The sequence below is a fragment of the Cydia strobilella genome, chromosome Z, assembly GCF_947568885.1.
Source record: "Cydia strobilella chromosome Z, ilCydStro3.1, whole genome shotgun sequence".
NCBI lineage: Eukaryota > Metazoa > Arthropoda > Insecta > Lepidoptera > Tortricidae > Cydia > Cydia strobilella.
Window position 1 is genome coordinate 14,784,475 of NC_086068.1, and position 1,092,109 is coordinate 15,876,583.

Here is a 1,092,109-nt window from a genome sequence, read left to right on the forward strand (position 1 = left end):
GAGGTATTACACGCGCGTTGCCGACCCTTTAAAAAACCTGTACACTCCCTTTTTGAAGAACCCCATACTGTAGCCCCTCGGGAAAACCTCGGCAGGGAGCTCATTCCACAGCCGAAGCGCAACAACCAGCCACGACCTTCATTATTTACGTAAATTAATATATTTTTAATGAATATATTAACGGAGACTAATTACTTAGGGGGACTATTAAATAGGTAATTATTTTATATTAAATACAACATAAATACTGAGTGACTTTTTGTAAGTCGATATAGTCGTCTTATCTCGGCACAGGATCGGTCGGCGTGGCGAGCCGGAAGCCTATGTCCAGCAGTGGACGTCTATCGGCTGACATGATGATGATGATGATGATGATGATAGTCGTCTTTTAGCCGTTTTCTTCCCGCTGACAAAATTAAATATAATTTCCCTTGTGGTTTTATGAACGGATTTATCCTGTTTTGATAATATTTTCTACATACAACTTGCAGTTTTTGTAAATAAAATACACAATGACAGAAGTTTGTTTACTTTTTACAAGACAGGTGTCAAAGGTTTGATTGCCATATAAAATTGATAATGTTAGTTCCCGTTTCTGCCACGACGCTTCTCTTTACGAACAGACTCTAATAACTTTAATAAGTATTATAACACCTCCTTGATTTCGAGAATAAGGTTATCATGGCCAACTAGATATACTTCAAAACAACATTCGAATTATGACAAATACAGCTGGACATAGAGACAAAAGAAATTCGACTGTGTCTCTGGATTCGTCAATCGCTCTGACGGAAAACCGTGTTTAGTTTCCAAGGTTCTAATTACCTTTTCTGATGAGTGACCAGCTGAAGAACGTTTCGGCGATGAACAAATTGTACATAGGTAACTTACCTGTGGAGGCAGACGATGCGGCTGTCAGGCAGCTCTTTGCCGAACACAATTTGACTGTGGCTGAAATCTCTGTCAAGAGAGGTGGCTACGCATTCGTTGATTTTCCTGACCAGTCTGCCGCGGACCGCGCCATCGATAAACTTCATGGTAAATTATCTGTTAATAACTACTCTATAAATCTATAAACCTATAATAACTACTCTGCCAGACATCTATGTGATATATGCATATTGTTACTTAACCCAAGTAACACACAAACGTGATAAGAGTACTCATTTGACTCATTACACAGCTAAAAGATATATATAACGTTGATGTTAAAACTATAGGAATAGCTTAATTCTGTATTACTTTGTGTTTCGGCCTTTATAATACCTCACGCTTAATAAAATCTGTGTAGTATTGTTTTATTTTCTTAACGCTTAATAATAAGTAATATAAATATGTTTTCCTTTATTATACAGACGTTAATAGACAAAGCATTTCGGACAGCTTCAATATGATTAAAGGCAACTCCGGCAGCAATCTTCTGTATAACAGTAGATATAGCTGATTTAGAGTTATTTTTAATACTTTTTTACATACAATTACTAAGCTTTTAGCGTTTGTAACTTGTAACAGCTTCGTTCTGCATTAAAGTCCACCGGGGGCTACTTTCTGAATAATAGTAATGCTGATTTCTTTTAAATTGCTTGGTTCTGAGTAATAGCGCTTATTTGGTTTAAAAGCCACATAAGATTCCCGTTTTTAAATTAAAACAGATATCAGTGAATAGTAGTATACCGCAATAGGCTGTTTAAGAACACTGATTGCATTATATATATATATATATATATATATATATATATAGAATACTGCTTAGGTAGTAATGGCGAAGCAAATGAATGTTGCATATTATATTGACGTTGCGTTGGGTATTTGACGTTGCAATAAGTGCTGTGACAGACAGCGATCAAGGTACGAGTCAAGTGCGAACCTGCGTACAAATAAATTCTGACGCTGATTGTACCCAGTGTAGAAGAAAAAGATTTTCATCGGAGATCATTTTTTCCCCCACACCCAAAGCTCCGGGGTATGATGATTATAATATACGTGATATGCGGTCCATTGTAATTTTCTTTACAGAATTTTTAGCTTACAGTGATGGGGTTTCATTATTTGGGTTTGAACCCTAATTAGTAAAACTGAGTAATTAGATACACCCGAACCTTTAATCAGCAGTCTGCGATATGAAAGAAGAGTCAAAATTCTTTACTTTGTTTTGTTTCTTGCCCCCAAAAACTGTAACGGAGTGGAGCTTTTTGTACAAGATGAAATTTAGTTTTTAATTTTTCTCATGTAAAATATAATCTACAGCTAGAAAGACATGCGATAGCACTCGTTTTTTTTATTTTTAGTGTTCCGTACCTCAAAAGGAAGAAACCGGCCAAGTGCAAGTCGGACTCGCGCACGAAGGGTTCCGTACCATTACGCAAAAAACGGCAAAAAAATCACGTTTGTTTCATGGGAGCCCCACTTGAATATTTATTTTATTCTGTTTTTAGTATTTGTTGTTATGGCGGCAACAGAAATACATCATCTGTAAAATTTTCAACTGTCTAGCTATCACGGTTGATGAGATACAGCCTGGTGACAGACGGACAGACAGACAGACAGACAGACGGCGGAGGCTTAGTAATAGGGTCCCGTTTTTACCCTTTGAGTACGGAACCCTAAAAACGAAACCCTTATAGGATCACTCGTGCGTCTGTCGGTCTGTCCGTCTGTCACAGCCCATTTTCTCCAAAACTACTGGACCAATTAAGTTGAAATTTGGTACGCATATGTAAATTTGTGACCCAAGGACGGACATATAACGTAAACCAATGAATTTTAAACATGGGGCCACTTTTGGGGGAAAATGAGAAAATTAAAAAATCAAACTATATCGTGTTACATATCAAATGAAAGACCTTATTTTAATAATCTCAATTTTTTTTTTTGTAATTTTAAAATATAGTTTATAAGTTATTAAAGAAAATAGACAATAAATGACCATTCCCCCTTTATCTCCGAAACTACTGGGTTTAAAGTTTTGAAAAAAAAATACACAAAATAGTTATTTACCTATAGATGACAGGAAAACCTATTAGAAATGTTCAGTCAAGCGAGAGTCGGACTTAATTACTTAGTTTTTGATCCGACCCCTACGGGTTTTTTAAAGACATTTCACTCACGTTTCACATAAAAAAAATACATTGTTAAAAATTGTGCAATGTACGGAACCCTTGGTACGCGAGTCCGTCCGTCGTGGACGTATATCCGTCTTCTATCAAAAAACCGGCCAAGTGCGAGTCGGACTCGCGTTCCAAGGGTTCCGTACATTACACAATATTTAACAATGTATTTTTTTATGTGAAACGTGAGTGAAATGAGCGTGACAGAGTGGTCAGAAATAAGACAACGAAAATAATTTTGACCCAGAAACATGAGCAGCTAATACTCAGATTTTTAGGAAACGCCATAAAATATTTTTTTATAATTGTTTTCGCTATGAAATGGCATGCGTTACATATACTTATAATTATAATTACTTACACGTATAATTACAATTATAAACGTATAATAGCTTTTAAGAAACTATCGTTAGATATTACGTCAAAATAAAATGTATGTCACATTTTACAGTACAGTCACCATCAGATAGTGTTGGTAGGAACTCGAGTCCTTTGAGTCTGAATTTGCAGAACTCGGCTCGTTTTTACGAGGCTCGGCGCTTAAAACACTCCTGAGTCTGTTAAGTCCCGAGTCGAGTCTTTTTTAAGAGCAGCTCAAAAGGACTCGAGCCTCCGAATAAAGACTGTCAACAATTTTATAGGTTTATCCTAAATAACAGTAAATAAATTAGGCGTTATTGTATGATTTGTGTACATAATCAACAAATTTTACATAAAGACAATGCATTTCGAAATTGTTTGTAGAAAAATCAAGAGTTCTCTGAAAAGGACTCAAGTCTCTACAAAAGACTCGGGTCACTTACAAGTTGAAAAGAACTCGAGTTTAGATTTAATTATAAGAGTGAAAAACTGAGTCAAGTCTTGAATCAGAGGACTCAAAGGACTCGAGTCGCAACCAACACTACCATTAGATATATCGGAGCGCCCGAGGTGTTCACAATATCTGAACACGCACTCTAACGCCCAGACAATAGAGGCGTGTTAAGATATCTGTGAGAGCCTTGACCGCTCAGATATATCTGATGGCGACTGTACAATTTTTCTATTTTTTTAATAACTAGATTTAATCAAGAGCGCGTGAAAGCTAAACTATAAAATACATATATTCACGACAAAATTACTTGCGCACTAATATTTTGCGTGTATAATGGCTAAAACTTGTATATTTTACATACTTAAAATTTACTTACCGGATATATAGGTAATATTTGTTTCCACGGTGTCCACTCTTTTAATTTATTTTTGCATGCTGCGACTATGTCAAAAAATGCAAGATTCCTAAGGAAACACTGTTTTATTTTTATTTTACAGCTTAAATTTTAATAAATGTTGATTTGCAACGCACAAATACGCTTCTTGCTTAGTATTTTCGGACTAAAGGTACGGCATACATTTGTCTGAATAAACAATGTAAAACGTCTGTATATAATTAGTACCGTCAGCTTCTTTACAGACGTTATTCAGCTATGCGGGCAGTAAATTGCTCTTATACACATTAAAGAATTTATAGGCCAAGTAGGGTTGCCACCTTTTTTCTATACACATATAGTATTTTTGTCAAAATATGGAAATATTTACTGGGAAATTTAAAAAAAAGAATAGGGCCGATTTGAGGCGAATTAAAAATCCAAGTCGCATACGATGCGATATCGGTGACATTTGTATACCCATTCTTAAGTGATGAAAATATAGTATTTTTCGTATTATATTGTTTTTAATTTTTAACAAGCAGGAACGTCTGCGATCGATGCTATTAAGCTTAGAATTGAAATAAACACCCAAGCAACATTAATACATTTATTTATTTTATCCATTTAACAATAATACGAGGGAATCAACTGGTCGTATTAAGCATAATATGTGAACCATATTACATTTAATACGACCATAAATGGGACAGCAAATAGGTGTGATACATTTATACCCAAATCAACAATACACTGTATCAGAAGTACTCCGTCGCTGGTGGCTGCTAGATGGCAAGTCATCGCTCCCGCCTTGTGCTTGCCCTTTTATGACGTTGGGTTTGACAGCTCCGGATGTACATCACGCGCAATGTTGCCAGGGTCGTCGTCGTGGTATTGTCAAATTGCCGCGGCGACAACAGAATAAATTTAAAAGTGGAAAAATTACTGCCTTGGGTGAGACTTGAACTCACGGCCTCTGGATCGATACTCCAGCGCTCTGCCAACTGAGCCACCAAGACCTCATCCATAGTCAGCAAATCTTCCCACTATATGGGTCTAGGGGACCCTAGCGACATCTACCGTAAGAGCGTTACACTTCTTAAACGGCCACCGGAGTTCCAAGTCATATTGGAAATTCACCAGTTACGATGTGCTACCCATTCTAAATTAATTTTTAACAAGCAGAAACGTCTGCGATCGATGCTATTAAGCTTAGAATAAATTTAAAAGTGGAAAAATTACTGCCTTATCTATATCAGTGAAGCTGCTAGACCGGGTTTGGTTACGTTTTCGTATAAATCGGTGCGGTGCTGAATCCATTTATGGTATCAACATATTACAAAACAGAACTGCTATCAGAAAAAAAACCGGCGAAGAGTGCGAGTCGGACTCGCGTTCCAAGGGTTCCGTACATTACACAATTGAAACAATGTATTTTTTATGTGAAACGTGAGTGAAATGTCTAAAAAACCCGTAGAGGTCGATCAAAAACTAAGTAATTTAGTCCGACTCAGGCTTGACTGCAATTTGTAATAGGTTTTCCTGTAATCTATAGGTAAAGATCTATTTTGTGTATTTTTTTCAAATATTTAGACCCAGCAGTTTCGGAGATAAAGGGGGGGGGGGATGGTCATTTTTTGCCTATTTTCTCGAATAACTTATAAATTGTTTATCAAAAATAATAATAAAAAAAAATCAGATTATCACAATGAGCTCTTTCATTTACACATAGTTTAAAAAACTTAATTTTATAATTTTCTCATTTACCCCCCAAAAGTGGCCCCCATGTTTAAAATTCATTGTTCACGTTACATGTCCGTCTTTGGGTCGCAAACTTAAATATGTATACCAAATTTCAACTTAATTGGTCCAGTAGTTTCGGAGAAAATAGGCTGTGTCAGACGGACAGACAGACGCACGAGTGATCCTATAATGGTTCCGTTTTTTTCCTTTTGAGGTACGGAACCCTAACAGTAGGTTAGGTAAGAACTGTGACCCTTACAGAAGTGAAATGCTATCAGAAAAGTGGGTTGGGTTAGGTTAGAACTGCGACCCTTACTAGAAAAGTGGGTGGTTTTACCTCCTTTTCTACATAATTAAGCAAAAGATGCTGTCTTTTTCATTTCATTGTCTGGAATCTAAGAGTGCACCGTCAACAATAAGTAAATTTTCAGCGGCATCCCCCATTGAAGTCGGTTTCTTTTTTTGAAAATTATTTTTTAAGAGTTTGCTTCTTCATTTATTTTAATACCTAAGTTATTTTCCGGAAATACACTGTTAGATATCTTTGGACAAGAAGAGCCAATGACAAATTTCTGACAACAAAGTAACTTAAAGAAACAAATTTCACTCATTTTAGCGAACTATTGGGAACGTATTAAACTTAAAGAACATTTATTTCAGGTTATTCTTACTGCGGCCTGCCGTTGATCGTCGAACCTTCAGTAGCTAACAAAAAGAGGTAAGTATTATCTATTTTTCTGTTCTAAACAAAACACCTATAGGTAGTTCATGGCAAAAAGTAACGGGTCGATTTTAGGGTTTCGTAACAAAAACGGCAAAAACAGACAGTTTCGTCACGTCCGTATGTTCGTATGTGACAGCTATTTTACCCGAAAACTATATTCTAGTGAAACTTAAAAACAAAGGTTAGTTATGACCCGCTAATTTAACAAAGTAAAATTAAAAAAAAATAGTTTTTTACAATGGGGTAAAGTTGTTGCTTAACTCCTCTTGCCCCATTGATGCGCCAGCAAGCGAAAGATTCTAAAATTGATTTTAAAAGAGGAAGAGATAGTTTGAGTCCCGGAGGACATAGGATAGTTTTTATCCCGAAAATCATCCCTTAAGAAGGTGAAAAGCCGGGTGGAATTAAGATAATTAAATGAACTGCCTGATAATTTGTGTGTATATGCTCAAATTAAATGATTGCCATGAGACTTTATCCAGGCGCTATACTTTAGCTGCTGTTACTAAGTCCACGCAGACGAAGTCGCGAGCAAAAGCTAGTAGGGAATTCGACGCGAAAATCGAAAGTTCGGTTTCTGCCTCTCTATTACTTGCATATTCGATCGATAGAGAGGCAGATAACGAAATTTCGATTTTCGCGTTCCGCGGTAGGCCATCTGTAAACAAACCGCCTTGATGCATCAACGTCATAGTGAAGACTTGTCAAAAAACTGTTTAAGTCACAGTTTGTATAAGTTACTCTATGGTTTTCGATAAAAGTGCTGGTGCTGCACGCTGGCGGCAGAATTTTGCAGTAATGTTCCCTATTAAGTTGATTTTTGTATTGTGTGCTACATAGGGCTTCCAATACCGGGATCCCGGTATTTCGGTATCCCAGGATACCGCCTTTTTATGGTAGATTTCAATACCGGTATTTAATTTTGAAATACCGGGATCCCGGTATTTTTATTAACTAAAAAAATATGCAAAACAAACAAACTATCCATCGAAACGTTAAAATTCGGCATCACCACAAAGCTTTGCGTACATAGATCTTGCGTCTTCCTCTCGTTTTACAATTCGACAGCATTCTCTGTCTTTCGCACGCGACGTGGAGCGGTAACGGTGTAGCCACTTAGCCAGTCGTCGGTTCTTGGTGCTTATAACGTGAAGTGATGTGTACGTCAGCTATGAGCTCTGTAGTAACTACACAGCCGGCGCGAAACTATAACTGTTATAGTTTCGCGCCGGCTGTGGTTTATGTGAATCTCACAACAATGTTTGTATGCATATATTATTTGTTTATTACATATACTCGATAAGTATCATGTCACGAAATGGTTTATAACTCATGTCATGTTTCTTCCGAAGGGAGAAATATACCACTTGGGTTTATTTATTTAAATTTAAATACTTAAGTACAATAGATAATTTTATTTAAAAAATAAACAAAATTAATATTCAATGACATTGACGCACAAAAACTTTTGATTTTAAATTGTACTGTAAGATTTGTAAAACACATAACCGTTATGGGTCTTGGAACATGAATTTTGAATTTTTGTTTAAATGTGCGCGTGTTTCGAGTTGTAGACCGATTTTTATTACATTACAAGTGGGGAAATTGCTTATTATTTATTGATTTTTAAAATTATTTTATTTTGTATTTCAAGTGTACAATTACCTTAAAAATTCATTAAATTAAATTGTTATATTTTAAGTAAATTTTAGTACAATGATTTAGCGAGTGTATAGAAGATTTGTTTTGTATACAATGCACTGTAAGTGCTACTTTATTTATGTTAGAAAATCATTGAACCTTTTATACTAAACATGTTTCTGTATTCGATTGAGCTGCAAGTGCAGAAACTAGTCAATAGAGAGAAAAAGTGGCTTATTATTAAGTGATATCATTATTAAAAATACTATATATTGTAACACGCATGCAAAAAATAAAAAAGAATTTGGTATTTTTACTTCAAATTTACTTTGTTCCCATTTTTTTCAAAAAATCTTGGGATCCCGGTATTGAAGTTGCCAATACCGGTATTAATAGCGGTATTGCGAAAGGTCCGGTATTTGGAAGCCCTATGCTACATCAATTATTGCGACATTTATTCTTCATCCAACGTGTTTAGGGTTCCGTACCCAAAGGGTAAAAACGGGACCCTAATATTACTAAGACTCCGCTGTCCGTCTGTCTGTCACCAGGCTGTATCTCATGGACCGTGATAGCTAGAGAGTTGAAATTTTCACAGATGATGTATTTCTGTTGCCGCTATAACGACAAATACTAAAAACAGAAAAAAAATATTTAAGTGGGGCTCCCATACAACAAACGTGATTTTTTTGCCGTTTATTGCGTAATGGGAGAGCAAAAACCTATTCATAACTAAGCTCAAGACACATTTGATAAACAAAACCTATTACACTGTTAAAGAATTTATGGAAGACACAATTAATTAATTTTTTAATACAGTTGCTCAAAAAGTGCTACTTTTCGTGGCTGTTTAGCGTGCGGAAAGTTGGTTTTCGCGAACTAGTGCTTTTTACTTTTCCAATTTTTTTAAATTTTTACTTGTTATTCATGACTACTTATTGATGAGTATTAATATTAGTTTCATTTAAACGTCGTAATCAACATAAAAACCTACTGTTAATGTAAGAATACGAAAACTATGCATATTTCATATTTTATTACTTACCTCTTCATCATTATAAGTATTATAACACGTTTATTTTTTAATGTTGAAAAACCGTTCTTAATAAGTTGTCTGAATGGAACGGAACGCCTGTCAAAGAAGAGGCGTATTTTCTTACTGCAAGAATGTTTTATGTTTCCAAAGGCAACATTCGATATTGTTTTTATAAATATACGATACACAAATAATCATAAATAACGATATTTAGATAATAATAATACAATGTTTTAATATTTACAATTGTTTCTGTCTTATAGAACATGCATTTGAAAAAAAAAACTTTCATTGAAGTGGGTTCATTAATAATAACAAAATCTATTCTAGTCGAATAAAAGCTAGAAAAACACTTCTTCATAATGTCAATTTCAATGATGTCACACAATTAATAATATAAAAGTTTCAAATTCCGTTCCTTACTTGTTGCTTTTAATTTTTTCGCAACTGTATTAAAAAACGTCGTTCGATACACGTGCGGAAATGTCATTCTTAATGTAATGACATACTTTCCGCACTAGCATCGAAATGTACTATTTTATAATGTAGCCTATACTATATATCTTGATCCACAAATTATAAATGTATAATAGACCTAGCGCTTTCAATATGAAAGTAATTAAGTTTAGTTTTGTATAATTATGTTTAAGCTAGTTATAAGAAAAACTGATACACCCCACCGGGGTCCATGTGAAACTTTACATAATTTGTAACATCTATGTACATACCATGGTTTGCAATAAAGATTTACTTACTTTAAAAAAATGGTACGGAACCCTTCGTGCGCGAGTCCGACTCGCGCTTGGCCGGTTTTTTTTATCTTTCATGATACTATAGGTACCTATAAACCTGTGGCTAGGCGGCTAGGTACACTCAAATAATTGCCGATCCATTTTGTACTTTCACAGTGGCAATACTGGCAATAGTATGAGGTCTCTAGCGACTTTCATGTTGATTGTCTCTGTGACAAGGTACGAAATGGGTCGGAAATTAAATTCTTTGACTTTAGGTATTTATCGAAGAAAATTCAGGCTGAAATAGTTCCGACCTGCCTTGCCTATGTATTTTTACATACGCAAACATGTGTGTGTTTTACGCTATTCATGTGAATAATACTACTCGTGGTTCTGTGAGCTGTATACCTCGCGATAAGTTTAAAAAAAACCGGCCAAGTGCGAGTCGGACTCGCGCACGAAGGGTTCCGTACCATTACGCTAAAAACGGCAAAAAAAACGTTTGTTGTATGGGAGACTCACTTAAATATTTATTATATTCTGTTTTTAGTATTTGTTGTTATAGCGGCAACAGAAATACATCATCTGTGAAAATTTAAACTGTCTAGCTATCACGGTTCATAAGATACAGCCTGGTGATAGATGGACAGACAGACACACAGCGGAGTCTTAGTAATAGGGTCCCGTTTTTATCCTTTGGGTACGGAACCCCAAAAATAGAAAAATATAAAATACTTATTATAACTTCGTTGAGTTATTATCACAATAGTGCTAATTTCCACGATTTTGAACATTTTCCAAAAAAAGTAACAGCAAAAAAATTCAATTCTCGAACGTAGTTACAACCGGTGGAGAAATTCAACTCTCGAACGTAGTTACAACCGGTGGAGAAATTCAACTCTCGAACGTAGTTACAACCGGTGGAGAAATTCAACTCTCGAACGTAGTTACAACCGGTGGAGAAATTCAACTCTCGAACGTAGTTACAACCGGTGGAGAAATTCAACTCTCGAACGTAGTTACAACCGGTGGAGAAATTCAACTCTCGAACGTAGTTACAACCGGTGGAGAAATTTAATGCGGGAACAGCCGCAGCCGGACATACTAATAAGCATTTTTGCCCAAGCTGAAGCGGAGATCGTCGTCATCTTCACTTTTGCTCGTTTAGTCAAATTTTGAAAAAATACAGAATTTTGTTTATTCATAGATTTCAGGAAAAACCTATTAAAAAGACAAATGTGAGTCGACATAAATATGTTAAATCTACAACTACATGCACCACTCTTCTAGCAACGTCGCTTCGCGTTCGAGTAAGAGCGTTTTCACATGATCCGATCCTTGATGCCATATATGTATAGCACTCTCCTGCAGCTGTTTTTCTCATTGGCGCCCATCAGCTGTCGGACCAATAATATTTGTATGTAGGCATTGTGTTTGTTGTAGTGTGCGTGACCTCTAAAGACTGCGCCCCCGCGGCCTGACTACGCGGATGTAGGATCCTACATCCGATATCGGATCAGACAATGTGAAAACGCTCTAGATAACGATCACCCACGTAGGACGTAGGGAGGACGTAGGGGTTGTTTCTTCCCCGCGCACCGCGCCCCGCGCCGCTACGCGTTCGTGTCGTTTCGCCTACAGGGTTGTAGGGATGGGATGCCGATTATCGGCCAAAAGATGGCGTGAGTGTGCACAAATTGTGGATTTTCACCGTTTCTCCCAAAACAGAAACAGATTATGATGTGTTGATATTGGCGCAAACTAAAAAATATTACGTCCAAATCGAAACATGTTTACACTAAACAGTTACTCATTCCATTATTAATTTATTATGTATTCAGAACTGCAAAATATTGCAATTTCTTGCATTCACGCACACTTACATACCTAAAGTCAGTGTAAAATGTTAGTCGATTTGGAATGTTACAGTAAAGTAGGTAGCCTAGAGGGAGAGGGCGCAGTGCAGCGCATGAAATGTTATTTGTTGAATAAAAAAATTTGAAATTGAATTCTTATTTGAGACATTGACAAGTAACTTAGAACCAACTAATATTTTCAGACGTTGATTGTCATGTGCTTGTGGCACGGATCTAGGGTAGAGCGAGTGGAGCGGTCAGCGGCCGCTCTAGGCGCCGGATGGCAAGGGGGGCGCCAAAATGACAAATAAGAAAAAAAAATAAGTTTTAAAAGACGCGAGTGTGTCGCGGGCCCAAAATACGGTTCGTTTTGCTTTTGGGTTTTTACCTTCAACGAAGCTTTTTAGCTTCAACGAAGGGCGCCAAAACCCGATTTCGCTCTACCCTGATCAAGGACTCTGGCCGGCACTGCACGGACAACATCTGTTTTGAATAAATTTTAGCTAGTGACTAGGTATGATTCTGGGTTCAAATCACGACGGTGCATTAAATATAATTATATTTATGAAAAGTATTATAAATATTATAATATATATTTTGATTCTTATTATCAATGGGGTTGGCAACTGTCACAGGTTTGCAGAGATGGCGCCATCATAGCTTGCCCCTTTTTTCTATGAGATTTGGCTTAAAAGGCTGGCATCCAGGGCATTAATCAAACAAAAATTTTATACAATTCTAGGGATTGACAGGGCAAGCTATGCTGGCGCCATCTGCTAATTATTTCGACCGGCCAAACCCATTGAAAATGTCGCGAATTATTTTACCTATAATTACAATTTGCCGACATATTATCGCTCCGTCTGTGACGGGCTTAAGTTCTTGCACTTATATGAAAGATAATTAAATTTGCTACAACTTTATTTATTGCAATATATCTCATAGCATGAGCGGTTCCGCCGATATTTGTCTTAAAATATAGGCAAAACAAAAAATTTCGTTAAAAAGATAAAAATACCCTTTTTTTAAAGCCTCATATCTCAAGAACTATTTGACATACGGCGTGCACTCTTGAACTCACAATCCCAAGCTATAGAAATATGAAATAAGAATTTAACTAACCATAATTATGTGATATGATATACTTATATGAACTTACTGTAATAATTTAAACCTATAAATAATAAATTTTAAATAATAATTGTACCTAACCGACATAATTATCTTATACCTAATATTATATTCATACTGATGTGTTTTGCTATGTAACTTAGATGTAAATAGTTGTAAATATGAAATACTGTATTTGACATGTAAAACTATGTTTTATAAAGGAATAAATGAATGAATTTAGAGAACGCCGTAATCGACATTTTTATCGCTTGAGCACACTCGACTTATTGAGTTTAGGTTGCACCTGAATCTTATAGCACTACTTAGGAAGGAGGTGCAAACTTTTTCTTCAAATATGTGCTACGGCTATCGAGTACCCTGCAAAACTAACAGATGGCGCTGAAATTAATACGTTGTGACATGATAAGCAACCGAGGAAGGATTTTGCCAAATTAACTAAGTGTAGAAGAGGGGGTACGGATATCAACAAATTTAATTTTTTCATTGAACAATAAATTAATTGCCACACATTGCACAGTGCCATCTTTTTGGGAACAGAGTAAACATTAAGTGTTCAAGTATTCATAGTTACATAGTGCTAAAATCAACACGCATATCAACACGCGTTTAATTGCATAGGTAATTATTTAAAATTATTAATCTTCTCTATCATGAATTATACCTAATCGTAATTATATCGCATCTATATTCATACGTATCGCCTCCTTTAAGCACTTAAGACGAAAGTGGAGGACCCGCGCGAAATCAGCTTTTCGTACAACTGTAGTCCTTATTTTCCTCTCTTGATATTAACATTTTTCAAAATATTTTGACACAATTAGTTGTGTATCAACCACAGCTATGTACCGTCTGGTACCGTCAAAGAGGATATAATCTATCTTTGGTACCGTGTACGTTTGTGTTTTTGGAATACATCAAATTATGTACCTAAAAATATTTTCATAATGATAGAGGAAAATGGAGACTGCGTTTGTATGGAGAAGCGGCCGTACCCTTTCCTCTTAATAATGGCCACGAAGGTGGGTACATTAAAAAAAAAAATTTTTCTATGTCGTTTGCGGAGTAAATGTCAAAAGATTTGGGACTTATACGCGTTACCATGCCTTTCCGAAAAAAATCGAATCTTTCGCGAAAGTCTAACAACGCATTGAGGCTACAAGGGGCACGTTTTAGGAGTCTGAGAAAGACCACGGTGAGAGACTCAGTGGCGCTCTAGCCAGGCAGGTCGCTTCGCTTTCGGATGAAACGGCAACCCAGCGCGAGTCTCGATTGTGATCCCAAAGACATCGTACGCAATACATATCTAGGCGCAGATCCTGACGGAGTGTGGCGCCGGAGAAACCGTGTTCATCCCGCGCATCCCCCTCATCCCAAGCAACTTCCCGTTCCGCTTCAAGCTCCTACAGGTCCCCGTGAGCGTCTTCTTCGCCATGACCATCAACAAGTCGTAGGGGCAGACGCTGCGCGCCGCCGGCGCCGGCGTCATGCTTACTGATTTGACTGGAGGACCGATTTGGATAATATTTGCCATGGACATGATTTGGACGTCGAAAAAGGACGAAGAAGGACGTAAAAATACAGAAATGGTACTGTTAGTGCACTGCCTTATGGGAATATAGTTCAGATCCGGAAACCGCTACCAAATTTTAGTATGTTGTTGGGCATGGTACTGGGTCTCCAAAACTGCCGGGAGACAGCGGCCCCGGCCATCTACTTCAGCGGAATGACGTCATCAAAATGACTCCCGCCTCGTTGCGAATATTGCATTTTGCAGTCAAACTATGCATTGCACATACACGTGTGGGGTATTAACCGGAAGCCAATAAAATATTATATATTTCACTAATACACTATGTACCAAAATATGCAATAGTTTAAGAGAAATTTAAAAAAAAAAAAAAAAATTAAAAAAAAAATCGATTATTTGGGTTTTTCAACCAAACCAAAAGTCGGACGTTAAAGCAATGTACGACAAAATTAAAGCTGATGTCTCAAGCCATACACTGATATCAAAATAATCAAAATCATACCAAAAATGTGAAAATTTTGCATCAAAATGTAGGTATTTGCTAGAACAAATGCATTAAAGTTAAAAAAAAAACGAAATTGGTCATTTTCAGGATAATCTGTATAAGCTTCTAGTATGTTATTAGCAATATAAGAAGTATCATAAAACTGCTGGGAGACAACCTCTATAGTGCCTGAGTGACAAATAATTGCGTCATACATGTGACCACTACCGAAATTTGCAAAATCAAAATTATAACTATACCATGAGTCATACATTTCATTTTATAAATTATGATTCCACTCCAAAATGTCGTTTTCATGTATTTTATGTAATGTTCTTTCATTTAAGTAATACCCCATAATTAGGACTATTCTTTGCACAATATGAGCGCATTAAGGTAGAATTGTTGGCGTGCTTTAGTTTTTTTGGTACAACTTCCACAGTTTTTTTCGGAAATTAAAAATTTCAGCTGTGACGTATACTTGAATAACTGGTTTCTTTTATATTATACGCAACATTGTTATATTATTTTTAGTTGAGTTATAAAATATATATACATGAACTTTTTTCATAAAAAGTGTTTTTTCTTTGTTTGTAACTCTTAAAATATACATTGTTTTTATAAATAATGTATTAACGAATCATAATATATTTAATAACCTTTCGTCTGATATAGCACACGTGTATATATGACTCATGGTATAGTTATAATTTAGATTTTGCAAATTTCGGCAGCGGTCACATGTATGACGCTATTATTTGTCACTCAGGCACTATAGAGATTGTCTCCCAGCAGTTTTATGATCCTTTTTATATTGCTAATAACATACTAGAAGCTTATGCGGATTATCCTGAAAATAACCAATTTCGATTTTTTTAACTTTAATGCATTTGTTCTAGCAAATACCTACATTTTGATGCATAATTTTCACATTCTTGCTCTGATTTTGATTATTTTGATATCAGTGTATGGCTTGAGACATTAGCTTTAATTGTGTAGTACATTGCTTTAACGTCCGACTTTTGGTTTGGTTGAAAAACCGAAATAATAGAATTTACCGCTGAAGTAGATGGCCGGCGCCGCTGTCTCCCGGCAGTTTTGGAGACCCAGTACCATGCCGAGCAACATACTAAAATTTGGTAGTGGTTTCCGGATCTGAACTATCTCTTCGACCGTTTCCCATAAGGCATAGTACTATGTATCGTTCGATATACACGACGTCGTTTAAATCACGTCAAAAATTTGAATAAGGGCAAAAAAAAATATTGATTTTGGAGTGTATTTTTATTTAGTGGTACTGGTACCTAATTGTAAAATATTTTTTTTAATACAGTTGCTCAAAAAGTGCTTACTTTTCGCGGCTGTTTATCGTGCGGAAAGTTGGTTTTCGCGAACTAGTGCTTTTTACTTTTCCAATTTTTTTAAATTTTTACTTGTTCCAGTTCATGACTACTTATTGATGAGTGTTTATATTACTTTCCTTTAAACGTCGTAATCAACATAAAAACCTACTGTTAATGTAAGAATACGAAAAATATGCATATTTCATATTTTATTACTTACCTCTTCATCATTATAAGTATTATAACACGTTTATTTTTTAATGTTGAAAAACCGTTCTTAATAAGTTGTCTGAATGGAACGGAACGCCTGTCAAAGAAGAGGCGTATCTTCTTACTGCAAGAATGTTTTAAGTTTCCAAAGGCAACATTCGATATTGTTTTTATAAATATACGATACACAAATAACGGTAAATAACGATATTTAGGTAATAATAGTACAATGTTTTAATATTTACAATTGTTTCTGTCTTATAGAACATGCATTTGAATAAAAAAACATTCATTGAAGTGGGTTCAATAATAATAACAAAATCTATTCTAGTCGAATAAAAGCTAGAAAACACCTCTTCATAATGTCAATGTCAATGATGTCAGTGTCACAGAATTAATAATATAAAAGTTTCGAATTCCATTCCTTACTTGTTGCTTTTCTTATTTTTTCGCAACTGTATTAAAAAACGTCGTTCGATACACGTGCGGATATGTCATTCTTGATGACATACTTCCCGCACTAGCATCGAAATGTACTATTACAGTACAATGGTGCTACTTTTCCGCACTAGTGCGTAAATTAGCACATTTCGTAACTATGTCAAAAATTTAAACTGCCATATGTACTGTAAAACGTTGTACGATACACGTGCGAATAGGTAATTCGCAACTCGTGTCGATTTAAAACACTCCCTTTGGTCGTGTTCTAATTTATCGCCACTCGTTTCAAATTTCCTCTTTTACGCACTTGTATCGTAAATAACTATTCTGGACTACAGTCCTCTAGCGTATCAATCTGTCAACTTTACTTCAAGTTTCGCCTCCAGGGGAGAGGGAGATAAATTAGGGGTGAATTAGCCGCTTACTGACTGACACACCGAATTCAACGCAGGCGAAGCCGCGGGCACAGCTAGTAATAAATATAAGTGATATCAGTCTTAGTGTTCTTAGTCATAGTGTTCTTCAAAGGGGTAAGAGCTAATTTGTTACCAGAAAAATCTACAAAAATAATGTACTTGATTCTCATTGTATCATTTTAGGTGTGTTTGCTGCTGTCTTTGAAAAGATATTAAAATATTAAAAATACCGTTACTAATAATATTACCGTTAATAATGTTACCGTTATTATTATTATTATTCATGTAGAAGTTTTACTTCGCTCTAAAGTTAAGTTTCTTTTTTGTTGTTTTCTCTCAGTGCACCCATCTTGACGCTTTTCTGTTTAGCCCTATGGTTGACTGGTAGAGAATGCCTATAATGGCATGAAGTCCGCCTGTTGTACACTTTTTATGTGCAATAAAGTTTAAAATAAATTAATAAATATTAGGTACATAATTATGAGCTGTAGGTACTTTTAATTTGTCAGTACAGTCACGTCTGAAAATCTCGATACGGACAAAGTGCCAGAAGTATGTACCTATACTAAGGTCGTGTATACATATTTTTGGCACTTTGTCCGTATCGATCTTTGCTTAAAATAATAATGTTTTGAAACCTAATATATGTATGTAATTTCCTCATAGGTGATGTGAAAAGCAGTATGTGTCACATGGTAGCAAAATTATTTTCACCTTGGGCTCGCTTCGTTTAGGATTCAATTGTACGCCCTCGCCTTAAATATGTCATTTTGCTCCCTTGTGACACAATCTACTATTCCCCACTAGTGGATAAAATGCGTTTTTACCCGCTTGTTTTTAAGGATAGAAGACGGCTTTCCGAGCTAGTGAGGTGAAAAATAGACTCATTCACTTTTGGTAGGATGTAATTTATTTAATGCGTTTTTGTACCTGTATGTAGCTGTACATCTTTTTATCTAAGTACATACCTAATTCAGGGTAGGCACAGGCCTAAAATAAGTTATGTAAATTGTGTTATTGTTGTTTCAGCGTGAACGTCCTGAACCTGCAGAGCTCAAGCGCTACTCAGTTAAAAGATAACATCAATGAATGTCAACCAGGCGGTTGGAGGTAAGTCCTCAATGTTATTAAGTAAGACGTGAATGTAGCCAAATAATACCTATTCTGCCGGTACCCACCTAAGTATTGTACGGTTACCGGTTACCTACATTCCACAGTTCACTTTAACAGGCGCTTGCACAAATGTTTACATGTAAGAATTTGCCTAACCTTGGATAAATACAATATTGTCTTCGGTTACCGCGATAGTTACTCATGAAATAAAACTATGAAAACGTATTATATCGCGTATATTGAATTTACACTTACAACTTTGTAGCTTTTCCTCAGTCACCCGTTGACCACGAACGCTGTAAAGGGTTCGAAACGTCGGTATCTATTATAAATTCAATATACGCGATATAATCCGTTTGCATAGTTTTATTTCTTGGATAAATATTCTAGTCTGTCTATAGATCCATTAGCTTGCGCTTAGGCAGTCGATAGGGATTATACATATAAGTAAGAACCCTCAGCATTCTGCGCGTCAGTGTATGGGGATTTTTCATTAATCTACCGGTAGATGGAAGGCGTGGAAGCGGCGGCGGTTCGCTTGAGTCGCGCGGCGGTACGCAGTAAGGGTTGCATCGAATTGACGCCCTTATCTGACTCCTGATCGCCCGTCTGCACAAAACATTGCCTTTCAAGATGCAGTGTGGTTTTTGTATTGCTACCCATATGCTTTCAATTTTTAGTTTGCGTTTAGATTCCGAGGGGATTTGTACTTTATTGTACACGTCATCGATGAGAGCGTGGGTGTTTTTCTTGATCTGATTTAAAACTTTAAATTACTAGTAAAGTGAGGTATTTGAGAGCGTAAAGGAAACAGCAGTACAGTCGACGGTGCTCGGATGCGGATGCGGATGCGGATTTTTAAAGGCTCACATCCGCGGATGCGGATGCGGATGTCGAGATTAGGCACATAAAAAAACGTCAAATATTACACTTTAGTAATTTTTATTTAAAAAAAATGAAACTTTTAGTATTTGACAAAAATATAGGTGCCCCACAATCGCATTTCTATACTAAAGTCCAAATAAATCAGCCTTTTCACTTCGTGTCGCTGTCCGTCAGCTAAAGTGCTCGATCGACAAATCAGAAAAACGAAACGAGATTCCTATTGGCTAATGACGAAATTACCTAGCACTTACGCCGCCGCTAAGACGTTCCTGTACCTACTTGTTCCACATCCGCATCCGCATTAAGCTCCGCATCCATTTTATGCGGATGCGGATGTCGAAAATAATGCGGAAGTTCCGCGGTTGCGGATGCGGATGCGAATATTCGCAACATCCCTGACTCATACAATGCGTGGGGACGGGGAGCGACACCGCGCCAGCGCCGGTTTGCATGCATATACTACATTTCACCCACACTAATCTTGAAACCTAGTAACAAAGAAATAATTAATATTAAAATAACAAGTAAGCATTTCCTTATTCCTAAACTTTATAGTTAAGGGGCTACCTGAGGTTTTCATCGATTTTTGACAAGTTTTGAATCGTATCTCCTACTTTTGCACTACGTATAGAATTATAAGACAAGCGGCTATCGGTTCTTCAATCTTTTATCTCCATTTTTGTCTACCGGATTATGAAAAAAATGAATACTTATTTATTTATGATTGTTTTAAACATTGTCTAAAAAAACACTTTTTTCGTATCTCGATTGCTGTGAAAGATCTTACTTATACGAAATCTACATATTTGGGTTCGTCTTAGACGTCTCTAAAAATTTGTCTAAGGTTTTAATTTTAAACTAATTAACACAAAAGTTATGGCCAGAAAACCAGTTTTTTTGCCTAAAATTGTTCAACTTTGATGTCAAATATTTCGAAAACAATGAACTTTGAAGTAAATATGGGATAATATATTGCTAAAATCCGTTGCTGTTAATATGATAAGCTACAAAAAACATTAGAAAATTAAGGGATTCAAATCGAAGGTCATTGGGGCATGGGATCCCCTTAACATCTTTCCTTGAATTAAGAGTCAAAGTATAAAATGAGTTTTACTTTCAAAATACTTACTAACGTTTATTATTTAATGAAAAACTTTGTGTGCAACTCCGGGGGTAAAAATATTGCAAACTCGAGTCTTTAAATCATCTATAGACCTCGTTTGCAAAATTTTATTTACCCTCCCTCGTTGCACAATGTACTAATAAGCAAACAAATACCATATATATTAAAGTAAGGGACTTTAAATTTTTTTTTTTAAAATGGCAAATAACTCTTATAAGTAATTGGACGAAAACCAGCGCAATTTCAGTGAGAACTGGATATTCTATGGCATATATATATGCGTTCAAGGCTTGAAGAAGTGAGGGAGACACATCGACTTAATCTTATTTAAGTAGGTACCTAGACCAGTTGCTTAAGTTTACTGTTAGGAAACTTGGGAGTCCCCAGCAAGCCCGGCCGAATTTCACCTTCCCATACAAACGGAGTTTCGTTCTCATTTTAAAACTACGTATTGGATTGTAATGAAAGTTTGCACATACAATGACATGAGGTATATCTAGTCCTGTAATTAGTTTATATAAATTCTGTTTATAAAACAAATTAAATAGAGCAAAAACTATTTTATGCAAAAACTTAAATTTGCTGTATTTTTTAACTATAGTATCTGAAGCTACATAAATGTTATTAGTTTATGTAACATAAGACTAGATATATCTTATCCTATTGTAAGTACAAAGTTTCAGAGCAATCTAACTAGTCGTGTAAAAAAAAATTGAGCGTAACTAAACTAATTTGGAGAACCGAGCTTGCTGGGGACTCTTAAGCATTTGTTCTTGCTTCTTGTCTAAATCTAAATCATTTTTCTAATTATAATAAAATAAAATAATTGTTCGGTTTAGGTACATAATAGTTATTCAATAAACTAACAAGTCGTTATATGCGACTTGCGAGTATAAAACATAGGCGTGGAGTTGGGCCGGGGTTAGGTTAGGAACGCTTGGGGTGAGTCGGGATTTTTTAACTATAGTATCTGAAGCTACATAAATGTTATTAGTTTATGTAACATAAGACTAGATATATCTTATCCTATTGTAAGTACAAAGTTTCAGAGCAATCTAACTAGTCGTGTAAAAAAAAATTGAGCGTAACTAAACTAATTTGGAGAACCGAGCTTGCTGGGGACTCTTAAGCATTTGTTCTTGCTTCTTGTCTAAATCTAAATCATTTTTCTAATTATAATAAAATAAAATAATTGTTCGGTTTAGGTACATAATAGTTATTCAATAAACTAACAAGTCGTTATATGCGACTTGCGAGTATAAAACATAGGCGTGGAGTTGGGCCGGGGTTAGGTTAGGAACGCTTGGGGTGAGTCGGGAGATGTTGCCGGCGAGCCCGGGCCACGTGGGCACGCGGCGGCCGGCGCGCCCGGCGCCCGGCGCCCGGCGCTCGGGGCGCGCCCACGTGGCCGCGCGATCGATAGACCGGGCGCAAGCGCGGCGCCCCATTCAGCCGGCAGGCCCGGCCGGCCCGCCCTGATCGGGTATTCTCATTGGTTGCCGCTGGAGATGGGTAACTACCCGGGTAAATACGCGGGTATTTTCGTTTTGCTTTTTTTCATGCGTTAAATGGTATACCGTACGAGCAAGTATAAATAAGATTTATTCGGTGCGGCAGCGCAAAACCCGAACTTACTGCCAGTGGTTTACGATTCATATATTTCCCGTATTGAATAAGTCAGATTTGCGGCACGACCTACATTTTCCTGTACCATGGTGACTTTAAAGACCCCTACACTCCCTACAGACCTGGAATTTAGGAAAACAGTTTTTTTTTAAGGTAGCGGCCCAGAGTCCTATAAAAAAGACATCGAATTTTCTTTGGTTTCTTAACCTTCTACTAATACCCTATATGATGCCAAAAAAATCACACACCCATAATACAATGCTATGACATTGTAATCATACGTTAGTCTTGGGTCAGAACCATGTAAACCTAAAAAAACCGGCCAAGTGCGAGTCGGACTCGCGCACCGAGGGTTCCGTACTTTTTAGTATTTGTTGTTATAGCGGCAACCGAAATACATCATCTGTGAAAATTTCAACTGCCTAGCTATCACGGTTCATGAGATACAGCCTGGTGACAGACAGACGGACAGCGGAGTCTTAGTAATAGGGTTCCGTTTTTACCCTTTGGGTACGAAACCCTAAAAAAGCCCTCTGGGTTTGTATCCCATCTTTGACGAAAAAAATCTGGGCGGCAGGAGGCCAAGATCTCTGTCCGTACCGTATCTTACGGTATTTGCCGACATATTATCGCTCCGTCTGTGACGAGCTTAAGTTCTTGCACTTATATGAAAGATAATTAAATTTGCTACAACTTTATTTATTGCAATATATCTCATAGCATGAGCGGTACCGCCGATATTTGTCTTAAAATATAGGCAAAACAAAAAGTTTCGTTAAAAAGAAAAAAATACCCTTTTTTTAAAGCCTTCTCAAGAACTATTTGACATACGGCGCTGTAAATGGGCTTAAATTGTTCAAATTTTAATGTACTTTCAACAATACACAGCAAGTTATGACCAAAAACCCAGTTTTATGATAAAATTGCAAAAACTGAAAAAGGTCCGAAGTTTTTACAGTTTTTCGCAAATTACGCAGGGAACACAACTTTTTTTGCTTGCAAAACATAGTTACATATTCCTCCAAGAACTCCATAGAACATACAAAAAATACAGAAATATATCAGAATTTTTTGTAAGATTTGATTGGTGTACTCTCCATTCCATAAATAACGATACTATAAAGATTATACTTAGTCATGTTTGTAAAAAAACACACGCATTTTTTTCCCTCGTGTTCGAAATGAAAAGTACTGTTTAACTCGGGTGAAAGGCATCATTTCATCCCTTGGTTAACAATCTACTATTAACTACGTTAAAACAACATGGGGCAACTTTGTTTTATGCGTACAACGCCTCATCATTCATGCCTGTTGAGTCACACAAACCCGCCGCCAAAAAGCCGCTCCCATACAATCCAAGTTACGCTCATTTTAAAACCACTCATTTAGGTACTTAAATTACATGATGCTTGGAGTTGGCATAAATATTGAAAACTTCTACTCGATCTAATTTCTTTGTTTTTATTAAGTACAATTTCTACTATTTCTAGCTACAGAAGATAGAATGAAAAGATTGAAAAGCTTTGCCTATCCATGCAGAGCAAATCTCTTGAAATTTCCCTTTGAAGTAGGTGTCAAGCTAACTACCCCAATAAAGTGACAAACTATATTCGTGTTGTCATTTAGGGTAATTTTTCCGCATAGTTACTTATCAATTGTTGTTGACTAGTTGTTCATCAGTACGAGTAAGATATGTAAGTTACTTGCCCTAGCCACGTGGCTCACGATTGCTCGAAGCGAAGCCGGCGCGTGGGCGTCTCCGTCAGCGGCGCCGTTGCCGTAGTAACGCCGTCGTGTCAAGGCGCCCTGCCACCCCGGGCCCCTCGCACCGATTCGTCAACTTAGCTAGGGTCGCCAGTTAGATGTTTGCACGTAGGAACATTATTACAGTATAACTTATCTAAGACGGTTGGTTGTCACACTGCTCCGTACTTCGCGGCGAAGTCCGGTGCTGCGGTTTTTCACCTGACGCTCGACACCCCCCCCCCCCCAAACTTTAAAATGTGTCCCCTTTGGTGGTTTTTTGACATTCGCACAAAAAACTATAATAGATATCAAAAAAGTGTCAAGGACAGAATTAAACCTCGTTAAATTTGGAACCAAAAAGGGTTCTATGTGTTTTTTACAAGTTGGACGGTATTCAAGCTATAAGTACTTGTATAACCTTAAAATAACATAATAACCATACTCGTTTGACGAACTGCTAGACCGATTTTAATGAAATATACCTAAAAATCACCGCTGCGCAGTGAAGCCAGCTATCAAACAAAAAAAAAAAACATTAAAATCGGTTCATCAGTTTCTGCGCTACGATGTCACAGGTAGACACACAAATACCAAAGATATTATTCAGAGAAATTAGCTGAAATGACGGCATTACGGCACTTTTTTCAATTGGGAATATTGGGATATGTACGTTATGTACGTACGATATTCGCTGACTGAAAATACCTATTACAAGACGATGTATTTTCAAAATGGCATAGCATCGTTATTATCGTCAAACGAAGGAGTTTAATAATAAATACTTCCTTTTAAGGAACATATTAACTGTTTACTAAAATAAAATAAAATTTGGCGATCTTATTTTTGTTTGAAAAAATTATCTTTAAAAAAGAAAAAAACAAATGCTAAAAAAAAAACATCTTTGACAGATTGCACAAAAACAGTGATAGCACTATAGTGTGTAAGAGATTGATAACAAATTTATTAGGGATCACTTCGTTCCTACTTCCTACACACTTTTTCTGTATCTTGAACGGTTTCCTTAAAAATTTAGATTGAGAGAAGCCGCGATTCGGGCCCTGCGGTGTGTGTGTGTGGGGGGGGGGGGTGACCCAGAGGGGGGGGGGAAGAGTTGATGAAAAATAACTATGGTCCATAACGTACATATCCCAATATTTCCAATTGAAAAAAGTCTTCCATTAATTATGCCGTAATTTCCCTGAATTATGTCTTCGGTATGTGTGTGTCTACCTGTGACCTCGTAGAACCGAATTTAATGTGGTTTTTTTGTTTGATAGCTGGCTTCACTGCGGTGATTTTTAGTATATTTCATTAAAATCGGTCTAGCCGTTTTGAAAATATAATGCACGTCGCACGAGCATCAGGTGGAGGGGAGGGGGGAGAGTGGTGAATTTTAAACAGTACTTACACCTAGATGTATCATAATATATTATTATATGTCACACAGGTTTGAAAACTTTATTAATTTGTTTCATTTTCCCATACATTGAGTACATAAGTAGAATGACTCAAAAAATTATATCTTATAGAATAGAATAGAATACTTTTTATTCGTAAACACACAGACAATTAGACATCTTGACATCTTGACTCTGTAATTACTAGGCGTTATAATTGTATTAACCCCTCGTATGCTTAAGGGACCCACTAACTATCAGTCCGCCGGACGATATCGGCCTGTCAGTTGTTCGGAACTGTAAGATTTTTGTTCTAACTGACAGGCCGATATCGCCCCTTTAGACACGGAGCCGTGCGTGGGTATTTTAATCTATTGTTTTTAAAGTCAAGGTCACTTTTTCAATTGTCTAGTCCGGTTTTAGCTCCAAATCTCCTACAAAGCATTATATCGATTCATGAAATGAAAATAATTAAGCCGCATTCACATTTGTCTGTCGTGTTGTGTCGTGACGGGTATAGGTTTCATACATTTAAATGGTTGCGTTCACATTTCTCTGCCGCATCAGGCTTGCTGCAGCGCTAATAAAACATCGTTATAATTATACATAGGTATATTATGTATATGTATTTGCGTTGCGCAGCCCAAGTGCTTTTTATCTTTAGTCATGACTCGCTCACGACTCATGTTAAACATCATACTAACTCGAATCTTGTGAACTTGCTAATATTTTTTTATTTATTGATAATAACGATACAGCTATCATAACAGGTTCCCAATACGATAGTGTAGCAAAATGTAAACTAGACAATCAAATATTTATAAAACTATTTCTAAGTATAACATAACACAAAAAGTGACTTTGATGAAGTCATTGTCATAACAATGGAACACATCAATCCGGGTAGCAACTTGATTGAGTGTACAGTGTAAGTACGCAAGGCTCTCGTCCACGGCGCCTCGTGCAGTAGATCGGTGCGCGCGCGCGGCACGGCTAGCAGCTGCTGCGGTTGGTGTCGGCGCCACACATACTGCGAGGGCGCGCACAGGTTCACCGTGGCCAGTACCTCTGGGTTACTGATCTTGCCGCGCAATAATTTAAATATATAGGACGCTAGAGCAAGCTCCCGCCTAACCTCCAAGTAACCGCCTAACCCTACCTACTTTTATATAGCTTTGATTTGATATAAATGATATAATAGAAAATCGTATTGAATTATACAGATCTAAAGGTAGCCAAGTAATTTCATTTCTGTAACTTTGAGGCCTAGCCCTAAAGCTCGGCAATCGGCATGGCCATAGTGACTCCGTCATTCAGTCAGAATGGCAGCATGTGACAACCCTGGCGCCAGCACCTCGTCGCCCCCGCCCACCGCCCCCGCCGCCCCGCAGTTCGTTCACTCCGCGCTCGTTCGCTCGGCTCTGGTACAATTTTTGTAGTTTGCCGGAGTACCGCGGAAAGGGCACAGCACTTCGCTCGCTCCGCTCCTCACCACCGCACTCCATAGTTCCGCGTAGTGCACGCATCACGCGCACCGGTTTGTACCGCGCGCGCTCTGCTTTCTCGTATTGTTACAATACAACCAACCCTTTTGACCTGATTGACCAATATTAAAAAATGGACGGCGACTTGTCCCAAGGTGCTTCCGGGGAAGCTTCCCCAACGTACGATGATAGGTGAGTGTCATTCAATAAACATTTTTCGCGCCATTTGACTGTATTTTCCTGTTTGGAAAAAAGTTATCGGTCAAGATATACAATCGTTGGCTACTGTTATGAACTATCATTTAAACATTACATCGATGCAAAGCTACACGATACAAATTTAACACAACACATTATCTAATATTATGTCTGTTGTAAGTATATTTCATTTAAGTAACACTTTTCACCAAGCTATGTGTAAGTTATAACAAGTTAACTTATATAATTGTATATCTAATAAATTAGCATATTCTATAGAAATTCAGGCGGCTCGTCAGCTAGTTTGCTGACTATCACGGAGTTATATCTATCTTTGCTATCACATAAAACAAAACTGTCAAGATCCGTTTCGTTTACTGGTTTTCCGGTAGATACTTACTTAAAGGATACCTATAAACAACATAAGTTAAATAATACGCACCTACATATAAAAAATGGTAGATCATGTAAAGTACTTACCTTCAACAAGTAGGTAGGTGTACACTGTAAATGTATGATTTATACATAGGACCTAACAGCATTTCGCCGACACATGTAAACATTTGTGGTATTTTCTATAAAAAGGGACCTTATTGTCGATGGCGCATTATAAACGATGCTCAAATATAAATACAATGCCGCGCGACGCTGTGCGGCGTAAGCGCCATCGACAATAAGGTCCCTTTTTATAGAAAATACTACATTTTTGGTGTCAGTGCACGTTATAACAAGTAAGTAGGTATAAGTAATAAAAAAAATAACAACATGTCAATTAAACTAGTCTTTTTTTGCATTGCCGTCCTAGTTTATAAACCAAGGTTTAGATAGACTAACAAGAACTTGTATGCAATTTTCATTACATTGCGGTGCGGTAAGCGGTAGGTATCTGATCAAACTGTTGAATGCAAGTTACCTTAGTAGCCGGCAGTGTAACGTAAATTGCATGCAAGTTCTTGCTAGTCTACGCCTCGCATAATGCTAACTTTTGCAAGGTTGAGTGTTTACGTCTACCGTACACTCAGTACAGTCAGTACAGTACAGCCAGTCAAGGGTATATGAATGCGGTCCCTAATGGGGTTGGCCGGTTCAAGTTTTTTACAGATGGCGCCAGCGTAGGTTTTACCTGCCTGTCAATCCCTAGAATTGTGTTAAATACTTTTTTATTATTATTATTTTATGGCCTGGATGCTCTCTAGTATAGCCCTTTATAAGCCAAATCCAGACAAAACTGAAGACAGGTAAAACCTATGCTGACGCCATCTATGCAAACCTTTGGCAGTTGCCAACTCCATTTAACAAAAATATTTGTACGAGTTACACGACGACGTGTATGCCGATTATTAGGTGTACATAGTATTTATGGTTAATTGCTCGCATCGACATTTCTATCCTTGACTGTACCTACCTAACCTAACGTTAGCGAGGTACGTATTGTACCGTACAATACGTATAATGCAGAAAGAATAGGTACATGAAATCGATATCATCTGCGTCGCGTCTGACTGATTCAAGTTTAGGTAGATAGTTTGTATCTACGTTGCATTTTAATTCGCCTTTTATCGTGTTGTTCCCATATCCACAGCCGACCCATTCATTGAAAAGTGAAATTAAAACACGACGTACCTATCTCCTCTATCGCTATTACATTATAAATAACAAGTGTGCAAGAGCGATTCTGCAATGTATCTATCGACAGGTACGGTACTGTAACTGTAACATATGGCAGGACTTACCTTCTGGTTTCTAATTAGGTTTTTTTCTGATAATTATTACTTAATGCGCATTGTCGTCGGCGTCCATTTCCATTATTTACGTCTCGGATTTTGAGGATATTTCGACCCCCACCTCTCAATTAGTGAAATGATGAGATTTGCCTGACATGAGATTGTCAGTCAATCGGACATCGGGTTCGCGGTATGCCAGCTCTGGTTCGACTTGATGATAGTAACATTCAACTCATTTAAGTACTTAAACAAGTCAACAAGCTAACTAAAAAGCGGTAACTTATAAACTATTTTTTAAATCTTCATGGTACAGTCGGCAGCTGATGTACCAGCTAAGTAGGTAAATTGTTTGTACACACATGCTTTTGTGTTCTCTTATGAGATGAGTCACACGAGCCTAGCTGCCGCCATACATTCCAATTAAGTTATGCTCTCATTTTATTAAACAACTCTCTGAAATAACATAAAATACGACATGAACATTTAAATATCTATGTCTGGTACTAGTTCAATATTAAGTACATACAAAACTTCTACTGGCTTTATTTTCTTTCTATACTAATAACAATTTTCAACAAAGAAAACTAGTAACAGACCCGATTCGAACAGATTCGATCTTGTCCATTTTCTATTGGGAAACGGTATGACATTTTGGGGTAAAGCGATGCCATTTGGTACGAATGTTATACACGTCCACCTTACAACATGAGTGCGACAGATAATAGAATATGCGATAGTGCTAGGGCAGCTGCGCAGGCGCAGCACCCGGTCTGTGATTTCTGTGGTCTATCCTATCCAGTTTTTCCCACATTGCCTTAGAAGGTGTATCCCTACCAGTCTGCTCCGACTTTCGGTACCTTGGGTCATTGATCCAGAGTGACGGACGCATCGACCGTGACGTGAAAAATAGAATAAATGCGGGATGGATGAAATGGCGAAAGGTCTCTGGAACAACTTGCGATCCACGAATGCCTCTAAAACTTAAGGGGAAAATTTACAGGACGATCGTGAGACCTGTTGGAATGTATGGATCAGAATGCTGGGCGACGAAAGTGACGGATGAAAGAAGAGTGCACGCAGCGGAAATGAGAATGTTGAGATGGATGTGTGGAGTGACGAGAAAGGATCGGATTAAGAATGAGTATATTAGGGGAAGTTTGAAAGTAGCACCAGTAACCGAGTAGATGAGAAGTAGTAGGTTAGCGTGGTATGGGCATGTGATGAGGAGGGATGGAGGGATGAATGCCATATAGGCAAAAGAATGTTAAGGATGAATGTTGCGAATGGTAGACCCAAAAAACGATGGATGGATTGTGTGAAAGAGGATATAAGAAAGGAAGGAGTGAGCGCTGAGGTGACGAAAGATAGAGGAGAATGGAAGAGAAAAACATGTTGTGGCGACCCCACATAACGTGGGATAAGGGCAGGAAGAAGAGAAGAGAAGAGACAAAAAAAATCAAAGAGGTTTTATTTTAGTGCGGGCGAAAGTGTTTTTCGTGTAAAAGTTACTGGAAAATGTATTCCTTATATTGCAAAGCTTGGCAAGCAGAAAAGTTTGTCTATTCGAAGGGCTAAAATTTTCTTCGCGAGCTTGTCTACTGTCGAAAATTTCTTAAATAGCTGCTAAAACTACGTATCAAGTATACGTTACATAGACGCAATTACCTCAACATTATTGACTCATTTTGCCAAGTTAAAATATCGTCCAAGAATTTGACATGGTTTTTTTTCAATAACAGAAGTATTATTAATACAAATTGTGGTTCGTATGTTTCAGTCAATTATCTCATTTCTTATTAAAAAAGATTAAGACAAATTATAACATAATTTGTCTTAGTCATTTATTACTAAATATTCTCAAATTACTACATTGCGCTCAAAAACAGGCATAGCTGACGTGAGGGAGAAGACCGTTAGGCTGATGTGGAACTGGGCGGGTCACGTCTGCAGCATGCATCCGGATATGTGGGCTAGTATAGCCACCAAGTGGATGCTGCAAAAAAGCGCGGACGTGGCAGGCCCAGACGGAGACTTAGACACCTTCATTAATAACTGGCCGGAAAAAGCACAACTACGGGAGTTGTGGAGATCAAGAGGAGAGACCTTTGCCCAGCAGTGGAACACTATAACGGGCTAACAAAAAAAAATACCAAATCTAAATAAGAACAAGGATGTAAACGGATTTTGTTGACTTATACACCGTGTAGGTCTGGGGTGAAACTAATTCTCAAAATAGCCAACTATTTGAATATTATTCGGTAAAACGCATTCTATGTTACGTGTTGTCCTCCAAGTAGTTCTAACCTTTTTGTCTTTTTGGAGGGAGCTGTAGTAACTAATGTTGTTTAAAATATAACTCGAATAGACACAATAACCCCACAGTGGCAATTACCACGGTTCACCTTATACGCGGTCGAAGTCGCGGGCAGAAGCTATATAACCAACTAAAAATGATTTATATAACTATAACATAAGAACTAAACACGAAATATATAATCGATTTTCAATTCAATAAAATTAGCTCAGTAGCTCCATAGGTGGACGGAAACTAAAATAACACTACTTTCGCAAAATATATTTTTTATAAAAAAAACCGTGAATATGGTCAAGTAACCAACCTAAAATAGATGAGCAATACAAAACTACAATACATTTAAGTAAGTGTACCAAACAGGAAAAATGTAAGAGTACCATTCGATTCCTTACATTTTATCCGATTCAGCAGTTCTCTCAGTGATCTTGAAGTCACGTTCACTTATCATTTTGTTAGGAGCGTTTCGCGAGTGAAGTACGACTGTCGGACTTTGACTATCATTTCTGACTTTTGTATATATTGCTTTCCTAAAAACAAACCTGATCGATTGATACCATTCATAAAGAATTGTCATGTAGCCTATTGTGTAAATTTTCTTTGATTCTGCTTTTTACTCGTTTCAGGGAAAATGACGATGTGCTTGCAGATAATAATAATAATCGTTTGAAATAAAAAACCGGGCTATTTTTTTTTCTATTTTACCTTCTTCAGGGTAGAATATTTCTAGGATTTCTGCATATATTATCTTTACATGTCTTATTAAAATTATACTTTAAAAATCTAGCTATTATAAATTAATCTTTTGCGCAACCGTAACCGTAATGTGTGAAGATAAATAACCCCTAGCGAAAATTATTAAGATTGCAATATTTACGAAAACACACATATTTAAACAAACTCAAAATCAGCGGGATTGCCTCCTACTTTTTAATTTTTCACTTTTTCGTTCTAAAACTTTTAAACTAAAACTAAAATTTAGCCAACATAATAAAAGTATTTAAAGTAATTTAAATATTAAATAACAATTTAATGAATAAAATAAGCAATTTTTATCTTATATTTTATTTTATTTTCACGAATATAGTGCTAAAACTGATAAATAACTTTAAAAACTCATTTAATATCGTACAAACGTTTAACTGTGGCTGTTTAAGATACTGCCTTTGCTCATTTACGCAAGGTTATGGTTTAAAAAAATATTTTTGGTGTATTCCTTTTGGTTCCCGCCTTATGATATCGAGTAAATACAATTCAACAAAAGAAATCAAGAATAATTTATTTTAACAATTTACTTACTTCTTTTTTGATAAAAAACGATTCAATGCGGGATTAGTAAAATTAGAACAATTACCAATTGTTCCAGGCGGGGAAATAAAGACACTATTTTTCAATTTTGTTTCCACCAAGTTGCTCGTGGGACGGGGACGAAGAGGAGTACAACATTTTTCTGCACTAGAGCAGAAAGTATCACTTTCTGCGCACTTTTAAGAACAACAACAACCCACTTTCAGAGCATGAGATATGAAAAAAAAAAACAATTAATTATAAAAATTTCATGAGATGTGATCTGGTACAGTGTACGTCAAATATATCATTTTTCGCATTATTACACAGGAGTAAGCTGCAAAAGTGTAAACATATCTTTGGCCTCGACAGTACTTGGTACTTACCTACACCTACGTCATCATCAACACATCAAAAAAAAAACTTCATATTTATCGGTCAATTAAAAAAGTGGTGAATGTGTCTGATAGTCTGATATGATTTGGCAAACTGAAAAATCTTCATGATAGTCATGGTTTGGTCCTTGTCGAGACGATCAATCACGCCTTCGCGTCCTTCTGTGGGTTCCATTACATGACAAGCAGCAAGTTTCCGCGTGCACACTGCACAGCGATGGCACTAACAAAGCAAATTGAACATATCCTGTTCTCTGATATCCCCAATGACCTATGCCCGTTCTCTTGTTTCATAAGTTGACCGTTTTTTTAAATGATCGTTATGGTGAAATTCGTACTCCTTCTTAGACAATCATTACAATCAGGGTGCCGTTTGTTCTTTCGTGAATATACAATCATAGGTACATACCCCTTTTTAAAGAGAAACATATAGTATATTCCGAATATTACATACAGGATAGTAAAAAATATAGTGCACCGGAGGAAAAATACAACTATTTCGTAAATACCTACACTTGTGACTGTGTCATAAGTAAGTACCTATAATCATAGACTTTGATAAATACAAATAATATTGTTTATCCATCCTCTCACAGAACTTCATACACTCTTTTGCACAGATCCATCCAACTATTTGCAAATAAATCACATTCCTGCGGTGGTGGTTCGGTGCTGGATGCGAGGAGCGCGTTAATATATTGAAGAGCGCGGACAAAGGTAGAGTGGTGCTGGAGAGTGTTGGATCAGTAGAGTGCAGGTGCAGGAAGCACGTCCACGGCTCGCGCCGGGCACGCGGCACGCGCCTGCCAACCCTCCCGCTGACTTTTGAAAGTGCACTTTCTCCTCGGTGCATCTCCCGACTCGGCGCGCCCTTTATTCCACGTGAATTATAGACTTCCGCACAATGCCACTCGATCTTCTTTGCGGGCGCTTGACCACGAGCCGAGACTAATATGAATTGAATAGTCAATTTGTAAAGCATATTGTTAAAGCGGCCGAACCCCTTTTGATCGCGTCCAATTTGTTGCAAATTCAGTGGAAGGCGACTTAATGGAATCGTACCTAGTCACAACATGAACGTGTCGAGTTCGAGTGAGGCGACTCGTGGATCTAATGACAGCATGACTAATGCACTCGCAATTTTTGTAACTAAATACTAAATGCTCTTTTGTTGTCCTTAAGCAGACCATTGATCGACCACAGCATTGTCAATATGCGTCGGGAAGTGAGAAATGTCTCGGCAACGTCTAGTTATGTATGTTGTCGCTTTATAGGTACCGAGTGCAGTACGGCGTACTGCATTGGGCGCAATTCGCATATGTTGTGACCAATCTTCCGATTAATTGAGCCACTCTGGTCTAGACGTCCCATTTCCTTTGCGCGTTCGTTGACTCGTGGGAGTTGGTCGGCGGGGCGACGCCCGGCCCGGCCCTGCGCGCACGCAACGCCGCAACTATTTCATGCCCGTTAGAGTTTCCCGGTGCACGATCAGCACGATGTATCACATCAACGGGAAGTGTTCTTAGGTAGACTTGACAATGAGCGTATTTGTTATTCTTTCTGCATTGTATTAAAGAGCATCCATTGGGGTCGGCCGGTCGAAGTATTTAACAGATGGCGCCAGCATAGCTAGGAATTTTATGGCTGGATGCCCCAGCCCTTTAAGCCAAATCTCTTAGAACAAAACTAGAGAAAGGCGCAAGCCAAAATGGCGCCATCTATGCAAACCTTTGACAGTTGCCAACCCCATTTGAAATGATTTTGACTAATAATTAATTAATCTACATATATTATACATATGTGTGTGTAGTCCGACAGTCTCAACTCAATTGTTTTATTTAAACATGCTTGAAAGTTATTAAGGCTTAAAATCTATAAAAAGTTAGTAACTCGATATATTTATATTTTTCACATAGCTTTTGGGTATGGTGACAGCCTGTCATCTCAATACATATTATGCGTTTTAAGCATGTTTTAAGGTTATAAATTGTATTTAGATGATATCTGTCACCGTACCACGGTAGTACTATTAGTTATTCTGTGCCGTACCTAAGCGATATGAGAAATACCTAGTTAGTTACTAAGTTCTTTTACCAGTTTTCTCGGAATAAAAGGAAATAGGTTGCGATTTTTAATTATTCATGTATACAGTTGTAAAGCTTATTTATAAATACCATGCTTACAATACAACCTAATTCCTGCCCAATTGTCTAAACTCTAAACCCACAGTGGTCTGTGTCAGTGGTGTGTGTAGTGGTCCTGTGTTTTCGCGCGAAACTGAAAAATATGCAATGTTTGGAGGTTGTGCAATGTAATGTCTTAGGTATTAACGAGTAAAAAAAAAGGAGGTCACAAAATTTGTGGTAATGTAGGGGTCATTAAAACAAGCAATTGAACCTTCTGGCAAAGTTGCAAGAATGCATTGGTCACACTTTTGTAAAGTATAATTATCATGATTTGACCGCGTGTTTACGTCTTCATGCAATCTGGAGCTTTCTAATGAATCCAAGGATTCCCATAAATTCTCCATCCCAATTTTATATTATTATATCATGTTTTGATCATTACGAAATAAGCTATCAAACTGTGCCTAAACTTTTTTTATTTTAAGCTTTATTTTATTATTAATCAGTTGAAAACCTAGTAACAGCACATAATAACTAATAGTACAACAGCTAGAACTTAGTGACCGACTAGGTGGTAGGTGCTATATTAGTTTGGCAACACTTAAGAGCCCGGTAACGATTGAAATTGTACACCTTTTATTACGTAATATCTTAGTAACAAGTATTGGTTTTTATTAGCACGTCTTCTCGTCTTGCCTTTTAAAAATGAGGCCGCGAGCGTGCGTCACCGGTGATAGGTATATGAAGATAAGGGGCAGTTTTCAAAAAAGTATGATGGTATATAGATTATACAAAATGATGTATAAGAACAGTTTCAGCAAATGTTGTAGATTGTTTATGTTTCAAAATTACGTTGAAATTAAGTCGATGTTCACGGACATTGTCACTTGTTTTGAAGTTTCTGAAGAAAATTGATTTCGTCTAACATTCATTTACACTACTTCAAAGTCATAATAATAATAATGTACTCTGTAAAAGGTGGAGTATAGGATATGTGTAATACAAAATTACCATATTTAACAGTCCAAACTTTACGAAATATACAAATAAGACCGACAAAATCAGTGCTTTACGCGCGTTTACCTAAACGTCCATCAGAAAAAAAAACATTACTAATTTAGTGCGTCTGTTTTCGAAAAAAAATTCTGTTAAACGGCAAGATGAGAAGACGTGCTAATAGAAACCAGTACTTGTTATTTCTATTACGTAACAAAAGGTGTACAATTTCAGTGACTACATCTACCAATTTTACATTTTTGCGAATAAAATCGATAACGGTTTCTTAATCTGTGTCGGAAATCGATCAGGATCGGGAATTCATCACTGAGACTATGTAGTTGTAGGTATGTAACTGTGACAGAACTCTCTTCCCATTAGCTTGCCTGTCCTCTACAGTCCCACAAGTCTCGGTAAAGATGTAAGTCGAATAAGGTCTGCTGAGATTTTTTTTATCCCAGATAACATGACAGTTCGATGCTTTTGTACCAATTTTGTACTAAAATGAAAATGTCAGATCGGTTCGACAAAATCGACAAATTGGGGCATTCGAACATTCGACGTATCAATATAAAACTACGTTTCAGATGCACCGCTACTGCCGCTACCGCTATGTTTAATACGTCATAACACCGAAGTAATAACGATAATAACGATTGCATTAATTGCATTAGTATTTCGTATTGAGAGATGGTCGATATCGGGGGGGACACTAGGAATATAGTTAACGTCAGTAAAGATGGAGGATGACGGTCAATTTAAAAGAAAGAAAGAAAAATTGCGTAAAGGAGACTTCCGATTATGGAAACTACGTCACCAGCTGATGTCACTATAAAACTGATACAAGGTTGCATACAGGTTGCATATACCTAGCTTGTCAAGAACTTTATTTATTTATAATGTTGTTACCTGGCAACTGTTGTTTTGTCAGACAAAAAAAATGTCGTAAACAGAAACAAGATTATTTTTTCTCTAAATATTAATTTTAAAGTGTAACCGAGTAAAATGGACCACGCAAGCATTAAACACGAGAGTAGAGAAATTAGCCTCCCAATATTACAACACCTTAAAATTTTAATAGTGCTCAAGTGCCGGGAAGTTGATATTCTCGAAGTTAAAACAGAAATACCATAATTGGCGCTCACGATGCGCAGGCAACTAGCGATGAAAAGACCGATGACATTCTGCAAAAAATCATGCGAATTGATTGCGCTAAAGACACGTGGAAGGAACTAGAGCGCATCTATGGAGGTACCTGCTTAAACAAGAGATAATACCTATGCCTGAAATGTCAGTGACATGTCGAGTGACAATTGTCAAGTGACAGGTGACAGATGACAATTTCGTAGATTGCTTTGTATAGAATTGTATATAAACATGACATGCATTTTGGTACAATTGTCCATCTTAAATTTGATGACAATAGTTTTGTGAAAGAAGAGTACTTTTTAAGTCGACGTATTTGTCAAATCTTGACAATGGATCGTTGGTTTCGATTTCGATGTGCCGTGTCGTGTTGTCATCACTAACTTAGTTATGCAGCGTATAGATTCGAGTTAGACCAAGATAAGTCTGTAAGGATTTTAATAGCATAGGCAGTGAAAGTGTTATTTATAATACGAGTATAAATAATAAATAAAATAATAGAATTTCGGAAATAAATCCATAGTTGTTAATTTATACGTAATTTCAAAGAAGCTTGACGTTTAAAATAACACTTGCACTGCGTACTGCGTGTGTTATCAAAATTGTTGCACTTATCATGGTCTAACTCTACCTACTTACATTATTTGTTGACAAGGCGTCAGAGAACTATGATTTTGTTACTTACTTTAAGTTTTATTTTCTTCAAATGCAAAGTCAATGACAATAGTGTAGAAATCTATTCGTACTTTATATATTTCCTTATAAATACTACTACTATTGCTATCGCGGAGTTTCATTTTCTAACTAAAATCCACTGTTGATGCTCAACTTCGTCTTAAATTATTAAAAAACCAATACCTACCTAAACATATCTAACTTTGCTACCGGTCCCCTACTTCTCATCATTTTTTTTAAATTATGATGACTATACTTATTCCTAATCCTAAATGTTGAATTACTAAACGCCTATGATACAATTTATAGCGGAATTCTGATTTAATGCTACTTAAGAATTTAAAAGCGAATTAAAGCGATTTTTATTTGTACTCTAGTAAAGGCAAATTTAGGGTACGAAGTTTTGCCAACGTAAATTTTCAATGAGCACATTGATAACGGGATTTGCTTACAACGAAAACACTACAATTGTCACCCAAGCCTAACACAGCTCCAATCTCATGTCAAGAATTACCGACAAATTGACAAATATGTCGACATGAAAAAATTACTCTTGTTTCACCAAATCATTGTCATTAAATGAAAGATGGACAATTGTAACAAAATGCCTGTCATGTTTATAAGCACTTCTATACAAAAACAGTTTACGAAATTGTCACTTGTCACACCTGTCACTTGACAATTGTCACTCGACACATGTCACTGACAAATGTTGGTGTGGTGAAATAGGGGCCTGGTCTAACTGTTGATATGTATATTATTTTGTATTACTATGTTCTAGGGGTTTGATCTGAGGGTATTTTTAAGCCATATCTGTCGTTTTTTTTTCTTTTAGGGGCTTTATGATGCTTTCGATATCGTCTAGCAAATTCATTCATTTCATTCCTTGGTACAATTTTATGAAACAAAAGGTTAATAAGCTGCCTAAACATGTTAATCTAAGTGTCCTCTTCATGATTGCTCAATTGAGCAGCTGCGGCATAAATGTGGTAAATTTTTATTTTTACATAAATTCGATTTTTTTTCACGTACGTTTTGGATTCCCTCTAATTTCTGACGCAAGCGGAATGAGGGAGACAGCTAAAAGAATCTACCAAAATCCAAAGCCTAACGGACATTCATGGCGTTGAACCATGGCTAGAGCAGATCGATAGAAACACTCCATGATAGTTATATTGGATGCCAAAGTCGGAGTTGTCGTAAGTAACATACCATATTCTCTAAAAGGCCACCATGCACAGACCCAAACTTTTTTTTTACTAAAGAAATTATTACACTATGCCCAGATGTTTCGCTTTACGAATCATGTGTAATTGCGGCTTTCATAGTCCGGTTTTTTTGTGTAATATCGTTTTGTTCACACATCGTAAATTTTCTTGTAGTATTTGTCAGACGTCGTTATTGTTACTCGGGAGAATTGAGTAAATTTTGTCTAAACCATGCTTTACGTCGAGCTCTCAGGACGAAATGTGTACCTTATTAAGAACATTTATTAAAAAACACGTGTAATTTTTAAATAAAATGTTAATACCAAAACAAAACGGCTTAGTTGTCTCTATACTTAACGATACATTTAAACCTCACTATTTGTACGCAGACGATCTGCAACTGTACGCCCAAGCAGAGGTACATGAGGTGAATGAAGCTATTTCTGTCCTCAATGATGACCTGGCTCACATCGCCGTCTGGTCCCGTAGTTTTGGCATTTCTGTTAACCCTTCAAAGTGCCAGGCCATCATTGCGGGGAGCTCGCGTCAACTCTTCAAGTTGGAAGCTGTTCCGGTCGCACCGATCGTGTTTGATGGCTCGGTGATCGCGGTCTCTAACCAGGTGAAGGATCTCGGCCTTGTTATTGACAAGAATCTTTCGTGGGATGGACACCTCACGGAAGCAACGCGTAAGGTCACTGGAACATTGCGATTCTTATACAGGTTTAAGCACTTCTTGCCGGTGAGTACCAAGAAGTTGCTGGTGCAGGCCTTGATCTTGCCTCTAATAGACTATGCTGATGTGTGCACTACCAACATTTCCCAGGATGCTCTAAACAAGCTCGACCGTACTCTCAATAATGGCATACGTTTCATTTTCGGTTTGCGTAAATTTGACCATATCTCCCACTATCGTCATGAACTGAAATGGCTTCCTGTACGCCAGCGCAGGTCTCTTAGAATTCTATGTACTCTTTTCTTTATCTTATTCGATCCTTCCGCTCCTGATTACCTTTGGTCCAAATAAAATTCGTTCCTGGTGAGGGAGTACGGCAAGTTTAAGAGACCGGGGTCTCTTAAACTTGCCGTACTTCCTCACCATAGTGGTTATATTTCATCTTCCTTTACTTTACTGTTCAAGCTGGAATGCACTTCCCCTGACAATTAGACAAGCCCCAAACAAGTTTGTTTTCAAACGCATGCTTCACAAGCACCTGCTGAGTGCAGCACAAGTGAGTTAGTCCTCCGCGCATATGCATATGCAATATGTATGTACATATTTTGGTATTTATATAGCAATATGTCTATTATGTAGTAATATAATTTGTGTAATATTGTAAATAATGTTGTCATTGTCCAAAATAGACAAGTACAGTAAGTAGTTGTTACGAGTATGGTTGTTAAAAAATTGTTTTCCTATTTATTTTTCACACTGCACCCACATTCGAGAATTTCTGTTTTGCCCTATTTTTGACTGGTAGAGAATGCCTTGAGGCATTAAGTCCGCCATTTATACGTGTTTTAATTGTGCAATAAAGTTTAAAATAAATAAATGAATACAGTCTTTATAACACCCTGCTTGCTTCTACTTACAAGTATTGATGTGAACACCGCCTGCGTAACTTATCAGTTATGAAGGTGGCTTTAAATTTTTTCATGTTGGATTGTTTTTCTTTGTCTGCTGATGTGAAAATTCTACCTATGTGTAACAGTAACACGAGACCAAAATTGCCTCAAGCTCTTATCTTTCGCTTGCTTGGGACTCACAATCAACAACTTGCAGGAAAAGCCTGCTTTTCACTCTTTTTGCAGAAGTGTATAGTCATTTCTCGGAGCGTACATATAAACTTTACCATGTTGGTATCAGGCACAGGTACAGTACATTTGAAAAGGAATCACTTTACACGCAGCTACGTCATAGATTGTTTATCTCAGGCCAGTCCAGATCACGCTCATGAATTATTTATTTGCATGATGAGGATTGTTAAAACTGCAACTGCTCTAAACGGAAACAGAATGCATGTTTACGAAAGCAGGAAAACGATGAAATCATTGTTGCCATTCTGTAAAACGAAAGCTGATATAATTTTACATAGTTTATTACAAAGGTAGATATCGAACACAAAATCCTGGAGTTTGGGGTGTCATACTTTCTAGCGGTGCTATCACGACATGATATCGTACGGAATTCAAACTCACATCGAAAAAAATTCGAAAAAAAAACACGTACGAGAAAACAAATTGAAAATAGAAAATGCCTACTCTGTGGGGGTAGCTGACTTTTAGTAGCTTCAACTGCTCTTGGTAGGCCGCGGCTTAACTTGGCAAATTTTGTGCAAATGGCAAAAAAGTGGTACAAAAATTCATCCAAAAAAACATCAAAAAATAGAATGAAACTTGTATACCTATAGTAGAATAGCTGCCTTTGAGGACAGCAAAAAAAAGTGGTCGGCCAAATCCTGTATTGCCAGGTTCCTGTGTCCGACCGAATTTGTGGTACCACGTGGCTAGGGTTTGCAATATCCGTCCAATTTTCTTATTCGGATAATTCGAATAATACAATTTGTATTATCCGAATATTCGAATATTTCGGATAATTTCGGATAATTATAAATGAAACCAAAATATTTATTCCAAGTAATATAATTCGTAAATCTAGCGCTAAAATAAGCGCGGCGTTGATAACGGCGGAGATGCTAGAGTGCCATAATGCGAAGTTTCAATTTTTTTTTGCGTAAATCAGCAGAACTATGGAAAAAAATACCACCTAGGGCTATAGAACTATTAAGGGCGCTACTAGAACTCTCATAAAACGGTGAGATGCTAGTTTCAGAGACACCTTATCGCTTTCGCTTTGAGATCGCATTCTCATGCAGAGTAAAAATATCCCGAATGCAATTTTTTATTTTGTTGTTGGTGATTATTAGTTTTAGACAAAGTCCCTGTTTTTTTTTTCATAGTTATTATTGCTTTCATTGCTAGAACCGCAGCACTGTTGAAATGGGTGATGAAAAGGAAATGGAAGTAGGCACAAAACATCCATATTCTATTTGTTGATTTTGCCAAAGTATAATTATGTCAGAGAGACACTGTCTAATTTTGCAGTGCTTTAAAATGCCAGACAACTTGTTAGAAAGGATAATTGTTGCCATCAAAGTAAGCAGGATGAGTGTAAAAAGAGGATAAAATGCTACCTAGGACATCCTAAGACGCCCAAAACCTCATCTCTTAGAAGCCGCATAAGATATAGCTACAGAGCTCCATCCCGGCATCCCTCTGAGTGGCTCAACATGGCAGACGACAAAGGCGAATTCATCAAAGCAGCAAGAGAAATATATCAACTGGACGAAACCGACAGCGAATCAGAAGAAGAAGAACCAACACCTCGAATCGACGAGCAAACGTTATCTCAAGATGATATTGGCCTCGCTTGGCACAAGATGTTATGAAGACCGAAACGAAAACGACGAGAAGCATATTATCACCAACGCTCTCCCTCGACGACATAACCTACCCCACCTATCTTCCAATATTGGCTTAAGGCTGCATAGCCGGCTGATTATAACTATCCCTTTCCCATCCCAGGGCGTGTCACTCCCCATAAAATTACGTCCCCTGGTATGCCGGCTAGTCCGGAGCAGGCATGTTCCTGGCTGGGTGTGGTGTCTCTTGTCTTGTCTTGTCTTGCTTAACGTCTTTCTATGAAAACATAGTTAAAAACGTTATTTTAATGTTATCTAAAATATCCGTTTATTCGAATATTTTGAGTTGTATTATTCGAATATTTTCGGATATTATTATTGGCGGATATTAGAATATTATTCCTATCCGAATATTCGGATTGCAAACCCTACACGTGGCAGCTATATTTTACCTCATCAAAAATATAATGGAAAAAACGAATTATAATAGCTAACTTAAACCTGTTGACGTATGTCTTGGTCGGCCTCACCTTAGCCTGGCAGTTTTAGCACTCCGGCCAGTGTGGCTGTGGGTGTATTATTTTTTTGTATTGTCATGCTTAAAAAAATCGTTTAAGCAATGAAGAAACAATATTATCAATATGTAAATCTTCTTTTAATAAATGTGGCCGGTCACTGGCCGGACTGCTAAAACTGCCAGGCTAAGGTGAAGCCGACCAAGACATACGTCAACAGGTTTAAGTTAGCTATTATAATCCGTTTTTTCCATTCTATTTTTTGATGAGGTAAAATATAGCTGCCACGTGTAGGGTTTGCAATCCGAATATTCGGATAGGAATAATATTCGAATATCCGCCAATAATAATATCCGAAAATATTCGAATAATACAACTCAAAATATTCGAATAAACGGATATTTTAGATAACATTAAAATAACGTTTTTAACTATGTTTTCATAGAAAGACGTTTAAGCAAGACAAGACAAGACAAGACAAGACAAGAGACGCCACACCCAGCCAGGAACATGCCTGCTCCGGACTAGCCGGCATACCAGGGGACGTAATTTTATGGGGAGTGACACGCCCTGGGATGGGAAAGGGATAGTTATAATTCGGTCGGACACAGGAACCTGGCAATACAGGATTTGGCCGACCACTTTTTTTTGCTGTCCTCAAAGGCAGCTATTCTACCATACAAGATAGTACAAAACTTGTATCATACAAGTTTCATTCTATTTTTCGATGAGGTTTTTTTAATGAATTTTTGTACCACTTTTTTGCCATTTGCACAAAATGTGTGACCAGTTGATACTACTTAAATTCAGCTACCCCCACAGAGTAGGTATTTTCAATTTTTTATCAGGTAGGGTTTCATGCAGCCGGCCACCGGACTATAATGCCACTAACATGGGTTTAGTTCAGTCAATATTGGTTTTATCGAAAACAAAATTAATATTTTGGGTATTTTAAACTGCATGACCCGTATTTAGTAATAGTTTTAATTCAGGTAACTTTAACGTGTATCAATTATTATTCAAAATAGTTTACCACATCATTTTTATGGCTTCCATACCCCAAGGCTACCAACTCGGCTGCCTGTTTGTCTCAAAAATTGTATACCTTACTTAAAGTGTAATTACCAATGAATAAGTTTAAACAATAAATTAAACGTTTAAAAAACTTATACTCTCTCTCTCTCTCTCTCTCTCTCTGCTTTGCCTTAAGGTTGACCGGTAGTGAATGCTTTTGGCATTAAGTCCACTTTTGAACGATAAGTTTTTCTTTTGTGCAATAAAGATTAAATAAATAAATACTGTCTTGAATTTGAACTGACTCAAAAATTTAAAATAAATAGGGGAAGTCCTCAATTAGTTTCAATTTTCTAATGTTTGTCTCCTCAGATTTCCGTCATTGCATGCATCTAGATCTAGATTTGAAATGGTTTGGCGATTCGTTTTCTTTGTTGTTAAGAGAATAGGGGACGATCGATTCTCCATACAAACCTAGTCCTCATTTTCCTCCCTGGATATTGACATTATGGAAAATATTTTTACAGTACCCTTCTTGTTTGTGATGCTCGTATCTCAACTTTAAGGCGGAATGCGCAATGCGCGTCCCGATTTTATTCGTAGGGGTCAATTAGATATATTTTTTATTTAAATTATATTTCTGCTTGTGTTAAGTATGTTTGGCACAGGTGATTTTCGTAAGATCATGTAAGATGGCGTGCGTGCCGCCGGCGCGGTGTGTGGTGTCATGGTGTGCGTGTGCCTAGCTTTAGTCTTGTTACGTCATTGGTTCTTCAAAATATGGAAATAGTATGCGGCGCCTCAGGGCTATACGGGTCATAGGTATTTTCATATTCGTTGCGTAAAACAGTATTGTTAGGTTACCTTTATCTAAAGTTTTGCAATAAGGACCGTAGGTATCGAAAAGTAAGTAGACTACTTTGCTATTCTATAAATACGTATACGCCAGCTCCACTTTAATGAAGAAAACTTAAGTAGATTATAAATTATAAACCATATTTATGGGTATCATTTAATGTTATAGAAACAAAATGATATTCCAATAAAATTGTTAAAATGGGACGGATTACAAAGTGAGACACAAAAAATTGGTACGTAAAATAAAGCATAGTGAGCCACATATTTTAACTAAGGTGTAGAGTTTGTGAAGTAAGGCCTTGGAGAGTTAGAAGCTTGGCTCTACAAGAGATCTGATAACTTTTTGAGAGTGCGAGCTTTATGGTTTCGTCTTGGCAACATTTTACATGAAAATGTTTTTGGTGGGATTTCACTTATTATTGTAAGTTGCTTACTTATGACAATCTTCTATCTCCTAATTTAAAGGGTTGGGGGTAATTTACTATTAAAAATCGTGAAATACGTATCTGGGAGCATCTTTTATACAATCTGCTTTTTACTGATTCCCTATACAAACTTCAACTCCCTTTTCCCCCCTAACGCTCTTTTCCACCCTTACGGGTTAAAAACTATTCTTTATCCTTCCCCATAATAAAAACTATCTACATGTCGGCGGCAGATCGTAAAATCGGGCATATCGATATATTCCTAGGCGTATCATGAAACGCCGCCATTTCCTGATCTGACTAGCGATACCGTTCAAACCTCAACGTTTGACGATTTGCCTGGCGACGTTTAAGCATATCAAATAAGTAGGGTGTGATATTCCTAGACAGATCATGAAATGCCGGCGTTTCATGATCTGACTAGCGACCACTAGCCATATCGTGCAAACTTCAAGTGTTTCAAGTGGAAAGATAAATATTAATTATAAATTAAAATTATATTGTATTAGGCGCCTATATTTTACGGTTTTACAACAAAACGAATTCGAAATCAGCTAAATCACGTATGATGCCGTAGATAACTAACAGTTTATACCAAATTTCAACTAAATCGGTTCAAGTTATTGATTCCCCATACAAACTTCCAACCCCCTTTTCACCCCCTTAGGGGCTAAAAATTTCAAGTTTGAAATTTTTTGTTGTTTGTGTACTAATACTATCTTAAATACCAAATTACAGCTTCCTAGGAAGTACCCTAAAGGTTTTTATGATCATCAGTGAATGAGTGACAAAATCGGGGTTTTTTAGATATAAATAAAATCTAAAGTATAAGAGCTATGCAATTTTTATGCTTAATAAGTCCACTATTGACATCACATCCCGAAAATTTTGTTTATCTGGTATAATCCAATCTAAACCTAAGTTATGAGGGTTCAAAAAAACGAAGAAGCGCTTCGAGAAAAGGTAGGTAGTGCCCTTGCGCTTCGCTTTGCTTGTCTTGGCGGGGGCACTACCGAACAGGCTTTAGGTTACTTTTCGCTCATGTCGTCTCGGACATGGGTATATTTGGTATCAGTACATTCAGTATGATGTCCTGAATACAATTTATTTGGTACGCCCTACAGCCCAAACGTCTGGACGGTTTTTGACATATGAGGTGTGGTTGAATTCGTCAGAATTATGGTAGTAACGCTATATATATTTTGAAAACAGCGCCCGCTAATGGAAAAAGGGAGGGGGGGAGGTATTGTTTTTTTTACTATAGCAATATGGGTACCAAATGAAAAAATGAAAGCTAGTGAAAAGACCATTTCAAAAATATATGTAAACAGTCAGGTTTTTTATTTGTTTTAATAATACTCGTACTTGCAGTTTAATGTAACAGAAAATTATACTGTTATTCAACATGATGTACTTTTTTTGTTTTTGGATATATCTAGTTAATTATTTTCTAACATTATATAGAGGATATTCCATTCAGAGTCACTTGGTATGTATTTTGGAACAATCTATTCAGTCATTTTCAATTTAGAGCTGTTCAAAATCAACTGTGGATTGTGAAACTTTGAACGTTTTGTAATAATTTGTTAGACCAAGTAGTGAAAATGTTACAGTTTGTTATATATTTGTGATCTACTCACAAAGCCCTTTCATTTGATACTCCACATGGTATGCTTAAAATAAAAAAGTAAAAAATCTGCTCTTTCCAATATGTATGGCATTTTTGGCATCAAATCGTTATTTTTTATTTTTCTTATGTTTGATAAATATTAATAACTTATACATACTGTACCTTTAACAGGTTTTTGACAAGTTTTCAGAGGTAATAAAATATGACATTGATGCATCAAGGCGGTTTCTTTACAGAACGCGAATCCGAAATTTCGCTATCTGCCTCGCTATCGCTCCAATATGCAAGAGTGAGTGAGTTCGTTATCTCTAACGAAATTTCCATTTTCTTGTTTCGCAATGGACCCTCAGATTGTGGTAGTGGCGCCCTGGCGCCCCCTACGCAGAGTTTCGCGTAATATTCCCTGTTGTTATCACGGTTACATATCAGAATACCGAAAATTGATTTACCTAATGACGAATCACCTATGCTCGATTCACCTATTTTTAAATTACCTAACGATCATTTTACCTAAACATTGAATGACCTAAGTTTATAATACCTAATCTCAATTAACCTAATGGACGAAACACCTAGTGCACGACGTACCTAATGCACGTTTTACCTAACGCACGTTTCACCTAAAGCTTGATATACCTAATGGATGATGCACGTAAGCTGATGTACCTAATTAACGATATCATCATCATCATCATCATGTCAGCCGATAGACGTCCACTGCTGGACATAGGCCTCCCCAAAGGCTCGCCACTCCGACCGATCCTGTGCCGCTCGCATCCACGAAGATAACGAAATAACGATATACCTAAAGTTAATTTACTTAATGGATAAATTACCTAAAGCTGTTATACCTAACGAACGAAATACCTAAAGTCGATATACCTAAAGGATGAAGTACCGAAAGTCGATATACCTAATAGACGCTACCCCTAAACTTGATTTACCTATTAAACGAAATACCTAAAGCTAATATACTTATCGCACGTAACACCTAAAGTTGTTATACCTAATTACCTAATGCACGAAATACCTAAGGCTGCTTTATTTTATTCAGCTATAAATGAAAATGAAAAAAAAAAAATATTTGGTTTACAATGTGCATTTAAATGGCAATAGGGTTGGAACCTTCTTTTAAGTATAAAATATACTTGTGGCAGAAGGCCCCGCTCTTCCATAATTTGAAGGGGTTTACCTATTAATGAACGACATATGAACCGTTTTCTTAATTTTTGTTTTATTATTATTAAAAGGTGTATTAGTGTAAAGTGAAATATTGTAGAAATGTACTTTATTTAATAAAGTAGAATTTTACTAATACTGTAACGCTGTAACGCGACTTGCTAAAGACAGCCCAAAAAATTTGGGGCGATTGAATAAAAGCTTCACTAATAAATATTTCATATACACGGTATACTTGAGCCACTGAAAACCTGAGACACCCCAACAGATTTTTTTTATTTTGAACTCATCTTGAGTATTTATTCTTTAATCCGATACATATTTAAAAAAATATTCGTTGTTTACTTTTCTTAACAATTCTATTCGACTGGTAATTCTACACAAGATACCTCGACGTTTGAGTGACGTCTGACGTCAAACAATTGCTAGTTACCATCGTAAACAATGTTAACTGACCATTTGCATACCTTACTGCAACGAGATAAGGTTTACCAATGCCCAGTTAAGGGTGTTGCTCATTGACAAATAACTTGTCAAATGCTAGTTATTGATATTGTCGCATTACAAACTTGTAGACTTGGCATGTAAAAATAATAACACTTTTACCGTATACATTGTTACTTTTTGGAGTTGTATATGCAGGTAGATAATCTAAGGTACGCAAATTACTGGAGCGAGTATTTTTATCTAATGATGGTATAATTTCGCACTCCTCTGTAACTAAGGACAAGCAAAACCTATCAAAAACGTTAATAACTTTGCAATGTTTAAATATACCCTTTTTATCATTTTTATACTTTCCTTTAATTTTATTTGGTACAATTGTTATTAGAAGTGCTGATTGTAGGTTATAGATTTGTTTCAAGTAGGTTTTGAATGTCCGCCCGTAGCTTTTGATTACTCGAGCCATTTTTAGGCGTCATATCCAACCCAAGTAATTATGTTTTCCCCTCACTAGCTCGGAAAGCCGTCTTTTATCCTTTAAAACAAGCGGGGAAAAACGCATTTTATCCACTCGCTACGCTCAGGATTCTATTTTAGAACCACTCGCTTCGCTCGTGGTTCAACTATAGAATCCTTTCGCTTGCTCGTGTTTCAATTCCACACTCGCGGGTAAAATACAACTTTGCACCCTTGTATAACAAATAACTATTTCCCATGCATGCTATTGCAGGAATACGAGTATAATATCGCTCTAAACGAAAAGGAACATTGATTCAGCGTTATTTTATGTTGATAGTTTGTTTGGAGTTTGGATGTATGTAGGTCGAATATAATAAGTATTGATCTAATGATTTAGAATGTAATCGATGTCAATTTTTATTTTATTGAGATTGCATTTCTTGGTAAGGGTGCGCCGACATTACAGGGTGGGTGGGGGTGCATGTGCACTGCACGGACGAGGGGTGTGGCCGACGCAGCGCGCTATTGGCGGGCGCGCTCAATGTTGCCTTGCAGGGTACCAAGCATTACTACTATTACCAGTGAGGTCGTTCGCTTCAATATTTGCTAGCACAACTAAAAAAAACAATATCATTGCCATGAATATCACGCACAAATCACGCCAAGCTTTAAAACTAGGTATATTTTCCGTAGTCCACTTCTACCTCCGCAGTCCGCACCGCACGCCGCACGCCCAAACGCAACAAGTGGTGCAACACAGTGTGTCTGGTACTTACATTGTGAAATACAAATCCAGGCAAGATTTATTTTTCTAGCGACATGCATACATAGGTACCGGTACATCCGGTACCTCGCGATTATATATAGACCGCGGGCCAGGAACAGATTTCCATGACCAACGGCTATGTATGATGAACCCTCGTGAACGTCAGCTGCCGCTCCGTTGGTGGGTTGAGGAATGGCTAAATAAACTCTATAATTTTTTTTTGTCATTGCCTCCCGCTTGATACTTTGTCAGATGATAGTTTAGATGCTATTGTTAATAAAACAAATCGTCTGCCGGTTGTATCGCGGTGGAAAGACCGTGTTACGCGTTTCGGTGGCTGCCATTCCTCAACTCACCAACGGAGCGGGAGCTGACGTTCACGAGGGTTCATCATACATAGCCGTTCACCGCTATACGAGTTTTCGCCCGGGAGGCGATGACTGACGAAATTTGCGCCTGGCTCGCGGTCCAATACGAATACGAGTAGGTACACGAACACGATGGTGGAATAAACGATTGCATGACGTTCCCTTGAAATATGTAGATAATTTAGGTGCGATAACACCACTAATCGGTTTGTTAAGGGGCCGTAGTCGATTTTGGAGCAAAAATTTAAAATCGATAGATTTAGTCGTTGAAATTATACACGTTTTGTTACGTAATATCTAAAAAACAAGTATTGGTTTCTATTAGCACGTCTTCCCATCTTGCCTTTTAATAATGAGGTCGCGAGCGTGCGTCACCGGTAATATATGAAAAGAAGGAATTCATCAAAAATTTATGGTGGTAAATTATACAAATTGATGTATAAGAATAGTTTCAGCAAATGTTGTAGATTGTTTAAGTATCAAAACTATGTTGAAATTAAGTCGATTTTCAGAGAAATTGACACTTGTTTTGAAGTAATTTCTGGAGAAAATTGATTTTGTCTAACTTTCATTTACACTACTTCAAAGTCATAATAATAAAAATGTAGTCTGATAAACGTCAAGTACAGGATATTTGTAATACAAAATTACCATGTTTAGCCGTCCAAACTTTTCGAAATTTACAAATAAGAGCGACAAAATCAGTGCTTTACGCGCGTTTACCTAAACGTCCATCAGAAAAGCCAACATTACTAATTTAGTAAGTCTGTTTTCAAAAAATTGATCTGATAAAAGGTAAGATAAGAAGACGTGCTAACAGAAACCAGTACTTGTTATTTCAATTAGGTAACAAAAGGTGTACAATTTCACCGACTAAATCTATCAATTTTACATTTTTGCGACTAAAATCGACACCGGCCTCTTAATACCTCGCCTTAATTCATTTTTGACGAATTGGACACACGCCTCCAGACGCCGATATATGTAACGCGTAAAGACATGAAACTTTGCAAGTACCTACCTGGTTGTAGGACAGTCCCCATCAGATAATCGGAGCAGCCATGCAAGGTGCTCAAAAATACCTACCTGAACACGCACTCTTAACGCCTTGACAATAGAGCCAATAGAGGCGTGTTCAGATATTTGTAAGTACCTTGGCTTCTCCGATATATCTGATGGCAACTGTGATATAAAGTTTCGGGTATTTATTTATTTACTAGTTAACCCTTCCAGTTTGGGGCTCACGTCTTCCACGTGTTGAATTTTATAACTAAATCTAGATAAATTGATAGAAAATGAGCAATTTATCACAATAAATTATAAACTTAAGAAATATATGGGTTTAATAAATAAATACATCAGTAAAAAAAAAATAACTTGCAAATAGGAAAAAAATAATGGTACCATTCGATTCCTTACATTTTATTGAAAAAAAAAATGTATGGCAACTATATATATAAACGCAATATTTCACCGACAAAATCGCAATTTCCTTGTTTTCCACGGCTTCTAACTCTTCAAAGCGATAGCGACGTCACGATGTAATTTCATTCTGTATGAAGCGTTTCGTCAGTAAAGTGCGGGTGCCAGACTTTGATCATCATTTGTGATTTTTCAGATTTTTGTATTGCTTTAAAACAATGGGTCCCATACAGACATTCCTCAAAACTCAAAACAAACCTGATCGACTGATAACCATTCATAAAAAATTCTATCCTATTCTTTGCTAAAAGCTATTCTTTGGGGGCGTAAAGTAGGTACAAACAGCAACACTGCTGTACATCGGTGGACCTTATGACTTTTGTAATAATGTCCACCGATGTAATGTACAGTTAGCAAAGTTAGCAGTGTGGGCGATGGTACAATCGGGGGTAAGTAAGAATATGAGTATAAAAAAAACTATCTTTGACAGAAACTAATTTTATAAGTTCAATTTGATATGAGATGGCGAGTCTGGGTTCATCAAATTTAATTTGCTTAATCTACAATCGGCTGCAGAAAAACTTCACCCACATTGAGTTTATCCTCGCTAATCCGAACAGGCAAAAAGCACACCCGTGGCGGATTGTCGAGGGATCCGGATTATCGTCTGCAAACATGTTATGGTATAAAAATCGGTTAACTAAATAAATCATTGGTTAAATCCACGTTTATAGTTTTATACGGGTACTTATACTACCTATACCTACTGTAGTAAGTAACGTTTACTTCAAATAACATTAATAGCATTTTTTCTTGGTCCCATATTGTAGACATTTGACCACACAAAAAAATGGGATCGATTGAGAAAAATAGTTATTTGTTATACAAGGGTGCAAAGTTGTATTTTACCCGCGAGTGTCGAATTGAAACACGAGCATGTAAAAGGTTTCTATAGTTGAACCACGAGCGAAGCGAGTGGTTATAAAAAGTATCCTAAGCGTAGCGAGTGTTTCAACACACGAGAAGTAAAATACATTTGCACCCGTGTGTAACACAAAACTTTTCGCCTCACTATAGCGAGGAAAGTGCAACATCCACAGGCGTTAGGCCAGGATTACACTCGTAAGTTTTACTTACGTAAGTAGGGACAAAGCTATTTGCTAGAATGAGATAACGATATTCATATCTCATTCTGTAGTATAGCTGTGTCCCTACTTACGTAAGTAAAACTTACGAATGTAATCCTGGCCTTAGATCATCTTCATCACTGGAATCACTCATTTTTTTGCGATATTATAATAGAAAACTCTGGAAGTTATGTATTTTTACGAGAGTCGGAGTCGGTACGAACGGTTTTAAAGTAAAATTTTTGTTGACACTTGACAATGTTGACATATCTGACGATGCGTTTTGAAATTGCATCGACTCAACTCGTGCGGTCAGTTATATGCAACATCATTATAAAAAAACAAATATTCCCTATGGAATTTTAAGGTTTATGACTATTAAAATCATTAAATAAAGCTATAATTTGTATTTTTTATTATATTCTCAAACCATTTATTTTAGTAGTTTATGTGACTGCTACATAATGAAAGGCATTAAAACTTGAGTGTGGGTTTATGAAACGAACGTAGTGAGTTTCATAATGGAATCACACGAGTGTTTTAATGCCTAATTATGTACAGTTACATACACTGCTTTATCTACACACATATTATAAACTTTCTATGATATATTCACTAACCTCATATTACAGCCGACATTGGGGCATATAGTTGCTCTCTGGCGGAATTCGCGAATATGAGGTGGCGTCTCCGAAATATCTTTATCGCACATTTTACACGAAACTTTTGCTAGTTATTTTAAAAACAACAAAACAAATTATTTTTTACTTACAAACTAATTAAAAGATAAACTGCACGTCAAATGTCGGCAAAGAAAACTTTTTTCATAATTCAGAGACAAACTAGAGTGGGGGTCGATTGCCATATCGTTCGATACCAACTAACAAGCGAGATTTGTCAAATTTGTATGCAATTGACATTTCATTTCGAATAAAACCTCATCTCGACTTTTATTAGAATAGAGGTCAAATCAAATTTCTTTGTTTTTCAGAGATGTTCGAAATTTGAATAAAATAATATTATCGAAATCGATGTTATTATTTAGCAATAATAACATTTTCACAGATAAAAAATTTGCTGTAACAAAACAGTTTATCTTGATGTTGGCCATTATTTACGGATTTTGAAGGCATCATAGAGGGTTTATGATATGTGTGTAGATAAAATAATTATTGATATCGAACGAACTATTATTATGAGCGTTTTACGTTTTGTTATCTGTCAAAAGCTACTTAAACACGCTTCAAGGTCAAATTACTTTCCCCACTAGTGGATAAAATGCGTTTTCCCCGGCTTGTTTTAAAGGATAAAAGACGGCTTTCCGAGCTAGTGAGGGGAAAAATAATAATTACCTTGTATAACATGACCCGCGCTCTCGTTTTGTTCGGTAAAATAATTAATCCTTTATGAAATACTCGTAATGTAATATGGACGTGAATTGATTGATTTTGGCAACATATCATACCACACCTACCCAACTCATGAACAATAATATAGTCTGAATCGTATGAATATATGTACATGCGTTTGCGTACTTATTCCTATTATGTATAAATACATAATTATACCTAAGTACTAGGTACCTGTTTGTAACCCGTCTAAAGAACAGCTACCTAACAATTTACTAAACTCGTTAACCTTGCTGGGATTAGCCGCCTTTTGGAAGGGTTGCGTGTTATTATTATGCTTACCTTTTTTACAGAATAAGTAATAGTATTATCATACCGAATGGCCACGCACCGCCCCGGCCCGATTCGAATTACCTCGCCCCGCGATAGCAGATTGACGACCTTTTGCCGACCGCTCAGTACTGTTTTTAAACTTTTTAAGCAACTTACACAGTGACGCATGCCGCGTGTACAGACGTGCCGTTCACACATAGAAACGCAAATGATTTTTGATGTAGGTATAACGTCAATAGCGTGTCCGCCAGTCCGCCTTGTGCCTTTTTGAGACCGAGGAACAACAACTGTATTTAGGTTTCCTGTATTAAGTTAAGCCATGGTGTAAAAATATTTTCCATGATGTCAATATCCAGGGAGATGCTGTCAATATTCACCACACTATGTTTAATGGCTTCTCTACACGATGGCCCATCAGCGCTGAACCAGCGAGACGGCCATGCGATGGTTATGGCTCCTCTACACGATGGCCCAGCGCTGAGCCCTGTGATAGCCATGCGATGGTTGATAGCACGCACTATGGAATGGGCCACGTGTAGATGCGTACGCACCATCGCTGGCCCACTACCTTTGAGGGCTCCTCTACACGATGACCCAGCGTAGGCCAGTCCAAGGGACGCATTTATGCGTTAGAGGGAGCAAGTGATATTGCTATCTCATTCCACCGCATAGCTGCGTCCCTTAGACTGGCCTACGCTGGGCCATCGTGTAGAGGAGCCATGATGTGCGGAGGAGAAACCGACACAGTGGCCATCCCATCGCCATCCCGCCGCGCCATAAGCCATCCGACACCACTACCCTCTCTACACGCTGGCCCATCTTAGTGGGCCAGTATGATGGCCCATCGTGTAGAGGAGCCATAAAACCAATTTATTGATCTGATTTTCTTGACCGACAGTCGTTCCTGTATCGTACACTTAAAAAAAATAGGAACTATCCATCCCGTGATTATAACAAGACCGCCATTATAATACGAATATATCATGCTTTAATTAAACCTGATCGCCAATTAATTCGCATTTTGGAAGGGTCGCCATAATAGCAAATGTGAGCGGATGCCTTCTAACGTTCGCAACGACCTCGTATTTTTATTATTACTTTTTGGCCGTATTCAAGGTTCGTATAATTTAACCGTTACCCTGCTATCCTAATCAAGGGTAAGATAGAATAATTTTTCGTCTGGAACAAGTACGTAGATAATACAAAGTCAATTGAAAATATGTAGTAGGTACATTTTATGAAAGGCGGTTTAAACGACCAGTCTAAAGTAATTTAACTGACCAGTTATAGGGATGTGATGTGGTGTGGCACGCCAAGGAACATGACGTTATAACATCAGTGGCGTCGAGGCGGGGTGGGTCGTTCGGGTTCGGACCATAGTGCGAGCTCGAATCCCAAGGCCCTAGCAGCTGGTGTACCGGCACAATGGGACCTTCAAATAATGTTCTTGTGTGTATTTTGGGTACCTATTAGAGGGGCTGTCTGTTAACCGGCCGGCGCAGGCGCACGCACAGCTGCCGCCGTTAGAATTTATGTTAGAACTCGGTACATCCAAGTTTTTATCCATGTGGGTTGGCAAAAGTGCATAGGTAGGTAGGTCATATTTATAAAAAGTTATTATGTAGGTTAGGTACACATTTAAAAAATTAACTTTCCTAAAAAAATATTATTGAATCGTTTTCGAATGACATAGGATAGGAGTAGGATGAAACTATAAGACCTACGGTGTAACTTATAGTATAGTCAGTACCATATATACATATACCGGGGTGTTTCCTGAGGCTGAGGAGTACAGCCTCCAGTTTAATTTAATGCTCCTGTTACAGGAAACACCCGGTATAACAGCTAACAAGAGTCAATTCATAACTTGTTAATGTTGTTCTCTCTCTTTCCCTAGCCACATCCCATTTCTCATTACGTGTCCATACCACCTAAGACGGTTTTCAGCGAGTTTTTCTTCAATGGGTCTGACTTTAAAACTGCCACGGATGAACTCATTTCTGACCCTGTATAACAAGGTGACACCCGCCCATCTTCTGCAGCAACTTGTTAATGTTGTTGTAGATAAATTACTCGGCAGTTAAATTTACCTGTTTGGAAGGTTTGTACGTTCGGACGGCTCTACCTACCTGTTGATTTGTATAAGTTATAACTATCTTTGGTATAAGGATCCCTATTCGGTTTGCGTAACATTTTAGTAGGTTAGCTTTAATAGTAGTTTATGTGACTGCTACATAATGAACGGCATTAAAACTCAAGTGTGGGTAAAACTCACTACGTTCGTTTCATAATAGAATCACACGAGTGTTTTAATGCCTAATTATGTACAGTTACATACACTGCTTTATCTACACACATATTATAAACTTTCTATGATATATTCACTAACCTCATATTACAGCCGACATTGGGGCATAGTTGCTCTCTGGCGGAATTCGCGGATATGAGGTGGCGTCTCCGAAATATCTTTATCATACATTTTACACAAAACTTTTCCTAGAGTTACTTTAAAAACAACAAAACAAATTATTTTTTACTTACAAACTAATTAAAAGATAAACTGCACGTCAAACGGCGGCAAAGAAAACTTTTTTCACGCATGTCACGCATCCGTAGTTTTTTTTTTTAATTCAGAGAAACTAGAGTGGGGGTCGATTGCCATATCGTTCGATTCGTTCGATACCAACTAACAAGCGAGATTTGTCAAATTTGTATGCAATTGACATTTCATTTCGAATAAAACGTCATCTCGACTGATATTAGAATAGATCTTTTTTTTTCAGACATGTTCGAAATTTGAATATAATAATATTATCGAAATCGATGTTATTATTTAGCAATAATAACATTTTCACAGATAAAAAATTTGCTGTAACAAAACAGTTTATCTTAATGTTGGCCATTATTTACGGATTTTGAAGGCATCATAGAGGGTTTATGATATGTGTGTAGATAAATACGTTAATAATGCACCATCCAACTCTACTGAACCAATCACTATCATTATCACACACGTAATAGCTACACGTAGTGGCAGCGCAAATTTGTTTTTGTATTTTGACTATCTTCTTAGTTCTACCTATTAGTCCAACGATTTTCCAAATAAGTATAATATTTGCATACACGGCAGAGTTATATCAGTATCGGCAAATAATATATCACCTCTCATTGTTTTTACGGTATAACTTTTTTTATATATTTGTGAGTGACTTCCACCTCACTGCTTTAGGTAGTCTAGTAGTATTCCTTTGTACGGGCGATGAGAAAAATTGGTCTCATGTAATGGTTTTTTCATAGAGGTTTTTTTTAAATGTGTTTTTAACTTAATTTTTTTACTAGAGGGTTTTTAGTAATATGCTGAGTATCCTATTGTAATATTTTCATTGCAATATTCATCATAAATTTGTACTAAATGACTAGTAAAATATGCAATCTATAAACCAACCTATATTATTTACTGTATATAAGCTCATACAAAAACACTCAAAGGTGATATATTATTGGCCGGTACTGTATGTAATATAGTCACGGTATATGGCTGGTTAGGAACATTTGTGAGTCTTCCCCACAACTAGAGGCGCGGTTACGTAACGTGTCACTCGTGTCAGTGACCAAGAGTCAATCCGGCGCGGCCTCGGCAGCGGTAACGGTCACGGCCGCTATCATAGTGCGTCACTAGCACTAGTGTCACTACACTACACTACCTCACTGCTATACTAAGAATAACTCTGTAGGTCTGTACTGTACCAAACTGTCCGTCATATACATATATCTATATACCCCAGTATATATATATGGTGACCTTAGCCATTGGACTAACTCTGAAATCCCATGTAGGGTTACTTCTCAGGAATGCTCTTACTTTAATATTTTTACAATGCATGTGCTCGAAAAGTGCGTTTCCTACGGAGCCATATCATGCGGAAAGTACTACTTTTCCGCTCTAGTGCTTTTTGTTTTCAATTTTTTTTTACAGTACATATGGTGCTACTTTCTCGCACTAGTGCGGAAAAGAGCACTTTTCGTGCAAATGTCGAAAGTTTAAAGGGCCATATGTACTGTAAAACGTTGTACGATACACGTGCGAATAGGTAATTCGCAACTCGTGTCGATTTAAAACACTCCTTTTAATAATTATGTAAATTATTTGCCATTATATGTTTTTTTATTAACTCGCACAATGCATAGTAAAATATTGTATGATACACGTGCGTAAAGATGATTTCCGACTCGTATTCCTTTATACACTCGCTCGCTTTGCTCGGCCGTGAATAAAATTCCACTCGTCGGAAATCATACACTTTCCGCACTTGTTGCATAATAGTAGATTGTTAACCAAGGGATGAAAGGCACTCATTTCTGCCGAGGTGTCTTGGCGCTCGAACGCAGTGAGAGCGCCAATAGTCCGAGGCAGAAATGATGCCTTTCACCCGAGTTAAACACTCTACTTTTCATTTCGAATACGAGGAAAGTAAAATGCATGTGTTTTTTCAAAAACATGACGAATAATACATTTTTATAGTATTTATTGAGGGAACTTTCAATTAAAAATTCAGGCAAAAGTATCGTTATTTATGGAATGGAGAGTCAAGTATCACAATGGAAATTGTATAACAAATCCATTTAAACTCAAATTTCAATTGCTTATCGTAAAAAAATTAAAAATATCGTACTTCGAACGTAAAATGCTCTAGTGCAGACACGTATCATTTTCTGCGCACCTTTTAAAACAACAATGACCCTCTTTCAGAGCATGAGAAATGAAAATGGCTATTTTAATTAGAAACAAGATACAAAAACTAATTTTCAAACAAAAGTTATTTCCAATAATTGACATCAAAAATAAATACACTGTATTAATCATTGGCAGTGCTTTTGACTTGTTAGGAAATGTGCGGCAATGATGACATTTGTCAAAAGTCAGAATCTTATTAGTATCATTAATAATAAAAAAGGTCGAAATTTCATACTTATGGCCTCAGGAGCTACTAACACATACAGGCTGCTCCAAAGTAAAAAATCGTAATTTGTTAATTTCTTCGTAACCGCTACACGGGTTGTTATAATACTTTGTATACTGGTTCTAAATACCCTAAAGCATATGTACATTTTGGCTTTGTCCAATGGCTAGGGACAACCTGTATATATATACATGTATCATTATCACCATCATAACAAAGCTACTCAAATTAATGTTTTTCATAAAAATAAATCCCATCAAAAACAATACATATAAAAAGATGCCAGTCTCGCAACGCAATACTTCTACTACTAATCTCTGATACTACCAAGTCGGTTATTTTAGTCAGTGCCAGGCGGTGTTAAAACCGTTAATATTAGATATCTCTAATTTTTAATACATATAATGACTTGGCCATTGCACGGCTGCATAGTGACATAAGGATCATCGTCAACTATTAAAAATAATTCTAATTGAACATAGCGCTAGCGTTAATCACATGGAGCTTGAGCATTACACATATTTAGGAGTACGGTACGAGTAAAGCATTATGTGCGATTGCCAAGTCATTATGTGTATTAAAAATTAAAGATATCTAATATTGATGCGGTTTTAACACCCGTACGTTACTCGTACTCGTACATGTACAATACTCATGGCCATACCAAGATATACTTGTATTCATACAATACTCATACCCCATAGTCCCCATCCCACACCATACCCACACATGAGTGCCATATGTATGGTATGAACCTATACCATATTCATATCCTTACCATACTCATAGCCATACCATACTCATACTCTACACATCTTTATACCTACTCACATCGTACATAGACCTTTACTTTACCTACTATTTGTTGGAACTGCAAAAGTAACTTTGTAATAGCATATATTCATATAGGACTACAAACTTACTTATTGCATTTCCGAAATCTTTAAAACGTGACTGATATTTCTATATTTTTAGGTTTTTTAGGGCTTGTTAAGCTAAAAACTACTAATGTTTAAAATTTGAAGCTTGTTGGTTGGCTAGAAGTACCTTAGAATTATGATGATCGGTGAGTGAGTGAGTCAGTGACAAAAGTAAGGAACTTTGACGTGCAATAATTCTTAAACTACAAGTTCAAATTGAATGTTCTTGGGAATATATGTAAGCCTAATCCTGCCCTATACGTCACTGAAAATTCAGGGCTCTAGCTTTAGCCAGCACAAAATTACAGGACTTCGTCATGGTCAATGGAGGGCTTCGTCACTTTTTCTTTAATATATGACATCTATTACAGTTTTTAATATGCAAATCTTGTTTTTTTATACCAGGTTTTCTGGTGCTTACATCTCAAGGATATAAAATCAAGAAAAACAATAAATTAATATGTTAAAATCAACTGCTAAATAAAGTACATACCTGGGCCTCCACAATCCATAGATAGTGAAAACCAACACAATACCACACAATAAGCTGAAGACGCGGGTTCGATTCCCGCCTCGGCCACCGTTGGACTTGGTCACTTTTTTCTTTAGTGTATGATATCTATTTCAGTTTATTTATAATTTATATATTAGGTAGTAAGTAATGTGACTACTTAAAAAACAAAAACGGGCACTAATGGGAACGATTCCTTCCCATATCTGCCAGTCAGGACGAATGGGAATGCCACCTATTCCCATATGTCTCTCGGGCACAGGTGGGAAGGAATCATAGATTGCACCTTAATTTGCGGTGTGCATACCTATAACACAGACTTAGAGAGAAGTATACAGGGTGGCTAAAAAATAAGTGCATTCCCGTTGCCAGGAAGGTTTTGGGATTAGGTATACTGAGCAACTTTTACTATGGGACCAACCACGAAATTTCGAAAAAAAATATACCCTCCCATAGAAAATGGACCAGCCAAAATGTATGAAACAGTAAAATTTTGTTTTGCGATTTCGGGGTTGGTCCCATAGCAAAAGTTGCTCAGTAATCAGTATAATCCCAAAACCTTGGCAACGGGAATGCGCTTATTTTTTAGCCACCGTGTATGTAACTGGCGTCCTGTGAGCACTAATCGAAGGATGAAACGAGGGGACAAGACTAAAAAGTTAAAAACTCGATCACCTTGAACTAAATCTGGGTCGTGATATTTACATGGCATCAGCTTTAAGACGCCATTCATTTATGACGTAAGACGAATTTTGCCAGTTTTTGACCCCCTCCCTCCCCTATGTGAGAAAAAATAAGAAAAGGCTGATGACCCCCTCCCCGTATATTGGCTATTACGTAAGGATCGACAGGAAAAAGTGAATAAGTACACTTTTGGTTAGTGTATATTAAAAAAAATAAACATTTAACTGCAACGCGTTTCATAGCATAGAGTGTGGGCATAGTGTGGGTCAGTGTTCAGTGTTATTTTAAACGTCATAATTTCATATACATATGTTAATTTAAAATAAACGATATTTGTGATCTTACGTAAGAACTATATGAAAACCCTTTCAGTAAGAAAAAAATAAGATATGTTCAACCTCCCTCCCCCCCCCTAAATCGTCTTGCGTAATAAAAATGGATGGCGCCTAACCGAAAGATTGGCTTATCACGCGAATGCTGAATAGTTTGTTGCCGTTATTGTGATGCAAAGCGTTCCTATTGTCGAGCGCGTCCACAAAGCTTGTTGGGTTAGCATTGCACATGTAAAAGAGCTAGCCACTTGGACCAACGTCTCTGTTAGTGTAAGGCCTGAGAGGATGCTCGAGTTATTAGGCGTGCAGCGGGGCGGGGCGTGCGGCGTGCACCGCGTGCATGTTAAACAAATGCAAACGTATAGGCCTTAGTGCACTACACGCTGCTGATATTTCAAATCACTTGTGAGCCCGACGCCACGCTGCACGCCCCGCCGAACGCTCCGCTTCGAGCGTCCACTCAGGCCTTACACTTATACCTAATAGTGTAACCCGTTCGAATTAAAAAACCGCAAATCGATGTACATGTTAGCCGTTTGGCACACGCATACTAGAGGTCAAAACAAATTTTTTGACCCGCATTTCCTAAAAAAAATTCCCCGGGGGTATAAACCGCGATAAAAACTTTTTATCGCGTATATATATATATCTTTTCTTGAAAATAATTGTAGTGTATAACTAGCCTTATGAACCGATTTTGCATGTACAACCAGCCTTAAAGTTTATAGTCTATGATTGTTCATTATTTTTAGTATGTGGGTATTTTTGCACTTTGTAATTTTTCCTCAGTCACCCGTTGACCACGAACGCTGTAAAGGGTTCGAAACGTCGGGATGTATTATAAATTCAATATACGCGATATAATCCGTTTTCATAGTTTTATTTCATGAGTAACTATCGCGGTAACCGAAGACAATATTATATAGATATAATTGTTATTAGGCTTAGGTACTAACGCTTTTGAAACTGTTTTTTACTAACAAAATGTATGTCTCACAGTTACATGAGAATAAATGATTAAATTAAATTAATCATAAAATGATACGTAATATCCATATATCGAACGGGAAATACCTCTTTAACCCTTTAACTGCGCCTTTTCATCGGTCGGTATAGTATGTTTTGTTTTTGACACAAAATATCAAGATTGTATCCTTCAGATACGATATATGTACCTTACTGATTTTTTTGTACAATATACCATAAATAATACGTAATATCTTGATATCTAACCGCAAGACAGCAATTTCAAATAATTTAATTAAATATTTTTAATATTTTTTATTTTTTAAATCTTTTTCATGTGTATAATTTTTCAATATTACTATATTGAAAAAAAAAATCTAAATGAAATTATTTTCAAAATTGCTTTCTTGGGGTTAGATAATAAGATATTACGTATCATTTGTGGTATATTGTACAAAGAAAAATCGATACGATATATGTACCTTACTGATTTTTTTTTACAATATACCATAATTAATACGTAATATCTTGATATCTAACCGCAAGACAGCAATTTTGAAAATAATTTAATTAAATATTTTAAATATTTTTTTAATATTTTCATGTGTATAACTTTTCAATATTACAATATTGAAAAATTAAAATAAAATCTAAATGAAATTATTTTCAAAATTGCTTTCTTGGGGTTAGATAATAAGATATTACGTATCATTTGTGGTATATTGTACAAAGAAAAATCGATAGGGTATATCGTATCTGAAGGATACAATCTTAATATTTTGTGTCAAAATTTAAACAAACTATACCAACTGATGAAAAGGCGCAGTTAAAGGGTTAAAGAGGTATTTCCCGTTCGATATATGGATATTACGTATCATTTTATGATTAATATGTACCGTATCTGCAGTACAGTTCCATAAGTCTCTTAAAATAGGTATTGAAGTAGAACTGTGTCAGTTTGTAATATTGAAAAAAAAAAATGTTAATGATATTATTTTCATAATTGCTTTCTCGGGGTTGGATATGAGGATATCACGTATCATTTGTGGTATATTGTACAAAAAAAAATCAGCCATATCGTATCTGGAGGAGCCCAGACTTGGTATGTTTCGAAAATTCTCTTTGTTGTAATTAAAAAATAATGGCCGAAATGTAATGATGTGATATATTTTTAGAATCGCCTCAAATAGCCCTTTCATATGAAACCCCACACTATAGGTTTTAGAAAAAAATATTTTTTTTTTCATACAAAAAAAAAATGTTTTACTACTCCCCCTCCCCCGGGGAAATTTTTTTACGAAATGCGGGTCAAAAAATTTGTTTTGACCTCTAGTAGGAGTGTGCCAAACGGCTAACCTGTACATCGATTTGCGGTATTTCTTTGTAATTGGGGTCGAGCGGCTTCCGCTATAAATATAAATACCATACAACACATAACATAATACAATATTGAAATCGATGTTTTCTCTTAGCCTTTGCGCTCCGTATTTACATTATTTCTATACAGTTCATTTAAGAAGTGGTAGGTAAGGGTGTAATTTTTTAGGTGATACAAGATATACATACATACCTATACTTAATACCCGACAGTAGTTATACTGCACCACTAAATTGTCAACTTTTGCATACGGAGCCGTACAGCGCCATCTACATCACCTGTCAAAGTCGAGGCGTGAATTTGACTTAAGGGGCCCACTGACTATCAGTCCGCCGGACGATATCGGCCTGTCTGTTGTTCGGAACTGTCAAATTTTTGTTCTAACTGACAGGCCGATATCGTCCGGCAGACTGATAGTCAGTGGGCCCCTTTACATCTTCAGGTCAGCCGCATACATTTGAAATTTTTACCCGGAAAATGTGTTATGATTTTAATTCTTTGTAAAGAGGATAATATGCAACAAATCAATACCTTACTAATTAGAATATAATACAATCCAATCTTATTATAAACTGAAAAAGATAACATACACTAAAGAAAAAACCGGCCAAGTGCAAGACGGTCTCGCGCACCAAGGGTTCCGTACATTACATAATTTTAACAATGTATTTTTTATGCGAAACGTGAGTGAAAGGTAAATTGCGGTGTACGATTTATGACGTATTAAAAAAAAACTACTTACTAGATCTCGTTCAAACCAATTTTCGGTGAAAGTTTGCATGGTAATGTACATCATATATTTTTTCAGTTTTATCATTCTCTTATTTTAGAAGTTACAGGGGTGGGGGTGGGTACAAAAAAATATATTATAAACCTCAATATCATTTTTGAAGAGCTATCCATAGATACCCCACACGTATGGGTTTGATGAAAAAAAAATTGAGTGAGTTCCAAGTATGGGGAACCCCCCAAAATTTATTTATTTTTTTCTATTTTTGTGTGAAAATCTTAATGCGGTTCACAGAATACATCTACCTCCCAAGTTTCAACAGTATAGTTCTTATAGTTTCAGAGAAAAGTGGCTGTGACATACGGACGGACGGACAGACACAGACAGTCCACCGGTGGACGAGGCGGGAATCGAATCGAACCCGCATTCTCTGGTGTATGCTATCTTTGAAAGGCTAGGCGCCTTTGACCAACTCTAAGAGCGAGCACTGAATGCTTGCACCTCCTATACGAATCCTTTTACTGGATTACGGTATAGCGAAAGAGATGGCGCCGCCATCTATCCAACAATTTTCACATATAACAACAAATCAAATTATTTTATGAAATATTTTGATTTGTGTTTTTTAAGTAGTCACACTACTATTGTATAAATTATAAACTGAAATATATATCATACACTAAAGAAAAAAGGCGGGAATCGAACCCGCGTCTTCAGCCTAAGCCGCGTAAGCTGAAGACGCGGGGTTCGATTGCCGCCTTTTTTCTTTATTGTATGATATAGTAGCTTGACGGAACAGGCTTTGGCCTATGGAACTCTCCGCGCGAGCTCGGATTTATACCTACGACTCGCTTCCCGCCGGCGGGACTCAAGCTAGCCAGTTGGTTGCCATGCCACACGCGCTCACGCAGTACGCACGCACGTCACCGCGCGCTATGCCAAAGAAATGTCTTCGTCACGAACAAATAACACAGATTGTAGTGTGGATGGATGCAGAAACAACAAAACAAATAAAAAATGTAGTTTTTTCCTCTTTAGACGGATGAGGAAAAGTAAGTAGACATTCTCAATATACCTACTGTTATTATTTTTACGATAGTTACAAGCTACGTAGGTACTATTAAATTGTTTTAAAGATGTAGGTAATGTTTTTTAAGACACATTTATAGCCTAGATATCTACCTGATACCTAAGCGTCGGCAACCCTAGCGTTTGTGCCGGTGCGCGCGGTGCGGGGAGCGGCGCGTTGAAGGTCACTTCATTGTATTTTTGTGTAGGTATCAAAACGGTAGGTATTTGTGTTTTCTTTGAGAGATAAGTATCTGTTCGTAAGAACTATTATATAATCTGTGCTTTAGGTTACTTTTCGCTCATGTCCTCGCAGACATGGATATAATATTTGGTATCAGTGCATTCAGTGTGATGTCCCGAACACAAATATATGAGATGACAAGCGCGAAAGTGGTGGGGGTAGTTGCTGGGACGTCAAAAAGTCGGCAGTACAGAGTTTTTTTACTTTTTTTTTATCATACTATGTGGGGTAACAAATGAAAGGGCTTTGTGAGTAGATCACAAATATATAACATACTGTTACATTTTCACTACTTCGTCTAACAAATTATTAGAAAACGTTCAAAAATTTCGCAATCCACACTTGACTGAACTGCTCTAAATTGAAAATCACTGAATGGATCATTCCAAAATACATACCAAGTGACTGTGACTATACTGACTATCCTCTATAAATGTTAAAAAATAATTAACATTTAATTTGTCGCGGGACTCAAAATAAACACTTACAAGAAAAACCAACTTTCCTCTCTTGTTGCACAAATAACTATTTCTCTTGAATTTATTTTTTTCTCGCATCATCACAGCATTGCGTTTCACATTTTGGCCACTTCGCTCTAGATACCTATATCCGGTGTTGCTATTAGTATAAATGAGTGGCGGGTTACAGTTGTGTGCGATTAATTAGTGTGCGCTCGCAGCACGTGCATGTGCGCGGTAGTGGTTCATGCCCGCCCGCGTCTGTCTGTGCACACGTCTTGTTCTGTCCGTTGTCGTACGCCGCATGCTGCCCGGCCAACTACTACCGCTAAATTACCTGTTTACTTTATTTATTGCTGACAAACTTGCTTTGATTTGTTATTTGTTAGAAAATGACTAACATGTTCGAATAAAAAATATACCTATATAATTATATTGCTCAGCTGGGTATGTACCTAATACCTACTTTAACCTAGGTTTAGGGATACCGGATACTTAATGTGGAGCGAGGGTGGTCTGTCTGCCGAAGTAAGCAAGGGCGTTTTCTCTCCTTGGATCGACGTCTCGACTACTTAATTTTAAGGTGAAGCGGGACACGAGGCGGATGACGCCTGTACCAGACGAAGTAGGCGGTGTCGGGCGACCGCCCTCCGCGGGCCCCGGGCGAACGCTGTAGAAAACGCATGGGCGCGGGGCGCCGTGGCACGGACCCAGTAACAAATATACTTCACGAACTGCTATTGCTTTTAGTGATTAGAACACGGTTGACTAATGTCGATAAGATACGTGTAATAAAATCAAAAAATCATAACATTTTACTGGACTTAAATATTAACACGTACCTAGTTTTTAATGACAACAAAAATCAGTATATATCGGTCGACTGCGCTAGTCGTCCTACTCGATTATTTTAAACTATCTTTACCGATTTTGGTGTTTGTGGACTGTTACCGTAGAAAGTTACAACTTTGCCTTTTCAACATAGCTTTGCCCACCGCATCACATTTCAGTAGAAGCGAAATATCATAAAACTAGTAACAGATACACCTCCCTTTCAATCTGTGGTTTATAGCTAATCATATTGCTGACAACACTGGCCTATTAGTTGACGTGTGCCTAACTTCAGTCACGCGTGAGCCGGCTTCAAGTGAGGACGTGTTTTTTGGCGGGCAAAAAAAGTTAAAAAAACTTCGGTGGGATATCGGTCCAGGAGAGTCCTACAGGGATGTAGTTTTAACTGTAAATAATATGCAGCTTAGAAACGATGTAGACGAAGTTTCAACACGTTATATGCATTACTTTTGTAATTATGATCGTGGGCAATCTCATGATCGTATTTACGTATCACTTTTCACAACATTGCCCAGCACATTTTTACCGTTAGGGTTGTCACTAGTAGGTATGTTATTATTGACGTGCGAGGAGGCATTTACCATGCAACGTTGTTTAAAGTTATTTTGCTAATTTTAAGAGGAAATATAAGCAACAATCGCTTTATTTATATTACTTTATACTTCCTTTGCAGTTTAAAAAAGTTTCTTGTTATGTTATCTGTAGTAACCTACTTTTAATGCTTAGTAAAAATGGAAGTGCTTTTGAATAATTAATATTTTTGTTATTTATATATTTTTGTATACTTCCTTTGCAGTTAAAAAAAATTATGTTCATTATTGATTGTTTCTTTATAATTTGGGTAAAAGTGAAGATGGACAACCCTAGCATATTTAGGATTTTGTATAAAGAATCGCAATTTTTTTTTATGACTGCCCACATAAGTTTGGAGGTGAATTACTGAACTTAGTGACTTAATACCTATACGACAAAACTATGCCATGTTTATTCTGGATTATAGACTTTGATTCATGACCATAAAGTTGATAATCGTGGAGTTAAGAGACTGTAAGCAAAAGTGGGCAATCTTGAAATTTTTTCATTTTTTTGGCCTGCCTGTTTAAGACCCATTTTCTACAGTACAGAAACTTATTTCGACTATGGTTTGCTCACTCACGCAAAGAAGAGTATGTCAATATGTTATTGTCACAGATAAGTAATGCAATATGGACCAACAAACTTGAAAAAAAAGTTAAACCCTGCAAAAAGCGGGCAAAGTTGTACAGTTTTACGGTAATATAGCTGCTTTCATTTAGGCCATACATATTTTTATGTAGGCTCATTTCCGTCTCATGTCTCATTCTGCCAATTAATGTTTTTCGGCGGAAAAAAGTACTCACCCGGTAGTGTGAACAGCCAGCGATTATTGATTAACCTTTTCGCCGCCACGTCAATCAGGTGATAGTGTCATCATCGCCATGTCAAAAATTGCACGTATACAACCACAGAATAACTAATAGTACTACCGTACAGAATAATCACTCCTTTACAAAACTCAGATTTAGGTATAAAATTATACCTATACTCGCCGCCTGCAAGCAAAATTGAAACTTATAACGGCGCACGAACCGTGAAACACGCGCCACAGTTATATGACCGAGCTGTGAGTGTCGGCACGGGGTTGTCACTTGACATTTTTTTGTACCTATGCCTACTGATTTATAATTTTTAAGATAAATATGTAGGAATTACAAACGTTGATTCTGTAAACACAATGTTATTGTGCGCCCTTCAATATCGTCCGAAATTTAAAAAAAAAAGTTTTTTCTGCTTCCTTGTTCTTCCGTTTAATCAGACACAGTCAACAGAACAATATCTTTTATACGGATTAGATCGAGATTTAGGTTTCGAAGTCATTGTGTATTTTCAACGTTGCGCGAGCGCCACGTGACACGACTATCGTGCGAGCCGAGCGGCAGTCCATTGCCATGCGCCTGCCCGGGAGGCGCGGCGGCCAAATGTACCTAAACTGCGAAGTGACACCCCTCTGATACAACCACAGAAAAACTAACAGTACTACCGTACATACACCCCGATAATACAACACAACCCGTATAATATAACATATCAAGTCGTGGCGTGTGGGGCACGAAATGTACTGATTTTTCACTTTATGTCAGCGGCGGCCAAAAGGTTAATAATTATTAAGTACACACTTTAGTGTCTTGCTCGGTAAATAGACGCTGAGTAACAACTTCCTTTTTTGCTGCCTACGGTCGTACGAATTTAACCCTTTACCAGGCTGAGGGATATATGTATCCCACGTAGTATTTCGTTTACCATAGTCAGGTTTAACTCTAAATCTACTGCCAAACATATATCAATCCCTGAAAATATTATTTATGATCTTCATTCACAACATGCTTCCAAATCCAATAATGAGTCTGGCAGCCATTTGAATCAGTGGTTTATGGCGAAATCCGAAAACATTCCTTATTTTCAGCGAATTAAAAACAGAGTTGGAGCAATTTTTGCTATTTTGTAGATTTTGACTGCAATCTTGTACTTTACTGAACATTCATGCATTTTTGTATTATGACCAGAATTAGGATGTGGGATGACTCTATCCCATTGCCTTGTTAGAGTTTTACTATGTGGGAGCTATTCTGCACATAGCCCGGTCAACTGACTTGTCGTATCCTGGTATTTATGTGGGATACATATATCCCTTAGCCTGGTAAAGAATACACTTAACACACACACACACACACACACAATTGAATATGTCGGTACATTACCCAGACAGGCAATGGGATTACCGTATCCCACTTTTTTTTCTGGTTACAGTAACATATCCAACTATTGTTATTATTATTACCATTTCGTACAAGACGTTTCATACGGTTTCGAATCTATATAATACGCTTTTTAAGACACGCTTGTTCTTCGCGGCCTGGTCAAGGGTCAAAGCATTACACGTCCTAATCTTATTAGTCAATAATGTGAAAATATTTTGAGTCTCCACTTTCTCTCACTCGTCACTAACGACCCGCCCCGGATTCGCACGCGTAAACAAATTATACACTTAAACCTTGCTCAAGAATAATTGTATCGATAGGTGAAAACCGCATGCAAAATCTGTTCAGTAGTTTTTGAGTTTATTGCGAACATACATACACACAAACAGACAGACGCGGCGGGGGACTTAGTTTTATAAGGTGTAGTGATTTTCTATAAGCTAAGCACGAATGAACAGAGACAACAATTGACAACATCGGGTTATTCCCACTTGTTACCACCAAGTTTTTACCAGTGGTAACTGGGGTTTTTTTTTCCAACTTACCACCTCTTTGGTGGTAACTACTGAGATTTTTTTTTCCCAGTAGTTACCATTGGTAACCAAACCACCAAAATTTTGTTATTTTATGTTTTAGTATTTTTGATCATTTTAAGGCAGTTTACTGAAATTAAACACTAGTCAATTTATTATAACAAAAAATATTAAAAACTGGCCAAGTGCGAGTCGGACTCGCGCACGAAGGGTTCCGTACCATTACGCAAAAAACGGCAAAAAAAATCACGTTTGTTGTATGGGAAGCCCCCCTTAAATATTTATTTTATTCTGTTTTTAGTATTTGTTGTTATAGCGGCAACAGAAATACATCATCTGTGAAAATTTCAACGGTCTGTCAGACAGACAGACAACGGAGTGAACGGAGTCTTAGTAATAGGGTCCCGTTTTTACCCTTTGGGTACGGAACCCTAAAAAGACCCTGTATTTATACTGTTTTTATTAGTATTGAACTCTAACAAAATTTAGGTGGTAACTACTGGGAAAAAAAATCACACACCTTTTACCAGTGGTAACTACTGGGAAAAATAATTCCCAAGTGATAAAGGTGGGAAAAAAATTCCCAGTATTCCCTGGTAACAACTTGGTGGTAACTAGTGGGAATAACCCACAACATCTCGCACGAGATATAGACAGTCCGTCCCTTGTTTCTTGGGATAATAATGTCACCAAAGATCTATGAAGTATGAAGTGTACAAGATAAAATAAAACGTGCCTCGGAAAATCAAGAAAAATGTATGCTCGAAAAGATGACGTCATACCTTTGGCCTATACTCGTGTAGATGGCGATACCGCTTGATATTTAACAATTTTAATACATGCACATCAGTGAAAGACATGGGTCGAAGTCATATGGCGTTCTAAAAGTTTTAATCCTGTCGAAAAATAGCAGTAAATTTACTGTGACTACAAAATTTACTATGACAATTGAGCCAATCGTGCAGTCTAACGCCACCACACGATTGGTTTTATTTTATTTTATTTATTAAGTACAGCCACATCGTATGTATTACATATGTTGCATTAAAATTGTGTCAAAGTACTTCACCTGATTGGTTGATGAGTTCCCATCACGCGAGCGATTGGTCGCAACGCAACTAGTTGCGTTAGTAGGCCAAGCAATAAGAAGGTATAGAGGGAAATGCTAGGAACACAATTTTTAACTTAGTAGCTTTGTTTGGACTAGTTAGGAGATGAACATATTAAAAGTCCCCGGCCGTAACCCTGGTGCTGGAGGGGAGAGGGGGGTTTAAAGGTTCCATTTTTCGGTTTTTCGATTATATCCCGGAAACTATGTGTCTGAGCGACTTGGCCACTTATACAAAATGAAAAGAGATTTAATTTGTTACAAGTTTTATTCAGTCAAGTTTTTCGATATCTTGTATAGTTTTTGAAATATCCGCTCTTGAAAGTTTATTTAGGCCTCTCATTTTTATCTTGATTATCTACATCAGTAAAGCTGCTAGGCCGGGTTTGGTAACGTTTTCGTTGAATCGGGGGTGCTGAATTCATTTATGGTATCAACATTGACACCTTTCCGAATCAGCCGCAGCCGCTCAGACGCATAGTTTCCGAGATATAATAAAAAAACCGAAAAATGGAACCTTCAAACCCCCCTCTCCCCCCCAGCACCAGGGTTACGGCCGGGGACTTTTGATATGTTCATCTCCTAACTAGTCCAAACAAAGCTACGAAGTTAAAAATTGTGTTGCATTTCCCTCTATACCTTTTTTTGGGCATTTATTTCCTGGCCTATAGACTGCACGATTGATTCGAATTCGTGAGTGACACCGCTGAACTAGCACCATTCTTATTGCCCGTAAGGCCCGTCATAAGATTTATGTCAATGCTCTATACACTCAATTCTCTTTGATATCACCCAGGTGATCATGCCATCATCCAATCCAATCATCATCCAATTATTTTTGACCTTTAAAATCTCGGTAAGTAACTTCTTCAATAACAAATAAATTATTTCTCATGAGAAATCAATGATTTTTTATAGGATTTGGAGCTTTTTTAATGTTTACTATATTATAAAAGATAAAATCACCTGTCAGTCCTGTTACTAATCTCGATACAAGTTAATCGATACACGCGCTTCACTATACTCGTACCGCGCTCGCTCTCCCCTCGGGCCCCGAGCAGAACCACGCCCAGCGCGCGCATTCTCAAACAAAATCTGCACGAAATGGATGCACAGAGAATCGACTCGGCGGCGTTGTCGTCCGTTTAGTCACACACGCGAAGTACCACATCAGTTAGCCAGGCAGCTCAGTTGAGAAGTGATCTTGATAGCCAGCACATCGTACCTTACACACGGCGGCGCACACGTGCTACTTGCGTCCATCCCTTCTCCTCCGAATCGTTAACCGAGCGAGTCCGCCGCTCGCTCGGCAAAGCGACGCCGCTGTCCGCCGATCAGTCCGTCGCCGTCACCGGTCGCATTCCGCGCCGTACCTTGCTTACTTCGGACCATACGTATTATGTAATACAAAAATAAACAGATACCTACGTTGAATACCAAGGAACCACGTGTATGTACACACCGGCCGGCATACCACTGGAAGTATCCTCGCGACGCTCAACATTATCGCGCTCTGGATACGCGACGAAGGGCATCTTGACGGTGGCTGGGACTACCGGTATTCCCTCTTTGCTCCGGATTACACACATACCCAGGATTTTATGGCAACGTGATAATTTTGAGTGTTTTTTTCATAGATATTCTAACGTCATTCTACCTGTTCAGTATTTTATCGAAATAATTGTGTCTTGAATATAAGTGAAATGTCGAATTCCGTGGAGCAGCAATTCAGCGAGCTTAATTTATCACAAGAAGATCATGATCAAATATTTGAACAAGACGATTCCCAAGATCTGAGGTTAGTACAAAAATTGTCATTGTTACTTTATTGTGTCATCCTGTCATCATACACCGCGAGTAGGTAGTTTTAAATCATGATAATTGTTGATATTAATAAAAATCAAGCAGGAGAATCACGAGTCATTACCTTGGACCTTCTGTTCTGTGTTAGGTACATGAGGTACGAGTACCTACTTCAAATGCTGTTCTGTTCGAGACAGTCTTCGTAAGATTATTTATTTATTAGGTAGGTTCTTGTTTCAATATCTATGCCCGCGGCATAGACGATTAAAACAACAGGTTTTAACAAAATAATTATTTTAACAAAACAAACCGTGTCCTACATTTTAATAATTATCGACCACATATGAATGATTAGCGACCCGCCCCGGCTTCGCACGGGTTACACAAGACCTTAACAAATTAGGCCTAGGCTAGGCTATATACCTAAACCTTTCTCAATAATCACTCTACGTCTACGATAAGTGAAACCGCATGAAAATCCTTTCAGTTGAATTTTTGGAACACATTTGTTGTTTTTATTTATCTTACATACAAACTTTTACCCCCCATTTCACCCCCTTAAGGGTTAATTTTATAAAATATGATTTTATCATAAACTTAAACCGGTCGTATTTAATTGATGTTGAAAATTACAGCTTCATATCTTTAGTGGCTTAGGTTGTGTTATGTCCGGTATCGGTAAGCAGTAATAATAATTGGAATAATTCATTCAGTCATTTTCAATGTAGAGCAGTTCAAAGTCAACTGTGGATTGTGATATATTTGAATGTTTTCTAATAATTTGTTAGACCAAGTAGTGAAAATGTTACAGTATGTTATATATTTGTGATCTACTCACAAAGCCCTTTCATTTGGTACCCCACATGGTGTTTAAAAGAAAAAAACCGGTCAAGTGAGAGTTCGTTTAACTCGCGCACCGAGGGTTCCGTACAAACTTTAAATTACGAAAGACTTGACCAGAAGTATACTAAGCGTAATTGTGTACAGCGCCATCTATTAGCAAATTTGCGCGACCTGGTTTTTCTTAGGTTCTTTATCATGTGAACCGATTTCAACAATTTTTGTTTTATTTGAAAGAAGGTGTTTTTAGTGTAACATTTCAAGTATAACAAACACCCGCAAATGGGCTTAAATTGCAAATTAAATTAGAAAAAGTTTTTTGATAATAAAAAAAAGTTTTTAATCCCACCACTTCGCGCTTGTCTTCTCATATATTTGTGTTCAGGACATTATTCTGAATGTACTGATACCAAATATACCCATGTCTGAGACGAAATGAGCGAAAATTGATTTCTAGAAGACTTAAGTCCTAGACCAAAAACCGACCCCCTATATATTTTTGAAATGGTCTTTTCACTAGCTTTCATTTCGTACCCATATGTCCCATATTGCTATAGTAAGAAGAAAAACAAGTTGTGGTAGTGACATAGGCTATATAAATTTTGAAAATGGCGCCCGTTAATTAAAAAAGGGAGCGGGGGTTGTTTTCTTTACTTACTATAGCAATATGGGTACCGAATGAAAGCTAGTGAAAAGACCATTTCCAAAAAATATGTAAACTCAGGGTTTTTATTTGTTTTAATAATAGTTGCAGTTTAATGTAACAGAAAACTATACTGTTATTCAACTTGATGTACTTTTTTATTTTTGGATATATCTGGTTATTTATTTTTTAACATTATATAGAGGATATTCACAGTCACTTGGTATGTATTTTGGAATGATCCATTCAGTCATTTTCAATGTAGAGCAGTTCAAAGTCAACTGTGGATTGTGATATCTTTGAACGATTTCTAATAATTTGTTAGACCAAGTAGTGAAAATGTTACAGTATGTTATATATTTGTGATGTTTAAAAGAAAAAAGTAAAAAACTTTGTACTGCCGACTTTATGACGTCACAGACGTCACAGCAACTACCCCCCTATCACTTTCGCGCTTGTCATCTCCTATATTTGTATTCAGGACATCACACTGATGTACTGATACGGTGATACCAAATATCCGAGGTGATACCCATGTCCGAGACGACATGAGCGAAAAGTAACCTAAAGCCTCAACTTTGGGAACAAATCAAATTATTTTATTAAATATTTTTGATTTGTGTTTTATAAGTAGTGGAACACTACTATATATAAATTATAAACTGTAATAGATGTCATATATTAAAGAAAAAGTGACGAAGCCCTCCAGTGGTGAAGGCCGGATTCGAACCGGCGTCTTTAGCTATCGCGGCTAACGCCATGAACCCCTAGGCCACCCCGCCACGGCGGTGCCCGTCCGAATTTCTCGACTATATGCCATCTTAATCTTAGTAAGACTAGGCGTCTTTGACCAACTCTAACACACTCACTCACTCACTTTTTCTTTAATATATGACATCTATTACAGTTTATAACCTAAAGCCTGTTCGGCCACTCTACTAATAGTATGTTACATACTTGTGATCTACCTACACAGATAGCTCCGTCTGTTTTTAAAAACCAACTGCATAAAAATCGCGCCTATTCATTAAAATTAGCAGGAGATCATCCTCAAGGAGTTCACAGTTCAGAGCTAAAACAAATTTTGGGCATTTAATGGGCTAATCTAATCTAGTTACTTTATCTTATCCTGCCCGAATGACTTAGTTTTAGTTTGGTTTTGCCATTAACCCGGACATTTATTCAATTAGTTTACTTAAAATTTTTCAAATGATGGCTAAAATCGTGAAAAGCCTAAAGTAATGTAATCGAAAAATAAGTGTAGATTCGCGCTGGCTTTAGCTTAGCAAGCTGGCGGCAGCGATGCGATGATTGTGCAGCGTGCAGGCGCGGCTGGCGCTGCACCTGTCGGCAGGTGGCCCGCGTCGCACGTGCCGACCAAATATCTCTTTGTTCCTTGCTTTTTAATAGTACATCTACACTGAATTTTGCAAATTAAGGACTCTATCGTTTATTATGGGTACAACTTAGCCGCTTTTATTTGGTACCATATTTTTATTTAAAAATTACACATGTGTTTAATTAGTGCTTTAATAAGGTACACATTTCGGCCTGGGAGCTATACGTAAACGTATGGTTTGGACAAAATTTACCCAATCCTCCCGAGTAACAATAACGATTTTCGACAAATACTAACAAAAAAAATTACGGTTTACGAACAAGACGATATTAGACAAAAAAAAGTCGTACTATGTAAACACAGCAATTACACATGATTCGTAAAGCGAAACATCTGGGCATGGTGTAACAAATTCTTTACTACAACACCAACTTTGATGTCCTATATAACTATCATGGAGTGTTTCTATCCACCTGCTCTTGTCGTGGTTCAACGCCATGAATGTCCGTTAAGGCTTCGGTTTTTGGTAGATTATTTTAGCCGTCTCCCTCGTTCCGCTTGCGTCAGAAATTGACGGGAATCCAAAATATTGCGTAAAATGTCGTTTTTATGTAAAAATAAAAATTCACCACATTTATTCTGTGGATACTCAATTGAGCAATCATGAAGGGGACACTTAGATAACATGTTTTGGCAGCATATTAACCTTTCGTTTCTATAAATCGTACCAAGGAGTCGGTGAAATACTTAGTCTCAAATTAAGCTGGATAGGCTTGGCCAAATTATATTTGCTAGACGATATTGAAAGCATCATAAAGTCCCTAAAATAAACAAAATGTAAAACCTTCTTATATCAGATATGGCGTAAAAACACCCTGAGATACCCTCAAATACCCTAAGAACATAGTAATACAAAAAAAATACACATGTAAACAGTTAGACCAGGTTTTATCTGTACCCATAATAAACGATACAGTCCTTAGATACGTGTAGCATATGAATCATCTAGTCTTTCGAGGTTCGAAAATATTTCTTAGCGGCATATCTACAACATTTGAATTGGGTTGTGCTCGGCGTGGTTTTCTAACGAAAATTTGAATATACGTAAATAATAATAATAAAATCTTTATTTCAAACTATTACAGTCCATGGAATATTGTTAGCAATTTTCTTAACTAGAAATAAAGATAGGTTAGTAAACTATATAACTATACTATTACCAAAGATAGATATAACTCCGTAATAGATGGATACAGTCTAAGGAAAAAACGTGCCTCGAAAATCTCGGAAATTTGATTCTCGTTCAGATGGCGCCACTAGTTTTGGCCTACTCTCGTATAGAGGGCGTTGACCGTTTCGTTTGTTATTTATAATTTTAACGCATATCAGTGAAAGAACATGGGTCAAAATCATAAAAATAATTAATGCAAATAAAAAAATCATTTATCCATATTTAAATACATTTTAACGTATTTTTATAAATCTTCATTTTGTTTTAAAGTATGTCGATAGATGGCAGTGAATTTACAGTGGTTACAAAATTTACTATGACAGTACCGCTCTATCTTATTACGAGTATATCCTCTTTGCTATTACTAAAGGTACTTATTTTAAAATCAATTAACATCTTACTATGAAACACTTAGATCGAAATAGGTAACTGAATTTATCTCTTTCGACCTAAAACGAGCAATAGCCATACTCGTTATACCTCTAGAAAAAGTAAAAACTTGTTTTAAGTTGAAACGCTTGTTAAAATAGTTTTCCTAAATGCCTTGGTATTCAGAGAGAATAAACTGACAACCCTCATACGAAACCGCGATAATCGTCAATTTTGTAGATGACCCTAAATTTTATTTTTACATTTTGGTTATTTGCGTATGGAGACTGCCTTATTATTAGTTCATTACATACCATAAAAAAAGATAAAAAAACGCATTTAAGGGTTAAGAGTTGCGAGGCTTATTTAAAAACAAATAACAAAACAGAAAAAAACATTGGTAAGCTATATTTTCCTTATTAGAATGGTGGGGGTGGGGGTGGGGTGAGTAGGCGTGTATTGAGTAGTGAGTTGGGACGTTGACAGGGACAGGTGGGTCATGAATGGGGAAATTTGGTGTAGGATGATTAAATTTATCTTTAAATTGATGTTTTTTTTTTATTATATCAGGAGTAGAAATACATATTTCAATTTCAATGTTTTCTTGCAACCAAGTATATACAGTAGTCACGTGCAACGTAATGCTAAAGTTAAAAAAATCGAAATCGGTAATTTTTAGGATAATCTGTATAAGCTTCTAGTATGTTATTAGCAATATAAAAAGGATCATAAAACTGCTGGGATACATTCTCTATAGTGCCTGAGTGACAAATAATGGCGTCATACATGTGACCACTACCGAAATTTGCATGCATGCAAAATCTAAATTATAACTATACCATGAGTCACATACATACACGTGTGCTATATCAAACAAGGTTATTAAATATATTATGATTCGTTAATACATCATTTATAAAAACAATGTATATTTAAGTAGCTACAAATAAAGAAAAATCACTTTTTATGAGAAAAGTTCGTGTATATATATATATTTTATAGCTCAACTAATATAAAAGAAACCAATTATTCAACTATACGTCACAGCAATTTTTTTTTATTTCCGACAAAAACTGTGGAAGTTGTACAAAAAACCAACAATTCTAACTTAATGCGCTCATATTATGCAAAGAATAGTCCTAATTATTGGGTATTGTATTAAGGCGGTTCCCTGAGCCAGAAGGCGAAAAATCTCCTTATATGATCATGTTTTTCTAAGAGGCGTTGATATTCGTAGACGTGGAAAAAATATATGTAGTTCTTGACTATATTATCTTTAACAGCATAGCTTCCGATACACGAATTATGACACTTCGCTCGATACAATTAATTCCCAAAGTAACCTCTAACTCGGACTTTTAATCCTACTTTACTCGGTTATTTATTATGTGATACTATAAACAAAAAAAGAAGAAAAAACAATCTTAACGTAAATAGTAATTTCATAGCTTTAGAATTTCGATATTGTAAGGTAACGTTTTTAAAATAAATAAAAACCGACAAAATTCGATCAAAATTGACACTTGGCGCGTATGTTCTTTCCCGTTCTTTCTTGCTAAATGTGACAAAGACAGCGGCAAACCGATGGAACGGCCTTAAATGAAAGAACATTACATAAAACACATGAAAACGATATTTTGTAGTGGAATCATAATTAATATTTTTTTTTTCTAAACATTAGTTTAATAATTAAATTTCTTACAAATAATTATATAATTAGACGAGGTAATTTTGTCAAACCCGTTCGTTATCGCTTCCGGTGCAAAAGTGCCCATATTGAATTTGTTTGATAAATAAGCAAAACAACGGTTTATTTTCGTACCTAATCTCCTTTGAAAGATGGTTAAAATTTAAGTTTTGTGCACCTGGGCTACAAAGGCGAATGAATTGACGCCTCATTTATCAAAATCAGTTCAGTAGTTGCATGTAAACAATACATCACACGTAGACAGGAAATTCTGCCTATTTCTATTGTCTGGGAGAGGACACTGACTTCTGTAACACAGGTTTTTTACCTAGCTCGGAAGTCAGGGTCTTCAACACCTATTTTGTACTTGCTTCTGTCAATTTTTTTTAATTTTTTTTTCAAATTCATTTTATAAATTATGGTTCCACTCCAAAATGTCGTTTTCATGTATTTTATGTAATGTTCTTTCATTTAATACCCCTTAATTAGGACTATTCTTTGCATAATATGAGCGCATTAAGGTAGAATTGTTGGCGCGCTTTAGTTTTTTTTGTACAACTTCCACATTTTTTATCAGAAATTAAAAATTTAAGCTGTGACGTATAGTTGAATAACTGGTTTTTTATTAATATTATGCGCAACATTGTTATAACACTAATAACGTTTTTAGTTGAGTTATAAAATATGTATACATGAACTTTTTTCATAAAAAGTGTTTTTTCTTTGTTTGTAGCTCTTAAAATATACATTGTTTTTTATATACAATGTATTAACGAATCATAATATATTTAATAACCTTTCGTCTGTGGTAGCACACAGCACACGTGTATGTATGACTCATGGTATAGTTATAATTTACATTTTGCAAATTTCGGCAGTGGTCACATGTATGACGCCATTATTTGTCACTCGGGCACTATAGAGATTGTCTCCCAGCAGTTTTATGATCCTTTTTATATTTCTAATAACAAACTAGAAGCTTATGCGGGATTATCCTGGAAATGACCAATTTCGATTTTTTTTAACTTTAATGCATTTGTTCTAGCAAATACCTACATTTTGATGCATAACTTTCACATTTGTGGTCTGATTTTGATTTTGTTGGTATCAGTGTATGGCTTGAGACTGCATCTTTAATGTTGTCGACTATCCTCGCTTAGTGTTCGCACGTTCCAACAATCAATTCGTGTCCTGTTTTTTCATGCCAAAGGTCGTCGTAGTATGATCGGTCCGGTTTTGCACTATTTCAGTTTCAGTAATCAGTTTGGGTTTCAGGTAAGCGAGTGATTAGCCCACTATACCCTAGCCTACTGGCGGGGCTGCCACCTTAGAGCCTGTGGGCGTGCTCGGTTTTGTTTCGGGTTTCCTCCCTAGTGAGTTTGGTTCTGTTTTGAGGCGCAGAAGACTCGCCTTTCGCCCTTTCAGCTCAGCTGCACTTCGAGGTGGCGGCCGCGCGGCTGCGCGCTTGCAGCAGGTCCCAGGAGGGACGACGGGGACGTGGGTGACTCTGACTGGCCAGGGTTTTGCTCAAATTCGGTGTTCCGCCACTAACACAGCAAACGGTTTCTTGGCATTTTGTAGGCAATGCTGTTCTCACATACAGCGATTCCCACCAAGACCATACACTGACTTCGTTACTACATTGCTTTATCGTCCGACTTTTGGTTTGGTTATAAAACCCAAATAATCGAATATTTCTCTTAAACTATTGTATATTTTGGTACATAGTGTATTAGTGAAATATATAATATTTTATTGGCTTTCGTTTAATACCGCACACGTGTATGTGTAATGCATAGTTTGGGTGCAAAATGTAATATTCGCAACGAGGCGGGAGTCATTTTGATGACGCCATTCCGCTGAAGTAGATGGCCGGCGCCGCTGTCTCCCGGCAGTTTTATAGATCCAATACCATGCCCAACAACATACTAAATGTTGGTGGCGGTTTCCGGATCTGAACTATCTCTTCGGCCGGTTCCCATAAGGCATATAGTACTACTGTGCGTGCCCGGGATCGCGGATAATTTTATTTTTTGTAAATTACAAAAAAGTATAATCGATGAGTTCGATAAAAATAAAATTGTCTTTTAGAAGCAGTGAATTTTCAATATGACTTGGAAGTCCGGTGGCCGTTTAAGAAGTGTAACGCTCTTACGTAGATGTCGCTAGGGTCCCCTAGACCCATATAGTGGGAAGATTTGCTGACTATGGATGAGGTCTTGGTTGCTCAGTTCAAGTCTTAAATAAATAAATAAATAGTTATTTGATATACAAGGGTGCATAGTTATATTTTACCCGCGAGTGTTTCAATACACGAGAAGTAAAATACATTTGCACCCGTGTGTAACACAAAACTTTTCACCTCACTATAGCGAGGAAAGTGCAACATGCAAAAAAAGCTCATAAAAAATTTAGTCTTTATTTGTACACATTATAATCATCATCAATATAGTATAACATTATGTAAAAATTTTGTTGACAATGTTGACATTTCCGACATATGTACTGTAAATACTTTTACAGGACATATGGTGCTACTTTCTCGCACTAGTGCGTAAAAGAGCACTTTTTGTGCATATGGCGAAAGTTTGAATAGCCATATGTACTGTAAAACGTTGTACGATACACGTGCGAATAGGTAAACTCGTGTCGATTAAAAACACCCTGCGGTCGTGTTTTAATTTATCGCCACTCGTTTCGAATTTCCTCTGTTCCGCACTTTTATAGTAAATAACTATTTTAATACAGTTGCTCAAAAAGTGCTACTTTACGTAGCTGTATAGCGTGCGGAAAGTTGGTTTTCATGAACTAGTGCTTTTTACATTTCGAATTTTTTTAAATTTATACTTGTTCCAATTCATGACTACTTATTGATGAGTGTATATATTAGTTTCCTTTAAACGACTTAATCAACATAAAAACCTACTGTTAATGTAAGAATACGAAAAATATACATATTTCATATTTTATTACTTACCTCTTTATCATTATAACACGTTTATTTTTTTATATTGAATATTGAAAAATGGCATGTATTTAACAGATCACCAGATTTAGTAAAATTTAACACCAAAAAAAATCGTTTTTACCACCAGAAATAATGAATAATCACCAAAATAAGAACTCCTATTTAATGAGAAATGATTACCAAATTTGTACCATTTTTTTATCCTTTTAAAACAAATAACACCAAAATAATCATTATTAATCCAAAAATAGTAAATCATCACCAAACTTAGAACTCCATTTTAATGTGAAATTATAACCAAATTTTTTAATCTTGTTATCCTATTAAAGCAAATGACCAAGCGAATAATTGTAAACACAAAAATACTTAATGATTACCAAAATTAGAACTCCATTTTAATGTGTAATTGTAACCGATTTTTTTCATTTTGCTATCCTATTAAAGCAAATGACTCCTAATTAATCATTGTAAACCCAAAAATAATAAATACCACCAAAATTTTAACCACATTTTAATAAAAATGTGCAAATATTTATCATCTCGTTATTTCATTAAATTAATTAATCCACTTCGTCACCTTTTTCTAGTAGCATTTCGTTTCTGTAAGGGTCGCAGTTCTAACCTAACCTAACCCACTTTTCTTATAGCACGTCGTTTCTCTAAGGGTCGCAGTTCTAACCTAACCCACTTTTATAGTAGCATTTTGTTTCTGTAAGGGTCGCAGTTCTAACCTAACCTAACCCACTTTTATAGTAGCATTTCGTGTCTGTAAGGGTCGCAGTTCTCACGTACGGTGCGGGGTACGGGGGGTTGAGCGGGAGGGGCTAGTAATTTTGGCATCATTTTACTTTATTTGGTAAATGTATACATTTTTTGGTAATCATAGCTGTTTATTTAGGTAAAAATATCGCATTAATTTGCTCTTCAAGATTTGGTGGTCATTCATTATATTTGGTGATCATTCATGATTTTTGGTGTTTGAATACAATTTGAAGTGCAGTCGTGATTTAAGCAGATGGTAGTTTTGTAATTTTAGACCTTATTTTTTGGTGTTTAGTATTTTTTTTTGGTGAAAGATTTCTTTATTTAGGGTACCAAAGTATTTTTTGGTGGTCATTATATTTGGTGCCTTGAAAAACCGTTCTTAATTGTTGTCTGAATGGAACGGAATAGATATGGAAGGTAGAGGTAGGAATAGAATAGCTGCCGAAACGCCTGTCGAAGAAGAGGCGTTTTTCTTACTACAAGCTAAGTTTCCAAAGGCAACATTCGATATTGTTTTTATTCCTTACTTGTTGTTTTTCTTATTTTTTCGCAACTGTATTAAAAAACGTCGTTCAATGTGGGATTAAGTACGTGGGTTTCACAAATTTCATAATTTTAGGGTAGTAGTTACCAGAATATTGCACAAATATTCGTGTGAATATTACCATTAGCTAGATTGATGCATACTCGTACAATGTTTATTGAAAAGAAATCTGTGGGTACGCGCTTTACGTTTACTGGGTTATCGTTGTTTCGATTTTTAGTAAAGTTCTGGAAGTGTTGTATCGGTTGTGTCAAAACGTTGATAGTGCTCTGAGTAAGTAGGTAATGCGTAATGGAGTGAATGGTTTGTTATTTTTTATCAGTGAGTGGCGAGTGCGGGTGGGTGGCGGGGCGCCGTAGCAATGCAAGCTGGCTCGTTCTGAACAACGCGTTATGCCCGCTCCGCACCGCACCACTCAGTCACACGGCAACATTCGCACTCGCGCTACAGGTTTCCTGCGAATCTACTCATTTCATCACTGACACCGATCACTTTTAATGTACCTTCCAACTGCACTCGTCCGTGATTGTTGTTGTTGTTGGCTCTTAAGCAAACACGCTTTATTTCATATACCTAGTCTAATTACTTCGGACAGTTCAAATAGTGATACACTTGTCTAGAATTAGTTCTTGTGCATCCAATTGGAGCGCGTGCTGTTTCACAACCGGCTAATGGCTTACAGAATGGCGAGAAACCGCAGGTATGGGTACATAGTTGCATTTCTCTGGTAGATTGCTATTGTTGATTGTTAGGTTAGTGCTAGTGTATAACCTGTATAAATGGACTATAATTGTAAAGGAGTTAATTAAATGCACATGAACACGTGGTTCGTATTGGCAAAGTAAAATGGCGGCGGCTCGGCGCCGCCTGTCGGCATGCAGTGCAGGCGCGCGGTGCTCGCTTCCTTCGTGATTCATTCGTACAGAAACCGGCCGACCGGCTATTGATAAAACAGTTGCGCTACATTACATAGTTCGCATGCAAACAAAACTCACTAGTTTACTTATAGCACAATCGGATTAGGACTAACCTCGAAATCTCTAGAAGAATCCTTAAAATTTGGTATGTATGTTAATTAAAGATATCTTTTTCATGTCCAAAAGGCCAAAGGGCAAAAGTGTCGAAGACTTTTTTGTGTAGAATTTTACCGGTTTTAATCTTGCCTTACATCATATTGTCATAGAGAACTTAGATTCCGAGTAAAATGAAAATATCTCCAAGCTTGTACACATTTTCCAAGATGGTGGCGGTTCGTCGAGGTCCCTAAATGTCAAATAGTGTGGACATGAAAAAGAGACCTTTCATTAACAATTTAACATACATGTCGGCGGCAAATCGTAAAATCGGGCATATCGAGATATTCCTAGGCATATCATGAAACGCTGCCATTTCATGTTCTGACTAAGATTAGCCCAGGCATATCACGATCTGCCTAATAAAACAGGCGGCAAATCGATCAGACCAATGCATTCGTTGATATTCCTAGCTTCATACCGGGCGCATCGTGAAATAACTTAATCGAGATATTCCTAGGCATATCATAAAACGCCGCCATTTCATGATCTTACTAAGTTTAACCCATATGCCTTATAAAAGAGGCGGCAGATCGATAGGATCAATGTATTCGTCGTAATCGAATTTAATGTCGCGCCAGTGACTAGTGTAACTAGTGAACCGCTAAGTTATTTAAGTATTCGTCGTAAGTTTGGTTTGCGGCAAGATGGCGGAAAAGCATTAGCTGATCGAGTTTGTTAGTTATCTACGGCATCATACGTGATTTAGCTGATTTCGCATTTTGTTTTGTTGTAAAACCGTAAAATATAGCCGCCTAATACAATATAACTATAATTCGTAATTAATATTTATCTTTCCAATTGAAACCCTTGAAGTTTGCACGATATGCCTAGTGGTCGCTAACAGTCAGATCATGAAATGCCGGCGTTTCATGATCTGCCTAGGAATATCACCCCTTCACGGCGATTTCGCAGTTTCGTTTGCGGCGAGATGGCGGAAAAGCATCAGCTGATCGAGTTTAACTGTTATCTACGGCATCATACGTGATTTAGCTGTTTTTCCATTCTGTTTTGTTGTAAAACCGTAAAATATAGCCGCTTAATACAATATAATTCTAATTTTTAATTGATATCTAGCTTTCCACTTGAAACCCTTGAACTTTGCACGATATGGCTGCTATGAAATGCCGGCATTTCATGATCTGCCTAGGAATATCATACCTTGAAGTTTGCACGATATGGCTAGTGGTCGCTAGGCAAATCATGAAATGCCGGCGTTTCATGATCTGCCTAGGAATATCACACCTAGAAATTTGCACGATATGTATAGTGCTCGCTAGGCAGATCATGAAATGCCGGCGTTTCATGATCTGCCTAGGAATATCATCCCTTGAGGTGTGCACGATATGGCTGGTGGTCACTATGAAATGCCGGCGGTACATGGTCTGTCTAGGAATATCACACCCTACTTATTTGATATGCTTAAACGTCGCCAGGCAAATCGTCAAACGTTGAGGTTTCAACGATATGGCTGGTAGTCGCTAGTCAGATCATGAAATGGCGGCGTTTCATGATATGCCTAGGAATATCTCGATCTGCCCGATTTTACGATCTGCCGCCGACATACATACCAAATTTCAGGACTCTTCTAGAGATTTTGAGGTTAGTCCTAATCCAATTGTGCTTAACCTTGCTTCCTGTTGTATTTTCTGGTCAGTAAGGTCTGAATTTCTGAAATCCTGTTCCTGTTCCATTACTGTGTTTATAAATTGACTTTAATAATGTTTAAGAAAAAAAAAAACAACTTTAATGGGGGATGCCGGTGAAAGATTATTGTTGATAGTGCACAATCGGATTAGGTCTGACCTCGAAATCCTTCCAAAGATATGAAATTTGGTATGTATGTTAATTAAAGGTCTCTTTTTCATGTCCACACTATTTGACATTTGAGGACCTCGAGGAGTCGCAGCCATCTTGGAAAATGTGTACCATCCTGGAGAAATTTGAGTTTTACTCTAAATATACGTTCTCTATGAAAATATGGTGTAATGCAACATTAAAGCTTATTAAATTCTACACAAAAAAGTACTAGATATCTTTGCGGAAAAAATACATCTTGTTATAGAAAATAATAGCTGAATCCAGATTTAGCGCTTATACCCTTTCAGGGGATACTCTCCTTATAGGAAACTTGTAGGAATATGAATTCCACTTTTGTCTATACATTTGTACACGTTATACCCCAATATCAACATTTCACTCGACTGATACTTAAACAGAAAGTAGGGTTATGGGTTTAAATACTGATAATCAGTACACCCTGTAGCTCAGGATACTTTACGGATTTTTTTTAAATGACGTATCGGTAGATTCCTCTTGCCCTTCACAACCTGTTTACACTTGTTTTATTAAAGAAAAATCAGTACAGCCGCCTTGAGAGGGTGCCGAATATTAAATCATATTTTTACTTCTAGCGCCTAAACTATTGAGTGGATTTCAATGAAATAGACATCAGTAGATCCATAATTGGTACACGAGTGCTATGCAATACAAATATACTAAAATAAATGGAGGAAAAATATTTAGGACTTAAAAATGTAACTGCAAAAACAGATTTTAGGTCTTAAATGGGGTTTAAACAATAGTGACAGTAACGAAATTTGACACATACAATTTCAGGGATCCCTGTTTGCGTGTCATAAAATTGGAGCTTCGGGGACCACGGGGATCAAACGCCATCTTGAAAAGTTTGTCTTTTTTGGTTTTTCTTTTTTACTCTGAATATCTGGGTTTAATGTGAATACTGTGTATGGCGAAACGAAAGCTTATTAAATTCCACACTAAAAAGGTATACACCACAATGTCCCAAAACGAAGCCTTTTTCTAGAAATAGGGCTCAGAAGCTTACAAGTTTCCACACAATTTTTTTTTTCTTGGTTGAGTGTAATAATGTTTTTGTGTTCCAAAAATTGGTAAAAAAAATTATACAAGTATTTTATTCTGACCGTCTTAAAATTAAATTTTAGTAGGAGATAATAAGACCATTACCATTTGACTTCTGAACTAGACGTGTGCGCCGCCGCCGGGCTTTTTTGCCACGCCGCCGCCGCCGTCGAAAAATGATCGGCGTGAAATCGGCGTGACCTTGAGTGTTGTTAATTAGCTATTCCAAGTTGGTATTTGAATTACAATATGGATTTTTTTGTCAGATATACATCAATTATTAATTAAATAAAACAGAAGAGCCAGTTGTACAAACTGTTTGACACACCGATTAAAGTAACTATTAACTAACTATTAACTGTAATCCTCAGTATTCAGCGTCAAGAAAGATGAGATAGCGATAGGTATATGAAGTAGGATTTTTTCTTGTTAATTGTGAATACACATTGCATCACATACGAAGGCAGAATCCTCAGTCATGAACTCATGACAAGACTTACGAGTAACGAGCAACGAAAACACAGGGCTCATGTACCATGGGACCTCAAGGTCGAATAGAAAAGGAAAACTAACTGGCTAATATTGCGACCATCATCCTTGCTTATTTTGCGTCTTAAACTGTATTTAAGTCCAGCAAAAATCTGAGAATATTATAATACTGCGAATACTCTCGAGACTCAATGTCCTAAAAAAAGAAAGAGGGAGACAGAGTGACAACACTGTAGATTCGCTTGCCCTACGGAAATGTGCAAGCTGTAAATGGGTGAATCAACATTTTCTTGTCACTCGTTGCTATGGTTACAGTCACCTGGGTCACTGGGGCTTTCAATTAACCAAACATTATTGTAGTAGTTATAAACTTATAAGCCCTTTCCATAATAGGCCATCTAACAAGAATGAATGATAACATGACTTGGTACAAAAGTTCTTGTTAGACACCGTGCTACTATTGTCGCCTGCCTGACGGGAATAACAACAGCAAATATATCGAAATGGCGGCTCTTCTTAAGAAAATTGAAGATAAAAGTTTTAGAGAGGTCTTAAGATCAACCGTTCCAAGAAAAAAGTGATGGTAGTAGACAGGGCAAATATTCCCCCAGTTATCGAAGCACTCGGCGATTACCAAAAAGCGAGCTAGTTAGTATATCTTGGGTTGATAACCAGTGCCGGTGGTTGCACCGCCGAGATACGCCGCAGAGCTGTCATGTCTAAGAGTGCTTTGCGCGCTAGACAGTTGCTTTTTTTTAATAGCCCGTTTATGTGTCCCACTGCTGGGCAAAGGCCTCTCCCCTTGATCTCCACAACTCCCGCTGTTGTGCTTTTTCCGGCCAGTTACCGATGAAGGTGTCAGTCAAGACAGTTACTACTTATATGAAATTCACGGGCGATCTATATTCTTTCTTTGAGGTTTAAGTCTAATCGTTGTTATCTTTCATTAGCTTATTACCCCCGTAAAATAGCAGTTTTACCCCTACGGGGGTAATTACCCCCAGGTTAGGAACCACTGAGTTGGATAAACATATCAAAAGTCCGCGACCGTAACCCTGGTGCTGGGGGGAGTTGGGTTTGAAGGTAATTTTTTTCGATCTTTCGATTATATCTCGAAAACTATACGTCTGAGCGTTTTATTAGGTCAAGTTTTTTAATATCTTGTATAGTTTTTGAGATATCCGCTCTTGAAGGTTTATTTAGGGCTCTTATTTTTATCTTGATTATCTACATCAGTGAAGCTGCTAGGCCGGGTTTGGTAACGTTTTCGTTTAAATCGGGGGTGCTGAATTCATTTACGGTATCAACTTACACCTTTCCAAAGTAAAAACATATAGACTTTAAACAAATATCTTTTTTTAACTCCTCTTCACGCTTAAACCGCTGAACCGATTTGAAATTTGGTAAATATATGTTTTAAGTCCCGAGACAGGATATAATATAGTTTTTATCTCAAAAATCATACTTTGACGGTGTGAGGGGAATTCAGTTGAATTCCTGAGATTAATACTGATTCCATTTAGGTTTGAAGTCATGTTTGGTATCAGAAGGAGGAATAAAATTCTTAGTACCGGAACCGGTACTGCATGCCCTACCCATTGGTCCCTTCTAAAAAGGGACCGCTATTTGTCATCTTGCTTGAAACAAAAAAAACACAATAAACGAACAGTGACACTAAAACTTGTCAATTTAAATTTGAATGTCGATCTAGTTACTTGCAATTTTTTTGCTAAATTTGACATATCAGATCAACGCATCGTAAATAAAAGCATAATAAAAATGACAGGTCTGTGGTATAACCACAGAATAAATAATAGCACTACCGTACAGAAAGGAAACTTCCCGAAGTTTGACAGATTTTGTTTATTGAATATTGAAAACCCGTTCTTAATAAGTTGTCAAAGAAGAGGCGTTTTTTCTTTCTGCTTTAAGTTTCCAAAGACAACATTCGATATTGTTTTTATAAATGTACGATACACAAATAATCGTATTTAACGATATTTGGGTAATAATAGTACAATGTTTTATATTTACAATTGTTTCTGTTTTATAGAACATGCATTAAAAAAAACTTTCATTGAAGTGGGTTCAATAATAATAACAACACCTAGCTAAAAAACACCTCTTCATAATGTCAATGTCAATGATGTCACAGAATTAATAATATAAATTTTCGAATTCCTTACTTGTTTTTCTTATTTTTTCGCAACTGTATTAAAAAACGTCGTTCGATACACGTGCGGAAATGTCATTCTTCACTCGTCCCGAGTCTTGCCACTCGTCTGCGGCTCGTGGCAAGATATCTCGGTTATCGTGAAGTAATGACATACTTTCCGCACTAGCAATCGAAATGTACTATTATTTAACAATAAACACAATTTCACAGAGGCACATCGCAGTGAACCCCGCTCTAGGCATGGCCTGTATCGCGGGGGTCAAGGTCATCACGAGTTACCAATATTATATTTATGTATATTAAACATAAGGATAGGCAGGAAAGAAATAGGAGTGTGAAGACAAGTGTGAACTTGTATGTGTGTAAGCTTGTTGTGAGGAGGGAGTGAAATGTGTGTCTGTGAAATCGAAAAGTGTAATGTAATTCAAGTCATTATCTTATTTGTGGTCGTGCACGTAAAGGACGTCAAGTTGTGCCAACCCTAATAATTGCTCGGAGCGATGCTGAGCTGAACGGAGCCGAGTTTGCCCGAAGCGAGCTACTTTAAATTGGGCACTAGTACTACTGTCAATTCGAAATTTCGAATCGTGAAATCAGGCCAGATGAAATAAAGCAAAGTTAGATAAGGATGGTCTTATTTTACCAAATAGGATTTATTTAACCTACGTGCCTTTACCTTCTTTCCAGAATCTGTAAGCAATTACGTGTCACATATCTTTATTTCGGATCGGGTTAATGATCGGCTATTTTACTCTATTCGGATACATATAATTAATATAATTATACAATATGCATTAGCGTGAATAGTTTTTTATTAATATGACTATTCATACCAACTATGCGTAGTAATCGTACCTAATACCTACAGTACCTTAGGAAAGTAGTGCGTATACTGCGTATGGGGAAGGGGGCCCGTGCGTGTGCGTGCTGCGGCGGGCGGCGGGCGGCGGGCGCAACCCGCGGCTCCAGGACGCAGAAGCAGAACAATGAGAGTTGTGAATGGCGCTCGGCGCGGTAGTGGGGATGCGCGGGGTGCTTGCCCGGCGCCCGGCGCCCGGCGCGGCTTGCGTAGCGAGTGACGTGCGCGTTGAGGGCATGTATGCGGTGATGTCATCTCCGCTCCGCCATTTTGTGCAGAGTTGCTTGCATATCGATGCGTTCCGGTTCCATTTATTTTATATTAGCTTTTGTCCGCGACTTCGTCTGCGTAGAATATTTTGGGTAGCTTATTTTTTATCCAATCTTTTTATTGATTCTCTATACTTTATACCAACTTCCTTATATCCTTATTTGAGAGACAATTCTAACGCCTTGATGTATATGCAATGATTCAATTTGAGCATAATAGTTACATCATTGTCAGGCGATGCATCAATTATCTCACTTTCGGGGTGGAAGTGAGATAATTTTCACCCTCTTAAAATAACTATCCTATGTCCTTCCCCGGGACTCGAACCATCTCTATGTCAAATTTTAACTGAATCGGTTGAGCGATTTAAGCGCGAAGAGGTGACACACAGACAGATAGACAGACTTTCGCATTTATAATATTAGTATGGATTGAAGGACATACCCCAAATTCCAATACAAATATGGAGAAATTTTCAATACAAACTATTTAATTTAACACTATTCTACAAAGCTCCGGCATGGCTATGGATTTGCGTGACGTACGTCGTAGAGTAGCACGTAATAAAGCAGGAATTAATCAGGCTTTTGGTGATGCCAATGATTCGTTACATACCTATTTACCTAAGGGTCAAGCAAATTGTAACAGGGGCCAACTTTCAGAATGTTTTGTTGGAAATAGAATAGATAAAGCGCACCGTGGTATAGCCACGGGTACGGGAAGCGCGGAGTCACTGGCTAGGCTAATTCAATTAAGCATCTCTTTTATTTTAGTCACCGCTTTCCCAACACGGCAGTCGCCGCAACAGGACAGTTTACGTAGTAGTTAGTACGTTGCTTCTGGAACGAAATATATGGAAAACTTGGCATAAATAATGGAAGACTTTTTTCAATTGGGATATGTACGTTATGGACCGAACTTATTTTTCATTAACCCTCCCTACCCCTCCCCCCTCTGCGTCACCCTCCCACACCAGCGCAAAGGGCCCGAAACGCGGTTTTTCTCAATTTTTAAGAAAACCGTTCAAGATACAGAAAAAGTGTGTAGGAACGTAGTAATCCGTAATAAATTTGGTATTAATCTTCTATACACACTACAGTGCTATCACTTATAGTTTTTGTGCAATCTGTCACCAAAGATGCAATTTTTTTAGCATTTAACGTTTTTTTATTTTTAGAGAACTGTTCTCAAAAAATACTTACGATATCGCTCAATTTTGTTTTAATTAAGTAAAAAGTTAATATGTTCTTTAAAACGAAGTATTATTTATTATAAACTCCTTCATTTGACGACGCTATGCCATTTTGAAAATACATCCTTTTCAAACATTTTTAAGCTCACCGAACATCGCACACCAAACACCACTTGACTGTGTATTAAACGGATCCTGACCGAATTTTATACAGCACAACCCGAGGGTGATCCCACGATTTTTTACTACCACACCCATGAAAAGTTATAAGAGCGAAAGAGATAGAAATAGTAGATTTTTGTTTTTAGCGACAGTATCTCTCTACGAATGGGAAACGTGAACATTTCAAAAGTGGGTACTTAGGAACGTGTGTCTATGGACTGTGGTTACTCTTTTATGCATGGTGTCTGTGTGTCTATAGTTACTTTTGATATTTTTTCGGAAGTAATCGCACCAAAAGAAAAAAAATGTGTGCCTCTAACATTTGAACCCCCTTCTTCGTTATCCCGGAATTTTGCCGCGGCTCCTGGGAGCCTGGGGTCCGCTTGACAACTAATCCTAAGAGTTGACGTAGGCACTAGTTTTTACGAAAGCGACTGCCATCTGACCTTCCAACCCAGAGGGGGAACTAGGCATTGTTAGGATCAGTCCGGTTTCCTCACGATGTTTTCCTTCACCGGAAAGCGACTGATAAATATCAAATTATATTTCGTACGTAAGTCTAACATTTGAATTTTCACTAGCCTATATATAAGAGTGTTCCACTGCTCGGCAAATGCCTTCCCTCTCACCGCTATTTAGTCCTATCCAAATTGTCCAATGCACACTCCCACTTCTTTTCTAAATATGTGTCCTGCCATCTCTATTTTGGTCTTCCTCTGCTCCGAGGGATCCTGTGGGATCCAGTGTGTGGCTAGTTCGTTAATTCGGCCAACGTGCCCTGCCCAGCCCCATTTAGCCCACTTATAGCTTTGCGGCCTTCATGCCCACATCCACAATACCGGTTTTGCATCGCAGTTCGGTGTTTATATGTAATATGCTCGGTTCGTCGGTTTTACGAACATCCAGCATGCTGCGTTCCATTGCTCTCTGACAAACCTTGAGTCTGGACTTTTCAGTTTCAGTTTAAGACAAAGTTTACCTCTAACACATGCATCGACAACATTGCTACCAACTTTAAAAGTACAGTTAAATGTATTGTTCACAACTTGTGCCTCTCAGACCACAAAGCACAAACAATATCAGTCCCAGTTAAGAGCCTTAATTCTGTGAAATATTGGTACGAATGGAAAAGAGACTTCAATATAGAGCATCGTAAAAAGTTAGAATATAGAGCTGTAAATTATTCTATTACAGCTTGATGATGATGAATGTGAATCACTTATTATATGTATGAAATCAGAGACATTCTTAAATATTATGTTAAGCCCTCTGTTATTAATTGTACCTACGCCTCGCGAAAACATGTAATTTGTGTATGATAAATTATTGTTCGAATCCAGAATATAGGCATATTCGTATTGCGTATTGTCCAGGTACAATTGGTAATTAAAGTATTCTACCCTTTTGTTATATAAAGCTGCTTTATGACTAAGTTTAAAAGTAGGGAGACATATTATAACGTTGGTATGCTGTACTTTTTGAAGTTCGGCCTTCGGCCCGCCGTTTCGCTTGTCTAAGACATTTTCACTATTAGGTCGTGTTTAAGCTCCAACTTCCCCCTCTCGTGTGACGCTTCGGGCCTTCGGCCCTACGCGGAGCTCGGCCTTCGGCCTTCGCAAGCCTTGACGCTCCGCCGTCGGGCCTTATATTCGTATTGCGTATTGTCTAGGTACAATTGGTAATTAAAGTATTCTACCCTTTTGTTATATAAAGCTGCCTTATGACTAAGTTTAAAAGTAGGGAGACATATTATAACGTTGGTATGCTGTACTTTTTGAAGTTCTTATAAACACAATTAACTGAGCATAATTAGATGTCACAGTATAGTCTTTTTCGCCAATATAGATAATACAGAATTCATCTAAGGTAAAGTTTGTAGTTTTCCTTGTAACACTAAATAGTTGTTCAATTCCACCGCCAGATATGCGATAGTGTAGGCAGCCATTGAAATATCGGTTGGTGATTTTTTGTAAACTTGAATTGTTCGCACTTATAAAACATATTTTAGGCGGCGTTGAAGTGTCTTTTTGTGCCTCGCGAGTAGGTATTTCCGGCGCCGTCGGTGTATCTCTTTGTTTCACCTGGGTTGACTCGTTGGCAAAATCATGGCTAGTGCTAAATGTGAAACAAGAACTTGAAGCTTTGGGAGTATAAAGACACGGCTGGATACATTCTGGCTGCTGTTTGCTTGGCTCCGTGGAGTGTAATTGTGAGTGTGAGGTTTTATAGTGGTGTAATTCTTGCTCAAGTCCTTTAATTACTTAACTAATATTTTTAATTTCTTGTTGCTGCTCTAGTAGCTCAGTCTGCTCAACATAGACGGCTAAAATTGGTAAAGGTCTCCACGGGGTAGCAAAATCTCACTCGTATCTTAATCTGACGCGCTCGAGTAACTACAAAAATCCCCTCTTGGGCTTCCCGACCACAAGGTTCTATATAAATACATGACGGCGTGTACGAACACGGCGACACTTGACGCGGAGTGACTGCCGCTATTTATATAGAACCTTCTACTGTTGTTCTGTCGCGGCGAAACTAACGCGGCGTTAGAGTCGCTTGCTCGGAACTGCACCTTTAAAACTAACAACTTGGTATTAAAAATTCACGAGGACTAAAAAAGTGACCCCAGTTTTCCATACACCCGTTTTGTGACAATCCATACAAATGCGTGAAAATTTCTTTTTGGGGTTCCGTACCCATAGCGTAAAACGGGTACCCTATTACTAAGACTCCGCTGTCCGTCCGTCTATTACCAGGCTGTATCTTATGAACCGTGATAGATAGACAGTTAGAATTTTCACAGATGATGTATTTCTGTTGCCGCTATAACAACAAATACTAAAAACAGAATAAAATAAATATTTAAGTGGGGCTCCCATACAACGAACGTGATTTTTTTGCCGTTTTTTGCGTAATGGTCCGACTCGCACTTGGCCGGTTTTTTATTTTTTTATATTTATTCTTCGTGATTCTGAGTACAAAGATTTCTGAAAGTAACCACCGAATTATTCCGAATAAATTCCTGGTAACGACGAGTGTGGCTTGAGAAAAATAAAATAGTAAGTTGTTTCTCCATGGATAACAATCTCGTTATAAATATATAAAAGTAATGTCTTATGCTGTTACCAAAGATAGATATAACTCCGTAATAGATGGATACAGTCTAAGGAAAAAACGTGCCTCGAAAATCAAGAAAATTTGACTCTCGATCAGAGGGCGCTACTAGCTTTTTGGCCTACTGTCGTATAGATGGCGTTGACGGATTCGTTTGTTATTTAATAATTTTTACGCATATCAGTGAAAGAACATGGGTCAATATCATAAAAATAATTAATGCAAATAAAAAAAATTATCCATATTTAAATACATTTTATCGTATTTTTATAAATCTTCATTTTTAGTTTTAAAGTGTGTCGATAGATGGCAGTGAATTTACTGTGGTTACAAAATTTACTATGACAGTACCGCTCTAGTATAAGTTACTCTATGCTGTTATGTTACGTACGTTAAATGTTAAAACTTTTCGTTACTATTTTGGAACCTACCTAACTAACTATATCCCGAAATGTTATTGATTGTAAAGAGATAGAGAGAGAGAGACACACGCACCGAGGGTTCCGTACAAACATTCAATTACCTCATGATACTATAAACACGAAATACTTTTGATCGGTTACATATCAGAATACCGAAAATTGATTTACCTAACGTCGAATGACCTATGCTCGATACACCTATTTTTTTAAATACCTAATGGACAATTAACCCAAGCTCATAACACCTAATGAACGAAATACCTAATGCGCGTTTCACCTAATATTGTTTTACCTAAGCTCTGATTACCTATAGCCGATTTACCTAAAATTGACACACCTAATGCTTGAAATACCTAAAGCCGATTCACCTAATACACGAAATAACTAATGTTGATATACCTAATGCACGAATTACCTAAAGCTGATATACCTATTGCTCGAAACACCTAAAGCTGATACACCGAATGCATGAATTACCTACTGCTGTTATACCTAACGAACCAAACACCTAAAGTCGATATACCTAATGCACGGAATACCTAAAGTCGATATACCTAATCAACGGAATACCGAAAGTCGATGTACCTAATAGTCGATACCCCTAAACTTGATTTACCTATTGAAAGAAATACCTAAAGCTAATATATACCTAATGGACGTATATTGGTCGTTAACGTTGACCCTCGACATACCAGGTGGAAAATACTATTGTGAATATATTGCTGTCGAGCAATGTGTAATAATATTGCGTTTTTATATTTTTTTCCTTATTTATGAGGATATATTTGTAGGAATAAAAACAGTATTTTTAATACAGTTGCACAAAAAGTGCTACTTTACGTAGCTGTTTAGCGTGCGGAAAGTTGGTTTTCGCGAACTAGTGCTTTTTACTTTTCTAATTTTTTTTTTAATTTATACTTGTTCCAATTCATGACTACTTATTGATGAGTGTTAATATTAGTTTCCTTTACTATAAAAACCAACATAAAAACCTACTGTTAATGTAAAAATACGAAAAATATACATATTTCATATTTTATTACAACACGTTTATTTTTTAATACTGATGATTGAAAAACCGTAAGTTGTCTGAATGGAACGGAATAGCGATGGAAGGTAGAGGTAGGAATAGATGCCGAAACGCCTGTCAAAGAAGAGGCGTTTTTCCTCACTTCAAGCATGTTTTAAGTTTCCAAAGGCAACATTCGATATTGTTTTTACTGCTTACTTGTTGTTTTTATTATTTTTTTCGCAACTGTATTAAAAAACGACGTTCGACACACGTGCGGAAATGTTATTCTTCACTCGTCCCGAGTCTTGCCACTCGCCTACGGCTCGAGCTGTTTAGCGTTCGCAAAGTTGGCTTTTGCGAACTAGTGTTTTTTACTTTTCCAACTTTTTTTAAATTTAATTCCGGCCGTAATCCATACATCCACGTCAAAGAGTATGGATGTTAAAAACTTCATATATATTTTATTTCGGCATTAAACATATTAGTATTATTACACGATATACACGGTGTTTCATGACCCACTGAAAACCTAAAAACGGTTTGTTCAGAATCGATAGGAGAATCGATTGCGCTATATTTTAATGGGGGTAATTTTTTTTATCATTATAGGTATTTAATATTTTTACATGCCAAGTCTACAAGTTTGTAATGCGACAATATCAATAACTAGCATTTGACAAGTTATTTGTCAATGAGCAACACCCTTAACTGGGCATTGGTAAACCTTATCTCGTTGCAGTAAGGTATGCAAATGGTCAGTTAACATTGTTTACGATGGTAACTAGCAATTGATTGACGTCAGACGTCACTCAAACGTAGAGGTATCTTGTGTAGAATTACCAGTCGAATAGAATTGTTAAGAAAACGGTTCATATGTCGTTCATTAATAGGTAAAGCAGCCTTAGGTATTTCGTGCATTAGGTAACTTTAGGTATATCGTTAATTAGGTACATCAGCTTTAGGTGTATCATCCATTAGGTATATCAAGCTTTAGGTGCTTCGTGCATTAGGTATAATAGCTTTAGGTGAAACGTGCGTTAGGTATGTCGTGCACTAGGTGTTTCGTCCATTAGGTTAATTGAGATTAGGTATTATAAACTTAGGTCATTCAATGGTTAGGTAAAATGATCGTTAGGTAATTTAAAAATAGGTGAATCGAGCATAGGTGATTCGTCATTGGGTAAATCAAGTTTCGGTATTCTCATATGTAACCTTTTGATCAGAAGTAAACTAAGCATTATTATGTACACTGCCATCTATCGGCAAATGTTTTTTTTTTCTCACATTATCATTCATAAATCGATTCTTTTTCACAATCAAAATAAATGTGGCCGTGGAAGCTTTAGAAGTTGGTAAACCATCTATTTTTGCAGTGCGTCTTCTGCGCTGTGTTTTCTGGTCATTAGATTGTGAAAACTCAACTTTCGACTGCCAGAGTTACAGCATAATGTACGTAGCCGTACAGCGCATGTACGGCAGTTGTTATTAAATACATTTGTTTTAAATGCGATCCACGTAGGAAAAACCTGAAAACTTGAACAAGTTATGGTCTTTTATCCGTGGGTATTGTCATTCGTATTCGTATACTGTCACATTTCATTGTTTGTTTGTTTTTGTTTAGTCTTAAATTAGCTATTCTTAAAGGTTATGTTATGATTGATACTCGTAATAGGTTATCTATAAAATTCGTCATTTTGTTGCAAGTGCGGCGCGGTACAGGCGGAGTTTCGCCATCTACCTACCTATTGAAATAGTAAAATTAACGTGTATAGTTTCTTTTTGTTTACCTGTTTCAACTGTAGCCTAATGTCATGGTATGTCAAAATCGGCAACTTTATTATTAGTACAATCGGATTAGGTCTAACCTCGAAATCCTTACAAAGATATGAAATTTGGTATGCATGTTAATTAAAGGTCCACACTATTTGACATTTGGGGACCTCTAGGAATCGCAGTTATCTTGGAAAATGTGTACCATCCTGGAGAAATTTGCGTTTTACTTAAATATACGTTCTCTATGAAAATATGGTGTAAGACAACATTAAAGCTTATTAAAAAAAAAGTCCTAGGTATCTTTGCGGAAAAAATACATCTTGTTATAGAAAATAATAGCTGAATCCAGATTTAGCGCTTATACCCTTTCAGGAGATATTCTCTTAATAGGAAACTTGTAGGAATATGAATTCCACTTTTGTCTATAGATTTGTACACGTTATACCCCAATCTCAACATTTTACTCGACTGCGACTTAAACAGAAAGTAGGGTTATGGGTTTAAATACTGATAATCAGTACACCCTGTAGCTCAGGATACTGGACGGATTTTTTAAAATGACGTATCGATAGATTCCTCTTGCCCTTCACAACCTGTTTACACATACATACCAAAATTCATAACTTTGGAAGGAATTCGAGTTTAGACCTAATCCGATTATACTATATTATATTATGAATGTAGGCTTTCCGTATTCAGGTAAAACAGGACGACAGAAAAATAAAAATCTCAATTTCTTAACAATGTCGCTTATTATTACAACATATATACCTACATATATGTATTATCAAATTATCACTACTTATCCCATACACTTCACACCATATTGTAAAGAGTTGAGGTCAAAATGAATGAAAAAAAATAGTTTGATAATTGTTTTGCAATAAATGGTCTACATTGGTGGTTATATCGCTTCTCGCAGCCGATCATCCAAGGTCCTCATCAGTGGTCTACCGTTGCACATTCGTTTCGACAACATCGACGCCCTACTCTCGCAGTATGGCAACGTGCAACATTGCGACAAAGCTAACTCGCGCGATGCCAACACCCAAGCGGTGTTTATCACCTTCGAGACCTCGGAGCAAGCGCAACAGTGAGTATGACCGCTTCATGCAACTAACTGGGATGCACATTGTTTCTGGTTTTAAACCCATTGCAATGCTTGGCTTTTTATTTCTTTCTCTTCCTCTATCCGATCCGATCGAACGTTGCATGATTCTGTCGGCTGCTATTCTCATACTGCTCTTTGTGGTCTTTAGATTGACTTGTTGGTAATATGTCGTTATTGGGGAAAGTAACATTTGTAAAGCTATTATAACAATGTGTGCCTTCACAATAACCGCAGAGTTGGTTCATCGGGTTAAATAAAACTTTCTAATAAGATTAATTGAGGTGTGATCAACATTATATTTGTTATCGAAGTTCATGTTTTAGGTACTGAAAAATTGACTTCTGTTTGATTACTTACTCGAGTTTACTAGGCTTCAGCGGGCGGCAGTGCCGGCAGTATTTTTTTATAATTTAACCATTATAAAACTTTTATTATTCATTACAATATACTTATATGTATTGACTTTCAAGCTTCATGTATTTTAATTACTGACAATTACTATATAAGCAGTTGGTTCCGTGTAATTAGGTGCTTTAAAAACTAAGGAACATAGGGACTTAAGCCCGTCGCAGACAAGGCGATAATATACCGACAGATCTTAGAATATAGCTAAAGCACTACACACGACAACGATACCAAAATATACATAGCTCTCTGTCTAGCACCTACATTGTGAGAGAGACGAAATATCCCAAAATATATCGTAATATACCGAACTATAATCTTAAGTTATCTTAAGATGCCTTGCTATAAGATATTGTTAGATACCAAAACCTATTAACGTATGCGGAGTGAAATCTGTACAAAGTTTTGAACATGTAAAAAGTAAACAAAAAATTAAACTGAAATTATATCCAACTGCCAATTTAAAGTCTCAAATTAATCCGGTAAGTTTCATGGGCATTGGATTCTTTCTCTTGAAATTGTGGTCAATCTAGAAGAACACCATCGCGAAACTGTATGTAATTTCTCCAGTACTATTTCCCTATGGCAGAAAGCGAAGATAGTGAAACATTTTGTGGAAGCGGGTTAGAGGTGTAGGAATCTTTATAATGTTTTTACCTCCTTTTTCTTTAAAAAAACCACCCCTAGAAAGTCTGGTTCAGGTAAACATTCCAGCATTAGCCAGTTTCCTGGGAGAGATCGATAGAAAAAAATGACGGTCCTCCGAGTCACACAATCTTTCACAGAGGTCATGAGATTATTCAAATGTGGCAGCAAACTGTTTAAAAATATCTTAAAGATATGGGCATCGGTAAACATTCAAGAAAAGTTAAGGTCATCGTATCCGAAAAAAAAAATACTGAGAATGTAGGTTCGTCATACCGACCAAAATGTACAAAAAACAGCTCTTTTGGCATAATGGGATTTATCGGGGAATAATCATATGTCACTTAAAATGGTAATTTATGGCAAGGTAACTATTATTTTGAGAACACCGATGGTCCAACGGACGAGAATGTGAATATGTCAGCCATACGAAGTTTCCTAAAAAAGTTTTCCTAAGGAACAAAAATTTTTAACTAAAAAAATGCCAACTTGTGCTTTCGATACCGATAGCTGCACAACTTCCTTTAAAAATCTCGCGTTTCAGTAAACTTTATTTTGCATTTAACGTTGTTAAATACATTATTAAAATACATGAAAATTTATGAAAAAAAAAAATACCATGTTGTTTTTATTTAATACGACGTTAAATTTTGTCCAGATTTCACTCCGCATACATTATAGCTTCGTGTGTGAAATCTGTCAAATAGTACGTAAAAGATATCGTAAGATGCCGTATCTTACGGTATCCGACAGATGTCGGTATATTATCGCTCCGTCTGTGACGAGTTTTATTTGGCAGCTACACTGACGCGGCCCCTCTGTTCTGCAGTTCAGCTTAATAAACCATTTAACCTCTTGCAGTTCTTCTTAGAAATATACAATGCCACATGGCCGCCTCAGCGAGCTAACTATATTATTACATTGCATTCGGTATTGCACCGTAACGTAATTAGGATAATCTTGGATGGAGATGGGTTTTAGTGCTATTCCCGATATATGTAATTGTAGAAACGCACGTGCATATAATTATTATGAATATTATGAAGGTAGTACAGTAATGCATGCATGCACATTTTTAATGTTGAATGGAATCTAGTATTGTAGCATCGTCAAACAGAAATATTGAAGATCAAGAGCGAAGTTTCGACGAGAAGCTGCCCTATCTGCCAGTTACTTACGAAGAGTGATTCCTAATCCTAATCGATGTTTCCTAGTGATGAGTGACTCCATCATTTTTATGTTTACTTTACAAGCTATATAGTGTGAAGTTTTCTAATGGGCGTTCGTTTTCGTGCAGGTGGCGTGTTGCTTTTGAATCTGTATGTGCCATGTTGAAAAAGCTGGTGTCTGTTTACGTAGAAACGAAAGTTACGTTAACCATAACTAATTAATATTATATTTTCTTGGCTGGCACTATACGAAGCACAGCCGTGCGTCGAAATTATGTTATGTACTAAAAGCGGTCTAGCTACTCGTATTACTTTTAGCACCCGTGTACTATAACAGCGACGTGTTCTCAGGGGCGGCGGGTCATACACGAATCATGATCTAGGGAATTAGTGAGATGCAGAATAATTTGCAGATCGAATACCTATCTAATTCTTTAATGACTTGATTGTGTTTCTTAACACATATCTGAGCACAATCCAATAATCAAAGGCAATGTTTAAGGCATAGTCATAAAGCATATGTATTTACAAAATATTCCATGCTGCAAGACTTGATCACGTTAACATAATTGTTTCAGGGCCATCAACGGTTTGAACGGTTACGAGTTGGAAGGGAGTCGTATGAAAGTGGAAGCGGCAGAGCAAAATGCGCGAGGTGGACGACGCGGGCGTCCGGGCGGCGGCCGCGGCGGCGGCGGCGCTAGCGGCGGCGGCTCACGGCCCACGGACTTCCCACTGCGGCTGCTGGTGCAGAGCGACATGGTGGGCGCCATCATCGGCCGCCAGGGTAGCACTATCCGGCTCATCACGCAGCAGAGCCGCGCTCGCGTCGACGTGCACCGCAAGGACAACGTCGGCTCCCTCGAGAAGGCCATCACCATCTATGGCAATCCTGAAAACTGCACTAATGCATGCAAAAGAATACTTGAGGTCATGCAGCAGGAGGCCAACAACACAAATAAAGGGTAACCTGATAATACATTTGTGACTTTAAAATGTGCGTGTATGTTATGTTAATCGTAAAATAATATTCGTTCAATTTTTTCAGGGAAATTTCGCTGAAAATCCTAGCGCATAATAATTTAATTGGGCGCATCATAGGAAAAGGCGGCACTACAATCAAGAGAATCATGCAGGAAACCGACACAAAGATTACGGTGTCCTCCATCAATGACATCAACAGTTTTAACCTAGAACGTATCATAACTGTGAAGGGAACCATTGAAAATATGGCAAAGGCGGAGTCACAAATTTCAGCAAAGTTGCGCCAGAGCTATGAAAATGATTTGCAGGTAATACATAGTGCCTAGTAAAGGAGTCTCTCTAAATTTGTTAAAGCGAAACCGCATTAGTCCGATCAGAAATGGCCGTTAATAAATAAAGAGCAACCGCCCATCCCGAATTAATATTAAAATTTCCTCCACAACATCCAAACTTGCAATCCCGCTGCGTCGGCAAAAGTGGAGACTGCCTAAAGACAAATATATTTTAGTACTGTAATAGGTAGATTATTATTTTGGTTTATTAGGTGCTGGCGCCTCAAAGCATAATGTTCCCGGGTCTGCATCCCATGGCGATGATGTCGACCGGGCGCGGCGGCTTCTGCGGCGCCACGCCGCCGTTCCCGCCGCCCATCTACGCTCCCATGGCTGGACAAGGCGGCGCGCAGCAGGGGGCTGGTGACTCGCAGGTATCATCTCGACAACGATTCTCACTACATCATACATACGAGTGTACATACATAGTTCACCAATAGAATGTGGCGCATTTGCCAGATTTGAACGAACCCTGACAAGGTCTGTACTTTTGAACTCTTGTGTGGTTTTGCTCCTTCCTGTAGCAATCTAGTTGCGTACTCTGAATAATGATGTAAACCACAGTTTAGATATTAATTTTTAACAAGCCGAAACGTCTGCGATCGATGCTATTAAGTTCACACTTCACAGTTATTCACAGTTTAGATATTTTTATATGTACAAGAACATTTTGCAGAGAAAATTTGCACCAATAGCGTATATTGGTCGAAACAATTTTTAGGGTTCCGTAGCCAAATGGCAAAAAATGGAACCCTTATGGATTCGTCATGTCTGTCTGTCTGTACGTCCGTATGTCACAGCCACTTTTTTCCGAAACTATAAGAACTATACTTTTGAAACTTGGTAAGTAGATGTATTCTGTGAACCGCATTAAGATTTTCACACAAAAATAGAAAAAAAAAACAATAAATTTTGGGGGCTCCCCATACTTAGAACTGAAACTCAAAAAAAAATTTTTTCATCAAACCCATACGTGTGGGGTTTCTATGGATAGGTCTTCAAAAATGATATTGAGGTTTCTAATATTATTATTCTTTAACTGAATAGTTTGCGCGAGAGACACTTCCAAAGTGGTAAAATGTGTGTGTGTGCCCCCCCCCCATAAATTTCTAAAATAAGAAAATGATAAAACTAAAAAGAATATATGATGTACATTACCATGCAAACTTCCACCGAAAATTGGTTTGAACGAGATCTAGATTTTTTTTAATACGTCATAAATCGTAAATCTGAATTTACCTTCCACTCACGATTCACATAAAAAGTAAATTGTGTAATTTACGGAACCCTCGGTGCGCGAGTCCGACTCTCACTTGGCCGGATTTTTATTTTGTTTTAAAATCGAACGAAATAAAATAAATGCATTACGGTTACTGTTACCGACGCGCGGTAACACAATACTTATATTCAGCGTATTTTATTTATTTATAATATATTTTACCATTCTCAGAAATAAGACACTGTTTTTCCATACTGACATGTTTATTTACTCTCGCTACCATGACAACGTCAAATATATTCAAGACATATTAAGCAAGGCGTAAAAGGGTGTAAGTAGTACAAGGTCTTTAAAAAGAGTCCGCAACAGTTACAATTGAAAAAGATTAACACATTCACTGCCAAAGTTTTGGTAGCGCTACGTTCGTAGCCGATCCCAGCGTTTTCCAGCTTCGTAGAGGAAAGCGACTACGAACAGCCCGGCACTCAATGTGGTCACACAATCCTATTGATCCTGTGTTTGTTGTTCAGACATTTTTGATGACGGCTGTGTGCTTCAATTCTCACTGCTTTATCCTATGTATAAAAATTTAGTCAGGCCTTTCTTCCTTATCTTATTTTTAATATGTTGGCGGAACAGGAGACCACGTACCTGTACATCCCTAACAACGCGGTGGGTGCCATAATCGGCACGAAGGGCTCTCACATTCGCAACATCATCCGGTTCAGCAACGCGTCCGTGAAGATCGCGCCCCTGGAGCAGGCAGCAGACAAGCAGGCCGAGGGCCAGAACAACGCCCAGCCCGAGCGCAAGGTCACCATCGTCGGCAGCCCGGAGGCTCAGTGGAAGGTGAGCCTTGCTTTCACTGTTGCAGAGACCTCAGCAGACAAACCTGACCTTCTCTGAATATTACTAATATTAGTTAGTATGTGGGAGGCTCAGGCACCTATGCTGTGTTGCTGACTGTGACTGTGCATACACTCATTGTTGCATAACATTTAGAACCCTGTATCCTGTGACTGGTTGATTTTATTATTACACCAAAAAATCCATTCAGAAATCATTCTATTTATGGAAATTTATCAAACGTATGGTACTAAGACTTGAGATAATTATTGTATTGTATAATTAATTAGTCACGTAATTGATCAATGAAATGTAAAATAAAACCTCTTTACTCTTAGTCTAGCTTGTCTTGACTCTGATATGCTAATGTATACACAAGAAGTCTGTTCGATGTAGATGTATAAAATGGAGCTTTTCTTTTTGCAGGCTCAATACCTTATCTTCGAGAAAATGCGGGAGGAAGGGTTCATGTCGGGGTCAGACGACGTGCGGTTGACCGTGGAGATCGTGGTGGCGTCGTCGCAGGTGGGGCGCATCATCGGCAAGGGCGGGCAGAACGTGCGCGAGCTGCAGCGCGTCACCGGCTCGCTCATCAAGCTGCCCGAACAGCCGCAACAGCAGGGCCAGCCGCCGCAGGACCACGACACCACCGTGCACATCGTCGGCCCTTTCTACAGCGTCCAGGTACCATCCTATTTTACCATTTGATTATGATTACCTTTTCCACTTTACTCACTGTACTCTTCCCAAAAAATTTACGTTGTTTTCTGGATTCATTGTCAAATTAGGAATTTTGTTTATTACTCAGAAATTCTTATGGGTTATCCTTGCCCCGTGTTAAATTAATCTATTACGGAATTGAGGTTTAGTTACGCGCCTATCGTTAATTCATTTAACTCGCATCGCTCGTTGTCACTGATGATCCATATTTACTTTCGGGTTATTGTCAGTTTTCTAATATTGCACTGCGAAATATCTAAATTAGCATTGTGTGTCATTACACCATGTAGTCACAAAGTCCACATGTTATATACCTATGTTACGTTTATTATAAATATTATGAGGTCCGTGTTGAAGATTGTTTGTGAATCGTGTCTAAGATAAGTATACAGTTTAAATATGAAAGTGCAATGCGAACTCCTTTCTTTGTTAACATACATGGCACAGTGTGGCGTTACTAAGGTTTTGACATTTTGTAGCAACCGCCTGAAGCCGGGTGAGCCACGTAAAGGAGTATGCTCAATACCTACTTCAGAATGAGCTAATGAAACTGATCTACATTATGGCCATGGCCTTTAGTGATAAATGGCTTTTGGCAACTGGATAGGTGAGTGATACTTTCCTATTGGTTTGACTCATAGAACACTTGCGAATGTTATAAATGGATATAGTTGGTAGGTTTTTTAACGTTTTAGTGGACTTTTGTGACTACATGTGAGTTTTTTCTCCACAGCGTACGTAGTGTACAATCGCCATCCGAAATATCGAAGCGGCCAAGGTGCTCACAGATCAATGATGAGTATCTTAACACGCCTCTATTTTCAAGGCGTTAGAGTGCGTGTACAGATATTTTTTAGCACTTCGGCCGCCCCTATATATCTGATGGCGACTGTACAACCACCAGTTCTTCACCCTAAGTTAAATAGGTTAAGCATTTACATAGATTCCTTACGATTTTATTCATAAGTTTCATAACATTTTATTCATGAACAGCTTTGGCCAAACGTCTTTAGAATAGCCTCTTTTCTTCTTACTCGACTAGTCGATCGATACCAGTATGATTTCTTAATAATATTCTAATTAATTAATTTGGATGCCCTTAAACTTGGCGTCTCATAACAAGGTTTTGGGGAATGTGGTGGCGAATTAAATAAAGAAAAAAAATCGTATACTTGTCGACCATTGATCGTTTAGTCAGTATCCGTAGTAGCGACTAGAGCAACGCGCAACGCACCAAAAGTATCAGCCACCTTCTTATACTTTCTCAAATTAAGATATTTCAAAAGTACCTTCTAGTAGGTGTATCAAAAGTAGTTCAAAAGTATCTTCTACTAATATACTTCGAAGACGAAAAGAAATAGCTATAATATCGAATTTATATTCATACGGTAAAATATCAAAAATATAACGATTTTTACATTGCAATCGAGCTAAACACGATTGTTTTAAAATAAATTCTTGTTACCGTATAGCTCCTACAACAGCGTAGGTTTATGACGAACATTGTAGGACAAGGATTAAAGGGCCAAGTTTTATGTTGTTGTCATCGTGAACTAATTTATTTTTGGATGTAAACAAACGTTTGACGAATTAGGAAACTATGGACATTGACTACAAGCGGAAATAATTAAAATACTAGGTCTAATTGCAGCACATGCGAATGACATTGATTTATATGCGGTGAATACGTTTTATGTAGCTCATGATTGTTTAAAAGAAATTGTAATTACGGTGTATCGTTTAATAGAAGACCATAGATTCTATGGTCTTCTATGGCATAGACTAAAATAAGACGTAATGATTTCTCTGATAGTTTTTTGATTCGCTACATGAAACAATGTAATGATTGCTGATGTTGTGTTGTCCACAGTCGGCTCAGCGCCGCATCCGAGCGATGGTGGCGCAGGCGAGCGCGCCGGGCCGCCATCGCCGCGCCGCGCCGCCGCCGCCGCCCGCGCAGCAGTAAGCCGTTGCCACCCACCCGCGCGCCCACATACCATCTCACCCTCACCGCCTCGACCCTCGCTCCACCGCTAGCCGCGGCCGGCCTTCGTTGTCTGGCGAGTACCCTTCAGTCACCCGAGTGTATGACTTGGTGACCTTGACGGTACTTACCTCGTAGTTAGACATATTCATAAGAAACTATGATAAAGTTGCTGACTTGATAGGTTCTACAAGAGTTGTCCGACTGATGCGCAGGCAGGCTGTTGTGTTGGCAGCATATTGTGTCCAAATGTTGTTGTTGATATTATTGTAGTGAATTGTAATTAATAACTATTGATAAATCCATATTTTTACCCCGGGATTATATATGTTGATGATGATTAATATTTGAATATATACTATTCATATACACTATTTTCTTAACGATATAGTGCCACTTAAGTATATGAATCTGATGCCGCGCATATAGTTTATTGTTATAGTTTTCATACCATGTTATTCTGCTACATTATAAAAGAGTTGTCATATACCGCAATAGTTAATGATTATGTTCTCTATACATATACACATGTTGTTAACAATAGCTATATTATCACTCCATTATTATACAAACGAGAAGTAAATATTTTGTTTTGTTATAAAATAATAGATTAATCTGTTATAATCACTACACTGTTAATATTATTTAATGGGTGTGTGGGATACAAACCGACTACTTAGGAACGGATATAAACATGATATGGCTTTACCGAGGAGGCTCAATGAATGAACAGACAGATGCTTTTGCGAGTATATTGTAATGATCTAAAACGATACAGAATTTGCATTTCTGCTTGCATGCTGATAGTTGAAGAATGTTGTACAATGATTATACAAAATGAACGTGTGCGTTGGGTGCGAAGTAAGTAATCCAAAGAGAGGCCGCCGGTCGTGTGACGGGCCGGCAGCGAGACAGCCTTGACTAGACTAGACACAGGGCAGGGCGGGCCGGCGCGCTCGGACGCTGGACGCGGCCCGCTTGCGCCGTCGCTCCCGCGTCCGCGCCCGCGCCCGCGCCCGCGCCTGCCCTGACCTGCCACGGTGATGATAAATCCACCTATGATGGATATAAATATTTTTGATATAATAGTAATTGTTGGAAAGTAAGAAATAAACGTACGAGTTTTAATTTGTAAGTGATTTGTTGACCGTTTTCTTTGTAATTTTGTCTTTGTTAGCTTTATGATGTTTTCTTGTATGAAACTATGGTAAAAGATTTTGAGAATTTAGAAGACACCGTAGCGTTTAATGGTGCCAGTGGAAGCGTATTGTTTGAATCTATCGTGATATGTTTTATTATTGAAATGTACGATTTGTGTTACTATTGTGCCAAGTGAGATATTTTAACTATGAGATATTAAGATTAAGTGAATAATATCAAAATTAATGAAAGCTAAGATATTTATATTTATAATTGTGATAATAATATATGGAAGTTTTGGCAAAAAGAATGTTAACATTCTTATTTTATTTTGTAATATCCCAAATGCATTAAAATAATTTTCATATCATTTTGCCTAAAATCATATACTTAAAAAAGTTTCGCCTATAGTAATAAGCCCGCGGCGGCGATGAACTAAGTTTTATATCTTCCTATTGGACGTAATTCATTTTGACACAAAGGATTTGTAATGCTTCCACATATTATTGAAAATAATCTCACATTTGGCATGGATCCTTATAGCGTTCCAGTATTATTTAGGATTGACGGTATAATCCGCGAAGCGATGGTACTTTCATCGTGTACATTATGGTTCGAGTTATATTCGATAGCCTCGTCGAGCCGCCTGCAATCCGCCCGAGGCTACTGACGAGACGGCCGGCGAGGTGTTCCCGTACATAGATGGCCCGACTGTTAAGATATGCTGAAACGTTAAAAGGTCGTAACATTAGACTTACACATCAGACATGTAATAATAAAACACACCCTTGTACCACTAATATTGTCTGCAGGGAGCTGTGCCCGCCTCGCGGCCGAGTGCAGGCACGCGCGCCTCGAGGCGGGTGTGGCTCCCTCGAGTGCTTGGTATTTAATGTATTCGCTTCCGTTTGAAATACTTATGTACGGTCGTCGACTTTACTTAATTAGTTACTTATGGGTAACTTGCACAGTGATACAGAAACCTCGAGCTCCGCGATCTTACCGGAGAGTATTCGCAACTGACATGTAAACCTTGGACTACATAGCATATAGAGCTATAGCTACTTAATGTTATCAATTCATTTGATATAGAATTTACAGTCTAGGAAATAACGAAAGACTGACAAATCAATGCAAAATAGTGCTTGTTGGCACACCAGAAACATCAGGACTTAGCCCAGTCGACAATAGAAGAAACTGATTGACCGAGCCGGCTGTTCTTACAGAGTACGAAACTAATGGATTCCGTGAAGGGCAGTGCAGTAGCGAGCATCTGTAAATACGTTGTGTTAAAAAAAGTATTTGATTAGTAGCTTTATTGGACAATCAATTTGCGCGCTGGTGTACATTATAATCATCAATCGGTATGTTATCTGACGAGTTTTCGCCTAGCTTGAGACGAGTCGCGTTGATGGGACAGAGACAGTCGGTGCCAGACAAGCTGGGCAGTGCGTCTGTTAAGGTTAACAAGAACCGAATGTCGCTAACTCATCGACTGACTGCATATTTTCTGTGCTTGTAATAGGGTGCGGCCACACATATCGGGATTCGGCGAATATTCGTAATTGCGTCTCTTTATTTTCCCAGCGAGAGACTCCATCACGATTCACGAATATTCACCGAATGCCGATATGTCTGGCCACAGCATTACATTGCGGCACGCTTAACAATTTACGAAGTTCCTTTTCGGGTATTTATTCTGAGGAAAATGACAGCATTAATCATACATTCCAATACATGACATCACATTTGTTAAAGGTGCTGACACATTTTTTAGAATTAATATCTAGGTGTAATCTTTGCTAGTCTCATTATTTTTTCATCAAACTATATTTTGAGGGAAAACTATTGAAACGAGTCGAGAAGATGTCCACCTGCTATAGGGCCAAAGATAATCCGTAATAGTTTGGTCCTTTTCGTGTTTTTGTGTGATGTCGTGCAAACTTCTGCTCGGCAAAAGTTTGGATACGTTCATTCTGTCGAGATGTAAAATAATTACTGTTAATTGGTGACTCAGTCAGTTTACCTTATAAGGATTTGTAATCTAAATTGACTACAAAATTCAAAATGCAAATTTATTAGTCATGCTGTTAGCAGTTTATTTCTATACTTCAATGTAACACATCCCATTGTAGGGAAATAGTATGCATTCTTAATGTTGCTGTTAATTATAATGTGTTGAATCGATTAAACGTTCATCTTGGTGTAACATTTCACGTCATCATCATAATAATAAATACACAAGTATTGTTCATATTATTATAATTATACTGGACAAAAGATATCGGCCGCTCATGTGTCGTGCGGCGCGTGGCGCGTCAGGCAGTGCGAATGAACGCCGCCGCCGCAGGACGCATCAGGCGGCAACGACCCATCGGAGTAAATGTACTGTTACTATCACGACGGAAAAAGTGTACATATACAGGCATGTTGTTTATTCCTTCCAAATATAAAAAGAGGGTACATTATCATTTGTAATGTGTTAGGCTGCAGAAATAGTTTTAGTTGATTAATTGTATCGTTGTGAAGTAGTGTTAAGTTGAGTATGACGCGGACGGCGCGCGGCGCGCGGCGCGCGGCCCGAGACTGAACTACACCCCTGCCGCACGCGCCGGCGCCGGCGCATTCATTACTTTACATGTCATTCTCGCTATTGATATACTGCGTCATTCTTGTTTGATGGTTCTACTGTTATTTACATATTTCTTTCTCATGTGTGTGTAACCACTGTTTTGTGCATTCGCTGTGTGATCGACAGAATTACCAATTTCATTTATGTGCATGATTGTATTTTATAAATAAAGTCTGTGAATGGAATGGTACAATTTTATTAAGGACGTTATTTATCGGAGAAAGTCGAGCACACATAGCATTTTTGGTACCTAATTTAGTTTACTTATTATTTTATTATTACTGTATTTGTTGTAACTTGAACTTGGCGGGGATGTGGAGCACTCAATCTATTGTTCGTATGTTACACTCCCTTCAGTCTTAATATATATTGATGTTCCATCGAGTCTATAGCTAATAGTGTTTGTATGTATGTGAATGTACGTACATAGCCGGAAGGAGCGCGGCCGGCCGCGGCCCGGGCGGGCTCGGCGACGGCGACGGCGCTCCGTTTAGATAGAGCTGTTATTGTTGCTTGTAATGTAACATAAACGTATTAAGGTCCAATATACATACATTTTATCAGTTATAAACGTTCAAACTTCACTGTTTGAACACACATTTCACCAAAATTTTCTTTGATTATTGTTATTTTTACAACCATTTTAATTGGTATAAGTTCTGAAACTAATAACTACCTCAATATTACTAAATGAATATGATAATTATCTTTGTGCATGTTTTTGGGAACTGACTTTGAAACGAAAATTCAATATAGATAAGATTGCTATTTTAAACATAGTAACAGAAAATTGTCAAAATTAGGTTTCTTATCGTAATAAAAGTAATGAAAATTTTGTACAGTTTTATTATTTTTTGCCTTAATCTTTTTTGACACATCGTTTTTAAGGTGGGGTGGGCCAGTCGGTTTTAGTACCTATTTATTTTGTCTAGGGGATATTACAGCAATGTTCTGCCACCAGTGCAGCAGTAGCCTTCTTAGTAAACCAAAGAGTAACTTATACATCCTGTACCTTTAACAGGTTTTTGACATGTTTTTAGAGATAATAAAATATGAGTAATATGACATTCATGCATCAAGGCGGTTTGTTTACAGTATGTTTACAGAGGACCTACCGGGAAACGAGAATCCGAAATTTCGCTATCTGCCTCTTTATAGCTCAGCGATGTTAAATAACGGAATTTCGATTTTCTTGTTTCAGATTGTGGTAGTAGCGCCCCTTAATACGCAGAGTTTCGCGTAATATTCCCTATTCAATGTGCCACTTGGTTATCAGACGATATCACACCGTGGCGGTTTCCAGTCTCACACTTGACAGACCGTGCGCAAACCGTCAGTGTGATAATGATAACCACCTTAGTAGTAGGTCAGGTCAGTCAGGCAAGTAGTTTCTCTGTTTGCTTGTTATATGGGGTTAGCAACTGTCAAAGGTTTGCATAGATGGCGCCATCATAGCTAGCCCCTTTTTAGGGTTTCGTACCACAAAAGGAAAAAACGGAACCCTTATAGGATCACTCGTGAAACGGAGAAAATTTTCTCCGAAACTACTAGACCAATTAAGTTAAAATTAGGTACACATATATTATGTAAATGTGTGACCCATAGACGGACATGTAACGTAAAAAAATGAATTTTAAACATGAGGGCCACTTTTGGGGGCAAATGAGAAATTAAAAAAAAAAGTTATTTAAAACTATATCGTGTTACATATCAAACGAAAGAGCTCACTGTGAGAATCTCAAATATATATTTTTTGTAATTTTATAATGAACCGTTTTTAAGTTATTTAAGAAAATAGCAAAAAAAATACCATTCCCAATCTTTATCTCCGAAACACCTGGGCCTAAAATAAATAAAAAATACACAAAATAGTTTCGTATCGTACTCTGCTTACGTACAAGGCTAATCTGACACGCAATAAAGAATGGCCTATTATGAAAACATTAAATTTTGTTATTCTTATTTTAGGGAGAGCGACACAGAGCATTCCTGGGGTTCGTAAAGCAAAACGCATTGTTTTCCGGAAGGGGTATTGGCAGGGGTGTGCTGTTTTCTAAAAATACCCTTAACGTTGATTTGAAAAGGAACGCTGGCCATTTATCTGTAGTTGCCGGAATGGATGGCACTTTCGGTTTAATTGTATGATGTGATTTCGATTTGTTGCTCGTTGGAGTGTTACTTGTATCGGTCCTGGTTACACTTGTCCCTTCCGCGGGTGTACTTTTGTCGGTCATTATCGAGCTGTTTGCATTTGCACTGCTTGTGTCAGCTATTATTGTTTTAGTTTTATTGTTTTCAATATCTGCGATTTTATTCGATATCGACCCTCCCATAACTCCTGACCTGCGTGGATTTTCTGCAACAGTAGCATTACATTGTTGTAAAGTCTAGAAAATGACCAATAGATGGAAGAGTTAGTTCGAGGGCCGACCCGTACGTTAGGGGTCATCCATTAATTACGTCACACCTTTAAGAGAAGTGAATGATCAATAAAATGTGACATAATTGTAATAAGGGGGAGGGGAGAGTCACAAAATCTGATGGAAAGCCACATATAAAGTGTTGAACAGACAATATCATTCAAGTTCAAGGAAAAATTCGTATTAGCATTCGCATATGCAGTATTCGTATTCGTACCTAGGTGTAATACCATAGCTGAGCATCGCTAATCAAATAGTTAACTTACTTAATCGCTAATCCGTTAATAAAAAAGTTTACTTCGTTAAACGTTAAAGCGTTACATTTCGGAAGATTTAACGCAAGTTAACGTTAATCGTTATTCCGTTAACACGTAAAAAAAAATGCATTTTTTATATTGTTGCTATAATGATCTAGGTACTTATAAGAATTTGTTAGTTTGGGTTCTGGAAGTTAACCGGTTACAATTAAATAATGAATGAATGTGTATGGGCTGCTAGTGTCACATAACTCATATACACTAATTGTATTCTGTTGGTTGCTTGACATAATGATCTCACAATATTGCCGAAAATAAACACATTATTGCTACTAAAATACTTTAAATATAAATATTATGAATGATATTGCTAATGACACGCGTGATAAGTTCTAATGATGAACGTGTACTGACTCGTATTTTATTGCTTTACACAATTGTAAGTAGTTTCGCTAAGATGGCAATGTATGTAGACCGTACAGAATAGAATAATCTAAGATACGGCTAAGGTATTTCTTCCCCTTATCTGTTATTTTCTTGAGAACTAGACTACAATGATAATACTATTACTTATTCTGTGCTATAATGTTGGATTATACGGAAACATGTTTTGGAAGCTCATCTCCCTTGTGCTACTTACTACCAATACCATTTAGATACCACAAATAACGTAATTAATCCCGGTGTTGGACAGTTTCCCAACAGCTTAGTTGCCACCATCAATCTTAATTCATCTATTGGAATTAGAATGTCACACACCAGTACGTTTACCTAAGTAGAGTTAGACCAAGCTAAGTTGGCAGCGATTTTGATAGCCCAGACTGTGCAAGTGTTATTTTAAACGTCAAACTTATGAAATTATGACGTTCAAATAACACTTGCACAGTGGGCTATCAAAATCGCTGCCAACTTAGCTTGGTCTAACTATATCATTGTTTTAAACAGTAACGTTACAAAATGGTATAATCATACGAATAAACAAAGGTAAAAAATTAATATAAAAATACGAGTATATTGTGAAATATCGACTTACGGTAGTTACTTCTCCGCAATTGCGTATTAAAACGTCGGCGGCTACCGAATAGCTGGCCGGTTTTCCGTGTCGCTTTCCTCGTTAAAGCTGCGGCTTTCCTAGTAATTGTACTCGATTTAATTTCTGTTGACAAAATTTTCATAACTTGTCACACCTTAGGCTTAAAGGTGTACGACAACCTTAACTAATATATTTTAAGTCAGGTTTACCTATTAGTGGCTTGGCGAAACAGGCTTTAGGTTACTTTTCGCTCATGTCGTCAGAAATGAGGACATATTTGGTATCAGTGCATTCAGTGTGATGTCCTGAACACAAATATATGAGATGACAAGCGCGAAAGTGGTGGGGGTAGTTGCTGTGACGTCAAAAAGTCGGCAGTACAGATTTTTACTTTTTTTTTAATCATACCATGTGGGGTATCAAATGAAAGGGCTTTGTGAGTAGATCACAAATATATAACATACTGTAACATATTCACTACTTGGTCTAACAAATTATTAGAAAACGTTCAAAAATTTCTCAATCCACAGTTGACTTTGAAGTGCTCAAATTGAAAATGACTGAATGGATCATTCCAAAATACATACCAAGTGATTGTGAATATCCTCTATATAACATTAAAAAATAATGAACCAGATATAACCAAAAATTAGAAAAGTACATCAAGTTGAAAAAAAGTATAATTTTCTGTTACATTAAACTGCAACTATTATTAAAACAAACAAAAAACCAGACTATTTACATATATATTTGAAATGGTCTTTTCACTAGCTTTCATTTGGTACCCATATTGCTATAGTAACCCCCCCCCCTCCCTTTTTCATTAGCGGGCGCCATTTTCAAAATGTATATAGCGTATGTCACTAACACAATTCTGACGAATTCGACCACATCTCACATGGGCTATATAAATTTCGATAATGGCGCCCGGTAATAAAAAAAAGGGAGGGGGATTGTTTTTTTTTCTTACTATATATAGCAATGAGGGTATCATATGAAAGCTAATGAAAAGACCATTTCAAAAATATATGTAAATAGTCTGGTTTTTTGTTTGTTTTAATAATAGTTGCAGTTTAATGTAACAGAAAATTATACTTTTTTCAACTGTAATTGTACTTTTCTTATTTTTGGTTATATCTGGTTAATTATTTTTTAACGTTATAAAAAGGATATTCACTGTCACTTGGTATGTATTTTGGTATGATCCATTCGTCATTTTCAATTTAGAGCATAGGCCAAGCAATAAGAAGGTATAGAGGGAAATGCTAGGAACACAATTTTTGACTTCATAGCTTTGTTTTGACTAGTTAGGAGATGAATATATCAAAAGTCCCCGACCGTATCCCTGATGCTGGGGGGAGGGGAGTTTGAAGGTTCAATTTTTCGGTTTTTCGATTATATCTCGGAAACTATGCGTCTGAGCGACATGGCCACTTATACAAAATAAAAAGAGATTTAATTTGTTACAAGTTTTATTAAGTCGTTTTTCGATATCTTGTATAGTTTTTAAGATATCCGCTTTTGAAGGTTTATTTAGGGCTCTCATTTTTATCTTGATTATCTACATCAGTAAAGCTGCTAGGCCGGGTTTGGTAACGTTTTCGTATAAATCGGGGGTGCTGAATTCATTTATGGTATCAACATTGACACCTATGATTCTAAAACTGCGTAATGTTATTTATGATCGAACTCAAGTGATCACATGTCGGGATTCAGTCGCGCGTTAACGAAACGCGCTACTAAATCACTGCAAAAAGTCGCCGTGTGTTCTCCCTAAATGAAAACCGTAAACAAGCTTTAACAGACATATTAAATATATTAATGACGGGTCACTCACGTGTTTTAAGTCGAAAACGCTCGACATGTTTCACTCCGTACCGAGCAGCGTCATCAGGACGCAGTGACGTAGTGAGTGTTGTGTGCAACCCATCATTTGACAATAATGCCGTAAACGAGGGTAGTTTCTCGCCCCCCCTGCCGCCACCGGCGCCCGCGCCGAGTCATCGGGCGCGGAGGGCTGCGGCCCGCAGTCTGCGCCGGTCCGTCACCGTCGACGCAAGCTCCTGATGACGCTCCTCGGTACGGAGTGAAACATGTCGAGCGTTTTCGACTTAAAACACGTGAGTGACCCGTCATTAATATATTTAATATGTCTATGTCTCACGGAAGTTTTGTTATTAAAAAGCTTTAACAGGGTTACAAAGACCTTTAACCGACCGAACGGATACTATTGTGGAGGGGTATTCTGTGATCTTACCAAAGCATTTGATTGTGTTAATCACGAAATACTCCTAAACTGGAATCATACGGTACGTGGAACAGCGTGGAATCCAGAGGGGGGGGGGGGGGGGGGTACACTAGGAATATAGTTAACGTCATTAAAGACGGAGGATGATGGTAGATTTGAATAAATGAAAATGGAATGAAAAAACATTGCGTAATGCATGGAGACTATATAAAGGAGCCAAATCTCTGTATGAAAAGTGTCCATCAAAAAACAGTAATTAGGCGGCGCCACCATCACCGAAATACTACCAAAAACAACCTACGTAATTTGGTCGGGTTATTTGTTGCCTTATATGGTTCATGTTATACTCATGTCCCAGAACCTAACTGGCGCCACCGGAGAGATTAGGAACTATTATTTAAAGCTGAAAGCGGTCACTTTTGCAACAATTCTGCCATAAGAGATTGGCATCCCTTCTATACCTCTACCTTCCATACATCCATAGCGTAATGGAGACTTCCGATTATGCAAACTACGTCACCAGATGTCACTATAAAATTGATACAATTTAAAGGCATGAATACAACATTAAAAAGGTTGCATATACCTCGTACATCAATACCTTTCTTTATTCATAATGTTGAAATGTTGTTACCTAGCAACCGTTATTTATATATACTGTCAGAAAAAATAAATAACGTAAACAGAGATATGATTGATATGAACTTATATTATTTCACTAATATCTTTAAAGTGCATGGAAGAGTAGAGTAAAATCGGAGCAAGCAAGCAAGCAGCATAAAACACGAGTAAAATTCAAATAGGGTAATCAGATTCCCAATAGTTCTTATGTTACAAAACCTGGAGGTTTACATTTTAACAGTGCTCAAGGCAATGCCGGGAGGCCTAGATATCCTCGAAGGTAAGAAGAAAATACCATCCGGGGCGCTCATTGCAATCAGCGATGAAAAGGCTGGCTATGATAAAGACCTTTAAAATCACCTATTTTAATTTTGTTTACGACAAACTTGTCCGATGTAGTCTAACCAGTTCGTATAAAAATACCGCAAATCGATGTACAGGTTAGCCGTTTGGCACACACATACTAGAGGTCAAAACAATTTTTTTGACCCGCAGTTCCTAAAAAAATTTTGCTGGGGGGTGGTAAAACTTTTTTTTTTGTATGGAAAAAAAAATCCAAAACCTATTGTGTGTCATACGAAAGGGCTTTTTGAGGCGATTCTAAAAATATATCACATCATTACATTTCGGGCATTTTTTTTTAATTAAAACAAAAAGAATTTTCGAAACATACCAAGTTTGGGCTCCTCCAGACACGATATGGCTGATTTTTTTTGTACAATATACCACAAATGATAACGTGATATCCTCATGTCTAACTCCAAGAAAGCAATTTTGAAAATAATATCATTAACATTTTTTTTTAATTTTTCAATTTTACAAAGTGGCACAGTTCTACTTCAATACCTATTTCACGAGACTTATGGAACTATACTGCAGATACGGTTCATATTAATCATAAAATGATACGTAATATCCATATATCCAACGGGAATTACCTCTTTAACTGCGCCTTTTCATCAGTTGGTATAATTTGTTTAGTTATTGACACAAAATATCAAGGTTGTATCCTCCAGCTACGATATACCTACCTATCCAGTTTTTCGAGAGCATTATGAGGTATTGCATAGAAGTCTGGGGTAATGGCATAAATATACAAGATGTCCTCATTAAACAGAAAAAAGCTCTACGGTTTCTTCTAGGATGTTCGGGTCTACCTGACACGCATAGATATATAGTAGTAGTAGAGTATAAAAAAATTACAGCTATTTCTTTCTACCTACTCTACATGCCTATATGTTTTTAAAAATAAAGACCAATTAAAAACAGCCACACAGTGAGCCCCTTTTAATGGCACAAAACATGCCCAGCAGCTACTAAAAAAGAATAGGTACCTACCTAGGTACCATTACAAAAAATACTCCAGCCATCAACCAGTTTTAACCAAGGGTTTTCGTAGGTTTACATAATATATGTAAAATGTTGCATAAAAAAGACTATATACTTATAGTATCGAAACGGCTTAGAAAATTTCCTAAAATTATTTGAGAAATGCGACCTGTAGATGAGAACATCCTAACAGGCATACGAAAGCATTTTTGCCCAAGCTGAAAGCTACGCTACGCACAATAATATTATACATAACACCAACATTTACTAATAAGCCCCAGAACGAAACGACGGAACGGACGAAATTTGTTGGTCAATTGGTTGTTAAACTTGCTATCGGTTCGAAAAAGAATACTGCTTAATTTCAAAATCCTGCTGTAATAAAATTGTACTAAGTAGGTACTTACCCGTTGTTGTGTTTGTGACCTCAGCACTGGCGCCGATACTCATGTACAATCCATAATATACAGAACGCAATTATTAACCTTTTTTGGCTTTGGACTAATCACGTAAAACTAGAGGTAAATTTAGGACCAACCTCTAGCCGTTTCTTCACGGTTTTCATCATAATTATCACTTCTTCTATAGGGTCCTATAAAAAGTATTACAGCTGTGAATCAATTTGATAAGAAATACTTATTTACGATACAAGTGCGGAAAAGAGGAAATTCGAAACGAGTGGCGATAAATTAAAACACGACCGCAGGGAGTGTTTGAAATCGACACGAGTTGCGAATTACCTATTCGCACGTGTATCGTACAACGTTTTACAGTACATATGGCCCTTTAAACTTTCGAGATATGCACGAAAAGTGCTATTTGACGCACTAGTGCGAGAAAGTAGCACCATATGTACTGTAATAGTTATTTGTTATACAAGGGTGCAAAGTTGTATTTTAACACACGAGAAGTAAAATACATTTGCACCCGTGTGTAACACAAAACTTTTCCCCTCACTATAGCAAGGAAAGTGCAACATCCACAGGCGTTAGATCATCTTCATCAACTGGAATCACTAATTTCTTTACGATATTATAACAGAAAACTGGAAATTCTGTACTTTTACGTGAGAAGTTCTTCTTCTTCTTCTTTTAAAATTATGGCTTCAGCCCAGTGGGACTATTTCGCCAGTATCAAGGTATTGAGAGGTTTACAAACGACAAAAATTGTACGGTTGTACAAGACAGTGTACGGTGATTTGTTAGCTCTTGTAAATCGATAGCTAGACTTTACAAGAAGCACGTGGACTACCGGCCGTTGACTCCAAGATGGTGGTTAAACGCGCTTCAAAATTAATTCTCCATTCACTGCACACTACCACATTAGTTTACTGTATAATAAGCTATCGATATTACACTTTAAACAATATTAATAAGCAAAAAACAAAGTAATTAATCACGATGCTAACTATCAACATGGCGCTCGAACCGGAAGTCCACGTGAGAAGTTCTTCTTCTTCTTTTAAAATTATGGCTTCAGCCCAGTGGGACTATTTCGCCAGTATCAAGGTATTGAGAGGTTTACAAACGACAAAAATTGTACGGTTGTACAAGACAGTGTACGGTGATTTGTTAGCTCTTGTAAATCGATAGCTAGACTTTACAAGAAGCACGTGGACTACCGGCCGTTGACTCCAAGATGGTGGTTAAACGCGCTTCAAAATTAATTCTCCATTCACTGCACACTACCACATTAGTTTACTGTATAATAAGCTATCGATATTACACTTTAAACAATATTAATAAGCAAAAAACAAAGTAATTAATCACGATGCTAACTATCAAGATGGCGCTCGAACCGGAAGTCACGTGAGAAGTTATTAAGTAAAATTTTTGTTGACAATGTTGACATTTCTGACGTATGAAATGTCAATGATGCGTTTTGAAATTGCATCGACTAACTTGTTCGTTCAGAATTATATTTAACATAATTATTAAAAAACAAACGTTTATTATGGAATTTTAAGGTTTATGACTTAAAATCATTAAATAAAGCTAACTCTGGTATTTTCTATTAGATTCTCAAACCATTTATTTAATGATAATTAATATCGAACGAACCATTATTATGAGCGTTTTACGTTTTGTTATCTGTCAAGCTACTTAAACACGCTCCATCCAAGGTCAAATTACTTTCCCCACTAGTGGATAAAATGCGTTTTTCCCCGCTTATTTTAAAGGATAAAAGACGGCTTTCCGAGCTAGTGAGGGGAAAAATATTAAACCTAACTATTAAATTAAGCGACGACGGGTAATAATACTGTTGAAGATTTTTATTTATGACCCATTTAGTACCTTTTGTCACAGTGACAATCAATATGAAAGCCGATAGAGACCTCATACTCGTATAGTATTGTCACTGTGACAAGGACGAAATGGGTCCGTAATCTTTGACTGTACATTTAAGAATTAAATAATCACAAACAAACCATAATAGTATGAGTATTCCGGGAAATTACGTCGAAAATATCCTGTAAACAAAATGGTGATCAATTCTTTAAAATCCGATTAGGAATTTTTATACGCTCATCTGTCATTTCAGTTCGACAGTCCTTACGTTCTTAACAATGATTAAATTGCACATTAGTGGAGAGGAGGGGAGTGTAACGTAACGCAGCGTACTAGCGTACTACGTAGGCGAACAACACGCGAATGCGAAGCGGCGCGGCGCGGAGCGGAGCGGGGTGAATCAATCCTTTGATACCTATAGAAGTGTCCTACGTGGGCGATCTCGCTGCGAACGCGAACGCCTTGGGCCCACGCGGCGAGGAAGAAACAAACCGTTGATAGTTTGATACGTATGGAAGTTTCCGGGCGGCGCGGCGCGATGCGATGGCTTTGTCCGTAGTGGGCGCGTCTATAATACACGTGCACGGGTTTGATGCTAGAAAGATATCGACCTTATTCTTATTTAATAAAGTTGATCTTTGTATTCTGCTACTGTCGTGAATTCTAAGAAATAAAAATAAAATAACTAGTGGCTCTGTGAGTTATTGTAGACCTCGCGATAAGCTTCATAAGCTTAGAATGTAAAACTAATAAATCTTAATTAGTTAATTGTCATTATTACAGCGAACTCACAATAGTCTTAATTAAGTGCCATTGACGTTACAGGCACTAAGTCCTTTAACTCAATTTTCACCATTTTGAACATTGAAATAAATAGGAAACGACAAAAAAATATCTCACGAAAATCTCTTCTCTTCTCTTCTCTTCTAACAAAAATCAAATTGATTGATCGCGCCCGCTTCGCGCCGCGCCGCGCCGCTTCGCCATCGCGTCAAGATCGCTCACCTAGGACACTTACATAGGTAAGAACAGTTTGTTTTTCGTCCACGCCGCGTCGCGCCGCTCCGCGCCGCCTGTCGTTCGCGTGCAAATCGCGCCGCTTCGCCCCGCATCGCGTTCGCAACGAGATCACTCACGTAGGACACTTCTATGGGTATCATGGTATCAAAGGATTGACGCGTCGCGCCGCTTAGCTTCGCGTTCGCGTGTCGTTCGCCTACGGCAGACGCAGCGTAACTTCGTTAAAATGTCTCTTAAATTTTTAACTTTAGGGAAAAATATAAGTAGTTAATGCTACATTTAATTCTAACTAAGTTAGGTTGTGTATCAATGTCATGTTAGCACTTGGATGATATGAAAGTATACAATAGGTAACTAAGCTAACTCTGCACCGAATTTACAAACGACAGTGTGAGAATGCCAACATACACGTCAAAGCCCTATGAAATTGGACGGTAATAGTGGCACTGCCTAGTCAGCTTTGACACATTGTATCTACGCGTCCTAATAATGTAAAGGTGCATCCCACACACACCCCGGTTAACTTTTGTGAAATAACACTGTGCAAAACTACTGCTTGTGCCGTTAGTGTAGGGGAGACTGAGGTGAGTTGTGACAGAGGAGAGTTGTGACATCGTCGATTTTTTGGAATCTATTAACTAATAATAATAACGAACTCGCAATAGCGGGCGTTTGTTAGCTCAAGTTATTAGCTAACAAACGCGCACTGTTGCGAGCTCGCTAACTGTTAATAGGTTCCAAAAATCGACTATGTCACAAGTCCTCTGTCACTACCAAGTCACTACTCACCTCGGTCCCCCTATAAGGCAAAATTGTGTGATTTTTTGACACCAACAAGAATAAAAACACGATGATATCACTCAGGTAATCTCATGTCGGAGAATATTACTTATTTATAGAGATGCAACGGATAGTTGTTTTGCCGGATACCGGATACCGGACGTTCGGCCTGACCATCGGCCGAATATTTGGTATCCGGCTGCAGAATATTCGGCCGGCGGAACTATACCTTCATTTCGGTTTTTCAGCTGCGCATTGTGAAGGTTTGACCTGTTTCGTAGTGAACGTTAGCTTCTAGGTTCGAAAGGAGTGTGCGTGCAAGTGAGTGGAATGTACATTGTTTAAAAATAATAAACGAGTACGATTATAACCGTGACTGTTTGTTAAATCCAATTTAACAAGCAGAGTTACTATCCGGTATCCGGCCGGATAGTGTGTCATTATCCGCAATCCGGCCGGATAATAAAATAAGGGCCAGGTAGGCCGGATACCGGATAGTAACCGAATATTCGGTGCATCTCTACTTATTTACTTTATTAGCTGAGCAGTTAGACTTCTTAATGCTTACGGCGTGGATATGAGAGCATATTCGGATAAATGGGTGGTACTAGCTCAGGCATTATGTCATAAAACCGCCTGGAAGGGCTCGGTGTGCCTGGTACCGGCCATCCCCACGGGTCGGGGGGCGCAGCAGTGTACACCAGGGCAGGATAGTTCGGATGTCCCCTTGGTATCTCGACCAATGTGTTAGGACCTGTGTAAAAGTATCGCAATCTAAGTAGGTAAGTATAATTATATTGTCATGTATACGTAAGTAGATACGTAACACTTATCTTCCTGCCGCACAGATCAATGAAAACTCAAACATTTTAAATTGAAACAAAATAGTAGTTTATGTGACTCCTACATAATGCGTTATTGTTATTATGTAAAGTTACACAGTACACATATTATATTATAAGCTCTCCTCTATGATGAGATTGATGAGTTTAGTTTAGGAACCGTATGTTACGACCGCCATTTTCGGCGTTGATCGCAATGATCGCACTTGCAATTGACATTTCATTTCGAATAAAACGTCATCTCGACTGGTATTACAATTAAGGTCAAATCAAATTCCTATGTTTTTCATAGATGTTCGAAATTTGAATGTCATTATAAAATCTAATTTGATGTTATTATTACGCAATATAACATTTTCACAGATAAGAAATTCGTTTTTAACAAAACAGCTTAATTATAATGTTTTCCGTAATTTGCGGTTTTTGTACGAATCATAGGGGGTTTATTATATGTGTGTAGATAAAAGATTAATAAGCTTTTGTTGTTTCGTTCGATTTCTACAATTTCTAGCATTCCATTCATGCATTTTTCTTGAAGTTATTGTGTGTATTATACCTAATTTCTATACACATATGTAGGCAGGTATGTACATAAAGCCTGACCAGGAATATACGATCACTCGCCATGTTGCGGAATTTCACTGGAACTATTTTTTTCATACTATACTGAACTGTCACCCTAAACATGAGAATAACAGCGCCCTCTTGACAATTATCATATATTACTAGTCAGGCTTTACTATACTATTATAAATGCGTAAGTATTAATTAACTCCGTCTGACTGTCTGTTACTGCTTCACGCTTGCTTTAATCACTGAGCCACTTTAAATGAAATTTAGTAAGTATGTAGATAGATTTGAGTCCCGCCGGGAAGGACAGTTTTTATCATGGCAAATTATCATTCTACTAGGTGTAACATAAAATGTTTTATTGAATGTACTACCTATTGTTAAACTCACTTGAAATCAGCATTTCGGTTTTTTGTTTCTCTGTGGAGAGAAACGATTCTCCGGTGGAGCCTTCAACTGCGGTAGTCGCGCAGGTTGATTGCTCCACCACTGTGACGGCGTCCGTTGCAGCTCCTCCAGAGCGCTCTCGCAGCAGTTTAAGATACTCTGCAATGGTTGTCATCAGATGACACAATCTTAGTATCCGCAAGTAGAGTGGATGCTTTGGAGATAAGGTTTAAGCAGTTCTGCTACGTACCTGACTTCAGAATATCAACTAAAAGCAAAGCCTGATTTAATCTGTCATCGTCCGTCTCCACGGGAACTTCATTGATTGCGACGTCGAATAATCCAGGCTGAGGAGTCGCTACTAAACACAGTATAAGTCCAGATAAAAATGTGTGCATCATAACTAAAACATTACACTGTATGGTTATCACTGACAGAAGTGAAATTGACCTCCCAGTTGCTGCATGAATTTTATGTGCAGCCATGCTCGTAATCTGTAAAGGAAACTGTTAACAAATAAAATTGATAAGAAAGAGGTGATGCAAAACGTGATCGACTTTACATAGCCAAATAAAAAGGTATTTTTATATACTTTTCGCTTACCCAAAGCTTAGTCTCCTTTACCACGCTTGACAATCGCAATTAGGCCAGGAAATGTTATAGAGGGAAATGCTTGGAACACAATTTTTGATTTCGTAGCTTTGTTTGGACTAGTTAGGTGAACATATCAAAAGTCCCCGGCCGTAACCCTGATGCTGGGGGAGGTGGGGAAGGGGGGGGGAGGTTTGAAGGTTCTATTTTTCGGTTTTTCGATTATATCTCGGAAACTATGCAATTATGCATCTGAGTGACTTGACCACTTATACAAATTTGTTCATTATAGTATAAAAATTAGCGGGATTGCCTCTTACTTTTTAATTTTTTACTTTTTCGTTCTAAAACTCCCAATAGTCAAGAATGGTATTACTCATTCGGCCAACATACTTAATAAAATATATTTTGGTGTATTCCTTTTGGTTCCCGCCTTATGAAATAGAGTGAATTCCAACAAAATCAAGAATCGTTTATTTTAACAATTTACTTGCATCATTTTTGATAATAAAAGATTCAATGCGGGATTAGAACAATTACCAGTTGTTCCAGGCGGGGAACTAGAGCAGAAAAATGTTTCACTTTCTGCGGACTTTTTAGAACAACAACGACCCAGCACTTTCAGAGTATGAAATATGAAAAAATATTTTCAATTAACATTAAATTAATCAAATTGAATATTTTTAAACATAAACAAAACAATTTAATTATAAACGTTAGTATTTGTGCTAATAAATATTTATTATAACGTTAGTATTTTGAAAGTAAAACTCTTTTCCCCTCACTAGCTCGGAAAGTTGTCTTTTATCCTTCAAAACAAGCGGGGGAAAAACGCGTTTTATCCACTAGTGGGGAAAGTAATTTGACCTTGGATGGAGCGTGTTTAAGTAGCTTGACAGATAACAAAACGTAAAACGCTCATGATAATGGTTCGTTCGATATTAATTATCATTAAATAAATGGTTTGAGAATCTAATAAAAAATACCAAATTTAGCTTTATTTAATGATTTTAAGTCATACACCTTAAAATTCCATAAGAAACGTGTTTTTTTTAATAATGATGTTAAATATAATTCTGAACGCACAAGTTGAGTCGATGCAATTTTAAAACGCATCGTTGACATTTCATACGTCAGAAATGTCAACATTGTCAACAAATTTTTTACTTAAAAACTTTTCCACCGACTCGCGTAAAAATACACAACTTCAGAGTTTTCTGTTATAATATCGTAAAAAAATTAGTGATTCCAGTGATGAAGATTATCTAACGCCTGTGGATGTTGCACTTTCCTCGCTATAGTGAGGTGAAAAGTTTTGTGTTACACACGGGTGCAAATGTATTTTACTTCGCGTGTGATGAATTCTACACTCGCGGGTAAAATACAACTTTGCACCCTTGTATAACAAATAACTATTTTATACCTTGACTTCTAACAAGTATTTTACTTAGAACCTACTTGGTTCGTATGAGCTAGTGACATAATTTAAAAAAAGCTATAACTCCCGTGGGAGTAAAATTGACTTTAGCTTCCCCTGCACATGCGTGAAATAGCACGCTTACTGCGCAAGTGTGATGAAAAATATGTATTTATGCGTTTTTAGGATTTAAAAAGGTCTAAAGAAGTAATTATAAAATAAGTCGTGAACTAAAACATTTAAATAAATTAGTACAACTAGGAGACAAATCAAATCATTTTATTTAATACTTCTTTTATTAAGTACCTAGTCACACTACTATATAAAAATGTAAACTGAAATAGATCTCATATACAAGAGATAAAGAAAAACTCATACGTGTTCTGCTTTAGCCACTGGAGGGTTAAGTCATTTCTATAGATAATAAATAAATAATATTGATTTTTAATAGTTGCTCAAAAATAACTACTTTACGTAGCTGTTTAGCGTTATTACTTAATTACCTCTTCATCATTATAACACGTTTATTTTTTAATATTGAATATTGAAAACCGTTCTTAATAAGTTGTCTGAATGGAATAGAACGCCTGTCAAAGAAGGCTTTTTTTCTTACTGCAAGCATGTTTTAAGTTTCCAAAGGCAAACTTCGATATTGTTTTTATAAATATGCGATACACAAATAATCGTAAATAACGATACTTAGGTAATAATAGTACAATGTTTTATATTTACAATTGTTTCTGTTTTATAGAACATGCATTTGAAAAAAAAAATCTTTCATTGAAGTGGGTTCAATAACAATAACAAAATCTATTCTAGTCGAATAAAAGCTAGAAAAACACCTCTTCATAATGTCAATGTCAATGATGTCACAGAATTAATAATATAAAAATTTTCGAATGCTTTTCTTATTTTTCGCAACTGTATTAAAAAACGTTCGATACACGTGCGGAAATGTCATTCTTAACTCGGCCCGATTCTTGCCACTCGCCATGACATACTTTCCGCACTAGCATCGAAATGTAGGACTATAACAGTACATATGGTGTTACTTTACCGCTCTAGTACGGTAATTAGCACTATACGTGCCTATGTCGAAAATATGTACTGTAAAACGTTGTACGATACACGTGCGAATAGATAATTCGCAACTCGTGCCGATTTAAAACATCCCCTGGTCGTATTTTAATTTATCACTACTCGTTGCGAATTTCCTACTTTTCGCACTAGTATCATAATGTACCTACTATTAAGCATGTAGTTAAATAATAGTTATTTCCGATACAAGTGCGGAAAAGAGGAATTTCGAAACGAGTGGCGATAAATTAAAAATCGACCGCAGGGAGTGTTTTAAATCGACACGAGTTGCGAATTACCTATTCGCACGTGTATCGTACAACGTTTTACAGTACATATGCATATGGGCCTTTAAACTTTCGACATATCCACGAAAAGTGCTCTTTACGCACTAGTGAAAGTAGCACCATATGTACTGTAATAGCTATTTATGCAACAAGTGCGGAAAGTGTATTATTTCCGACGAGTGGAATACGAGTCGGAAATCATCTTTACGCACGTGTATCATACAATGTTTTACTATGCATTGTGCGAGTAAATAAAAAAAACATATCATGGCAAATAACTTTAATTAATAAAAAATTGAAAACAAAAAGCACTAGTGCGAGAAAGTAGCACCATATGTACTGTAAAAAAAAATTGAAAACAAAAAGCACTAGTGCGGAAAAGTAGTACTTTCCGCATGCTATGGCTCCGTAGGAAACGCACTTTTCGAGCACATGCATTGTAATAGTTATTTCCTATACAAGTGCGGAAAAGAGGAAATTCGAAACGAGTGGCGATAAATTAAAACACGACCGCAGGGAGTGTTTAAAATCGACACGAGTTGCGAATTACCTATTCGCACGAGTATCGTACAACATTTTACAGTACATATGGCCCTTTAAACTTTCAACATATGCACGAAAAGTCCTCTTTTACGCACTAGTGCGAGAAAGTAGCACCATATGTACTGTAAAAGAGTTTTTTTAAATCAATAACTTAGGTACCGAGTTGTGCCGAGTTGTAACATTTAATAACATTTCTCCCGCAACCGAACAATTATTCTGTGCTTGTGCCGCCTACAGTCACTGTTTTTCTTATTTTGGTTTTTGGGGTAATATTTATCAGTTTGAATTCTTTTAAAAGTTCTGAAGCTATCTCTGCTTCTACTGGATCGGTATTTTGTATGTACGTTGAGGTCATTTTATGAAATTTTGCTGAAAATAAAATGGTATATATTCAAGGATTTACAAACAATAAGCTATAATTAGTAAGCGACAATCCAAAGAAATTCACGCTTGTTTGCCATCGGTTTAAAAAATGCCTCTACGTTGCTTTTAACGTGTAATTGCAAAACCTTACCCTTCTTAGAAGTTCGTTGCCGCAATGTGCGGCCATTAGAGGTGCGTAGAGATTTCGAAGTGGCTAAGCTACTAGACGACGTTGAAGCCGTGCGTTTAATATTCTTAGTACTTTTTGTAGGCCTCTCTGTTGTTGCCGTCTTTTGAGCAATAGTAGCTCCAGCTGTTGCTAGTGTTGACAGACGGTCCGAACGTCTAATAGCTATCAAACAAATTTAACATTATAACATGGGATATGCAGGTATTTGACAGTTTTTTTTAATACCAAGGTTAAAGTAACTTACGTGGAGATTTAGGAAATCGACGAGGATGAACATCTGAAAAATATTTGGTAAAGAAAAAGTAAAATAGGTCCTACATCTAATTACTTATCCACCTACTTTTTAATACTTACCTACTGTAAATAAACACTACAACTAGGTACAAAATAAAGTGTGCGTTAAGTTGCTTGAAGAGACGGGTGGTTTTGGCCGACGTTTGTTCGACTTATCGACTAGGGATGTTGCGAATATTCGCATCCGTATCTGCATTCCTGCAACCGCGGAACTTTCGCATTATTTTCAACATCTGCATCCGCATCCGCATAAAATCGATGCGGAGCTTAATGCGGATGCGGATGTGGAGCAGGTAGGTACAGGAACGTCTTAGTCGTAAGTGCTAGGTAATTTCGTCATTACCCAATAGGAATCTCGTTACGTTTTTGTGATTCGTCGATCCAACACTAGCCTATGACAGACAGCGACAAGAAGTGAATAAATTTGTTTTATTTGGACTTTAGTATAGTAATGCGATTGTGGGGCACCTATATTCTAGTTCAAATAGTTTCGTTTTTTTTTTTAAATAAAAATTACTAAAGAGTAATATTTGACGTTTTATATGTGCCTAATCTCGACATCCGCATCCGCGGATATGAGCCTTTAAGAATCCTCGTCTGCATCCGCGTCCGCGGATGTCAAAAAATCGGCATCAGCAACATCCCTCTTATCGACACGGAATATAGTAATAATAATTATTATCAATATGTTCTCTGCTTATTGATTGTTTATCTATTTTATTTATATTTAATACTTTTGGATGTCTCTTAGCTATGATCTTATATTACTATACGAAGTGTTTTTTTTTTGTTAAATTCAAGGGTGCATTCCTGAGCTTATTAAATTAAGTAACATTCTCAAAAACTCCGGACCGGCTACGTATTCTAATCACCTCCATTTCGGAGATAATCAATCAATTATTTTTAGAGGCCTTAATAATAAGGAGGGAGTTATTATTAAGGCCTCTACGAGCGTGTAAGCTTGCCTTAGGCCCTGTTTACATATTAATTAGTGTTTAGTACGAGTTTGCAGAATTTCTACTAAACGTAAGTACTACCAAAGGTAGATATAACTCCGTAATGGAAAAAACGTGGTACTACCTCGGACTAGGAGGATATAACCAAACGGAGTAGCCATTAACAGGCGTTCCCCTCTGTCGAAAATAGTCGGCCAATGGTCATACCGTATGACTCATACGCAATGTATGGACTGACGTTTATCTAACATGGCTATTTTGACGTTACGTATACATTTGACGTTGGCAGACTTTTTTGTACAGCATGCAACTTACAGTCGTGGCGTCTCCGTTGGTTATATCCTCCTAGACCTCGGACGATCGATGATAATAATTAATAAATGAGTGACATTGATGTGTCACACTCACAGTTTTCACTTGTTTGGTTGAGTTAAATAATAAATAATGCCCGTGTTACAAAACAACAACGCTATATGCAACATTTAATTACTTTTTATACCCTTCGGGGTTAACGGGATTCAATAAAAACACGGTGGAGCATTCCACAAAATTGTCTACCTCCCGTACGAACGCGAATTTTCTCAGTATTTGCAGGTATACGAAGTACCTATCCTTTTCTGTGACAAATGGTCAAAAATATGCACAGAAAATTAATCATCTGCATTAAATGCCGAAAAAAAGTACATAAGTACAACACAGGCAATAAAATGCGTTTGTACGGGACAGCCCGTGGAATGCTCCCGGTGTATATTACCAAAAAGGATATATATTACCCAAGCTAACTATTCGTAGCAATTAAACTTACTACTTTAGGTAGGTAAATATTAATATATATAAATAATTAAAAATGAATTAAACATTGTAATAGGTGCTATAAACTGACCGTAAAAAAAAGAATCAGGAAAGAAACGTCTCCAAGGCCTTAGTGGTGGAACTGGTGGACGTACTGGACTTGGCTGTTGTCGTGGAGGATTATGAGCATTGAATAACGGCATCGTGTAGCTGTAAACCCTCGTGGTGACGAGGTCTGCCCACCGCAACGGAAACACGGGCGCGGCGTGAACCATCGGGGGGTGCCATGACTGCCATGCCGCGTTGCCTTTATTGGGTGTGGAATCTCTGTTCTCGTCATAAGATACTATGGCTGCGGAAAAAATGTGTATTGTGGACATGACAATTATGGAACAATTGAAATAATGCTATTAAACATTTAGATATGTCATATTTTTATTTTATTTGAAACGATGTATACCTATGTATTATAATATAAGTCTTAATAGACCCAGAAGCAAATTGTTTTGTATTTGAAATCGGAACCTTTAGTTCCGTACCTCGAAAGAAAAAAACGGACCCTTATAGGATCACTTTGTTGTCCGTCCGTCCGTCCGTCTGTCTGTCAAGCACTTTATCTCGGTATCGAGAAGAACTTTCTATTCTATTTTATTCTATTGAAATTAAAACCATAATTTTCTGTTAACTTTAAAAAAGATACGGCTGTTTATGCCGTTGCCGCAAAAAACGTAAACTTCGACACTCAAGGGAATCAAAATTAATAGGGTACTTCTCTTTGGCCTAGAACTGAAATTTGGCAAGTAATAACACTACAAATACAGAGAAAAATCTAAAAACTGTAAATTTGAAATATTTTTTTTTATAAATTAGTTAACAACTGAAATAGATGTATATTAAAGGTATATTAAAGAAAAACCGGCCAAGTGCGAGTCGGACTCGCGCGCCGAGGGTTCCGTACTTTTAGTATTTGTTGTTATAGCGGCAACAGAAATCATCTGTGAAAATTTCAACTGTCTAGCTATCACGGTTCATGAGATACAGCCTGGTGACAGACAGACAGACGGACAGCGGAGTCTTAGTAATAGGGTCCCGTTTTTACCCTTTGGGTACGGAACCCTAAAAAAGTGACGAAGCCTTCTAATAATATATGACAACTATTTTAGGTTATTATTTATATATGTCACGTTTTCAACCAAAAGGTACCACATTGTCGTTGTCGATAAGGTTGATTTCAAATTGAAGCTATATAGAAATAGCGCCTTATTGACAACCGACGATAAGTACCCTTTTGGTTGAAAATGGCACATATGGTTAGTAGGTACTTATAAAAACACAAATCAATTTTTTTAACATGCAGATACGTCTGCGAGCGATATTCCAAATTTTTATATTAAAGGAAAAAATGGAAAAAGTTACACTTCTGGCAGGATTTGAACCCGCAACCTCCGCAATCCGGGTTAGCTAGCAGTATGAGTTATATTGCCGAGCAGTTAGCACGGATTGCGGAGGTTGCGGGTTCAAATCCTGCCGGAAGTGTAACTTTTTCCATTTTTTCCTTTAATATAAAAATTTGGAATATCGCTCGCAGACGTATCTGCGTGTTAAAAATTTGATTTTAGTATGGGTTAGCACATTGTTACTGGTGAATTCTCAATGCAACTTGAGACTCCGGTGCCGAAAAGATGTAATCGTCTTACGGTAGATGTCGCTTTACGCCACCCCAAAGGCGTGTATACATAAGGGAAGTAATGGAAAGATTTGCAAGGTTCTGGTAAGCTTCCGTAGCTCAATTGGTTAAGAGCAACGCACGGATTGCTGAGGTTGCGGGTTCAAATCCTGCCGGAAGTGTAAAAACACAAATCAAAAATATTTAATAAAATAATTTGATTCGTTCCCAAAGTTGTGAATAACCCTCGGTGGGCGAGTCCGCCTCGCACCTGGCCGGTTTTTTATTAATTAATTAATATGACTTCAATTTCAGTTTCAATCGGTAATAGGTATATAAATTACCATTAATAAAGTACTGAGTACTGAATGTAATCTTAATCTGAAAAGTGTTTAAGTACTTAAATACGTTTTAATAACAAAACTTCCGTGAGACACAGACATATTAAATATATTAATAACGGGTCACTCACGTGTTTTAAGTCGAAAACGCTCGACATGTTTCACTCCGTACCGAGGAGCGTCATCAGGAGCTTGCGTCGACGGTGACGGACCGGCGCAGACTGCGGGCCGCAGCCCTCCGCGCCCGATGACTCGGCGCGGGCGCCGGTGGCGGCAGGGGGGGCGAGAAACTACCCTCGTTTACGGCATTATTGTCAAATGATGGGTTGCACACAACACTCACTACGTCATTCGCTAATAGTTCGTCCACACTGTCCACCGACGTAGTACCCAAAACAGTTTTCCAGCTCGGAGGCACTGACCAACCACAATCACGGTTAAAATTCGGATGACGACCAATTTCGATAGCCTCCCGTACTTTTCGCTGAATCACACTCCTCGGTACGGAGTGAAACATGTCGAGCGTTTTCGACCTAAAACACGTGAGTGACCCGTTATTAATATATTTAATACTTAAATACGTTATAAGTATAGCGATTATAAGTACTAACTTGTAGTTGTGGCAATGGTTGGATTTCGCGTCGGTCCAGACATCTCATTATCCAGGGAAGTAGTCGCTGCGCAAGTGGATTGTTCGACCATCGCGGTAACATTCTCGGCTACGTCATAATTTTGTTGTAATAGCTTGAGGTAATCTATGATAAAATTTAAGAGGCAACAGGAGTGGTCATTTCTCCATACAACGTACTCGACTATTTCCTCCGTATTTTTGAAACTAGAGCAATGTTTTTTTCAAAGCAGATTATTATTATTATTTCTCTTTATTAATCTTTTTTCTTAAGTTAGGATTTTTATAATATGTATATAAAAGTAAAATATAAAACACTAACAAAACAATACAAAATACATATAAACACATTATAAAAAACCTAACCTAGGGTGCCGCCAGCAGCGAGGCAGGGCCCAAGCTGCCGGTGGTCAGGGCCGCAGAGAGAGGAACCGGCGGACTATCCGCGCCGTGTCCAAGATCACCGCCTTGTGCATCTGACCCTTGATCCAACCACCCAGCGAGAGTCTCTCTAGGTGTTGGTCGAGACTCTTCGCAATGAGACCGTTCGCTGACACGACTATAGGAACAATGATCGTCGAGTCAACATTCCACATGGCGGTTATCTCGTGAGCCAAGTCTAGGTACTTGCTGGACTTGTCCTTCTCGGCCTTCACGAGATTCTCATCATGGGGGATGGTGACGTCGACGAGCACTGCCCGGCGCTGCGTTCGATCTATCAGCACGATGTCAGGCTTATTGGCTACAATAGTCCTGTCAGTGATGATAGACCGATCCCAATAGAGCGTGGCACGACCATTCTCGAGAACTGGCACAGGCAAATACTTGTAGTACGGTACTTCGCGGTCCACAAGGCCATATAGAAGAGCAAGCTGCTGGTGAATAATCCTGGCTACGAGATTATGTCTGTGCAAGTACTCGCCGTTAGCAAGATGAGAACAACCGGAAATGATATGCCTGAGTGACTCTCCGGGACGGCGGCATGCCCGACAAATGTCGACCGTACCGTCCTTATTATTATTATTAATATCTGCATCTTCATCATCAATTAGCCTAAAAAGTGAGATAATTTCATTACCATTTAGATCTCAAATTTCGTTACATTTGGTTAAGTTTTGTAGGAGGAAACAGTCGAGTACCAAACTTCGTTTTTTGAGATTTTTACGCAGGATTGTTCGCCTAACCTGGCGTTGTGCATATCGCACTTGTTTTAGGAGCCGCTTCCGTTAGCGAGACGAATATATTCACATAAAATATTTAAATCTCAGCTCCCGTATCCTCTTAATTAGCTACTTCCGTAATAACCAGGGTGCGCAGCCAACATGCCAATCGTTTACGATCCGTAGCGAACGAAACGCAACTGTCACTGCCCCACTATTATTTTATTTATTTATTAATACAAAGTACAGAGCTTAAATGCTAATATGGAAGAGTGATAGAGAGACACAAAGTGTTTCGTTGTCGTAGCGTAGCGTAAGCGATTGTCACCTTGGCGAGGCACCCAGGAAACTACTAAGGCCTACCTACTTATACATTGCAAGTATAAATACCGGTGCCTATCTCGTCGCTTATAATTGATACTCCTAATGTAATAACAATTATGCGAAATTAGTTTTATGCGTAACATTACATTTGATCAATTATTATGCGACCCAATATAATAAATACCCGTAGCTTATATACCTACGTACCTGTTTTCAGCATTTCTATTAGAAGTAAAGCTTGGCTCAACTCGTCTTCGTCAGAGTTTATGAAAACGACCTGATTAGCGGTAGTCACATCATATGGTAATCTTTCTTGAGATAACACTATTAAATAAAAGCAAATAATAATAAAGGCAAGAATCATAACTGAAACATTTCTTTCCGAGTATACTATAGGTATAAATGTGGCGCGCACTTCACCTACCGAATCTATGAAATTTTATTTTATGTGCGTAAACCATATAAAGTAGTTTGATAAAACAACCGTCGTTTCTACTGTTTATTATTATTATAATACCCACACACACCCACACACAATCATTTGTTTACTTAGAATGCAACTTGTAATTTAACGCACTACACAAGTGTCCACGTCGTTGCAAGATTGGTTGCAAGGCGGCTTCGTTCGCAGAGGCGTCTGTACACGACAAAAAAGTGCGATCATCACTCCGGTGGCTCCCCTTCCTAAAATGATCTAATTTATTTAATATGAAAACGTATTAATTCAATAGCAGAAATTTAGCATCCTTGATTTACCTTATTACTGCGTCGTTTGTTTGGAAGATGTTTAGCAATAAAATTAAAAGATTTTAGAGGATTATCCTATTCAGAAATGCTGCAAATAGGCCCTAATTGATAAGTTACGAGTATAAATATATCTTATACAAGTTTTATACGTATACCCTATAAGTCGCAAGTGGGTAGCTAGCGTTGATAAATCTATCCAATGATTAAAATGGAAATCATCATCAAGGGGTTGCACCCCCAATAGGCGTTTCTGGGCGGACCTGTTGGCTCCGCCCGCCGGCATTCACCCTAGGCATCCTAACTATATACCTAATACCTATCGTAGGAACGAACGTATCGTTGGGTACCTTACGCCCTTCTACCAGTGTATATGGGACTAGCTAGGCTGACCATGTTTTCTAGTTGGCTTTCGGAACACTTGTAACCGTGATCATTTAATACATGAGGAATTTAGTCATTCAATTGCAAACGGCGGCGGCGTAGGCGGGGTAGGTATAGGTACAAAAGTTAAAAACTCGTAAATCGCCACTAATTTGAAAAATTCTCGTATCTCGCACTGCTACTCAAAGTTAAAACGTAGTAACTCTGTATGCATCCCAAACATGGTTATTAAATTTTTAGGGTTCCGTACCTTCATAGTACCTTAAAAGGAAAAAAACTGCACCCTTATAGGGGCACTTTGTTGTCCGTCCGTCTGTCTGTCAAGACCCTTTATCTCAGGAACGCTTAGAGGTATCGAGTTAAAATTAAGAGCCCGGTAACGATTTTGAAATTAAAAGATTTAGTCGTTGAAATTAAACACGTTTTGTTACCGTACTATCTAAGTAACAAGTATTGGTTTCTATTAGCACGTCTTCTCATCTTGCCTTTTAATAATGAGGTCGCGAGCGTGCGTCACCGGTTATATATGAAGAGAAAGGGCAGTTTTTAAAAATACTTCAAAAAATTATGGTGGCAAATTATACAAATTTATGTTAAATACTCACCTAATACTTGCTCTTTATACTTAAGATGGACTAATTACCTACCTAACCCTTATAACTAAGAACAGCTGTATAAAGTAATGCAATACATTAATTTGTATTTTTTTTGTATGTATAAGAACAGTTTCAGCAAATGTTGTAGATTGTTTAAGTATCAAAATTACGTTGAAATTAAGTCAATTTTCAGAGAAATTGTCACTTGTTTTGAAGTTATTTCTGGAGAAAATTGATTTCGTCTAACTTTCATTTACACTACTTTAAAGTCATAATAAAAAAATGTAGTCTGTAAAAGGTGGAAGTACAAGATATGTGTAATTCAAAAACCGGCCAAGTGCGAGTCGGACTCGCGTTCCAAGGGTTCCGTACATTACACAATTTTCAACAATGCATTTTTTTATGTGAAACATGAGTGAATTGTCATTAAAAAACCCGTAGGGGTCGGATCAAAAACTAAGTAATTAAGTCCGACTCAAGCTTGACTGAATATTTCTAATAAGTTTTCCTGTCATCTATTAGGTAAAGAACTATTTTTTGTATTTTTCTCAAAATTTTAGAGGTTTCGGAGATAATGGAATAGTTATTTTTTTGCCTATTTTCTTGAATAACTTCTAAACTCTTTATCCTAAAATTATAAAAAAAAACATATTTGAGATACTCACAATAAGCTCTTTCATTTGATACCTATGTAACACGATATAGCAAAAAACTTTATTTTAAAATTTTCTCATTTACCGCCCAAAAGTGGCCTCCATGTTTAAAATTCATTTGTTTACGTTACATGTCCATCTTTGGGACACAAACTTACATATGTGTACCAAATTTCAACTTAATTGGTCCAGTAGTTTCGGAGAAAATAGGCTGTGACAGACGGACAGACAGACAGACGCACGAGTGATCCTATAAGGGTTTCGTTTTTTCCTTTTGAGGTACAGAACCCTAAAAATTACCATGTTTAGCCGTCCAAACTACGAAATTTACAAATAAGAGCGACAAAATCAGTGCTTACGCGCGTTTACCTAAACGTCCATCAGAAAAAAAATACTAATTTAAAGAGTCTGTTTTCAAAAAATTGATATGTAAAACTGCAAGATGATTTTTGAAGATATTAGCACGTCTTCAATAGAAACCAGTACTTGTTATTTCTGTTACGTATCAAAAGGTGTACAAATTTCAGCGACTAAATATATCAATTTTACATTTTTGCAACTAAAATCGATAACGGACTTTTAAAACCATATAATTACTTAGATCTATAGCCCCTTGAAGCTGTGAAAAAAATCAAACATCTACGTTAACGTAATATGTATGTAACGTAGTATACATACGGCCGTTTACGCCACAAAAAACGTATATTTCGACACTAAAGCAGTGGCGTAACTAGGGGGGGGGGGGGGCAGAGGGGGCAAGTGCCCCGGGCGCCATCTAAGGGGGGGGGGGGGGGCAAAATGGGCAAAAGGCAGCAGCGGGGAAACTTTTGTCAGTCGTCAGGGGGCGCAAATTTGGTGACTGCCCCGGGCGCCATATCCTCTAGCTACGCTCCTGCTCTCAAGGGAAACAAAATATATAGGGTAGTACTTCCTGTTGACCTAGAACTATGAAAGACATGTAATATCGTCTTATACTACAAGTACAGGGAAAAATCAGTAAACTATTAATTTGTAAAAAAATAAAATTAAATATAAAAAAGTTAAATTTGTAAAGGTATATTTGTACTGTGGGCGAGTCCGACTCGCAGTTGGCCGTTTTTTTTTGTGGTTGACAGACAATATACGAGTTTCTTTTTTCAGTTAGATGCAAAACTGGCCCAATAGTAGCATCTTAGTAGAATTTTATATAAAAAAAACTGTTATGTTACTGGTGATGTTAATTGAAGGAACATTAAGATAATAGTTCTTAAAAACAAATAAAAAAAAAGTAAATAAAAAAGTTGCAACACACACAACATACTAGTTTTTTTTAATAAAAACCGAGACATAACTTTTCGCCGGATTTTGAAATCCACCCCGGAACATTATTTTTAACCGTTTTCTTTTCCCAGAATTCTTATGTATGTTCGTCGATTACTCCGAGACCCGTTGTCCGATTAGAGTAACTCTTTTTTTATTAGAAACAATACAGTAATGAACTTCCCATACAATAAAAAACAATACAGTAATGAACTTCCCATCCGCTAAAATAGGACAATAATGATTTGTTTTTTTTTTTTAATTTGCGTTTGACCATAAATAAAGGAATTCCCGTACTATTTTTCCTACAATAAGATAAACATTTCCGAGCATATTGGAGAAAATATATATTATGTTATTACAAGCAAATATTTGGTGGTTGGTTCTCGGGCGTGGGGTTCGTGCGTGGTTGGCGGACAGGGCGTGCGGCGGCACGGGCGGCGCTGCTCCTCGCGCTCGCCGCGAGCGCAGCGGCCGGCCACGCACGCTCGCCGCCGCGCCATGAAGCCCGAGCCGCAGCTCACCGAACACGAGCTCCACTTACTCCAACGGCTCCACACTTTGCGGTTTTGCAACATTTCGTCGTCGTTATCGCTTTCTTCTGAAATTAGATATGTATCTACAATATACAGAGAGCTGGTTCTTTTAGGATGCAACTGGGATATCGCTGTTTAAAATGAAGAAGATCCTCTTGAACGATCTCATTTTACGCGTAAGAGCATGTACACATTGTCCGATCCGATATCGGATGTCGGATACGACTACAAAGAATCAAAAAGTACATCAGTGCCTTTTTAATAATCCTTTAATTTTATTGTTTGTTAAACACTGATTTAAACTTTCACGATTTTTACTCATTATTTATTCACAACGACGGGACTTAATCGCGTAAAATAAGTTTTAAATTTACCTCCGACGTTTCGAGGACGGCGTTGTCCCCGTGGTCTCGGAGAAGACTGGCTAAAGTTGACATCAACATCTTCTAGGCGCGCGAGTTTTTCGAACTACCCGCACTTGGTCTTGTTTATTAACTTGAACGTTTTGCGCACTAGGGATGTCACCGGGTCGACACACAACACTCACAATATTCGATTTTTCAACTTTCGATATTTGTTTTCGCTTACAGTTACTAATGACTGGGTTTCATGTGGATGAGATCTTAAAACCTTCGTCTCGATTGAAATTTCTATGTTTATTGATTTCAATGGCTTCACGGATTTTTCTACTATAAAACCCACGATTAGAAAGTATTCTAGGGTTGTGAAGCTCAATCCAGTGGTTTGGCCCTGACTCTAGTAAATGCTCAGCAACGGCAGACTTGTTCACCTGACGATTCTTGACAGCTGCGATATGCTCCTTAACCATAGACCTAGCATTACATAGACCAGCTATACGCGTGCGCCCGTAAGGGATAGACATAGATGACGTCATAAACGTGGGGATACCATATTGGTAAAAATTACCCCAATATTTGATATCACGTTGGGGCGATTACCCTGGAGGCAAAGTTAGCTTGCTTGACGGTATTAAAAAATTGTTAAATAAAATGTCAATGGGCCGTCCTTTTTAGGCGTATAAACAATGGAATACCTCCTATAATTCGCGCAGGTGGTACAAAACTAAACATGTTTAGTAAATAAAACGTAAAATAAAATGTATTATGGGTTTTAATTTAAAGAAATCACAAATCGCAATCACACCAATTAATGTACACCACATTTAATCTTCACAACATCTGTTTATTTATTTTTTGGAATTAGAAGTACGAAAAAACTTCGAGGTCAAAATTACCCATAAAATTATGATATTTTCATCTGGTATCCCTAACATGATTGTTATGCAGCTAAATTAAGAAGAAGTTTAAAAATGGCTGACCTCAGACTCCTACCTACCTACGTAATTTGGGCGGATAATTTTACAAATAATGTTTTGTTAATTTGCGTAAATAATTGTGATATTTTTATTGAAATCGTTTGATTCTACATTGCTTTAAGTGTAACGTAATTTTACGATGTTATTCTCACATATTGCGTTAAGAGGAAGGTGTAAAATACCGTACTTACGTGTGAAAGATTATGATCTCATATTTTTGCTCAGAGCGGCTATTACAGCCAATTACAGAACAATTCACCAGTATTTTATCAAAGTTCAGGCATTCAAAACGCTAACCATCACTATATTTCATAAGAGAAAGCACAATATCATACAAAACAACGATAATTAAACAAGCAACGAACAAACATGACATGTCACGTACTTATTTGTTTGCCACAACCTCGGTTGTGGCAGCGGTGGAAAAGTGAAACTATGACAAGGACAAACAATAACAGCGCTTTCTCTGCTACTCCTACTGAAAGATACATAAGACTATCCCGTTCGGTCATTTTCCCCCACTCCTCATGACCGATCCAGTTATACTAGATTCATGTCCTTAACTCGCTCCGCAATGGTACGTTTCGTTTCCACGATGTAGGAACTACAACTGCAATCGATCTTATAAACGCCAGGTGACTGGAACGGGATAACGTCCTTCGGTGACCTCAGGTTTCCTGCAATTTTGGATAAAAGAGTGTATACCGTCTTTATATAGTACCTATCAAGTACTGTGCCAACCATATCCGTTACTCCTTTCACATAAGGTAAAAATGCCGGTTGCCTGGAGACATCAGGACGCTTCACTCTTGCTTTTCGTCTGGGTTGCCACTTTCTCACCTTATACCCGTTCCACCTAAGTACCTCCTGAATATGCGACATCTCGCTCTTTAAATATTCAGGGTCACACAGATCTTGTGCTCTGTTCACCAGCGAGCTGACAACTGATTGTAAGTGTTTACGCGATTAAGTCCCGTCGTTGTGAATAATAATTATTGTTTGTTGTTCAAAAGAAAGCGTTAAGGTGCATTATATCATAATACGTTTGCCAAACAATATTAATTGCAATCGTGAGGCCGCTTCGAAACCTGATTAAACAACTTACGCTCAATAGAAAAAAAACACGAACATACGTCTAAAACGCACCACTAATATTTTTGTAACTATAGTTCAAACCAAATTGTCAGTAAATAAGAACAAAAAAAAAACTATAAGTACTCATCCTTTTCCTTTTGGGTGTTAGTGCTAGTGTGAGACAAAGATAGTATAATTCTCTCTAAGTTTGAAATAAAGACAGTCCTTTGACAAACTATATTTTTGCATAAACGCTATTGAAAATTGCTACTAATGCTATGCGTAATTTTACAAATTTTATTAATCGATTAGGTACTTTTCTTTGTTAAAACTAATTTAAATAACAATTCATAAACAATGATTATCCGCGATCCACGCACGGCCAGCTCAGTGCTCAGCAGAACTATTATATAATCTGTGGCTCAGCGAGCTGCGTTGGGAGAAGGACATGAGGGCCACCACGAAAAATGAAATTTATAGTTGGTCAAATCAATTTGTCAGTCAGTAACAACCCGGAAAATTATACTTATCCCTTTCTTTTGGGTGCTAGTACTAGTGTAAGACAAAGATAGTATGATTCTCTCTGTCTATGTTTGAAATGAGACAGTCCTTTGACAAACTATAGTTACCTATCTGCATCAGCGCTCTTCTAATTCACGTGTTAGAGAGGCAGAGGAGAGGCAGATGACGGTACTTATTTCTCTCGGTAGGCTTTCAAAACTCACGGACTTGATGTCATAGGGCATTTTCTAGCGGCTGTTTTTCTCGAAATGTCATCCGACTATCCGATATTGGATCGGACGTGTAAACGCTCTTAGTTGCGACTAATTCCTGAGGCCGACTGTACTTATAGGTAACAAATAGGTACCTCTACTACTTATAATTTTATCATGATAAAATTATAAATGACTAGAAATTGGGCGCTTTAATATGTAGGTACGGTCGAAAAAATGTATTCTTTAGTAATTTGCGGTTCAAGTAAATTGAATCGTAAACTGTATGTCCAATGTAAAATGAATGGTAAACTGCTAAATAATCAATTTCCTTACGTGCACGTCCACGTCCACGTCAACGTCAACGTCACGTTTTACCGATACAATACAAGGGCGGGGGGCATTGCCTATAAATAAATGTAAGAAATTGGATGCAGTCCCTTTTAATGTCTTACTTCAATACTTTATCGTGACGGTACGAGTAAAATGTTCCGTTGACGTGAGTGTCCACGGTACAGTAAAAATAAAAACCCTAATAAGCGATCATTGAGAGTAGGTAAGACCAGTGGCGGATTTGCAGTGTTGGCCGCCCTAGTCCCCAGCCCCTGTGGTAACGACTAGCCGCCCCTTTCTCAGCACCTAATGTCTTGCCGCCCCAGGCCCGGGCCTTCTCTGGCTTAGGGCTAATCCGACACTGGCTAAGACCCGCGAAACCCATACCACTTAGGCTACCTAATTTATTGCTTGTAATCTGCAACTCTTCAATGTCAGCGTCAGTACTCGTTCCTATGTGCATATACTGTTTGCTGCATGCTCTTGTTCTCTTAAGTTCTGCCTGTATTCGCTCTTTTAATACGAGACCAGCCAATTCTGCAGGCTTTAATACAATTATATTATCATCTTGCATATTAATTTGTGCTATCATAAGACTGAAGAGAAATATTACTGACAATGAAAACATGTCAGAGCAAGGTACATACAACTTGACAGCATTTTGATCCTTGCTACTTTTTTTTTACTAATTGGCATTAGTAAACTTCCAAAGAGATCATATACATGAATGTACTCGCAGAAGACTGGCTAAAGTTGACGTCAACATGGACAGAGGAGTGTAATAGGGTCCCGTTTTTACCCTTGGTTACGGAACCCTAAAAACGGAAATTTTAACGCCTTTGGCCCAGTTGGGCAAATTGAGCCTTTTTAAAATTATATATAAAAAACCGGCCAAGTGCGAGTCGGACTCGCGCACGAAGGGTTCCGTACCATTACGCACAAAAAACGGCAAAAAAATCACGTTTGTTGTATGGGAGCCCCCCTTAAATATTCATTTTATTCTGTTTTTAGTATTTGTTGTTATAGCGGCAACAGAAATACACCATCTGTGAAAATTTCAACTGTCTAGCTATCACGGTTCATGAGATACAGCCTGGTGACAGACGGACAGACAGAAGGACAGACGGACAGCGGAGTCTTAGTAATAGGGTCCCGTTTTTACCCTTTGGGTACGGAACTCTAAAAAGGACTCAAACCTCATGAAACATACATGTTCATGATAGAGTATTTTAGAAGATATAATCAAAGACCTATATAACTCCGTATCAAAGATAGATATAACTCCGTAATAGATGGATACAGTCTAAGGAAAAAACGTGCATCGAAAATCACAAAAATTTGATTCTCGACCAGATGGCGCCACTACCTTTGGCCTACTCTCGTATAGAAGGCGTTGACGGTTTCGTTTGTTATTTAACAATTTTAACGCATATCACAAATATACGTCCATATGGTGCCAAATACGAGCTCACTTTTGTTATTAACAGCAACCACTGAAACATGAGATGTACTACAAACGTATGCCTAGAGTGGGCAATGGAGGCTGATTCTGATTTTTCAATTTGTTATAGTTTTGATCTTGTCGTGATCTTGTATTGACACGACTCACAGCACAGTACACTCAAGAGCATCAAATAGCGACCTAGATATCTAATGACACGACTTCTAGTAATTCCAGTGCGGTTCGCCAGCACCTCGCCAATCAGCGTGAACTATCGTGAAGATCAACTTGTTCAATTAATATCGGCATCGTGGGCTACGACCAAAAAGTGGGGCCGAAAAACAAGCAATACTACAGATTGTATCTTAATTTCATTACTGAATGAATAAAGTGCTTAGAAGTGGTAAAAAATGGTTGATCTCTAACAGCGCCCTGTTGCTATCGGGGAAGGCCGGTAATAGCTAATCGTAGATTGCGCTCTCAACGATTGGTACTGCTTTTGTAGGGATATTGACAATGCCTTAAGGCGGTTCCCTGAGCCAGAAGGCGAAAAATCTCCTTATATGATCATGTTTTTCTAAGAGGCGTTGATATTCGTAGACGTGGAAAAAATATATGTCGTTCTTGACTATCTTAACTTAAATAGTAATTTCATAGCTTTCGAATTTTGATATTGTAAGGTAACGTTTTTAAAACAAATAAAAATCGACAAAATTCGATCAAAATTGACACTTGGCGCGCATGATCTTTTCCGTTCTTTCTTGCGCAATGTGACAGTGACAGCGGCATTCCCCTTTATAGCAATTTAGTTTTTTTATGATAACAAGAGAACTGTAGGACTTACTGACCCTTTCATGCACTTAAATGAAAGGTAATTAAATTTGCTACAACTTTATTTATTGTAATATATCTTAGCATGAGCGGTTGCGCCGATATTTGTCTTCAAATATAGGCAAAACGAAAAATTTAGTTAAAAAGAAAAAATATCCTTTTTTTAAAACCTCATATCTCAAAAACTATTCGACATACGGCGCTGTAAATGGGCTTATATTGTTCAAAATTTAATGTACTTTCAAAATTACGAAGCAAGTTTTGACCAAAAACCCATAATTTTATAATAAAACTGTAAAACCTAAAAAAAGTCCGAAATTTTTGCGGTTTTTCGCAAATTACGCAGGGAGCACAACTTTTTTTCGCTTGCAATATATAGTCCCACATTCCTCCAAGGTCTCCAAACAACATACAAAAAATACAGAACTTCATCACGCATTGTTTTTTTATTGTAAGATTTTACCGATGGGGTACCGCTCCATTCTATTATAACCTCTTTGGTACACATCAAAGTAGTGGAAAGGGATTTAATTATGCACCTAACTGTATGTACATAGGTACAGTTCATAAACATATGTACATAAACTTATTCAGTTGATAAAGCAGGTGGTAATTACAAATAAAAATTCACGACTTTCCAAACATTTTATTAAACAGCGTGATACTTATTTGTGATTTGTAAATGCTAATAATCAATTGTAACGTTGCTAGAGGAGCAAGTTTGAAAAATGTCAACGCCATAAAATTATAGGTAAGTACTGTACTTATTAAAATAGGTACATTACTAAATATCTATTATTTCATGAATAGGTTCTTGTTTATGCCACTACACACCATTATTATTAACCATAATCATTATACGGCGCTTTTTGCTTGTAACTTTATCAGTGGACTACAGAATAATTCTGTTCTGAGGGCCCACTGCGGCGCACGCACACGATATGCACACGATACACATTTTAAATGTATACAAGCGTCGCACAACTATGCTTCGCAGGGCTAATCTTCTAAACAATATTTTTCCTCGGGTCGTGCTCGTGCGCAGCACTGAGTTTTCATCCCGCCTATGAAAATAATAAGTTTGCCGTGTCAAAAAAGGACAAGTTTCTAACAATAATATGGAGCTTGGGGATATAATTATATAGTACCTAAGGGAAGTTCGGGAGTCAGGGAGATATGAACATAACCAATTCAATAAAAAAATGCCAAAAGCAATACATATACAGGGTGGGCCAGTGATAAATCCATTTAAAAATTTTTTAATTAATAATCATGTTTTATATTTTTAAATAAAAATTATAATTAGAATTTGGGATAAAGAAATAAATTTAACGTTTTAAAAATTAAATCATCAAGATGTCGTCCGTAGCGGTTGCGGCACTCTTCCAGTCTTGCTTGTAAATTTTGAAAGACTTTCGTTATAAGTTGCGGAGATATTGATTGGATTTCTTGACGAATATTCTCCTTTAATTCTGCTGTGGTTGTCGGGTTATTGGAGTACACTTTACTCTTCAAGTAACCCCACAAAAAGAAGTCTGCCGAAGTTAAGTCAGGGCTCCTGGGAGGCCAAGCAATGTCACCTCGCCTCGATATCAATTTTTGAGGAAACATTTCACGCAAAACTTCCAGGGTCACGTTACTTGTATGGCAGGTGGCCCCGTCTTGCTGAAACCATGTGTTGTTGTTGTAACCATACGATTCGTGAAGTTTCAGAGCCAGGAAACTGGAAGAGTGCCGCAACTGCTACGGATGACATCTTGATGATTTCATTTTTAAAACGTAAAATTTATTTCTTTATCCCAAATTCTAAATATAATTTTTATTTAAAAACATAAAAATTGATTATTTATTAATTTTTTTAAATGCATTTATCACTGGCCCACCCTGTATTTAATTTTTGGCATGCATGTGTCATTAAAAATCATTTTTTTGGTATAAGCTTTTATAGCCGACTGTACTTTTCTTACCACAGACAATTCTAAAAACCTTAAACACATTTAGGTTGCGTTGTTTCATCACATACTTCCTATGGCCACCTCCTGTCTCCATCATCAGATCAGCTCGATGGTAGGTACATATGCAAATTTTCAGCTCAATCGGAAATCGGGAAGTGGGTCAAATTTACCTTCCAAGATTAGACTCACACTAACTAACAAACATCTTTACAGGGCAAGTTTAATAAAAGCTTGTAAAAAGATAACCGCGTGTTAATTACAATAAGTGATACATTTTGCTTTATGGAATTCGTGGCCCATTATTTTAGTTTTCAAGCTTTGTTATTTTATTACAATTGAATGCTTATTTGAATTTTTAGGGTTCCGTACCTCAAAAGGAAAAACGGAACCCTTATAGGATCACTCGTGCGTCTGTTTGTCTGTCTGTCCGTCTGTCACAGCCTATTTTCTACGAAACTACTGGATCAATTAAGTTGAAATTTGGTACACATATGTAAGTTTGTGACCCAAAGACGGACATGTAACGTAAACAAATTAATTTTAAACATGGGGGCCACTTTTGGGGAATAAATGAGAAAATTAAAAAATAAAGTTTTTCAAACTATATCGAAATGAAAGAGCTTATTGTAAGAATCTTAATTATATTTATCGGATAAAAAGTTTAGAAGTTATTCAAGAAAATAGGCAAATAATGACCATTCCCCCTCCCCCCTCTTTATCTCCGAAACTACTGGGTCTAGAATTTAAAAGAAAAATACACAATCGTTCTTTACCTATAGATGACAGGCAAACCTATTAGAAATGTGCAGTCAAGCGTGAGCCGGACTTAATTACTTAGTTTTAGCACTCACGTTTCACTTTAAAAATTCATTGTTAAAAATTGTGTAATGTACGGAACCCTTGGAACGCGAGTCCGACTCGCACTTGGCCGGTTTTTACTCTTAATTAGGCCTCACTAATCGTTTTGTTGCAAGGAAGGCAATGTAGAATGTGCTGACACTGACACACATGGTTGTTTAAGCAGTCAAGGCTAGGAGGATTAACCAAACGGAGACGCCACGTCTGTAATTTTCTGTACAAAAAAGGCTGCCGATTTTTGCGGGGGAGGAGAACGTCAAACGTATACGTAACGTCAAATTAGCCATGTCAGATAAACGTCAGTCCATACATTGTGTATGACCATTGGCCGATTATTTTACAGAGGGGAACGCCTGTTAATGGTTACTCCGTTTGGTTATATCCTTCTAGAGTCAATTAGCAACACAACTTTTCATCACACTTGCTCATAAAGCATGGTATTTTACGCAAGAGTTTATTACGCCCATTTTATTCCCTAGGAAATTGTGGATTTTTAATTATGTCACATCCATACAAATCAATAAGGATATAAGCCGTTATGTAATACTAAGTTAATAAGTTTGTTTTGAAGTTAAATTTGAATGATTTTATGATGAAATAAATTATTTTTATTATTTTATTTATTATTTATTTTTAGTAGTGGCTCTGTCACATTCCATGCCTTTACGTTAAACAAACAAATTAGCGAACGATATCCGTAATTTTACCGTATTTATCAATTATTTCACATAAAACTTACTTAATTTTCTACGCAAGTGTGATGAAAAACATTGTGTGTAATGTATCACGGGAGGAATTCAAATAGTAAACTCGAGTATTAAAATCCGTCTGCCATCCGGGCATCAGGGTTCTATTAACTCTCGTTAACAATTTTGACCCCTCTTATTGTACAATGTATTATGTAACAATTTAAATGAGGAATGGCATTTTACTTTTATTATATGTTGGCTTTTAAATACATAATACAGACATTAATTCGAGTTCTGCTAGGAAATAATCTATGAGCATAAAGTTGTATGCTCTGTTCCTATTCAGATTATATGCTTTAGAAGCATGCAAAGATAAATATATTATTACAATAAATGTATATTTTGAATCTAATTCTATATTTAAATTTATTTACATAGGACACCTTAATCCCATTGTGTATATTCAGACTTTTAAACAATGTCTTCATTGGGTCTATTACTAATAAATATTTAATTTAACATAATTAATAATTTCATCTATTCACAGCGATGATTGATATCCTACTGTGTCAATTTAAATAAATGACCACATTGAAGAAGCGACAACTTAGATGTACATTAGCAGAACCGACTTACAGTACCTTTAGCCACAGACTACATTTAGCGTTTGCGTCAAATCCGGTAGTTCTGATTTATTGCAGACTTGTTTATGATGTTGGCCCAATGAAAAATCCAAGTTTGTGATTCGAGCGCCGAACGCAACTTTGTCAAAAATCTAAAAAAAAAACACGAAAAGTTTGGTTTTTGTAAAGATTTGGGCGATTATAACCCTAAAGAACTAGTTTTTGATAGTACCTTTTTAAGACGTTTTTAAAGTAGACTTGGGCGTGCCAGGATAAGGTAAGTGAATCTGCCCCCAGCGAGTTTTGGCTTGTAATTTTTTTTGATGATTTTATTTTATGATGTGGCTTTCTATTAGTAACAAGTGTGCAAAATTATATTATAATATTAAATGCCCTGGCTAAGTATTTATGTACCTATTTGTTATATAACTAACACAAATAATAGGTCTCTAGTGGTCTTATTAGATTAAAATATTCTCGCGGCCCAACTCATACAAAAGTGCCACATATTTAGTAACCTTAACATGGATTTCTCGTATATACTTTTTACACAAATAAGTTGTGTGAGTCGTACTCGAGCGCCACGCGTTGGTTCCACTTAACCAGGTACATATTACTGAAGTTCATTAACTATGAAAGTACCGAAAAAGATAGCTGATGTACTATGTATTGACGTTTATATCAGAACTACTGTTGGAATTTCAGATGGAAACGTCCGTATTTCACTTGAAGCATAAGGACCCTTCTGTGATGGAAAGCCACCTATCATGTTGTTCCTGTCACACAATGTTATATAATATTTTATACCAGCCAGTACCATTACCTAAGCAACACAAACAAAAGTCAAACAGATTTTTTTTGGTTTCTGTTACCTCGTACAAGAACCAATACAATATCTTAATTATCTGCATCCATACTGTTTCTGGTATAAATAAATATTGTATCAAATAAATATGAAGCGATTACAATGAGATACTGCCTGTTGGCTTATACCTCTGTATTGTCAATGATTGATGTTTCGACTTTGATCTATTAAATTTTGCATCTTTATATTACACATTAAATCTATAACAACTATTCAGGTCACAATGGTAACATGACAACTTCGGTATAGTAAAAACTAAAAGTAATATAATAAAATCTAAGACACTAACTTGAATAAAAGGGTTTATAAAAGGTAATTATTTTATACTACGTTATTATTATTGTTAAAAAATGCATTAATTATCCCTCACAGACTTTAAAATTCATACGGCTGGACAAGAGTCTTGTAAAATTATTTTACGTAACATGATCATTGATCAATAATAGGTGTTCTGTATCTAAGGTCCTATTCTGTGAGTTTATTCAAATTGTATTATAACAAGCGATGAACTGCCAACAAACTACTCTAGAAAATATGTAAGGATAGAAGATTGATCGATAAGATTTGTTCTGGCAATATCGTTTCTCTACATTTATTTACCTACACGCTACACGTCGCGCGACGCACACATAAACAAACAAATGAGCACTAATACAGACGATCGATACAAGGGACAAGGAAAAGCAAACTTCCATCAGTGTACTTGTGCACAGCTACATGAACACATACAGTACACAAATCCCTGTTCAGTTTAAATAATATACCATAAAAAATATTTAGGAGCTGAAAGATAAATTCGTAAAGGTATTGAAAAGTTTTGTTATTATACCTACTGAAATGGTATGATGCAAAAAGATTACAATGAAAGCTGATAAGTCTTGATTTACTTTTACATGTCACTATAAGATCCTTTTACCGACAGGCCGGGGAAAACATCTACCTAACGGCTGGATCGAATCCATTCTCGCTGATAGCTTTTTAGTCCCAGTTGTTCTATAAAATACACCGGCTTAACTCATAAAACTTATAATTCGAACCTTTTCATACTGGTTCTAATTTTTAGGGTTCCGTAGTCAACTAGGAACCCTTATAGTTTCGCCATGTCCGTCAGTCTGTCTGTCCATCTGTCCGTCCTAGGCTTTGCTCCGTGGCCGTTAAAGCGCTTATAAGCCTGCAATTTGGTATCACTATCACTACACCTTATAAAACTAAGTCCCCCGCCGCGTCTGACTGTGTGTATGTGTATGTTCGCGATAAACTCAAAAACTACTAAACGGATTTTCATGCGGTTTTCACCTATCAATAGAGTGATTCTTGAGGAAGGTTTGCGTGTATAATTTGTTAAGGTTTTGTGTAAATTGGTCGAAATATGACGATGTTTGCTAAGGATGTCGGAAAATCACGCTTCACTTTACTTTTACTACCCGTGCGAAGCCGGGGCGGTCACTAGTCGATATGCATGTTACGGGTCATGTTAGAAGGTTAATTAAACTCAAGTTTAACCTGATGTAACTAGTATTACCCGAGCCTTTTGGGTAAAGTCTGAAAATGTAAAGAACATTAATCTATATTCGGCATTTACCCGTACCGTACACATCTAGGTCTACCCAACACTGGCTGGGTAATGCTAGGTGTTGCATCATCACTTCTGACATTACCCTCCCAGTGTTGGGTAGACCTAATAGATGTATACGGGTAAACGCCGAATACAAATTAAAATTGATTTAATTTTCGGGCCCAAAAGGCTTGGGCAATACTAGGCATACTCAGGTAAACTTAAGTTTACTTAAATTCGGGCTTGAGTCATAAACAATTACCTACTCTAAAATGTTTTTTAATAATATCACTTTTCAGTGACGCCATTTTGCTGTCATGGACGGTCTGAGTGATATGATATGAGTGATTTGACACGACTCTTTCATTATTTTTGGTGAACCTTGTGGTGTCTCTTAGGCCAATTACCATATAAATATTTTTGCGCCTATTTGGCATAAGTACTATTAGGTAGAGATGTAGTGCATTATTATTTTCCATCGTTCACGGAAACGTACGAATGTGTCTTGCTATTTCAGTCAATCTCGGTACAAAAAGTACCTACTGAGGTTGATTGAAGTTGCTACTTCACAAAAACAAACGTTGACAAAAACGAACGTTTCCGAGAAAATACGATGGAAAACAATTATGCACTACATTCCTCTAGGTACCTATATGCCAAACGATTCTTTTTACGGTCAAGTAACTATTTTTCCACCATTGCGGAAACAGGATTAGTAAAATAAACCAGTGATTGATAACATGAATGAACACAGTAAATTTAATAGTGTTCGAGTTGTGCCCTCAACGTTCGACAGCGGTAATTTGCGCAGTTCTACTGAGCGAGTATAGAGACGCTCCCCGGCAAGCTCGGCCGGCTCGTACAAACGGAGTTTCGTTCTTATTTTAATACTACGTGTTGGATTGTAATGAAACTTTGCACATACAATGACATGGGATATATCTAGGTCTGTAATTAGTTTATATAGCTCCAGTTTATAAAACAAACAAAATAGAGCAAAAACAAGTTTTGTATGAAAAACTTAAATTCGCTGTATTTTTTGAACTATGGTACCTGAAGCTACATAAACTAATTACAGACAGATAAACTAGCCACTCGTTTAAAAATGAGAGCGTAACTACCTTTGTATGGAGAACCGAGCTTGCCGGGGACCCTTAAACCCAGCATTCACGCGTCACCTTATACAGGAATTGTCACTGACGGTACCTGAATTTGTGGAAATTACGAGTCGCTTGTGTTCAAATTCCCGTACTGTGTGTTCAGTATGTTATTACCAGAGGGCGGAATTGCTCATGGCAAAAATCAAACGTTAATAGAGTTGGAACGTTGAATTTTATCGACTTTTTCAGCTATCGATAAGTCCAGTCACCTTTTACATTTCTGACTTTAACATTAACCCCTTTGATTAGCTAGTTGACCATTTGACATCTTTGATTAGATTGAAAGTAAATAGCATGGCAGTTAACTGTCATTTCTGCCACTAGTCTTTTTGCAACTAATTCACGTTTGTAAAAAATGGTTAATCCAAAAAGAAAAAGAATTAACAAATTGATAAAGAAGTATCCTTGTCTTACTTACAACGAAAAAAACTCAACAATATACTGCTCTAAATGTAAAGTTCACTTAAAGCAACAAAAAAATATTGCGTTGAAACTCACATAACGAGCAAAACACATTCATCTGAGTTTAAAGAGGTAAAGAACGATAATAGTTTTTATCTAGATTTGATAATATCTCTCGTTTGTTGCAACATTCCATGAAAAAAATTAATAATCCACATTTCCGGAATTTTTTTAAGGTGACTGAACTTATCGATAGCTGAAAAAGTCGATAAAATTCAACGTTCCAACTCTATTAACGTTTGATTTTTGCCATGAGCAATTCCGCCCTCTGGTTATTACTGTAGAACCCCGATTATCCGAGCCTTATCCTCAATTATCTGAATGTTGACTCAGTTTATCGGAACGTTGGCGCGCAGTTGCTGCTCGCGGTAGCTACGCATGTAGGTAAAGTGTTGAAACGCGTTTTGTTTAATCGAACGTTTTTAATAGCACTGATTTAAACTTTCACGATTTTTACTCATTATTGTTTACTAAAACGGGACTTCGCGAATCGCGTAAAACTAAGTTTTAAATTTAGGTACCTCCGACGTTTCGAGGACGGTGTTGTTCCCGTGCTCTCGAAGAGGAATGAGGGCTATCGTGTTTTTGCTCACCAGTTGGCGCCTCTGTTTTTTTTTTTTATCCTATCTGGCTTTTACTCCCCGCAATTTTGCACGGGGTGAATTTGCCAATGTCGGTTTTGGCGCCTCTGTTGATGGTGGTCCAAAAGACTAAAGAACAGCTGTCAGTCATTGAAGTGACAAGTGACATTTGCAGTTCGAACTAGCGGCGAATTCATACGCGTTAGCCCTCATTAAACTGTTTTTATGTATAAACATGTTGTTTTACTTGATATTGTCTCAAAAATTGTGATTGTCGATTATCCAAACTTTTTGATTATCCGAACTTATCTCGGCCCCAATTAAGTCGCATAATCGAGGTCCTATTGTAGGATGACTGCCATAGTTATTGGCAACTCTTAACAATGACACTTCTTTTGACTTGTTTCTTTCTGATTTGTTAGGAAAGGCCAATTACTATGTAGTGGCCAATAACTATACATAATTATAATCTTCATCTTCACAAATGATTTTTACGTTTAAGACGGTAATCTGTTAAACAAAAGGCATTTTCTCTTTTGTGTTAGCGGTGTGCCATTGTGTGTTAGCGCGTGGCACGGCGCGTGCTGCGCTCACACACAATGGCTTTTACAGTACATATGGTGCTACCTTCTCGCACTAGTGCGTAAAGTGCACTTTTCGTGCATATGTCGAAAGTTTAAAGGGCCAAATGTACTGTAAAACGTTTTACGATACATGTGCGAATAGGTAATTCGCAACTCGTGTCGATTTATCACCACTCGTTTCGAATTTCCTCTTTTCCGCACTTGTATCGTAAATAACTATTTCACTTCTCATGATCGTAAAGTACGACTTTAAGTCGTGCGTAGACGACATAAAGTTGCTTATTATGTTCTAGAGCATAAAGTAAAATCATCTATTACGACCCTTATTGACTTAGCAATAAAGTCCAAAATCTGCCATACAAACTACTAGCCCTGCCGGGGCGCGCCCGACCGGCGCGCTCCCGACCGGCGTGTCCCGCGCCCCCGACACAACCGAGTACAATTTACTTTAGTCTTGAATAAATATGGTAAAATAACCTAAAATATTGGATGTTTCTGTATATTTTTCTCACACTCGAAGTGAAAAGCAGAATGTATAACTCAGGCATAAATGTCCCTTTTTATCCTCGACTATATTAGTCCTCGCTGCGCTCGAACCAATAAATTGCGGCGGATAAAAATGGGTCAAATTAGTTAATGAGAATAATGGGAATGAGGTTAATGAGATCAAATTAGTTAACTGTATACAACAATGTTTTGCTAGAATGCTGGGCATAGCATAGGGTTTGCTCCCGGTACTGGCTTTCTATACAAAATCAGCCCCGGAACCCAGAATTCCCGGGAATCTCAGTCCCGGGAGTATTCCCTAGCTGGGCTTTGTTAGATGACCATGAAAACTGCTCCGAGCGTATTAGCTTTGTGCATGACTGTGGCGCCGCCCTAGTGAGTGTGGGAAATATTGCTTATTTTATAGCTGGCAGCTGGCAAATAGTATAAAGATGTCGTCCCACGAAAGTTCATATTTTCACTACGTCGTGCGTTGGCGTAGCTTGTATTTGCACCGCCAACTTCGCACATAGTCAATTCGCACAACAGTATCCTTACAGGCATTCGCTGGAGCATCGTTCATGGGCGAGGAGAATAAGGATAGCCTTCTATTGGTATCGTTGCGCAGTGTCTACTGCACCCAGGAGGCGGGCACCCAGAGCGGCTCGGACTGCAAGCGCCAGGCGGCCTTGAGCAGCTGCGCGAGCGCGCCCGCAAGCTCCTCGTTCACGATCTCCTCGTCGAACATGTAGCCGTACAGGAAGTTGATGCGGTTCGACGACCGGATCATGTCAGCCAACTCTTCCTCCTGTAATTATCCACGTAACAATAGTACATTATTGTCGAGGCTCGGAAGTAGCTACTTGCTGGCTGAGGATTTGATTTAAACGGACGACCTTGGGAGTCCGTTTAATTGAATCCGAAGCCAGCAAGTAGCCTTCCAGCCGAGTCATAATATATATAGTGCTTTTCTCAAAAATGGCGCAATAAATGCAAATATAATAGAAATATTTTACAGAAGCAACGTTCTTATGTATATATTTTCACAGAAAAAAGTAATAAGATTTGCTTTGCCGCCGTTTTATTTTTTTAATTAAAAATAGAAGTGTATTTTTCTGCTAAAAATACGCCTACCTATTTGAGACACCTAAATAGTCGCGGTACCAACATTATAATTATAAGTACTGATCATCTGTTTGGCTGTTTAATGGACCTATGCCTGCATTTGATATGGCCACTTCAACTTTTAAAAAGTTTGGAACTCGACAAATAATAGAATTTGTATGCAACATTGCAGTCCCGAAATCGAGACTGCAATGTTTTTAACTTTTTAATATTTTGACTGACCATAAACAACGCACTTCGCGACCTACTTTTTAACCGGCAACGTCGACTTTGCCGTCCATTTTTGAGAAAAATATTATACCGTATCGCCGCAGTAATAGTACATTACTGCAGGCGCCGGGCAAGCCCTTTTCACGGAAAGGCATGTATAGTGCTTTTCTCAAACATATGCAATGAAATAAAGAAATACACCACTCAAAAAAAAAAACAAATTTCTCCTTCGACTTTGGCGCCAACAAGTCATTACCTAATTGCTAATTCTGCCTCCGCCCTCAATTGCGACGGAGTACAATTAATTTTTTCGTCGCTATTATCAACGGAACTCGCATTGAAATTTTATTTATAAATATCAATTACAAATATAAAATCCAGCTACTCGACAACAGTTTTTTAATTTTCCCTCTAATCCCCACATAATGTTTTTTTTACGGAAGTCGTGCGTATTTCGCGTGTGTAGTGTTCGAATAGACCTTATTAGGGTTATTATACACAACCTGATATAGTTGTTCAAACCAAATTGTCAGTAAATAAGAACAAAAAAGGATTTTAAATATTGTCTATGGTCTCTGGTGACTTAGGCCCCATTCGCACGAGCATTCGCTAATCAAGAGAAATCGACTCCACACTCGCGTTCGCGGCTTCGCGCCGCATGGAGCGGGCTATACAGATTAGTATACTTAATATCAGCAGTTCGTGTGTAATAGGCGTTAACGCGGATATTTTTGGTCCGATAACCATTCAGCCACTAGAAAAAAAATAAAAAATATAATTCAGCTGTTTAACCTGTTCCACACACACACACACACAAACGCCATGTTTACATTAAAATAAAATAAAATAACTTCCCGGCCTAGGCCTTCAATTTCGTATGAAATTCCTTTACAGTTCTCTCGAGTTGTTCCGCCCGAAACGTGATACTTTGAAGCCTGTTTTGACGCAAATAAGGACGATATTTCATTGCATGTTTGAGAAAAATATATAAAGTCGGTACTGGCGCTCCCGACTGCTGCCGCGGCTCACCTAACACGGTCACGGTAACCTTACACGCACCTTCACGCTTCGCTCGTCGTTGCACTTATTTGTTGAATTTGGTTTTAACTAGTGAAAACGCGTCTTCTCTAGTCAAAACTAGTATTACTTAGCTGAAATCAATTTCGAATAAATAGTGAAAGCTAGTTTTCACCAAGGCACTTTGCAAAAACCAGTTATGTCTGAAATTTATAAAACCCTTTTTTACAGTGTTGAGGCATTATTCTCATGTATACTGAAGAACATTGCGCCTCGTACGCACGCGACGGCTTGACAACAAAATAAGTTCGCAATCGAAATGTGCGCGCAGGCGGTCTTCTCGCTAAGAAGTGATCACTTCCAGACAACCAATTAACTAATTATCGGGGGCGGTAACTACAATCCAGTTCCAAAAGAATTATTGTGCCGTGCAGCACCGTCTAATTCAGCGAAACCGTGGTATATGCGTGGTCATTGCACTAGGCTAGTTTCCGTCCATGTTTTAGTTTACGACCACTTGACGGATTAGCAAATAATATATTTATTTTTAATTTGCTACTTGCGAAATATCATTTTTATGTAAATAGATATATTATTTAGACATTAAGGATTGCAATAAGTCCAAATTGCAATGTAGGTTTATATTCAAATTTCGTCAAGTCGACGAAAACTAGAGCTGGATGAAAACTAGCGCAATGACCCTATGTTATTGTTAAACTAAGTAGGTACAACACAGTTGCACCGACTACAATTAGCGGACTGATCAACGTCATTCAGGGGTGAACTATGGAAATTCATATAGTAACGTCTGAAAATATCGATACGAAACAGTGCCAAAATATGTGTACACGACCTTATTGCCCATACATTAAGTAAAATGTAGCGTTTTAACGGTGACAGACGGATTGGTGCAGGCAGGGTATACGATAAAATGCTGCGGAAGAGTGCTCCAGTGTTCCTGTGGCCTCGCCTTATAGCCCTGAGGCGGTCAAGAGGGGTTTTTAGTGGGTAAACCGTGGGTCCCATGAGCCTATACGGGAGTCCCACATAACCATCCCAGGCCCGTCCCCGCGCCTGGGTGGTATGCGAAAAGCATTTTCCCCTCTATAAAAAAAAAAAAAAGGGTATACGATAAAATCCCGTATACGGGGTATATGGGAAAAATTTACGCCGTGTAAACCTAGCCTAAGGGTTGGTTGCACCAAACTGTTTATCACGGTAAGAGTTCGCTAAATTGTATTGTATGGAAAGTTTCATAGTAAACCGCCGCGGCGCGGCGGGGAGGTTGATCAGTCTGTCAAGTGCGGATGGTGCAAGTGGTCCTAAGTCGGCATAGGTACAACTCGGGGGGCATACCGTGAAGGCGCGTGAGCTCTCCTTGTCGAAGGTGGAGCGCGCGTGGTGCGCGGCGCGCGAGGCGGCGAGCCGGTCGAGCGGCGGCGGGCGCACGAACACGATGTAGGGCCGCAGCCGCGCCGTGCGCAGCATCTTCAGCGCCTGCCAGTGCGGGCTCAGCACGCACACGCGACCTGCACCACACGTTCAAAGAGGGCGTGTGAGGTCAATTATTCAAGTGTACAGGGCAACCTGTACCAAAGGTTTATTACCACCAAGTTGTATTATCTGTTGGTAATCCTAAATAAAGAAAAAATAAAGTACCTAACTATTGAGATTCTTTTCTCATCTGTTCCCAGTAATAAACTAAAGTAATAAACTTATCGCATATATAATAATTAATTGCTTATTGAGTAGGTACTACTAGTATAATTTAACATCTAGCTTCTTCACCCATGGGGCTGCGTTCACATCAGGGCAGATCAGGTCCAGGGTAGCTCCGGTATGTTTCCTCTTGGAGCAGTCGTAGATTATGTATTTAATAGACTGCACTGGAGCTCCGCAATCACACGCCGGTAAGTTTCGCCAGCCACACTTAAACATGTATCTCCGCAGAGTCCATGTTCGGTTCTGAGCCTATTCAGCTGGCACCAATCCCGTCTTTTTTTATTATTACAGCTTTATTTTCCACCTAACAATATATTTTTCAATTTATACTTTATCTATAACTGTCTTTGTTATGTGGCCCCTCTGAGGGTAAAAGCCTCCTCCATTCTTTTCCATCTTTCCCTGTCCTTTGCCGTATACATCCAGCTTTTTCCTGCTGTGTTTATTATGTCATCGGCCCATCTTTTCTTTGGTCTTCCCCACTTTCTTTTGCCTTTTGGGCCTAGCCATCTGGTTTTTCGGACTCTAGACCAATCCCGTCTAGAGTCCGAAAAACCAGATGGCTTTTGCTTGGGGTCATAGTTTAAAACATTAGCCCTGGGTGGATTTGCTGTCCATTCGTCTTTCCAGCTTGATTTTATATTGAACGGCTTTTCCATCAGGTACTGTGCTGTCTGGTAGGGCGGATGTCGGGATTTCAGACGCTGGCGAGGCGGGCACATAAACTCCTGGTGAACCGGTAGATCTGGGTTTCTAGCTATTTTGTTAGCTTCATTTAGTAGTGCCTGTTGCCTTCTAAGGTGGGGAGGAGGTATGTGGCTCAGAGCTGGCAACCATTGTACGGGGGTTGATTGTATATTGCCAGATATACAGCGCATAGTTTTACGCAACTGGACGTCGATCTTGTCTGTGTGGGCACTGTTCAGCCAAACTGGGGCGCAGTATTCTCCTGCTGAATACACCAGGCTAAGCCCACTTGTACGCAGTACTTCTGCGCTAGCTCCCCAAGACGTGCCTGTAAGCTTGTGCAAGATGTTGTTGCGAGTTACGAGTTTTTTTATTTAACTTGCTCAGGTGTGGTTTATATGTCAGCGAACGATCCAGGGTGACGCCAAGATATTTAGGCTGTGGGTTGTATCCAAGGATTCTACCGTCAAAAGTGACTTTGGGGCAGTAAGTGGCCATTTGGTTGTGTAGGTGGAATGTCGATACTTCAGTTTTGCTAGCGTTTGGTACTAATCTCTACGTTATGAAGTAGTTATTTATTGTAACCAAGTCACTTGTGAGTTGTTCCTCAGATACCTTAAACGTTTTGTGCTGCTTTGTTAGGGAAATATCATCAGCATACACGAATTTTCTGGAGGACGTGCTCGGTAAGTCGTATGTGTAGAGGTTAAACAGTAGCGGCGCCAATGTTGAACAAACAGGGCAAAACCTTCAATAGCTTAAATAGCATCCCTTGTCTTCACACGGTATCATAAGCTGCGGATAGGTCCACGAAGACGGCCACAGTTTTTAGTTGCCTTTGAAACCCAGCTTCTATATGTGACGTAAGAGACAGGACTTGATCAACACAATTACGACCACTTCTGAATCCCGCTTGCTCCACAGGAACAATTTTATCGATAAGCGGGCTTATCCTTAACGCCAGTAGCTTTTCCAGTAGTTTGTACATGCAGCTGAGTAAGGCAATTGGTCTGTAGCTCTTTGCGTCACAAGCAGGTTTTTCGGGTTTGAGGATGCTGGGGGTAGTTTGTTTCTAGCTAGAATATCGGAAAAGAAAGCCGCTAACCATTTTACACATTTAGGGCCGAGGTTTTTAATAAATTCATTATAGATACCATCCTGCCCTGCTGCTTTACCTAAGGCAAGTTGATTGATTGCGGCAGATGTTTCATCAATTGAAAACGACCTGGACAGATTTACGTCATCATGTGGGACGGTATCTGAGTTTTTTGGCAAGCATCTTAATGTTTCTAGTAGCGGCACGGTCTCCTCGTACACGTGATGTTTCTACAATGTGGTTTGCTATGGAGTCCGTAAGCTTTTGAGAGTCATTGTGATTTCTTGGCCCAGTTTTGCCTGTAAGTTTATTAAGCACTTTCCACGCTGTTCTGCTTGATGTTTTGAAGTTAAGCTTTTCAACAGTGGCTACCCATTTGTTCTTCCGTTCGAGGTCCAGTGATTGTAGTAAGTGACGTCCTACTTCCTGATCGCCTGATTCTTTGTACTGTTGGTAAAGTTTCTCGCTTTCCTTGGTCCACCCAGGTATGTACGTTTTTCGGAAGCCTCGGGGAATGTGCTTTTTGGCAGCGGAAATGACTAAACCGACCAATCTCTCGTAGTTTTCGGCTTTTGGCGGAATCCATCTGATGGAGTGGTCAATGTATGTTGCAAACCTATCAAGCTGCGCTTTTTGGAAATTCCATCTTGGTAAAGGCATGGACTGTACTAATGGGATCTGGTTGCCGACCTCTAGTAGAACTGGACGGTGTTGACTATTTGGGAAGTTTGTGAGTATTTTCCTTGTGGAGGGAAGAGGAGCGCCTGTACTATCTCGAGAGACAAAGGTTAGGTCCGGGTTGTACTCTTTTCTCCATTTGGCTTATCTAAATGAGCCTTTGTCTTTTGCGTCGAAGACTAGCTCGTAGTTGTTGTCTTTCGCACATTGGTTGAGTGCGGAGCCATTTAGGTCGTTGTAGTCATAACGCCAGGTGGTGTGATGGCTATTGAAATCACCAGCGTATACATAGGGGTGCGGCAAAATCGGTAGGCCATCTCCCCATGAGTTGGTAGGAGGCTTATAGATGTTTGCTATGGTCATCTCTTGTGCTTTAATTACCGAGATATAGTAGTTCGGGTTTGGTATTTGCGGCACAACCACGATGTTCGATATTCCCTGTTTGACATAGGTTGCTATACTCAATTTTTTAACATGCAGATACGTCTGCGAGCGATACTCCAAATTTTAAAATAGGTTGCTATATCATGTTTGGGGTGGTTTAGTGCATCAACCAGACTGTACCCTGGGATTTTCCCTCTTAACTCAAGTTTTGCTCATCCTTGGTGTGAGTCTCTTGGAGTAGTAATATATCAACGTTATGTTTTAGTCAAAATTTTGTACAAGACTTCGCGGTTCGAGGTTGATCAGTGACAACAGGTACAGCAGCCGAAAGGTTGTTACTCGATTAGCGCCACCCAGGGGACACGTGCAGGGTGTTAGTGGCAATTCCTGCGGACGTGAGTAACATCGTCTCCCAGTGGTAACAACTGAAAAAACCGGACAAGTGCGATGCGGACTCGCCCACCGAGGGTTCCGTGCTTTTAAGTATTTGTTGTTATAGCGGAACAGAAATACATTATCTGTGAAAATCTCAACTGTCTAGCTATCAAGGTGCATGAGATACAGCCTGGTGACGGACAGACGGACAGTGGAGTCTTAGTAATAGGGTCCCGTTTTTACCGATTGGGTACGGTACCCTAAAAATAATTCCCAGTTGTTACCTACCGCCATCTCACTGTGGCGGTAACTAGTGGGATATTTATTTTCGGTGGGCACTACCAAAAATGTTTTTAAGTTGAATCCTTACTGACAAAATACTTACATAAATCAAAGATAGATATAACTCCGTAATAGATGGATACAGTCTCAGGAAAAAACGTGCCTCGAAAATCAAGAAAATTTGATTCTCGTTCAGAGGGCGCTACTAGCTTTGGCCTACTGTCGTATAGATGGCGTTGACGGTTTCGTTTGTTATTTAACAATTTTAACGAATATCAGTGAAAGAACATGGGTCAAAATCATAAAAATAATGAATGCAAATAAATTTTTTTTATCCATATTTAAATATATTTTATCGTATTTTTATAAATCTTCATTTTTAGTTTTAAGTGTGTCGACAGATGGCAGTGAATTTACTGGGGTTACAAAATTGACTATGACAGTACCGCTCTAGTATAAGTTACTCTATGCATAAATATAGGGTGGGTTGTATTTTTCCGTCGACAGCGGACTCAGTTAACTGCTCTAAAACTAACTAATTATATCGGTACAAGTATGAAATAATACTACACTAATTCTAATTCATTCTAATAATTCTATCTGTTTTTTACAGCCCCGAACAGCAAAAAAATTAGTAATTTTTACACACATAGTTTACTGAATCACCTGTCCAGTCGACGTACAACATTCCCGCTTCATAATTATCTAGCTAGGTGTTTGATAACTACCGGTCTACCGGGCATTTTTTCTTAGTTGTTTCCAGGTGACCCGATTACAACCAGTGGAAACAATTGGGTGGTAACAGGTGGGAATAGCCCATACCGAATTAAACGAGAACTAATCAACATAACAAGTCAAGGTAGACAGCACACAGATTCATTGATTCTGTAATTCGTGATTGGAATTCAACAGCTGATGTAGAGGAGCCAAGATTTTTCTTAAAATGTATGTATTACATCTCTTCTACTATCAATAAGTGTTAGCTAGCGCTGATGGGCACTATCGCCGCGCGCCGTGCTTCACCTGAGTTGATGATGGTCTCGACGCTCTCCGCGGTGGTGCCGTACAGGTTGCCCTTGTACTCGCCGTGCTCGATCAACTTGCCGGCCGCGATGTCCTTCTCCATCGCTTCTCGCGTCACGAACATGTACTCTTTGCCGTTCTGCTCGCTTGCCTTTGGTGGTCTGGATGTGTCTGTGTGGTTGAAGGAATATTGATTTAAGTTTTTGTTAAGAGTAGCGTAATAATACTAACAATGGGAAAGGAAACTGTCAAAATGACATTCCCAACGATGGTCCTTAAAAAATAGTTTTGTATGACGGGTAGAATAGCTTTTATTATTTTTTGCAACAATCATTCAATGTGTTGTTCCGAATTGCTCTAAAATGGGAATATACCGTTTTCCAAAAAAATAAAGGTAAAAATTGAAAAGTTTGTTTGCTGTGGTTAGACATAAATGTTCTCTACTCTATGGCTTTCTACAGATAACCTTTTTGTCTAAGAAAACGCTTCGAATTGTAACTTATTTCCGTGTACACATGTGTGAGGTTAGTTAGGAATTAGTACCAGCCGCGCCTCGCCACGTCGGTGTCGAAACGCATCTCGAGGATGACGGTAACGGAAGCCTAAGGCTTCGTTCACACGGCATTGTCCTGCACGTTTTTTTGCAGTATACGTCTTAACGGATAAATAGTGGCGCATACTTTGTTCATAGAACCATTCACAAGGCGTTTGTACTGCAAAAAAACGTACATTCTTTATACGCACTCACCGGACTTGTCAAGCAAATCGAATAAACTTTAACGTATTCGGTTTGCAGTGGCGCGTAGTATAGTTCTGTTTCATTCACACGGCACGATGTTATACGTTTTTTATCGAATAGCAACCGAATGCGTCTATAGTACTAGAGTAACTTTTGGCGGGAACGCACGTTAACTTTTGGGGTCCCGCATCCGCATATTCGTATTTTTTTTCAGTAATGATGAATTTTCCAGTCGATTTAATAAATTGTCATAACTTTCAATGGACATCCGAAAGTAATTGAAAAACTTTGTTTCATCGTTCCTAAGTTATGCGAATCAATTTTCAAACGTTTTATTACGCACTGATTCTTTATTTATGGGATGTAGGTACCCAAAACCTTCTGTTTTGTCGGCGGCGAAATCTTTGTCGCCATCGATACAAATATAAAAGTACGATGAAGCGTGGATCCATCTCAGACGTCTGCCCACTGCGACAACTGCGTGAAAACTGTCGCTATTCGGCGTAAAAACGGTTATTAAACGCATGAAAATCTACCGTGTGAATACCCGACTGGTTGTACGTTTAAAATCGAATACGTGGAAAAACGTGCAGGACGTGGCCGTGTGAACCTAGCCTAAGGTCTCCGTCTCAGCATGGGCAAAAAAATGCTTTCATATGTCTTTCCGTCTATCTGGCTATGTTCTCCTCTGTAGGTCGCATTTCTCTGCCAATTGTAGTAAAATTTTGTGAGATGGTTCTATAATTAAAGGGTTTTTTTTTCTCGATTCAGTATTTCGAAAAATGTCAAAACGCGCAGTTCATGGTGGTTTGCGAGGTCTACATTACATCTAACAGAGCCACTGTGGTCGGTCAGAGTCAGCGACAAACGTGCACGGCCGGAATATGATTGTATGGGCCTTGAGTAACTCACACGGTACGGGAGTGACGAACTTGTCGGGGTCGGTGGCGATGAGCCGCCGGCGGAGCTCGTTGCGGCCGACGCCCGGCGCGCCCACCAGCACCAGCGGCCGCACCAGCCCCGGCCGCGGGTACAGCCGCGCCACCTCCTCGTATGTCGGTATCACCTACAATAGTACATTACTACAGAGGCCGTGAAGTAAGGGGTTTCCGGCCGAATAGAATAGTTAAGAGGCCGCCAACCCCTTTTTACGCCGAGGTATGTATAGTGCTTTTCTCAAATATGCAATGAAATAATAATACAAACATGATGATGATGATTGTTTTATGTCGTAATGTGATAGGTTATTCAGTGCGTGGAGTATCGAGGAGGAACAAAAATTTGATTATTTTTGCGCTACGACACACGGTTTAGGAGATACAAATAAAAAGAAAAAAAAAACTTTTTTTGTTTTTGTTTCTTTTTTTTCTTTCTAGGGTCACCTAGAGGGGAACGAAAATTTGATTATTTTTGCGCTACGACGCATGGTGTATGAGATACAGCCCTATAAAGATTTTTTTTATCTTTTTTGATTTTCATTGTGTTTTTTGTGTATTATTTTGGGGTTCCTTAAAGGGGAACGAAATTTTTATTATTTTTGCGCTACGACGCATGGTTTAGGAGATACAGCCCTATAAATAAAAGGTCACCTAGAGGGGAACGAAAATTTTATTATTTTTGCGCTACGACGCATGGTTTAGGAGATACAGCCCTATAAAGATTTTTTCTTTTTTTTTCTTTTTTTTTTCAAATATAAATTGAGGGCACCTAGAGGGAAACGAAAATTTTATTACTTTTACGCTACGACGCATGGCTTGAGATACAGCCCTATAAAGATTTTTTTTATTTTTTGATTATCATTGTGTTATTTGTGTATTATTTTGGGGATTCTTAAAGGGGAACGAAAATTTTATTTTTTTAGCGCTACGACGCATGGTTTAGGAGATACAGCCATTTAAAGATTTTTTTTTTTTTTTTTGGGGTTTTTTTTTCAAATGTAAATTCAAATGGTCAGAAGGGAACGAAAAAAAAATTTTTTTTAATGTCGCAAGTATGCTTACAGAGAGCGTGGTCGTTGGCTGTATGTAATCATTCCTTTGTCAGTCTAATCTTAGTGAGCAAATTTAAAAAGTTAGAGCAGCGGACAATAATGTACGTTTCATACTAACTCCCTACATTACTTCTTGGCCTAGGTCAAGAAGTAATGTAAGGAACCATAAATGAGCAACTTCATGTCTTTCTTCATTTCGTGACATTAACGCATACATTTTGGAGTATGTTTGAGAAAATTTTATTGTATGTAGACCTCAGACTCTTTCGCGCCATTAAAATATTTATTAGAGTTATGTCCAGGCTTACGGTTTCATTTCAACAACAATTTTAATAAAATATACTACTTTCTAAATAGCACTATTTATAGCATTATTCTTTGCACTTATTGCTTCAGGTTAAAGATTTATTCATAAAGTATATAATATTGACACGTACGCGCCATAAACATCAGCTACCAAACTCGAGGCACAGGTTTGTCCTAGACTACATACCTTATGGGTGAATCAACTTTTGTCAGACGTTGCCATGGTTACGCTCTTGTGGCATTTAAATTAATAAACCATGCATTTTCCGGTAGTTATAAGCCCTTTCCATAATGGGTCATCCACCAAACATGTTAATTGAACGTGGTACAACAGTTTTTCTAACAAACTTTGTCGCTTGGCTGCTATAAAAACGTATCCAACATTGGCAATACCTCGCGGTCGAAGTCATCGTTCTCCGTGATGTCGTATATGACCTTCCTGACTTTGGGCACGGACTTGCAGGGCAGCAGCGCGGTGCCGGTCGGCGTCGGCGAGCAGGGCGTCTGCGGCGCGCAGTCCCCGGCGCCGCCCGTCGGGCTGCACAGCGCCGGCTTTCCTGTTCGCAACCATCGCTTTCATTCGGGGGCCGGGGATTGACGACCCCTCCTCCATACAAACGCATTCCCCATTTTCCACCAGGATCTTGACATTATATATAGTAAACATTTTTACACAATTTGCTGTAGGTATATTACCATAGCTATGCCCCTTCGTTTGACTTTTTTCGACTCCTTTATTATATAAATATAGGACATTAATAATGCTACTAACTAATGCAAAAATTAATGCTACTAACTTTTTTAATTAAATGGTTTGAAAATCAAAAATAATATACAAACAAAGGGGCATAGCCGTGATTAATTAATATACATCTAATTGTGTCAAAATATTTTTTTTAAATGTTGATATTCGGAGAGGAAATTGGGGACTACGTTTGCATGTAGAAGTGTTCCCGAGCCGTTGTCCACTTTTGCCTTAAGGGCCATTTATACGAGTTTCTTGTATCTTAGAAGGTATGTACGATCGGGTTATACCTAGGGCTTCGGCAGTAGACGGCTTATGTAAGAGAAGTTGGTGTAAATTGTTAATGGGAAAATTCATTTTTATGTTAGCCTTACATTTGGCTACTATTTTTGTAGAGGAAGGCAGATGCCCTTTCCTCCATAACGATGTTCATTAGCAGAGGCCGGAACTCTCGTGGCAGCTTGAACTGTCATTAGGGACTTCTCATTTATCGACTTTCGATATACCTATATCAATACAGTGTAAAATACAACATATTAAAAGTAGAGGTAAATAACAAGCGGTCTTATCGCTAAAGAGCGATCTCTGCCAGATAACTTTTGAGTAGTTTAAAATGCGAAATAGAGATGTGCAATAACAACAATGAAAACTTAATATAATAATAATAATAGTTCCGTTTTTTTTTTTCAATTTCACGTTTAAAATCTGTTTTATTTATTACGAATATTCCATTAGATTCTTTATGAAAGAAATAAGTAGTCAAATTTTTTTCATCTTAATATCTGCTTACATTACTTCTTTTACAATTAATTATCCATTAACTATTATGACTTTTTAATATTTTGTGTTCAACATTGTATCGATAAATGAGAACTCCCGAACTCAAAAATGCCATAATAATTCCGGTGACTGCTCATTAGGCAAAGGCATACAGAGATTAAGTACAGAGTAACTGGGGGGGGGGCTCGCGCGCTCGCCCTGGAGATCAAATATTACATAAAATATACGCCCCTTTTCCCCTCCGCTCCTGCGATATCAACTTGATATGTCCTCCCTTAGTCCATCGGCTGGCGACGCCTTTGATCATCATCATCATCATACACACAATACATCACAATAGCTAGAGGCAAAACACAAGCCTAATATCAGTGTCGAAGATCTAAACTAAACAGTCTAAGGACTAACCCGGGTGACCCGGTTAAACCTGGAGTTACCATGGTTACCAGTACAATTTGACACTGGGTTAACGGTTTAACCGGTTAACCCTGGGTTAGTGGGATGGTGCAAGTGGCACCAAGCGAATAAATACAGATGGCTAGATATAGAAAGCAATGCTTCACTACGAGGACAGTGACGTCCAAAAATATCAACGCCGCAAACGACAAATCATCAAGTAGGAACAGATTGTAGATGATCTTCGAATTTCGATGTTCGCGGAAGGCCTCCAGGTAGTGTGTAAAAAGGCCAACAAGCTTCGCAAGCGAGATAAATAATATAAATAATATGATTATGTGTTTGATAATGCGACAGGCAGAAGTTTTAAATTCAATCAGTTATCTTGTCTTATCTTTAACATATAAAATTATATTGTAGAAACTTTTACCATGTCTCAAACGACATTGTAATAATAGGTATAAGGTATAATAGCACAATCGGATTAAGTCTCACCTCGAAATCCTTCCAAAGATATGAAATTTGGTATGTATGTTAATTAAAGGTCTCTTTTTCATGTCCACACTATTTGACATTTGGGGACCTCGAGGAATCGCAGCCATCTTGGAAAATGTGTACCATCCTGGAGAAATTTGTGTTTTACTCTAAATATATCTTGAATAATTAAAGCAGCGTAGTCGGCGCCAGTTTTAATAACACGACAATCGCATGGCTTCATGGCTACATCATAGAATAGAAGTCCTCGACGACATGACTAAGCGTTGCCTTATATGAATAATAATACATATTTAATTATGTACCTTCCATTGTCTGTGGGTCGGTTTGCCTTTCATGGATGATCCGACCTTCCTGCAAGGCCCTCGATGGTATTAGCCCGGCTCTCATGATCCGTTCCCCCTCCCGACGCGCTTGCCACCTAAAACGATAACACATTAAAAGGAAAATTTACTAAAAAATTGGGAAAAAATTAATGTTTGAATAAAACGTTGTCTATATAACACCATTTAGTATTTAATACTGCTCCAACTCACCAGTACGCGTCATCCTGTGATACGATGTGCAAAACGTCACCTTTCTTGAAGTTGAGCCCTGCTTCCTTGCAAGGGATATAGGGGTCTTCGGCCGAACTGTAATTGAACAGGGCCCGTACTCTCACTTTACTCTCCCGCGAACCACCCTTGCCGAAGGACGGCACCAGTTTGAAAGTTATCGTGCCTTCCGAGCTTTGCTGTAAACGAATAATGATGTAAACTGATATCCACAATTACGAATATTAACAGGCAGTCATAGATAGGTAAAGCCTGACCAGGAATATATGATCACGCGCCATGTTGCGGAATTTCTCTGGAACGAATTATTTTCATACTACACTGACCTTCTTGACAATGATCATATATTCCTGGCCAGGCTTTAGATATAATTTGGCGTAGCATGGTAAGCGGCGACTTTATAAGAAAAAACAGACTTCACAAAACAGTTTGAAATTGAAATGCCCTTATATTATTTTCATCACACTTGCTCGAAAAAGATCTTATTTCATGAAGATGTACTGAGGGTATAGAATAGGCCTATATTATCCCGCGGGAGTTATATATTGTGAAAAAACAACATAACTCCCTAAGGTGTTACAGCTTTCTTTTTTAGTTATGTCACTAATTAATTATAAGTAAAATACTTTGGTTAAAGACGAGGAATAAGGGAGTTTTACTTATAAAATACTGACGTATAAGTATAATTTAATATTTTTGATTATGTTTAAAAATATTAAAATTTGATTAATTTAATAGTCGTTTAAAATATTTTTACATAATTTTCAAATTGTGGCTGAATGCCGAAGGTCTGTGCCTTCGATGCCTAACCTGTCAAGAAATTGAAAAAATGACTATATGGCGGACGAATATTTAAAATGTCACCCGTATATAATAACTATTTCGCTTAAAATTTAGTTTTCTGCTTCGCAAGTGTGATGAAAAACATTGTGTGTAACTCCGGGGGTAAGAATATTGTAAACTCGAGTCTTTAATTCCCTCCAGCCAGCGTTTACAAAATCTCCCTTACCCCCCTCGTTGCACAATGTAGGTACTTTACTATTACAACCATAGTACATCTTAAAAATCTTTTGTCGTAGAGGAGTTCGATTCTGGTCTTCATCGTATGGCGTGGCGTCAACAGTTCCACTTCAACAAATAGCACTATTTAGGTAAATGCTAATTTATGCTTGGTTTTTAGATGAAAAGTAAAAAATATGAGAGTTCAGTAGTTCTCTCGATTCCGTATGGATCCCATCATCAGAACTCGAGCTTGGCAAAAATGTGGCTTAAAAACCTAACTTGCTTAACAAACATAACGAAGATGACAAATCGCCAAACGTGAACTATGCGCCGTTGAAGAGTTCCGTTTTGATCATCATCAGCAGTTCCACTTCAATTTATGTCACTTTTCTGAATACAAATGCTTTGTTTGTTGATGAAAATACTATTACATACAAGTCATACAACCGAATTGAGAACCTCCTCCTTTTGAAATCTTGAAGTCGGTTAAAAATCGCCTAATTAACCTATCTTACCACCGGTAAATCTTATTGGCCAAAGAAAAACTGCGATTCCCGTAAATTAAAAAACCGGCCAAGTGCGAGTCGGACTCGCGCACGAAGGGTTCCGTACCATTACGGAAAAAAACAGCAAAAAAATCACGGTTGTTGTATGGGAGCCCCATTTAAATATTTATAGATTAGATATATTTATTTCACAACATATGATTACAGTACAAATTACATTAATGTCAATTTATAAGAATCTACATTGTGATTATTTTATTCTGTTTTTAGTATTTGTTGTTATAGCGGCAACAGAAATACATCATCTGTGAAAATTTCAACTGTCTAGCTATCACGGTTCATGAGATACAGCCTGGTGACAGACAGACAGACGGACGGACAGACGGACAGCGGAGTCTTAGTAATAGGGTCCCGTTTTTACCCTTTGGGTACGGAACCCTAAAAACGAGGATATATTGCATGGTCTATTGATTATAAATAGGGCAGCGGGCCAGCATGGTCACTTTCGCACCCACATACTTGTTAGAGCGTGACAGGCATGGTGACAAGCGATAAAAATGCGACCGTGCTACCGCTGCGCCTGCGCCGCAGTACGTGGTTGTGGTGTGTATGTGTAGGTACCAGAATGGCGAGCACGTCGGCGGGCGTTTTGTTCTCGACAGTGATGCCGTTCACTTGGATGACCTCGTCGCCGGCGTGGATGAGCCCCGACCGGTCCGCCGCACCACCGTGCATCACGCGCGCTATCACGATCTTCCCCGTCTCTTCGTCCGTCTTGATCGTCGCGCCCTATACATACGAGATCATTCGCTAAAATAACACAACTAAGCGTAAGCTATCAGAGCTTTTGTCCTAAATGTTTAAGTTTCAACCAAAAGGTACCACATTGTCGGTTGTCGATAAGGTTGATTCCAAATTGAAACTATATTGAAATAGCGCCTTTTTGACAACCAACAAGAAGTACCCTTTTGGTTTAGAATGGTACATACATATTTGCTTATACAGCTTAAGTGCCTACTTATGAGGTACTACTTATGACGGCATTAATATTGCAAACACGAAACTAATGCAGAACATTATCTTTTTTTGCTTGAAAAATACGGTGAGATCCTTTCCCTACACAGAAGGGCGGCCATAAGAAAAAGAAACAAAGTTGTTACTAACCGTTGCTGGTGCCTACATGCAAAGATTCATTGATTTGTAACAGTCTAGGAAAAAATCGACCCCCTGCAAATTCGATAGCTGAACTGAAGGATATGGCGCTGACGGCGCCATACATTGTGTGGTAACTGAATTTTCAAACGTTAACGTTTGACAACCAGGTTTACATAATCTACGGAGGCTTAGCTTATTACCTGTAAATTGGAAGCTCGATTTGCCATATCATAAACAATCAATGTAAACGAATCTTTGGTTTTACATTACCATACGACATAAGTACAGTCGAGTGTAAAAATATGGGTGCACACATTATAATCAATAATTTTTAAGAAAAAAAAACCGACTTCAATGGGGGATGCCGCTGAAAGTTTACTTATTATTTGATGGTGCATTCTTAGATTCCAGACAATGAAATGAAAAAGACAGCATATTTTGCCTAATTATCCTAATCCATCTTTTGCCTAATTGCCTAATTATTATAATATTGCCTAATAATGTAGAAAAGGAGGTAAAACCACCCACTTTTCTAGTAGCATTTCGTTTTTGTAAGGGTCGCAGTTCTAACCTAACTTAACCTACTTTTCTGATAGCATTTCGTTTCTGAGTTCTAACCTAACTTAACCTACTTTTCTGATAGCATTTCGTTTCTGTAAGGTCATCGTTCTAACCTAACCTAATTTCTAGTAGCATTTCCGTGTCCGGGTCTGGGTCCGGATCCGAGTCCGGGTCCGTGTCCAGCTGTCCGGGTCCAAGTTTGGGTCAGAGTTCGGTCCGGGTCCGGATCCGAGTTGGGGTCCATGTCCAGACCCGGGTCCGAGTCCGGGTCCAAGTTTGGGTCTGGGTCCATAAGGAAGAGAACAAGTCACCAAACGTGAACTATGTGTCATTGAAGAGTTCCATTCTGATCATCATCAGCAGTTCCACTTCATCAAATGTCACTTTTTTAAATGTAAATGCTGGATTTGTTGATGAAAATACAAAAATCACAATATGTATGCATTTCACATTTGAGGAGTTCCCTCGGTTCCTCATGGGTCTCATCATCAGAACTCGAGCTTGACAAAAATATGCCTCAAAAAACTTAAGTTGCTTAACAAACATAAAGAAGAGAACAAGTCGCCAAACGTGAACTATGTGTCATTGAAGTGTTCCATTCTGATCATCATCAGCAGTTCCACTTCATCAAATGTCACTTTTTTAAATGTAAATGCTGGATTTGTTGATGAAAATACAAAAATCACAATATGTATGCCTTTCACATATGAAGAGTTCCCTCGGTTCCTCATGGGTCTCATCATCAGAACTCGAGCTTGACAAAAATATGTCTTAAAAACTTAAGTTGCTTAACAAACATAAAGAAGAGGACAAATCGCCAAACGTGAACTATGCGTCATTAAAGAGTTCCGTTCTGATCATCATCAGCAGTTCCACTTCATCAAATGTCACTTTTTAAAATGTAAGTGCTTGATTTGTTGATATAAATACTAAAATCACTATATGTAAGCCTTTAACATTTGAGGAGTTCCCTCGATTCCTCATGGATCCCATCATCAGAACTGCGTTTTGACAAAAACGGGACCAATCTGTATGTATATACTTACAATCAAAAAAAGAATTTTCAAAATCGGTCCAGATATGACAGAGTTATGGAGTAACAAACATTAAAAAAAAAACACAACCGAATTGATAACCTCCTCCTTTTGAAATCTTGAAGTCGGTTAAAAATATGTCCCAGAGCTCTTAATAAGTCAGCAAACTAAGAACTATGGGACATATTTTTGAGTAAGTTATATGCACTCATATTTTTACACTTGACTGTACCTTTACCTACGAGGTTGTGCGCACATTTAGTTAAACGCACAAGCGGCTTGCCGCGCAAGAGGGTTTTTTTTTTCAGGATCCCACCGCCAGGGTGGTGTCGTTCTTGCTATTAAGTAGGTACCTTTGTCTGTTTTAATTGAAAATCCGCCGACTGCGACTAAGGGCTAATGCGGATAAGTTCAACTCTTATCGGTATTTCATCTTAGCTCATGTAAATTTTATAGCTATATACATATATATAACGACTAAAGTAGGTCATTTTCTGCATCATATAGTATAGATGAATGTAAAGATAAAGCGAAAGTGTTTAAAAATTAGAAATCGGGATAAAACTAAATTACCTAATGTCAGATATGATTATACAAATTAACAACATAAGTTGCATAAACATCTAGAGATAGGAGCTAATAAGTATATAAATTGTAGACACTTGGAGAGCAAGGGTAACGCACAGTCAAGCACTCTGATTTATCAACCAATTGGAACCTTTTCACAATGAAAATTCCTATAAAATTCATGAGGGATTTCATATAATTGTCGCTGTGACAAGGTTCAAAATGATCCACAATTTAAAAAGCTTGACCATATAAGGAATACAACAACCAGACAAACAAAACAAAAGTGTGTGAACCAAATAGGTACAATCCACAAGCCAGGAATAAGTGTACAGAAAGCATCCAAATAAATAGCAGCTAAGTATTGGAATTGACTTACCACGATTGGCTCGGCACTCTGGGCTCCACCCTTGATAGAAAACATTTCTCTTCAATGTTTACCTTCCTAATTACTATTAATAAAATATTATGTTGACAACTGAGATAAAGGTAAGAAGATGAACTTGGTCAAGTGCTAGTATTATCTAACATTGAATTAATTTAACCTGTAACCTATCACCTAATTACTGATCTTGTTGTTGGATATGTTAACTAATCAATTTTAACCTGTAATCTAGGTATCACCTACTTACTGATCTTGTTGTTGGATATGTTAGCTAATCAACTTTAACCTGTAATCTATCACCTACTTACTGATCTTGTTGTTGGATATGTTAGCTAATCAACTTTAACCTGTAATCTATCACCTACTTACTGGTCTTGTTGTTGGATATGTTAGCTAATCAACTTTAACCTGTAATCTACCACCTATTACTTACTGATCTTGTTGTTGGATATGTTAGCTAATCAACTTTAACCTGCAATCTACCACACTGATCTTGTTGTTGGTTATTATAGCAAATCAACATTAACCTGTAACCTATCACCTACTTACTGATTTTTTTGTTGGATATGTTAGCTAATCAACTTTAACCTGTAATCTATCACCTACGTTTATTGACCTTGTTGTTGGTTATTAGAGCAAATCAACTTTAACCTGTAATCTATCACCTACTTACTGATCTTTTTGTTGGATATGTTAGCTAATCAATTTTAAACCTGTAATCTACCACCTACTTACTGATCTTGTTGCTGGTTATGTTAACTAATCAACTTTTATAACATAGCTGCTATTTCTAAATTAAATTAAATTTGGTTTATGACTTATTTGGTTGAGGAATTTAATTTGTGTGCCACTTCATATCTTGTCACAGTGGCAATATTATGAGATACCTAGGCGCTTGCATATTGGTTGTCACTGCAGTAATCAAGTTCCATGAATGGCGTGGCGGGCAAGTTCTGCGGGCAATTCAATATTTACATGTTTTTCATACTTTATTTCAGAAAGGGCTAGATCTAGATCCTTCAATAGTTTTTACACTGTGCTTGGTAGATCAAGTGAATTAAGTAATAGAAATTAAAAAAATAATTATTTTTATAATATTAGCACTGTGGTAGAGATCAGTTACTTTAATTTCACAAGTTAACTGAAAGCTTATTTGCTGTAAGTACAGTTTTTTCTAATTATAGAAGTAAAACTGAGTTTAAAACCTTGTTTAATTTACGTTTTAGAGTTAGAGATATTAATATACATATATACACGGTGTTTCGTGACCCACTGAAAACCTAAAAACAGTTTGTTCAGAATCGATGGGAGAATTAATTGCGCTATAATTTAATGGGGGTAATTTTTTATCATTTTTTATTATTTTTACATGCCAAGTCTACAAGTTTGTAATGCGACAATATCAACAACTAGCATTTGACACGTTATTTATCAATGAGCGATACCCTTAACTGGCCATTGGTAAACCTTATCTCTAGACTTATATTGACCGGGATATAGACCGTGATTACCTTTTGTATTATTTGTGAGCTCCCGATATTTCGACGCAGTTACATGCATCATGTTCACGGGTGACTGAAGATAGCGGGTGGGTGTCAAAGTTGTGTAGACAGCGCTCTGTCTACCCTCATTCTTGCGCGTCGGCTGCGTTCACTTTCAACGTTACCAACGGTCGCATTCACACTTGTTGGTCCGGTCGCGTTCACAATCGTTGGTCTGTCCAAACACACTACACTCACGGTGTCACTACGCGTGTTTGATTCGGATATCACTGGTAAACACAAACAAATCACAGGATTCCACACATTTGACAGTTTAAACCCATCTTCACGATTGAAATTTTTGTATTTGTGAATTTCAACGGCTTCTCTTACCAATCTTGGTATATAGTGGCGTTCTGTCGAAATGACCTTGGGACTATGCAACTCGATCCAGTGATTTGTACCCGACTCAAGGAGATGCTGAGCAATAGCTGACTTGCGAACGTCATTGTTGGTAGTGACGTTCTTGTGACGTATACCAAGATTGGTAAGAGAAGCCGTTGAAATTCACAAATACAAAAATTTCAATCGTGAAGATGGGTTTAAACTGTCAAATGTGTGGAATCCTGTGATTTGTTTGTGTAAAAAACCAGTGATATCCGAATCAAACACACGTAGTGACACCGTGAGTGTAGTGTGTTTGGACAAACCAACGATTGTGAACGCGACCGGACCAACAAGTGTGAATGCGACCGTTGGTAACGTTGAAAGTGAACGCAGCCGACGCGCAAGAATAAGGGTAGACAGAGCGCTGTCTACACAACTTTGACACCCACCCGCTATCTTCAGTCACCCGTGAACATGATGCATGTAACTGCGTCGAAATATCGGGAGCTCACAAATAATACAAAAGGTAATCCCGGTCAATATAAGTCTAGTGAAACTAACCGTGAATCATTCAAAACCCAAACCTTATCTGGTTGCAGTAAGGTATGCAAAAGGTCAGTTAACAGTGTTTACGATGGTAACTAGCAATTGTTTGATGTCACTAAAACGACGAAGTATCTTGTGTAGAATTACCAGTCGAATAGAATAGTTAAGAAAAGTAAACAACGATTTTTTTTAAATATGTATCGGATTTAAGACGAGTTCAAAATAACTCAAGATGAGTTCAAAATATTAAAAAAATCTGTTGGGGTGTCTCAGGTTTTCAGTGGCTCAAGTAACACCGTGTATATAATATTACCGACAGCTTGGTTACTGAGCAAAACAAAATAAAAAGTGAAATTGCCACGTTCGTCGACACAAGCAAGAATATTGAACAAAAGATTGAGCACCTAGACGCGGAGGTTAATCAGCTGAAAACTAACAATGCGTTAGTTGCAGCGGAGACTTCACACTATGAAGAAGTTGTTGCAGAAATGTATGAACGCAGTGTCAGAATAAAAAATGTCATTATAACCGGATTGCCAGAACCTACTTCGACAGACCATGGGGAAAGGAAGGAACAGGAAAAACTGTAGTTTTGGAATTATTAAAGACTGTTAATACTGATTGTCCCGAACCATTGAAAATTATTCGCTTAGGCAAGTACGACCCGAGTACACACCGCCATGTAAAGGTATGTTTTCGTCTCAAACCGATGCAATATCAATACTGCAAAATAGGAAAAAATTAACAAACAATGCAATCAGAATATTCAGCGACCAGATGCCCCAACAACAAGCCTATTACAAAAGCGTTAAGAAAGAACTGGAACGTAGAACCACAAATGGTGAAACGTCTTTAATTATAAAGTACATTAAAGGTATCCCCAAAATCATCAAGAACTTGCCAAAAAACTCCAACCAACAGCACCAAGTAGCAGCACCCGAAGCCTAGCGACGGAAAAAATAACGTACCAAATAACCAGCACCTACACTGATCTAACTACTAGCAAAGGATCTCTAAAGTGCTTCTATGCGAACGCCCGTAGTATAGTCAAACCTGGCAAATTCGACGAACTTAAATGCGCCGTGGAAGCTATGCGAAACACAATACATATTATCGTAATAACTGAAACTTGGCTGAAGTCTGATGATGAAGCTATGAACTACCAGCTACCGGGCTATACGCATTATTATAACACAAGAACTAACGAAAGAGGTGGAGGCGTATAGATTTTTGTTCACAACTTCCTTAAACACAACATCATAGAAAAGCAATGCTTAAATGGTAACCATTACCTATGGGTTCATCTTCAAAAGTTTTCAGTTGATATTGGCGCTGTATATAGATCGAACCATGACACTGTTAAAAACTTTTCCCCTCACTAGCTCGGAAAGTTGTCGTTTATCCTTCAATACAAGCGGGGAAAAACGCGTTTTATCCACTAGTGGGGAAAGTAATTTGACCTTGGATGGAGCGTGTTTAAGTAGCTTGACAGATAACAAAACGTAAAACGCTCATGATAATGGTTCGTTCGATATTAATTATTATTAAATAAATGGTTTGAGAATCTAATAACAAATACCAAATTTAGCTTTATTTAATGATTTTAAGTCATAAACCTTAAAATTCCATAAGAAACGTTTGTTTTTTATAATGATGTTAAATATAATTCTGAACGCACAAGTTGAGTCGATGCAATTTCAAAACGCATCGTTGACATTTCATACATCAGAAATGTCAACATTGTCAACAATTTTTTTACTTAAAACCTTTTCTCACCGACTCGCGTAAAAATACACAACTTCCAGAGTTTTCTGTTATAATATCGTAAAGAAATGAGTGATTCCAGTGATGAAGATGATCTAACGCCTGTGGATGTTGCACTTTCCTCGCTATAGTGAGGTGAAAAGTTTTGTGTTACACACGGGCGCAAATGTATTTTACTTCTCGTGTGTTGAAACACTCGCTACGCTCAGGATTCTATTTTAGAACCACTCGCTTCGCTCGTGGTTCACCTATAGAATCCTTTCGCTTGCTCGTGTTTCAATTCTACACTCGCGGGTAAAATACAACTTTGCACCCTTGTATAACAAATAACTATTTTAGAACTATACTCAACGCAACTCCAAAATAGAAAAAGGGCCTTAGTGTTTGGTGATTATAACCTGAATCTACTGAGTTCCGAAAAATGCGTAAAGGACTATAAACTAACCCTAAAAGAAAACAGCTACCAGATTATAAACAAAATTGATACAAACCATTCCACACGTGAAACCTCGTCTACAAGAACTATACTGGATCATGTATGTACAAACTTAAAAGATAGTAACTTTCACCTTGCCATTATTGAATCAGCTATGTCAGACCATAAACAGATATACTTTGAAGTCAAAAAATACCATCCAAAAACTACAGAAAATAAAATATGAGAAAACAAATTACGAAAATCTATGGAAAACTAAGGTATAGAAAGCTGCAAGTACGAAAATGAAATCAATGACTATACTCTATTTGAAAGAAGACTCCTATCAAGTATAAACAAAAACAAAGTAACGAAAATTAAAATATTAAACCCGCCAAGACAGGATTGGATTAACCAAGAATTAATAAAGGAAATTAACTCTAGAAACATTTTATGGCAACAATTAAAACTAGACCCAGAAGACGACAAATTGAAGCAAGAGTTTAAAACTAAACGAAACAAAGTGACAAATATTATTCAAGGCACAAAAACTAGATACTACCATAAAGCTTTCATGGACTGCAAAAATAATCCATCGAAGATGTGGAAGCTTATTAACAGCCTATCAGCGAACAAATCGACAGAACGCTCAGCACCGGCAAAACTGGATTCTGGAACAGGAACTACATCAGACGTAAAGGAAATGTGTGACATTTTTAATACTTATTTCTCCACTCCAGTAGATACCAGATTTATTATTTTTAAATATACAGTAGAGTCCGGTTATAACGATGCCTAAGGAACCGCTGATATTACGTCGTACTAACCGGACGACGTTCTAATAAACGAACTGCCAATTTTGATATATTTTTAAATCAAAATACCCAATTACGTCATTTTGTGTTTATGCGACCATCAATGAAAAAAAAAACATTTCAATTAAAATATTGATTTACAACTTTAGTATAACAACATTTTGTCTTAAATGGAGAGACTTGTGTGTTTGGAAGAAGCCACTTTTGCGCGTACTTGTACTTACTCGTCATCCGCAAATTACTCCCGTAAATTAAAAAGTCGTTATTATTGGGGATCTAATCAAGATGACAATCAGACAATTACACATCGACAATCGACAGTTTTTTTCTTTTTAAAAATAAAAGAATGTTTCCTTTGAGCAAAATAAGCTAACTTAAGGTTTTAAGGCACTTTCCCTCCAGGACCCATTCATTCTTTCCACACTGTACATATATTATGTTATGTCCAATTACTTTCTCGGCAACCGTTGGAGGAAATCTCGATTTAAGGGTAGTTTAAACAAAGCAGTTCAAACCGGGGTGCCCTGGTGGAACGAATGAGTTACAAAGCATATGTTTTGAGCACTAGAGCACACCTTATCATTTACCACATTACGGACGCCATGATTATAGTAATCTGCTCATGGGGGAACAATAGAACTGCACTCGCGCGCCACCACATGCGCTGCTCGTCGTTCGACGTTAGCAGATGCAATCCCCAAAAACTTCAGTCAAAATACTACATATACTTGTACTTCCAAACCAAACCCTCTTAAATTATTTAAATTTGAACCTGCTACTACCGATGAAATTTCAAAAATAATTGATAATCTGAATCTTAATACAAGCTCAGGACTAGATGGCTTAAATACAAAATCAATAAAATATCTAAAGAACCTAATACAAGAAGATTTGACCAATTGTATAAACAGAAGTCTTAACGAAGGTGTCTTTCCTGATAGCTTAAAACAAGCCAAAGAATCACCAATCTACAAATCTGGAACCCAATCTGATCCAAATAACTATCGCCAAATCTCTGTTCTCCCAGTAATTTCAAAAGTGTTTGAAAAAGTCTTATATAGTCGCATTAAAACATATTTGGACACTACAAATTTCCTTCATGAAAAACAATACGGTTTTCAACCCCAGTCAAACACACTTTCGGCAACAATTGATATAGTAACAAGACTAAAAGTTAACATAGACAATAAACAAATAGCATTAGGCATCTTCAAAGACTTTAAAAAAGCATTTGACACCGTCAGTCACAACCTGCTAATACAAAAACTACGAGCGTTAGGTATTGCTGGTACTGCACTAGATATACTTAAATCATACCTTAAACATCGACGCCAAATAGTCAAAATTCAAAACTATCAAAGCGAGGAAAAATCGATAACATGCGGCGTTCCGCAAGGCTCAGTTCTAGGACCGTTACTGTTCCGTATTTATATTAATAACATAAACGAACTTGGCCTTAAAGGTGACATTACACTATATGCTGACGATACAAGTCTCTTTTACTTTGGAAACTCTATCAGCAGTGTTATAAATGATGCGCAAAATGATCTGGACCTATTAAACACGTGGTTTCAATGTAATCTATTAACTATCAACATCTCGAAAACGAACTATATCATTTTTGCAGCCAAAAATAAAAAAATACCGGAATTTCAACCTCTTAAAATAAACAACGTAGCCATTCAAAAAGTGGAAAAGGAAAAATATGTAGGGTTAATACTGGATAAAAACTTAAATTGGAAGCCACATACTGATAAAGTTAAATCCAAATTGACGTCATCACCCGGGCCTTGCGCAGCTTTGCAAAAAATATTCCAACTCAAGTACGGTACACCATATATAACTCGCTCATAAAACCGCACATAGACTATTTAATCGAAGTGTGGGGGACTGCTACTAAAACTCATCTCGAAGGACTCCAAATTGCCTAGAATAAACTCTTAAAAGTGCTATTTCAATATCATTATCTAACTCCAACAAAAACCTTATATAGCGAAACGAAACTCCTGAATATAAATCAAACCTATCAGTACAACACCTGCCTATTAGTTAGGAAAATACTTAAAAACGATATACGTACTCAATTAAAATTCACTAGGAAACACCATGTGCAAAAAATGAAATTACGTAATGCCAATGACTTAATATTACGTCCATCGCGAACCAACTACGGGCGTAAAAGTATCTTATACGAAGGTGCTCAATTGTTTAACAAACTTCCTAGAGTTATTAAAGAAACAAAATCAATGTTCCATTTTAAATCCCTGCTTAAAATTCACGCTTTAAAAAAATTCTAATTAATACTCTTAAAAAGTTAAAACATAGTTATATGTAAAAGTACCTAATACTTACTTTATATCCTTTCATAAATTGAACGTATCTCTGCAAATAGCAACCATAAAATATACCATTCTATAAACACAATTAAGATTACATTTACATTAACGTAATAATAAGTATATATTTAAAATATACCCATAGACCTAAGTAACGCAACTTACCTATGTTATACTGTAACTACGCTCAGCGTATGCATGCCGCATCTAGTTTGAACCGTTCCGTGTACTCAATTGTAAACTTGTTTTGCATAGTTACTCGCGCGTTATCGCTGCCCGCATCGCAGGCGGTCAGTTATAATAAGTATTATTGTAAAACTACCTATATTATTTAAGTTAAATTAAGTATTTAAGTGTTTTTGTGCGCTCTAAACAAAATGTAATATACTGTTCTGTATTTATCTCGTCAAGTGAATTGTACAATTCTTATGAGAATAAATGATCTTAAACCTAAGCTAATGTTACTTCTCTAAATATACACTACAGACTATAAGTACAGTCAACGTCAATAGTTAGTAGCAGATAAAACAACGCGCCAAAAGTATCTACCAACCTTGAATATGTTTCCAAATTTAATTTCAGTATTCATGAGACTCAGTAAATTTTGCAGTTTTGAATTATGAAAGTCATTGAAATATAAATCTCCAATAGCCAATTGGTATTTGTACTTGTAGTTATACTGGCATGTGTGAATAAGCAAGAGTAAAAACATACATTTTAACACATTAGAAATAGAGTCATCGCAAGATGATTAAAGAAATAATCAGAATTTTGTACCAGTGGTTCGTCACTCTTCACTAGTTGGACAATTTTGACTGTTTCTTCTTCTTCATCCGCATCTGATGGCACATCGGGGAGGTGGGGGTAGTAGTCCTTCTGCGCCACAGCATCATGTGTACATAATATTGCCTGTAAACAATGTATATTAGTATAGGTAGCCTATTTAGATTATATGTATATAAAGAAAACTGATTACCAACCTGGAAGTGCGGTGTCTGTAATAGACTCAGAAGCTCTTGATATTCTTTGGAGACAGACACCACATTGCCCAACAAATCCAGAACTTCTAGTGTGACTTGCATAGCATTTGACAGCAGTGGGAAGAATTTGTCATCCTTTCCTTTTGCTGCAATCTTGTTGTGAACTTGAACTAATGCATGAAGCTGCTTCGACTGTAGAAGTTCACTCAAAAAAGCTACATCTTCACCGCCTGATTGGACTTCCTTCAGCGAGCTCAATAGACGAGTAAGTGCTTAAAATAAAGATAAAAGTCACAGCTTAACTGTTTGATACCCATACTTTTTATTTCAATTCAAGAATATTACTATAAAATATTACCTGGGTCCCAGTTCTCAGATGGTGTATCCATATTTACATATTTATAAGTAGGTATATTTATTCTAAAGAAGGTATTGAAAAATATTTAAAAAGGCATATCCATTATAAAGCGTACACGTTAGAGTGAGAATGGTAACAAGTAATTTCAAGCAACATCAAGTGTATAAAATTACATTCTGAATACCGCAGGACTTTATTGCGGATACACTTAAAGCACATATTTTTAACTTTTTAGTAACATTGTAATATTTTAAGTCATAAGTGCAATAAGAACTTTCGATTATTGCTAAGCTTATGGTCTCACAAAAACTTCGACGATAATAAAGCTTTAGGATTTATAGGTTTTTCACCAAAACTACATTAACTACATATTTCGGGTAACGAATAACGATCTGTCAACGACAGAGGTAGTAGACACGAAAGCGACTGGCGCGAGTGAAAATTAAAATTGAAAATCAATACAAATTAGACCGTTCCGTTTTACGCATAGTCGATACAATTCCACAATTTCTACGTTCTTCTTTTCTGTTTTTTGTTATATGTCATTTTTTGATTTTATAAAATTTCACAGGAAACCGAAATTATAATAATATAATATTAATAAAGTAACTTCTAAAAATAAGTGTGGTTTAGTGCTAATATGAACAATTATATATAAATTATTATTCATTAAAACATGTTCTTTAATCTTTACAATAAATAATATATTATATAACGTCTAATAATATATAGACAAGACGAACGAAGAGAAAAAATGTGAAACAATGTTTTAAGCTTTGAAGATCTCTATCTTGTAAGTTGTAATTACTCTATACTCTATAGTCTCTATCACAGACTAATAAGAGATACGTCTCTATCTCTATAATGTCACGACAGCATTGTAAAATAATTATCGATCGAGCAGTGTTGAAAAGCCGATTGTTTATTATATCGCGTGAATAAAAATAAAGTTTATTCTACTAATAATTTTGGAACTTATTGGAATCTTAGCGGTAAGTAAAGTAGAATGTACAATTTAAATTCATAGAGGCGATGTGTTAGTTCAATAAATGAAAAAAATCTTACTAAGTGGAACAAATTAAACTCGCAAGAATATTTTGCTAATTTGTAAAATAATAAAGTAGCACAGCTATATTTTTAGTATTTCATGACATTCAGTGACGAAAACAATCAATAGCTCGCTGTCTTGTGTGTTTATTTAAGCTTGCAAGAGTTGTATTTGTTTAATACTGGGACAGAACATAACACTTAAGTATTAACTTTTATTTTGTTTTAAATGTCAATGTGTGTTTACTTACCGTAGGTGTGCTTATTTTAATTGCACATATATAATTTACTGAGCAATACTTTTCTAACTCCAGACCTACATCTCAGGTTAGTAGTTATGTTATTAATGCTTATCAGACTGTTATTTTTTTTCATTTTTACTATTACACCGTCTAACCTACAAAGCAATGCTCGAGTATTAGAATAAAATGTTCAGCTGCTGAGCATACATGTCGTATTAAATGCTTTTGTCTTAATTTGATATATTGGTTCTTATAGTTCATTTCATTTAGCCGTCACATGCTTAACCAACCCACCAACTTATAACTATTTTAATTTAAGAAATTGGTCACAGAGGGACATTGTGCTAGTTTCCATCCAGCTCTAGTTTTCGTCCACTTTGTAAAATTTGAATATAAACCTACCTTGCTGCACAAATTTGGACTTATTGCAATCCTTAATGTCTAAATAATAATCAGAAATCATCGCATTTATTCGTGGTAAACTATAACATACAAAAAGTATAAAAAACAAATAGATCTATCTACATAAAAAATATATTTCGCAAGTGACTTGTGGTCCTTTATCCCCTAGATGGGGCAGAGGGCATCCACAGTGCTCCGCCATCCCGTTCGGTCTTGAGCTTGTGCTTAATTTCGCTCCACGTCTTGCCAATGGTCGCCGCCTCTGCAATGATCGCCCGCCGCCAGGATTGCTTAGGGCGACCACGTTCAGGTAAAGCGTTCCTTGGGGATTCCAGTCTAGGGCTTGCCTTGGGATATGATTCGGGTCGCTTCGGAGCATGTGGCCGATCCAGTTCCACTTGCGGCATTTGATCTGCTGGTCGATCGGAGTCTCACCACAATGATCCCAGAGATCTACGTTGGATATTCTCTCGGGCCAGTAAACACCGAGGATACGGCGAAGACAGCGGTTGATGAAGACTTGGAGCCGATGCGAGATGTTGTTAGTGACCTTCCACGTCTCACATCTGAACAGCAATACGGTTCTCACGTTGGACCGGAATATTTTGAGCTTAACTCTCCTAGTCAGTTTCCGCGATCTGTGCGAAGGATGCTTTCCCCTTGGCGATTCTCGAAGCGATGTCCTCTTCGGTCCCTCCTGTTTCCGACACTACACTACCGAGGTACGTAAACTTGTGGACCTTCTCCACCCCCTCTGTGCCGATGAGCAACGGCAACGAGCTCGGCGCTCCGCACCTCATATCCTGGGTCTTCCGAATGTTAATCTTTAGTCCCACCTCTAAAGCGTCTCGCCGTAGGTCGTCCAGTCTTGCATGTCGGCGCGCGTGTGGCTCAATAGGCATAGGTCATCGGCATAGTCCAAATCTTCCAAGACGTTGGAGAGTCCCCACTCTATGCCGCGGCGCTTGTTGTTGGTGGTGTTATTCATGATGTCATCGAGGACGACAAGGAATAGGAGAGGTGAAAGGAGACACCCCTGACGAACACCCGCATGGACCGGTATGTCCTCCGAGACGAGGCCGTCGTGAGTCACCCTACAAGAATACTTCCTGTAGATGAGATGGCCTTAATCATGTTCGTGATCTTCTCGGGGACTCCAATTTCACGCAGCCGGTCCCAGATACAGCTCCATCGCAGCGTGTCGAAGGCTTTTTAGAAATCCACAAAGGTCAAGTACATTTCCCTCTGCCATTGATGCCTGTTCGAGTATTATGCGCAAGGTGTTGATCTGGTCCGTACACGATCGGTTACGGTCACAAGTAGCGAATTAATAAAAAAATATATTAGTTGCTACTCCGTCAAGTGGACTAAAACTAGAGCTGAAGCTGGTTCAGTAGCATCCATAAAATGTGACAAATTTACAAGTCTTTGGCTTATTTTTGATTATTATATGTAGATATGGGTTCCACTGTAAACGTAGCTATGACTTCACACACACGCACTACTTTGCAAGTACGCAGTTCAATGCAAAATCTTCATACCTCTACAATAAAATCAACAGGAAACTTGACATACACTCAAAATCATACCGTAAATCGCTTATCACCAAGTTGCTAAAAACGAAATCGTATGAGGCCACGGAGAATATGTTACGATCGCCATAGTAAGAAGCACCACGCAAACACACACACACACACATACACACGGTGTTGATAGTTCATAACAGTGTCATAACTGTAATAAAATTGTAAATAATATGTCAAATTGTCTAAGCTTGCTCTATGTAGTACCTGAGTTACCTACTGATTTGTTTATTTTCTTTAAGAGGCCGGTGTCGATTTTAGTCGCAAAAATGTAAAATTAATAGATTTAGTCGGTGAAATTGTATACCTTTTGTTACCTAATTGAAATAACAAGTACTGGTTTCTATTAGCACGTCTTCTTATCTTGCCTTTTATCAGATCAATTGTTTGAAAACAAACTCACTAAATTAGTAACGATTTTTTTTTCTGATAGACGTTTAGGTAAACGCGCGTAAAGCACTGATTTTGTCGCTCTTATTTGAGTAGTAAAGTTCGGACTGCTAAAAATGGTAAATTCGTGTTACACATATTCTGTTATTATATTATCCTTTATTTCAGACAGTAAATTTCATTTTGTCTGTCTGCCACCTATTGGCAAAAGGCCTCCTCCAACCTTCTCCATTCCTCTCTATCCTTGGCAACTCTCGTCCATGTGCTTCCTGCTATAGCTTTGATGTCGTCCTCCCATCTTCTAAATGGTCTACCTCTTTTTCTTTTCTTATATCCTGTGAACCAGTTCATTATCTATTTTGACCATTTTTCTTTGCCTCTAATTGTATGTCCTGACCATTTCCATTTTAACTTTTTTATTGTTTTTTGTGACATCTTTTGTTTTGGTGAGCTTCTTTATGGATTCTATTCTTATTTTATCCGATAGTCTTTTCCCCAGCATACTTCTCTCCATGGAGTTTTGGCAAGTTTCTAGCTTTCTAATGTGTGTTTTAGTGAGAGCCCATGTTTGGCAGCCGTAAGTGAGTACAGGAAGTAGCTGATATCAAAGAGTTTCCGCTTGATAGTTACATTGATATCTTTATTTTTCATTATTTCTTTTAGGCTCCAATATGTCTTCCAAGCATTTCCAATACGTCTATCTATTTACTTTGAGGTTAGATCTACCGGAGAAATTATCTGGCCTAAATAGATGTACTCATTGACGTATTCGATTGGATTATTATTGATGAGAATAGGTTCTTGCTTGTCGTTAGTCATAGCCTTGGTCCTTAGTGTGTTCATAACCAATCCCACCTTCTCACTTTCTCTAAACAGGACATTCAGCTTTGTTTGCAATCCTTCACTTGATGATGGGAGTATTATCAGGTCATCCGTAAATCTCAAATGTGAAAGGTTTTCACCGTTAATAGATAGTCCACATTTCTCCCAGTCTAATTGACGAAGGACTTCTTCTAGAACGGTTGTGAAGAGTTTCGGCGATAGTGGGTCCCCTTGACGTACGTCTCTTTCTATTCTGACGTCTTTGCCTTCCTGCTCTAGTTTTATTGTGGCCTTGCTGTTGTTGTAAATGTTTATTAGTATTCTGATGTATTTATTTTCGATACCTTGGTTTTTGAGTGCCTGCCAGACTTTCACGTGCTCCATATACCTAACATCACGCGATATATAAAAATTCACTCCCTATAACGACAATTGTTCATTATTGGCTAAAGCATAACGAATATCGTCGCTATATAGAGTTTACACTGTAATTGCATTTTATAGACATAAATTGCCAGTGTGAATTACGCTTCCATAGTCGCATACAGCATACAGTGGCCTATCCCACAAAACTTTACAAGTGTACAATTTGACAAAATTGTTAAATTGTAAACAAAAAAATGTACCACAATAATTACAAATATGTATTCGTTACAAGTTTTCAGTGTACAAATATGTCACTTTTGTGAAAGCGTATCACAAAGAAAAAGGTATGTCACGACAGCTACATAATTGTAGGATTGTTGATTTTTGAATATACAAGCGAAAAATTGTAATGTTACAACTACAAATATGTAAAAATGTATTTAGCTAAGGATCAAAGGTGATGTTATACTAACCCAAACTATGTCCACTGTCTCCCAATATTACGGCATTGGGGAAAGGTATTCTATCCGTCATCCCATTGCTGAGATAACCATGAGCACCTTAAAACCCGCGAATCATGTACGGAGCCAGGCCATCGTGCATTCACATAAAAAAAATCTAAATTTGGTCCGCAAACTACCATAACATTTATATAATGATTTCCGTGTCGATCAATAAAACCAGCTTCATTTTTATGTGGAGCATCTGTCGGTATTAATGATCCATCTACAATACCTGCGACCCTGGGAAAATTTACATGTGATGCTGCAATAACATCTTGAGAAATTGAGTTTCCATTTGTTGGCCATCGTAATTCACTTCCCAGTAATTTGTCCACTATTTGTGCACATACGGCGTGAATCGAACGACACATTGTCGTTTTGGAAATACCATGAGCATCGCCAGTGACGTGATTTTGGGATCCTGAGCATCTTAAAACAGTCAGTAACTGTTGTTTAGGATCAAGAGCGTGACTTCTTCGTGTCGGATGTCTAAGGTTTCCACCAATAGTCTGTAGTAGATATTCGACGGTAGATTTACTCACTCCGAACCTCTGATTAAATGTATAATCCGTTGTGGTCAAAGTAAAATTTATACGTTCTCTATATGTCCTAGGGCGTCTTACAATTAATTCTTCTTCTACTGGTACTTGGCACTGCTACTTGAACTAAAAATTTCGTGGTACAAAGGGTTGGAATCGGTAAATATAATAAAATATACTTACAAAGAGGGTGGGACACACGTTTAGAGAATTGTTAACTTGTAGGTACAATTCTACATATATGTATAATTATTACTACAATATAGTGTAGCACAAAACAAGTGTCAGCTACAAATTTGTACATTTTCCGGAAAAAATATGTATCGTATGTAAAATTTTGTGATACAATAAATTGTAGATTTGTCGATACAATTTACATATATGTAAGAATTTTCCACTACAAATTTGTTACTTGTATTTTGTGGTACGCAAACTTGTATTATTACAAACATGTAACTTGACACTTGTAAAATTGTAATTGTAAGTTTTGTGGGATAGGCCACAGGTGTACATTGTAGTGAGCAGATCGCAGTGCGTAACGGCGTAACATGAATAGGCGTAATATCAATCAATGTTGCGCTTCTACTTTATGATGTCATTCGTGGCCGACGGTACGGAGTACGGTACGGACGGAGGCATGATTAGCATACCAAATTAATATATTAAGTATGATTGACTGACTGACCAGTCACCCTTTTTCGTAATAACTATTTTTGCAACTCTTAAGCACATTTATTTGCCCTGTTACTTTTAATTTGTATGATATTATTTTGTTAGTTAGTGTGGGTCAAATTTTGGAAGCTAAATTTGACCCACTTCCCGGTTTGCGATTGAGGTGTAATTTTGCATACATATTTAAATCGGATGACAATGTAATATTATGATGACATGGAGCTGATCTGGTAATGGAGACAGGAGGTGGCCATGGGAACTTTGTGATAAAACAACGCAAACTAATTGTGTTTGGGGTTGTTCGAATTGTCTCAATAAGTATTAGTTGCCTGTGGAAAGAAAAGCTCAGCGATAAAAGCTTGTACCAAAAACGAGAATTTTGCCAAGAATTTAATTTCAGTTAAAATTTATTTCGGAAAAGTTGAAACTATCGTGTTACTACATTATGTGGCAAACCTTTGTCAATAAATCTACGTTTCCGGTGTAGGTATAACGTGTACCATCGCTCATACCACACCACACTGTACATCGGTGGGCTTTATGCCTTTTGTAATAATGTCCGCCGATGTAATGTACAGTTGATGTACAGTACAGACAGTGTTGCTGTTTGTACCGCTACCGCCTTCCTATTACTTAGGTAGTATCTTGTCCAACTTAGATACACATAAAACAAGTAGATTAAAGTTTGCTTATGCTGCGATCCGATTGTAAAATAAGGGTTCCTTTTGGGTTATTCCTACTAGTTACCACCAAGTTGTTACCAGTGGTAGCTGCTGGGAATTCTTTTGCCGTCGTTTACTACTGGTAACTACAGGGAAAAATAATTCCCAGTAGTTACCACCAACTCTAAAATAAGGATAAATTTAATCATCCATTTAGATTATTTTTAAGTGATTTTATTAAGTAATTAAACAGTTTTATGTTTTAGTACTTTTGATCATTTTCAAGGCTACTGAAATAAAACACTAATCAATTTATTACAAAAAAAAATTGCTGTGTCATACATTTTGGCTGGTCAAATGTTGATATTTGTATGGGAGAGTCAATATTTTTTTCGAGAATTCGGTATTGGTTCCATAGTAATAGTTGTTCAGTATCACCTACGTTTTCACCCCGTAAATTATTGCAGCTGACAATAACAATAAAAAAAACTCGGCCAAGTGCGAGTCGGACTCGCGCACCGAGGGTTCCGTACTTTTTAGTATTTGTTGTTATAGCGGCAACAGAAATACATTATCTGTGAAAATTTCAACTGTCTAGCTATCACGGTTCATGAGATACAGCCTGGTGACAGACGGACAGCGGAGTCTTAGTAATAGGGTCCCGTTTTTACCCTTTGGGTACGGAACCCTAAAAACCAACCTCTATTTAAAAATGTTTTAGTATGGAAGTACCGCCACTATTGAACTTTAACAATATGTTGGTGGTAACTACTGGGAATAAAAATTCCCACCTTTTAATAATCCTACTCAGGTTTACAGTCCCTTGAAGCTGTGAAAAAAATCAAACTTCTAAGTAATCTAAGTTAACGTAAAAAAAGACGGCTGGTTATGCCGCAAAAAACGTATATTTCGACACTCTCAAGGGAAACAAAATTTATAGGGTACTTCCCGTTGACCTTTAACTATGAAATTTGGCAAGTAATATCGTCTTATGCTACAAGTACAGGGAAACATTTGTAAAAAATAAAATAAGTTAATTTTGTACGGAACCCTAAGTGGGCGAGTCCGACTCGCACTTGTCCGGTTTTTTTGTGGAAAGAGAACTGCATCACAAAGTTGTGTTATCGATTGCTGTCGATAGGCATGATATAAGAAGATTAGATATCAACTATATTAGATATATAGGTTCGTTGCAGAGACAAAGTTCTTGTTGCGATGACCGAAAAACCTACCGTGGTATGACAGGATAATATAATGTCTAGGCTTAAGCTATTAGGTATCAGCAAAACAATGCTTATTCATCTTTGAAAAATCCTGTGGAAATATCTTTTCAATATGTAGTAGGTAGTACCTAGTGTAGCATGTCGCTACATCTGTCGTTTTGTTTTGGAAACTACTTGCTTGTCAGTCATGTCTAGTTTGCTTGTTTGTTTAGTCGTGTCGTATAGTGTGAATTGATTCACGCAATTACGGTTAGATGGCGGTTTAAAGAAACACATGGAACCTTTTTTTGGACGATGATATTTTAGAGATTGGCAGGTTACAATTGCGTTGAATTTTGAATTTCAATTCTGATTCGGAAAGAGAAATTTGTTTTCTTCGGCGTACTTCAGATGGATTTTGGGATTGACGTGTAAAGATCTGTTTGTGATATATTAGATTTTTTCCTGGTTTTTTTTTGTCAAAGTTAACCTTTTAAGCTTGAAGAGGAACGTTTTCTTCTGAGGTTGCTAATAACAACTTCGAGTGCGCTTTACTTCCCGTCGTTCCGCGGCCTTGTTGGCCGCAGTTGCCTGCAACAGGACCTTTTTAAGGCCACCGTGGAGCAGTGCTCCGGTGGTGCGTGGTGGTCGTATCAACGACAGGGCGCAGCTGCCGACGTGCAGTCGGCAGTGGATGGTCGTCGACCCCATCAGTCAGCGGTCAGGTATCAGACCCACGGTGGAGACAAGCCCGCATACTGCGTGGTTCGATAGCGTTGGTTGGCCGAACGTTTGCTTTGGAAAGGAACTAGCAGACCCACGGAGGACACGAGCCCGCATACAGCGCGGTTCGATAGGTCACGGTACAGCTTCGGTTGGCCGAACAAATTGTCATCGTCTACGGAGCTTGAATATTTTTTTAACGTATTGGAATCGGTTCCCGTTTAATTGTTATCTTTTTTCCCGGTTCATTGTTATTTTTTGTGCAATATTTCTTTTAATTCTGTAATGCCACTGTTATCCGTATTCTGCATTTATTTAAGGCATTATTTTTAAAACTCTAATTGTCAGGCGAAACTAATATTCGGCAATAATTTAGGTACCTATCACCCGTTGAAACAGCCATTATCGTCCATAATCTCCATCTCATTAATCCATTTCTTTCCTTCTACAGCTAAATTTATACGCCGTAATCTTTCGCACGTACACCAGTTCACGCCAGTGCGGAAAGCGGACCGTCAGAAAAACAATTTGTTTTGGTTACATTAATTTCTTAAATTCCATGTGTAGATTTTTTTAGTGACTTCCGGAAGTGCTTATCAAATTGTACGTGTTGTGCATAGTATTTGTTTTACTGCACTAGCTACTACATGAGCAATTAATAAGGACTTATATTCAAAATGTCAAAATAAAAAATGTCAAATCATTTATTTGCCATACGTACACATGCAAATATACAATAAATAGTACTAGTTACATTACAATAATATTTTTACATAGTTACTATTTACTACTAAAAACAAAAAGTATAGGTATTATTATTTACAGCCGCACGAATCATTTAAAGTTTACCTAATTAATAAATTAAATTAAATAATTAAAAAAAAAGTCAAATACTAAATGTAAATCTAAATTAAAAATATAATAAGTAATTCTAATGTCTAATCTAGTGCGTTTGCAAAATATTCGTCAATTGTATAATAAGGTCTGCTTAAAAAATATTGCTTCAGTTTTCTGTCGAATGTATTTATATCGCTGCAGTTTTTTATCGCATCATCTAGTTTGTTATTTACCTTAATGGCGTTATTGTTTGCGTTATTGTTTATGCTTTTATTAAAATGACTAAAGTGGGCCTTAACTAGGGCTAAATTTTTTGTTTCCTTTAAGTTGTGGTTAAGGTATTGCCTGGCTTTTGGGAATTCATTAATATTTTTATGAACATACAAGCAAATGCGATATTCAATTCACTTCCAAGACGAAGTGTTATCTTAACGGCTTGTTACTTCTGTCAGGTCTTAGACCCGTCAGTACATAGGTAAGTACTATATACTTATAACGCACTAGCTTTTGCCCGCGACTTCTTCTGCGTGGAGTAAGTAATTTGGGTAGCTTATTTTTTATCCAATCTGCTTTCTATCGATACCCCATACAAACTTCAACCCCCACCCCCCTTTTCACCCCCCTTAAGGGATGAATTCTGTAATAAAAACTACCCTATGTCCTTCCCCGGGACTCAAACGATCTCTATACCAAATTTCAACTAAATCGGTTCAACGGTTCAAGCGTGATGAGGCAACAGACTGACAGACATACTTTCGTATTTATAATATTAGTATGGATATACGTATAAGCCTTCACCCGATGAGGGGTTCTTGTCCGTAAACTTAATTTTTGTTATAGATTATAATATCAAATTACTTAATAATATATGTGGAAAATTGACTTATTTAAATTGACATACTAAGAATACATACTAAATAAATTATATAAATGCTTTACTGTAACAAAACTGACTTATTTAATGTAATTAAGTTGGACTCGAAATAAAAGGCTTTTTATTTTATTATACGTATAAAGCTCCCTCCAGACTGTGTGCATGAATTGCGGCGCCACTTCGCGGAGAGAACATTCGCGACGTTGACGGATGACTCCACCATAGGGAATCCACACACGCACAACTACACGGCGATTTCGCACTTTGGTTTGCGGCAAGATGGCGGAAAAGCATCAACTGATCGAATTTAACTGTTAGTTATCTAATTCTATGGCATCATACGTTATTTAGCTGTTTCTCCATTTTGTTTTGCTGTAAAACCGTAAAAAATATAAATGTCATAATATAATTAATATTTATCTTTCCACTGATGAGCCAAAATAGTGTGTAATGTGGAGTCTTGCAAGTTCGCAGTTCGCGCCTCCTTTGACGCGGGCCGAAAAACCGACAAAAAACGGGGAACAAGGCGCGAAGGCGGGTATGTACAATCTGTGAAATCGACGCCACACTCACGTTCTCGTCTTCGCGCCGTGATTCGCCCACGAGTGTGGAGGGCTCTTAACGTATAACGCTGATCAAAGGTGCCAACGCCATAAGAAGTAATGGGACAGAGTCCTATCTCAGATGAAGCCTGCACCAAATTACTGGAAACGGTGACAAGATTACGTGTCTGCCACTACACGACTGTCACTTACTACTTTTGTGATAGGTATGGTGGCATCACTTCCGAATTGCGAAATTTATAGAAACTGTACAGTTCGTCCGTGTTATCGCACTGCTTATAAAAGTGATATGGTAGTAATGGTAGCCGAAATAGCTACGTCACTTATCAAATCACTTTCTCTACTCTTTTGGGGTAGCATGTTGTAATGTAACTATTGTACCTAGAGTAAGACCTGTACACCCATATGAGAGCAATAAAGATATTCTATTCTATTCTAAATAACTTGTTAAGAGGCATCTAAACGGGCTATATTTCCAGAACAATATGTGGTTGTCAACCAAGCGCAAGACGCCCATAAGTTGACGTCCAGATGAAATGAAAGTGTAAGCCAGGTAGAGTTTGTAATTTATAATTGAAGGCAGATGTACATTGGCAGGTGTAAGAGATGCTTGATGCCGGGGACGCGCACGAGGGTTAAGCCGGTGTCGGCAGCCGAGCCCTCAGCCTCGGACGAAGCGTCGCTGCTGGAGATTCATCTTCAAAGGCAGTTGGAAGAAGACATAGCTAGGTATGTAACTATAATGTTCAAACTAGTTCAAACATCTTCATGCTTTCATGTCTAACTCTTGGGATTTAGGTGCAAGTCATTATCAATCGCGCATTTAACTGACTCAAATGTCGGCGCAGTCAGCATCAAATGTGTCGCAATATATTTGGCTACGTTAGGATGTTCGGATGTTGACTGTAATGTGATAATACATTATAAATATAAATAGCTATCTCGTGTATAATCTTGAGTGGAAAAAAAAGACGTCAATTAAACTTGTGACAAACTAAAAACGAGAAATAAATAAATAAGTTTTATAGTTAGGACAACAATTTTATACAGATCGACCTAGTCCCACGGTAAGCTCAATAAGGGTTATGTTGTGGGTACTAGACGACAATATACATAATATATAAATACTTGAATACATAGTAAAAGCAAATATTTGTGATAAACAGACAAATAAATCCTCTTATTACCAGGATTTGAACTCGGGACCTCCTACTTCGTAGGCAGGGTCACTACCGTACCGACTAGGCCAGGAGGCCGTCAGAAAATGTTCTAATCAAAATAATATGTACTTATAAATAAACCAAACGATTCATTTTAAAGCTGTTGGAATATTATAGATCGTTATAAACCAAATTTATAAAAGCTTTATGACATTTGTCCACGTTTGTAATTTTGACATACGATTATTCAGACGGGGTATAGGAAAATTCCCGAATTCCCACTTGCTAAGACGATAACAGTTGTTATATTCATGATTAGATAACATATAACAACGCTACATTGCACTAACTTAATTGTGTTTGCTTACATTTTTCCGCTACCTTGTTGCAGAATATTTGATGAGTCTATATATTCCGATCTTGAGGTGGTTTGTGGTAAACTAAAAATCCTTACTCACTCTTGTATACTAAAAGCACGCACGAACGAATTTTACCATAAGCTTCAAACCATTTTGCATGTGAATATTGGGCGCAGTACCTTCGATGAAATTTATTCCTTCGTCAGGTGAGTGAAACAATTTGACCCTCTTTTGACTCAATAAAGTGACAGAACGACGTGGCTGGTTAATGGCTACTAAAGCGGTACTTTACTGTGCCACATCACGCATAGCAAGAGGAAAGTGGACGAACGATTCTCCATGAACAAACGTAGCCTCCGTTTTCCTCTGGATTTTGACATTGTTATAAAAATTATACATAATATGATGTACCTACTTATATTTTATTATATCTCTTCGTTTCAGTTTTTTTATTATTATTATGAGATATGAGTGCGAAATAAAATTCCGAAAATATTTTTGGACCTAACACTCGTTTGCTTTCCTCTAACGGCGGGTTGTAAGGCCGCTGCAATGGCCCAAAAGCTGACATTGATTATGGTTACAATATTTGACAGTTCGCCACTTATCACAAAAGTAGGTAGTGATATAGTGGCCATATAGTAGCCATATCCTATGATATGGCTACTATATGGCCACATGGTGGTGAAAACAAACGTATTTTAACAAACTGCAGTAATTTTAAGATGATTTGTTCATTATAATATAAAAATCAGCGGGATTGCCTCTTACTTTTTAATTTTTTACTTTTTTGTTCTAAAACTAAATAGTCAATGGAATTACTCATTTAGCCACGTTAACCATCATAATAACAGTATTTTAAAGTATTTAAATATTGAAACAGTTTAAGTAATTAATAAAATAAGCAATTTTCATTTATTACCTATATATAATAAGTGTTGTAACATGAATATAAAACTAACACTAACTAAAATTAAAATAACTAAAGCTAAAAATTAAAAATACCTATTAAAAATTTTGCGCCCTTGGTAGGGTGCCCATCACGCATGCAGCGTTCCCGCGCTGGATTACGATTGCAATAGGGATGATGACACATGTTGAATTTTATAACAAAATCTAGTAAAATAGATAGCAAATGAGCAATTTATCACAATAATGTAGATATTAAAATAATATATGGAAATAATACAAAAATACAGGACTTGAAAGTTTCAAAATTTAAGTAATTTTTCAACTTCCAAAAAGGAAAAAAGTAAGGGTACCATTCGATTCCTTACATTTTATCCAAAAAAATATTGTACTGCAACTATATACCTATACATAAACGCAATATTTCACCGACATAAACGCAATTTTCTTATTTTGTCCATACATTCAAAATGGGCTCTCATTGAACTTGATGTCACGTCACGTTCACTTATCGTTTTGTTAGAAGGGTTTCTCGAGTGAAGTACGACTGTCGGGCTTTGACTATCATTTCTGACTTTTGTATTGCTTTAATGCAATGGGTCCCATAATAGACATTTGATCCTAAAATAAACGTGATCGATTGATACCATTAATGAAAATTACTAGCCTATTCTCTGCGCGAGAAACCTGCCCGCGCGGGGGTCGCCCGTTGCCTCCCTGCCGTTTGCCGAGCGCCTTGTGGAACATCTGCAGTGCGCCTCTGCCCCACGAACCAAGTGTCTCGACGCCAAACGCAATTTTTATCTTATATTTTATGTCATTTTCATGAATATAACTTTAAAAACCCATTTATAGTTGGTCAAACCAAATTATCAGTAAATAAGAACATAAAACTATACTCATCCTTTTCTTTTGGGTGCTAGTACTAGTGTAAGACAAAGATAGTATGATTCTCTCTGTCTATGTTTGACATGAGACAGTCCTTTGAGAAACTAGAATATCGTACAAACGTTTAACTGTGGCTGTATTAGATTCTGCCTTTGCTCATTTACGCACAAGTGTAAGATTTAAAAGAAATATTTTTGGTGTAATCCTTTTGGTTCCCGAAATCGAGTAAATACAGATCAACAACAGAAATCAAGAATAATATATTTTAACAATTTAGTTACATTATTTTTGATAAAAAAAGATTCAAGCGGGATTAGTAAAGTTATAACAATTACTAATTGTTCCAGGCGGGGAAATAAAGACACTATTTTTCCATTTTGTTTCCGCCCAGTTGCTCGTGGGATGGGGACGCAGAGGATTACACCACTTTTCTGCACTAGAGCAGAAAACGTATCACTTTTTGCGCACTTTTTAAAACAACAACGCACCCCACTTTCAGAGCAAGAGATATATACGAATGAAACGTATGAATTCAAGCCCTTCCTTTTTTATAAAAAAAAACTTGCTGTAAAATCAAAAAAATACAGTATGTTAAAGTCTTGATAGTTAACTAATGCAACGAGATAAGATCTACCAATGGTCATTTATGTTTTTGCTATTAACATGTTTGTATCGGTATGATATTTGCGAGTTCATGCGAACCACAAGGACTTAATAAACACATGGCCTGTAGTTGTTGTGATTCAAATTTAAAGTATATGATTTAAAAACAAGAATTATTTCTTTCAGCGATGTGTACACTGAATGCAATATCAGAAATCAGGAGAAAGAAATACTGGCATACCTGAACGAAACATTTAAAGTTATAAAAGTAGTTCCAAAAAATAAGGCAGATTCCGAGGACGCCGAAGTATTCTTAACCCCCAAGTGTTTAAGTCCTTATATTGAAAAGGGCCAGAAAACTATAGGCTCTAGTCCAAGCACAGAACTAACAAAAGAATATTACGCTTTGGTTCCGATCGATGGTAACTTATTAGAAAAGGAACTAATAGAACAGGATGCACTGTCGAACGCATTCCATTCTATTATAAAGACACAGTCTGACAATTTGAAGAGAGCGAAATCTTCGCAGTGCAGCAAGAAGCCGACATCGTTATCTCTTAGTTCTAGTCATACCTCCAAAATAGTCAAACATTCCAACAGTTGCGATATTTTATTTAAATGTCATGGTAAAGATAACGTCGGATCTGAAGTGATAAGAGGTAATGATATAGTGTGCAACGGCGCGGTTAGCATAACCTTCAGCAGCCAGACGAGTCCGACGGCGGGCGACGACAAGGTCACGGAGTCCGCGTACTCGCCCGACAGCCTCATTACCGACGAGCCCAGCTCCTCTTCGGACTACCTGTCGGCCGCCTACGCCTTCTCGCCCGGCGCCAGCTCTTCGGCCGCCCTTCCGCCGTTAAATGTTGGGGACTATATCACCAAAATGGAGAACGTATTCACTTCATCCGACTCCGGCTTGGAGAACACCGGCCTCATGGAGAGCCTTAGCAGTCATAAGGACGTTACGTTAACCGACTTGTCTCTTACGGAGAGCACTTTGCACGACTTGACTATAGATGACACCCATTACTTCACGTCCAGTCCAGTTGTAGATAATCATCCGAGTCACAAAGTAAAAGCAGTGAGTGCGAGCAATGCGTCATCCGCGAGCACGCACTCTCACGCGGAGACGAATGGGCAGAAGATAAATCAATCGAACAAACACAGAGATGCAGGATGCTGTAAATCATCCAAGGAAGAAAAACAACGCCAGAATGAAGAAATATTTATAATGGAGTCGTCATCGTTGTCTTCAGAGACTGGCTCGTGGGAGTCAGTGTTTCCACCAAAACTAGCCGAAAGAGAACTTTGTGAAAGGTTCTTAAAAAAGGAACGCCAGCATACATTCGCCGACGACGTGAAAGGTAATTCAGGTTTAATTATTGACCAGTAAAACTTGACAGTCCAGATGTTACTATAATTAAACCTGCATTCAACAATATCTGCTAAACTAGACATCAAAACGTAACACGTAACAAACGTGACTAAAACGAACCCAAGCGTTTTTATTAGGTTCTAATAGGTAGTTTACGTGATGAGAACTGATCTTTTTTTATTGGCTTTTATTTAGTTTTACTTGTCCCCTGTGTTCGTAAGTCTTGCAACATACTTTGTTAGTAGATGCAAAAATGTATTTAATAAAAATCATGTGGGAACCTTGACTCAAAATTATTGTTATATCTAAACAATAACATAATAATAAACCTTTCATCAAAAGTACAGTAGGCTATAAAAGCTAGGACTAAAAATGAAAATACAGTTTTGTTTAAATTTGTATGTGCTATTTATTTAATGAACTTTATTGTTTCAGAGGATTTATGCCCCAGTTTAGTTCAAAAATCTCCTTTTAAGTCAACTTCTTGCTTCATTGATGCTGCAAGCTTGGCCGATGAAGAAGATGATACTATCAAAATACAAGTCCATCCAATGGAACCTGCCACAATTTTAAATTCGCACATTCTGCCAACGCCTAGTCAGCCAGTCCCTTGCGCCACCTCCAAACACGACATAAGTCCAAGCGACTGGTCGGAAAGCAACGACAACGAAGACTCCTTAGAACAACCGGAGAACAAAGACCCAGAGTCAGCACATAAGGACTTATCTCCCACCATTTTTGAAATGACGCCCATAACTGAAGATTCTCTGTGCGTAAATGACGAGCCAGCCTTACGCGACCAGCCAGCGACAGAAAGCATCACGGCTACCGTCAACGAGGATACGTCACACCAGCCCCATGACAAGAATACGTCTGTATCCAGTACCATATTCGTAACCAGTACTCCACATAATTCCATTATGTCTTTAAATGTCTGTACAGTGAAGCAGTACAACTCAGAAGAAAGTAGAATAGACTTATCCACTTCCGGATATGAAAGCCTAGGAAATATGAAAAAGCTTCAGAAATTCAACGAATCATCGCCTATAGTTTCAGGGGGTGCATCTATAGAAGATTACCTACCATTATCGAGTAGTCATTCTGATAGCCCCATGCCTAGAAGAAGGATAGAAAATATTCCCATAGTATCTGGTGCTTATGTACCGCCAGTAGAAGAAGATAACTACAGAAAATCCCCAAAGCCCTCCTCCTTTGCTTCTGCGTGGGTAGTAGATATGTCGATGAGCCCGAAATCGGATGGCGAGAAAAGCACATCTAATTCTCAGTTTATTGCAAAGAAACCCGGCGATAGGGCGTGTGAATCTTTAAAGAATGAATGTATCAGCATTAACGATAACTTAAATAAAAGCCGAAGTTCGCTAGATTCTGATAGTAGTGAAAGATCGAGTCACAAATTCTATATAGACTTGTCATGTTTACCGGACCCCTTACCACCAAAAAATGACCACGAAGTTGAAAGTTCCAGTGAAAAGAAGAATATATTTTCAATGTACATCGATCTAGGCGAAAAATCTACCTTAAAAGAGATGCCAGCCAGGCTCTCTTGCTCTTTGAATTCGAAAAAGCATACGACTACTGATGTAAAGCCTAAATCTGTTGCAACTAAAGCCATCAAGGGCTGTACTGACAATTTTGTATCACCTGCTCCAAACAACAAAGAGTCCAACAGCCCCGGTACATTTGAAAAATATGAAACGCTCTGTAATGACTTAAATATCAGTATTTCCGAGATAATACGCTGTCCAGCGACTGAAACGACAACCAGTGCTGCAGAAATCAACAACAGCATTACGCCCGATCCTGTTAAAAAAGTAAGACCATCTCGAGTTTCTGGTGTAGATAAAAGCTCCTTCCAGCGAGACGTGGTCATCCACGAGGAGCCCACGGGCATCGACCAGTCCGGGGACCTATTCGTCAAACTGTCTGATTTAGATAAACCGGCGCCGAAAAGTGATGCAACAATAATCACAACGATGTATGATGAGTCAGTTTCGAACGTCAGAATGACTAGGTCTATTCCGGATAACAATTGGGGGAATCAAAGCGGAAGCATTTCCCGACCTATCGATATTACAAGTTCATTTCATTCGGAGAACGCTTTGAGTCTGAACAGGCTGTTTCCCCACTTGAAGAACGAGTTCAGTAAGAGCATGCCGGGGTCGCTGCCGAGCAAGGGGCGGGGGCGCGCCTCGGGCCGCGAGACGGACGAGCCCGCGTCCGACGTGTCGGTGCTTAGCAGCGTGCAGAGCAGCGTCTGCCGCTCCGTCGTAGGTCAGTTCTTATCGTGTAGTCAAAACCGCGTTTGCCATTTTTAGGGTTCCGTACCCAAAGGGTAAAAACGGGACCCTAGTACTAAGACTCCGCTGTCCGTCTGTCTGTCACCAGGTTGTATCTCATGAACCGTGATAGCTAGACAGTTGAAATTTTCACAGATGATGTATTTCTGTTGCCGCTATAACAACAAATACTAAAAACAGAATAATATAAATATTTAAATGGGGTTCCCATACATAAAAAACGTGATTTTTTTGCTGTTTTTTTTCCGTAATGGTACAGAACCCTTCGTGCGCGAGTCCGACTCGCACTTGGCCGGTTTTTTTTTTACCTGGCGTCGAGCTAGAGTCTACCGAGCAACCTGACTAAAAACGAGTCGATCTAGTCTCTCCTGCTTTTATCATCTACCCAGGCCACTTGGTATGCTATAGGCGCTTGATCTTATATAGTTGTTCAATCCGACTTTTTCATTTATTTGAACTATATTTTTTTTAGAAAACAGCACAACAGAGGAAACAACCAGCCAGACTTCAAGTCTTATAGGATTCTGTCAGTCGCGACTGGGCCAGGATCTGTTGCGAATGTTTCTCGAAGAAATTACACCTGATGTCATCGTAGAAGTTTCTGGTAGACGAATCAAGGCTCATAAGTGTATTTTGTCGTCTAGGTAAGGATACTAAGGATTGTATTTAAGGCCTCTAAACCTGTCGGGAATAACAGTGCGTATATTGTTGACTTGTAGAATTTTTATTTTTAGCACAATCGAAGTAAATAAATTGTAATAAATGTAATGACGTAGGTACAAGTTTAATGTTGTAACAGTATTCTGTTTAAACGGATACAAAATAATTAAACGTGGAATTCTTAGTACCATTTCTACAGTGAAAGTGTTTTAAGCGTTGATTCCGAATGATCAACTTTGATACCCTTTTCTGACTTCGCACACATAGTTCCACATATAATTAAATAATTATGTATAGACATTTGATCCACATGAAATAGGATCAAATGAGACCACGAAAAAAATTGACATCTAGCCTAGTGAAAAATGTTTACATGATTATGAAATTTTAGGTGCCAGTACTTCGCCAGGATACTGAGTGGAGGCTGGGTAGAGAGCGCGGGAAATGTGATAGTTTTGCCACCGTAAGTTGTCTTCAATTAATGTTATTGGGTAGGTAGATACAATTTTTGAGTTTTCTGAAGCGATTCTGTTTTCCGATAATAGGTAATACAAAAACATGTTTAGTAACGTTTGCGTTGTGTAGGTTCTCATACAACGTGGTGCACTTCGCGCTGTGCCACATTTACTCGGGCGTGTCCCGGATCCCGGACGCAATCAGCATCGTGGAGCTGGCCACGCTGGCTGACATGCTCGGCCTCGAGGGGCTCAAGGAGGCGATCATGTTCACGCTCAAGGCCAACTACTGTCACCACTTCCACAGGGTGAGTCCTTACCTTACTGGTTTGTGTTGTGAAGCTTTCTCATCTACTTCATCAGAAAACTTTAGCTAGCTAGCTAGCCGGTCAAACAACTTTGTCAGTTGAAAAAGGCGCAAAATTCTAATTTTGCTATGGGACGATTACCCTTCGCGCCTACATTTTTTTTTAAATTTGCCGCTTTTCTCTACTGATGGAAGTTAATTATTAGAGCAATTTATTGATGTTATTATTACTCCATAAAAATATTATATTGTTATTAAGACAGATGTCAAATTTAATAATAAAATTTGACAATGTTATATAATTGCATAAAAAAACTAACCAGTGTTTATAAGTACGATACGGTTTTTTACCCACCAAGGGTTATTATCAATATCATGTGACTAGTAGTGGGATTGGGACGTACTTATATGCATACTCGATCCAGTTGTTGCTACATACTTAGTGGGTTGTATTGTAGTAGGTAACCTTTCTTGATTTGCGTACCTAACTAAATAAAATGACTTAACGCAAGTACAAGTATATAATACCTACAATATAACTAAATATATATATTATGGGACAATCTTACACTAATCGACCTAGTCCCACAGTAAGTTCAATAAGGCTTATGTTGTGGGTACTAGGTGACGATATACATATAATAGATAAGAAATATATAGATAAATACTTAAATAACACATAGAAAACATCCACAACTCAGGAACAAATATCAAATATCAGGCATTTATTTATGTGTTTGTCACAGATTCTGTGATTCTTACCAGGATTCGAACTCGGGAGCTCCTGCTTTGCAGGCAGGGACACTACCGACGTACCGACTAGGCTAAGAGGCCGTTAAAATATTCCTTGATTGAGTCTTTGAATAGAAGAATATGTATATCGTGAAATTTGTGGATCGGCATTGAAGCTAGGTAACGTTTGAGTATTCGGTTATCACAAAATGCATGGCGCCATGATGCTACTATCCAGTTCGCCTAACTATTAAAACCGCTTCACGGTATGCCGAATTGCCGATATCTCATCGTTCTTATGTTAGTTTTCGTCTACGTCCAGACTACAAGCCAGTCTACTTAAGAATCCCCGGCAAGCTCGGTTCTCCATACAAACGTAGTTACGCTGTCATTTTAAAACGACTAACTAGATTGCTCTGAAACTTTGTACTTACAATAGGATAAGGTATATCTAGGTCTGTAACTAGTTTAGTAGGTTCAGATACAATAGTTAAAAAGTTTTTCTTACAAAACTTGGTTTTGCTCTATTTCGTTTGTTTTATATACTAGAGCTATATGAACTAATTACAGATCTCATGTCATTGTATGTGCAAAGTTTCATTACAATCCAACACGTAGTTTTAAAATGAGAACGAAACTCCGTTTGTATGGGAAAAGCGCAGGGTTGCAATGTATATTAAATGAATAATGTTCGTCAGCCATGCGCCGTGTGCACCGCCGGTGTGCTGGAGTGCTTCCCGCTGTCGTCGGTGTACAGCCTGGACGACCTCTACCGCAAGTGCCTCAAGTGGATCACCAAGTACTTCTCCAGGGTGTGGCCCACCAAGGCCTTCGCCACGTTGCCCAAAGAGCTGCTCGACAAGTGCTACCAGCAGCATATTATTAACCTCACCACCGACAATCTGGTCGACACTGTGTTTGGATGTGCTATAACTGGTGCGTAATGTTACTGCTTCACAGGCGAGATGAAGCGGCTCTGTTTAAAGGCATACTCAACCTGCGGCCCGCCGGGTTTTTTCAGGAGGCCCGCCAGGGGCCCTAAACCCATACGATTTGACAGTTCGTAGACTAAAAATATTAGTCTAATGCCAGGTGAGGTGATCCTGGTATAGATACGTAAGTTACATAATAACCTTGGCATCAACCGTCAGGCAAAACCGTATTTGTAATCCTCATAAAAAATGGTTGAGTATGGCTAGTTTAAAGTGGAGATGGGCCGAATATGCAATTTGTCGAATTTGAATATTCGTCCTAATGTTCGTCGGTTCAGATCTTACCAAACCGAATATTCGCCGAATTATTCGGTTTATCTGTATCATTCTAATAAACCATTTGAAAATGCTTCAATTACTTTAGAAGCTAAAGATGAATTGCTTCCTAGGCTATTTCCTAGAAACAAACAGGTGCAAAGGCAAGGGTCTCGCAAACTAATTTTCAACGTTTTCCAAATAATCAAATATCATATGGATTCAACATCTCTCAGCATGTGTTTTAATGACAATGAGAAGACTTAACCTGATAAAAGAGAGTATGTGCTTGAAAAGTTCTGAATGAGCTTACATTTTACAATGTTGCAATAAGCCAAACATAATAAAAATATTTACCGAATATTCGGCCCATCTCTAGTTTAAAGTATCGGTATTTGTTACTAGTACCTACATCGCATATTGTGTGAATTTTCTCCTTCCATGGCGCCTCACCGATGAAAAGCTTATTCACAAGTAATTAAAATAAATTTAAGTTATATTAGAATAAAAAGCCATGCAAACTATTTCGCTGCAACGCCCAAACCTAAAAAATATTAGCTCGTACAATTTCAAATTGTTAATCATCCGAATGAATGCCAAGCGGATGGACATACAGACGACATACTTTACGGTGATTCATTCACATTTACCATTTTCCTAAAACAGAGAAACTTCCATAGTCATTGAAAGAATTTAATTGTAATAATAATATTGATATGTCAGGTATCGACCACATAATAGTATTTTATACAATCGTGATATAATAGAGAGCTTTTCAGTCGAGTACCGTGTTTAAGCAACGAAGCTTGCTAAGTTGCTTATGTAAGGTACGAGATTGAAAAGCTTGATTATATCACTATTGTATACAATACTTTTTCTACGAGACAAAAAAAATATATACTTTCAACTAGTAGAATCATATAGGTAAACAAACCAAAAGTATACAGCTAAGATACGAGAGCTGCCGCAGCCCGCGATACCTTCATATTCGTACGCGCCCCGGCCACCGGGCCCGGCGCCCCCGGCGGGTTGCTCAACGACACCTCCTCGTCCGTGAGGTCCTTGCTAAATTCAATTTAAGACAGTTTTTTCTCGATTTTGGCCACCGTAGCCTATGGAGACTAACAAGCAACGCTAAGCGGTTTTCGTAGGGTATGGATGTTGCTATATGAAGGGTGTCACATGCGCGTTTCTGACTTATGAAGCAATTGTTTCTACTGCAACATAAAATAAAATATTTTATTGATATGTATGAAGTTCTTTTTTCAAAATTTGTATAATTGACTAAACCGTATCGATAAAATTCTTGTGCTTGAGTCGGAAGTGCCATAGACTATCCAACATTGAAAGGATTAAGGTTGTAGTGTTGCATATGAAGTTATAATACACAGATTATAGTCGATGAGTAGAAAAACATTTTTTGAAGTTGTATTTCCATACATTAACTATTTGGTAACTTCTGTTGGCTCTTATTATATAATGGGGTAAACTAATTATTGATTTGCTGCTTATTACCTATAACCGAATTTTTAAGATATGTTTTGTGCAGTAATGGTTACTTGTTATAATTTTAACCACCTCGATCTGTAATGCCAGGTACTTTTTACTCTGGTGTTTATTACTGAACAAGATCGGCCATTGGTGGCAGACATTAGGCCAGTTGTTCCTATTGTATATGTATTCGAGCGTAGGCACTTAATTTTATTGTTTCAGTGGAGTCTCTGCAAAACAGTCGTTGGGCAGAGTGCGTGGCGCGCATGTGCCGGCGGCTGGTCAACGCGGCGGCGCACTTCGCAGCCCCGCGACTGGTGGCCGTGCTGCGCGGCGTGCGCGCAGCTGCTCCCGCGCCTGCGTCGCCTGCAGCCTCGCAGGCCCTGCACGACTGCATTGCCGCCGCCATCGAGTGGGCGCCCTCCGACGAGGCCGCGCGCGCCTACGCGTTCCTCTCCGCCCTCCCCGTGGACGAGGCCGCGGCCATCGCGCAGCGCTCGCGTCCCGACCTCATCGCGGATGGCGCGCGCCACCCCCCGCCGCCGCCCGCCGGCGACCTGCTGCTCGCGCACGCTGCCAGCTGGCGAGTGCAGTGCGAGGGTGCACTCGTTCGCGCTGCACCCCGCGCCGTGCTCACCCAAGCCTTCAAGGAGCTGCCGCCCGAGCTCAGAAAGCGGCTGCGCGAGCTCGGCTGCATCATGTATGGCCCGCAGGTGGTCCCGGCCGCCTCGCCGCTGCACGACCGCAAGAGCCGCAGCGCCTACCACGCCCGGCCCGGCAGGGGCCCCGCCGCGGTCGCGACGCGGAGCCTCGACATGGACCACGTGCGCGAGTCGTTCGTGCCGTACTCGCCGCGGCCCTCCGCCCACCTCGGCTCCGTTGACACGCTGAAAAGCAACGGCGACCTGCGCGACCGGAAGCCTATAAAAATGATGACCCCGAAAATCAGGACGACAAAAGCGCAGGAGGAGCGGGCCAAATATAATATGGCAAAAACGAATCAGTCGCAGGATCGGCTGGCGGGCAAAGGGGGGCGGCAGTTTCAATTATTTGAAAATACAAAGCCGAGATACTTGGAGCCGCGAATGTACAAAGAAAGCGAAAAGAAATCGCCCGCGACCAAAAAGCTGGTGAACAAAATGATATCGTCGAGTGAGTCATCTCGGAACTCCAGTCCTATCCAAGCGCGGCTAGTGCGCGCGTCGCGCGAGTCGGCGTTGTCGCAGGACAGCCTGGCCAGCGCCTCGCGCCCGCGCACCGCCGAGCCCTCCACCGACTCACTCAGCGAGTCGCAGAACACAAACAAATACGCTACGTACACTAAAAGAAAATACACCGCTAAGGGCTCCGTCGAATGTAAGTATAACTAAAATAGTTATTAATCTGCAAACCAAATTCTATTTAGTTCTATATATCAACATTTTTTTTTTGTTACAGCGATCCAGTCTTCGAAGTTTCAAAATGCTTTGAACAATAAGATAAAAACGAAAATACCTGTGTATCTTAATCAAAGCAGTAAATCTCAACAAGCGTCCAAACAATTACAGCCTGGCAACAACACTGAGCCCCAGAGGCGAGTCAACCAGCCGAACAAAACCGTCGTAGCCGGCAACACGCAACGCCGAGCACTCGTTGATAGGAAAGTTCCCGGCTCTCTCATGAACGCGACTAAATCTAGCCAGGCCAAGATGGTCACGAAGACTGCCAAAGAAAAGCAGGCGAAACCCAATACTAGGAGCACTCGAGCGGGCGGCAAGCACGCGAGCCGGCAGGAGCATCACGAGCAGGCCGCGGACATCCCCGTCATGCAGCGCTCGGGGACCTTCCTCAAGGACGAACCTACCTTCGGAGATATCACCACCCACATCGATGTAGACCAGTAAAGGTTAAGTAACATCATACCTAGTGTCTAGTCTGACCAATGAAAGATGTACCTGCAAAGCGTTATTAGGTCGAGTTTTATAATAACGCTGCAGGCATTCTCCGGTTTCAATACAAAAGAACGTACAGCATGTATCGCCGCTTCGTACCCCAATTGCATCCCAAAAGCCACCTGATGCGGCTGAAGATAAGAGGCCATCACCCCTCTCACTGCACGACACCCAAGCTTGGCCACTAGTTGACGGAAAGTGCTCCCCATGGCTATCGGTCTCAGTCCCCCATTTTTCTTATTTAACGCACCTAGAGTAGCCCCATACAAATAAGGACATACCTGAGGGTTCAGCTCCCTACTAAGCAAAAAATTGCACAGGCTAGTCAGTGCTTCCATCAAGCGCACTCCACTGTCACCAGACGTGCCTGATGTCAGCTCTTTTAAGTGGGCCGGACGGGTTCCATCCAACCCCGCTGCTGACCCACTGTGAAAAGAACTAACTGCCAGAGACACATCCTCCACTTTGCCTGACAAGGCAGGGCAGTCAAGGTCTGGCTCTGACTCGGATGCTTAGACTGCAACGCCGCGAAAGTGTCTGGTTCTGCCGGAGCGACTGTGTCCTCACTCATTAAAAGCCGGACGGCTCCTCTCAAATCTCCCTCGTGGACTTTGGCCTCAATGGTCCGGACGGTTGAGAGAGATTGACCGAGATGCCACAGCACAATCATCCGGCGACAGGTACGAGAAGGCCTCTACGTTTGCCTTGACCTGCGCAGTCAAAGATCCCGTTCCGGAGTCCTCAGGGCCCTGTAAGAAAAAGATAGGAGAGCACACCACTAGTATACCCCATTAACGGCAATGCAACTCTCGATAATGCCGCACAATTTTCTAGCTGCATCACTCCTCGCCCCTTTCAAAATGTACCGATGAACCCGAACTGACTGCTTTAATGAGGCGAGTTGATCCAGGTTGCAACTGTGTCTCTGAACACTTGCTACTGGTTGCGCGGCATCAGAGTGCACAGCGACACCGCCGACGGGATGCGACGCAGAAGGACGGGAAACATCTTTTCTCAAAAATGGACGGCAAAGTCGACGTTGCCAGTTAAAAAGTAGGTCGCGAAGTGTGTAGTTTATGGTCAGTCAAAAAATTAAAAAGTTAAAAACATTGCAGTCTCGATTTCGGGACTGCAATGTTGCATACAAATTCCATTATTTGTTGTTCCAAACTTTTTAAAAGTTGAAGTGGCCATATCAAATGTAGGCATAGGTCCATTAAACAGCCAAACAGATGATCAGTACTTATTATTATGATGTTGGTACCGCGGCTATTTAGGTGTCTCAAATAGGTTGGCGTATTTTCAGCAGAAAAATACACTTCCATTTTTAATTAAAAAAATAAAACGGCGGCAAAGCAAATCTTTTTACTTTTTTCTGTGAAAATATATACATAACAATGTTGCTTCTGTAAAATATTTCTATTATATTTGCATTTATTGCGCCATTTTTGAGAAAGCACTATATATGACTCGGCTGGAAGGCTACTTGCGAGCCTCGACAATAATGTACTAATGCATTCGTGTTATGTGCGCTGTAAGGCCTCGCGATGTAAATACTCGCGCCGAGTTCCGACCCCTCCGACTCCCTGCGGTCGTGTTTTAATTTATCGCCACTCGTTTCGAATGTCCTCTTTTCCGCACGTGTATCCTATTTCAGTTATGTACCAACAAAAAAAATGACAAGCAGTCACAGACATATTAAATATATCAAAGCGGGTTATTCACGTATTTTAAGTCGAAAATCGTTCGACATGTTTCACTTCGTTTTGAGTAGCATCTCCGCAACGTACTTGGTAAAACGTGTAGAGTAGCCAAATTTTCGGTCAGACAAAAGAATCAACTGGGACGGTGAGCTTGAACATTTTTATTTGGTTTTATTTTTCGAGTTGTGTAAAATTATAACAACAACTTTTATTCAAATATATTAAGATTAAATAGATTTTTAACCATATAACTGAATTGACAAATCGACCTACTTCAATTTTTTTCAGTTCATAGGTACCCTTGTTACCGGCTCCAACAGGGATACGAACCTAAATGGAAGTAGGTACTTAATATTATGTAGGTACAATTTTTTTAACCATTGTGTTGCTTGATTGCTGGGAATATCTTTGATGTAAATATTTTAGTATTTAGCCTATTTAATAAATATTTATTTTTTAAAACCTGTGGTTGTACATAAATATGTGTTTGTTACTTGTTTATGTACCGTATAAATAATCTGCATGCCTACCCCCAATAGATATTACGGATGAAAGTATAAATATGAAACTAACTTTAAAAAATATATATGTATACATAATAGTCTGTGCGGAAAGAGAAGTCGTGGAATGTAAGGGAGCCCATACATTCCATATTATCTTATCTCCTAAGGCATTTTCAAACTTTTTTATGACGCGACAACAATGACCCGCTATTTCCTATCTATCGCTCGCGCATAATTAATTATACATATTGCTGTCTCTGTTGTGTCGGCGGTTAATGCCACCGTGCGAGCGGGGCGATAGAGATAGGAAATAGCGGGTCAATGTACGAGATTTATCGTGGTTAGCGTCCTTACTTTAAACAGATTGTTAGTTGCTGTTACGGAGTAAAGGGGCCTTTAACTACAGAGGGCGCTGCTATATGTTTTACGAAGTTATTACGAATTAGTTTATAATTACTTATCTCAATTTTAAAGGCATAATATATGCGGACAAACATATTCAATCATAATTTAGAAGTATAGAAAGTAAAAAAAAAAAAAACAAAGATGAAGTGAACTGATTTCAGTTTTCAACGGGTTATTCAAACGCCATTTACACATGCTCGATTATATAAATAAGTACAAACACACCATTCAACATGTTTATTTCAATAATGAATCAATAGGTATGAAAGACAATACTGGAAAAAATCATACTTTATCCCTTATATTACAATATGTACAATGAATTACATGATGTAAAGTATTTATTGATACGTGTAGGGAATTTGTTATTAATAATGGCAGCAGGCTAACAATAAGTATGCAATGAAATAATAAGCATGCTTGAATGTTAACATTCAGATACTTCCTTCTCCGTGAGTGGTATGTGACTGGCGACTCGGTAAAACGTAACGTAAACGTTAAAACTATATATGTAGTTCGACGACTAATATACCTAATATCAGTGCGACTAATGTTGTGTTGACTTACCTACTCATAACTATATGTATGTATGTATGAATTACAAATAATGCGAACAGTGTGGATAAAGTAGTTTTATGGTCAAGACATCGGTTCGCCTTATATGTATTTTATTTAAATATTCTATTGACAGTTATAATATGTTATTTGTGTAAAACCTGTTTAAAATCGGAAAGGGAACGGACACAAGTGTATAATGTAAAATAAAGGTACGATTTCTATATGTAGGTATCTATTAAGAGAAAGATATTTTAATGTAATTATTAGCTACATATGTTTTAACTAATTGCAACGCTTGTATGATTTAAGTGCAAAATAAATATAAAATATGTATTTTGTACACTATAAGAATCTCAATGTGTGTATACATGTAGGCATTTACTATATATACCTAAGTGTAATGCTACAGAGCCTATAGAAAATTGCATGGTACACGTGTATTTAATGGCTCCTCTACACAATGGCCCAGCGCTGGACCAGCGAGGTGGCCATGTGATGGTTGAGAGCACGCACTATGGAATGGGCCATGTGTAGATGCGTACGCACCATCGCTGGTCCACTACCTTTGATGTGCGGACGAAAATCGACACCGTGGCCATCCCCTCGCCATCTCGCAGCGCCATAAGCCATCCGACACCACTACCCTCTCTACACGCTGGCCCATTTTAGAGGGCGACTATAACGGCCCATCGTGTAGAGGAGCCATTAGAGATCTTTAGATTGTCCGCTATGAACATCATGTTGTCATTGTGTACTATGTAGCATTTCCATTACATATTTTTATGGCCTGGATTTCGTGATGTGCAAATAAGAAAGCTATTTATTCCTAATTTTAAGCAATAGTATTTAAACGTGAAATATATTTTATGATAAATAAATAGAAACAAATAGATCATTTCTTGTAATCAGCATGCAAATACGGATAAGCTTCACGACAGGTTCGTGCGGTTTACTGTTTGCACCGGTCATCCGTATTTGATTTATTTTAATTTACTAAAAAAAAATATGTTAACTAGGTTAAGTTTCGGAATGATCTCAGTGATGCACAGTATTCGATGTATTTTATTTCTGGTCTGCATCAGCCATTGTTATAAGTGTAAGAAATAAAATTAGGCAATGTGTCATTTATATACATTTCTTTCTACTAGATTTAAGATAGCAATCAATCTCGTTATTTTGTAGCTATTTAATTGGCACATGATTATTCTTTAGATAGCAGCCCACGACAATGTCGAATATTAATTCGGTAATTCTCATTTGATTCTAAAACTAAAGGAATAAGGACAAGTACCTTCCATTTTCTTCCTCTAACTTTTCAACCTCTAAATAATGTTATTCAGTGTTAATCCCACTAGTTACCAGTGGTAACAGTTCTAATTAAGATTTTTTTTCTCAGTTGTTAGCACTGGTAACAACTGAGAACTGGTGGTTACCCAATGGGAATAAACCCGTTATTCATGGCTGCCTACAGACGTCAGACTGTTTTTTGGTAATAATATGTAATACATAAAATTAAAGGCACGTACATTTACGCTATGAAATTTCGTAGGTAACCTTTGCTACTTTGGGTAAACCGAGGCGAATCGGATCACAGGGTGAAACGGAACATGATGAAAAATCCGTTGATATTTGAAATATTGCATTATTTGCATTGATACAAGTGCACTATAATAGCGCTGTACAACTCTTCTGTTAGCTTGCGACGTCAGTTATGTACGCAATATTTTCAATATCAACATGATTTCTAGTCTGACCCGATTCGCCTCGGTATACTTATCTACTAATTTTAGCCTGTAATCACAGTAGCCTATTAATATATGGAATGGTGCGAATAAATGTCGGGACTTAAGAAGGGTTTATCGATTTTGTACTTTTTTAGTGTAAATGTGCCCAGGATTCTCACAGATAGAAGTTAAGGAGTTTTGCGATGCAATTTGTTCCGTTTTGTTAAGAAAGTAATTCTTCCGCGTATACATATTAACCTACTCTTTATACAGGCATAAGTGATAACTTTATCTTTATGTCTTAGATTGAGCACTCATTATTGTGGTAATGTATGTTGGGGGTTTGGAGACCAAGCACACTGCTGGTGCTGGAGAGCGTGCTCAACCTGTGCGTTAAAGTCAAGTTTACTTATGCCCACGTATAACCTACCGAAAGGCCTATTTGTAGGATTACATTAGTGTCCATCCGAATAGCGGCAATTTCATTCCATGCTTAGATTGCTTAATGAGTTTGCAAACCTATTCGAAATTGGTACCCCGGCACATGAGTGTATTGTTAGTTGACATTATTGTAGTTAAAATTGATGTGAAATATATTTACAAATTGGTTAAATAATTTGATGAATTCTAATAAATTCTACGACTGAAACATTCTACGCAACCCATACTTTTTCATTATGAACAGTTTCGTTGTATGTTGAGAGTTGTTTTAGCCTTGTAAGCGTTAGGGCAGAGCGTTCAGTTGGCCTGGTGACGCTGAGGACGCATGTTTTCCAATTGCCTGGAAAGGTTCATTCATGAAAGAGAGATGCTCATTCTTCAGCAACATTCTTTTAGAGCTTGAAGATCAAATAGTACCTAATTACCTATTAAGTGTCATTATTTACATTATCATTCGTCCTCATTCAGTACTTATCCAACGAAAGAACCTTACGAGTATAGTATGGAATTGGATTCCATACTTACGAGATACCGATTTTACGTACCGTCTAGTGATGGGAAATTGCCGAGAATATTTCCGATTGAGAGAATATTCTCGATAATGTTACGGAAACATTTCCAAAACTGGCAATTGATCTAAAAGCTCGTGTTTTTAGGGTACCGTACCTCAAAAGGAAAAAACGGAACCCTTATAGGATCAGTCGTGCGTCTGTCTGTCACAGCCTATTTTCTCCGAAACTACTGGATCAATTAAGTTGAAATTTGGTACACATATGTCTGTTTGTGACCCAAAGATGGACATGTAACGTAAACATATTAATTTTAAACACGGGGGCCACTTTTGGGGGGTAAATGAGAAAATTAAAAAATAAAGTGTCAAACTATATCGTGTTACATATCAAATGAAAGAGCTCTTTGTGAGAATCTCAAATATATATTTTTTATAGTTTTAAACTAAATAGTTTAGAAGGGATTCAAGAAAATAGGCAAAAAATGACCATTCCCCCCCCTTTATGTCCGAAACTACTGGGTCAAAAATTTTGAAAAAATACAAAAAATAGATCTTTACCTATAGATCACCGGAAAACCTATTAGAAATGTGCAGTCAAGCGTGAGTCGGACTTAATTACTTAGTTTTAAAGACATTTCACATAAAAGATACATTGTTTAAATTGTGTAATGTACGGAACCCTTGGAACGCGAGTCCGACTCGCACTTGGCCGGTTTTTGTAGGTATAGAAACTAGATTTTTTCTAATGATGAAATATTTAAGAAATACAAGGTTCCTTATCCTTACGTTGAAACCAGGATCATTTCACTTGAATTTCATGAATTTTTCGCAAATTTCCATAAATTACCGTAAAATTCTGATAAATTGCAGGGAAATTTCCTTGGTTATTTATGTTTTATTTTGGAAACATGGTGTATAAATAGCATTTCTGTATGTTGTTTCTCGCAAAAAAATGCATTTTAGTGATTGGTATATATTTAAGTGATAGCTTTGTTAGATCAAATTATAACTGCATGTGAACGCATCAATTAGTCCCCTCGATGAGACTGGTTTCTTCGAAAGTTCATTGTTGAGGTCACATAGTATCCCTAGTTACCTACTAACTTTTTTAGGGTTCCGTACCTCAAAAGGAAAAAACGGAACCCGAGGATCACTCGTGCGTCTGTCTGTCTGTCACAGCCTATTTTCTCCGAAACTACTGGACCAATTAAGTTGAAATTTGGTATGCATATGTAAGTTTGTGACCCAAAGACGAACATGTAACGTAAACAAATGAATTTTAAACATTGGGGCCACTTTTGGGGGGTAAATGTGAAAATTAAAAATTAAACAATGTATTTTTTATGTGAAACGTGAGTGAAATGTCCTTAAAAAAACCCGTAGGGGTCGGATCAAAAACTAAGTAATTAAGCCCGACTCACGCTTGACTGCACATTTCTAATAGGTTTTCCTGTAATCTTTAGGTAAAGATCTATTTTGTGTATTTTTTTCAAAATTTTAGACCCAGTAGTTTCGGAGATAAAGGGGGGGAATGGTCATTTTTTGCCTATTTTCTTGAATAACTCCTAAATTGTTTATCCTAAAATTATAAAAAAAATCTATCTGTGATTCTCACAATGAGCTCTTTCATTTGATATATATCTAACATGATATAGTTTGAAAAACTTTATTTTTTCATTTACCCCCCAAAAGAGGCCTCCATGTTTAAAATTCATTTGTTTACGTTACATGTCCGTCTTTGGGTCACAAACTTACATATGTATACCAAATTTCAACGTAATTGGTCCAGTAGTTTCGGAGAAAATAGGCTGTGACAGACGGACAGACAGACGCACGAGTGATCCTATAAGGGTTCCGTTTTTCCTTTTGAGGTACGGAACCCTAAAAATGTTAATTTCCCTATTTTTCACGTCAGGAGAATATTGCGGAAATATTCTCAGTACCCATAAAGGAAACTTTCCGCTCGCCTATCACTAGTACAATATTTTGTGTCCGCCATGCGGCGCGGGCTGATCTGAAAGCCTACTTTTATTCTGTGGTCACGTAAGAAACGCCACAGGCGAATACACTTGACCTTGACGTTGAAGCTGGTACTTCTGACCTCCGACCGCCGTAGGCACCTAGCTTGGTTCCTGGGAATCCTGGGTGTACTGGTTCGATATTCTAAACCCATTAAATTTTTTCAAAACGCTATTTATTTTTTATTAACCTTACGGTCCTGGCCGGTAGATTCACAATAAAAAACTCGTTATATTTGCCGAGTTATGAGTTCTTTCATGAAGTAATACAAAAAAATAGAATAGGTACATCCACATTATAAGGCCAGCAGGACGTTTTGAGCGTAAACGCTTTATAAATTCTAAACAAATACCTACTGTTGATTAAATATTGTACCTAGTACGTAGTTACGTAATTATAATTTACTTATTTAAATAAAGGCAGACGTGTTAATATTTTAGAATTTCATTTGAACGAGCAATGTCCCCCATTACGTACATAATGAGGTACAGTCAAACAATTTAATCCCATCAAAAACATTACATTTAAAAAGATGCAAGTCTCGCAACGCAATTCTTCTATGACAAAAAAGTTTTGAGATGTAAAATGTGATACAAAGTCGGTTATTTTAGTCAGTGCCAGGGGGTGTTAAAACCGCATCAATATTATATATCTTTAATTATATATAAATTTAATACGTATAATGACTTGGCCATCGCACGATTGCATAATGACATAAGGATCATCGTCAACTATAAAAAAATAATTTCATACTTTCAATTGCGCAATATCTACTCGAAAATGTTTCTGATAATCGACAGTATATATTTTTGTATTAATATGGCTAAAAGTATTTACGGTAAGCATTATCGCTTACCGTACTTTTCTTTCCACAAGCAACTAATACTCATCGAGACAATTCTAACAACTCCAAACACAATTAGTTTGTAATAAATTATCACAGAGATCCTATAATCACTTCCTGTCTCCATCATCAGATCAGCTCCATGCCATCATAATAATATTGCATTGTCATCCGATTTACATATATAAGCAAAATTTCAGCTCAATCGGAAATCGGGAAGTGGGTCAAATTTGACTCACACTAACAGGGCAAGTAAAATAAAAGCTTGTAAAAACTCAAGTATATCTGAAAAAAAAAAAGCAACACGAAAATCACAAAGCCAAAGAACCAACTTGATCTACATAGTAAATAGTTTATATTCAAAATACTATGCTACGGCCCTGAGAATGCTCCTTTCTGTGAACCTGTACGTCGTCCTTGGCGGTCTAATGGTTAATAGCCACTATAGGAGACTATACCTAAAGCAAACAGTGCAAGGAAATTAAACATGTTACAATATAATAAATATCGTAAATTAAGTATTTTATTTCAGAAAACGATACAATATAGCATAATAGTATAACAACAATACCATACGGATATTTTAATTAAACTATAGTCTGTTACATTAAAAAAAAAAAAAAATTACATTAAAATAACCTTGTCCCAATGAATTAATCATCTCTCAATAAAATAGGAGGCAAAGCTCTAACAGTGGAATTGAATTGAATAATATGGGTAATAAAGTATTAAATCAGACATAAAACAAGTTAAGGGGCACAAACAGACCGCCGCGCCGAGTAAAACGGTCGAGTGTAAATGTGCAGACCAGGCAAGCATTACCAATTTACCACCGAGCTGTGCGTACTGTACGTGTACACACGAGTGGCCGGCAGCATGCCCGTCGGCAGTCTGTGTCTGTGTGGCTGTGGCCCGCGGGCTAAGGTGTTCGTTCGCCCGTAACGATGTAAACAATTATGCAATCGGTAATTACACTACATTACATATTATTAAGCAATAACACAATTACTTACATCAAATGATTAAAACGTTTAACAAGCTACTGCCTGACAAGCAGTAGCTGGTGATAGTTGCTTTCACCAAACAGTTTCAACTTGTTGTATACACAGTTCCTTCAAACAGGAAGATGTGGTAACAAGTTTTTATTTAACCTAGTTAAACGAAAGATTATAGTTTGTCTTTTTAGTAAAAGTGCTTAACTTATTCATTTTATTTTTTGCAATTTTCACATCTAATTTCAATTAGGTATACAAAAGCTTAAAAACAGCGACATTTAAAAGTTAAAACCTGTCAGAGTAAAATAATAATAATATCATAAAATAATAATAATAATATAATACAAATTTACGCCAGATAACTAAAAATAAAAATGCAGCATGAAAACAAGAGAATTCTTCCTAAATATACCGACACAAATCTACAATCAAGAATGTTGCATAACACATTAGAATACTAGGATTAGGTAATAATCAAGTGGCGTGACAACACAATTATAATTTTATGAACATAGGCGACACCAAATGACCCAATCGACCGGGGTACCTGGTAAGCAATTCATCAGTTACCAAACCTACAGATTATCCTGTCAGATTTTACTCAAAAATAAATAACATTAGATATTAACGTTAAGTCTGTCCACTGATTTGCCAAGGCAAGTATTCACTAGTATTATGCGACCATGCAATCGTTCAGTCAAATATGAGGTGAGATATGAGTACACCGTAGCTTATAACTGTGTTACCTAAAATTCGTTGTCACTTTTAAAGTAAACACTAGAGCAATTGGAAAAATACTGCGCGACTCCGCAGCATTTTCTCCAATGGCTCTAGTCTTATAAAGGGATGCTAGTTATCTGTATTTTGATTCATAGTATGTTTATCCAAATGCTTTACAGATAGCAATAATTAAAAAACAAAAAAACAAATGTACTTTATGAATAATAATCAACGACTGGTAAAATCCATAGATCTACATGTAAAATCATCGCTATTTCGGTGCAGATATAGGGTTTACTCTGTAAGAATAATTACTTACAATGTTTTCGATAAAAAGCCGCAAACATCAAGATATCACGAACTTAAATATCAGTTATATAGCCGCATTTCTGTCCATAAGCCCAGCCCAACTACATTCCCAGTAGTTAACACCAAAATTTTGTTAACTAATAAAAACAGCTTATAAATAGTATAGTATAAAATAAATATAGAGTACATTAATAAATAATGATTTGTCGATTAGTGTTCTAGTAAACTGCCTTAAAGTGATCAAAACTAGTCGGTTTTCGACTGACTTGTTTGTTCCTTCATATAATTAATTCAAATTACAATTATCAAGATAAGATTCATCGAAACGTTAATTTCTCCTTGACTATTTCAGTTTTTGCACTTGCACAGGTTGAACTGTTTTTATTTTTAATTACTTTTAAGGCAGTTTACTGAAACTCTAATCGACTTATAATTATTTATTAAAATTTTATTATTTATTCATTGTTTATACTGTTTAATTAGTATTTAACTCTAACAAAATTTTAGTCTACTGGGAAAAAAATTACCACCCACCCACCTTTTACCAGTTTGGTTCACCAACTCAGTTTGGTTCGGTTTGGTGGTAACTACTGGGAATTGTTTTCCCAGTAGTTACCACTGGTAAAAGGTAGGAAAAAAATTCCCACTGATAACAACTTGGTGGTAACTAGTGGGAATAACCCAGGATTAATAAACAAATTCCACTGGCCTTATTCATAAAACGCTGATATATAATTCATGACAACCATATAATGAGGCTCCCCATGTCTGCTAACGACACGCCTATAAATTAGCCTAAGAGCCTCGGGAAACTCGAATGACATTCTCTCAATAAACTTCAAATAGGCTAAAACAATACAAAGACGTTATAAGCAAAGTGCTTTTTAGACTTTATATGAATAAGACCGTGTTTTTAATATTGTACAATTTTACATACCAAGCGCTCCCTCGGCAACCTTCTTGGAAAATATTTGGTGTCTGCTCGTTAACGAATAATTAATTTTACAAATGCCCTACTTTATACAGTATACCATGAATGCTATAAAACCTCTACATATTTATTAACGATTCGAATATGAAAGCGGAATTACTCAAGAGTGTACATTATATTAACTCTAATTTTTAATAATGCTTCAATGTAATACGAATCCTAAATTTACAGCGACGTTGTCACACTCATCCACGATATTTTCTAAATATTAAAGTCTTTACAGATATCTCTCTATATCAAACAATTGTGACACGAATACACATAAAGAGAAGCTATCAATTAAATCTTTTTACAAACACTTACTATTTATACGGTTGATTTACAAAAATGATTACTTTACATACATGTTTTTGGTAGCAAATGCTTAATTTGACCCAAAAGAAAACCAATAATAAATGAAACAATGTCGAGGAGTTTTATAAATCAAGAGCCGGGAAATAACGACTTATGCATCAGGCGAACGAAATCGTAGCAGAAAACAGGTGGATCGTACCGGTTGTTCCATGGAAGCGGAAGGGGATTGTCTAGCATAGTGACACAGGTCTCGGCAGGAGCGTATCTCGATTGAAGCATGGCCGGAGGGCGTTAAACGAAGGTGAAGCTGCCATGTGCGAGGAAGAGGCGTTGGGAGTGGTGTAACTGCGGTGAGTGTGAGGCGTCCGGTCACCGCGGCAGCAACGATACCGTTCACATGAGGAACTTGCCGATGATGATGCCCAGCAGGGCCATGGCGACGGCGGTGGCGAGCCACGGCATCATGGTCGTCTGTGCGTGCTTCTCCGGCCCGTACGAGTGGCGCCGCGCCGCGCCGCGACCGTCGCCTCCCGCTTGGCGCAGACGCAGCAGCTCTTCCTGAGACAAACGAACACAACATGCAACGTATTACTACTCATATTTTACTCTTATTGTTGACAAGGTACATGAACAATAATAACACTTTTTTTTAATATTTTTTTTCCTTGGCATTATTTGGATCAAAACTTATAGTACGGTAAAACGGGGTGGTTTTAGGAAAATTTGGAGTTACTTTGATAGTTTTAAAACGGCCATAAAATTACTGTTCGTCTAACTAGTTAGATCACTATATATTAATGTTCGCCTACTGTAAAAAATCTCGCATAAAAATATATTATGGCTTAAAACTAAAATTTCAGTCGTCCTTGCATTTGAAAGCCTAGTTTTACGGTACATAACGCCATAAGCGGTATTGACACAATTATTAAAAAAACATTGCATGGCTTTACCATTGCGCTGCGATAGGCGGCGGCGGTGGCATGGGATATGCGAGGGCGACTTGAGTGACATTTTCCTTCCTCTTGAATTATTAGACCTATAAGTTTTTAGGGTTCCGTACCCAAAGGGTAAAAACGGGGGTCCCGTTTTTACCCACTGTTCTGTGTGTACTAAGACTCCACTGTCCGTCTGTCTGTCCCCAGGCTGTATCTTATGAACCGTGACAGCTAGACAATTGAAATTTTCACAGACGATGTATTTCTGTTTCCGCTATAACAACAAACACTAAAAACATAATAAAATAAATATTTAAGTGGGGCTCCCATACAACAAACGTGATTAATTTGCCGTTTTTTGCGTAATGGTACGGAACCCTTCGTGCGCAAGTCCGACTCGCACTGGGCCGGTTTTTTTTTATTTTTGCGATGATAAGTGCTGGTTCAAAGGTTCTTTAATTGTTAATATGAACCAACATAAAAAAACCGGCCAAGTGCGAGTCGGACTCGCCCACCGAGGGTTCCGTACTTTTTTTTAGTATTTGTTGTTATAGGTTCTCTATCCCGGTTCATGAGATACAGCCTGCTGACAGACAGACGGACAGAGGAGTCTTAGTAATAGGGTCCCGTTTTTACCCTTTAGGTACGGAACCCTAAAAACATACCTACCTCTTCTATACCCGCAACTTAAGATACCTACTAGGTAGAATAGAATCATACCGTCAACCGGGGTAAAAACCGGTACCGACATTTACCTGATAATTTCTTGAAACCGGGACCGACATTTACCTGATAATTTCTTAAAACCGGGACCGACATTTACTTGATAATTTCTTAAAACTACGCACACAAATTGTATCAGTAAGTAGCTTTTCTATTGTTATTGTCAATCGCATGGGGATAAGTTTGCCTTTGTACTTTCAAATGTATATCTGCTATAGTCTATTTCTTTAGAGTTTAGGTAGTTAAATAAATGTAAACAATGTTTTTTTACATTTTCGAATACTTGAAACATTTATCAGTTAACCAACCAAATAGAAAACTGCCTGGATCTGTCCCTCATCGTTCTGGCTTTAAACTGTTTAATTTAATCGTGTAATGTTTTCATCTACCCTTAAATGGCCTAACATTCCGTCTAGTTACTCTCTTTTTAGTTTCTTTACTAGGGCGAAATAATATTATATTACAATACTGAATCACTATTGATTAATCAAAGCATCCCGATATATTCTTATTAGCAAAATAGTACGATTATAGCAGCTTCATTGTAATACCTCGGCCACATACTCGACGAGTGGCATGGGAACTAGGCAGAGACGTAGTGTGGCCGCGATTTTCGTCATCGGCCGCCATACTGACCTACATACTTCCCATACCACTCGTCGAGTGTGTAGCCGGGGTATTACGTTGAACAAGTAAATATATCGTAGTAAAACTTGTGATTTTTTTTATAAATAAATAAATATTATAAGGACACACACAAATTGACTAAGTCCCACGGTAAGCTCAAGAAGGCTTGTGTTGTGAGTACCAGTGGGCGTAGGGTGAACTAATATAGCCGTAGGCGAAATCGCATATGCGAGGCCCTTTTCTTTCACTGTGCCCGAGGGCGCCAGGCCGTAGGCGATGACTCACTTCGCCCACGCCTAGCTACGCCACTGGTGGGTAGTGGGTACTGACAACAACAACGATATATATAATATACAAATAGGTACTTAAATACATAGAAAACAACCATGACTAAGGAACAAATATCTGTGCTCATCACACAAATAAATGCCCTTACCGGGATTCGAACCCAGGACTATCGGGAGACTGATCGTCACAGTTATGACACATCGAGTTAAAATAATTGACTTGAAGAATATTTTTGCCCAATAATATTCCTTATTGTGGTTTGTGTGCATTTACAATTTGGATAGTTTTTAAGAATTTATTAGGTAAATGTCATTACTGGTTTCATCCCTATTCATCCCGCCATCCCTATTCACCCCGGTTGACGGTACTTATTTTCTCGATGTAACTATGCCCAAGAACTATCATAATTTTGGGCATATTATCACTAAACGAAATACAAAGGAAAAAATGGCCAACGCCTTTTACTTTGGCTAAAAAGCCAAAAAAATGTCTACGCAATATTTATAATAATTTTCGTTTATAATAACAATAAAAAAAGTAAGATTGTTTCTTTTTAGGGTTCCGTACCAAAAAGGTACAAAAGGAACCCTTAATGGTGCGACTCTGTCTGTCTGTCACATTTCTAAATATCTCGAGAACTACTGAAGCTATCGATTTGAAATAGTTATGAACAGCGCTAACCTTAACACATTAGAAGTGTAATTTTTTTTTTATTAATTATGAAAAATGCCGAATATAAAGAGGGGGCAACAAGTCAAACTCTAGTTACTAGGTCGAGTGGGATATCATTTGAAAGAGCTCGAATTGAACATTACAAAACAATTTTTTATTTGTTTTACATACTGAAAAAAAAAGTGACATGAAGGAGAATGCGAAAAACAAAAAATAACCCCCCCCCCCTTTTCTCCGAAGTTTACCAAACGAACATTTTTTAAAATTAACATAATAACATTATCATAAATATTACAGGAAAAATAAAATCACACATTTTTTTTTATATTTAATACAGGAAATTTCACGGAAATATCCATGTAGTGTAATTATTACGTCATAAACAATCAATTAAAACCATTTTCAAAAATTAGTCAAATAATGATACAAATTTCAATGGAGGTAATTTGTACTAGTATTAGGACATTGAACCCCAAAAGGTTATTGTTAAACCTCCAGTCATTTACAAAATTTAACATAGCGGCACAGCAACAAATAGCCAGACTAGATATAAATAGCTCATTTAAAAATGAAGATCACGATAAAAAGAGGATTTCGCAGTCGCATATATATATAGCATGAGGATTACACATTCAACTCGCACAGGTATGATGACCTTGATGATATGATGATGGATGATGTACAACATACAGTTAAGTCCGTCGGACGATATCAGCTTGTCAGTTAGAACAAAAATTTGACAGTTCCAAACAACTGACACGCCGATATCGTCCGGCGGACTGGTAATCAGTGGGCCCCTTTATTAGCGTTTGTTATAGTGCGCTTGCTGTCATCGCCTAAATATTTTATTCTACAGCACCCTTACGTAATGGGACATTAACGGTGAACTTCCGTTTGGACCAAATACTTTTCGCCAAATTTCACTTCCCAACAAACTTATCGCAAGTTTCATTTCCCAAATGAATCTTTAGCAAGTCTACACTTCACATTTAATTTATTTGGTCAAATTATCATTTGGCGTCATTTTACTTTGTCAAATTTTATTAAGACAAAAACTTAGATAGCAAACGTTTTTTATTGGCTAATATTATATTCCAAAAAGCTGTGATACAACATTTCGCAAATATGGCAAATAGGCATCTTTATTTCATTTTTTATCTAATTTTATGTGTTAGAATTTTTATATTTCATCTACTCAGATCACGAGCTTTTTGCATTTTACCTGAGAAAAAAATGTCCCCAATTATTTGGTCCATTTAGACACGTTTTCAGTACAAGCTTCTATGACCATAACCTGACGGACTAACAAAAATATTATGAAATTATGGGGACACTATTTTCTCGTATTAGGGTGGAAAGATCTCGGCATTCTGGGCGGGGGCCCGATTTTTGAATTTCAAGCGCTAGAAATTGATCAGTCGTTTCCAATTCTATTAGTAGAATTTAAATGCCTAGTGGTGGAGATGGAGTTATTGAAGGGAGCAACACGAAATCAAGCGCTCGAAATTCAATATAAAAAAAAAAAAACACAATTCTTTAATGCAAGTTGGAGGTACAGGTACAGCTTTATATAGAAATACCCAACTGATATGAAACTACACAGGCATTCCGAGTATAAAACGAACAAATTGTAAAATATATTTAATTTCAAAAATAACGACTGTATAATTCAGTATCATAAACATTTACTATGTTTACTATGTTTTATAATCTAATTAATGGCAAAGACATATTTTATACAATAGTAATTAACCATGAAAATGTGAAATCCATATATATATTTTCATGAATGAGCGTAGTTCTGCAAACGTGAACCCCGACATACATTTATACGTTACAAAACTGGAACTTCACGGTAACCAGCTGGTTCAGTTGAAGCTTGACGTTCGCTCTCGACTCGATCGCTGTCTATCTCGCTCGCACTGATATATTGGTGCGATAGAATGAGAGATTTTATAAAAATAACCAAAATGATGAAAATAACCAAGTTCGGGATTATTTCAAATGAAAGCAAAAATTAAAATACTGCAGGCTCTCTATTGGGATGTAAATCGTATGCCATGCAATATTTTGGGAAATGTAAGTTACGCGTAACGATACATTTGACTAAATAATACTTGGTAAAATGAAACTCGACTAAGTAATTATTTGAACTAGTTTTGCCGATAAGTTGTTTTGTCAAATATTTTTTGGGAAATGATAATTTGCGTAAAATAGTTTAGGGTGTGATACTTTGGGAAAAGTTTTTCGCCCATTCATTATTAAACCGACATTAACATCTATTAAGATGATTCGAAGTAAAATGAAACAATACACAGTATTAAGGCATCTTGCTTACTGTTGCTATAGCAGAAAGTGCTCCTAGTTTAGTAGACATTTGATAATTTCTTTGATTACCCCGTTTTCGAAGCTATCCCAATACGCCTTAGATATAAGTTCATTAAATAATGCAATATGTCAAATGCATGTCGAACAGCAGGGACTGACAAGAGGTCAGATTTAAGCATATTTAATAAGTTAATATTTTTTTCTCGAGATCGTCTGTGTGGAGTTAGTAATTTGAACGGGTAGGTAGCTTATTTTTATCCAATCTGCTTTCAACTGATTCCCCATACAAACTTCCTTATTTGAGGGATAGCTATAAAGATAAAGCCTGTACTTATTGGCAATCATTCAGAGCATATGCTTACATCAATTATCAGGCGATACATCAATTATGTCACTTCCACCCCGCACCGCACCCTCTTATAGGGTGATTTTTAGGGTTCCGTACCCAATGGGTAAAAACGGGACCCTATTTCTAAGACTCGGCTGTCGGTCTGTCTGTCACCAGCCTGTATCTCATAAACCGTGATTAGACAGCTAAAATTTTTACAAATGATGTATGTATTACTATTGCCGCTATAACAACAAATACTAAACAGTACGGAACCCTCGGTGGGCGAGTCCGACTCGCACTAGTCTGGTTTTAGCTTAAAACTGTCCTATGTCCTTCCTTGGATTCAAATTATCTCTGTACCAAATTCAAATTAATCGGGTCAGCTGTTAAAGCGTGAACAGATAACAGACAGACAGACAACACACTTTCACATTTATAATATGTATTAAGTATGTATGGATTCCACGTTGATTGTTAACAGATATTTAGGTGTCAGCAATCGTAATGCAGCAGTAAAGTAACCCTTTTTAGGGTTCCGTACCCAAAGGGTAAAAACGGGACCCTATTAATAAGACTCCGCTGTTCGTCTGTCTGTCTGTCTGTCACCAGGCTGTATCTCATGAACCGTGATAGCTAGACAGTTGAAATTTTCACAGATGATGTATTTCTGTTGCCGCTATAACAACAAATACTAAAAACAGTATAAAATAAATATTTAAGTGGGGCACTCATACAACAAACGTGATTTTTTTGCCGTTTTTTGCGTAATGGTACGGAACCCTTAGTGCGCGAGTCCGACTCGCACTTGGCCGGTTTTTTTAAGTAGTTACACTTCTATATATAAATTATAAACTGAACGTCAGGACGTTAGCCGCGTAAGCTGAAGACGCGGGTTCGATTCCCGCCTCGACCACCGGTGGACTTAATCATTTATTCTTTAGCGTATGATATCTATTTCAGTTTATAGGTCAAATTTAGATTCCAAGATTTGACTAACTAACATACAAATACATAAGTATATAAATTACATACTAACAGGACAAGTTAAATTAAAGCTTGTAAGAATTGAACTGACAGACAGACAGACATATTTTGGTGGCTTCTGTTCCTCAACATAGCAACGGAGCGGCAGCTGACGTTCACAAAAGTTCATTACACATTACCTTGACCATTGTAAGAGTTATCGCCCGGGACGCTTTTGCTCTTATCAATCATATGATAGAAATCTGTTGCTGGCTCGCGGTCTATGAGAATCCATGCGCATGACCGGTTTGATTTCACCACTTCGCATTGCATCATAAATGTTTTCTGTATTCAGTAGCAGAACTATAACATGCTCATAACAACAAGCCCAATTTTCTTAACAATAGTCGTGCGTAGATCTTGTATTAAAACTACCAATTCACTTTGCGCATTGCTTCGTTTATAAAACAAGTATACCTTAGTACGTCTTTTCTCACAATCCCTTTTTTGATAAACAAATGTGTTATGAGCTTATGAGAATTGTTAATTTCGATTACGCTAGTCATCCTTATTATTTTGGACACTATGTCTGCATCTTTCGTATAGAAAAATAAATTTTCTCAAAAATGGACGGCAAAGTCGACGTTGCCGGTTAAAAAGTAGGTCGCGAAGTGCGTTGTTTATGGTCAGTCAAAAAATTAAAAAGTTAAAAACATTGCAGTCTCGATTTCGTGACTGCAATGTTGCATACAAATTCCATTGACATTTCTTTTATTACATTGATATACAGGATTAATTATAAGATTACAAAAAGTTCAAATCGAACATAACCTCGCGCACAGGCCTGCCGCCAAATCTGACAGTTCTCTCTAAAAACTAAAATGACCATAGATACAACAATCAAAAGTATAAAGCCAGGTACATACTACATGTAATTATCAGTAGTATTAGGCCACATATAGGATATTAACTATCGTGATGCTTACAAAGTGGCCATATCAAATGCAGGCAAAGGTCCATTAAATAGCCAAACAGATGATCAGAACTTATTATTATAATGTTGGTACCGCGACTATTTAGGTGCCTCAAATAGGTTGGCGTATTTTCAGCAGAAAAATACACTTCTATTTTTAATAAATAAAAAAACGGCGGCAAAGCAAATCTTATTACTTTTTTCTGTGAAAATGTATACATAAGAACGTTGCTTTTGTAAAATATTTCTATTATATTTGTAATTATTGCTCCATTTTTGAGAAAAGCACTATATATGACTCGGCTGGAAGGCTACTTGCTGGCTTCGGATTCAATTAAACGGACTCCCAAGGTCGTCCGTTTAAAACGAATCCTCAGCCAGCAAGTAGCTACTTCCGAGCCTCGACAATAATGTACTATTACTAAAATAGCAAGAGTTATAACCGTTTGGGTTGAACGGGCGTTAATGATTATGCATAAATAATAATATTAAGTTCGACACAAATCATGTGATTAACAGTTTCTTGAACATAATATAAGTACATATTATTAGTCCCTTTTAGGGTTCCGTATCCAAAGGGTAACAACGGGACCCTATTACTAAGACTCCACTGTCCGTCTGTCTGTCTGTCTGTCACCAGGCTGTATCTCATGAACCATGATAGCTAGACAGTTGAAATTTTCACAGATGATGTATTTCTGTTGCCGCTATAACAATAAATACTAAAAACTATAGATAATGTTACGGAACCCTTTGTGCGCGAGTCCGACTCGCATTTGGCCGGTTTTTATTATTGCCGATATTATTTATGATTAGGTCAAATTATTGCAATTAACATTTCTTTGCTTATTCGTATTGCGCGTTTGGTCTTCCGACGGGTAAACTATAATATATGTGACCGAAGATAAAACAAATAGGAAGTTGAAGTTGGGTCTGCCCAGTTGATATACAAATGTATGTTATGTTATGGTAGCCGCGCAACCATACTATACTAGCAAATACTAATAGGAAATACACATACTGAAATATTAGAGCTTGAGGTTTGTTCAATATATTTTCGCAAGGCAGCATTTGTCTTAGGGTAAAACAATAGCAAAGCATTTATTTCAGTTAGGTCAAATGTCAGGAATTAAATAAATCGAAAAAAAATACGCGCACGTAAAACTCACTTTTAACTGTAGATTTTCATGTCTAAGCTTGCTCTCCTCCTCCCTCAAAAGAATCACCTCTGACGTCGCTTTTTGCAAGTCGCTTTCAGCATTCTCCGATTTCGACAAAGTCTGGAATTGTATAAAAATAAAATAAAAATAAATATTCCCAAATTCATCACACAAAAACCGATTATGACTAACTTTACAATGCAAATAATAATAAAAACATGCTATTTAAACGTGATATAAAAGGTAAATATAATCTGATGTTGCTTTATGTGAATCCTTTTGTTCGCCGATTAAGGATAACTTTTTCAGACACATTTTAAAAAACCTGTTTAATAAACGGCACTTGCCAATTTATGGGCAATTTGATATTGCTCATGAATTTGATATTTGATTTGATTTGCATATTGCAAACATGAATGGCAGCAGGCAGGTCAGGCAAAAGTGCTAGGTGCAGAAACTTGTATCTACGAAGTTTTAATGTTGCATTGCATGTGATGTGCTGATGTGATTGTGGACATTAATGAACTTATGGCAACGTCAAGCCATTGGAAATGAGTAATTTATAAATAAGCAATGACTTTTGAAAGCGTGACAATGTTAAATAATGAATATGAGTAAAATATCTGGTTTAAATGTTATGTACTGTAACTGGTGTGATTTCACAATGGGGAACACCCAAATATTCCGAAATATGTTTTTCAGATTTTTATAACCACGATTTTTAAAATCCCGATTTTTTATACGTCCGAAATATCAAAATTACGATTTTTAAAAACACGATGGAAGAAAATCACGAATGTGCTATTTCCGAAAACTTAAAATCCGATTGTCACTTGACCGAAAGCTTAAAGTTCCGATTTTACACTTTTCCGAAAATATTTTTTTCCGAATTCTTTAATTCCAAAAAATCATTGTCCGATCGGAAATAAAATCATTCGGTATTCAGAAATTCGGTCTTTTGTAAAGTCGCAAAACTTAAATTCGTGAGATTCAAATGAACACTCACGTTTTAGTAATGATTACGGGTGCCTGTCATGTTAAATTCGGCATAAAATATTTTTGGCATAAAAATTCGGCATAATTATATATAAATAAATTCGCCAGAACCGCGAACCCCAAGATAACGAACTGATGCCAGAAACGTGGGTTACGTTTGGTTAGGTTAGCAATGCGACCTCCAAAAAAACGAACTGTTGCCAGAAAAGTGGGTTAGGTTAGATCTGCGACCACCAAAAAGTGCGGTAGGTTAGGTTAGAACTGCGATCCCCAAGAAAACGAACTGCTGCTAGAAAAGTGGGGTAGGTTAGGTTAGAACTGCGACCCTCAAGAAAACGAACTGTCGCCAGAAAAGTGGGTATGGTTAGGTTAGAACTGCGACCTCCAAGAAAATGAACAGTCGCCAGAAAAGTGTGTTAGGTTAGAACGGCAACCCCCACAGAATAGAATTGTTTTTAGAGAAGTAGGTTTCGGTTAGGTTAGAACTACAACCTCCACAGAAGGAACCTGATTACAGAAAATGAATTTAAAGAATTGGGATATTTAAAATAGGAATCACGTCAAATCGGAATTTAAAATTTCGAAATAATGGCAATTCGGAATTCGTGATTTCATAAATCGTAAATGTTAAATTCGGTGTTTGTCACTATCGGAATTGTTATAATCGGAATTATGTGGTTCGGAATTCACAAAATTCGGCTTTTCTGCTTTTCGGAAATATAAATCTTAGTGATTTTTATTATTCGTAATTACGACATTCGGAATTTTGATGGGTTTTTGAGCATTTAAAAATCGGAATGATAAAATTCGACATTCTAAAATTCGGCATAAAACTTTTCTAAATTATGTAGCCTTCACAATGTACTTATTGTTAGCTTCCGTTCTTCGAGAATATATAGAACTTTAATTATTAATTTTGTCAACACGAGCAGGACCTGTTTCTCCTTTTCGGTCACGCAAATTACATTATAGCTATAAAAAAATATATCTTCAACGATTGCAAGATATTGTTTGTGTTCTTGTGAAAAAACACAAAATGGGCTGATATTACCAGATATTACATCAAATAGTTCAACACGAGTGTTAGATACTCATACCTATATCAGGGTTCAGGGTAAAAGCGTCTAATAAGGCATGTATAGGTATATATTCATGTGATTATTCTGATTATTGGCCAATTTGTCCTATAAAGAAGTTAAGACGATGAACAACCTAATTGAAATTAATCGCACCCTTTCACTATAACGTGCGCTAGCGAGATTTCCTAAAACACTTATAACTTATAAAGGTGCGTAAAATTCAGCACACTGCGTTAATATTTAACCTCGTGCGATGAAAATCAATGATCGACATCACAGCGACTTTAATTCAAATGCCATTTGTGGGTGTAAAAAATAGAATAGTTGAAGGTATGCAATCTCGGTGTATGGAGACGGTAATAAAAATTTCTTAATGATAAGAAATAAATAGAAAATAAGGGTACCGTAGCAACCGTGTTTTCACTTAAAGGTCCAGATGTGTGGGCACCGTCCTTGATCTTAGGCTCGTTTTGAACTAGGCCTTCTACGGCGTCCTGTAATACAATTTTAACAATGCCAGGCCTGGGGACTACTCGTACCGATTCTCGAATGTCTTCTCTCTCCGTTACCTCACACACAGATATGTAATGAAATGATTCACGATTATGAGCAATAATGATTTCACACAATCGTCATCAACAATGAGTGCTTTTCGGTATGTTTAACGTTACAAATGAAGTGATGGTAGAAAGGGCAAATAAAACATTAAAAATGCTCACAAACACTGTCAAACACATCTACTTTTAAATTATGATATATGAGTTTCTTTCATGCAAGGTATTGTTAAGCGACGTAAAAAATCTGCTATAAGTCGAAGACCAAACACTGTAAAGGGAAGTATATATAAGTGTTTGTATGTGTTAGATAGTATTTTGAACAGTATGTATAGGTCAAAAATGGATGAGCACTACCTTTGATGGAGCCTTCGCGTCATCTGCAACCGCAACTCGTTTCTTAGATACTTCGTTTTGTGCCGGGACGTCGCCGGCGTCCTGTAGGAGGTTTTATGTCAGGTACTTCAGATACATTTGCACAAATAATAACATACATATACATAAATAAATATTATGAAACAATATGGCCGACGTATATGATAATTATAAGGCCTATGGCCAAGGGGGGGGAGGGGCACACATTTTTGTTCCGCTTTGGCATTAGCTGAGGGGTGCAATTTGTAATCTGAAATAATAAATTAATAAATAAATACATATGGATCTTCAGATTACTTACGTTGAGATTAGTTCCGCGAGGCGTTTCAAATACACATTTTAGCTTGTAGTCCATAAGCTGATCGGGACTAGTTTCCTTCCACTGTGAAACAAAATCAAATTTGTAGGATATAGAAGTAATATAAGTTTTTATTCAGAAAGAGACCTGTAGTAATTATACTTGCCACTTGATCTATGTTTGTCTTGCCCTCGGGAGCAATAACACTCTGAACCATGAACTTGTGTTTGTGCTTGTCATTCGGGTCAACAAACACCGGCTGTGGAGTGACTGAAAAATAAAAGTACTGCGTTAGCTATTGGAATCAGATATCTCGGTGTAGTGTAGTTAAACGTTGTCCCAGAAAAAAATTACGCATTTTTATTTTCACAAAATCTTACACAACAGTTAATAAGTTTAAAAAAAAAAGTTAATTTTTGGTACAAGCTTTTATCGCTGACTGTACTTTTCTTTCCACAGACAACAAATACTCATCGAGACAATTTTAAAAACCCCAAACACAATTTTAGGTTGCGTTGTTTTATCACAGAGTTCCTATGACAACCTCCTGTCTCCATCATCAGATTAGCTCGATGGTACCATAATATTGCATTGTCACCCGACCTAAATATGTATGCAAATTTTCAGCTTCATCGGAAACCGGGAAGTGGGTCAAATTTAACTTGCAAGATTTGACCCTTACAAACATGTTACATACATAGGTACATTGCAAGTTAAATAAAAGCTTGTAAAAATAAACTGTTTGATGGTAAATTCTTGTTACAAATTTAATAAACATGTTTTGAGTCTTTGACTTTATAAATTTCGCAATTAATACAGAAATTTCGTAATTTTGTTGTAATGGCTGCCATCCGGTTTTGTACATAGGACTGTTATTAATTTTTAAGCTTTTTTCCATTTCAACTGATATGGCGTTAGTTTTATGATTTAAGAGTTCCTGCTTCATACAAGCCCATTATTTTTCAATGGATCGTAATTCAGAGCAGTTTGGAGGAACAAGGTGTTTTTCCACAAACTCGATATTGTTGACTTACTCGTTTTATAGCACAATCGGATTAAGTCTAACCTCGAAATCCTTCCAAAGTTATAAAATTTGGTATGTATGTTAATTAAAGGTCTCTTTTTCATGTCACTATTTGACATTTGGGGACCTCGAGGAATCGCAGCCATCTTGGAAAATGTGTACCATCCTGGAGTAATTTGCGTTTTACTCTAAATATACGTTCTCTATGAAAATATGGTGTAAGGCAACATTAAAGCTTATTAAATTCTACACAAAACAGTCCTAGATATCTTTGCGGAAAAATACATCTTGTCATAGAAAATAATAGCTGAATCCAGATTTAGCGCTTATACCCTTTCAGGGGATATTCTCTTAATATGAAACTTGGAGGAATATGAATTCCACTTTTGTCTATACATTTGTACACGTTCTACCCCAATATCAACATTTTACTCGACTGCGACTTAAACAGAAAGTAGGGTTATGGGTTTAAATACTGAAAATACTAACACACAAATACTAATACTAAAATAACACTAGACCCTACTCATAGTGTTGTGTTCCTGCTGGTGAGTAAGGTTGCCAGAGCTCGAGGGAGAGGAGTGTTAGGGTCGGCAACGCGCATGTAACTCCTCTGGAGTTGCAGGCGTACATAGGTTACGGAGACTGCTTAACATCAGGCGGGCCGTATGCTAGTTTGCCAACGACGTAGTATATTTAAAAAAATACTGTAGCTCAGGATACTGGACGGATTTTTTAAAATGACATATCGGTAGACTCCTCTTGCCCTTCACAACCTGTTTACACTTGTTTTATTAAAGAAAAATCAATACAGCCGCCTTGAGAGGACGCCGAATATAAAATCATATTTTTACTCCTAGCGCCTAAACTATTGAGTGGATTTCAATAAAGTAGACATCAGTAGATCCATAATTGGTACACGAGTGCTATGCAATACAAATTTACTAAAATAAATGGGGGAAAAATGTTTAGGACTTAAAAATGTAACTGCAAAAACAGATTTTAGGTCTTAAATGGGGTTTAAACAATAGTGACAGTAATGACATTTAACACCTACAATTTCAGGGATCCCTGTGTGTGTCATAAAATTGGAGCTTCTGGGACCACGGGGATCAAACGCCATCTTGAAAAGTATGTCTTTTTTGGTTTTTCTGTTTTTCTCGGAATATCTGGGTTTAATGTGAATACTGTGTATGGCGTCCTCCATTTATTTTAGTAAATTTGTATTGCATAGCACTCGTGTACCAATTATGGATCTACTGATGTCTATTTTATTGAAATCCACTTAATTGTTTAGGCGCTATAAGGAAAAGTATGATTTACTATTCGATGTCCTCTCAAGGTGGCTGTATTGATTTTTCTTTAATAAAACAAGTGTTATCGTGTACTTTTATTATGTACCTATGTTACAACTTCTTGAATAAACGTCTTTTATTATTATTAAGTGTAAGCAGGTTGTGAAGGGCAAGAGGAATCTACCGATATGTCATTTTAAAGAATCCGTCCAGTATCCTGACAAACATGGTGTACTGAATTTCAGTATTTAAACCCATAACCCTACTTTCTGTTAAAGTCGCAGTCGAGTAAAATGTTGATATTGGGGTAGAACGTGTACAAATGTATAGACAAAAGTGGAATTCATATTCCTCCAAGTTTCATATTAAGAGAATATCTTCTGAAAGGGTATAAGCGCTAAATCTGGATTCACCTATTATTTTCTATAACAAGATGTATTTTTTCCGCAAAGATATCTAGGACTTTTTTGTGTAGAACTTAATAATAGGGATGTACTGACTAGTCGCCGACTAGTCGGGAAAGCCGACTATCCGGCCACATTTGTAGTCGGCGACTAGTCGGCAAAATTAGCCGAATAGTCGGCACTATTTAATCTTCAGGAAAGATAAGGTTTTTATTTCAACTCTTTCAATTCTACTCTAACAAAAACAGTCTTTGATATTCTGTTGACGTTGAGAACCTCAACATTGAGAATACTTTGAGAATACAACGTTGAGAATAACAACTTGAGATTGGCTGGCCGCTGGAGCCGATATAGCCGCCGGTGTCGGTGATGGTGTCGGCGGTAGTTGCGGCAGAGAAATGGAACGAGGTGATGAATCGCTAGATTTAATTGCAGCGGCCAGCTGAGGCATTTGGTGTTTGTGTTTATATTTGATATGATTTAGTAACGAGCACTGGGTGCACCTCACTTTATTTGCATCGCCTTCAGCATCTTCAAAAAAAGTCTACACTCGCGATTGCCTTTTCGACATTTTTCGTATTTATTAAGAGCACTATATGTATTGTTTATTTAAGCAGTTATTACAATTTCTTGTTTTCGCTATGAAACACGAAAGGGCGACTAATAAATCACGAAAACTTAGGTAGACAAAACTAGTCATACGTAAACATGAACGCAAGACTTGTGCTGCCAGAGGGCCTACCGCGAACCACGTTCGACGTGTTGCATCCCTGTCACACTCACGTACTAATTTACAAGTGCGACAAAGAGGCAACACGTCGAACGTGGTTCGCGGTAGGCCCTCAGGAACGAGGCGACCGAAACGGTTCCGATTGCATCCAAACTCTGCCGAAACCAATGATCGGCCAAGCCGACTAGTCGGCCATCTGAGCGCCGACTAGTCGGCTAGTCGGCCAAATCACTAGTCGGTACATCACTACTTAATAAGCTTTAATGTTGCCTTACACCATATTTTCATAGAGAACGTATATTTAGAGTAAAACGCAAATTTCTCCAGGATGGTACACATTTTCCAAGATGGCTGGGATTCCTCGAGGTCCCCAAATGTCAAATAGTGTGGACATGAAAAAGAGACCTTTAATTAACATACATACCAAATTGCATTACTTTGGAAGGATTTCGAGGTTAAACTTAATCCGATTGTGCTATTATCGCTTTCTTGGATAATGGTAGATGTGGTTTGTTAGGTACTTTAGTTTATTTGTAGGTCTTTATAGAGTAATTTTTTTAAGGATTTTGCACTGTCCATTTGTACGTTTTGCACTTTTGGCTAAATATAGTACTGACAGAGTAATAGGCGTTTTTTGCAACGCAGCTCCGATGTTCTTCTCTGTATTATTTATTAGAAAACCCGGGCTTATGACCATTTCCAGTCCGCATCGTCTACCATAAGTTTCTTAGAATTGTTTTCTAACACCCTTTAAACTTCACTCCTAGTTTTTCGTCGAAATGCCTCGATTTTGTGTTTGTACAACATTTTTTGATGTAGTCTTTTCTGTGATGGCGATGTCTTCGAAAATGTAAACGAAAGGGATTTATTTTTATAAAGAATAAGCAAACAGTTTTTTTTTACATCATAACAGTCTCCATTTAAGCCATTTGCTCAGAAGTCTGATGTGCAACCTGTGCGAATACAAACGTATTTCTTTCTGGGACAAGCTTTATGTATAGTATACATATAGGTATTACCTAAGTGGCCCACAGGGTTTGACATTGGTGGTTTTTAGGGTTCCGTACCTCAAAAGGAAAAAACGGAACCCTTATAGGATCACTCGTGCGTCTGTCTGTCTGTCTGTCCGTCTGTCACAGCCTATTTTCTCCGAAACTACTGGACCAATTAAGTTGAAATTTGGTACACATGTGCAAGTTTGTGACCCAAAGATGGACATGTAACGTAAACAAATTAATTTTAAACACGGGGGCCACTTTTGGGGGTAAATGAGAAAATAAAAATAAAAAAGTTTGTCAAACTATATCGTGTTACATATCAAATGAAAGAGCTCATTGTGAGAATCTCAATTTTTTTTTTATAATTTTACGATAAATAGTTTAGGAGTTATTCAAGAAAATAGGCAAAAAATGACCATTCCCCCCTTTATCTCCGAAACTACTGGGTCAAAAATTTTGAAAAAAATACACAAAATAGATCTTTATTTCTATTCTATTTATTCGGACTTAATTACTTAGTTTTTGATCCGACCCCTAAGGGTTTTTTAAAGACATTTCATATAAAAAATACATTGTTTAAATTGTGTAATGTACGGAACCCTTGGCACAGAATAACTAATAGTACTACCGTACAGAAAATTCACTCCTTCACAAAAGCCAGATTTAGGTACAAAATTATACCTACACTCGCCGCCTGTAAGCAAAATTGAAACTTATAACCGCGCACGAACCGTTAATCTTCTTTGCGCGCCGCAGTTTTATGACCGAGCTGCGAGTGTCGGCACGGGGTTGTCACTTTACAAGTTTTTGTACCTATACCTACTGATTTATTGTTTTTAAGATAAATATGTAGGAATTACAAACGTAAACATAAAATTTTTAGCCGGAGATAGTATGTCTGATTCTCACGGAAGTAGGTATGCCACAGAAGTACTTATTCCTTTGAAAATATGTCGGTCAATGTAGTCCGGAATTTAAAAAAAATGTTTTTTCTGCTTCCTTGTTCTTCCGTTTATTCAGACATCCGTAAACAGAACATTATCTTTTATACAGATTAGATCGCGATTTAGGATTCGAAGCCATTGCGTATTTTCAATTTTGCGCGAGCGGCAGCCCACTGCCATACACCTGCCCGGGCGGTGCGCCGGCCAAATATACCTAAACTGCGCAGTGACACCCCCCTGCCCTTGGAATGCGAGTCCGACTCGCACTTGGCCGGTTTATTTTAGGTTTAAGAGCCCGGTAACGATTTTTGAGCAAAAATGTAAAATTGGTAGATTTAGTCGTGAAATTATACACATTTTGTTACGCAATATCTAAATAACAAGTATTGGTTTCTATTAGCACGTCTTCTCATCTTGCCTTTTAATAATGAGGTCGCGAGCGTGCGTCACCGGTAATATATGAAGAGAAGGGGGCAGTTTTTAAAAATACTTCAAAAAATTATGGTGGTAAATTATACAAATTGATGTATAAGAACAGTTTCAGTAAATGTTGTAGATTGTTTAAGTATCAAAATTACGTTGAAATTAAGTCGATTTTCAGAGTAATTGTCACTTGTTTTGAAGTAATTTCTGGAGAAAATTGATTTCGTCTAACTTTCATTTACACAACTTCAAAGTCATAATAATAAAAATGTAGTCTGTAAAAGATCTGGATATGTGTAATACAAAATTGCCATTCTTAGCCGTCCAAACTTTACGATATTTACAAATAAGATCGACAAAATCAGTGCTTTACGCGCGTTTACCTAAACGCCCATAAGAAAAAGAATCATTACTAATTTAGTGAGTCTGTTTTCAATAAAATTATCTGTCAACGGCAAGATGAGAAGACGTGCTAATAGAAACCAGTACTTGTTATTTCTATTACGTATCAAAAGGTGTACAATTTCAGCGACTAAATCTATCAATTTTACATTTTTGCGACTAAAATCGATAACGGGCTCTTAATTAAAGTTATGGATTAGGTAGTAAAAATTCAATTTTGAACACTAATAATATCTACCATTTGGTTATTAACACAATTTACCATATCACACACTTTACTTTCACAGAGAATATAGATTAGATAAGTACTGCAATAAAATATGACTCGTGTAATACATTTATATACAATGGTTGACTGGTAGAGAATGCCTCAAGGCGTTAAGTCCGCCATTTGTACTCTTTTTGTGTAAATTTGTGCAATAAAGTTTAAATAAATAAAATATACAACTAGCGACCCGCCCCCGCTCCGGCTTCGCACGGGTAGTCAACTAATTTACACAAAACCTTTAGAAATTATATATATAAACCTTCCTCTTGAATCACTATCAATTTAAAAAAAACCGCATCAAAATCCGTAACCTACTTTTAACGATCTCAGCATAGATAGGGACAGACATACATACAGAGCGGAAAGCGACTTTGTTTTATACTATGTAGTGATGATTAACAGAAGCACTCACTGGCTATGTCCACTTTGGAGTTTGGTTCCAGCACGCCAGAGTTGGGGCGCACGCAGTATTTCTTAGGCGCGGTAGTCTTTATCTTGAACAAAACTGTATCAGTGGTCGGGTTTATCAGCCGCATGTACGTCGTGTAGCCCTGCTCAAAGAGCCCTGAAAAGTCAACTAAAAATTTCAATAATAATGACTGTACTTTTGAGGGCAGGAGGCGACTGCAATATGCCCTACTTATACTAACTCGTGCGTTACACAGTGATCGCCGAGAAGCATACTTCTGACAATGATCGCAACATCAACTGACACCTATTTCACCAACTTGATTATTGACACCTGACACTGACTAATGACTAACTTGTAAATTTCTGGGCACGTAGGTAAGTAACCACGATACATAACGTTAATATTAATTGTTGGACCAGCAATGTACCATGAATTGTCAATGTCAGGCGACAATTGTCAACGTGGTGAAACGGGGCCCTGCTCGTAAGCGTCGTAAAAGTCTGAATGAGATAGATTTTTCGAACTTAATGAAGTTCACCACCACACCGATGCTAATTAGTACAAAGGGCCTACCGCGAACCACCTTCGACGTGTTGGCTCTCTGTCGCACTTGTAAATTCGTACGTAAGTCTGACAGGGAGGCAACACGTCGAACATGGTTCGCGGTATGCCTGTACTAATTAGGATCGGTGCTTCTAATAAATTACTGAAACAACACCTCAATACTTAGTCTAGAAATAAGCGTTACAATTATGAAGTTAATTTCGTCAATAGTGACTAAAGATCAATTAAATTGCATATACGTGTTTAGGCACCAATAAAGCAACATAAATAAAAACGGCTAAGTGCGAGTCGGACTCGCCCACCGAGGGTTCCGTACTTTTTAGTATTTGTTGTTATAGCGGCAACAGAAATACATCATCTGTGAAAATTTCAACTGTCTAGCTATCACGGTTCATGAGATACAGCCTGGTGACAGACAGACGGACAGCGGAGTCTTAGGTCCCGTTTTCACCCTTTTGGTACGGAACCCTAAAAACTAAATAATAATTGAAAGGGAACATCCGCTGCTCCAATCGCCTGCTTTAAGAGGAAAGGGGACGGTCGCTTCTTCATACAAACGAAGTTCCCATTTTCCTCTATGGATATTGACATTATGGAAAGTATTTTTACATTATTTGATGTACATTTACCATAGCTATGCCCCTACGTTTAACTTTTTTAGATTTTTTGATTATTGTAAAAATTAGGAGCCAAAAAAACAGATTTCGCTAGAGTGGTAACTTGTCCTTCCGATGTCGCTCTTCTCCAGGATGACATTGACTTAATAAATGGTGTTCAGAAAATGGTATGTCTCTCAATGCCAAAAAATGCTCCTCTATTAGTTTTACACAATCAATCAGATCAATGCAGTTTCTTCATCCTATCATATTGCTGGCGAATGTCTTCCTAAAGTGCAGACTATACGCGATCTAGGAATTATCTTCGACACAAAACTAACATTCGTTCCTCACATCGATGCAATAGTAAAAAAAGCTTCAAGTATGTTAGGATTTGTCATAAGAAACGGAAAGGTATTTCGTAGGATACAAACTGGATACAAAATAGTCTAGTACGCAGTAGTAGTAGTAGTTATGCAACTCATTGTCTTCGGATTGAAAGATTGCAAAAAAGATTTATGTGGCACTTGGCTCGATCGGTAGGTCTTGCGAAAAGATCTTTCTCTTATAAGGATAGGTTAAAACGTTTTAAAATATTATCTCTTGAGAGTCGTAGAGATCTACTCGATTTCAAATTTCTCACAAAGCTTATAAGAAATAGTATAGATTGTCCACAACTCCTGAGTAGCTTTCGTTTCTCAGTGCCTAGAAAAACACCGCGTTTTGCTATCAAGCCACTGTCTCGCCCCCAGCGCCGAACTGTTTTAGGGTACAAACTCCCCGGTACCATGCTGGAGCATTTTAATAAATAAATATAGTGACAAGTTCGATATTCACTTTGACTCTTTGTCCAAAATTAGAAATTTATTCACTAGTAAGTAGTTAGTATATTTAGTTCTAATTCCATATTTAGTTATATACTTAACCAGTCGACATCATGGTTGCGCTTTGCTCCTTATTCTACAATAATAAGGTGTTCAAATGTGTCGGCTTTGTTGTTGACTTTGCTTTTTTAATTACTCGCTTGTGGTGTTTACCAGTAATTAGTTATACATTTAGCATGTTATTAATGTTTGTATAGATGTAAGCCTCAATGTAATAACTGTTGGTGAACCTTAAAATAAAATAAAATAAAATAAAACTAAAATAAAAAGGTTGATCAGATACCGCAATGTAACGAAAATTGCATGCAAGTTCTTGCTAGTCTAAACTTCGCTTTACGTTGGCTCAGAATACTATGTTCAACCACTATTATTATAAAAGAAAGAATCCAGGCAAAAACAATTAAGTGCTTGAAAGAGTGTCTTATGTATTAATATATATATCGTGTATATTATCCTTTTCTTTTGGGTTCTAGTACTAGTGTAAGACAAAGATAGTATGATTCTCTCTGTCTCTGTTTGAAATGAGACAGTCCTTTGACAAACTATAAATATAATATTCAGTTTCAAAGTGTCAATGTTCTGAAGGATATTATCATACACTGCACTCTAGGGGGCATTTTGCGGGGACGTCAGTGGTCCTGGCATATCGTTGACAACCGGCGTTTTATGCGTAGCTCTTCCACTATGGACTGATTAGTAGATATAAGTGAGCAGAGGTAGTTGAAAGTGCTGACACAATTAAGTTGTTGTAGTTCTTTCTAAACTTCTTGGAGGTTTTTTCCAGTACACAAACATTAGCTTTGTTTTAGCATGGTTGTTAATTTGATGCTTTCGGCTTCTATTCGTTGGAACAGTCGGCTCATCTCCTCAGCGGAAGCCAAGAGTGTTGTCGTCAGCATAGCGCAGGTTGCATATTGTCTTCCCGCCAATCGATATACTGCCGTCCCAGTTCTCAGCGGCCTTGCTCACGATGTATTCGCCGTAGATATTAGAGCTTCGGAGACAATATACACCTGTCTTTCCGGTTTGAACTGATCTGACAACGTATTCGCGAAGCGTACTCTAAGCTGGCAGTACTTTCGGCATATAAGTTCTCTATAAGGTGTGCTAAATGAGCAGGGACACCCATCTCAGAGAGTATGTTCAACATGTTCGTCCATCTAACGCAGTCTTGCCATGTAACTTTTATGAAATAAAAATACGGTAAGAATATAATTCTTAAATACTTCTTTAAATTAAACCTAACCAAAAGAGACTAGAATCATCATTTGACACAAGATATATAACAAATTAAAATGGTGTGCCATTATGATTAACCTGTCGTATGCGCATGTCAAAAAATTGCCATATAAATAGCAATCGTGACAACTTCACGTTTAAGTTGAATGTATATGGAGCAGATCTGCTCCTAAGCATACGAAAGGTTAAATACCAGGTAACAAATACTAAATACAAAAACACCTTATTCTGACAGCTTTTAAGTTTATTGATTTATTTTAAAATATTATATGTCCGGTAACTCACCAGAACTATATTTTTGCATGTATAAAATGAAAGTGAATGGTACATTGTATGCTTCTTTCATAGGAAATTGTTGATATATTAAAAAAGATATCATTACAAGGATAGCTAGCTATGCCAAGATAGTAATCCAATTAAGAGTATCACAGCTTCTAGAATGACGAATGACCGTTTCCAAAAAGTGACTATCTGACTGGCCCATTGAAACCTCTAAAATAATAAAACAAGACCAAAAAAATATACTTATTGATAGGCACTTGGTGGATTCAGACACACACTCATGTGTTTGCAATTTCAAGCGTAACTGAAATACACACAATAAAACAAAACACACAATAATAAACAACAGCTGCCACAAATGGTCAACAATAATTTTTTTAACAAAATAATACAATTTATAGCATTATTACAACACATTTGTCTTCCTAAGATGTAATTATGACTTTATGACATATTAACCACAGCTTATCATCATTACATAGTCCTTTGTTAAAATAAATCACATGGAGGTTAAGGCTTCAATTTGACTCTAGCAGTAGCAGCTTTGTTTTGCTAAAGCCTATTTTGACATATCAAAAGGTACTTTCATATTGGAAATGGTGATGTCGTAGGACTTTTACACCTCTAAGTACTTATGTTACGCAGCACAGTTTAGTCAATAGTGATATCAACCAGTTCCACTTAATTTCCATTTATTCATCGCAATTGAAGTAAATGTTCACTAATAAACATTCGTACAGACACACACTAGCTATTCATATGGCAGATAATACGTCCGTGCCCGGAGCAGGCCATGCCTATCCTATTATAATAATATATCAAGGATTACTACCCCTTATCTAATATTTGAGCACTTAGTTTAGCTGACCTAAAGCAAAATAAAAAGGTATCGGTAAGTTTAATCGAGGAAAACAGAAAAACCGCACCCTGACAATACGCCGATATCTGGAAATAGACACTCCATTTGTCAGCAGTTAGCTCCCGACCTATGTATGATGCCCAAGTTTCAATGCGACGGTTTGATGCTTACGCGTCACAAAACATTAAACACTCACCTTTAAACTTGAGTTCATTTTGCGGCTCTATAGTTAACACTTGGTTCGGCATTTTCTATAATTAGTAATGCGGTAATTCGTTGGCAAAATTAACTGATTTTAGAAAATGACGGTTTCGTGATGTCGGCCACAGCGAACGATGAATGACGAATCCGACATGCGCATGCGTAATGTGCGTTAGTGTAGTTGTAGTTTTACCAAATACCTGATTTTATGACCAACTGGCTTTATGCATATGTGCCTGGAAAGTAAAAAAAAACCAATAACAATATTAAAATTGTACAAAAGGGAACATAAAAACAATACTTAACTATTTTTAAGCCTACTTTAAGTAGGTATAGTATAATGACTAAAACGTTCAAATCATATAATATTTTAGGTACATTTGTCAAAATCTCCACACACTTTGCAACAAATCGCATGCGATTTTTGATACTTGACGACTGCATATGTGCAAAGAATTCCATCTATCAATCAAATGCCGTAATGTATTTCCATCAAGAATCACTTCTTATGATTTGCTGCAAGGTTAGTGGAGCCCTATAGCCAAATGGAGTGGCTATGCGGTAAAAAGAATTGTTCCTATTTTAATTATTGTAATTTCAATACCACGTTTGTGAATAAAAGTAAAGTATAAATAGATTAGCATTTTAAGAAGCTGCAAGTAAAGCCTAGTTACATTTAAATATATAATTTGTCTTTGCATGTAAGTAATAAAATATATTTAACAGAAGAAGAAAGCATATCTTCGGTATGTAACGTAACTTAGTAACATTTCTGTGATGGAGATGACGTATTTATTAAATACGTCATCTGGATCATCATGGATTTCGGGATTTCATGCTTAAATAGTATTTAAGCATGAAATCCATAGTTTGATCTAATATTTTCACCAGTAGGTCAGGAAGTCAAAAACAGGCCTATTGACTGTCTTGGAAATATATGACCCTGTATAATAGCGCATGTGTGCGCCAAAGCCTTCTAATGGCTTCTATGTGTTGTCAGTTCTCTACATAGACACAGTATATACAATAGCTCTCTAGAAAAAGTTGCCAGTAATTAACATAAAAATATTTTACTACAGCATCATTGCTCCCAACTGGCTTTGTCTATGCGACTTCGGGAACAAACGGAACAAATCAAACTATTTTATCAAATATTTTGATTTGTATTTATAAAGTAGTCACACTTCTTACACACACTATGTTAATTAATATTTATTTTTTGATATAAGTTATTATCTATAGTGTTAAAATACTGTCTCATTTCAAACATAGACAGAGATAATCATATTATCTTTGTCTTACACTAGTACTAGCACCCTGCTAGATATAGAAACTCAATAGTTAATGTAAAAACATATCCCGATGCGGATATTGGATCTGACCATAACCCGGTGGTAGCTAAGCATAATCTAAAATTAAAAATAGTTAAAAGGAACAATACACAACATGGAAAAATTGCAGTAGATAAGCTAAAAGATAGTGAAGTAAAATCAAAAACTCTTGCAACAATTAATGAGAAACTAAGAAGACACTTCCAAGATACCATCCCATGCGATGGTACAACTATTAGTAATGAAGACACTTGGGAGAAAATCAAAACTACTGCTCTTGATACAGGTAAAGAAGTATTAGGCTACTGGAAAAAGGAAACTAAAAAGCCTTGGATAACAAAAGATATACTAGCAAAAATGGAAGAGAGAAGACAGTATAAAGAAATAGATAGCATAAAATACAAGACAATAGATAATGAAATCAGAACCAATATCCGGGCAGAAAGAGACAAGTGGTTGGAATCTAAATGCTTAGAAATAGAGGAATTAGACCTTAAGCATGACAGTTTCAATTTACATAAAAAGGTAAAAGAATTCACAAATACAGGAAGAAAATTTACCACAGCAAATTTATTTAACAATAGAAATGAGCTTCTGATTGAAATAGATGAACAGAAAAAGGAATGGCAGACCTATATAACAACGCTATTTCAAGACAACAGAACCCAAATTCCTCCTATTATAAACAGAGATTTACAAGGACCATCGATTATTCATAAAGAGGTCGAAAGAGCCATCAGTAGCATGAAAACCGGAAAAGCTGTAGGCCCAGATGGTGTGCAGGTAGAATTAATCAAATTATTTAGATAATTTTGGAATAGATATACTAGTCTATTCAATAACATTTATGAGACTGGAGAATTACCTAACGACTGGCTGAAATCGTCCTTCTTGCCAATCCCTAAAAACCCCAATGCAAAAACCTGCAATGAATATCGTCTTATAAGTCTTATGAGCCACGTCCTTAAAATTTTCTTGAAAATATTACATAACAGAATGTACAACAAAATTGACTACAACATAGGTGAAACCCAATTTGCATTTAGAAATGGACTTGGAACCAGGGAAGCTCTGACAGCAGTTCAGGTACTCGTACAAAACTGCCTAGAACACCAAAAAGACGTATACGCGTGTTTTATAGACTTCGAAAAAGCATTCGATACTGTGAACTACGAACAACTGCTAGAAGCTATAAATCTAACAGATGTCGACAGCAAAGATATGAGAATGATCACGAATCTATACTGGAACCAAACAGCACATATCAAGGTCGGACAATCTGCTACAAAAGAGCTGAAAATCCTAAAAGGTGTACGCCAAGGCTGCATATTATCTCCAAGCCTATTTAACCTCTACTCAGAGCGCTTGTTTGTGGAATCATTGGACGGTGTTGTGATGGGCATAAAGTGTCTCTTCTCTTCTTCCTCGCGTTATCCCGGCATTTTGCCACGGCTCCTGGGAGCCTGGGGTCCGCTTGACAACTAATCCTAAGAATTGACGTAGGCACTAGTTTTTACGAAAGCGACTGCCATCTGACCTTCCAACCCAGAGGAGGAACTAGGCCTTGTTAGAATCAGTCCGGTTCCTCACGATGTTTTCCTTCACCGAAAAGCGACTGGTAAATATCAAATGATATTTCGTACATAAGTTCCGAAAAACTCATTGGTACGAGCCGGGGTTTGAACCCGCGACCTCTGGATTGAAAGTCGCACACTCTTACCGGTAGGCCACCAGCGCTAAATGGGCATAAAGTGTAACGGAAGATTAATCAACAACATAAGATATGCAGACGACACTGTAATACTAGCTAACAGTATAGAAGAACTACAACAGCTATTGGACCGCTTAAATACCAAGGTAAAACATTACAACCTCAAAATGAACGTTAAAAAGACCAAGCTAATGGTAATAAGCAAAACAGTTCCAACAAACAAACTGCTTATCGATGGTAAACAAATAGAAAGAGTTTCCAAATATAGGTACCTGGGCTGCTGGCTGAGTGAAAACTGGGCTTGGCTTCCGATGAGGAGGAGATGAGCCGACTGTTCCGACGAATAGAAGCCGAAAGCATCAAATTTGAACTTCACGCCAACCGTGCTAAGACCAAGCTGAAGTTTGTGTATCGGAAAAAACCTCCACGAAGCTTAGAACTAAAATATTTCGACTGTGTCAACGCCTTCACCTACCCCGGCTCACTTATATCTAGCGATGGTAGCTGTGACGGGGAAATCATCCGGAGGATTCAAATAGCGAAGGGAGTTATGGCTCGGCTAGATAAGATTTGGAAGTATCGTAGTTTATTAAGACAGACGAAGGTTATACTTGTGCGTTCTTTCTGTATGGTACGGAGACATGGACTATCCGAGCCAATTCGTTATTTGATAGCCTGGTAAAAGTAATAATGACGGGCAAAGTTAAAGGCACTAGACCTCAGGGCCCTCCTCCCACTAGGTGGTGTGCTCAAATTACGGCAGCTATGCAATTAAACTGCACGAAGACATTCGCTTGGCGAAAAACAGAACCCTATGGAGGCACCTGGTCTTCAACAGAAGGACATGATATCACGATCCTCAGTATTGAGGGACCGACTGAAGAAGAAGATACATATTTGTATTTGGTGCAGAAGTAACAGGTACTTCCAGAAAAATCTTTTTTAACGATCATCTCACAAAAAAAACCGCCAGTTATTTCGTGAAGCCCGTCTGCGTGCTAAACATCCTTGTTTGGAATTGAACACAGAACCGAATCAAGGTCGTTATAAAATTCTGTAAGTTGTTCCTCTGTTGATGCTGAAGTTGGTGCATAGACTTGAATGACGTGTAGAGCGCAAGGCCGAGTTTCAAGTCTGAGTTTAATGATGCGATCACTCTTACAAATTCTCTGCTTTGCCCGAAGGTTGACTGGTAGAGAATGCCTTATAGCATTAAGTCCGCCTTTTGTACGATTGTATTTTCTTTTGTGCAATAAAGATTAAATAAATAAATAAATAAAATATTGAGAGCAATGGATTATTCTTGTAATATTGGTAACTGTTCTTCATTACCGATATGACCTTCAAACCTTCAAGAAAAGAGCGTATTCCCATCTTAAAGGCCGGCAACGCACTTACAACCCCTCTGGTGTTGCGGGTGTCCATGGGCGGCGGTAATCGCTTACCATCAGGTGATCCGTCTGCTCGTTTGACTCCTATTTCATAAAAAAAAAAAAATATATTCTTTCAATGAATGACCTGAATATAGTGTATGCTAAAGTGACCCATATCTACCTATATTTTATTTTTAAAATAAAAAACACCAAAATATCAGTTGTTTGTTTTACTATACAACCGTATAAAAAATTTACACAAGTATGTGACATTCTTCAGGAAAAGTTCAATTATTTACATTAACAAGTGGCATATTTATTCTCTTCGAGCTCCTTCAATTTCTGAACTGGCGTCAGAAACAGCTCCCTATCGCAGTGCTGATATTCTGGTTGCTCCCTAGTTAGTAAGTTAGTTTTGCTGGGCATTTTCCGCAACTCGACATCCAATGTGCCTATTTTCCGTTGCTCCCTATCTATGTCTTCTAAATTTACAAAACATTTTGTGGTTCGATGACTTCGATGTACATTGCTGCTTTTCTTAGCGCAATACTGCATGAATACTGCTCTTTGAGTGTTGCCCTACTTTAGTTTGCTTTACATTGCTACTGACAAGATTTGTTTGACCAACTATATTAAATAAGATTGTGCAAATGTGCATGAACTTAAGGTCCCTACAATGCATAATCATGCTCATTGATGGTAAGCATTTCTAAAATTTGAGGTTATGATAATTACTGGAAGAAGTTCAGTTCTTCCAGTAATTTTAAGATTGTGCTGTTTTTTTGTTTTAGGGTTAAAAGGCAGAAATAAAATTACAAAGTATGCCTAAATCTATCCAATAAGACCACAAATGGAGTTCTGGAAACCGTCCATAGGCCCAAATGTCTACTATTTTCAGCGACTGATTCGACTTTTTACAAAGGATTAAAACTCGCCCAATATAAGGCGTTCGTGGTATTTTCTCTTCAGATAACTTTACCTACGGCGGTTTATGTACGTGTACAACGCAACCAAGGCGAAAAATAAACTTATTATTTCAAATTTAACAAAAATATTGAGAGCAATGGATTAGATTATTCTTGTAATATTGGTAACTGTTCTTCATTATATTCTTTCAATGAATCACCTGAATTATAGTGTAAGCTAAAGTGACCCATATCTATAGGTATTTTACCTTTAAAATAAATAAACACCAACATATAAATTTTGTTTTTATTTTTAATATGTATAATATACAACCGTATAAAATATTTACACAAGTATGTGACATTCTTCAGGAAAAGTACAATTATTCTGTTCGAGCTCCTTCAGTTTCTGAACTGGCGTTAAAAACAGCTCCCTATCGCTGTGCTGATTTTCTGTTTGCTCCCTGTCTTCTAAAACAAAATCATATCAAAATGTAAATAGTCCATATATTTGATATTTAATAAGTCCTGTAAAGTTACAGTGATACCCTCTACCAGTGACTGCTCAGTGGTTTATACAAATACAAAATTCTTTATTTAATAAATTAGTTTTACAAAATGATCTAAGGGGATGGAGCCGCCCAGTAAGCATAATAAAATATTAAAATCCAGTAGGATATGTACCTGCGGAAACAATGATTTGTTTCACATTATTTTTTCCAACATAGTCCGTTTCTAAATATTGTTTGATCTTGTCAAACCTGTTAATCATATTAATTAACAATATTAACATCGTTTTTACTCCATAATAATAACAATTTTAAAATGTTTCAATAAAGTATAAACGGCGAGCGGCAATTTAAGTTGACGGATATACGAAGAGCGCGCTCAGCGGAAAAAAAAACATTTTGTGGTTCGATGACTTCGATGTACATTGCTGCTTTTCTTAGCGCAATACTGCATGAATACTGCTCTTTGAGTGTTGCCCTACTTTAGTTTGCTTTACATTGCTACTGACAAGATTTGCTTGACCAACTATATCTTAGCAATAACTGTTTTGTTACTTTTCATATTTATTTATTTATTTGAGAAATGCTAATTTGGAAACTTCACCCCAAAAAAACAAAAAATAAAAAAATAAATTCTCTCGCCGAGATTCGAACCCAGGACCATTTTAGCTTCCTGAACTGGATTACTAGGCCAAGCAATAAGAAGGTATAGAGGGAAATGCAAGGAACACAATTTTTAACTTCGTAGCTTTATTTGGACTAGTTAGGAGATGAACATATCAAAAGTCCCCGGCCGTTACCCTGGTGCTGGGGGGAGAGGGGGGTTTGAAGGTTCCATTTTTCGGTTTTTCGAATATATCTCGGAAACTATGCGTGTGAGCGACTTGGCCACTTATACAAAATGAAAAGAGATTTAATTTGTTACAAGTTTTTCGATATCTTGTATAGTTTTTGAGATATCCGCTCTTGAAGGTTTATTTAGGACTCATTTTTATTTTGATTATCTACATCAGTAAAGCTGCTAGGCCGGGTTTGGTAACGTTTTCGTATAAATCGGGGGTGCTGAATTGATTTATGGTATCAACAATACACCTTTCCGAAGTAAAAACATAAAAACTTTAAACAAATAACTTTATTTTTAACTCCTCTTCACGCTTAAACCGCTGAACCGATTTAGTTGAAATTTGGTAAATAGGTGTTTTAAGTCCCGAGACAGGATATAATATAGTTTTTATCTCAAAAATCATACTTTGAAGGTGTGAAATTTGGTGTGAGGGGAATTCAGCTTCTTCGCCGAAGTTGAATTCCTGAGGTTAATACTGTTTAAATTTAGGTTTGAAGTCATGTTTGGTATCATTATCAACTAAATCAAATATGTAGACCATCCCAAATATTATTTAAATAGGTTCAGCGGTTATTGATTCCCCATACAAATTTCCACCCCACTTTTCGCACCCTTAAAAGATGATTTTGGTTATAAAAACTATCCTATGTACTGTCCCGGGACTCAATCCATCTCTATACCAAATTTCAAAGAAATCGGGTCGGCGGTTTAAGCGTAAAGAGGAGTTTTATAAAAAATCATTTTTTTTAATTTTGTTTTTACTTAGGAATGGTGTCAATGTTGATACCATAAATAAATTCAGCACCCCCGATTTATACGAAAATGATCCCAAACCCGGCCTAGCAGCTTCACCGATGTAGATAATCAAGATAAAAATGAGAGCCCTAAATAAACCTTGAAGAGCGGATATCTCAAAAACTATACAAGATATCAAAAAACTTGACTGAATAAAACTTGTAACAAATTAAATCTCTTTTCATTTTGTATAAGTGGCCAAGTCGCTCAGACCAATGAGGATATAATAAGATAGAGCAGTACTGTCATAGTAAATTTTGTAACCACTGTAAATTCACTGCCATCTATCGACATACTTTAAAACTAAAAAGGAAGATTTAAAAAAATACGTTAAAATGTATTTAAATATGGATAAATTATTTTTTTATTTGCATTAATTATTTTTATATGATTTTGACCCATGTTCTTTCGTTGGTATGCGTTAAAATTATAAATAACAAACGAAACAACGCCCTCTATACGAGTGTAGGCCAAAACTAGTGGCGCCATCTGACCGAGAGTCAAATTATCGTGATTTTCGAGGCACGTTTTTTCCTTAGACTGTATCCATCTACTACGGAGTTATATCTATCTTTGCTCAGACGCATAGTTTCCGAGATATATTCGAAAAACCGAAAAATGGAACCTTCATACCCCCTTCTCCCCCCCAGCACCAGGGTTATGGCCGGGGACTTTTGATATGTTCATCTCCTAACTAGTCCAAACAAAGCTACAAAGTTAAAAATTGTGTTCCTTGCATTTCCCTCTATACCTTTTTTTGGGCATTTATTTCCTGGCCTATACTGCCAATACGCGCTAAATGGCTAAACGGGTTGTCAATTTTAGTTAATGCTATACAACCAGAGCGCTAGTATATACGAACTTTTGAGGGACGTTTTTTTGAATGGAGTTATCGTTCTTGTCCTAGTGAGTATTGTATTCTTTGATCGCATGCCATTCGTTGAAACGTCTATAGAAGCCGTTTGGAGAGCCCATTAAGTAAGGTCTTGCTTTATCAACGTACACTTTTTAAAATTGGCAACACTTTACAATTATCCCTTCATGCCCTGAGGGCCAACATGGCCAACCGTGAACCAGGTTCGACGTGAGTTGCCTCCCTGTTACACTTAAGTACGAATTTACAAGTGCGACAGAGAGACAACATGTTGAACGTTGTTCGCGGAGGCCCTCTGCTTTAATAACCGTAACACTCTACCGCATCGCACCAAGGTCACGGTGCACCGCATCTTGTCAGTAGAAAAAGGCGTGAAATTCAAATTTTCTATGGGACGATAACCCTTCGTGCCTACATTTTTTAAATTTGCCGCCTTTTTCTACTGACAAGATTTGCTTGACCAAATATTTACCCATGTACGCTGTAGTACGCTGGTATCTGGTATGTCTTAACTTGGTCCAAAGTAGTATAATTGACTTGGTCTTTAGTGGTTATATACTCTTTGTTCTTAACCAAAGAGTCTTAACGGAAGGGCGGGAACTTCGTCGACATCAGGCGGAATTTTTGAATTTAATTTTGTAAATTCTTTACTACAGCCCTTTTTTGATTCCCTATCCATTTTTCGAGTTTTATTAACTATCCGAGTTAAAGTGTTTGGGTGATGGGTAAAGATAGCGGCGGCAAGGCCGCCAAACGCAAATCGGGTGAAGCCGGTGAAGCGGTACAGTCTCCACCAACTAAAATGGCGGCAAATTTTATATCAAACAAAAGAGGTCTATTTAAGGACTATACCCACATATATATAGAAGACAATAAAAAAGAATATCCCATTTTACTGTCTATGTCGTCACCAAATACCAAAATTGAAGTCATGCAGACCACAGGTATCCTGAAAACGTCTTGGCTTAAGCCATGTTAAACCTATTGGAAATTTCATGATGAAAGTCTTCTTCACTAACAAGAAAGATGCCAACAACTTTCTTTTAAATACCCAGATGCAGGAGTCACATAGCTGGCAAGCTAAAATTCCTTATGATCACCTAGAATGCTTAGGAATAGTTAAAGTGCCTATTGAAATTACTGAAGAACTTTTGAAGGACCTGAAGTCAAGTGCTGAGATCATTGGAGTCAAGCGATTTACAAGAAAAAATGCTGTTGATGGCTTAACTTTGCCAACGCCTACTGTTCTGATTACATTTCTAGGCTCGCTACAACCTGATCATGTCACATATGATTACATCTGGTTCGATGTTAAAGAGTATGTGAAGCCAATTCGCCAGTGTTACGTATGTTATAAGTTTGGCCATGGACGTGGTTCCTGTAGGAGCCCCCAGGTGTGCTCTATTTGCGGTGCTGGCCATCTATTCAAGGACTGTACAGATAAATCCAACTTAAAATGTGTCAACTGCAGCGGCCCTCACATGGCCGTAAGTAATGTCTGCCCTGTCAAAGCTGCAAAAAATCAAGAGGTGAAGGATAGAATAAATGGAAAGATTACCTACGCAACGGTATCGGCCAAGACTCCAGTTACTCCCGGTGTCCCTAACAGGCCACAGCCACAACCCAAGAAGCCCCTCCAGCAGCCTCATTCCAGAGCTCTGTTTACAGACTTAATTAATTCTGATGAGGTATTGAATGTTTTTACTAAAACATTAATGGAATTAATTCAGTCTAAACAACTGAATATTGATGCTCCTATATGTAGTAAGGTAATAAAAGAAACTCTAATTAATAATCTATCTACTCAATAATGTATACTAATACCATCATTGATAACCTTAATATCTTTCATTGGAATTCACGCAGCATCATCACTAAAATAGACCAATTAAAACACTTCATTTCTTGCAATAACATTGATATAATGTTATTAAATGAAACATGGTTGGAACCTTCCAAGTCTTTTAAGTTACCGGGTTACAGGATTGTGCGCAGAGACTCTGATCGCCCTCATGGAGGCATTGCAGTGGCTGTTAAAGATAAGTTTTCTTTTACTCTGATTAATACGCCTGCCACTTATCATTTTCAAAACCTATTATTGTCTATAATCATTGGCTCTACTATTATTGAGATTCTTTGTCTATATATACCACCCCCTCCTAATGGTAGATTTAATTTAGAAATGTTACTCAATTCCTTTTCTAAAATTACAAGTAGGAACTACTTGCTCATAGGCGATTTTAATGCTCATAATTCAGCTTGGGGATGCCGTCGTAATAATAGTAGAGGCAATGTTATTAGTTCTTTTGTAGACAAATATAATTTAGTTTGTTTAAATGATTTCTCTGAAACCACTTTTGCCCCGTTTGGCCAACTAGGTAACACTCTTGATTTAGTATTTGCATCGCCGGCGGTTAGTTCTAGCTGTTCGTTTTCTGTCCACGATAACCTTTTAAGTAGTAACCATTTCCCAATTCTGATTAATGTTATTTTTAATGATGTAGACCGCTCTTCTCCACAGCATTCGGATTTCGACTCTTGTACCGTTACTCCTTCTTCCGTATCAAATATAAACTTCAATAAAATCAACTGGGAAACATTTTCTAAACTTTGCACCGAAAAATTTGCGTCTTTTGTACTAGCATCTAATCCGTTGGATAGTTATAGTAACTTCATGCAATCTTTGTGACATTTTGTTGACATTTCCAAAGAAATCTTATGCTTGCCATACTAAAAAACAAAAAGCTCTTATTTGGTGGAATGACTTGTGCTCTCGGGCCGTCAATCAGTCTAAATATGCCTTATTTTCTTATAAGAAGTATCCTACGTTGGAGAATTATTTGATTTATAAACAATTTGATGCTAGAAAGAAAAGAATTATTTCCGAACAAAAACTATTGTGTTGGGTTTAATGTGACAAATATTCCTCTCGGATCATTTTAATGAGGTCTGTCAAAAATACATTTGAACATACAGCAGTTATATAAAAAGTATGTACCTGATGGCCAGTTTCAACACCCCCTACATCAGGGCAGGCTTACTTATCATGCCCAACAAGGTGCGTGCTCTAAGGAAGCTTTCCTTGGGCAAAGCTTTTGTCAACGTATCCGCTACTTGCTCTTTGGATGGCACGTAGAGGACATCTACCTTCTTTTCGTGAGGCAGTTCTTGCACGAACTTATACCGTGTGTCTATATGCTTAGTCTTGAAATGAAACACAGGGTTTTTGACTAGCTTGATTGCACTTTGGTTGTCCACAAACAAAGTAGGTATAACGTCGAATCCTTGCACTTCTTTGTACAGACGATTGAGCCATATATTACCGTCTGGGCTGCTAGGCTGGCTGCAACAAATTCTGCCTCGGTCGTTGAAAGGCTCACACATCTTTGCGTTTTTGAAGACCACGACACTGCTCCCCCTGCGGCCAGACATACATAGCCAGAAGTCGACCTTCTCGTAGCCTTGTCTCCGGCGTAGTCCGCGTCGCTATATGCTAGGAAAGAATTTCCTTCTGCTGACGAATACTTGTATAATATACCAAGGCATTGGGTTCCCTTCAAGTATCTCAAGACTCGTTTAGCGATCGCATAGTGGCACGTATCGGGTTTTTCAACATGTTTTGTTAAAACATTTACAGCAAAGGAAATATCTGGTCTGCTCACAACCGATAAATATAATAATTTTCCGACCAATTCTCTATAATGAAAATTATTGACACTCGTGTCACTGTCGAGTTTCGAATTTTCTGTCATCTGACTTTTGTCTATCGGAATGACAACAGAGTTTGCATCACACATGTTATAATGTTTTAAAATAGTTTTTAAGTAGGTTAGGCGATTTATTTCTAGACCAAGATAGCAGCCAACTTCGGAAGTTCTTACTTGAAATTCTGCCGTCAGGGCACTCAGGAACTCTTCCATACATGTCTTGTCTGGAGATAGGACTAATCCGTCATCCACGTAGATCATGACGATGAGTTGCCGATCTTGGCTTATAAACAAGCATGGATCTGAGTCACTGCTGATGCTTATATTTCAACAAGAACGAACAAAACTTCTTGTTCCAGCATCGTGGTGCTTGTTTTAATCCATATAGGCTTTTGAGAAGCTTGCAGACGCGGCCTGATCCGTCGTCGAACCCCACAGGTTGCTCCATATATATAAGTATATAACCTCGTCGATGTCGCCGTACAGAAAGGCAGTCTTGACATCGAATTGGGTCATGTGCATTTTTCTAAGAACTGCTTCGCTCAGCATAGTCCGAATCGTGTCCCAGCGTACAACAGGGCTAAACGTTTCATGATAATCGATCCCGTGCTCTTGACTGAATCCTCTGATGACTAGTCGAGCTTTAATACGTTCAATAGAACCATCAACATTCTTTTTGATTTTATAGACCCATTTATTGCTGAGGGCCTCTCTATTTTGAGGTAAATCAACAAGAGTCCACGTATTGTTTTCTTTAAGAGAATTAATTTCCTCCTTCATTGCATTACGCCATTCTTTATGGTTCTTTGAATCCATTGCTTGCTTGTAAGTCTGAGGTTCATCTTCTAAAAGACATATACAGCAGTTAGATCGCGAACTTTGAAGTAATCGTCTATCTCTTAGATTGTAGCGATTTACTGGTTCTTCAATAGCGTCAGGAGGAGTTTCAACTTCACTAGTTTCGGGTATATTGGGTAGTTGTAGTTGAGCTTCATCTGGAAAAGCCTCACGATAAGAATCGTTTTCTGTTTCAATCTCAGTTGTTTCTTGATCTTCATGCTCGCCTATAACACATGGAAGCTTGCAGAAGTCTGAAGAAACTATTTCTGATCTAAATAGTACATCTCTTGAGATGATAACATCATTCTTTTCGGGTATCCAGATACGATAGCCATTTTTATCTCCGCAATAACCCACCAAATATCCTTTTATAGCCTTCTTATCGAGCTTCTTACGTTTCTGCTTAGGGATATGTACAAAACATTCTGTGCCGAAAATACGTAGATGGTCAATACAAGGTATCTTGTTATACCAGAGCTCATAAGGTGTCTTCCCTTTAATCTGTGTTGGTCCAGTCCTGTTAATTACATAACTCGCAGTATTAATGGCTTCAGCCCACAGCTTTTTCGGTAGGTTTTTATTGTACAGCATGCTTCGTGCTGCCTCAACAAGAATCCTATTTTCTCTCTCTGCTCCGCCATTTTGTTCTGCCGTGTAAGGCATACTCATGCGGTAGTGTAAGCCAATGGCCTCGGTGATACGATGAACTTCGACATTGTTAAATTCTTTTCCACCATCTGTGAGTAATTCTTTAACAACATGACCAGCCGTTTTAATTTCAGCGAGAAATTTGGGTAGTACACTGGCTACTTCGGATTTTTGTTTTAGGAAGTATACTCTTCTAAACTTGGTGAAATCATCTTTAAACACAACGAAGTATCTTTTCCCGCCAAGTGATAGTTCTGACATAGGTCCACAAACGTCAGCGTTAATTTGATCGCCGGGTTTGTTGCCACGATGTTGCCTTGTACCGAATGACAATCTAGTCATTTTTCCATAAACACAGCCATCACAGTCATCTTTCTCTGGTGAAAATTTTATACCGTTGCGTGTAAGAAATTCCTTTACATGTCTTTTGTTTTGGTGACAAAGCCTTTCGTGCCAAATTTGTAGGTTAGTTCCTTCTTTGACCACACATGCATTTGCAGTTCTTACTCTCATTAGAAGTTTATACAGATTACCATCTCTGATACTGACAGCTTTAACTTCGCCGCTCTTGTCTTTGAAGACGCGCTTATACTTGTCGGCATGCTCAATGTAGCCATGATCTAAGGCTGAACCAGCGGAGAATAGGTTTTGTCCTGCTTGCGGTATATACCACACGTTATTTAAGTGAGCACGATTCCATTTGCCATGTACAGACATTTCTACGTCAATAATTCCTTGGCCGAATGCATACACAACCCGATCATCTCTAAGGCGCAAGGCTTTTGGGTTATCGAAAGGCGTGTAGCTTCTAAACCAATTTGCGCTAGACGTGTCATGATGAGACGCACCAGAGTCAACGATCCAGTTTGGGCTTGGATCGCTAAGACGAGACAGGAACGCATCTCCATCATTCGGAGTGGACTCGTTACTCGCAGGTTTCTGTTTATTGTTTCGCTTCTTAGATTTCTTGAGCAAGAAACAAGCCGATCGCTTATGTCCGATTTTGTTGCAGTGTGTACATTTAACATTCGATTTACTTGATATGAGAGCTTCTTCAGACATAGATGTAGACGGATTAGTACCAAGATCTCCAAGGCGCTGCTCGTGAAGACGCAGACGCTCCATGAGGGTGGAGATATTTCTATTATCTTTAGGCACTGACTCCCAAGCATTTTTGAACTCGAGGTATGCAGAAGGTAAGGTATTCAAAATCCTGTTCATAAGTAATGATTGAGGGAGTGCTCCTTCTTCCTTTAATTCGTCGTTGAGTTGTTGCCATAATGTATGTAGCTTAGAGACGTGCATAGCAATATCATCAGCTTCATCTTTCGTATAGGTAAACAACTGGCAGTACAACAAATCGAGTCTTCTCTCATTCTTCTGCTCGTAGACCGAGTGAAGATTATCCCACATTTCCTTACCAGATTTGGCAGTGAGAATATGCCGTTTCGGTTCGGCGGACACGCTACATCCTATGATGCATTGTAATAGTGAATCGCGTTCTTCGTATTTGATAAGCTTCTTTTGATAACTTTCGGTTTCGGCAGCTGGCGCGTCATGACTTGGCGGAACAGGAACAGTCTCGACGCCTTTTACTATACCTTGCAGTTTGTGCATAGTTTGTTGCAGGTTTATATCGAACTTCCATTCTAACCAGTTGTCTTGACCGCGTAGCTTTTCAATATTAAAGCGATCTATTTTTTGACCACTCATATTTTATACGAAACACAAAAAAAAACTCAAGAGATAAATCTCATCCGGAAATAGAAGATAAGTCACTATAAAAGGTATATTTGTAAATATTTAACCATAACCTAATGTGACAAATATTCCTCTCGGATCATTTTAATGAAGTCTGTCAAAAATACATTTGAACATACAGCAGTTATATAAAAAGTATGTACCTGATGGCCAGTTTCAACAGGGTTAAACTTTGTTCTTCTTTTAATCGAATGACTCCTTTGCAACGTATTTGGGACCATATTAAAAGATTCAAGTTTGCCAAGTTAAACAATAACAATACAAGATCTAAATTTTTGGACCACCCATCTAATGCTCGTGATTTTTTTAGATAAAATTGCCTCTTCTAATTGCGTTGACCCTGATCGTAATACTTTAGATTTATTTTTTGCCTCTGAAGGCTCCGAAATATCTCGATGGATCGTGAACTCCTTTGAATATTATGAATTTGAAGCTTCTTTGGAAAATAAAAAGAACACGTCTTCCGGCCCTGATTTCATTCCATTCTCAGTTATTAAAAATTAACCTAATAATGTAAAGAAAATTCTACTTAGTATTTACAATCAACTTTGGTTACATAAAAAAATCCCGCCTATCTGGAAAGTTCAATTTGTAGTTCCTATTTTAAAACCAAATAAGGATTCTAATAGTTTAGATGCTTATCGACCCATTTCTCTTACTTCATGTTTTGCTAAGTTATTTGAAACTATGTTAAAGGATTGAATGGTTTATTGAACATAATTCTTTGATTCCAGAATTTCAATTTGGCTTTCGTAAAGCCAAAAATACTATGTATAATATGGGTTGCTTATTGGGTGATATCAATAACAATATGAGGAATAATACTTTAACAGTTTTTCTGGATGTAAAAGGGGCCTTTGATAATATTAATCACGAATATTTAATTAAAAGTTTACACAACCTCGGTGTTCCTGGATCTGTTCTGTATTGGATTTTCAATTTTTTAAACGACCGTAGTGTCTCACTTAAAATAAAAAACAATTTATATGGCCCTAAATCTACTTTCAAAGGAACTCCGCAAGGATCTGTTATTTCACCCTTAGTGTTTATTTTGAGCCTCGTCGACTTTATGAAACATATTCCTACGTATGTCAAGTATTCCTTTTACGCTGATGATTTAGTTTTATATTTAGATTGTGATGATATTTCAGCCGGTGAGACTACAATGAATCACACTGTATACAATACTCCATAATCAACTTAAACTGGAAGTTAATGGAGGAAAAAGTTCAGTTATGATTTTTAGTCATACTTGTCTTTTTCGTCCTAAAATTTATTATAATAACACTCTGTTACCATATAGTACTTCTGAACGATACTTAGGTATAATATTAGACTCTGAATTATCTTGGACCCATAGAATATATTTGTAAAAAAGCCGAGCTTCGTTTAAATATCTTGAAGTCATTAGTCGGAGTCAATTGGGGCTCTGACCCTAAGATATTAAAAACATTGTACATTTCTATGGTTCGTAGTCAATTTGATTATGGATGCATCTTCTATGCTAACGCATCTAGTCATTTGCTGAAAAGGCTGGATATCATACAGAATAGAGCCTTACGTATTATCACTGGTGCCATGATGTCTTCCCCTATAAATTCTTTAGAAGTTGAGTCTGGTGTTCCGCCACTATTTACAAGGAGAATTTATCTTATTGACAAATTTTGCCTTTCCTTAGTCAGTTCCGATAATGTTCTTGTGAGTCGGTATTTAGAGGATTTTACTGTTCCCAATTATAATTTAATATCAATGCCTTTTAGTAATACCTTAAGCAAATCGATTACATATTTAAATTTTGAGTTTCAAGATACAGTATTTTGGTACCATCTCTTGCCCTGTTATACTTACAACTACCATTGCTTAATGAGAGATATTCCGGTTACTATAATTAATTTTAAATCTAAGTATGAATTTTATGAGTTTTTAAATGATAAGTCAGATTATATTAAGATCTATACTGATGGATCTAAAACCAATACTCGCACTAGCTTTGCTTTCTATGATTCTTCTATTAAATCAGGCAAAGTATTTTCCTGTAATAATCTTTTTTCAATTTATTCAGCCGAAATTCTAGCTATGATTTATGCCTTGATGTATATTAAGTGTAATGATTTTGCGTCACACATTTTTTTGATTTTATCTGATTCTATGAGTGCCCTTCAAGGTCTTTCATCAAAACTAATTGTAGCAAATGTTAATTATTTAATTTATGAATTGCGAAAGCTATTTGATGATCTATTTAAATGTAAAATCAATGTAGAGTTTTGTTGGGTTACTGGTCATTCAGGTGTACTGGGCAATGAAATTGTTGATGCTCTTGCTAAACACACAGTGAATTCTGAAATTTGTAGTTTTAAAGTTCCTCGTTCGGATTTATTCAAACCTCTTAAAGATATCATGCTAAAGCGGTGGAATGCTTCTTTAATCAGTTCCAGAACTATCAAAGGGAAATGGCTGGCTGAGATTCAGCCTGACCCGTCAACTTCAGCCTGGTTCGAAAAAGGTAACGTGTACTCAGGAAGAGAGTTTATTAAAAGTTTGTGCAGGCTGCGTCTTGGCCATTGCCATTTCCCAGCTCATCTTTATAGGTTAAAATTGTCAAGTAATTCTGTTTGTAAGTTCTGTCCCGCTAATCTAGACCATTTATTTTTTAATTGCCCCTATTTTAATGTATAGAGATTGTTGTTTATTTGTACTTGTAGTGATATATTGAAAGACAAAAAATGTCCAGCATCCGTACAGGAACTATTAAGACATTTTGAATTGTATAAAGTAATATTTGATTTCGTTAAAAATACTTTCGGCCTCTTATAGGTGACCCCTTTTTTTCTTTCCTTTTGTTTTGTGTTTTAGTAGTTTTTAAGTTGTTTATGTATTTCTTTTCTAAGTAGTTAAGGATGTGTTTGTAGTTTGTACTGATGTATTGATGTTTGAGCTGATGGCCGTGTTGCCAATGCTCCAAATAAATGAAAAAAAAAAATAAAAAAGAACTCAGTCCTAAAACTAACTAAACTAAGATAATTTGCGCTGGTAGCACAGCACCTGTACGTCAGAAAAAAAATTGAATGTTCATTATTTATTTTAAAACTTACTTTTCATTTTTAAATTATGTGATAAAATAAAGTCATTGGAGGTGTTAATTGGATCAAAAACTTAATAAATCAAGTTGTCCGTTGTCAGTCAGCCGTCTGAATACACGAACATCAAAAAAGTGATTGCATAACATGCCCGGTTAACCCCAAAAGAAATATAGAATATGAATACCTTGCATGTAAATATAATCCTAAGAACTTGTCTACAATTAGATAGGTTGTTAAGACAGGAAATTATTAGTATTTGGGGTAAGAGTACAAAATCAGAATGTCGTAGTATCCTTTGTAACTTACCAAGCCTTTGTTTCACAAGAAACTTACACACGACGCCAGGAGAAGGAAAGGTCCAGAAGGATGGTACGACTGTTTTACCTTCACCGCAGGAGGTAAGCAGACCTTTTAATTATATCTGTTTATACATATAAAATCTACATCCAAAATTATCCAAAATATTTTATCCTTTGCATTCTCGTGCACTTGATGCATTAACTGATATTGATGTATATTTGGGGCCCCTTTTTGAATGCTTTTTGGGTCAGCATCACGACTTTTTGAACAAAAAATGTATTGAAATCACAATGAACACATCTCAGAATTGACTTCTCTAAGTGGTGGGTAACAATTAACAATATGGTTTGTAAGGACTCATCCAGTCTGAATTTGAGAAATTTACACAGTTGTTAGAACTGTGTTTAAAAAAAAAACCTAATTATCAAATTATTGCACATAACACAGATATATCCATTCTAAAGGTTAGCCCTTTACGCTTAAAAATTCTTGCAATGGGAATGTCTATTTGAAATTTAATTAACCTTTTGGACACCATAGTCTGCCATAGCCGACTTATTGTGTCTAAACTGTGTAACTCGTAAAACACTGATTGAAACTTTCACGATTTTACTCATAATTATTTAGCAAAACGGGACTTAATTGCATATAAAAAATAACAGTGATCGGAATTGGTAGTGTATAAATACTTAAACTTGGTAGAATACAGCCGTAAAGTCGAGACTGCCTTGCGATAAACTTTTTTGCAGGACTAAAGTCCTGGAAATGTACTGAGTAAGTAGTATTGTAATAAATGCGGTAAAAACAGCGCATTCCTCGTTTTTGTCCGATACAATCAATAGGCGTAAAATAAAACAATCAATTTTTTTTTTAAACGAGGCACAGAAGTTTTTTACTTTGCTATTTTCACGTAACATTCAAAACGCTTATTGGCCCCTATAAAATTAGTTACTTTATTTTACGCCTATTGATTGTATTGGATAAAAATGAGGAACCTATACGTCACCTTTATAGATTATAGTAAGGCATTTGATAGCATCAATCACAGCGCAATTTGGAATGCATTGAAACAGCTCAATGTGGACCAAAAATCCATTAATATTATAAAGAATATATACGCGAAAGGAGGGGTCAACTATTAGTAGACTATGCTCTCGAACACAACCTACTAATTATCAATACACTTTTCAAGAAAAAAAAGGGAAAGCGATGGACATGGACATCTCCCAATCATAAAATCCAAAATGAGATAGATTTTATTATGACAAATAAACCGCATATGGTCCAAAACATGGAAGTTTTAAACAAAATCAACTTCTCTTCGGACCACAGACTACTTCGAGCAACATTCAATCTATGCCACAAAAGTAAAAACAGAAAAAATTATAAAAACAAGATAAGAAGCCCTAAAACTGTTGATGAAATTAAAAATTACATAGACAACCTAAAAACAAATCTTAATGGAGAACTGACCAATATGCCTGAAAGTGTACAAACATATTACAACTACTTGGAAGAGAATATATTGCGCAGTTTACAAAGTAGGGAAGAAACTAGAAGGAAACAACATACAATACTTAGCAACCATACAAAAGAACTAATCAAGAAACGTGCAGAATTAATACAAACTAAAAACAAAACTAAAGAACAAAAAAAGGAACTCACAAAAATGTTTAAAAATACTAACAAAGCAATCAAAGAAGACTACAATAATTACAGGGAAGAGATAATAACAAGAAATCTACAAACGCACAGAAGTACCAAAAGAGCTTACAAGGAAATGGCTCTACACAAGAATTGGATACAAAAGTTAGAGAATGGCTCAGGCGAAACCAAATCAAGAAAGGAGATATTAGAGCATGCAACTAAGTTTTATAGAGAACTCTACAGCAAGAAAGAAAATACTCCATTACAGCAAGAACATATCAACAACAATGAGTGCAACTCAGTTAAATCAATTGACGAAGACGAAGTAAACTCTCACATAAAGAAATTGAAAAATGAAAAGAGCCCTGGCCCAGATGGACTAGCAAATGACTGCCTTAAACTAGGAGCTCCAATATTACTTAAGCACCTAGCGAGATTATTTAATATGATACTAGAATTTGAAATAGTTCCAACACAATGGTGCTCTTCTGATATAGTACTAATATACAAAAAAGGAGACCCACTAGACATTGGAAATTACAGACCCATTAGCCTACTGACAAGTGTATACAAGCTCTTCACATCGATTATACTGAAAAGAATTGCTATAAAAATCGACACCATACAACCAAGAGAACAGGCAGGCTTCCGCTCAGGCTTTAGCACCACCGATCATATACATGTAGTGGAACAACTAATCGAAAAATTTAATGAATTCAGGAAACCATTATATGTTGCTTTTGTTGACTACAGCAAAGCCTTCGACAGCATCAGCCATAACTCAATCTGGAATGCACTGAAAATGTCAGGAGTAGAAGAGAAATACATAAATATCATCAAACACATATACTCACATAGCACAAGCAGAGTTAAACTTGAAACAAGAGGAGATCATATTAAAATTGAAAGAGGAGTGAGGCAAGGCGACCCTCTGTCGCCTAAGCTTTTCATTGCCGTACTAGAAAATATTTTTAAAAACTTAAACTGGACTGGATATGGTATCAACATTGAAGGATGTCACCTAACGCATCTGCGGTTTGCAGACGACATAATCATATTTGCGGAAAATGCCAAACAACTAGAGAATATGCTATGCACACTAGAAAAAGAAAGCAATAAAGTAGGCCTACAAATGAACAGAAGCAAAACGAAGGTAATGACTAACAGCCCAAACATTCCCATCAATGTCAATGGAAACACTATTGAGTATGTAAAGAAATACATATACCTGGGCAAGCAAATTTCCTTTTCACGGACTAATAACGAGGAAGAGGTAGATAGAAGGAAGAATATTACATGGCGAAAGTTCTGGTCATTCAAAGAAATTCTGAAAGGAAAATATAGTATGAAGATAAAAAGGATAGTAATGGACACATGCCTTTTGCCCAGTTTACTATATGGATGCCAAACGTGGACTTATACTAACAAAATCAAACAAAAAATAAATACTACACAACAAGCTATGGAAAGAAGCATACTGAGAATTAACAAAATGCATAAAATTAGAAACGAAACTATAAGAAGCAAAACAAACGTAAAGGATGCGCTCACACAAGCTCTAAAGCTCAAGTGGCAATGGGCAGGACACATCTCAAGGTGTATAGATAACAGATGGACAACATTAACAACAAAATGGAAAGGACCATTACCAGCGAAGAGGAAAACTGGAAGACCTGTCAAACGGTGGACCGATGACATAGTAGAGGTTGCCGGGAAAGACTGGATGTACAATGCCAAACATAGATATTTATGGAAGAAATGGGAGGAGGCCTTTACCCAAACGGGATCCATACCCCAAGAAAGAAGAAAAAATAACAGAAACAACAACAGCATAAAAACATATTTTAACCAAATTTAAATAAAAAAAAAAAAAAAAAAAAACTAAATAATGGAAAAGAGTATGGAAACAAAGAGGCTATAATAATAATAATAATAATACGCGAAAAGCACTAGCCGAGTCAAGCTAGAGACAAGAGGGAAACAGATAAGGATAGAGAGAGGAGTCCGACAAGGAGATCCCTTATCACCCAAGATCTTTATTGCTGTCCTGGAAATCATATTTCGGAATCTCAAATGGGAATCAAAAGGCATTAACCTGGAGGGCCAGTTAATAAACCATTTGAGATTTGCAGACGACATAGTCATAGTAGCTGAAAATGCAACAGAACTAAGAGAGCTTATAAACCAACTAGATGAAGAAAGCACCAAAGCAGGCTTACAAATGAACACAAATAAAACCAAAATAATGACAAACAGCAAACAAATACAAATAAATATCAACGGCAACAACATAGACTATGTAGACCAATATATATATCTAGGAAAGCAACTGTCCTTCACAAAAACAAACAACGAAGAAGAGGTAGAAAGGAGAGCCAACAGGACCTGGAGGAAATTCTGGTCACTGCAAGAAATCCTAAAAGGCAAATACAGCTTAAACCTAAAAAAGATAGTGGCAGATACATGCCTTCTACCGAGCCTGCTCTATGGGTGCCAAACGTGTACTTTTACAGATAAAATAAAGAGAAAGATAAGAACCACCCAAAGAGCCATGGCGAGGAGCATGCTCAACATAAAAAAGATACAAAAAATAAAGAGTACATCTATAAGAGAAAAAACAAAGTTACAAGATGCACTAACTCAAGCCCTCAAATTAAAATGGCGGTGAACAGGACATATCGCACGGAAGACCATAGATGGACAATATTGGCAACGAAATGGAAAGGCCCTATTGGCAAAAGGAAAGTAGGAAAGCCATTTAAAAGATGGCTAGACGATATAAAATAAACTGCAGGGAAAGACTGGCTAAACATAGCGGAAGACAGGCAGAAATGGAGAGAATTGGAGGAGGCCTACACCTGAAGAGCGGTCCAAATTAAATAAATAGATAGTAAATAGCATACATATAAACCTAAAACTAACTACTAACTATAAGAAACTTACTAACCAATACGCTAAAACTTCTAATGTAAAAAAATTGTAAATTTGGAAATAAAAATTGTATTTTATTTTTATTTTTTTATTTATTGTTTTTTACCATGTTTATAACAATATTATTTACTTAGTACGTTTATCACAAGAATGTTATAGCAAGGCAGTCTCCGCTTTATGACTTTGTTCTACCAAGTTTAGGTATTTATAATCTGCCTATTTCGATCACTGAAATTAAGTTACTAAATTTACCTCCGACGTTTCGAGGATGGTGTTGTCGCAGCTGAAAAAATCTGCCATAGCTGAGCATTTACTGGAGTCAGGACCAAACCACTGGATTGAGCTACATAACACTAAAATCCTTTCCACGGATCGCAGTTTCTACAGCAGAAAAGTGCGGGGAAGCCATTGAAAAAAAAAAACATTGCAATTTTCAATCGGGGCGAGGGTTTTAGGATCGCATCTACATGGAATCCAGTCATTAGTAAATGTAAGCAGAAACAAATATCGATAGTTGAAAAATCGAATATTGTTAGTGTAGTATGTCGACCGAGTAACATCCCTAGTGCTCAAAACATTCAAGTTAATAAACAGGATCAAGTGCGGGTAGTTCGAAAAACTCGCGGCTAGAACCACGGGGACAACGCAATCCTCGAAACGTCGGCGGTAAATTTAAAAACTTAATTATATGCAATTAAGTCCCGTTTTCCTAACTAAGAATGAATTGTGTCAGCTAAAATCAATACCTTTCTAGTTTAAAAACAATTTGAAATTTAAGTTGAGTATGCATCTTAATGTATAAAATAAAGTTATCTGGAGCAGATACTTGTGCATACCTATGGTTAATCTTCACCACTATTCTATATTTGCATACTGAATGACATGCCAATGAAGAGCATTTAACGACTGTCTGTAACTTTTTGTACAAAACAGTCGGCCGATTTGTGCGGAGGATGGGCGCGTCAAATGTATGGCTATTTGTACGTAACGTATATCTTACAGGCATTTTGCTTACTGTTACTACAGTAGAAAGTGCTTCTAGTTAGGGTTCCGCACCCAAAGGGTAACAACGAGACTATTACTAAGACTCTGCTGTCCGTCTGTCTGTCACCAGGCTGTATCTCATGAACGGTGATAGCTAGACAGTTGAAATTTTCACAGATGATGTATTTCTGTTGCCGCTCTAACAACAAAAACCTAAAAAGTACGAAACCCTCGGTTGGCGAGTCAGACTCGCACTTCTCCTTGGTTTTTAGTATATATTTGCTATTTTTAAAATTACCCCGCCTTTGAAGTTATCCCTAAGCAAGTGTATATGTTCTACATATACATTATGTTTCTTATAAAGAATTAATAAAATTATTTCACAAGGTTTTGCTTTTTCGTTTTAGGTAACTGTAATATTACGAAAAAATGAGTTCAGTAAAGAATTCACAACAGGATCTATCAAATCTTATGATTCCAATCAATTGGCTTCAAATAGTCCAATTGAAGATACAAGGAGTGAGGCACAATGCAAGATGATACCAGGTAGATCTGCATATTCATAAGCAAATTGAAACAGTGGTGATGTAGCCATATAACGTTATTCATATTTAATTACTTTTCTTCTGGTGTGTGTATTTATTATTGCGGTACATGCGAATAGATAATATTTCGCAAAACCAACAACGCAAACCCCTAAACATAATGTGCAATGACCGAGTCATCTGCTTTTGTGTGTTTACATTCTGTTCAATACCTCTAGTAACAAGCTACACAATAAATAAACAATACTATTGTGTATTGGTACTCTTACATAAGAGCGTGTTTTATTACATCTTATTGTAATAGACCGTGGGCCAGGAGCATATATCGTCACATCGTCAGTCATCGCTTCCCCGCTGATACTTTGTCAGATGATAGTTTAGATGCTATAAATAATGAATTTAAAAAATAGTCAGCCGGTTGTATCGCGGTAGAAAACCCGTCAGTTGATGATATGAACATGTAAAAAATAATGTTTTTCAATACTCAATATTTTATTGCAAATTCACAAAGTAATTGTACAGGTGGTAAACTTAAAAGCTAGGTTTTTAGTCGTCGCCTCCCGATTGATATTGTGTCAGATGATAGTTTAGATGCTATTTTAAATTTAAAAAAACCGTCAGCCAGTTGTATTGCGGTGGAAAGGCCGTCCGCTGATCACATGAATATGTAAAAAATACGCGCCTTACCACTTATATCCGCAAAGTATGCGTAATGCGTAATCCGTTTATTGAAACGCCTGAGGGATGCTACATGCAAAGTTTCATGATTTGGTATCACTGTCATAAAAAGGTAAAGCGCTTATTTTTACATGTTTATGCGACCAGCTGACGTTCTTTCCACCGCGATACAACCGGCTGACAATTTTTCTAAGTCACAATAGCATCTAAACTATCATCTGACAAAGTATCAAACGGGAGGCGATGACAAACTTTTTTTTTAAACGTGTTTCGGTGGCTGCCATTCCTCAACCTACCAACGGAGCGGCAGCTGGTGTCCACGAGGGATCATCATACATATCCGTTAACCACTAAACGAGTTATCGCCAGGGAGGCGATTGGTCATGGAAATCTGTTCATGGCTCGCGGTCTATAATGCGATTTTTGTACCAGCGTGAATATCCTTGTCTAGGTAGTAAGTATTTGCAAGCTTCTTGGGTTGCTTCTAATTCTTACATTTATTTGTTCTAGTAAAGATATGACTGTAATTGCAATTTTAGGCTTACTAATGGGAGTATTTGATGGTCACGGCGGGCCCGCTTGCGCTCAAGTTATTTCCAAGCGGCTGTTTAACTATATAGCGGCAGCACTCCTCCCTGACGACATATTAACCAAAGTTATAAATGACCACCCTCGGGAGAGTTTGCTGGAAACTTACAATGATAGAGTACGTATCCTATGTCTTACTTAAGGTCAATGTGGAGAAGACCGGTATATAAAACTTTTGGTTGGAAAGACCGTCATAGGGCAAGAAGATCTTCATATTTCATATATTTCATATTTTGTATATTCATAATAATTCATATTACATGTCTTTGTATAATAACATTAAAAATTAAATTAAAAAAAATAACAATTAAAATAAAATTAGCATTATAAATAGAAAAATTACATTCAAAATAAAAAAAATAAGATTTACAATTAAATTACAATTATCGTTATCAATATACATGTCAAATAAAAGTATACCTACAATAACATTAGGTAATTACTTATTTAATAAAATCTGCAAAACTGTAAAAAGTGTGCTCGATAAGCCACCGTTTTAGCCTGCATTTAAAACTGTTTAGCGACGGCGCTTCTGTGACGTGTGGTGGCAGACGGTTGTAAACCTAAACCGCCGGTCCCATTATATGTGTCAGTTTTGCGGATTTCGCCAATTTATGCCTGACGCCCACGAGTTTATGGGCGTTTCGTAGGTTTCGCCCATGAATATCCGCTCCACTTGAGTATTCGTCAAGGTGACATCGCACGTATGTAATGTAGCCACTTGGAATATCACAAGGGAGGGCAGAGTAAGTATCCGAAGATCCTTAAAGTAAGGTCTTGCGGAGGTGCTTTGACTCACCTGCACAATCGCTCGGACGGCTCTCCTTTGCATGCGAAAGATGCGCTCCCATTCGGCAGCGCGACCCCACAGCTCTGCGTCATATTGTAGGAGCGAGTGTACAGTGGCAAAGTAACATGACCGTACCACATTTCTGGGCACCACTCTTGCTAGACCAAGCAGGGCTTGCTCTTGGCGCTCGCTAGCTTGTTACACACTCTGCCTATGAGCGATTCCCACTGCAGCCCTCTGTCCAGTTCAAAACCCAGGAATGTGGTAGTCTGAACCTGACCTTCACCACGTTGACCTTATAAGTATACTTAACAACTGAGCATAATCTTACTTAATGGTTTTGTTTTGCAGGTTGAAATTGTACAAGACCTCAAGTTGACATATGAAAATAATTTCAAGGATTATTTAACAGAACTAGCTAAAACACGTAAAAGTAATGTAGACATCGGCACGGCGTTAGAAAAGGCAATTATGAAATTAGATAGTGATATCTCAAGAGAAGCAGTAGAACCATTTGAAAAAACTGGAAAAATAAATCCAAAGACATTATCGGTAGCTTTATCAGGTGCTGTCACCTGTGTATCTCATGTAAATGGCCCCCACCTGCATGTGGCGAATGTTGGAGATTGTAACGCTGTGATAGGGACCAAGACCGAGGATGATGAATGGGTAGCTACTAAAATTACAAAAGAGCACAATTCTGAAAATTTTGATGAATTAAAAAGGATTTGGAGTGAACACCCAGAGGATGAGAAAAAAACCGTAATCAGGAGAGATAGACTTTTGGGCGAGCTGGCCCCCCTTCGTAGCATGGGAGACTGCAGGTATAAATGGTCCGTGGAAACACTCACTGCATTAGCGGTCCCTATATACGGAGAGAGGGCAATACCCGCTTACTACCATAGTCCACCTTACTTAACGGCCAAGCCCGACATATATTATCACAGACTGACACCTAAAGACAAATTCTTGATTATAGCTTCAGATGGATTGTGGGATATGATGACTCCCTTGCAGACGGTGAAGTTAGTCGGAGAACACATGAAAGGAAAAGTATTCTTCAATCCGCTCAAGTTGCCGCGAAAGAATATACAGTTAGGAGATATAAACGAGTTGCTGCTTCACAGAAAGCAAAGTCTGAAGAGTAAGCCTAAAGATCGGAACGCCGCGACCCACCTGATAAGGCACGCCATCGGAGGCACGGAGTACGGCGTGGACCACTCGCGGCTGGCGCACTTGCTGAGCCTGGCGCCCGACGTGTGCCGCATGTTCCGCGACGACATCACCGTCACTGTCGTTTACTTCGACTCGGAGTTCCTAAGGCAATGCCCGGCATAAACCCTTTTAGAACTGATTTTCTCAATGGTAAATTTAAATATTATTAGTTAAGTTGGCTCTCTCCTCTTTTTGCAAACTTTTCTTTTATTTCACTTAAGTCATTAGTTCGCTAGATTAATGTGTGCCGAAGTGAACTTGACCTACGATACGATTGCATTTGTCTGACTTATGGGTCTCCGGCAAGCTCAGTTCTCCATACAAACGTAGTTCCGCTCTCATTTTAAAACTAGGGTAAGCCCTCCAGTGAATGAACTCCCCCCAGCGAATGAACAAATTCACGTTTTTTGTCTTAAATAAGAAATATAGCAATTTCTACTACTATACACTTGTCGTATTTTTTTTCTTATAAACAACTATATTTCCTATGCAATGGCAACCCGTGATAAATTTATTTTCAACCAGTTTGAATGTGACTGGCGTTTGAAATTTACGTGTTTCTGGTTTTGAAGTTTTGTATGGAAAAATTAGATCCCAGATAAGAACAGTGGACGTTTGGAGCAACATATGAAGTGCTTATTTAATGTTTACCTGTACAAAGTAAGTAAAGTAGTTATTTGGATAGATTAAGAGTTAAACCTTCTATAAATGCACACTTTGTCGGCGTATTATGCGATTAAGTCTTTATTTTTTAGAGTTCCATTACTGGCTTATCAAATGTTCTGGAACCAGTAAGTGAATGGTGTGTTCATTCACTGGTGTTGTCTAAATTTCATATTTTTTTCTAAATTTATATATAAACGAAATGGTATTGAGCTTGTTTTTTGTGATTCTGCATAGAAAACGATTCTGATTCATTCAGCCAGTATTGGAATAAACCAAATTTCTATAGTCCATTTACTAAATTTTTCATGCCTATGTAAGAACAGTACAAAATTTGGCTTGTTCATTCATTGGGTTTCTACTAATTCTATGTATGAACAATGTAACCACGAACAACGGAATGAAAAGTCTATTATTTTAAGCATTATTTGCTGAGCCTGACCTTTTTTCATCAAAATATGCTCGTTGTTTCTTGTTTTAAATATTGATTCTCTTTTTCTTATTAATATGTAACAGATTTCTGTGTTATGGAACAATCATTTATTCACACAAAACGATAAAAATGTGCCCACTACATAAAAAAAATACAGAAATTGAGAAAATCTTAAAAAATAAACTAGTTACATAGTAAAAAATCCGCAACGCAGGCTTAGTCTGGTGGCTACAAATGCAAATCAGCAACATGCTTCGTCCCAAAAATACCAATGATGATATCCGCAACAGGCCTCGTAATTTTTTTTTGTTTAAATAAAATAACCGTCACGAATCGTACCTGGCTCAAATGTCCCCATTACGCTGGCAGCGTTACCGCGCTGAATGGCCAACGAGACTTCTGTGTTATTGGTGAATAACCATCATTTTATTACATTCAAATGTATTTAATATCAAATAAAAGGGATAAAAAGAAATGAACGCTTTCGCTATATCTACTAGAATAGAGCTGGAAACGGGTTTTGTGTTAAAAATGTCTTTTTAATGCTGATTAAAAAGATCGATATTATGTTCATTCACTGGGTTCTGCGGTGTTCATTCACTAGTTTTCATGTTCTTTAGGTTTTTGGGTACTTTTTGATAAATTATTTTATAACTCAAAAACTATGAAAGTAATAAAAAATCGCAGAAATAACTTTCTTAATTATTAAATGAGGATTGATTAAATTGCAATTAATTAAATTATTAATGAATGCTGAGAAATGATTTTTCAAACTTGGATAATTGCTTAATTGTTCATTCACTGGAGGTCTTACCCTACTAGCTAGATTGCTCTGAAACTATGTACTTACAATGGGATAAGGTATATCTATGTCTGTAATTAGTTTATGTATAGTCTGTCAAGGGACTGTCTCAATTCAAACATAGACAGAGATAATCATAATATCTTTGTCTTACACTAGTACTAGCACCCAAAAGAAAAGGATGAGTATAGTTTTTTTGTTCTTATTTACTGACAAGATTTGCTTAACCAACTATAGTTTCAGATACCATAGTTAAAAAAAAATACAAGGAATTTAAGTTTTTCATACAAAACTTGTTTTTGCTCTATTTCGTTTGTTTTATAAACTGGAGCTATATAAACTAATTTCAGACCTAGATATACCTCATGTCATTGTATGTGCGAAGTTTCATTCAGGGACCGGACAACCCTTTCCGCGATAAAACCCTTTCAATGGGCGACACTTAAACACGGCTAACACATTGAAAGACTTTCCCTTTTGAGCTGCAAGCCCATTCATACCCTTACCTTTGACTAACCCTTACCGAAAAGCTAACCAAAAATAAGGCTAGCTCTTAATAAGGGTTACCCTTATCTTTAAGCGCTTTTTATAAAGGTTTCCCTTTGCGTGAAAGAGACAGGATTAGTATATAGTAGTGTATGAAAAAGAAAGAAAATACTTGCCTAGTCAAAGAACGCCGCCGTCGCCGCCGACGATCGCTCGGATTCGAAGTAATGTGTGCTTTATGAACAAGGTAGACGACTTAAATTAGCACGCTTATATGCTAAAAGGGAAGCCCTTTATAAGGCTAACCCTTATAAGCAATATGCAAGGTGTTGGTGAGCGGATGATAAGGGTTTTGTAAGGGTATTTGGGCTACCGATTACTCAAATGTGGTAGCTTTATATAAGGGTTTTTAAAACCAAAACAAAGGGTTTCGTCTGGCAAAGGGTATGGTGAGTTAAGCCTTATGCAATACCCTTATAAAACCCCGATAAGGGATAGCGGGCCGGTCCCTGGTTTCATTTCAATCCAACACGTAGTTTTAAAATGAGAGCGGAACTACGTTTGTATGGGAAGGTGTAATTCGGCCGAGCTTGCCGGGGACTTATCGTAGAAATTAGGCTCGTTTGTATAGTTTCCAAATAGTACTATGCCTTATGGGAAACGGTCGAAGAGATAGTTCAGATCCGGAAACCGCTAGCAAATTTTAGTATGCTGTTGGGCATGGTACTGGGTCTCCAAAACTGCCGGGAGACAGCGGCGCCGGCCATCTACTTCAGCGGAATGACGTCATCAAAATGACTCCCGCCTCGTTGCGAATATTGCATTTTGCACCCAAGCTATACATTGCACATACACGACGTGTGGGGTATTAAGCGAAAGCCAATAAAATATTATATATTTCACTAATACACTATGTACCAAAATATACAATAGTTTAAGAGAAATTTATAAATAAATCAAAATGATGAAAAAAAAACGATTATTTGGGTTTTTCAACCAAACCAAAAGTCGGACGTTAAAACAATGTACTACAAAATTAAAGCTGATGTCTCAAGCCATACACTGATATCAAAATAATCAAAATCAGACCAAAAATGTGAAAATTATGCCTCCAAATGTAGGTATTTGCTAGAACAAATGCATGAAAGTTAAAAAAAATCGAAATTGGTCATTTTCAGGATAATCCGCATAAGTATGGATGGTATAGAAAGGATGCCAATCTCTTAAGGCAGAATTGTTGCAAAAGTGATCGCTTTTAGCTTTAAATAATAGTTCCTAATCTCTCCGGTGGCGCTAGTTAGGCTCTGGGACATAAGGCAATAAATAACCCGACCAAATTACGTAGGTTGTTTTTGGTAGTATTTCGGTGTATGGTGGCGCCGCCTAATTACTGTTTTTTGATGGACACTTTTCATACATAGAGATTTGGCTCCTTTATATAGTCTCCATGCGCATAAGCTTCTACTATGTTATTAGCAATATAAAAAGGATCATAAAACTGCCGGGAGACAATCTCTATAGTGCCTGAGTGACAAATAATGGCGTCATACATGTGACCACTGCCGAAATTTGCATAATCTAAATTATAACTATACCATGAGTCATACATACACGTGTAAACGAAAGGTTATTAAATATATTACCGCTGTCTCCCGGCAGTTTTGGAGACCCAGTACCATGCCCAAAAGCATACTAAAATTTGGTAGCGGTTTCCGGATCTGAACTATATTCCCATAAGGCAGTGCACTAAAAGGGCTAATGTGAAGCTGACTTTTTACTTTCGGATTTGTACTCAACCCGATGCAAGATCTTACATCTCCATGGGACGTTATTAAGTTCGGCCAAATTTAAACTTTCAATAACTAATATGTAGAGTGAATTGCAAGACTGTAAAATAAGCATTACAGAGAGAGAGAGAGAGAGAGAGAGAGAGAGAGAGAGAGAGAGAGCATTTTATTGGCACATACATTATCAAATTATTATCACATAATACAGTCAGCAGCAGAAGTTGCTAAGCGGGCGAGGTGTTCAAAATTACCTTGACATCATCTTATTCTCTTAACAATAAAGTCGCGTCAACATAATTGCACCTACAAAGTATTGAAGTAAAAAAATGATGATAAATATGTAGGTAGTTTTTTTTTTCTGTTTTATTATTATCATTTATTAAAGTATTTATTACATTTTAGTGATTTGTTGCTTTTTATTTCGATTATTCCCATTATCATTACCACCATCCCATCAAGTTGTTACCAGTTGTAATAACTGAGAATTTTTTTCCCAGTGGTAACAACCGAGAAAAATAATTCCAAATAGTAATTTTTATTCTCAGTTGTATTGGGAATTATTTTTCTCGGTTGTTCTCGGCTATTTTGGTAGGAACCAAAATATTTTAATGTTCTATACTGACAAAATACCTACGTAAATATTATCTAAAGAGCAAGGTGCGTAGAAAAGATGCCAATCGTTAACGCTCCGTAACGAACGAAATTCATCTGTCTGTCGCACTAATATGGAAGTGATAAAGAGCTATAACTACGCTACGCTGCGAAGCACTACGGAGCGTGAATGATTGGCAGCTTGTCTACGCACCCAGTTTACTCAATTGTCTATCGATGGAAAATATAACCTATTACATTTTTTCCAATGTAATAGGTTATATTTTCCATCGATAAACAATTGAGTAAACTGTTACGTTCTGCCATCCCTTACTGATGACGTCCCATGTCGTCAAATTGATTTGAGGGATCTTAATATCCCAAGCGACATCTGTTTGGCCGATCCAAACTTTTATAAACCTGCACCTGTCGACATAATATTAGGATCTGAAGTGTTTTGGGACTCGTTTCCTACACAGCCTCAGATCATCAGACTAGGTCTAGGGCTGCCGATGCTCTGTGAAACTCGCTTTGGCTTTTTGGTTGCTGGTCGGGCAATTGCCGACCATCTGCCTTCCAGTATGCAGTGCTTTTTTGCTTCTGGTCTCTCGCACACAGGTAATAATGATTTAAAATGTAACGACGACATCCAAACCCAATTAACGCGGTTTAGGCAACTCGAAGAAGTTAGCCATAAGTCGTCTCATTATTCACCTGAAGAGAAAATGTGCAAAGAACATTTCGTTGAAAATACTACGCGGCTAGCCGACGGATGATTCTGTGTCAGGCTTCCTTTAAAACAAAGCGAAAGTGTCTTAGGCGAAGCATTTCAACGCGCAAAGCATTGCATGCTATCATTGGAACGCAGAATTAAAACCAAGCCCTCATTTAAAGGTTTACACACTGATTTCATGGCAGAGTGCGACAGTTTGGGTCACATGTCGCATGGTAGGCAGGTCACAAGGGAAGAAAAAGGTTATATGTATAATACCCCACCATGGAATTTTGCATGATAGCTCCATCACTCACTCACTGTATGACAAGGTCATGATTTCACTTCGAGCTCAGGTCAGAAGCACGACATTTTGGACCGACTCGACTGTAGTGTTAGGTTGGCTTAAGATGATGCCAAGTAGGTTGCAACCCTTTGTGCGGAACAGAGTGTCGGACATTTTAGAAATCACCGGCAGTTGTACTTGGAGGCATGTTCCAACAGACCAAAACCCAGCGGACTTAGTTTCCCGTGGATTGCATTCAAGCGTTATAGACTCGCTAGATTTGTGGTGGCCGGGTCCCAGTTTCTTGCAGCAAGACGTGGCTCAGTGGCCTTCTAATCCTACCACAAAGCAATGCGATGAGCTGCCTGAAACCCGCGTTGAGGTTTCATTGCACGTTAACATAATTCATGAGCCATTAATAGATTTCAATCGTTTCTCTAACCTCTCGCGGCTCATTGGTGCTATTGCTTACGCTCTTCGTTTCATTAGAAAATGCCGCAAAAATGCAACGTCGACGTCGTCCACGTACCTCAATCATGACGAATTAAATGATTCATTAAAGGTGATTACCAAATTCAGTCAGAGCGAATCATTTTTAGAATATGATATATTAGCCAAAAAACAAAATTTACCAAAAAAGAGTAAGCTCTTAAAATTCAACCCATTCCTAGACAACGACAACTTAATGCGTGTGGGAGGCCGTCTTTCCAATTCAGAATTTCCGTACGAGAAAAAACATCCCATTATGTTACATCGATTAACAAAATTATTATTTAATCAGGAACATAAAAGGCTTCTCCATGCACCGCCCCAGCTGTTGCTAGCAACAATTAAGGCCACCTATTGGTCCATAGGAGGTCGTAATTTGGCAAAGGCTTGCTACCATCAGTGTGTGCGTTGTAAAATTATGAAAGGACAAGTAATTGCTCCATTGATGGGGAATTTGCGAAATTCTCGGTTGTCACCTGGAGGCTACCCGTTTAGGAATGTGGGCGTGGACTACGCAGGTCCACTGATGGCAGCCAGCCGTCAAGGTCGTGGTTGCGCACTAGTTAAAGTTTATGTTGCTATTTTTATATGCTTCACAACCAAGGCGATACATTTAGAATTGGTGGGAGATTTAAATAGTAAAACTTACTTGCTGGCACTGTCTCGCTTTATGTCTCGCCGGGGACAGCCAGACAACATTTACTCCGATAACGGCACTGCATTTGTCGGAGCCTAAAATGAAATTACAAAGTTTCTGAAGGAAAACTGCAACTCTTTGGCTGAGAAGTTAGCTAGTAAAACCACTAGATTTCATTTTCTGCCTGCTTATGCACCTCACTTCGGGGGTCTTTGGGAGGCGGGTGTCAAATCAGTTAAATTTCATTTGCAACGAGTGTTGGGCAATTGTAACTTAACTTATGAACAGCTAACTCTACACTTATCAATATTGAAGCTTTGTTGAATTCTCGGCCACTCACGCCTCTGTCATCACACCCGGACGATCTCTCAGCGCTCACCCCTGGGCATTTTCTTGTCGGACGCTCACTCACCTCATTGCCGGTGCAGGATCTGCGGGACCACACTTACCAGCATCTGACACGATTCCACCGAATCGAACAGCTCCTTCAACATTTCTGAGCTCGGTGGACTAAAGAGTACGTCCCAGAACTGCAACAGCGTGTCAAGTGGAGACTCAACCACGATTTCCTCAAAAGTAATACCCTCGTTGTGCTGAAGGAGGACAATCTTCCTCCGTTGAAATGGAGACTCGGACGCATTGTAGCCATTCACCCTGGACAGGGTGGCATATCTCGAGTGGCTGACGAGACAGCTGGAGGAGTCGTTCGACTCGCTTTCAGCAAGATTTGTCCTCTTCCTGTGGCTACCGATTCTGCTTGAAAGGCTCCTTTCCACCCCGGGGGCATGTTCAAATTTAGCGAAATCTATTAGATGTAAGATTGCTATGCAAAAACTGGCAGGCGCTTTTTTACTTTATTCCTCTCTTGTATGTGTCACATTAGACATTACACGTGTGCTAAGATAGAAAGCCGTTTTTAATTTCTACTCCTGTAATACTCCACAACAAAAAGTGTCCATCAAAAAAAAGTAAATAGGCGGCGCCATCATACACTGAAGTACGACCGTGCGACCGTGAGGGACAGTACATAAGCAATGCGACAAAATTAATAATTTTTAAGAAAAAAAAACCGACTTAAATGGGGGATGCCGCTGAAAGTTGACTTATTGTTGATGGTGCACTCTTAGATTCCAGACAATGAAATGAAAAAGACAGCATATTTTGCCTAATTATGTAGAAAAGGAGGTAAAACCCACTTTTCTAGTAGCATTTCTTTTCTATAAAGGTCACAGCTCTAACCTAACCTATCATTTCTGATAGCAGTTCTGTTCTGTGAGAATCGCAGTTCAAAACCCACCCACCCATCTAACCCACTTTTCTAGTAGCATTTCCGGATCCGGGTCTGGGACCGTGTCCGGCTGTCCGAGTCCAAGTTTGGGTCAGAGTTCGGTCCGGGTCCGGGTCCGAGTTGGGGTCCATGTCCAGACCCGGGTCCGGGTCCGAGTCCGGGTCCAAGTTTGGGTCTGAGTCCATAAGGAAGAGAACAAATCGCCAAACGTGAACTATGTGTCATTGAAGAGTTCCATTCTGATCATCATCAGCAGTTCCCCTTCATCAAATGTCACTTTTTTTAATGTAAATACTGGATTTGTTGATGAAAATACAAAAATCTCTATATGTATGCCTTTCACATTTGAGGAGTTCCCTCGATTCCTCATGTATCCCATCATCAGAACTCGAGCTTGACAAAAATGTTTCTTGAAAACCTAACTTGCTTAACAAACATAACGAAGAGGACAAACCGCCAAACGTGAACTATGCGTCATTGAAGAGTTCCGTTCTTATCATCATCAGCAGTTCCACTTCATCAAATGTCACTTTTTTAAATGTAAGTGCTTGATTTGTTGATGAAAATACTAAAATCACTATATGTATGCCTTTAACATTTGAGGAGTTCCCTCGATTCCTCATGGATCCCATCATCAGAACTGCTTTTTGACAAAAACGGGACCAATCTGTATGTATATACTTACAATCAAAAAAAGAATTTTCAAAATCGGTTCAGAAATGACGGAGTTATGGAGTAACAAACATAAAAAAAACGAAAAAAAAAAACAACCGAATTGAGAACCTCCTCCTTTGAAATCTTGAAGTCGGTTAAAAACACATTTTAATATTCCTGACAACATACCAAAATCAACCTACGTAATTTGGTGCCCCTCCCCCATTTCATCTCTCCATTATTATACCTCTATGGTTCATGTCATAGAGTCTCCTATATATTACAATACTCTTTGGTCTCAGAGCCTACCTAGCGCCACCGGAGAGATTAGGAACTATTATTTACAGCTGAAAGCTGGTCACTTTTGAAACAATTCTGCTATAAGAGATTGACATCCTTTCTATACCATCCATAACAATCACGATGGATTCACACGATGGCGGTAGCGCTTATTTATCAAGAGTTGTTGGATTTTCAACTTTAAGCCTTGGTCTTTAAATCGAGTTTGGCGTGCGGGCAGATTCAAGCGCTTTTTTAACGCGCGTTGAAAAATTCATTCGCCACATACCAATATAACGTATGTGGAATGAAATCTGGACATAATTCAATGTCGTATTAAATAAATACAACATGGTTCTTTTCCTCTCTACGCATATTGACCAATACGCAGAATGAACGAAGTACCTACTACGCAAAATGACATACGTAAATTGACCAATACGCTCACAAGCGATCAGTCGCAAAATGACCTACTTTAAATAATACGCTAAATGACCAAACGCAAATTGTACAAAATAGCTAATCATGGTCCCACCGCACTGTTTCTTTTCAAAAACATTTCCTTCACAACTTAACTAGACAGCCCCGCTTTGCGGGGCTCCTATTTCTGGGCGGTTTGCCCTTTGAGCATCTGAAGCTTCCTAACGAACCTAACCTACCTACGTATCGCTCGTGTGTGTATTATGCGTATTGGGCAATTTGCGTTTGGTCATTTCGCGTATTATTTAAGGTAGGACGTTTTGCGACTGATCGCTCGTGTTGGCATTATGCGTATTAGCAATTTGTGTGTCGTTTATTGGACAATATACGTAGGGAGCGTTATTTTCCCCTCACTAGCTCGGAAAGTTGTCGTTTATCCTTCAATACAAGCGGGGAAAAACGCGTTTTATCCACTAGTGGGGAAAGTAATTTGACCTTGGATGGAGCGTGTTTAAGTAGCTTGACAGAAAACAAAACGTAAAACGCTCATGATAATGGTTCGTTCGATATTAATTATCATTAAATAAATGGTTTGAGAATCTAATAAAAAATACCAAATTTAGCTTTATTTAATGATTTTAAGTCATAAACCTTAAAATTCCATAAGAAACGTTTGTTTTTCTATAATGATGTTAAATTTAATTCTGAACGCACAAGTGGAGTCGATGCAATTTCAAAACGCATTGTTGACATTTCATACATCAGAAATGTCAACATTGACAACAATTTTTTTACTTAAAACCTTTTCTCACCGACTCGCGTAAAAATACACAACTTCCAGAGTTTTTTGTTATAATATCGTAAAGAAATGAGTGATTCCAGTGATCAAGATGATCTAACGCCTGTGGATGTTGCACTTTCCTCGCTATAGTGAGGTAAAAAGTTTTGTGTTACACACGGGCGCAAATGTATTTTACTTCTCGTGTGTTGAAACACTCGCTACGCTCAGGATTCTATTTTAGAACCTTAGAATTCACCTATAGAATCCTTTCGCTTGCTCGTCTTTCAATTCTACACTCGCGGGTAAAATACAACTTTGCACCCTTGTATAACAAATAACTAATTTCCCCTCACTAGCTCGGAAAGCCGTCTTTTATCCTTTAAAACAAGCGGGGAAAAACGCATTTTATCCACTAGAGGGGAAAGTAATTTGACCTTGGATGGAGCGTGTTTAAGTAGCTTGACAGATAACAAAACGTAAAACGCTCATGATAATGGTTCGTTCGATATTAAATATCATTAAATAAATGGTTTGAGAATCTAATAAAAAATACCAAATTTAGCTTTATTTAATAACTTTATGTCCTTAAAATTCCATAAGAAACGTTAGATTTTTTATAATGATGTTAAATATAATTCTGAACGCACAAGTTGGGTCGATGCAATTTCAAAACGCATCGTTGACATTTCATACGTCGAACAGAAATGTCAACATTGTCAACAAAATTTTTACTGTTCTTCTCACCGGCTCACGTAAAAATCAGAATTTCTAGTGTTTTCTGTTATAATATCGTAAAGGGAAGGGGAAAATCGTGAGGGGAAAAGTTTTGTGTTACACACGGGTGCAAATGTATTTTACTTCTCGTGTCTTGAAACACAACTTTGCACCCTTGTATAACAAATAACTATTTTAACCTAATCTCAAACGTCGACAGTTGTTCATTTATATGAGCAGATCCGGTAATTTGTTAAACAATTTCGGGGCCATTAGATGGTATTTGTATAAAAGCTTGTTTTTGAAATACAACTTCCTGGGGGAAGAATTTTCAGCGTATTTGTAGCTGGGCGAGGATGAGTATTTACAAATAATAAAATTTCAGTTTATTTATTTTTTTACTTTAAGCATGTGAAAAAAAATATATTAAAACTATAGTTCTTTTTAATTCTAAAAATAACTTTTTTTGTATACTGATTTAAACTAACACGATTTTCACTCATAATTTAAAACTAATACGGGACTTAATCGCGTATAAACTAACGTTTATTTATGGCCTGACAAAACATCCCGCCACATATCATTGGATGTCGTGAGTGTTGTCTATAGGCAAAGTGACAACCCTAGCGTACAAGTTAATAATCAAGATCAAGTGCGGGTAGTTCGCAAAACCCGCGCGGCAAGAAGATGTTGATACAATTTCTCGCCAGTCTGCCTGTGACCACGAACGTAACGTCACGTTCGAAACGTCAGGCCATAAATAAACGTAAGTTTGTACGCGATTAAGTCTCGTATTATTTTTAAGAACTGTAAACTAACAAAATATGGGCCGACAGACCTGAAATAAAGATTTTCAATTTCAATTAGTTTTAAATTATAACTTTTTTTGATCAGTAAAATCATAAGAATTAATTATGTAGCCGTCTGTTGAGTTAGACCAATCGAAGTTGGCAGCGATTTTGATATAGTATATACTTTGAAAGGGTTAAGTATACGTCATAATTTCATAAAAGTTTGACGTTTAAAATAACACTATATACCACAGTCTGTGCTATCATAATCGCTGCCAACTTAGCTTGGTCTGACTCTACGCAGCATCCTTGGGGTTCTGAGCTAAACTGCATTACGGTGTAGGAGGAAAGGGCTAAAATGAAATAACAAACACGATTTTATATGGTTTATTTATTTACCAATAATTGATATTAAAAGTGAATATTTCCGTATTGATCTAATAATAATAGGCGAATAATAATTAAGAAGATAATCACTATTTATATACACGTAAAGATAGTTATAAGGTAGGTTTCTTTAGAAAATATCTTTTTAGTGCTTTGCACCGAACTTAACGTCAACTGATATAGCCAAGCAGGGACCTACAGCAATGGACAAATGTGTGCTTGTGCTTATTTTAATGAATATGACCTAAACTGTCACACAATAAAAATCATTTATCAGGAGAATATTTTCATAGAAATTAGTTTCGACAAATAATTTGAACTCTGGAACATAAGCGGCTGAAGGGATGAATAAGGGATAATTTGTAGATGTACCCATAAGTACAAGGTAGAGAAAGTAAATACCTACGTACAGAAATTATAACTGTCGGTTAGGCAACTTTAAACCATCAAATCCTTAATATTGTCTTCGGTTACCGCGATAGTTACTCATGAAATAAAACTATGAAAACGGATTATATCGCGTATATTGAATTTATAATACATCCCGACGTTTCGAACCCTTTACAGCGTTCGTGGTCAACGGGTGACGGGGGATAAATTCAATATACGCGATATAATCAGTTTTCATAGTTTTATTTCATCAAATCCTTATTATAATTATTAAAGCAGCCGCTGGGTGTGGCCACAAGCAGCACGAATCATTTTGAAAACAAATAAGTCTGTCGGTGACGTTGACGTCAGGTTTATCGGCTCTTCTTTATGAGCACTATTAGTCCATTTACTAATTTCATAGTTTAACACATGCACTGCCGGCGTCTCGCTAGGCGGGCTCTGTTCGTAGGCGCTTTTTGCTACATACGGGTTTTCCCATGTTATTGGCTACGCTCGTAGCGCGTAGCTCGCGCTGTCACTGAATGTGACCTTCAAACGATATTGCATACGATATCAAAAGGCCAAACAAGTAAAAGGGCGTACCTACGCGGCACTTAAAACGTCGTTTTTAAGGCGGTTCCCTGAGCCAGAAGGCGAAAAATCTCCATATATGATCATACTTTTCTAAGAGACGTTGATATTGGAAAAAATATATGTAGTTCTTGATTATATTTTCTTTAATTTATAAGCTTCCGATACACGAATTATGACACTTCGCTCGATACAATTAATTTCCAAAGTAACCTCTAACTAGGACTTTTAATCCAACTTTACTCGGTTATTTATTATGTGACACTATACACTAAAAAAACAACAAACAATTTTAACTTAAATAGTAATTTTACCGCTTTAGAATTTTGATATTATAATTACGAGCCCCGATGCATATGTTTTCGCCTAGTCAGATCATTTTTTGAGGTTCTCGCGTTTGTACAAAAATAATGTTTAAGTTTAAAAATCACTAACATTTAATGCCAATGCTAATGTATTATAATTTTAAATGTTAATATTCTCCAATAACTAAATCCAAATACAAGAAATACCGTTTGTACTGAAAGAAAAAAAAACGATTTTTTATTTGACGGGTAGGAATATAACAGATGTGAAAAGGGCTATTACTAGGGAAAGCAACACGGCTCTACCAATGTACTGACAATTTTGTTTCGAGTCCATGCATGCAGCAGTGCTATAGGAGAGGACAATATGATTTGGAGAACGTTTTTAAAAAGTAAATTTTTTTTACAATAAGAGTCATGCAATTTTATTATACGATCAAAATAAACTAGATTTATTTATTTAATCTTTATTGCATAAAAGAAAATACAAATGTACAAAAGGCGGACTTAATGCTACAAGGCATTCTCTACCAGTCAACCTTCGGGCAAAGCAGATAACTTGTGGGCGGTGCAACATCACGTTGTAATTACAAAACAAAGTAGGTATTTTACACAACTCATACAACTAAACAAATACAAGTAATATAAATAATACATAGGTATAATACATACATATACATTTTTAAAAAATATATATATATAATCATATAAAGATACATATACATACACATACATAAGAAATCAGATGAAACTAACAAAATAGAGACGCTAAGAATTTGCCATTCTGCCAGCAAAGTACTCACTTAAAGCTTTGTTAAAAGCAAATCTATTTGGAGACCGTCTAATTTTAACGGGGAGACTGTTCCAAAGGCGAGCTACCTGAATGGAGGATGAATTGGACATGTAACCTGTTCGGTGAGATGGTATAGATAAAGAAAGGTTGCCAGTAGAGCGAAGTTGACGGACACGAGAAACACCATAGTAGTTGAAGAAAGCTTTCAAATATTCGGGGGATCGAGGATCATTAATGACAGAAAAAAGGCTGCAAAGCATGCGAATGTTGCGACGAACTCGTATAGGAAACCATCCAAGTTTAGAGCGGAAAAAAGAAACATGGTCGTATATACGGAGACAGAAAATAAACCGAATGCAATTATTTAGTAAGCGATCTAATTTGTTCAAGAGCTCTTCATTTAAGTCCGGATAACACACATCCCCGTAGTCAATTATGGGCAAAATTAATGTCTGTGCTAATAATATTTTGGTTTTAACGGGTAAAAAGTGTTTGAGTCTGTTAAGGGCGTGTAGAGAACCAGTAACTTTACGGCTTATTTCAGCCACCTGAGTCTTCCAACTCAGGGTGCTGTCTATATAAATGCCCAAGTCTTTTACACTCTGACTGTAGGGAATCGGAGTGCCATTGAAATATACGGGAGGTGTAAAATCGATTTTCGCAAGTTGACGTTCGCCGCCTATGACAATGGCCTGACACTTGGAAAGATTAACAAACAGACCGAACTTCTCAGACCAACGCTGAATATGCAAGAGGTCCAGATTTAATTTGTTAACAGTAGCAGCAAGGTCAGTAACGCTACAATGATCCTTAAGTTGCAGGTCGTCGGCGTAAAGATGGTACGAGCAGCGAAGGCCCGGAGTAATAAAATTGATGAAGATGGAAAATAACAATGGTGAGGTGAAAGGATACCTCCTTGGGGCACGCCAGTGGCTAGGTCACACCATTCCGACAAAGCGCGATCAACCCGTACCGCCTGCTGACGCCCGCAAAGATAGGACGAGAACCAATTTAAAGCACCCGGCAACACGTTAAAATGCTCAAGAAGGGCGAGGAGAATTTGATGGTCGACAGTGTTAAAAGCGTTAGATTAAACATTACTATTACGGTTCCCATTACTGGGTCATTTTATCTTCATGTGTAAAATTTATTAGAATAAACAAAATTGTTGTGTGGAACTAATAGACGAACTAATTTGCATCGGGGCTCGTATTGTAAGGCAACGTTTTTAAAATAAATAGTAATAATAACTCAATGGTTAAAGCTTGAAGGAAACCGAGGAAAACCTTCTGTAGTACCTAAGACCTCGAGTCTTTAATAATAACTTACAACACTACCGCCAATACTGGTTTACTCCCTATTAAAATATACTTAATATTAAATAAAATCCATAACGAGGTTTATATTCACATTTATTAATTAGAAAGTATGTAATTCTCAATGACCAACTATTATTGTATTATACCTTTAATAATAAGAAAATATAAACAGTTTAAATTAATTTAATAATTAGTTATGAATGGAATATCTCATTATATTATTATTGCAAGTTTTCTGTCGTAGTCATAAAAAAAATAGGTAAGTAGGTACTCATATTAATGAATATATATGTCGTGACGGGACAGCCTTAAATTGTTAGAGATAGTATCTCAGACAACAGGCTAATCCGAAAATATAGTACGTACAGTTTTACTAGAGACTACATAAAACTTATGGTTTTGCTAGAAATATATAAATAAACAATGTCAACATTTGCTTTCGTAAGGCGCAGATATTATGAAAATAGAAAGTTAAAAAACAAAATATATTTATTTCATAAATTAGCATTCCAAGAGAAGCACATGAAACGTAAATAGGTGAAATGCAACCAAAGCGATAATTTGAAGTCATAATTTTCCCACTTGATTACTGTGTTTATGATATGCAAAGGACCTGGAAAGGAGGTAAAGGAAGTGTTTTTAGACCAGCGGCCATATTAGTTTCGGGTTGTACAGTCAAGGGCATAAATATATATACATTCCCAAAGTTTCAAAAATATGTGTACGCTCTTACACCTTAGACAATAAACTTATATTGACCGGGATATAGACCGTGATTACCTTTTTATTTATGAGCTCCCGATATTTCGACGCAGTTACATGCATCATGTTCACGGGTCTACCCTCATTCCATTGCGTCGGCTGCGTTCGCTTTCAACGTTACCATCGGTCGCATTCACACTTGTTAGTCTGGTCGCGTTCACACGTTGGTGTGTCCAAGCATACTACACTCACAGTGTTACTACGCGAGTTCCCGTTAAAATTTGGAAGAGGTACGTGGATGATGTGTTCTGCATAATTAAGGGTGGTAAACAGGAAGCTGAGCTGATGCTAGGACACCTTAATAGCATGCACCGATCCATGTCGTTTACATTGGAAATGGAACAAGAAAGGAGTGTTGCGTTTCTTGATGTGAGACTGAATGTTACAGGTTGTGGCATGCTGGGACACTCAGTCTAAAGGAAACCGACTCACACGGACCGCTACTTACACGCGAACTCGCACCATCATCCCAGACAGTTAAACTCGGTTGTGGCATCACTGACCAATCGAGCACACGCTCTGTGTGACTAACTACATCTGAACCAGGAGTTGAACCATGTTCAGAGAGTCCTGCGGAGGAATGGCTACAGAGTTAACATTGACAAGCGGGACACAATAACCAAGCGCCTGACTCGTCGCGTTGAGCATGCGTTGAGAGACAGCCAGCGTTTATGCCGTATGTCGAGGGAGTGACAGATAAGATCAAAAATACTAAATAACTACTCTGTAAAAACTATCTTCACCCGCACAGGAAAATTGCACAATTTCTACGGTCGCCTAAAGACAATTTCCCCCCCGGAAAAACCTGGTGTATACAAAGTTGAGTGCAGCTGTGGTAGTTCGTACATTGGGCAGACCAAACGCACTATTGCCTGCAGAATTAAAGAACACATTGCTGCGGTCAAGAACAATGACGTTCGCAAGTCAGCTATGCCTCAGCATCTCCTTGAGTTGGGTACAAATGACTGGATCGAGTTGCATAGTCCCAAGGTCATTTCAACAGAACGCCACTATATACCAAGATTGGTAAGAAAAGCCGTTGAAATGCACAAATACAAAAATTTCTATCGTAAAGATGGGTTTAAACTGTCAAATGTGTGGAATCCTGTGATTTGTTTGTGTAAAAACCAGTGATATCCGAATCAAACACGCGTAGTGACACTGTGAGTGTAGTATGCTTGGACAGACCAACGAGTGTAAATGCGACCGATGGTAACGTTGGAAGCGAACGCGAACGCAGCCGACGCGCAAGAATGAGGGTAGACCGAGCGCGGTCTACACAACTTTGACACCCACCCGCAATCTTCAGTCACCTGTGAACATGATGCATGTAACTGCGTCGAAATATCGGGAGCTCATAAATAATACAAAAGGTAATCACGGTCTATATCCCGGTCAATATAAGTCTAGTCGAAGATAGATATAACTCCGTAATAGATGGATACAGTCTAAGGAAAAAACGTGCCTTGAAAATCAAGAAAATTTGATTCTCGATCAGATGACGCCACTACCTTTGGCCTACTCTCGGATAGATGGCGTTGACGGTTTCGTTTGTTATTTAACACTTTTAACGCATATCAGTGAAAGAAACATGGGTCAAAATCATATAAAAATAATTAATGCAATTAAAAAAAAACATTTATCCATATATAAATACATTTTATGGTATTTTTATACATCTTCATTTTTAGTTTTATCGTGTGTCGATAGATGGCAGTGAATTTACTGTGGTTACAAAATTTACTATGACAGTACCGCTCAATCCTATTATATCCTCTTTGGTCTAGTGAAATTAACCGTGAATCATTCAAAACTGTAATTAGACAATAAAGTCGTCGTGTTCACATATTTTTGACCCATTTGTCTGGATCGATATTTTTGCCTTCGACTGTACACACAATAGATTAGAATGAAGCCGTCACATACGTGAAATCAGATTATCGGGCAAATATAAATAGGTAGGTACATAAGTGTGAGAGGGATGAATCTCTTTTCTCGGACATAGGCAAAGTGTGCTAGTTAGACCAAGAAAGTCTGCAACGATTTTGATAGCACACGCAGTGCAAGTGTTATTTTAAACGTCAAACTACACATTATGAAATTATGACGTATAAATAACACTTGCACTGTGTGTGCTATCTAAATCGTTGCAGACTTTTCTTGGTCTAACTCTACCTGTATCGGGACAACCCACAATACAGAATCTGTCAGGGCAGCCGAAATGTCATGTCGCTGTCGCAGGCATTTTGTAAGAATCCGCCGTTAACATACAGCACCGTCATTTGAAAAACGCAAAGCGGTTTGAAAATTGCCGAAGGCAATTTGTAAAAAGTCGGCATTATGTAAGATACCTTATAGCATTAACGGCGCCGTTTGCATTTTGCCGCGGCATTTTGGTCGAATTAGTTCTTTAACTTACCAAGCGTGGCGCTGCAAATCAAAACTATGAAAAACGCTGGGGTGTCCATCAAATCTGGAGTTTGTGGGACTGTTTCTTTTCAAAAACCATTTCCTTCACAACTTAACTAGACGGATCCCCGCGAACTAGGCGGTTTGCCCTTCAGGCATTTGAAGCTACCTAACGAACCTAACCTACCTACCTAGGTATTGATTTAGTGTGACGTCCGTGTAAACATCTAACCTACCTACGCTTCTTTCCTCCAAGGTGTAATGTTTTCATGGACGTCACACTAACACTATAGGTAGGTAGGTTAGGTTGGTTAGGTAGCTTCAGATGCCAGAAGGGCAAACCGCCCAGAAATAGGAGCCCCGCTTCGCGGGGCTCCGTCTAGTTAAGTTGTGACCTTTAAGCTTTTTCTTAAGCCATGGACACCCTAACAAAACCCACACATTTGACGTTGACGCTATTAAGCGCAAATTGCCGTCCGCAATTTGCAAACCGCTTCGCGTTTATGAAATGACGGCGTCGTTTGTAAACGGCGGATTCTTACAGAATGCCTAAAACATTTCGAAAAATGGCGTCCGTCTGGTAACAAAACTTTACTAAAGCCCCTTTTGCATGTATTGTGTGAATGAAGTGTTCGAATACATTCCATTTTCAAAAGTTGTATTTTGTAATATAACGTATGGTTAGCAAACTCATTATTTGCTTCTCTTTCAAGTTTGATTATTTCTGTCCACTTAAGATTCCATTGCTATGTTAAGATATAAATATGTACCTATTTAGTTGTCAATGTCGAGTAAATTGTCTTCGTACTTTTTGTGTAATACAATACAGTGTAAGTAACGCAGTAATAGATTTAAAAACATTGATTTTGAATTAATTTTTATGCAAATACGTACGAAATTAATTAATACACGAACGAACGAAAGTACAAAATGATGTAACCGTTCCTACATAGTTTGGAAGGTTTTCTCTAATTATTTAAATAACATTTACGAAATAATAAATGAGAACTACAATGCAGCGATGAGTGTTAACAACACATATCCTTAATCATTATCGTAAATTTAATTATGCAAATAAATGGTTTTTAAATCTTAAAAAAAAACATTACCATTAGTTTAGTACCAGTGATTGCTAAACATTCAAATCGCAAATAAACTTGAAACTATTTCAATATTGTTTAGGTAAATCGTTTTATCTTAAAGTAGAAGATTAGATATTGCTTACATAAATAAAATCTGTAACTCATTCATTCATCAAGATGTAAGTCCAAGCAAAAACATGGAAGCAAGCTCGGCGTGAGCAGTGTTGCCTCATCTATGATAAGTTCTTGTAGATACATCACTGTTAACATTTATGTCGTAGAGGCTACTATTATCCTAATCGAAATGCACAGCCCGCAACAATTTACCTACTCTAGTTCGTTAACTTCTTTACGCCTATAAAAATTGTCTAATGACATAAATTGACTCACAGTCCGAAGCAAGTACAAGTAAGATTAATTGGAAACTCCGAATAATCGGAAATGCAATATAGAAATGAGAATGTTTTTTCTAGACGGGTTTGTAAGTGCAGTGACCATCAAATGATTCTTGCAGAATTAGGTACGGCGTTTTTAGAGGATTCCAATAAGTAGTTTATTGCATGTAACATATATATCGTTTTTTTTGGCTTTAACCATATGATGTTGTTAGGTGTTTTAAAACGAGAAGGGCTTTAACAAAAAATTTTTGTCCAGTAAATATTTTTGGAAATAATCTCTCGGAAAGAAAACCAATAAAAGTACAGCTTTACAAAGACTTTTAAAGAAATTTTAGCGAAAATGATCGGTTTTGAGTTACCTATCGCAAAAAGTCTTCCCCTCTTAACAAGTTTGGGAACAAATCAAATTATTTTATTAAATATTTTGTGATTTGTGTCTTTTAAGTAGTCACACTACTATATATAAATTAAAAACTGTAATAGATGTCATATATTAAAGAAAAAGTGACGAAGCCCTCCAGTGGTGAAGGCCGGATTCGAACCGGCGTCTTTAGCTATCGCGGCTAACGCCATGAACCCCTAGGCCACCCCGCCACGGCGGTGCCCGTCCGAATTTCTCGACTATATGCGCCATCTTAGTAAGACGGCGTCTTTGACCAGCTCTAAGGGCAAGCAGTGCGCGCTTCGCTTGCACCTCCTACACGAACTCCTTACGGATTTACGTTGTAGCGAGAGACTGGTGCTGCCATCTATGAACAAGTTTGGGAACAAATCAAATTATTTTATTAAATATTTTGATTTGTGTTTTTTAAGTAGTCACACTACTATATATAAATTAAAAACTGTAATAGATGTCATATATTAAAGAAAAAGTGACGAAGCCCTCCAGTGGTGAAGGCCGGATTCGAACCGGCGTCTTTAGCTATCGCGGCTAACGCCATGAACCCCTAGGCCACCCCGCCACGGCGGTGCCCGTCCGAATTTCTCGACTATATGCCATCTTAGTAAGACTAGGCGTCTTTAACCAGCTCTAAGGGCAAGCAGTGCGCGCTTGCACCTCCTACACGAACTCCTTACGGATTTACGTTGTAGCGAGAGAGACTGGTGCTGCCATCTATGAACAAGTTTGGAAACAAATCAAATTATTTTATCAAATATTTTGATTTGTGTTTTTTAAGTAGTCACACTACTATATATAAATTAAAAACTGTATTAGATGTCATATATTAAAGAAAAAAAAACCCCTCTTCCCCTCTTAGTTAAAAACGTATGAAACGCTGCGAAGGAAGGTACTCCCTTTTGCTTGTTATGTACAGTAAGCTGCAGAGATAACTGACCAACTGCTGCTGACTAACTGCTGAGAGGGGGGGGGGGGGGGGTTTATCTCTGCAGCTTACTGTACATTATACATATTAGTAGCCTCCTAAGCCTCCGTTTAAGGCAGCCTATTGTGATACACACTGAGCAAGGCCCAACATGCTCGTTTTTTATTTATTTCATATTTTTGACACCGTTTAAAGTTAGAGGGACACACATTTTCGATGCGATTATTTCCAAAAATATTTACTTATATAGAATAAGTGACTTGTAATCTAAATCTAAATATTGTTCATAGAGATAGAGTCGATAATCAGCTGGACCTTCAAGATAGTTCTAACGATTTTTTACTACGTGGTCATTTCCGTCATTTCTTCACTCTTAAGTTCGCTGTGAAGCGGATTGGCCAAAAAGAAAAACGAGACGCCATATATAATTTTGTGCCCATTATACCCGCTGTTTAAATAAATGCTGTGTCAAAATAGGATAATATTAGTCATTAATTAATAATATTAATAAAGACAAGAAATGTATCACATAGCTACTTATACGAATAGTCTGTATACAGCCTATAAGGTATTACTAGTTACGTACCGTCTTAATGTAACGCCAGGTCACTGCACAGATATCACCCAATCTTAACCTTAAGGCTTACAATTACCAATTTTTATAGAATAGTATAAATATCATAAGAGAATTTACAAGCGAAAGATAACATAGTTATCGTATAAAGCTGTAGGTAGATGAGTACATTACCTTAAGTTATAAATACTTACAACGATACTAAGTTACAGTGAGAGTCGCTAACGGAAATATCCAAAAGTCCTCCAAAAAATATGTATTCAGGATTCGCCGAAAAGGATGGAGAGATGTCAACAAGTAGTAAGTAAATATTCAAACAGTTATTTGTACATACTATATTTGGCAAAGATGTTAGAACAGTGAGTGCTGCATTGCATGGGCCGCGGGCCGCGCAGGGTTGGCCGCGGGCAGAAATGTGCTAGTTGAAAGGTAAACACACAATCTACTTCATATCACTACGACTCTAATACATTCATAAGTTTAAACTTTAATGAACAAAGAAGGTACATTACTAATATGCACTTATTTGTCTGTTTGTTTGTTTGTTTATACTCGACTAGTGAGTGAACGCGAGCCCTAATAGCATTAGGTATACCAGTTCGTGATATTCAAAACATGTTTCTTAATTCTCATATGAAGGTAACTCGCAATTGAATATCCGTGGGTAATAAACGATAAGTTAGGGTATGCTGTGGTTTTAAAGTTTCCTACAGTTATTCTCTCGTTCGACTCTAAAGCTAAGTCTGCATAGTCCACGCTTTCATTGGCCGGAGTTGGTTGTAGTAAGCAGAATAGGTAATCGATGTCAGGCATATATTAGCCCAACTTACGGTAAGTGAAGCGAGTAAGCGGCAGATTTTAATGCTGCAAGGCTGCAACTGATGGAGGCACAGGGCTCGTCTCACTCATTATTCTCTACCTTACAATTTACATTACGCACTCACCTTACACTCGGATGGTAAGTACCTACGCCTTTATCACTAACAAATTGCTTTCGAATTTATAACAACGCTTTGTTGTTTATAATCACTTGGCGCTTAAATTTAAAATTTAAATTACTCGTCATAAGTTCACAAGTTTTACACGTAATTTATTTCTTACTGTTTCAAAATTGTACACGTGCAAAAACTGTTAAAATATGATCTCTAACTGTGGCCTCGCCAAGCGTTTTTTACTTATTATTCGGTAACTTTAATATATAATGGGGCTGTAAAAACCCAAAAACGCGTAATATATGTGCCAAAAATTTTACATTGTCCCAATGCAAATGTAACGTTAATGGGGCGCAACTCTTAAAAACCTAACAATTATTGATCAACAATAACAGTAAACTTGTAACTTCTAGTGTCGAAATAATTCAATGACTGTTAATAATAGGTATGCAGTAGTTGTAAATAGAATAAATGGTTTACGATGTTTAATAGGGTTTTTGTCACTAGTACTAAGAATATTAAATATCCATAACGGAGTTAGTGTAATAGTGCGTGCTCCCCCGTCATTCAAGGCCATATTTCATGTCGCGCCACAACACGAGACATGACGACGAGATATCCATTGCGTTTAATATTCTTGTGCTATACAATAATTAAGTCACAGTGAAATATATCGCAGCCCAAGGAATTACTTACCCATTGCGACGCCGGCCATAACCGGCGTGGATTCAGCTTTGCGCTGACCGTCCGCTGTCGAAACTATCCACTCTCAAGTTAAACATCGAACTCTGATCGGTGACTACAAAATCGTCCATCTATTATGATAATCATAATATGTAGCCAATGACAATAAACACAAATATACCTACTATGAGGTCTATGAGGTCGAAGTTATGTATATCTAATAATAAGTAAAGAATACATGTAATAGCAATATTGACTTAGAAAGTACATAGTCTACAGATAAATTATTTGCTGTACCTTTGAAAAAATGTCGGCTGACAAGCCTTACTTCATCGCTCTCGCACGGATAAATTTAAGCGTGCTAAAAAGACGCTAAATAAATCATGAACTTATTAAAACTCACTACTTCGCTGTCAGTGCAGTCGAGGCGAAAAAAAAGTAATGCAAGGTAATCATCTACTGAGAGCTTTTAATTTGCCAAAACGAGTTGTCGAGGTAATATGGTGAGGAGAGGTGGTGGCAGGGGCCCAGGGGGAGTCAGCTGCCGCCTCCTAGAAAATAACATTTGTAACTAAATATTATGCCCCTCCCCCTCCCCTAATATCAACTGCCCCTGAGTCTATACTTTAATTTCTGCTGTTATATATTACCTATTTTAGAATAAAAGAGAAGTTCCTTCCTCATATAGAATTACGCGAAGAACCGAATGAAAACATGTACAGAGAGAGTGCTTGGCTAGTGGCTATAATATAGAAAATAGAAAGTTGCAGGCGACGCAAGCTGCGACCGCTTGCACACGGTTGCCCTAACATCAAACTACAAAACTTTTTCGGTAATAAATCATATCAAAATATTAATCTCACAGATTATCATTATTAATACATTACAATGTTGTTATTATTCTGCTAAGTGTCCAATACACTTGTTTTAGATTTTTATATACCTAATGTTGAGCAGAATACAATTTAAGTAAGTATGTTAATAATTATCGATATCACACGTCAAACTGAAAGTAAATTCAAATTAACGCCTCGCTCTTTGCCCGTTGTTCATATTGGCAAATACTATTTCTAGTGAACATCCGCCGTATCTTATGGGTCTTTAAAATTTAGGACATTTGTAGTCGGTCAAGTATTAATAAGTAAATAAATGATATATCTATTAGGTGGATGTGCTTTGCTCGGTGCTACGGGGATATGGGAAAGGCGAAGGTAGGTATCCAACGACACGGCGGTGCGGTGTTGCGCAGGTAGCTCTAAGTAAATGTGAAGTCCGGCGAGAGGATGACCGTGGATTAATCGCCCCCCAGCGACAGCGCCTGCACGATGCGCGGGTCTGCCTTGCTGCCCTCGCGGAACTCCTCGAGCGTCAGCCGGTCGTCGTGGTTCTTGTCCATCTGGTCGAAGATCTTGTCCACGCGTTTTTGTGGCGTGTTCTCGTCCTCCGCCTGAGGCGTCTGTCCCTGCAAACGTAACGGCACGTAGTCTTAACACTATTTTCTCAAACTTGCAATGTAATAATAATAAGAATAGAATATTTTTTATTGACAATAGAAAACAATTTGCAGGCACATGGATACAGTGGATCCCAAACTAGGCTATGCCTGTGACTTGGGGTCCTAGAATGCAGTTGACATTAAAGAATATTACACCTATCCTATTTAAATTTGAATAATTAAGACTACAAAACTATACTACTATAAAAGGAAAAGTTAATTTAAGAAGAGATTAATTAAAATAAGAGGAAACTTACAGCTAATAACGACTAATAAATTTACAAATTAAAGTCGGTGAGTGAGTATGTGTGAGAGTGCGTGTGTGTGGGTGTGTTTGTATATAAGGGTGTGAACGAGAGAGGGAGGATGGGAGGAGAAGGAGGAGAGGATGGGAGTATCAAATATAAATGTTTCTTAAGAAACGTTCAGTCTCGTGATAGTTCCAGTCCAAGCATGCTCTAGTCACGACAATTTTTACTTCCCTTTCAGTCATTTTTTGGAGGTCAACTATCTTGCAGAACTTGTTGTAAAGGAACGGTTTTAGGTAGGAACTGAAACGTCTACAGAAACTAGTCTTTGTGGGCATTAATGGCATCCTAAAACAACGATTTCTGTAATAAAAATATGATGATGATGATTGTTTCATGTTATAATGTGATAAGTTATTCAGTGTTTGATTATTTTTGCGCTATGCTGCACGGTTTAGGAGATACAGCTCTATAAATATTTCTTTTTTTTTCAGCAGGAAAAGTTATTTAGTCATGCAGACTAAACAAATCTCGGCGAGAGACGGGGTTGCCGGCGGCTTATCCCTATCTGTCCTCGCTACGCTCGGCTGTCTATATCTACACCCTATAGCCTGACACCCTTCGTTTCCCGACTTTCCCGGCCTCTATAGTAATATATTATTCCATCCTAACATAAATATCACTAAGAATAAGTAGAATAGTACATTACTATGATTACTAGAGGCCGTGAGGTTGCCGGTCGAATAGAATGGATAGTTATGAGGCTGGCAACCCCTTTTCACGCCGAGGTATATAAATAGTGCTTTTCTCAAATATGCAATTAAATATAGTTGGTCAAGCAACTCTTGTCAGTAGAAAAGGTGAAAATCAAATTTTCTATGGGGCGATAACCCTTCGCGCCTACATTTTTTTAAATTTGTCGCCTTTTTCTACTGACAAGATTTGCTTGACCAACTATAAATAAGTAACATACATTTAAAAAAAACGTACAACCGAATTTGAGATTTGGGAGTCGGTTAAAAAAACTCCACGAAATCAGTTTTATATATAGTGTTGACAATTTTATAGTTACTTTCAGTTCTTTAAAATATGCCACAAAAACTGTTTCTGATTAACTGTAGGCATTTTTCATAGTTTTTCAAAATGAATTTGCTATAAGCCATACTATTATGTACTTCGCCTTTAGCTTGGCGGCAGCAAGTTATTTAAAGTCAATGAGGGCTACCGTTTTTGTGCTCACCAGTTGATAGCGCTCATTCTGCTTACGATGCCAATTCCAACTCCTACGATTACTATTAATATTAATTGAATTCACATTAATAGTACATTACGATACAAGTGCGAAAAATAGGAAATTCGAAACGAGGGGCGTTAAATTAAAACACGACCGAAGGTAGTGTTTAAAATCGACACGAGTTGCTAATTACCTATTCGCATTCGCAAAATAACTAAATCAACAACGCACAATAAATTTAAAATAACAATTTAAAAAAAAATACCTACGCGTGTTTGAGTAGACATTTTTACCGCTAACATTTAGATGAAATATTTTAAATGTTTATTTGTGTAGTTAAATTTGTTATTTAAAAATAATTGAATTTTGTTATAAATGTCTTATTTATTATGCTCAATCGATTTAATATAAATAAAACTGCAAAATATAGCAAACATCGTTTATTGTTTTTTTTATATGTATAGGCGTAGTGGCAGAATGTCATTATACTCATTACGACCCATGAAGCAAATAGTTTTTTAATACAGTTGCTCAAAAAGTGCTACTTTTCGTGGCTGTTTAGCGTGCGGAAAGTTGGTTTTTGCGAACTAGTGTTTTTATTTTTCCAATTTTTACTTGTTCGAATTCATGAGTACTTATTGATGAGTGTTAATATTAGTTTCTTTTAAACGTCGTAATTAACATAAAAACCTACTGTTAATGTAAGAATACAAAAAAAATTTGCATATTTCATATTTTATTACTTACCTCTTCATCATTATAAGTATTATAACACGTTTATTTTTTAATGTTGAAAAACCGTTCTTAATAAAGTTGTCTGAATGGAACGGAACGCCTGTCAAAGAAGAGGCGTATTTTCTTACTGCAAGAATGTTTTAAGTTTCCAAAGGCAACATTCGATATTGTTTTTATAAATATACGATACACAAATAATCGTAAATAACGATATTTAGGTAATAATAGTACAATGTTTTAATATTTACAATTGTTTCTGTCTTATAGAACCATGCATTTGAAAAAAAAACTCATTGAAGTGGGTTCAATAATAATAACAAAATCTATTCTAGTCGAATAAAAGCTAGAAAAACACCTCTTCATAATGTCAATGTCAATGATGTCACAGAATGAATAATATAAAAGTTTCGAATTCCATTTCTTGCTTGCTTTTGTTGCTTTTCTTATTTTTTCGCAACTGTATTAAAAAACGTCGTTCGATACACGTGCGGAAATGTCATTCTTTACTCGTCCTGAGTCTTGCCACGAGCCGTAGGCTCGGTACTCGTGAAGTAATGACATACTTTCCGCACTAGCATCGAAATGTACTATTTTTTTAAATGGCTGAGTGCCATGATGCTGTGTCACAAATATCTGTGAAATGGAATGCAATTTTGTATTGAATTTTCATTAAAGACCTCTGGTCTAGCCGCGCCTGAAACGTGACACTTTGTAGCCTATTTGAAGCCAAGATAGTATTATAAGCTAGTTCAAACACTGCTAACGTACCACCATCTGATAGATCGCGTCGACTATATTGTACATTTCGTCTCGCGTAATGTATCCGTCGTTGTCGACATCGTATAGACGGAAGGCCCCTGGAAATATAATTATTATTACATATACCTGCTATGCATTGTGTCACAATCACAGACTTCCCGAGCGGATTGTGCCAGTCTTCACTTAGTAAACAACATTAATTAATATGATTCTAACGAGCCCAAATTCGAAGAGATAAGTTGTTTTGTTTAAGGTATTACAGGATTCCTATGGATATATTCCGCTTCAACAGACATATTAATAAAGATCGAACTTTTAAGGGTACAATTTTCGACTCATAACAGAACCCTAAAAATGAAAGATGAAATTTAGTGTGTTTAGTAAGTACAGTACTAAGTATAGTAAGATAGTGATAAGAGAGTGAAGTAGGGAAGTAAGTTACTTACAATGTAATTTTTCATCTAGATTTCCACGTGACGTGACTGATAACGCTCTTATAAATTCCTCAAACTCGATTGATCCGTCCTGCAACAAATACATATAAATTGAGTCAAGAAGCTACTGAAACTGCTACACATAAAACACAGCACACAGCAGCAGCGGAAAGTATGTCATTACTTCACGAGCACCGAGATATAAGACTCGGGACGAGTGAAGAATGACATAACCGCACGTGTATCGAACGACGTTTTTTAATGCAGTTGCGAGAAAATAAGAAAGCAACAAGTAAGGAATGGAATTCGAAACTTTTATATTATCAATTCTGTGACACTGACATCATTGACATTGACATGCTGAAGAGGTGTTCGACTAGAATAGATTTTGTTATTATTATTGAACCCACTTCAATGAATGTTTTTTTTTCAATTGCATGTTCTATATGACAGAAACAATTGTAAATATGAAAACATTGTACTATTATTACCTAAATATCGTTAATTACGATTATTTTGTGTATAGTATATTTATAAAAACAATATCGAATGTTGCCTTTGGAAACTTAAAACATTCTTGCAGTAAGAAAATACGCCTCTTCTTTGACAGACGTTCCGTTCCATTCAGACAACTTATTAAGAACGGTTTTTCAACATTAAAAAATAAACGTGTTTATAATACTTATAATGATGAAGAGGTAAGTAATAAAATATGAAATATGCATATTTTTCGTATTCTTTCATTAACAGTAGGTTTTTATGTTGATTACGACGTTTAAAGGAAACTAATATTAACACTCATCAATAAGTAGTCATGAATTGGAAAAAGTAAAAATTTAAAAAAATTGGAAAAGTTAAAAGCACTAGTTCGCGAAAACCAACTTTCCGCACGCTAAACAGCCACGAAAAGTAGCACTTTTTGAGCAACTGTATTAAAAAACATGTTCTAACATTCTTGACAACATACCTACCAAAAACAACTAACGCAATTTAGTCGGGTTTATTGTTATCCGCCAAGCTTTGGTGGATAACAATGAACCCAAATAAATACATAATACCCACGCTCGAAAAATATTACCCTCCTTCTGATGCAGTCAGGTAAAAATACATTCCAGTAGGATATTCAGTCACTTGGTATGTATTTTTAACCGACTTCAAGATTTCAAAAGGAGGTTCTCAATTCGGTTGTATGTTTTTTTTAAATGTTTGTTACTCCATAACTCCGTCATTTCTAGACCGATTTTGAAAATTCTTTTTTTGATTGTAAGTAAATACATACAGATTGGTCCCGTTTATGTCAAGCTCGAGTTCTGATGATGGGATCCAAGAGGAATCGAGGGAACTCCTCAAATATGAAAGGCATACATATAGTGATTTATGTATTTTTATCAACAAATCCAGCATTTCTATTTTAAAAACTGACATTTGAGAAGTGGAACTGCTGATGATGATCAGAATGGAACTCTTTAATGACGCATAGTTTACGTTTGGCGATTTGTCCTCTTCTTAAAGTTTGTTAAGCAATTTAAGTTTTTAAGACATGTTTTTGTCAAGCTCGAGTTCTGATGATGTGAACCACGAGGAACCGAGGGAACTCCTCAAATGTGAAAGGCATACATATAGTGATTTTTATATTTTCATCAACAAATCCAGCATTTACATTTAAAAAAGTGACATTTGATGAAGTGGAACTGCTGATGATGATCAGAATGGAACTCTTCAATGACACATAGTTCACGTTTGACGATTTGTTCTCTTCCTTATGGACCCAGACCCAAACTTGGACCCGGACCCGGGTCTGGACATGTACCCCAACTCGGACCAGGACCCGGACCGAACTCTGACTCAAACTTGGACCGGGACAGCCTGACCCGGACTCGGATCCCGACCCAGACCTGGACCCGGAAATGCTACTAGAAAAGTGGGTTAGGTGAGTGGGTGTATTTAAACTGCGATTCTCACAGAACAGAACTGCTATCAGAAAAGTAGGATAGGTTAGGTTAGAGCTGTGGCCCTTACAGAAACGAAATGCTATCAGAAAAGTAGGTTAGGTTAGGTTAGAACTGCGACCCTTACAAAAACGAAATGCTACTAGAAAAGTGGGTGGTTTTACCTCCTTTTCTACATAATTAGGCAAAAGATGCTGTCTTTTTCATTTCATTGTCTGGAATCTAAGTGCAACATCAACAATAAGTGAACTTTCAGCGGCATCACCATAGTCGGTTTTTTTTTCTTAAAAATTATGGAATAATGCATTCAGTCATTTTCAATTTAGAGCAGTTCAAAGCAGGGATCGTTACCGGTATAACTTAAAATCAAAATATCACGTAGCATTCGAAATATTTCTTTGAAATTGTAGAATGGTATTTAGGTAAGGACAATGAGTTATCAGATCACCTAAATGAAATGGAAAAATATACATGAGCAACCAAGATACCGAAATTAAATACTGGTTGACCGAAGCGTAGCGAAGGTCTACGGTTTGACTCGCGCATTTTGCTTTTGTATGTCCGGATGTTCTCCTCTACAGGTCGCAATTCTCAACCGATTCTCGTTTAATTTTGTGACCAAATTGTATGACTAAATAGAATTTTTTGTCGATCCGGGTTTTGCAAATTTTTCAAAATGGCGGAGTCGTGATAGCTCGCGCCTAAACAAATAGTCGTATCGATATCATAACAATATTTTCTTTTTAAGATATGTTTACAGATTAAATTTCGAAAAATGCAGAAAGTTTCTACTGCTGGCTTTGGCGGTATTTAGATATTTAGTTTTTACTCGAGAATGAGTAGCTGAATTTCGTCAGCTTAGGTCAGCACTATCATGGCGTGTTTTGCAAACATTCGCTTTTTTCGTTTGCACCGGGTGGTCCCTGGTTCGATCCCCAGTAATTGTATGCTGCTACATAACTTTTTGTATTTTGTGTTTTACGCTTAAAGTAAAATTTCGTATTGTTTTTTTATTTGTTTTTTATTTTTCTATTTTGATATTAATTGATCAAGCGCGGGCTTAGCGTATTCGTTTCATTTTTACAAGCTTTTATTTAACTAGCCCTTAAAAATACGTTTTATTTTTGTTATTTTAATTTTCTAAAGTGTTTTGAACGGCGGAGGCATACATTTAGTTAGCTTTAAGTGGTCCTCTCCTTTTTCCGAATTTCATACAATTTTAATAACAGTTTTTCTTTTAAAATACGTAGATTTCTTGCACCATAAACTTTGAGGTTTATGTAGTATAGATTCGTTTGTCTTAGCGGGTGTATGGAGCCAATTATTCAATAATATTATTGAAAAATTCAATAAAAAATTGAGAAAATATTACTCAACGGTTGTTTGTGTAAGCAAAGATAGATATAACTCCGTAATAGATGGATACAGTCTAAGGAAAAAACGTGCCTCGAAAATCACGAAAATTTGATTCTCGATCAGATGGCGCCACTAGTTTTGGCCTACACTCGTATAGAGGGCGTTGACTGTTTCGTTTGTTATTTATAATTTTAACGCATACCAGTGAAAGAACATGGGTCAAAATCATATAAAAATAATTAATGCAAATAAAAAAATCATTTATCCATATTTAAATACATTGTATCGTATTTTTATAAATATTTATTTTTAGTTTTAAAGTGTGTCGACAGATGGCAGTGAATTTACTGGGGTTACAAAATTTACTATGACAGTACCGCTCTAGTATAAGTTACTCTATGGTGTAAGTGACCTTTACACTATACATGTCAAACAAGTTGTTTAATAATAACTAACAAAGATGTCACTTTAACACAGGTGGCCTAACTAAGTGGTACCTAATTTGTTCGACAGGTGGTGACATCGTCAGGTCGAAACGGGCCGATTTTTAGGGTTCCGTACCCAAGGGTAGAAACGAGACCTTATTACTAAGACTCCTCTGTCCGTCTGTCTGTCACCAGGCTGTATCTAATAAACCGAAATTTTCACAAATGATGTATTTCTGTCGTACGGAACCCTCGGTAGGCGAGTCCGACCCGCACTTGTGCGGTTTTTAGAGTTTCGTGCGCTTGATTTGGTGTGGCTCCCTTCGACATATCTCCACTACTAAGCATTTCAATACTTTTAGAAATTCAAAAATCAGCCAGGTATACAGGTTGGTTTGGGTCAGTGAGGACAGCTACCAGTTCCCGTGCTGCTACGCGAAAATGGTCTTAGAAAACCTTCCCTCAATTTCAAATAAATGCATTTTGGGGTTTACAGATTTTGGAAAAAAACATAGGTACCTACAGGATGCGAGAAAAAGGTCAGTTTTGACAAACTTTTTTTGACGTGAAAAGTAAGGTGCACGTCTTTAAAAACCCGTAGAGGGGCTCGGATCGAAAACCGATATTAACGAAAAAGTGTTATGGGGCGGTGGCGGTATATTATGAATGGTTTTGATATCAGTGTATCAACGAAAGTAGCCATTACTCGGAACTGCATGTGCTGCTGACATATATGGCGCTGATTCTGCGCTAGAAACGACGCATTCGGAGCTAAAATGACCCCTATTTGCAGTGTTTATTTAATAATTACTCATCTGTCCGTTAACCGATTTCGATACAATTGAGTTCATTTGATAGATATTTTTGAAATATTATAAAAATAAAATACGCGGTATTATAAAAAGCTGGAAAAACGTTAAAATGTGGCATTTTTACAGGAATATCACGACTGCGTTTGTTTGAGGCCACCGTGTGCGAAAAATGCGCTCTTACCTACAGGCTTTACAATATAGGGTCGGGTAAAGCCTGATATTCATGCGCGTGAAGCGCGCTCTTTAACATGGCTCCTGGGGCGCCTTTTATATTGTAAAGATTACATACAGGGCGCCTGTGGCGCGCTTCACACTGTAAGGTCGGGATAACCCGACATTCAAGCGTGCGAAGCGCGCTCTTTCACACAGACTTCACACTGTAGGGTGGGACGAAGTCCGACATTCAAGCGCGCCAAGCGCGCTTTTACACACAGGCTTTACACTGTAGGGTCGAGCGAAGCCCGACAATCAAAAGCGCGCCTTACGTAAAGGGCGCCTGCGGCGCCTTTTACACTGTAAAGATTAAGTACAGGGCGCCTGCGGCGACTTCTTCCCTTACCTACAACTTTTTCACTGTAGGTTAGGTAAAGCCCAAGAATGTTTAGATTAGCTACCCAAAATTTTTGTTCTCCAATAGCTTTTGTTCCATTCGCGTTTTTCTCCATTCTGCTTTTTAACCAGGCGTTAATTTTATATAACCGCCACCGCGCCATAATCGGTTTTCGATCCTTTAAAGACGTGCACCTTACGTTTCACGTCAAAAAAAAGTTTGTCAAAAATTACCTTTTTCTTGCATCCTGTAGGTAGCTATGTTTTTTCCAAAATCTGGAAACCCCAATCTTTATTAATTTGAAATTGAGGGAAGGTCTTTTAAGACCATTTTCGCGTAGCAGCACGGGATATGGTAGTTGCCCTCACTGACCCAAACCAACCTGTATACCTGGCTGATTTTTGAATTTCTAAAAGTATTGAAATGCTTAGTAATGGAGATATGTTGAAGGGAGCCACACGAAATCAAGCGCTCGAAACTCTAAAAACCACACAAGTGCGGGTCGGACTCGCCCACCGAGGGTTCCGTAGGTTTTAGTATTTGTTGTTATAGCGGCAACAGAAATACATCATTTGTGAAAATTTCAACTGTCTAGCTATCACGGTTCATTAGATAAAGCCTGGTGATAGACAGACGGACAGACGGACAGAAGAGTCGTAGTAGTAGTCCCGTTTTTACCCTTTGGGTACGGAACCCTGATACTCGGCCCGTTTCGACCTCACGATGTCACCACCTATCGAGTAAATTAGGTACTACTTAGTTAGGTCACCTGTGATAAAGTGACATCTTTGTTAGTTATTTAAACAACTTCACCATCTTGTTTAACATGGATAGTGTAAAGGTCACTCACACAAACAGGCGTTGAGTAACATTTTCTCAATTTTTTATTGAATTTTTTAATAATATTATTGAATAATTGGCTCCATAAACCCGCTCAGACAAACGAATCTATACTACATAAACCTCAAAGTTTATGGTGCAAGAAATGTACGTATTTTAAAAGAAAAACTGTAAATAAAGTTGTATGAAATTCGGAATAAGGAGAACCACTTAAAGCTAACTACATGTATGGCTCCGCCGTTCTGAACACTTTAGAAAATTTAATTAACAAAAATAAAACATATTTTTTAGTGCTAGTTAAATAAAAGCTTGTAAAAATGAAACGAATACGCTTAGCCCGCGCTTGATCAATCAACTTCAAAATAGAAAAATAAAAAACAAACAAAATAAACAATACGAAATTTAGGTGAAAAAAAAACAAAACACAAAAAGTTATGTAGCAGCATACAATTACTGGGGATCGAACCAGGGACCACCCGGTGCAAACGAAAAAAGCGAAGGTTTGCAAAACACGCCATGATAGTACTTACCTAAGCTGACGAAATTCAGCTACTCATTCTCGAGTAAAAACTAAATATCTAAATACCGCCAAAACCAGCAATACAAAATTTCGGCATTTTTCGACATTTAATCTGTAAACTTATCTCAAAAAGAAAATATTGTTATGATATCGACACGACTATTTGTTTAGGCGTGAGCTATCACGACTCCGCCATTTTGAAAATTTTCCAAAAACTGGATCGACAAAAAAATTATATTTAGTCATAGAATTTGTTCACAAAATTTCACGAGAATCGGTTGAGAATTGCGATCTGTAGAGGAGAACATCCGGACATACAAAAGCAAAATGCGCGAGTCAAACCGTAGACCTTCGCTACGCTTCGGTCAATAAGGAACTTCTGCTTACATTGTTTTCGTCGAACACTCGGAATACCAGCGAGGCAAATTTGCTCGGGTCACCTTGAGGGAAGAACTGCTTATAGATCTTGATGAAACCCTGGAAGACAACGAATATTTAATTAGGTTCATTATAATATTGCCTATTATACTTAAAATTTAATTTCTCGGGACTAACTGTCGACATGTTAATTTTTGGTTAATTATATTATGATACAGGTATTTATATTTTACATGGTTGATATTATGTTCTTTATGGACAAGGGTTCACGGAAAACAACATTTTATTCAAGCACTGTTCAAAAATGTCGGTGGTCTGTCCCCTTATTTGTGTGGTCTACTTTTTCTTTACCAAGACTAAGTTTAGTAGAATTTTCTACAGGCCTACCGCTTACTTGAGACAGCGCCCTAGGAAACTGTACCAGTGGAGCGACACTGATCCTTTCGGGCATTCTCGGCTCCGTTCGGCTCAGCATTGCAGTGCTACGAGCAATTATTAGGGTTGGCACAACTTGACGTCCCTTTGCGTGCACAAGCACGGATAAAATGAGAATTTTGACAACCCTAAATAGTCGAAAGGGATAGTGACATATATTAGAAAGGGACAGCATGAGGGAATTTTGACAAATCTCGCGTGTTAATACTTGATGTCGAACGATATGACAGTCGGCCTCCGACTTTAGTTTGTCTCTGAATAAAAATAAAATAACTACGGATGCGACCCCCGCGTGAAAATGTTTTATTTTAACGACATTTGACGTTCAGTTTATAATTTGTTTGGAAATATAACAATAGTTTGTTTTGTTCTTTAATAAACTAACTATAGCAAAAAAAATCGTGTAAAATGAGCGATAAAGATATTTTGGAGAGGCCAACTCATATCTGCGAGTTCCGCGAGAGAGCAACAATGCCCCAATGCCGGTTCCTGAATAAATTATAGAGGGTTAATAATATGTGTGCAGATGAAGCACTCTTTGTACCTATAACTGTATATAATTATGCATTAAAACACTCGTGTGATCCTTTTGTTTCATAAATGAAACTGATTTAATTCGTTTCATAAGTAAACCCCACACTCGTATTTTAATGCCTTTCATTACGTAGCACTCACTCACTGAAACTACTATTGTGCATGTATATTTAACTACTTATAGCATATGTAAACTGTCAAAATTTATTACCTGTTCGGTCAGCAATCCGTTCGGACAATCTTTCAGGAAACCTTTGTGCCTGAAACACCAATTATTTCAAATAAGTTTAAGCATTGTTTCGTTCAATTATAGGGTAGGTGTGTCAGATTTCGTCCACTTATAAGAGATGCCAACTTTAAAATGTGAAAAAAGGACCTTATAGTAGTAGGTACTCTTACTTAAATGTGTTATATTTGTTTGTATTGCTCATATTGTCTATTTTATGTTAATATTACTTGATCTAAATAATATTTGGGTTTATTTTATAAAAACAATAATTTTAGGTTCCGTCCAGATAGGAGTTAGTTTTCGACCACTGCATTATTGAGTTAAAAATCGATTATATATTACGTTTTTAGTTCTTATATTACACATAAATCATTTTTAGTTGGTTTTATAGCTTCTGCCCGCGACTTCGACCGCGTATAATGATTATTTTCTTGATAAACCTAACCTATATCCTTCCTTGGGACTCAAGATATTTACATACCAAATTCAACAATCCTTAATTGAAATCGGTCCAGAATCAATTGTAAATACCATTTTATTAATGCACCGTTGACAAAGAAATGAACGTAAACTAAATGCCTGCTCGCCTAGGATCGCCTATTTAAGCAGGCGTTACGTTCACTTCTTTGACAGATCATATTTAGAGGAAAAACAAACAATGTATTTAGTAGATATATTTAAATAAAATCATCATACTAAATATTCGCCTAGTTATTTGGGTTTTCGTCCGTCCGTGGACGAAAACTAAATACTTCATAAAATTGGTATGTTAGTTTTCGTCCACTAAATTTCTTTAAGATTTCTTTAAAAAACTTCTTAAAACTGATATTTTTTGGTTTTATTATACTTACTTCTAAGTAAAAATATTACTTAAAATGGCTAGAACAGTTAAACTTACCATGAACATTTCCCGCCTAAACTTTCTTGTCTTGTTTTTATGACCTCTGAAAGGCATAGATGCGAAGCTGCAACTAATATGTTTTATTCTGAATTTGCTACTTGCGAAATATCATTTTATTATTTTTATTTAGAATATTGTTTAGACATTAAGGATTGCAATAAGTCCAACATTGTGCGGTAAGGTAGGTTTAAATTCAAACTATACGCAATTCTTTGTAGCAACTTCGCCTAGTGGACGGAAACTACTTATCACTGGACGGTATCTAGCACACTAACCCTATGTGTTAGTTTCATTAAATGATGCAAGTTAATCTTTGTAATTTTCCGGTTTCTGATTGAGCTAATAAATAAGTAATCGGTAGGTACAATGTAATTATAACAATTACCTACACATATACTAAAAAAGAAAAATATTGTCCAAATGTTAAGGTTTGAAGCAATAGCTTCAATTTGTGTATCTTGCAATATAATCCATAAACAAAAAAAACACTGTGATTGTAAAGGGGCATTGTGGCCTGTTAACTGTTACAGGCCAATCAGCCTACTTTCCTCAGTCTACAAGCTCTTCTCATCAATATTACTAAGCAGAATAGCACCAGAAATTGACAAAAACCAGCCGATCGAACAAGCCGGCTTCCGGCCACAATACTCAACAATCGACCACATACATGCCATTGAACAAGCTGTAGAAAAATTCAAAGAATTCCGAAAACCACTGTATATGGCGTTTGTGGACTACTCAAAAGCATTTGACAGCTTAATACACACATCCATATGGAACACATTAAATAGGAACAAAATTATTACATCAACATAATAAAGAACATCTACTCCAACAGCGTCAGCAGGGTAAGACTGGAAAGGTTAGGAGAGGAATTCAAAATCAGAAAAGGTGTGAGACAAGGAGACCCCCTCTACAAAACTTTTTATAGCGGTGATGGAAGAAACGAACAGTCACAAAAAATAGAAGGAAAACCAATAGAATATGTGGACAACTATGTATACTTAGGAAAAATGATTTCTTTTGACCCCAATAGCAACATAAACGAGGTGGAAAGGAGGATAAACATAGCTTGGAGAAAATACTGGTCACATAAAGAAATCCTAAAAGGAAACTATAGTTTAAAAATAAAGAATATAGTTATGGATCCCTGCATCATCCCCAGTTTAACCCACGGATGGCAGACACGGGTCTTCACCGAGAAAGTTAAAGATTTTTTTTATCATGCCAACATGCAATGGAAAGAAGCCTATTGAAACTAAGAAGAATAAACAAAGTAAAAAACATAGATATCCGGATGACAACAAAACTGACAGACGCACTACAGTTTAGTTTAAGACAAAAATGGAAATGGGCTGGACATTTGGCTAGATACAAGGACAAGAGATGGACTTTACAAACAACCAAATGGAAAGGCCCACTGGGCAAACGTAACTCAGGGAAACAAAGAAAAATATGGGTTGATGACATCATAGCAATTGCAGGAAATACTTGGGAGAATAATGCTACAGACAAAGAGAAATGGAAAAAGATGGAGGAGGCTTTTACCTTCAAGGGATCACACATCGTAAAAACATAACAAAAGAAAAGTCAATTTTATAATGGATGTGCGAGAACTAAAGCTTAAATAATAATAATAATAATAAGGGGCATTGTGATTGTTAAGGGGCATTGTACCAGTGTCACTACGTCCTGAGTCACCATGCCCTACTTACGAATGTATTATTTTCCTAAATACAGGGTCGGTTTTTGGTATAGGAGTCTTCTAGAAATCGATTTTCGCTCATGTCGGCTCCGACATGGATACATTTGGTATCAGTGCATTCAGTATAATGTCCTAAACACAAATATATGAGATGGCAAGCGCGAAATTGGTGACAAAAACCAGCTGATCGAACAAGCCGGCTTCCGGCCACAATACTCAACAATCGACCACATACATACCATCGAACAAGTTGTAGAAAAATTCAAAGAATTCCGCAGACCACAGTATGTGGCGTTTGTATGTACTCAAAAGCATTTGACAGCTTAATACACACATCCATATGGAACACATTAAATAGGAACAAAATTAATACATCAACATAACAAAGAACATCTACTCCAACAGCGTCAGCAGGGTAAGACTGGTCGGTTTTGGAGTCTTCTATAAATCGATTTTCGGCCATGTCGTCTCGGACATGGATACATTTGGTATCAGTGCATTCAGTATAATGTCCTTAACACAAATATATGAGATGTCAGATGACAAGCGCGAAATTGGTGGGGGTAGTTGCTGTGACGTCATACAGTCTGCAGTACAAAGTTTTTTACTTTTTTATTTTATAAAAAAATATATATGGTTCATTAACCTTACGCTTTTGGAATTGTACGACAACCGAGATAAGAGAAATAGGTATGACAATGTAGACTTGTTGACATTCTGACATTAGGGCATGATAACCTGAGTTATGACACCTAGCTTTTCTGACACTTGAACATATACCCATAAAGGTTGATTACTTACCAAAGACGGATTTCCTTCTCCGTAACTGTAACAAAACATACAAAAATTAAATTAGTATAGAAAAATTCAAAGTATGGATAAAGTGACAATTACTAAGTTGACACAATATTATTAAGTATAGAAAATACATAATTATGTAATATTTTATGATATGTACATATATGTACCTATTACAACATATGTTTATTTTAGGCTGTAGCGCACCTTCAAGCTAGGGAAATAGGTAGGTACTCCTCATATCTCACGTATTAAATCATGGCTGAACAGACTAGGAGCTTCGAGCCAAAGTGGCAGGTGCGACGTAGTAAGTATCTACTACGATTTTCGGTCGCCGTTACGACACGTGTCGATACATTTTGCGTCGACACCGTTTTTTCCAGTTACAATTTTGGTCGCACAGTGTGGTCGCGGTGTGATAAAAATGTTCCCAGTTAGCGACTAGCTATCCCAATATTATTAGATCATTTTGTTCGTTGCAAATGGGGACATTAAAACGCTATTGCTAAAATTATTTTAAGGCGTAAATATTTATTGTTCGCAATTATATAACAATATGGCTAGATTACTATGGGAAAGAAACTGCTCGAGTAATTTGACTAAGTTTTAACGCGCCACCGCATTATCGTAGTTTAGCCAGCAATGAAATCTATACATATAATAAAGCGGAAGAGGGTCGAAAGTCTGTACATGGAAGATATTCGAAAAAAAAATTGGCTGGGGATACTTAGAATCGATAACAGAACACATTCCAACAGTTTTTAGAATTTTTGTCTGTTTATCTGTTTGTCTGTTTATCTGTTTGTCTGTTTATTTGACCGCGCAACTAATGAAAACGGCTGAACAGATTTTGATGTAAACTTTACTAATCTGTCGAAAAAATCCACGGCCAGGCTAAAGGCTATAAAAATTTGAGAAATTTTACCCCTAAGGGGGTTAAAAAGGGGATGATAGTTTGTATGGGGTTCAAGATTTATTTTAAGCTAGCAATTTGAAACTTCGTAAGAATATATATTATTGAAATACAAGAAAACTAATTTCAGCGTTTTTGAAAATTCATCCCCTAAGGAGGTTAAATAGAGGTTGAAAGTTTGTATGGAGATCATTTTTTTTTGAGTGCGTTACTTGAAACTTTGTATAATGGGCATATTATTATAATACAGGAAAAGTGATTTTAGCGTTTTCAAGAATTCGTCCCCTAACAGGGTTAAAAGGGGGTTTGCATCCATTACAAATGCTTTGAAACTTCTTAGATAGGTATGATAGACGATTACAAAAAAACTAAATTTGACGTTTTTGGAAATATAACCCCTCAGGGGGTTGAAAAGGGGATGAGAGTTTGTCTTGGGGTGCAAATTTTATTTTAAGCTAGGAACTTAAAACTTTGCAAAACGTTATTATATTAAAAAGCAAGAAAATTACTTTCAGCCTTTTTAAAAATTCATCCCCCATGGTGGTGAAAAAGGGGTTAAAAACTTTATCTTGACAACTATATCATTTTAGCTACTAGGCCAAGTTAGGTATCGTTTTTGTATAAATCGGGTATGCCGTATTCATTTATGATATCAAAATGACACTATTCCCGAGTGAAAACACAAAAAATATGAAAAAAACTTTTTTTAATTTCTCTTTACGCTTAAACCGCTAAACCGATTTAGATAAAATTTGGTATAGAGATAGTTTGAGTCCCGTGGAAGAACATAGGGTAGTTTTTAACCAAAAAAATGGAGACTGCGTTTGCATGGAGAAGCGGCCGTGCCCTTTCCTCTTAATAATGGTCACGAAGGGCACGGTCTCAGGAGTCTGAGAAAAACCACGGTGAGAGTCTCAGTGGCGCTCTAGCCAGGCAGGTCTCTTCGCTTTCGGGTGAAACGGCAAGCCAGCGCGAGTTCGATTGTAATCCCAAATACATCGTACGTAATACATATGTAGGTGCAGATCCTGACGGAGTGTGGCGCCGGAGAAGCCGTGTTCATCCCGCGTATCCCCCTCATTCCGAGCAACTTCCCGTTCCGCTTCAAGCGCCTAAAGGTCCCCGTGACCGTCTGCTTCGCTATGACCATCAACAAGTCGTAGGGGCAGATGCATTTCCCACTCCGAAAACAAAAAAAAAGGGGGCACACGCTGCCCGCCGCCGACGTCATGCTTAGACTGATTTGACTGGAGGACCGATTTTGATGGGAACACCCAAATATTCCGAAATACGTTTTTCCGATTTTTATAACCACGACTTTCATAATCCCGATTATTTATAAGTCCGAAATATCAAAATTACGATTTTTAAAAACACGATGGAATCAAATCACGAATGTGCTATTTCCGAAAACTTAAAATCCGATTGTCACTTGACAGAAAGCTTAAAGTTCCGATTTTACACTTTTCCGAAAATATTTTTTTTCCCAATTCCTAAATTCCGAAAAATCATTGTCAAATAAAATAATTCGGTATTCAGAAATTCGGTTTTTTACAAGATCGGAAAAATGAAATCAGTGATATTCAAATGAAGACTCACGTTTTAGTAATTATTACGGGTACCTGTCGTGCCGCATCATGTTAAATTCGGCATAAAATATTTTTGGCATAAAAATTCGGCATAAATAAAATAGACAGAACTGCGAACCTGCGAACCCGAACTGTTGCTAGAAGTGGGTTAGGTTAGGTTAGAACTGCGACCCCCAAGAAAACGAACTGTTGCCAGAAGTGGGTTAGGTTAGGCTAGAATTGCGACCCCCTAGAAAACGAACTGTTGCCAGAAAAGTGGAAATTTAAAAATTGGGATATACGTATTACGTATTACGTTAATTCGGAATAAGGGCAATTCCGAATTCGTAAATGTTAAATTCGGTGTTTGCCACCATCGGAATTGTTATAGTCGGAATTATGTAGTTCGGAATTTACAATATTCGGCTTTTAAATAAATCTTCGTGATTTTCATTATTCGTAATTATGACAGTCGGAATTTTGATGGGTCGAGCATTTAAAAATCGGAATGATAAAATTCGACATTCTAAAATTCGGAATAAAACATTTCGGAATTATGTAGTGTACCCGATTTGCATAGGTACAGTCAAGGACGTAAAAATACAAAAATGGTACTGTATCGTTCGATATACACCTACTACTCTATGCCGTTTAAATCACGTCAAAAATTTGAATAAGGGCAAAAAAAATATTCATTTTGGAGTGTAATTTTATTTAGTGGTAGCAAAGAGGATATAATATTATAGAGCGGTACTGTCATAGTAAATTTTGTAACCACAGTAAATTCACTGCCATCTATCGACACACTTTAAAACTAAAAATGAAAATTTATTAAAATACGATAAAATGTATTTAAATATGGATAAATGATCTTTTTTATTTGCATTAATTATTTTTATTATTTTGACCCATGTTCTTTCACTGATATGCGTTAAAATTGTTAAATAATAACAAACGAAACCGTCAACGCCCTCTATACGAGAGTAGGCAAAAGGTAGTAGCGACATCTGATCGAGAATCAAATTTTCGTGATTTTCGAGGCACGTTTTTTCCTTAGACTGTATCCAACTATTACGTAGTATCTATGTAACTTTGGTGGTAGGTACCTAATTGTAAAATATTTTATCTGGACTACAGTCCTCTAGCGTATCCATCTGTCAACTTTACTTTAAGTTCTGTCTCCAGGGGACAGGGAGATAAATTAGGGGTGAATTAGCCGCTTACTGACACAGACCGAATTCCACGCAGGCGAAGCCGCGGGCACAGCTAGTTATTTACTACTTGGTGCATAACTACATTATTTGATGAATTTTTAGTGCTCCGATGCATTCTTGGACAGTAGCCCAACACAACGCCCAATATTAACGTAACGTTACTACGTTACGACACATTGTGTATACGCGTACTTAATTATGAAGTAGTAACAAGGTTACCACATATAACTACTTTTTGTTTCGACACTAAAAAGACTTTTTTTATTAATTTTCAAGGAAATCAACTAATATTCTCAAATAATCACTATTTAGTTATTAATAAATCCATTAAAAGAATTGCAATAATAACTTTAAAAAAATCCGTTCCTCAAATTTTGTAATTTTTTTAAATGCGAATAAATTTTTAACGAAGCAATATATTAAAAAAGTAATATAGTTAGTAGTCACATATAGTTCCAATTAATCCAATTATGAACGAAATCCAGAACCTGACAATTTTTTTGCCGCCCGCTTGACGTGAAATGCCCCTTTTGTGTATTCAGCCAAGGTATGGCTGGACCGGACCGGTGTTATATTATAAGTACGATGCTTGTTTTATATAAATAATTTTAATTTAGTCGTTATGTTGTATCTTCCTGCTGTGTAACTTTTTCTTATTTAACTATTTGTTCATTGTATGTTATTTTATGTTTTTTTTCTTCTTGTCTCATCGGAAAATTAGCGCTGGAAGCCACCAGCAACATGCTGAGATGAGGCCATTTCGTGGCACTTTAATCTTATTTTATGTTTTATTTTATATTATGCAATGTCTTGTTTGTTTGTGCTTACGAATAAAATTTTATTCTATTCTATTCTATTTATAATTATTTTAATTCATGTGGCTTCATACCTTCTCAATCATATTTTTATGTATACTGAAATACATGTCGTATACGAAAGAAAAAAGTGACCAAGGCCTTCAGTGCCCAGGGCTGGAAAGGAACCAGCGTCCTCTACATTTTTTTAAATGTAAGGTAAGTAAATACGCTTGAATCAAAAACATATATTTGGTTCCAATTACCACCTAACAGTTTAGGCACTTTTCCTTATTCTGGATTACAGTGATATCTGTTTCGGTTGACTGGCAATGAGCCGGTGCAAGTACCTATAATTAATTTTAAAAATATGACTGAGCGAGATGCACCGAAGTTATTATAAAACCAATATTAAATTATCGTAACTATTCTGTAATTGTAATACGTGCCTACTGAATTAAAGAAGGAGAAGGTTGTTTCTATTTAGAATAAAAAAATGGCAAGAGGGTCTCCTCTCAAATACTCAAGAAGTGGAAACACAAGGGCCTCGACGCCAATTACAACTTTGTTGTTTTGTGTCCAGCGGCACAACACCTGTTTCGCAATTGGGGCTACCGCGTTTAATTTCACCGCTAGGGGCGCTAGTGTAGATGGATGTCTTTCAAAATGTCAAATGCATAGAAGTTTGGGGGGTTTCAAGCTTTTTTATTGGGAATTTTCTATCCTTATTCATAATTGTGGTAAATCTTTGTCCATCTTTGATTAGTCATGGTAAACAATAGATACTTATAGCTCAATAAATATTAGTGGTTTAAAAAAACCGGCCAAGTGCGAGTCGGACTCGCGCACGAAGGGTTCCGTACCATTACGGAAAAAAAACAGCAAGAAAATCACGTTTGTTGTATGGGAGCCCCATTTAAATATTTATATTATTCTGTTTTAAGTATTTGTTGTTATAGCGGCAACAGAAATACATCATCTGTGAAAATTTCAACTGTCTAGCTATCACGGTTCACGAGATACAGCCTGGTGACAGACGGACAGCGGAGTCTTAGTAATAGCACAGAATAAGTAATAGTATTATCATACAGAACGGCCACGCACCGCCCCGCCCCGACTCGAGTTACCTCGCCCCGCGACACCAGATTGCTGACTTTTCGCCGGCCGCTCAGTTCGGTAAGCGACGCGGTCACGCGATGACGTAACGTTCAAAATGCCGATGTATTGTGCGATGTATGGGTACCTATCAAATTGGAGAAATAAAGAAGTTTTTTTTATATGTACTTAAGAATACTTATACCTACGTGTAGCGTACCTAACAAGTAGCCTACATGTAGGTACCTATATAATACTGATAATACATCAAATAACGCGTTTTATAGGTACAATCACATTCGTTGAACTTGTGAATGTTAGCTAACATTCAACTACCTATTGGTAGGTACATAGATATTATTCCTTCGTAAATATTTTGTTTTTTGTTACACTTTTATCATATCTAAAAAAATATAATATCTATATATTATCGTTTAAATTAATAAAAACAATAATGCAAATACCTATTTATAATAGTTCCGCTTTCAAAGTAGGTACAGTTGAGTGTAAGATTATAAACCGACCAAGGGCTGTGTGTTGAAATTGAAACTTTAATGGTGTTTGATGTTGTTACTTCTTGGAAAAAGATAAATTAATTAAATGTTACACTTTTAGTTTTTAATTAAGAGCATTGTCCTGCAAATACAACATGTACTTTTCTTTCACATTTTGTGCAAATAATCCGAGGAACTCAAACCATGATTGGAAATATGAACGCTGCGCTGTATTCTCATAAATATGACGGGTATAAATGGGAAGAATAGAACCACGTAATGTAAATTTTGCGAACTTAAAAATGGTTTCTTTAATTAAGGAATAAAAATATTTCTATTCCTTAGTTAGATATTTACATTACGAGTATTACGACAACGCTCCGTGAACTCAAAACATCTAAGTGGCAGCCCTAAGCAGCTTACGCACACAAAGACGCGTGTACAAACGTGCCGTTCACACATATAAACGCAAGCGAGTTTTGATGTATGGCGTGTCCGCCCTGTGGTAATAGGGTCCCGTTTTTACCCTTTGGGTACGGAACCCTAAAAAGTGCCAACTAAAATATATGCAAAATTAAACAGGTTGAAAAAATGACACCTTTGTGTATTTAGAACGTATAGGTATTGATTTTATAAAAAGAAGCATAGAAGAATTTTGAGATCTGTTTTTCTGGACCTACATCTACAGTGGCGCCAACTGGTGAGCACAAAAACGGTAGCCCTCATTTGGGATCGACATCACAGGTGACAAAAGAGCTGGCAGCTTTCTCGCTCTTCGTATACGCATTGCATCCTCGGCACTATGCCACAGAGCCAACTTTAGACATACTTATAAAGGATTTTTTATTTAATTTAAATTTATCTACATATTTATCACATCCAGGTTTGTATGTTTCCATTTAAACGATTAGATTGAGTCATACTATTTTTTTTATTAAATATACAAATTTATTAGGTATACAAGTTTCGTCAAACTAGAAACAGTTTGTTGGCGAAAAAACTAGGAGCAAAGAGGATATAATATTATAGAGCGGTACTGTCATAGTAAATTTTGTAACCACAGTAAATTCACTGCCATCTATCGACACACTTTAAAACTAAAAATGAAGATTTATAAAAATACGATAAAATGTATTTAAATATGGATGAATGATTTTTTTTATTTGCATTAATTATTTTTATTATTTTGACCCATGTTCTTTCACTTATATGCGTTAAAATTGTTAAATAACAAACGAAACCGTCAAAGCCCTCTATACGAGAGTAGGCCAAAGGTAGTAGCGACATCTGATCGAGAATCAAATTTTCGTGATTTTCGAGGCACGTTTTTTCCTTAGACTGTATCCATCTATTAGGGAGTTATATCGTGAGTTGTATCTTTGCTAGGAGTAATGAACGTCTTGTCAACTGTCGTAACCGACGATTAGCATTACAGTATGGTTAGGTACCTATTTAATACATATATAATGTTTTTCAACCCTTAGCCAAAATTAGTGAGATGAACCGCGATATTAATGGCTATTTCATAAATTTTGACTAATCTTATGTAAATGATTTCTATGGAATGTTAGAGGCATTTTTAATGCGATTTCGGGGTTAGATATAGTTGTGTTACTACACTACATAAAAAGATTTGGCCTTTTCATGCTTTCTCTAAAACAAGACTTGGCAGAATTACTACTACTACTACTACTACTTACTAGTCTTACTACTTCACTGGCTCAGTGACCCAAAAAGGATCTTGGCCTCCGACACAAGAGAGCACCACTCTGCTCTATTCTGCGCCACTTCACGCCAGTTGGGTATTCCGAGGGCGGACAGGTCTTTTAGGGCTTCGTCACTCCAACGGTATCTGGGACGCCCAGACGGACGCTTTCCGCCCGGGAGCCCCACATACGCTCTTCTCACAGCACGAATTTAGGCATAATTAACTAATTTTAATTAATTCTGCCAAACCCTTGTTTTAAATTTTAATTATTGAAGTTTGGTATCATTTTCAACTTCAGAGATCTAGACGTAGACTTCATTTAAATCGGTTCAGGCCCTAAGCGATGCTTTCTGGAATAAAAACTATCTTGTTTTCTACCCCGGGACTAAATTGCGCGCGTGCGATAGAGATAGAAATAGGTGGCTCATTGTACGGAATTCCTCGTGATCAGCGTCCTTACTTTATCTGTAGCTACTCGTACGATGTCGAGGTTTCGTGTCAACGATGACGTATTGCTGCGCAATTATTCCATTGGTTTGGCCAATTTTCATTTAAATCCGTTCAGTCGTTTTTGCGTCATTGAGTAACAAACTCGAAAAACATTCATACTTCTCCATAAACAAAGTAGAATTAGGATGTGGCCTTCTTCAGTGGCTAAGTTATTATTGGAAATGATAACAATTTACTTAGAACACCTGTGAATTGTATTGTCAATCATGTAGGTGAATTATAAACATCCTGCATTTCTAATGTTTCGGTTTAGTACAAAGTGATCAGTCAGTCACAGAGAGGGAAGTAGAGCAATTGGACAAGGTTGCACATGCAATTTGTAATTGAGGGCGTAGTAAAGATGGAGACTGTGAGTAGACCTGCTAGGCTATTCAATAGTTGTTGACCGGCGCATCAATTCCTCAAAAAAAAAATATTACCGCACCATATTCAGCATTTATGTAGTTGGATTTTACGATCTATATACATATAAAAGCCGCTCTTACATTTTTCGGGAAACGGAAATTATCTTGGTCAAGTTTCTTTTACACTGATTTTTCGCTGATTAATTAATTAATTAATTTATATTAAGATTCAGATACGTGTTGGCTATATACATACACTATGGACTGAGGAATTAGTGCTTAGCGTAGGGCCAAGGAGGGAACAGTGGCTCGGTAGGAAATAGCCGGGTTCAGTGGCTCAAGCCCGTTACGCGTAATGGGTTAAGCCACTGTTCCCATCTTGACCACACTCACTGCCAGAACACGCTAGGTGTGTTCTTTCTGTATTAGAAATGGGATGCTTCGCAATAATAGTGTTATTCTTTTCATATCAGAATTATTTGTTTAGCACCCGGTACCTATTTGTCTGTACCTATAATAAGATTTGTCGTGTCTTTTGAGTCACTTGTTGTGTATTGCATTATTTAAATTTGATTAAATACCTTACATTTCAGATTAAAATTTTAATTCTAGCGATGGCGTCTGTTATGCATATAACACAGAGTAGACCACTTAATGTTAAACACTCCACGAAAGGAAACTATCATTTCAGCAAAGGCAATCCGTTGGAGTCGATGAGCGCTTTCTTCTTTAAACTTATCCCGGAACGCACTACAAGAACTGCTCAAAAGCGGCTAAACGCATCACTTCCGGCTCACAAGGCCGTAAAAGCCGATTTCGCAATCGAATCGGTCAAACCAATGTTACACAACAAGGCAGATTGTAAACACGCCGACTATTTAACACAATTTTCGCACTCCATTAATGTGCCCGTCATGCATCCATTTGAGAAATATAAAATCATCGTAGTGACCGCGCCGCCGTACATCAAGTTAAGTGCGAGGGACACCGACCCACTCGTTATATATATGATTTTTAACGACACTACAGACGATTCCGGGACACCGAGTATGCCCGAAGTATATTTTTTAAACCAGCAAAATGGACCGGTCGACGATTCTACGAAAAAGAAGAATGATCAGATTTGGATAGTAAATAACAATCGCACCGTAACAGGATTGAAGAGTAAAGACATTACAAAGTTTGTAAGCTTCAGGAAAAAAAGAGGGAAACCACAGGCGTGGCGTCCCATGGGTCCTTATCCTTAAGTATATATTAAGGGTTAAAATAGGGCTTACTTTTGACAATCCATCTACCTATTACATACTGATGTAACTAAGGTAAATTATATTAAGCCATGAGTGACTTATTTGAGCTATTTGCTTTTTCTATTAATGGAAGATACTGCAATTTGTTTCAAAATAAGTGATAAATTAAAACTACATATGTTTTTATTTTATTTTTTCCAATCATAGACAACAAGGCGCCATTTCTTTAAAACTAAACCGAAATTAATTAATTAATTATTGTTGTTCATGGTAGGTAAAATGTTGCCAGTGTTTAAAACCGATGTGAAAAACTAATTGTTCTCAAACTTGCAATGAATTGACATAACTTACTTCAAATTAGAAATACGAAAAAATATTACCGCACACCAACACCATAGTCACCCTTATCCGGTGCGATGAGTGAAGATGATATGTAAAGGAATTTCATACAGCCTTACACACCTTAAGCGAGGTTTAGACTAGCAAGAACTTGCATTCAATTTACGTTACATTGCCGACTACTAAGGTAAACTGCATTTAAAAGTTTGATCAGATACTGCAATGTAATGAAAATTGCATGCAAGTTCTTGCTAGTCTAAACCTCGCTTAAAAGATTTCTGCATAACTAAATAAAAAAAAAGAAATCTTTATAAAGCTGTATCTCCTAAACCGTGCGTCGTAGCGCAAAAAATTAAATTTTTGTCCCCCTTGACATGTTATTATTTCATTGCAAGCTTGAGAAAAGCAGTATACAAATCTCGGCGAGAAACGGGGTATTTCATAGTGTCAGTATCCAGCCGGGCTATCCGTCCCTTTTTAATTAACATAGTTAGAAAAATACGGGTAGTCTACCTCGCCGCGAGATACTGTCGCGCCTAGCTGTAGGCTACTGAGAGGGAAATTGAATCTACGGTTGTAAGGAGAAGCGGTCATCCACTTTCCTCTTTTGGTAATAATTTAGTCTTAATTTTCGGAACACCAGAGCCATCTGTGACTCGGCGACGAAAGTTTAACAACTACGAAGAAACGAAAAGCAGTTTTGTAATAGTGAACTTTCTACCAGAACGGCGGCACGTCCTCGTTGTATAATTGTTAGTTCGTGTCATTCAGTACAGAGGGCAGTAAGAGTCAATTCCGTATGAGTAAGGTAAAGTTCGAACACTTCCAACGCGCAACGCAACGTTCGATACTAAAATCATCTTATGCAGCCAGACCAGACATTATCAGTAAGACCAAAGAGGATATAATAGGATAGAGCGGTACTGTCATAGTAAATTTTGTAACCCAAGTAAATTCACTGCCATCTATCGACACACTATTAAAACTAAAAATAATAATATCAAAAAATGTATTTGTATATGGATATGTGATTTTTTTTATTTGCAATATTTGCATTAATTATTTTTATATTATTTTGACGTATGTTCTTTCACTGATATGCGTTAAAATTGTTAAATAACAAACGAAACCTTCAACGCCATCTATACGAGAGTAGGCCAAAGGTAGTGGCGCCATCTAATCGAGAATCAAATTTTCTTGATTTTCGAGGCACGTTTTTTCCTTAGACTGTATCCATCTATTACGGAGTTATATATATCTTTGGTAAGACTGACGTGATATATTGGCATTTTTTTTTCTATTCCAATTTGTACATTATTTAATTTTTATTTTATTCTAACCCGTGCCGTCTTACATCAGTGCCACCCTCGCGATTTTGTTTTGTTCATTGATAGAATGTCTATCTATTTTTAGGGTTCCGTACCTCAAAGGAAAAAACGGAACCCTCACTCGTGCGTCTGTCTGTCTGTCCGTCTGTCACAGCCCATTATCTCCAAACTACTGAACCAATCAAGTTGAAATTTGGTACTTATATGTAAGTTTGTGACCCAAAGACGGACATGTAACGTAAACAAATGAATTTTAAGCATGGGGGCCACTTTTGGGGGGTGATTGAGAAAATTAAAAAACAAACTATATCGTGTTACATTTTGAAAATCTCAAATAGGTATGTTATTTTGTAATTTTAAAATAAATAGTTTAGGATTATAAACTGTAATAGATGTCATATATTTAAAAAGGCCGGATTCGAACCGACGTCTTTAGCTATCGCGGCTAACGCGATGCGGATGGTTCGAATCCGGCCTTAACCACTGGAGGGCTTCGTCACTTCTTTCTTTAATATATGAATTAAATGTCATCTATTACAGTTTATAATTTATATATAGTAGTGTGACTACTTAAAAAACACAAATCAAAATATTTAATAAAATAATTTGATTTGTTTCCAAACTTGTAAATAGTTTAGGTGTTATGTATTTAAGAAAATAGCCAAAAAATGACCATTCCCCCTTTATCTCCGAAACTACTAGGTCAAAATAAAAAAAATACACAATAGTTCTTTACCTCGATGACAGGAAAACCTATTAGAAATGTGCAGTCAAGCGTGAGTCGGACTTAATTACTTAGTTTTTGATCCGACCCCTACGGGTTTTTTAAAACATGTCACTCACGTTTCACATAAAAAAATACATTATTAAAGATTGTGCAATGTACGGAACCCTTGGAACGCGAGTCCGACTCGCGCTTGGCCGGTTTTTTTCTTAAAAAGTTTGATGGCAGTGGCAGAGAGAATTCCTAATCCCATTGCGTGCGGTCAATAATGCCAGTTCAAATAGACGTTCTGGCTCTAGTCTCGCATTCATTTCCTCCGCGTTCTATTGATAAACTTTTGCTTCTAGTATAAAGCTACGAGTATTTAGTTTTTTGAGTGCGTGAAAATACTTACAGGAAAACGATTTTCTCAGAATTGAAATCTAGCTAGACCGACGGTTAGTTTTCCGCAATTTCCCATATCATGTAAACCTTTGATTTGGAGCCGAATTCCATATATCATTTACAAAAACATAATTTCCTGTATATTATACTTAACATCTCATCGTCTTCCTCACGTCGTCCCGGCATTTTGCCATGGCTCATGAGAGCCTGGGGTCCGCTTGGCAATTAATCACAAGAATTGGCGTAGGCACTAGTTTTTACGAAAGCGACTGCCATCTGACCTTCCAACCCAGAGGGTAAACTAGGCCTTATTGGGATTAATCCGGTTTCCTCACGATGTTTTCCTTCTCCGATACGGGGCTAATCGGGGATAAAAGCCACTTTTATAGGCATGTCTCCGGACTAAAACAAAGGGTCGAAGAGTTCCCGCATCGGCTTAAACTGCATTTTACCAAATCTTTACCCCGAGCAAAATTAACAACCACACAAATACGAATCATATTGAGTAGTACTTAGTACCTACATATAATATAATAATAAAAATAACCGCAGGGCAACTTGTGGCGAGTTGTTGGGGAGTAACGAGCCCAAGGATCCGAGTAGGTACTCCCGAGAGTCGGTCATGGTCTCCGTCTCCAGCATGTCTTCGTCGGTCGAAGTGGACCCCAAGGGGACCCGCAGGACTCGCAACTCTGGTTTGCCTTCTTTGGCTGTCCAGAGAGAAGTCGTTAGAGCTATATGCTCCAGGGGTGGAAGAGAAACATGCATAGCCGGCTAACTATAGCGGTAGAAAATGAAAACTAGGTTATTATAGTAAAACAATATAGTAATAAAATATGTACAATAAATTAAACTAATTTCTGTCAGTACACGAGTCAAAACCAATAAAATATCGTCACTGGCCTTAACGTTTTCGATTTCCAATCTTCGTCGAGCCGAACGATGAATTTCCGCAGCGGTAGTAGCAACTGCGGGCTACGCGGGCTCACCAGGCGCAAGCAGATAAAAACTTCAGGAGCGAATATCCAGGAAATAAGTAGCTTCAATCATGCGTCTTCAGTTTTAAACCAAAAGAAAGGGCTGCAACAATCGTGCGTTCTTAGTTTCCGGGTTGAAACCTAACCCAAGCCTCATTCAGTTACAAGAACTAGTGACGTACAAATAAGACTTGGATTAGGTTTAATTTAAACATAAACTTAATACTATACAAATTTTACCTACATTAGACGCAGCCCTCGTATTACTATCGTATTAATACTTTTAACACAAATCACATAAGCATGGAGTCACATTAAATAAATATAAGTAATCAGAGTTGTGGGTTATTTGCAACAAAATATCCAGAGAAAAATTATGAGAAAAAACAAAAGACGGGCGAATGGCTTAGTTTTTTTTTACAGCCGGCCAGTGCGCGCGGTGGCTGCACTATGCAGGTTTGCCATGTTACAAGACGCAAGTTGGCACAGTGGCTGTTATCAGCCACGCTGTGCTGTTATCAGCCACTGGATAGAAAGCGGCGTACACCTCTCGAACCAGTCGAACCCCTGAGCCGCTCACACCGGCGTTGCTCCTGGTCGTCTTCACGACGGCAGTTTCAGGGGCCCATCTAGTGGGCGGCAAGTCACCGCCTGCCTCGATAACTAGTGAAAACATTGTAAATTAAAAACTGTAATAGATGTCATATATTACGGTTTTTAATTTATATATACCTATAGTAGTGTGACTACTTAAAAAACACAAATCAAAATATTTAATAAAATAATTTGATTTGTTCCCAAACTTGTTAGTGAAAACATTGTTATGGCAGGTGTCGGGACCGGACGTCTTTGCAATAACTGTCTCATTGTCCACCCAAACTTCAATCCATAGACCGTCACTTTTTCTACAATAGTCCCAATGCCTGCTGCGATTAATATTCATGGGTGTCTTATTTTGTTGCGCCTGTGAACGGGTTCCAGCAGGCGTTCTACATGACATTAAATCTCTCCAAGGGGCCTCTACGTGTTGGATTATTATCCCCACGCAAGCCTATCAAAAGACCGGGATTTACAGGCCCGTGAAATCCAAGGTTTTATTTTTAACATTATTTGTTAGTTAAAATAGGTTGGTTTTGTGTTTTTCTAACAAATATAAACGACTAGGTAAGTAGTAGTAGTAGTAGTAATCACTTTATTGTACACAACACAGGTTTACAAAAATAAATTAGGTATAGTAATGGAAGTACAAAGGCGAACTTATCCCTATAAGGGATCTCTTCCAGCTAACCTTCGAGTAGATGAGTGGAAAACTATAGCCAGGTCAGATAGACAAACTTACAGGATGTACAAATTAATATTTAAAAAAAGAAATAACACTATAGATTAAAATACATAAAATACATACTAGCATACATACATACAATACTAAATATATATTATAATATATATAAATATCACAAGTGTAAGAAAATAAAAATAAAGGTTAGTACTTAACCAGATCACGCTGATTGGAAAGCCAAACCTTCTTCAGATTAGCCTTGAGTGATGCTACAGACTGGGACTGTTTGAGCGACAGGGGCAACTCGTTCCACAACTTCACAGCGCGAACCGTGAAAGAATTTGCATACGATCGCGTCTTATTAGGAGGAATAGCAAGCGTGAGATTATAACTCGATCGTAAGCGGTGATCACTGCCTTCAGCCAGATAGTTAAATCTTTCCGTTAGGTAAGATGGGGAACGGGGGTCGAAGAGTATATTGAACAGCAACGACACGACGTTGGCGGATCGGTAACCACTCGAGCTGGGAGCGGAACTTGGAGACGTGATCATATTTCCGGAGGCCAAATATATACTTAATACAAACATTTTGTAAACGCTCAAGTTTATTTAGCAATTCCTCATTACAATCCAGAAACGCAATGTCACCATAGTCCAGAAGAGGGAGCAAGAGAGAACGGGCAAGAGTCAGTTTAGTATGAAGAGGGAGAAAATTCTGCAGCCGTCGAAGAGAGTGAAGGGATCCAAAAATGTTTTTACTCACCTCAGCAACATGGGGAGCCCAAGAAAGCGTCTGATCCATGGTGATACCCAAACTTCGGACAGTAGAGGAGAAAGGGATATTAGTCCCATCGAACAAAATATCAGGTACCACCATGTCTGAGAGCCTGTCTACGTAGTAAGGACTGCCAATGACTATCGCCTGTGACTTCTGAGCATTAATTTTTAGACCAAATTTGCACGCCCAATCCCGTATGGATTCTAAATCATAATTAATCTGAGCAATTAATGAGGGGAGATCGTCTATACCAGCCGCTGCATAAATCTGCAGGTCATCTGCGTATAGATGGTATGATGACGTAAGTGATTTGGTGATACCATTAATAAAAATAGAGAACAGGAGTGGAGAGAGCACCCCTCCCTGTGGGACGCCAGCGACGTAAGTATTAGATATTACAACATTTTGATTAAAATAGGTAAGCAAAATGTGACAGGTTCGATAGATTGTTTATTGATCTTAAATAGCCTCCAGTAAGTTGTTTTTAAAATATACTTATTGGTATACGTAATGTTTGGCAATCATATCTTCAAAAAATATTCGGTTATGGGTAATATTGTAAATTTCCAAATTAGCATATGGAAAGATGTGCTAATCGGAGTGATGATGGCGTTGAGCATGCGTTAAGTATCTCTGTGGGCTCACAACATCGTCTATGCGTCAAATGATGCAAGTGCAAGGTTAAGGTGGTAGTATACATTATACAGTAGTAGGTCATGGCGTGGCTCCGACTCCGCCGCTAGATGCTGCGTTGCAATTCGACATCTCACAGATGTCATATTATTAATTAGTTGTTAATGCTTATTTTATTTTACACAGCGGCAGATAAACCACCGTTCACGGAATTTACTTTCGTATCTGAATTGGTTACCTACGTGACAGGCTACGCATGTACATAATTGTCTTAAATGTTAATATATTTTTCCTCTTTTATTGTGGTACGTACCACATTATTACAATATATAAATTGTATATGATGTCAATCACAATGAAAAAATCAACGATGATCAACTCTGGTCAACGTGGGACTCGAACCCACATCCTTGACATTGTCCTTGTGAATGACATCTGTATATACAATTTATAGATTACATAATTGTCTTTTAGTTTTAAGACCAGATAATTTTTGTTTCTTCCTAAATCTTTGTGTAGAATAAATCATTTTTACTTTACTTTCAGAAATATTGTTAGTTGCACCCTACTTCCCACTAGCAGCAGAATAATCAAAAGAACGAACAAAGCGAAGAGAAGTTCTTAGATTCAACTTGGAACGCAGCTGTCTAGGGTACATCCGGCATATCGATGTCTATTTTTATTTTCAATAGTTTGTTCCGCAATAACTTTAGTAAATTTGAGAGGCATATATATTTTTAAGTTCCAACATGAGCAGGATCGATCTAGGAGTTATGCAGCTGAACGGAACCTTCGGCCGTAACATAATTTTAATGCCGAAACCTGCCGAAACTTCGTGTGTCAGACTCTGACACTATTATTTATGTAAACGCCACTAAAAAGTAAGTCCAAGTATCGGTTTCAAAATACACATGCAGGTTTTGTATGACTTTTGTCTTTTTTATTCTCAGTTCAGTATGGGCAGCGCCACGGCCAGGGGTTCATTGTTTTTTTTTGTATTACATAAGAGCTCTTTGTTGTATTTTTTCTTTTTCAAACTTCACCATACCACCGAACAATTTACTTACAATCCTACCAGTACTAAGCAAGTCTATGAATTAGTAGGTAATACATAATTATATAGTAGGTAGGTACCTAACAATTTTTATTTACCGTGTAACAAAACAGCAGCAGGGTGGGAGGGAGTCGGATGGTATAAATCGTACAATCCTCCCGTAACTAAGATTTATTACTCAAACACTTACATTACTTAATTTTTCAACAAAATGAAAATATTATATATCTAAGCATAATGTGTATATATTATATTTAATGCATATAATGTAGGTATAGTCAGCAAAACCATTAGCTTAGCCTGCATACATATTCAGAATAATAGAACCTAATAAGAATAATTGAACATAACTCACTTTAACTACTTCAGTATAAAAGCACATGACAGATTACGTTTGGATAAATAATTCTAGAGGGCGGAAGGGTTAATATAGAAGGTAAGGAAAAACGAAGAGACAAATTAGTTTTCCTTGCTTATGTTAAATTGTTGGGAAATGTCTCCGGCCGTACTGTTTGAGTCGTCGGGGTCTACGTTGTTACTCATCGTCTTCATCGAACACGTAAAGGAACGACAAAAAGACTATTGTTTACTTTTTAGGGTTCCGAACCCAAAGGGTAAAAACGGGACCCTATTTAGTAATAGACTCTTTAGTAATAGGGTCTTAGTAGACTCCGCTGGCCGTCTGTCTGTCTGTCTTTCACCAGGCTGTATCTCATGAACCGTGATAGCTAGACAGTTGAAATTTTCAAAGATGATGTATTTCTGTTGCCGCTATAACAAAAAATACTAAAGACAGAATAATATAAATATTTAAATGGGGCTCCCGTACAACAAACGTGATTTTTTTGCTGTTTTTTCCGTAATGGTACGGAACCCTTCGTGCGCGAGTCCGACTCGCACTTGGCCGGTTTTTTTTCTACTCGTCGACTAGTGGTTGAATTAAGATTTTGTATACCAAACTGTAATTGGGTACTTTTCATGTATGGGCTCCCAAGTCAACTATAATATTAATTTCGAAACGATTTAGTCAACTATAATAAAATTGACCAATCACAGCTCGCCGCGGTCAAGACGACGAATCAAAACGATAGCTAAGATTAATTATTTATAGTTGCATAGTAGAAACAATTGCTTCATAAGTAAAAAACTATAATAAAAATCTCTCCGAAATAGATTGCTTTCAAAATTTGTTGGCTAGTCTAAAAAATATAGTTAACGTAAGTACAGATAGCAATTTTTTTATCTGATATAGATATGCATTCGTTATAATTTTACTGAGCAAGCTTCGTGGCCTTAACACGGTACTCGACTGAAAAGCTCTCCATTATATACGATTGTAAAAAAATCTATGATTTTAACTTTAAGTTGCTACACACAAGTTTGGTAAACCGGGCAGGCGTGGCTGTAGGGAGATGAATGAGAATATAAACTCGAACAGAAGCTCGAACAAGGTTACTTTGCTGCTTAATCTTTTCGACGCCGTGTCAAACACAAAAGATGTCACTCGGATGCCACGTCACCGATGTGCCAAAACTGAAATTGAACTTTATGCACATGCACGTCTTTCTATGTTGCTCTGAGGTCTGTGACGGATTAATCGGTCTTTGGCGTTGGACCGACGCTGCCGATATATATCCGTCATTGGCGTCCAAAAGTTTAAAAATAGTGAACAAAAACGCATTTTGCTCATTGAGTGTGACAAAATGAAATTCAAGTGACCTTTATATTCGAATGTCATTTCAACGTGCGGAGCCTATACAAGTTCGAAATACTTGGATTCTATTCCCTCTGTCCCTTTCACTCCATTAGCAAAAAGAGAGAGACAACAGACAAAGTTCCAACATCATTCAACGATATATTAAAGGTTTATAATAGACCCCTGAAATAATTCAGAACCAAGGGCCTGACACTCTTTGATAGAGAAAGATAGTCTTATTGCGATTCCTATAGGAGGAATGAGAAAATAGTGCCATGCCTTGTCCTTATCACAGACCGGGTGGCATCATAGGTAGGAGGCGATGGCGATATAGGTACCGAAATTTATAAGTGAAAGAGAAAAAATCCTATGCTGCCCAAATTTTATATGAATATTCTTTCTCCTACCCCCGGTCGCTCGGTGGCGCGTCTATATAACTAAAGCCTGACCAGTAATATATGATCATTGTCAAGAGGGCGCTGTTTATTCTCATGTATAGGGTGACAGTTCAGTATAGTATGAAAAAATTAATTCCAGTGAAATTCCGCAACATGGCGCGTGATCATATATTCCTGGTCAACCTTTACATATTTGTTATTTAGTTATTCAATCGAATCGTTCCCTACATCGCCATTTCATCCTCTGTGTGCTAACTCGATTTTTACGTCACGAGTGGACCGAAGTACCTATCTAATCTAAAGGGGCCTACTGATTACCAGTCCGCCGGACGATATCGGCCTGTAAGTTGATCGGAATTGTCAAATTTTTGTTCTGACAGGCTGATATCGTACGGCGGACCGATAATCAGCGGGTCCCTTTAGTCACAGCAGATCGGTAGCCTACTTAAGAGGCTGTCAATACCTAAAGCGCGCGTGTGCGCAAACACTAATACAAATAGGTAGACAATGTTGTCTATTTGTATAGGAGTAAATGAGATATCACTATCTAAACACTAAAAGTTAAGTTAGGAAACTAAATATTTTCTTTTATGCCGTTTAGTACAGCTTTGATGTCTACCGTTCTCCAACTCTCCCTCAATTGCTCAAAGGTTAACTGGAAGAGATCCCTTAAGGGATAAGTTCGCCTTTGTACAAATGATGCGTTTTTCTCGTGATTTATGTTTATTTTTGTACAATAAAGAGTTTTACTACTACTACTACTACTATCACTCTTACTATGGAAGGTAGAGGTAAGGAAATGAATCTTCATGTATCAAAAGCGCCACCATAGACTGAAGTACCTAGACCATACACCTAGTATTTTATATCGATGTGCACCCGTGTGACCGTGAGGGACAGAACATACGCAATGTGACAAAACTAAAAACACGTTTTAACATTCCTGACAACATACCAGAAACAACCTACGTAATTTGGTCGGGTTATTTGCTGCCCCTCCCCCATTTCGTCTCTACATTATTATACCTCTACGGTTCATGTCATAGAGTCTCCTATATATTACAATACTCTTTGGTCTCAGAGCCTACCTAGCGCCACCGGAGAGATTAGGAACTATTATTTACAGCTGAAAGCTTGTCACTTTTGCAGCAATTCTGCCATAAGAGATTGACATCCTTTCTATATCATCCATAACTGTTACTGTTATCGGGCCTGGGCAAGGGAATAATAAGCCTACTATTGAAATAATTAAAAAAATATAGATTATTTGTGTAGTGCTTTAGGTATAAATGTTTTGAAATTGTGATTTTAACTGCAGACCCATAAGTCAAAAAAATAAAGACATAGAACCATTTAATGGTAATTTTATGACCAATCTTTGCAATTATTTTGTATCGAGCCGATTTAGTCCAATCATGTATCGAGTACGTCCACGTTCTCTGAAATATAATGAATATGAACATATATTTAAAACTGCTTAAGTAACATCAATTTCAAGGACATTGGGTGTTGAAAGCCCCTCAACACCATTGAGGTATATGGGAGCAACGAGACCGCGGAACGAATTACATTGGAAGTCGCAGTACCACCAAGTTAAACTATTGTAATAATGTAAATATAAATGTTAATGACATTTAATAATCATATTAAATAATAATTTACATTGTTTAAAATATTTTTATTAAATTCAAGTAGGTATGTACAGTCAGCAATACTATTATTAGCTTTGCATACAAACTTCTACGCAGGAGGGGGGTACCTTTTCTCTGCAGCTGACTGTAGGTACCTTAACCATTAATTAGCTTGCGTTCAGCCTGCCGATGCAGCCCACTTACTGCGCAGGAGGGTCCTTCATAAAATCTTAGTGATAGATAGAAATAAAATTTACATTCAATAAAGTACCTAATCGCTATCAACGTAAATCGGCGCATGATGTCGAAACATATCTTAGAATAAACTAAGAGAATACTATGATGTTTGCCATTGAGCGCCGCGTAAGCTTGATAGTAAATCAATACCTCAATAAGTAGCAATCAATCATGCATATTCGTTGAACGAATGCAGTGTGAGGCTTGAAGAGGCTCTCCAGCGTAACATTGATGAGAGAGAAGCCGAATAACGCAACTGACTAAGCAAGGTTAAGTTATTTTAAATTATTTTAAAGACTACGCAAACGCCAACCAAGGTGTTAACAGTTAACTGCATCATCCGTTTTACTTCAATTAGACTGTCATGGTTAAAAGTCTACCGCAACACAAAAACGAGTTTAAATAAAACGATGCTCTGTTAATATAGTTGCGGCGCGGCGCGACGTTATTAGGTAAAATATGCACTTTGTTGTTTTCTAATAAGGATGAATTCTAATTGCAATATTACCTTATTGATAACCAACAAAATTAAATGTTCCGGCTGAGAAGGAAAAAGATAGGTACCTAAATATATACTAGGTAAATATTATTTTAGTTAGAATTATAAGTAGGTAGGTACAGTCGAGTTCATAAATATGTATGCATTTCTTCACCTTAATACATTATAGGTGTTCGCGGGCTAGGTTTCCGCAACTCGACGTCTTACGATGCGCCTATTTTGCGTGAATACATTGCAATAAGGGAAAAAATATATACATATATAAATTCGACTGTACTCTAGAAGTTTGGTGGTGGTGAAATCCAGAATCACCACAAGTCACAAGATCATTATTAAAATTAGTATTATTATTTGCTCTAAGCAGGTATTCTGAAGCTGTAAGGTAGGTTAGGTTAGGTTCACCAAAGACCATATTTGACCAAAGAGCTCGAAAATGTACGAGTAATTACATAACGACCTTAAATATTTAGATTTACAATTGTGTAGTTCCATCCGAATACTTGTGTGATTTCTAACTGATGTGTTCTAACGAGATGAGATAGATAAAGATTTATTTGTTCTATTTAATATTTTAATGTCGTTTTACTTAATCACTATAACCACATTATCAATACTTTACATTAAAAATGTAATTCAAATGTTAAGAAAGATTGTTTAATCTCGGGTCGGTTAAAAACTTGATTTTTCTGTCATTTTACTCAGTAATATTTATATACTTTTAACAGTTTTAACATTAGAGGATATAACCAACTTAGTGGTTATATCCTCTAAGCTTCTAACAGGTAAGGGTACCTGACCATAGATATAATCTTATAGGTATGGTCAACAAACCTATTGAAACTTTTTGTCAATGAAAACTGCCGAACCAAGGTATTTAGAAATAAGAAGTGATTTTTCAAATATAGTGTATGTGTAGGTATAGGTACTGTTTAAATGAGGCGGTTGGCAAGAGGTTATTACGGTTAGCTAAGGACTGGTCGACGGCTTGGCTGGATGAAACTGATTTGTATTTTGTATTATGTTAGGTAAGTAAAAATGTAATATAGGTAGGTATTAACTAGGTTTCCTCCCTAATCTCCTCTACCTTCTACTTACTAAAAAAAGATTACGCAACTTCTTTACCGACCGCCTGAAGAAAACGGTAAACCAGTAGGTATATAACCTAAAACTTTAATCTTAATTGCCCGCGAACATGTGACTTAACTTCAGTTATCGCCTAATATTTTCGACGCTTATTTACGCTGGTATAAATACGGTTTTTAGGGTTCCGTACCAAAAAGGTACAAAAGGAACCCTTATGGTGCGAGTGCGACTCTATCCGTCTGTCTGTCTGTCTGTCTGTCTGTCTGTCTGTCTGTCACATTGCTAAATATCTCGAGAACTACTGAAGCTATCGATTTGAAATTTGGAATAGTTATGAACAACGCTAACCTTAACACATTGGAAATGTATTTTTTTTATTTTTTTTTATTAATTATGAAAAATGCCCAATATAAAGAGGGGACAAAAATTCAATCTAGTTACTAGGTCGAGTGGGATATCATTTGAAAGAGCTCGAATTGAACATAACAAAACAATTTTTCATAGTGAAAAAAATTGACTTATGAAGGAAAATGTGAAAAAAATACCATTCCCCCTTATCTCCGAAGTTTACCAATTTTTTACATAATAATGTCATTATCATAAATAAAAAATATTACAGGAAAAATATAATCACACAATCTTAAAAACTTTTTTTAATTATCAAAAAAACATTTTATAATTTAATTTAATTAATTTGTTAAACTTGAAATGTCTATGAGATTACACTAAAAATGTAGAAATCGGTTCACATGATAAAAAATTAAGTATCCTTGAAAAACCAACATACATACAGGTCGCGCAAATTAGTTAGCCAATTTGCCGATACATGGCGCTGTACACAATTACGCTTAGTAAGTAGTAGCTTCTGGTCAAGTCTTTCGTGATTATATTTACATGAGAAAATTTAAAGTTTGTACGGAACCCTCGGTGCGCGAGTTAAACGAACTCGCACTTGACCGGTTTTTTATTAAAAAGGAAGCTCTTAATCAAATGTGAGCGATTTAATTAGTTACCAGCACATACCTACTTGCATACACTAATAACGTGATTTTATTTTACTGCAAGGTACGGTTTACTGTATAGATACAGGTTGATCAATCCAAATGGGTCAGTATGGAGAAGTCAGAAACTATGAGAGATAGCAAAATCTGTTTTTAGGAACCATGGCGTCGATTTTAAATTTAATAATAATGACATTCAAACTTTTTTAAACTCTCATACATAACCGGGAATCGAACTTGGTCAATATTCTTTATGTATTATTATTATTGGGGCGTTGTGGGCCTTTGAGTGTCACGTCGACCAAACAGTGATCTATTGTGACGGCCCTTTAAAGCTCATTACTTAATGCCCGTTGAATCCACAAAATTCCAGATTCTTTGGGCCGTAATGTTCTGTACCTCATAGGGTTGCAGTACGTGCCGCCCTAAGTAGGTACTTCTTTTTGACATTAGTGGTCCACAGGAACAGAGAATGTGCATTGCAGTCTCCTCTGACTCCTGGCAGAACCTGCATGTCGGATCTTGTATCTTTCCTATTTGAAACATGTGTTTGTTCAACTTGCAGTGTCCAGTCAGTATTCTAGTCACCGCGCAGGTTTTGTGTCTTTTGAGCCCTAGAAGCTCCTTAGCAACTTTGCTGTTGAACCCTTTGATTAGAGCTTTCGAGTGTTTTTGTCCTTTGACGAACTTCCACCAATCGATTGCTCTCATTTTTTCTAAGTTGCTGAGCAGAGAATATGCATCCCGTTTTGTGGTTCCACATTACGGTTCTGGGCCGACCAGGGGTGTGTCTGCGCCCTTTCTAGCAAGTTCGTCCGCTTCTTCGATTCCGTTAATGTCGGAGTGCCCTGGTACCCATCTAAGTATGACTTTGTTGGAGTTGTTCTTTATGTAATCGAGTGTAGTATTTGTTTGTATAATTGATCCTAAATTTGAATAAAAATTAGAAAAAAATGAATGCCATCATCACCTTCCTCGGGTTGTCCCGGCATTTTGCCTCGGCTCATGGGAGCCTGGGGTCCGCTTGGCGACCAATCCCAAGAATTAACGTGGGCACTAGTTTTTACGAAAGCAACTGCCATCTGACCTTGCAACCCAGAGGGGAAACTAGGCCTTATTGGGATTAGTCCGGTTTCCTCACAATTTTTTCCTTCACCGAAAAGCGACTGGTAAATATTAAAGATTTCGTACATAAGTTTCGAAAAACTCATTGGTACGAAGCCGGGGGTTGAACCCGTGACCTCGTGATTGCAAGTCGCACGCCCTTACCGCTAGGCCAAAAAACAAAAAAAAAACTGAATGCCATTATTATTAAATCTAAAATCGAAGCCATGGTTCCTAACAATAACAGATGTCGCTATCTCTTATAGTTTCTGACTTCTCCCTACTGACCCATTTGGATTGATCACCCTGTATATATTTATCTCTCATAGTTTCTGTCTTCTCCCTACTGACCCATTTGGATTGATCACCCTGTATATATTATATGCTGTATGTTTGTTAATAAACTTTCAGTTTTGAGTAGGCTAAGTATCAGATTATGTTGGTATAGGTAAGTAAGCTAACAAAGAGGCCGAATTCCATTTAAAGATCTTAAAGTAAGTAAGTTTAAGAGGCGGTTGGCCGCCATCGCTGTGTAGTCGAGCCGCAGCTGTTTAAAGATGTTTTAGCTTGTACAGCTTTGTTAGCGCATACCTAATACGATCGTGCCAAAGCTTACAGACGATTTCGCGAACTTCTACACGCAAACCTGTTGAGTGTTAAGAGTCATGGAAAACAATTGAATATTTGTTTGCAAAATTAATCCGTCTGTAAAACTAAAAGTTTATGTATAAAACTCCCGTGAGACTCAATCATATTAAATTATTTTTCATTTCTCATGCTCTGAAAGAGGGCCATTGTTGTTCTAAAAGGTGTGCGGAAAATGATACGTGTCTGCACTAGAGCATTTTACGTTCGAAGTACGATTTTTTTATTTTATTTTTTTACGATAAGGAATTGATATTTGAGTTTAAATGGATTTGTTATATAATTTCCATTCTGATATTTGACTCTCAATTCCATAAATAACGATACTTTTGCCTGAATTGTTAATTGAAAGTACCCTCAAGAAATACTATAAATGTATACTTAGTCATGTTTAAAAAAAAACACATGCATTTTACTTTCCTCGTATTCGAAATGAAAAGTAGAGTGTTTAACTCGGGTGAAAGGCATAATTTCATCCTCGGCGCGACTATTGGCGCTCTCACTACGTTCGAGCGCCGAAATACCTCGGCAGTAATGAGTGCCTTTACACTCACAATCTAGTATTAAAACGGGTCACTCACGTATTATTAAGTCGAATAGCTCGACATGTTTCGATCCAATTTACGAGGACCGTCGAACAAACAAACAAACATGTCGAGCTATTCGACTTATACGCGAGTGACCCGTTTTAAAATAATTTAATATATTAAAAGTTTAACATTGCAATAAAGGAAACAGAAAATTCTGAATTTTATATTCATCATCATCAGCATATCATCAACGGAAAGGCATTCACTGCTGGAATAAAGACGGTCTCAAAGGATAATTAATAAGGATTAATTTTTTGTACACGGATCGTTGGCCAACTTTATTGGAACCCTTTCCGCGATGCATTTTCCATTACGTCGTCGCCACTCAACACACTGCCCCAGCAACCAGTGGGTTTGCGAACCATGTGCCCCTTCAGTTAAACCAGGGTACCTAGTTTAATTATCTGTTAATATTCTCCTGGCAATCGATCTCTCCTATCCTAAAGGGGAAAAAACAATCTTTGTTTTTAATTTATTTGAAGCTGCCCGTCGTCCGCTGGATCCTGACGAAACTGTTCGGTTATCACGCGTTTGATCTTTGGTCAGCTCGACGCGACGCGGAGGAAATTGCCGTTCGGCTTACTTCTGGCGGCGAGCTCGGATTGGCTATTTGTTACATAACCCTGTATTATAGACTCCTCACCAATTACTCATTTTGCGAACGTCATTAAACTAATGTGACGTTTTATGGCTACGCGGCTACATTTATGTAATTGAATGCATTTAATGACTTGCGTTAATTGAACGAAGTTAATATTAGTGCAAGCTTATTGGATTTAGAAATACACATAAGTATTTCTTCTTAAGACTGGGTTAAGGGAATTGTGTTTACTAATAAACCAATTAATTTCTGTATAAATCAATATATATTAATATTGTTGTCCTACTTTATTTGACTTATTCCCCAGTTTTTGGTCTATACTGTGATATAGTTTTATATTAGGTATTTACTTGTGACTTTATCACCTAATGTAAATATAAGCATAGAGTAACTTATACTAGAGCGGTACTGTCATAGTAAATTTTGTAACCACAGTAAATTCACTGCCATCTGTCGACACACTTTAAAACTAAAAATGAAGATTTATAAAAATACGATAAAATGTATTTAAATATGGATAAACGATTTTTTTTATTTGCATTAATTATTTTTATGATTTTGACCCATGTTCTTTCACTGATATGCGTTAAAATTGTTAAATAACAAACGAAACCGTCAACGCCATCTATACGACAGTAGGCCAAAGCTAGCAGCGCCCTATGAACGAGAATCAAATTTTCTTGATTTTCGAGGCACGTTTTTTCCTTAGACTGTATCCATCTATTACGGAATTATATCTATCTTTGATATAAGTAAGTAGCGGGGTAAGATAAACATAGTTTCTAAAACTGTGTATATAAATGCTGTATATAAACGTTATTGATGATCGACACTATAATATATATACGTTTTCGAACATTAAAAACATTGACTAGTGTAAATCTGAAAAAAAAAAGGTTTAGCTAAATATGTATTTTACTCTTACCCCACCGGGGTATGCAGTACGCGGTGTCTTGCGCAGTTGACATTAAGATGGTTATTGATGTAAAAAACCATATATGTTCATCTTCCATTGTGAAATTTTACTGAGTAAACACGGAATCGTGTAAATCATAAGGCACGTAAGCAGTAGCCTTATTTAAATTGAATAATCGAATAAAATTTAAAAATAATTCGTTGGTTATATTACTTGTATCTATTTTCTGATACTTAGAAGTTACAGAAGATGGGGTAAGATTGAGAATTGTAATTTAATTTACCAACTTGACAATTTTGCCAGTAGCACACGACTTCGAACTTCAAGTGCGACGGGGCTTGGACGGGGCCCGGGGCACAAGGCACTTAATGGCAGTTGGAACAATGTTGCCAGCACTAAAAAATATTACACGCGATTCGGAATTATCTTACCCCTGTTTTCAGATTACCTTAACGCACCTTATACACAGTTTTCGAACTACGATCGATACGAAACGAGGTAGGCTGTCTATCAAAGCCGTGTAATAAACTGGTACAAAACATCAGTCTGTGCCTTGTTTATCAAAAGCTTGTAGATTGTAATACAAGCGGAACTAACTTTTTAGGGTTCCGTAACCAAAGGGTAAAAACGGGACCCTATTACTAAGACTCCGCTGTCCGCCTTGAGTGATGAGTTGAGCCATGAGTTATGAATGCAGTTATACTCAGATTTTTTTTCTCTATCGAATGGTATATTTAACGTCTCGATAACTTGAAAAAAATGTCCGTTACGCCCCACGAAAAAATGGTGGTTGAACTCAATTTTCTAACGCATTTTGCAGTATCCACCACTTAAAAAAATTGTCCTAAGACATTTGGGCGTAACTCCCAACTTCGTGTACGATACGCCCTTTTGCATCTGAACTTATATTCCATGCGTGCTATTTTTTTGTACGTTATGCCCATTTGCAATAGATTTTCGAGTGCTCACTATACGTTACGACCACAGCTAGTTGTTATTTATACGACTGTTAGAGAAATAAATATGAGATACGTCAAAATAATACGTACAATTTCGAATTTTAAAATAATAATAAGTACTTGCATTAGTTGCTTATTAGTTATTTACTTATAGGGTTAGAGGGTTACTAAAATATGTGAATATTGATTGAACGAATGGGGACATAGTTCATCAATTCTAAAAAATAACAAATGCCACAATAGTTCGATAACAGATAAAACACTAAATAAAAGGAACGGTTTATAACAAACGTGGAGTTAATTTGGGGTAGCTTCTATAAAGAATCATAATTAATTATAATTAAATGAGGCGGTTAAGGTGAGAAAAATTAATGTAATTAATAACATTTAGTGTTATTAATAATTGGGTCATTTGCAATTTGAAAGTCAATGCCTATTATGTTCGGATTTAAATAAAAGTAAAAGTAGTAAAAGGGCCTGACCATATGGCTGTTTTACTAATCTATTATGTCATGAATAATCAAATATTCGTTAATTTTTACTGTAATATAAATAGACGTACGAAATTTCAAATCTACAATTATTTATAAAGTACACTTATACTATCATATTAAAAAAAAAAACAAACAGAAATAACGCTTAAATGTTTATGGTATAATAAAAGCAAATGTTTTTCCATCAATAGATTTCTTCTTATTGATTAGATTTGATATCTGATATGAAATTATATAGGTGGTAGGGCAACAGTATTTTTTTAAAGTGACATTAAAATATTAAAAAAATATGCATGATTACTAAAGTAATCATTATAATAAATAGTCATTGATTTTCTGGCAAAAAAATCCTCGTTTGAATATCCAAAATAAAAAGATTAGGAAAAATAACTAAACAATTAATAAATACTTTATGAAAAAAATAGTTTATGAAAAAAAAACGCGTTTTTTTTTATTTTGTACATTATAGTACCCAGAAAAATGTATCTTCAATGGGACTACCAATATTGTAAGGAAATGGTTGGACTTAGGCCAAATGGTACTAAAAAGGTATTAATGTTTGTACATTACGCCCTTTTGCTAATAAGGTTAACATTGTAAAAGCATTGTAAAACAAGGGACGCCCTCCTTAAAAAACAATCGTGTTTTTTGGCGTAAGGGACATGCTATTTTCGTAAATAAGCATTGTATCGTAAGTTCAACAAAACAGTTTAAAAGAGCTCAGAAAGCTAAGAATAAGCCACAAACAGGCATCAGTTTATTCAAAGAAATACAAAAGTATTGATTTTTTTTCTCAAAATAAAACAATTTTTTGGCTCTCCTGAAAAATCGCATTTTGTCCGTTACGCCTATTGAGCCTACGGTAGTCGAATTATAATTACAGCACATGTCAATGAAGCTTATAAGCTTATCTTATAATAGTAAATACAAGTAAATCAATAAATCACATTAGGGTGGTTAAATCTAAATAAATTTTGGGAACAAGAATCGTAATAATGATTTAAATAAAACAATCATTTATTGTACAATATGCAGGGTAAACTACCCTTTTGTTGAATCATACTGTAGGTACTACTTATTCAGTGCCTTACTGGGTAATTTACCCTGCCGGACTAGCACATGATTGGCGCGAGAGTATCTCGCCGCGACATAGACTACCCGTTCCCCTTTAATTCGTACAGTTAGTAAAAGACGGGTAGTCTATCTCGCGGCGAGATACTGTCGCGTCAATCATGTGCTCGGCCTACTGTGCATGTTAAACTTTCGCGAACACAACAGTCGCACACTATTAGCAACACCGTCAGTTATATTTTATAAAAAAAATAGTAATACGCAACCTGCATTATTACTTGATCGATTGAGGCGAGTAAGATATGTAGAGTTAACCAATAGGGTAAGTGCGGTCATTTGATCTGAGAGTGAAAGTAGAGTTGCCGCATACTGTCAGTTTTTGGTCCGGAACGACGTGCAGCATCAGGTTAATGACGACTTCTGTTTGGTTTAGATTATATACCAGATAAATGGCCACGGTACTTTTAAAAGCTGTTATCGAATTGAAGTGAGCGTACCTATAGTTGCGCGGCTCCGAGTATGCGACCAAAACTATACAATACTTGATCAACTTTTTTAGAGTACCTACCTACATAGAATATTTGCATTAAAGACCTGCTATTGAATATTTCACGGCAAGAATGCAATTTTACGCTCCTTTTCTTTATAATCGTTGTAATATTTAATATCCATTCCAATATAGATACATATGTATAAACACACAAAACCAATAGAAAACTCATTGACTTTGCTATAAATAGTATCAGAGCTTTATTATTAGACCTAGACATTTTCCTAGTCCGAACGACATGTTGTTAGTGCTTGACAAAATAATAACATCGACAATCCTGTTATCGATATGTGCCCCTTCAATGTTAATCATTTTTCGTATTTCCGCTATGCATCCATTACGTCAGTGGAAGTTGAAAAATCTTTTAGTCAATTAAAGTGGATTTTTTCAAAGAGACAAATAAGTTTGACACCCGAAAATATGTAAAAAAAATGATAGTATACTTCGAGAACCATGTAAAGAAATCCTGTATGATGGTTTCATTGTCCGATGGCCATTTGGAGGACAATCTCGGTATATGTGACATGGTTTTTTTATTAATATGAAGTATGTAGGTAACGTATTTAATAATTTAATAGTCGCGTTATTCTTGTTTATTTATTTCCAAACATGCCACATTTGTTTATGACATTATCATTACAGTTACAAAATATCGATAATATAATATACCACTAAACTAAATATCGGAAGGAAGTCACTAGCGTTGCCTTGTTCGTGTTAGAAAAATCTCTAGGTTTATTTATTATATTTACGTATATTGAATGCTGCGTCGCTTGACTGCGTCAACTATCAAGCAATTTTATATGTAATACATACAATTATACTCCTATTTGAATATGGACGAGAAGTCGATTATGTACATTTTACAAAGGTTGTATCAAAAATACGCTTAATATTTAATATCTTTTTGTCCTTCCTACTTAATTCGTAAGCATTTCTACGTAATTTAGACGACAAGCATACTAGTTTCCTTATCAGCATTAACAGTAGTGGATGAGACTACGTACACGTCACAAGTATTTACCATTTTCTAACAGCTTTTCAAAAGAGGTCTCAATTATGTAGAACAATTAGACTGTGGCAAATACTTTTGGGACACCGTTCTATTCGCTAGTGTTGGTGCAGGCTGTACGACCAAGCTGGTTTGAAACGAAGATCGACCGGTGGAGGAGTGTAAAGGGGCATCAAAGTTTGTATGACTATTGAATCAATATAAAGGCCGACCAGAAATATACGATCATTGTCAAGAGGGCGCTGTTATTCTCATGTATGTGGTGACAGTTCTGTTTAGTATGAACAATTTAGTTCCAATGAAATTCCGCAACATGGCGCGTGATCATATACGAGTATTCCTGGTCAGGATTTACGCTAGTGGTTCAATTTTGAAATCATACGATATTAGCTTGCGTGGGTGTCAATACCGTGCATCATTTCATAAATAATATTAATAAATTATGAAATATATATCTAATTTTTTTTGTAGTATTCAGTTATGCGAAGAATTATATAATTCTACATATTTATGAAGTTAACAATAAGAATATCTACATGTTAAGTAATAGCTAGACATCGTTTGGTTAAATTATAATGCATATCACGAATGTCATGTCTTGATGTGCAGTCGTCAGCTGGCTAGTAGGTACACGTGCGATATACGGAAAATTGCTTTTATTTTCGATTGTGTTTGTACTGTTCACTTGTGCTTACGTATACGCGTTAATGCAATAGGAGTTAAATTGATTTGATTGGCTATTGTTAGCTAATATGTACGATCTCAGCATTGCAATATAAGGTCAGGTCGGTTATCGGCGTATCAATCTTTATTAATATGCAAAAGAGCTGAGCTAAAAAAAAAACTACCACCAACAACATAAATGTGTATATGTATGTATGTCTATGCCTATGCATTATTTAAGTATACTTGTATATATGTAGTCACTATGTTGCACCGCCTACAAATTCTCTGCTTTGCCCGAAGGTTGACTGGTAGAGAATGCCTCATAGCATTAAGTCCGCCTTTTGTACGATTGTATTTTCTTTTGTGCAATAAAGATTAAATAAATAAATGTGGTTTCTATTTAATACCTATAATTGGCAGTTTCAATTTATTTAGAAGGCTTTTTATTGTAGCTATATGTATGTACCAAATATGTATTACTTTCTTTAATATTAATACGATAAGCTATAAAAACCAGACAATTAAAAGAAACTAATCGAAGGTCATCGAGAGCCCCTTAATCTGAACATTTAGTCAGCCTCCCTTTGAATCTGTCTGAGCAGAACATTACCACTAATCTAGGTTGAAGCAAAAATAAGTACTTAAATCATTAAATACAAAGTTTTTTGCTACTATAATAACATGCATATCTTAGTGTATAAATTTTCGTCTATATACGTGAAGCTCTATAACCATCTTACACTTATATACATTAAATTGTGCAAGCAAACGGAACACAAAATTAATAATGCAGAAAGACACGTACCTACTATCGGGGCATGTCCCTAAAAAGCCTGAAAACATTTTTAGTAGCTGGTTTACGGCTCTGGCAAGTGAGCAACATACATAATATAAAAACAAACTACTAGAAGTGAAAACAACTGTACCTAAAAATGTTTTACTTTAGTTGTATATCTAAACAATGTTTTGCTGTGGAACTGTGGAACTTATTGAACCGCTTATTATATTAAAGTCGCGTGCTTTATTTATTATAATTATTAAACTAGTGCGGTAATTGTATGTTCACACTTTTTTCGAACGGTACTTTTACTCCTTAACTGTTAAGTATAACAATTGAAAATTTGATTAGTAAATACTATATACCTAAGTTTTTGCCTCGCAAGTGTGTTGAAAAACGTCGTATCAAATACGTGTGCTTTGGTCATTACACATATTGGCACAATATCGTCTCGTAAGTAATGACCAACGTAGCACATTTATATCATAACTAGCGATCCGCACCGGCTTCGCACGGGTGCAGTGCTGATGTGTTATACATATAAACCTTCCTCATGATCTCATGAATCACTATCTATTAAAAAAACCGCATCAAAATCCGTTGCGTAGTTTTAAAGATACATACAAAGGGACAGACAGACAGCAGGAAGCGACTTTTTTTTAAACTATGTAGTGATGTATAAGTAGGTACTATTATTTTAGTGAATTGTTTTAAAATTTCAACAGAATGTAATATTTTTGAAGCCATTGATTGACAAAAAATAATTAAACTAATTGCACTGGTTTCAGACTCGGACTAATGCAATTTATTATTCCCGTTTCTTCCCCCATGTGCTTCGTGAAAACTAATGGGCATGTAACCACAACTCATTTAAGCAATAAAAAAATTACAAGAAACAGTACAGTGCTCTGTATTTTTAACTATTAACGGGTTTCGTTAGAGGTCATTTTTGACAGACACATAAAATAGGTGTAAATTGTACAAACTCGTATAAGCAAAATAACAAAAACTAAAAAACCTAAGCAAAATAGCTCCGTAGAATTGTCTACGGAGCTATTTTGCTTAGGTTTTTTGGTTTCTGGTTGGTTTTTGGTTTCGGGTTTCGGGCTTCGGGGTTTCGGGGGTTTTGTAATATTAATTCTAGGTATGTACCTACCCCCGAAGGTCTAATTAGGTGAGCACCTACTTAGTGCTCACCTTTCATGTCCCGGCATCACGTCTGTTCAACACTTAAAAATCTGACGCACGTACCTACACATTCGCTGGGCAGAACTCGTACAACTTACAAGCGTACGTAGACAACATGTCAATCGCTAACGCTCCGTAGCGAACGAAACGCAACTGTCACTGTCACATTAATATGGAAGAGTGATAGAGACACAAAGCGATTCGATAGCGAAGCGTAAACGATCGTCACCTTGGCTAGGCCGCCAGATCTGTATTATGGACATGACAATAGCGCCGCCCTAGCAACTATGAGAGTTATTTGACCGTTGACATCTGTCAAATATTAAGATAATGTAATTCTAGACATATCAATAATTGACCGGGATAAAGACCGTGATTACCTTTTGTATTATTTATGAGCTCCCGATATTTCGACGCAGTTACATGCATCATGTTCATGGGTGACTGATGATAGCGGGTGGGTGTCAAAGTCTAGTGAAACTAACCGTTAATCATTCAAAACTCTAATGTAATTCTACGAAAATTCCTATCCATGGCTAGCGATGACCTCTTAAATCTCTACGGCGCACTTTCCACTGCCCTTTACCAAAAAATCAATAGACTACGCGGTGCTATATGTGTCATTAAATAACACAAACGTATAACAAAATATACCTTACACTCGAAAACAATAAAAAAAAGTAAGAAGGAAATAATACCTACTCACTGGCATCAAACAAATTGGGCATAAAATTAAAATAGCCGAGAGAACCGAAAATATTAACCGTGATAGCTTACATTTTCACAGGTGATCGCACTTGTCAGGTTTTTAATTTTTATAATTGTTTAAATCTTAATGAAATTCGAAAGTGAAGATAAATATAACTTTTCAATTGTAACATGAGTTGGACCGGTTAAAGGGTTGTGGATTGTGGATTGTGGAGTAAGTGAGGAGGCCTAAAAGGCCGAGGGTCTTGATACTACGAGTACCTATGAACATGTAATTTAATGTCGCATAGACAAAGATGCTCTGGCAAGCGGGAGTAAAATCCCTATGGGTATTAGGCTTGAATGATTCTTCAAAGCTAGGTATTTTGGTTGAGATAGTAAAAAACAGAAATAGCTTTAGAATAGTAGAAAATAGCTACAATACACTGTAAACTGGCTGTAAGCGTGAGGCACGTGAAAGGTCAACTACATTCCGTGCGTGAATTAATTTGCGATGCTATTGTTGGTGCGTATTTGATTGGCAGTCTATGATCTAAGCTTCTAATTTACTAGTTATAACTAACGAATACATGACATTACACAATTAATGGACGTGACACATTACACAATTATTAGAACAAAGATAGCAAATTTGTTAGGCTAGATAGGTTTTCTGAACAGTCCCAACCAAGTAGCTAAATGCTATATAACATTATATGCCAGTAATGACGAGTCTTTTGTGGTAGTTTGTGCGCTCAATAGGTAGGTACATACATATAAGCATATAACACTTTAAACTCGCTTTTTGTAGACATGATTAATATCATTAACGGGTCTAACGCGATTAAATTTCATTATTTTACCTTTTTTCCGACGTTTCAGCTAGGTTGAACTAGTGGTCACGGGAGACTGACGTCCCAGCAACCCGCCATTCTTCTTCTTCTTCTTGTGCCATGTCCTCATCGGACGTCGGCGACCATCTCTCGGAACTTATTCCTATCCTGTGCCAATCTGCTCAGGTTGGCAGCGTCGTTAATATGAGTCCAGCTTTTAATATTGTCCATCCAGGCTAGCTTCCTTCTTCCTCTACCTCTTTTGCCCTCTACTTTGCCCTCTATTATTTTCTGGTGGTGCAACGCTTTGAATGCCGGTGGTACGAGAACCTCACGCCGCACGGTGCATTTCATTGCAGCTGTCACTTTTCATTCACTCTTCGTTCCGTAGCAAGTTCATAATGTGTGGACAAAACCCGAAATCCCAAGCAGGGTTATTGATCAAAAATGCTGTAAATGCTGTATAGGCCAAGCAATAAGAAGGTATAGAGGGAAATGCTAGGAACACAATTTTTGACTTCGTAGCTTTGTTTGGACTAGTTAGGAGATGAACATATCAAAATTCCCCGACCATAATACTGTTGCTGGGGAGGGAGAGGGGGGTTTGAAAGTTCAATTTTTCGATTATATCTCGCAAACTGCGTCTGAGCGACTTGGCTACTTATACAAAATGAAAAGAGATTTAATTTGTTACAAGTTTTATTAAGTGAAGTTTTTGAGATATCCGCTCTTGAAGGTTTATTTAGGGCTCTCATTTATGTCTTCATTATCTACATCAGTGAAGCTGCTAGGCCGGGTTTGGGATCGTTTCCGTATAAATCGGGGTGCTGAATTCATTTATGGTATCAAAATTGACACCTTTCCCAAGTAAAAACATATACACTTTAAACAAATGACTTTTTTTTACTCCTCTTCAACCGCTAAACCGATTTAGTTGAAATTTGGTAAATAGATGTTTTAAGTCCCGAGACAGGATATAATATGGTTTTTATTTCAAAAATTATACTTTGAAGGTGTGAAATTTGGTGTCAGGGGAATTCAGCTTCTTCGCCGAAGTTGAATTCCTGAGGTTAATACTGTTTAAGTGTAGGTTTAAAGTCATATTTGGTATCATTTTCAACTAAATCAAACATGTAGACCATCCCAAATATTATTTAAATAAGTTTAGCGGTTATTGATATTGATACAAATTCCCACCCCTTTTCACACCCTTAGAAGATGATTTTGGTTATAAAAACTATCCTATGTACTACTGTCCCGGAACTCCAACCATCTCTATACCAAATTTCAACAAAATCGGTTCAGCGGTTTAAGCGAAATGGTGTCAATATTGATACCATAAATGAATTCAGCACCCGCGATTTATACGAAAACGATACCAAACCCGGCCTAGAAGCTTCACTGATGTAGAATTGTAGATAATCAAGATAAAAATGAGAACCCTAAATAAACCTTCAAGAGCGGATATTTCAAAAACTATACAAGATATCGAAAAACTTCACTTAATAAAACTTGTAACACCCCCTCTCCCCCCGGCACCAGGGTTACGGCCGGGGACTTTTGATATGTTCACCTGCTAACTAGTCTAAACAAAGCTACGAAGTCAAAAATTGTATTCCAAGCATTTCCCTCTATAACTTTTTTTGGGCATTCATTTCCTGGCCTAGTAATGTAATAGGGACGTTGACACATGTTGAAATTTGTAACTAAATCTAGTTATTTAAATAGACAGACAATGAGGTCAATGAGCTATCGCAATAAATTAGACACTTAAAAATATTTGGAAATAATAATAAAATACAAGACCTCAAACTTTCAAACAGGAAAATAAATAATGGTAAGGTCAATAAGGGTGTGTGACATAGGGATTAATGTTGCTGGCTTTTATATTGGGGCCTGTTTACCCATTGATTAGTGTTTATTGCGAATTCATGCATTTGCTACTTGTTACTTGCGTTTAGTGGCAAATGTATGAATTATCAATAAACACTAATCAATGTGTAAACAGGCCCAATGTTAAGGCCAGACACACTTACCCGTATTGACCTTACCTTAAAAAATGTCAACTACCCAATTACATACACTTACGGTTAGGTACCAATTTTCCCTTGAAATTAAACGATAAATTGTCAATTCAGGAGTTCAGGACTACATATTACTTTTAGCGATGATAAAAACATTGCAAAAATTTATCACAAGACCAATTTTATACAAAAACACACGGTTCCAATTTAAAATGCATTATTTTGATTCAATTTTGAGTGAGGATAGCGGGCGCCGGTTTAACTTTTTAATTTTTGATTTTTTCTGTTTACGACACATGGCAATGATAGTTCCATTCAGCCAAATATTTTTTAAACCTCATTTAATAGGTATAGTTGGTCAAACCAAATTGGCAGTAAATAAAAACTTTTCTTTTGGGTGCTAGTACTAGTGTAAGACAAAGATAGTATGATTCTCTCTGTCTATGTTTGAAATGAAACAGTCCTTTGATAAACTATAGTTAAAGATTGTGTTAAATAACATTTCATTTACATAAAAACAAATAAATATTTGCTATAAATCATGTAATATCTGCTGAAAACATCCTATAAAAAAATATTGGGTGGGTTTTATAGGATACAGATCTTCCCTAACTTTTTAATTACGAGAAACATTTACAAATTTGATTAAAATCATACATGGTGTGAGAAAATAGTTATTTGTGCAACAAGAGAGGAAAGTTGGTTTTTCTTGCGAGTGTTTATTTTGAGTCCCGAGAAAGCGAAATATTTTATAATTGAATCACGAGCGAAGCGAGTGATTCTAATGTAGGATCGTGAGCGTAGCGAGGGACTCAAAAACACGAGATGTAAAATAACTTTGCTCTCGTGTTGCACACATAATTTTTCACCTCAGTAGTGAGAACATATTAAAGGTTAAAATGTATTTCGAATTCCACAGAATAAACAGAAAAAAAGTATTATAATATGTACGATACGATAAGACACGATACGAGACGATACGAGACGAGACGAGACGAGACGAGACGAGACGAGACGAGACCGGACCGGACCGGACCGGACAGGACCGGACCGGACCGGACCGGACCGGACCGGACCGGACCGTACCGTACCGTACCATACCGTACCGTACAGTACCATAAAAAAAATGTAATAAAAGTATGAAGTTCATGGCCTTCACTAAATTAAAAAGCTACATTGTTTCACTCCCACTCGCACTCCAGGGAATGACGAAAGTAGGCTTGTTCGAGCTGCTGAGGTGAAAACGTTAGTTATGACATTGATCATATATTCCAAATCAGGCTTTAATTAATACGAGTATTCCATCTTACCACGATAACAAAAAGTTTAGAATGAAATATTATTATGGATAGTCCTAGTTTCCTGCGTATTAAAAGAACATCTAATTAAAACCCGGAAAAGATTAAGCTCCGAAGAAAATAAATGATTGATGGAGATTAATATAAACGTCTCAGAGCCGTTTCGCGAAATTCAACAAAAATATAAATTATTCTGCCCTATAATACTGTCTAAAGAAAACTTGGAATTAGTAAATGTTATCGTAATACTAGTAGGCGTTACGGTAATTCTGTACGGTTTGATATTGTGTATCATGTTCTGTTCTGAGCCTTTGTCTAATCGAGTAACTACGCTTAACTACAAGATTCAAGTCAAGCGAAGTTGGAAGGGGCAGACCTCGGCGGACTTTCTCTGATCAGATCGGGGAAATCCTGAAGAAAGGCCAGGTCAAGAGCACCCTAAACCGGCGAGCGTGTATGAGGAATGTTATGAAAGTGAAGGAAGCCCAAGAGGTATGCCAGGATCGTAGCAAGTGGAAATCCGTGATCTCTGCCTACCAATCCGGGAAATAGGCGTGATTATATGTATGTATGTATGTATGTCAAGCGAATTCTGTGAAAATGGCAATACATTTCACAATTTCCACATATCTGGGAATTTGGGCCGAAATCTCTAACCCCTAATAATCTATGCCTCGATGACCAACATGACCATGCATTGATCATTCATAGTGTTGGCGGCCGAGATATGTATATATAGTATAGTTAGTGTTTCTCCGTCTCATACCTTATACCTTATATATATATATATATATTTCGGGGATCTCGGAAACGGCTCTAACGATTTTGAGGAAATTTGCTATATGGGGGTTTTCGGGGGCAAGAAATCGATCTAACTAGGTCTTATCTCTGGAAAAACGCGCATTTTTGAGTTTTTATATATTTTCCGAGCCAAGCTCGGTCTCCCAGATAAGTATTATAAATGAACAGTGGATACGGAAGCTTTAAATAGTTTGTGTAATTCGCGAAGCGTGAATTTCATATTTTAAGAGTATATGTGCCATGTTTAACCAAAAGGGTACTTATTGTCGCTTGTCAGTAAGGCGCTATTTCCATATAGCTTCAATTAGAAATCAACCTTATCAACAAGCGACAATGTGGTACCTTTTGGTTGAATACGTCACATATATTTATTATTTAAAGAGTGGATGTTTAGGAAAGGTCACATCAAGGTTCGCCGTTTGTAAATCGTATATATCTTGATTGGGTAACGACGACCTCCAAGCGATAACGAGAAGCTTGCGAGGGAAAATTATCTTATTAATTCAGTTACGTATCTAAATCACTTCAGATTACCATAAGGTACGTTTTCCAGTGCGGCAGTAAAGAAACGTAACGAACCTTTTGACACGAACAATTTGATTTAGCACTGACTGAGGAAAAAGTACTTAATGGCTTAATCTGATAAGACTTATGAACGAAACGTAGCTGATGAGCAAAGCATTTACGGTCACAATCAGTTTAAATTAAAGAAATTGTTTGAAGGGGATACATAAACAAAATACTTAGTTAACACACATCATGTGTGTTGCCAGCAGTGAATGTTTAGAGAATCGCACGTCTTCAGCTCTTATTTACCCAGTAGTGGAGGAGAGTGTGAGTAAACTGTCGTTACTAGGAAATATACCTAAATATGCACCTTAGGCCTTCTTTGTTAGGACGCAATAGTGGTTAAACTTTTAGTACGTATTTCTTATATCGCGCGTCGTTGATGGTCGTAGTGCCTATGGATAACGTCGGGCCGAATTCCGTATGGTACCAAGGCACCAGCTCACAATGTAACCATTTCTTCGACAGCGACTCAGTGACATACCTTTAGGTACATTAATTTATTGAGATTACTAACTTATCCGACACTTATGCCTCGCTAGCTCGCTACATTATAATGCCACAATATAGCTTACGCCACGCCACAGTAAATATAACTTGGCTCACATGGCGTATGCGCCTTAGCACATTTGTGCACAATATACGTATGATGGTATGTGGTAGTTCCTTATGACAGAACGTGTACAATGCCTCACCAAACTTAACATAGTAAGTGACATTCGACAACCCCTTCGATTGTGTACTGTAATCTCGTACAATGAACTTCTTATTAGAAATGGTTTTTCAATATCAAATCATCCCATGCATGTGCCTCGGGGATCTACTTCGCAAATTGTTAGTAAATCTAATGAAAATAACTGTAAGGAGTAGGTACGTATTATTACAATTCTACTCGATACTTGAAGATCTTTTTACGATACTCGTACCGGCGGCGGCGCGGCGTGCAGTCTAAAACCTGCATTTTATGTCAGCAAAGATAGATATAACTCCGTAATAGATGTTTACAGTCTAAGGAAAAAACGTGCTCGAAAATCAAGAAAATTTGATTCTCGTTCAGAGGGCGCCACTAGTTTTGGCCCACTGTCGTGATGGCGTTGACTGTTTCGTTTGTTATTTAACAATTTTAACGCATATCAGTGAAAGAACATGGGTCAAAATCATAAAAATAATTAATGCAAATAAAAAAAATCATTTATCCATATTTAAATAATTTTATCGTATTTTTATAAATATTTATTTTTAGTTTTAAAGTGTGTCGACAGATGGCAGTGAATTTACTGGGGTTACAAAATTTACTATGACAGTACCGCTCTAGTTTAAGTTACTCTATGATGTCAGTGATTGCATTTGGCGTCCGGGGACACAACTCATTTACATATTTTCCCGAAAAATAATTTAACCTATATTATATAATATCTGTGCTACTACTACCACAGTGTAACAAGTATATAGTGGACCGACGACTTTATCGTGTACCGAGCTACTAACAATGGCGAATGCATGCAGCTCGGGTGCGCGCGGCACACCCCTCGCCCCTCGCACCCCGCTGTCTGGACGGCTTCGTCGAATGACTGTATAGTTTTATAGACTGTGCTTACTATACGTGTATTTTTAATATTTTCGAGTGGTATTTGTATCTTGTTTACGAAACAAAACTAATCCAGAAGGTTTCGAGTTTAGCTATATAAATGTAATGTTAAAAGTACTTACAAAGTACAAAAGTAGTAGTTCGCACCGAATAAGACCTCACGATTTTGGTACAGTGAGCAATAGAGATATAGCGACATATATATATATATATATATATATATATATAAAACTATAAAAAGGGACTATTATTTTTACTATAGTTTATTACTATTAATAAAAGGCCCAGGTAACACTAAATATATATATAACACACACATATATATATATTTATTTAGTGTTACCTGGGCCTTTTATTAATAGTAATAAACTATATAATAGTCCCTTTTTATAGTTTTTCGTAAATAACTCATAGCAAAAAATAATCTTATAGTTACGTAAAATTTCCTACAAAAATATTATTCTCTTTATCATCATTTTTCTGGGGTTAGAATTTTATAACATGAATATAAAAGTAAAATACAAAAACAATACAAAATACACATAAACGCATTATAACAAATCTAGCCTAGGGTGCCGGTCGGCGGTCGCACCTTGTCCAAAATTACCGCCTTCTGCGAGAGTCTCTCTAGGTGTTGGTCGAGACTCTTCGCTATGAGACCGTTCGCTGACACGACTATCGAAACAATGATCGTCTAGTCAACATCCCACATGGCGCTACGACCATTTTCGAGAACTGGCGCAGAAGAGTACTTGTAGTACGGCAATTCGCGGTCCACAAGGCCGTATAGGAGAGCAAGCTGCTGGTGAATAATTCTGGCTACGAGATTATGTCTGTGCAAATACTCGCCGTTAGCAAGATGAGAACAACAGGAGATAATATGCCTGAGTGACTCTCCGGGATGGCGGCATGCCTGAGAAATGTCGACCGTACCTTCAGGATATGTCTCCAGTAGTTATTCGTCTGACAACTTCGTCCGCAATTGCACAGGCAAAACCCCCAGTTTCTCCGAAGAGGTCCCCGAATCGTAGCCAGTTCACCGACGCGGGCAGGTCCCATGAACCGCCCGTGTAGCTTATCCTTCCATACCGCCTTGCGGTCCTCGGTGCTTAGTACTACAGGTTTGTGCCAGTTCTCGTTTGCCAAGGGGAGCGGCGTGAGCCTCTGTTTGCTGCCACCACATCACGATGCATCCCACACTCGTTGCTGAGGAAATAATTCCTGAGATTGTACACCTCACGGTTGTGGAGATTTTTGGCGTTTAGAAAGCCGCGACCTCCACATTTCCGTGGGATGTACAATCTCATAACAGACGAGCGTGGGTATAGCATACGGTGTGTGGTGAGCAGCTGTCTGACCCTCCGATCCAGGGCATCCAGCTCGGTCTGAGTTGACCTTAGTACTTATGCCAAAGGAGTATGTAAGTAGGGGCATTACGTTGAAGGCGCGCACTTTGTTGCCTCCTGACAAAATACTGTTATGTAAGGGCTTTTGTGAGCCGACTGAAAAAGCGCTTCTTCACCGACCGTCTAATACCCGCGTCCTCAATATCCAACTAATGTGACATACCAAGGTATTTATAGGTTTCTGATTCAGAGATAGATCTGAAAGACATTGTTTCAGAAAGTTGTAAATTTGTTGAATTTACAACCTTCCCCCGCTGTACATGCATAACCGCACATTTATCGATACCAAACTCCATGTTAATGGCACTACTGAAGACTTCGGTGGTTTTCAGTAGCTCCAACAAGTTTTGGCTATTTGGTGCAAATAATTTTAGGTCCATCCATGTACAGAAGGTGAGAAATAAAAAATAAAAATAATAATAAAAATAAAAATCATTTATTTCGGACGATATTACAATCCATATTTTGTTAGTTACAAATATACTTAAATTACCATGTTAGTACCTAAACTAAGATGTTGGGAGGTCCAGTGCCTAATTAGGGCACTGTCCCATCTCCCTGCCACGACGGCCAGGAGACTGTGGCGGCTGTCGTGCACCGTTCGGGGTGTCGGAGAAATGACTTCACCCTCTCTCCGAAGCCGGCAACCTAGTCCCATATCCTTCAGCTGGGTGCTGAGGGGATTCAGAGTTAGGCAGAACCACAGGGGACTCAGACTTTCGCCCTGAAAGATTCCTCGCTCAATCCTTATAAAATCCTGCTGGTCAGGGCGGTCATCCCCTCCCCCTAGTTGACGAAGGACTGTGGTCCACTGCCTCATACACGCGGAAGGCTTTAAAAGCTGTATCAACTTTATACAGCTCTAAGACCCTCCCCAGCCATGAATGAGGCACCGAATAGGCCCATAGGCCTTCTTGTAGTCAATCCAAGCGGCTGAGAGGGCCCACTCGTTCCGCCGGATTATTATTATTATTAGTATCCCATATCTTAATGAATAACTAACAACACATAGTATTTTATACAATCGTGATATAATAGAGAGCTTTTCAGTCGAGCACCGTGTTTAAGCAACGAAGCTTGCTGAGTTGCTTAAGTAAGGTACGAGATTGAAAAGCTTGATTATATCACTATTGTATACAATACTTTTTCTATGTGACAAAAAAATAATACTTTCAAGTTTCAACTAGTAGAATCATACCACCAAACTAAACCAAAACCAAAAGTATACAGGTAAGATACGCAAGCTGCCGCAGCCCGCGATACCTTCATACTCGTACGCGCCCCGGCCGCCGGGCCCGGCGCCCCCGGCGGGTTGGCCAACGAAAGCTCCTCGTAACTCATGAGGCCCTGGTACCTGCTCCGCGCTAAATTCAATTTTAAGACAGTTTATTTCTCGATTTTGGCCACCGTAGCCTATGGAGACTAACAAGCAACGCTAAGCTAATTTGCATTGAATCGAGTCTCCTTAAACAAGAAATATTTTATCGAAATGTATGAAGTTCTATTTTCAAAATTTTTATAATTGACTAAACCGTATCGATAAAATTCTTATGCCTGAGTCGGAAGGGCCATGGACTATCCAACCTTGAAGGTTGTATGTAATGTTGCATGTGAAGTTGTAATACACAGATTAGAAAATGGATTTTGCTACGTTGTAACGTACATATAATATGATATTTAAGTGATGTCTATTGCAATAATTACGTATACCTAGACCATGTCTGCAAGTAGTCAGTGATGTAATATAAGCCCCCAAATTTTACTTTTTTTTTACAAAAAACTATAAAGTTTGGGGGGCTGAAATTTTGCATACTTGTTACTATTAGAAAGCCACATCATCAAAAAATACAAGCCAAAACTCGGTAACTTTGGTAGAACACCTGAAAATTTTGCGACAGAGTAAATACGAAGGTTAGAAACAAACTTTGAGGGGTGGTTTGGTGAGTATATTTTGGTGTGTGTGGTTAGATACTTTATCCATTTCCCAGATATCATTTTTAAATACATAGTATGTTGTAAATGCTGCTGGTTTAAATAGTAGCTGGTTTAGATTTATAAGAAATAAAGAAAATAATTCGGATATGGATGGTTTCAACTTTCAACCCCTTTTTAACAACATAAGGGGATGAATTTTCAAAAACGCTGAACTTGTTTTGTCTTGTATAATAAAATGTCATACAAAAAGGGGACTGTTAGTGTTCTAAAAGGGGATCCTTTTAGGGGTTGAATTTTTCAAAAACGCTCCTTATTTCTTGTAGGTACACATAATTAATTTAACTTGATCTGCAAATTTCAGCTTCTAGCTTTTGTAGTTTCGGCTCTACGTTAATAAGTCAGTCAGGCAGGCCAACACGCATTTATACATATATAACTATAGATTATGTATGTATTAAGTAAAGATTATATATAAATATATCATCGTCTAGTACCCATACGACAAGGCTTATTGAGCTTACTGTCCTATGATATTTATTTATTTTTATTTTATAGACCAATATTTAGTCCATCGCTTGTTACATTTTTTTTCCATTAATTCTCGATAGTCGTTACACCCAGGCGGGTCTGCCTTTGCGTGATTCCCATCACGCATGCATGATATATTAATATATATTTAGCAATAGGAAGAGCTATCTCTTTGGATAGGGTAGGGAGAGTTAACAATGATACAACTTACATTGATAACTGTACATGAAGGATATGATTGCATCATATGATTTTACATAAGTATTTTAATATTGATCAGTGTGTAACTCTTTTCAAGCAATGGTAGCATTGGTAGCGTAATTCAATGAAATAAATATTATATCAATATCAAAAGAAAATCATCCTTCGAATTTAAACTGCCACGAGTCATACTAACTTAAGCCCAATAAATACGGTTTAACTCACATAATGCATGTGCAAAACATGTAGCGCTAGTTACTAAAACTACGTGAGTTAGAATATATTTTTTGGCTTAATGTCATCCTTATTCGAATTTAATCTAAGACGCCACAATCTACTTGAGTAATGGTATCTCAGCTACGCTACGTTGGCGATTTGTAAGTAAGGTTTTTAAAAAACATTTTTGTCAATGTCCTGTTCTGATGACGGGTTACATGAGAAACTGAAGGAACTCTTCAAATCTTGGTGATTCTGATCCAGATCCAGAACCTTGAATCTTGAAACTTACCCGAAGGGTGAATTTTTTAAGTGTCATGACTGATTGGCCAGACGGGAACAAGTCCTGGAGAATGCTGCAGTATCAATCATTACACAAAAATTTTTGATATCTAGAGATATGGTCAATAATTCCCCCAAACAACGAAATAACAGATTTCTTTCTTTCTTATCGAACCGCATCATAGTCAGGTCAGCATTCGCTGATGGTTCACCCAAATCGATGATAATTTGATTAATTTGTAACATGCTTTGTATAGGTAGGTATCTATATAAAATACAGTCGTACTTATCAATTCAGTAATTGTATACGAGTGATTCGAATTTTTTTTTGTAGTGAATCTATTTGGTCTTCATGATATTATATTTACTTAGGTAGATAAATATCGAAAAACAAAACTACTTGTAACGTGCTTGTAACACGTGGGTATAGGTATTAAAGCTTCAAATAAATCACAGTCGCTTGTTATTCAAGTCGAATATCAGATATTGCGCTAATAGGATTTGTACGTCGCATTCATAGTCCATTAAACATGCATTTCTCAGCCCTTTAAAATTGTTTGATTTGCGACGCGTTTCAATGGAGGGGTTGGTTTAAGAGCACGTGGGCACGCGACCCGAGCAGCACGGGTGCGCTGTATTACTTGTACCTAGTATTTGTCGCCCTTGAGCAAATCATATAACAACTTCAACAGCTTAAATCCGACGAGTCCTTTATGGTGTCGCTATCAATCAGCGCCCAGGGAGCGGCATGTGTGTGGCTGTGGTGTGAGCGAGCGTGTGGGTCTAAGGCGGCGTGCGGACTGCGCACCGCGCAAGCGGTAGACCTCGTCGAAAAGAAAGGACCGTATACTTGTTAAATAATGACGATAGTTGCACGTTACAGAGTGAAATGTTCGGAGGGATGGAGTATTCTGACAGATGAGCACCTTGGTATTTAAGAGCGGGTCGGCATGCCGAATGTCATCAGTTAACTCGAGATCACCGCAACGGGAACATCTCCACAAGTGCAGTGTTCCACTTGGACGGTCACAGCTAAGGACCTTACAGTCCATCAATTTACCAAGCACAATATGCGAGCTTTTGTGGTAAGTTAATTTTAAAAATCATTTTACAAATGAAGATCCTGGAGCAAATAATCTTTTTTTAATTTTCGCACATTTAATAGCTTAGCACATGCGATTTAACAGTAACACGCTAATAAGTAAATTTCATTAATTTTCAGATTAACTGGTAGAGGAAAAATGTAGTTAGGTACTTAATTACTTATAGGTGCCTATATAATATAATACAATTAAAATAAAACTGGAGTTGAATCCTTTTTACCTGCTTAATAAATAGCTACATTAAATGAGTATTTAAAATATTTTTTTGCTTATTTCAAAGCCATTTAGGGCCTAAACAGGAAAATAGTAAATCTCCTAATTTTGAATGTTTCATTCTATAATCATAAAACTCTTAAATACTTTTCAACGAGAACAATCTAAAGTGCGTCCTTTAATGAATAACAAAGGCAGATCCGGCTCTTTAGAAATTTGAAGTCGTAAATTCGGTTGTTGAGTAGGTAGGGGAGCGTGGGGGAATTGGAGCCTACTAAGGATATTTATTAAGAACTTTTATATTTGTTGTAATTAAAAAATGTTTTTGTTATGGACGAAAGCCATACCCATAGCCAGAGAAAAAAAAGACATGAAAAACAAAAAATGGAATTCGCTACCATTACCCCGCACTTCGGGTAATCAGAGCCAAAGAACAAGTCATATCCCAAATAGTTTTGGATTACATTTCCTAAGGTTTCTACTGTCCAAAAGGCTTTTGTCGTTGTAAGGTCTTATTTCGTGGCATTTAGAAATGTAAATACAGTCAAATATATAAGAAAAAAATTATAAACTGCGTTGGGGTAATTGTAGCTAAATTCAATTAGTTCTGCTGTGGTACTATGAAGGCTCTCATTACCCGCATATCCCCCGTGCAAAAAATTAAAAAATATAAAAATATATGATTCGCAGTTGAAATTTCTAAAGTAGCGCCGAAGATTAGATGGACATAGCCATATATTTCGTGTTAATACAAAACACATATTTTAATGCTTATCGACAATGATGAAATTTATATATTTTTTATAACCGCGGCCAAAAACAAACATTCACTTGCAACTAATCGCGGGCACTACGAGGTTGCTCATAGGAGGCAAGCCCTGGCGAAGGACTGACACTCCTGAATTACATTTGTATAAATACAATCATTGATTAAGTCTATATTGACACCGCTCTCATTCCCTGCCCTCTCCCATGCCCCCACGCTCCCCTAGATCTAGATCGAGCCGCGAAAAACGCTCCATAATTATTGTTGGCGGGTGCCATCTCTTCGTGCTAGAAACGCGATCGGTAATAAAGTTTTGATTTTAGTAACAGTTCCTAATAGTACATTATTGTCGAAGCTCGGAAGTATCTACTTGCTGGCTGAGGATTCGTTTTAAACGGACGACCTTGGGAGTACGTTTTATTGAATCCGAAGCCAGCAAGTAGCCTTCCAGCCGAGTCATATATAGTGCTTTTCTCAAAAATGTCGCAATAAATACAAATATAATAGAAATATTTTACAGAAGCAACGTTCTTATGTATATATATTCACAGAAAATAGTAAAAAGATTTGCTTTGCCGCCGTTTTATGTTTTAAATTAAAAATAGAAGTGTATTTTTCTGCTGAAAGTACGCCAACCTATTTGAGACACCTAAATAGTCGCGGTACCAACAGTATAATAATAAGTACTGATCATCTGTTTGGCTGTTTAATGGACCTATGCCTTCATTTGATATGGCCAGTTGGCCACTTCAACTTTTAATAAGTTTGGAAGATTTTGAACTCGACAAATAATGGAATTTGTATGCAACATTGCAATCCTGAAATCGAGACTCCAATGTTTTTAACGTTTTAATTTTTAACGTTTTGTTTTTAACTACGCACTTCGCGACCTACTTTTTAACCGGCAACGTCGACTTTGCCGTCCATTTTTGAGAAAATGTACTTAAACCGTGTAATTATAATTATGAAACGTTAATTTAACTATACATAAAATGCTTTGCGACTGTTTAGTGCCCTGCTATTATATTGTACTTGTATGTTATAAATACGTACAGTCAACCAATTGGACCCCTAGGTCACGTAAACGAAAACGCAAGGACTCAAGGACAATTTGTAGTGTTGCTTGTAGTTATCTGCATAGTTAGGGGTGCCGATTTATATTGTTCTGAGTGGTCGATATTATTTATCAGAGCTTAATTATTTATAAGCTTAAGGATTGACAACAGGAACCTAGGCTAGGTCCAACAGATTAGGGGAGACTAGGTTGACGACTGATTAAGAGGATAGAGAGGAAAATGGGGACAACGTTTTTATGGAGAAGCATTTTTAAGCGATCTTCCACTTTCATGTTAAATATAAGCTGATCGTTACGCCATCGGGGCACCGGCGCTTATAAGTACCACGTGCCGTTTAAGTAGCTCCCGATAGCCTCGACTTAATCTGATACAATGTCAAAAAACGTTCATACTTTTACCTTTATTATGCAATTTGTGAAAAATGTGACCTAGATTAAGCAACTCGCTAAACCGTTCGTAATGTTTACGATCTTGTACCTTGTTACAGGTATTCGCCTGCGTGGCGTTGGCCTACGGCCGGCCCGAGCCCCCGGTCGGCTATAGCTATTCGGCCCCCGCCCGTGCACCGTCCGGCAGTTATGGAGCTCCTTCCCTCGGAGGACACTCCAGCGGAGGGATCTCTCTGGGAGGACACACCGGTGGAATTTCTCTAGGTGGCCATTCTGGGGGCCTGTCGTTTGGCGGCGGTCACTCTGGAGGTCTTTCGTTCAGCGGCGGCCACTCGTCAGGAGGACACTCACTCGGTGGCGGCAGCATCGGCGGTGGCTCATTCGGCGGTGACTCCGGTTTCGGTGGTGGCTACGCCGGCGGCTACTCCGGTGCTCCTTTGGTTCAAAAGCACATCTACGTCCATGTTCCTCCTCCAGAACCCGTCGAGCACCACGCTCCCAGGATTTCTCCGTTGGCTCCTCCTCAGAAACACTACAAAATCATTTTCATCAAAGCCCCGACTCCCCCTACCCCCACCGCTCCCATTATTCCCGTGCAGCCTCAGAACGAAGAGAAGACCCTGGTTTACGTATTGGTTAAGAAACCCGAAGAACAACCCGACATCGTCATCCCCACCCCAGCCCCGACCCAGCCTTCCAAACCCGAGGTTTACTTCATCAAATATCAAACCCAGAAGGAATCTGGTGTCATCGGTGGTGGTGCTATCGGCGGCGGTGCTATTGGCGGTGGTCTTGGCGGTGGTCTTGGCGGTAGCAGCAGCGGAGGTGACTTCGGAGGCATCGCTCTCTCCGGTGGCGACGCCGGCATCGGCGGCGGAAGCGCCCATGGTGGGGCTGACATCAGCGCTGACTTTGGCGCCACCGGTGGTGACGACAGTGGATCCGACGGTGGTCACGGCAGTCACAGTGGTCAGGGTGGTGCTACCAGCTCTCAATATGGTCCTCCTGGTCACGTAGCTGGCCCCCTTCATTAAATATAGAATAAATATAAAAACGAGTGGTAGCCAGTTCAAAACATCCTATTTATTTAAATCATCACATGTCTTTAGGTACAGTGGTAATAATTTAATACTCGTGGTTTACAAGCAATGGTGATTCGAATTACATCTACAAGTGATAAACTGCCTGCCACCGCTATCTGGCTGCCGAACGCTTTGTACATAGTCTCCCGTGTTCGTATGTGAGATCAGTAGCAACGAGACGTATTACTGTCTCAACGCATCTCATTGTCAACTTGTTATTAGTGCACAGTGTTACTGTTACGTTTTGTATGATAAATATAGTATTTTTATTTTTGTATTAAAAAATGTCGATGCAATATCTCGTTTAATTACTCGATACCTAAATAGGGAATGGTGGTTTGAACAGTAATTGCGTCATTGCCGAAAGTGGTCGTGAAAGGTTGCCCTGGCCAGAATGAAGCAGCTTCGATGGCGCGGTGGATTCCTTTCTCGTTCTCGACCGGTATGATTAGTCTGAACATTATATATAAATTGTGAACAATCGCAGTCAAGTGGTTAAGTTTATAGGGAGTTGCGCAAGTGAGTGTAACGAGGCGAAGTATTTCTCGTTCTCGACAGGCAAGACGGCGCGGCGCGGACGTCCGTCTGGGGCCGGCGCGGCGCCCGCGCTCTCAGCTCTCGGTAATGGCCCCCTTAATGGATCATACATGTAATTACACTTTCGTTATAATTTAGTAGACGTTGGTAAGCTTACATAATCTGTACGCATCTTCACATATTCGATTCATTATATTTTTATGGGGTCCGATATTACATTCGAATACGGATGTTTCGACACAGTAAGAACCAGAGTCTAGTAAATAAAGATAACTGACAGCCCCCCCCCCACCCCCCTACAAAACCGCCAGAATCGTCAATGTTGTAGATGATATTAAATATAATTTTTACATTTAAGTTATTGGCGTATGTAAACTGCCACCAACAAACAATAATTTAGATGCTATTTATTATTTATTTATCTAATTCGGATTTCTAACTATGTTATAGTTAGTCACAAAAGTAGATATTATAAAATTTATAAAGCGTATTTAGCCCTTCGAAATTTTAGTTCAAAAATCTGAGAACTAGATGGCGCCATTAAATAAGAACACACCTAAAATGATTTTTTATGCATTAATTAAACTTTTGTGCATATGACCATGTGACAGATTGTATCCGTATAAAGGTAAAGGTAAAATGGAAAAATGGTAAAAAGGTACTCGAGGAACGCGGTGTTGTATGAAGGTTGTTCGTCTTGAATATTTACTAGTCTCCGGTCTCCAGTAAGAACTGATCAGTCCAATAAATAGTACACTTATTAGGCATACTAGCTACATATGGTATGCATCTAGGTATATGTATAGGTAATATAATATGTTTTTTCGAACGTTTAAACCCTGAATGTACGAGTAGGTAACAATAATTAATCGTAAGGAATCAATTAATTAGTCATAAGTTCGATAAGTCTATTGCCAGTTAAATGGAAAAGGAAATAAATTAAATAGTTAGATATATATATCGTTCAAACATGTAGGTATTTTTAGTATGTTTATGATCGCTTACTGTAGGTTCCAACATTAGCTAAAATATATCATCAAATATATCATTATATGTGATTTGTATACCTATTATACCGAAACTTTAACCTTACAGGTAGGTAGGTATGGAATGATGGCGTTGAGTGGTGCTCCTGCCTTCAGCTGGTACAACTGACTTGACAAGTAGTTGTTAGGAGGATTCATTTAAAAATAAATTTAATACTTTTAATTTAGAAAGGTAAAATTAATTTTAATTTATTTATTTTGATAAATGGTTGTTTAAACTTATTAACGAGTATAATGTTTATCAGCGCACGAATACACAAACAGAAATACATTTCAATACCGAGCCAGGTGTAAATAAATATTAAGTACTTATATAATAATAAATATGGCTAATAATTATTTTCAGTTTGTAATTTAAATATAGTAGTGTGACTAATTAAAAAACAAATCGAAATATTTACTATAAATAATTTGATTTGTTACCTGGTTGTAATAATTATGACTGCATTAAATTAATTTGTTCGCATGTTCGAATATTCGTTTAATATATTATAATATATTAGTATAAAATAAATTATGCTGTTAAGTCTTGAGCTAGTTTATCATAATAAACCTCAGTTAAAGTCTTGTTACTAGCACCACGGTCCGTTGGCTGTAATGAAAATCGCGTAATTCAGTCAGCAATGCCAGCAATTTCATCAATCATCTGCATAGGCTTGAACTTTGAACGTAACAGGTAGAAAAAATCAAGTGTTTAAAGTAGCCCCGATAGTAATATGGCACGTAATTACTATCGGGGACATTCGCGGTGAACCAGTTCAGATTTTTTTTACCTCAATCCTTATGAGCGAGCTAAACCGCCTCATCATCAATTTTATGCTATCGCCTGACCGCCTGCAAGACGTTTAAACGATTGTTGCCCTAAAGGTGGTTCAGCGCATACTCGTAGGTTATGGGTTCGTTAACGTATCAAGTAACAACAAACATCACCAAAACCTGCCAAAAGTACCTACGAGGGTTTTCAGGAGCTGATTTAAAAAAAAATTGTTATTGATATGATACAATCGCTCGAGCTTATTGGTTCCCGTCGCGTCGCGAAGCACTGTGACTCGTGTCAAGGTCAAGGCCGTATAATAAAAATATCAACACTACCTAAGTAAGTATAACAAATTGTTAAATCTAAACGCACTAAAAACTAAAAACATGAACAGTACTTACTTACATAAATGCGCGGTTTAAGTATACGCGCCACAAGCAAATATAAGTAATTCGCGTCGTCGGTCCGATGCGTTTGCGAATTTGACGAGGGGTTTGCTTGATTTGTTTTCTTTTCCGTAGTCCTTCCGATTTTATGTGTCGCGAGATTTAATTTTTTTTACCGCAGAGCGTTATAATACATTTTCATAGATTATTTCAGTCCTTGGTTTAGGAGTGTAGGATAGGTGTTGATAAGATGAAAAAAGGAGAGGCCTTTGTGGGACACTATTAATAAAGGATAGAAAATAAAGGATGAAAATGCATTTCTCATGGTTTTAAAGCAGATATTTCCGGGGATGTACAGAAAATAATTACAATATGGATATAATTCAGCCTTCACCTACTCCTTATTGCAAGAAATGCCATTCGACATTGGCATGATGCCGAAAAAACTTGCGTTCTGGCATGTTATTGGCCGAGGTCGGCCAACTCGCTCGATACTCGTAATCTGGGACGTCTGTTTACTGAGCTGGCCGGCTTTGGTTAGGTACCTCGTTATAATATCGAATATTTCCATACCACGGAATTTCCTTATTAATCAAAAAAATTACTTATAATTAATCAAAATAATCAATCACAAAAAAATCTTTGTCTGGCCCGGGAGCGTCAAAATTGCGTATTAAAAGCTCCATCCTATTGCGCAACAGATGGAATCTTGAGCTTTGCGAGGTATTCAAGGCATGAGGGTTAAACAAATTTTGCCACCGAGTGAAATACAAAAATTTTCACCACACTAACACAAGGAAAATACTAACTGTAAAATATTAAACGAAATCAAAGGAAATCGATTCAAAATGAATGTTATTAAATATTTATCATTCAAAATCACCATTTAAAAATCAATTCTACCAGCAAACATAAGAAATCAACTCAAAATTTGCGTTTGATTACTTTGCCTCACATGTGGATAAAATGCATCTTTCTTATCAGTTTTTAAACAATCAAGAGAGAGCCGTAACCAGCTGAATGTGGTGAAAAATTATGATCACATATTTGTTACAAGTGTTGCTATACAACGGTTACAAATAATTACAGATGTATAGGTAGTGCATAATTATTTTCCATCGTATTTTCACGGAAACTTACGAACGTGTCTTGCTATTTCAGTCAGTCGCAGTACACAAATACGATCGTTTCCGAGAAAATATGATGGAAAATAATTATGCACTACATCTGTAGCAATCTTACATCTGGGGGCACGGCAGTCGAGCAAAACAAAGAGACACGTCCGTACCATCCTTTTCTCGAAGCCATTCAGGCCATTTTCAACATCCTGTAATTTTGTGCTGGCTAAAGCTAGAACCCTGGATTTTCAGTGATATAGAGAGCATAATATGACAGATATAATTATTCTCAGTAACATTCAATAAGAAGTTGTAGTTTAAGATCTATTGCCCGTCAAAGTTCCTTAGTTTTGTCACTGACTCACTCACTTATCACTGACTCATCATCATAATTCTAAGGTACTTTTCTTCTGGCAGATACAGAAGCTCCAAATTTTAAACAAAGTTAGTATTTAGCTTATCAAGCCATAGAAAACCTAAAATCTGCACAAGTAAGTTTGTAACTATACAAATATTACGCGATTACGTTTGCAGTTCCTACAAACAGTAGCGAATGTAAAAAGATGCAAGTCTCGCAAAGCAGTTCTTCAACCACAAAAAAGTTTTGAGATGTAGGTAATGTTAAACCAAGTCGGTTATTTTAGTAGTATCAGCGGATGTCCACAGAACTCGATTTCTACCGACTTGTCTATTTTAAAATCGTATCAATAGTTATTAGATCTTTATTTTTTTAATACATATAAAGACTTGGCAATCGTCAACTTCCACAAAAATGCTTGATTGGTTAGGTTATAAAATAAGGATTTTAAGAGTGAGAAGTGTCCTTATCTTAGGACTGAGCTCGAAAAAATCTTCAATTTACTATAGAGTCGACGCCGACGAAATACAGCGTTTCGTGAACCGAAGATTTACTTTGTCAGGAAGTGAAGCCACCAAGATTTTTGATGTAAATATTTGGGCAGGGGCTCTAAACTTTATCTTGACATCTACATAATTTGAGCTAATATGCCAAGTTTGGTATCGTTTTCGTATAAATCAGGGATGCCGAATTCATTTATGGTATCACATTGACACCATTCCGATGTAAAAACATATAAAATATATTATTTTTTAAATTCCTCTTCACGCTTAAACCGCTGAACCGATTTAGTTGAAATTTGGTTTACAGAGAGTACAAGTCCCGGGAAAGGACATACGATAGTTTTTATCCTAAAAATGAGTCAAAATGGGGGCTGGATGTTTGTATGGGGAATGAACAACCGCTGAACCGATTTAGGTGTAATTAAATTAAGTATAATCTACATCTTTGATTTAGTTGAAAATGATACCAAACGTGGCTTAGAATCTATACTTATACAGTTATTAACCTCAGACATCGCCGAAGATGAAACCTCAACCCACGTCTACGGTATCACCAAGTGGAAGCGTCCATTACGGACACACAGTTTCTGAATAAGTTATCTCTTGCAAAACATGCGCTCCGTTTTAGAAGACTAAAGGGCATTCATTGTTCGAGCCCACTTCACCTGGCTATTGTCTAAGCTGCCCAGAGCAACAAAGCCTTGGGATTATGAATTACAGTCAAACGATTTTACAGTCCTATGGGCATTATAGCAAAACTTTTTGAAATATATATTTTCGCTTTACACGTATATTTCATTGAGAACAAATATTAGACATATGAACCAAAAGAAAGTTTTAACTGTTGCACTAACCTAGGTACTTTAACTTTATGAACTTAGCCAACCACAAGACTGACTTAAAAATAAAGTACAAATACTCTTTATTGCACACCTCAATGAAAGAAAACAAAGTACGTAAAGTACGTAAGTTTCATCGAGTTTTTTTTTATTCATGGTTAACTTTTAGAAACGCTATACGGGACTCAGGCACAAAAATTTATGAATTAAATTGTGAATATTGTATTAAGTGGAGACAGTTGTAGTTAATTAACAAATATCACTACATAGTAAAAAACAAAGTCGCTTTCCGCTGTCTGTCTGTCCCTATGTATGCTTAGATCTTTTTTAAATAAATAGAGTGATTCAAGAGGAAGGTTTATATGTATAACTAGCGACCCGCCCCGGCTTCGAACGGGTGCAATGCTGATAATAAAATATACTACACCTCGTGCGAAGCCGGGGCGGGTCGCTAGTTATACATATAATATATTACATGACAACTAATAAATGTTCTACTTAATATACTATAATGTGTAAGTGAGGAGGAGCAAGGTCGATATATTTTATATTATCGATTAAGCAAATTAATGTAAATGTGATCGTGTAACCCTATAGCAATGTGAGTAGTTCGGAACTCAAACTAGTGACATTGCTGTATGTTGACAAGATTGCAGAATGTATATAATACTTGAAGCGATGACATGTCGTCCTCGACCTACCTTATTTAATGATTAATGATTATATATTGGATATTTTTATGATGTTCTCTGCTCAATCTTATACCTTTAAATTAGCAATTCTTGCATATATATATGTATATTTACATATTTTGGGGATTTTGGAGACGGCTCTAACGATTTCGATGAAATTTGCTATATGTGGGTTCTCGGGGGCGAAAAATCGATCTAGCTAGGTCTTTTCTCCAGGAAAACGCGCATTTCTGAGTTTTTATATGTTTTCCGAGCAAAGCTCGGTCTCCCATACATTTATATGACATACGAGAACTTTTTTATAAACTTAATTATAAACTGGACAGTTGTGTCGCCGACTGACGTGTTCTTGTTCACTTAGGTACAATCCCAACCTCCATTATTGAATAGGATTCTCTCGGACTGGAGCACTTTCAAATACGAATCTAAACAAATAGATTTAGACGTTAAATATATATATAAGCTAAGCTTAGCATATATTTATATATGAAATGTAGAAATAAGAAATAAGGAGGTACACTTAACATAAACATAGGAAAAACGTAGGTACCTATTGTATAGGTACCTATTCACTATGTTTACCTATTGAATTGGTCGAGTAAATTATGAGTGTTACGCGATTTCTCCTAATTCTAGGCGCTTACAATTGAGCATGTAAATAGGAGATGATGAGCCGAGCGAATGCGCGACATGTACTTAGTACGCGAGTGCCACCCGTCTCGCGTGCCATCGGCGCTCGCGCACTGGCTTTCATTCTGCGGATACCATTCCAATTTCAATTTATTTCATATTCAATCTGATCACCAGTTACAGCGTCGTGCTCTTGTATATTTTGCGTAAACCAGCGGGCGCAGCGGTCGTTAAACCATACGCTTTAGATTTTAAACGTTCGAGAATAAATCCCAAAACCCCATTTAATCTGTTCTCTTTACTGGGAAAGTAAAGAGAACAGATTAAATGGGGTGCTTTACTGTCGACACGTGACTTTTAACACTTACATTTGTATGGGGATACTCGTATAAATGTTTAACATGTATGAATTGATGTTGCACAATGAGGAAACCCATTAGCTCGTATTCGCGGATCTGATAGATTCAAGCTTTTATTCATAAAACATAGTATTTTACACCACGCACACATGGTGCTACTTTCTCGCACTAGTGCGTTAAATAGCACTTTTCGTGCATATGTCGAAAGTTTAAAGGGCCATATGAACTGTAAAACTTGTACGATACAGGTGCGAATTGGTAATTCGCAACTCGTGTCGATTTAAAACACTCCCTGCGGTCGTGTTTTAATTTATCGCCACTCGTTTCGAGTTTCCTCTTTTTCGCACTTGTATCGTAAATAACTATTACATGTCAAATTGGGTAAGTATATAATACAATTCATTCAACCAAATTGGGTAGGTATATATGTAGCACTGGACCTACTTGAGTTTTGAAACATATGTGGGTAAAAATACGCCAACGATTTGTAAAGTGATAGAGCATGGACGAAGGTTTGTGTAAAGAACTATGCACCCCTGCACGGCTCATAAACGTATCTAATTAGGCCAAGCAATAAGAAGGTATAGAGGGAAATGCTAGGAACACAATTTTTGACTTCATAGCTTTGTTTTGACTAGTTAGGAGATGAACACCGTACCCCTGGTGCTGGGGTTAGAGGGGGGTTTGAAGGTTCAATTTTTCGGTTTTTCAATTATATCTCGGAAACTATGCGTCTGAGCGACTTGGCCACTTATACAAAATGAAAAGAGATTTAATTTGTTACAAGTTTTATTAAGTCGTTTTTCGATATCTTGGGTTTATTTAGGGCTCTCATTTTTATCTTGATTATCTACATCAGTGAAACTGCTAGGCCGGGTTTGGTAACGTTTTCGTATAAATCGGGGGTGCTGAATTCATTTATGGTATCAACATTGACACCTACGTACATTTAATTCAGTCAGCTAAAATCAAATTACGAAACTCGTAAAAGGTCGCGTGCGAGCGTGAGCTAACGAACGGCTAGCTTAATGACCTATCACCCTACTAATTACACAGAGATTCCCTTCACTCTCTAGTATAATGTAAGTTTATTCAATGATCGCATTTCTTATACAAATCTATAAGACCATGACCCAAACAGGTTTGAATTTGTATCTGGCCTTGAACTGGTCCAGAACGTAAAATTTGTATTAATAAAAATCCACCACGTCGCTCAGCCTAAGAAATATTAGTTTCGATTCAGATATTCAGGCATTTTAAATATGTATATGTGTTTTGAAAATTAGAACAAAATTACAATATTATAACGGCGTCTGGGAATTTATAAGCTATCTAAGAGCCGTCCCTGGTACATATATACCACACATTATTTTAGGTAGACTGTAATTAAAAATTTATATGTGTTTTTCATAATACAGATCTTTTAGGTATGTTAATGACCAGTATGACCACTACATGTGTATCGATATCATGCCAATTAATGCTTCACTCCTCTATTACTTTCACTGCATAGGTACATTTATGATAATTTTTTAATAGGGATGATGACACATGATGAATTTTATAACAAAATCTAGTAAAATAGATAGCAAATGAGCAATTTATCACAATAATGTGGATATAAAAATAATATATAGAAACGATAAAAAATAAAAAACTTGTAAGTTTCAAACTTTTAGTTTGTTTTTTAACTTTTAAAAAGGTAAAAAGTAATGTACCATTCGATTCCTTACATTTTGCCAAAATAAGTTTACATGTACAGCAACTATGTAACTACATAAACGCAATATTTTACGGACAAAATCGCTATTTTCTTGTTTTCCATACTAGGATGGGTTCTCAGTTGGACGATGACGTCACATTCACTTATCGTTATGTTAGGTGCGTTTTGAGAGTGAAGTACGACTATCGGACTGTGACTATCATTTCTGACTTTTGTGTTGCTTTAATGCAATGGGTCCCATATAGACATTTGATCCTAAAAACAAACCTGATCGACTGATACTATTAATAAAAAAATGACATCAAGCCTATTGTAGTATGTTGGGTAGACCATTCTAATTGGCGCAACGAACTCGTTCTGTGATCTGTAATTAGCGCTCGACATTGTGGGTTATGAAAGATTTCGGAGGTATAAGGTCAGCTATTACGTACACATGACCCTGGATAGCCAATGATGGCCTCCTATGGCCAAGCTGCTCTGCTGCCTTTGAAGTAGGCAGGTAACGTATAACGTACAACCTTCCGAAATAAAGTTTGTACAACCTATGCGCGCATAACATACACGTATATTCTTACACATCCATATAATTTAGAAGTACATATAATCTAATCTAGTATAATTATAAACTAACTTATTAAATAAACTAAAACTGCAAATAAATTAAAATTATTACTAAAATACCCACAGTCCCATATCCAGGCGACCCGCACCCAGGCCGGCGGTGCGGCTGACCAGGCCCAGGTTCTCAAGCGCCGCAAATACTCGTCCTTACTTAAGGACTACGAGTTTGCAGCGCTCGCTGTAGAGACACTGCATGGGCCCTTGGTCGGCCGACATGAAGGCCTTTGTAAGGGCTCTGTCGGCACGGCTGATTGACACCACGGGAGACCCCAAGGCTGACGCGTACTTCTCGCAACGGATCGCCCTGGCGGTTCAGCGAGGAAACGCCGCCAGCGTAATGGGCACCACGCCGCAGTCGGATCTGCTGCAGGTGTTTTCCATATAATTAAATTTAGCAGCATTCATTTATGTAGTCATACACCGTAACGGGCGTTTTCTTTTACCAAAGACCTATATACTCGTAGCTCCGTATAAGATGAATAAAGTCTAAGGAATAAACGTGCCTCGGAAATCAAGACTGTTATTTTTACTATTTATAAACGATCTTCCTAAAGCCACACAGACCAATTCCATACTTTTTGCGGACGATACAACTATCATAGTAAGGAGCCAAGATCCGTATTCATATGAGGCAGATGTCAATAAAGCCTTGACGGACATTAATAATTGGATAACTAATAATAACCTTCTCATAAATTTATCCAAAACTCATTACATGCAATTCCATTCATATGGGGCATCCCCTCCCCATCTTAATATAAACATTGACAGCGCTGCTCTTCAGAAAACTGAAACAATTAAATTTTTAGGTTTATATATAGACTCATATCTAAACTGGAAAGACCATATAACATCAATATGTTCAAGGCTCGATCGTTTTGTATTTGCCTTAAGAAAGTTACGTGATTCTGTATCTCCTGAAGCTGCACTTATTGCTTATCATGGTCATGTAGCATCCATTCTTAATTACGGCCTCATCATATGGGGTAACTCTGTAGATGTTGAAAGGGCATTCAAGCTTCAAAAGAGATGTATACGTGTAATTGCAAATGCTCCTGTAGGTACCAGTTGTAGACCTTTGTTCAAACAGTTCAACATCTTGCCTTTGGCATGTATTTATATATTAAAAATATGTACTTTTGTTAAGCGATTTCCACATTATTTCGTAAAGCGTTCAGACTTGTTTTGTGCGAATCCAAGACCACAATATAAAAATCGCCTCAATCAGCCACGATGTATGACTAGCATTTATAAAAAAAATGCTTTTAATATGAGTATTGTGATCTATAATAAGTTGCCAGTTCAAATAAAAGCTCTCGAAGGCAATGAATTTAAGCAAACCTTACGAAATTGGCTTCTTGCTCGGTGCTTCTATAGTACACAAGATTTTTTAAATAACGTAGAGTAACAGTTTGTGTAAAATTGTAAATAATTGTTATCTTAATGGTTATGGTTATAACTACCATATATGAATGGCTGTTATTATATAATATTTAAAAATATTAATAAGATGTTGTTAGTTATTAAGTTGTTGTTAGTTATTAATTTTTCAAATGTAATTACATATTTTTTAAGATGCCTTCGTGGATTTGCATGCTGTTGTACACAGCTGAAAAGGTGAAACAGACCACTGTTTACTTACATTAACACCTGTAAACGTTACCCTTTTTTTGCAAATAAAAATTATTGTATTGTATTGTATTGTAAGAAAATTTGATTCTCGCACAGATGGCGCTAACACCAATACCAACCTTTGACCTATTCTCGGCTAGATGGCGTTGACGGTTCGTTTGTTATTTAACAATGTTAGGGGTCCCCGGCAAGCTCGGTTTTCCATACAAACGTAGTTCCGCTCTCATTTTAAAACGACTGGATAGATTGCTCTGAAACTTTGGACTTACAATATCTGGTATATCTATGTCTGAAATTAGTATATGATGCTTTAGATACCATAGTTAAAAATACAGCAAATTTAACTTTTACTTACAAAACTTGTTTTTGCTCTATTTCGTTAATAAACTGGAGCTATATAAACTAATTAAAGACCTAGATATACCTTATGTCATTGTGTGTGCAAAGTTTCATTACAATCCAACACGTAGTTTTAAAATGAGAGCGGAACTACATTTGTAAGAAAAGGTGCAATTCAGCCGAGTAAATCATATAAAAATAATAAATACAAATAAAAATGATTTATCCATATAATAGATTATTAATTATTATTATTTTTTGTTATTTTTAGTTTAGTTTTAATCGTGTGTCGATAGAAGGCAGTAAATTTACTGAGACTACAAAATTTACTATGACAGGTACCCCTCTATCCTATATATTCTCTTTATCCTATATATTAAGTAAAAACTTACTGGCTAAAAAGCGATTAAATCAAATTAGCATATTCTGTGCAATGCGCTCGTTACATATACCTACTCATATTATATGTTTTTGGCTAATTTAAAACAGCGGAGTTTTAAGTGATCTTTTTACATATATTTGGTGTTACTTGCACAACATGCTTATTGTCCATCAATAGAGCAGTTTTAATCGTTGGTAAGTAGAGTAGGTATTAGTTATACGTACGACGATATGATACGTTAGGTTAGGTTAGGTTAGGTTAGCCTCTTACCGACTTGACGACAAGACAGTAAGGTGTGACTTAAGGTGACCTTCGGATGGCAAATCCAGCTGCATTACCTACTGCTGCGGCCTTGACGCGGGCGCTGTCATTGTCAATTTCCTTGATAAAACGAGTGACGGTTTGGACGTTCTAATGGTTCTAAAGGCACCTTTAAGGTGACGTTTCGATGGCAAATCCAGCTGCATTACCTACTGCTGCGACCTTGACGCGGGCGCTGTCCTTGTCAATTTCCTTGATAAAACGAGTGTCGGTTTGGACGTTCTAATGGTTCTAAAGTCACCTTTAAGGTGACGTTTCGATGGCAAATGCAGCTGCATTACTGTTGCGTAATAGTAGTGATCGGCAAAGTCGGTGCCACACCGCGGGATTTCAAGTAGAAATCTTAATATGGACATGACTCAAATGCCGCGATCTTGTTCGAAAAAGTAACTCGAGTATTAGAATATTGAGTGTTTATTTAAATATTTAAATAAACGCATAAATTGTATCATTATTTATTAAAAACATTGATACACTTTAAACGAGTATTGTTTCAATTTCCAGAATAAATTATGTCATACCGCCAATATAAAATATGCAAAGACACACTCAGCCCAGGGAAGTATTATAACATTTCAAATTCGGTTTACGTTAAGAGAGAGAGACATACACGGATCATTATAACAACATTTGACAGGTAATCATGAGAAGGTTAATCGAGACGAATGGAAGGTTTACTCGGCCATTATATTATTAAATAGATGCGGCAGACGAGGCGGCGTCGAGCCGCCGCGCTGTAGAGAGTGGCGTGGAAATCAATGTGGCGTGACGCCACTGGCGAAGGCTGCGGCTTTGTTATCAAAAATTGTGACAATGGCACGGCCGCGGCCGCCCTGGTCATGAACAATATTCCGAAACTAGCGTATATGCTATATATGTATAGCCTAACCCTTATGACAGGGCTTTGTATGTATTGAACGTTTATTTATAGAACCTTCGATGATGCATTAAGAATATGCGTGCGATGGTCGATTTGTGAAACAGATAAAATAATTGGGAATATCGCAAAATCGATCGAAGAATTCGACAGTGTTTAGTCTAGTAACTAAAAAAAACCGGCCAAGTGCGAGTCGGACTAGCGCATGAAAGGTTCCGTACCATTACGCGAAAAGCGGCAAAAAATCACGGAGCCCTACTTAAATATTTATTTTATTCTGTTTTTAGTATTTGTTGTTATAGCGGCAACAGAAATACATCATCTGTGAAAATTTCAACTGTCTAGCTATCACGGTTCATGAGATACAGTCTGGTGACAGACGGACAGACAGACCGACAGACAGACAGACAGACAGACGGACGGACAGGGTCCCGTTTTTACCCTTTGGGTAAGGAACCCTAAAAATTAAGTAGTTAAAAACAGTTTTATTTGGCCTCTCATTTGGATAAAAATATTAGGAAACGACCAGTCTAGCCCTTGTGGTTTGAAATTTTAAATATTTAAGTTTCGTAATAGACCGCGAGCCAAGCGCAAATTTCGTCACTCATAACCTCCCGGGCGAAAACTTGTATAGCGCTTAACGGCTATCTATGATGAACCCTCGTTAACGTCAGCTGCCGCTCCGTTGGTGGGTTGAGGAATGGCAGCCATCGAAACGCGAAACACAGTCTTTGCACCGCGATACAACCGGCTGACGATTTGTGTTATTAACAATAGCATCTAAACTATCATCTGACAAAGTATCAAACAGGAGGCGATGACGCCGATGACTGAAAAGAATTTTCTTTTTTACATGTTCATGGGACCAGCTGACCATACAATCGGCTGACGATTTTGTTTATTCATAATAGCATCTAAACTATCATCGGACAAAGTATCAAGCGGGAGGCGATGACAAAAAAAAATTTATAGACTTTATTTGCTGCCATTTCTCAACCCACCAACGGAGCGGCAGCTGACATTCACGAGGGTTCATCATACATAGTCGTTAACCATTATACGAGTTTTCGCCCGGGAGGCGATTGGTCATGGAAATCTGTTCCTGGCCCGCGGTCTATAATGCCAATCATTAGAAATGACTGATCGCATAACCACGGTATATTACCTATATTATTCTTCAGAAAATCAGTTTCCATGGGTTGCGTTTTTCTCCTCCAAAAATTCCAACTCTCAGTAGTAACATGATGTTTGAGGACGTATATTTAGCGACGATGATTAGTGTAGGACTAGGTACCTAAAACTATACGTTTTATGCAGCTGTACGTTGCAATAGTTATTTGTGCAACAAGAGAGGAAAGTTGTTTTTTCTTGCGTGTGTTTATTTTGAGTCCCGAGAAAGCGAAACATTCTACAATTGAATCACGAGCGAAGCGAGTACGAGCTTATTAAAGTGACTGCCAACAAGCGTTGACAGTTACTTTAATAAGCTCGTATCTCGTAACTTGCGTGTTGCTTCACATTGCGGGCCGAATTGAATTGAACTGAAATACGTTTATTTGCTTAACATTATGTACATATAAGATTATTATTAGATTCACTTGAGCTATAAAAGTAAAGTATTGGTAATGTTTTTTTACATAAATACGTATTTCTGCTATGTATATACATACCAAAGGAAGAATTTTAAGTTTTTTAAACATGGGCTTACACCAGGGGTCGGCAACCTTTTAGAAGCCAGGGGCCATATAGAAGTTGACAAAATTGAAGCGGGCCGCACTTTGTTTAAAATGTGTAAATCAGACATAAGGTAGCATATTATATTTTGTCAATAAGGACGACTTACATTGAGGATACATTATTATGCAAATAGCGCCTTATTGACATCCGACGATGTATACCTACATTTCGCCTGAAAACGTCACAATTATCAACGAGTAGGTGCCTATCTTTAAGGATTGTGGACAGGCTAGAGCTTCCTTCGACTCGACTCGGCATCGAGGCCGACCTTCAGGAGAACTGAGCTCGGACACAAACCAACAGCCAACAAGCTGCAACTGTAGGTTGAGCTCCGTCCAGGTCCGAAAGCCCAAAGGTTTTGACTTCGAGGCGTTCCTGTGCGAGTTGCGAGGCCGAATGCCAGAGGCAAGCAAGCAGGACTTGGACTTGAACCAAAGGCCAAGCGTAAACGAGCTCCGCATCCGGAATCCGGAGCGCTCTCCTACCGAATTGAAAGCTTTCCTGCGATGAGCATTCATAGGAGACCAAAAGATGACCTTCAGTAGAGCTGAGCTAGAACAAGAACCAATTATGTCCCTGCTTTAAAAAACTAGGCCTATGACCGAGCTCCGCATAGGGCGGATGGCGCGGATTATCCGATCGGAGCGTCCCTTCGACGCCAACGGCCGGGCTTACGAAAGAAGACGAAATATCATTTGACATATACCAGTCGTTTTTCAGTGAAGAAAGACATCGTGAAGAAACCGGATTAATCCCCAATAAAAGCCTAGTTTCCCGTCTAGGCTGGAAGGTCAGATGGCAGTCGCTTTTGAAAAAGCTAGTGCCTACGCTTATTCTTGGGATTAGTTAGGAAGGTTAGATTGCTATTGGAAAATGATAGGTAATGATGGCCAAAGTTATAATGAGTCCGAAGGCCGGGCTTCGAATAAGGTTGATGACCCGAAGCGTCCGATTGCGGCGCACGCAGTTACATAAACGAAAGGTAAACGAAGTGCAACTTGCTGGATAACTTCGGTCCTCGGCTTTTGCGGGGCCCCAAACCTGACCGTCAGGCCTTTTATGAAGAATTAGATCGTATGATGATCGCGGGTTTGCTATAACTCTAACTTCGACTTCGGGATGCACATTTCGGGATTTTGACTTACGTGGGAGCGCCCTTGAGGTCCGCTAAGCAGAGCTCTTTTGTCATGTGACTGGGCCTGTGGCTCACGCAAAGGCATCACAATAGTCATTTTGGCGCCCCCTCCCACTTGGCTCCTAGAACTGCTGCTCCACTTGCTCTAGGGCTAGGCCCTTACTTATAGATTACGAAAATCTACAATCGAGCCTGTTTACAAATTCGTGCTCTTTCTTCATGGTTGTCCATAACAATTCCAAAAATATTACATTGTAATCGAAGACTTTTCTTTTTGATAGAGATTATGACAGCTTCAATAAATTATTGGATAATTTGCGTCCCGGAAGCGTCCGATCACAAATAGCAAAAGAGGCTCGCGGGCCGCCGGTTGCCGACCCCTGGCTTACACGATTACCTTGTACCAATACAGCTTAATGCTCTGATGCACTTTTTTTGGGATTTGAATGCTCTATCAATGTCAACAGAGTTACCCCAGATTATAACGCCATATCGTAACACAGATGACACATAGCTATGATAAGCGTTTAAAGCTGTGTCGAGGGATGCGATTTGTTTTAGCCATTTGAGTGCGTACACAAATCGGTTCACTTTAGTGCATACAAGGTCAATATGTTTCTTCCAGTTACAGTGTTCGTCAAAAGTTCATCCCAAAAGAATAGTCGAATTAACCATTTCTACTTTAATATTATTATACATTACATTTAAAGATAACGCTTGGCTCTTATTTGTTCTAAATTGTACGGCTTTGGTTTTACCAATATTAATTTTAAGATCATGTACATTCAGCCAATTTACTATGGCTCTAATATTGGTCTATATTGGTAAAGCTATTGCCTATTACAGTTAACCTATATACTATCTTTTGATTTATTCCAAAACTCCCTTAGGTGTTCGTAATTACCCCGCCTTCCCTACTGTCACAAGAAAGTGATCGTGTTAAATGCAACTGAAAGCTACAGATATGAATACTGAAACTTAGATGGAATTTAAACTGTTGTAAGCCTTGCCCCGTATCCGTCCAAGACGTTCGGACTTTAATTTTTGGCAAGTAAAAATTTCAGACTTTTGAGGGGTTTACACAATTTCAGAACATCGTGTTTAAGCAGCTTGCGAGTGAAGTTTTGGAAATAATATTAAAACTTTGTTTGCCCGCGACTTTGTCTCAGTGGAATTAGTAATTTGGGTAGCTTATTTTGTTATCCAATCTGCTTTTTATTGATTCCCCATACAAACTTCCTTATTTGAGAGACGACTATAACGCCTAGATAATAAATAATGGTAATCATTTAATTTAAGTATATGTTTACATCAATCAATTACCAGGGGATGCATCGCAATTATCTCAAATATCTTACTCCCACCCCGCTTTTCACCCCCTTAAGGATGATCCTATGATTTTCGGGACAAAAACTATCCTAGGTATATCCTTTTATTTCTATACCAAATCGGTTCAGTGGTTTAAGCGTGAACAGGTAACAGACAGAAGGACACATTTTCGCAATTATAATATTAGTATGGATAAAATAATGTGAACCTGAACACGTTAGGAAACTGTTAGTTATATTTGGATTGAGATGTAATATTTAATGTTTTCTAAGACATGTCCAAATGCACCCGAGTAATAATATTTAAGAAATAACAATGTTTAAGTAATAACTTAATCATTTTACCTTTAATGCGCGCAGATATAACGCCAATCTGGCTCTTAATTAGGTAAGAACGTAACGAAACTCATGAGGTCACCAACAACGTAGAAAAGATAATATTTGTCCTTGAAGTCCAGACGCAGCGATTAAAATGCGTCTCGACGCTGAAGTTCGGATAGGAGCGCAGATGCGACGCGAGTGACGCGACGAGACGACTCGGCTAAGCGTGAGCTTCATTTATAACAAAGTAGCTACTTTAATTAAACTAACACAATATAATGTCGCGCCTCGTCTGTTCGGTTGCACAAATAAATATCAAATATTTGAATAATTTGTTTAATTATAGGTAATAGTAGTAGGCTGTTACTGAACCGGTGAGCTCCATCTTAGGCCCTGTCTTCACTTTCCATCAGGTGTGACTAGGGCCAATCGCCGATCAGTTTATAATATATATATATAGTACCTATACATTGCACATTTATCATATTGTTCGTTTGCCCCATCAGCATTTAGTTTGTATAAAAGTTTCGTTTCGTTCGTTCAAGTATATCTCAAGAAATTGTCTTTTGTGTTCCAAATAAGGTACTAGGTATAAGTTCGTGTTTTTATTAGCATTAGAAAAAAGGTAAACAATCTTGACGTGTCTTTTTACTGAAAAATATTGAAAAACGTTTTTAAAAAATTAGTTAATATTACTTATGAATGTAAAATAATGTAAAATATCGTATATGATTTACTAGCTTTTGCCCGCGACTTCGTACGTGTGGATTTGTATGTTGGTGGTTATATATTCTACATGAGCATAATATAGAACATTATGCAGCAAAAGATATCATTTGTTAATAATTATACAACGCATGAAATTTGTCTTTCACAAACTACGAAGTTTCAAGACCCTAACTGAAAAAAATTGTTCCCGATATAATCCCTCTCGACCCTCTTAGACGATTTACAAGTCCACTATTTAAGAAAAATATTCGCTCCCGAAACTATTAATACAAACTTATCAAAAACGGTGTAAGAAATCAGTTTTCGTCTATTTTAATATAATGCCCTTTTTACCAAGTTTCAAGTTCCTAGCTTAAAAGAAAATTTGTACCACATATAAACTTACATCCCCTTTTTAACTTGAATTTTGAATTTTTAAGAACGTTGAAATAACTTTTTTGGAATCTTATACAATGCCTATCAAGAAGTTGTTTTTTTATATACCACGTCGGTGGCAATCAAGCATACGGCCCGCCTGACGGTAAGCAGTTACCGTAGCCTATGGACGCCAGCAACACCGGAGATATTACAAGTTACAAAGCATTTGTAATAGATTAACTTTCAACCCCTTTTTAACCCTTTTAGGGGATGAATATTTAAAAACGCTTAAATTTATTTTCTTGTGTTCTAATAATATGCCTTTATACAAAGATTCAAGTCCCGCACTCAAAAAAATATTTGTCTCCATACAAACTTTCAACCCCATTTTTACCACCTTGGGGGATAAATTTTCAATAATGCTGAAATAAGTTTTTTTCACTTTCAATTATATATCTTTCTATGAAGTTTCAAGTACCTAGCTTAAAATAAAATTAGGACGACGACAAACTTTCAACCCCTTTTTAACCACTTTAGGGGATGAATTTTTAAAAACGCTGAAATCACTTTTCTTATATTCTAATAACATACATGCCTTGATGCAAAGATTCAAGTCGCGCACTTAAAAAATGTTTGACCTCCATACAAACTTTCTACCCCTTTTTCACCACCTTACGGGATGAATTTTCAAAAACGCTGAAATTAGCTTTCTTCTCTTTTAATGAAATACCTTTTTACGAAGTTTCAAACTCTTAGCTTAATATAATTTGGACCCTATACAAACTTTCAACCCCTTTTTAACCCTTATAAGGAATGAATTTTTAAAAACGCTGAAATTACTTTTCTTGTATTCTAATAATTAATATGCCTTTATACAAAGATTCAAGTCCCACACTCACAAAAATATTTGATCTCCATACAAACTTTCAACCCTTTTTTAACCTATTTGGGGACGAATTTTTAAAAACGCTGAAATTACTTTTCTTGTATTTTAATAATATGCCTTTATACGAAGTTTCAAGTCCCGCACTCAAAAAAAATTATGATCTCCATACAACTCCCCTTTTTCACCACCTTAGGGGATGAATTTTGAAAAACCCCTTCTTAGTGGATACTAACGTCATAAAAGCTACCTATTGTGAAAAATTCAGCTCTCTAGGTCCAACGGTTTGGGCTGGGCGTTGATTTAAGTGAGTCAGTCAGTCAGTTAGGGCTTTTACGTTTATATATATAGATTAAGTAAATAAAATAAAGTAATGTACGTATCTTTAGCGATTTTGATAGCCAAGACTGTACAAATGTTCATTTAAACGTCAAACTTCTACGAAATTATGACGTATAAATAACACTTGCATAGTCTGTGCTGTTAAAATCGTTGCAGAGTTACTTGGTCTTACTCTATTGTTTTTGACAGACTCTCATATCTTTTTGAAGGCAGTCTTTTTTTTTCTTTTCGAGTACTACCTACTTCTTCGAGTGCTGCGTCCTCGCTGCGTCAGTAACATCAATATCAACCAAACTAAAGTCGCCTCCAGTCTCGAGGACTAAATTGACAAGTCAATGTGCACAAATTTGATACCACAGTTTGGCCAGTGCTGTTTATATCGATATTTTCAAAAAAGTTTGAATTAGAGAATATCGCGAGTATTCACCACTAGTGGCGCTACTGTTGCGCGGTCAGTTTAGGTAGGTAGGTAGTACTGAAACTGTCAGCGTCGGCGATGACGATGAACAATTATTAACCTCAGCCTGAGGTTAATAATTGTTTATCATCATTTTCAATTACAACAATTATAAGAACACACACTAAAACACCGAAATAGTCACTTTCCAAAAGTTTATTTATTTGGTTATTATGGCTCCATCGATATTGTCGATGATTCCGCCAACGTCAAGGTTCAGGAGGCACGTGCTCTATAATTAAAACAATACTAATCTCTTATTCAACCGCTTGAGTTTTTTCTCTAAACCGTAATCTAATGTCAATGTCATTGTTCAAAACCGCGGCAAAACTATCTGTCACTGAAAACTTTACATCCACATTAACACGTTCTTGCTTTTATCGTTTTAAGTCGTGGTTTCCCCATACACGTAGCTACGTGCTTGAATCTACCCTCTCAATGTCGGCAGTGGAATTCTACAGTGGATTACAATGTCAGACAAGCAGCCGGGCCGGTAATATTTAAAGGTAGGAAATACCTCTCCACCGCGAGCCTGCCACAGGTTGGCGTCATACCTACAGAAGCAAGAATAGGGTAGACTGGGGACAATTGAAACAATTCATGTTTGATGGCATGTAACTATTTCATTTTTACAGTTAGAAAGGTAAGTGCCTATATTACCATACCTTATTTATTTAGTTCCTAAATAAAGTTTGTTTGAAAGCTCTGCCGCCCATGGTTATGTAATGATAGGGAATCAAAGAGAATGTGGAGAAGCGGTTCAATTGACCCCATAGGTGTGTTTTAATGGAAACACTATGTGAGGACGTTTGAAACACTATAATATTTTCGGCAAAATAAATGATTTTATTATTATTTCTAATCTATTTTTAATAACGTTCCCTGTATACCACGAGATCAACTAAAGTTCGCAAACATTATACCTAATAAAAAAATTACAATTTATCAGCATCTGAAAATCTTGATTAGAATGGTTACGAAAATAAAATTGTGAGACTTCTAACTTCTTTGTTGCGATTACTTTATACATATAGCTTAATCAAACTAGTTTTAATGGAACAATATGATATTACAATAAAGAATTTTACAAGAAATGCTTACTCGTGTTTCATATTAAAGCTTGTTTCAAATATAACAATGTTACAATCATAACATATAAGGCAGAGCCCGGAATTTTCGCGGAGTTTTTTTCTTCCATTACCCAACTATCGATGTCGATAAAAAAAAGTTCTAACTAGCAAGATTGCGACAGTCATTTGTTTTGCCGCGAAAATTCCGGGCTCTGCATATAGGATACAAATACTACCGAGGGATACGATACGACACTCGGTCGGGTTACATGAGTATACCTACTCACCATTCTTAATAATTGAATTAATTGACTACAAGGTAGTTATTATTTGTATTTACCGTAAGTACCTAGTGAAATTGTCTGACTTCATAATTATCTATTTTAGAAAGAGTCCTGGCTACAGTAAATAACTTATGTATTGATTGTGTAATTGGACGTTTTCTAAAATAAATATTGAAAACCTGATTCTCACAGAGCCTGGTATTTTTGGGTTCTTTCAACTCATAACCACTAGCATATTCAACCCTGATGATAAAAAAGATGTCCCAATTTTTTTTATTAAATTTATACATTCCACTACGTCACGCACACAAGTGAAAAAAAAATTCTCACTAAAACGTGCCGTAATAGAACGGACATTTTGGGACATATTTTTTTAATGGCAGGATGGAGAATGCTGTCGATTCTGAGTAGAATGAGCCCAAGAATGTCCAGATTCGAAAGAATTAGGTTTTCAATATTTATTTCAGAAAACGCCCAATTCTTGGCGACACTAACGTAGACTGGCTGTCAAGTTTCCTCGATAAAAAATACTACAGGATACCTTGTCATGTTACAACTTCACAAGTGAAATTGCGTTTCCTACGAGAGTGACCCGAGAGTACAAGTTGCACCTGTCTGGACCATCTATATACAAACAGGACTCCTAAAGCGATAACGACATCAGTTGTTGTGACTAACATCAGCGACCATCACGCAATCAGAGCAAGCGTCGCGGTCGCCCTTCACGTAGCGCCTGAGCCTCACGTCCGGCGCGCTCGCGACTATTCGCGTGCTTCACGTAAGGTGAAGGGGGCGAAGTGCGCCTGCCGTGTAAGTGCCTAGTGCCTACCCCTATATATCTATATACTTATATATTAAAGGTAGGCGCACTTACACGGCAGGCGCCCTTCGCCCCCTTCACCTAAATGCTTTCCTAGACGTAAACAATAGATTGGTTTGAAGTATTTACTCAAAAACTAACAACAGAAAGCATAATTGAAGCTTATTAATATGATTTCAAACAAGATAGAAATATGCTTTCCGTTCAAAAGTAAAAATATATCCTGTAATAAAAATAAAACCCGGATTAACAATGAAATAATTAACTTAAAATCGTTGATTTTCGACCTATAGGATCTTAGAAATAAATTTTCCTCATACCCTGAAATCGACAGTCGCGTGAACGAGGCAATGGTCGAATACAGTGAACTAACTCGTAGAACAAGAACCATGCACTATACAAAGCAAACCCTTGAGTGATCACTAGTATATAGAACTAGCATCGATAGTTGAGTTTATCGATATAGGAACTACCTACTTGTCAAACAGTTTTACCCCGCGGATTTCTATGTCTGGACTTATGGTGCTACTTCAATTGGTGCTAGGTACTCTTTAATAAGCTTAGTGCACAAATAAATCGAAATAGTTCATGTTACGTATAGACTCGTAAATCACGTAGCTAAGCACATTTGCAATAGAAAGGGGTAGAGTAGAACGGGGACAATTGGAACACGTTATGATTGAAACAAGCCAATTTTTTTGAAAACTACAACACCTATGCATGTGACGCAGTACTCAGTCTATGCAGTCGGTCATTCTTAAATCCTGAACCAATAGCGCTCGAGCGTACGAGCAACGCGGTAGTGTTGAGGAGTTTTTAAACAAATTTGCTGTATAAAGTCAAGTAAGTACCTGTACTCGCATACTTTTTCGTTATTTTTTTTACTTATATATTTTGTCTTCGGTTATCGCGATAGTTACTCATGAAATAAAACTATGAAAACGGATTATAACGCGTATATTGAATTTATAATACATCCCGACGTTTCGAACCCTTTACAACGTTCGTAGTCAACGGGTGACTGAGGAAAAACTACAAAGTGCAACAATACCCACATACAAAAAATAATGAACCATAATCTATAAACTTTAAGGCTGGTATAATCCGTTTTCATAGTTTTATTTTATTATATATTTTGATTATTTGAATTAGTTTGGTGTTTTGGATGGATGATGGAATCTTTCAACTGCCATTTAACAGCGATGGAGTGTTGTTTGTAAATAAAATTTGACCTTGCGCTGTGGAAACGGTAGAAACAACACAATTGGGGACGATTGAAAGGCTCCCCGCGTTTCAATCGTCCCCACATATAACCGACTGAAAGTACGGTAGATATTGACATCCTTTATTCGTGGGTAATGAATCATTACCTACCAATAAAGCCAATAAAGAATGTCTAGTCTATGTCTACAACCAAAGTTATAGACAATAGTTAACAGTAGTGTGCATATAAGTAATGATTTTTGGTACAAGTTTTTATCGCCGACTGTACTATTCTTTCACAGTCATCTACTATACTCGTACTACTCATTTAGACGATTCGTAACAAACCTAAACTCAATGAGGTTGCGTAAATTTATCGCAGAGTTCCTGTGGCCATCGCTGATCCCCATTATCAATTCATCAGATCAGCTCGATGTCATTATTTATAACATTGTATTGCCAATATTGCCATCGATTTTTTATAAATATGCCAAATTTTAGCTCATTGTAAAATTAGCAAGAGGTCAAGAAATGGTCTGCAAAATTTGAAGACAACCTATGTACTCGTAGTTACATACGATACCTAATGTCATAAACCAAACTATTATTGTCTAGTTTGCAAGGTTGACCTAACAGTCTGTAATATTTATTTACATACTATCTCTATGATTATTGACCTTATGTAAAGAAAATTTTATCACGAATAATGTTTCTGCTCTGTAACAAAAATAAAATGGTCAACGCTATTTTTTTTATTAAATATTTTTTTAATAAAAACTACCGGATGAACTAGGTTCTAATGAAAAGTATACAACGTACCTACACAATTATGAATCAGTCAGGTTGCCTATTTTTTTCTGGTCACTATTATCTGGTTGCTGTGTTCAAACAGGTAAGTTGATATCGATAATTGAACTCATCTGCCTACCACTTAAAAAAATATATCTAAATGATGGCAATTTTATTGCGAATACCGTAGTATAGGGTTGCCTGGGAAAATCCGGTCATAAATAAGGGTTGCCAGGCTTTGAAATTAAATAAGGAAAGACTTTTACCGAAAACACGGCTCAAAAACGGCTTAACTGATCATGTATGTTACAGTTTTCATTGAATATGTTTATTAGTCTCTACTTACTGGTTCTACTCTATTATATGGTCCAAAAGTTAAGACGACCGACACATTTCTTTTCAAATATTATTAGTACTTAGAGCATAATTAATATTTCCGGCGGCTAGCGGTTGATACTTGCTACAGATGTTGAGACCACACTTATACTTGTTTACTTCACTGAAGGCTCGCGCGCGGTCGATACACCGGGAACAACGAACGGCCCAGCTCCCGTCGCGTGCAAGCCGCCGCTTCCTCCCCTAGGTGTTGCCATTTCCCATTCCCGCCCGACACGCGCTGACCCAATGAATGTCGCCGCGCCTCACCTTTACTTACTCACTCGCCTAAAAATACGCTTCACTACAGGTACATATATCTTTAGAATGACGCCACAAATTTACTACGTCATTTCCTTTTTATACCTAAATAACACTTTCATTGCCCTAATCTTTTTGCAATACAATTGAACTTCCGTGATTCGTACGTATTTTTAAGGGGTTTACAACGACTTAGGCCATTCTGAAAGTTACTATAACCTCAACAACTTTAGTAGATAATAGTCCCGATGCATATATTCTCGCCTAGTTAGAGCATTTTTTGATGTTCTCCAGCCTGTACAAAAATAATGTTTTAGGTAAAATATCACCAATGTTTAATGCTAATTATAATTATAGTTTAATTTTATATGAAAATATTTTACAATAACTAAATCCAAACACAATAAATACCATTTGTGCTGAATGTAGGAATATAACAGATTTAGAAAGCGCTACTAGGTACCGTAAAACCTCGCAGCTACAGTCCAAAGACTCCAAAGCTCCCAACTATGGTCCAAAATTAACGAATTTTTTCGTTCAGGTGCGTCTTTTACTGTATTTTTTTAGTTCCAAGGCAAGGTATGTTTATAAATGGAAGAAAAAACTCGGAGTAAACCAAAAGGAACATTGGTATTGATACTTCATTTCCTTTTGAGCTTGTACACCATTGTTGCAGTCTTGGACTATACTATAGTTGGGAGGTTTTACAGGGAAAGCAACAAGGCTAACAATATAATGACAATTTTACAGGGAAAGCAACAAGGCTAACAATATAATGACAATTTTACAGGGAAAACAACAAGGCTAACAATTAATGACAATTTTACAGGCAAAGCAACAAGGCTAGCAATATAATGACAATTTTACAGGGAAAGCAACAAGGCTAACAATATAATGACAATTTTAGAGGGAAAGCAACAAGGCTAACAATATAATGACAATTTCGCTTCGAGGATAAGCATGCATGCAGAAATGCTGTAGGAGACGACAACGTTTTTTAGAAATTAATTTTTCAGGAATAATTTTTTTATGCATTTACAGATTGGGATTTACTTCTCGACTATCCTCCATAAGATTTATATAAAACCAACTAAATTTTAAAACCCCACAAATAGACGCACAAGAACTGGACTTGGTTATAAGATAATATTCGAAGCTTGGTATAAACTTGTTGTCGACTGATAGCACACCGGAAGTAGTATAAAAATGCTCGACATATACAGTTTGGTGTGTACCTATACGTCATAAATTGTACCTAAAAAAATTGTTAGTTAGGTTTTCAAACAATAAACTTAACACAATTCCCCTAATGAGGGCGCCACTGGACGGTCGACACAGTCTTAACAAAAATACATTATTTTTATTTTTTCGCAGGTAATTGTGGCAAAATATTTAATTTTCAAAAATAATTATTTAATCAATGACATTCCAAAACTAAAATAATTTGGGTTGTAGAACCAGTCAGAGAAAAATATGTACATACTAAAACTATTTCTAAAAACAAAGACGTCATCCACTTCTTTTAGTTGAACTTACCTTTAAATTAAAATCTAATACAATCAAATCTTTCTCACTCAAGCTCTCCCAAAACCAATAAACTATAACAATCACTCCATTTTTTGTGTTAACCAATTAAGTGAATCAAGCCACTCAAGCCAGGTGATTTGTATACCAAACGAGTAGCAATAAATTTATAAATTCTCTTATAAAATATGCATAACCTCTGCATTTAACACAACAAAATGCGAAAAGATGGAATTAATGTGGAAATATCGATGACCTCTGTTAATAGGTATACCTAGCCTTCTTTTCCCAAGCACTCAGTACGAGCAAGCTTTGTTAGTAGTAAAATAGCTCCGAGAAAGACTGCTTTGTGTTTGGTGGCATAGGCACGTAGCGAGCTCGCCTTGCTGTCTACTGTCTAGGAGCTTATTGTTGTAGAGACGTGCGAGTCGATTACACGGGACGAAACAATACATTGGAGATGAACCTAGCGCCCAACCCGCCAGCCTGACCTGCTATCACCGCGTATATAAAATGAACCATAGAGACTCACTTAGAGATAAATTTAAGGAAATTGACATAATGACAGTGCACTGTCAATATATTTATGAGAATATTCTGTATGTACATTTAAAAAAAACCAGTTTTAAGAAAAACTGTGACATACATACCATTAATACTAGAATAAGCATAAGCTTGCAGTACTCTTCACTCGGCTCCATAAAATTAAGAAATCATTCATGGGTAACTGTGTACGATTTTATAATAAACTTCCAAATATCATCACTGAATGTAAAACGTAAACATCTCTAAAGCATATTATAGCACACAAGACTACATGAATGATGAAACACCGTGGGATTGTGATTGAAAATAATTAATTTTTATTATTGTGTTAATAATGATGAAATTGATAATTCAATGAATATTAGGTAATCCGTATTTTTTGACATTTAGATTTTTATTCTAGAAAGTTTCTAGACTAGTATTTTTATACAATTTTGGTGTTTTACGATCCTTTTGTGAATTCTTATTATTAAGTTTGACATATCTATAATCATTCAATGTTTTTAAGAAAAATAATAACTGCATCAATAAATTGCTCTGATATTTAGATTAAGATAATATTTAAAACTTGACAATTTAAAAGTGCTTGTTGCTAGGCCTATTAGAAAAAAAATTAAAAATTTAAACTGTTTATTTCTATAAAAAAGCACATATAATATTAAACTTAACTACTAATCTTAAATTAAAAAGATTTTTTGAGTTAAGGAGTCTTATCTTATATTCAATATTTATACATATACTCGTTATTTTTTCTAGGTCATATATTCAATTAAGCGATTTCGGTAGACTGGCCTCTTATTTTAATTAAGTATTTTTTAATAATATTTCTTGCTTGTTTACACGTTCGTCCTTCTATAAGTGTTAATAATTCCTCTGAAAATCTATTCAAGGTACTCGGTAAGATGTACTTCCACACTCTTTGCCCGTATACATTGTTTGTTTTTCAACTTCAAATGTCGGACGGTTCGCTAAGTTACGTAATCGCGCGGGTCGTGTTTTTTTCCTTAATTCTGTTATATGATTATAGTATTGGGTTATAATGGATAAATCAACCTTTTCAAACACAGTTAACACTTTGCAGTATTTGAATAGATTTTCATAGTTATTTTTGAATTTATATTTGATTTTTGTAGGTACAATGAATAAAGAATGTATTGACTATTGACTATACATTACAAGGCTATTTCAAGCGATATGTAATCTTTGAGAGTTGCGATGAAATATCCGAGACTGCGATAGAAAATTGATGATATTACTTATTATTTAGGTAACTACAGATACCATATTACCAGGTTAGCTAACTTGCCTTGGTTAATATCACTACATTTACCTCTCAGACAGGCTTCAGGATGCGTTTAGGTTCACTGTGTTCTTAAATTAAGTCAGCAACTGAAATGTTCATTCTAACTTGAATCATAAATGAAATAATAAACTTATAAACGAAGGTCCTATTTAAGTCATTCGCCAAAATACCAGTTACAAATAGGTTATTAAAACTAAATAAATGGATATTGTTAATGAAAAGTCAATAAACGCGATTGTAAATTTAAACACAAGAGTGCGCAACGTGACAATCAAAGAGAAAACCAAATTCTTAGATTTTTTAGTACAGGCACTAAAGCTAAAATGGAGATGGGCAGGCCATCTGGCAAGACTTGAAGATGGTCGTTGGACAAAAGAAGCTACGGTGTGGCCCGGACCCACAGGAAAGCGCGGCAGAAGCAAGCTCCGCACGTGCTGGTCAGACGACCTAACGGCAGTCGCTGGCCCAAACTGGATAGCGACTGCTTCAGACAGAGAGCTCTGGAAAACCTTGAAGGAGGCCTATATAAAAACGGTGCTAAGGACTCCTTAAGAGTTGAAATTCCACATATCGGTCTCACAGAACTGCGCAAATCCGCAAAACGGCACAAAGCCTCATCGTCGTATGGACCGGATAATGTTCCTCCGTTCGTAGCTAAAGACTGCATGTCAATATTTGAGAAACCATTATTGTTTATCTTTAACCTTTCGCTGGAGTCTGAAGTGTACCCGACAAAATGGAAAGTCTCTAGAGTTACACCCATCCCTAAAGAGGCAAATTTAAATGACATTCCCACACATAGACCTCTAGCTATTCTTTCCGTGTTCGGGAAGCTTTTTGAAAGCGTGTTAAATTGTTGTCTCACGAAACAAATTAGCAATTATCTGAATGACGCCCAACATGGGTTCCGTATAGCCCGGTCCACTGCCACAAACCACATTTGCTTCTTTGATTATGTGTTAGAAGGTATGGACTCGCACCGCCAAGTAGATGCGATATACTTCGACTTTAAAAAGGCGTTTGACTTGGTCGACAATGACGTGTTACTACAAAGATTTGCAGCCCTCGGCTTCACCCCAAAACTATTGTCATTTTGTAGCCAGTACGTACAGATGTCCACCTTCCGGTCTAGGGATTATTTTACGCGCTCGGGAGTTAGTCAGGGGAGTAACTTGGGCCCGACACAATTTCTCATCATGGTAAACGATCTTTGCAGTCATATTGGTGGGGCGCAGTTTCTTCTTTTTGCTGACGATCTCAAGTTAATGCTGCCGATAGATAATTCCTTGGACTGTGAGGCTCTTCAGCGAGTGGTGGATGCAGTGTCACAGTGGAGTGCTAAGAGCAAACTGGAGCTTTATGCTAAGAAATGTAAGGCCATTACGTTTACAAGGTCGAAGAACCCGATCACAGCGAGCTACCATCTTTCTGGCATTCCACTGGAGCGTGTTTCCGCAATCCAGGATCTAGGTGTTAAGTTGGATACCAGGCTTGACATGCACGATCACATCACAACCATTTGCAAGAAAGCTAACAAGACACTTGGGTTCATTATTCGAACAGCCGCACAATTTAGCGACGTAAAAATTGCCCTACTATTGTATAGTGCATACGTCAGAAGCAAATTGGAGTATAATGCAATTGTGTGGGATCCGTGCGACCAGAAGTACGTCCTGATGATAGAAAGGGTGCAACGCAAATTCGCACGGTTCCTTTACAAGCGGTACTTTGGGTACTACCACACTCTGTTTCCATCACTTTTTGTCAATGGTATGGTCGGTTTGGATACCCTCGAACTGCGCCGGAAAATTGCAACACTGTCCCACTACTGCTTGCTCTTGCGCCATAGGGTGGACAATGCGCTTGTTCTGAGTAGGCTTAGCTTGTTTGTGCCGGATAATTTCACGAGCGCGGTAGGCCGCAAAGGGCGACGCGCGCGAAATCTTTTTGCTGTTACAGCCGGTAAAACTCGAACCCGTCAAGCCTGCAACGCACCTACTGCCAGAGCCATTGCTCTGATAAATGAGTTGCTTGCACAGATCCAGGACGCTGATGTATTTGCCGATAACATGGCGCTTTTAAAAACAAAAATAGTTCTATTTGTAAACCTGTTAGCCCGTTCATTGTAAATAAATAATTGTGTTCTTGTGTGTTAAATTTAAATTTATTTTGATTTAATTGTAATTCAGTTGATAATTTGCCTATAAATTGACGTAATTTAATATTTATTCCCGAAATTTGATTTAATTGTAATTTCACATTTCACTTGTAATCTGGCGTAATTGAATTGAATTTTATATAATTGTGTTATTTAATGTATTTATTAGGTAGGTTGACATTATTTGTATAGTTATTTTATCTCTTACATAATATTACTATCTTGTGAGCGTTTTGGGGTCACCTGTAAGCCCGCAGGAGATTTTCACAAATAAAACAATAAAACAAAACAATATACCCTATAAAAAGGGGTTCTCATACATCCTTTTATTGTTAATTTTAGTAATTTTATTAAATGTTTTGTTTTTTCTCTAAAATTGTTTCTTCTCTGTAATTGTGTTTAAGAAATTAAAGGCTTATTTATTTATTTTATTTATTGGTGAACACTGCAATTACTTTGGAATAGGGATCAAGCTTCTGCGAGCTTTATTCGGCATTATATTGGAAATAAATTAGCATGATAGATAATTTTTAATACCAATATTTAGGTGTTGGCATCAGGTATACTTAGATAAAAATCTTAGTCGCATTTTATTAATTATAAAATAAAACATGAGGATAGGCTGTATCAGGGATACTGCCGCAGTGGGTGACGTGAAACGTGGCGTGGAAAGTTATTGACAAAGGCCGCTTAGGGCAGCTTATATGGACCTCATAGTGTAAAGGGTGCTGCAGGCGCCCCGTATGTAAGGCGCGCTTAGTGCGCTTGAATGTCAGGCTTCGCCCGACCCTACAGTGTAAGGCCAGTCCTATAAGTACTATTTTGATACCTAAGAATAGATTTTGTATGTAATTTATGCCCACACTTACGTAGGTATTAAAAGAGTTAAAAACGTACATCAAACATCAATCAATGAAATATTAGATACTTTGTTAGAGATGTATCCAGTCTAAATGCCGAATTACACAAAAAAAAACTAATAAAAAATATACAAACAACAGACAATTAAGTACTAAAATTGTTTAGAGATGTAAAAGTCTCTAGGTGTCAGAGATAAAATATAGTAGTAGTAGTAGTAGTAATCACTTTATTGTACACAACACAGGTTTACAAAAATAAATTATAGTAATGGAAGTACAAAGGCGAACTTATCCCTATAAGGGTCTCTTCCAGCTAACCTTCGAGTAGATGAGTGGAAAACTATAGCCAGGTCAGATAGACAAACTTACAGGATGTACAAATTAATATTTAAAAAAAGAAATAACACTATAGATTAAAATACATAAAATACACACTAGCATACATACATACAATACTAAATATATATTATAATATATATAAATATCACAAGTGTAAGAAAATAAAAATAAAGGTTAGTACTTAACCAGATCACGCTGATTGGAAAGCCAAAGCTTCTTCAGATTAGCATTGAGTGACGCTACAGACTGGGACTGTTGGAGCGACAGAGGCAACTCGTTCCACAACTTCACAGCGCGAACCGTGAAAGAATTTGCATACGATCGCGTCTTATTAGGAGGAATAGCAAGCGTGAGATTAGAACTCGATCGTAAGCGGTGATCACTGCCTTCAGCCAGATAGTTAAATCTTTCCGTTAGGTAAGATGGGGAACGGGGGTCGAAGAGTATATTGAACAGCAACGACACGACATGCACATCTCTGCGTTGGCGGATCGGTAACCACTCGAGCTGGGAGCGGAATTTGGAGACGTGATCATATTTCCGGAGGCCAAATATATACTTAATACAAACATTTTGTAAACGCTCAAGTTTATTTAGCAATTCCTCATTACAATCCAGAAACGCAATGTCACCATAGTCCAGAAGAGGGAATAAATAAATAAAAAAACGATCATCAAATTATCCTTAAAGGTGTAAAGGGTCTTCAAGACTTGAATTGTTATATAAGTAATTATAAGACAAGAAATTAAATCAGACAGACAAGAATCGAATGAAGTGTCTCACGTTAATGCCACTCAAAAGTAAAGTTACATAGGTTCCCGTGTTCCTACGCGTTTAAAGGCTACGCTAACGGGATCGTGCTACAGTTTATGCAAACGGTACATTTCTTCAAAATATAATATAATATATGCTTGGCTTAAGTTATTCTTGTATAGGTAGAGTGGTGTAGTAATTCTTCATATAACCCTAAATCATAAATAACGTAAAATGACTACTTTGCAAAAAAAATCTAAATTTAAAAAATCTACACATAAAAACTGTTGGAGCACAATTACCCAGTGAGGAGCAAAGTAGCTCCAAACAACACAAAACTATTACAAGACTTTCAAAAATCCCCACAGTACGATCTGGGAAATCTGGGATCAAAGATTTCAATAGCAAAAACCACTCCAAAACTTTTCATCAATCTACCTACTGTAGGTAGCTCAAGTAATTAGTGTTATTTTTAAATCAAAAGTGGATTACTTTTAACCGAGAGCTGTATATCAGTTACTTAGTCTGTAATGGTCCGCTCGCGATTACTGAATCACGAGTCGAGAGGCGTGGCTCCCACTTCATAACATGTAATGGCGGTAGCGGAGCGCGGTCACGCGATACTTTGAATATACACCGCACCGATTTATCACAATTAAACATAAACAGTTATAAAAATACTATTCAACCCCTTTTACGGTGACCCCGCAAGAAAGGCTACTTTGGTTAACGCTTCGTTGCAGTCATTATCGTAGACAGTAAGTAAAATGACGCTTATTCAACGCTTCACGCGCTATTATGAAAACAAGAAACAGCTGGGTTTCCACTGCGGAAGGGAAAGGTAATGAGCGAGTAAGATCTATTTAACCATTAAGGCTGTTCCATCACATTTCGCAAGAAAGAACGGGAAAAACCATGCGCGCCAAGTATCAATTTTGATCGAATTTTGTCGATTTTTATTTATTTTAAAAACGTTGCCTTACAATATCGAAATTCGAAAGCTGTCAAATTACTAATTAAGTTAAGATTGTTTTTTCTTCTTTTCTTTGTTTACAGTGTCACATAATAAATAACCGAGTAAAGTTTGATTAAAAATCCGAGTTAGAGGTTACTTTGGGAATTAATTGTATCGAGCGAAGTGCCATAATTCGTGTATCGGAAGCTGTGTTATTAAAAATAATAATAATCAAGAACTACATATAATTATTTTTTTCCACGTCTACGAATATCACACGCGGTCTCTTAGAAAAATATGATCATATAAGGAGATTTTTTACCTTCTAGCTCATGGAACAGCCTTAAATGCATATGTAGTGTAAGATGCAGCCTACACAACAAAAACAGCTAATTTTATGCATAATAAAACTAATCTATTTATCGATTATAACATTGAAAGTGTTTATCAGATCGTTTTCGTGGGAGAACGTAATTCGGCTATATTTCCAAAAGTTATACAGATACACGAATGGCAGTGGTATTAAAAGATGCAGAAGCTCACGGAACGTGGTAGGGTACTAAAGTTATATAGATACACGAATGGCAGTGGTATTAAAAGATGCAGAAGCTTACGGAACGTCGTAGGGTACTAAAGTTATACAGATACACGAATGGCAGTGGTATTAATAATGATGCAGAAGCTTACGGAACGTCGTAGGGTACTAAAGTTATACAGATACACGAATAGCAGTGGTATTAAAATATGCAGAAGCTTACGGAACGTCGTAGGGTACTAAAGTTATACAGATACACGAATGGCAGTGGTATTAATAATGATGCAGAAGCTTACGGAACGTCGTAGGGTACTAAAGTTATATAGATACACGAATAGCAGTGGTATTAAAATATGCAGAAGCTTACGGAACGTCGTAGGGTACTAAATTTTCGAAAATTGAAAATGGTGGAAAAGCTACAAAATTTCCTGTTTGTTAGCGGACTAAGTAGATTATTCTGAAAACAAAAGCCGACTATTAAATTGTAAAACGGGACTTAATCGCGTATTTAAGTTTGAAAATTTACCTCCGTTTACAATTTAATAATGTGTAGAAATGTGTTTTACAAAAGCCGACATTGAAAAAAAAAAAAAAAAAACGTGTCACATATATTAATCGGTCAGACTTCGTATCAGCTAAAATACTATCAAAAATAGTATGAGTAGGTCAACGCTAATTCTAGATGGCGCTCTCAACGATGGTTTCTGTTGCAATGCCATAGATCAGGGCATCAGGGTTTCCAAAATACTATACCCCAGAGTCAATTAATGCAACCTGCAATCCATACGAAGATAAATTGTTTCGCATCTATGTAAACTTGGAATTTTATAGCTGTTAAGTATATTTGACCAGGCCTTCCAGTATTCCTTCCCCGAAAGGCAACTGGTAAAATATCTAATAATATTGCGTACACGAGTTCCGAAAAACTCATTGGTACGAGCCGGGGTTCGAACTCGCAACCTCCGGATCAAAAGTTGCACGCCTTACCGCTAGGGCACCAGCGCTCATTAACATTATTGGTAGATTATTATTATTATTATTTGTATCTCATATAAACTCACGGGTATATACATCCCGGTCATTTGATAGGCGTGCGTGGGGATATAGATCCAACACGTAGAGGCCCTTTGGAGAAGTTTGCTGTTATGTACTACACCTGCTAGAACCCATTCACGGGTACAAATAGATACCCGTAAATCGGTTCCAACAGGCGTAGGGGCTATTATTAACACAGTGGAAAAGAGTGCCGGTTATGGTGTTGAAGTTTGGCTGGTCAAAAGATTGGGCTATTGCTGAGAGGTCCGGACACCTGCCATAACAATGTTGTACACGTTATCGAGGCAGGCGGTGACTCGCCGCTGACTAGATGGGCCCCTGAAACTGCCGTCGTGAAGACGACCAGGAGCAACACCGGTGTGAGCGGCTCAGGGGTGTCGAGAGGTGTGCGCCGCTTTCTACCCAGTGGCTGTTAGCAGCCACTGTGCCAACTCGCGTCTTATGCATCTTTCACTTCCACCCCTGGAGCATATAGCTCTAGCGACTCCTCTCTGGACAGCCAATGAAGGCAAGCCAGAGCTGAGAGTACTGCGGGTCCCCTTGGGGTCCACTCCGACCGACGAAGACACGCCGGAGACGGAGACCCTGACCGACTCTCGGGAGCACTCGGGTCCGTGGGGTCGTTACTCCCCAACAGCTCGCCACAAGCTGCCCTGCGGGCTTATTATTATTATTATTATCCACATCGCTAAAATGACTTGTGGTTAAATGTGATTAAAATTTGGCACTGTTATTTAGGAGAAATTTTAATGAGCGAAAAGTAACTAGACACCCGAGACCGATTTGCATAAAAACAAAGTGCCCGAATTAAGAAGCGGAATTATTATTCTGAATAAGTATACATTGAGTACGAAAACCTTGAAAACTCCATATTGAAATCTCTCGCGAGGCGAAACTTGTGCACTTTTAAAATGTCCAATTACTTAGGAGTAGGGATAGGTTCTTAAACAATTCGTCGGCTTTTTTACAATACCTATTTCACATACGACACGCATGAAATATTAAGTATGTTCAAATCATAGACCCAATTTTAATTATGGAAGTTATAGTTACTTGAGGATTTGTGTAGGCCACAGTAGATATGATATAAATATTTAATCTACATAAAAAAACTAAACAAATCTTTTAATGGAAAAGTATAACAAACGTATCTAAGTAAATACCTACTTTTCTCTATGAAACTCATCTGTTATAAAGGCGCAGCGGTCTTTTGTTGTAAAAAAAAGCGGGCAAGTGCTAGTCGGACTCGCTCACCGAGGGTTCCGTACTTTTTAGTATTTGTTGTTATAGCGGCAACAGAACTACATCATCTGTGAAAATTTCAACTGTCTATCACTATCACGGATACAGCCTGGTGACAGACAGACGGATATAGGGAGGAGCATTAGTAATAGGGTCCCGTTGTTATCCTTTTTAGGGTTCCGTATCCAAAGGGTAAAAACGGGACCCTATTACTAAGACTCCGCTGTCCGTCTGTCCGTCCGTCTGTCTGTCTGTCACCAGGCTGTATCTCATGAACCGTGATAGCTAGACAGTTGAAATTTTCACAGATGATGTATTTCTGTTGCCACTATAACAACAAATACTAAAAAGTACGGAACCCTCGGTGCGCGAGTCCGACTCGCACTTGGCCGGTTTTTTTTTAGTCAAAATATTCTTTATTCAAATAGGCCTAGCAACAAGCACTTTTAAATTGTCAAGTTTAAAAAAAAAATACCTTAATCTAAATATCAGAGCAATTTATTGATGCAGTTATTATTATTCTTAAAATCATTAAATTGTTATAGATATGTCAAACTTAATAATAAGAATTTCACAAAAGGATCGTCAAACACCAAAATTGTAAAAAAAAATACTAGTCTAGAAACTTTCTATAATAAAAATCTAAATGTCAAAAAATACGAATTACCTAATATAGGGATTCATTGAATTATCTATTTAATCATTACTAACATAATAATAAATAATTAATTAATTACCTGGTGCAAAGGTTGGCCGTCGCTATTCAACGTGGTAACGCGGCAAGTGTGATGGGCACCTTTGCACCCGGTACAGCTCGCGGAGGTCTTTTTGAATAAAATATTTTAGTTAGTTTTGTAGTTTATTGTTTAATTTAGATACGTTTGTTATTTTTTATGATTGTATATATACCATTAACTGTACGTTTGCAAAATAATTTATTTTTTATTTTTATTAATTATTTTCAATCACAACCCCATGGTGTTTCATCATTCATGTAGTCTTGTGTGCTAAAATAGGCTTTAGAGATAAGCTTACGTTTTACATATTTTTTAAATTTATTAACAGATAATTCAGTGATGATATTTGAAAGTTTATTATAAAATCTTACACAATTACCCATGAATGATTTTTTAATTTGGGTACGGAACCCTAAAAATACGTTACTTACAGTAAGTGGCGGTGGTCAGCCGATCGATCGTGTCTTGTTTGAGTTTAGAGTTCTTCTTGCCCATGGCGGCGGCTACCTGGCGGCGGACTGAGGTACCAAGTCACTTGGTCGACACTCGCAGTCACGTTTTACATATTACTCTTCTCACACGACGGACTACCTGCAAATAGATTTACAATTAGAAATACGTAATGACCCACATCTTAAAAATCATGTTTATTTAAAAGAAGAGTGAATGTTGAATTAATTAAGGTTTTTAGTTTCTTTTATGTAAAGGTCGAAATTGTCACCAGCCGCTGGGGGTGGGGATATCAAATAATTTGTACAAAGATGCATCAACGGATTAACCGAAGCGTTTGCTACCCGTCTCTTTCTAGTACCTACAGAACTTCTCTATTCCTGCCTCAACCAACATAAATTATAGCTGTTTTCCTTCTGAATATTGTAGGGCGAACGACGAAAAGCGGCGCGACGTAAACTAAATACTTTATTTTGGCGCGTCTTTTGCGAAAACAAGCCATTTATAAGATAGCGATAAATCAAGAGCCTCTTTCGCTTCTTATAACGTATTTTACTTCATAAAGTTGACGTCGATCTCTTTAAAAACAATATTAATATTAATTTCAGATGTCGCATAAATCAATTAGACAATAAATTAATGAGGGCTATCGTTTTTTTGCTCACCAGTTATTAATCACAACACCAGCTCACACATCGGCTTTCTTATTGCGCGCTCGCTTACAGCTCGCGCGCACAATATCGCCTCGTGTGCAATAACCAGCTTAGCACACTTGTATCATAATGTACTATTATAGGTACCTATGCACTAGCAAGTAGTAGCAACTACGAGTAAATATGTTTGAAGTGTCGAACTGAATGGCGACTCTGACTGGCTAGCACGAGGCACGAGTTGCGTTTGCAGTCGCAAGGCAGAACGCAAGTCATGCTAGCACTAGCAGCTAGGTCCGGTGCGGTCGATAACAATTCCTTCTTTATAAAGCTTTACATTAGTTATTGGCCGGTATTGTAATTATTTGATTTGGCACCGACTTACTGGTGGATTCTCGCATATAATATTTTATCTTGAAGTCGGTTTCCTTTTCTTTTTTTATTTAAGGCCGTTCCATCGGTTTGCCGCTATCACTGTCACATTTCGCAAAAAAGAACATGCGCGCTAAGTGTCAATTTTGATCGAATTTTGTCGATTTTTATTTATTTTAAAAATGTTGCCTTACAATATTGAAATTCGAAAGCGTCAAATTACTATTTAAGTAAGATTGTTTTTTCTTCTTTTTTTTGTTTAAATTATATTGTTTACATTATAAATAACCGAGTAAAGTTGTATTAAAAGTCCTAGTTAGAGGTTACTTTGGGAATTAATTGTATCGAGCGAAGTGTCATAATTCGTGTATCGGAGCTTATAAATGACAGATAAATAATACAATCAAGAACTACATATATTTTTTCCACGTCTACGAATATCAACATCTCTTAGAAAAATATGATCATATAAGGAGATTTTTTGCCTTCTGGCTCAGGGAACGGCCTTGTTTTTATTTTTCCAGTTTTTGGTGAGTGACGCAGCATTCTGCATGACTCGTTCCTGTCTACTGTGATACTCTCCTGGCCATCCGCGGCCGTCGTCAAACTCAAAAATGGTCAGATAAAAATAAAAATAATTGATAAAACAAACAAACACATTTGAAAAAGTAGTCGATAAAGCAATCAAACACCGATAGATTATTAATATGTTGTAACATGACATCTTTTTTTTGATCTCACATAGACAATTTACGCACACACTTGCATTTCATTTTTGGTCGCACTTTTAAAGCTTGACAGTTGTTCTTTGTCATCCAGTTCTGTGGTATTACACTTGCGAAATTATTGACTATCCTGGCCTTTACTTGGGTAGTTATCGTGCATGTAGAGAATTCAGGTAGAAAATACGGCTAGGTACATTATTATGAAGAGTCGGCCACCACACTGCACGGAGTGCACGGTTGCCAAGGAAAGAGAGTGGTGTGACGTTTTCAGGAACTGGTCTATTTAAGACGATAGTCGCTGATGTGTCCTTGAGCGTCTCAGCGTCTCTGTACCCGCACCCCGCTCACTGCGATCGTACGTGAATTTACCACAACGAAGTTCAAAGAATAAGCTACAGCCCAGAGGCGCGCGGTTGGCGCTATACTCGTATTTGTGTATTTTTGCAGATATTTTATCGTTTGAGTATGAGTAGATCATGCGTTTAGTGGAGCTCGTAAATTATAATAAAAATATATTCCCTTATGCATTATACTTTGCAAGCCTCAATTAGTTAATTTGTGTTTTATCTGTTTCTTACAAACCTAAGTCAATTCGACTGATTAAAATTTATAGCTAGAGCTTGGTATGTACTAAATTGAGGCGTGCGTTTATTTTATAGTCATTTTTTTATCCGTAATAAATTTATATAATTAATGCCATTAATAGTTAACTTATAAAATTAAGTACCTACTACCTAGTCTACCTCTACATATAACATTTTGGGAATTGTTACCTACCTACTAGTGTTAAACTAGTATTATTTTTCGAAGTTCGAAGTTTTCTCAAACATTACGTGGGAATATTATTCGTGGGAAATTTATATTACAAGCGCGCCACAACACAACCAAATCAGCGCTCTGCAGTTTTTTTATTTTTTGGCCACAATAACTCCGATATAGTTAACGGCTATGTATGATGAACCTCCGTGAACGTCAGCTGCCGCTCCGTTGGTGGGTTGAGGAATGGCAGCCAGCGAAACAAGCAAAAAAAATTGTCATCGCCTCCTGCATGATACTTTGTCAGATGATAGTTTAGATGCTAATGTGAATAAAAAAATCGTCAGCCGGTTGTATTTCGGTGGAAGGTCAGCTGCTCACATGAACATGTAAAAAAAATCTTTTCAGTCATCGCATCCCATTTCATTATACTTTGTCAGATGGTAGTTTAGAATTTAGATGATATTGTTAATAAAATAAATCGTCGGCCGGTTCTATCGCGGTGGAAAGACCGTCAGCTCTTAAAACTTTATTGTTAGTTTAAAAATAATTTTAATTGATTTAGCCGTTAAGTAGAAATATCCAAAGTTAGCCGCAAAATGGCCCGTTGTATTATTTTTATTACGGTGAAACTATAAATTTCAAGAAAAACATTAAATGTTACAATTGTTGAACAATAAATAAAGATTCATATCTATATATTTTTTTCATAATTTTTTTGTTTACCCATTTAGAAGAAATACGCTCTAGACCGTAACAGTAAGTAAGTATATAGTTTCTGAATTAAAGAGGTATTATTTACCATTATAATAATTTACCACCTCCACGAAATGCAAGGTCTATTCGTATCTGAACGAGAAAACATTTATAAAATACGAACTAACTATTACATTATAGCATAGGTACTCGTATTATCGTTGCGGTGGTAAGTAGTACGTTTGATTTTTTCCTCTCGCCTTAGTTTATAGTTTCGCCAAAAAAAATACGACAGGCCATTTTGATTTTTTTACTAAACGGCTTAATCAATTGTAAGGGTCATGACTTATAAATAGTTTATATTTGGGTTATGCCTGCTTTCATTTATGATTAGCTTATAAAAGAATATCAATTGACTCTTACTTGTCACTGTTCGTTTTCATCATCAACCACCACCCTCCCAACACAATTAAAAAAATTTAAACTTAAAAATGAATAAATAAATATCTATCGTTGTACGTAAATTGATAGCCTATATTAATCAATTAATTATTGTTTTGTTAGGAATCGAACTTTATTCAAAACGTAAAAATAGCAATATGTCCGCGCATGTTAGAAAACTTTTATTTTTATATTTCAAATGAAGCTTTCTCAAACATAAGTGGAAATATTGTCATTATTTTCGTTATAATAGGCTGCGAAACACCGTGTTAAGCGCGCTAAAGGGAACCAAATCAACTTTCTGCAGTTATTTAGTCTTTGGCCACAATAACTCCAATTTTATTGCACTTGGGCTCAACACAAGCATACAGAGTACAAGGAAGGCACGGAGCGACGAGCGACACAGCCTCCTCGTCTCAAAGCTAGCACACGACTGCCGGCCACGCTTTTTTCGAGCTACATACGCACGAAATGTTGAATAATGTTCGATTTCTTTAAAAAATATTATTATTTAACATTATGAAACGTTGCATTTGTAGTGCCTGCTAAAACATTTAATTTAGGTTAAAAATATCTTTAATCGAATAAACCGTTTAGGAGATATAAGCAAAGTTAGTCGCAAAACGACCTGTCGTAATGTTCCTTTTATGGAGAAACTATAAGTCACAGGGAAAAAGTCAAACGTTAGAAATGTTGTACATAAAATGGAGATTAATATATATTTTATTCATAATTTTTTGTTGAACCGTTAAGCAGATATATACTCTAGAAAGTAAGCGTTTACGGCCAAAAATAGCGACTAGCGCCTTAAAACTTAATGGAACTGTCTACTTGGAAATTCAAGTTTACATGTACCTTTTAGCGTTTTATATTTATCTTCAGGTAGCACCGAGCACACACACACTCCATTACAAAATTTTCAGGAACCACTAACTCTATTCCCTCAATGATTGGGTTCGTTATCTGAAACGAGGGAAAAACGTTGTTACTAAATTAAATTTGTCATAAAATTATTTCGCACAGCATCGAGGTTTCATCGCTTCAGCAGCATTTTAGTATGGAAGTGTTGAGCGCATACGTACACACAGACGAAAATGAAAACGAAACTATAATAGCAAACCGTTTTAAAAACGTCATTGTGATTGCTGACTTATTAATATCTTAAAGCTTCAATGAGGTACTTGTGAGGGCGTATGTACCCGTAATTAATATTAATAATTCAAAAGTAACTATTAATAATTCGCATAGCGTATACATCGAGGATATTTAGAACGCTGGAATAAAAAAAAGGTTTTTAGAATATTTGCGTACTGATAACCCATTAGCAACTAATCATAAGAAAAACCGATTATCACCACACAATAATTATTCTTGTATTAACTATAGAAATGAGTTCCTTAGGATTCATATATAAACTTAACAACCTACGAATAAAAGATTCCGACGTCAAATCAGGAAGGAAGCATCGAAATCTGAACCAGAATGAAGGACAGGGAATCTTGTCTCCGTGGAATCCAGCGCTTAGCAAATGTAAGCGTGATAAAAAACCGGACAACTGCGAGTCGAACTCGCCCACCGAGGGAGGGTTCCGTACTTTTTAGTATTTTTTTGTTATAGCGGCAACAGAAATACATCATCAAAATTTCAACTGTCTATCTATCACGGTTCATGAGATACAGCCTGGTGACAGACAGATGGACAGACGGACAGCGGAGTCTTAGTAATAAGGTCCCGTTTTTACCCTTTGGGTAGGGAACCCTAAAAAGGCACAATAAATCTTTTATATGTAAGCTTCATAAGTTCATATTACGTTAGACTGCACGACTGACCCACTTCGTACCGCTCGTAAGGCCCGTCTTTAAGAAGTAATAATAAGTCAATGAATAAAACACCCAGACACAACCACTGTGGATGTCGTGAGTGTTGTGTGTAGGCAAAGTGACAAAAGTAACTATACAATCAAGACCAAGTGCGGATAGTTCGCATAATCCGCGCAGCAAGATGTTGATACAATTTCTCGCCAGTTTGCCTGCGACCACGAATGTGATGTCGCGTTCAAAACGTCAAGCCAAGTAATAAGTTAAATCTACCAAACTAAGGAGAGGTGGATTGCTATGGATAAATACTTGTGTTTGTGAAGTTAATAATTTTATTTGATTTCAACAACCAAATTACAATTTGTTTACAAAAATACGAATAGCCTATCTCGCCTATGCTTCGCCCATGAAATCCTAGAAAGAAGAGGGCTCTGATGCCTTTGTCGGCCTATTTAATAACAACTGGTTCTACCCCTTCCTCTGCCCTAACTGGTCTTGAAGCAGTTTCCTTCGCAGTCGGGTAGATGGCGCTTTCGAGCCATCGTCTTATGAGAGGTGTTGAGCCAGGAATAAGGCGGTAGTTAGAAGGGAACAAAAGACATGATGGCGCGCCGCGCGTAACGTGCGCGAAATAAAGGGGGTATAAGGGTAAGGCTCACAAAAATTGTACCACACGGGAAATCATAACATACGATAACACACGGAACACAACGTAACACACTGAAATCTGTGTTAAGTTTAGTTTACACTTGTAATGAAAACACTAGGATTTATATAATTTGAAATAATAGGCTTACGAATGTATTCCGTTGGTACTTTTTAGGGTTCCGTAGCCAAATGGCAAAAAACGGAACCCTTATAGATTCGTCATGTCTGTCTGTCTGTCCGTCCGTCCGTATGTCACAGCCACTTTTTCCCGAAACTATAAGAACTATACTGTTGAATCTTAGTAAGTAGATGCATTCTGTGAACCGCATTAAGATTTTCACACAAAAATAGAAAAAAAAAACAATAAATTTTGGGGTTCCCCATACATAGAACTGAAACTCAAAATTTTTTTTTGACCAAACCCATACGTGTGGGGTATCTATGGATAGGTCTTGAAAAATGATATTGAGGTTTCTAATATAATTTTTTTCTAAACTAAATAATTTGCGCGAGAGACACTTCCAAAGTGGTAAAATGTGTCCCCCCCCCCGTAACTTTTAAAATAAGAGAATGATAAAACTAAAACAAATATATGATGTACATTACCATGCAAACTTCCACCGAAAATTGGTTTGAACGAGATCTAGTAAGTAGTTTTTTTTAATACGTCATAAATCGTAAACCGCAATTTACCTTTCCTTTCACCCGAGTTAAACACTACTTTTCATTTCGAATACGAGGAAAGTAAAATACATGTGCATTTAAAAAAAACACGGCTAACTATAAACTTCATTAGTATTTCTTGAGGGTACTTTCAATTAACAATTTAGGTAAAATATCGTTAATAATGGAACGGGGAGTTAAATATCAGAATAGAAATTGTACAACAAGTCTACTATAGGTATAAAACCAAAATTTTAATTGCTTATCGTAAAAAAAAGAAAGAAAAAACGTACTTAGAAAGTACAGTGTTCTAGAGCAGAAACGTATCATTTTGTGCACACCTTTTAGAACAACAATGAACCACTTTCAGAGCATGAGAAATTAAAAATTAAAAGTAGCAGCATTTCTTAATATAAATGCTAATTAATCGCGTTGACCGAAGCGTAGCGAAGGTCTACGGTTTGACTAGCGCATTTTGCTTTTGTATGTCCGGATGTTCTCCTCTACAGGTCGCAATTCTCAACCGATTCTCGTGAAATTTTGTGATTAAATTCTATGACTAAATATAATTTTTTTGTCGATCCGGTTTTTGGAAAATTTTCAAAATGGCGGAGTCGGAATAGCTCGCGCCTAAACAAATAGTCGTGTCGATATCATAACAATATTTTCTTTTTGAGATAAGTTTACAGATTAAATGTCGAAAAATGCAGAAACTTTGTATTGCTGGTTTTGGCGGTATTTAGATATTTAGTTTTTACTCGAGAATGAGTAGCTGAATTTCGTCAGCTTAGGTAAGTACTATCATGGCGTGTTTTGCAAACATTCGCTTTTTTCGTTCGCACCGGGTGGTCCCTGGTTCCATCCCCAGTAATTGTATGCTGCTACATAACTTTTTGTATTTTGTTTTTTTACACCTAAATTTCGTATTGTTTATTTTATTTGTTTTTTATTTTTCTATTTTGAAGTTGATTGATCAAGCGCGGGCTAAACGTATTCGTTTCATTTTTACAAGCTTTTATTTAACTAGCACTAAAACATATGTTTTATTTTTGTTAATTAAATTTTCTAAAGTGTTCAGATCGGCGGAGCCATACATTTAGTTAGCTTTAAGTGGTTCTCCTTATTCCGAATTTCATACAACTTTATTTACAGTTTTTCTTTTAAAATACGTAGATTTCTTGCACCATAAACTTTGAGGTTTATGTAGTATAGATTCGTTTGTCTGAGCGGGTTTATGGAGCCAATTATTCAATAATATTATTGAAAAATTCAATAAAAAATTGAGTAAATGTTACTCAACGCCTGTTTGTGTGAGTGACCTTTTCACTATCCATGTTAAACAAGATGGTGAAGTTGTTTAAATAACTAACCAAGATGTCACTTTAACACAGGTGACCTAACTAAGTAGTACCTAATTTACTCGATAGGTGGTGACATGTCAGGTCGAAACGGGCCGAATATTAGGGTTTCGTACCCAAAGGGTAAAAACGGGACTACTACTACGACTCCTCTGTCCGTCTGTCTGTCTGTCTGTCACCAGGCTGTATCTAATGAACCGTGATAGCTAGACAGTTGAAATTTTCACAAATGATGTATTTCTGTTGCCGCTATAACAACAAATACTAATACCTACGGAACCCTCGGTGGGAGAGTCCGACCCGCACTTGTGCGGTTTTTAGAGTTTCGAGCGCTTGATTTCGTGTGGCTCCCTTCAACATATCTCCACTACTAAGCATTTCAATACTTTTAGAAATTCAAAAATCAGCCAGGTATACAGGTTGGTTTGGGTCAGTGAGGGCAACTACCATATCCCGTGCTGCTACGCGAAAATGGTCTTAAAAGACCTTACCTCAATTTCAAATTAATAAAGATTGGGGTTTCCAGATTTTGGAAAAAACATAGCTACCTACAGGATGCAAGAAAAAGGTAATTTTTGACAAACTTTTTTTTGACGTGAAACGTAAGGTGTACGTCTTTAAAAACCCGTGGAGGGGCTCGGATCGAAAACCGATTATGGCGCGGTGGCGGTATATTATGAATGGTTTCGATATCAGTGTATCAACGAAAGTAGCCATTACTCGGAAGTCGGAACTGCATGTGCTGCTGCTGACGACGCATTCGGAGCTAAAATGACCTCTATTTGCAGTGTTTTTTTTAATAATTACTCATCAGTCCATTAACCGATTTCGATACAATTGAGTTCATTTGATAGATCTTTTTGAAATATTATAAAAATAAAATATGCGGTATTATAAAAAGCTGGAAAAGAGTTCAAATGTGGCATTTTTACAGGAATTTCATGACTGCGTTTGAGGCCACCGTGTGCAAAAGTTAAGGCATAAAACGCTCAAATGCGCTCTTACCTACATTATTTACAATAGCTTTTTGCACATGGCTTCTGGGGCGCCTTTTATATTGTAAAGATCACGTAGGCGCCCTTTACACTGTAAGGTCGGGCGAAGCCCCACATTCAAGCGTGCGAAGCGCGCTCTTTCACACAGGCTTCACATTGTAGGGTCGGGCGAAGCTCGACATTCAAGCGCGCGAAGCGCGCTTTTACACACAGGTTTTACACTGTAGGGTCGAGCGAAGCCCGACATTCAAAAGCACGCCTTACGTAAACGGCGCCTGCGGCGCGTTTTATTTACACTGTAAATATTAAGTACAGGGCGCCTGCGGCGCCTTTTCCCCTTACTTACAACCTTTTCACTGTAGGGTAGGGCAAAGCCCAACATTTAAGTATTACATACAGGGCGCCTGCTTTACGCTATGAGGTCCCTTAAGCGGCCCTATACGGTCTTCGCAATAACTTCCACGCCACGTTTCACATCAACCACTGCGGCTGTATCCCTAATACAGCCTATCCCCATATTTAAAATTATTAGAAAAAATGTATGTAACTCAGCTATTATCAGATTTGTTTTTTCAAAACAGAGGTTACGGATGCCACGAGCACATGACAATTAATGTCTAAAAATATCAGTGCCTTGTCAAAGTCTCAAACAAGAATTTAAATTTCATTTCTAATCTTTTTAACAATAAACATTCCATCCGCTGCGCCCTCTACGTTATTTTACTGTTACTTTATATTACGAATCTACTGACATTTGACACAGTACGTATGTGAATGCAAGATATTGCTATATTTTGCAGTCTTTCTTTACACATTTTTGATGAAGTGTGACAGTCTACTGTTGAGTGTAAATATATTTCGATTTAGATGTCATATTTTGTTGCATGCGTAAATAACAGCACGTCTTAGAAAATGTTTGAATTTTGGTAACGATGGTGATAATTCGCAAATTGTGCACAATCACGCCATCTTTTGGTGGTTAGTCGGCAGGACACATCCATCTTATCTTAAGCTATGCTCGCGAGGTCTACAGCTCACAGAGCCACTAGTTTATTAAATATTGAACTATATAGGTAGGTATAGTTATGTAAATACCTATAGGTAAACCAACCATTAATCATAATATGATTACTTATAACATTATTGAGGCCTAAGCTTTAGACTAGACTTATCGGCGCCTTTTCTATTATTACTTAATCTAAATAAATAATATTGTCTTCGGTTACCGCGATAGTTACTCATGAAATAAAACTATGAAAACGGATTATATCGCGTATATTGAATTTATAATACATCCCGACGTTTCGAACTCTTTACAGCGTTCGTGGTCAACGGGTGACTGAGGAAAAATTACAAAGTGCAAAAATACCCACATACTAAAATAATGAACAATCATAGACTACAAACTTTAAGGCTGGTTGTACATGCAAAATCGGTTCATAAGGCTAGTTATACACTATAATTATTTTTCAAGTAAAGATATATATATATATACGCCATAAAAAACTATGCCGGCTCCAACCCTACACCACGGACCCGAGAAGATTTAATTCCCTCCTAAATTGTAGGAGGGTATCCCAATATGGGACCGGCAACAAACTCGGCGGGACACATCTTTTCAAAACATCAGAATGTCCAGCATCATCCAACACTAAGGTCTCACAGTCTATGTCTCGCTTGCTCCTTTATCAGATGGACTACAGGATCCCAAGCTGGTGGTAGAGAAAAGCCATCTTCCCTATTAAAGTTTGGATATTTCTTAATCTCAATGGCCTCGCGCAGCATTCTGGGTATGTAACGCTTCTCCTTGGCAAGAACCAGAGGCTTATCAAACTTGATTGAGTGATTGGCTTTATCCATGACATGCTCACAGACAGCAGACCTAGGTCGACGGTGCTTGACATCAGCTATGTGTTCCTTCACCCGAGTGGAAATGCTCCGTTTCGTCTGCCCGACATATGATAGGCCACACTCACAGTCCAGCCTGTACACTCCTGCAGTCTGTAGAGGGGTATTGCATTTTACAGGCCTCAGGAATTGTGACATCTTCTTCATTGGCTTGAAAACATATTTCAATTAAATCTTCTCGGGTCCGTGGTGTAGGGTTGGAGCCGGCATAGTTTTTTATCGCGTGTATATATATATATCTTTACTTGAAAAATAATTATAGTGTATAACTAGCCTTATGAACCGATTTTGCATGTACAACCAGCCTTAAAGTTTGTAGTCTATGATTGTTCATTATTTTAGTATGTGGGTATTTTTGCACTTTGTAATTTTTCCTCAGTCACCCGTTGACCACGAACGCTGTAAAGAGTTCGAAACGTCGGGATGTATTATAAATTCAATATACGCGATATAATCCGTTTTCATAGTTTTATTTCATAATCTAAATAAAGTTAAAGATAAGAACTTGCCTATCATGGGCGTGATTTTCTATTATAAATATTTATAGGTAGGTAGCAGGCAGCTGCAGAGAAAAGATACCCCACGTCTATACAAATTTGCAGAAATTTGTATGCAAAGATTAAAGTTAAAAGGATTACTTAAATTATAAACCAGTAAAGTATATACCTAGGGTTATGCTAAGATATTATACTTTTATTAGATAAAAAGTCCTTACTCGTTAGTAATATGATATTATATAAGAAGTTATCTAGATGAGCCCCCATTATTAAAATGTATTGTTATCTAACGTCACTTTTATGAAAAAACCGGTCAATGTTGCGTTAACGTCCGGCGCCCTCAGCAGCGCTGCTCGGTGTTTGTTCGGTAACATTATCTTCGTTATTTAATATGGATTTTATTCAGGCTTGACAACTTTGATACCTAAAGAAATAATACCATTGAAAACAAGTAGTACTTATAATATCAATTCGATCAATAAGTGTAACGGTTTTATTGTTAACTATCTAAGGTTATGTGGGGTAAGAAAAACACAGTTTATTTTATCTGGGGCAAGAGCTCATACTGTTAATGAGGATTTCCTAAAAGTGCTTCTCTTAACCCATTTAACCTTATAGATAAAAAAAAACTGTAAAGAAGCAACGGCAACTAAAGTTCAGGTCTGACCTGACAGCGAGATAATGGCGCTTGGACTCTGAAATGCAAAGTCAGGCTTTCACACTTTAGTTTAATGTGATGTGACTCGGCTAAAAATATACTTTTTGATTGGTTTTAAATACAAACAAATACTGGGGTCATATTTAAGCCAATTGCAATTAAGCAAACAAATAAATGATTATGATTATGAATATGAGCATCAAGTCATTTTTATGCAAAAATGTTTTTTATCAGAACCGAAGTCAGATAACGGTATGGTTTTATTTGATCAGCTGCTGCTTAATAAATAAATAACAATAAATAAACCATTTATTCTGGCGAAATAAACCATATTTTTACATTAATTCTTCTGCCAAACTGCAAGACAGTTTATTGGCAGAGGGGACTCCCTTAAAACACAGATGGGTAGTCTTAGCTAATTAGTTGCCTAATAGTTAATTATTAAGTACATAGCCTACACAGGTACATGTTATTGCTTACGGTGGTAACTTCAATTTTGTTTAATAAATAGAAACATTTTTATTTTAAACTTAAACGCCTTAAAATCTAAATGATTTACATTCCCTTACAACATTCGGTATTTTATTTTACAATTTGGGGACCAATTGGGGTCAATTAGTGTCACAGACCATAACTACATATACCTATATATTTAACAACAAGCAGCAAATTTTTTGGTTCGTGTGTTTTTCATAGTTTCGGACACCGAATCCCGTCCGTTCGCGTTCCTCTTCCAAGCCGTTTTTCTTTACTATTAAGGGGCCCACTGACTATCAGTCCCCCGGACGATATCGGCCTGTCAGTTAGAACAAAAATTTGACGGTCCGAACAACTGACATGCCGATATCGTCCGGCGGACTGATAGTCAGTGGGCCCCTTTAGAGGTTTAAATTGCATCTACATACAATGTGCCATAATTGATAGTACAAAAATCGCAAAAGTTTAAAAAGTAGTTACCATTCATACATTGCTATCGTGACATCAAAGTGAGTAAAGTATGCAATATTCCACACGTTTGGTTTCCATAGCATAGAGTGACGCCATAGTTGACGATAAACTTTATTATTAAGTATCTACAGCTTTTCGTGACATGATGATTGAAAAGTTGTTTCCGTTGTAACAACTCATAACGATCAAATTGTTTTACTGTAGCATGTATTTTGTTTGTAATTTTTTTAATACAAAATAGCGGTCAGAGTTACATCATCAAATCAATTGCCTCACGTTGTATTTTTATAAATTTCATTCACATAATCGAATGGGATTAAAGTTTGCGAAGGGTATTTTACATTTATTAATTAAGCTGTGTAACTCACGTGAACGGAATTGACGTCAATTGTCCATGATTAGTATCTGTAGGACTCCAAAAACTAGAAACACGAGATTTTTGCCGCTGTGGGATCTCTTAGGCGTCTCCGCAACTTTTTACCACTTTCCACTAAAACCGCGCTGGCCCAAACCCTTCTTCTTCCCATTTTAGACTATGCCGACATCTCTTATCTCGATCTTACCGAAGAGCAATTGAACAAGATTGAACGGCTTCAAAATGTGTGCATTCGCTTCATTTTCGGGCTACGAAAATTTGATCATGTCTCCAGCTTCCGGTCACAGCTCAGGTGATTACCGATTCGTTTCCGACGTAATACACATATCCTGTCTCTACTCTATCGCACTTTATTTATTCCAAATACTCCTGAATACCTTAAAAAACGGTTTAGTTTTCTTTTGTCTGTTAGGTGTTCTCAGAATCGCCTTCTTGCTGCCCCTCGGTCATCTAGTAAGTTCTACAACAAATCCTTCACTTTCCAGTCTGTAAGATTGTGGAATGCTTTGCCCATTGATATAAGACGTGCTCAATCCCTACCCATTTTTAAAAAACTTCTAAAGGAACACTATTTAAAATCTCTTTCTTAGTCTTGGTCCTTTCACTTACACATATAGGTATATATTTTTCTTTTTGTTCACGCTACCTGGTCGTTATTCTTCTCTTGCTTGAATTCTCATTATGTATTTATGTATTTTGTGTAGGTTTATGTAGTGTATTATTGTTGCTTAAATAATATATGTAGTTTATGTAGTTTATTTTTCATTGTTTGTTATTTATACTTAGGTATTTGATTTGTAAACTTTACACCTTTGTTATTTTGCACTGCCCATTAACTTATTTCTAGCCACTGAATCGCTATCTGAAGGTTGTCTGGAAGAGATCGCTTTTTAGCGATAAGTCCGCCTGTTGTTACCTACTCACTTATGTCCTGTCATTGTTTGTAACATGTATTTTTCTTTGTAGTGCACAATAAAGTATTTTATTATTATTATTATGTGTATCTCCGTTTTAAAACTCTCGGGTCTTTCGAGCCCGGTCATTTATAAGGCGTGCGTGGGGATATAGATCCAACACGTAGAGGCCGTTTGGAGAGATTTGATGTCATGTAGAACGCCTGGTGGAACCCATTCACGGGTACATCAATAGATATCCGTGAACCGGTTTCAGCAGGCATTGGAAACTATTGTAGAGAGTATGGACAGAGTACTGATCTATGGTTAAGGTTTGGGTGGTTAAAAGACTGGGCTATTACAAAGAAGTCCGGACACCTGCCATAACATTGCTTGCACAAGTTATCGAGGCAGGCGGTGACTCGCCACTCGTTAGATGGGCACCTGATGCGCCATCGTAAAGATGGCCAGACGCAACACCGGAGTGAGCGGCTCAGGGGTGTCGAGAGGTGTGCTGCGCTTTCTCCGAAGTTACTCGCGGCGTTATGCCCTTTAACACTTCCACCCCTGGAGCATATAACTCTTACGACTCCCCTCTAGACGGCCAATGAAGGCAAGCCAGAGCTGAGAGTCCTGCGGGTCCCCTTGGGGTCCACTCCGACCGACGAAGACACGCCGGAGACGGAGACCCTGACCGACTCTCTGGAGCACTCGGGTCCGTGGGGTCGTCACTCCCCAACAGCTCGCCACATAAGATCAAGGGATATGCATTGGAAGGGTCGTGAGCAAATTTTTGGTTTGCCCATAGGACCATCATAGGGTGAATAATTTGAGTGTAGGATAAACATGTTTCACATGTAGATATAAGTTTAGCCACCTCCTTACATAAACATGCCTATCCAGTAGTAGTGTTGTGAGAGTTGCTTGTATGTCTTGAAAATTCCCAAGTGAGGATCTGACGGTAGTCCGTGGAATTTTTCAATAAGCGATGTTCTTTCAGCAGGAGGTGGAACTTCTTTCCAAATGAAGTCATCTGATAAGGATTCTTGATTACACATCCGACGGAATAGCTTGTTGTTTCTGAAGTTGTTGTTTGGGTAGCTGTGGGGATTGTTTTGGTAATCTGAAATAAGTCTGTTATATAGCTGTTCGTCGTTAATTCTATGCTGATTTTCTTGGACTATAGGTGCTACATGGTAAAGGTCCGAGTCTTTGTTATTGAAGCGTGATACTACTATAGTACTAGGGATGATATGCCTTACCACATTTGTGTTTCAGAATGAAGATGAAAGTTGAGAGTCCGAGGGTCTGAGGGTCTATCTGGCAACTGGCATCTGGATTAGATAAATTTAAGAACCATTTGAGGTCAGCATGATCGGTGTATACCGTAAACTGTCTGCCGTTATTGAGATAGCATCTCCAGTGTTCCAATGCAGATATGACGGCGAAGGTCTCGCGTTCGGTGGTTTAGTAGTTTTGCTGGTGCTTGTTCAGCGTTTTGCTCATATATGCAATGACAGCTTCTTTGTCTTCATGTTTTTGTGTCAGAATCGCCCCGATTCCGTAGTTTGAGGCATCACAATGGACGGTGAAGGGTTGTAGAATTGAATTTTGTAGCGTTCTTTCCTGTAACTGCTAGTTTGTTTAGTGGTGCTGCTATTGAAGTTGGGTATGAATCTTCTAAACCAGCTGCAGGTGCCATGGAATTTACTGATTTATTTCTTCGTGGTTGCCATAAGGAAGTCTAATATTGCACGAACCTTATCAGGATGAGCTCTTAAACCTTGTTCATCGACGATGAATCACAAGTATTTGTTCTTTTTTGAAAAATTGCCTTTTTTCGAAGTTAATTGTTAGGTTAGGTTAGTTTCTCGAGTAGAACGGAGATATGATACCTGAAGCAGCAAAATACCTTGTGTTCGAATTCCGGCGTAAACACTGTGGCCATAAGTCTTAGCTTTATTGCAGGAGAATTGGTGAGGCTGAAAGGCATGACCACAAAACGGTACATTCCTCTGCCGGGGACATAGAATGCAGTTTTACCTTTGTCTGGAGTGGAACTTTCCAGAATGCTTTAGCGATGTCGATGCTAGTCAGGTATTTAGCTTTTCGCAGGTGATCCAAGATGTCGTTCATGATAGGAAGGCTGTAAGCGTCACGACGAGTGATGAAGTTCAATTTCCTGCTATCTACACAGAAACGCCGCTCACCGTTCTTCTTAGGGGTTATATTAAATGGGGATAGTCAAGATATCGCAGGGTTTGATTACTTTCCAAGCAAGCATCTTGTCCACTTCGTTGATCAGCGCCTTTTGCTTCTCAGGGGAGAGTCGATAGCAGGGTTGTTTAATTGGTGGGCAATCACCGGTGTCAATCTTGTGATAAATTAGATAAGTACTTACAAGTTTGCCCCTTTCTTCAAAAGAGATCTGCCGAAAACGAGCGATAATATCCGTAGCGATGTTTTCCTGTTTAGTACTTAATGCTTGAAGGTAAAGATTTTTCCTTGTTCAAGTGTATAAATAGTGTTGCAATGTAGTTCGTTAAGAAAATTTGGTTTTAGTAAATCATGTATAAGATTAAAAGCTTTCCAAAAGTCTACACCGAGAATTACTTATAGAAGAGTGTATTTCTGGGAATACGTGATATTTTAAGGCCATATGGCCTTTTTTTTCAGAAGGGAATGTTATCTACAGTGAATGTTAAAAATGGTCTGTCACTATCTTGTTCTTCTTCTTAGAGACCTGAACAAATTTTATAGACAGTAAAGAAGTTACCAAGATAGGACAGCAAATTTTTCCAATGTTTTAATGTTTATTTGGGCACAAACGGTACATGTTTCTTATAACTAGTGTCTTATACATAATTCATAAACCAGGACAGTTGCCACCACTTAATAGCTCATTAAAGAAAAACAAAATACGGGATAACTAAACTTAAAGATTAACAACGAGGGTCGAATTAGGACAGGGGCTAAATTAATGAGGATAAAACTATTTTTATACATTACATTTGCAATTAAGTGTAAAGTTACAGTGTATTTAATTCGTTTGTTTATTTAAAACCAAAAGTACTTGACGTTTAAATTTAGACAAGGAGTCAATAAATATATCAATTAAATCTGCAAGCTCTTATCAGAAAGGAGTTTCAATCAGTTGTATTAAAGTAATTGGCTTTATGTAAGTCGTGATGAGTTAGTTTTTCGGAGAAGAATTGTTTGTAGGATTGCATTTAGGGCAATTAGGGGTCTTGTGACCTTTCAGGCCACATTTGAAGCAAATAGGATAGTGAGGTTGCTTACAGGTGCTAAAGAAATGTCCATTGCTTCAGCATCGGACACAGAAAAGGTTAGGAGTAAATTTATTATGAATGCTATTTACTTGCTTTGGAAAGTTATACCTGCCAGGTCTTATATCCGAGTTGGATGCAGGTTTAGAATTAAAATTAGATGCGAATTTGGAAGTTGATGGAGTAGGCATGAAGTTGAACTCCTAAGCCAGTTGGTCTACAGCTGGTTTGGGTTCTTTGAAGTTGCGGTCTCTGTACAAAATATATTCATAATGTTGGCATGCCGCTAGGAGATCATCAATGGAATTAATTTTGTTGAGTGCAGCAAAAACTGAGTAAGAAGGACGTATGTTTCTGAGGAGGATTGTCAATTGTTCAGATTCTGGCAGTTGTTTATTAAGGCGAGAGAACATGCCGTGAATAAAGAAAATGTAAATAACGATCGCTTCGTTTTCGCCTTGAGTTCTAGCGTGAATATCAGTTAGAAGTTTATGATCGTAGTCCGTATTTCCAAAATCTCTAACTAGTAAGATAAGAAATATCGTTCCAGGAAAGGTCTGGTTTACGGATTTTTTGGAATCATACAAAATCTATTATTATTTTTAATCGTATGATACAAATAATGTGGGTATTTTTAAGAAATTATTAGGTAAAGCACATTTTAAGTTTTGTTCGTTTAACATAGGTACATAATATTGGTCTTAAAAAATAAAGCGTTGCGATCACTATGAAGAAGCGCCATGGTCTCTCTAGCAGTGTGAGGTGTGGCGCCATCTTGCTGAAACCATGTGTGTGAACTGTAGGCAGGATGTTCTCTTATTGTTGGCAGAACATAATCGTTAAGCATGAGCCGATAAGAAACACCGTTCACAGTAATGGCTTGACCTCGATCATTTCCAAAAAAATAGGGCCCGATTATTCCTCCACTTGATAATGCACACTAAACCGTAACTTTGGGACTGTTAAGTGGCTGTTGATGTTTTTGGACGTACCCGGGTCCGGACATAGTTTAAGGACATACCCCGGGTCCTGTTTAAGTGGAATGTGGCTCTAAGCCATCTTAAAACTTATCTTACTGTTTTTCTTATTGTTTTATATTGATTTCGTAACTGTAATAATCAAAATTTCTACTTTTTCTTCTAGCTTGACATATTTATTTATTTGACTGACATGATCCGTCAAACTGTCTTAACATTTCTAAATTTTCTACCTAGAAGTCTAGGTTGTATAGTTTCTGGAAAGGTTATTCAAAATTATATACAAATATGTAACTGGTTTACAATTAATTTTAAATTTTCAAATTGTTTTCCTAATCTTAGGTATATAAGCAGGTCAGCGGCTATCTTCGAGTCGGTTTATTCCCAGCTCTCAACTTGAGAACTTTGGTTATAAAGTCCGTGCCCGCACTCTCAAGAAACCCTTGCTGCTTTTGGCCAAGGTTAGTGCGCCCCTTTTACTATCGGCGTGGCTGGTGTACCTCTCTTGAAAGCGTGCCCAGTTGGCGCCCAACGCAATATTTTCCAGCCTTCACTCTCTCTAAATTTAAAATATAGACCGCATTAGTGCCTTGAAATTGTTATTAACTTTTCGGTCTTAATTTCGACTCAGTATCTAAATTTCCTTACCGTCTAGTCAATATGACACGTCTTATCAAATACGGCAACCTATATTAAGCAGAACTAGAATACAAGGTTCGTTTTAGGTTAGAAGAACCCATGTAAATTTGGCTGCCTTAAAAAAGCAGGCAGAAGTCCTAGGACGATCCCAACCCGCATCAAAGGTACTTCATTGCATTATTCCTCCTCAGGAAGAATTAGAACAGATTGAGACCTGCCTTACCTTTATACAAGCGAAATGAGCAACTTAAAGCCAAGCTTTCGCTATACGCAACCAAAAGGTTAGAATCATTTATTAATCATTTGTATCATAGATTTATTTAAGCGTTTTGGTCTAGATCATGACTCCTTTCTTAGATAATCTCAACACTCGCTCTGAAAGATTTAAGTCTTTAGATAATAGATATGAAGGCCTATTATTCGAATCTGCGGAATCTACCCCTCAGATTACCCAACCCGCTTCCGCGCCCGAGATCTCGGCCGGCAACATCACTAGCTACTCCCTTTACTCCCTCTGACTCCCAACAACTAAACTGAGAGGGATAGAGGGGTCTCAGCTGCCAAAACTTCCAAATGGTTTCCCCCCCAGTAAACACAATCTTTTGGAGCGACGAAGCCGCTCCCGCGGACGCTTCGGCTGTGGAATGAGCTCCCTACCGAGGTTTTCCCGAGGGGCTACAGTATGGGGTTCTTCAAAAAAGGAGTGTACAGGTTTTTAAAGGGTCGGCAACGCGCGTGTAATATCTCTGGTATTGCAGGCGTCCATAGGCTACGGTAACTGCTTACCATCAGGCGGGCCGTATGCTTGATTGCCACCGACGTGGTATCAAAAAAAAAACAGGTTTCAATAATTGTGAAGCATAGTAACCTATGTCAGAGGTGCCAGTCTTCCCACGCAACAGGAAGGTTCACGAGAGCTTTAAACATCTCCGTAACGTTATCCCGTGGATTTCAGATGCAGATCAAGGAAAATAGTAAATTAATTGGAGCCAGAGAATTTAGAAGGTTCGAACATTCGGATTTGTATCACTAATTTATTGTTCAAAACAGAGGAGAGGGAGGAGTTAAAGAGAAGTAATCCAAGGTAAACACTACAATGTATTTCTGTTATATTTTCAATATGTTTAAAATACCTAACCGACCTCCGACAAAAACTCATAGTAATTTAATATTTAGTAAACGAATGTTTTAACGGAAACAAGGACAATGTCCACGGAACGACTTTATTGATCAGCTTGAACTCTTTCGTTTATGACTTATTGTCCTTTGTTTGGCCATTAGTTAAATTGTGAGGTTAATGTTCGTGGATGTATGGAAGGATTTACAGCAGTCGACTGTATACGTCTTTACCGAGAATATCATGGTATAGTTCAAGATATACATTGGCTAAAATTGTTAGTTTTAATAAGTGAATAAGTGTGTAGGTATACTACTTAGTAAGAACAGTAAGAGCATTGTGGACGACCGCTTACAAACGTAGTCCCCATTTTCCCCTCTGTATAACATTATATAGTTTGTCAAGGGACTATCTCATAGACATAGACATATAGACAGAGAGAATCATACTATCTTTGTCTTACACTAGTACTAGCACCCAAAAGAAAAGTATGAGTATAGTTTTTTTGTTTCTATTTACTGACAAGATTTGCTTGACCAACTATAGAAAATACTTCTACGCAATTTGTTGTATATTAACTATAGCTTTATTTTTATTAGCCATAATTATAATGAAATCAAATTCCAAAGATTTTTTTAAATTTTTGAATTATTAAGCTCCTTCATAATTAAAAAACCGGCCAAGTGCGAGTCGGACTCGCGCACGAAGGGTTCCGTACCAATACGCAAAAAACAGCAATAAAAATCACGTTTGTTGTATGGGAGCCCTATTTAAATATTTATTTTATTCTGTTTTTAGTTGTGGGTGTTAGACCTACGTGGATCGTAAATGATAATGCACGCACTTCGTAAACAGTATGTAATGTCTAAAATTACAGTTTAAGGTTTGTTAAGGTTAGCGTTTAAACAAGCAGTTACACAAGCACACACAGTTCACCAAAACACTTATCAGGTTCATGCACCATATATGATTAATAGTCAATGAGTCTTTAGGTATTTATAATCAGATATCACAGTCGGTACGCGGATAGGATTTAAGCTACTGATGCGCGTGCGGTTGTTCCCGTGACGTAGGTAACACTGAAGTGAAGGGGCGCGGCGCGGGCGCGCGCGGCACCTGCGCGAGCGACGATCGTTGCCTAGCAACGGCTGACGGCTCGCGCGCCGTCATGTTATAAGCATTCGTGGGAATCGTGGGTCCATACGAAGAAGGTTTCGGGAATCTAATTTATTAATGTTCTTTTAGTACTGATGTGGAGTAGGCCACAAATACTCCCCCGCCGAGACCGTTTCACGGGCGATAGTGATCTAGGTGAGCTGGAAATCGAACTACTCGGCCACTTCTGGTCCGATTTTCAGGGACTCTATCTGGCCCTGGTTGTGGCTGATTGCAGGAATTGCGAAGCAGGTAAGCTGGTTTTAGTCTGTCTATAGTAACTGTTGACTCTTTACCCTGTATATCTATTTTGTATGTTTTCTGGCATCTCTCCAGGACCTTATATGGACCAGAGTATGGAGCTTCCAGGGATTTTCGGCAGGGGCCCTGACGCAGGTAAACATATTCTGAGGAGAGCAGATCCTTTGGTACATAAAACGTCTTTGTTGTATGCCACGACGCTGGAACAGGGCTCAGGTTAGCCATATGTCGACGCAGGCGAGAGGCGAAGTCAGTAACGTCAATGTCCAGGTTGGTGGATGGGTTGAAAAATTCACCTGGTAATCTGAGAGGCTCGCCGTAAACCAGTTCTGCTGCCGAAGTTTTGAGGTCGTCCTTCCAGGCACTCCTTATTCCCAAGAGTACGAGTGGTAAGATCTCTGACCATTGTGGGTTATTATGGCACATGATTGCGGTTTTTAGCTGTCTGTGCAGACGTTCTATCATACCGTTGCACTCAGGATGGTATGATGTCGTGGGGCAATGGTTGGAGCCGAGGAAACCTGCGATGCTTTTGAATAGTTGCGACTCGAACTGTCTTCCGCGATCGGTCGTTATTTTGTTTGGGCAGCCAAAACGTGCCACCCAGCCGAAGACAAAGGCTTTTGCACACGTCTCTGCCGTCATATCTGGTAGTGGGTACACCTCAGGCCATCTTGTGAACCGGTCGATGACGGTGAGGCAGTACCTGTTGCCTGAAGAGACGGGAAGGGGGCCAATGAGGTCCATATGCACGTGGGAAAAGCGATCGGAAGGGGTTTGTATGGGAGTAAGGGGAGCTGAAGTGTGGCGATGTATTTTGCTGCGCTGGCAGTCTGGGCAACTCTGTGCCCAGGTCTTGCAATCGCGACGAACGCCAGGCCACACATATCTGTCTGCGATTAGTTTAGCCGATGTTGTGGCGCCTGGGTGGCTTAAATTGTGAATGCTGTCAAACACCTGCTTGCGGAACGGTGGTGTCACATAAGGTCTTGGTGCGCTTTGAGAGAGATCGCAGTATATGCTTGCGCCTTCGGTGTTCACTTTTTGCAGTCGTAGGGAGGAACCATTCGTTAGGAGGTCCTGCAGTTCAGAATCTGAATTCTGATCTTCTGCGAGTGCCTTGTAGTCTATGGTTCCTGCGATGGATGCTATGCGTGACAGCGCGTCGGCAACTGAATTATCTATGCCAGAGATATGGCGAATATCTGTGGTGAACTGGGCGATGTAATCTAGGTAACGGTACTGCCTTGGTGAGCACTTGTCGCGTCTTGTGGTGAAAGCAAAAGTGATGGGCTTATGGTCGGTAAACACAGTAAAGTCTCTTGCCTCCAGCATGTGTCTGAAGTGGCGTACGGATTCGTAGATGGCAAGGAGTTCCCGGTCATAAGGAGAATATTTTTGCTGTGCTGTAGTTAATTTGCGCGAAAAGAATGCCAGAGGCTGCCATGCTCCGTTCTTGTATTGATGTATGGCTGCGCCAATCGATGTGTCAGACGCATCTGTGACCAAAGAGAGCTGAACACTGCAGTCTGGATGTGCTAGGAGTGCTGCATCGCATACGCTTTGCTTGCAGTCCTCAAATGCTTTAAGCGCTTCACCCGATATGTCTACGGGGTGTGAGCCTTTTACGGAGCCGGTCAAGAAAGCGTTTAGCGGCGCTTGGAGTTTGGCTGCATGTGGGATGAAGCGGCGGTAAAAATTAAGCATGCCCAAGAATCTTCTCAGCTCCTTTACCGTCTTGGGTACTGGGTAATCCCTAATCGCCTGAACCTTTGTTTCCAGAGGTTTGATGCCGTCTGCCGAAATGCTGTAACCGAGGAAAGTAACTTGCGACTTCCCGAACACACACTTGGATGTGTTTATAACCATACCGTATTGCTGGAGTTTGCAGAATAGCTGGCGGAGGTGTTCTTCATGCTCTTCATGACACGTAGAGTACACCAGAAAATCGTCCAGATATGTGTAGCAGAAGTCCAGTCCTCGCGTCATCTCGTCCACGAACCTCTGAAAAGTCTGACCAGCGTTGCGGAGCCCGAAGGTCATGAAGGGGAACTCGTACATACCGAATGGCGTAGTAATAGCAGTTTTCGGGATGTCGTCTTCATTGACTGGGATTTGGTTATAGGCTTTTACGAGATCGATGGTGGAGAATACTTTACAGCCTGTGATGTTCTGTGTAAAGTCATGTATGTGACGGATGGGGTAGCAGTCAGGTATGGTGCGAGCATTGAGCATCCGGTAGTCACCGCATGGCCGCCATCCGTTGTCTTTTTTCGGCGCGAGGTGCAAGGGTGAAGACCATGGACTTTCAGAAGGTCGAGCTGTTCCACTTTCGAGCATCGACTGAAATTCCGCTTTCGCTATCTTCAGCTTATCTGGCGCTAGGCGACGAGGTGAGCTGACAACTGGAGGACCGGGCGTTGTACGTATGTGATGAACAGTGCCGTGGTTTAACTGGCGATGGGTGCCGGCCGGGCGAGTGATATCAGGGAAGTCGCGTAAAATATCGTAGTATCTTGATTCTCCAATGATAGTCTTGATTGAGGATATCATGTTTGATGATGGAACAGGTTTCGCTGGGGAATGCAGCGACGTTAGGCAGTCTATGAGGCGCTTGTTGGTGCAGTCGACGAGGAGGTTGTAGTGAGCCAGAAAATCCACTCCGATTATGGCTTTAGTGACGTCCGCAATAATGAATTGCCAGCGATAGCACCGCCGCAGGCCCAGGTCCAGCTCCAGGTGAGCATAACCGTATGTTGCGATGATAGAACCGTTTGCGGCGTATAACTGGAAGTCGGTTTTGGGTCGACGACCTCTGACATCTGATCGAGGGTAAACGCAAAGATCGCTTCCCGTGTCGATTAGAAATTGTACTTTGCTGTTTTTGTCTGTTATGAAGAGGCGGCCGGGTCGCGTAGGGCAGTCATTTTCGGCCACTTCAGGCTGCCGCGCTAGTTTTCCGCCTTGTATTCGCAGGGATGGGTACACCTCGTTGCCTCCGAACCGAATCTACGATGGTACCAACATACGCCGTCGCGCACTTGAGAGCGTGCCCCGGACTTGGAGCGTGAACGACTGTTGCTCCGACGGGCTGACCTGGTCTGGGAACGAGAGCGAACTTCAAAGACGTGGCTGGTGAGTGCTGCCATCTGTCGGGTGAGTTCAGCGATCTGCAAGGACATCGTCTCTAGAGGTGAAGTCGGGTGCGCCGTAGAGTAGGGGTTGTGCGCTGACAACGTTGAAGGCGTGGCGACGGGTAAATGGGGTTGCGATTGAGCAGCTGTGGGTGACACTTCCGCGATGCGAGGGCTAGGCGAGGCAATCTCGTGGATGTGATCCGCTAATTCTGACAATTTCGCCAGAGGTATATCAGGGTGTTGAGCTACCACAGTTTGTAAGTGGAGTGGGAGCCGGCTGGACCAGACGGTGCGTATGAAATTATCTGGTAATTTGGTTGGGCCAGCAAGGTGAATCAGGTGGCGGAGAAACTGAGATGGTTTTCTACTACCCAACTCCTCGTGCATCAAAAGCTGCTTCTCTTTCTGTTGTTGTGACACGGACAGTCTACGTATCAACTCAGTTTTTAGCGTAAGGTATTTGTTTTCCTTCGGCGGGTTGATAATAATGTCCTCTACTTCTGCAGCAATTTCACGTTCTAGATGCGCCATAGCGTGGTAAAATTTTGTTGAGTCGGATGTGATACGTGCGAGATCGAACTGAGCCTCTAATTGCGCAAACCACACCGCAGGGTTATCTGCCCAGAACGCTGGTACTTTAATTCCAATTCGGAATAAACTTGCCTGCGTAAGTTGAGAAAATTCAGCTTCGGCGTTGTTCGTCTGGGTCGTAGAAACGCCGGGCGGGTGCGTGGCTGGCATGGCGCTGAGCGAGAGCGGGGCGGGCGCGGTGTTTTGCTGCGCACTTGGGAGCGAGACGGGTACAGTTAACAGCTGCGTTGGTGGAAGCGGGACGGGTGCTGTGCCGTCCGCTTGCGGTTGCGGGTTAGTTCCGGCGTCGTTTTTGGGAGGCATGTTGACGGAATTATCACGGTTTAGTTCATCATCAGACATGTTCTTATTGTCGTGGTCACCAGTGTGGGTGTTAGACCTACGTGGATCGTAAATGATAATGCACGCACTTCGTAAACAGTATGTAATGTCTAAAATTACAGTTTAAGGTTTGTTAAGGTTAGCGTTTAAACAAGCAGTTACACAAGCACACACAGTTCACCAAAACACTTATCAGGTTCATGCACCATATATGATTAATAGTCAATGAGTCTTTAGGTATTTATAATCAGATATCACAGTCGGTACGCGGATAGGATTTAAGCTACTGATGCGCGTGCGGTTGTTCCCGTGACGTAGGTAACACTGAAGTGAAGGGGCGCGGCGCGGGCGCGCGCGGCACCTGCGCGAGCGACGATCGTTGCCTAGCAACGGCTGACGGCTCGCGCGCCGTCATGTTATAAGCATTCGTGGGAATCGTGGGTCCATACGAAGAAGGTTTCGGGAATCTAATTTATTAATGTTCTTTTAGTACTGATGTGGAGTAGGCCACATAGTATTTGTTCTTATAGCGGCAGCAGAAATACATCATCTGTGAAAATTTCAACTGTCTAGCTATCACGGTTCATGAGATACAGCCTGGTGACAGACAGACAGACGGACAGACGGACAGCGGAGTCTTAGTAATAGGGTCCCGTTTTTACCCTTTGGGTACGGAAGCCTAAAAATTGAAAAAATCAAAGGAAAGGGCTGTGGTTAATACTCGTAGGTATACATCGATTTGTGTTATTAGTTATTTGTTTTACAAGGGCAGGGGGCAAAGTTGTTGTTTAACTCCTTGTGCTAATATTGATACCCGAGCACGTGAAAGAATCCAAAAGTGAAGCACGAGCGCAGCGAGTGTTTCGAGTAGTGGAATCTTAAGCATTGCAAGGGTTCAAGGTGCGAGGTTTACACAAACTTTGCTACCAAGAGAGACACAAAATTTTTCTCCACAGCAATGCGAGGAAAATACTAACTGTAAAACATTACTCATGAAATCCTATTAAATATTATATACAGGGTTGACCTTAGCCATTGGACAAACCTTGAAATCTCTAACGTGAATATTTTTTTATTAGAACAAAAGATAAAACATACATTTTCAAACCAAATTAATTTCAATGATCGACAACAAAAAGAAAACCGTATTAATCATTGGCAGTGTTTTTGACAACTTGTTTGTAATGTGCGGCAATGCATGATGACATTTGTCAAAAGGCTAAATCTTATTTATGTCATAAATAAAAAAGATAATCAATAAGGTCGAAGAAGGTTTCATACTATTTATTACCTCAGGAGCTATTAACACATACAGGCTGCTCCAAAGTAAAAAATCGTAATTTGTTAATTTCTTCGTAACCGCTACACCGGTTGTTATGACACTTTGTACACTGGTTCTAAGTACCCTAATGCAGAATTCTCCCCATGACAACAATAATAAGGTAATCATTACCGACAATAGTTTAGTTTTTAGAATGGCTGTGAGTTGAACTATTCACGCGGTTGGCGGGGGTCAGTGATCGACAAATGTCACCAACGCTTACGGTGTGGTGCCGGCTATATGTACCTACACGATGCCAGCTGTTTCATATCATTTACTTAACATTATTGAGTTACATTTGACACAAAACTATACAACATGTGTGTGAGGTATTTATAGCTTTAATCACTTAGGCAATCTGTATTTTAAGTACCTATTTACTTTTACAAAAAACACGTTACAAGTTACTAAGTAAGTAGTCGTATATTGACATTGTATGTATACGTACCTACGAGCATTCAACTCTAAATAAATGGGCTACGTGCATAAAAAATATTTTGTAATGTTTGTTCAATACCTATACACGTTCTAACACGAAATTAAGGCAAAAATGTGAAATCTGCATTTTTTTGTAACATTTTTGTAAAGATATTCGAGTTAAAACAGTTTTTATTGCTCAAAAAATGTATATTAAACACTTTTATTGGATTCCTTAAGTTATTTATAACGAGAAAAAAAATATGTAACTGTACACTTAAACGAAATTTAAAGAAAAACTTATTTTTCATAATTTTGCCATACATTTTAGATCAGCCGAGCGGCCTGTGATGTAAAGGCTGCGCGTTTTTTGTATGGGACGTTTTTATTAGGCCCTTACCTATAAAATTGAAGTTTTTTTCACAGATATTATTAATATGTACGTAATGAGAATAAGGGCTTGATTAAAAAAAAGGGCCAGCTAAAATATATGCAAAATTAAACAGGTTGAAAAAATGGCACATTTAGACATTAAAATACCTTTTTAATACAGTTGCTCAAAAAGTGCTACTTTTCGTGGCTGTTTAGCGTGCGAAAAGTTGGTTTTCGCGAACTAGTGCTTTTTACATTTCCATTTTTTTTTAATTTATACTTGTTCTAATTCATGACTACTTATTGATGAGTGTTTATATTAGTTTCCTTTAAACGTCGTAATCAACATAAAAACCTACTGTTAATGTAAGAATACGAAAAATATGCATATTTCATATTTTATTACTTACCTCTTCATCATTATAAGTATTATAACACGTTTATTTTTGAATGTTGAAAAACCGTTCTTAATAAGTTGTCTGAATGGAACGGAACGCCTGTCAAAGAAGAGGCGTATTTTCTTACTGCAAGAATGTTTTAAGTTTCCAAAGGCAACATTCGATATTGTTTTTATAAATATACGATACACAAATAATCGTAAATAACGATATTTAGATAATAATAGTACAATGTTTTAATATTTACAATTGTTTCTGTCTTATAGAACATGCATTTGAAAAAAAAAAACTTTTATTGAAGTGGGTTCAATAAAATCAACAAAATCTATTCTAGTCGAATAAAAGCTAAAAAAACACCTCTTCATAATGTCAATGTCAATGTCAATGATGTCACAGAATTAATAATATAAAAAGTTTCGAATTCCATTCCTTAATACTTGTTGCTTTTCTTATTTTTTCCCAACTCTATTAAAAACATATGTGTAACGTAGTTTAAAAGTTTTCAATATTATTAACAAAATTTTGTTTTGTTTGAATTTGACATTGCTGAATAATCCGCAAAATTTAATGAATGAATATCACTGTTTTTATAAAATTCTCCATACAACACGCCAATTTCATAGGTAATATAAGGACCTACTCGTACTCGCGGTGCATGCGCCATATTTATTTTCGCAATTTGGAAGTTTCTGGGGTGTTCCCCAGCTATATCTATTGTGATAGATAGTAGCTAGTAGGTTAATTAAAAACAAACAAATATAAAATCTTTGCAATAACCCAGTCTCATTTGATTGTCCACCCAAACTTCAATCCATAGACCGGTTTACTTTACTGTTCACTTTTTCTACAATAGTCCCAATGCCTGTCACCATCTGCCTCCATAACGTGTGTTAGCATTGTTATGGCTGGTGTCCGGACTTCTTTACAATAGTCTTTCTCCAAAAAAGTAATTTCAGAGAATCATAGAGGTTACAATTTCATATTTTAATATTTGAATAAGCTCCCTCTGAAAAGTCTAAAACGCTATTTTAGGTTACGTGCTAAACATATACATAAGTCGATGTTTTTATAACTCAACGGCGTACTATTTTTAGATATGTCCGCGTCTCTCTCTACCTACTTGGGATTTAGTCTGTGGCATTTTTCCTACCTCCCCCGGGTGGAGCCTTTGTCCATCCTCAAAGTTTATGTCTTCCACGTGCCAAGTTTTATTCAATTTTGGTTCTGAGCATTAACATATAATACTTAATAATACTTTACACGAATTGCTAACTGCTTGATAAATAAAGCGACCGATAACTACTTAATAACTAATGTTATTTACGTTAAGACTTGTCTCTTTTATTATTTACCCAAAATTGTCACCGTTACGTTATCTAGAGTTCTAAACTATAGATACATAACAGATTATTGTCGTAAGTTGGAGGCGAATTAAGCTTTTGTGGTTATCTATGCAGAGAGACTTAATTTTTTACGTTAGCGAAGTTGGATGGTAAGCAGAGTAAGCTGAATTTGTAATAGTGACGTGTTCTATAAACAACCTAACCGATCCTCAGTGTTAGTTAAGATTATTCTAGTAACTGAAGTTCAGTGTTTTGTGAGTATATATCAAACTGATTACAGTGGCGGTAAATACATATTTGTAGCACTATACCCTGCCTGATGGCGTACAAAAACTTGAATAATTTCCTTACATACTAACATGCGAAATAAATGAACAACAATGCATCCAGCAGTTCCAGCAGGAAACTGCGGCACAAATGAAATAAAGCCAAGTAGTCACTACGTCTCACTCCTACCGATCTACCGTTTTTGCAAGCATTAGGTATAGCCCAGGAAAACATTGCGCAAAACATTAAATTATAATAGACTGATTTTATTAAATTACCATTCGGTTAAGATATTTGCGTACATCAGATAATATATACATGAATCCTACAAACAGGAATCCTACCCGTAAGTAGGAAAAAAATACTGAACCCTAATTAACCCCGTTTTTTATTTTTTCACCATAATTTAAGAGCATGGCTCTTGTCGGTGGAGTATGCGCCAGCCTTCGCGGTCCTCGGCCAGGTTCGGGTAGGTTTTTTATTTCAAACAATTATTATTATTTTTTCTACTCGTCGACTATAATCTGTGTTAATACACAGATTATAGTCAACGTCAGATTGTAGTTGTAATCAACTTCATATGCAACACTACAACCTTACTCTTTTCAACGTTGGATAGTCTATGGCACTTAAGCATAAAAACTTTATCGATACGGTATACGGTTGTCAATTATAAAAATTTTGAAAATAGAATTTCATACATTTCGATAAAATATTTCTTGTTTAAGGAGACTCGATTCAATGCAAATTAGCCTACTTAAACACGCTGCTGCGTAGCATCTGCTTTGTGATTGGTTGGCCAACAAAAACATTTTATTTTATGTTGTAGTAGAAACAATTGCTTCATAAGTCAGAAACGCGCATGTGACACCCTTCATGTAGCAACATCCATAGTCTCCATAGGCTACGGTGGCCAAAATCGAGAAAAAAACTGTCTTAAAATTGAATTTAGCAAGGAGCAGGTACCCGGGCCTCATGAGTTACGAGGAGGTGTCGTTGACCAACCCGCCGCGACAGGGGCGCCGAGCCCCGCGGTGGCCGGGGCGCGTACGAGTATGAAGGTATCGCGGGCTGCGGCAGCTTGCGTATCTTGAAAATGAAAATGAAAAATTGAAAAATTGTTTATTTCGTTTAAGAATTACTTATACAGGTAAGTGTTGGTGCCTCTTTTTAAGTAAGAAAATACCTGTGTTAAGAGGCACCGCTCTTCCTTAAAATTGGTAATAAACGGTTTTAAAATATAAATATATATTTAAAGAAATAAAAATGAACACAATATCAGAGTATTGTCTTCGGTTACCGCGATAGTTACTCATGAAATAAAACTATGAAAACGGATTACATCGCGTACATCGAATTTATAATACATCCCGACGTTTCGAACTCCCTAAGGCGTTCGTGGTCAACGGGTGATCTTAGCTGTATACTTTTGGTTTGGTTTGTTTACCTATACCTATACCTATACGATTCTACTAGTTGAAAGTATTATTTTTTTGTCGCGTAAAAAAAGTATTGTATACAATAGTGACATAATTAAGCTTTTCAGTCTCGTACCTTGCTTAAGCAACTCAGCAAGCTTCGTTGCTTTAACACGATACTTGACTGAAAAGCTCTCTATTATGTCACGATTGTATAATAGTACATTATGATACAAGTGTGCTAAGTTGGTCATTACACACGAGGCGATATTGTGCGCGCGAGCTGCAAGCGAGCTTTTACTTTTACTGATTCCAGGCAAAAATCTCATGGTTGCAGATAAGTAATAGTATTTTTCAACACACTTGCTCAAAACGAAGTATTTATTCCACCGATTTTTGGCTCATAATCCTACATATTAAACACGCGTGCTTTTTCAGTATATTATAACACTCGTGCTTTTTCATTATATTATCCGACTGAGTTAAGAAGGTAACTGATTGCTAATAATATGCAGTGCGGAAAAGTGCTCTTTTCCGCACTAGTGCGAGAAAGTAGCACCATATGTACTGTAAAAAAAATTGAAAACAAAAAGCACTAGTGCGGAAAAGTAGTACTTTCCGCATGATATGGCTCCGTAGGAAACGCACTTTTCGATCACATGCATTGTAAAAAATGTTATACAATATTTTCTTTTTAAGCGAGCAGGAAAGCGTCTACAAATTTTTTAAAATGTGAAAAAAAAACTACCATGTGCGCCAAAAACCACTCGAGCGCGTCAGATATTGGTAGTGTCAGTCGCGCAACATGTCTGATAACAAGGGTATGTTAATCTGCCGGTTTACATAGGCAGGGTGGTCACACGGTTACAGAGCTATTATAAAATTTAGAAGTACATGAGGGGGGAGCAAGAATATGAGTCTGAGAACATCTAATAGAAGAGAGATACTTGAAACACTCTTTGAAATAAGGTGGTGTAGCAGGGTTAAAGCGAGAACATGAAAGTCACGGCGAAGACGAATAGGAGGCCACTTGAGCTGAGAACGGAACTGTGACATATGGCTAAGTAAGAACGATACGGTTGGTAATAGCCAGTTAGCCCTCAATCACCCGCAATCACTCTTTTATTATCTATCGTTAATGACAGGGAAGGATTTCATTGGCCGAGCATTTGAATAATTACTATTAAAATTGTATTTGCAGATGGTGCTCTCGACTCGTGCCACTTATTATATATTCAATACTACTTTTACAATAAATTGATATAAAATTTTACTTTGTCACTGATGGATGATACGACTACCACTCATGGATAATAAAACTACCTCATATATTTCTCTAGCATTAAAATATCTTGGTAATTTAAAACACCACTACGAAGCAACAATGTAACAAAAGTCTAAGGTTCTTACAGCTACGAAACTGCATTCGAAACACATAAATTACTCAAGATTAATAACATCAATCTATTTGGTAGGTACGTAACGTACTATAGAAACATTATTAGAACTTACGTTTTTATTCTACCGATCGAATTTAAAAATCGTATTGTGGGTTAGTCTTACGTTAACACTTCTGAAATATTATATGACATATCTCTATGATTGCTCGTGTTATAAAATGGAGATACCTCTTTAACTTTGCTCACCCGCTACCATCAAGATGTTGTCTCCTTGACTTCCCCAATCCAAGTGGCCGGGTATGAACCACCGTCTCTTTAACTCCCGCTTAGTGTTGCCAGGTAATTCATTAAACATTTCCCATCACCCTAATATTAAATTCAGATATTTTAAGAATGTTGCCAAGTAAAATTCATATTTGCTTGCACTTTTTGATATAATTACTACAAAATCATGACACACTCATAATATTATCATTGACGAAGCTACCAACCTGTGGGCCCACGCGACGGTAGGGTCTCTGTGCTCTCGACTCCTTCCACTCATAATATTATCATTGACGTAGCTACCAACCTAAGGGCCCACGCGACAGTAGGGTATCTGTGCTCTCGACTCGTGCCTCTCATAACCCCTCGAGCGGCAAAGAAATATTTTAAATTTTCGCGCCGTGCAGCGCGCAGCCGCCAGGAGGCGTGTTTTCCATATTACAAATGGCGGCCCGCCGTACGCGCGGTTGTCAGAGAGCGTCCCATTCAAGGTAGCTTGCCGCCCGAAGGGATAATATTATCATTGACGTAGCTACCAACCTGAGGGCCCACACAACAGTAGGGTCTCTGTGCTCTCGACTCTTGCCACTCATAATATAATCATTGACGTAGCTACCAACCTGAGGGCCCACGCGACAGTAGGGTCTCTGTGCTCTCGACTCGTGCCACTCATAATATAATCATTGACGTAGCTACCAACCTGAGGGCCCACGCGACAGTAGGGTCTCTGTGCTCTCGACTCTTGCCACTCATAATATAATCATTGACGTAGCTACCAACCTGAGGGCCCACGCGACAGTAGGGTCTCTGTGCTCTCGACTCTTGCCACTCATAATATAATCATTGACGTAGCTACCAACCTGAGGGCCCACGCGACAGTAGGGTCTCTGTGCTCTCGACTCGTGCCACTCATAATATAATCATTGACGTAGCTACCAACCTGAGGGCCCACGCGACAGTAGGGTCTCTGTGCTCTCGACTCTTGCCACTCATAATATAATCATTGACGTAGCTACCAACCTGAGGGCCCACGCGACAGTAGGGTCTCTGTGCTCTCGACTCGTGCCACTCATAATATTATGATTGACGTAGCTACCAACCTGCGGGCCCCGCGACGGTATGGTCTCTGTGCTCTCGACTCTTGCCACTCATAATATAATCATTGACGTAGCTACCAACCTGAGGGCCCACGCGACAGTAGGGTCTCTGTGCTCTCGACTCGTGCCACTCATAATATAATCATTGACGTAGCTACCAACCTGAGGGCCCACGCGACAGTAGGGTCTCTGTGCTCTCGACTCTTGCCACTCATAATATAATCATTGACGTAGCTACCAACCTGAGGGCCCACGCGACAGTAGGGTCTCTGTGCTCTCGACTCGTGCCACTCATAATATTATGATTGACGTAGCTACCAACCTGCGGGCCCCGCGACGGTATGGTCTCTGTGCTCTCGACTCGTGCCACTCATAATATTATCATTGACGTAGCTACCAACCTGAGGGCCCACGCGACAGTAGGGTCTCTGTGCTCTCGACTCGTGCCACTCATAATATTATCATTGACGTAGCTACCAACCTGAGGGCCCACACTACAGTAGGGTCTCTGTGCTCTCGGCTCGTGCCACTCATAATATAATCATTGACGTAGCTACCAACCTGAGGGCCCACGCGACAGAAGGGTCTCTGTGCTCTCGACTCTTGCCACTCATAATATAATCATTGACGTAGCTACCAACCTGAGGGCCCACGCGACAGTAGGGTCTCTGTGCTCTCGACTCGTGCCACTCATAATATAATCATTGACGTAGCTACCAACCTAAGGGCCCAGGCGACAGTAGGGTCTCTGTGCTCTCGACTCTTGCCACTCATAATATAATCATTGACGTAGCTACCAACCTGAGGGCCCACGCGACAGTAGGGTCTCTGTGCTCTCGACTCGTGCCACTCATAATATTATGATTGACGTAGCTACCAACCTGAGGGCCCCGCGACGGTATGGTCTCTGTGCTCTCGACTCGTGCCGCTCATAATATCATACTGGTACTCGGGTTTTGTTTTTTAATTACCTTGAACAGATGCAGACGGTGATAAATGCTTGGCGAGAATACTAAAGCTTTTGTTTCATGTAGTTGGTACAATCAGTACCAAAAGTAGTACCAATAACCTAATGATTTAAAATGATCTGCATATGCACTTATAACCATGTACACTTATAGTCGAGCAGGTTAGGGCTGATGGGGCTAGGGCTGGGGCTGGGGCTTGGAGCAGAAGGTCCGCAGGTAAGGTCATGTAGCTTTTAACGTTTTTTGGTTAGTTAGAAACCTCATTATACTACATCGCACTATTTACACCCACTATGATCTAAAATGGACGTGATTTCGGAGTTCGGATTTCATTCTGGACTGATAAAATTGGTTTTCCAGACTGACCGATGTAATAATGAGCTGTTAAAACAATAAGTACGAGTACATGCAATTGCGGTCTAGGCAAATGCGTATCGTATGATATAAATAAACTCACTGATCGCCGACAAGGTGCATTATAAAAGGGTATGTGATCGGCGGGGGCGAGCGTAATGATGGCGCTTAAATTATAAATGCGATGGGTTTATCCCAGACTATTGCGGTGTAGTTGGATCGATCCATAATAACAGTCTTGCGTCATAGTGAGGGTATTCGTCAGACATAAAATGACAGTTTAAAAAGGTAACATGGTTTTGTGTGAACACGCGTTTTTTAATGGATCTACAGTAAGTTCCTGCATCAAACATTAAACCTACATTTGTATACTATCGCCAAAAACTGATATATATCGTTACTCAAGGGTTGTATGGCCATTGTTTTCTTATCCTAACCTTATCAAAATAACAAATAGGCAGTGCCTCTAAATGCACGTGTTCGCGATCGAATAGGAAGATTAAATAAAAAGAAGTCAGAAACCTCACTGCGTGACCAAAAATATTTCAAGCTTGGAAAGCAACGAGTACCTACGTATATAAGTATTATATTAATTTGTACGGACAATCGTGACGTATTTAATAGGGGTCTCTATTGTTTCCCATGTAGTTTTAAGTCATAATGTATTTCATGTAGTCATATTGTTTGTCCACATTTTCGTTAGTCATAATTTGGTTTTTCTCAGAAACGCGTAACTTTTCAGGATTGTCATAAAACAGCACTTTTTTTTGTCAGAAAATGCTTTTACGCATACCCGGGCTTGTAGAGGGAGGCCGGATTATGCAGGAATCGACGGGTGTATGTTGCCCGTAATACCTGCTAAAAACTGACGTTGGCCGCTTCGCTGGCTTTAGGTGGGTGCACGGGTCCACTTGCGTATTCTCCGCGGACCCACCAGCAGCTGCCTAGTAATGACTAGTACAATAAAGGGGGGAGAAATCACACTTCCCCCCCGGGCTGACCTAGCAGAAACGCGCTTTGCCGAGCTTCCACGCGCTTCCCGCTCGAGGGGATAAGCTTGGAGCGACGGAAACCCTCCATCTCCGCCGCCCGCTACCCTTATTTAGGGTGGGAGATTTCGGTCGTGCGCAGCGCGCCTCCTCCCTACTCTTCGACGGCGAGTGGAGTCTGCTTCCGCCGCAATCTCCCTTTCGCGCTCATTTTTCTCTTTCTGCGCCACCACTTTCTCGCAGAAGAAGAGCATCGCCTGCCACGCCGTGTCTTGCCTCGCCATGGCAGCAATCACTGCCGGCAAGGACAAGTCCGACCCTACTACAGAAACGAGTACGGATCGCTGCGAGCCCCATGCTGGACACACTTCCAGCGTGTGCTGGGTCGTATCTTGTTCCGCTCCGCATTTGTGGCATTCAGGGGTTGGTTCACGTGCCATAAAACAGACCTAACCTAACCTACATATCTATAGGATAACCTGAGGAAAATCCTGAAAAGTTAACGGTTCTGTAAATAAGTATTTTGCTTATGCAGGTGATATTTCATTTGCAATTCATACAAACTGTTTACATTCTATTATACAATACAATACTCGTACATAAGTATATGTCATATTATATACAATATTCCTGCTTATACCACAGATGATGTATTTCTGTTGCCGCTGTAACAACAAATACTAAAAATAGAATAAAAAAATATTTAAGTGGGGCTCCCATACAACAAACGTGATTATTTTGCGTAATGGTACGGAACCCTTCGTACTTACATTTTGTTTTAGTAATTTACAATTATTTACTAATTTTGAGTGTTTAAAAAAATTAAGGAAATAAAGAGGCTTTTTTATTTTATTTTATTTACTAATTTTAAAATTTTGGACACAAAACTAATACCTACATGGTTTACCAGGCGATTTATTTGATTTACATAACTAATTTTTTTGATGTTACGTAGTTTAACACTTTTGGTAGAAACGTTGATTATTATCTAATGCTAAACGTATTTATAAGTTTAGTTCCAGAAAAGGAATGTTTTGTTACATTTATTGGCCTACTTATAACTAAAGTTTGACTTAAGTTATAAATATTATGTAGTTTAATATTTTAGTAAGAAGGGTCATGTTTTATATGTGATGCAAGCATCATGTTAATTGATATCTAATCTCTATTCTAGTATTTCTTGTTAATAATATTTATTGCAGACTGATTATTAAATCGTTGATTCTACAAGTAAGTACTTGTTTATTTAACAAATTATAAATAAACTCGAAAACACCGAAAAAACCGGGAACCCGGTTTTGCTGTTCTACTAAAACCGAAAAACCGGCATCCAAAAATATGCACGGTTTTGTGACCCCTAGTCATGGCCGATTTAATTTCTCCGGCGATAAATTCTGTGTGTTTTATAATAAATTTATCCAATTAAATAGATACCTTTTTAAAGTCTTGAAGCTGCTTTCCACGTTTGACGAAGAAGGATCCCTGATTTCTGATTTGTATATTGGGATCATTATATATTAGACCACAAAGGAAGTTGACCAATAAGTGGTTAGTTGTGGTATTAGCAAAGGCATAAAATATAATTGTCGTGAGAATTCATGTCTTCGTCATCTGTCAAATCAATTATTGTTTTTTCTCTGTCAATTACATGACTGTACCACAGTGGAACATTTGACACTTCTTTTGATTTTTCTTTCGTGTCATTTAAAATATTGTCTCCATCTCTGGTGCTCTTGCTCTTGGTCAACAATCAACATCTATATTGATGAGTTATGCTTTAAGGCGTGATTTTGCTTCGGCGCATCGTGTTCCAATGCCATCATATTTATTCAGACACAAAATAATCACATCAGAGACTATATTTTTCATCATGTCGTAGTCTTCGGTGCATCGTATAAGCAAAAAACATCGGCAATAAAACGACTTTACCCTCTCATCAACATTATTGAAGCGTGCTAATTTGCCCAATATCTTAATCAAGTGATTCGAATAAATGTATCGTCCGGTGTGCATTTTTTCTCTTCTAGTTTATTGAATGAATTGGTAACATAATCTGAGGTACTTTCAAAATTGGTGAATGATTTTACATATGCTCTAATAAGCGCTGGTGATTGGTCTACGATTATTTCACTTGGACGTTTTTTGTGTTCAATCCACGTTTGTATCCATTTACTAATGGTATCCAAATTATGTGCTACATTTCTGTTATTGGGACGCTTCTTCCGTTATTTTCGTCGTACATCACTCCGGAATATAAAACAATATGATTGGTGTTTGTCATGTTTTTTGTAGGGCCAACTTCTTTTAATAGACTGCCGGTAGCATCTAAACTAATCAGTACTCTATTTTGGCGAGAGTATTCTTTGTAATGTGCATCTTTATCAGGTGACCGGTAATAAACGTAAAATGGGTATAAACTTATATGTTTTATAATCTCGTCATATGGGCTAATCTTCGTCATAATCCATAACCCTAATACAAGGTTGTCGTGGTAATGTTCACAGCATTCGTGTTCATATTTGATCTGTTTCAAGCATCCACTTGTATATGTGGAGGCTCTACATTTCCTACATCCATTGATGCATTGACTAATTTGTTATGAACCACTATTGAAGAATTGTGTGTCAATTCATGCGCAAGCTCGTTTCTTTGTACTGGCGTCAATTTAATTTTCTTTTTCTGGTTATGGGCAAATGTGGGATCAAAATCCATAATAATACCCTCACAGTGTGCGATTCTAGCTGTGATCTAATTTATTACGACTTTAATGTCGACTAAACATTCAGTGTATTGTCCAAAGCATGTTATTCGTTCTCCATGCCTAACAGAGTGAGTTTTGAATGCCCAACTACACGGAACTTTTGTTTTATTCCAAACCTCTTCTCTCAATATATGTGTCCACTCGTGCTTTGGTAGCACATATCGTTCTTGATATCTGATCGTCGATGCTAAGCGGTTCCGCACGGTGAGCTTTGTGTTAGGCAGGATTTTTTGCCATTTATCCAAATTAAAATTGAATACCACATGGCGACTATTATATCATCGCTTTCACCGTCTTTTAATTCTGTACTATCGCTACTGCTGGAATTTCTGGACACACTGTTGCAATCTTCGGAATTATTTTCACTGGCCAAAAAGTACCAGTAGTTCCTTTGCAACGAGACCTCAAGAGCCTTAACAGACATTTTATCCTGCAGTTCTTTGGATATTGTTGAAAAAATGTCGTGGCTTGTAGGAGGTAAATCATCAGCTCTTACCATGTCAGGGAGTATTGGGATCCTCGGTGTCGACATCTCTAGTGACGTCCAATTCCGTAGCCACCTGGAAGGGAAGGCTGATCTGGCATCCAAAAAACTCGGTGTGCTTAATAAAGCACGGCGATACTTTACTCCGGGGCAAATACTGCTGCTATATAAATCGCAAGTCAGACCCCATATGGAGTACTGCTGTCACCTTTGGGCAGGAGCACCTAGATGCCAGCTTGGACCCTTCGACTCAGTCCAAAAGGCGCGCTGTACGAATCGTCGACGATCCCAAACTCACAAGCGGTATTGAACCTTTAAGTCTAAGGAGAGACTTTGCCTCCTTATACGTGTTCTACCGCTTGTACAATGGGCTGTGCTCTGAAGAATTGTTTGACATGATGCCAACGGCCGCTTTCTATCACCGCACCGCTCGCCACCGGCAGGGTGTTCATCCTCACACCCTAGCACCTAAATGGTTACGTACTGTGCGGTTTAAGAGGAATTTCCTCCCGATTACGCTTCGGCTGTGGAATGAGCTCCTTTTTACGTGGAGTAATGCATTTAGGCATTCCGCCTAGCCGGGGAACTAGAACAGATATGTCGAACTCGTGGCCAAGGGGCCAAATACCGACTAAACCCTCCACGGTATGCCCGTCTCGCAGCAATGGTGGCGATGAACACGGGATCGCAGAGCATTCCACCTCGAACACCGCCTGCTGCCGACAGCCGAAGCTGTCCCCTCCTTGGACCCGAAGGCCCTGGAGCCGAAGCTCCCCCTCTCGAAGGTAGTGTGCAGGGCGACACCACACACTGGTCCCTCATGACAACCTCCACGCCGGGAGGAGATGGAAAAACCCCGGGTTTCACCCCCTCAGGTTACCTTAGCGATTTTTTATAGAGGTGGTCATCCTCGTGGCCATCACGCCGACGCCGGCCAGCAGTGGCAACCCCCCCGGCCGTCATCATAGGCCCTCTGCCTAGACAGTTACGGGGACCGCAGTTTTATACAGGTCAGCGGCATTCCTGTGCCCTCACGCGCCCGAAGGCGCCCGTCCCGAAGGCCCCATCCGCGACCGTAGTCGCCCAGCCCAAAGGCCCCCCTCCAGCACGCACTCGGGTGAACTCTCCCTCAATGAGAGAACACCCTGTGTGGAACCCCCCTACCCCCCCGTGACAGGACATTGGCAGCACCGGTAAGCAATTACCTGGAAACCAAGAGATTACTTGCCGTTGCCCCCTTTACTTACCGGATCAGCTGATCAAGAGGAATGAGAAGGGACTCGGCACTCTGGGAGGTTTCCTGTCCGTAGCACCCCGGAATGAGCTCCCTGCCGAGGTTTTCCCGAGGGGCCACAGTATGGGGTTCTTCAAAAAAGGAGTGTACAGGTTTTTAAAGGGTTGGCAACGCGCGTGTAATATCTCCGGTGTTGCAGGCGTCCATAGGCTACGGTAACTGCTTACCATCAGGCGGGCCGTATGCTTGATTGCCACCGACGTGGTATAAAAAAAAGCGATTTTTCAGGAGAGCCAAAAAACTGTTTTATTTTGAGAAAAAAAATCAATACTTTTGTATTTCTTTGAATAAACTGATGCCTGTTTGTGGCTTATTCTTAGCGTTCTGAGCTCTTTTAAACTGTTTTGTTGAACTTACGATACAATGCTTATTTACGAACCAAGCCAAAAAACACGAGTGTTTTTTAAGAAGGGCGTCCCTTGCGCCCCTTTTACAATGAAACAACCTTATTAGCAAAAGGGCATAATGGACAAAACATAATACCTTTTTAGTACCATTTGGCGTAAGTCCAACCATTTCCTTACAATATTGATAGTTCCATTGAAGTTACACTTTTCTGGGTATTATAATGTAGAAACGTTTGTTTTTCAAAAACTTTATTAGAGTATTTATTAATTGTTTAGTTATTTTTCCTAATCTTGTTATTTTGGATATTCAAACGAGGAATTTTTTGCCACAAAATCAATGACTATTTATTATAATGATTACTTTAGTAATCATGCATATTTTTTAAATATTTTAATATCGCTTTAAAAAAATTACTGTTGGCCTACCACCTATATAATTTTTTATCAGATATCAAATAAGTAGTAGTTTATAATACTAAAACTTTTCAAAATATTGGCAAACTATTTAATAAGAATAAATCGATTCATGGAAAAACAATTGCTGTTATTATAACATAAACATTTAAGCGTTATTTCTGTTTGTTTTTTCTTAATATGATAGTAAAAGTGTACTTTATAAATAATAGTAGATTTGAAATTTCGTACGTCTATTTATATTACAGTAAAAATTAACGAATATTTGATTATTCATGACATAACAGATTAGAAAAACAGCCACATGGTCAGGCCCTTTTACTACTTTTACTTTTATTTAAATCCGAACATAATAGGCAATGACTTTCAAATTGCAAATGACCCAATTATTAATAAGACTAAATGTTATCAATTACATTAATTATTTCTCACATTAACCGCCTCATTTAATTATAATTAATTATAATTCTTTATAGAAGCTACCCCAAACTATTTAGTGTTTTATCTGTTATCGAACTATTGTGGCGTTTTTTTTTATAGAATTGATGAACTAAGTCCCCATTCGTTCAATCAATATTCACATATTTTAGTAACCCTAGAAGTAAATAACTAATAAGCAACTAATGCAAGTACTTATTATTATTCGGAATTGTACATATTACTTTGACGTAACTCTTATATTTATTTCTCTAACAGTCGTATAAATAACAACTAGCTGTGGTCGTAACGTACAGTGAGTACTCGAAAATCTATTGCAAATGGGCGTAATGTGCAAAAAAATAGCACACATTGAATATAGGTTCCGATGTAAATGGGCGTATCGTACACGAAGTTGGGAGTTACGCCCAAATGTCTTAGGACAATTTTTTAAAGTGGTGGATACTGCAAAATGCGTTGGAAAATTGAGTTCAACCACCTTTTTTTCGTGGGGCTTAACGGACATTTTTTTCAAGTTATCGAGACGTTAAATATACCATTCGATAGAGAAAAAAAATCTGAGTATAACTGCATCCATAACTCATTTACGCCATTTTGTCCCTTACGCCCTTTGAGCCTACGGTAGTCGATACTTTAGTTGCCTTCCCCATTATAGCAATTTCATTTTTTACGATAACAAGAGAACCGTAGGACATACTGACCCTTTCTGACACGTAAATTAAAGGTTATTAAATTTGCTACAACTTTATTCCTGGCAATATAACCATAGCATGAGCGGTTGTGCCGATATTTATGTTCTCGGTGAGATATGCTTAAGGAAACAACATAATCTATAATATTTATGTATATTCGGTCTATATTGTTCTTCACTTGTATGCTTCTGTTTTATCTCCTTGTAATAAAATAATAATAATTTCTTAATATATAGGCAAAACGAAAAATTTCAGTAAAAAGAAAAAAAATCCCTTTTTTTAAAGCCTCATATCTCAAGAACTATTAGACATACGGCGCTGTAAATGGGCTTAAATTGTTTAAAAATCTAATGTACTTTCAACATTATGAAGCAAGTTTTGACCAAAACCCATAGTTTTATAATAAAACTGCAAAAACTAAAAAAAGTCCGAAATGTTTGCGGTTTTTTTGCAAATTACGCAGGGAGCACAACTTTTTTTGCTTGCAAAATATAGTCTCACATTCCTCCAAGGTCTCCAAACAACATATAAAAAATACAGAACTACATCACGCATTGTTTCTTTTATTGTAAGATTTCACCGATGTATAATATCCAGAGAGCGCCCCCCGAAATCTTACAAACCTATGAAATACCCGCCATACAAACGTATGAAAAGGCGTCTTCGCGCGGGTCCTACACTTTCGTCTTAATAAAACATTGTAAGCAGGTTGTGAAGGGCGAGAGGAATCTACCGTTACGTCATTTTAAAAAATCCAGCCAGTGTGCCGAATCATTAGTACTCAAGCTCATAACCCTACCTTCTGGCTAAGTCACCGTCGAGTAAAATGTTGATATTGGGGTAGATCATGTACAAATGCATAGACAAAGGTGGAATTCATATTTCTCCGAGTTTTCTATTAAGAGAATATCCCCTGGAAGTGTATAAGCGCTAAATCTAGTTTCAGCAAGTATTTTTTATAAAAAGATATCTAGGACTTTGTTGTGTAAAATTTAACAACTTAAATAGTGTTGCCTTACATAATATTTACATAGAGGACGTAGATTTAGAGGAACACGCGAATTTTTCCAGGATGGTACACATTTTCCAAGATGGCTGCGATTCCTGGAGGTCCCCAATTGTCAAATGGTGTGGACATGAAAAAATACATACCAAATGTAAGGACTGTTCCAGAGATTTCGAGGTTTATCCTATTCCGATTGTGCTAAACTTACCTACGTCGCACAATCATACGTAAACAGACACACCCAGGATAATTTCGGCCAGCAAAATCCTAGCCACTTGGTTTAGTAAATAGTTTTTAATCTAGGACACGTTTAAACTAAGACCAGCGTCTTAAAAGTGCTAGCTCGCCGAAAGCATAAATTGGCTGCGTAGAAGTTATTATTTGCTATTCGCAGGCAACAACACCATCTGTTTCTATTTTGTCCGAATTTAAATTTCTGGCTGACCGCGTATAATGGTAGTTAACTTTTGTAACGTTAGATGGAGCTTTACTTTCACGTGCGCCGCGAAGTGCTTCCATGTGTGCGTGCTAGCGGGGAGGTAAGAGCTAGCGGGCGTGGTTTACGAACCGGTATTCGAGGCTTCAGTAGGCCCTTTGGCCCTTAATCACTTTTTTGTGTAAAGCGCCTGCATGTTTTTTGTGTGCGTGTGCGTGTTCAAATAAGCAGGCGTCTATATATATATACTTATTCAATTCCATATTACTCTTTAACCGCTCTCTGAATTTGATCGTGCTTCATACATGTGGAAGCACCCTTGAGTAGGCAGCCATTAGCTAGAACTGGAAATGCACCCGCCAACCTGACGTCAGGATGGCGGGCGTCATTTATTTCTTAAATATATCTGGAGTTTAAAGAGCACATTGCTCCAATTTTGGTGCACATTTGGCACACTGCTAGCACTAACTCCTGACGGTATACCACAGCTCCATTTGTTGATGTGACCCGCCATCTTGACACTCACGTAGTGTTGCATATGAAGTTGTAATATACCATAGACATACCCCTTTATTCATAAACATGTAATAACCGACGACGTATTGGTATGATGGAAAGGGACAAACGATTATTAGTGGCTTGTCAACTTTAGTCGACGTTTATGAATAAGGGGGTTAGTATATACAAGTAGTTATAGACGCGCCACCGAGCGACCGGGGGTAAGAGAAAGAATATTCATATAAAATTTGGGCAGCATAGAATTTTTTCTCTTTCACTTATAAATTTCGGTATTTCGCCATCGCCTCCTACCTATGATACCACCCGGTCGGTGATAAGGACAAAGCATGGCACTATTTTCTCTTTCCTCTTATAGGAATCGCAATAAGACTATCTTTCTCTATAAAAGAGTGTCAGGCCCTTGTAATACACAGATTATGGTCGACGAGTAGAAAAACAACCTGCTTCCGAACCATAATAGGACCATTATTAACCCACCACCTCGAAGAAAATACCGCTGTATATGTGTAAAGACTATACTATACACGATAAAACCCGGCCACGTATGATATGGTAAATACTTTAAATGGATGTGCATTTTTAAGCAGCACTTTTTATTGCTCCGTAGCCAAATGGCAAAAAACGGAACCCTTATAGATTCGTCATGTCTGTCTGTCTGTCTGTCCGTCCGTATGTCACAGCCACTTTTCTCTGAAACTATACTTTTTTCATCAAACCCATACGTGTCTATGGATAGGTCTTCAAAAATGATATAGAGATTTCTAATATCAGTTTTTTCTAAACTGAATAGTTTGCGCGAGATACACTTCCAAAGTGGTAAAATGTGTCCCCCCCCCCCTGTAACTTCTAAAATAAGAGAATGATAAAACTAAAAAAAATATATGATGTACATTACCATGCAAACTTCCACCGAAAATTGGTTTGAACGACATCTAGTATATCAGTAGTTTTTTTAATACGTCACAAATCGTAAACCGAAATCTTTCATTCAATCAACTCGAATATAAAAATAAATAAAAAACATTTAATTTCATAAACATAAACCTTATTTTGGCGTTTTTTGCGTAATGGTACGGAACCCTTCGTGCGCGAGTCCTACTCGCACTTGGCCGGTTTTTTAATTTGTGCCACAAATTTTGTGGTTATCAAACTACGTAAAAAATTACAAACACAATTATAACATTAGGTTATGTGTGACTTTAAGCATTATAAATATATTCCACACTCCACAGTGCCATACCATACCGTAAGACTTGGTGGGGAGATTCCTTATGATGAGTACTTTCTATAATAAAATATGAGCCCTGAACTACGCGCCAGCTAAAGTGCAGTCCTTCCGTTTTAACTTTGGTGAATTCGACTTTTTGACAAAATACTGCCTCCCTTACAAAAACGACTTTCAGTGCTTGGAGAAGAAAGTCTTCCTGATTACCTCAAGTAGATAAGAGTTTCAAAAAGTATCTTTTTGGTAAGATGACATCCTAATGTGCATAGAACAGCATGTAAAAATATAAGCACAATTGTGGCTTTGTAGCAGGAAGCGAGTGAAGTATGATGGAATATATTCGGCGAAAACTCACACACGCCCATAAATTGTAATATGATTGTATTTTTATTATATAGTACTATATCAACAGATTACTAAAAATAAAATAACTGCTTGAATGTCCGAAATTAGGTAAAAATATATACCAGATCATGCATTGCCGGCTTTTATCGTGTACATTCTTTACTCGTATACAATACAAAACTATTCTAAATTTAAGTATCATTTAAATTATGCGCGCATAAATCATTGCGGAAGAGGACACTAGGGTCTAGAGGAAAAAATGGAGTTAATTGAATTCAAATAATAAATTACAGCTTGTTAGGTGAATATCTTAGGTGATTTAACGCTTTATTTTATACTTATATGTATATCCTGCACAAAATGTACATTAGTGCAACTAAAGCCAATAGAGCGGTCATTCATAACTTTTGCTGAAACCCTGAAAAGTTCAGTAAATGGCAGCAAACTACATATTAGTAATTACAAGGCCGTTCCCACCGTCGGGCGAAACCCCGCCGCGCCGCGTCGCTGTATCAGCTTGTTATTATTATTACGCTAACATGCTTATTATTACTGCGCTGCCCCCAAAAAGTTACTGAACGCTACCCTTTAGGTGTACATAAAAACAAAAACAAAAGTTTGAGAAAAGTCTCCTAGCGAAGTTTGTGTAAGTAAATTGATTTATACTTATAGGTACTGGGGCGTCCCGGAAGTAAAGAGACAATAGTTATTTTCCCCTCACTAGCTCGGAAAGCCGTCTTTTATCCTTTAAAACAAGCGGGGAAAAACGCATTTTATCCACTAGTGGGGAAAGTAATTTGACCTTGGATGGAGCGTGTTTAAGTAGCTTGACAGATAACAAAACGTAAAACGCTCATAATAATGGTTCGTTCGATATTAATTATCATTAAATAAATGGTTTGAGAATCTAATAAAAATACCAAATTTAGCTTTATTTAATAATTTTAAGTCATAATCCTTAAAATTCCATAAGAAACGTTAGATTTTTTATAAGGATGTTAAATATAATTCTGAACGCACAAGTTGAGTCAATGCAATTTCAAAACGCATCGTTGACATTTCATATGTCAAAACAGAAATGTCAACATTGTCAACAAAATTTTTACTGTTCTTCTCACCGACTAACGTAAAAATCAGAATTTCTAGTGTTTTCTGTTATAATACCGTAAAAAAATTAGTGATTCCAGTGATGAAGATGATCTAACGCCTGTGGATGTTGCACTTTCCTCGCTATAGTGAGGGGAAAAGTTTTGTGTTACACACGGGTGCAAATGTATTTTACTTCTCGCGTGTTCTCGCTTCGCTCGTGGTTCAACTATAGAATCCTTTCGCTTGCTCGTGTTTCAATTCCACACTCGCGGGTAAAATACAACTTTGCACCCTTGTATAACAAATGACTATTGTGCAACAAGAGAGGAAAGTTGGTTTTTCTTGCGAGTGTTTATTTTGAGTCCCGAGAAAGCGAAAGATTCTAAGGTAGAATCTTGAGCGTAGCGCGGGACTCAAAAACACGAGATGTAAAATAACTTTGCTCTCGTGTTGCACACATAATTTTTCACCTCAGTAGTGAGAACATATTAAAGGTTAAAATGTATTTCGAATTACACAGAATAAAAGTATTATAATATGTACGATACGATACGACACGAGACGAGACGAGACGAGACCGGACCGGACCGGACCGGACCGGACCGTACCGTACCATAAAAAATAATGTAATAAAAGTATGAAGTTCTTGGCCTTCACTAAATTAAAAAGCTACATTGTTTCACTCCCTGGAGTGAGGAAAGTCGCGCTTTCCTCACTCCGGGGAGTGACGAAAGTAGGCTTGTTCGAGCTGCTGAGGTGAAATTTTTTTTTCAAAATATGTAATTTAAGGTAAACATTAAAAGTAATGATTTTGGTTGAAAATAGTCACAGAGTTAATTAAATTATTAGATTGATACCGAATTTGCTCCCACGACAACATTTTTTTTTTATCTCAGATTGTTCGCGGTCAGTCTCATTACGGCTGTTCAGGATTTTGCAGCATGAACATCATTGGGATTTAGCCGGAACATAGGTTCAATCGTCAATAAATCGTTGAGTATTTTTTTCAGCTAACTTTTATAAACTTATTGGTTACCTCTTTTGGCATGCTCCTCTTGGTCCTTTACATAAGAAGCAATTTGTTGCACATATGGTTTTAAACCTAGTTCGTTCTTTTTTCAATCTGGCGGCAGACGAATATGATACTTTTAATTTATCCGCTGCCACTCTGGCGGACGTTAAAGGAGTCTTATCAAAAATAGATTTAACTCGGTTAATATTTCGATGTACCGTGATTGACCTATTTCTAACTGGAATCTTCTTAAAACTGATCTCACCCGTTTCTTCATAAAGTCTTATTATTATATTATACATATACTAGTTTGTCTAGATTTTACTTGAAGTGTTTTAATATATCCTTCTTGATGTGAGACTCGTAAAATAAAGGCAATTCTGAATAATCCTATTAGCAAGTGCTTCATATTCTGATCATTCATTTTGAAAATCTAATATGCAATAACGAAATTCCCGCTTTAAATTACAGATAACGAAATCGTAGATACGACGACACCAAAACTTTTCTTTCGGTCAGTAAGACTGAAAGTTGTCTCTTTACTTCTGGGACAGCCTTTACTTAGAATGTAACGAGGAGAGTGCCATGAATATCACGATTTTGATAGGTAATAAACCAATACATATTTACAATTACTAGTTCTAGAAAAATATAAAAAATATAAAGATTCTACTTTGTAAGCATTGACTCCTCAAATACACGGGGTGAATAACAAGCGGTTTGCAATGCATTTTATATACAGATTTAATCGTAAGACATAAGCGGTTCCAGTGAGTGAAATAGTTATTAGGTACTAGCTGTTGCCCGCGACTTCGTACGCGTGGATTTGTATGTTGGTGGTTATATATTTTACATGAGCATAGAACATTATGCAGCAAAAGATATCAGTAGGGACGGTTAATCATTTGTTAATAATTATACAACGCATGAAATTTGTCTTTCACAAACTACGAAGTTTCAAGCCCCTAACTGAAAATTATTGTTCTCGATATAATCCCTCTCAACACTTAGAATTTCAAGTCCACTATTTAAAAAAAAATGTTCGCTCCCGATGCAAACTTTATCAATCAGTTTTCGTCTATTTTAATATAATGCCCTTTTACCAAGTTTTATGTTCCTAGCTTAAACGAAAACTTGAATCACATATAAACTAGCTTACATCCCCTTCTTAAACCTCTTTGAATTTGGGTTGAATTGTTAAAAACGTTGAAATAACTTTTTTTGTAATATTATACAATGCCTTTCTAAGAAGTTTCAAAGCATTTGTAATGGATTCAAACTTTCAACCCCTTTTTAACCCCTTTAGGGGATGAATATTTAAAAACGATTAAATTACTTTTCTTGTATTCTAATAATAGGCCTTTATACAAAGACTGAAGTCCTGTACTCAAAAAAAGGTTTGATCTCCATACAAAGTTTCAACCTCTTTTTTACCACCTTGGGGGATGAATTTTGAAAAATTCTGAAATGAGTTTTCTTTCCTTTTAATTAAATATTTTTCTACGAAGTTTCAAAATTTCAAATTTAGGACCCCTACAAATTTTCGACCCCTTTTTAACCACTTTACGGGATGAATTTTTTAAAACGCTGAAATTACTTTTCTTGTATTATAATAATATGCCTTTATACAAAGATTCAAGTCCCGCACGCAAAGAAATGTTTGATCTCCATACAAATTTTCAACCCCGTTTTCACCACCTTGGGGGTTCAATTTCTCAAAATCGCTTCTTATCTCTTGTACACATTATAAATGTAACCTGGTGTGCCAATTTCAACTTTCTAGCTTTTGTAGTTTCGCCTCTGCGTTGATGAGTCAGTCAGTCAGGACACGTGCATTTATATATATATAGATTTATCTTATGTGCATGTTTAAGTAGTGAAGTTATAAATACAGCCGTACTGGTATCTTGTCTGTTAAATAGTATACCTTCCTTACCGAATGCTGAAATAAAATATTAATCATAGATAGTGCATTGCATCGTTATCCTGCGAAATTATGGGACAGTTTCCGCGTTGTCAACCGGTTGGTCCGCGGAAGACGTCACTATTAAATAGGGTTTTTTCATATAAAAAAATGTGAGTATACCAACATTGTATTGAAGGGCCTGGATTATGATGGAATGACGTATAGGAAATAATAACGGGATGTTGCCTCAGACCGGATAATAAAGGTAAGGTTTATATAGCACAGAAAATGTTTCAGGCCACGCGCTGTACTGTACAGTACCCAGCTAATGCTTACTGTGAAGAGCTACAACAAAATAACTTAAGCTCATGTTTTCAAAGAGCTTTATAAAGTATTCAGAAATATTCTTTGCCTCTTTTTAATTCACTTTCCCGTAGAATACATATGGTATGTAGCTACGTAGGTACCTATTTTATATAAATAATATATTTAAGAGTTTTTAAACCTGCTAGGTACATTATGCTAGTACCTATCCAAAACGTTGGTTACTAACCAACGTTTTGAAAATATGGAGTTAAGACACTTAGTACCTATGTATCTGGGGGCACGGCAGTGCCCCCGCCAAGTCGAGCAAAACAAAGACGCACGGCCGTACCATCCTTTTCTCGAAGCCACTCAGGCCATTTTCAACATACTGTAATTTTATGATAGCTAAAGCTAGAACCCTGAATTTTCAGTGACGTATAGAGCATAACATGATTTAGATATATTCTCAATAACATGTAATTTTAACATGTAGTTTAAGAATGATTGCATGTCAAAGTTCCTTAGTTTTGTCACTGACACACCCACGATCATCATAATTCTAAGGTACTTCTGGCAGACCCAGCTTTAAATTTGAAACGTAATTAGTTTTTAGCGTATTAAGCCAATAAAAACTTAAAAATATTGCAATATCAGTCACGTTTTAAAGATTTAATAACTGCACAAGTAAGTTTGTAATCCTACATAAATATATGCGATAACAAAGTTACGTTTGCAGTTCCTACAATTAGTAGGTTAAGAGGTCCGCTACGTTGGATGATGTGAGTATGTGTATAATTATGATATGTGTATCACATAGTATGAGTATGGTATGGGTATTAGTACACGAAAAGACGGACTGCCTACAAAAAGAGATGAGATCCCATCATAAACATTACATGTAAAAAGATGCAAATCTCGCAAAGCAGTTCTTCTACTACAAAAAAAGTTTTGAGATGTAATATAAAACCAAGTCTCTTATTTTAGTCAGTACCAGGTGGTGTTAAAACCGTAAGACTATTAGATACCTTTATTCTTTTAATAGGTGTTGGGACGGTGCAGGCAAATATGAAAAACAGCTATAAAAAGCTGCCACTGAATGCGCTAGGAAAAGGCTTTTTATCACTCAAGCAGAAAATTTAATAATAATAAAAAATGATAATTATTTAAATTAAAAGTAGCTTCATATTCTAGTAATCCTACATTCCAAAAATCCTTATCAATTGCATCAGTTTTTTTCATTTGAAGTTTACAGTTTTTTTGCGGTACATCCCTTAGTGCTACACGCTACACATGAGGTATAAAGCTATACGCGCGTTTAGCCTAAAGGTATGATAACACTATTACTTATTCTGTGCTAAAGGCTCCTCCAGACTATGTGCGTGAATAGCGGCGCGACTTCGCGGAGAGAACATGTCGCGACGTTGACGTATGACTCCACACTCGCAAACTTCACGGCGATTTCGCAGTTTGGTTCTCGCCAAGATGGCGGAAAAGCATCAGCTGATCGATCTTAACTACTAGTTATCTATGGCATCATACGTGATTTAGCAATTTTTCATTTTGTTTTATTGTAAAACCGTAAAATATAGCCGCTTTATATAATATAAATATTATTTATCTTGCCACATATGAGTCAAAATAGTGTTTAATGTGGAGTCTTGCAAGTTCACGCTTCGCGCCTCCTTTGACGCGGGCTAATAAACCGACAAAAAACGGGGAACTAGACGCGAAGGCGTGAACAATCAGCGAAATCGACGCCACACTTACGTTCGCGGCTTCGCGCCGTGATTTGCGGATGAGTGTGGAGGGACCTTAAGAAACGTGAACGGGGAAGCGGCTAATGTATCGTGCCATCTGATCCACAGGCCAGTTATTACATTACATAGATGCCAGACGCCAGACGGCAAACTGAGCACAGCGCAGGGTTGGAGTTGCGGCGGAAAGCTTGCGGGGGGCCATTGCGTATGGCGTATGGCGCCGGCTAGGGTGAAGGCATGTTTACTAACGTACATATATCTATTTTTAATTTATACAATTGTAATAACTCTATAAAATAATTCGCAGATGTCGCATAGAACCGTATTCATAAAATCCGTATAATATATACACCGAAATAGTTTTTAATCAAAATTACTTTCTTGGGATTAAATATGCCGATATTATGTATTATTTGTGGTATATTTTACAAAAAATAATTCAATGGTATCCTATCTGAAGGACCCAAACTTGGTATGTTTTGAAAATTATTTATATTTTTATTTAAAACGCGTGACTAAAATATCCAGCAAAACCGGCTCAGAATGCCCTTTCATTTAATACCACACAAGATAGGTTTTTGAACAAAAATCAATTTTTTTTTTATACAAAAAAAAAGATGACGACATAACTCCTCTCCTTTTTAATAAACTTAATTTAATCATCTTGAAAAAGTCAAGAAGGACACCATTCACTAACCCGGGGTTAACCCGTTAAACCTGGAGTTACCATGGTTACCAGTACAATTTGACACTGGGTTAACGGTTTAACCGGTTAACCCCGGGTTAGTGGGATGGTGCAGGTGGCGCTAAGAGATTTTATTTTTAATTAACGACCAAAGTGAGACGTTGCGGCTTTTGTATATTGGCAATCCTCCTGAGACCCAGAAGCATTTGTTTTGTTTTTGAATTTGGAACTTAGTTACTTAACAAAAGTTCAAAATAGGAATATGTACAAAAATTTGTATGCGGGGTCTTAGGAGGTTAAGAAGTGATACACATTGTTAGCTACGAGTAAGTTCGAGTTTAGTCATTGACCGGTGGAGAATCGCTGGCCGAGCCGAGGCCAAGGACCTTGCATTTTATTTCATTCCCTTTGTAAACAAGTTTACTGCAACCACGTACCGACGGTATACCACCTGTAAGGTAGGTACACGAGATAAATCGATCAAGTGAAGAAATATAATTTCAACTACTTATAATTTTCCTTCAGCCTATCTTATAACTTTAAACGAGCAATTCTTCCCTACAAAGGTGTCTAGCAGCTCGCCCCATACCTCACGATATATCGCCATTTTATTGTTCACAATATTCTATATTCAATATCTATCTATCTATCTATCTTATACCTTTAAACGAGCAATTCTTCCCTACAAAGGTGTCTAGCAGCTCGCCCCATACCTCACGATATATCGCCATTTTATTGTTCACAATATTCTATATTCAATATCTATCTATCTATCTTATACCTTTAAACGAGCAATTCTTCCCTACAAAGGTGTCTAGCAGCTCGCCCCATACCTCACGATATATCGCCATTTTATTGTTCACAATATTCTATATTCAATATCTATCTATCTATCTATCTTATACCTTTAAACGAGCAATTCTTCCCTACAAAGGTGTCTAGCAGCTCGCCCCATACCTCACGATATATCGCCATTTTATTGTTCACAACACAATATTCTATATTCAATATCTATCTATCTATCTATCTTATACCTTTAAACGAGCAATTCTTCCCTACAAAGGTGTCTAGCAGCTCGCCCCATACCTCACGATATATCGCCATTTTATTGTTCACAATATTCTATATTCAATATCTATCTATCTATCTATCTTATACCTTTAAACGAGCAATTCTTCCCTACAAAGGTGTCTAGCAGCTCGCCCCATACCTCACGATATATCGCCATTTTATTGTTCACAACACAATATTCTATATTCAATATCTATCTATCTATCTATCTTATACCTTTAAACGAGCAATTCTTCCCTACAAAGGTGTCTAGCAGCTCGCCCCATACCTCACGATATATCGCCATTTTATTGTTCACAACACAATATTCTATATTCAATATCTATCTATCTATCTATCTTATACCTTTAAACGAGCAATTCTTCCCTACAAAGGTGTCTAGCAGCTCGCCCCATACCTCACGATATATCGCCATTTTATTGTTCACAATCACAATATTCTATATTCAATATCTATCTATCTATCTTATACCTTTAAACGAGCAATTCTTGTATATATATCTATCTATATATATTTATATATTTCGGGGATCTCGGAAATGGCTCTAAGGATTTCGATGAAATTTGCTATATGGGGGTTTTTAAAATAGAAAATGGACCAGCCAAAATGTATGAAAAAGCCAAAATTTTTTCGCGATTTCGGAGTTGGTCCCATAGCAAAAGTAGCTCAGTATAATCCCCAAAACCTCCCTGGCAACGGGAACGTACTTACTTTTTAGCCATCCTGTATAAATAAATATCAATTATAAACCAAAACATTACAGATATATTAAAAAAGTGAGTTACCTAATAGCGAAAAACAATTTCCATACTAATGTTTAAAAACTGTTAATTCTTATAATAATTAAAACACCGTAGCCAAAAAACACTATACCTTACTCATAGTGTTGTGTTCCTGCCGGTGAGTAAGGTTGCCAGAGCTCAACGAGGGTGCGGAGTGTTAGGGTCGGCAACGCGCATGTAACTCCTCTGCCCGCGCAGCATGGTTTCCCCTATCACTAAGTCCGTCACTTTCGCACTCACATACTTGTTAGAACGTGACAGGCATGGTGATAAGCGTAGCGTGCTACGACTCCGGAGTTGCAGGCTTACATATGCTACGGAGACTAGACAGTATGCTTGTTTGCCACCGACGTAGTATAAAAAAATCAAGCGAAGGGACCGCTTAAATTGTGTAGGTAGATATAGTTTCTATGTTAATATCAAAGAATATAATACTCAATAGGAGAAGAACGATAACTCCATACAAAAAAAACTGGTTACCCCTCTCAACCCCCTAAACTTCCCCCTAAAATAAGAAATAAGCGGTTTTGACTTATTTACAATATTAGTGGTGGTAATTGCTATAACTGTTTCAAATTTTAGATATCTACGTCAAACGGTCTCTGAGAAAAACGCATTTAACTGATTTGCAAGACCGAATTGATCCCATAAGTGTTCCGTTTGTCAAAACAAAGTTATGCACGGAACACTAAAAACGACCCTTTCAAAAGTTCGTTTACTACTAGCGCTCTCCTTGTTTAGCACTAGCAATGAAACATGAAACTAAAATTCACAACGGACAGCCTGGGTATTGGTTTGGTAGTAATCCAGCTCAGTCCCTGGGTGGTCCGCGGTTCGAATCCCGGCGAGAGAATATATTTATGTATTTTTTCTTTTTTCTTTTTGTTGGGTGAGGTTTTTTTAATTAGGATTTCTCAAAGAAATAAATAAAATATGTTAAGGGAATTTATATTTCCGAAGGTTTTAACGACTTAACAGAAGGCCCTTTTAATTGGTTCTTGAAAGAATAATTCAAAGTATTCTTTAATACAATGTTAAATATAGGTACTCGTAATAAAAAAATCTAGAGAGTTAGGTACATGTATAGTAGTGTCGCATTAAGCAAAGATGTCACAGGCTTTCAGTTGGGGGATAGGGGATAGCTGCCGCCAGCCCCAGCGCCAGCAATGCCCTGAATAATTACATTTATGCAAAGACGTCAAGTTTCTTATGTAACCCATTTAATTAGAACGGCAGGCGTATTATAAAGTAATAAAATGGAGCAAAACCACTAACAATGCTTTTCGTGATTAGGTAAGTGTATATGCTGGGGCATGCGAGCCAGGCCAGTCAGGCCATCACGCATCCGTCCGTGACGACCCCTGCTGCCTGATAATTTATAATTAGCGAGGTATTTCAGGAGACATTGAACATGCTTGTAATAGTTACATCTTTACGGAGCTACACCAATAGAATGTGTTTGTGTATTAGTAACAGACAAGGCTTTCGACAACCTACACAGTCATTGTATAATAATTATATGTTACCGTAAAAGCCCTTTTCCCTGGTCAAAACTAGGTTTCGGTACCACCTAGGTGAAAACGCGTTTTCACTAGTTAAAACTAGGATTTATCAGTCAAAACCAAAACTAGTTTTTGCAAAGTCCCTTGACTTGACTAGGGACAATGCGTTTACACTAGTTATAACTACTAAATTTAAAATAAAATAAAAACCCTATTCAATATGCTAAAAAATCCATTTAATGCCAAAAATGCCTCATACTTTGCGGAAACTAGTTTAAAAAAATTGAAAAAGCGTTTTCACTGAGGCGATACGGAAAACTAGTTAGTAGTTTTAACTAGTGAAAACGCGTTTTCACTAATAACGGGTTTCTAGGTAACCTATATATAAAGTTTTCGCATGATTGCTACGCTTTATTACGCTCTTATAATTTTTTAGGTACCGAGGTGTACAGTAAGCTGCAAAAATATGTATCGAGAGAATCTTAGAAACATACTTTGAACATCTTATTTTTATTCATAAATTGTGTTACATTTATATCGCCGAAAAGTGTGCAATAATAATATGCTTGCATAAAAATAATCAATTAGCCTCATGCATGAAGTTTATATTTGAACGAAATATATTTTATTCGGATGTTTGTTACCGTTATATCATGTTACAAATGCATTTCCGTTTTTAAATTACCATTTAATTGCTTAAAATTATAAATAAAAAGTATAAAAATTTGCCCGCGAAAAGCTAGTGAGCGAAACGCTCGAAACGCCACGTGACGTCACGCGTTCGACAGATTAGTGTCATTAGTAGCAAACGTCAGTTGGGCCGCTCAACGTGTGACGTCATCACGCTCTGTCGAATTCGCGCCAAAAATTATGAGCGTTTCAACAGCTCAAAAGTTTTCAACATTTTAAATATTTTTTAATAAAATAATGTTAAGGTTTACAAAAGTATTTTTATCATTTCCGGTGTTCCAACGATATAAATTATGAATCCAAAAATAAAAATAAATTCATGCATGGAGCTAATTATGGTATCTGAAAATCCGTTATAATGAAAAATCACTTTTATTTTCAATAATATCGGTTACATTAAATTATTACTATACATATAAACACTGAAATAGTTATTTGTTATACAAGGGTGCAAAGTTGTATTTTACCCGCGAGTGTTTCAACACACGAGAAGTAAAATACATTTGCACCCGTCTGTAACACAAAACTTTTCACCTTACTAGGTATAGCGAGGAAAGTGCTACTTCCACAGGCGTTAGATCATCTTCATCACTGGAATCACTCATTTTTGTACGATATTATAACAAAAAACAGGAAATTCTGTATTTTACGTGAGTTTTTAAGTAAAAATTTTGTTGACAATGTTGTCATTTCTCTGACGTATGAAATGTCAATGATGCGTTTTGAAATTGCATCGACTCAACTTGTGCGTTCAGAATTATATTTAACATCATTAATAAAAAACAAACATTTCTTATGGAATTTTAAGATTTATAACATAAAATCATTAAATAAACCTAAATTTGGTATTTTTTATTAGATTCTCAAACCATTTATTTAATGATAATTAATATCGAACGAACCATTATTATGAGCGTTTTACGTTTTGTTATCTGTCAAGCTACTTAAACACGCTCCATCCAAGGTCAAATTACTTTCCCCACTAGTGGATAAAATGCGTTTTTACCCGCTTGTTTAAAAGGATAAAAGACAACTTTCCGAGCTAGTGAGGGGAAACTATATTTAAATCATACTTACAATCGTTTAAAAAATACGGTTATTTATATGAAACATTTCACTATTATTAGCCTTTTTTAAACCGTCTATTACTAGCCGACCAGCCAGCCAGTCAACTAGGAACCCTTATAGTTTCGCTATGTCCGTCCGTCTGTCTGTCTGTCCGAGGCTTTGCTCCGTGATCGTTAGTGCTAGAAAGCTGCAATTTGGCAAGGATATCAATAAATCCAACGAGTCGTATAATAAAACCTAAAAAAAATTTTTTTAGGGTACACTTTTTACAATTTATTTTCGCTTCATATCGTTGGATAGGTCTTTCAAAATGAATAGGGGTCTTCATTAACCATTTTTTGATATTTTGGGAAATAATGGCTCCAAAAGATAAAAAAAAAATGTGCCCCCCCCCTCTAACTTTTGAACTATCGGTCCAAAAAATATAAAAAAAATCATGAAAGTGAACTTTCAATCAAAACTTTAACGGACATGATCAGTTCAGCTGTTTTTGAGTTGAAAGTATTGTATCAAGTAAGAAACCTTCTAGATGAAAAAGTTCGCTTGACATTATGTGAATCGCTCATATTGTCAAAGTTGAAACACAGCGATGTGGTATACGGGCCTCGTTAGCAACAAAAAACTCGTCGATTAATACAACGAGTTCAAAACGCGTGATATCAATATTGCTACAAAGTTCCTCCAAGGAGCCACATCACACCGTTCTTGAACAAATCTTCGACTCTGAATATGGCATCACGTAGACAATTACACCTTGCTTGTCTTCTCTTTGGCGTTATAAATTGCAAGTCGCCCGAATATCTTTATTCTAAAATAAATATTTCTTTTTTTCATAATCGACACGCCACAAGATCTACTCGACGTTGCATTTTAGAAGTACATCCTCATAGGACGATTGCCTTTACCGGTTGTTTCCGTTTTCTTGCGACCAAATGCTGGAATGATATCCCTCCGCCTTTAAGACAGCTTAAATATAAAAAGACATTTAAAAGTCACTTTAAAAAAATACTCCTTGAATAACAAACCGCTGGGATTCCATTCGGCTATTTGGTTGCAGATTTTAGGATATAACATGTTGGGGCTGATGTCACACAACTAGGAGACTTACACACAGTACACTACACACGGGTCATTTACCTACTGTCTTAATATTTAATCAAGTAATTATCACACGACATGCACATATAATCACACTTTACACAGTACATTTCATTCCGCTAACGTAAGTACATCGTATATATTTTATTTGTTGTGACCTGGGTTCCGGCAGAAAATCAGTGCTTTGCTCCAAAGAGCGAGGCGTATCACTGAGCCGAGACCCTTTTGTCCTGCTGCAACGCACACAGTTGGTACATAATTTTACACCATTTCTGTCTCTTTTTAATACGGTATTTTCGTTATAATTTTATTTCTTTGTTAGTGTAAGTAGTAATGTTTTTTTCTGGTGTGTTTGTAAATTTATATTGTGTGCAATTGCAACTGCCAAATAAATCATTTATCTATCTATCTATATCTTATTATCTCTCATAAAGCGTTCGTATTATATATTTAGTCCAGAGTAAAATGACAAAGTTATAGTATCACGCTCTAGAAGACAAGATTATGATAATTACTAAAATATGTTTTAATCCTAATAGCTCATTACATGTACTTTAAGTTATATACGAACACGAGGCGAAGTTCACAAAATAAGTTGTACAAGAAAGTATACTTTTCTTGTAAGTGTACGATTCTTTTTGTATAGCACTGTAATACCTAATGCATAATGCCGATGAGTCCTGCGTTACATAGTAGGTACTTACTCAATATTTACATTTATTTCACAGTGTTCCACCTTTGCTAAGCATAATATGAATAAACTTGCATAGTGTGTGGATAAGTTGTTGGTTCACATTTAGATAATAAAGGCGTTAGTACCACCAGCCTAAATTGTTATACAGAACGATTAATTTTTTAATTTATTTATCTTTTCAGGACAAAAAGTAATTAAGTGGAAACGTGGTATTTTTTTAAAGTACTTACTATTATAGGTCACCGTAATATTTACGCCAGATTTTATGTTTGCCCGTTTCTTACTTTTTGAAGTAAAAAAGTTTTAGAGTTAAATGGATGTCGTGACGTTCCAGGGGGCAGCAGAGGGTTAAAAATTTGTATGAAGTATTTTCTCCCAGAAGGGCATCATCTGGTAATAGTTTCGAACTCAAAGCTTTGGGGGAAAAATTTCAAGGCCCTAATTTAATACAAAAATTCGGTCGATTTTACAGTAATTGGGAGGCAGGTGCATCTACCAGCATCAGATACATCAGAGTCGAGCGAATTCTTCAGAAAATATTTATCGTGGCCTTTGAGTAAGTTACCGGAAATTAGAAACAGTCAACAAGCGAAGGGGCGCCCCGGGGTAAACCTCTGCAGCACTTGCTGCGAGTAACGTACCTAATCACTTCCCCCATGGCAATAATGGCGCAGACCGTTTCAATAGCCCTGGGCAAAATATTATAACCGGACCGGATGAGAAGAAAAGGATAATATGAATAATACAACTGTGTCAAGTAAACACTGGATTGCATTTAGGTTTGCTACGTACCGGTACGAGTACCTAAGTACCCACTGAATAACCTTTATACATAAGTAACAAACTGTTTTATAAGTTTATGGGGTTTGTTTGTGGAAATAAAAAAATACAAATGTGTCTCCCCCGTGAACTAAACAATATAATATAAATTAAGAGAGCTTCCGTTACATACATTGCACAAACATATTTTTTTTCTTTATTTCGCAATATCCGACACCTGTTACCTATATTGATTGGGCTCATTCTGACAAACTATAATAAAATTAATTAATAATCCTATTCCTATTATTGTAAACACGATTATATATTTCAGAATTACATAACTATCATTTTGTCGACCCGACTTATAATGCAGAGTCCCTAGAACAGCTGGCTAGTGGGGGTAGGGGTACGGGCACCACTTGTCAGCCTGGCAACATCGGGTTTCTTCCTCAGAAGCCTCAGAGCGCTGCTACAAGGATCAAAAGTGAAACTCCGGTCAAATACCCATACCATACGACACTGTTGAGACACTGCACTATTATAAAGTAAATTTTACAATACATATGCTCAGAAAGTGGTACTTTATGTAGGACAACATTGGCACAGAAAGTGCCACTTTTCGCCACGCGTGCGGGAAAGTAATTTTTTAATTTACTAAATATCTAATAGTTTCGTGTTGTCCAAACCAAGGTAATATCTTAACAACTACAATTGGATAATTAATTATAATTAATAAAAGATTTATAAACAAACTTAAAACCCTGATAAACCATGTGTGTATATAAAGACAGATAAGATATTGATTTAGAATAGAATAGAGTGGAAGATGCTTTATTCAAAATAGCTTAATTTAAACTTAAATAATAACACTGACATAGATTGGTTATAAAGCGTTCCTGAAATGGTCTCCACTCAGCTTCATGTCAAGGAACCTGTGAGGCCCCCGACGCTGGTCTTCCGTGGAAACCCTTCCGAGAGAGCGCAACTATAATCTATACAAATTAGAGACAATTAAGAAAGAACCACATAGGTACACAAAAATAATTAGCCCAGACTTCTAAATAAGTACGGTTAATCTGTACACCTATGGCGTTATTCATAAACTCTTCACTGGTCTGAATTAGCTATGAATCGTTTGTCTTTATCTGTCATTTTGACTAATGTATTTGTAAGAAAGGGATAAAACATAATTTAACTAAATCAGGCCCGTAAAACTTTATAAATAAAAAAAAATTAAATGTATTTTTAAAATTAACTTTAAACGAATTCACTGACAATGAGTTCCCAAGAGGAGGCGGTATATTGTTCCAGCATTGCGTGTCAGAGTATTTAAAGCTGGACGTGGACAAAGCAAACGAGTAGCTTCCCTAATATGCCTTTGTGAAAAAGTTAATAATAACACATAAATAACAACTCCTAATAACCCCTCGTATGCCAAACGCCATTTTGGACAAGGCATTACTCGGTTTTCGTGTGAATTTGTGTACCTAAACTGGTTTTGCACTGCTCTAATACATGCCAATGCGAGACCATTGAACAAAGACAGGCTACAGATGGTCAGTATCGTCAACACGTCAACAAAGTTTTAGTTTCATTCTTCCGTGATCACTTACGCGGTGGTATTTGCGTCTGGGTTTGTAAACTATTTAAGTGAGTTAAAGTTAGTTTTTAAAGGATTTGGCGAAGAGAAAAGATGGTTGGGTAAGTAATACACATTATTCTTAGTCATTGTTTGTGTTGTGACAGGGTTTTCATAGAAAAATACGATATTCATGTAACTACGTTGGTTCCGAATTCGGTCATGGCCGTAAAACAAATTACTCGTTGGCGTCAAATAAGGATATATTTGTTTATAATATTGCGAAAATGGAATGACTGGTTATCTATTTACTTAATTCAAGTTATAAATTGATTCAAATATATCAATATTTGACGAAATATTGAAAATAAATAACACGCGACACTTTAGGTGTCCGCAGCGGGACGGTGGCACACGGCGCTTGGCTGTCAAAGTCAAGGTAAAAGTCGGGTGTCTTTTGGGTAGAAATTCCTTGTTTTTGTTCATCATTTCTTAAACATTTTGGTATGCAAACATGTTTTGCATTGTTTTACATTCCTTTAGTAAATTATGTCTAGTTTCAGGAAACAAATTCTTATCTAAAAAAGATTATGTGATACTGTTGTACAGGTCATTGATTGCTTGTACCTATCTAGTGCCATTTTTCAAAGGATAAATTGAATTGTTCATATCTTAAAAATAATACATTCCTCGGACGTAGATGTTTGTACAGGTTAAGTTTATAAAGTAAACTTTTATAAAAATAAGAAGCACGAGCAATAGGACTCACATTTTTCTCTGAACTAAGCTTATATTATAACATGAGCTATTTTAGATGAGCGGCGCAGGGCCTTGGCGTTAGGGTCGTGTTTTGTAAACCTTCTGGAAAAAAAGTGTATGATGTGTTTTATTCGGTCAATGTCTTAAATTGAACTTTTTTATTGTAAATAAAATGCATATTTTACCAAAAAATATTGTGAGTTAATAATTCTGGAAGGTTTTATACCAAAAACTGGGAAAAATTCTATATTTCTATGTTTGGCGCGGAATATTACCTTATCTGTACAACGTATATATTTTATCTGTATAGAATCTGATAGTGTATCTTTCTGTGGTTCAAAAAATACACTATAAGTGCATATGTTGCATATAAAAAAGCTGTTTAATTGCAGTTTTTCTAACATGCACACGCTAGATCGAAGTGCCCCGAAAAACCTGTGGCAGACATGGCCAAATGAGCTAAATGAAGGTTGGCAGACAACGGCATTTTTCTCCCCTCCCGCTCCGGGAGTTTTTTTTTTAATGGCATCGCGCTCGCTCCGCGAGTTTAGCATAGGAAGGGATGAGTTATTTTTCACATCACCTATTCGAAAAGGGAACTTTTCTTCCCTGCTAGGAGGGATCAAAGTGGCACTTTTCTGTTCAAGGACATTTTGTTCCCAGTATGAAATATTGACACATAGACATATGAAATTAGTATGCATATAATCGATTACAATTTCTTTATAATCGATTACGTGCATACAAATTTAAATAATATTTTATTAAACAATAAATGTAATGTAATTATCGTTAATAGCATATTTAAATTAATTAATTAGCCTAATATTTACAAAGAAACGTAATAAAACATTAGTTTAATAATTTAATTTTTATTTTGATATTTTAGGTCTCCTTAAACGCAGCCATACTTGCATGCAATTTAAAAAGTTTATATTTAAAAAGTTTTGTACAAATATTTCACAAAGCATAATTATGCGGTTCTGTATTGTGTATAAATTTGTAAATACTTAGTTTAAATCAATAACTTTATAATAATAAATATAAGTGATATCAGTCTTCATGTGATCTTCCGAAGATTTGGTTCAAAGGGGTAAGAGCTAATTTGTTACCAGAAAAATCTACAAAAAATAATGTATTTGATTTTCATTGTATCATTTTAGGTGTTTGCTGCTGTCTTTGAAAATATATTAGGTACATAATTATGAGCTGTAGGTACTTTTAATTTTTTTTTTTTTTTTTTTTATCTTTATTAAAGGGCTTTTTCGAGTGAACGAATATGTCGCCCCATAAAACATCACTTAATTAACAAAGTTAAAAAAAATAAACAGCCAAATCTAGTATGTACATCACACATTTCTGTCCCTCAGACCGCACTTAACAACATTTAATACCTTTCCAACTACATCGGACATGGGATTCGATAGGTAGGTATTACATAACCCAATGGAACTGTCATTGTCATGAAATATTTGTCTTCTAGGTCGCTCATTTCGGACACACTCCATTAAAATGTGATACACATCTTCGACGCGATTACATAAGGTGCATAATTCCGAATTCACTTTACGCATGAGATAGGCGAACTTATTCAATGGAATGTGTCCAGAACGCAATCTTAACAATAAAACTAGATCCTGCCTACACAACACACTGTTATCAATCCACGGAGAATTAAAGGGTTGAGGCTGAATTGTTTTATACCAAATACCTTTGTCCCGAGACCTCTCGTCAAAATATTCCTTCCACAATTCGCGACACTTTACTTTGACTAAATATAAACAATCATTATATGGGGGTAGGAGGTGAAATTCGATGCCATCGCTGCACGCCTGTTTTGCTAATGCATCAGCTGTCTCATTGCCACTTATGCCTACGTGAGACGGAATCCACTGTAAAATTATAACTTTTGACATAGACTTCAATTCTAGAATTAAATTTATTATTGTGTAGGCTATCGGTACTCCTCGAAAAGTCGAGGTGCAACGAGCCACATGTTGCAAAGCACTCTTAGAATCGGTACAAATTACAATTTTGTTGGAATTTATGGATTTCGCGTAAGATAAGGTTTCCGAAATGGCAATCAGTTCGGCATGCATTATGGATATATTACAGTTTATTTTCAATTTTATATGATATCTATTTATTTCATCAAAAAACGCTGCCCCGATACATTGACTCATTTCTTTAGAACCATCTGTAAAAATTTTATGAAATGTAGAATATTTCGCCATTACCTCGCTGCAGATTTTATTTATTTCAAACCTATTGTACTTTCGTTTAGCTTTTTTAAATGGGTCAATGAAGTCTATAATGCCACTTAAATCTATGCTATTTATCCAGGTATTAAATGTAAACATTTCTAATTGTCTACTTGCGTGTATAGGTGTTTCTTTTAATTGATTGTGCGACGTAACGAGTAACGGTATTTTTTTCCGCCTCCAGTGCCTGCTATTTTGTATAAGATGTAACTGATTTAGGGTTGTATTTACGGGACTGTTATTAAAGGATTTCATTTTAAGACAAAATTTTCCTGCTAAGTATTTCCTACGGATCTCAAGGGGCGGGAGGTGTAATTCCACTTCCATAACATGGATCGGGGTTGTTTTTATATATCCTCCTATAACTCTCAAAGCTTGATTCTGCAGCCTGTCTAATTTAATGAGGTTATTTTTGCAGCTACTGTCATATAAGAAACTAGCGTAATCCATCCGGCTTCGTATTAAAGAAATGTACAATCGTCTAAGATGTTTATGATGTACACCCCACCCCGCGCCCGCTAGTACTTTAAATAAATTAATGTACTTAGTTAATTTTTCGCATAGCTCTGTTATATGTTTACCCCATCGTAAGGAACGATCAAGCCAGAGACCTAGATATTTAACAGTGCTTACTACTTCTAAACATGTGTCATTAATTTTAATATCAATACAGTGTCTTATAGGCTTATTACCAGAATTGAACAAACATAATTTAGTTTTTTCTGACGATACCTCTAATCCGAGATTACATAATATAACTATGAAGGTATTAATAGCTGATTGCAGTGTAGGTATCAAATCGCGTAAGTTGGCCCCACTAGTAAATATCACAAAATCGTCTGCGTACTGCGAAATATATACATTGTTTATACGTTTACAAATGTCAATTGTGGCAACATTAAAAAGCAACGGAGAGAGCGGGTCCCCTTGTCCTAATCCCTGGCCTGACCTTCTGCACACAATGGAATTTTCTAGTTTTATATTTAAGTTCCTATATGTAAGAAAGTTCCACAGGTAGCTACATATTGACCTACCCACATCGAGTCTATCCAGAATTAATAGCCAAATTTAAATAATATTTTATTAAACAATAAATGTAATGTAATTATCGTTAATAGCATATTTAAATTAATTAATTAGCCTAATATTTACAAAGAAACGTAATAAAACATTAGTTTAATAATTTAATTTTTATTTTGATATTTTAGGTCTCCTTAAACGCAGCCATACTTGCATGCAATTTAAAAAGTTTATATTTAAAAAGTTTTGTACAAATATTTCACAAAGCATAATTATGCGGTTCTGTATTGTGTATAAATTTGTAAATACTTAGTTTAAATCAATAACTTTATAATAATAAATATAAGTGATATCAGTCTTCATGTGATCTTCCGAAGATTTGGTTCAAAGGGGTAAGAGCTAATTTGTTACCAGAAAAATCTACAAAAAATAATGTATTTGATTTTCATTGTATCATTTTAGGTGTTTGCTGCTGTCTTTGAAAATATATTAGGTACATAATTATGAGCTGTAGGTACTTTTAATTTGTCAGTACAGTCACGTCTGAAAATATCGATACGGACAAAGTGCCAGAAGTATGTACCTATACTAAGGTCGTGTATACATAATTTTGGCACTTTGTCCGTATCGATCTTTGCTTAAAATAATAATGTTTTGAAACCTAATATAATTATGTATTTAATTTCCTCGTAGGTGATGTGAAAAGCAGTATGTGTCACATGGCAGCAAAATTATTTTCACCTTCGGCGTTAACACTTGAATCCCTCACTACGCTCAGGATTATATGTTAGAATCCCTCACTACAGTAGTTTAAGTTTTTTGAGGTTAGGGTTCACATTGCACCAGCACAAGTGTTGTCTTTAATAGGTAATGACAAATTCTAATATTAACCTGCTATGGAATACACATGAAAAGCGATTTTACAGGATTTGGATTTAGTTAATTACTTAAATTAGTATGATTTTTATATAATTATAAATATTGTTTATTGTACTTACAACTCTTACGAGAAACTTTTGACATTTCTAAATTCTGGCGAACAAAAGTCTTCGTTTGATTGTAAAAAATCTCCAAGCATCATCACATCGATTCTAGGCAAATTAGCACTGTTTGCCTTACTAAATCCTTGTTCCATGACTCAAGTTATTAGTTAATATTCGGTTTAAACTAAATTGAATTCGTGAATCGTAAATAAAATAGCAGGAGATCCAGTACGTTCAGTACTTTGGATATTTGTTTACATGAACGTGACATCATTCGCTCTGATTTGTGTTCACCGAATCATAGCGTACTTGCGTATTTTTTAATTTTATTTTCACAAACATTTACTAATCTCACCAAATAACTATAAAAAAATAAATGCGTTTTTCGTATTCTACGACTAAGGTCATTACATACCTACATATAATATTTTAGTGACTTTTAATTACTGTCATCGTGCCTATTGTTCAAGTTTTCACTTTTGTTCACTTCTGTCGGCACTCCCGGAGTGCCACTGCTTTCTTTCAGACAACTCAGGAAAAAAATAAGCGTACAATTGTTTTTACAAATTATTGGACGACTTAATACACTACCTACACAACCGAGTAATATTTTTATGTGTAGAATCTAATAAGCTTCGGAGTTCGGAGCCACATTTTTGGTTTCATATTTGGAACATGGTGTCGTATACGTTTTTTGTGCGGAAGCTTTCGTTTCGCCAAACACAATATTTACATAAAATCCATAGATTCTGGAAAAAACAGAAAAAAAAATGAAAAAGGCTTATACTTTTAAAAATGACGTCTGATCCCAAAATCAAACAGGGATCCCAAAATGAATTGGTGTCAAATTTGATTACTATCACTATTGTTTGAACCCCATTTAAGACTTATAATCTGTTTTTGCAATCACATTATTTATCCCTAAATTTATCTCCTCCATTAATTTTAGTAAATTTGTATTGCTTCGCACTCGTGTACCAATTACTGACCTACTGTAGTATATTTGATTGAAATCCGCTCAATAGTTTAGGCGCTATAAGAAAAAGTATGATTAAGCGGTTGTGTTGATTTTCATTTAATAAAACAAGTGTAGCCAGGTTGTGAAGGGAAAGAGTAATCTACTAATACGTCATTTGAAAAAATCCGTCCACTATCCTAGGTGTACTGAATCATCAATAATTAAACCCATTACCCTATTTTCTGGTTAAGTCGCAGTCGAGTAAAATGCTGATATTGGGGTAGATCATGTACGAATGTATAGACAAAAGTGGAATTCACATTCCTATAAATTTCCTATTAAGAGAATGTCCCCTGGAAAAGTATAAGCGTTAAATCTGGATTCAGCAAGTATTTTCTCTAATAACATGTATTTTTTTCGCAAAGGTTTGGAAGACTTTTTTGTGTAAAATTCAATCGGTTTAATGTTGCCTTACATAATATTGTCATAGAGACTTAGATTCCGAGTAAAATGCAAATTTCTCCAAGATGGTACCTACACATTTTCCAAGATGGCCCGGCGGCGGTTCCTCGAGGTCCCCAAATATCAAATAGTTTGGACATGAAAAATAGGCCTTTAATCAGTATACATACCGAATTTCAGGACAGTTCCAGAGTTTTCGAGATTTGGCCTATTTAATCCGATTGTGCTATGAGTCGTTATGCGAAATTGATAGCATTTTTGAAACGACAAAACTCTAAAAAGGCAATCCGCAGATTACGTCAAAAAATTTATGGACGAAGCACCCGATCACCCGATCACACATTCACACAAACATTTTATTTTAATAAAGATTAGAAATTTGTAGTGGGCAACCTCAATAAAACGTTACTAAAGTCTGTTCGGAAAGAGAAGAGTCGTAGTAAGTCAGGGTCCCATACATTCCAAGATTCTTCTCTTTCCGCACATACCTACTCTAATTACTGCCAAACATTGTTTTTTTTCTCGCATAATGCATTGTAAAATATTGTATGTACAAGTGTGGAAATTAGGGTTTACCCAACTCGTGTCGGTTTAAAACACTCACTTCGTTCGTGGGAACTCACCGACACTCGTTGGGAAAGACTTACTTTCCACACTTGTTTCATAATAAGTAGTATATTACGATACAAGTTGCGAATTCCTATTCGCACATGTAGTACAACGTTTTATAGTACATACCTATGGCCCTTAAAATTTTCGAAATAGTTACTTAATGCGGTAAAGTAGCACCATATGTACTGTTAATAACTATTATCTATCATCGCATTATTTAACCTTCTGAGACCCTGCGTAGAATATTTTGTACATAAAAACAATCTATTCTGAACTTTTAAAGAATAACAAAGAGTTCCAAATTCAAAAATAGCTATTTATGCAACAAGTGAGGAAAGTGTATGATTTCCGACGAGTGGAATTTTATTCACGAGCGAGCAAAGCGAGCGTGTGTATAAAGGAATACGAGTCGGAAATCATCTTTACGCACGTGTATCATACAATGTTTTACTATGCATTGTGCGAGTAAATAAAAAAACATATCATGGCAAATAAGTTTAATTATTAAAAGGAGTGTTTTAAATCGACACGAGTTGCGAATTACCTATTCGCATGTGTATCGTACAACGTTTTACAGTACATATGGCCCTTTAAACTTTCGACATATGCACGAAAAGTGCTCTTTTCCGCATTAGTGCGAGAAAGTAGCACCATATGTCCTGAAAAAAAAATTTGAAAACAAAAAGCACTAGTGCGGAAAAGTAGTACTTTCCGCATGATATGGCTTCGTAGGAAACGCACTTTTCGAGCACATGCATTGTAAATGTATTTTTTAATACAGTTGCTCAAAAAGTGCTACTTTTCGTGGCTGTTTAGCGTGCGGAAAGTTGGTTTTCGCGAACTAGTGCTTTTTACTTCAATTTTTTAAAAATTTATACTTGTTCCAATTCATGACTACTTATTGATGAGTGTTAATATTAGTTTCCTTTAAACGTCGTAATCAACAAAAAAACCTACTGTTAATGTAAGAATACGAAAAATATGCATATTTCATATTTTATTACTTACCTCTTCATCATTATAAGTATTATAACACGTTTATTTTTTAATGTTGAAAAACCGTTCTTAATAAGTTGTCTGAATGGAACGGAACACCTGTCAAAGAAGAGGCGTTTTTTCTTGCTGCAAGAATGTTTTAGGTTTCTAAAGGCAACATTCGATATTGTTTTTATAAATATAAGATACACAAATAATCGTAAATAACGATATTTAGGTAATAATAGTACAATGTTTTATATTTACAATTGTTTCTGTCTTATAGAACATGCATTAAAAAAAAACTTTCATTGAAGTGGGTTCAATAATAATAACAAAACCCATTCTAGTCGAATAAAAGCAAAAAACACCTCTTCATAAGGTCAATGTCAATAATATCACAGAATTAATAATATAAAAGTTTCGAATTCCTTACTTGTTGTTTTCCTTATTTTTTCGCAACTGTATTAAAAAACGTCGTTCGATACACGTGCGGGAATGTCATTCTTCACTCGTCCCGAGTCATGTCACTCGCCTACGGCTCGTGCCAAGATATCTCGGTACTCGTGAAGTAATGACATACTTTCCGCACTAGCATCGAAATGTACTATTTCGAGGGCTTTCTCAGAAGAAAGCCAAAATCGTTTTTTTTTTCAATTCCGTGCGGAGTTTACCAAATCAGTCGGAACCATACTAATTAGTGTTCACGACTAACTGTTCCATTAAGCTGTCAATTCCTGGCCATCCAGTACAAGCGAGGTTTGAAACAATGGATGAACGTTTGCCCGCAACGCTACGATGACAAGGTTAGCCTAAAGACGACTGTTGCTCTAATTGGTGCCAGTCCCTAAGTGCGCCGCTGTGAGACTAACGAGGCCGTTGCCGTTGTAAAGCCTCTCTCTGACGTCTTTTGACTGGCTCAGATTGCGCTGCGAGCTGCGAGAGAACGCAAATGCAAAAAAAAAAATTCTAATGTACTTAACTGTTACCAACCTTAGGCTTTTAGATATAAGAGCTTATCTAGTGCAAGCCCCAGGAACCCATAGTTATTGTAATAAAAAATAATGTTATTTGTTTCACTTTTTAGTTGTTACCTACGATTGAATGTCGACCTAACAAATACAATTTCATCAGACCAATCCGCAAGTTGACAAGTTATGTAGATGACGCTACAATCTGTCAAATCCAAAGAAACGAGAAAGAAAAAATATACCTAGGTACCACCACAGACACAGAGACAGACCTTTTGTTACATAGGTTCCAAGAACCATTCTAGGAACCATTCTAATCTGTGGGCTTTTAAGCTCATTACTGAGTTCTAACAAGAGAAGCATTGCCAACTATAAAGCTTAGGTTCGTAGACTTTTTTTTTACTTTTACTTTAGTTTTAACGTTTTGCAAAAGAGGTTTGAGTAAAAAACTATACATCTTCAACATATCCTCTCTTTTAGCAGCTTTGATACATTTTCGCACATGTTTGTGAAAATATGTAGCAATAATTATTATTTGTCTACGTATTTTTTGGCTAACCTGTATATGTATGTCGCAGACAAATTGTAAGAATCCACCGTTTAGAAAACGGCGTCGTCATTTAACAAAAGTTCACGTTTGTAAAATTGCCGAAGGCAAATTGTAAAGTCAGCATTTTGTAGAAATTGACCACGCGCGGCGCTGCTCATCGAAACTATGAAAAATGCCTGGGTGTCCATCAAATCTGGAGTTCGTCGGACTTATTACGGGCGCGTGGGACGGGGGAGGCTTTTGGATCTGGATGGCTCCAGCGCTGAGGAAGAGCAGCCCTTTTTCGCCCTCGCGTGACGAAGCACGCTCACTACACAAGGCTCCGCAGCTTCGGCTTGCTGGTTGCCTTCGGCGAATTTGTTTGCTCTCTAGGGGTAGGACAGACAAGACCACGTGGATAGTGGGGTGCTCTGATTCTTAAGCAAGTTAGGTTTTCAAGAAACATTTTTGTCAAGCTCGAGTTCTGATGATGGGATCCATGAGGAATCGAGGGAACTCCTCAAATGTGAAAGGCACACATATAGTGATTTTTTGTATTTTCATCAACATCCATCATTTACATTAAAAAAAGTGACATTTGATGAAGTGGAACTGCTGATGATGATCAGAATGGAACTCTTCAATGACACATAGTTCACGTTTGGGGATTTGTTCTCTTCCTTATGGACCCAGACCCAAATTTGGACCCGGACTCGGACCCGGACCCGGGTCTGGACATGGACCCCAACTCGGACCCGGACCCGGACCGAACTCTGACCCAAACTTGGACCCGGACAGCCGGACACGGACCCGGACTCGGATCCGGACCCAGACCCGGACCCGGAAATGCTACTAGAAAAGTGGGTTAGGTGGTTGGTTGGTTTTTGAACTGCGATTCTCACAGAACAGAACTGCTATCAGAAAAGTAGGTTAGGTTAGAGCTGTAAAATAAATCAGAGGCCTTGTGTTTTCATGGCCCTCGGAAAGCCCCTCCGGCGGGTTCCAGCTTAATGGTGGGGGGAACGTCCATTGGTGTTAAGTCGACAATGCGGTACCTAGGCATAGTCCTTGACAGACGTTGGACGTTCAAGAAACACTTGGAGGGCCTTGCTCCCAAACTAATTGGAGCGGCGTCGGCACTTAGCCGGCTTCTACCCAACGTCGGTGGGCCGAATGTGGGCTGCAGGAAACTGTACGCGGGTGTAGTGCGGTCCATGGCCCTATATGGGGCGCCCATTTGGGCCTTCTCCTTGACCGCCGAAAATCAGGCCCAATTGCGAAGGCCACAACGTGTCATGACGGTCAGGATGGTGAGGGCATACCGCTCCGTCTCCTACGAGGCAGCGTGCGTGTTGGCGGGGACTCCGCCTTGGGACCTCGACGCAGCAGTGCTCGCTGATGTTTATTGGCGTGTCACTGAGGCGCAGGTCGAGGGGACTCAACCACCTCTGGAGGAGGTTAGACGGTGGAGACTTGACTCCCGTCGAGTGCTACTCCACAAGTGGAATGAAAGGCTGGAGGCGCCTGGACAGTCGAAGCCATCCGACCCGTTCTGGAGCGATGGGTCAAAAGAAAGGAGGGGTTCCTCTCATTCCACCTTACCCAGGTCCTCTCGGGACACGGTTGCTTCGGGAGATACCTGTGTAGGAGGGCGGGACGGGAACCAACGACGCAGTGCCACCACTGCGGCGACGCTGAAGACACAGCGCTACACACGCTGGCTGGTTGCCCAGCGTGGGCGGAGCAGCGGGCCGCACTCGTGGCCGCAGTGGGAAGAGACCTCTCCTTGCCAGCGGTGGTGAAAGCCATGCTTGGTGGGGAGAATCGATGGAGGCGGTGGCCTCCTTCTGTGAGGACGTGATGGTGCAGAAGGAGGCAGCGGAGCGCGGCAGGGAGGAAGATCCGGCCTCTCAGCCAATGCGCCGCAAGCGCGTGGGGCGGCGGCGGTTGGCATACGACCGCCGGTTACCCCCATTAGGGTTCCTGTGGGCGGGCGCAATCAAGGCGCCCACTGAAGTGAAGGGGTAATTTCCCCAAGAGTCGGGTCCGAGTCCGGACGGCCGCTGGCGAGGTTGCGGAAGAGTACTTCGGCGTTCATGGGACCTCGCCGTATAGCAGTGAGGCGGCAACAGAGGGGGTTTAGTGGGTATAACATGGTACCCATTAGCCTGTATGGGAGTCCCACATAACCATCCCTGGCCCGTCCCTGCGCCTGGGTCGTATGCGTAACGCATTCCCCCTCTATAATTTTTTTTTACAGAAACGAAATGCTATCAGAAAATTAGGTTAGGTTAGGTTAGAACTCCGACCCTTACAAAAACGAAATGCTACTAGAAAAGTGGGTAGTTTTACCTCCTTTTCTACATAATTAGGCAAAAGATGCTGTCTTTTTCATTTCATTGTCTGGAATCTAAGAGTGCACCATCAACATATCATTATATCCCGGCTATACACTTGAACACAAGTTCATGAGATGCGCTGGTGTATGCATGTATGCCCGGCAGGAGGTCTGCTGTCGCCGCCTCCATGCCTTTGAAGACAGGGACCTGTCAGTTCTGTGGGTGCGTGTGGACTACAGCGGCCACACTCGTGTCTACGCGTGTGATAGCCGCCCTGTGGTTGTGTGACGTCACGAACCCATAATGTAAACAAACAGGTTCACTCTACTTACAGCTTGATGAATAAACCAGTTCGTATTTGACCGCCCAAAAGCTCTGATGTTTCATTTATAAATACCTAAGTGCCTATATAGTTAGATATATACCTAAATCATATAAATTATCTCACCCCTTCTATCATCAGAAGTGGGATTCGCGAATTAATTAATTAATCAAAACACCCACACCTAAAATAAAAGTGAAAATTAACAATAAACGGAAAAGTAGAAAAAGACTTAATAGTGATCAAATTCAATCTTTGACTTCCGTGATAAGTGAGAGTGAAAAGGACACATTTAACAGTGATAAAAGTACTAGTAAGGCTATAGCTTTGCCAACATTTGATCCTTCTGTTGGGGCTATTGAAGCAGCCGAGTGGTGTGTTGAGGTCGACGCCTTAGCTTTAAAATACAAATGGGATGATGTTGAGACCATAGCGAGGTGCGTGCCGTTCTTAAGCGGACCAGCAAAAGACCTCTACGCTGAATGGACACCGGTAGTGCGAAATTGGCCTACATTAAAAGAAGACCTACAAACTACCTTCCCAACGTATAGAAATTTGCACAGAGATTTCAGAATGCCTGCAAATATGTTAAGCAAACATTTTTAACAGTATCAATGTATGCCACAAAAAAGCAACGCTGCCCAACGCTGTTTTTGCTGCACATCAATGACATGTTGTCTATCGACGACATTCATTGCTATGCACACGACAGTACTGGGGATGCCTATTACGCAGGCCGTGCCAACATCCCTCGTTCCGTGGTGCTGGAGAGTCGTGAAAAGCTTGTGTCGGATATTGAGGGCACTCTATCCAGAGTTTCGGTGTGGGCCGGGACAATTTAGTGCGATTCAACCCCACCAAGACACAAGTTTGCGCGTTTACCGCTAAGAAAACCCCATTTACTGTGGTCGCACAGTTCGAAGGCACAGCCCTTACCATGTCAGGGAGTATTGGGATCCTCAGTGTCGACATCTCCAGTGACGTCCAATTCCGTAGCCACCTGGAAGGGAAGGCTGATCTGGCAACCAAAAAACTCGGTGTGCTCAATAAAGCACGGCGATACTTTACTCCGAGGCAAAGACTGCTGCTATATAAATCGCAAGTCAGACCCCATATGGAGTACTGCTGTCACCTTTGGGCAGGAGCACCTGGATGCCAGCTTGGACCCTTCGACTCACTCCAAAGGCGCGCTGTACGAATCGTCGACGATCCCAAACTCACAAGCGGTAATGAACCTTTAAGTCTAAGGAGAGACTTCGCCTCCTTATGCGTGTTCTACCGCTTGTACAATGGGCTGTGCTCTGAAGAATTGTTTGACATGATGCCAACGGCCGCTTTCTATCACCGCACCGCTCGCCATCGGCAGGGTGTTCATCCTCACACCCTAGCACCTAAATGTTCGCGTACTGTGCGGTTTAAGAGGAATTTCCTCCCGCGTACGCTTCGGCTGTCGAATGAGCTCCCTGCCGAGGTTTTCCCGAGGGGCTACAGTATGGGGTTCTTCAAAAAAGGAGTGTACAGGTTTTTAAAGGGTCGGCAACGCGCGTGTAATATCTCCGGTGTTGCAGGCGTCCATAGGCTACGGTAACTGCTTACCATCAGGCGGGCCGTATGCTTGATTGCCACCGACGTGGTATTAAAAAAAACAATAAGTGAACTTTCAGCGGCATCCCCCATTGAAGTCGGTTTTTTTTTTCTTAAAAATTATTTACTTCTAAAAGAAATGATTTATGCCCAGATGTTTCGCTTTACGAATCATGTGTAATTGCGGCTCGCATAGTACGATTTTCTTTTGGTGTAATATCGTTTTGTTCTCACTTCGTAAAATTTCTTGTAGTATTTGTCTGAAGTCGTTATTGTTACTCGGGAGAATTGAGTAAATTTTGTCTAACTAAACCATATGAAGGGTACACGGAAAGAACCTGTCTAGTCACTTTAGTATCATTTTGAGTAATCGCGTTTTTAAAATTTAGAACAATGTCAAAATGTATGATAATTCCGTAACTACGAGTAGGAATTTTTAAAGTAAAAAGAAGTTGTGTTAAATATATTATACGCGGGCTGCGGTAGCTCGCGTATCTTAGCTGTATACTTTTGGTTTGTTTACCTATATGATTCTACTAGTTGAAAGTGTTATTTTTTTGTCTCGTAGAAAAAGTATTGTACCTATATACAATAGTGATATAATCAAGCTTTTCAATCTCGTACCTTACCTTAAGCAACTCAGGTACTCGACTGAAAAGCTCTCTATTATATCACGATTGTATAAAATACTATTACAATGCATGTGCTCGAAAAGTGCGTTTACGGAGCCATATCATGCGGAAAGTACATATGGTGCTACTTTAGAATAGAATAGAATAGAATAGTTTATTTGCGTAAAAAAGGGTATAAATTGTTGTTACATAATATTGTTTCCATTCCTTGATTTACCATAATACATGGCGTACAAATATTTTTAAATTACTATCTAATATTAAACCTCCATTAAAATGTCACATTGAAAAATAATAAAAGTACAATTAATAATAATAAATAATAAAATCATAAATTGTCAATATAATTTAAGATTACAATTTGTCTAATATAAAAATATACAATCATTTCTCGCACTAGTGCGGAAAAGAGCACTTTTCGTGCATATTTCGAAAGTTTAAAGGGCCATATGTACTGTAAAACGTTGTACGATACACGTGCGTATAGGTAATTCGCAACTCGTGTCGATTTAAAACACTCCTTTTAATAATTAAACTTATTTGCCATGATATGTTTTTTTATTTACTCGCACAATGCATAGTAAAACATTGTATGATACACGTGCGTAAGGATGATTTCCGCTCTTGTTGCATAAATAGTTATTTTTTTAATTAGTATGATTTTCGTCGAACTTGATGTAAAAAAGATTCATTGCATGAGTTTTAAGGATAGCCTAAGTTTTACGCTTATTATTTATTTATTAAAACTTTATTGCACAAATAAAGAAAATGTACAAATAGCGGACTTAATGCCAAAAGGCATCCTATACCGTTCACCCATTGTGTCAAACAAAGACATATATGTTGGTGCAGGAGAAATTAAACATTTATATGCTGCGCTTATATTTTTGTTGGTTATAAAAAAACTCTCAATAGTTTAAATCGTACTATGGCCTCTTACTGGGTGCCTAGCCAAGATGCATACGCTCAATAACGCCTTGTCATCGCTTACCGAAGGCTAGCCAACGTGCAATTTTTATAGTTTACGCTATAGGTACGATTAAACGACCAAGTATTTTTGAATTGTATGACATACGGTGAAGGTTTTCGGGAAATTGATATTCAAATTTTCGGCAATAAATAAATACTTGGTATTTAATCTTAAGTAAGCAATAACCAAGTAAAATGTATCACTGATAAAATTTAAATGCCGATGGTCCAATTTAACGAACTCATCAGCTTTATAGTACCGATGACTGGCACTTGGACAAAAACATTTTTAGACCATGTTTAGAAATGATCTTGTCCAAGCATTTATTTAATATAAAAATAAATTTGCGTAATATTCGGTATAGTGATTCTATTTGCCTCGTATAATAATTTCAGCCATATAGCCCTTACTACACATTGTACCTACTAATGTGGCTATAAATAACCGCGGCTGAATTACTTTCATGTCTACGAGTAATTTTACGCTGCACTTTTACGAGGTCGCGTAATCATGGCGGTCGCGAACGTGATACAGTTAACACGGACAGGCTGGGCTGATAGGCCTCTGTAAATTACCTCTATATATCAGTATCTGAGTATTCTAAGATCCGGCCCGTAAACTTAAGGCCCTTGCAATGCGACAGCGTAGGAATTTATTGGCGGCCACAAGATTGTAGGATGTTTTCCGCGTCTCCACTAAATAGGCGCCGATGCCTCGGTTACTATCAAAAGCTTTAATAAGTAAGTAGTATTGTTTAGAAAGCTTTGACATAGTAGGTATGATGGAGGAATGTTCATGCCTAATACAACCAGTTTGGTTTACTAAGTAGGCACGAAAATTGGCCATCATGTAGTACAATCGCATTTGTGTACCTACACTATTATAGGTAAGATATATATAGATGTAGCTTATATAAGTATATGTAGGTATGCTTTACACAATACGAAAGATACGCAGTAAAAGTGCACTTTTAGTTATAAATTTATAGAATAAGAATAACGTTTCATTGTATAACATAGGTGATAACAAAGACCTCTGTGCTTTGCCTATGGGCGTACAAAATTAATATTGCTTAACTAACTTAACACTAATTAAGGTTATTAATAACTAGCTGTTGCCCGCGACTTCGTACGCGTGGATTTGTATGTTGGTGGTTATATATTCTACATAAGCATAATATAGAACATTATGCAGCAAAAGATATCAGTAGGTAAGGTTAATCATTTGTTAATAATTATGCAACGCATGAAATTTGTCTTTTACAAACTACGAAGTTTCAAGACCCTAACTGAAAAAAATTGTTCCCGATATAATAATCCCTCTCGACCCTCTTAGAAGATTTACAAGTCCACTATTAAAAAAAATACTCGCTCCCGAAACTATTAATACAAACTTTTCAAAAACGGTGTGAGTAATCAATTTTAATATAATACCCTTTTTACCAAGTTTCAAAATCCTAGCTTAAAAGAAAATTTGTACCACATATAAACTTACATCCCCTTTTTAACCCCTTTAGGGGTTGAATTTAACTTTTTTGGAATCTTATACAATGCCTTTCTAAGAAGTTTCAAAGCATTTGTAATAGATTCACTTTGAACCCCTTTTTAACCCTTTTAGGGGATGAATATTTAAAAACGCTTAAATTACTTTTCTTGTATTCTAATAATATATGCCTTTATACAAAGATTCAATTCCCGCACTCAAAAATATTTGATCTCCATACAAACTTTCAACCCCATTTTTACCACCTTGGGGGATGAATTTTCAATAATACTGAAATAAGTTTTTTTCTCTTTTATTTATATATATTTATATGAAGTTTAAAGTACCTAGCTTAAAATAAAATAAGGACCACGACAAAATTTCAACCCCTTTTTAACCACTTTAGGGGATGAATTTTTAAACACGCTGAAATCACTTTTCTTGTATTCTAATAACATGCCTTTATGCAAAGATTCAAGTTGCGCACTTAAAAAAATGTTTGACCTCCATACAAACTTTCAACCCCTTTTTCACCACCTAAGGGGATGAATTTTGAGAAACCCCTTCTTAGTGGATACTAACGTCATAAAAGCTATCTATTGTGAAAAATTCAGCTCTCTAGGTCCAACGGCTTGGGCTGGGCGTTGATTAATGATTTAAGTGAGTCAGTCAGTCAGTTAAGACTTTTACGTTTATATATATAGATTACTAGCTGTTGCCCGCGACTTCGTACGTTGTTCGTTGGATTTGTATGTTGGTGGTTATATATTCTACATGAGCATAATATAGAACATTATGCAGCAAAAGATATCAGTAGGGACGGTTAATAATTATACAACGCATGAAATTTGTCTTTCACAAACTACGAAGTTTCAAGCCCCTAACTGAAAAAAAATGTTCTAGATATAATCCCTCTCAACACTTAGTAATTACTTTTCCTGTATTCTAATAATATGCCTATACACAAAGTTTTAAGTCCCGCATTTGATAAAATATTTGATCTCCATACAAACTTTCAACCCCTTTTTCACCACCTTAGGGGATGAATGTTCAAAAACGCTGAAATTAGTTTTCTTGTTTTTTTTAAATATATCTTTTACCCAAGGTTCGAATTCATACCTTGAAATAAAACTCGAACCCCATACAAACTCTGGACCCTCATTTCATCCCCTTAGGGGATGAATTTTGAAAAACCCCTTCTTAGTGGATACTAACGTTATAAAAACTACCCATTGTGAAAAAATCAGCTCTCTAGGTCCAACGGTTTGGGCTGGGCGTTGATTTAAGTGAGTCAGTCAGTCAGGACTTTTACGTTTATATATATATAGATATTATTAAATTATTGATAAATGGATATACCTATACATAAAACTATAATACATTTAACGAATTCAATTGACAAAAATAAAATACTTATTCATAACATACAAATAAAAAACAAAAAAATCCATTCAAGTGACAACACAGAATTAAAATCATGTCAATGAGGGCTACTGCGTTTAATTTCACCGCTAGGGGCGCTAGTGTAGATGGAGGTCTTTCAAAATGTCAAATGCATAAAAGTTTTGGGGGTTTTAAGCTTTTTCTATCGGGAATTTTCACTCCTTATTCATAATTGTGGTAAATCTTTGTCTATCTTTGATTAATCATGGTAAACAATCGATATAGCTCGATAAACGTTAGTGGTTTAAAAAAAACCGGCCAAGTACGAGTCGGACTCTCGCACCGAGGGTTCCGTACTTTTTAGTATTTGTTGTTATAGCGGCAACAGAAATATATCATCTGTGAAAATTTTAACTGTCTAGCTATCACGGTTCATGAGATACAGCCTAGTGACAGACGGACAGCGAAGTCTTAGTAATAGGGTCCCGTTTTTACCCTTTGGGTACGGAACCCTAATAATAGGGTCCCGTTTTTACCCTTTGGGTACGGAATCCTAATAATAGGGTCCCGTTTTTACCCTTTGGGTACGGAACCCTAAAAAGAAAACGTATTGATTTTATAAAAATAAGCATAGAAGAAGTTTGATATCTGTTTTTCTGGACCTACATCTACAGTGGCGCCAACTGGTGAGCACAAAAACGGTAGCCCTCATTAAAAAGTTATAAAACTAAAATAATGATTAAAGGTCAGCAAAAAATGCATTCATAGAGTTTGATTGTGATGTTTTATTGATGTTTCACGTGTTTTTAGTTGCTTCTTGAATTGGTCTGTTTTTAGTTTTTATGTGGTCTGGGATTTTTTTTTCTTAATCCGTTAGTGTCCCACAGTTGGGCAAAGGCCTCTACCCTTTATTTCCACGACTCCCGTTATTTAGCTTTTTCCGGCCAGTTAACAAATTTTACGTTACTAATAAAGGTACGTCTGAGTCGTCCCGCCATTCTGGGCCTGCAACGTCCGCGCTTGTTTTGTGGCATCCACTTGGTGGATATACTAGCCTACCTATCCGAATGCATGCGGCACTTCCACTTCAGCCTGGCATACAAAAATTTATAAATCTTGGAAACTAGATATTGGCCAGACATAGGGGGGTCAAGTTTGTTGCATTTCAGCTCCTCAATCACCTCCTCCCAGGAATACATCTAGTTATCAATAACCTGTATATATATATATATATTTATATAAACAGAACCTGTATAACGTGTACATTACTTAGTACATTATAATAATAAAGCATTTGCTGGTTTTATGAACAGTCGAGAGGTTTTGTACAAAAACAAAAACTCTTCGATCGTAACTGGTTACGTATAAGAAGAAAATAGTTTTTGATCGCAATTGGTTACGAAGCTCCTAATCCGGTTATACGATACAGTTGTTGATAGAAATCAAAAACCTACGATGAAGCCCATAAATATGAAAGGGTGTCTGATCAACATAGCTAAATATAACACGGTATGGACGGAAATATGGAAATAGACCAGCAAAATGGACCAAGGCAGGGTAATTAAAAGTGAACGTCGCAAATGGACATGGGCTCGGGGCTGCACGTCATTTCCGAGTAATCTTCGAAGTCGACAACAATCAACCTTGTATTAGATGTATCAACAATGAATGTCATATGATAATCATAATCATAATCATTTAATTCGTAAAGCTAATTTACATGTCAGTCTGGAACTTTGGATACAAATTAAAAAAATTACTAAATGTAAATAATCCTTACAAATTTAGTTAGCATAATCATGGCATAATCCCATTAAATATCAATTATAAGTTATACATCTATGAAACCAAACAGATACAACGTTTATGATCGCATCACAAGATTCACAAGGACAGAATAGATGAGCACAATAAACATTTGGACATGCACAAAAACTTTAGACTTTAGAGATCGCTTACAGCGATAAGACCGCCTGTTGCTACCTTTGTTTACATTGTAAATCTGTTTTTAAATTGTTTTCTTTTTACTTTTAGACATCGTACTACTATCTTTCTTGTGTCATCACCGACTACATCATCATGTAAACATACATTTCTTTTTTAATTCCAACGTAGTAAGACCTATACTACACTACTATATACTATATAGAACGACGCTAATATATTTGTCATCATAAATTTAATAACCGGCCAAGTGCGAGTCGAACTCGCGCACGGAAGGTTCCGTACCATTACGCAAAAAACGGCATATAAACATATTATGTACAACCGCGCTGTTAAATGACTAGTTGCTTATATGTACAGGCAAACAAAATGATCTTTAAAAAAATAGACGGCAATTCATAGAGCGTTCTGGTACAGCGAGCTGCCGAAGTATCCCGGCCGATCGATCCACCGAGCGCCGGTAAGATATGTAAGTTTCCCGGCCGATCGATCCGCCGAGGGCCGGTAAGATATGTAGTAAGTTTTCCGGCCGATCGATCCGCAGAGGGCCGGTAAGATATGTAGTAAGTTTCCCGGCCGATCGATTCGCCGAGGGCCAGTAAGATATGTAGTAAGTTTCACGGGTGATCGATTCGCCGAGGGCCGGTAAGATATGTAGTTAGTTTCCCGGCCGATCGATCCGCCGAGGGCCGGTAAGATATGTAGTAAGTTTCCCGGCCGAGCAATTCGCCGAGGGCCGGTAAGATATGTACGTTCCCCGGCCGATCGATCCGCCGAGGGCCGGTAAGATATGTAAGTTTCCCGGCCGATCGATCCACCGAGCGCCGGTAAGATACATGTAGGTTCCCCGGCCGATTGATCCGCCGAGGGCCGGTAAGATATGTACGTTCCCCGGCCGATCGATCCGCCGAGGGCCGGTAAGATATGTACGTTTTTGCGATAGTTGACGCAATGCCCGTCTGTTTGGACTGAGAAAGTATTTTAACAAGAAACTTATTAATCTTTCGAAACTAATACCGAATACAACTACGATAGGAGGATCTATTATTGGCTGGATCTACTAAAATATTGGAAACCTACATTACCTTTTAAAAAATGTGATGTCAGATCTGTAGATAAAAATACGTCATTATTATGACGATTAATTAATCAATAAAATATTCTTTATGGACCACAAAATAGAAAATAATTATACCTAATGTAAACTAAAAAAAAAACACTAGAAAACTGGAGTATTTATCGCTAATAAGCAATGTCTACCAGACAGCCTAACACGTTCCCTGGCCGGGTGCCCCCAATTTCGGGTCATGAAGCTTTTATTCAGGAGTCCGTCCTTCCACTATGGGTTCACAACTTCAAAGTGAAAGCACACTTGGACGTGTGACTTTGTCATATTATTTTGTATGGGGACAGTGAACGTGTTAATGATAGCACTTAAATTCCTGTGGTATTTACAATGGAGTTAGCAGGTCCACGTATTTCACAGTTGGTGCCAGCATAGGTATCTACGTTCTACCTGTCAATAATACAAAAAGTCAATTTTTTTTGGGCCCGCATGCTAGCCAAATCTCACAGAACAAAACTAGAGATCGGTAAAACCTATGTTGGCACCATCTATATATACCTGTGACAGTTGCCAACCCCATTGAAATTATGTGCTGTTTTACAAGCTAAATGGAACTTAATGTACTTTTTTTAATAGATAGGTTGTCAATATAGCGCTAGCGTCATAAAACATTTATTAAATACACGTTAATAACCTTACCCAGCTACAATTAATACATATTATAACTAAGTAGGTACACTGGAAGCTCGATAAATAGAATCTCGTTAGCACGAAATAAAATGCAGTTCCCTTCAAGTTCCAATACCTTCATAATTGGAATTGTTTGATCTCGGTAAACCAACATAACATGATTTTTTTTCACGGCATACAGTACCGGCCAATAATATATCACCTTTGAGTGTTTTTGTATGAGCTTGTATAGAGTAAACAATATAGGTTAGTTTGAAGATTGTATATTTTACTAGTAATTTCATACAAATATATGATGAATATTGCAATGAAATACTGTAAATTAAAATAGGATACTCAGCATAATACTAAAAAACCTCTAGCAAAAAAAGAAGTTAACAATACATTTAAAAAAAACCTCTATGAAAGGACCATTACAGGAGACCAATTTTTCTCATCGCCCGTACAAAGGAATACTACTAGACTACCTAAAGCAATGAGGTGGAAGTCACTCACCAATATAAAAACAAAGTTATACCGAAAAAACATGGAGGTCATATATTATTGGCCGGTACTGTATCAGTGCTGTTTTCTACTTACTCATTTGAGGCCGATTCAGATTTAACTGTTTGTTAAGGTTTTGATGCGAGTTGATGATCACTCATGCTGATTGGTGTGCGCGAAATGCAATCAAAATTGTGTCATTAGGGCATCTTTCTCAGACTTATGGCTGTGCGTATGCGTAAAAACCGTCTTTAACTGACATCTTCTAATCTAACAGTTGTATAAAGTATCTAGGAATAATCTGTTTTTTTTTATTCCACGTTGTTACGTAACTATTTATTTTATTATTTTTCTTAAAATTATGGCATCTTTTATTCAAGTCACGCCACGGAACTTGCACAAACCCCTCAACTTCCAAAGAAAACTTTTCACAGGCAGAACAAAATAATTTATCTTTCGACTTGTTCATTTTCTCAAAGTAAGCAAATAATGAGAACGAGACGAAGAAAATTCAGAGAAATAAATGACGTCATTTCATTTAGCAGCAGTGTGAAGTGTCGCACCGCGATCTGCGGCGCCCTACGTCGACCTCGGTCATCATCATCATCATGTCAGCCGATAGACGTCCACTGCTGGACTTAGGCCTCCCCCAAGGCTCGCCACTCCGACCGATCCTGTGCCGCTCGCAACCACTGAATTCCCGCGACCTTCACCAGGTCGTCGCTCCATCTCGTTGGAGGCCTACCGGCAGTTCGTCTTCCGGTACGCGGACGCCACTCCAGAACCTTCCGGCCCCACCGGCCATCAGTTTGCGAGCAATGTGCCCCGCCCACTCTGGTTTCCCTTCAAAACGTATAAATCTAAATCTGCCACTTAAGGTTTGCAATTCTGCGAGCTATGACGGTGACCCTAGTTCTACTGCGGATATCATCATTTCTGACTCTATCACGCAGAGAAACCCCGAGCATAGCTCTCTCCATTGCCCTTTGCGTGACCTTGAGCCTTCTTATGAGGCCCATCGTTAGCGCCCACGTCTCAGATCCGTATGTCATCATTGGCAACACACACTGGTCAAAGACTTTTGACTTAAGACACTGCGGCAATTTGGACGAAAAGATACTTTGGAGCTTCCCGAACGCTGCCCAACCGAGTCGGATTCGACGAGTGACCTCTTTCTCGAAGTTGGACCTACCTAACTGGACTGTTTGTCCTAGGTATACATAATCGTCAACAACTTCGAGCGCAGAGCCTCCGATTAATACGGGAGTTGGCACAACATGTACGTTAGACATGATCTTCGTCTTGTCCATGTTCATTTTCAGACCAACTCGTTCAGATACTCTGCTGAGATCAGCGAGCATCGCACTGAGGTCCTCCATCGTCTCAGCCATGACTACGATATCATCGGCAAACCGAAGGTGAGTGATGTACTCGCCATTTACATTGATGCCTCGTCCTTTACAGTCCAGAACCTTGAAGGCATCCTCCAATGCAGCGGTGAACAGCTTTGGGGAGATTACATCTCCTTGTCTGACTCCCCGCTGCAATGGAATAGACTTCGAGCTCTGGCCCTGTAGCCGTGGTGGCGTTTTCGTACAAACACTTCGATATACCGGTAGTCAATTTGGCACCTTTGGAGATACTGCAGCACAGCCCAAGTTTCGATCGAATCGAAGGCTTTCTCGTAGTCCACAAATGCAAGCCAAAGGGGGAGGTTATACTCCTCAGTCTTCTGTATAACCTGCCGCAACGCATGTATGTGGTCTACGGTACTATAGCCTTTACGGAAACCTGCTTGTTCGGGAGGCTGGAAGTCGTCAAACCTGCGTGCGAGGCGGTTCGTGATGACTCTCGAAAACAGCTTGTAGACATGCGACCTCGTTATTTGTTAAATATTTCTGTTTGTTAATCAATCTCATTTTCTTTATTTATAGACACATAAATATGTAGCAAAAACGCCAGGTAGTAGGTTTACCTACTTATATTTATATTCCCAACTTATAAAGTCTTACAACTCCTAACAATAAGTTTAAGCTGCTAGACTGCATATGTTATCGTAACCAGTTTATCAAAATCGACAGAAATTTTGACACCAGCGGGAGAGGGCTTATAAGAACGCGATTTAGAAGCTCTCGCGCACTGCAGCTCGAAAATATACGTACTTATGTATATTCGTTAGGTACATACTCGTACTTTAATATCAAGTTGTTTTAATGTTTTAAATTTTAAAAAGATATTTTCTGTACCAACATTATATTCCTAAGTATTTACGTCTGATAATAGTGATAACCATGAATATAAACTACTAGTTTTTATTGACACCGCAGCAGCTCGCAAAATGAAAAAAAATTAAAAAATTAAAATGAAAACTTGTTTATTTAGTTTAAGAATTACTTATACAGGTAAGTGTTGGTGCCTTTTTTTAAGTAAGAAAATACCTGTGTTAAGAGGCACCGCTCTTCCTTAAAATTGGTAATAAATGGTTTAAAAATAAAAATAAAAATTTAAAGAAATAAAAATGCACACATCAGCTTTGAGTATAACAAAAGTAATTATTTATATTTAACCTAATGATAAGATGGACTTGCAAGTCCATATGAGTGTGCGTGTGTAATGTGTGTGTGTGTGTGTTTCTGTATCATAATAACTCTTACATTTAAGCCAGTCTGTTATATTTTATTTACATTCATAAAATGGTAAGTGATATATATTTAAGTGCATATGTATGACATTGTATAATTTGCCGGATTTATAGAAAATTTGTCTACTAACGTATGTGGTACTTATTGAAGTGGTTGGAATTATGTTACCGTTTCTCTTTGGATTTCGTGTGGTAGGTGTATATTGGTTTACATTTGTGTATTTTTAAGGTTGCAAATAATATGTAGAGTTTTCTTACAGTTAGTACATCAGAAAGTTTATATAGATCTACGGTTGGAAATCTAAATGGTATAAAATGCATAACTTTTAATAATGATCTCTGGGCTCGATAATAATGATCTTCGAGCTTTAAAAATTTGGTTTTAGTAGTGCCTCCCCAGACCGGTATGCAGTAACTAATTATTGATTGAACTAAGGTTTAATCAATAATTAGGATATTTGTTTAAGAAGTTGTGAAGTAGCGATATGTCTTAAATTTTAAGCACAAGGGTGATTTGATGCTTCAAAACAGTAAGCAAATAAAACTTTTGAAGTGAAAACCTTTAGCGGCGCTGTGCACTTTTTGTGATGGGGAAAAAATGTTAAACTCGCGACAGATTTCGAGTCACGTGACCGACAGATTGAAAATTCGTAAAACGGACACGTGACCTGATCGAAATTATGGATGGAAGTTGATTTTTCTGAGATATTTTTTTTATGTTAAATAACTGCAGTCAGCTGCAGAGCAAAGGTACCCCACGTCCATACTAATTTACAGAACTTTGTATGCACCCCCTTTTCTCTGCAGCTGAGAATAGTTCTGAAGTGTTAAATTTTTAATGTAATATAAATTGTTATGTTTGTGTACGATAGCGCAATAAATGAATATTGTTGAAGTGATTGATATTTTGGAATGGTTAGGGAATAATTTTGCACGATTTGCTTTAATTATCAGTATAAAAGTACTATCATTTATGTGGCAAAATACAATATTCAAGTTTTCACTTCTGCCGGCATTCCCTAAATAAAATGATTGAGTTACAATACTTACAATTAAATGTGTAATATTTAATTGTTACAATAATTTATTATCCTTGCCTTATTCCATATAATCTTACAAATATAAGATTAGTTTTAAGTTAGTTAAATATGTAATTGTTTATCTAATAACAATAAACAGTAGAAAAAAATGTATGGCGTATGACGTACGGCGTATTGCGTAAATAAAGGTAAGCAATCGCAGCAAAACTAAATTTGTTCTCTTGTTGCATAATGACTATTTATGTATTCCATAATATGGAATGTAAACAGCTTACGACTGTAGATAAGGTACTCTATACTAATAATGGATATAGTATACCTACTTTTTTTATTGAAATTACATGCACAGATGCAATTCGTCAAAGGCGGAGTAACGGGCATAGCTGTTAAAGGGCCCAAATGTGTAATGTATGTAGGGACCTAAAACACCATTACTGTGCGATTGATTTCGTTGACAGAAGAAGTTGGAAGGAATTGTTTACCCTTACTACTCACACATATTTTGAGGGAACAGAAGCGACGTCGTCATCTCCCAATTTATAATGATAAATATTCAAATCTGATCGATACAACAACAATCGATGCAATTCGTGTTTTAAACACCCTGACCTAGAAGCTAGGAATCAGAATAAATAATTTTAGTGGGAGAAAATGTAGACATACCATGCAAATTGAATATTTACTTCCTCGTAGCTACGTGACGGTAACTTCCTTTCATTACAAGTTATGTTACCCAAAATTTGTTAAACAAGAAAAAACATTTTTACTGCCGCCGTCATTTGAATTTAATGGACAAAATATGCTACTTACAGAAGAGTAATCTATCTCCCCGGAGAAAGCATTGAGTAAACGCGAGGGAGCGTTTGGTCGGAATGAAATTAGGAGTTGGTTTTCTATTGTCCCTCTCACACACTACTCAAATGAGCAAGAGGCACAGATGCGATTGTTTCTTATTTGCAGTAAAGGGTGTGGGTGTAAGCTGAGTGGACTCGAGGGATAGGGGCCTGAAAGCCTACAAAAACAAACAGACTTGCATACGAATTACCGCATTACACCATCCTATCTGAAATGCCTCCAATCACATTCCTTGAAACAAAATTCCGAAAACGTGACACACTTAAGTAAACTTCTGTTTGTAGTATGTAGTTCCTCAGTTTTTCATATTATAATGACTCATGGCTAAATTAGGTCTAGCAGATGTGACTCGCCGTAACCAACATCTTTAAAACGAAAAGTTTCGCACTAATAAGAGGTAACAAACTAGGTACCTACTTAAAAATTGTAGACGTCAATGCCCTTACAGCAGTGGTTCCTAACCTTAGTACTGTGACCCCTTTGACTAACTAGGGAACTCGATTTTACCCCTCCTCCATAATCATTAATATTTTTTCTTATAGATAGGTACCCCTGTAAAATGCCAGTTTAACCCCCACGGGGGTAATTACCGGGGGGGCATTGTTATGGTAACATGAATTTTAGACGATTAGGAATGAAAACTGTCGAGTTACGATTTTTTTTTTTCAAAAAAAATGTATGGAGCAGGAACAAGAAATCATTATTACTCAAGAACCGCAAAACGAACCGTAATATCCTCGCAGATGGTAATACTATAAATTATTTGTGATTTTTTGGCATACTACATATATCGTCACGGGTGCGTTTTTTTTTAAATAGTCCCAATAACATTCAATTTGAACTAGTAGTTTAAGAATTATTGCACAAAGTTTTGTCACTGACACACTCACTCACCGATCATCATAATTCTAAGGTACTAATTTTAAGCTTATCAGCTAAAAAAAACTCAAAATATTGAAATAACAGTCGTTTTAAAGATTTAAGAACTGCACAAGTAAGTTAGTATTCCTTAATAAATATATGCTATTACAAAGTTACTTTTGCAGCTGCTACAAATAGGTAAAGGTACACTACGATCAACTACGATGTACGATGTCTATAGTAAATATGAGTATGGTATGACTATGAGTATGGTACGGATATGAATATTGTACAGATATGAGCTTTGAGAAAAGTGGTAGCTGACGTACAAGAAGTAGTAGCCGAAAAGAAGGACTACTAGTGGGGCAGAGTTGAATTGTATTATACGTACGAGTATATCACTAATATCTCGAGTTCTAAATAACGTAGAATCACAAACTTAGTGTCTAAAAATACATATTTGGGGTCAAGGATTTCAACTAGATATTTTTTAGAGTCGAGTTCCCAAAGGATATCAATCAGAACCCTGTTCCTAAGCTTCCGCTGTCCATCCAGCTGTCTGCGTGTCAGCATTAGCTAGACCAGCGGTTCCTAACCTGGGGGTAATTACCCCCGTGGGGGTAAAACTGACATTTTACATCTATAAGAAAAAATATTCATGATTATGGAGGAGGGGTAAAATCGAGTTCCCTAGTTAGTCAAAGGGGTCACAGTACTAAAAAGGTTAGGAACCACTGAGCTAGACTGTTCAAATTTTCACAGAAGTTGTTTTTCTGTTACTGCTTTAACATACATTCATAAAAATAAAAATATATTAAAAATTAAACAGTGCTCTAATACATGAAACGTAATATTATGGCGTTTTTTTGCCCGCCCATAACAACCGGTGTATCTGTAGAACCGTAATATGTAGACACTTGAAATTAACGCAGATTATGTATTACTATAATAACAAGTAATAAAAAAAAATAACGTTAATAATTGTTTTTTTAACATAATTTAAACCAAATATATAAATAAACACCAATTTTGTGTTTTCAAGTAATATAGTAACTGAGATATCGGTAAAATACTTATCTAGTTGAATTCCCTGACCCCAAATATGTATATTTAGACACCAAGTTTGTGATTATAAGTGACTTAGAACTCGAACTTTTGTCCAGCGTGTCCACATTATCACCTGAAACTACCCTACTATACCTACAAAAAGAGATGAGATCCCATCAAAAACATTACAATATGTAAAAAGATGCAAGTCTCGCAACTCAATTCTTCTACTACAAAAAAGTTTTGAGATGTAATGCGAAACCAAGTCGGTTATATCAGTGAGTGTCAGGGGTGTGTCAAGCCATATCAATATTATATTAGATATCTTTATTTTTTAATACATATATACTGACAATTTAGGAGGCAATCTTCTCGGGTCAGAGGTGTAGGGTTAGAGCCGGCGTAGCTTTATCTCGTATATCTTTACTTGAAAATAGTTGTATTGTATAACTGGCCTTATGAACCGATATTGCATGTACAGTCAGCCTTAAAGTTTATAGTTTATTTATTATGGTTCATTATTTTTGTATGTGGGTATTTTTGCACATTGTAGCTGTTCCTCAGTCACCCGTTGACCACGAACGCTGTAAAGGGTTCGAAACGTCGGGATGTATTATAAATTCAATATACGCGATATAACTCGTTGTCATAAACATAGGCCTTGTTATTTTCCGAATTTCATTGATTAAGCTTATTGTTTTCAACAATTTTAGTAGATTTTAGACGCTCTTAAGTCTTATAGAAGTTAAAATATCTAAAAAATCTAATGAGGGATGAATAAAGGTTGGCCAATAAAATGTAAACGTTATAAAAATATTATTTGTAATGCGTTATCTAGGGAGGAACAGGGGGACAACGTTTGTAAGGTGAAATAACCGTCTATGTCCTTTTAAAGAAAAATCAAAATATAGCGACATTCATGAGTAACTAACAGATTTTTTTATATACTTAAATTCCACAGGTGTTTTAACACGTTTCATTTTAATTTATTTCCAGTAAGTACTTTTTATTGTTTCAACAAACCTCATCGGATGTCGTGCATATATGCCTATAATAGTACATTATGATACAAGTGTGATATTGTGCGCGCGAGCTGTAAGCGAGTGCGCAAGAAGAAAGCCACACACATCGGCTTTCTTTCATCTTGCGCAATGACCAATGCACACGCGTTTCATACGACGTTTTTCAACACACTTGCGAGGAAAAACAAAACTTAAAAATTTGTTTTTTTTTTGTCAAAACAGTAAAAGTACACATTTCTTTGCAGAAAAGCGTGGTGGGCTTGTAGGCACTTATTCGCCTTCGTTATCCAAGAAAGACTGGGCGTTTTTGCTGATTTTCCATTGTATAAAAATTTCACATGCCGCCAATTATTTTTCACCCGATTTTATTGTTTATTGTTTATTAATACCACACACAAGCTTACAGTTTACATACCAAAGCGCTCACATGCTACACAATAAGATTCAAGAAGTATTTACAATATACACAAAAAATTAAACATTACAAACGAGGTACATCACTTAAAAACATATATAGAGCTGTGGAAAACGAGCCTGGGGAGTCATAAAAAACATTATTTATATTGACAACTCGTTTAGGAGTGATTTTGATGGTAAAAGGCTATCGTTCTCGGCTCTTGCCTCTATTAGTATTACTGGCAGCGTCCAATTTATGTGTTCTTCATTTTCAATGCTTGAAAATGACATTTTCGTCAATATATAAACTATAAACATGCAAAATTATTCCAATTTTATGACAAATACGGAAAATGGCTGGCGCGTTATTTTATTTTACGCACGATTCCAATGCGCGCGCAAGGCAAAGGCGCGAACGAAATCGACAAACAGCCACTTAAAAAAACGTTTAAAAGCTAATATTTTCGTATTTCTAACCGACGGATGGAGATCAAATCGATAAAATGTTATGTTTATTCATTAATGAAATTTACGAGATAATTTAATCTAAGTATAAATTATGTTTGGTGAGATAAAACCTCTTTGAACTAACATTAGAAACCTAATTGTTGGTTAAAAAAATGTATTACTCGACCAAATTAAGAAGGCTCCGTTTCCATGCATAATATTAGCAATCAGTTACCTTCTTAACTCAGTCGGATAATATAATGAAAAAGCAAGTGTTGTAAGTTGTAATATACTGAAAAAGCACGCGTGTTTAATATCTAGGATTATGAGCCAAAAATCGGTGGAAAAAAACGTCGTTTTGAGCAAGTGTGTTGAAAAAATAGTTGCGATGATTTGAATAAATATACTGTCATATTCCCTTTGTACCTGAAAAGTTTATATGAACGTAAAGGCGCCCGGGCCGACATTATGTAATGTACCTATACGTGCAAAACTCTCGAGATTTAACGGCGTAGTGCATAAATATGCCACTGGACTCAAAACGTTATAACGTCCAAGAGAATTCCCGGGACGGCCTAAAACCTTGTAGATATTATTAAAATATTTCGTAGTAAGAAATTTAGGTATATTGCTTAAAACATACACCGTGCCCAATAAGTCCGAATACACATATTTTTATTATCAAATTCTTATTTTAATATCGGTGCACAATATTTTGAGGGTGGATCTTGGATGCCATGCTTATAAAAAAACGCAAAGTACATGGCATTTTTGAAGCGACCAAGAAAAAGAGAGTGCAAAGATCTAACATAATACTGTCTTGGCACGCAGGTGACGAGTTTGTTTTTTCTGACGAGAAACTGTTTGTGTTCGAACTGTTAAGGGATACGCCTATCAGGGAGGGAATTAAAGATGGATTATCAACAAAATACATTCCGGACAACAAGAAAAATGTTCCTAGGTTCCAGAGCTCACCATCGGTCATGGTGTGGGGTGCAGTATGTAAGGGGTAAACTACCTTTAGTATTTGTTATTAAAATTAACGCACTTTATTATAAAACCGAGGTTTTGGGGAAGATGGTTGCCCCAAATTTAAAATGTATGTTTGGGAATGAATATTATGTGTTCAAACAAGACGGAGCTCCTTCACACACGGCAAATGCTGTTCAAGCTTGGTGTCAGGCTAATTTGACAGATTTTTTACCGAAACATGAATGACCACCCAGTTCTCCAGACTTGAACGTATCAGATTATTTTGTATGGTCGTACATTGCTTTCGAAACTACATGATTATAAAATGATAAACCTGGATCATTTCAAAAAGGTTATCGAGCGTATTTGGGACGGTATGCCAATGGAAATGGTGCGTGATGCGTGTGATAAATTCGAGAAGCGTTTGAGGCTGGTAAAAAAGTTGAAGGTGGAGGGAGTTATTCCGAAACATTTGTTGTAAATATATTATAAAAGTTTGACATTAATAAAATATAATTTTAATTGTAGTAACTATTCGTACATTTATTTTATTCAATATTTGTACTGTATTCAGACTTATTGGACACGGTGTATAGTTATGTTTATCTGTAAGGTTTTCTTTATTTTATAATTATTTTCCTTAAATATTACGTCGCTTTATTATGGAAAGAAGCCACAAGTCAGGTTTAATATGAAACCCCCTTAATAGGTAATGGAGAATTTGCGATGAGTAATAGGTATCAATTTGCTATTGAAGTCGACAATCATCAATCAATATGTTTTCATGTAATAAATTAATTAATTAATATTTAGGGACAATCTTACACATATAATTTATGTATTATGTTCTTCAATATCTTTTACATTTCCAGTACCCGATAGTACCCGATCGTAGCAAGTAATGGCCAGCAGAGATTAATAATTTCTATATGAGTTTATCGCTTCCCGCGCCGAACTGCTCTAGAGGCGGAAACGATACTACACTATGTCACTATAACCAAGCTTGATTAACTTACGGTCCGATTCGAACAATGCTTAAGAAATCACAGCGATACGATATCGAACAGTCAGTGTCACAAGTGACGTTTTTTGGTTGAAGAAATGCCACTTTGACTGTGACCTTATATGAATAAGCAATGTTCGAATTCACTGCTGAGTTACTGCTACATCGTAACTAATAGCATATTTCCCGGTATGTAGCAGTGAAACTGGTGAAGGCACAACGACAGTGCTTCGTGATCGTGATCAGCGTACACTAGATCGGGTGGACCGATACGGCATCGGCAGAGCGCGGTGAACTTCATGCCACTCTCACAATTCATCAATTTGTGCTGTCCATTTATACCCGATGCCGTATCGGACACCCGATCCACTCCAACAACTCTAATCGTGTTCCCGAAGAGCAATTTTAAACAACCCAAGCCGATTTTATCTATTGATGTTCGCCCTTATACTGTATAAGGGCGAACTAGTCCTTTGAGACTGAATTTGGAGAACTCAGCTCATTTTTACGAGACTCGGCGCTTAAAACACTTCTGAGTCTTTTAAGTCCCGAGTCGAGTCTTTTTTAAGAGCAACTCAAAAGGACTCGAGCCTCCGAATAAAGACTCGGTCAACAATGTTTATCCTAAACAGGTTTATCCTAAATAACAGTAAATAAATTACGCGTTGTTGTATGATTTGCGTATCAACAAATTTTACAAGACAATGCATTTCGAAATTGTTTAAAAAAATAAAGTTCTCTGAAAAGGACTCAGGTCTCTACAAAAGACTCGGGAAGCTAACAAGTTGAAAAGAACTCGAGTTTAGATTTAATTATAAGAGTCTGAAAACTGAGTCGAGTCTTGAAGCAGAGGACTCAATGGACTCGAGTCCCAAGTCCCAACCAACACTACTTATACTCGTATGTATTGGTCGAAAAGTCAATTTATTAAAAATGAAATAAAACTATGAAAACGGATTATATCGCGTATATTGAATTTATAATACATCCCGACTTTTCGAACCCTTTACAGCGTTCGTGGTCAACGGGTGACTGAGGAAAAACTACAAAGTGCAAAAACACCCACATACTAAAAATAATGAACCATCATAGACTATAAACTTTAAGGCTGGTTGTACATGCAAAATCGGTTCATAAGGCTAGTTATACAATACAACTATTTTTCAAGTAAAGATATATACCTATATATACGCGATAAAAACTACGCCGGCTCCAACCCTACACTACGGACCCGAGAAGATTTAATTCCCTCCTTAATTGTAGGAGGGTATCCCAATATAGGACCAGCAACAAACTCGGCGGGATGGGCGGGACACATCTTTTCAAAACATTATACTCAGGATGTCCAACATCATCCTATGGACACAATAGGGAAGATGACTTTTCTCTACCACCAACTTGGGATCCTGTAGTCCATCTGATAAAGGAGCAAGCGAGACAGACTGTGAGACCTTATTGTTGGATACCGACACAAAGTGTCAGCGTTGGTCTTCCGGCGAGTCCATTTGTGGGCCACGATCGCAGCTGCTGTACGGCACGGCCTCGTAAAATTGAACGCATCCACTTGCGGCGACTGACACTGACTGTCATACCCGTAGCTCAGACGGCGCGTCAGAGCTACGGGTATGACAGATAACCTAAAAAGACCTTGCCGTACAAGGTGCTGAATATAACAATTAAGAATATTGGAATTTTTAACCATGAAACATATTCGGAAAGTAGCCATTAAATTAACAAATAATTTTATTATGCTTCATAAAGCCTAGCGGTTTTCAGAAAACAGTGTGGCCGTTTACTTCTCTTCGAAAAAGTAACGACGTGTGCAGGGTTTTTTTCTACTCAGAATGACGAGGACTTTTGTTCCAAAAGAAGAGAAAAAGTGTCCTTAGTCTTACAAAAAATTTAAGTTAGTTTGGTAACTGTCCATATAAAATGTATGTGAAATTGCGACACAAAATGGACACTTTTCTTCTCTTAACCCACAAAAATTTTTAGTTTATCAAGACATCACCTTGGTTATGTAAAAACATCATAAATGTAATCCATATAAATAATTTTCAGCATTAGTCTTTCAAAATCAGCACGAAAAAGCCCAATCTACCAGCTAGCAAGGGAAAACTCGAGTGTGTATGGTTCTTTCCCAGTACGCATGAAGTTACTTATCAATGGTTATCAAGTTAAAATTAATATAAAATTCTCAAGTCTACTACTGATGCCTTGAAGCTGTAAAAGTGTAACACAAAGCAGTAAAATAATAAGTTCCTCTGGATCGAGCAACAAACCAGATTCTCAAAAACCTATTGGGTGCTTCCCGTTTACATAAAAACTTGAAGAAGGAATGTCCCTCAGGTAAAGGAGAAAATCCGAAAACTGAACAGTTGTATACCTACTTCTGCGATGAGAAAGTAATATTTGGTGTATGGGGACAACTGCATAGTTGAGTTTGTACCTTAAACCCGCGAGTCGTATTCGTACAATAATTCAAAAAGCATTATTCGTATTCGTAAAAGTACCTACTATTCGAGGCATCACTACAATAATAATAAAAAACCCGGCCAAGTGCGAGTCGGACTCGCGCACGAAGGGTTCCGTACTATTACGGAAATAAAACAGCAAAAAAATCACGTTTGTTGTATTGTATGGGAGCCCCATTTAAATATTTATATTATTTTGTTTTTAGTATTTGTTGTTATAGCGGCAACAGAAAATTTCAACTGTCTATCTATCACGGTTCATGAGATACAGCCTGGTGACAGACAGACAAACGGACAGACGGACAGCGGAGTCTTAGTAATAGGGTCCCGTTTTTATCCTTTGGGTACGGAACCCTAAAAACGAAATCCAGGTTTTGTTTGTTTGTGGAAAATAAAGAGATCTTAATTATGTTGAATGTGCTATGATCATATCAATAGATAGTAATAATAAAATATAGACATCCTGCTAGAGTTAGACTAAGAAAAGTGCAGCGCTCGATAAGAAGTAGTTTTTAAAAATCAGTATGTGACAACACCACAGAAAATGGATTTAATAGTCATAATACTTTTGAAATTTTCTACCATATGTAGATATCTATGAAAAATGTAAGCTGCGCATTACGATGAAATAAATTTAATTCCATCAATAGATGTCACTGTTATTATTATTTTTGATAAGTAAATAATATTAGGAGAATGTGACATTTGGCGTCATCCATTTTTTTGGCGTAATTCATATTTTCTAAGGTGAGGAGAAGATTAATAGGAGGTCAACCTTTCGCGCCTACATTCTTTAATTAGATTTTACTACTGACAGTGGAGTGGGTATGCCAGAGTCTGTTTAGCAAGTGAAGGAGGGAACAGGGTTTATTAGAAGTCAGATTGGAGGACGAACTAGGTACCAGGTTTTGGAATTCGGTTGAGGAGTGGACTCCAGCAGCTTACATTAAGCAGACACAAAGCACGAAAAAGACAATGAGTTGTCGCTTTGTAAATTGTAAATGGTACCATTCGGATTCAGACTATTGCTGTTAAAATGTGTCTTCGTAAACTGAAAGAATCTTGTTTTATAGATAACTGCATAAACGCAAGTTTAAATGTTTAATGATAAGTACCTACCTATACAGCTTTTGTTCGCGTGCGTGATGCCGTCACATTCTTTTCGACCTTGCAGCAGGAATGCTGGTACAGTTTGAATACAAATGGTACCTTAAGCCTATCTACTTAGATATATCCTTTCATCTGTGGCTTGTCAAAGATATTTTATTTAAATAGTCACCAAAATATGTACAATTTTATCAATAAATGTATCTTATCTTATGTTATCTTGAAATTCAAAATTTTGAATTTAAAATTGCGCAAAAACTGATGCCCGATTCGGGTCTCGCCCACAGATGAAAGGATATAATATTAACAATTTTCATTCACTTTTCTAAAGGAATGTATTGAATTAAACAGGCATCTACATTTAAAACATAACAATGTGGAACTTAAAGATGAAGTTCATAATGTACTAGTCGGTCCTAAAGTTCTGTCACTGGCACATTATTTTCAAATTTAGAACATAATTTTAAGATATTTTTTTTTTGTATTTCATTAAAACAAAAAACAGTCATTTGCTGCAATTTCTCACGTTGGAGTGGACACTGAAAGAAAACCGAATAGCTGTTTTAGCGTTGCACCGCTATGGGCACTCGCCATGTACCATTTTCGGTTCTCAAAAAATTAAATATACCGCTTAGGTTTGTGTACCGTACTACTGATAGGTACAATGAAGTCTCTAGTGTTGAGGACAAAAAAATAACTGGCCGTCCACGCTCCGTAAGAACACCAACAGTGATCAAAGCGATCAAGGCCTGTATAGCAAGAAATCTTGTCCGAAAACAGAAGTTGATGGCTTTGCAAATGGGTGTCAGTAGGAATACCGTCAAAAAGATTTTAAACGAAGATCTTAGTCTACGAGCATACAAAAAAAAGAGTGGGCACATGCCTAATGCCCGTCTAAAAACAATAAGGCTTAAAAGATCCCGAAAGTTGTTAAAGCGGTACGCGAAAAATCGACACCGCGATATCCTCTTTACAGACGAAAAAAAATTTCGATATTGAAGAAAAGTATAATAAACAGAATGATAGAGTGTACGCTACGAGCTCTCAAGAAGCAAAAACAACAGTTCCGCGGGTGCAACATGGGCATCATCCATCATCAGTGATGGTTTGGTCGGGAGTATCTTATTACGGGGCAACTGAGGTTCATTTTTGCGAAAAAGGGGTCAAAATCAGTGCAAAAGTGTACCAAGAGACGGTTTTGGATCAGTTTGCCAAAGATCTGCCCAACAGCTATTTTCAGGACATAATTTTGTGTTCCAGCAGGATTCTGCACCTGCACACAAAGCCAAGACCACTCAAGCCTGGTTTGAGCGTCAAAAAATCGACTAGTAAGTAGCAACTGACAAGGGAGGTCATTTTGAATAATTTTAAGATATTAATTCTCTATTAAATGTACTTTAAATTGGTATATAATTTATTAAAAACTGATTGGTACTTTTGTTTTTATCATTATTTTTATTTGTGACAGAAGTTTAGGACCGACTAAGTAAGTATGCCTATACCTATTAGGTGTGTTCAATTTGCTGTGAAACCTTAATCTAAACCAATATTATATTGTCTACATATGGTGCAAGTATTGAGATGTTTTATTCCACTTACCTGTCATCAACTGCAAATATTGTAAACATTGCCTTTTTTCAGCTTGAATAGCCTCGTGCTGATTTTTTATTATTGTAAAATTATTTATCATGCAGAATAGTATCCCCCGCACGCCGCTTTTATAATGTTTTACCATGGTTTCACCGTTTATCGCAAAACACAATTTTATTTATACGATTCTGACAATACACATGTCATGTGAATGACGTTTAGTGCCTGCTAAAAAACATTGCCATATATAGGTAGTTTTCAATTGAATGACAGCTGCAGACTTTTCTTACTTATAACATGGAAATGTTTAACTCTTACTTAATAAAAATAAATAAATAAATTCAAAAGTCAAACGAATCGCTTATTCGAAATTAGCCCTCATTATGCTCTTGTGATTCTTAAATTTTGTCTTTTTGTCCCTAAATTTACATATGTGCTCCGCTGCTGTCCTTTTTGGAAACATCAAAATTTATTGTCGCCTTTAGATGATTTGATCAAAATTAGTTTAGAGACGATTCTAAACATTCAGCTAAGTGAGCCTTCCTGGTCTCAAGCGTCCCGCCCTATTCGGTTTGGAGGTTTAGGAATTCGCAAAATTTCCAGTGTGGCTTCCCCAGCCTTTTTGGCGTCCACTCATAGCACGTCTGGTCTCATAGGAAATATTTTAAGGGCTTTGCCCACAAACTGTGAGATTGCGGGCTTTGAGGACGCCAAAAATGCTTTTAAAATTGCTTGCCCGGGAAAACAATTTCCAGACAACCCAAATTCACAAAGGAGTTGGGATAATGTTTACTGTGATTTAACTTACAATATTCTCCTAAACAACTGTACAGGTCCAGACCGCGCGAGGCTTTTGGCGGTCGGAGCCCGGGAAGCGGGTTACTGGCTGCATGCCCATCCTTCGCCTAATACTGGTACTTTCTTGGATTCGGCCTCCCTTAGACTGGCGACTGGTTTGCGATTCGGGGTTTCGGTGTGTACGCCACACATATGCTCTTGTGGCACGGACGTGGACCGACTGGGACACCATGGATTATCTTGTCAAAAAAGTGCCGGCCGTTTTTCAAGACATGCGTCGCTTAATGACATAATCCGTCGGTCTCTTGCCACCATCAATGTACCCGCTCTTCTTGAGCCGACTGGCATTATCAGAGATGATGGCAAGAGGCCCGATGGGATGTCCTTGGTTCCTTGGAGTTTGGGACGGATGTTGGTGTGGGATGCTACCTGCGTAGACACACTGGCACCGTCCCACCTCCAACGGACTAATGTAAAAGCGGGCGGAGCGGCGGAAAGCGCCGAAATTTAAAAACGTAATAAATATAAGAGCCTCGGTAGAGAGTATCATTTCGTTCCATTTGGAGTTGAAACTCTAGGTCCATGGGGTCCCAGCGCGCATAAGTTGTTTGCAGAAATCGCGAAGCGTCTGGTTGACGTAACTGGTGACCGAAGAGCTGGCGGCTTTCTCGCACAACGTATCAGCATTGCGATACAGCGGGGAAATGCCGCCAGCATCCTTGGTACAATGCCTCAAGGGCCTATTTTAGATTTAAGCTAGTTATTAATTTCGTTTACGTAGTACCACTGTATATATCTTGTATGTAAATAAATCTTTAAAAAAAAATGTTTATTGAGTTCGCACAAACAAACGTAATTATAACTGGGCAGGTGCCTCTTTTTAAGCGTACAATGACACTTGTGTCAAGAGACACCGCTCTCCCGTAGGTGGTAACAGAATTTATATAAAAGCAATAGCTGTGGCTTAAAACTAATGTTTCTTCAAAATAACTAAAAATAGAAAGAAATTAAGTATATAAAGCTAATTTTAACAAAAATCTGTTCTTAATAGAGTACTTTTTCTTTTTATGTAAGGTACAATGAGGTGGACTACAATTTTAATAAAGTTTTAATAATCGAGGGGATGTGTGTGTGTGTGTGTGTGTGTGTGTGTGTGTGTGTGTGTGTGTGTGTGTGTGTGTGTGTTCGTGCATGTTTATTAAATTTAGGTAAATTTTCTGTGTGCGTGTGTATAGGTTCTGGATGCGTAAAAATGAATCTGATGACCCATGCATTAGCTGCAGGAAGATTTTTTTTTAAAGATGTAGTATACAGTATACAATTAATATTAGACGACTCCAACTAATATATTTTCAACATCAATATAGCTTTTAGTGTTAATCCATGTATTTAGTTTACTTAAACATTCTTTAGAGCTTGCGGGGTAAATATTTAACAACTTATTTGTATAATTATACAATTTTACCGACTGAGCTACGTACTGCCTCTTTGCGAATACGGATTTAGGTATTGCGAGCGGATAGGATTTAGGTATTGCGAGCCGAGAGAGCGGATATTACGTCGGGTTTTCTTCTTTTAGATTTATTATCGTCTGTTTCAGGTTTGTATACGGTTTCTTTATGCCTTCGTAAAACTGCATTAATTACATATAGCTTTCTAACTGAGAGCAGGTCCGAAATTTGGTAGAGCTCACTGGTAGGGAACATATAGGGCTTAAAGTACATTACCTTGATTAACGCTCTTTGAGCTCTTTCTAACTCCAAAAACTTAGTTTTTGTGGCACCGTCCCAGATTGGAATACAGTAGGCAAGAACCGACTGAGCGAGAGAAATATAAATCTGGTTAAGTAGCTTTTTTGTTGCTACGTGTCGAAGATTTTTAAAGATCCAAATCATCTTTCGAGTGCGCGACATGATTAGTTCAATATGTACATGCCAGGTAAGTCTCTGATCTATCATAACGCCTAAATATTTTGTGTACTCAACTTTGTGGATTTCTGAGCATGTACAATTTACATGTAGGTCGTTACAGGTATGTATTCTAAAAGTAAAGGTAGACTTGGGCTGCATTCTTTTGTATTTAGTGAAGCATATGAAGTTCGTTTTTGCTATATTTAATGTTAATAGATTATTTTGTAGCCACTGAGCAATTTTTGCTAGTCCAGACTCGGCGGATCTCTTTACATCTTCCCAGTTATCCCCCCAGAACACAATAGCTGTATCATCAGCGTAAGCAAAAATCGATCCGTTCTCGATTTTAAGTTGACAAAGTTGATTGACGTATATTAAGAAGAGAGTTGGTCCGAGAACACTTCCTTGAGGAACGCCATAACTTATGTCGCATTCCTCACTAAGATATTCACCAATCTTAACTCTTTGCTTACGGTTATGAAGGTAGCTGGTAAGTAGCGACAGTGGTACTCCTCTGATTCCAGTGGCTTCTAAGGATCTAATTAGTATGGGAACAGAAACAGTATCAAATGCTTTCTTTAGGTCTAAGAACACGGTAAGTGATTTTTTATTTTTGTCTAGTTTGTCTATTATTAGAGAAGATAGAGCTGATACTGCGTCTTCTGTGGAGAGATTTCGTCTAAACCCATATTGGACGTTTGACAAAATGTTAAATTTATTTAGGAAGTTTAATATTCTGGTATTTATGACTTTTTCTATAATTTTTGATATGACAGGTAGGACCGATATAGGTCTGTAATCGGATATACAATTTCTGTTCCCACTCTTAAAAACGGGAGTGATGATAGCCTGTTTTAAAGAGTCGGGAAAGATACCACGACTGAAACATAGGTTCACTAAGTGCGTGAAGATCGGAACAACAATACCACTAGCCAGTTTCAGGAACTACGTAGAGATGTTGTCCCATCCAGGAGCACTAGTCGATTTTAAATTTGAAAGGGTAGTATATATCTCATTTGGATCTGTGTCGTAGAGTACAAAAGAAGGCATACATGTGTTAGTTAGATTGTGATTTATGTGGCTTCCAACATTATTATTGGACAATATTGTTTCAGCAAGAGACTTGCCAACGGTTGAAAAGTACTGATTTACTTCATTTAGAGATTCGATGGGGGTATTTTTAATGTCAAGTAGTTCCACGTTTTCTTTTTTATTTTGTTTTCTATTTGTTATATTATTTACTGCCTTCCATAGTGTTTTTGAGTTTTTACCAGAGCTAACCAAGTTATCTCTGTCGTATTTCCTTTTAAGCTTTTTTATAAGGCCATTGCAGAAATTTCGGTATCTTCGATATGTTGTTCTAAGAACTACATTATCAGGATCCAGCCTAAGCTTTCGCTGCATATTATTTCGGTTTCTGATGCATCGGAGAACTCCCAGAGTTATCCAGGATTTTTTAATACGATTATTTCTAGGTACAAGTGTTGTTATCGTATTTGTAGCAAGACATTTTCGAATTGTGCTTATTATATAGCCAGTAACATGGGGTCATCATTTTTATAAATGTCTGTAAAGTTTACTTCTTTTAAGCTACTTAATGCAGTTTCAAAGTTTATTTTGGTACTAGTTTTTTGAAGGATTTTTGTAAAGTTATTGATACCAAGCCTTAGTAATATCGTGTAGTGATCAGTGATAGTCGTGTTTTAAACTAGTATATTTGCCTGCGAGTTACTTATAACATGGAAATGTTTATTTTGCTAAATTAATTACTTATACGGCTACCCTAGACCATTCTTCATTCTACATCAATTTAAGTTATATCCCTTACACCTCAAGATTTGCTTCCGTTATTTGAATAAAGTAAGAGTGTTTATATCCCAAGTGTTTATATGCCGCGTACGTACGCATTACGCACTGAGCACATTAATCACGGACCGTGGCAAGGGACGGCAAAAATTACATTTAACCCTGGACTGCTTTTATCAATAAAGTCATATGTACCGCTTAAACTAACGATGAAATGCACTTTTTCAAGTCAACTTCATACAGTCTGAGCCGGGCTACGAAACTCCGTAGCACCCGTAGCTACGTAACCCTGCTTCCATAACTCAACTGTAACGATAACTGTCCGATGAACACGGATATATGCGCGCCGTAGCCGGCGAGAGTACCCTGTAACTGCTTAAATGGAAGGTTTTTATTTAGAACAGCCTTTTCAATTGATCGAAATAATTAAGTGATGACCGACAAAAGGTAATCCTCATTTTAAAATGTAGATGCCACAAAACAAACTTACATAAGATAAAATAGACTGTAACAAAATTTGTGAAAAGCAATTGGACTGGCATGGCCTGATGTGTATGTTTGCCGACCATAACAAAGCAAAAAGGCCCTCGGGAGCCTTGTGGCACCGCCGCGGGAGAGACGTTCTCCTCCGCACACACAATTTAACAATAACCTTTCTGGTACTGTTTTATTGTAAAGATTCTGTATCCTTGAAATAACTAAAAATGTTATACACCATATGTCGTACTTTGAAAAACGTAACTAAAAGAACAACAGGTTGAAACAGGCCGAAATCTCGAAAAATATGGTGAGTACCTACCTAAATTACCTGTTCATAAAGTTACAAATTACTTTCCTACATCTTCTAAAGGAAAATGCATTCAATAAAAAAACATCATGGTTAATTCGCAATGCAGATTTTTTTATCATAGGAAGATGAAAGACGTAAGCAACCAAAACAATGATCGTGCGTTATATAACATGTTGCGGAGCGGGATAGTGAAAGTGTTAAGATTTTTTGTAAACAAAAGTCTTACCGGTTCAGTCGTGACGTGTAGTACAAGTATAGTATTCAAGTTAAGAGCGAAATTGCGGGAAGTTAGAACAAAGAAAAAACGCAGTGCGTTAGGCGCGAAGCGTGGCTGATGTCGAACCGGGGTCGCGGCGCGCCAACTCCCGGCGAGGGCGCGAATATGTGCGGCTTGCGTCCACAGGACCGCTCGCGGGCAAGGCTGGAGTAGAAGTAGCGGCGGCGGCGCCCTCCGGCCCTCTGCCACAGTTACGTAACACGCGCGGAGTAGCGCAGCGCGGCCCGGACCCCTCACCCCGTCTTTAGGGAAAAGATGAATGAGCAAAGTTTCCTAGCTGTCGCTAGTCCACGGATCTCTTTAGCTTTAGATCAGCCCGCGTTACATAAAACTCGTGCACGCGCTATGACAAACAGCCGCTGCGGTGTCCACGTTTAAGACGCTTGCGCCGAACATAACACACACTTAATTTACACATGTATTTTTAACAGTTACGATTCTTGAAAGGGTTTAGTTTTTTTTTCTAAGTACCATATTAATTAATAATTTTTCTTAAACGAAAAGGTTTACAGGCATATTTAGATAGGGGGAAAGATAAAAAGTTAGACTCAAGCAAAAGTTAGGGACGCTGTAAAATACCTATGTAATGCTTTAGAATCACTGCTAAAATATACAAGAAGTAAATTTCGAACTTAGGATAGCCAACATTTTCATTATAGAATTAAAACATTTTGAATTTAGTTACTGCTATTAACAATGTAAGAAACAGCATTAAAGATTTTTACCGCCGGAAAACTCACCAGGCTCAATCATATATAGGTATTGTCAAATAATCGAAAGTTGTTTCATTTCGGTCATCGAATGTGTTGTACATAACTAGGTATACGAGTATGTGAAGTGGGAATTAGTCATTTCAATAATAAACGTTAATCCTGTGTGTATTCCGAGCAAAGGGTAGTACTGCATTGCGTCATTTTATTTATTGAAAAGGACCTCCAGCTTCATAATGGCATATATATGGACCGTATTGGGAGTCTGAAGGCTTAAGTGCAGGTTTTATAGTTTTCTTCGATAGATTAATAAAATAACTTGCGTAAAGCACAATTTTTAGCTTGCGATAACAAACAGTTTTCATTATTCATACTCTGAAAGTGGGTTATTGTTTGTCTGTGATTCCGGTAGAATGTTATATTATTTGTCCTAGGGTTAAAAAGTAGCATATTCCTCTTTGTTTCTGTCCCTTGAGCAACTAGGTGGAAACAAATGGAAAAATATTGTTCTATTTGTCTGCCCAGAACAATTGGTCATTGTTCTAATTTTACTCATGGGAATGAGTCTTGGATCTATTTTATCAAAAATGATGTAAGTAAACAACTAGAGAATTGGTGATTCATATTTAGTTGTATCCCCAATTTTTGCTTTAGAATTAAGCATTCTCATTTTATTTTGACTCAGAATTAAAGAAGGTAACAAAACGGATAAACAAAACATGTATGATATTTTGGAGGCACCTTTTTCTTGTATTATGATCTAATGAGCTCTGAATGTGAGTGGTAATAATATAAAAAATCAAAAATCAAAAATGCAAGTTCGGGGTACAACTTTAAATCTAAATGCCCAATTCATTCAATTCAATATGAACTAAATTAATCAATATTTAGATGTTTTGACTAAATGTTTGTGTTTCTTCGCAAGTGTGATGAATTTTTTTATCTGAAAGGTATATTACAAATTCTGAAAGGAATATTACAAAGTCAAGTAGAAATCTCTCCGATATACGTCTTGCTTCCATTATTCTCTTTCACTATAAGTATTTACTCTTTCCCTCACTCACTGCACAAAGTGCTACCAAGCGATGCGAATGAAAATACCTAACAATTATAGTATGAAATTTCTCAAATTACTTTTAAACAAAAGCCTTTGTTTTTTTATGGAGAGGCGCCTGTCGCGTGCCGAGCGCGTGCCAAAGCAACCATGTCGTTAAAAAGCAATTATCGTGATAGTATTAAGGTTCAAATTTATGTCATAATGAAGGACGACCGGTTGCCTGTGTGGCCTCAGGAGCTGTTACATAAATTTGAACCATATAAGATCGAACGTAAACTATTTTTAGATCAGTACGGTTTTTACTCACTATTATTTTTAGTCGCTTTTGGCGACATGTTTCGGATTCTTTGGAAATCCTTCCTCAGGCACGAGTGTCCGCGGCGGTTGTACGTCGTGCACTGCCCGCGCCGCCCGCCTCGTCGCTCGTTGCGCACGCGCTGATGGGGCGATGGCGGGGGGCGCGGGGCAATTAAATATGGCGGTAAAATTTCTTTTTAAACGAGTTTGTTCCCGTTCAGTCAGTAGCGGTAGCATTGGTAACCGCTGAACAAAAGAAACAAAGGCTCTTATTTAGCATATTAGGGTGTGCGGCGTAAAAATCATTTGAGACAATTCATACCTACTCTCTCGAATGTTTTGTTTTCTGGGAAAATTCGCTTAGGTGTACTCGTTATTATAACATGAAATATTGGTGACGGGAATTTACGAATGTACACAACTGACTATAAATACGCGACGTTCAAAAGGTCGTTTCAATTGGCATGATATTACAGTATTCTAATGAAGATCCTCGGACAAGCTTGCCATTCGTTGCATTACTGTTTTTCCTATGGCTGTATCGTAGACGGTACATTTGATAAATTATGGTTCTAGCGCGGTCGTCTAGGGTTCTCCAACTATGTAATATATTGAATAATGTGTCTTGGGTCCTTTCATTAAACTAATTTACTAGACGGCTATTACCTTCACCTCTTTACATAGGTATCCACATATACATATAATACAATAAATGTATCTCTTCCAGTTAACCTTTAAGTACAAGAAAAGAGAATGTGAAAAGGGGGTGACAACGGTCTCGCACATTATCCGATAACTACGGCTGGGAAAAGTTATGAATTCATTTTAAACTGTTAAGTATTTACACAACTTTTGGGAACAAAACAAATTAAAGTATTTATTTTAAGCCAATTACTTAAGGGCGTATAGACAGGAAATTAAAAGCAAACCAAAGATATGTCCGTCGCGCGGAACTTTACCTTTTATCTCATTCACACTGAAAATATACTACTGTTTAAAATTTTGCTCGTAAAATCCCTCGGCTATATCACTAGCTAAATATATGATATATGTATAGTGATATAATATCACTACTTAAATTATATATACAACTGAATATAAATAAGACTTGTTTTCAGGGTTTTTTTAAGCTAGACAATTTTAACCTTTTAAGTTTGTGGTGGAGTCTGCCTTTGCCCTTAATTATAACGCGTACGCGTTCTATATAAAAACTATAATTTACCACTAGCCCCCTCTTACCTCATGCAGGGGTCGGCAAACCGCGCCGCGGCTAGCGTGGCGTGCCAAATGTGGCTCTGAAGGTACAATAGGCATGATGACAGTAAATAAAAGTCACTAAAATATTATATTTATTTAATGAAACTAGTCGTAGAATACGAAAAACGCATTTATTTTTTTATATTTGGCGAGATTGGTAAATGTTTTGTTAAAATAAAATTACAAAATACGCAAGTCCGCCATGATTCGGTGAACACCAATCAGACCGAATGACGTCACGTTCATGTAAACAAATATCCAAAATACTGAAAGTACTGGTTCTCCTATGGTTGTCATGCTATTTAATTTACGATTCACGAATTCAATTTAAGTAATTTAAACCGAATATTAACTAATAATAATAACTTGAATCATGGAACAAGGATTTACTAAGGCAAACAGAGCTTATTTGCCTAGAATCGATGTGATGATGCTTGGAGGGTTTTTACAATCAAACGAAGACTTTTGTTCAGCAGAATTTAGAAAAGTCAAAAGTTCCTTGTAAGTACAATAAACAATATTTATAATTATATAAAAATCATACTAATTTAAGTAAATAACTAAATCCAAATCCTGTAAAATCGCTTTTTATGTGTATTCCATAGCAGGTTAAAGAATTTGTCATTAGGTATCTATTAAAGACAACACTGGTGTAATTTGAAACCTAACCTCAAAAACCTACTCTTATGCAACTTTTTTATTAAAGTTACGCCTCAAACAAGATAGATACTAAATAAATTAAATACTCACATCGAAATGATCTTCGCAAAAATAAAGATGAGTCTTAGGCAATACGGCCGTTGTCTCGCCTTGCAAGTTTAAGCTACTTGTTTCGTGTTTTTTTATTGTCTGGAACATGCACAAATAACTTATTAGGGGTTTTTATTGATGTATTATTACACTGAGGAACCGCACAACATTTATACACTTTGGTATTCATATTTAATAATACGAAATGAAAATGAAAATAGTTATTTGTTATACAAGGGTGCAAAGTTGTATTTTACCCGCGAGTGTGGAATCGAAACACGAGCAAGCGAAAGGATTCCATAGTTGAATCACGAGCGAAGCGAGTGGTTCTAAAATAGAATCCTGAGCGTAGCGAGTGTTTCAACACACGAGAAGTAAAATACATTTGCACCCGTGTGTAACACAAAACTTTTCCCCTCACTATAGCGAGGAAAGAGCAACATCCACTGGCGTTAGATCATCTTCATCACTGGAATCACTAATTTTTTTACGATATTATAACAGAAAACACTAGAAATTCTGATTTTTACGTGAGTCGGTGAGAAGAACAGTAAAAATTTTGTTGACAATGTTGACATTTCTGTTCTGACGTATGAAATGTCAACGATGCGTTTTGAAATTGCATCGACTCAACTTGTGCGTTCAGAATTATATTTAACATCATTTTAAAAAATCTAACGTTTCTTATGGAATTTTAAGGTTTATGACTTAAAATTATTAAATAAAGCTAAATTTGGTATTTTTTATTAGATTCTCAAACCATTTATTTAATGATAATTAATATCGAACGAACCATTATTATGAGCGTTTTACGTTTTGTTATTTGTCAAGCTACTTAAACACGCTCCATCCAAGGTCAAATTACTTTCCCCGCTAGTGGATAAAATGCGTTTTTCCCCGCTTGTTTTAAAGGATAAAAGACGGCTTTCCGAGCTAGTGAGGGGAAAATATATTTATTTTGCACACAAAGATGGGAATTTGCAGATGGGGTATACATGAGGTCCAGGTTGCGCGCATACAGCGGTACATTTATAACAGTATGAACAGGGGTCCCCAAACTAGGCAAGTAGGCATAGCCTGTATCTTGAGCGACCAGTTAGTGAATTAAAAACTAGATTGAAAAAAAAAAGTATGTCTAGAGGTGAAGATAGGTGCTAATGCTAATAACCTTAGCTACTAGGGATTTACGTTGGTCAGTCTGTCAGTCAAGTCTCTTAAGGCTAAGTGTCTATACCTATAGGTTAAGTGTCTTATTATGTAACATAGAGTACTACTACATATGGACAGAAATTGAGGCTTATGGCCGCGATATTTAAAGCATTATACAATTATACAATTTAGAGCATTATACAATGTTTCCTTTCTCCATACAAGTGCACCGTAGCGTCACTGCACTATCTCCTCAGTCTTATTATAATCCATCAATTAACCAGTCACAAATAACTCGCTTTGCCTGTGAAACAGGGAGGTCCTTGATGTAACAGTGTTTTAGTATTGAATTGTACACTGATGTTTTTCCATAGCTGCCAAATCTCTTTGCAAATTTAGTTTTAGTTGGGGGTTTTATTAGTATGAAAGTGCGCTTTTTTAGCATTTCTCTATGCAATTCCGAGCCGATCAAGTTTTTATGGGTAAGTATACAAAGTTTTTACCTACAAAACCTTTATTAAATGCAGAAATATGGTTTTCATAGTAAATAATTTATGATTCTTAACACTATAGGACAGTTTTTCAAAATCTGTCATCATGCCTATTGCCACTTACCTGAGGGGTCGGCAAACCGCGCCGCGGCTAGCGTGACGTGCCGAATGTGGCTCTGAAGGTACAATTGCCACTTAGCTCAGGGGTCGGCAAACCGCGCCGCGGCTAGCGTGACGTGCCGAATGTGGCTCTGAAGGTACAATTGCCACTTACCTAAGGGGTCGGCGAACCGCGCCGCGGCTAGCGTGATGTGCCGAATGTGGCTCTTAAGGTACAATTGCCACTTACCTCAGGGGCCGGCAAACCGCGCCGCGGCTAGCGTGGCGTGCCGAATGCGGCTTTGAAGGTACAATTGCCACTCTTCAAGCCACCTAAATGATTAACATTTGAGTGTTCTTAAACCACTTGTGGCGCATTGGGATTCTACTGCAGTGGCGATTTCTACTGAAATGATCCAAATACTTCTTCCGAAATTGAACCACGAGCATAGAGTTAAACAAATTTTGCTACCGAGTAAAACACAACATTGTTCGCCACCCAAACTCAAGGAAAATACTAACTGTAAAATGTTAGGTAGGTACAAATTAAAACTAAATGAACGTTATTAAATATTTATCAATAAAAATCAACACATAAAAAAATTAATTTCTACCAAACAACGATGAGGAAACAACTTAAAACATGCAACAATTTACTTTGCCACTCTTGTGGATGAAATGCAACATTTTCATCACTTTCATCAGTTTTTGAACAATAAAGAGAGCCTTTACGGCATGGGTCAGAACTGGTTTTTTGAAAAACTTCGATATAACCATATATTTTGACTTATTTTATAGATCAAATGTAGAACTTAGTTGTGTTTTTAGGTAAAGACTATGTATTATTACATTGCTCAATTAAGAATGAAATAATAAACAAAGAACGAAAAAATACCGGTTTCGTTCCCATACAAAAATACCGGTATCCGATCCCTGCTTTACGGGCTGCTGTAGTGAAATGAAGATAACCATTCAAAGGGATTCTAATAACTGAAGGGTTAAAATTAACATAGGGATGATGGGGATAAATTTAATTGTGTTACTCTAAGAATTTTCTTTTTTCGTTTAACCGTTTTAGTATAAAGATAATAGCGGAAAAGAGTTTAATGTAAGGAATATTACAAATATCGTTTTTAAAATCAATTGATTTATATTAAAAATATATACTTAAATGAAGAAATTTACGAAATATCCTACAGTAACTACCTAATTGTCGATGTATTATTTGAATTATTTGTTTATTCTGTTATTGCTGTTTAGTGTATAAGCTAGACTAAAAATAAAATGTACGTTTAGTTTGTGTGAATTACAGAACAAACTATTTCATTTCATCACGAATAGGTACATACATATTATAGTATCTAGTCAAAAAAACCGGCCAAGTGCGAGTCGGACTCGCGTTCCAAGGGTTTTGTACATTACATAATTTAAACAATGTATTTTTGTATGTGAAACTTGAATGAAATGTCTAAAAAAACCCGTAGGGGTCGGATCAAAAATTAAATAATTAAGTCCGACTCACTCTTGACTGCACATTTCTATTAGGTTTTCCTGTAATCTGTAAAGAACTATTTTGTGTATTTTTTTCAAAATTTTGAACCAAGTAGTTTCGGAGATAAAGTGGGGGAATGGTCATTTTTTGCCTATTTTCTTGAATAACTTCTAAACTATTTATCCGAAAATTATAAAAAAATATATTTGAGATTCTCACAATAAGCTGTTTCATTTGATATAAACACGATATAATTTGAAAAACTTTATTTTTTTAATTTTCTCATTTATCCCTTAAAAGTGGCCCCTATGTTTAAAATTCATTTGTTTATGTTACGTCTTTGGGCCACAAACTTACTATATACCAAACTTCAACTTAATTGGTCCAGAAGTTTCGGAGAAAATAGACTGTGACAGACGGACAGACAGACGCTCGAGTGATCCTATAAGGGTTCCGTTTATTCCTTTTGAGGTACGGAACCCTAAAAAGGTTTTTTCACTTCTCATGCTCGTAAAGTTCTTCTTTGTGCTAGATGTAGGCTGCACAAAATGCTACTTTTATGCTCTAGTTCACAAAGTAATATTTTTTAAAGACTAATCAATCAAATCAAATCACTGCCATAGTACACAATAAAACATAATCGGATAATATTGTTATTCCACTTAATTTGGCCCGTTTTTTTAATAATCCGTGTTTTATATATTACTAAATCATAAAAATCTTACAATACAGCATAGTTATTATAGAAATAAACTACAAAATGTAGTTATAATTTTACTGCCAAATTATACCTACCTACCTACCTACTGGTATGAACAAAGACTTAAGCCCCCTCCACACGAATTGCGGCGCGATGCCACGAACGCGAGTGTGGACAGTTCGCTAATCAGCGAAATCGACACCACACTCGCGTTCGCGGCTTTGCGCCGCGATTCGCGCACGAGTGTGTAGTAGGCTTAAGGTAAATATCACGAGTTAAAAATAAAAAATAAATAAAAAAAGAATTTTATTTGTTTGCCATTGTTTTATTTTCATAGACCTAGCATTACATAGACCAGCTATACGCGTGCGCCCGTAAGGGATAGACATAGATGACGTCATAAACGTGGGGATACCATATTGGTAAAAATTACCCCAATATTTGATATCACGTTGGGGCGATTACCCTGGAGGCAAAGTTAGCTTGTTTGACGGTATTAAAAAAATGTTAAATAAAATGTCAATGGGCCGTTCTTTTTAGGCGTATAAACAATGAAATACCTCCTATAATTCGCGCAGGTGGTACAAAACTAAACATGTTTAGTATATAAAATGTATTATGGGTTTTAATTTAAAGAAATCACAAATCGCAATCACACCAATTAATGTACACCACATTTAATCTTCACAACATTTGTTTATTTATTTTTTGGAATTAGAAGTACGAAAAATCTTCGAGGTCAAAATTACCCATAAAATTATGATATTTTCATCTGGTATCCCTAACATGATTGTTATGCAGCTAAATTAAGAAGAAGTTTAAAAATGGCTGACCTCAGACTCCTACCTACCTACGTAATTTGGGCGGATAATTTTACAAGTAATGTTTTGTTAATTTGCGTAAATAATTGTGATATTTTTATTGAAATCGTTTGATTCTACATTGCTTTGAGTGTAACGTAATTTTACGATGTTATTCTCACATATTGCGTTAGGAGGAAGGTGTAAAATACCGTACTTACGTGTGAAAGGTTATGATCTCATATTTTTGCTCAGAGCAGCTATTACAGCCGATTACAGAACAATTCACCAGTATTTTATCATAGTTCAAGCATTCAAAACGCTAACCATCACTATATTTCATAAGAGAAAGCACAATTTCATACAAAACAACGATAATTAAACAAGCAACGAACAAACATGACATGTCACGTACTTATTTGTTTGCCACAACCTCGGTTGTGGCAGCGGTGGAAAAGTGAAACTATGACAAGGACAAACAATAACAGCGCTTTCTCTGCTACTCCTACTGAAATATACATAAGACTATCCCGTTCGGTCATTTTCCCCCACCCCTCATGACCGATCCAGTTATACTAGATTCATGTTTATTTTACTCACAATCGAAGTGAAAAGCAGTGTGTATAGGTATAACTCAGGCACAAACGCCCATTTTTATCCTCGGCTATATTGGTCCTCGCTACCGCTCGGACCAATAAATTGCCTCGTATACATGTAAATCGCTTTGTGCCCTTGTTGTACAATATACTATTTTTTTGTTGTTTTAAGAGTCCCCAGCAAGCTCGGACGAATTACACCTTCCCATAGAAACGTAGTACCGCTCTCATTTTAAAACGACGTGTTGGATTGTAATGAAACTTTGCATATACAACGACATGAGGTATATCTAGGTCTGAAATTTGTTTTTCATATCTCATGCTCTGAAAGTGGGTCGTTGTTATTCTAAAAAGTGCGCAGAAAGTGATACGTTTCTGCTCTAGTGCAGAAAAGTGTTGTACTCCTCTTCGTCCCCGTCCCACAAGCAACTGGGTGGAAACAAAATTGAAAAATAGTGTCTTTATTTCCCTGCCTGGAACGATTGGTAATTGTTCTAATTTTACTAATCCCGCATTGAATCGTTTTTTTATTTAAAAATATGTAAGTAAATTGTTAAAATAAATTATTCTTGATTTCTTTTGCTGAATTGTATTTACTCGATATCATAAGGCGGAAACCAAAATGAATACACGAAAAATATTTTTTTAAACCATACACTTGCGTAAATGAGCAAAGGCAGTATCTTATACAGCCACAGTTAAACGTTTGTACGATATTAAATGGGTTTTTAAGGTTATTTAGCACTATATTCGCGAAAATAAAATAAAATTGCTTATTTTATTCATTAAATTGTTATTTAATATTTAAATTACTTTAAATACTTTTATTATGTTGGTTAATGACTGGGATGCCATTGACTATTGGGAGTTTTAGAACAAAAAAGTTAAAAATTAAAAAGTAGGAGGCAATCCCGCTGATTTTGATACTAAATTAACCAAATCATTTTAAAATTACTGCAGTTTGTTTAAATATGTGTGTTTTCGTAAATATTACAATCTAAATATTTTTCGCTAGGAGTTTGATCTTCACACATGAAAATATTAAAGTAAAACTAGAAAAGTGTTTACGTTTATAGTTCATTTAGATAAGTCAAAAGAGTAACAGTTATAACAACGTTTCATAGCAACGTCTAAATCAAAGACAAAACACTTTAGTGTAAAGAGGATGTTCATCCTTAATATTCCCTCTTCTTTTTCAAACCGAAGGCTTCGCATAGTTTGAACAGTATTGGTTTGTAAAGAGGTTTCGTAAACATATCAGCAAGTTGATCTGCTGTCGGTACTTGCTCAATTGTTATATCTTTTTCAGACACACACTGTCTCACATAGAAGTGTTTCAGTTTTATGTGTTTCGTCTTCAGGTGTTGTTCATATGGAGGATTGTACGCAAGCTTAATTGCAGACTCATTGTCACTGCGCAAAATTGGCGTATCTAGTTTTATTTTCAGGTCTTGGAACAATCTCCTTAGCCAAACAATCTCACGGCTGGCTTCACTGGCCGCTACTATCTCCGCCTCTGTAGATGATAGTGCAATGACAGTTTGCTTCGAACTTCGCCATGATATTGCTGAACCAGCATACAGGCATACTATTCCACTCGTGGAGCACCCCGTCGCATCGTCTCCACCGTGATCGGCATCGCTGTAGCACACCAGACGCTTTTCACCTTTCTTATACCAAAGATAGATATTGCTTATACTCAAGCCCTGTATCGACAGTTCCCTTCAAATATCTAAGTATTCTTTTTACTTGTTGTACATTACTTGAGGTAGGTTTATCTAGGTTTCGTGATACAACTCCAACTGCATACGCAATATCCGGTCTCGTCCCAACCATTAAGTACGATAAGGACCCAACGGCTTGGCGGTAAGGAAAGTCTAACGGTCAGGACTTTGATCCTCCATTACTCTTTCAGGCTTTAGTATGGGTTTTCCAACCTCCTTACAGTAATTCATTCCATACTTTTCAAGCAATTTTCTTGTGTAAGCCGTTTGGTGGACTTTAATAGTACCATCTTTGTGTTGATGTATTTCAAGCCCCAGAAAATAGGACGGTACCTTCGTGGTGATTTTAAAACGTCCTTTTAACTCATTGTTAATGAAGTCATCAGCCTCTTTTGCGTCTGACGCGGCCAACAATCCGTCATCTCAAAAAATTCAAAAATTCAAAATTCGTTTATTTTTTAACAAGGTTTATCCTGGGTGTCGAATCCTCCTTTTAAGTTTGACACTTGTGTTAGGAGGTATTCGCTCTTTCATACAAAGGTGAGAAAAAAATTAAAAAATAGGTTTGACAATATTATAAGTATTATAACTAAAACTAAACATTACAAGAATTGATAGTTCTGTTTTTTTTTCCTGTCGGTGTAGGTGCATTAAGCGTTCACGGTTGTAATTATAATATAATATATATACACATATACAATACACATACATATACACATACATACACATATACATATACATATATATATATATATACATATATGCATACATATAAACACACATACACATACATACCTATATACATTTTGATTTTACATAAGGTGTGTAACCTTACATTTCAAATAAAGAGGGTAAAGATCTTAATTAGGTGGAATAGTAAGTGTGTAAGAGTGTATGTGTGTATGGTCGCATGAGTCGTGCAAATCTCGGATCCGGTGCGATAAAGGTCATCTACATATAGTGCGAGCAGTATTTTCTTCTGTCCTCGTTCTCTGACATAGACACAAGGATCTGCTTCACTCTGAATGAAACCTGACCCTATAAGAAAGTCATGGATGCACTCGTTCCAACACTTAGGCGCCTGTTTCAACCCGTATAGGCTTCTTTTCAGTTTGCATACTCGATTCGTTCCATCGTCGTATCCCTCTGGCTGTCGCATAAAGATCTCTTCCTTGACAGTACCGTAAAGAAAAGCAGTAGCGACGTCAAACTGTCTAAGTACTAAACCCTCATTAGCAGCAATACTAAGTAGCATCCGGATTGTGCTCATTTTTGCTACAGGGCTAAATGTTTGGTCATAATCTATACCCTTCTTTTGTGTATATCCAACAGAGACTAATCGTGCTTTGTACCTGTCGACTGTACCGTCAGGGTTTCTTTTGATTTTAAAGACCCATTTGCATCTTAGTGCTTTTCTATTTTCAGGTAGGGTTGTCAATTCCCAGGTTTGGTTCCCTTATAGGGATTGTACTTCATTGTTCATAGCTTCTATCCACTTATCTTTTTCAGGGCTTCTTAGCACGTCTTGGTACGAAGTGGGTTCAGAGATAGATATAGCCTCATTAAGAAACTGATAAAAACTAAACCACTTCGGAGGTTTTATCTGGTTCTGATCGCGTAGCTGTCGTGTCGGAAGTTTAATATCTGCTGTCTCTTCATCTTCCATTGACTCGTAATCCTCAATGGCACTTGCCTCTGAAGGTGGATGAGTCGGACTTTGTTCGCGGTAGTCATCTTCGACGCTTGCCTCTGAAGGTGGATGAGCGTGACTTTGTTCGCGGTAGTCATCTTCGACGCTTGCCTCTAAAGGTGGAGGAGTGTGACTCACCTCACGGAATTCCTCTCCCACACTTGCCTCTATAGGTGGAGGAGTGTGACGACTCACCTCACGGAATTCCACTCCCACACTTGCCTCTATAGGTGGAGGAGTGTGACGACTCACCTCGCGGCAACGCCCTTCGATGGTACCCTCTACAAGTCGATGAGAGTGACTCTTCTTGCTAGCAGTTTCAGAATCTGTAAGAGACAAAGGAAAGTCATAGGTGTTTGTTTTAGGCTGAGGCGTTATCGAGTTTCTACCAATCTTGGTTTTCTCCGCTAAAGGTGCTTCATTGAAGACAACATCTCGGGATCTGATAAGTTTTAGCTCCTCTATATTGAAAACTCTGTAACCTTCATCGCCGTCATACCCGATGAGTATTCCTGTTTGTGCTTTTTTGTCCAGCATACTAGTCCTTTTCTGCTTTGGGATATGGACGGAGCAGTCGCATACAGTACCTTTAGGTGATCAATTCTTGGCTTCTTGTCATACCAAAGCTCGTGCGGAAACATTCCTTCTACAGGAGTAGGCCCTCTCCTGTTTAGGATATACACCGATGTATTTGTTACTTCAGCCCATAGACCTTCTGGGATCTTATTGCAGGCGTGCATCAGTGTCCTTGTCATCTTTACGACTGTGCGATTTTCTCTTTCTGTGGACATATTCTGCTCAGGAGTGTATGGCATGGTAAACCTTTGTTTGATCCCATATATTCTCAAAGTATTCCTTACTAATTCATTGTCAAATTCTCCTCCATTATCGCTTAACAGTTCCTGTATTACGTGTCCGGAAGTTTTCGCTTCAGCAAGAAAGTCCTTTAGCCGTGCGTGGACTTCAGACTTCTGTCTCAGAAAGTAGATCCAGCGATACTTTGAGTAAGCGTCTTTGAACAGAACGTAGTATATACACTTCGAGATCGAGTAAGGGAAGGGACCGCATACATCAGTGCTGATTATCTCTCCAGCCTTTGTGACTCTTGGTCTCATACCAAATTTTTGCCTATGGCTCTTTCCAAAAACTGATGAACTTGACGAGTTTAACTTTACTCCAAGCTCTTGCTGTATCAGTTTTGCCACATGTCTCTTGTTCTGATGTCCCAGGCGTTCATGGTAGAGTTGAAGATTCTGAGGTGCTGATAATTGGTTCACTTCAAGCTTCGGCATCAATACCTTGACGTGAAGTTTATATAAATCGCCATATTTGGCTCGATTTCCAAGTAATAGTACTTTTTCATCATTCTTCAAAATACAAGACAGGCCATTTGACTTAAAAGAACTATTTTTCAGCGTATTTTGCATTTCTTGAACTTCTTATTTCTTTGCTTTTCGTACTGCTTCTTCGTTACTTTTCTGATTCAGAGACCTCTCGTGTGCGCATACTTGCGTAGTCAAGTTCTCTATGTTCCTGTGACTTTTATTCATTAAAAGCCAACTTGATTTGAAGCTAAAGTATTGTTCAGGAAGTGTGTCCAAGATTTTGCATAGTGAGATGATGGTTTTTAAAGCTCGCAAATTCAACCCTCAAAGTATACCTACGATCATGCTGAGTAGTGTGCCTCTCAAAATAGTTAGCAAGTTTAAATATCTGGGTCACATAGTAAAAGAGGAGTTGGATGATGACCTAGATATAGAAAGAGAAAGAAGAGCCTTAGCAATCAGGGGCAACATGCTCATCCGTAGATTTGCAAAATGTTCAAGGGAAGTTAAGCTCACACTCTTTAAAGCATATTGTACATCTTTTTATACATGCAGTCTATGGGTGAAGCATACGAAGCGTGTTTATAACGCGCTTCGTGTTCAGTTTAATAATATCTTCAGGATGTTGCTAAAGCTGCCTCGCCGCTGTAGTGCGTCAGGCATGTTTGCCGAGGCGCACACGGATGGCTTCCATGCCATCAGACGCAAGAGGGTAGCCTCTTTGCTGAGACGAGTGAGAGGCTGCAGTAACAGCATCCTGAGGATGGTAGCTGGACGCCTCGACTGCCCTATATTAAGGCACTGGGCTAATATTGTAATAGGCAGTACAAATTAATAAAGTAAGTAAGTAGGTATTTGTTTGTATTTATTTTTGTTTTTATAGCTAGCTCTTAATTATGTAAATGTTGTAAATGTTATAATTAGACTAACACTTAGTTTATAGGTTCCCTAGTTTAAGTGTCACTAACAAAATATGGATTTTTTGAGTCTGAATTAAATAATTTTTATTTTTTATTTTTATTTTATTTAACCATAGCTATGCCCGTCGTTTGACTTTTTTCGATATTTTGATCATTGTAAAAATTTGGAGCGAAAAACCGATTTCATACAAATTTTTAAATGCTAACTTATAATTATTTAAAATTCGAAAAAATCAAACGTTTGTACGAAAAGGCGATTAAGCGCGGGTCCTGCACTTTCTACTTAATATAATTTCTTTGTACTTTTGTGAGACCAGTATCTAACGAAAATTTCAATCTTTCCCTTTCGTTAGTTGATGATAAGTTGGTGATTTATTCATAGCCTCAAGCATGGAAGTAAACGCTTACTGACCATTGTTTATAGGCGAACATGCAGATGCAGAGCGTTCAGCGTGCCACCTCTGTATGACCCTCACATAGGATTTGGATCTCTGCCAGTATCACCAATAAAATTGATAGTGGCGAGATTATTGTTCTGAAGAGAACATATGCTATTTACGACTACTTGACACTTAAAATGTTATTATAATATATTATTATTTTGGTCAGCAAGCTTATGTCAGTAGGCTAACTCTGTATGTTTGTCTATTTTTTACCTCTTCACGCTTAAACCGTTGAACCGATTTAGATGAATTTTGGTCTGGAGATAGTTTGAGGTTCGGGGATTGTTTTTATCAATCATCATTACACGCAGACCAAGTCGCGGGCAGAAGCTAGTAACTATATAAAAAAACTTATTGCTTACTTACTTACTTAAATTATATATTAATTGGCATGTTAGTTACTTTTCGCATTTAATATTAGCAGGTATTACAAGTAAAATATTTTTTCCCAAGGTCTAACAATTAATGGCCGATTTTGGCTGCTTGCTAACATCATTTTTAATAACGGCGGCCAATAATTATTAGTTTTCAACAAGAGTGATTTTAAAGTAAACAATATAGGTGGTAAAAGCAGATCGCCCTGGTTAGTGGTTAGTGAAAGCTTAAATAATAATAGTACGATACCTACGAGTGGCTACGAACGCCTACGGGCCGATGGCGTAGCGCCAAGAATAGTTATTTGTGCAACAAGAGAGGAAAGTTGGTTTTTCTTGCGAGTGTTTATTTTTAGTCCCGAGAAAGCGAAAGATTCTATAATTGAATCACGAGCGAAGCGAGTGATTCTAAGGTAGAATCTTGAGCGTAGCGAGGGACTCAAAAACACGAGATGTAAAATAACTTTTCTCTCGTGTTGCACACATAATTTTTCACCTCAGTAGTGAGAACATATTAAAGGTTAAAATGTATTCCGAATTACACAGAATAAACAGGAAAAAAAAGTATTATAATATGTACGATACGATACGATACGTTACGAGACCGGACCGGACCGGACCGGACCGTACCGTACCGTACCGTACCGGACCAGACCGTACCGTACCGTACCGGACCGTACCGTACCGTACCGTACCATACCATTAAAAAAATGTAATAAAAGTATGAAGTTCATGGCCTTCACTAAATTAAAAAGCTACATTGTTTCACTCCCTGGAGTGAGGAAAGTCGCACTTTCCTCACTCCAGGGAGTGACGAAAGTAGGCTTGTTCGAGCTGCTGAGGTGAAAAGTAAAAAGCCTCACGGAGCTACGACGTACTCGTATTTATCAAATTTTGGAATCGGAAATTTGCCGCTAGATAGACTCCCTGTAAATAGGAATGAATGAGGTCATACTTTGGCTATCGATATCAAATACATTAGAGTCTGTGCGGAAATAGAAGTCGTGAAATATATGGGATCCAATAATACATTCTATGACTCTTCTAAAGCCGCACACTAATAAAATTACCTTTTGCAAACAAGTGTTGCCCTCTGGTGAGAAAACCGCGGACAGAAGTTTTTGTTGAAAAATTTACAGTGCGACCCGTTAGACGGCGCTGTCCTATGTATTTCGCTCAGGTTAGTGATATAATAATATCGCAGTGCAGCGCAAGGTGTCTCTGATTTACAGTTTATTAGAATACCTAATCGAAAAGTGTACGAATGTCCTAAAAAAAAAACTTTACAATTTTACTTTAACAATTCTTCATGTTTCTTTAAATTCCCAGACTCTAGCACATTAAAATGAAATGATTATATTTGCCATCTTCATTTTAAAGAAAATATACTTACGACAAGTTAACTATTCAAGGAGAGGTCAAATATATTCCTACACCAAGAAAAACACTTAAGGAAGAAGCTTCTCCCACGATTGAGCATCAGTTATTCCCATAGCCGAACATGAACTCAAAGCTATTATTAATGTAGAGCAGAAATCTTTCGAACCATACCCCAATGTCCCCAATCAACCTACGCAGCAACAACAAATACTTATATGCCGAGCAGCAGGAATTATCATAGGGCCGAAATACTTCTAATAATTTAATGGATTATGAAATGATACAACAGGACTTGCAGAACCATTGTTGAATCAATATCAGGATACCGATTAAACCCAAGAGAGATTTTTAAAAGTAAATATTGTGTATCCAATTATATTAAATAATAATATAGTAATATAGATATGCTTTATTTGATAGCTCAATCGATAAGTCAATGAATTAAAATATGACATTGTCCTCTAGTCATAGATAGGTAAACCATGAAGGCCTAACACTCTCCCTCGTTATTGAATTCAAGTTCAGGCTAGAGGTTTAGGCGTGTTGGTTCTTTTCTATTTCTTGAGCTGCGGCGAAGTACGCGTTCTGTAGGAATCTCAACTGTCTCTGGCAATGTAGCTTCCGATGCTTCTTCTAAAGCTTGAGGTTCTGGTTGTACATTCGTAGGTACAGGTAAGGTTACCGAGTCAGACACAGCACTTTGCCTTTTACTTGGGCTTGGTACATTCTGGGCATCATGAACACCTTCAGGGTTAATGGGCGCAGCTGTTTCTACATCCGGTTGAATTGGTGTAGGTTCTGTAGTCGGTAAACTTGGCCTGGGTAAATAGACGTATGGAACATCACCGCTGCATGACGTCTTTTTTATTTGATCTGTATGTCTCTGATGTAATTTTCCTTGTACTTCGACTTCGTAGTGGAGTTTCCCTATTCTTTCTGTAATTGTTCCAAATTTCCACTTGTTGCTGTCGCACATTCTTATTTGAACTCTATCACCTCTTCTGAATTCCTTTTTCACAATCTTGTCATCATTATCATTTTTCATCCATATTTCTGGTACTCTCTTGACTAAGTCTATCCTTGTCCTATATAATCTTTTAAACATCATTTCTGCTGGGCTCAAACCCGTAGCACTGTTTGGTGTTTTCCTGTACATCATTAGAAATCTATATAGCTTGTCTTGTAATGTACCCTCTTCATATGCCATTGCTTTCAGCTTCCATTTTACTGTCTGTACGTATCTTTCGGCTTGGCCATTCGTCGAAGGATGAAAAGGAGCAGTAAATTTAGCCTGGATTCCATTTGATTTGAGAAATCTTTGCATTTCTTCTGACCGGAACTGTCTGCCGTTGTCTGAAACTTGCGTAATTGGTAGGCCAAATATAGTCTATAACTTTTTAAGAATATTTATTGTTGCTGTTGATGTAATTGAATTTGTTGGTGTTACTTCTAACCACTTTGTATACGCATCCACCACGATAAGAAAGTAATGGTTCATAAACGGTCCGACATAGTCTATGTGTACTCGGCTCCATGGCTCTTTCGGATACTCCCAAGTATGTACTGGTACTTTGGTAGGATTATTCTGCATCAAACAACATACTTTTCCCCTCACTAGCTCGGAAAGCCATCTTTTATCCTTTAAAACAAGCGGGGAAAAACGCATTTTATCCACTAGTGGGGAAAGTAATTTGACCTTGAGATGGAGCGTGTTTAAGTAGCTTGACAGACAACAAAACGTAAAACGCTCATAATAATGGTTCGTTCGATATTAATTATCATTAAATAAATGGTTTGAGAATTTAATAAAAAATACCAGATTTAGCTTTATTTAATGATTTTAAGTCATAAACCTTAAAATTCCATAATAAACGTTTGTTTTTTAATAATTATGTTAAATATAATTCTGAACGCACAAGTTAAGTCGATGCAATTTCAAAACGCATCATTGACATTTCATACGTCAGAAATGTCAACATTGTCAACAAAAATTTTACTTAAAAACTTTTCACGTAAAAGTACAGAATTTCCAGTGTTATTTGTTATAATATCGTAAAAAAATGAGTGATTCCAGTTGATGAAGATGATCTAACGCCTGTGGATGTTGCACTTTCCTCGCTATAGTGAGGGGAAAAGTTTTGTGTTACACACGGGTGCAAATGTATTTTACTTCTCGTGTGTTAAAACACTCGCGGGTAAAATACAACTTTGCACCCTTGTATAACAAATAACTATTGCATTTCTTTACCATATTTTCAATGTCAGACGGTACCCTACGCATTAAATTAACCTTAGTGTAGGTAAGAATATTACAAACTAGAATCGTACAATCATCCTGCATCCCGTTCCGCGTCGTGGTTCTATAAGATATTCGTTTATACTGTTATATAATGTATAACTTTTATAATTATGGAACTGCAAAATATATCCTTGCCATCAAAAATCTAAAAATACGAGTAACCTATCACAATCTGGAAATTATCTGCCTGGAACAAATATGTGTTGGGGTCATAAATTTAAACAACTGTTAAATCTCAGTAATTTTATTAATAAAAGTAATTCATAAACAATAAAATAATATTGTACACATTTGCACTAACTAACATTTGCACTAAAAGCATACTACCTACTTATAGTAATTCTACTTAATACTATTACAATTCAATATCAAGTAAAATTTGCAAATTATCTATATACAAATATGGCAATTTTACACAGGAAAATCCATAAAGGGACAAGTTCGGTTTTTGTTACTGACTCACCATAAATCACAAATTCAATGAACTATTTTTGCTATACAAATATATAGAGACATGTTTTGAATTTTAAAATAAATGAATAAATAAATAATTAAAATAAATGAATAAATAAATAATTAAAATAAATGAATAAATAAATAATCTAATTTAATTAATGAAAAAAATATGGGTTCTTATACCAGAGAATTGAGGTAAACCGAATTTCTTGTAATATTGTTAAATCTAGTGCACCCGAACATTTACATCTTAATTTTGCATTATAAATTATAATTCCAAACTGTAGTGTGAAAAAAATGTATGGGCCCTGGAGGGAAAGTGCCTAATATTTTTTTTTACACCCTATACTTATATTCCTTATACTATAAACTATAATTAGTTATTCGTCTCATGACGTTAGCGTTAGTCACTTCCGTACTGCGTGTAAATTTTATTCGATAGCGTGACGTGACGTACGCGTTTGCGTTAAGTGTCATTTTGTATGGAATTTTGAGTTACCAAAGTCCCGTTGGTGCGCTGTTCTAAATCCCATACAAAAATAGATATAACGCAAACGCGAACGCTCGTCCCGCTATCGAACGAAATTTACACTAGGGGGTTTCGGGCACAATAACATGGTTTAAAGACCAGTGAAATCTTTTATTTGCGTTATACAATTAAAGTTAGATCCTTACGCTTCACCGTCACCATAGGTAATCAGTGTAATCACGTAATCATTACTAGCAAAATACAACCAATGCTCAATTATTTGCCCCCAAACAAAATATAGACGTTTTATCATAAATGCTTATCATTTAAATATCTGAATAATATCAATGAGCACAGCTAGGATCTGTTTCATGGCGTATACAAAATGCCATCGCCCATCACATTAGTAACAAGTAATCAGCAATAAGTTTATGAAACTGTAGCGAAATGATCCATCGAGCCAGCTGACACATTTTTTCACCTCAGCAGCTCGAACAAGCCTACTTTCGTCACTCCAGGGAGTGAAACAATGTAGCTTTTTAATTTAGTGAACTGCCACTTCATACATCTATTACAAATTGTTTTTTTTTCTGTATTATTCTGTGAATTCGAAATACATTGTAACCTTTAATATGTTCTCACTACTGAGGTGGAAAATTATATGTGCTACACGAGAGCAAAGTTATTTTACATCTCGTGTTTTTGATCTCTCGCTACGCTCATGATTCTAACTTAGAATCTTTCGCTTTCTCGGGACTCAAAATAAACACTCGTAAGAAAAACCAACTTTCCTCTCTTGTTGCACAAATAACTAATGTGTATAAGGTATACACGGATAAGATAAATATTTAAGTGGGGCTCCCATACAACAAACGTGATTTTTTTGCCGTTTTTTGTGTAATGGTACGGAACCCTTCGTGCGCCGTCCGACTCGCACTTGGCCGGTTTTTTTTAGGACATCGCCCTTCAAACAAATAATTTTGAAAATAAACGTGCGACTATGGAGCAAATTGAATATCTCGCCGTGATAAAATTTCTATCGAAGCAAGGAAAACCTTTGCGGAGGTTACCATAACTGGGACATATTATTATGCATTGTTATTAGAAAGACTACGTGAAGCCATTAAAGAAAAAAGGCGGGTAAAACTGTCAAAGGGTGTGTTGCTGTTGCACGACAATGCACCGGTTCACAAGAGCCATGTTGCGTTGCGACTGCTGCTCTTAACCCTAAAATGCAATATTTTTTATTTTTGGAACCCATTTTATTTTTTTTATTTTTTATTTTCTGTTGAATCTGTGAGCTGTCCAATGCTTTGTATACATTTGGCAACAATATGCATTTAAGGGTTAACAGGTGCGGCTTCGAATCGGTGGTTCACCCACCCTGCAGCCCGGATCTGGCCCTCATCGATTATTATTTGTTGCCAAATTTAAAAAAAGAACTACAAGGCAAAAAAAATTGTGACGAAGAAGTGAAGGAGGCCATTTCGGCTCATTTTGGGGGCAAAGATAAAAAATATTTCAACGAGCACGATTTAGAGTTTTAGACAAATTCTTGTGAATAGCGACAAATTATATCGCTAAACTGTTGTAGCCCAGGCGAGTGGCGAACGTACCAGGGGGCTTAGCTAGGTGACAATCGTTAACAGAAAACGACAATCGAAGGTGAAATAAACTATGGAAATAATCAAGTGACTTTTCCTTGCATCAGTCCTTCCGATCGGTGTTTGTCGATGTAGGAGGATTGCCATCTTGGCTAGGCCCCCAGCTCTTCGATGCACATCGATCTGCCCTATAATCGTCCATATCTATTGAGTCGACGACACTTGTGAATATCAATCTTTACATAGTCCATATAAATATAAACATACCTACCTAAGACACCAATTTTAGGTTCATAACTTTACAACAATGTAAGATACATTCATAAAAATATACACATTTTCTCTGGGTTTCAGGTTTGAATCCCATTAAAGCATTGTTTACTTTAGGCCTTTCAAAAAAGAATCGGTTAAATAGGTCTTCTCCTTCCTGTGGCATGTGAAAGCAAAAGGTAGAGCTACTTAACGTATTCACTGCCAGGAGGCGTGGCCTAGGAACAAACTTGTATGACGGTGAACGCACTTGTGCGTTGGGGGCAATGATGTGTTAAGAGTGCCCCCGGCCGGCAAGCTCGGCCGAATTTCACCTTCCCATACAAACGGAGTTTCGTTCTCATTTTGAAACTACGTGTTGGATTGTAATTAAACTTTGCACATACAATGACATGAGGTATATCTAGATCTAGTATATAAAACAAACGAAATAGAGCAAAAACAAGTTTTGTATGAAAAACTTAAATTCGCTGATTTTTTTTACTATGGTATAGAAGCTACATAAACTAACCCCCTACCAGACCTTCACTTGACGACTCCATCTGCGGACTGCCCCGCGCCCCCCGCCCCCGCCCCATCAGCGCGCGCGCAACGAGCGACGAGGCGGGCAGTGCATGAGTGCACGACGTACAACCGCCGCGGACACTCGTGCCTGAGGAAGGATTCCCGAAGAATCCGAAACATGTCGCCAAAAGCGACTAAAATAATAGTGAGTGAAACCGTACTGATCTAAATATTTTGAAATATGTCTCACGATAGTTCAATTTCGACTACACAAACTAATTACATACCTACTTATACCTTATCCCACTGTAAGTACAAGTTTCAGAGCAATCTAGCTAGTCGTTTTAAAATGAGAGCGTAACTATGTTTGTATGGAGAATCGAGCTTGCCGAGGACTCTTAAGAATTTATTTATATTTAGTTACTTACCTATTAATGTAGACTATCTACGGACTGAAACTAATGGGATATTCTTTGACAGATCAAATCCATTCCCAAGTTGTGTAGGTATTTTATAACCTCGCGCAATGTGTATACCACATAATGTACACATGTATAAACAAATTAACGGGAGCAGATTTTAGAGCAAATTAGCGGGAACAACATAATGTAGCTGTAGCTTGTCTTTAGTACAAAAAATTTAATGAAAAATACTTGTATAAATCGCAACTTAATATAACATTTAATAAAAAGGCAAAGCCAATTGAAAGAAGTAGGACAAAACGTTTTTGAGAATGGTGATTGTCGGATGTGCCGTACGGGCTCGTAGCACATAAAAACAAAAAAGGGACCAAATGTCCCTTACTACTCGTACCTTCTCTTCTTATAGTGCAAAAAAAAAAAAAACTATATTCTTTTAGTACTTAAGTATCTTTCACATGCACTGTCTGTGGATCGAAAAAAGTTTACGTTAAATGGTTTTATCAAGAGCAGCACAAAAACACTTCAGCCCTGCAAGCAAATACCTGATTTCTAATTTATTCATACATGACACCTTTATAATGTCTAAATGGACAATATATATTTAATAGAATGGACAATTTAGGGTTATTCCCACTAGTTACCACCAACTTGTTACCAGTGGTAACTACTGGGAAAAATAATTAGTAAGTATTGAACTCTAACAACATTTTGGTGGTAATTACTGGGGAAAAAAAATCCCACCTTTTACCAGTTGTAACTACTGGGAAAAATTGTTCCCAGTAGTTACCACCAAGTTGTTACCAGTGGTAACTACTGGGAAAAAAATCCCAAAAATCTCAATCAATCATTCAATCAATCTTGGTGGTAACTAGTGGGAATAACCCACAATTTATTAGCAATTTAACCATAGGTACCTACATACAAACAAGAATTGCACATATTATCATTTGTAATTTTATCTTACCTTAAAATTGTTATACAGGCTGTCCTTAGCCATTGGACAAAGCCGAAATGTACTTATGCATTAGGGTATTTAGAATCAGTACCATACCAAGTATCATAACAACCGGTGTAGCGGTTACGAAGAAATTAACAAATTACGATTTTTTACTTTGGAGCAGCCTGTATGTGTTAATAGCTCCTGAATTTTGGGGGTTCCCCATACTTGGAACTGAAACTCAAAAACTTTTTTTTTATTAAACCCATACGTGTGGGGTATCTATGGATAGGTTTTCAAAAATGATATTGAGGTTTCTAATATCATTTTTTTCCAAACTGAATAGTTTGCGCGAGAGACACTTCCAAAGTGGTAAAATGTGTCCCCCCCCCTGTAATTTCTAAAATAAGAGAATGATAAAACTGAAAAAAATATATGATGTACATTACCATGCAAACTTCCACCGAAAATTGGTTTGAACGAGATCTGGTAAGTAGTTTTTTTTAATACGTAATAAATCGTAAACCGCAATTTACCTTTCACTCACTTTTCACATAAAAAATACATTGTTAAAAGGTGCGCGAGTCCGACTCGCACTTGGCCGGTTTTTTATTTATGACATTCGTAAGATTCTGACTTTTGACAAATGTCATTATTGCCGCACATTTTCGAACAAGTTGTCGCTGCCAATGGTTAATACAGTATGTTTCTTTTTGTTGTCGATCATTGGAATTAATTTTTGTTTGAAAATATTTATTTTTATTTTTTGTTCTAATAAAAAAAAATTGGCTGTTTCATACATTTTGGCTGGTCCATTTTCTGTGGGAGGGTAATTTTTTTTCGCGATTTCGTGGTTGGTCCCATAGTAAAAGTTGCTCAGTATAATCCCAAAACCTCCCTGGCAACGGGAATGCACTTATTTTATGGCCACCCTGTATATATATGACAATAATGAAACATCTTAAGACCCTGACCAATACATTTAAGACACTTCACATCACACGTTCAATGTATAAGTTTCAATCACATTACAAGACACTTCTGATAACACCTACACCTACACCTATACATACCTATATACATATATAAACATTCGCACTTTTAAGAGGGAAAGTGAATCGAATGTATCAACAGCATTCGTTTAGGATCTACCTAACACTGAAACCAGTTAATCAACAAGCCTGTGAAATACTATCTTCATGGAACTAACATTATACATTTACTTTTTACATTAACTAATACTTGAATTTAATCACTACTTACAGTACTTACACGCAGAATATAAACTGGTTGCACTTCACCAGTTAATTTCTGGTTGGTGCAACTAGCCATAACCAAGACGTCAAGTTCTTTTCTCACTTTACCTGATAACAGTCTAGTTTTTTTCCTAAATTCCTAGTCCCACGCTTATGTGTACACATGCGGGTACTTCTCGGGCGCGAGCTGATTCGTATAAGGAAGGAAGAAGAATGTGGGCCATACATTGTACAGACTCGAATGGGAACACAACATCCAAGTGGAGGATTTATCTTGTTTAATTGATTAATAAATCTCAATTCTGTTTGCCATTTCCAATAATGCGTCAGCCTAAGCACGGCTTGCGCTAAATATATCTGGCATGTGCGTAAGACTGAGTATGCTAATTCCCCTTAAATCAGCGTTCATTTTGAGAATGTTCCCGCCGCGAAGGCCAGGCGTGATCCAGTAATCTCGCACCACAACATCAAAATTAATTATAGTTGGTCAAACCAAATTGGCAGTAAATAAGAACAAAAAAACTATACTCATCCTTTTCTTTTTGGGTGCTAGTACTAGTGTAAGACAAAGATAGTATGATTATCTCTGTCTATGTTTGAAATGAGACAGTCCTTTGACAAACTATATGTTTACAGGTATTACGTAACACATGGGTACATACGTACATATACACGGTGTTTTTATAAAATTCCGTTAACTTCGGGGTATGTCTAAGTTCATTTAGGAAACTAAATAGTAACTTTCATAAATTTGTATTTTTTTTAAACTAATTAAATGCTGCATATAGCGCTGTTATACCACGGGCATTATGTTTAACTCAACCAAACAATTAAAAACTCTGTCATATCAACGTCTATATCGGACGATCGACGTTCGAGTTTGCGTTTAGAAGCAAATGTATGAACTCGTACTTAACACGAATCAATATGTTAACACGCTAAGGCAAGTTTACACGCTCGTAAGGGCCTTATCAGATAAAAATAAATGGTCGATTATGATGATTATTTTCAAATAAATTTATGGCAAAAATTTAAATTTTGGTACAAGTTTTTATCGCTGAATGTACTTTTTATCCACAGGCAACTAATACTCATCGAGACAATTCTAAAAACCCCAAACACAATTAGGTTTCGTTGTTTTATCACAGACTTCCTATGGCCACCTCCTGTCTTCATCATCAGATCAGCTCGATGGTACCATAATATTGCATTGTCACGCGACTTACATATATGTGCAAATTTTCAGCTTTATCGGAAACCGGAAAGTGGGTCAAATTTTACTTGCAAGATTTGTCCCTTACAAACATGTTACATACATACTTCATAGGTACATTGCAAGTTAAATAAAAGCTTGTAAATAGAGTTAATTAGAATTGTTTTTGAGAAATTAAGTTACGAGTAATTTAAGCTCAGGAATGCACTCTTGAAATTAACGGAGTTTAAGAAATACGGTGTATAATAAATTAAACTAAATATATGCCAAATCAGTGATAGATCATATACATATCAAATGTTAAGTCCATCACATACAGTGTGTAAATCCAATACGGGCAATAAACCAGATATAGGTAGATTATACCCATGTAATCATTAATTAAGAAGTTTTTTTTGTGTTACACTTAATTATGACATTTTAGACCCCGTAATTAATTTTTGAAAATGTCCCGAGCAGCAATGTATTGCAAACATTACGATACATAACATGATATCAGATTACGAGACATAACGTGATATGAGATTACGAGATATCTCAATATACTTCTTAGGTCCTATCCTATGCTAACCCCCGTTTGAATATTCGCCCGTATTGGATTTGTATATGAATTTTCTTCATATGTAATAAAATTTTGCAAAGCACTTAGAAGGTCAAAGGCCAGCGAGCCAAACCGTGCATAAAATGGACGCAATAGTAATTAGCTGAGCAAATGATTTCAGTGCTAAATTTAAGTTGCAATCTATTTTTCATTATGATACTGATTTCTCTGAAGGATAAATAATAAAATATTCTGTATGGAAGACAATTACACGGTACGTCTCAATTTAATACTTCCATTATAAATTTATTGGACTTTAGCCCAATACATATAACTAGAGTTCAATGTAAACATATAACATTCATACATATATACATATATATATATATATATATTTATATATTTATTTATATATATTTCTCACATTTACATTTGATTTAAAACTAGTCTCTCTCCTCAAAAGGTCATTATACTCATTATGATATAATTAGTGCCGTTATAATTGTGCGTATTTTTAATTATATTAAAGCATAGAAGTTTGTGCAGTCGACGCCAAAGACCTGTACACAATAGAGTTGCTTCATATAAATTAATGAAATTGTTTCCGAGACACACTGGAAAAATAAGATCCAAGAGATAGGTCTGTGACGTCACTAAACGCGTTCTCATACTAACTTCATAGTAACAAATAGTTTTCTTTTCACGTTTCATAAAGAGTAGCTGATTTAATATACATATAAAGTACTTAGTATTAAGTACCCTATTCTGTACGGACAGCATGAAATAAGGTTTTACCTACACTGTATATTTGACGTCGACCCTACGTAAGACTAACATGCTATCTACGCTTAACTAGCAACATTTCACTTAACATCGTCATAGATAGACAAATTGTCGTCTGTGCTAATATTTAAGTACCGTGTGTGTGTTAGTCATTATTTGCAGGTGCCGACTAAGTATAAATTGTCTTTGTAACATCCTTGGCATTGCCAGTACTGTAGTATGCGCATAAGTATGTACTTATGCGCATTATTATTATATTAGATACAGTCACCTGCAATGTATGTTACTCTTCGAAGGCCGCAAAAATATGTGACACGCTCTTATGGCTCTACAAATAAGATCGTGTCAGATACTTGTGCGGCCTTCGTTGTGTAACATATTATTGCAGGCGACTGTACATAAAATCAACATTATTATACAATCGAATACTGCTTATATATTCATCTATAAAGACACACCCCACTTCATGTCATTTTGTACCTACCTACTGTTGACAAAATAGTACTTACGCAATGACCCAATGACTTAGTAATTAGTAGGGTACACCACGGTAAATAAAAACAGTTCATTAAGAAAGTGTCCGTATTGCGGCCTCTGCAGCTCTGGCATAAAGGATGCACTTTCTTGTACGATTAACCAAGGACTACACTTCAAGTAAGTTTATACAAAACATCAAATTTCACTTCATTACCTACGTTATCCTATTCGGGAGTTTATATAGATAACAGATTTTTTACATTCCAGCAAAAATAGAGTATAGGGTATTTGACTACTAGTCAAATCAGTTTCTTTTTCCGAACTGACAAAACGATTTTGCTACTATGGAATTTATATGAAACACTAGCATGTGACGTCACAATCAAATTACCTACTCTTTATAGTTTTATACGGGTTTTAAAATAGAAATTGTATCTAAAATTAACTGCTGTCTACGTTTCTCTATTAATCTTTTGGTGTTTTATTTCATACATTGTGTAAAATAATTTATTTTAAATACAGTCAAATACCCTATTGCCAGTCCCTAGTAAATAAAGAAGACTGACAGCCCCCATACAACGCCGCGAGAATCATCCATGTTATAGATTACCTACATTAAATATTATTTTTAGATTTTAGTTATTTGACTTATTTGCTACTATGTGCTTACATATAATTTTAAAATGTAAAATTGGACTTGGACTTGACTGACCGCAGTTATAGTCAAAAAAATTAATTTAATTTATAAATGAAGCTTTTTGAGCCCTTTGAAGAGGTTTAAAAATCTTAAAACTAGATAGATGGAGCTATTAAATAAAACTAAAATGAGTTTATTATGCTAAATGTACTTTGGTGCATAAAACAGCGGTCAGGAAAGAAGGATTTTAGGTTTATAAATCAAAAGCAGTAGGTGACATTTTTATACGTATAAAGCTTAAATGGAAAAATAGTAAAATGGCACGCGAGGAACACGGTTTTGTAAGGAAGTTGTTCGTCTTGATTTTACTAGTCTCTGGTATCAGCAAGTTATTTTTAATGAACTTAAAAACACTATCTATCACGAATGTATATGATTTATATTTGTCTAAGTACAGAATAGATACTTAATATAATTTGGGCATTTATTGTTCTCTTATAAATTAATGCATTAAGGTTTACAGATGGACAGGGAACAGGAGAAATACATTCCTGTCCATCTGTAAACCTTTACACTAGACGAGTAACTTAAAATGTGTACCTTTATTGAACAATTTCTAGATTTCTAATTGCCCACAGCAGGTACTTATTGAGCATATCTGTAATGATTTTATTTTGAATCTGAGAATGTCAGCGCCCTTTTCTACGAATTTTCTACGCTGCCTTATCTCTTGACCTGTATAAATAGCAGTTTTATTTATATGAAAATATATTTAACCTTGGCTTGCATTAAGAATACTTAGAATAATGAGATATATAATAAGATAGGTTTGAATAAGAAGAGACATTCGGCAACGCAAACGAGATTTTTGTGTCTCAATTTTAGCGTCTTTATCTTATACAAGCATGGATAAAAAATATCTGGCATTGAAATTCACATATTCATAATTTACGAATGTCGGCGAGTTTGAAATGCTTTTACAAAATCTTCGAAGCAGTTTAAATGGCAACAACGCGTGCGCGGCTCTGCCGCGAGCGCCGGTCATGGGCCGTGCTGGCCAAGCGGGCTGGGGTGCTCGACGTGGTACCGCCTGGAGTTTTCCGTGTCCTGTATGGTTATATACAGCGCTTCCGTCTTGAAGAAATCTATCGCTTGGTAGCAAATTGAGTCCACCGGAGACGGAGGTATACCGTGAACGAATTCCATTTTGGTTCGAGATCGTCGACGCGACTGAGGAGCGGGCCGAGGAAGGGCCTCGGGTCAGTGTCCGTGTTGACCCACCGGGCTGAAGTGCTGGGTGTGGTTGCTGCGCGATGCCTCGGCGTCCTGCATGGTGATGTTGAACGCTTCCGTCTTTAGGAAATCCACGGTCTTGTAACAGCTGTCCGCCTCCACCTCGGACAGGGATTTGCCGTGCGCTATGTCAATTTTATTTCTTGGAACCTGTTGTTGTGTCTGAAAATATGATATGATTATTCTCCTTCGATTTAATTTACAATGGAGGGGCGTATGTAAACGACAATTCGATTAAGCTAGGATTCATTTTGAAAATAATTAGTTTGCCTGAGTTTTCGCGGAATTCCGGTGAGTAGGGTGAGTTGTTCATCAGTTAACCACCCTTTTTTCGAGCGGTCATATCTCGCAAATTTTCAATTAAAATAAATTATTGCAAACAATAATCGATAGACTATTTAATTGGCTACAAATTTGCATTCAAGACATTTTAATTTTCTTTATAGGTTTAACATTATTGTGCTTTAAGAAAAAAATGGCATTTGGCTAATAGTGTCCACCCTATATAGGACAGTATTAAACACCCCCTGGTCAATACTGTCTAGTTGTTCTAGAGTTAGCCAAGTTGTACACATTTAATCACTAATTTAAATGTTTTTAAATGTTTAAATATAATATGTCCCACAAATTTAAGAACGCAGTTTTCGTTAAATACAAAGATATATAATACTAAAAAAATATAAGAAAACATTTTTACTCGTATCCTCAAAAATCAACATTTTGTAACATGGTGATTAACCGTAACAATTGCAAGTTTCTAACATATTATAAGTCGTATAACTATGTAATTATCATGGTAGTAACATCTGTTTATTTGTTTTAACTAGTATCCATATGTTTATGTATAAGTTTTGCTATGATTGCAGCTAATTTTTTCATGAAAATAACATGGCCAAATGCTCGACATCAGATTCTGGTTAAATTATTTCTCGCTCGCCGAGGCGCGGGCGCGGGCGCGGGCGCGGGCGCGGGCGCGGGCGCGTGCGCGACTAAAGGCAACTTGTACAGTACAATTTATACAAGATAAGCGGCAAGCGCTTCAATTTTGGAACGCCTATAACCTATCCTTAGTTATAATATCATTGGATTGTATTAATTATTTGGTTCTACAAACACTGAGACAAAGAAAACTTATTCGTTAATAAATAATACCTTATTTGAAGAGGGCTTTGAAGTCTGAAGGTCCAAATCTAAATACTGCAGCGTGTCTGCCCTCACTTCGATAGGGTGGAATTGCGTTAGAGGCTGTAATGAGAAACATTTTATTATTTTATGTATATATTAAATTATATTATTATAGTAACAAAGCTTCGGCTACACATGTTTTTCATCACATCTGAAAATAGTTTACCACTCCACTCCGATGGATATTTGGCGTACCTCACGTCTTGGGTGTGACATGTAATGCAACAAGTAGGTACTACAGAAATAATATCCTATCCACATATCTTAGGTAAATGGCGGCCGGCCGTGTTGTTAGGGTTCCGTACCCAAAGGGTAAAAACGGGACCCGATTACTAAGACTCCGCTGCCCGTTCGTCCGTCTGTCGGCAGGCTGTATGTCATGAACCGTGATAGCTAGTTACAGTTGAAATTTTCACAGGTGATGTATTTCTGTTGCTGCAATAACGTGATTTTTTTGCAGTTTTTTGCGGAACCCTTCGTGCGCGAGTACGTACGCTTCGCACTTAGCCGGTTTAAGTTCAATTCTGTCAATAGCAATTTCAGTGAACCTAAAATAGGGAAGACCTACCAAAGCGCTGTAACACCCAGATCACCGCACCGCAAATTGTGGATAAAAAAAACCATGAAAGTTATAAAAACTATGAAATATGTGACCAAAAATGGGCCTAAATCCGTAGTTTGATGAATAAAAAGTTGGATCAAAACTATTGAAGCTTTCCAAGCCCTCACCTTTGTCAAATACTTGGATTAAACTCAGTTCTACTGCGAAACTTTAATCAAGATCATAATCACAATTAATTGAGATTATAATGGGAAACCACATTTTGGGACAAAGACGATGAAATGAAACAGGCTGCCTTTGATTATTATTTAAAACATAAAGTCAGGAAATGAACTGTAACTATACAACGTGTTACACAACCCACTGAAAACCTGAAAACAGTTTGTTCAGAATCAAGAGTAGATTCGATTACACTATATTTTAATGCAGGTTGTATTTTTTATTTTAGTTTCCCATTTTTAGCGTGTCCGGTTTAAAAAATACAAACGCAACACTTTACTACTGTATCATTGGTAAAGGTTGAATACTAGGTACTGTTTTTAATACTGGCTGTTCTTTTTCACGATTCTTTTTTCGCTGCACGAAGTTGTCATGTGTGTCAAAAAATTCTATGACTCGGTGTCATTGTTTCGGTATTCTCGAGATTTTGATTATTTTCGAAATGGCATTTATATTCACTAATGTTCAATACTGCGAAATGGTACGGATGACGTCCATTTAGCAGTACCACGTTTTCAAGAGGAGTTTGGGGTTGCCGTTTCAAACGGCACAATGTTTGCGGCACGCAACGGCTACGTACTGACGGTACCTTTCGGCCACCAATGGCCGTAGAAAGAAATATCCAACGCGATCCTGATTTCGAGGCCTTCTCGGGGGAGCCTCACCCCTAGAGAACGCGTCCTCAGGTGGCGGATAGAGGAATGCTCAGCCGACGTCACGAGGTGGACTTGTGATATCGGCAGGGTAAGAGGGAAATTAAATACCTCTCGCGGACCAACAGGCCGAAGAAGGACACTTCGTTAAAAACCCCGCCTTCGGGCTCCTTCGAGGTAATTGAAGAAGAGGCTCAAGGTGTGCTGCGTGCTTAGGATGGAGTACGTAGAAGGGATGGTAGCGGAAGAGCCACACATGGCCAACGGTAGCGCCCATGCTCTCCAGGAGAGTAACATTCTTGGCGTCTGGTGGCAGCCGGCCGTAAAACGAAAGCCAATATCTTTCTCCTAGTTATGAAAAGTCCAGAAAGAGATACAAGTATAAACACTAGGGCGTACCCCTCAAGCGACGGCACCAGGAAAAGCAGAGCGACAAATACTAGGGCGTACCCCTCAAGCGACGGCACCAGGAAAAGCAGAACGACAAATACTAGGGCGTACCCCCAAAGCGACGGAAGAAACGTCGAACCTAGACTCCAAAATCATAAATTGCGAATCGCTAGTTGGAATGTAGGCTCGATGACAGGACGCAGTGCTGAATTGAGCGAAGTTCTCCGCCGAAGACGCATAAATATTTGCTGTATACAGGAGACAAAATGGAAGGGGTCAAAATCGAGACAAATAGGTAACAATTACAAGCTCGTCTATCATGGAAGCGGACCACGGAACGGTGTAGGAATTGTGTTAGATAAAGATTTACAAGATCGAATGGTGGATGTGTCAACAGAGTCAGCGACAGACTCATGTGTATAAAACTCGCACTAGATGACCAACCATGTATGAATGTAATAACCGCATACGCCCCACAAGTTGGCTGCTCAAACGCTGAAAAACAGCTCTTCTGGGATGACATCCACGATATTCTGCAGTCGATACCATCGGACGAGTCGACGTACATTGCAGATCTAAACGGACATGTGGGGAGTACTACGAACACATACCAAAGAGTGCATGGAAACCAGGGCTTCGGAAGGTGGAATGCAGAAGGTGAATCCGTACTGTTCGCAGCTACGTATGATCTTGCCATCATCAATACCTTTTTTACGAAAACAGACCAACACCTAATAACATACAAAAGCGGTGGAAACTGTACACAAATTGATTACATTCTGGCAAATAGAGAAAATCTCAGGTTGTTCAAAGACTGTAAAGTGATCCCCGGAGAATCTCTGACCGCTCAACACAGGATCCTAGTTGCAGAGCTTCTAATAAAAAGGTCTATAAAGGTAAAGAAAAATAGTACACCCAGAATAAGATGGCCCAGGTTAGACCGAGAAGAGGGGTAACTGGTAAATGACATAAAGGATGAAATGAAAGCAATAAACAACGACAACAACGTTGAAGCAACATGGAATGCCTTCCAAAGCCTCTGCAACCAGAAAGCTGCTAAACATCTTGGTATGTCGAAGGGGCCTCTGAGCAACGACAAAGACGCGAAATGGTGGAATGACGATGTGAGAGATAAGGTGGCGAAAAAAAGTCCCTTTTTAAACAGTGGCAACAAACCAATGATGCATCTGATAACGCTGCGTACAAAGAGGCAAAGAAAGAGGCGAAGCGGGCGGTAGCGCAAGCTAAAGCCTCCTGTGATAGCGATCTCTAAGCAAAGCTGGAAGCTGCCAGTAATGATAGAGAGCTGTTTAGGATCGCAAAGCACAGGAATGCCAACACCAAAGACGCGAAGACCATCAAGTACAAAAAACAAAAGGGGTCAACTGCTTACATCAGACTGCGATATCCAGATGAGATGGGAAGATTACTACTCTCGATTGCTCAACGAAACATACCCGAGCACAGCGCCCACGGACCCAACGCCCCCAACGGCAGGCCCTATACCGTGTGTAACACCTGACGAAGTACACGCAGCCGTCAAAGCTATGGCCAATAATAAAGGATTGGGACCAGACAATATTCCTGCCGAGCTGTGGAAGAAGTTAGGTCCGAAAGGAGTGGTATTTCTGACCAATCTTTTAAACACGATCATAACGGAGGGTACACCAAGCGAATGGAGGAAAAGTCACCTCATCCCATTTTATAAGAACAAAGGAGATATGACTATGAGAAAATTACAGAGCAATAAAACTTATTCCTCATACTCTAAAGATATGGGAACGCATAATAAGCAGAAGATTACTCCAGTTTATTGAGATCACCGAAAACCAGTGTGGCTTTGTTGCGGGAAGATCGACCACTGACGCAATTCATACCATTCGAATACTAATCGAAAAATTCAGGGACAACAGGGCTGACCTACACATGGCGTTCATTGACCTAGAAAAAGCATTCGACAGGGTCCCAAGAAACCTAATCTGGCAGGCACTGCGAGCACATAATGTACCCGGATGCTACATCGATATCGTAAAAGATATGTATAATGATGTCACAACCAGTGCGCTGCCCAGCAGGAGTGAGTGACGAGTTTGAAGTAAAGGTCGGCGTAGGGGTCAGCTCTGAGCCCCCTTCTCTTTAACATCGTGATGAATTACTTAACCGCCAAATTGCAACAACCACCGCCATGGACACTGCTCTATGCGGACGACATAGTCCTCATTAGTGAAACATCTCACGACCTACAAAAGATGCTGGAGGACTGGAGAGTTGCGTTGGAAAGTGCAGGCCTACGGATAAGCCGCCATAAAACGGAATATATGCACTGTAACTTCAGCGGTAACCGAAACCTCCATATCATCCCCTTGAAAGGAACGCCATTAAAACAGGTTAACAGCTTTACATATCTAGGCTCGGTCATTTCCAGCGATGGTACCATTGATGCCGATGTCTCCCACAGAATAAACACTGGTTGGATGAAGTGGAAAGACCTAACTGGTGTCTTATGTGACAAGAGAATGCCGGTAACCATTAAGGAAAAAGTTTACAAAGCGGCAGTCCGTCCGGCCATGGCGTACGGCGCCGAGTGCTCGCCCCTCAAAAAACAGCTAGAGGATAAACTTCACGCCTTACTAGACCGCATCCGTAACACCTACATCCGTGGTAGTTTTAAAGTGAGACCTTTACCCGAAAAAATAACCGAAGGGAGACTTCGATGGTTTGGGCACGTCATGCGCCGAGAACCCGAACACATGACAAGCAAGGTGCTGGATATGTTCCCCACACAATCGCGACGAGGAAGACCCCGACTGACATGGCTGGCAAAGGTGATGAGGGATATGGAAGAAGCCCAAATCCCACCTGAGATGACCCAGGACCGAGAAGCCTGGCGAAATATAACTAGGAGAGCCGACCCCAAATAATGGGAAAAGGACAAGGAGAAGAAGAAGATCCTGATTTCGAGGCGGCAGTTTAGGATTACTTTCGTGATAATCCTACGGCTAGCAAACGACAAGCAGGTCGGCGATTTAATTGTAACCACGTATTGATTTGGCGTATTTTAAAAGACGACCACCAGCATCCTTATCACCATACGTCGCACTACATCGGCCTTTTTGCGGGCAAGTCATTTGGTATGGTTTACAAAAAAACATCTTAACTTACGAGTACATGTAAAGCCTGACCAGTAATATATGATCATGCGCCATGTTGCGGAATTTAATTGGAACTAATTTCTTACACTGGAAATAATTTTAATGATAGGTTGTTATCATTGTCAGTGTCATTGTGGCGGTTTACTTGAATAATACGTAAGTGTTGAATATTAAATAAATAATGACAAAAAATGCCTAAAACTACACATAATTAAGAGCGAAACATTGTAAATAAAATGCATTTATCACTGGCCCATGCTGTATATAATTTCATAGTAAAATTTCCATAGAGCAAGAGTCATAAAATTATGAATATCTTAAGAGCCAACAGGAGTGGTTATTTCTCCATACAAACGTACTCGACTGTTTTCTCCGTGGTTTTTGAAGCTAGAGCAATGATTTTTTCAACACAGATTAATATTGTCAATATCTGTGTCGGTGTGTTTTGCTTTTTTTGATATTTTTGTTTTTTAATGCACTAGAGCCCTTCAAACATGGCCAAAAATGGCCTCACTGACTATGCCGCAATGAGAGGCGTGGTATTCAAAACTGATATCAATTAGCCAAAAAATCAAAACAGTCCGACACAGACAATTTTATAATCATTTAGAATTCCAAATTTGGTTACGATTGGTTAAGTTTTGGAGGAGGAAACAGTCGAGTACAAAACCTCGATTTTTGAGATTTTCACGCAGGATTTTTCGCCTAAGCTGCAGTTGTTCTTATCGCACTAATTTTAGGGGCGGGGTCAAGTTTCTAAATACGTACACAGATAGAAAAGTGATGGGCAATAGTCGACATTAAATGTCGATAATCTAGTGATGTGATAAGATCGATAAACCATAACAAAGTCGCGATTTGCCTCTTAGTAGGCGAAGTAAGTAAAGTGAGTATGCACTTTGGCCTCAGGGGATATCGTTTAACACTATTTATTATTATTTGACGACCGGTTTGGCCTAGTGGGTAGTGACCCTGCCTGTGAAGCCGATGGTCCTGGGTTCGAATCCCGGTAAGGGCATTTATTTGTGTAATGAGCACAGATATTTGTTCCTGAGTCATGGGTGTTTTCTATGTATTTAAGTATTTATATATTATATATATCGTTGCCTGAGTACCCATAACACAAGCCTCCTTAGGCTTACTGTGGGACTTAGTCAATCTGTGTAAGAATGTGCTATAATATTTATTTATTTATTATTTATTTATTATTCCTTGGTTCATACAAAGCTGAGCTGCCTGCACTAGCTACGAGATTAAGTCCTGGCTACCCCCCAAAAAGGGAGGGGAAAAGTCGGCTTCTGCGGTCCAGTTTGCCTCTATTTCTACATATCTGTTGCTAAGGATTCGGGTTCGAGACTGGTACGACGGGGGTACTTTTTTGTCCTTTTTGTGTTATCTTATCTTTCCTATACCCTTTCTTCTTCGAATTCTTGCTCGATTCCGATATAACCGAAATATATTTCAGTGATATCGGAAACGGCTCTAACGATTTCGATGAAATTTGCTGTAAGGGGTTCAATCTAGCTAGGTCTTATCTCTGGGAAAACGAGCATTTTTAGTTTTTACTTATGTTTTCCGAGCAAAGCTCGGTCTCCCAGATATTCAGTATTATTAATAAATTAGTTTATTAACGTTTTATAAAAATATGTGACGTTTTGAACTAAAAGGTCATTGTCGGTTGTCGATTAGGTTGATTTCATTTTGAAGCTTTATGGAAATAGCGTCTTATTGACAACAATAAGTAGGTACCCGTTTGGTTGAAAACGCCACATATATTGAAAACCTGACTTTCACAAATCTCACCTTTTTGGGATCTTCCAACTCAGAATAACTAGCATATTTATATTGAATCCCGATGCTAATATATGTATAAAACATGTCCCAAATATTTTTGTATAGATGTTTTACTTTGTACTACGTCACGCAAACTGGGAAAATTTGTTGATACTAAAACATGACGTGATGGAATCGATATTTTAGGATATCTTTTTATGTTAGGATTAGGATGGAGAATACTGACGATTCTTAGTAGCACTAGCCCAAGGAAGTCCAGGTTTGTAAGTGTCAGGTATCAGTTTTGTTTAAAGCGCTAAATATAGTTCTACAAGTAAAGCAATCCCTTACTGCCCAGCCTCTATAGTATTTTTCAAACTGGAAGGGTACGATGATAGATTTCATCTCCATACAATTTATAACCTAAAAATGCCAAACGTTGCAAAATTATATTGAATTGACATCTATCATCGTACACTTGCAGTTTGAAATAGTTATTTACGATACAAGTGCGGAAAAGAGAAAATTCGAAACGAGTGGCGATAAATTAAAACACGACCGCAGGGAGTGTTTTAAATCGACACGTTGCGAATTACCTATTCGCACGTGTATCGTACAACGTTTTAAAGTACATATGGCCCCTTAAACTTTCGACATATGCACGAAAAGTGCTCTTTACGCACTAGGGCGAGAAAGTTGCACCATATGTACTGTAAAATACTTTTTAGTACATATAGTGCTACATATACGTTACCGCCCTAGTGCGGTAATTAGTACACTGTACAATACGTGCATATGTCGAAAATGTAAAGGGCCATAATTATGTACTGTAAAACGTTGTACAATACACGTGCGAAAAGGTAATTCGCAACTCGTGTCGATTAAAACACTTCCTTCGGTCGTGTTTCAATTTATCGCCACTCGTTGCCAATTTCCTACTTTTCGCACTTGTATCGTAATGTACTAATAATAAAGTGTTGTGTTTCTCGGGGAGCTGGGGCACCGCCTGCAGGAGAGGGGCCACGACCCCCGCTCCGGGTCGTTCCTGGCGCAGAGGTTGTCCATCGCGGTTCAGCGCGAAAACGCGGCTAGCGTGATGGGCACCTTTTCGCCGGGAGCGATGCGGGGTGGGTTATTCGATTAGTTTTTAAAGATTAATTTAGTTTTAGTTTTATTAGTAGTACCTAAATTTCTTAGTTCTTAGGATTTTTAGTGATTGTTTTTTTTATGTCTGTGTTTTCGTAGATAAAAGTCATTGTATAGATTGTTTAATAAGTTTAATATCAAGATGTTAGTTACTATGAAATTATAATAATTGAATATTACTATCTTTTGTTTATAATAAAGTAGTAATTGTAAAATAAAATTAATTTTTTTTTATATTTTTATTTTTTTTGGATTCAAGTACAGTGAGTAACAACATTGCATGGCCTTCTAATTATAACTATTATAGAAAACGGGATATTTATCATGTTTATTTATATTATTTTTTCTCGATATTTTGGTCTTGCAAGACCGGTCGTTGTGGAGATCCCTGGGGAGGCCTATGTCCAGCAGTGGATGTCTTGTTGGTGTAGATGGATTCACACAACAAATGAAATAACATTTTTTCATATTTGTTATCCGTATTTGTCCATGTACCTGAAAGAAAAATAATATCATGATAGCACAATATCTCTAATGTTATAGGAAGAAAGATGATGCAACAATATGGATTCTAATAAAGTTATCACTTACTTACCTGGTAGTAATAATTGTGTTTTTCATTCATGTACAAAATTCCATCATTTTCAACCCCAGGAAAGTTTTTATTTTATTGCAGTGAGGATGTCCTGATTTTTTCTGGCTAATGAAGGAAAACATTTAATTTCCAAGATTGCCTCTTCATTTTACACAATACCTAAAAAAAACCTAGAGTTAGTGACACATTGACTATTCGGCAACCAAAACAGTAATAATTACATTATATAGGTATTGTTCACTGCTTATTATCCTAGCATAATGGAAGAAGTGAGAATTATTTTCTAAAAAGATCGGCACGAGAAAATTACAATGTACAATGAAGGAGTGAAACTGTACCTTACGACACTTCACCATCATGAATTTCTCTTCAATTGAGCGTGAATTTTCCTGGATTTTCGCGGGCCAGAATACCGATGATTTTTGTAACTTGATTTAGACGTTGCTATCATTTTCAATTCACAAATTCCACAATCGAAGTGACAAGTCACAGTCCCATGTGTCAGTGTCAACAAAAAATGCACTAAACATGACGGCACTTCGGCGGAACGGCGCGACCATGGTATAGTATCTCTGAAGAGGAGTAATGTAATGCTGATAATAATGCCATCTCTGGGTTATGCTGGACATCTATTCCTCAGCCGTGGTGCCCTGCTGAGCTAGAAGCGGTATCTCAATTGAAGATTGAATGCAAATAAGTACCTTAAATTTTAATCATAACGTTCCATTTCCAGTTCACTCGTTTTTGAGATACCGCCTTTTAGCATAAGGAGGGCTGAGTGTGGCTAGATGTCATTCTTGTGTGTGTATGGTAGAAAACTAAATATACCAAACAAATATCTAAGCAGGTAATTTAATCGTATTTAATTAAATCTAGAAGAATATTATTTTAATAAAAAATGTTTTGATAGTGTTACTAACCTTACGTTGCAAATGAACTAGGAAACAAATTAAATTTGAAACTTAAAAGTAGTTTTTTTAATATCTAGCGCAAACACCGTACAATGACAGATTGACGTATTATGACGAATAAAAAAACCAAATGACGTTTGGTTTGACGGGAAATTTTAAAATTATTTCTAAGTTGGTTTTTAATATAAATTCCGTTTAAACATATTTTTGATCAGATTTATGTTAAGATATTAACTAACAGCGTTTCTTTATATCACAACCAACCTTGTGAGTTGTGTTGAGTTGTGCTCTTACTCATTCAACCAAACCAACGCAGGCAAGATGAAAAGCAATGGCGGCCGGGCCGCACCGAATATGTGTACCTTCTTGTATGTACATCGGTACAAGGACAAGGTAAGTAAATTTTCGAGTATATATATATATATATAGTGCCCCGGAACATTTATTAATTATTTCATCTTTATCAAAAGCTTTGATAGAGGCTTCGGGCAAAGCATATTTATGAAATGTTGGCGATGGAACATGGAACATTGTAACATTTCAAATAACAACCGTTGAACTAGCACCATTCTTAGTGCCCGTAAGGCCCGTCTTTAGGTACCCGTTGCTCTGATTATCATAACTAAGATACTGTTTTCCGTGGCTAGGTCTTAATCTGATAAATCAACTACAACCTGCCAAAATTGGAAAGACCTACATCTAATGACAAAATCCATCCACAATATGTTTACCTTTGTCGACATTTTACATGAATTATTTCCTGATTCACTGATTTCTTGTTACCTAACATTAAATGTGACAATAGCACACCCTTAAAATGCATGCTCAACACTCGCTATAAAATAATCTTTTTATAATTTTGATAACATCTTAACCGTAAATATATTTTCAGGTATTAAAAAGCTTCCAGAATAAAGTTGCGACACGGCAGGTATCGTGCTTTTCTTAGATAAGTTTTTCGATTTTGTCAATGGCAATTTCAGTGAACCTAAAAAAGGAAAAATCTACCTATGCGCTGTAACACCCAGATGACCGCACCACAAATTGTGGATAAAAAGCTGGAATGTTCTAAAAACTATGAAATATCCGACCAAAAATGGATCTAAATTAAATCAATAAAATGTTGGATCAATGAAGCTTTCCAAGTTATTTTGGGATCAAGAACTTCAAGAAGAAGAAATGAAATAGGTTGTCTCTGATTATTATTTAAAACATAGTCAGGAAATAAATTGTTACATACTATATTTATATACCTACTAGCTGTTAAGATATTTTCACGCTGTATTTGCATTTGTCTTAGTTACTTGGAATGGAACGTATGTAAATAAGTAGGTACTTATAAATAATATATTGTACTTGATTCAACATAAGTTTTCATTTATTTATTCTGGAAAACTGATTTATGTAGTTTTCTAAGCATATACAAATGGAATTTGGTACGACAAAGAAAACTACATAAATCAGTTTCCAATATTAAAATTGTTACTTGTAGGTAAATAACCCATAAGTATGTGTGTGTGTGTGTGTACATGTGTGCGTGTTTACTGCATATACAGTCTCTTTAGTTGAGAGCAGGACCGCTAGAGGCAGCACTAATAGAGACGTGAACGTGAAATGTCCGAGAGTTTCTTATCTATTACAGTAATAACATATACTAATCTATGGGCGCGACGTTGCCACTCCAGGCACTTCATGGAGTGCCTGGAGTGGCAACGTCGCACGACACGTATTTGTACACGACATTTTTGACACACACATACGTAAAATTGATGAAAAGATAACGTTGATTTATGCATGATTTCTGTATGAAACAAAGTTTTTCTATTAACGCAAACGAATATTCGAAAGTAGATAAATGCAAAAATATTTATGTCGTAATAGTGTGTAGTGACTTAATTAATGCCGATTGAATTATGTATGAAAATCGAACCACCTTTAGTTTAAACAAAAGTGGTTTGAGTTACGGGGCAAAATGTTATTTTAGAAATAAATATTTCAAGGAATACACTTGAAAACGAGGCTCTCACAAACTTACTTAATAAATATTTGAATGATCACTTGATCAGAAAGCGACACTGCAAGCGATACGACTCAATTTTGCATGATGTATGATTATTTTGTCAACTATTATGTTCATAATAGTCTCATTGGTTCCCAGGCCCTCGCCTGAACGAGATCTCGAAGCTCAAATCCGTTAACGGAGTTTGAGGACACCGGTAGTGCCAAAAACAGACATGAACACGCAAACAAATACTCGAAAACCATTACCCTTATTCGTTATTCAAGTAAAAATGTATGGAGTTCTTCAAATTTATAAACATTCTATGACGGTTGAACAGTTATTACTCATTGTCACGTTGTATGAATAAGGGGGTAATTCACCTGTCCTGAGAAGCTGTTGAGGTGGCTTATGCTATGGCTGGAGTGGCGCGGTTTGAGCGCGCGGTCCACGGCCGGTGGTAGAGACTTCACGTTGCAATACTGCATTGACTGGAACAACCATAACATAACATAACATAACATAACATACGACATCAATTACACCAGATTTATTTTAAGTGTAGGGAAATCCGAATTAGATACAGGAAACTTTATACCTTTAAACGAGCAATTCTTGTAGGTATATTTGTATATTTCGGGGATCTCGGAAACGGCTCTAATGATATCGATGAAATTTGGTATATGGGGGTTTTCGGGGGCGAAAAATCGATCTAGCTGTCTTATGTCTGGGAAGACGGGCATTTTTGAGTTATTATATTTCCGAGTAAAGCTCGGTCTCCCAGATATTTTGTTTTATATGTATAGATCTCATCGCAAATTATTTGGTTACTTCTGTTAAGAGTCCGCAGCAAGATCAGCCGAATTTCACTTTCCCATACAAACGGAGTTTCGTTCTCATTTTAAAACGACGTGTTTGCATTCAAATTAATTGACATTCAATTTTTTAAATATGCACACAATTTTTTTAAGGTATCTTGGTCGAGATTACTTTTAGCCTTGAGTACATCTAGTAAACATGGATGCAACTGAAAGTAGTGGTCGCGCTCTCATACAGAGAACGTAATAGTTTTGGTTACATACATTGTACGCTACACGTGCGATTAGGTAATTCGCAACTCGTATCGAATTAAAATACGACCGGTCGTGTCTTAATTTATCACCACTCGTTGCGTATTTCCTACTTTCCGCACTTGTATCGTAAAAATAACTAATTTGACGTCGACTGGAGGTACAAAATGAACGGCAGTATGTGGTGACCTTAACGCCTAGACCACGAAACTTCAGTTCCGTGGCCCTCGGGTAAGACGAGCAACATATTTCATCTAGATCTAAAAAGTGGTCTGCGCCTGCAAGTTACCGGGTGTCCGGGCGAGAGCGAGAGCTCCTCGTCGTCGTCGTCGGTAGCGACCGCAGCGGGCGCGGGGAAGCGGGCGGGCGAGCGCCGCCGCGACGCGCCTACCCCAATCTCCACTCCCAACGTGCACTGCATCTGTCACGGTCACGTTACATACACATAAAATATATCAAACCCTTTTTTATATCTCCCTTATAATAGTACATTACTACAGTTAATTGGTTTTTTTAAAGGCGTAGTGGCAGAATGTCATAGTCATTACGAACCATAAAGCAAATACTGCCTATAGTTTTTTTAAATGGCTGAATGCCATGATGCGGTTTCACAAATATCTGTGATATGGAAATTAAAAAACCCGCCAAGTACGAGTCGGAGTCACGCACGAAGTACTTTTAACTGCATAATACGACTTTCATAACAACTTACGGCGTTTTAGATTACGAGCATAATAGGGATGATGTTATGCCAAATGAAGTAGATTATTTTATTAACCGACTTAGATATTTTCTATATTGTAATACATTCCTTCTTACATATTTGCATTTTCCTTTTCTCTTTCATGGGAAGGAGCTATAAAAAACTACCTAATCAAATTTGGTATTGTCATTTTATATTGTAGTATTTGTTATACTTTCCATTCAGATTCCCTCAAGATGCTATTCGCAGAGAACTATGGAAAAAAGCTGTCCAATTAGAGACATGAAATTGATTGGATGCCTGGCAAGAGATCTAGAATATGTTCTATTCATTTCAAAGATGAAGATTTCCACTTGCCTAAAAAAAGGTTCACGCAGGTTTATAAAACCGCTGTACCGATTTGTACTGTAAGTATTTTTTTGGATGAAATAATATGACTCAAAAAGTAATCACTTATTGATTCGAATAGATCCGATCTCCCATATATAATCCAAAAACCAGTGCCATACACGGTGTTCGGGAGGAACCCGAAAGATTCTAACAGCGCATTCCTGTATGGCTAAGACTTTTTGTCGAATCTTCCTTCAGTAGAGCACTATCACTTGCAGTTGCCTAGATATCTTGCCTCCGTCTTGCATTTACACAGCGCACGCAGAGGTCACCATTTCCAACAATAATATTTCCATTGGAACTGAAAGTGGGGATGAGCCTTTATTGTCACTCCGCCTGTTCAAATATTTTTGACCCGATTCGTGTACCCATGTCAATTTTGCTGGCTCTACCTGAACGTGACTACGCACTGCCATACAGATTGATAATAAAATTTATCTAGCCATAAAAAATACTTATTGTAGCGGAATATTTACCTATACTTACACAACAATGAATATTTACCTATGTTGGATTAGTCTGTCATTTCATAAAAACATTTTAACTAGTTATCTTTTAATCTGCACAAAATTATTATACATGGAATATTTGACTGATTCTTGAATGTATTGCATAAACCTATCGCTGTCCAGGTCATATTCTAATCAAATATGAACCGTGAACTCTCAGCTGTCAGTACGTACAGCAAGAAGGTTATTAGCGGATTAATGTCGCTGATTGGTAGTTATTGACATTATATGCATTTCATCTACACTTAGCTGTGTACATTAGTGTAATAGAGATGACTATTATTCCGTTTACCAATTTTGATGACAGGCACTGTAAACGTATCGTCTTATTTAAATGTAGGCGTAATTGTGTATTGTCCGCGCGCCAATTACGTGCATTCGGAGGTCGAGGAAGGTGGGGGGGGGGGGTGCGCCGCGCCCGTACCTACAAAATGACACCAGTCACCATCCTCTGTCATGACGTGGAATTCGCGCGCGGACAGTATGAGTGCTAATGGTCCCGAGAATTCGAACGGTAATATTCTCAAACGCGGCTTGTTTTATTTCCGTTCACTGTCTGTAGTGCTTAAACAGTATTGGAATAAGACAACTCAAATTATATAATGTATTACTGAAATTTTACGTGTTAAATAAATCAAGTAATATACACTTACAAAAACATTATCATTGGAATCCATGGGTTCGTTGTATTTTGGTCCAAGGTAGGCATCTTTTTGCAAGCTATTCTTTGATGTGACTCCTAAGGTCTTAGGTGGCCGAGGCGGCACTGGTGGTCCTGTAAGATAATAGTGTTTGTTAAGATTTAAATGCTACATTTTTATATCTATTTTTGGCATTACGCTGAGTGGGGTCCATTTTAACGTCCGTCACAGAATTTTATGAAATTAACTGGTTTGACGTAAATCAATGACCTTTTATTAATAATAGACGCGTGACGTTCATAGTTGACAAAACTAAAATGCAGGCAATATTTAGTAGATGATTTTGACAATCTTGACTTGATCTTGATTCTTGACACATTGGCGTCAGCCGTACGACTAACTCAGTATAGGTTCCGGAACCTATATTTGATGGCTCACGATCGAGCGCCTGGTGCCATATCTACCTCCCTTTACTTACATCCATGACGTAAATAAATGTATTTTCTTTCTTTCTTTATTCTTTCGTAGGGCAATGTGAGACTACCGGCTAGGCTATTAGGTATCTGTCTCGCTAAGAGATAGGCACTCCTTAGCTGCGGGCCACGGCCACATATCGATAAAAGAAATGATACTCGTATATAAAAAAAATATCACGTATTAAAACACGCCCTAATGTATATTAAATAACCAACATACCATCGTCCGGGATGCCGTTTTTCTTAGGACCCACCGCCAATTTGGTAAAAGATTTTGTCACAGACCAGTCTCCTGCAAAAAGACGAATATTTTTAACATTTACATTTGATCCATCGACGTGACAACATTGTTTGTCAAGAACGAAGTGGGAGAAGTGTGAATAATACATTGCACATGCGATTCTTCCTTTCTTATGACTACATCCATAGTAATGAGCATATTTTAATAACCAAGGTTGAACTGCGCACAAACACGATGTTAGGACTCTTTCCCACTGAACATCCCGTTTTTTTGCGGGTACGGTTTTCTGCAAAATCCCGTTATAGCAGTATACGTGCTAATATAGTAACGTTCACACGAGAATTCCGTTTGCGGGATACTGCATGTATACTACTAAAACGGGATCCTTCAGTAAAACGTACCCGGAAAAAACGGTAGTTACAGTGGGAAAGAGCCCTTAACGAAAACACAAACTGAAGACAATTTTTCTAAGGAATATACTTATTTGTGCGACCCTTTTTTCTTTGGCTTGGCCTCTTGGATAATGTTTCAGTGATTTGGCCTTGTGATCACTTGCTGGTGCTGTATCCTATAGGCAGACTTGTAATAACAAATAAATAGTATACCTATGTTAGAGTGACTAGCGTTGAGGGACTTGCACTCGTCTTCACTGAGGTTGGACTCGTTCTCGGAGAAGTCGGCGTTGTGTTGTCGGAGCGGCTGGCTCAGGTACATCTGGTTGCCCCGGCTGTCCCCGGCGAACCCCCGCCTGCTGCTCGTCACAATGTTCCGAGGGTCAAACGTAAATGCACGGGAATCCTACGATAAATTGTGTTTTTTGTTCAGTTACAGTTATTACAATACTACAGTTATTTATTATTTACTACGTATAGTATATAGAGAAAGGGCGCCTCGTGTCTCGGGCTAGGCATATCCTTAATACAAATGGAACTTCACTTACAGGTAAGTTCGTTTAATTTTGTAATTATTTATCATTAGCAAATATCTTCTGCGTCTATGATTTTAAAGTAGGTACGTGAGTATATATGTGCGTGGTGAATGAGGTGTTTTTTTAGGGTTCCGTACCTCAAAAGGAAAAAACGGAACCCTTATAGGATCACTCGTCTGTCTGTCTGTCCGTCGGTCACAGCCTATTTTGCTCCGAAACTACTGGACCAATTAAGTTGAAATTTGGTACACATATGTAAGTTTGTGACATGTAGGGACCACTTTTGGGGGTTAAATGAGAAAATTAAAAAAAAAAACTTTCACAAACTAAATCTATCAAAAACATATAAAATAGAAGAGAATCTGTTTTTTTTTTTAATTAATAGTAGAAGTTATTCAAGACAATAGGCAAAAAACTAATCTTAAAAAAAAAAGTATAACCGACTTCGAAATGGATAAAATAAAATATTACCCGTTTTATATGCGCTAGCAACTGAAACGTTTGAAGTAGGTGTCAAGCCAAATAGTTACAATATTTTTAATTTTTTACAGTTTGTTACAATACCACGTATTTTATTGTTGTATTAATTAAGGTGGTTCGATTTTCATACAAAATTCAATCTGCTTTAATTAAGGCACTACACACTATTACTACACAAATTTTTTACTACGTTGGCGACGTTGCCTGGCCGACCGGGCAGGATTTGCAGTGCCGTCATGTTTAGTGCATTTTTATTTGACAGTGTTGACACTGACACATAGGGTCATGTTTATTGTGACATCAATTTGTTTGTATAAACTGAAAATGATAGCAACGTCTAAATCAAGTTACAAAAATCATCGGTGTTCTGGTCCGCGAAAATCCAGAAAAATTCAGACTCAATTGAAGCGGAATTCATGATGGTGAAGTTTCGTAAGGTAGGTACAGTTTCATTCCTTCATTGTACATTGTAATTTTCTCGTGCCGATCTTTTTAGAAAATAATTCTCACTATAAGCAGTGAACAATACCTATATAATGTAATTATTACTGTTTTGGTTGCCGAATAGTCAATATGTCACTAACTCTAGGTTTTTTTAGGTATTGTGCAAAATGAAGAGGCATTCTTGGAAATAAAATGTTTTCCTTCATTAGCCAGAAAAAATCAGGACATCCTCACTGCAATAAAGTAAAATAAAACATTTCCTGGGGATGAAAATTATGGAATTTTGTCTATGAATTAAAAACACAATTATTACTAGGTAAGTAAATAATAACTTTATTAGAATCCATATTGTTGCATCATCTTTCTTCCTATAACATTAGAGATTTTGTGCTATCATGATATTATTTTTTTTCTTTCAGGTACATGGACAACTACGGATAACAAATATGAAAAAATGTTATTTCATTTGTTGTGTGAATCCATCTACACCAACAAGACATCCACTGCTGACCATAGGCCTCCCCAGGGATCTCCACAACGACTGGTCTTGCAAGACCGGCCAAAATATCGAGAAATAAATAATATAAATAAACATGATAAATATCCCGTTTTCTTTAATAGTTATAACTAAAAGGCCATGCAATGTTGTTACTCACTGTACCTACTTGAATCCAAAAAAATATATAAAAAAAGTTTTAATTTTATTTTACAATTACTACTTTATTATTAGTACATTACGATACAAGTGCGAAAAGTAGGAAATTGGCAACGAGTGGCGATAAATTGAAACACGACCGAAGGAAGTGTTTTAATCGACACGAGTTGCGAATTACCTTTTCGCACGTGTATTGTACAACGTTTTACAGTACATAATTATGGCCCTTTACATTTTCGACATATGCACGTATTGTACAGTGTACTAATTACCGCACTAGGGCGGTAACGTATATGTAGCACCATATGTACTAAAAAGTATTTTACAGTACATATGGTGCAACTTTCTCGCCCTAGTGCGTAAAGAGCACTTTTCATGCATATGTCGAAAGTTTAAAGGGCCATATGTACTGTAAAACGTTGTACGATACACGTGCGAATAGGTAATTCGCAACTCGTGTCGATTTAAAACACTCTCTGCGGTCGTGTTTTAATCTGTCGCCACTCGTTTCGAATTTTCTCTTTTCCGCACTTGTATCGTAAATAACTATTTCAAACTGCAAGGGTACGATGATAGATCTCAATTCAATAAAATTTTGCAACATTTGGCATTAATAGGTTATAAATTGTATGGAGATGAAATCTATCATCGTACCCTTCTAGTTTGAAAAATACTATAGAGGCTGGGCAGTAAGGGATTGCTTTACTTGTAGAACTATATTTAGCGCTTTAAAAAAAAACTGATACCTGACACTTACAAACCTGGACTTCCTTGGGCTAGTGCTACTAAGAATCGTCAGTATTCTCCATCCTTTCTGAGTTGGAAGAACCCAAAAAGGTGAGATTTGTGAAAGTCAGGTTTTCAATATATGTGGCGTTTTCAACCAAACGGGTACCTACTTATTGTTGTCATATTTCCATAAAGCTTCAAAATGAAATCAACCTAATCGACAACCGACAATGTGCTACCTTTTAGTTCAAAACGTCACATATTTTTATAAAACGTTATAAACTAATTTATTAATAATACTGAATATCTGGGAGAAAAAGAAAACATAAGTAAAAACTCAAAAATGCTCGTTTTCCCAGAGATAAGACCTAGCTAGATCGAACCCCTTACAGCAAATTTCATCGAAATCGTTAGAGCCGTTTCCGATATCACTGAAATATATTTCGGTTATATCGGAATCGGACAAGAATTCGAAGAATAAAAGGTATAAGAAACATAAGATAACACAAAAAGGACAAAAAAAAGTACCCCTGACGTACCAGTCTCGAACCCGAATCCTCTTGCACGTATTTCCACGAACATACCGCAATGCCATTGCAGCATACTTACACTGCATGAAATTGTCTACTACAAGCATGACGGAAACACTGTTTGCATGTGTGAGTAATAGTAGGAAATAGCATGACAGAAACACTCTGTCGACTTTAAAAGTGTTTTTTGCACTAATGAAGTATTCAATGTTTATTATAATAGTTCAATATTTATGTAAAGAGTGCGCTAAACATACTTTTAAGTATACAGATACCAACACTATTCCACAAAAAAATAAAACCTGAAAATTTGCGAAAGTGACGCCATCTAGCGGGGTTTAAGCTTTGGGTAACCTAGTCGAACCACCTTAAGTAAGCTATCAAATGACACCACTTTTTACTAAACATGTCCATGGACTGATGATATCAATAAGTAAATCTTTATCTCCGAATGCGACGTTTCTAAAGCAAAATCAGCGCCATCTCTGTCAACGGTACATTCGATTCCAAGTAATGGCTTCTTTCCTAAACATCGATTCAAAATCTATGCATATATACCTAGCTATTATAGTTGCAAAGATATAAGATACCGCGCCGTAACCTTTCTGTTCTGGTTATTGATCCGACCTCTTCGGGTTTTTCAAGACGTTTCACTCACGTTTCATAAAAAAAACCGGCCAAGTGCGAGTCGGACTCGCGTTCCAAGGGTTCCGTACATTTCGACCCAGTAGTTTCGGAGATAGAGGGGGGGAATGGTCATTTTTTGCCTATTTTCTTGAATAACTTCTAAACTGTATATCTTAAAATTATAAAAAATATATACTTAAGATTCTCACAATGAGCTCCTTCATTTGATATGTAACACGATTTAGTTTGGAAAACTTTATTTTTTAATTTTCTCATTTACCCCCCAAAAAGGCCCCTGTGTTTAAAATTAATTTGTTTACGTTACATGTCCGTCTTTGGGTCACAAACTTACATATGTATACCAAATTTCAACTTAATTGGCCCATTCGTTTCGGAGAAAATAGGCTGTGACAGACGGACAGACAGACAGACGCACGAGTGATCCTATAAGGGTTCCGTTTTTTCCTTTTGAGGTACGGAACCCTAAAAAAAATATTATTAAAAATTTAACAGTTGCACGATGTACGGAACCCTTGGAACACGAGTCCGACTCGCACTTGTCCGGTTTTTTTAGTTAGTGCAACCGAATTTAAATTATCACTCGTGCTCACTAAATTAAATATTTGCATGCCTGTATGTGGGCCGATTACCCTGTGCAATAAAAAAACTGTATTACTAACTAACCAAAACTGTAATCTGGCAAATAAATTATTTTTGTCAAACATGCAATGAAATATTGATACCTATTATGTTCTTCATATTAGGCTAGGAAGTATCACGTCTCAGGCGCGGCTAGACGAGAGGTCTGTAATGAAATTTCATACAAAATTGCAGGCCTAGGCCGGTAACTGGTTCTTTTTTAATTTCCATTTCACATTTGTGATGTGTCACATCATGGTATTCAGCAAGGTTGAACATTTTTCATTCTGTAATTCTATTTCATTGGATTTATTGTGCGTTGTTGATTGTGTTATTCAATATGAGTTCCGACGAAAATATTAAATGAATACCTGTTAATTATACTTCATGTTTAAGGCAATGATGTATGTGAAGCATAATATCAACATAAAAAACTATGTAATGACAGTCAGACGGGTGCAAGGCGAAAACATCAAAGATACATAAATATATCTTGAAAATCTGTGCAAGTAATAAATTGATAAACTACAAGTGTAAAATATATGACACGTGTGATAAACATATGAATAGGTGGTAGTTATATATATTTTGTGCCTAGTTTACTTTAAGTTTCTTTAGAAATAAATCTTTGATTTCGTGGGGATTTCTTTATTTATTTCATTGCATGTTTGAGAAAAGCACTATACATACATCGGCGTGAAAAGGGGTTGTCGGCCTCATAACTATCCGTCTATATGCATTTGGCCAGCAACCCCTTACTTCCCAGCCTCTGTAGTAACGTACTATTATTAATTGAATGATTAAATCTGTGTAGTCATGTCGTGTTGCAGGCCCAGATGAATCAAGAGTAAGAGTTACATTATTGCTAAACCTAAGAGGACGTCCGTATATACCTGCAGACATGCTCAAAACAAGAGTCTAGATACAACGAGCATGTGCTTATGTTAACAAAATAGTTGCCGCATACATAATGCATGTAATGTAATGTCGAAACGTATACCATATTTCAGGGGTACCCAGACTATGCGTCGCGGTGCCCTAGTGCGCCGTAGACAGTAAAAGGAGGCGCCATGAGGCAATCCTCCTCGCCACGTACCTATCTATTTCGAATAGCCTATCTAAGTTAGGGCGCCGAGATTAAATTTTAAACTTGCGAGTGCTCCGCGGACTAAAAGATTGGGAACCCCTGCCGTCAAATAAATAATGAATCATCATTCTTTACCTGGGCCCGAATCCCGGTGACGCACTCGGATATTCGGATGTACGGCCCTGTGCCCTCTGGACACTCGTACCGCTCGTTCACAGCCATGGGCATGCTGTTCTGGTATGTACCTGTAATGTACATATTATTTCGTAATATACAATTAACACAGAGTATGCCTTAATTTTTTTTTTGTTTTAATAAATGATTTAGCTACCTACATCAATCCATAATGTGAGACGCTGAATATTAGGATATCGCTTGGCTCACTTGGGTAAAAACTCGCAATAGCACTGAGATTAAAGTTGTGATTAGTATAAAGAATGCTAGAGTAAAACAGATTATTTGTACAGATTCGTAAAACTTAGCCTATTTTTTTATTGCGTAGACTAAAATTACATTTCATGTGTTGCTAGTTTTTTACGTCTTATAAATAGTGATGTGCTACAACCGGTACAAACCGAAAATAAACTATTGGGAGGTACTTATATTTGTTTATGAAGTGTCTGTAACACAATGAATGGATAATCCGTGACGTGCTAAAAGGGGACACTAGGAGAGGTATTAAAAAGGGTGAATTAGTGTAGATAGAAATGTGAGGTGAGGGCTTCTTAAGGGGTGTTCTGGAATAAAAAGTATCCTATTTCCTTCCCCGGGACTCAAACTACCCCTATACCAAATTTCAACTAAATCGGTTCAGCTGTTTAAGCGTGAAGAGGTAACAGATAGACAGACAGACAGACACACTTTCGCATTTATAATATTAAGTATAGATTTCCTATCATGTAGCGAGTAGATTTCATTTATTGTTTATTTTGAATCTAAAATTAATTTAATATTTATCGGTTATTCACAAACCGAAATCAAAGATCAGCACTGTTTGTTTTAAGCTGGTCTCATTATTTCTACGTTTGGCATTTGTGGTTGTCATTTTAGTCTACGCAATTAAAAAATTGACTTTACTAATAATTAGACTGATTCATCTCTTACACATCAATATTTTTCCTAGGTCTTGTTTAGGTCATCCACATCTTACCACATTCCTGATTGCGTCCTAAAGGCGCCCAAAGATTTGCTTCTGGCAACCTACTCCTGGGAATTTACACTGGCACTAGTTATTAAAAAACCGGCCAAGTGCGAGTCGGACTCGCGCACGAAGGGTTCCGTACCATTACGGAAAAAACAGCAAAAAAATCACGTTTGTTGTATGGGAGCCCCATTTAAATATTTATATTATTCTGTTTTTAGTATTTGTTGTTATAGCGGCAACAGAAATACATCATCTGTGAAAATTTCAACTGTCTAGCTATCACGGTTCATGAGATACAGCCTGGTGACAGACAGACGGACGGACAGACGGAAAGCGGAGTCTTAGTAATAGAGTCCCGTTTTTACCCTTTGGGTACGGAACCCTAAAAAGCGACTACTGCCATGTGACCATGAACCCTAGAGTGACCCTAGAGAGAAAAGAGCCCAGTTTCCTCATGATGTTTTCTTCGACTGGTAAATGTCAAATAATATTGCGTACGTAACTTACAAGAAAATCATTATTACAAGCCGAGTTGACCCTGACCTCCAGTTTGGATTATGCACACCTTACCGCTAGGGTACCAGCGCTCAACGAGACAATACTATCCATGCTAATATCATGTGCCTTTAACGGTCCCTTTTTAACCTAAACTTCTTAAGTTTGTTGTGGCATATTAAGCTCTGCATATTCATCATTAGTTGCTTTAGTTTTTGAAATACACCTACTGAGGGGAGGGGGGAGTAAGAGAGATGGCAGACGGACAGCTGTGCCACAAAAGTATCAATCTATAATTTTGATTCCGTTTTTTAATTTTTTCTATTACGCTCTTGCAAGACTAACAACATGAAAATACAATCGCAGTTTAAGCAGTCATACTTTAATGTTGGACAGATATAATATGATATACCAAATATATGGGTTTTTTAATGGCATGAGGCATTTATTTTCTTGTGAGGTGTCAATGGCTTCTTCTCACGTGACGATGTCACTTATGAATGATGACTAACAGAATGATGCCCATACTTTTAAATCACATAATTATGGCGGTACAAGCAGTGAAATATTGTTGGTGCTTAAACAAGCTAGAACTGACTGTCATGGAAATAAACATGCCGAGTTGTATGTTTATAGTAATATGAAAGTAAACAGATAACCTGCAAGAGATTTGCCTTAACAGTTAGCCATGTCAGTCAACATTTACGAAAAATAGCAACTTATCACCAGAGGCCGGAATTCTCGTGGCAGTTTTAATTATTGTCATTAGGGACTTCTCATTTATCGACTTTCGATATACCGATATCGATACAATGTAGGTATACTACACTAGGTTACCACAATTACACTAGGTTACCTGTACGTCATATTAAAAAAGATTAAAAGTAGAGGTAAATAACAAGCCATCTTATAGGTAAAGAACGATCTCTTCTAGATAACCTTTGAGTACCTAGTTGAAAATGCGAAATAGAGATGTGCAATAACAACTTAATAGTTAATAGTTTCCTATTTTATTACTTGTTCCATGTTTTTTTTTTCAATTTCACGTTCAAACTGTTTTAGCACTAAAAAAATATTCAATTAGTTTGTTCATAAAATAAATAAGTAGTTATCTTTTTTCCATATTATCTGCTTAAATTACTTCTTTTACAGTAAAATATTCATTAACTATTATAACTTTTTAATATTTTGTGTTCTACGTTGTATCAATATATTATGTGTATCGGAAGTCGATAAATGAGAACTCCCTATGACAGTACAAAAATGCCACAATAATTGCGGTCTCTGCTTCTCACTAACTAAACTAAAGTAAGCTAATTTTATTTTGTGTTGGTGTTAAATATCGTCAAACAGACCCTGTACAGTCAAGGGCATAAATATATATACATTCACAAAGTTTCAATAATATTTGTACGCTCTTACACCTTAGACAGTAAAGTCGTGTTCACCTATTTTCGAGCCACTTGTCTGGATCGATATTTTTGCCTTCAACTGTACAGTAATGCTTGTAGCCTGTGCAGTAAATTCACTCAGTAGGTACAATCGCCATCAGATATATCGGAGTAGCCAAGGCCCTCACAAATATCTGAACATGCCTCTATTGTCAAGTTGTTAAAGTGCTTGTTCAGATATTTTTGAGCACCTTATATCTGGCCGCTCCCATATATCTGACGGCGACTGTACTAGAAACCAATGATATAAAATCGTAGGTATGAATATATCTCTCGCGTCCAATGATAGTCGCTATATATGACAGTTGCTTCAAGTCTCTTTTGGTTGAGCTTAACATTAATAATAATTGGAGAAATATGTATTTACCATATTTTTATTAAATAAATGTTACATTTCTAAATAAATTAATGTGCTAAACTTTCAAAAAACGTCTTCAAACATTTTACGTGACCGTTACTCCGTACAAAAATTAACTGACATAGTATCTGGACCATCATGTCAAATGTACATATTATGTATACATATTATGCCTACATGCTTAGTAGATGAATAGGCTTGAATACTGGTTATTTTTGTGAGATGAAATAAGAAAAAAACCGGCCAAGTGCGAATCGGACTCGCGCATGAAGGGTTCCGTACCATTACGCAAATAATGGCAAAAAAAAATTTACGTTGTATGGGAGCCCCACTTAAATATTAATTTTAATCTGCTTTAAGTATTTGTTGTTATAGTGGCAACAGAAAAACATTATGTGTGAAAATTTCAACTGTCTATCTATGTCTGTCTATCACAGTTCATGAGATACAGCCTGGTGACAGACAGACAGACAGACAGTGGAGTCTTAGTAATAGCGTCCCGTTTATACCCTTTGGATATGGAACCCTAAAAAGAGCAGAGTACTTGTTATTAAAAACTTATTAACAAAACAAAAACATGAGTTATATAAAAACCATACTAATCTTCCGAGTTACCAAGAAATTCCAATGCAGTTTAATTGCCCACAATTATATTAAATACATATGTAGGTTTATAATTTAAGGTAAGTTAAATTCAGTTATTTTGTTAATGTTTTCCTATTGTCACTTTTTGTTTAATAAATTTCCTTTCTCTTGTTCATATCTCAAATCAAGTAATTTATCTAAAGAACTAGATAAATAACTTTACTCTAAATTTTGTTAACAGTCATTTGAAAATAGGACTTACCATTCTCAGTGGAAGAATCCTCTGTAGCTCTCAGGCCACACACACTACATATTGCATCAACCCACTTTTCCATTTCAGCTTCACAATCTGCTTCGAGGTGATAAGTCCTGGACTGAGTCTGGATAGTGAACACAGAACCTCGGAGCTTGGGGTCCAACAACCCACTGCCGCTACGTTCCATATGAAGCCCTGCATCAACCTATTAGCAAACACACACTGCTTACAGTATGCCGTATGGGAGGAAAATGTCCAACCAGGAAACATTTACATTATTCAAATAAATGTAACAGCCGGGTTGCCAATGCACTCACTCATTTACAAGACCGTTATTTATTTGCATAATCTTTTGGTTGAGAAATATTTGTGAAACTAGTCAGTGTTATTTAACTAAAATAGGAATATTAGATAACAAACAAAGAATTTTCTTTGTATAAAGATCAATTTATTTGCATATAAATATGTTTTATTTCTTCTCTCTTATCTCAAACAGAGAATATTCAGAATATATTTTATAATGTTTTGCTTTTTGTGGCAAGGTTGATTAGGTTGATTTGCGCAAGCTAGTTAGCAAAATAAAATGTAATATGTACTAATGTTAGGTGTAGAAAAAACATTAGCAATGCTAGATTAATATGAGCAATATGCTAGTTAAATACCTGTTCACATAAATCAAGGTTGATGGTGCCCTTGAGGCGCCTGCAGTTCCTATCGGCATAGTAGTCCAAAAAATATTGACCAGGCAATTCTCCAGAATGTCTCAAGGCAAACCATCTCCTTCGCCATTTCTGAAAACAAAAGTTACAATAAATATCACGCTACATAATTAAGCAAAATATTATACTTATGTAAATTGGTTATTGATTACATTCTAATCATACCAAACCTAGATAATTCGATCATGTGTCAACAAAGGTAAAAGTTGCTTTATTGCTTACCGTTCTCCAAATACGTTTTGTCGGCGGTGATTTGGTCAACCACCCCTCGAAAACTATATTTTTAGACATTGTCTTAATTAACCTAAGCCTAACAAAATGTATCACTAATGATTAACAATCACTACATTGAATTATTGTGATCGAAACTATCTAAATTGCGACTTGCGACATTTGCGACTATTGTGCATGTTCACAGATTGTAAATTTAAAAAGTTGAGTTGAGAATGAGTTGAGATGAAAATAATGTTGCCAGTGATTTTAGTTGGTCAAACCAAATTAGGCTTGAGTCGGTCATGAACTAAGAACTGTTAAGAATGAAATCCCGTGAAGGACCGAAAGGAACTAAATCTTTTTGCACGCTCTTAATCGGTCTTTAGGTCCTTTAGTTCAGTGGGATTGGAGAGCGCTTGACTGACTAAAACGGTAAATGGATGGAACGAAACGGTTGACAATGTCGCTGACACGAATGTAAACGAGATGAAAGAACGACGTGACACTCCTAAGCCCGTAAAATATGAAGAAAAATCAAATTTTTTTTTCATATTTGATTTTTTTTAATTATGTTAAGGTGTTTTAATGTTTAATATTGACACATGGTATTATACAAATTAAATTGTATTCAGTTACTAAATATAAGAAAAAATCCAACCGATTCCTATTCATTCCCGGCTCTCAACAACCGAACTGAACTAAAGGAACTAAAAGACCGAACTAGTTCGTTTGACCGATTGACCGAGAGCGGAGCGCTCTCTGTAGTGACCGAGCAGGCACAAGCCTAAACCAAATTGTCAGTAAATAAGAACAAAAAAAACCTCAAAAAAACTATACTCATCCTTTTCTCTTGGGTGCTAGTACTAGTGTAAGACAAAGATAGTATGATTTTCTCTGTTTGAAATGAGACAGTCCTTTGACAAACTATAAAACATCTACAAAAGCTCAAAATCGTTAAAAGAGGACAACGTCAACCGGGGTGAATAGGGATGGCTGAGGTGAATAGGGACAATTTTTTTTTATAATACGTCGGTGGCATACAAGCATACAGTCTGCCTGATGTTAAGCAGTCTCCATGGCCTATGTACGCCTGCAACTCGAGAGGAGTTGTAGTTGGTCAAGCAAATCTTGTCTGTAAATAAGAGCAAAAAATACTATACTCATCCTTTTATTTTGGGCGCTAGTACTAATGTAAGACAAAGATAGTATGATTATCTCTGTCTATGTTTAAAATGAGATAGTCCTTTGACAGACTATACATGCGCGTTGCTGACCCTAACACTCCGCAGCTCCGCACCCTCGTTGAGCTCTGGCAACCTTACTCACCGGCAGAAACACGACACTATTAGTAGGGTCTAGTGATATTTGGCTACGGTTTTATGTAAGGTGGAGGTACTTCCCCAGTTGGGTAAAATGTGATTTACTCGTACCTGACAGTTTTTAAAAAAGTAGGTACCTACACAAATAGTATCATTCGATTGAAAATAATAGTACATTATTTATGATACTATTTGTGTCGGTAGTTATTAAGAAATTGTCAGGTATTATATTTTAAGTTTTGTTTCTATTCACCCCAGCCATCCCTATTCGCCCCGGTTGACGGTATTAAATTTAAGAGCCTCTACAGACATTGCAATAACTCGCACGTAATATTAGTAACATTTCAAAGAATTCAATTGATCGATTAAAAGCTGCAATGCATCAAAAACGCAAGCAATTTGTTGAAAGACTTGAGAATGAGGCCTTGATGAGGCCCTAACTCTTATTAAGGCTTGTACACTACTTGTTGACTACATCGCTTCTTAAATCAAAAATTAGTGATTAAATTGTGGACGCGAAATGAGATAGATCGGTGATCAGTCGATTTGATCATTCCATCTGGACGGGATCAGAAATGAAATTGGCGTCAATCGCCAATTTAATCACCAATTTTAGATTTATGGTGATATTTGAGCCCTCAAAGTTAAAAAAAGGAGGCATTTTTTTCACCAATTAAATCACCAATTTTTGATTTATGGGGCGATGTAGTTAACAAGTAGTCAACTATCAAAAAATACATCGAAGCTAAATTTTATAATTTATAGAGCCCTTAACAAAGAGTATATGGCCCTTAATACGACGCTGAAATTGCTGAAATTGTATGTCACCGTGTCTTGTCAATTTATTATGTTCAATAATACTTATCCTAAATCTATAGTGAAATATTAAAAGTGTGTGATATATACAAATTTATAAATTAAGACTTGTAAATAAAAACATGGAACCAAAAAAGGGTCACCCTACTGATCCTCCTAGTAATGTGCCTATGTTTGCCGGATATGACCCTAAGAAGTAAATTCTTATTAAAAGCTAATTTACTTAAAGCTTGCAAAAGGGGGGCGATCAATGGGTGCTACCACCCTAGCTAGCATCCTAACAGCAGTTTTCCATTCCACGTAGTTATCAGGACACTGTTACCATTATACTTAAAAATAAAAATAGATCTACTTAAACAATCGAAAATTTTAGTTTATGTGTAAAATATCAAAATTTTAGGCAATTGAAAAAATAAGTATTTTTTTACATTTTAAATATTGTTAACAATGTTCTGATATTTCGTAAAACGGAAAACTCAGCACGGCCATCGGAAAACCATGACGCCCCGTCTGCCCGGCCTCGAAAACTGGCCCGGCGACAGTGTAGACTGTAGCACTAATAATCGCTTATACCAGTTATATCTTATACCTCGTTTACAGTAGGCCCAGGTTGATGGTCGGTGGCAGTGAGCCGGGCAATGAGCAGGGACATAAGTAGGGCCATAATGCTCCTGCTCGTGCTCATGCCCTAATTGCCGCTGCCGTCAGAGGCGGTTTTTTGGGCGGCAATCAAGAGACCGGCAGCGTCAAGAGCAAGTAGCGAGAGCAGTGGGTTATAATATAAATGCCATAAATACTGACACCAAGTTAATTGAGCTAAAGACTTAATTTTTATTCACGATTGTATTTAATAGTGAAGTATAATAACGTAAAAAACTAATAAAAAATGCATAATGTTTATTCCATGTTGTCATAATATTAATAATAATATTATTATAAGAGTTAGGAACGAAATTCATACAATGTTGAAAATCTAACTATTATAATATCATAAAAAAACGATAAAAATATCAAACGCCCCTTGGGATATGTCCCAACTAGCAAACAAGTCATATAAATCAAGAGCTATACGACTTTTAGCTATATAAGAGTTTTATAGTGGTTTTCAGTAAACCTGTTTGTCAAATAAACGTTATAAATCTGACAGTTAAGTCGTCCTACCAAATAGTCTTTAATGTTAAATAAATGTTTTTGCGACTTAATTATACAACGATCATGTAATGGTTTAAAAAAAACGTTTACTAAACAGTTTCAAAATCGTAAAAACGTTTTAGTCTAATAAAGGTTTTTGAAAAGACGGAACTGTCGTATTAACGTCATTATTACAACGTCTATACAACTTTATTATTGTATAAATGATTTCATAAAACCTTAATTTGACGGTTATATAGTGGTATTGAGGATAACTTTAATATGACAAAAAAAATCAATGTGTGTCTGTTATCTACCCTTTGTTCAACAGTTGGTTATATTACTTAACGTTAAACAAAAACTTTGAAAAACCTTTAGTTTTTGTCGAACCTGTTATATTTCTTTTATTAAACTATATGTATTTTTTTAAAAAGATTCTAAGTTAAGGTTATATAAAACATCAGTCGTAATTTCGTGAGCATCAACATTGGTCAAGAATTTGCCCCAGAAGACTTGAATGGTTCCGTAATGCAACAAGTATTTCACATTTTCTTTCTTCGTTATAAAAAAGTTAGTTGGGGTTCCGTTGCTTAGATAAGTGGAATACCCGCATCCAATGCATCTTTCTGATAATTTAAAATGATTCACCTGCCAAGGCCGCCGAGCTAGAGATTCGTTTAGCATTCAAAAGTGGTTTTTAGTTAGAAACTGGTCTACATCTAAAATCATTACCATTTTCGTGTTCTAAAAAAACACAAATCAGTTAGGTAGGGGCTTTAGGAGACATTTAAGAGATGTTATAATAAAAAAGTGGGAGATTCAATACTAGGATTGTTATGTCCAGTGGTTTTTCCTAGTTTTTAGGGAACACCAAAACATTAGCAATGGCGCGCATTTGTAGTCGTTAAAAACCATAAAATTTACTTAAGTTAAAGTTATATTATAGTTGTTTAAGTATAAATCTATGATTTCTACCAAAATGGCTAACCTTAACATAAAAACATTAAGAATTATTGTTATAAATTGTTAATATTTCGAATATACTAAGAGCGCGATAGTAAAATACCGGCCAAGTGCGAGTCGGACTCGCGCACGAAGGGTTCCGTACCATTACGAAGAAAAACAGCAAAAAAATCACGTTTGTTGTATGGGAGCACCATTTAAATATATATTATTTTGTTTTTAGTATTTGTTGTTATAACGGCAACAGAAATACATCATCTGTGAAAATTTCAACTGTCTAGCTATGAGATACAGCCTGGTGACAGACAGACGGACGGACGGACTGACAGCGGAGTCTTAGTAATAGGGTCCCGTTTTTACCCTTTGGGTACCGAACCCTAAAAACTAAATATCATCATAAACTTTACCGATATAGTGACCTTCGACCTTCCCATACAAATTCAGCCTTAGCCAAGTATGCAAACGTTCAATACTTAATAATAATTTCGGTTACAGCACATCTAAACTTACCTTGTATTGTTTTTTGGTACACTTTTTTCTCACACACACCAAGTCTTATAAATGTAAGGAGAAGTTTTATAAATAAAACTCCAAAATATTTATGTACCTTTGAAAGTCCGGTAAACAATGAGTAAAGGTTACACTAAACCTCCTATAAAAGAAAATGGTCAGTTCTAAAACATTAAGAGGCCGGTGTCGATTTTAGTCGCATAAATGTAAAATTGATAGATTTAGTCCGTGAAATTGTACACCTTTTATTACCTAATTGAAATAACAAGTACTGGTTTCTGTTAGCACGTCTTCTTATCTTACCTTTTATCAGATAATTTTTTTGAAAACAGACTCACTAAATTAGTAATGTTTGCTTTTCTGATGGACGTTTAGGTAAACGCGCGTAAAGCACTGATTTTGTCGCTCTTATTTGTAAATTTCGTAAAGTTTGGACTGCTAAACATGGTAATTTTGTATTACACATATCCTGTACTTGACGTTTATCAGACTACATTTTTATTATTATGACTTAGAAGTAGTGTAAATGAAAGTTAGACGAAATCAATTTTCTCCAGAAATTACTTCAAAACAAGTAACAATTTCTCTGAAAATCGACTTAATTTCAACGTAATTTTGATACTTAAACAATCTACAACATTTGCTGAAACTATTCTTATACATCAATTTGTATAATTTACCACCATAATTTTTTGATGAATTTTTAAAAACTGCCCCTTCTCTTTATGCATTACCGGTGACGCACGCTCGCGACCTCATTATTCAAATGCAAGATGAGAAGACGTGCTAATAGAAATCAATACTTGTTATTTAGATATTACGCAACAAAACGTGTATAATTTCAACGACTAAATCTATCAATTTTACATTTTTGCTCCAAAATCGACTACGGCCTCTTAATACGATATTTTGGTCGCGCAAAGGTTTTCCTTGTATCCCTTATACAACGTTTTGGTCATTCCTCAACCGTTACAATACCTTTAATAAACTATTGGAGCCGTTATGCAAACCTTTATTTAACCATTATCCGACCAATAAGTTTTATAATTTGCGCCACTTTCGCCTTTTATAACCGTTTACTTACCTTACGTTTATACATATGACCAAAGATAGATATTACTCCGTAATAGATGGATACAGTCTAAGGAAAAAACGTGCCTCGAAAATCAAGAAAATTTGATTCTCGTTCAGAAGGCGCTACTAGCTTTGGCCTACTGTCGTATAGATGGCGTTGACGGTTTCGTTTGTTATTTAACAATTTTAACGCATATCAGTGAAACAATTAATGCAAATAAAAAAAATCATTTATCCTTATTTAAATACATTTTATCGTATTTTTATAAATATTTATTTTTAGTTTTAAAGTGTGTCGACAGATGGCAGTGAATTTACTGGGGTTACAAAATTTACTATGACAGTACCGCTCTAGTATAAGTTACTCTATGATATGACCAACCAAACTAGACTAGATGTTGCATGTAAAACGTTGACTCAACTTCTATATGACTATATTTTGCTAGTTGGGGTGTGGTTAATATAGGTACATTAATTTCTTAATAGTTATTTGTTTTACAAACAACGGGGAAAAGTTGTTGTTTAACATCTCGTGCTAATATTGATACCCGAACAAGTGAAATAAAGTAACTACATTTTAGATGAATGCACCCACGAAAGATTACCTTAATTATAAGATTAATTACGGGGCCTGTAGACGGGCCACATTTTTAAACTACAAAATTGAATGAACGAATAGTGGAATTTTGAGTTTTGCGAGGCTTTTAAGGTACGAGGGTTAAACAAACTTTGCTACCGAGTGAAACACAAAATTTTCCACCACACCATTGCGAGGAAAATACTAAATGTAGGTAACAATTCCAAATGTACGCAATTAAATATGTATCATTCAAAATCATTACTTACCTACTTATAAGTCAATTCAAGTCATCAGCCAACATGAGCTATACAAACTCAAGATTTGCATCAAGTTACTTTGCCACTCTTGTGGATAAAATGCAACTTACTCATCAGTTTTTTTGAATAACAAAGAGAGGCTTTACGAGCTGGTGTGGTTAAACCAAGTCAAGAGCACATTAAAATTAATGGTCATACATACGATTGTTTACATGTCGAGAAGCGTGACTGTAAATGTAACTTAATAGAAGTAGTAGATAAATTTAAATACTTAGGCCTAACTATAGATAAGAACGTATTATATGTATTATATATTATAACTATACATGACTGTTAATATATTTGTTTTATTTTACATAAATCCCATGCCCATGCTATATACTGTAGGTTATAGGTCTTTTAGGAAACTAAGTATTTTCTTTTATGCCGTTTAGTACAGCTTTGATGTCTACCGTTCTCCAACTCTCCCTCAATTGCTCAAAGGTTAACTGGAAGAGATCCCTTAAGGGATAAGTTCGCCTTTGTACAAATGATGCGTTTTTCTCGTGTTTTATGTTTATTTTTGTACAATAAAGAGTTTTACTACTACTACTAGATAAACACATTAATTGGAAAATACACATAGATACAGACTACGGTCTATATTGTGTAAAATTATTAGTTTAAAAAATATAATTAATAATAAAATATTACGAATGTTATACCATGCACTGGCTGACGCTGTTATTGGATACGGGTTAATAGCTTATGGACGCACCTTCAAAACTTATTTGGATAAAATATTAAACTTACAACTACGATTGATAAAAAATATAATAGACAAAAAAACTAGAGCAAACTGTAGTAACGATTACACGATTTTATTTAAGAAATTGAACATCCTGCCAGTGCATGATAAAGTTAAGTACTTAACAGCAACTGATCAATTTAAAACCAACCACCGCTACCGCTAGCAACTACTATGGTAAAAGGACGCGCAAGTATATCACACCGCGAATAATGAACAATCTATCAATAGTAGACGAGTGTGCTAGTAAAAACATCTTTAAATCAAAAATTAAGAAGTTGCTATTGGGTACAACGCATGACTAAATATATAAGATAGGTAAATATTGTATATAAATAAATAAATATCCTTTATTGCACAAAAATCATACATTTTACATACATGTAAAACTACAAATAAATTTTTAAAGAATAACAACATATATACCTACAACTTACACTTTGTTAATGCAATATAAAAGTATTAACCTTAGTAAGATAAGTTAATCATTAAATTTAGATTAAGGTACTAACATTGAAAATGAGTGCACCATTTCGCCGTTAAACGCAAGTATTGATGAATATTGATTGATTGATATTGAATTTTATAACTAAATCTAGTTAAATAGATAGAAAATGAGCAATTTATCACAAACTTAAAAAAATATATATGTAGTAATAAATAAATACAACTTGATTAAAAAAAATATACTTGGGTACTTCCAAATAGGAAACAAATAATGGTACCATTCGATTCCTTACATTTTATTAAAATAGTTATTTATGCAACAAGAGAGGAAAGTTGGTTTTTCTTGCGAGTGTTTATTTTGAGTGCCGAGAAAGCGAGATTCTATAAATGAATCACGAGCGAAGCGAGTGATTCTAAGTTAGAATCTTGAGCGTAGCGAGGGACTCAAAAACACGAGATGTAAAATAACGTTGCTCTCGTGTTGCACATATAATTTTTCACCTCAGTAGTGAGAACATATTAAAGGTTAAAATGTATTTCGAATTACACAGAATAATACAGAAAAAATAAAGAATTTGTAATAGAGGTGGAGCTGGAAGTGGCAGTTGATGGCCTTCACAAAATTAAAAAGCTACTTTGTTTCACTCCCTAAAGTGAGGAAAGTCGCACTTTCCTCACTCCAGGGAGTGACGAAAGTAGGCTTGTTCGAGCTGCTGAGGTGAAACATATATTGTACAGCAACAATATTACAGCAACAATATTTCACCGATAAAATCGCAATTTCCTTGTTTTCCACGGCTTCTAAGCAATAGCGACGTTACATGCTGACGTCACGGACACGATGTAATGCCAATTTGTTAGAAGCGTTTCGTCAGTAAAGTGCGGGTGCCAGACTATGACCATCATTTGTGACTTTTGTATTGCTTTAAGACCCCATATAACCATTCCGGTCGCAGAATCATCAAAGTAGTAACTAAATGTCAGATGTGTCGAAACGGTGTCGTAACCGTTACTACACTTTGCGACTGTGTTCAGTTTTGGTAACTTAGTGTGGTCGCCGTGTGCACACAATGTGACCAGAATTGTTTCAGTAACTAAGTGTCGTCGCCGTGTGTACACTTTTCGGTAACAAGGTGTCGACACATTGTGTACACTTTGCGTTCAGTTTGTGACCAAATCTCTACACAATGTGTCGTAACGGTTACTGAAATGTTTCGAAACATTGTGACCGCAAATGACAATATAAAATACCTCTTGAAAACGAAGGTTTGTCAAACTGTCCATTAATAGCAGTGTTGCCAGATCGTCCCAAATAGGACGAATTTCCGTCCTTTTTAATGCCGCACCGTCCCTTTGTCGTCCCTTCCGAACTACCGTCCCTTTTGGGCATCGAGCGTCCAATATAAAAGATTTAATGCCATGTTGTCAATGATTGACGTTATGAAGTTCGGGTCTCTACCTTCTCTTAGCGCCTATCCCTTTGAAGGTATGCTTTACAGTATTAAAAACCTGTTACGAAAAGGGGACCAACCATTGGCGCAAGTAGCGAATCGCATACAAGAACTGTCGAAATTGAATATAGAGACTACTTGGAACAAATCAGATCCCGCCCTCAAAAACGAAATTTTACTGGAAACTGGTGAAAAAGTTTTTAAGACAGTCAGAATTAGTAACAAATACTCGATATCTAAAAACAATAAGTTAATTTTTAACAAGCAGAAACGTCTGCGATCGATGCTATTAAGCTAAGAATAAATTTAAAAGTGGAAAAATTACTGCCTTGGGTGAGACTTGAACTCACGGCCTCTGGATAGATACTCCAGCGCTCTGCCGAGGCATCCAGAGGCCGTGAGTTCAAGTCTCACCCAAGGCAGTAATTTTTCCACTTTTAAATTTATTCTAAGCTTAAAAACAATAAGGACAAGTGGTTTCTAACTACTGACAAAAATTTAACAGAAATGCAATACGCTACTTGTGTAGAAGGAAAAATAAAAGTCTTCGGCGGGAATATAAAAAACAAATATATTTTTTTTGAGTTGCCATTTAAATCATCAAACATAAACATATATGCCACAGCGCTCATTTATGAAAATGAAGAATTGAGAGAATATAATTTAGACGACATTAAATGCAAAGTTTTTGCTATGGATTGCAATACCGAAATGGTATTCTTTCCAATATTATCAACGCTTCGATAAATAAACCTTAATTATTAACATTCTCTAAGCATACTTTTTTTAACCCTTATCTTGGCAAGGCTCAAAATATTTTAAAGTTTAATATTTGTTCAGTGGTTGACCATACTAAACTATTATAAAATAACAAGAAAAAAAACCAGGGTTTTCCACTTTACGCGTTTTCGCCCGGGAGGCTATTGGTTATTAAAATCGGTTCGTGGCTCGCAGTCTATATATTATATCACAACCATACGTTTGTACTTATTTAATACTTATTTAAAACTTAAACTACTAAAACAAATTGCTGAGATCATTATACAGGATAATTAAAAAAAAAATTAACGACTTAATTATATTAGGTATTCTAGTGAGATCCTCATAAATAAAGAAAACATATTTAAAAAAATGCAAGAAATGTCACGGAACGCTCACTTTTTGTATGTACTTTATATGTAACAATGTGTGAAAAATAAAAACTTTTATAAAAAAAAACTTCCGGACACAATTTAAGAATCACCAATATAATACAATGTTTTGTATGAAAAAAAAAAACTTTAAATGATCTAAAATGATTTCAAAAACAATATACTAGAAATTGATTTCGTCTAACTTACACTACTTCAGTCATAATAATAAAAATTTAGTCTGTAAAAGGTAGAGTACAGGATATGTGTAATACAAAATTACTATTTTTAGCAGTCCAAACTTGACGAAGTTTACGAATAAATATGAGCAACAAAATCAGTGCTTTACGCGCGCTAAACGTCCATCTGAAAAAAAAAACATTACTATATTAGAGTCTGTTTTCAAAAAATTGATCTGCAAAACTGCAAGATGAGAAGACGTGCTAATAGAAACCAGTACTTGTTATTTCTATTAAGTACGTATCAAAAGGTGTACAATTTCTGCGACTTAATCTAACAATTTTACATTTTTGCGACTAAAATCGATAACAGGTTCTTACTAAACTAAAACGACTTGCTGAGATCATTATAAATAATAATTAAAAATTGACGACTTAATTATATTAGGTATTCCACTTTACGATTTTTCGCCCGGGAGGCTATTGGTCATTAAAATCGGTTCGTGGCTCGCAGTCTATATATTATATCACAACCATCCGTCTGTACTTATTTAATACTTATTTAAAACTTAAACTACTAAAACGAATTGCTGAGATCATTATACAGGATAATTAAAAATTAACGACTTAATTATATTAGGTATTCTAGTGAGATCCTCATAGATAAAGAATACATATTTAGAAAATGCAAGAAATGTCACGGAACGCTCACTTTTTGTATGTACTTTATATGTAACAATATCTGAAAAATAAACTTTTATGCCAAAAAAACTTCTGGACACAATTCAAGAATCACCAATATAGTACCATGTTTTGTATGAAAAAAAAAAGACCGTAATTACCTTTTGTATTGTTTTAGAGCTCCCGATATCCCCGATATGATATAATGAGGGTAGACAGAGCGCAGTCTACACAACTTTGACACCCACCCGCTATCTTCAGTCACCCGTGAATAAGATGCATGTAACTGCGTCGAAATATCGGGAGCTCAAAAACAATACAAAGGGTAATCACGGTCTATATAGGTAGTGAAACTAGCCGTGAATCATTCAAAACTTTTATGACAAAAACAAAAAATCTGGACACAATTTAAGAATCACCCGATTGCGTCGAGGAATCATTTGTATTTTTGTTTGTTTTATTTCCTTCTTGCTTCTTTTCTTTGTCATTTGTATTCTGTAGCAATTGGTTAGATCTGAAAATAAAGATAACTTGCGGTCACGTTGGGCAAAAAACTATGTTTAGTTTGTTTTTCTCAGGGCAAAAGGAACAGTATTAATATGCAAAATAGTAAGGCACAGAAATACCAAAACAAAAAGTCACAAATTTTTACGCAAATAAATCGTACTTTTTTGGTCTGTCACTATTATTTCTACGCCATTATAGCATATTTTTGAACCGCTCATACGAAAAGTACGTAAAATCGTACTAAAATGTGCGGTTTAGCCAAAAAGTACGATTTTAGTACGGTTTTGGGCGGGGTACGTTTTAAGTACATATGCTATTCAAAAAGTACGTAAATAAAAGGTACGATCTGGCAACACTGATCTGAAAACAAATGAGTACAAGGAGCCATTTTGCAAATCCAGTAACTTTGTTACTACTTTTGACATATGTCTACACAGTGTCTACACAGAGTCTACACAGAGTCGTAACATTGCGACTACTTTGTGACTGGAATTTTTCTCAGCCTTAAACCATATTTTTACATCATAATTACCAAGTTTAGTAGTATGTAAAGCGTTATTTTTATTATTTAGGTATAGTATATGCATCGGAGCACTAAAATTGCATCAAATAATGTAGTTATGAACACATGCACTGAGAAGTAAATAATTTCATTTCTGGCTAAACTAAAATAATGAGGTGGCGCGTTGATAAAATTACACCTAGTTAATCAAATCACTCGAGCAGTTTAATTTCCCATAGTATTTAAAACCATAATGTAATATAAATGCAAACAATAAATACTTACGTCTTGTAAATCCTTCTTATCGATGGCGTTTGTCACTTGTTTATTTTTATTTAAGTATATTTCCATCTGACAGTTCCCATTTGAAACGAACAAAATGAACGAATGATTTTGGGATAACTAGTCGCAAACTGGTAACAATGTGTGCACACGGCGACGACACTTTGTGACTGAAATGTGTCTGTGTCGAGCCTTCCCCATTTTGGTAACGACGACGTAACGGCGACCACACTGCGACCGTTTTGTGACCGGAAAAGACGGTGTCGACGCAAGATGTGTCTACACCGTGTCGTAACGGCGACCGAAAATGGTTGTTAGGGACAATGGGTCCCATACAGACATTTGATCCTCGAAACAAATCTGATCGACTGATACCATTAATAAATAAAATGTGGAATACCCTATTGATTGTTTTTCAGCTACCTTCTCGATGACCGCGTGCCACCAGTGGTTCTCACCGATGAAAGCCTGACGCCGGGCCGGCCGCCGCGTCTCACGCAGCGGACTGTTGGCAAGTACTTGCAGCCGCTCACCAGGGAGCTGACACTATGTCCGCCGAGGTATTTATTTGTCAATTTTACGTTTTTAGTCTCAACCAACTTCAACACAGAATTCAGATATGACATTAAAAGCTTGGCCTTCGTATTTACATGATAAGCGCGAGAAACTCGATTCTTACTATACGTTTATACCTAGTGTAATTCACGATGACGCGCAGTCAAAACTAACCTTTAATACCATGGCAATAGGAACCTACGCACGCGTCTTCGTGAATGAAGTTATTTATTGTAGGCCCAGCCCAGAGCCCAGGTACACACAAAATTTCATCAAAATATCTACTTCGACTATTGCGTGAATTGACTAGTTAGTGAAAGCAAAGATAGATATATAACTCCGTAATAGATGGATACAGTCTAAGGAAAAACGTGCCTCGAAAATCACGAAAATTTGATTCTCGATCAGATGGCGCCACTAGTTTTGACCTACTCTCGTATAGAGGGCGTTGACGGTTTCGTTTGTTATTTTTATAATTTTAACGCATATCAGTGAAAGAACATGGGTCAAAATGATATAAAAATAATTAATGCAAATAAAAAAATCATTTATCCATGTTTAAATACATTTTATCGTATTTTTATAAATCTTCATTTTTAGTTTTAAAGTATGTCGATAGATGGCAGTGAATTTACAGTGGTTACAAAATTTACTATGACAGTACCGCTCTATTTGAAAGTGACATACTGGGTACATATTGGGTAAACCATAGAGTAACTTATACTAGAGCGGTACTGTCATAGTAAATTTTGTAACCCCAGTAGATTCACTGCCATCTGTCGACACACTTTAAAACTAAAAATAAATATTTATAAAAATACGATAAAATATATTTAAATAAGGATAAATGTTTTATTTTATTTGCATTAATTATTTTTATGATTTTGTCCCATGTTCTTTCACTGATATGCGTTAAAATTGTTAAATAACAAACGAAACCGTCAACGCCATCTATACGACAGTAGGTCAAAGCTAGTAGCGCCCTCTGAACGAGAATCAAATTTTCTTGATTTTCGAGGCACGTTTTTTCCTTAGACTGTATCCATCTATTACGGAGTTATATCTATCTTTGGGTAAACTGACGAATTAGAAATTGACGAATCAAAAATTTTGCTGGCATTGACGAATTAGGGAAACTGACGAATTAGAAATTGACGAATCAAAGATTTTGCTGGCATTGACGAATTACGGAAACTGACGAATTAACGAAAATGGCGAATCAGGGAAAATGACCAGTAGTGCACTAACTTACCAGAGGGTACTCTTTCTCTTTTACTCCAATAAAGGCGTAATTAAAGGGACAGAGAAAAATGCCCGCAGTTTGCGAACTTCGATTTTCGCGGTTATAGCCCAGTAATCCCAGTATGGTATGTACATCAACATGTGTCATCATCATCAATCCATCATCCCTATTGTAATTTATGTATGTAGGTAGCCACTAAATGTTTTCGTGTTCACGTTAGCTCTCCTATACTATATATATACAGTCACTTAAGAGAATCACTATAACTATTTAGGTAGGTATTCATGTGAAAAGGTTGCACCCAAAATTCTTGTATAAATGTAATGTAAGTATTAAATAAATGTTCTTTAGACCAACGATTAATGAGCTGCCAGATTCCGTGAAGGATCAAATGGTGCTGCAGGACAAAGCTTATTGGGTGGACAAGCCGGGCGCCAACGCCTATACTCTCCACGATGCATACTATGACTACGGCATGACTACAGACATAGTCAAACCAGGTAACATACAAAAGTCAATGATTGGACACATAATGTCTTTCCTTGGGCGATATAAACCGTGTTTTTTGTTTTCAAACTTGGGGCGATATAACCCGTTTTTTTTCAAACCCCGTTAATTTAGGGAAAGTATTATATGTATACCTATTTACTGTATGTTATTTCATGAATTCTGTAGTAATTTTAATTCTATTTTTTAAATTAATGCATGGTAGTTTTTAAGATGTAATGTTTTGAAATTAAAAATGTGTCCCGCCGAATTTCTCGCCGGTCTCATATTGGGATACCTACTACCTACCCAACTACAATTTACGAGCGATTTAAATCTTCTTAGGTCAGAGGTGTTAGAGCTAGAGTTAGGTCAGAGGGGTTAGAGCCGGCGTAGCTTTATTTGACGTTCGTAAGCCTATTATAATAATTTTGCCTACTTGAAAAAAATCTTTATCTTTATCCTCAAAAGCTATGTAGGATGACACATCATATTTTATACATAGTTCACCAGGACGTGTTCCCGCGTTCGTACCAGTACGATTTGGACTGCGTCAAGTACCGCCGCACCCATGGCTGTGATGGTTTAAAACAATCCCCAGATGAAAATAAGGTAAACTATAGGTAGAAAAATCTTAAATAATTTAATTTTATCCATTCATTGGTAGCCTAGCGCTAAAGCTAAATATAAAAGTTAACATAGCAGCTTACACCAAGTCGCTTACATACTTACCTACTACAACTGTACACAAATGGTAATAATATCTAATATCAATTTTTTTTTTCATCTAAGTATATAAAGGTCAGTAAAAATATGCATTATTAACCCCATTCCCTCCTCCTCAATTGTGAATTTATTTGGTTTCACTCGCATGCTTGGTTAACCTAAAATAAAAGTTTAAAAATTACCTTAATTTTTTAACATTATTGTGAATAGGTAAATCTGAAACAAAAGAAGATATTATTAGGCGGCTGATATTATTAGGCGTACAGTGTTCTAAGGTCCAGCCACTACTCCACCTTAAAGTATAACCAAATCCTTCGTGGGGGCCACTCTTATTAGCTCAGCCTGAAAGACCCTTTTAAACATTTTTTTTTTACATATACCGATATTATTTTCAAGAAATAAAAATACCTTTTGGCTATCGAAGCTACACATACCTACGTACATCTATCATCATCATCGTCCTCGCGTTATCCCGGCATTTTGCCACGGCTCATGGGAGCCGGGGGTCCGCTTGGCAACTAATTCCATGACTTGGCGTAGGCACTAGTTTTTACGAAAGCGACTGCCATCTGACCTTCCAACCCGGAGGGTAAACGACCTTATTGGGATAAGTCCGGTTTACTCACGATGTTTTACTTAAATGTTATTATTGAATTATTGAAATAAAATTTTACAGCATTACAGCTATATAAGGGCGCCAATGCGCTGTAAAACTAAGTAATTAAAACTAAATATATTATGTAATAAAGTTATAGGAGAAATATGGCAATAATTAATAAGCTACCTATGTTGATTCACAAAAACGTAAAAAAATCTTTAAAAAAGTTTATAGTTTTTGTCGGCAAACAAGTCGCAGTCAGGTGCAAAAGATAAAAAATTGTTGAGGAGTGTCCGAGAGCGGACGATTGGAGAGTACTGGTGTGCTATTGTGTGAAAGGTTTCATTCGATAGAAGGCGATGGTTACGACCTCGCAAGTAGTTGTCGGGAACTAAAAAGGTAGTCATCTTCGCCACCAAGTCCAAGCAGTCAGACTCTCCTCTTAATATTTGAGATGCAGTAGATAATGTAGATATATTGACATTACGCCGTATCTCAAGGGAGTTAAAGCCTAGCACACCCAGTAAGAATTTAGTTGGGTATAAAAAGGGGTAATACCCGTATGTTTTTTATACAAGAAGCGGAGAAAAGCTTTCTGTACCTTTTCTAAGAGCAAGGTGTAGCACTTTTCATGAGGGGTCCAGATTATAGAGCCCGATTCTATTTTACTCCTAACTAATGCACTATATACAGTGGTGAACTACATTTTCGAGATCGTTTATCATTAAAATAAAAAACAAAGGACCGAGAATAGAGCCTTGGCTTACTCCAGAACGGGTATGATATGGAGGTGAGTGTTAATATAATTCTCCTTTTTTATTGTGGGATGTACCACATTATTACAATCTATAAATGTTTTCCTTCACCGAAAAGCGACTGATAAAATATCAAATGATATTTCGTACCTACATAAGTTCCGAAAACTCATTGGAGTTTGAACCCGCGACCTCCAGATTGAAAGTCGTACGCTCTTACCGCTAGGCCACCAGCGCTCTAAAACGTACGTACGTTTATAAAAATATATAAAAATGTAGAATAGCCTATTATACTATAAGTTACTTACATTTTTACATTAAACTTAAAATAATGTAATTTTTTTCAAAAGTCTTACCAATACCTAGTTGATTATTGATATTTAAATTTGTTTTTTAATAACACATGCTTTGTGAAAAAGAGTGACAGTGATTTTTGTTATGGTCATGAACTCATGATCGAAACATTGTTATAATTGAAACAACCACTTTTGTAGGTATGAAACACAATTATGTATTTCTACTAAAATTCCTTAAGGTCATATCTTGGTGTTGCATTAAAACGGGTTCGATTAAGCTATACCTATGTATAAGGTAAATCACAACAAAGAACTCTAAATGTCTTTCAATTTGTTTTTGTTTCACTCCTTTGACCAAGATCTTCAAACGCAGATAAATAACATAAATAACATTTGTTTGAAATTTTTTTGCGAATTTTAGTTGATCTCATATATTGAATACCGTGATAGTTATTTAAAAAAAAACCGGCCAAGTGCGAGTCGGAATCGCGCACGAAGGGTTCCGTACCATTATTTATTTATTTCCACACTTACAACTATTTATACAGGTAAACCTAAGACAATAGTGTAACTATTAATAAAATATATCTAAAGTATATCATCATGTCTATAACATAATATATACAATTCTGATTTTTTTAATTCATTCAGAGAACATGAGAATATGTCAATATTTTCCGCTGTAATGTTGAGGGTCCGCCCAGCGCGCGTCAACGGCGCCAGACCAAGTAACTTGGTGCGCCCGCGCAGCTCGGCCAGCAGTCGCGGTCGACGCCGGCGCCACAGACATGCGGGCACATAGACACTCACATAACTCAACCCCTGACTGTTGTATAATTACGTATTAAAATACAACTTATTAGCTATACTCCATGAAATCACCGTATCTATGTCACATTAAATTAAATTATGTCACACTGTAATTTAGCACAATCCGAAGTATTTTTAATTGGTAAATATATCTTTAGATCGTCAGCAAAAAGCAGGCAAGCCGAATTTTTGATAACCTGAGGCAAGTCATTGACCATTACTATGAATTCCAACGAACCAAGGTTACTTCCATGACTTACGCCAGATCTCACAAAATATCGGAGTAGGGTAGGACGGGGACGTTTGAAACACTTTACGAAAGACAAAATAAAACTACAGGTTCCTCTCAAGGCCTACTGTCGAGACTGCAGCAACAAGAAGGACCCTGGTTTGACCCCCTTTCAAGTCGCGTGGGCTAAGGACCCTGGGCAGAAAAGGTGGCGGAACTACCCAGACGTCTCAGCTACGTTGACCCCCGAAGAAATTCGGAGATCCATGGATGAGTATGTAATATAATTATTGGTATGAGCATTTGATGTTGAGCCAAAATACACATTCATTCGATTTTTCACTTTATCGTTTAGGTAGTTTTAAAGCCATTAGACATACTTATTTAAAGCGAGGTTCAGACTAGCCAGAACTTGCATGCAATATTCATTAAATACAATGCAGACAGTATCTGATCAAACTTGAATGAAGTTCTTTTGAAAGGTCGGCAATGTAACGTAAATAGAGTAGTCGACATTTTTTTTTAATGGTATCAGTCGATCAGGTTTGTTTTGAGGATCAAATGTCTGTGTGGGACCCATTGTCTTAAAGCAATACAAAAGTCACAAATGATGGTCAAAGTCTGGCATCGCCACTTTACTGTGCAACCAACACAAATGGCAACACATCGTGACGTCACTGTGTCACTTTGCTTAGAAGCCGTTTCGATGTATGGAAAACAAGGAAATTGCGATTTTGTCGGTGAAATGTTGCGTTTATGAATATAGGGATGATGACACATGTTGAATTTTATAACAAAATCTAGTAACATAGATAGCAAATGAGCAATTTATCACGATAATGTAGATATTAAAATAATATATGGAAATAATACAAAAATACAGGACTTGAAAGTTTCAAAATTTAAGTAATTTTTCAACTTCCAAAAGGAAAAAAGTAAGGGTACCATTCGATTCCGATACAATATTTTATCTTTATCTTTATTTTTTCCTATTTAAAAGTTTAAAAAAAAGTTGTTTTTTTTTTTCGAAACTGAGGTCTTGTATTTTTTTATTATTCTTATATATTTTTTAAGTTTCCAATTTATTGTGATAAATTGCTCATTATCTATCTATTTAACTAGATTTAGTTATAAAATTCAACATGTGTCAACTACCCTATTGCATGCAGGTTCTTGCTAGTCTTTAACCTCGCTTACAATAGTACATTGTGCGACTAGGGGGGTAATAGATCCACGACAGCCGCAGCTGAATTAAAGACTCGAGTTTGCAATATTTTTACCCCCGGAGTTACACGTAATATTTTTCATCACAGTTGCAAAGAAAGAAAAAAAAAACATCAGATATTTCAGACATTCGTCCGCCATATTGTCATTTTTAGGGTTCCGTACCTCAAAAGGAAAAAAACGGAATCCTTATAGGATCACTCGTGCGTCTGTCTGTCTGTCTGTCCGTCTGTCACAGCCTATTTTCTCCGAAACTACTGGACCAATCAAGTTGAAATTTGGTATACATATGTAAGTTTCTGACCCAAAGACGGACATGTAACGTAAACAAATTAATTTTAAGCATGGGGGCCACTTTTTGGGGGTAAATGAGAAAATTAAAAAATAAAGTTTTTCAAACTATATCGTGTTACATATCAAATGAAAGAGCTCATTGTAAGAATCTCAAATTTTTTTTTTTATAATTTTAGGATACATAATTTAGAAGTTATTCAATAAAATAGGCAAAAAATTACCATTCCCCCCTTTATCTCCGAAACTACTGGATCTAAAATTTTGAAAAAAATACACAAAGTAGATCTTTACCTATAGATTACAGTAAAACCTATTAGAAATTGCAGTCAAGCGTGAGTCGGACTTAATTACTTAGTTTTTGATCCGACCCCTATGGGTTTTTAAATACATTTCACTCACGTTTCACATAAAAAATACATTGTTTAAGTTGTATAATGTACGGAACCCTTGGAACGCGAGTCTGACTCGCACTTGGCCGGTTTTTTGACTGGTTAAAAGGCATCGAAGGCACGGACCCGACCGGCATTCAGCCTCGATTGAAAATTTTATAAAAATATTTTAAACGGCTTTTAAATTAATCAAATTAAATATTTTTAAACATAAACAAAACAAGTTTGAGAACAAATCAAATTATTTAATTTTTTTTTTTTTTTTTTTTAAGTAGTCGCACTACTTTATATAAATTAAAAACTGTAATAGATGTCATATATTAAAGAAAAAGTGACGAAGCCCTCCAGTGGTGAAGGCCGGATTCGAACCGGCGTCTTTAGCTATCGCGGCTAACGCCATGAACCCCTATAGCTACGTCAAATTAAGCCGAAAATGGGCGATCTGCAGAAATAATTCGTGTAGTTTTGAAAATTGGTATAGTTATACCTTGTGGTGTACAGATGAACATACTAAAAGTCCTCGGGGGTGGGGGTTGTGCTGAGGATGTAGGAGTGGGTTTAAGGTACCTTTTTTCAGATTTTTGCTCATATCTCTAATATCTGTACGAATAACATTATTATTACTTCGTACAAAAGATTCTACATATTTTTTTTTACAATTTAGGTCATATTCATTTTTACTCTACGGTCAATACTTTACGAGCTACAGGATGTTTAAATTAACAAAGTGATAAAAAATAGATTTAACAAAACGTCGTTTTTTTCGTAGTTGTTCATCATAACTCCATTTTTAGTTTAGAATAAGCAAGCTTAGTGACCTGCTGGTCAAATAAAAAAAAAAAACCGGCCAAGATCATGTCGAACCATGCTCAGTGTAGAGTTCCGTAGTTACCCATCCGTCAAAATATACTTTTTACAAAAACTCAGAAACGGCTGAACCAGTTTTAACGGTTTTAGGTTTTCAGGTTCGCTATAGTTTTCCATTAAAGTTTTTACTAAGCTCTAACAATTTTTTTCATATTTTTTGGACTCATGGTTCAAAAGTTAGAGGAGGACTCAGAAAGATTATTTTTTCTTTCAGAGAGAATATTTCCGGAAATATTACGTTTATCAAAAAAATGTTCTTAAAGACTCATATTCATTTTAAAAGACCTATCCAATGACACCTCACACTATAGGGTTAAAGCGAAAAAAAAAACATCCCCATTTCTCGACCATGGTCTAACTTTTGAACCATGGGTCCAAAAAATATGAAAAAAATCGTGAAAGTAAAGCTTATTAAAGACTTTCAAGAAAAACTATAGCAAACCTGATCGGTTAAGCCATTTTTGAGTTTTTGCAAAAAGTACATTTTGCCGGGCGAGTAACTACGGAAGCACGAAACCATACACTGAGCATGGCCCGACATGCTCTTGGCCGGTTCATTTTTATTTTTGGCCAGCATGTGACTCAACTTGCTTATTCTATACTAAAAAATTTAACAAGTATTTTACTTAAAACTTAAAACCTACTTGGTTCGTATGAGTTAATGGCATAAGTAAAAAAAAAAAGCTATAACTCCCGTGGGAGTAAAATGGGCTATAGCTCCCGCTGCACTTGCGTCAAATAGCACGCTTACTGCGCAAGTGTGATGAAAAACAACTATCTACCTACCATGGCGCTGACGTCGTCTGATTTAATATTATATCCTTTTCACGAGCCTCATTGATATTTTTTTTATGTGCAGGGTTGGTCGTCCATTCCAGCACGAAGCTTGCAATTGGTACTATATGAACTATCCTTCTGTCAAATATCCAGTTATTTTGCGGAAATTTTCTAAATAACATTGGTATGTATTTATTTATAAAATTATAACAGCATATACGAGTACATATGCATACGTACATTTATTGCTGGAAACTTCTAAAACCTAATTCGTTTTATTTTTGTTATCGAGGGAACTTCTCAAATAATAACGGCACAGGTGTAGAACTTGAGTATTTTGAATGGGAACATTGGCAACTTGTGGGCTCTCGGAAACGAACATTTGGTGAAAACCGTGATAAAATACTGTACCTACTTATTTTAACATAACATAACTATGTTTAGGCCTAGGTAGGTATTGTAATTGTCACGCGATGCACTGTGGCCATAATTAATTTTGGTGGCATTTAAAACTGTTTAGTAAAGTCGGTTTCTGTTTTCTGTAGATATTACATCCTTTAACACATTCACTGCCCCCAACGCACATGTGCGTTCACCGTCATACAAGTTTGTTCCTAGGCCACGCCCCCTGCCTGGCAGTGAATGCGTTAAGAGATTATTTGAATACCTACTGGAGAAAACAATTATTTATCAATGATCACAAATCAGTAAAATCGGAAACAATAAATCTTTAGCCGTCCGAGACCGCTGACACTCGTATGCGTGTGCTGGACTCGCTGGAGTCGGGGACTCGCGGAATGCCGATACATCGCCAACGCCAAGTGACTTGTGTTCGGCGGCCTATTGCCTATTCGCCAAGTACAAGTACTCGTCAAGTGAGCGTGTCAGCCCGCGCAGCATGGTTTCCCCTGTCACTAAGTCCGTCACTTTCGCACTCACATACTTGTTAGAACGTGACGGGCATGGTGATAGGCGTACCGTGCTACGACTCCTGGACTGGACAGTGCATGGACAATGTTCTTTTTGCTCCCTTTTTAGGGTTCCGTACCCAAAGGGTAATAACGGGACCCTGTTACTAAGACTCCGCTGTCCGTCTGTCCGTCTGTCTGTCACCAGGCTGTCATGAACCGTAATAGTAACAGTTGAAATTATCACAGATGATGTATTTTTGTTGCCGCTAATAACAACAAATACTAAGTACAAAACCCTCGGTGCGCGAGTCCGACTCGCACTTGGCCGGTTTTTTTTTAAGTTTTGTTTGAGTGAGACTTAAAGGACTAGTCTAGTCTAGGAATACTCTTTGGTAAAACAATGCAACCTTAATGTCTTTAGGTTCGTTAGAATTGTCTCCATGTTAGTTGACTGTTGAAAACAAAGTACAGTCGCTGACAAAAGCTGTATTTCTTTGACAAAAACTTTTTTTTATCAATGATGGCCAACCAATATAAAGTAGCATATTAGAAAAAGGTTGATGAAACCTGAAATGTTTACTTGACAGTCAAATAAGTGACATTGACAGTTTTAACAGTGACGTATCTATGACGTATCTGTCGGAGATTTTTTGGTCTTGAATCCCAGAGGGGCTACCGCGAAAACCGAAATTCGCAAATTGCGGGGAGCTTTCTCTTTTAATCCAATGAAGGCGTAACTAGAGTGACGGAGAAAGACGCCCGCAATTTGCGAACTTCGATTTTCGCGGTTATAGCCCATGCAGTTTCGAGTAAGTATAAGTAGGTAGTTGTTTTCAGGAGCAGTGAATACATGGAGACTATATAAAGGAGCCAAATCTCTATGTATGAAAAGTGTCCATCAAAAACACTAATTAGGCGGCGCCACCATACACCGAAATACTAACAAAAACAACCTACGTAATTTGGTCGGGTTATTTGTTGCCTTATATGGCTTATGTCCCAGAGCCTAACTAGCGCCACCGGAGAGATTAGGAACTATTATTTAAAGCTGAAAGCGGCCACTTTTGCAACAATTCTGCCATAAGAGATGTGCATCCTTTCTATACTATCCATAAGTGAATACGGCGACTTCCGAGTTGAGAAAGACGCCCGCAATATAGGGGATATTAGCACTAGCCTTTTTAGTAAATCATAGAGTAACTTATACATACTGTACCTCCTTTAACAGGTTCTTGACAAGTTTTCAGAGATAATAAAATATGACATTGATGCACCAAGGTGGTTTGTTTACAGAGAACCTACCGGGAAACGCGAATCAAAAATTTCGCTATCTGCCTCTTTATCGCATGAATATGTCACTCTTGGACAGAGATGTTAGATAACGAAATAGGGTATTGACAACATTAAAAATATATAACGAATTGCTGTCATCCTGAAAGATAATAAACTAATAAAGTATATTTCACTATATTTGAATGTAAATTATGTTTATTTTTTGGAAAATAAACGAAAGAAAAATTTAATATTTTTTGAAATTTCATCAGGGACGTGAACGCTCTGTGATTGGTCAACGCTCGGATGACGTCACACGCGGGTAAACATTCTTGATTGTCTTGAGTGTTTAACTGTTTTATTTGTATTTAGTTAACTTTAGTTATTGTTCCACAGTTTTCTGATATATTCCGATTTATCCGTATATCTAGTAGCACAATATTCATAAGAATCTCAAAATGGGGCCGAAATATGTGAAAGCTGATAGCGGCAACCTACCAGACATAGACGCATTAATGGTTGCACTTTTCTTTAAAGATAATCCGGATTACTATATTTCCCTAAGGGTCGGTCCTCGCACCACTGCTCTTCAATTTATACGTCCACGACATGCCCGAAACAACAAGTCGGAAGTTTGGATACGCGGACGATCTGGCCCTGGTCACACCAGACTCAAACATGCAGGCTTCCGAACTAACGCTAATAAGGGACCTCTCTACCATGGACAACTTCTTCACGAACTGGCGCTTGTGTCCCAACCCTTCTAAAACGGAAGTAGCTTGCTTTCACTTAAACAACAAAATGGCCAAAAAAGAGCTCAAAGTGAAGTTTAGGGACACCACTCTGCAACATAATTTCTACGGGACTGCTGGGAATCTGAATGGGAATCAAGATCTCTCCCTGGCGACGTCTTCAAGCCTAATACCAAGACTCGACCTGCTGGCTTTGAGGAGCCCCGACGCGTCTGGTGCATGCTGAATCGGATAAGGACCGGAGATGGGAACTGTGCTTACTTATGGCACAAATGGAACTGGTGCGAGTCACCAGTATGCCGGTGTGGAGCACCCGAGCAGACCGTACACCACACGGTATTTGATTGTCCTCTAACCAGATACCATGGGCAGGTGGAGGATTTCACCACCTTAACCAAGGAAGCGGTACAATATCTAAAAACTGAAAATCTCTGAAGTAGAGTAACACAAAAAGCCATACGAAAAAAAAGCTATGCTGAGGAACTTAGAAATGTAAAAACAGCTGTGTACGTAGAAATTGTTTATTTACGAATATTTCGATTTCGATGATACGAATACGACGACGATATATATATGTATAGAATACGATGACGAGAATAGTATCTCCATACTGCACTTTAGTTTGAAAGAAAAAGTATGCTACTAACTACCTACTAATGCTGTAAAAGCTATTTTATGAGGTTATGTAGTAATACATTAAATAGCTAGATCTTGTTTCGTTAAATAACAAAATCCGCTGCTTTAATTACTATATTTATTTACAGTTAAATATTACTTACATCGAAGTAGTCTTCACACATAAAACATTTGTATGCGCTAAAATGCTCTTTGGGTCTCTTCGCGCTAGTTTTAAACACATTTTTCTTTTTTGGGATTCGTTGGAATGGAAAGAAACGATTTGTCTGGATTTTTTATAGTCGTACTTGAACATTGCGGCACTATAGGTATACACCATTTATATACCATTTTACAGTGAAATAATGAATTCAATGCACATAACTAAGGTCATTGACTGGGTTTACTTGCGCGTGACGTCACACGTGTCACGTGATTAGCCTCTTTGCAAAAACAGCGTTTAAAGCGCGTTCAAAATAAATAAACTTTAACATTGTTTTTTAATATTTAATACAGGAAATTTCACGGAAATATCAATGTAGTGTAATTATTAAGTCATAAACAATAAATTAAAACCATTTTCAAAAATTAGTCAAATAGCCTATTTCGATTTTCTTGTTTTGCGATAGACCCTGCAGATTGTGGTAGTGGCGCCCGCGCCCCCTGCGCAGAGTTTCGTGTAATATTCCCTATTACGAAATATGAGGTACACTAAACATGTGTTACACCGCCGTTTTTTTCGAAAGAGTATAGTATAATAAATATTTAGTTAAAAAAATCAAAGCTATTCAGCCACTTAATTACACTAAAACTATAAACATCTGATATCGGATCGGACAATGTGGAAACGCTCCCGCACTTCACGGCTGTATTTGACAAATTTTCGTGTTGCATCTCTTTCCTTTGACATACAAAACAAAAGGGATGCAACACAAATATTTGCCAACTAAAACCATGTTAAGTGCCAGCCACTACTTGATGTTCGGCGAATAATCGGCTGGGCACTAATAGTTTGTCTACCTTGATCAGTTTAAATATGGTTTAAATACTAGACCTTTGTCTATCAATCCATGCAACGAGGTTTACAACCGTCACAGTAGGTATAATAATTTTTAAGAAAAAAAAAAACGACTTTAATGGGGGATGCCGTTGAAAGGCAACTTATTGTTGAGGGTACACTCCAGACAATGAAATGAAAAAGACAGCATCTTTTGCCTAACTAAAAGGAGGTAAAACCACCCACTTTTCTAGTAGCATTTCGTTTCTGTAAGGGTCACAGTTCTAACCTTTTTTTTTTTTTTTTTTTTTTACCCAGGGGGAATCCGTAATGGATCCCACCGGCCCGGGAGAAGCCTAAGGTGGGTATGTCCGACTCCCACGGACTAAACCCCCTGGGGTGTTCCGCCGCGCGCTTTGTGGGCGGGGTTTCGGGAACGTGACTTTAGGCCTCCGATACCCCGCCGGCGTTGCCCTCGCGGGCTCGTCTTTTGGGACTGCTCCAGCAGCCTACTCCGCTGAAGGCGCCTCGGAACACTTGAGGGCCTTCCAGCTCAGAACCTCTTCAGGCGAGTGATGGAACTCCCGGCCCATCACCCGCAGGTCCCCGTTAAGGCGGCATCATTCGGGCTGCGTAGGCCCTTCGCCGCCGGCCTGGCCTCCTACGGCGCTGAGGGAGCGAATTTGCATCGTCCTCGCGCACTCTTTCTGCAGCCTCCTTTTGTGTCAGGACGGTGACACTAAAGGTGGCTACTGCCGCCCATACCACCTCACTGCTGACCATGCGGCGTATTAGCGCCGGCAGTGAGAGGTCTCCTCCCACAGCTGCGGACAGGATAGCGCGGGGCTCCGCCCACGCAGGGCATTCTTCGCGCGTGTGTTGGGCCGTATCTACGGCTCCTTCGTTGCAGTGGTGGCACACCGTCGTCGGCTCTCTTCCTAACCTCTCACATAGGTACCAACCGAAGCAGCCGTGCCCCGTTAGGAGCTGTGAGAGATGGAAGGAGGGTGCGCCGTGCTTGCGTTCGACCCATTCCTTAAGAACAGGCCGCACAGCGGCCACTAGGTCCCGGCTAGCACCCGGGATTTCCAGACGCTCTGACCACTGCTGGTAGAGGGCGTCTCGCGCCTCTTCACGCCACTGGCGGACCTCACGTGGGGCGGGCCAGTTCTCCTCCTTCCTTGCTTCCAGCACTCGCCAATAAACCGCGGACTGGACTTTAGCTTCAAGGTCCCATTGCGGGCTCCCTCACAGTTCTAACCTAACCTAACTCAATGTTCTGATAGCATTTCGTTTCTGTAAGGGTCACAGTTCTAACCTAACCTAACCCACTTTTCTGATAGCAGTTCGGTTCTGTGAGGATTGCAGTTCAAAAAATAGTCCAGGTCCAAGTTTGGGTCTGGGTCCATAACGAAGAGAATAAATCGCCAAACGTGAACTATGTGTCGTTGAAGAGTTCCATTCTGATCATCATCAGCATCCTTTTTCGTATGTAAATGCTGGATTTGTTGATGAAAATACAAAAATCACTATATGTATGCCTTTCACATTTGAGGAGTTCCCTCGATTCCTCATGGATCCCATCATCAGAACCTCGAGCTTGACAAAAATGTGTCTTGCAACCTAACTTGCTTAACAAACATAACGAAGAGGACAAATCGCCAAACGTGAACTATGCGTCATTGAAGAGTTCCGTTCTGGTCATCATCAGCAGTTCCACTTCATCAAATGTCACTTTTTTAAATATAAATGCTTGATATGTTGATGAAAATAAATACTAAAATCACTATATGTATGCCTTTAACATTTGAGGAGTTCCCTCGATTCCTTATGGATCCCATCATTAGAACTGCGTTTTGACAAAAAAAAATCAAAATCGGTCCAGACATGACGGAGTTATGGAGTAACAAACATAAAAAAAACAACCGAATTGAGAACCTCCTCCGTTTGAAATCTTGAGGTCGGTTAAAAAGAAGATGACATCAGTCATCCTGCGGTTTTCTTTTATTTCACTCGTCAAAATTCATCCGTCTTAAACCATAATTCAAAATAAGTCAATGTTGTAAAAACTAAAAAAAAAACCGTTTTGAAAAACACCCGATTGCGATGGCGAACCAGGATGACGGCCTCTTCCTCCTGGAAGTGCTAATTGATAAAATTATTAATTCAAAAAGTCCCTGTTTTTCCGACAAGGCCTTTAGGACTTGTGTCAGCGTTAAATGTCCCGCGTGTGACCCCCTCGAACTTTGTGACGATGATGCCGGTGGCAGTTCCGGTCTCAACGACTCTCCGTTCATGAAGTCATTTAATAGCGGAAAATCCTGCCTTTTTTCACTTAAGCAATCCGATATCTCCAACGCAATGAATAAGTTCGAAATAAAGGTATCTGTATACAAAGAGCTTCCCTGTGGTTGTTTACCAACCAAAGTAAACCTAGGAGAAGCAACCATTGACATGACTAAGGAATTCGTGCAGGCCCGTAAGAGCTTCTTGGAAGACCCTAACAACGTCAGCTATCAAGCTTTGAAAGATTCATTCCATATAAAAGGATCGGATGGTGTCGAAACTGGAGAAATTTTGATGTTTTTGCGTATTTCATGTTTTGGTAAATTAATTGTAACAAAATTTCGAGGCAGCGGAGGCCCTCCTGTGTTAGGCAGTGGAATGGGAGGTCCTGGAATTGAAGACCGATCGTGTAACCCTCCAAGAAAATCACAGAGCCCCGGCGATCCCTGTGCATGCGGAGCCGCGCGCGCCGCTGGCGGGGGATCTGCGGCTGGTAGCTCGCGCGGCGGTGCAGGTGGAGTCTGCGACCCAGGTATCGTACTTTGTATAGTTCTGTAAAATACCTACTAATTTATAAATTGTGATGTGACAAATATATTACTTAGCTATCACAGCAACTACGACGTAAACTCTAAAACTATACTCATAAACATTTTAGAAATTGAATGCTACTTCTAACATATAATTTCCGAAATTGTCCGATAGTCTGGGTTAAGAGGGGGCTAATGCAAAATTGCACTTGGTATATTGAATTTTTACACAATATAAATTTGAAGACTGAAAAATTCACTCGGAAATTACATTATATTTGCGAGGTCGGACTCAAGCCATATTTTTTTGTTTCTATCTAATTTCCTGTCTTTACACCCCGTCTTAAGCTATTTTAACAGACTTCAAAAAAGAGGCGGTTAGTCAATTATATCGGGTCGTTTTTAATTTGGTGCCCCGATTTCTGGATGATTTGTTTTTTTTTTTTTGTTATTCTAAGGAATTTGACAGTTCCGAACATCCGACAGGCCGATATCGTCCGGCGGACTGGTAATCACTGGGCCCCTTTAGCCTAGATATTTTTTTATTGAACTATTTACTGATGAAGACAAAATGAACTATTATAGTAACGATGCAATGTCAAATATTTCTGTGTAAAGTCGGTTCTATTTGTATCGGTCTTTCGCTGAAACCCGTTGGAGACATTATGAGTCACACGATAGCAAAGACTACCTAAATATATTGCGTTTTTGCAGCCCGGGATCCCTATAATAGCATGCCATGCGAAGACCCCGATGATCCATGCTACTGCACAGGTCCAAAGCAAGATCCTAAGCAGCAGATGGCCTGCAGAAATACACAGGAATACTGTTTGCATGTACCAAAAGGTGAGAGAATAAGAACTGGTTGGATAAGAAGCGCTTGCGAGTCTTACGACCCACATGCGCTGTAATGATCAAAAATGAAGCAATCCCTGAGCTCACGGAAGGTGCCAAAGAGATTAAGGTGCTCAATTTCTGATAATTTCAGCCCGTGCGAGGTGCACTTTAGGGTGCCGCTGTCTGTGTAGGTAACTAGGTAGCTATGTTTATTTAAAATTAAGTTTTGATTCCAGTTGTGTGCTTGTTTATCCAAGTAGTTCTATTAATCTGTAGAATATTGCGTCTTGATTGTTGGGCTACTTTTACTAAAAACTACTATTGTTAAGTGAAGAAATCTATTTAGTATACGTGAACATAATTTTTATATTCGACTCAATTGGATATCTAAGCTTATCTGAATTTGCTGATATATGCGACATGCGATTTTTTTTGTATCTTATTATTATTGAGAACACAGCTGCGATTTTAGTTTGGAGAGTCGCTGGTGAAAGGCTTCCTTCACGATTATCATCCGTAAAATAAATATGAAAGCAACAAAATTTATAAGTGTTACCACAAACGGTAGCACGATTACTAACTAGGTTTCATTAGATATAAGATAATAATGGAAGCCTGGTATAAACGTGTTGTCCTTTGAGGGCATATTGTAAGTCGTATGAAATTCAAGCACGAACAGCTCGAGTTAAATTATAAAAACGTTGATAAAAACGTTCGACATACAATTTTCAAACTGCCAACATACCTAAAATACACATCACACATGCATCACACCCAAATCAATTATACCTCAAAAAATGTTAAAAGTTAGATTTTCAAACAATATATTTTTTCTTTCACTGCGTCATCTCATCTCTCAAGTGGCTCATTACAGGAACTTTCAGTATTGCCCGCGTAATATTGCAATAATTTCAGTTAATTTTGAATTAAATAGAATGGTCGTTTTAATAAGAGTTTTATATCTCAGCAATCAAGAGGCAGTTCACTTATATTTTTTTTATTTTTGGATCGGTATTTTGTGTTAAACGGGACAAACGAGCAAATGAACACACTTTAAGTACTTCAAGGTAAATAGTAATCAATAAACTTAGTTGTCCCGGCTTATGGAAGCCGGGGGTCCGCTTGGCAACTAATCCCAAAAATTGGCGTAGGCACTAGTTTTTACGAATGCGACTGCCGTCTGACCTTTCAACCCTAAGAGGAAATTAAAGCTTATTGGGATTATTCGGGTCTCCTCACGAAGTTTTCCTTCATCGAAAAGCGACTGAATAATCCCTAAAATCATAAACTGTAATTAAAATTATACTTAGTAGAGTCTGTCTAAGCTAACTTTACAGCGATTTCAACGGAACAAAGTGTAGTGGACATTTAAATAAAGGGTTCAGTAGTCAACTATGAAATATGTAAAGCTGTTTTCGTTTGTTTCGTTTTATTTCTCAGGTAGTCTTAATTTCTAAAGGCTCGATACATAAGTAACGTAATTTAGTACAACAGGTGAATATAATTTTATGTAAATGAATTAAATTGAAAGAAATCTTCTTTACTGCCAACATAATATTAGGCACCATATACTAGCTACTTTCAGGCTACCTGGTTCAACCGGCTCTGCCGACCCGATCAAACAAAACAGTAAGATTGTAAAAGAAAACGATGTCCTATCCTATCGATCGAACGAGCCAGCAGGACCACGTGGGCTAAAACTGCTACTTAAAGATAGATCAGTGTGATGATGAAAATAGCCAAATACATTCATATATAATAAATCTAACAATTAGCAATAGGTATTTAAAATCATTTGTAACGTTTTTATGTATGTGAGGATTGAACACATGAGAACAAGTTTCTTAATATGGCCAGGTCGCAATACTCTATATGAAGAGATAGGCACCAACTTATGCGGCAACGAGCTTAAGATCAAAGTACCAGCGCATGAGTCAACCATCAAGAAGATTAGTCAGACGCATTGCGCGATGCAGCGACCGTTTGTACCACAGAAAGGAAGTGACAAAAACAACAACGCGCCGTGCAAACCACCGTGTGCAAAAAATCAAATAAGCTTAGCGTTGCCCTCCGAAGACGTGTGTTGCAAGGGCCCTCAGCTCGCGGAAACGCAGTTCACCTGCACCACCGAGGGCTGCCCCATGGTCTCGAAACACAACCAACCGCCTCCTTCCTTGCAACGATCTGGAACAGGCGACATTACACAAAACAAGGATGTGTTCGTTTTGAAAGTGGCCAAAACTGCAGTCCAGGGAGATAGGAAATGTAAATTAGAGCTAGAGTTGGTAACCCCGAAAGGCGGCGACCAGCATCCTCCAGTGCAAAAGAAAGATATAAGAATGCAATCGGACCTGGACTGCGAATGTTGTGTGAGAAGAATAAGAAAGAGTAAAAAAGTACGAAGGGCTGCTAGTCCTAAAGCGTGAAATTTAATTAAAATTCATTGCTATAAACATTGACTCTAAATGATACCTAATAACTTTATGAATATCCTTTATTTAAGTGTACCTTCAATTACTCTATGATGATCTTATGACACTGTCACAAAATTGTGCAGATTGCTGTCCGCCGGGAAACAAGGTGGTATTTCAAATGCCACAAGACACCTGCGCGTTGAACCACAAGCAACGAGCGCATTTCAACTTGACGTCTGACGGTGTTGGCGACATGACTCGAGAGGACCCAGCACAGCTGATGTCTACGACGGCGAAGGACTATCCTGGCGTCGTCTACGATTTCTCCAACCGCGTGATAAAGCTGAAAATTGGAAAAACCGTGGAAGGGGCGGGCCGGAAATCGAAACTGGAATACCAGTTCATAACACCTGTTCCCCATTATGAGAAGGCTGTACCTGTCAACGACAATCGCGGCGCCCAATGTGTGCCCGCTCGTCGGTGTTGCACACCATGTCATAGTTGCTGTCCAAATTAATACCCTAAATATCACATTGAAATATGAATGAACGCCAAATCCAACATGGGGTGGAAAATATGCTACAGATTGATCTTTTGGTAATATTGACAAAATAATTGTCATAATTTAATAACAATATAAAAGAGTGAACTTAAACTGTTTTATTAATTTTTGTTCTAGTTTAAATTTAAAGTAATCACTTACCTACTGTCCAAATAAGGTTTTATATAGAGCACAAAGTAGAGTAGTACGTTACCTACAGTACAACACAAGCGGGTGGACCTACTAGTGAAATAGATTTTTTAATACAGTTGCTCAAAAAGTGCTACTTTTCCTGGCTGTTTAGCGTGCGGAAAGTTGGTTTTCGCGAACTAGTGCTTTTTACTTTTCCAATTTTTTTAAATTTTTACTTGTTCCAATTCATGACTACTTATTGATGAGTGTTAATATTAGTTTCCTTTAAACGTCGTAATCAACATAAAAACCTACTGTTAATGTAAGAATACGAAAAATATGCATATTTCATTATATAAGTATTATAACACGTTTATTTTTTAACGTTGAAAAACCGTTCTTAATAAGTTGTCTGAATGGAACGGAACGCCTGTCAAAGAAGAGGCGTATTTTCTTACTGCAAGAATGTTTTAAGTTTCCAAAGGCAACATTAGATATTGTTTTCATAAATATACGATACACTAATAATCGTAAATAACGATATTTAGGTAATAATAGTACAATGTTTTAATATTTACAATTGTTTCTGTCTTATTGAACATGCATTTGAAAAAAAAAACTTTCATTGAAGTGGGTTCAATAATAATAACAAAATCTATTCTAGTCGAATAAAAGCTAGAAAAACACCTCTTCATAATGTCAATGTCAATGATGTCACAGAATTAATAATATAAAGAGTTTCGAATTCCATTCCTTAATACTTGTTGCTTTTATTATTTTTTCGCAACTGTATTAAAAAACGTCGTTCGATACACGTGCGGAAATGTCATTCCGCACTAGCATCGAAATGTACTATTTATTCATACACACAGTATGTCATAAGCACGTATAAGACATAAAATAATTCTATAACAATTCCGTCATCATTTTACCATAACATAAATATACAGTTTTATTTGCAAATATTAACTAAGTGCCTGCTCGAAAAGATCATAGCATAAATGGTTTGCAGTGAATTATATCCGAATTCATAAGAACTGATGTGGTTCTGCCGGAGCGGAGAGCATGACGGCATCAGTACATAATATTGTTTAATAATCATAATTAACCCTTTGAACGCCAAAAACCCTTTAAAACCTTTAAAGCAGGACACAGGTTGTCGCACTCCTAAAAGCTCGTCACCGGATCGGCACTCAAGCCTCAAGCCGTTCAGTAGGTATTCTTTGAAGTAAACTCCATAGTAGTGTTGTTGATTTAAGCTTTGAGGCGTAAACTACAAGACTTGAGTCGCGACTGCTGAGCCTTGAAGCCTCGAACCTTAAAGCCTCGGAACCTTAGCGACTTGAACTAAGAGTTCGTGTTGCTGCTTACGAGCAAAGAAACCTCGAGTCTTTTGGCCTCAAGCTTTAAAGCTTCCTAAGCTTTGAAGGTTTAAGTCTGTAAGGTTTTTAGCAGTAAAGGTTTGGAGCAAAAAATAAAAGCTTTTAACAAATAAGATCAACTTACGCTATAGGGTAGGGTGAAATTTAATACGTTTTTGTGAAATAGGGAAAAACAGAAAAAGATAATTTTGACTTATCGCGTTTTTAGAGTTCCGTATAGTGAACTAGGAAACCATTATTTTTGGTTATAAATGTATGCCGCGGCATTTTTACAGTTCTGCAGAAACCGTTTTGTTTTTTTGTCTCTTAGTTGTTTAGTTTGCGTTCATGAATTAGTCAATAGCGGAGGCAGTTAAAAGTTAAAACGTTCAAGCGGTTCAAGTAATCACCCAGTCTTAATTAAGTAATAAATATTTTTTTAAATACTTTTATTTTTATTTCTTATGACTCACTCATATAGGACGGAACGGAACGGGAAAATTTTAAAATATAGTTTCATAGAAAATGTATCTGGATCTGGATGTATACATACGCAACGGAATCACGGTTCTAAATGGTCCACCCTGTATACGTTGCAGGCAGTAAATGCGTTAACTGATGTTAAGTTACTCTTCCGATATAGATAGGTATATTATAATATTCGTAAATTCTCTACACAAAAATAATCTCTAAGCTTGACACAAGCTTTTAAGGTTCGGGGGCTTGAGCTTAAGTTAAAAAGCTAGAGTTCCCTATGAGGCCCGAGTCTTAAAGACTTCATTCTGACAAGTCATAAAAAGTTTGAGTCGTTAAGGTTCTAAACCGCTTTGTGAGCAAACCTTTAATGCTCTAGCTTTCAAAGCTTGAGCCTTAAAGGTACGCGAGTCGTTAAGGTTCAAAAGTCTTAAAGACACTACACTACTCCATAGACTTGACATCTGTGCATAATGGACAGTCGACTACGAAGAGATATATCCACTTTACAATGCAGTAAGGTAAAACAAATAATTATTTTTTTGATAAGACCCCTACGAGCGTATACACTTGCCTGTTTACATATATTATATTGATTAGTATTTAGTACGAGTTTATACATTTGCCGTAAATGACCCACATTATCATATGATAGGTGCTTGATTAAAAGATAATTAGTTGAATTTTTCTCACTTTTCAAGAAAAAATAATCTTATACTATGTAAACATGGTCACCCTATGACTCTTGACATACGCTGTATGAAAAGCGACAAGAAGTCACATTGAGTAAGGTGAGGTGACCAAATTGTATGCAATAGTTATTTGTGCAACAAAAGAGGAAAGTTGGTTTTTCTTGCGAGTGTTGATAAGGTAGAATCTTGAGCGTAGCGCGGGACTCAAAAACACGAGATGTAAAATAACTTTGCTCTCGTGTTGCACACATAATTTTTCACCTCAGTAGTGAGAACATATTAAAGGTTAAAATGTATTTCGAATTACACAGAATAAACAGAAAAAAAAGTAATATAATATGTACCATTCCATACAATACGATACGATACGATACGATACGATGCGATTCGATGCGATGCGATGCGATGCGATGCGATGCGATGCGATGCGATGCGATGCGATGCGATGCGATACGATACGATACGATACGATACCACACAATACCACACAATACCATACCACACAATACCATACCATACCATACCACACCACACCACACCACACCACATACCATACCATACCATACCATACCATACCATACCATACCATACCATACCATACCATACCATACCATACCATACCATACCATACCATACCATACCATACCATACCATACCATACCATACCATACCATACCATACCATACCATACCATACCATACCATACCATACCATACCACACCACACCACACGACACCACACCATACCATACCATACCATAAAAAAATTTAATAAAAGTATGAAGTGGCAGTTCATAGCCTTCACTAAATTAAAAAGCTACTTTGTTTCACTCCCTGGAGTGAGAAAAGTCGCACTTTCCTCACTCCAGGGAGTGACGAAAGTAGGCTTGTTCGAGCTGCTGAGGTGAAAGATAATTTCTACTTGTCATATGAAGAACAATTCTCATTATTGGTGCATCTTACACCCGACGCAGCTGCTCGTCTCAGAACCCTGAATGTTGACATTTAAATTATTAGACCTAATAATGTCATTGCCTATTTTTGTACTTATGCCATACGATTAAATAAATGACGTATATGGGTGATAAACAAATAAACAATAATGAACAACATCATTAGGCTCATGTTTGAATTCAAACCCTGAAATCCCACGTAGGGTTACTTCTCAGGCATGCTCTAACGTTAATAATGGGGCATTTTCTATGAAAAGGGACCTTATTGTCGCAGCTTAAACGCAGCTGTCACTGTGGCACTAAAGCGTTCCATTCACACTCCTACATGGTAGTCCGCCTCTTCGTCCGCCTCATTATGTAGAATTGTGAATGGGGTCGCGGACTACATGGCGTCCTACAAAACCCAGGTAGGATGCCTCTTGGGTCCTACAAATCCTACAAGCCCCGCCCACCGCTTGCAGTCCGCCGCGCAGGACTGTCTGTAGTATATCGTCCTGCGTAGCAGGACTGTCATATAACGAATTGGACCGTATTTTAATGCAGGACTGCAGTCCGCCATTTTGTTTACAATGAAAAACACGGGCTTAACAGATTTTATTGAAATATATAATGGTAGTCGCTGTGTATGTGATCAAAAATCACCAAAATAGCTATATTTTTTTTAGAAATAGCACATAACGGAATTGCAAGAGCACCGACACGAGGGCCTACCGCCAAAAACGAAAAGCGTAACTAATTTCTTTATCTGCCTCTCTATCACTACATGTAGATATCACACCGCGCAAGTATATCACACCGCGAATATTGAACAATTTATCAATAGAAGACGAGTGTGACGAGTAAAAACATCTTTAAATCAAAAATTAAGAAGTTGCTTTTGGGTACAATGCATGACTAAATATATAAGATAGGTAAATATTGTATATAAATAAATATTCTTTATTGCACCAAAATCATACATTTTACATACATGTAAAACTACAAAGAAATTTTTAAAGAAAAACAACATATATACCTATACCTACAACTTACACTGTGTTAATGTAATATAAAAGTATGTATTAACCTTAGTAATATATAGGTAAGTTAATCATTAAATTTAGATTAAGGTACTAACATTGAAAATGAGTGCATCATTTCGCCGTTAAACGCAAGTTTGGCGAACCTAGTATAAGTTTAAAATGTATTATACTTTTTTGAAAAAAAATAAAACTAGTTTATCGTAAGAGCGATATACCTAGGCAGATAGCGAAATTCCAATTTTCATCTTTCGTGGTAGGTTCTCTGGTAGGTAGGACTGCAATGTAGGAAGTGTGTGAGCTATATCCTACTCCGCAGTCCTGCGTGGCGGACTGCATTGTAGGAGTGTGAATGGGGGCTTAATATGGAAGAGTGATAGAGAAACCCAAAGCGTTTCGTTATCGTAGCGCAAGCGATTGTCACCATGGCTAGGCACCCTGGAATGTTAAAACGTTTTTTAATTTCATCGCATTGTGTATTTTCTGTCCCTCTTGGGCGCATGCGTATATAGTTCTGAGCTCATCTACAAAAAATCTAATATCTATGATGACAATACATTCATTTGCTACTAACTAATTGATTTGATGATGGAGATAGAAGATGAAGCGTGAAACCCTTCGGTGGCAATTTGTAGGACCTTTGAGAATTATTAGTTTTGACGAGTTTTGGTAAGGCATTTTGTTGGGCATCTGTAAGTAAACAGAGGCCCAACAAAATGCAAACCAAAATGCTTCTAGAGAAAGATGTCTGACAATTCTGAGAGTTAAGTACAATCGGCAATAATTGTTTTATAAAAAATAATTTTTTACACTTAAAAAAAACTTTTATTTGCATAAAGTATTACAACAAGGTGACATTGGAAAGATTTTTCCGTAGGTACAGTTACGGTACATATTTTGCTGGTTGCAGTTTTGCAGCATGCAAATGTTATCTTAAAGCTATACGTCTTAATCTATTACATTGTTTACTTAGAACTATTATTTCTTCTTAATATGACTACATTTGGAGGAAACTGCTGCCTCGAAAATGTACATGCATGGTAGTGTCAAAATTTCATGTTTACGAAAAAAGGTTTACATGAATCCTATGGATCTATCCCACACATTGCCCTTAACCCTTAAATGCATATTGTTGCCAAATGTATACAAAAGCATTGGTCACTTGGACAGCTCACAGATTCAACAGAAAATAAAAAATAAAATAAAATAAAATGGGTTCCAAAAATAAAAAATCATGCATCAAATTTCCTGTTTATATCACTGCAATTACTTACCCCATAAAAGGAGGCCATATACCTTAAGAGGCCGTAGTCGATTTTGGAGCAAAAATGTAAAATTGATAGATTTAGTCGTTGAAATTATACACGTTTTGTTACGTAATATCTAAATAACAAGTATTGATTTCTATTATCACGTCTTCTCATCTTGCCTTTTAATAATGAGGTCGCGAGCGTGCGTCACCGGTAATGCATGAAGAGAAGGGGCAGTTTTTAAAAATTCATCAAAAAATCATGGTGGTAAATTATACAAATTGATGTATAAGAATAGTTTCAGCAAATGTTGTAGATTGTTTAAGTATCAAAATTACGTTGAAATTAAGTCGATTTTCAGAGAAATTGTCACTTGTTTTGAAGTTATTTCTGGAGGAAATTGATTTCGTCTGACTTTCATTTACACTACTTCAAGGTCATAATAATAAAAATGTAGTCTGATAAACGTCAAGTACAGGATATGTGTAATACAAAATTACCATGTTTAGCAGTCTAAACTTTACGAAATTTACAAATAAGAGCGACAAAATCAGTGCTTTACGCGCGTTTACCTAAACGTCCGACAGAAAAGCAAACATTACTAATTTAGTAAGTCTGTTTTCAAAAAATTGATCTGATAAAAGGTAAGATGAGAAGACGTGCTAATAGAAACCAGTACTTGTTATTTCAATTAGGTAAAAAAAGGTGTAAAATTTCACGGACTAAATCTATCAATTTTACAGTTTTGCAACTAAAATCGACACCGACCTCTTAAATTTGATGCAATATATCCGTGATACGCCATAAGGACTGTGTTCCAAGCTGAGATGCTACATAGTACTTTACTTTTTATTCCACCGATTTTTGGCTCATAATCCTCGATATTAAACACTTGTGCTTTTTCATTATATTATCCGACTGAATTAATAAGGTAACTGATTGCTAATAATATGCATTTAAACGGAGCCTTCTTTAATTGGTCGGACTGGCGGGCACCGGCGCCCCCCGACCGCCTGCCGCGGCCCGGTCGGGGCGAGGGCCGGCCGGCAGTATGACAGATTTTATTAATATGAAAGTTTCTTGTTTTTCATCGCAAGTGTGTTGAAAAACGTCGTATGAAACGCGTGTGCATTGGTTACAGCTCGCGCGTACAATATCTCGTGTGTAATGACCAACTTAGCATGTTTAGTAGGCAAACAACACAACACACCACAATAGATAATTATTCTGTACTTTTGTACAAAAAAAACCTTTATACTTTGAGTAGGAAATGGGCTGTTGTAGAGCATCTCTCAAGCAAAATACCTATACCTATTCGTGGCGTCAGGATGGGAAGTACACCTCAGCGCAGTTCAACAAAATTCTTGTAAACATATTGTACCTTCTGTGTAACTCATAAAATTACCTTTATGACATTCCTGTTTTTCCAACTAGTCTCGGTTTTGAGACGCTCACCAAACGTTTGTATTGCGAATCCACTCGCGATTCGCATTCGCGAATGAAATTAACATGCGTGCAAACCTTCGCACCACTTAAGAATCTTCATACGGATGTCTATGGCCTGAGTTAATCTTTTCGCCGCCATTGACTTGATATAAAGTCAGTACATTTCGTGCCCCGCAATATGTTTTATACGGGTTGGCGTTGATGAGACTTTATTACTCATTGACGTGACGGCGAAAAGGTTAATGTAACCACGAAAAATAAAATGTAGTCCACTGATCGTAGGTGCTCCGCCGGGTATGCTGCTTCACCACCATTCACCTGAAGAACAAAAGCTGAAATTCCAAGTACAGAGCTTGCACAAGGAACTTGACTTGATCAATCAGTATATTAATCGCCTGCATCAAAAAACCGAAACTTTAGTGCTAAAAGATATATCCCAACACAATTCGTTCCTTAGCACCAGTAAAACAAGTTCAATCACACTTTGTCCAAGTTCCAGTATATGCACTATCAGATCGAAGAGAAGCAGCGTCTGTTTCGCAAACAGCATTAATTACTTTTGGAAGAACAATAACGGAATAAATGATTGCGTAAATAATATACCAGATACATTTTATATGCCTAAATATGGAAGGCAGCAAACCACCGTATATATGACGCTGTATGACCAGTTCTGTCGCCATCGCACATCGGGAACACAGGCCACCGCATCGATAAATAAGTCCTTCCAAGTTTCCACCGAGCGATATATTCAATGTCAACCAAGCTTACCTAGCAGTCTTAGTAAGTTGAACTCCCCTTGTTCTATGATAACGAATATTCCTAACTATAATATTAACAAAAAAGACCATTTAGGGAAAATGAACTATTCTGAAATGTATTTCTTTAGTAGAAAAAATAAAAAAGAACCGAAGAGAGTGGATGACGAGGAGACAGAATTATACAGATCGAGCAAGAGCGTGCAAGTGCAAAGTTGCAGACATTCAACATCTGCGCAAACTAATAAGAAACAAGCTAGTTCGTGTTGTGCAACTGCAACATCAAAGGCTGTGTCTATTAAAGAACCTGACAAACAAAGATGTTCCTCCGAGTTATACACCAATAACGATTCTGGTTTATCGGCAACTATATCGCACATTAAAATTGCCCCTCGCCAATCGTGCCCAATACATGGTACCAGCCCTTGTCAAGGACCAAACTGTATAGGTATGGGTTTAGGACCGTGCTCTGATCCTTGTGCTCCATCAAATTGTATTACTCTTAATGCTGACAGCGGAGAACAGAAAGTCCCAATAAAAGTAAGTACTACAAATAACCCCAGACGTGGAGTGTTTGAATTAGTAATTCGCAGATTGAATGGATCCCCTTTGGCTAGAAACGAGTTGTTTTTGGAATGGACTCCACCACCCGGTCGGTCTGCTTCATGTTGTGGACCTTATCCATTGATATGTTCTCTGCCTGGACCATGCCGTCCGTCAAAGTGTAAAATACCTGTATGCCGCCCACCTAAGCCAAGATGTTGCAAAAAGCCTTTAAGATGTAAATTCCCTTGTGGACCAAAAACTTCCCGCTGTGGACCTTGTAGCTTATGTGGCCGAGTATCTTGCCCGGGATGTCCAGCGAAGCCTTGTTGCAGACCTTGCCCGCCTAAGCCCTGCCGACCTAAGCCCTGCCGACCAAAGCCTCGCGTTAAACGTTGTAAACCCTGCAAACCCTGTAAACCCTGTAAACCTTGCTGTCCGCCCTTCCCTTTTAAACCCAGTTGCACTAGCTGCACTGTGTGTTGCACTTCTATTCAACCGTGCTCCAAACCGCCATGCAAGCCCTGCCGACCTTGTAAGCCTTGTAAAAGTTGTAAACCTCCATCTTGCAAACCCTGCAGGCCGTGTTTCCCTTACAGACCTTGTGTCCCTGACTTGACTTGCCCGACAAGTAAAACTAGTATAGTTTTTGCAGCCTGTAAATCTAAGCCTTGTAAGCCGTGTAGCCCATGCGATCCGTGTGGCACTCCGTGCAGTCCTTTTCCGGCCTGTTTTTCTTGTTATCCTTGCATCACTCCTAAATCATGTTTGCCTAACTTTTCTTCAACTTGTACGCTTTTTTGCCCTCCCAGTAAGTCATGTATTCCTTTTGAAGCTTCTAACACATGCATTTCTTCTGGGGCTCTGGTTCCTTGCAAGCCTTGTGATCCTTGTGACCCATGTAAGCCCAGGAAACCATGCAAACCATGCAAACGTTACAAATCTTGCAGACAATCTAGACCTTCCAAATGTTTTGGGCCTTCCCGCCTCTGTCGACGCTGTAAACCTTGTAGACCATGCAGTGCTGGTCGTAGTAACCCTTCATCACTTGATATCCCATTGGACACTTGTAGTCCATGTATTCCAATAGAATGCTGTAAAGTTTCCGAGCCTTGCGATCCTTGTGAACCTTGCGATCCTTGTGAACCTCGCGATCCTTGTGATCCGTGTGATCCGTGCGATCCTTATGATCCATGTGATCCATGTGATCCATGCGATCCATGTGATCCGTGCGGTCCTTGTGATCCGTGCGATCCTTGTAAACCCAAAAAGCCCGTTTGTTTCCCTTTTAAACCTTACAAAACTTGTCGCAAGCCGTGTCGAGGAAAATGTTGCAGGCGTTGTAAGCCTTGTAGCTTATGCAGGATTTTTAAGTCTTGTATGCCCTGTAAGCTTTGCAAACCCCTTAAGCCCTGTCAGCCAAGCAAGCATTGCAAGCCCCGCAAGTCTTGCAAACCCAAAAAGTCATGCAAACCATGTAATCCTAGTTCATCTATCGAATGTTGTGAAGGACAGCAATGTTCGACTGTTTGCTTGCCTTGCCCGTTCATATGCAACTCCATACGCCAGTGTCCAATAGTAAGAGGCCGCAAAGGCTGAACTGTTGTAGGTTTATAGATAAGCATTACAATACATGAAATAATCCACCAGCAACCTTTTTTAAAGGCTTCTTTTATTTTGAAATTGCTTACACATTCTATTATATTCTATGTAATCACTTCGGACAAGCTTTCACTTCAGCTAATAATCTAATTTGTACTTTGTGTACCAGGGGCCCATTTCTCAAATGTTATTAGTCCACAATCTGTCAAATTGTATATATGGGTTTCCATGACATCACACTAATAATATCTGTATAATACCGTTCGAGAAATGGGCCATAGATCACATGATTATTATCATTACATTTTCTTTTAGTTGCTTCTGCTAGAAGTAGAATCAAGAGTCAATATAGGTTTGACCTGTCTTAAAATAAATCAAACCGTATCAGTTAAATAGGATATGATATGAAGCACTTGAAATAATCGATATAGATTAAAAATATATATTTTTTGCTTAGTTTAACTGAGAAAGTAACTAAATGTACGACTAATATTGTTTAGTCTTGCTTTAATTATTACCATAACATTAAAACTGTATAACTACTAAGTGTTATTCATATGACATTATGTAATCGATTATCAGATAATGAAGATGCGGTTAGACTATCTCATTGGAATACCTACTCAAATGATCCCAATAGGTAACCTTTATAGCAAGCACTGAATTATACAATAAAACAAACTTGAAATAAACCATCTCCCAATACCAATTTGTTTTATTTTCATTTTCGAAATAATTTTATGGCGTCCCACACGTGAGCTCTCTCGCAACCTCACAATGCGTTTTTAGCATTTTTTATTATACATTTAAGTACACAATTTGTACCTACTTAAACTTGGTTGTAATTAAAAAATGTGTACCCCTTTAGTTTGGGAGTAAAAGCCAAATAAAGTTGGCGTTTTTTGGAACGCCATTTGACTTTGATCCTTATTATTTCACTGATATGTGTTAAATTTATAAAATATCAAAAAGTATCACCATCTACACGCTCGAGTATAGGCCAAAGGTATGGTGTCATATTTTCGAGCGATGGCGTGGCGCCATAATTAAGTACACGACGATACTTTTTGATATTTAACAAATTTAACACATATCAGCAAAATAATAAGGATTAAAGTCAAATGGCACTAAAAGTTTTAATCACAACAAAAATTACTTTGACAATCCGCCTCTTCACTATCTATTCTCTTTGGCTTGGAAAAGGTGACAACTGTCATCGTACCCATGCTATGTGAAAAATACTATAAGCGTTTTTAGATCTGTTTTCTCACATATTCGTGTATTTTCGTGCTCTTTCTGTCCATTTAAACATTTATTTAGGTGAGTTGGCTAATTAAAACGATAAATGTCCCTTACACTAATGTATTTCGCACGTGATACTCTGTCTGTGGCTTCACTTCAGTAAGGGTTGCTAGACTAGTAGAAAGATGCTCTACAGCAACACCAGCTTCATTTGGTTTGTACTCTCAAACCATAGAGTAACGTAACTTATACTAGAGCGGTACTGTCATAGTAAATTTTGTAACCACAGTAAATTCACTGCCATCTGTCGACACATTTTTAAACTAAAAATAAACATTTGTACGATACGATAAAATGTATTTAAATATGGATAAATGATTTTTTTTATTTGCATTAATTATTTTCATGATTTTGACCCATGTTTTTTCACTGATATGCGTTAAAATTGTTAAATAACAAACGAAACCGTCAACGCCATCTATACGACAGTAGGCCAAAGCTAGTAGCGCCCTCTGATCGAGAATCAAATTTTCTTGATTTTCGAGGCACGTTTTTTCCTTAGACTGTATCCATCTATTACGGAGTTATATCTATCTTTGCTCAAACTAAAGAGGTACACATTTTTTTAAGTACCGAAGTACAAATTAAGTTGGTACAATTAATTGTGTTCTAAATCCTCATGTATTTAAAAAAATCAAATCGCAATGTGGGGTTGCCTTAGAGCATAACATATAGGCCCGGAAACGCTACGCAACCTGTAGACAGACTAGTTAGACTACTCGCTGCTTACAGGATATAACCAAACGGAGACGCCTTGTCTGTAATTTTCTGTACAAAACAGTCTGCCGATTTTTGCGGAGAGAGGAACGTCAAATGTATACGTAACGTTAGGGGTACAAAACTCCTCGCTCCGGGCAAACTGCTCCGTTCGGCTCAGCATTGCTCCGAGCAATTATTAGGATTGGCACAACTTGACGTCCCTTTGCGTTCACGATCACAGATAAGATAATGACCTGAATTTTGACAACCCTAAATAGCCGAAAGGGATACTGCCATATATAGAAAGGGATAGCATGATTCGGCCCTGAACCGCTGTCAAACTTCGGTTTTGTAGGAAGTTTCCTTTCTGTACGGTAGGTAGTACTATTATTTGAGGAGTGTCTTCAAAAGGGCTTATTTTTCTATGAAATCCATCCAAAAACAAACCCTTTTACCCTACTTAAAGGGTTTATTAAAAGACACTCCTCATTTATTCTGTGGTAACGTAAAACTAGCCATGTCATATAAACGTCAGTCCATACAATCATGGATGGACATGGATGACATGACCACTGGCCGCCTATTTTCGACAGAGGGGAACGCCTGTTAACGGCTACTCCGTTTGGTTATACCAAAGAGTAAAGTAAGTATAATAGGTTATACCCTTAAGACTCACTCCCATGACTGCGAAAAATCCTAGGCGACAAACCTAATGACTATGGATGGTATAGAAAGGATGCACATCTCTTATGGCGGAATTGTTGCAAAAGTGACCGCTTTCAGCTTTAAATAATAGTTCCTAATCTCTCCGGTGGCGCTAGTTAGGCTCTGGGACATAAGCCATATAAGGCAACAAATAACCCGACCAAATTACGTAGGTTGTATTTGGTAGTATTTCGGTGTATGGTGGCGCCGCCTAATTACTGTTTTTTGATGGACACTTTTCATACATAGAGATCTGGCTCCTTTATATAGTCTCCATGCTAATGACAACTCATTCGTTGAAATCCGTCAAACTATAAAGACTATAAAGGTTGTAGAGTGTGTCAAAAAGGTGTCAAATAATAGGGATTATTACGCGAAATTCTGCGTAGGGGGCACCAGGGCGCCACTACCACAATCTGGTCTATCGTGAAACAAGAAAATTACAACTTTGCACCCTTGTATAACAAATAACTATTATCTAACATCTCTGTCACTCTTGCATATTCGAGCGATAAAGAGGCAGATAGCGAATTTTCGGATTCACGTTTCCCGGTAGGTCCTCTGTAAGCAAACCGCCTTGATGCATCAATGTCATATTTTATTATCTCTGAAAACTTGTCAAAAACCTGTTAAAGGTACAGTATGTATAAGTTACTCTATGTTTTACTAAAAAGGATAGTCCTGCACTCTGGTGGCAGAACATTGCAGTAATATCCCCTATTGGACACACATAAATACATACATACGCGCGAAAAACAATTTTTCTTCTTCGGCAGTCGGGCAATAACAGCAAAGTATCTATCTATCTATCTAATAGTATCTATACATATAATAAAGCGGAAGAGGGTCGAAAGTCTGTACATGGAAGATATTTGAAAAAAAATTGGCTGGGGATACTTAAAATCGATAACAGAACACGTTCCAACAGTTTTTAGGGTTCTGTACCTCAAAAGGAAAAAACGGAACCCTTATAGGATCACTCGTGCGTCTATCTGTCTGTCCGTCTGTCACAGCCTATTTTCTCCGAAACTACTAGACCAATTAAGTTGAAATTTGGTATACATATGTAAGTTTGTGACCCAAAGATGGACATGTAACGTAAACAAATTAATTTTAAACACGGGGGCCACTTTTGGGGGGTAAATGAGAAAATTAAAAAATAAAGTTTGTCAAACTATATCGAGTTACATATCAAATGAAAGAGCTCATTGTGAGAATTTCAAGTATTTTTTTTTATAATTTTAAGATAAATAGTTTAGAAGTTATTCAAGAAAATAGGCAAAAAATAAATAAAATAAATAAATAAATCATTTTTATTTCGAGTAACTTTACAGACTCATATAGCTTATGTTAGTAAGTACTTATAGCTATGTTAGTGCTTACATCTATCACTATACATATATACAGAATAATTATTAACACAAAATTAACATTACAATAAATAATAAAAAATAAACAATATTGAAATGAACTGAGTTATGTTTCTAGAAGTACATACCCAAGTAGCTTATACATAATAAGTACTTTTAGAAACATGAATGTCCTCACAGTGCCTCATATATGGGCAGTCAAACCTCTCGGCTATCAACCGCAGGATGGGGTTGGGGCTGGCCCGCACCCGACGCACCAGGGATGTGCATCGTTTGCGCATAGTCGTATAAAAGCAATCTATGCGTGCTTCAGCAAACATCCCTGACGCGCTGAAAAAAATGACCATTCCCCCCCTTTATCTCCGAAACTACTGGGTCAAACATTTTGAAAAAAATACACAAAATAGATCTTTACCTATAGATTACCGGAAAACCTATTAGAAATGTGCAGTCAAGCGTGAGTCGGATTTAATTACTTAGTTTTTGATCCGACCCCTACGGGTTTCTTAAAGACATTTGGCATAAAAAATACATTGTTTAAGTTGTGTAATGTACGGAACCCTTGGAACACGAGTCCGAATCGCACTTGCCCGGTTTTTTTAGAATTTTTGTCTGTTTGTCTGTTTATTTGACCGCGCATCACGTGAAAACGGCTGAACGGATTTTGATGCAAACTTTACTAATCTGTCGAGAAAATCTCTGCCAGGTTATATGCTATAATAATTCAACCCCTAAGAGGGGGGGTAAACACTACACTCGATTTAGTCGAAGGTGCAGGTCCTAAAATACGGCGTTGCGTGAACAAAAGATTTCCTTTGGCAGGATTGTTCCTTGGGACCCAAGGCTGGATTTAAGAAGTGGAGCCACCAAGATTTGTGATGTAAATAATTATGTAGAAGGGGGGGTCTCAACTTTATCTTATTTAAGCTACTAGGCCAAGTTTGGTATCGTTTTCGTATAAACCAGGGATGCCGAATTCATTTATGATATCAAAATGATACCATTTCGAAGTAAAAACACAAAAAATATGAAAAAAATACTTTTTTTTTAATTCCTCTTCACGCTCACACCGCTAAACCTATTTAGTTTAAATTTGTTAGAGAGATAGTTTGATTCCCAGGGAAGAGCATAGGATAGTTTTGATTTAGTTGAAAATGATACTAAACTTGACTGAACCTAATCCTAACCTAAATAATAAATCAAACGTAGGGGCATAGTAAATGAACATCAGATTATGTAGGAAGGAAGGAAGGAAGTATGGATTTTTATGTGTGTATTTCTTACCTTTTCATGTACTGATTTGACTGGAGGACCGATTTGGATGATATTTGCCATGGACTTGATTTGGATAGGTACAGTCAAGGACGAAAACATACAAAAGTGGTACTGTATCGTCCGATATACACCTACTTCTCTATGTCGTTTAAATCACGTCAAAAATTTGAATAAGGGCGAAAAAAACTATTAATTTTGGAGTGTAGTTTTATTTAGTGGTACTTACCTAATTATAAAAATTTTTATCTGGACCACAGTCCTCTAGCGTATCCATCTGTCAACTTTACTTCAAGTTCCGCCTCCAGGGGAGAGGGAGAGAAATTAGGGGTGAATTAGCCGCTTACTGACACAGACCGAATTCCACGCGGGCGGAGCCGCGGGCACAGCTAATACATAATAATTCTACTTACTACCTTAAAAAACTAAAACCCGTTCTGAGCCATGTCGGGTCCAAAGCTCCCCATCACATTAGCAGCGTTACCTCGCTGTATGGCGATGGAGACCTGTTGGACAAGCCATCACTCAGAACGGGGGTCATTCCCTTTCTCCCTGAGGCGCTTGCCAAGCTCTCGGAAGAGCTCACGCGCATTTTTAAACTGTGTAAGTAGTAGAACAGGGATTAGTGTTCTATATTTGACATAAATTCTTGAAAAATCACTTCATTTTTTTTTATTATTGCACAAATCCCGGCGAGGTGACACTACACTGTCCGTGACATTTCGAACTTCTAATTTTTTAAACGTTGTAAAGGGCAAAACATTTAAATAACTAGAGGTAAATGGTAAATTGCTAAGTATATTGATATAGAGTATACTTATTTTCTTAAAAAATATAGGTAGTTAGACCAAGACAAGTCTGCAAAGATAGCAAACGCAGTGTGCAAGGGTTATACGTCATCATTTCATAGAAGTATGACGTTTAAAATAACGCACTGCGTGTGTTTTCAAAATCGTTGCAGACTTGTCTTGGTCTAACTCCATGCTATTCTTACAAGAAACATAAAAAAACGTAAGAATAGGAATCACCCTTATTATACCAGTTATTAGTGTTATTATTTCGAGCCCGAGCGGGATATGACAAGGGCATATGATCAAGAAAAATCTGTATATTATTCTCTAAAAAAATAGTTCTGATCAATAACTTAAGCGCGTTAAAGGGAACCAGGGTGAATATACCTTATATACCCATGTTTATTCACAAAGATTTAAAAGAAGTTTGTACGTGAAATAAAACGCAATTATGTAATCTACCTGCCTCGGCAGATTGTGTTTTATTAAACTTTAATAATCGGTGTTACTGTGTAGACAAGTTATTTGCTTTGGATTAGTACTCCTGTTGTAAATTTCATTTGATAGCGTGACGTGACGTACGCGTTTGCGTTGTCATTTTGCATGGCATTTTGAGTTACCAAAACGTCCGGCTTGGCGCTCTGTTCAAAATCCCATACAAAAATAGGCATAACGCAAACGCGAACAAACGTCAAGCTAACGAATGAAATGTACACTAGGGGCTCAGTAAAGTCGGGCATCTACCATTCATCACTCACATACATACAGCACTCTTTACACTCTCCTGTTTCCTTTATAATTGGATACAGATGTAGATGTATTGCCTATTATACAGGGATGTAACGTAGTTTCCGTGAGTATTCAGCATTGAACTCTTTGACAGCAACCCGGGCAAGGGGGCGGCAGACACTGTGTACCCTTCGTGTCGATGCGCCCCGGGACCTTCCTTTCTGGACCCTTAGGTGTTACCAGCTCCAGCTCCATTTTACAGCGTCTTTCTCCGTTCACACCTACTTTTGCCACCTGGAAGAATAATCAATATTGACCAAAACTTACATTTATATTTAAAAGAGCCAGTGAACGGAAATGTAACAACTCAGATTTAGATGTTGATTACAGTCGGGTCAAGCTCCAAAGACAGTGTGGTAATGTCATTATAAAATGTCAAAATTCTATGAAAATATGAGCTTTGCTCTATTCAATTCGGTGCATTGTTAGCTTAAGCAGACCCTAAGTGATGTTTTATTTTTGGCTGCAGTAAGCTGCAAGTAAAGTTACCGCCAATCTGATTAAAAACTTCTAGAGGTGCATTCTACAATCCGTTGCAGATTGTACGTACACTTTAGTGTACCTACCTACACGATTGATGTGTATATATAAAGTATAATAGGTATCTAACAATAACTATGGATGGTATAGATTATATAGTCTCCATGACAATAACCTTTCATTGTTAATAGACGCATGACGTTTATAGTTGACAAAACTAAAATGCAGGCAATTACTTAGTAGATGATTTAGACAATCTTGACACATTGGCGTCAGCCGTACGACTTACTCAATATAGGCTCCGGAACCTATATTTGATGACTCACGATCGAGCGCCTGGTGCCATATCTACCTCCCTCCATGGTACCTAACCAGTAATATGTACTTTCTTGCAAAACGCAGCGTGCATAAATACCTGACAATCTTATTTCACTTATTTGTAAAGCCTGACCAGGAATATATGATCACGCCCCATGTTGCGGAATTTCATTGGAACAAAAAATTTCATACTAAACTGAACTGTCACCACATACATGAGATTAACAGCGCCCTCTTGACAATGATCATATATTTCTGGTCGGGCTTTACAGAAATACGTGTGTCATATTTTTCACCCCTCACTGGACTACTAACAATCTATAAGTTGAAATTATATAGTAACATAGTAGGTATCACTATTTACCCTTAAAACAAATACGTCTTTCTTAGGGTGAAGGACGGTTTGCGCTTTTTTAGGTCCTGGGACGTTGGTAGGCACCAGCTGGCATAATCTCGGGCAAGGGCTCGATTGAATACCCTTAGTTTTAGGAACTTTTTGTTCCATTTTAGCCAACAATTACAAGATTATTATTAATACAGTAAATTTACGCCATCAAATCAATATTCTTTATGCCAAATTGTCATTCTTGTCAAAAATACCAAAATAAGAGACGATAAATCTTTTTTTTCTGAATCTTCTTGCCTGAGTCGATTACCCGATCGAAAGAGTGTATTTCGTTACGGCATCGATTGTAATCTGCCTTGGAATCATTTTTTGTGGCTAACCTTCGCTGAATCTATTCATCTGGATTTCTGGACGCGCAAAAAAATACCAGAGCGCCGCCGTACACCTTGATTCCACCAATGGGGCTAAAAAATCGTGTCCGTATTAAATCAATCACATTAGATTTTAACAATCAGCATAATGAATAATCAGATACATAGAATACCTATACCTATAGCCAAAAAAAAATGAGGGCTCGTAGAAACTGAGTACCAAAGAGTATAATAAATAATAATATATGTATAGTTGACGTATAGTAAGTACAGACAGCAAAGAGTAGTATAATTATGGATGGTATAGAAAGGATGCCAATCTCTTAGTGCAGAATTGTTGCAAAAGTGACCGCTTTCAGCTTTAAATAATAGTTCCTAATCTCTCCGGTGGCGCTAGTTAGGCTCTGGGACATGAGTATAACATGAACCTTATAAGGCAACAAATAACCCGACCAAATTACGTAGGTTGTTTTTGGTAGTATTTCGGTGTATGGTGGCGCCGCCTAATTACTGTTTTTTGATGGACACTTTTCATACACAGAGATTTGGCTCCTTTATATAGTCTCCATGAGTATAATATATAGGAGACAGACAGCCAGCTATAGAAGGTAGAAGTAAAGAATACAATTTCCATGTATCAAAAAGTGTCCGTCAAAAAACCTTAAATAGGCGGCGCCACAAAACCTACCTAGAATAATCGATAAAAAAATTCAAATCATTGACAGCGCACTTCACTCCGTCTATGGATGTATCAAAAAGTAAACAGGCGGCGCCACCATACACTGAATCTTCATGTATCAAAAAGTAAATAGGCGGCGCCACCATACACTGAAGTACCTAGACCATACACCTAGTATCTATATCTATACATATAATAAAGCGGAAGAGGGTCGAAAGTCTGTACATGGAAGATATTCGAAAAAAAATTGGCTGGGGATACTTAGAATCGATAACAGAACACGTTCCTACAGTTTTTAGAATTATTGTCTGTTTGTCTGTTTATTTGACCGCGCATCAAATGAAAACGGCTGAACGGATTTTTATGCAAACTTTACCTACTAATCTGTCGAAAAAAACCACGGCCAGGTTATAGGCTATAAAAATTTGAGAAATTTTACCCCTAAGGGGGTTAAAAAAGGGATTAAAAGTTTGTATGGGGTTCAAGATTTCTTTTAAGCTAGCAATTTGAAACTTCGTAAAAAGATATATTATTGAAATACAAAAAAACTGATTTCAGCGTTTTGAAAATTCATCCCCTAAGGTGAAAAAAGGTTGAAAGTTTGTATGGAGATCAATTTTTTTTTCGAGTGCGTTACTTGAAACTTTGTATATGGGCATATTATTATAATACAGGAAAAGCTATTTCAGCGTTATCAAGAATTCGTCCCCTAACGGGGTTAAAAGGGGGTTGAAAGTTAGAATCCATTATAAATTCTTTGAAACTTCTTAGAAAGGTATAATAGACGATTACAAAAAAAAGTAATTACGACGTTTTTGGAAATTTAACGCCTCAGGGGGTTTTAAAGGGGATGAAAGTTTGTCTTGGGGTTATTCCATTTTAAACTAGGACCTTGAAACTTTGCAAAAAGGTATTATATTTAAAAGCAAGAAAATTTCTTTAAGCTTTTTTAAAAATTCATCCCCCAAAGGTGGTAAAAAAGGGGTTAAAAACTTTATCTTGATAACTATATCATTTAAGCTACTAGGCCAAGTTAGGTATCGTTTTTGTATAAATCGGGTATGCCGAATTCATTTATGATATCAAAATGACACCAGTCCGGAGTATATGAAAAAATAATACTTTTTTTAATTCCTCTTCACGCTTAAACCGCTGAACCAATTTAGTTTAAATTTGGTATATAGTCCCCTAGAAGAACATATGGTAGTTTTTATCCAAAAAAAATTACCTTAAAACTGAAAAGGAGAGTGTAATATTGTAGGGGGAATCAATAACCGACTCAACTGATTTACATGAAATCTACGTATACGTCTTTTGATTTAGTTGAAAATTATATTAAACGACTTAGAACCTAATAGTAAACATTCCCTACATCAAAAATCTGGGTAGCTCCACTTCTTAAATACTTCTTACGAATATTTTTCAAACTTAAACTCATTTTTAACCGACTTCAAGATTTCAAAAGGAGGTTAACAATTCGGTTGTTTTTTTTTTAATGTTTGTTACTCCATAACTCCGTCATTTCTGGACCGATTTTGAAAATTCTTTTTTTGGTTGTAAGTATATACATACAGATTGGTCCCGTTTTTGTCAAAACGCAGTTCTGATGATGGGATCCATGAGGAATCGAGGGAACTCCTCAAATGTTAAAGGCTTACATATAGTGATTTTGGTATTTTCATCAACAAATCAAGTACCTACATTTAAAAAAGTGACATTTGATGAAGTGGAACTGCTGATGATGATCAGAACGGAACTCTTCAATGACGCATAGTTCACGTTTGGCGATTTGTCCTCTTCGTTATGTTTGTTAAGCAAGTTAGGTTTTCAAGAAACATTTTTGTCAAGCTCGAGTTCAGATGATGGGATCCATGAGGAATCGAGGGAACTCCTCAAATGTTAAAGGCTTACATATAGTGATTTTAGTATTTTCATCAACAAATCAAGTACCTACATTTAAAAAAGTGACATTTGATGAAGTGGAACTGCTGATGATGATCAGAACGGAACTCTTCAATGACGCATAGTTCACGTTTGGCGATTTGTCCTCTTCGTTATGTTTGTTAAGCAAGTTAGGTTTTCAAGAAACATTTTTGTCAAGCTCGAGTTCAGATGATAGGATCCATGAGGAATCGAGGGAACTCCTCAAATGTGAAAGGCATACATATAGTTATTTTTGTATTTTCATCAACAAATCCAGCATTTCCATTTAAAAAAGTGACATTTGATGAAGTGCAGCTGCTGATGATGATCAGAAATATCAGAATGGAACTCTTTAACGACGCATAGTTCACGTTTGGCGATTTGTCCTCTTCGTTATGATTGGTAAGCAAGTTAGGTTTTCAAGACACATTTTTGTCAAGCTCGAGTTCTGATGATGGAATCCATGAGGAATCGAGGAAACTCCTCAAATGAGAAAGGCATACATATAGTGATTTTTGTATTTTCATCAACAAATCTAGCTTTTACATAAAAAAGTGACATTTGATGAAGTGGAACTGCTGATGATGATCAGAATGGAACTCTTCAACGACACATAGTTCACGTTTGGCGATTTATTCTCTTCGTTATGGACCCAGACCCAAACTTGGACCTGGACTTTTTTTTGAACTGCGATCCTCACAGAACCGAACTGCTATCAGAAAAGTGGGTTAGGTTAGGTTAGAACTGTGACCCTTACAGAAACGAAATGCTATCAGAACATTGGGTTAGGTTAGGTTATAACTATGACCCTTACAGAAACGAAATGCTACTAGAAACGTGGGTGGTTTTACCTCATTTTAGTTAGGCAAAAGATGCTGTCTTTTTCATTTCATTGTCTGGAATGCACCATCAACAATAAGTAACCTTTCAACGGCATCCCCCATTGAAGTCGGTTTTTTTTTCTTAAAAATTATTGTTACTGTGTTTCCTCGCTTGTATGACATAACACTACAATAACTAAGTCGTAATAACCAGTCTATAATGACATCTTGATTTGTTTACCTGTCAGCTCTGATGTTAATTTGGAAATGTTTCGTAGCGAAATAGTTTAATTTACCGAACTGTTCTTTTCCAGCAGTTTATTATTTACAATGTTCCGGTCCTAACTATGTAAAGTTTTGGACATTTTTTTATTTTTTTTATTTTACATGACCTTTATACTGTTGTACATATCGGCCCTATTGAGTCCGCTTCTTATAATTTCAGAACAACTATTATATATTTATTAAGCCTAACTTCAGCCATTTGGGCATTTTTGTTATTTATTATTTAATATTCAACACTTAAGCATTATTCAAGTAAACCGCCACAATGACACTGACAACAGTGAAGGTTGTCATTAAAATTATTGCCATAGTTAGAAATTAGTTCCAATGAAATTCCGCAATATGGCGCATGATCATATATTTCTGGTCAGGCTTTACATTGTTATCCATTTGTGTCATTCAAACGCTTTTGTAACGCGTGTTGAAAAAGGTCTCGTGCTTATGGAACCTTAGAGATTGTATTCCTTACCTCTACTTTCCATGCAGCCAGCCTTAAATTATTTATTTATTTATTTTATTTTATTTTTATTTTATTTTAAGGCTCACCAACAGTTATTACATTCAGGCTTACAAACATTAATAACATGCTAATTGTATGACTAATTACTGGTAAACACCACATGCGAGTAATTAAAAAAGCAAAGTCAACAAAAAAGCCGACACATTTGAACACCTTATTATTGTAAAATAAGGAGCAAAGCGCAACCATGATGTCGACTGGTTAAGTATATAACTAAATATGGAATTAAAACTAAATATACTAACTACATACAAGTGAATACATTTCTAATTTTGGACAAAGAGTCAAAGTGAATATCGAACTTGTCACTATATTTATCTATTAAAATGCTCAAGCGTGGTATTTAGACCAAGATAACCCTACAATTATTTTGATAACACACGCAGTGCAAGTGTTATTTATACGTCATAATTTCATAGATGTTTAACGTTTAAAATAACACTTGCACTGCTTGTGTTATAAAAATCATTGCATATTTTTAGTGGTACAACCAAAATGTTTACTTACTTATGTTCAACCTCTATGCAACTGCTTATGTCTCGTCGATAGACGGGCTCTCCGGAATTACTTACTTTTTTCTTTGACTGTCAACGTGCTCTTTGCTAAAGATCTATTTAGCACAAATCAAAATTTTCTATAATAAATTAATGCAAAATGGCGCAAACTCCACCTACTAACATTCAAAACCCACGAACGAAGCATCGGAAACCGTATGAAGAAATCGGAGCCATATTTAACGGAAACGAAGTAAGATTCGCTCTTTACATGACGGGTAGATGACGGTTGATCGATAGCAAAGATGGATACAGTCTAAGGAAAAAACGTGCCTCGAAAATCAAGAAAATTTGATTCTCATTCAGAGGGCGCTATTAGCTTTGGCCTACTGTCGTATAGATGGCGTTGACGGTTTCGTTTGTTATTTAACAATTTTAACGCATATCAGTGAAAGAACATGGGACAAAATCATAAAAATAATTAATGCAAATAAAAAAAATCATTTATCCTTATTTAAATACATTTTATCGTATTTTTATAAATATTTATTTTTAGTTTTAAAGTGTGTCGACAGATGGCAGTGAATTTACTGGGGTTACAAAATTTACTATGACAGTACCGCTCTAGTATAAGTTACTCTATGTCGATAGGTACCTTTGCTGGTAGTACTACCACATCTTCACCTTCAGCACATGGCATTGTATTTCCTAGTTTCCTAGAGAGCGTCAGTAGGCCTAGCACAGGAGGGGCACGACAGTATCTCGCCCGCAAGATAGACTACTCGCGTTTTACTAACTGTATTAATTAAAGAGGGACGGGTAGTCTATCTCGCGGGTCTCAGCGCATTTCAACAAAATATTTATATTGTAGCTTCTGTGTACCGAAGTGTACTTTTAATGGAAACCAGTGTACTGTCCGCGCGCGAATTCCGTGCACGGCTGAGGAATGTTAGAAATGTGGGGCGTCATGACAGAGTGGTGTCATTTTGTACGTACGGTTGCGGAGATCCTCTCCCTCCACTTCCTCGACCTCTGAATGCACGGAATTGGCGCGCGGACAGTACCTCTTCCTAAAACGTGCTACTTAAAAAAAGGTCCCCCACAGACAATAATGAATGGTTGCATTATACCGTATTTAAAGTGTGTAGTTTTATTGTAACTTCAGTGTACCTCTGTAAGCCTGAAAGTAATGAAAATCTGTGTACTTATCCCTAGAATGAGCTACGCTAAAAATAAGGCCCACCTGCCGACCTCACGTCAGGTTTGCGATTTTACCTATTAAATCTTGCATTATTTCATGCAAAACGTATGTAATTATATTGTACCTACCCCAAAAAAAAGTTACGTCCAAAAAATGGGTCCACCCGCCATTTTAGGCTCATACTGAGATCATATCATAAAGAGATCATATTTATTTTGAAATGAATGATATTCATTGAATTGAAAACTTGGGAAACTTTGAAATTAGAATGTATTAAAAGTAAGTGGGATAAAGATTGTTTAGCTCAGGTACGCTTTAAGCAAAACCAGGTGTTATGGTTGTATTACTCTATTGTAAAAGAATAGTCAAGCCATTTTGAGCAATAAAATAAAATTAATCAGTACAAAAACATTTTCACCTCAGCAACTCGAACAAGCCTACTTTCGTCACTCCAGGGAATAAAACAAAGTAGCTGTTTAATTTAGTGAAAGCCATGAACTGCCACTTCATACTTTTATAACATTTTTTTTTCCTCTGTATTATTCTGTGTAATTAGAAATACATTTTAACCTTTAATATGTTCTCACTACTGAGGTGAAAAATTATGTGTGCAACACGAGAGCAAAGTTATTTTACATCTCGTGTTTATGAGTCCCTCGCTACGCTCAAGATTCTAACTTAGAATCACGAGCGAAACTATTTTTCAACCCCCTGTTAATTGGCGCGAATACGGTACGGTACATAATGTCGGTTGTCAATAAGGCGCTATTTCCATATAGTTTCAAATAAAATAAAATTAAATTTGAAATCAACATTATCGACAAGCGACAACATTGGTACCTTTTGGTTGAAAACGTCACAAATGTCTAGTTTAAGCTTCCAATGTCGGCCACAAGATGGCAGTACCTGCAATGCACAAGAAAACGTACATGAGCTGTACAGGGCAGCACCTACTTTGGCGTGTATTGTCAATGTAGAGTTTAAGTTTCTGATTCAGGCCACAAGATAGCAGACCCGCCAACGCGCACGGCCCCGATTATATATATATTAGACTCTTGGTCCACGGCTATGAACGTGGTGATGGTGGGATTTTTTTTTTTCTTAGGCAACAAACAGTCATATACAAAAATGATGTAATAATAAGCAATGTGTTAATAGACCTTGAGTGCCCTACCTTAATTAAATAATTTCTAATCTAAAGTAGCTAGTGTAGGAGCAGTAAGCGGAAAACAAAGTTATCATTAATTAACAAACTTATCAGTAACTTGAAGTGTATCTATATTCATTCATCCATGTATATGTATGCACGGGCAGGTTGCTTACTCGTACATACAACCACACGGGGTACACAAAGAAAGTTATAAATTATTTGTGCATAAGTTACCTATTACAATGTTAAATTATAGAAGTTGTTACAAAAGTTTAATTATACCTACTTAAATAAACAGTTTGTTATTGTTTACAGTTTCGATTTGAAGTGAGTAATAATTTGTTTTTTAAAACTTTCACAGGTTTTAAAATACGAAAAAAGATCAATGTGGGATACATTTATATTATAATAATTGAGACAACGGTTGAAATAAGAATTTGAGCAATATCTTCTACGAGAGAAAGGAATAGAAAATAATTTCTTATGGCGTGCAGTGCGTTGAGGTATCTTAAATAACAACGTACCAAGAAGTGAGGGGGCGTCAATAAAGCTGTTAATGATTTTGTAGAGAAACATTATATCAAACTGTGCTCGACGATCTTCAAGTGTCAGCAATCCATAGTGAACAAGACTATTTTTATATGAGTTTCGACACCGTCCCATACGGAAGTCGATAGACTTGAGAAATTTCCTTTGTACACGTTCTATCCTATTGATATGACACTTAAAGAAAGGGTTCCAAATGATACACGCAAAATCTAGGATTGATCTGACTAAACTGTAGTATAATATCATGTATGTCATTTCGTTTTGAAAAGGCCTACAAACCCTTAATATAAAACCAAGTTGTTTGTAAGCCCTTTGAACAACGATATCTATGTGATTATTAAAAGTAAGTTTATTATCTATTAAAACCCCAAGGTCACGGACTTTGTCAACCCTAATTATGTGGTGATTATTTAATATATAATTATATGTTATTGGATTTTTGTTACGTGTAAATGTGATTATATTGCACTTATCAGGATTAAGAAATAGTTGATTACTCTCACAATAGTCAGACAGAGAATTAATATCGGCTTGAAGCTCGCAACAATCATTGACTGTGTTAATAATCTTAATTTTTTTTGCATCATCAGCATATAACAGGTGATGACTGCTGCCAAGTACATCACCAATATTATTTATATAAAGTGTAAACAGTAATGGACCGAGATGCGACCCTTGAGGGACACCTGAAGGAATGTAAAGAAAATCTGACATGAAACCTTTGATCGAAACGGCTTGTGAGCGATTTGTGATGTATGACTTGATCCATCGGAACAAGTCGCCATGTATTTCGGCACTCCAGAGCTTCTCCAATAAGATTCTGTGACTAATTTTATCAAAAGCCTCGGAGAAGTCCGTGTACACGACATATGACATTTATTGCTAATATTGCTATGCCCCCACGGGGTCCATGTGGAACTACCAAGAATTTGTAATACCTATAAAACCATGGTTGCAATAAATAAATATGAAATATGAAATATTACAGTTTTTAATGTCTGTATAATTTAATTTTGGTGCTAGGTAAAAATCCGAGTTCCTAAGAGCACGTCGAAGTCTCCGAAGCTGACGTCGTCTCAGCTCAAGCTGCAGCAGCTATGCACGTGTGACGACGACGAGTCCGTGTGCTCGGAGACCTGCGGCGCCGGGGCCGCGGGCGACGAGAACCAGCTGTTCTTCCAGGTGACTCAACTGCCGTAAACCATCGTGTCTCCGGAGCTGACGCCGTCGCAGTTGTAGCTGCCGCAGCTGTCCACGTGTGACGACGACCAGGCCTGTGCTCGGAGACCTGCAGCGCCGGCGCCGCAGGCGACGAGAACCAGCTGTTCTTCCAGGTGACTCAACTGCCGTAAATTATCGTGTCTCCGGAGCTGACGCCGTCGCAGCTGTAGCTGCCGCAGCTGTGCACGTGTGACGACGACGAGGCCGTGTGCTCGGAGACCTGCAGCGCCGGCGCTGCGGGCGACGAGAACCAGCTGTTCTTCCAGGTGACTCAACTGCCGTAACTAATAACTGTCGTGTCTCCGGAGCTGTAATAAACACGTGTGCAATGTGCATTATTTCACCTCATTTAAAAAGCATAAGGTAGGAATGTGTACAAGTACCAAGGTAAGTTTGTACAGCTTTATGCTTTTTGTGCTTAATTTTCGTATAAATATATATGAATACCTACCAGGGTGCCATGTGATCTTTTTCCTTTGTAACATCTATTTTATTGTACCATGGTATGCAATAAACGATATTGATTGATTGATTGAATCTTGGGGTGCTAGAAAAAAACTTTATTGATTTGTAGGGTTACGTACCTCAAAAGGAATAAAATCCTTAAATTTGTTAAAAATTATTAAAATAAAAAAATACGTTACATTTAATATTGTCTTCGGTTACCGCGATAGTTACTCATGAAATAAAACTATGAAAACGGATTATATCGCGTATATTGAATTTATAATACATCCCGACGTTTCGAACTCTTTACAGCGTTCGTGGTCAACGGGTGACTGAGGAAAAATTACAAAATGCAAAAATACCCACATACTAAAATAATGAACAATCATAGACTACAAACTTTAAGACACACAGCCAGACAGGACAGCCACATCTTGAAGCGTGCTTCTATAAAAACATATTTCAAGCCAATGAAGAAGATGTCACAATTCCTGAGGCCTGTAAAATGCAATACCCCTCTACAGACTGCAGGAGTGTACAGGCTGGACTGTGAGTGTGGCCTATCATATGTCGGGCAGACGAAACGGAGCATTTCCACTCGGGTGAAGGAACACATAGCTGATGTCAAGCACCGTCGACCTAGGTCTGCTGTCTGTGAGCATATCATGGATAAAGCCAATCACTCAATCAAGTTTGATAAGCCTCTGGTTCTTGCCAAGGAGAAGCGTTACATACCCAGAATGCTGCGCGAGGCCATTGAGATTAAGAAATATCCAAACTTTAATAGGGAAGATGGCTTTTCTCTACCACCAGCTTGGGATCCTGTAGTCCACCTGATAAAGGAGCAAGCGAGACATAGACTGTGAGACCGTAGTGTTGGATGATGCTGGACATTCTGATGTTTTGAAAAGATGTGTCCCGCCGAGTTTGTTGCCGGTCCCATATTGGGATACCCTCCTACAATTTAGGAGGGAATTAAATCTTCTCGGGTCCGTGGTGTAGGGTTGGAGCCGGCATAGTTTTTTATCGCGTATATATATATATCTTTACTTGAAAAAATAATAATTATAGTGTATAACTAGCCTTATGAACCGATTTTGCATGTACAACCAGCCTTAAAGTTTGTAGTCTATGATTGTTCATTATTTTAGTATGTGGGTATTTTTGCATTTTGTAATTTTTCCTCAGTCACCCGTTGACCACGAACGCTGTAAAGAGTTCGAAACGTCGGGATGTATTATAAATTCAATATACGCGATATAATCCGTTTTCATAGTTTTATTTCATACGTTACATTTGTACGGAACCCTCGGTGGGCGAGTCCGACTCGCACCTGGCCGGTTTTTCACCTTCGTGTTGTATCTAATTACCTCAAAATTGCTAGTCATTTGCCTATATAAACGTTATCAGTCGGAAGGGGTTATCAATTATCTGAAGTTATAAAATGAGAATATGTAATAAGTAAGAATAAACATTAAATAACAACAATAACACATTATTGACAGATACCGGACGACATTTGTGAGGCCACGTCGAACCGGAACCCCAACAACTCCGAGCTCACGTACAGCAAGCAGGAGCGGCACAAGTCCCTGTGCGACACCTGCAACGTCACCCCCGCGGACGCGCCCAAGGGCGTCAAGGCCCATAAGGTGCTGCACCCCAACAAGGATGTGTTCGTGTTGAAAATCGGCAAGCAGACCGATGAGCCCAATCGAACTGGTAATATCGAGGTAAGATTAACAAATTGCATAATCTTCTCTTCACTGATCGGAATAGACGGAGTATAATTACCTAAACTTGGTAGAACAAAGTTATAAAGTGGAGACTGCCTTGCGATAACATTCCTAAGGAAATGTACTAAGTAAATAGTATCATTAATACATTAAAAAACAATGCATTCCTCGTTTTTGTCCAATACATGATTGTAGGCGTAAAATAAAACTGCATTTTTTTTGACAAGAAACGAGACACCAAACACCCTGTTTTGACGTTGTGCTTTTCACGTATTACATTTAAAATGCTTAGAAACTTACGAAAAAAAATGGTTATTTACGCCTATTAATTGTATTGGACAAAAACGAGGAATGCATTGTTTTCTACCGTATTTATAACACTATTACTTACTTAATACGTTAGGCAGTCTCCACTTTAAGACCTTGTTCTCCCAAGTTTAGGTATATACTCTGCCTATTCCGATCAGTGATAATCTGCTATTAATAGACGCAGGCACAATCTAGATAATGAACTAACGAATCAGAGCCAGACTGTGTAAGTGTTATTTAAACTTCAACATTATCGCGCATGGGGTAACTGTATAAGTAGGTACTTATATACATTTACATTCCATAGGGCTTTGTCCTTAACAAATAGGGCTATCAGTTAATTATTAGTACCAGTGTCATGAAAAACTGTAAATGTAATGTACACCTGAAAAGGTAAAGTTTCGGTGTAACTATATATGTAATTGGGGTATCTATTGTTTCTCATATAGTTTTAGGTCATAATGTATTGTTTGTCCACATGTAGATATAGGATTTTTTTATGGGCCGCTTCCTATAGATACGCGTGCGCCCGTGAGGAACAAAACATACGCAATGCGACGAAATTAAGAGCACGTTTTAATATTCCTGACAACAAACCAAAAACAAAATATTTATCAGTACGGTTTTTACTCACTATTATTTTTAGTCGCTTTGCACGACGAACAACCGCCGCGGACACTCGTGCCTGAGGATGGATTCCCAAAGAATCCGAAACATGTCGCCAAAAGCGACTAAAAATAATAGTGAGTAAAAACCGTACTGATAAATATTTTGAAATATGTCTCACGATAGTTTAAGTGCGAAACCAAAAACAACCTACGTAATTTGGTCGGGTTCATTGTTACCCACCATCTCACCAGGAACCGGTGGGCAACAACAATAGGTACACTTAAGTACGATTCCCACCGAACGGGCGGAGGCGGACTTCGGAATTCGGAGCGCATTTGTATTTGTGCCGGTCAGCTCCTCACAGACGCGGACGGCTCCGGACGGACCCCATCGTTTCTTACAGATACAAAATGTATAGGCACATTAAAATGCGCTCCGACGCGGCCGGTGTGAATCGTAGGTATATTATCGGTTTTATGGACTTTTTAGCAATAAGTAGAAATAAAAGTGAGACTATGACGTCTCGTCTCGTGCCACTCGTCACGGCTTCGTGTCTGCTCCCGCCAGTAAATAAATTAATTAAAACATGGAGAACAGTGGGGGAGGCCTACGCCAAAGAGGCGACTTCCATAATTAACGAAGAATAATTGTTTTAAGTATTTAAAATTAATGTTAAAGTATGTACTAGTAATTATTAAACTTATACTAATATTAATATGATATATTTCATACCTAGTTGTAATAGTGAAAATGGCTTTCATTTTAAAAGACTGTGATAAAAATAGATAATAAAAATTGAAATAGAATGTTAAATTAAATCTTTATATTTTATTAATAATACCTACTACTAGTCACTTACCTATGTTATACAATTCTATATTCTAAATACAATACAATATGTGCAACTAGAATCTTTATGCATGCAAAGGAAATATATATATAAAAAAATGTACTTAATTATGGTGGAATAAAGGCTATTTTTATTTTTATTTTATTTTTTATGACGTCTCGTCTCGTGCCACTCGTCACGGGTTTGTGTCTGCTCCCGCCAGTAAATAAATTAATTAAAACTCCGAGTAACGAAATAAAAAAAGGGTTTTGATGAAAAGGTGGAACTGGTGACGCCGCGCGCGCCTGCTCGGCCCAAGCCCCCCACGCACGCATGCAAGGACATCCAGTGCGAGGGGCCCGAGGTCAGCTGCTGCATGCCCTGCAAGCAGTGCCGCCCGTGCCGGAAGCGGAGGCGACTCCCGCCCTGTTGCATGTAACCTGACATCCTTACATGGGTAACATCCCATCCCAAATTACTGGAACTTATTTCAAGTGATCTGACTAAACAAAGATATTTTCATATTATTCATACTAAAACGCGCCAAATAAAAACATTTTACGTTTCCATCATCGTTGTTTCACTTCAGTCAACGCTCTCATTATAAAACAACATCCTGAAATAACTAACATGGCCCATTCCATATGATTTCAACGTGTAGCACAGCACACACACACACACACGAACTTGGATTTTAATTTAAAAAATTGAGAACATCACTTTGTGGTACCATAAGTTCTAAACCACATCCTTGCACTTAATAGGCTATAACGCCTATAACTTTTTATTTAGAATAGGAACAGTCGCCATCAGATATATCGGAGCGGCCGAGGTGCTCAAAAATATCTGAACACGCACCTAGCGCCTTGACAATAGAGGCGTGTTCAGATATTTGTGAGAGCCTCGGCCGCTCCGATATATCCGATGGCGACTGTACCTATTCAATTATTCATAATACATTATTGCAGAGGCCAAATCGACGAATTTGCAGTTCCTGCCGAGGCATACCTTAGTATTACTTAAATTATTAATGATTATTTTACCATATTTACTCGCATGTATGGAGAAAAGCACTATACAGGCTGTTTATTTAGTCACCTGCAATCTCGGAGGAATTAGTAATGGAGTACGCATCGCTACATCTTTCCTAACAAAAAATTCTACCGTTTTTCGAGGGGGACGAGGTAGCACACATATATACTAACTACAAATGCATCTTTTCCCCTCGTTACTACGCACCCATACTACAACAAGACTACAACACTAAGTTAGATTAGCACACTAATGCAGTAAAAACGATATGTGGACACAATTTCACACTATCGGTGTAGGCGTAATCGAACCGATTAATAAGACTTCCAAGTGTCTGGATATTATCGTATCGATATAATTTTCTAGACGTCATAGACAGCGCCACTTGGTACTCGAGGAATAGTTTAACAAATATATCAAATAATTTACGGTTGTGGCTATATTTTTTTATTTTTGTAATGTATGTTCACCGAATACTCCGAGACCCATGGTCCGATTTGAGTAATTCTTTTTTTGTTCGAAAGGAGCTACTTCCAAGTTGGTCCCATATTAATCTGGTTCTGATCTGATGATGGGATCCCTGAGGAATTGAGGGAACTCCTCAATTTTTAAAGGCACATGTATGGTGATTTGGGTATTTTCATAAGCAACTTGAGCATTTTCTCTCGAAAACGACCAATTTGATGAAGTGGACCTGATGATGATGATTGTTTTGATGATAGTGATGATGATTTTTTTAATGTGGGATGTTCAGCGATTACTCCGAGACCAGTGGTCCAACTTGAACAATTATTTTTTTTGTTTGAAAGGAACTACCTGTAAGGTGGTCCCACATTAATCTAGTGCTGTTCTGATAATGGGATCCATGAGGAATTGACGGAACTCCTCAATTTTTAAAGGCACGTATGGTGATTTGGGTGTTTTCTTAAGCAAATCGAGCATTTTCTCTCGAAAACCACTAATTTGATGAAGTGAAGCTGATGATGATGATTGTTTTGATGATAATGATTTCAGCGATTACACCGGCACCCATGATCCGATTTGAGTAATTATTTTTCTGTTTGAAAGAAGTTACCTCCAAGGTGTTTTCGTAACATTTTTGGTTTTGATCTGATGGTGGAATCCTTGAAGAATTGAGGGAACTCCTCAATTTTTAAAGGCACGTGTATGGTGACGTGGTGATGGCGCAGAGATCCTTTTTGGGTCACTGAGCCAGTGAAGTATGTATATATGTATATAAGATTTCGGTGTTTTTTTACAGTAACTTAAGCATTTCCTCCCAAAAACCACCAATTTGATGTAGTGCAACTGTAGCCTAACATAATGGGATTTATAGACATAAAGCTGATTATTTATGACTGGTATTGTTACTACTTGGCTTGGCACCGACTTCAAACATATCAGTTAGTAACGCATATACTTAAAGACGGAACCCTAAAAAGGATAATATTTTATTTCATCCTTTTTGAAGTCGATTTATCTTTTTTTATAAAAGTTTTTATTTCGTTTGATTTTTGATGATTATTGTAATTGAATCCTAGTTCCTAATCATATTTAAATTTAAGCCATTTTAATTAATTTAAGACCTTAAGTCAAGGCTAGGGATACCTATAACTGATTAGAAATTAGGAAGTTGTTAGGAATGATCTTAATGTTATATACAAATTTATTAGTATAATAAGAATACATATCTCAATTATGCTAATTGTTAGAAAACGTAACAGGAAAATAAGCTACTGGAAAATAAAAAAAATGGGAAAGTATGCGACTGGTTAGAAAACGTAACAGGAAAGTAAGCTACTGGAAAATAAAATTAATGGGAAAATATGCGAATGGTTAGAAATGTTTTCGGGAAAGGAAGCTATTGAAAAAAAAAATGGTAAAAATTGCGAATGGCAAAAATCGCGATCTGGAAAAAACGTTTTTTGGAAGAGAGAGTACACGCCTTCATAATCGCAAAGATAGATATAACTCCGTAATAGATGGATACAGTCTAAGGAAAAAACGTGCCTCAAAAATCACGAAAATTTGATTCTCGATCAGATGGCGCCACTAGTTTTGGCCTACTCTCGTATAGAGGGCGTTGACGGTTTCGTTTGTTATTTATAATTTTAACGCATATCAGTGAAAGAACATGAGTCAGAATCATATAAAAATAATTAATCCAAATAAAAAATACATTTTATCGTATTTTTATAAATCTTCATTTTTAGTTTTAAAGTATGTCGATAGATGGCAGTGAATTGACAGTGGTTACAAAATTTACTATGACAGTACCGCTCTATCTTATTATATCCTCTTTGATAATCGTAAAACCTCATCTTAGGGATGTACCCTCCATAGTGACTATATGCTTCTCATATTTAGTCATAGATGGCGTTAGTATTTAGCCTTTTTATTCTTTTTAATAACTAGATACAGGAACGGTTGAATCATGCTGAATTCTAAACAATCATATTATCACCTACGTACATCTACAAGGTAAAAGCGCTTAAGTAACTTGGAGTTTTCGTATCTGGGGCGAAGTTATAAATAATATGTGAAAATACTATTTGGAAACAAGCCAAGTAGTGTCAGCGTACGAGGAGTGAGTTTTTTTTCAGCATCAGAATTACTTACATGACAGTTAATTGTAATTAATAGTACATTGTCCAACGTGGGAGGTAAGTGAAATATTGTACGAGAGTCTATATATTCACGACAGCCGCAGACTGGAGTGAATTAAAGACTCGAGTAACAATATTCTTTCCCCCGGAGTTACACACTAGTATTTTATACAATCGTGATATAATAGAGAGCTTTTCAGTCGAGTACCGTGTTTAAGCAACGAAGCTTGCTGAGCTGCTTAAGTAAGGTACGAGATTAAAAAACTTGATTATATCACTATTGTATATAGGTACAATACTTTTTCTACGAGACAAAAAATAATACTTTCAACTAGTAGAATCATACCACCAAACCAAACCAAAACCAAAAGTATACAGCTAAGATACCTTCATACTCGTACGCGCACCGGCCGCCGGGCCCGGCGCCCCCGGCGGGTTGGTCAACGACACCTCCTCGTAACTCATGAGGCCCTGGTACCTGCTCCGCGCTAAATTCAATTTTAAGACAGTTCTTTTCTCGATTTTGGCCACCGTAGCCTATGGAGACTAACAAGCAACGCTAAGCGGTTTTTGTAGGGTATGGATGTTGCTATATGAAGGGTGTCACATGCGCGTTTCTAACATAAAATAATAGTACATTATGATACAAGTGTGCTAAGTTGGTCATCACACACGAGGCGATATTGTGCGCGCGAGCTGTAAGCGAGCGCGCAATAAGAAAGCCGATGTGTGTAATGACCAATGCACACGCGTTTCATACGACGTTTTTCAACACACTTGCGAGAAAAAAAAGACTCATATTAATCAAATTTTAATAGTTAAAACAGTTAGTATTGTGTGTTTCATCTGTCATACTCGTACTGCCGGCCGGCCCTCGCTCGCCCCGGCCGCGGGCGGCGCGGCGGGCGGGCCGGCCGGTCCGCGCGCTGCGCAGGCGGTCGGGCGCGCCCGTGCCCGCCAGTCCGACCAATTAAAGAAGGCTCCCATTCCATGCATATTATTAGCAATCATTTAGCTTCTTAACAGTCGGATAATATAATGAAAAAGCACGAGTGGAATAATACACTGAAAGAGCACGCGTGTTTAATATCTAGGATTATGAGCCAAAAATCGGTGGAATAAAAACGTCGTTTTGAGCAAGTGTGTTGAAAAATATTTTGTTGGCCAACCAATCACAAAGCAGATGCGACGCAGCAGCGTGATTAAGTAGGCTAATTTGCATTGAATCGAGTCTCCTTAAACAAGAAATACTTTATCGAAATGTATGAAGTTCTATTTTCAAAATTTTTATAATTGACTAAACCGTAGGTATCGATAAAATTCTTATGCTTGAGTCGGAATCGGAAGTGCCATAGACTATCCGACGTTGAAAAGCCTGTTTCGCCAAGCCACTAAAATGGGGCATCATTGCTGTTTGTAGTTAACTTCAAAAATAATGGCGCAAACAGTCGGTATCGGTACCAATTATGTATGTTTCCTAAAGCTCACTGAAAGTTGCATCAAAGAAAAATAAATGGATAGCTGCTGTAAAAAAAAAGTAAGTTGATGGTATATTCATCCATTTTATTTGCACTGCTTATAATTTACGGGGTCTTTATTAATTCAGTGTTAATGTCATATTTCCTCAATAACATTAAAAAAATCCTTTTTTAAATGCAATCTCCTGACTTTAAATAATTATGTCTTTTATTTATTTAAATGTTGGAAAATATTTGTATACTTCGTCATTATTTGACATATTCCCCTGAATTTGCGCCTCGTAGGTGGCGTTACTGTCATGCATGTAGCGAATCAGTAAAGGTGATTTTTGTATACGTCTCCGTTTTAAACTACATGTACCTCCGTTGTATACTATCGCAAATCGGCACTACTTTGAACAAATCTCGTATCTCACACTGCTACTCAAAGTTGAAAGGCAGTGTATGCATCACATACATTATTCTGAGGTACTTACAACATTTTTCTTTCGATTGACAGAACATAGTAATGGAGTACGCATCGCTACATCTCTCCTTCCTTTACATTTAAAGACTTGGCTACCCACGCTGCAACACATCAATAAATTACGCAAGCACACACCAATTTTATTTCATTTGACGCAGATTTTGACAGGACATGGGTATAATAAAGTTTACCTCAATAGACATAAAATCACAGATGATAACGCTGCTTGACGGTCTGTGAGGTAGTTACTTTACTTACTTTCAAGCATAGACAGTCTTACACTAGTACTAGCACCCAAAGGATAAGTTTTTTTTTTGTTATTGTTAGATTTAGAATCTACTGTAATGTGTATATACTTATTTGTTATATATGAACTAGTTTGGTACGGGCTTACAATGATGTAAGTCTATGATAATATAATTTGAATTTTATATTTCGCCTGTGTTCTGATTTTTGACTGCTTGACACCATTATGTCACTCGATCCTAATGTTTACATTGTGATACACGTTATTCAATATATATGTTAATATGCCTAAATAGCGCTTTGTTATTTAACCACAGCGTGCTCACAATGGTTATGGGCCCAGAGAGCCTGAGGTGTATTAAAATTGTATGCGAGTCTGTTCTACGTTGATTTGATTTGAGGTACGTACGGTTGATGAAGAGGTGAAGGTTGGCGTAGAGAGGTCAACAAAACCAATACCGTTAAAATAGAACCCCTCACACAAGAAAATTATGAAACGTGGAAGATTCAGGCTGAAGCGGTTCTTGTCAAAAATGATGCTTGGAGCTACGTGGATGGGAGTAACTTGAAACCTGCCGAGCCGGTGGAAGCTCAAAAATGGAGCGTCGGCGATGCGAAAGCTAAGTCGGATCTAATACTTGCTATCAGTCCTAGTGAATTGCGGCATCTGCGTGACTGCAAGACGTCGCGAGAGGTGTGGCTGAAGCTGGAAAGTGTGCATGCCTCCAAAGGGCCCGCTAAAAAGGCGACCTTATTAAAGCACTTGTTGCTTCACAAAATGCAGGAAGACGGTGACATCCGAGAGCACGTCATGCATTTTTTCGACGTGAGGAACAAGCTTGCCGATATGAAGATCGAGATTAATAATGATTTATTCTCTATAATGCTCCTGTACAGCCTTCCACCAAGTTTTGAAAACTAGGTGCGCCATTGAGTCAAGGGATGAGTTGCCAGACCCAGAGGTTCTAAATGGTTGAAGTGAGGCAAGAAGTTGAAGCAGAACGTGATGTAGAGGAATCATCTGACTGCCAAAATCTCGCGGGTGCAGCTGACAAGATGGAACGTGAAGTAGAAAGTAGCACAGAGGAATATTCTGATTGTCAAGACTTCACTGGTGCTGCAGAAATAACTTTGAAACAAGCGTTGTCAAGTGAAGAAAAACTGAAATGGAATGAAGCTATTTTATCAGAGATAAAAAGTTTAGTAAAGAATGACACATGGGAAATAGCTAGAAGACCGATCGGCCGTGCCATTGTAGGCTGCCGCTACGTTTTAACAACCAAATTGAACATCGACAAGACAGAAAAGAAAAAGGCGAGACTCGTAGCGAAAGGATACAGCCAAAAACACGGAGTTCATTATCATGATACCTTTGTTCCGGTAGTTAGGTTAGATACCAAACGATTGTTGACATCACTCGCAGTTGAACTTGATATGGAAATCCACCAAGTGGATATTAATACAGCCTACTTAAATGGCACATTGGACGAAGAGATATATATGGAAATACCCGAATTACTTAAGGAGAGTCTACAGAAGCTCTTGGAGTTAGAAGAAGGTTCCGTCATACATGAACGGGCTAAGAAAATGTTAACCGATATCAGCGCGGGAGGTAATGTCTGCAAACTTAAGAGGTCATTATATGGGTCGAAACAGGCGGGACGTCAATGGAATGCCAGGTTGGACGAACAGCTTCAGCGCATGGGATTGAGGCCATCGTTAAATGAGCCGTGCCTATATTTTGAAGACATAGACGAAAACACCAAACTTTTTGTTGCGGTATACGTTGACGATATCTTGATAGCCTCACAAAATAAGGTTTGCATAGAAAAGTTCAAAAAGGAACTGGCCAGCGAGTTTGAACTTAAAGATTACGGGATTGCGAAATATATTCTGGGTGTTGACATTGACAGAAATGTCAACGGCAAAATCAAGTTGGCACAACAAAAATATATTGAAAACCTTTTACAGAGATTTGGTTTTGAGAATTGTAAGAGATCTGTATCGACTCCAATGGAAGTTAACTTTAAATTTGAACCGTTACAGCGTGATGTAAAATCAAAAGAGCGATATCCATACCGGGAATTGATTGGAAGTTTGATGTATTTATCCGTGGGTACCCGACCTGACATTTCAAATACCGTCTCAAAATTAGCACAGTTTGTAGAATCTCCGCATAAAGAAGCTTGGGTCGCTGTAAAACGCGTATTGCGATATTTAAAAGGGACGAAGGAGTATGGTCTCATGTTTGCAAAAACGAGTAAGTCGTTAGAGGGATATTCCGATTCCGATTGGGGAGGTTGTGCGTTGGACAGGCGTTCATACTCTGGTTATGCTTTTGTATTAGGTGGTGCGTGTGTGTCGTGGAAGTCTCAGAAACAGAAGTGTGTCGCGACGAGCACTTGTGAATCAGAATACGTTAGTCTAGCGTCGTCGATGAAGGAAGCGATGTATCTGAACAGCTTGTTAACTGAAATCGGATTGTGTAAGTTTGCACAAGTAACCTTAAATGCGGACAATCAAGGAGCAATTTGCCTAGCCAATGATCCAGTGTTGCATTCCCGAAGCAAGCACATTGATATAAGATACCATTTTATAAGAAATGCTTTAAAGGAGAATCGGAACATCAAGTTAGTGTATTTGCCAACTGACTTCATGTTGGCAGATATATTGACTAAGGCCTTGCCGAAAGTAAAACATCACGCGTGTATGTCTGGTTTAGGCATGTTGTTTTGTTTTAATTATTTTGATATGTAGCCTGGGGTGATTGATAATATACACATTAAGGGGGCTTGTTAGATTTAGAATCTACTGTAATGTGTATATACTTATTTGTTATATATGAACTAGTTTGGTACTGGCTTACAATGATGTAAGTCTATGATAATATTATTTGAATTTTATATTTCGCCTGTGTTCTGATTTTTGACTGCTTGACACCATTATGTCACTCGATCCTAATGTTTACATTGTGATACACGTTATTCAATATATATGTTAATATGCCTAAATAGCGCTTTGTTATTTAAACACAGCGTGCTCAGAGAGTTCCGCCACAATTATTTACTGACAATTTCGTTTGATAGTTTGAATCAAGATAGCATGTATCGATAGCGAGGGCCTTTGGAAGTTGGAACTAACAATAGTCCTAAAAAAATAATAATAATGGTGCGATATTATATTCTTAGGCAGATCATGAAACGCCGGCATATCGTGCAAACCTGAACATTTAGGCATATCGAACAAGTAGGGTGTCCTAAATTTTAGCAAATTAAAACCATTGAAATAGCTTGACAGACTATACCTAGTACGTTTTTGGGTGGCGTACGATTTTAGTACGCATGCTGCTCAAAAGGAACGTAAACTTGTACTAAAATGTACGATCAGGGGCCCGTTTATCAAATGCTTGTAGCTTGTAATACAAGTGGAAGTCCCTTTCTAACAAAAGCTGTCAAAAAAGGACTTCCGCTTGTATTACAAGCTACAAGCTTTTGATAAACGGGCCCCTGGCAACACTATCGGACGCAGCGCCCCACATAGAATGCAGCGCCAGAGCGCCACCAGTGGCAAAAAATGCAATTATTTTACGATGCGCCCGGTATGTAAGATTTTTTAACCTACCAGCAATTTATAAATGGAATTTAATAATGTGTTTAATTTTATAATGGAATTTAATAATGTGTTTAATTGAGTAATTTAATCCTTATATTTTATTAAATTTTAATGTTCAATCAATCAATCTTTAATGTTAAAAACACATGTCAAAATATGCAATACAAATAGAATTAAAAATACACAACACACAATATAGTTATATATACAAATGTTATATACAAACTGAATAATTCTTGACATGTAATATTTAAAAATATTATGAATAAATGTCTATGTCTATGAAGCTATATGACGCTAGGAATTTCGAGGAATACTTTGCTCATATCATAGACCTAGCATTACATAGATCAGCTATACGCGTGCGCCCGTGAGGGCTATGAAATTTGGTTTGTAAGTTAATTAAAGGTCTCTTTTTCATGTCCACACTATTTGACATTTGAGGACCTCGAGGAATCGCAGCCATCTTGGAAAATGTGTACCATCCTGGAGAAATTTACGTTTTACTCTAAATATACGTTCTGTATGAAGATATGGTGTAAGGCAACATTAAAGCTTATTAAATTCTACACAAAAAAGTCCTAGATAACTTTGCGGAAAAAATACATCTTGTTATAGAAAATAATAGCTGAATCCAGATTTAGCGCTTATACACTTTCAGGGGATATTCTCTTAATATGAAACTTGGAGGAATATGAATTCTACTTTTGTCTATACATTTGTATACGTTCTACTCCAATATCAACATTTTACTCTCCTGCGACTTAAACATGCGATTCAGCTATTATTTTCTATAACAAGATGTATTTTTTCCGCAAAGATATCTTGGACTTTTTCGTGTAGAATTTATTAAGCTTTAATATTGCCTTACACCATATTTTCATAGAGAACGTATATTTAGAGTAAAACGCAAATTTCTCCAGGATGGTACACATTTTCAAGATGGCTGCGATTCCTCGAGGTCCCCAAATGTCAAATAGTGTGGACATGGAAAAGAGACCTTTAATTAACATACATACCAAATTTCATATATTTGGAAGGATTTCGAGGTGAGACTTAATCCGATTGTGCTACATACGCAGTGCGACGTGCGACAATATGATTGGTCGATTAGATTTGTAGCCCACCATAAACCATACAAATTTACGGTGGGGAATAAAAAAAAGTGACTGTGACAAGGACAAACAATAACAGCGCTTTCTCTGCTACTCCTACTGAAAGATACATAAGACTATCCCGTTCGGTCATTTCCCCCCACCCCTTATGCCCGATCCAGTTATACTAGATTCATGGCTCCTATCGATCTGCCGCCTCTTTTAAAGCTGTAGTGTAGCAGATTACCGCACCGGACTGCGTCCTTGGTGCGGTCAAAATATCTCTTTCTCGCTCTAACTTATAGCTGTGTGTGTCCTTAACGCATGAACGGCGACCACCTTACACACTACGCAGTGAGATACACTACACATAACATAATAAAAACTTTTATAAAAAAAAAGATAAACCGACTTCAAAAAGGATGAAATAAAATGATCCTTTTTAGGGTTCCGTGTTTAAGTATATGCGTTACCAACTGATATATTTGAAGTCGGTGCCAAGCCAAATTTTGAACCATATATTCATAGTTATTCTGGTGCAATTCGATAAAGGCTGCGGCTATATAAGTATGTACGTTGGATTGCCTAACGCAGCGTACTACGTAGGCGAACAACACGCGAACGCTAAGCAGCGCGGCACGGCGCCTTAATTAATCCTTTGATACCTATAGAAGTGTCCTACGTGGGCGATCTCTTTGCGAACGCGAACGCCTTGTCGCTTCGCTTCGCGTTCGCGACTGTTCGCCTATGTAAGACGCATATAAACGATAATAAACGAACTTTCTGTAGGTATTTAAGAACACACCTCAGAACAGAACACACGGTTGAACCTTCTTGACGCAGTTCGTACCATGCTTGTCGGCACATTAGTGTAAATCTAATGCGTTTATTTGTCGTCGTATTTTTTAAAAAGCATTTCTTACTAATTCTTTAACAGTCCATAGCACGCAAGTGTGGGATTGGGACTGAGTTATTTTCTGTCGCTTATCCAGAGGACTACATTTCAAAATATAAAACAATTCAAGGAACCTTCATGCCAAATTTCAGCTAAAGCGGTTCAGTTATTTAGCCATGAAAAGGTAACAAAGAGGCAGACAGAATTACTTTCACGTTTATAATATTTGTACAGTTGTAATGGGATTTATATACATAAAGCTCATTATTTTGGACTGGTATTGTTACTACTTGGCTTGGCACCGACTTCAAACATATCAGTTGGTAACGCATATACTTAAACACGGAACCCTAAAAAGGATCATATTTTATTTCATCCTTTTTGAAGTCGGTTTATCTTTTTTTTTATAAAAGTTTTTATTTTTCCATTTTTAGTTTTGACATTGTTAAGAGCGTGACGCATGAATGAAAAACATAATCATGTTTAACTCTAAATTCGTAAACTTTATTAAATAATCAGAATTTTCCTCGAGTCCGTCTGGGAAATCATTCCTGTCACTAAATCCATTCTCCGCCCCGCCACTGTCCCAATCCCCCCGATCACTCAACCTCACAGCACATCAACCCCTGATCACTGGACCCCTCGACCCTAAACCACCAATCCCTAACCCCAGACCTAACCCTAACGCACAATCCCTTAACTCCCAACCCCTCAGTCCCCGACCCATCAACTCACCTCCCCTCAACCCCCAAACCCCCCGAATACTAATACCCGATACCTTCACCTCTCACACCTACCCCTCACTTCTCAGTCTCTGGTTGTTTCCAACACTACCTACATCAAAAATCATAATACACATACGAGGGAAGTTCCACATTTCGTCCGTAGTCTTCATCATCAGTAGCCTTACCACGAGACTGACATTGATATATTCGCTATCGTGTGCGTAACTTACTGTTTATGCATCTCGCTCGTACTGGCAAAGTTACGAAGACGCTAGCGAATATTTAGTGTCAAACTCGTGGTTAGGCTACAGTTGCACTACATCAAATTGGTGGATTTTGGGAGGAAATGCTTGAGTTACTTTAGAAAACACCCAAATCACCATACATGTGCCTTTAAAAATTGAGGAGTTCCCTCAATTCCTCACGGATTCCATCATCAGATCAAAACAAAAAATGTTACGAAAACACCTTGGAGGTACTTCTTTCAAACAGAAAAAGAATTACTCAAATCGGATCATGGGTGCCGGAGTAATCGCTGAAATCATTATCATCAAAACAATCATCATCATCAGCTCCACTTCATCAAATTGGTGATTTTCGAGAGAAAATGCTCGAGTTGCTTAAGAAAACACCCAAATCACCATACATGTGCCTTCAAAAATTGAGGAGTTCCCTCAATTCCTCATGGATCCCATCATCAGAACAGCACCAGATTAATGTGGGACCACCTTGGAGGTAGTTCCTTTCAAAAAAAAAAAAGAATTGTTGAAGTCGGACCACGGGTGTCGGAGTAATCGCTGAACATCCTACATTAAATCATCATCACTATCATCAAAACAATCATCATCATCAGGTCCACTTCATCAAATTGGTCGTTTTCGAGAGAAAATGCTTAAGTTGACAAAACTTCCGTGAGACACAATCATATTAAATATATTATGTCGAGCGTTTTCGACTTAAAACACGTGAGTGACCCGTTATTAATATATTTAAAATGCTTAAGTTGCTTATGAAAACACCCAAATCACCATACATGTGCCTTTAAAAATTGAGGAGTTCCCTTAATTCCTCAGGGATCCCATCATCAGATCAGAACCAGATTAATATGGGACCAACTTGGAAGTAGCTCCTTTCGAACAAAAAAATAATTACTCAAATCGGACTACGGGTCTCGGAGTAATCGGTGAACATACATAAAAAAAAAAAAATAGCCACAACCGAATACAGAACCTCCTCCTTCTATGAAATTGAAGTCGGTTAAAAATAAGAAAGTGTTCCAATACTTCCGATATATTTGGCCACTACGAGTATCTGATCTATTTGATGCTGACTGCACCTTGTCACAGTGATAAATGTGATAATCTATTGAAAGCCGCTAAGGATCTCCTTATTGTCACTGTAACAAGGTACGAAGTGGCACAGAAATCAAATTCCTTGCCCGTATATACAATAATATTTAATCCTTATTTATCACTTTTATCAGTAGACAATACGTAGGTGGATAGGGCGCCGGCTTGGCGTAGGTGAAGTCATAATAATGAAGGGTGTCTGATACCAGGTGCTTAATTGACACCCTCACAGACTGGTCGATACTGAAACGTTTTTCAGGTGCATGTCTTAACGATTTTTAAATTTATTGATAATGCAGCTTAATATTGTGTGGAGCTGGAGCGTGAACGGCCGAAAGAGCTATTGACCAATAGACAGATAATAGGCAGTTAACTAAAGTAACGGTGAGTCGCCGTAACGTCACGTATGTTCCTAAAAAGCGGCGCTACGGCCGGCTGGCGTAATCGGCGTCGGCCCCGCGTCATGCGGATCGCGCCCACCGCCCGCGCCCACTGCCACCTGAAAATGTACAACGCGCCTCACTTCCTACGTACGATGATGCTGACTGCTGACGCAGCGTACTACGTAGGCGAACAACACGCGTTCGCGAATCGGCGCGGCGCGACGCGGGGTGAATTAATCCTTTGATACCTATAGAAGTGTCCTACGTGGGCGATCTCGTTGCGAACGCGAACGCCTTGGGCCCGCCGCGCCGCGCCGCGGCGCTTCGTTTCGCGTTCGCGAGTGACCGCTTATGTTGGGATAATACCGGATGTGGGACAATACCGTAGGAAATTCATTTCTGCCATAATAGGCTATATTTCTTAATTTTGACAACAATGTGCAAGACGCCATTTCATTGCGCCTCAACCGCCAGTATCCCTCTGCCGCTCACTATGTTGAACGTGTGCTACGCGCAATTAAAAAGAGCAAGGTAATTTTGGTAATTTTTCTGGCCATCCGGACTTCGACCTGTAATTTCTATCGTGTATCAAAACAAACCTAGGACTGCTGTAGACCAATTTCCGATTTTCGCCCTTGCAGGTAAACATCGAAAAGCAACAATCCGAACTTTACCCATTTAAAATACAGCAGTGATTGTCAAACTTTATATTTTGTAATTATTTCGTTCCATTATTTTTATTCCAGGACGGTAATTCAAAAGGAAAAGATTTTAGCAGTGTATGTAGGCATATATGTATGAATGTATTACTTAGGAAATTGTTTCTATTCACATATCAAACTTTGAGAGCCAAATTTGAGATTTACCAAATTGTCGTATGTGGGTCAAGATCGGATGCAAAAAGCAACAAAATAAACATTTGATGAGAACTTTTAAGTTTCTAGTTATTCATGGCTGCAATGCCTGCAATTTACTCATATACGTTGGAGGAGGTTAAACATCGGAGATATCCTTTTAGATACCTTATTATCTGAGCATCAGAAGCGGTTATTTTTGCCATCCGATGTTAACCCTAGATGACAAATTCATCGTTACCCTCGAATATAAGTATGTCTCATCTTTACACTGGTACAAAACAGAAACCATTGAATATTGAACGTTGCCAAAATTCAGGCCTAAACTACGGTTAATATTTAACGATTTGGACCATATTTCAAGAATCTGATACGTACTGAGATCGAGAGTAAATTTTATTTTGCCAGGTCTCAATTAGTCCCAAATTCGTCCGGTATTACCCCAACATACATTACGTTAAGTTAAGACGCAGCGTCAAGAAAATCTTATACGTAGTCACAGTATGTCCCAGAGTAAAAACGCGTAAACGACTGGATTGCACAGCGATTATTTTCGAGTTTTTTATAGTTTGTAGATTGTAGAGGCAAGGTAAGGTCGCATTTCGTAACCAAAAAGATAGCTCGCAACCAAACTAAAGGAGAAAATAATCAACGAAAATTAAAAACGCAGGTAAAAATAGGAACTTTCGAAACCTCTCATTCTGTTTCATATACATATAATAAAATTCATCTGTACATGTTTACACAGGTAGGTACATACTTAAATAAATTGCCAAAATAATTAGTAATAAGGCTTTGCCATAGTCGAGTAATTCAGTACGTAGTACGTTATAATACAATTTATGTATGTCATTTTAATACCCTTAAAATGAATACCCCTTTCGATAGGTTTATATCCTGTGTTTTTGGGGTCAACATATGTATGTATGTGTATCCAGTGGCACGTGGCACCCGCGTATTAAAATACTTATAGAGTACCCACCTCACAATCACATACACGTGCCTTCCTACTCAATAGAACGGGTGACCCCAATTACAATCGAAATATCTGACCGTTATTAATCCAAGATGACTGCTTAAATGACGCATGTATTTCGTTAATATTGGCCAGTATACATGAAAAAACGTGAGCGGTATTCATATTTTAAAAGCTGATATTGATATGATATTACAGACAGTGCTTCTCGCTCGCGCTTATTAATTTGTGCGAGCGTGATGCGTTGGATGTTGGATGGATATCAAGATATTTAAAATCTGAATGCTGCTCCTGATAGACTAATTAGAAACTTGGACACATTATTTTAATTAAATAAATCGAAGTACTTTTACTTAATTATGACTGGTGCAAGTGCAAAAAATCTCGTTTGTAATAAGTAATAAACCTGCTTACTACGATTAATTTTAAATACGAATCGAAAATTTACCCCTCGGTTATTAAGGGGATATATGTATATTTAGGTTACATGGGACGGAGCGGACGATTACATACAGACCTAATAGTAGTTAAGGTTATAAAGTAACAATTTCATTATTACAACCTAACGAGCCTGAACTCGATCAGTTTTTGCATTAGGGTTTGATTTTCAGTAGTTTTACATAAGTAATTATGCATTGGAATTTTCAGATGATCAATACATTTTGATTACAAATAGAGCATATAAATAGATAAGTACTTGTAAATAAAGTTTGGTGAACCTTTACACCTTCACAGCATTGTGCTTACAGCCAAGGACAGTATAGCTTAGCCATTTTAAATAAAGTTTCGTGAACCTTTACTTCACAGCATTGTGCTTACAGCCAAGGACAGCATAGCTTAGCCATTTTAAATAAAGTTTCGTGAACCTTTACACCTTCACAGCATTGTGCTTACAGCCAAGGACAGCATAGCTTAGCCATTTTAAATAAAGTTTCGTGAACCTTTACACCTTCACAGCATTGTGCTTACAGCCAAGGACAGCATAGCTTAGCCATTTTAAATAAAGTTTCGTGAACCTTTACACCTTCACAGCATTGTGCTTACAGCCAAGGACAGCATAGCTTAGCCATTTTAAATAAAGTTTCGTGAACCTTTACACCTTCACAGCATTGTGCTTACAGCCAAGGACAGCATAGCTTAGCCATTTTAAACAAATCTAAACAAATCTCTCTAACGAAAACTCCATTAAATATAGGATTGATTAACTTTGATTGTGTCACCTTATTCATAACACGTTCATTAACACAGTATAGCGTAACATCTACATACTTCCATAGCGAAACAATAGGTCCTCAACTAAAAGACAATAAACATTTAACTAGTTAATTATTGCTTTTTCAACAAAATTTCAAAGAGTCCGAGTGATTTTTAGGGTTCCGTAGTCAACTAGGAACCCTTATAGTTTCGCCATGTCCGTCCGTCCGTCTGTCTGTCCGAAGCTTTGCTCTGTGATCGTTAGTGCTAGAAAGCTGAAATTTGGCATCGCTACATAGTATAAAACAAAGTCGCTTTCCGCTGTCTGTCGCTATGAATGCCTTCATCTTTAAAACTACACAACGGATTTTGATGCGGTTTTCACTTATCAAATTATCAATAGAGTAATTCTTGGGGAAGGTTTTAAGTGTATAATTTGTACAAGTTTTGTGTAACCCGTGCCAAGCCGGGGCGGGTCGCTAGTGGATAAATAAATCAACCAATCCGAAAAAATCGTTAAATAATATCTAATAAAAAAAATTTTCCCCTCACTAGCTAGGAAAGCCGTCTTTTATACTTTAAAACAAGCGGGGAAAAACGCATTTTATCCACTAGTGGGGAAAGTAATTTGACCTTGAATGGAGCGTGTTTAAGTAGCTTGACAGATAACAAAACGTAAAACGCTCATAATAATGGTTCGTTCGATATTAATTATCATTAAATAAATGGTTTGAGAATCTAATAAAAAATACAAAATTTAGCTTTATTTAATAATTTTAAGTCATAAACCTTAAAATTCCATAAGAAACGTTAGATTTTTTATAATGATGTTAAATATAATTCTGAACGCACAAGTTGAGTCGATGCAATTTCAAAACGAATCGTTGACATTTCATACGTGAGTCAGAACAGAAATGTCAACATTGTCAACAAATGTTTTACTTAAAAGCAATTCTCACCGACTCACGTAAAAATCAGAATTTCCAGTGTTTTCTGTTATAATATCGTACAAAATAAGTGATTCCAGTGATGAAGATGATCTAACGCCTGTGGATGTTGCACTTTCCTCGCTATAGTGAGAGGAAAAGTTTTGTGTTACACACGGGTGCAAATGTATTTTACTTCTCGTGTGTTGAAACACTTGCTACGCTCAGGATTCTATTTTAGAACCACTCGCTTCGCTCGTGGTTCAACTGTAGAATCCTTTCGCTTGCTCGTGTTTCAATTCCACACTCGCGGGTAAAATACAACTTTGCACCCTTGTATAACAAATAACTATTTTAGGGTACCTACCACCCGTACATATTGTTTTTTTTTTTAATTTTTTTTTCGCTTTAACTCAATAGTGTGGGGTATCGTTGGATAGGTCTTTCAAAATGAATCTCCAATCTCCAATAACCATTTTTTGGGTTAAGTGATAATTTTAGGAAATAATCGCTCCTAAATCACATACTGAAATCTGTTTTTCGCTCCTAACTTTTACAAGAATCAATAAAATAATTTGGCCAAGCCCGCAGTCACAACTGCGGCAGCAAAGTGTTCCGTGATCCGTGAGTAGGTAATCTATCTACTATCGTACAGTCATTTACAATAATATGTTACTCTTCGAAAGACGCAAAAATATCTGACATGGTCTTATTTGTAGAGCCTGAGCTTGTCTCATTTTTTTGCGGCATTTGAAGAGTAACATATTATTGCAGGTGACTGTACGCATCGTTATGACGCATTAAAGTTTAGGCATGTCTCAAACACTATAAAATGATAAAGCTTATTAGATAAAGCTTTTGTCATTGCTTAAGGTATTTCTAACAGGTTTAATTTATGACCCATTTTGTACCTTGTCACAGTGACAATAGTATGAGGTCTCTAGCATACATTAAGAGGATAGGGGACAATCGATTCTCCGCACAAACGTAGTCCTCACTTTCCTCCCTAGATATTGGCATATTTTACACAATTTGATATATTTTAATCATAGCTATGCCCGACTTAGTTTTTCAAAAATTGTATGAAACCTGGTTTTCGCCCCAAACTCTTATAATAATATAATAGAATCTGGGGGAACGTGGTCAAAGAACCCATCATCACCGAAGGCGACGGTGGACTTCGCAGCAATCTCTGCTGCCGCGGCGTCTAGGATGCACAGAGGGAGGCGTCATTTGATATCCGTGTCGTAGACACCGACTGTCCCTCTTATATCTCACGTCCAGTAGCATAAAATCTCTCTTTATATCTTTATTTACCAAACACCAAAATAACACAATATACGTCAAGTTGACAAAAAAAATAACAACTTCGTATGTAAAAAACTAAATACGTCAAAAATAGTAAGTAGGTATAAAACCTCATGTTATTATAACCTATGATTGTTGTAGGTATGTAAAACTTATAGACTGGACACGACTCAAAATGAAGTCAGTTTTTGTCTCTTAAGTTCGTTTCTTACAAATACCCCTTTACCGAAATTTTTAATAAGAGGTATATGAAAGTAGCAATAAGAAAAATTACATTTTATTTATATTGATTTGAGTTTACCTGTAGCCGCGGACGTAATGTGACGTTCAAAACGTCAGGCCAAAATGATAAAAGTAAGTGCATTCTATTAAATCCCGTTTCAGTATTAAATTATGCGACATTAAATTTATCGCCATTATCTCGAATTCGCGCTGATTAACCATCCCTACTGACGACAACCGCTACGGACGACATCTTGATGATTTAATTTTTAAAACGTAAAATTTATCTCTTCATTCCAAATTATAATTATAATTTTTATTTAAAAACATAAAAAATGATTTTTTTAATGCATTTATCACTGGCCCATCCTGTATATACAGAAGATAAGTAGATTGCTTGTAAATCTGGTAATCAAAATATAAAATCTATAGAAAACATTCATCAACACACGTGTTCATTTAATTATTCTTAGTTGCAGATTGTTTGTTAAGTGTGAGACATCTACTTAAATATCTATTTTGACGTGACCATATTGTGCCTAGGTCCTTATTTAGGTATAGATATATGATCAAGTAAAAGCACTAATTCTCTAGCTTCGTTGAAGTACCTCCCTACGTGCACTTCCTATAAGTAACAATTATAATAATTGTGACTGCTTCCGAGTATCTTTCCATCGAAAGTAACTTGCTGAATGAATTTGCACTGGTGTCAAGGTGGACATGGTATAGCCCCATGGGCGCCAGACGTGGGTCATGTGGGGTGGGACACGGGAATAGTATGCGGCCGGCGGCCGGCATGCCGGCATGATGCAACATTCCGAGGCAGTTGCTCGCGAACGAGCCGCCGCCGCCGCGGGCTCGGCGGGCTACGGCTTCGATACTCCGATGGCGTATTGTATTCGGCCGAGCGCCACCGCCGGCGCGTCGTGCGGGTCGTGCCGCTCTGACTGAACGCCCGTTCGCTACGTTCATTACAATTTTCACTCGTGCGTCGGTCGGACGTGTCGCTTATATTCTATTTTTAGAGCACGTGGCACAGTGCTTCAGTCATAACCTATAGCCAGCCGGCAGCCAATTCGAGACTCGGTCGGAGGGGTAAGTGTTTGTGTCAGAAAATAAGTTTTTACGTTTCGTATTTATTGATATCACTGCATGTGCGCAATCGAAACCGTTGACATATGGATATCGTCATTTTGACACTTGTTTGACTGATACGATCGATGTCTACGTTGTCTACTTATAATTGACTTCTAACATAGTTTAATAGGTATTTTTTAGATCCTGTGTGTAACCCAGATGTCGCATGTTGTTCAGGTTATAGTAGAGTAATATTATTTAACGATACATTCAACGCGATTTATAAATGTACTTGCTCCTTATCTACAGTTAACAAACCTTTCGAAACTTCTGTTACATATGCCTACGTATTTAACTAGAGACCTAGCTATTATAAGCAAATACGTTTTTCATTTCTCATGCTCTGAAAAAGAGGGTCATTGTTGTTCTAAAAGGTATGCAGGAAGTGATACGTTTCTGCACAAGAGCATTTTACTTTCCAAGTACGATTTTTTCATTTATTTACGATAAGCAATTGAAATTTGGTATTAAATGAATTTGTTATACAATTTCCATTCTGATATTTAACTCCCCATTCCATACATAACGTTCCATAACTAACGTACGTTCGAGCACCAAACTACCTTGGCAGAAATGAGTGCCTTTCATCCCTTGGTTAACAATCTACTATTAATGCATAGTCATAGGCGGAGTACCCGGTCATTTACTCACTTTGGAAACAATACACTTATGTAGGGTAACATACTCGCACTTTTATGTGATATTATTTAAGATATGTAGTAGGAAACTAATTACTAATTTAGTCCAACCTTGTAGCTAATTAAGTAACTACACTGAAGTCACCGAGTTTGTTAGTTTCATTATTTAGATTGGCCTTTAATTTTAAGAAGTGAGTGTATAATTTATTGTTCTAAATTTAAATAATGATTTAAATGTCACTCATTCTAAAGGGGCCCACTGACTCAGTCCGCCGAACGATATCGGCCTGTCAGATAGAACAAAAATTTGACCGTTCGGAACAACTGACAGGCCGATATCGTCCGGCGGACTGATAGTCAGTGGGCCCTTTTAGATATTCCCATTCATAATTGAAACCTTTTAGGACTATTTCCGGAAACCCCTTTAGAACTTTTTGTTTGTGACCCGATCCACACCTACCTGAGACGTAAGTTGTGAAAAAATGTCCCATCGTGGCACTAAACGAATTCAAATAAAAGAGTAGCCCTATCATGCCCGCCGTCGATTTAGGTAAACGTTTATTTTACTGTCACATAGTTTACTGTATTTTAATTTTATTATATAGGCAAGATAGGTTATTTCAAATAACATTTATTATAATAAGTTTGTAATGACTTACTGCCACTGGTTTAGCTGTCAGGATATTATTAATCTTATTGTGTATATTGTACAGCACATTACTATCAGTTTTCCTTGTTGCGTTAGGCTTGTGATATTTCCTTACGAATTAATAAAATATAACTGTTGAAATAATATACCTATGACCTATATACCTACAGACAGTTTACACGTTGACCAGTCAATAGCAGACATATGTATGTGCATAATGGATGAAAAGCGCAATTGCGTAGGAAGGTTCAATTATATCAAAATTATATCCATACTACTCAACACTTTTTTTGTGCTAATTGAATAACCTGTGTTGGTAGATATTATCCACTGATAATAACTAGTGGGTCTGTCTGTGAGCTTTAAAGCTTGAACTCGCCAAAATTAGCGCACATAGAAAACAAAGGTCTACTGGAGCGAAATATATATTGAATATAGTTCAAAATATTATAGTTTATCATGCTGATAAATTAGAATTTCATTTCAGCCTCAGGATTTGATATATCACACACGTTTTGATGACCAGGACACTGGCACTTTGCTCGACATGATTACCGTATGTTTATGAAGTCCAAGCCAGGGTTATTTGCGGATTTCCTTGAAATGGACCCAGTCCATTGCCATCCGCCTTAATTTAGAACCATTCGCCAAAAGTACCCTTTAGGCATTTTCAGCATGTCTAGTGTTAATACCCCTTCGTCACAGTTAAAGTGTACTGCCAATATGATGAATGCTACCAAAACAGTAACTGTGAGCTGTGACTTCTTTAAAAGTCATTTTCACAAAAAAAAATTGTATATGTATATTTCTATGGTCAATGTCCCTTATACGAATCAATTAACGGCGACGCTGGGTACAATTACAAGTAGCTTGCTCAATCGATAAATAATGGGGAAACTTAGCATTATTTTTATCTTGCAATCTTTTGGAATGTATTAGCAACACATATAAGACAATTTTTATTTAATTCTGTGTTATTGTTTGAAGTTTGCATTTCTATAGAATCCGTCGTCTAACATTTAAACGCTCAAATACGTTAAAAATGATCAAACGTTTTTATACCCTACAATTTGCATACAAATTTCATTTAGCATCAATATTTTGGGAGCAGATAAACTCAATGCTAGCTCTTCATCTAACTTGACTTTACTTTTTGTGCATAAATTTGAGATATTTGTACCTTTTTTGCAAGATAATAGAAAAGAAAGATTTCGGGTTTTATGTTAGAACGCTGTATGTTCCTAGTTACTTTTTTTCTCATTTCAATCTCGTGTTTTTCTGCTTTCTGCGGGGCTAAGATGGACGGCTGTCTATCATTTGTCACCATACCTGTCACGCTCTAACAAGTACGTAAGTGCGAAAGTGACGCATGATATGACAAGTGACAAACACGCGACCACGATACCGGTGCTGGTTGTCTTTACATTCTTCTCCGCAACGCAAGTGATTTCGCCGCAACGCAAGTGATTTCGCTCCGTCATTGCTTAAAGCTCGTTATCATGAAAACTAATTATAAAATTGACAACTTTTGTAGTATCATATGTTCTTCATGCTATAGTGATTTTAAATTAAGCAAACAAATAAAATAAAACCACCCGTGACAAAAATTATAAGCAAAACTGTGTGCCTACGTTTTGCCGTGTTCAAGCTTTAGACATCGCGAATCCCCATTGCTCCGCCACTTTTAAAAAGATTTTCAAAAGTTGAATGGACAAAAAAGGTATATAGTTATATTATGTACATAATTAAGTATCGAACCTGCTCAAAAAACTTCACGAGAATCGGTTGAGAAGTGCCACCTGTATGTTCTCACATCCGGTCATATGAAATAATGTTCGGCCAAGCTGAAAAGGAGACCTTCGATTTCGCTCGGCCAATGAAATCTGTAATAAGTATCTTCTACATTGGTATTGGTATTTATTTTATTAATATTTACTTTTTGGGTATTCGATTCTTGGGACTGGTTGATATAAATTTGTCATACATAAATTTGCAAACCATGGTAATAGATGTTACAATAGAATAAGATCACGTGGCACCCTGGTAGGGTATGGCAATTATCCTTAAAACTACATTAACTAAATATAATCTTTAGTACATATAAATAGACTTACATAACGTTAAGTAGTATAAGTATGTATGTATACAATACCTACACATACAGTCACCTAGGTAGGTATCTGTTTTCAATATTTTTTAAATATGAGACGATGATATGCGAGTTTTAGAGGTTAAATTCATCTGATAACTACTTAAGTAGGTGATATAGGTAAGGTAGTAACGCATTTTTATCAATCTTTAAAAATGTATTATGTTCTTAACTAATAATAAGTATGAGTGAACCAAATTTTAAATTAAAAAAACCGTGCCTATTATATTCATACAATTTATTAAAAGCCATGTTCATCAGGATATCGTATGTATGTAGGTACATACACATGATAAGCGTCGTGATATAAATATACAATTTACCATGGTCAAGGCTGCCAGAAAATGGCCTTAAATGTACATGGTATGATTGGGCCTAATAATTTAGCTTAAACTTGGTAATAGTGTACTAGTGTACAGTGTACCCTTTATGTATTTGTATCGCTTTTATTGGAATCGTAATTATAATTAGAGGTTACTCGTAAGTCGTAGATATTTTATCGCGCTATAACTATAAGGCAAGGAATTATTTATTTAACGTGTACTTATCCCACTCACAACGCGGAAGGCTAGCCTCATTTAAATTCGATCGATAGACAAATGTAAGCGAATTAAACTTGTTTTTATAATCATCACATTGCGAAAAAGTATTAAAATCTCTTATTTAGCTAATAGCTTTAAAGGTACACTGTCCTAATGTTTAGAAGTATTGAGATGAGCGCCAAATTAACTTGATGCTGAAATAATTACGAAATGTTACGAAATATTTTTATGTACATTTAATTTCTTCTATTTATCTTAGTATGTTTTTTTTTTTCACCACACCAACTCAGAAAGGCTATTTTTATTGTTTAAAAACAAAAGGCAAAAGTCGCTTTATATCCTCAGTGAGGTACAAAAATATGTGAACACAAAACTTGAACAGGTACCGTCAACCGGGGTGAATAGGGACAAAAACCAGGAATGACATATACCTGTACCCAGAGAAGGCCATTATTCGAATTATTTTTTATCGGAATACTCATTTGAATAAACAATAATTTACGATTTTTTTATTAACGAATGATTTTTTCACGAATAATTAATTGCCTATGCTAGTATACGTATACAGGTATCCTAGCTGCAGGCCAATTTAAAGTTTATCATGCGACGAGCTACACACGCTGACAACTACATCATGCAGAAACGGTATCGGATCGGAGTAAATAATTACAGAACTCATTAAACACTTAACTCAGTAAAGTGGAAACTTGCACGGCACAATGCACGAGCGATTTATCAATTCTATGGATGGTGCAGAGTAGTGTTGACTTAACATTTTCTGTGCTGCTGATCCTACGTAGGTACTTAAGAGTCCCTGGCAAGCTCGGCCGAATTGCACCTTCCCATACAAACGTAGTTCTGGTCTCATTTTAAAACTACGGGTTGGATTGTAATGAATCTTTGTATGAAAAACTTAAATTCCCTTTTTTTTTACTATGGTATCAGAATCTACATAAACTAATTACAGACATCCAAGTAAGTAGGGTAAGTACAAAGTTTTAGATCAATCTAGCTACTCGTTTTAAAATGAGAGCGGAACTACGTTTGTATGGAGAACCGAGCTTGCCGGGGTCCCTTAAGGGCGGTAGGTATTCCAACTGTCCAATTTATATTTGTCCAATGTGTATTTGCGTCTCACATTTTGCTTAATGAGAGAGTGAGACGCAATGCACAGTGTATTCCTAGTGTTTTAAGTTTTTGTTCGGGGGACGTATTTATGTTTATGAACTAGCCAAGCCACTGTGCAATTGTGCATACAACACCCTGCTCATTCCGATCTTACGATACAATTATATTAGGTATGGTAACTATTATCGGTTTATCGTCTAGATGTAGGTATTTATATATGCTGGTAATAGCGTCGCTAAATTGTATAAAACATCGATAAGACTATGTTGTTTCAATATGGATGATAAGTTGATGAGACGTGTTGAAGTTTATAACAAAATCTAGTTAAATATATAGTACCATGTTGTACTACAATAAACTGGACAAAAACAAAATTTTTTTTCATTCTTTAAGACGGGTTCAACTTGATCGTGACGTAATGGTAACGATCAAGTGTTTCGCGTGTATAGTAGGATCAAGGCGGAAACAGTGGCTCAGCTCGAACGGTGAATCAGTCGCCCAAATATCGCCTCTCTCGTGTTTAGATTAGGTTGAGTGAGCCACTGTACCCGGTCTTTTTTTACCGAGCCACTTTTCCCGCCTTGGAATGCCGCTTCCGAACGGAAGCATTTGAAATGTGGTGCTGGAGGTGAAGGGAAGGCATTAGTTAGAGAGACAGGATAACGAATGAGGAGGTGCTAAGAAGAGTGAGTAAAAGAAGAGCTATTATAATAGCAAATAGACGCGGGAAAATGATTGGACACTTAATACGACACGACTCTTTAAAACTATCCTGGTGGGGCGGATAGGAAGCAAGCGAGGTAGAGGAAAACCCAGACGCAGCTTTTTAGATCAAGTGAAAGAAAAAGTAGAGGTCGTGTCGTATCCAAAGTCAAAGAGCTGGCGCAGGATAGGGAAAGCTGGAAGATACTCCACCGACAAGAGAATAATTCTTAAGTTAATAATAATGATGAAAATATCCCTTATAACACTGCTGTTAGGGTCCTAAGAACACTGCGTCGGGTCCCGGTCGTTGATTTTGATCTCACTGGCAGTCATTTAATCGACAAATAAGAGCGCTTGATTAGAAAAAGGTAGTATTGCACTTAACACGGGCATTTAATTACACCTAATATTTACCTCTATCTGCGTAGCTCTACTCGCTAGGATATCTATAAAACATCAATAGGGAATATTAGACATTCTCGTCACTTGTAGCTGAACAGTTAGCTTAAGTGCGCACAGCAAGATAAGATCTGTTTTTAAATATTATCTACATACATCCTATTCTTATCTTACGACATAATTCGAACTTCGACCCTAGTCGGCCTAGTATACATACTTTGTTGACTTTATTCAACCATAATTGTAGTAGAGGCATTAACTAGTACCACAGTAAGTAAAAGAGTAAAATTTATTTAAAAATCAATTTTACAATGCATGTGCTCGAAAAGTGCGTTTCCTACGGAGCCATATCATGCGGAAAGTACTAGTGCTTTTTGTTTTCAGTATTTTTTTTACAGTACATATGGTGCTACTTTCTCGCACTAGTGCGTAAAGAGCACTTTTCGTGCATATGTCGAAAGTTTAAAGGGCCATATGTACTGTAAAACGTTGTACGATACACGTGCGAATAGCTAATTCGCAACTCTTGTCGATTTAAAACCCTTTCCGCGATAAAACCCTTTCAATGGGCGACACTTAAACACGGCTAACACTAACCCCTTCCGAAAAGCTAACCAAAAATAAGGCTTGCTCTTAATAAGGGTTACCCTTATCTTTAAGCGCTTTTTATAAAGGTTTCCCTTTGCGTGAAAGAGACAGGATTAGTATATACCTACGGTAGTGTATGAAAAGGAAAGAAAATACGTGCCTAGTCAAAGAACGCCGCCGTCGCCGCCGACAATCGCTCGGATTCGAAGTAATGTGTGCTTTGTGAACAAGGTAGATGACTTAAATTAGCACGCTTATATGCTAAAAGGGAAACCCCTTTATAAGGCTAACCCTTATAAGCAATATGCAAGGTGTTGGTGAGCGGATGATAAGGGTTTTGTAAGGGTATTTGGGCTACCGATTACTTAAATGTGGTAGCTTTGGTGTGGTGGGTTTTTAAAAGCAAAACAAAGGGTTTCGTCTGGCAAAAGGTATGGTGAGTTAAAGCCTTATGCAATACCCTTATAAAACACTCCTTTAATAATTAAACTTATTTGCCATGATATGTTTTTGTTTACTCGCACAATGCATAGTAAAACATTGTATGATACACGTGCGTAAAGATGATTTCCGACTGGTAATCCTTTATACACTCGCTCGCTTTGCTCGCTCGTGAATAAAATTCCACTTATCGGAAATCATACACTTTCCGTACTTGTTGCATAAATAGCTATTTTAATCAGCTGCATGGTGTGTCCGACAGGCAAGAGCGCTTCTAATAGCCATGGAAGTACAATTCAGGGGTAAACATTCCTATTCCGACTGAGGTAAGTAGGTATGTAATGACGCTTTTCTTAAAAACATGCGCATAATACGAGTAGGTACGACCTAAAAACTAGTTGCCTAAAAGTTGAATGGACGAGGCGGCACGTGACTTGACGCTCAAACCTCGCTGTTCAGGGTTAATATGTAGGTACTACAGATGTAATGCATAATTATTTTCCTTCGTATTTCACGGAAACGTACGAACGTGTCTTACTATTTCAGTCAGTTTCGGTACAAAAAGTACTGAGGTTGACTGAAGTAGCATGACAAATACGAACGTTTCCGAGAGAATACGTCTGTACTTAACGTGCAGTAAGTTCAGCGTAGTGTTAGAAAAATCATAGCGCTTTTTTAGATCACAATGCGGTTGCCAAAAATGTAATTATTAGCAATCTTGGGTCGGGGCCTTTGTCTAGTAAGTAATTCATCGACTGGAAACCTGATTTCTTGGTTTTCGCTAGATAGAAAAAAATCACGTACATACGTCTAAAACGCACCTTAATTTTTTTTTTTATTTTTGCACAAAAATTAAAATATAAAAGTTGCCTCTAAAAACACGCAACTTTATTTTTGATCGAACTCATTGATTATTTTTTGTTAAATCTTACAAAAAATAAAATTCAAAAACACGATATCAGCGATCCCGGGCACACACCATCTCGCTCAATCTTAAGGGGCCCTCTGACTATCAGTCCGCTAGACGATATCGGCCTGTCAGTTCTTCGGAACTGTCAAATTTTTGTTCTAACTGACAGGCCGATATCGTCCGGCGGACTCATAGTCAGTGGGCTCGTTTACGTTCAGTGAGAGTGAGAAAAGAACCTGATCCCTAGGGGCCTTAATGTTGTACGAAATCATAATACAAGTATCCTCGATTTGCCGCACCCGGAATGCTTCGGAAGCTATATAGCGTCATATTTTCCTGCCAGACACAAAAAAACGGCTGGAAGAAAGAATTAAAATATAAAACCAATATAACTAAAGAAGGCATGTCATCAATGTCATTAAAGACTTTTTTCGATTTGCAGCAATTTAGGTACATAGTTATTTTATACAATTTATAGTAAAAAGAGAATTTAAAGATCTTCGATGTTTCGAGATGTCTGTTTTATCGTTATCACTCGTTATATTTATGTAAACCTATAGGTAGTAAGCTGATAAGTTTTCATATCTACATGTAAATAGGTATGGATGGAAGATATGAACGGTAGGTATGTATACATATATTATATTTTCTTTCAATGTAACGAGGGCAGTCTTTAAATCAATGGTAATATACAAGGGCCTGACACTCTTTGATAGAGAAAGATAGTCTTATTGCGATTCCTATAAGAAGAAAGAGAAAATAGTGCCATGCTATGTCCTTATCACCGACCGGGTTTTTTTTTTTTTCATGGTCGGGTTATGGCAGCATAGGTAGGAGGCGATGGCGAAATACCGAAATTTATAAGAGTGAAAGAGAAAAAGGATTATGCTGCCATACATTAACCTGTCAATACATGAATATGTCTTTCTCTTACCCCTGGTCGCTCGGTTTCATGTCTATAACTACTATACTATGTCTATGGTAATATAAGACCGGCAAAAGGTATCTTTTTTTCTGGGTGGTCAACTGCTCAATACTGACGGATGGGCGCACCGCACCTTAGCCAAGACAAAGCGCTTCCTTATTAACTTTACGGGATCAAAGGAAATTAGCTATATTTGACCACCTTATTCATTACAAATTTGAGAGGCTAAAGGGGCCCACTGACTATCAGTCCACCGGACGATATCGGCCTGTCAGTTGTACGGAACTGTCAAATTTTTGTTCTAACTGACAGGCCGTTATCGTCCGGCGGACTGATAGTCAGTGGGTCCCTTAATATATAAAACGCTGTGGCATTAGTGTTAGGGGCATTACCCAAGTGTACTTAGGTTAGGCACTTGTAAACAAATGTGAACTGCCAAGTTTTACTAACTACAGGGTGGGCCAGTGATAAATGCATTTAAAAAAAAAAACAATTTTTATCTTTTTAAATTAAAATTATAATTAGAATTTGGGATAAGGAAATAAATTTTACGTTTTAAATATTAAATCATCAAGATGTCGTCCGTAGCGGTTGCGGCACTCTTCCAGTCTTGCTTGTAAATTTTCAGACTTTCGTGTTAAGAGATTTCCTGGCTCCGAAACTTCACGAATCGTATGGTTACAACAACAACACATGGTTTCAGCAAGACGAGGCCACCTGCCATACAAGTAACGTGACCCTGGAAGTTTTGCGTGAAATGTTTCCTCAAAAATTGATATCGAGGTAGTTCTGTGTATCGAGGCGAGGTGACATTGCTTGGCCTCCCAGGAGCCCTGACTTAACTTCGGCAGACTTCTTATTGTGGGGTTACGTGAAGAGTAAAGTGTACTCCAATAATCCGACAACCACAGCAGAATTAAAGGAGAATATTCGTCAAGAAATCCAATCCGCAACTCCTAACGAAAGTCTTTCAAAATTTACAAGCAAGACTGGAAGAGTGCCGCAACCGCTACGGACGACATCTTGATGATTTAATTTTTAAAACGTAAAATTTATTTATTTATCCCATATTCTAATTATATTTTTTATTTAAAAACATAAAAATTTATTATTTATTTAAAAAAATTTAAATGCATTTATCACTGGCCCACCCTGTATTACAAATTCATTATGTTAAATACAAAGTTTAAAAAACATAGCGTTATATCACTGGTAGGTGGTAGGTAGTAACAATGAAACATCTGTTTAAAAACCGGCCAAGTGCGAGTCGGACTCGCGCACGAAGGGTTCCGTACCATTACGCAAAAACCGGCAAAAAAATCACGTTTGTTTTGTAAATGTTTATTTTATTCTGTTTTTAGGATTTGTTATTATAGCAGCAACAGAAATACATCATCTGTGGAAATGTCAACGAGATACAGCCTGGTGACAGACGGACGGACAGCGAAGTCTTAGTAATAAGGTCCCGTTTTTACCCTTTGGGTACGGAACCCTAAAAATTGTTGCCAATCTTATAAATCTTAACTAATTGATTAAAACAACCATTCAATTCGTTCGTACTCGATCTGCAGCAGGTACCTATGTATGTAGGTATTGATGTAAATGCATTGTAGGTATTGGCAGTTTGCCCTTTACGATATTCAAAACATACTTTCTTTGTTCCGTCGTTACCTATATTTTTATACGAGTATGTCATTACTCATTATTATAAAACTGTACATTATATTTTACGATTTTCCCTGTACCTATCTTACTGAAAACACGTGACTATTCGTTCCCATTTGGAATTCCGATACTTTTTACATTTCGATTGGCGTTTGATCAATAAACGAGTGTTAACTTGGATAGAGCCCCAGTTTCATTGATACCATTTTAATTAATAACTTTAACCTTAATTATGTATTAATGAAAAAAAACACTTCGTGACGCAAGCGACACCGCCATCGCCAGTAGGTAGCACTATTATCTGGATCAATACTTGGACTAGGTGAACAGTGATTAACTATTTTTAGTGTTGTTGCGTCATATACAAGTAACGCTAGTCATTATCATTGTTGACTTTGACTTACCTACTAATAAACTGAAATACCTACCTACCTACCTACTAATGCTGGAAATACACTAAAAATAGACATTAGTCCAATGATCGGAATAGGCAGAGTATAAATACCTAATAGACCGCGGGCCAGGAACAGATTTCCATGACCAATCGCCTCCCGGGCGAAAACTCGTATAGTGGTTAACAGCTATGTATGATGAACCCTCGTGACCGTCAGCTGCCGCTTTGTTGGTGGGTTGAGGAATGGCAGCAAATAGTCTATTAAAAAATTTTTGTCATCGCCTCCCGCTTGATACTTTGTCAGATGATAGTTTAGATGCTATTGTGAATAAACAAAATCGTCAGCCGATTGTATCGCTGTGGAAAGACCGTCAGCTGGTCACATGAACATGTAAAAAAGAAAATTCTTTTCAGTCATCGGCGTCATCGCCTCCCGTTTGATACTTTGTCAGATGATAGTTAAGATGCTATTGTTAATAAAACAAATCGTCAGCCGGTTGTTTCCCGGTGGAAAGATCGTGTTACGCGTTTCGGTAGCTGCCATTCCTCAACCCACCAACGGAGCGGCAGCTGACGTTCACGAGGGCTCATCATACATAGCCGTTAACTGCTATACGAGTTTTCGCCCGGGAGGCGATGACTGACGAAATTTGCGCCTGGCTCGCGGTCTATAAACTTGATAGAACCAAGTCATAAAGTGGAGACTGCCTTGCGATAATATTTTTTTCCGGAACTAAAAGTCCCGGAAAAGTACGAAGTAAATAATATTGTTATAAATACGGTTAAAAAAAAACAATGCATTCCTCTTTTTGTCCAATACAGGCGTAAAATAAAACAACAATTTTTTGTAACTTCATAGCTATATGTATATATTTCTTAAATCTAAATACACATAATCTCGCTACTCAATGTTAATAAAAAATTATTTAAATTATATATCGTCAGTGTCGTCAGAACGGGATCATATTCAAAACTAATATATTTGACGATATATAATTTAAATAATTTTGTATTTACATTGAGTAGCGAGATTAGATTTAGATTGTGTTTAGATTTAAGAAATATATATAGCTAGTTTAAAAAAAATGGTGGTTTTATTTTACGCCTATTGATTGTATTGGACAAAAACGAGAAATATACTGTTTTTTACCGTATTTATAACAACAATATTTACTTAGTACGTTTCCGGGACTTTAGTCTCGGAAAAAATGTTATCGCAAGGCAGTCTCCACTTTATGATTTTGTTCTACCAAGTTTAGGTATTTATACTCTGTGGACATGACGTACTTACTTATAAATCGTATTATTATAATCCCAATAAATAATGTCGCTTGAATATGTTTATTTGCTTTGTTTACTTCGAGGTAAACAGTATTTAACTGAGTGGTAAATCTAAAGCATGACGGTAGTAGACTGATATTTTATCATTGTTAAATTCGCTTTCGGACCTTGCTTTAGTCTGCACATAATTAAGCTAATAAAAAACAAATAGCTACCTTTAGGTAAAGTGGAAGCAGTGGTAGGCTCAGTCAGTAGGTACAAGTAATTGAAGCGTACAAATCGGATCTGTTGAAGTGTAAGGCTTCTGCGCCAGCGTAATGCGACGCCGCGCCGTCCACAACCAAAGCCCTAACGACTCAACTGTTTTTGATATCCAATATTCATACGACCTTTTTAGTAGTGCGGCCACCCGGCTTCGACTTTCGCTGGATCAGTCGCCCGTGTAGGACTCGGTATCCCATACAAGTACCTAGGTGTCACTACCTATCAGTTATTGTATAATATCTAGCTCGTTTACAAACGAGATTCTTTGAATGCGTGTCTTCTTTGTATGAAATATTTGAAACTTATGTTTATAGCTTTTACTTAACTAGTTTGTTTCTGCAACAGTTTAATACAGTACGATGAAATATAGGGACGCATCGACATTTGTATGTAGTACATTACATAGCCTACAAGTCAAATACTTGCCTTTCTAGTGCTCAAAAGGGAAAAGGAGTAAACGGATGACTTATTTATGACTTTGCCGCACTCAGAAAATATTTAAACATTTATACGTAAATACAGGAATGATACTCCTTCAGTATGTTATTTTTTTCAATTGATATATAGATCTAAGAAATCTTTAGCTAAGAAGTCAATATATAAGATAAGGTTGTTATTGTAGATATAGCTCAAAGATACAGTGTTACAGTGTTTGGCACTCGTAAAATATACTGCGATACGATATGTAAGTACAGTGTGCAGCACTCGTCAAGTAAAATGCCAAGACTGACTGTTCCCTGAACGTTAAATGATGGCAGGTCATGTTTACACAGCCGGGCCTCAGGAGGCTATTCCACCGGCATAAGATACCGCCTTTTTCAGAGGTTCTTCATTACGCCAATAAGACTAGCAAATAGTATCTTAACCGTAACTTTATTGTGTGGTCGGATAAGCTCCACTTACCGACTGCTGGAATAATACATAAAAACATGCACTTAATTTGTTTAGCACCTTCCGTGAGATACAAGGAATTCATAAATTACCTGCAAAACCTAGCTGTTTCATACCGCTTTCGCCTATTCCGTGTCCGTGATCACAAGGATATATTGAATGTCACTACTTAACGTTGAATGTTGCATAATGATGATGAGTGCCGTTTACCAGCGCGCACGTTTTTTGCTCATCATGATATTTCATTTAGCACGTTAGCTGACTGCCCCCTGTTCCTGTGTCCACAGTTAAACAAGGTGGAACGACGATATACAAACAACCGTCTAACGGCCATCATGTGTTCAGCGCATGTCTTCCCCATCTCAAAGTAGGTACCTTCAACTAAAACTCAAAACTCATACATTTATTCATAGCACAATCAAATTAAGTCTAACCTCGAAATCCTTCCAAAGATATGAAATTTGGTATGTATGTTAATTAAAGGTCTCTTTTACATGTCCACACTATTTGACATTTGGGGACCTCGAGGAATCGCAGCCATCTTGGAAAATGTGTACCATCCTGGAGAAATTTGCGTTTTACTCTAAATATACGTTCTCTATGGAAATATGGTGTAAGGCAACATTAAAGCTTATTACTCGTAAATTCTACACAAAAAAGTCCTAGATATCTTTGCGGAAAAATACATCTTGTTATAGAAAATAATAGCTGAATCCAGATTTAGCGCTTATACACTTTCAGGGGATATTCTCTTAATATGAAACTTAAAACAAAAAAGACTTATACTTTTCAAGATGGCGTTTGATCCCCGTGGTCCCCAAAGCTCCAATTTTATGACACGCAGACAGGGATCCCTGAAATTGTAGGTGTCAAATTTCATTACTGTCACTATTGTTTAAACCCCATTTAAGACCTAAAATCTGTTTTTGCAGTCACATTTTTAAGTCCTAAATATTTTTCCTTCATTTATTTTAGTAAACTTGTAGTGCATAGCACTCGTGTACCAATTATGGATCTACTGATGTCTATTTCATTGAAATCCACTCAATAGTTTAGGCGCTATAAGTAAAAATATGATTTAATATTCGGCATCCTCTCGAGGCGGCTGTATTGATTTTTCTTTAATAAAACAAGTGTAAACAGGTTGCGAAGGGCAAGAAGAATCTACCGATATGTCATTTTAAAAAATCCGACCAGTATCTTGAGCTACAGGGTATACTGATTATCAGTATTTAAACCCATAACCCTACTTTCTGTTTAAGTAGCAGTCGAGTAAAATGTTAATATTGGGGTATAACGTGTACATGTACAAATGTATAGACAAAAGTGGAATTCATATTCCTACAAGTTACCTATTAAGAGAATATCCCCTGAAAGGGTATAAGCGCTAAATCTGGATTCAGCTATTATTTTCTATAACAAGATGTACTTTTTCCGCAAAGATATCTAGGACTTTTTTGTGTAGAATTTAATAAGCTTTAATGTTGCCTTACACCATATTTTCACAGAGAACGTATATTTAGAGTAAAACGCAAATAGCTCCAGGATGGTACACATTTTCCAAGAAGGCTGCGATTCCTCGAGGTCCCCAAATGCCAAATAGTGTGGACATGAAAAAGAGGCCTTTAATTAACATACATACCAAATTTCATATCTTTGGAAGGATTTCGAGGTTAGACTTAATCCGATTGTGCTATTAAGTTTGTCACTAGTAGTAACGTAATGCATGTGCAAACAAGTGTCATTGTGAAGGACGAGGAATTGGAATTGGTTGATAGTACAGTTTTTCTTGGTATAACTTTAGATTCTAAACTCCAGTGGGGTCCCCATATTGATACTCTTTCGAATAGACTGAGTTCTGCAGCTTTTGCAGTGAGCAAAATCCGTCAGTTAACTGGTGTGAAAACAGCTCGATTAGTATATTTTAGTTACTTCCATAGCGTTATGTCATATGGTATTTTACTGTGGGGTGGTGCTTCAGAGATAAATACCGTTTTTGTTCTGCAGAAGAGGGCTATTCGAGCAATATATAAAATGAACCATAGAGACTCACTTAGAGATAAATTTAAGGAAATTGTCATAATGACAGTGCACTGTCAATATATTTATGAGAATATTCTGTATGTACATAAAAACATTGCCAGTTTTAAGAAAAACTGTGACATACATAAGATTAATACTAGAAATAAGCATAAGCTCGCAGTGGCCTTCACTCGGCTCCATTAAATTAGAAATCATTCATGAGTAATTGTGTAAGATTTTATAATAAACTTCCAAATATCATCACTGAATTATCTGTTAATAAATTTAAAAAATATGTAAAACGTGAACCTATCTCTAAAGCCTATTATTAAGTTTGACATATCTATAATAATTCAATGTTTTTAAGAATAATAATAACTGCATCAATAAATTGCTCTGATATTTAGATTAAGGTAATATTTGTTAAACTTGACAATTTAAAAGTGCTTGTTGCTTGGCCTATTCGAATAAAAAAATATTTTGACTGACTTTGACTTTGAAATGTTATCGCAAGGCAGTCTCCACTTTATGACTGTTCTACAAGTTTAGGTATTTATACTCTGCCTATTCCGATCACTATTGTACCTATTTAACAACTGTATACGTTCATGAAATAAAACTATGAAAACGGATTATATCGCGTATATTGAATTTATAATACATCCCGACGTTTCGAACTCTTTACAGCGTTCGTGGTCAACGGGTGACTGAGGAAAAATTACAAAGTGCAAAAATACCCACATACCAGTAACTATCGCGGTAACCGAAGACAATAATTGTATACGTTCACAAGTCAAAGTTAAATTTCGAAACTAATAGTACTAAAGTTGAATCTACTGATACGCAATTGTTAAAAGTTGAAATAGTTTGAAACAAATTCCTCTCATTGTTCGATGTCAACGGTACTTGTACTTATACTTATAATATAATATAGTCCAATATTTAAAAATGGTTCATTATAATCATTATGCACTATCATAATGCGACAGTGTATTCAGTGTAAAGTGTCTGAATATATGGCTATTGTTTTGTCGAGGCTAGGTCATTAGGGGCAAGATAATGAAACAGCAGGATAGTTAAGTGGAACTTACTAATCATTAATATGTCTTAATGGTTGCTTGTCTGCCATAAGTGCCATGTGTATCTACGATAATTATAATAAACCAATTACTAATGTAGGTACAATAGGTTTATGTGACTGCTACATAATGAAAGGCATTAAAATACACTGGGTTTAAGAAACGAACTAAGTGAGTTATCTTAAAAGGATAACACGAGTGTTTTAATGCCTAATTGACCGAAGCGTAGCGAAGGTCTACGGTTTGACTCGCGCATTTTGCTTTTGTATGTCCGGATGTTCTCCTCTACAGGTCGCAATTCTCAACCGATTCTCGTGAAATTTTGTGACCAAATTCTATGACTAAATAGATTTTTTTGTCAATCCGGTTTTTGGAAAATTTTCAAAATGGCGGAGTCGTGATAGCTCGCGCCTAAACAAATAGTCGTATCGATATAATAACAACATTTTCTTTTTGAGATATGTTTACAGATTAAATGTCGAAAAATGCAGAAATTTTGTATTGCTGGTTTTGGCGGTATTAAGATATTTAGTTTTTACTCGAGAATGAGTAGCTGAATTTCGTCAGCTTAGGTAAGTACTATTAAGGCGTGTTTTGCAAACATTCGCTTTTTTCGTTTGCACCGGGTGGTCCCTGGTTCGATCCCCAGTAATTGTATTATGCTGCTACATAACTTTTTGTATTTTGTTTTTTACACCTAAATTTCGTATTGATTGTTTTATTTGTTTTTTATTTTTCTATTTTGAAATTAATTGATCAAGCGCGGGCTAAGCGTATTCGTTTCATTTTTACAAGCTTTTATTTAACTATCACTAAAAAATATGTTTTATTTTAGTTAATTTAATTTTCTGAAGTGTTCAGAACGGCGGAGCCATACATTTAGTTAGCTTTAAGTGGTTCTCCTTATTCCGAATTTCATACAACTTTATTTCAAGTTTTTCTTTTAAAATACGTAGAGGTCTTGCACCATAAACTTTGAGGTTTATGTAGTATAGATTCGTTTGTCTGAGCGGGTTTATAGAGCCAATTATTCAATAATATTATTGAAAAATTCAGTAAAAAATTGAGAAAATTTTACTCAACGCCTGTTTGTGTGAGTGACCTTTACACTATCCATGTCAAACAAGATGGTGAAGTTGTTTAATAATAACTAACAAAGATGTCACTTTAACACAGGTGACCTAACTAATACCTAATTTGCTCGATAGGTGGTGACATCGTGAGGTCGAAACGGGCCGATCTTTAGGGTTCCGTACCCAAAGGGTAAAAACGACTACCCTACTACTACGACTCCTCTGTCCGTCTGTCTGTCACCAGGCTGTATCTAATGAACCGTGATAGCTAGACAGTTGAAATTTTCACAAATGATGTATTTCTGTTGCCGCTATAACAACAAATACTAAAACCTTAGTTAACCCTCGGTGGGCGAGTCGGACCCGCACATGTGCGGTTTTTAGAGTTTCGAGCGCTTGATTTCGTGTGGCTCCCTTCAACATATCTCCACTAGGTATATTTACCCTCTTATTTATAACATTTTATAAGGCTCAATTAGTTATGATGTTATATTCCGTTTATTACAAATACATAAATCAAACAGACAGATTAAGATAAACGATTCATAGAATACCTACTCGTAATTAGACTTCGTTATGTAATTAAAATTATCTAATATTATATTATAATTGCAGATAAGCTACACAAGTACATGAGAAATCATTTTATATTGCTTTGTATGTAAAGGAGTTGAATTAAGCAACAATTTGGTACAAGTTGTCCGCACATTCGTTATGTATAAATTTAAAGAATTAGGCTCCTACCTACTTTTACGTTTATGAATACACGTTAATTTTTTATGTTAAAAGTTTTTGAAACAAAACATTTAATCTGTACAACGCGTTAAGCGCCCACAATTTGGCACTTTAATCCATGATCCATGTCCATGAACGTTCACTATGCCAACTGATTTGATAACGCGCGCAGTACCGAGTTAACAGCTTCTACTGACGCTCGGCTCCTATAGACGCGAGACGCCTTATTTCACGTTTAGCAAATGGTAATAAAGAAACCAACGACAGAAATGTTTTTTAATAATTTTGCTAAAAACTTCAAAATTTTAATACTTATGCATCTTAATATTTTCTTACCCTTTATATACTTTATATATTTATTACGAAATAAGAGTAGGTAAAATTTTTACTCTTAATATCAAAAATAAATAAACATAAAACAACCAATTAATATTTAATCTTTAGCCTTTTGAACGCCATGTCTATTTTTCACAATATCGGAATGCACGAAGGTTGATAAAACTGTACTGAGCGCGTCAGTTGAAGTCATTGGCGGTTCAAGTCTCGGTTTTAACTCAGTGTCGTGTCGTTTAATCGCTTCTTAAGGATTTGCCACACTGGATGGGTTCTGCGGGCTGCGGACAGGTCAAACTTCAAAGGTTGCTGTCAATGTTGTTCATACATAATGCGGGTTTGACCTGACCGCTGATCGCAGAACGCATACATGTGTGGCAAATCCTTTAAGGGGCCCACTGACTATCAGTCCGCCGGACGATATCGGCCTGTCAATTTGACAGTTCCGAACAACTGATAGGCCGATATCCTCCGGCGGACTGATAGTCAGTGGGCCCCTTTACAGTCATAACGCAGTCCAATTGGGGCCTGTAGCGCGTTTATGAATAACGCCGTTAAAATTTGGGTACATCCGAGCCGTACAGATGATGGCAATGCTATAAATAAACTCTTTAAAATTACTCAAAACTTGTAGAGTTAGAGCTCGGTAGAATAGTCTTAGTTTCTTAATGTAGGTGCGGCGGTAGATACAGGTACGTACCTACCTATACGTAGTGCCTCTACACGTCATTAAAAGCAAGTATGAAACTGTTAATATTATTTAACATGAATGAATGTGTGATGCTGCTATTGTTAACGCTAATGAACCTGTTTAAACAAGGACAATGCTTTAAATTATTATTACGTCAAGAACGTAACTACAAACACCCAGCAATGTAGGTAGGTACTTTAGATTAAAACTAATTCGCGCCACGGGTTCAGTAATGGGGGCAAGCCAACACCTCTGTATTTTATAATTATTATAATTTTCCGTTACCTAATATCATTTAAATAATAAAAGACTTACAATGAGTAGACATTATTTAGGCTGACCGGTGACTTTTTTTTTCTTGGGAATCGAGACTATCGAGAGACAATGTAGTTTCCTGTGCATGGCTGGGCCGCAACTGCCGCAAGGCGTCTGGTTTTATCGACATAACTTATACGCTCTTTTGTCTGGTGGTCTGGCCTTATAATCTACCTGTTACTGTTAGTAATATGCAACAATATATAAAAAAACAACACACCAACATTTACCGATTTCACCTTATTAAAGTACATAAGCGCAACTGAAAGTTACACTTTTTTGTGTAATTGACCGATCTATCAACAAAACAAGTTTTTTTTTATTGAAAGAAACGGCGTATTTTTAAACCTCTATATTGTAAGTTTAAGAAATACGAATAATGGCGAAAGTCTTTTTTATTATTATGTCTTTTAGAGACTTCGCTGGAGCGTAAACCTATTACTAAAATGTGATGTAAATAAAGTACGGATAAACGGCATTGCTTTCCATTCGTGTCTGCTCCTGCCGGGCTAGCACATGATTGGCGCGAGAGTATCTCGCCGCGACATAGACTACCCGTCCCCCTTTCATTCATACAGTTAGTAAAAGACGGGTAGTCTATCTCGCGGCGAGATACTGTCGCGCCAATCATGTGCTCGGCCTACTGTACAAGAAACTAAGAAAATGCTAATCTAATACAACCAGTTTTTAAACACCTGTAGTAATTTCAAATAATCTTAGGACATTATTAGAGTAGGATGCTTTAATTTGAAACGAAAGTAATTGATTGACGCAAGTAAGAATAAAGGAAATGACTCACGTTAGACCACGCGATGTCCGGGCCTGAGCTTCCAGCGCTTTCTTTTCTATGACAGATGACCGGTGATCACGTGATGCTTTCCATAGAAAACGAACCGCCGGAAGTTCCGACCCTGACCCGGCCCGGTCTAACGTAACTCATCCTTAATTCTGCAACAAGACCACTGATAAAGAAATCCTTTTTTATGTCTTAAGACATTACAATTCTATCTTATCTTACCTAGAAGGTAGCTGACCGATAACAGTTTTAATTTTGATACCACAACAATAAGGTATCAGCTACCTTCTACTTATAAACAATAAGTAAATAGGTAAATGTGTTTGTTTCGTAGCATATAAACAACTTTATATTGGCTGCAGTGTCAGAATATTTACATAGATGTACTATATTGTATACATAAACGCGTGTCTTACCACAGAATAACTAATAGTACTATCGTGTCTTACACGTGTAGGTATTAGATACATTGCACATGCATCAATCGGACGGCCTACTACAGCAAGTTTGCGTGTGCTGCGAGTAAAACGGAGTAAAACGATCGCGGCTGGAATAACAAAACATTCGGTTCCAAGGAGGTCAAATGGCAACCATTCACACTAAAGGTCTACCAGTACCATACTACTACCTATCTCAGACGGGTGATTTTATAGTAGAAGGTTGCCGAGTCATGGGACTAAAACTACTTTTATTTTATTTTATTTTACCACACACACACAAAGCCACATCGTATGTATTACATATGTTGCATTAAAGTTGTGTCAAAGTACTTCACCTGATACAATACGACAATTATGGAGTACATTACGAGTATATATTACATTTTTATTACTTATCTACTTAAATAATACAAATCGGCATCAAGCTTTCAACCAGTCCGTAGCTGAATAACTTCTTATTAGTGTCCGAACTAAGTCAGGGTTTCGGCATAAAATTCATGTTTAGCGCCGAAATTTACAAAATTGTAGAGATTACATGCGCGTTGCCGACTCTTTAAAAACCTGTACACTCCTTTTTTGATGAACCCCATACTGTAGCCCCTCGGGAAAACCTCGGCAGGGAGTTTATTTCATAACCAAAGCGTCTGCGGGAGGAAATTCCTCTTAAGAGCCCGGTAACGATTCTGGAGCAAAAATGTAAAATTGATAGATTTAGTCGTTGAAATTATACACGTTTGCTACGTAATATCTAAAAAACAAGTATTGGTTTCTATTAGCACGTCTTCTCATCTTTCCTTTTAATAATGAGGTCGCGAGCATGCGTCACCGGTAATATATGAAGAAAGGAGGCAGTTTTTAAAAATTCATCAAAAAATTATGGTGGTAAATTATACAAAATGATGTATAAGAGCAGTTTCAGCAAATGTTGTAGATTGTTTAAGTATCAAAATTTCGTTGAAATAAAGTCGATTCTCAGATAAATTGTCACTTGTTTTGAAGTAATTTCTGGAGAAAATTGATTTCGTCTAACTTTCATTTACACTACTTCAAAGTCATAATAATAAAAATGTAGTCTGTAAATATCAAATAAATAAATATCTTTATTTTGCATAAAATATGGTACAAAAGATGGACTTAGCAACTAAGAAGCACATGCACCAGCAACTGGCATACAAAAACACAAACGCGGGCTATGCTACATATAATTAATAATGCTAATAAAACTAAATATTATACATATAAAAGGTCGAGTACAGGATATGTGTAATACAAAATTACCATTTTTAGCCGTCCAAACTACAAAATTTACAAATAAGAGCGACAAAATCAGTGCTTTACGCGCGTTTACGTAAACGTCCATCAGAAAAAAATCATTACTAATTTAGTGAGTCTGTTTTAAAAAAATAGATCTGAAAAATGGCAAGATGAGAAGACGTGCTCTAATAGAAACCAGTACTTGTTATAATATTTCAGCGACTAAATCTATAACTTTTACATTTTTGCGACTAAAATCGATAACGGGCTCTTAAACCGCACAGTACATAATGCCTACGGCAGCTTTCTAGCTTCTTCCAGGGTGTAACCAGAACCAGGGCATCCTTCCTTACATACTCAAGCTTGGAATTTAAATAGTCGCGCAGTGCGCTTTGTGCGGTTTCAGATAAATTTCTTTCCGCGGCCGCTCGGGCTGTGGAATGAGCACTCTGCCGAGGTTTTTCCCAGTGACTACAGTATAGGTTAAATCAAAAACGTAGTTAACAGGTTTTTAAAAGGCAACGGGCAACTAACACCCCTAAAGTTGCAGACGTCAGACGTCCATAGACAACGGTGACCGGGCGGGCCGCTAGCTTGCCATCGACGTCGCATTTAAATAATGGGTTTCATTTAAACGAATTATAAGTATTTTATTGATCACTAAAAACACTAATATGTTGTTGTTTTTCTAGAAAGAAAGGCCAACTAAAATTTTATTCAACGACATTGACACGTCTATAAAATTTTCAGTTTCAGTTTCATTTCGAAAAAAAAAAACGATTTTGGTTGGACATACTTCTTACCAACCGCCTCGGTTAAACGGTAGACACATCAGTTTAAACTTGGTACCTATTAGTTCTGATCAGTCTGGTCTGTTCTGACGCACTTATATTGCTTTATTTGATCGATAAACATAAAAATAAGCTGAGTAAATACTGTAAAAAATATTTTTACTTATACCATGACGTATGGGAATACGTAGACGTATAGGAATAACGTTAACAGATTATCCCCATTTTTTTTGTTACAAGTTCTTAAACCTATATAGTTCTAGTTGTTAAGGTTGGCTTGGCCCAACTGAACGGCTTAACGGGAGTTAATAATTCTTATTTATTATTACTTAATTACAACGTATTCATTGTCTGAACATGTCCACTAGGAGTAGGTGCCTGTACGTGTACATACCTACCTATTACTCGTACGAGTACTACTTACTCATATATCTGTAAATCATGTATTTAACCAATAAGCCGAGTTTAAACATAACATCGGTAACTATCGGTCATAGACGACACGTTTGACATCGCGTTCTTTCGTTATTTGTTATTTATTGTGTCAACTTTGAATGTCAATACGTACGCAACACTTCGTTATCGAGCACTAGCGATTAGCGATCGATGGCCGGCAACAACGATCAGTCGCTTCCCGCCCTTCTCTACCCGGTCATAGTGGAAAACGGTACGATAAATCCGATAGTGAGCAATAACACACTCATATTCAATTACGCAGTAAGTAAGTACTTAAGTAGTCATTGGGATAAGTTTGGGAACAAATCAAATTATTTTATTAAATATTTTGATTTGTGTTTTTAAGTGGTCACACTACTATTTATATAAATTAAAAACTGTAATAGATGTCATATATTACAGTTTTTAGTCATTGGGATCATAAACTTTCTAATAATCATCTGGGGGCACGGCAGTGCCCCCGCCAAGTCGAGCATAACAAAGAGGCACGGCCTTACCATCCTTTTCTCGAAGCCACTCAGGCCATTTTCAACGTACTGTAATTTTGTGATAGTTTAAGCTAGAACCCTGAATTTTCAGTGACGTATAGAGCATAACATGATTTAGATATATTCTCAATAAGATGTAATTTTAACATGTAGTTTAAGAATTATTGCATGTCAAAGTTCCTTAGTTTTGTCACTGACACACTCACTCACGATCATCATAATTCTAAGGTACTTCTAGCAGACCCACAAGCTCCAAATTTGAAACGTAATTAGTTTTTAGCGTATTAAGCCAAAAAACTTAAAAATACTGCAATATCACTCACGTTTTAAATATTTAACAATTGCACAAGTAAGTTTGTAATCCTATATAAATATATGCGATAAGAAAGTTACGTTTGCAGTTCCTACAATTAGTACGTTAAGTATAAGGTACACTACGTTGTACGATGTGCGTATGAATGAAGATGTGTATAATTATGATATGTGTATACATCGTATGAGTATGGTATGGGTATGAGTACACGAAAAGTAGGACTGCCTACAAAAAAGAGATGAGATCCCATCAATAACATTACATGTAAAAAGATGCAAGTCTCGCAACGCAATTCTTCTACTACAAAAAAGTTTTGAGATGTAATGTGAAACCAAGTCGGTGTTTAGTCAGTGCCAGGGGGTGTTAAATCGAAATAGATATATTTATTTTTTAATACATATAATGACTTGTTGACTTGTGTTTAAAATTACCTTGACGCGCTCTTATTCTCTTAAGGCGGTTCCCTGAGCCAGAAGGCGAAAAATCTCCTTATATGATCATGTTTTTCTAAGAGGCGTTGATATTCGTAGACGTGGAAAAAATATATGTAGTTCTTGACTATATTATCTTTTTTAATAACATAGCTTCCGATAGTTCCGATACACGAATTATGACACTTCGCTCGATACAATTAATTCCCAAAGTAACCTCTAACTCGGAGATCTAATTAAACTTCACTCGGTTATTTATTATGTGATACTATAAACAAAAAAAGAAGAAAAAACAATCTTAACTTAAATAGTAATCTCATAGCTTCGAATTTCGATATTGTAAGGTAACGTTTTTAAAATAAACAAAAATCGACAAAATTCGATCAAAATTGTCACTTGGCGCGCATGATCTTTCCCGTTCTTTCTTGCGAAATGTGACAGTGACAGCGGCAAAGCGATGGAACGGCCTTAAGGCGCTAGTCGCTGTTTTTGCCCGTAAACTGTTACTTTCTAAAGTATATATCTTCTTAACGGTTCAACAAAAAAATATGAAAAAAAATTATATGAATCTACGATTTATGTACAACATTTTTTAACATTTGACTTTTTTCCTGTGACTTATAGTTTCCCCATAAAAGGAACATTACGACAGGCCGTTTTGCGACTAACTTTGTCTATATCTACTAAACGGTTTATTCGGTTAAAGTTATTTTTAAACTAAAATAAATGTTTTAACAGGCACTACAAATGCAACGTAGAAAAATGTTAATAAATCATTTTTTTTTAAGAAATCGAATATTATTCAACATTTTGTGCGTATGTTGCTCGAAAAAGGCGTGGCCGGCAGTCCTGTGCTGGCTTTGAGACGTGGAGGCTGTGTCGCTCGTCGCTCCGTGCCTTCCTTGTACTCTGTATGCTTGCGCTGAGCCCAATTGCAATAAAATTGGAGTTATTGTGGCCAAAGACTAAATAACTCCATAAAGTTGATTTGGTTCTGACGCGCTTTAGCGCGCTTAAAGGATGACTCACGTTAGACCGGGCCGTGTCCAGGCCGGAGCTTCCGGCGCTTCGTTTTCTATGGAAAGCATCACGTGATCACCGGTCATCTGTCATAGAAAAGAAAGCGCCGGAAGCCTATTATTACGAAAATAATGACAATATTTCAACTTATATTTGAGAAAGATTACAATCGATTAAGTCGTTTAGTAAGAATAACAAAACAGCCTGTCGTATTTTTTTTGGCGAAACTATTAATTAAGGCGAAAGGAAAAAATCAAACGTACTACTTACCAGCGCAACGATAATACGAATACCTATGCCTATAATTACAAAAACTGTCACTGTCTAGAGCCTAATTTTTCAAAATAGGTAAACAAAAAATTATGAAAAAAATATATATGAATCTTCATTTATTGTTCAACATTTAACTTTTTTCCTGACTTTTCCTGAAAGTTTGGTTATTTCTACTATACTCTGACACTGATTTGTAATTAAATTCCAAAAAACTAACCTCACTCAGATCCTTTTTCTTTCGTAATAATGGAAAATATGTAAAGAAGTAAACTCAAATTTTCCCTTTGCATACTCTAGCATTTAAAATAGATATAGATGTATCCTTTTAGCTTTGTTTAGCTTCTTAAAACTGAGGTTAGTATATTGGAATTTAATTATAAATCAGTTTAAACAGTACTAAATCAATTAAAATAATATTTTAACTAACAGTAATGTTTTAACAGCTGACGGTCTTTCCACCGCGATACAACCAGCGAACGATTTGTTTTATTAACAATATTATCTAAACTACCATCTGAAAGTATGAAATGGGATGCGATGACTGAAAAGATTTTTTCACCTCTTATGCTCGTAAAGTTCTCGTTTGTTATATACAACGCATGAAATTTGTCTTTCACAAAGTACAAAGTTTCAAGCCCCTAACTGAAAAAATTGTTCTCGATATAAAGATATAATCCCTCATTCTTAATCAACAATTAGATTTTCAAGTCCACTATTTAAAAAAAATGTTCGCTCCCGCTGCAAACTTTATTAATACAAACTTTTCAAACACGGTGCAATCAGTTTTCGTCTATTTTAATATAATGCCCTTTTACCAAGTTTCATGTTCCTAGCTAAAACGAAAACTTGTACTACATATAAACTTACATCCCCTTTTTAACACCCTTAGGGGTAGAATTATTAAGAACGTTGAAATAACTTTTTTTGTAATATTATACAATGCCTTTCTAAGAAGTTTCAATAAGCATTTGTAATGGATTCAAACTTTCAACCTCTTTTTAACCCCTTTAAGGGGTAAATTTTTAAAATCGCTGAAATTACTTTTTTTCTATGCTAATAATATACCATGCTAGGTTGTCTGGAAGAGATCGCTTTTTAGCGATAAGACCGCCTGTTGTTACCTGGTTCTATTTTTTCTTTAAATATTTCTTTGTAGTTTTACATGTATGTAAAATGTATAATTTTGGTGCAATAAAGAATATTTACTTACTTACTTACTTACCTTTATAAAAAGATTCCAGTCCCGCACTCAATAAAATGTTTGATCTCCATACAATCTTTCAACCCCTTTTTCACCACCTTAGGGGATGAATTTTCAAAAACGCTGAAATAACTGTATTTTAATAATATGCCTTTATACGAAGTTTCAAGTCCCGCACTCATAAAAAAATGATCTCCATACAAACTTTCAACCTCTTATTCACCACCTTAGGGAATTAATTTTGGAAAACCCCTTCTTAGTGGATACTAACGTCATAAAAGCTACCTATTGTGAAAAATTCAGCTCTCTAGGTCCAACGGTTTGGGCTGGGCGTTGATTTAAGTGAGTCAGTCAGTCAGTCAGTCAGGACTTTTACGTTTATATATATATAGATAAAAAAAAAATGTATTTTATTTGTTTGTCATTGTTTTATTTTACTCACAATCGAAGTGAAAAGCAGTGTGTATAACTCAGGCACAAACGCCTATTTTTATCCTCGGCTATATAAATTGCCTCGTATAAAAATAAATCGCTTTTTTTATACTACGTCGGTGGCAAACAAGCATACGGCCCGCCTGATGTTAAGCAGTCTCCTTAGCCCATGTACGCCTGCAACTCCAGACTTTGTGCCCTTGTTGTACAATCTACTATTTTTATATATTCATGTGTCCAGCTGACGCTCCACCGAGATACTGACAATTTTTTAATTCACAATAGCATCTAAACTATCATCTGACAAAGTATCAAGCGGAAGACGATTTCAATTTTTTTTTGCGTGTTTCGGTGGCTGCCATTTCTCAACTCACCAACGGAGCGGCAGCTGACGTCCACGGGGGTTCATCATACATAGCCGTTAACCAATAACCACTATATCGGAGTTATTGTGGCCAAAAAATAAATAACTGCAGAGCGCTGATTTTGCTGTGGCGCGCTTGTAATATAATGAGGATATTCCCACGTAATGTTTGAGAAAACTTCGAACTTCGAAAGAAAAAAGAAAGTAAAATAATGCACAGTAACGAATGTGATTAAGTGCTGTTGTGTAGAATTCAGATTGTGCAGAATTGGCTACTGTGCACAAATAAAGACTGTGCACAGCAGCGAATGTGGTGAAATACTATTATTGTGTAGAATTCAGATTGTGCAGAATTGCGAACAGGAAGAATCGCTACTGTACACAAATAATGACTGTGCACATGCAGTCACTGCACAATAGCGAATGTGGTGAAATACTATTGTGTGGAATTCAGATTGTGCAGAATTGCGAATAGGAAGAAACGATATTGGCATGAAAGTCGAATAATCCAACGTACAATGATTCAGTTGCGTCTAAAATAATTATTATAATATATTTATATATAGATAACACGTGCACGTTAGATACACCAGTGCAGTGTCGGATGCAATGGTGACCGACCACATTTTCTTATCATTATTAGTAGATATTATGGCCTATCGCTATGTACCACAAGCGTGTCCCAGCGAAGACAAAAGTGATATAAATAGAACATCACGTTACTCTGTTTTCATGCCGGAAGTAAAAACTTAGTCTTACTTACGTAATACGTATTATTAAGTGCAAAGCAGCAACTCTAATCCTACTAAAATACTGCCAATATCAGGACGGTAGTGACGGTATTCAGTATTTTGTCATCATCTTCTTCCTCGCGTTGTCCCGGCATTTTGCCACGGCTCATGGGGCGTGGCGTGGCACGGAATTGGCGTGGGCACTAGTTTTTACGAAAGTGACTGCCATCTGACCTTCCAACCTCTCTGGATTTACCCTCTGGTAAACTAGGCCTTATTGGGATTAGTCCGGTTTCCTCACGATGTTCGGTATTTTGTATTTATTTAATATGTAATTATAGGTACTTTCTACTTACAAACTACCTACCTATACATGCGTAATATATCCTCCTAAATGCGAAATAATGTGTGTCTTTTGTGTGTTGCTAAAACTCTCAAAAAACGGCTGAAAGCGAATGACATAGGTACCTACTAGAGTCGGACCATCATAACTGCATGGCATTGCAATGACAAAGTGTGGTGATCATTTATGTCATATTACTAAGACGTTTTGTACTGACAGTCCCTCACTTGTTCTAAAGATGGGCCGAATATTCGGTAATTATTCTGCATATTTATAATGTTTTATTTTAATGCTTGTTTCATGCATTTTTGCCCCTTTTTGGGCATTACATTACATTTTCATTTTTTGTACAAAAATCACTTTTTTTGTATGGAAAGGTATAATAATAATTTCAAAAATTAATTCCTTGTCCCTAAATTATACGAAAATAATATATTACTTGCCCTAGTTGCTAAGAGCAGGAAGAAATATAGCATAGATTGGACCTGGGGAGCCGACCCTTTCCCCCTCCCTTTTGGGGGATATGCACGGTAAGATCTCGTTGTTACCGGGCTAAATCAGCTTTGTTTGACCTAAGGAACAATCGTGCCAAGCGGCATCGTCTGACTTATACTCAAAGCCGCTTACTTACCCTACTATAAGTATTTTTCAATAACTGTTGAAAAGGTATTGTAATGCAAACTATGACCAGACGTTACGAAATAAATAAAACATAAGTTTGGCCTTGATCTATGTATATATTAGACGCAGAGCGAGACTTTTGTGACGTTATTGTAGGGTACACAAACAACACACAAGCGCGTCACATCCGGTTGCGAGTTAAAAAAATCTGACCGATTCGTAACGTAAAAGTTCTTCGTTAAATGCTCACTTTATTCATTGTTTCCTGAATTACATTATAACATTAGATTGCTGCTCCGTACGTACAGTCGCATCAGATATACAATAGTTAGGAGCGGCCAAGGTGTTCACAAATATAACAACAAAGCCTCTATTATCAAGACGTTAAACTGCATGCTCAGATATTTGTGAGCACCGTGGCCGCTCCGATACCTGATGGCGACTGTACACCGCAGAAAGCTGACTCTCACACAATAACACACGTAACGTGGTGTAACTATGTACATACATATATTATACATGAAACTTGCGAGCACCTCTTTTAGGGTTCCATAGTTTCGCCATGTCTGATTTGTCCGTCCTCTGCTTAGCTTCACCGACCGTTACTGCTAGAAAGCTGCATTTAAGTAGGCATGGGTATTCCCTTATCGTGATTCAAAACCAGAACCACGTTACATTTCCACATGTACCTATTACTTCGACGTTTACCTGTGATGTCATCATAAAATTTTATTATATGTATTTACTTAGTGATTTTTTTCTTTGCCTGCAGATCGCGTCATCTTTATCCTAATCCAAGGTCTGCCTCCATTGCAGCAAAATGGGCACCGTAAGTAACGAATATATTTTATTAGAATACTTTTGATGTGTTAGTTGAAATTCGTTTAAGATACAAAGTTGGTTTCCTTTTCTAGAAACAAGAAACAAACGGCTTACAACCGCAACAAGAACTGGAAAACTTAATGCCGGAAGATGAAAAAAACAATGAGAAAATAGTCAGCAAGTAAGTGTTACAATTTTTGTTTATGTTTTACTTATGTTCTCATTTAATGTTTTACTTTATGACGACCGGTCTGGCCTAGTGGGTAGTGACCCTGCCTGTGAAGCCGATGGTCCTGGGTTCGAATCCCGTAAGGGCATTTATTTGTGTGATGAGCACAGATATTTGTTCCTGAGTCTTGGGTGTTTTCTATGTATTTATGTATTTGTATATTATATATATCGTTGTCTAAGTACCCACAACACAAGCCTTCTTGAGCTTACTGTGGGACTTAGTCAATCTGTGTAAGAATTTATTATTTTATTATACTTACCCGAATTTAAACTATCGTGAGACATATTAACTTAACTAACTTAGCGGCGCCGCACTATGTGACGCCCACCCGTCGTGACCGCTACTCACTCAGGCACTGTTAGTGCTTGAAAATAGAGACCTAGGCTCTCCGAAACATGTCGCGCGAGTGACTAAAACTACGTGAGTGAAACCGCTAAGTTAGTTAAGTTATACTTACTTACCTCCATATTTGTTTATTATTGCAGATACAATATGACAAAAGATGTCGAGTCCGCAGGAGATTTTGATCCATTTGTGGAGAGAAAAGTCGACAATCCTACATCGTACGTACATATACACAGTAATATACAGAACCTCTAAATATTGCTCTCTACCTTTAAAATTTAAACTAAAAAATACTTAGTAGAGTTAGCATTAAAAGTAGCGGATCATACTATGTATCAAAAGTATATCCATTCTCTAATAGTTTAGGTACCAAAAAGATAGGGGGAAGCGGGGCAGATAGGCACAAGGGGCAGTTTTGAACACCCACGCTAATTCCTTAACTAAAAACTTATGTTCACCTTCTGCAACACTGAAACGTGGCTTTGTACGTGTGAGTGAGGTACCAGCTTCGGCACATCTCGCCTGCAAGCCGTTGCCCCTAGGTGCGTCAAAACGCATTTCCGCGGTCGCATAGTAAATAAATAACGATTTATTTATCGAGTTTTGGAACGAAATTATAGACTTTACCGGATGAACATCATAATGAGAGCTAAGTACGTTTATTCAGTTATAAAGTTAGCTTATTATTTTAAAGTAATACTTAACATTATATTTTTAATAAATTATTTTTAATTTATTTGATACTTTGGTACAATAAAGATTGGGGCAGATTCGAACATATCAAAGTGCCCCTTTAGTGTATCGAAGTGCCCCTGCCAGTTTTTTTGTTAAAAAAATTTAAAAAAATGTTTAGTGGAGAGTACATGATCAGTAAATGTTCTTTGAGTTCATTTGGGGGCCTAAAATCAATTTAAAAAAAAGGTGTACCAAGCTGTCCCGCTACCCCCTATATGTATCTATATATAGAGCAATTAGATTGTAACAGATAGTTTTGAACGTAAACTGAAGAGATATATAATATATCTCTCGCCCCGGGTTCCATACGGTAGTCAAAAAGGCAACTTTAGGAGAGCAAAAACAAAGTTGGCACTTTTGTTTGCAATTATTTCATGAACTATGTGGGCTAGACAGACCATCCGTCTGTCACCAGGCTGTATCTCATGAACCGTGATAGCTAGACTTGCAGTTGAAATTTTCACGGATGATGTATTTCTATTGCCGCAATAAAAAGAAATAGGTACTAAAAACAGAATACAATAAATCCGACTCGCACTTGGCCGGTTTTTTTTTTCAATATCTTGCCATAAAAATACGACATTCGAATAAAATTCACACCTGAACGAAGATTTCCCAGTTATAGGCCACCAAACGAAGCAAACAATGTAATGAAATAAAAATCTCATTGTTGTTAATAATTGTTTAAGTTGAATTGTTTTGTATAAACTAAATGTATATAAATGTTTGTCACCACATGCAGGAACAATGATACTCTGACGCATCTGCTGAAGGCTTCCTTGGGTACGGGCATCCTGGCCATGCCGTTCGCGTTCAAATCTGCAGGCCTAGTGCTCGGGATCTTCTTCACGATACTCGTGGCCGTGGTCTGCACGCACTGCGCCTATGTTCTGGTAAACACTTGAATTAAGTTAAATTCCCACACCCCTTTCACAATTCTCAGAGCTATAGCGCACTAACAGTACGAGTACAACCCCGAAGATTGGCTCGCGTAAATATTAAAATACACTCAAAATCAACGCAAAAGGGTCACTGTATAGGTATAGATATTTCTATAAATATTCGCCCGTTTTCATTACTCTTTCGGTCGGATCAACAACTAAGTAATTAAGTCCGACTCACGCTTCACTGCACATTTCTAATAGGTTTTCCTGCCGTCTATATGTAAGGAACTATTATGTGTACTTTTTTTTCAAAATTTTAGAAAGTAGTTTCGGAGAATACTAATTTTTGGCTATTTTCTTAAATAACGTTGTAGGTATTTATTTTGAAATTACAAAATAATATATTTGAGATTCTCAAAATGAGCTCTTTCATATGATATAGTTCGAAAAACTTTATTTTTTAATTTTCTCATTTACCCCTCAAAAATGGCCCCCATATTTAAAATTCATTTGTATTCGTTACATGTCTGTCTTTGGGTCACAAACTTACATTATGTGTACCAAATTTTAACTTCATTGGTCCAGTAGTTTTGGAGAAACTGGGCTGTGACAGACGGACAGACAGACAGACGCACGAGTGATCCTATAAGGGTTCCGTTTTCTTTTTTAGGTACGGAACCCTAAAAAAATAATGCGTCGTATAAGGAAATTGAAAGCCTGGCACAAGAAAGAAATGATTGGCGATTACTCCACCGACAAGAGCAAAGCTCTTATGTTATGATGATGATGATGATGATGAGTAGGTACGGAGCTATGCTGTGTAAGCTAAAGCGAAAGATTTTGTTCTTGTTACGACAAAACTAATTAATTATTGTTGTGACCATGGTAGAGTCAAACCAAGCTAACTCTGCATGGAATTTACAATAACAAAGTGTCATCATTAATGCCAATTTTTTATGAAAATGTGACACTTAAGTATAATGACACCCCGCACTTGGTTCTGTTCCTGTCGAGGCAAAGTTGGTTTAGACGGACTCGTAGGTAATTGGCCTACCGCAAATGATCATTAGATAATCAGTTTTTAGAAAGAGGTACAGTGAGCTGCGAAATTGCATAGAAATTAAGAATGAATTCATTGATAAAGTCGCCATGCACTTTTACGGCTGATGGTACATTAAAATTCCTTTTTTCCATAGAAATATCTTGTTTCCTATCTTGTTATCAATGCCTTAAATTTGAAACAGGGTAATTACTATTTAAAGTATTTGTTAAAAGGGAGAATTCAGGCACTAAATTGTCCTGGAATTCCAGGAAATCTGAATAATTTGAATTAGCAGTAAACATAAAAGGCCATAATGATGGGCATGTAAGTTATAAATTATAAATTCCTTTGTTCTCCTTGCACCATTTTTAGGGTTCCGTACCCAAAGGGTAAAAACGGGACCCTATTACTAAGACTCCGCTGTCTGTTTGTCTGTCTGTCTGTCCGTCTGTCACCAGGCTGTATCTTATCAACCGTGATAGCTAGACAGTTGAAATTTTCACAGATGATGTATTTTCTGTTGCCGCTAATAACAACAAATACTAAAAACAGAATAAAATAAATATTGAAGTGGGGCTCCCATACAGCAAACGTGATTTTTTTGCCGTTTTTTGTGTAATGGTACGGAATTTTTCGTGCGCGAGTCCGACTCGCACTTGGCCGGTTTTTACATCTGTTTGACCCGATGGTTGACTGGTAGAGAATGCCATTAGGCATTAAGTCCGCTATTTGTACATTATTTTTATGTTTTGTGCAATAAAGCTTAAACAAATAAATAATTCTACTTCATGAATGTTCGTTCAAATCAAGAGCCTTGCATAGGCATATTTGGATTATTTGGTGTGTATAGGTATGTACTTACGTTTATGTGCATATAAATTATCAATATACTAGCGACCCGCCCCAGTTTCGCACGGGTAAACCTTAACAAATTATACACCTAAACCTTCCTCAATAATCACTCTATTGATAGGTGAAAACCGCATGAAAATCCGTTCAGTCGTTTTTGGGTTTATCGCGAACATACAAACGGACAGACGCGTCGGGGACTGCTTTATAAGATGTATGTATAGAATATGAAGTATAAGTGTATATATAATAAGTGCTGCCAGGCGACATTTTAAAAGATAACCGATCTATAAGCTCCGTAAAATACTTTGATGTTTATTAGTGCTATGCGTGTTTCAATCGTGTAACACCAAAGAGTAAAGTAAGTATGGTGTAACACTATGAGAAAATAGAAAGATTGCCGAGTACTATAGTCTGACAAGAAATTGTGGAAAATTACTACACTTCCTACGTAACTGTTACATTTTTGACGTAGAATGCTTAAACATGGCACAACAATTTAGTATCGATTTTTTTTAGTTCCATTTTATTTTATGTTGCACTATATGTACACCTGTACCATATGTCACAGTATACCTCATCTTGCCATAAATATTGCCATTAAGTTAATTGTCCTCATAGCACAGACTGTCATTTAAAAGTTATTGAACTAAATTTTACATATTTAATAGAAGGACTAATGATTTAATCATTACATACATACATATAATCACGCCTATTTCCCGGAGGGGTAGGCAGAGACCACGGATTTCCACTTGCTACGATCCTGACATACCTCTTTCGCTTCCTTCACTTTCATAACATTCCTCATACACGCTCGCCGGTTTAGGGTGCTCTTGACCTGGCCTTTCTTCAGGATTTCCCCGATCTGATCAGAGAAAGTCCGCCGAGGTCTGCCCCTTCCAACTCCCGTTTCTACCTCTCCCATATACACTCTTTTTGTTAGCCTTCTTTCACTCATTAATTAATCATTAGTAGGTATGAAACTAATGAACTCCAGAATTAAGAAGAGTATAGTGTTGAAATTTCTTTTGTTTTGTTTTTTTAATACCACGTAGGTGGCAAACAAGCATACGGTTTAGGTTCTAGGGTGTGAGGATGAACACCGTGCCGACGGCGAGCGGTGCGGTGATAGAAAGCGGCCGTTGGCATCATGTCTAGTAATTCTTCAGAAAACAAAAAAAAGAAACATGGTTGGATTCTGACATAATGATTGAGCTACAATAGCTAGTACATGCAGCTACATTTAATACATACCTACACGGTGTTACTTGAGCCACTGAAAACCTGAGACACCCCAACAGATTTTTTTTATTTTGGACTCATCTTGAATATTTATTCTTTAATCCGATAAATATTTAAAAAATATATTCGTTGTTTAGTTTTCTTAACAATTCTATTCGACTGGTTGTTCTACACAAGATGCTTCGCCGTTAGTGACGTCAAACAATTGCTAGCTACCATCGTACGAATAAACACTGTTAACTGATCATTTGCATATCTTACTGCAACGAGATAAGGTTTACCAATGGCCAAGTGGGTGTTGCTCATTGACAAATGACGTGTCAAATGCTAGTTATTGATATTGTTGCATTACAAACTTGTAGACTGGGCATGTAAAAATAATAAAAATAAAATAAAAAAATACCCCCATTAAAATATAGCGCAATCGATTCTCCTATCGATTCTGAACAAACTGTTTTTAGGTTTTTAGTGGGTCATGAAACACCGTGTATAACTTTGTGACTTGCGGTAACTATTAATCCAATGAAAAACATGTCCGCATCCGCCACTGTCAGTAGGTTTACTCTTTCTAACTCTCGAATATTTGAGTAGATAATAGGGTAGTTGACAATTTTTTTAATGGTATCTGTCGATCAGGTTTGTTATGGGACCCATTGTCTTAAAGCAATACAAGTCACAAATGATGGTCATTCTGGCATCGCCACTTTACTGGGCAAACGCTCCAACACAAATGGCAACACATCGTGACGTCCCTGTGTCACTGCTTAGAAGCCGCTTTGCTTGTATGGAAAACAAGGAAATTGCGATTTTGTCGATGAAATGTTGCGTTTGTGTATATTGTTGCTATACAATATTTTTAAAATAAAATGTAAGGAATCGAATGGTACCGTTATATGGTCTTGTATCTTTTTATTATTCCTATATATTTTTTAAGTTTCCAATTTATTGTGATAAATTGCTCATTTTGTATCTATTTAACTAGATTTGGTTATAAAATTCAACATGTGTCAACTACCCTATTATGGTTTTTAGTACGGTTACCTAATTAGCTTACAGCAAAGCGAAAACTGATTGATGTTAGTGTAGATTAGGTACCCTACTGAAGTATGTTGCATTAAGCAGTAACGAACGTGTACCTTGCAGATTAAATGCGCCCACGTGCTGTATAAGAAAACTAGAAGAACGGCGATGAGTTTTCCAGAAGTGGGGCAGGCTGCGCTAGAAAACGGCCCAGAATGTCTCAAGCGGTGGGGAAACGCCTTCAGGTACCCTGTAGTCCCTGTACAAATATAATAAAATATATTTTCTTCTCTCCTATTCGGAAAGTTCACCTTTCATAGGTTGATAACCGGGTGGAAAATTGTATTTCCCACCCTAGGGTAGTTTTATATGCCATATTATTCAGTTAAAAGCTCTCACATTAGCTTCCGAATTTTCAATTATCTCGGGTAATATGGTTCACTTGCCACCTTGGTTAACAATCTACTAAGTACTATATATTAAATTATTATATAGTCCTTTATTCATTTAACATCTTGGGTTATAAATGTTATAATATAAAATTATTATTGAGTAATATTGTATTTTATATATTTAAATTTTTGTTGGCTATGTGTGGAGTGCGTGGTGATAACTATTACAACACGACCGCAGTGCGAGCGAAATATGTTAATGAAGGTGCGCCCATGGTGCGCCCAAACTTTCAATAGATACTTACTGCTATATATCAACTATCAATGAAGTAATGATCGCGAAAACAGAACCACAATACGAGTATTGTTTATTGCGAAATTGTTTGTTTATAGATTATTTACATTTACCATAATTCTTTTTTTCCTTTTTTCAGACTTTTTATCCTTGTAAGTCTGTTTCTGACTTACTTTGGTACTTGTTCGGTGTACACGGTTATAGTGGCCAAAAACATTTTACAGGTATTTACATTAAAACATTTTGTAGATAGAATATTTAAAATAAATGTCCTAAATATAATATAATATAACCAGAAGTGTTAAACTCCATGAAATAATATTTCTCGAAAACGCCTAAGGTTGGTATTCCACCTGGCAATTTTTTTGGTCCAATGTGCATTGCGTCTCACTAAGCAAAATGTGAGACGCTAATACACATTGGACCAAAAAATTGACTAGGTGGAATACCAACATTAGGCGTTTTCGAGAAACTAAGTAGCTAAGTTAAACTAAGTACAGACATAGATATACCTTATCCTATTGTAAGTACAAAGTTTCAGAGCAATCTAGCTAGTCGTTTTAAAATGAGAGCGGAACTACGCTTGTATGGAGAACCGAGCTTGCCGGGGACCACAGATTTAATATATACGCTAGATGACGCAAATATCACGATTTGTATTGAAACCTAGCGTGCCGACTTTTTCATACAAAATTTACGCATAATATAATTTTAAAATTACTTTTCTGTGATATGAAATATGTTCTTGACTTTGGCTGCTCGCAATTTTTGGGCTGTTACAGTTAATTATCATGCAACGGAGCATTTTTTAAGTTTTCACGTAAGTCCGGCTGCAACAACCGGCGGCGTGGACTGTAAAGAGCGACGGTCAACCTCGACGCTTGGTCGGGGTTCGGACACGCGAAGTAAATGCATTTGCGTCTTCTATGGTATATTTATTTCTGTGCCGGGGACCCTTAAGGACGTGTTTGAGTGAGAGCGAGAAAGAGACCAAGGTTCCGGTCCGGTACGCCCGTCTGTTACAGCTGTTAGTTTAAACCTCATTTTTTTTTATTCTCAGGTCGTGGCTCATTACATGAATGTTCAAGAAAAAGATGTGGAAATAAGAATATTCATTATAGCGCTTCTTCTCCCTCTCATCTTCATGGCTTGGGTCCGAAACCTGAAGTACTTAGCACCAGTGTCCATGATTGCTAACGTTTTTATGGGCGTTGGACTTGGCATAACTTTTTACTACTTGGTCGGCACGGGCAGCCTGGATTTCGAAAAAGTTCAATTAGTACAATCACCATCGAATTGGCCTCAATTCTTTTCGCTCACGATCTTCGCCATGGAAGCTATCGGCGTAGTGATGCCTCTAGAGAACGCCATGAACACGCCGCGTTCTATGCTGGGATTCTGTGGAGTACTCAATAAGGGAATGTCCGGAGTTACTCTCATTTACATGCTTCTTGGTTTCCTTGGATACCTGCGATACATTGACGAGGTTGAAGATTCCATTACATTAAATCTGGATATAAATGAAATGTAAGTAATCCACATAATATCTTTAAAATTAAATTAAATTAATAGTACATTATGATACAAGTGTGCTAAGTTGGTCATTACACACGAGGCAAAATTGTGCGCGCGAGCTCTAAGCGAGCGCGCAATAAAAAAGCCGATGTGTGTAATGACCAATGCACACGCGTATCATACGACGTTTTTCAACACACTTGCAAGGAAAAAACAACTTATAAATTAGTTTTTTTTTGTCAAAACAGTAAAAGTACAATTTTAAAAATGGTGGCTTAGTTTTAACATCGAATAATTGCACCAAAGCGTGCTGGGCTTGTAGGCAATTATTCGCCAGTTCATTGAAGACACGTTTGCCAGGAAAGACGTTTGGGTGTTTTTGCTAATTTTCCATTGTATGAAAGTTTCATATGCCGCCAATTATTTTTCACCCGATTTTGATGGTAAATCTGTCGTTCTCGGCTCTTGCCTCTATTAGTATTACTGTCAGCGTCAATTTTATGTGTTCTTAATTTTCAATGCTTGAAAATGACATTTTCGTCAATATATAAACTAAAAACATGCAAAAGTATTCCAATTTTATGACAAATACGGAAAATGGCTGGCGCGTTATTTTTTTTAACGCACGATTCCAATGCGCGCGCAAGGCAAAGGCGCGAACGAAATCAACAAACAGCCAATAAAAAAAATGTTAAAAAGCTAATATTATCGTATTTATAACCGACGGATGGAGATCAAATCGATAAAATGTTATGTTTATTCATTAATGTAATTTAATCTATAAATTATGTTTGGTGAGATAAAACCTCTTTGAACTAACATTTGAAACCTAATAGTTGGTTAAAAAAAAGTATTACTCGACCAAATTAAGAAAGCTCCATTTCCATGCATATTATTAGCAATCAGTTACCTTCTTAACTCAAGTCGGATAATATAATGAAAAAGCACGAGTGTTATAATATACTAAAAAAGCACGCGTGTTTAATATCTACGATTATGAGCCAAAAATCGGTGGAATAAAAACGTCGTTTTGAGCGTGTTGAAATATGATTTCTTCAGTAGTACAAGTTATTTTACAGGAATCAAGTTGGTGCCTCTTTTTAAGTACAAAAATACCTGTGTCAAGAGACACCGCTCCTCCATAGAGATTAACAACATCTTTAATAATGGTGTGTTTAACATAATTTTAATTACTAAAGTACTAGAAGGGAGAGCATTTATTATTCACTAGAACTAGACGCCATAACAACAATATTATTATGCTCAATCACGTTTGTATACAATACTTTTTCTACGAGACAAAAAATAATACTTTCAACTAGTCGAATCATATAGGTAAATGTTATACATATTTTGTGTTATATATGAGACCTACGGCCACTGAAGAAAGAGTTAATTGTCTTGTCACTCGTGTCAATGTCATTCAATAAAATAACGTAAACATTTACATATGTTATTATTAATATAAATTATGAATACATAAAAGTAAACAAACCAAAAGTATACAGCTAAGATACGCGAGCTGCCGCGGCCCGCGATACCTTCATACTCGTACGCGCCCCGGCCGCCGGGCCCGGCGCCCCCGGCGGGTTGGTCAACGACACCTTCTCGTAACTCATGAGGTCCTGGTACCTGCTCCGCGCTAAATTCAATTTTAAAACAGTTTTTTTTTTCTATTTTGGTCACCGTAGCTTATGGAACTAACAAGCAACGCTAAGCGGTTTTCGTAGGGTATGGATGTTGCTATATGAAGGGTGTCACATGCGCGTTTCTGACCTATGAAGCAATTGTTTCTACTACAACATAAAATAAAATGTTTTTGTTGGCCAACCAATCACAAAGCAGATGCGACGCAGCAGCGTGTTTAATTAGGCTAATTTGCATTGAATCGAGAAATATTTTATCGAAATGTATGAAGTTCTATTTTCAAAATTTTTATAATTGACTAAACCGTATCGATAAAATTCTTATGCTTGAGTCGGAAGTGCCATAGACTATAGAACGTTGAAAAAAGTAAGGTTGTAGTGTTGCATATGAAGTTGTAATACACAGATTATACTCGACGAGTAGAAAAAATATAATTCAGTTAATAGTAGTTTATGTGACTGCTACATAAAGAAAGGCATTAAAAACTCGAGGGTTTATGAAACGAACGTAGTGAGTTTCATAATAGAATCACACGAGTGTTTTAATGCCTAATTATGTACAGTTACATACACTGCTTTATCTACACACATATTATAAACTTTCTATGATATATTCACTAACCTCATATTACAGCTGACATTGGGGCATAGTTGCTCCTTGGCGGAATTCGCGGATATGACGTGGCGTCTACGAAATATCTTTATCGCACATTTTACACGAAACTTTTGCTAGAGTAATTTTAAAAACAACAAAACAAATTATTTTTTACTTACAAACTAATTAAAAGATAAACTGCACGTCAAATAAAACCTTTTTCACGCATGTCACGAATACGTAGTTTTTTAGGGTTGTACCCAAAGGGTAAAAACGGGACCCTATTACTAAGACTCCGCTGTCCGTCTGTCCGTCCGTCTGTCTGTCTGTCACCAGGCTGTATCTCATGAACCGTGATAGATAGACGAAATTTTCACAGATGATGTATTTCTGTTGCCGCTATAACAACAAATATTAAAAACAGAATAATATAAATATTTAAATGGGGCTCCCATACAACAAACGTGATTTTTTTGCTGTTTTTAACCGACTTCAAGATTTCAAAAGGAGGAGGTTATCAATTCGGTTCTGTTTTTTTTTTTTTTTTAATTGTTACTCCATAACTCTGTCATTTCTAGACCGATTTTGAAAATTCTTTTTTTGATTGTATATACTTACAATCAAAAAAAGAATTTTCAACAGATTGGTCCCGTTTTTGTCAAAACGCAGTTCTGATGATGGGATCCATGAGGAATCGAGGGAACTCCTCAAATGTTAAAGGCATACATATAGTGATTTTAGTATTTTCATCAACAAATCAAGCACTTACATTTAAAAAAGTGACATTTGATGATGAAGTGCAACTGCTGATGATGATCAGAACGGAACTCTTTAATGACGCATAGTTCACGTTTGGCGATTTGTCCTCTTCGTTATGTTTGTTAAGCAAGTTATGTTTTCAAGAAACATTTTTGTCAAGCTCGAGTTCTGATGACGGGATCCATGAGGAATCGAGGGAACTCCTCAAATGTGAAAGGCATACGTATAGTGATTTTTGTATTTTTATCAACAAATCCAGCATTTCCATTTTAAAAAGTGACATTTGATGAAGTGGAACTGCAGATGATGATCAGAATGGAACTCTTTAATGACGCATAGTTTACGTTTGGCGATTTCTCCTCTTCTTTATGTTTGTTAAGCAACTTAAGTTTTTAAGACATATTTTTGTCAAGCTCGAGTTCTGATGATGAGACCCATGAGGAACCGATGGAACTCCTCAAATGTGAAAGGCATACATATTGTGATTTTTGTATTTTCATCAACAAATCCAGCATTTACATTTAAAAAAAATGACATTTGATGAAGTGGAACTGCTGATGATGATCAGAATGGAACTCTTCAATGACACATAGTTCACGTTTGGCGATTTGTTCTCTTCCTTATGGACCCTGACCCAAACTTGGACCCGGACTCGGACCCGGACCCGGGTCTGGACATGGACCCCAACTCGGATCCAGACCCGGACCGAACTCTGACCCAAACTTGGACCCGGACAGCCGGACACGGACCCGGACTCGGATCCGGACCCAGACCCGGACCCGGAAATGCTACTAGAAAAGTGGGTTAGGTTAGGTTAGAACTGCGACCCTTACAAAAACGAAATGCTACTAGAAAAGTGGGTGGTTAAACGTCCTTTTCTACATTATTAGGCAATATTATAATAATTAGGCAAAATTAGGCAAAATATGGATTAGGATAATTAGGCAAAAGATGCTGTCTTTTTCGTTTTATTGTCTGGAATCTAAGAGTAAACCTTCAACAATAAGTAAACTTTCAGCGGCATCCCCCATTGAAGTCGGTTTTTTTTTATTATTTTTCCGTAATCTTTAATTCAGAGACAAACTAGAGTGGGGGTCGATTGCCATATCGTTCGATACCAACTAACAAGCGAGATTTGTCAAAATTGTATGCAATTGGCATTTCATTTCGAATAAAACGTCATCTCGACTGATATTAGAATAGAGGTCAAATCAAATTTCTTTGTTTTTCAGAGATGTTCGAATTTTGAATAAAATAATATTATCGAAATCGATGTTATTATTTAGCAATAATAACATTTTCACAGATAAAAAATTTGCTGTAACAAAACAGTTTAGTCTTAATGTTGGCCATTAGTATTTACGAATTTTGAAGGCATTTATGAGAGAGTTTATGATATGTGTGTAGATAAAGACAGTAAATTATATTAAATGGTATAACATACAAGATCCAAGTTTGTGTGTGTGTGTGTGTGTGTGTGTGTGTGTGTGTATGACTGTGTGTACATTATTATTAACAATCACTTAAGTAGTAAAATTACATACGGCATACGAGGTAACGCTTACGGCTGGCTAAAATCGTACCTCAGCGACAGAAAACAATACGTGCAGTTACCGGACTTTGACGAGCAAAGTAACCAACTAACTTTAGTGCAATCAAACATGAAAGTAACGAACTGCTCTATCCCTCAGGGCAGCGTGATCGGATGTTTACTTTTTATTATTTATATCAATAATCTGCCAAAATCGACAAACAATTTAAATATATTGTATGCTGACGATGTGTCCTTCCTTTTTGATTGCCAGCATTCAAGCGACGCAAATAAAGTTATAGAATCGTATCACAACACGACTTCATGGCTCTCAAATCATAATCTGGAAATTAATAACCTTAAAACAAAAATTATACAATTTCATCCTTACCAAAAGGAACCCCTAGACCTATCTACAGTAACTAATACTTTAAATATAGAGGAAGTAAAGCATTTCAAGCTTCTGGGTATCACTGTCGATACTTCGTTAAACTGGCAAGAGCATATTTCAATGATAAAATCAAAACTATCCCAATTCATTTTTGCCTTAAATTTACTGAAATCGAATACACACGCTGAATGCGCCAAATCTGCATATTATGCTTATGCCTACTCTTGGCTGAAATATGGCATTATTTTATGGGGACACAGCTCAGAAGCTCACAGTCTTTTCGTAAGCCAAAAGAAGTGCCTTCCAATAATTGTAAACGTGCGCAAACGAGCTGGATGCAAAGAACTCTTTATTAAAGAAAATATGCTCACCCTCCCCTGTCTCTACATATTAGAAACTGCCATTGTTGTTAGAAAACATATTACCTTGTACGAACATGTTAAAAGTGCCCGAAGACAGGATAAATTATTGTTGCCAGCAAAACCAAATCTACAAATGTTTAGAAATAGCCCTCACTATAGATCTGTGATAATTTATAACCAATTACCAAAAAGTGTAACTAATGAACAAAAAACGCAATCATTTATTAACAAACTGAAATCAATTTTAATACGAAAGGCATATTATACAGTCGAGGATTTTTTATCAGAAATGCAATAGATATAATGCAATAAATGCAATATCAGTCCAAAGAATTAATTATTTTTATTTTTATTTCATGTTATTATTTATTATTGTTGGGCTTATATGATGAATTAAATATATAATTATAAATGAGTAATAATGCAATATGAATGACATTTAACCAAAGTTTTGTTTATTATCATAATTTATTTAGCAATTTCCTAGTTCAATAATGTATTATTTGTAAATAGTTCAGTACCTAGTATTAAGATTGTTGCAGTGCCCTAACGGGGTATCATGTACCTACTTCAAAATTATTATTATTATTATTTATTCTATATTAAAATCTTACATTACATCAGACAGAAAAGTGCCGTGAAACTCTATCGGGTTTGTATCGACACTGCATTCGTGGATACATTTTACATTTAAACATTGTTGTGGTACATAGGAAAATGTTTTGTACCATCCTCTGTAATGAACATGATCGCAATAAAGATATATGAAATATATGAAATATGAAAATTTACGAGATACAATTTACGAGGAGGTTTTCAGTGTAGGTTTTTGTTTTGATCCAGTCTAGAAATTTCTTTTTACACTCTCTGTAGGTCGTGGGATGAATATTAATTACTTTGTTAGTATTATTGTATAATCTCGCCGATTGTACCTATATAGGATATCTATACTACTTATGCCATTTTTAAAGCGATAGTTGGTACCAAAATGCTCTAAGGTAGTACCAGTCAACGTCAAAGAATATTTAAATTTTTCGCCGATTGTTTTTCGTCGATGTGATAGTTAGGTATGCTAGAAGGCTGCAATTTTGAATGGGTATACATAAAAAACTTCCCTGCAAGTAAAGTGGGATGGCTTTTTTCCGTGACACCACAATAGTGTGGGGTATGGATGGTATAGAAAGGATCGCAATCTCTTATGGCAGAATTGTTGTAAAAGTGACCGCGTTAAGCTTTAAATAATAGTTCCTAATCTCTCCGGTGGCGCTAGTTAGACTCTGGGACATGAATATAACATGAACCATATAAGGCAACAAATAACCCGACCAAATTACGTAGGTTGTTTTTGGTAGTATTTCTGTGTATGATGGCGCCGCCTAATTACTGTTTTTTGATGGACACTTTTCATACATAGAGATTTGGCTCCTTTATACAGTCTCCATGGTGTGGGGTGTGATAAAGTAGACAAAATTGCAATATCATGATGTGACATCATGGTATTGCATCAAGGGGCAGTTACTCAGATATCGGGTGTGCAACCATCCTTTATAAAGCTAAGATACCCCCCACACTAGCGTCTCCAGAGCGTCGGCGTCTAGTCAACGCTATGCTATGGCTGCTGCTCGACGCAACGTTGGTGCAACTGCGCAGCGACACCATTTTCCATAGCGCTGACTAAGTAGACGACGACGCTCAAAAGACGGTCTCTAGACCAAACTAGATGATAATCTAATATGAAAATTTATTCTTATTTGTTACAGTCCTGCCCAAATTGTGAAAATCTCGATCGCCATAGCAGTATACTGCACGTTCGGGCTGCAATTCTTCGTGTGCGTAGACATAATGTGGAGCTGCATCAAGGATAAGTTCACGAAGCGGCCAGACCTGGCCGACTACGTGATGCGCACTATCATGGTGACTCTGTGCGTGATGCTGGCCGTGGCGGTGCCCACGATAGGCCCCTTCATGGGCGTCATCGGCGCTTTCTGCTTCTCCATTCTGGGCCTGATAGCGCCGGCGTTCATTGAGGTTATCACCTACTGGGACATCGGCTTCGGTCCTGGCAAATTTTTAATTTGGAAAAACATTCTAGTGCTCATATTTGGGCTATTTGCGCTCATTTTCGGCACGAAAGACGCAGTTTTCGACATAATAAAAGCATATTCCTAGTGGAGTTTTTGAGTGAGTGTTAGAATAGACAGGAAATGCCCGCCGATACGGTGTGCCGTAAAGCAGGTCTTATGCCTGCGGAAGAATTCGCATTGTATGAGCTTGGCTGTGCGTAGCCTTGCTTGCCAAATAACTACCTACTACGTAGCAGTCTGTTTCATAATTAGTTTATACAGTCAGCAGCAGAAATTGCTAAGCGGGCGAGGTGTTTAAAATGATCTTGACGCGACTTTATTGTTAAGAATAAGAGCGTGTCAAGGTAATTTTGAACACCTCGCCCGCTTAGCAACTTCTGCTGCTGAATGTACTAAGTTATTTAAGCCTTAGTTACAATTATCAAAATACTTATTTATTATATTATGCTACTATTAAACTATTAACAATGATAGATAGATAATTGTGCTACTAAGAAACAGCGAATTCGACATGTTAACCACGGCGTTATAGGAGATATTAGTAAAAAGTAATCTGGGTACAAACATAGGTATACCTATCAAAAAGTTTATTGCATTCCTGTCCCAGATTCAAGGAGAGTAAGACTAGATATCAGGCTAAATCATTAAAATCGGCAAATACGAGAGTTTAAGTTATATACAAACAGTTGAATCCTGCCTGCATTGCTCATAACTATATACCTACCTATAGGCCACTAAACAAGGGGGGGGGGGGGGGGCTTAGTGTCCCTTTTTATAGTTTTTCGTAAATAACTCGTAAACAGGGAACCTAAAACCCCCCTACCCGTTAGCTTCACCCCCAGTCACGGGTACTTTTAGTATCTTGTTTAATACACCATTCCCTACAAGTATGCCAAATCCCCTGTATTTCCTTCGTTTGGTGGCCTACTAGTGATCATTTTATCATGTTTAAATTCGCTAACTGCAATGGGTCGCCGATGCAACGGTAAAGATGTCATCCTCGTATTAGTTTCTAGAAAACATGTGATTATACACGCAAGGGTCAAAGGGATATGTTGCCCTAAGCCGAAGTTGCATTTACTAGTATTCTGTGAGAAACTACACTCTAAACTAGGTACCTATGTATGTTGAAATTAAGTGATAATAAGGTACTTATGTTTTAGCAATTAGGTTTTATACCTGCCTAAATTTTTGTCGGTAATGTAATGTATGTACCTCCTACGAGTAGGATAGAAGGTACCTACCGACCCTACCGTGTGTGGCCACTGTACCCTTTGTGGCCATTTATGGTCTTAATACACGATATAATCAATTTATTTATCAAAAACTCCAATCTTTCAAAACTAAAAAAAAATATTATTTGAATGTAATCGTTTTTTTAATCGACTTCATGATTTCAAAAGGAGGAGGTTCTCAATTCAGTTGGTTTTTTGTTTTTTTTTTTTCAATTAAAAAGTGACATTTGATGAAGTGGAAGTGGATCAGAATGGAACTCTTTAATGACGCATAGTTCACGTTTGGCGATTTGTCCTCTTCGTTATGTTTGTTGAGCAAGTTAAGTTTTCAAGACACATTTTTGTCAAGCTCGAGTTCTGATCATGGGATCCATGACGAACCGAGGGAACTCCTCAAATGTGAAAGGCATAATAGGTACATATAGTGAATTTTGTATTTTTGTCAACAAATCCAGCATTTACATTTAAAAAAGTGACATTTGATGAAGTGGAACTGCTGATGATGATCAGAATGGAACTCTTCAACGACACATATCGTTCCCGTTTGGCGATTTGTTCTCTATGGACCCAGAACCAAACTGGGACCCGGACTCGGACCCAGACCCGGATCTGAACATGGACCCCGACTCGGACCCGGACCGAACTCAGACCCGGACTTGAACCCGTACCCCGACTCGGACCCGGACCCAGACCGAAAACGGACTCAAACTTAGACCCGGACAGCCGGACACGGACCCGGACTCGGATCTGGACATGGTCTTGGACCTGAACCTGAACCTGGAACCTGGACCCGGACTAAGACCCGGACCCGAACCCAGACCTGGACCCGGAAATGCTACTAGAAAAGTGGGTTAGGTTAGGTTTGAACTGCGATCCTCGCAGAACCAAACTACTATCAAAAAAGTGGGTTAGATTAGATTTGTGACCCTTACAGAAACGAAATGCTACTAGAAAAGTGGGCGGTTTAATGCTTTTTCCGTTCATTGTCGGGAATATAAGTGCACCATCAAAGACATCTTTCAACGGCATCCCCCATTGAAGTCGGTTTTTTTTTCTTAAAAATTATTATATATAAACTAAAATGATACATATATATATACATTCAAATTTAAACTGGCCAAAAACGGTGCAAGGATATCCTTTGGTCCAGGTCGCTGTTTGTGCAATCAGCATTTGGTCCAATACGCAATTTGCCTTAAAATCCGGACCGAATTGATTTAGTAGCAGACTGCCAAGAATGAGTAGTTTTGTGGCAGTTCTTTAATATCGCATTGCTGGGGGGGGGGAAGAGTAAGCGCTCCGGAACTACAAGAACAAATAAGAACTGCCACAAAACTACTCATTCTTGGCGAGCTAGGAAAGCAGAAGCACGCATTGCTGGAGGGGGAGAAAGCGCTCCGAAACTACAAGAACAAATCGAACAGCCAGTTATTAATTTTAGTTATTGTATTAAATCATTATTTAAAAGTTGATTATTTTTATTTGCAATTGTTTTTGTCATAACTTACAAGTCTGTTATACTAGTTGGTTTTAATTTCCTTCTAGCTTAAAATGGTTTTACAAGTTAAGGAAGTGTACAACATAATATATCAAGGGTGTTACAAAGCCGATTTTTTTTTGTTGATGTTAAGATACATGTTAAGTTATGTTTTGTTAAAATAAGTAAACAGTTTTGCCAAAATGAGTCTTTCTTACAACAACAGTGCTTTACGATTGTATATTACCTAGCTCTAACATCTGAAACCGTGTAAAAACGTCTTGCTAGATACGAGTAGGTACCTAACCTGATTTTGTTGCAGGAATCCATATTATCGATAGTATATAAAGTTAGTGAAAAAGGAGCAAAGCAACTTTGATACATTTTTATTTCTACTACTTCAATGGAATGACGAAAAGAATCGCCTGTTCCACGTAGGGATAGGTGGAACAAGGAAAAGACGATTTGCGTATGGGGCTAATTGCATTTAAGGCGAGCAGCGAGTATGTCAAAATGCATACATGGCGAACTCCGATTGGGACCAACTGCTAATAAGTCAATTCGGTTTTGGTCCGGATTTTTGGGCAAATTGCGTATTGGACCAAACGCTAATTGGACAAGCAGCGACCTGGACCAAATGCGAGCCAGACAAACGGCTAACAAATCCCGTACTTCTGCCCTACGTAGGTATATTAAGTACAACGTAATCCTTACCAGTTGTCCAATTCAGTTTTGTACGGTATATATATCTATACATATATATTATAAAACGCAGTCCCCCGCCCCACCGCGTCTATCTGTGTGTCTGTATGTTCCCGATAAACTCAATAACTACTTAACAAATTTTCATGCAGTTTTCACCTACCAATAGAGCGATTCTTAAGGAAGGTTTAGCTATATAATTTATTAAGGTTTACCCGTGCGAAGCTGGGGCGGGTCGCTAGTTCTATATATATGGTTGTAGAGTTGGTTTGGCATTTCAAAGCCAAATATTTGGATGGAAAGTAGGTACCTACTCACTATCTAAATGTTACCATATCATAACAAAACAGTTAGGCAGTAAAAGAAGCATGTTTTTAAAATGTAAATACTTAGGGGATATTACTGCAATGTTCTGCCGCCAGAGTGCAGCACTAGCACATATTGTAAACCATCTTAGACCATAGATAACTGGACTAGCCTTTCAGTAACATACCCCTCTGTCAAAAACCTTGTAAAATTGTGTAAAAAATCCTGTACAGACATAGTTAAACTTAACTATTGTGTAATATGGCAGGTAACTTGATAAGTAAAGAGTAGAAATAAGGGTCTGAAGCAGTACGTAAGGCTACATTGATTTCATAGGCACCTAGATCAATCTACATTCAAACCACATCGACCTACACATGTATGTATAAGTATGCTGCAGATTTTTCGTTTACCCCTATTTTACTTGAAATAAAAGCTTACAACATAGTCAGCATACCTCTGCCTACTCGTAATATTGGGTTGGAATGGATTCCGAGGAGCCGTAATTTCCACGAGTTTTTAAATAATCTAATGGAACAAATGTAGGTATTGTATGATGTAATATTGTCGAGTACCTATACCGTGTACCGTGTGAATGAGATGAATATTTTCCCTGCAGGCTTTTTCATTTAGGTATGAAAAGGTGATAGATTTTTTTTTAAATCATGAATTCGGTTGTGTAAGTTGGTATCTAAGATATCGTACACTTAACAATCGTGTAGGTATATTTTTAGACAATTGTACCTATAACCAAATACAAATACTATTGAAGTTCCTATTTGGCCTGTCATAACTGTATGTAGTAAAATATTTTTTAACAAGCAGAAACGTCTGCGAACGATGCTATTAAGCTTAGATAAATTTAAAAGTAGAAAAATTACTGCCTTGGGTGAGTCTTGAACTCATGGCCTCTGGATCGATACTCCAGCATTTGCCAACTGGGCCACCAACACCTCATCCATAGTCAGCAAATCTTCCCACTATATGGGTGTAGGAGACCCTAGCGACATCAACCGTAAGATGTCGCTAGGGTATATCGATCCAGAGGCTCACAGCTATTGCCCGGATTACAGTTGTTATTCATCAAATATATCGATGTGAACATGGTGCTCATAAAGATCTGGACAAGACTATATTGTCCAGGCGTTAGTGCAAATTCCGCACCCTGTATCTATAAATGTACCTATATTATCGATGGCGACTGTAAGACTTGTAATATCTAATTTTATAAAATATGTTTTAGATATTATTATTACCTATAATGAATTATAAATCGTGCAATCATGTGTTTGTGTTATTCTCTCTAGTGTATCGAGTTTAAGTCCTTCACCTCGCGTCACTATCATATGTCAATATGTATGTGTAATATATATAAGAATTTTTCTGACCGAGATGAAAATCGCAGGATAGCATCAAATAATACGTACCATTTATTTATTTTTTTCATAAAGAAGTACTCTTCCACACCGGTATCAACATTAATTCACTGATTAATTTGTTTTTAGGGTACAATTAAAAATACTTAAAGGCTCAAATTACTACTTCCGTACCCTGTCCGGAATCTGTTTTTGAGTATTATGAAAATTCCTACTAAAAACGTACATTAGTATCGCTTATTGAATGTTAATTACTTAAACTAGATGATATTTACTATCACTGAGCATATAAAATATTAAGAGCCCTTATTCCCTGGAGCGTTTATCGATTTCACGAAATAACACTCAATAGATGGCGTTGACGCGCGGACGCGAGCGCCGGCAACTATAACGCGTTTTGAACGCAGAGAAGAATAATCTTGATCGTTGTCGATTTCAATAGCAAGTAACATTATTTTTATTGTTATAGCCACTCTTTTATTTTATTTTATTACTACCATACGTAGTAGTAATTTCAGTTTATTATGTTAATAAAATATACATACTTGTACCCAGAGATGACCAGGGTGCCTAGCCAAGATGCCAACCGTTTAGGTACCTATAGTTTACATTAAAACCAAATCTGCAGCTGGCCTCTGAAATGGGTAATAGAAACGCGTTCCGTATGTCTTTCGCTTTCCAAATGATCAGGGTGCCTAGCCAAGATGCCAACCGTTTACGCTCCGTAGCAAACGAAACGTAATTGTCTCCATCGCACTAATATGGAAGAGAGCTAGAGAGAGATTACGCTATTGTTCGCTTCGGAACGAACGACTGGAATCTTGGCTAGGCACTCGGGTTTAGTACCTACAGTTTACGTTAAAACCACTTAAAACCAAATCCGTAGCTAGCCACTGAAATGGGTTCCGTGTGCGTTTTGCTTTCCAGATCATTAGAGTACCTAGCCAAGATGCCAGTCGTTCGTTCCGTAGCGAACGATAGGGTAATCTCTGTCTATACCTTCCATAGAGAGTGAGCAGTGAGCGCGCAGCGTCGGTGCAGCGTGACTTATACGTCCTTTAAAAATATTTAAATTTACTGCAAAATAGGTCCTATACTTATGATTTTTTTTTATGGGTTCAGCTCACATAGAGTTTGCTATAATATTATTTTGAGGGCAAAATATAAGCACAATTTGCGATAAAAAAAAATAATGCGACCCTGTTTTCACCGAAAAAATGAAGAAAACTCGGAAGGAATTTTATCATTTTTTTTAAATGAATCTTTAATTTTCAATCATTTCAGCAAGATATGGTGAATTGAATTGTACAAGATATGGTGAATTTGATTGTAATCATTCATGTACCAAATGATTCTTGTTTACTGCAAAATTGGCAACCGAAACGAGACTTCTCACTAGTTCTCACTGCAAATTTTGAAAAATACTTCCACGAAAACTCATTTATTTTAGGTTTAAAAAGAGAAAATGCAAACTTTAACTATTTCAGCCGCTAGTTTAGGAAATGATTATTTAAGAACGTAAACAGTTTTTGAATAAATACTAATAGTTACGTCGTAATGTTGAATGAAAAAGGAAGCATTTTGCAAAATACGCTCGTTTGTAGGAATAAGGAGTCTCAAATTACTCAGGATGTGCTATATTTTATAGGAGCGTTCTTAACAATTTTTTGAAAAATGATTTAATGATTCTTGTTTACTGCAAAATTGGCAACCGAAACGACACTTCTCACTAGTTCTCACTGCAAATTTTGAAAAATACTTCCACGAAAACTCATTTATTTTAGGTTTAAAGAGAAAATGAAAACTTTAACTATTTCAGCCGCTAGTTGAGGAAATGATTATTTAAAAACGTAAACAGTTATTGAATAAATACTAATAGTTACGTCGTAATGTTGAATGAAAAAGGAAGCATTTTGCAAAATACGCTCGTTTGTAGGAATAAGGAGTCTCAAATTACTCAGGATGTGCTATATTTTATAGGAGCGTTCTTAACAAATTTTTGAAAAAAAAAACTGAAATAGTGAAATCTGTTTATTGTTCATAACACAACTCAAGAACTCTTCAATTTTATAATAACGCTAAATATAAGAAGTATAGGCATGCGCGAACTTAACGATTGTACTAACGATAGGTACCTACACCATAAGACCAAGGCATTATACAATACATATGCATGCATTCGATGGGCATATCGGGCGTAAGTAGTTTATTTCAAGCCAGTTAGGTCAATTCCTTCGCAAAGGCGCACCCCACTCCTTGTAATTTTTTACTAACAAAAGGCGATACTCGCGTGTTTTTATGCTGAGCAGATTATAAATTTATCGAAAAATATTTAAAAATGTTTTAAACGTTCAAGATTTGAAATAGGACAATATTAAGGTACCTTGGAAACAAATTGCTTCGTAGCCATTTTTCAAAGTCAGACCTTCTTTAATACTATTTACTCATTGTACGTCTCAAATACTATACTCGTAATCGTAGGAATATAACGATAAATTTAAATATGATAAAGGCATTAGCTAGTTATGTTACTACGAATTTTCGATGAACATCATGGATATTTTACGTGATTTGTCCAAGTAGAAGATAAGAGTGTGGCGTGTCGTTTTAGGTAGTATAATCCATCCAGTGGGCTTAGAATCTCGCGCGTGAGATAGACTACCCGACTTTTTCTATCTGTATTAATTAAAGGGTCGGGTAGTCCATCTGGCGGGCGAGATACTGTCGCGGTGCTCCGGTGCTAAGCCTACACATTCGTATAGGTAAGTAATTTACCGACACAAGTACAATAAGCTATCACGACATTTTGATCTAATACACTTCCCGATCTAGCGAAGTTCTTGTTCTTGGTTATAATGTTTATAATAAAAAAAAACTACAGTAAAATAATAAAAGCGTTGACTGTGCAATTAATAACAATTGCAAAGGAGTATTCCTATTTATACCCTCCCCACGTGACCGCCGCCATACATGAGGCGGGGACAAATGGGAATACTCCATTACAAATCGTCGCTATTGCTGAATAATGGTTGTGTATGTACTACCAGTACCACCTATTAGACGAAATAAAGAGCACTTAAATGTCAACAAATATTATATAAAATATCGTAAGGAGCTTATATAGGTATACCCTACTAAATGCCAAGCATAGGTATACAAATACATAATAAAATACAATAATATTATACGTATAACATAATGTCTTACCAATCATCTTTAATTTAGAAATGGCACAGGTTTTTGTGAACAAAAATTGGACGTCTAATCTTTTACATCAATTTATTTGACCAAATGTTTTATAATATAAATATATTTCTATACATTAGATACCGTGTGGCATAAAAATAGTAATTCTAGCATATTAAACATATGTACTACATGAACTGTGACAAATAAGTTTAGCTTACATGACCTTTAGTATGTAAGTAAACATTTAACTACTTAAGTAGGTACCTATGTGGGTAATCTTAATTAGGTATCGACTCGTCACGAAAAGTTGAATGAATTCGTCAAAAATGCAACCCATGCAAGAGACATGTTTAGAAAGTGTCTACAAGTAGAATAGGAATATTTAATGGGGTTTTTCTCTCTTCGCATGTAGCACATTGAACTCTAATATAGCTATGAAAAAGGGCGCATCCGATATCAAAATTTGATAAATGTAATCGAATAAGCATCGAAAAAGGAGGCCACTTCGTACTGTATTTTGTATTTAAGTTAGGTACCTTTTGACTACATCAAACTAGTTTTTATGTTGCTGGATTCGTCGATCTATGAACTCAAAACAAAAAGGCCGATTTTACTTTGGACGCATAGATTGACGAATCTAGCAACGTAAAAACTATTAAAATGTATTCAAAAGGTACTTAAATACAAAATACAGTACTTAGCCGCCTTATTTTTAACCGACTTTAAAAAAAGGAGGAGGTTATCAATTCGACCGTTTTTTTTGTTTGTATGTTACCACATAACTCCGTCATTAATGAACCGATTGGGAAAATTGTTTTTTTGTTTGAATGTGTATAGTCCCAAGTTGGTCCCGTTTTTGTCAAAACCCAGTTCTGATGATGGGATCCATTAGGAATCCAGGGAACTCCTCAAATCATATAGGCATATATATATCGGTTTTAGTATTTTCATCAACAAACCAAGCTTTTTCATTCAAAACTGTAGCATTTGATGAAGTGGAACTACTGATGATGACCAGAACAGGCATCTTTAACAACGCATATTTAAATTTTGGCGATTTAAGTCCCCCTCGTTATATTTGTTAAGCACAAGTAAGTTCTGAAGGAACATTTGTGTTAAGGTCTAGTTCTGATGATGGGTTCCATGAGGTCCTCAAATCTTGATAGCTTAGATCCAGACCTTGAAACTTACCCGAAGTGCAAAAATGTTTAGTGACAGTTTGATGACCAGACAGACGGACCAGACAGATGAAGAAACACTAAAAATGGAAAAATAAATTAATCTAAAAAAAAGTAAAACCGACTTCAAACGGGAAAAAATAAAACATTATCTAGTTTTATATGCGCTAGCAAACTGATACGTTTGAAGTCGGTGCCAAGCTAAATAGTTACAATATTGGTTCTTTTGTTCTTATCAAACTATACCAGGGTTGGCATTCGGTTTGACGGCAACTTGACGCTTTTAAGATTTGGCTTGGCACCGACTTCAAACGTATCAGTTTGCTAGCGCATATAAAACGAGGGAATATTTTATTTTTCCCGTTTGAAGTCGGTTTTACTTTTTTTTTAGATTTTTTTTTAAAGTATGTATCGCTAAATTTCAATAATCACAATTATTTAGCAGTGGAGCTAGTGTGCATAGGTGATGGGCTCTTAAAGAAATATCTGGATGCGGTACAAGCGATTGTCTTCCCTACATCCAGGAGCATCCTGGACATACCTACCTACTCAAACTATATTTTCATGTAACTTTTAGATTAAGTATAACTTCAAATTGTGTTATATTAACACGCTTTTATTAGGTCGACCTGTATGTAACTATGTAATGGAATCAAAGGTAACTAATTTAACCATCTTCCAAGGATCGTAGCGTCATGTGTTGTCGAGACGAAACATCCATATAACGTTTGGTTGTGCAACTTGTGCAAGAAAGAGTGGGAGGTGACATGGCTAGAGGAATGAGATGGACCGACCAAATCGGCCACAGTAAGCCAATGCTCACGGAAAGCAGCTCTACGGGAGGAATGGCGACATTGGCGACGTGTCCTTAAGCGAGTCGCTCAAAAGTTTACATAATGGCCACGACCACTGTAAAGAGTGCAACGAAGAAGCCGAAGAAGTTAAAAAAAAACTACTTAGGTAACGAGTTATAAAGAAACGATATTGAAGGTTTTTAACAAATTAATTTCTTTTATGTAGGGTAGGGCAGGAAACAGTGGTTCAGCTCGAACAGTGGCTCAGTCGCCCCAATATCGCCTCTATCATGTTGGAATTAGGTTGAGTGAGCCTCTGTACCCGGCTATTTTTTACGATTGAAAACAGAATAGAACTTGAATTTAATGTTTATGGCTGTGAATGAAATATATGTAGGTATAGTTATATTTCAACTCAATTATTTTGTGTTAAGCTTGATTAACAAAAAAAAAACATTTGACGATGCTCCCCATTAAATCCTATACTTAAGCAAACTTTATATGTTTTTTGAAGTTTGAACGAAAACCGACTAATCTTTATTTATACATATAGAATAGCAGCAGCTTCACTGACATACATTATTGTGATTCTCATCTCACTGTACGTTTTAACACTTTTATAATATAGTACATGCTAACCATGCGTTTAATTCAAAGGAGGTATCTAACTATACATGCGTTCAGAATATGGAAAGATCATATTTCCTATTAAACTTGCTACACTAGTGAAGTACTTATCCATAACGTATCAATGGGGTTGGCAACTGTCAAAGGTTTGCAGAGATGGCGCCATCATAGCTTGCCCCTTTTTCTATGAGATTTGGCTAGGGCTGGCATCCAGGGCATTAAAAAAACAAAAATTTGACACAATTCTAGGGATTGACAGGGCAAGCTATGCAGGCGCCATCTGCTAATTATTTCGACCGGCCAACCCCATTGTTATGGTACATTTACAAACACGTTATACGGAAGTATTTATAGTTTGCCTGTAAGTTAATTTTTCTGATTAAGTAATATGAGACATAAATATACTACATATTCTTAATTTACCTACTAATAAACGACCAGTGCAATTCTTGGCGTTAATAGAAATCGTTACCTATAATTTACAAGAACAATGTACTGGTTCTTGTAAATTAAAGGTGACGATTTCTAATAATTGAAAACTACTTATACATCCTTGTTAAGGCGGTTCCCTGAACCAGAAGGCGAAAACTCTCCTTATATGATCATATTTTTCTAAGAGACATTGATATTCGTAGACGTGGAAAAAATATATGTAGTTCTTGGTTATATTCTTTAGTTTATAAGCTCCGATACACTAATTATGACACTTCGCTCGATACAATTAATTCCCAAAGTAACCTCTAACTAGGACTTTTAATCCAATTTTACTCGGTTATATTATATGACACTATAAACAAAAAACATGAAGAAAAAACAATCTTAACTTTAATAGTAATTTTACCGCTTTCGAATTTCGATATTGTAAGGCAACGTTTTTAAAATAAATAAAAATCGACAAAATTCGATCAAAATTGACACTTGGCGCGCATGGTCTTTCCCGTTATTTCTTGCGAAATGTGACAGTGATAGCGGCAAACCGATGGAACGGCCTTAACACTTTTACTGTCCGTGTCATCAATTACATGACATGCATCGTCAAACTACTCTGTCACGTTTACGTGACGTCAGAAATAGACGGCTCCACAGCCCAGGTAGCAAAGTGACGTCCGCGATGTCATAATGACGTAATAATGACGTCATAATCACGACGCTGACGTCATAATGACGTGTAAATGCTACCTGCCCGCGCAGCATGGTTCCCCTATCACTAAGTCCGTCACTTTCGCACTCACATACTTGTTAGAACGTGACAGGCATGGTGATAAGCGTGTGATAAGCGTACCGTGCTACGACCCCTGGGAGAACTAGGATGACAAAGAACAACTGTCAGGCTTTAAAAGTGCGACCAAAAATGAAATGCAAGTGTGTGCGTAAATTGTCTATGTGAGATCAAAACTAGTGATGTCAAGTTACAACATATTAATAATCTATCGGTGTTTGACTGCTTTATCGACTACTCTTTCAATGTTTCTTTTTTATTAAAATAAAATGAATGAATTGAATCCTAAACGAAGCGAAGAATTCTATAACAGAATCCCGAGAGTAACGAGGGATTCTAAAGTAGAATCCTGAGCGTAGTGAGGGATTCAAGTGTGTTACGCCCAAGATGGAAATAATTTTGCTACCATGTGACACATACTGCTTTTCACATCACCTATGAGGTAATTATGAGGTTTAAAAATATTATTTAAGCTAAAATAATAAAGTGCAATTTTTTTTAAAACAGTGTCCTAGAACAGAAAAGTGTTACTTTGATGAAAACCCCTTTTTCACATCGCCAATTCGAAAAAGGGGTTTTTCTTCCCTGCTAGGAGGGATCAAAGTGGCACTTCTTCCCTGCTTCCTAGTAGGGATCAAAGTAACACTTTTCTGTTCTAGGACACTATTTTTACTTTCTGTGTACATTATTTTTTTAGCTTAAATAATATTTTTAAAAATCATAATTACCTCATAGGTGATGTGAAAAGCAGTATGTGTCACATGGTAGCAAAATTATTTCCATCTTGGACGTAACACACTTGAATCCCTCACTATGCTCAGGATTCTACTTTAGAATCCCTCGTTACTCTTGGGATTCTATTATAGAATCCTTCGCTTCATTCAGGATTCAATTTTCGCCCTCGCCGTAAATATGTTTTTGCTCCCTTGTGACACAATCTACTATTTCGAATTGGTGATGTGAAAAGATATATATTATGTAACTCCGTATAAGATAAGTAAAGTGTAATGAAAAAAAAGCAAGCAAGCGTTGATAATAGCCGTAACATACTACCGCACCGCACCGTTACAGCTTTAAAGCAGGTTTCTCGTCGTATGCGTGTGTGTGGTGCAACGTCGTTAACACAAACACATGCTAACAATGGGCGCAAAGAGTTGACTTACCACAGAAAATATTAATTTCGCCACAGAATAAATAATAGGGCTACCGTACAGAAAGGAAACCTCCTACAAAACCGAAGTTTGACAGCGGTTCAGGGTCGAATCACGATGTCCCTTTCTAATATATGGCACTATCCCTTTCGGCTATTTAGGATTGTCAAAATTCAGATCATTATCTTATCTGTGACCACTGTGTGCACGACCGTGCACGCAAAGGGACGTCAAGTTGTGCCAACCCTAATAATTGCTCGGAGCAATGCTGAGCCGAACAGAGCCGAGTTTTCCCGAAGCTAGGAGTTTCGCACCCCTGATTTCGCGCCTTTTTGCAAGTATACGCTGTTGTTAGTAGTAAGTTAGTATTTGTTGTAATAGCGGCAACAGAAATATATCATCTGTAAAAAAATTCAACTGTCTAGCTTCACGGTTCATGAGATACAGCCTGGTAAAAGACAGACGGACAGACTGACAGCGAAGTCTTGGTAATAGGGTCCCGTTTTTGCCCTTTGGGTACGGAACCCTAAAAATAATAAAAATATTGTCATACCTAGTTCCAGATTGTATGCTGTACCTTGCTTGTATGTATTACTTTCTGTCCTAAATTTTCCTGTGCACTGCATTAGTACCAACTGTAACGCTGTGTAATTTTTTGAACCAATAAAATAAAATAAAATAATTAAAAAATAAAATAAAACCATCAAATTATAAAATTGCAGTCTAATAATGACGTCAGTGAACTAAATGTAATTTTCTAAAGTGGCCAGTTACTAGCAAATTACCCCAATTTACCTTTTATGAAATTTCTAAATCAATATAAAAAATAATATGTAGGTACTTATTTCAAATTTTAAAACGTTTACATTTTTATAAATGTACTTACCTACTTATTAAGTTTAATAATATAGTATGGTTTAAAAGTAAATGTTAAGTTTTTACATTTTAAAAGTAATTAATGGAAATAAATTATTTTGTACCTGCTGGTCTAGTCACGTAACAAGTATTTGTCATATGGTACCCTATATTACAGAAATAACAATTAAATTGTTGAACCAATAAAATGATGTTGATAGAATGCTAAGAATGGAATTGCAGGTATTCTAAAATAATCCAATCCACAAAATACGTTTTCACATTTTTATTAAACTCCCTCCACACTCGCGTTCGCGGCTTCGCGCTTTACAGCTGTTCAAGTGTTTTCAACGGCCTAATCTTTATGCAGGCCTGTGCCATTATTAACGATGTGGGAATTCCAATAAATATGTATAAACATTGAGCTTTTTGGTACAAAAATAATTATTACAATGCGCCAGATAGCCCTTTACTATTTGTACAAAAAAAAACATAATATGCTCACAAAAAAATACTGTTGAGAAATGTTTGTAACATAATGTATGTACATATGTGTGTGTAGGAAGAAAACATATCTAAGTATTACCTAATATGTATTTTTAATGGAGCAACATGTTATGATATCCAAGTCTTTGAAGAGATTCAGCGTAAATCACATTTCATTGAACACTTATATACTATCTTTAATTAAAAAGAGCTTGTAGTTACAATATAGTCAATATGTATAGTATTCTTTAGGTGTGCATTGCAAAGGTCTGCGGCTACTCGTAGTACAACATTTCGTAACAAATAAATGCAAGTACCTATAGTGACTAAAGACTAGGCTCTTATACTATGTTAGGGCGCTTTCCCACTGACGTCCAGTTTTCTGTGGGTACGGTTTTCTGCAGGATCCAGTTTTTTGTAGTATGCGTGCAGTGAGTGTCCCGCAAACAGAATGCTCGTGTGAACGTTACTATATTAGCACGTATACTACTAAAACGGAACCCTGCAAAAAACCTTATCCCGCAAAAACTGTACGTCAATGAGCAAGAGCTCTTATGAGTTGTTACAGGATTTCATATGAGAATTATGAGATGTTTGCAGGCAAAAGGTACATTGTCGGATGTTAAAAGTCGTTTGGTTGATTTATAATTGAAGCCTTGTTCCAGTAGCGCTCTATGAACAGGCGTCAAATATGCAGGGTACACATTTGTTCACAAAACGGGCACGTTTTGTTTTAAGTTTTGTAACTGCCATTATGGAAGTTAGCTAATGCCCGCGCGTCAATATCAATACCAAAGTTCACACAAATTTTAATAGCTCCAATGACATCTTTTCTAATTTCTACTATTGTCCAGTGCAAATCAAATTACGTAGGTACTTTAATAGCACAAAGCTTATATAGTTGTCATAATTCTTTTTTATACATATGTTAAGGTAATTATTTTTCCATATTTCGAGTAGTGACAAACTATGATTGAAATCATTAAATCATTAAAAAAGTTTTGAAATTACGCCTAAATATGTCATAATTTTTTGTACGAAAATTAATCCATGCAAACATGTATCTTGAAGAAACCGCAGATCGGCTTTGTTTCACATGACTTACTTTAAATGTACTCGAATAGTAGCCCCCCCCCCCCGATACGCTATGTGAATTATCTACGTATTTTCAGTATTGGGGAGATACCTAATTTCACACTAAGTATAGGTACTTATATGTAGACAAGTCAAATAGCGTTTCGAATGTCTTGTTGTCAGAAATAAGCGTCACGAGGTACTTCATACTACCTATAATCAAATAAGTAGAGATTAATATGTTTCTATATAAATATCTGTACTCCATATAACCATATACTAATCCTCAGGATCTAACACATGTGCGAACCCAATCATTCACTAAACAGCTATTTAAGGAAATTATTGCTTATCACATTGCTTTTTACAAAATAAACGCATAGAAAATGTTGAACCGGTACATCTATGACACACGATTTTTTTCCGTTATCTTATCGCATTCACAAAGGTATTACATATACATTTCAATGTGAACTTTGTAAAATAAGATTAAATAGAGACTTGAAGCGATAATAAACAGGTAAAAGTCAAATACCAGTATTTATTATTATTATTTTTGGTAAGATTTGAAAATCTGTATTTTCTACGTACATACGTTAATTTTGCTCTAAATTAAGGCTTCTTAAAAGATTAAAAACCACTCGGTTCATAGAATAAATTTTACATTTAGTGTAGGTATGTAGTTATGTAAACACTACACTTGACCACAATTCTAATTATTCGCACATTTTTCTTACAAATAAAGCACTATGTCAGTATTTCTAACAACGTGTGACTTATTTTGAACTGTATTTACTACATCTTAAATATATTAACACATTTGTATACACATAAATAAATTTAAATACGCGATCGTGAAATTGACTGAGTGTTCTTAAACTTGCTATCAGTTCAGATGAGCATCATCACGCAAAATACAACAATAGGATAGTTTTTAATTATTTAACTTTATATCATATTTTAATTTATAGGATAGGAAAAGAAAAACCAAATTGGCAATGAAGAAATAAATTTTACAGTACATATGGTGCTACTTTCTTGCACTAGTGCGTAAAAGAGCACTTTTCGTGCATATGTCAAAAGTTTAAAGGGCCATATGTACTGTAAAACGTTGTACGATACGCGTGCAAATAGGTAATTCGCAACTCGTTTCCTCATTTCCTCATTTCCGCACTTGTATCGTAAATAACTATTGAAATAACTGAAAACTACCACATCCAAAGTTGGCACTCGAATCTCTAAGATGTTAAAAAAAAGAAAACTCCATATTTAAACGCAATATTTCATAAACAAGATGACAATATGGCGTCACACTTTGTACTCATGTGGAATGAGCTGTTAAGAAGGTCATGTGGAAATTTAAGACATTGACTCTACTTGCCTAACTTTTTAACACGCTTTTATTAAGGTCGACCTGTATGTAACTATCTATGTAATGGAATCTAAGGTAACTAATTTAACTATCTCCCAAGGATAGTAGCGTCATGAAAATTGGCAGCTGTATGTAGTTCTGATGACAATACAATAATATGGTACTGTCGAACTGATCTGATGATGGAGCCGGAAGATATGAACTGGAACTTCATGATGGAACATCGTATCATAGCTGTGTTTGGATTTGTTAGAAAAGTTTCGTAATGAACTTTGACCACGCTTAGGTTTCAAGGTCGGATGATGAAGCCGGAAGATAGGCATTGGCATTCCATGATGGAATATCGTATCATAGTCGTGTTTGCACTTGTGAGTAGTTGTGAGAAAGGTCACGTAATGGACTTTGAACACGATCAGGTAGGCTATAATTATAACAAACCTATTATATCGTGCATTTATAAAAGCGTGTTTTTCTAGTGTTTTTTAAACTATTAAATATTATTGCTTTCGTGCAATTGGTAGCATATAGACAATAGAGAATATTACGCGAAACTCTGCGTAGGTGGCGCCACTTCCACAATCTGAGGGTCTATCGCAAGACAAGAAAATCGAAATTTCGTTATCTAACATCTCTGTCACTCTTGCATATTCGAGCGATAAAGAGGCAGATAGAGAAAGTTCGGATTCGCGTTTCCCGGTAGGTGATCTGTAAACAAACCGCCTTGCTGCATCAATGTCATATTTTACTATCTCTGAAAACTTGTCAAAAACCTGTTATGGTACAGTACGTATAAGTTACTCTATGGTTTACTAAAAAGGCTAGTGCTGCACTCTGGTGGCAGAACATTGCAGTAATATCCCCTATTAATTCTTACAAGAAACATACTCCATCCAAAGTATTGATGACGTGACACCAGACTGTCATTTACTTACAGTTACTAAATACTTGATTCATAAGCTGACATACTAGCACAATCGGATTAAGTCTCACCTCGAAATCCTTCCAAACTTTTTCATGTCCACACTATTTGACATTTGGGGACCTCGAGGAATCGCAGCCATCTTGGAAAATGTGTACCATCCTGGAGAAATTTGCATTTTACTCTAAATATACGTTCTCTATGAAAATATGGTGTAAGGCGACATTAAAGCTTATTAAATTCTACACGAAAGAAAAACATCTTGTTATAGAAAATAATAGCTGAATCCAGATTTAGCGCTTATACACTTTCAGGGGATATTCTCTTAATATGAAACTTGGAGGAACATGATTTTCACTTTCTATACATTTACATTTGTACACGTTCTACCCCAATATCAACATTTTACTCGACTGCGACTTAAACAGAAAGTAGGGTTATGGGTTTAAATACTGAAAATCAGTACATTCTGTAGCTCAGGATACAGGACGGATTTATTAAAATGACATATCGGTAGATTTCTCTTGACCTTCACAACCTGTTTACACCTGTTTTATTAAAGAAATATAGCAGCCGCCTTGAGAGGACGCCGAATAGTAAATCATATTTTTACTTCTAGCGCCTTAACTATTGAGTGGATTTCAATAAAATAGACATCAGTAGATCCATAATTAGTATACGAGTGCTATGCAATACAGATTTACTGAAATAAATGGAGGAAAAATGTTTAGGACTTAAAAATGTGACTGCAAAAACAGATTTTAGGTCTTAAATGGGGTTTAAACAATAGTGACAGTAATGAAATTTGACACCTACAATTTCAGGGATCCCTGTTTTCGTGTCATAAAATTGGAGCTTCGGGGACCACGGGGATCAAACGCCATCTTGAAAAGTATAAGTCTTTTTTGGTTTTTCTGTTTTTCTCGGAATATCTGGGTTTAATGTGAATACTGTGTATAGCGAAACAAAAGTTTATTAGGTTCTACACAAAAAAGGTATAAAACACCATGTCCCTAAAACGGAGCTTTCTTCTAGAAATATGGCTCAGAAGTCAAAAGGTTATACTTATCATCTCCTACTAAAATTTTATTTTAAGACGGGTCAGAAAAAAATACTTGTATAATTTTTTTACCAATTTCTGGAACACAAAAACATTATCTACCCTACCACGAAAACTTATTAACTTATAAGCTTCCCTTATAACTTGTAAGCCCTATTTCTAGAAAAAGGCTTCATTTTTGGGACATGGTGTTGTATAACTTATTAGTGTGGAATTTAATAAGCTTTCGTTTCGCCATACACAGTATTCACATTAAACCCAGATATTCCAAGAAAAAAAGAAAAACCTAAAAAGAGTTATACTTTTCAAGATGGCGTTTGATCCCCGTGGCCCCCGAAGCTCCAATTTTATGACACGAAAACAGGGATCCCTGAAATTGTAGGTGTCAAATTTCATTACTGTCACTATTGTTTAAACCCCATTTAAGACCTAACGTCTGTTTTTGTAGGCACATTTTTAGGTTGTACACATTTTTCCTCCATTTATTTTAGTAAATTTGTATTGCATACATAGCACTCGTGTACCAATTATGGATACTGATGTCTATTTTGTTGAAATCCACTCAATAGTTTAGGCGCTAGAAGTAAAAATATGATTTACTATTCGGCGTCCTTTCAAGGCGGCTGTATTAATTTTTCTTTAATAAAACAGGTGTAAACAGGTTGTCATGGGCAAGAGGAATCTACCGATATGTCATTTTAAAAATTTCCGTCCAGTATCCTGAGCTACAGGGTGTACTGATTTTCAGTATTTAAACCCATAACCCTACTTTTTGTTTAAGTCGCAGTCGAGTAAAATGTTGATATTGGAGTAGAACGTGTACAAATGTATAGACAGAAGTGGAATTCATATTCCTCCAAGTTTCATATTAAGAGAATATGAAAGGGTATAAGCGCTAAATCTGGATTCAGCTATTATTTTCTATAACAAGATGTATTTTTTCCGCAAAGTTATCTAGAACTTTTTTGTGTAGAATTTAATAAGCTTTACACTATATTTTCATAGAGAACGTATATTTAGAGTAAAACGCAATTTTTTCCAGGATGGTACACATTTTCCAAGATGGCTGCGATTCCTCTAGGTCCCCAAATGTCAAATAGTGTGATACCTTTAATTAACATACATACCAAATTTCATATCATTGGAAGGATTTCGAGGTGAGACTTAATCCGATTGTGCTATACTATTAACTTTCATAAACATTCGGCTTCAACGAAATTACACACAATGACAAAATTTTATACTTTACAAAGATCAGATTCAGGGATCGGAAGAGATTCTAATTTACTATATTTATATTGCGTTGATTGACCATTTCCAAAATAATACCTAAGTTCAGATCAATATTACCTAAACACTAGTGGGCCTAGTGGCTTACTTTAAATCGTACAAGTCAGAACGCGTATCTATGTACCGTTGCGTTATAATCCTCCCGGAGTCGACGACAGGTGTCAAAAGCTCTTCGGACGGCACTTGTATCCTGATTCTGTTATCGGATGGCATATTACTGGCTCCGTTGCTCGCATAGAAGCCGAGCGAGAGCGGTTTGTGGTGTTCTTCAGAGTACGGTTTGTACTTGGAGGGTGAGATCGGGTGAAGGTGGGAAGGGTTAGCCGCGAGTGGATTGTAGGTGACGTGTATACGCACGACGTCGTCCGAGAGCGGGGAGGTGGAGGGCGGGTGCGGCGTGGCGCGCGGCGTCGAGTGCGTAGTCGAGGGCGCCCGCTGGATGCTCAGCCCGCAAATACCGGACCTGAAAAAGCCGCCGCCATTATTTAATATTAATAACATATGGATCATACGAAGCGCTGGTGGCCTAGCGGTAAGAGCGTGCGACTTACAATTCGGAGGTCGTGGGTTCAAACCCCGGCTCGTACTAATGAGTTTTTCGGAACTTATGTACGAAATATCATTTGATATTTTTCATATCTCATGCTCTGAAAGTGGGTGGTTGTTGTTCTAAAAAGTACGCAGAAAGTGATACGTTTCTGCTCTAGTGCAGAAAAGTGGTGTACTCCTCTGCGTCACCGTCCCATGAGGGTGGGAGCAAAAATTGAAAAATAGTGTCTTTATTTCCCCGCCTGGAGCATTTGGTAATTTTTCTAATTTTACTAATCATGCATTGAATCGTTTTTGTTAAAATATATTATTCTTGATTTCTTTTGTTGAATTGTATTTACTTGATTTCATAAGAAGGGAACCAAAAGGAAAACACCAAAAATATTTTTTTAAAGCTTACACTTGCGTAAAAGAGCAAAGACAGTTATTTAGCATATAGTGCTGAATAACAGTATATTCATAAAAATAAAATAAAATATAAGATAAAAATTGCTTATTTCATTCATTAAATATTAAATTGTAATTTAATATTTACATTTTTTTAATACTTTTATTATGTTGGCTAAATGACTGGGATGCCATTGATTGGGAGTTTTAGAACGAAAAAGTAAAAAATTGAAAAGTAAAGCGAGGTTTAGACTAGCAAGAACTTGCATGCTAGTCTAAACCTCGCTTAAGAGGCAATCCCGCTGGGTTTCGTTGATTTTTGTTACAATTAACAAATCATTTTAAAATTACAGCAGTTAGTTAAAATTTGTGTGTTTTCGTTAATATTGCAATCTTAATGTTTTTCGCTAGAGGTTATATATCTTCACATATGAAAAGTCTCCGATTGCAAGTAAGTCCTTCGGAAAAAAATCATGGCCGTAGGTAGTAGGTTTATTAGATATTTTAATTACTGATTTTGCAAAATTACCTTGTCTTGTTTGGTTTCCTCGCATTCGACATGAAAAGTAGAGTGTTTAACTCGGGTGCAAGACACCATTTCCGTCTCGGACTATTGGCGCTCTCACTGCCAAACTACCTCGACAGAAATGGGTGTCTTTCAACCCTTGGTTAACAAACTACTATACTCCCATGAGCCGTGGCAAAATGCCGGGACAACGCGAGGAAGATGATGAGTTACATAATTAAAAAAAAGGGTTCATAAAATTCAAGACGAGAATTTTAAGATCTAATTATGTACCATTGCACAGATTTTTTTTTCTGCTCCAGCACTAATAGCAGCAGTGATATCTAAATCAACTTCATTAGAAGCGCGGCGCGTGGGGTGAGCCGGCGCTTATCTATAGATCATCAAGAAAAAATCGTGATTCAGCTGAAAGTACGGGTCGGAGTCTATATATTGAAATCAGTCATCTGAATTTTAACCGTAATTGTAGCTGGTCAGTGCCTCATAGTTGGAAAACTGTTTAAGGTACTACATCGGTGGTCAGTGTGAACGAACGAACGAAAAAAAAAAAAACCTTAACCTTATGCTGAATACGAGGGTAGTTTCTCGTCTACCGTGCCCGCGTGCTCCCGTTGAAGTTCGAAACGTCGAGAAGCGTCGAAGCGAAACATGTCGAGCAATCTTCCACTTAAAATACGTGTGTGACCCGTTTAATAAAATTATATTCACTCATTGAATCCATTCGCGCCGAGCTATTGTGAATTCATTATAAATGACAGGTCGATTTCCCAAAGTTGTCCGAACAATCTGACAGTTTACTTAATACAAAATTGGCTACTAATCATTCTGTGATTGGGTGAGAAATTGGTCCATTGATCTGTCATTTTAGTATCACTATCACTACGCCTAAGTATCAATCTTATAAAACAAAGGCCCCCGCTGCGTGTCTGTTTGTGTGTATGTATGTTCGCAGTAAACTCAAAAACTACTGAACGGATTTTCATGCGGTTTTCACCTATCCACAGAGCGATTCTTATAGAAAAAATAATAATGATCCATTCTTACTACCATTTTAATGATGAACATGAAATTGTAATAGATGATGATTATGATACACTGATTCCAAATGCCAGTACCTCATCAGAGATTTAGAAGTGCCGAATAATATTAGATTGAAGAAGACATTTTTGTTATTGTTACTTAAAGTATTTATTTTAATTTATTTTGTATAATTTTGTGTGTGGTGTTTTTAGTATAATTAAATACATACAAGTTAATATGTACTTATCCACTTCGAAAAAAATATTTTAACATAATGGCGACTCCGTGGATTCTAGAACCACGGCGAGCATCCAAAAGTCCCAAGCCTAGCTGTGAGAGACGGACAGACAAACGCACGAGTGATACTATGAGGGTTACGTTTTACGTTACGTTTACTGTGCGCCGTAGTGGGCTACCGGCTTTTTAGCAATATACACTAGCAAGTAGCGCGCCTTACATGGTGTGCCACGGTTTTGCATTCATTTAATAAAATTGTATAGTCTATATTGATTGACTTGTATTTTTGTAAGAGTTTGCTGTACCTACATGGTATGTACAGTTGCCATCAGATATATCGAAGCGGCCAAGGTGTTCACAATATCTGAACACGCGCTCTAACGCCTAGACAATAGAGGCGTGTTCAGATATTTGTGAGCCCCTTGACCGCTCAGATATATCTGATGGCGACAGTACAAAGAAAGTACACCCGAACTAAAAATAAAGAACACTGTTCTGTTATTTTGTTCCAAGATACTTTTATTCGGGTATGGAGCCGTGGCAACCAGAGTTCGGTCGCTTACATCTACAAAGACATCTCACCCATCTGACCCAGTGCCGTCGTCGCTGGCGTTGCTGTGCGTGTCGAGCGAGTTGTCGGGAGCGTGCGAGCGGCCGCTCGAGAACACGCTAAGGTCCGCCGTGCTGGTCACCGACGTGTCGGCCAGCGAGCGCCGCGAGCCCAGCGCCGACACCGAGTCGTCGCAGCGCGCGCCGCCCGCCACGCCGCTGTGCTCTGTCACACAACACCCACATAATGTACAAGTGTACACCCAACTCACACTACCAACTCTATAAATGCAGCTATTACGATACCGCTTCACAATTCACCACGTTAACTCTCTGATTATACCTAACATACCTTATCGTTTTGATTTGATAAGTAAATAACTAAATTACGAGCCTGAAACCATGATTGTCAGTTTTATAAAGTCTTAAACAAAATTAAGGCAAAACGTTATCTGTCACAGGGGCGTATTTACTATCCTGGCGCCAATTTCACCGCGCTGACAATTGACATCTGACACTGACAATTTTCTGTACATTTCCGGGTCAATAAATAATGACGGTACCACGTCAATAATTGTTTGTTGGGCATTTGTTGGGCCATCAATTAACAGCGAATTGTCAATATTAGGTGACAATTGACACTGCGGTGAAACAGGGCCCACGTTGTAAAAATCCTGCTCAGGCACAATACTACACATACCTAGTAACTTTATACATTAGCGTTTGCGTCAAATCCGGTAGTTTTGATTTTTTGCAGACTTGTTGGCCCAATGAATAATCCAAGTTTGAGACCTCGAGCGCCGAACGCAACTTTGTTAAAAACCGAAAAAAAAAACCGCGAAAATTTCTGAATTTTTAGATTTGGGCGAATATAACCCTAAAGGACTAGTTTTTGATAGTACATTCTCTACTGGATTACAAGTAATTGTCTATACTATTAGGTATACCAAGTAAGTGATGGAAGTGACTTCCGTTTCCTGTTATTTTAGTTAAACGATATATTAACGTAAATCGTAGTGACGCCGATTCGATGGAGAGTTAACATGTTAAAATTGCAGCTTTAAAATCGATGTACCAAATTACATGCAAAATGAAATGTAAATAAAAACTTACCTCACGTTCTTTACAAACACTCACATTCTCAAGCAAACCAAACTGTGCCGACTGCCGATGCACATGCATTACGTAATGAGTGTAATGAAAATCTCTGCTCATACTTGGCTCCTCAAAACGACGGAAAACACATTAGATAACATTATGAAATATATTTATTGTATACACTATTTACAATAACGTTACAAATTTATGTAGTTGTGCTTTCTAGTCTTCCGTTTTTTTCTTATAAATAGGTAACTGGGTGATTTGGCGGGAAAAGAGTTGCTGGTGCCTAGTACAGGGGAGCGTGGGTCGAGGTGGATGTCGACGGAGGCCAGGGAGGTGCGGAGGGGGACGGCTTGCGAGCGCTCTGGGGGACAAAAGCACATCCATTCAATCCTACAAGAATACTACACCACTCACACTCTATAACATATGATACTGACAAAAAACAGTTTGGTCGGGTGGGTGATTTTTATATTGTGAACGTGGCACAGAATTAAATATAATTAAGTCTCGCTTAAATGCACTTGGTTTTCGGAAAGCACATGTAATGTTTAAAAAGTTAACGCCTTATGTAAAATAAGGTAAATAACAATAAGCGTCAAATTAAGTGTGGGCTTGCTACAAATGTATGTGATATCTAATAAAGTTTGTAATATCACGTACCACTTAATTATATGTTACTGTAATGTGTTTTTATTTCATTTATTTATTTGTATTCCTCAGATCACCACCGGCGGCAAAACTAAAAATAAAACGAAAACATGAAATTTACTCTAAATGTGTTTAATTTTCAGCGAGCACTGCATAATGGTCCCATGTGGCCATAACTCGAGGAGCAAATATTCATACAATGTATATACATTTCAATTACAATATACATATTTATTATATTTATGGTTGACTATATCGCTTCGCTTCTTGAAGCCGATGATTTTTATTTCTTACTAAAGTTACTTAAAGATAAATTAAATAAAACACATAATGTTATTGCTACATTTGAATGCGTATTAAGAATGGACGATAGGGGTGGGTTTATGTAAAACGATCAGTGGACAGTGACGGCACTCAGTGTGAGCAGAGATTCAACACCACAAACAGAACAAACCATTTCTTTTATCATTATCATTAGGTAATACTAAGATTTGTTGTGAAGTTTGTAAAAAGAAAACATTGTTTAAAGTGCTTGGGAAATAACGAAGTACGAGCGTGATAAAAAGTTTATGCGAAAGTAGCGTTATGAAGTTAGCGCAAACAATGCAAGATGCAAGATATGAGGAGTGCGGCCAAGCGCGGCTTGGGAAGCGATTAAACTCTCAATATAACCACACGAGCACACGACGGTTACATTCTCCTCATATCTTAAAACAGCGTGTTAAATGCGGACCGTAAGCGTTAATAACAACATAAACCCACCGCCGTATCACCAAATATTACTTTGCTAGTGCATATACATCTTAACGCATCATTCGTAATTATGTTACTAAAGTTATGAGGTAAGTACCCACTAATATTGGTATACTTGTTTGCAAACGAATTCATCGTACAAGAACATGCAAAACACGACTCTGAACCCAAGTGAACAATAAAAAACGTATAATTTCTAAATAAAACAGCCAAATCATGTATTTTTCATATTTTCAAACGTCATAGACATGACATCATGTTTAATTGCGTAAAATACGTTTGTACACTGATAACGTGCCCTAAAAACAACAGTTTCCACGTCAATTTAATAAACAAAGTCACATCATCAGCATATTAGTAATATAAAGGCATGAGTTATGTCAACTTAAAACGTGGCTCGCTTTAATTCGCTGTCATTATCTATCGTTAGGTACTTTAATACATTAGGTACAGTACACTAAACGTTCTTACAAAGGGCCACTAAGTGATAACAATCATAGAAATATAAATCGGCCAAGAGCATGTCGGGCAAGCAAGAATATCCCTGCCAAATCGCAGTTTTTTAGCACTAACAATCACGGAGAAGAGCCGCGGACGGACAGACAGACGGAATTGGTGAAACTATAAGGGTTCTCCTAGTTGACTACGGAACCCTAAAAAGGCATAAAATTTATGAAAATATAAATCCTTATAATTTTTAGAGTTGATAATTGTATGACGACAGTCATTAGCATTACATTACAATTTGACCAAAGAAATTTTTTGCGTCGTAATTTTGTACGATTTTCATTATAGGCCATGTGGGCTCAGCCAAGCATAGAGTTACACTTGTATGTCTTGTATTTTAATAATAAAGCTTGCTTCTCCTACGACTGTTTACACTTTTTTAGGGTTCCGTAGACAACTAGGAACCCTTATAGTTTCGCCATGTCCGCCTGTCTGTCTGTGGTAGTGCTAGAAAGCTGCAATTTGGCATGGATATATAAATCAATAAATCCGACAAAGTCGTACAATAAAAACTAAAAAAAAATTTTTTAGGGTACCTTGCCTACACGTAAAGTGGGGGTATAATTTTTTTTTCGCTTCAACCCTACAGTGTGGGATATCGTTGGATAGGTCTTTCAAAACGAATAGGGGTCCTCAACAAACATTTTTCGATAAAGTGAATATTTTCGGAAATATTCGCTTCGAAAAAAAAAATTGTGTTCCGAACCCTCTAAGTTCTGAACCATGGGTCCAAAGATATTAAAAAATTGTAGAAATAGAACTTAAGAAAGGCATTAAATGAAAAATATAGCGAACATGATCAGTTAAGCCGTTTTGCGTTATCGCAAAAAGTCTCCCCTTCATAGTAAAAAGACGTACAGCCACAGTTAAACATTACGACATTAGATGGGTTTTCATTTTAAATTTAAAATGTAATATAAAAATTACTTATTTCACTCATACAATTGTTATTTAATTTCTCTAACAGTTTCTTTGGCTGAATGAGTAATGCCGTTGACTATTGGCAGTTTTAGAACGAAAATGTAAAAAATTCAAAAGTAAGAGATACTTTAATTAACAAATCGTTTAAAAATTACGTTTTTTTTATAAAAATTGCAATTTAATGTTTTGGCTATGGATACGACCTGACATGCAGTATCCGATTGAAAGTAAAAAATCATGGCCATACGACTATTACTTTAATTAAGTACTGAATATGCAAATTTGCCTTGTCTTTTTCGTTTCCTCGTATTCGATGTTAAAGGAGGTTGTTTAACTTGGGTGAAAGGCACCAAGCATCATTTCATCCTTTTGTTAACAATCTTCTATACTAATAGCTCCAGTTTAGTCTATTGTGACGGAAGGGTAACTACGGAACCCTACACATAGCATGGCCCGACATGCTCTTAGCCGTTTTTTTTTTTTCAATTTAATTACTTTTGAAGTTCCTTAAAGGGGCTCACTGATTACCAGTCCGCCGGACGATATCGGCCTGTCAGTTGTTCGGAACTGCCAATTTTTGTTCTAACTGACAGGCTGATATCGTCCGGCGGACTGATAATCAGTGGGCCCCTTAACTGATGATCATAGATAAGCATGTAATTTAACAGCGACTTCAAAGTTTACATTGCAGTTTTGCGGTAAATAAAAAAGAAGTTGCATATCAGCAGATTTTGGCATCCTCAGGCCACCAGTAAAAAAATATTGCAGGAATAAAAAAAAATACAATCTAGTCTGACCTACATGCAGGCGGAGCTAAATGCATAAAGTTATTTAACTAAATATTTTACAGCCATGAGTTGAGAAGAGATATAAAAAATGAAAAGCCGTGCCCCCGAGATCGACTGCCGAACTAGATAGGGCGCCATATGTTTTGTGGTAACGGTAACTGACTTGCCAAACGTCAATATGTGATGTGCCAACCAGATTTACCGTATCATATAGGTACCGGGCCGTGTAGCGCCATCTATATATACCTCTCGCGTCGAATGATGATGCCCATGACATTTCCTTCAACACTTTTGATTGGGCTTCATTGAAAAAATATAGAAAAAAAAATGGTTCTATTTTATTTAGGAAATAGGTGAAGCTAGAAAGTTGAATATTAAAAACAAGAAATCTTGTCTCTTTCGAGTTCTCGATTGACGTGAAAACTATGTAACCTACAACAATAAATTACAGCACTGTTAAGTTATCCGCGATTATATGAATGTAATGTTGGCCGTTTTATTTTAAAATTATTTAATGGGGTTGGTCGGTCGAAATAATTAGCAGATGGCGCAAGCGTAGCTTGCCCTGTCAGTCCCTAGAATTGTGTTTTTTTAATGCCTTGGATGCCAGCCTTTTAAGCCAAATCTCAAAGATAAAGGGGCAAGCTATGATGGCGCCATCTCTGCAAACCTTTGACAGTTGCCAACCCCATTGAAGCTTACCCAAACAAAACAAAAAATGCCTGTTTTTGATAACCCATGCTAACCTTGAGCTCTGTAACTTTGACTCTGCATTGACAAAAATAGATATCCACTAAGGATTTTTTTCGGACCAGCGAAACTATCACACTATGTACCTTCAAATGTACCTATATCTGCTGTTACCTATCCTTGTTTCGTAAAATAAATGTTTATTACTTACTATCTACACTACGAATAGCACGTGTGAACGAGTAGTTTCAATTCATATTAAATTTGATGACTTACACATATTGCCTGAAAAGCCTTTTTAGCTTAATTAGCACCAAAGAGGATATAATAAGATAGAGCGGTACTGTCATAGTAAATTTTGTAACCTCTGTAAATTCACTGCCATCTATCGACATACTTGAACTTGAACTTAACTAAAAATGAAGATTTATAAAAATACGATAAAATGTATTTAAACATGGATAAATAATTTTTTATTTGCATTTATTATTTTTATATCATTTTGACCCATGTTCTTTCACTGATATGCGTTAAAATTATAAAAATAACAAACGAAACCGTCAACGCCCTCTATACGAGAGTAGGCCAAAACTAGTGGCGGCATCTGACCGAGAATCAAATTTTCGTGAGTTTCGAGGCACGTTTTTTCCTTAGACTGTATCCATCTATTACGGAGTTATATCTATCTTTGTTAGCACAAAACTACCTTTTTTAATACAGTTGCTCAAAAAGTGCTACTTTACGTAGCTGTTTAGCGTGCGGAAAGTTGGTTTTCGCGAACTAGTGCTTTTCACTTTTCCAATTTTTTTTTTAAATTTATACTTGTTCCAATTCATGACTACTTCTTGATGAGTGTTAATATTAGTTTCCTATAAACGTCGTAACCAACATAAAAACCTACTGTTAATGTAAGAATACGAAAAATATACATATTTCATATTTTATTACTTACCTCTTCATCATTATAACAGGTTTTTTTTAAATATTGAAGATTGAAAAACCGTTCTTAATAAGTTGTCTGAATGGAACGGAATAGCTATGGAAGGTAGAGGTAGGAATAGCTGCCGAAACGCCTGTCAAAGAAGAGGTGTTTTTTCTTACTGCAAGCTAAGTTTCCAAAGGCAACATCCGATATTGTTTTTATTCCTTACTTGTTGTTTTTATTATTTTTTCGCAACTGTATTAAAAAACGCCGTTCGATACACGTGCGGAAATGTCATTACTTCACGAGTACCGAGATATCTTGCCACGAGCCGCAGGCGAGACGGTGCTGCACTAGCATCGAAATGTACTATTACGTGCAACGTGCATTCGTAATGCAGATATTTTTGCAACTGAATTCGTTAGTTCACCGCTCGATACGTGTTAATTTTACAAGTTTTAGTTTAATTACGGTTTAAGTATCTATGACCAATTATTTAAATAACCTATAAATTTTAACCAAATTACATTTTAAAGGTGGTTTTCTTATGACTTTTAAAATCAACGATTAGTATAATAACCTAATGGCTACATTGCACAGCGCTATTTAATTTCCAATTTGTCTTTTCTAGAATTTAACAATCTCCTCCCGCCTTAGTATAAACAACATAAATAACGTCACAAATATCCAAACACATGTATTAGATTTCACTTTCACAAGATAACAAGTACCTACTACAAGTAACAATTACAGCTATTAACTAGTCGTATCGGTAATATTCTATCATATGGAATTGTGACCTTTCAACTTACAGCGTATACTATTTTTTTAATAATAAGACTTTATTACATACTGCGGGTACTGTCATGACCACAAAATATTGCTTATTTATGCTATGTAGCACTAAATAATACCTGAGCTGCGCTGATGTTAGAGTAGCCATGTCAGTTTGTGATAATAACTCCGCATGCTTAAATAAAACTATTTCATATGTTTATTTACTTTGCTTTCTGACCTTTTACAGTACAGACAATATAATTTGCACTCAACAGGGTTAAATAGACTCATCTAAATAATAAATACTTTTAATTGAAAGCGCATAGCGCAACATAAGGTTATTGTATGGGGAAATACAAGAACCTTATGCTGACATGTCATACGAGTACAGAGGTTCAGCGACGAACGATAGTAGTAGGGGCATTTCACGCCAAGCGGGCAGCGAACACAATGTCAGCTTATAGAATTTGCTGATATTTGGAATAGTGATAGTAGTAGGGGCATTTTACGCCAAGCGGGCAGCGGACTGATATTTGGAATTGTGATACTGATACTACTTACTCGATGTCCTGAATTTATGCATATCTTTATTTGGCATCAGTTCCAGTGGTGAAGAATATGGTGTATTACTGCAATGTTCTGCCACCAGTGCAGCACTAGCCCTTTTAGTAGACCATAGAGTAACGTGTACATACTGTACAGTCGCCATCAGATATATCGGAGCGGCCAAGGCGCTCACAAATATCTGAACACGCCTCTATTGTCAAGGCGTCAGAGTGCGTGTTCAGATAATTTGAGCACCTCGGCCGCTCCGATATATCTGATGGCGACTGTACCTTTAACAGGTTTTTGACAAGTTTTCAGATATAATAAAATATGACATTAATGCATCAAGGCGGTTTGTTTACAGAGGACCTACCGGAAAACGTGAATCCGAAATTTCGCTATTTGTCTCTTTATCGCTCGAATATGCAAGAGTGACACTTGTGACAGAGATTTTAGATAACGAAATTTCGATTTTCTTTTAAATAATTTATTCATTTGCATATTTTATTCTGATTTCACGATAGTCCCTCAGATTGTGGTAGTAGCGCCCCCTACGCAAAGTTTCGCATAATATGTATTCCCTATTAAAAAACGGTCTCTGAGAAAAACGCATTTAACTGATTTGCAAGACCGAAGTGATCCCATAAGTGTTCCTTTTGTCAAAACAAAGTTTTGCACGGAACACTAAAAATGGGCGAAATCGGAGGAGTGCATTTTTCAAACGCTTATAGAGCTAATATTATTAAATAAGCTGAAAAATAAGTTTCATGGTGCTTTTTATACATTAGAAAGAAGGTTAGCGTTCTTGACGTGTCTTTTGAAAAACACTATTGGAAAATAAGTCATAGAAAATATGTAACAATTATAAGTCATATAAGATTATTTACATTCTTTTGCTATCATAAGTAATGATTTTAATTACAAACTTTTAAAAAGCGATTTCCGATTGAGCTGATTAAGCAATATTTATTTATTTAATCTTTATTGCACAAAAGAAAAAAATATCGTACAAAAGGTGGACTTAATGCCAAAAGCATTCTCTACCAGTCAACCTTAAGGCAAAGCAGAGACTGTGGGCATGTGAGAATATTATGATTACATGGAGCTGATCTAATGATGGAGTCAGGAGGTGGCCATAGGAACTCTGTCATATAACAACCACACAAACTAAGCAGAGAGACTGTGGGCATGTGAGAATATTATGATTACATGGAGCTGATCTACCTATAATGATGGAGTCAGGAGGTGGCCATAGGAACTCTGTCATATAACAACAACACAAACTAAGCAGAGAGACTGTGGGCATGTGAGAATATTATGATTACATGGAGCTGATCTAATGATGGAGTCAGGAGGTGGCCATAGGAACTCTGTCATATAACAACAACACAAACTAAGCAGAGAGACTGTGGGCATGTGAGAATATTATGATTACATGGAGCTGATCTAATGATGGAGTTGACTTGACTTGACTTGAGTCAGGAGGTGGCCATAGAAACTCTGTCATATAACAACAACACAAACTAAGGGATGTACCGAAAAACTGTAAAACTGTAAACTTGAAATGAAAAAAAAAACTGATGCAATTGATAATGATTTTTTGGATTTTGGGTTACTAGAATATGAAGCTACTTTTAATTTAAAGAAGAGAGATAAGAAGATCTTTTCTAGCGCATTCAGTGGCAGCTTTTTACGGAGCTGTTTTTCATATATGCCTGCACCATCCCAACACCTGCTGGAGTTGTTAAAGTTTTTTGGCTGTTTTATCCTTCTCTTTTAATACACTCTTGATTTGAGTCCATGAATAGTCGAGAGAACGGCAGTGCAGGACGTATGGTGGTCTTACTTTGCTCATCGTCTATTACAAAATACGACTTTTTGTACGAAGGAAATTGTATGATTTTCGACTTGGCCCAGAACCCTAACAACAATAACCAATCCTAACTTTTGTACGAATCTATATACTATGATTATTTATAGTTCGTTTCACTTAAGCCGCATATGTACCCCAATTTTTCACGATAAATATGACGGGCATGCGGGGGCGGGCGCAAATTCTATTACCAAACAATCTTTCTGATGGTCCTAGGGTCACTTGTTCCTAGAGGTCTGCCACTTCGAGACCTCTGTTCAAGAGACAACGTACAAAATTATTCTTCACCTCAGCAGCTCGAACAAGCCTACTTTCGTAACTCCCTGGAGTGAGGAAAGTGCGACTTTCCTCACTCCAGGGAGTGAAACAAAGTAGCTTTTTAATTTAGTGAAGGCCATGAACTGCCACTTCATATTTTATTTTTTTGTCTGAATTATTCTGTGTAATTCGAAATACATTTTAAACCTGTAATATGTTCTCACTAGTGAGGTGAAAAATTATGTGTGCAACACGAGAGCAAAGTTATTTTACATCTCGTGTTTTTGAGTCCCTCGCTACGCTCAAGATTCTAACTTAGAATATTTCGCTTTCTCGGGACTCAAAATAAACACTCGCAAGAAAAACCAACTTTCTTCTCTTGTTGCACAAATAACTATATTGCACTAAATGCACGAAACTTCGAGGTAATTTTAAGTGTATCGAAAGCAAGCATGGAGAAAGTTGAAAATTTTCTTGCCATTTGGAAAAGATTCAATTTCAGCGATCTCTTCTATTCACCGGTGTAACGTCGCATGGCGTAAAACCAGAATCAATTATATTGGAATATAAAATTTAATAATAGGACTTTTAACTGCGGTTAAAAAGCTGTCGTCATCTTGCTTGGAAATAAAATTACAGCCGTTTGAAATTTACAGTTTTTTTTTCGGCACAGGCCTTAATTATTAGTTGCCTGTCGAAACAAAAGTACAGTCAGCGATAAAAGCTTGTACAAAAAACCGGAAATGAAAATTTCAAATCAAAATTTAGCTTATAGTTCATAAAGAATACCTGAAAAGTTTGAGTATGGGATCTGCATTAGTTTTGGAGATACATGAGTTAAAGTGCAAAAGAGCCGGTCTGAGCGTTGTACCTACTGGCGATTCCTTAGTAACCCAGTCAAACCTTCAATTCAAAAAGGGTTTCACATAGGAATGAGAAATAATAAGCTGGAGACATCATGTGTGGGGGGGAGGGGGGGGGGGCAGATGCCGCAGATGCTCCGCTAGCAGCAGGCACGCCGTTATGAAGTTTTTTTTTAAATTTCAACAGCGATCTCCGTACGAGTATTGCGCGCACTGTTGTGATGTTGTCCACTAACCTACCCCCTAATACAAATACTTACGCAAACTTACCGGCAATAGTTATTTGTGCAACAAGAGTGGAAAGTTGGTTTTTCTTGCGAGTGTTTATTTTGAGCCCCGAGAAAGCGAAAGATTCTAAGGTAGAATCTTGAGCGTAGCGAGGGACTCAAAAACACGAGATGTAAAATAACTTTGCTCTCGTGTTGCACACATAATTTTTCACCTCAGTAGTGAGAACATATTAAAGGTTAAAATGTAATGAATAAACAGAAAAAAAAAGTATTATAATATGTACGATACGATAAGATACGATACGAGACGAGACGAGACGAGACGAGACGAGACGAGACCGGACCGACCGTACCGTACCGTAAAGTACCGTACCGTACCGTACCGTACCGTACCGTACCGTACCGTACCGTACCGTACAATAATTTTTTTTTAATAAAAGTATGAAGTTCATGGCCTTCACTTAATTAAAAAGCTACATTGTTTCACTCCCTGGAGTGAGGAAAGTCGCACTTTCCTCACTCCAGGGAGTGACGAAAGTAGGCTTGTTCGAGCTGCTGAGGTGAAAAATAATAATAAATGCTTATTGTAATTTTACTCCGTATCTGTCGCTCCTTTTGTGACATGTAATATGTAAATAAAATGTATATATTTAAGTTCTCATTTTAAGTGAATTGTACAAATTCTGATAAGAATAAATAATCTTTAAACCGAAGTTTATATAAATTCGATGTAAACTTATTATTTTCGGTTTTTCGTATGAAAAAAACTAAAAGTTTTATAACTGAGAAAAACACCAATCAGAATTGTATAAAATGCAATATTATTTAAGCTTATTTTTCAATTTATTTAATAATAGCTGTACGAGTATCAGCGTTTGAAAAAGGCACTCCTCCGATTTGGAAAAAAATAAAATTGGCTAATAAAAATAAATTAAAAAGGACATCGAGTAGTAGAACTATTCCAAATATTAGGAAATTGTATAAGCTGAGATTATTTTCGCTGCCCGCTTGGCGCGCAATAAGTGATGGGCGAGCGGAAAGTTTCCTTTATGGAAAACTTTCGGTAACGTAATTTACTGAGAATGTTTCCGCAATATTCTCCTGACGTGAAAAATAGGGAAATTTACATTTTTTTGATGATTATATTGTACTTTTCTTAGTGAGTAGAGCTGACAAAAGAGTTACTTAGTAATATTACAAATGGAATATATAATACATACCTAAAACGGTTTCTAAGTTAGGGATAGAATATTTTGAAAATTTAAATTTAATAGAAAAATTAACGTACATATATTAGTGCCCCATCATTCAATAGGGTTTTAAAAATGATTTCAAGGTATTTAAGATCATTTTTTGCTTAAATAAATACTTTGGGAGATAATCGAACCGAAAGTCTTAAGAGATTATGATTATTATGAACCTGAATCAACAGTTTCCTAGAGTTTTTCATTATTTTTCTAGCTAAACTTTATTTGTTTTGCTTTCTTATATTTGTATAAAATTTAAGAATCTTAAAAAAATCTAAGGAAACGTGTGTACAAGAAGAGCGTATGTTCTAAAGAAACTTACGGCAGTTATGCCTTTTTGACGGTACCACTATTGTACCAAAAAAAAGTTAGTAGGTAACTAGGGACATTATGTGACCTCAGCAATGAACTTTCGAAGAAACCAGTCTCATCGAGGGGACTAATTGATGCGTTCACATGCAGTTATAATTTGATTTAACAAAACTAGCACTTAAATATATGTCAATCACTAAAATGCATTTTTTAAGCATTTTTTTGCGAGAAACAACGTATATAAATGTTATGTATACACCATATTTCCAAAATAAAACATAAATTACCAAGGAAATTTCCTTGCAATTTATGAGAATTTTACGGCAATTTATGGAAATTTACGAAAAATTAATGAAATTCAAGTGAAATGATGCTGGTTTCAACGTAAGGATAAGGAACCTTGTATTTCTAAAATATTTCATCATTAAAAAAATCTAGTTTCTATCCAAAAAACACGCGCTTTTAGATAAATTGCCAGTTTTGGAAATGTTTCCGTAACATTTCCGAGAATATTCTCTCAATCGGAAATATTCTCGGCAATTTCCCATCACTACGCGCAATGCCCCAGTACCCAGTAGTCACTTCACTACCAAACCAACCTGACATAAAAACTCAAACAAAACATCTAGTAGGTTTTATAGAGGCAAGCATGCAGTGCACTTTAGTTTATATAATCTAAATATGTAAATTAAAATTAAAAGGAATGATTGTTGGTAGTGTCAGTACCTATGCCATTCGATCTTCATCATAGCTAGAACTTTGCAACAAATTTTTATCTAATTCTGGCAAGTATTTACTAAAGATATCTCATGCATATTTCGATGGATCGTGGTTATTTTCTTTAGAGTATTTTTCTTAAAATACATTAGGTGTTCATAATCGCTACTGGAATGTATCCATAAGTCAATGTTCCACTCGGGCAAGTTTCTATTTTACCAATCTGGCAATTGCCGTCTGACACTTCCGTCTCGTGCATTTTCGTCTCAGCAAATGGATAGGCACTAAGGATTATCAGTGTCAACAGACAATTCTCAAGTTAGTCAAATTGTGTTGGTAAAGACTCGAGTCATGGGAGTCCACGATTTTAAGACTTGACTGGGTTTACAAGACTACAGTCTACTTGATGGTGGAGTCATTATTATAGGACTCGAGTCCTTTAGTCACTTTTCAGAAATACTCTACAAAGTACACGACTTACGACTCAAGTCTCAAAAGTGTTTTTAAGTGTGCCAAATTCTTCGAATTAATACGCGAAAGACTAATTCTTACCGACTAGGTGAAATCGAGGGCACGTCATCGAAAGCAGGACAAGTAGTCATACGCGCATCACAGTTTTACAGATGCGTAAAGTGGTCAGAGCCTAAGCTCTCCAGAGAGGAGGTGCTCGAGGAGTACGGAAAATTCTCCAAATTACCTGACACAGTGTCGCTTTGCGACACGCGGAGGTCCTGCAGCTCCAGTGCGGCTTTATCGCGTCTGCAACAACATTAAGTCCAGCTTCAATTTTCTACCAATAATAGCCAGCAGTAACAGCAGGTACTGGCAGCCGATCAGTAACATAAGCTGCTTCGAGACCGGATGGACCTCAAGTCTGTGATACCAGTGAGTTTCTCAGTTAGTCAACATAGTTTGATTACTAATACCTAGTCTAGCCATAAATTCGGTTATAACGTAAATAACACATAACAACTATAAATTAAATATTATTGAAACAACTTCAGTATTATCAAATAGACAAACTAATGACGAATTTAAAAAACATAATGGTTATTAGATTTTGTCATCTCTTGCGTATTTACGTGCTTTTTAATGAAGTAGCGAAGTGCCTCAAAAATACGCACGCCTTATTCACCACCTCCGTAGGGAATTTCGACCCAATAGCTTTAATTTTTTTCTGTAACAAACTATTTTTTATGTATCGCGTAGAGCAGGCCTTGTTCTCTAAGATTCATAACATTTTTTTTATCCAGTGGATCAAACATTGACTTGACGAGAGTCAGTAAGTTGCCTCAATAACCTTGGTAAATTAATCCATATTCAGGTTTGGGAAGCAGGAGTTACGTCTTTTCTTCTTTTTTAACAAAATGTCAACCTATAATCATGGAATACGGTGTTGCAAATAGGTTAGAAGTAAGCGTCTATTACGGTATTTTGTTTTACTAAAACGGATAAATTTTTCGCAATAATTGGGCTTAGTGACCCTTTTATCTGGGCCTGCTCACAAAACCATAAAATATACGAGATGATAGTCTCGCAACACTTTGTTAACTACATCTGCCGCTTCCTGTCACCTGAATATAATTCGTTGTATAGTAGGTACTTGAAATAGTTAATAACTAGTGTAGATAACTACAGTCGACTTGGGCACTTTAGCCGGTCCCATTTGAATTCAGAAATGGCATAATGCCGTGGTAGGTACAGGTTTAGAGTGTAATTCATGCATCTGTGGTCATGACTCGCATTACCTCACCTCACATTACGAGTGGCTCAGTGCTTCTACCACTAGAAGACTGTTGCAGGAATTTTGTACCTTAATATCACAGTGGCTCTGGCTTGTTTCTCGGTATCGGAGAAGGTGTCGGCGCGCTGCCCGATCTTGGACTTGTCGTCGGGCTCCACGAACACGCCGAGCGGCCGCTGCGGCAGTTCGCTGGGCGGCGGCGGACCCGGGTAGTCCAACTTGGCTCGGCGGAGCTCCTCCATCGAACGTTCTAGATTTACTATCACAATATCATCCTCGAAACCAAAGTCTTTATGTAGTTTTACCTGCAAATAAACAATATTGAATTACCACTTAACTAAACTGCCAAGTAATTTAATATTTAAATCCAAAAGTAAATACACACCTGAATATAATTAACAATAAGATCCATATCATTCAATTTCATTATAGCTTTTTTATGAAGCTTGAGTATTGTATACGCCATGGCAGTAACCACTCTCTCGCCGTCGAGAAGATATATATCCCACACTCGTAAACACAAACTGAAGGGCACACGCTCCACAAAACATACAAAGAACCACTTGAGTGAATATAGTATTGCATCCAACCCATACTTATCAAAATGCTGTTTTAACTTGGGCATAAACTTTGTGAGTATCTTATCATGATGGCCTAAAAATCGCGTCAACTTGGGAAATCCTTCGATATACAGTCCGTGCATGTTGTACCTGGTGTCAGACAGCAGGATGGCGAGTGCCCAGAAGGCGTCCTCCTCGTCCATGTACATGAGCAGCACGCCGGCCAGCCCCGACATGCCCTGGCAGTACCCCACCTCCGAGTTGTACATGCTGTACGCGCACAGTACGTTGAACAGCGAACATTGCTTTTCTGAATACCTCTCTCTGTAGAATTGGTGTTCTCTAAATTGACGATTTACATCAGAGTCTATCTGCCTGACTTCTGTAGACCATTGTTTAGCTAGCTTCAACATTTCCTGATATTTACCAAGTTTCTCTGTTTTTATTCGATTGATGTCAAGTAATTTGCACCATATTCGCGGTCGTAATGAGAGTGGCAGGCCTTTATATGTACGCTTGTGTAGTTTTTCTTTGCTAGCTGGCGAGTCCCAGTTTTTTAACATTTTTACCCATTTCTTTTCTCTTTCGACTTCTATGTTGATTTTTTGCGGCGCCGTTTTTTGAGGCAACCGCTCGTCGTGGATAAATCCATATCTGGAAATGTTTGCATTCGTAATTAAATTAAGGATAATGCTAATAAAATAATCAATGTTTGGGATAATATCATCATTCATGACTAACAGTGAATTTTACGTCGACGGGACAGTGGATATTAGGCAGTAAAGTATTAGTCACGTCACTCTCCCGCGACAAAGTGCGTCACCACCAATTAATGGCCAGTTCATAATGCTACCCATCCACAATACAATCTACATACTTGACCTAATTCATTTTATACCACTATAACGCAATCACAGAAATCATTATAATTTACGTTTGATATTAAGTTATTTTAGATTTATGTAGGTACATACTAGTAACGTCTATAAAACTCGATTTCCTCCAGCTTGCCCGTTTAAGAAACTGTTTTGAAGAATGAAGTCAAATGAGCTCCTACTATCCCAACTATATATTCTTATTTGACTCAATTTATTATACTGAACACAGTTTCATATTTATTATTTCTGTAATATTCGCATTGCTATCCCCAAATAAGGTATTGTAGTTAATGATAACATTAGAAAATATAAATAGGGTTCAATAGTATGGGTTCAAATAAAAAAGTAGCTAAATATGTGTAACTATTTAGTAACATTCGCAAAAGCAGAATAAATTAATACATTGTTTGCCATGAACATCCTCTTAGTTGTACTCGTACCTATTAGTGCTAGGTACCTACATTTATCTTTCATTTACACCAAATGCAAATAAGTGCGGCAACTCGTTTATTGATGCATACTGTCCTCATAGTACGGACGGCGCGGCGTACGTATGATCTACTACGTCATCTGATACAAGGAAAAGCCCCATGGCGCACGTTCATAAAAGTAATGCTAAGTTTGGAAAAAAATAGTAAAAACAATTGGAATTGGCCGAAAAACGAAAAAAAGTACCACTTCCGGTTACAAAAAAAAAGTGAAATTTGAAAATGAGACTGGTGGCAACAGATAGGAATTTATATGTAGCTTCAACCAGTCGTCTGCCAGTTCCTGTATGGCCGGAAGTGCGTCTGCCGGGCACTTAAAGGTATCCCTGGTAATCCTTTAAATGCCCGGCAGACGCACTTTCGGCCATTTGCGAGCTGGTAGACGAGTGTTTTTCTGAATCTACATGTAAATTGCTCCATGATGCCACCATGCAGTCTCATCTTTGTATCAGATGACGTAAATTTCACTTTTTTTTGTAACCGGAAGGGGTACTTTTTTTCGTGCTTTCGTCCAATTCTAATTTTTTTAACTATTTTTTCCAAACTTAGCATCACTGTAATGAACGTGTGCCATGGGCTTATCCTTGTATCAGATGACGTAGTAGATGAATACGTACGCCGCGCCGTCCGTACTATTATTACAATACATCCGTCATAACGTTCATAAACAGAATTTTGTTTAATTTGTCTTTTATCTAATAAAACCATAAACGAAAATGACATGCCAATGACTTTCCTTGTTTCATGATATTCACAGTTAAATCATTAAATTAAGAATATCAGTAGGAATATAGGTTATAGGTTTTCGCGGGCTTGGTTTCCGCAACTCGACGTCGTATATTGCGCCTATTTTGCGTGATCAGTAGGAATATAAACAGTAGGAAATCGACTATTATGCAAAAAAAATCTACTTAGGTTGCCCAGATCTAGCAAATGCAATGTTGGGAAGGATCGCGCGTATTTCATAGTTACAATGTGCAGGGCGGCGCGGAAGCATTGCGTGAACAATTCGCGAATGGCACATTCGCCCCCGAATCTGAACGCACCTTCGAGTTTGCTTCTACTGTAATAGCCTTGGTACACGACACCGCTGGAAATTCCAAAAACTACCGCTAGTTTCAAAAGATCACTGACAACCTGCCACCAAGCATAAGTGTTCTTTTAACACAGACACATTTTCATTAGTAAGAATTCATACAAACTAAACTGCTCAAAACATTCAGAAGTAACCACATTGCGATGCATAGCTTTTAACTAATTAGACTAATGACTAATAGATGACAATTTACCACTTTTAAGTAGGATTCAATCAAATTATTACGAGTATACTAAGTACACTTCTTACAATGTCCAGTCATGCTATTACATCCATATTTTATATTAAAATAAAAGTGAAACTAAACACATAGTAAACAAGTTTTTAGCAAAAAAACTATTTTTGGTATACGCTTTTATCACTGACTGTACTTTTCTTTCCACAGGCAACTAATACTCATCGAGATCATTCTAACAACCCCAAACAAAACAAAACTTGCATTGGTTTATCACAGAGTTCCCATAGCCACCTCCTGTCTCAATCATCAGATCAGCTACATGTTATCATAATATTGCATAGTCATCTGATATACATATGTAGGTATGCAAAATTTCAGCTCAATCGGAAGTTGGGAAGTAGGTTAAATTTAGCTTCCAAGATTCAACTAACATACATACATACTAACAGGGCAAGTTAAATAAAAGCTTATAAAAAGTAACATCATTTCTTTATAACAAGGTTTCTAGAACTGGGGTGTGCAATTCCAGGCATTACTCAGTGATCATAATGGTGTTGCTGCATACCCAAATAGGAGGTGACATTAATAAATAAAACTGGGGTGTGCAATCCCAGGCATTACTCAGTGATCATAATGGTGTTGCTGCATACCCAAATAGGAGGTGACATTAATAAATAAAACTGGGGTGTGCAATCCCAGGCATTACTCAGTGATCATAATGGTGTTGCTGCATACCCAAATAGGAGGTGACATTAATAAATAAAACTGGGGTGTGCAATCCCAGGCATTACTCAGTGATCATAATGGTGTTGCTGCATACCCAAATAGGAGGTGACATTAATAAATAAAACTGGGGTGTGCAATCCCAGGCATTACTCAGTGATCATAATGGTGTTGCTGCATACCCAAATAGGAGGTTACATTAATAAATAAAACTGGGGTGTGCAATCCCAGGATTTACTCAGTGATCATAATGGTGTTGCTGCATACCCAAATAGGAGGTGACATTAATAAATAAAAATCCCTGTCTTATTTTAGAGACATTTTTCTATGATGAAGAGGTTTTGCCACCATCTTGGATATTAAATAGGAGTATGTGGGGTTTTAATATTGAGAAACCATGATTTAAACACTCATGTTTAATCTCAATCCAGTTATTTGTGTTAAATATTAGTCAATAAATACTCATAGCAATACTGATAATACTCTGAAACCCACACCACACAGCAACACTATGCAAATGTGGCGTGAGCTATGTTGAGAAGACATTCCAGACGGTCTTCCAAATCTACAATAACTTGATGGGCTTTACAAACTGACTGGCAATTCATACAGTGCAGTCTTGCCTGTTTTTCTCTATCACCTAGTGAAAACAATTAAATTATTGAAAGACGAAGCAAATAACTAGTCACACATTATACTAAATAAAAACAATTAGATTTAGTAACTTTTTTGGTTCTTTACTGTTTCTGAAAAGAATGAAATTTCATAGTAATAGCTAAAATGTTTAATTAGGATTAATATCCAAAAATTCAATATATCTTTCAAATCAGCTATTTATTAACACTACTACTATATTGTGAACAGATTCCATCCCACTGTGTAGAGTGTAGACACTACAATATGTAGCATAACAAAAACCAGGTGATATGTACAAGATGTAAGTGTTATAAAATAAAATTAATAATAATATAGTGAGGGTGGGTCAACTATCTCTGCCACTAACTGTATACGTATCAATATCAAGAATAATGTTATCATGTCACACTGCCAGTTCTTATTCCTGTTTTGTACTTGATATTTACTGGTTTCCTGTTAACATACCAATATATTAACCTTATAACTTAAATTAAATGATCAAATAGAACAGATACTTAAATAAGTATTAGTAGATGTTCTTGTCAACACAACAACCTTTTAGATTAAGATAAGATAAGATAAGATAATAATTAAGATAATAATTTATTTCATTTCAATCTTAGTTGGTAAATACATAGTGGTCGAGTCCTCCTATTAGGTATGAAGTACCTATATCAGGAGACCTCGCTCTTCCAGAATTACATTTTTTTTTAAATCTATACTAAGAGAAGTAAATAAAGTTAACATTAACATTAGACTTTTAGATTGGACTTTAATTTATTCAAAAATTCCACCTGAGATTAATGTTTTGTCCTAAACAATAATACTGAAATGTCATTTGAAAATGTTTTGGGCAGTAGCAGTATCATTTATACAATGTGCTTGCATTTATTGAAGACAAAATGGTTAATTAATCCCAATACTTCTCTTCCACTTTATTACTGTACTAAACTCACCTGTCAGTTTTATGGTATGTCTCATATTCTGGATCCTCCCAAGGGTCTATCTGTCCGGCGAGATTCTCCCGACCCCTTTCGTACCGTTCAAAGATACGCTCCCGCTCCTCGGCAGCTCGAGCCAACAATGATTCCTTATTCATAACACGGCCTGACTGTTCCACATACCGAAACACCTATTCTACCGCCTATATTGCTATCTGACCTATAACTATTCACATTTAAACCAGAATATAAATCAACCATCACCCATTCCGCCTCCTTAACATCACGACTAGCAACTTTTTCCTATTCGACACGATACTACATTATGTGACGTATGTCATCTTTACTTCCTTTTCAAAAAAATTAACATTGCAATTAAATTTTAGCGTTTCTGTCTACGTTCAAAATAATGTGAATTGCACATTTCACGGAAACTACTCTATCGAAACAATTTGTTCGCCTTGACGCCCTTTTTTTAATTATGTTGGAACTGGTGGTTGAGCTGGTTGGTTGGCAATAAAAGACGTTTTTTTTTTTAATTTTTAACCAAAGCAGTACTTGCAGAATCAAGACCAATTTTATTGCGCAATATTAAGGGTCCTCCACACTCGTGCGCGAATCACGGCGCGAAGGCGCGAACGCGAGTGTGGAGCAGGCTGAGTACGGGACGACCACAGAGTATCGACATACCCCCTTATTCATAAACGTCTGCTAAAGTTGACAAGCCGCTAATAATCATTTGTCCCTTTCGACGTATTAGTATGATGGAAAGGGACAAACGATTATTAGCGGCGTCTCAACTTTAGTAGACGTTTATGAATAAGGCCCTATAGTATATATAAAGTTGGTCAAGCAAATATTGTCAGTAAATATGAACAAAAAAAACTACACTCATCCCCTTCTTCTGGGCGCCAGCACCAGTGCAAGACAAAGACAGTATGACTCTCTCCCTCAACGCCCGAAATGAGACAGTCCTTTAACAAACTATACCTACCAATTTCTTTTCTGATCAAATCGTTTGATATCATCAACTCGTCTGGACTGGCCTTATAGCTTCACTCCCCACCTCTCACAACTTCATTTTTGATTTATTTATTATTGTAATAGTCGTAGGGTTCCTTTTAGGTTCATTCTATTTTACGTGTCGTGTTATATGCACGACACTTAGCAAAGTCATAACACAGTGCAAAGTCCAGAAATCAGTCAAATTTTTATTTTATTGAAAATTAATCTTTTTAACAAAATGCAGCCATTGAGCCAAGTAAGTATTCAGTTTTGTGTTTACTTTATGCTTATTAGTATCGCCAAAAGGTTTCAAAATATTAACCATAAATTTTATCCGGGATTAGGTTCTTAGGTTAAAAGCTCGTTATAATAATTACTCTTTGCTTGTACAGTATATACAGTAGATAATCATAGAAAAGCTTGAACTATCAGAGGTTAACAAGATGTCCAAAACTTAAAACCCTATAAATAAATAAAGATTTAAAAAAAACAAGATGTCCAAAGTTCGTTTAACAGTACGACGTTCGGCCAATGTTACTTAACTGTCAACAAATAATTATCAAACGAGATTTAATTATACGTACAGTACCTACTCCCATATCGTTTACTAATAGATTTATTACTAACATGATAAAGTAGAATTTTATAACAGGCACTTATAATCAATCTAGCCATCTCGTCTCGTCGCCATCATCGTTTCGACGATCTGTCGTCCGTTTCGTCGTTTCGACCCTGCCTATGAAGCCCATCCCGGGTTCAAATCCTGATAAGGGCAATTATCTGTGTGATGAGCACGAATATTAAATTTGTTCCTGAGTCATGGGTGTTTTCTATGTATATAAGTATTTATGTATTATGCAGTACAGGCCAAAAGTATAAGTTCACCTTTGTTTTCGGTAGAAATGAGTACTTTTGTGCGATAATTTTTTGCAGTTCGGATATCGAAATTTGTTTCCAACTGATCCGTTATTGTTTCCGGAGATGTGTTTGATTAGTCTCGTACATTTCTAAACAGCTCATTCCAGAAAATCTTATATATTGTTGATTAAGCACCTACAACACAAGCCATATTGAGCTTACCATGGGGCTTATTTAATTTGTTTAAGAATGTCCTATAATATTTATTATTATTTATTTTATCTTGTTGATAAAAAAAAACTGGCCAATTGCGAGTTGGACTTACACAGCGAGGGTTCCGTACTTTTTAGTATTTGTTTTTATAGCGGCAACAGAAATACATCATCTGTGAAAATTTCAACTGTTTAGCCGAGTCAGACGGACAGCGGAGTCTTAGTAATAGGGTCCCGTTTTACCCTTTGGGTACGGAACCCTAAAAAAGTAGTATAGAAGTTTATATTTTATTAACATTGTGCACTTATTTCTAGTAAATTTGTTGTTTAGGTTGGTATCATGCAGCCTGGATTTATTTTAACCTGTTTGCAATTATTAATGCTGCGGCTGCTGATTGCTGTTTAATTATTGTGCTGTCGCAATTTGCCAGATGGCAAATTGGCGCCGGATATCAACATTACAATATAGTTTGGTGGGCCAAACTCAGCAGCAAAGATAGATATAACTCCGTAATAGATGGATACAGTCTAAAGAAAAAACGTGCCTCGAAAATCAAGAAAATTTGATTCTCGTTCAGAGGGCGCTACTAGCTTTGGCCTACTGTCGTATAGATGGCGTTGACGGTTTCGTTTGTTATTTAACAATTTTAACGCATATCAGTGAAAGAACATGGGTCAAAATCATAAAAATAATTAATGCAAATAAAAAAAATCATTTATCCATATTTAAATACATTTTATCGTACATTTATAAATCTTCATTTTTAGTTTTAAAGTGTGTCGACAGATGGCAGTGAATTTACTGGGGTTACAAAATTTACTATAACAGTACCCCTCTAGTATAAGTTACTCTATGCTCAGCAGTTACAAAAAATACTTATCTATTTTGGGTTGATGATAATAGCAAGTCAAACCTGTAGGAGGTGTTCTTGTCTAAGAATCTGTGCAATTTGTTATTTACAAAAACTTAGTGTAAGATTATTTGCTTATTGTATAATGAAAATTTGTAAAATATTTTGTGTGTTCAATTAGTAATTTTTATAGCTTGCCCGTGCCACCCGCCCACTGTACCGTCAGCTGTCAACCACGCGCCCGGCAGCTGCGGCTCCAAAACCTGTCCCAACTACTGGCTTCTCCTTTGGTAACAATCATTTACTGAGTGTTTTCGAAAAAATTTGTACATTTCATTCATGTCTTCAAAATATTGACTTCTTGGGCTCATTTTATTCAGAACCATTAGTACATTCCACGCCTCATATATGAAAAAATGTGTCCCAAGATTTCCTTTCCAGATCGTCACTTTTTTGTATGAATAATTTATTTATTTGAATGAACGTGACGCACTAGAAAAATATTTTTTCATACAAAATTTTGGAACACATTTTTTCATGTATGAGGCGTGCATTTTGAAGACATGAATGAAATGTAATTTTTTTTTTGGAAAACGCTATACTATGTTCATCGCCATATTTTTAAAATTATAAAGTGGTAATCGGTATTTGTTCCTTGAAATGTACCATCAAGTACCATGCCATTGAAGAGCGAGATTAATGGCTAACACCGTACGACAACAGCAATGTTATTTTATTGCAGATAACAGTGTTACCATAAAAGGCTATTTTTTATTACTAGATTAAGATTATCATCAAGTTAACTGTTGATGTACCTATTATTAATTTATTACCAAATGAAGAAACACATTGTTTACGTAACATTTATTGATAGAGTTAGACCAAGAAAAGTCTGCAATGATTTTGATAGCACACGCAGTGCAAGTGTTATTTTAAACGTCAAACCTATAAAATTATGATATGACGTATAATTTGACACAATGTGTTGTATATCAACTGCAGCTAAATCAAACGTAGGGGACGTTTGTTTTTTTCGAATTTTTAATTATCAAAAATTAGTTTGAACACTTTGAACTAGAGATGGGCGCCGACCCCTAAAATCGCGGCGGCGGCGTGGCCATATTTTGATGACCTTAGGGACTACTTACTTGGCTGGCGCGATGACCCAAAATGAGTCTTGGCCTCCAATACAAGAGCACGCCACTTTGCCCGGTCCAGAGCGATCTCACGCCAGCTTCTGGCGACGCCGAGCTCACCGAGATCCGCCTCCACTCCATCCGTCCAACGGCCCAACCTTGGGGACGGTTCCTTAAAATCTTATAGCATTTTTTTATGATATAAGAGGCAAACGAGCAGACGTATCAGTATCACCTAACGGTAAGGGATTACCGTCGCGCGTAATTGTGTTGCCGCGGCCTTTATATAGGCCAGGAAATAAATGCCCAAAAAAAGGTATAGAGGGAAATGCAAGGAACACAATTTTTAACTTCGTAGCTTTGTTTGGACTAGTTAGGAGATGAACATATCAAAAGTCCCCGGCCATAACCCTGGTGCTGGGGGGGGGAGGGGGGTTTGAAGGTTCCATTTTTCGGTTTTTCGATTATATCTCGGAAACTATGCGTCTGAGCGACTTGGCCACTTATACAAAATGAAAAGATATTTAATTTGTTACAAGTTTTATTCAGTCAAGTTTTTCGATATCTTGTATAGTTTTTGAGATATCCGCTCTTCAAGGTTTATTTAGGGCTCTCATTTTTATGTTGATTATCTACATCGGTGAAGCTGCTAATTTATTTATGGTATCAACATTGACACCATTCCTAAGTAAAAACAAAATTAAAAAAAAATTTTTTTTATAAAACTCCTCTTTACGCTTAAACCGCCGAACCGATTTCGTTGAAATTTGGTACAGAGATGGTTTGAGTCCCGGGACAGTACATAGGATACTTTTTATAACCAAAATCATCTTTTAAGGGTGTGAAAAGTGGGGTGGAAATTTGTATGGGGAATCAATAACCGCTGAACCTATTTAAATAATATTTGGGATGGTCTACATGATTGATTTAGTTGATAATGATACCAAACATGACTTCAAACCTAAATTTAAACAGTATTAACCTCAGGAATTCAACTTCGGCGAAGAAGCTGAATTCCCCTCACACCAAATTTCTCACCTTCAAAGTATGATTTTTGAGATAAAAATTATATTATATCCTGTCTCGGGACTCAAAACACCTATTTACCAAATTTCAACTAAATCGGTTCAGCGGTTTAAGCGTGAAGAGGAGTTTAAAAAAAAGTTATTTTTTTAAAGTTTATATGTTTTTACTTCGGAAACGTGTATTGTTGGTACCATAAATGAATTCAGCACCCCCGATTTATACGAAAACGTTACCAAACCCGTCCTAGCAGCTTTACTGATGTAGATAATCAAGATAAAAATGAGAGCCCTACATAAACCTTCAAGAGCGGATATCTCAAAAACTAAACAAGATATTGAAAAACTTGACTGAATGAAGCTTGTAACAAATTAAATCTCTTTTCATTTTGTATAAGTGGCCAAGTCGCTCAGACGCATAGTTTCCGAGATATAATCGAAAAACCGAAAAATGGAACCTTCAAACCCCCCTCCCCCCCAGCAGCAGGGTTACGGCCGGGGACTTTTGATATGTTCATCTCCTAACCAGTACAAACAAAGCTACGAAGTTAAAAATTGTGTTCCTTGCATTTCCCTCTATACCTTCTTATTGCTTGGCCTAATATGAGAATACACTCTTTTATTGAAGGTCGTATCGGTCCGGAAATACCGCGCAGGCGCGGTAGTTTAATTTACTTAAGCTGTGCGAGGCAGGGAGTTTCTGAAGAAACGAGCAAGGGCTGCCAACCATCTAAGTGGTGAAGATGGAAATATTGTCGCGAAGGGCGCTGGTGGAAAGAAGCGGCAGGGCTTAATCCGAACTTTTTTCTCCATTATAATACCATTGAAAATGAAAAGCAAGGCTTCATCTGTACGCAGCGCCAAGGAATCAATCCGATCTGAAATACGCTGGCAACTGACAATTCGAGTCGCTCTTCGTTTGATGTAGTTCAGAGGGAGAAGCTGATACTGGGGTGCCCCTGCCCACAGATGAGAAGAGTATTCCATGTGTGGGAGAACCTGCGCCTTATAAAGCTGTAGGCGGTGGGCCAATGTGAAATACTGTCTCGATCTGTTGAGCACACCGAGCTTTTTTGAGGCTAATTTGGCCTTACCCTCTAAATGGCCGCGGAACTGGTTTTCACTCGAGATGTGGACGCCAAAGATTCTAATACTGGCTCTACTCTAATACCACAAATGCAAGCTTTTTTTGCGGTAAACGCGCAAATCTGTTAGGCAAGTTAAGTCGACTCCATTCAGAGTCTTCTTTTAGGGAAGTCTCAATTTCAGACACAAGTTTGTTTCGGCTCGACGTTTTCCCGAGAAATATTGACGCTGCTGGTGTAGAATACTTCACTACGTACTTGGCTGGTTTTTAAATTTATTAGTTACCTATAAGACTTTTACGTGTATAAGTAGGCATATTTTATAGACCGCGGGCCAGGAACAGATTTCATGACCAATCGCCTCCCGGGCGAAAACTCGTATAGTGGTTAACGGCTATGTATGATGAACCCTCGTGAACGTCAGCTGCCGCTCCGTTGGTGGGTTGAGGAATGGCAGCAAAATAAAGTCTATAATTTTTTTTTTGTCATCGCCTCCCGCTTGATACTTTGTCAGATGATAGTTCAGATGCTTTTGTAAATAAACAAAATCGTCAGCCGATTGTATCGCTGTGGAAAGACCGTCAGCTGGTCACATGAACATGTAAAAAAGAAATTTTTTTTCAGTCATCGGCGTCATCGCCTCCCGTTTGATACTTTGTTAAATGATAGTTCAGATGCTATTGTTAATAAAACAAATCGTCAGCCGGTTGTATCGCGGTGGAAAGACCGTGTTACGCGCTTCGGTGGCTGCCATTCCTCAACCCACCAACGGAGCGGCAGCTGACGTTCACGAGGGTTCATCATACATAGCCGTTAACCGCTATACGAGTTTTCGCCCGGGAGGCGATGACTGACGAAATTTGCGCCTGGCTCGCGGTCCATTAATATTCTTGCTTATAGAATTGTATTGTTTGCATGCTGTTTGTGGACAGCTGAATAAGGAGGACAACAATAAACGTGAACATCTGTGACTGTACCCTTTTCAAACAAATAAATGATTTATGATAAAAAACCGGACAAGTGCGAGTCGGACTCGTCCACCGAGGGTTCCGTACTTTTTAGTATTTGTTGTTGTAGCGGCAACAGAAATACATCATCTGTGAAAATTTCAACTGTCTAGCTATCACGGTTCATGAGATACAACCTGGTGACAGACAGACGGACAGCGGAGTCTTAGTAATAGGGTCCCGTTTTTACCCTTTGGGTAAAGAACCCTAAAAAAATGTAAATATTGAACCGAAGAATTAAGTTGAATGGCTCTCTGAAGCTCGACTAGTGAGCCATCTGATTAAATTTCTAGACCCCCGTTATGTACGGTTAGTTATGGTGGTGTATCCAGCCGGGCTAGCACATGATTGGCGCTACACATGGTATAATAATATACTCCGCCTGGTACTCTCTTCCGAGACTCGCGAACCACGTGACGTACACAAGCCTATGTCATCGTGAACCTTTTAACAGCACGATGACGTAGGCTTGTGTCAGTCACGTGGTTCGCGAGTCTCGAAAGAGAGTACCTTGTTTTATTATACCATGGGCGCTACACTATGTCGCCGCGAGATAGACTACCCGGACTGTCTTTAATTAATACAGTTAGAAAAAGACGGGTAGTCTATCTCGCGGCGAGATACTGTCGCGCCAATCATGTGCTTGGCCTACTGGTGTCCAAGTCCAAAGATCGATAAGTATGACATGTCCTACAGTACAAAGTTCGAAATTTGTCCTTTAGACAGCGATCAACGTAGGCACTAACGTTATCGTTGCGTATCAGATGTAATGCAGAATGGATTAGATTAGCGGCCGTATTTTGAGAATGATAATGTTGTTTTAATAGGTAATTTATCTATACAAGAAATTATACTAAAAAACAAATAGTCGGCTGAAGTCGCAAACCTCTTAACTTTCATTTGAAGTAGGCAATTAAGACGTTTGCGACTTTAGCCTAGTGCGTAAATACAATACGGGCGAATATTTAAACGGTGGTTAGCATAGGACCTATGAAGTATATTGAGATAAATTTTGCTTAGATATACAACGAAAATATTAACCATACAATATAATTTATGATTACACGGATAAATTCTATACCTAGTTTAATTTATCGCCCGTATTCGATTTACACACTGTATACCTAGACTAACAGATTGGTATTTTTAACCGCCTTACTACCACATAACAAAAATTCCCTCCTTGTGTTTTTATTTATGATTTTTCTACATCAATTACCAGTTTTAGTCGAAAGGAAAAAAATAAGACCCAAAAATCTTGATAAACTTTGCTTAGGATAATATAGCGGTAGAATTATGTATATAAAAAAGTAAGTTTGTTTAGCAATTTGTTTGACTGCGGTTTACAGAGCTAACCGACGAGCAAAAGGCCCTGCAGGAGTTAGCCCGCAAGTTCACCAAGGAAGAGATAATCCCAGTCGCGGCGCAGTACGACAAGAGCGGCGAGTACCCATGGCCCATCGTCAAGAAGGCCTGGGAGGTCGGCCTCATGAACGGACACATCCCCGAACATTGCGGTAACGTTATCATTCTATGTTATCCGTCTTTTAATTTGATTGTGCGAATCAATCCTAACCGAACAAACAAATACAGTGGAACAATGTGAATATTTTTTCTTAGTAACTCTACCGTAATAAAATTATGAAATAAATTCCTTATAATTAAGCTCAGTAGTCAGTAGAACTATTAATAAGAAAAAAATCCCATTCGTTCCACTAAATATTTGAGTAGTGGGGCAATAGTTATTTGTTTTACAGGGGAGGAAAGTTGTTGTTTAACTTCTTGTACTAATATTGATACTGATACCCAAACAAGCGAAATAAAGTACCTACATTTTAGATGAATGCACCCACGAAAGATTACCTTAAGGGGCCTGTAGACGGGCCACATTTTCACTGCAATATGTGGCCGGCAACTATTGGTGTCCCTCTCTTACTCACATGTTAGAGAAAGACACCAATAGTTGCCGGCCACATATTGCAGTGAAAATATGGCCCGTCTACAGGCCCCATTAGGTAGGGTATGTACACTCAAGGGCATAAATATATATACATTCCCAAAGTTTCAAAAATATATGTGTACGCTCTTACACCTTAGACAATAAAGTCGTGTTCACATATTTTTAAGCCATTTGTCTGGATCGATATTTTTGCCTTCGACTGTACACGAGAGTTCACTTTAGATGCAACACCACAATATATACTTCCTGTCTGCTAAAACAGTACAATATTGAATTTAAACTACAATAACCCATTTAACCGAAATACTTCGTGAACAAAGTGTTGTACGAAGCACTATAAATGAATATAGTCTAGGATAAAATAGTAGATTGTACAACAAGGGCATAAAGCGATCCATTCTTATCCTAGGCAATTTATTGGTTCGAGCGCAGCGAGGACCAATATAGTCGAGGATAAAAATGGGCATTTATGCCTGAGTTATACACTCTGCTATTCACTTCGAGTGTGAGTAAAATATACAAATATATCCAATATTTTAGGGTATTTATTCAAAACAAGAAAATTGTACTCGGTTGTGCCTGTGGCGCGAGGCACGGCGGTCGGGAGCGCGCCGGTCTTGCGCGCCCCGGCAGGGCTGGTAGTTTGTATGGCAGATTTTGGACTTCATTGCTAAGTCAATAAGGGTCGTAATAGATGATTTTACTTTATGCTCTAGAATATAATGTAACGAATGTAACGATGTGTGTTACGGAGCGTTACACTATCAACCTTCGTGCTATTTCTGGCACTTAACAGTCTAAATTCCCTTTTGCTGGTTTTAATTTTCAGTACGATCCAAAACTTCGATCAACATCATTATATTCTAACGTACTATAGGTACATACTTCCTACCCTACATAAGGTCAAAAGCTGCTTATCTCACGTCTACAGTATAATTGTTATCAGAACATTTATACAATCTTAATGTTGGCCATTGTTTACGGATTTTGATGGCATAGAGGGTTTATGATACGTGTGTAGATAATAGTACATTTCGATGCTAGTGCGAAAGGTATGTCATTACGTCACGAATACCGAGATATCTTGCCACTCGCCTACGGCTCGTGTCCAGTCTCGGGACGAGTGAAGAATGACATTTCCGCACGTGTATCAAACGACGTTTTTTAATACAGTTGCGAAAAAATAAGAAAAACAACAACTAAGGAATAAAAACAAAATCGACTGTTGCCTTTGGAAACTTAGTTGCAGTAAGAAAAAACGCCTCTTCTTTGACAGCCGTTTCGGCAGCTATTCCTACCTCTACCTTCCATAGCTATTCCGTTCCATTCAGACAACTTATTAAGAACGGTTTTTCAATCTTCAATATTAAAAAATAAACGTGTTATATGTATATTTTTCGTATTCTTACATTAACAGTAGGTTTTTATGTTGGTTACGACGTTTAAAGGAAACTAATATTATCTAACTAATATATCAATAAGTAGTCATGAATTGGAACAAGTATAAATTTTAAAAAAATTGGAAAGTAAAAACCACTAGTTCGCGAATACCAACTTTTCGCACGCTAAACAGCTACGTAAAGTAGCACTTTTTGAGCAACTGTATTAAAAAGTAACTTTATATGTTTCTTAAGAATAGAAACCGGAATTGATACAAGAACATTTTTCGATTTTACGATATTTTTGTTTCACCACCGTTAACGGGTCTTTTTAACCTCAACGACAGGCGGCCTAGGACTAGGGGTGTTTGAGAATTGCCTAGTCGCAGAGGAAATGGCGTTCGGCTGCTCCGGGATCATGGCAGCCATTTACATCACCGAAGTCGGAGTGAGCTCTAATGCAACTCTGTTCTGTGTGGGTTGACTGGAATGGTTGTGAAAATCTGGCGGAATGAAGACAGACAATGAGATTAAAAACTAAAGGGACAACGCAAGCTAATGCCAGTGTACAAATAAAAAAAGGCACAAGCGCTACTTTTGTCGATTTATTATTTATTTATGTTATGAACTAAAATATTGAGTATATAATTCTACATGGTTCAACGTCTATTGGCAAATTTTAACCTCATTGTCAGTTATTCATACTTACTGTTATTTCTACATATCATTATTCATCTTAACAATAACATCCATATGAGTACTGCCACACAAAGTTCAGATATTGAAGCAAGGTTAGGCTTTTTGTATCTTTAGATCATATCAAAGGTGCATTTTATATTGTCGACTTAATCGTCAGATTTTTATTTGAGTTATAAATGCGACAGGTTCTAAGATACTATGTTGTTTTTAGAGAAATGAAAATTATTTCTATTTTTATGTGTGGACAGACAAAAGGAAAAACAAACATTCAAGTCAGCTATTTCAGGTGGCATTAGGATCGTTCGAAACGAGTATGATCGTGAAAGAGTTAGCGTTTGGCTGCACGGGTGTAACGTTAGCTATCACTGGTAGCGGAAGCCGCTCGACCCCAACTTCAAAGGAATACCGCAAATCGATGTACAGGTTAGCCGTTTGGCACACACATACTAGAGGCCAAAACAAAATTTTTGACCCGCAGTTCCTAAAAAAATTTCGCTGCCCCCCGCAGCGAAATTGGTAAAACATTATTTTTTTTGTATGGAAAAAAATATATTCCAAAACCTATCGAGTGTGGTATCATACGAAAGGGCTTTTTGAGGCGATTCTAAAAATATATCACATCATTACATTTCGGGCATTTTTTTTAAATTAAAACAAAAAGAATTTTCAAAACATACCAAGTTTGGGCTCCTCCAAACACGATATGGCTGATTTTTTTTTGTACAATATACCACAAATGAAACGTGATATCCTCATGTCTAACTCCAAGAAAGCAATTTTGAAAATAATATCATTAGCAATTTTTTTTTTAATTTTTCAATTTTACAAAGTGACACAGTTCTACTTCAATACCTATTTCACGAGACTTATGGAACTATACTGCAGATACGTTACATATTAATCATAAAATGATACGTAATATCCATATATCCAACGGGAAATACCTCTTTAACCCTTTAACTGCGCCTTTTCATCAGTTGGTATAATTTGTTTAGTTATTGACACAAAATATCAAGGTTGTATCCTCCAGCTACGATATACCTTAGATTTTTTTTGTACAATATACCACAAATGATACGTAATATCTTGATATCGAACCCCAAGAGAGCAATTTTGAAAATAATATCATTAACATTTTTTTTTAATAAACAAAAAAAAATCAGCATATCGTGTCTGGAGGAGCCCAAACTTGGTATGTTTCGAAAATTCTTTTTGTTTTAATTAAAAAAAAATGCCCGAAATGTAATGATGTGATATATTTTTAGAATCGCTTCAAAAAGCCCTTTCGTATGATAGGTTATGAAAAAACACACTCGATAGGTTATGAAAAAAAAATGTTTTACCACTCCCCCCCGCAGCGAAATTTTTAGGAACTGCGGGTCAAAAATTTTTTTTGGCCTCTAGTATGTGTGTGTCAAACGGCTAACTTGTACATCGATTTGCGGTATTTTTATACGAACGGGTTAGACTATGGCAGTGGTTTGGGAGTGAGTGGTCAACACCAAATATTTTTATGGCTTTGCTAGCCTCCACTTTCAAAATATTGTCAAATGAGCTGCTTGGGATAGTTCCATAGGTATTGTATTTTAAATTCGTCTACCTCTACAAACAAATACTTATTATAATACAGTAACTTTATACATTTAGCGTTTGCGTCAAATCCGGTAGTTCTGATTTTTTGTAGACTTGTTTATGATGTTGGCCCAATGAATAATCCAAGTTTGAGACCTCTATCGAGCGCTGAACGCACCTTTGTCAAAAATCGAAAAAACCGCGAAAAATTCGTTTTTTTTTTAATTTGGACGATTATGATACTAGTTTTTGATAGTTTCTTCTCAATACGTTTTTAAAGAAGACTAAATTTTCTACAATACTAGACTAGAATTGGCTCTGTAGATTTCATAGTTTCCGAGTTTCAAACGAATTCGTAGGCTAAAGGGTCCCACTGACTATTAGTCCGCCGGACGATATCGGCCTGTCAGTTGTTCGGAACTGTCAAATTTTTGTTCTAACTGACAGTCCGATATCGTCCGGCGGACTAATAGTCAGTGGGCCCCTTAAGTAAGAGCAGTGAGTATGTACTTTTGTCTCAGGCGATGCCGCTTGTCACGATTGTGGCATAGGTAAATAAATAATAGGTATTAAACAAGGGCCTGACACTCTTTGATAGAGAAAGATAGTCTTATTGCGAATGTACTGAAAATCGCTTGCTAGTTCTTGAACCGTCTAAATGGGCTTTATTCATGGAGGTACGAGTATGGTATGGTTTATTATTTGCCGCATCTAATAGGTACCTATACAGGTTAGGTATTAATTTGTTCATTTTAACATATAATGAAGTCCCTGTTGCCTACACAGTATGCTAAAATATTTCTTATGTACAATTGAGGGGTTTTTCAGGCGGTGTTGGTAATCTAGGAGTGTTCGAGGAGTGTTTGATCGGCGAAGAGTTCGCATTCGGGTGCTCTGGCATCTGTACAGCCATTGGGGGCACCAACCTGGGCGTGAGTCCGTGACATGGGTTGCTAATCGCTGGCCGTCTCGGCTTAACGCTATCCATACTAATATTATAAATGCGAAAGTCTGTCTGTCTGTCTGTGTGTTACCTCTTCACGCTTAAACCGCTGAACCGATTTAGTTGAAATTTGGCGTAGAGATAGTTTGAGTCCCGGGGAGGGACATAGGATAGTTTTTATCCCGAAAATCATCCCTTAAGATAAGAGGGTGAAAAGCGGGGTAGAATCATCTGTTATTTGTATAGTTATTATTAGTTTTTTTTTCTTGTGTAATTTAACATTTATATTTATGTAATTGTTTTTTTTGTAATTTTGGATTAATTTTATTGTTTGTAAAAATTGACATGTAAAAGTGCCCCTGTGGCCTATTTGCTGAATAAATGTTTGATGTTGATGTTGAATCATGATGTAATTGAGATAATTAATGAGTTGCCTAATATTTGTGTGCATATTATGCTCAAATTGAATGATTGCTATAAGACTTTCGTCAGGCGCTATTCTTACTCTAGCTAGGGTTACTAAGTCCACGCAGCCGAAGTCGCGGGCAAAAGCTATCTACTATAATTCACATTACCATAAAAATTTAAATACATCTCTCGCCTTAGCTATCAGCGCAACTTCGTGGCGGGTGTGGAGGAAAATGCATGTAATATAGTGATGGCTGACTCCTAGTCACGAATATGCGTCGAACATTGCCGGCCGACTCACATGCCTATAGTGTTTGATTCGATCGTCATTGATCGATGATCATCAATGACGATCGAATCAAACACTTCAATAACTTCCGCCAAGCCAATGAACTCATTTCTGTAAACTTATTATTCACTTATATTTTTGTGTTGTCTTTCACGTTGTCATTATGTCATACTTTCAAATGGATAAGGTAGTGGTGGATACATATATGATGTGGCTAGATCTTAGAATTGATATTTTAATGATGTGGCATTCATTTCATGAAATGAACGGTTTCTTGAAACCCTAGAGGCGAAAAAAAAGTGCTTTTTATTAATGAGTGACAGAATAATTGGTGACCTGCAGCTGTCCAAAATCGGTTCTGTTGAAGCTTCTACCTCTATTAAAAACCTACTGTGTTATTGGTCTACTTATGGTCTTCCCGTGAACATTGTACACAAACAAAAGATTTTTTTACCTTAGGTACTTTATATATTTATTATCATCCTTATTTTTGGAACAAAAATACAGACAATATTGCCGACCCTCTTATTTCAAAGACATCAATGTAGTTCAGTAATATAATAGTATATTATTGCAGAGGCCGGGAAAGTGCAATTCGTGGATGAGTTTCGAGTTTCGATGTTGTTGAAAGAAGACGAATCCACTTGCTATTCCTGCCGAGGCATATATAGCAGGAATCGTTACCGGTATAACTTAAAATCAAAATATCACGTAGCATTTGAAATATTTATTTGATATTGTAGAATGGTATTTAGGTAAGGACAATGAGTTATCAGATTTCCTAAATGAAATCGAAAAATATACACAACCAACCGAGATACCGAAATTGAATACCGGTAATTTGTTATAGAGCAACAAGCATCACTCAAATCGAACCTCCACATCAAAAACGTCAAAACAATTTCCCTCTTTAATTATTTTTTACAAGTTAAAGGCACAACTTATTCTGCCATTCAGTACCATCATGGAGACTATATAAAGGAGCCAAATCTCTATGTATGAAAAGTGTCCATCAAAAAACAGTAATTAGGCGGCGCCACCATACACCGAAATACTACCAAAAACAACCTACGTAATTTGGTCGGGTTATTTGTTGCCTTACATGTTATACTCACGTCCTATAGCCTAATTAGCGCCACCGGAGAGATTAAGAACTATTATTTAAAGCTGAAAGCGGTCACTTTTGCAACAATTCTGCCATAAGAGATAGACATCCTTTCTATACCATTCATACTATAGTGTTTTTTTACTTCCCGTCCGGTAGAAAAGGTCAGAATGATTAGATTTTTTTTAAATTGGAATTTTACAATAAAGAACTTCTCGTACTATTTTTGCTTCAATAAGGTGAACATTTCCGAGAATATTGGAGAAAAAACTATTCCATATTATATTTTAAACAATACGAAAGAAATGTGATTTTACAAGCAACTAGACAGATGATGAACTTAAGAATTATTCAAAGTAGGTAATTTATTAAGCTTAAGAAATCCCAAGTAATCTGGAAATACAACAAATAGTACCAACCGCCATATACCAACATTGTATTATCGACGAAAGATAATAAATAATACTTAAAGCCTCGTATGTAAGATAAGCATATAACATTGAAGTTTCCCAAGTTTGTCTTGGTTTCCATCTGCATTTGTAGGTTATTTATTTTATTTTCTCGAACATGCAATGAAATATCGTCCTTATGTGCGTCAAAACAGGCTTCAAATATATATATATATTATTATGTAATTCGTTTTAAATGTCTAACCTCATATGGAAATATTTCTGGATTAAATAATTTCATTCATTCATTCATTCAAAGTATCACGTTTCGGGCGGAGCAACTCGAGAGAACTGTAAAGGAATTTCATACGAAACTGAAGGCCTAGGACGGAAGTATTTTTTTAAAATTTTAATGTAAACATGGCGTCTGTGTTCATGAACAGGTTAAACAGCTGAATTATATGTTTTTTTTTTTTTTTCTAGTGGCTGAATGGTTCTTTTCTTGATGGACTTGAGGGCGGTGTTGCCCGTAGCCAATGTCACGTAAAAGGATAGGAACAAAATAAATGCTCTTAGAGCACGACGCTGTTCGGTGGTTGTTGTAGTTGTCTCGTAAAACCGATAGCTGGATTTTACGAGAAGCACGTGGACTACCGGCCGTTGACTCCAAAATGGTGGTTAAACACGCTTTGAGATTAATTCTCCATTCACTGCACACTACCACATTAGATTATTGTATAATAAAGCTATCGATATTACACTTTAAACAATATTAATGAGCAAAAAACGAAGGAATTAATCACGAGGCTACTATCAAGATGGCGTTCGAACCGGAAGTCCGGCTGAATGGTTATCGGACCAAAAATATCCGCGTTAACGCCTATTACACACGAACTGATATTAAGTATACTAATTTGTATAGCCCGCTCCATACTACGCTGCGCGCTGATTAGCGAATGCTCGTGCGAATGGAGCCTAAGTCACCAGATACCATAGACAATATTTAAAATCCTCTGCATTTATAGTTTGTCAAAGGACTGTCTCATTTCAAACATAGACAGAGAGAATCATACTATCTTTGTCTTACACTAGTACTAGCACCCAAAAGAAAAGGATGAGTATAGTATTTTTTTTGTTCTTATTTACTGACAATTTGGTTTGACCAACTATATCAGGTTGTGTATAATAACCCTAATAAGGTCTATTCGAACACTACACACGCGAAATACGCACGACTTCCGTAAAAAAATCATTATGTAGGGATTGGAGGGAAAATTAAAAAACTTTTGTCGAGTAGCTGGATTTTGTATTTGTGATTGACATTTATAAATAAAATTTCAATGTGAGTTCCGATGATAATAGCGACGAAGAAGTACTCCGTCACAATTGAGGGCGGAGGCAGAATTAGCAATTAATAACTTGTTGCCGCCAAAGTCGAAGGAGAAATTTGTTTTTTTTTTGAGTGGTGTATTTCTTTATTTCATTGCATATGTTTGAGAAAAGCACTATATATGCCTGGCCGTGAAAACGGCTTGCCGGCTGAGTATCACTATCCGGCCTCCCTACGGTCGGCCGTCTATACCTACTCAGCCGGCAAGCCCTTATTTCCCGGCTCCTGCAGTAATGTACTATTATTTAATCGTATGGCATCGTAGAATAGTCATAGATACAAGTTTAGTCCAATCAGCCACTCGATGGCCTCGTCGCTAAGGACGATACTGTAGGTACAGAATATGTAACCAATCCAGAAATACATAATTATACCTTTCATGCAAATAGGGAATGGTCCCGGTACTGAATTGGTATGTCGGTAACCGGAAATTCCCAGTTCTGGGACTGAATTTGTATAGAAAACCAGGGAGCACACCCTGCTTTCAAATAAATATTTATTTTAATCGGTACAGAAATGACGTAACTAATTTGGAAGGGACAAACATTTAAGAGGAAAGGGGCCGATCTGTTTTCCATACAAACGTAGTTCTCCTTTTCCTCCCTGGATATTGACATTATGGAAAATATTTTTACACAATTGTATGTATTTTAGTCATAGCAAAGAGGATATAATATAATAGAGCTGTACTGTCATAATAAATTTTGTAGCCACAATGCGCAGCCATCTATCGACACACGATTAAAACTAAAAATAAAAATATCAAAAAATGTACTAATATATGGATAAATATTTTTATTTTATTTGCTATATTTGCATTAATTATTTTTATATAATTTTGACCCATGTTCTTTCACTGATATGCGTTAAAATTGTTAAATAACAAACGAAACCGTCAACGCCATTTATCCGAGAATAGGCCAAAGGTTGCGCCATCTAATCGAGAATCAAATTTTCTTGATTTTCGAGGCACGTTTTTTCCTTAGACTGTATCCATCTATAACTTAGTTATATCTATCTTTGGTCATAGCTATGCCACAGAATAAGTAATAGTATTATCATGCCCCGATCGTTTCATTTGTTTAGTATTTTTATTTATTATAAAAGTTAGGAGCGAAAAACAGGTTTCATACAAATGTTTAAATGCTCCTAACTCTTATAATAATGAAAAAATCCAAAAAAATCAAACCCGACCATAGCTATCATTAAAATACATCAGATTGTGTAAAAATATTTTCAATAATGTTAATATCCAGAGAGGAAAATGGGGACTAGGTTTGTATGGAAAGGCGGTTTCGCGGCGGTCGTCCCCTTTCGTCTTAACGTCCTCCCAGCCTAGTGGGTAGTGACCCTGCCTACGAAGCAGGAGGTCCCGGGTTTGAATTTGAATCCTGGTAAGGGCATTTATTTGTGTTTTTATCACAGATATTTGTTCCTGAGTTATGGACGTTTTCTATGTATTATCTAAGTATGATTGTATCTACATGTATCCATTATATAAACCGTCGCTTACACCACTTCACCCTTCTTATTTCCTTAGGTGGTATGAACATGGGGGTTTTCGAAGGTTGCATGATAGCAGAGGAGCTGGCCTATGGCTGCACCGGTATCATGACTGCTATGGAAGCCAGTGGGCTTGGCGTGAGTGAAGCGATTGCAGTGTTTGGATGAATTACTCGCACTATGCATGATCCTATTAAAAATACTAATCGGTTTCCTTTACAAAGTTACTTTAGGGTTTCTTTCCTCTGAGTCCTAATGTTTGTAGAATGATCGAAGAATGTTATTTGATGTATAGAAATCAAATATTGGTCTTGAGTAGGTATACTGTAATAAATAAGTAAAACATAATTTGAACTAGGTACCTCATACGACGAATATATCGGTGTTATATTCATATGCCATTCTACTTATGTTAAGAGAAGAGAATGTAACCCGTGCATGGAAGCAGTTGGGAGTTCAACGTGACGGGCGTCGGAAGATTTGCTGTCAATGGAAAACGTGTCTAGTCTGCATGTTGCCCAGTCGCATTCGAGTCAAGTACTTTGTAGAGCGGACTATTTTAGGCATATCATTTTAGTTTCATTTGTTATTGTAATAACTTAATGAAGCAAAAGTATTCTGCCACTCGTGGCCAGTAGTTTTGGAGTGCAGCGAGTTTTGAAGTAGTTGTTCGGGCGTAATTTGAAGTCATGGCGTATAAAATTCACGTAAATGCATTATGCATACCTCACATATTGTCACGTCACTTCATCTCCATGGAGACTCGTATAATACGCTTCACGTCGTAGTTTACTAACATCATACCTTTTGCTTGCTTTATAGTGCTTTTATGTGCTTTGGGATATTGGTTTGATAGAACATTAGTATGTTTTATGTTTAATATCCCGTCCGTGAGCTAACTCCTTTATTTCTAATATTTCAGCAAACACCCGTGATCATTGCTGGTAATAAGGAGCAGCAAAAGAAGTACCTGGGCAGGCTAATCGACGAACCGCTCGTTGCTGTAAGTTTCCTCAACCTTAACACGTCTATCTTAAGATTATTTAGTATCTAGATAAAGAAAATAAAGTACGCTAAGCTTACTGTACCGTCAACACCGCACGGGCCTTCTAATGGCAAGCAGATACCGTAGGCTACGGACGAAACATCAGAGATGTTACATGCGCGGTACCAACTCTTGAAAGAATGCAGGTCACCGTCAACACAGTGTATCCTTGGAAGCTTTCACTCACCACTCACCAGAAATACTACAAAGAAACAATATTTATGGCTTCAGTACGTCGGGTACTTTCCCAATAGGGCGGCTCCAGATTATCTCTAATAATAACACATTCACTGCCAGCGCGAGCTTACGCGCTACGAGTATTTTCACGTATTTTCCGCTTTGTTTTGTAGCGAAAAGCGCTTACAAACAAACAATCCACCTATTAGCCGGTGGCTGGCAGTCATCATCTTCCTCGCGATGTCCCGGCATTTTGCCACGGCTCATGGGAGCCTGGGGTCCGTTTGGCGACTAATCCCAAAAATTGGCCTAGGCACTAGTTTTTACGAAAGCGACTGCCTAACCTAACCTAACCTAGCCCAACTAGGCCTTATTGGGATTAGTCCTGTTTCCTCACGATGTTTTCGTTCACTGCAAAGCGACTGGTAAATATCAAATGATATTTCGTACATAAGTTCCAAAAAGCTCATTGGTACGAGCCGGGGTTTGAACCCGCGACCTCTGGATTGCAAGTCGCACGCTCTTACCGCTCGGCCAACAGGAGTGAACGTGTTAAAAAGAAATTGAATGATTCTAGGCTTACGGTGTGACCGAACCCGGCGCAGGTTCGGACGTGGCCGGCATCAAAACCCGGGCCGAGAAGAAGGGCGACGAATGGATCCTCAATGGACAGAAGATGTGGATCACCAATGGGGGTGTCGCCAACTGGTAAAATCCATGTATTCGACAAAACTTTACTCCTTTCCAGATATGATTAGGTATATAGAAGGGACAATGGTTCTTTAGGGGTAGATTGGCACCATTCGGACACGGGGTAGCTCGGGTACAGCCACTCTTACAGAATATCAAACAGCGTATTTATTACAGCTTCGCATGTATAAGTAGCTGTTGGCGAGAGTCAGGTGTCCACGAAGTTAACCGCCAACGCAGCCGTCGCAAGCGACATTGGAGGAAGTAATGTGTTTTTGCACTCAAAGTAATTATTCGCAGCATATTATCAGATGTTTCGTGCTGAAGTAGAGTGTTAAATTGTATGTAACTATTGCTCAATTGTAAAAGTAACGAGTCACGAGGATAATAATGTATATATTTTGTAGGTTTTTGTACATGATTTATGGACAGGTTCAAATCTTTTTAGGGTTCCGTACCCAAAGGGTAAAAACGGGACCCTATTACTAAGATTCCGCTGTCCGTCTGTCTGTCACCAAGCTGTATCTTATGAACCGTGATAGCTAGACAGTGAATATTTTCACAGATGATGTATTTCTGTTGCCGCTATTACAACAAATACTAAAAACAGAATAAATTAAATAATTAAGTGGGCAGCGTAGAGCAGTTTTTATGTCACATGTCAATCAATAAGCAATGTCATTCAATAAATAAATAATATGGGACACGAGACAATCTTACGCAAATCGACCTTGTCCCACAGTAAGCTCAATAAGGTTGTTTTGCGAGTACTAGACACCGATGTATAATTATGTATAATGGTAATTATATATATAAATATTATAGGACATTCTCACACAGATTGACTAAGTCCCACGGTAAGCCCAAGGAGGCTTGTGTTATGGGTACTCAGACAACGATGTATATAACATATAAATACATAGAAAACAGCCATGACTCGGGAACAAATATCTGTGCTCATCACACAAATATATGCCCTTACCGGGATTCGAACCCAGGACCATCGGCTACATAGGCAGGGTCACTACCCACTAGGCCAGACCGGTCGTCATATATATAGCATAACATACTATTTTGTCATGACTTTATTTTTTATTTCAAAAACTTTTAGGTAAAAAGACAATTATAGCATTATTTAGGTAAAAAATTAAAAATACATATGTAGAGCACAAAGATACTCCATATAAAAATAATTTAATATTAGAACTTCAGAGATTATCTGGAATGGAGTTCAACATTATTTCGACATTGTGTGATTATCACACGAGATTAGGCTCTAACTGCGCCTATTAGAATAACCCAGTGTTTATTGCAAAGCGTCAGGGTCGCAATTGACATCATTTTAAGATTTTTGTAACTCACAATAAAGATTTCAATTTGAAAGATGCGCCAATACAGTGTTTATATATTTAAAGGTACTTTGTGCTGGCAAGAACTAACCCGGACCCGAAGTGCCCGGCCAGCAAGGCGTTCACTGGCTTCATCGTAGAGAAAGACTGGCCCGGAGTTACCCCCGGACGCAAGGTATGATTATAATGAAAATTGTGATTAAGGCAATATTTTGTTGTAACTTAATTTGAATCCTTGCCCAAGCAACACACAAGCAGGATAATGCAGTAAAATTATCATCTTATTCAAATTAAGATTGCATAAATTTTGTGTATAAGCGGTGGAAATTACCAAATTCGGAATAAAAAAATATGTGGGCCTGTATACCAATTTATGCTGAATAAGTTTTGTATAGTATCGGTTTTGCATATTAAAGCTGAATAATACTTATTTCTTGCACAGTTAGTCAGACATTATTCAGCTTAAAGCCTTTGTGGTTACTAAAAGCTGCAAAATAGAGCCATTAGCAGCAATTAGCTGTGTATATTCTGCGTAGTGGGATATTAAGCAGACAATATTAAGAAAAATGTGATAGTGGTTACTAAATGCTGAAAAGAAGCGTCCGTGGAGACTTTTTACTGTATAAAAGCAGTTACAGTTTCTGTTTTAATGCTAGTTTTTGAATAAAGGTTGACGCTATTACTGGAAGCTGTAAAGATATCCACATCTTATTTGTTATCCAGTAGCTACATATATGGGTTAATTATGGCTTTTATAGACATAACGTCTGAATAATAAATACTAGAACAACACTTATACCTAAGTTATAGCGATATTAGTACACATGTATTATCTTTTCTTGCTAAAAGCTGCTAAATGAACGCATTGAGAAGTGTTATTCAAACTACTGCTTAACAACAAGTGCGCGGTGGTCATTTATTCCATAAATGCAATAAACGGGCTAAGAGCATGTTGGGCCATGCTCAAATGAAATTTAATTTGTCATAATTTATAACTAGTAATTTATAAATATGTAACGGTTAAAGCTAGGTTTATAAGTTATAATTCTCAAGTGTCATATTATAATACTAAACACTTAAAATCCAGACGTTTTGCTAATGGGTGGGTCGCTTGGCGTTTATTCCATTTAGCAATAAAAACATTACAAAATCCAGACTTTTTGCTTCTTGACTGTTTAACGTTCATGTCTGTTTAGTAATTAAGACATTCTAAGATACAAACGTGTTGCTACCGGACCATTTAGCATTTGTGTCTATTAAGAAATAAAGACATTCGATGCTGCTATTCGATGTTTTGCCAAAGAGGCATTTAGCATTCATGTCTATGTAGTTACAAAGGCATAACACAATCCAGACATTTCAGCTATATTGTCCTTTAGCGATAAGGTAAATTTGATAGTGACCCGACGCCACAGCCCAAACTAATCTTTTTTTTTATTCAAAGAAAAAATGTGGGGCCAAACTAATGTCATGTCCTAAACTCTAGTGGCGCAACCTAGTAGAGCTATGTTTTTCCCGGGTAAATTAATTGTATTCTTAGTCAATTGGGGAGGCGAACAGGGAATTCCGGGCAGATTTATTGAATTCTGATTCGATTCGGGAGTAAATGTAGGCGAAATCAAAAATATGTATACATATTTTCCCTAGGGACTAAAATACGATTTTTGCCCCGCTTTGCAGGTCTAATATGAAGCACTTTTAGAGCATGAGAAGTGAAAAAATACTTTTGTTATGTTGGCTAAATGACTGGGATGCCATTGACTATTCGGAGTTTTAGAACGAAAAATTAATAAATTGAAAAGTAAGAGGCAATTCCGCTGATTTTGATACTATAATGAACAAATCATTTTGTACAAACTGTGATACAATTGAATGTATTTCCTTTTGTTGTTTCTTTCTAATTGCTGATGTGTGTGTGTTAATATCAGGAACAAAACATGGGCCAGCGTGCATCTGACACGCGCGGCATCACGTTTGAAGACGTGCGCATCCCCAAGGAGAACGTGCTCATCGGCGAGGGCGCCGGCTTCAAGATCGCCATGGGCGCCTTTGACAAGACCCGCCCGCCGGTAAAACTACTCGCAAAACTACAATTACTAGAGTAGAGAATAAGTACATTGTGATACAAGTGTGCTACGTTGGTCATTACACACGAGGCGATATTGCGCAATACGAAAGCCGATGTGTGTAATGACCAATGCACATGTGTTTCATACGACATTTTTCAACACATTTGCGAGGAAGAAAACGAAACCTTGTGGCTAAGTTACACGATGAGGCATGACATGACAAATGATGGAACAGTTAGGATAAACGTGGGATAGATTAATATTTTTGGTTAAGATATATTTTTTATTAAATAGATGTTTGGCTTAGAGGTTTCATAACCTCATTATAATGCTTCAGGTATGGCCATTTTTTAGGGTTTCGTAGTCACCTAGAAACCCTAGTTTCGCCATGTCTCTCTGTCTGTCCGAGGCTTTGCTCCGTGATCGTTAGTGCTAGAAAGCCGCAATTTGGCATGGATACATAAATCAAGCATTGCGACAGAACGGTAAAATAAACTATTAAATGTATTTATTTTAATTTTAAAATGATGTTGCTGAATTTTTTTTTGCTTTGTCCCAATAAGTGCGGGGTATCGTTGGATAAATAAAGGTAACAAAATAAATTAGCGATATACCCGATATAAATGTGATTTAATATCGTTGGATAGGTATTTCAAAATGAATAAGGGTCTACAAAAACCATTTTTGATATAGTTAATATTTTCGGAAATAATCGCTCCGAAAGAAAAATAATATGTGTTCCCCCCTCCCCCCTCTAACTTTTGAACCATGGGTCCAAAAATATAATAAATATCGTGAAATAAAAGCTAAATAAATACTTTCAATGAAAATTATAGCCAACATGATCTTTCCAGTAGTTTTTGAGTTATTGCAAAAAATCATCTTTTCTTAGTAAAAAGACGTACAAAAGTCCCTTATGCCTGTAACGTACTACATGATACTTACTAATAGCCCCCGTTTGGCCTATTTAGACAGAATAATAACTACGAAACGCTATACTGAGCATGGCCCGACATGCTCTTGGCCGATTATTTTTTTCAGCTATCCAATGGCAGATTTATTGCATGCAACTAAACCAAATGAAGATTATTCTGATTAGGCTACTTGGATTTGTAAAAAACGCAGTCATGGATTTTGGCATAAAATTTATGGTGTCAAACATCAAACATTTTCAGAATGCTAATACAGTTTCCTACCAAACTTGTTTTACCATACTGACTAGTTCTTTATGGGAATTTACAATCACTCCGCCTATGGTATGGTAGCTTTTCTACTTAACTTTGAAATTAGTGCACTGCCTTATGGGAATATAGTTCAGATCCGGAAACCGCTTACAACTTTTAGTATGTTGTTGGGCATGGTATTGGATCTCCAATACTGCCGGGAGACAGCGGCGCCGGCCATCTACTTCAGCGGAATGACGTCATCTAAATGACTCCCGCCTCGTTGCGAATATTGCCTATTGCACCCAAATTATGCATTGTACATACACGTGTGGGGTATTAAACGAAAGCCAATTAAATATGCTATATTTCATTTCTACACTATGTACCAAAATATACAATAGTTTAAGAGCAATTTAAAAAGAAATCAAAATGATGAAAAAAAAACGATTATTTGGGTGTTACAACCAAACCAAAAGTCTGATGTTAAAGCAATGTACTACAATATTAAAGCTGTTATCTCAAGCCATACACTGATATAAAAAGATCAACTTCAGACCAAAAAGTGAAAATTATGCATTAAAATGTAGGTATTTGCTAGAACAAATGCATTAAAGCTAAAAAAATCGAAATTGGTCATTTTCAGGATAATCCGCATAAGCTTCTAGTATGTTATTAGCAATATAAAATGGATCATAAAACTGCTGGGAGACAATCTCTATAGTACCTGAGTGACAAATAATGGCGTCATACATGTGACCACTAGCGAAATTTGCAAAATCTAAATTATAACTATACCACGAGTCATACATACACGTGTGCTTTACCAAACGAAAGGTTATTAAATATATTATGATTCGTTAATACATAAAATATACATTGTTTTTATAAATAAAATTATAAATAAACAATGTATATTTTAGGATCTACAAACAAATAAAAAACACTTTTTATGATAAAAATTCGTGTATATATATTTTATAGCTCAACTAAAAACGTTATAACAATGTTGCGTCTAATATAAAAGAAACCAGTTATTCAACTATACGTTACAGCTTAAATTTTTAATTTCCGACAAAAACTGTGGAAGTTGTACAAAAAAAACTAAAGCGCGCCAACAATTCTACCTTAATGCGCTCATATTATGCAAAGAATAGTCCTTATGATCGGGTATTAAATGAAAGAACATTACATAAAACACATGAAAACGATATTTTGGAGTGGAATCATAATTTATAAATTGAATTGGAAAAAAATAATAACGTAAATAATAAACTACTGGAAAAGAACAGTTCGGGAAATTAAACTATTTCGCCACGAAACACTTCCAAATTAACATAGTATAAACTAAATTAACATTTTAGCTGACAGGTAAACAAATTAAAATGTCATTATAGTCTAGTTATTACGACCTAGTTATTGTAGTGTTATGTTATACAAGCGAGGAAACACAGTAACAAAAATGAGTGAGTTAGAAAAATATTTACTATGGGCTTTGGAGACGATCAATCTTGTTAATAGAGTATTTGACTGTATTTAATAGTTATTTGTGCAACAAGAGAGGAAAGTTGGTTTTTCTTGCGAGTGTTTATTTTGAGTACCGAGAAAGCGAAAGGTTCTATAATTGAATCACGAGCGAAGCGAGTGATTCTAAGGTAGAATCTTGAGCGTAGCGAGGGACTCAAAAACACGAGATGTAAAATAACTTTGCTCTCGTGTTGCACACATAATTTTTCACCTCAGTAGTGAGAACATATTAAGGTTAAAATGTATTTCGAATTACACAGAATAAACAGGAAAAAAAGTATTATAATATGTACGATACGATAAGATACGATACGAGACGGGACGGGACGGGACCGGACCGGACCGGACCGGACCGTACCGTACCGTACCGTACCGTACCGTACCGTACCGTACCGTACCGTACCGAACCGTACCGAACCGTGCCGTACCGTACCGTACCGTGCCGTGCCGTGTCGTACCGTACCGTACCGTATCTCGTACCGTAGTATGAAGTTCATGGCCTTCACTAAATTAAAAAGCTACATTGTTTCACTCCCTGGAGTGAGGAAAGTCGCACTTTCCTCACTCCAGGGAGTGACGAAAGTAGGCTTGTTCGAGCTGCTGAGGTGAAAAATAAATTATTTTTCACACCACATGCTCGACAAAGCCGGATTATCTATCATATAAACCTCACCGAAAGCAAGACATTATATCCCTTGGCTTTAGCCGGGTTCTAATGTTGTATGGAATTTCATTATAACCCGCCGGTCAATAACGTAATTTTCACTTTTCATAATCCTGATTGCTATGACGATAAAGTCTAATTTCGTTAAGCAAAATGTGTTGCACCCGCCTGCGGCCAGGTAATTAGCGGTCGTGGCCAACTCGATTTTCGAAAACCGAAGCCGCGACTTCATTCATTTGTTAAATCAAGTAGGCCACGCCGGCAGAAACAAGTTCTAAGCCTGTTTTTTATTGTCTCGCATAAGGTGAGAAAAGTAGAGTATATACCTCGGGAATAAAACTATTTTTGTCTTGGGCGCTTGAATCCCTCACTGCACTCAGGACTCCGTCTTAATTCCCTCGCTTCACTCGGGAATTAACTCATAACTCCCTCGCTGCGCTCGGGAGTAAAACTGGGAGTCCTTCGTTACGTTCAGGATTCGACGTCGCGCCCGTGACATAAAACAATGCTTTATCCCCTTGGTGTACAATCTACTATTATACCATGCATGAAATGTACCAGTAGATTAATAGAGTAACGTAGACAGCAATTATTTTTAGACACAATTTCTATTTTATAACCCGTATAAAACTTTAAAGAGTAGGTAATTTGATTGTGACGTCACATGCTAGTGTTTTATATAAATTCCATAGTAGCAAAATCGTTTTGACAGTTCGAAAAAAGAAACTGATTTGACTAGTAGTCAAATACCCTATTTACAATGTAGCAGAACCTATGTAAGGTTACGGATTATATACCTAGTAACATAACCATCATCATCATCATGGTGATTGGTGGCCTTTTGGTGATCCAATCTTGGATGTAGGGCTTTTCCCAGAATGGAGTAACATGATAGACGAAATATTTTTTCAACTATAGAGCTGAGCTGATGGTGTGGCTAATAGTAGTCACACCATCTGGTATGTTACGACTAAATTAAATACATATATGTATATTTATTTAAATTTCTAGACAAATAGGAGGCATCGATTACGCGGCTTACGAGAGGAGGTACACCTTCTGAGGTTTCATGCAAACCAAAAATAAAAAAGAAGATGCAATTAGACTATTTTGACCTATGTGTGATACGTAAGAAAATACATGCATTTTATACGGCAAAAAAGAAGTACCGACTATTTAAAAAAAGTGTAGACACCAAATAAATGGGTTCTGATTGTGATTACGGCGAATAAAAGTACATAGATGTAAATCAATCCAATTGTTCAGACTATACTGAACTGTTGCCATATAAATGAGAATAATAGCGCCCTCTTGACAATGATCATATATTCCTGGTCAGGCTTTAATAAGTTTTCGTTTGATGTAGCACACGTGTATATATGACTCATGGTATAGTTATAATTTAGATTTTGCAAATTTCGGCAGTGGTTACATGTATGACGCCATTATTTGTCACTCAGGCACTATAGTGATTGTCTTTCAGCAGTTTTATGATCCTTTTTATATTGTTAATAACATACTAGAAGCTTATGCGCATTATCCTGAAAATGACCAATTTCGATTTTTTTAACTTTAATGCATTTGTTCTAGCAAATACCTACATTTTGATGCATAATTTTCACATTTTTGGTCTGTTTTTTTTTTTTGATATCAGTGTATGGCTTGAGATATCAGCTTTAATGTTGCAGTACATTGTTTTAACACCAGACTTTTGGTTTGGTTGTAAAACCCAAATAGTCGATATATTTTTTTCATCATTTTGATGTCTTTTTAAATTGCTCTTAAACTATTGTATCCCATCAAAAACATTACATGAAAAAAGATGCAAGTCTCGCAACGCAGTTCTACTACTACAAAAAAGTATTGAGATGTAATGTGAAACCAAGTCAGTTATTTTAGTCAGTGCCAGGGGGTGTTAAACCCGTAACAATATTTGATACCTTTATTTTTTTAATACATACCTATAATGACTTAGCAATCGCACGGCTACATAGTGCATGACATAAGGATAATTCGTTAACTATTTAAAATAATTCTAATTAAACATAGCGCTAGGCCTAATGACATGCATTTTGAGCAATACACATACAAGTAAAGCATTGTGCGCGATTGCCAAGTCATTATATGTATGTATTAAAAAAATAAAGGTATTTAATATTGTTACGGGTTTAACACCCCCTGGCACTGACTAAAATAACCGACTTGGTTTCACATTCACATTACATCTCAATAATTTTTTGTAATAGTAGAAATGCGTTGCGAGACTTGCATCTTTTTACATGTAATGTTTTTGATGGGATCTCATCTCTTTTTGTAGGCAGTCCTACTTTTCGTGTACTCATACCCATACCATACTCATACTATGTATACACATACCATAATTATACACATCTTAATTCATACTCACATCGTACAACGTAGTGTACCTATACTTAACCTACTAATTGTAGGAACTGCAAACGTAACTTTGTTATCGCATATATTTATATAGGATTACAAAGTTACTTATGCAGTGTTTAAATCTTTTAAACGTGACTGACATTGCAGTATTTTATAGTAGTTTATGCAACTGATACATAATGAGAGGCCTTAAAACACAAGTGTGGTTTTATGAAACGAGTGTCAGCGAGTCATGTATCACAATTATGTACAGTTGCATACACTACTTTATCTACACACATATCATAAGTACTCTAAGATGGGTTCAGATGCCGTAGAGAAATGACCTGCATTGCTACTAGTGCTACCTGTAAAATATCTATAGACTATAGATATTTAAATAATGCTATAAAAAATAAATTTGAACAAATACAGAAACAAACTACTCATATTTTCAACTAAAATGTAAATTACAAACAATTTTTCACAATGGTGTTGGCCGGTCGAAGTGTTTAGCAGATGGCGCCAGCATAGCTTGCCCTGTCAATCCCTAGAATTGTGTCAAATTTTTGTTTTTTTGATGCCCTGGATGCCAGCCCTTTAAGCCAAATCTCATAGAAAAAGAGGCAAGCTATGATAGCGCCATCTCTGCAAACCTTTGACAGTTGCCAACCCCGTTCTACTTTCGTAACAACAAAAAAGTAAAAAAACCAACAAAGAATGATAACAGTAATGGCGCGGGCGGCAATTCGATCCTCCATCAAGACGAATGTTTTTTTATAAATCATAGACAAACGAATGAAGTCCCTATTCTCATGTCACTCGGGATCAAATGTCGTGCGTTTTATATTAAAAAAACATACTGAATTGACGTTTCGTTTCGATAACTGTTTTAAATTTTTAATATCTATGGATACTAGAATAGGGACCCACTTGAGTTCCGACAGCTGTTCCAAATTTAAACTCATAACCTTACAAAAATCTATAACGTAATAACATTAAAGTACAGATTTTACCTACTACCACAGATAAGAAAGTTCTCATAGTAAAATTGGTTGTAATAATGCTGGTCATTTCCTACGGTTTCTGAACGAATTTTAGAGCACTAACGATATGTGCGTATATAAAAACTAATTACGTTTCAAATTTGGAGCTTGTGGGTCTGCTAGAACCTTAGAATTATGATAATCGTGAGTGTGTCAGTGACAAAACATAGACAAAACTAAGGAACCTTGACATGTAATAATTCCTTAACTACATGTTCAAATTACATGTTATTGAGAATATATCTAAATCATGTTATGCTCTATACGTCACTGACAATTCAGGGTTCTAGCTTTAGCTACCACAAAATTACAGGACGTTGAAAATGGCCTGAGTGGCTTCGAGAAAAGGATGGTACGGCCGTGCCTCTTTGTTTTGCTCGACTTGGCGGGGGCACTGCCGTGCCCCCGGATATTTTGGTACATAGTGTAGAAATGAAATATAGCACATTTAATTGGCTTTCGTTTAATACCCCACACGTGTTTGTACAATGCATAATTTGGGTGCAATATGCAATATTCGCAACGAGGCGGGAGTCATTTTGATGACGTCATTCCGCTGAAGTAGATGGCGGGCGCCGCTGTCTCCCGGCAGTTTTGGAGATCCAATACCATGCCCAACAACATACTAAAATTTGGTGGCGGTTTCCGGATCTGAACTATCTCTTAGGCCGTTTCCCATAAGGCATAGTACTGATAATACTAAATGAAATTACTAGGCTTGTAACTTACTTATAATAAAAATAAAAACAGGTAAACATTCGTTACCCATTAGGGTTTGCGATCACACAATAGAATAATGAACATTTTTTCACCTTTTTACAAAACATTTAATATCTCCGAAACTAAAAACCCTCATAAGGTACCTTTTCCTGTGGAACGTCACATATAACTTAGCGTATGACTTGTATAACAATTTCATAATATCTAATGCAAAATTTTCATTCTAGGTCTGAAACATTTACAGCAGGAAGTAAGCAATAACAAAGACCTATAATATGTAACTCCGTATAAGATGAATAGTCTAAGGAAAAAACGTGCCTCAGAAGTCAAGAAAAATTGATTCTCGGACAGATGGCGCCTACATCTTTGGCCTATTCTCGGCTAGATGGCGTTGACGGTTACGCTTGTTATTTAACAATTTTAACACATCAGTGAAAGAACATGGGTCAAAATCATATAAAAATAATAAATACAAATAAAACAATCATTTATCCATATAAATATTTTTATGGATATGGATAAATGAGTCCCCATATATTTTTTGGAATTTTTATACATTTTCACTTTTAGTTTTAATTGTGTGTCGATAGATGGCAGTAAATTTACTATAACAGAAACACCTTTATCCTATATATTCTCTTTGGCCATACTAAAATATTACAGCCATACGCACGTTTATACTTTGAAGGCTTAGACGCTTAGAGAATCTACGTACTGAGCATAATAATTTTACATTAACTACCTGCCTTTAATAAATATATTTTGAAAATGCACAGAATGAACCAATAATTCGCTTTCTTTCACTTTCGACGAATTTCAGTTTAAATAAGAATACTTACACTTTGGTTTAATCGATTACTGAATTAAATGAAACTCACTGAGGAACCGTGCTGACATTTAGAAAAAGTATGGAACTGTTTTGTTGACCTGGCTGTCCGATTCTCTTAGCCAACTCTATCATAAAATAACATATCCACAAAAAGTAAACAATTCATTATAAAATTGCAGGTAGCTTCTGGTGCCACAGGGCTGGCCAACCGCGCGCTGCACGAGGCCACGAAGTACGCGCTGGAGCGGAAGACGTTCGGCGTGCCCATCGCCAAGCACCAGGCCGTGGCGTTCATGCTCGCCGACATGGCCATGGGCGTGGAGACCTCCCGTCTCGCGTGGCAGCGGGCGGCGTGGCTCGTCGACCATGGTATGGGAACCAAACAAGAAACAAGTATTCATTTTACTAGCGGCTCTGAGCTGTAGACCTCACGTAATATACTTGACGTTGACACTCCTGATCAATAAGCAAGTGTTGCCACCAACCTTTCACGCACGCTCCCCTATAAGGCATAAGACACATTATTCCTGACTGTATGAGTTTCACATATCGACACAGCTCGTGCCAGGTAATACCAATTTCGTTCCGGTCGCGGTGGAAACGGCTGGGCCGTGGTGTTCGGAGGCAAAGAGGTTGGTTAGAGACTTGGGGCGGCGTCTACGTGACCGAGGGTGCGATCCCCGTTCAGGCTCCTACTTGGTCCAACAGATATCGCTTGCCATCCAGCGCGGTAATGCCGCTAGCATATTAGGCACTTTTGGGCTGGGTGGGGGTCGGAATGGGGCTGATAGTATAAGTAGGATAGTATATCAGTAGTGTGCTTATTTTTTTTAATTTAATTTTTTTAAGTTAGTTTTAGCATAGAGTAACTGATACTAGAGCGTTACTGTCATAGTAAATTTTGTAACCCCAGTAAATTCACTGCCATCTGTCGACACACTTTAAAACTAAAAATGAAGATTTATAAAAATACGATAGAATGTATTTAAATATAGATAAATGATTTTTTTTATTTGCATTAATTATTTTTATGATTTTGACCCATGTTCTTTCACTGATATGCGTTAAAATTGTTAAATAACAAACTAAACCGTCAACGCCATCTATACGACTGTAGGCCAAAACTAGTAGCGCCCTCTGAACGAGAATCAAATTTTCTTGATTTTCGAGGCACGTTTTTTCCTTAGACTGTATCCATCTATTACGGAGTTATATCTATCTTTGGTTTTAGTGTCCTTTATGTTTTTTTCATGTGCATACGTTTGTGTTTTAGATTTTAAGGTTTGACGTATATTTTGATCTTTGTAACTTGTTTTGAAATATCCTGGCATACCAAGGTATCGAATAAATTCAACATAGGGCTGTTCGGTTTATTTCGCGGAACACTTCAGGTGCTTCCTGTGATCACAAGTGATCCGCCAAGAACCACTGGGTTAGGTGAAAAAATAAAAGACTAATAATGAATATTGTCCAACAGGTTTTAGGAACACGGTGATCGCGTCAGTCGCCAAATGCCACGCATCTGAAGTCGCCAACAAAAACGCCACCGACGCCGTCCAGATCTTCGGCGGCAACGGCTTCAACACCGAGTACCCGGTCGAGAAGCTCATGCGTGACGCCAAGATCTACCAAATATACGAGGGAACCTCCCAGATCCAAAGGCTCATCATTTCCAGAGAGGTCCTGACCTCAGCCAAGGAACAGGCCTGAACAACACCTACTCCACCCTTAATCTTATTACTAGAGTCATGTTCAATTTTTCCCTTTAGTTAGCTACGAAGGATTTAGATGTGGTGTAAATTGTGTATCATGTATCTTTATTTCAATGGACTGTATTTATAATGATCGCTGAATATAATTTTTGAACGGTTTCTTGTAAAAGTAGTTTTTTTATATAAATTGTTATTTACTGAAGGATCGTTTTTTGTCTTCTTTTCCAAGGTCGTCCTTTGTGATTTGGCAGACAAATGTAAACACAAAATGACGTGTTTACCGTCCTAAGCTCTGTTTCATATCTCATATCCCAGATACTAAAAGTTAGCCGCAATTATGTAGATCGGCCAATCTACTACCCAGTCCGTCTGGTTTCGTACTAAAATAACAGTTTGATTGGATAGAAGCTGGCCATCAAACGGTCAATTTAGTTTCTGGAATATAAAAACGCACTTTTGTGTAGTGAACTCTTATTAAACTTTGTGTTCATTCTTGAAAAAATGTTGCAACCCTGCTTAAGAGTGATCACTATTATTGTACCTAATGTTCAAATTGTTCTTCTGGCACGAGGGCTGGAGCTGAGTAAAACGGTAACCTTTCGTAGCATAGTACCAAATTCACAAAGTGCCATTTGGCGTTTCGCGAAATGTTATTTTTTTACTCGCAAAACACGTTTCTCAGAATACCAAAAACGCATAGTACCATTAAGCATAATGCCAAATTCGCGAAGTGCCATTTGGCGTTTCGCGCCCTCCGGTACCATCGGTCCACTTTCTTCATTGGTCTACTTGACATCGCCCCCTCAACATTTCCTTCGCAACTTGACTAGACGGAACTATTTCTGGGCGGTTTGCCCTTCGGGCACCTGAAGCTACCTAACGAACCTAACTTACCTATCTATTGACTTACTGTGACGTCCGAGAAAACATTACACTTTGGGGAAAAAAGAGTAGGTAGGTATTAGGTTAGGTTCGTTAGGTAGTTTCAGATGCCCGAAGGGCAAACCGCCCAGAAATAGGAGCCCCGCGAAGCGGAGCTCCGTCTAGTTGCGAAGGATTTTTTTTTTTTTTTAAGAAACAGTACTGGTTTCGAAAGTGGAAAGTGAAAATAGAGAAGTTGGTACGCGTATTACAAGTTGGTAAGTATCGTAGTTGGTGTTTTGCGAGTTTGTCATTATCACTTTACGAACTTGGTAGTTTGCCAAATTGGAGTTATGCGTATTTGTATGAGCGGTACTGTCGTAGTAAATTTTGTAACCACTGTAAATTCACTGCCATCTATCGATATACTTAGAAACTAAAAATGAAGATTTATAAAAATACGTTAAAATGTATTTAAATATGGATAATTTATTTTTTTATTTGCATTAATTATTTTTATATGATTTTGACCCATGTTCTTTCACTGATATGCGTTAAAACAAACGAAACCATCAACGCCCTCTATACGAGAGTAGGCCAAAGCTCGTGGCGTCATCTGATCGAGAATCAAATTTTCGTGATTTTCGAGGCACGTTTTTTCCTTAGACTGTATCCATCTAATATATGCGGGCGTTGGCACTTTGCGAATTTGGTAATACTACGAAAGGATAAAAACTATTATAATGTATCAAAATGTATTCAAAAGGTACTTAAATACAAAATACAGTACTCAGCGGCCCCCTTTTTAGGGTTCCGTAGCCAAATGGCAAAAAACGGAACCCTTATGGATTCGTCATGTCTGTCTGTCCGTCCGTATGTCACAGTCACTTTCTTCCGAAACTATAAGAACTATACTATTTAAACTTGGTAAGTAGATGTATTTTGTAAACCGCATTAAGATTTTCACACAAAAATAGAAAAAAAAACTTATCTATGGATTGGTCTTCGAAAATAGTCTAACCCGTTCGTATAAAAATACCGCAAATCGATGTACAGGTTAAGGTAAGTTAAAGGGTTAAAAAGTAATTTCCCGTTGGATATATGGATATTACGTATCATTTTATGATTAATATGTACCGTATCTGCAGTATAGTTCCATAAGTCTCGTGAAATAGGTATTGAAGTAGAACTGTGTCACTTTGTAAAATTGAAAAATTAAAAAAAAATGTTAATGATATTATTTTCAAAATTGCTTTCTTGGGATTAGACATGAGGATATCACGTATCATTTGTGGTATATTGTACAAAAAAAATCAGCCATATCGTGTCTGGAGGAGCCCAAACTTGGTATGTTTCGAAAATTCTTTGTTTTAATTTAAAAAAAAATGCCCGAAATGTAATGATGTGATATATTTTTGGAATCGCCTCAAAAAGCCCTGTCGTATGATAACACACTCGATAGGTTTTGGATTTTTTTTCCATACAAAAAAAAAATGTTTTACCCCTCCCCCCCCTAGCGAAATTTTTTTAGGAACTGCGGGTCAAAAATTTTGTTTCGACCTCTAGTATGCGTGTGCCAAACGGCTAACCTGTACATCGATTTGCGGTATTCCTTTAAAATTGGGGTCGAGCGGCTTCCGCTAAAATTATATTGACGTTTCTAATATAATTTTTTTCTAAACTGAATAGTTTGCGCGAGAGACACTTCCAAAGTGGTAAAAATGTGTTGCATAATACGTCATAAATCGTAAACCGCAAATTACCTTTAATCCAATCAACTCGAATATAAATATAAAAAGTACGCAACCCTCGGTGCGCGAGTCCTTCTCGCACTTGGCCGTTTTTTTTTTAAATATCTAGTGTTAAATTTAATCAAAGATAGATATAACTCCGTAATAGATGGATACAGTCTAAGTATAGAGGTCTGTCATAGTAAATTTTGTACCCCCAGTAAATTCACTGCCATCTGTCGACACACTGTAAAACTAAAAATAAATATTTTTAAAAATACGCTAAAATGTATTTAGATATGGATAAAGGTTTTTTTTTATTTGCATTTATTATTTTTATGATTTTGACCCATGTTCTTTCACTGATGTGCGTTAAAATTGTTAAATAAGAAACGAAACCGTCAACGTCATTATACGACAGTTGGCCAAAGCTAGTAGCGCCCTCTGAACGAGAATCAAATTTTCTTGATTTTCGAGGCACGTTTTTTCCTTAGACTGTATCCATCTATTACGGAGTTATATCTATCTTTGCTCAAAGAGGTACACATTTTTTTAAGTACCGAAGTTACTCTATGATTTAAATAATCACAATTATTTAGAGGTGGCGCTAGCACGTTTATGGGCTCTTATAAAAAAAAAGGCAACCTATGATGGCGCCAGCTATGCAAACCTTTGACAGTTGCCAACCCCATTGTATACTCATAGAGTAACTCATGGAGTTATATCTATCTTTGGTACACTGTACATTTTTTTATCCACCCACACCCACGGATTGACTATAGCCACACGGTCAATCTAACTAGATTTAAAAAAAGCGCCCTCTTGTGGGTTTCGCTCGTACCTTATTGAACAATACACAGATACGCGAAGATCGCTGATATGGGCCAGATGGCGGCACTGAAACCGGATGCTAATGAACAAAATAGTATCTTTAAAATATATATTCCATTATTTATTTTGTTCAACTACCTTCAGTATATGTCAAATAATGTGATTTTATAAAAGTAAACTACTATTGTTTTCACGAATGAAATCATAAGATGCCGGTTTGCTATTCAACTCGTAAAGAGTGACCTACATTCGGAGCCCTTGTGAAAGGATTGTGCAATAGAAACGGTCATTTATTACACAACGCAGCGTATTCATAAGCAAACCCAGTAATTTTGTCTGTATTATACATTGGTTTTAAGTTACAATGTGAACGAGAAAACAAAATTGATTTATAATCACATTCTTTATTATTTCCTAATTATAAAAGCAATAAATACATTTTATTGTTAAAACAAATACTTACATTTTTTTATTCCTGATTTACAACTTTTTTTTCTTGTAAATAGGTCATGACACACTTTTGCTCAAAATTAGGTTAATTTACTACTGCCCTTTACCGATTTATTTCAATGTCAGTCATGAGTACGGTAGCTCCATTGAATTGTATCAAGTTATGTCGGAATACCAAAGTAAGTAAGTGAAGTGGCCCAGAGACCTACATTCTGTTTATAAGCGATTTAAAAACATAGAATATACTGTTTTACGCTGTGAGTGGTATAAATAATTTACTTAGATATAATTCGGTGGCCTCGTTGTGTCGTTCTTTTACGATGCACGAAGACGCTCCGAAAATGAGTGTTACGCAGAGTTTGGCCTCCACGAGCCAGCCGAAAAGCGAGCTCGTGACGGATGTGCCACTGCCAGTGGAGTACGATATTATGAGCTCCACAGACGCCAAACCTCCGGAGCATTTAGATATGCACATTCAGGTCGCGTATGTGGACCCTTCTACCGGTAAGTACGTTTTAATCTTATAAGTATCTGTTGAGAAAACAATCTCATTCGTTCGAGCCGGATGTAATACCACTTGCCATTTCAGTGTATAGTTGTATACAATATCAAGAAACCAAACCACAACTATCCCGCGTCCCAATTGGAATCTGATATCTGATCAAAGTGATCAGAATCATTTTTTTCTGTAACTTTGTAGAAGTACAAAGTGACGCATGTTTTGGGGTTCATGAGGCCTGAGAGAAAATATATAATAGTCTTTATTCAAAACAGACAAGTGTTGTATAATAAATACATACCTACATACAATAATACATCTACATAATGTATGCAATGTGGTGGCTACCTGCTCTGCTCGTACGGTCGGTTGCACGATGTGGCAACGTCGCGTCGTATTGTTTTTTCGCGCTATACTGCCATGGAATTGGCCGACTGGTCGTGTGAAATAGTGTTACTAAATTGTATGTCGTGGTCCGTGGAAGTAGATAATGGCAAGCAGAACGTGTTTCGAGAAGTTTATCAGCAGTCCTAAATAGGCTATAAGTAGGTACATAGTAATAATGCATATGCATCACAATGCACTGAGACCGTCAAGCAGTAATGTGTCGTCATTTGTATTCAGTTGGTAGTCGGCTACGTTTTTGATTTCATTCGGTGTCAGTAGGGCAGATTAGCGCGATGCGGAGCGCTGCACGGCTGCAGTCTTCAGCCGACGTTAGCTGCTGCTGTGGTGAGTCTGGCTGGTGCGAAGTAAGTGCCTGCCTGGCGTAAGATCGTAAGAGACCGCCGCAGGGCCAAACAGATCGAACTCGTTTGGATTCCTTCTAGATGATATTACGCAGACTGTCAATGACGCGTTGTTGCAAGTGTTCACAAGTATTTATGGAAGTAGGGCGAACGCGGATTCTGTTTGGATTCCGACAAGTGGGCTTTTGAATTAGATTTTGCGCTGGTTAATTTGTTGATAAAATTGTTTCTTTCCGTTTGTCGTTTCCTAATTAACCTACCTACGTAGTATACGCGGGTTAAGTACGTAGCTACGCATTGAGATAATGAGATAGGTATTTACATAGGTATATTCTGAGCTCAAACGCGTGTATTATTCTTTTTGTTATGGTTTTGGACAGATACTTTAGGTATAGATAAGATTTGAAAATCACTTTATAATTACATGGGCGTATTGCATTCTTAAATTAATATCAAGTATAGTCAGATAGGTACATATATGAATTAAGGTGCTTTGGGGTATATTCGACGTATTTTTAGGCGAGTGTAGAGTATGTTAGGGTTTGGGCTTGTAAGTCAGAACCTAAGAATTATTCCTTCCAAGTAATGACATCTTTGCGAAATTGGATATATTCGTCAACGGTTTGTGAAAATAGCGTTTTAATACGTTGCTTGATTTTGGTAATAAATGTAAATAAAAAAATTAAAATATTTTAAATACCATTTTTTAAGGAGCGGGTAATTTCGAAAGCAAGTGGGGTAATTTCGAAGGTCTATAGAAATGGTTTTTATGCAATATGCGTTAAGGATCATATTCCTTTTTCGTCCTTATTTACCCCCCTAAAAATCCTGCTGACTCACGGTAAAGAACATGTTTTTTTTTATTACAATTTATTTTAGAAATTCCACCGCGCTGTGATCAGTAAAGATCAGTGATTGTCAACATTTTTTACCGCGTTAGGAGTACTACTATATGTTAATTCCTAGGTGGACAACCTCTGGTAATGGACTATGAAAACCTAGTTTGGGGTTATTAGTACATTCATTCGAAGTTCCTCCGTGGGGTAAATTCGAATGCTTTTTTAAAACTACAGATCACCGTTATGCTGTACTCATTAATACGACAAAAATAGCAATCTAACGTTAAAACAAACGAACAATGATTTAACTTATCAGGTTTCCGAGTTATGTGCTATGGGGTAATTTCGAAAGTCCTCATAAGGCACTAAATCGCACTTTTTTTATTTAATAGACCGCAGCAAACATGCGCTCACGACTAGCGACGCGAAGTGAACTGAATCCGAGAGGGGGGGGGGGGGAGATAAACATGGCGTCTTGACAAGTGTTGCCAGCGTAGTATAGTAATTGTTCCCAGTTCAGTAGAAATGTGTGATTTTCGACTTATCCCCATTTTCGAATTTATCCCAAAGCACCCTACCTAAAGATTATAAAGCACAAGAGAATAGGTACTTGGGACAAGTTTCTTTTCCTTGTCTTGTTTTTTGTCCCCAAAAAATGTGCCGGAGTGGAGCTTTTTGTATGGGGTGAAATGTAGTTTTTACTTTTTCTCAAGAGAATTATAATTTACTGCTAGAAAGACATGCAATAGCACTCGACTTTTTTATTTATTTGATAAAAGACAAAAATAGAAGCGTGATAGTGGTCAGAAACAAGACAACGAAAATAATATTGACCCACTTAACAGATTTTTTTTATTGCTAGCTAATTTACTTGCTTATTTTCATAAAAAATACATTTATTTTTGCCCGTCCGAATTAGCGAGGTTCTACGAGGGGAGGTACAAATAGTCGCGGAATGAAGTATTTGCAAATGATAAAATCATAGAAGTCGATCAAAACAAAGAGGCACGGCACGGCCGTACCATCCCTTTCTCGAAGCCATTCAGGCCATTTTCAACGTCCTGTAATTTTGTGATGGCTAAAGCTAGAACTCTGAATTTCCAGTGACGTACAGAGCATAATATTTATTCAGATATATTCTCAATAACATTCAATTTGAACTTGTAGTTTAAGAATTATTGCACGTCAAAGTCCCTTAGTTTTGTCACTGACACTTATCGATCATCATAGTTCTAAGGTACTTCTAGCAGACCTACAAGCTTCAAATTTTAAATCTAATTAGTTTTTAGCTTATCGAGCCATAAAAAAACCTCAAAATATTGAAATACTAGGCACGTTTTAAAGATTTACGAACTGCATAAGTAAGTTTGTAATCATATATAAATGTACTAGCTACTAGCGACCCGCCCCGGCTTCGCACGGGTGCAATGCTGATGTATTATACATATATATAAACCGGGGTCCTTTTGTTTGACATAATTATTGAAAGTCTTAATGTAATGATTGTCATGTTATCATTAGTCATAATTCTGAAACCGTTAACTTTTCAGGATTTTCCTCGGGTTATCTTATAAATAGGTTAGGTTAGGTTTGTTTTATGGCAATCCCTAAAAGTTACGCGTTTCTGACAAAAACCAAATTATGACTAATGATAATATGACATCATTACATAATGACTTTCAATAATTATGTCAAACAATAGAGACCCATATAAACCTTCCTCTTGAATCACTATCTTAAAAAAAACCGCATCAAAATCCGTTGCGTAGTTTTAAAGATACAAGTATACCTATATAGGGACAGACAGACATCCAGACAGCAGGAAGCGACTTTGTTTTATACTATGTAGTGATACTATTACAAAGTTATTATGAAGATTAAGTATGAAGTGTATAGTTATGATATGTGTATAGTATGAGTATAGTGTGTGTGATGGGTATGAGTATAGATATGAGCTTTGAGAAAAGTGGTAGCTGACGTACAAGAAGTAGTACCCGAAAAGAAGGACTGCCTACAAAAAAAATGAGATCCCATCAAAAACATTAAATGTCAAAAGATGCAACGCAATTCTTCTATCAAACCAAGTCGTTTGTTTTAGTCAGTGCCAGGGGGTGTTAAAACCGCATCAATATTAGATTACATTTACATATAATGACTTGGCAGTTCTTTTTAGGGTTCCGTACCTCAAAAGGAAAAAACGGAACCCTTATAGGATCACTCGTGCATCTGTCTGTCTGTCTGTCCGTCTGTCACAGCCTTTTACTCCGAAACAACTGGATTAATTAACTTGAAATTTGGTATACATATGTAAGTTTGTGACCCAAAGACGAACATGTAACGTGAACAAATGAATTTTAAACATGGGGGCCACTTTTGGGGGGTAAATGTGAAAATTAAAAAAAAAAATTTTTCAAACTATATCAAATGAAAGAGCTCATCAATTTTAGGATAAACAATTTAGAAGTTATTCAAGAAAATAGGCAAAAAATGACCATTCCCCTCCCTTTATCTCCGAAACTACTGGGTCTAAAATTTTGAAAAAAATACACAAAATAGATCTCTTTACCTATAGATTACAGGAAAACCTATTAGAAAATTGCAGTCAAGCGTGAGTCGGACTTAAATACTTAGTTTTTGATCCGACCCCTATGTCCTTTTCCGTTTAGTACAACACAAATACTGCGTGTTTGAGTTTGAGTAAGTAAGATATTTGATATCTTTTATCGATAATTGTTGTATTTTACATAAATAGGATTTAGCTCATGTGAGTTCACTAATATAGCAGTGAAAATTGATGTACTGTGAATTTTTGAACTACTCACTTGAACAATTTTGATTCTAATAGTTCAATACATGTTATAATTCCAATAGGTATGCGAATTCGGCTCTTATTTGTCTGCAATGTTTTCATGGATAAGCCGATAAAATTTAAATTACAGAATATCTCAGATCTCAGAACAAAATAAAGTTTCACTAAATTTCGCAACAAAACACGGCCAAGTGCGTGGCCGGTTTTTTAAATTTGGGGACAAATAATAATCAATGAGGGCCAGGTCCGGGCTGTAGGGTGGGTGAACCAGCGATTCGAAGCCGCACCTGTTAAGAGCAGCAGTCGCAACATGGCTCTTGTGAACCGGTGCATTGTCGTGCAACAGCCACACACCGTTTGACAGTTTTACCCGCCATTTTTCTTTAATGGCTTCACGTAGTCTTTCTAATAGCATTGCACAATATGTCCCAGTTATGGTAACACCCTTGTCCTTGTAGTCGATCATGAGAATTCCTTTTGAATCCCATAAAATCGTCATCACCTTTTGGGCCGATTCTGATACCCTGAACTTCTTCGGAGGTGGTGCACCCTTCTTATGCCAGCGCATAGACTTGTTTCGACTCAGGTTCAAAATGATGAACCCAAGTCTCATCTACAGTCACAATTCGTTCCAATATCTGGGTAGGATTGTCACCGCACAGATTCAAAAATTGCTTCGATGCTTTAACTCGTCGCATCTGCTGCGGTTTGGGCATTCTCGGTAAGTCGGTACCCACCTAGCGTTCACTAGCAGCCCTGGCGCGTCATGCCCAGAAAGATCATGTAGGATCCTCAAAATTGTTTTATCTGATACACCAACTAATGCAGCTAATTGTTTCTTTTTAAGGCCGTTCCATCGGTTTGCCGCTGTCTTTGTCACATTTCGCAAGAAAGAACGGGAAAGAACATACGCGCCAAGTGTCAATTATGATCGATCGATTTTGTCGGTGTTTATTTATTTTAAAAACGTTACCTTACAATATCGAAATTCTAAAGCTATGAAATTACTATTTATGTTAAGATTGTTTTTTCTTCTTTTTTTTGTTTATAGTATCACATAATAAATAACCGAGTAAAGTAGGATTAAAAGTCCGAGTTAGAGGTTACTTTGGGAATTAATTGTATCGAGCGAAGTGTCATAATTCGTGTATCGGAAGCTATGTTGTTAAAGATAATATAGTCAAGAACTACATATATTTTTTCCACGTCTACGAATATCAACGCCTCTTAGAAAAACAGGATCATATAAGGAGATTTTTCGCCTTCTGGCTCAGGGAACCGCCTTAAGAGCCCGGTTACGATTTTAGTCGCAAAAATGTAAAGTTGATAGATTTCTTCTGTGATTTTGTACACCTTTTGTTACCTAATTGAAATAACAAGTACTGGTTTCTATTAGCACGACTTCTTATCTCTAGGTTTATCAGATCATTTTTTTGAAAAAAGGCTTACTAAATTAGTAATGAATTTTTTTCTGATGGACATTTAGGTAAACGCGTGTAAAGCACTGACTTTGATGCTCTTATTTGTAAATTTCGTAAAGTTTGGACTGCTAAAAATGGTAAATTTGTATAACACATATTCTGTACTCTAGGTTTATCAGATTACATTGTTGTTATATGACTTAGAGTTCGAGGAAATGAAAGTTAAACGAATTCAATTTTCTCCAGAAATGACCTCAAAACAAGTGACAATTTCTCCGAAAATCTACTTATTTTCGACGTAGATTGCATACTCAAATAATCTGCAATGTTTACTTAAACTGTTGCTGTACTTCATTTTATTTAAATTGCAACTTTTATTTTCTGACGATTTTTTAAAAACTTCCCCTTTTTCTGGCATAACATCGGTGACACGCGCTCGCGGCCTCAGTCCCGCGCGGGAGCTGGTAGAGGCAGGACGTTTGTTGATCGGCTCCGCACGTTGCATCGACGACGACGAAGTTATTTATCATTGTGTGCGTCGCTCGCCGTGTAAAAAGTTATATTTGTTTGCGTGTTTGGCTGTACTGTGTGCGTGTAAACTGCGACCAGAAACTTTAATCCTTGGGTTGTAAGTACTTGTTTATTACGCCTTCAAAAAAAAGGAGGTTCTCAGTTTGACCCGTATGTTTGTACGTATATGTATGTATGTTTGTTCGCGATTATCTCGCATTTGGCTGAACCGATTTTGATGCGGTTTTTAGAAAAGTGTTTGTTACATTCTGGAGAAGGTTTTAGTATACATAGAGCTAAGCTGATGCTGAACCCTGGCTGTACCTAGTGGAACGCAGGTTTAGTGCAACATAGGCAAACGCTGTTTTGGTCTGTCTTGATGAGCAATTAGGAGAGCAGTACCCAAGATGGAGCTGATGCTGAACCCTGGCTGTACCTAGTGGAAATCAGGTTTCGTGCAACATAGGCACACGCTGTTTTGGTCTTCCGACACGTCTTGATGAGCACTTGGGAGAGCAGTACCCAAGATGGAGCTGATGCTGAACCCTGGCTGTACCTAATGGAACGCAGGTTTGGTGCAACATAGGCACACGCTGTTTTGGTCTTCCGACACGTCTTGATGAGCAATTAGGAGAGCAGTACCCAAGATGGAGCTGATGCTGAACCCTGGCTGTACCTAGTGGAAATCAGGTTTCGTGCAACATAGGCACACGCTGTTTTGGTCTTCCGACACGTCTTGATGAGCACTTGGGAGAGCAGTACCCAAGATAGAGCTGATGCTGAACCCTGGCTGTACCTAATGGAACGCAGGTTTGGTGCAACATAGGCACACGCTGTTTTGGTCTTCCGACACGTCTTGATGAGCAATTAGGAGAGCAGTACCCAAGATGGAGCTGATGCTGAACCCTGGCTGTACCTAGTGGAAATCAGGTTTCGTGCAACATAGGCACACGCTGTTTTGGTTATTCGACACGTCTTGATGAGCAATTAGGAGAGCAGTACCCAAGATGGAGCTGATGCTGAACCCTGGCTGTACCTAGTGGAACGCAGGTTAGGTGCAATATAGGCACACGCTGTTTTGGTCTTCCGACACGTCTTGATGAGCAATTAGGAGAGCAGTACCCAAGATGGAGCTGATGCTGAACCCTGGCTGTACCTAGTGGAACGCAGGTTTGGTGCAACATAGGCACACGCTGTTTTGGTCTTCCGACACGTCTTGATGAGCAATTAGGAGAGCAGTACCCAAGATGGAGCTGATGCTGAACCCTGGCTGTACCTAGTGGAACTCAGGTTTCGTGCAACATAGGCACACGCTGTTTTGGTCCTCCGACACGTCTTGATGAACACTTGGGAGAGCAGTACCCAAGATAGAGCTGATGCTGAACCCTGGCTGTACCTAGTGGAACTCAGGTTTGGTGCAATATAGGCACACGCTGTTTTGGTCTTCTGACACGTCTTGATGAGCAAATGGGAGAGCAGTACCCAAGATAGAGCTGATGATGAACCCTGGCTGTACTTAGTGGAACTCAGGTTCATTTACTGTTATCAGAACTTCCACCCCCTTTTAACCCCCAGTACCTACTGCATGTTAAACGTGTGGTAGCTCTGGTCAGGTGCCTGCTTCATCTGGCAGCCCTCCAGGTGTTCCAGGTCTTGAAGAACTTAACCTGCCTACAGCATACTCTACCAACTTCAGATTAAAAGAGTTTTACCCCTGATCCGATGCGTCCAGCAGCACTCCAGGTGTTCCAGGTTTTGAGCTGTCTCCGTCATACACTACCCACAACACGTTGAGCGAGTGTTACCCACCCTTTGCCCTTGACCCTTTGCACTCAGCAGCACTCCAGGTGTTTTAGATCTGGAGCTTTCCCCATCATACACTACCAGCGGCACGTTGAGCGAGTGTTATCCGTTACCCCTGACCCTTTGTACCCAGCAGCACTCCAGGTGTTCCACGTCTGGAGCTTTCCCTATCATACACTACCAGCAGCACGTTGAGCGAGTGTTACCCCTGACTCTTTGCACCCAGAAGCATTCCAGGTGTTCCAGGTCTTGAGCTGTATCCATCGTACACTACACACTACCAGCGGCATGTTGAGCGAGTGTTACCCCTGACCCTTTGCACCCAGCAGCACTTCAGGTGTTCCAGGTCTTGAGTTTTCCCCATCATACTCTACCAGCGGCACGTTGAGCGAGTGTTACCCCTGACCCTTTGCACCCAGAAGCACTCCAGGTGTTCCAGGTCTTGAGCAGTATTCATCGTACAACCAACCACACGTTGAGCGTGTGTTAGAAGAGTGGAGAAGAGAAGAGGATGACTTTGGAAATAAAAATTATTATCACCCTTCCCAACGATTAAGACTATCTCCATATCTCCATAATATCAAATTCCATCCAAATCGGTTTTATTGGATCCCATACAAATTTCCATTACCCCCCCCCCCTGCCCCCCGTTTCTGGGGTAAAACCTATCCTATGTCCTTCCCCAGGACTCAAACTATGTCTATACCTCATTTCATCTTAATCGGTTCAGCGTTTATTGATTCCCCATACAAATTTCCACCCCCTTAAAGGGTGAGTTCTTGAATAAAAAGTATTCTATGTCCTTCCCCGGGATTCAAACTATCTGTATACCAAATTTCAACAAAAGGCTAGTTTCCCCTCTGGGTTGGAACGTTGGAAAGTCAGATCGCAGTCGCTTTCGTAAAAACTAGTGCCTACGCCAATTCTTGGGATTAAGACTTCCATGAGCCGTAGCAAAAAGGCTGGGATAACGCGAGTAAGATGATTATATATATATATAAGATATTGCCTTAGTGCAAATCATTATCATCATGCTATATAATTTGTATGTATTATATGAATACATAGGTAAATTGTTAAGAGTAATAAACGATTATATCAAATTTACCGAAAGTTTTATTTTAACCTAATTAAAGTTATAAAGTGACGCATAATGTTGCGAAAGTATCAATATTGTTTAGGCGGTCGCGTTATTTCAAGCAGCGGCCGGCGTTCGGTTACTGTGTAAAAGTCGTATCTTCGCGCGTTTTCAAATCGACTACGGGCTCTTAAGTCGAGCATCTACTAGTACGAATTTTTGAACGATAACCGACGATGTGACATGTGACTTCAATCAGCCGTCCTGGGCGAGGGTCGTCTTCAATTGACTCTTTGCCATGTTTGAAGAGGCCATGCCACTTGTAAATCATGCGTTTAGCAGGGCCACAAGCAGGGCACTGGGCCCCGTAGACGGCTTTCATTTAACCCCTCGGACCCCGTGTCAAAATTTTGCTACCGGTTTAATAACCATGAAATTGTAAGATAAAGTTCAAATTGTCTGTGACGTATACGGGACAAGGCATTCGAAGGGTTAATTAATTATAAGTTGCGGAGGTTTTCCTTGCTTCTATAGAAATTTTATCACGCCACGATATTGATATTTATATTTTTTTATATATATAATCTAACTGTAATAGGTTGCCTTATTAAAAAGTTGGTCCCGTCCATGGTTGCCTAGATTAATTTCTAAAGAGGTCTCATTATCACATAACGTCGCTGCGCGTACAAAAGTCGCTATGTGATTTTTGACGATTTTTCGGTTTTAATGCCATTTTGAACCTTATTTCTATACGCATATGCTCCAAAAACAGCGTGACGCTTATTTCAATATTTAAGGATTTATCAAATGTAGGTATGTGACGCCTATACAATGAATGCTCTTCCTATAATCGCTAACTGGAATAAATCACATAACTACATTAGTTTATTTGAACAGCAATAACAGACGTGTGCTCGCTATGTGTTGCTTGTCACATAGCGATATTTTCTTAAAAATGATTAGATGCGCTTGCTCCCGATATGTAGTTTCTCGCACATAGCGATATTTTTATACTAGTTGCAGTCGATGTTATGTTTCTAGATTGTGCGTTTTACTATACATAGCGGGATTTTCTTATAACAATCGAGTCTAGTGTATATTAAACTATTATTTACCCTCAAGTTGTATACAGGTACCTACTAAACATGATTATTTCATGTGAAGCGCTAGTGGCCAAGCTGTAAGAGCGTGCGACTTTCAATCCGGAGGTCGCGGGTTCAAACCCACGCTCGTACCAATGAGTTTTTCGGAACTTATGTACGAAATATCATTTGATATTTACCAGTCGCTTTTCATTGAAGGAAAACATAGTGAGGAAACCGGGCTAATCCCAATAAGGCCTAGTTTCCCCTCTGGATTGGAAGGTAAGATGGCAGTCGCTTTCGTAAAAACTAGGGATTAGTTGTCAAGCAGACCCCAGGGTCCCATGAACCGTGGCAAAATACCTGGATAACGCGAGGAAGAAGAGTTGACCTTAAGAGCCAACAGGAGTGGTCATTTCTCCATACAAACGTACTCGACTGTTTCCTCCGTGGTTTTTGAAGCTAGAGGAATGATTTTTTCAACACAGATTAATATTGTCAATATCTGTGTCGGTGTGTTTTGCTTTTTTTGATATTTTTGTTTTTTAAGGCGCTAGAGCCCTTCAAACATGGCCAAAAATGGCCTCACTGACTATGCCGCAATGAGAGGCGTGGTATTCAAAACTGATATCAATTAGCCAAAAAATCAAAACAGTCCGACACAGACAATTTCATAATCATTTAGATTTCCAAATTTGGTTACGATTGGTTAAGTTTTGGAGGAGGAAACAGTCGAGTACAAAACCTCGATTTTTGAGATTTTTACGCAGGATTTTTCGCCTAAGCTGCAGTTGTTCTTATCGCACTAATTTTAGGGGCGGGGTCAAGTTTCTAAATACGTACACAGACAGAATAGTGATGGGCAATAGTCGACATTAAATGTCGATAATCTAGTGATGTGATAAGATCGATAAACCTTTTCAAAGTCGCGATTTGCCTCTTAGTAGGCGAAGTAAGTAAAGTGAGTATGCACTTTGGCCTCAGGGGATATCGTTTAATACTATTTATTATTCCTTGGTTCATACAAAGCTGAGCTGACGCACTAGCTACGAGATTAAGTCCTGGCTACCCCCCAAAAAGGAAGGGGAAAAGTCGGCTTCTGCGGTCCAGTTTGCCTCTATTTCTACCTATCTGTTGATCATGATCTATGAGATCAAATTTGGTATAAATTTTGTGTAAATTAGGGACGAATAATTTATTTTAGAAATAATAGTTTCACATTTTCATATACAAATCTGAATATATGAACGAAACATTAAAATAAAATAAATATTTAAATGTCGCTCCCAAATAACAAACGTGATTTTTTTGCCGTTTTTTGCGTAATGGTACGAAACCCTTCGTGCGCGAGTCCGACTCGCACTTGGCCGTTTTTTGTTAATAGCTTTTGAACTTTTTTTAAGTGGGAATAAATTAACGCTTCGAATACATTTTTCTAGACATCATTCCGAATCCAATGAGGTATCATACGTATTTTTAGGAATTAGTATCTCTATTAGTGGCAGCCGTACAAGCCCAATTTCAATGAAAAACCGCAAATCGATGTACAGGTTAGCCGTTTGGCCCGCAGTTCCTTAAAAAATCCCTTTTTTTTGTAAATTAAAACAAATAGAATTTTCAAAACATACCAAGTTTGGGGTCAAGTTAAAGGGTTAAAGAGGTATTTCCCGTTGGATATATGGATATTACGTATCATTGTATGATTAATATGTACCGTATCTGCAGTACAGTTCCATAAGTCTCGTAAAATAGGTATTGAAGTAGATTGTGTCACTTTGTATTGAAAAAAAAAACTAAATAAAATTATTTTTAAAATTGCTTTTTTGGGGTTCGATATGAGAATATCACGTATCATTTGTGGTATATTGTACAAAAAAAAATCAGCCATATCGTAACTGGAGGAGTCCAAACTTGGTATGTTTTGAAAATTCTTTTTGTTTCAATTTAAGAAAAACCGGCCAAGTGCGAGTCGGACTCGCGTTCCAAGGGTTCTGTACATTACAAAATTTAAACAATGTATTTTTTATATGAAACGTGAGTGAAATGTCTTTAAAAAACCCGTAGGGGTCGGATCAAAAACTAAGTAATTAAGTCCGACTCACGCTTGACTGCAATTTCCAATAGGTTTTCCTGTAATCTTTTGATAAAGATCTATTTTGTGTATTTTTGTTATAAATTTTAGATCCAGTAGTTTCGGAGATAAAGGGGGGAATGATCATTTTTTGCCTATTTTCTTGAATAACTTCTAAATTATTTATCCTAAATTATAAAAAAATGTATTAGAGATTCTCATAATGAGCTCTTTCATTTGATATATAACACGATATAGTTATTATAGTTTAAAATACTTTATTTTTAATTTTCTCATTTACCCCCTAAAAGTGGTCCCCATGTTTAAAATTCATTTGTTTACGTTACATGTCCGTCTTTGGGTCACAAACTTACATATGTATACCAAATTTCAACTTAATTGGTCCAGTAGTTTCGGAGAAAATAGGCTGTGACAGACGGACACACAGACAGACAGACGCACGATCCTATAAAGTATAAGGGTTCCGTTTTTCCTTTTGAGGTACGGAACCCTAAAACTGGCTAAAATGTAATGATGTGGTATTTTCAGAATCGCTTCAAAAAGCCCTTTCGTATGATAGACAAGAGAAGATTACGATAGGTTTGAAAAAAAATATATATATAAAAAAAAGGTTTCAGCACTCCCTCCTAAGGGATTTTTTTTAGGAACTGCGGGTCAAAAAAATTGTTTTGACCTCTAGTATACGTGTACCAAACGGGTAACCTGTACATCGATTTGCGGTTTTTTTATGCGAACAGCTTACACTATATTTTTCACCACCTTGAACGTTTTGTAGACTAGACTATTGTCCCAAATTGGGGTTTCATATTTATTCCGACCAGAATTAGCTCTTCAAACATTTTTATCAAAATCTGACTCATAAATAAAAAACGGACAATTAATAAAACTGTATAATTACATCAAAGTAAGAAATATCACATGTCACATGTTTCTTTGTTATGATATTTTATCTAACCTGAGGCAAATTTTTTCTATTCCACGTAGCCGGAGAGCGGCAAATTTGTTTTTAATCACACTTGCTCGAAAAGATCTTATTCTATGCAGGTGTACTGAAGGGAAAAGGCGTTAATGTTCCCGCGGGAGTTATAGCTTTCTTTTTTAATTCGGTATGTCACTAATTCATACGAACCAAGTAAGTTATAAGTAAAATACTTTGTTTAAAGTCAAGGTATAAGGGAGTTTTACTTTTAAAATACTTACGACTATAATTTAATATTTTTGTTTATATTTAAAAATATTTAATTGGATTAATTTAACAGCCGTTATCTTGTATGTTTTTATACAACAATGTTTTCTTGTATGTCCATGTTATGTTATGTTTTTTTTACCCTTCTGTACCTCGAAATGTTAATTAGATTGCAGGTTGTAGAAGGATATTGAATTCAGTTACTTAAAATCAAGGAGTTAACCACAATAACAGGGAATAAGCAAACGCTTAGTGGTGGTAGCGAGCGAACGAGTTCAAATCGAAGAATAAAGTAAGAAAAGAACTGGGTGGTGTGTGGCGTGGTATTTGGTATTATATGCATAGCTATAGCGTAGAGCGGGCCGGCCAGCGGAGGCCGGCGAGGAGCGCAAAATGCGTTCGCGTCTGTGTGCGTGCACCACACACACTGGAATAGTCCCTCGCTACGCGGTACCGCCCCCGTCAGAGCGACGGCGATATTCAACTTGAAATCTCAAAATTGAACCCGGGCTCACCTCCTGTTGGCTCTTAATATGTTTTGCCTATATTTTCAAAAGTCCGACTTAATAGATTGCAGGTTTATTTCAGAAATTATTTAAAACTCAACTTTTTGAAATTCCTTAATAATCTTTTTTTTTGTTGACAAAGGCCCTCCGGCTTGGGGAGCCATTTGGTGGATATGTGGGACTCCCTCCTGCAACCATCCTCTCCTAGTAAGAGGAGAAAAGGAGATATACCCACTAAAAGCCACTCCGGCGCTCACCCTTCTGGCCGTTTTCAAGGAGGTGCGGGATGCCTGAGATTCTACTCCTTCCGGCGGCCATGGCTTATCTTACTCCGGAGTTACACCGCTGGAAAGGAGAGTCATTGACGCTTGACCCACTGCCAATCGTGTAGCGCCGTGTAGTGCGGGCCCCCACAGCCCGCTGGCCCTGCTAGGGGTTTAGGCGGACAGCAAATTGTGCCCATCTTCTTCACCGCCGTCTGCGCCGGTTCGGGTGTGCGTCGTCAGCTCCTACTCTCACGCTCCCTTTCCGCGGCCTCCTTCCTTGAAATGACGGTTTCGCAGAAGAAGGCAACTGCGTTCCATTTCCTTTCGCTGCCCAACATAGTCATTAATACGTTGCGCAGCGAAACGTTCCCTAATCCAAGAGCCGCCGTCATGATGCGACACTCTACGGCCCAACGATTGCATTCTTGACTGCAGTGTGCGTCTATAGTATGAGATCCATAGCCACAGTCCTCCAGGTCGTCCTTCTAGCTTCTAGCATCCGTTCGTGCCCTTGTTGACGCGTCCTCGGCAGTTCTTCGGGTGCAGGGAATTCATTTAGGGCCCTGCACCTGACCCTCTCCCTGTGCGCATCGGCGAGTACCAGAGCCTCTAACTATCACCCATTTTTTGACAACTTGAATCATGAAAACAACCTAACTTTACTGTGATTACTTACTTAATAAAGGAATGCAGGAGAAAACCAATGACAGTCCATTACAAGACTGTCATCTGATATTTGACTGTTGAATAAGTATATAAGGGGAAGTTTGAAAGTAGCACCGGTAACGGAGAAGATGAGGAGTAGTAGGTTAGCGCCGTGGTATGGGAATGTAACGAGGAAAGATGAATGTCACATAGGCATAACAATGTTAGGGATGAATGCTGATGGACGCAGAGCGGATGGTAGACCCAAAAAACGATGGATGGATTGTGTGAAAGAGGATATGAGAAAGAAAGGAGTGAGTGCTGAGGTGACCAAAGATAGAGCAGAATGGAAGAGAAAAACATGTTGTGCCGACCCAATACAACGTGGGATAAGGGCAGGAAGAAGAGAGTCCTTAAAGAGATGAGACTTTTTACATTTCAAGATTTTAAAAGCAACATTTTGATTACAAAACTAGAAAAAATAGATTTTTACCGTTTTTCTCCTTGCTTCGTATATATGTATATTATTTGATTACTTATTGGGCTGGCAAATAATTATCAAACCAATTTAAATGAGTTTACCTAGGTAAACATATTTAGTTCAAAGATATTGTCTGAAACAAATTGATCATAAATGGGTTTAAAGTAATAGTTATAATAAAAAAGTACGTAGATTATTAATTCACGATTAAAATTCAATTATATTGACTTAAACAGCAATTTTTTCTGTTTTATTGAACGCTTACATCATATTATTAAATAGCCATGTGACGATAAAGAACAAAAAAAATTTAAGGTCCTTAACAATTAAATCTAACCATGTAATGGTAAGACACTTAGAGGTTATTTATGACCCAAACAAAACTCGCTATGTGACATATTTATGAAAAAGTTTTTATTTCATATTATTAAAACTAAAATATTTTTTCATGTAATTCCTTAATGTATGTTAAAGTGCAAATACTTTTGTCACAAAAATATTGATTCATTTATGTACAATAATTATCGAAATAAACAGTTTTTTGTGTCTCCTGAAAAGTAGGTTAAAAACACATGGCGACTTTTGAACGCGCAGCGACGATAAGCAAAGATGTTTTGTACTATTTTACCTTCTTCTACTTCATTCCGCGAATATTTGTACCTCCCCTCTTAACTATCATGTTCGCAAAGACCACATCGACTGCAGAGCTTTTAAGTTAGTTATGTTTTGTTGTAAAGCGAGGTTTAGACTAGCAAGAACTTGCATGCAATTAAGAGCCCTTATTCCCTGGAGCGTTCATCGATTTCACGAAATAACACTCAATAGATGGCGTTGACGCGCGGTACGCGAGCGCCGGCAACTATAACGCGTTTTGAACGCAGAGAAGAATAATCTTGATCGTTGTCGATTTCAATAGCAAGTAACATTATTTTTATTGTTATAGCCACTCTTTTATTTTATTTTATTACTATATTTTATATTTTATTGTACCCAGAGATGACCAGGGTGCCTAGCCAAGATGCCAACCGTTTAGGTACTTATAATTTACATTAAAACCAATTCTGCAGCTGGCCTCTGAAATGGGTAATAGAAACGCGATCCGTATGTCTTTCGCTTTCCAAATGACCAGGGTGCCTAGCCAAGATGCCAACCGTTTACGCTCCGTAGCAAACGAAACGTAACTGTCTCTGTCGCACTAATATTGAAGAGTGATAGAGAGAGATTACGCTATTGTTCGGTTCGGAACGAACGACTGGAATCTTGGCTAGGCACTCGGGTTTAGTACCTACAGTTTACGTTAAAAACCACTTAAAACCAAATCTGTAGCTGGCCACTGAAATGGGTAATAGAAACGCGTTCCGTATGTGTTTTGCTTTCCAGATAATCAGAGTACCTAGCCAAGATACCAGTCGTTCGTTCCGTAGCGAACGATAGGGTAATTTCTCTCTATCACTCTTCCATATTAGTGCGACAGAGACGGGTGCGATTCGTTCGCTACGGAGCGTAAACGGTTGGCATCTTGGCTAGGCACCCTGGTCATCTGCAAAACGAAACACATACGGAACGCGTTTCTATTACCCATTACAGTGGCCAGCTATAGATTTGGTTTTAACGTAAACTATAATAGGTACCTAAACCTGGGTGTCTAGCCAAGATGCCAGTCGTTCGTTCCGCAGCGAACGATAGGGTAATCTCACTCTATCACTCTTCCATATTAGTGCGACAGAAACGGTTGCGTTTCGTTCGCTACGGAGCGTAAACGGTTGGTATCTTGGCTAGGCACCCTGGTCATCTGCAAAGCGAAACACATACGGAACGCGTTTCTATTACCCATTACAGTGGCCAGCTATAGATTTGGTTTTAATGTAAACTATAGGTACCTAAACCTGGGTGCCTACCCAAGATGCCAGTCGTTCGTTCCGCAGCGAACGATAGGGTTATCTCTCTCTATCACTCTTCCATATTAGTGCGACAGAGACGGTTGCGTTTCGTTCGCTACGGAGCGTAAACAGTTGTCATCTTGGCTAGGCACCCTGGTCATCTGCAAAGCGAAACACATACGGAACGCGTTTCTATTACCCATTACAGTGGCCAGCTATAGATTTGGTTTTAATGTAAACTATAGGTACCTAAACCTGGGTGCCTAGCCAAGATGCCAGTCGTTCGTTCCGTAGCGAATGATAGGGTAATCTCTCTCTATCACTCTTACATATTAATGCGACAGAGACAGTTGCGTTTCGTAAACGGTTGGCATCTTGGCTGGACACCCTGGCCATCTGGAAAGGAAAAGACATACGGAACGCGTTTCTACTACCCATTCAGAGGCCAGCTACAGATTTGGTTTTAATGTAGACTAGGTACCTAAACGGTTGGCATTTTGGCTAGGCACCCTGGTCATCTGGAAAGCGAAAGACATAAGGAACGCGTTTCTACTACCCATTTTAGAAGCCAGCTACAGATTAGGTTTTAATGTAAATTATATTATAGATACCTAAACGGTTGGCATCTTGGCTAGGCACCTTGGTCATCTGGAAAGGGAAAGACATACGGAACCCGTTTCTACTACCCATTACAGTGGCCAGCTATAGATTTGGTTTTAATGTAAATTATATTATAGATACCTAAACGGTTGGCACCTTGGCTAGGCACCTTGGTCATCTGGAAAGGGAAAGATACAAGGAACGCGTTTCTACTACCCATTTTAGAGGCCAGCTAAAGATTTGGTTTAATATAAATTATATTCTAGGTACCTAAACGGTTGGCATCTTGGCTAGGCACCTTGGTCATCTGGAAAGGGAAAGACATACGGAACCCGTTTCTACTACCCATTCAGAGGCCAGCTACAGATTTGGTTTTAATGTAAACTATAGGTACCTAAACGGTTGGCATCTTGGCTAGGCACCCTGGTCATCTAGAAAGCGAAATACACAAGGAACGCGTTTCTATGACCCATTTTAGAGGCCAGCTACAGATTTGGTTTTAATGTAAGTTATATTCTAGGTACCTAAACGGTTGGCATCTTGGCTAGGCACCTTGGTCATCTGGAAAGGGAAAGACATACGGAACCCGTTTCTACTACCCATTCAGAGGCCAGCTACAGATTTGGTTTTAATGTAAACTATAAGTACCTAAACGGTTGGCATCTTGGCTAGGCACCCTGAACAGACCCGATCACCTAGGCGAAAAAATTTATTATTTGTGCTATAAAATGTACCTATGATTACATTGATCACCTAAGGATCAAGATTTTCTAATCGCAGTATACACCACTTCTCGGAACTAGCTCGTTGGTTACGAACGAAACAAACGCCTGACGATCGAGCACAGGTCCGTCCCCTAAGCGCTCTCGGCGGAGACTGAGCGCGCAGTGTCGGTGCAGCGTGATTTATACATCTTTTAAAAATATTTAAATTTACGGGAAAATAGGTCCTATAGTTATGATTTTTTTTTATGGGTTCACATAAAGTTAGTTTGCTATAATATTATTTTGAGGGCAAAATATAAGTACAATTTACGATAAAAAAATATAATGCGACCCTGTTTTCACCGAAAAAATGAAGAAAACTCGGAAGGTATTTTATCATTTTTTTAAAATGAATCTTTGATTTTCAATCATTTCAGCCCCTCGTACTTACAAGATATGGTGAATTGAATTGTAATCATTCATGTACCAATTGATTCTTGTTTACTGCAAAATTGGCAACCGAAACGACACTTCTCACTGCAAATTTTGAAAAATACTCCCAGGAAAACTCATTTATTTTAGGTTTAAAAAGAGAAAATGTAAATTTTAACTATTTCAGCCGCTAGTTTAGGAAATGATTATTTAAGAACGTTAACAGTTTTTGAATAAATACTAATAGTTACGGCGTAATGTTGAATGAAAAAGGAAGCATTTTGCAAAATACGCTCGTTTGTAGGAATAAGGCCTCTTAACGTTACATTGCTGACTACTAAGGTAAACTGCATTCAAAATGTTTATCAGATACCGCAATGTAATGACAATTGCATGCAAGTTCTTGCTAGTCTAAACCTCGCTTAACTTAAACCGTTTATCTATATTTGCCGCAGTACCAACTGGCGAATGAGATCATAATGCTATCTCCTTTACCCTTGTTAAGACCAACCAAGAGTGAGAGATGGCATTATGACCTGACTCGCCACTTAGTTTTGCGGCAAGTATAAGAACAATGAAAAACTGCAAAATGGGACACAAAAGTGCGAAATACACACTTGACAAGTTGCCTCTCCTTTTATTTTATTTTTCTTTCCTAGGTACACAAGCTGTATGCCTTCCATACATGCATTCTTGTATGCATGCGAAGTTGTATGCCTTCTTCCGGCTGGGGATGTATTTATTTAGTAGGTACCATTTGAGCTTAAATACGAGTAGGACTATTAGGCATATTCACGACTTTCATGAGACGTTTTACGTAAATCATTGTGGCTTCGTGCCTAATATAGCTATAGTTTATTTTGGGGGTGCTCAGTAGAAAACCGCCCCGGGTTCCAACCACGCTACGCCGCCACTGCACTGAGGCTCATCATTAGTAAGGCGAAAGCTTGTCAACATGATGATTAAGAAACAGTATTGCAACCACGCAATTCGCAATTGTAATTGTTTGAAGAGAGCCCTTTTTCCGCCAGATACCCCGAAGACCAAAGACCAATGTTACATACAGGACGACTAAGGGCCGATACCGACGGACTGCAACTGCAACCCGACTGCAATATGTATGGGAACTGCACGCCGACGTTGTAGTTGCGTTTCATACACGCCCGCCCTGCCCTACGACACGACACGACACGACAGTCACGACACTATCAGATAGGTACACAAAGTAGTGATGCGTACGGAGAAGGAGAACAACATGTGTGGCCAACACATGCCCTAAATTATGTACCTACTTACTTCATTAAAACTTAGCTTACCTGTGTATTTACTCTCCAAAATATTTTTCCCCTCACTAGCTCGGAAAGCCGTCTTTTATCCTTTAAAACAAGCGGGGAAAAACGCATTTTATCCACTAGTGGGGAAAGTAATTTGACCTTGGATGGAGCGTGTTTAAGTAGCTTGACAGATAACAAAACGTAAAACGCTCATAATAATGGTTCGTTCGATATTAATTATCATTAAATAAATGGTTTGAGAATCTAATAAAAAATACCAAATTTAGCTTTATTTAATAATTTTAACTCATAAACCTTAAATTTCCATAAGAAACGTTAGATTTTTTATTTATATAAATATAATTCTGAACGCACAAGTTGAGTCGATGCAATTTCAAAACGCATCGTTGACATTTCATACGTCAGAACAGAAACGTCAACATTGTCAACAATTTTTTTTACTTATAAACACTTCTTACCGACTCACGTAAAAATCAGAATTTCCAGTGGTTTCTGTTATAATATCCTAAAAAATAAGTGATTCCAGTGATGAAGATGATCTAACGCCTGTGGATGTTGCACTTTCCTCGCTATAGTGAGGGGAAAAGTTTTGTGTTACAAACGGGTGCAAATGTATTTTACTTCTCGTGTGTTGAAACACTCGCTACGCTCAGGATTCTATTTTAGAACCACTCGCTTCGCTCGTGGTTCAACTATAGAATCCTTTCGCTAACTCTCGTGTTTCAATTCCACACTCGCGGGTAAAATACAACTTTGCACCCTTGTATAACAAATAACTATTTCTTCCTTAAAATGCAGCCTATAAAATCGATCTTTGTCATTTGCTTTAGTTTTTCATACCCAAAGCTTTTTTCCACCGATTTATGCATATCGGGTCCTTGGGAAAAAAGTGAGATCCTAGATTTCCACAATTTGTCGCACAACATTGAAGTATTTTGGAAAAAACGGAGAATGTTTACAATATCTTTGAAAAAATGTATGTGGTTTACAAACTAAAGACCGCAGATTATACAACAAGGGCATAAAGTAACCCATTTTATTGGTCGATCCGTCCGAGTGTAAGCGAGGGCAGATATGGGTCGAGGATAAAATGTATATTTATGCCCGAATTAAGTATATCCTCTGCTTTTCACTTCGATTGCGAGGAATAAGTTATTTTACTGTATTTATTAAAAAGGCGCCCGCGAGCGGCCGCGTGGGGTGGACCGCGCCCGCTGCCAGCTGCAGCAGTGGCAGTTTGAATGGCAGGTTGTGGACTTTATTGCTAAGTCAATGTAAAATCTGTCCACGAAAAAAAGTGGTCATGCATATAATAGTGTAAATCTTTTATATGAATGTGAATTTTCAAGCAGCACGTTTTGTATATAATTTGTGGATATCAAACTACATATTAAAAATACAAACATGATATACCTACCGTTAGCTTTTCTATGAATTTTAGCAATATATATGTTGGCAACCATGGCGCCAAGCGCTGAACGCGCCACCTAGCGGCTGACGAAGACACTACGAGGAGCCGCTACAGCGCCATCTATCGGAGAGCTGCGTCATAGGCCCAGGTAGCCGCCGCCCCGTCTACCTGGAGTGGCAGCAGATTTCGGTGGGGATACCGAGCCGATAAAAGGGGCTGCACGACCGTCAGAGCTCTCTTTGTTCCAGCGACTTTCGTTAGGGTTAATTGTATTGTACATTATTACGTATTTTGTAATTAAATTGATTTAATAAAGTACCTATTTTGAAAGTTCAGTATTTATCTTCACTTATCGTTTACATATATCCCATGGTACCAATGTTTTCTTGTACAGCGTCTTCTGGCAGTCTTTACCAAGTTTTCTTGCAAAATATATAGTTTTTTTTTAATTAGATAAATCAAATTATACCTTATGACGTCCTCTTTTTACAAAAGAAACAATTTTTCTAATTGTAAGTATTTAAATTGAGATTGTTCTGAGGTTCTTTAACTTTGGTGAATTTGACTTTTTGACGAAAAAATGCCTTCCATATAAAAACTACTTTCAGTGCTTGGAGTAGAAAGTCTTCCTGACTACCAAAAATAGAAATGAGTTTCAAGAAGTATTTTTTTTGACAAGATGACATTCTAATCTGTCTAAAACAGCTTGTAAAAATATAAATACAGTTGTGACATTTTAGCAGGAAGCGAGTGAAGAATGTCAAAAAACGCTGTACAAGCAATGAAAGGTGTGATGGAATTTATTTGGCGAAAACTCACACAAACCCATACATTAAATTACTTTTTTTTTTTATATAGTATTATACATACAAATTATTAAAATAAAATCTTCTTGAAAATTTACATTCGGTAAAAAGATATACCAGATCATCCACCACCACTTTTTTTCGTGGACATACTTTAATAGATGATTTTACTTTATGCACTAAGCATAAACACCGATTTTTCACCTCTTATGCGTGTAAGAAGTGAAAAATGTATAAAAAGGTTACTTAGGACCGCAAAGGCCAGATGTTGGACAACTTCTATAAGCAAGGAGGCTCAGAAGTGAATTTTCATTTTATAATAGATAGATGTAGAAAGTTCGTATTAAATTTTCTATGAAAGACTGGCTCTTAAATATTTTAGAAATTCGTTAAAAATAAGGTAAAATTAAAATAAAGAAATTCGGAGAACCCTGTTTCTTCAAACCATAACTAAGTTTTGTGATACGACCTAAATCACACGACACGGTCTATAGTTATTAAATGCTTAATGCTTTATATATGTCCGCGGGGGCCCAAATATACTTTATTTTGCCGGAACATAAGAAAATAATTATGGTTATTATTATATACTTGCATTTATGTAATAATAATATTCTTCTGGATTGCTTACAATGTTACTATTCGTAGTCACGCAAATATGATCACGACCAAGCTTATTTACCTGACATAAACATACACCATATTACATGCAGGTATGTGTACATATGTGCCGGGCAACTTGATAAGTCCGGTCACTATGAATAATGACCGGTCTGTATGCATCAAGTGGGCAATATAATTAAAACTGCATTATTAATTACTTTGAAAAGTAGGTTTAATTTAGGTTAGAATTGCAATTCCCCACAGAAATAAACAGCTTCCACATTGCCCGGCTACAAGTAGGGAAGTATTCATACTGTCCGGTCCAAGTGATCTCAAGTCCATCAGAAATTTTGATTTATTAAATGGACCACGGGCCGTCGGGCATTATTGCCCTTATTTGCCATTATTGCATTAGGGCCCAAGTGATAAATTTATCACTTTGCCCGACGCTCTTGGGCATTATTCATAATGACCGGTCATCATTTATACTGCCCTGTTAATCAAGTTGCCCGTAACATATATCGTGTTAAATAACCCGTCCTTATAAATTTGGTTATAAAGTGTTAACATTAAGTCATTATTGTCTACCTAAGTAGTTATTCCAAAGCAAAGTGAAAACATAATTTAAACGAGGGCAAGAAGGCTGCATTTCGTGTGTACTTGTTTTTATTTTAATGTAATCTTGAATGTAGGGCAAGGTTGGTGTTAGTGCGTTCGAGTTACATTAAAATAGAACAAATAACTTGAGACACGCACACTTAAGTGTTTGTTAGATTGCTGTATGGCAGTAAGGCTTATCACGATGATTTTATAACCTAACATCAATAATCAAAATTAAACTATCGTGAGACATATTTGAAAATATTTAGATCAGTACGGTTACACTCACTATTATTTTTAGTCGGTTTTGGCGACATGTAGGGTAAGACCTCAAGTGAATGAACACTTAAGCAATTATCATTTATTAATAATTGGAACAATTAATTGCATTCCTCATTTATTAAATAAGAAAGTATTTTTTGCGATTTCTTATTACTTTCATCATGTTTGAGTTATAGCTAAATTTAAAAAAAAACTACCCAAAAACCTAATGAATGAACATAAAAACTAGTGAATAAACACCACAAAATCCAGTGAATGAACATTATTTAGATTGTTTTAATCAGCATTAAAAAGTTTTTAACACAAACACCGTTTCCAGCTCTACTCTAATAGGTATAGCGAGAGCGTTCATATAATTTTATCCCCTCCATATTGATTTCAAATAGATTAGAATGTAATAAAATGATGGTTACTCACCAATAACACAAAAACCTATTACATATTAATAATAGTCTAAGATACGTGATGACGTCATATATGGTCGACCTTCACCGATACGTCTAACGGATGAAATTTATATTTTATGAAAGAAAATATGTTCCTGAACATAAATAAATAGGGTTGCCTAAAGAAATATGGTCAAGGCTATTTTTAATACATTTTGAAAATATTTTATTTTTTTTTCAAATTTCACAGATTTGTCTGACGAACGAAATAAGTTCCCATGGAAAGTATACAACTTGTACAACATGAATAAATTAGGTTGCCTATGTTTTTCCGGTCACTATTATGAGGTTGCCGTGTTTAAACATGTGAGTTTAAATCGATAATTGCACCCATCTGTCTGACGCTTGAATTATATATCAAAATAATGGTAATTTTATTGCGAATACAATGGTATAGGGTTGCCTGCAAAAATCCGGTCACAGATAAGGGTTGCCAGGCTTTTAAAGAAAATAAGAAGAAAAGACTTTTAGCGATAACTGATAACTCAAAAACGGCTTAACTGATTACGATTGTTTTAACTATTTTCGGTTGTGCTTATTAATCACTATTTTTGTGATTTTTTCATAATTTTTGGATGGATGGTTCGAAATTTAAAAGGAAAAACCCTTTTTTTTTTCTAAATAATTATTTCCGAAATGATTCACTTTTATCAAAAAAAGTTGTTTAAAGACCCCTATTTATATTGAAAGACCTATCCAACGACACCCCACACTATAGGGTTCAAACTATAAAAAAAATTGTCACACACATTTTGTTTCTTTCAAAGCGATTTTTTCCGAAAATATTTACTTTATCAAAAAATGTTTTTCTAAAACCCCTATTTATTTTAAAAGACCTATCCTATGCGTTTATGGACTTAAGGGTTAATGTAATTTAACAATGCTTCTACTTACTTATTATAATTTTGATTTTAACAAAGACTATGTAATATAAAAACAGTTTAATTATAAAATTAATAGAGTACGTGGAAATATTGCAAACAGTGTCACATATTTATGTTATGAAATAGGGACCACTTATTCACGTAAAATACAGGCGTAGTTCGAGGAAATACAAGTATTACAATGGAAAAATATATGTAGGTAGTTAGTAGTTAGAGCGACATTAGCAGTCGGTGCTATCAATGGACCTCGGCTCTGACCCACTGACCCAGTTTCGCGGGAGACTTATATCGTCAAGCGCCGCCATTACATGCACGTAACCAACAACTACCATCTACATATAACTCAGCAAAGGATACATTTATACTTTATGTGTATTAAGGCCGTTCCATCGCTTTGCCGCTATCACTGACATTTCGCAAGAAAGAACGGGAACGACCATGCGCGCCTTTTGATCGAATTTTGTCAATTTTTATTTATTTTAAAAACGTTGCCTTACAATATCGAAATTTAGAGGGTCGTTTTTTGGTCTAGAAGTGTTCTAGAAATCGATTTTCGCTCATGTCGTCGCGGACTTGGGTGCATTTGGTATCAGTGCATTCAGTATAATGTCCTGAACACAAATATATGAGATGCCAAGCGCGAAAGTGGTGGGGGTTGGGGGTATGATAGTATTACACACATAATATCATTAACTTGTAACGCAGAGAGTCCCATTGATATTGTAAATAATAAAGATGTTGAATAATAAATTAGATTTAATTTATTATGTAAAATATTAACAGGGTAGTTGCTGTGACGTCATAAAGTCAACAGTACTAAGTTTTTTACTTTTTTCTTTTAATCATACCATGTGGGGTACCAAACTGTAACATACGTACGGTAACATACTGTAACATTTTCACTACTTTCTAACAAATTATTAGAAAAAGTTCAAAATTCAACAAAAATAATATAAAACAGTTATTATTAGATGTCTAAACGAATTTTTTGATGACAGGTTATAATTCAATAATATCTATAGATTATTTGTTCTTGTTAATATGATACTTAATGTTTTGAATAATAAATGACAAATGACATTGATATTAAAACTTTCGATACGAAGAGTGTATTCTTGACATTTTAATTTTTACATTTGCTTATAATTATTGTATGTTAAGATAATTAATCACAAATTCTCCTCTCCTTGGAATTGTAAATTATAGTTATAGTATATTGCAGTGCCCAAGAGGGTTCAAAAAGACTTAGCTTATAAGTTTACCACCTGTATAATTACTTTTCCCCTCACTAGCTCAGAAAGTTGTCTTTTATCCTTTAAAACAAGCGGGGAAAAACGCATTTTATCAACTAGTGGGGAAAGTAATTTGACCTTGGATGGAGCGTGTTTGACAGATAACAAAACGTAAAACGCTCATAATAATGGTTCGTTCGATATTAATTATCATTAAACAAATGGTTTGAGAATCTAATAAAAAATACTAAATTTAGCTTTATTTAATGATTTTATGTCATAAACCTTAAAGTTCCATAGGAAACGTTTGTTTTTTAATAATTATGTTAAATATAATTCTGAACGCACGTTTTTTTTTCCTATCTGGGTTTTACTCCCTGCAATTTTTGCACAGGGTGAATTCGCCAATGTCGCACAAAGCACAAGTTGAGTCGATGCAATTTCAAAACGCATCATTGACATTTCATACGTCAGAAATGTCAACATTGTCAACAAAATTTTTACTTAAAAACTTCTTGTGTAAAAATACAGAATTTCCAGTTTTTTGTTATAATATCGTTAAAAAATGAGTGATTCCAGTGATGAAGATGATCTAACGCCTGTGAATGTTGCACTTTCCTCGCTATAGTGAGGTGAAAAGTTTTGTGTTACACACGGGTGCAAATGTATTTTTCACCTCAGCAGCTCGAACAAGCCTACTTTCGTTACTCCCTGGAGTGAGGAAAGTGCGACTTTCCTCACTCCAGGGAGTGAAACAATGTAGCTTTTTAATTTAGTGAAGGCCACTTCAACTACGGTACGGTACGGTACGGTCCGGTCCGGTCCGGTCTCGTATCGTATCTTGTCGTACATATTATAATACTTTTTTTTTCTGTTTATTCTGTGTAATTCGAAATTTTAACCTTTAATATGTTCTCACTACTGAGGTGCAAAATTATGTGTGCAACACGAGAGCAAAGTTATTTTACATCTCGTGTTTTTGAGTCCCTCGCTACGCTCAAGATTCTACCTTAGAATCTTTCGCTTTCTCGGGACTCAAAATAAACACTCGCAAGAAAAACCAACTTTCCTCTCTTGTTGCACAAATAACTATTACTTCTCGTGTGTTGAAACACTCGCTACGCTCAGGATTACATTTTAGAACCACTGGCTTCGCTCTTGGTTCAACTATAGAATCCTTTCGCTTGCTCGTGTTTCAATTCCACACTCGCGGGTAAAATACAACTTTGCACCCTTGTATAACAAATAGCTATTGTGAATTTGCAATAAAATATTGAGTATTGAGTAAAAATTTCACAATCCACAGTTGACTTTGAACTGCTCAAAATTGATAATAACTATATGGATTATTCCAAAATACATACCAAGTGACTGTGAATATCCTCTATATAATGTAAAAAAATAATTAACCAGATATATCCAAAAATAAAAAAGTACATCAAGTTGAAGAACAATATAATTTTCGGTTACATTAAACTGCAACTATTATTTAAACAAATAAAAAACCTGACTGTTTAGATATATTTTTAAAATGGTATTTTCACTAGCTTTCATTTGGTACCCATATTGCTATAGTAAGAAAAAAAAACACCACCCTAGCCACCACCCTAGCCAAATGGCAAAAAACGGAACCCTTATGGATTCGTCATGTCTGTCTGTCTGTCTGTCGGTCTGTATGTCACAGCCACTTTTTTCCGAAACTATAAAAACTATACTGTTGAAGCTTGGTAAGTAGATGTATTTTGTGAACCGTATTAAGATTTTGACACAAAAATAGAACAAAAAAAAACAATAAATTTTGGGGGTTCCCCGTACTTAGAACTGAAACTCAATTTTTTTTCATCAAACCCATACGTGTGGGGTATCTATGGATAGGTCTTTAAAAATGATATTGAGGTTTCTAATATCATTTTTTTCTAAACTGAATAGTTTGCGCGACAGACACGTCCAAAGTGGTTAAATGTGCCCCCCCCCCCCCGTGTAACTTATAAGATAAGAGCATGATAAAACTGAAAGAAATAGATGATGTAGATTACCATGCAAACAGCAACCAAAAATTGGTTTGATCGAGATCTACTAAGTAGTTTTTTTTTAATACGTCGTCTGTTCGGAACTGTCAAATTTCTGTTCTAACTGACAGGCTGATATCGTTCAACGGACTGACAATCAGTAGGCCCCTTAATGATGTCACACTGCACATTTACAATAAAATGTACTGCCGGCCTAACCAAGGTGACAATCGCTTGCGCTACGACCAATAGTTATTTGTGCAACAAGAGAGGAAAGTTGGTGTTTCTTGCGAGTGTTTATTTTGAGTCTCGAGAAAGCGAAAGATTCACGAGCGAAGCGAGTGATTCTAAGTTAAAATCTTGAGCGTAGCGAGGGACTCAAAAACACGAGATGTAAAATAACTTTGCTCTCGTGTTGCACACATAATTTTCACCTCAGTAGTGAGAACATATTAAAGGTTAAAATGTAATTCGAATAACACAGAATAATACAGAGGAAAAAAAATTGTAATAAAAGTATGAAGTGGCAGTTCATGGCCTACACTAAATTAAACAGCTACTTTGTTTCAGTCCCTGGAATAAGGAAAGTCGCACTTTCCTCACTCCAGGGAGTGACGAAAGTAGGCTTGTTCGAGCTGCTGAGGTGAAAAGAGAATATAACCACTTGGCTACGACAACGAAACGCTTTGTGTCTCTCTATCACTCTTCCACTTAGAGGATATGATATAACCAAACGGAGACGCCTCGTCTGTAATTTTTGCGGAGGGGGGAGGGGGGGGGGGGGCAGGGCGGGGGGACAAGACGTCAAATGGATACGTAACCTTTTATTTGTATAATGCAGTAGCTAAACGCAGCCGTCGGGCTCGCTTACTATGCGGAGGCTTATTTAAATGCACCAATAGGAGCGCTCCACATAACCTGTATCGCGGCCAATTAGAGGCACCTAAATTTAGACTACCATTTTACCATTCAAAATTAGCTTAATCACTTTCGCATCAGCCTCCATACTATTACCACCACTTCTACACCTTTAACCGTTTACGTCAACTGTACCTTGTAAAGTAACCAGCACCTATTAATTATAAGTTTACTTCAAATCGAAGTCTTTTTATTTGTCGTCGAGACCTGCACGGCGGCTACAATGGCTACTCCGTTTGGTTATATCCTCTAAGCTCTTCCATATTAGTGCAACAGTGACAGTTGCGTTTCGTTCGCTACGGAGCGTAAGCGATTGGCATGTTGGCTACGCGGCCTGTTATGACAAAAGTAAACCAAAAACATAAACCATGAAGGTAAGCCTACAAACTAGTAATCTGCCTACAAACTAGTAATCTAGTCGAAAAATTGTCCACACTTATCCCAACAGGCCGGCCAACGTGGTATTATTTAACATACATTGTTGATTGGAATTGATTGAAAGTTACTGAAACCGACTTAGTTCACCCTTCTGACGTCAGAATGGTTAGCCACACTTTCTTCGTGAAATTTATCCGGACAATAAATTCATTTAATTCGTTTAGTACTCCGTAGGTTCCCTTTCTTCTCTCACTGAGCGTAAGAGTTAGCGAGATGGATGTGCGATTGTGCCTGCCCAGGATCGAGTATATCATGTTTTTCTATAAATTTAAATAAAAACACCTGACAAGTCAAGTCAAGTGCAAGTCGGACTCGCCCACCGAGGGTTCCGTACTTTTTAGTATTTTAGTGTAACCCGTTCGAATTAAAAAACCGCAAATCGATCTACAGGTTAGCCGTTTTGACCCGCAGTTGCTAAAAAAAATTCCCGGGGGGAGGGGATTATTTAAAAAATCCAAAACCTATCGTGTGTGGTATCATACGAAAGGGCTTTTTGAGGCGATTCTAAAAATATATCACATCATTACATTTCGGCCATTTTTTTTTTTAATTAAAACAAAAATAATTTTCGAAACATACCAAGTTTTGGCTCCTCCAGATACGATATGGCTGTTTTTTTTGTACAATATACCACAAATGATACGTGATATCCTCATATCCAACCCCAAGAATGCAATTTTGAAAATAATATCATTAACAATTTTTTTTTTATTTTTCAATTTTACAAAGCGACACAGTTCTACTTCAATACCTATTTAACGAGACCATAGAGTAACTTATACTAGAGCGGTACTGTCATAGTAAATTTTGTAACCCCAGTAAATTCACTGCCATCTGTCGACACACTTTAAAACTAAAAATAAATATTTATAAAAATACGATAAAATGTATTTAAATATGGATCAATGTTTTTTTTTATTTGCATTAATTATTTTTATGATTTTGACCCATGTTTTTTCACTGATATGCGTTAAAATTGTTAAATAACAAACGAAACCGTCAACGCCATCTATACGACAGTAGGCCAAAGCTAGTAGCGCCCTCTGAACGAGAATCAAATTTTCTTGATTTTCGAGGCACGTTTTTTCCTTAGACTGTATCCATCTATTACGGAGTTATATCTATCTTTGACGACTTATGGAACTATACTGCAGATACGGTACATATTAATCATAAAATGATACGTAATATTCATATATCGAACGCGAAATACCTCTTTAACCCTTTAACTGCGCTTTTTTATCAGTTGGTATAGTTTGTTTAGTTTTTGACACAAAATATCAAGGTTGTATCCTTCAGGCGTCGTAGCACGGTACGCTCATCACCATGCCTGTCACGTTCTAACAAGTATGTGAGTGCGAAAGTGACGGACTTAGTGATAGGGGAACCATGCTGCGTGGGCAGATACGATATACCTTATCGATTCTTCTTTGTACAATATACCTCAAATGATACGTAATATCTAATTATCTAACCCCAAGAAAGCTATTTTGAAAATAATTTCATTTAGGTTTTATTTTTAATTTTTCAATATTGTTTTATTGAAAAATTATACACATGAAAAATGTATATTTTTTCTATCGAGCTAAAGTCAAAAAATACGGATTCGAATCGATGAAGTTACTGGAGAAAGGCCTCAAGATGGCGCTACGATTTTGCACACACTTCGCTCTCTGAACCTATGGCACCTTAATGTTTTGTAATAATTAGTATGCTACTGTCTTAAATTATACTCTATATTTCAGGTATTGTAGGTAATGAAAGATACTGCTGACCTTGCTCGAAAGTAGGTATTAAAATGCAAATGCAAACCGCACACCGCACAGAACGGCGTTAAATGAAAATTTAAAATAGCAATCAGTCCAGTGACCAACATACTTACATATCGGGATAAATTAATGTATAAAAAGATAAAAACCCTATTTTAAGGCGAGCTACATTCTGATGTTTCAATAAAATTAATTCGGATGACGCCCAGTCGCTGTGACCTGACACAAATCGGTTGGCGGTCAACAACTGCGGCATACTTTGACGCTGAAATTACCTAATTTACGCTGAGCGTGGAATGTTTGTACTTGTACGTTGAATTAACACGCGAAATGTGGCCATGATACAAAAATATTACGCCGTGACAGTCATATTCTCGGTTGCTCGCAAAACCAATAGCCGATGGGGCAGAAAGATTCTCGAGTGGCGAGTTGGCGACCACGTACTAAAAGACGCAGCGTGATTTAAGGCCCCAGACTAGATGGACCGACGATCTGGTTAAAGTCGCGGGAAACCGTTGATTGAGGGCAGTGAATGACCGTTCGTTGTGGAGATCCTTCGGGGAGGCTTTTTTCCAGCAGTGCACGTCTTTCGGCTGAGATGATGATGATGAGTCATATTTTAAATATTCCGAGTCTGAGTACAATTTTTCCCTTTTCCGTAAACAAGCTTGTTTATTATTAACGATATCAATCCTAAGTAATAGCAGTCTAGACTAGACTCAAGTTATCATAAGTCTCTACTTTCAACCGGTACGTGTTGCTCATGTCAAGGTGACTATCCTTTTTTTTTTTAGTTAAGACGAAAGTGGAGGACTTGCGTGAAATCGCCTTTTCATACAAACGTAATCCTCATTTTCCTCTCTGGATATTAACATTATTGAAAATATTTTGACACACATGGTTGTATATCAATTATATCAATTGCCCCTACGTTTGATTTTTTTCGAATTTTTAATTATTATTAAGTTAGAAGCATTTAAAAATTTGTATGAAATCTGTCTTTCGCTATGGTCATAGCTATCTATGGATAAAATACATCAAATTATGCAAAAATATTTTCCATTATGTCAATATCCAGATAGTGCACTGCCTTATGGGAATATAGTTCAGATCCGGAAACCGCTTTCAACTTTTAGTATGTTGTTGGGCATGGTACTGGGTCTCCAAAACTGCTGGGAGACAGCGGCGCCGGCCATCTACTTGAGCGGAATGACGTCATCAAAATGACTCCCGCCTCGGTGCGAATATTGCATATTGCACCGAAACTATGCATTGCACATACACGTGTGGGGTATTAAATAAAAACAGGCCAAGTGCGAGTCGGACTCGCGCACGAAGGGTTCCGTACCATTACGAAAAAAAAACAGCAAAAAAATCACGTTTGTTGTATGGGAGGCCCATTTAAATATTTATATTAATCTGTTTTTAGTATTTGTTGTTATAGCGGCAACAGAAATACATCATCTGTCTAGCTATCACGGTTCATGAGATACAGCCTGGTGACAGACGGACAGCGGAGTCTTAGTAATAGGGTCCCGTTTATACCCTTTGGGTACGGAACCCTAAAAAACCAATTAAATATTCTATATTTCATTTCTACACTCATCATTCGCTTGCCCTTGTCCCATTCACTTGGGGTCGGCGCAGCATGTCTTTTTCTTCCATACCTCTCTGTCACCCGTCATCTCATCATTCACTTGCGTTAGTTTCATATCATCTTTCACACAGTCCATCCACCTTTTCCTCGGTTTTCCTCTCCTCGTACCTCCCTCCACATTCATTCTTAATACCTTTCTCGTCACAAGACTTTCATCCCTCCGCATCACATGCCCGTACCATGCTAGGCGATTTGCCCTTACTTTTTCTGTTATGGGTGCAACTTTCAGGCTTCCTCTTATATACTCATTCCTTATCCTATCCATTCTCGTCACGCCACACATCCACCTTAACATTCTCATCTCCGCTACATGCAATCTCTTTTCATTCGTCACCTTTAGGGCCCAACACTGATCCATACATGACGACAGGTCTTATGATCGTTTTATAAATTTTACCCTTCAACCGAAGGGGCATACGGGCGTCACAAATGGTTCCCGTAACCTGTCGCCATTTCATCCATCCTGTGCTAATCCGGTTTTTCACGTCACGGTTAATATCGCCATCGCACTGTACGAGCGATCATTTCTACACTATGGACCAAAATATACAATAGTTTAAGAGCAATTTACAAAGAAATCAAAATGATTTAAAAAAGTATTCGATTATTTGGGTTTTATAACCAAACCAAAAGTCGGACGTTGAAGCAATGTACTACAACATTAAAGATGTTGTCTAAAGCCATACACTGATACCAACAAAATCAAAACCAGACCAAAAATGTGAAAATTATGCATCAAAATGTAGGTATTTGCTAGAACAAATGCATTAAAGTTAATAAAATCGAAATTGGTCATTTTCAGTATAATTATTTTCAGTATAAGCTTCTAGTATGTTATTAGAAATATAAAAAGTATCATAAAACTGCTGGGAGACAATCTCTATAGTGCCTGAGTGACAAATAATGGCGTCATACATGTGACCACTGCCGAAATTTGCAAAATCTAAATTATAACTATACCATGAGTCATACATACACGTGTGCTATATTAAACGAAAGGTTATTGAATATATTATGATTCGTTAATACATTATTTATAAAAACAATGCATATTTTAGGAGCTACAAACAAAGAAAAACCACTTTTTATGAAAAAAGTTCGTGTATATATATATTATAGCTCAACTAAAAAAGTTATAACAATGTTGCGTCTAAAAGAAACCAATTATTCAACTATACGTCACAGCTTAAATTTTTAATTTCCGATAAAAACTGTGAAAGTTGTACAAAAAAAAACTAAAGCGCGCTAACAATTTTACCTTAATGCGCTCATATTATGCAAAGAATAGTCCTAATTATCGGGTATTAAATGAAAGAACATTACATAAAACATATGAAAACGATATTTTGGAGTGGAATCATAATTTATAAATTGAATTTGTTTGATAAATAAGCAAAACAACGGTTTCTTTTCGTACCTAATCTCCTCCTTTGAAAGTCGGTTAAAATTTAAGTTTTGTGCACCTGGGCTACAAAGGCGAATGAATTGACTCCTCATTTATCCAAATCAGTTCAGTAGTTCCATATAAACAATACATCACACGTAGACAGCAAATTCTGCCTATTTCTATTGTCTGGGAGAGGACACTGACTTCTGTAACACAGGATTTTTACCTAGCTCAGAAGTCAGGGACTTCAACACCTATTTTGTACTTGCTTCTGGCAAATATTTCTTTTATATATTTTTTTCAAATTCATTTTTATTAATTATGATTCCACTCCAAAATGTCGTTTTCATGTATTTTATGTAATGTTCTTTCATTTAATACCCCATAATTAGGACTATTCTTTGCATAATATGAGCGCCAATTAAGGTAGAATTGTTGGCGCGCTTTAGTTTTTTTGGTACACCTTCCACAGTTTTTATCTGAAATTAAATATTTAAGCTGTGACGTATAGTTGAATAACTGGTTTCTTTTATATTATACGCAACATTGTTACAACGTTTTTAGTTGAGTTATAAAATATATATAAATGAACTTTTTTCATAAAACGTGTTTTTTCTTTGTTTGTAACTCTTAAAATATACATTGTTTATATAAATAATGTATTAACGAATCATAATATATTTAATAACCTGTGTATATATGACTCATGGTATAGTTATAATTTAGATTTTGCAAATTTCGTTAGTGGTCACATGTATGACGCCATTATTTGTCACTCAGGCACTATAGAGATTGTCTCCCAGCAGTTTTATGATCCTTTTTATATTGCTAATAACATACTAGAAGCTTATCCGGATTATCCTGAAAATGACCAATTGCGTTTTTTTTTTTAACTTTAATGCATTTGTTCTAGCAAATACCTACATTTTGATGCATAACTTTCACATTTTTGGTCTGATTTTGATTGTCTTGATATCAGTGTATGGCTTGAGACATCAGGTTTAATTTTGTAGTACATTGCTTTAACGTCCGACTTTTGGTTTGGTTGAAAAACCCAAATAATCGTTTTTTTTTTCATCATTTTGATTTATTTTTAAATTTCTCCTAAACTATTGTATATTTTGGTACATAGTGTATTAGTGAAATATATAATATTTTATTGGCTTTCGTTTAATACCCCACACGTGTATGTGCAATGCATAGTTTGGGTGCAAAATGCAATATTCGCAACGAGGCGGGAGTCATTTTGATGACGTCATTCCGCTGAAGTAGATGGCCGGCGCCGCTGTCTCCCGGCAGTTTTGGAGACCCAGTACCATGTCCAACAACATACAAAAACTTGGTAGCGGTTTCCGGATCTGAATTATCTCTTCGACCTTTGCCCAGTGCTAGCGGTTCGCCAAAAAACGCTGCAAATGGTGTTAAAGCTAAAGCTATTTATTATGTTTCTCATCACTAAATTACGCACGTGACGTCAAAGTACCTACACAAAATGTTACACGCTCGGTCTCCCTACAATTTGCCGAGCTCTTTACTTCTATCTTGATATAGTTCTGTGGGTTCAACCGTGTGTTCTGTTCTGAGGTGTGTTCTTAAATACCTACAGAAAATTCGTTTATTGTCGTCGTGTAACGCTGCGTCTTACATAGGCGAACACTCGCGAACGCGAAGCGAAGCGACGCGGCGCGGCGCGGCCGGCCCAAGGCTCGTAACGAGATCGCCCACCTAGGGCACTTCTATATGTATCAAAGGATTAATTAAGGCGCCGTGCCGCGCCGCTTCGCGTTCGCGTGTTGTTCGCCTACGTAGTACGCTGCGTTAGACAATACAACGTAAATACTTATTAATAGTAATAATAATACAAAAAATGTTTTCACAAGCTTTTATTTAACTCCCGATGTTTGTATCTAAATATGAATCATGGCTACAAAATTTGCCCACCAATTCTCGGCTACTTAATGGTTTCAGATTGAGCAAAAATTTGGCATACATTATTAAAGACCGATGACAATGTAATAACATCGAGCTGATCTGTTGATGGGAACCTTAGATGGCGATAGGAACTCAGTGTACGATCGATTTCAATAATAACCTGTAAGTACGCCGTACGTATACTTACCTGGACACAAGCGGTTACTTATTTTCTTCAGGACAGACAACTTTTTAAAGCTGTATATGACCAATAAAAGATTATTAAATAACTTTATAGGTATTATTAGGTATTATTCGCCGATATTCACGATATCATATCATATCATTTATTCCATTGTAATCATGTTCATTTGTACATACTGGTCTTACATATTGGTCAAGTAGGTACATGATACCCTGCTAGGGTGTACAATATTGGATCTTAAACTACTTATTTTGAACTTATACCTAGTTTTAATTTCTTATATAAACTTTTAAATAAAATAAAATTGTGTCAAAAAAAAAACAATAATAATAAGATAAAACTAATTCATTCGTTAATCATTAATAATCATAAATTATAGTCATACTCATACTCGAATGAAATTTAACAATAAATTATTAATAGTTATCATAAAATTCATAAACAATTTAATCATTTCGCATTATCCAGACTTTCATCACTAAAAAATTCATCCATTGAATAGTAACATTTTTCTAATAACATTTCCTTTACCTGTTTCTTAAATAATTTATCGCTAACTTCTAGATTCAGAAAACCGATTGACCTTGCCTCATAGTACGTTTTTCTGATCACTACGCTTTCTGTGCCCTATATCTTGAAAACGTCTCATCTGATGAAAAAATATTTGATACCCTAACTTGTAAATTTTATGTTCTACAACTCTTTCCTACATGTAAATAACATCGGAGCTATAGGAAATTTTGATATCCGCGAAAAACCAATTTGTATGACATTTGACAATGTCATGAATTTGACGTTGTCATCTAATTAATTCCTATCGTTTCTTTTAGCATAATAAAGCCTAAGATCCAGGTTTATTCTTTATTCTATTCCATCTCAATTTATTAGTAATTCATTGAAGAGAGTAACAGACAGCGCGCATCACAAAAAACGTATGTGTATAGACTACCTACTCGCAAACAGTAAACAAGTATACTTATCTTGATGCATATCCTCTTCCTAACATCGAAGACGTTATTCCGAAAGGTTCAAACTTCAAAGTATTCAGCAAAATTGACCTAAAATCAGCCAATCACCAAATTCCTATTATTCCTGAAAATAAGCCCTTAACGGGCAATTTATATCAATTCCGTCGTATCCCGTTCGGGGTGACGAACGGTGTTGCATGTTTCCAAAGAGCTATAGATTCAATAATCCGGAAAACAAATATTGATGGAATATTTCCCTATTTGGACGACATAACTGTATGCGGAAAAGATAAGAAAGACCACGACGAAAAACTAAATACATTTTTAAAAATCGCAGAGAAGTATCACCTGACTATCAACAAAGAAAAAAGTCAGTTCGCTTTGACAGATATCAGTATTCTTGGATATAATATAAATAATGGAACTGTAAAACCCGATCTAGACCGACTACGTCCGCTCCTCGATTTAGCATTGCCTCAAGATTCAGCTTCCCTAAAACGAGCCATAGGACTGTTTTCACACTACTCTAAATGGGTGCCCACCTTTTCAAATAAGTTACACCCGCTAACACTAGTAGAGAAATACCCTTTGGACTCCAGACAAGCTGCTGCATTTGAAGAAATTAAACGCATTATATCGAAGTCGACGCTATCCGCCATCAGACTATTCCATCGCTGCCTCGCTGACACAAAATGGTCGACCTGTGGCATTCTTTTCGAAATCTCTAAGCGACTGAGAAGAACTACCCTATCATCGAGAAGGAAGCTTACGCTATAATAGAAAGCCTTAAAAAATGGAGACATTATTTACTTGGACGATCATTTTATCTCGTAACTGACCAAAAATCAGTAGCTTATATGCTACAAGGGCATGCCAGTAAAATAAAGAATGATAAAATTCATTTGACATCAAATATCGTCCAGGAAGTCAAAACACTGTAGCAGACGCTCTGTCAAGGCAAGTTTGCTGCGCAGCGTCAACCGATGACCGTCTAACTAAAGGAATTACATCAGTCACTTTCTCATCCTGGTGTGGCTCGGCTAACACACTGGATTAGGTCTAAAAATTTGCCATTTAGCTGTGATGATCTAAAGGGAGTTGTATCATCATGCCCTACATGTGCGGAAATTAAACCCAGATTCAGCAAATCAACCGGGACTTTAATAAAAGCTACCGCTCCTTTCGAAAGATTATCTATGGACTTCAAAGGGCCAATACCATCAACAACGCGAAACAAATATATTTTGACGATCATAGACGAATACTCCACATTTCCTTTTGCGTATGCTTGCTCAGATATGAGCACGGAGACAGTCACAAAACACCTGAGCGAACTATTTTCTGTATTTGGATACCCGGCAACTATTCATACAGACCAAGGGACTTCTTTTATGTCCACTGAAATAAAAGATTTTCTACACTCTAAGGGCGTGTCCACAAGCAGATCCTCACCTTACAATCCTCAAGGAAATGGACAGCTCGAACGCCTGAATGGTACTCTATGGCAAACAATTCGTCTTGCTTTGAAAACCAAAAACATGCCTATTAATATGTGGGAGAATGTGATGATACAAGCGTTACATAGCATCCGATCTTTGCTTTGCACCTCGACTAATAAGACACCACACGAGAGAATGTTCAACCACTGTCGACGATCTTCGTGGGGGCAATCTATGCCACCGTGGCTACAGCCCGGTAAAGTCCTCCTCAAAAAATTCATTCGTGCAAGCAAGTACCCTCTGGTAGAAGAAGTTAAACTAATAGAAGCAAATCCCAGCTATAGTTCAGTGAGATTATCAAACGGCAAAGAGATGCTAGTTTCGAATCCACCTTCCCACGTTGGGAGCCACCTCGCTGCGGGTGCAGTGCCACTAACGGAATCTAACACAAATGATCCTACTCCTATACATAGTGCAGAGAATGAAACAAATCATGATTTTGAATTCCATGGAAATGAAGTACTTGCAGATCCCATTGCTGGGCCCTCTGACCCAGCGACTGAAACAACCCCAAATGTAAGAGCTCCAGACGTGACTGCAAAGCCAACTCCTAGCCCTTTTATTCCGAATGAGCCACGTCGCGTCGTTCGGCTCGAGCTCGACGACCCCCTTCCCATCTCTCGGACTACGTTCAGGACTAAGGAGGGAAAAATGTCATGAATTTGACGTTGTCATCTTATTAATTCCTATCGTTTCTTTTAGCATAATAAAGCCTAAGATTCAGGTTTATTCTTTATTCTCATACCATCTCAGACTTTGAATAATTTCTGACGCGCACACGATCTATGCGTAGATTTTTAAGAGAACCTTTAATACGTCACACAGACCGAAAAAAATTTGAAAAAAATACACAAAATAGATCTTTACATACAGATTACAGGAAACCCTTTTAGAAATGTGCAGTCGCATTTGGCCGGTTTTTTTATTAGCTTAGTGTCACCACACTGCTGAGCAGAGATTAGCCGTCTATTCTTCCATTTGACCCTACTACTTACCGGTTCCAATTCCCTACCATTCTACACAGAATGCATCCAATCCCGCCATCTCCTTTTCGAATCCATCGCTTAGTTAGGCAAACGTAAAAAAAGCATGCCAACAAAACTATTATAAGTAAACGATTGCAGTGGATGGTAGCGTTACGCAACTCTACTCGTGGACTCACTTGTACGGGTTATACGTGCGTCCTTTGTCCAGCCCACCCGGTGGTTGCGATATCTACGGTACGTATAAAAAACAAGTTTTACTTTGCATCGGTATAAGTCCTAATGTTTGCGTGCGAAATGTCAAAGCGTGAATGATATTGCGTAATGTGATGGCACCGCTGCCTACCTTTCATACTTGTCGACTAGAAGTACTTACGGAAAGGTTATAATATTAACAGCGTTTACGGGTAGATTAGTTTGTATACTGCAGTAAAACAAATACTTGTGCACAACACGTATAATTTGATAAGCACTTCCGAAAGTCACTAAAAAAATTTACACTTGGAATTTAAAAAATTAATGTAACCAAAACAAATTGTTTTTCTGACAGTCCGCTTTCCGCACTGGCGTGAACTGGTGTACGAGCGAAAGATAATAGCGTATAAATTTAGCTGTAGAAGGAAAGAAATGGATTAATGAGATGGAGATTATGGACGATAATGGCTGTTTCAACGGGTGATAGGTACCTAAATTTATTGCCGAATATTAGTTTCGCCTGACAATTAGGGGCAATTAGAATTTTAAAAGACAATGCCTTAAATAAATGCGGAATACGGATAACAGCGGCTTTACAGAATTAAAAGTAATATTGCACAAAAAAATAACAATGAACCGGGAAAAAATAACAATTAAACGGGAACCGATTCCAATACGTTAAAAAAATATTCAAACTCCGCAGACGATGACAATTTGTTCGGCCAACCGAAGCTGTACCGTGACTTATCGAACCGCGCTGTATGCGGGCTCGTGTCCTCCGTGGGTCTGCTAGTTCCTTTCCAAAGCAAACGTTCGGCTAACCAACGCTATCGAAGCACGCAGTATGCGGGCTCGTCTCCTCCGTGGGTCTGATACCTGACCGCGGACTGATGGGGTCGACGACCATCCACTGCCGACTGCACGTCGGCGGCTGCGCCCTGTCGTTGATACGACCACCACGCACCACCGGAGCACGGCTCCACGGTGGCCTTAAAAAGGTCCTGTTGCAGGCAACTGCGGCCAACAAGGCCGCGGAACGACTGGAAGTAAAGCGCACTCGAAGTTGTTATTAGCAACCTCAGAAGAAAACGTTCCTCTTCAAGCTTAAAAGGTTAACTTTGACAAAAAAAAACCAGGAAAAAATCTAATTTATCACAAACAGATCTTTACACGTCAATCCCAAAATCCATCTGAAGTATCACGAAGAAAACAAATTTCTCCTGTTTGAATCAGAATTGAAATTCAAAATTCAACGCAATTGTAACCTGCCAATCTCGAAAATATCATCGTCCAAAAAAGTTTCCATGTGTTTCTTTAAACCGCCATCTAACCGTCATTGCGTGAATCAATTCACACTATACGACACGACTAAACAAACTAGACATGACTGACAAGCAATAGTCCGTTTTCTATGGGGAAGCAGGTAGACATTTTGGGGTACAGCAATGCCATTTGGTACGGATGTTATAAACGTCCACCTAAGGCCAAAACGCCCGGTAGCCAGCTTGAACTCCGCGTCAGGTGGGGGAGGGGGGGTCAAAATACAGAGCTCCCGACGCTCAGAAATAAAATTCTGGCGGATTAGTTTGGACCTTTGGGTCAAGTTTGGTGTCGTTTTTAGGTAACTAGATGATGCCCAATTCATTCCCCATACCAGTTTTTTAGGGTTCCGTAGCAAAATATGACACAATACTTAAAATAATGAACTTTTAGTAGTAACGAAATGCAAACAAACCCTCATATTTTTATATTTTCGTATTAAAATTCGTTTATAAAAAATACTGTCCTAAGATCATTTAATGCAGATTCTAAAAACATTAACAGTAAATATAAATTTGACTATTTTCAATCTAAAATAAAATATTGAAAGTACTGCGACGTTCGTCAGCGCAGCGTAGGAGACGGCAAAAAGACCTTAGAAGATCCATAGAAGATCTATAGCTTTCACAATATCTATAAATTAAAGTGTTTACAATAATATCATAATTATTATTTTAATATTTTTTATTTATTTTTTATTATTCTCTTTATTTATTCTTCTTCTTAAATTAGGCATTTTATAATATGAATATAAAAGTAAAATATAAAAACACTTACAAAATAATAAAAAAAAAACATATAAACATCATAAAAAATCTAACCTAGGGTGGTAGGGTGCCACCAGCACCGGGGCAGGGCCCAAGCTGCCGGTGGTCAGCCGGGCTAGCACATGATTGTCGCGAGAGTATCTCGCCGCGACATAGACCACCCGTCCCCCTTTAATTCATACAGTTAGTAAGAGACGGGTAGTCTATCTCGCGGCGAGATACTGTCGCGTCAATCATGTGCTCGGCCTACAGGGCTGCAGAGTGAGGAACCGACGTACTATACGCGCCGTGTCCAAAATTACCGCCTTGTGCCCCTTCTGACCCTTGATCCAACCACCTAGCGAGAGTCTCTCTAAGTGTTGGTCGAGGCTCGTCGCTATGAGACCGTTCGCTGACACGACTATCGCAACAATGATCGTCGAGTCAACATCCCACATGGCGGTAATCTCGTCAGCCAAGTCTAGGTATTATTCGTCATGATAACTTCGTCCGCAATTGAACCGTCGAGGTCTCCGAAGAGGTCCCCGAATCGTAGCCAGTTCACCAACGCGGGCAGGCTCATAACAGACGAGCACGAGCGTGGGTGCAGCATACGGTGTGTGGTGAGTAGCTGTCGGAGCCTCCGATCCAGGGCATCCAGCTCGGTCTGAGTCCACCTTAGTATGCCAAAGGAGTATGTGAGTAGAGACATTACCCAAGCGTTGAAGGCGCGCAAAGCTCTCCTTCACCGACCGTCTAATACCCTCGTCCTCAATACCCAACGACTGTGACATACCAAGGTATTTATAGGTTTCTGATTCAGAGATAGACCTGAAAGCTGAAAGACATTGTCTCAGAAAGTTGTAAATTTGTTGGATTTATAACCTTTCTCCGCTGTACATGTATAACCGCACATTTTTCGAAACCAAACTCCATGTTGATGGCACTACTGAAGACTTCGGTAGTTCTCAGTAGCTCCAATAAGTCTTTGCTATTTGGTGAAAGTAATTTGAGGTCATCCATGTACAGAGGGTTCAGAGGGCTCTCTCCGAAGCCGAGCCGGCAACACAGTCCCAAATCCTTCAGCACCAGCAGGGTGCAAACGGACTACAAGTAGTTTCCAAAACAAAACGACAGATGTAGCGTCACGCTACAATACATATAACAGTTATAACTTCCAAAAACGTTTTAATTTTTTTGTAACTTTTATACTTTATAGTAAACATAAACACCATTATGGACGCGGGCGACGTGGCACCTATAATGAGACCGAAAAACTATTAAGGCACAAGATGTTTCCTTATCTGTATCGGTCTAGTTTCTGAGCAAATCGGCTGTGACAATGACAGTCAGACTGACTGACACGGGTACTGTCATGGTAAATTTTGTAGTCACAGTAAATTTACTGCCATCTACCGACACACGATTAAAACTAAAAATAAATATATCAAAAAATGTATATATATATATATATCTTCTTCTTCTTCTTCCTCGGTCCCTCATTGCTGAGGATCGCGACCATGTATGCTCCGTCTCCATAGTGTGCGGTCATAAGCCACATGAGTCACACACTGCATGTTGCCGCCAACCACCCTCTTCACACCATCAGACCATCTCGTGGGTGCTTTTCCTCGCCCGCGCTTGCCATCCATTTGACCCAAGATAATCTGCCTTTCTAGGTGCTTCTTAGACTTGCTTTTCTTAGCTTGTGTATATATAAAGATTTAGATTTATTTAGTTCATAATATTAAACTACAATATAAATTATTTTTACACTAATCTATACGAATTTATATTATGATCGTGAAGTGAAAAATAACAATTGATTATAATTATACAAAAACAATACACAATTTAAAAACCATTTGAATAAGCAATCGATTAATTAATTAATTAAATTTTTAACAATGTCAAATAAAATAAAATGAGAAAAACAATGTCAACACGGCTAAGCATAGATATCTCATAATGATCGTCAAAATAAAATATATATATATATATATATATATATATATATATATATATATACTCATTATAACAAATATCAGTTTTTACTAGTAATGCATGGTCACTGAGCTAAGACGCGGACGGACAGACCGATGGACATGGCGAAACTAAGGAAAAGTGTATGGAACCCTATAAAAATGTTAACCTGGATAATTTTATCCATCCTGCGCGATCGAAAAACGAAAATAATCTTTGACATGACATACTGAATGATCTACAATATTAATTATGGCGGTCGTTGAAGATAAGTAAAACTAGAAACCCCGAAAACTTTTAAGAGCGCTATTACATTTCGGCGTTGAGCGAGTTTAGGTATTTTACGCGCTGCGGCGGGCTGTGCGAGCTCAGTATGCCGATTCCTTCTACCACGTTTTCCCTCTCGCTCGCACTACAATGATGGATTAAACAATCTTGATCCTTCGTGAAGCATACTGAAAACAATTATAACGACACTAACTGTATTTAAATTTTAAAATCGTAATTATTGTTATTTGGTACGAGAATACTAAATCCAGTGCAAATGTACTTACTTTTGTATTATAAAAGAATTATTTTATACTAGAAAGAAATTACCTATATAGGTATACTCGCTTGTTTACAAGTTTCGTCATTACATTTGGTACAGGTACAGGGTAACCGTACAGCTTGGGTAGCGAAACTATTTAAGCTATATGTAGGCCAACAGGCCGTAATTGTTAATTTTAATTAACCATTGATCAATTGCATTAACCATTAGTTCCGCCATTAACCAATTGCATTACGCACCAATTGCATTAAAGTTAATTCGAATAAAAATTTTGAGACGTTAATGGCCATTTGTTTTTTTTTTTTCCTATCTGGCTTTTACTCCCCGCAATTTTGCACGGGGTGAATTTGCCAATGTCGGTTTTTGACTTTCACACGTGAGGAGAATGTTCGGTAGTCTGGGAGGTATGGTAAATGGCCATTGAAGTTAATGTTTTGTTTAGTGTTGTTGTTTGACATATCAGTCAAATTTGACAGATTGACAGTTTTTGTCATTTTCAGTGAAAATTATCTTTTTAGGATAGAATTTAGCACCCACTGACATTGTTAAATGTAGATTTATACTATCTGTCAAAACTGACATTTTGTGACCTTTTGACAGTTTTGGATCCCAAATCGAAACCCGATTTTGATAGGACCTTCAACACTAGTCATGGGATGGAAAATGTAGTTTGACACATCTGTCATAACTGTCAAAATTGACAGTTTGACAGTTTTTGTCTTTTTAGTGAAAATGAACATGGTTTGTTTGCTAAATTATATCCCAAAAAGATAATTTTCACTGAAAATGACAAAAACTGTCAATCTGTCAAACTTGACTGATATGTCAAACAACACTAAACTATGTCACTTAGTACCAAACTTTAACAAAACGTTAATTTTCACAAAAAATTACAAAAACTCAATCTGTCAAATTTGACTAATATGTCAATCAACACTAAACTATGTCACTTAGTACCAAACTTTAACAAAACATGTTAATTTTGACAGTTTTGACAGATGTGTCAAACTACATTTTCCATCCCATGACTAATGTTGAAGGTCCTATCAAAATCAGACAAACCGTGTCGATTTGGGATCCTAAAATGTCAAAATGTCACAAAATGTCAATTTTGACAGATTGTATAAATTTACACTTAACAATGTCACTTGGTGCTAAATTATATCCCAAAAAGATAATTTTCACTGAAAATGACAAAAACTGTCAATCTGTCAAATTTGACTGATATGTCAAACAACACTAAACTATGTCACTTAGTACGAAACTTTAACAAAACATGTTAATTTCCACTAAAAATGACAAAAACTGTCAAACTGTCAATTTTTACAGTTTTGACAGATGTGTCAAACTACATTTTCCATCCCATGACTAATGTTGAAGGTCCTATCAAAATTGGACAAGCCGTTTCGATCTGGGATCCAAAACCGTCAAAAATGTCAATTTTGACAGATAGTATAAATCTACACTTAACAATGTTACTTGGTGCTAACTCTATCCCAAAAAGATAATTTTCCCTGAAAATGACATAAACTGTCAATCTGTCAAATTTGACTGATATGTTAACCAAACCTTAGTTCCACTAGGTACTGCCAGGGTTCAGCATCAGCTCTATCATGGGTACTGCTCTCCTAAGTGCTCATCAAGACGAGTCGGATGACTAAAACAGCGTGTGCCTATGTTGCACCAATCCTAAGTTCCACTAGGTACTGCCACGGTTCAGCATCAGCTCTATCATGAGTACTGCTCTCCCAAGTTGCTCATCAAGACGAGTCGAATGACCAAAACAGTGTGCGCCTATGTTGCACCAAACCTAAGGTACTGCCAGGGTTCATAAGGAGGATGAGTAATACATACTCAAAACTTATACAAGTTCAGTCTTAGTTATATCGGAGCATCGTTTATAATGGCGTAAGCGCCATCGACAATAAGGTCCCTTTTTATAGGAAATACCACATTTTATTCTGTTTTTAGTACTTGTTGTTATAGCGGCAACAGAAATACATCATCTGTGAAAATTTCAACTGTCTAGCTATCACGGTTCATGAGATACAGCCTGGTGACAGACGGACAGACAGACAGCGGAGTCCTAGTAATAGGGTCCCGTTTTTACCCTTTGGGTACGGAACCCTAAAAACAGAATAAAATAGATGTTTAAGTGGGGCTCCCATACAACAATTAACGTGATTTATTTACCGTTTTGTGCGTAGTACGGAACCCTTTGTGCGCGAGTCCGACTCGCACTTTGCTGTTTTTTTTTTTTTTAATTTACTACCTATAAAATGTCAGGTCATTTCAAATATTTTTAATGTTGTTCGGAAGTTTGTTATGTTACTATACTATATTATAATACTATAACAACAAATACAGTATAGGTACTCTGATCAAAGTTTCTCAGTCGCAGTTTACACGCACACAGTATAGCGTTTTACACGGCGCCTGCCGCACACAACGATAAAAAACCTCGTTGTCGCCGTCGAAAACGTGCGGAGCCGACCGACACAGGTCCGACCTCTTCAAGCTCTGCCGCGGTACTGAGATCGCCAGCGCGCGTCATCGGTAATATAGAGTAGTTTTCAAAAAAATTGCCAAACAATTAAAGTAGAATTTGATAAACACAAATGTATACCAACAGTATAATCAAACGTTGTAGATTGCTCGTGTATAAAAATGACTTCGATACTAAGTAGATTTTCGTAGGAATTTACACTTGTTTCAAAGAGAAAATTCAATTCGTTTAACATTGATTTTCTCTTTCTTAAAAGCATGTAGGAAGAATATCATTCGATATTCCTAAAGTACAGGATATTAGTAATACAAAATATCCAACTTTAGCAGAGTAAACTTCTCAAAATTTACAAATAAGAGCTCACAATTCAGTGCTTCACGCGGTTTTTTGTAAACGACCATCAGAAAAAAAATCATTACTAATTTAATTAGTCCTTTTTCTAAAATGTACAACGATATTCCTAAAGATAAGAAAACGCTCCTACTGGAACAAGTACTCTTTATTTCTAATAATAAGCGTAAAATCTTAAATCTTGTCGGGAATATCATCAATTTTACATTATTTCGACTTTTCTTGTAAGAATGCTCTTAATATTATGTGTGTACATGTACATTGGAAACTTTACAAGGGTAATATAATATTATTTATTCTATTAGTATGTAGGTATGTACTATGTAAAATGAAAAGATTCTCTAGGAAGGCAGCACCTCGCTACGAGTGAGCGAATAAGTAGGTGAAGGTGGAAAGACCATTGTAGGCGGCGCGAACATACTGAGCAACACTGCCTTACCTCTACTAAATAAAGCCTTTTTTCATAGGCAGCTCTTGAGAAACAATTTTGATTTGTTGGTTAATTTAATTTTAATTTTTAACAACTTAGTAAGTCATTGCAATATCAACTTTGCAAGGGTAAATAATAAAAGGTATCAACACTATTAACCGATCATATCGCTACCGTCTACTATGTATTTAGTACTATGCCTTATGGGAAACGGTCGAAGAGATAGTTCAGATCCGGAAACCGCTACCAAATTTTAGTATGTTGTTGGGCATGGTACTGGGTCTCCAAAACTGCCGGGAGACAGCGGCGCCGACCATCTACTTCAGCGGAAAGACGTCATCAAAATGACTCCCGCCTCGTTGCGAATATTGCATTTTGCACCCAAACTATGCATTGCACATACACGTGTGGGGTATTAAACAAAAGCCAATAAAATATTATATATTTCACTTATACACTATGTACCAGAATATGCAATAGTTTAAGAGAAATTTAAAAATAAATCAAAATGAAAAAAAAATCGTTTATTTGAGTTTTTCAACCAAACCAAGTTTTTTTTTTAATTTATTGAATAAGGAAACAAATTACAGTTTGTTAGATTATCACAAGACCCATCGTAGGCAAACCCTTATGGAGGTTTGTGTGCCGATGGGGAGTTCGAGAATAACATAAAGAAAATCAATATTATATCCTATATCCTATCATAAGTATGATTCTCAGTATACATAGCTTGTGTCGTTAGTATTAATAAGTGCAAGTCGGGCGTTAAAGCAATGTACAACAAGATTAAAGCTGATGTCTCAAGCCATACACTGATATCAAAATAATCAAAATCAGACCAAAAATGGGAAAATTATGCATCAAAATTTATTTATTTAAACTTTATTGCACAAGCAAAGAAAAATGTACAAATGGCGGACTTAATGCCAAAAGGCATTCTCTACCAGTCAACCATTAGGTCAAACAGAGACATAAATGTAAAATGTAAAATGTAGGTATTTGCTAGAACAAATGCATTAAAGTTAAAAAAATCTAAACTGGTCATTTTCAGGATAATTCGCATAAACTTCTAGTATGTTATTAGCAATATAAAAAGGATCATAAAACTGCTGCGAGACAATCTCTATAGTGCCTGGGTAACAAATAATGGCGTCATACATGTGACCGCTGCCGAAATTTGCAAAATCTAAATTATAACATACCATGAGTCATACATACACGTGTGCTATTTAACACGAAAGGTTATTAAATATATATTTATGATTCGTTAATACATTATTTATAATACCCCACACGTGTATGTGCAATGCATAGTTTGGGTGCAAAATGCAATATTCGCAACAAGGCGGGAGTCATTTTGATGACGTCATTCCGCTGAAGTAGATGGCCGGCGCCGCTGTCTCCCGGGAGTTTTTAGACCCAGTACCATGCCCAACAACATACTAAAATTTGGTAGTGGTTTCCGGATCTGAACTATATTCCCATAAGGCAGTGCAATAGATCATGTAGTTGCAGACGAGCGTTATTTAATACCTTAGTACATCTTATACTGTTATTAGAACCTTACTTACAAGCTAAGCCTACAGCGCCATGATACGGTGATCAATGTATCAATAAGCAAAACGAAAACTATAAATTAGAACGTCAAATATTAGTGTTTGTATTTAGTATTTGTAAAATGGATAGTTTTACTCAATACATATTCACGGATATTGTTTAATTTTAGGAAAATCAAATGCGGTGGACCACAAATAATAATAATGTTTGGATAAATATGCAAAGGATCAGAGGCCCTTTATTTTATTTTAAATAATATAGGTATTTATTGACAGTGTTATTAATTTCGCCATCATAAATCCGCAGATAACGCCGGCATCAATGCAATAAAATAATAGTAATCACTTATTTGGAACCCCTTTAACTCCTTAGTACTTATTCAACGCTATTACAGCACTACTATAGCGCTCTTCATTCTTATTGGTGGACGGATGCTTTGCCCAGCAGTGGGACACTTTATAGGCTCATTAAAAAAAAGTTCTTATATCTTACTTATTTGAGATCAGTCACTAAAGAAGACATACCTTATTAAATAAAAACTAATCATAATTAGCCACATTATAACAGCATTATATACTAAGCTCTGAACACACTATCACACTTTCGTTTCGCTGTGAACAGCAAAAACAAATTTTAAAAACTTAGAAAAACAATAATAGCATATACTATAATGTCCTCCTCGCCGTGTCCGACGACGGCGTCTCCAACCGTTTTTAATGGGAAACATGGAACGCTCTAATGTGGCTTGCGAAGCCAAACTTGGTTTTGAAGATGCGATTGCCATATTTATATACTATAATAACAATAGTATTTCTCGATTTGTCGAAGGCATTTGACCTGGTTCCTAGTTTCCTACCGAAAGCTATGGGAAAAGCTTGAGAAAATTAAGTTACCACTAGAACTTATACGAGTATTTAAGTATTGGTATGGAAATCAAGTCAACTATGTCAAGTGGGGGGACGCCATCTCGGATGAGTAGGTACAGATTGGAGTGTGGCGTGAGACAAGGTGGGTTGAGCTCGCCCACACTTTTTAATCCGTACATTAATTTGCTTATTGAGGTACTCAGTAGCCGCCGTGTCAGCTGTCACATCGATGGGGTTTGCTTTAAGAGGATACGGGAGCTGAGATTTAAATATTTTAGGTGAATATATCCGTCTCGCGCCGCCACGTTAGGTTAGGCGAAAAATCCTGCGTAAAAATCTCAAACAACGAGGTTTGGTAGTTGACGGTTTCGCCTCCAAAACTTAACCAAATGTAACGAAATTTTGAGATCTAAATGGTAAGGAAATTATCTGTGTTTTTATTTTGCAGCGCCTCAGGTAATATGTTCGCGGAGGCGCGCGTAGATTGTTTTTACGCCACTATGCGCAGGAGGGCTTGGTCATTAGTCCGCTGCGCGCGCGCCAGTGGCAGCGCCCTACTAGCAGTCGTCGCTGACTGACTTAACTTTCCAGATTGTTAATTAAATTTTTTGGCAACCGTATTGTGCTCTAAAAAAGCGGTACGATTTTTCAATAACTGATCTCTGAACCTACTTTACCTTAAAAGGTAGCAGTTCTAAATACGAAAGAGCGCTCTTAGGTTCCAACTAAGCCAACTACTTTTCTCTTTGACCTAGAGATGCCACGAATAGATCTCTACTTAGACCTTCTAAACTTCATTTCAGCAAGCAATATAAAAGTCCGCGTTACGTAGAAATTACAATTACCTAAGTACATTTGAATTCTGGGTTACTTGATTGTTTGTTCGAAACTTAATTGTTTGTTCGAGACTTAATTGTTTGTTCGAAATTATCGCACCACCGTTTTAAAGTTTTTGCTATCAAAAGGAACCCTGTAAAGTTTTTACTATCAAAAGGAAACCTGTAAAGTTTCTGCTATCAAAAGGAAACCTGTAAAGTTTTTGCTATCAAAAGGAAACCTGTAAAGTTTTTGTTATCAAAAGGAGACCTGTAAAGTTTTTGCTATCCAAAGGGAACCTATAAATTTAATTCCATTTTTTTCATTGCAGCTTTTTAACTTTGAATTAATTTCGTAACGTTTCACCTAATACACGGCTTAAAAGTACTAGTTCATGTTTGGTTCGGGAAATTTGGGGGGCGGCGGCATGAATTGGTGTTAGACAGGCCTCGGTGGGCTTTACTGTGCTAGGCGGTTCCTGGAACACAATACTGAGATTGCCCGTTTGTGTTCTTAGACTTTTAAGTATCGCACATCAATTAAGTCCTGCAACTACGTCCTTGTCGTTCCTCCTGGGCAATGTTATAGTCCGCTAACGGGCTTTGCAGTTACGGGGAGCATTCGGGGCCTTAAAACCGAACACTCAGCTAAGGGAGACGACCATGACAAACTCTTAGGCTACCAGAAACCTTGAGGAACCAACGCACTGATGACAGTCCCATCGTCGTGTTTGGGGTGCTGTGGGGTAATAACCTGCACATCTTTAAACCGATAAGATTATGAAACCTTCAATATCTCATGACTCGACCCAAACGGCTCCCTCAGATAGCCAGGCCTAAAAGACTACTGCATCCACATCCTCGGATTAAACGAGACATGATGGAATGGTTTTGGAGAAAAGGCAGCGGACTATAGCACCACTCGAGCTGGAAGTCAGTTTTTAAACGCATAATTTCAGCACGTTTTACTCGCGGGCTCGTAAAATCAATATAATCCAATGTAACGCTCCAACCAGTTCGGCCTCAGATGTAGAAAAAACGGCATTCTACGAACAGCTGGAATCCAAACTCGGCGCGAGCTTGTGAAGGCCCTCTGCACCTCTGGAGTGCTTTAAGACAACAACAACATTTGAGGCAAACTGAAAATTTTGGTAGCAGGAGCAGGGCAAATTCAACCCTACGTATATATTTAGACATAATTTTTTTGCGCAAAAAATGTTCTTATGGTAATTAATTACTAGTTAAAAAAAATATAGGGGGAACATTACTTTTAACTTACGAAGCGATTATTTTCAAGTGTATATACCGGCGGTTCCCTGAGCCAGAAGGCGAAAAAGCTCCTTATATGATCATGTTTTTCTAAGAGGCGTTGATATTCGTAGACGTGGAAAATATATATGTAGTTCTTGACTATATTATCTCTAATAACATAGCTTCCGATACACGAATTATGACACTTCGCTCGATACAATTAATTCCCAAAGTAACCTCTAACTCAGACTTTTAATCAAACTTTACTCGGTTATTTATTATGTGATACTATAAACAAAAAAAGAAGAAAAAACAATCTCAACTTAAATAGTAATTCCATAGCTTTCGAATTTCGATATTGTAACGTTTTTAAAATAAATACAAATCGACAAAACTCGATCAAACTTGACACTTGGCGCGCATGATCTTTCCCGTTCTTTCTTGCGAAATGTGTCAGTGACAGCGCACAGCGGCAAACCGATAGAACGGCCTTAATCAATAACTTTTTTAAACCTCAATGTTGATTTTGAAGATCTATCAAATTATGTGCCACACGTCAACTTTTACTGAAAAATATATTTTTTACTTTTAGTTACAATTTTGGAGTGCCTCTCCTAAAAATACAATTTTTTTAGGGTTCCGTACCCAAAGGGTAAAAACGGGACCCTATTACTAAGACTCCGCTGTCCGTCTGTCCGTCTGTCTGTCTGTCACCAGGCTGTATCTCATGAACCGTGATAGCTAGACAGCTGAAATTTTCACAGATGATGTATTTCTATTGCCGCTATAACAACAAATACTAAAAAGTACGGAACCCTCGGTGCGCGAGTCCGACTCGCACTTGGCCGGTTTTTATTTAACTTGGCAGCTAAGTAGCGGCTTACATTAAACATATGTTCCAAATTTCATTAAAATATACAAAAATACAAATATATGTTCTCGGGTAAAATGATTGCTATATAAGTATAGCAAGTACATATACGAACAAACCATTTAAAAAATCATCCCTCCTAACGATCGACAAACGAACAGACAGACATGGCAAAACTATAAAGGTTCCGTAGTCAATTTAGTAAAAACTGAAAATGAGCGTCAGCGTCTAACGTCCGTAGTCCGTACTATTATAGATCTAACATTTAAAATTTTCGCGTTTTGAACACATAAATAAATAATCATTTATTTTCAGGCATGGGCCATAGAAGTGTTAGTAACAAAAAACTTAAATACTAATCATGATCACATCACATCACATCACATTTATTTTAAGACGATAGTCGCTGATGTGTCCTTGAGCGTCTCAGCGTCTCTGTACCCGCACCCCGCTCACTGCGATCGTACGTGAATTTACCACAACGAGGTTCAAAGAATAAGCTACAGCCCAGAGGCGCGCGGTTGGCGCTATACTCGTATTTGTGTATCTTTTGCAGATATTTTGTCGTTTGAGTATGAGTACATCATGCGTTTAGTGGAAGTCGTAAATTATAATAAAAATATATTCCCTTGTGCAATATACTTTACAAGCCTCAATTAGTTAATTTGTGTTTTATCTGTTTCTTACAAATAAATACCTAAGTCAATTCGACCGATTAAGATTTATAGATAGAGCTTGGTATGTACTAAATTGAGGCATACAGTGTGTTTATTTTATAGTCATTTTTTTATCCATAATAAATAAATATAAAAATGCCATTTAATAGTTAACTTATAAAATTAAGTACCTACTACCAAGTCTACCTACATATACAATTTTAGGAATTGTTACCTACCTGTTAGTGTTAAACTAGTATTATAAGTTTCCTCAAACATTACGTGGGAATATCATCATTATATTACAAGTTGTAGTGTTTACAGCACTAGCATACAGAGTACAAGGAAGGCACGGAGCGACGAGCGACACAGCCTCCTCGTCCCAAAGCTGTCACACGACTGCCGGCCACGCCGTTTTCGTGCTACATACGCACGAAATGTTGAATAATATTCGATTTCTTAAAAAAAATATTATTTTTTAACATTATGAAACGTTGCATTTGTAGTGTCTGTTAAAACATTTATTTATGTTTAAAAACAACTTTAATCGAATAAACCGTTTAGGAGATATAAGCAAAGTTAGTCGCAAAACGGCCTGTCGTAATGTTCCTTTTATGGAGAAACTATAAGTCACAGGGAAAAAATCAAACGTTAGGAATGTTGTACATAAAATTAGATTAATATATATTTTTTTCATAATTTTTTGTTGAACCGTTAAGCAGATATATACTCTAGAAAGTAAGAGTTTACGGCCAACAATAGCGACTAGCGCCTTAAATGTGATTTCATATGTATTATAAATCTATCTGACATGACGTCACAATTTTAATTTCAATTTCAATTTATTTATTTTGCTAATATACACAGAATAGATACAATATTGGTCGTGTCAGTGTGGTACAAATTCATGAGTGTATTATTACGCCACAATAGGCATGCAAAATATTAATCTTACACTAAAATTATAATTAGCCTATCTTCTTAGCTAGCTAATAGGTATACATTTAAACTTATTACAAATTACAAATTAATATATCATATATTATACATTAATAATCGACACATTGTGAAAATTATAAATAATAAAACGTTCAAATTTACAATTAAAATAAATGAAACAGCCATGACGATAAAAAAAAAATGAAATTAGTCAACATTATTATATTCATTCATAAATTTTTTCGAAAAATTCCGTTAAGGAATAGAAAAAAGTGATTAAAAATGATTTTAAATTCTGTTTAAATTTATCTAAATTACAGCATTATGTGATGTCGTTATTTAAAGCATTGTATATTTTTATTCCATTATATTCTGGGCTTCTCTTGAAGTGTACGTAATTATTACATTTTGGTAACTCAATACTATTGTTACTCCTTATTGCATGCATCTTGTTTTCACCTTTGTACCTGTATTTAAATTTATTTGTATGAATATGTGTGCAAATTAAGTAGATATAAAGCGATATTACAGTCATAATTTGGTGTTTTATAAAAAGAGGGCGACAGTGTTCTAGAGGTTTTGCTTTTCCAATACTTCTAACAGCTTTCTTTTGTAAAATAAGTATTGCATTTACGTGAACACTGCTTCCCCAAACCTCCAGACCGTACCTTAAAATACTCTCAAAATAGGCGAAGTATACCGTTTTAAGGACTGCTGAAGTAAGAGTTTTGGATAAACTTTTAAGAGTATAATAAGCAATTTAGTTTGAGACCGTTCTCTCGAACCAAAGAACAAGCTCAGACCAAGTTTCACTAATTTGGGATTTTAACATATTTAAGTCATGATTTTGGAAAATAATACTAGTGTCGTCTGTATAAAGGTAAGTTTTGCCATAAGTTAAATTATTTGGGAGATCATTTATAAAAATTATGAAGAGTAGTGGGCCTAGCACCGATCCTTGTGGGACGCCACAGTAGATATTTTTATCATCTGAATTAACTAGTTCTAAACATTCCGAGTTATTTATGTGTGTTATTTGAACATTCATGAATACGAATATTTCTGGCCATTGTGGCAAGTTAAAGCTGTTAGAAGTGAGTTTCTTGCATCCCTGTCCTGTTCTTCCAGTCTTTATTGCCCTGATGTCATTAAAATAAAAACAAGTAATAAAACTATTACGGCAAAGAGAATATATAGGATAGAGTGGTAATGTCATAGTAAATTTTGTAGTCACAGTAAATTTACTGCCATCTATATCTATATAAAAATAAAAATATTAAAAAATGTATATACAGTTTGGAACGAATGAATGGGCCCTGGATTATATAAATGTTTTTTTTTATTTGTATTTATTATTTCTATATGATTTTGACCCATGTTCTTTCACTCAAACGAAACCGTCAACGCCCATCTAAATGAGAATAGGCCAAAGGCTGGTATTGGTAGTAGCGCCATCTGTGCGAGAATCAAATTTACTTGATTTCCGAGGCACGTTTTTTCCTTAGACTCGAATCTGTCACATGCGGCACGCGGCACACACTGCTTCCATCGTCATTTAGCTCCTTTTTTAAATGCTCCAAATTCTTAATTTTATAGTTATAAAATTTTAAACTGAAATTTTATGGAAAAACTTAAATTTTTTTGATACCAAAAAGTTTAATAAGTACGTTAAAATTATTTTAACCATGATTTTTTTGCAAAATTCGCCTGTTACCTGTCGCAAAGGATCGAAAACCGCGTGCGATTAATTGCAAGGTCTGTGGAGCCCTTAACAGATAGATTTAAGTCACCATAGCAAGGGCCTGACACTCCTTGATAGAGAAAGATAGTCTTATTGCGATTCCTATAAGAGGAAAGAGAAAATAGTGCCATGCTTTGTCCTTATCACCGACCGGGTGGCATCATAGGTAGGAGGCGATGGCGAAATACCGAAATTTATAAGTGAGAGAAAAAATCCTATGCTGCCTAAATTTTATATGAATATTCTTTCTCTTACCCCCGGTCGCTCGGTGGCGCGTCTATAACTACTTGTATATACTATGTCTATCTATATTATATGCACCATAGAGATAAAAATAAACTGTATCTGTGGTAACCCGTAATCTTGTCAAATACCTACCTATATTATGTTTAATATCTGGGAGACTGAGCTTTGCTCGGAAAACATATAAAATTTCAAAAATGCGCGTTTTCCCAGACATAAGACCTAGCTAGATCGATTTTTCGCCCCCGAAAACCCCCATATAGCAAATTTCGTCAAAATCGTTAGAGCCGTTTCCGAGATCCCCGAAATATATAAATATATATACATAGGTAGATAGATATATACAAGAATTGCTTGTTTAATGGTTTTTATTTCGTTATTATTCTATTTCGTTTTTATCTTGGCAATTATTTTAATATCGTCAATTAATAAACAATATTATAAATGTGTACGAGCACTTTCATTTGATACCAAACTCGACCATACTTTCTTGCAACTTAATAGCTTTTTGGCCTTCTACGCTCCATAACCTCTTGATCGAGCCTGCTCATAATTTAATGACTACAATATAATGATTTCATCTATCAACACGTTTACCCAATTTCATTTAAATTAGAACAAATTTACTTAAGTTATTGTCCATCAAACTATCCTCTGATAGTTCAGCTTAAAAACATCGAAATGCCGAGATAGTACGGTGGTTTTTGGGCTAGAAGTCTTCTGGAAATCGATTTTCGCTCATGTCGTCGCAAATATGGACATATTGAGCCGACTTTTTGACGTCAGAGCAACTACCCCCACCACTTCTGCGCTTGTCATCTTATATTTGTGTTCAGGACATCACACTGAATGCACTGATACCAAATATGTCCATATTTGCGACGACATGAGCGAAAAGTAACCTAAAGCCTGTTTCGCCAAGCCACTAAGACGTGCTAGCCAGCCGTGTGTTCCAAGTTGAATGTAAGAACTTTACTTCGATTCGGACTATTACCAAATGATGAATTTTTAATTATAAAAGACACTCGAAGCATAGCCCAACGCATTCGAAAACACTCTTATACCTGACCTTAAATAATCATTTAACTGCAAGCAAACAGTGCGGGTGACCACACAGCATGACCGGTACCAGATATACGCTAACTAATCATATATTCATGGCTACATGTTCAAAAACAGTTCCAATACAGCTTATATTCGCTAAACATAATTGAAGTGTAGTTAAAAGTAGTAATGTATAATAAACGGCGAGTGCATTCGCGCCGCGGAGCATGACGTTATGACACTGACATCGTAGTGGTTCTCCTCGACCTAGTCTGCTGCTGAGCCATCTAAGGAGAGCTATCGAGAGCATGGCCACCGGCCTCTTAAGGTACATTGTTGCTGTTTCTTTTATTAATAACGTTTTGTCTCGTGGCCAGAATAAAAAAATATAATTTGGTAGTAAAGCTGATTCATTTTTTGATTGTATTTCATCAGAAAGTAGAACTTAAGTACTTATAAAGGAAATTTAAGTATAATTATAAATAAAATATACTTACGTAAGTAGTTATTGTTTTTATTGAAATACGGTTAATAGCTAACCCTTTGCGTTGATACTTGATACTTGCATTTACCCGATGTTTCTAAGTATAGAATGCTAGGTTTTGGAGCCATAGCCTAAAGTATGCGATTTTTTTCTATAAAAATTGTTTTTAATAATATTACTACAAGTAAGTACATGTATAAATATTGACATGTTTTAAAAATCTCGTAATTAAAATAAACGAAAACTACATCGAGTATAGCTTGTTACGACACTCCGAAACGAATTAATTACCTCGCAACCGGGCGGAGCATTAAAAACGGCTTGCGCAAGAGCCGATCCACACCTTGACACAGATACCGGTGCTGTCGCTTTGAATACACAAAAACCGGACGCCATCTCGACTATTTTAAATTGATTTGTACGTGTACCAAAGTACCAAAAAAATTTGTAGACAATAGATGTATATTATACAGCTATAATATCATATCTCTCGTTCATGAAAGTCCGGTAAATTTTAATAAGTACGTTACAATAGGATGCAAAAAAAATGCTTGTTCAGTATACGATCGGCGGCGACTTAAAAAAAAAAAACGGGCTATCCAACTCCCTAAAGTTTGAATGCAGAGAAGCCAGGTAGCTCTGAGGCTGTTAGTACTTAATTATTAATGAGTTATAAATTAATACATTAAAAAAATTGTGAGACATAGAAATTGACATAAAAAAAACGGAAACCTCATAGGGTCACTCGTGCCCGGTACTTCACTTTATACTTACTGCAAAAATCTTGAACGGCTTCTCAACACTGCCGCGTAGCTAATTGCGCTTGAGCATTATTGGCCCAGGATTAAAAAACCGGCCAAGTGCGAGTGGGACTCGCGCACCGAGGGTTCCGTACATTACACAATCTAAACAAAGTATTTTTTATGTGAAACGTGAGTGAAAGGTAAATTGCGGTTTACGATTTATGACGTATTAAAAATAGTTATTTGTTATACAAGGGTGCAAAGTTGTATTTTACCCGCGAGTGTTTCAACACACGAGAAGTAAAATACATTTGCGCCCGTGTATAACACAAAACTTTTCACCTCACTATAGCGAGGAAAATGCAACATCCACAGGCGTTAGATCATCTTCACATATTATAACAGAAAACTCTGGAAGTTGTGTATTTTTACGCGAGTCGGTGAGAAAAGTTTTTTAGTAAAAAAATTGTTGACTTTGTTGACATTTCTGACGTATGAAATGTCAACGATGCGTTTTGAAATTGCATCGACTCAACTTGTGCGTTCAGAATTATATTTAAACATCATTATAAAAAACAAACGTTTCCTATGAAATTTTAAGGTTTATGACTTAAAATCATTAAATAAAGCTAAATTTTGTATTTTTCATTAGATTCTCAAACCATTTATTTAATAATAATTAATATCGAACGAATCATTATCATAAACGATTTACGTTTTGTTATCTGTCAAGCTACTTAAACACCAAGGTCAAATTACTTTCCCCACTAGTGGATAAAACGCGTTTTCCCCCGCTTGTATTGAAGGATAAAAGACAACTTTCCGAGCTAGTGAGGGGAAAAAACTATTTACTAGATCTCGTTGAAACCAATTTTCGGTGGAAGTTTGCATGGTGTACATCATATATTTTTTTTAAGTTTTATCATTCTTTTATTTTAGAAGTTACAGGGGGGGGCACACATTTTACCACTTTGGAAGTGTCTCTCGCGCAAACTATTCAGTAGAAAAAAATGATAGAAACCTCAATATCATTTTTGAAGACCTATCCAAAGACACCACACACGTATGGGTTTGATAAAAAAAAAATTGAGTTTCAGTTCTAAGTATGGGGAGCCCCAAAATGTATTGTTTTTTTTTTTCTATTTTTGTGTGAAAATCTTAATGCGGTTCACAGAATACATCTACTTATATACCAAGTTTCAACAGTATAGTTCTTATAGTTTCGGAAAAAAGTGGCTGTGGCATACGGACGGACAGACAGACATGACGAATCCATAAGGCTTCCGTTTTTGCCATTTGGCTACGGAACCCTAAAAATGGCTGACCGCGTGGCCTGAGTATTGCGTCACATGCGTAGGATTGTAGTTTTCGAGAAATTTTATTTGTTTCAATCATAACGTGTTTCAATTGTCCCCAGTCTATCATTTATTCTTATTGTGCGGGGTATCGTTGGAAGGTTTTTCAAAAAGAATAATTTTCTTAAAAAAGAGTCATTTTTGGATATAGTCTATATATTCGGAAATAATCATTCCCATCAAGTAAAAAAATGGGCCTCTAACTTTTAAACCGTAGGTCCGAAAATAAGATTTAAAAAAAATGAAATTAAAACTTAATAAAGACGTACATTGAAAACTATATTAAACATAATCGGTTAGGTTTTTGAGTTTTCGCTAGAAATCATCCCTTTTTGGGAAAAGCATGTACTCATATCTCCTTTTAAGTTCGCCTTTTATGACGGACGTAAAACTATTGAAAGTACTTTTTCTGTCTTTGAAGTTGCCTTTATAAAAAACGTAATAAATAATGTTGACCGTTTGTGAATTATTTGCTGAACAAGAGTTGCAGCTCGATTTTTATTTATTGCCGGCAACATATTTGTATGCTGCCCAAATGATTTAATGGCTATTTTTTTGCAGATCAGTTTTAAAAATGGCTGATCATTTAATTACTTCCCTAAAATATATATACATGAACTTTTTTCATAAAAAGTGGTTTTTCTTTGTTTGTAGCTCTTAAAATATACATTGTTTTTATAAATAATGTATCAACGAATTATAATATATTTAATAACCTTTTGTTTTATCTAATAACATGGGAGCTCAACGAGGGAGAGGAGTGTTACGGTCGGCAACGCGCGCGTAATATTTCCGGTGTTGCAGGCGTCCATGGGCTACGGTAACTGCTTACCATCACGCGGGCCGTATGCTTGATTGCCACCGACGTGGTATAAAAAAAAACATACTAGAAGCTTGTACGGATTATCCTAAAAAAAGACCAATTAGGATTTATTTTTCTTTAATGCATTTGTTTTAGTAAATACCTACATTTTGATGCATAATTTCCAAATTTTTGGTCAGGTTTTGATTTTTTTGATGTCAGTGTAAGGCTTGAGATGTCATCTTCGATTTTGTACATAATGGCCTTAAAGTCTATTGCAGACTATAGAAACAGTGTCAGGTACGGCGACAACATTTTCCGTGGCTGTGCAGGCCAATACGGGAGCGGCAAACACGCCCACAAGCCTGGCAGGTGTACTGTGCCTGTGGCGAACAGGCGTCGCTCTGATGACGCTTGGCTCGCTTACTAGCGAGTGTCTTAAACCAAGCGCCATCGTGGATTTTACGGCCGTCGAACACCAGTTTGCGCCACTTGTCTCTGTTATGTCATAAACTCCTCCCAATTATGAACCGGTATGTTGAAGGCGTGCATGTCCCGCTTGGCACAGTCCTTATGCCGTAGCATCGGCCGACTGACGCTTCTCCTGGCATCAGCTATGGCGCCAAGCAAATCACGCCGCGGCAGACGAGAAGGTTGCATTCGATGCACATGCCCCAGCCAGCGTAAGCGTCTCTGCTTTAGCAGCGCAAAGAGACTGGGCAGCTGTGCAATCTTAAGCACCCTCTCGTTTGTTACCTTGTCCTTCCAGTGTATGTTCAAAATGTTCCGGATGCAGCGCATGTGGAAAGCGTTAAGACGACGTTCGTGCTTGGCATACGATGTCCAGGTCTCAGCCCCGTACAAGAGTACGCTCAGGATGCACGTTTGATGCACGACTATTTTGGTTTTCCTGGTTAGATGTTTATTTTGCCATACGCTTGCACTCAACTTCCCGAACATCGTCGCTGCTTTTCCGATCCGAACGTCGATTTCTGCATCCGGTGAGAGATTGCTTGTCACCGTCGACCCGAGGTAGCAAAACTTGTCGACTGCCTCCAGCGGGACGCCGTCCAACAAGATTGTCGGTATTTCCGCACACCCTTGAGCCAGCACGACAGTTTTCCGGGGATTTATGGACATTGAAAACAGTGCACAAGCACGTGAAAACTTGTCCATAATGGTCTGAAGCTCAAGCTGTGATGTGGCGATAAAGGCTGCGTCGTCAGCAAACAGCAAACTGTCAACGAATAAATCCTCTCGTTTTTGCTTAGATTTGAGTAGTGACACATTGTAAAGTTTCCCATCAGCTCTCGTATGAAGATGGATACCCTGTTGGTCGTCACCGAAAGCAGTTTTTAGCAGTAACGAGAAGAATATACCAAACAGGGTAGGCGCCAGTACGCAGCCTTGCCGAACACCTCTACGCATAAAGAACGGGTCAGACACGGTACCGTCTAACACTACTGCACCTTGCATACCCTCATGAAACGACTTCACAAGTCTCAAAAACTTTGGTGGGCATCCAATGTGCTCCAGTACGCAATAAAGCCCATTCCTGCTGACGGTGTCGAAGGCCTTATTTAGGTCAACGAACGCAACCACAAGAGGTGTTCTCTGCTCTCTACACTTTTCTTGAATCTGCCGAAGTGTAAAGATCATATCCGTTGTCGAACGCTGGGCACGGAATCCACATTGACTTTCGGGATATACGCGATTGGCAAGCTGTTGTAGCCTCGAAAGTACTACCCGACCGAACAATTCGCCAACGATACTAAGGATGGAAATGCCCCGGTAATTGTTGCAATCACCGCGGTCTCCCTTGCCTTTGTACAACGTGACGATGTTAGCATCGCGCATATCCTGTGGAAACGCTCCTTCTTCCCAGCATTTCCACAACAGACTATGCAGAATTGGACGTGTGCCATCACTGCCGGGACTCTTTCCGCGTTTCAGTTGTTTTACAGCATTATGAAATTCCTCTATAGAAGGTGGCGCATCTAGTTCGATCCAGGTTGCTAGATTTGGCGTGTGTACTAAGGCCTCTGAGTCAATAGCAATTGGGTTCGAATAGAGTTCGGTGTAATGTTCCACCCATCGTCCGAGTTGACGGCAGCTATCAGTTATGATAGTACCGTCCGCTTCTTTAAGAGGGGCTGTTTTCTTAGGCACAGGCCCTAGAACCTGCTTGATACCCGAGTAAACACCGCTGAAGTTACCGACGTCAACGCACTTTTGAATATTTGCGCATACATTCGTCCAGTACACATTTGCAAAGTGTCGTGCATTTCGCTGTAGGGTTGACGTGGCGTTTTTAAGGTCTTCCCTTGTTTCGAGAGTGGGCTTCATGCGATGTTTCAATGCAGCTTCACGCTTGGAGTCAAGCAGAGGTTTTAAATGCTCGGAGTTTTCAGCGAACCAATCCTGGGTTTTAGTTTCCTGGTAACCGAAAACTGAGCAAGCTGTGTCCGTCAATAGCGTTCTGACACTCCTCCACAATCCACATGTCGTCAACTTGTGCATTCTCACTCCAGGTTGACTGGGCGCGCTCTACCAGCTTCCCAAAATCACTGACCATCTCGCCATTTCTGGTATTCAGAATATTGACTTTTTTCTTACCAGGAGGTCTGGACGAATGGATTTTCTTCTGAGTGAAGGCAACGCGCGCCACAACCAAGGAGTGATCGGTGTCACATTCTGCACTGTGAAAGGTTCTGGTGTGGAGTGTCTCACGGAGGTCTTTTTTTCTGGAGAGGATCATATCCAGCTGATGCCAATGACCCGAGCGAGGGTGTTTCCATGAAACTTTGCGAGATGCTTTGCCCTTAAAATATGTATTGGTGACGCACAGTAGGTTTCTAGAACAAAACTCAAGCAGACGCTGACCATTTTCGTTTTGTTTGCCAATACCATGTTCACCGATACAGTCCAGCCACGCATCACGGTCTTGACCAACTCTGGCGTTAAAGTCACCTAGAATATACAGGCGATCGGAAGATTTTACACCGCGCACTGTTTCATGGAGCTGATCGTAAAATCGGTCCTTGGCCTCGTCCGCAGATGTTAGTGTTGGAGCGTACGCGGAGATGACTGTAATGTAGCCGCTGGTTGTGTTAACTCGCAACACCATGATACCTTCCGAGACGCCATGAGGCTTTTCGATTGCTTTGAGCAAATCATTGCGAACGGCGAAGCCAACACCGTGCTCACGAACAGCATCAACCCCCTTACCCCTCCAGAAGAACGTGTATTGTGCCTCGCGCAGTGAGCCTTCGTCAGGTAGCCTGGTTTCTTGTAGGGCTGCTATTGATATATTAGGCCTATGCAATTCCATGCTAATTACAGCCGTCTTACGCAGGTCGCATGCGTTGCTGTTACTTGAGCCCCCCACGGTGTCCGGGAGGCCTGTCCTCATAGTACGGACATTCCATGTCGCAATGCGCATGGATAAGCGGGTTGTATAATTATTTCTCTTGCACTGTTTTTCAGCAGGTGAAGTACGTTACGACGCCGGTCGTCTAGTTGAAGGCTAGTGCTCCCTACACCCAAAAGGAACAGACCGGCACCGAGGCGGATCAGTACCTAACTGACCGGGGGCTGCCCGGCTTAAGCGGGCGGTAACTGATCAGTGGGCCTACGATGGACCCTCCCACTGTCAGGAGCGACCCCTAGCGTCCCAACTTACGCCTATATGTTTGGACTTATTACTGGTCACTGCCACTCCCCGTGTTGTTTTCCACGCGGCAAAGCCGTCGCGGGTGAAGTGTCCTCTCCACAGACACTGCATCGCTTGGGACACAAACGAAGAGACACAGGGTTGCCCAAGACCTGTGACTCTCTCTCGACCTCACCGACTGGGTCCGCGGGAAAGACAAGTCGAAACGCGCGGAGTCGAATCGGCTGCAGGTGCATAACAGCTGGCACCGAGCCGGGTTTGTTTCAAGTTTTCCTTCTCTGTTGCTATCTCTTCCGTTAAACAGCAGGAGGACCACGTGCAGGCGAGACAAGCCGGGGCACAAAGATGTTATTCGTGCCCCTCCCCCCCACTGTTGTAGTACATTGATGATGTTGTAGTACATTGCTTTAAGATCCGACTTTTCGTTTGGTTGTAAAACCCAAATATTCGATAATATTTTTTTACATCATTTTGGTTTCTTTGTTGGTACATAGTGTAGAAATTAAATATAGATTATTTAATAACAAAACTTCCGTGAGACACAGACATATTAAATATATTAAAAACGGGTCACTCACGTGTTTTCGTGTGTGTGTGTGTGTGATGTCGAGCGTTTTCGACTTAAAACACGTACGTGACCCGTTATTAATATATAGATTATTTAATTGGCTTTCATTTAATACCCCACACGTGTATGTGCAATGCATAGTTTGGGTGCAATATGGAATATTCGCAGAGGCGGGAATCATTTTGATGACGTCATTTCGCTGAAGTAGATGGTCGGCGCCGCTGTCTCCCGACAGTTTTGGAAACCCACTATTATGCCAAATAACATACTTAAAGTTGAGAGCGGTTTCCGGATCTGAACTATATTCCCATAAGGCAGTGCACTATTTAGTAATATTTTACGTACGTTTACATTCGACTTCATGGGGGCCTAATTATTTATCTAACAAAATTGATAATATACTTCGTTGAATAAGTAAATATACATTTTCCTGGCGATATAATTATTCAAGAACAAATTACTTTAATTGTTCTGACTGGGTAAAATGTTATGGTTTTGTTCTTATAGGCCCTTTATTGTTATGTAAATTATGTAATTGTGTTTGTTACGTTATGTCCAGGGTTTAATGTTGAGAATCAAAATACCCAAAGCCCTGTGTAGGTATTTGAACTGTAGATTTAATTTTACGTAGTAAAATAAAAATTAAATAAGTGACAGGAATAGGCGTGACAAATACAGTATATTTTAATAAATTACGCCACGCATGTACTCGGTACTCAGATCAGCCATACATCGTCAGTGACAACTGGGTCAAGTTTACGAACAGCCAGGACGGAGAATAACAGATTTGCAGTTGTTGCTTTATATGTGTGACACACTTAAATGTAGTTACACAACAACTTACAATATTTAATTGACGAGTATTACGGTTATAATTTAAAGGTTAGGTATACAGTTATTTAATAGTTCACGTCTATACACATATGTAGGTAATAATTGAACTACTCACACTCGCATGACTGGTACGTCTGGTACCTGGTACGATCTATGAGCATGGAAATGTCCATTCAAAATTACCCGTTTTCTATACTCTTGAGCGTTCTAAAAATAAGAAATGATCGGTTTTAAGTACATACTAGTCGTAGGTATTTGATGTGGCTTTTTTTTTAATTTTTACAAAATATTTCATCATTAATTACACACCACGATTAACTGAGCTGGGAAACAGGAAAATAGTAAATCACTTTCAGACTAATAGTCCACTGCCTTGTGGGAGAAATAAATATTATAGGACATTCTAACACAAAATTGCCTAAGCACTATATACAGTAAAGCTCAAGAAGGCTTGCGTTGTGGGTACTCAGACAACGATATATATATAAGTATAATAAATAAATGCTTAAATATGTACATAGAAATTACCCATGACTCAGTAACACATATCTGTGTTTATCACACAAATAAACGCCCTTACCGGGATTCGAACCCAGTACGGCTACCATCAGTTTGGCACTCGCATATTAGTGCGAGCGAGATGCATAGAAAGTAAATTACGTTCTCGATGGCGTTTATTTATTCAATCTTTATTGCACAAAATAAATACTTATCGTACAAAAGGTGGACTTAATGCCAAAAGCATTCTCTACCAGTCAACCTTAGGGCAAAGCAGAGAGATTGTGAGCGGTGCTACTACTACTAACAAAATATAATACGCAAAGCTAAATTAAAATTTAATATACATATGCAAGACCATCAAAATACATATACAATATATATAATACATATACATATACCTAATATATACAATATAATATATAAATTATAAAACTAAAACTAAGAATCCTTCATTCTATCAGCAAAGAAAGCACGTACTGATTTCTTAAAAGCGAACTTATTTGGGGCTTTTTTAATATTAAGGGGGAGTCGGTTCCAAAGGCGCGCGAACTGCACGCAGAACGAGTTTGACATGAAGCCAGTGTGATGTGGAGGGATAAATAAAGACATATTGCCAGAAGAGCGAAGCTGACGGTCACGAGAAACGCCGTAGTATTGAAAGAGGGACTTGAGGTATACAGGAGAGTTTAGATCGGTGAGCACAGAGTATAGAGAGCAAAGCATGCGAGCACTGCGTCGTTGACGGATGGGAAGCCAGCCAAGCTGAGAGCGATATGCAGAGACATGATCGTATTTGCGCAGGCAAAAAATGAAACGGATGCAGTTATTGAGAAGGCGATCTAACTTATTGAGAAGTTCTTCAGATAGGTCCGGTTAACACACATCACCATAATCGATTAAAGGTAGAATTAGAGTGTTTATAAGGAGAATTTTAGTCTTAATGGGCAAAAAGTGCTTTAGTTAGTTTAGTGAATGAAGAGAGCCCATGACTTTTTGGCTGATCTCAGTAACCTGTACTCTCCAACTCATCGTACTGTCCAGTAAAATGCCTAGGTCTTTAACACTGTGACTAAAAGGTATTGGTGTACCGTTGAAGTTTACTGGTACAATAGTGTCAAAGTCCAGTCTGGCAGCCTGTCGAGAACTACCAATAACAATGGCTTTGCACTTAGACGGGTTCACAAAAAGGCCATACTTCTCAGACCACTGTTGTTTATGTCAGTGCCAAACCGATGGTAGTCGTACAGTACAGGAGCATCGGCTTCACAGGCATTAGGCAGGGCAGGGCAGGGTCACTACACTACCGACTTTGCCAGACCGGTCGTAAAATGCTCCGCGAAATATTTTACATCTGGAAACCTTCACCAACGTTTGTTATAAGGTATGGTTTCCTCAAGTATTTCTGCCTGCTCTTAGCAATTAGGAGAAGTGGGACAAGGTATATATCATTTTCGTACAATTTAGGGACGACCGGAGAATATGAAGCCAGCAAATGCTAAAAATGGAGCAAAAATAAAAGTAAATACATAATAGGTATAGATTTTTATATTGTTAAATACAAGCAATTTATAGATGTTCCTTATGATCGGTATTAAACCTTTTCATTTTCCGGGAAACAAATCCTTAAGTGATAAAGTTAGCTTTGTCTATTACTAGGTATAGGTATACATATCCCACCAAAAACATTTTATGTAAAGTGTTGCCAAGACTAGGCGCATAAAGCTTTTACACTCAAAAGCTATCAGATCCCGTAGTAGGTACCAAGACTTTTACTCTGTAAGTCCTAACTTTATTAGCTCTAACTGTATAAAGCCAACATCTTGGTCAAACGTACAGTTGTTCGTTGGTACTTGGTACAGTAGGTCGTTGCAGTCACATAAACACTCACTCGGTGGACTTGTTGTACAAAGAATTACATAAGTCTTTTTAATTCAGTGTCATTAAGGGATTGTCCAATTTGTCCATTTGACAGCAACGAAACGGCCAAGCCGTACTGTACGTTTGACCAAGATGTTGGCTTTATACAGTTAGAGCTAATAAAGTTAGGACTTACAGGGTAAGAGTCTTGGTACCTACTACGGGATCTGATAGCTTTTGAGTGTAAAAGCTTTATGAGCTTAGCCTTGGCAACACTACATGAAATGTTTTTGGTGGGATTTCATTCATTTTTGTAAGAGTTGATATACCAGCTAGAAATGACTTATTCGTTTATAGAATCTACGATAATACGGGATCATATATAAGCAGGCATAATTCTAAAATATTTTAACATTAGATTTTATAAAAGTTACGTATCTATCTATATATATCGTATAGCCATCTATGTAGAGCCTATATAAATTATAGGTCAGGAATTTTATGTATTATAAATTATAAGTATCTAGAAATTTTAAAGCATTATTATCATAATCGGAATTGTTTTTAATTACCTAAGCGTTAGTTAAGGTCTCCGATTCAGCTCACTCAACCGATTAATGTGAATTTTGTGTTCACATGTTTTTCGACTAAGTACATATATTTCGAGAATATACAACATCACTGAGTCATATTTACATACAAGATACTACGTAAACTGGTGGTACTACGTAAACGAAATTAATTACGGTCGCGTTACTAAGTATGGTTTTTTTCTAAAAAATATAGATTTAGTTACCAAATAACTAATAGTATATATATATCAATGCCCATTTTGTCAAGCAAGTACAAACGGCGCGGCGGCGGTAAACCAGCAGCATACTATTGTTAGGTATTGTTTGAAAGAACATTTATTTATAATGTTCCTAAATGAGAGGATATCGTTTTTATCATCGCGAATCATCTAATATCGACGAACAATGTGGTTTAATAATTAATCTTCGATAAGTTATGCTTCCAAAAATAGTCAAGTTCTAAGTATATCAAACTATACTCATCCTTTTCTTTCGGGTGCTAGTACTAGTGTAAGATAAAGATAGTATGATTCTCTTTGTCTATGTTTGAAATAAGACAGTCCTTTGACAAACTATAATTACGAATACAGATTTAAAATATTTCATTTAAATATTAGCGGTAAAAATGTCTACTCAAACACACGTAGGTATTTTTTAAATCGTTTTGGAGGTAAAGTTGAACATTTTTCATTCTGTAATTCTATTTTATTGGATTTATTTTGAACATTTTTCATTCTGTAATTCTATTTTATTGGATTTATTTTGCGTTGTTGATTGTGTTATTTAATATGAATTTTAATGTTAATTATATTTCATGTTTAAGGCAACGATGTATGTGAAGCATAATATCAATATAAAAACTCTTCTTCTTCTTCTTTCCCTGTTCCCTTTATTTGGGGTCGGGCCTCCTCACTCTTCTGCGCCAAGCAACTCTGTTTTGGGTTGTCTCTTTTGACATCTGGGATCTTTTGAGGTCTCTTTCTATGTTTGACCACCAGGTCGACGGACGGCGGCCTGGGCCTCTCTTCTGTTCTGGAATTTTTAATGCGACTTTGACGACATAATATAAATAAATATCAATATAAAAACTATGTAATCTTAGTTATGTGGCTAAAACTACAGTCAGACGGATGCAAGGCGAAAAAAATCAAAGACATAAATATATCTTGAAAATTTGTGTAATAAATTGATAAACTACATGTGTAAAATATACGACACGTGTGATAGAGATACGTATAGGTGGTAGTTCTATTTTGTGCCTCGTTTACTTTTAGTTTCTTTAGAAATAAAACTTTAATTTCGTGGATGTTACTGTATTTATTTCATTGCATATATGTTTGAGAAAACATCGGCGTGAAAAGGGATTGTCGGCCTCATAACTATCCGGTCTCACTACGTTCGGCCGTATATATGCATTCGGCCGGCAACCCCTTACTTCCCAGCCTCTGTAGTAATGTACTATTATTATTTATAACCAATATCCATCTGCTTAATAAATAGTTATAGCAAAATTATTATTTGGTCAGCAAGATTTAAAAATTGGTTGGCAGTTTAATTGAGACGTATGCATATTAAAGAAATGGTAACCTGATATAATAAGATGGCTTACGTTAGATTTGAAAAATCGGCAGTTGCAGGCGGAGGGGAATCAGCCCACGTGACCATCACGTGACACGAGCAGCCAATCGTGTGCGTGCATTTCATTCGATGATTATTAGCAGTCACATTGCGGTGTTCTAACGTATTTGTTGGTAATATTTATCCGTTTTGGTACTTTGAGAGTATTATAGGTGTAAAATGGAAGATATTAGCTAGATATTAGCACAGAAACCTACTGCTACTAGATAAGTGGGTTAGGTTAGAATGGCTCCAGGACGCAGGGAACGCTGGCTGAGACCAAAGCCCTGCGAACTACTTCACTTATCGCGTGGTGACGCGAAAAACGACCAGCGCACCTCTGGCAGCTAAGCCCACAAGTTTGTTTACATCGTCTAGAACTGTATTTATTATTAGTATTAGTTGAAGAGTGGCTGTATGCGTTTCTGCCTTAGCTCACATGACACATGCACAACTTTAAGTTAAAAAAAAGGTTTGGAAGTGTATTCCATTTGTCACCACCTCATAGAGCCTAGTGAATAAGTATTTCAGCTAAAATAAAAGTAATGAATTTACAACATAAACTTATTTTATATATTTAATAAAATAAATTCCATGAACTAGTAAGAATATAGTAGATTGTTAACCAAGGGATGAAAGGCACTTATTTTCGCCGAGGTATTTTGGTGCTCGAACGCAGTGAGAGCGCCAATAGTCCGAGGCTGAAATGATGCCTTTCACACGAGTTAAACACTCTTCTTTTCATTTCGAATACGAGGAAAGTAAAATGCATGTGTTTTTTTTAAACTTTTGTATACTTAGTCATACATTTTTATAGTATTTCTTGAGGGTACTTTCAATTAACAATTCAGGCAAAAGTATCGTTATTTATGGAATGATAAGTCAAATATCGGAATGGAAATTGTATAACAAATCCATTTAAACTCTAATTTCAATTGTTTATCGTACAAAATATTAAAAAAAATCGTACTTCGAACGTAAAATGCTCTAGTGCAGACACGTATCATTTTCTGCGCACCTTTTAGAACAACAATGACCCTCTTTCAGAGCATGAGAAATGAAAAAATTATATCCCTTTATCAGTGGGATAAATATTAATATTTATTAGAATTAGTTCCCGCATAATGCTTATGAGGTGAGGACTAATTGGAATACACTACTTTCTGCACTAGAGCAGAAACGTATCACTTTCTGCACACTTTTTAGAACAACAACGACCCACTTTCAGAGCATGAAATATGAAAAATATTTTTTAATACAGTTGCTCAAAAAGTGCAACTTTACGTATTAGCTGTTTAGCGTGCGGAAAGTTGATATTCGCGAACTATTGCTTTTCTCTCTTCCAATTTTTTTAAATGTATACTTGTTCCAATTCATGACTATTCCTTTAAACGTAACCAACATAAAAACCTACTGTTAATGTAAGAATACGAAAAATATACATATTTCAAATTTTATTATTTACACGTTTTTTTTTTAATATTGAAGATTGAAAAACCGTTCTTAATAAGTTGTCTGAATGGAACGGAATAGCTATGGAAGGTAGAGGTAGGAATAGCTGCCGAAACGCCTGTCAAAGAAGAGGCATTTTTTTCTTACTGCAAGCTAAGTTTCCAAAGGCAACATTCGATATTGTTTTTATTCCTTACGTTGTTTTTCTTATTTTTTCGCAACTGTATTAAAAAACGTCGTTCGATACACGTGCGGCAATGTTATTCTTCACTCGTCCCGAGTCTATATCTCGGTACTCGTGCAGTAATGACATACTTTCCGCACTAGCATCGAAATGTACTTGCACTGCACCTTACTCTACAATTACATTTCTTATTCATGAAAACGTATTATCGGCGCAAATAGGCCGCCACCATAACAGTGCATTGCTGTATTTCAATGCGATCGATTTCAATCGGGCTCATGGCTAAGCTTTAAAATGAAATTGTTGGTTTGAACGAGTACCTGTCGATGCGGTGGGGCAAGGACGTGGCAGTGAATACCACCCCAGCGCCCGCCCCGCGGAGGGTGGCGGCGGATGCGACGCTGACCCATTTCCAGCGTGATCTTGACCTGACCTGGCCTAGATCACCATTGTGTACTCATAGGAAGGAAAAGCTTTAATGTCAGTGCCAAATAGTTTACAACTGCGACTAATACACGTTTTATCGACTAAGCTGTATGTTAGTATAGAAAGAGTTTAATAGACACTGATAATCTCCATAGCTCACTGTTGCTCGGACACTACCCGTCGCCGTCGCCCTTATATTACTCGTAAAACTATTAAGGTAGACTCGTATCACATGAACCGTGTTGACGTATTTCTGTTACCGCTGTAACAAATAATACTAAAAAGTACGGAACACTCTGTGGGCGAGTCAGGCTCGCCACTTGTCCGGTTTTTTTCGATAAAGTAAATATTTCCGGAAATAATCGCACCGAATGAAAGAAAAACTTATAATAAATACTTTCAAAACTATAGCGAACATGATCGGATAAGCCGTGTTTAAGTTATCGCAAAAAGTCTTCCCTACGTAGTAGTACATAACTACATACTTAGTAAAAAGACGTACAAACAAAGCGATGCGCTGCGAAGGTACGATCAAGGAATATTCCATATACCATTTCGTACCTTGTCACAGTGACAATAGTATGAGGTCCCTAACGACTTTCATATAGATTGTCACTGTGACAAGGTGCAAAATGGTATGGTAATGGTTCTTTGAACTCCCTTTGGCTTGTTATGTACCTAACTAATAGCCTACATGACTAATAGCCCCCGTTCCAGGCAGGCTATTGTGACAGAATGGTAACTACGGAACCCTACTCTGACCATGGACCGACATGCTCTTGACCGGTTTATCTATTTCTTAAAAGGGATGCGGTCGGTCGAAACTTATGCTGTTTTAGGCTGTATAATAATCTAGCTAATATAATTATGGCTATACAGACGATTAGGTGGCATCGGCCTAAACAAAGATCATAAGATAATAGATAAACAAGAATCTTACCTCCAACCTGTACCAGATACATACATCGATTTAAAGCCTGACCAGAAATATATGATCATGCGCCATGTTGCGGAATTTCATTGGAACTAATTTCTTACACTGGCAATAATTTTAATAATAGGTTGTCAGTGTCATTGTGGCGGTTTACTTGAATAGTGCTTAGCTTAAGTGTTGTATATTAAATAATAAATGACAAAAATGCCCAAAACTATACATAGTCAGGAGCGGAACATTGTTAATAATGTAAATAATAACCTGCTGGAAAAGAACAGTTCGGCAAATTAAACTATTTCGCTACGAAACATTTCCAAATTAACATCAGAGCTGACAGGTAAACAAATCAAAATGTCATTATAGTCTGGTTATTACGACTTAGTTATTGTAGTGCTATGTTATACAAGCGAGGAAACAGTAACAAAAATTTGTATGAATTTGAAAAATATTTACTATGGGCAAAGAGGATATAACAAAATAGAGCGGTACTGTCATAGTAAATTGTGTTACCACTGTAAATTCACTGCCATCTATCGACATACTTTAAAACTAAAAATGAAGATTTATAAAATTACGTTAATATGTATTAAAATATGGATAAATGATTTTTTTATTTGCTTTAATTATTTTTATATGATTTTGACCAATGTTCTTTCACTGATATGCGTTAAAATTATAAATAACAAACAAAACCGTCAACGCCGTCTATACGAGAGTAGGCCAAAACTAGTGGCGCCATCTAATCGAGAATCAAATTTTCCTGATTTTCGAGGCACGTTTTTTCCTTAGACTGTATCCATCTATTACGGAGTTATATCTATCTTTGCTATGGGCGTTGGGCGATCGATCTTGTTAATTGACAATGTAGCAGAACCTATGTAAAGTTTCGGAATATATACCCAGTAACATGACCATCATCATCATCATGGTGGCCTTTTGGTGATCCAATCTTGGATGTAGGCCTCTTCCCAGAATGGAGTAACATGATAGACGAAATATTTTTTCAACTATAGAGCTGAGAGTTGAGCTGAGCTGATGGTGTGGCTAATAGTAGTCACACCATCTGGTATGTTACGACTAAATTCAATACTATATGTAAATTTATATAAATTTCTAGGCAAATCGGAGGCATCGATTACGCGGATTACGAGAGAAGGTTGTACCTCCTGAGGTTATATGCAAACCAAAAATACAAAAGAAGATGCAATTAGACGATTTTGACCTATGTGTGATACGTAAGAAAATACATAAATTTTATACGGCAAAAAAGAAGTACCGACTATAAAAAAAAGTGTAGACACCAAATAAATGGGTTCTGATTTTGATGACGGTGAATAAAAGTAGATGTAAGTCAAACGAGTTGCCAATCCACATTGTTCAGTAACAGGATCACAAATTAAGTTTTGCGAAAAAAATAACAAAGCACATATGACTATCTTTTTTTGAAGTGCAACTTCTTTTAATTTATACTATGAATACTTCTTGTTTAATGGTAATAAAATAAATTGTTCGGTAGCAATATTTTTTTAAATGAATTCAGTTGTAAAGCTTCATTTTGTTTACTGCCGTTCTGTTTATACCGAGGTACTATCCCATACTATGGCAAAGTAAATGTTGTGTTTTGTTAAATACTCATCCTATACCAGATAATAATAATAACGTAGGTAAGGTCAGCTATTATTTCATAATAAAATAAGATCACACCTAGTAAGATTGTTTAATTTAGCTCTCAGCAGTTATTCAAATCCCCCTGACCTAGTTACGTATGAACTTGGCCCATATTCCTGGCGACCCTCGACCGTGCTCGCGACGCAGCTCGGCGCAAGCAACTACCTATGCAGTACGAATCTTGTTTACAATCCTATTTATTTTTAGACGCCAGCAAAGGTCTTCTGTACTCATAAAGACTAATAAGCACTATCGAAATAGGACAAACTGCGAAATCTCTTGGACAGTGATGAAAAATGTATGGTCATAAGTGGAATTCCTATTCATCCAAGTTTCATATCAAGAGAATGTCCCCTGGAAAAGTATAAATGCTCAATCTGGATTCAGAATAAGAAGAATTTGTGTAGAATTTAATAAGCTGTAATGTTGCCTTACACCATAGAATACGTAAATTCTTAGTAAAATCACAGTATTACAATAATCCCTACAGTAGCGCGACGAATGTACTTACGCAGAGCAACGGAGGGGAACTCGCGGGGAGGCGGGCGGCGCGGGCCGCGTACCACAAACACGCTTAGTTTGTGGTACCGAGCGCGAAGGGCAGACGCGGCCGTGTTTTTGCTTCAATTATCATCACTACATAATTATTAGTAATAATTATACATGTTCTATAATGGTGCGCACAAACTGTTCTGTGTACGGATGTAATTCGACATCGAAATCCCAGCAAAAATCCCCGCGACAGGTAGAGAGAGGTAGAGGTAGGTTTTTTCATTTGTGTACTTATAAGTTGGAACTAAATACCAAAACACAATCTCGTAAGTATAAATGTAGGTAGGTGATTATTTATAATAATCACAATTATTTTGAATGTACATATGAATAAATGATTACATGAGAGTAGTAATAATCACAATTGTTTTATTTCCCATTTGTGACAACCCTAGCATATTTTCATGTGACAGCGTAAGTACCTACACTGGCGGCGGCATCGTGCGACATCAAAGGCGCAGGCGTCGCGCTACTGTAGGGAAGAATTATTTGTAATACTGTGGTAAAATGCGAATTTTTCCAACCGATCATGTTCAAAATTTTTTTCTCAAAGTATTTTATAGGCTCTATTCTCCCGATTTTTTTTCATATTTTATTGAACTTTCTTCCGAAAGTTATAGAGGGATGAACATTATTTTGGCCTTTGGAAACGGTTTTTTCCCAAAAGTATTAAATTTATCGTAAAAAGTGCATAATAACATTAAACTTATTTTTAAAGACCAATTTAATGATTTGCCATACGTTGGTGGTTTCGGATTTCTTTATTGTGACAGTTACATGTATGGAACGCCCCTCTTAAATTTATATTTCTTACTAATTGACTACTAAATCCAGTACAAAATACACCTTTATTTCAAATTTCTATAACCTGTCAGCAGTGTCAGCACTCTAAATAGTTTATACCCACCAAATTGGATATAAACGAGTGAATACGGGTAAATTGAGTAAATACTGAGTATTTACTCACTATCACACGACTATCTGATATGAAACTTGGATGAATAGGAATTCCACTTATGTCCATACATGATCTACCCCAATATCAACATTTTACTCGACTGCGGCTTTCTGTAGGCCGAGCACATGATTGGCGCGACAGTATCTCGCCGCGAGAAAGAATACCCGTCTTTTACTAACTGTATGAATTAAAGAGGGACGTATAGTCTAAGTCGCGGCGAGATACTCTCGCGCCAATCATGTGCTAGCCCGGCTGGTTAAGTAGCAGTCGAGTAAAATGTCGAGTCAAGAGTCAAGAGTGCAAAAATCAAAGGGCAACACAATTTTATTAAATAAACTAACCTTCCATAAAATTGGAACATTTCGCTAGTCTAAACAATAGTAAAATTAAATTAATATCGAGTCTATTTAATTACTCTTTCCACGGTTATTTAATGAGGCATAGATTTCGCCTTGACATAGTCTTAATGAATACAGATTACAGAATGCAAGGGAAGTAAGTACGTTCCGCTGCAAGGAAATTCTACTTTACCCACAATGGAAAAGTGAGATAACAAACAAACCTTGGTTTGTACCCATTGTGTACGTAAACCTTGGCTGGGTCGACTAACCAATAACCCATTAAAATAGATATTTCACATTTTTTATTCGTTACCATAATATTAACTGCCTTTAATTAATTAGCCGCGGAGACTTTAGCAGAGTAGGTATGTAGGTGCCTATTTAATAAGTATATCGATACATATTATTGACCTCATATTATATACTCGTATACAGATGTGCAGTAGGAAATATTTCAAAATAGCGAATTTCCACAAAATAATTGCGGATATTTCTCATATTTTTGTATCGGGATATTTTCTTGCCATTTGGAAAAGATTAAATTTCAGTGATCTCTTCTGTTCACCAGAATTATTTATATTGGAATACATAATTTAATAATAGGACTTTTAACTGCGGTTAGAAACTAGTCGTCATCTTGCTTGGAAATAAAATTAAAGCCGTTTGAAATTTACAGTTTTTTTTTTCGGTACACCCCTTATAGCAATTTTACTGATCATACAATAGTGGGGTAGGTTGAGTAGATATTTTGTCAAATATCTGTATTTATATTATTATTCCATTAAAAAATAATGAAAAACAAAAACTACATTAAATAGTTTATCTTGTCAATGTTGTCATCGAGGATGACTCACGCGGTTATCCAAAAGGGCCTCAGATCTCTAAAGCAATCCTTATTGACGGTGGCCTTTTTTTATAACGTAATGCAGTGTGTACTTCTCCAAAAAAAGATCTATTGTCTTGCTGTCTGGCGTTATAATTATCATAGGCTACACTATTTTAATAAATTGCTAACAATTTTCCTTTCATGGCCAATTACGGAAGCGGATATACTCGTGGGATTAAAGCGTCGGTCACCATATGATAGCTCCATTATTAGCCCCTCCCCGGAGAACATCGAGATAATGACGAATTACGGCGAAATTGACGACTATGGCTCTGCTAAATCATTTAAAGCCTAACCAGAAATATGCGCCATGTTGCGGAATTTAATTGGAACTAATTTCTTACACTGGCAATAATTTTAATGATAGGTTGTCACTGTTGTCAGTGTCATTGTGGCGGTTTACTTGAATAATGCTTAAGTGTTGAATATTAAATAATAAATGACAAAAATGCCCAAAACTATACATAGTCAGGAGCGGAACATTGTTAATAATGTAAATAATAAACTGCTGGAAAAGAACAGTTCGGCAAATTAAACTATTTCGCTACGAAACATTTCCAAATTAACATCAGAGCTGACAGGTAAACAAATCAAAATGTCATTATAGTCTGGTTATTACGACTTGGTTATTGTAGTGTTATGTTATACAAGCGAGGAAACACAGTAACAAAAATGAGTATGAGTTTGAAAAATATTTACTATGGGCAAAGAGGATATAACAAGATAGAGCGGTAGGTACTGTCATAGTAAATTTTGTAACCACTGTAAATTCACTGCCATCTATCGACATACTTTAAAACTAAAAATGAAGATTTATAAAATTACGTTAAAATATATTTAAATATGGATAAATGATTTTTTTATTTGCATTAATTATTTTTATATGATTTTGACCCATGTTCTTTCACTGATATGCGTTTAAATTATAAATAACAAACAAAATCGCCAACGCCCTCTATACGAGAGTAGGCCAAAACTAGTGGCGCCATCTGATCGAGAATCAAATTTTTATATCTATCTTTGCTATGGGCGTTGGGCGATCGATCTTGTTAATTGACAATGTAGCAGAACCTATGTAAAGTTTCGGAATATATACCTAGTAACATGACCATCATCATCATCATGGTGGCCTTTTGGTGATCCAATCTTGGATGTAGGCCTCTTCCCAGAATGGAGTAACATGATAGACGAAATATTTTTTCAACTATAGAGCTGAGAGTTGAGCTGAGCTGATGGTGTGGCTAATAGTAGTCACACCATCTGGTATGTTACGACTAAATTAAATACTATATGTAAATTTATATAAATTTCTAGGCAAATCGGAGGCATCGATTACGCGGATTACGAGAGAAGGTTGTACCTCCTGAGGTTATATGCAAACCAAAAATACAAAAGAAGATGCAATTAGACGATTTTGACCTATGTGTGATACGTAAGAAAATACATAAATTTTATACGGCAAAAAAGAAGTACCGACTATAAAAAAAAGTGTAGACACCAAATAAATGGGTTCTGATTTTGATGACGGTGAATAAAAGTAGATGTAAGTCAAACGAGTTGCCAATCCACATTGTTCAGTAACAGGATCACAAATTAAGTTTTGCGAAAAAAATAACAAAGCACATATGACTATCTTTTTTTGAAGTGCAACTTCTTTTAATTTATACTATGAATACTTCTTGTTTAATGGTAATAAAATAAATTGTTCGGTAGCAATATTTTTTTAAATGAATTCAGTTGTAAAGCTTCATTTTGTTTACTGCCGTTCTGTTTATACCGAGGTACTATCCCATACTATGGCAAAGTAAATGTTGTGTTTTGTTAAATACTCATCCTATACCAGATAATAATAATAACGTGGGTAAGGTCAGCTATTATTTCATAATAAAATAAGATCACACCTAGTAAGATTGTTTAATTTAGCTCTCAGCAGTTTTATGCAAACCAAAAATACAAAAGAAGTCGACTGCGCGTCGGCAGGGCTGTCCGTTTGTATGTCAGATTTTGGACTTTATAATTCAATAAGGGTAGTAATAGATGATTTTACTTTATGCTCTAGAGAACATAATAAGCAACTTTATGTCGTCTACGCACGACTTAAAATCGAACTTTACGAGCATGAGAAGTGAAAATAATAATAGTGCATACCGTTTTAGGCGTCCGGTTTTTTATCCCATAGCTCAGTACTTAGTCCATCGCTTGCACCCAATAACCTAGTTCATTCTAGATTCCAATAACTCTCAGCAATAGCCCTTACACCCTGGTGGTTGCTGCCTCTGCGTGCGTCCCATGACACCGGAAAGGGCAGCATCCGCTCGGTGTATCCCTTACATTTCATTAAAGTGTCAACGTGTTGGCTTCGGCTCCACGCACGCCTCCCAAAGGTCCGGAACACCATTGTTCCGTGATGGGAAAGCCATATAAAAAATACAATAGAGGTGATAGAGGGCAACCGACATTTTTGTAGTTTAGATTTTCCATTTAGCCTAAACATAAAAGCATTTATATATGTATACTCGCATTCCTAGAAATGGCTCGTAGTTAGGTCGATATCGCATTATGCACCTATTAATATAATTCATTCTCACCGGTGTTCGATTTCAGGCAGGTAGTATCTGGCGTGTTTCATAAAAACATGTTCATATATCGTGTTAGTCTGCTTTTAAATCTGACAGACTGAGTATAAGCAAGTCTACAAACAAACACTTGGAATAAACAAAGTTTCTTTATGACGAGTGTTCTCCCTGACACCATACCAAAATATAGCAATGTCTTGGTAGAGCTTATCATATATACATATATAAGTACATTATCGTACACGTAGGACGCACCGTGGCGACCTCGTCGAACCAAAAGCAGTACCACTGTCACTGGGTAAGTGTGTCAGTGTGCCAGTAGGACGCGCGTCATCCACGACCGTGCTCCCCTCCCCCCGTCGGCGACCCTCTCCAGCACCAAGGCTCCGAGACACTGCAGTTGAGTTTATTCAATAATTTATATTTTCCTACCTCCTGTTTAGGGTTGCTTTTAATATGTCGTCCGATGTCGTGTGCACTCGATAATAACTCATTGGTCCTTATCTGGCCTCTTACTCTTAAGATGAAGGTTAAATAGTATCAAGTCCTGTGGTAACTCTCAGACTTTGATTATTAAATTCCTACTGGAAACGTGGAAAGTTTTGACCAAACCATAGGTACTAGTTCTCTCTACGGAGTTTAATTTAAATTACTTACTAAAAGGGCCAACTTGTAACTAATAACGATCTGGCTAGCCAAGTCATTCCGGTCGTACGTCCCATTTCAGTTCAGATCTTATCCTGTCCAAATGACAATAAATTGTAGTTTGTTACTATGTTAAATTCAGTAAATAATATAGAAGCGAAACATGAAGTTTCAGACCCCATAGTCAAAATGACAATCGTTTATCGATGTCTCGTTGGCATACCGCCACGGCGCGCGTATCCGCGCTTGTATGACCGAACCATAAATAATTGTCTTATATAATATCAAAGGTAGATATAACTCCGTAATAGATGGATACAGTCTAAGGAAAAAACGTGCCTCGAAAATCACGAAAATTTGATTCTCGATCAGATGGCGCCACTAGTTTTGGCCTACACTCGTATAGAGGGCGTTGACTGTTTCGTTTGTTATTTATAATTTTAACGCATACCAGTGAAAGAACATGGGTCAAAATCATATAAAAATAATTAATTCAAATAAAAAAATCATTTATCCATATTTAAATACATTTTATCGTATTATCGACTCGGCATCATGAGGATTATAAAAAGTAGTCTCATGGATCTTGAATGGAAAACTTACACTTTTTTTTCTTTATTTTAAATCAGTGATTCAGTCGAAATAACCCAAAAAGTTGCTAGTTTGGGGAAACAAAATAACACCCTTTTTTTTCTAAAAATTTATGCAATACATATTTTAAACGTTTACCTTTTGACAAAAAAGGCGCAATCCGCGTAGCTGCTGACACACGTTTCCAATATGGCCGCTAACGTGGGCCGTGCATGCGTTTCTTTTCCTTTTCGAAGGTTACGTCAGTTGTGCAACAACATTTGACTCAACAAACCGTCCAGAAGAACTTTCAATATGATGGCCAATGATTTAAGTTTGAAATTGATAATTGTTATCACTACTTACTGCTGTGTATCAGCAAATAATCTAAGCATTTCGGGCTGGTTTTCGGAGAGTTTTAATTTCAATAGGTCTTAGTAAGTGGGGCACGAGGACGAGAGTGTTGCAATGTTGCGCACTAATGAATGCATTAAATACATAGAGACAGCACTGTTGACGTGAAATATTTGGATATTTCCACTAGTTAACACCAAGTTGTTACCAGTGGTAACCACTGGGATTTTTTTCCCCACCTTTCATAATCATAATCATTTATTTGTCGCAAACCATGGTATTACAGATGTTATTAAAATTAAATAAGTACAGTCATGGACCCTACCACCGGTAACTACTTGGAAAAATAATCCCACCTTTTACCAGTGGTAACTACTGGGAAAAATAATTCCCAGTAGTTACCACCAAAGATAGATATAACTCCGTAATAGATAGATACAGTCTAAGGAAAAAACGTGCCTCGAAAATCAAGAAAATTTTATTCTCGATCAGAGGGCGCTACCAGCTTTGGCCTACTGTCGTATAGATTGCGTTGACGGTTTCGTTTGTTATTTAACAATTTTAACGCATATCAGTGAAAGAACATGGGTCAAAATCATAAAAATAATTAATGCAAATAAAAAAAATCATTTATCCATATTTAAATACATTTTATCGTATTTTCATAAATCTTCATTTTTAGTTTTAAAGTGTCTCGACAGATGGCAGTGAATTTACTGTGGTTACAAAATTTACTATGACAGTACCGCTCTAGTATAAGTTACTCTATGTTACCACTAACTCGGTTTGGTGGTAACTACTACTAGACACAAAATATCATTAACACGTATATCTTTATCACACTTACATTTTACACGTTTATTTTTTCTCCTGGTATCCATATGACTGTCTTTTTAGCCACATGACTACGTTTACATAGTTTTTTATGTTGATAATTATTCTTCACATACATTGTTATCATGCTTACCATGGAGTATAAATAGTATAATTCCCACAGTGATGACGATTTCATAGTTAGTTTCATTTTCAGTGCTTTAAAATATGCCACAAAATCTGTTTCCGATAAGTACAATCAAGATTCACATAATTTTTAGGGTTCCGTACCTCAAAAGGAAAAAACGGAACCCTTATAGGATCACTCGTGCATCTGTCTGTCAGTCTGTCCGTCTGTCACAGCCTTTTACTCCGAAACAACTGGATTCATACAACTGGATTAATTAACTTGAAATTTGGCATACATATGTAAGTTTGTGAAACCGCATCAAAATCCGTTGCGTAGTTTTAAAGATACAAGTATACCTATATAGGGACAGACAGACATCCAGACAGCAGGAAGCGACTTTGTTTTATACTATGTAGTGATACTATTACAAAGTTATTATGAAGATTAAGTATGAAGTGTATAGTTATGATATGTGTATAGTATGAGTATAGTGTGTGTGATGGGTATGAGTATAGATATGAGCTTTGAGAAAAGTGGTAGCTGACGTACAAGAAGTAGTACCCGAAAAGAAGGACTGCCTACAAAAAAAATGAGATCCCATCAAAAACATTAAATGTCAAAAGATGCAACGCAATTCTTCTATCAAACCAAGTCGTTTGTTTTAGTCAGTGCCAGGGGGTGTTAAAACCGCATCAATATTAGATTACATTTACATATAATGACTTGGCAGTTCTTTTTAGGGTTCCGTACCTCAAAAGGAAAAAACGGAACCCTTATAGGATCACTCGTGCATCTGTCTGTCTGTCTGTCCGTCTGTTACAGCCTATTATCTCCGAAACTACTGGGCCAATTAAGTTGAAATTTTGTATACATATGTAACTTTGTGACCCAAAGACGGACATGTAACGTAAACAAATGAATTTTAAACACGGGGGCCACTTTTGGGGGTAAATGAGAAAATTAAAAAATAAAGTTTTTCACACTATATCGTGTTGCATATCAAATGAAAGAGCTCATTGTGAGAATATTAAATATTTTTTTTTTATAATTTTAGGATAAACAGTTTAGAAGTTATTCAAGAAAATAGGCATAAAAATGAAAATTCCCCCCTTTATCTCTGAAACTACTGGGTCTAAAATTTTGAAAAAAATACGCAAAATACATCTTTACCTATAGATCACAGGAAAACTTATTAGAAATGTGCAGTCAAGCGTGAGTCGGACTTAATTACTTAGTTTTTGATCCGACCCCTACGGGGTTTTTAAAGACATTTTACTCACGTTTCACATAAAAAATACATTGTTTAAATTGTGTTATGTACGGAACCGTTGGAACGCGAGTCCGACTCGCACTTGGCCGGTTTTTTCATTATCAAACGATGTATCACACCTTGATTTTTACGAATATTTATTTTCTCTATGATTTACATGTAAGTAATGGAGGATGGAGCCCCTCTTAAAAATATGTAGGGCAAACCTTGGCTTATCGGTGATACTGCGTTATTATCTTACGCTAAGCTCACAACGGTGAAATGTAAGCAATTAAATCACTGCCAACCCGATTGCAAGCATCAAAACTGATAGCTGCCATCGATTTTTAACCGACTTCAAGATTTCAAAGGAGGAGGTTCTCAATTCGGTTGTCTCCGTCATTTCTGGACCGATTTTGAAAATTATGTTTTTGATTGTAAGTATATACATACAGATCGGTCCCGTTTTTGTCAAAAAGCAGTTCTGATGATGGGATCCATGAGGAATCGAGGGAACTCCTCAAATGTTAATGGCATACATATAGTGATTTTATTATTTTCATCAACAAATCAAGCACTTACATTTAAAAAAGTGACATTTGATGAAGTGGAACTGCTGATGATGATCAGAACGGAACTCTTCAATGACGCATAGTTCACGTTTGGCGATTTGTCCTCTTCGTTATGTTTGTTAAGCAACTTAAGTTTTTAAGACATATTTTTGTCAAGCTCGAGTTCTGATGATGAGACCCACGAGGAACCGAGGGAACTCCTCAAATGTGAAAGGCATACATATAGTGATTTTTGTATTTTTATAAACAAATCCAGCATTTACATTTAAAAAAGTGACATTTGATGAAGTGGAACTGCTGATGATGATCAGAATGGAACTCTTCAATGACACATAGTTCACGTTTGGCGATTTGTTCTCTTCCTTATGGACCCAGACCCAAACTTGGACTTGGACTCGGACCCGGACCCGGGTCTGAACATGGACCTCAACTCGGACCCGGACCCGGACCGAACTCTGACGCAAACTTGGACCCGGACAGCCGGACACGGACCCGGACTCGGATCCGGACTCAGACCCGGACCCGGAAATTCTACTAGAAAAGTGGTTTTTTTTTTAACTGCGATTCTCACAGAACAGAACTGCTATCAGAAAAGTAGGTTAGGTTAGGTTAGAGCTGTGATCATTACAGAAACGAAATGCTATCATAAAAGTAGGTTAGGTTAGGTTAGAACTGCGATCCTTACAAAAACGAAATGCTACTAGAAAAGTGGGTCGTTTTACCTCCTTTTCTACATAATTAGGCAAAAGATGCTGTCTTTTTCATTTCATTGTCTGGAATCTAAGAGTGCACCATCAACAAAAAGTGAACTTTCAGCGGCATCCCCCATTGAAGTCGGTTTTTTTATTCTTAAAATTATATAGCTTGCATTTCCTCATGGTGAGAGCTGTGTAAGATAATAATGCAGTATCATCGAATTACCAAGTATCACCGAAAAGCCAAGGTACCTCCTTTTTGGCGGATCCTGAAAATGTTTTCCCTACTTTACAGTATTGTAAACGATCACTTAGTTAAGAGCGTTATTACATTTCGGCGTTGAGCGAGTTTAGGTATTTTACGCGCTGCGGCGGGCTGTGCGAGCTCAGTATGCCGATCCCTTCTACCACGTTTTCCCTCTCGCTCGCACTACAATGATGGATTAAACAATCTTGATCCTTCGTGAAGCATACTGAAAACAATTATAACGACACTAACTGTACTTAAATTTTAAAATCCTAATTATTGTTATTTGGTACGAAAATACTAAATCCAGTGCAAATGTACTTACTTTTGTATTATAAAAGAATTATTTTATACTAGAAAGAAATTATACTCGCTTGTTTACATGTTTCGTCATTACATTTGGTACAGTGTAATGTTACCGTACAGCTTGGGTAGCGAAACTATTTCAAATCAAAAATATTTAATAAAATAATTTGATTTGTTCCCAAAGTTGAGTATAGATGGCAGCACCAGTCTCTCTTGCTATATCGTAATTCCGTAAGGACTTCGTATAGGAGGTGCAAGCGTTACTGCTTGCCCTTAGAGTTGGTCAAAGACGCCTAGTCTTACTAAGATTAAGATGGCATATAGTCGAGAAATTCGGACGGGCACCGCCGTGGCGGGGTGGCCTAGGGGTTCGAGGCGTTAGCCGCGATAGCTAAAGACGCCGGTTCGAATCCGGCCTTCACCACTGGAGGGCTTCGTCACTTTTTCTTTAATATATGACATCTATTACAGTTTATACTAAGTACCTAGTTAATCTTTATTTTCATAATTATGTACCTATTTAACTTGCGCGCGGCGGCAATGCAAGTTGCATATTATCGATAACGTAATATCGACAAAATCACACCACTCGGTCATGACGCCCAACATTCCTAACATTCCTCATCCTCACACGAGACACGTGACAGTATTAGATCTGTCCATACGAATTACGTGTGCTAACTCGGAGCATGAATGCTACAGTGATGTTTATCATATCAAAGTTTATTTATGTACATTTTATACATTTGCTCTTTGAAAATCCACTATTACTGTAGATTGAAGTGTTTCGTTATCATGTCTAACATCGAGTCCTTAAGGTAATAAGAATAAACATCACTAGTACCTATTCAGGCAGACCAAAAAGGAGATGGCGGGACGACTTGGACGCATTCTACCCCAAATGGTGGGAAAATGCCGATGACAGGGTCGAGTGGAGAAAACGAGGGGAGGCCTTTGCCCAGCAGTGGGACACCAAAGAAGTACCTATTCGTGCCCCGAGTTTCTTATTGCTGACCAGGCAGCCCTCATTACATATGAGCATGTTTGCATTCGTGCAATAAAACTTTAATTTGATTCCGATCGCTAACAACTTTGTCGAAAATTTTGGATTAGCCTAAAAGCTATCCTGTTGCGTTTTAAGAAAAAAAAACTGCAATTTTTTTTACTATCAAATGAGTGTAGTATAGAAAGATTTTTAAATAAGGCACCAATATTAATGTCCGCGGCGGTCAAATATAGTTAAAAATAATTAATATTAATTCCTTATAAATCAGACGAACATGTTATAAGCATTATTTATTTTTCCATTTTTGTTAACTTAACATAAAAATGCAGGCATTTTTACAAACATGTCTTCACCACAAAAAATTACTAAGTATAATAATATTTTCTCCGAAAAAGAACACCTGTGGCTACTTACAACGTTTTTTGCTACCTTCCGGAACCGGAAATCGGTGTAGGTATTCAAAATTATAGGTTCTTAAAATTGACTAAATAATTATGAGTTATTTGCAAAAATATCGCACGGCTCTCAGGGTATTCCCTGTACCTACCTAAGTAAAATACCAGTTTGACCTTCTTTGAACAAGATCCCAAAATCCCAGGCTCGTTAATATTTCAACAATATTCTGAAGCCTATGCTCATTGCTCAACTGCAAAGGCCTTGCTTTGCCGAGTTGGGCAACTGTAACAAGAGCGCCGAATTTGACAAGCATTCATCATTCAGCTCGGATCGGAGAGTAGGTAAACGCTTTTTGTTATTGCATTGCGTGCCTCTCTGTGCTTTCATGCAGAATTTGATAAAAATATATAAAATTAAATGTGAACATTATTTAAATTTTGATAATCTTTCATTTTTCCGTCTTAGATACATTTTAATATTTATAATGTAGTTGTTAGGTAGGCTGCCTCCTACGGCATGCATTTAATCGGGGTTATTAAGATCCGTCGACAATCAAACCCCCGTTACAGTTAGTAGCCTGCTAGGCTGTAATAATAGGTACAATCATTTCATTACCTACGCCTACTTACTTACCAAACTAACCAACCAAGCTTGCGAATGAGCAGTATGGCATTTGTAAAAATAAAAAATATTCTCTTAAAGAGTAATTAGTATTTTTCAAATAATTTCATTACGGGTACTCCAATTACTCCACGTAAATGATCTCGACTATAAAATACAGTATTTCATTTAGTCAGTGGTCCACCTTGTCCCACTTATCTGTTAGGTGTATACATTTACAACATCTCGAGATCAAATAAAAAAGACAATTATGCCAATATCCATATTTCGCTGAAAAGTTTGAATTGAATGGCTTACTCACTGCGGAAGGCTTCAGCGACGAACAAGACGAGCGGTCCCGTGCCGGTGTACCGTCATGGTACCTACAACTACATGCATGCGTTAGCAAGCGGCAACGGCAACCCACTCAACTCCAGCCACTCCAGCACAGCGCCGCATCGCTCGACCATTTTGTAATACTGCTAAAATCGTGGTAACCAGGCCAAGGCTGCCTTTATTTACATATGTACGTGAGAAATAGCATTCTCACCATACATAAATGCTGCCTTTAGTTTGATGTTACATTACGTTTTGGTATATGGACATTTTTTTATTTATAATTAGGTATCTCGCAAGCGTTTTTGTTCCGTTTCAGAAAATGCTAGCAACTTGACACTATAGCTGAGGGATACATTTTTCCATGTAAGATGAACTTATGCAGCCCGCCCGGTTTGATCCTGCATGGATGTGACGCCTTAGCTTTTGACCACCATCGAGGCACCATTAACCACCAGGGCTGTGTGCGGTCAAAAACTCTAAACTTTAATATAAAGGGTAAAAAGCCGTATCTTAACAACGGGAACCCGTATCCAGGAGCAAAAACAGTGGTTGTTCCGATGGTCCGATGGGCATTTTTTATTATTTTTGGAAAAACGGTTCAAGTTACACATTAACCGCCGAACAATAACTATTCATTAACTTCTCTCAGTTCTCTTATCTTTGAAATATAGACTACGATGACTGCTTACCATCAGACGGGCCGTATACTTGTTTGCCACCGACGTGGTATAAAAAATGTTGCTAGTACTAACGGGCGCGCAAGTTTTGAAGAGTAAAGCTTCATTATTAGAGTAGGTATTTAGACAATTCAAGAACTTACTTACTTACTGCTGTAGCGCAACGACCAGAAGTGGATATTGGCCTCCGACACCAAAGTCCGCCATGACCGACCATGCTACTCTGTCCAAAGCCGTTTCTGTCCAGTCGACGGCGCCGAGTTCGCTAACAACAAGAACAACAACTTGCATGCAATATTCAATACATTGGCATTGCTAACTAAAGACAGAGTACAATGAATTCAGTCGATCGGCCAAACACCGCAATGTATTGAATATTGCATGCAAGTTCTTGAATAGGCTTTATGTCACTCTCCCATACAACATAGTATGATCGACTTGGGAAACATTAATCAAGAGTAATAAAATAGCACCTAATTTTTGTAATTTACTAATATTATTTGTGAGGGAGGGGGCTGGGGGGGAGAGGGGGACCACAAAACTGGTTGGCAACATCTGTTAATTAGATGTCTGGGATCTATTCAATATATACATGTCAGAATGAGGTCCGCAATTTTTGCAAACAACTTCACTGTGAGAGGCCGGTCCGTGCAACTTTTTTTTAAAGTCTAAAATCTCATAATAAATAATACTTTTTGGAAACAAAAAATATGTCAATGTAGAGGTAATTAAACGTCCTTTAAATTAATACTAATATTAATAAGGTAGTTCAATTAGGCTAAGAGCTAGACTCAAATTAGTCCGATTTGTGCAAAAGGTGAGATTTTTTCGATAGCCAATGTATGAGATTTGTAAGGGGAAAATTTAAAGGGCTAGTGGGGGTAACGGCACCACTTTTCAGCCCGGCAACTTCGGGTTTCTAGGAGCCTAGGAACCCCGCTACAAGGATCAGAAGTCAAACTGCGGTGCGCTATTTTTGCAAACGAGACTACTGAGAGCCCGGTCTAAAAGTATGTGATGGAAATTTACATCATTATGCAACGACTTTGCTCGTAAAGTATGGGGAATTAATATTGTCTTCGGTTACCGCGAGTTACTCATGAAATAAAACTATGAAAACGGATTATATCGCGTATATTGAATTTATAATACATCCCGACGTTTCGAACCCTTTACAGCGTTCGTGGTCAACGGGTGACTGAGGAAATATTACAAAGTGCAAAAATACCCACATACTAAAAATAATGAACAATCATAGACTATAAACTTTAAGGCTGGTTGTACATGCAAAATCGGTTCATAAGGCTAGTTATACACAACAATTATTTTCAAGTAAAGATATATATATATATATATACATGCGCGATAAAAACTACGCCGGCTCCAACCCTACACCACGGACCCGAGAAGATTTAATTCCCAATATTTGTTGCCGGTCCCATATTGGGATACCCTCCTTCAATTTAGGAGGGAATTAAATCTTCTCGGGTCCGTGGTGTAGGGTTGGAGCCGACGTAGTTTTTATCGCGTATATATATATATATATATATATATACATATATCTTTACTTGAAAATAATTGTAGTGTATAACTAGCCTTATGAACCGATTTTGCATGTACAACCAGCCTTAAAGTTTATAGTTGTTAGCGATCCAACCTTTGTGGTCTAGCGCGGATGCTACTTATAAAACTATGATTTCAAATATATGTCATTTCAATTCGCTATAAAACAATAAGACAAATGTCAATACATTCAATGTGAAGATACAATAAATAATCTTCTAATTTATTATACTAACAAGTTTTCATTATTCTACAACAATAAAATCAAGAATATAGTTCACGCCTCATAGGCGCGTGAACAATAGTCTATGATTGTTCATTATTTTAGTATGTGGGTATTTTTGCACTTTGTAATTTTTCCTCAGTCACCCGTTGACCACGAACGCTGTAAAGGGTTCGAAACGTCGGGATGTATTATAAATTCAATATACGCGATATAATCCGTTTTCATAGTTTTATTTTTATGGGGAATTATTTATTATTGATACAATAAATAACTAACTAATAAATATTTTGTGAGTTGTGTGTAGAATAAATAAGAATGATTAAATTTTAAGACTTATTTTGCATAATGACATTAATGATGGATATTTCCATCATATAAAAAAAATTATGTATTGTGTTTATCTTATTTGATGGGTACACGGAAAGAACATGTCTAGTCACTTTTTCGAAAAATGAGATTTTAATCTCAAAATGTAGAGCCCTTAATGAACTATTAGTTACAACTTCTGTTACCGCTGCAATTATAAATATAACTTGTTTTTGTCTCACTTTTAAGACACCTAAACACGAAAATAATATGGTTAATTACCCACATCGTTCCTTTCAAACCGCGATAACTTAAAATGTTGTCAGTGACTAGACATGTTCTTTCCGTGTACCCTTCATTTATCTTACATACACGGTGGCAAAAAAATAAGTGCATTCCCGTTGCCAGGGAGGTTTTGGGATTATACTGAGCAACTTTTACTGTAGGACCAACCTCGAAATCGCGAAAAAAAAATTGATGTTTCATACATTTTGGCTGGTCCATTTTCTAGGGGAGGGTAAAATTTTTTTTCGCGATTTCGTGGTTGGTCCCATAGTATAAGTTGCTCAGTAACTCAGTATAATCCCAAAACCTCCCTGGCAACGGGAATGCGCTTATTTTTTAGCCAACCTGTATATTTTTTTTAATACAGTTGCTCAAAAAGTGCTACTTTTCGTGGCTGTTTAGCGTGCGGAAAGTTGGTTTTCGCGAACTAGTGCTTTTTACTTTTCTAATTTTTTTAAATTTTTACTTGTTCCAATTCATGACTACTTATTGATGAGTGTTAATATTAGTTTCATTTAAACGTCGTAATCAACATAAAAACCTACTGTTAATGTAAGAATACGAAAAATATGCATATTTCATGTTTTATTACTTACCTCTTCATCATTATAAGTATTATAACACGTTTATTTTTTAATGTTGAAACACCGTTCTTAATAAGTTGTTTGAATGGAACGGAACGCCTGTCAAAGAAGAGGCGTATTTTCTTACTGCAAGAATGTTTTAAGTTTCCAAAGGCAACATTCGATATTGTTTTTATAAATATACGATACACAAATAATCGTAAATAACGATATTTAGGTAATAATAGTACAATGTTTTAATATTTACAATTGTTTCTGTCTTATAGAACATGCATTGTAAAAAAAAAACTTTCATTGAAGTGGGTTCAATAATAATAACAAAACCTATTCTAGTCGAATAAAAGCTAGAAAAACACTTCTTCATAATGTCAATGATGTCACAGAAATAATAATATAAAAGTTTCGAATTCCGTCCCTTACTTGTTGCTTTTCTTATTTTTTCGCAACTGTATTAAAAAACGTCGTTCGATACACGTGCGGAAATGTCATTCTTCACTCGTCCAGTCTTACCACTCGCCTACGGCTCGTGGCAAGATATCTCGGTACTCGTGACGTAATGACATACTTTCCGCACTAGCATCGAAATGTACTATTTCCTTTAATCTATAGAGATCAACTAACATTATCCTGATTTACTTCACAAATATAAAAAAAAAAAACATGCAAAGAAAGGTTAATCGATTCATGAGGTTTGGCATTTGGCATGAATGGCATCGAAGAAACCTAAAGCCGTAAGGATCTTTAAAAAAACCAAGCAGATGGACTAGCCAGTCGTTTTATTTTATGTCTTAGTTTGTTAGGCTAAAGTGCTATACTTTAAACTAGATACCTACCTAGTTAAAAGTAAAAAAAAAACGATTTTTCCATTAAGTCATTATTAACGAATAAATCAGTTACACTAATTAATAAACAAGGGCAAGGGCAAATATTGTAATATGTACTAGTTTGTCAAAGGTCTGTCTCATTTTAAACATAGACAGAGAGAATCATACTATCGCCCAAAAGAAAAGGATTAGTATAGTTTTTTTGTCTTATTTACTGACAATTTGGTTTGACAACTATACTTGGTCACGCAACTCACGTCACTATTGACGATAAGTAAGTATTATCAAAGAGAATTAAGAAGACATAGAGTGCTCACTCCATACATCGGTTTTGTTACCAAAAATACTATTATTTTCGTAAACTAGGTACATCTAGCGTCAAGTAGCGGAACTGTCAGTACCGACAATAGATGTAGCGGCAAACGGAAAGTCTAATGCTCAACGATTTTCAGCTAATATTATAACCGGATTAACCAGAACTCTATTTTAAACTCTTTCTGCTTATAATATTAGTTATAAATTGTTGAGCAATACACTTGTCGTCAGTCGCGATACATGGGACATCTAGTGTCGAGTGACAGTACTGATAGTTCCGCTACTTGACACCTGATGTAGACTACAAAAATAATAGTTTTTTTGTAACAAAACCGATATATGGAGTGAGCACTCTATGTCTTCTTAATTCTCTTTGGTATTATACATACATCTCCGACTAAATCTTCAATCTTATTGTTAAGTATTAAAGTGTTGAGTTAAATTTGTAACCACAATTGTGTGTAAATGTTTATTTGTGGCGCATAGTTGTGTGTGTGATTGCACAGGCGTGTTGTGTGAAGTAGTACTCAAAACCGTCATAAATGTAGTACGATACTGTAATACATATAACCTTTTGATCAGCACGACATACAGTGTTCTTGTAGGTACGCGCTGCGCGTGTGTGCCATGTGCTTGCGTTCGTACCAACACCAGCTTTGATAAAAAAGTAGGTCAGTGCCTAAATATGCTTAATGTTGTGCGAAGTTATGCGTATCGCATCTGATGGATTTATGCTAATTCATACTGCACTGCAATTGTGTTTGGGCTTAACAGTAGGTATCTTTTTGTTTTCACAACGAACGTATATTGATTGACAGTCACATGACACATGATTCACGCCGGGCGCGTACTGCGACGCGGATGTGCTTTTGTTTATAGCTTAATAGATTAACTTTTGAGAAGCATCCAAAAATAAGCCGCCGCAAAGATACGCATCTAGAGTAAGACCACGGAATATTTACAGCGCTCGATAAGAAGTAGTTTTTGAAAATCAGTATGTGACAACACCACAGAAAATGGATTCAATGGTCTTGATACTTTTGAAATTTTCTACCATATTCATGGTCTATGAAAAATGTAAGCTGCGCATTATGATTAAATAAATTTAATTCCAACAATAGATGTCACTGTTATTTTTATTTTTGATAAATAATATTAGGAGAATGTGACATTTGGCGTCATCCATATTTTGGCGATTTTCATATTTTCTAAGGTGAGAAAGATTAGGTCAACCTTCGCGCCTACATTTTTTTAATAGATTTTTCTACTGACAGTTAGTGTGCCAGAGTGTTTTGCAAGTGAAGGAGGGAACAGAACAGGGTTTATTAGAGGTCAGATTAAAGACGAACTAATTACCAGGTTTTTGAATTCGGTTGAGGAGTGGACTCCAGCAGCTTACATTAAGCAGACACAAAGCACGAAAAAGACAATGAATTGTCACTGTTGTAAATTGTCAAAGGTACCTTTCGGATTCAGACTATTGCTGTTAGATGTTAGAATGTGTTTTCGTAAACTGAAAGAAACTTGTTTTATAGGTAACTGCATAAACGCACGTGGAACAAGTTTAAATGTTTAATAATAGGTATACAGCTTTTATTCGCGTGCGTGATGCCCACCCATTATTTTCGACCATTTCGATCTTGCTGCTGAATAATCTAAATTTGTTATCCGTGCTTATTCTCTAGCTAGACAATATCATCTTCGTATTTCCCTTTACGCCCAGATCTAACAATTACTTCCGAAAATGTCAACGATTTGTCCGTCAACATTGATTTTGACTGGCAGTGAAGCAGCAATGTCGCGCCACAATACTGTATCAGGAATGCTAGTACAGTTTGAATAGAAATCGCCGCTATACTTACTCAACCTCGTATCTGCAACACTCATTTGATGACAAAAACACCCGTATTCCGAATGAAAGAAAAGCGACATTTCCATCAAATGATAGTTGCAGATATGAGGTTGAGTAAGTATAGCGACGAAATGGTACCTTAAGCCTACCTACTTATATATATCTTTTCATCTGTGGCTTGTCAGATATTTTATTTAAATAGTGACCATGAAGTTAAAAAATAATTATTTAAAATTGCGCACAAACTGATGCCCGATTCGTGTCTCGCCTACAGATGAAAAGCTGCATGTATTTAATTAAACAGGTATCTACATTTAAAAACATAATACAATGTGGAACTTAAAGATGAAGTTCATGAGGTAAGTATGCCTGTACCTATTAGAGCGTTTTCATATTGTCCGATCCGATATCGGATGTCGGAAGGAAGTAAAATGTAAGATATATGTGTTTCTCTGTATTTATTTATGCATTTAATAAATCATTATTACTAAAAAACGACCATTAACGTAAAAAAGGCGGACTTCATGCCAATGGCACTCTCCTGCAGCTGTCTTTGTCATAGGCGCTTTCCGACATCCGCTATCGGAAAGGCGCTTCCGATAGTTTTAGCCATGTCGGAGCCCTCCGTCAGCTGTCCCGATAATATTTGTTTGTGTGCGTAGTATGTGTAGGCATAATGCTTGTTTGTAGTGTACGTGACCGCTAAAGACGGCGCCCGGGCGCGCCCTCGCGTCCCCTATCTTCGCGGATATAGGATCCAAGTGTTCAATTTGCTCTGAAACCTTAATCTAAACCGATATTATATTATCTACATATGGTGCAAGTATTAAAATGTTTCATTCCACTTACCCGTCATCAACTCCAAATATTGTAAACATTGCCTTTCAGCTTGAAAAGCCTCGTGATGATTTTTTACTATTGTAAAATTATTTATCATACGGAAAAGTAGCTCCCGCACGCCGCTTTTATAAGGTTTTACCATGCTACTACACAAAACACACGTAACACAAATATCTATTTATACGATTCTGACAATAGGTGCCAAGTGACATTTCGTGACAGCTAAAAACATTGCCATATTTTTTTAATTGAATTACAGCTGCAACATTTGATTGGTTTAACTATAGACATACAGGGTGGCCAACTTGGAGGTAAACAACTTTTTTTGCAGCCATTTTGTTTTGGGGGTAAATATGACAGTCGTTGCATGAAAATTACTTTGTGTAGATACGGCAAATTTGTTATGGAGCGTTTTACGACGGAACAACGTGTTTTAATTATTAAGCCGTTTAACTCAACCCAATCATATATTGAAAAAACTAATAAAATTGCGGAAAATTCGAGAAACGGTGACATTGATTGGCCCCAAAGATCGCCTGATTTAACAACTCCTGACTTTTTCTGTGGGGCTATCTAACGAGACGTGTCTATGCTAACAGGCAATTAAAACAAAATATTCGAGACACAGTCACTGAGATAACGCAGGAAATGTGTGAAAATGTGATGATAAACGCGATGAAAAGGGTTCACATCTGCCATGCTGCTAGAGGCGGACATTTGTCTGACATTATTTTCCATGTTTAACTTCTTACATTAAGACCAAAATATCTACGTCAGCTGCCCATCTTGCGATTGATAAACTGTCACATAGTTTCACTGTCATATTTTAAATGCAATGGACACACCCAAGAAAACTTGTGTACTTAAATCTCGTACATTACAGTCCAGTGAAGCGACCGATGCTGTATGGGTATGACCACAATAAATAAAGGTTTTTAGCTTCTCCCCGACTGACTTGATGTATCTCGTAAGATGAACAACAATAAGAATATTATGATTGATAGTAAACACTAAACAAATTAACATCGTATTATTTGCAGATACACGTGTGCAGTACGTTTCCGATATAGGTCACTTAACTTTTCAGTTTATAAGAATAATTTTTAAGAAAAAAAAACCGACTTCCATGGGGGATGCCGTTGAAAGAATACTTATTGTTGATGGTGCACTCCAGACAATCAAATGAAAAAGACAGCATGTTTTGCCTAACTCAAAGGAGGTAAAACCACCCACTTTTCTTGTAGCATTTCGTTTCTGTAAGGGTCACAGTTCTAACCTAACCTAACCCAATGTTCTGATAGCATTTCGTTTCTGTAAGGGTCACAGTTCTAACCTAACCTAACCCAATTTTCTGACAGCAGTTCGGTTCTGTGAGGATCGCAGTAAAAAAAAAGTCCAGGTCCAAGTTTGGATCTGGGTCCATAACGAAGAAAATAAATCACCAAACGTGAACTATGAAGAGTTCCATTCTGATCATCATCAGCAGTTCCACTTCATCAAATGACACTTTTTTATGTTAATGCTGGGGTTGTTGATGAAAATACAAAAATCACTATATGTATGCCTTTCACATTTGAGGAGTTCCCTCGATTCCTCATGGATCCCATCATCAGAACTCGAGCTTGACAAAAATGTGTCTTGAGAACCAAACTTGCTTAACAAACATAACGAAGAAGACAAATCGCCAAACTTGAACTATGCGTCATTGAAGAGTTCCGTTCTGATCATCATCAGCAGTTCCACTTCATCAAATGTCACTTTTTTAAATGTAAATGCTTGATTTGTTGATGAAAATACTAAAATCACTATATGTATGCCTTTAACATTTGAGGAGTTCCCTCGATTCCTCATGGATCCCATCATCAGAACTGCGTTTTGACAAAAACGGGACCAATCTGTATGTATATACTTACAATCAAAAAAAGAATTTTCAAAATAGGTCCAGAAATGACGGAGTTATGGAGTAACAAATCCAGCATTTTCATTAAAAAAAAGTGACATTTGATGAAGTGGAGCTGCTGATGATGATCAGAAATATCAGAATGGAACTCTTTAATGACGCATAGTTCACGTTTGGCGATTTGTCGTCTTTTTTATGTTTGTTAAGCAAGTTAAGTTTTCAAGACACATTTTTGTCAAGCTCCAGTTCTGATGATGGGATCCATAAGGAACCGAGGGAACTCCTCAAATGTGAAAGGCATACATATAGTGATTTTTGTATTTTCATCAACAAATCCAGCATTTACATAAATAAAAAATTGACATTTGATGAAGTGGAATTTTTTTGAACTGCGATCCTCACAGAACAGAACTGCTATCAGAAAAGTGGGTTAAGTTAGGTTAGAACTGTGACCCTTACATAATTAAAATGCTATCAGAATAATTATTATTTTAAGTTAGTCTAAGATTTTGCATGCCATATTGTGGTAGACCATACATGCATGTAACACTTAATAGCTACACTATGTACCTATAACATCCCAATGACATGTAACCATAACAACTGTGTATGTTCAAGCGAAATAAATAAATTGAATTGAATTGAATATTGGGTTAGGTTAGGTTAGAACTGTGACCCTTACAGAAACGAATTACTACTAGAAAAGTGGGTGGTTTTACCTCCTTTGAGTTAGGCAAAAGATGCTGTCTTATTCATTTCATTGTCTGAAGTGCACCATCAACAATAAGTAACCTCTCAACGACATCCCCCATTGAAGTCGGTTTTTTTTTCTTAAAAATTATGAAATCTTGAAGTCGGTTAAAAATTACAACTTTACTGACATTTGGGTATACGTACCGTATCTATCTTCATGCCGAATGGATAGTAATACCACATCCAAGTTGGAACGAAAACAGCCTCGTAGAATCACATTGCATTGTGAAACGCAGGTACGCAACTGTGACCTATTTCCAAAGAGAAAACACTGCTGAAACTTCATTTAAAATTCTGAATAAGAACGAAGCCTCTGCTCTGGGCAGTTTCACGTCAACATATTCAGGACTTAAAAATTGTGCGAAGTCGGTATCTAGTTATTGTTAACAGGGATCGGATACCGGTATTTATTGTATGGGAACGAAACCGGTATTTTTTCGTTCTTTGTTAATTATTTCACTTCTAATTAGGCAATCTAATAATACGAAGTCGTTACCTAAAAACACAACTGAGTCCTACATTGGGAGTATAAAATAAATCGAAATATATGGTTATTTCGAAGTTTTTGCAAAAAACCGGTTTCGATCCCTGATTGTTAAGAGTAACTCTAAATTGTACGTTTTGCTGGCATGCAGTAAAATTTCAGATCAGCACATTTTGATATTTTATTTGTATTTCTTTCACATGTTTTAGTTAGTAGACGGAAAACATTTATATGATTTAAAAGAGGTAGGAAAAAAGGTTAAGTAGTAAACCTTTCTTACTACCTTCTTCTACGCTGAAAAAAGTTCATACATAGTCACCAAAACTATTTGCTTAGCACCCTTGCAATCCTTGCATACAAATATATATTACATAAGCCATGTTTATTTAAAGTGATAGTGACAGATGGACTGCTTTTACGTCTCTGAAATAATATACTTACAAATCATTTGTGTTGTTATAAACAATTGCGATTAAAAATAAGTACATTTTTAATTTTCTATTTCACGGTAAAGGACAATATTCTGGTCACATAAAGTGGAGCGGTATCAAGGCTTATATATATGTTATTGTTTTCATATTGATATGATACGATCACTTGCTCTTATTGGTGCACACGAATTGCACTGCGAGGTCTGCGAGTAAAAACTTTAACAAATAGTAAGAATCAGAATACCAGAAATTTTCGGATTATAGAATGATATCATTCTCTACAACAGGGACATAAGTACAGGAACATTCGAAGGTTCAAATTTTACAAGTCTCATCTATCTCTCTTTGCCTAGCCACATCCCATTTCATTTGGGGTCAGCTCTCCTCGTCAATCTTCGCCACACTCTTCGGTTCTGGGTCCCTTTATGCGCACTGGTATTCTGTTGTCACATAGTACGCTCGATAATTCTCGCCACGTCATCCAGCCAGTGTTGATTCGGTGGGTTATATCAGCGTCGATTGTTCTGTCGTTTGAAACAACAGAGCCCAGGTATTTAAAATTGTCGACTGCTTCGCGGCTGGGCCTGTAAACTGCCAGTTTGGTGTTGGTTGGCTACCGAATAGCAACACTGCATGTACTCCGTTTTGTTTCAGCTAATTTTAAGTCCAGCGGATTCGAGTGCAGTCCTCCAGCGTTCAAGCGATTCCTCGAATTCAACGTAGTCATCTCTTATTAGGACCACATCGTCCGCATAAAGTAGGTCCCTAGGTAGGCTGATTCTGAATTTTTGCTGTGAGGTGCTACATCACGAGTTTGAAAAGCAGTGGGCTCAGCGCTGACCCTTTGTGTACACCTACTGCTACCTCAAATTCATCGCTTATTCCGGCCGGGCCACCGTACTTCGGTGGTGGTGTTGCTGTAGATGTCAGTTACGGTCTTTACGTAGTATTCTGGCACGTTTTGTGACCGCAGTGATTGCCATATTAATTGCCGTGGTACCCTGCCGAATGATTTTTCGAGGTCCATGAATGCCAGGTGGACGTCTCTTTTTATTTCTCTTCTCTTCTCCAACAAGATCTAGGCTGTGCAGCGCGTCAGTTGTTGATTTTCCAGCTACGAAACCACACTGGTTTTCCGACAATGTGGTTATTTTACAAGACAAATTTTACAAGTCTCATAATAGTACATTGTGATACAAGTGTGCTAAGTTGGTCATTACACACGAGGCGATATTGTGCGCACGAGCTATAAGCGAGCGCGCAATAAGAATGCCGATGTGTGTAATGACCAATGCACACGCGTTTCATACGACATTTTTCAACACACTTGCGAGGAAAAAAAATAAACTTTCATATTAATCAAATTTTAATTGTTAAAACAATAACCTTGTCATACTGCCGGCCGCCCACAGCGGCCGCCCCTCGCCCCGGCTCCGGGCGGGCCGGCCGGGCCGCGGCAGGCGGTCGGGGGGCGCCGGCGCCCGCAAGTCCGCGTGGTAAAATCTAAGTACTCGACCAATTTAAGAAGCTCCGTTTTCATCATACATATTATTAGCAACCAGTTACCTTCTTAAGTCAGCCGAATAATATAATGAAAAAGCACGAGTGTTATACTGAAAAAGCACGCGTGTTTAATCTAGGATTATGAGCCAAAGATCGGTGGAATAAAAACGTCGTTAAAAATAGTAGATTGTTAACCAAGGGATAAAAGGCACTCATTTCTGCCGAGGTATGCTTACATACAGTGTATACATACATAGTGCATACTCGTACATAGTACAACCGGATTAAGTCTCACCTCGAAATCCTTCCAAAGATATGAAATTTGGTATGTATGTTAATTAAAGGTCTCTTTTTCATGTCCACACTATTTAACATTGAATCGCAGCCATCTTGGAAAATGTGTACCATCCTGGAGAAATTTTCGTTTTACTCTAAATATACGTTCTCTATGAAAATATGGTGTAAGGCAACATTAAAAGCTTCACAACAGTATTCACATTAAACCCAGATATTCTGAGAAAAAAAGAAAAACCAAAAAAGACATACTTTTCAAGGTGGCGTTTGATCCCCGTGGTCCCCGAAGCTCCAATTTTATGACACGCAAACAGGGATCCCTGAAATTGTAGGTGTAAAATTTCATTACTGTCACTATTGTTTAAACCCCATTTAAGACCTAAAGTCTGTTTTTATAGTCACATTTTTAAGTTTTACACATTTTACCTCCATTTATTTTAGTAAATTTGTATTGCATAGCACTCGTGTACTAATTATGGATCTACTGATGTCTATTTTTAACCGACTTCAATTTCATAGAAGGAGGAGGTTCTGTATTCGATTGTGGCTATTTTTTTTTTTTATGTATGTTCACCGATTATTCCGAGACCCGTGGTCCGATTTGAGTAATTCTTTTTTTGTTCGAAAGGAGCTACTTCCAAGTTGGTCCCATATTAATCTGGTTCTGATCTGATGATGGGATTCCTGAGGAATTGAGGGAACTCCTCAATTTTTAAAGGCACATGTATGGTGATTTGGGTGTTTTCATAAGCAACTTGAGCATTTTCTCTCGAAAACGACCAATTTGATGAAGTGGACCTGATGATGATGATTGTTTTGAAGATAGTGATGATGATTTTTTTAATGTAGGATGTTCAGCGATTACTCCGAGACCCGTGGTCCGACTTGAACAATTCTTTTTTTGTTTGAAAGGAACTACCACCAAGGTGGTTCCACATTAATCTGGTGCTGTTCTGATGATAGGATCCATGAGGAATTGAGGGAACTCCTCAATTTTTAAAGGCACATGTATGGTGATTTGGTCGTTTTCTTAAGAAACTTGATCATTTTTTCTAGAAAACCACCAATTTGATGAAGTGGAGCTGATGATGATGATTGTTTTGATGATAATGATTTCAGCGATTACTCCGGCACCCATTATCCGATTTGAGTTATTCTTTTTCTGTTTGAAAGAAGTTACCTCTCCAAGGTGTTTTCGTAATATTTTTGGTTTTGATCTGATGATGGAATCCGTGAGGAATTGAGGGAACTCCTCAATTTTTAAAGGCACGTGTATGGTAATTTCGGTGTTTTCTAAAGTAACTCAAGCATTTCCTCACCAATACCACCAATTTGATGTAGTGCAACTGTAGCCTAACCACGAGTTTGGCACTAAATATTCTTCGTAACTTACTTTGTACACTAATACGCCAGTACGAGCGAGATGCATAAACAGTAAGTTATAGCGATATACGATCACGATAGCGAATATATCAATGTCAAACTCGTGGTAAGGCTACTGATAACTTCCCTCGTATGTGTATTATGATTTTTGATGTAGGTAGTGTTGGAAACAACCATAGAGACTGAGAGGTGAAGGTAGAGGGTATTACTGTTTGGGGGGTTTGAGGTTGGGGGTTGAGGGGAGGTGAGTTGATGGGTCGGAGACTGAGGGGTTGGGAGTTAAGGGATTGGGGGTTAGGGTTAGGAGTTAAGGAGTCTGGGGTTAGGGGTCGGGGAATGGCGGTTGAAGGGTTGGTGGTTTAGGGTCGAGGGGTTCAGTGATCAGGGGTTGATGTGCTGTGAGGTTGAGTGATCGGGGGGTTTGAGGGATTGGGTCAGTGGCGGGGCGGAGAATGGATTTACTGACAGTAATGATTTCCCAGACGGACTCGAGGAAAATTCTGATTATTTAATAAAGTTTACGAATTTACAGATAAACATGATTATGTTTTTCATTCATGCGTCACGCTCTTAACAATGTCTTAAAACTAAAAATGGAAAAATAAAAACTTTTATAAAAAAAAGATAAACCGACTTCAAAAAGGATGAAATAAAATATTATCCTTTTTAGGGTTCCGTGTTTAAGTATATGCGTTACCAACTGATATGTTTGAAGTCGGTGCCAAGCCAAGTACTCCAAGTAGTAACAATACCAGTCAAAAATAATCAGCTTTATGTCTATAAATCCCATTACAATTATGTCTGCCTCTTTGCTACCTTTTCATGGCTAAACAACTGAACCGCTTTAGCTGAAATTTTGCATGAAGGTTCCTTGAATTGTTTTATATTTTGAAATGTAGTCCTCTGGATAAGCGACAGAAAATAACTCAGTCCCAATCCCACACTTGCGTGCTATGACTGTTTAAGAATTAGTAAGAAATGCTCTTTAAAAAAATACGACGACAAAACGTATTAGATTTACACTAACGTGCCGACAAGCATGGTACGAACTGCGCCAAGAAGGTTCAACCGTGTGTTCTGTTCTGAGGTGTACAGGAAGTTCGTTTATTGTCGTCGTGTAACGCTGCGTCTTACATAGGCGAACACTCGCGAACACGAAGCGAAGCGACGCGGTACGGCGCGGCCGGCCCAATTCGTTCGCGTTCGCAACGAGATCGCCCACGTAGGACACTTCTATATAGGTATCAAAGGATTAATTAAGGCGCCGTGCCGCGCCGCTTCGCATTCGCGTGTTGTTCGCCTACGTAGTACGCTGCATTAGGTAATCCAACGTACATACTTATATAGCCGCATCTTTATCGAATTGCACCAAAATCCCTATGAATATATGGTTTAAAATTTGGCTTGGCACCTACTTCAAACATATCAGTTGGTAACGCATATACTTAAACACGGAACCCTAAAAAGGATAATATTTTATTTCATCCTTTTTGAAGTCGGTTTATCTTTTTTTTATAAAAGTTTTTATTAATACAATTGCTCAAAAAGTGCTAATTTTCGTGGCTGTTTAGCGCGCGGAAAGATGGTTTTCGCGAACTAGTGCTTTTTACTTTTCCAATTTTATAAATTTTTACTTGTTCCAATTCATGACTACTTATTGATGAGTGTTAATATTAGTTTCCTTTAAACGTCGTAATCAACATAAAAACCTACTGTTAATGTAAGAATACGAAAAATATGCATATTTCATATTTTATTACTTACCTCTTCATCATTATAAGTATTATAACATGTTTATTTTTTAATATTGAAAAAACGTTCTTAATAAGTTGTCTGAATGGAACGGAACGCCTGTAGAAGAGGCGTATTTTCTTACTGCAAGAACGTTTTAAGTTTCCAAAGGCAACATTCGATATTGTTTTTATAAATATACGATACACAAATAATCGTAAATAACGATATTTAGGTAATAATAGTACAATGTTTTAATATTTACAATTGTTTCTTTCTTATAGAACATGCATTTGAAAAAAAAAACTTTCATTGAAGTGGGTTCAATAATAATAACAAAATCTATTCTAGTCGAATAAAAGCTAGAAAAACACCTCTTCATAATGTCAATGTCAATGATGTCAGTGTCACAGAATTAATAAAATAAAAGTTTCGAATTCCATTCCTTACTTATTGCTTTTCTTATTTTTTCGCAACTGTATTAAAAAACGTCGTTCGATACACGTGCGGATATGTCATTCTTCAGTCGTCCCGAGTCTTACTCGATACTACGATATCTCGGTACTCGTGAAGTAATGACATACTTTCCGCACTAGCATCGAAATGTACTATTTTAGGATCACTACAATAATAAAAAGCTACTTTTTATTTAGATCGTTATCAGTTTTTTTTTATTGTTAAATTTTGTCTAGGATTGATCAATTTCTTCCTAGCGCATTACAGTGGCAGCTTTTTACGGAGCTGTTTTTCATATTTGCCTGCACCAGCGCAACACCTACTGGAGTTGCTAATGTTTTTTTGGCTGTTTTATCCTTTCCTTTTAAAACACTCTTAGCCCATTATAGTAGCTTGGCGGAACAGGCTTTAGATTACTTTTCGCTCATGTCGTCGCAGACATGGATATATTTAGTATCAGTACATTCAGTATGATGTCCTGAACACGAATATATGAGATGACAAGCGCGAAAGTGGTGGGGGTAGTAGCTGTGACGTCATAAAGTCGGCAGTACAAAGTTTTTTACTTTTTTTATCATATCATGTGGGGTACCAAATGAAAGGGCTTTGTGAGTAGATCACAAATATATAACATACTGTAACATTTTCACTACTTGGTCTAACAAATTATTAGAAAACGTTCGAAAATTTCACAATCCACAGTTGACTTTGAACTGCTCTAAATTGAAAATGACTGAATGGATCATTCCAAAATACATACCAAGTGACTGTGAATATCCTCTATATAATGTTAAAAAATAATTAACCAGATATATCCAAAAATAAAAAAAGTACATCAAGTTGATTAACAGTATAATATTTTCTGTTACATTAAACTGCAACTATTATTCAAACAAACAAAAAAACATGACTATTTACATATATATAATTTCACTAGCTTTCATTCGGTACCCACATTGCTATAGTAAGAAAAAAAATCAATTCCCCCCTCCCCTTTTTTCATTATCGGGCTCCATTTTCAAAATTTATATAGCCTATGTCATTACCACTATTCTGACGAATTCAACCACATCTCATATGTCAAAAACCGTCCAGCCGTCTGGGCTTTCGTGCCAAATAAATATATGCCCCACGCTCGAAAAACATTACCCTCCTTCTGATGCAGTCGAGTAAAAATACGTTTCCAGTAAAACATAGTATAAAATGGTATTTTTACCAGACTGCATCAGAAGGAGGGCAATGTATTTCGTCGTGGGTATGTATATATGTCCATTTATTTGGCAAGCCCTAAGTCTAAACGGTTGGACGGTTTTTGATATATGAGGTGTGGTTGAATTCGAGAGGATTATGGTAGTGATAAAGGCTATATACATTTTGAAAATGGAGCCCGCTAATGAAAAAAAGGGAGGGGGGACCACAATTCTGACGAATTCAACCACACCTCATATGTCAAAAACCGTCCAGTCGTGTGGGCTGTAGGGTGTGCCAAATAAATACATACCCGCGCTCGAAAAACATTACCCACTTTCTGATGCAGTCGGGTAAAAATACATTTCCAGTAAAAAAATAGTATAAATAGTATTTTTACCCGACTGCATCAGAAGGAGGGTAATGTATTTCGAGCGTGGGTATATATATATATGTCCATTTATTTGGCACGCCTTACAGTCCAAACGTCTGGACGGTTTTTGACATATGAGGTGTGGTTGAATTCGTCAGAATTATGGTAGTAACAAAGGCTTTATTCAACTTGATGTCCTTTTTTAGGGTTCCGTAGCCAAATGGCAAACCCGGAACCCTTATGGATTCGTCATGTCTGTCTGTCTGTCTGTCTGTCCGTCCGTATGTCACAGCCACTTTTTTCCGAAACTATAAGAACTATACTGTTGAAACTTGGTACGTAGATGTATTATGTGAACCGCATTAAGATTTTCATACAAAATAGGTAAAAAAATTTTTTGGGGGTTCCCCATAGAACTGAAACTCGAAAAATGGTTAATTATTTTTTTACATTATAGAGGATATTCACAGTCACTTCAGTCACTTAGTATGTATTTTGGAATAATCCAATTAGACATTTTCAATTTAGAGCTGTTCAAAGTCAACTGTGAAATTGTGAAATTTTTGAACGTTTTCTAATAGTTTGTTAGACCAAGTAGTGAAAATGTTACAGTATGTTATATATTTGTGATCTACTCACTAAGCCCTTTCAGTTGGTACCCCACATGGTATGTTTAAAAGAAAAAAGTAAAAAACTTTGTACTACCGACTTTATGACGTCACAGCAATTATCCCCACCACTTTCGCGCTTGTCATCACATATATTTGTGTTCAGGACATAATACTGAATGCACTGATACCAAATATATCCATGTCTGAAACGACATGAGCGAAAATCGATTTCTAGAAGGCTTCTAGACCAATCTTTCAGCGTTTCCACGTTTTCGTTTGCACAAGAGTTGTACCCTGTGTTGCGCCTAATACAGACACTTGTTATAATATATGTAATATGTATAACAGTACATTGAACATTATTGCTGAGGGACGGGAAGGAAGGGATGCCGAATTGCCGAACTCAGGTAACTGTCAAAAACGTGTAACCTCTGAGGTGAAGAGGATGCTACTCGTAAGTTGCTACTAGAAACATCAAAAATGTAGGGTATAGAAACTATAGAAAAATAGAAAAACACGCGATTGCTTAATCGTATAAATTCGCAGTTAGTTTACTCATTAGCGTCACCTCATGTCCGTTTCCTATTATACCTTTGGTTCCAGTGACATATTGTAGTGATTGCAAATTGTAGTCCACTGTGAGAAACGACTCGGTCAATTTAAATTATGAGTTACACGGCCCGCCCTAACGGCCACGGATTTGTACCTAAGTAAAACAGGCCAAGTGATACCTATATATTTTAAATACTAAATACATAGGTTAGGGTGGGGCACGTTAACAAGTCGGAAATATACTCTGTGTGCGTGTATGGGATAACACACTTTACGAGCAGGTGTGAAAAAATAAAACCGGCCAAGTGCGAGTCGGACTCGCGCACCAAGGGTTCCGTACTTTTTAGTATTTGTTGTTATAGCGGCAACAGAAATACATCAACTGTGAAAATTTCAACTGTCTAGCTATCACGGTTCATGAGATACAGCCTGGTGACAGACAGACAGACGGACAGCGGAGTCTTAGTAATAGGGTCCCGTTTTTACCCTTTGGGTACGGAACCCTAAAAAGGACAAATAATGAGTTACGAATCACCGCACCGTAGAAGCCTACACGCGTATCGCCTTTGAACTTTCGCCCGATGAAAGTTAATATCGATCCTTCAATTAACACAATCTGGGTTAACTCGACAAATTCCGACAGGCCTAGTTTTTTTTACTTATTATGATTTTATTCAATTCAATTATTTATTTCAGACAAAGGTAACGGTTATGAAAGTAACTTACCTAATATTTAGGGGTTTGTGCTTTATTAATATACTAGCTGTGCCCGCGGCTTCGCCTGCGTGGAATTCGGTCTGTGTCAGTAAGCGGCTAATTCACCCCTAATTTATCTCCCTGTCCCCTGGAGGCGGAACTTAAAGTAAAGTTGACAGATGGATACGCTAGAGGACTGTAGTCCAGATAAAATATTTTACAATTAGGTACCTACCACCAAAGATAGATATAACTCCGTAATAGATGGATACAGTCTAAGGAAAAAACGTGCCTCGAAAATCACGAAAATTTGATTCCCGATCAGATGTCGCTACTACCTTTTGCCTACTCTCGTATAGAGGGCGTTGACGGTTTCGTTTGTTATTATTTAACAAATTTAACGCATATCAGTGAAAGAACATGGGTCAAAATAATAAAAATATTTAATGCAAATAAAAAAAATCATTTATCCATATTTAAATACATTTTGTCTTATTTTTATAAATCTTCATTTTTAGTTTTAAAGTGTGTCGATAGATGGCAGTAAATTTACTGTGTGTACAAAATTTACAATGACAGTACCGCTCTATAATATTATATCCTCTTTGCTAGTGCTACCACTAAACTCCAAAATCAATATTTTTTTTGCCCTTATTCAAATTTTTGACGTGATTTAAACGGCATAGAGTAGTTAGTAGGTGTATATCGAACGATACAGTACCATTTTTGTATTTTTACGTCCTTGACTGTACCTATCCAAATCGGGTACACTACATAATTGCGAAAATGTTAATTCCGAATTTTAGAATGTCGAATTTTATTATTCCGATGTTTAAATGCTCGACACATCAAAATTCCGACTGGCATAATTACGAATGATGAAAATCACGAAGATTTATATTTCCGAAAACCCAAAAAGCCGAATTAGGTAAATTCCGAACTACATAATTCCGACTATAACAATTCCGACGGTGGCAAACACCGAATTTAACAATTACGATTTTTGAAATCACGAATTCCGAATTGCCATTATTCCGATTTTTTTAATTACGAACCACATAATTCCGATTATAACAATTACGACAGTGACAAACGCCGGATTTAACATTTACGATTTACAAAATCACGAATTCGGAGTTGCCCTTATTCAGAATTAACGTGATTCCTATTTTAAATATCCCAATTTTTAAATTTCCACTTTTCTGGCAACAGTTCGTTTTCTTGGGGGTCGCAGTTCTAACCTATACCTATATTCTAATATATACCTAATACAAATGTATAGAGAAAAGTGGAATTCATATTCCTCCAAGTTTCATATTAAGAGAATATCCCCTGAAAGGGTATAAGCGCTAAATCTGGATTCAGCTATTATTTTCTATAACAAGATGTATGTTTTCCGCAAAGTTATCTAGGACTTTTTTGTATGGAATTTAATAAGCTTTAATGTTGCTTTACACCATATTTTCATAGAGAACGTATATTTAGAGTAAAACGCAAATTTCTCCAGGATGGTACACATTTTCCAAGATGGCTGCGATTCATCGAGGGCCCCAAATGTCAAATAGTGTGGACATGAAAACGAGACCTTTTATTAACATACATACCAAATTTCATATCTTTGGAAGGATTTCGAGGTGAGACTTAATCCGGTTGTACTATTAGGTATTGTTATCAAATTTCCATTAGTGACAGAGAATACAAATTCGTTCGGTTTTAAAGTTTTTAACTTGACTTGTACTTATTTAGAGTTGAATCTATGAATGTAGTAGTGGTAGTAGTAGTAGTAGTAGTAGTAGTAGTAGTAGTAGTAGTAGTAGTAGTAGTAAACTCGTTATTGTACAAATATACATATTAAAAATAAACTAGTACTAATACTAGTACTAAACTAAACTTAGTAATACTTACTAATAGTAACTACTACTTACTACTTGTACTATGTAGTACTTAGTAATAAACTAGTACTAGTAGTACTAGGGTGAATGTACTAGTATTTAAGTCTAAATTGTATAATTACCATTGTATAAAGCAAATTATCATAAGTTTTAAACGAATAAATATTATCTTATCTTATTTATGAATCAATAATAATGTCATTAGCTTATTTTTTAATTATAATATACACGACCGCTCAAAAATATTTAGGCACCCGCAATTTTCACCATACAATTGTATACAAAAATTATTTTCAAAATCATACTGTTCGATCGCAGGCAAATGACTCTCTTACATGTTGGATTGAATTTTTATTTAGGTAAATATATTGAAACTCAAATTTTTGCTAAAAAAAGACATCCTTTAAAAGATCGAGTTTACTTTTGCAACGATTTAAAAAACCCTTATGTACTAGTTCATACAAAATAAAACGATTTTGTACTGGAAAACGATTTATGGATTTTTTTACGCTTGCCATTTGGTAAATAGGCAATGTATGTACACGAATATTCTGCACATAATTTTGAAGCTCGATATGTCTGTTAAATTAAAAAAGTAAACTGCACAAAAAACTGTTACCCGACTGCGACTTAGCGGTATAATTCTGAAAGTCGATTTTGTATACAATTGTATGGAGTGTCTAAATAGTTATGAGCGGTAGTGTATACCTAGTACTTAGTGACTTAAAGTTAATCGGCAATTTGTTATATATTTTACTGCATGGCCAAGTAGTACACACTTTTTCGCAACAATGCTGTTTTTGTAGGAATTGTGCAAAGATTGTGTATATATGCTTGTTTCTCCGATTTCTGTGAGAAATATCAACATGTGTTTTGAACAAGCTTGCATTGTTTTTTACATTATCACTTCAAAAATGAAAAGCGAGGGCATCGCCAAGATTTTTAAGTCTTTGAAATACGGTACGTAGCTGTCGGGTGTTTTGATTCCACACATTGCTCTAATGCACCTTATTTGTGCCTTAAAAATTAACTCGAGATTCGCTTGGCTCGTCTTGGCGGGGGCACTGCCGTGCCCCCAGATAATAACGAATTGATAGACTGTACTCTTGTTCCCATACATTGTATAAGTCGCGGCTGTAAATAAGTTTATAATCGGAAAAAAGGTAAATATTTTTAATTAAGGTAAGGTGGAGTAAGACAATCACCGTGTTTTCGAGCTCCCGATATTTCGACGTATTAGTCTAGTGAAACTAACTGTGAATCATTCAAAACTGTAATACTATCACTTGTATGGAATCCTCATACTGTTATGTTACTAGTACTAGTAGTCTTGTATAGTTTATTTTGCTCGGGAGGCCATGCGCTTGGCGAGGAACAGAACCCTATGGAGGAACCTGGTCTTCAGCAGAAAGACATGATGTCACGATCCTCAGTATTGAGGGACCGACTGAAGAAGACTTACTCTTACTACAAACAGTGTTCCGACTTTTTCCTTTACTTGTGCTACATGGCATTTGCTTTTTGCTAAATTTCATGATTTTAAGGTCAACGGGAAGTTTCCTATAGGTTTTGATTATCTTGAGATTATCCCTAAAAAACCAACATACATGCATACTACTCGTACTGGTCGCGCAAATTACTTAGCCGATTTGCTGATAGATACATTTCTACGGAACCCTCGGTGCGCGAGTATGCGAACTCGCACTTGACCGTTTTTTTTTATTATTAACATAATATACTCATCTCATAACATAAATATAATATATTGTTATAATTTAAGGTCTCAAAATTTAGTATGTATACTACTTTGAGGCTGCTCTAAAGTAATATTTTATAAACGCGTATTTTCAATTGCCACGATCGCTATTGAATTGAGACAACGATATGCGCGTATTACAGTGCCATCCCGCTCGCACATCGATAACCGCCTAAAGCAGGGGTTCCCAATATTTTCCAGTAGGCGGCGCACTTGCAAGTTTAAAATTTCAGCGGCGGCGCCCTAACCTAGCTAGGCTATTCGAATGAGGTAACAGGGTGAGGTAGATTGCCTCACGGCGCCCCAGGGCGTCGCGGCGCACTGTATGGGAACCCCTGGCCTAAAGGGTCCTTCTCCTCATGCAATTATGCATGTTATGGTATGGTAATAGTAAGTACTACAGTACAGTACAGTACAGTATATGATATGATATGATATGATATGGATGGTATGCTCAATGCTGTAGGTATAGTACCTACTAGCCTACTACACTACAAATATGTATATACAATACAATACAATAGTGCTGTATGTAAGTGTGCTACTATATAGTATGGTGTACTAAATATATCATACTATGTACATATAATAATATATATAACCATACCATACCATGTCACATGTCATAACATACAAGTATCATACCACAGCATACTATACAAAACATATCATACTATACCCTATACTACCATATGCCATTCCTAACGAGGGCTAATTGAAAAGTTCGCGTCATGGCCAATAAAAAAAGTTTTTTTAAACATTCGTCTCATCTCATGTCATTTATTTAGCTGTCATACTATGAAGTTGCGTGTAATCAGATTCTTAATAGTGGAGAAATTTGGAACAACTTGCTGTAATTAAATATTTTCATAACCTGGACCTGTATTAAGCAGATCCTCAATACTTTTTGATAAAATTTGTAACTGTGGAAGAGACGTGATTCCACTACTACAACCCAGAGGCCAAACAGTAATCTATAAGGAGTGGGTCTATGCTGTATCTCCGCCTTTAAAAAAAGGCATGGCGATTTTGTCGGCCAATAACATCAGGGCGTCAATTTTTTGGAATGCAAAATCAGTAATAGTGGTTGACTATCCTGAGAAGGAAGTCATTATAAACAACACTATTATTGCAAACTTACGCCGTTTACGCGAAGATTGAAGGTAAAAAGTACTGGACTATTGACAAAGGAAGTTCTCTTTCTCTAGGATTATGCACGTGTTCAGACGTCACAAAAAACGATGGCGAATATTCACAACTCTTTTTAAATATTGCACCGCCTACCCCATTCAACCCGATTTAGCACCATCAGACTTCCACATGTTCCCTACTATTAAGAATAACATATGAGTGGTAAGAAATTTTCACATGACGTCGAGGTACAGGCTGAGGTGAAAGGTTTGGCCATGTATTTTAAAGTTTAAAGGCTTGGAGGAAAACATCGTCAATCATTTTTAAGAAAAAAAACCGACTTTAATGGGGGATGCCGCTGAAATTTCACTTATTGTTGATGGTGCACTCTTAGATTCCAGACAATGAAATGAAAAAGACAGCATCTTTTTCCTAATTATGTAGAAAAGGAGATAAAACGACCCACTTTTCTAGTAGCATTTCGTTTTTGTAAGGGTCGCAGTTCTAACCTAACCTAACCTACTTTTCTGATAGCATTTCGTTTCTGTAAGGGTCACAGCTTTAACCTAGCCTAACCTACTTTTCTGATAGCAGTTCTGTTCTGTGAGAATCGCAGTTCAAAACCCACCCACCCACTTTTCTAGTAGCATTTCCGGGTCCGGGTCTGGGTCCGGATCCGAGTCCGGGTCCGAGTCCGGCTGTCCGGGTCCAAGTTTGGCTCAGAGTTCGGTCCGGGTCCGGGTCCGAGTTAAGGTCCAAGTTTAGGTCTGGGTCCATAAGCAAGAAAACAAATCGCTAAACGTGAACTATGTGTCATTGAAGAGTTCCATTCTGATCATCATCAGCAGTTCCACTTCATCAAATGTCACTTTTTTAAATGTAAATGCTGGATTTGTTGATGAAAATACAAAAATCACTATATGTATGCCTTTCACATTTGAGAAGTTCCCTCGGTTCCTCGTGGGTCTCATCATCAGAACTCGAGCTTGATAAAAATATGTCTTAAAAACTTAATTTGCTTAACAAACATAAAGAAGAGGACAAATCGCCAAACGTAAACAATGCGTCGTTAAAGAGTTCCATTCTGATCATCATCAGCAGTTCCACTTCATCAAATGTCACTTTTTAAAATGGAAATGCTGGATTTGTTGATAAAAATACAAAAATCACTATATGTATGCCTTTCACATTTGAGGAGTTTCCTCGATTCCTCATGGATCCCATCATCAGAACTCGAACTTGACAAAAATGTTTCTTGAAACCTAACTTGCTTAACAAACATAACGAAGATGACAAATCGCCAAACGTGAACTATGCGTCATTGAAGAGTTCCGTCCTGATCATCATCAGCAGTTGCACTTCATCAAATGTCACTTTTTAAATGTAAGTGCTTGATTTGTTGATGAAAATACTAAAATCACTATATGTATGCCTTTAATATTTGAGGAGTTCCCTCGATTTCTCATGGATCCCATCATCAGAACTGCTTTTTGACAAAAACGGGACCAATCTGTATGTATATACTTATAATCAAAAAAGAATTTTCAAAATCGGTCCAGAAATGACGGAGTTATGGAGTAACAAACATTAAAAAAAAAACAACCGAATTGAGAACCTCCTCCTTTGAAATCTTGAGGTCGGTTAAAAATGGTGTAATAGCCTTAGAACTCAGATGTAACTAGTGCATTGAGCTCGGCGAAGACTACATAGAGTAGGTAATAAAAAATATTTGAATTCGTTTTCATACTTAGGCCGCGAACTTTTCAATCAGCCCTCGTACGTAACCCTCATTTAGATCTTTGCGGGACCAAGTTGATCTTATCCCACAGAGATCGTACAAAAAACCTTGACCTGTGTATCTATCACGGAAGCGAGGGATTCCCACTGACCCAGTTGCTTACTGCACTTGACCCGAAATCCAAAAACACCCCTCGGACTTCGCTCAACGAGAGGGCTAGGCCGCCCGCCGCCGCCGCCGCCCTGCCCCTTAGTTAGACAGGTGCAGCTGCACTTAATGATTAAACGTTATCGTTCTGATAACTAACAAGCTCAGTTTCAGGAGTCGTACCTATTATAGGCTGATTATACCTATACCGCTGCCAGGAGCATTTACGTGACATCACAAAAAAATCATAATATCATTACTATATTTAATGATATGAACGGGTCCACAGCGATATAATTTAGGTTTAAAGAACTTTATTTCTCAAAGAAATTTAACATTTCGCTGCATGAGAAAAATTACATAAAATGAAAGTGTATTTATCTTGAATTGCAAGGGCATCAAAAGAGCAGTTTACGTTAGTAGGTACTCACTATTTTATCTATAAAAAAACTAATATCAACACGTAACTTAACTAAGACAATCGTTCCTATAATGATGTTTATGCTACACAAGTTTGAGTGGGTATTAAACGTTACAGTTAACTTAAAATACTTAGATGACCAATTCACCACTGTCGCTAATCACTTTGGTGCAAATGCTATGGTGTCTTAATTTCAACCTTCAAGCGTTTTAAATTTACAATCCTAAAAAATTAAGTTGACTGCATGAGCACTGGTCCGGAGATAGATCCCCTGATTCCTGGTTTCAACATTTGAATCACTGGTCACTGGTCCCCAAGTTGAAGACATTTGCAATTTTTAGGATGTTTTTTAATTTCAATCGCCTGTCACGATCCGCGGATATAAATAGGTTATTTGACCACTAGTCAAATCAGTTTCTTTTTTCGAACTGTCAAAACGATTTTGCTACTAAGTATGGAATTTATGTGAAACAAGCATGTGACGTCACAATCAAATTACCTACTCTTTATAGTTATATACGGGTTTTAAAATGGAAATTGTGTCTAAAAATAACTGCTGTCTACGTTACTCCATTAATCTTCTGGTGCTTTATTTCATGCATGGTGTAAAATAATTTATTTTTCTCAAAAATGGACGGCAAAATCGACCTTGCCGGTTAAAAAGTAGGTCGCGAAGTGCGTAGTTTATGGTGAGTCAAAAAATTAAAAAGTTAAAAACATTGCAGTCTCGATTTCGGGACTGCAATGTTGCATACAAATTCCATTATTTGTCGAGTTCCAAAGTTTTTAAAAGTTGAAGTGGCCATATCAAATGAAGGCATGGGTCCATTAAAGAGCCAAACAGATGATCAGTACTTATTATTATAATGTTGGTACCGCGACTATGTAGGTGTCTCAAATAGGTTGGCGTATTTTCAGCAGAAAAATACACTTCTATTTTTAATTTAAAAAATAAAACGGCGGCAAAGCAAATCTTTTTACTTTTTTCTGTGAAAATATATACATAAGAACGTTGCTTCTGTAAAATATTTATATTATATTTGTATTTATTGCGCCATTTTTGAGAATAGCACTGTATATGACTCGGCTGGAAGGCTACTTGCTGGCTTCGGATTCAATAAAACGGACTCCCAAGGTCGTCCGTTTAAAACGAATCCTGAGCCAGCAAGTAGCTACTTCCGAGCCTCGACAATAATGTACTATTAAATACTGGGTTTATATGTAAAGCTCAATCCAGTGTTATTATATTACGGTAGACCCGTTCACATCATTAAATATGTGTACAAAACGCGAGAGTTTAAAGTGTTAATGTGTGTTATAACATAACCTTAAAACCTTATTATGTAGGTTATAGGTAATTATTATATTCAATTTGTTTTACATACCTACTTACACCGCTGCAGCGCGCTGGCTGCTGGCTTAGAAACCTGAAGAGCACTAGCAAAATATACGAGCGCCAGCCAGTAAATGTCATTGGCAAATAAACTAAAAAATTATCCAGAAAAAATACTCATACATACCTATATTACCTTACTATTTACAAGAAAAGTACGTTGTCCATTTCAATTATAGGGAATCGGCTCCTGTGCTGCAACTATAGTTCATCCAGAACTATAGGGGCAGCACAGGAGCCGACAAACACTAAGAACACAAATTACGATTATCTCTAAGTGTGTTTGAAATGAGACAGTCCTGGGCCAAACTATACACATTTAATAAAGGGACTAATAACGAATAAAACTGTCTAATGATTATTCAATGTTCTCATCCCTCTCCTTAAGAGTCCCCGGCATGCTCGGCCGAATTTCACCTTCCCATACAAACGAAGCTTCGTTCATTTGTGCCACGCACATCTGGAGTGAGGCCATCAAGAAGAATATAGAGGCTTTAGCTGTCTCTCTAGATGTATCGAAGGCCTTCGACAGGGTTTGGCACGAGGGCCTTATTAGCAAGCTACCGTCCTTCGGTCTACCCACTAGTCTTTGTGACTGGGTATCAGACTTTTTGAGGGATCGATCGATTCGGGTTATCTTTAATGGCTGCTCGTCCGATCAAATGACACTCAATCCCGGAGTCCCTCAAGGGTCCGTGCTTTCAGCGACCCTTTTCCTGCTCCACAAACGACCTGCTGCAGCCAGGTACAGTCGGATATGCAGATGACACTACGGTTGTTGAAAGCTACATACCCAATTCTCGAGCTAGTGGAACCCAAATTCAGGCGCTCAGGGAGGCAATGGTCGAACGCATGAACGTGTCACTGAAGGCAGTCTCCGATTGGGGTGAAGCCAATTTGGTTGCGTTCAATGCTAGCATAAAGTAACTTATACTAGAGCGGTACTGTCATAGTAAATTTTGTAACCACAGTAAATTCACTGCCGCTGATATGCGTTAAAATTGTTAAATAACAAACGAAACCGTCAACGCCATCTATACGACAGTAGGCCAAAGCTAGTAGCGCCCTCTGATCGAGAATCAAATTTTCTTGATTTTCGAGGCACGTTTTTTCCTTAGACTGTATCCATCTATTACGGAGTTATATCTATCTTTGATGCTAGTAAGACTCAGGCGTGTGTTATCTCCGCTAAACGGAGTCCATTCCATCTCACTCCTACTTTCCGAGATGTATCCCTTCCGATAACCGACCATCTTCAGCTGCTCGGAATCTCGCTGACCTCGAAACTCAACTTCGGCCCGCATATAAAAATTAAGTTGAAATTTGGTATACATATGTATGTTTGTAACCCAAAGACGGACATGTAACGTAAACAAATGAATTTTAAACATGGGGGCCACTTTTGGGGGGTAAATGAGAAAATTAAAAAATAAAGTTTTTTAAACTAGATCGTGTTACAAATCAAATGAAAGAGCTCATTGTGAGAATCTCAAAAATATTTTTTTTATAATTTTAGGATAAACAATTTAGAAGTTATTCAAGAAAATAGGCAAAAAATGACCATTCCCCCCTTTATCTCCGAAACTACTGGGACTAAAAATTTTAAAAAATTACACAAAATAGATCTTTACCTATAGGGTACAGGAAAACCTATTAGAAATTGCAGTAAAGCGTGAGTCGGACTTAATTACTTAGTTTTTGATCCGACCCGTACGCGTTTTTTAAAGACATTTCACTCACGTTTCACATAAAAAATACATTGTTAAAATTGTGTAATGTACGGAACCCTTGGAACGCGAGTCCGACTCGCACTTGGCCGGTTTTTAGATCACAATACGGTTGCCAAAAATTTAATTAGCAACTCGTAGGGACCTCAGCGATTCTGATCCTGAGTTTATGCCTTACGCTCGATAGAAAATGAATAAAAAATAAGCAATTTCTTTATTTAAAAATTTTAATCGGGCAACAAGGCCCATATTATTCTCGGCAAGCCAAAGTTTGATCGTCTAGATATATATTTTTTTATGTATCTTAGAGAACAAGGGCTGCTCTACGTGACACAATAAAAATTAGATTGTTATGCCAAGTATACATAGTGGGCCAACGTAACCTAATCCCAAGAATTAGCGCAATATCAGCGAAATATCAAAACAAAATTACTCCAAGTCCGAAATTGATCTTTAAACATTAATGATTTTACCATAATTAGTAATTACCATACCTACTAGTATTTTAAAAAATATTATTACCGATCGTATTTTTTATTGTTTTGTCTTAGCTTACAGATTTATTTTTTCTCATCTTCAATGAGCAGTAGGTAGAGCTAAGAATTTAATTTTAACTATAAATTGTAAGTTGATATGTACAGGGTGGTCAACTTGGACGTATACAACTTTTTTTGCCGCCATTTTGTTCTGGCGCTAAATATAACAGTTGTTGCATGAAAATTACTTTGTGTAGATACGGCAAATTTGTTATAGAGCGTTTTACGACGGAACAACGTGTTTTAAGTATTAAAACGTTTTAAAAGCTGACTTTTTTCTGTGGGGCTATCTAAAGGGACGTGTCTATGCTAAGAGGCCAATGAACCTACGACAATAAAACAAAGTATTCGAGACAGGGTCACTGATATAACGCAGGATATGTGTGAAAATGTGATGAAAAACGCGATGAAAAAGCTTGCTAGAGGTAGACATCTGACATTATTTTCCATGTTTAACTGCCGGCCTTAAATACTATATTTAACAAGGAATACTTAATATTTTTTTATATTTCATAGAATAAAATTACAAAACTAGGGTGTATACCTGTTATTTGGCCACCCTGTACTTTCATGCGTTCTAAAAAAAAGAAATTTCCTTCACAATTCGGTTGTCTTTATTATTAGGTATTTGAATTTATTTTAATTTTACCCTCTAGTAAGTTAAGGTTGTCTTCTTTTTATTTTAATCCGTTAAAACTTGAAACGCCATTATTTTCTGTATAAGACTTTATTAAATTTAATTAGTGATACGTCATTACCAAACTTAAATGGAGCTGGGCGGGACATCTTGCCAGGCAGTGATGGCAGGTGGGCCAAAATTTTAACGGAATGGTGGCCGCTTTCAGACGAAATGAGTGCCTGGCGTCCGTTGGCTCGTTGGGTGGACGACATTAAGAAGATTGCGGGTCACTTCTGGATGAGATTGGCTCAGGACCGGGATAAGTGACGTACGAGAAGCACCTAGAAGAGAGGTCTATGCTCAACAGTGGGCGATAAAAGGCAGATATGATGATGATGATGATATCGTCATCATATAATTATTAGTGATTAAATACGTTAGAATTGAATTGAGCACCGACAAAGAAATACGAACCTTTTTTTATATTCGGCGAATACGAATATTTGTATTCGATGCATCACTAATACACATATTTAAGCAGTGTGGCCCCCAGACCTCCAACTAAATCCAAATTTGCTCAGAGACAGTTCGCTGCCCAATCAGCCTATTTATACAACAAAATCAATAAAATCATCGATATATATCCTCTACAACTATTTGATTGCAAATCTGCAACCATAGACTGGCTAAAAACACAAACCTATGAAAATACTGAGGCGTTACTTACCTATATTACATAGTTGTCCACAACTAAATAAATATAGGTATTATGACAACCTATTTAATTAACAAATTGCATTTAGATTTTTGCTTACACACACACACACACACACACACACACACACACACACACACACACACACACACACACACACACACACACACACACGCGCGCGCAGGCTCTAAATACATAATTAGGAATTGTTACTGAAGTAATTAATAAGTATTAAATAGTAAAAAAAAAAAAAAAAATTTTTAGTATTTAGTATAAAAGAAGTATTTAGTTTTAGATTTAAGTGTTAAATACTAGATTTAAAGACACAAACATAATGGTTTATTCACTAGCGATTTCGGAAGAGCGGGGTTTTCTGTCACAAGCATATCTAATGCTTAAAAGAAGATCCCTTCCCATGCTGTAAACTACTTGTAAGGAACCAATAAACATTTTTTCATTTTCATTTAAATAACAACACAATACAATATGATATTGACGACGAGCCAGTTAACCCTGTTTGTTTAGTCCTGATAACTGGCAAATTTCTCTGCTTAGCTCGAGTGTAATCTGCTCGCATGAGTGGGCACACCTATTACTGCTCTGTTACGAGTATTACGAGCCATTACATCAAGGCGCGTCACCGGGCGTGGCGAAAGTGTGACGTCGTAGCCGCGCAAAGAAAGCTGCGCGTGCGGCTCCGTCCGAGTACTCTTACTTTCGATGAAGGCCGTGCTGTCTGGAAGATAGCGAAAATGACATACTTTGTGCATGTCGCTCGCTTCCACTGTCGCTTTTTAATTTAACTAATTCCACATTCAAGTCACGGTTATGAAATCGAAACTCATTAAGTTATTACTCATTAATCATAACAGCCACAAGTAAAAATGTGGTTTTCTTCTTCACTTCTCGTGGGCGATCTTAATTTTTTTTTCTCAAAATCTGTTATTTCAACTTTAACTCGTTTAAAGTCTTTAACGGCATTAAAAACATGTCTGTGTGTCTGTGTTTTTACAAGGCTATCGTAGACAGTCACTTCGTTCGTTCATGACCCGTTGACAATATTTTGGTCCGAACCGGGTCAAGATCTTAGATAGTTCCTCGTAATTTCGTTTAAAAATTGAATGACGGCATCGTGGCTTTATTTTTTATATAACGCGGTCATTCAAGTTGTCAGTTTTTAAATTCGTTATTTTTTATTGTAAGTGATCTATGCAGTTCACTCCTGAGTGACGATGATGAGTTCGTCAATTGTGGTGGGCGCAACTGGCCCTTATTGTTTGATTCAGTTTTTTAATGGTAGGTAGGGTAAGCTTTGTTGGGGATCACCAGCAGCGGCAGCAGCCTTAATGTTACTAAATAACTATTAAAGCTTACAATGTCAACCATACAAGTTGCAGCCACGTTGCAGCGCATTAAAAAACCAGGCATATTTTTTTCTATTCACCTGTAGTAGGTAACGTTTATACGGGTGTTTCCTGTAACAGGAGCATTAAATTAAACTGGAGGCTGTACGCCTCAAACTGACCAACATTTGTTCAGCAACTTTTTAAAATTATGAAATTTTCAGATTATACCTTTTTCATACTAATTAAATATTATTTACAATGTATGCTGCCATCTGTGTGTTTGACGTTGCTTGTCACCCTTTAAACATAACAAAATTTTCAATACAGTGCATCTTAGAATAAACTTTAAAGTGTAATGAAAATCAAAACACAAGTAATTTTTAAAAGTTGCTGTACAAAAGGTCAGTTTGAGGAGTACAGCCTCCAGTTTAATTTAATGCTCCTGTTACAGGAAACACCCGGTATAGTATTTATTTGGACCAGCAGTTTCTTCCCCAAACAAGATGTATAACGGGACTGGTCCGGAAGGGCCGTTCCTTTACTAGGTACGGATTTATGACGTCTAGAGAAAGTCGTACGAACCAACCGTAATCCAGTTAACAACAAAAATACAAAATATGGGTCAGACCGACGTTCCGAGTTCCGAGTAGGTACTTACATTGTTGCTCGCCCCGGCCTTCGCCTGATACTGATCAACCTCCTCTACGTAAGGTGTAGTGTATGTACTCGTACGAGTAAGTCCTATCTCATTTAAATATTGGAAGGACGTCTAAGTTTTCTACTTCGCCTCCCCCTCCTAAAGTTCTGGGATACCTCAATTCTAATTTAAATGTACGTAGGTAGAAATTTGTGCGGTGTTCATACTTGTGGCCTCTCGAGAATTTTGTCCAATCCATTATCATTCGATGGAACCGTTCCCGGCTTCGAGCTTATTTATTTCGTTAATGTTGTCTTACTTTAAAGGTCGTAGACGTAGAGTAGTTTAGTCGGCTGCATGCACCAAACCGCCTGTATCATTTATTGAAGTTCTTTTAAATGTGTAGGTACTTAGTGCCTACCTACTAAAAAGGTCTTCAACCAATAAGTGTCATTTGTTTCCAGATCTTTTCTAATTTCTATATAAGGAAACGCGAAAATTTCTTTTTTCAAGAAATAAAATGTCCGATCTTGGGCCAAGAACTACTTTCTTGTATCAATAACAAATTAATACATAAAAAAGGTCAGTTTTGACCCAAGTAATAAAATTCTTGTCACAAGTCTTACTTGAATCTTGAATTTCGAGAATTTAACATTCTTTAATAGCACAATCGGAATAGGACTAACCTCGAAATCTCTGGAACAGTCCTGAAATTTGGTATGTATGTTAATTAAATACTCCCTTTTCATGTCCACACCATTTGACATTTGGGGAGAGGAACCGCCGCCATGTTGGAAAGAAAATGTCCCCTGGAAGGGTATACCCGCTAAATCTGGCTTCAGCAAGTATTTTATATAACAAGAATTTTTTTTTCGCAAAGGTATATAGGACTTTTTTGTGTGGAATTTAATAAGCTTCAATGTTGACTGACACTATATATCCATAGAGAACGTAGATTTAAAGTAAATCGCCAATTTTTCCAAGATGGTACTCATTTTCCAAGATGTCGGCGGTTCCTCGAGATCCCCAAATTTCAAATAGTGTGGACATGAAAAGGGGGCCTTTATATAACATACATACCAAATTTCAGGACTGTTCCAGATATTTTGAGGTTTGTCCTATTCCGATTGTGCTGTAACTGTTAGTGAGATTATCTTAGTCCAAGGTAAGTTATACTTGGAATTTTGGATCAAGATTTGTCAGAAGAGACATATCTGGTTCTAGTTTAAAAAAAAATCTGTTTAAGTATGTAATAGCCTCCTGCCGCTCAGATTTTTTTCGTCAGATGGGATACAAATACAAACCCAGGGGCCTTATTTTAGGTTCACATGGTTCCGACCCAAGACATCGACGTATGATAACATTGTCATAGACGTGTATTATGGGTGTTAGATATTTTTTAAATCATAAAGGGTATCAGTGGAAGGTTGGAAACCGAAGTTCGGTGTCTTTTTTATAACACTCTGGGCCGCTACCTCAAAAAAAAAATAGTTTTTCCTAGATTGTGTTTTTTTTTTTCATTTATTCAAATAATTAATGTGCCATTACATTGATTTACCCCCGCTTCTGTAACATATTTTAAATATATCAGAATTAAATAACGCATTTCATGTAAAATATTATTACACATGCTAGCAATAATATTGGCCACAAGCAGCTTATTATCTTACTTTGACTATTGGATTAGAAAAAAAGAGTGTATATTCAATTCTACCACAAGCAGTGGAAAACTAAAACTGCGAAAATGACCTAATAGGCAGTAAACTCGAGCATACCATTAAAATCCTATAGCTACTAATTACTACTATGTTATTTGAATTTAACATTTTTTAAATATTTTTGCCTAAATTAACTCTTATGCTTTTCAAAAGGACATTAAAAATAAAATACTTTATTAATTTGAAATTTTAATAGTTAAACAAACAACATATTCATTGCAAGCCAACCCAATATTGCGGTTAAAGTAGGGCCTATACAAAAACCTTAAATATATTACGACCCACATGCCTTCCTATAGGTCTTCCAATTATTAATTGTTGTATTTACATGAATATTGATGAAAAAAGTAAAAAATAAATGTATCAAAACAAAGACGAATACGAGTATATTAGACATTATTCACAACAAAAATACACAAAGAATCTGTCGAAATAACAAAGTAATTCATCGATTAATTTACCACGTCGTCGACGGCTCGTCACTTGTTTTGGATATTACGTCAAAACTGACAGAGCATGTTACACAGATTGACATCTATTGACAACGTCAATTGTGACGTATTCGTTTAGAAATTATCTGAATTCAATACGCGGTAAATTTAAAATTTTAAGACAGGTTAAAGTTGAAGACCTTTTAAAAGGTCATTAGACGCATATAAGATAAAAGTGTAATTATGCTTGGGCCGGAACCACTACTCAGTCGGAGACCTTTTAATAGGTCTTTGGGCGGCAGGAGGAGAGTGCGATAAAAAAAAACAGGAAATCATAACTATTTTGTAAAATCTTCAGACGTTTTTAAAGATTTAATTACAAGCCTAAGGTAAAGACGTGGGTTTCAGACAGACTTACTGACGGCGTGGACTTTATGTCGCTATCGTCTTTGGAAGGCAAACTAGAGAAATAGAACCTTACAAAGCAACTTATTTCTCGTGCCATAAGCATAGATCTTTGAATGTTACTTACATACTATATTAAACCTAGGTATATTTTTTTGTTTCGGAGTTGAGGTAGTATAGTTATGCAGGTTTCCCATTAATCGGATCCTCTCAAGACCATGTCATGTGAAGTAAGGGCAGATTGCGTCGGCGCTGATAAGTAGACATGCTGCAAGCGAGAGCGATTACGATGCGAACATAAACACAAGCTCGCTCGCAGCAACCCTGCCCTGCTGCGGCACCGCGCGCAACTGGGTCAGTGGGCCGCCCCCCGCGCCCCCCCCCACCCCCTCCCACCGCCCGCCTGGTGGCGCAACCGCGCGAACGCGCACTAACATAGACCTGGATCGCGGGAAAGTGGGTCACCGACTCACTTTCACTTATTACATGGACTCCTAATCGTTTTCCATTGTGCGAGCGGGCGGGGGCTCGCGGGTGGCGGCGGGGCGCGCATGCGGGAGGCGCCGGCACGCGCGACGTTGTCGCCGGCTGCCAGTCGATCCCGGGACGTCCACAGAGTGGCACGCGTGTCGCCGCCTGTACTTACACTTGCGACGATCGTAATAGAGCGCGCGCCTTCAAACTTACGAACGGTTACCACGCACACCGGCGCCCGGCGCCAATAGGACTTTTGACAAGACAAGCGTAGGACAACATGTGCTGGATTAACGTGCCTCTTCCTATAGTGTTCGAACAGGTGCAGCCCGCAAACGGCAGATAGTGTTGCGGCTAGACCGCTAGTGAACTCGGTGACTGTGTAAACGTTGTTGCGGTTGAACGCCGGTAGGATTTGCAATAAACAGCCGCTACGTGCGGCCGAGTATGACGATGGACCAGCAGACAGGCCTCATGTCCCTCAACATGTCCCCGTTCGATCTGAGCCCGGGACCCGAAGGCTCGGGTTCGGGCGGCGGGCCCTCGGGAACTTCCCAACAGTATGTGCCACAAGGTGCCGCCTACCAGTGCGGGCCGGAGCAGCAGTCTTTCGGCTACGCCAATTTGGATCCTTCTTATCTATTTCCCACAGGCGCCGGCGGCGAGGCTGGGGCCTACCTCCCGGCGACCGGCGCGGTGTGCGACCAGACCGACACCAAGGATGTCATCGAAGAACTGTGTCCCGTGTGCGGAGACAAAGTCAGTGGATACCACTACGGCCTGCTCACATGCGAGTCATGTAAAGGATTTTTCAAGCGGACCGTACAAAATAAGAAGGTGTACACATGCGTCGCAGAACGAGCATGTCATATAGACAAGACACAGAGGAAACGCTGTCCCTTTTGCCGATTTCAGAAGTGTCTGGATGTCGGCATGAAGCTTGAAGGTGAGTGATGATAGATCTGATTCTCAAATTATAGCTAGAGTCAAACCAAGGAAAGTCTGCAGAGATTTTGACAGCACACGCAGTGCAGGTGTTATTTTAAACGTCAAACTTCCAAATGATGACGTATAAATAACACCGGCACTGCGTGTGCTGTCAAAATCTCTGCAGTCTTTTCTTGGTCTAACTCTAACCTAACGCCATTGACAGACTAAAGATAGATATAACTCCGTAATAGATGGATACAGTCTAAGGAAAAAACGTGCCTCGAAAATCAACTTGGCCTACTGTCGTATAGATGGCGTTGACGGTTTCGTTTGTTATTTAACAATTTTAACGCATATCAGTAAAAAAACATGGGTCAAAATCATAAAAATAATTAATGCAAATAAAAAAAATCATTGATCCATATTTAAATACATTTTATCGTATTTTTATAAATAATTATTTTTAGTTTTAAAGTGTGTCGACAGATGGCAGTGAATTTACTGGGGTTACAAAATTTACTATGACAGTACCGCTCTAGTATAAGTTACTCTATGGACAGCCTAAAGCTTCAGAAATCCCTACGCCTGCCTACGTAGTGTAGTAGGTATACCCATACCCATTATCCACCTATAGTATGTATGTACGTACGGCTGCAGCGTATTTATTGCATTTCCGCCGCTGACGAGGTGTATGGTGTATATACTGTATATGTATGTACCTATTTATTTATGTAGCTGTATTACAAGTAGCCCTTCCAATCTGAGATACCTATTCATGGCTATCAAACTTCAATAAAATTATGATTTAGTCAGGTTGCCAACATTTTACTTTCTTCAACGTTCCAGTTAAGCATAGGAATTCGCTGTACTAATCAAACTTATGAATTTTATGATCTTAAAATTGGTCGGTAGGTATACTAGTAGGTACAGTCGAGGTCAAAGATATGTTTACATTTTTCGCCTTAGGTATTACAAAGGAGTAAGGTGCATAGGGGTAAACATATATTAGACCTCGCCTGTACTAAACACCTATACCTACATATCGGCACTACTTTGAAATAAAACGCGTATCTTGTTCTGTCAATCAAAAGAAAAATTTGGTATCTATGTATGGGATGCACACAGTTACTGCCTTTCAACTTTGAGTATCAGTGAGAGACAAGATTTTTTCAAAATAGTCTCGAGTATCAGTTTAGGGTTCCGTACCTCAAAAGGAAAAAACGGAATCCTTATAGGATCACTCATACGTCTGTACAAAAATGACCATCCCCCCCCCCCCCCTTTATCTCCGAAACTACTGGGTCTAAAATTTAAAAAAAATACACAAAATAGTTCTTTATCTATAGATCACAGGAAAACCTATTAGAAATGTGTAGTCAAGCGTGAGTCCGACTTAATTACTTAGTTTTTGATCCGACCCAACGGGTTTTTTAAAGACATTTCACTTACATTTCACATAAAAAATACATTGTTTAAATTGTGTAATGTACGGAACCCTTGGAACGGGAGTCCGACTCGCACTTGGCCGGTTTTTTCAAAGTAGTCACGATATGCCGTTTCACGAGTTAGTTATTCAATGCGAATTTCACTTGGCAGAACCTTCCTTTCTCAAATTCCTTTTTAAATGTCTTACTTGTGACTCTACAAGTAGGTAAGATAAAGAAATTACTATAATGATTCTGAGTCACATAGTAATAATATTTAGTGCAAGCGGTACATATTTAATAATGGTTCTTAAAATTCAAGGGCCCAAGTTACAAAACGAAACGAAGATGAGATTTGTAAAGAGGCCCGAAGAATTTTATATATAAGACAGCAGCAAACACCTAAAATTATAAATAGTATCAAAGTAAATAATTGTTTGTAGAACTTTGTCTAGAAGTCAAAATAAAATAAGAAAACAACAGTTGCATAATAAATTATTGTATAAATATTTCTAAGAACACTGCTGTTAGGATCCTAAGAACACTGCGCCGGGGCCCCGCGCGCCGCACTTCTTATGAATTCGATCTCACTGGCGTCATTTAATCATAAGAGTGCTGGAGTAGAAAATAGTATTTTATCTACACACATATTATAAACCCTATGATGCCTTCAAAATCCGTAAATAATGGCCAACATTAAGATAAACTATTTTGTTACAACAAATTTCTAATCTGTGAAAATGTTTTACATAATAGCTTAATTACTGCAATAACAATCGATTTGGTAATGAGTGTAATGACATTCAAATTACGAACATCTCTGAAAAAAAAAGCAATTTGATTTGACCTCTAGTCTAATATCAGTCGCGATGACGTTTCATTCGAAATTAAATGTAAATAGCATACAATTTTGATAAATCTCGCATGTTAGTTGTTATCGAACGACATGGCAATCGGCCCCCAACTAGTTTGTCTCTGAATTAAAAAGACCTACGGATGCGTGACATGCTTGAAAAAAGTTTTCTTTTACCGCCATTTGACGTACAGTTTATCTTTTAATTAGTTTTCTAAGTATAAAATATATTTTTTTGTTTTTAAACTAACTATAGATAAAGTTTCGTGTAAAATGGGCAAAAAATATATTTCGGAGACGCCACCTCATATCCGCGAGTTCCGCCAGAGAGCAACGATGTCCCAATGTCGGCTGTAATATGAGTTTAGTGAATATATCATAGATTTTGTGTGTGAGGGGTTTATAATATGTGTGTATGTAATATATGTGTGTATGTGTGTGTGTGTGTGTGTGTGTGTCTAAGTAGATAAAAATAGTGTATGTAACTGTACATAATTAGGCATTCTTTCGTTTCTTAAACCCACACTCGTAGTTTATTTTAAAGCCTTTTATTATGTAGCATCCACATAAACTGCTATTATACAATCGTGATATAATGGAGAGCTTTTCAGTCGAGTACCGTGTTAAGACCACGAAGCTTGCTGAGTGGTAAACAAACAAAAAGTATACAGCTAAGATACGCGAACAGCCGCGATACCTTCATACTCGTACACGCCCCGGCCGCCGCGAGCCCGGCGCCCCCGGCGGGTTGGTCAACGATACCTTTTCGTAGCTCATGAGGCCCTGGTACTGGCTCCTTGCTAAATTCAATTTTTAGTTATTTTTTTTTCTCGTTTTTGGCTACCGTCGCTTGTGGAGACAACCAAGCAACGCTAAGCGGTTTTCATAGTCTATGGATGTTGCTATATTAAACGTGTCACATGCGCGTTTCTGACTTATGAAGCAACTGTTTCTACTATACCTATACAACCTAAAAAAAATATGATTGGAGCTATCGTTTTGTTTCGTCCTCTTGACCGCGGCGAGCTGTGATTGGTTAATTTTATTATAGTTGACTAAACCGTTTCGAAATGAATATTATAGTTGAGTTGGGACCCCATACATGAAAAGAACCCAATTACAGTTTAATATACGAAATCTTAATTCAACCGCAGTCGACGAGTAGAAAATAGTTATTTGTTTTACAAGGGGGCAAAATTGTTGTTTAACCGCTCGTGCTACTATTGACATCCGACCAAGCGAAAGAAAGTGGAATCTTGAGCGTTGCGAGGGTTTCAAGGCACGAGGGTACGAGGGTTACAAAAAATTGCCACCGATTGAAACACAAAATGTTTCACCATACCAACGCGAGGAAAATCCTAACACTCAAATATCATACAAAATCAAACCAAATGAAATCTTAATAAACGTTATTAAACATTTTTCATTCATAATAATCATTTAAAACTTTTAAAAGTCAATTCTACCAGCCAACATACGGAAACAACTCAAAACTTGCATCAGATGACTTTGCCTCACATCTGGATAAAATGCAACTTTCTCATCAGTTTTTGAACAATCAAGAGAGCCTTTACCAGCTGGTGTGGTGATGCAGTTATCAGACATCGCAGGACGCTCCATGTCCATGTCGGTGTCAGACGCCCCGCTACGCTATAGCTAGCCGTAGCCGCTACAGTAGACAACTAGCTAGACACGTAGAGCGTAAAATCGGCATCCTGGTCGACCTTCACCCATTTACGCTTGACTGGTTGGTAATTTACATTGTAACTGGTTATCCCGGCGTTAACTTTTTATACGAATTAGGAAATGGTGTACATTTGCATTGTATCACATTACTTAGCTATTCAACATTTTCAAGTTTGTTATAATAGTTTTAATAGTTAAAGTAAATACCTATGTACCCGTCTACTTGCCTAACATACCTACTCTAACTGGATTTTTTTATCCAAGATGTTCGCTTAACCAAAATTCTATTTACTCAGTCATCTGTTTGTACTCGTAGGTACCTACAGAAATGACAATTGGATTGCACAGATTGGACATCTAATATAGGTAGATTGACTGGCCAGTCGATCTGTCATTGCAGTGGGTATTTGGTTGGGATAGGTACTTATATTATAAAGACGTAGTTTAGGTATGTCGCTACTACCTTTGGCCTACTCTCGTATAGAGGGCGTTGACGGTTTCGTTTGTTATTTAACAATTTTAACGCATGCCAGTAAAGGAACATAGGTCAAAATAATAAAAATAATTAATCCAAATAAAAAAAATCGTTTATCCATATTCAAATACATTTTATCGTATTTTTATAAATCTTCATTTTTAGTTTTAAAGTGTGTCGATAGATGGCAGTGAATTTACTGTGGTTACAAAATTTACTATGACAGTACCGCTCTATAATATTATATCCTCTTTGCTTATACACAGTAATGATCCTTGTATTTAAGTAGGTAGTATTTAAGTGTGATTGTATGTTGATTATATGGAGCGACATAATCGCTAAGCGATAGGTAAAGCTCTTTAATAAAGATTTAAAAAAAAGTAGGTAGGTACACAGGTAGTAGGTTAGGTACGTACCCAATACCCAATCCCAGAGAAGAATACATTCCCCAAAAAGCGATCACGTCTAATAATCAGTTTTTAATGCCTACCTCCTTCTAATCTAAAGAGCCAAAGGTTTGTGCCAATCGCCGCGTGTGTCGTTATTTAGGTACTTCCACCTAAACTAGTACCGAAGGGCGCCTAACTCTAGAGACGTCCAAATATGTGTTTACGGGGCTTTAAGACGATAGTTGACGAACGGTTCTCCATACAAACGTCCCGATTTTCCTCCTTGCGTGGGTGCACTCGATAGTTTAAGGGGCTGTTAAGTATCCTTTATGTTTATACTAACTAATGTAGGAGTTTTTATACATTTTATAGTAAAGTTGGAGCAAATCCGACTGATGACGGACTGGAGCTTTTTGTATGTGGTGAAATGTAGCTTTAGGGTTCCGTACCACCCAAAGGGTAAAAACGGAATCCTATTACTAAGACTCCGGTGTCTGTCTGTCTGTCTGTCTGTCACCAGGCTGTATCTCACGGACCGTGATAGCTAGACAGTTGAGATTTTCACAGATGATGTATTTATGTTGCCGCTATAACAACAAATACTAAAAACAGAATAAAATAAATATTCAAGTATGGCTCCCATATAACAAACGTGATTTTTATGCCGTTTTTTTTGCGTAATGGTACGGAACCCTCCGTGCGCGAGCCAGACTCGCACTTGGTCGGTTTTTTTTTTAAATTTTGCTCTTGTGAATTATAATGTACAGCTAGAAAGACATGCAACAGCACTCCACTTTTTTTTATTTATTTGATAAAAGACAAAAATACAAGCTCGCTAGTGGTCAGAAACGAGACAACGAAAATAATTTTGACCGGCATATGCACTAACTCGTTACGTAAAAAAGAATTAAGCGCCAGTTACTTTTACAAATTATAAGAACCCATCATTTAAAATTGCAAAAACTAATTAATAATTAAAAATTATTGTTACAATAGTAATTACGGTACAATGTACCCATTTCTCACAGACAATAAAGATTATGATTATTATAAGCGCCTAAAATCTGTCGTTAATTCTTTTAGTTTCAATGATTTATAAACGCAATATCGACTTAACCGCCTCCACAAGTCCTCATGTGTCCTTTAATTCTTTATAACATCTCAAATCGCATCTTTCGTATATTAAAGTATCAAGCGACAATATGTCGCATAGTACGTTACTACGAAATAAATTACCCTCATCGTAGATTTAGTGCAAAAAAGAATTAAGCGGAAAAACGCTAATAATTTCAGAACTTCAGCCTGCTGACAGACAGACAGACGGACAGCGGATTCTTAGTAATAAGGTTCCGTTTTTACCCTTTTGGTACGGAACCTTAAAAACAGAATAAAATAAATATTTAAATGAGGCTCCCATACAACAAACGTGGTTTTTTTTGCAGTTTTTTGCGTAATGGTACGAAACCCTTCGTGCCCGAGTCTGACTCGCACTTGGCCGGTTTTTTTACTGATATACAATTTATAAACACTTTTATAGGCTCACAGTAAACAATTTAACTTTATACTTTAAAAATTATATTACAACAACCAATTCAAATTTCAAATCTTTCCAGCTCATTTTCTCGGTTTCAACTGACTGTCGCTTGATCGCTTATTCCATAACGCTGTCATACAAAATTACCTAATGCTAGCTTTTCTACGGAACTAAACTTTTTAATTGCCATGCTTTAATAAGTAATACATTTTCCAGTTTTTTTTACCAGAAACACTCGCCAACACTTAAATAAAACCTCTTTCATTTTTTTTATTAGTTTTTAATCGACTACAAAGGTTTACAACATCTGGAAATTAGGTTTGGATAAAATGAGTCTTCAAATTAGGGACGCATTTACCCAAATTATACTATTTTCTACTTGATGTTGTTAATTGCTGTTTTTGGCCCCTTGTAAATCTAAAATACTGTATTTATGAACACGTTTCATGAGGTTTGAAAAGTCTTATCGTAATTGTTTATAAATTATTTTAAAAAGACGCAATTTGCCCAACAGGGGCAAAGGCGCTTAAATTTCCGTTTAAAAAAACAGCTCTATATATGTACTTTAATTATAGAGCAACGAAAGAATTACTTTACAAATTATCTTGGCAAAGAGTTGTAGAAAACACACGGCCAAAGAATATTAAATCCATATAGCTACGTCAAATTAAGCCGAAAATGGGCGATCTGCGGAAATAATTCGTGTAGTTTTGAAAATTGGTACAGTTATACCTTGTGGTGTACAGATGAACATACTAAAAGTCCTCGGGGGTGGGGGGTTAGCTGAGGGTGTAGGGGGGTTGAAGGTATATTTTTTCAGATTTTTGCTCGTATCTCGAATATCTGTACGAATAGCATTATAATTACTTCGAACAAAAGTTTCTACATAAAATTTTCTACAAATTAGGTTATATTCATTTTTACTCTACGATTAATACTTTACGAGGTACAGGATGTTTAAATTAACAAAGAGATAAAAAATAGACGATTTAAGAAAACGTCGTTTTTTCCTAGTTGTTCATCATAACTCAAATGTTTAGTTTAGAATAAGCAAGCTTAGTCACGTGCTAATCAATTATAGAAATAAACGGCCAACATCATGTCGGGCCATGCTCAGTGTAGAGTTCCGTAGTTACCCATCCGTCAAAATATACTTTTTGCAAAAACTCAAAAACGGCTTAACCGATCAGATTCGCTATAGTTTTCCATGAAATTCTGTACTAAGCTCTACTTTTACGATTTTTTCCATATTTTTGGACTCGTGGTTCAAAAGTTAGAGGGGGACACAAACATTATTTTTTTTGTTCAAAGCGAATATTTCCGGAAATATCACGTTTATCAAAAAAATGCACACACTATAGGGTTGAAGCGAAAAAAAAAATCATCCCCACTTCTCGACCATGGTCTAACTTTTGAACCATGGGTCCAAAAAGTGTGAAAAAAAATCGTGAATGTAAAGCTTATTAAAGACTTTCAAGGAAAACTATAGCAAACCTGATCGGTTAAGCCATTTTTGAGTTTTTGCAAAAAGTATATTTTGCCGGGCGGGTAACTAAGGAAGTACGAAACCATACACTACGCATGACCCGACATGCTCTTGGCCGGTTTATTTTAATTTTTGATCCCTGAACACCCTGTAGCTCCTAAAGTATTGATCGTAGAGTAAAAATAAATATAACCTAATTTGTAGAAAATTTTATGTAGAAACTTTTGTTCGAAGTAATTATAATGCTATTCGTACAGATATTCGAGATACGAGCAAAAATCTGAAAAAATATACCTTCAACCCCCCTACACCTCCAGCAATCCTTTAGGGGCGTGAAAAGGGGGGTGGAAGTTTGTATAAGGAATTGATAAAAAGCAGATTGGGTAAAGAATAAGCTACGCAAATTCTCCACGCAGACGAAGTCGCGGGCAAAAGCTAGGTTTTCATAATATAGGGTTAAAGGAGAGTAAAAAAATATTTAAATGTCAGTTACGCATTTGCCCCGGTTGACCTATGGAAAATTACTATAGGCAGTGAATTTAAAAGGAATACTATCACAGGTAGGCGAGTTAAGAGTTGGATCGTTTATGATTAACTAAATTGACAAGCGATTATAAAATAAATAAATATTGGACACACACACATCGACATAGTCCCGCAATAAGCTCAATAAGGTTCGTGTCGTGGGTAGGTTCTCGGCTACGATATATGCAATAGATATTTACATATAAATACTTATACATATATTCACATAAAACAGCCATAACTCGGGAACAAATATTCGTGATAAACACACAAATAAATGCCCTTACCGGGATTCGAACCCGGTACCTCCATCTTCGTAGGCAGAGTCACTATAGTGAGTATAGTGTCACTACCGACTAGCAACGGAGGAAGTAAATATGGACTCCTAGCCCAGTCGGTAGTGACACATTTATATATAATAAGTGTATATATAAATAATTATATATATATTATATACATCGTCGTCTAGTACTACAATACAAGCCTTATTGAGCTTACTGTGGGACTAGGTCGACTTGTAAAATTGTCCTATAGGTAATATTTATTTTCTCACACATGCTATGTAATATTGATATTACGTTCTTTATATTAGACTGAAAAGTATCACGTCTCAGGCGTGGCTAGACGAGAGGTCTGTAATGAAATTTCATACAAAGTTGCAGGCCTAGGCCGGGAAGTGGCTTTTTTAAATTTCCATTTCACATATACTTGTGACACAGCGTCATGGCATTCAGCCATAAAAAAAAACTATAACCAATATTTGCTTTTTGGTTCGGAATGACATTCTGCCAATACGACTATAAAAAAAACAATAAACGATATTTGATATATTTTGCAGTTTTATTTGTATAGAATGTCCAAAAAATCAAAAATAAAACATTATTAACAAATTTCAATAATATTGAATTGCAAATTTATAGTTGGTCAAACCAAATTGGCAGTAAATAAGAACAAAAAAAACTATACTCATCCTTTTCTTTCAGGGGGCTAGTACTAGTGTAAGATAAAGATAGTATGATTCTCTCTGTCTATGTTTGAAATAAGACAGTCCTTTGACAAACTATAATTACAAATACAGATTTAAAATATTTCATTTAAATATTAGCGGTAAAAATGTCTACTCAAACACGCGTAAATATTTTTTTAATCGTTTTAGAGGTAAAGTTGAACATTTTTTATTGTGTAATTCTATTTTGTTGGATTTATTGTGCGTTGTTGATTGTGTTATTTAATATGCGTTAATAATACCTGTTAATTATATTTCATGTTTAAGGCAACGATGTATGTGAAGCATAATATCAACATAAAAAACTATGTAATCTTAGTTATGTGGCTAAAACTACAGCCAGACGGATGCAAGGCGAAAAAATCAAAGATACATAAATATATCTTCAAAATGTGTGTTATAAATTGATAAACTACATGTGTAAAATATACGACACGTGTGTTAAAGATACGTATAGGTGGTAGTTATATTTTGTGCCTCGTTTACTTTTAGTTTCTTTAAAAATAAAACTTTAATGTCGTGGAGATTTCTTTATTTATTTCATTGCATGTTTGAAAAAAGCACTGTAACATACATCCCAGGTAGCAAAATGACGTAAAATGACGTCAGAGACGTCATAATGACGGCATTATTACGTCATTATGACGTCGCTGACGTCATTTGACGTCATTTTGCTACCTGGGATCGGCGTGGAAAGGGGTTGTCGGCCTCATAACTATCCATATATGCATTCGGCCGGCAACCCCTTACTTCCCAGCCTCTGTAGTAATGTACTATTATTTATATAAGTAAAACCATAGAGTAACTTATACTAGAGCGGTACTGTCATAGTAAATTTTGTAACCCCAGTAAATTCACTGCCATCTGTCGACACACTTTAAAACTAAAAATGAAGATTTATAAAAATACGATAGAATGTATTTAAATATAAATAAATGATTTGTTTTATTTGCATTAATTATTTTTATGATTTCGACCCATGTTCTTTCACTGATATGCGTTAAAATTGTTAAATAACAAACGAAACCGTCAACGCCATCTATTCGACTAACTAGTAGCGCCCTCTGAACGAAAATCAAATTTTCTTGATTTTCGAGGCACGTTTTTTCCTTAGACTGTATCCATCTATTACGGAGTTATATCTATCTTTAATAAAACTATCAAGTATATGTAAAGCTATCAATAAAAAATTCACATAAGTATATACGATATGAATTGACGGGTAAAGACTAATGATAGTCACGCTTGCGACAGCCATGTGTAACTAATTTAGTTTAAGTAGGTACATAATTTAGTTTTCGGAGTTTAGTTTTTGTTTGTACCTAATTGCAGCTGCGGAACCCTACAATAGACATGCAGCATAAATAGACATGTTAACATGTTGTGCATAATTATTACGTAGCTGTTGTTAAAATCGAACAGTGTTTATTGGTAATACGAAGGATTTTATAATTGTTGACTGTTGCCAAAATAGCATGAAAATTATGTTTTGAAGTGGTTTTGAACAATCTAATAACATTAAGCATGTCAATACCTAACTTAATATGATCATGCCATTTGCACCTCAATTCCTATTACTGACAGGGTGTACAGGCATCAGCCACCTGCAATAATATCTTGCACAACGAACCGCGCAAAAATACCTATTTCTCGCAATCTTATAGTCATAAGAGAGAGTTACATATTTTTGCGCTCATCGTTGTACAAGATATTGTTGCAGGTACATATATTTATTATATACAATTAGGTATACATTTACTGCAGTTCAGGCGTGAAACTGAAACTAGAAAATATTAAACCATACATCGTGTCGTGTACAAACAAAGCTAGGAATAAGGTTGTTTAAGTACTACGTAGGTTGATTGCATTCCTAAACGCTGAATGCGACTGAAATCTGCCGTCGGCACTTACGTATCGTCCCGTCAACGTCATAAAGGCCTGCGCAAACCGGCGGAGCGCAGCGCAGATCACTATATTTATCAATGTTTATTCTTCCCTATTTCAACTACATTAAGGTTTAAATGTGAATGCTCTGAGACCGACCTCGGAGCATCACGGAGGATTGTTACTCCGCGGCATCGACGAGCACGTTAGAGGATACCCGCCGCGGTAGGCGCCGGATGCCGCGGCATCCCCCGGTATGCGCCGAGGCATCCCGAGGGCGCCGGGTAGGGGCTGCGGGAGGGGAAGGCTTGGCGCAACTCGATGGACGTAGGGTGAGAACTCGTGCACACTATTCACTTATCCTTTTATTTTGATAGAGTACACGCGGCGGTAGGGAGGGGCGGCATGGGAGTGCGCTGGAGTTGTGGGATGGTGCGCCGACCGCCGCGCCGGCTCCGCGCTCGCGGTATCGCGGGTAATATTACCTCGTCGTTGTGCGCTGCGCGGAGTAAGTCTCCTCGGTGATCAGGGCTGCGCTCCGCCGGTTTGCGCAGGCCAGGTCTTAACTCATCAATATACTCTGAACGCGCGGTCAATTAGGCTAGGGTTTGCTACACAACAATACTACTATGATTAGGTAGACAGACACTAGGCAGTTGCTTTCCATCTTAATAACTATCATAGATACGAATGACGTATGGGTATAAAATGAAACATGGTCAGCTACCTAATTAAACTTCAATAGATATTTTCATAGGTCATAGTTTTACCGGCAACGACTTTAAAGTGGGATAGTGTGAAGACCACTATAAACGTTTAGACTACTATAGTAACACTCCCACAATATCACTGCAAAGACTGCAGAGTTAGCGTTGTCCGGCTCTACCTACCTATTTACTATTTAGTTTAAGACGATTGTTCTTTTGCATAAAGCAGCATTTATTCATGACCATAATCATGGTATAATAATATACTCTGCCTGGTACTCTCTTCCGAGACTCGCGAACAACGTGACTGACACAAGACTACGTCATCACGTGGTTCGCGAGTCTCGGAAGAGAGTACCAGGCAGAGTATATTATTATACCATGACCATAATGATTAATCAAAAACCGGCCAAGTGTGAGTCGGACTTGCGTACGAAGGGTTCCGTACCATTACGCAAAAAACGGCAAAAAAAATCACGTTACTTGTATGGGAGCCCCACTTAAATATTAATTTTATTATGTTTTTAGTATTTGTTGTTATAGCGGCAACAGAAATACATCATCTGTGAAAATTTCAACGGTCTAGCTATCACGGTTCATGAGATACAGCCTGGTGACAGGCGGACAGACAGACAGCGAAGTCTTAGTAATAGGGTCCCGTTTTTACCCTTTGGGTACGGAACCCTAAAAAGTCACCCCTGTGAGATGTTACGAGTACTTATTGCAATGTTGAGCTTTTATAAATTGCATGTTACATATAGGTAACCTTGCAGTCCGCGCCATGTTAAGGGTTATACAAAGGACAAGAAGTCTTCTAAAAGTAAAGACTTACAAATAAAAAAGTTTAAGTTGAGTTGAATAATTGAAATAATGTTGTGGGGCGGGGTTTGGTTGCGCGCGGATCGGTCTAAATTTAAAACGCGCGCGGCCGCAGAGCGCCCTGACCTACATGCGGCGGGGCCGCGATGCGGCGCGCGCGCTGCTCGCCCTGCGTACCTACGTATTTGTGCGTGCATGTACACATCGCTTCTCTGTGTTAGTAATATACCTATTCGCCATTCCGCGTTTCGCCAGATGTTGGACGGTGTGGTGTTTGCAACATCTACTTACGACTCTAATAAACAAACTCATGGTTAATTCCATTAGTAACGAGCCATACAACAATTAGAAACGTGGTTAAATTAAGGAGACTCCAATTTTAATAGCAATACCAATACTTTGCTAAATCTCGCCTATAACTTGGAAAGCAGCTCTTTTCTATAATAAATTGTAAACTACCGGGTTTATTGTCAATTTAGTTGAAGTTAATCGCAAACATCGTGTAACGCAAGCATGTATCAGATGACACAATTCACACAAATCGTTGGCTGACCCGAATAGCGTGGTTGCGAGAGCCCCGCACCGCCTGCTCGACCTGCGCCGAGCCTTGTGCAATGCCACCGAGACACCGCACCGCAACCGCACCGGCTCGACCGACACACCACTGCTCGAGCCCGTCGGTTCACTCGCCCGGCAGCGCCACCGCCACCTAACTTAGCAAAGCCTAATTTCAACCCAGAAACTGAAACTCATCCTTCACCTGTCCGTTATAAGTGTTATAACTGATCAAGATGTTGTCATCCTCCTGATTCATCCTTGCAGCCGGAACTCGGACAGACAAACCACAGACAAAGAAAAGATACTGAAATACGACTTGGATCCTGGATTATTTATATAGTCATAGATATTAATACCTACTTATAACTTTTCTCTATATATTTTTAAAGAAAAATTGGTATGTATATAGAGAAAAGTTGTAAGTAAGTATAAAATAAATGTCTATAAAGATTGCAAATATGCATAGAGAAGTGTACTAATTGCAATATATAACGAGGCGAAGTACACTTCACGTTAAATTGTCCTTGTTGATTTAACATTGCAGCTGAATGGAATTCTTGTTTTTAGATCGATCAATGTTTAATTAGATTTTTTAAATCGTCATTTTTATTGGGTGTGGGCCCAAAATACTTAAGAACATGGTATGACGTGAACGGAAACAAGTCAGGCGAGGCGGGGTGGTGTACGAGTATCAGGCGCGCGTCGGCGAATGTATCGTGCGTTTCGACACAATCGGCCGCCGCGCCGCGCCGTTTGGTGTCGGTGGGGTGCGCTCGCGCTGCTGCGCAAGCGCTTGTTTCACAAGACACCTCGGTCGGCCTGTCGCAACTCTACCCAAATGTGACCTAACCACGTATCACATTTACACACATCCATGGGCAACTGACTCGAATTTGCTATGGTGCCTGTCGAAATCTATCTACAGACTCGTAGCAACGTAATCGCCCGCTACCTACGTCTACGTCCAATTAACGCGACGTGAGCGCACACCACATTTGCAAACTGGTTTTGAAAACATCTCTTATACGTTTTACGTAAAAAGTATTTTACATATCCGCAGCCACACTCATTCTATAACTGTCGGAACCCTTGTACATGGCTACCAGATCAAGAGCCTTAAAATAAATAAAAAGTTTAAAAAACCCACAACCTGTCTAGTTTGGTATAAATGGATGGGATGGTTTAATTTTTACATAAAATAGTCGCACTTGTTAGACATAAACTAATTGGATCTCATTTCTTATTAACTCCAGTAAAAATAGGAATTCTGGGTTTTAATTTTAATTAGTAGTTACCTTCAAAACAAGCTGGCTTTACCCTTTGCTTTGATGCTTTGTGGAATTTCAATTGTTGCCACGGGTAGTGTTTATTGGACTGGTTTTAATGGGTAGCTAGCTAGGTAGGTACTAAGCCTTATAATATAAGTGTTATAAAGTTCTGAACTGGACGCCAACTGCCCGGTCGTCGGTGCGCAAGCGACGAATAATTGTTAAAATTGTTACATGGGTGGCTGCACATAGAATGCACGCCATTTTACGTAACTGAACTTTTCTCTTGGGCACGCCATAATTATGACGAAATGCCCCATCTTACTAGGAATAAGAAACGTGCAAACACCTGTTTTGAATAAGAAAATTACAACTACAAAAAATGCATCTATTACAACTGTTATTAAAATTGATAAATAATTCATCAAAAGTTGTGTTTCGGCAGTTTCGGTATAAGACGCCCGGTTCTTAGCCAAGACGACAGATGTTAAATAACAAAAAATGCGCGCCAGTCGACTATTTCGGCGCGCTGCCTTGACCCGAATCGGGTGTTTCGACAGAGCGGCCTCGCAAACCACCGGTCCTTTCTATTTTTTAGGCATTACCTGTCCTGTCATTATTACGATGGCTGCACGAGAGACGCCATCTTGGATAGATTTTTGGTGTGGAGTTGTGGACGCGTCAGAACAGCGGCGCAAAAACCGGTTCCAATGCGTACAATATAGTTAAGTATACACGATCCACTTGGCGTTGTACTGTACTGTGGCCGTGGCAGGGAAGGGAGCTCATGCCAAGGCGTGCACTGAAACCTTACGAATGTCTTATTGTAGGCTATGTTAGCCTATGTTATAAAGCATTCATTCGTGTTGTTTTATTTAGTATGAACGTCTTATCGGAATCCAGTCAGTCTCCGTCGTACTCTACCTACTATGAATAGAAAATCATCGAGATCTTGACACAGTTTGGTAGATGATCGCGGGTGATGATTTATCTTGGTTGTGTAACAATCCGGCTGCCGCTATCTGGGCGTACGATCGAGTGCGTGCGGGCGGCGGTCGGCGGCGCTCGGCTGCCTTCGCCGTCACTCGGACCACGGCGGGGGCAGCGAGCGGGGTGCTGCCAGCCTTGACCAAGTTTCACCGACTCGTCGGTATAAGGAGTGATGTGATCCCCACCTCTTCCCGTCCTTTCGGTGCAAATGTGCACTACAATTCTTTATTTCAATATGATTTTGATTGCAAAGCGAATCTTTTGGCAGTTTTGGCATACCTATCACCACGCGTAGAGCTAAAAACAGCTGAATTTTGGATGTGTAAATACTTTAAGAATCTGCAAAAATTCTTGTATATGATAATTTTGACATGGAATAAACGGGAGATGGGCATAACATAACGTTGTTCTCGTAACCTCGTTGTCAAGGTCGACCTTGACCCATCTGAGAGAAGTGGGACATAGCCACAAATAGCATCAGAATGCGAGGTGAACTTCTTACGTACGTGTCTATTTCTGCACATCATTCGCTGTCACCAAGACGCGGATTTTGATTTGTAAAAATGACCTTGACCTTGATCTAGTTTATTCGTTTAATAAACAGAGCTGACCTCGTTTAGTGTATTATCGGCATGTATCGCGCACTCATTACGGCACTATTAGATGCACAGCAAACGAATTGTGTTCTAATTAGAAAAGCCAGCTAAATAAAGGTCGTGGCTGCGATGCTGCGCAGCACCCTGTAGCCAAATACTTACATTTACTTACATTAAAGACTAACTGCCTAACACCGGAAGTACTTTTGGTTAACGTAAGTAACACTTACTTCAAACAACGCTGGATTCCAAAACAGTAAATCCATTTAAAAAAGGCACCTATTTGCCACAATGTACTTCTAGCGCACATCTCGCTTCTTATAAAATCCCTTCATGAAGTACAATCCAGTTTGCAATACGAAACTGCACTCTGCAATGCTCAAAATCCGTTACGCTCGCCGTCCTGCTCCAGTGAGTACCGACTTTGCATAACCCTGTCCTTTTCGTGCAGAAGCCCGTTGACTACAATAAAAACTGGTTGTTATTTTTAACTCGTGGGTTGGGCGAGCCGGCAACTCACTGAAAACCCCCTTCCGTTCCAGCTTCAGTGTTATTTATTTGCCATCCATTTAGCGTACTGCTATTCCAAGCAATGAACTTACACTATGCTGTTAGTCATTGCCAAAACCCGCCTAAATAAACTTTCAGCGTCGCTTTGAATTCTACACTATGAATTCTTAATCTAAATTACGTAATTGCGTAATATTGCACATGTAGTACGTCACACGGGTGGAGAGTGGCTTCTTCTCATTGATTAGATGCGAACCCACAAACATAGTTTGCCCCGCGTGTGAACGCGTTTGACGCCTTTATTTACTTACATACCTACGTGTACTCATGCGATACAATATCACGACCTAGTTCCGCTTAAATGAGAGCTATTGACGACGAGAACGGGTGCGATGATTAATTAATATTAGAACCGAACGAAAAATTAAGTAATTTTAAGAGGAAAGGGGACGGCCGTTTCGCCCTATAAACGTAATCCTCATTTTGCTCTCTGGGATATTAACATTATGGAATAGTTATTTGTTATACAAGGGTGTAAAGTTGTATTTTACCCGCGAGTGTGGAATTGAAACACAAGCAAGCGAAAGGATTCTATAGTTGAGTATAGTTCTTAAATAGAACCCTGAGCGTAGCGAGTGTTTCAACACACGAGAAGTAAAACACATTTGTACCCGTGTGTAACACAAAACTTTTCACCTCACTATAGCGAGGAAAGTGCAACATCTACAGGCGTTAGATCATCTTCATCAATGGAATCACAAAAAAATTTTTACGATATTTTACCAGAAAACTGGAAGTTGTGTATTTCTACGTGAGTCGGAGTCGGTGAGAATTATTTTAAAGTAAAATGGTTGAAGTTGACAATGTTGACATTTCTGACGATGCGTTTTGAAATTGCATCGACTCAACTTGTGTTCAGAATTATAGTTGGGTAAACCAATTTGTCAGTCAGTAACAGCCAGGAAAATTATACTTTCTTTTGGGCGCTAGTACTAGTGTAAGACAAAGATAGTATGATTCTCTCTGCCTATGTTTGAAATGAGACAGTCCCTTGACAAACTATATATTCAACATCATTATAAAAAACCGGCCAAGTGCGAGTCGGACTCGCGTTCCAAGGGTTCCGTACATTACACAATTTAAACAATGTATTTTTTATGTGGAAATGTCTTTAAAAAACCCGTAGGGGTCGGATCAAAAACTAAGTAATTAAGTCCGACTCACGCTTGACTGCACATTTCTAATAGGTTTTCCGGTGATCTATAGGTAAAGATCTATTTTGTGTATTTTTTTCAAAATTTTTGACCCAGTATTTTCGGAGATAAAGGGGGGGGGGGGATGGTAATTTTTTTGCCTATTTTCTTGAATAACTTCTAAACTGTTTATCTTAAAATTATAAAAAATATATATTTGAGATTCCCACAATGAGCTCTTTCATTTGATATGTAACACGATATAGTTCGACAAAATTTATTTTATAATTTTCTCATTTACCCCCCAAAAGTGAGCCACGTGTTTAAATTGAATTTGTTTACGTTACATGTCCATCTTTGGGTCACAAACCTACATATGTGTACCAAATTTCAACTTAATTTGTCCAGTAGTTTTGGAGAAAATAGGCTGTGACAGACGGACAGACAGACAGACGCACGAGTGATCCTATAATGGTTCCGTTTTTTCCTTTTGTGGTACGGAACCCTAAAAAAGTTTTTTATGGAATTTTAAGGTTTATGACTTAAAATCATTAAATAAAGCTAAATTTGGTATTTTTTATTAAATTCTCAAACCATTTATTTATGATAATATCGAACGAACCATTATTATGAGCGTTTTACGTTTTGTTATCTGTAAAAGCTACTTATACACGCTCCATCCAAGGTCAAATTACTCTCCCCACTAGTGGATAAAATGCGTTTTTACCCGCTTGTTTTAAAGGATAAAAGACGGGTCTCCGAGCTAGTGAGGGGAAAAATATTTTAATGCTATGCTGCTAAGTTTAACTTTTTTAGATTTTTTGATTATTGTAAAAATTAGGAGTTTTCATACAGTAACAGTTTTCATACAATTTTTTAAATGCTTGTAATAATTAAAAATTCGAAAAAAATCAAATCAAGGGAGCTTTGGTTTTGGTTGATTTACAACAAAATGTGTCAAAATATTTTCAATAATGTTAATATCCAGAGAGGAAAGCGTTTGTATGAAAAGACGATTTCGCGCGGGTACTCCACTTTCGTGTTAAATTGTAAAAGTACTCGTATCTTGTTCTGACGGAGGCTGGAAGTCACGAAGTCTTGCATGGATGTTAATTAAGACGAACTAGCTGCCCACTGCCCAGGCTGAACTTGAGAACCCTTCAACACACCGGTTAAACATCGTCCTCACCGAACTGCAAGAAACCTTATGGAAGCCAACTTTAATATCTCGCGCGGACAAGTAGAACGATAACCGTTCCGAAAGGATTGGGATTAACTACAGTTAAACCACCTGGCTTCTCATTGCCTAGAAAATAATGGTACTAACGCAACTGGTGAAAAGAATGGTGGATGGATAGTCTCCAAAGTGCGATTGCGGGGCTCTTGTGCAGGACATCGAGATCGAGCACAACATTCAGTACTGTCCACTTAGCAAACACGACGGAATCCCTGCAGACTTGTTTACCATTGACAGTGACGTAATCCAATGGATACAGAACCTTACCCGATTCTTATTTACAATAAAAAACTGAAATTTAAAATATCTATAAACGACTGAACGATTATGCCATATAAATAAATAAATGGATGTTAGTAGTGTGTAGTGTATCATCATAGTCGACGGAAAGCATTTTTTTTATTTCAAACAATTTATAATAAATAGTATACCCACCAAGGCTACAAGACCAATCTGGGACAAGACGATGTAATAGAACTAGAACTCATAAGATCGAAAGAATCCGTGATACCTTCAATATAATTTAGCACAGCCTTTAAAATAACCTAAGGGCAAGGACAGCAAGTTTTGTCAAGTAAAAAAATTGAAAGCTACCCAGCTATCAATAATGTAATTATCTGTATTAAGTATTTTCGAGTCCTCTAATTAACACATCCTTTATAGGCCGTAGGCCGTCAACTACTAATAGGGTCCCGTTTTTACCCTTTGGGTACGGAACCCTAAAAAGTATATTTTGTCAAAGGACTGTCTCATTTCAAACATAAATAGAGAGAATCATACTATCTTACACTAGTACTATCACCCAAAAGAAAAGGATGAGTATAGTTTTTTTGTTCTTATTTACTCACAATTTGGTTTGACCAACTATAGATACGCGTTTATGACAGTTGGAGTGGCAACCTGCAGTTGTCGCTTTTTTGCCACCTTCTTGGTGTTAAAAATACAAACAAAACTTCGTAAACAAGTCATATTATATTAGGTACGGCTCGGCCGCTAAATGCTATCGATTTGTAGGTGATAATTTTCCAGTTGGCATGCGGCTATAAAATCTACGGTACGGGTGTATGTAACTCAATTTATGTACGGTCTCTCGTGCTGGTCGCTGGTCGAAGCATTTGATGTAATGTAAACAGCTAAATGCCTTAAGGAGATGGGTATTCGGACCTCTGCACTAACTGTCTTTTTGTTACGCAGTGAAAGAGAAGCGCTGCGCCTGCGCCCCTTAGCTTAGTGGACGGTCGGGTTGTCATTGTCGTCAATTTCAAAACTGGAGTTTTTAGGATTCCGTACCCAAAGCGTAAAAACGGGACCCTATTACTAAGACTCCGCTGTCTGTCTGTCCGTCTGTCACCAGGCTGTATCTCATTAACCGTGATAGCTAGACAGTTGAAATTTTCACAGATGATGTATTTCTGTTGCCGCTATAACAACAAATACTACGAACCCTCGGTGCGCGAGTCCGCTTCGCACTTGGCCGGTTTTATATTTTAGATACTAACGTGACCGTTGGATACTGTAATAGTTATTTACGATACAAGTGCGAAAAAGAGGAATTACCTATTCGCACGTGTATCGTAAAACGTTTTACAGTACATATGGCAGTTTAAATTTTTGACATAGTTACGAAATGTGCTAATTTACGCACTAGTGCAGAAAAGTAGCACCATGTGTACTGTAATAGTACATTACTACAGAGGCTGGGAAGTAAGGGGTTGCCGGCCGAACGTAGTGCGGCCGGATAGTTATGAGGCCGACAACCCCTTTCCACGCCGATGTATGTATAGTGCTTTTCTCAAACATGCTATGAAATAAATAAAGAAATCTTCACGAAATTAAAGTTTTATTTCTAAAGAAACTATTAAGTAAACGAAGCACAAACGTATCTTTATCACACGTGTCGTATAATACACATGTACCTAGTTTATCAATTTATTACACAAATTTTCAAGATATATTTATGTATCTTTGATCTTTTCGCCTTGCATCCGTCTGACTGTAGTTTTAGCCACATAACTAAGATTACATAGTTTTTAATGTTGAATTTATGCTTCACATACATCGTTGCCTTAAACATGAAATAAAATTAACAGGTATTCATTCACACAATCAACAACGCACAATAAATCCAATAAAATAGAATTACAGAATGAAAAATGTTCAACCTTACCTCCAAAACGATTAAAAAAATACCTACGCGTGTTTGAGTAGACATTTTTACCGCTAATATATATATGAAATATTTTAAATCCGTATTTGTTGTTATTATAGTTTGTCAAAGGACTGTCTTATTTCAAACATAGACAGAGAGAATCCTGAATCTTTATCAATACACTAGTACTAGCACCCGAAAGAAAAGGATGTATAGTTTTTTTTTGTTCTTATTTTTTGCCAATTTGGTTTGACCAACTATAAATTTGCAATTAAATATTATTGGAATTTGTTAATAATGTTTTGATTTATGATTTTTTTTGGAAATTCTATACAAATAAAACAGCAAAATATATCAAATATCGTTTATTGTTTTTTTTTTAATAGTCGTATTGGCAGAATGTCATTCCGAACCAAAAAGCAAATATTGGTTATAGTTTTTTTATGGCTGAATGCCATGATGCTGTGTCACATATATATGTGAAATGGAAATTAAAAAAAAGCCACTTCCCGGCCTAGGCCTGCAACTTTGTATGAAATTTCATTACAGACCTCTCGTCTAGCCGCGCCTGAGACGTGATACTTCCCAGCCTAATATAAAGAAAGTAATATCAATATTACCTGACATAGCATGTTTGAGAAATAGTATTTTATACAATCGTGATATAATAGAGAGCTTTTCAGTCGAGTACCGTGTTTAAGCAACGAAGCTTGCTGAGTTGCTTAAGTTAAGGTACGAGATTGAAAAGCTTGATTATATCACTATTGTATACAATACTTTTTCTACGAGACAAAAAAAATATACTTTTAACTAGTAGAATCATATAGGCAAATAAAAAGTATACAGCTAAGATACGCGAGCTGCCGCAGCCCGCGATACCTTCATACTCGTACGTGCCCCGGCCACCGGGCCCGGCGCCCCCGGCGGGTTGGTCAACGACACCTCCTCGTAACTCATGAGGCCCTGGTACTTGCTCCTTGCTAAATTCAATTTTAAAACAGTTTTTTTCTCGATTTTGGCCACCGTAGCCTAGGGAGACTAACAAGCAACGTTAAGCTGTTTTCGTAGGGTATGGATGTTGCTATATGAAGGGTGTCACATGCGCGTTTCTGACTTACGAAGCAATTGTTTCTACTACAACATAAAATAAAATGTTTTTGTTGGCCAACTAATCACAAAGCCGATCGCAGCAGCGTGTTTAATCGAGTCTCCTTAAACAAGAAATATTTTATCGAAATGTATGAAGTTTTATTTTCAAAATTTTTATAATTGATTAAACCGTATCGATAAAATTCTTATGCTTGAAGTGCCATAGACCATCCAACGTTGAAAAGAGTAAGGTTCCATATGAAGTACACAGATGATGAGAGTATGATACACAGATTATACTCGACAAGTAGAAAAAACATATTACAGAGCCGGAAGCTTGATTCGCTACCTTCATCTGTCAAACATTAGGTACCTAAATAGTTGCGCGTTTTCACTTTCAATAACTACATACGTATGTACCATTAACAGCCGGTTAGCAATCGACACAAAACTGACGGTCAATGTCAACCCCCATACATTATGTCGGGAAAGTGCCAGTTATGTAGACGTGACTTAAACACAAGAGACTTAAAATGAAAATGCACAGTTAGAAAGTGTAGATAGATAGCTTCCTATAATATTCTGTGGTAAAGTTACAAAGCCTAGTTTTCTACGTCTACGTCTGTGTCTGATGATCGCATTGCAGCTCGTCGATAAAAGGCGTCCAGTCGCTCGTGGGAATGGAGTAGCCCAATTAAAACACATGTGGCTGTTCTAACTATGATTATCACTTATCCTTTATCCTATGTAATAGATTCTGTAAAATATGATAAAATCAACGTTTGTTGTTTGATCAAACCATATATAGGTACATAACATTTTTAATTGTTACAGCCGTTCGAGCAGACCGTATGCGGGGAGGGCGAAACAAATTTGGCCCTATGTACAAACGAGACCGCGCTCGCAAGCTTCAAATGATGCGACAGAGGCAGATAGCAGTGCAAACACTGCGAGGATCGATTGGAGACGGTAGCCTCGTACTAGGCTTTGGCTCACCCTACGCGTCAGTGCCAGTGAAGCAGGAGATTCAGATTCCGCAGGTGTCATCGCTGACGTCGTCGCCAGAGTCGTCGCCGGGCCCCGTACTGCTGGCCGCGCAGCCACAGCCGCAGCAGCCGCCACCGCCTCCTGCGCACGACAAGTGGGAGGCGCACTCGCCGCACTCGGCGTCGCCCGACGCCTTCGCTTTCGACGCTCCCGCCACAAACGCCGCCACGCCCTCGAGCACCGCCGAGCCCACGAGCACGGAAACCCTGCGAGTCTCGCCCATGATCCGCGAATTCGTCCAGACTATTGACGACCGCGAGTGGCAGAACTCACTCTTCGGACTCTTGCAGAGCCAAACTTATAACCAGTGCGAAGTTGATCTCTTCGAGTTAATGTGTAAAGTGCTGGACCAAAACTTGTTCTCTCAAGTGGACTGGGCGCGAAACACCGTGTTTTTTAAGTATTTAAAGGTGAATTTCCAGATAAGTATGAAAATCCTTCCCTAATCCCCATTCCGCTCCCCGGTGTACACCAATTTTGCTGGCGAAATTGTAGCATCGCACTGCTTAGCGAATTTTATATGTGGTTTTATTATAGAAAAGCTATGCGAACCATTCTATTCCAGAATTAGTTGTGTTAGCGGAGCGCTAGTCGATAGTGTGAGTCGAGGTTCATGTGAAGCAGCGACGTGCGTGGAGGTGCCGGTCGCAATCGATACTTACGCCGCGCCGCGCCGCGTACTTCCAACTAGGTCAAGATCCCACAAGCGTGCCGCTTGCCGCCTGCCACTAACTGTACGGGGACGGCCAGCCTTTACAAACAAACACATCCGTACCTGCTCTCCATCATTCTTACCTATGTAGGTACTTCCTATCCTACAAGGTACAAACAAGTTCCAAGTTCGCCGGGCGGTTTACATTTTAAATGTTTAGTCATTTATTGTCTGTTAACCAGTGAATTTGTGAGATAAAAGTAGCATATATTTAATACATAGGAAATACCAAAAACGTTGAAGTCGTTATCGAATCTTTGAATGTTTTAATGGTGAAAAATTTAATCAAATTACGAAGGAAGTAAATAAATCTTGAGTCTCTATGTAAACTCGGTTGCCTATACCCCCATGAAAGTTGCAGATACTAAAATGACGGTTCATTTTTTTTGAGTTATCTTACACAGATCGACGTAGCCCCAAACTAAGCCAAGCCTGTACTATGGGTACTATGCGATTATATACATACTACATAGGTACGTCTATATCTTTTCGAGCAATGGCGCCACACCTTCGACCTATAGGTACTCTTGTAGACACGGCGACACCTTTTGATATTTAACAAATTTAACACATATCAGTGAAAGAACAAGGATCAAAGTCAAATGGCGTTCTAAAAGTTTGAATCCTGTCGAAAGATGGCAGTAAATTTACTTTGACAAATACGCCTCTATACTAAAGGTCTCTTTGGTATTTGTCATGCTACTTCAGTCAACCTCGGTACTTTTTGTACTGATTGAAATAGCAATACACGTTCGTACGTTTCCGTGAAAATACGATGCAAGACAATTATGCACTACATCTGTACATAGAAAACACCAATGACACAAATATCTGTGTTCATCATACAAATAAATGCCCTTACCGGGATTCGAACCCGAAACCACCGGCTTCATAGGCAGGGTCATTACCTAGGCCAGACCGGTTGTCTGAATTGACCAATTGACTAGGTACTCAATCTATGAGGTTTTATACTAAATTGACAGTTGGATTGCGCAATCTATTTTAATCATTTAAATTTTTGAGATAAAAAAAACCAAGTTTAAAGATCAATCATCAGCGAGAGGCAATCGACAGAAGCGGGAACATCGTTGGACCCACGCCGTGGTCGTCGTACGCTTACGCAAGAACCGCAGCCGGTCACGTGGGCGTGCGGCGTTGCCACCCCGCACGACGACAGTTGTCCCTCTCTCGCAGACGGCGTCCATTTTACAAATAGCGATTTTTGTTTCGGCTTAGCGGCAGGGCTTGTTTACGACTCTTTTTCAGAAATTAGGACATTGTCAAATCTCTATACCTACTTTAATATAAATGCCTTTACACTCCCCCCATGCGTGTTAATTCAGCCCGATCGGTAACTCCTGATTGTTCCGAAACTTGTCACATTGCATGCGTCATAGAAATACGATGATTTCATATAACAGTTTTAGGTCACTAGGGTACGTGTGTTGAGTAGCTAGAAAATAATAATCAGCAAAAAACTAATGTTGGCCAACTAAAGTGACGTAAAATGGGCATGTAGCCCTGAAAACGCTGAGCAATGCGGACTTCTCTCCGGCCGTGACGTAACGCGAGGCGGCAACGCTGCACTTTCCCGGCGCACTTGACACACTGGCCGTGGCCGCGTTGCCCGAGAAAGCACTTTTTACCGCGGGCGCGTAACTACACCGGTCGTAACGGAACGCAACCTTTCTTCGCTTTCTCTTACGTAATGTTACCAGTTACGATTAGTCGCTCGCATAACAGCACGATGAACTTGGGCCGCTTGAACGGCCGGTCGATGACGTTGTTTTTATTTAATCATGCACCACACCACACAAGTCGATACGAAATTTAAATTTTGTTGAATTCCTTTTTATAATATTCAGTTCAACGGTTTGTACAATGCGATAATCGATTGAGCCGGTTTGAAAAAATACCTTCATATGTTATTTAAAAGTAAATTTTGTATGTCATCGCGTTGTTTTCAATCTTATTAGTTGCTTTTATATAGGCAATCGGAAATGCAAAAATAAGATTTAAATATCGATACCCCAGTTCACACTCGTACTAATTAGGCGGAGAATTTGGTTGTAACGAAATTTTGCGATACAGGGATATTATAGATATTGTAGATATTTCGTACGAAATGTAATAACACCGTTCAATATAAAATACATTATTGAAACCTATGCCTTAGCTTAGAGTGGCTTTGATTTGATCCGGTGGTGCTGAAATTGGTTAGCATAATATATTCGTTTAGCTATTAGGCCAGGAAATGAATGCTCAAAAAAGTTATAGAGGGAAATGCTTGAAACACAATTTTTGACTTCGTAACTTTGTTTGGACTATTTAGGAGGTGAGCTTATCAAAAGTCCCCGGCCGTAGCCCTTGAGCCGAGGGGGAGAGGGGGGTTTGAAGGTTCAATTCTTCTGCTTTTCGATTATATCTCGGAAACTATGCGTCTTAGCGACATGGCAACTTTTACAAAATGAAAGGTGATTAAATTTATAACAAGTCTTATTTCGTCAAGTTTTTCGATATCTTGTGTTTTTGAGATAACCGCTCTTGAAAGTTTATTTGGGAAATTTGGGATGGTCTACATGTTTGATTTGATTTAGTTGAAAATGATATCAAACATGAGTTCAAGCCTAAACTTTAACAGTACGAACCTCAGGATTTCAGGTTTGCGAAGAAGCTGAATTCCCCCACACCCCATTTCACACCTTTAAAGGATGATTTTTGAGATAAAATTTCATTTCCAGTCTCGGGACCCAAAATGTCTATACTAAATTTCAACTAAATCGGTTCAGCGGTTTAAGCGTGAAGATGAGTTTAAAAAAAGTCACATTGTCACTTTTGTGTGACGTCACATTTTTTCAATGAAATCGGCAAATCGAATTAAGTATTACTAATATTTTATCAAAATATTTTTGACAAAAGAAATATTAGATTTTATAACCCAAAACTGATTATGAAAAAAAAATTAAACGATTCAAAACGATTGAAAAAATTGCAACATTAGCGTTACAACATTTCAATAAAGTCATAATGGCAGTTGCTTAAATGTAACGCTCTACATAACTTAATACAGACAGACACATTCGATATTTCGTTTGACTGCTGTTACTGCTGCCGCCGTACCGTTCGGCCTACATTTGCGGTTATTATCAAGGCTCAGAACCGTTTTTTTTTTTTCAAAACCCCGAAATAGCCCAATATTTTTAATAATTTTATGCTCTTTACGTTCGAATGAATCATGTACTTACATAGGTAACAACTTCGTCATATGAGATTGTCCCATTAAAAATGAAATAATAAACCAAAGAACGAATAAGAACGAAATAATACCGGTATTTTTTGTATGAAGAAAAAACGGGTTCCGAGCCTTGGTTATTATACAGAGAAAGCCAAAAAGTTTTGCACTTTTATGAGGCCATAGTCGATTTTGGAGCAAAAATGTAAAATTGATAGATTTAGTCGTTGAAATTATACACGTTTTGTTACGTAATGTCTAAATAACAAGTATTGGTTTCTATTAGCACGTCTTCTCATCTTGCCTTTTAGTAATGAGGTCGCGAGCGTGCGTCACCGGTAATGCATGAAGAGAAGGGGCAGTTTTTAAAAATTCATCAAAAAATCATGGTGGTAAATTATACAAATTGATGTATAAGTATAGTTTCAGCAAATGTTGTAGATTGTTTAAGTATCAAAATTACGTTGAAATTAAGTCGATTTTCAGAGAAATTGTCACTTGTTTTGTAGTAATTTCTGGAGAAAATTGAATTCGTTTAACTTTCATTTCCTCGAACTCTAGTCATAAAACAAAAATGTAATCTGATAAAGGTCAAGTACAGAATATGTGTAATCCGAATTTACCATTTTTAGCAGTTCAAACTTTACGAAATTTACTAATAAGAGCGACAAAATCAGTGCTTGAATATGTACGCTTTTCTCTTGTTTGTTTTGTTTGGATTTGAGTGTGTTATGTCTTAAATTTGATATGTTAAATAGAGGGCAAAATTAAATATGTTTATTTTTATATTTTTATTGTTTTTCTTGCATCTCGCATTTTCCTCGCTGTAGTGAGGTAAAAAGTTGTGTATTCCGCACGGCTGCAAAATTATTTGGCGTCTCGTGTCTTGAAAGCCTCGCTTCGCTCATGGTTCAATCTTAGATTCCTTCGCTCGCTCAGCTTTCAATTTCAACACTCACGCCAAATAACCACTTTGCAGCCTTGCATAACAAATAACTATTGTTATACAAGGGTGCAAAGTTGTATTTTACCCGCGAGTGTGGAATTGAAACACGAGCAAGTAAAAGGATTCTATAGTTGAATGAACCACGAGCGAAGCGAGTGGTTCTAAAATAGAATCCTGAGCGTAGCGAGTGTTTCAACACACGAGAAGTAAAATACATTTGCACCCGTGTGTAACACAAAACTTTTCTCCTCACTATAGCGAGGAAAGTGCAACATGCAAAAAAACAGCTCATAAAAAAATAAATCTACACATTATAATCATCATCAGGTTAATTATAATCATCAATATCATCATCAATATAGTATAACATTGTGTAAAAAATTTGTTGACAAAGTTGATATTTCTGACGATGTGTTTTGAAATTGCATAGACTCAACTTGTGCGTTGAGAATTATATTCAGCATCATTATAAAAAAACAAATGTTTCTTATGGAATTTTAAGGTTTATGACTTAAAATCATTAAACAAAGCTAAATTTGGTATTTGTTATTAAATTCTCAAACCATTTATTTAATGATAATTAATATCGAACGAACCATTATACTCGTATGAGCGTTTTACGTTTTGGTATATGTCAAAAGCTTCTTAAACACGCTCCAAGGTCAAATTACTTTCCCCACTAGTGGATAGAATGCGTTTTTACTCGCTTGTTTTAAAGGATAAAAGACGGCTTTCCGAGCTAGTGAGGCGAAAAATACATTTTCCCAGTTTTCAGTAGCGGCACGTTGTTTTCAACATCTCTCCAAGCGAACTTTTTTATCTTTATCCTCAAGGAGTTGTGCTTTACGTAGCTTGTATGCTTCCAAAAAGACTGTAGTTTTAATTTTTAACTTATTTTGTACTAGTTACGTAAGTACTTAATAAAATAATTAGAAAAACTTCGGCAGGATACTACCGAAAATACAGTACCGGCGCGGCCGGATGATTCGCCAGTTTTTTGGCCGATCTGAACCTTTGGCTGAATAATGATTTTTATGCCGAAACCGAAACTTCGGACGGACACTAGATGTAAACCTTTTTTAAATGATTTACGTTTAACATTAATTGTCATAAGAACAGAGAGCTTTCTAGACGAGTGTTCAGTCCCGATGTTAAGTTTCGTCACGTAATCAGGCACGCCGCAATCCATTCTGACTTTGACCTACTTTGTGCCGGCTCTTGTAAAATGTCCGCTGTGACTGCTGTGCTGTGAGTGTCCTTGCCGCATTACGCTACATTACACTGGTCAACTTGTCCCGAATGTCTATATTTTTTTCACCTCAGCAGCTCTAACAAGGGTACTTTGCTACTTAAAAACAGTAAGCAAAATCGCATTTTGCTCACTGAGTGAGACAAAATGACATTCAAGTGACCTTTACATTCGAATGTCGCTTCAACGTGCGGGGCCTAATACAAGTTCGAAATTCATTTCACGTTGTTAGCAAAAAGAAAGAGACCAAAGTAAAGTTCGAACGACATTCAACGGTATATTGACGGTTTATAATAGACCCCCGAAAAACGCCAGAACGCATCGTTCTAAAATACCTACAAGTATTAATTCGTAATAATTAATTAATTAAAAAAATTGTTTAACGTTGATTAAAACACTATATTTTACGTATTACATTAATTAAAATAATGAACTTAAAAAATCAACATTATCACGCAATAGTTATTTGTGCAACAAGAGAGGAAAGTTGGTTTTTCTTGCGAGTGTTTATTTTGAGTCCCGAGAAAGCGAAAGATTCTATAATTGAATCACGAGCGAAGCAAGTGATTCTAAGGTAGTCTTGAGCGTAGCGAGGGACTCAAAAACACGAGATGTAAAATAACTTTGCTCTCGTGTTGCACACATAATTTTTCACCTCAGTAGTGAGAACATATTAAAGGTTAAAATGTATTTCGAATTGCACAGAAAAAACAGAAAAAAAAAGTATTATAATATGTACGATACGATAAGATACGATACGATACGATACGAGACGAGATGAGACGGACCGGACCGGACCGGACCGGACCGGACCGTACCATACCGTACCGTACCGAAGTATGAAGTTCATGGCCTTCACTAAATTAAAAAGCTACATAGTAGGCTTGTTCGAGCTGCTGAGGTGAAAAATAAATAATTCTACTTTTAACAATCTCTACTATAGTTGACAAATACCTAGTAGAGTAGTAGTGTCCGCAATTTGGACCATATCTTACAAAGTTTTTTGTACAAATAAAGTTGTCGCTTGATCAGTTCGTTATTTCCATATTTTTTCATTCTTTTGTTTTTGTGTTTTATTGCGGTAATTAAACTAATTTGCTAGAATACCTTAAGAAAACATGACTAAATAAGTGATGAAGAAGAATTACATTTGTTTTTGTAGTTTTTGTATATTTTTGAGGTTGTAGTTTTCCTTCTAAATATGTTCTCACTGCTGAGGTGAAAAGTTGTATGTACAACACGAGATCAAAGTTATTTACATCTCGTGCGCTTTTGAGTCCCTTAATACGCTCAATATTATAGAATCTTTCGCTTGTACGGGACTCAAAATAAGCACTACAAATAAGTATCACAGCGTTTGCTGATTGAGGTCGCGATTAAGGATAACCCTCTGTTTGTTGATGACCCAATGAGCACTACTAAGGCCTTGCAAGTTATTCATCTCTCTTGAAAATGGAATATGTATGTATATTATAGCAACCGTGAGGATGTACACTCATACTAGGTTAAAAGTACTGTCGGTCTAGATGTCTGTATTTTTGTTATTCTTAATGTTGCTTTTTATTCGTCTGTTACTTTATTATTTTGTTAAGGATGATTATTTATTACTTACAGAAGTATTTCCGTAAAACCTCAACGGTTTCATCTGATTTTATAATCGTACCGTATGTTAAATTACTTAAATTGGTAAAATAGTTGTACACAAATATACACATTTACTTTAAAGACTAAATAATTAAAAATGGAGACAATATAAAATAAAAGGAACACATGTTAAAGTATAAGTTTTAAATTTACAAAATGCATAATAAAAATAAATGTATAGGGATTTTTACACGGGAATAGTGTTGAAAGATCGATTCGAAAGATAAAATATTCTGATTTCGTCTGGCCGATCTCAATTCATCGCGTTAAGCAAGATACCGGTGTGGCAATCGCGCTGAGCTCTAAAATTCAGTTGTAACATTTCGTAAACTGCAAATTTAACGCGCTCGCGCACCGCCCTGTGTTTTCTAATGCAATTCAATAAAATGTGGGTCACGGAATGACGCCGTGTACGCCCGTCGCTGTCAGATACGACCGCAGATCGCAGATAACGTGTATTACGGCAAATTGATTGTAGCAGATCACATTACTTATATTTTGCATCACACGAACCTCAATACTCACAGACCTAGGTCCCATTTTTTGCCGTTCATTTACGACGGAGATACTTACAATAATCATATAAAAAGTAACTAACGAGGCAGGTTACGTATATTACAGTGTTTTTTCTTGTAAATCTGCTAGCGTTAACTTACTAACATAAACCAATAATTAAACTGCTTCTTTACTTTGTTTGTCTTGTAAATGACGGCAAACTGTCCTCTGTTTTGCGGTAACAATGCAACGAGAGCGTTTGCAATGTGAATATTGCAACGCGGCGATGGTTTGTTGCAGGTTGACGATCAAATGAAGCTGCTACAGAACTCGTGGTCGGACATGCTGGTGCTGGACCACCTGCACCAGCGAATGCACAACGGGCTGCCGGACGAGACGACGCTGCACAACGGCCAGAAGTTCGACCTCATCTGTCTGGGGCTGCTGGGCGTGCCCGCGCTGGCCGACCACTTCAACGAGCTGCAGAACAAACTGGCAGAACTCAAATTCGACCTTCCAGACTACATCTGTATTAAATTCCTACTTCTGCTTAATCCCGGTCAGTATATACTTTTACATCTTTCATTTTTATTACCTACTGCCTGATCTAATTATATCGCTTTCTGTACAGCCCTCGAATATTATAATTTTACGCTATCAAGCGAATGAGTTTTTTTTGTTATTTATTGTTTTTTTTTATGGATTACATGGCATTAATCACACTCATAGGATTAGTCGTCTGTCTTGAAGGATTTTGCTGGCATTTCAGAGGTGAGGGGCATCGTGAACGTCAAGTGCGTCCGCGACGGCTACCAGACGGTGCAAGCCGCGCTGCTAGACTACACGCTCACCTGCTATCCAAATATACAGGTCACAATTCTTTTTTATTATTTTTAAGTAGGTACCTCAATAAGAAGAAATTAAAGTAAACGTAGAGTCGACCTGTTAACTCTTTTCCGACTAAGAAAGTGCCAAAGCGTAACACTGCCACTATAAACGACCTGTTTTCATAGGAATTTGTCATTATGGTGGCACTCCACACTCTGTCACTTAAAAGTCCGAGCAGTGTGCAGGTTAGCTTGGTGTCACTCTACAAATCATTACCTATGTATCACCAGAAGGACTAGAATACGAAAATATTGCTATTCGTAACAACTATAAGTACCTAGAACAAGGGATTGACAAAATAAGTAACATATCGACATAACTGTTATCGATACGTAGCTGTAGGCTGGATCGACCGAAAAGAGGACATTCGTACTTTATTGAGAAAAAATCATAACTAAAAAAATGCTATTTTTTTTTCAAAATATTAAAAACAGAAAAAAAATAGTCTGTTTTTTTTTGTATGAGACCCAAAACTAGGTAGGTATCTTGTTTCTCGGAAACTATTAGCGAGTCCGTCTTCTACCTCTCAGGACTTTATTCTCCTACTTTTATAGAATGGGAAATGATAAGCAGGTTTGTTCTGCAGGTGCCCGTTTTTTCTTACTCCAGTCAAAAGTCCACTTAACTTCGATTTTTTCTTTCATGTCTTTTTTGTAATTTTTGCATTATTTTTAAATAGTTACATGCTATAATAATAATAACAAGTTACGAATGTGTCGTTTTATTGACCACATTATTTAAGTGTTTTTTTTTTGTTTAAGTTTGTTACTAATAATTTACATCTAAATCATTTTATAAAAGATTCATATTGAAAAAAAAAATATATTCACAAAAATTAAATTATGTATAAAATATTAATTCAATTTAACTTTTAATTATTAATTTTCAATATGCCTTATTTTGAAAAAAATTATACCACATTTAAAGTTCCTTACACAACTCTCCATCGAATAGCATTTTTAAAAACGATCTTCTCAAAAAAGTACGAATGACCTCTTTTCGACCGATCCAGCCCACAGTGCGTAGGTAGCTACAGGTAGGTAGGTAGAAAATACTGATATTGTTAAATACGATAGCTACCGCTAAACACAGGACACGTCTCTTCTTTAATATACAGGGTGGCCAACTTGGAGTTATACAAGTTTTTTTGGCCGCCATGTTGTTTTGGCAGTAAGTATGACAGTTGTTGCATGAAAATTACTTTGTGTAGATACGGCAAATTTGTTATGTAGCGTTTTACGACGGAACTACGTGTTTTAATTATTATAACGTTTTACTCAACCCATTCCATCCCATTCAACTCCTTTCATGTATTGCGGAAACTCTTAAGAAAATTGCGGAAAATTCGAGAAACGGTGACATTGATTGGCCCCCAAGATCGCCTGATTTAACAGCCCTGACTTTTGTTCTGTGGGGCTATCTAAAGGGACGTGTCTATGCTAACAGGCCAAGGAACCTTCAGCAATTAAAACAAAATATTCGACACACAGTCACTGAGATAACGCAGGAAATACGTGAAAATGTGATGGAAAACGCGACGAAAAGGGTTCACATCTACCATGGTGCTAGAGGTGGACATTTGTCTGAAATTATTTTCCATGTTTAACTGCCGGCCCTAAATACTATATTTAACAAGGTATACTTAATAATTTTTATATATCATAGAATAAAATTACAAAACTACTGTTTACCGGTTGTTATTTGGCCACCCTGTATTAGCCATTTGTATGAGTTTAGGCTACCTACTGTATACAGTAGTTTTCGTTTTTATATGTATTCAGTCAGGTACTATTTATTATAGAGGACATGTACTTATTTATATTTGATTGATTTATTTATTTAATCTTTATTGCACAAAAGAAAAACTTATATTTAGTACATAAGGCGGGCTTAATGACAAAAGGCATTCTTTACCAGTTAACCTTAAGCCAAAGCGGAGACATTTATATTCTTGTAACATTTCGGTGAGCTAGACTCTTCTCTTTCCGAACAGACTCTACAACTCATTATAATTTTCTTTTTTATAAACATATTAAAAACGGGTCACTCACGTATTTTAAGTCGAAAACGCTCGACATGTTTCACTCCGTACCGAGGAGCGTCATCAGGAGCTTGCGTCGACGGTGACGGACTGGCGCAGACTGCGGGCCGCAGCCCTCCGCGCTCGGTGACTCGGCGCGGGCGCCGGTGGCGGCAGGGGGGGCGAGCAACTACCCTCGTTTACGGCATTATTGTCAAATGACGGGTTGCACACAACACTCACTACGTCATTCGCTAATGGTTCCTCCACACTGTCCACCGACGTAGAACCCAAAACAGTTTTTAATATGTTTAATATGTCTGTGTCTCACGGAAGTTTTGTTCTTTTTTATATTTATCTTCGACTTGCTTTGCTTATCAATAACAGTTGTCGATATTTCAATTTGCCAATCCCTCGTAATTGATAAAAAAAGTTCTAGGTATAGTTTTAATTATAACGCTTTGGACAAGGCTTTACAAAATACGGAACCCTAAAAAGGTTTATGAGACACTGAAACATTTGGGATGAATTCTTGATCAAATCACAGCCCAGTGTGGCTTCCGGCTACCACCAGTTCGGCACTGATAAACGCTAGCGTGGACTTAACTACATTCTATGCATCTTTCTCCCCTTGACATATTAGTGCTAGCGAGATATATATAATGATTAAATCAGAGCCCAGTGTGGCTACCGGCTACCACCAGTTCGGCACTGACAAACGCTAGCGTGGACTTAACTACATTCTATGCATCTTTCTTCCATTGACATATTAGTGCTAGCGAGATATATATAATGATCAAATCAGAGCCCAGTGTGGCTACCGGCTACCACCAGTTCAGCACTGACAAACGCTAGCGTGGACGTAACTACATTCTATGCATCTTTCTCCCATTGACATATTAGTGCTAGCGAGATATATATAATGATCAAATCAGAGCCCAGTGTGGCTACCGGCTACCACCAGTTCGGCACTGACAAACGCTAGCGTGGACGTAACTACATTCTATGCATCTTTCTCCCATTGACATATTAGTGCTAGCGAGATATATATAATGATCAAATCAGAGCCCAGTGTGGCTACCGGCTACCACCAGTTCAGCACTGACAAACGCTAGCGTGGACGTAACTACATTCTATGCATCTTTCTCCCCTTGACATATTAGTGCAAGCGAGATATATATATAGGTATAATGATCAAATCAGAGCCCAGTGTGGCTACCGGCTACCACCAGTTCGGCACTGACAAACGCTAGCGTGGACGTAACTACATTCTATGCATCTTTCTGTCTCCCCTTGACATATTAGTGCTAGCGAGATGTCATCTTCCTCGCGTTATCCCGGCATTTCTGCCACGGCTCATGGGAGCCTGGGGTCCGCTTGACAACTAATCCTAAGAATTGACGTAGGCACTAGTTTTTACGAAAGCGACTGCCATCTGACCTTCCAACCCAGAGGGGGAACTAGGCCTTGTTAGGATTAGTCCGGTTTTAAGACGGACAACCTCCATACAATACCGCGTGTTTACTATTTTTCCATTTTAGCTTTATACATATAAAATCTGTCACCTACTGCTATTTCACAAGCTTTTTATTAACTTGCAATGTACCTATGTAATTAAGTTTAGTATGTATATAATATGTAACTATGTTTGTACGGGTCTAATCTTGCAAATTTGACACTCTTCCCGATTTCCTATGAAGCTGAAAATTTGCATACATATGTAAGTCGGGTGACAATGCAATATTATGGTACCATCGAGCTGATCTGATGATAAAGACAGGAGGTGGCCATAGGAACTGTGATAAAACAACGCAACCCAATTGTGTTTGGGGTTTTTAGAATTGTCTCGATGATTATTAGTTGCCAGTGGAAAGAAAAGTACAGTCAGCGTTAAAAGCTTGAACCAAAAATGAGATTTTTGCCAAATACTTATTTGACTTCTAAACGTAAAATTCGACTTTATTGGCCGCTGTCATTTGGACAAAAGTGGAAGTAGTTTTTTTTTGTACAATTTAAGTATAATAAAAGCAGTTTTGGCATATTCTTCTTTAATGGTGCCATCTTCTAGTAGTAGCATTATTAAAGCCTTTTTAAGGGCTTAAATGCTTTATTTATGCTTTAAATCTACTTTTGTGACTATAACTGCGGTGAGTTATGTCCAATTTTACCTTTCCAAATTATGAATTGCAGTATTCACACGCAACTAACTAAAATATAAAAATAATATTTAATGTCATTGACGACCGGTCTGGCCTAGTGGGTAGTGACTCTGCCTGTAAAGCCGATGGTCCTGGGTTCGAATCCCGGTAAGGGCATTTATTTGTGTGATGAGCACAGATATTTGTTCCTGAGTCATGGATGTTTTCTATGTATTTAAGTATTTATCGTTGTCTGGGTACCCACAACACAAGCCTTCTTGAGCTTACTGTGGGACTTAGTCAATTTGTGTAAGAATGTCCCTAAAAAAAAAGTCAACTACATCTACATTATCTACAACGTTGACGATACTTGCGGCGTTGTATGGGGGTTTGTAGTTTTCTTTAATTACAAAACTGATGAAACGAAAACCTCTCAATATAAGAGTTTTGAATGATTCACGATTAGTTTCACTAGACTTATACAAAAGGTAATCACGGTCTATATCCCGGTCAATATGAGCGTCTCAATATACCTATAGTTAAAACGATAACAGAACTGATGTGATCGTGTCCAACCCAACAACATGCCCATTCTTTCATGAAGCTTTCTGTGATGCACAATATTCAGATACCTTATGGCAGGTTGTCAGAAGAGATATTAACATTAGTGACCGATAAAGCGAAAACAATGTCACGGTAACTCTGAAGTATAGTTTGCCTACAGATGACGATTAAATAACTAAACCACACATTGATCGGTTCCAACTATCATTTACAAACATACAAAGTGAAGGTAAATAATTTAGATAGATGCGCTTTTGTTGTTATAATAGCGTGAGCAATAACGGGATTGTCTATCGATTGCAGGACAAGTTCGGCAAGCTGGTGACCGTGGTGCCGGAGATCCACGCGCTAGCGTCGCGCGGCGAGGAGCACCTGTACCAGCGGCACTGCGCGGGCCAGGCGCCCACGCAGACGCTACTCATGGAGATGCTCCACGCGAAACGCAAGTGAGTACCCCCGCCCCCGCCTCGCCGCTCCTCGCCCCGCTCCCCGCTACCCTAACACAGACACTACCTTTTATTATATATGTACATGTATGCATTTAAGTAGTATTTACATTGGAAATGCAACGTTATGTCTCGTTCTAGGCCGAACGGAGGCGAAATGGTTAACCGGAGTGCCGAGCACACGTCGACCCTAGACCGATTGTACGTTACCCTATCATATGTCATATGATATTACCTTAATTTTATAAACTACTACTACTAGTTACTTTGAACGAGTTGCCAGCATCATTCACCACGGCGCACCGCTTTTTGGAAGCCTCCATTTATGGTTACTCTTATTTTACTTTCTTAACACAATTACTTATCCTGATTTGGGGCATAAGTAGGTATTATCATTCATTTGCCTGGCAACATTATAACACTGCAGTGCTTTTGCAGCAAGTCATTTATTACGCGTGATTACAGATTAGTATAGCATTTTTTTTATTAATACCATTTGATATGGGGGTGGTGCCTAAACATTTTCACATTAAGCTGATATACCTAATCGGGCCAAGCTACTTCGACGTGACAAAGTGTGAAAGTGCCATAATAAATGACAGGTTGTTTGTAGAAATTAGACGTTTATGATGACACGTCCACACTTTGTCCCACAAGTGTATGCAATGTTAGCTCGGTCCCACTCTTGTGATAAATTCCACATTATTTATATTTAATATATTTTTAAATATAAGTAACTTGTATTTAATACGGTGAAATTTAATCGGTGGTCAGGAACCATTTTTTTTAAATTCCGTAATAGATGGCGATCACATTTATGTAGCACTAACACAACTAAGTTTATTTTTACCATTCCTAATTTATAAGTAGAAATATATTATTTTTATTGTCACCCTACCGATGGTGGAGTCTAAAGAGGTATAGGTAAAACCTCTTTCCAAAGTAACAGTCATACAAAAACTAAAGACTGTGCGGAAAGAGAAGCGTCGTACTCGTAGGATTTGAGGGCGTGCCGGTTCTATTTTATGGATTTTGCTATGCTGGCAACACTGACGTAATTATAGTACGACACTAAAGGTTATGATTCTTTAATCCCTTTGTTCCGGCTTTTTGCCACAGCTCACTAAAGGGAGCCCGGTGTCGGTTTGGCAACCTAATCCTATGAATTAGCACAGGCACTAGTGACTGCCATTTCACCTTCCACCCAAAGGTCTTTACCATCTCTTGTTATTATGTCTCAGATAGGTACTACAGTGACAGTTCGATTGAAAATACCACGAATTAATAAACTAGTAGATATGAAATGACAACTTTTTAGTATGAAAACCAGTGCCGCCAAACTCATACTTAAAGTACAACACGGCATACATTAATAGCAACTTTCCATTCCAATAGGGTTTTACCGGTTGACATTTTTATAATGAATATCAACTCTAGGTAACATATACCACGGTCTAAAATATAATGTCAAAGTTATGAAACAAAATCTGTTCTTTAATTATTTCACAAAAGCTCGCCTAACACTAATCTAATACAGCTACTCAACACTAGATGGCGCTTTAATAAACTTTGAAAAAAAAAATTAAAATCGCTTACTTATCATACGCAAGTGAAGGGCTAAAGAAACCGGTATAAGTATTAAGCTCTCCGATTACGCAAATTTTGTTACGGAGCTTACGGATACGTTACACTGGTGGGTCCGAGATATGTACACGCCCACGAGAAGCCAGCTGTTGAGAGCTGTCTAACACACCAGTGACGGCAGTGACGGCCGAAAACAAAAGGTCATATGTGACTGTAAGTTCCCATTATATAATACTATTTGCCATTCGCTGTAGCATTTGAGTAGCGTAAGTTATTTGACATTTAGGATATCGAATATTCTAGTCAAATATAAAGAATAATGACAAAAGAGTATGAATTCTAAGTTCTTAGAAATAAAATAGAATTTTATTAACGTATAACGTAAATAATGCCAAACAAACTGTATTTTTGTGTTTATTAGGTTACATTCTAAAACAATATTTTCTGGTTATAGAAAATCCCTCTGCGTTAAAGATTTTTTAAGTTGCTATTATTTCTGCAGTTTAATACTGCACAATACGGCGTTTTAAATTTAATAAACAATATTTTGTTACATAAACATACGTGTCACATGAACGTCATTCAACGTATGTAGTTAACAAAACTACTGATCATAAGTCTGTGCAGTGCATAAAGTGAGTCGACCACGACAATATGTACAAAACACGGGAACGGCCACTTGCCATCTCCATCCTACCCCGTGGAAAATACATGCGCATACAAAAAACTAGATAGGTTCTAATTTACTCCAATCTGCCCAGTCCAACAGTTATTTTAGCACAAACCTGGATAGGTAGATTGGGTAGGTAATCGAACTGTAATTTTAGTATCGGGGACATAAAAACAGTGAATACTGAATAGGTTGGTCTTATTGGGATTGTTCGAATCACGATATTTTACTTCGTCGAGACACTGCAAAATATGTAATAATGTTTCATAGCTAAAAATAAGAAAATATCTTCAATGAAAAACTGTTATTTATTAAAATCGAAGTCCGAGGGCTTACCGCGAACACCGAAGTTCGCAAATTGCGGACCTCTTTCTCTGTCACTCTAATTACGCCCTGATTGGAGTAAAAGAGCAAGCCTGCCTTCAATTCGGGAACTTCGGTGTTCGCGGTAGCCCCTTTAAATCTAAATATTCAACGTGACTTATGATTGAGCTAGCTTCAGAATAACCAGAGACACTCATCGAACTGTCTTCATCTAAACTGGATGTGCTTGAATCTGACATGTGGATTACAAATTATTGCATATCATCTAATAAAATGGTATTTTATTCGAGATACCTTAGGTACTTTTACTCAGTCCTGAAAATAAATTATACAAACATTAAATATGACTAAAATGCCAAAGTATCAAAACTATTAGTCAATAACTGACTAATAGTTTTGATACTTCACGAATCAGATCACGAATGACCTTCATTATTTACGTAAATTAATATATTTTTAATAAATATATTTACCGATTATATACCGGAGACTAATTACTTACGGGGACTATTAAATTGGTAATTATTTCATATTAAATACAACATAAATACCCGTCATAGCGGAAGCACGTTGTGTGACTTTTGTAAGTCGATATAGTCGGCTTTTAGTTAGTTAGTTAGTTTTGCTGGGCATTTTCCGCAACTCGACATCCAATGTGCCTATTTTGCGTGAAACGAGGTAGCGCTACTCTAACCACCCCAGCTGCTCCACGAAGCCTAGCAAGGTCTTCAGGTTGCTAGTTGCTTCCTTTAGTGTGCATGGATTTCCTAGGTATTTGCTCCTATATACTTCTACCTGTTTACGGTCTAGGAGAATATGTTTTGTTGTTTCTTCTTCTGCCATGCACGCTCTGCACATGGGGCTGTCCGTTTTACCCATGATATGTAGGTGTTTGTTTAGTGTGTTATGTCCTGTTATTAATCCTACTATTTTACGTAGTTGGCTTCTTGGTGTTTTCAGTAATATTTTGGTAAGTTTGTGGTTCAGTTCCGGTAGAATTTCTTTGGTTTGCCTGCATGTCTTCATTTCATTCCAGTACTTGTTGTGCAGTTGTCTGTGATGTTGTTCTAGCTGGTTGTGTATGTAGGATATTGGTAGAGGCATAATTGGCTCGGGTCCATATGCCGGTGTTTCTGAACCTTTCCTGGCCAGTTCATCCGCTGCATCGTTTCCTCTTGATCCACTATGCCCCTTTATCCATTGTACTCTTACTTTGTTGCCTTCTTTGCTCACTTCAGTGAGGCTTCGATGGCATTCAAGTATAAGCTCTGAGGTAAGTTTGTCGCTGCATAGCGCTTGTAGTACCGATTTACTGTCTGACAGTATTAGTATGGTTTCGTGTTTCACTTGTCGTCTTGTAATAGCATTGCAAGCTTCTATTATTCCTACACATTCAGCTTGGAATACCGTATTGTGTTCACCAAGGGGTTTTGTGATGTGAATGTTCAGGTCCTCTGAGAAGACACCACATCCTGTCCCTTCGTTTGTTTTTGAGCCATCTGTGAATATTCTTAGGTTTGTTTGGTTTAGTCCTTCTTTCGGATCTTCTGTTAAGGATATGGCGTAATCTTTCCAGAAGATCATAGTTTTTGGTATTTTGTCGATAGGCATTTGGTATATAGTCGGCTTTTAGCCGTTCTCTTCCCGCTGACAAAACTGAACAATATAAAAAATATAATTTCCGTTGTGGTTTTATGTACGGATTTATCCTGTTTCGATAATATTTTATACATAAAACTTGCAGTTTTTGTAAATAAAAATACACAATGACTTCTGTCATTTGTTTACTTTTTAAAAGACAGGTGGCAAAGGTTTGGTTGCCATATAAAATTGATAATGTTAGTTCCCGTTTCTGCCACGACGCTTCTCTTTCCGCACAGACTCTATCAGCAATAAGCTGAGTAGGGTGTCCATGTATCCAGTGGTTATTAATTTTAACGATATCATTAACTGTAATTATTAGATGGTGAAGTAAATTGCACGGGATCGCGAGATCGCGATAGTAAGAAAATATTTTTCAACTCCTGATCACCGATTAAATTTCACTGTATACAAGTAATTATTATTAGAGATGCCACGAATATTCGGCAACTATTCGTATTCGGTAAAACGAAAAATTACTCAATAAAAATAACCAAAACTAGGTATATTTAATATTTAAAATGTATTCTGGGAAAGTAGTTAACTACGAAGACCCTTTTTTGAGCATTTGTTGATTACAAAATATTTTATTTTTATCATGGGTCTGAATAAGACTAACTAACTACTACTCTACTCGCTCGACAAACTAAAAACGGTGATAAATAGAGATACTACTCCTAAAATAAAAATACGTGTCATACCTCGTTGGATTCGGAATGATTTATGGAAAAATGATTTCGAAGCGTTTACTAGCACACGAGAAATTTCTAAAGTTATAGACAAAAAAAGGGGGAAAAAAAAGATATTTATTTTTTCGCCAATATCTCAAAAAGTATTAATATTGAAGAAATCTAAATAAAATATTATTAAAGAAGAGGAAATTTACAGTAAAGAAGTCCCTACTTGAAGAACTATATCTCCATTATTTATACTTTTTATTAACGCAGCGCCTCATTTTCGGGAAACGCACGCGGCGTGGAAAAACGGTGAATATTCATTTGAAAAAAATATTGTGTAGTTTAAACATGTCAAAGAATGTAATACTGTTATATTTTATCTTAAAGTTATTTTTTCAACAAGTTCGGCAATTATTTATTAATTCCGCTATTGTAAATTTAAAATAATTGGCGTAAAAATATTTCGCCTCGTGGAGCCCTTCTTATATTCTTTTATACATACTTAACAAGATCACGTCATAATAGTTTTAATAAAGTTCATATTTTGCTTAAAATAAGTTTTAGAATAATAGTGAATATTAACAAAAACCGAAAAATCAAGGTAAAATTATAATGTTGTTTTATACATTAATATAACCTAAGTATTTATTTTTTCAGTACATGTACATGAGAAGGGCTCTGCAGGGCAAAAAAAATACGATAATTATTTAAAAAAAAATAGTTTACAATAAAGATAATAACTAAGATATTTTTTTAACAGTAATACACTTTCTGATATTTTTAATCACACCATTTTTTTTTTCAAATTTGTAAATGAATATTTAACACCTTTAATATAATATATAATGTTACGTACCCATCTTTTACACGCCGCGCGCGTTTCCCGAAAATGAGGCGCTGAATAAAAAGTTCAGCGTTGAATAAATAATGGAGATAAGTAATTAAATAAGTAGGGACTTTTTTATCGTAAATTTTCTCCTCTTTAATAATATTTTATTAAGATTTCTTAAATATGAATACTTTTTGAGTTATTGGCGAAAAAATAAATATCTTCTTTACCGCCTTTTTTTGTCTATAACTTTTGAATCTTTTTGCGTTATTACACGCTTCAAAATCATTTTTCCGTCAATCATTCCAAATCCAATCCTTGGTATCACACGTATTTTTAGGAGGAATATCTCTTTTTTTCACCGTTTTCAGTTTGTCGAGTAGACGTACATTCATTAATTCTGTTCAACAACGATATATCTTAGCAAACGTTCGTTGTGCTTTGTTGGCGAACAGTTTTCATAATAATTGTGACTCAAAATATACGGCGCTTCGGCCGAGAGGGGCCGAATATTCGGTATTCGGCCAAAATAAAAAATTCGGCGTCTCTGATTATTATGTTACACCTAAATAAATGTGTTCATTTGTATGTTCGGTTAATTATGATGTGCAAACTCGGTATTCATGATTAATCCGTAATAGCGAGTACATATCATTACTACATTATTTCCTATGTTAATAACACGTCACACATTCATGCTAAATACCAAATACATGTAGATATTTACGCTACTTAAGTCACGATTCATCTTTGGTTATTTAGTTTAAAATTGCTGATTTATTTAAAATTGTTATGTTGTATTTAAATTATTATTAAACAAAAAATGGCCTACAGTTCGTAGTAAACTTAATGACTGTATGTACATAGGTAAGTAGGTAGTTTCTTCACTGATTTCGGATAGGTACCCATATGTGATTCCGTCAATCTTTCGTCAGTTACCTACATTTCACATTGAAATAAATAAGGTTAATCGGGGCTATTGTAGCTGTGGGATTATTATATCATAATAATAAAAGATACTCCTTCTCCGGATACGGATCACTGAACTTAACTTAATGCGTCTTGTTTATGTGAACACAATAATAAAATTTAAGGGATCCTGTCTTTTCGCCGAAAAAAGTATTGCCGAATTTCACTTGCCAACCAACTTTTCGCAGAAGTTTCATTTGGCCGAATAACTTTTAACAAATAATTATTTCCCAACCATTTCATTTCCCAACCCCATAGTTAGAAATGAAAATGAAAATGGAAATGAAAATGACGTACTAGGTTGGGTTAGGTTGGATTATGTGAAGTTGGGAAATAAAATTCGGCCTAATGAGACTTCTGCGAAAAGTTGGTTGGTAAGCGAAATTCGGCAATACAATTTTCGGCGAAAAGGCAGAGAACCAAAATTTAATTATTACTCAGACGTCAGAAATGTTATCCTGTGATTATCGCTATCCATTTATCTTTTCTATTTTAGTAATACATATAATTAAAAATCTTCCGCTTTACACTTCCTAATGAGAATTCTAAAGAATGCTAGTCAATTATCATTCATTGAATAAATTAAAATTAGACAGGCTGCGGAACCGGTGTAAATAAAATGACTCAAATTGGCAGGGGGTGGCACCCGTGATACTACATGAGATCCAGCGACGCTTGTTGGTACGTTCATCTGGGCGTTTCCCCCGTTCCAATGTGAAGGAGCCCGGAATCCGCTCACAAGAATTAGCATTTACTATATACACCGACCCTATGTTCCTTCAACTCAAAGGGATCCTTATTGAGATTTCGGTTTGTGAGTGAGTAGCCTGCTTGATGGTACCTTAATAGATTTGTTGCTCTGTGTCAGGTGCGGTTTCCTGCCAAGCGACGCCATTGACCCGCATTCGCCCATTTAGAGTAAGCATTCCCTTTGCGTTGTTTCGCACCCGCACGGTGTTTGCACGTTCATTGCTCAGTTCAGTTGGATTTCGAGTAGGTTGCTTTCATTTGCAACAGTTACAACATAACAATACAAGTTGTTATATATTTTTGTATGACTTTGAAAACTGTTTTATGTATAATGTCTTTCCCCTTTTTTAATTGTTTTATTTTCTGACGGTGGTCTGTGTTAGCAAAGTACACTCAGGGAAGCTAGACGCGGATGCCCATTACATAGCCCATACTCTACTAACTGTAAACCAATAGCGGCGGCGGCGGAAACATATTCATATTACTGTACGGACCTAGTAACTAGGCTAGGCTAGGCTGGGGCCTCATACAAATTATGTACCTATAAGAAATTCACATTTATCCCATCATTAACGATTCATATAATAATTGTTATTGTATTTTAATTTACTTATATCAACCTCAACTTTTCCACCAAGTTCAATTGAAGTGAATCATTAATTTTAATTTCTGCCTTTTTTCATCAAAATTATTAATGATTAATGTAATACTGTAAATAGTAAGGTTGCACAGATTTGAAAAAAAAACATCGATAGCTCGAGGAAAGCACTTTTTTAACTTTCAAAGCCATTAAATTAATCAATAATTTACTTAATCATTGAGATAGATACATTTGAGTTATTTTTAAAAGCATATCCAATTATATGTCACGTATAATCAATCGGTTACTTACTTTTTTTTCCACAAATTTATAATTATTTGACACGCCATGGGCCACTTTTTGACAGTAGACACTTTGAGATAACAGCACACATACTCACTTTTGGTTTCCGTACCAATCATTTCGCACATAGCCAGCAATAGCCGTATATAATATAAGCCTGAATTCTGTTATCTTCATAAACCAAATAATTTACCTATCCAGTAACAGTTTTCAAAAACGCATAAGTTTCAACTTACATCAATTTTTTAGTCCCTAATTGAATATATTGTATTAACGAAAAAACAATCCAAATAATCCACGATACATGACATACTTACCTATATTGTTAATAATCATTAACAGATCAGTCAGTCAAGTAATTGGAGCCCCAAGCCTGACGTCCTAGTTCTATTACGTAAGTATGTCATGTTATCAATAAAATACTAAGGGTTACATTTCTTTGTCGATTCGATAATTAGTAATCCTGACAAAACATCGGTGTAGGGTTGGAGCCGGCGTAGTTTTTATCGCGTATATATCTTTACTTGAAAATAGTTGTATCGTTAACTAGCCTTATGAACCGATTTTGCAAGTACAACCAGCCTTAAAGTTTATAGTCTATGATGGTTCATTATTTTTAGTATGTGGGTATTTTTGCACTTTGTAGTTTTTCCTCAGTCACCCGTTGACCACGAACGCTGTAAAGGGTTCGAAACGGCGGGATGTATTATAAGTTTAATATACGCGATATAATCCGTTTTCATAGTTTTATTTCATAAATAAAGTTTAGCTAGAAAAATACTGAAAATCTCTAGGAAACTGTTGATTCAGATTCATATCTGTTAAGACTATCGGTTCGATTATCTCCCAAAGTATTTATTTAAGCAAAAACGTTACCCTCTCTGCCGTTATTGGGGAGCATCGTGAGGTCACGAGTATTCTATCACGATGCTGTCCCGAACCGGTTAAAGCTGGAGTTACCATGGTTACCAGTATAATTTGACACTAGGTTAACGGTTTTGCAAGTGGCCCTAAGTACCAGAATCGTTAGTTTCGTTATTGACCTTTACATTTAATCAAAGTTAATATTACGTTTTGGATAAAGCCTTTATATGGGCCTCTGGGACTCGGGAGGAACACTTGACGCGGTCGCGTGGGGTAATGTGTCAAAAGCCACATTTATCTTGTCAGCTAAGGACAAAAATCCGTTATTTTTCAAAGTTTTCACGTAAATCATATGAAACTCAAAAGTAATTCGCATCAGGGGCCCATTTATCAGACGGTATTAGACTATTAATCCACGAAATGTCAAATCGTATGGGTTACCATGGCAACACACTAATAATATTAGCATAATACGGTTCGAGTAATGGGCCCCAGATAGATTTAATTTAATTTAAAAAAACCGACCAAGTGCGGGTCGTACTCGCGCACCGAGGGTTCCGTACATTACACAATTTAAACAATGATTTTTTTATTTGAAACGTGAGTAAAAGGTAAATTGCGGTTTACGATATATGACGTATTAAAAAAAACTACTTACTAGATCTCGTTCAAACTAATTTTCGGTGGAAGTTTGCATGGTAATGTACATCATATTTTTTTTTAGTTTTATCATTCTCTTATTTTAGAAGTTACGGGGGGGTGGGACACATTTTACCACTTTGAAAGTGTCTCTCACGCAAACTATTCAGTTTAGAAAAAAATATTATTAGAAACCTCAATAACATTTTTGAAGACCTACCCAATAGATACCCCACACGTATTTTTGAGTTTCAGTTCTATGTATGGGGAACGCCAAAATTTATTGTTTTTATTTTTTTATTTTTGTGTGAAAATCTTAATGCGGTTCCCAGAATGCATCTACTTACCAAGTTTCAACAGTATAGTTCTTATAGTTTCGGAAAAAAGTGGATGTGACATACGGACGGACGGACAGACAGATAGACATGACGAATCTATAAGGATTCCGTTTTTTGCATTTGGCTACAGAACCCTAAAAAGGACCTCCTTTTTTGCTCCGTGTATTTGGATACAAAGGCGAATGGCGACTAAAGCGGGTAACCTGCCTAAAGCGGATAGGCGCTGTTTTATTGCGAAATTTAGTGAAACTTTATTTTGTTCTGAGATCTGAGATATTCTGTAATTATATTTCAAATTATTTCCAAATTAAAAAACAATATTGAAATAAATAGAGGTCAAAAATACAATAAGCAAATTCTCTGTAATTTAATTTTTATCGGCTTATCCATGAAAACATTGCAGACAAATAAGAGCCGAATTCGCATACCTATTGGAATTATAACATGTATTAAACTATTAGAATCAAAATTGTTCAAGTTCAAAAATTCATACATCAATTTTCATTGCTATATTAGTGAACTCATATGAGCTAAATCCTATTTATGTAAAATACTATTATTGATAAAAGATATCAAGTATCTTACTATAATCAAACACGCAGTATTTGTTTTGTACTATACGGAAAAGGACATACATTATTTTTGTCCCTAATTGGGATTTCGTATTTATTCCACCCAGAATGAGATCTTCAAACCAACCAACTTTTATGCAAAACTAAAGAAAAAAAAACCGGCCAAGTGCGTTTCGGACTCGCGTTCCAAAGGTTCCGTACATTACACAATTTAAACAATGTATTTTTTATGTGAACCGTGAGTGAAATGTTTTTAAAAAACCCGTAGGGGTCGGATCAAAAACTAAGTAATTAAGTCCGACTCACGCTTGACTGCACATTTCTAATAGGTTTTCCTGTAATCTATAGGTAAAGATCTATTTTGTGTGTTTTTTTTTAAATTTTAGACCCAGTTGTTTCAGAGATAAAGGGGGGAATTTTCATTTTTTGCCTATTTTCTTGAATAACTTTTAAATTGTTTATCCTAAAATAAAAAATATATTAGAGATTCTCACAATGAGCTCTTTCATTTGATATGTACACGATATAGTTTAAAAAACTTTATTTTTTAATTTTCTCATTTACCCCCCAAAAGTGCCCCCCTTATTTAAAATTTATTTGTTTACGTTACATGACCGTCTTTGGGTCACAAACTTACATATGTGTACCAAATTTCAACTTAATTGGTCCAGTTGTTTCGGAGAAAATAGGCTGTGACAGACGGACAGACAGACATATGCACGAGTGATCCTATAAGGGTTCCGTTTTTTCCTTTTGAGGTACGGAACCCTAAAAATCAACAAAAAAATTAAAATCGGCCGATTTTGTATTCCAATATAAATAATTACTAACCTACTATTATCTACTTTAACGGGACTTAATGATATACTTTAGCTTTAAAATTACCTCCGACGTTTCGGCGGCATTGTCCCCGTGATCTCAGAGAAAGACTGAGTCTTGTTTCTGAGTCTTCAGTCTCATACTAAAAATGCTTTTTTTTATAATTTACCTTTTTTTAAATAAGTAACTGCACAAATTTGAATTATATTTCCTAAGGGTAGTATTCCACCTTTCCAATTTATTTGTCCAATGTGTATTTGCGACTCACATTTTGCTTAGTGAGATAGTGAGTCGCAATGCACATTCGACCAAGATATTGTACAGGTGGAATAGCGACCTAATGCATTGCGGTAAGGTTGTTGTATAATAGGGATGTTGACTGTATTTATAATACATTACTTCACTCCATGCATGAAATAAAGCACCAGAACATTCATTGAGAAACGTACACTGGAGTTATTTTTATAGACACAATTTCTATTTTATACATCGTACAGAACTATAAAGAGTAGGTTGTATAAAGAGTAGACTTGACCGTGACGTCATTGTGTAAAGTTTTATATAAACACAGAAGTACAGAAGAAAACTTCCTACAAAACCGAAGTTAGACAGCGGTTCAGGGTCGAATCATTCTGTCCCTTTCTAATATATGACACTATCCCTTTCGGCTATTTAGGGTTGTCAAAATTCAAGTCAATATCTTATCTGTGGTTGTGCACGCAAAGGGACGTCAACTTGTGACAACCCTAATAATTGCTCGGAACAATGCTAAGCCGAACGGAGCCGAGTTTGGCCGAAGCGAGGAGTTTCGCACCCCTGGTATAAATTCCAGTGGCAAATTGTTTTGACAGTTCAAAAAACGATACTGATTTGACTTATAGTAAAATACCCTATAGGGAGCGTGCGCATTAGAGGGTTTGCCATCTTGTGGCCTGAATCGGAAACAAACATGTACATTGCCAAAGCAAGTGCTACCGTTCTCGTACGTTTTCTTGTGCATAGTAGGTTCTGCCATTTTGTGGGCTACATCGGATGCATAAATAATTTACACCTCGCGCCAAAAATCTGACGGCTGCTATGCTGCCCCCTATTGGGACCGTGCACGACGACAGCTCCACACAGCGGTTGCAACCATAGGCCCGTATAGGTTTTGTGTAAATTGGTTAAACATAAAAAATATTCAATTAAATTTAGATTTTATTCATATGATCATCATAACCTTTAGGGTGCTTCTTGAAGTCCTAGGAAGCTGAAATTTGGTATGTAAGATAGTCTTAGTACACAAATAGCAAAAAAAAAAAAAAAAACGACATTTTTAGCCCCTAAGGAGGTGAAAAGGGGGGGGAATTTTGTATGGGGAATCAATAACCGCAGAACCGATTTAGTTGAAATTTGGCATATAGACAGTTTTTGTTATGGGGAAGGATATAGAATAGTATTCAACCCCAAAATCAACCTGAAAGGATGGAAAAGGCGTTAGGGGGGAAAAGGGGGTTGAAGTTTGTATGGGGAGTCAGTAAAAAGCAGATCGTATAAAAGATGCCCCCAATTACGTATTTCAGGAATTTAATAGTAAATTACCGGGGGGGTACCCCTTTAAATTAGGAGATAGAAGATTGTCATAACCAACTTACAAAAGGAAGTGAAAGTCCACCAAAAACATTTTCATGTAAAATGTTGCCACGACGAACTATAAGGCTCGAACTATCAAAAAGTTATCAGATCTCTTGTAGAGCCAAGCTTCTAACTCTACCAGCCCTAACTTTCACAAACTCTACACTTTAGTCAAAATACGTGGCTTGGCCGTTTCGTTACTTCGTTACAAGAACTATTGTATAATAAAAAATAATGAATAGTAAATAAAATTTTCTCCTTACACCATGTGGCGGTAGCAAAACGAAACCACATATTTTGACTAAGGTGTAGAGTTTGTGATGTTAGGGCTTGTAGAGTTAGAAGCTTGGCTCTACAAGAGATCTAATAACTTTTTGACAGTGCGAGCCTTATGGTTTCGTCTTGGCAACATTTAACAGTATTAATAATTATCGAATTAAATACGTTAGTTATATTAAGCATTTCATACAGATTGCAATGGTCCCTTACACCATACAATTTAAGTTAATATCTCAAGAGTAATACAATTATTGTTTTTTTAATAACCATAGTCATAACTGTAGTCGTTTACAAAATATTTTATAATGATTTTTTACCGTGCATGGATGACATAATACATAAATAAAATAATAAATATTATAGGACATTCTTACACAGATTGACTAACTCTTACGGTAAGCCCAAGGAGGCTTGTGTTATGGGTACTCAGACAAGGATTATTTGATATGATATGATTTGTAATGGGGATGTTAGTAGGGTAGGGTAGGGTAAGTAACGACAGTAAATGCAGCAGCAGTATAAACTTTAGTCTCAGGCGATGCCGATGCCGCTTGGCACGATTGTTCCTTAGGTCAAACAAAGCTGATTTGGCCCGGTAGCCACGAGATCGTACCGTGCAAATTTTAAAAATAAGTAGTTTTTAGGTTAACATAGGTTAGGATAAAAAACTTAAAAATATTGCAATATCAGTCACATTTTAAAGATTTAGAAACTGCATAAGTAAGTTTGTAGTCCCATATAAAAATATGGGGAACACCCAATAATTCCGAAATATGTTTTTCCGAATTTAATAAGCACGATTTTCATAATCCCGATTTTTTATAAGTCCGAAATATCAAAATTATGATTTTTAAAAACACGATGGAAGAAAATCACGAATGTGCTATTTCCGAAAATTTAAAATCCGATTGTCATTTTACCGAAAGCTTAAAGTTCCGATTTAACACTTTTCCGAAAAAATGTATTTCCGAATTCTTAAATTGCGAAAAACCATTGTCCGATCGGAAATAAGATAATTCGGAATTCAGAAATTCGGTCTTTTGTAAGGTCGGAAATATGAAATTCGTGATATTCAAATGAAGACACGTTTCGTTTGAGTAATTCGGTATTCAGAGATTCGGTCTTTTGTAAGGTCGGAAAAATTATTCAGAAACGAACTCTTGCCAGAAGTGGGTTAGGTTAGGTTGTAACTGTGACCCCCAAGTAAACGAACTGTTGCCAGAAGTGGGTTAGGTTAGGTTTGAACTGCGACCCCCAAGAAAACTAACTGTTACCAGAAAAGTGGATTAGGTTAGATTTTAACTTTAACAAAATATTCGGAATATCGTTATTGGTAAATTTAAAAATTGGGATGTTTAAAATAGGAATAACGTCAATTCGGAATTATAAAATTCGGAATAATGGCAATTCGGAATTCGTGATTTCAAAAATCGTAATTGTCAAATTCGGTGTTTGTCACCATCGGAATTGTTATAATCGGAATTATGTGGTTCGGAATTTACAAAATTCGTCTTTTCGGAAATATAAATCTGCCTGATTTTCAGCATTCATAATTACGACAGTCGGAATTTTGATAGGTCGAGCATTTAAAAATCGGAATAATTAAATTCGTTTTTCTGAAATTCGGCATAACGTTTTTCGGAATTATGTAGTGTACCCAAAAATATGCTATTACAAAGTTACTTTTGCAGTTCCAACAAATAATTAGTAAAGGTCTAAGATGTACGATGTGAGTATAAAGATGTGTTTAGTATGAGTATTGTATGACTATGAGTATGGTAAGGATATGAATATGGTATAGGTATGAGTGCGGGTATGGTATGGGATGGGGACTTACATAGGTATGAGTATAGAGCTGGCGGCTTTCTCGCACAACGTATCAGCATTGCGATACAGCGGGGAAATGCCGCCAGCATCCTTGGTACAATGCCTCAAGGGCCTATTTTAGATTTAAGCTAGTTATTAATTTCGTTTACGTAGTACCACTGTATATATCTTGTATGTAAATAAATGTTTTTTATGGTATGAGTATTGTATGAATACAAGTATAGTTTGGTATGGCCGTGAGTACCTATTGTATAGGTATGAGTACGAGTATGGTGTGGGACGGGTATGAGTATGAGCTTTGAGAAAAGTGGTAGCTGACGTACAAGAAGTAGTACCCGAAAAGAAGGACTGCCTACAAAAAGAGATGAGATCCCATCAAAACCATTACATGTAAAAAGATGCAAGTCTCGCATCGCAATTCTTCTACTACAAAAAAGTTTTGAGATGTAATGTGATGCCAAGTCGGTTATTTTAGTCAGTGCCAGTGGGTGTTAAAACCGCATCAATATTAGATACCTTAAATTTTTAATACATATAATGACTTGGCAATCGCACATAATGCTATACTCGTACCGTACCGTACTCCTAAATATGTTTAATGCTCAAGCTGCATGTGATTAGCGCTAGCGTTATGTTCAATTAGAATTATTTTTAATAGTTGATGATGATCCTTATGTCATTATGCAGCCGTGCGATGGCCAAGTCATTATACGTATTACAAATTAAAGGTATCTAATATTGATGCGGTTTTAACACCCCCTGGCACTGACTAAAATAACCGACTTGGTATCACATTACATCTCAAAACTTTTTTGTAGTAGAAGAATTGCGTTGCGAGACTTGCATCTTTTTACATGTAATGTTTTTGATGGGATTCTTCATTCTGGAATACATCATTTCCAGGGAGGCATTGATACATTTTTTTGTAGGAAAAAAAACATTTATTGCGCGTGGCGGTGACGATTTTCATACAAATGGAGCTATGGCCAAAGTCAAAGATTAAAAATGTTTACAAAAACACTGAATATGGCGTTCTAAAATAAAGAAGAAATTGGTTACATTGTCCAATTTTTTATTTAGTGTAATTCGCCACACTGTGATTGTAATAGCTAAGTTTATCACAAAAAAATTCATTACATTTTCATTTTTTTTTTACAAATATCACTTTTTTGGTATGGAAAGGTATAATAATTATTTCAAAAATGATATATAACTTGCCCTAGTTGCTAAGAGCAGGAAGATATATAGCATACATTGGAACCGGGGAGCCGACCGGCTACCGGACCAAATCGGCTTTGTTTGACCTAAGGAACAATCGTGCCAAGCGGCATCGCCTGACACAAAAGTGCATGCTCAAGGCGCTTACTTACCCTACTATGTTGTCGGTCGCTTACGTGAATTCTTATCGTATATAATGCACTGTAACTAAGTAAACACGACTGCAGTTAGTTTTGTCATAATTTGAACTTAAAATATAATTATTAAAGGGTTAAGCTCGTCACAGACGGAGCGATAATACCTATATCGGCAGATAACGACAGATATCTTAGAGTATCGCTAAGCACCACACACGCTAACGATACCAAAATATATATCGCTCTCTGTCTAGCACCTACATTGTGAGAGGGACGAAATATACCAAGCGATATATCGCAAGGCATCTTAAGGCACCTGCAGATGCCTTGCAATTCTTATCGCATCTTATTCTTATTTTACGATCTTTATCGTAAGATACCAAAATATATATTACAGCTTCGTGTGTGGACTCCGTGATGGGCTTAACAGATCAGATGTGACAACATATAATGTTTACGACATGTTGACCATATTTTGTTTGCGTGTTTTTTTTTTAAGAGGCGTTATGACACTTATGACATGTTTTTACACTGTTGGCGATTTCTGTTTCCAGATCTTGAAGTCCCAGTGAAGAAGGGTAAGGTTAAGACCGAAGCAGCGCCAAGCGCCCCGACACCACATCAGATAAAACGTTGTTAGACAAACTTTACTTATTAACTTAGCTTTACTTTATAATTTGGTGTGTGATTAAATAAGTTATTGCGCTGAGCGCCGGCCGAGCGGTGCGGCGCGTGCCTAGTCCGAATACATAAAACAAATATTTATCTACCTAATATCTAGCTTCATAACACGAATACAGAAATATTTATAAAACAGTATGTCGTCTTAATTCAAATGTGAATCAAAATTATAATCAGCAAATTGTACGCTCGACCATTCAGAGAAACAATAGTCAGACGAATTCTTAAGCCAAGTCAAACAATACAAATATTATTCTTGATTCTTGCGTCTTGCATTTCCTTGGTTGTTTGTTTTCATTTAATGTTTTTAATGGCACACAGTGAAGACACTTGAAGGCGTGCTGACCCGCAGCGGGTGTGTGTTTTACTACCGAAATAGGCTAAGGTCAGCCACCTGAAGGCTCATGATCCTCATGAACGCTTTCTTTTAGAGCATTGTCTTTAATCAGATTCCACGGTCAACCGTACATGCAATACAAGTATAAACGCAACGCGTGACTAACAATAATGAAAAGATTTGTGTAACTTCTGGGTCAAATACGAAACAATGATGGTGTATCGATGGCTTGGCTTCTTTTAGCATATTCACTGAAAATATTTTATATTGTAAATACATGTGTTAACTATAGATTCTTTGGACTTTGTTGCTTAGTGAAGAGAAATATTACATACATATTTTAGGAAAGCGTCTGTGATTATAAACGAAGAAATTTGATGAAAAACCGTTTTTAATGTTAGTTGAAAAGTATGTATAATAATAGTTGTTAGTTTTATTACGGTAACTATAGTACGAGTATGTTTGGTTTTGCGCGCTACTGCTAGCGCCGCCTTTTCTTATGTATTGTTCAAAATTATAAATACACAAATGAATAATTATTTAAGTAATTTTGAGGCACTTAACAAGTAGTAAAGTGTGTGTTCTATGGTGATATATTGTATAGCTGACGCGGTCAGCACGACGTATTTAGCACGTCGCGTCGGCACTCGGCAGGCCGCGCCGACAAACCCGCGCACGCGCGGCGGCTTATAGGATTCACTATTGCAGATTTTATTGAGAGTTGGCATGTAACATTTTAAAAGTTTATTCTAACTATAAGACCAATTGTTAAATTCATATTTAAAATTAACCCTCAAATATTTATATTTGTTGTATTATGATGTCAAATTATGTTTATCGGCCATACCAGTACAAATTATAATCCTTGTTAAAACTAACTAGCACATTTACAGTGATAAAATATACTTATACTATTATAAATTATGTAAATTAACCTTCATCGTACCTACTGAAAGAAGCCTTAAAAATCATAGATTTTTAAAAGATAATATGGGTACTAGTTTCTACTGGCCAGCGGCCAAGGAAAATGATGTATTTTTATAAAAAATATTGTTCTTTATTAACATATAAAATATGTTAAAATTAAAGTACATTATTTCGTATTTTTCTATCATATAGTAGTGTACGTAAAAAAATTAAATGATCAATCCGTAAGTGAAAGTGGTTATATATAATATTGTTATCACTGTGTATTATGTAGGTACCTGCGCTGCAATTTCTTTTGGGATCTTATATTTTAGTAACATAAGGTTAGTAGAGCGACGGGCGCCGCGGCCCGCTCGCGGCGGCGGGTGGCGGGCGGCGGGTGGCGGGTCGCGACGGCCGCTGCAGCGCGCGCCTCCGAGCGTCGTGTCGTTCGGATGGTTTTTATTAATCGAACATGTGATTGACGGTATGTGTAAGTAAATGTTAATATTATATACCTATATTATAGTGTCATTGCACCAAGTGCGACGGTACCGTAAGCCGCATCAACGAGTTGTAGATTAGTACATGTTGGGTAATGTTATTTTATTATTTGACTTTGCTGCTTGCGGTATAAAATTATTGCACCATGTTTTATATTTAATACCGTCCAGTGAACACTGTAAATTTATTCTCATGACATATTTTAGAGATTTATTTGAGTTTAGTAATAGCGAAATTTTAAGTAATGATCCAGTGGTAATAAACAGACCGAAAGGAACATTTCGAGAATCTATTAATTAGGTACAGTTTTTTCGCACACGTTTTATTCACAAGCATTGATTACTTCCAAGTCCTTAGTAGTATCTATCGGATATATATAGTAAAAGCGATAGCATACATTACAAAACGATAGCACATATAATGGTTTAACGAACAATTGGGGTTTTTATAATGTTTGTGACACAATACGAAAAGTTCCTCTCGATCTATCGTACGACCTGGCCGCCCGAGACACGAGTGCGACACGGCACTATCTTATAATTAGTGATACTGGTCCGAGTCACCTTACTAATAATTTAGTTTGCAACAGAACAATAGTTACCACCTATTGGTGATATATGTTAGACATATATACACATAGCAACCCGACACGTACTGTATGAAGGGTAGTACCTGCTTTAAAGTAACTGTAAAAAAAAGTTCCTTCTAATGTTGTTGTGGTAATTTTATTACAAAAACATTACCTCCATTCAATGATACAGAACAACCGAATAATATTTTATTGTATATAGGTATATCGCATAAAATGTTTGTAAGTTAGGTACGTCGCTTGGTGATCGTCCATCCCCACTTTTGTAACCACGTACGATCAGTTTCAGTTATCGTGTAGCTCTTCCGTTTCTAACACACTGCTAGCGGTTACGTGTTTTGTATAGATGCTTTAAATATCATTTTACATATTCTGTAGGGTATTTGACTACTAGTCAAATCAGTTTCTTTTTTCGAACTGTCAAAACGATTTGCTACTATGAAATTTATATGAAACACTAGCATGTGGCGTCACGATCAAATTACCTTCTCTTTATAGTTTGATACGGGCTTCAAAATAGAAATAAAATGAAATGAAATTTATTGATATGTGTGTAGAAATTGTGTTTAAAAATAACTGCTGTCTACGTTTCTCTATTATTCTTCTGGTGCTTTATTTCATGCATAGTGTAAAATAATTTATTTTAAATACAGTCAAATACCCTATTACCTACTCTTTTTATATTTCTAATTATCACTTAAATTTTCATGTATTTAGGTTCAGGGAAGTTCTGATTAGTGAAGGGATTCTTATATCCAGTTTTGGATCTGCAACAAGCAGGGGCTGGGCGGGTGTAATGGTTATATTTATGGCATAGTGCAATAGGCGTTTAATGGTTATATCGCTGGAGCCTTCGGGCTCCTTTGAGGTAATTGAAGAAGAGGCTTAAGGTGTGCTACGTGCTTAGGATGGAGTACGTAGAAGGGATGGTAGCGGAAGAGCCACACATGGCCAACGGTAGCGCTCATGCTCTCCAGGAGAGTAACATTCTTGGCGTCTGGTGGCAGCCGGCCGTAAAACGAAAGCCAATATATTTATCTTAGTTATGAAAAGTCCAGAAAGAGATACAAGTATAAACACTAGGGCATACCCCTCAAGCGACGGCACCAGGAAAAGCAGAGCGACAAATACTAGGGCGTACCCCCAAAGCGAGGGAAGAAACATCGAACCTAGATTCTAAAATCATAAATTGCGAATCGCTAGTTGGAATGTAGGCTCGATGACAGGACGCAGCGCTGAATTGAGCGAAGTTCTCCGCTGAAGACGCATAAATATTCGTTGTATACAGGAGACAAAATGGAAGGGGTCAAAATCGAGACAAATAGGGAACAATTACAAGCTCGTCTATCACGGAAGCGGACAACGGAAAGGTGTAGGAATTGTCTTAGATAAAGATCTGCAAGATCGAATGGTCAACAGATAAAACTTGCACTAGATGTATGAATGTAATAACCGCATAGTTGGCTAGTTGGCTGCTCAAACGCTGGAAAACAGCTCTTCTGGGATGACATCCACGATATTCTGCAGTCGATACCATCGGACGAGTCGAAGTACATTGGCGCAGATCTAAACGGACATGTGGGGAGTACTACGAACACATACCAAAGAGTGCATGGAAACCAGGGCTTCGCAAGGTAGAACGCAGGTGAATCCGTACTACAGTTCGCAGCTACGTATGATCTTGCCATCATCAATACCTTTTTTATGAAAGCAGACCAACACCTAATAACATACAAAAGCGGTGGAAACTGTACACAGATTGATTACATTCTGGCAAAATGTCAGGTTGTTCAAAGACTGTAAAGTGATCCCCGGAGAATCTCTGACCGCACAACACAGGATCCTAGTTGCAGCTTCTTGTAAAAAGGTCTATAAAGGTAAAGAAAGATAGACCCAGAATAAGATGGCACAGGTTAGACCGATCAGAGGGGCACAAACTGGTAAACGACATAAAGGATGAAATGATAGCAATAAACAACGACAACAACGTTGTAGCAACATGGGATGCCTTCCAAAGCTTCTGCAACCAGAAAGCTGATAAACATTTTGGTATGTCGAAGGAGCCTCTGAGCAACGACAAAGACGCGAAATGGTGGAATGGCGATGTGAGAGATAAGGTGGCGCGAAAAAATACCATTTTTAAACAGTGGCAACAAACCAATGATGCATCAGATAACGTTGCGTACAAAGATGCAAAGAAAGAGGAGAAGCGGGCGGTAGCGCAAGCTAAAGCTTCCTGTGATAGCAATTTCTACGCAAAGCTGGAATCAGTGCCAACACCAAAGACGCGAAGACCATCAAGTACATAAAAAACGAAAGGGGTCAACTGCTTACATCAGACTGCGATATCCAGATGAGATGGAAAGATTACTACTCTCGAACATACCCGAGCACAGCGCCCACGGACACAACACCCCCAACGGCAGGCCCTATTCCGTGTATAACACCTGACGAAGTACACGCAGCCGTCAAAGCTATGGCCAACAATAAAGGATTGAGACCAGACAATATTCCTGCCGACCTGTGGAAGAAGTTAGGTCCGAAAGGAGTGGTATTTCTGACCAATCTTTTTAACACGATCATAACGCAGGGTATACCAAGCGAATGGAGGAAAAGTCACCTCATCCCATTTTATAAGAACAAAGGAGATATAAGACTATGCGAAAATTACAGAGCAATAAAACTTATACCTCATACTCTAAAGATAAGGGAACGCATAATAAGCAGATTACTCCAGTTTATTGAGATCACCGAAAACCAGTGTGGCTTTGTTGCGGGAAGATCGACCACTGACGCAATTCATACCATTCGAATCCTAATCGAAAAATTCAGGGACAACAGGGCAGACCTACACATGGCGTTCATTGGCCTAGAAAAAGCATTCGATAGAAATCTAATCTGGCAGGCACTGCGAGCACATAATGTACCCGAATGCTACATTGATACCGTAAAAGATGTGTGAATGATGTCACAACCAGAGTGCGCTGCCCAGCAGGAGTGAGTGACGAGTTTGAAGTATAGGTCGGCGTCCGTCAGGGGTCAGCTCTGAGCCCCCTTCTCTTTAACATCATAATGAATTACTTAACCGCCAAATTGCAACAACCACCGCCATGGACACTGCTCTATGCGGACGACATAGTCCTCATTAGTGAAACATGTCACGAGGTACAAAAAATGCTGGAGGACTGGAGAGTTGCGTTGGAAAGTGCAGGCTTACGGATAAGCCGCCATAAAACAGAATATATATGCACTGTAACTTCAGCGGTAACCGAAACCTCCATATCATCCCCTTGGAAGGAACGCCATTAAATCATGTTAACAGCTTTAAATACCTAGGCGCGGTCATTTCCAGCAATGGTACCATTGACACCGATGTCTACCACGGAATAAACACAGGTTGGATGAAGTGGAAGGACCTAACTGGTGCCATATGTGACAAGAGAATGCCGGTAACCATTAAGGGAAAAGTTTATAAAGCGGCAGTCCGTCCGGCCATGGCGTACGGCGCCGAGTGCTGGCCCCTCAAAAAACAGCTAGAGGATAAACTTCACGCCGCCGAAATGAAAATGCTGCGCTGGGCCGGTGGTGTCACCTTACTAGACCGCATCCGTAACACCTACGTCCGTGGTAGTTTTAAAGTAAGATCTTTACCCGAAAAAATAACCGAAGGGTGACTTCGATGGTTTGGGCACGTCATGCGCCGAGAACAACACACACACAACACATGACACGCAAGGTGCTGGATATGTTCCCCACACAATCGCGACGAGGAAGACCCCGACTGACATGGCTGGCAAAAGTGAACAGGGATATGGAGGAAGCCCAAATCCCCCCTGCGATGATCCAGGACCGAGAATCCTGGCGAAATATAACTAGGAGAGCCGACCCCAAATAATGGGAAAAGGACAAGGACAAGAAGAAGATAGTGCAATAGGCGTTGCGTGCGACTCTTGCTTAGCCAGATGAATGGGCCTGAGCCTGCTGGGCCTGTCCGGGCTGGGTACTCGGTAAGGACAAGGACACCCGTCTGGCTCTATGGTTCACTAGCTCTCCTACCTTCTTAAATAATATATCACTTTTAAAACAATTTATACCACAATTTTTGATTCCTTTGTTGTTTATTTAATTTTACCGAATATGTTACCATTTATACAGTATTTATTTGTACGTGATTTTGCAGTTTAATATTTAACGTAACAGTATTAATGTTTTGTACCAGATATATTCCGTGCACCGCGCTAATACAGGGAATCAAGTATTGTTGTATCGTGAGTGATGACTGCCATATAGCCTACTGTTCAATAGAAATCTTATTACCAGCGTATACCTAGTTGATCTTACCTATGTTGAATGAATACAACATGATATATATACATATATATATATATATATATATATATATTATATCTACTAGATACGTAAGAAACAGACACGTAAGAGGTTTGAAAGGAGTGAGACAGTTAGTTTGATATGTTATGTTCCGGTGTAAAGTGATATGACAAGCAGCAGACGGGGTAGCGCGGAGCTGATGGAGCATTGGAGCCACACGCCATTTTTACGGGGTCTACACAAGAAGTATAACTTCTTTTGTAATTGTATTTTAATTTTATTGCCATGTTTACTTAGGTCGATCCGAGATCCGAGAACCGCGTAAACCATACGGTACGGTACTCGGGCGCCAAATCTATGCTACAATCTTGCGTTGGCTCCGAGAGGCACGAGTTTTAGGTACAAACATGTATGTTTTTGTGATATTATAAATGGCGCGTAGGTTGTTACATTAATCGTGAAATACAAGAAGTGAATCGATGAAGGTCCAAGGTGAAGTGCATGGTTACAGAGTGGCGTGCCATTAGTTAGGTAATTGATTAGGTACAGGGTTTGTGACAGTGTTGCTCAGGAGACGCACGCGCCCTTCCATTCTCCACAAGTACAATATTTCTGTTTTCTCCATGGAACTACTAATTTAGACAATAAACGGTTCAACAATAAGGTGCCAGTGTTCATAAGTTAATTTTAGCTTCAGTTAGTCAGTTTAATCGCTATTTCACTTTTTGTTATCTGCTTATTTTTATCGACAACAATTTCGTTATTGAGTAAGAGTTATTCTATGCATATTAACATTAAACCTACTATTTACTTTTTAAAGTTAGGTTGTAATATATAGATTAAAGTTGTATTTTAATGTCTGTGTAAGGAATATCTATATTTATAAATTACAATGTAAGTACATATTTGAAAATATACACTTAGTGTGTTATAAATGTACATTTGAGTCGAGTTGTAAGCGATGAGTGGTCAGGCGGAGTCGCTTCGCTCAGATTCGGCGACGACACGTGCGCGTGCGCGTCGCACACATTCCAAAATAATGCTAATGGTAACGCTACATGAGGCGATCCAATTTGTAAGTTAACCACTTTGTTGTTCATTAACGATAAGTTAGATTTAATCTCAGTCGACGTGTTGTTTAACTTTAATCTGTGTATAGTATTCTCTCGGTTAAGTTTATGTGAGGACGTGAATTTGAGCGAATTGACATGCCGTTGCCTGGAGGGTTCATATTAGCTAATAAGTCTTTTAAAGACCTAAACATTATTTTCTGTTGCACCCAACTTTATTTTGCGAGCCTGTAAGTTCTGATTCATGATTATTGTAAATATAGTTAGGTCAACGTAAACATTACAGTTTTACTCGAGCTATTAAAAGGTTATTTTATTGTTGATTCTGAATAATGGGCTAAAGGATACCAATGCAATTCGCATTTGTTGTTAGTATATTGAAATTCTTGATGCGATACAGTACACGGCTGTTTACGTGTCACTGTGGTCTGAGGGCGAGGAACGCACCTCGCAACTCGGCGGCCCAGCCGCTCGACGTATCATAATATACATAAGTACACCTCTAAGTTACGCCATACTGGCTTGTTGTGAGGCTGACGCATTCTGACTGAACGCAAGCGATGTGATCGCTGTTGTTGTGGCTTCAAAACGGAAGGTAGCATCACACTTTTGTCTAAGCATCACTATGATTTTATTAAATTAATTAGCCGCGGGCGTGGAACACATTACTCTATATAATTTGTAAATATACGTAAACGCTAGTAATGATTTTACGCCCATTATTTGTCATTAAAGATGTCAAATACTTGATACGATATATTTGTGTTGGGTTTACAGGAAGAAAATTAGTACTATATCCTGTTATATTTTAGGTACCATTTTATAATAGTGTTATTAAAAGTTTATATTTTTTCGTGCCCTTGTTCCAACGCGAATAATAAATATTTAATAGAAAACATACAAATAGAGTCTAATTTTAACAGTGGTTTTACCGTCTGCGGTCCTTAAGACGACTTGCCTAGTTATAATTTTGAATTTAAAGTACGTTTTGATGTCACCGCAATACAGTTTCAGTTATAGTGGATTCGCCGGGATAAAGTACTATAGCCACGCTACACTGTGTCATTACCTCACATTACGTCTTTTATACCATTATAAGGTAAAATAGTTAATGTTGTCACTAAATCTTTAAACTTATTTTAATTGTAAATTTTGTTTAGAGATGTCTAAGTTTGTATTTGTAAACACGACCTATTTTTAGTCGGCAACATAGATACATGTATAGCGACGCGCTGTCTCTTGGGCTGTGTGTCGCTGTGTATTTATTTCCATGGTGATCAAGAAACATTGTGAGACGCTCGCGCGCGCTGCGGCAGGGGCCACGCTCTCGCCGCCCGCGCCGCCCGTTATTGTAGAAATAAATGATATTTTCGTTTACACATTTGACTTCTCATTTATATTTATTTTTTACTCTGGCATATCCTAATGTAGAAAGGTAGAAGATAGATACCACTATAATAGCATTTGACTACTTTTTAATAGCAAAAATTCATAACCGATTATTGGAAACTTGAATAACCGGTTGCGGTTATTTTCGGTTATTTATTTATGACTTAAATACTATGAATTGACCTTCTAATGACTAAAAAATCCTGATTTGGCTTGGAGAAAGGTAAAAGATAGATACCACTATAATAGCATTTGACTACTTTTTTAATAGCAAAAATTCATAACCGATTATTGGAAACTTGAATAACCGGTTGCGGTTATTTTCGGTTATTTATTTATGACTTAAATACTATGAATTGACCTTCTAATGACTAAAAAATCCTGATTTGGCTTGGCTTTGACGCCTTTGATGACTTTAATAACGAAAATATACCAAATTTACTTCACTCATTTATGAAATATTAAAGACTGAATATTGTATCACGACCAAGGTCATATTTTAACTTTTACTGTTAGGCCAAGCAATAAGAAGGTATAGAGGGAAATGCTAGGAACACAATTTTTGACTACGTAACTTTATTTGGACTAGTTAGGAGGTGAACATATCAAAAGTCCCCATCCGTAACCCTGGTGCCGGGGGGGAGAGAGGGATTTAAAGGTATTTTTTTCCGGTTTTTCAATATCTAGGAAACTTTGCGTCTTAGCGACATGACTACTTAAATAAAACGAAAGCTGATTAAATTTGCTACAAGTTTAATTCAGTCAAATTTTTCGATATCGATAATAGTTTTCGAGATATTCTCTATTGAAAATTTATCTAGGGCTCTAAATTTTATACTGATGAAGCTACTAGGCCATGTTTCGTATCGTTTTCGTATAAATCGGGAGTGCCAAATTCATTTATGGTATCACATTGACCTCATTTCGAAGTAAAAACATATAAAATTTACACAAATTCCTTTTTTTAACTCCTCTTCACACTTAAACCGCTGAACAGATTTAGTTGAAATTTGATATAGAGATGTTTTAAGTCCCGAGACGGGACATAAGATAGTTTTTATCTCAAAAATCATACTTTGAAGGTGTGAAATTTGGTATGAGGGGAATTCAGCTTCTTCGCCGAAGTTGAATTCCTGACGTTAATACTGTTTAAATTTAGGTTTGAAGTCATGTTTGGTTTCATTTTCAACTAAATCAAACATGTAGACCATCCCAAATATTATTTAAATCGGTTCAGCGGTTATTGATTCCCCATACAAACTTCCAACCCACTTTTCACACCCTCAAAAGTTGATTTTGGTTGTAAAAACTATCCTATGTACTGTCCCGGGACTCAAACTATACCAAATTTCAACGAAATCGGTTCAGCGGTTTAAGCGTGGAGTTAAAAAAAAACATTTTTTTTTTAATTTTGTTTTTACTTAGGAATGGTGTCAATGTTGATACCATAAACGAATTCAGCACCCCCGATTTACACGAAAACTACCAAACCCGGCCTAGCAGCTTCACTGATGTAGATAATAAAAATAAAAATGAGAGCCCTAAATAAACCTTCAGGAGCGGATATCTCAAACACTATACAAGATATCGAAAAACTTGACTGAATAAAACTTTTAACAAATTAAATCGCTTTTCATTTTCTATAAGTGGCCATGTCGCTCAGACGCATAGTTTCCGAGATATAATCGAAAAACCGAAAAATGGAACCTTCAAACCCCCCTCTCCAGCCCGGCACCATGGTTACGGGCGGGGACTTTTGATATGTTTACCTCCTAAGTAGTCCAAACAAAGCTACGAAGTCAAAAATTGTGTTCCATTTATTTCCTGGCCTATGTATTTCGTGCGCTTTATTAAAAAACCAGCCAAGTGCGAGTCGGACTCGCGCACAGAGGGTTCCGTACTTTTTAGTATTTGTTGTTATATATACATTATCTGTAAAAAATTTCAACTGTCTAGCTATCACGGTTCATGAGATACAGCCTGGTGACAGACAGACGGACAGCGGCGTCTTAGTAATAGGGTCCCGTTTTTACCCTTTGGGTACGGAACCCTAAAAACGAACTTATTTACTCTCACATTCCCTAATACTGTACCTGATTATCGGTTATTTTTCGGGCATAACCGTAACCGAAACCGATTATGAATTTTGGCTGGTGATTGCATTCCCTAGTACGCCAAGTAGAGCTTTGGGGGAATTTAACAAATAAAAAAAAAGTAAAAGCACAGAATATATAATAGTACCTACTAGAAGATTCACTCTCTAAAGAAACGCGTCTACTACGCGCAAGGCGGCTCAAGCGCGTGCAGGCGTCCGTTCCGTAGCGGTGCGCGGAATCTATGGCAAAACCCCAAATTTGGGGCGGCCGCAGGTAAAGCCTGACCAGTAATATATGATCATGGGCCATGTTGCGGAATTTCATTGCAACTAATTTCTTACACTGGCAATAATTTTAATGATAGGTTGTCACTGTTGTCACAGTGTCTTGTAGCGGTGTACTTGAATAATATTAAAGTGTTGAATATTAAATAATAAATGGCAAAAAATGTCCTAAACTATACATAATCAAGAGCGAAACATAGTAAATAATGTAAATAGTAAATTGCTGGAAAAGAACCGTTCCGGAAATTAAACTATTTCGCTACGAAACATTTCCAAGAGTTGACCGGTAAACAAATCAAAATGTCATTATATTAGTCTGGTTATTAAGACTTGGTTATTGTAGTGTTATGTTATACATGTAAATGAGGAAATACAGTAACAAAAATAAGAATGACTCACGTTAGACCGGGGCATGACCGGACCGGGGCGTCAGGGCCACCCGACACTAGTTGTATATCCGAGCAACGGACTGTTTATGACAAATGTCACAATAGTTATTTGTGCAACAAGAGAGGAAAGTTGGTTTTTCTTGCGAGTGTTTATTTTGAGTCCCGAGAAAGCGAGGGACTCAAAAACACGAGATGTAAAATAACTTTGCTCTCGTGTTGCACACATAATTTTTCACCTCAGTAGTGAGAACATATTAAAGGTTAAAATGTATTTCGAATTACACAGAATAAACAGAAAAAAAAGTAAGTCCGGACCGGACCGGACCGTACCGTACCGTACCGTACCGTACCGTACCGTCCGTACCGTACCGTACCGTAGTATGAAGTTCATGGCCTTCACTAAATTAAAAAGCTACATTTTTTCACTCCAGGGAGTGACGAAAGTAGGCTTGTTCGAGCTGCTGAGGTGAAAATAATTGTTTGCTGATAGTGATAACTAGGAGTAAAAATGGAAAGGCCGAATAAAATTAAAATTTTGTCCCTTGCTGCCGTAATGGCAGATGAAGAGGCTGCTGCGGGCTCCTTAAGCAGCTTTGGACCTACGACGACAATTTTTTTGATTATTTTCTTATGACCCAAGACTCTTTCGAAGCCATTCACGACAGGATTAAACACCGTTTGGTCAAACAAATAACTAGATTTCAGGAACCAATAACCAGCAAACATCGTCTGGCTCTCTGTTTAAGGTAAGATATACAATGCGTGTATTGTGTATAACAAATAAGTATAATAATGTGCCGAAGCATATATAAAGCTATTGAGAAGAAAGGAGATGACCGGTTCGCCATACAAATATAGTCCCCATTTTCCTCTCTAGATTATTAAGAATATAGTTTTATATATTAGATGTTTATTAACTATAGCTATCTTCCTTCGCTCTACATCTAATTATATAAAAATAATTTCCATAATATCAATATTCAAAGAGGAAAATGAGAACTAGGTTTGTATAGAAACTATATAAGTCTAGTGATACTAACCGTGAATCATTCAAAACATTGATGACTAATCTCGTGCCTTTTGTTACTGATCTATGCCAGCAGGTTGATAGAGGTTCACAAGTAGGCACTATATACACTGACTTCAGTAGCGCGTTTGATAAAGTTGATCACGCAATCCTACTGAAAAAGCTGAGTCTCTTCGGCGTAGGCTATGACTGGTTGAGCTGGTTTGAGTCGTATCTTGCTAACAGGCCGCAAAGTGTGGTTGTTCACGGCTACCAATCACGAACATAACATAAGTAATACTACTATCATGTTCACTCACAGCGTATTGAAAGTATACAGAGAGCATTCACAAGACATCTTGCGTTTCATACACCTGGATTCTCACATAGAAATACCTATGACTGCCGGCTTGCCAGATACAAAATGCACAGCTTACATGATCGGCGCCGAATGCTAGACTTGTGCTTCCTACATAAGGTAGTAAATGGACAGGTAAATTGTAGCAAACTAATTGAGAAAATCTCGTTCACCACTCCCCACAACTACCCGCAATACTAAACCCTTTTCTATACCAGTTACCAGGACAAACATTGGCCTGCAGGCCCCCGTGGTACGAATATGCTCGAGTTACAATAGTCTTACTACTCGCAAAAATTTCATTGCCATCTTTCATGACCATCACTTCATCACTTTCATGACATTTAAATCTAAGATATTGCCAAAACGAAAATAGTTGTAGTATTTGTATTTACATTAAATCATTTTACGGTTTAGACTCACTTGTTTTAGTCACTAGCGCGACATGTTAATATGTGTGTTTGTATGTGTAAACCGTAAAATGATTTAATGTTAGTATGTCTCACAACAGTTTAAATTCGATTATTTGTATTTATTTATTTATTTGTAAGGATTGCCGTAAAATATATTATTAGTTAATCGTTCTAAAAATGTAATGTTTCTTTTTTTGTATAGTTTAAGATCTCATTCCCAGTCCTATATTATACTTCGTCAACGCTATGTACTCCATAATTGTCGTACTGTATCAGGTGAAGTACATTGACACAATTTTAATGCAACATATGTAATACATACGATGTGGCTGTACTTAATAAATAAAAAAATAAAATAAAAAAATATTGCATAATTAATAATAAGGCTTTAGTTTTTTATGGCTGTTACTTTATAAAGAGGTTTTTCTCTTCAGACTAAACTATTGGTAGGACCTCACGACTTCGGCGGCTTTGCCGTGAGGCCCATTTAAAAGGCCCTAATTCACTATAATTGAGGAATTCTATGTAAGCAATGTAGTTTTTAAACCTGTGTGGCATGATACACCTAGGTGTACTCTTTAAAATTCACCACTCTCCCCTCCCTCCACCTGACGCTACACCCCCCCCCCCTCCCCCCAGCTTGAAATGTGTCCCCGTTGGTGGTTTTTTGACATTCTCACGAAAACTATAATAGATATCAAAAAAGTGTCAAACACAGAATTAATCCTCATTAAATTTGGAACAAAATTACAAAATAACCATACTTGTTTGACGACGTGCATTATATTTTCAAAACGACTGGTGGTTTTTGGTGGTCACAGGATTTTAATGAAATATACCTAAAATTCACCGCAGTGAAGCCAACTATCAAACAAAAAAAAAAACACATTAAATTCGGTTCATCTGTTTCTGCGCTACGAGGTCACAGGTAGATACACAAATACCAAAGACATGATTCAGGGAAATTAGCTAAAATTACGGCATTATTAATGGAAGACTTTTTTCAATTGGAAATATTGAGATGTGTACGTTATAGACCAAAGTTATTTTTTATCAACCCTCCCCACCCCTCCCCCCTCGGTGTCACCCCCCACACCGCAAAGGGCCCGAAACGCGGTTTTTCTCAATTTTTAAGGAAACCGTTCAAGATACAGAAAAAGTGTGTAGGACCGAAATGATCCCTAATAAATTTGCTATTCATCTCTTGTATACACTATAGTGCTATCACTTATAGTTTTTGTGCAATCTGTCACCAAAGATGCAATTTTTATTTATTTAACGTTTTTTTCATTTTTAAGATAACTTTTCTTAAAAAAATCTTATCCAAATTTAGTTTGCTTTTAGTAAATAGTAAATATGCTCTTTCAAATGAAGTATAACTTATTCTTAAACTCCTTCATTTGACGAAGTTATGCCATTTTGAAAATACATCGTCTTCAAGTATTTTTAAAGTCAGCGAATATCGTTATTAAGCAATTGTCTGTATATGAAAAGAATCCTGACCGAATTTTATACAGCATAACCGAGGGTGAACCCACGATTATTACCTGGTGGTAATATAAACACATACTATGTGTATAACGATAACGTATGTGTATAACTATATTCGCTGACTGAAAATATTTGAAGACGATGTATTTTTTAAATGGCATAACTTCGTCAAATGAAGGAGTTTAAGAATAAGTTATACTTCATTTTTACTAGAAGCAAACTAAATTTGGCGATATTCTAAGTTTTTTTAGGGTTCCGTACCTCAAAAGGAAAAAACGGAACCCTTATAGGATCACTCGTGCGTCTGTCTGTCTGTCTGTCTGTCTGTCTGTCTGTCTGTCTGTCTATCTGTCTGTCTGTCTGTCTGTCTGTCCGTCTGTCCATCTGTCACAGCCTATTTTCTCCGAAACTACTGGACCAATTAAGTTGAAATTTGGTACACTTATGTAAGTTTGTGACCCAAAGATGGACATGTAACGTAAACAAATTAATTTTAAACACGGGGCCCCCGTGTTTAAAACTTTTGGGGGGTAAATGAGAAAATTAAAAAATAAAGTTTGTCAAACTATATCGTGTTACATATCAAACGAAAGAGCTCATTGTGAAAAAATTCAAATATATTTTTTTTATAATTTTAAGATAAATAGTTTAGAAGTTATTCAATAAAATAGGCAAAAAATGACCATTCCCCCCCATTATCCCCGAAACTAGTGGATCAAAAATTTTGAAAAAAATACACAAAATAGATCATTACCTATAGATGACCGGAAAACCTATTAGAAATGTGCAGTCAAGCGTGAGTCGGACTTAATTACTTAGTTTTTGATCCGACCCCTACGGGTTTTTTAAAGACATTTCACATAAAAAATACATTGTTTAAATTGTGTAATGTACGGAACCCTTGGAACGCGAGTCCGACTCGCACTTGGCCAGTTTTTTTAAGAAAAGTTATCTTAGAAATGAAAAAAAACGTTAAATTCTAAAAATTTGCATCTGGTGACAGATTCCACAAAACCTATAAGTGATAGCACTATAGTGTGTATAAGAGATTGATAGCAAATTTATTAGGGATCATTTCGTTCCTACACACTTTTCTGTATCTTGAACGGTTTCCTTGAAAATTGAGAAAAACCGCGTTTCGGGTCCTTTGCGGTGTGGGGGGTGACACCGAGGGGGGAGGGTTGATGAAAAATAACTTTGGTCTATAACGTACACATCTCAATATTTCCAATTGAAAAAAGTCTTCCATTACTAATCCCGTAATTTTAGCTAATTTCCCTGAATATCTAGGTGTACTCTTTAAAATTTGGTATTTCTTTGGTATTTGTTTGTCTACCTGTGACCTCGTAGCGCTGAAACAGATGAACCGAATTTAATGTGTTTTTTTTGTTTGATAGCTGGCTTCACTGCGGTGAATTTTAGGTATATTTCATTAAAATCCGTCTAGTCGTTTTGAAAATATAATGCACGTCGTCAAACAAGTATGGTTATTTTGTAATTTTAAGGTTATACAAGTACTTATAGCTTGAATACCGTCCAACTTATACAAAAACACATAAAGCCTTTTTGTTCCAAATTTAATGATGATTAATTCTGTGTTTGACAGTTTTTTGATATCTATTATAGTTTTCGTGAGAATGTCAAAAAACCACCAACGGGGACACATTTCAAGCTGTAGGGGGGGGTGTAGCGTCAGGTGTAGGGAGGGGGAGAGTGGTGAATTTTAAAGAGTACACCTAGATATATCATGCCATACAGGTTTGAAAACTTTATTAATTTGTTTGTCTGAAAAACATATAATACCCTTATTACTAGCTTTCCTCGGTGTCATGCTTCAAAACTTGTATCACCGAATTAGGCGTGTCACCAAATAATGCGAGTTTACCCTACGTACAGATTTGTATTTTCATCTATAAATAGGGTATTTGACAACATTAAAAATATATAACGAATTGCTGTCATCCTGAAAGATAATAAACTAATAAAGTATATTTCACTATATTTGAATGTAAATTATGTTTAGTTTTTGGAAAATAAACGAAAGAAAATTTAATATTTTTTGAAATTTCATCAGGGACGTGAACGCTCTGTGATTGGTCAACGCTCGGATGACGTCACACGCGGGTAAACATTCTTGATTGCCTTGAGTGTTTTAACTGTTTTATTTGTATTTAGTTAATTTTAGTTATTGTTCCACAGTTTTCTGATATATTCCGATTTATCCGTATATCTAGTAGCACAATATTCATAAGAATCTCAAAATGGAGCCGAAATATGTGAAAGCTGATAGCGGCAACCTACCAGACATAGACGCATTAATGGTTGCACTTTTCTTTAAAGATAATCCGGATTACTATGCTGCGGAACTTAGAAATGTAAAAACAGCTGTGTGAGTATACGTAGAAATTGTTTATTTACGAACATTTCGATTTCGATGATACGAATACGAAGACGATATATAAATAGAATACGATGACGAGAATAGTATATCTCCATACTGCACTTTAGTTTGAAAGAAAAAGTACCTACTAATGCTGAAAGAGCTATGTTATGAGGTTATGTAGTAATACATTAAATACCTTGTTTCGTTAAATACAACAAAATCCGCTGCTTTAACTACCATATTTATTTACAGTTAAATATTACTTACATCGAAGTGGTCTTCACACATAAAAACATTTGTATGCGCTAAAATGCTCTTTGGGTCTCTTCGCGCTAGTTTTAACCACATTTTTCTTTTTTTGGGATTCGTTGGAACGGAAACAAACGATTTATCTGGATTTTTTATAGTCGTACTTGAACATTGCGGCACTATACACCATTTATATACCATTTTACAGTGAAATAATCAATTAAATACACATAAACCATAAGATTTACTAAGGTCATTGACTGAGTTTACTCGCGTGTGACGTCACACGTGTCACGTGATTAGCCCCTTTGCAAAAACAGCGTTTAAGGCGCGTTCAAAATAAATAAACTTTAACATTGTTTTTTTTATATTTAATACAGGAAATTTCACGGAAATATCAATGTAGTGTAATTATTAAGTCATAAACAATCAATTAAAACCATTTTCAAAAATTAGTCAAATAGCCTATTCTAAATTAGTGTCGATTATAAAAATATTTTTTTACAGCCGTTGTGAATTTAAATATATAAAAATAACACAATATCAAACATGTTCCTACATTTTATATATTATTATAAAATTGTATAGACGGAGAAACTTAACAGTTTGCCATACTATCCTTATTACTGGATTCAGGCATCTTGCAGTTGTTCATCGGCGTGGCGTGGACGTGGTGGTGGAGTTGGAGGTCAGAGAATACACACCGCCTGAAGGATGCAAGTTTTATTTAATTTAAATAGAACATTGCCAGACGTTTCTGTTGGCGGAAGCGAGTGTCATGTGATGTTTAACGTTATTCATAGTCATCACCTGACATTTTTGTTTCCCCCATAATGCGTACCTAATTTCATTTATTCTAATGAATGTATAATATAGGACCGACCCTCTGTAAATGAAACAACCTCATGACTTTTTTCATATTTTGGTATTGATTCTTCTTCTTCCCGATTTGCTGGCTTGTTATGTGAAGTCCACCGATGAATCGCTGCCAGACGATTGGATCCACCGATCCAGTAATAAGGATAATATAGTAAACTATGTGAAGGATCGTCGCTTTTTAGGGTTCCGTACCCAAAGGGTATAAAACCGTCTGTCTGTCACCAGGCTGTATCTCATGAACCGTGATAGCTAGACAGTTGAAATTTTCACAGATGACGTAGGTATTTCTGTAGCCGCTATAACAACAAGTACTAAAAACAGAATAAAATAAATATTTAAGTGGGACTCCCATACAACACACGTGATTTTTTTGCTGTTTTTGGCGTAATGGTACGAAACCCTGCGTGCGCGAGTCCGACTCGCACTTGGCCGGTTTTTTTATCATGTACCATTTTCCGGGCCTAGCTCTTAGTATATTTGACAGTGGAGCATCAAGGCAGAGAGAGACAATAGACCGCGGCCAAGGCGATGTGGGCTCCCATGTGTTTACACTTGACTGTACTTCATTTAAATTCCTGCCATTTTCGTATTCCGGCCGCATTCCTGACAAAACGTCTTATATTCCTGACGTCTGGTAACCCTACGCATACAGTATTGATTTTTCCAGTGAAATTGCCAGTTTCAGTTTCAGTAAAAGTATCACATACGATACTTTTTATTGAATTTTGGCATATTAACGAAAATGCTTTAAAGAACATGTTAAGTAATTTAGATATTGTGATATGAGTTTAACATGATAACATGACTTCATAAAACAAAGACACATGTACACATACGTTTCGTAATTTTACGTTGAATAACGACGGATCAGCACATGCGTTAGCTGATGCTTGGTAAAACAATGCCATATATGCTCATCCGATTGTCGTATATGCACATCCGACGTGCGATATTCAAAAACAATGCATTAAATAAAAAGGAATATAAGTGTAAGTAAACGACATTCTGCCAATTAAAAAATTAAAACCGGCCAAGTGCGAGTCGGACTCACGCTCCGAGGGTTCCGTACTTTTTAGTATTTGTTGTTATAGCAGCAACAGACAGACATCTATATAATATAAAGCCTCATCTGTGAAAATTTCAACCGTCTAGCTATCACGGTTCATGAGATACAGCCTGGTGACAGACAGACAGACGGACAGAAAGACGGACAGCGGAGTCTTAGTAATAGGGTCCCGTTTTTACCCTTTGGGTACGGAACCCTAAAAAACAATAAACGATATTTGATATATTTTGCAGTTTTATTTGTATAGAATTTCCAAAAAAATAATAAATAAAACATTATTAACAAATTTCAATAATATTGAATTGCAAATTCATAGTTGGTCAAACCAAATTGGCAGTAAATAAGAACAAAAAAAAACTATACTAATCCTTTTCTTTCGCGTGCTAGTACTAGTGTAAGATAAAGATAGTATGATTCTCTCTGTCTAGGTTTGAAATAAAACAGTCCTTTGACAAACTATAATTACAAATCCAGATTTAAAATATTTCATTTAAATATTAGCGGTAAAAATGTCTACTCAAACACGCGTAGGTATTTTTTTAATCGTTTTGGAGGTAAAGTTAAACATTTTTCATTCTGTAATTCTATTTTATTGGATTTATTGTGCGTTATTGATTGTGTTATTAAATATGAGTTTCAACGAAAATATTAAATGAATACCTGTAAAGGCAACGATGTATGTGAAGCATAATATCAACATAAAAAACTATGTAATCTTAGTTATGTGGCTAAAACTACAGTCAGACAGGTGCAAGGCGAAAAAATCAAAGATACATAAATATATCTTGAAAATTTGTGTAATAAATTGATAAACTACATATGTAAAATATACGACACGTGTGATAAAGATAGGTATAGGTGGTAGTTGTATTTTGTGCCTCGTTTACTTTTAGTTTCTTTAAAAATAAAACTTTAATTTCGTGGAGATTTCTTTATTTATTTCATTGCATGTTTGAGAAAAGCACTATACATAACATCGGCTTGGAAATGGGTTGTCGGCCTCATAACTATCCGGCCTCACTACGTTCGGCCTTATATATGCATTCGGCCGGCAACCGGCAACCCCTTACTTCCCAGCCTCTGTAGTAATGTACTATTCCTATACATATTTGGAGTAGAACCATTAAAATGAATAGGTAAAGAAAATATTATTCATAAGAAATATTTTTATTTATACCCTAATGCGGCAGTTAAGAAGAATAAAACATGCCTGTATGCTCCAGTATACTCCATCACATCTAAAATATGAAATACTGCAATGTTCAGTACCTATCCGGGCGACTTCTGGTAAGTGGGAGTTTAAGGTTGCATACGGATCGAGCCGTCGAGGCGTATCGTCTCGCCGTTGAGCATGGGGTTCCGTATGATGGTTTCAACGAGCTGCGCGAACTCGCTGGGCAGGCCCAGGCGCGACGGAAACGGGACCTGCGCCTCCAACGCTTTGATCGCCGGCTCCGGCATCTGCTCCATCATCGGAGTCCGGAACAACCCTGAGCAAAAATTGTGTTATCTAAATCATTATCTTCCTTCACCACCTTCCTCCTCTTGTATCATTTTTTGGCAGTTTTTTATAGTATAATTTTCTTTTAATATGTTGGTGGCGAACAAGCATACAGCCCATCTGATGTACCCAGTACACAGGTTAATGTAGGGCTTAATCTATTAGATGATCTAACATTTATTGTTTTTATTAAATGTAGTAAAAGTCTTTTCACTACCATCCATTAAATTTAAGGTTGTTCAAAAAAGATATAATGAGCATACCTACCTAATATCTACCTGACGGCAATAATATTTACTCGAAGGTAAAGTCCCGGAAAGGGTCCCGTTGCCATTATACATTTACAGTTATTCCGCTCCAAAACCCTAGAACACAATATTATTACATGTGCTAGTTTACCTGGGGCAATAGTGACGACGCGGATCCCCTGCGAGGCCAGGTCTCTGGCAATGGGCAGCGTCATGCCCACTACGCCCGCCTTAGACGCCGAGTACGCTGCCTGCCCGATCTGCAACGCCAAACCTCGCCATCAACGATACGATACTATATAATATATTATATCCACCTATCGGAATGCGGAATTTTTAATATTCGCGGCTAATGAGGATTGCTGATATTTTAAGATTGTTGAGGGTCTCATTTGGGAATGTAGTCCCCATCAGTGTTATCAGTGATACCTCCTAAGGTTAGGTTACCTTAACATGTTTTGTTGACATCGTAAATGTTGTGATATGGATATGATATGACGTATAGGTAGATACGCGTAGGCATCTCGTATACAAAGGCCTAATGAATATCTATTAAGACGTCCTAGTGCCCGTCAGCCCGTCACTGACCCGTTAGGCACGTCGTGTCATCATTAAACTTACGCCATTAGCAATAGAGGTGACCATAGCACGTCGAAAACTGGGACGTTTACACAATGCATTTCCTATGGTGTTTCCATGTAGTCTCAAGCCGGGTGGGTGCATAGGTATATGTACGGTACAAGTATGCTGCGAAAGTGCATGACCACTTTATAAATGAATTCCATTCATATTGTGTGTGTACACTTTTGCAGCTCGCTTTACACCTCCGTCACATTGTCAGCGTATTACAATTTACAATCGACGAATAAAAGAAGAAGACTTTGCGTTCCTCCAATATTCAGATCTTCCAATGAAAGCCCAAAAGCATAAGTAAGCCCGATCAAAAATGGATGGAACTGAGACCTGCTTCAAAATCTTTAAATTAATTTAAATTCCGTTCAATAGATGGCTATGCGGAACACAAAACCAGAGGTCAAAGAGCCGAATAAAATGAATGGAACTGAGACCTACTGCGTTAGTAATCTGGCAATAACCTGAATATCACAGGCTCGTTTTTGCAAAAACGTTAATTAGAGTTAGACCAAGATAAGTCTGCAACGATTTTGATAGCACGCGCAGTGCAAATGTTATTTTAAACTTTTATGAAATTATGAATGCTCGTACTGCGTATGATATCAAAATCGTTGCAGACTTTTCTTAGTCTAACTCTATTTGTGTTCTTGTTTAATTCGTTGTATTAATTGTGATAAGATAAACTACCTGTCCGTCGAAGGCGGCCACGCTGGCGGTGTTGACGATGACCCCGCGCTGACCGTCCGCGTCGGGCGCATTCCTGCCGATCATGCCGGCCGCCAGCCGGATCACGTTGAACGTGCCCACCAGATTCACCTGAAATAACAGACTATCGATCAATAGGGACAAGAAAAATATTACCTACTTATCACTGTAATTTTGTCTCAGTGAATGTGAAGCGAGTGAGGCTTTACTGCGGCCGTAGACAAGGTGACAATCCGCAACAACGATCCACAAACGCCAATCAAAATGTAAAAATGTATCAGGATCACGGATGGCACGAAAAGTATGTCATCTTTTCCATACATCATTTAAGTTTCTGCCCCCTGTCTAATCTAATAACATTAGGGCGCTGCATTGTAAAATGGAAGTAAGATATATAAGTAAACATAACCAAAGACCACGCTGCTGACAGGATCAGGATAAAGAGTTGTTAATGTTTCACTGGTCTTAGTATTTTTGAGGTCTATTTGCAGAATAATATTTAGAAACTTTGACTGGACATACCTCAACCGTTTTCTGGAATGTTTTGAGTTCGAAAGGCTGGTCCTTCTTGAAGTTGTAGATCCGTTGCGCGCTGGCGACGCCAGCGCAGTTGACAGCCACGTCGAGACGCCCGAAGCGGTCCTTGGTGCTCTGCAGTGCTGTCTTCACGTCAGACTCTGAGGTCACCTGTCAGGAAGGCGGCAGCAATCGTCAAGGACGCAACAGAGTAAGATCAAAACCTTAACAATTTGTTAAATGAGTATCGGCCTCTTGGACCGAGACCAATGGCGTACTCTGTGTGAAGAAACCTGAAGAAACGCTTATATGTAAATAGGTATGGTCTGGTATGGTATTACATACGTCGACGGGAACGAAAGCGGCGTTCTCGCCCAGCCGCTTGGCGGCGTCGCGGCCGCCGCTGGTCGGCAGGTCGCAGATGACCACGCGTCCGCCTTGCTGCAGCAGCAGCTCGGCCGTGGCCAGCCCCAGCCCCGACCCGCCCCCCGTCACCAGCCCGACCAGACCCTGCGCATATAAACAAAACTCATTCAATAACAGGTAAGCGCTCCAGAGGAGATTGATATTGGTACTATAAGCGGCCTTTAGTAGGAGATAGCACCTAGTATAACCCTCGACCGCGTGTTATCATTATGATAGCAGATAGTAGGTAGTGAAAGTGGAGCCCAGCGTCGTCAAAATTATTAAAATCCTAACCAGTGGAAAAGCCAGGTACTTATTGGCTTAAAACAATACTTAGGGTTGTTTCCATCTATAAATCTCAGGGCAGAATTGTATCTGAATAAATTATTTTTAGGCCAGGAAATAAATGCCCACAAAAAGGTATGAGGGAAATAAATGCTTGGAACACAATTTTTGACTTCGTAGCTTTATTTGGACTAGTTAGGAGGTGAACATATTAAAAGTCCCCGGCCGTAACCCTGGTGCTGGGGGGGTGAGGGGGGGTTTGAAGGTTCCATTTTTCGGTTTTTCGATTATATCTCGGAAACTATGCTTCTGAGCAACATGGCCACTTAATCCACTTATACAAAATGAAAAGAGGTTTAAATTGTTACAAGTTTTATTCAGTCAAGTTTTTCGATATCTTGTATAGTTTTTGAGATATCCGCTCTTGAAGGTTTATTTAGGGCTCTCATTTCTATCTTGATTATCTACATCAGTGAAGCTGCTAGGCCGGGTTTGGAATCGTTTTCGTATAAATTGGGGGTGCTGAATTCATTTATGGTATTAACATTGACACCATTCCTAAGTACGTGTGAATCCATACTAATATTATAAATGCGAAAGTCTGTCTGTCTGTCTGTTTGTGTGTACCTCTTCACTAAAACAGCTGAACCGATTTAGTTGAAATTTGGCATAGAGATAGAGTCCCGTATGGTAGGTACTCGATGGAACGATAAAGAAGAAGAGGGAAAGCTTATTCATAAATTTAAACTAAATAAGTATGTAAGTAAACAACGTTACATTCACAAGTTTATAAACTTGGCAAAAGAGAAGTAAGTACTAAGTAGGGGAAAAATAACAACATACATATTTAATCTAAGCTGACAGCTACAAACACTAGGTATTGTAAACTATATTAAGAAATAAAGAATTAACATTTTTAAGCGAGGCGTAGACTAGCAAGAACTTGCATGTAATTTACGTTACAATGCCGACTACTAAGGTAAACTGCATTCCAAAGTTTGATCAGATACCGCAATGTAATGAAAATTGCATACAAGTTCTTGCTGGTCTAAACCTCGCTTTATACAATACCCCGCGTACTCATAGGTTATGTTATGTTACTGAATATTATTAGAGGTTATGCGATACATAAAATAATGCTAGCGTTAGTTAGGTACAATCAATACATATCAAGAGGAACGAACTAACACTTACCTTCAACATATTTCCTAATTGAAGACTTTCCTAATCGAGTGATAAATATCAACTGGTTATCAAAGTGGATTCATTGTCGCTATCGCGGTGTAGGCAGGCAGTAACCTTTGCTCCCTCACGCATTTTGTTCACTGACTCGCTCGTATTTGTCCAAATGTTCGTGTTGCGTTTGCGTCTCTTTCTTCCCGTATCTTTCTTGTCGTATTGTGTCATACAGATGATACAGGTAGATGTTCGCTCCATGCAATTTGATCTGTGAAGATTCGTATAAGTAAGTATATACTTTAGCTACGTCAAATTAAGCCGAAAATGGGCGATCTGCGGAAATAATTCGTGTAGTTTTGTATACCTTGTGGTGTACAGATGAACATACTAAAAGTCCTCGGAGGTGGGGGGGGGGGGGTTAAAGGTACCTTTTTCAGATTTTTACTCATCTCGAATATCTGTACGAATAGCATTACAATTACTTCGGACAAAAGAAACTACACAAAATTTTCTACAAATTAGGTCATATTCATTTTTATAGCATACCTGATCGGTTAAGCTATTTTTGAGTTTTTGCAAAAAGTATATTTTGCCGGGCGGGTAACTACGGAAGTACGAAACCATACACTGAGCATGGCCCGACATGCTCTTGGCCAGTTTATTTTTGTTTTTGATCAGCAGGTGACTCAACTTGCTTATTCTATACTAAAAATTTCAGTTATGATGAACAACTACGAAGAAACGACGTTCTCTTATGTCGTCTATTTTTCATCTCTTTGTTAACTTAAACACCCTGTAGCTCCTAAACTATTGATCGTAAAGTAAAAATAAATATAACCTAATTTGTAGAAAATTGTATGTAGAAACTATTGTTCGAAGTATTTTTAATGCTATTCGTACAGATATTCGAGATACGAGCAAAAATCTGAAAAAATATACCTTCAACTGCACTGCAAGTTTATTTTATATAAAATATTATCAAAACAGGATAAATGGTTGACTGGTAGAGAATGCCTTAAGGCATTAAGTACGCGCTTTTGTACAATTTTATATCGTGCAATAAAGTTTAAATAAATAAAAATAAATAAATAAATCCGTACAGAAAACCACAAGGGAAATTATCAGTTTTGTCAGCGGAAAGAAAACGGCTAAAAGACGACTATATCGACTTATAAAAAGTCACACAATTTGCTTTCGCTATAACGGGTATTTATGTTGTATTTAATTTAAAATAATTACCTATTTAATAGTCCCCCTAAGTAATTAGTCTGCGGCACATAATCGGTAAATATATTAATTTACGTAAATAATGAAGGTCATTCGTGATCTTGAAATAACTGACAAATAGTTTTGATACTTTACCATTTTAGTCATATTTAATATTTGTATAATTTATTTTTAGGACTGAGTAAAAGTATCTACGGTATCTCGAATAAAAGACCATTTTATTAGATGATATGCCATAATTTGTAATCCACATGTCAGATTCAAGCACATCCAGTTTAGATGAAGACAGTTCGATGAGTGTCTCTGGTTATTCTGAAGCTAGCTCAATCATAAGTTACGTTGAATATTTAGATTCAGAGGGCCTACCGCGAACACCGAAATTCCCGAATTTTGGGCATCTTTCTCTTTTACTCCAATCAAGGCGTAATTAGAGTGACAGAGAAAGATGCTCGCAATTTGCGTACTTCGGTGTTCGCGGTAAGACTTCAGACTTCGATTTTAATAAATAAAAGTTTTTAATTGAAAATATTTCCTTATTTTTAGGGTTCCGTACCTCAAAAGGAAAAAATGGAACCCTTATAGGATCACTCGTGCGTCTGTCTGTCTGTCTGTGTCTGTCTGTCTGTCTGTCCGTCTGTCACAGCCTATTTTCTTCGAAACTATTGGACCAATTAAGTTGAAATTTGGTACACATATGTAAGTTTGTGACCCAAAGATGGACATGTAACGTAAACAAATTAATTTTAAACACGGGGGCCACTTTTGGGGGGTAAATGAGAAACTTAAAAAATAAAGTTTGTCAAACTATATCGTGTTACATATCAAATGAAAGAGCTCATTGTGAGAATCTCAAATATATTTTTTATATAATTTTATGATAAACAGTTTAGAAGTTATTCAAGAAAATAGGCAAAAAATTACCATTCCCCCCTTTATCTCCGAAACTACTGGGTCAAAAACCGGAAAACCTATTAGAAATGTGCAGTCAAGCGTGAGTCGGACTTAATTACTTAGTTTTTGATCCGACCCCTACGGGTTTTTTAAAGACATTTCGCATAAAAAAAACATTGTTTAAATTTTGTAATGTACGGAACCCTTGGAACGCGAGTCCGACTCGCACTTGGCCGGTTTTTTAGTTATGAAATATTATTTCATATTTTGCAGTGACTTTCGACGGAGTAAAATATCGTGATTCGAACAATCCCAATAAGACCATCCTATTCAGTATTCACTGTTTTTATGTCCCCGATACTAAAATTACAGCTCGATTACCTGCCCAATCTACCTATCCAGGTTTGTGCTAAAATAACTGTTGGACTGGGCAGATTGGAGTATATTAGAACCTATCTAGTTTTGTACTAATACGACAATTGGTATGGGCATGTATTTTCAATCGAACTGTCACTGAAGTATCTGAGACATAAAAACAAGAGTTGGTTTTAACCTTTGGGTAGAAGGTGAAATGGCAGTCACGAGTGCCTGAGCTAATCTGCTAATTCATAGGATTAGGTGGCCGAGCCGACACCGGGCTCCCTTTAGTGAGCTGTGGCAAAAAGCCGGAACAAAAGGATTCAAGTATCATGACCTTTAGTGTCGTACTATAATTACGTCACAGTGTTGTCAGCATAGCAAAATCCGTAAAATAGCACCGGCACGCCCTCAAATCCTACGACGCTACACTTTCCGCACACTCTCTAGCTTATTTTTACTTAACGTCGGAAAAAAGAAAATAATTAAATAATGAAATTTAATCGCGTTAGATCCGGTAATGACATTAATTATGATGTTAGCTTATTTTTTATCCTATCGGCTTTTTATTCCCCATACAAATTCCACACCCCTTTTCACCCCCTTTAAAGGATGACTTCTGGGATAAAAACTATCCTTTGTCCTTCCCCGGGACTCAAACTATCTCTATGCCAAATTTCAACTAAATCGCGGTTAAGCGGTTTAAGCTAAGCGTGAAGAGGTAACAGACAGACAGACACACTTTCGCCTTTATAATATTATCTTTAAAAATATATATGGAATTGGTTTTCTGCTCCTAACTTTTATAATATGTAATGGATAAATCGAAAAAAGTCAAACGAAGGGGCATATATTAGCTACGGTTAATCTTATCTTATCTTATACCTTTAAACGAGCAATTCTTGTATATATGTATATATATTTCGGGGATCTCGGAAACGGCTCTAACGATTTCGATGAAATTTGCTATATAGGAAGAAGAAGAAAGAAGAAAGATATTTATTCCATAAAGCACACATACACAGGACAATACAATGAAAGAAAAAAGATGTTTAAAAAAGGGAATATAAAAAAATAGCAAAAACAAAAAATTTAATTATTTACACATTAAAAACATAAAAAACATATAAATTACACACGGGTCCTGCTGGACACTAGGTCTGTGTGCAGTAGGGAGGAGGCCCTGTCTCAGCATATTGTTGCAATTTGCAAGCGAGGCAAATTCCAACGCTGTTATTCTGCCAAGGCCTTAGGGAGTGACATATAAATATTAATAAGATGTATATAAATATATATATATATAAAAACATAATAAATGAATAGTCATTAAATGCATTGTAATATTTGTAATTTTTATAATTTAATGTAAGGATATGAAAAATGATGTCAATTTAGAATAGTATTGTAATGTAATTACTATGTGTAAAATTGTAATTTTATTAATAAATAATTGTAATTGTAATGAATACTTATTGGGTGATTTATGCAACATTTTTTGATATTTTAAAGAAGAAAAAGAAATACAAATAACTAACGTGCAGCGGGTCCAGATTTAATTTGAATGTCCAAAAGTATTTCACGCAGTTTCCGTTTCAAACCGAATTTGGAACCACAGTTTCTAATAGGCGGCGGCAAGTCATTCCAGCACTTGGTAGCTTGGAACCGGAAGCTGCCACGGAATGCAGCACATTTATATTTCGGGGCAATGAGCGGCTTCAGGTTAGCTATATCACGATCGGTCCGCCTTTGTTGACGCCAAAGCAATTTCTCCGAAAGATAGGACGGCTTGCCGTATTTAATTACACCAAACAGAAGAGAAGCTAAGTGAAGGTGTCGCCTATGTTCCATCTTAAGCAGCCTTGCACTGGATAGGTAAGGTGTAACCGAATTTCGAGGGGGAATGGTGAAACAATAACGGGCACAGGCATATGGTGGTTTTCGGTGGCGAAAAATCGATCTTATCTCTGGGAAAACGCGCATTTATGAGTTTTTATGTTTTCCGAGCAAAGGTCTCCCAGATATAATACATGAAACCAAGAAACTATACAAAAATATTTTCCATGAGGTCAACCGGGGCATTTGCGTTACTGTTTTTTTAATCATTTTTTACTCTCCTTTAACCCCATATTTTGAAATGTATTATGAAGTGTATTGAAACTTTCTTCTGCTGTGTGGTTTCTACAACTCTGCTAAGATAATTCGTAAAGTAACTTTTTCGTTGCACCATATTTTTTTAAACGCATAGATGTTTTTTTTAAACGGAAATTTTGTCGCCTTTGCCCCACTTGGGCAAATTGCGTCTTTTTAAAATAATTTATAAACAATTACGATAAGGCTTTTCAAACCTCATGAAACGTGTTTATAATACATTTTAGAAGGTATAATCAATACCAGGGGCAAAAACAGCGATTATCAACATCAAGTAGAAAATTGTATAATTTGGGTAAAGTCGATAAAAAAACTAATATAATTGTTTTTAAAGAGGTTTTATTTGTGTTGGGAAAGTGTTTCTGGTAAAGAAAAAAACTGGAAAATGTATTACTTATATTGCAAAGCTTGGCAAACAAGAAGCAAGTTCCGTTCCATAGAAAAGCTAGCATTAGAAAATTTTGTATGGTCGAAGGGCTGAAAGTTTAACTTCGCGAGCTTTTCTACTGACGAAATTTTCTTGAACAGCTGCTAAAACTACGCATCATGTATAATTGTAGAACTAATACGCATCTAGTAAAAAGGTTGTTGACCACTGACATTGGGGCAAATGCGTTACATAGACGCAGTTACCTCAACATTATTGACGCATTTTGCAAGGTTAAAAAAATATCTTCCAAGAATTTCACATGGATTTTTTTCCAAAACAAAAGTATCATTAATACCAATTGTGGTCCGCATGTCTCAGTTAATTAATATTGAGCACATTTATTACTAAATATATATTACCAAACATCTAAAGAAAAACAAGGATGTAAACAGATTTTGTTAACTTACCTCATACCTACACCGCGTGTTAGTAGGTCTGGGGTGAAACTAATTCTCAAAATATTTGTGTATATTTAATGGAATAAATTAAATAAAAATATAGTCTCAAAATAGCCATCTATTTGAATACGATTCGGTAAAACGCCATCTATGTTACGTGTTGTCCTCCAAGTAGTTCTGGCCTTTTCCTCTAGACGGAGGGAGCTGTAGTAGCTAATGTTGTTTAAAAAATAACTCGAATAGACGCAATAACCCCACCTTAAGTCAATATTCAGAGAGGAAAATGGGAACTACGTTTGTATGGACAATCGGTCGTCCACTATCCTCTTAATATTAGAAAAGTAAAGTTAGAACTGTTACCTACTAGTGTGCTGTGTGCTAGTACTAATATATAATAAGTAGTACCACACCCGACATTGGACCCGTATATCCGACACTACACCCTATCAGGGCCCAACACCTCCACACATACACTCCTCCTCCTCCTCCCTTTTCCTAACACCTCCTCCTCCTGGAGCTCTAACATAAGTAGGTATTATACTGCTATATACCAACTATGGAAATAACTATCTCCAATGTACTACATGAGTTTCCTGTACTTGCTGATATTCAATGTCATTTATTTCACACATGAATCCTGAAATCAAGGCGTCCTGGTATATATGCACTATGTCGCAGCCATCCGGTTAAATTAGCCATTTAATTAGTCGCCTAGGCTATTCATTAAACGCCATTCGTTTTTTTGGTTATATTATTTGGTTGATTATTGAAGAAAAATCATGAAAAAAATCTATTTGTAATATAATTCGGAAAAAAACATATGTCAAGTATGTTGGACGTTGCTAGGTTCAGCGTAAAGTAAAGTAATGAAATAACCACAGTATGTTGGACGTTGCTAGGTTCAGCGTAAAGTAAAGTAATGAAATAACCACAGTATGTTGGACGTTGCTAGGTTCAGCGTAAAGTAAAGTAATGAAATAACCACAGTATGTTGGACGTTGCTAGGTTCAGCGTAAAGTAAAGTAATGAAATAACCACAGTATTTTGGACGTTGCCGAGTATATAGCACTTTATGTTTATTAGTCCAATTCATGTGTTTTTTTATAAATATAGAATAATTGCATTTCTTAATTAGAAATACACACCGACTTATGTAAATAATGAATTTAAGTCTAACCTATTATTTATTATATTTTTGTTGTTTCAACAATAACTTTATAGCTCATAGGTGTTCAAAATTAACTAGTCATTAACGTCATTATTTAACATTGAATAAAGTTAGTAATAAAGATAGCAATGGTTTTTACAATAAGACAAGCGCTTTTATCAAAATGTTCGTAAGAAATTTCTCAATTGAAATCGGGTCTTTCTCTTAATGAACGAAAAGGAAGAAATCCGTAAAAATATATTTATTTTTTATTTGGTTCATTAAGTTGTCACACGGCTAGTAATGACTTTTTAAAACGTTTTAAATACCTAACACCCCTCTGTTTAAATTTACCACAAAAACTACCAGAAAATTTAATAATTTTACTCTTCGCATACTTGGCAACGTCCAATATACTGGAATTATACAAAAGTGCCGTATAATCGACTACGGGAAAAATACTGGACATTACACTTTTTAAGTGTGTGTTTACCCATAAATACATTTTTATGTAAATTATACTGCAACGTAAGAAATAGTTAGTAACCTATTACATGTTTTAACGCTGCGTAATACTGTTATATAAAAAATATATTGAACTATGGGAAAAATGACAGTCTGTCGGATGCTTCCTTGCAAGCTCTGCGTTCTGTAGGACTTTGACAAAAATATTATGTTCACACTGGTTCCCAATATTATTTATTTACTTACGGTACCAGGAAAATATCTTATCACTTATAAATTTATTCTAAACTTAATTAAATGACTACACGACGTTCAGCCGTCCAGTTAAGAGCTGCGATGAATGACTTGGCTGGTTGTTCTTCAGCCATGTAATAAGATGCCGGCGTTAAATGAACGGGCTAGGCTCCTAATTAGTTGGCTAATTTAACCAGTTGGCTGCACCATCTCGACATCCTGATAATTAATAATTCCGAATATCTAGAAACCTGCCTGGTGTCACAGTGAAAGTACTCTAGTGGCAGGGTATGCGGTTGATGCCTACGAACGCGCGGCGAACGGATGAGTTGAGGCGGCGCTGGTCTGGTGCCGAGCTTTTAGATGTACAGTGCACCTACCGTTATTACCGTTAAGTACCTACCTTACCTACCTACTTTGGTAATGTTTGTATTGTCTGTATGCATCTGCAAGATTACTATAGATGTGAGCGGAGGTGCTGTGGAGGCCACGCAGTTTAAAAATGGTTAATTATAATTTAATATTTTCCAAACTTAACACAAAGCAATGTACACATTTTCTTACGAATCGCAAAGCTTTCAAACAGGGCTCCTTGCCGGAAGCCATTTAAAACAACAACAGAACTCTGTGAAGAGATGTTATTAAAATAAGTTAGGTAGTAAGTATTATACATTTGCCGTGGGACCGTCATTGTAGCCCGCTCGGCCCTCGCAGACACCACTCCCATTGATATGTTACTCTTAAATATCATTTTCAGTATCTCACTGCTGCTTACCATTTCTAACGGAAAGGAAACTAAAAAAAAAATTATAAACATGGAAGATTCTTCCAATGAAGATAGAAATTCGTATTTAAACGAGGAACTAAAAACAATACGGCCAGTGAAGGGCGAAGCGGTAGTTGAAAAATTTGTGGAAACCCTAATGTCCAGTGAAAGATATTTAAAGTTGGTAGAGACCGTCGAGCGCAAGTTGACCCATCTCGATAATAGTTTTCACGAAAAGACATCCAGTGTCATGAAGTATTTAACGGAAATCCTGAGGATGTTACAACCCTTACCTGACATGGAACAGTTGCTGAAATCTGTTCGGATGAGCCTCGAGTCTGTGTCTGAGACCCTGAATCACATACCGAGTAAGTACCTAAATATCATTTGTGCCAGAATGTGGTAGAAATAGATATAGACAGAGACCCTTTCACGGTGGGCACATTTTAAACCTGTGGGCTGTGGTTATATTAGAGGCCTCTATTAGAGGGTGGCGGATGTTGGCAATGTGTTAGTACAATAAAAGACGAAAACTGTAGAGGGTCAGAGGTTGGACTAAATCAAATAGTCTAGCTGAATATAAAAAATACCCTTATTATTATAGCCCGGGAGGGTCATAGAAGGTTTATGATATAAAGGTGGGAACCTTTATATCATAAACCCTCTATGATGCGTTTAAAAACCTCAAATAATGGCCAAGATACTGTTTTGTTAAAACTAATTTCTTATCTGTGAAAATGTTATTATTGCGTAATAATCTGGCAATAAATAATAACATCGAACTTATATTGACTTGGATATAGACCGTGATTACCTTTGTATTGTTTTTGAGCTCCCGATTTACTCGTTAACAAGATGCATGTAACTGCGTCGAAATATCGGGAGCTCAAAGACAATACAAAAGGTAACCACGGTTTATATCCCGGTCAATATAAGTCCAGTGAAACTAACCGTGAATCATTCAAAACTGTTAATAACATCGAATTCGGTTTGATAATGACATTCATTCACTTCGAACATCATTTCACATCACAATATTGTTAAAACATTTTAGTATCGAAACAGGACAAACTACGAAATCTCTTGGACAGTGATGAAATTTGGTATATATGTAAATTAAAGATCCCTTTTTCATGTCCACACCATTTGACTTTTGGGGACCTCGGGGAACCGCAGCCAACTTAGAAAATGTGTGCTTTCCTGCAAAAATTCGAATTTTACTCTGAATTTACGTATTCTATGGAAATATAATATGGTGTAAGGCAACATTAAAGCTTCTTAAATTCTACACAAAAAAGTCCTACATACCTTTTCGGAAAAATTAAATCTTCTTGTAGAAAATACTTGCTCTAAGAACAAATTAAATTACTTTCTTATGAAAATATTTTAATTTGTGTTTTTACAAGTAGTCACACTACTATTTAAACTATAAACGAAATAAATATCATATACCTACAAAGGAAAAAATGATCAAGGCCTCCAATGCCCGGGGCTAAAATACTTGCTGAATCCAGATTGAGAGCTATACTTATACTTTTCCAGGGGACATTTTCACAGTCAGGTTCGTGGGAATATTTCTCCTCAAGTTCCCCAACAGCCGAAGCGCTTAGGCGTATTAATTATTTACAGAAGCCCTTATATCATATCATATCATTTTTTTAATATGAATCTTATCAAAAACTGCCTTAGTAGTTAGTAATTATAACTATACCCTTATAGGTAGAAAAACTCCGCGAGCACTTACAAAGCTCTGCTTTTTGCTAGTACTCGTATTTAAACAAAAGTATTATCTGACTAGTGATTTTTCTGAACAGTAGCCATATTTCCTAACTGATTATTTACCGATACTCCGATACTTGCCTATGACATTTCCTTCAAGTCTGTTTTGGTTATTACTTAAATGTTACTATTCTAAACAAATTAATGTGCTAAATTTCCAAAAAATGTCTGGACACATTTTACGTGACAGCTACTTACTCCATATAAAAATGGACTGTCAGGGGCCATCATTCCCAAGAGTACCTCTTCTTCTTCCTCGCGTTATCCCGGCATTTTGCCACGGCATTTTGCATCGGCTAGGAGCCTGGTGTCCGCTTGACAACTAATCCCAAGAATTGACGTAAGCACTATAGTTATTACGAAAGCGACTGCCATCTGACCTTCCAACCCGGAGGGGAAACTAGGCCTTATTGGGATTAGTCCGGTTTCCGACGATGTTTTCCTTCACCGAAATATATGGTGGTAAATATCAAATGATATTTCGTACATAAGTTCCGAAAAACTCATTGGTACGAGCCGGGGTTTGAACCCGCGACCTCCGGATTGAAAGTCGCACGCTCTTACCGCTAGGCCACCAGCGCTCCTATTCCAAAGAGTACCTAAACTATAATATACGAGTATGTATAGCATCATTCGACGCGAGAGGCATAGTGACATCGATCGGCTAAATCGCTAGATAATTTATGATTACATAATTACGACGTGGGCGTACATTGAATCGTGAACGAAGCGAAGGATTCAAGTGTTAACGCCCAATATGGATTTTTTTCTACCATGTGACATACATACACATCACCTATGAGGAAAATTATTAAGTATGTTTCAAAATATAATTTAGGCTAAAAAAAATAGTAGGTGCACGTAATCGAGATGTGTCACAAGGGAGCCAAATGACATATTTACGGCGAGGGCGTATATTGAATCCTGAACGAAGCGAAGGATTCTATAATAGAATCCTAAGCGTAGTGAGGGATTCAAGTGATAACGCCCAAGGTTGAAATAATTTTGCTACCATGTGACACATACTGCTATTCACATCACCCATGAGGAAATTGTTATGTTCCAAAATATGAGTTACCCTAAAAATATAGTATGTCCTATTCTTTCTCTATTCAGGCAGCTCGCCTTTGGAATAGTCTCCCTGTTAAAATTAGACAGTGTCCGAATAGATTTGCATTTAAAAAATCCTTACGTGAGTACTTTGCTGGCAGAACGATGAATTCTTAGTGTTTCTGTTTTGAAAGTTTCATCTGATATCTTATGTATTTGTATGTATGTATATTGTATGTATTTATATGAATATTATATATACAGATATATGTATGTATGTCTATGCCTATCCATTATTTAACTACTTGTATATATGTAATCACTATGTTGCACCGCCTACAAATTATCTGCTTTGCCCGAAGGTTGACTGGTAGAGAATGCCTCATAGCATTAAGTCCGCCTTTTGTACGATTGTATTTTCTTTTGTGCAATAAAGATTAAATAAATAAATAAATAGTACGCCAAAAAGAAAACAAATCGTGTTCTAGAACAGAAATGTGGGACTTTGATCCCTCCTAGCAGAGAAGAAAAGTGCCACTTTGATCCCTCCTAGCGGGGAAGAAAAAGCCCTTTTTCGAATAGGGGATGTGAAAAAGAAATTGTAATCGGTTATGTGCATTTCATTGTATTAATTTAATACTGGCAATACAATATCATAGAACAGAAAAGTGCCGCTTTGATCCCTCCTAGCAGGGAAGAAAAAGTCCTGTTCCGTATACTATAGGTGATATGCAATTATACTGCAATGGTATGGATTACCCCCATGGATTTCGTCGAGTCCAATACGAACATAATTTTTAAGAAAAAAAAACCGACTTCAATGGGGGATGCCGCCGAAAGTTCACTTATTGTTGATGGTGCACTCTTAGATTCCAGACAATGAAATGAAAAAGACAGCATCTTTTGCCTAATTATGTAGAAAAGGAGGTAAAACCACCCACTTTTCTAGTAGCATTTCGTTTTTGTAAGGGTCGCAGTTCTAACCTAACCTAACCTACTTTTCTGATAGCATTTCGTTTCTGTAAGGGTCACAGCTCTAACCTAACCTAACCTACTTATCTGATAGCAGTTCTGTTCTGTGAGAATCGCAGTTCAAAAAAACCCTCGTGGGTCTCATCATCAGAACTCGAGCTTGACAAAAATATGTCTTAAAAACTTAAGTTGCTTAACTTACATAAAGAAGAGGACAAATCGCCAAACGTAAACTATGCGTCATTAAAGAGTTCCATTCTGATCATCATCAGCAGTTCCACTTCATAAAATGTCACTTTTTAAAATGGAAATGCTGGATTTGTTGATAAAAATACAAAAATCACTATATGTATGCCTTTAACATTTGAGGAGTTCCCTCGATTCCTCATGGATCCCATCATCAGAACTGCTTTTTGACAAAAACGGGACCAATCTGTATGTATATACTTACAATCAAAAAAAGAATTTTCAAAATCGGTCCAGAAATGACGGAGTTAATGGAGTAACAAACATGAAAAAAAAAAACAAAAAAAAAACAACACAACCGATTTGAGAACCTCCTCCTTTGAAATCTTGAAGTCGGTTAATTAGTTAGGTACTCTCAACTCGATCAAAAGCCTACCGAAATAACTCTAATTCACCTTAACCAATAACCCTACTTCGGCAGTCGGGTAAACAGGCGGACGTGGGTAAAGGAAAGCGGTTAGTAGGTACGTAGCAGGTGATTCGTATTGTACTAACACAATACGAATTACCTGCTACGCTACGTACCGAACAATAAAAACACCACTGTTTTTATTGTTTGTTTCGGATTTGTAAACAGCGCGCTTTTTATTGTTAATCGTATTTACTTGTCAGTCGCTTCGATTCGCGCGAACAGATGACATCTTATCAAATCATCATGATTAGTGCGATCCTCCATTTTTCTTGCTTATTTATAACATTAGTCGATAGCTCGGGCAAGGAAACCAAAGTGAAGCCGTTACGAGACTCGCCAAACGACGCTCTGTGGAAGGAGTACGAACATGAATTAAACGACGCTATGATGTACTCCAAAAGGCGTGAAAATGTGACCAGGCAGGCGGACACAGAGACGGTTATAGAGAAAATTATGGACACTATTTCATCTAGCGAAAAGTACTTGAAAAAAATTGATAGCATCGATTACAAGCTTAATCGATTGGACATCGAAGTTCATGATAAAACTAATGACATTCTAAAATACCTGGGGGAAATAATGAAATCGATCCGAGGACAAGGTTCAGTGTTTAAGGCGGGGTCGATGATGGATCACCTGACGGCGGAGGTGGGCGCCGTAAAGAAGATGCTGATTCTGCAGGGCGCGCCGCGTTCCGGCGGACCGGCGGGTTAGTTAGTCCTGATCCTGGCGCCTGCCGTGACGCCCCCTTACTCTAGATTGTGAACCCACGGAATTCACTCCGTCCGGACTTCAGTCTAATACAGACTAAGTAGATGCATGCAATTACATATGCATAAGTAACATTCATCATCCGACTTTTCATTTATTTATTTTAACTATTTTAATCTCGGTACCTACATGTTAATTGTCTGTATGTATATATTTACTTAATCTAATTCAAAAAGTTACTACCTAATTAAGTAGTAGGTACAGTGAGCTGCGAAATTGCATGGAGAAATTATCATTGAACGCATTTATAAATTCTCCATGCACTTTTACGGCTGATGCGGTACCTACTACCTTAAAACGTCGAGATAGCTCAATGACAATTGACTGAAAGGGAATATTTTCATAGTTAAGAATGTGGTTGTTGGTGACAGTGGGGCGCACCGACTCGGGGCTGGAGGAGCGGCTGTCGCAGCTAGAGGGCTCGGTGCGCTTGGCGGCGGCCGGTATCGACAACATCATGGCCACCATCGCGGAGGTCAAGAACCGCCCCTACGCCTCGAAGGAACATAAGTTTGTATTCATTATTTTAATATTCACTGCCAGTACCATATATTATAAATAAGCGCAAGGTATTTCTAGTACTTTTTTTACGCTCAAATTATGCCCTGTGACGTTCGCTTGTTACGCGCTATATAGAGTAAAAAACTTAATATTCACTCTAAATGCGTTCAGAGTAAAAACAATAACTTGGAACATGTACTGCGCTGAAATACATTAGATATTTTAACGACAGCATTTTTTCCCCAAAATATTATACGAGCACAAGCTAACTAGGCTACCAACTACCATTTATTTAATTTACCTACCTACTTATATTACAATGTACCTAAACAGTGTTTCTACTCATATGGCCACCTAGCACCTAGCACCTAGCACCTAGTACGATTGTGATCATCAGACTAGCTTCAGTTAATATGATTATAATAACATTGCATTGTCGCCGAAGTTATACAAAAGTTTATAGATAAGAAAACAACTCAAAATTTACATTTGATTACTTTGTGAAAAAAATGCAACTTCTTATCAGTTTTTGAACAATCAAGAGAGCCTTTACCAGCTGGTGCGGTGAAAATAAAATTATTTTTTCAATAATTTTGGTTTGCGTCTATTTAATAAGTAGTCACACTACTATATATTACGTTTGTTTACTTATTTCTGTATGCTACTGATGGCAACTTCGTCTGCCTGGGATGATGATGGGGATTTTTAAAATCTATATCTAATCTAAATCTATCCTTTGTCCTTCCTCGGGCTCTTAACTATCTCCAGTCCAAATTTCATCTAAATCGGTTCAGCGGTTTAAGCGTGAAGAGGTAACAGACAGACAAACAGACAGAGTTACGTTCGCATTTATAATATTAATAATAGTAGGGATAAACTGAAATACTAATTAATAGTGACCTTTATTCACAACACGTTTCTAAAAACGTAACAATTGACCGGGCTATGGGTAAAACAGCTCCGCCATGCACCAGTGGTCAGCCTTTCTTGCTTAGTTTTGGCTGTAATTATCAAACCTTTTCTAATTTTCATGTCAAAAGTAAGTGATATTATTTGATTGATAAACTGTTAAGTGATGGGGATGACTCACGTTAGACCGGGCCGTGTCCGGGCCGGAGCTTCCGGCACTTACTTTTCTATGACATGACAGGTGATAACATGATGCTTTCCACAAAAAACGAAGCGCCGGAAGCTCCGGCCCGGACACGGCCCGGTCTAACGTGAGTCATTCTATATGCGCCATGTTTGTTGGAATGTCACATGGTATTTTGATAAGTCGTTAACAGCCGAATTATGATGGTATGTATAATCATGTGGACTGCATTACATGATTAATACTTATTCTATCTGAAAAAAGTGAAAAAAGAATATAAATCCATATAAAAGTAACACTTTTAAGGCGGCTGAGTATTGGGAATTACTTTTTTTGTACGAAATCCAATAGTCAGCCGCCCTTGGCTGACTACTGGGTTTATGGCAGTAATTTTGAAAAGGTCGTAAACCCAGAAGTCAGCCGGGGGAAGCTGACCATAGGAATCAGAACTTTTTTTTATTTTCAAATGAAATCTAGATGGCAGTCGCTTTCGTAAAAACTAGTGCCTACGTCAATTGTTAGGATTAGTTATCAAGCGGACCCCAGGCTCCCAGGAGCCGTGGTAAAATGCCGGGATAACGCGAGGAAGAAGGAAGGAAATCTAAGTCGTTAAGCCTTTAAATATTTACATTATTATGACTTTATTTGATTGAAATAAGTAACTACCCAGTAGTCAGCCTGTGGCTGACCAGTGGACATTGACATCGCGGTACTCAGAACAGAACCCACCTGGGCACTGGGTACTTATTAAAGGCTGTCTATTGGTACACAAGGGGCTGATTACTGGCAAAAACGCACTTTCATTATATTTAATGAAATATTTCCAAAAGCAACATTTAAAAACGTTTTATTCCTTACAAAAATTAAACTATATGAAATTCTTGAACAGTAAAAACTTTAATAATTCTTATAGGTCAATTAGTAGGTAAGCAAATTAAACGATCTTGAACATAGAAATTTCGTAAAAAGGCTGACTACTGGTGCCTTTACCCTAGTTAAACTTAGGCATGAATGTTTTGTAAATTATAATATGTATTACAACACTCAAAATCTACAAAATATCTAAAATTGCTCCATATCATATCTGCTTGTTGTTCGCTGTAATTAAGTAAAGTGACCGGCTGATCGGGTTTCACCATGAAACACATTCAAATGGCTGCCAAAGATAAATAGATTATTGGTTTTATAAGAACGTTTTGAAAGAAGATCAATGAATCAAGTTTTATAGATTTGTTGGATATTTTGTAGGAGAAGTTTTACCTGACTATGATAAAAAAAAACTATGCGAAATACATAGGTATAGTTCGTAGATTTCAAACAGTCCCCTTTCGGCTTATCCTTTGTCTATTGTTAAATGAAACCGCACGTGCTACTTACTAGCATAAAAAAATGGTATGGCCGTTTTAACCGGTTATTCAATTACCACTCTATGGAGATTGCAATAAGGTTTAAAATGAACTAATGGGAAAACATATTCCTTAGCTGTGTGGTCTTTGCGGTTACTGAGTGCCGGCAAGTCGAACGCTACAGAACCAGTCTAAAATGTGTCATCGATATGCGTAACAAAGGCGCGTTATCGGAGAGCGCACTTACACTGGTTTTTTTAGCGTTGGACTAGCCCGCGCTCGCGACGATGCATGAACCAGGTAAGAGACAGGGACGGATTGCGATTAAAACATTTTGATGGATTCATGACAAGTATGTATTTACATATTTAAAACAAACAGTAATAACATTTTTTTACTAATCAGTTAAATAATTTATCTTCCTTTTAACGATTAAATTGAAATCGAATCTCTAAAATACTGTCAGGAAAAAAGTTTTGTATCAGATACCTGTAGATTTATCATCAGTACAAAACTGTATTTGATGCCTACTTACTGATTTTTTTCTATACCTACCACAAAAGGAAAAAACGGAACCCTTATAGGATCACTTTGTTGTCTGTCCGTCCGTCTATCTTTCAAGACCCTTTATCTTGAGAACGCGTGAAGGTATCCAATTGAAATTAAAACCTTAATATAAAATAAAATAAATAAATGTATTTGTGTAATTTTAAGTTTTCATGTAAGTGAATTGTCAAATTCTTAGTGAAAGTAAAGAATCTTAAACCTAAACCTATATACTCAGGTCTACAGCCCCTTGAAGCCGTGAAAAAATCAAACTTCTAGTTAACGTAAAAAAAGATACGGCCGTTTATGCCGTACAAAAAACGTATATAATTATATTAAGGGAATCAAAATTTATAGGGTACTTTCCGTTGACCTTGAACTATGAAATTTGGCAAGTAATATCGTCTTACCTACAGGGAAAAATCTGAAAACTAAATTTGTATAAAATAAATAAAAAAAGTTAAATTTGTACGGAACCCTCCTTGGGCGAGTCCGACTCGCACTTGGCCGGTTTTAATATTAAAAATTGCTTACTGATTGCATGATAATAATAAGTATTGATAGTAAGTAGACAGTAACGCGGAATTCATAACACTGGCCGAGTCACCGTCACCTATGAGTAAAATGTTTATTTAGGTAGTCGAACAATGTAAATACGATACCGATGCCTGCTATTGACAACATTATTTTATAAGAACAAGACTGCATCGCCCATTCAGTACCTACCCCATTTTATATACCTACTTACATACTTTTATATGTAGAGGTTTGCTTGGTTTCAGATCGGACTCGATGGACGCTTCAAGCCTCATCTCTGAATTCCGACGGACTTTACAGGAGCAAAAATCAAAAAAATGTGATTGCAAGTAAGTATTAATGGTTGCTTACACAATGTATCTATTGGATGTAACGTAGTGGCAGTGGCACCACTGACCGACTGGAACCTATATCCGACACTTCTATTTTTTCTCCAACAAAATAAAGCCATATCAAGAAATCGGCTTCCCACCCTTATTTTCTTGGATAAAAAATAAAAGTGAGGTCGAATTTCTTTTTTCTCTTCAACCCTATGGTGTCAATGGTGTGGTATGTCGTTGGATAGCTCATTTGAAAGGAATAGGGGTTTTCAACATTTCAACAACTAGTTTTTATTGAAGTGAATAATTCCGGAGAGAATCGCTCCAAAAGAAAAAAAATGTGTCCCCTGTCCCCCCTTTAACTTTTAATCCATACTAGATCCAAAAAAATAGAAAAAATCATGAAAGTAGAGTTAAATAAAGTCATTCAATAAAAAAAACGACTCACAGCGAACCTGATCAGTTAAGCCGTTTTTGAGTTATGTACCTATCGCAAAAAGCCTCCCCTGGTTAGTAAATAGAATGCAAAGCGCTGCGAATTTACGAAGGTACCTACTCCCTTTTGCTTGATGTGTACAAGTAACTAGTTAATAATCTGTGATGTGTACCTGATACTTACCAATAGCCCCCATTCAAGGCAGCCTATTGTGACGGACGGGTAACTACGGAACCCTACACTGAGCATGGCTCGTTGGCTCGACATGGTCTTGGTCGGTTTTTCTACGTTACTTTGTAAATTTTATTGTGGACTAAAGCTTGGTGATATTGTAGGGATATGAATAGGACCTTTTAACCCTTATATGCTAGCCCGTGATCTGCAATGCTCGAGTAAATCAAAAAATCCGCTCTTGGGCTTCACTACTACTACATTTATTAGTTTTATTACATATATTATAATAAAACAAACTAATTTAAAAGATGATTGATTATATTTATACTGTAATATTTATTGATAATGTCAATGTTATTTATGAGTGATTCTCAAAAAAGTGGCATCGACAGGTTAAAATGAACGAAAAAGTAGTAAGTCTTTTTTTCAACTTTTAAGAATAAAACATTTTTTTTTACTACTTCAAGTACCCCAAAATTTCAAAAGGGAACGGAAAATGAAGAAGTTATAGCGAGTTGAAGTTTCGAGGTGTAGGTTAATGTTACAACACAGGTTAGGAGGGAAATGAAGCAGGTTATATATGGATCGAGTCAGAAGTCACAATCACCTGCCAAGACTTACAATAACCTGTACATTGATCACAGGTTAAAATTTAGCAGGTTACAGTGAAAATACATTTTTTTTAGATATTCTCTTGAAAGGATAATAATAGGAATGTCTTTTAGCATAGATGAATATACCTCCATACAATATTAAAATGATATTATTACATTAGGCCCCATACTAATTTCGTAAAATTATTAACCACTTGTCTCTACGAAACTATAGGTATTATATCGATATTGAATTTTTAATACATCCCGACGTTTCGAACCCTTTACAGCGGTCGTGGTCCAGGCGCGGATCCACCGTTGTGGGCACGATGGGCAATTGGGCATGCCCAAAACCCTAATTGAGTCCCCGAGTAAAATTACGCAGATTTTTCGCACACGCATTTCGCAGAAATTTCAGTACGCAGAGAAGTTGGCATAATATTGATACGCGGATTAACTTTTCATAGAATGATCGTTTGCCGTCACGATTACCCGAGTAGATAACTATTGGTCGAAACACCAGTAGGTAGGTAGAATGATCATTTGGTATTAATTAGAAATTCTTGCATGTTAATATCAGCTGGCCACAGAATCCTAATTATTTGCAAGAATAAAGATTATTTACTAACAGGGGCAATTATTTTTAGCTTATGGGAGTTATGGGCACTTATGGGTCTTAGAAATCTTAAACATTCACAAATATTAGTACAATTTCCTAAAATAATGCCAGCTTTTAATTTACAGCTGTAGGAGTTTTTTTAGCGTAGTTACTCGTAGCGTAGCGTTTAGTTTTATATTTATCTATGTATAAAAAGTGCTATCTATGACTCAATGAATCAATGTTTTAAGTAACGCAATTGCTAAATTACTAATTTAACTGTTAAATAGTAAAATTTTTTATATTTAAAACTGTCATTTTATTCGAAAATCACTTTTTCACCACACCAGCTGGTAAAGGCTGATTGTTCAAAAACTGATGAGAAAGTTAAATTAAATTAAATTAAATTAATTAATAAGATGCAAATTTTGAGCTGTTTCTTTATGGTAGCTGGTATAATTGACTTTTAAATGATGATTTTGAATGATAAATACCTCATATTGCATATCACATTTTGTAATAATGAAAAATAAGAATACTAAATATTTTCAAAATTTATTTCTTAGGGTTAGATAGGATATTAGGTATAATTTGAGATATTTCTTCAAAAAAAAAATTGAACGGTATCGTATCTGGAGAAGCCCAAACTTGATGTTTTGATAATTATTTTTATTCTAATTAAAAAAACATAACGAAAATGAAATAATGTGATATACTTTTACAATTGGCTCAAAAAGCCCTTTCATTTAATACCACACATGAAAGGTTTCTGAACAATTTGATTTCCATACAAAAAAAGATGACGTCATAATTCGTCCTTTTTTTTAGTGCTGCGGGTCAAATTTATTCAAATGGCCTAAAGATCAATGGTACCGACTTGCATGCTTTTAACACCATTTGCAGCGTTTTTTTGTCGTCGTACCGCCAGCACTAATTAAAATAACTTATTTTTTTTTGAAATATCAAATGATACTCAACTTTACCTAGTAACTAGATTGAAATATTCAAGAGATAGAGGCAGATAAAGAAATTTCAATTTTCGATTTTCGTGTCGCGCGATTGCTAATTAGGACACTCATTCGAGTTCAATATGTTTGATCGCGCGTTCGCACGAGTACAATTCGCGCGAACTTGCTATAAATAATCGCGTTGTATTAGGACGACCCCTACTGCAGTTGCCGGATCTGAAGGGATTCATGTATGGTGTAGGCTGCATCCTGAATTGTACGATCTTAGTTGTACTTGTTATTATGGTAAGCAACACGTATTCGTAACAACATATGACTTAGTTATGTAAGTAGGTAGTAAGATTAAATAATTATCTATTTAAACTCTTTGTTTAAGAGGCCGGTGTCGATTTTAGTCGCAAAAATGTAAAATTGATAGATTTAGTCTGTGAAATTGTACACCTTTTGTTACCTAATTGAAATAACAAGTACTGGTAAGTATTAGCACGTCTTCTTATCTTGCCTTTTATCAGATAATTTTTTTGAAAACAGACAAAAAAATTGCAATGATTTTTTTTCTGTTGGACGTTTAGGTAAACGCGCGTAAAGCACTGATTTTGTCGCTCTTATTTGTAAATTTCGTAAAGTTTGCACGGCTAAAAATGGTAAATTTGTATTACACATATTCTGTACTCGACCTCTATCAGATTACATTTTTGTTATATGACTTAGAGTTCGAGGAAATGAAAGTTAAACGAATTCATTTTTCTCCAGAAATGACCTCAAATCTACCGCCATAATTTTTTTGATTAATTTTTAAAAACTGCCCCTTCTATAGAAAATCAAAAATCGCCAAAATGTAAAATTGATAGAAACCAATACTTGTTATTTAGATATTACGTAACAAAGCGTATATAATTTCAACGACTAAATCTTATCAATTTTTAATTTTTGCTCCAAAATCGACAAGGGCCTCTTAAGCCCTCCGTCGCATTGCAGTAGAAATGCCCATAAAATTGCCTAGAATTAGACCAAGAACAGTCTGCAGAGATTTTGACAGCACACGCAGTGCCAGTGCCAGTGTTTACTTAATACGTCATAATTTCATAGATTTAAAATAACACCTGCACTGCTTGTGCTGTCAAAATCTCTGCAGACTTTTCTTGGTTTAACTCTATGAATAGGGAATATTACGCAAAACTCTGCGTAGAGGGCGTCACTAGCACAATCACACGGCGTACCGCGAAACATGAAAATCGAAATTTCGGTTTCTCCTTCTGTCACTCTTGCCTATTCGATCGATAGAAAGGCAGATAACGAAATTTGGATTTTCGCGTTTCGCAGTAAACAAACCGCCTTGATGCATCAATGTCATAGTGAAAACTTGTCAAAAAACTGTTAAAGGCCTAGTATGTATTATAAGTTAGTCTATGGTTTAGTATGTGCGCTAGTGCTGCACTCTGGCGGCAGAACATTGCAGTAATACTCCCTATTATATATTTAAACGTTGCACGCAGGTCTGTTCGCGTCGACCGCTCAGAGCGGTATCCGCTGGACTGCTACGAGATCCAAATGCAGGGCTTCAACGTGTCCGGCATCTTTAAGATACACCCCGACGGCATGGAGCCTTTCTACGTGCTGTGCGACCTCTCTACCGCGGGCGGTGGCTGGACGGTAAGGCGCGAGATTAGATACATATTACATACTGTGCACTTAACATTTGGGCTCTTTTATTGTCTTTTGGTGTGCAGGTCGTTTTCAAGTTTTTATATTTTACCCCGTTCTGGCCTCGGACTATATAAACAATTACCTACGTATGGGTATGTCCTGTAGTCGAACGGTCATAAGTACCTAGTTACCTAATAAAAGTGTCGTGGAAAGGACTATAATACAGAACTGAGAAACAAAAGCCACAGACAAACGTTTCATCGTATTCGCTAAATCCTCAGGTATTTCAAAACCGTTTCGACGGTTCTCAAGATTTCTACAAAAGTTGGACTGACTACAAGTACGGGTTTGGTAACCTCGCGGGAGAGTTCTGGCTCGGGCTGGACAAGCTGCACTACCTCACCAACCAGAAGCTGTACGAGCTGCGCGTCGAGCTGGAGACCCAGAACGGCCACGAAGCCTACGCCGCCTACTCCGTGCTCACTATCGGCCCAGAGTACGAGGGGTACAGGATCAGTACCCTGGGGACATATTATGGGACGGCTGGTACGTAACTCAGGGAACAAAACATTTCAACTCAGAACGTACCTACCTTTTTATAGTACCTAGTGATAGCATTTGATTTTTGAACGCAAGCTTAAGAATTTTATGATGTGGTTGGCAACCTAATCAGAAATACATGATTAAAGCGTTCAGGAACCAATTCCTTATTCCTACTAATGTACCTGAGGGTATTAAGGCCTAGCTAACGTCAAATCGCTTTAAATCGTTATTTATTAAATATACCTAGATTTAATTTAAACTCAGGGAATGTAGCTTGTAAGCTCGAGCAACAAGCTTACAAATTTAGACCAATATACAAGTAAAATACAGTGTGTTCATGCGTCAGAATTTTAACTACAATTAAAAGAAAAATCACGTACCACGTAGCATAAGGTTGCATAGCCTGGTAGGTTATTAAGGCCTGGTCCATCTTTATGATTTCACAAAAGTGTGAAATCTTGAAAATTGTTTCAGTAATTACCTTTATTTAGAAAGCACTCACCGTTGTTTACGTATATTAGTTGTTATAATTTCTGTACGATACATTATTTTAAGGAAATTCGTTACTTTAAATGGTATAGGTTTTATTGAGATATACATAACGTATGCGGAGTGAAATCTGGACAAAATTCAATGTCGTATTAAATAAAAACAACATGTATTTTATTTTTAATGTAGTGTGAAAACAACATGGTTATTTTTCATAAATTTTCATGTATTTTAATAATGTAGGTAAAAACGTTAAATACAAGATAAAGTTTACTCAAATGCGAGATTTTTACCGGAAGTTGTGGTTCTTTAAAGCCATCGGTGTCGAAAACACACGTTGGCATTTTTTTAAGTTAAAATTTTATCTTCCTTAGGAAAACTTTTTTAGGAGACTTCGTATGCTCGACATATTTTACAATCTCGTCCATTGGACCATTGGTGTTCTCAAAATAATAGTTACCCTGCCATAAATTTCCATTTTAAGTGACATATGATTAGTCCCCCAGTAGACACATTACGCAAAAACAGCTGTTTTTGTACATTTTTGTCGATATGACGTACCCAAATTTTCAGTTTCTTTTTTCATCACACTTGCTCGAAAAAGATCTTATTTCATGCAGCTGTACTGAAGGACAAAAGCCTATATTGTTCCCGCGTGAGTTACGGATTCTGAAAAAAAAAGCTATAACTCACTCGTGAGTTACCTACAGCTTTTTTTTTTAAATTATATCACTAATTCATACGAACCAAGTAGGTATAAATGAGTTTTACTTTGAAAATACTGACGTTTACAAATTATTATTTTTGCTTTAAAATATTTAATTTGATTAATTTAATAGCCGTTTCAAATATTTTTACACATTTTGAAATTGTGGCTGAATGCAGATGGGTCTGTGCCTCCGATGCCTAAACTGCCAAAAATTTTCAAAATGGCGGACGAATGTTTGAAATTTCACCGTATTTAAGAATGATTTCGTTTAAAATTTAGTTTTTTCTTCGCAAGTGTGATGAAAAACATTGTGTGTAACTCCGGGGGTAAGAATATTGTTACTCGAGTCTTTAATTCACTCCAGCCGTTAGCGATAAAGGCATTCTTTGATCTGTTTTGATTTCCAATGAGGGCTAACGCGTATGAATTCGCTGCTAGGGGCGCTAGTGTGGATGGTGGTCTTCGCAAAGTTCGAAATATCAAATGTCACTTTAATGACTGACAGCTGTTCTTTAGTCTTTTGCATGTCTTTTGGACCACCATCAACAGAGGCGCCAACTGGTGAGCAAAAAAACGATAGCCCTCATACCTTAATAACGAGACCAAACAAACATGTTTATGTCATTTGTTCACAAACATGTTTTGTAAATCACATGTAATCACTAAAACACACTAATGACAGGTTATCAAAAACAGGTGATTCTCTATCGTACCACGCCGGTCAAAAGTTTTCCGCTATGGACATGGACCACGACGAGTGGAAGGATGGTTCGTGCGCGGTCGAGCATGGCGGCGCCTGGTGGTACAAGGAATGCGACAAAAGGTAGGTACGGCTACCACCCCGCGGGAAACTACGCGCGGTAATGCATCATTGTTATAGTACCTACCTATAGTCCTGGCGGTTCACCCCAAAATTCAGTAAAATCAAAAAAACAGCAAAAAAAATCACGTTTGTTGTATGGGAGCCCCATTTAAATATTTATATTATTCTGTTTTTAGTATTTGTTGTTATAGCGGCAACAGAAATACATCATCTGTGAAAATTTCACCTGTCTAGCTATCACGGTTCATGAGATACAGCCTGGTGACAGACGGACAGCGGTCTTAGTAATAGGGTCCCGTTTTTACCCTTTTGGTACGGAACCCTAAAAAGGAGAGGAGTTATGACGTCATCTTTTTTGTGTATGATATCACATCATTACATTTCAGTCACGTGTTTTAAATTAAAATAATTTTCAAAACATACAAAGTTCGGGCTCCTTCAGATCAAATCGCTTCGGGTCAAATTGGTTTATATGGACTAAAGATCAATCGTGCCGATTTTCATAGTTTTAAAACCATTTGCAGCGTTTTTTGGCGAACCGCGAGTAACTAGTCTATTACCTACTGAAAGATTGGGTAACCGATTGGTGAGCCGATTTCTGTTTAAGTTCAAATTGCTGGAATGTGTAATGACAATACAATATGATCTTGGTATGTATGTGCGATCATAAGTAGTTTTTCAGAATCATCCAATACGATTATGATTCTAAATATTTTTTCGTTTCCATCGAAAGTGTTTCAAAATCAGCAAACGCAAAGCCAGCAAGTAATGTTGATTCACTAATAAATATAACGTTTTGACAGTAATCTAAATGGATTATACGTGAATTCCGACGAGAGGCGCGCGCACACCATCTACTGGATCTCGTTCAAGGGCCCCAGCCTGCCGCTCACCCGCACCAAGATGATGATCCGGCCGCTGCCCGCGCGCCGCCCCGTCGACTACCCCGACCAAATCCGGGTAAACTACATACTTATATTAACGCATACATTAGCCAAATTACGACATTGATTTTGTATTAGTATTTAAGGGTTGAGATTAATTACGAAAGTTCCCAAATCAATACTAATATTATAAATGCGAAAGTAAAAGTAAACCGCTGAATCGATTAAATCGATATCGATAATGATCGATCGATACAGACGGTTTGTCCTGGGAGAGTTCAAAGGATGGTTTTTATCGTGAAAATCATCCTTTAAGGGGTGGACTTTGCTGTGAAGTGAATATGGATATGGAAGTACTATCGAAGACGAAGTCGCGAACAGAAGCTAGTCTCTAAAAAAATCTATACGGACAAATGTAGCAAATTGACTTTACCAGAACAAAATATCTGAATATCATTATCGCCCCGGTAAAACAGCGGGCTAAGTACGGTCGCATTTTTATCGCCTGTCACGTTCTAACAAGTAGGTATGTAAGTGCGAAAGTGACAGGCATAGTGACAGGCGATAAAAATGCCACCATGCTGCCACCGCAGGAATGATAAAGGCTGATGAACTTGCCCACTCCCGACAGCTTGGTACATTATTATTGGCAATAATAATTTTTTGCATAGGTACTTGCATAGTTGTCATCCATTACATCCAATAAAAATTCTGAATATGAAAGCTATGAGGGATCTAAATCTCGCATTGTTGGTCATAGACACTGTTGTAGGGCAAAATGGCTCAGAGTTTAAATTGGTTAAGTACGCGTAGGTACATACTAGTTTCGTTCGGCCACGCCAGGACGCCACACCTGAGCAATGAATGAATGTTTTCTAGCATATGACGGAGATGCGCAGCGAGGTGCAGGGGGGGCACGTGAAGCCGGCCCACAGCAAGGGCGTGAAGAGCAAGCCGCGCCGGCCCGACTACCGCCTCGGCCAGCCCGCCGCCAGCGACGCCTTCTACGCCGGCTACGCGTAGCTCTCGTACACACTGTCCTAGGTCTCTGCATGCAAATAAATTACATACAACCTCGAACTTTACCGTTTATTCACTGATGTTTTAAATTTGATTCACGAAACCTGCCACGAGTATTACTGTTCGTTAAATGAGAACGAGTAAAAAAAAAAAATATGGGCCACAATATACACTAAAATGTACCTACGTTAGAAGATTATGATATACAAAATTACTGTGGCAGTTCTCATGCTACGCTACCCATCCGCTATTCATAATAATGAATGGTCGTGGTTGCTAGGTTTCGTGGAGGTGCAGGAGCTGGGGTGGCTAGAGTAGTACTACCTCGTTTTCACGTAAAATGGTTGTCGATTTGCGGACAATGCCCAGTATTACTAACTAACCTACGTTAGTAACACGAAACAAAAAATATTGGTTACAAAAATTGTATAAAGGGGCCCACTGACTATCAGTCCGCCGGACGATATCGGCCTGTCGGTTGTTCGGAACTGTCAAATTTTTGTTCTAACTGACAGGCCGATATCGTCCGGCGGACTGATAGTCTGTGGGCCCCTTTACAATGATTATGAACAGATGCATTTTTCTAGCTCTATTGAATGAATTATGCGTCAGAATTTGTGAGATTTCTTCTAAGTATGTATTTGCAAGTGATAAATAATAAAATAAAAGTTTTTTATCAGTCTCATTTGTTTATTTTTTTCTAATTTCGTCGTGAGCGTCTCCTTTACTAACATTTTGAGCAAAGTACCTCAAAGCGCGAGACTACTACTGCAGCATGAAAGCACAGCAAGTCTGCCTCGCTGAACTTTATATGTTTATAAATATCGGCGGATACTTTGCAGAATTGTTTCATCGTGTCTCTGTGTTGTGACTATTAATTAGATAAAAACTCAAGAAGTATTCTCAGTCAAAAACCAACTTTGATATTCGCAGTCAAGCGCTTACGAATTTTGTGTGAGGTTTGTCCAGTCCCGCGATAAGCGTGATAAGCGATGGTTTAATGAAGTAAGTACACATAACGGCTCGGCCAGACATCGCGCGTAGGCGGCAGTGGCAGTGGCAGTGGCGAGCGGCGAGCGGCGAGCGGCGCCCACCGGCCACAGATGGGTCGAAAGGTCGGATCGCTATTTCTCGGTCTATGGCCGTCTCTTGCTGCAGCCGTCGCCGCGCGTACCTACTCGTGTCTGGGCCGCAATGGTTCTCTTAGTATCTATTTGTTTTTAATAATAAGTTATTTGTATCCTTTTTACAAAAAAATATTTTACCCCGTTTTTTAAAGTTTCTTAGACGCGATGCAACTATTTTGACAAAAATCCAGATCCTATGACAGCTCAAACTGTCGAAAGAGAAACTAATTTAGTAATTTACTACACATGCATATTTATAATCGATATCACAAATATGTATAAATGTAACAATAATACCTACGCACGCAGAGCAAACCACACAAGGTGCCGTGTAACGTGTAAGGACGCAAAATAATTGTCACTTTCAGTACAGTCGTTTACTCTTTTAGAAACAGGCACCAAATGCGATCGCAGCAGGGGACGCCCTGTTCTGTACAACATTGAGTTTAAGAAATAAGGATTCCACCAGTAAACACTTTCGCTGCCTAAAACGCGAAATGCGGGCTCTTATAGGATGGAAGTGCATAAGTTTGACACTGAAAGTGTTGGTAGACTCCCTAGGTCGTAGAGATAACTTAGGGTTTACTCACTCAGGCACACAAACTGCCTGCCGCGAATGCGGGAGTTACATTTATCGGATTACTACATCGATAACATTTCACATGGAAGTGATATGCTAATATACATATAACAGATAGTAATAATAATCGTACATTCAATAAGACCTAAATTAGATACAAAAAAAACACCTGAATTATATACACCCGATCTAGTATGGTATTATTTTAACAACCACTTTTATTTACATTAGCCTATATGTTGATAAATTTGTCACAACGACTATAATGGTGACAGTCACATTTAGTCAAGTTAGTGGTTAGCGTGATAAAGCACTGGCGGACAGGCTGGGAGGAGCCGCCGCCGCCGCCGCCGCCGCCCGACCGTCCTCAAATACTCCTTGCCTTAGGTGCCATTTATTTATTACGTAACACGATTTTTGCCCCTTTGTCCCCCTCCCACCCTATGTAAGAACAAATAAGAATCGGCTGAACCCCCTCCAAATATTTATTACGTAAGAATCAAAAGGAAACCCGGCCCAGTGCGAGTCGGACGCGCGCACGAAGGGTCCCGTACCATTACGGAAAAAAACAGCAAAAAATCACGTTTGTTGTATGGGAGCCCTATTTAAATATTTATATTATTCCGTTTTTAGTATTTGTTGTTATAGCGGCAACGGAAATACATCATCTGTGAAAATTTCAACTGTCTAGCTATCACGGTTCATGTGATACAGCCTGGTGACAGACAGACAGACGGACGGACAGACGGACAGCGGAGTCTTAGTAATAGGGTCCCGTTTTTACCCTTTAGGTACGGAACCCTAAAAATGAATACACATTGGGATTTTAATAAGTTTGATTTTCAAAGAAACAGTTTTATTAACGTTTATTTTGCACCTGCAGAGGTATAAAAAAAATATACGCCTGCCTATTCACATTTAAAAAAAAAAAGTTTGGTAATAAATATCAACTGGTTTCATTATAAAGGGTATCGCTATCGGCACTCGCGCGGATGCCACGTACTTTTTCAAAGTATAATTTTGTGATCTTACGTAAGAACTATGAAGACTCCCTCCTACCCCCGGTCGCTACGGTCGACCCCCCCCCCCCCCACACCTAAATCGCCTGACGTAATAAATAAATAACGCCTTGCCGCGGCTATACTCGTAGTCGTACATATACAATACAACTATCACACAAACCCAACACTATATAGCACCATAATAATAAGTAAATTAGTAGGAAGATGTTAAATAATACGTTTTAATAGCATTATTCATAAGATGACATTGAGTTATCTTTTACAATTATAAACTATTCCAATATCATTGCACTTGCAATAAAAAACTTAAGACATAATTCTAAATTAATAACAATTATTCTTTTAATTAAATTATAAAATTAGGTTTAAGTATACAATTAGAAAACCATTGGTAGAACCCATATTGCATTTCCACTAAGAGGACACCAAAAATTACACAATTAGAAATATGTTCAAACTACATGAAATAAAATTCTTAAATAGGTATTTGTCAGAAATATTGGTTATTATATCTACATTATTAATTATATAATTTACATTAGTACTAAAATCACTAGTGAATAAATACAACGCAAACGTATCAGCATGTTAGTTAAGTCGTCGGCACCAGAGTTGAGGTCACGCAGTAGGTAACGACTCCAGGATTATAAAATTACTGTTATTTTTTCGTGTCGATAAGTTCAATAGTCAATTGTAAAATTGAACACAAAGTTTCTGCACTTGAATGACATTCAAAATTGAGTCATTCGTGCATTTACTACTATTTATGTAATGAGTACTCTATGAACGGTGTGCATTGCTTTATCATTCACCTCTACTCTCCTACCGACTTATGTACGAGCCGATGGGATTGACGTGTGTTATTACTATTGACACTGACACGAGTGAATGGTATTTATTTCCTCATCGATACGTAATTCAGTTACTTTAGACATTTGAGACACTTATTATTCCATTTCGGCGAATCGTAAGGGTTTTTGACACATGACATGAAGTATAGTTCAACTATTACCTCTTTCAATCATATTAGTCGTAAAAATCTGTACATTTTAAATACACGGAAATTGTAGTTACATCATTATCATAGGACATGAAGTGGATGGATGGATGTCAAGGAGTTTGTGGATATAATAATGAATGGTTGTTGTTTCTTTTGAATCAAAGTTATTATTATTCCTTTATAGTTATGAGAACGCCGAAGATGAATAATATTCTCAAGACTTTTGAACAATGGGTGATGTTCACACAAGTAATGATCACGATGACATCACGTGGACGGCGGTGACGATGACGCCGCGTCGGCGGAAGGACCCGCTCCCAATAACATAGAATCATTGAATATCGTAAACTATTACGCATGTGACGCTTAACACTAAATAGGCGGAACTTTCGACAACTCGTCCTCGAGTAGTCGCGGCCGCGTCGGCGCTCTGCCGCGGCCGCGGCCCAGGCAGAGCCTGCAACACGTTTCGACCTAAGGATACTTACTTAACTCACAAACACAACAAGTTATTTGTTTCTACTCGTATTCAATATTCACAGTAATACACTACGATTACATTTGAGAAACGAAGCTTGTGTGGTTAATGGTATTTTAAGATAATATATAAACAATCAAATAATACCTATGAGTTAATAATAATTACGTCCATTAGATTCATTTAAAAATATTTTTTTAATAACATTGAATTAATAACATAAATACAAACTTACAATAAGTAAGTTACTACAACATACCTTATATAATACTTCAACTACTATTAACATGAGTGATACCAATGGTTTTACAATATATGAATTGAAACATTAGACTAAAACTATATACACATGACTTAACACAATTCGTTTCTTGGGACAATTAACTATGAACACATCACTAAACTTCTGTAGTATAGTACTTAACTCTATTGATGCCCACTCTGGATGGACTTAAAGCAATTCTGAAAGAGAATAAAATGTCGTATTAGTTATATCTTAAAGAATTGTAAACACGTTTTAGTTGGCACTGCAGAGAGCCTTAAGGTGCAGTGGATTGAAGCGACAGTTTTTGAAAAATCGTAGCTCTTTTTGAGATCATAATACGGTTGCCAAAAAATATGAATAGAAATGTTGAGGCCTTTCACGAGTAACTTCATGGAATCGAAACGAAACCTGATTAAGCAACTTCCGCTAGATAGAAAACATTCTTAAATGTATGTTACATTTAAATCGCACCATTAAGAATTTGTAACTTTTTCGCACAGAAACTATTAACATGAAAATTGCTTCTACTACTTTTTTTGTTAAAACTAACTAAAAATAACAATTCAAAACAATTATATCCGCGATCCCGAGCAAGCATTATTAAATAGCAGTATAATTGCGTGTAAAAAAGACGGACTTATGTCTCATATCACGTTTTCAAGGTCATTACTACACGTATATGCAACTAATATATGAATGACTCATATCAAAGGGCAAATTGATGCCTGGGAGAAATAGGTAGTTATTTGTCTAACAAGTGAGCAAAGTGCGCTTGTTCGAGCTGCCTCTATAGGTAGCAGTAGGTCCGGAACACAAGGCTGCAATGTCGTGCAACGCTTCCGGAGCACTATAACTGGCACAGTACAGTACAGGTATAATGTCGCATGGTTTACCTCAGTCGTGGTCGTGGTGCGTCTGGTCGGAGTCGGGGCGCAGCGCGTCGATGCTGGCCACGATCTTGAGCGCGGGCCCGAGGCGCATGGACAGCGCCATGACGAGGTGCTCGGCGCGGATCAGCAGCAGCGCCTCGCCGTCCACCTCCTGCATCAGGAACTCGTCCGCGTAGCCCGCGCACCCGGGGATGCTACGGATGAACTCGCACACCTCCGCCACCTGCACATGACACGCACGACTACATACAACACCTAACTACTACCTGGTCTACGCATCTCATTGACAGTCATTATAATATTATTTCATAAAGTTATGAACGATATTCTGTTAAAATAAAACAAACATTTCCTGTTGTTTAGGCATACGGCGTGTTTTTTTTTGGTGATACAAGATGCGACTGTACTCATTACCGTGAGCTACTTTTGTTGTGAGAGCAATCATGAAATCGCAAAAAAAAAACAGGTGTTCCATACTAAAGTTCAATTCGACACAATGTATGGAGAACAGGATTTTTTTGTTATTTCATAGTTGCTACTATAGTAAAAGATGATTATAGAAATGAGTAGATACAATCGCGTACATATATCTTGTATCACCTATAAAATTTACTCAGTATAGTTCGATAGCAATGCGGTATCGGTCGGTGGGGTCGGTAGCGGTGCGGTATCGGTCGGTGGGGTCGGTAGCGGTGCGGTAAGCATTGGAGCTTGAAGATGGCATCAAGTTTGGGCTTGTTACAATCGTCGCAGTGTAATAAAAACCGGCCAAGTGCGAGTCGGACTCGCGCACGAAGAGTTCCGTACCGTTACGCAAAAAACGGCAAAAAATCACGTTTGTTGTATGGGAGCCCCACTTAAATATTTATTTTATCCTGTTTTTAGTGTGTGTTTCCGTTCTGTGTTTGTTGTTATAGCGGCAACAGAAATACATCATTTGTGAAAATTTTAACTGTCTAACTAACACGGTTCATGAGATACATCCTGGTGACAGACGGACAGACAGACAGACAGACAGCGGAGTCTTAGTAATAGGTCCCGTTTTTACCCTTTGGGTACAAAACCCTAAAAAGCGGTCTTAAAATTGCATTCTTTGTCATTATATTCTGAATCAATGGTAACATTCATAGTAAGTAATATCAGCAAGGTAAATACTGACCGTCCACTTGTTGACATTGGGCAGTTGCGGCTTGCTGGCGGCATCGTCAGCCGCCTGCGCGGCCTCGGCGCTGGCGGCACTCTCGGTCTTGACGGTAGCGGCGCCCGCGCCCGCCCCCCCGCCCGCGCCCGCGCCCGCGCCCGCTGGCGCGCCCGCGTTCGCCGCCGCCCTCGCGCCCGCCGACGCTCGTGCACTGGCGTTGCTCTCGCGGTCATTCTCATGGCTCGAGCTGATGCGGGGTAGATGATGATGCCCACTACTGCCACTTTCCAACATTTGCTTTTTGCCTGCACGACGTAAAATAGCTTATTGTATTTTGCCATTCGGTTCCAAGGAAATTTAGCCGCTCGATTTCAAAGAAAACATTAGTTTGTGAAATGTTTAAAAAAATGCTCAATGATTTAGCCATAGCAAGAGGTTATAGACCTCAAAACGCTCACGAAAAGTCACAGATGGGTTAGTAAGCATGTTTACGGTGAAATGCGGCGAGAAAGTATTTCCGGCTAAGTGTATTCGCTACTAACGTTTGAGCCCGGCGAGGACTACTGTATAATTCTCTTGGTCAGGCAGCAGTCGGATGATCTGCTTGCCTGATAAATAAAATTCAAGTATAAATAGCTACTAGTGGGATCAGTAACTTAAGTAGGACAATAGTAATAGACTATAAGTTTAGGTGACTTACGCGGGGGCTCGTCGCTCGAAGGCTGCTTGTTTTCCTTGTCGTCCTTGTCGGCCGCCCATTCGCGCAGCGGCCGGTTCACCTTGGGGTTATAGTACATTATTCTATCACAGCTCTAAATATACAGTCTGTCCTATAGACGGGAGACGGGAGTTAATTGTGAGACGGTATCGGAATTGGGAACACTGGCTACTTACGGCAAACGGCTCGCCCGCCTCCTGGATCACATAGCCCTCAATCACGTGCGTCAGGATGTTGGGCTTCACCATCGCTTTTGGGAGCCCTTTATCTGCAATCAAATCATTTCTTCAAAAATTTACGAGTTTTTAAAGTTGAGAGGAAGAAGGGAGAGAAAGATGTTAGACATACATTATTTACATCATAAAAAATTGCCGTTACAATTCACATGTAAATCATGTACCTAATAGCGGAAGCCGCTCGACCCCAATTTCAAAGGAATACCGCAAATCGATGTACAGGTTAGCCGTTTGGCACACGCATACTAGAGGTCGAAACAAAATTTTTGACCCGCAGTTCTTAAAAAAAATTCGCTGGGGGGGGGGGGAGTGGTAAAACATTGTAGTGGTAGAAATTATTTTCAAAATTGCTGTCTTGGGGTTAGATATCAAGATATTACGTATTATTTATGGTATATTGTACAAAAAAAATCAGTAAGGTACATATATCGTATCTGAAGGATACAATCTTGATATTTTGTGTCAAAAATTAAACAAACTATACCAACTGATGAAAGGCGCAGTTAAAGGGTTAAAGAGGTATTTCCCGTTCGATATGTGGATATTACGTATCATTTTATGATTAATATGTACCGTATCTGCAGTATAGTTCCATAAGTCTCGTGAAATATAGGTAGATATTGAAGTAGAACTGTGTCACTTTGTAAAATTGAAAATTAAAAAAAAAAATGTTAATGATATTTTCAAAATTGCTTTCGTGGAGTTAGACATGAGGATATCACGTATCATTTGTGGTATATTGTACAAAAAAAAATCTGCCATATCGTGTCTGGAGGAGCCCAAACTGGGTATGTTTCGAAAATTCTTTTTGTTTTAATTTTAAAAAAATGCCCGAAATGTAATGATGTGATATATTTTTATAATCGCCTCAAAAAGCCCTTTCGTATGATACCACACTCGATAGGTTTTGGATTTTTTTTTCCATACAAAAAAAAATGTTTTACCACTCCCCCCCAGCGAAATTTTTTTAGGAACTGCGGGTCAAAAAATTTGTTTTGGCCTCTAGTATGTGTGTGCCAAACGGCTAACCTGTACATCGATTTGCGGTATTTTTATACGAACGGGTTAGACTATAATACATTCGCCGTCGAAAAAAATGACAGATTTTTCACATAACGGACTTATTGCATAATTAGACTAATAGTATTAGAAAAAAATACAAGTTACTAGTTAACAAATTACAAGTTATGTTATTTCGTGTTGCATAATTATTTTAGGTGGTTACTAGTAATATTAGAAAATTGTGTTGCATAAATTACTAATAATATCGTTAAAGTTACAAGAGAATTCATAATTATTTACAAGTACTGACAAATTTTGTTGCATAATATATTAAAACTAACTTGTAATAAGAGTACTAATATTATTAGTAAAACATACAAAATTACATGCAACCATTGGCTGATTGAGTCAAACATTTGTCTATCTGTGGCCTATTTAGAAAAAACTCGGCGGGAACAGTAACGTCATCGTAATAGTACATTACGATACAAGTGAGAAAATTAGGAAATTCGCAACGAGTGGCGATAAATTAAAACACTACCGAAGGGAGTGTTTTAAATCGACACGAGTTTTTGAGTTGTTTGAGTTGTTTTTGTTGTTGTATTGGCTGGTAGAATTGACTTTTAAATTATGATTTTGAATGGTAAATATTTAAATATTTATCATTCGATTTAACGTTCCAACGTTCATTAAGATTTGATTTGGGTTGGTTTTGTTTGATTTTATCCAGTTTTTATTTTCCTTGATTTGGTGTAGTGAAAAATGGTGTTTCACTCGGTGGCAAAAATTATTTAACCGTCGTGCCTTGAAACCCTCGCAACGCTCAAGATTCTACTTTCGAACTACTCGCTACGCTCGTGGTTAAATTTCGGAATCTTTCTCTTGCTTGGATACTTATCATTATTAGCACTAGAGGTTATACAACAACTTTGTCCCCTTGTATGTAAAACAAATAACTGTTCTGAAATATCAAACACCCGATACAACGGTTGGTAAACGAGAAGAACAAAGAAAATTCAAAATGTGTATCTTGACAAAAATAAAAGAGCATAAAGATGATTAGTGTCGTCTTATTAAATATGAATCATCATCATCGTCCGATAATATAATTGAACTACTTGTAATTAAAAATTACCATGGTCCTTGGGTAAGTAGTAATACATACAAGTTACAACAAATAATTTGGTTATTAAGACTCATATTGCAACAAAAACTAATAAAACTTACCTATAATAAAAGGGCTAATATTTTATCACTTGTATCTAATTACTCGTATTTTATTATGCAACAAAAATCTACAAGTTACAAGTCCAAAAAACTAATATTATTATATATTCGTCCCTTGTATCTTATTTTGCAACCGAAAAGTACAAATTACAACCAAAATCACTAATAATATTAGCTTGTATTTTATTATGCAATAGGCCCCTGGTTGATATTGGTATTTATTAGAAGTACGTATTGCCTTGACATTGGTGTATTGTGTTTATAAAAAATATTATTTTTCTGGGTTTAAGATATTTGAAAAAATATGAAAATAATTGTTTGGGCTGGTGGGGTAACTGGCAACATCGGTCAAACAGAACATACTCACACGGTCACCGTGACAACTAGTTGAAATTACAAGTTAATAATCGTCAAGCTCCTGTAGCTCCTGTAGGTAGGGTGTAGGGTAGGTAAGGGTCGGTGATAGAGCTGTATGCTATGTATTCTTGGATGGTAGGTACCTGGCTGGCTGATGTGGCGCGGCGCGCACTGCGTGCTCTTGAAGAGCGGCGCGCCCGAGGATACGGGCGTCGTGATGGCGGCCGTGGTGCTGGCCGGAGCGCTGGGCGCCACCGTCGTCACCACCTGCAACATCTCATTATCAGACCTAACGTTTCACTATTAACCCTTAAATGCATAATGATGTATATATGCATCGTATATTTGATGGTCCGTGGCTCAATATGCAGCTATCCAAAATCACATTTATTACTTTTATATAGCATGACACATCTATTTCAATTTATTAAAAAGTTATACAAAAAATCATGCATTTAAGGGTTAAGGCGCTTTTAGATGGTGTGAGTTTCTCGCCTCGACTATACGATTATCGTAGCACGAGAAAAAACATAGTATCGTGTAAACTATGCGTACGATTTCGCACGAGACGGAGAGATAATCGCCTCGCATTTAATGATTGGATAAACAAAATTTTAATGCGAGAATCGTATTTCGAGTTTATGTGCTATACAGTCGCCAACATGAATGCACCGTGTGAGGTTATTCTGAAAAAAAAAAACACGTGCTTGGGTAAAAAATGGATGCAAAGGAGACCTAAAGGAGCTTTCACTTATCCGTTCCAGTAAATATGTACTGCGTATACATATTTTAAATCTCCATTGTTATTTATTTTGGACGAAATTCTTCAATTGTCAACTCATTCGAAAATGAATGAAGTGCAGCATCCCTTGCATCCCTGTTTTTGTAGTTGATATAATTGTACACGCACGCACGCACGCAATTGTTCTATAGAAGCTATGTTTGCGGGAGACCGTGTTCTATAAGCATTCATAGCTTCTATACAACTCAACGAATCTTATGTTTGTTGAAGTTCCACATTTATATATTTTTTGTGTAATCTTTTATTAATCGCCAAAACGCTATACAAAGTTTTTCTTTTCATATACTTAAATGCTGCTGTTTCCCGCAAACTTTTTTTTCATAAAGGCAACGTCACTCCATTTCAGCCAAGAGCACATATTATATTAAAATGAATGCAACTTAAATTTTATTAAAATTAAAAATAATGTGTGAAAACAAAATAATATTTTATACAATCGTGATATAATAGAGAGCTTTTCAGTCGAGTACCGTGTTTAAGCAACGAAGCTTGCTGAGTTGCTTAAGTTAAGGTACGAGATTGAAAAGCTTGATTATATCACTATTGTATACAAGCTAAGATACGCGAGCTGCCGCAGCCCGCGATACCTTCATACTCGTACGCGCCCCGGCCGCCGGACCCGGCGCCCCCGGCGGGTTGGTCAATGACACCTCCTCGTAATTCATGAGGCCCTGGTACTTGCTCCTTGCTAAATTCAATTTTAAGACAGTTTTTTTCTCGATTTTGGCCACCGTAGCCTATGGAGACTAACAAGCAACGCTAAGCTGTTTTCGTAGGGTATGGTTGTTGCTATATGAAGGGTGTCACATGCGCGTTTCTGACTTATGAAGCTATTGTTTCTACTACAACATAAAATAAAATGTTTTTGTTGGCAAACCAATCACAAAGCAGATGCGACGCATTTGCATTGAATCGAGTCTCCTTAAACAAGAAATATTTTATCTAAATGTATGAAGTTCTATTTTCAAAAATTTTATATTTGACTAAACCGTATCGATAAAATTCTTATGCTTGAGTCGGAAGTGCCATTATACAACGTTGAAAAGAGTAAGGTTGTAGTGTTGCATATGAAGTTGTAATACACAGATTATACTCGACGAGTAGAAAAAAATATTATTACGAATATTGACAGTAATGAAGCAGCTAATGACTCGTACGAAAATCGGTTCGCATCGATTCGTGCGATACTCGCACGTACGTGAAAAAATGTCATACGAGAACGAGTTTAGACGAGTCGAGAAATCGTAAGCAAATATCTCAGTATAGTTCGTTTTTTTAGCATTAGAAAGAAGGTAAGCGATCTTGACGTGTCTTTTTATTGAAAATCACTTGAAAAATAAGTCACAGCAAATATGTAACAATTATAAATCATATACGATCTTTTACATTCTTTTGCTTTCATACGTAATATAAACTAATTTTTCAATAAAAAGACACGTCAAGATTGTTTACCTTTTTTCTAATGCTAAAAATAACGAACTATAGTTGGTCAAACGAAAATGCCAGTAAATAAGAACAAAAAAATATACTCATCATTTTCTTTTGGGTGCTAGTACTAGTGCAAGACAAAGATTGTATGATTCTCTCTGTCTGAGTTTGAAATGAGACAGTCCTTTAACAAACTATATAGAATGCAGTTCCTCGTGTAAACTATTTCGCCTGGCGATAATCTCCGTACGAGTACCGCATGACATAATCGCAGGCGAGTTTTTATTTCTCGCATGCATGTAAACATTTTTATACGATACTCGCTTGACGATTATTGCATACGATAATGTTGACATCGATTTCTCGCCCCAAAACATGCGAGAAACTCGCACCATCTAAATGGGCCTTTAAACTACGCAAAAATATCGCCGTTGTGATATCCGAAGTTTCATAGAATTGAGACATAGCAACCGCAGTCTTTGTATTCGTGTAGTATCGAGGCATTACAATCAATGGATTCGAGATCACAACTTTTTCAAGACTTGAACATACGCGCGCTCAGCTCAGCCATAAGTAATCGCTCGAACACTACTATCAGTAGTGGCTCGTTACTAGCCGCACTGCCCACAAATGCCCCGTTCACACAGCAAGTTTCACATTTTGTTCAGCCTGCAATCTCCTACTGCTGAGTATATGCCTTTTTCAAATATGTCACTTGTCCCGGTCATATTGCCCTTATTTCCAAGACTAGTATTAAAAAAACCGGCCAAGTGCGAGTCGGACTCGCGCACGAAGGGTTCCGTACCATTACGAAAAAAAAAAGCAAAAAAATCACGTTTGTTGTATGGTAGCCCCATTTAAATATTTATATTATTCTGTTTTTAGTATTTGTTGTTATAGCGTCGACAGAAATACATCATCTGTGAAAATTTCAACTGTCTAGCTAACACGGTTCATGAGATACAGCCTGGTGACAGACGGACAGCGGAGTCTTAGTAAAAAGGTCCCGTTTTTACCCTTTGGGTACGGAACCCTAAAAAGCTGCAATATATTGCCGTGTGACCAGGTGGTAAGCTTACCGGACGCTTCCCGGGTCGACCTTTCCTCCCGCGGGAGCTTCGCGCGTTGTTATTTTGTTCCGAGGCAGCCTCGCGCGGCCAACGTCCCGCGGCATTCGCCTGAGACGGCCTTGCGAGGCTGCCCGCCGAGTCTGCCGCCTACAAAAGGTGTCAAATGTGGCGTATCTTTAATATTCAAGCCATTAAATAAATGTAAATATGTACCTGGGACGCCGAAGGTGTGGTGTGCTGCGCGCTGCTAGGCACGGGCGCAGGCGAAGAGGCGGGTGCGGGGGCGGAAGCGGCCGTGGGCGCGGGCGCAGGAAAGGGAGCGGGCGCTGTGGCCGCGGCCTCTGGCTCCTGCTTGGTTTCGGTTGACTTTGACTCGCCATTAGCCGGACCTGTTCAATATAAAGTGTTTTTGGAAAGAGAGATTGATGATGTATTTTGTAACAATAATGCCAAGATAATGGTTCCCACATATCACATTTGTTTGCGGTTACAATTAGATACATGAGTGATTGATTCGAAGCGATGTCCGCGCTAACGTTTCCTTACCGACGGTGGCGGTGGGCGTGGGCGGAGTGTCGGCGGCGGAGGCGGGCGGGGCGGGGGGCGCGGGCGCGGGGAAGAGAGTGCCGGCCGGCTCGCTCGCCGGCTCTGTGGCCATCGGCTGCGGGGCTATCTGCTGCACCGGCGTCTGTACAATTAATTAATCAAATCAATATATGGTGACAATCTTACACGACCTAGCAACAATAACAAATTTGATAATTTCAGTTCTGGTTGGGGGCCTAGCCTATATTATAACCGTACATCGACCGACATTACAAATCCAAGTAGCCTGCTATTATACCAAAGTTACTCTCGTAAATCTTTCTTAAGTAGAATAATCTTCATTTAGTTCAGTTGCATGCAATAAATCTGCCATTAGATTGCTGCCCGACGCATTGCCATAGGTAATCAATCCTTTTATGGCAAACAAAATATATTATTGAATATATTTTGTTATTGAATATATTATTTTAGTTTTAGTTTAATAGTTATTGAATATATTTTGTTATTATTGAATAGAAATAGACGATTTATACCATGTTAACCCCAAAATATTATTAGTTTATCCTAACAGTTCCATCATCATAATATATATGCCTCATCATGTAACTTAACCAGTTTACATACAAATTATTGGTATTTTTTAAGATTATTATGACGAGGAACTTATTTTAGGCAGTTTATCTTTTTATAAATTAATATTTTTAATTTATAAAAAGATAAAGTTCAATGTAATTGATATTTTGTAGTGATGTATTATTAAATCTATTTCCATAAGGTACCTTTTCTTAAATGTATGGATCAAATACCGTTATTGGTATGTAAGTTTAAAGTGGCATAAGAGGTTAAACATAGTATTTAGGTGCGGTTTTAGGATTTATTTCATTTAAATGACAGTATTTCTGTCATATGTGCTCAGAAAAGTTGATTGTGGGTCACATTAAAAGTAAAAAATATTCAATTTTGTGATTTTACATGAAAATATCAGAAATTACATTTTCACCTCTAAATCGCTATTTTTTTGCTTCTCTCTCTCTCTCAGTATCGTTTTCTAATAGATAAATATAAAACTTGAGAGCTCATTGCAATCAATCGTGAAAATTTAACAAAACTTTATTTTTAAGAGATTGGTCAGTATACACATAAATCAGTCGATATCAAACGCTTCTATTTGTAGTACAGAACAGGTCGCAACATTTTGTTTAATCTCAGGAGCCTAAGGTATTATTATTTGTAGTCAGCTATGTAGCATACTTCAGGAACATAGTTTTTTAGGGGGCTAAACTTAAAACGTCTCTATCGGAAAGTTATTACATTATTTAAAAAAATTAATATCTCCGTAACTCCACAACTTAGGAGTTTGATTTTTTGTGTTATATATAGCTTATTTCTTAGTCTTCAGATTCATTTCAACGCATCCAGAACACGAACACAGATAACTTACCTTAATTTAATAAACATGCACACACGCACGCACACCCACACACACACACACACACACATTTTTATCACTTGTCATTTCATGTGTCACTTTCACACTTACATACTTGTTAGAACGTGACAGGCATGATGACAGATGATAAAAAACCGATCATCTTAGCCCTACTGGTCGTAAAAGTAGACTGAAATAAGCTGTCGGGCTCCCATAAAAAATATGTGGGGGAACTATATGGGATGACAGCAAGCATTCTTATTATATTAGTTTCACGTTGTAGTTGAGTTAATACAGTGACCTGTGAGTGCGGCGCGCTCTTGTCGTCCTCGCTCTTGACATGCACTAGCGCGGCGGGCTGGGGCAGCGGCAGCACCGGCGTCGCCAGCAGCCCCACGCCGCCGCCCAGCGTCAGCTGCGGCGAGCTCAACCCGCCGCCGCCCACCTGCACACAATCACACTGCTAACACCATTCAAAGATACTATTTACATTAGTTAGCGGTTTCGCCACGCGATCGAAACACTAAATATCTACACTCTTACCATTGACCAAAGAACTGTTTATAGACGTGAACAGTTGAGGAATACGAGTATGTCATGGAAAGCTAATAGATGGAATGAATTTGCTTTGCTTGTTGACGTTTAGCGTTGGCCAAGACAATTTGTCAAAAAAACGCAAAAGTTCTATATTCTATATACACGGTGGCTAAAAAATAAATGCATTCCTGCCAGGGAGGTTTTGGTATTATACTGAGCAACTTTTACCTTGTGGACCAACCCCGAAATCGCGAAGAAAAATTTGGCTGTTTCATACATTTTGACTGGTCCATTTTCTATAAGGTTAAATATTTTTTTCGCGATTTCGTGGTTGGTAACATAGTAAAAGTTGCTCTACTGAGCAACTTTTACTATGTTACCAACCACATCCCAAAACCTCCCTGGCAACGGGAATGCGCTTTATTTTTTAGCCACCCGGTATTTTCTAATTTACCGCCTTATTTACTAAGAGAATTGGTTTGCTAAGACAAAGTCATCGTGAAATGGACAGCAGCCGTGCAGCGCCACTTTATTGCGCTGTCATAATCGCTATAAATGATGTACGTACTCTTCAACCGTGTAAGCGTCCAGCGTCCACTATTCGGAAGAACTCTTTCTCTATACGGGTGCTAATGTAGAAACTGATGATGATAAAATAAATTGATAGCATTTTTAAAAACTGTTTGATGAAGTCATGTTTTTTTTTAAAGATACATTATTATCATCATGAAATTCACGAAACTACTAGTCTCGCATTGTACACGAATTGTTACACTTCAAACATTTGCATAATATTAACGGAGCCAGAATTATCTAGAATGATGTCACTTGAATAAATGAGCTGTGTATAAGGTCCTTGGCATTTAGTTGGCGCGGTCGCCGGTCAGCATCTCCGCCAACCCGGTATGAAGTACTTGCTTGTACGTCCGACATCTACCTACATACGGCGAACAAGAGGTTAGGAGCTACTTGGCTATAATTTGAGTGTAAGAGAAACGGAAAAACTGTATGCTGACATATTTTCCCTGAGGTTGATCAACAGTGCATGGACAAGAACACAACAAATACTCGGAATTGTAGAAAAATATAATTCTTACCGTTTGCATCGCAGTGGAATGGTTCAAAGCGGCTTGTTGCTGTACGGCCATCCCCACTGAAGTCTGGACGAGCCCGCTGCCGACAAGAGTCTGCAAATACGGTACGCTAATGTAAACGACACTATTTTTACATGTCAATTGGACTGACAATGGCAGCTGATTGTAGATAAGATGCAGAATGAAAAGGTAGAGACAAGTTGAACGTACATACAAAGCAAAGGTAATAATAGGTGTCTTATTCTAAACAGTAATTAATTAACCTTAAAAGTTGGATCACATCAAAAAGCTCGGCACCAGACCGTCCAGACCAGCCCCGGCCCCCCTTATTGTAAGGGAAGCGACTCAACGCTTGTAAGTTGTAGACACGGCTACGAGTGGTATGGCTGGCAGGGTAACTTACAGCGCCTGCAGCTGCAGGGCAGCGGCGCCGGCGCCTATCCGTCCTCGCACCGACGCGACGGCGAGACGCAAGCGCTGTGACAACCAGTTGGCAGAGCGGTTACTGCGAGTTGTCTATGCACCACTAAGGTTGTACCGAGACACGGGCGATGCTGTACCTACAATGAATACTGAGCGGGTCGGGTTGAGGCTTGAGGCGGCGTCGATCTAGTGCCGAGCTTTTTGGTGTGCTTCAACCTCAACACTAGGTCGATCTGTAAAAATTTTTTCTTCAATATGCTCGAAGATGTTCGCCTTATTGTATCAAAACTAGTACGGGAAGATGTTCATTGTGTCAAAATCAAGTAAAAACAAAAAAAAAACGAAATCATTACTGTACAGTTTTAGCGGACAGGAAGTTATTAACTGTATATTGTTTTAGACTAAGAAATCAATGTATACAGCCAATATAACGTGTAAAAAATGATAACACAAGGCGTTTTTCGAAGTGTTTTAAATAACTTAGTATTTTTTTAAACCTGCCTCAGCCCGATGCCACAGAATAAGTAATAGTATTATCATACAGAACGGCCACGCACCGCCCCGCCCGACTCGAACTACCTCGCCCCGCGACACCAGATTGCTGGCTTTTCGCCGGCCGCTCAGTTCGGTTAGCGACGCGGTCACGCGATGACGGAACGTTCAAAATGCCTATGTATTGTGCGATGTATGGGTACCTATCAAATTGGAGAAATAAAGAAGTTTTTTTAAAATATGTACTTAATAATACTTATACCTACGTGTAGTGTAACTAACATGTAGGTACCTATATAATACTGTTAATACATCAAATAACGCGTTTTCTACAATCACATTCATTTAAACTACAATTTGTCGAAAACTCAAATGTAAGTACGTCAATATAGCAAGGTGTGATAATATTAAGATAGGTACCTAACTACCTACCTACCGATTTCAACAACCTGTTCGTTGAACTTGTAAATGTTAGCTAACATTCAACTACCTATAGGTAGGTACATAAATATTATTCTTTCGTAATTATTTTGTTTTTTGTTACACTTTTATCATATCTAAAATAATATAATATATATATAATCGTTTAAATTAATAAAAACAATAATGCGAATACCTATTTATAATTATTCCGCTTTCAAAGTAGATAGTGTTGTGTAAGATTATAAACCGACCAAGGACCAATTGCTTGGTGAACGGTAGATTGCCCATACAATTTCGTTTGTTTACGTTTCGGTCGGGTTATCCTGCGTGTGCACGGCCGGCCGCGGCACGCTCGTGTCACTTCGGCAGGCCTCGAGAATGTTCGGCTCCGCCTTTCCCGTAAGTCAGCGCCGCACGAGGGCTGTGTGTGTTGTATTTGAAGCTTTAATAGTGTTTGATGTTGTTACTTCTTGGAAAAAGATAAATTAATTAAATGTTACACTTTTAGTTTTCAATTAAGAGCATTGTCCTGCAAATACAATAAGTATTTTTTTTTTTTCACATTTTGTGTAAATAATCCGAGAAACTAAAACCACCATTGGGAATATGAACGCTGCTCTGTATTCTCATAAATATGACGGGCATATATGGGAAGAATAGAACCGTGTATTTAATGTAAATTTTGCGAACTTAAAAATGGTTTCTTTAATTAAGTAATAAAAGTATTTCTATTCCTTAGTTGGATATTTACATTACGAGTATTACGAATTACGACAACGCTCCGTGAACTCAAAAACATCTAAGTGGCAGCCCTAAGCAGCTTACGCACACAAAGACGCGTGTACAAACGTGCCGTTCACACATATAAACGCAAGCGAGTTTTGATGTATGGCGTGACCGCCCTGTGCCGATGCGTTCAGAAACTAAAGTACCTATATTCTGGAATTATCCAATAATCAATATTAAATGCTAAAAACAATCTTATTAGTTTAAAATTATTGAAGAGTTTTTTGTACGTTTGGTATTTTATTTAATTAATGTTTTACACACGAATACGATATTTTAATAAAGTTGGCATTTTGAACAAGATTGTAAACTTTAAAAAAAGTTATGTTCGGAACGTGATTGTTTTTGACGTTTTTGATGTAAAGGTTCGATTTGAGTGATGCCTGACGCTTAAATTATGATTAATTTACCTTATTTCCTCGCATGTTTGGAGAAAAGCACTAGATATGCCTCGGCAGGAATAGCAATTCGTGGATTTCTCTTCTTTGTCGGCTCCGCTTCGCGTTGTCCGACAAAATCGAAACTCATCCACGAATTGCCATTTCTCGACCTCTGCAATAATGTACAGTCAGCTGCAGAGAAAAGGCACCCCCCCCCCTGCATACAAAGTTCTGTAAATTAGTATGGACGTGGGGTTCTTTTCTTTTTGTACTGTAATATTACGTTAAAGTTGTTATGGGATTATGGTCCCCACCTGCGGCTGCTGCAGCGCCTGCACCTGCGCGAGCGTGCCCTGCGCCTGCGGGGCTGCGCCCAGCTGGCCCACGAGCGCCCCCGCCTGCGACATGCCGCTCAGCTGCACGCCCTGCACAACACATTCTCTGACTATCCACCCACTACATCAACTCATTACTCGGTGACCACACAAAAAAAACGGGGAAAACAGTCTAACGCGGACGCGGACAAGTATGGACCGTCGACCGACGCTGCGCGCAAGTTGCAGTGTACCTATAAGTTTAAACTCGGTTATGTCAAATTATAGCTCTCGAGCTTAATTTGTGGCTGGACGCGTATAAAACGACGGGTCGTGATTAGCTCGCGTCATAAAATCCGCTTATTCATAAAACTTTGCAAACCTCTGTTAAATTCTGTTAAATTTTTAATAAAATTCCAAATGAGTTAAGAAATACAGATGACATGATTAGTTTTAAGTCATTTAAATTTTTGGTTGACAAAGCATATTATTGTGTAAGTGAATTTTTGCTAGAAATGATTTTGATAAATAATGGTAACTGTGCACAGCACAGCAGCATGCAGTCAGTCCAGAAATGAACAAATTGTACGCCTCACGGCACAACATAGTGATACAATGATGATGTATGTGGGACCTGTACTTAGGTATGTATATATACCTATGTTGGACAAATAAATGCTTTTGGCTTTTTGACTTTTGACTTTTCTGTCCCTTTCTAACAAACACAAATGCCAAAATAACAGACAGGGACTTGACAAACGTTTATGAATAACTTCATTAGTGTGTAAACTTTATAAGCGGAATATGATTAGTGTGGTACGTACCTGATGTATCTGCTGCACCATGGATATGGTCTGCGGGATGCCGGCCATGGGCAGGCTCTGCGCCACCGACCCCACCGGCAGCGAGCCTTGCTGCATGCCGAGGGTCATTCCTGACAGCCACAACATATCATTTTAATCACTAGACTGGCGACTGGTTTGCGATTAGGGGTTTCGGTGTGTACGCCACACATGTATGCACTTGTGGCACGGACGTGGACCTACTGGGACACCATGGATTATCTTGTCAAAAAAGTGCAGGCCGTTTTTTTTTTCAAGACATGCGTCGCTTAATGACATAATCCGTCGGTCTCTTGCCACCATCAATGTGGCCGCTCTTTTTGAGCCGACTGGCATTATCAGGGATGATCGCAAGAGGCCCGATGGGGTGTCCAATGGACTAATGTAAAAGCGGGCGGAGTGGCGGGAACCGCCAAAATTTTAAAACGTAATAAATATAAGAGTCTCGGCAGACAGTACCATTTTGAATCAGTTGAAACTCCAGGTCCATGGGGTCCCAGCGCGCACAAGATGTTTGCAGAAATCGCGAAGCGTCTGGTTAACTTAACTGGTGACCAAAGAGCTGGCGGTTTCCTCGCACAACGTATCAGCATTTCGAGGAAATGCCGCCAGCATCCTTGGTACAATGCCTCAAGGGCCTATTTTAGATTTAAGCTAGTTATTAATTACGTTTACGTAGTACCACTGTATATATCTTGTATGTAAATAACTTTTTTAAATCAATTTATATCGAAGAGTCGAATCCTAACCAAATGTCTGCAGAATTGGTAAGGGACAACCAATAAAGGGCGATCAATTTGAATAACATTTAATCATAGAATATTATTAAGGAAGATTACGAATGGAGAATTCCGATGAAAGCTAATTATACATGGCAATCGTCTACAAAAACTTTTATTTTCAATCTGTTGATTATTGGAAAAACGATAATTCGGGACCAAACATTCGAGTCGTTTCCGCAAAAGACAATAGTTACTACTTCCCCCGTACAAATGTAGCTTTATTAAGGACCATGGTCGGCAATGTCAGTTTGACAGTTGCCTTCCTCAATAAACTGTGCCCATAAACAAGCAACCATGGTTACATTCCTGCCGCGTCATTGCGGAGCGTAGGCTCACCTTGTTGTTGATAATGCTGCACCATTTGTTGCGTTTGCTGCTGATGCAACAACTGTTGCTGCTGTTGTTGTTGTTGTTGCTGCTGCTGCTGTTGTTGCTGTTGCTGCTGCTGGAGAAAGTAACGTTTGATATCAATTATCACAATAATTACAATTAAATACATTGGAACTTATTACATTAGGTATTTCGAGCTAAAAGGATGAAGAGCTTAGTTGTCTACAAATATGCAAGCCGATGGGAGTATTTAGACTTTTACGAACGCCTTATTCCGGCTAAATATGCTGATATTTATATCAGGGATATACCTTTCCGCCTGTTTCAAATAAAACCGATTCAATTGTTAGACCAGGAAATGAATGCCCAAAAAAAGTTATAGAGGGAAATGCTTGGTACACAATTTTTGACTTCATAGCTTTGTTTGGACTAGTTAGGAGGTGAATATATCAAAAGTCCCCGGCCGTAACAGTGGTGCTGGGGGGAGAGGGGGGTTTGAAGGTTCCATTTTTCGGTTTTTCGATTAAATCTCGGAAACTATGCATCTGAGCGACTTGGCCACTTATACAAAATGAAAAGAGATTTAATATGTAACAAGTTTTATTAAGTCAAGTTTTTCGATATCTTGTATAGTTTTTGAGATATCCGCTCTTGAAGGTTTATCTAGGGCTCTCATTTTTATCTTGATTATCTACATCAGTGAAGCTGCTAGGCCGGGTTTGATATCGTTTTCGTATAAATCAGGGGTGCTGAATTCATTTATGGTATGAACATTGACACCATTTCTAAGGAAAAATCAAATTTAAAAAAATGTTTTTTTTAAAACCTCTACGCTTAAACCGTTAAACCGATTTCGTTGAAATTTGGTATAGAGACGGTTTAAGTCCCGGGACACATAAGATAGTTGTTATAACCAAAATCATCTTTTAATGGTGTGAAAAGTGGGGTGGAAATTTGTATGTGGGATCAATAACCGCTGAACCTATTTAAATAATATTTGGGATGGTCTACATGTTTGATTTAGTTGAAAATGATACCAAACATTACTTCAAACCTAAATTTAAACAGTATTAACCTCAGGAATTCAACGTCGGCGAAGAAGCTGAATGCCCCTCACACGAAATTTCACACCTTCAAAGTATGATTTTTGAGATAAAAACTATATTATATCGTGTCTCGGGACTTAAAACATCTATTTACCAAATTTCAACTAAATCGGTTCAGCGATTTAAGCGTGAAGGAGTTTAAAAAAGTTATTTGTTTAAAGTTTATATGTTTTTACTTCGAAAAGGTGTCAAAGTAGATACCATAAATGAATTCAGCACCCCAGATTTATACGAAAACGTAATCAAACCCGGCCTAGCAGCTTCACTGGTGTAGATAATCAAGATAAACTAAGATAAAAATGAGTTTTGAATCAAGATAAAAATGAGAGCCCCAAATAAACCTTCGAGAGCGGTTATCTTAAAAACCATACAAGATATCAAAAAACTTGACTTATTAAAACCTGTAACAAATTAAATCACTTTTAATTTTGTATAAGTGGCCATGTCGCTCAAACGCATAGTTTAATCCGAGATATAATCGAAAAACCGAAAAACTGAAGCTTCAAACCCCCCTCCCTCAGCACCGGGGTTACGGTCGGGGGCTTTTGATATTTTCATCTCCTAATTAGTCCAAACAAAGCTACGAAGTCAAAAATTGTATTCCTAGCATTTCCCTCTATACCTTCTTATTGCTTGGCCTATGTAGCAGATTTATGTTTCCTTAATTATTCAAGCAAGCCGATTAGTTATGCTGTAGGTGCGTGTTGTAACAATGTTTGGATTGATTTTCAATATTATATGTATAGGCACTACGTGTATAGGTGTATCATCCATTTTCGTACGGTCATCGTGTGCGTTTCTCAGATGCACCACGCGTGGAATGCGCGAAACGGCGTATTTCTCGTCTGTCATTCGATGTGCGTTTGTCGACAAAAGATTGTTATAGACAGAGTAGGTACATGAATGTCGTTATAGATCGTTATAGACAGATACCTGCAACGCCTGCTGCTGCAAGATCGCTTGCTGCTGGATGGTCTTCGTGATGGGTTGCTTGTCTTGCACGCTCGATATCTGAGTCATCTGCCCGCTCGAATTCATTAATAACACCCTGGGGAACAAAAGAAAAGTTATGGACGTTACGATAAATGGAAAAGGATTTTTTAAATGATTGTGTCAAGTCTAAGAAATAAAACGTTAAGTCTAAAATAATCGTTACAGCGGAAGTAAAAGTCGCTAATCGGCGCCATATTATGTGTTGTGTTGTGGTAACTGAGTAGTGTAACGTAACGTAACGTCAACGTTTTATTACAACCAGAACTACCGTAACCGTATCATGTTCTACTGCGGCAGGCAGGCAGTACTGCGATATCTTACGAGTATTTGGCTGTTCAAATCGAAGCGCGATGTTTTCTGAGATTATTTGCTGAGATCTACTTCATTCACACTTATGATATAATTATGATAATAATGAGTCATTATCATAATTATTAGAAGAAAATTGCAATTAAGGCAATTAATACGTAGGTATATTAATTAGATGGACGTTATAATTAGTTGTAGTCTTTGTTTTCATTTCTCACATACAGATATATTCATACCTATCTAACAAAAAAAAATCGGAACGAATGTTTAGCAAAACTTGTTTATTTCATACTTGACACACCTCAACAAATACACCAACAACAGTTATATCACACCTATATCTATCACCTATCTATCAATATTAAGGTACGTGATGCACTTGCAATATGCAACGTAATTATACATGCAGATAATACGCGATGACCTTGTGGACAAAAGCGCAACTAGCGACGGTTATTTAATCGAAGATGGGCAGCACAGTACAACGCGCACAGCCTTTATTTAGAAAAAAAAAATGCGCGCGAGAAAAGACAAAGTCACTAATTGGCTACATTTTAATCAGTAATGGGTACTTCACCGTTGCTGGCAAATGTTACAACGCACATACCTCGCGCAGGCGCGGTACAAGGGAAGGAATTGTTTCCCGCCAAAAGTAGTTTGTTTTGAAATTGTTATTTTTTCAATTGGTTATTATTATTTTATACGTGAATATGGTCAAAACGGCCAGACATGAAACCCTGCACGCATGAAGCTTTTATAGGTAATGGGCATGTCTGAAATGCTGCAGAGAAGTAATCATTCAAACATCCAACCAACCCGTCCAACCTTATCATCATATCATATTAGCCTTGTACTTTTTTTTATATCATATAAAAAAAAGTACAAGGCTAAAGCGCCACGATTGCCACAAAATAGTTCTGTAATACAATGGCTGACAGCTAGAAATGCAATTAAGACCAAATTTCGTATCCAGCTGGCACAATTCGCTCATTTTTCCGTTCTGATGAGCTTAAAAAACTGTAATGTTCATCAATAATTAGGGGAGCAGAGTGAGCCAGCTTTTATCACATTCTCCTTAATCTTTGTGTATTTAACCTCGTTGTGAACTGGAAAACGTTTACCTTTTCTAGACGTAAAGTTAGAATATTAAGACTTAGGCTAAGGTCCCTTAACTCCGAGGTGCCAAAATTTGCCAGCCAAAAACGACCTAGTAGTTTAAGTTTTAACTTGAACTTCTCTTTGCTGACCGGATATCGCGTCGGTAAACATAAGGTTAAACAGATGTTTTAGTCTAGCCAGCAATTCCAGTCGTGAAATAAACAAAATCTATATGTATCCGCGTAAACCGCGTATCTTTAGAGACAGAGATGGTTAGCCTAACTATAGAGTGGTACTTACTGTTGCTTGGGCTGCTGCATCTGGTGCTGCATCTTGTTGGTCTGGTTGGCGGCATCTTGTTTGGCGGCCGGCGCCGGCGACCGCACTCCCGGCTTGCCCCGGTGCTTTGCCTGTCACAGAACAAATACACATTTACCCGAAGGTCTTTAACGAGGGAATTTGGCAATCGGTGGCGGCGCCGAGGCCTTACTGTGTACATGAAATTAGTATACCGTGTCTTTGTACACCTTGGCAACGTGTATCTTGTATCTTGTTTCAATGACGATAGTCACTGATTCATATTAATAAGAGCAAAGTACAATTGCACATCCACGTATAATTTAAAAATAAGTTTTGATTTTAGAAAGACATAAACGTTTATTTACAGTGTTATTCATAAACGTTGGTCAAAACTAAAAACCCGTTGGTAATCGTCCTTCGTTAAATCCGTCCGTATTTTTTGAAATTTTTTTTAGAAAGAGAAAATTTTAAATATGTTTGTAAGAGGTTGCTAAATTTATGAATAAAGGGGTAAGTATTTTCACGTCATGATTAATTGGCAGGAATTCTGCATTTGGGATTAGTGAAATATTGAGACCTGGTTCTGCGCCTGGTTGGCGTTGGTCTGTGTGGACACGGAGGAGGCGGGGCGGATGGCGCCGGACGGCATGATGGTGGACAGCGGCCGCGGCGCCTTGGCCATGCCCTCGGTAGACGCGCGCGGCTTGGCCGCCGTGCCCGTCGCGCACGCCACGCTCGCGTCTGTAATATAAAGTGTAAGTACAGTAAGGGCCCCAAATTAAGTACTCACGTCGCAACTGTATTGCACATTAGATACTTATGTTAGGGAACTGACTGTAAACTACTGTCAGATTAAACATGACTGGACGAGTGGTTCCGTGGAACTTGCTTGGTACACAGGCGTGCACGCGTAGTGATGAACCCTTTGAACGGCACGGGTGTGGTGCGCGGCGGCGCGGCATCCTCAACATTGTCAGTTGACATGTTTGGTGGCTCACTTCAATAATGCAGTTTGAAAAAGTGTCGGTGTCTAAAATACAAGTTCACTTACAACAGCGATAACTTTCAAGATAAAAGAATAGTCAGATAACTTTCGATCAGGCACACACATAAAAAACAGTCGCAGAAGCAAAACTCATAGGACGCACAACACTACAGCCATGTTCACAATTTGGTTATATTTTTAATTTTGCAGTAATAAACCCTACACGTTGTCATCATAAAAATGGCCTGTTTACGTTAATCATCGAAGTACTAGTGTGATAGAAAGCTATTGTCCAACTAGTAAAATAATTTGTAATTTTATCAATAAATATTTCAAGCAATACAACTGGCGAAATTTAATAACAACAGAATAAAAAAAGCAATACACGGGTAGAAGGAAAGTACGTGTTCTTAAAGAGAACGTATTTGGAGGCGGCACGTGCGTTAGTTTACGAGCTTGTACTCTAGTTAGCAATAGTGTGTTATGATGGTGATACCATGATACTGACTGTTGTGAGTGTGCGTGTTCTGCGGCGAGTGCTGTATGAACATGGAGGGCGCGTCGGGCTGCGCGCCGCGCAGGAAGATGGGGTTGGAGGCGAGCAGCGGGCCCGCGGGCACGCCCGCCTGCAGCCCGCCCGCCCACACCTGCGGCAGCGCCCCCGAGATCTGCCACGGCGCGAACTGCATCGTGCCGCCGCCGCTCTGCAGAACCCAACACACATTCATTCAATATTACCTACTGCATCTTTATCAAGTATACTTATACATTTAAAGCCCAGCATTCAACGAGAAAAATCTACAAATTCACGAGTGAAATCAGAGCGTACATCAATGGTGTCCCTCGAGTAGTGTGTCGGCGGAGAATTTATCCACCGATTAGTTCGGTTCGCAGGGTGGCTCACAAGTCACAACTCACGTAGTTAATTCTGGGCTCTAACCAGATAATGAGCTCCGTCTACAACGAATTACTTTAGTCGGTTCATGTTTAATGCGAGATATTTTCATCATGTATATATCAATTGTCGCACGATATATAATCTAAACGATACTTGAATACAGCTAGCCCTAATTTTATCATACAACGTGAGCATAATTCATCCTTACTTTAAACTGTAAGCAATATTTAACCACATTATAAACTCTAGCCGCCCAGAGGATTATAATAGTATTTTATACAATCGTGATATTATAATAGAAAGCTTTTCAGGTGAGTACCGTGTTTAAGCAACGAAGCTTGCTGAGTTGCTTAAGTTAAGGTACGAGATTGAAAAGCTTGATTATATCACTATTGTATACAATACTTTTTCTACGAGACAAAAAAAATATAGTTTCAACTAGTAGAATCATATACTTAGGTAAACAAACCAAAAGTATACAGCTAATTAAGATACGCGAGCTGCCGCGGCCTGCGATACCTTCATACTCGTACGCGCCCCGGCCGCCGCGGGCCCGGCGCCCCCGGCGGGTTGGTCAACGACACCTCCTCCGCGCGAAATTCAATTTTAAGAGTTTTTTTCTCGATTTTGGCCATCGTAGCCTATGGAGACTAACAAGCAACGCTAAGCGGTTTTCGTAGGATATGGATGTTGATATATGAAGGGTGTCACATGCGCGTTTATGAAATATGAAGCAATTGTTGGCCACCCAATCACAAAGCAGATGCGAAGCAGCAGCGTGTTTAAGTAGGCTAATTTGCATTGAATAGAGTCTCCTTAAACAAGAAATATTTTACTGAACTGTATGAAGTTCTATTTTCAAAATTTTTATAATTGACTAAACCTTATCGATAAAATTGTTATGCTTGAGTCGGAAGTGCCATAGACTATCCAACGTTGAAAAGAGTAAGGTTGTAGTGTTGCATATGAAGTCGTAATACACAGATTATACTTGACGAGTAGAAAAATAATCTATTTTGACAATACAAAATTGCATTTGTCTTTGCAAGTTTTGACGTGTCGGTGTCGACAGCTACAAATGAAGATAATGAATATAAAGATGACCTACGACGATTGGTACATACACTTGCAGAAGCGGCAGTTACGTACAATCATATATACCTGGTTTGGTTTAGGGAATAGTCCAATGTTCAGTACTTATTTACTTATAATTATAAGATGCAGCTGAACTGCGAGCAACAACAGAGAACAGTCTTAGCATTTGCTTAGCACAATAGAAAACATTCGCTTAGCTTATTATTTCCAAATAAAACAGATATAAACTGTGAAAGTTGTTGTTCGCTAGGCGCAAAATGCGAGGAGAATGACAATTAGGCATACATACAAGTTTTGCAAATATCCTGCTTATTGATGTAACTATTACTGTTGACTTTTTTTTTTATTGTCTAAATAATGTATAAATACGTTCAACATAACCGTGGTAAATAATAAAAATTAACAATAAAGGTCCATTTCTTATTATTTTTATGATGATGACATTTATTACAAGGGTATTTCTTGGTGCTAAGGATTGTTCAATATATCCTTCATATCGACACACACGTGGCACGTACACCACACATAATCTTGGTCGAGCGCAGGGTTCATTGCTGGGTCAGCAATTTTGGCCGTGGATAACGGTTTATGGCTAACTGGCTTGTAAAGTGGCTTTGACAAACTAGTTACGTAAGCTGAGTATTCCTTTGTCTAGGCCGTATAGTCTGACCAGCCAATTTGTCACAAGAAAAGACCAATTTGTCAATGTGGTCATGTTACACCCGCATAAATATAATATTGTACTGACAAATTGGTTTAGCCGAGTATGGTTATGGTTATGATGATACCAATTGGTAGGTTGAGGTAGAGGAGGTACGCACCTGCAGCGGGCTAATGATCTGCGCCTGCTGCTGCTGCGCGCCGAGCACGGGCTGCGACACCTGCACGCACTGCGCCGCCACCGGCATGGCCGTGGCGCCGCTCGCCACCGCGCCGCCGCCCTTGCCGCCCACCACCTTGCCGCCGCTCATCACCTGCCCGACCACAACGGTATACGGCGGTTACGTTAATAAACAACACACTAAGGCCCACCACCACCAAAATGTTTGTCATCGTTAAACAGTTCGCTAAATTTGATTGTATGGAAAGTTTCATAGTAAACCGCCGCGGCGCGCCGGGTGACGTTAATCAGTCTGTCAAGTGCGGATGGTGCCACTGGCACTAAGAAAAGTAACCATGCGAACACGGGTTTTCGCCTAGTTTCTAATTACAGTACGTTCAGATTTCAGACGTTCAATTTGCGCTCGATGCCCGCTACGTTTTTGTATAATGTACATGATCGGACATAGAACGTATTGCCAATTCATATTAAACAGAAAACGTTGCTTTTTTCCTACCTTTTCAATATAGTGCTCTCTAAGTACCTACTCTCGTACCTACCTACCTACTCGTATCGTACCTACTTTTTAGAAATGCTTAACAATGATTTTGAATTTGTACAAAGAAAAAATCATGCGTTCAAATACGTCGCATCGGTCATCAAGAATATCGGCGATGGTAGACGATGACTGGCGAGCACGATAGTGTAGAGGGCATACTCGGCAGTCATCGCCAATGATCGCCTGCGACCCGTGAGTTGTCGGTTTTTTGGGCACGCATCAAAGGGAATCGCCGGGTGGTTGCGTTGTACAGGCGATCATGTGGATGCTTGCACGATGATCTTGCCGATGATACTATCAACGATCATTGTCGATAGTGTAGAGGAGGCATATCATTGCCTGCCACCCGTGAGTTGTCGGTTTTTTGGGCACGCATCAAAGGGAATCGCCGAGTGGTTGCGTTGTACAGGCGATCGTGTGGATGCTTGCGCGATGATAGACGATGATACTATCAACGATCATCGCCGATAGTGAACGGACTCAGCGCACGCCACCCGCGGGGCGGCGAGCGACCGCTTATGCCGTTCATACGTTTGGCTTTGATTTCGAGAATAAACCCAATCTTAATGAACTTAGAGATTCTCCTTCACAAAAGACCCTTAGGTTCATAAAACCTTAAAAGATAAGCGTAACATCATTTTATTGTGGCGTATGTTTGAATCGTCACTTAACTCAAATAAAGTTGCATTTCCGATGATGACATAAAGAGATAAACAAATGCCAAATACCTTGTGCATTTCATTAGTCTTCTGCTGGTGCGAGATGCCGGAGACGGAGGGCTGCGAGTGCGCGGGCAGCAGGCTGGGCTGCGAGTTGATCACGCCGAGCGGGCTGAACACGAACGTCTGGTTCTGCGTGGTGGGGATGGCCGGGATTGTCGTGTAGCCTGGGAACGGAGCTGACGCACAAACACTCCTTTACACAACTGTACGTGTACACCCAACCGCTACGCTACGTTGCATAGCCGGCCGTGCGTTACTTCATACATCAAGTTACTTGACGCCATCAAGTGAAGACACGCTCCTGTGTATCGTATCGGGCAACACTCTTCACAAGGTTATGGTTTAGGTACTACACCGAGCTCGATCCAATGGCGAGCCATATAGAACATAATATGGTATATGGTATGGTAAAATGAAACTGAATTGATATTATTTGATATCTCACTGTTAATTTAACACGAACTCAAATTTAGTTATTTAATGTATATCTATAACGAAATGAGTGTAATCGTATCAGTGTGATGAAATGCATCTGTGAGGATTACGATATAAGAATTATGTTTTTATTTTATTTTAGATGTATCATACCTTAACCGCCAGTCTGCCAAATACAGCTTGTACGAAATTATTCCGTAGCCGTATTTGGCAGCACTGGCCTTATGTTGAATACCATTTCATGTGTCATGGGCCATGGCGCAGCCAACGTAACAAAGCACTTAAGACGAAAGTGGACGAGAACGCCTTTCCGTACTAACGTAGTTCCCATCTCCCTCTGGATATTAACGTTATCGAAAATATTTTTACACAGTTTGATGTCTATTAATCACGGCTATGTCCCTTCTTTTGATTTTTTATTCAGATTTATTTAATTATTATCAGAGTTAGTAGCATATAAAAACGTATATGGAATTAGATAATTGCTCCAAATTTTTATAAAAATCGAAAAGTTATAGTTCATTTACACCAAATTGTGTAGAAACATTTTCCATAATGACAATATCCAGAGAATGAAGTGAAGACTATGCTTGTATGGAGAGGCGGCCGTCCACTACCCTCGTAAGCTGCAGGTGTGCTCCTGTAACTGCATTAATCTATTTTTTCCCCTCACTAGCTCGGAAAGCCGTCTTTTATCCTTTAAAACAAGCGGGGAAAAACGCATTTTATTCACTAGTGGGGAAAGTAATTTGACCTTGGATGGCGTGTTTAAGTAGCTTTTGACAGATAACGTAAACGTAAAACGCTCATACTAATAGTTCGTTCGATATTAAAAATGATTAAATAAACGGTTTCAGAATTTAATAAAAAATACACGTTATAGCTTTATTTAATGATTTTAAGTCATAAACCTTAAAATTCCATAAGAAATATTTGTTTTTTTATAATGATGTTGCATATAACTGAACGCACAAGTTGAGTCGATGCAATTTCAAAACACATCGTCATTTATTTATTTATTTATCGTATGGCATTTACAGTTACTGGATTTAAATTGAATTCTAATCTAAAGATTGAGGTTTGCACTCTTCAAATACTCGATGGCCCTTTCACTGAGGTTCGCGAGGTCTTCAATCCGTCCCTTGAATTTGGTGAGAGGGCATTCCAGAACGATGTAACATAAACATACGATCGTCATAAATGTCAACATTGTCAAGTGCCAACAAAAATTTTACTTTAAAGGTCCCCACGACTCACTCACGTAAAAATACACAACTTCCAGAGTTTTCTCTAATAATATCGTAAAAATCAGTGATGAAGATGATCTAACGCCTGTGGATGTTGCACTTTCCTCGCTATAGTGAGGCGAAATGTTTTGTGTTACACACGGGTGCAAATGTATTTTACTTCTCGTGTGTGGAAACACTTGCTACGCTCAGGTATCTATTTTAGAATCCACTATAGAATCCTTTCGCTTGCTCGTGTTTCAATTCCACACTCGCGGGTAAAATACAACTTTGCACCCTTGTATAACAAATAACTATTTTTTTGTTATTACTTCATGCTTCTCAGGGACACGAGGCAAAATTATTTAATATACAATTTTATTGTTAGAATACGAAATTGTGACGAGATGATTTAAATAAAAATACGGAATAATCAATTATTTCAATTATTATTCACACATCAATAAATCATTGCTCAATCCAAGTTTGAGATTTCTGTCCCTGAGAAGAGAAGTAATATTATAAAATGATAAGAGAATATATTGTACAGCCATAATGTTGAAGGAAATCTTAAAAGTTGAGAGTCAATTTCAGATTGATTCAGACTTTACTTCACAAAAAAAACTTTTAAGATCTCACCGGCTTTTTTGGTTAACTAAGTGAGTTTATCTAAAACAGCATAGCAAGCTAAATAAATGTTAATAAGTGCTCGAATTACAACTAAAAGTATGTAACAATAAACGTGTAAAAAAGCGGACGCTCCAAACTAGAACCTACAACAACAGAACTCAATCGTTTCTCGTTACAAAAGCTTGGAACAAAACGGAATTCAAATGCCAATTATTATTTTGATCAGTACCAAATAAGGAAACAAAACGAGGCTCCCTCGTAAAATCAAGACGCATACACTGTCCATCAATCACGAGACTGTAAAACCAAATTATAATCCAATTCCAAAATTTATAAACCTTGTTCCTGATACGTCGTTAGACCTGCAAAGTTTACTGAAAAACTAAATAGTGTGGAAATTCATATTAACATTGGGGCAGTAAATACAATACATTAGGGCTGACTGAATATTATATACTACTTTCTATGAGGGTTAATAGGTATATAAACTGTACAGAGGGCTTTACTATTGCAACAAGGGGTGCAACAACAACAACAACAACCGATGAGTATATAAGTAGGATACTGTATCAGCGAATGTCGGCCAGCTGTGGGTACGAGTAGCAGTGTTGATTACGATATCGCTTTCGGTACCTAACGTACCTGCTAATACTGAACGTATGATGAATAATTTTGCCGACCAAAACTGTCGTGAGGCAAATATATTATCAATAATTGATGACTAATTTGAATGCGTTCTGATAGCAACAAGGCCCACACGCCTTGTGCGAATGATTTACAAAACATGTACGAAAGTAGGGTGCTGGTGGCGCTTTAATGCAAGGACAGATTCAACTCTCAAAAAGGGAACCATAATAAAAAAATAAAAATTATTAGTTGATTTTGATTTATGAGACTACTAGCTGCAAGTGATGTAAGTTGAATATGTATTTTAGTTATACTGCAATAATTCGCTTACGAGTATTAGGAATAGAATAGATCCTTGCACTTTAAGCCCACGCTCTTGAAAAGCCAGTGTACGGTTTGCCGCGTACCTTATTTGTAAATAGTACTAAAATCTTTAACTTCTAGGATCTATCTAAATAAGTGCCAGAATTATTTTAGTATTAATATTTTCCCATTCAATGATTATTATAAATAAAAACATTTAGGTTGACGACAGTAAAGGTCAATAACCACTATTAACAACGCAAGAGAATTAATGTAAAGTCAGCAATACTAGCTTAGCACCTTTACATACTCGTACTTATATCTATGCAAGGGCTCTCTGCTGCTGACTGTTCATACCTGCTGGACTTTTACGGGTATTGAAACACTAACTACGAGTATAATAAACCCTTGTCCTGCAGACTAAGTAATGTTACTATACATATTTTAATGTGGACTTTTAGATTAGATGCATATCTCTAGCTAGCTAGCTAGAGGGTAAATAGTATGCTAGTAAAGAAGATTAGATATTTATTGTGAAATGTAGCAGTATTGGTACCAACCGGCTTGCCCCTGCAGAACTTGCTTGCCCTGTGCAGTTAACATGTGCGGAGCCAGCTGGCTGCCCTGGAACGGCTTTCCCGCGGCGATCACCTCAAACACAAATACAACACAATTTTTACTTACGTCTGGCCGTATTACAAGGACTGGAAGTTTCAAAAATATAAACACTATGACGGCAATCATTATACATTGTCAATATGATCGTCCGTGACAATTAGAAACACGCAAAGCCGCCGCCTCGGGGATCAAGCCTTTCAAAGGGATAATATGCGGTTGTCGCCAGCCATCTGGTGCGCAATACTCCTGTTCACGGGTAACTGACTTGCGTAACCGACATGATCACAAAGTTTGGATTATGGTTTCCCTGTAGTTAGTAAATATGTTCTTATTTCTTTGCGATTGCAGCTTTAAATTTGAATGCAATTCAACTCCTTCAACTCTTAGTTGATAGTATCATTAATCATTATTCCCACGACATCAAAAAAATACGAAGACTTCCGTAGCGCTTTTCTTTTATCGAAGCATTATATCATCAATAATAAATAACAAACGTCGTTGAACAGTATTCAAATGTAGAAGCTAGTGAAGTAGGTACTTGTATCTGCTGGGAGTTGATGCCGGGGTGCAGGATGTTGCCGGGCATGAGCAGCGGGCCCTGCGCGTTGTACAGCTGCTGCAGGTACGTGCTGTTCTGCAGCGGCTGCTGAATCACCTGCACGCGGCTGTGGCCCCAGTCAGCGCTGCAAATCAATACATATACTTATATTAATAACTAGCGAACCGCCCCGGCTGCGCACGGGTTACACAATAGTAGATTGTTAACCAAGGGTGGAAAGTGAACCATTTCACCCGAGATATTTTGGCGCACGAACCAAGTGAGAGCGCCAATAGTTCGAGGGTGAGATGGTTACTTTTACCCGAGTTAAACACTCTACTTTACATTTCGACTATGAGGAAAGTCAAACACAAGAAATGTAGGTTTATTATTGGTAAGTACATATATTTCTTTAGAACAAATTATTAAACAAATTGTTTATTATTGGTATTTTTATTTATTTATTAGGAGGCAAACGAGCAGACGGATCACCTGATGGTAAGCGATTACCGCCGCCCATGGACACCCGCAACACCATACGCTCTTTTCTTGAAGGTTTGAAGGTCATATCGGTCCGGAAATACCGTATGGGGATATGATCTTTAACCTAAGAAGGTACAAACACACTCTCAGAAGATTCGGTTGACATTTTTCTGTGTAATTACAATCAATCTAGCGCGTGTGTGTACCAACCAGAGCACAAGATCGCTCGTGTAAGTACACTGTCTATGTGCGAGTAGGCCTTATGCGTACAATATTGTAAATGTAGTTGAAATGCACACATTTTTAGCTGCGGCGACATCGGTCCCGATATTAACTGACGATGACAGCGGATCTATAGATATCTATGGTATGTACGCTTTAGTAAGGAATACATATTGGAAATAAGAAACAGGAAATCACGCGATACCTCAAAACTTTATCGAGCGGTATTCCTTAGAGCTTAGCGGAAATGGCCGACCCAGTACCGACCTGATTTGCTGCGGGTGTTGCGTGTTGGGGGGTAAGGTCTGAAGCGGCGGCATACTAGAAATGCCAGCGCTCGTCTGCTGCTGCATGCCTGCCGCTGTCTGCTGTTGTTGGACCTGCACAAAACGAATGCCATCTTTACTATTCTGACTCCAACTAAAATACTATTTTATCTACACACATATCATATCATGAAATCATAAGCCCTTTATGGTGAGTTCAAAAAAGGCAAATTACGGCCAGCATAAAAATTTACAGCTTTGTTAGAACCATTTTTTATCTTTAAAAAGTTTAGTTTTGCGTAATAATAACATCAAATTCAATTTTATAATGACATTGCAATTAAGAACGTCTCTGAACAACAAAGGAATTTGATTTGACTTCAATTACAACACAAGACGGAAGAAGTTTTATTCAAAATTAAATGTCAATTACAAATTGCAAACAGTGCAAACCCGCAATGGCGGTCGTAACATAGGTACGGTTTCTGAACACATAATAGAGAAAGACAATTATGTGTGTAGATAAGCAATGTATTTAACTGTACATAGGCATTAAACACTCGTGTAATCTTATTAAGATTCGCTTCGCTCGTTTCATAAACCCACACTCATATTTTAATGCCCTACATTATGTAGTAGTCACATAAACTACGAGTGAGTGGCGTATGTAAAGAAATACGCCACGAGCATTGCTGTGCCCTGCTCATCTGCTGCTGGACCACTGGCTGGTGTACTGCACTACTCTCACCTGGTGCGCGGCCATGGAGCTGGGCATGGAGGAGACGACCGTGACCGTCTGGTGATGCTGCTGCGTCGGCTCGTGCTGCGCCATGCTCATCTGCTGCTGGACTACTTGCGATTGACCGTCTACTAATTGCTGTAAAATAAAAGTAAACATTATTTAGTCTCTGTAGTGTGACCATACATGAATACAACCTTACTTACAAAAACTACTGCTAAAATATAATTTAAGCAATTTTGAACCGTTGAGCCATATTTTTTACCTTTAAAAAAGGAAATTTCACATTTATTTTGACATTAAACAATATTGGCTTGGCTTGGGGCTGATTGTGTTAGTCAACAAGTAATAATGCCAATACATAGTTGTATTGTACAGTGAGGTGCGAAATTGCATGGAGAAATTATGAAAGAATTAATTGATAAAGTCGCCATGCACTTTTGCGGCTGATGGTACATACTTGTTGCTGTTTGATGTCGCCGCTCATCTGACCGCCGGCCTTCTGGCTCTTGTCGAAGAGCAGATTAACGTTGCTCTGCGGGGAGGCGAGGAAGCTGAGGTTGATCTCACCGATGCCGGGCACGTTGAACTGCTGCGTGTGCACCGGCTGGTTGTTCACCACCTGCACACAAACACACACATCCAATGGCATGTTAAACCCAAACTTTTTAACTGCGCGTCGCTGAAAAGTACCAACGTTCACATGTAAAGACGCAACGCACACAAAGAAAACAAAACTCGGTACTTTCGACAAGGCCTAGGCCTAGGAGCTCTGGGGACGCCGCGCAGTTTATAAAAGTTAAACCCGCATCTTAAATAAAACTTTTTGATTATTATTTAAACTACTGAAATGAAGCATATAAAAGTTTAAAAAACAACAACCAGCACTAACAGGAACAGCCTTCAATGCTATACCGCGGCTACATAGACATAGTTAAGCTGTAGCAGATTCCTTTATACATATTTATTGTGTTTTCTGTGTTATGTGCTTGTGCAATAAAGTGCTTTACTACTGCTACTGTTACATAAACTAAACTGCACTAAACTTATTACTGACTGCAATTAAATGGCAAACAAGTCTGATGTAACATTAAACTCGATGCGTAATAATATACAGAGCGTTGTTAGACCCGCACCGCACCCCACATTCAATTAAAGCATGCGTCGTTGCAATATGGCTACCATAGGTGCGTATAAATCGTACTTTGCAAAATGGCGACGGGATTATAGGGGAGCAAAATATGTACCTATACAGATTAGAGGGAGGAACGACTCGCGTATTATGGAGGGTGCATGTCTACTTGCACAGAAACGTTCGCCCTCGAATACAGTGAGGCGGTGTTACCCCCGCGGTATCACAATATTTAGTTTGCTATCCCACCAGATTGTTCAAAAATTACACTCCCTTTAAATAAAATAAAAATTAAATATTCTTGTGACATTTGCAGTTTTGTTTATTTTATTGAGCATATACCTACGCTGTTTGTAAATCTGCGTATAATTTTAGACAGAATCCCAAATCAAAACTTCCCTTTCATAATTTTATTTTAAGATGGCGGCTTTTGCCATATGACGGTAACCGCACGAAGAAAGTGAAGAAACTAGCTTATTCATACGAGCATTTGCTCTAAAGCTCTAAATAGGCACAGTCAAGGTATTAAATATCGACATGGACCAAAATGACAAAAAATGTATTGTATGTACACAACCTTAATGTATGGGGTACATATATGAGTAAAAGAAAAAATAAAAGTGTCACCTCTACTATCTCTAAGGCCGCTTCCCCACTTGGCGGCGCGGTATCGGTGCATCTGATTGGCGCGGAGTCGCGGGCGCGGACCGATACCGCGCCGCCAAGTGGGGAAGCGGCCTAAGTCAATTTTAACGCCTGGGATTGTCTAGAACAAATAGCTAGCCTGATTAATTTCGTTACAGTTAGACCAAGCTAAGTTGGCAGGGATTTTGATAGCCCAGAAGGCGCAAGTGTTATTTTTTAACGTCAAACTTCTATGAAATTATGACGTTTACTAACACTTGCACCGTCAGGGCTATAAAAATCGCTGCCAACTTAGCTTGGTCTGACTAACCATATATTGTTTCTGACGCGTCTGGTCGACCTAGAGAGTATCTTTGAATACCAATACGAAACTGAACTAATTTTGACTAATTTCATAAACTGAAAATTTTACAAAAACCGTTAGGCATTTAGGTAGGTAGTAGTAATACTAGTAGGGATGATTTACTGGTAAGTGGTATTGCTCAAAGGTTGTCAATTTGATTCTCTCATGATATTGAGTAGTTTGGATAATCAGTTCTGAGAATTTTATCTTTAGGGTTTAGGGACAGCCTATATTACAGCACAAACCTGCAAAAACTTTTGCTGTTGCAAATCTTGCTGTTGAGTAACTTGCTGTAGCTCTTGTTTCGGCTGCTGCTGTTGTTGTTGCTGCTGTTGTTGTTGCTGCTGTTGTTGTTGTTGCTGCTGCTGTTGTTGTTGTTGCTGTTGCTGTTGTTGCTGCTGCTGCTGCTGTTGTTGATGTTGAAACTGCTTCTGCAACTATCAGAACACAATTAAGACTTCTAACGCAAAAAGATCCGATGAAAGATCAGATGGAGGTATTTCCTGTCATCGGTAAGTACAATTTGTCCTTAAATATCTGTTATTAATTAAAAAACTATTTATTTTATTATTTTCATCAAAACAGTAGCGGGCGATTGTGTGCCAACGCTAGCTTTCCATTGCGGCTTAAATTTGACAAGCCAGACTTGGCGTGCGTTCAAAAGCAGCGATGTAAAAATAAGCTATTAAAACTGTCGAGTCACGTTCAAGGTCGATTTCTCATTTTTTCTGTCAAAAGTAAGAATAGTGCTGTACACTGCGATTTTCTTACTCCACTCCACTCCACTTATTTTGAAAACAGACGAAATGATAATTACGTTCTTATATTATTAATGTCTCAACATCACTATATATATATATATATATTTTTTTTTTTTTTAATCCAGTTGCTCAAAAAGTGCTACTTTACGTAGCTGTTTAGCGTGCGGAAAGTTGGTTTTCGCGAACTAGTGTTTTTCACTTTTTCATATTTTTTTTAATTTATACTTGTTCCAATTCACGACTACTCATTGATGAGTGTTAATATTAGTTTCCTTTAAACGTCGTAACTCGTAATCAACACAAAAACCTACTGTTCATGTAAGAATACGAAAAATATACATATTTGATATTTTATTACTTACCTCTTCATCATTATAGCACGTTTATTTTTTAATATTGAATATTGAAAAACCGTTCTTAATAAGTTGTCTGAATTGAACGCAATAGCTATTATGGAAGGTAGAGGTAGGAATAGCTGCCGAAACGCCTGTCAAAGGCGTATTTTCTTACTGCAAGTATGTTTTAAGTTTCCAAAGGCAACATTCGATATTGTTTTTATTCCTTACCTGTTGTTTGTATAATTTTTTCGCAGCTGTATTAAAAACGTCGTTCGATACACGTGCGGAAATGTCATTCTTCACTCGTCAAGACTCTTGCCACTCGCTTACGGCTCGTGCCAAGATATCCCGGTACTCGTGAAGTAATGACATACTTTCCGCACTAGCATCGAAATGTACTATTTCGATTTAAAATTCAGAGCTTTCTCATTTCCTTTGTCGGTTCTTATCGATATTTTAGAATCGATGCCGTGTCCTAATATCTGTGAATCGATGCTTTTGAATCGTTTTCGCGCGGCTTATGTTTCTCATCACTAAATTACGCTCGTGACGTCAAAGTACCTACGCAAAATGTTACACGCTCGGTCTCCCTACAAATTGCTGAGCTCTTTCCTTCTATCTTAATATATTTCTGTGTCCACGAGTATATAAATATGATATGCTCTGCTCTGATACATATGTTCAAAATAAATTTTAACGTTATGTATAAAAAATGCATTGATTCTCAATACTTTTGGCTATGGTTGTGTACTTACAAGTAAATATAATAATCACAATGAATTTATACAGGTTGTTTGGTAAATCATTTGCCACTGGGCACATAACTTTTTATGGGGCCTGGCCTGAGAAGATATCAAGATAGCAATAGACCCAACTTATCTGCCATTTTAATTTGGCAAACGAGTTACAAAACAATTTGTATCAAAACTTAATTGCTACATATTCAATTATGTTTCTATATACATATTATACATACTAGCTCTTGTTGGTCTTGGTGGTTTTTAATATGCTGCTGTATGGCCTGGTGCTGCCGCTGCAAAGCCTGCTGCTGCAGTTGCTGCAACTGTTGTTGTTGCTGCAACTGCTGCTGCAACTGCTGCTGCTGTAGTTGCTGCTGCAGTTGCTGTTGCTGCTGTTGTTGTTGCTGGATTATTTGCTGTTGGATCTGAGAACAAACAACATTTGTTAAAATGAAAGTAACATAGTCGTACCAGTGACCGACAGGGAAACAGTAACCCGCCCGACACTTCGTTTTTTATGCAAGAAAATAAGGGTTGGTAACCAATCTCCTAATACGGACGCGGACACACTGAACAGCTACTGGACAGTGTTGCCAGTGCCACATTAAGAAATCCGCTTCCTCCTTATTTTCTTGAATAAAAATTGTCAGAATACTAGTTCCTTGTCGATCACTGGTGCCACCATGTTAAATTAAAAAGATTTTTATTTACACAAGAGAGCAGTGAAAAGCTATCCATAGACAAACAACTCACAACCATCATTAAATATTAGCATACATAAAATTTAATTTCTGTTTTATTTATAGTTATATTAAATTTATAAGTAACTTTATTCTTTAATGTTACTTTAAATTTATTTAGATTAAAAAATGGAACTGTCTTAAAACAAATTATGGGTCAAAAAATTAAATTAAAATAAATTATATACTACATAAGTACATAGTAACTCGTTTCTAAATATACATTTTAATTTTCAGTTAATATTTTAATAATTTTAATATTTTATGCATCACATTTAGAAATATACAACATTTTCACTAATTAAATAAACCATACCTGTAATTTATCATCCTCTTCTTTCTGATTTCTATATCTATACTCCTCGTTTTGAACAGGATTATCAGGCTCTGTTTTAGGCTGTTTTAATTCTTGGGGCCTACGAAAGGTATTGTTCTGTTTATCTAACGCTAATAGAGTGTTTGCAGCTTCGTATTTATCCTCGAAAGTGATTCCTGCCTTTTCAGCAAGTGTTTCCAAACACTGTAAGGGCCTCTTGTTTGGTTTCTGTTGCCCCTTTGACTTGTCCTGGCTAGGCGACTGTTTGGGCACTGTCCTAGTTATAGTAATACTATTTTTATTGCCGTCATCTTTTTTATCATTCTTTGGCTCTAAAGTGAAATAGTTTTTAGGGTAGTTAGCGTCTTTGTCTTTGTCAGCATTGAGAGAGCCGTTCTCGATGAGTGTAATTGTGGTTGAGTTGGCTACTTTGATGGCCTTGTCCTTGTCGGCGGGCTGGAGCTGGTGCGCGGGCGCGGGGGGCGGGGACAGCAGCTGCGCCGGGACATGCTGCGTCACTGCGGGGCTCGCATTCTCTGGCCCGCCTCCGGCCTTCTCGCCTTTTGACACCTGCTGGAACCCCGCACTTTGACTCTGTTCCTTATCTTGATCTTTCTTCTTTTGGATGTTGTCTAGTATCTCCGATCTGAAACGTGAGCCCGAGTTACTAACCTGAGAACTTTATCAGAACGAATAACTAACATGTTACGAATAGAATACAACAACATATAGGTTAGTGGCGACAACGACACCCCCGCCCCGCGCATAAACGTAACGATGCCTGTGACTACCTGTGTTTATTTGACATTTGTAATTTTTCGTATTCGTACTATGGAGTATGGGTATATATGAATATGAATATAGAAGGGAGCATCACATGGCTATTGGCACGGTGTATTGCACTTAGATCTGCTAGGGTTTAAATAACTAGGGTTCAGTTATTAATCATAGTATAAAGGATATTATACTATGATTACTAAACATAAAACGTAGAGATCATTGCTCACTATTATATTTTATTTATTAATATTGTTTGACATATCGTGCACTGTAGCTGGACCGAGCTGTCAAGTGTCAATGTCACAGTGAATTGACATATCTGATAGTGCTGCTCAGGGGGGGAAACTAGAAATGTAGTTAACGTCGGTAAAGATGCAGGCGATTTCTATATCTTGCTCCCAGACAACCTACTTTTGCGTAAAGGCCGTAAAGTCGACCAACTACGTCACCAGATGTCACTATAAAATTGATACAATTTTAAGGCATGAATACAACATTGAGAAGGTTGCGTATATAGTTGGTCAAGCAAATCTTGTCAGTAAATAAGAACAAAAAAACTATACTCATCCTTTTCTTTTGGGTGCTAGTACTAATGTAAGACAAAGATAGTATGATTCACTCTGTCTGTTTGAAATGAGACGGTCCTTTGACAAACTATACCTAGCTTGTCAAGACCTTTCCTATTTATAATGTTACCTGGCAACGGTTGTTTACATGCAACATGTCAGACAAAAATAAATGTCGTAAACATAAACAGGCTTATTTTTTCTCTAAATATTAATTTTAAAGTGTAACCGAGTATAATGGACCACGCATGCATTAAACAAGAGAATAGGGAAAAAACCGGCCAAGTGCGAGTCGGACTCGCGCACGAAGGGTTCCGTACCATTACGGAAAAAAACAGCAAAAAAATCACGTTTGTTGTATGGGAGCCCCATTTAAATATTTATATTATTCTGTTTTTAGTATTTGTTGTTATAGCGGCAACAGAAATACATCATCTGTGAAAAGTTCAACTGTCTAGCTATCACGGTTCATGAGATACAGCCTGGTGACAGACGGACAGCGGCGTCTTAGTAATATGGTCCCGTTTTTACTCTTGGGTAAGGAACCCTAATTAGCCTCCCAATATTACAACACCTGGAGGCTTAAAATTTTAATAGTGCTCAAGTGCCGGAAAGTTTTGATATTCTCGAAGTTAAAAAGGAAATACCATAATACGCAGGCAGCTAGTGATGAAAAAGACTGATGACATTCTGCAAAAAATCATGCGAATTTATTCCGCTCAAGACACGTGGAAGGAACTAGAGCGCATCTATGGAGGTACCTGCTTAAACAAAAGATAATACCTATGCCTGAAATTCTTCAGTTACAAGATGGATCCGAATTATGACATCGTTACTCATGTGATAATTTTAAACAATATCTAGAGCAAACTGTGTACGGAGCTACAGAGCGTGGCGTGGCGTAGGTATTACCCCAAATTCTCCTAATGTGACAATTATTGCAAAGAAAATGGATATGTGTAGAGTCAGAAGCTGCAAGTGTGGATTCAACCCACTTGATACCAACTTGGTACTTACACCGGCTTTTATTATTTAGGTACTATCTTTGTATGCCAAATTGAAAACAATAAAAATACGTACTTTATGTTTTTGTTAAATTAATACCACTCTTTAAAACCATTTCTGCATAATGTTAGGTCTACTTGGGTGGTTTACAAGTACATTTTTTGTTTGATACCTTGTAATAAAAAATCTTTTGTTACAAGAATTCAAACAAAAAATTTACTTGTGAACCGCCCAAGTAGACCTAATATTATGTAGGATGAAAGTACACGTACGTATCTATATGTAGTTGTGCACGCACACATACATAGTTAGTTTCGGGAGCAAGTCAGAGATGGTGCTTTCAAATGAGTTTTCATAAAATGCTTCAACTGGGCTCTCTTTAGCTATTATACTTACTTTACTCTTTGGTGTTGCTGTTGCACTGTTACATTAAGGCGGTTATTAGTATTACACTGGCGACTTGCGAATCGCATCCAGTGTGATAACCGCCTAACTAAAGTACTAATAAACGTTGAACGTGGCAATACAGAGGGCCTACCGCGAGTAACGCGAAAACCATAATTCGCAAATTGCGGGGATCTTTCTCTTTTACTCCAATGAAGGTGTAATTAGAGTGACAGAGAAAGATGCCCGCAATTTGCGAACTTCTATTTTCGCGGTTTACGGCTCGGCCACGACTTTGCGCGACTGGCGACAGCGGCGGCATTAACCATAGGTTGGAGCGGAACACAGCGATCGGACCTTTCGTTCCCACCTATGGTTGTCGCCGCCGCCGTCGCGAATCGCGCAAAGTCGTGGCCGAGCCAGGTTAGTTAGGCGAAAAATCCTGCGTAAAAATCTCAAAAAACGAGGTTTCGTGCTCGACTGTTTCCTCCTCCAAAACTAAATGTAACGAAATTTTGAAACCTAAATGGTAATGAAATTATCTGTGTCGGACTGTTTTGATTTTTAGGCTAATTGATGTCAGTTTTTAATACCATGCTCAAAGAGTAAAGTAAGTATAATACCATGCTTCTCTTTGCGGCCTAGTAAATTAGGCCGCTTTTGCGAATATTTGAAGTGCTCTAGCGCCTTAAAAATCAAAAATATCAATAATAGCAAAATAGTCCGACGCAGGTATTAGTAATAAAAATGTGTGTTGAAAAAATCATTGCTCTGGCTTCAGAAACCTCGGAGGCATAGGGTAGTTTTTATTATCCCAGAAGTCATCCTTTCAGGAGGTGAAAGGGGGGGGGGGGGGTGGACTCCACGCAGACGAAGTCGCGGGCAAAAGCTATATCCATACTAATATTATAAATGCGAAAGTGTGTCTGTCTGTTACCTTAGTCTCGTAAATAGATACTAAGTAGAACTGTAATATTGAAAAACAAAAAACTAAATTAAATTATTTTTAAAATTGCTCTCTTGGGGTTAGGTATGAGGATATCACGTATCATTTGTGGTATATTGTACAAAAAAATCAGCCATATCGTATTTGAAAATTATTTTTGTTTTAATAAAAAAATGGCTTAAATGTAATGATGTGGTATATTTTTAGAATCGCCTCAAAAAGCCCTTTCATATAATGCCACACACGATAGGTTTCTAAAAAAAATCCCATAAATAAAATAACAGCACCCCTCCTAAGGGATTTATTTAAAGAACTGCGGGTCAAAAAAAAATATTTTGACCTCTAGTATGCGTGTGCCAAATGGCTAAACTGTACATCGATTTGCGGTTTTTCTTTTAAATTGGGCTCGTACGGCTTCCACTACTAGATATCTATTTGTAATAAACAATCTGTGTATATAGTATTAATACAGGTAAGCTTGACTTACGCGGTTAACACATTGGTACAAATTCGCACGTCGATCCAGTGTACGAGCGTATCAGCGCTATATGTGCGTATATAGCGATATCCCGCTTGCACACCGGAACGGCGCGGCGGCGTGCGAATCCGCATTCAATGTGTAGATCGCCTTAGGGTTCTGTTTACTTTTTAGTTAGTTTCGTTTTAAGATAGTTAACGCGACAGACTACTCCCTTGTGACACAATCTACTATTTCTTTACTGCTAGGAGGGATCAAAGTGGTAGGTACTTTTCTTCCCTGGTAGGAGAGATCAAAGTGCCACCTACCTTGGGCATTAACACTTGAATCTACGCTCGGGATTCTATTATAGAATCGTTCGCTTCGTTCAGGCTTCAATGTACTTACCTATACCTACGCCCTTGACGTAAATATGTCATTTTGCTCCCTTGTGACACAATCTAGTATTTAATACATACGTTTTATTAAGGTTCCGTACCCAAAGGGTAAAAACGGGACCCTATTACTAAGACTCCACTGTCCGTCTGTCTGTCACCAGGCTGTATCTCATGAACCGTGATAGCTAGACAGTTGAAATTTTCACAGATGATGTAGGTATTTCTGTTGCCCCTATAACAACAAAAACTAAAAACTACGGAACCCTCGGTGGGCGAGTCCGACTCGCACTTGTCCGGCTTTTTTTTTCACAATCTACGTTCGTTTGTACCATGAAATGGCAAGTTTTATTATTTCACGTTTTATTGCAAGCGCGAAGTCTCAACAAGAGCGGATTATCTATGTACATGTACATACACGTATACACGTACTAGGAAAGGAAACGCATCTTTTTATGACATTCATGAGAAAGAAGCTTCAAGAAACAAAACCGCAAGAAGGTTATAATTATCTGCAATCACAATCATCATACTTAGTGCCTGTATCTGTATAGCTTCTGTATAGTAAGTATCACATGTGTTTATTGAGGAGGTAAGTGGGAACCCAGTTGAGCACAAGAATAGATTAACTTCGCTGGATTGTTTAGTGTTCACAATAGAGTACATACTTAAAACTAGATAGGTACGCACTACCAAGGTTTTTGTAGGATAATATTTTAATTTAACATGCATCAGACAAGCATCTAAACTTAAACTTAGGCATTTAATACCACGACCAGCTAAAGTAAAATTATTATTGACACGCTGAACTATTACCATAACCCTCTGAAGTTTTCCAAAGTTTTTTAGTATTTATTATATTAGTAAGTTGTGATGTGTTAGGGAAATAGAAACAACTAAAATATAATAATAAGGAACGGAACGACCCGTCTGGCATTATTTCACAAGGGGAAGCAAAAAATAAATTAAAAGGTGCAAGTGAGAGAGAGCGCTTTGGATTCGCGTGGTGTTAGATAGAGAGAACCGGCAGGCACAAGGGGAGTCAGAGCGCGAACCGGTTCTGCATGTGTGCAGACAGAACAGACGGCGTCCTCCCTCCCCTAACAACCGACCGTCGAGCGGTATCGGTATCGGTAGGGCCTCACATTGTCAGCTTTTACCAGAAACCATGCAATAATAATAGCCACAGAGCCCCCTGCCATTACTCCAATGCTCTACCCTTGCGTTATAGGTACTTAGCTATGAAGGGTGAGCGAACGAATACACTGAGGTGTCACAAATCATCCCAAATAGGGTACATCAAGGCAAATTTTATCCTTTCTCCTTCACTCATTATTATGTCAGTCTAGTCACACTCGGTTTGTCAATGTTGATATTGCTAGTCGTGTCCACTATATCGATGACAAATAGCTTAGACACACGCGACGCACCCACACCGATCGCAATCATAAAATAAAAAATAACATAAAATACCTTTTGGTGTAAAAACCATAAGAACAACGTTCCATCGTTTCAAAATAAAAGGTTAACTGAAACGTAAGCGCCGTCCCATGCGGCAGTGATTAAAAGAAACAACAAACAAAAAGGTAAGGATTGAGACATTCGCACGGGTGAAAGTAAACACAACACTTATTATCGACGAAAACGACATACAAACACACTTTATCGATAGTCCGATGCCCGTCTCATTGCAACATTAACCTTCTTTTCGAGTGGCGAAACACAACTGCGCGCGCTACCGGTGACTCCGGTGAGGCTCACCCTTGCCCCGCGCCCCCCGCTCCACCCCGCTCGGAACCGAACCGCTCACCCGTCGCCAATAGAACGCCTGCTGGAAACCCAGAGCAGCCATTGGTCGGTCGGGTTTACAACCGTTCCACTAACAAAACCGGTTATTCGGATCGGCACGAAAGCACACGAAAGGGCGCGAGGGACGAAATTAGAGTTTGGCGATTATTAATGCTACTATAGCCATCCCGTTCTAACGCTCATGTGCAAACGAAACGGCGAAGCCTTGATGGTTCTTCAAAGCTAGCGCCATACCAAAAAGCCTAGCCGACAGCAATACAACTTCCCTATTTCCCTATTTGACGCCCATTCTTAATGCAATAAAACTGTCATCTAACCTACTAATAGTCTTAAACTATATTGAATATGTTATTGAATAAATGTATGTATTTAAATTAATATACATAAATGTATACATAATATTATGAGTCGTAAATTATGTAGAAATTTGTCACGTATAAGTAAATACATTTTAAAGCAGGACCTAAAATACCATGGTTATACCTTAATTATTTTATAAATACCTATATTAACACCACTTATTAATAATAACAAAACTCTTTGCTGGCCATTATTAAACCTCATAACGTTGTAATAAGGTTTACGATGGGTTTACGTTACGAGTCGTACAGTAGTCGCACTTGCCGTAAAAACGTAGCCGAGCAGTTTGACGTTTTAAACAAGTACTTGATACCTAGGTACTTTTGTAGTTGGTAGTTGTAATAATATTGGGCATACGCATTACGCATGTCAATGCATTTTATATCATTTAGATGTTTGTAAGAATCAAAGAATTCAAAGTACACATGTTAGTACAATTTTTTTTACATAATGATTATTGGCTTTATATCCAAATTACTTAATACATTAATAATATTTTTAATAAATAAAACAATAAAATTGTTAATAAAAATTTACTAATTACGGTTGTTTAAAATGCCATCTATATTTTTGAAACTGAGTTATTACGATGCGTCACCACAGTGCCATCTATGGGACTTTACTCACACTTACTAATCCTACAACCAACTTTACTGCAGTATGGTGGTGACTAAGGTGTCGCTAGTAAAGCAATATTGATCTTGTTTCCACAGTAGTTATACTCTTTATTTTATTTCTGGATAAGGAAAGTGTCGTTTTATTTATAGCCTTATTATGTAAGCTTCAACAATATCCCCGTTACTAAAATTACAGCTGGTTTAAGCAGACTGGGTTGTAGATCGAACTGTCATTTCAATATAAAATTCTTCTGGCATATCAAACAAACTTTGTTGTTTTTAGCAACAATATTAGACAAAATTTTTACTTATCGATATCGATAAAAAATTGGGTCGAGGCCTATAAGTAATTAGTTTTTGTCACACGGTTAAATAGTTTTCAGTTAGGTATAGGAAAGTTAAAAGCTAATTTATTATTTATTCATTTGTTACAATTAGTTACTAAGTTTTTAAATTAAATACTACACTTTATTAACTGTTTAACGCAGTGTGTAGGTTAGTAGGATGCAGCATACCTACTAGACACACAAAAAACCGGCCAAGTGCGAGTCGGACTCGCGCACCGAGGGTTCCGTACTTTTTAGTATTTGTTGTTATGATGATGATGATGATGATGCTCTCTTGACCGATTTCGGCCACAGCGACTGTGTGCTCTGGAGTAGGCAATTTTTTAATTTGCGTTATTAGAGTGTAGCTGATCCGCTCTCTGGTGCTCCCTTAGGTGGCTCACGTACCCTATCTTCTTGCTAAATACTCGAGCGCATTTTGAGCACGTCAGCGCACCACCTACGAGTATGATACTCGTAGTTGTAGCGAATCGAGGTTGGCGGCCGAGCCTTATATATTATAACTTATAACCTCATCTCTTTTCCTGTCCTGTCCTGTCGAGCTCACCGCGTCGCGTCGTTCAGTCTCAAAGTCTTGTTGTTATAGCGGCAACAGAAATACATCATCTGTGAATATTTCAACTATCTAGCTATCACGGTTCATAAGATACAGCCTCGTGATAGACGGACAGACGGACAGCGGAGTCTTAGTAATAGGGTCCCGTTTTTAGGGTTCCGTACCCAAAGGGTAAAAACGGAATATACGATTTTGTAGTTATGTATAGGTAGTCAATAACTAAATAGACATATGTTGTTTAGTGAAAAAATATATTTTGATACAAGCTTTTATCACACCTTTATTATCAACGCGCTAGATTGCGTGTTCATATAATTTTGAGCACCACGGCCGCTCCGATATATTTGATGGCGACTGTACCATAATATTGCATTGTTACAAAACTTATAACTTAACATAGGTGTACATGTATATGTTAGTAATGTGCTCAATCAGAAAATGGGAAGTGGGGCTAATTTAGCTTGCAAGATTTCATCCGAACACATCTAGATACATGCATAGCTAGTTAAATAAAAGCACAGAATAAGTAATAGTATTATCATACCGCCCCGCCCCGAATCGAATTACCTCGCCCCGCGACAGCAGATTGACGGCCGTTTGCCGGCCGCTCATTACAATTTTTATCTACGCACATATCGTTAGTGCTCTAAAATGCGTTCAGAAACCGTAGGAAATGACCAGCATTATTACAACCAATTTTACCTTACTATGAGAACTTTCTTATCTGTGGTAGTAGTAGGTAAATTTAATGTTATTGTAGTTTGTCAAAGGACTGTCTCATTTCAAATATAGACAGAGAGAATCATACTATCTTTGTCTTACACTAGTACTAGCACCGAAAAGAAAAGGATGAGTATAGTTTTTTTTGTTCTTATTTACTAACAATTTGGTTTGACCAACTATAGTTATTACATTATAGATTTTTATAAGGTTATGAGTTTAAATTTGGAACAGCTGTCGGAACTCAAGTGGGTCTCTATTCTAGTATCCATAGATATTAAATCAGTTATCGATACGAAACGTCAATTCAGTATGTGTTTTTTATATAAACCGCACGTAGAGGTTATATACTCTTTGCGCACGACATTTGATCTCGAGTGACGTGAATATTTAGATTTCACTATGATTTCACTAGTATTCGAGATTTGAGTGGCATGATGACAGTAATCAATAATTAAAAGTCACTAAAATATTATATTTATTTAATGAAACTTTAGTCGTAGAATACGAAAAACGCGTTTTTTTTGCAGGATTGGTAAATGTTTTGTTGAAATTAAATTACAAAATACGCAAGTCCGCCATGATTCGGTGAACACCAATCAGAGCGAATGACGTCACGTTCATGTCAACAAATATCCAAAGTACTGAATGTACTGGTTCTCCTGCTATTTTATTTACGATTTACAGATTCAATTTAAGTAGTTTAAACCAAATATTAACTAATAATAATAACTTGAATCATGGAACAAAGATTTAAACCGAATATTAACTAATAATAATAACTTGAATCATGGAACAAAGATTTACTAAGGCAAATGAAAAATGAAAATGAAAATGAAAATTGTTCTGAAAATGAAAATTGTTTTATTTCCTTGTAAGCTTAGTCTACAAATTGCCATCAGTGGTTGGGACTTCCTTTTAGGTGAATGTACCTGTATCAGGATGCCCCGCTCTTCTATAAATATAACAGTCTTTTTTATTTAGGAAATATTGTTGGTATACATGATGATGATGTTATTTATAAACTACTTATAATTTTAACTTATAGTTTAGGTATTTATGGTATTAATTAATGTTCTAGCCTAATTAAATTACTTACTTAAATACCGTGCTTGTGATGAAGGACATATGTATGTATGTATGTGTGTGTGTGTGTGTATGTATGTATGTATGTATGTATGTATGTATGTATGTATGTGTGTATGTGTGTATGTGTGTGTGTATGTGTGTGTGTGTGTGTGTGTGTGTGTGTGTGTGTGTGTGTGTGTGTGTGTGTGTGTGTGTGTGTGTGTGTGTGTGTGCGTGCGCGCGCGCGAGTGCACGCGTGTGTGGATTAGCGTATGTGTTCAGCCAATATATTTATGTATAGTTAATAATTTATGCGGTACAATAATGACTCTGTATCATCATAACTTAGTTGTTTCAGCCATTTAGTGAGTTCTATCTTACACTTATACAACAGTAATGGATAGATATTGATTAACTTATGCTTTATGCCGATTGTGCTTTATATTGCCTTTTCGCAAACATAGATTTATAGCATGATAGGGGGGTAACATTGTTTTTACGTCGACGGGTTTCAATTGTAGGGTAAAAATCTAGGGTTTTGTGTAGCCTGAGTGTTGCACTCAAAACATACAGCTTCCTGATTGTTAATTGGTCACTAATTTCATATAGTTTTTTTGTAGGAAACCAGTATGGTTTTGAGTACATCACCTTGAGCAGGCAACGACGTTGCCCTCTCTCCACCTCTAAAAATTTTGTTTTGGCAGCGCCACCCCAGACAGTAATACAGTAACTCATGACAGGTTGTGCCAATGTAATATAAAGTTGATTCAGTAGTTCCTTAGTAGTAATATATCTAAATATCTTGAAAATCCAGTTAAGTTTTCTTATTCTATTGTTTACATTTTCCAGTTGCATGTGCCATGAGAGGCGTTGGTCAAGTAGTACACCTAGATATTTAGTAAATTTTTACTTTTTTCCAGTTCGATGCATTCACAGGGGCAAGGATCATCCTGGGTACACATGTGTATCTTTAGTTTTAAGTTAACATTAGGTTGCGAACGGTCATATTTACTAAAACAAATATTATTAGTTTTGCTGGCATTTAATGTAAGGAGGTTATTTCTAAGCCATACAGCCACTCTGCGGAGGCCAGATTCTGCACTTCTGAACACTGACTCCCAGGATTCTCCATCGAACACTATAGCTGTGTCATCAGCATAAGAGCCGATGTGCCCACGTTGCAGTTTGAGATTCGTCAAGTCATTGATATATATAAGAAATAACGTGGGCCCCAGAACGCTTCCCTGGGGGACACCATAAGTTATATCTGTTTCGTTACTTATGTAGTCTCCTATTTTCACTCTTTGCGTACGCCCCTGCAAGTAGTCACTCAGCAATTGGAGAGGCAGACCCCTTATGCCAATTCGTTCCATTTTTTGTTAATATGCCTAGAATCGATGTGATGATGCTTGGAGTGTTTACAATCAAACGAAGACTTTTGTTCAGCAGAATTTAGTAATGTCAAAAGTTCCTTGTATAAGTACTACAATAAACAATATTTATAATTATATAAAAAATCACACTAATTTAAGTAATTAACTAAATCCAAATACTGTAAAATCGCTTTTTATGTGTATTCCATAGCAGGTTAATATTAGAATTTGTAATTATCTATTAAAGACAACACTGGTGTAATTTGAAACCTACCTAACCTCAAAAACTTTTATATTAAAGTAACGCCTCAAACAAGATAGATACTGTTAGGTATAGAAACTAAAAAAATAAATTCTATTCTCACATCGAATCGAAATGATCTTCGCAAAAACAAAGATGAGTCTTAGGCAATACGGCACTTGTCTCGCCTTGCAAGTTTAAGCTACTTGTTTCGTGTTGTTTTATTGTGTGGGACATGCACAAATAACTTACTAGGAGTTGTTATTGATGTACAATTACACTGAGAAACCGCACAACATTTATAATTTATACACTTTGGTATTCATATTTAATAATACGAAATAACTACCAGAATATTGCAGCTTTTCACAATAATAGCCCTGTAGAAAGTAACAATCTCACAACTGTCAATAAACAGTTTTTTCGCCAACATGCCCAAAAATAAAATGATTTTAAGTAAACGTAATAGATCATCCAATAAAGTCACTAAAACTGATAATAGTAAAATAGCACATATAAACATACAAAGTCTTACTACAAATAAAATATCACAATTAGAAATATGGTTGGCATCAAATGAAGGCAACAATATAGCATTACTACTAGTCACTGAACACCATAGAAAACCAGCTGAATTAAAAACTTTGAAGATATCTGGCTTTGTTCTAGCAAGTAGCTTCTGCCGATCCAGCAAGAAAAGCAGTGGAGGCGTTTGCATTTTCGTTAGAGAAACAGTACCTTTTGTTGAATTACCACATGTAAAACAAGCCTCAATTCCTAACGTATTCGAAGTGTGCGGTGTTAAAGTGGAAGATATATTTGTGTTATGTGTATACCGGCCAAATACTATAAAAAATGACAACTTTCTTGACACCCTAGAAAATCTATTGGATTTATTTAAAGAAACGCACAAAATAGTGATGTGTGGTGATTTTAATGTTAATCTATTAAGCGACAAAACAGAAGTTCGTGACTTTGTGCAGTTACTGAACACGTATAATCTTAAGTGCCTTGTCAATAAACCTACTCGTGTTACTAACCACAGCAGTACCTGTATAGATAATATAGTTAGCAATTTAGAACTTAACAATGTAACTGTTGTTGACCTCGCCATTTCTGATCATACACTACAGTTTGCCACTTTCCCAGCGCCGTTACAAAGGCGTCCTGCGACTTTTTATAAATGGACTAGGCATCTATGTGATTATAACCTAGACAGACTCCTATTGAGCCTACAAAATACTTCGTGGTTTCCTGTGTATAAAGAAAAAGATGTGGATTCAGGATTTAATATGTTTCATGATATAATAATGATGAATTTCAATAAATATGTACCTAATTCTAAAATTAAATTGAAAACTAGTGGTAAGAAAGACAAAGGATGGCTGACAAGAGGTATAAGAATATCGTGTAAAAGAAAAAGAGAATTGTTTATCCTGACTAAAAGCAACTCAGATGTTAACTTGTTAAACCATTACAAATCGTATTGTACTTTGCTAAAACAAATTATTACTTTGGCCCGAAAGAAATACACAGAGAAAAAAATTTCGGCTTCCAATAACAAAGTGCATGAAACTTGGAAGGTAATAAATGACAATATTAAAGGATGTAGGCCGTATGACACAACTGATTTGATAGGTTTGAATGATGGTGTAGAAATAGCACATTCTGCTAGCGATGCTGCAAACATGTTTAATAATTACTTTAAATCCATTGCAAAACTAAATTCATGCAATCCTTCAGACAATGTAGGCGCAGTCTTGCCCCCTTTTGAAACCACCACATTGTTTTCACTTCCAGTTAGTAAAAGTGAGTTAAAGAAAATTGTTGTGGGACTAAAAAATAAAAAATCATCTGGTTTTGATGAAATTCCCTCATGTGTTATAAAGTATATTGCCGACACAATACTAGAACCCCTCTTGCACTTAGTAAATCTCTCTTTGGCTGAGGGAAAGTTCCCAACTAGGCTCAAGATAGCCAACATAAAGCCCATACTTAAGCAGGATGATAAACTATGTGTAAAAAATTACAGGCCGATCTCTCTCTTAACGATGTTTTCTAAGATTTTTGAAAAGATTATGGCAAATCGACTATATGCTTATCTGGTCTCAAACAAAATTTTAGCTCTAGAACAATTTGGATTTCAAAAGGGAGTATCTACTTCTGATGCACTGTTCGAAATGTCTGACTATGTTTATGGTGCACTAAATCGGCAAGAAAATGTTGTTGCTATTTTGTTAGATTTAACTAAAGCTTTTGATCATGTAAATCATAGCATAATGCTAGATATCTTAAATCGCTACGGTATTAGAGGTATCTCAAACAAATGGTTTGAATCCTACTTGAAGCAAAGGGAACAATGTGTCTCAGTATCAACTTTGAATCATAAAACTCGTACTATGTTGAATATTAAATCTGATAACTCATGTATTGAATCTGGTGTACCCCAAGGGAGCATACTGGGGCCCATCCTGTTCCTTTTGTACATAAATTATTTGCCACAGATATTATCTAACAAAATAGTTATGTTTGCTGATGACATTTCCATATTATTTAAATTCAAGAAAAATGAAACTGAGGATCTTACCAATTTAATTACAAATAACTTGTCTACTGTTGTAAATTGGTTAAGTATGCTCAATCTAACTACAAACATTAAGAAAACTAAATGTATGCACTTTAGAAACATAAGAACCGAAAGTGTAAGGCTAGACATAAAATCAAATAACTTGTCTGTTCTGGCTGTAAATGAAACTAAATTTCTGGGTATCTATGTGGATGAGAACTTAAATTGGAAAAAACATGTTGACTTTCTCTGCAACAAACTTAGTAGCTTCGCTTTTGCTCTGAAAGGCTTGAAAAATATTTCTACACAAACAGCGGCTCTGCAGGCGTATCATGCGTTTTTCCAATCACACGTCCTCTATGGATTAGCCGTATGGGGTAGTTGTACCGAAGTCCATCGTCTGTTTATACTACAAAAGAGATGTGTACGTATTTTAGTTGGCAGCAAATCTAACCGAGAGTCGTGCAGAGCCTCCTTTAAAAAATTAGGTCTGCCCACTATCTCTGCACTGTATATAATAGAACTCTGCAAACTAGTTCGCCGGCATGTAAATAAATTTCCTGCAAAAAATAACTTTAATAGCGACAGACTAAATTCAATGTTTGCTCACGACATTCGGGCTCCTGTTGCTACGGCAGCAATCTACCAGCGTAGCACTATCTATGTTGCTGCTAAAGTGTTTAATACGTTGCCCGTACAAATTAAGTCACTTAATGACTTGAAGTTTTTGACAGAACTTAAAAAATTTGTCATTGAGTTATGCCCCTACACCTTAAGTGAATACTATAATATAAACTGTTAGTTAATAAGTATGTAAATATGTAGCTACACCCACCGGGTAAAATTGTATTGATTCTCACTGTCCTTGTAGTAATAATTTCATAGCTTTCGAATTTCGATATTGTAGATGTAGGGTAACGTTTTTAAAATAAATAAAAATCGACAAAATTTGATCAAAATTGACACTTGGCGCGCATGATCTTTCCCGTTCTTTCTTGCGAAATGTGACAAAGACAGCGGCAAACCGATGGAACGGCCTTAATAAGTTTCTAAGGAACGCCTAGAACGTGCGTTTTGTTTATATGAACTTGACGCCACTAGGGACGCCATGACACTTACAAGCGTTTTGGAGCGAATTTTAAATCTAAAAACTAAAATGTAGTTTTTTCCTACTAAACCTTTATTAAATGCAGAAATATGTTATTCATAGTAAATAATTTATATTTCTTAACATTATACACATTATAGGACAGTTTTTCAAAATCTGTCATCATACCTATAGGGACTTCATAAACTTCATTGGTTTATCTATAATAAAAAAAAAACATCTTGACGGAGGATCAAACTGCCGCCATTACTGTTGTCATTTGTTTGTTAATTTTTTGCTGATACGAAAAATTGTTTGTAATTTACCTTTAAGTTGAAAATATGAGTAGTTTGTTTCTGTATTTGTTAAAATTTATTTTTTATTGCATAATTTTAATATCTATAGTCCATAGATATTGTACAAGTAGCAATGCAGGTCATTTCCCTACGGCTTCTGAACCAATCTTAGAGTACTAATGATATGTGTGTAGATAGTGTATGCAACTGTACATAATAGGGTATTTGACAACATTAAAAATATATAACGAATTGCTGTCATCCTAAAAGATAATAAACTAATAAAGTATATTACACTATATTTAAATGTAAATTATGTTTATTTTTTGGAAAATAAACGAAAGAAAATTTGATATTTTTTGAAATTTCATCAGGGACGTGAACGCTCTGTGATTGGTCAAGGCTCGGATGACGTCACACGCGGGTAAAGATTCTTGATTGTCTTGAGTGTTTTAACAGTTTTATTGGTATTTAGTTAATTTTAGTTATTGCTCCAGTTTTCTGATATATTCCGATTTATCCGTTTATCTAGTGGCACAATATTCATAAGAATCTCAAAATGGAGCCGAAATATGTGAAAGCTGATAGCGGCAACCTACCAGACATAGACGCATTAATGGTTGCACTTTTCTTTAAAGATAATCCGGATTACTATGCTGCGGAACTTAGAAATGTAAAAACAGCTGTGTGAGTATACGTAGAAATTGTTTATTTACGAACATTTCGATTTCGATGATACGAATACGACGACGATATACGATGACGAGAATAGTATCTCCATACTGCACTTTAGTTTGAAAGAAAAAGTATGCTACTAACTACCTTGAAAGAGCTATGTTATGAGGTTATGTAGTAATGCATTGAATACCTAGATCTTGTTTCGTGAAATAACAAAATCCGCTGCTTTAATTACCATATTTATTTACAGTTAAATATTACTTACATCGAAGTTGTCTTCACACATAAAAACATTTGTATGCGCTAAAATGCTCTTTGGGTCTCTTCGCGCTAGTTTTAAACACATTTTTCTTTTTTTTGGGATTCGTTGGAATGGAAACAAACGACTTGTCTGGATTTTTTATAGTCGTACTTGAACATTGCGGCACTATACACCATTTATATACCATTTTACAGTGAAATAATGAATTCAATGCACATAAACCATAAGATTAATTAAGGTCATTGACTGATTTTACTTGCGCGTGACGTCACACGTGTCACGTGACTAGCCCCTTTGCAAAAACAGCGTTTAAGGCGCGTTCAAAATAAATAAACTTTAACATTGTTTTTTTTTTCTATTTAATACAGGAAATTTCACGGAAATATCAATGTAGTGTAATTATTAAGTCATAAACAATAAATTAAAACAATTTTCAAAAATTAGTCAAATAACCTATTAGGCCTTAAAACACTCGTGTGATTCTATTATGAAACTCGCTAACGCTCGTTTTATAAAACCACACTTGTGTTTTAAGCCCTCTCATTATGTATCAGTTGCATAAACTACTATTAAGCAACTTACTCACGCATGTACGGACGTGCACACATAGAAACGCAAGTGATTTTTGATGTACCTATATACCGTGTCCGCCCTGTGATAAAAGCTTGTAAAAGTTATCCTTTCTTAGTAAAAAGACGTAAGTAGGTAAGTTCTGTGGAGATCTGAAGACGCTCCTAAGTCCCAATCCCAAGCTATGGGATGCATGCTTGTTTGTCCAATCCAATAGGTATTCGTAATTTCGTATCAACAAAATAGCACTATTTTAAGTCCGGTTTAACCTTTGCTTGTTTTAAGACCGTACCGTTTTAAGATTGTTTTTTAGGTAAGGCCGACTGATTAGTTTCCGCATCTCAGTAAAACTTGAGAAATATACTATACCTATAAACAGTATAAACAAACCAATATCTGTCGATCGGTACATTCCCTATTACAGACTTTATCAGTCTGTTCTTGTTTTAATATTCTTTGCATCTTCTAGACATCAATATACTTTGTCTTTATCAGTGACTCTACATTCCGTGTAGCGCCATCTCTCTCTTCTCCCGTGTGGGTGTCAGTGCATCGGTCAGTGACCCCGGCCGGCACCCTCGTCGGCGGCCGCGGTTGCTTTTATTGTCAAAGAATAGTTCTACGAAGACATGTCACACAGGGCACATGAAGGTTCACCCATATTGGCCAGTGGATTGGACGTGTAATACGTGTGCATACATATAATTTGATTCTTCGTACAAATAAATATACCTATCTACCTATACATACATATTATAAATAGATCAAACAGAAGTGTAAATAATTATTTATGACTATTATTTTGGTTTCACGTGTTCTGGACTTCAGTATCCTTACCATGAGTTTGCCGCGGCCGTAAACGTTAATTTAATAATAGCGTTTGAGTAGGGTAGACTGGGGACAATTGAAACAATTTATGTTTGATGGCCTGTAACTATTTTATTTTTACAGTTAGAAAGGTATGCACCTATATTACTAAACCTTAGTTATTTAGTTCTTAAATAAAGATGGTTTGAAAGCCCTACCGCCTATGGTTATGTCACGATAGGGAATCAAAGAGACTGTAGGTGAGTAATTCAATTGACCCCAAAGGTGTGTTAATTAAAACACTATTTTAGGGACGATTGAAACACCATAATAGGTATATTCGGCAAAAAGAATGATTTTTTATTATTTATAATCTATTTATAATAACTCTCATTGTATACCACGAGATCAACTAAAAGTCGCAAACATATTGCAAAAAAAGAAAACAATTTATCAGCGTCTGAAAATCTTGATTAAAGAATGTATACGAAAGAAAATTATGACTTCTCAACTTCTTTGTTGCGATTACCTTATACACATATATAGTAGCTTAATCAAACAAGTTTGAATGCAACAATATATTATTACGATAAAGAATTTTAATAAAAATGCATACTTGTGTTTCATAATAAAGCTTGTTTTAATTGTAACAATGTTTCAATCATAACCATTACAAATACTATAGTATACAAATACTACCATACTTTTAGACGCTTATATGTGGGGACGATTGAAACACGGGGAGCGTTTCAATCGTCCCCAAGTACGTTGTTTCTACCGTCCCCACTTTGCAAGTTTAACTTCAATGTCAAATATTATTTAGAAACAACACTCCATCACTTTTTATGGCAGATAAAATATTCCATGATTCCCATCCAAATCCCCAAAAAGAATCAAGTACTTACTCAAAATACACACGTATAAACAAAATAAACGAAAAAGTATGTGAGCACAGGCACTTCACTTTACTTATACTGCAAACATTTCGAACGGCTTTTCCACACTGCCGCGTCAGCGTTACTGATTCCGCGCTTGAGCATTGTTGGCCAAAGGGCCTACCGCGAACCACGTGCGACGTGTTGCCTCCCTGCCCTGTCACACTAACGTACAAATTTACAAGTGCGACAGAGAGGCAACACGTCGAACGTGGTTCGCGGTAGCCCCGCAGGATTCACAAATGGCTGACCGCGTGGCCTGAGTATTGCGGTAGTACTAGCTATTAGTTATTCTGTGATATTGCGTCATATCTGTATCAGTAGTTATTGTAGTTTTCGAGAAATTTGACTTGTTTTAATCATAACGTGTTTCAATTGTCCCCAGTCTACCCTAACTTACTTTCTAACTGACACACCACGACTGTCTTAGCATTAGCAGTGTCAAACTGACATATTCATGCGTCTGAGACGTCTGCGTAACTTAATTTTCTATACATCTCGCTCGCACTAATACGGGTACGAGCGACATGCATAATAGAAAGCAAAGATAGATATAACTCCGTAATAGATGGATACAGTCTAAGGAAAAAACGTGCCTCGAAAATCAAGAAAATTTGATTCTCGTTCAGAGGGCGCTACTAGTTTTGGCCTACAGTCGTATAGATGGCGTTGACGGTTTCGTTTGTTATTTAACAATTTTAACGCATATCAGTGAAAGAACATGGGTCAAAATCATAAAAATAATTAATGCAAATAAAAAAAATCATTTATCTATATTTAAATACATTCTATAGTATTTTTATAAATCTTCATTTTTAGTTTTAAAGTGTGTCGACAGATGGCAGTGAATTTACTGGGGTTACAAAATTTACTATGACAGTACCGCTCTAGTATAAGTTACTCTATGATAGAAAGTAAGTTACACACACGCTATAGCGTATGTCAGTGTCAAACTGGTAGTAGCCGTACTATCTCTGATACCTAGCTCGAGAGTCGAAATCACTAGAAGGCTCAGAGGGCCTACCGCGAACCACGTTCGACGTGTTGCCTGCCTGCCTGCCTGTCACACTTTCGTACGAATTTACAGGTGCGACAGAGAGGCAACACGTCGAACGTGGTTCCGGGTAGGGTAGGCCGTCTGGCATATGGCTGATATCTAGTGTGTGTAACTGATTTGTTACGATGATGGTTGAAATTAGGGATGTACCGACTAGTCGCCGACTAGTCGGGAAAGCCGACTATTCGGCCACGTTTGTAGTCGGCGATTAGTCGGCGACTAGTCGGCCAAAATGGCCGATTAGTCGGCCTTTTATTAGTTACAGAAAAACAGGACATAAATTAAATAAACAGCAAATACATTTGATAAAATTTCCATTTTATTCAATGAAATTAATTATACTTTATACCTGTTAAGGGTGCATACGAATATTGTTATTCATATTATTATATTAAATTCATGTGTAGGGAGTAAATAGATAGATTTATTTGTTTGTTAAAGAAAAAGACACAGTACTTTATACAAAGAGATAAAACAAAATGCTTTCACGAAAAGATCTTCAACTTAAAATTGAAACAGCAAAAATAACAACTTATGAAGTAAAATATTAAATAAAAGATAAAATGTTACAAATAAACAATGTGATGTGACTCGCAAAAAAGGGGTATTGCCGAAATATGAAAAAAGTATGTATGTCGTCGCAGTCCATTCAATATTATGTAGTTGGTTGCAATTACAAACGTTTTATTACAGTGCCTATGTAATTTTTATTATTTGAGGCGCGCGGGTCTCTTAAGGAAAGTCTATTTTGCTCAAAATGCTCAAATGGCAATTGGCTTATTTATGCATAAAGCTTGTATTTGAAGGAAATATTTTTTATTCGAATATTTGATGCCGTAATATCTTGTAGCATATGCATTTCCTTGGTTAAATTGTCATTTAATTGCTTAAAATGTGAAATAAAATGCATTAAAATTACGCGCAAAAAGCTAAAACGACGAAAGGAACAAGAAAATTGTTTTACAAATGAATCCTAACTTAGACATAGCTGTTGCAGTGAAATAATGATTTATGAATTTGGCCGACTAGCCGACTAGTCGGCCGACTAATCGGCCATCGGAGCGCCGATTAGTCGGCTAGTCGGCTAGTCGGCCAAATCAATAGTCGGTACATCACTAGTTGAAATAATTTCGCAGTAAGATAGGTAGGTATTATCAATTAGTTTTGGCCCATATTAACAGATAAAGGCCCATCAGCATCACTAAAAGTACAGAAAATCTCTTTTTTCCCCAGTCTAGTACCTATAACAGGTACGCAAAGTCGCACATGCTTACCTATCGGAGAGTACTAGAAGTACAATAATACAAATTATTGGATTAGGTAGATAGCTATTATTTACTAATAGGGATAAATAAACATCACTTTGAAATCTAAATACCATATTCAAGCAATTAATTTGACCAATAATCAATCAAACAGTTGATCAATAATCATACATGATGGACATTTTCAGACAGTGGTTCCCAAAGTTGACTGGGCTCCGAGCCACCAAACAAAAACTGCCAAATTCGGGACCCACCTGTTGGCCGGCTTAAAAAGAGGGCATAAAATATTATTGGTAGCGCTCAGATGCCCTCTAGTACTTTCAGGGCACACTCAATATCCACTCGCGACCCACCAATATGGGTCGCGAGTCGCGAGAACCGACACAGGTTAAATACGGGCGTTTATAAAACGGCCCCTTGGAATCGATCGTAGGGTGGCTGTGAGAGCCTCGAGCCTCCCCTCCCCGCCCCGCATCGCCGGCCATCGCTTCTGATAATTCCACATCTGATTCCGATCCGACGAGTCGAACTTTACCAACTCGTGTAACTTATGACAGTTATGACCTCGAAATTCCATAATATTATGCGTTATCGGAGAGCCCACTATTAGCTTTTACAGGGCACTTTAAACCGAAATTCGTAATACCTAATATATCTCCATCACTATCACTCCAATAAGTAATACAAGGGTGATAGAGATGGAGACAGACTATCTTCGTATTTCGATGTTCTGTTCGCATAGTACTCTGGTTCTTTGTCAGTGTTTAATTTGGTATAATATTGGAATAACAGCGTAGGGGCTCCCGAGAGTCCCGAGGCGCCACTCTCCCAACCAAACTACGAGTATATCTACATTGTATAGCCTGGACATTGACCGTGGTTATCAGATGACTTTGAAAGTTTCACGGAAGCAAGTTGTTTGTTTTCGTTACCAGCGGAAGTTTCGGCTGACTTCGCCGGTTGTCTAATCTAATGCGATGTGATACCGCCATTTCGCCGTATACTGTATACTTGACTAATGTAATGTAATGACACTGGCTGTGTTAATGTTAATCGATAATGCAACAAGAGCACGGCGCGGCGGTTTCTTTCAAGTTACGATCTTATTACCTACATCAAGTTTCGAAATGCAACAATTAAGTATCCGATATCGACTCGTGTTCGTTCGCGTAAAGTAAAACGGTCAAAACAAAAATAAAACTGCAACATTAGGCCATACAGACTATCCGCAAAGATAGATATAACTCCGTAATAGATCGATACAGTCTAAGGAAAAAACGTGCCTCGAAAAATCACGAAAATTTGATTCTTGATCAGATGGCGCCACTAGTTTTGGCCTACTCTCGTATAGAGGGCGTTGACGGTTTCGATTGTTATTTATAATTTTAACGCATATGAGTGAAAGAACATGGGTCAAAATCATATAAAAATAATTAATGCTAATAAAAAAATCATTTATCCATATTTAAATACATTTTAACGTATTTTTATAAATATTCATTTTTAGTTTTAAAGTATGTCGGTAGATGGCAGTGAATTTACAGTGGTTACAAAATTTACTATGACAGTACCGCTCTATCTTATTATATCCTCTTTGCTATCCGTATAAACTCCAGGTGATAAGATGGTGTCGGATGGCTTATGGCGCGGCGGAATGGCGATGTGATGGCCACGGTGTCGGTTTTCGTCTGCACATCAAATGGCTCCTCTACACGATGGCCCAGCGTAGGCCAGTCAGCGTGTTCACATTTCACAACACATACCTTATACCAACATCATACCAAGTTTCAACTTTCTAGTACTAGTCACTGAGCCAACCCGCGGACTGACAGACAGACATGGCGAAACTATAAGGGTTCCTAGTTGACTATACGGAACTCTAAAAACGCGATAAGTCATAATTATCTTTTTCTGTTTTTCCCTATTTCACAAAAACGTATTAAATTTCACCCTACCCTATAGCATAGGTTGATCTTATTTGTTAAAAGCTTTTTCCCCTCACTAGCTCGGAAAGCCTTCTTTTATCCTTTAAAACAAGCGGGGAAAAACGCATTTTATCCACTAGTGGGGAAAGTAATTTGACCTTGAATGGAGCGTGTTTAAGTAGCTTGACAGATAACAAAACGTAAAACGCTCATAATAATGGTTTGTTCGATATTAATTATCATTAAATAAATGGTTTGAGAATCTAATAAAAAACACTAGATTTAGCTTTATTTAATGATTTTAAGTCATAAACCTTAAAATTCCATAATAAACGTTTGTTTTTTAATAATTATGTTAAATATAATTCTGAACGCACAAGTTAAGTCGATGCAATTTCAAAACGCATCATTGACATTTCATACGTCAGAAATGTCAACATTGTCAACAAAAATTTTACTTAAAAACTTCTCACGTAAAAGTACAGAATTTCCAGTTTTTTGTTATAATATCGTAAAAAAAATGAGTGATTCCAGTTGATGAAGATGATCTAACGCCTGTGGATGTTGCACTTTCCTCGCTATAGTGAGGGGAAAAGTTTTGTGTTACACACGGGTGCAAATGTATTTTACTTCTCGTGCGTTAAAACACTCGCGGGTAAAATACAACTTTGCACCCTTGTATAACAAATAACTATTACTTTTTGCTCCTAACCTTTACTGCTAAAAACCTTACAGACTTAAACCTTCAAAGCTTAGGAGGCTTTAAAGCTTGAGACCAAAAGACTAGAGGTTTCTTTACTCGTAAGCAGCAACACGAACTCTTAGTTCGAGTCGTTAAGGTTCCGAGGCTTTAAGGTTCGAGGCTTCAAGGCTCAGCAGTCGCAGCTCAAGTCTTGTAGTTTACGCCTCAAAGCTTAAATCCACAACACTAGTAGAGGAGCCATATATAATGTATGTGATTGTGATCTACACTATGGTCATTGGTTGGCCGTAAATCATTTGTTTGTTAGAATATTTGATATTAATTAGTGTAATAAAATTACTGTATTAATTACGTCAATTATGTTATGGTGCAAATCACAATAAAGTACCTACTACCTAACCTAAGCATTCTTAGTAAAAATATATTGAAGGTCAATTAGTAAATGTAATTAGGTACTTACTTACAATGTATTTTAGTTATAAATTTTGAGTTAAAAGACTGAGATTTACTGTTAGGCACCTATACTTACTGTTATATCCACGAGGCAAAAAAATACCTTGACAAAAATATCTCCTGTCTAACAATAGGCATCAGGCAGGTAAAAAAAGAAAGGGGCTTCTCGAGAAACCCCAACCAAATCTAGCTGCCCACAAACATAGTTCAACGACTTGGCAACGTCGCTCCCTCGGGAGGAGAGGGGAGAAACGCGGCAACGTCGCAAGGGGCACGTTCTGGTAAAATTAATTCTATTGACATGACATACCAATACCAACCTAGGCTGTTATTCAACAATTTTGTCAGAATAGGCTAAACGGGGGTTATTAGTAAGTTTCATGTAAGTACAGTCAGTTGCAGAGAGAGAGAGAGGTGACCCCCTCGCCAAACAAATTTCTATGCAGCCCCCTGCACCTCTCTCTCTCTCTGCAGCTGACTGTACATTACAAGGGAGGACCTTCGCTTCGCAGCGCTTTGTGTACTTACGTTTACTAGGAAGAGAAACCTTTTTGCAATAACTCAAAAATGACTGGATTGATCATGTTCGCTATAGTTTTCATTAAAAATATTTGTTAAGCTTTTGTTTGACGTTTTTTTATATCCTTTGGACCCATGGTTCAAAAGTTTAGGGGGGGGGGGGGCATTTTTTTTTCTGACGGAGCGTTATTTCCAAAATATTCACTATCAAAAAATGGTTCTCGACATTCGTTTTAAAACACCTATCCAACGATACTTCACACCATCGAGTAAAATAAAACATTTTGTATGGGAGGTACCCTAAACATTTTTTTAATACAGTTGCTCAAAAAGTGCTACTTTTCGAGGCTGTTTAGCGTGCGGAAAGTTGGTTTTCGCGAACTAGTGCTTTTTACTTTTCCAATGTTTTTAAATTTTTACTTGTTTCAATTCATGACTACTAATTGATGAGTGTTAATATTAGTTTCCTTTAAACGTCGTAATCAACATAAAAACCTACTGTTAATGTAAGAATCCGAAAAATATGCATATTCCATATTTTATTACTTACCTCTTCATCATTATAAGTATTATAACACGTTTATTTTTTAATGTTGAAAAACCGTTTTTAATAAGTTGTCTGAATGGAACGGAACGCCTGTCAAAGAAGAGGCGTATTTTCTTACTGCAAGAATGTTTTAAGTTTCCAAAGGCAACATTCGATATTGTTTTTATAAATATACGATACACAAATAATCGTAAATAATGATATTTAGGTAATAATAGTACAATGTTTTAATATTTACAATTGTTTCTGTCTTATAGTACATGCATTTGAAAAAAAAAACTTTCATTGAAGTGGGTTTAATAAAAAATTATTCTAGTCGAATAAAAGCTAGAAAAACACCTCTTCATAATGTCAATGTCAATGATGTCACAGAATTAATAATATAAAAGTTTCGAATTCCATTCCTTACTTGTTGCTTTTCTTATTTTTTCGCAACTGTATTAAAAAACGTCGTTCGATACACGTGCGGAAATGTCATTCTTCACTCGTCCCGAGTCTTGCCACTCGCCTACGGCTCGTGGCAAGATATCTCGGTACTCGTGGTGTGATGACATACTTTCCGCACTAGCATCGAAATGTACTATTTTTAACCGACTTCAAGATTTCAACAGGAGGAGGTTCTCAATTCGGTTGTTTTTTTTTATGCCACTCCATAACTCCGTCATTTCTGGCCCGATTTTGAAAATTCTTTTTTTGATTGTAAGTATATACATACGGATTGGTCCCGTTTTTGTCAAAACGCAGTTCTGATTATGGGATCCATGAGGAATCGAGTGAACTCCTCAAATGTTAAAGGCATACATATAGTGATTTTAGTATTTTCATCAACAAATCAAGCATTTACATTTAAATAAGTTACATTTGATGAAGTGGAACATTTTTGAACTGCGATCCTCACAGAACCGAACTGCTATCAGAAAAGTGGATTAGGTTAGGTTAGAACTGTGACCCTTACAGAAACGAATAGCTATCAGAATATTGGGTTAGGTTAGGTTAGAACTGTGACCCTTACAGAAACGAAATGCTACTAGAAAAGTGGGTGGGTTTACCTCCTTTTAGATAGGCAAACGGTGCTGTCTTTTTCATTTCATTGTCTGGAGTGCACCATCAACAATAAGTAACCTCTCAACAGCATCCCCCATTGAAGTCGGTTTTTTTTTCTTAAAAATTATGTAGTTTATTTTACCGTTTTGTCGCCATGCATGATAAATACCGTACAATTAGCAGTTTTCTAGCACTAACGATCACGGAGCAAAGCCGCAGACGGACAGACAGGCGGACATGGCGAAACTATAAGGGTTCCTAGTTGACTACGGAACCCTAAACAAGTGCAAGTCGGACTCGCGCACGAAGGGTTCCGTACCATTATGCAAAAAACGGCAAAAAAATCACGTTTGTTGTCCTACACGACCCCACTTAAAAATTTATTTTATTCTGTTTCTAGTAATATTTGTTGTTATAGCGGCAACAGAAATACATCATTTGTGAAAATTTTAACTGCCTATAGAATAGAATAGAATAGTGTTTATTTAGGCAACACATCATTAGTTACATTACAAAATGCATTTAAAGAAGAATGTGAAAGAAGAAATATACAAAACACAGATAAAGACAAAGATGTGAGGCTGAAATGGTCTCCACTCAGCATTGCAGTTGGCAAGCAGTTGGCACGACTAGCGTTGTCAACGGCGCTGTTTTTCTGTGGAGAGTGTGGAGCCATGCAGCGAGGTGTGCGTTGTCATTGTCACTGCTATCTGATAACCTTCGGAATACCCTATCCGTAGATACACTACCGCTCATAACTATTTAGGCAATCGTAATTTTTTCCATACAATTGTATACAAAATCGACTTCCAGAATTAACCGCTAAGTAACAGTTTTTTGTGCAGTCTACTTTTTTAATTTAACAGACATATCGAGCTTCAAAACGATGTGCAGAATATGCGTGTACATTGCCTATTTACCAAATGGCAAGCGTAAAAAAATCCATAAATCGTTTTCCAGTACAAAATCGTTTTATTTTGTATGAACTAGTTCATAACGGTTTTTTAGATCGTTGCATAAAGTAAACTCGAAATTTTAAAGGATGTCTTTGGCAACAATAATTGTTAAGGATCCATCCTCTAAAAATTTCCATTTAAATCAATGACTTTTCGTTTTGACAGAAAGTTTAAATTCTATTGACAGTTTTTTGTGGATTGGATCCTTTTCCCTAAATGGCGTCCAATTTGAGGCTCAATATATTTACCTAAATAAAAATTCAATCCAACATGTAAGAGTCATTTGCCTGCGATCGAACAGTATGATTTTGAAAATAATTTTTGTATACAATTGTATGGTGAAAATTGCGGGTGACTAAATACTTTTGAGCGGTACCTAGTGTACATCTCAATCACTGTGGACCTTCACGGACATATGGCCATAATACCCCGACTTGAACTGGCTCTCTCCTTTTCGTCCGGGAGAGAAGGCCACGCTTGAAATTAAAACAAGTTGAGTGAGACTCGAGCTTCATCCTTATTTAGGTTAGAACAAAACTACAACCGCATACTTTGCACAAAAAGCAAATAACACTATCACTATTAGAATTAGATACTAGCATGACCACCATGTCAAATATGAATCTTCTAAAAAATATTTGTACTAGTCAAAACAATCATCAAGGATTTTACGTACTTTTACAATTTTTTTCCCCAAAATTTTGGTCACATCTTTGCTCCCAAGCATGACGTGAAGCATACTTAACAAACAAAAGCGACATCTAGTCATCAGAACCATGAAATATTTCTCGCCCTTATGGCCATCTACCCCGGAATTACCCTAGGCCAATCAAATTAGATTTTTTCGAAGAATTAATTCCTAATAAGCTGGAAATCTTTTTAATAGCTTCATTTGGTCCTAAATGCGTGTAATCCGAGTTTGCTCCATCCCACCTCCTGGGAGGTGTCTCCTGGGATGGAGCCTTAGCGTCTTAGTAATAGCAAAGATAGATATAACTCCGTAATAGATGGATACAGTCTAAGGAAAAAACGTGCCTCGAAAATCACGAAAATTTGATTCTCGATCAGATGGCGCCACTAGTTTTGGCCTACACTCGTATAGAGGGCGTTGACTGTTTCGTTTGTTATTTATAATTTTAACGCATACCAGTGAAAGAACATGGATCAAAATCATATAAAAATAATTAATGCAAATAAAAAAATCATTTATTTTTATCGTATTTTTATAAATATTTATTTTTAGTTTTAAAGTGTGTCGACAGATGGCAGTGAATTTACTGGGGTTACAAAATTTACTATGACAGTACCGCTCTAGTATAAGTTATATACTCTATGGTAATAGGGTCCCGTTTTTACGCTTTGGGTACGGAACCCTAAAAAGTACCTACGTCCGACGGAAAATTTGTTTTTTATCATGATGATTGCTGAAAATCTGAGGATTCGAAAATTCGTAGTCAAAGTTTGTAAAAAATCTAATTTTGATCTAATATGATTGGCCTACTATCCGATTTATTTAAAAGAAATAGTGTTTCAAAATAACTGCTATCTTATCTATGTTTTTCTAATAAGTATCTGGTGCTTTATGTCGTGCACGGTGCCGGTGTGAAATAATTTAGTAGAGGAAACATCCCTATTCGTGCTTCCAATTTGATAATTCGCGTGCTTTAATTGAATTTCAGCTGATGGAGATGGCGCTGTACTGTAGGTACGGCTCCGTACAATATGCTGCATATAATATGCCGTGATTGTCAAACGCTGACGTTTGACAATCCAATAACAGGCTTTTAATAACAATGAGTAATAAAATACCTAAATATATTATATCAAAGAGTAATAAAGTAATAGTACATTATGATACAAGTGTGCTAAGTTGGTCATTACACACGAGGCGATATTGTGCGCGCGAGCTGTAAGCGAGCGCGCAATAAGAAAGCCGATGTGTGTAATGACCAATACACACGCGTTTCATACGACGTTTTTCAACACACTTGCGAGAAAAAAAAAGAAACTCATATTAATCAAATTTTAATAGTTAAAACAGTTAGTATTGTGTGTTTCATCTGTCATACTCGTACTGCCGGCCGGCCCTCGCTCGCCCCGGCCGCGGGCCGCGCGCCGCGCACTCGCCTGCGGGCGCGCCCGTGCCCGCCAGTCCGACCAATTAAAGAAGGCTCCCTTTCCATGCATATTATTATTTATTAGCAATCAGCTCAGTCGGATAATATAATGAAAAACCACGAGTGGAATAATACACTGAAAGAGCACGCGTGTTTAATATCTAGGATTATGAGCCAAAAATCGGTGGAATAAAAACGTCGTTTTGAGCAAGTGTGTTGAAAATAAATATATGTATTAGGTACTTTAAATATATCTCTAATGAAAGTCACGTGACGCGTAAGGTATGTATTACGAGTGACTGTGTAGGGAAAGGTGCATCCATGGACTATGTGAGAAGAGATGATAGGTAAGTACTTATGAAACGAGAGTTAAATCAAACCCCGTTATCAATGTTGCAGATTGCAGATCATTGAAAGTAAAGGTTGGTTGGTGGTGGTTCGCCTTTAGTAGCGTACTAGCGTAGCGTAGTCTTCAAACATTTAGACAGCAGAATTCAGAAAGATACGAGGGGCGTTCAATATAAAGTGAGAATGAGATGCAAACTCTTTCAATATTAGGAAATTAAATATTGGCCGGTAAAGCTAATCTATCTAGCTGATTGCTACGAAAAAAAACGAACTTTTTGTTTAAAAAAAATTACGGTCATTTCTTTGCAATGCTATTGAGTACGTTAGCGAAAATGGAGAAAATTGAACTGCGCGCCGTTATCAAATACTTGTTTTTGAAAAAAAATCTACGGACCAAGTCAATTTAGATTTGCGGGACACTTTAGGGTCTAATGCTCCTCCGTAACTCCGTATTCGACAGTCGCACGTTGGTGCGCCGAATTTAGACGTGGAAGAACATCGACCATAGACGACCCCCGCTCCGGACGCCCTATTACAGCAGTAACTGAAGAAGTTGTGAAAAAAGTCTAAAACTTAGTTAAAGCGGATCGTCGTGTCACGGTTCGTTTTATTGCTAAAAATATAAAGATTTCAACGGGGAGCGTGCATAATATTTTACATGAACGCTAAGGTATGAAAAAGGTACCTGCGCGTTGGGTACCAAGAATGCTTACTGACACGCAAAAACAAACTAGTCTTGATGTGTCAAGAAGCTTTGGACCTAATACAGCAAGACCGGGAACTTTTTTTGGCGCGATTTATAACAATGGACGAAACATGGCTCTATGACATGATGATGATCTATGAAACTGCAGTCTATGACATGGAAAAGGCCATCATCTCCAACTCCGAAGAAATTCAAGGTGGGCCCATCTGCCGGTAAGGTCATGGGCTCTGTTTCTTGGGATGGTAAAGGGGTAGTAATGATTGAGTATCTCGAGCATGGAGCTACTATTGCGGGCACTTCATATGCCAAAGAAATAGCAACATTGCGCAATGAGATCCGCGAAAAACGGCGAGGTAAACTCTCGAAAGTTGTGCTGTTCCACCAGGACAATGCCCCGGCACACAAGTCCGCCGTTGCAATGGCCGCAATTCGTGATGCTAAGTTCGATATCCTTAAGCATCCTCCGTATTCACCAGATCTCGCCCCCAGTGATTTCTATCTATTTCCGAGATTGAAAGAATACCTGAGAGGCCAGAAATTTGAAGACGACGACACGGTAGTCGCTGCAATACAAGATTTTTAAGTACTCAAGATGAGACCTTTTTTGAAAATGGAATTTTAAGTTTAGAAAAAAGATATACTAAGTCAGTGGTTCCTAACCTTTTCAGTACTGTCACACCTTTGACTAACTAGGGAACTCGATTTTACCCCTCCTCCATAATCATTAATATTCTTTCTTATAGATAGATCTTTGTTATCTTTGATTTTGAACCCCGTAAAATACCAGTTTTACCCCCGTAAAATGCCAGTATTACCCCCGCGGGGGTAATTACCCCCAGGTTAGGAACCGCTGTACTAAGTGTATTATGCTAAAAGGTGACTATGTCGAAAAATAAAATGACATTTAATAAAAGTTGTTTATAACATACTCATTCTCACTTTTTATTGAACTCCCCTCGTATTGTACTAATCCGAGTGCGTATACACGGTGTTTCATGACCCACTGAAAACCTAAAAACAGTTTGTTCAGAATCGATAGGAGAATCGATTGCGCTATATTTTAATGGGGGTAATTTTTTTATAATTTTTTTATTATTTTTACATGCTCAGTCTACAAGTTTGTAATGCAATATCAATAACTAGCATTTGACACGTTATTTGTCAATGAGCAACACCCTTAACTTGCCATTGGTAAACCTTATCTCGTTGCAGTAAGGTATGGAAATGGTCAGTTAACACGACTTAACAGTGTTTATGATGGTAACTAGCAATTGTTTGATGTCACTAAAACGACGAAGTATCTTGTGTAGAATTACCATTCGAATAGAATTGTTAAGAAAACTAAACAACGAATATTTTTTTAAATATTTATCGGATTAAAGAATAAATACTCAAGATGAGTTTAAAATAATAAAAAAAACTGTTGGGGTGTCTCAGGTTTTCAGTGGCCCAAGTAACACCGTGTATATCTGCGTGACACATATATGTGGAGATTGTGGAGCATTGCTTCGAATACGAGGAAACTAAACTAATACATTTGATATATCCGAACTGTGAACGTGTTAAATTAAATATCGGAGGCGATCTGATGCGATAGAACTGAAGTATTTAATCGTCACCCTGTATTTGAATACAGGTCCCGTGGCTAATCGACCAAATTCCGTTCCGGCCAGAGGCGTCCCCCGGCCCCGGCCCTAACGCGTGACGGTTTTGAATCGCCACTCACACTGGCGTGGCGGACTGGCGGTGGCGAACCTCGTTATAACAAGCTTTGACTTACTCGTACCTGTTTACATTTTAAGAGGTTTCATTGTTACTCATAGACGTTGTTGGGAATGTTACACCGGTCAAGCGCGAGTCCAAGTAAAGGCCCGAATCTACTACAGGGACCAATTCGTCGTTGAGGACTATAGGAATGCGATATCTACGTGTAAAAACAACAACAGAGCTTTTGGCAGCTGATAGGGATTAGGGACAGACCATGATCTGTAGAAATTTCCACCGTTGATATAGAGACTTCATGTCAAACAATGAGTGTCGCAATCGCAACATTCGCAACCTGTAGGATATCTATCTTTGCTGTAGGCGAGGGCGTATAACAAACCAAAAGATATTTTCTACGGGTAGCACTTATAGTAAATTAGTTCGAAATAATATAAATCCACTATTAAAACTGGGACGTAAATAATGTAACTAGATAGCACGAGCCACGAAGCATTGACGCGTTTCGGAGTAATATTGTTTTCACCTCAGCAGCTTGTACAAGCCTACTTTCGTCACTCCCTGGAGTGAGGAATGTGCGACTTTCCTCACTACAGGGAGTGAAACAATGTAGCTTTTTAATTTAGTGAAGGCCATGAACTTCATACTACGGTACGAGATACGGTACGGTACGGTACGGCACGGCACGGTACGGTACGGTACGGTACGGTACGGTTCGGTTCGGTACGGTACGGTACGGTACGGTACGGTACGGTACGGTACGGTACGGTACGGTACGGTACGGTACGGTCCGGTCCGGTCCGGTCCGGTCCGGTCCGGTCCGGTCCGGTCCGGTCCGGTCCCGTCCCGTCCCGTCCCGTCCCGTCTCTTATCGTATCGTACATATTATAATACTTTTTTTTCTGTTTATTCTGTGTAATTCGAAATACATTTTAACCTTTAATATGTTCTCACTACTGAGGTGAAAAATTATGTTGCAACACGAGAGCAAAGTTATTTTACATCTCGTGTTTTTGAGTCCCTCGCTACGCTCAACATTCTACCTTAGAATCACTCGCTTCGCTCGTGATTCAATTATAGAACCTTTCGCTTTCTCGGTACTCAAAATAAACACTCAAGAAAAACCAACTTTCCTCTCTTGTTGCACAAATAACTCTTTAATT

The 1,092,109-nt window shown here is 37.4% G+C and overlaps 26 protein-coding genes, 2 long non-coding RNA genes and 1 pseudogene across 53 annotated transcripts; 15 read left to right on the forward strand and 14 right to left on the reverse strand.

Annotated features, from left to right (window-relative positions):
- The first annotated feature begins 745 nt into the window (after positions 1-745).
- On the forward strand, positions 746-113,493 carry LOC134754252 (insulin-like growth factor 2 mRNA-binding protein 1). Of its 5 annotated transcripts, XM_063690451.1 has the most exons (10): positions 746-1,038; positions 6,698-6,755; positions 18,614-18,694; positions 100,394-100,564; positions 103,380-103,766; positions 103,850-104,093; positions 104,330-104,491; positions 105,976-106,185; positions 106,609-106,866; positions 108,773-113,493. In XM_063690451.1, exons 1-10 carry the CDS (start codon positions 834-836, stop codon positions 108,866-108,868), a joined length of 1,872 nt encoding a protein of 623 aa, XP_063546521.1. In that variant the 5' UTR covers positions 746-833; the 3' UTR covers positions 108,869-113,493. The 5 variants fall into 5 exon arrangements, with proteins under 5 accessions (XP_063546521.1, XP_063546522.1, XP_063546524.1 ...); XM_063690452.1 differs by lacking the exon at positions 100,394-100,564 and having other exon boundaries at positions 747-1,038; XM_063690454.1 differs by lacking the exons at positions 746-1,038; positions 6,698-6,755; positions 18,614-18,694 and adding an exon at positions 26,911-27,150.
- On the reverse strand, positions 93,104-136,796 carry LOC134755113 (uncharacterized). Its single transcript, XM_063691590.1, has 3 exons — positions 136,783-136,796; positions 135,917-136,651; positions 93,104-93,113 (listed from the first exon to the last, which is right to left on the reverse strand). The coding sequence occupies exons 1-2, from the start codon at positions 136,794-136,796 to the stop codon at positions 136,009-136,011; spliced, it is 657 nt and encodes a 218-aa protein (XP_063547660.1). The 3' UTR covers positions 93,104-93,113; positions 135,917-136,008.
- Positions 109,808-127,087, reverse strand: LOC134755109 (uncharacterized). Its single transcript, XM_063691587.1, has 8 exons — positions 126,704-127,087; positions 126,457-126,612; positions 125,223-125,408; positions 122,995-123,036; positions 121,105-121,158; positions 116,369-116,491; positions 113,085-113,158; positions 109,808-109,942 (listed from the first exon to the last, which is right to left on the reverse strand). The coding sequence occupies exons 1-8, from the start codon at positions 126,936-126,938 to the stop codon at positions 109,808-109,810; spliced, it is 1,005 nt and encodes a 334-aa protein (XP_063547657.1). The 5' UTR covers positions 126,939-127,087.
- On the reverse strand, positions 130,574-135,672 carry LOC134755110 (uncharacterized). The gene is made up of 5 exons (XM_063691588.1): positions 135,582-135,672; positions 133,055-133,315; positions 131,166-131,198; positions 130,883-131,083; positions 130,574-130,737 (listed from the first exon to the last, which is right to left on the reverse strand). Exons 1-5 carry the CDS (start codon positions 135,670-135,672, stop codon positions 130,580-130,582), a joined length of 744 nt encoding a protein of 247 aa, XP_063547658.1. The 3' UTR covers positions 130,574-130,579.
- A 4,294-nt stretch (positions 136,797-141,090) lies between the features above and the next one.
- On the reverse strand, positions 141,091-145,357 carry LOC134754449 (A disintegrin and metalloproteinase with thrombospondin motifs adt-2-like). Its single transcript, XM_063690780.1, has 2 exons — positions 145,150-145,357; positions 141,091-141,359 (listed from the first exon to the last, which is right to left on the reverse strand). The coding sequence occupies exons 1-2, from the start codon at positions 145,340-145,342 to the stop codon at positions 141,109-141,111; spliced, it is 444 nt and encodes a 147-aa protein (XP_063546850.1). The 5' UTR covers positions 145,343-145,357; the 3' UTR covers positions 141,091-141,108.
- Positions 145,358-148,944: 3,587 nt separating this feature from the next.
- On the reverse strand, positions 148,945-186,111 carry LOC134754260 (MAGUK p55 subfamily member 7). 2 transcript variants are annotated; one of them, XM_063690467.1, is made up of 12 exons: positions 185,734-186,111; positions 185,376-185,647; positions 185,173-185,304; positions 176,646-176,675; positions 173,571-173,738; positions 171,424-171,620; positions 171,193-171,308; positions 168,868-169,031; positions 167,091-167,244; positions 165,440-165,610; positions 160,549-160,721; positions 148,945-157,648 (listed from the first exon to the last, which is right to left on the reverse strand). In XM_063690467.1, the coding sequence occupies exons 1-12, from the start codon at positions 185,762-185,764 to the stop codon at positions 157,472-157,474; spliced, it is 1,785 nt and encodes a 594-aa protein (XP_063546537.1). In that variant the 5' UTR covers positions 185,765-186,111; the 3' UTR covers positions 148,945-157,471. The 2 variants fall into 2 exon arrangements, with proteins under 2 accessions (XP_063546537.1, XP_063546538.1); XM_063690468.1 differs by lacking the exon at positions 176,646-176,675.
- Positions 186,112-186,592: 481 nt separating this feature from the next.
- Positions 186,593-219,896, forward strand: LOC134754150 (uncharacterized). 2 transcript variants are annotated; one of them, XM_063690249.1, is made up of 11 exons: positions 186,593-186,725; positions 197,758-197,889; positions 198,712-198,885; positions 201,266-202,446; positions 202,893-204,749; positions 205,248-205,419; positions 205,827-205,898; positions 206,021-206,198; positions 207,628-207,865; positions 209,890-211,023; positions 211,105-219,896. In XM_063690249.1, exons 2-11 carry the CDS (start codon positions 197,774-197,776, stop codon positions 211,548-211,550), a joined length of 5,568 nt encoding a protein of 1,855 aa, XP_063546319.1. In that variant the 5' UTR covers positions 186,593-186,725; positions 197,758-197,773; the 3' UTR covers positions 211,551-219,896. The 2 variants fall into 2 exon arrangements, with proteins under 2 accessions (XP_063546319.1, XP_063546320.1); XM_063690250.1 differs by lacking the exon at positions 198,712-198,885.
- LOC134755115 (uncharacterized) lies at positions 187,590-190,603 on the reverse strand (annotated as a pseudogene).
- A 915-nt stretch (positions 219,897-220,811) lies between the features above and the next one.
- Positions 220,812-247,643, reverse strand: LOC134754403 (vesicle-associated membrane protein-associated protein B). Of its 3 annotated transcripts, none has more exons than XM_063690717.1 (8): positions 247,438-247,643; positions 242,818-242,970; positions 236,084-236,187; positions 235,921-236,001; positions 235,602-235,682; positions 235,095-235,184; positions 232,625-232,735; positions 220,812-224,173 (listed from the first exon to the last, which is right to left on the reverse strand). In XM_063690717.1, the coding sequence occupies exons 1-8, from the start codon at positions 247,487-247,489 to the stop codon at positions 224,009-224,011; spliced, it is 837 nt and encodes a 278-aa protein (XP_063546787.1). In that variant the 5' UTR covers positions 247,490-247,643; the 3' UTR covers positions 220,812-224,008. The 3 variants fall into 3 exon arrangements, with proteins under 3 accessions (XP_063546787.1, XP_063546786.1, XP_063546788.1); XM_063690716.1 differs by having other exon boundaries at positions 242,818-242,982; positions 247,438-247,627; XM_063690718.1 differs by lacking the exon at positions 235,095-235,184 and having other exon boundaries at positions 242,818-242,982; positions 247,438-247,622.
- Positions 247,644-265,792: 18,149 nt separating this feature from the next.
- LOC134754753 (pyruvate dehydrogenase [acetyl-transferring]-phosphatase 1, mitochondrial) lies at positions 265,793-275,904 on the forward strand. Its single transcript, XM_063691094.1, has 4 exons — positions 265,793-266,218; positions 272,090-272,228; positions 273,445-273,611; positions 274,635-275,904. Exons 1-4 carry the CDS (start codon positions 265,997-265,999, stop codon positions 275,619-275,621), a joined length of 1,515 nt encoding a protein of 504 aa, XP_063547164.1. The 5' UTR covers positions 265,793-265,996; the 3' UTR covers positions 275,622-275,904.
- Positions 275,905-299,846: 23,942 nt separating this feature from the next.
- On the reverse strand, positions 299,847-510,976 carry LOC134754436 (frequenin-2). Of its 2 annotated transcripts, XM_063690762.1 has the most exons (9): positions 510,614-510,976; positions 409,243-409,350; positions 404,729-404,888; positions 315,585-315,609; positions 312,160-312,208; positions 310,989-311,078; positions 304,162-304,240; positions 303,725-303,813; positions 299,847-300,706 (listed from the first exon to the last, which is right to left on the reverse strand). In XM_063690762.1, exons 3-9 carry the CDS (start codon positions 404,790-404,792, stop codon positions 300,539-300,541), a joined length of 564 nt encoding a protein of 187 aa, XP_063546832.1. In that variant the 5' UTR covers positions 404,793-404,888; positions 409,243-409,350; positions 510,614-510,976; the 3' UTR covers positions 299,847-300,538. The 2 variants fall into 2 exon arrangements, with proteins under 2 accessions (XP_063546832.1, XP_063546831.1); XM_063690761.1 differs by lacking the exon at positions 409,243-409,350.
- LOC134754707 (uncharacterized) lies at positions 323,919-325,468 on the forward strand. Its single transcript, XM_063691042.1, has 2 exons — positions 323,919-324,226; positions 324,815-325,468. The coding sequence occupies exons 1-2, from the start codon at positions 324,188-324,190 to the stop codon at positions 325,466-325,468; spliced, it is 693 nt and encodes a 230-aa protein (XP_063547112.1). The 5' UTR covers positions 323,919-324,187.
- On the forward strand, positions 363,314-367,086 carry LOC134754388 (keratin, type I cytoskeletal 9-like). The gene is made up of 2 exons (XM_063690693.1): positions 363,314-363,534; positions 366,095-367,086. Exons 1-2 carry the CDS (start codon positions 363,520-363,522, stop codon positions 367,028-367,030), a joined length of 951 nt encoding a protein of 316 aa, XP_063546763.1. The 5' UTR covers positions 363,314-363,519; the 3' UTR covers positions 367,031-367,086.
- On the forward strand, positions 411,021-811,646 carry LOC134754495 (uncharacterized). Of its 2 annotated transcripts, none has more exons than XR_010128897.1 (2): positions 411,021-411,529; positions 811,511-811,646. It is a non-coding gene; the product is annotated as an uncharacterized LOC134754495 (long non-coding RNA). The 2 variants fall into 2 exon arrangements; XR_010128898.1 differs by lacking the exon at positions 411,021-411,529 and adding an exon at positions 535,097-535,399.
- On the reverse strand, positions 490,543-505,121 carry LOC134754708 (uncharacterized; the record flags this gene model as incomplete). Its single annotated transcript, XM_063691043.1, has 4 exons — positions 505,093-505,121; positions 491,242-491,505; positions 491,064-491,191; positions 490,543-490,820 (listed from the first exon to the last, which is right to left on the reverse strand). Coding segments are annotated over exons 1-4 (699 nt in total), but the record flags the coding sequence as incomplete, so codon positions are not given.
- Positions 530,446-569,248, reverse strand: LOC134754321 (uncharacterized). The gene is made up of 11 exons (XM_063690584.1): positions 569,044-569,248; positions 568,765-568,893; positions 568,109-568,307; positions 563,949-564,058; positions 558,300-558,492; positions 557,674-557,745; positions 556,990-557,111; positions 555,024-555,155; positions 554,048-554,155; positions 542,232-542,324; positions 530,446-541,241 (listed from the first exon to the last, which is right to left on the reverse strand). The coding sequence occupies exons 1-11, from the start codon at positions 569,110-569,112 to the stop codon at positions 541,047-541,049; spliced, it is 1,422 nt and encodes a 473-aa protein (XP_063546654.1). The 5' UTR covers positions 569,113-569,248; the 3' UTR covers positions 530,446-541,046.
- On the forward strand, positions 571,177-591,093 carry LOC134754418 (uncharacterized). Its single transcript, XM_063690741.1, has 6 exons — positions 571,177-571,365; positions 582,070-582,210; positions 583,800-583,948; positions 584,440-584,546; positions 587,459-587,622; positions 590,982-591,093. The coding sequence occupies exons 1-6, from the start codon at positions 571,292-571,294 to the stop codon at positions 591,076-591,078; spliced, it is 732 nt and encodes a 243-aa protein (XP_063546811.1). The 5' UTR covers positions 571,177-571,291; the 3' UTR covers positions 591,079-591,093.
- On the forward strand, positions 597,447-602,032 carry LOC134753884 (uncharacterized). Of its 2 annotated transcripts, none has more exons than XM_063689844.1 (3): positions 597,447-598,264; positions 598,977-599,108; positions 601,657-602,032. In XM_063689844.1, the coding sequence occupies exons 1-3, from the start codon at positions 597,553-597,555 to the stop codon at positions 602,028-602,030; spliced, it is 1,218 nt and encodes a 405-aa protein (XP_063545914.1). In that variant the 5' UTR covers positions 597,447-597,552; the 3' UTR covers positions 602,031-602,032. The 2 variants fall into 2 exon arrangements, with proteins under 2 accessions (XP_063545914.1, XP_063545913.1); XM_063689843.1 differs by lacking the exon at positions 601,657-602,032 and adding an exon at positions 600,957-601,649.
- LOC134753883 (kielin/chordin-like protein) lies at positions 609,438-612,322 on the forward strand. Its single transcript, XM_063689842.1, has 2 exons — positions 609,438-609,499; positions 609,619-612,322. Exon 2 carries the CDS (start codon positions 609,677-609,679, stop codon positions 612,278-612,280), a length of 2,604 nt encoding a protein of 867 aa, XP_063545912.1. The 5' UTR covers positions 609,438-609,499; positions 609,619-609,676; the 3' UTR covers positions 612,281-612,322.
- On the reverse strand, positions 619,273-620,587 carry LOC134754658 (uncharacterized). Its single transcript, XM_063690997.1, has 2 exons — positions 620,374-620,587; positions 619,273-619,445 (listed from the first exon to the last, which is right to left on the reverse strand). The coding sequence occupies exons 1-2, from the start codon at positions 620,512-620,514 to the stop codon at positions 619,284-619,286; spliced, it is 303 nt and encodes a 100-aa protein (XP_063547067.1). The 5' UTR covers positions 620,515-620,587; the 3' UTR covers positions 619,273-619,283.
- LOC134754521 (uncharacterized) lies at positions 622,835-705,523 on the forward strand. The gene is made up of 2 exons (XR_010128926.1): positions 622,835-622,873; positions 702,168-705,523. It is a non-coding gene; the product is annotated as an uncharacterized LOC134754521 (long non-coding RNA).
- LOC134754710 (uncharacterized) lies at positions 625,609-633,938 on the forward strand. The gene is made up of 4 exons (XM_063691045.1): positions 625,609-625,701; positions 629,372-629,530; positions 631,522-631,749; positions 633,780-633,938. Exons 1-4 carry the CDS (start codon positions 625,609-625,611, stop codon positions 633,936-633,938), a joined length of 639 nt encoding a protein of 212 aa, XP_063547115.1.
- On the forward strand, positions 653,777-700,719 carry LOC134754324 (proton-coupled amino acid transporter-like protein pathetic). 2 transcript variants are annotated; one of them, XM_063690588.1, is made up of 9 exons: positions 653,777-653,960; positions 684,546-684,602; positions 684,688-684,776; positions 685,313-685,390; positions 686,650-686,800; positions 691,071-691,192; positions 691,774-691,858; positions 692,695-693,161; positions 700,194-700,719. In XM_063690588.1, exons 2-9 carry the CDS (start codon positions 684,594-684,596, stop codon positions 700,600-700,602), a joined length of 1,410 nt encoding a protein of 469 aa, XP_063546658.1. In that variant the 5' UTR covers positions 653,777-653,960; positions 684,546-684,593; the 3' UTR covers positions 700,603-700,719. The 2 variants fall into 2 exon arrangements, with proteins under 2 accessions (XP_063546658.1, XP_063546659.1); XM_063690589.1 differs by lacking the exon at positions 653,777-653,960 and adding an exon at positions 677,801-677,817.
- Positions 720,674-745,008, reverse strand: LOC134754255 (USP6 N-terminal-like protein). Of its 2 annotated transcripts, none has more exons than XM_063690461.1 (6): positions 744,511-745,008; positions 739,381-740,209; positions 739,065-739,300; positions 737,949-738,010; positions 724,138-724,321; positions 720,674-721,290 (listed from the first exon to the last, which is right to left on the reverse strand). In XM_063690461.1, the coding sequence occupies exons 1-6, from the start codon at positions 744,651-744,653 to the stop codon at positions 720,912-720,914; spliced, it is 1,833 nt and encodes a 610-aa protein (XP_063546531.1). In that variant the 5' UTR covers positions 744,654-745,008; the 3' UTR covers positions 720,674-720,911. The 2 variants fall into 2 exon arrangements, with proteins under 2 accessions (XP_063546531.1, XP_063546530.1); XM_063690460.1 differs by having other exon boundaries at positions 720,695-721,290; positions 724,129-724,321.
- Positions 745,590-778,883, forward strand: LOC134754350 (medium-chain specific acyl-CoA dehydrogenase, mitochondrial). 3 transcript variants are annotated; one of them, XM_063690635.1, is made up of 10 exons: positions 745,590-745,756; positions 747,615-747,711; positions 753,021-753,188; positions 755,358-755,458; positions 764,231-764,311; positions 765,108-765,238; positions 766,636-766,744; positions 768,498-768,638; positions 777,146-777,335; positions 778,444-778,883. In XM_063690635.1, exons 1-10 carry the CDS (start codon positions 745,739-745,741, stop codon positions 778,674-778,676), a joined length of 1,269 nt encoding a protein of 422 aa, XP_063546705.1. In that variant the 5' UTR covers positions 745,590-745,738; the 3' UTR covers positions 778,677-778,883. The 3 variants fall into 3 exon arrangements, with proteins under 3 accessions (XP_063546705.1, XP_063546703.1, XP_063546704.1); XM_063690633.1 differs by lacking the exon at positions 755,358-755,458 and adding an exon at positions 758,110-758,213 and having other exon boundaries at positions 745,592-745,756; XM_063690634.1 differs by lacking the exon at positions 755,358-755,458 and adding an exon at positions 763,346-763,446 and having other exon boundaries at positions 745,594-745,756.
- A 97,472-nt stretch (positions 811,647-909,118) lies between the features above and the next one.
- LOC134754269 (nuclear hormone receptor FTZ-F1) lies at positions 909,119-974,435 on the forward strand. 5 transcript variants are annotated; one of them, XM_063690486.1, is made up of 8 exons: positions 909,119-910,263; positions 933,460-934,082; positions 942,251-942,509; positions 942,720-942,820; positions 947,864-948,006; positions 948,148-948,207; positions 955,569-955,635; positions 965,215-974,435. In XM_063690486.1, exons 1-7 carry the CDS (start codon positions 909,765-909,767, stop codon positions 955,615-955,617), a joined length of 1,734 nt encoding a protein of 577 aa, XP_063546556.1. In that variant the 5' UTR covers positions 909,119-909,764; the 3' UTR covers positions 955,618-955,635; positions 965,215-974,435. The 5 variants fall into 5 exon arrangements, with proteins under 5 accessions (XP_063546556.1, XP_063546558.1, XP_063546555.1 ...); XM_063690485.1 differs by having other exon boundaries at positions 909,250-910,263; positions 955,569-955,618; positions 965,195-974,435; XM_063690488.1 differs by lacking the exon at positions 948,148-948,207 and having other exon boundaries at positions 955,569-955,618; positions 965,195-974,435.
- An 11,572-nt stretch (positions 974,436-986,007) lies between these two features.
- LOC134755095 (3-hydroxyacyl-CoA dehydrogenase type-2) lies at positions 986,008-990,703 on the reverse strand. The gene is made up of 6 exons (XM_063691572.1): positions 990,547-990,703; positions 989,008-989,172; positions 988,669-988,833; positions 988,129-988,257; positions 986,960-987,068; positions 986,008-986,549 (listed from the first exon to the last, which is right to left on the reverse strand). The coding sequence occupies exons 1-6, from the start codon at positions 990,553-990,555 to the stop codon at positions 986,359-986,361; spliced, it is 768 nt and encodes a 255-aa protein (XP_063547642.1). The 5' UTR covers positions 990,556-990,703; the 3' UTR covers positions 986,008-986,358.
- A 12,488-nt stretch (positions 990,704-1,003,191) lies between these two features.
- LOC134754483 (ficolin-1-like) lies at positions 1,003,192-1,017,056 on the forward strand. The gene is made up of 8 exons (XM_063690817.1): positions 1,003,192-1,003,762; positions 1,004,196-1,004,334; positions 1,008,093-1,008,176; positions 1,012,433-1,012,589; positions 1,012,865-1,013,129; positions 1,015,021-1,015,147; positions 1,015,951-1,016,107; positions 1,016,911-1,017,056. Exons 1-8 carry the CDS (start codon positions 1,003,276-1,003,278, stop codon positions 1,017,052-1,017,054), a joined length of 1,560 nt encoding a protein of 519 aa, XP_063546887.1. The 5' UTR covers positions 1,003,192-1,003,275; the 3' UTR covers positions 1,017,055-1,017,056.
- A 2,814-nt stretch (positions 1,017,057-1,019,870) lies between these two features.
- LOC134754156 (polyhomeotic-proximal chromatin protein-like) lies at positions 1,019,871-1,065,099 on the reverse strand. 7 transcript variants are annotated; one of them, XM_063690271.1, is made up of 30 exons: positions 1,064,766-1,065,099; positions 1,058,760-1,059,405; positions 1,057,940-1,058,128; positions 1,056,110-1,056,301; positions 1,054,205-1,054,366; positions 1,053,754-1,053,882; positions 1,053,007-1,053,119; positions 1,052,035-1,052,179; positions 1,051,439-1,051,529; positions 1,050,287-1,050,322; positions 1,047,664-1,047,833; positions 1,046,378-1,046,530; positions 1,044,072-1,044,267; positions 1,043,156-1,043,319; positions 1,042,579-1,042,688; positions 1,040,812-1,040,926; positions 1,038,779-1,038,884; positions 1,037,643-1,037,752; positions 1,036,819-1,036,929; positions 1,034,004-1,034,093; positions 1,032,671-1,032,814; positions 1,030,941-1,031,082; positions 1,030,608-1,030,783; positions 1,027,238-1,027,361; positions 1,024,449-1,024,540; positions 1,024,255-1,024,333; positions 1,024,097-1,024,162; positions 1,023,573-1,023,859; positions 1,022,417-1,022,636; positions 1,019,871-1,021,720 (listed from the first exon to the last, which is right to left on the reverse strand). In XM_063690271.1, the coding sequence occupies exons 1-29, from the start codon at positions 1,064,798-1,064,800 to the stop codon at positions 1,022,418-1,022,420; spliced, it is 4,392 nt and encodes a 1,463-aa protein (XP_063546341.1). In that variant the 5' UTR covers positions 1,064,801-1,065,099; the 3' UTR covers positions 1,019,871-1,021,720; position 1,022,417. The 7 variants fall into 7 exon arrangements, with proteins under 7 accessions (XP_063546341.1, XP_063546340.1, XP_063546345.1 ...); XM_063690270.1 differs by having other exon boundaries at positions 1,038,779-1,038,887; positions 1,064,766-1,065,098; XM_063690275.1 differs by lacking the exon at positions 1,046,378-1,046,530 and having other exon boundaries at positions 1,038,779-1,038,887; positions 1,064,766-1,065,097.
- Between the last annotated feature and the right edge of the window lie 27,010 nt (positions 1,065,100-1,092,109).

Bases quoted from the DNA above. Each gene is read 5' to 3' on its own strand.
- LOC134754252 (XM_063690451.1), top strand. From the start codon at position 834: ATGAGTGACCAGCTGAAGAACGTTTCGGCGATGAACAAATTGTACATA. The intron at 104,492-105,975 runs GTATCATCTCGA...TTGGCGGAACAG, and splicing joins AGGGGGCTGGTGACTCGCAG to GAGACCACGTACCTGTACAT. The intron at 106,186-106,608 runs GTGAGCCTTGCT...TTCTTTTTGCAG, and splicing joins GCCCGGAGGCTCAGTGGAAG to GCTCAATACCTTATCTTCGA.
- LOC134755109 (XM_063691587.1), bottom strand. From the start codon at position 126,938: ATGGCTGCACATAAAATTCATGCAGCAACTGGGAGGTCAATTTCACTT. The intron at 121,159-122,994 runs GTTTGTTTGTGA...TACTTTTTATAG, and splicing joins GGAATACTCATACTATTATG to GACCCTATAGAAGAAGTGAT. The intron at 109,943-113,084 runs GTACGTACATTC...TATCCATCATAG, and splicing joins GCCGCGCTCCTTCCGGCTAT to GTGGATTTATCATCACCGTG.
- LOC134755110 (XM_063691588.1), bottom strand. From the start codon at position 135,672: ATGGTCGAACAATCCACTTGCGCAGCGACTACTTCCCTGGATAATGAG. The intron at 131,084-131,165 runs GTAAGTTACTTT...TTTGTTTGATAG, and splicing joins TCGATTTCCTAAATCTCCAC to CTATTAGACGTTCGGACCGT. The intron at 130,738-130,882 runs GTAAGGTTTTGC...TTTTATTTTCAG, and splicing joins GCAACGAACTTCTAAGAAGG to CAAAATTTCATAAAATGACC.
- LOC134754449 (XM_063690780.1), bottom strand. From the start codon at position 145,342: ATGATAGCACAAATTAATATGCAAGATGATAATATAATTGTATTAAAG. The intron at 141,360-145,149 runs GTAGCCTAAGTG...ATCTAATTTCAG, and splicing joins GATTACAAGCAATAAATTAG to AAGAAAGCGATAACGACGAC.
- LOC134754260 (XM_063690467.1), bottom strand. From the start codon at position 185,764: ATGGATACACCATCTGAGAACTGGGACCCAG. The intron at 169,032-171,192 runs GTACATAATTAA...GGTTGCGAACAG, and splicing joins CGACCCACAGACAATGGAAG to GAAAGCCGGCGCTGTGCAGC. The intron at 165,611-167,090 runs GTGAGTTACTCA...TCAACCACACAG, and splicing joins GTTCGTCACTCCCGTACCGT to ACACATCCAGACCACCAAAG.
- LOC134754150 (XM_063690249.1), top strand. From the start codon at position 197,774: ATGCCGGGGACGCGCACGAGGGTTAAGCCGGTGTCGGCAGCCGAGCCC. The intron at 197,890-198,711 runs GTATGTAACTAT...ACCTTGTTGCAG, and splicing joins TTGGAAGAAGACATAGCTAG to AATATTTGATGAGTCTATAT. The intron at 204,750-205,247 runs GTCAGTTCTTAT...TATTTTTTTTAG, and splicing joins CGTCTGCCGCTCCGTCGTAG to AAAACAGCACAACAGAGGAA.
- LOC134754403 (XM_063690716.1), bottom strand. From the start codon at position 247,489: ATGCCGAACCAAGTGTTAACTATAGAGCCGCAAAATGAACTCAAGTTT. The intron at 235,185-235,601 runs GTAGTGCTCATC...ATTGTATTACAG, and splicing joins ACGCGAAGGCTCCATCAAAG to GACGCCGTAGAAGGCCTAGT. The intron at 232,736-235,094 runs GTACCCTTATTT...ATACAATTCCAG, and splicing joins GTGAAAACACGGTTGCTACG to ACTTTGTCGAAATCGGAGAA.
- LOC134754753 (XM_063691094.1), top strand. From the start codon at position 265,997: ATGAATACCTTGCATGTAAATATAATCCTAAGAACTTGTCTACAATTA. The intron at 272,229-273,444 runs GTAGATCTGCAT...TTGCAATTTTAG, and splicing joins ACAATGCAAGATGATACCAG to GCTTACTAATGGGAGTATTT. The intron at 273,612-274,634 runs GTACGTATCCTA...TTTGTTTTGCAG, and splicing joins TGGAAACTTACAATGATAGA to GTTGAAATTGTACAAGACCT.
- LOC134754707 (XM_063691042.1), top strand. From the start codon at position 324,188: ATGCAATTTGTAATTGAGGGCGTAGTAAAGATGGAGACT. The intron at 324,227-324,814 runs GTGAGTAGACCT...CTTACATTTCAG, and splicing joins GCGTAGTAAAGATGGAGACT to ATTAAAATTTTAATTCTAGC.
- LOC134754436 (XM_063690761.1), bottom strand. From the start codon at position 404,792: ATGGGCAAGAAGAACTCTAAACTCAAACAAGACACGATCGATCGGCTG. The intron at 312,209-315,584 runs GTAAGTAATCAA...TTGGTGTTTCAG, and splicing joins GAGAAGGAAATCCGTCTTTG to GCACAAAGGTTTCCTGAAAG. The intron at 304,241-310,988 runs GTAAGCAGAAGT...TATTTGTTGCAG, and splicing joins GAGTGTTCGACGAAAACAAT to GACGGATCAATCGAGTTTGA.
- LOC134754321 (XM_063690584.1), bottom strand. From the start codon at position 569,112: ATGTCTAAAAATATAGTTTTCGAGGGGTGGTTGACCAAATCACCGCCG. The intron at 568,308-568,764 runs GTATTTAACTAG...GTTTGCTAATAG, and splicing joins ACCTTGATTTATGTGAACAG to GTTGATGCAGGGCTTCATAT. The intron at 541,242-542,231 runs GTATTATTTATT...TCATATTTTCAG, and splicing joins CAAAGCCCTCTTCAAATAAG to ACACAACAACAGGTTCCAAG.
- LOC134754418 (XM_063690741.1), top strand. From the start codon at position 571,292: ATGGAACCAAAAAAGGGTCACCCTACTGATCCTCCTAGTAATGTGCCT. The intron at 583,949-584,439 runs GTAACATACAAA...TTTTATACATAG, and splicing joins TACAGACATAGTCAAACCAG to TTCACCAGGACGTGTTCCCG. The intron at 584,547-587,458 runs GTAAACTATAGG...ATAAAACTACAG, and splicing joins AATCCCCAGATGAAAATAAG to GTTCCTCTCAAGGCCTACTG.
- LOC134753884 (XM_063689843.1), top strand. From the start codon at position 597,553: ATGGCGAACCAGGATGACGGCCTCTTCCTCCTGGAAGTGCTAATTGAT. The intron at 598,265-598,976 runs GTATCGTACTTT...GCGTTTTTGCAG, and splicing joins AGGTGGAGTCTGCGACCCAG to CCCGGGATCCCTATAATAGC. The intron at 599,109-600,956 runs GTGAGAGAATAA...TAATATGGCCAG, and splicing joins CTGTTTGCATGTACCAAAAG to GTCGCAATACTCTATATGAA.
- LOC134753883 (XM_063689842.1), top strand. From the start codon at position 609,677: ATGCTGCTTCACCACCATTCACCTGAAGAACAAAAGCTGAAATTCCAA.
- LOC134754658 (XM_063690997.1), bottom strand. From the start codon at position 620,514: ATGGAACAAAAAGTTCCTAAAACTAAGGGTATTCAATCGAGCCCTTGC. The intron at 619,446-620,373 runs GTAAATAGTGAT...TTATTCTTCCAG, and splicing joins AAGACGTATTTGTTTTAAGG to GTGGCAAAAGTAGGTGTGAA.
- LOC134754710 (XM_063691045.1), top strand. From the start codon at position 625,609: ATGGCGCAAACTCCACCTACTAACATTCAAAACCCACGAACGAAGCAT. The intron at 625,702-629,371 runs GTAAGATTCGCT...TTTTGGTGCTAG, and splicing joins CCATATTTAACGGAAACGAA to GTAAAAATCCGAGTTCCTAA. The intron at 629,531-631,521 runs GTGACTCAACTG...CATTATTGACAG, and splicing joins AGAACCAGCTGTTCTTCCAG to ATACCGGACGACATTTGTGA.
- LOC134754324 (XM_063690588.1), top strand. The intron at 685,391-686,649 runs GTACGTACATAT...CACCACATGCAG, and splicing joins AAAGTCGACAATCCTACATC to GAACAATGATACTCTGACGC. The intron at 686,801-691,070 runs GTAAACACTTGA...TGTACCTTGCAG, and splicing joins CGCACTGCGCCTATGTTCTG to ATTAAATGCGCCCACGTGCT.
- LOC134754255 (XM_063690460.1), bottom strand. From the start codon at position 744,653: ATGAATAAGGAATCATTGTTGGCTCGAGCTGCCGAGGAGCGGGAGCGT. The intron at 724,322-737,948 runs GTAATTTGGAGA...GTTGTGTGACAG, and splicing joins GCAAAGCGACACTGTGTCAG to AGCACAGCGGCGTGGCGGGC. The intron at 721,291-724,128 runs GTGAGATGTCTT...CGGCTTTTTCAG, and splicing joins GACGGCACTGGGTCAGATGG to GTCCGGTATTTGCGGGCTGA.
- LOC134754350 (XM_063690633.1), top strand. The intron at 764,312-765,107 runs GTAAGTTTCCTC...GAATGATTCTAG, and splicing joins TCGACGAACCGCTCGTTGCT to GCTTACGGTGTGACCGAACC. The intron at 777,336-778,443 runs GTATGGGAACCA...ATTGTCCAACAG, and splicing joins GGCGTGGCTCGTCGACCATG to GTTTTAGGAACACGGTGATC.
- LOC134754269 (XM_063690486.1), top strand. From the start codon at position 909,765: ATGACGATGGACCAGCAGACAGGCCTCATGTCCCTCAACATGTCCCCG. The intron at 934,083-942,250 runs GTGAATTTCCAG...GGTTTGTTGCAG, and splicing joins TGTTTTTTAAGTATTTAAAG to GTTGACGATCAAATGAAGCT. The intron at 942,510-942,719 runs GTCAGTATATAC...CTGGCATTTCAG, and splicing joins CCTACTTCTGCTTAATCCCG to AGGTGAGGGGCATCGTGAAC.
- LOC134755095 (XM_063691572.1), bottom strand. The intron at 988,834-989,007 runs GTATGTAATACC...CCTTCCTGACAG, and splicing joins CCGCTTTCGTTCCCGTCGAC to GTGACCTCAGAGTCTGACGT. The intron at 988,258-988,668 runs GTATGTCCAGTC...CTGTTATTTCAG, and splicing joins CATTCCAGAAAACGGTTGAG to GTGAATCTGGTGGGCACGTT.
- LOC134754483 (XM_063690817.1), top strand. From the start codon at position 1,003,276: ATGACATCTTATCAAATCATCATGATTAGTGCGATCCTCCATTTTTCT. The intron at 1,004,335-1,008,092 runs GTTTGTATTCAT...GCTTGGTTTCAG, and splicing joins TACGCCTCGAAGGAACATAA to ATCGGACTCGATGGACGCTT. The intron at 1,012,590-1,012,864 runs GTAAGGCGCGAG...CTAAATCCTCAG, and splicing joins CCGCGGGCGGTGGCTGGACG to GTATTTCAAAACCGTTTCGA.
- LOC134754156 (XM_063690270.1), bottom strand. From the start codon at position 1,064,800: ATGGAACGTTGTTCTTATGGTTTTTACACCAAAAG. The intron at 1,059,406-1,064,765 runs GTATTTTATGTT...CTCACGTTTCAG, and splicing joins TATGGTTTTTACACCAAAAG to ATCGGAGATACTAGACAACA. The intron at 1,022,637-1,023,572 runs GTCAGTATTTAC...TGTCATGTGCAG, and splicing joins CCAATGTCAACAAGTGGACG to GTGGCGGAGGTGTGCGAGTT.